Source organism: Penicillium chermesinum, assembly GCF_028974085.1.
Source record: "Penicillium chermesinum strain IBT 19713 chromosome Unknown utg000003l:1.0-5111272.0:1.0-5115320.0, whole genome shotgun sequence".
In the NCBI taxonomy this organism is placed as follows: domain Eukaryota; kingdom Fungi; phylum Ascomycota; class Eurotiomycetes; order Eurotiales; family Aspergillaceae; genus Penicillium; species Penicillium chermesinum.
The window spans coordinates 76,113-1,099,097 of NW_026695313.1; the positions used below are offsets into that span (position 1 = coordinate 76,113).

The following is a 1,022,985-nucleotide window of genomic DNA, read 5'->3' on the forward strand; positions in this document are numbered from 1 at the left end:
TAATATCAGATAAACCTATAAACTTGTTAATTTTTTTTAAGAAAATCCTAGTTCTTTTTCTGACTTTAGTTCAGTCTTTAGATATAACTAGGAATACTAAGATCTATAAAAGTGGTGATTAAACTATATAGCTAGAGATACTAAAATAACAGTATTAAATATAGATAGTAATATATTATATTATTTGTGTTTAGGCTGTTAGGCTCTCTTTAGGGTCTCGGTGTTAGAAGCTATAATTATGTACTTTCTCTTTATTTATATTTGAGAGATATTATATATTTTATAAGAAGTCTAGTCTGGTTTTCTGTGATTGTCCTGGCTGAAATGTGAATAAAAGTTTTATTTATCTATAAATAAAGTTATAATAGTAGAGAATCTGCTAGCTTATTATCACTTTTTAGACCTAGTTTTAAGAAAAATATTAATCTTATAGTTCTTATATCGAGTAAAAATTCTGATTTCTTGATTATAGCTCTTATATAATAGATAAATCCTAGATTGTCTTTAGAAGTTCTCTAGTAGTCTATAATTAGATATCTATCTTATATTATCAGGGTAAAGATATTCTAGAGCTTTAATAATAGACTATATAGATCTCTTATAATAAATTATACTATAATACCAAAAAGAGACTATGGTGTCTTCTGGTAGATTATAGATAATAAAGTAAAATCGAGATACAAATAGTATGGTAATAGTCTCCTAGGCTATTCTAGTATTATTAGATTAGATAATAACTAGGTTATAATATTCTTTTATTCTAGTAACTATATCAATCTTATTTAGTATATTATCTAGGGGGATATTTAGTCTAATAATATTAAAGATCTTTTATCTTAAGAGATAGCTCTTGTACTTTCTCTAGTCTTGTTTAGTGTCTATAGTTGATATCTATATATTGAACCTTTAATATAAAAAGCTATCCTGAAAAATATTTCGAAAATGGGATGTCTAGTTTATGGATAGCTCTGTTATCCTAGTATCTAGGGATAATATCCGAACTGACCTGCTAGTATTTAGCTAGATCTGGTAAGAAATTTCTAGGATAATAATATTAATAAAGTTATGTTTTAGTCTACTATCTTGAAAAGAGCTAATTCTTTATAGATCTGTGAGGGTAAAAAAACTATAATAAGTTAGTTAGTTTATTATATAGACTAATATAAGAAAAGGGTTATATATAAGGGGGTTGTAGTTGTGGCTCTAGCTCTAGTAAAATTTTTTAGCTAATTATTATATAGTCTAGTATAAAGATAGTCTTATATTTTCTAAATTGTAGGGTCCTATATAGTATTATTAGGCTGGATGATTTGATAACTTTGACTTGATAAGCACAATCATCCCTATAACTTATATATATTATTTACTAGTTTTGTTCTTACTTGTTAGATTAAAGTTAGTAAAGATAAATATATTTATATCTTAGAAGATTCTTGTTATAATTATATCAACCTTAATACTAGAGTATGACTGTTTTTTTAGATTATCTTAACTAGAGCTAAATATCTGTCTATACTCTCTAAAAGTCTTTTTTAGGATATTATCGAATATATAAGTATTGTAGTAGTTATTATGGAGTAGCTAACTTAGCTATTAAGCTAATTTACTAACTAATGATTGGCTTGTTATGAATGGGCGAATTAAGTTTAGAGCGGCAGAATTCCACTATTAGCTAAAGATATGATAGGCTAGACTTTTAAAAGTACGAGAGTATTCTAGTATAGTCTAGGATATAATAAAGAGATCTTAGATTATTAGATTATCTATAATTAATTAGATAAATATTATAAAATTAAGATTAATAAAGAATTTATCTAAACTAGTATCTATCCCAAGATTAATCATATCTTAGATTGTATATAGGTTTAAATATTCTTATATAAGTAAAAGGAACTCTAAGGGGATAATCTTATAGATCTCTCTACTATCTATAGCTAATATTGATAGGCTTATTATTAGATCTATAATATCTATAATAAGTAGTTGTTGGTAATAATAATAGAGATAATTGCTGATCATAAATCGATAATTGTATCTAGTTATGGATATGCCGAAAATCTGTATATAGTGATTATATAGAGTATAATTATAAGAGAGTATATATTATGCTATTCTTAGTAGATAGACTAGGCAGATCTTATTACTATAGATATGATATAAGATCTGTTTTTAGGAGTTTAATTACTCTACTTATAATATGATCGACGAGATACTATCTTCGAATCGGTTAAAAAGATTTGTGAATTTATTCTTGATTTTAATTTCTAATTTTAGTGAGTAATATATGTTATATATATCTTTTATTGATATTTTATATAAAGACTAGAAAATATGATATAGTTCGAATCTTACTCTTATAAGTCTAACTAGATAATTTCGGTAAAACTAATAAGATACTTATTAACAGTTCTAGGAATATAGTGATCTATAAAAAGTGTAGATATTATTAAAAGGATAAGATTATATAATATTAATCTTATATATTTCCTAATATCGATATAATAGATTATATATTCTATAATATTAGTACTTACTGGATGTGATATTCTTATTATTTGAACTAGGTTAAAAGATAAAGTAATAAAAGATAAAATATATCCGAGTATAAGTTAGAATATCAATTCTAAATAAGGCCTATTAAGGAGAGACCTTTTAGACTAATATATACCTCTTATTATAGCTATCTCTATAATAATTATGTTTTTAAATCGATCTTATAGCTAGAGATTATTAGATCGGAAGTATATAGTAGTTATACTAGAGAACGAATCTCTAAAACAAATATACTAAATATGATAGAGTCTTTTATCGACTTAAGACCTCTATAATATAGTCTCTATTATTAGGCTTTATAAAATTAGGATGATCTATGGCTGAATTATAAAAAGAAGTGTATTCTGAATATCGGTATACTATATCAGAAATTGTATGGTAGTATTAATCTCTGATCGTTCTTCTAAGTATAGATAGATCATATTAGTAAATAGGAATATAAGTAAAAACTATAGAACTAGATAAATCTTACTTAGTATATTATAAGACTAGGAGATGATTTGGCTTTAGCTAGACTTAAATATTAGTAGATTAATATACTAGAGAAGACTAAAATTATTATCTTCTATAAAGAATATAAGATTTTATAAGGTAGTTATAGAAATATCGGCTTGTAGCTTGATAGCAACTTTTGAGCTGTATTATTTAATATTATTTATAGAAAATATGTTTTATATAATAGTCTGTTTAAACCTGCCCTCTAAAAATATATAAATAGATAGATATTATTTTTATAGTATAGGAAGTTGGGAGATAAGTTCTTTTAATTAATTATAGTCTTAAATTATAACTTTAGAATCTTCTTATAAGCTGATGTCTAGCTAAGTTATATTCTTAGTAGGTATTTCTCTAAGTGATTATTAGATTTAACTTGGGTTTTAGGATAGTAGCTTAGTCTATATCTTTTAACTAAATATTTAAGATTTATTTAAGTTATTTAAATCTATTCTTAGCAGATTATCTTTAGCTTATCTATATCTTAGATAACTTAGAAGATCTAGAATCTATTTGTCTAGGTATAGCTTATTATCTAGCCTCTGGTCCCTGGTCTAGAAGGTATTAAGTTATCTAACTATAATATATATAAATTTTACTAATAGTTCTAGGCTATCTAATATAGACTATATATTTAAAAAGCTAACTTTTTCCTACTCTTCTAGTCTAAATAATTATTTTATACTATACTAAGATATCTAATTTATTTATAATTCCTGATTTTCTACTTTATTCTGACTTCTCTTTATTAATAAATATCAACAATATCCTCAACTCTACTCTGTTTATCACTAAGAGCTAATTATAAAATCTCTAAAATAAATCTTAGAATATATAAGAAATATATCCGAATAACTTAGTATAAATGGTTGCTCTTATTATATAAAATATTTTTTAATAAGTTGAGATAATAATCTTTTTTCCTGGGATTCTCCTGTCTTGATATAAGACTACTCTTTAATAGAATAAAGACAGATATTTGATATAATAGGATTAATAAAATATTTTAATTTTATAGCTAAATATATCTTTAAGAACTCTGACGATCTTTCAAAAAGACTTCTTATAATATCTGCTTAAATAGAAGATTTATAAATATATATTATACAAACAGCTATATTTATAGAATCTCTTAATAAGATCTTTAGAGAGATTTTAAAATAAGAGTATAAGATTATGTCTAAGTTAGGTGAAGTCTTTAGTAGGCTATTAATGATCTTTAAAAATATGTTATCTTCTTAGATATATTAAATCTAAATTATCTTAAATTATTATCTAGAATTGATCTTCTAGCTTATTACCAAATTTATATTCCCAGACTTTTAAATATTAGTACTCTAACTTATATAGTTATGTTATAGTCTAAGATAAAGTATCTTCTATATTTTGGAAAATGTTGAATATGTGTTATTAGAACTCTAGGAGAACCTGTTTTATCTTTTTATATTACTAAAACTCTACTCGAAGATAGTTTATTTTATATACAAGTTTTTTAATATGAGCTTTTAGGTTATTTAGTATACTCTTTACCTATTTAATTCTTGATAGTATTATTTCAAGAATTAAAATAGTACTACTAGAGTAAAGGATATAATAGTCTATTAGTATTATTTCTTTCTCTTCTAGGATAGGATCAAGATGTAGATATGAATAAGATATGTTGTCTGATTAGTAAAAAATAAGAGAGTATTATAATATTATAGATTTTAGAGTTTTTTTTTTTATTAAGCAGGATAAAGATATAGATACCGAGCTGTTTAATAAATTGATAGATTTAGGTTCTATCCTAATTAGGGTGAGAAAGATATAAGACTAGGACAGTCAAGATATAGCTATATTCTAAGGCTGAAATAGATATATTCTAATAATTATAATTTTGTCTTCTTAATCCCTTCTCTCATATCTCTTATTACCAACTTTGATATAGTATCTCTATTTACTGTTATAGGATATCTTAAAGTCTATTATATCTATATAATCTATTATATATTGTAGGCTTTTAGACTAAAAAGCTATATTACAGAAGTAAATATGTCTTAAAACAAGAACCAGATATTTCGAATATTTAAACTTAGTAGTAAATATCTAATATTATTCTAATATAAATATAACCTAAACTAATATCAAGATCTGATTGTTATTATCAAGAAGCTCTTTTAATAAACAAAAGAGTCTAAGTCTTATCAGACTTATCTCGAATCCCGAATTACTAAAGACTCTATAACTTATCATAGATTATAGATATATTATATACAAATCGAAAGAATCATATCTCAGCTTAATAATTCGAGATCTTAGTATGAAGCTTTAGTAAAATAGGTAAATGATATATGTTATATCATAGTTTATAACCTTATACTAGAAAGATATAAAGTTTGAGATTTAGAGACTTGACTATCTAGGCTTAAACTTATTTTTAACTACCTATTTTCTTATTTAAGTAATAAAGATAATGTCTATCAAATTTAGGAACTCTAGATAAAGAATATATAATAAAAAGATCTAATAATCTGCCTTTAGGAGATTTTAAAATTTAAGAAGTAGAGTTTATAGAAATTAAGTATTTATTTTGAAAAAGTATCTAGTGACTTATTTTATTATGATCAGATAATTCTAGTAAGGAATAGGCTATCTATATCTTCGTCGATCGATATAGTGATAGATAATCTAATAATCAAGATAGAAGATTAGATATTATCTTAATAAGATTTACTATCTATTTTATTATTTATCTAGTTTTATTATGTATGTTTTTTGATAGTAATTCTTTGTCTTCTCTATAAAATATAGTAATTAGCTTGATAGCTTGGAATATATGTCTAGCTTTTTTATAAAATAACTAATAGTGTATAATCTTTATATTTTATTGGTAGAATATCTTGTATTGATAGGATCTATATATAGATTTATAGAGGTTTGTGTTGTTTGGGGTTATGTAGTATATAACTAATAAAAAAGTTATATATCACTAGTTCTAGTTAACTAAAAAAATCGCTGATTAATTATAAGAAGAAAAACTAGAAGCCTTACTAGATCTATTATTATTAACCCTGCTAGTACTAAAATCCTTATGTGATAAATAACTTTTATGAATGATATTATCGAGATTGTGTTATTTTAGGTAGATATTATATGAGTGGTAGATTATGTTTTAGTAAGTGATCTTTTTGATATGGGATCTATAGTTAGACTTGTTGGTATAGAGCTAGAGACTGAGATAGTCTTTGTTATAGAAGTAATAATTGGTATTATTATCTAATTAAGATCTTTATCTATAAGGGGCCCCTATATTAAGATGATCTCTCTTATATAGTATAATATATATATTATCTCTTAGATATTATAGGATATTTTTATGTTACTCCAAAGATTCTTAGTTAATGTCTAAATTCTTTTATTCAAGGAACTTATTTATATAACTTATTTATCTAGATTAAATATATCTAATTTAAGATAATAATAGCTATTAATCTATTTATAGGGATTCTATAATGCTTCGATTTACTGTTGTTGTTTATAAGATAATCGATATATAAGGATAAAATATTATTTTTTTAGTAGTTATATTATCAACTTTAACTAATAAAGATATCTAGTTGAATATTACTTAGTAATAAACTTGACTAAACAAGATTCCCTCTATCTAGTGGTCTTAGAACTCTAGTAGAAGTATAATAGTTATTCTAGCTAGTATAATACTAGTCGATACTAGTATTAGGGGTAGTAGTTTTTAGACCTCGTCAAAAACATTTCGAGGGCCAGTATCTCCCGCCCTCCGCCCGGCCCTCGCGGGCGGAGGGCGGGTTCTTGCCTGCCCTCGCCCGGCCCTCAGCCCTCAGAGGGCCGCTCGCGGGCGGCCCTTATCCGCCCTCATTTGCATAAAAAAAGTTGGCTATTCCTCATTTAGATGTATAATTCTGCTGATTCATTCTATTTAATTACTGTTTTTTAAGCCTGTTCCTGTTTATAGTTTATTCTCCATGGTATCACTATTTAAGTCTTATGAAATTATAAGAAATTTAGTTGTATTGTAATAAAGCATAGTAGGTAATGATTATATTACAGGTTTTGAATCTCCAAAAGTAAATGGTAGAGGGTGAATAGAAAGGAGATGATTTTTGAATATATTAGTTCAATATGGTTGGGTTAGATATATATATTTACAACGTCATGTTGGTAGGAATAACAAGAACATTAAACATATCTCATAAATTCTTGATTCTTCACCAAATATCATATAATTCTTCTTTATAAGGTGAGCCCCCCGATAAAGTCTAATCATACTATATTTACTAATAGAAGAGCCCCCATAATAATCTTTGAACTAAAAGCATCACTAGATTTGAGGGGATACACAAGTCAGCGAAAAACCGAGGGCGGATTGGTGATTCGAGGGCGGCCCGCATGTTTTCGAGGGCCGTTTGGGGGCCGCTCGAGGGCCGCTCGAGGGCGGCCCGCACATTTCGAGGGCTGGTTGAGGGCCGCCCGCATATTTTGAGGGCCGATTTGAGGGCCGCCCTCAATCAGCCCTCAATAAATAACCAATCATAGGGAGATTAATAAGTTAAAGTGGGTCAATAGTTGATGTGTTCGATAATAGTCAAGCTATATTGGAAAGCTACTCAAGCTAGTCAATAATTCTATTTACCAGAGCCTATGGGCTTTCTTAGTAGGTATCTTCTCCAGAAACCAGTCGCTTTTCCCTTTTCAAATCATGCTTTACTAGCGATCATCTGATTAACAATGTCCCAAATGTCCCAGTTCTCAGATATCTATTCTTCATCAGTATATGATGGTGATCCAGTTGATGCTCTTCTCTCTTTTTCGAATGATCAATTCCCAACGCCTGATATTTCTGGAAGTCAGCACACACTTGAATCTGCATCAAATCCCGATTTTCTCACTCCAATTACTCCACCCTTGATTCCTTCTTCACTTCAGCGTGTTGGTCCTGGTCGATCACCAGCATTCATCCTATACTCCGAAATGTCAAAGGATGACTTCGTCGCTTGGTGGTTGGAGACTGAGTTTGGGAAGAGGAAAAGACTTAATTGGGGTGGTAACCGTACAGCGGCATGCTGGGAACAATTTGATCAAGTTGCCAACGCAAAAACTGGTAAACCAGGGGTAAAGTGTCGCCAATGCCAGAAAGTCCTTGATCATCCAGCAAGTGGGCGGTATGGAACAACTGCCCTTAATCGGCACTTAGCTGGTCCAACCTGTCGCAAATCTACTAGCCAGAAGGCTAATATCAAGGGATTACTCGCAAATGCAGTATGTATCACTTAGGACATATAGTCTAATGTTTTACTAATCATTCTCTTTTATAATAGGCACAGAACACATCAAATATAACAAAAGTCTTTACGCAAGAAGCATGGGAGCAGAAGCTTCTACAATTGATCACCTTATCACGTCTTCCCTTCCAATTCATTGAACATCCAGAGTTCCGTGACGTTATTACCTTTGCCCGACTTGCCCCTACACAACCCCATATCCCTTCAGCAAAAACAATACGATCTCGGCTACAAGAGTACGTCCAAAAGCAGCAACAATCTATCCTTCAGAAGCTTCCTCCAAACGCAAAACTTTCACTAGCACTAGATTGCTGGACATCTCCCTTTCGACAGGCTTTTATGGCTGTTACTGGCTACTTCCTAGACCAACACTGGCAATATCAAGAGGTGCTTCTTGGATTTGAACCTTTATCTGGATCCCATTCTGGTGTGAATCTAAGTGATGTGGTTTTAAAGCTTCTCCGACAGCATAAAATCGCAGATCGAGTACTTGCCGTGACAACTGACAATGCATCAAACAATAACACGTTAATGTCAAGTATACAAGAGTCATTACAGTCACTTGAGCTGAATAATGGTTCTACAATCGTTCGAGTTCCTTGCATTGCCCATGTGATTCAGCTTAGCTTGAATGATCTTCTTGGGAAGTTAAAGGCAATTCCAAAGAATGAAAATGTGGAGATGGATTGGTCTGACGAACGATTCCGTTCTCTTCGTGTAAGGCAACAAAAAAGAGAAATTGTTGATACACTTAACAAGGTATGCCCCTACTTTCTTACCTTATTAACAATACTAACTCTTTTATGATTATATAGGTCCGAAACCTTGCTATCTACATCAACGCAAGCCCGCAACGGCGCGAGTCATTCTACAACCTTCAGAAGGAAGAACCAAGGCTTATTCCTATCCAGGATGTTCGAACTCGCTGGAATTCAACGTTTTTGATGCTCCGACGTGCTAAACGGCTTCAATCAACCTTTGATGACTTTTGTTCGCAGTATGATCAGGACCACTTTGCATTGAGTCAAGAGGAGTGGCGACAAATTGAGTATCTTCTCTGGATAACCCAGCCTTTCTTCAAATTCACCACTCTTCTTTCTAAGACTAAGGATGTTAGTATTCATCTAGTCTTTAGCATCTACAACAAGCTCTTCAATCATCTTGAAAGGTCAATGAGTGCGTTAAGACGGAAAAAGGTTGCTTGGAAGCAGCTTATGCTTTCTTCTCTCGAGGCCGCAAAGAGAAAGCTTTCAACTTATTATGGTATGACGGATACAATTGATGGCAATCTCTATGCCATTGGCACGATACTTTCACCGCAACAAAAGCTTCAATTCTTTGAAGGAAAGGACTGGGATGATCCAGATAACAACTGGCGTGCAATCTACCGAGCAAGTCTTGAGGATTACTTTCAATCCTATAAACGACACCATGCCGATACACAATCAATATCTAAAGCTCAATCACCTACAGTCGCTATCTCAGAGCTTGAGATGGAGTGTGGAGCGGAAGAGTCCCAGCCTTTAGCATCTACTGAATTTGATGAGCTTAAGGAGTATCTTGATAGCGGTAAGTTAATAATATCTCACTTATAAAGTCTTTACTAACGTATATTCTAGGCATTGTACGAACTCCTGTCTGTATGTTCTGGAAAGATCACCAGCATCAATTTCCAGCGCTTGCAAACCTTGCACGCGACGTGCTTTCGATTCCTGCAACAGGGGCAGGTGTAGAGCGCCTCTTTAACTCTGCCCGGGATGTCTGTCACTACCGGAGAGGCTCGCTAAAGCCATCAACAATTCAAGATCTGATGATGTTCATGTGTACATCAAAGTTTGAGATTGAAGAAGGTCAACGAGCTCTAATCAACGAATATCTCTTACATGAAGAGATACAGGCCAACCAGGAGGCGAAAGATCTAAATACTCCATACCTTGAGCCAATTAGCGATAACGAAGAGATTGATGATGCAGGATTAGTTATTGATACTACACAGATTGCAGTCATCACAGCTCAATCGCAACAACAACAACCCTCGTCAACAGGGCCAGAAAATGGAGAGCATGAAGAAGAGGGCGAGCCTGACTTACCAAACACACAACTTCGGCATTCAGGAAGGGTTCGAAAGCGCTCAAGGTTTTTAGAAGGGTATGAGAGTTGATTTATAGTATCTAGCCCTAGAAATAGTATGAAATAACATGAATTGAAGCAATTATTTGATATTTTCAACACGCTTTCCCTAATCATGATAATTTATTCTAAAGGACCTAGCTGTATATCAAATACCTAAAATTACAGTCAAAACTAGCATAATTTATGCAACCACAGAGCTTTCTATGTTTGTCATGTTTGTCGGCCCTCGAAAATGTTCCGAGGGCCGCCCTCTGAGGGCAGGGTAGAGACCTACCCGACCCGCGGGCAGGAAGAGCCTGCCCTCCGCCCGCAAAAGTGCGGGTCCGTGGGCGGCCCTCAGAGGGCGGCTCGCGGGCGGTTCCGAGGTCTAGTAGTTTTATGTTTGAAGTTGTACTTAGTATACTATAATTCCTGGTTCTTGTTATAAGATCTAGTAATAATATACTATTTAGAATGATATATTTCGGTTTTTCTTCTTTTTTTGGAAGGATATCTTGTTTTAGTAAGATCTATTTAAGGACTATCTATGTAAATATAAAGTATTAATAATTATTAATTTTATAAGAGAATCTTAATTTAATTAAACTTATTTTTAATTTTTTATAGTATATATACTCTTATCTGTTTTTCTGATCTAAAATCTCTAAGAATAAAGGTAATTATTAGTTGTTTCTGTGTTTCTTGTTTAGAAAGTGAATTTCGGAAGATAACTATTAAGATATGCTTATATGATCCCGGTTTAAAGTTCTCTATAACCCTTTTATTATTACTTCCTTTAAAATAAAAGATTAATATTTATATACTATATAACCTTTATAAGGATGAACTAGGGTGTATCTCCAAGGAAGACCAGATCTGTATAATCTTTAAAAAGAGGGAATATTTTTACTTTAAACGCTATTTCTGCATTTCGTGGGCCTAGGAGTAGTGATATCTCTAGCTATCTTATGACAAATACTAAATATTAAATAAATCAGCGAAGAGCGGTAAAGTATATATATATTTGTTTAGGGGCTAATCTATTAGCTAAATATACTAGATTATTGATTAGTGCTAACCTGTAGATTGATAGCCTACAGATTTATACCAGCCTGTAGATTTATGCCAGCCCGCAGATTCATGCCAGCTAGTAGGTTGATGCTAGCCTGTAGGTTCATGCCAGCCCGCAGATTTATGCTAGCTTGTAGATTCATGCTAGCCTATAGATTCATGCCAGCCTACAGATTTATGCCAGTCGGCAGATTCATGCTAGCCAGCAGGTTAATACTAGCTGGCAGGTTGATGCCAGCCAGCAGGTTGATGCTAGCCAGCAGATTCATGCCAGCTGGCAGGTTGATGCCAGCTGGCAGGTTAATGCCAGCCAGCAGATTCATGCCAGCCCGCAGGTTGATGCCAGCCCACAGGTTGATGGTGACTATGTGGATTCCGAGGCAGGCAGTGTATATTCTGCCATTTTGGCGCCGACATCACAAAGTGGCTAAAGTTAGGCAGGTATGATGTCAGTATGTCTTTATTTGTTGTGATCGCAAAGCAGATTGATGCTTCTGAAGCGAAAGTAGAAGTGTCGGAGTGAATGTCGCTAAATAATCTCGCAGCTGAGTCACTGTGTATATACCATCTATGACAGGTTGATGCTAGTCTGTAGGTTGATACCAGCCTGTAGGTTAATACCAGCCTGCAGGTTGATGCCAGCTGGTAGATTAATACCAGCAGGTAGACTGGTAGGGCTTATACTTGATTGGCCCCTCACAGGATCCGAAACTAGACTATAAGCTAAATTACAAATATAGTATATCAAGTTTATCTTGTTTACACTCACCATCGAATCTAATACTTTCTTTGAATAATATAATAGATTCGAACACTCTTAGATAGCAAAGAAATGAGTTAGCACAATAACAATTATAAAGTTTCCGAGGATCTGTGGTTATACTATTTTATAACCTGTCTCTTAGAGATAAACATTATAATAAGATAAATATATCTTATCTTATCAAGATTTTTGAACTGGAAGACTATACAAACCTAGATCTTAAAAATTGTATTACTACAATTATATCTTCCGATATCCTAAATAAGATATTACAGAAGCAAAATATTTCTAATTCCTCTCTTATAGATCTAGGATAGTTTCTATATTTAGACCTTGGTAATAAAACAATCGATATTATCTATAGACAGTATCAATTAATTATAGGCTTTGAGTTTAGACTATATAAGTGGCTAGTTAATCTATATCTAGATAATATGACCGACGAATAAAGAGCTCCTTGTTTAATATTAGCTAACTTCCTTAACCCTTCCTTATGATTCGCGAATTAGATTATAAGAAGGATTTCTTAATAGTCTGGAGTATACTAATAGAAAGATCTACTATAATATATATTTAAACTAGTTTTAGAATAATATACTATAAGAGCAAAAATGGTAGTTAAGGCTTTATTCTAATAGCTGTTAAACAAACTTTTGTTATCTTTAAAAGTATAAAGATTTCTTGAAAGGATTTAATTTGCTTTTACTATTTATTAGATTTTAGCGGCCTTTAAGATTCTCTTATATTAAGCGAATACTAGTATTTCGATATTCTTAGATATATAAATAACTCTTTATCTAAATAATACTTATAATTTTAGATGATATATTAGTATATCTAGTCTATCTATATAAGATAGAATACTATATTTTCGTCTAATAATCAGTATCTTCTTGATACTAATTTAATCGGTTTACTAGAAGGGCTTTACCCTTATATATTTCTTAAAGACTATAAATATATCTTAAAATTTATAAACTCTAAGATAGTATTTCTTATAGCTCTATATAAACAAGAAAATCTTGTCTAATATCTTATTAATTTCTTTAGAAGATTGATATCTATCTATATCTTAGTTTAGGATATCTTATTTATAAATAGATCTGTTAAAAACTTATATTAATTTTATAATATAGAAACTAAGAGAGATTTCCTTATTATAATAAAACATTCCTAGATCTTTTTTAGAGATCAGACTATCAAGATTTAGATATCTAAGTATTAATTAATAAAAAAAGAAAAGTCGAGGACTCTATTTAAGGTTTCGATCTTATAGCTTTAGCTCTTTATACTCCAATATTTTATTAATAATATATCTAAATTAGACTGAATAGATAAAAGATTATTCTCTATATAGATCAAGATACTAAATCTCTAGAATCTTTCTAAGCTTATAAAGAATACTAGGTTTTAATCAACTAAGATTACTAAACTTATAAATTAAAAAAGAAAATTTATTAAAGAGATTTCTAGAGACCTATTTTATATACTTTATAATAATTAGACAGAGAAGATAAAAGATATAAAGTTACTAGAAGATTTTATATCTATAATATTAGAATATTATTTTAAGAAATAGGTCTTATAAGATACTAAAGTATAGAGTATAAGCTTTACAACTAATAATCCCAGCCAAAACATAAAAAGGAGATATAATATCCCATCTTCTGATTAGTATTCTATACTACATAGATACTTATTTCTATAGTCGATATTTAGGAAAGATATATCTTTAAAAGATTATCTAATCTTATTAGATATTATATACAATATCTTAATCTGTTTTTTTGGTGATATTTAAAGACTAGTAGATAATCTACTAGATATTTCTCGATAATAAAATATAGAAACTCTTGTAGTTAACATTAATAAGCATAATATTAAGTATATTTCTCCTACTTGGTAAGATAGTACTAATATATAGCTAGATACTTTTAAATAGATAAATAAGAGCCTAGATAATTAATAAACTTTCGGTAATATTTTAATCCTTGATCCTGATTTAGGAAGTATATCTTAAATTTATATCTTAGAGTATCCAGAATCTAATATACTAGCTTTAGACAAATATCTAGTTCTATTTATAGCTAGATTTAAAGGTCTTGATTATAGTAGCTAAATGAATAAATAGAATAGAATAATGTATAGAAAAAAGATAGAAACTATTCTAAAGGACTAGTTTGAATCTAAGAATATCTAATTAATGATATTCTTTCTTCTCGAGTCCCGAGAATACTATAAATTTCTTAAGAAGAATATAAATATGATTCGATCTGAAATAAGGTTTCTATCTTAGAAATATCGGTTTCTTTCGATTTACAAAGATTATAGGCTTTAAAATCCAGATTTTGATAAGACTTTGGATAAAGCTTTATAATAATATCTTATTCTAGTAGAAAAAAAGGACAAGGCTGGTAATCTAAATATCTCAGAAGATACAATATCTGTTGATTAGTTAAGAGAATATATAAAAGTATAAGATATAAAAAGCAGGAAAAGGAAGGCTGGCGATAATCAAAAAAAACCAAATAAGCGACTATTATTGTGAATCAAATTTCTGTATTTTTTACTGTATAATACCACAATATTTTCCTCTAACATAATCAAGACTTAGCCCGAATATCTCCTTATTCTACCTCCTTCCTCCCCAGTCCCCCCCTATAGCTATTAGGAAGATGACTGCGAGGACCGATGAGCAGGCAGGTGCCTGTTGGGGAGGAGAAGAGGAGATGTGTCAACAGGAAACCTAATCGGAGTTGGGACATAGCAACTAGACCTCGGAACCGCCCGCGAGCCGCCCTCTGAGGGCCGCCCACGGACCCGCACTTTTGCGGGCGGAGGGCAGGCTCTTCCTGCCCGCGGGTCGGGTAGGTCTCTACCCTGCCCTCAGAGGGCGGCCCTCGGAATATTTCGAGGGCCGACAAACATGACAAACATAGAAAGCTCTGTGGTTGCATAAATTATGCTAGTTTTGACTGTAATTTTAGGTATTTGATATACAGCTAGGTCCTTTAGAATAAATTATCATGATTAGGGAAAGCGTGTTGAAAATATCAAATAATTGCTTCAATTCATGTTATTTCATACTATTTCTAGGGCTAGATACTATAAATCAACTCTCATACCCTTCTAAAAACCTTGAGCGCTTTCGAACCCTTCCTGAATGCCGAAGTTGTGTGTTTGGTAAGTCAGGCTCGCCCTCTTCTTCATGCTCTCCATTTTCTGGCCCTGTTGACGAGGGTTGTTGTTGTTGCGATTGAGCTGTGATGACTGCAATCTGTGTAGTATCAATAACTAATCCTGCATCATCAATCTCTTCGTTATCGCTAATTGGCTCAAGGTATGGAGTATTTAGATCTTTCGCCTCCTGGTTGGCCTGTATCTCTTCATGTAAGAGATATTCGTTGATTAGAGCTCGTTGACCTTCTTCAATCTCAAACTTTGATGTACACATGAACATCATCAGATCTTGAATTGTTGATGGCTTTAGCGAGCCTCTCCGGTAGTGACAGACATCCCGGGCAGAGTTAAAGAGGCGCTCTACACCTGCCCCTGTTGCAGGAATCGAAAGCACGTCGCGTGCAAGGTTTGCAAGCGCTGGAAATTGATGCTGGTGATCTTTCCAGAACATACAGACAGGAGTTCGTACAATGCCTAGAATATACGTTAGTAAAGACTTTATAAGTGAGATATTATTAACTTACCGCTATCAAGATACTCCTTAAGCTCATCAAATTCAGTAGATGCTAAAGGCTGGGACTCTTCCGCTCCACACTCCATCTCAAGCTCTGAGATAGCGACTGTAGGTGATTGAGCTTTAGATATTGATTGTGTATCGGCATGGTGTCGTTTATAGGATTGAAAGTAATCCTCAAGACTTGCTCGGTAGATTGCACGCCAGTTGTTATCTGGATCATCCCAGTCCTTTCCTTCAAAGAATTGAAGCTTTTGTTGCGGTGAAAGTATCGTGCCAATGGCATAGAGATTGCCATCAATTGTATCCGTCATACCATAATAAGTTGAAAGCTTTCTCTTTGCGGCCTCGAGAGAAGAAAGCATAAGCTGCTTCCAAGCAACCTTTTTCCGTCTTAACGCACTCATTGACCTTTCAAGATGATTGAAGAGCTTGTTGTAGATGCTAAAGACTAGATGAATACTAACATCCTTAGTCTTAGAAAGAAGAGTGGTGAATTTGAAGAAAGGCTGGGTTATCCAGAGAAGATACTCAATTTGTCGCCACTCCTCTTGACTCAATGCAAAGTGGTCCTGATCATACTGCGAACAAAAGTCATCAAAGGTTGATTGAAGCCGTTTAGCACGTCGGAGCATCAAAAACGTTGAATTCCAGCGAGTTCGAACATCCTGGATAGGAATAAGCCTTGGTTCTTCCTTCTGAAGGTTGTAGAATGACTCGCGCCGTTGCGGGCTTGCGTTGATGTAGATAGCAAGGTTTCGGACCTATATAATCATAAAAGAGTTAGTATTGTTAATAAGGTAAGAAAGTAGGGGCATACCTTGTTAAGTGTATCAACAATTTCTCTTTTTTGTTGCCTTACACGAAGAGAACGGAATCGTTCGTCAGACCAATCCATCTCCACATTTTCATTCTTTGGAATTGCCTTTAACTTCCCAAGAAGATCATTCAAGCTAAGCTGAATCACATGGGCAATGCAAGGAACTCGAACGATTGTAGAACCATTATTCAGCTCAAGTGACTGTAATGACTCTTGTATACTTGACATTAACGTGTTATTGTTTGATGCATTGTCAGTTGTCACGGCAAGTACTCGATCTGCGATTTTATGCTGTCGGAGAAGCTTTAAAACCACATCACTTAGATTCACACCAGAATGGGATCCAGATAAAGGTTCAAATCCAAGAAGCACCTCTTGATATTGCCAGTGTTGGTCTAGGAAGTAGCCAGTAACAGCCATAAAAGCCTGTCGAAAGGGAGATGTCCAGCAATCTAGTGCTAGTGAAAGTTTTGCGTTTGGAGGAAGCTTCTGAAGGATAGATTGTTGCTGCTTTTGGACGTACTCTTGTAGCCGAGATCGTATTGTTTTTGCTGAAGGGATATGGGGTTGTGTAGGGGCAAGTCGGGCAAAGGTAATAACGTCACGGAACTCTGGATGTTCAATGAATTGGAAGGGAAGACGTGATAAGGTGATCAATTGTAGAAGCTTCTGCTCCCATGCTTCTTGCGTAAAGACTTTTGTTATATTTGATGTGTTCTGTGCCTATTATAAAAGAGAATGATTAGTAAAACATTAGACTATATGTCCTAAGTGATACATACTGCATTTGCGAGTAATCCCTTGATATTAGCCTTCTGGCTAGTAGATTTGCGACAGGTTGGACCAGCTAAGTGCCGATTAAGGGCAGTTGTTCCATACCGCCCACTTGCTGGATGATCAAGGACTTTCTGGCATTGGCGACACTTTACCCCTGGTTTACCAGTTTTTGCGTTGGCAACTTGATCAAATTGTTCCCAGCATGCCGCTGTACGGTTACCACCCCAATTAAGTCTTTTCCTCTTCCCAAACTCAGTCTCCAACCACCAAGCGACGAAGTCATCCTTTGACATTTCGGAGTATAGGATGAATGCTGGTGATCGACCAGGACCAACACGCTGAAGTGAAGAAGGAATCAAGGGTGGAGTAATTGGAGTGAGAAAATCGGGATTTGATGCAGATTCAAGTGTGTGCTGACTTCCAGAAATATCAGGCGTTGGGAATTGATCATTCGAAAAAGAGAGAAGAGCATCAACTGGATCACCATCATATACTGATGAAGAATAGATATCTGAGAACTGGGACATTTGGGACATTGTTAATCAGATGATCGCTAGTAAAGCATGATTTGAAAAGGGAAAAGCGACTGGTTTCTGGAGAAGATACCTACTAAGAAAGCCCATAGGCTCTGGTAAATAGAATTATTGACTAGCTTGAGTAGCTTTCCAATATAGCTTGACTATTATCGAACACATCAACTATTGACCCACTTTAACTTATTAATCTCCCTATGATTGGTTATTTATTGAGGGCTGATTGAGGGCGGCCCTCAAATCGGCCCTCAAAATATGCGGGCGGCCCTCAACCAGCCCTCGAAATGTGCGGGCCGCCCTCGAGCGGCCCTCGAGCGGCCCCCAAACGGCCCTCGAAAACATGCGGGCCGCCCTCGAATCACCAATCCGCCCTCGGTTTTTCGCTGACTTGTGTATCCCCTCAAATCTAGTGATGCTTTTAGTTCAAAGATTATTATGGGGGCTCTTCTATTAGTAAATATAGTATGATTAGACTTTATCGGGGGGCTCACCTTATAAAGAAGAATTATATGATATTTGGTGAAGAATCAAGAATTTATGAGATATGTTTAATGTTCTTGTTATTCCTACCAACATGACGTTGTAAATATATATATCTAACCCAACCATATTGAACTAATATATTCAAAAATCATCTCCTTTCTATTCACCCTCTACCATTTACTTTTGGAGATTCAAAACCTGTAATATAATCATTACCTACTATGCTTTATTACAATACAACTAAATTTCTTATAATTTCATAAGACTTAAATAGTGATACCATGGAGAATAAACTATAAACAGGAACAGGCTTAAAAAACAGTAATTAAATAGAATGAATCAGCAGAATTATACATCTAAATGAGGAATAGCCAACTTTTTTTATGCAAATGAGGGCGGATAAGGGCCGCCCGCGAGCGGCCCTCTGAGGGCTGAGGGCCGGGCGAGGCAGGCAAGAACCCGCCCTCCGCCCGCGAGGGCCGGGCGGAGGGCGGGAGATACTGGCCCTCGAAATGTTTTTGACGAGGTCTAATAGCAACAACGGCGTTTCAATTTTGGAATACTAAAGCTAGAGGAGAAAGAGGAGGAGGGAAGGAAGGAAAAGCTACTATACAACGACCGACCTAATACCCAAGTCCCGCCATCCCCCTGTCCACTTCTGTATATGTTCGGACAACAGTAGTTTAGATAGTGCTGCTATCAAGGGCGGTGTGGAGTGGCAGAATCGGCTAACAGCTGATAAGATGAGGTGTTGGAGCATGCAGGGAGAAAGGGGTCTGTAATGTACAGTATGAATTGGTAAAATATATAACTCTGAAAGTTCTAAAATGACAGGCACCGCATATTTATACGGTGAGTTCCTTACATAAGAAAAGTAATGCACATATGCCAAGAAATGAATAAGCGGTAATACGGTGGTAATGGCACCGTGTGTTCCGACACACCCCCCCAGGCTGCGCGTTCGCTAGGTTGAACTAGCAGGCCTGACACCATATTTTAATGGGTCATGTGACCTTACTGGGATGGGATTAAACCATAGTTTTTCCCTCTCCATACGGCTCTATCAAGTGCCGTATATCTTCCATCCCAAGTTTTCGACGGCTTTCTTCGAATTTGGATCGTGGGAGGATCTTGGTCAAACCATCGGCAGGCATTTGACTGGTTGAGATCCATTTGAGTTCAATATCTCCACGTTGAATGCGTTCGTATAACCAATTTTTAGCCACGTTGACGTGCTTCAATTTGGTATCAATTCCAGGATTTTCGCTGGTAAGCAGTCGAACTGTTTGTGCATTATCGCACAGAATCGGAGTAGGATGAGATAATTCAAAGCCAATAGCTTTGAGCATGCGCTTCCACCAAATTAGAATTTTTCCCACTTCTAGCAACGCACGAAATTCAGCTTCTGTTGTCGATGTTGATACTGAACGTTGCTTCGACGATTTCCAATCAACGGCTCCTCCGTACACCTTGCATATATATCCATACGACGACTTGGTATCGTGATTATCTGCAAACGATGCATCGGCGGCGATGACAAAAGAGGAATTCAGTATGGAATCGGTGTCGTTTCGCGGGCTATATTCAATGGCGTGAAAGCGTGTCTGGTACAGATATGACATAACTCGATCAACCGATTCGAGATGTCTTTGACTAGGATTTGCAGCGAATTGGGCCAGTTTTGACGCATGAATTGCGATATCTGGTCGGGTCTGGTTCGCTGGATATTGAATTGATCCAATTTTTTGCTGTATTTCCTTGATTTGGGAGGCTGTAGCTTCCTTATCGGATGGCATAAGAATTTCTCCCGATGGTAGAGGAGTAGTAGCCTTATGTTGATCAATTCGATGGAATTTATGTGCCATATGCGACACATATGCATCTTGGCACAACCAAAGCTTCTTTTTCTCTCTATCTCGCAATATGCGAATTCCGAGAAACCATTTAGCCTCTCCCATATCTCGAACTTGCCAGTAGCGTTGAATATCGTCATACAGCTTATCGACGTGTTTGGCAGCGGTTCGCAGGCTAACAATAATGATATCGTCGACATAAAAGAAGATAATGATACCATCTCCGACAAATAAACATGGGTCCTCCGGAACTGGTTTGAAATCTAGTTTTTCGAGCACACGAGAGGCTTCTTTTTGCCATAATCGTAGAGATTTTCGGAGGCCATATAGCGCTTGTTTGAGCTTCTATGCCTTCCCGATCTGTTGGAATCCAGGAGGCATTCGGGTATAAATCTCATCGTGTAGCATACTATTGAGAAATACATTGACTGTATCAAGTTGACGTGTATCCAGATCGAAGGCTGCTGCTAATGCGAACATTAAACGGCCTGTTTTCGCTGCTAGCGTTGCTGCATATTTCTCCTCCCCTGTCAAAGTTTGGAGGTCTCCACGCACACAGATTCGGGCCTTAGCCTTGATTAGATATCCATTCGCATCGAGTTTGTATGTGAAAACCCATAATAATGGTAAAACCTGTTTACTGACGTCAACCGGTTCATCCACAACATCAAACGTGCCTTTGGATTTCAAAGCTTCAATCTCTATTCGAGCAGCAGTATAGAACATCTCTCCATACGGATGTGTTCTCAGATCTTTCCACGACTTCGGAGGTGGTGGTAAATCGTCACTGTGTAGTCGATTTGGCATCGTTTTGCCAATATTGAAAGCTGTCGTATATGCACGACGTATTTCTCGATCCTCCTTCTCTAGGAGGTGAAATTTGGAGTAAAAACTCTGGAAATCGGGATCAATTCGTGGTCGACGTGTTCGTGTTGTTTGGAGGATATTCGATTCATCGACATCACCATTGATATCGTTGGGTGCACGTGTGAGTGCATCTCCTTCCTCTGGTTCAGATTCCACTTTATTCGATATGGTTTCAACCTCCGATTCGACTCGATTCGTGCCTGTTTCCACCTCTACCTCCGCTGAATTTAGTGTGTTTTCCTCCTCTATCTCCTCCAAATTTGGAGTTTCATCGACTTCGATTGGTTCAGAGATAGGCGGTGAGGTAGGCTCTGTCAAATTTGGAAGCGGTGTGGCAGTGGGAGTTGGAAGTTGAGTGTGTGGTTCGGGAGTTTTTTCTCCTATATCCCTTCTATCGTGCACCTCCGACGGTTGTGTTTCTGGTGGTTCAACATCACGTGGTTCCATCTCGATCGGTTTTTGGAGAGATAATAGATCGATAGTGGTAAGATTTGAGTCGGTTATGGTGCCGAATTGCGTGTTCTGATCGATTGATTCCAAGGTTGGTGTAAGTCCCCACGCCTCCATCTCCATATGGTGCGCTAATATAGCATCCATTTCAGATATAATTTGAGCGTTAGCAGGGATCTCTGCCTCCGGAACTCGCGGTTTAGCGTCATTTTTATAACGCCTCGACTCAATAAACACTGCATCTCTCACGTGCATCACCTTGTCGTTGTCTGGGAACCAAATTTCCCACACATTTGATGCCACATATCCTACCAAATATCCCAGTTTCGCCCTCGGTGCCATTTTATCCAGATTTGGTATATTTTGGACCCGAGCGTATGCCGCACAGCCATAGATTCGGAGGTTGCTTATATCCACTTTCGTATCAACTTCTCTACAAGTTGATTGGTTGATTCGTTTGAAAACTTCACTAAGTGGAACGATCCAACTTCCATCTTTCCATGTTGGAATTCTGTTCAACAGATAAACAGCTGTTTTGACTGCATATGGCCACAGATAATTTGATAAACCTGCTCTAAGCAGTAATCCACGTGCTATAGTAGTGATCACCCCCCCCAGATCTCTCAGATAGACCATTCATATCTAGGTGGTAAGGTGGAGATCTTTCCCATTTGATGCCCATTTGGGAGATCTATGCTTCTGTTTCACGGTCGATTGAGGTCTTGTTATCGGAAAAAACAACCAAAATCTTGAGGTTCAACCATCTCTCGATAAACCTGATAGCTATGAGAAATATCCCTTTCATTTGGTGCAGGGATTCCATAATATACACCACATGAAACCGGATTCCATCGAGATAGAAGTGCGCGAAATATCGTGCCTTCCTTCCATATTAATGCATATACACCACGTCGAAAAATAGCCTTCTAAATGGACCATATCTCTGTGTGATTGGTCGTCGCGAAATTTGCTTATTCGACTCCTTTTCCAGGCACGTTTCACATATCTCGTTGGTTCGATCCACTTTTGAATACAAGATTTCCATGCCTTTATTCAACTACGAGGCCATCTCGATACGACGTTTTCCAACATGGCCTAGTCGCTCATGCCATATATTGTACATTATGGTCGATTTATGCTCGTTTCTAGAGTCAATCGGCCCTCGTTGCGTATTAAATGTGAGTTTCTGGTTCAATTTCTTATGATAAGATGTCGGACTAGGTTCGAAGGTCCATAATCCTGCCTTGAGCGTGAGATTCCATAGGATTTTCCCTGTTAACTGGTTGGAAACAGCGTTGTTCATGCCATCGTGGCACACTCCGCCTTTACGCAGTCGACTCTCGGAAATCAAATTCAAATGGAAATTTGGTGCATATATAACTTCCTTCAAAGTTATATCGTGCGGTAAACCATTATCTGGATCGATGGGATAGATTTTTGCTGTTCCAATCCCTTCATATTCCGTATAGTGGTCTCCGGTGCCTAATTTCCCACGAATTGGTGTGAAATCAATGAATCGGGATGCGTCGTTGGTGACGTGACAGTCGCTGCCACAGTCTAAAATCCACCAGTTTGACGTATTGACGCCATTATCTACGCTCGCTACGTTCAAATTGAACGTTTGACCACTCGAATTAGTGGTTTTTCCTCTCGATTTGGTTGCGAATGCACCCTGTAAGGAGAAGGAATCAGTGCGAACCGTTGAGTTTGAGCTGTTTGCCTTCTGTGAGGGCTGTGATTGGTTCAAATTTGAGTTGTGTTTCGAGTTGTATTGTTTGATCTGTTTACTCAACCAATCACGATAACTCGACGGTTTCGAATTCATCGCATCTCGGGCCCGTTTCGATGCCTGTTTAGGTGGCTTCCATCCCTCCGGTGCTATATCTGGGTTCAGAATATAGCATTTCCAGGGTTTATGGCCCCACTTGGAGTTGTTTGCTAGGCAGGGACACCTTTGATTGGCGTACGAAGCGGAGTTTTCCTCTTGAGTGACGGGTTTCTCCTCTTGAGTTCCCTGAAACGTCGAAAATGTGCCTTTCGGGGCCTCTTTTTTCGATTTGATTCGGAGCGACCATTCACGTTCCAGCTTTCGAAGAACCTCTTGTGTAGGGATATCTCTCCTTTCAATCAATAGCTGTTCGTACATGGTTGCATGGAACCATTGGAGCTCGTTGATTGGAAGGATATTTTCGAGAAGCTTCCGATATAACTCCTTCGAATACGTTTCCTCCTTCGCATAATCGAGTTCGGTTTGAAGCTCCAACGTCTTATTACACCACGCTTCGATCGATGTGTTGCGATTAATTGAGTCGAGATGTTTGATCCAATCGGTGCGCAATCTCGTGATATACGAGGGGTCCTTGGTAGGATTGAACCGCTGGTCCAAATCTTGGATAACCTTTCGAAGATCCTTCCCTTGTCGAACAATATATTGATACTGTTTCGGGAGCGAATTGTATATGAATGTGGAGATAAACGCGAGGCCTTTCCTCTGATTGAGGTATTGGGCTCTCCTCTCCTTCCAAAATTGATACTCTTCCCTGAGTAGAGTATATTCAACTATTGCATCTTTTCTCGACGCTGCACTGCCTTCCGGTGCGTTTTCGATCTCGTTTCTGATTTGAGATATTGAGGGAGCGACTTTAACCATGCCTGGGTCCGATAATAAGGCCTGTTTAGCCATTTTATCCGAATTTTCGGGGTTCAAATACTCCCAGATATCATATGGAATCGTGCGCTCTTGCAATGCATTGATCCATCCTGTCCAATAGGAGCTGTTGAGTAGTTTAAGGTTACTACCAACCGAGAGCTGTTCCTTCCATTCATCCATCACGATATGACAGCCAAAAAACGAATTTTCTCCTGTTCAAATCTCCGAATAGCACTGTTTTTAGTCGTGTTTATAGAGGCGTAGGGGGTGGGGGATATGTGCCGGGAGTTCCGACACACTCCGTGAAAAAATTTTCCCACTCAAATTTCCCTCAATTTCCTCTGTTTCAACGACAGATTGGGGTGCCAATATGGTTCGAATAGCCTCCGAATAGCTTCAATATGGTCAAGCCGGGCTCATAACTGTTGGAGCATACAGGGAGAAAGGGGTCTGTAATGTACGGTATGAATTGGTAAAATATGTAACTCTGAAAGTTCTAAAATGACAGACACCGCATATTTATACAGTGAGTTCCTTACATAAGAAAAGTAATGCACATATGCCAAGAAATGAATAAGCAGTAATACGGTGGTAATGGCACCGTGTATTCCGACATGAGAGGAGAAGGATAGGGACCAGTATCTCCATCCCTGTCCTGTTTCGGATAAGCCCACTATCCTGTTTTAGATAAGCCTACTATCCTGTTTCGAATTCTTATTATAGTAGTTCTACTGTCGACAAAAGATATTAACCTAATTACTGAAACCAGCGCCGTAATTTGCTTAAGAAATAAGTTCTCATTACAAATACCGAGGAAGCTCCCTCCTTATTTCTTTTTCCATTCAACTTCGTTGTTCTTACTCTTTTTTTAACCTATCACTATACAATTTTCACTCTCTACAGCTGTGATCGGGCTTTTTGTCCGTACCTCCCTAGGGGAGACACTTCAGGTTATCGATAATATAGCTAGAAAGTATCAGATATATTCCGATAATAATCACAGTTATACTAGCTTTTCTGTACTATTTATAAAATTACACAGAAACAACTGCTCAAGTTAGGAATATCCTATTTCTAAATATCTAAAAGAACAAGCTAAATAGAGTTTAATCAAAGAGATGATTGAAGATGGCGAGAGAACCTATAAAAATTCTACTACTAAGGATATAGTAATATATGGTCAGGATCACAATAGCAAGAACGTTACCTGGATAGAAGTCAGCCAATCTGGAAAAGTCACGTTCTTTAACTAAAATAGAAATAAAGCCGAGTATACCCTAGATAATAGACTTAAGAAGGGGAGTTTCTGTAATACATCCGACATAAACGCTATTAAAAGTGTGACACTATCTTTAAGCATACTTAAAGCATCGACTTCTTCGTTATTATCCATCCCAGCGATTATATCGGCTACTAGATCTGCTTCGGCAACCTATCCCTATGTTTAGCCTTCTAGATATTGAACTAACTACACTATTATCTACTACTTATTATTATTTTAAGATATTTTTTGCTTGTCTATTTCTGTTATTATATTTATATATTTTAAGATATTTGATATTCTTGTCTTTAAATAATATAAAAGCTTTAATTATCTATTCTATAATAATAGATCTAATACTCAACTCTGACTACCCCTTTATCCCTTCTTGTCTATATCTAGATAGCAGTAATATTTATGACAATAATAAGCGGCAGAATCGGCTAACAGCTAAGCAACATACTAGTTATTAGAAACTAGGGATTAGGATATCTATATATAATATAGATCGTATCTGTCTGGCCCCCTTTCTGTTATCCTAATATCCTAAGCTAGAGCTGTAGAAAATAAGCAGTTATTACCAAGAGTTAAAAAAGACTTATTTATTCAACAATAAATATCACAATCGCTCGATTCTACCGCCTATCACCGCTATATAATTACAAGATATTATCTAAACTACTACTAATCGAGACCTGTCACAGTCTCTTAAGCTACTTCTCATTCTAATAGATCGATAGCTAATATCGACTCACCAGATTACAAAACTCTCTTTCTAAAAAAGCAAGAGAGATATAAATAGGCAAAAGATAACAGAAGAAAAGAGAAACAGATATAAGAGGAACTTTAAAAACTCAGCCGACCAACTACTTTCGCAGAGTTCTTACACCATTACTATAACCTACTCTCCCGGCTACTAAGAGTCGAGACACCATCTTGCTTGACTACCAGGAAAATACCCCTTCTTACAGGGAAATATTGCCCTATACAGTTAGAACACTAGACCGATTACTCAGTACTGTAGTTGAAGCTCTTTGGGTCTGTCTACAGCTATCTTTAGTTGACACTAGAGAGAGCCCCCTATTTATTCTCATCTTTCCCTAAACTAGAAGGATTAGACCAACGACTTAGTCGGAGGCCTATAAGCAGTAAGCAAGAACTCGAGATATATAAGCAATTCGCTATAAAAGAACATATCTTCGATATAATCACCGAGCTGTGCAAATTACTAGCTGCTCGTGAGAAATTCGCCCTTGGCGATAAGATCCACTTTAGCAACCATACAAACTCTTTAAACAAGATCGCAGCTCCCGAAACAGATACAAGCCAGCCATCAAATATATACCATCTAAGACCTGATCAGTTCTATATCCATCATATCAACGACAACACTTCCACTCTCCTTACATCTATCGAATATAAGCCGCCTCACAAGCTTTCTATAGCTATACTTTGTATAAGGCTACGACCTATAGACTTATAAAAAGATATGGTCAGATCAAACAAAATCCCGACAGATTAAGAAGCGAAATTAAGATATAATACCAAGCGACTTGTCTGCTCCACTCTTGTCCAGGAGTATCATATAATAATCTAAGAAAGGCTCGAGTACTCCTATATGACTAACAAGATTGCTCGGGTCCTTCTCCATATTTCACGTGATACTCTGGGCACGCTCTACTACTTTCTATATAATCTAAATAGCGAAGTGAGTACAAAAGTAGAAACTACTCTTGTAAATACTTCTATTACAAGAACATTGTATCTATATTTAATAGCATTCTACTCGGCTATGCGAGATCAGGAGTAAAAGAATTCCATACGACCAAATATCCCTATATAGAAGACCAGTTTCGATCACACTCGCTTACACATTCCGGAAGACAAATTCCGGCAACTTCCCCTTAACTCCGACAATACCACACCCGAGTTCCCAAGCCCAGATTCTAGTTCGACTTATAAATCATTATCATCACCACCAGATTCCCCCGAATCAACAGCTCGTCAAGTATCTACTAGATCTCGAATTAGCTATACCACACCCAATATAAGACATCGCTCACAGCCGTCACAATCACCTAACCCGAAGTCGAACCCAACAACACACCGCAAACAAACCTTCAGTCAGATTCCCTCTTTTTTATCTACCCAACACATAACTCGACAAAGAAAGATAATCGATAATAGAGGCCCAGATAGCCAGCCCTACCACTGTAATACACAATTTTGTACCCAACAATATTTAATCGGATTACAATCAAAAGATACTCTTGACAATCACTATCTAAATATGATATTCTATCGTCGAAACAAAGACGATCTTCATCATCCCATTACCTCCGAAGATTTGGTATTTTTGTTAAAAACACAATTAGACGAGAACATTAACCGGTATACATCTATTAGAAGTTACAGAACGTACGGTGTATTGTTCAAACTTACTTGTGTTGTATATAGCTACACCATCATCGGTAAAAGAACTACATCGCTGTTATAGAAAGAAATCTCTCACAAAGCAAAGATATACCGAATTCTGCAAAAGACTTAAGGATCCGCTATACCTGTTTTCCTAGATATAATCGACTTAACGAAAATTTACTTCCTCTATAAAACTAGAGAGATTTGCTATATACTCGTAATAGCCTGGGGGGGAAGTTAATACAGTATCGATAGAGCCGACATCTAAACTTCTACAAAATATTTAGTAATCTAATAAGGAAATTAGAGCTTTAAAAATCATCCACAACAACCTGCGATATAACAATATTCTTTAGAATAAAGAACTAAGGCAGACAATAATTATCGACTTTCACCAATCCATATTACAACCTCGAAAAAGTTTACAACAGCCAAGAGCCTCAAAACGACGACTAAATCAGCCAGAGATGGTTAATTCAAAATGTCTTCGTATAACTTGACAATATATACTTATTCTATTAGAGTAACAATTCAATTATTACATTATAATAAAACACGAAGCATTAAATTTTAGGATTATTATACTAGTCGCCATATTTAGTATCCCCTAACTAGATAAAGCAAATCACCAGAGTAGCACCCTGGAATATTCCCTTCCTACTCGGGTTAGCATCCAGATATAATATCACTCAACAATAAATTTTCGAGTTCTATTCGCAATATAACCGCTAATCCATCGTTTCCTGCGTAGTATTATCTATTATCTCGGCATTTAAAAGACCAATCTCATATCGATCATTTATAATTCTTAAATATTTAAAACAAAAATTTTCCCCCCAAACCACTCCATATATATTTAGACAGTTTAACTTTGCATATCGAAGTACCTACTTGACCAAAAATCACATTTCTTAAGTAATTAAGACACCAACTACTACTATCAAGACCACTACCTACCAACCGGGCTTCCTATCAGTTCCATTTCAATTTCAACTATCATATCTCGAAGACTAACTCAACCACTATAGTTCCAACACAATAGACAGCCAAGACAATAACTCTAGAGCTTAAAAGACTCGAGATAGTTTCGCATCCATCCTTAACTATTACGAAAACCATATTCCAGCTAATAAAACTCCCGAATTTGTCAAAAAGGTTTCATCAGGTGAAATTTAGATAGGGGTAAGAAAGGATAATATTCCATCTACTAAACAAGGTACAGATTTGAAGACAGCTCTCAACAAGACTCTAAAGATACAAGATACCATCCAGAACCTCTCCTCCGCCAAGAAGGAGCTTATAACTAAAACAATAAAAGCCAGTCTTCGAGCTTAAAAGCCGAAAGGTGACAGATAGGTCAACAAAGCTATATCTATAAGATCTCAAAATACACTACTCGCTCTATATATACCATATTGTTTTTACATATATCAAATATAACCACTTATTTAGTTTTCTGTTATCTTACAACATAAGTATATCCACTAGTAATATTTATAGATCAAATAGTTCATCAATACTATAATTAGAAACCAAACCACCCTTAATTACCTGCTTCATTTTCTCCTCAACAAAAGTATCGATGTTTACATATTTTTTTGCGCTTAGAAGAAATAATTAATTATCAAGCATAGTAAAAATACTATAAAACCAGAGATTGATAAACTTCTAATAGATCTTATCAAACATAAAGCTATGTTGTAAAGCAAGACAAATCTAAAATAGTCTACTTTCTAATAAGCTCTCTATAACAGCCGATAGACACTAAGATTCTGACAAGGATCTATCCTTAATTTTTTTAGCCTCGCAATCCTAAAATACATCAAGAAAAAAACGAAACCTCGACATGAAATATACTAAGAATTATTCGAGATCGGAATCCTAGTCTTCGAGGCGCTCTAGTAAGAGCCACCAAGGAGCAACATATATAAATTTAACAGGAGCAGCATAAGTAAATTCCCAATCGACTACCCCAGAGATAATAAGCTTTGATACATCAACAAACACATTATCAGGATAAAGATCATCGCAATAGAGTCGGAAAGGGCCCCTGCAATAAGCTCTTGATATCTCACGTAAAAGCTTACAGAAAAGACAGCGTACAATATATTTCTTCCGGCAGTCGGCTCTGTCTAAAATTGCATTGTTACATTAAAATTTAAGATGATAGAAATGTTGCTAAACGAGCTCCTCAAAATAATCCGCTACATTACTAAAATACCCTCGACCGAAGACACTATGTAGAATATTAGAGAATTGGGCAAGCCGATTCATATTGAAAGTGAGTAGACGCTTTAGCACAATCCAAACACCTGACTTGTCCTTTCTGATAACTCCGATATACGGAAATCCAGGTTTCGACAGCTCTAAAAGCACTTCAGCCATACTAGAATAAACTCTTCTCAAGATAGATCTCGAGACCTTTGAACTCAATATAACTATCACGTACGACAAATCCCTAAGATACTCGCTCAACGTATTTCCTTCAATAAAAGACATCACAATATATAGGCTAACCACAGATCTGCCATGTCCTAAGACTCTTGAAACGGGAATCGTGGTGTTCTGAGCGACATAGTTCATTATTGAGACCTTATCCTCAACTTTTTCATTGCGAGCGATAACTCGACCAAGGGCTGTAAAGCAAACCACGACGCAATAACCATCTTCGTAAGTAACTCGGTAGCAAATATTGAAAGCGCCATTTGAAAGCCGCAAAGCCGTTACAGACATGCCAGGACAATGCTGGAAAGCAAGCTTGCCTGCCAAATCCTCTGGTGAATATTTAAGTAGATTCTGTATCCATACCCCAAAAACACGTTCTGACTGCTCTTTCGCGATATTATCAAAGTCCATTTCACAAGTACCGCAAAGATGGGGCGGAAAGAGTTGTGGGAGAAAGAAAGGCAGACATGAGGACAGAGCTGAAACTGTTTTTAGGTAGCGACCGGAATATCCTTCCAGCTACGTTCCGTGATCATGTGAGCTCATCTGCCCCTGAGGAACTTTGGCCAATGAAAACAGATCCACAATCTGGGGAGCCAATCTTCGCCTCCCATTTTGCGCCCTGTGGTGTTTTCAAAACCACGCTTGTACGGTATAGAAATTCCCTCGTGACGCTAGACAACCTAGCACCAGCAGCACTTTTTTTATTCGCGGAAAACTCAGAATATAAAGAGTGTTTTATTTGGATCAGAAAACATCTTCATTTAACCGCCTAAGTCAGCGGGCCATAAACGGGCCACGGACAGTCGTCGGTCATCTATAGATGGTCCTCATCTCAGCACTCAGCGTGGGCATAACATGGAAGTCTCGTTGGTGGAATCCTGCTTTAATGACCGCTCTATAGACGGATTCCATATTCCATTCGTGATATGGCATCACCCTCCTCCTCACCCCGTATCTGATGCTCGCCAAAAAGAGTGAATTGCTCCATAAGATTTTCCATCTCATACAAGGATTCTTCTTCTTCGTCGGGTAGTGTCAGACCTTCTATCTCATGTATGGATCCTTCTTCCTCGTCAGGCAGTATCACTCCATGGTCCTTAGTAATTTCAAAAACAGGTTCAGCCCCTAGGACAGAGCGGCGCTTGAAATGCTGACTCTGCATGTCTGAATCGGGATCGGATTATCATTTCCTTTTCCGACTGACACAGTTTGAACGTGGCTCTTCGATTGAATGGGCGTCAAAAAAGTGACCACGTAGGCTCGGCAGATTCTGGTAATCTTTCTTCTGGCAATGTGGGTACGGGCAAATAAAAGCCACCAAGCTTTTCAAATTTTCCAAATGCCCGTCGATATGATTTAAAAGTGTTGCCTTCACTAGCCATTACTGGAATCGTTCATCTAGACTTTTCGTCGTATCTCCTAGGCAGAACGGGCAAAAGCCAGGGGCAACAAGGGTGTATCAGAACGTGAATATACCACATCGAGGCTGTAAATTCTCTAGATGGCTTTAGTAATGTCTCTTCCAGCTTTCCTCGTTGTATGAGAACTCTGTATATAGATAACAGAACTGAACAAACTTGCGCTATACATACCTGTGGGCGTGTTTTTCGTTCTTGTAGCGTTGTTGGTATGGTGGGCCTCCCAAGCTTCGTCTTTTATACTGCAGGATATGCTTCGCTCGCTATTACATCCTCATGCTATCATAGTCAATATGTGGGTAGAAGATTATTATCAGAACATAATAACCTACCCTGATATGGACATAGTGTAAACTAGATATTTATTATCTGTGGGAGATAACCCCAGATAATAGGCAACTCGCTCCATAGAAGTATAAAATGTAACCATATCATTCAAACACTGTTAGCCAATGTCACTTTCTAAAGTTGTCTCTGTGAAAAGGAATTCATCTAGTCGTGCATGTTCTGGTATATATTTTTTGAAGATGTTAAATAAGGGAGTCTTATCATACTCGGCAAACTTGTTCCCAGAAATATATTTATTATAGACAGAATCCCACCAATCTTGTCTGTGTTTTATTTTCCAGGCAAGTAAGTATTTGGCTTTTCTACTATAGAGCTTGTTACGCTTAGCAACAAGATTGGGATGAGCACTAGGGTTTCGAGAGATTGTAGAGGTTAGGAAGGCAATCCTCTTATTTATCGCTATGACTTCATCGGTCTGTTTGAAAGTGGTGAGAGAAGTCATGTCTAGTTTCAACAGGGTATTGGGATCGCGATGGTGAGACATGCTTTGCTCCATGTTGTAGCATTTGTAGTCCAGCTCTAAGCCAAACACAATGGCCTGAATGTCCAGTGATTTGAGTGTAGATTGGTACTTCAGGTATGTATTGTGGTTTTGATGATTGAGAGCCTGGGAATGTGTCGCTTCTGATACCTTTACTAAATAAGATCAGCACTTGGCTATAGCCCACAGCTACCTATTACTCATAGTTAATAGAGTTTGCGACATTTGTGTGAATGCCGTGGACCTATAGTCGATTTTTGAACCTCTCTCGCTGAGCCAGGCTTGTAAAGTTATGTCGAAGAGATGAAAAGGTCAAGGCTTTTTCTGGAGAGGGGCTAGTAGGAGTAATCATCTAGAAAAAGGGGGTCTTCATCTTTTCCTCTTTCCATTTAAGAGTATAAAAATCTCTTCCTCTTGGGGGTCTGATAGCGAGTATGTCTGCTACTGTGCTGAGGCCCTTGAAAACACCATCAGCTATGCTGTGGGCTATGACCCAAAATACAAAATTAAAAGCAAGAATTGGGTTCTCTTGGAACCAGTTCTTAGGGCTATAAAGTAAATATCAGCGATAAAATATCATGGTAGTGGGTATATGTCCTCACTGATATCTGTCCTCTCGATTATGTTAACCTTTGAGAAATTCGGGATCGATGGTTATCTAGTGCTTTAGCAGGTTTGTTTTTCGGTTCTACATTATGTTGAAGCTGATATGCTGTGATATTGTTATTAGCTTGAAACGAATGAGCTCGGATAAAACAGATCACGCTGTTTATAGGGAAGAGAGGATCAGCTACCCGAATCTTATAATAAAGATACTTATTAGAGTGATGGTAGGAACTCGACTCCACCACAGCACCTGTCCTGATACTCGAGCTAACAAACAACACAAGAGCACTTCCAGTTTGAACGCAAGCTTTTTCGTGCCTGTAATTGTGCTAGTCACCCCTGAATAGCCTGTAAAGGAGCAGCTCGATGTCTTTGGCTATAATAATATATTTCGGGTGAGGCTTCGTCCTTAAATTGTATTTCTTTGTGAGATCCTGTTGGATGTACTACACAGTATTAGTAAGGGACGAAATGTGTTCTCTAAAAGAACCTTACATTTCGAACATCTTTCTTTATATGCTCCGGGAGACATCGTGATATTTCTCGCTCTTATCTCGCAACAAAGTTCGAGAAATTTAGATATGCAGATTTCTGAGAGGGGAAGTTCTCTCTCGTGATAATATAATATTCTGTAAAAGATTTTAAAAGCTGCGGAGAGGGATCGGGATCTTTTTTTAGAAAAGTTGGCAGTCGCCGCTTCGTTACAGGAAAGCCTTTATCTAAGATATATCAATAACGACCTAGAAGAAAACAATTGTATCAGGGTAGCTCACAACAACCAGTTCAATACGGTCTTCTCATAGTTTTGGTCTGTGGCGGGAGCGAGCGCCTTGTGGCGTATAGTATTCTCGGTTTGTTCCCGCTCTTGCTGATAATCGCAGATGAAACCACGTGACAAGGCACATGCGTTCACCTTGTCGAGCTTCTGCTGTATTGCCTCTGGCAGCATCCTCTTACTAGGTAGCGACGAGAAAGAGATGGCAGACTGGAAGGGGCGCCTTGAAGGCTATTTATCGCCACCAGCAGGAGCACACGCACGAGAGTGGGTATTCTCACCCAGTTCTCACCCTCCTCACCCACGTCGCCCAAATTCTCACCCATATCACCCGCACTCACCCTAAGACAAATTGCAAGGCTGTTTTAAGACCCAGGGCTCTCAGAGAATTGACTGCGTTCTTTATGTGGCTTAAGTACGGCTGAGCGGACGGGAAGCCCTGTTCTCCACACCCTATGGTCGTATGTGCTAGATAGTTCGAATTAGGGCAATATATGCCTATCTCTGTTCTATGATGGAACTCCTCTGGTATTTGGAGCTACTTTCAGGGTCACACGAAGTGACCAGGAGCTGTTCAAGAAGGCGAAAAGTCTGCAATCTCGTGGAACTACCACCAATGTATTCACATTGGCTTTGCCTCTTGTATGACCCAGCTGAGAGGAATTCATTCATAGGAGATTTTCCGAAGTATATATATTTACGCCCATATTCAAACCAGTCATCCCATGATTGAAGTGTGGGTGCAAAATACGAGACCAGTCTAAGAGTCTACCCGTGTATATGACATTACGAATTGACTGACACGCGATTCCTGCTTCTCGCAATAATCCTCGACAAGGGCCTTGTGACTCGGATTCTTGAAGTCGCTCAGTTTGACCTTCCCAACTTAGGAGATGAAGCGGCGGACGGCCTTAGACATCGTAGAAAGGAGTTGAGTTTTGCGTACAGGAAGTTCTTTGGGACGGGAAGCTCTGGCATGCTTTTCGTTCTGAAAGAGAAGGCGGCGTTTTCAAATCAAGCAGCTTTATCCTGCCTATAACAGTTCATCTAGTTACAAAGCTGATATTGCCGCTTTCCCAGCCGAGGGCGCTAACCGAAACATTGCTGAGAATTCAAGCGTTTCGCCAAAGATGTTCATCACATACAGAAGTAAGCGCAAGCGCTTACAGGTTTCATATTGATAAGCGTAAGTATGCTATATTTACCAATACATTTTTCAGATACCCCTCAGTACATTCTGAAGGAAACGAAATTGGCTAGGATCAGAGCAGCCACGGATCCTCCAGCAACTCCCTCGCAGTTTTGCGCTCTTCTGGCAGCCACTTAAGCATGGACCTAATAAATCGGAGAAAAGATTCCTTCTCAGGGCCGGAAAGTCGCTTCTCTTGACTTTCTAGTGAAGTCAAAGGTACAGCCGCATCTTGATGAGCAATCCAAGTGCCTACTACAGAGTCAGCTCCAAAGTTTATTTATGAAAAGACTTAAAGCGCAAGTGAAATCGCCTACCATTGTGATCAAAGCACTGCTCTGTGGTTTCACTGCGCTGGACAAAATCAACTGGTGGTGGCCCAATCAATGCGACCATTAATGCTAGGTGCACAAATGCATCGTGTTTACCATTGTCGTCGAAAATATCCCCGAATAGATGCCGTCCTTCGAAGAGATCCCAGATCTGTCGTCCTATTAGTAGAGTTCTGAGCATCAGTCATGGCTCAAACACCACTCACCAGAGCCCCCAGATTCCAGATGTCAACAGCACTCCCCCAGGGCATCTCAAATATGATCTCTGGAGCCCGATAGATATGCGGCTGTACAAAAGGCCCGGACTTTTGCGTCTTCCCGATTCGTGCCTCCCCAAAGTCACAAAGAATAGGCAAGCCAAAGCCCTTCCGTCTGGAGGGTTTGCGAAACTGTCGACTCAGGTAGATGGTGCGCGATTCGTCTATTATTTTTCGAGGAATCGGATGCCTAGCCTCTTCATCCACAAAATCGGCCAGCATTGTATTGTCCTCCAGGCTGAGCATCAGATTGTCGGTCTTAAGATCTAGTTTAAATCAGGCAAATAATTCTTGTGGTTGGAGAGTATCATTACCAGTGTGAATGATGTCGGCTTCGGTATGCAGAAAATCAAGCGCCAATAATAATCGTCTCAATGTCATCTTGAGAAGAGGTAGGTCAAACGGCCTTGGATTCAATCGCATCATCTCAAGGAGTGTCATGTGCATCGGTTGAACGACAAGGCACTGGTGTTTGCCAGCATCGCTCTGAAGCTCGAAGGAGTCGTAGAGCTCTCGGACAAGTGATTGCCCTGGGTGTGCCGAGTTGACCTTTCCGAGGTGCTCATAAATCTTGAATTCACGGTCGGTCGCCGTGGGGAACTTCTGTAGCGAAGTAGACACCTTCAGAACAGCATACCTTTGGTTTCTTGGCCAAGTTAGTGGCGTTGATATCTTGACTTAGATAGTCACATACCGCAGATCCTGGCATAGCCAACTTGTCGAGTAGGCACCGAAACCAAGTTTACCGGTGACTCGATACCTTCCGTCGAATTCATCTCCTATGTGCACGGGATAGAATTGTTGGGTGTCGTAATAAGGTAACGTCTCCTCTTCGATGGGCGTTTCAAGAGGTAGTTTTAGAAATGATCTTGACGGGGGACGTGCTGTTTTCCTTATGGCAGCTTTCAAGGCACTCAGTCGTGGAGCCATGTTTGGCGCTCGAGAAGAACCTTCATGGCAGGCCGGCTGCCCTTATGCCTGCAGCCTTTCAAGGGGCGCTGTCACTTGGAACTTCGACCGCCCAAGTCACCTGCAATCCAAATAAGGTATGGCGGTCGGCATAATCACATGATACGTGATCTGTATATTCTATTCTGTAAGAAGGGAGTGCTAAGTATGTGTACAGTAGTACATGTACGCACCCCTTCAGCTACTCCTTCAGCTGTTCCCCCTTATACCATTTAGGAAATATCTATGCCTGATGGTACCTGAATATCATGTGTCCTGAATTCAACAAGAGGACCCATAATTCCTAACCCGAAAGGGATTAGTTTACTCTCACTCTTAGCTTAGCCAGCTCTATCTTCCCAGCTGAGTGGACGTGATTTCATCATGAACCTTCCAAATCCCTCACTCTGAGAAACCCAAGAGTCTATGATTCTCAATACACATCAGACAGTTTCCAGGTGACCTTATCAAGCTCCAATAGCCCATCTCCACATCAAATCTGCGGACTTCGTTAGCTCCACGAGACTAACCTTTCTGTCATTCAACAGGTATCATTAGACTGCGGTACGATCACAGTATCTACGGATATCCATAATCCGTATCCCCAGATTGCGGATTTGGATATATACCTCATATCCAGAGGATATGCTATAGTATTGAAACCATATCCAGCATCCGCAACTTGAGGATATGGTATTGGATCTCATATCCATTGGAGCGGACACGCCGCAGTCTATATATCATATCAGAGAGTCTCACCTGCACCCGTGGGCATTGAATCCGAGCTGACTTGAATCTCTTTAGGTCTCAGCCATGGACACTTTCCCTGAGATGTCTAGCAGTCTGACTTCTGATGAAAGATTCGATACTTACGCTGCTGCCCGAGAGAAGCTATCCGATCGGCTGGAGGCGTATCAACCGCAGAATAACAATGATGATACCGTCCATTTCCTGAGGCGTGTCTTCCGATCCCTTCCTGTCAAAGGCATGGCCCAATTGGCCAATGATGCAGAAAGCTGCGATCACGACAACAAACTACGAAAACTAGTCAAACGCCTGGATAGAGCTTTGCTTAGACCAATGATGGCCACAGGCGGGAGAACGCCCGGAATGAGCCCCTTACCGTGTCTTGACGTAGAAGGTTCTCTTGAAGACCTACGAGACCGGAACTTCCAATCGGCGACTGGGCTGCCGCAGGCCCAAGTACGTGAAGCCTGCCTTCGACGTGATAATCACCGATGTGTAGTGACAGGGTTTTGGGACTCTAGGTATCATGGCCGACCACGCGGCGCATATACTTCTCGACTGAAAGCCGCTCATATCATCCCACTCGGCCTAGGGAATCTTCGAGCAGATGGACGACGACGGCACGCACAATTCTGGACCTGCCTCTATCGCTATTTCCCCACGATTCATAATCTCTTTCATTACGGCGATGAGGACGTTAATCGGCTTGACAACATAATAATGCTAGATTCAGTACTACATGAAGAGTTCGGTCACTTCAACTTCGTCCTGGAGGAGACAGATGTTTCCGATCGCTACCGTGTGAAAGTCTTCTCTCTCGCCCATTTCTACATCATGCCCCATTTGCCCGAGTTTGTGACCATAACAAGTCACGACCCCCAGTGCCCCGCTCCTAACAAGTATCTGCTTGCTGTGCACGCAGCCATTGGCAAAATGCTACACGCGACTGGGCGAGGTGAACTGGTGGCGAAGATTATGAAGCACCTCGATGACAGTGGCGGCCACTCTCTCGCAAGGGACGGAAGTTCTGATGTGGAAGAACTGCTCTCTGTCACTTGCCTTTCTTCTCTTGCAATTGACTCTAGTGACTGTGAATCGGCGCATGAGGAGAAGCAACCTGGCCATGTTGGATCCTGGCTCCCCGGCGCGCAATGTTCAACCTTCCGGCGTTATTCATGAAAAACCTGCTTATCAAGATAAATAAGTGGGCGTGGCATTCCTTAGAAAGCTAGCTCCTAGTTTCCAAGGTTGACTTTCTATGTGCCAGGCTAAGTAGGCCTTAAGTGGACCGATCATAATATGTGTAATAAAAGCTTAGAGTCAACTTAGTAAACTCCCTCTATAGCTGACTTCTATCGCAAGAGTAGCTATCTGTTTATGTATTCGCCCACAGGGTCGAGGGCCGGAAAGTCTACAACGATCCCTTTTTCTTTCTGTTCTATAAGATAGACGCTGTTTATGACGGAACCGCCAGATTTAGATGACACCAGTTGAGCAGGCAAGATGATAGTATTCGATAGAGTTCACAGTAGGGTTCCGGTTTAAACAGAGACTACAGCTTATCCTTTCAGCTAACACAGACTGATCCCTTTCATGGAAAGGTTCGCCTGGGGTAAGAACTACCATAGATCAGTATTATAAATGGTGAATTTAGGCTCATGTTGTACCCACGCCTCTTTCTAGGCTTCAAAGTTCTACGGCTTCGCTCATATATTGTCACGGAGAAAGGTTCTAGTGACGTTATTTCAAACCAAGTGTGGATAGAGAGGACGGGATTTGGTAGTTCTTATGCCACTTATATGTCTGCCTACGGTGTGATCTCTTCGATCCCTTGCATTGAAGCTGGTTACACCCACTTCACCTCTGATTTAGTTACAGAAAGGGAATATAGGACGGGCTGGTATTGTCATTCCCTTAACTGAGGAAGTAAGCTTAATTGCGTAAACAATGCGCGACTTGAGCCCTATTGATCGTAGCCACTTCGTACGAATTGAATTATTGTTGATCGACAGCGCATGTTCTAGAGTGAAGAATTCCGAAGCTGCCATTCCAAGCAGCTGAAATACTGAAAACAAGCGGTGAAACTTTACTTGGCCACTGGTCTTCTGGATCCGTGAGACACTCAGAATAGGCAAAGATCAACCTGCCGCATGTTGGCAATGATGGTAGCACCATGAATATGACTGCTGTTCAGATTCTCAATAGTCCAGACCCACTTTTGGGCTGTCTCCAGTATAGTAAGCGATATCTCACAGATAAGGAGACTGAGATTTCAGTTCGGCGGTTCAATTTCCGCTTTCCTCCACGTCCAATCCCACACCTTCGGTCTCCTCACCTAGCACATGCCGATACATCGGGTGTACTATCAAAAGGCAGTTGGATAATTCGCTTATCTTCCAAGCTGCACATCTTTTGAATGTGTGTCAAGTAGTAAGGACTGGTTTTGCATTCGGTGGTCAAATGCGACGCGACGTAATTCTGTCTGACGTAGAGCCTGATATGAGCTTGCTTCCCTTACCGCTATCTCAGACCATTGCATCTGCCGTGCATACGGCTATCCCTCCCAGCGCTGTCAGACGCAGGGCAAGTGGACACCATCCCCCTTGTATTGGATGTGACGATTTATAAGAAGAGAATGACACTCCAATTAGTTGAGGTAATGCTTTTAGTAATGAGTAAATATAGTTACATGACACCTTCAAATTCACCAAGAGGCGAGCTATCATGTATCCTGTTCGGTCAATTCGATCATATGGCCAATCACCTTGCTCTTCCTCGAAGCGTCCTCGACTGCGTCCTCGACTGCGTCAGGCTGCACTGCCCAGCTACATCGAGGCAAATCCCCTTCTTTATAAGACTACTGCGCACTCCTTGACACACGCTTGCCCAAGGCACGCCGACGAGGATTGCTCGAGGTGCCGAAGATACCGAAACATGCATCTCGACTTTCAAGACAAAAGGCAATAAACAGGCGAAACTTCTTTTGAAACAGAGAATCTACTCCATCAGCCATTCAATGACGGGTTAGAGGAGACTTCATGACGACCATTGTCTTTTCCGATCGCAACAGCATGGGGCTTCCTTGCCTTTTCACTTGGCATGACACTACCAGAATTGGTGTCCTATGTCACGGGCGATATGTGAATTACGATGTCACGGTGAACGCTTGGCTAAACGTCATCCTCAAACCCGAGCAGCAAAGCATATTGAAGCAGGCTAGTCGAATGTTTATATACCAAGGTGGATATCGAACAGATGCCTGAGAAGAATTTTCCCTTTATCTTGTGTGTCTCATGATATTCATCTTAATAGGTCAATGTTGATTCGTTCAATCATGCTCGTCAAAGCCTGGCCACACTGGAATGGCTACCATCTCTTCGGCGCTGAAATTTCCGCCCGTGAGAAAGAGGCGCTGACAGTCTCCTGGCCTCGCCTTCGTTGAATTTCCTTAATGCCCGTGCGATCTGTCACAGTGGTAGCATTGATGATTTTATCGAAATCCTCGTCTTCACTGCCTGCAGAGCCGGACTCGGCATCCGAGTCAACATAGGAGGGCTCTGGCTTTGCGATCTTTTCCGGCTGCTGCTTGTCGGAGACTGACGGGTTTTGGAATGCCTTGGACCCGAGGATCTTCTGTCGAATTTCTGCCATTTGAGCTTCGTCTTCGGAGTCGTCTGAGATCGCAAACGGGTCTTTATCTTCTTCGCTCTCGTCCTCGCCCTCGCCCCCGCCCTTGTCGCCGCTGTCATCTTCTTCACTCTCATCGTCATCGTCTGATTCTTCGTTCGCGGGCATTCTATTTCGGTTTCCAACTGTCCACATATCGTCCTCTCCTTCAATGCGGCTCTCTTCGTATTCCCGTTCAATCTTCGCCAACCACTCTTCCTCGGCCTTTTTGACTTCCTCTTCACTGGAACAAGCAGCATAGCGTTTTAGTAATTCAGAGTTGATCTCCAGAAAAGCCTCGCCGTAGCGGAAATTCTTCAAAACCTCCTTTGACCACTCTTCGTGTCCGCAGATAAAGAAACAAGCTGCCAGTGCTTCGACGCAGTTCAATCGCCATGGCTTGCCGTAGTTGACTGTATTCGCCGCAATGAGATAAGGCACTAGATGCAATAATGTTAGAGTGTAATCTTTGGTGGCCAAAGTTCGCACCTACAGAGTCGTTCGCATTTTCCACCGATTCGTGACCAAGGCACTTCTTTGACTCTGACCCACGAGCACTCCACTACCGCTGCGCCATGTAGCTCCATCAATTCGCGATCGGCGGGGGAAACGACTTTTTTCGCATTGGGTCTATTGCGACGGAATGTTAGTAACAGTTATTTCGCACGTCGCTCTAGCAAGACCCACGAAACAATCACACCAGGGAATCTCTGGCCAATATGGAGCTCTCTCATCAGTCCCAGTTTCATAAGTCGCTTTCCAGAGCATCTCTTCGGGTCACAGTGGCCAAGATCCCAACAGGCAGCTCGGAACGCAGGCCGAGTCGACGTGGCGGGCGCATTGCCATCATCGCGGGGCGCCGGTCGTGGACGAGGATTGGAGAATTTCTTGCCTCCTCGCGAGAAATTGTCTTTCTTGTGTCGAACCATTTCTGAGAAAACGACTTGGAGTCGCAAGCGCAGAGGGACGTGGGGTTGACTCAAAATCCGAAGAAGAAATTCCCGTCGCCGCACAAGCGCCACACGTGCAGGTTCTCCGCCCTGTTTGGGTCCAAACGCTACGATCTCGTGGGGGTACCTTTCCGCCTCATTGTAAACCTGGACATCCTGCTCCCATCCCAATTCTCCCTTTTATCCTCTCCTCCCAAACCGCCAACCTGGAGGCTGCTTCTGCACGCATGGCGGCTAGGGACCGCTTCGGCGCCTATGCTGAACCGGGGCTAACACCGCTTCAGCGGGCAATCCGTGAGCTGAATCGCAAGCCTACGCAAATGGACAACGAACGCGCTAATCCCTGCTCCTCTACCAGGAAATGCATGTGACCCACAGAACTACGAACCCAACCTGGCTCTCAACCTCGAAGTCGCCGATTTGATCAACACCAAGAAGGGCACTGCGTGAGTCCAGCTACCTTCTGACCCCTCCCAAACAACCGCCGCGCATACTGATACGAGCTTTCCCACCTAGCCCTCGCGAAGCAGCCATCGAGATTGTGCATCTGATCAATGCCCGCAATCAGAATATTGCTTTGTTGGCTTTGGGCGTATGTTCAATTCCCTTTCCCCCGCCCCTCCCCTCTTCCAGATGCCACCTGGCGGGGCTTGGCTAACTTGAGCCGCTCAATTCCGCCCCATCAGCTCCTCGACATATGCGTGAAGAACTGCGGCTACCCATTCCACCTTCAAATCAGCACAAAAGAGTTCCTGAATGAATTGGTGCGGCGGTTCCCCGAGCGGCCGCCTGTGCGGCCCTCGCGGGTGCAACACCGCATCCTGGAGTCGATTGAGGAATGGCGACAGACGATCTGCCAAACATCGCGATACAAGGAGGACCTGGGCCATATCAGGGATATGCATCGACTATTGCTCTATAAGGGTTATGCGTTCCCCGAAGTCCGTCGCGAAGATGCCGCGGTGCTGAACCCGAGTGACGTATGGACAGCCCGTATATATTGGTACAGATAGCGTTTACTAACGGATCCTAGAACCTGCGCTCGGCGGAAGAGATGGAAGAAGAAGAGAAAGAGGCGCAGTCCGCCAAGCTCCAGGAGCTTATTCGAAGGGGCACACCGACTGATTTGCAAGAAGCAAATCGGTTGATGAAGGTTATGGCCGGATATGATAATCGCCATAAAACCGATTACCGGGCGAAGGCCGCGGAAGAAGTTTCCAAGGTGCAACAGAAGGCCAAAATTCTTGAGGAGATGCTTCAAAATCAACAGCCCGGCCAAGGGATTCCAGAGGGGGACGTCTTTGAGGTCAGTGGTGATGAATCAGCCTCGGGGATACTCATTCTAACTGTTTACTAGGAACTCGCATCTGCTCTACAAAGTGCTCACCCCAAGATCCAGAAAATGTGTGAAGAGGAGTCTGATGACCCCGAGGCTGTTCACAAGCTGCTCGAGATCAATGACAGCATACATCGAACTATTGAAAGGTACAAGCTGGTCAAGAAGGGTGATCTGGATGCGGCTTCCAAGATTCCCAAGGGAACCTTGGGCACGACGACTGGAGTTTCAAAGAACGCCAACAACGAGCTGTCTTTGATCGACTTTGACCCAGAGGAGCCTAGCTCCAACGGCAATGGCGACGCATCCGGGCCATCCCAGGGTGGTAGCGCTCTCGAGAACGACCTCATAGGGCTGTCCCTCGACGATGGGCCTGTGCAGTCCGGCGGTATCTCCCTGGGTTCCTCAAACAGTATGTATATCCCACCCACCATGGTCGTGGATGATGTTCCCCTAACAAGCATGCCAGTGGGGTTTCCTACTATAGCACCCGGCCCATCTCCGCCCACATCATCACCGCCGCCTCAACAAGCACCCGCCGGGTTCAAGCCCAACTATGATCTTCTCGCATCTCTAAGCTCGCCTCGGTCTGCATCACAGTCATCTACTCCAGCGCCCGGGCATTCTCCTCAGGTTCGGTCAACGGCGACACCCCCTCAAGCATCTGACCCCTTTGCCTCCCTCGTGTCTGCCAGTCCACGACCTGCGGGTAGCGCTTTCCAACCACCCGCTGCCCCAGCGCAGCCAGCATCCGCGTCTTTGCTTGATCTTGCCGGAGGTTCTAGTGCACCACCGCAGTCCGTGGGCAATGCTGCCCCGGAGGAAGATGAGTGGAACTTTGCGTCCTCTTTGCCCCCAAGTAGCGCGCTCCCTGCGCAGAACGAAATCCAGGTCCTCAAGTCACAGCTGCGGGTTGACTTCCAGGCCCGTCGAGTGCCCACCTCGCCGCGTCAAATCCACATCAAGGCTGTCTTCTCCAACAACACGAGCCAGCCCATTGGAGGGCTCCACTTCCAAGTCGCGGTGGAGAAGGTAAGACCAATCTATTTTCAATGAGGAAGGACCCTTTCCCCAGCTAATGAGCAATATGACAGTCATATACCCTTCAACTTCGGCCGCAATCAGGCCGAGACATTGCTCCACACCAACAACATGGGGTGCAGCAGGAGATGCTTCTGGACGGAGTTGACCCGGGCAAAGGCGACTCGGTCAAAATTCGGTTCAAGGTTTCGTACAAGGTTGGCACCGAGGCTCGCGAGGAGCAGGGCATGGTACCGTCCCTGGGCATTTCCTGAAGTCGAAGGTGCGAGGAGAAAAAGCCCCCTTGACCCACGGCTAGACAAAGGAGGGTTTCGCGCCAAGAGTAGTGGCATGATCTGATGTGGGAGTTTTTTCTTTTTTTCCCCCTTTCTTCCTTGTTTCCTGCCTCTCTTCACATCGTTCTTTGGCTGGCCCAGTCGGGAATGGGCACCCATTTTTTTGAGTTATACAGCTCGGCTGTCTCGGCTGTGCCCGGTAAAGGAGACTACCGGCCTGGTGTGATTCCCCTTTTATCCGTCTTTGCCAACTTAGCGTTCTGCTGTCCATAAAGATTTCTCTGCGGCTACAACCCAATCAACCTCATGCCCCTCCCTCGCTCAGCTTCCTGTAGTGGTTTCACCCTAAATCGAGCATTGCCAACCCCAAGCATCTTGCATGTCTTTACCCCCCCAACTGCCCTATGAACTTCCTCGGCGCATGTCCGTCGGCCCCGTCTTCAGTGAAACGGGCCATGATCGTCCTGATCGTAGTAATCACCTCTGCTCCTCAAAATTCGTCTTCAGCCCATCTACCCGTGGTCTCTGGTTCGACTGCAAACTCAATATTAGGACAACGTAAATCATCCGCCCTCTTGCCAACCCCAGTAGTCCAACTTGCCGATCATCCAACGTCCTCGGGATTCGCCGCTCTACCGGGATTCAGTTTCATGTTGATGGACCTGGCGATCCCGACCGTCCGCATCTACATGGTGATTGGTGATGGACCAGGAAGCGTCGTATGCACCCATCTATTCGGATTTGAGTTCCACGTAGGCACATTTTGTGCTCAGCACTATCACACGAAGCGGCTCTGTGATTGGCATGAGCCGACCGTGGAGGCCCTTGGTGGCGCGGGGGGGGGGAACGTGGGAATTTGGAATCAGGAGGGATGGGTTTTTCCCCGTACATTTAACCTTCCCTTCCCCCTTTTTTTTCTGTCCTTCCCCTTTTTCTCCCCCTCATTACGGAGACCCATTGGGGGCCATTAGGGTAGCTGGAGAGGTGCGGTGCACGTCCGTCGATCGATCTCATACTATCCCCGTGGAGCTGTCGATCGTCTCCACTAATCTATGTTACACTAAATCCTTAGAGCCTCCACTTGTGTGAACGTCGCACTAGGCACCGGGGTAGTCTAACAGGGCGCTTTACGGTGGTTCTATTTCAATGGCATGATCGAAAGGTGTACCTCGTTGTATCTAAACGCCGTGGCGAGTGCCTTCACTGGGCGGTTCCGGCCGGAGTTGATAAGAGCCAAGGCGCGCCTAGACTCGCTGGTGGCGAAAGGGAACGAATCCGCTGGACTGTCTGGGGCATATCTGGGAGAACGGTGGTTTCTGCAGCCCCCTTTGCTCGGGTCCAGTCGCTCGGTCCCTTTGGTAACAAAGCGATTGCCCGTTTTCCTCGAAGGCCAGAATTAGTCTCGGCTACGCCCATGTGTGGCCGGGCCAATGCAGGCTATATGATCTGCCGACCTAAGAGGCTTGGCTTCATCTCCAAATAAAAAATAAAAATAAAATTTAAAATTTTAAAAAAAAAAAAAATTAAAAAAAATTAAAAAGAAAATTGGAGTCAACCTTAAGGCAACACAGAGGCGGAGCCTCGCGCTTCTTTCTGTATCCAGCAGGTCCTTTTAGAGATTTTGCCTGTTTTCCAGTACGGCACTTCGCCGCAGTGGCCTGCTTTGGCTTCGGTACCGACCCCGGGGGGGGGGCCTAGATTGGGGGGCCTCCATGGTGCAAAGGATAAGGTATCCGCCTGTGCCTATCTTCAGCTCCAAGGGTTTTCTGCACAGGGTCCAGGAATCGACCCTTGCTCCTGGTCTATGTAACTCCGCACAAAGAAGAAGAAATTTTCTCATCCCGCGTTTCTGCAGGGAGATCCCTGGTTAAAAAGGGTTTAGCCAGGATGTTACCGCACGCAGTCTGAACGCTAAAAGCAAATTTCCTACGAACAAATCGTGGGATCTGCCGATCGACCATGCTCTGCGAATCAGGAATGAAGAAGTAGTTCTGGCCGTTGGGAGCGGATCTGCAACAGGGCACTGTCGCATCGCGGGGGAGCAGCTCCCCACTTTCTACGTTGGCCGGTCTAGGCCAGCTTCGATCGTGGACTGGGGCAGACCACCACCGACACGAAGTGACCAGAAGTGGGCGAACGCTCAACGGTGGAGCGCGCTGGACAACGGCATCTCACTGCATGATCCCTCGGAGAAAAAGCAGGGAAGGACGAATCAAGCCCAGCAGCAGAGGAGCAGAGCAGCCCGCTACCACTGGGCCAAGCGGCCCCTCGTATTGGAGGAGAGCAAATGTGGCGCTCAGTCGAACGGACTCGCCGTGGTGGTTATCGGTCCCCAGAGGATCCATGGTCCGGCGCTGGACGAGACTTTTTTCCTCGGCGTCCAAACCTACGATCGTCTCGGATCCATGGATTCGCTCTTCAAGCTTGCGAGGGTACGCTTGGGGCCTGACAGCTTGCCCCTCTATTTAATCTTACACCCTCCCCAGTCTAGAACCTCATCAGCACCGTGACTCTTGTTTTCCGAGGGCCACTTTCACATGTACACAATGGTCTCTTCCGATCTAGATCAGGACATTGCCCCCATCCCCCGCTCGCGGGAGGAGAACCAGGAGCGGTAAGTTTGGAGATGGCACCATTCCACGTAGACAGGCCCGTACTGATCGAGCGCTCCAGCGCTTTCATTGCCGCCTCCCGGCGGAAAGATCGCAGTCTGGATGCCCGGCTGGAATCAGCCAACCGGGCCTCCATGTTGCACAAGAAGCGTACTGGCAAAGCATTCCACATCACCAAGGAAATCGTCGAGAAAGAAGCCATGTACGAAGAGATCGACGAGCGTTACCAAGAGAAGCGCATTCGCATGTTGCAAGCACAGAACATGCAGATTGAAGAGCAGTTCCATCGCCAGTTACTCGCAGCCTTTGCCGCCCGTGCAAACAGCTCGAGCGCTGCCACTATTGCCCACCGTCGCTCCAGCGTGACCCCCCGGCCCTCGATCGACCGGGGCGCTGCACGCAAGATGAGTCTTGACTTGTCCAACCTGCGCTCTCCCTTCGCACAGGGTGCGGACTCCAGCGCCCTGGCCAGCCCCATGACCGCCAGCGATGGCTACATGCTTTCGCCCACCACCACTTTCGACCCGAATGCCCAGTCGTACATGAACTGCATGGACGGCTCTGACTCCTCCCCGTACTCAAACTTGGGCACTACGGCGGCCCCCTCCACCCAGGTGCCCGCCTACGTGGCGCAGAACCCCGCAACGCAGACCTGGCCACCCCAGATGGGTAGCACCCCATCATGGGCCCTGCAGCAGCAGCAGCAGCAACAGCAGCGAATGCAGCCCATGCCGACGCCCATGCAGACTCCCAGCGAAAGCACCTCAGTCCACATGTGGCAGCAGCAAATGATGCAGCAAGCCCAAATCCCCGCCGACAGAGCCGCGAACATCCAAATGCGCCAGTTCCGCGACCGTCTGGCCTCAGCCCCCGAGCTGCCAGTGCACCAGATCCCGACCCCCACTCCCTCGGCCCCGGCGCCTCCTGCGCCCGTGGCCTCCATCTCTGGCCCCAGCGGCCACTCGCGGGGCCGTTCTCAGCCCAGCAACAACTTTCACAGCTTGCATCTGCTCACCCAGGGCACGCACCTCGCTGCGCAGGTGGGGTCCCGTTCTCACAACGGATCCCCGAAGGTCGACGCGCTGTCTGCGGAGACGCATTCGACGCCGGACTTCTGCCCTACGCCTAGTACGCCGCTCTCGCCTGCGGATGCTGGTCCTGCGCAGGAGTTTACCAATGTCACTTCGAAGCAGCAGCATGATAACGGGTTCATGGTTCCTCATGAGCAGCTGGATCCGGACTTTAACGAGTTCAGCCAGTTTGCTCTGGGATTGGGTAACTCTACTCTACAGGATGGGGAGCCATTTGGGTTTGACGATTTTGTGACCCTTGACGACTTTACCAGTGTTTCCTGCTGAGGGATTTCTTTGGATCCCCTTTGCATCTTTTTTTTTTCTTATTGCCCTGTTCTCCCTTCTTATTCCTGGTTTTCCGGGGTGGTTTTTTGTCACCTCATTCCATTGATTCCCGGGGGGGCTACGAATTCACCCCTTCGTTTTTTCTTTTTGTGTAGACGTGATGGCTTGTACATTGCTGCTTGTACGATACTCAATTTTCCTTGTCATCTTACTTTCTGTCATTACTTTGTGGGCTACGTCTTTTTAATGCCTCGATGACTCGGGGAGCACTTGGGGGAACGGGGGCAGGCCTCCGTCCTTGATTGATTCGGGCGCTGGGACTTGGGGGCGTTTTGATCTAGGTTTCGGTCCCAAGGTATTTTCTTTTGCTTGACGAGAAATGAAATCCACAAAGTTCCCAAATGTTCTCTTCTGCAACTTGACACGTCAATGGTACGGACAAGGATCTCATTCTCCACCAGAGGTTACATTCACAACCGCAACCAATTCCAATTTACCCAAAACGGCCTCCAATTCAACCTCAGAAACTTCCATCTATTCCCAATCACACTCAATCGCAGCACCCGAGGGCAGGGTACGGAGGGTCCCCACGGGCCGTGCCCACTACCCCCCCTTCCCATTGCGTGTGTCAAGCTACGTAGTCTCTCTCCACCCCCTGCCAACCAAGCTAAGGCCAAAGTCAAAGGAAAAGAAGAGTAATCAAAAAGGACATGGAACAGGCAATCCCGAACTTTGATTAGGAAAAAGAAATCCCAGATTTTCTGCCGAATCACACCCCAGCGCATCTACAGCAGATCCCGTCTCCACTTGACATCATCGGCAAAAAGACCCCTGCAGATGGGCCCATGCACTACCTGTCTTAGGAAGTACCTTTGCACCAGTCAAAACGACATGCGAGCGAGCTAGCATTCCCGTAGTTGAAAAATGCGAATAAGTGCAAAAGTTTAGTTGCCCGGTCAGCTGCCCTAGTTATTTCTTGGCTGAACGCGGGGCTCGCTTGCATTAGGTTTCGAGGGGGAGAAGAATCAAGCCAAGCTTGGCTTTGCAGGCCAGTGACTTCTTGCTCGTACATGACTGGTGCGTATGTCCAGGCTTGGGTGGGTTTAGTATACCGTGAGGGGTGAAAGGAAGGGAAAGAGTGGGGGGGGATAAGCTGCGGCCTGTGACTTCACAAAGTCCGAGCTTGGAGGGGGGGGGGGAAGTTTCCAATCGGAAAGATCGGGCGATCGAGCTAAAAATGAGCTGGATTGAGATGTGATCGGCGACGGTTGGAGGAGGGGAAGCTTGTGGCTGGACGAGGCAAGGTGGATTCATTATTCATGCGTTGGTCTGTGCTCGTATAGATCTGCTCTGCAGCGTCCACTCCGCTCGACGGGCATTTCCCTTTTCTTATCTTGCTTTGGCCCTTCCCCCCATGGCATCATAACCAATCCCGTGTAGAATTTCTCTCATATTCTAATTCTGCGCTCTGGTCTCTGATCGGACTTGCTTCTTTCCCTCAGCAGTGTGGGGATAAGGTTGCAGCTCCCGCGCTTGTCCGGAAACAGTCTAGCGCACTCACGTCCACTGGCACCCGCCCTGAACCGTGGATGGCAGGCGCTGCTGTCGAGCCGATCCTTGGGAAATCGCTTGAAGGGGGACCCGGAATGTGGCCCCCCGTGTGCACGTCCACGCTGATCATTGGGCACTTTCCCGGTTGGGAAGTACTGGTGATAGGGGCCGGGTTGGCGATATCAAAGGTACCAGTATGGGGGGATTGAACAGGCACCTTGGCTCGTCTGACGGGATCTCCCTTCAGCTCCTGAGTCGACCTCGGCATAGGATGACTTCAGTCGTAATGGGACTACGCCAACCTTGGAAGCACACCCCTAGTTGACTGGACAAGTTAGTCAGCTTAGCCCTGCCCTGCGCTGCAAGGCTGATCACAACGCTCCCGATTTCCCCGGCACCTATGGGAGGCCTTACTTATCACCACAGCATGACGCGCCATCACGGGTCTAGAACTGCTCAAGCAAAGTGCATATGCATGCTGCAAGAACCCGCCATCCTTGTTTTCCTATTGTGGCCTCGTGGTTGTGGCTTCGGCGGTTGCGAAAGTCTATTGTTCCCCCGAAGATACTCCCGAGTGTCCCTATCGCACGGCCAAAAGATCCGTAGGCTAAGCTGCGTATCACAGACCCCCCTGCCCCATTGCGCTATCTCGGCCCTGAAATAAGGGCTATCTCTTCCAAGATTAAGTCATAACCCCGCCCCCTTCCCCTCCCCTCCCCTTGCCCCCTTCGATCCTTGTTTTCAGAAGAGGGTCGCAAGGTTCGCAATCCCAGATACGACTTGGAAGGTTTGAAGGCGCTCACGCTCCTATTCCAAAATCCAGGCATTACACACGCAGAGGATGGTGCATTTCCCTAGCGGGCCACTGGAGATCTCTCCCGCGAACTGTGGGTCGAACCAGGCGTATCGCAGTGGAGTGATCGCAAAAGGGCTAACCTAGACTCAACGCCCAGCAGAACGCAGAGCCTCGGCAACATCAAGCTACCCCGGAAACCTACCGCATTCGAGTGCGGAAATCGCCCTCCCATCGCCCTCCTTCCCGGGCTGACCGTGCAGTGGAGAATGGAGGGGGAGCCTCAGGACTGCTCTAGATCGACACTGACATACCCTTATCCTGACACGCCCATCGACTTCTTACCAAGGGAAGCTCTGTTGACAGCTACCGCATCGGAACGAACCAGTTCCCCAATCTTCACCATTCCAAATCACATCCCCTCCCCCCCCTCGAGGATATAGCATAAACAAAAATCCAGCCTACCCGCAATACCACTTTATCCAGCCTCTGAAGGGCCCTTACCCAGCAACCGCGACCCTCAGGAACCAATACCGAGGCCCAGGAAAGCCAGTAGCCCAGGTACGCCCTAGCCGAAGCGCCCGAGCCATAGATAGCGATCGCAACATGCCGTTTCCGGCGATCTGGCACGCAAGAGGGAACGAAAAATAAGCTCGGCGACTCCGATCACTGTCGATGCCGTGACTATGCGGGGCCTAGACCCACGGGACTCGCCATGTCGGCTTATGCTCCATGCAGGTTCCGTATGAGGTGATCGACGGAGGCCTGACTCAAGTGGCTGCTGTAAGGCGAGGCCGTGGGGTCAAACTCTATCCACAGTGCAAGTCTGGGAGATCGATCGAGGGGATCTTTATCCGGGAGAGGTCCTGCGTGGCGAATGGAGTCCGGATGTGACTCCCGTTGGTGGGTTAAGTGGCACGGCTCAGATGGGCGATCGAAGTATAGGGAAAATCGACATGGACCGCAATTCATCGAGGGGTTCTTGTGCGGTGGCTTTCCCGCTTTCCGTGTTTTGTGGTCGTTGGGCTAGACCAGGTCGATTCTCCTCGTATCTCTTCTAGCCGAGAGATTCACGTTGAGAGCTTGGGTTGTGGTTCACAGTCCTCTGCGGCCTATCAAGTACTTCGGAAGGCCGTTATCTGGCGCAACGGTATAGCCATTTAAGCGCATGGGGCAAGCCTTCGCGTCAGGATAGACTTTCAAGAGCGCGCTGGGGACAGGTTCTACCGTACTGCCGGGCCACTCATGACGGACGCCACACAAGTTGACATGGCTTGGCGGTTATTTGGCAGATTCCCTGTTTATGCGAAACTTGGGAGTGCTTAGCTGGTGGGGGCTAATGTTGCGCGTCTCCATGCGCTTTGACACGGCCGTCGAGGCCAATTACCATGGTGTACAGTATATCTAAAAGGGAAAAAGGTCGATTTCATCACTGATTGTTGTATTGCTTGGATTCGCTATGAATGAGATGATGTCACTGCCTTTAGTTGGACATGACAAACGATAAAAGCATGTGGATGAGCACAACGCGAATATTGACCAAAAGCACCATTTCCTCAATAGGCAAGATCTGCTCGCTGGGTTCTCTTGGGCTGGGCAACATGGGGGTATTCGTTCACTCGAGGTCACGGGTTCATGTCGACTATGAACAAGTGAGTAGTAGGGAGCGGAAATTTCCCAATTCCTAGGTTGGTTCGCAACGGACGACATACGATATGTTGGTTTGGGGGGGGGGGTGGATGAGGGAAGAGAGAGGAGATTGAGGTTAGCGTAAGTCATCGTACAATCATGATGTTTCGGCGCCCAAGTCTCATATAGTCCATATTTTGTCTATTTGCCTTGTTGAGAGCCACTCGTACAAGCCTACAAGCCTCGGCTGAATAGCTCACGGCCGACCTCTCCACTGCGACGAACGCTCAAGCTTGACGAGCTGCTGCTTCGTCGGCGTCGGCGACTTTCAGCCGGGTCTGCAGGGCTCAGACCACTAGCGCGTGCGTGGAGGTTCAAAATATCAGTCAGGCTCACCACGCCTACTAGTCGTCCCGACAAGCGCGCGCCAGGGAGCGCTGAAGCAGGAATCGATGGTGACATCGGTGGCACGACACCGCTGCCTGCCGAGTGGGCGAGAACAGCCGGCTGGGGAGGAGTTGGAAGATGCGGGAGAGCCAAAGGAGTTTGAGGGGCAGAAAGAGGATGCGGAGATGCGGGCGGGGAGAGAGTGGGGGTTGCAGCTACATTCAGAGGCGTCGTCCCCAGAGGAACGTGAGTGGAAGACTGAGAAGGCGTTGGAGGCCCTGATGACGAGGGAGACATGGGATCCGTGACCCAAAGCCTAACAAGCAGTCAGTAATAATTTCGTACTTCCCATTGAAGTACATGGTTACATACCGATGTGATTTCGTCGCGACAATCTTCGCGACCGTATGCGCAAGGGTCGAAGTCGGATTCACATGGAAGACAGGGAAAGAATCCTTGCCCTCGATCAAGCCTCTGGTTGATAGAATGACGGAGATGAAATGGGTGCAGGTATTTTGAAGCAGCGGGAGGGGAAGATGATCGGGTAAGAAGCTAGCAGCCATTAGTATATCAGTCTCTTAAGTGCAATAGATTCCTTCATACCTTGACATCTGTGGTTGAAATATTTCCGATCACATTGAAGTGATTATCAACGACAACAAGTGAAGACACGCCCTCACTGTTCATGGTCTGCAGAGCTTCGCTAAGGGGCTTGTCGCCGCTATCCAGATATACATGGTCAACAAAAGGTATTGTTCTGCGGGTTGAGATCCACTTACTTAATGGAGATGACATTCTGCGAGCCAATCGATAAATCACGTAGTGACTGCGGGTATAGCTCTTCGAGAACGGGGAAGCTGCGCCCATTTTCCCACAGGAATTTGACCAGACGGAACTGGCTGAAGATGCCAACCACCTCGTGCCGGTCCTCCTTCGTCACAACTACTCGGTGGACTCCACCACCAAATGTCTCGACTGCTGCAAGCACATTCGCGGTAGCTGGTAGTGTAGTCAAAGGCTCCTTCTCCAATCCCATGTTCTTCACGTCTCGGATTGAGATCTTCTCCCCGTCGCGAGCCTTGCGGGCTAATTCATCGTATGATGCGCGCTGTCCTTCTCCGGGGAGAATCAAGCCGGCAGCCAGGAGGAGATACGTGTTTAGATCGGAATAGTCAAAGGTAGCAATTGCAGCATTATCTTGGGGAGTCTCGCGGATAAGCAACACGCTGATCCCAGAGTCAATCATTACCTGCAAGTGGATCAGTCCGCGGGGCGCAATCAAATTGCCGTACAACAGCCTTGCATAGAGCACTTACATTGGTAGCTTCTTCAATCCCCGTATCCATCTCAACCCAATGGAGGTCGTCCGGGCTGACGAGCTCACTGATTGCAATATGGCGCCAATCACGGCCCATGAAGGCGGGGTCAGCATTTTTGGGCGGCGGGGGGTTGTCGATAAGGCTTTGGACGGCAGACTGGGTGAGGGATGGCTGCCGGCGGGCGCGTGGAGAAGCCAAAGGGCCCCGCAAGCTTTCGCTCAAGCTCTGGCGATGTTGATGCGTGGGTAAGCCGGTGATGCGGAGCGACGTGCGGTTGGAGGAGCGCGAGTCCGTGCTGGAACGGGGTGAAGCTGTCCCAGCATCATTTTCAGGGAAAGTGAGCGAGGCATCAGAGCCTTCCCGAGATTGTTTGTCAGCCATGCCAGTGGTGAGGTTCTCTGCAAGGTGGGGAGAAGCAAAGGGGAGAAGCGGTGGTGGACGCGGGGGTCAACTCATGTGGGCCAATCATCGCGGGCGGGTTTGTGACATCATAAGCATAACATCTGCTGTTTTCCGCGATGGCTTGATGAGCCTCTCAGGTATACAAGCCAGGGTGTATGTCCGTTGACACTCTATAATGTGGACCAAGTCCGTCATCTTCATTTATTAACGATCTAGCGAATAAATCGTGGAATTCGATCCTGGTGAATTTTGCTAGAGATGAGTGTCACGTTCTATGACAGTAAACGACACCATGAGGTCGAGTAGTTGTAAGAAGAGAAAATACAAAACCAGCAAAATTTTTCTGCTAGTATCTGGCGGAAAAGTCATGAAAGTCGATCCTGGTGGAATTTGCTGGAGATGGGTGGAACTGGCCAAGCTACACCCAATCAAAGCCATGAAGGTCAAAATTTGCTACCTAGTGTATCGTTCATATACAACCCACACCAGACCAAGGCTCTGCGTCTCAGCTGGTGCTAGCTCGGAGTTCTATAGTAATTTGTTATAACCTCCATTAATGCCATCCAACGATAGAGGCAAGGTTTCTTGAGAATGAGGTATAACCGTTGAACTACGGGCAATTTCAAGTTGAAGTTCCATACCAGGGTTACTAGGATAATCTTGGGTGGTTAAACTCGGCGCCATGTACCACATGTGTCACCAGATCTCACGGCTAACGGGAGGTCCAACCCAAGATCCCAAATTTTGGAAGCTATGTTGTGCTGATAAAAATCCAAACATAAGTATGGAACTTTACGGCTCGAAAACATGAAGTGCTAGTACAGATGTTTATCTTTAGCTTTGGCGGCGACATGCCCAGGTGGCGAAGTTGCAGATGACTTGAAGGCGTTTGAGTATACAGAGCAATAGCCCCAACCCGCACGGAAAACAGCAGAGGGACTAGTGATAAATGCTAATCGAAAACGACCGGAGACTGAGTCGGATAGTCCTCTTCAATCGACTCACGTGCACATACAGATGCATCCATCTCAGGTGCCCACGCACACATAGCTCCCAAGTCCGTATACACTAGTGCACCGACAGGCCTCTATTTCAACGAAATCGAACAAGTTTTCAGAGAAACTGGTCAGTCTGTACCACAGACCCCACCCAAAGCAGGACAACAAACCATGTCCCCTTCAAGGCAGTCATGGCTCCTAGAAACAACAACGAGGCTACAAGCATCGCCACCTGACGTGGGCAAATGACGAAATCGATGTGTCCGCTGCGCCCGGTAGGCCCTTGGAAGTGCAGCGTCCAAGCATTAGCTGAAGTTAGCTGAGGCGTGCGAATCAGGCGGGGGAAGTTGGACGATAACCAACCGAGGCGCTAAAGGGCCGATCCTATATTGATCGGCAAAGCCCCTGATAAAACCACGTTCTTCTGACACCTGCACGGAATCCGCGGCGATCGCTTTATTTAGTTCCCCTGAAGGACTTGAGAAGTTCCATATTGCTTAAACTTAGAAAGCTTCTCCCCTTGCAAAAGGAGACTGGTCCTCCATCATGGCTCACGGCCAGCCGCCCGTGTCGACGGCTCCTGATGCCAAAACAAACACACGAGACCCCAAAGATCAACAGGCTGAAGTGGAAGAATCATCTACGCCTTCGACTCCGTCGACACCTACTACGCCCACGTCGGGCCCAGAGCGACGAGGATCCACGTTCATGAAATTCATGTCGTCGATCCTCGGCTCTAAGAATCCTATCGCTAATCCAGCGGACCCGCAAACAAACACGGTCTGGCTATTTGACAACACTGCCTACCAGTCTAGTATTCCGGCCAGTCCAAAGCCTGACCAAGCACATTCGACGGCATGGCGTGCTGAGGTGGTCGCTTGTATATTTGAAAGCCAGGGCCGTAAAGATGTGGGCAAGTTTGTCGCCACGATCGCAGACCAGCTAGGTATCGACGGCGCTGTCGGCGGCGCCGACGAAGAGACTCGCCAACGCATCGAAAAGCGCGTGCAGCCATTTTTGGATCAAGTCTCACCGGGTCGGACAATTACGATGGACATCACAATTCAAGACAAAGCCCAGTCCCATTCGCTCGGCCCGTCAGACCGCAACGGCATAATCAGCCAAGTAGTCGAGTTAGGCTCAAACGAGAGCCTTCACGACCAAACATACATTGCGTCACAGGCGCAATCATTCGAGAACGCCCACTCGTCCATGAAAACCTACTTCGCTGCGCCCGAGGGCTGGCTCGTCGTCTCCGACATCGACGACACCATCAAACGAACAATGACCCGCGAACCGACCGGCATCTTGCGAACAACATTCGCTGAGGAGCCCGCCCCAATCAAGGGAATGCCGGAATTCTACAAGTACGTGCACCGCGAGCTAAAACCAACATGGTTCTACCTCTCCGCCTCCCCGTACAACCTGTACCCATTCCTGCACAGCTTCTTGAACGAGAACTACTGCGCCGGCACGCTCGTTCTGCGGGACTACTCGTGGATGGACATCAGCGGGCTTATCAAATCGTTCACGGAGAAGACCCAGGAGTACAAGACGGATCGGATGGAAAAGATCCACCGCAACTTTCCGCAGCGGCGGGTGCTGTGCATCGGAGACTCGACCCAGAAGGACCCCGAGGCCTATGCAGAGATGTATCGGCGGTATCCGGAGTGGATCCATGCGATTGCCATCCGGAAGGTAACTGACGTGGCGCATATGGAAGAGCATAATAAACCAGAGCGCTTTGAAGAGGCGTTTAAGGGCGTGCCCACGGGTTTGTGGACTGTCTTTGAGGATCCGGTTGAGTTGTATGACTTTGTTGATAACCTAGGAATGGAGGAGCAAGTCCTTTGAGTGGGTTGATCTTGGGCTTGTGTATATATAGTTTTGCGGAGATTATTGATGCTGAGTTCCCAGTTTTAGATCATGTCGGAAGTGGAAGGTAGGAAGTAGCCGGGATTGAATCCCGCTGTGCATAGTTAAATGTGGATAACTAATGTTAGGTACTCGAGCCACACCGTCTTTCATCTAATCCAATATTATCACACTTAAATTGAAGTCTCCTGATGATATATATTGAAGACGTTCGGATAATTCAACCTACTGTCGCCCTCCTGTTGACACATACGGTGGGAAATGGATTGCGACAAGATGCACCTTGTGGCAAAGTTCTCCTAGCCATACGTCAAGATTAGAAAATGTGCTCGAACTACACGGCGCCACTCATAAACCGATCTCCTAAGAGCAGAGGCAAAGACCCAGGCCAGCAAATCTATCCTATCCAAAACTCTTCATTCCTGCAACCTCCCTCAAATCCACCAATACAAGCACATCAATCGCCCAAAAATGAAATCAACAAAATTCTCCTCCTACTCCGACCCGTCAACAGCATACATCCCCTCCGTAATGAGAGCTCTCTACTACTCCCCCTCCAACTCAATGGATATGGAGAGCCTCGAGGAGACCCCATCACCTGGGACAACCATTAGTACAGTCTCACAAGACGTCGACACAGGCACAGGCCTCATGCTCGACACCACGTATCCAACGCCCACGCCCACAGATGACCAGTATCTGATCAAAGTGCAAACAGCCGCGTTCTGCCACGACGAAATCCGGCTCGCGCAGACCCTGAACCCCAAGAACAACACGCCCAAGATCCCGCTGCACAGCACCTGCGGCACGGTCGTTACCACTCCGCACCAGGACCCAGACCGGCCACTCGGCCCGCGCTTCCATGTCGGCGACGTGGTCTTCGGCGTGCTGAGCTACACGCGTGACGGGGCGGCGGCGGACTACGTCATTGCGTACGAGGGCGAGATCACGCTTAAGCCCCGCAATATCAGTGCGTCGAAAGCTGCAGCACTGGCGCTGCCAGCACTGACGGCGTGGCAGGCACTGTTCAAGTATGCGGGGCTTGATCCGGACGCTGTGGCAAGGAATCGGGGGTATGAGAATTTGAAAGGGGCCAACCATGAGGCGCTGTATGGGTATGGGTATGGTAATGGCCATACAAATCGGAGTTCGCAGCAGTATGGGAGCCAGAGAGGGAGTGGAATGATCCCAAGTACCAATGGTCATGCTAACGGCTCTGCGGCGAATAATGGGAGAAAGCATAGCTGGGCTAGTACAGCGCGGGCTAGCATTGGGCATCTCATTGGGGTGAACTCGAATCGGAGCAGCACGTCAAGCGGCAGTGGGCGGGCATCGAGCACTGCGAGCGGGAATGCAGTCATGAATGGGTATGCGAATGGGGACAACGGTAATGGTTCCACTGGCGGACCGAGTGGTGCTGAGCGCAAGCTGAGCTGGGCAAATATGCGGCGAGTGAGCCTTGGAAGCACTCCAGGAGGGCACAATGGGAATGGAATCAAGAAGAAAAAGAGCGAGCAGTTGCGGGTCGTTGTAACGAATGTTCGGGATAATGAGATTGGACGGATTGCGGTAGAGCTGCTCCGGGCTGAGAAGCTCTTCCCGCAGGACTATTTGCCGCCATGGATCTGTGTGACATGCACACCTACCGAAGAGGCTGCTATACGGACTTGGTGGAATGTCGACGAAGTGCTTATCATTCCGGATTTGCCCACAAGCGATGAATGTGATTTCGGGGCAATGTTCCGAGAACGGCGTTGGGAAGCCGTGGATATAGTTCTGGACTGCATCGGTGGTGAGGCATTTCGGCAAGCCCATGCCATTGTCAGAGATGAAGGCACAGTCTTGACGGCTGTAGATCCTTGGCCAGCACAGATGCCAGCGGACACAATGGGCTCAGACCCGCTGGGGAGGAGGAAGCGAAGGCTAAAGAGCCAGTTTGTGCCCGTCAGTCCAGACGGCAAGGCAATGGGTAGAATTGCCGAGTTGGTCGAAGACGGAACAGTTACAGGTCGGGAGGAGGTCAATGTCGACCTGCTTAACGCAGCGAAATTATTGGACTCAGGAGCTGCTGGAGCTGCTGGAGCAAGACGCGGAGTCATGATGAGCGTGAGGATCAGCTATGGAGCTCTGTAAAGTGATGTATTGCGTCTGGCGTTAGTGGTTTCAGTAGTTGTTCGAATCAGTTCAAGCTGAACGGAACCCCCCTAAGAGATATTAGAAAGTCGTAATATGCCTAGTTATTGGTTCGTAAGCACGATCCATTTCTAACAGAAGAACGGGTAACCAAAAAGCGATTAGGCGGCAAAACGATCAAGATGGGTAATATATTCGAATACAAGAAATGAATTTTCAGCCGTATAAGATCACAAGACGCTTTGCCAGGTTTCCAAACCCACATGATAACGAGCTACATGAGCAAGAAGAAGAGAGAGAAAAAAAACCGAGTCCGAAGAGGTGGCGTGGAGACAAGGTCATGGGTGAAGCTGGAAAATGAAGAGCGGACATGAGAAAAGAAACGTTGTATTAAGATCAATGCGGGTGACCCGCTTAGAGTAAGGAATCAAGTCTGGTGAATACGCTCAAGCACGCAGCGACAATCTAGTAGGCAATGTCAGTATTTGTGGTCGAGATCTTCCGACCTGGGATATAACCATACCTCCATTTGCAGCTCTCGGTCTTTGGCGTTCACTTCATCATTGATAGCCTGCGCTAAATTGGCACCGATAGCCTGGCCTCCGCCAGTTCGTCGAGCAAATGGCCATTGAGAGTACTCGGCAAGTAGCTCATCCACCTGAGCAAATGCCCTTTCACGGGCCTCGTGGCTCATGGTGACCAGAGCATTCTCCAAAACATTGGCAGCGTATGCAGCACAAACCATTGTGATAGTTCGAAGGAAGCGGAACTCTGATTCTTCAGGAAGCCATTGGGAAGGAGGAAGGATAACCGTCCGACTGCTGCAGACGTTGCGTACACGGCGGTGGAGGTCTTCCTTAGCGCCACTGTCGGCGACGGGGTGGGTAGCCATGTCGAAGAGGAGGAAGTTTCGTTTTTCGGTTCGCAGAATGCCTTTGTCGACAAGGCCTTTCGCCAATCGCTCGCGCACTTGTTTCAATTGGTAGCCAATCTTCATTAGGTTCCATGTCTCTCCTACGGCGTAAATCGAGAGGTTAGTGGGGGCAGTTACTTTATGGGGTCCACCAAGGTGGGAATAGCAATTGCAAAAGATCAACATCCACATACCGCTGAGCAGATCAATCCATGAGTTCACGCTCATCTTCTCGCTCGACTTCATCATCTTCAGTGTCTCGTCCAGCAAGACCTCCCCAGTCAATGTGTCGTCGACGACCTCAATCACGCGGTCGGCAAGGGGAAATCGCCTGCGCGAGGAGTCCTTCTGCATGGCTATCCGACCACGGAGCGCAAGTTCAATCACGATACATCCTCTCAGAGCGTAGGAAATGTTCTCATTCCAGAAGGACAGGTAGCCCTACCATAGCGGAGAGGCGCAACGTCAGCAATCTGAAGGACAGAGGGGGCGGGAGCAAGTCCAAGGCTGCGGGTGTTGAACAAGACTCACCTGCTTATCTTTCAAGCCCAGCAATAGTACTTCCTCCATCAGAGTCAGCTTAGGTTGCTTGCTGCGCTCTTGAGTTTCGCTAAGGTCGCGAGGATCGAATGCGATCTTGTGACCGTTCTCGGCGCTGGTGAACGAGGTCTCGGGGCCGCGGTTGTCCATCGCAGAGCCATTTCTCGAAATAGGGGATGCCACACGGCTGTCATCATTCTCGTCTGCGCCGCCAGCTCGACCGCCGCCTCGGCGGCGAGTCAAGCCCTCGGGTGCGGACATGAGGTCAAAGATAGCAATTGAGGAAGGACGGAGGAAGGACGATCAACGAGGAACCCAGATGGGCAGAACGAGAAGGCGTGGGATCCTCCTTTTCACAAACCGAGGCCAAACTGCGTGCCGCTCGCAGGGGACATGAATTGTCTGCGTGGAGGAGGGAAAAGAGATCGCGCGTGGGTAGACCGAAAGTCTGCCGCTGCCGCTTCCAAGTGGGACCCCCTCCGTGTCAGGGGAAACCAGGGTCCGACTTTATTTGGGCGACTTAGGTCTAAGGAATCAGCGACCGATCAATGCGAAGGTTTTCTTTTTGATGCCGATGGGAGCAGTATCGAGGGGTGGTGGTAGGCTGAACAAACTGATGATTGGGTTGAGTAGTCGAGTTCGGTCAAGTGTGAGGTGGCTCGTGGTGCGCCCGATAGCGGTAGCGCCACAAAAATATATATATGAGAGCTATTCAGCGCTACATCTGCAGATCCAACCAATTTAAATTGATTCTGAAACCAATGTAACCTGCCACAGCTGGCACTATTCTGTTTGGCAATAAACAGCTGGGTCAATCACCTCTGAAAGTCTGCATTATGGACAGATGTATGCCGTAGCTTGAAAGTCTGTTTGCGGCAGCCGACCGCGGAACCAGCTAATCGATACCGACATCTACAAAACTTGACAGATATACACTTGGGCAGATCTGCTGTACGCAGTTTAGATGATCCACCAGTGAATATTCTGAAAGAGGCTTATAAGCTCCGAGTCAACCTTGGAAAGTCTAGTCATTCTCAAAGATTCAGGCAGGGTGTTGCCCCGAGTGTCCGTAGGGATCTGGTAAGAGTGGCGAAAGGAGTAGTTGCTCCATATTTGACACCGCGTCAAAACTGCATTCAAGATGATATACACGATATAGAAAGGACAAGAAATAAAACATTCGGCATGGATTCAGCATACAGCGTCAGGGTTGACGGTAGAGCTGCACTCGCCCAAACAAGAGTTCGAATAGATGCCAAACCCCCCATCCTTTTTCTATCCGACCCAACACATTCGCTCCGAATTTTCCATTAAATATCTAGTGAGCTGCGGAAATAGTTAGTACCAGCAGAATAAAACGAGGAAGGTAGATGTTGCCTTACCATCGGGCTGGGCCAAGATGTACTCAACGGCCTTCTCCACTGTTGGCACATGGCATGTTAGAAACCACGATCAATCCGAACACGTTTGATAAATCAGAGCTTAAACTTACCACTGTGGATCTGGTCGGCCTCCTTGTCGGGGATCTCAATGCTGAACTCCTGTTGGAAAAAGAGTGTTAGCGTTGGCGCGATAGAGCTTTTCCCGGGGGGAAACGTTTAAGCCACATACCTCCTCAATGGCCATCACCACCTCAACGGTATCCAAACTGTCAAGACCGAGGTCGTTGGCGAAGTGGGAGGTACCGTTCAGCTAGAACGCAGATAATATTAATGAATGATTCGTTCTGACGGTGGATCCCGTAAAGACTCGAGCTAAATCCGAGTATTGCCGAGGGCTTCGCAAAAATGTCAACTAACCTTGCTGGCGTCGGAGACCTATGTATCAAAATCAAGGTTAGCGGTTTGAGCTTATAAGTTGACGAGCATAGTCGTCGACCGACGACGTGTACGCGGGAAAAACATGATGACGCACCTTGTCGAAGTTCTTGAGCAGGTTGATGATACGGCCCTCAACCTCGGTTTTGTTGAGGCCGGCAGGGGCAGAGTAGAAGCGAACACCCTGAGCGGCGAAGCAGGGAGCGAATTGCTTGCGCACAGCGACGGGGGAGCTGCGGATCTGGAAGGGAGCGGGTGTCTTGATGACACGGGGGGCAGAGGCCCTCAAGGAGCGGACGATGGCGGAACGGAACATTGTGGAAGAGATCTCAGAAGCGCGACGGCTAGAGACCCTGTAGAAAAGGGAAGGGAAGAGGTATTGTTGGTGGGGAAGAGAAGGTCTAAAGACGGATGAAGAAGGGTTGTGAGAGAGGAAGAAGGTCGGGAGTGCTGCACCGACGCAAAATCCTGCCGCCAACCAATCAGCGTGCGGCAGAAAGGAATGACCCTAACCCAAACCTGCAACCTCAACCTCGACCTCTCTTCTCCTACTTGAGACGCCTCTTGTCAATTCGCTCCACTCCCCACCCCTCTCTACCCTCCATCCTCCCTTCCCAATCGTCGTAATGGCCTCCTCCCGACAGGTGACCAGGCTGGTAGCCTCTCGCCGGTCCCCTTTCATGCCTCTGGGCTCGACGGCAAACTTCTCTTCCTCAGTGTCCCGCGCAGCGACACCTGCCGGCGCCCCTCAACCGGGCTTCCGTCTGCCTCCCCCCCAAGCGCTGGGACCAGAGCAGCGAGTCTGCACTCGACAAGGCCACTAAGTACTTCCTCCTGTCGGAGATGATGCGTGGCATGTATGTCGTGCTGGAGCAGTACTTCCGCCCACCGTAAGTCTTTGTCTACACCAGTTGACGACCCAGGAGCTCGACCTTGGGTCATTAGTCGAAGAGACTGGCCTGACTAGGATTATCTTCCAACAGATACACCATTTTCTATCCCTTCGAGAAGGGTCCTATCTCCCCCCGATTTCGCGGCGAGCACGCTCTGCGCCGCTATCCCACTGGTGAAGAGCGCTGCATTGCTTGTAAACTCTGCGAGGCTATCTGCCCAGCTCAAGCTATTACTATCGAGGCTGAGGAGCGTGAGGACGGAAGCCGCCGGACGACCCGTTATGATATCGACATGACCAAGTGCATCTACTGTGGCTACTGTCAAGAATCTTGCCCTGTCGATGCCATTGTGGAGAGTAAGCTAGACCCATGACGACTAGTCTCCTCATTCTTGCTAATTGCCTTCTTCTCTTTAGCCTCTAACGCAGAGTACGCCACCGAGACCCGTGAAGAGCTGCTTTACAACAAGGAGAAGCTCCTGTCCAACGGTGACAAGTGGGAGCCCGAGATTGCAGCTGCCGCTCGCGCCGATGCTCCATACCGATAAACGGATAGACTGTTTTCTACTGGCGACTCATTCCAGGAGAAAAGTTTGTGTACCTTCTGCCTGCGTGTCTACGCTACCCTTAGTGGGTCCATGAAAAACTCCCGAGGGCTTGACTATGACCTTCACTCCATCATATAACCATGTACATATTCCCCCCAAACTTCGTGTTCTCGCTCTGTACTAGTCGATCATCCAAGGCAGTCTCTTTTGCAGCAGGCTCCATTATCTTTGTTAAATTTCTTTTGTTCAGGAATATAGCAGGTCTCTTGTTTATTTTAAGGCATAAATCAATTACACAAAAAAATGAAAACAAAAATAAAAGCAAACTAGAATTCTAAGATCACCTTCTTCATGATTCCTTTCTATTATCTGTAGAACTAGTAGCTTTTGGCAGTTATCAGGTACCAAACAGGGAGCTCTCTAGGCAAATTATAATACTTGAACTAGACTATGATAGAGGCAGGGAAACTAAACCGGATACTCTGTAGAATTGGTTATATTCACAAACGAAGATGTATCGCTATCCATGCAGAGACATAAGAATATCATAGAAGAATCATGCTGCTGATACAGACGGACGCCAGACACCACGAACACCAGATGGATATTCCCAGATCGATGTTATAAGCACACTTTTCACTCTTATTGATAAGGCAGAGGATATCCAGCTCGAATGAGGAAGGGTATGAGCTTGGAGTCAAGAAGGAAGGGGGGAAGGGCCGGGGGAAGATTCAAAAAAGGCGGAAGGAGGTTTATTTCTTCTTACCACCGCCGCCGACCTTGGACTTGAAGCTGCCCTCAAACCCCGGACGAGCCTTCTTCTTACCACCACCAGCAGGCTTCTTGCCCTTGCTACCCTTATTACCCTTCTCCTCTCTGCGCTTGCGCAGGTTCTCCTCACGCTTGGCCTGCTTCTGGTCCTTCATGCGAGAGACGGTTTCAATTCGGTCTTTCCACTCCCGTTCAGACTTCTTCTTCGCGGTCTCCTTACGCTTGAGAGCCTTCTTCAGAAGGGAAGTATCGTCACGGACCCGCTCACCGTGAGCGCGCTTCTTGGCATTAAGCCAGAGATCCTTTTCTTCAAGCTCGGCACGTTTGGCAGGGTCCATCTCGGCAAGACGGGCCTTCTTTGCTTCAACAGCCTTAAGCTGGGCCGCAGCATCGGTGGCACCACGGCGAGTGTGCTTGTCACGGACGCTCGACAGGGAGGCATCGGCTTCCTGGCCGTCAGCAAACACCACACGGCCGAAAGCAAAGTTGTTGCTGGATCCGGCGGGTTCGACGGGAGATCGAGGAGAGGCGAGGAGCGAGCCCGAGCCACCAGGGGAGAAGCGACGTGCCATGGCCTCGTCTTCCTTACGCTGCGCCTCTTCTTTGGCCTTTTGACGAAGCTCTTTTTTGTGTGCCTTGCGTTGCTCTGCTTTTTGCCGGCGGGCCTCAATGAGCTCTTGACGGTTGCGCGCAGGCTTGCCGTTGAGGCCATCTGCATGGCGGGCTGCCCGGAGTTCATCCAGGCGTTTTTGTAGACGCTGCTTCAGCTGCTCTGGGGTGGCCTTGAGAGCCTTGGGCTCATTGGGCTTAGTTTCAATGGAGGTAGCTGGAGGAACGATGGAGGAAATAGATGAGCTGCCTGATTGGGGATTTGAAGCGTCGGGAGAGTTGCGAGCGGATGAAGCGGAGGACTGTTCTTCTGGCTCTGCGTTGAACTCGAGAGAAAATCCCTCATCGGCAGCGTCATCCTCAGCCTCGTCTTCTTCCTCGTCGTCTTCTTTCTCAGGTTGATCGGCATTCTTTTCATTGGTGGCCTTGGCAGCCTTTGGGGGGTTTTGGGTTAGAGTATCTGTTGACTTGTCGTCCTGGTCCGATTTTTCCTTGCGGGCGTTTTGCTTGGCCTTTTTCTTTTCCTTTTGAGCAGCCTTCTTCTTCTCCTGCTTCTCCTGCTTCATCTTCTTCCGAGCCTCGGCCTTCTCGTTTTTGGCTTGGGCATCGGCCTTTGACTGCTCGACTGATTTCTGCTTCTTGGTCTTATCGCCGCGGTTCAATCCTTCACCGGGAAGTTCAGAGCCAATTTCTCCATCAGAAGAGTCGGATTCGACGGTGCCATCCTCTCGCTTACGCTTACGAGCGTTCTCATCCATCACGTCTTTCGCGGTCTTGGCGGATTCGGGGTCGAGTTTTGCTCGTTTGGCCTCGCGTGCTTGCTCTTTGGTTTGTTTCTTCCGTTGCCACTGATCCTGTGTAGCGTATGAACGATTAGACAAATGATTCAGGATCAGACGCTAGGAGGGAGAAGTAGCAGGGAGAAACAGCGAAAGCTGCATAGAAGAGAGCACACGTACGGTGGTGTTGTCCTCGCCGTAGTAAAGCTTTGCGGGGATCAAGGACATAAGGCCCGAGAAAGCCTCGGCGTGGCCTCTTAACCGTTCCTAAGAAAAGTTAACGGAATAGCCAAATTGCCGAGAACAGAACCACAAACCTCGATGTCAGCCATTCTCCGCGATGTTGAATGTCTGTATTGGGGTTGGCGTGGGTCGAAAAAAATGAGTGAAGGTGAGGAAATCTGCTGCCTTCACCGCCCACAAAAAATTCACCTGTTGGTCCGTGCTTCACTATTGACTCCCCCTCAGACTTCACGGACAATCTTTGATTTGTACATTCACACTGGCGGGGTTGTCAATGGAGATGTGTAGTGACTGACGATTTCCTATTACTAGCATTTCTTTTGTTTCAATAGGAATCAATCCAAAAAAGGGGATGAAAAACAGAGGGTGTGTTGTCTTTCAGTACATTAATCCAGTGTGTACAGTATATAAGTTGTTTACCGACTTTTAAGCTGCCTCTTACGGCATGTCATACTGGTCCTATCTCGTGTTCAAGAAATTACACTGTGTCCTGGGCTCTGAGGTTTGAGACATTATGAGATTGAAGGAAACGTACAAGTAGACAAGAGCCGCCCAATACACAGCTTTGCCGAGACTCTTCCTCCTGCTCCACTTATCAATGCGTGCATCCCATCCCATGCACGGACCTTTCCCCCGCCAAACCAGCAGAACCGTGTGCGATACTCTTTGATCCTCGACCATGGAAAATCCTAAGAATCTATCGAGCTCAAATGAGAAAGATGTGGATCTTCTCACCGTTGATGCTAGATCCCTTCAAAGGCTGCTGGAGACTGGTGCAGTCACGACCTTGGATCTCGTGACGCGGTACCTGGCTCAGATCGAGGAACATGACTCGAAGCTCCATGCTATGATCGCAGTGACTCCGAAAGACCTTCTCGAGGAGAAAGCGAAGTCACTGGATCAAGAGCGGGCCTCGGGGAACGTTCGTGGTCCTCTGCACGGCATTCCAATCATTATCAAGGTGCGCCCACTTAAACGACCAATTGAGACACTCTCGTATTAACGTTGCTCAGGACAATATCGCAACTCACCCTAGCCTTGGACTTCCGACCACCGCTGGGAGCCTTGCATTATTGAGCTCCAAGCCCAAAGCAAATGCTAAAATAGTGGATCAAGTACAGCAATTCGGCTAATCATTTCCCGAACACTGCTGACATCCATGTAGCTGATCGATGCTGGTCTGATTATCATTGGAAAGGCAAACCTTGCGGTAAGCTTACTGAGATTGAGCTTGAAAATGTATCGGGGTTGCTGATCGATGGTTCTGAAGGAATTTTCGAACGCTCGGTATGGAGCACAATGCATCCTTAGCTATCTCATCAGGAGATATGAGACGGTATAACAGACAAGCTAACGTGGATAGTGGCTCTGATATGCATAATGGATGGTCGGCAGTGGGTGGTCAGACACAATCGGCATACGTTATCAACGGCCTTGACCAGAATGATTCGCCGAAGGGTCATTCAGTAAGCGTTTGGATATAGACCAAGGATGCTACGACAAAACAAGGCTAATTATTCGTCGCAACAGGGTACTTCTGGTTCGTCTTCAGGATCTGCGGTCGGGGTGTCTGCTGGATATGCGCCTTTCTCCATTGGAACCGAAACAGATGGATCGCTTGTCAGTCCATCCGGCCGAGCTGCTCTCTACACGATCAAGTCCACAATCGGCCTCGTTCCTCAAGATGGAATCATTCCAATCTCTCGAACTTTCGATGCTGCTGGGCCGATGACAAAGTCCTCTCATGATCTAGCTCTTCTGCTTGATGTTCTTGCACAAAGGGACCCAGCAAATTCGTTCACAAACTACCTGACAGGATCGTGGTCTGATATTTCAGTTGCAGTCCTCGACCCGGATCATTGGAAATCACCATCAGATGACAACAAGCCCATCGAAGAAGCAGAGGCCCAAATGGTATATATCCCCCCAAATCGGAATTTAGTGCCCTTTGTTTGACTCATGATAACAGAGACGGGAAATACTTCAAGCCTACGATGTCATCGAACCGAAAGCAAAACGATTCGTGAGAAATGTTGACTTGATCTCGACCAAAGAGTTGGAACTTGATGGAGAAAACAGCGAATGGCTTATAATCCGTATGTTATCATGTCCTACCAACTCGCATTGTACTAATTTTCCAGTGGCGGACATGAAAAAACACTTGAACTCCTACCTGGAAGATCTTGCTGAGAGTGAGGTTCGGTCTATGGCTGATATAATTGAGTATAATATAAAGCATGCCGATAAGGAACTACCTCCACGTAAGAGAAGAAAAGGAACATATAATCATATATTCGGGGCAGAGGCTGATTGACTACTCAGACCACCCTCGACAGGACCATTTTGTCAAATCGCAGGAGCAAGATCTTTCCCCGGAGGATTACGAGCGACATCTTACGCATCTTCGAAAGACCTCCAAAGAACGCGGAGTGGAGCATGTGCTCGAAGCGAACAATGTGGATGTAATCCTTGGTCCAATTGAAGGGGGTCTGTCGACGATGGCCACAGCTGGAGGTACGCATGAACTCGAACATGGCAATGAAGAGCTCTAACGCTGAAGAAATCTAGGTTATCCCATAGCTGCGATGCCGCTCTCCTATCTTGACTACAATGGTCGAGCATTCGGAGTTGCTGCAATTGCGAACAAGGGTCAGGAAGCTTTGCTAGTCAAGGTTATGAGCGCATGGGAAGCCACCTTTCCTCCTCGGAGACCGCCTCCACAGCTTGTGCATTAGGTTAGGGCGTGAGAATTCTCGATCTGTTCACATGCTCCGTCCTTCAGGTCTGGGGACCATCCTCCACAATCAATCATGTCTTGGTTTATCATCATGTACATAGAGATAGATACATTGGTCGCAGTTCAAACTCAAGCGCGAAAGCAAACAGGATGAGTGAAGAAATACAAACCCAACGAAGGATTGACAGCCAGGAACCAGCATTTAGAGAAATAGAAATACAGTAAATGCACGCGAGCATAGGAATCCACCTTTTCAAGCTTAGCTTGGGCCCTGGCCCATCTGCGTCATTCTGCGGCGCCTGCGGGGCTCGTGCCGATCCCCTGGGGCGGTGTCGTGGGGACTCTCCGTTTCATCGTCGAGGAGAACCCCCTCAAAGGATAAGGGCCCAGTCTGTAAAACGGACCTTTCTTTTCATCCGGGAAGAGATCACAATGAACGGCGCACCGCCACCGCTTCCAGATCGCTCGAGGGTGGCTCGGCCGCCCGAGCCAAAAAGCGGCATGCGCAGACTGCTATTGGTCTATATCCATGGTTTTATGGGCTCAGAAGCCAGTTTTCACGACCTCCCAGCGCATGTACATGATTCATTGACGACCGTCTTGGCCGGATCACATATTGTTTACACTCGTATTTACCCGCGGTACAAGTCTCACGGTGAAGTCCAAGAGGCTGTGGATCAGTTTAGCAACTGGTGGGTGGTCTCCAGAGAACATCAACTCGGAAAATGGGGATTTACTAATAATGCCCAGGCTAGCGCCCCACGAAGCAGATGACTTGGATGTAATCTTGCTGGGCCACAGTCTCGGCGGGATTGTGGCTGCAGACGTCGCTCTCCAGCAAGTAGATGGCCATGCCAGGAATCGGATCTTGGGCCTAGTCAATTTTGATGTACCCTTCCTGGGGCTTCATCCACGTGTCATACCAACAGGGATTGGCAGCTCGATTCCGAAGAAGGATGTGACCGTGGAAGATGGACTTGCTGGAGAGCAAGAATCGTTAGGCCTAGAGCCCGCCTTCAAGCCTGCCCGGAGCCCCAATTTCGACCCGGCTTTCCAAAACGATGTGCGGCTGGTCGATCGGGGATTCTTCAAAGGAGTCTTGAATTTTGTCAATAAGAACAAGAATAACCTACCACGGTCTGTGTTCGACCGCTTTGCATCGACTTTCAGATTCGCGGGTTGTGTCAATAACTATTCTGAGCTTCGCCAGAGGTACCGACGTCTCAAAGCATTAGAAGCTGCCGAGGGGAATCCTCAGAGAGTGCGGTTTATCAATTATTACACAGCAAGCACGGGCCGGAAATCTCAGAAGGAGGATGCCAAGCATGAAAATGTGGCCACTGAGGCCGATGATGCCTCTGCGATCCCCGACGATGCCACGAAGACTGGAGAATCCGCGGGGACTCCAAGCGAGAAGACTGGCTTAACGGAAGAAAGCACAGAATTGAAGGCCCACGATCAACCAACAGAGAGCGATCGGAAGAAGAATCAAATACCGGAAACCAGTCTGCAGCATGAAAAGGAGACTGGTGATGAATCAGAACATCAAAAGCAACCTGACATATCAGCTACAAGCGAGGAACTGGAGCGGGAGGGCTCCAATGCTACTTCAATACCTGTGGAACCCCAGACAGGGAACAATTCCTCCTTAGATCTCACGAGCACTACATCGTCGATGTCAACAGACCAAAAAGAGAGCATCATGCCGTCAGAGAACATTTCACTCACAACCACAGAGTCCACAGTAAGTGCGAACAAGACTGAAGGAAAGTATCGAAAGTTCATTCTATTGCCATCTCATCATTGGAGCTACGACGATAATGCGTACTGGACACCCCTCGTGATGAAAAATATCGACGAAGTCGAGGCCCATCAGACTATCTTCAACACCAGTGGAAAGCACTATGAGTACCTAGTTGGAGATCTAGTGGCTTTGATCGAGAACTGGGTCCAGGATGACCTGACAAGACGACTTCTAGAAGAGAGTAATGACTACTAGCCTGAACAGAAAAATGAAGGCTATATAATTGATTGATTTGTCAGTTCTTGTTCTATGTATTTTCTAATATTAAGCTCAGGCGCTCTGCTGCTTCTCCTCTGCAATTTGCTTGTTCAGAACCATCAGCAGCGGCCCTTCGACATCTTCCCGTTCCATTGCAACTTCAATCAACCGCACGCCGCTGCCATTTACCACATTCTCATTCTTGAGAATGTCTTGGAGTTCCCCGCATGTCTTAGCCGTGAACGTGTTTTTCTTGACATGCTCTTCATCCGCTCCAAAGTAACTAAGAGCCTGAGTGTGTCTCCAGAATGGGATGTCATTGTAATGTTGTTTACGGCCATGAATAACACGTTCAATGGTATAGCCCTCGTTGTTGATGATAATGATCACGATGTCCAGTTTCTGCTTGATCATCACGCTAATCTCCTGAGCTGTCATTTGCAGGCTTCCATCTCCGATGATCAAGATAGATTGGTTCTTCTGCCCAGTCGTCTTGTTCATTTCATGCTGTGCCAGCGTTGCTCCCAAAGTTGCAGGCAGCATGAAACCAATCGAGAGATAGGTCACAGCACGAAAAAGCGTGCTTTTAGGTGGCAGTTTAAACGCAGCGCCGCCGTATGATGCGGTACCCGTTTCAGTGAGTACGATGTCGCCCTCGCGGAATAGCGGGTTAACTAGACGGTAGAAATTCTTCTGTGCAATTGGATCACTAGGCTTGATGTCGTCAAGTGTGACAACTCTCTTTCCCGGAGCAGAGGGTTTGACGAGGCGTGATTGGTCAAGTGCGGAAAGGACTTGTTTCAAGACATTAGAGACGCTTGAGTCACGGTAGACCTCGTCGCCGACCTGGATAATGTCATGTTTGAAAGTAATGGCGGCCGCAGTTCTGGGAATAGCAGCATTGAACATGCTATTCGTATCGCTAAAATGTGGGCCGAAAGTGAGGATCAGGTCGGCGGATTCATAGTAATCTTTCTCGGCTTTTTCACCAAACCCTGCATTGTACAGTCCATAGACGCTCGGAAGGTCCTCATTCACAAGGCCTTTGCCGAAGCCCGACGTCCACGTGGGCCATTGCGTACACTTGATCAGGGCGTCAAGCTGATCAACGATCTTGAGAGCTTTACTTTCGCCGTCGACGTAGATGGCAGGCTGCTTAGCAGAGTAGATTCGTTCCAGGATACGATTAACGAGTTCGGGTTCAGTTGCACTGCTAGGTGCAGATGGGACCTTAATGGGGGTCTTGAGGTTCTCTGTTGAAACTAGCGTGCTTGGCATGTCATCAGGAAGTTCGATGTACACAGGCCGGCTGTGTATAATAGCTTGTTGAAGGACCCAGTCGATTCGGCCGGGAGCTGTGGCAGCATCTCTGAGTTCCGTCTGAGCCGCAGTGATATGCTTTGCCATTGTAGCAAAGATCTTGTACTCGCCATCGGCAAAGGTGTGGTGCATCAATGCGCGTGAGTCTTGGTGAGGCCGAGGTGGAGTACCGACGATGTGAACCACAGGTGAGCGCTCGCAATATGCCCCGGAAATTCCGTTCGATGCTGATAGCTCTCCAACACCGAAGGTAGTGATCAGTGCAGACAGCCCATTGATACGGGCATATCCGTCTGCAGCATAGGCCGCATTGAGCTCATTGCAATTACCAACCCAATGGAGACCGGCAGGGACGACATAGTCGAGTAGACGAAGGTTATAGTCGCCCGGCACACCAAAGATAGATTGCACACCCAGTTGTCGCAAGCGCGTGAAGAGATAGTCAGCAAGCTTGATGGAGTCTGGAGAAGCCATATTGAAACCCTGAAAGTAAAAGAAAAAGAAATATGAAGGTGAAGTGGTAGGCCGAGGTTTATATGACAGAACCCCCCCCCGCTCTTCCCACCCTACGCCTTATCTCTTATCGCTTATCGCCTACAGCCGTCTGTAGCCGAGGACGTTTCTCCTCCAAATTGCGCCCAGCTTGCGCAAAGCCACTGTTTCCCAGCACGTCCACATCCATCCAAGCGCATGCCACCCTTCGTCCCCGCAAACGCATCTCTTCCGAGGAGCCGGCTCAGCCCCCGCCGAAACGCCAGGCCCAGTCGCACAGGCTCTCCAATCATGACCTCGCCGAATCCAATTCCGACTCCTCGCTGAGTGACGTCCCTGAAGAGACCAACGAAACTACAACTCCCCAGATATCCTCCCATGTCTCCGAGGATGAAGAGTCGGAGGAGGACGACTCTGATGATGAGATAAACTGGGAAGATGCGGTCGACCTCAATCCCCCTCGCGCGACCCTGCCTTCCATGGCGCGTCTGGAGGGTGGAGACCTCGAATTGATCTTAGATCAAGAAGAAACGCAGGCATCAGACCTCTTAGACGGTAGAAAAGGGCCGTCGAAGATTGAACGTCATATTCGTGTCCAGACCCATCGCATGCATGTCCAATTCCTCCTCTTCCATAATGCCCTTCGCAATGCCTGGACCTGTGACGCCAAGGTCCACGAGATCCTGCTTCGAAAGCTACCCGACAGTATCAAGAATGAGGTCAAGAAATGGAAGATCTCCTCAGGGTTAGAACTGCCGGAGAAGAAACCTGAGCCACCAAAGAGCAAGAAAAAAGGCAAGGGGCGCAAGAAGCAAGACTGGAGCGAAGACACACAAAGGCTAGAGCCGGGACAGCCTGATATGAGCAATGGAGATCCAATACTCGCACTTATGAAAGTGTTAGTAGCATACTGGAGGAAGCAGTTTCGCATCACTGCTCCTGGTTTGCGCAAGAACGGATACCGGCCTGGGTTGGCACTCAAAGCATTGCTGGACGATTTTCATAAACAGGACCATAACCCTGAACGTCATGGCGAGCGTATAGCTAATATCGAAGAGTTTCGTGGCTTAGCAGAATCTATGCAAGGATCTCGGGATGTCGGGGCTCAGCTGTTCACGGCTCTCGTTCGTGCACTGGGCATTGAAGCTCGACTGGTCGGCAGTCTACAACCCCTCGGCTTTGGCTGGACCAAAGCAGAGACATACATATCAAAATCCGAATCAAACGAGAATTCCGAACTAAAGACCGAAGATACTGAAATTGATCATGACTCCGATGATCAAGGGCATCGACCAAGGGCCAAAAGTAAAGTCGGTCCAAGATACGATAAAGACCTACCATTCCCTATATACTGGACCGAGGTTGCATCTCCTGTCACGCATGCGATTATTTCCGTTGATCCAATCGTTCTACCCAACCCATTGGCCCCCACGGCGGAACTTCAAGCATCGTTCGAGCCAAGAGGAGCGAAAGCCGAGCGCGCTAAACAGGTAATCTGCTATGTCGTTGCACATTCGGCGGATGGAACTGCTAAAGACGTTACCACTCGGTATCTACGTCGGCGGACATGGCCCGGCAAAACAAAGGGATTTCGATTCCCGTGACAAAGTTCCCTATACCCGGCCAAAAAGGCCAGAGCTTCGAGATTGACTGGTTCCGAGTAGTAATGTACGGGTACCAGCGACCTCCGTCGCAAAGAACGAAAGTGGACGAGATCGAGGATAATGGAGATCTCCAGCGGAAGCAACCGGAGAGGAAGAAGCCCGCCCAAGCCACCGATACACTTCAAAGCCTCCGATCATCTACCGAGTTTGTCCTTGAGCGATTCTTACGTCGTGAGGAAGCCCTCAGACCCGGCGCCGAGCCCGTCCGTACCTTCGTGTCCGGCAAGGGCGTCAAGGCCAAAGAGGAGCCTGTATTCCGCCGTGCCGATGTCCTCAAGTGCCTATCCGCAGAGAGCTGGCATAAAGAAGGCCGGCAGGTCCAGCCCGGCGCCGTGCCCCTCAAGCGCGTCCCCATCCGAGCTGTGACTCTCGTGCGAAAGCGCGAAGTCGAGGAGCTTGAGCGGGAAACAGGGGAAAAGCCCATGCAAGGCTTATACGCGCGGCACCAGACAGAATGGCTCATACCGCCTCCGATCAAAGACGGGATAATCCCGAAAAACAGTTACGGGAATATGGACTGTTTTGTGCCGAGCATGATCCCGCGCGGCGCGGTCCACGTGCCATGGCCGGGCACGGTCAGGGTCTGCAAGAAGCTTGGGATCGACTATGCAGAGGCCGTGACGGGGTTTGAGTTTGGATCCAAAATGGCCGCGCCTGTGATCCAAGGCGTCGTCGTGGCTGCCGAAAACGAAGACCTGCTCAAAGATGCTTGGCGCGCTGATGCCGCGGAGAAGCAAAAGCGCGAGCAGCTCAAGGCTGAAAAGCGGATCTTGCAGACTTGGCGCAAGTTCTTATTTGGCTTGCGTATTATGGAACGTGTGCGTGATGAATACGGCGGGGATACAGCCCAAGATGCCGAGCGAGACGCTCGAAACCCGTTCGCATCTAATAAGAAGAGTAAAGAGGAGCCAGAGGAAACGGGCCACGATCTCGATAATAGCTATTTTGATGACGAAGAGAATAAGGTCGTCGACCATGGTGGCGGCTTCCTCCTTCCAGGGGAAGATGACGACCAAGGAGATGGCGGCTTTATTATCGAGCACGGGGAAGACGGATGAAGCTGGGATAGGGGGGCAACCACCTCGAAGTCATATCATAGCTCCGGCAGCTCCAAACGGAAGGAATTAATACAGAGAAATAAGTTATGATAAGAGGCCCGACTTTCCATGTGTATAGCGTTAATACATAACTAGAATAGCTCAGACTGAGGTTTTGATTCCGACGGCAGACTGACTTTGTGGGAAACAGTACCTAAAGTATGCCGATCTAGGCACTGTTCCATCTAGGTTCTAGAACCCCTGGAAGCCTGAGATCATCGTGCTGGCGCTTTATGTAATGAGCGCCGACAATGTCTTATTTCGAGATTACACTTTCCCTCGAATACAGACACCTTGAGTCATTTCTTCATGGGTCTACTCCTTTTTTTATGTCCCAGGGTGTCTAATTGTCTAATCATACCAAATGGCGTTCATTCCGAAGCCCTGCTCCGGAATATCAAGGCGAGCAACCCGCGCCAATTTCTCGTCGCGGAAGCGATAAATCTCGACGAAGCCGAGTTGGTCGTCGCATAGAGCCAACCACTCATCACTGAAATCAGCCGGGCTGACCGCGTTGGAGTGTCCTCCGCTGGTCGAAGTGGGGTTGAGGAAGAGCTGACGCTCGATTTCACCGGACGGGCCGAGCTTGAAAGCAGTGATATAGCCAGTAACGTCGAAGTGGTTGGATCGGGTGGTCGCAAAGAGGTATTTCCCGCTGTGAGTGGTGAAGGTCACGTCGCCACGGTATTTGTTGCGCGGGGGCAGTCCTGAGACCTTGTTAACCAGTTGCGCTGGGCCGATGTATATAGGAAGTCCTCTTATTACCGGATGGGAGCAGTGGGTAGGTGATGTGGGTGAAGACGGGCTTGTGGGAGCGCTCGTCGATCACGTAAACCGCTAGACGATTGCCCGCCTCCATCAGCACATACAAGTATTTTCCGCTGGGATGAATCTCGACCCATCGCGGGTGGTCGCCGGGGTCTGGGGCCTCAAGGCTGTCTAATAGCTCTAGGTGGCCGGTTTTGGCGTCCTTCTTGTGAGTCCAGATCTTGTTGGCCTGCAAATCGGCGGAGTAAAGGTAGGTCTCGGTGGGATCGAAGACCATACCGTGAATACCGGTGTTTTCGTCGTAGGGGTAGTTCTGGACGTTGGCCTCCAGGGCTCCGTCCGGCTTCACGGAGAAGACGTTGCCGAATCCCGCATATTTGTAGAATGGGTTTCCGTAGACGTTGTACGGAGGCTTGTGGGCGGCGAGTACGAAAATTGCGCGAGTGTTGGTATCAGCGCTGGGTGCGAGCTCTACCGCAGGGAAACTACGGGTCAGATCAATTGAGTCGCGCGAATCTCCTTGCGAGTCGCCCTTGGGAGCTTACCGTGGCCAGCCACCGGATGGGAAGCCTGGTGAACGATCTCGGTAGGGCTCTTGACGGCGAAGCTGTTCCACTTCTTCATGGCCGCGCCGTAGATAACCTTTTTGTCATGCGAAAAGGTCATCCAGGAGATCGGCTCCGCCTCTGGAATGTTGGTTTTCTTGATCAGCTCCAAGGTCAGAGCTTCATCGTCGAACTGCACCGTGTAGATGCGCCCGGGCGCGGTCCACGTGCCAATCATCAAATGGTGCTTCATGGCGGCTGATGTATGCGACAACAATCGAAGACCACACAAAGACAACCAGGGACGAAATGGGGATCATATGATGTGGTCTACCGAGCTTAGGATACAGAGTATACGCGACGTCTTATCCTCTTATCCACTGCGGGGGAGCTTCTCCGGCAGCAAAAGGCGGCACTACCGACCAAAGTGGACTGGGATTCGTTTTGCCATAACGGTTTCTGCAAAGGCTGGAAGGGGCCGTGTAGGCGATGGGGCCAATCAAAGTGCAGTGGCAAGTTGCCAGCAGCCGGCACTGAGCGAGGGAGACTCCCCCAGCCCGGGAGTTGTGCTGCCGCCGCTGCCGAAGTATATGAACGCCTTGCCGACCATATGGTCCGGGGGTCTTGGGCGCCTTCAACGGCGGATGGGGTTGCAAATGCAAGGCCTTTCAAGCGGCTCTTCGGGGTAAATGCCACCCTTAACCCTCTCTGAGTCCCTTTTTATTTAAAGTCCCTGATCTCCCCTCCCATTTCATACTTCATACTATCACATCTCGAAGAATCCATCCCATCTATACCCACCATGTCTACCAACTCCCGCTTCGATCCGAACTTTACTCCCTATGTGATCAACGCCATGGGCCCTAAGACTCCCGAGCGTGCTCGTGTGGTCTTGGGCTCTCTCATCCGTCACATCCACGACTTCGCCCGTGAGGTCGAGCTGACCCCAGCTGAATGGATGATGGGTGTTGAGTTCATTAACTCCATTGGCAAGATCAGCACTCCCATCCGTAATGAGTGCCATCGGATCTGCGATGTTATCGGTCTGGAGTCTCTTGTTGATGAGATCGCCAACAAAATCGTCACTGAGCAGGGTCTCTCACCCACCTCCAACGTCATTCTCGGTCCCTTCTGGTCCCCCAACGCACCCTTCCGCGCTCTGGGCGACAGCATCATCCAGGACCCTAAGCCCAACGGCCGGGTCACTTACATGCACGGTACCCTGACCGACATGGAGACCGGGGCTCCCATTGAAGGTGCCATCCTTGACATTTGGCAAGCCTCCTCCAACGGCCAATACGACTTCCAGGACCCAACCCAGACTGAGAACAATCTCCGCGGCAAATTCCGTTCCAATGAGAAGGGTGAGTTCTACTGGTACTGCTACCATCCAACTCCATACTCGCTCCCCACCGACGGTCCTGCCGGTGTCCTTCTCAATCTGATGGACCGCTCCCCCATGCGTCCCGCTCACATCCACCTCATGATCACCCATCCCGACTACGCCACCGTCATCAACCAGATCTACCCCAGCGATGACCCCCATCTGGACATCGACTCTGTCTTCGCGGTTAAGGATGATCTGGTTGTGGACTTCAAGCCCAAGCCCAACGATCCCAAGGCCACTCTTGACCTGGAGTACAACGTCCGGCTGGCTTTGAAGAAGCACCACCCCCACCCCGACTCTGCTCCTCCCGTGTCCTCCTTCGAGCGCAGCCAGCAGAAGCTGTAAGAAGTTTGTTTCGGAGATTCAAACATAGTTTTGTGTTGCATTTGTTACTTTAGCGTTGTATTACATACATCTTTTTGTTCTTATTCAAACTTTATATACCGCCATGCTAGACCGAAACGATCACGTCTTAACGAGCATCTTCAGATCCTTTCTAATTGGAATCTAGCCATCATACCCTATTTAGCTGAAAGATCTAGATCCCGCTTGTCTTCTATGCATGACACCTGGGTAGGTGTGGATCGGCGCTTATGCTCGACCATCCCAGGTAGTAAGTGTTAGTGTAGCACATGAAGCGACCATACGTCTGAAGGAGCTCATTATTTCAATTCAGATAGGCTTTTTCAAGATGGATGAGAAAATTATACTATTCCATATCCACAATCTAAACCATATCCTTGCTCTTAGCATCGGGGATAAGAGCCCATCAAGTTCCTGCTGATCCAGCGCCCCAAGACCACCGAGACGGTGTCCCTGGGACAGACTGTTGATCCCTTGGACCCGGAAAAACCAACCAACCCCATGATCTCAAAAAATTGATTATCCCCGGGGAAGCGCTTTCCAGAGCCATCGGCTTTTCGCCTTCGGGAGAAAGGCTTCCCCACACTGGCGGGTAAGGAATTAGCCGGCTACGTGACTTCGGGAACAGTTCTCGGATGTCGCGATCCTCACGATTCCGCGGCAGGGGATGCCTTGACGGCGACACGCTGGACGGGGAAACTACTGATTGTTCGAGGAAATGACAGCCGAGCAGCTGATGGAAGTGGAAGGGAAAACCATTATCCTGGTGTTAGGGTTGGTATTGGCAGGCATGCAGGTGTCGTGGGATGCAGTCTGCTATGGAAGTCCTAGGAGTTCCTGGTGTCTCTATGCTAGAAACACGGGAAGCGTCTCTTTTGAATGATAGGTTCCCAGCTACGCTCATGCTGTCCATGCGGCTCTGCTCGAACCCTGCATAATTGTGGGGATGGGAAGCGTGGACATACATATTGACGCTATCTCGGCCTTATCGACAGTCGGCTATACACAATATCACGCTGCAAAAATCTGCAAGAACACAGAAGAACCAATGAGGACACCAAAACATCCAGACAGCGTTTTCTGTGTGGATGACAGGAATAACGGTGGGGAAAACAGGCCCTTGACAATTTAGTAGTAAACTCTTTACTCGATTCGGCACGCAGTCGAAGGACAGTAGCCATGATTACAGGCAAAGCTGCAAAGCCCAAGGTACGAACTATCCTCTCCCCACTGTGGGAGCCCATTCCATCCTGTGGTCGGTGGGGCAGATATAGGTGGCCCGTACTGCGTGCACGTACAAGGGCCGGGTGGGCAGTAGCCATAGCGACAGCAGAAATTGCAGAGACCGACGTAGTTACCGGGTCCTGTTCCTGCAACACAAACGTTTCCTGAGCCGCCCCCGCCTGGTTGACCTCCACCTCCACCTCCACCAGATCCGCCACCACTTCCAACAGTTTCGGTCACGGTCACCGTCTGAGTGGACGTAATGGTAGTGACTGGGTTAGTCACTGTGAATATTACTGTAGATGTAACGCCTGTCGGGCATCCTGTGGGGACGCTGCCAGTAGTGGTGGTAAGGGTTGTGCTAGTAGTGGGAGTGGTAGGGATACTAGTGGTTGTGGGGCCAGTAATACTCGTCGTGGTGGTGGTTGACGGCGTGGGGGGGAACCGTCCCTAGAGATGGAGTTGGGCTGCACGTTGTCACGCGTAGTCCGTCAGAGAAGGCCGCCAATCCATCTGGCTGAAGAGGATCACTAAACCCCGGAGGGAGGCTTCCAACTTAAATTTCAATATGTTAGCCCTAAGCGGCAAGAATAAATCAGACGGGGCTCACCGAGGATACGAACCATAGGCGTTGAAATTGTAGAGTCCACAAACACATCCATCGATGATTGACTTCAAACTCGTCCCAGACAGAATATTTTGTCCGTTTCTTGAGACCGCGAATGCCTGTACCCCAATGTTCATTGGGATTGCCTGCGCGAATGCTCCCGCAGGAGCATCATATTCCGTCACGCTACCTCCACTATTTACCTGAATTGTGGCGGGGCTCGTTAATAGTGAAACGACAAAAACAGAATCCTGCATGGACTCCCAACCGTTAGGCCTCCCTATGAAGTAGTTCCCACTGCCGTTGTTAGCAGGGACCATGCAGGTGTCTGTTGCGTCACAATTTTCGTTGCGTGGAGCTGGTCGATACCAGTAGATCAATTCGTCCGCAGTGATGTAGTCGTCCACGACCGTAGCACCATCCTTGAACGCGGCGATGAAGGGCTTGGCCATATCGAGCCAACCGTCATGGGGCCTTCTGTTGTTAGTGGTAGGCACATATTTCGAACGGGCACTATTTCGTACATATCATTGACCCATCTGGAGGATCCATCGTCTGTGTGAGGAGAGCTCAGGGGGCCGATATAGTGGGACTCTCCGTAATCATTCCAGGTCACTATCTCGATAAATCGTGGACCAAGCGCAAGAACATCATTCCATCTATTGTACCACAAGAGATCGCTTGGAAACACCCAGTTCTTGCTGTATGAGACCTCGGGCCCGAAATGAGTGGAGAACCATGGCGAAACCGCTGTCGAACATTAGAAAGTTGGCATTGTCAGTGATTTCTCTGACGAGACTTCAACAAGGAGCAACCCACGCGCAATATAAGCCTTGCCTTTCAGGGCATTGATATAAACGGAATCCCCATCAGCAACTGAGACATTCTGACCCGATGTAGGAGCTTTGTTGTTGCCGTTGTTCGGCCAGGCCATCCAATTCAGCAACCCGTCCACAGGGCTGATATCGGTTCCGTAAGAAGGATGGAAATTCGGAGCGAAGAAAATGTCTCTTCCTGCTGATGCACGGAGCGCTCCCACATCCAACCCATCACCAGCAAAAGACGACACGAACACCTTGTTGTCAACTGTTAATTGGGCCGGCTTGTTGGCGTACTGGGCAATTTTCTGGCCGATGGCGGAGGCTTGGCCGGTATTCCACCAATTGAAATCGAATGAGATGAAGACTTTCATGTTGTTATTAGCTGCTGATTCATATGCAAGTTCAAGCTGCTGGTCCGTATAGGAGTCCACTCCGATGTTTAAGGCAAATGCGTCAATGCCGAGGGATTGGGCGCGTTGCATATCGTCATCGTAGGCGGAGGCGCTGCTTCTGTCACTGGTGATTCCGATCTACCACTTGATCAGTATGTGAAGGACTAGTTCAACCTGCCGGAACTGCAAATCAGCAACAGACCATAAAATGAGCGAACACCAGACGATCGGTCGACTGCCTTTTGGAACTTCCAGCACTGTTCCCGCTTGCCATACCAGGCAATGATCTGGCGCATGACCCTGAGGCCAATGCACCTATAAATAAGGCTTTGAGTCCTATCATCCTGAGTTCTAGTTAAGGGATACTTCAGCTTTCTGCCTTTTCCCTCGAGTACCTCGTCTGCTTTGAAGACTTATATACTCACCAGAGGGAATAGCCACTGGAGTGAGAATTGATACGCGATCGAATCGGAGCCTGAATTCAACACAATGGCAGCTGATCTACGAGGTGTAACTATATGCATGGGGCCCCTTAGGATAATTACTATGTCGCATATGGGGCTTGCTATAGCCTGGACGGTAAGCTGATTCGCCTATAATTTCTGTGGCTTCATTTTGAAAGTATAACAGGTGGTTGCTACGTAGTGAACAGGACGGGAGCAAACAGGCTTTTCGCAGGATCGCGCCGACAGATGTCCCTATTTATCGCAGGTCCTGTCGTGTTGATAAGCATTCGATTTCAGAGACATCCAGTTTCGATGAGAATCTTCTGGTGTTCGGTACCACGACCAACGGCTTCCAAGCAGCTCACATGGCATCTGCAAGAAAGCGGAGGCCTAAGCGCGTCTGCTATGATGAATATGGGGAGCTGGCGGCTTCATGCCACAGGGCTGTCATGCTGTCTATGCAAATACCCTCATCTCCGGTGAGCGTGTACTACTCTGCTTGTGCAGATGCATGAGCCTTCCCCTTCCCCCCGAAAATTGAGCTCGTCACCCGGCAATGGGGTAACATTCCGAATGTAACCCATCAGGGCATACAGAGCGTCTAGCAACGTGGTAAAAGCTAGTGCTTATGAGGTCTATGTCCTTTTTTTTCCCCCGCGTACTAGTGAGTAGCCACGCGATTGCTTCAAGGAACGTCGCCAAGGGCAACCCTACCACTTATTTCTTGACGACTACAGTCAGAAAGGCGTCATACTGCGGGACTGCATCGTTGGTTTGTGCCCAGTGCTCAAGCACCAGCTAGGAACGGATGAGTGACTAACGCCTTCATGCGGGGCCTACAGAAAAAGCCAAAAAGTAATGCGCTCAATACTCGCAGTCAAATGGATCCAGACTCAAATGCTAAAGTTTCGAGGTGAACTCAGTGGTTTGCCTACAACTTATTGTTCGCTGGATTGGGACGGCAGAGTGCTCCAGCCACTGAAGGCTGTAGGGTCAATTCCGTTTCTCCACCCCCAGGCAATGCAGTAGTGCCGCGCAAGCAGCTGCCATTCTTCCATCTCGTCCAGCCGTTCGATATCAGCCACCCGCTCCTTTTCCTGTTCGTTGACCCAATGCTCCCATATGAATTCAATGTCAGCAGCGGCTTGTGTGCTGATAAACCCTTGCTCTTTCAGACGGGTGCGTTGTGCGCCCAGAGAGTGGTATTTTTGGAGGGTTTGCAGCTTGATCCCCCGCGTGGCGAGGTTGGCCACCATTGTCCGGCCAAATGGATCGTCTGGCCGAATGGGTTCATACAGGATGAGGCCGAGTGGTGTGATGGGCGTTTCGATGTTTGCCGTCCCGGTTACATCTGCCCCTTTGCCCAAGGCCTTGGTAAACCATGAAAGAACTTGCTCTGCCTCTGTTGGTGATAAGTAGACAAGACAACATTCCGATACAAGGAGTGTGGGGAGCTCTGTTTTGAAGCCGGGCATGATTTTCGAGGGGTCTTCTGTAGCAGATAATGATCGCAGGTCTAGAGGATGAATATGGTAACACGGAGAGTGGAGGGCATCGCCCGTTTCGGACAGGGATACTTCGTCGTTTGAAGGAGTGATCCCCACCGCCCGTTGTAGGAGTGGCGTTGATCGAATCGCCTTGATTTTTGCAGTAGTATTGACCGCGAAATCGATCTCGTGATAGATGACGTCTGGCGGTTGCCGCGAGGCAAGCAGTCGAAAGACACGCGTGTCTGACCCCGCACCGAGCGAAATAATTTGTTTCCTCTTCGGCACAGACTGGGGCGTGTATGGACCAAGGAATCGTGTGACAAGCTCATCGATTGCCGTCGTCCGGACGTATGTCCCTCTGTTGATAATCGGGAACCTCCGCACCGCGTTTTCGGCTGGTGTAAGAGCTTCCGCATAGGGATCGTCCAGGTAGCCCAGTCTGACAGCACTCAAACGGGAGACGCTCGCATCATTGTCGGTGCCTTGGATAACACGGTCTTTGCCGCTCGTACGACCAGGCCCCTCTTCCGTTCTTTGACTTCCGCCTCGTCCTCTTCCCCTGCCGCGTCGAAGGGTATTGAGGTTTGGTATCTGTGGGGCGGCCATAACCGCAAAAGGTTCAATCCTCTTAACCCCTTGGAGGCACCGTGGGAGCTACTACAGCTTTGCGCGAGAGGTCCTGCAAAGATGCGCGATTATGAAAGCTTTCAAATTGTGATTTCTGGGGCTTGCGATGCGCCGGCGGAAGAGGACTGAAATGGTGGGGCTGGAGTCCGGGGATGTTGGCCGTTATCCGAATTTACTTGGTGAAAACGGAGGTCTTTGGTCAATGGACTCATCTCAAGTTCGAGGCAAGATATGGACTTGAACGATACAAAAGCGCTTTGCTATGCTCCGATGATCCATGCATTGCTTCTTCTGCCTGAAACATGGTGGGGCTCCGAGTGCTGGAACAAAGCAGGCGGTAAGCAGCAAGCGGGCGATGCACTTGGAAGTATCATTCAACTGAGTATACCTGTAATACCATTTGCAGCATGGCAATCCTATCTGGGTTGGCGTAGCCCATGTCCGGATGGAGGACCTAGTCTCGCTTTACATGGCCACTGCTTCCGATATAAGATATTGGAACTCGAAAGCTTGACAAAGAGGGTTCAAGAAGGATTGGATAAAACCAGTCATATATTTTGGGTCAAAATATTATTTTACATATCGTTAGGACCATGGTCCTTTTGCTTCGTATCTGAGATAATGTACACAATTGCAGAAGCCATCGCGACTGTGCTGGTCTGCATCAAATAAAGAGAGATATCGGCTATCCGTGATAATGTGGCCGAGTGAAAATGCGTGGGAGAGTTTCCTTCCATCATCCCGCTCAACTCCATAGCGCCATGCTGTGAAAAATAAAACAATGGTAATAGCACCAAAATAAGGCTGTGCCAAGGACTACTCGTCGTCATCCTTGATAGCGGCGTTGTTTCCGCCATTGCCCTGGAGCCAGACACGTTTCCAGGGGCCCTCAGGTCCCAGAGCTTCGCGGTCTCGTCGCATGCCTTCTAGGACACCGACAATACCACCGCTTCGCAATCGTTCAAGGACTATGTTCATCCCCTCCTTACTCTTCATGACCGCTTCACGGGTGCGACTCAAGCCGACCAGCTCAATTGTTCGCTGGATACCGGCTGTCGACAACGAAGCGAAAAAGCCTCTCTTAGGGGCTTCCTCTTCCGGGTCCGCATTGTCGGCACCAGCTTTCTTCCTGCTGAGCAATTTGCCTTGGCCCAGGCGAGAGCGGAAGGTGACAGTGGTTTTGACGGCAGTCTGTTCGGCTTTCTGCTCGAGTGAAGCGCCATCGATGAGAACTTGGTCCATGGCAGGCAGCAATCGCTGGTATCGTTGCTTTTCTACCACGCTGAGAATCCCCGTCCACTCCATGTTTCGAGACTCTGTCTCCATCCAGCCCTCATTTGGGTCGACAACGGTAGTCTCCAGGATGTAGCTTTGACCAGAATTGTCGGAGCCACCCATTCCCTTTGGCAGAAGCTTCAGGATACCGGATGGAATTTTGGATTTCTTGAGATGGAGTCGGGTGGTGTGAAGGCGTTGGGTCTCAGGGTCAATGTAACGATCGACGACATCAGAGGTGAGGACATGGCGTGAATAGGGGTTAGGGTATCGGAGGAAATAGGCCATAGAGACCGCAGGGAAGGAGTAGTCATAGGTGAAATTGTTTTCAAAAAACTTCATGATGGTGGTTGGAGCAGACAATGAGGAGATGGAAACAGACAGAGTATTCTATCGTCTGATTCCCAACGGCAAAAACATCCCAGGGCCGGAGGTCTCGTGACTGTGGGGATGGCCGGATAAGTAGTCGGCCCGTGACATTGCGCCTATCAGCGACCGCCGATACTTGATGATGATGTCGATATGTGCTCAAGCTAGGTAAGCTCAGGTTGTACACTTATAGGGGGCTGTATTTGGAAATATATGATCGAGGCGGATCAGCGGGGTCCTGGAATAGCCCATACATACGCACCGGTGCATCTGTAGTCTCTACGCAGCCCTGGAGAATATTCACTTGATTATCTAACCTCGGATCTCCTCAAACTCCGAGGCCCGTCGCCTTCATGGACACTGTAACTCCTATGTTGTGCGTTCTGCTGATGATCTGGAATTATCCTCATTGTCCTCATTTGAATATGTTGATGGAATCCCTCGATATCCGAATAAGATTCCATATAACTCCTTGGAGAGCCCAGGCCTCAACAGATCCGGGACCGGAGCCCATGTTATCACCAGAAGGAAACTAATCATTGGGACAGCCTAGGCTCTACAGTAAAGGTCGCCCCACTTCTCCCCACGAATCCGCTGCCCGCTGATAACCGAGGTCCCTGCTCCTCCTCGTGATTTATGATCACGTTCACCTGCTACCTTTTCTTCCTACTCTACTAACCTTCCCCAAATCGGAATTCCTAGCACCAATGGCCTCTATCGCTCGTGCTCTGCGGCCGCTGTCGCGCACCACCCCAGTTCGTCTGGCCTCCAAGCGCGTAGCTGCTTACCGTCCCATTGAAAGGTAAATAGCGGCTAATCGTAGCCCATGATCTCAAATGGTAAGATCACTTACAGCTAACGACGTCTTGACCTAGTGCATATGCTTTCTCAACTACTCCTCGCCGGCGGGACGCCGATCTGGCGGATCTCGCCCCAACACCCATCTCCCACCTGTCCGAAACCGAGTCGATGATGGCCGACTCGGTCTCCAAGCTTGCGCAGGAGCAAATCGGCCCCAAGGTCCGCGACATGGACGAAGCCGAGGCCATGGACCCAGCGATCATTGAAAAGCTCTTCGAGCAGGGCGTTATGGGTATCGAGATTCCAGAGGAGTTCGGCGGAGCTGGCATGAACTTTACCTCCGCCATTGTGGCCATTGAGGAGCTGGCTCGCGTGGACCCCAGCGTCAGTGTCATGGTCGACGTGCATAACACTCTCGTCAATACCCTCATTTTGCGCTACTGCAACACCCAGGCCCAGCGCATGTGGCTGCCCAAACTGAGCACCGGCACCCTCGGCTCATTCTGTCTGTCGGAGCCGGTGTCTGGATCTGACGCCTTTGCCCTGCAGACCAAGGCTGAGAAGACTGCCGATGGATATAGGATCAACGGCTCCAAGATGTGGATTACCAATGCCCAGGAAGCTGGTTTCTTCATCGTTTTTGCCAACTTGGACCCTAGCAAGGGGTACAAGGGTATCACCGCTTTCGTCGTTGAGAAGGGAACCCCCGGTTTCTCTATTGCGAAGAAGGAGAAGAAGCTCGGTATCCGTGCTAGCAGTACTTGTGTGCTCAACTTTGACGATGTGGAGATCCCCAAGGCCAACCTAGTCGGTGAAGAGGGACAAGGCTACAAATATGCCATCAATATCCTCAATGAGGGCCGTATCGGCATTGCTGCTCAAATGACTGGGTTAGCCCTTGGAGCATGGGAGAATGCCGCCAAGTGAGTTTTTTTCCCCCCTCGACTTATCCCTAACAGACTTCTGATAACACCGGACAGATACGTCTGGAACGACCGTAAGCAATTCGGCCAATTGATTGGAGAGTTCCAGGCATGCAGCACCAGATTGCGCAAGCCTACACCGAGATTGCCGCCGCGCGAGCTCTTGTCTACAACGCAGCCCGGAAGAAGGAGGCTGGACAGGACTTCGTGAAGGACGCTGCCATGGCCAAGCTGTATGCCTCGCAAGTGGCGGGTCGTGTTTCTGGCTCCGCGATTGAATGGATGGGTGGCATGGGCTTTGTGCGGGAGGGTGTTGCCGAAAAGTACTGGCGTGACAGCAAGATCGGCGCCATCTACGAAGGTACTAGCAACATCCAGCTGCAGACAATCGCCAAGTTGCTGCAGAAGGAGTACACCAACTAGATGGCGTGTGTTGATATATGACCCACCTTACTTGAAAATACATTGTAGATTGACCCAGCACAAAGATGATGATGACCAGAGCTCGATTGTTTCAATTCATTCCTTTTAATAGCTTGAGGCTCAGCTACTTTTAGTAGTGGTAGAACCTTCAAATACACTTGTAGCGGGCCAACCCGAGGCTGAACGTTACTAAGTATCATTCAGAGTCAATTGTAGGATAATATGGATGGCCACACCTTTGAATGAGCCATTTCAACCATTAGTTATCTCCACAAATCTCATCATCGCACTCCGCATCAAAATGATCCGCACTACCCTCCACATTCTCTCGGCACAAAAGGCAGATCCTCTGGGATCAAAGCCACGGGGCAATAGCGACGATGGCAGCCACTCAGATGTGCTTCAAAACAATTGAGGTATTTGAGTCACTCCCTACTCTTTCTTTGCCTCTATCGACCCGTCATAACAAGCAATATGTACGACGACCCACATTTCTACGAGATCCGAAGGGCCTAGCTCGAATCCTTCATCGCACTCCTGTCCAGGACCTCTTCGATCCCCGTATTGTAGACCTTAAGATCGCGAACTCGCATGTATTCTGGAATATTTTCCAGAACTTGTTCCGAAATGACGTCATCTTGAGAGCCCTTGGAATCTACGAGTACCTCAAGATAATCGGCCTGCCATCAATTGTCACTTCACCTGCAAACGAGGGTAGTCAGCACCGCGAAAAGAACCTAGCATAGCTGGTGGAAGATCCCCTCGAGCGAATCACGCGTCGCATCGGCAAAAAGGGCAGTAATGTAAAGGATGTTCTTCTTCTCTCCGCGGTCATACAATCGGTTTGCGCCCAAGGCCCAGCTGAGCAGAAAGAGGACTGGATGTCTTGAGATGCAAAGACAGCCCCATCAGCCTGTCGATTGCACGTCTTATTAGCCACTAATTAGTTCGCCTACAATGCTTCGAAGCAAACGCAGGTGGTTAGAGATCGTCCTTATTCATATCCTGAAGGCAGTTTCTCTAACCTTCTTTATAGCCCGCCGATTCTATTATGGCCCCAGTCATACCGGCAAGCCTGGCATCTGCTTCCCTAGGCATGCGGGCTTCCTGCAGCAATCATCTAGCCTGGCCGCAGAGTACCTCGATGTCGACACTGATCTCTTTGCTTCTGACGATGGGGCTCTCATGTGGAATTTCTAAATGGCTGTAAAGTCTCGAGGGGTCAATCTCGGAATCGATTTCACAGCAAGCCCAAGCCCGATACTTGTACTATTCACTACTAGTATATACACACCATAGTCGTGGAGGAGTCCAAATTCTGTAACCAGAGCAATTTTAAGCAATTTTAGCCTCTCCGAGCGATAGGCTACCCGTCCAAGTTCATTCCGCCATAGTTTGACTAGCATAGTAGCCTACGAGTACTGCTAGCATAACTCGATAATACCATGGGCCGTGATTTGCCCCCAGACGCGCCACTTCGCCTCAGGGTGGAAACGGTCTCCACATCGACCTCCCTCCCGCTGGAGTAGGTTGAATCCGCCGGTAAAATGCCACTTGCGGATAAAAGCGTTCATCGGTCACGCCAATCGCACCCGATGGGGTTCAGAGCTCGAACGTCTTCCTAAATGGGCGAAGGGCCTGGGCCAGTAGAGATCAAATTGGGAAGGTTAATAGCGCTACTCTGCGCAATATCTCCAGCCAGCGAAATCGTAGTAAAAAATAGGGCTAGTATATTTTAACCGACAGCCGAACGCTCGACCCGGCCCGGCGACGAGCGATTACCAATGAACCGAATAGAAGATCATCGGAGGGACAGAAAAAGAAATACTTACAGAGCGGGCTCGGATTTCCTGGCTGAGACCCTCCGGGGTAATTAGACCCCGCGCGGTTAAATCGCCTGCCCCTCCGGCTCCACTTTTACCTACTCGGTCGTGTATGACTAGGAGGGGGATGCATTGGACCTGTTGGAATCTAATGTAATGCAATGTGGTCACCTGAACAGCTTGGTTAGAAATAAAGAGCTCCTTATGTCCCCTTCTGCTGTAATTCTTTCCTGCCAATTCCTCCCGTATATCCCCTCTCACCATGTCTTCCGCCGTCACCGTAACCAAGACCAACATTGGTGTATATACCAACCCCAAGCACGACCTCTGGATTGCCGAGACCACCCCTAAAGTCGAGGACATTCAAAGCGGCAAGGGTCTGAAGCCCGGCGAGGTGACCATCGAAGTGCGCAGCACTGGTATTTGCGGGTAAGCCTTCCCCCCATCTCCCCGGCAAGGGTGCGGGAACAGAAACGCGGGGACTGAACGCTGCCCGTAACACAGATCCGACGTCCACTTCTGGCATGCAGGATGCATCGGTCCCATGATCGTGACAGGCGACCATGTCCTGGGCCACGAATCGGCCGGTCAAATCGTTGCGGTCGCCCCCGACGTGACCTCTCTCAAGCCAGGCGATCGCGTCGCGATCGAGCCCAACATTATCTGTAATGCCTGCGAACCCTGCCTGACTGGCCGCTACAATGGCTGCGAGAACGTCGACTTCCTATCCACGCCGCCAGTGGACGGCCTGCTCCGTCGCTACGTCAACCACCCCGCCGTCTGGTGTCACAAGATCGGCAACATGAGCTTTGAGGACGGCGCGCTCCTGGAGCCGTTGAGTGTGACTCTGGCCGCCGTCGAGCGCAGCGGGCTGCGCCTCGGTGACCCTCTTCTGATCACCGGTGCCGGTCCCATCGGTCTGATCAGTCTGCTCAGTGCGCGGGCGGCTGGTGCGTGTCCGATCGTCATCACTGATATCGACGAGGGCCGCCTGGCGTTCGCGAAGAAGATTGCGCCCGAGGTGCGCACATACAAGGTTCAGATCGGCATGTCGGCCGAGGATACCGCCAACGAGATCATCAATGCCTTGAACGATGGTGCCGGCCACGGCCCTGGGGCGCTGCGCCCCAAGCTGGCCCTTGAATGCACCGGCGTGGAGAGCAGTGTCAACTCTGCTATCTGGAGTGTGAAGTTCGGCGGCAAAGTCTTCGTCATCGGTGTTGGCAAGAACGAGATGACCATCCCATTCATGCGTCTAAGCACACAGGAGATCGACTTGCAGTACCAGTACCGATACTCCAACACCTGGCCCCGTGCGATCCGGTTGGTGCAGAACGGTGTGATTGATCTCAACGCGCTGGTTACTCATCGGTTCCCGCTGGAGGATGCGGTCAAGGCATTCGAGACTGCTGCCAATCCTAAGACTGGTGCTATCAAGGTGCAGATTATGAGCTCTGAGGAAGATGTCAAGGCTGCTTCCGCTGGTCAGAAGATTTAGATGGGGTTGAAAAAGAAGGGTTAGCTTTACCTTGGCACATGGCGATGATGTATACCATAATGATTAGAGATGTCCGTGCCAAAAGGCACAATAGAGAGAGACCGGGGAATAGGATTCCGTTATATCCCTGTGTAAAGAGAATACAGTAGCCTCTTCATACGGATCGAGTCATTTAAATAGAGGGAGGACCCTGGTGCACTACTCGTTCACTCAAGGTCCCCTGATCATCTCTTATCTTATCGCAGATCAGTGGAAGCTGACGCCACCGCGGGCTTCGACATCATCCCGAAACTCCCTTCTCTCCAACTCCAACTTTCAACCATTAATCACCACCAGTATGATTCCGACTCGAAGACTCGCCGCACAAGGCGGCTTCTTCAAGCGCAGTGCCGAGGAACTCGGCCGCCTCTCAAGAATTGGTACGAAAACCATATCTAGACCGTCAACCAGCGAGAGGGAAAAAAAAAACCACTAACCCAATCTCAGCTTGGAACACCGAGGCCCTTTCCACCCCGACAAAGCCCTACACACTCCTTAACTTTGAAGACGAGAGCACCGTAACCGACTGCAAAACCTTCGCCGACCGCGCCGTCGGCGGCTACAGCACAGCAAACCTCGACTTTGTCGCGGGAGAACCCGGCACCAACACCCCCCCCACGCGCGCTTCCACGGCAGCATCTCCACCAAGCTCCCTGAAAACTGGCGCGTCGAGCGCACAGGCTACGCCGCCTTCCGCAACAAAGACCGCGGCCTATGGCTTTTCGGCCGCCTATACTGGGACGTGGATCCGTACGCGTACCTCGCGCTGCGGATCAAGTCCGACGGGCGCCGGTACTCCGTGAACATCCAGACCGACTCGATCATCGAGACAGACATCCACCAGCACCGGCTGTACACCCGCCACCACCGGGTGCAGGACAGCGAGCTCGCGGCGCGGGCGCGGGTGCCTGGCAACGAGACGGAGCAGGAGTTTTATCCGGAGGGGATTCCGCAGGCTCTGTCGGATGTGCCGCCGTCGTCTACAATTCTGTCATCGAGCTCGAGTGCCACGACGTCGGGCGAGACGGGGGTGGGAGACGGTGCTTTTGCCGTTTAATGAGTTTGTGCGGACGAATCATGGGTACGTTGTTGAGCCGCAGACGTCGATTATTCGGCAGCGGGTGAAGAGTATCGGGATTGGGCTCACGGACCGCATTGAGGGGCCGTTCGATCTGCGGATCCACAAGATTTGGGCTACAAATGGGATTGGCGAACAGGAGTTTGAGGAGGAGCGGAGGATTTGCGGAGCTGATGCGTTGCCTCTTGACGAGGGCGTGCGGACGGGGTGGATTGAGAGTAAGAAGGATGCTTCTAAGGCTGAAGAAGGTCAGAAGAATGAGGGCAAGGAGAAGGGCCTGAAGGGGCTTCGGTCTGAGTGGGATTGATTTGGGAATTGTGTTTCTTAACTGTAATAACATCTAGGTGTGATTTAGTCCGACAAGCGTTATAAAATATCACCGTGCCTTTCGTTGTAACTTTTTCCCATTCATAAGAACGCATCCAGGGAAATTTCTGAGTCATCTATCTCTAAGCTGCACATAAAATACACAGGTTCAATCAATTGCCCTAGTTTCCACCGGTAATCTTCTCCCACGCCTCGCGGTACTTAGCCGCAGTCACCTTGGCAACCTCCTCACTCATCCGCACCCCCTCCTTACCCTTCAGCCCCTCCTTGACCAACCAGTCACGCAAGAACTGTTTATCAAAGCTGGCTTGGCCCCGTCCAATAGTATACGAATCCCGAGGCCAAAACCTGGACGAGTCCGGTGTGAGCACCTCATCGGCCAAGACAACCTCACCAGTCTCCAGATCCGCACCAAACTCAAACTTAGTGTCAGCAATAATAACCCCGCGCTCAAGGGCATATGCATGCGCAACTTTGTACAGCTGCACCGCTAGCTCGGCGATCTTGGCCGCGTACTGCTCGCCGACGATCGCAACGGCTAACCAACCCCCCCCCAAGTCAGCAATCTACCATTGTTCGTTGGTTCGACTTTGGGACGAAGAGAAAGACATACCTTGGTCGGGATGGATGTTTTCATCATGCTCTCCCTGCTCCGCCTTCGTACTAGGGGTGTATATGGGGCCATCGGGGAAAGCCTCGCTCTCCTGCAGGCCAGCGGGGATGGGTATGCCGTGCACAGTGCCGGACTTCTGATACTCCTTCCAGGCGGAGCCGGTGATGTAGCCGCGGACGATAGCTTCGATGGGGAGAATGCGCAGCTTACGCACTTGCATGGAGCGGTTCTGTAGGACTGGGCGCAGGGAATCGGGGATCTGGGGTGGGAGGTCGAGGGTGAGGAAGTGGGTTCGCAGTGAGGGGATGGCGTCGGAGAGAATTTTGAACCAGGTTTTGGTGCAGAGGGTGAGAAGAACGCCCTTATTGGGGACTCCCTATTCAATTTCAATGGTAAGTAGGTGTAATGCAAGAGAATTGGAGGGACTGGTTTGGACTGTACATTCTCCATGATCACATCGTAGGCGGAGATACGATCAGTTGCGACGAAAAGGAGCGTCTTATCGTCAATTTCATACAGGTCGCGCACCTTGCCGCTGGCCACCAGGGGCAGGGCACCTTGCAGGTCAGTTTTGGTGAGAGCCTCCGTCATTATGGGGTCGCAATTGCGGTATATGCAATCGTGGGAAATCTAGATTTTGGTGAATCATTTTTTGGCGGGGCAGCTTCTGTAGGCGCCTCAGGCAGCTATCGCCCCTTATCGGAATTTCACGTGATAGGTATCCATTTGGCACCGCCACTTGTTGGGTGCCGTGCACAGCCACACAGCCACAGCGATCGTCGCGGGATGCAGTGCCAGTGCCAGGATTTGGCAGGTTGGGGCATGACGTTGCGGCGCCCAAGCTCCCTCCTTCCGCCATTTAAAAGTGTTTCGTGTTCCCCCCCTATCTTTCCACTCAACGTCCTCGTTTGCCTGCCTTTGAAGCGCGAAGGTGGCAGAGCGCTTAACAAAACCCGATCTGCACGGCGGACCCACCAGTCGTTTCAGCGGCAGTTCTATTTTGGGTCCCTTGGGACTATATCTTGTCTGCACCTCCTCGGCCATTTACAGTTCTTCAAGCCAGCTTTTCTTTACAGCTAAGGGGTATTCTACCCTAGCACCCTCTCCATCATGTCGAACGCGCTATGGAGCATGGTGGGCAAGCGCGTCCTGAACGAGCACGCGCGGAACAAGTTCGGAATGGAGGTGAGTAGGCGCTAACATGTGAGACGTTGTTTCGAAGAGACAGCACCTAATTCTTGTCTACAGGACCCCTATTTCGAGGAAGTGCCTGCCTCACGTCTTAATCGCGCCTTTGGCAAGAAGAAAACAAAGCGTCGCAAGGCCATCCCACCTGGATTATCGGAGCAGGATGCCAATATCCTAACAAAGGTCAAACGCCGTGCGTACCGCCTGGACTATTGTTTGTTCAATCTATGCGGTATCCGATTCGGATGGGGCAGTGTAATCGGTCTTATTCCATTGTGAGTGTCTATTCGCTATCCCTTTTTATGTGTCAGCGCTGACCGTGTGGAATTCTAGCGTCGGTGATGCAGGCGACGCAGCGCTCGCAATGATGGTCGTGAAATCATGCGAAGGAATTGAGGGTGGACTCCCGTCTCGCCTACGCATGATGATGCTGATAAATGTTGCTATCGACTTTGTGATTGGCCTGGTCCCATTCATCGGTGACCTTGCGGATGCGGTGTACAAGTGCAACACAAGAAACGCGGTGCTCCTTGAAAAGCATCTACGTGAAAAGGGCGCAAAAAGACTTGCCAAAGAGAACAGGCGAGTGGAACAACAGGAAGAACGGGATAGACGTGAGCAGCGCACCATCGACTACAGTCTCTCCGATGAGTTCGACCGACAAGAGGACGGGGTTGTGGAAAATGTACCACCCGGCTATGAGGAAGCACAACAGAACCAGCCAGCGAGACCTAAGCCCGCAAGAAAGGCTCAAGGCCGGTCCAAGTGGTTTGGCGGGGCGGCCCACCCGCAGGAAGATCCTGAGCGAGGGATTTAGAGGGAGAGGGAGAGAGGGAGAGAGAAGAGCTATTTTTTTTTGCGATCTGAGAATACCCATTTATGACTTGAGAATGATTCGGCGATGATATGCTGGGTTGATTTGACTCTGGTTGATGTTTTTCCTCTCTGGATTGTCCGGTTTTAATGAAATGTATCCAATAGTCACTAATTTAGGGAATGACTTCTGGGCGAGAACGGATACATCCGTAGCAAAACGAGCCTTGACTGTTGCCAAATTGGCTTGCAACAGTAAGGCCAGCATCATTGCCTTTAACGTTCCCTGTCAGAGCTCCACACAGAGAGCAGAATTGATCATCGACTCCCTTCGCCGGCTCAAGTTTGTTCGCTGTCCGTGACACATTGGCCATGACACCCCGGTATTTCTCACCCTGGGTCACGACGTAGCGCATCATCAGGTCATCAATTGACAAGTTTTTGGTAAGAATATTGTCGGATATGGGCTCTTCCGGTATGATCACGCCCTCGAGCAATTCACTAATGCCTGCGTATTGTAGCAACTCTGGCTTAGATAGATCCCTCAGAGGGAATTCGAACCGCACGCCCCATGGCGACATTCCGTCCGAGACTTGCCACGTCAATGAAGCTCCGCGGCCTTTCGCCGCACCAGCGAGTGTCTTTGCTGCCAATCTACTATCGGAGTCGCCCCAAAGAATGGCCTCGCAGGCGATATGTTTGGCATACGCGACCACTAATCGGGTCAAAAGGACCGAGTCGAGGTCCTTCCTCGAGGTCGCCGAGGTAATAGTACTCCGAAAAGCTGTCAAGCGTTCCTCATTCGACCTTGAAGCGTCATCCACGAACCCTGGGCCTGCATATTCGAGCATAATCTGCTTCATGTCGGGTGCATATTCGAAAATGCTGTGGAAAGGGATCTTCGTGAATGTAGTCGCGCTAGGAAAATTGGTTTTAGCGGCCAAGAAGTTCGTCTCATAAGTCCTGTCGCTGGGCGACAGGCTCGTGGGGTCAACTACGAGGACATGAAGATCGTAGGCCTTGTTCGTATTTGGCTTCCGGCGCCGGACTTGTGTGACCGAGTCGATGATGTGGAGCAGGACAGACGAGGATACCCCAAGAGATAGGGGGAGGAGGATCTGGGGGATGGGGTTATTGTTGATCGTGGGCTTATAATGCTCGATGCGCCGGATGACTTTATATGCGACGAATCGCTGGAAGCAGTTACTGAGACTAGGTCAGACTTTGAACAGTGGCGGGGTAAGTGATTAGCATACCTGCATAAAGCTCTTCTTCGGATAGTGAGGATTGATTCCTCATTCTTGCATTCCATACAAGGACTGGTCATCTCTATGGATGGCATTCTGGCGGGGTTGAAAACAGCAATTTGTGTTAATCACTTTTTTTAAGTTGATTAGAAAATTAAAGATCGAAAAAGTGGCGGGGCCGATAAGAGGTCCCGTGATTGGTATCGCCTGGCTATTCACGGCAGGTGAGATTATTTAGCGTTTCCAGTCAGCATTTGAGCTTTGGCCTTTCTAATTTTACTATACCGCTACGGAATAAGACATGCTGGGAAGCTCATCTTGGTTCATATTCTATGGAATTGGAACTTGGTGATTGATCTGACGTAGGCTTATTCTACGTTTAGGGCTGGCCCCAAGAACGTATACTCCATCCTGGAAACCACTATGGAATCATTTAGCCGATGTGACGTCGATATTGTTCCAAAACGTCGGCTCCCAGCACACCATCAAACCCTACTATCACCACGTGCGGCAGATGCGCAGGCCAGTTCAAAAGTACGCCTGATTGGCCCTTGAGAGTACATCCAACATTCCGTTCCTGAAAAGAGAGTTACATGTGCCTCTGCAAGCGGCATTGTTGCGGGTCCCACCTTCCGCCCTTTTAATCTGGAACGTTTAAGATTGGAAGATCTGCGCGATCGGCAACCTCGACATTTTCGACACCTTTCCAAGCTCGCAGGAGCTGCCGACTCAAGTGCAATCCTGCGACCGTCTCCCAGTCTCCTCCGCCAATCCTCATCTGCACGAATCCACTGGCCCAATGTCCCTCTCACGATCACCCTCACCCCGACCGGGCGGAGGGTGGTCCAGCCCGGGGCTAACACCAAGCGGGACCTCCACACCGCGCGGCTTTTCCCCATCGCCCTCCTCACTAGCGCCAAGCGAAATCTCTTGGGCAGCGGCGAAGGCGAAATCGGAGGAGGTGCGCGGGTATCCCTCCTTCTCGACACGCAACAGCGGCTTCTTCTCGCGGCAGAAGCGCCGGATCTCGGCACGGCTACCTAGTTTCGGGGGAATTTCGGTGCCTGAGACATAGCTATGTCGATAAAGATGACTACGGCCGGCAGGCATGGCGCGCCAGTGGTCCTGGCGCACGATCCTGGAGGATGCTGATGCGGCGAAAGAGGATGCGGGTCTTGGTAGGGCTTATGCTGGCGTGCATTGGATATTTCTTCTTCTGGCCTTGTGAGTATAACCCTCTCTCTATGACATAAAGCACTGGTGTTGCCGGAGGGGATCTGAGACTTACCGAGAACAAACAGTCATCGTCCACCTATACCGACGATCACCGCTGGGCGGCGGTCGCAAGTTTGTCATAATCCTCGGGTCAAACGTGGAAGGCGGCGTGATGGAATGGAAGGGAGCACGCGAGTGGGCGATCGAGCGCAATAGCATCTGGAATAAGGAGCTCTACGCCCACGAATGGGGCTATGAGCTGGAGGTGGCCAACTTGCTCGCCAAGAAGCGGTATTCGCACGAGTGGCGCGAGAGCTGGGAAAAGGGCGACGTGATCCGCGAGGTGATGCAAAAGTATCCCCACGCGGAATGGTTCTGGTGGCTGGACCTCAACACCTGGGTGATGGAGTACGGCACCTCATTACAATCGCATATATTTAGCCATCTGGAGGACAAGGTATACCGGGATATCAATGTGAACAACCCTCTTAACATCACACACCCCCTGCCGGAGTTTTGGCTCGACGAGGTGGGCCGCTCGGCGGAAGGGGACGGCCGTCCAGAATCAATCAATATGCTTCTCACCCAGGACTGCAGCGGGTTCAATCTGGGGTCCTTCTTCTTGCGTCGGTCCCTTTGGACGGATCGCCTCCTGGACGCTTGGTGGGACCCCGTGATGTATGAGCAGATGCATATGAACTGGGAGCACAAAGAGCAGAACGCACTGGAGTGGATCTACCAGAGCCAGCCATGGATTCGCAGTAGCGTTGCCTTCTTGCCACAGCGCAGCATCAATTCGTTCCCTCCTGGGGCCTGCGGCGAGGAGGAAAACCCGGCGATCCACTATCAGGAGAAAGACCGAGACTTTCTCGTGAACATGGCTGGGTGCATGTATGGTCGAGACTGCTGGTCCGAAATGCACCATTATCGCGCGGTCAGCAATAAGCACAACAAGACATGGAAGGAGTGGTGCGAACAAACTTATAGCGGGATACATGACTGGTTCTTCAAACCTGAGGATGTCCAGGAGCAAGAATAAAGTGCTGCCCTGCTCTAAGGGGGGTCGTATCATCTTTCTAAGGTCTCCATGCCTTAATGGTCTTACGGGGTCAACGTTTTATACTAAAATGACTGAGGATTGTATGATAGTTCTGTTTCTTTTTCAGTTTGTATAATTATGGGCCGCTGGGTTGACTAAAAGGACTCAAAATGCAAATTATAAGCGAGGGCAATATAGCAGACGTAATGTGCTTCTGCACGCAACTGCTCGGCTCCACTGCTCTTCAGAAGCATACAATCATTCCCAATGATCATCCCAATATAACTGACCAGCCTCAAATTACCCGATGTAAATATCTTGCCAAGGGATATCTTCAATCAATGCATATTGCACCTTCATGTAGTCGCCATCCTGCATATTCTCCTAGAGAGGCCACAAAGCATATGTCCAGCATTTCATCCATCCAGGGAAAGCATCATACTGATCGATATCCGGGAATCCTTCAAGAACTTTCACATATTGTAAAGTCTTATGGAAATTGTCCGTTTCAGTTTCCGCCATAGTCACACCTTTTGAGGTTTGTAGAGATTCATCATCAATGATTATGCACACTCGAAACATGGTCCATTCATCTTGCATGCCTTGCGCATCCACCCATAGAGCGCGTGAGGGATTTGGCAGTTTCGCGGATGAGGCTGTATTCCTAAGGCAAGCTGCTGGGATCTAGATAGATCCAATGGACAGTATGAGGATTCTGGGGGCATTTTCGATCTGCTCCGCAACTCGGAGGAAGCACAACTAAGCGAGGCCAAGACCCTTCGTAGCATGAAAGTGGCTTGGGTGATTGGGCAAGCCAGGTGACGCAAGCCTTCCCAGGACTTTTGACAACGATGCGAACATAACAAGTTCTCTCTCATCTATCCCCGGTGGACTTTGTGTATACGAGCTGTTTTCCCAACAAGCAAAGCGGGCGGGAACCCCGTTGTTGAGATTTACCCGGAAAGGACAAAGCGCGTCCTCGTCGCACGCCTAACACAACTTCCCCAAGCATGGCGTCCATGAACATACTGGACCGTCTGAAGGGCTTATATTCCAAGCACCAAGGTAAAAGATGCCATCCCTTTCTCCCGCCCTTCAGCCCCAGCTCACCCCCCAACCAGACGAGCCGTCCTTATCGGTACATACCGTTGCACTCTTCTCGGTAAGTCAGCTCGAGTCCCCCCATGGGTCCGCGGAGCATTTGAGCCTCCGAGGTGTCTCCAGTCCTTTCCAGAACCAACCCCCCCTAATACTGTATAGGTCGCACTGACCCTGGTCTATGTGCTGCCCTTCTATCTGTCGCCCACCACGCGACCGACCCCGACTCTCAGCCGCGATGCCCCATCGGTGATTCGAGCGCGCATCCGCGCCGTCACGGGCTCCTGTATCATCGCCTCGCTCGTAGTGCTCTGGCTCGCCACCGAGGAGGGAAACACCTCCTTCGCAGCAGCCGTGATGCTTCTCGGCTGGTGGCCCATCAGCGTCGCCGATATCGCGCGCTGTGTCCTGCTCACAGCCGTGCTCTTTCTCGGCCCACTCTTCGAGCGCGGTATCGTGGAGGGCGAATGGCGGCTCTGGTTCCGCCGCAACAAACTATACGAAAGCCTGAGCGGCTGGATAGGATGGAGGAATTATGTCGCCGTAAGTATCTGGACTGCTTTGAACCCCTTCCGCTTCCCACAGTACTAAGTCAGTATCCCCAGGGCCCTGTGACAGAAGAAGTCATGTTCCGCTCCGCCATCATCCCCCTCCACATCCTCGCGCAAGTGTCCCGGGCCATATAGTCTTCATCGCGCCGCTGTACTTCGGCATTGCACACATTCACCACTTCTACGAGTTCCGGCTTACCCACCCCGACACCCCTGCTCTTATGGCGCTGCTGCGCTCGCTCTTCCAGTTCGGCTACACCACTATTTTCGGCTGGTACGCCACTTTCCTGTATTTGCGTACAGGGTCGCTCTGGGCTGTTATCCTTGTGCATAGCTTCTGCAATTGGTGTGGGCTACCCCGGTTCTGGGGCCGGGTGGAGCCCGGCGAACCGCTTGGGCCGCCGCTGAAGCGGGCGAGGCAAGAGGCGGAGGTGAAGGCGGGCATCGTGATGGATGACAAATTGCATGTTGGATGGACGGTGTCGTATTATACGCTTTTGGTGCTTGGGGCTCTGCTTTTCGCGAAGCTGTTGTGGCCGTTGACGGAGTCGTATCACGCGCTGGTTACATTTAACGCCGCGGCGAAGACGGCGAGTAGCTGAGAGCCGAGTGCTCCGAGTTTACCAAGAGGTGACGACTAATTTATACGTGTGTAGAAAATGTTTTCGGCCTGTAGAATATACATTCAAGCGCTGAAGTAATGATACAGGCGTATGCCACTAGCGCTTGTCCATTTACTTTTTGTTCACGCCCTTGTCTTCATATCAGACGAAGAATAGTGTTTCGTATGGGGTGAGATGGAGGAAAGGGGACTTCCCCCACGTGGCACTTCGGATTTATCGGCCTGCCTTGCTGCTTGCTATTCATACTCAGTTGATATCAAAATCCGGAATGGAAGTGAAAAATGAATCGTTGTAGCAAGTCGGATCAACGAAAGAAGACAACATCGGCGGGAACACGATATCCGCGTTCTCGGAAAAGGCCGACGTAGGCCGCGCAGGTTGGCCCGTACGATCTGCACTACTCGGGGTAGACTCCGCCGGGAACAGCTTCCTAGGCGGTTCCGTGCACCACCGCTCCATCGAATCGGACAGGTTCTCGGCAGCAGAGGACCGCAACTGTCCATAGGCTTCATCGGCCAGAGCCCAAATTCGCTTGGTGCTCTTGAGGCAGCCGAGGATCAGGGTGACGCGATTGTAATGGTGATCGAAGCATTCGTCGTTGTGCTTGATAGATGTGGCTAGTTGGATCATCCCACATAGAGCCAGTGCCGGGATCGCGAAGGGGGTGTGTTTGGGGACATTAGGGCAGAGCGAGATTGCGTCTGATAAGCGGCGTGAGGCCTCGGTAGCTTTGATGCTATGGACGGAGCGGTTGAGGGTAGATGCGAGGTGGCGGGTAGCCAGAGGCCAGAAGTGATTATTTGATGGTGAAAGGACAGGCTGGAGGTCACTCCGGGGGAGATGGAGGAGCATAGTTGCGTATGAGATCATCAAGTGGGCTTGGAACATCATTTCATCAATGTTGCCGTATGAATCAACGACATCCAGCTTCTTTGGGGGCAGATGGTTCACCCAGCTGACAAGTGCGTTCTCGACAGCTTGGAGATGGTCACGGTGGTAATCTTTTAGTCCATTCAAAACTAGGGCTCGGCACAGGATTGTCGCCGCCTCAATTCGATAGCTTGATGACGAAAACACTTTTTCTTCAGGTGCGAAGACTCGCCGTTTGAAATCTAGGATTCTGCAGGGCGTTGGGATGGTGCCGGTGCCGGTGTATGCTGACTCCTCGCACGGTAATGACACTTCAGGCGCCATTGTGCTGCACAGGAATGAGTTGTTTTTGAATGGGGCTGCCATGAAGACGTCGGTGATATAGAGCTCCCACCATGTCCTTCGTAGACTTTCTGCTTCGATTGAATTTTCGGGATGTGCCGATGACGCGAACTCACACCGATTCATGCCCAGCTCAAGAGCAATTTCCATGCTGCGGGAGAGAGCTTCTTGTGCTTCTTGCCATTCACCTCGAGCAAAGATGGCGATGCAGTAAATGAGCCAGGCCTGTACCATGCACGGTGATCTGTCCGGGTTGCAAGTCAATTCCGTCAATACTTTTTCTTTATATTGAGGGCTTGCACCGGGCATGTAGTGAGATCCGACGAAATTGACCACAAGTTGGAGAAACTCGGGATACTGCCGGTCGTGATAGATCGCGCTTGGAACCAGGAAGGGATGGGCCACGTGAAAATTCTCGTAGAACATCCGAAGGAAGCGGTCGTCGTGAACCCAAGTTTCACGTGAAGTGTCCAGTCGTGGTTGGCTCATTTCATTCCGAAGAGGGAGGTCTGGCCAGGGTACATGAGCAGTTGGCAGGTTGATCATATTATTCGCTCGATGTAACAAGCTATCGGGAGTACTCGGTTGGACCGCTCCCGTGATAGGCAAATCCAACCTCGACTAGGAAACAGTCAGCACTCATACTCATCGGATTTGGCATGGATAACAAAACTGACCGTGGCTTGCTCCGTCTCAAACGAGGAAGAAAGGCGATTAGCATCGCCGCGAGGTTTTCTCCGGCCTCCACGCCGTGACGGAAGGTAGTGACAAGAGAGTTCATTCTGCAGGCAGCGCGAGCAAGTTGGCTTGCGGGCATCGCATTTTAGATGCTGCTTGCGACATTCGGTGCAAGCAAGTGAAGCCAGCCCGCTCTGCTTCGTAGAACGCGGTGCCATGCCTGGCTTGCTGGCAAAATAGCTTCCGAAGGTTCGACACGAGGAAGAGGACTGTGAGAGCAACAAATGGCTAACTTCAGCTTGTTCTTAACCTTGGTCCCATAATTTGGCGCGAGCACGATAGCTCAGCATTCGGGTATAGGCTGGAAATCACGTTTGACTGACTACATCGGAAACATACAGCTGGTTATCGTCGGCGACATTCGTCGAGTCACCGCCCGATAAGGGGCTTCACCGCCGAGCTCCACATTCCGGATCTGGTCAAGGGTGTTATAGACCCCCGCAATACTCGTCATCGCCAACGTATAGTAGCTATCTGTTCATCACAAGGATTGATCTAATTTATACAGCTGGGCCGGGTGTTTAAAGTGCAGGGGATCAAAATTAAAGGTGGCAGGAGATTAGCAATGTATTGATTTGCCCGGAGAATACACAGCTGTCTAGTCTTCGCGCCGGGCAACCCGACCCCAGACTTCATCGGCATTGGCTTTGCCCTTGGTCTCTGGTACATATCGGTAGATGAAGAACCCCAGCAGCACCGCCATAGCCGTAAATATCCAATACACCTTCCCGTGGCCACCGAGTGCAGTATTAAGCACGGGGAAAAACTGGGCAACTATGAATGTGGCAGTCCAGTTGGCCGACAGCGCCCAGCTCTGCGCTGCGCCGACAGCTTCTGGCCCGACAAGTTCAGAGGCTAGCATGAAGGGGACCGGTCCAAGTCCCGCGGCAAAGCTAGCAACAAAGAGGAGCGTGGCGATCGCTGAAAGGACTTGCTGATCCAGAGCAAATCCAAGCGCGAGTAGCATCGAGCTGAACCCCATTGCACTGATACTGATCAATAAACACGTTTTCCGACCAATGCGGTCAGGTAAAGGTGTACAGGCAAGTGTGATGCCAAGGTTGATCGCAGAAGTCAAGATTGTGAGCAGCGCAGCCCCGGTAGGCAGGATGCCCTGCAACAGTGAAACGCTGTACATAACGATGCTGTTTACGCCCGTAAACTGCTGCGCGAGCATGACCCCCACGACCGCAACTATGGCAGGACGATAGTAGGGATCCTTGACAGCTTGTAGAATGGTAACAGACTGTGTTGGAGCGGACGTCTCCGAAGGGGCGGAAAGCAGTGATTCCTCTTCGGCCGCAGGGGCAGCAGAGGCCCGCCAGCCCTCGATCTCGGCATCAATGTTGGCATCAGGCCCACGAATCCGCTGTAAGACCCGACGCGCTTGGTTTCTCTGTCGGTGCTCTGCTAGCCAGATAGGGCTTTCGGGCACCGCCAAAAGACCGGCAAGTTGCAAGGCTCCGATGAATCCGGCACCCGCAAGGATCCATCGCCACATACTATCACGGCTCCAAAAATATCCGAGGGTCTGTGTCAGCAGGATGCCGACGTTGGTCATGACCTGGGTGAACGCTCCAAAGAACCCGCGCGACGGAGGTGGTGCGACCTCCGACACGTAGATAGGGCCGACCACTATGGCGGCTCCAGACCCGATCCCCGACAGGAATCGACCTAGAGATAACACCGTAATACCTGACGCCAACGTCTCCGCTACCGGGCCCAAGACAAAGAATACGGTGGTCAATCGTAGCGTCAAAAGCCGCCCGTACTTAGTCGACACGGGCCCTGCCAGCAGAGCGCCCACGAATCCACCCAGGGTGTAGATTGACGAGACCACGCCAAACTGGGACGGGCTCATTGGAAGACATTGCGGCAGGCCGCCCAGTGCGGAGGTCGAGCCTATACTTTTCTTCTCACACGTCACGACAGCTTGCGGAGCATTCAATTCAGCCTATTCCCGGAGCACCAAGTCAGTGGGGTACGACCGAGCGGAGACAACTCCGTCCAATTTGGGGTAAAAACCATCGGGCCATACCAGGTGATAACCGAACTGAAGCGGGCCTAACGTCGTAACGAAGACCAGGAAGATCAAGTACGGAGTGATCCCCGAGGAACTCAACCAGCCCATGGTGAATGAGGACGAACTCGCAACTACAGAGGGATGACAAGGAGTTGAAGCTCAGACGGGCGGTCCCGCACCCGCAGGTCGCGCCATTCGTCCCTGCTCCAACTTGAATTCCGTGATTCCACCACATCATCCAACTCCTCCTTTTCTCCAATCCCGGCAAAGCCACCTTCGCGTCAAAGCAAATCCAGGTTCCTCTTTTCTTTTTTGAGGGCTGACTAAGAACCCCCCCCGGTCTCGGGATACTATTCACCGTCCGAGACTGATGGAATGACGGACCAATGAGTCTGACCAACCCGCCCTCCTCCGGTTCGATCTCTGTCCAAAAAGTGGTCAACCAGAACTTAAAACGGGGGCAGGCTTCGCTCGATGGTAATTATATTTGACTTCTTGAGTTGCACATCTGTGATCCTTTTTGGCCTGATCTCCTCGTTCCATCATGTTTGGAAAGGCCTTTCCTTTTCTACAGTCCGCTGGAGGCTTCTATCCCCGGGGTAATTTCCTTGTCCTTTCCCCTTTTGTGCTCTTGATGGGGTTCTCCCATGGTGCTGTTCCAGAGATGGACGGACATTTTCTCTGGATATGTGATCTGCTCTATGTACCTGCTGGATTCTAGACACGTTTTTCCTTTGATCTGGCACCTCTTCTCTCTGAGGAAAACACCGGGAAAGTCAGTCGGAGTGCTAACGCATTTTGTAGAAGCTGTCGACTCCCGCCGACCCGGTACATATACTAGCAAAGTGCGAGTGCGCGACCGGTATCATATCGTAGGGTTCATCAGCAGCGGTACCTATGGCCGGGTATATAAGGCCATTGGCAAAAATGGCCAAAAGGGCGAGTTCGCTATAAAAAAGTAAATTTGTCCCATCCCACCCGGAAACAGGTCGCACCGTCCAGTATCAGAGAAGAATCATGAATCTAATACCCAGAACACCAGGTTCAAACCCGACAAAGAAGGCGAATCAATCCAATACACAGGCCTCTCCCAATCCGCCATCCGCGAAATGGCCCTCTGCACAGAACTCTCCCACGCAAACGTTGTCCAGCTCGAAGAAATCATCCTCGAAGATAAATGCATCTTCATGGTCTTCGAATACACCGAGCACGACCTCCTCCAAATAATCCACCATCACACTCAACCCCAACGTCACGCCATCCGCGCGGGCATGGTCCGTTCCATCCTCTTCCAGCTTCTGAACGGCCTCCTCTACCTGCATACAAACTGGGTACTGCACCGCGATCTGAAACCGGCCAACATCCTCGTCACCTCCAGTGGCGCCATCCGCATCGGCGACCTAGGCTTAGCCCGCCTCTTCTACAAACCCCTCAACTCGCTCTTCTCCGGCGACAAAGTCGTCGTGACAATTTGGTACCGTGCCCCAGAGCTCCTCCTCGGCAGCCGCCACTACACACCGGCCGTGGATATGTGGGCCGTCGGCTGCATCTTTGCCGAACTGCTCTCTCTACGCCCGATCTTCAAAGGCGAAGAAGCCAAAATGGACAGCAAGAAAACCGTTCCCTTCCAGCGCAACCAGATGATGAAGATCGTCGAGATCCTCGGCCTCCCGCGCAAGGAAACCTGGCCGGGCCTCGTTTCCATGCCCGAGTATTCGCAGCTGCAGTCGCTCGTGCTGCACCGTCAGCCGGCACATTTCCACCGCAGCGGCGCCAACCTCGAGGGATGGTACCAGACATGTCTGAAGAACGGGGGGTACTCGGCTGCGTCTGAGAACGGGACGCCCGGGGCGGATGGGTTTGATCTGTTGTCGAGGATGCTGGAGTACGATCCTGCAAAGCGAATTACGGCGCAGGAGGCGCTGGAGCATCCGTACTTTACCAACGGGGGACCTATCAGTGGGAATTGCTTCGAGGGGATTGAGAGCAGGTATCCCCATCGGCGCGTCACGCAGGATGATAATGATATACGGACGGGTAGTCTGCCGGGGACAAAGAGGAGTGGATTGCCTGATGATTCGCTGATGAGAGCGAATAAGCGGCTTAAAGAGTAGCCCCGGGGGATTTCAATAATATTGGCGTTGATTCGAGTTGCATTGCATATATTGCATGGTGTTATTGGGTGGAGTTCGGGGTTTTATACATTTCTTTGGCCCGGTCGATTGATCTGGGTTTCAAGTTGGCGTTAGATACGAAGATACTAGTATTAGGATATTGCATTTGTATGTGAACACATCGCTATCTGAGTGCTTACTGGTGTCTGGGTTAGTACTAATTTTGTAGACGGAGCGCACAAATGCAGGGTTCGAGAACAGCAGTCCAAAGATACTAGTAGGAACTTGAGGTAGCGGTCTAAGAGCAGATGTAACTGCCAATTCATTCATATTGCTTTATTTTGGACGAAAAGCCTACAGCTATCAGCAACTCTTGCAGCGAAACCGCCACGACAAACTCGGTTTATCTCATCATATGATATCATAAAAGGAAACGCAAATGGCCGAAATCGGGAATCTACAGACGAGCCTTGAGGTTGGCCTTGAGGCGGCGCTCAACGGCAGCAAGGTACTCGCCGGTGGTGACCCAGGCCTCACGCTCCTTGCGGCCCTGGGCAAGCGCCAGGTCCTTGGTCATGATGCCCTCCTCGTTGACGACGTCAACACAGGCGGCCTCGAGGGCCTCGGCGAAAGCAACAACGTCGGGGGTGTTGTCAAGCTGACCACGCTGGACCAGACCCCGGGTCCAGGCGAAGATAGAGGCGATGGGGTTGGTAGAGGTCTCACGGCCCTTCTGGTGCTCCCGGTAGTGGCGAGTGACGGTACCGTGGGCGGCCTCGGACTCGAAAGCAGAGCCATCGGGGGTAACCAGGGTGGAGGTCATCAGGCCGAGAGAGCCGAAACCTTGAGCGACAACGTCGGATTGGACGTCACCGTCATAGTCTTTACTGGTTTAGCGGTATATCTATAAATCGGGGGGAATTGCGTTGGTAGCTTACTCTTCAAGGCCATGACAAAACCGCCCTCGCTCTTGATCATCTGAGCGACCATGTCGTCGATCAGGCGATGCTCGTACCAGATGTTCTTGGCATCGAACTCCTTCTTGTACTCAGCCTCATAGATTTCCTGGAAGATATCCTTGAAGCGGCCATCGTAGCGCTTCAAGATAGTGTTCTTGGTGCTCATGTAGAGAGGGAGACCCTTGAGGAGGGCCATCTTGAAAGAGGCGTGAGCAAAGCCGCGGATAGAGTCATCAGTGTTGTACTGGGTCTGAGCGACACCGCCGCCATTCTTGAACTCGAAGACCTGAGCGACCTCAGGCTCACCACCAGCCGGGGTGTAGACCAGCTCGAGCTTGCCGGGGCCGGGGATAACGCGGTCAGTGGCGCGGTATTGGTCACCGAAAGCGTGACGGCCGATAACAATAGGCTTGGTCCAGCCAGGAACCAGACGAGGAATGGCGGGAATGATGATGGGCTCACGGAACACGGTACCGCCACTGGATTTATTAGCATTTTGAAAAAAAGAAACTGAAAATGAAAAATAAGGCGTAGAGATGACACTCACAGGATGTTACGGATAGTTCCGTTGGGAGAGAGCCACACTATGCTATGGTTAGTCTCAGGCGATGTATATCAGACGTACGGCAAAGCTCACTCTTCTTCAGCTTGAACTCCTCCACACGAGCCTCATCGGGGGTGATGGTGGCGCACTTGACACCGACACCATACTTCTTGATGGCCTCAGCGGAGTCAATGGTGACCTGGTCGTTGGTCTCGTCACGGTACTCAAGACCCTACGGGCAGCGTTAGTCTGGACATACTATAGAGCTCGGATTCCTTTGCACATACCAAGTCGTAGTACTTGAGGTCAATGTCCAGATAACTAGCCAGTAAAAAGAGTTAGCCCCATGCAAGGCGGGGCCACAGTATACAACTGAAACTTACGGCAGAATCAACTATAGTAGTACAGTCAGTCTTAGTCCGACGCATATACGACAGGATGCATAGACCGCATGCAGCTGTCTGCAGCGTGGGGACCGACCCCGGTCTAGCCCAGCATCGAGAGGTGAAGGGAGCGTGGAGGCTTACCTTTTCTCGGATTTCCTTCCAAATGATACGGGTCATCTACCAGAAGACGTTAGTAAGGTGGAAATGGGGTAGAGGCAGATGTCATAGCAGTTGGCGCATATCCAATGGCAAGGCCCCGCCTCGGTTGGGTTGACACATGAACCAAGGCCCCGTATTCCCCCGTTCGATGCGGCACCCGAACCAAGACCCAGTTGCGGGAGCCTTTGCCACTTGTGATACGCGAAAATCCGGGATGTAGTGGAAGGTATAAAATGGGAGACGTGTCCCGGCCCGGAGGGTAAAGAACTATTTCTCATACCTCATCACCATCCAACTCCACCACCGGGTTGAGGACCTTGATCTTGGATTCGGTAGCCATGGTTCGGTATTGATTGAGGTACAAGGACGGAATTGATCGGGAGCGAAAGGGCGCAATTTTAGGAGATCGAAGGGGAGCAGAGGAGAGGGATCTCTTGGAGGAAGAGAAAGTAGCAGTGTGGGAGGAAAGAAGGCGAGTAGAAGAGAGAGGGGCGGGAGGGGTCAACCGAGCGCGCAATGCGACGGAAGAAGACCGGAGGGAGTTCATCATTTGGAGACTGGAGCAGCGGAGGAAAGGATGTCAGCGCAGTATTCCGGCTTCTCTGTTTGGCTCGGCGACTGGGGATCGGTAGTTTGCCAGTCAACCCGCGACACAACCGAGGCGATCTTCGGAAGAATGGGAGCAAAGAGGGCTCTGCCGCTCCCGCTTGCCGCCGGGCACAGCGCAGTAGCGCCTGGGGGGAAATGCCGGAAACGTAACGGGGCCAACTGGCAAAACGAGCACCGGGGGAAGTCTGTTGTTGGCACTGAAAAGGGGGAGAATTACCACAGTCGCCGTGAGGTGTGTAGGAAGAAAAGAAAGCTTGCCCGGTGAACTTTTGAGAATGCGATGCTCAGCTGGGCATCTCCTCTTTTAATGCCGCCCTGCCGAACATCGGACGAGTCACGAGATTTACAGGATACGAGATCTACGAACAACTTTTTTCTGACGGCCATTCTCCAATTGGCCAATTGAGCAATTGAGCTCCCAGAAGAATAATAGCTCCCCAGAGAGGCTCAGTAAACGAGTCACAGCTCACGATGAAATATCCACCAGCAGCTTCGGAGCAAAAACTTCGGGGAGGAGCGCGCCAATTCCGGATTCTGTTGTCCGCGGGAATCGCTTCCCCACCCGGAATTTAACCATTTCCGGGCTAGGATGCTCATTATGAGGTTATGTTGGCATGCCTTGATCGCTCTACGCCTGAACTTAGTTACGGAGTCCTGGTAGTATGTAATGCTGGCCGTTTACATGAGTGGGAGCATCACCCTCGCTGGGGTCGAGGTGCTGTTAGTGCCCCCGGGACTTGCCACTGCTTCTAACAAGAACCTGCCGCGCCAAGCATCCGCCAGCAATCGAGGTCTGTTGGGTATGGATGAGACAGACTCGGACCTTTGGCTCTCTTAGACAATATCATTACTTCATATTAAACACCCATCGATATTTGACAGCTGTGACCTGTGACGTAGGAAACAAATTCATTATACTACAAGCATGGGCGGCCTTATTCTATTTTCATTTGCCGACACAGAATTTTTCAAAAACAACGCCGAGGACGTCCTCGACGTCTCCGCTCTCACCTTTGCCGGTGATCTTTGCCATCATATCTGCGGCGAAGCGCAAGTGTTCAGCGGCCGTCACTATATCGACCTCGGATCCGACAGAATCAACCCTCTCGGGCGAGGACTCGAGTCTATCACTAGAGGATGTTTGGAAGAGAAAATCATTGAGGTGGTCCAGACAAGCCTCGAGATTTGAACTCTGGCGATGAGTGACGCCCAAAGAATCCTCCCAGTATGATGTACTGTACTCTGTATCGCCGTCCCCTTCAATGCCTAGTGGCGAGGCAATCTCCTCGAACGTTGTAATGAGTCCTTTCAGAAATGACTGAAGAGAGCCAGGATCTGTCTGATGCGTTAATTGGATTTCTTGCTGTGCTTCGTTGCAGGAGATTGCAAACAATTTGTCAGTCGTAACAGCCGGGAAAAGGTCACGGATCGTATCCACAAGTGCTTGCGGAAGGGTACCGTCCTGACGGTAGGACGGGACCTTATCACACTTGTTAATCGCGACCAGGAGACACTTGTTCGCCTTCTCGCAGTCCGCCACGGCATCGAGAACCTCAGGCTCCACGAAAGGAGCAACGCCCTGAGCGGTCTCTTCCAGAGAGACCACAATGATTACAACGTCAGACTCCAACGCTCTCGTCCTGGCTCTCCGAATCCCCTCCTTCTCAACCAACCCTATAGCAGCTGGAGACTTAGACTGAACGCTCGTAGCTTCTGAACGGATACCTGCCATGTCGCCAAGCTTGCAGTACCACCCGCCCAAGTCAATCCCCACATCGACGATATCCCGGGTAGTCCCCTCTTCAGCACTAACGATCGCGGCCTCCTTCCCCACGATCCGATTCAGAAGCGAGCTTTTCCCCGCGTTCGGGCCCCCAAGCAGCGCCACCCGGATACCATTCCGGAGCAGCTCACCCTTCGACGCATTCTGGATATGGAAGCCGATCTGCACCTTCAACGCCCTGACCTGGGCCGCCACAGAAGACACCAATTCCTCTGTCGACTCATCGAAATGCTGATCCTCAGAGAAATCAATCAGGGCCTCGAGTTCACCGCGCGCGTACAGCAGCTGGTGGCGCCAGAGTTCGTATCGCTTCATAAGCGCATCGCTCGAGCCGCGGACGGCGAGCCTGCGCTGCTGCTCTGTGTCTGCATGGAGGGTGTCGCCCAGCGCCTCGATCTGCGGGAGGCCAAGGCGGTCATTCATGAAGGCGCGGCGGGTGAATTCGCCGGGTTCTGCATACCGCACGACGGCATCGGGCTGATTTGTGCGCGCGATTGCGGCTGAGGACAGCTTTCACGAGGGCGGGGCCACCGTGGATGTGGAATTCGATAATATCTTCCCCCGTGACAGTCTTCGGGCTGGGGAAATAGAGGACTAAGGCGCCGGCGTCGAGAACGGTACTTGGGGAGGGTGGTTGGGCTGGGTCGTAGAGGGTGCGGAGGGCGGCAACTCGGGGCTTAGGAAGAGGTAGTTTGGGACATAACGCGCTGTAGACTGACGCGCATGCCGGCCCTGACACTCGTACGACCGCGATCGCCGCTCTTCCGGGTGCTGTAGACAAAGCGTAGATGGTAGAATCGGCGTCCAGCATGAAATTTGCCGGCTTAGATGAGGAAAAGCCCCGTAGCGGACGGAATGGGTTCCGGCGTAGCGGAACTCTTGGTCGGAGCCATGGTGTACGGGACACTAAAGCCCAGCGCAAAGCTCGAGGATACAGCGCCTGCATCCGGGAGGATTGGCCTGCGAGATGCAAACATTGGAAGCGGGCACGAGTTGCGCGGAAGAAAGCTCCAAGCTTGTTTTATCAGTTCTGCCGCGCTATTGCTTGCCGCCTTTGTCGTGCACTTTTGGCAGCATGCGAATTAGCCAGTTGGATTGGAATGCATGTTGAGTCTCAAATTATAGGGATGGGATGAATATCGGATAATCGAGAGGTCGTTATCGCAATATACTGGTCGATCGCTGGCGAGCTAGCAGAAGGGGCTACTTAGGGCCCTGCTAGTCGATGTCGGGCTGTCTCGCGATACAATTCGCAGATTCTCGTATTCTAATAGATTTTACCGTAGATTGTAGGACAAAATCCCTAGCAACTTTCGATCTTATGTACGACATTACCCAGAGGCGGGGATAAAGTCCAATGCGTACATCAAGAACAGGCCGAGTTGCCCCACGCCCGAAGGCATTTTTTTTCCCCTTGGCTCCGGAACCTCCAAACTATAGACAACCTCAAGCCACAAGACAGGTCATCAGCCCTGTTGACTTCCTTCGTATCTGGACGGCCACCGCAGGTATCATACCCTTGAAGAGTTAGCCGGCTTAGGGTCACTCATCAGGGCATCAAACAATAAGGCCTCAAAGGCATATCTTCCACCTGCGACAGCACATATCAATTGCGAAGACCCTGCAGCGCTAACGAAACTACAGTCACGCTACTTGGGGCTCTGGCTGTCATCCTCAAATAAGCCATGCATACGCTCAAGTCTATCGCGGCTTCATCGCTGTCCTTACCAGCTGATAGCTACATTTATTCAATTGCAGCCTCGGCACCTGGCGCCTTCGCTGCCATCTCTTCAGACGATTCCCTGCGCGTATTTAATGCTTCTAATCTCGATAATGTCTCCGTCGTCTCTCCTCAAACTCACGAGGCAGGTGTCACCTCCCTGAGAAGCTATGACTCCAACCTGCTGGTCACCGGCGGGCGAGAAGGCAAAGTTAAGGTTTGGGACGTCCGGTCAAAGGCTGCCGTTGCAGAGATGGAGACAGGTAATAAGCTTCCTTCCCTTCGTCGCTATCACAGTTCGGGCTCATGTGTAATATGATTAGCGAGAAATGCTCCAGTGCTCTCTGTAGCCTGCAACCCCGGCACAAATACTCTTGTTGCGGGGACAGAGCTTCTATCATCTCAAGCAGTGGTGGCATTCTGGTAGGCCTCTCCTCTTCCTATTCCTCTGGACCATCCTTCGTTGAAGATATTAAACCGCGTTATAGGGATATCAGGGCTCCTCAAGCACCCCACCTTCAATACGTAGAAAGCCACAACGACGACGTCACTGAGGTAAGCCATAAGAGAGCCATAACCCAGTCACTCTCTCCCGGTAATATCTTTGAGACCACCCACTAAATTAACAACAATCTAAAGCTCCAATTTCACCCAAGTCGCAGCAACATATTACTATCCGGCAGCACGGATGGCCTTGTCAACATCTACAACACAAACATCACAGACGAAGACGAGGCCCTGGTCCAAGTAATCAACCACGGCTCCATCCACCACGCCGGCTTCCTGTCCGAGCGCACGGTCTTCGCACTCAGCCACGATGAGCACTTCTCCGTGCACCCGGCTACGGATCCGGACGAGCCAGCCCAGGACCCGGAACCCGTCGACTTCGACGATGTACGAGAGCCACTGGGCTGCGAGTACGTGGTCCAGGTCTGTACCGGTAGCCAGGGGTCATATATCGTTGCCGGAAACAAAGTGTCCGTTTTACTTCCGTTCTATTTCTTACGAACCATCTGCTGACTAGTTGCGCAGTGACCAACGCCTTGATCTGGTCCCCTTAGTATCAAGCCCGACATGGCAGTTCGACCATGAAAATCTATGGCGCCTTCCCGGTGCCCATGGTGAGGAGGTTGTGCGCTCCGTCTACGTGGATGAGCAGGTAAGGATTGCAGATGCCCTTGTAGTTGAGGAGTCTGATATTAACCGGTGCCTCAGAGTCAGTCTGTTTTCACGTGCGGTGAAGACGGGTTTGTACGAGCCTGGAAGCCGGCTGATGGCGACAAGGGATCTCAGACCCAGTCGGGGCTTGCGAAGGGTCGTCCGAAAGACAAGAAGCAGAAGGAGCGGTTCCGGCCGTACTAGACCCGTGTTAGGATTGCGCGGGCTGTTAGATTGTGCTTTACAGCACCGGGACTTAATGGGAGCCAAAAATAGATACGAGGATGAGATAATGTTCTTTATGGGATGACTCTGATCTCGAAGCGGATGTAGAAGATGTAGAGACTTGAGGATGAGTATCGTCCTCTTACGGAGAGAAGATGCGAGAATCCACTTTGCCAAAATTCGTGGCACTATGTGACACTAGGCTTTACATAAACGGAGCGACTGTTGCGAATCCCTGAAAAGATGAATCAGGGAGGTCTGAGGGCGAGCTAACTTGCATGATCCCATTTGAATGTAGACCGGCCCAGCCGCTCTGCCAGGGACCGATCCCCTGGCACCGGCTCAGTCTCAGAGGCGTGAAGCACAGGCTCTACTACTATTTGTAGCACTCCGTGTAATGCAAGCTTTGACATCGGAGACCGCGGCTTTAGAACTCATGCTATCGGAAGCTCGTGCTCAGTAGGACGATGAAAGTCATGCTAGTCCATCTTCGATCCACTTCCGCTCCAGCTCAATGCCAAGGGCCATAAAATTGCTAAACTAGCCTAGGCCCGGTCTTCATCTCGCATGGCCAGCTCGCGCGGCCGCGTGGAGCGTGGTCTCGTCGCAGTGTAAGCAAGGATACCGGCGCATCCTCGTCCAGCCGATTCGCATCTAGTCTAGCCAGGACCACGAACACACTAACATATGTAGCTCTGCAAAGAATCCTGCCACGGCGTTGTGAACTCGACGCTCGGAGGCACGACGTGACTGGCCTGCGTCGACCATTTTCGAATCGACATGGCAGTTTCGCCGAGGATTCAAGCTAACTCGAGTCCGTTCGATCTCCTGGATCGGGAACAAGCATGGATTGCAGAAGTATAAATTAGTCGGCAGTGCTCAAAGTTAGGAAACCAGATCTCCAGACAATTCGGATTCCTAACCTGGTCTCTCTTGGCTCATTTCAAGGAAAACTTTTGGTGAGTATTCATGGAGGGGATGGCATCGGGTGAATCATCCGCACTGAGGCTGATGAGTTTTTGTTCCACTAGATCTATTTACCCACCATGCGGTTTGATTACCTTGTCACCCTGCTCGCCCTGGGAGGGGTGGCTGTTGCAGCACCCGTTGCTAAAGAAGCTAGTAAGTTACTGTTGCGAATCGTACATATGGATACTTATGCGATCACAGCTACTGATGCCTCCGATGTTGACATCGGGTTTGGCGGTGGACATGGCTCTAGACTCAACTGGGATCTTGGCATTGGCGGTGGTGTCTCTACGGAATCTGGTGGTGGGCACGGCGTAGCCTTCGGAGGCCCTGGAGGCGGCGGCGGCGGTGGTGAGGGTGGTGGGCACGGCGGTGGTGAAGGTGGAGGTCACGGTGGTGGTGAAGGTGGTGGTCACGGTGGTGGCGAGGGTGGTGGCCATGGTGATGGGGAGGGTGGTGGTGATGGCGGCGGTCATGGTGGTGACGGCGGTCATGGAGGAGGAGGCTTTGGAGGAGGCTTTGGAGGAGGAGGTGGTGGTGGTGGCGGCGGCGGCGGCGGCGGCGGTGGTGGTTTCTGAACCTTGTGCTTCTACTCGGACAGCTTAGAACTAAGCTTATACTAATTGAAGCCCATTTGGTGGATCCTCTGTTGTCTTCATTTCATGATAAGATACATAACGTCGTGATAAATAAACGCGGTCATGGAAGAATAGCCGAGTCACAGCTATTACTTTTTGCTTTTGCTAGGTCGGGCCAGCCGTGTAGGTGTTTCAATTCGGTCCACCAAGGGACGATACGGGGAGGCTAAGACATGCTCAGGGGCTGGCTCTCGTCGTGGAGCGCCAGGGCTGGGTCGATGCAGTTGCTCTTCATGCATGCGATCAAGTGGTTCTCCAACAATTTGATACTTGGCCCAATTGATGGGAGGCATGCGCACAATGTTCTGGGGCTTTGGTATCCGGCCGAAGGATGACGTTCCATCAGCCTTTTCATTATCGTCGGCATCTTCCCCGGCATCCATTGCCCTGTTGTCTGAGAATTGGATCACAGTGCCATGGTCTTCTTCAGTGCGCAAGCGCCCATCTGCCAAATCACGGGCAAATGCCTCGGGGTTTGCGCCAGCTGCCTCTTTCAGTCGCTCAAGGGTATTGATATCGCGAAGGCTTTGTTGCTTTTGCATCTGCAAAATTGAGATTGCGGAACGCAGTGCAATCGCATCGGGATTCTCACTTTCCGAGATAGGAACTGGTGGCGGCTCGGGTTTGAAGACTGGGGGGTTGGCTGGAGGTGGCGGGGGACGGTAGGGTGGAATGTTTGCGGTATTGGTGCTACGGGGTTCTGGCGATAAGGGTGGAGGTAGGATCTTCGTCTCCCCGGCAGGGAGAGGCTCAAGTTTGGCGAACACTGGGGTCACTGGGGAATAAGGCGGGCGGGGTGGAGTGCCGGGCGGATGGGGTTGAGCCTCGCCATTCGCTTCTTCTGGCGTCGTCTGCATGGTATGAAGCGTCGCGTGGGCGCAGCAGAGATTCAGGACCGTGTGTCCAGCACGATCAACTGAAGTGATGAGAGAAGTAAAAATCAAACACGAGAGGCGTTCGGGAGGGTTCTGCCCGGGAAGTGACGACACCGAAGGCTGCCTGGGCGGATCAAGAAGTTTCAGGTCAGGACAAGCAAGGCTCCTGGCTGGGGCGTTGTGAGTTGATAGGACGGCTATCTCAGACTGGTCGTCTTGATGAAAAGAGCCTGCCAGTAAATGAAGTCTGGGGTAGTTTTCAAGGCTGCGCGACGTTTGCCAGAAAGAACCCAACAGCGCCACTACCCGATCGGGGGATTTCCAAACTATCCAACCTTGGAACGGTCCTTTGTTTCCGATACGGGACTCGTGTGATTGGAGTTGGGATTGGTGGAAATGACACACATTTTAAGCTAACGGATGTTTGAGGTTGGGGATCAGAAGGTTCGAAGGTTCTAGTCTGCGGCTCGGCGGTTAGGCCGAGCTTGCCTGCGGTTTAAGGTTGATTCGATGCTTGCGCTTTCGACCCCCGATGCTGGGTGGATATCAGTCGACTAACCATGGTATGCCTGAACTTCCTATTGGGCATCCAGTAAGTTTACCTGTTTATTGAGAACTTCGACAGTATTGGTGGGCCGTTGAATAACTTGCCTGTTCTTGGGAGACCAACATGTTCTAATTATATATCTCGACCACCTGTTGGAGTTGATGATTATCTCGGTAGCATTTCAAGGCTTCACAACGCTTGGTAAAGAACGTTTCGTCTCACCGATGGAGTTTTCACCCGCATAGATATCGGTTACGGAGGGTAGGACAATCGGTCAATTAAACGCTCCTGAAATGGATACCATGAGATTCAGGATGGGAAATAGGCCCCATCATATCGAAAGGGTAAGCCCTCGATTCAATGTAAATATCTGCAAGCCGAGTTGAGACGTCTTCGCTGCGTAGATTGTATATCTCTTCCGCTAAGTAAAGAATCATGCTGCGTAGAATTACAAGCAGAACCTCACTCGAAGATTGACAACTTGAGAAATTGTGCCTTAGGGCAAATCCCCCGTGGCTTCTCGGCCTTGGACTCCCATCAACCCATTGAGCTAAGAAGAACATCGAAAAGTTGCAGTATCTCTTCCTTCTCCTCTTGAGAAATCTCCATTCCAACCGTGAGAGCAAACCCTTCTCTTAGTCGTGCAGCCGCAATAGCCTTGGGAGTCTTCGTCCTGAAAGAAGCCTCTATGCTCTTAGCGATACCCTGAAAAGGATACGCCATGAGCCCGATACCGGCTACAGAGTTGATACCAGCGTTAGCAAAGATCTTTAGTCGTGTACGAGAAGGGCCAGGAGACTCACCAGAGGGCATCTTTGTGGCCATTCCCAGCGCTCCTTTGATCAGACCCTTGGTTGCACCGTCGGATCCATCTTCTAGAGCACCTCTCAAAGGTTCTTTGATCATTCCAGCAATCCCGCTGGTCATACCACCCACAAAGTTCTTGCCTCCAACCTTGATGCCGGATTTCCAATCGCTAACGGTTCCGTAGTCCTTAGGTTTCTCCCCGTACCATTGAGGTGCTCGTCTGAAACCCTCGGCTGCAGCGTACGGGAGCTATTTGATTGTGAGTAATGTACAAAGGGTGCGCTTCTTGTCACTTACATCGACCGTCATGCCTCTGAAATATGATGCGGAGAATTTCCCAAAGGCTTTCAATGAAGCACCTGCCATATTGCCAGACGTTTCAAATGGGTCCCGATTCGCTGAGCTGGAACCCGAGCTTGGCGAACCTGCAGATTCGCTCTTCTCAAGTGAGTTTGAAGATCGAGCTCGTTTGTACTCTCTGTATGGCTCTCGAAACATATCCTGTGTTGATTTTGCCATATCCAGACCAGTGCCAGTCAAAGAGGACAAGACACCAGTCAACGGATCCCATCGCCGATTCTCGATGATGATCGGTTTGATCGCGTGCCTAATGAAAGTTAGCTTGGGATATGATACCCGCTTCGTAAGAAACACACATACCGCTCAAGCCTGCTGACCTCGATCTTATTATTCTCCACTAGAATATTGACAGCTACCTTGGAGAGAGTGAGGGACTGTTTGCCTTTCTTATATTCCCACACAGCAGGCTGGTTCGGCATGATACTACAGCGCATTCGGTCGAGGGGCAAATTCCGATGGAACGAGTTCACAGCTGTTGCCACGCCAGTCTCATGCTGCATCTTGGCGGCAATACCCTGCGCTGCGGCAGCGGCCTCCGGTGTGAGACAGAATTGCATTGCGTTTGCTAGATTTTCTGCAGTGAGTTCCGCGTGCGGGATGGGATCTGGGCCGGCTCCGGCTTTCGAGACCATTTTCCCCCAGAAAGGTTGATCGCCAAAGAATGGCACAATGGTAGTCGGCCGTCCATTGACAAGGCCGCAAGCCGTCGTTCCAGCTCCACCATGGTGAACCACAGCGGCAACGTGCTGAAATAGCCATGTGTGCGGGCAGTCGCCAATGTAGAATATGTTTGGATCGGAGGCCCCAGCTAACTCACTCCAACCTTTGGACACGACCGCGCGGACCCCGGCTTTTGAGACCGCCGATATAACAGTGTTGATCAACTTCTCCGCGTCGTCGACAACAATACTGCCGAAGCCAATGTACACAGGTGGGTTGCCTGATTGTAAGAAGTCCGCTAGATCTGCCGGGGTGTGTATTCGGATGGCTCTGTCAGAAAGAAGCCACAGACATCTTAAGTGGAAGCGATATGAGCTTTTGACTGTACCATAATTGAGTGCTTCCCTTACCAACGTGAGCCGGCCAATCCCATGGCCGGGGCACCAATGCTGGTGACCAGCAATAAGTGAACGGAACCTCTAAGGTCTCCGCTAAACAAGGCCCTTCAGTTGCTGGGACTGGGGGTAGATCGATCGAAGATCTCCATTTGTTGATCACATTGCCAAGCCTATTTAGTGCATCAGCTACGGAGTCGTATAGCGCGGCGAGTTTGTATTTACCCCTGCCAGGTCAGCCATTCTACCACCCCGTATGATACCCAGTTTGCTTTGCCTTCCTCGTTCTCAGCGCCTGCCGTAAGGTCCGCCAAAGGATGTGGGAAAACACTGGTGCTACACCAAGGCATAGTGAACATTAAATGGACAGGGATATCCAATGCTTGCGCACAATGGACATGGGCGAAACTGGGGGGGATTAGCGATGATCGCGTCCGCGACAAATGGTTCTTGCGTGATAGGGTCATCTTCGATGCATGACCTCCAGCATCCATCTAACATTTCCCCGACCATTACCTGCTTCTTCTTGATTTCCCCGTCACGCAATGTTTCCATCCGTGGCAGGAGACCAGGGTTCTTGACCATGTACGCCATGAGTTTAGCGGGATCGCCCCCAATGGGGAAGAATTCTAGATATGATTTCCGTACGAAGTCCGCAAAGACATCGTGCGTAGCGATGCGGACTCGATGGCCATGGGATTGCAGGGCGTTACCCAGGGCGATGAAGGGCTGTACATCTCCACGGCTTCCTACGATCTGAATGACGATGTTCAGTTTTACGTCACAAAAGACCGGGATGGCAGCTTCGGCCTCGTGAAACACAGTGGAGGGGCGCCCGAAGCGTTCTGCTTGTTCTTCGGCAATTTGAGCGAACGCTTTGGCAATTTTGGACTTTAGATTCACGGTGACTCGTCCATCATCTACGGCGAGTTAGCTAGGTTGTCAGACTTGACAGGTAGGGAGCATACCGCGGACGCGTCCCGACTCTTGAGTCAGCTCAGATTCGATCCTTTCAATCTTTTGCGTCTCTTGGGTATCTGGTGGGGTCGCAGACTGCACTCCCGGGTCCTGGTCGGAAGACGGCCGCTCTTCCATGGTAAAGCCGGGGTACCAAAGCGACTCGAAAGCAAAAAGAGAGGATATGAAGAGCGAGGGAAATTGTTGGGAAGTTACCGTCCAGCGTCCCTATGCCACACTGACGATAAAATGCTGGTGGCGAATCTCTCAAATGCCGATCTCAAGCCACGTATGGAGGTGCAGGTACATGTACATCTTTACGCAGAACCGCACCGTTTACAAAGTGTAAGAAATATCGTGGCTTGAGAGGCTACTTGCGTCATCAAGCCGATTCCTCTTGTGTAGGGGGCGTGAATGGCTCTCTGTGTCGATCGTTTGGGGCTGTGCGGAGGGACAGGATGTACACTCTCCTCGTCATGGCGGGGGAGCTTGTTTGGGAAAACGTCACCCGTCAGTTCATTAGTAACCCGCAAGAATGATTGAAAACAGAGCAGCTTGAGACGGCCACTATATTCAAAATTAAAAGCCGATGATCGCATTCTACAGAAGAAATGAAGAAACAAATAAAAGGAAAGGAGCTATTGCAAGCAGACAAGCTGCGCTGGTGGGTCTTGATGTCCAAAGCATGACAAAATAGCTTCGGACGGTGGTGATAGTTATGGTTGAATTACGCGGCCGGGGAAAGGATATCATGTCTGCTCCTTGCGTGTACCAACTCGTGGAATTGACTGGTTTTGATAAAACGATCATGAACCATTCGACTGGATGTATCCACTCGATATTCGAGACGGGGTATTGATAACCCGGAGAGCACGAAAGCCTCTTATCGATAAGCCGCCTTGGGGTTAGTGCGGTTGACTTATCGATAGCTTCACACACCCCATATGGCCCGTGCGCCCAGGCGCGAACCCGCGTCGTGCCTCTGGTTGCTCCGCGACCTGTTGCTTCTTTTCGCGTGCCCGACTTCTTCTTTTCATCTGCTCGAAGCCATTGTTACGGTCGCTTCAATCCATTATCACAGGCTAATTTTCAACTCGATTGGTCTCGCATTCGTTTCCAGCCTTTCGCTTAACTGTAATCTCAACGTTGACCGCGATCCTGACCTTGGCTGTGGCTGTGAGTGATCTTGACTGTGAGCGCGACGAACCCCGCCTTCGACTTTGATCACCCCTTGAAACTCGGCATTGGAATACCAATTGAACCAAAGTGGCCCATCGCGGGTGCTGTCGTGACAATCATGGTTGGCCTGCGCCTGGCAGCGGAGTGCGAGTACTCAGAGGACCCCACGCTGGTTCAAACTTATCCCATGATAGGGCTGTACTTTCCTAAGCCGGAAACTGTCACTCTACTCGATGTTGCTCGCCAGATATACGACGAGTGGCCTGAGCTAAACCCGGGAGCACCGTAAGTATTGGGGATGCACACCCGCCAGGCGCAGTCTAATTTTTGTCTTCTAGGCCCCTCAAGATAAAGGCGCTTGTCAACAAGGCTCGTCCTCTAATCAGATATTCATCAAAGAAAAACCTGTCCGAGGTCTTCTTGGACCAGGGCAAGGCTGAAACTGATCATTTGGACCAAGATGGCGTCGTTTCCGTCGTCCTCGATCGCTCCTCTTTCCCCGACCTCCCTCAAGACCCCTCTGCCGCGCCATTGCCAAACCCTTACCTTGAATTGTCCAATGCGTATGCAAGCGCATCTATCCAGCAACCCACCTCGGTGAATGGTCTCCAATCCTCGCTTCAGGCCTCTACCCTGACCCAACGAGAGGCGCGCAAGAGGAAGCGCAAATCAGAACCAATCTTAGCGCGAGATTTGTCAGGACAAAATACGTATGGCAACCAAGCCCCAGGGCAAGCCGCTCCAACCCCCAGCGCTCGGAAAAAGTCTCGTAAGTCTGAGCCAGCGCAACCTGCACAAACCCCTGTCCGTCTCCCACCCACCGTGGCAGATATGGTCTGGCCCTCTCAATACACCCCTGCGCGTATCGAAGAAATGCGCCGGGAAGCCGCCGAACAGATTGAAAAGGGTAAGCGTCGAATTGACCGAGTTCGAGAAGAGTTGACGAAGCCCAATCTGGATAAGACTATCAAGGGTATCCTCCTGACGATCATAAAAGACTGGGACTTGTTGCACCCCGGACCTGGTCAGCCGCGCGCCTACAAAACCTCCAGGTTGGAGGCTAGAATTGAGCGGTCGTTCGAGAAATTGCAGAGCATCGGAGCTGCACTCGAGTCAAGTGACAGTGAGTCTGAGAGTTATGCAAGTGACTCGAGCAGTGAAGCGGATGCAGTCAGCCTGAGCGCCGCAGCCAGCCAGAGCGACCCAGCCAGTCAAAGTGATTCAGGCGACGAAAGCGACGCAGATCGCGAGGTGGCAGAGACTATCTTTGCGGATTTCTTTGACGACGAAGCTCAGGCTGAAGAAGACGAGGACGAGGACGAGGATGAGGAGAATGAGGATGAGGATGAGGATGAGGAGGATGAGGATGAGGATGAGGATGAGGAGAACGTGGACGGCTTCGAAGATGCCGAGAAGGGCGGGCAGGAGGACGCTGAATCAGAAGGCTTCGAAACATCTGAGTCGCACCAACAGGAATCTGGCAACGAATTCGAAGCTGAAAGTGACGCCGAAGACTCCGAAGATGAGGGCAAGGCGAGCGATAACGAAGCCGAAGGTCACGAATCACCCGAGGGCCACCTCCCAGCCTCCAGTGATGGAGCAGAAGTCGACAGCGATGCTGAGTCTTCCCAGTCCGGTGGCCCTGCCGACCCTCAAGTCGGGGCTAGTGAGACACCGGAGAAGGAGTCTCAAGCATCCGCAGCAACTTCGGCTCCGGATTCTGCAAAGAGGTCCGTTGGGCTCCTCAAAGGACTTCTCACCAACCGTCAGAAGTTGGAGGAGTTCAAGCAAGCCCAGCGGCGGAAGAGACGCCTGCCAGACGTTTATGATGTGTCTGACCACAGCACGAGTGATGCTGAGGCGGGCGACATCTACGCGGATGGCACCTCCAGCAAAATCCGCAAGATTAGGGGGCGCACCTAGTCTTTCGGCCTGGGGAGTGGTCGCTCATTTGCATCCGCATTGGGCGCTTCATGTAGTTATATGTAGCAATAATGTGATACCCAAGCAAGAAGATACCCGCTTTCTCCCTTCCGTATTCCATGTAGCATAAGTATGCAGTGAAGTCCGACAGGGTAACAAACCAGAGCTGAAGCCCAGTAGTGATTATTTCTAAGAGTGTCCTGCGGTGCCTGGTGAGTCGAGGTCCACTTGCGTTTTACTAGAAGCTGAGACTCAGTCTTCCGTCGGGGAAACGTGGGGGGCCAAGAAGCGACAAAGGACCCCCTCCTCTGCCCCTCGCGACCTCGACCTTGCCCCTCCAACGATCATGGCAACCACGTACGATGTGAAGCTGCCCCTCCAGAGGGAAAGTCTCCAAACCATTGGACTGCTCAAGAAAGGGAAGCCAGTATCAGGTCCTCGACCGCTTGTTGTCTTTCTCCACGGCGCCGGCAGCAATGCCTCATACTTTGACAACCGAATTTACTCGTAAACCCCCCGAAGCTATAGTAGCTATTTCTGTACTAATACCACGCAGCTATCCCCAGAAGCTGAGTGAGCTCGGTCATCCTGTCCTTAATGTCCAGCGCCCGGCATACGGCGGCACCCCAGTACCGGCCACAACAAAGCCACTCCAGGACTCGATCCCCCTGATCACCGATCTGATTAATCAGGCGTACCAGGAGCATGCTGGTGGTAAGGGCGGGATCGTCATCATTGGCCATTCAGCTGGCGCTGCCGTAGCAGTCGCCATTGCTGCTCAGCCCGACAGTCCGTTGCCAATTGTTGGACTCAGCGTATTGGGCTTAGTTCCCGTAGAGCAGGACAACCTGCTCATTCCCCGTCCGGATCCTGACCCCGAGAACCCTCGGCTGTCAGCTGAGCATATGCCACCCTCGGCATCAGAGTTTATGGGTCCATTGCAGTATCTCAATGGAGACGTGTTTGGGAACGTTGCCATGATCAAGACGGTCTTCGAGCCTTGTATGAATAATTTCGCTAGGATTTGCCTTTGCTCTGTATTGATTGGCTAATTGTCTGGATACAGTGTCCCGCCCTGAGATTCGAGAATATCCAGGCTCCGAATGGCATAATCTGATGGTGAACAACTACATGCCAGCAATCAAGGTAGCTCTACCCCTTTTCAAGATTCGAATGAGTCTTGAGACTAACCTAGATAGGTGCCTGTGCAATACCTCGCTACTGAGTATGAGGGTATCTGGACAGGAAAAGAAGCCGGACAGCCAATCTTCGACTATTATGCCAGTCGCTTCGTCAACTCACCCGAGGTTGAAGCCAAGATTCTATCTAAAGGAGGTCACAGCTACGATTTCAGTTTGAATGCGGGCGAGCTTCATGAGCTGAGACTGAATTTTATTGCGAAAGTGGTGAGTCAACTTGTCAAGGGCGCACCGTTGACACTAATATGCTAACAAAAAGGCCTGTAAAGTCTCAATATTAAGAAAGTAGGCTCTCCTCGCAGCGCTTGACAGGTGAAAATGCTGTGTCTATGTAATCATTCTATGGAAAGGAAATACATTCATAACCTAGAGAACTGTATATAGAACTAGAGAGTGAGTTGTATTGCAAAATTGGCAGATCAACAGATATCATCAAAATGGCGTTCAAGTCGTCTCATCAATCACATAACATTCCAATCGGCACATCAATCGTAAAGGGCCTTCGTGAAGCTCAGTTCTGCGCGAAAAACTGGCTCTTCTCCGCTGCGACTTGACCCAGCTCCTCGATGCTAATATTCGCAATAATATCGAAGAGAGAAAGGTCCACCTTCATCTTAGTAGCGAACCAGAACCGCAACTCAACAGCAACAAGCGAGTCCACACCAAAGCTGTGCGCAGGCTTGGTCTTATCAATATCCTCTTCGGGGACAGACAGCGCCTGAGAAAGTCTCTTCGCCAGCGCAGACGCAATGATCCGTCCTCCATCCTCCACGGAGGTCGCCTCCTTCAGCAACGCACTGTAGTCAACCTCCTTGTTCGACTCCTGGGATTGATGATGACTACCATGATCCCGCTGGTGCAGATGGCAATACATGGGACGCTTCATGTACGGCAGAAGATCCTTGCCAATCGAGATACGCGAATTAGGACTATTCAGCGCAGAAAGGACCTGAGTTTCCCAGCTTGACCCGATCGGTATGGTGGGGTTGCACGCCCAGTCCACGACGCTGTGTAGTTCTTCTTCGCGAAGGACTTCAAAGCCCTCGTCGATCCAGCGCTGGGATAGTCCAGACATAGGCTGTTGTTCGGCGACATAGCCCACGGCTGTGACGAGACCAATGTCAATTGAGATGCACTTCTGTCCTTCGGACCAGCGGTGGCGTGCGAAAGCGTCTTGGAATGTGCCGCAGGCATTGTACTGTGCTTGGCCCTTGACTCCTATCATGCCACCCAGAGAGGAGAGGATGACAAAGAAGTCCATGTCGCGGGGTAGTTTGTGATGCAGGTTCCAGGTTCCTGTGACCTTGGGATCTTGGACTGCTTGCCATTCTTCTTTGGTCATGAGGTCGAATGGTCGGTCCTAAGTTCTTGTTAGAGAAAGAGAAATCGATACTGGGGGGTAGGAGTTAAGAATCATTACCTTGAGAACCATTGCACCTTGAATAACACCCTTGATCGGAGGCATGTGGGCACATTCTTTTAGAGCTGCTTCCAGAGACTCTGGGTTGGAAATATCGCATCGGGGAGTAGCAACGTTGACACCTCGTGCGGCAAGGTTATTGACCAACACCTTCGCAGATTCAGCAACGGCACCTGAGCGCGATAGTAAGATCAAATTCTTAGCACCCCGCGTTGGGAACCAGGAGGCAAGACTTCGACCGATTCCACCCAAGCCACCGGCAATGACATACGTGGCCTGCGGGTCAAACTGATATCCAGGGTCAAAGTAAGGAATGATAGGCAGTTCCTCGTCTTTCTCCCAATCGACGACGGCTTTGCCCATGTGGCGACCAGTCTGGAGGTATCGGAAAGCGGACTCAATATCACCAGGTGGAAATAAGGTGACAGGCTGAGGGGCTGTAAAGGTCTTCGCAAATATGAGATCTTTCATCTCTAGCATGAGTTTGTGCAGCAGTTTCGGGTGATCGTTATACACGCGCAGGAGGTCGACAGACGCAAACGTGACGTTCCTGAGGAATATGTTCATTGGGAGTTTCTGGAACGTCTCCATGTCGCGTTTCCCAATCTCAATGAAGCGGCCAAGTGAGGCGATACACTTCCACGACTCGACGAGTTGTTCTCCCGAAAGAGAGTTCAAGATAACATCCACACCCACGCCATTGGTGGCGCGCATGATCTGTTTGCCGAAGGCGAGGCGACGGCTGGAGAAGAATCGATCGTTCGGGATGTTGAATCTCTTTTGAATATGATCTTTTTTCGCTTGGGAACTCACGGTGACAAAGACATCGGCACCGATATGCTGCGCGAGCTGAATGGCAGCTTGCCCCACGGCACCGGCAGCAGCGTGAATCAGGACAGTCTCGCCCTTTTGGAGACGTCCGATATGAACGAGGCCGTACAAGGCCGTGAGCCAAACTGAGGGCAAGGCCTCAACAAAAGGCATATCATCGGGGATGTGAATGATCGTGTGGGTTTTGTGGCGGACGTATGTCCTGAAAGTACCTACGCCCAAACCGGTGACACGATCGCCAGGTGCAAAGTCCTTCACACCAGCGCCAACCTTTCGAATCACACCCGCAAATTCGTTACCAAGGTAGTTATCTGTGACCTGTCCTAATGCAACCAGGACATCCTTGAAGTTGATCGGTGATGCTTTCACTTCAACTTCCACCTCGTCGTCGGCTAGCGGGTTGTCGACCTCTGGGTCTCGGACATATCGGAAGCTGTCTAGCTGACCCGGGGAGAACTGGACTTGAAGAGGCTCTGTGACAGGCTCCCTAATCAGGCGCCTTTTCTCAATAGGCAGCTTGGCGTTTTGGAAATGAGAGTAATCGTTGATGTCGTTTGCCTCGATAGCTCGCGGGATCAGAACTGTGCCATCCACAACAGAATAGTCACCTTCCCGGCTGTTATTGTCAGCGGTTCCGAAGTAGATTTCAGCAACATTGCTGATAATCTTCGCCGCATAAAAAGCATCTTCAACATTGTCGATGTCCAGATTGGTCATGTGAACGCCTTCATGCTCCATTGCAAGCGCTCGACTAAAGCCAGAGCTCATGGCACTCTCTGGAATGGAAGCCTTCTCACCAGCGCCGCTGGTTACCCAGCATATCTTTGTAGATGTATCAACCAGTTTCTTGAGAAGACCAAAGTCGCTTTCGCTCATTCTCGATAGGAACTGCTTTCCATATTCTAGCAAGGATAGAGTAGCATCAACATGCGGATTCTGATCCTGAAGCTCCTCTGGCTTGACGACCTTGACCGTACGTTCAGTATCATTTACTTTCGCCAGAGAAACAAGCTCTTGCGCGACTTTGTTTTGCAACTCAGTCTCCGCAACAATCAACAAAGAGCTTGAAGGGTTCACTGGAGTTGCAACATCTTGTGGAGCCGCGCGCGAAATGATCAAACTGACAGTGTGGTTTTCAACCTTCGGGAAATCAGTGATAGCTGCATCGCACCCGGTGAAGCCGGTCTTTTTTCAAGTAATGGTCCCACTCCTCCTGAGTGTACAGAGGAGATGAGGCTCGGTCTGCCTCGGTCGACCTCCACCAACCTGAGAGAGTACCCCAGATACCATTCAGTGGGATATCCTTCTTATTAGTTGGCTCGATGATGACAAGGTGGCCTCCAGGCTTGAGCAGCCTGCGTGCACGAGTCAATGAGTCGGCAATACACTCTGTCGCGTGAATCATCGTTGCGGCAACAATGAGATCATACTTGCCCGCCTCAAAGCCTTGATCTTCAGGCTCCTTCTCAATATCGAATGTCTGGAAAATCATGCGATCGGTGTAATCTGAGAACTGAACCTTGGCTTTTTCAAAGAAACTTGGGGAGATGTCAGTGAAAGTGTAGCTGCTGAATCGGGGAGTAGCCCCTTCACGGCCACCTTGCTTGCCCAGAGCAGAGAGGATAGGCGCAGTGCCACTTCCGGTTCCAGCACCAAGTTCCAGGATGTTCATGCTGGAATTCTTGTGGGCGAGAAGATCGATGAAGTCTCCCATTCTCTTGGCGCTTACAGAGAAGATAACCTCTGCATACAGATCTTTCGCGAGGTTCTGGTTGAATAGAAGATCTAAAGGATCGGTTTCGCCGCGGATGAAAGGTACTAGCTCTCTAATGAAAGTGTATATAGCCTTGTTGACGACTCCAGATGCTTCGAAGTCGGCTAGGAATTTGGCGCGTTTGTCATTGTCTGCCAGGGTTTCCTTCCATGGAGATTGCAAGAGAGGGTTACTCTCACCGAGCTCAGCAAATCTGTTGCGAACCCAAGTGATGAACTTCTGCCAGTGGCCTGTGGGTTGCTGGAAACCAGGTGCGTCCAACTCTTGCAGCATCTGCTGCATGTAATATAGAACGACAACCTCCTTCGCAGGCTCCCATTCAACGTGCATAGGCTCATGGTCCAAGATATATTTCTCCTTCTGTTCACGGTTGAGTAAATCAACGTCAGGTTTCCAGTCGAGGCGGTAGAAGATGTTGCGCTTCTCTGACGGGGCGTACCCCATGTGTGAGACTGTGGTTGCCCTATACCCGTCAAGGATCACGGCCGGTTCCCCGGTATCCGAGCGCAATGCAAGAATGGAAGACTCGGTCTCACGGACTGCCTCACGGGTTCTATGGGCAATGATTTGGTATGAAGTTTCCGGTGTCCGATCAAGAAGACTGTGTGAGATCCAAAAGTCTCCGAACTGGGTTGGAGCCTGAAGAGGGCCATCGGAGGTACCGCCTTTGGTCGTAGCTAGTGCAGTGACCTGGAACACTCCATCAAGAGCGGACGGGTGGATGAGGTGAGGTTGGACATCTGCATTGCGCGCAGGGACCTTTGACTTCCACTCATCGGGCCAGATTGTGCCGATGGCCTTGGCCCCATGGGGGTCATAGACTACATCGTGCAGAGTGTTGAAGGTTGGACCAAATCCGTACCCAGTTCGAGTGGTTGACTCGTAGAACATGGATGGGGTGCTCTTTGCGGTACATTGCTTCAGGGCTTCTTGATAGCGGGCCTGGCATTCAGCTTTGAATACGCTCGCCTCGTCCTGACCGTAGATCTCATCGGGGGTTTCTTCTTCGTACTCGGTGGTGGCAGAGCCGGCCGCGACCTCTCTCCACTCATCGTCCGCATACACGCAAATACGGAAATCTCGGGCCTCGATTGCCTTGGAGCCTGTCGTACGGCTATTATCCTGGTTGCGGAAATAAATCTGGCATTCGACACCCTCCGGAGTATCGGGCACCGGTATGGCGGCAAATACCGAGACATTTCGCAGACGATAACCTTTGACAGGCTGGCCGGGCTTGTTCAGATATCTAACAGCCTCGAACGCAATGGTAGCAATTCCGGCACCTGGATAAAGGATGGTTCCGTTCACCTGAAATAATCAGCTACTGGCAATTCCGGCGGAACAATCGAAAATTGTTAACTCACCCGATGATCATTGAGCCATGGAAGGTCAGAAAGACGGATAGTGAATCTGAATCTTGGCTCAAATGGATTCCAATCGGTCACAGGGATACCGCGAAGTTCGTGCCTGATATTCTCACGATTTCTATAATTCTTCCACATACGACTCTCAAGCCAAAACTTGTGGGTATGGTTGAAGGGATACTCTGGTAAGTCTGCAATCATCTCTGCTTCTGCGTTATCATGGCAATTGACAGCATCGATCTTAACTGGGAATCCTTCCGTCCAAAGCTCGCCGGAAAGCTGCTTAAGAGAGACAACGCCTGACACATCTCGCCGCACCGTTATACCGTATTTTGGGTTGTCCAGACTGTCCATCACAGCTCGCTGCATGGCTGGGTGAGGGCCAATTTCCACGAAGTAATTATCATTACGTGATGCATTACCATTCAACGCATCGAATTGCTTAATCGCCTGGGCAAATCGAACAGGGGAGACAAGATTGTCAACCCAGTACTGGGGCTGGGAGAGCTGTTCCACTTCGATAGGCTTTCCCGTCACGGACGAAACAAAAAGAGGTTTGGAAGCATGCTCAGAATTTTGCGGTGGTGCAATAGATTTTATGAGGCCCAGGTATTCTTCAGCGATGGGCTGCATGTGGGACGAGTGATAGGCCACTGGAATCCTGAGCTTGCGAGCAAAAGCATTGTCGTCATCGAGGCGATTCTTGAGCTCATCAACAGCCTTATCCAATCCAGAAACTGTAATGTTGGTGCTGCTATTGAAGCAAGCTACAGAAAGCGATCCAGCACCGTGAACTTTGCTAATTTCTTCAAAGTACGGCCGAAGCTCTGACTCTGAGAGACCAACCGCTATCATACCACCCTTTTGAGGTGAGGTAGCAGTATCCTTGGCGAGTCGTGCGGCAAGAGCGCCTCGGAAGTAAGCAATGGTCCAGGCAGACTCGCGGGATATGGCACCAGCACTGAAGGCCGCTGCCACCTCTCCTGAAGAGTGTCCTACAACGCCCGAAAGGGTAATGCCCCAAGTTGCCAGCAGTTCAACTAGGGCGATCTGTAGTGCGGTACAAAGAGGCTGTGAAAGGTCCGGACTATCGATTCGGGAGGCATCTTTTGGCTTGTGCAGTTCTTCGAGAAGAGACCAGGTGCTTCCAAGTCCTTTCATGTAGGCATCCGCGGCTTTAAGGCTCTCACTGAATTTCTCAAAGGTAGAAAGCTCAACACCCATTCTTGCCCACTGTGCACCTTGTCCAGTGAACACGAACAGCAGATTTGGGGCAGTAGATGAGCGAATCGGCTTCGGAATATTCTCTAACTTCGAGATCAGATCCCCCAGAGACGCTGCAAGGACGTATGATTTGTATGGGAGGAGACTGCGTTTATTCGACAGAGTGAATGCAAGATTGCGGAGATATTCCGAAGATACGTCTTCAGGCTTCAGCAATGACAAGTATTCTTTATAGACTGAGGCAAGTCTGTCAATTCCACCAGAGTCAGCGGCAGAGTATACAAAGAGGAAAGGATCAGCCCTTTGGGCATCTCCATTGGAGCCTAGTGTATGTCCATTGCTGGAGTGGCCATTGACGCCGTTAGCCGTGCCATTGGAGAGAGATAATTGCTTCGGTGGTGATGTGGCCGTCACATGGCGTCCCTTGATACCGCGCTCTTTTAGATAATTATAGGCATCATCCAAGATAGCATGAGCATTGGAGCCACCATACCCAAACGCATTGACTGAAGCACGACGCAGGCCGTCGTTGGGCCAGGGTATGGGTTTTTTGGGAAATTCGAGGTTCCACGCTTTCGATTGAATCTGAGGATTGAGGTTCTCGAAACCCGCAATTGGAGGAATGATGCCTCTCTCGAGGCACAAAATCATCTTAATCACACTTGCAAGGCCTGCAGTTGCTTCCAAATGTCCAATATTAGCCTTGACGGACCCAACGTACAGCGGGTCGTCCGGACTTCGCTCGCTCGAGAAGACATTCCTAATTGCATTGGCTTCAATGGGATCGCCCATGAGAGTGCCAGGACCGTGTGCCTCGAACAAGCGTGTCTGCTTGAAATCGAGGCCTGCATCCCTATACGCTGTCCTTATCAGTCTTTCCTGGGCTGCGAGACTAGGCTGAGACATATTTGGAGTGTGGCCGTCCTGGTTCGTAGCAGTTCCCCGAATTACAGCTCGAATTATGTCGCCGTCTGCCACCGCGTCGCTGAGTCGTTTCAATACCAGAACACCGAAGCCATCGCCCTTCGCATATCCGTTTCCCTTCGCATCAAAACTGTAGCAACGGCTGTCTGGAGAGATAAATTTCAAGGATGACAGCGAAATGACGTCTGATAATGGCTCCAGGTACAAGTTTGTGCCGCAAACAAGACTCTGAAATACTTAGTTCCCGAATAGCAATATTGGGCGGAAGGGTTTTTACGAACCAGGTTGGATTCCTTTGCGAGAAGGCTCTTGCACCCAAGGTGAAGACTGATCAGACTGCCGGAGCATGCCGTTTCAATGGTCATGCTCGGGCCAAGCAGGTCATAGAACCAGCTCAGACGGTTCGACAAGATCGCGCCCGAATTACCATTAGCCTTATATGGCGCATGGACTTCTTCGTCGAACTCGAACATTCTGACGTAGTTAATGCCCAGAGCCGCCACGTACACAGACGTGTTGGATCCAGCGACGTGCTGCATGGGAAGACCAGCTATGCGAATATCAGCACCGATTATCGTGACACCGGGGCCATGGCACACTGACTTCATGGCTATGAGAGTGCTTACCATTTTCAAAGGCTCGATATGAGGTTTCTAACAAGCATCGCTGTTGCGGATCCATGCTCTCCACTTCAGCGGGATTCATTGAAAAGAAAGGCGCATCGAATGCAGCCATATCTTGGGTTACAAAGTGACCCCCGCGGCAATTGATCTGGTGGTCTCACATCTTAGCCTTCGTTTCAGTGCCCCACCGCTTATGGGCTTGTACGAACCGTGTCATTACGTGAACCGTCTGGATGGTAGAAGCCATTGATGTTGAAACGGTTCGCAGGCACCTCGGTCATTACAGATCGGCCATCTTCGAGGATTTCCCAAAACTTCTGGGGCGATGTGGCATCTCCCGGGAAGCGCATGGAGTATCCAATCACGGCCACATCGTCTTTTCCAATGGTGCCCACGTTTGCATCCTGGGGAGGCTGCATGGTTTATGGGATTTCCCGTAACGCGAAGGGTAGAGGGAGAAGGCAATGGGCGAAGAAGATGGAAGAGAGAGATTCTTTTACGTTAAGAGAGAAGAGGCAGGACACCCGGCTTTTGTTTCATATTAAGCCCGCCCGCTCCTTGGGCGAACAATTTAGCGAGCATAATTAACATTCCAAATGCAGATAACGGTTGCTAGAACTAACGCTCTGGCAAGAACACGCCACCTATCACTGCTTGAACCTACCGATCGGCGCCCCAGTTTTCGCTGGCGGGTGGGGCCTGAACAGGGATCTAGAGCCCCTCCTGTATGTGAGCTTGCTTCAATCAGGCAATTATTCGGAACATTGATGACATCGGTGCCTAGTCGCGCTTCATTCCCTCAAAACACTAAGTTTTAGCGCTTTGGATCCAGCACATTCTTCAGCCCCTCCCCCTCTACGTCCGGTCTTCGACCCCACTAGCCTTGCCGGGCCTGGCCGACATGGCCTGATAGACAGAGATCAGTCAATGCATGCGCTGGCAAATCCACGAGTTCACAAAGATCAACATGGCGCTCCACGGTTCTGTGGATGGCCGTAATCCTTCCGAGCCGCCCGGGTTGACGAATGGCGTCTGGCTTCATACGGTACGGAGCACAATGTACGGCGTACGCAGCGAGCCGATCCTAACGACACGCACCAGATCCATAGGATCCATAGGATCCATAAGGTCCATAAGATCCGTAAGACCCACAACCCCGCACAGTGGTTGGTGCTCGAATTGCATACAGCTGTGGAGTACGACTGACTATCTCAGCAAATCAATCCGAATACTTGGACTGTGCACGCTCGATGATGCTGTCTGCTGCATAAGCTGGCTGGTCCTAGGACTGTGCTAAGGATTGTTTACCAAGTCTTGTAAAACACCCTGGACCATCGGATCCGTCCCGTAAAACTGTACTTTCTTTGTTTGCTGCGCCGATTTCAGGATCGGCAAGGTAGTATTCCTCCAGTCCCGTAGGACCCCCTGTCAAACCTGCGAACCCCGGTTCGCTTTGCGCTATTTAAGAGAAGAAATACTGGAACTGGCTGTCTCTTCATTCTTTTTCCACAGGCAGAGAATTTACAGCGGAGGCTTCTTCAAGTCTTAACTACTAGTAGGCAAAGCCCGTAGCCCGTTCACCCGTTCCATTTGGATTGATTTCTGGTCTTCTACCAGTGTCTTTACTCCATTGTTTATCTTGGTCTCGGCATCATCCCCACAACTGACAACACAAATCATAGCCATGACAGAAATCCATGGCTCTTGCGATCCCGCCTTTGAATCCGTGCGCGGTCTTTTGCAGCAACAACTTGCCCAGGGAAACGAAGTTGGGGCGTCACTTTGTGTCAATATCGACGGGCAGAATGTGGTCGATCTCTGGGGTGGCCATGCCGATGCAGAAAAATCGAAGCCGTGGGAGAAAAACACTCTCACTGGGATCTTCTCTTCTACAAAGGCCGTCGTCAGCATCGCCGCTCATATCCTTATCGACCGAGGCCAATTAGACCCGAATGAGAGAGTCGCGACCTACTGGCCGGAATTCGCAGCGAACGGCAAAGAGGACATCAAAGTCTCACACATCCTTAGCCATTCTTCCGGGCTGCCAGCATGGGACGGGGGGGATCACGCCAGAAGAGATGCAGGACGTCCAAAAATCAACAGCAAGACTCGCCCAACAAGCACCCTGGTTCCCAGCTGGCTCACAGAGCGCGTACCAAACATCAACCTATGGACATTTGGTGGGCGAGCTTGTCCGCCGAATCTCAGGCAAGTCACTCACTCAATTTATCGCTGACGAGATCGCCGACCCTCTTGGGGCTGATTTCCACCTCGGCATTTCGGAGGAAGACTGGCCACGGACTGCCGACATCGTACCATTCCCAGCAGAGTATGCCGCTGCCTTCAACTTTGATCCTGAGAGCTTCCTGGGCAAATCTGCCGCGGGCTCTGCCTTGCTGCCTTTGCTCCCCAACGATCCCAAGTTCAGGAAAGCGGAAAATGGGTCCTGGGGAGGATTCTCGAACGCCCGTGCTCTAGCCCGGATTGGATCCATTGTGTCGCTAGATGGTACTGTTGACGGTAAGAAATATCTTAGCCCAGAGACTCTGGATGCCGTTATGAAAGAGCAGATCCAGGGGAATGACCCCATACTCTTCGTCTACATGCGCTATGCACTTGGATTCGGTCTGCCTCCTGGTAAAGACTTTCGTTCTGTCCCTGAAGGCGATGGCATTTGCTTTTGGGGTGGCTGGGGCGGCTCCTTGTTAGTCATGGATCGCCGCCGCCGGATGACTATTGCCTACATGATGAACAAGATGGAGTTTCGCACTATTGGATGCGCCAGAGCTGAAGAGTACGTGCAGGACATCTACAAGAATTTTGACGCCAAGAAATAGGCAGGCGCCCCAGTTGAGTTGCTTTCCTGTTATCCAAGTGTCATTTATGGGTCTTCTTGAGTTAGGCCTCACGCATCGTAAATCAAAATATTCCAGAGTGGATCAGGATAGCTCCTACTACATAAATGAGAAGCCCCCGTGTATCAGAACGCACTTGAATGTGCTTCCGCCCGCCAAACACATGTGGCTGCAGCTTTCAATCCAGGTCCTCGGACCTCATCAATACACAGCAGATCGTAGTATGTGCTTCTGTACATGCGGTCGATCGATCGGTGGACACAGCCCCGCGCCCATTGCAGAGTGGGCCCCGGGGCCCGGGGGCGCTTGCAAATCTATTAATGTTTCGGCAGTGCACCGCGCGGAGTGGCCGCATACCTTTGCGAGCCTTTCCAGTTTGCGGCCCAGATGCTCGGGGCCGTCATACAATAATCATAGTTAGGGTACAGATGAAAAGGGCTCCATGTTTCGGACACAGAACTAACCTTGCTTTTCTATATGATCCCCCACTCGGTCTTCAGCCCTTCGGGAATTGCGCATAAAAACAGTTGAAATTTGAATACAAGTAATTGGGGGCGGCTGCAGGTCTGCACGCCTTCCCCAATAGAACGTTTTCTTCATCAGGGACAACCATGAAACGTCGATCTCAGCTGACGAAAGGGGAGCGAGTTGTACCACCCGAAGAGTCCAAAGCACCTGGAGTCCTAATTTCCAAAGATCATGCCGTCTGGGCATCGTCATCCGGAGACTTTCCAGGCTCTCCCTCTGCGCAACTCGCTCATTTGAATCTGCTGCTCAGGCCGTGGTTCGCCTTTCTGGCCAACGCGCACTGTTGACACCTTATAAGGCCGCGCCTTGTCGAATCTCACAATTATTCCGACTCGGTCCATCGCGACGCCATGAATAAGACACTGAGTTCGAGCGGTTCTGAGAACCTGGGCGCTTCTATTGCTATGCTGCTCATTTCAGCGATCGCTGTTATTCTTCGACTCTCATTCAGAATATCAGCGAGGCAAAACTTGACTGTTTCGGATGGATTAATTGTATTATCGCTGCTATTCATGGTTGTCTACTGTGCCAGCATCATCCACTGTGAGTACAGTCTATTTTTCTCCCCAACGAATTGTGACGGCTAACATCGTCACAGATGTTACTGCGGGCCCCGGTCCTGGTACCTTCGATGTGGGACAAATAAAGGCGAACGTGAAGAACGGTGGTCTTCGCTGGGGAATCGCTATGGCTAAGGTACGACCTCCGTGGCAGCACTATGCCTTTGACTGTTGCAGGACTGATGTCCATTAACTTATCAGTCATTTTGGGCGTTAACCTTCATCATTGATAGACCCTTTACCTTTGCGACATCTTCTTCATTGCGACAGTCTCCACTGCCAAATTGTCGATTCTGGCACTCTATCGTAGTATCTTCGGGGTTTCCGTCACTTTCAGACGTGTGAACTACGCTATGGTTGCTTTTGTGTGCTTGTTCTGGATTGTCTTCACATTTCTATATATCTTCCAATGCAGTCCTGTCCACATGGTCTGGGATGCTTTAGCCTCACCAGTATACTGCATGTCGAGTGGAAAGCTCACTCTCGCCTTCGAGCTCACCAACCTCTTCGTCGACGTCACCATGGTGGCTATGCCTCCTTTCATGATCGGCCAGCTCAATCTCCGCAGCGCCCAGAAGTATTCAGTCATCGGCATTCTTCTCCTTGGAGGAGTGTAAGTTACAACTACCTACCCAATGCAAATCTCTCGCTCTGACAAAACACTAGGGTTTGCATTGTCAGCATGGTCCGCCTGGCCTACATCTGGGTCCCATCCAATCCTGATTTCATGAACACTGCCCCAGCCATGGTGGCCTCGAGTGTTCAGCTCGGTATTGCAATTCTATGCGCCTGCTTCCCGACCTACGCGCCCCTACTCCGCTTCTGCTCGGGCGCCCGCAAGGCTGACTACAACAATACGCCTGGGAAATATTACAATTACGGATCGGGGGTTCAAAATAATAGGCCTAAACCGGTGATGAATTCTAGACACACTGCTACTGAAAGCGAATACGAACTGAACACTGCTTCGGAATATGAGCGTGCTTAGAAAAGAAAAATTGCGATTAACACGGCGTGATACGGATTCTGGACGGCGTTGTGCATGGGTGTTTACGATATTATAGTGGTCTAATCATCTACAACTGGTATCTGTAATATAGACTGTCAGGGCTGGCTCTCCATTTGTCATCTGGCCTTCGGATGACGAAATGCTGTGCTAAAGATTCAAAGTGTTTCAAACGTTCAACCTACTAAATACTGACCATTAGTCAAGGATAGGCCAAGAATAATAAGGCAAACATTACTAGTATAGTGATTTAGAGCCGGGCTAGACCTGCCGTCCTGCACCCTCGACTCGTGCTGACTTGCCGGCCGCAGCTCACACTATCCAACTCGGTACTTGAATTTAGACAGTGGGTCTCATTCCTTCTTCTAGGGAAGTGACGCGGTACCTACACACCTGCCCCCAGTGTCTTTGTACGACTACATCCTAGCCCCAATCTAATCCTCAAGGTCCACGCAGCTCCCGCAGTCAGCCAATGGATAACACAAATGCCATCTTTATATAGTGCACTCTGTATACTGCGTGAATTTTGCCTGCAGCCCCACGACGATCCATTTCCTGCCCCACGTTACATCGCATATTGTACTTCATTTCCATACTGTGGAGGGGCGTTACTGCACAGACCCCAGGACGGGAAAGTGGCTACTTTTCCCCGGCCCCACTGGGTTGTATCGTGGCTTTCCTAGGATCCACTTCTACCTTCCCTCCTTGCATATACTGAGTACAGGTACTGTATTATGTATCTCGGTGTATTTTACGTTCTCAGGGCGTCGTGGAGCCCACAGGCACATATTGAGCGCCTGAAACTTAGTTTCTGAACGACGCAGTGTACTTATCATCATATCTGGAAGTAAGTACTGCGCACAAGAGCGGAGCTCCCCTAGTGGGCCCAGAGTCGTGGCCCCGGCACCTGCGGCTGTGGCAATAGTGTTGTAGCCACGGCCCATGCTGCCCCGCTCGCATAACTTGTGATATACGCCAGTCGTGAACGAGTTGGCCCACAGACGGCAGACACGGAATCTCAACCCATGCATCTTGCATGACCGAAGAATTGAGACTTTGTGCTTTGCTTACTATCGAAAGAATCTTTCTAGGGTAAGCAAAGCTTGAAGACTGAACTCTGCGCTGCTATTTGTACAGCGTGATAGTACAAGATTTGCCAGGACCCAAGGCCTGTAAGGTATCGCTTAATGCCTAGGCCTGAGGCCGGGTGATCGCGGACCCGATTCCTCAAATCTGCATCTCGAACTCGACGACCTCATCCCGAGCTCGACGCCAAAATGTACGAACCCGGGACTACAGATGTACACCCCCTCGCAGGCTGCCCCTCTCCTTATTCATGTCATAAATATCCATTTGCCGCAACCTATAGGGGTAGCAAACAATTCAATAATTATGTTTACCCTCCATCTCTGTTCTAGTTATTGCCCATACCCATAATCTCAGCAAGCGCAGCCCTACGCTGTTAGTAGAACGAAGCGGACATTACATAGTATTTCCTATCTGTACATTCAAAGTTCATCAAGAGATAGACTTTCCTGAACTGATAAACTTTTCGACTGTCCTATTGACTCGGATCATGGAACTCTGTTTGACTTTCCGGCCTAGTCTGAACTCTCGGAAGGCCCCGGTCATCCCTAAATCCCTCTTGCCACGTTTCACCTGCAGGAGAGCGAAATAGGCTACCTGATTGGATCCAATGGAATGCATCTTACTACCTCCCTTCCCTTGTGCCGGGTCGTCCTTTTTCTGTGAACTAGTCAAAGGCGCCCTTCCATGCACCCCCCCCCTTCCCCCCCAGTCGGCACGTTGTGATAATCCGGCAATCATATAGCCTAGGATCTCCTAGGACGGGCTTCATATCCAATAATATAATAGTATCTCATCATATGGGGTACTCGACACCGAATTCATACGCTTGACAATGATAGAACTCGGCCTCGGATGAGACCGGTAGCAATGGGGCGCTGGTTGAACAGATATATACCTCACACTAAATGTGGAACCGTAGCCAGCACAGTATTTGTGGCAGAAAAGGGCGGTATAATTGATTGTCGCACAAGGTGCCTCGCTGTATAAGCTCCTAGTTGACTTCACATAGACCTTCTTCTGTCAGCTTATGACACTTTGCCGGGACTTTGCTGACCTTGGAAGACAACCTGGGGCTTACGTTGTCGCCATAGTTGCATTTCTAGCAGATAATGGCCCAAGGAGCAGTTTCATTGTAACTAACTGGCGGGGAAATTTGCGGGGAAAATATTAGTAATTCCGTGATCGGCGTTTGCTCCGAGCGCTTCTCCCAAGACCGCCATTAGCGCCGACCAGTATATCCCTGACGTCGAGCCTTATAGACGTATAGACCACGGCTCAAGAATTGCGATGCCGACTGCCGAAGTCCCGGGCTCACAGGTAGTCACACGGCGAGTGAACAAAAGGCGAGGGACTACTCGTGAGCGCACGGGGTGCTTGACCTGTCGGCAAAGGTAAGCGTAGTCTGAAACGAAACCTTTATACGATATGCTCACGGTGAAACAGGAAGAAACGGTGTGACCTAGGCTACCCTGTCTGCAAAGAATGTGTTCGCTTGAATTACATGTGCAAATGGGAGGACCCGAGGCAGGTCAACCAGGATAACACGAGTAGAGCCTATGACCACCAGCTGAGCCGCCAGTCCAACAGTCCATATCGGCTTTTTGCTGTTCCAGACCCGGTGTTATTCTGGGTGGATGAGCATGCTGACTGCACGTCCCCTTCTAGCCGCAGACATTTTCTGAGATATTACACGCAGACCTTTACACATTTACTGACAACTAATATCGAAAACAACTCTTTCTTATCGGGTAGGCCCTGTCCCAAATGACCTCGTGCTTTATATCTCTAGGCTGATATGGGTAAAACAGTATTCTTGCCGATGGCCATGCACAGCCCGCCGCTCCTGAACGCACTGATCGCATGGTCATCCTCACATCTATCTCTGCGCGACGATTCTTTTCGGCATGTAGCTATGCAGAATCGATGCGCTGCTCTAAGCGACCTCCGGGCCGCACTCCAAAACGAGCCTGTGAGTATGGAGATGAACCTCGCAATGTCGCTTGTCTTGTGCTCGCTAGAAAGCATCATGGCCGATAACGGGGATGCCTGGTATCTACACCTGGCCGGAGCTGCAGGAGTAATATCTTCAAATGCAAACATTACAGACCATCTAAATAAGACAAGCCCGGTCCCTCTTCTGCAAAATTTTGAAGACGCCCATGCTGGACGCTGGCTTCTGCGCAATTTTGCATACCGCGATATCGTGATGGCGGTCGCTCGAGACCGCGCTCCGTTGTTGAACTCCTATTTATTTCTCCAGCTGGACGATGCACGTCTCCCCGATTCCCATTTCGGGCTTGCGTTCGAGATATTGGAAATTATCTCCCAGATCGCTACACTCAATGAACAACGGAAGAGCGAAGGATCTACCGAGATTGGCCAGCCCTTGGACTCTCAGGTGGCCGTTCAAAATACCAACCCCTCGCCTCTCATAGTCCCCCCTGACCTACTCGGCTCGCTTCAGGCCCTGGAATATCGATTACAGCAATGGGTCTGTCCCCAGTCCACCGATATGTCACTAAAACTGCTGGCAGAGTCATACCGGGGCTCCGCTCTCATCTACTTGTACCGCGTGATGCGTGGCATATCCCCGAGCGAAAAACCAGATTTGTCATCGAAAATTATGTCGCAGGTAGCTGCTGTGGTGGGCAATATCGAGCAGATGCCTACGCGCAGTCTACCGGAATGCACTCTGCTCTTCCCTCTGTTCCTCGCCGGCGGAGAAGCCACCACAGAGTCGCACATCAAGAGTATTCGGCATCGGATGCTCGACATGATTAACTCGCGGGGGTTTCGGAATGTGGAAGTTGCACTGTCTGTGCTGGAGAAGCTTTGGCGGTTGAAGATTGTGCGGAAGGCGGCTGGGTCTTCAGCGCAGGTTGACTGGCTTGATATTGTGCGGCAGGATGGAATCAGCCTGTCTTTGTCATAATATTTTACGATTGATAACTATTTACGGGTGATGTGTATGAGTCATGTAATATCCCATAGTGTGCTGAATTATGATACGACTTTGCATGGTTATTTCCTTCGATTTCAGCCAAATTGTTCAGTTTACTAGTATACAAGCCACAAACACAATAGACAATTCCCGTCAATCTGGAAGACGCCTTAAGGTAAGCAAATCATCCCACCCCAGCCACATGGAAATCATTACAAGTACAAGGATAAACAAGAAGTTGTGGTGACATGGAGTAGAGAACATCAAAAACAAAAGCCATCAAGGCTGGTACACCTTGAAACTCCTAAACTCCCAATAAGCGTCTTCGAATTGAGAGGGATTGTTTGACACAAACTCGGGACAGGTAGCCGGACAGTTGTACATCTTCTCATAATATTGTGGCTGGGCTGCAAGGTCGCCGCAAAGATCAATATTGGCAATGATGCTTTGGTTCCGGAAGTGCGATGAAATATCACAGTTGGTATTAGGAAAGTCGGCAAGTGCAGTGCCCCAATTAGATGGGTTTGGCGAAGATCCGGCGCTGCTGATGTCCGCTGGGATTTCTTCTCGGGGGAAGAACCACGCACGAACACCTTCGGCGCGAAGTTCTAATGCATAAACCTGTCATAAATCACATTAGAAATGATCCTTTTTTAGCCATGGCCCGACTGAAAGAGCACTTACGCCACCTCCACGCTGGTTGAACTCTCGGCCGTATGTCGATGGGTCTCCCTCCACACTGCAACCCGCGTTGCTGTGGGTGGTGTTCCCGCAGTCCTTGTAGAGCGCGGATCCAGTCTGTTTGCGCTTCACATCCATCTTGCATCCATCCGTGGTGTGTAGCGTGACCGCATTCCCACGAGACCCCTCGTTGGTAGTCTCCAGAATGTCGATTTCGCCATTGTTCGGCCAGTTGTACCCGTCGACGAGCCAGAGCGCAGGCCAAGTTCCACATCCATAGGGCGTATGAAGGATGTCGAAGATGAAGAGGCCTTGGTCGTAGGCCTTTTTGGATTCTATGCGCACGGAGTTCCGGCCGCCCACTGCATTAGGCGTGGAGGAATCCACTCGCAAGATGGCAGATGTATCCGTTGCATGAGTAAGATTGAGATCCAGCGCAGCTTGTTCATTCACGTATCTGGAATCGCAACAAGTCAGTCTCGGATTCTGGAGCACAAAGCAAGAAATGCGTACACGACATGACCATTGGTAGGATCCTCGCCAGAGAAGTAGTCAAACTGGTCGAAGAACGAGATTCCCCCGTATATATCCACCAATTTATAATCCAAGGGTCGATAGTCAGGGTAGCGATTCGCTTTCACCCCTTCGTAAGCACCAACCACAACAACGATGATGATCACGACAACAGTGCTGGCCACTACCAGCTGCTTGCGCAGCGACCAGCTTCGAGGATTTCGAAGTGACCACTGTCGCCAGTCGTACCATGCTGCTTTAGGCCTCTCTTCCTCGGGAGATTTAGAGGGCACTAGCACGGCTGGATTCGCCAGAGTTTTGGGCAGATCTGCTGCCTGTAGTCGCGATGTCGCATCGCTATATCGATCTAAGTATTGAGCCGGAAGCTTTCGGTCGTCCATGTTGAAAAGGAGTTCTCTATGAAATTGTGGAAAGTATATGGATTGTATATTGAGAATCGTAACAAAATCATGAGCCTATGATCTCCGATCCCAAAATACTTAAAGTTCTGTCATATTTCCTAATTAAGCTCCGCCGTTTTCGAGTCAGGAACGAGCGTTTATGTCGTCATGGCCGACCGTGGTATGCAGCCGCTATGGTGGACCTAGCTTGGTATGTTGAATGAGCACAACTAGTAGTTTCCATGTCGATCGCTGCCATTTGACCCAGCATGTTCCCTCATTACCCCCCGTCACCCCCCCGTCAGTGAGGCTCCATCAAAGCTCCAAGATGCTGATTCCGTTCATGGTCAGAATACCAAAGAACACTGCCCGTTGCATTGCCGCCGAATGGCCCCAGTGGGATGTCAAGGCAGGAACGCTGAGCGACGTCATCGTGGCCATCTATCCAACAAGGGATGAAGGCCATGGGAGCTTCTTGAAGCCATCCGCGTAGAAACGAGCGCTACTGCCAGCTCACATGACCTCTGGGCCGACGCCGGACGGGCCTCGGCTCGACGGTTCTGCAATGAGCCAACCCCGCGTTCAACCGAGAAGAGACGCATTGGAATGTTCTTTGGCCGCTGTCTCTCCGACGATCGGCTAAGGTTTTCCTCTTGTCCGGTACTCCCTCTTGTATCTAATCCGCCTTTTATCCTCTTGTTGCTGAATTTCTACTTCTTCCCCAACTGTCCGCAGTGCACGGCTATCCCCACAATCTTCTTACCCCGGATCCGGCTCTACAGAACCCACAATGGCTCTTAGCTTCAGAACAGCTCGCCCCGCCACCAAGCTCGCCCAGGTAGGTTGAAAGATAGCCGTTTTAGCTTCGGCATTGATCAAGGTTGCAGGGGCGTGAATACTAACCCATTTATCACAGGCTTCTCGACCGCTAGTCAGCAGCCGACGCTATGCGACCGCCGAGCCCGACCTGAAGACCGTCCTGAAGGAGGTCATCCCCGCTAAGCGGGAGCTGTTTAAGCAGGTCAAGGCTCAGGGCGAGGAGAAGATCGGCGATGTGCAGATTGGCAACACCATTGGTGGCATGCGCGGCCTCAAGGCCCTCCTCTGGGAAGGCTCAGTGCTCGACCCCAACGAGGGCATCCGTTTCCACGGCAAGACCATCAAGGACTGCCAGAAGGAGCTCCCCAAGGGTACCTCGGGCACCGAAATGCTTCCCGAGGCCATGTTCTGGCTGCTTTTGACTGGCCAGGTCCCTTCCACTGCGCAGGTCCGGGCCTTCTCCCGGGAGCTCGCTGAAAAGTCGCACCTCCCCACCCACATCTTGGACCTGATCAAGTCTTTCCCCAAGCACATGCACCCTATGACCCAGCTTTCGATTGCTGTGGCTGCCCTGAATACCGAGTCCAAGTTCGCTCAGGCTTATGAAAAGGGCCTGAACAAGGCTGAGTACTGGGAGCCCACCTTTGACGACAGCATCTCGCTTCTGGCCAAGATTCCGCGCGTGGCCGCCCTGGTCTTCCGACCCAACGAGATCGATACCGTTGGCACCCAGAAGCTAGATGCTGCGCAGGACTGGTCGTACAACTTTGCTGAGCTGCTGGGCAAGGGCGGCAAGGAGAACCAGGACTTCCACGACCTTCTTCGTCTGTACCTCGCTCTTCACGGCGACCACGAAGGTGGCAACGTCTCTGCGCATGCTACCCACTTGGTTGGCAGTGCCCTGAGTGACCCCTTCCTCAGCTACAGCGCTGGTCTTCCGGGCTTGGCCGGCCCATTGCACGGCCTTGCGGCCCAGGAAGTCTTGCGTTGGATCCTGGCCATGCAGGAGGAGATTGGCACCAAGTTCACCGACGAGGATGTCCGATCCTACCTCTGGAGCACTCTTAAGTCAGGCCGTGTGGTGCCCGGCTACGGACACGGCGTTCTTCGCAAGCCCGACCCCCGCTTCGAGGCTCTGATGGACTTCGCTGACTCCCGCCCTGACGTCCTCGCCAACCCTGTGTTCCAGCTCGTGAAGAAGAACTCGGAAATTGCCCCTGGTGTCCTTACCGAGCACGGAAAGGTATGTCATTCAATGGACTGGTACTCGGGTAAATGAGACTATAGCTAATTGATGTTGCAGACCAAGAACCCTCACCCCAACGTGGACGCTGCCTCCGGTGTTTTGTTCTACCACTACGGCTTCCAGCAGCCTCTTTACTACACCGTTACATTCGGTGTCAGCCGTGCATTGGGTCCTCTGGCCCAGCTTGTCTGGGACCGTGCTCTGGGCCTGCCTATCGAGCGCCCCAAGAGTATCAACCTCCTCGGTCTGCTCAAGAAATAAACTCTTCACTGTAGAGAGAAATCGGTATATGTTTGTAGGCGTATTTGCACAAATTGTTGATACTTATGGAAAGCGAGTTCAAATGGAATCCCAGGTCTTTTAAGGAAAAGCGCGATACTCTTGGTTGAATAGAGATAGAAGGGCAATTCTAGAAAGACATATCTTCACCTGAAATCATTGTTTCTTGTACCAACAGAACTCGAACCCGAACTCGGAGCACAACCACACAAGCGGCAAATGAGTTATGGCTACTTTCAAGATCCCTCAAGTAAGATAAGGTACACTATCCAAGAGTGACACTATATTCTGGAATGTCTGATCGCTCTATGGTGCAATGAGAGACAGACAGGCCCCTCCAATGCAAAAATGTAGGTAACAAGCTAGCACAAGAAAGAAGGGGTATAGAGCAATGGAACTAAACAGTAACGCAACGCTGAAAAGAAATAACGACAAAATTCATCTCATAAGTGCACAGTGGCAAGGTAACTTGGCACTGGCAAGCCATCGATTTCAAAAGCTTCCCGCATCAATCTTGCTCGGGTTTGCAAATCATTCAAGGTGCGATGCGGGAGAAGGTCGCCCATAAATCTTCTGATCATGTGAAAGCGATTGTCATCTGCAGGCAGGATTAGTACAATCTCACATAGATAATAGCGGAGAGCACTGACTCCGATAAGCCTTCAATCCATCAACGAGGGCTTTGTCTTCCGACGGACTCCAGGCAGCATATGCATAGACGACGTTATGCTGGTTGGCAGCTTGTCGTCCTCCATCATGCTCCAGCTCGCCATTATCCAGGGCCCTCTTCAGACGCGTTAAAGGAACATGCAGGTGCCAAGTACGAGGTGGCCTCCTGCCTGCGAAATAGTCTCCGTTCCTGAGAGCTTTCAATCGCTCCAGGCAATGAGAGACTAATTCCAAAATGTAGTCGAATTGGTGATAAGCTGCCGCGCCAAAGGAACGATAGACGCGGAAACTTATGACCACGAGGACGCTCAAGCGTGGGACAAAATAGCGCTGGAAGTTGTCGGCGATGAGGGTCGCCTTTAAGATGTTCTCATCTTGCCACGCGTTGAAGTTCAAGATCTCTTTGATTTCGTCAAATGCCTCGGTCTTGAGCTTCAAGATATGGGTCTGGATGTTGGTTGACAGAGTGGCTGAAGATTCTATGTCTTGGTAGCATTCTTCAAGCTCGTCGATGCTTCCAATGGCATTAAAAAACATCCGGGGCAACCGTGGCGGTGGGTTGTGTTTCAAGGTAAGGATGTTGGAGCATAGCTTTTCCCAGTCATTTTTCAATGGGGTTTCTGCAGTGGCTTTGTAGAGCCATTCCTTCAAGGCAGAAGACAAGCCCCCAAAAGCCGGCGTATCAAACTCATTCTTTTGCACCTCGATAAGCTCAGTATTTGGGGGTTTGGGGTCGGCAACGTATCTCTTGAGAATGAGTGCCTTCCTTGGTCCCGCAAATCCGTGTCTTCTGCTTCCTCGAGGTCTCCATCTTGAGGGTCGCTAGCGGGTATATATTCTTCGATGTCTGACGAAGCTTCTCTGACGAATAATGATGATTCATCCGCCGAGTCGTCTTCAGATGCAGGTTCCGGCTCTGCGCTTGGTTCCTGGTCCACAGGCTCAACAGAACCAGAGAAGAGCTCGACAGCCATCCCTTCAAAGGGCTCGACCTCGCCCCCTGAGACTCCCCCTGAGGTTTCTATTTTCTTCCTCACTAGCGCTCCCGCTTTCGTTGGCCTCGGCTTCCTCATCGTCATCGGATATACCTTCGCTTTGGATCTCTCTGGGAGATTCCGCTGGCGTGGTGGTTGTGATCGGTTCGACATTCGGTTCTGAGGTCTCTTCTAAAGGCGTCTCGTAGGAATCTTCCACCTCACCGTCCGGCTCCTCGACAACGCCGGGTTCTTCGTGATCTGGCGAGTCGACAATGCCTGGACCCTCTTCATTGCTCACTGCCTCATTGTCTGTGTCTACTTGGTTGTTTGATCCATCGTTATATGTCTCTGTCCCATTGCCCAGTTCCCCGGCGATGTCCGAACCCGCGTCATCGTTTGAAATTTTCTCATTGCCTGCTGACTCCTCCTCGTCGGCGGATTCGTCGCGATACGTGGGTCGTCGCTCGCTCAGTTGATGTCTCGCTGCGGTTCGAGCACTTCGGCGCGGTGTATCGGGAGGGATGTCGTAGATGTCTGTATGGGTCTTGCGTCTTCCGGCCCTGGTCTCATCCCTGGTTTTCGGTTTCCTAGGGCTAAATGTAATGGCTTTATCAAGAGCGAGCTTCCTGTGAGGAAAATTGTTCACATTATTGAGCCAGTCGACCGTGTCGTCGTCGTTGATCGTAAAGAGTTGTTTCCCCTGCCCAATTTCCTCCGCTTGAGTCGGGTCGGTCCTTTGGGTTTGGCTTCTTTGCGCGACGGGCCCTCTTCAGTTTGGCTGGCTGGTTCTTCTCGCTTCGCTTGTTTGGACACCATTTTTGTTCGTGGTTACGCGTGGAGACGCGATGCAAGGGATCGGGAGGTTGAACTGAATCTTGGCGGAAGGCAGATTCCCACCGATCTGGCCCGTGTCGGCCCCTTCTACTTGGACGGTTTTAAAATTGTCTTTCTCGGAAGAATACTGTATCAGGTACTCTGTGAGGAGGAATCAGAGAGAATACTTGATCTGCTTCTTTGCTTCCTGGAGAGGACGAAAAGTGAACTTGTGGCAGGTGCCCTTCGAGCATATTCATGGTCCTCTTTATTAAGATCATAACCTTTTCCCGCTCACCTTAGCATTTCTAACTTCAAGCAAAGCTGTATCTACTAGTAGCACTCATACTAGTAGGCAAATTTTAACATGAAACTGGCCAAGGCATGAACGTAAAATTCAACTTGAAATGATGGCAAAGGGTGCTTACGCCACCGGGGCTTCGACACAAGCTAGAGGCATCTAAAACGCGGTGGTCCTCATCCTGCATTGGTGTCATGGCCTAGAACTCATCTTAGACTGATAAGAGCATCATCAAAGAGGAGATAGTAATTGTGTGCAATTGGATTCTGTATACTATTCTTCGCTAGGAGTATGTGTGCCTCAGAGACCTTAGATCCATTTCTATTCGACTGGGTATGGGTAAAGACATTACCAGACGACTCGCTTGAACCCAGTCATGTGCATAAAAGATGATGTCTACATGGGCGTCGGTATTATGTACAGCTATGATGCACTTAATGGGCTTTTAAGGAAAACGGATGATAGAAGTCTTCGGTGAATTAACTATGTTACATGCTGATACAGTGAGGTTCATATGCAAAGTATTGTACATTAGCGCTGGAGAAAAAAAAGACATGATTGACATGCCGGGGTGGTCGTGCTAACTACCACATCTTGCCCTTGCTCCTTGGCGCCGGTTTTGACATTGCGAGCGGAGTTCGCATGAACATGTCCATTAGAAGAGCAGCAGCCACGCTGACATTCAGGCTGTCGATTCGAGCTGGATCGCTCTGCACTCCCATGTCGAGGCCGTGCCGGGCACCTGGAATGCTGATAAATGCATCCGCATGGGACTTGATATGTCCACTTAACCCAGATGCCTCACTCCCCATCATGATGACGCTAGGGGCTTGTGCGGTAGGGGAAGTGCTCATGGTATCTTTACCATCAGCTAAAGCACGATCAACATAAGTCGCACCAGGGCCCGGAGCATCAGCAGCGTAGAATTTCCAACCATTCTCCTGGGATTTCTGAATGAATTCAACTTCATTCCTCACTTGGAGAAGAGCCATGTTCTCGGCTGCGCCGGCAGATGCTTTGATTGTCACAGGCGAGAGGGGCGCAGAGTTGCGGCCTGCGAAAATGATTGCGTCGATTCCAAGGAAGTAGGCAGATCGGATGATTGCGCCCAGATTTCCCGTATCGACAACACCGTCAATAAGTAGGGCAACGGGATACCTACGGGTCTGAGAGCCAGGGCGCATATCAGGTGGGTAAATGATGGAGAGTTGGTCGTTGGTACCGTTCACCAAGGCTTCTTCGCGAGTCTGCGGAGCCAGCTCCACACGGAAACTATCCTCGGTGACGGCTGGGACTTCCAAAAGGCTACGCACTGGAAGTTTTGGAAGAGGCGAAGCCTCGATGACACATCCATTGTGTGGTCGGCCGGCGCTCATTTTGTCTAGAAGCCGATCCCACTCTGCAAAGGCTATTTTGGTAGGGATGCCCTTCGACAGTGCCAGCTTGCGAAGAGTTACCTTTGCAGCGCCTAGCTCTTCATTGGCGCCCTGGTAAAGATATAGTTTGTAGAGTTGTCGTCGGCTACAGCGAAGGGCTGCTTCTACTGCATTGGTGCCGTATATGAATTCAGATGCCGGAGTAGTGTAGGGAACCGAGTCGGGGATCTTGGTGTGTTCCCTGATTCGCTCTGGCATCGTGTGCGTGACCTTGTGCGCCCGAGGCCCCTTGTGGGGAGTTTTACTTTTGTTCAAGGGAGCTGGGATCTGCTTGTCGGATTGCTGGCTCCATCGTGGCGCGTGGGACGACTGGTGTTCACTCGGTAGCGCACGGAAATTGCCGGTCCGAATGAACTCCTCCTCGTTGAAAGGGGCCCCGATAGAAGCTGTATCATCTCGCCGGCTTCGATCGCGCGGAGTGAATCGGTTCGCGGGGGTTATTCGTCTCTCAAAGGCTCTGGGTCTGTTGCTTCGGTCTGGTGCATCGGAAGTCCACGAAGAGTCGCGGCCGGCTGATCTGCGAATGCCTCGACCGATGGCAGAGTTGAGAGATGCGTATCGTGAGGGCGTCCATGAAGGTGAAGCCAGCCGACCGAGTCTGCTCACAGCATTGAGACTGAGCCTTGATACGCCCCAATCCATTGTGTCGGGAAAACCGTACAATTTGCCTTCAGCTGTCCGCGATTTTTTGATGATTTCTTGTTATCGATAAGCCCGGAGGATAGTTAGCCCGATCTGTCCTAAGCACGCTCTTTTCTCCACTACAAGCAACGAGTCTAACGAGATTCTTCGGGAAAATGGAACGAAAGACGACGTTTTAAGGGAGGACTTCATCACGCTACACATTTCCTTTGAGAAAAATGGGTTGAGGGTGAAAGTTATCTTCAGGAGGGTTCATGCTCACCGACCGATAATTGGAACGAACAAGGGATGCTGTTTCGGCGTCTGAGAGAGGCTATTCGAGCCACCCCAACTATACTGAGTTAAACTATACTAAGCTCCTCCATTTGGCCATGCCGATCATGATCAATAGGCCCAAGGGGCAGATCTTCCATAAAGTGCTCGCTCCAGATTAGCCTCAATCTCCTTTTCGCTCAGCGAATTTCGGCCATCATGGTCATCGTGATGATCCGATCTGCGAAGCCCTTGAGCCGATTCCAGCGCACAGTTCAGATCATACGCCTCTGTGAAAAAGACTAAGTAGCAACGCTATTCCCGAAATGACACAGTTCACCGCCCAAACGGTGCGTAGGCTGTCTGTATAAGCAGTTTTCAGGTCAGACTTCTCCCCACTGTCCGTCATAGTTTGGATAACCTGGACAAGACCGGCTGCATCTTGACTATACTCGCTCGCCCTGGCGGCAAGTGAAGAATATTTCAGCAGATTAGCACGCATTCGGTTTTGGAAAATCACTCCGCCGATAGCAACCCCAATTGCTTGTCCCAGAGCGCGGAAGAAGCTGAACATCGCCACGGCGATGGGCACGTTTTTCGGTACCGCAGCGGCTTGCACGGCATATCCGAGAGAAGGGAATAATATGCCAAGCCCAAGCCCCGGAACAATGTTCAGCAGAATCCACCCATGGATGCTCGTGTTCACTTTGATGAGGCATACCAGTCCGAGTCCGATGGTAGAAACCACCCATCCAGACCAGATTGCCCATCTATAGCGCCCGGTTCGGCTGATTGCTGCGCCCACGATCATCGCACTGGGTGCCACGGTGAAAGTGGCAGGAAAGAGGGCCACTCCTGTGATGACTGGGTTATATTCCTTCACGGCTTCGAAATAAAGCGGCATATAATACAGCGAACACCACAAGATAAAGCCTTGGAGAGCACTTCCGATGAAGGACACTGTTGCCGTGCGATTGTTGAATATCATGGGAGGGACGATAGGGTCTCTTGCAAATCTATATTCATAGAAGCCGAATAATACCAGCCCGGCGGCCCCAACAACCAACGGGACAATTGTATGCCATGAGTTCCAAGGATAAGAAATTCCACCCCATGTCAGAGGGATCAGAAGTGATGCCATACTTGAGATAAACAGAAACGTGCCGATGTAATCGATTCGACGAAGTTTTTCAACGAGCGAACCTGGCATCCGCCGAAGGTTCAGAAAGAAGAAGACGAATATAACCCCAATGCCAATGAACGGAAAATTGATATAAAATATCCAGCGCTGTTATAAAATTCGTTAGATATTCCTTCCCTTCTCAAATCTCAGAGCCAACCCTCGCGACTTACCCAGGAGACCTTCTCGGCAAACCCACCACCCAAAATGGGTCCTGATACAGACCCCAGGCTCCACATCGCGCTCAATATCCCAAAGTATTTCCCTCGAAGGCGTAGCGGCACAAGGTCTGTGACAATTACCTCACTTAACGCTATAATGCCACCTCCGCCGCTGCCCTGCAATGATCTACCGACGAGCATGAAGGTGAAGCTTTTGGCAATTGCACAGAAGACGGTACCGATGAAGAACATGAGAAGCGAGACAAGAACCATGGGGCGGCGACCGAAGATGCATGAAAGAGAGGCAAAGCTTGGTTGGAATACTATGTAATGACGTTAGGGGATAGAACTTGGAAGTGGAAATTCGACTATTACCTGTCGAGCATAGTAAGAATGAAGTCCCACTCCAGAAGGCTTCAATAGCTGTCCCTTTCAAAGCCTTTGCTATGGCCTAGCCTTTTGTTAGCTATGCGAAGTTCGAGAATCGTGCTTTTTTCAGGTACTCACCGGAAGCGCCACGGAAAGCGAGGTTCCGTCAAGAGCAGCCATCAGTGCTAGGACAGCTAATGTGAAGAATGCAAGGACGCCACGCCATCCCAGCTCAAACTTCTCTCCCTGGTCATTGTCATTTTTCTTCCTTGAGAGTTTCGTTGAAGAGCGTGTGGTGGTGGTCAAAGACGAATGATGTGCAGACTCGGATTTATAGGATGAACGAGTCGAAGGCATACTATACTGTGTCATCGATCAGTTAAGAAACAGGGGAGCGGATGGATGAGAGACTCAAAACAACTCGCTCGAGTTAAAGGCTACTCAGAAAAAAGACCAGACGTTCAGACCACTATCTGCAATCGAATGTCAGCAATCACTTCATGCCAGATAGGGTAGCTGGCCCCAAAATCATGGGGATTTTCGTGATAAAGAGGAATTCAGGGGTGTGGTAAACTAAGAGCCAGGGGCCTGTAAGTGCGATGTTCCACAGAAGACGGATAGGAGCATCCTGCAGGATAATTATGAATTTGCCTTATCTTAGGTCTGACTGGTGCGTCAGAGACGGGCTATTGGCTCGCCTGTTCATCAGCGTAGAAGTCAAAGCACAAGCTTACGATTTACTGAAGGAAAATACATGGCATGAAATTATATGCCGAAAGATGGTTTTGGAGTCGTTGTAGCTTGAGAATTCGAAGCTTAAGATTCTGATACCCAAAGATATTGACGAAGGGTTCATTGCCGAGCCGCGATGTCATATTTCTCATTTGAACACGATGAGGTTGTGTCTTCGTCAATAACAAGCCATTTTGTGACTCAATATGCAATACTAGACCCTCGGGATCGGTCCTAGAGAGTACTAAAAGCTTTAAAACAGGCCTATGATGACCTGGTAAATTTAGTCGCTGCCCAGTTGGAGAAAGGAAAAACTAGCGGTCAGCTCTTCAACGCTGCAGAGAAAGTCCGTTTAGCCAACCTCCAAGAGGATCATATTCACGTACTGCAAGGATTCCGGGGGGCAATCCTGTAGATCACTTAGTGCCACGGACTAGACTTGTTAACAATGTGACTGTCAGTACATGGCGCCGCCGCCGACCAGCAAATCTACCGACTATGAAACGTGGCGTATAAGGACAGGGGATTCTCTAATGAAATTCCATCACTCCTGCAGCGTGTGAAGAATAATATAAGCAAGGGGTTTCTTAGTAGTACTACATAGCCATTTGACTGCATTCGCTCAGCCCTAACTATTTGTCGTCTGGGTTTAGTGAGTCCGGATAAATATAAGTCAGTGGTCAAATTGAGTCTCACTGATCAATGAGTTTTATTGGTTCACTGTTATCAGATCATAGATAGGACGTAGAATAGGACAATCAATGCGAATTATGATTGAGTGGTCTGTTGATCGACTTGTATAGCTCGGCTGCAAACACACCAAACATGCTTTGTCTTTTATCTGCAATTTTTCGGGGATCGCGTCCTCCACCACGATCACTTCCATGTCCCTCTACTTTGACGCAGTGACCGTCTTGACGGCCCCGTCGTCAGGCGGGTCCTTCAAATCTCGCATCTACAGCGCCAAGAACCTCCGCGCCACGCCCTCCCAGATCTACGCCCTAGTTGTTGAAGCTGCGAAATGGGACCGAGTCCTAGCGGAGGTGATTGAGCGGGCCGGTCTTCTCAATTTAGAGCGCAAGGTGAGTTGAGCAGAGCAATTCACACGAAAAATAACTGCTGACTGACAAGATTTGGACTGGCGGTATAGTTGACCCCTCTTCTTGCGCTCCTCCTCGTACATGACCACCTTATTTCGAAAAATGGCATTGCGGCGCCTGCGGCACACCCACTTCGCCAGGCTGTGGAGCGGCATAAGGTCCGCTTAAAGGCTGAGCTTGCAAAAGCTCGTGTTCGACGGGGCTGTGCATCATTGGCAGACCTAAAAGCTACCCTGTTGCGAGAGAAAAGAGAAGCCAATGGCATTAGTGGCTTTGTCTATCCGCGCTGGGTGCGGATCAATAATATCCGGTCGAGCTTCGAGGAGCAAATGCAGACGACATTCTCCGCATACAAGACGGTGGACTCTCTGGCAGGCTTAGCAGTGGATAGTGATGATCGGGCCGCTCAGCGGCTACTATTTGTCGACCCCAATATTCCTGATCTGATAGCGATTCCATACGGCGCAGATATCACATCCACCCCCGCTTACAAAAAGGGAGAAATCATCCTGCAGGACAAGGCCTCTTGTTTCCCTGCATATCTCCTCCTGGGCAATGTGAGCCCTCAAAACCCATGGCAGGGCGACCTTGTGGACGGGTGTGCTGCACCCGGCAACAAAACCACCCATATGGCATCGATTCTGGCGAAACAGAAGGAAACGAAGCCCCGCAACCAAATATTCTCAATGGATGCCTCCAAGCCACGTTCAAAGATTTTGCAGAAGATGGTCTCTCTAGCAAGCTCGGATTCCACCGTCACTATCCTGCCAGGCCAGGACTTCCTAGCTCTTGACCCCACAGAAGAACGATTTGCGAATGTTACTGGCCTTTTACTTGATCCAAGTTGCTCGGGCAGCGGGATCGTCGGCCGCGACGATATCCCTCAGCTCACATTACCGAAAGCCCCCGAGACCCAAGGAAAATCGTCGCAAGGTAAGAAGCGCAAACGCCAGGGTGATAGCCATGATGACCCTAGGAACCAGCAAGTTCCCGCAGCTAGCAATACTAGCAGTGCGCCGACGGATGAGAATGATATCCCAAGTGGCATCGTTGACAGTGACCGGTTGACTAAATTGTCGAACCTGCAAGCTCGGATCGTGGAACACGCTTTGAGCTTTCCAAGTGCGACGCACGTCACTTATAGTACTTGTTCTATTCATTTGATCGAGAATGAGGCTGTGGTAGAACGGCTTCTAGCATCGGATGTAGCTCGAGAACGCGGCTGGCGCCTCTTGCGACGGGATGAGCAGCCGGATGGACTTCGCAAGTGGAAACACCGCGGGGTTTCAGAAGATAGGACAAGTACGGCCATTTCAAAGACCGATACCCCGATGTCAGTCAATCTCTCTCAGGATGATCTGGAAGCTTGTCTGCGCTGTTGGTCGGGAGATGCAGAAGGACTTGGTGGATTCTTCGTGGCCGGCTTCGTTCGCGATCAAAGTCTTGCAGGGCGACTAAAGAGAAGCGGTCAGACAACGGGTCTCTCGAAGACGATGAAGAATGGGGCGGGTTCTCAGATTAGAAGAAAATGTACCATGCTCACTACTTGTAGGGAATTTTATATACATTTGCATCTGAACGCGTCTCCACCAATCATGATTCCAGTTCGTAGAAGGCATGTACTTCGTGAAACTCGAGTTCCTTCTTCGCAAGCGAACTTTGGACGCATTTAGAGAAAGTTTCGTTCGCGATTGCGGTGCCGCTGGCTGGTGTATGCATCGACCTTCACAGCCAATAAGACCAGGCTGTATTTTCCATTTTCGCCCTGTTGCAAAATCGGCCGCCATTGTCCTGTCTTAATCATGACCAGACCGTCGTCCGCTTCGCCGGTTCGTTGGCGCTTCTGATGCGGTTCATCACTATCTGATTCCACTGTCCCGAAAACTCTTGCTAGCCGCCAGGGATCTGAATCACCGTCAACGGTAAGATCAGTCTCGCGCCCCCCAGCTTACCTTGAGAGGAAGAGACTCAAGTTGCGATTCTGAGAGGTTGAACTTTTTGCCCACGACCTGGACCAGACTTTCCATACGGGTCTTCGTTTGACCAAAGAAATTCACCCGCTGCATCTGCCGATTGAACACCGTCCTGTCTTCCCCGATTTCCAAGATCAAATCGGATGCTGTCTCGTCTACGAAGGGTCGCGCATATTTCAACAAAGCTCCAGTTGCTTTTTCTGAAGAGCCGTTCGCAAACTGCAGGCCTGAAGGTCTGACATCTTCTATCCCCACGATTATCTCCAACCGTTGGGTGAAGGGATTCAGGCTGATGTGATGGCGAATAAGCCGCTGCTCCAGCCCTCGGAGATGGAAGTATCGGCAGTCACGCAAAAGCGCTGCTCGATGGTCATCATCCCGAATATGTAGAGTGTATCCTCGCAGTAGATGAATTATCTCCGCAAATATCTCGGCGGACCTATTTGGCACGCTCGGTGCAACAATCGATGGCGGCCGGAGGAGGCCGACGCGGTCGAGGCCAGGGAAGACGGACGACGGAGAGGCGAAGAAGGCGCCGAATCCGAGGGTAAAGAAGTTCGGGGAGTCTCCGGGACTTGAGAAGATGTCGCGGGGTATCTGAAAGTGACGGTCGCCAATCTGCATAAATATCCTCCTCGAACAATTGGCTGATCAATTTCGGCACTTGGTCTGGGTTAGCGCGCCCCCTTCCCGCAGGATACATCAGGCAAATCTCACATGAGTAGAACTGCGCGTCTGCGAAAAGTTTGACAAATTGCGCTCCGTTTTGAGGCCGAATATGATACCCTGCCCTTGGTTAATCCACGGAACAGAGGCTGCGCGGGTATCGGCCGTACCTTGGAGGTGTCTGGCGATCTCTCGGAATGTAGCAGGGTCGCGATCAATGTACAGAGTACGGACGTTCGAGGGATCGGTCAATCGCATCTGCTCTTCAAAAAAGCGCGAGAAGTAGGAAGGCGCTTGACAAAATCGGTCAGCACGCGCAATGCGCCCTGGGGTGAATACCTCGTACCATCTGACGCGAGTGAAGCGCCCGAGAGGCGAAACAGTTCCGACCCTATCTGGATGGAGAAAACCTTCTCTGTCGGCAGGCTGCAGGCTGAGGCATCCTGCTGGCTGCTCATGGCTGTGGCTTGGATAAGAAGAGATGAGGTGGGGAGAGCAGGCTATAGCGAGGTGACAAAAGCGACGCTAATCCCACCGAGCAATTGAGTTCACGGCTGGCCAAATCGATTCATTCTCATCAATTCGTGCGCAAGCATTCCTTGGAGAGTATGTTGGATCTTGCGATGAGGTCCCCGATGGCAGCTCGAGCTGTCAGCCAAGGCGGTGGGTACGTTAGCCCCAGCAGAAAATGCAATTTCTCGATCACCGCCATCATGGTTTTTCCGAGTCTATGGCCTCGTGAACACTTACTCCACACCTTGGACGGTCTTGCAATTTGTTGACATGATTTGCGACCAAGGTCAGGTGAATCCTGCGATCCATGCCGGGAATTTTTCGCTAGGAGGTCATTGGATCCCATCCTGTCAGGCAATTCAAGCCCGGACCCGATCTTCAGGGTCTCACGGCCGAAATTCTCTCTACGCCGGAGATCCACTGGGCAAAGCCCGAGTTTCAGTGTCAAAATATTCCGAGGGTATTTTGTTCGTAATGTCGAGATGTGATTGCCCACATCGATGGCAATGGTCCCACTAATGACAGGTCCGCGGAAATGCCTGCGCCTTTCGGCGTCTCCTAGGGCCGTTCTGCCGTTCTAGCCGCAACTTCCATGGGCACTTTTCGAAGACATTTCGAGATGCTCGAACAGAAATCATATGAGCCGTGAGAATGTGGCTGCACGGGAGAGTCCGAGGCAATGGTTTGACTTGTATCGCATCTCCGCGGGGTTGCTAGTCCCAGCAGGCACCACAATGAGAGTGGGGACAAAACCCCATAGTATATAAAGCATTTACGTACTACGCAAATTTGTTGTCAATTTGGGAGAACCAATTCGAATTTCACTTCGACTTGCCTCAACGCTGCTCGCTGTGCTCCATTATGCCGCTCAATGATCTCCAAATTCAACTTATCAAGGCCACCGTCCCCGTGCTGGTGGATCATGGTCAAACTATCACTACAACCTTCTACAAGAACATGCTAGCAGCTCACCCCGAGCTCAATAACGTATTCAACATTCCCAATCAGCAGAATGGCCACCAGCCTCGGGCTCTAGCTGGTGCATTATTTGCTTACGCCTCAAATATCGATAACCTTGGGGCGCTGAGCCCAGCGGTGGAGTTGATTTGCCACAAGCATGCGTCGCTGTACATCCAGCCCGAGCAGTACAAAATTGTCGGCAAATATCTGCTTGAAGCTATGGGAGAAGTTCTGGGGGATGCCCTCACTCCTGAAATCAAAGACGCTTGGGGGGCGGCGTACTGGCAGCTGGCAGACATCATGATTGGCCGCGAAAGCCAAATTTATCAACAGAGTGAAGGTTGGACGGATTGGCGAGACTTTAAGATTGCAGACAAAGTCAAGGAGTCTGACGAAATTACCTCGTTCTATCTTTCCCCTACTGACGGGAAGCCACTACCAACTTTCAATCCTGGCCAGTATATTTCGGTCCTGGTGAACGTCCCAGAGCTAAAATACCTGCAACCTCGTCAGTATTCGCTCAGCGACAAGCCATCCCCTGAATACTACCGTATCAGCGTGAAGAGGGAGAAGGGCTTGAGTAGCTTCCAACCTGATGCTGCCTCTCATCCTGGCTATGTATCTAACATTCTCCACGATACATTCAACAAGGGTGACACCATCAAGGTGTCGCACCCGGGTGGTGACTTCTTCCTTTCGACAGCAGAGGATGTTACTTTCCCAATAGTCTTAATATCTGCTGGTGTTGGTCTAACGCCATTGACTTCCATGTTGAACGCCCTCACCTCGAAGTCGAGTGCGGGCCGAAAACTGCATTTTATTCACGGTGCCCGCACCTCGGGGGTTCGAGCCTTCAAGGAACGTATCTCAACCCTCACGACCGTATATCCTGACCTCCAATCTACCTTTTTCACTAGCCAGCCGTCACCGGAGGAGAAACAGGGAATCGACTATAGCTACATTGGCCATGTCGATCTTAGCAAATTGGACCCGACAAAAGACCTTTTCCTCGACAACTCCCGTACCGAGTACTATGTCTGCGGGCCCGAGACCTTCATGACAGATATCGAGAGAAGCCTGCGGGCTTTGGGTGTTGGTGAGGATCGCACTAAAATGGAGCTTTTTGGAACAGGCGGTGTGCCTTCTTTGTAATTTTCGATGTTTTACTATGACGAATCTCCACACTTGCACTTATATAATTCACACTACTTGAAAGCTATGCTATGACCAGACAAACTCCGAAACACCTAGCGATTTTGGCGTATCGCAATTATGGAACAATGTAACTGTTACCAGATCAATACAGTTAAATGAGAACGATACCAAGAATGGCTATGACAAAGATACTGAGACGAAGATGATTGAATTCGTAGGCCACGATATCGTTCGTGATAATCCCCTCCTAGTGGGACCAAGCAGTATCAGATGCTGGAAAGGGTTAGCCGGCGGTCGGGTCTCTGTACGCGCAAAATGGAATCGACGCTTGAGCGCATGCATTCCCGGACCCCCGCAGAACCTCGGCTCGGCTGCGGAGAACATGAACACAGATCGACATTCAATGCTTCGACATGCCTTGGAGCCGCTGACTTTTGCTGTTAATCAAGATGTCTCTTCCTCTCCAAGGCATTCGAGTGCTTGAGCTAGCAGGCTTAGCCCCAGGTAGTAACGTCCGTCTCAAGTCGAAACCAAGCAGATCAACTAACACCTTATCGCAGGCCCCTTCGCAGGCCTCCTGCTGGCCGATTACGGGGCTTCTGTTCTCCGCATCGATCGCCCCAAAGCCGGGGTTGCCGTGAGCGCCGACCACTTAGCACGCCACAAGTCTTCAATTACGCTGGATCTACGCGATGCAAGGTCTAAAGAAATCCTTCTTCGCCTCCTGGTGGCAGCCGACGTGCTGATCGACCCTTTCCGCCCAGGCGTGCTCGAGCGTCTCGGCCTTTCGCCAACAGAGGTGCTCCTAAAGCGTAACCCACGGCTGATTGTCGCGCGCATGACCGGCTTCAGACGAGATGGCAAGTATAGGGACATGGCTGGCCATGATATCAACTACATTGCTGTCTCAGGCGTGCTGTCCATGCTCGGCCGCGCAGGGACAAGCCCTTTGCGCCAGCGAATATCCTTGGCGACTTCGGTGGCGGTGGAGCAATGTGCTTCCTTGGAATCCTGCTGGCATTGATATCGCGCTCACACACCGGTCGCGGCCAGATCGTGGAGGCGAACATGGTGGATGGTTCCGCGTACCTGGCTACCATGCCGCGACTCGCCAGGCAAACTCCGATGTGGGATAAGCCGCGGGGGACGAATTTGTTGGATGGGGGCTGTCCGTATTACGATACTTATGAAACGAAAGATGCCGGGAAATATTTTGCTGTCGGGGCCTTAGAACCGCAGTTCTACGCCGCATTGATGAAGGGGTTGGAGCTTGATCCGAAGACGACGCCCAAGCGAGAGGATCGAGCGAATTGGCCTGCTCTACGCGAACTATTCACACGGCGTTTTAAGGAAAAGACTCGGGCGGAATGGGAAGCGATCTTTGATGGGACCGATGCGTGTGCGACTCCTGTACTAGAGCAGGGCGAGTTGCAGGCTGCCGGACATGAGCAGCGCCCCGCAGTTCATCTTTCCAAAACTCCTGCTTTGCCTATCAAGTCTGATGAGGGCGGATGGACCGGTGGTGGCCTCGCGCCAAATGAGGGTGGTGAAGAGACGCTCCGAGCGTGGGTGGGATGGGAACCTAGCAAGAATTACCATCTCCGAGAGGACGGCGCATTTGTCACTGCAGATGATAAGGCGAAACTGTGATCTTTGAATATAAGATTCCAGGGGTCCAATTGTACATAGCTCATGTCAAACCAACGGAATCAAGCAATAAACAAGAAACGAATACAAAGCTCGTCGCCTCAGGCATATATTTTCCGCCTTATAATTCAGGCCTGCGGTCCTCCCGCTTTCCCCTCATTATCGAGGCTCTGCTCCGCCCTTGAATACACGGACCTCGCAATACCGCAGCCACTGCATTGCTAAAGTTCCTGCTCTCGGATCCCGCCCGATTACTATCGCTTGTCCTAGATCGCGCGATGGGTACTGGGCTCCAGTACAGGAGCCGACCAAATGGATAACCAACCCGACCCCCGCACGCAACATTTCCCGTCCCACAGCGAGCCGCGGGTATGGTTAATCACTGCTGGAGATTCGCCAATTGGCATCTCAGTTGCTCGGCAGGTGCTGGCGCACGGTGACTATGCTCTGCTCGGGCTCGCCTATTCGGTTTTGGAGCGTGATCAGCGCCGGAGAGATGGATTCGAAAGCTTCATGGCCGAAGTCCAGGCGCGTGGTGACGAAGGATGGGAGAAGCGGATGAAGGCCATTCCGCTGGATATCAGGTATGTCTCATACAAAAGTGGTGCGAAGATTACTGTCCTAATGTGGGAACTTTGTTAGAATGATGGGTGAATGTCAAGCCGTTGTTGCCGAAGCCGTACATGTATTCGGTCGAGTCGATATCCTTCTTTGCTGCACGAGTCAAAGTACGAAATACCCCTTCGATAGTGGAAATCATAATAAAATTTATCAAGACAGCTTTGGTCGGAACTGTCGAGGAGCTTTCGGCTTCTCAGCAAACCCTGAACCTCGTCCGCGATCAGTTCGAAACGAATTACTTTGGCCCACTCAATATAATCAAGGCCGTGCTGCCACATATGCGGAAAGAGAGTTGCGGCCATATCATGATAGTATCGGGGATCAGTAAGTTGCCGGTTCTTGGGTCTAATATTGCGGTTCTAATGATGCATAGCGGCGCATATTGGAACTCCTGGTCTTGGAATGTATTGCGCATCCGGGTGGGCCCTGGAAGGATTCTGTGATGTAAGGGTTGATCAGTATCTTGGCGACATTTCGCGCGTTGCTCAACTGACTTCTTTTCAGAGTCTGGCATTCGAGGTCGCGCCTTTCGACATCAAGGTCACAATCTTTCAATGCAGCATCGAAATCGGTATCCTGACAAACCTCGTCACAAGTGTACCACCAATGGTCCCTGCATACTCTCCTGCGTATAACCATGCCCCTCTATTCCGGGGGATACTCAATCATCTTGTTCCCCAGTTACCAGATGCAAAATTAGAAGGCCTCTCCGAGCCCAACCATCAGCCAAGCGAACCGCAAAATAGCAACCGCGTCAGCTCGGTCGAAAGTGGTCCATTTTCTTCCCCGGAAGTTGTCTCTGTTCATCCGCCGTTAAGCTCGGCTCATCTCGAAGTGCTGGTATCTGAGACAGTTTACGCCATCACGTCGATCGGGGGCCATGAAAACCCACCTTCTCGGCATATAGTAGGCCAAGAGGGCGTCGCGAGCGTAAAGGAGAAGCTCAAGACTGTCAGCGAAGAGCTGGAGGACTTCATTTCCGCTAGTTTTGCAGTGGACGTGGCAGCCGACTCAGAGCCTGTTCCGCCCCCTGGGACACTTGGCTAATCTGCTAACATCTTTCCGAAGTCTTCGGTATCACAATAGTATGAACGAGATGTTCATTTGAACCTGGTACTTGTCCGCTGAGTTGGAGGCTGATGGATGACTTGCATACACAAGAACAGCCACCCGGTGGACAACTGGTTTTACCCGACAGGAACCATGGTTGACGAGAGATCTACCCGAGAAATGGCACCTAGAATCTATACTCGTTCCAAGATGTCAATCTAATCATGATTTGCAACATCTAACTCTGTATCTGAAAATAGATACGCTATCCCGATCGGTACTAGTTGCGGCGCGTAGCAAGTCCGGGGCAGTGCAAGTAGTTACAAGCCCACCATCTGTGTGAGACGTAATATTATCAGGGCACGTGGATTTCAGAGCATCCTCGCCCAAGCTTTTCTGATCTTCTTGGCTGTGCTTGTTTTTTGCAGCTGAACAGGGTGAATACGCATCGCGTCGATCAGGGATGGATTGAGATGCTGCGGGGCTGCAGCTGACTGCGGCGCTTAAGCGTGACTGCGGTAGGAGGTCACTCGCCCCCTGTACTGATGCCTAGGGACGCGCTCTTATTTATAGCGGAATGCTGCGCCCCTTCTTCTCAAACCTGGGCGGCGTTACAACGAACTTGCACAGCGTCGCATATCTAAAGACGGTCCAGTCGTGTTCTTGCTGAGCTGTCTGCGTAAACACCGATCGGCACATGCACGCCAGCGCCTGACATGGCAGATTTGGCAGATTCGTGGGACGCTTTCAACCCACAGGAATACTATGCGGGCTTGAAAACAACTAGTGGCGATTTTAAGGACAAGTTCCAAGATATTGATGACCCCATTCAATTTGTCCGGTACATGAAGCGGCTCGGGGAACCAGATACGCGCAATTTCGTTCTGGATTTCGGCAATGAAGATGCCTTCTGTGCCACAAATTTAACGACGAATGATTTTCAATCTCTGTTGAGCAAACGAGTACGCTATTATCTAGGCCTCCGCACGAATTTCGAGAATGTTGAGAGCTAATGCGTGGTAGCGAGCGAGATGTTTCGGGACAAGGTGGATGTAAGTCAAACCGAGGAAGAGAGATTACATGCTACGAGATAAAGCTAATGCTGATCGCAGCAATATATGGTCACCCGAAGAGCAAAAAGACACAATCAAAGTATGGATCAATCACGCCTCCGTACTTGCATCAGCTAACGTTTCTGTGCCTAGTTGATCACATCTCGCTATGGAGTATCAGAACGCCTCCAGGGTCTAATGTGCACAGAACCTGTGACGCGAAAGCCCCAAAAGGCCCCGGAGGCCAAGAAGAGGCACTCACAGTCAAGTCAGATAAACCCGGTTTTACGGGACGAGCTTGAGGATCTCGAGAATGCAACTGCCCTGAAGGATCTTTCTGAGAAGACTGCTTCTACGCACGATACTTCATCTTCCAAACGCCTTACGTTCTCACAAGTGATAGATCAGATCTGGCATTTCTCCTCTGTGGACTACGGCCCCCGGTGTAAGCATTGGCATCATTTTCCCGCTTCGCACACCATAATCTAAGCTCAGCCAATGATAGATACATGCCTCGGCTACAATACCTTATTCGTTGCGGAGGGCGTCAGCCCGGGAATGAACGAGAACGGCAGGGACTTGCCAGAGGGAACTCGGATATGGACCTGGTTAATTCTTTGCGATGACGGAACAGTCATTTCTATGCAAGAAAACCCATTTCCGAGACAGCACGAGTTACAATCCGACCAGAAGAAGGTTGTCGATGTGGTCCGCCGAAACATACGTTTTATCGTCTCCGGGGTATCAAAACAGCATGCGAACACATCGGAAAGCGAGTCTTTGGTTACTGTCCGAGTCCGACATTTCAATGATGACCCAGACCAAGCGAGCATTCAGCCGGAAGATGGGCCCAGCTTGATCTTTTATTATATTTTTGATGATTGGGTGTCGAGCTATGGGTTGATCGCAAAGCGACAGCATCAATATGGCGTTTCTCTTGAAAGACTGGTATGGCTCTCCCCCGAAGCTTCGCATGAGCAAAATAATTAACACTGATTTTGATCTTCACAGCGAAGCAATATGCTTCACCGTCCGGACGTAGACCTCGTGGGTGAACTACACTCGCTTGGCCGACGATTGGCTGTTCTCAAGCGTGTGTACCAGAGCTATGAGTTGATCATGCGTCGAGTCCTGCAGCGGCAGCGAGGGCTCCGTGACGAGGCCCGCACAAACCCCAAGCCGCTGCTGTCTCATATGGGCACACTTAGTGAAACGGACTTTGATCTGCGACAGGGGTCGCTGAGCAATGGTCAATTTGGCACTTCCGATAAGACTGTGGGGGTGCTGCTGAGCTCGGCGGCAGTAGCGCGATTTGAAAGATTAGTGGATCGGATCAACTTATACTGCCTGAGCGAGATTGAAACCTGTCTTTCAGAGAAGGACTCTTTAACATTCCTGGTACGTACTCTTTCGAGCTTTTTAGGTGCTGCATTGCTAATCAGCCCCGCAGAACTTCAACTTGATTGCATTGAAGGACTCGCAGGCCGTCGAGAAGTTAACAAGAATCACTATTTTGCTAGCAAAAGCAACCATGCTATTTCTGCCAGTCAGCTTGATGACAGCCTACTTCTCGACAGAGCTTGTTGGGGTGAAAGGCGGATATACGAAGGCTGACTACTGGGTTTCCTTCGCAGTGATCTTTGTCTTGACCATCCTGCTTTTGATTATCTTTGGTTTTGCTAGCGATACCGTGGAGGGTAAGACGATCTATCGCTCTTTGGCGAAGACGTTCTTGCAAAATTCCCGCAAGAAGATCACGGGTAAGTCGAGTTCGACACCGCATACGCATGATTTGTGAAATAGCGTGCTTGTAAATTATGGACGGATTTCCTGGGTTGCTGATACGACATGTCTTTTTTCGTACTGGTGTATGTTATGATCCACGATGATAGAATGTACTGGGTATTGAGACGGATCATGTGACTTGTTATATGTGATTGGCCATGCAGTGGAAGCGGGTCCAAGCGCGCGTTCGAAGAGCTTCGTCTCGGGGAGATCCGCGTCTTCCTCTGAGGCTTTCCTCCGCTAGACTCGACGCACCTACATACAACGCCTTATATCTTGAACATACTGTATGTGTAATCTCAGCCCTTTCAATCGATGCGCCAAATCAGACCTGAAACAACCCAGGCCTTGGCGCACGTATCAAGCTTCCATGTCTAAAGTTCAAGATTAACACGTTAACATCCTTGATAGATCCCAAAGATGTTCGCCCGTGTTGCCTCACGAAGCACTCACGGGATTCGCGCTTTCTCCTCGGCTCGTGTCGCTCAAGCAGAGCTTTCTTACCAAGTCTTTGGGCCCGAGAGTGGCGACGCAGTTCGTGATCCAATCGTATTCTTGCATGGACTCTTTGGATCCAAGCAGAACAACCGGAGTATCAGCAAGTATGTTTGCGTCGTTTTTCAGTTCGATTGCCCGGCCAGCGGTCTAACGGTCATCCTTGCGAAGAGCTTTAGCTCGCGATCTTAAATGTCGCGCATTCACTCTGGTATGTATACCATCCTGGCATATTGCAATTGATAGGCGTGCCATGCGAATCATGAAGCAATTAGAGCGAAGGAAGCAGTCCATTCTGATGCTCGTTTTAGGACTTGCGCAACCATGGCCACTCTTTCCATGCGCCGGAACACAACTATGATGTCATGGCCGAAGATGTCCAAGAATTCTTGGAGCAGCAGAAACTCGATAAATGCGTGCTGATTGGTCACTCCATGTATGTCTGAAAGATGTAATGTAATAGTCGCTTAAAACACACCATGGCTAATGCTTCACAGGGGTGCCAAGGCTGCAATGACCGTCGCCCTTCGTTCGCCGGAGCGCGTCTCAGCTCTAATTCCAGTCGATAACGCGCCCGTCAACGCGAGCTTGAAGAGCGATTTCCCGAGATATGTGCGGGGCATGCAAGAGATCGAAAAGGCTAAGGTCACAAAGCAGTCTGATGCGGATAAGATTCTCCAGGAATTTGAAGAGGTGTGTCTTGCTTACTCCATTATCTTTTTATTTTTGGAAGCCACCAGTGCTAATCCCGTGTTATCAAGTCGCTTGGAATCCGCCAATTCCTCCTTACCAATCTGATTCGCTCAGAGGAAGATAAAAAAACCATGAAATTCCGAGTGCCCCTCTCGGTCCTCGGCGATTCGCTTGACAAGATGGGTGACTTCCCGTTCGGCGAGTCTGATGCTGTCAAATATGATGGCCCCACGCTTTTTGTGCGAGGAACCAAATCGAGATCGTGTCGGACGACACTGTTCCCGCTATCAAGCGTTTCTTTCCGAACGCGCAGATCGCTGATATTGAGGCGGGCCACTGGGTCATTTCTGAGAATCCGGAGGCGTTCCGACAAGGTAAGCATGCGATCTCCCTACAATCTGAGACCGACTCGGTGCTGACTTCTGATAGCCGTTATCAAGTTTTTGGAATCATCGTAGACCCGGGGATATTGAAGAAATTAGAATATAGTATATCCTAGATTCATAGACTAATAGAGTTCTTTTGGTTTTAAGTTCTTGCCCCGGGTCTATTCTACACGATGCAACCATGAAGCAACGCAGCTTAGAGGTAGTCGTTATGTAAGTGAGAACTTTGGATGGGAATTTTCGTTTCAAGTTTGCCATTATTGTCATTTATCCATATCAGCGTCCCGGGCACTGAACTCTTTAAATTTGCTTCACCACTCGCTGGAACCGCGGTGGATGGCGGCTGAACTTTTCAGGGGCATCCCGAGCGCCCTCTTTCCAGTAGTCGAACTCCATCCAAGCATTCTCGGGCATCTGAGCCTCGGTAGCCTCTAAGAACTCACCCAGCTGAGGGCAAAGAGGGATCACACCAGTCTCAAGCACATACTGGTCCCACAGCTTCAGAAGCTGATTCAACCTCTCAGGTTCTTTATCTGCCAGATCGTGGATTTCACCAGGATCCTGAATAAGGTTATACAACTGCCATTTTTCGGGACCCTTGGGTTTGGGCAGGAAGACAATCTTCCAGTCGCCATAGCGCAGGGCAGCTCGGCCACAGGTCTCCCATCCCTGGATGAAATCCTTGGGGTGAATGCGGTCGCTCTGGCCAGTGATATACGGATACCAGCTCTTACCACGCATCTCAACGATCTCACGACCCTGGTACGTCGGGGCAGGATGTTTGATGCCGGCCATGTCAAGGATAGAAGGGGCCAAATCCATGACCGTAGCAAACTGATCCGAGATACCTCCTTGACCCGCGATCGAATCCCCGGGTGTCACATTGATATGCTTTGGGAAGCGGCATGTGAATGGGACTCGAACACCACCTTCGGTAGTGTACGCCTTGTATAGGCGCGAAGGGGCAGTAGCGGCTTGAGCCCAGCGCGGGCCGTACCAGATGAAAGAGTTCCCAGCACCCAAATTCTCGATCCTGTTATCGTAGTACTTGGTCAAGTGGGGCATGACGCCGTTTTGAACCATAGGGTAGGCTTCGTAGGCAGCCCCTTCGGCACCGTTGTCGGACATGAAGCACACGAAGGTGTTGTCGAGTTCGTCGATGGAGCGCAGGTATTCGACTACTTTGCCCACATTGGCGTCAATGCACTCTACCATTCCGGCAAAAACTTCCATTGCAACACAGGACTTTTTCTTCTCCTCGTCCGTGTATTCATCCCACTCCTTAACCTCGTCTGCGACCACGGGGTGCGGCTCAACATCCTCGCGCACCATGCCTAGCTCCTTGAGCCGTTGGAGACGCTTCAGCCGAAGAGCGTCGGGACCCTCGTCATACACACCACGGTAGTGATCAATATATTCACGAGGAGCCTGAAGCGGCCAATGGGGTGCAGTAAAGGGCAGATAACCAAAGAAGGGCCGGTCACCTTTCCCATCAGGGCCCTCACTGCCTCCAGATTCCTTCCATTCACGGAGATAGTCTACCATCTTGTCACCGTAGCCGTCAGATGAATACCATCCTTCCGGGAGATGGCGCACATACTCGCCATCTTCACTGTGCAAAGCAATGTAGCTCGCTTCGATAAAAGTGGGGATGTCGTCCTGGTCCCGCAGCTGCGGCTCATAAGCATAGTGGTTCGAGCAAGCAGGCAGATGGGCAAAGGAGCGGACGAAACCGCGCTTGTGAGGAGAACGCTCTGGCGTCAACCCTAAATGCCACTTTCCAGACATCACAGTGTGGTAGCCCGCATCACGCAGGACTTCGGGCAATGCCACTACCCTCTCGTTCAAGTAGCCCTCATAGCCAGGCATACCGCGCTGCGGCGCAGTGCTCATAGCCGAGCCCTTAGGGCCGTTCTGGCCAGAGATGTTTGTCCACTCGATCAGATTGCCCAACCCGGCGATGTGGTGGTCGGTGCCGGTCATGATCATGGCTCGTGTGGGGCTGGACGGAGGTACCTGGATTAGCCATGTCCCTCCCGGTAATCATCTCAAGCTGGCGATACGTACGAGCATGCTGCGGCAGCATGAAAATCGGTGAAACGCAGTCCCTCCTTTGCGATCTGGTCAATGTGCGGGGTGCGAATCTCGCCGCCGAAGCAGCCCACGTCGGAGAAACCGAGGTCGTCAGCGACAATGACGAGGAAATTGGGACGTTTGGGCATTTTGATCGTTAAATAGAAAATAACCTCCTTCTGGGAATAAGAAGAAAAGTTGACGAGATGAGGGGTAGCATAGCGTGTTTATAAGTGATCTGCAGCCCCTCAATTGCCCTCCTCTAATTTCATGATCTCTTTGGCTGGTTGGAGACTCCAAAATGTCGTGCTCGGCTGGTATCAATCGCCAATCGGCTGTCGGCTGCACGGCTGATGTGCAGCTGCCGCCTTCTCCACGCGGCTTGCTTCCCCCTCTGTCGTTTTTGAGATATTATATCTTCTCTTATCTCTGATTTATCTCTCGTTTCACCCTCTCTTATCTCTTCAGATTTTACTTCAACCTTTACTTCAAATTTTAATTCATCTCTGTTAGCCGGCGCTCGTCACGTAGGCCTTACCTTCTTAGGGAGCCTCTAGAACAGTATCAATGTACCATCATTACATCTCCCCGCTTCGGCTCCAGAGTGCGACGAGTATGAGGAACAGCTCGTTGAAACCTGGGGTGCGTGCCTGGATAGTGAGAAAGCTCAGATGCAGATCCGGGTCATCAAAAGTTATCAAGGGCACTAGAAGACACGTCTGACCCTGATCGATGCAATTGGGACAGAGTGGCGTTGAAAGTGAAATCGTCCGAACCAGAGCATACGCCCAGCGGAAGCAATGACGAACCTAGCCCACGAATTGCAGAAGACGATCAAGTTCAAAATGAGTTGCTCTGCAGAACGGAATAATAAAACAACATATCTGCCACCTTGGCAAATATCTACCCTTTTCCTTTTTGTCCCTCCCCTCCTCTTCTCCCCTTCCTCCTTGACCCCCTCTCAGGAAGTAAGGACCCTCAAATCCTCAAGCTGATCTACACCGTGTCTACTTTGAGCCAGAAGCTGACATGGACGCCAATGAAACTATCATATCATTCAGCATATCTTGTCAACTCCCCATAAAGGCCATTGGGCCAGCGAGAGCAGACAAGCAACCTAAAGTGGACCTTTTATTAGGTCTGAAGATCCCTCTTTTCGCTACGTCGCTCAGGCTATAAATAGACGCAAAAGTACAGAACAAAGCGGAAGTAGGAGAGTTGATCTGTGCGAATGCTCGACTAAGAAAGGAGAACGAACGAATCCGAACCGAGCTTAACGCTCAGGCTCGGACCTCGAAGAGTCGAGAGCATGACAAGAATGCTCCACGGATACGCTCCACTCCGAACGGCGTCTGACCCAACCTGGTCCTCGGAGAAATCATCCCCCTAGAGACGGAAGGGCCGAATCCCCCCTTGACTAAGGATACTCAGCAACCAGCAAAGAAACCGAGGACAGATCAGACCCGACCCGCAACCATCCAGGGTTTTGAAAAGGGGCCTGAAGATACCCTCTGGTTTGGAAGTGATGGGCGGCCTGTAATGTCATGAAGAAAGCTGGGAAAGAGGAAGATCTGGAGCTTGGGCTGTCAAAGACCTGTAGGATGAGCTGAAAGAGCTCGACAAAAAAAACTACTGACTTGAAGAAAAGATTCATATGGCTGGAAGGTGAGAGTAGTGTGAGGCGGGTGACGGGCGCGTCTTCTGGTCATGGTCCGTCTGGGAAGCTCGTGCGTCGGAGGTCCTTCGATGATTCGGCTAGGGTTGGGGTGAAGATTCACGACCTCTAGAGGATCATGGAAGGCCCATGTAAACATTGATCCGATATTCTTACAGGCGCCCGGAGATCGGATCACTGTAGAGGCTCTAAACCAATTAATCACGTATGCTTAGCGAGCCGAGGAATTATATACTCCTATCTTCCCCAGACAAAGAAAAAGCCGCTTTAAACCTCCGTTTAAACTCCATTTTCAATGCATCATACTCATCAGCGGTTCGCAGCACCGCATCACGGTTCTCCGTGGCTCTTCGCAGAAGATAGGCCAAACATTCGCCCACAGTGCCCCATGTCGAGCACTTGTATACCTCTGGATCCCCATTACTATCCTTCAAGGCCAGGAGCGAAAAACTGACTTCGTCCGACATTCCGTGAAGCTGACCGAATCCGACAGGAACAGTAGGCAGACCTGTATCCAACCGCTGCTTATGGAGCTGGTGGGCAGCGATGAGACTCGCTTTGTTATGACTAGCGAGGAAGAGGTTTACAGAAGGGAAGGGGGTCTTGGTGCCAAAGTCACCGATTTCTTGCTTCAAGGCACCCTGGGCAATCGTATCATACGCATTATCGGTATACTGCTTCGTGTCGTGGATAAGAGCCCGCTCGTCAGATGCGATGTAGGCTCCGCGGACAAGCTTGAGGCCCAGTGTGAAGCCTTCCTGCTGGGCGGCAGCCAGGTGTCTAGCGAGAGTGGCAGGGGTTTCTTTCAGGTAAGCCTGGTAGGTGTTATAGACGACGGCGTAACCGTCACGGTTGTACTCGCGCATGAGATCGAGAGTCACTCGAAGGATACCGGAGAGGAAGTGGTGGGATTCCGCATCGACCAAGATACGGACTTTGCGCTCCTTGCACTTCCGGCTGATTTCGTGGAGCGCGTCGATCATTTGTTGGGGTGGAAGATCGCCGGCAGTGAAAGCTTGAGTGACTTTAGGGCCAGCCCCAGTCAACCTATATCAACATCAGCATAGGGTCGATTAGGAGGAAGGGGATAGTGATATGTACTTAGTAGCGAGACAGTCACCTTCTGATAATTGATCAACCGTTTCCAAGGTTCCCTGGCGCCATGCCTCGATATTGGCACACTGCGTGACGCTGAGGGGAAGATGCTCGCCGGCCTTTTCACCCTCCAGCGCTGCAACGCCTAGCCCTTGTTGGCTCCCAGTGCTATGATCGAAAACGGTCTCCTTTGCAAAAGTCATCATGACACCGCGGAAACCCATTTCTTTCAGCTCCTTGATGGTCCTTATGGATTCAGCCTTATTCTCACCAGCGCAGAACTGCTCGTAGAAAGTCTTCTTCAGAATGCCGTGCAAGATCGGATTCCGGTCAACATCCAGTAGCCGGCCTCGGTTTGGCTTGGACAGAATAGACATTGCCGATAAGGAGAGGTTGAGGAGGAGTGGCTTGGATGAAATCGTGCATACCAACAGGGACCGAAGAAGAACCCTCGTTGGGAGAACAGACAAGGGAGCGGAAGGAGAAGCAGGAGCAGATTTACTAGGTACATTAACTTGGAGAGTGGACGTAGACGATAGTCTATGGCCTTTTGGAACTTTCACAATTCCTCTTGGGAAGACAACACATCGTGTAAGGAGGATCTCTCTGGCCCGATAACCCAATGGTTTTCCAACAATTGTGAGGCTCATGGTAGGGTTATTTCAAGAAGCGCTGGTGTTTTTGGACTGGAATTCTTTGACGGATCAGCCTGTTTACTTATCAACAACCCTGCTACCCCGCCTCTCTGCTCTATTCTCTGGCAACCCCAGATTGCCATCTATCGGGTTCGTAGCCGATAGATGGATGACGGGGGAAATAGTGAACCATTTGGTTGATCAAACCCGCCGATTAAGTTCAGATCTGGAGTGTGATTTGTCGGCAGCACTCCCTTGCCTGATAAGAGTTGGGTTGTCTAGCTCAGTCAAACCCCGGAGAGTGTGGTGTGGTCGGGAGGGCGGCCGTACGTGGGGCTTGTTCTGCTGCGAGAGCGTCGGAAGGCACGCCGTCAATACATGCCAATGAATTCATAGACTTTTGTTCCCGAGAGTGGCAAATTTAATAATAGGAATCCAAACATGTTACAATATAAGCCATAGATAACTATCTACAATCGAAAGACGGGGAAACGGTGTAACAAGGTCCGATCTTAGTTGAGGCATAAAACCTTCGGGCGAATCTCCGCTCCTCAGTTTCGACCATTTCAGCTTGGTGAGGAAATCATGATCTCCAGTGGTCGAGAACGGCCATACCTTGGCCGCTCTATAAATGCACCTTTTCTCAGAAGTAACCATGTAAAATCGCCCTTTCCGACGCGATGGACATTTGGGCTCACCCTCCTCAACACAATCTACTTCCTGATTTTCTTGCCCACGATCACCGGTGCTCCCACCGGTGTTAGCTTCGTGATTCATAAAAGAAACCAGAACAAGGATACTCAGAAGCCTAAGCGCCTTAGAAAAGTCTCACCTAAGCGAAAGAAGAAGCAGTAAGCTAAAAGTGAAAGTAAAAGGTTGTGTGTTATAGAACCTTCCTTCTTAACTTGACGAGAGTTATAGTCAGTTAGATCTGGGACAGAAGGCATGAAATATATCACGGTAGTCCGCATCATCTTTCGTGGTGCAATCCACTTAGTCCGAATCTTTCAGATCCATCATACCGATGAAGAACGTGGCATATATCACAAGAGAAGCATTCCGGGGTGTCTCGTTGTAGTCTATGCAGGGCCAAGAGCTTCTCACGTCTGGTGGGACTTCAGGAGCTGGCGCAAAGATAGCACGGAATCGATGATTGCAAAGGGATAAACAAGTAATGTCAACGACCGAGAGCGAATCACATAATAGCAAGACTAGTTCTGGGGGATGCCCAGCGAGCATATTCATGGGGGGAACCTCAGAGCAAGGGGACTGAATCTCTTTTTTCGCTTCATACGGCCGCTTGAGGTAGCATTTAAGACGATTGTTTGAATGTTTCATTGTGATAGTTCGATAGATCGTGAAGTCAAGGAGGGAAGAAGAAGGGAGGAGAATAGGACGCTGACTGAACGAGTCTTCTGAGCTAGTATAGACTAAGGCAATTTGATGTGCTTTATCCATGGATCCGATTGTGTACTGAGTAGATTGCACATTTTGTGACGGAGCAAGATCGGATTGGACTAACCCACAGCCCCACGAGTTGGCCTCTATAACATGCCAAACCACTAATGCCAATCATCCCGACATCTCCTCTGGCACACTCTTAAGCACCAAATCTGGCTGCAAAAGCGCCCCCTGGATGGTAATCCCATTCAAATAGTCATTACTATCAACTCGCCGATACCCATCCTCCAGCGTCTTCTCAATGCCCGCTTTGACATGTCTCCTCGCCGTCCGATCTCGCGCATCCTGGGAATCGGTATCAACAAAAACCCTATAGTCCACAAGCCCCGTAATTTCCCTCCAGCCCGGTTCATCGAGCAGCAAATAGTTCCCCTCAATGACGATAATCGATGCATCCGGCGTGATTACAACACCGTTCTGAACAGGATCCTTAGCTTCGTGGTCGAACGTCGGCCCGCGGATAACATCCTCTTCAGCCCACCCGCCCGAACCTGGCGGTGCGAGAGGCATCCTGTCAGCCCAGGCGCGCAGTTCGCGGACAAATTGGACGAAGGCTGCTACGTCGAAGGTCCAGGGTGCTCCGCGGCGGACGTAGGCCTCTTCTGAGTTGGGCAGTTTGTCCAGCGTGGCGCGCGGCAGGTGGTACCCGTCCATTGAAAGAAGGGCAGCGTGGGTGTCGGGGTTTTCGTTAAGATATTTCACGACGGCCTGCGCGGTGGTTGTTTTGCCGGAGCCAGGGACGCCGGCTATGGCTACTATGTAGCGCTTTTTGGGGTGCGCTTGGGCTTTTTGGCGGATGGTGGCTGCTAGCCGGCGGTATTCGGTGTCCATCTAGGTACTTTGTGAGAATGACGGATCTTGATGCGTGGATTTCACTTACGATGGTATGTTTCTAGAATGAATGCTGGTTGTCCAATATCAAGGCTGGTTCGCGGATGTGGTTTTTTTATTTCTTTCAGGTTCAAGTTGAAGCCTCTCGGCACGGTTCGCCTAGCGAGTGGAAATCATTTTTTGCCAGTCATATCCTGAATCTACCGATTTTAAGATCTTGTAGTTCGATGTAGTTCGAATGTTGAGATTCAAGAGAGAGTTCTATGCTGCTATGTGCTGAGTACTGAGAGTACGGAGCTTTAATGCCCGGGCGGCCCACTGTGCTCCGATGACTCCATCGGTCTTCATCCGAGTCGCTTAACAGGGAACCTTGAAGTAAAAAGGAGGTTATCCTGGACACCTTGGTCAATGCCAAGGTGATGAATACTTACCCCGCCAGTGGGAGTGGAGCTAAGACCCATGCTTTAAGTTTTTACGCACACGTATTGCCATTGGTATAGCGCATGTCACCCCGGATATATATATGACTCTGCCCCGCAGTTCCGACTCGGAGTCCGATTTTGTGATCGAAACAAAAGCTCAACCTTCGCTTAGCCAAAAAAAAAATTATATATATATTTACCCCATGTGTAGTAGCACTAGTCCAGAGCATGCTTCGAAACCCGCTAGCGATACGGCAGGCGTCGTGATGCCATCTCGCTGCTCGGACAAGACCCTGCTGTTACCCCCGCATCACGACGTATCGAGACACAGCCAGACACAGTTACAATAGCTGAAGGCAATTGCATGGTAATTTTTGGGCTAAAAAGGATTCCAAGCAGATTGAAAGTGGACTTTTCACCTGAAGTCTGAGCTGTAAGTGTTGTTGCTTCCCTCATGGCTGCACCCCGCATAATGTCGCACCCTAACCCCGGATTGGTTAGTGCAGGGAACGGAAAGCAACGGCTCCACGGGAATATTTCCGCACACCAACGGCTATAGATCGCGGTTCTTGAACTCCGAATATCGATGCTCTGCGCAACGTAGTTGGCATTCGAGAGGGGTAATGTCAAAGGTAGATATATTCATATGTAAAGAGGCCCGAGATATATCCAATTTAAACCACTCATCTCCCTTGAAAATCGGAAACTCGAGATTGAACCATCCATACCAACCATGCCCGAAGTAACACTTTATACATACTTCCGTTCCTCCTGCTCGGCGCGTCTGCGTATAGCTTTACACCTCAAAGGCATCGACTTCACCCCGGTATTCGTCAACCTGCTGCAAAATGAGCAGTCCTCGCCTGCCCACAAAGCCATCAACCCATCCGGCCTCGTCCCCGCCCTTATTGTGAAACGTGACACAGCGCCGCCAGTAACAATCACCCAGTCTCTCGCCGCACTCGAGTATCTGGACGAGGCATTCCCTAATCAAGGCCCTGCACTTCTACCCCAAGATACAGACGCAAGGGCGCAAGTGCGAACTCTGGCGTCCATCATCGCTTGTGACGTCCAGCCTGTTACGAACCTTAAGATTCTGAGGCGGGTGGCTCCCCTCGGTGCTGACCGGACCACTTGGTCGAAAGATCTGATTGTTGAGGGGCTCCAGGCGTATGAGGCTACTGTGAAGCGATCCGCGGGGAAATTCAGTGTTGGTGATCAGATCACGATGGCGGATTTGTGCCTGATCCCGGCGGCTTGGGGAGCAGAGAGGGTTGGAGTCGATCTGACTGCTTTCCCGGTAACATATGTGATTATCCAGAACTTGGAAAAGGAGGAAGCGGTTAACAAAGGGCATTGGAAGACGCAGCCTGATACGCCAGAGGACTTGCGGGCGGAGTGATTGTGGGACCTGGACGTCCAGGTGGAAGGCACTACGTAGCCAGAGCTTGAATTACTGGGATTGATTGAAAGCGGAGGAAGTGATTGGACTCAAATTCCACGAGCTATGCTGAAGTATGTAAAATTTTGATTTTGGTCTCGTATTCATTCCAAGTTCCTACCATGCTGCTGTCTGCCGGGTTTACAGAGGAACAGCGGGCAAGATGGTACCGACACAGTCACCAAAGCCGACGTAGTTACCCTCTGTACCAGCCATGCCTCTCAAGACAACGGTATCCCCGTCTTCCAAGAACAGTCGCTCCGACCCATCAGCCAGCTTAATAGGCGTCTTGCCATTAGTCTGCTCCAAGAGACTGCCCTCTGTCTTCGGTTCCTTACCCGAGATAGTGCCCGAGCCCAGCAGGTCACCGGAACGAAGATTACATCCGGTGATCGTATGGTGAGCAACCATCTGCGAGAAGGAGTAGAGCAGGTTGTGTGCATTACTGCGCGAGATAAGTGTAGGCTGGCCGCCCTGGTTAGTCAACTCGACCTCGAGCGGAATCTCGTATGCGTTCTCAGCGCGCTTCTCACGAAGATAAGGCAAGAGGCTATCACGGTTACCGGGCTCGAGACCCACAGTGCGGAAGGGCTCCAGCGCATCGAGGAGAACAACCCAGGGGGTGATTGTGGTTCCGAAGTTCTTGGCGTTGAAGGGGCCCAAAGGCACGTATTCCCAAGCCTGAATGTCCCGGGCGGACCAGTCGTTCATGAGCACAACACCGAAGATGTGATCTTCAGCTTCGTGAATGGAGACAGGCTTTCCGAGATCATTAGGCTTGCTGATGAAAGCCGCGAGCTCGAGTTCGATGTCGAGCCTCTTGCATGGAGAGAAGGTAGGCAGTTTGGGGTTCGCGGCGGGATTCGCCAGGATCTGGCCCTGTGGACGGTGAAGAGGTGTTCCCGAAGGGACCACTGATGAAGCACGGCCATGGTAGGCGACAGGAAGGTGCTTGTAGTTGGGCTGGAGAGCATTTTCCGGGCCACGGAACAGCACACCAACGTTGTAGGCATGGTTCAGGCCGGCGTAGAAATCGGTATAATCGCCGATCTGCATTGGGACATGGTTGGTGACTTCCGACAATGGCAGCAGAGCTGACTTCTGCAATGCCACATTGTCTTTCAGAATTTGCGGGAACTGGGTGTCGGCGCGAAACACATTCTGGAGATACTCGCGTACTTGGCGATGTATTGGGCGTCCTAGTTCTGCGAAGGCATTGAGGGTCTGTTGCTCAAATACCCCGAGGTGCTGTTGAATTTCGGGAAGCTGCGAGAAACCACCGTTTGACGCAAATGATTTGAGGTTCAGAGCATGGTCGCCGACGGCAATCGCAGGAACTCGCGACGCATTTTGAGCGGAGATGATGCCAAAGGGGATGTTGGCAAGAGAGAACGGTGAGTTCTTGGGGACTTGTAGCCACGACGCCATTATGAAGGTGAAGTTGTGGGTGAGGATAAGTAGAACTCACACATCGTGTAAATTCACTTGGTCTTAACTGTTGGGTTACCCCTCGGTCAACCTTTCCGCGCGGAATTGCCCCGTTCTACACAATTCCCCGCATCCAGCCGGTGCGGAAGTCAACGGTAGGTGATTCGGAAAGATTCAGGAGTTTTATTTGTACGTGGGATATTGTGTTTAATTACTGACTATTGTACTTACTATTGTAATGAAGATGACCGGTATGCGATCGTGGTTGTCAAAAGCTCGCTATGACTATTCTCAAGAGCCAGCCTTGGAAATAAGATGATGTGGAGAGAACGCGAAGCCGCGGATATCCTGATGCAGTGATCGCCGATGAGCTGCGCTGGCCAGGTCAAATTGAGAATCCCAGAATGAATATTCAAGTCATCGCCCGGATACTCCACTATCTCTCCACCGAAATTCTTTATATCGCGCCTGTTCCAAGACTCGTATCTCCATGCAATGCGGCACACCCATGTTCAAACTCGGCCGGATCAAAGAACCGAGGGTGAATTTCATTTTCGTAAGCTAGTCCAACCAAGCATTTCTCTGTATGGTTGTGAGAATCATTTTGTAGACAGTTGAAATTTTCCACACATACCTGTGGACCCATATTGAGGCCAGCCAAAGTTCGTCAACCCTTCCTTCGGATCATGGGCAAAGGCCGCCCACGCAGACGCCATATAAGACGAAACCTTATTTTCCTGTGCACTATTCGGGATCCCACTGATCCCCGCTGCAGTGCCAAATACCATGCCAAGGTCGCTAGCATGATAGGCTCCGCTCGTAGGATATAGTCGCAAGTTATCCCAGTCGCCGAAATAGCGGGACTGCCATGCTGGGATGCCATGCGCAGTGCGGTCCCTTGCAGCTCGTCCGCTAGGACAGTCAAAAGCAGCCTTTTGAAATTCGTTCCAAGCATGATCGCTGAGAGTAACGTTTTCGGCGTAAGAGGTAACTCTATAAATCCCTGTTTCATGATTATTGCAGGTTACCAAGAACGGCTGCTCTTGATGTCAGCATCAACGGCTTCGCTCGAGTGGACTTGGAGACTCACGATAGCAGCGAACTTCCCTAGGGCAGACCTTTTGAGGTACTTGGAAAACACCGTGACCCCATCTATAACCGGATGGAATACTGGCTCCGAGGTGGCCAGAGACGGGCGATCTGGAACCCTGAACGAAGCATTGAGTACATCCTCAAACGGCTTTTCGCGAACACAGGCCACGACCTTCCCCGGATCCTCTTCGTGTTCGCAGCCAAGGAAGGAAGAAGCATTGTAAAATGCTTCCAATGACAGATCAGGTGTATTTGGCTGGAAGCTAAGGGCCGTCCCCGAGTGCGCGATGATGCCACTGATGATCGGATCATCGGCCCACGCGTAAGCATAAAGATCCACAGAAGCGCCGCCGGCAGACGAGCCAAAGATGGTGATTCGGTCTGGATCTCCGCCGAAGGCTTTGATGTTTTGGTGCACCCATTCCACTGCCATGCGCTGGTCAAGCAAGCCAACATTTTGTGGAAGACCAGGGGCTCCTGAGAATCCAAATATATTCAGCCGATAGCTGTGACAGCGTTAGTATGGCGCTCTAATAGTATTACTGGGCTCTTCAAAGGGCTTACTTGATTGTCACTACTACAACATCATGATCGGCGGCCAAGCTTTCTCCGTCGTAGTATGGGCCATGTGCGCCGCTAACCTCGAACCCTGTCGATGCAGATCCATGAGCAATAATTGAGATGAGGGCCAGCGCACTACTCACGACCGCCGTGTATCCAAAGCAAGACGGGCTTCAACTTAGGAGGCTCGGGCTTTGTCCAGACGTTCAGATATAAACAATCTTCGCTCTTAGGTCCGAGTGGCACGAGAAACGCTTTCATAATTGTTTGGAACTGTGGGGTTGCATCCGGATAGGGTGGCATAAACACATCGGCGCCGGGGCATGTTCTATTTTGCTCAGTTTGTATCTTAGTGGGTGATGGATATTCTGTACCCACGGTCCCTTTTAGGCCTTAATGTCAGCAGTGTCTTCTACAAATCGTGGGATATACCGACATAAGAGTTCCCAGGAATCGTGTCATTAGAGCTATATTCGACTGGGGCAGCAAATCGAAGGTCTCCCGTCGGTGGAGTCGCGTACCGTATGCCAAGATATACTGAGACTTCAGGTCTCAGAGACCCCGGATGGCCATGAACTAATCCGCTTGTGCTTTGAACAGGAAAGCAAACAATCTTGCCTAGTGCTAACGGCAAGTATGCAGCGAGGATAGCTGGTGACCGTTTCATTATCCAGCAGCCAGTCATCACTTGACTCCAGAATGACTACTACAGGGTTGAAAAGATTCAGAAAATGAACAACGGATAATCAGGAAGAACAGAATATATGGATTTAGACTAATGTTGGGATTTGGTCTCGAGTTTGACCTTTTTCATCTCGGGTAATATGCTACTCGGAACAGTCGGAATGTACAGACACAGCATATTCGTACCTGACAAAGCAATTGACTGCTGTACTACAATGGTCTTGTAGAGCTAGTATTGAGTAAACAGCGGGTGAGTCAGAAAGCCTTCAGGAGGCAAGATCGATTCAAGAGGTAAGATTGGACTTAAGCCGCTTGTGAAGAATCGCCTTATCAATTTCCAGCAGAAGCGTGACGATCTCTCCAAGGAGCAGATCTCCATAGTTGTTATTGACGAATGGCAGAGAAAGATACCAGGGGCTAGATCGAACCCACAGGTAGGCTTCCCTTGATCGCATTTCGTATTCCAAGGTATGAGTACGTCACCCTCTCGTTCAGGAGAGCAAGGAGCCCGGAGAGAATAAACCCCGGCAGAAGTGGCTCGAATCGCTCGTTTCTTATTGGCAGCATTGAAGGATCTCACATATCTTGTATCCTGAAGAACTTCCTATTTGTTGAATAAAAACTTGAAACGCCGACGTAACTCAACTGGCAAATGATGGGTGCATATTATCTGCACTGTTTGCTCCGCCCCCCATCATCGCCCCCGCCGGCACCGCCGCTCCCTTTTCTGGTGAGACGGTGACGTGGCTTGTGTCTCCACAGACTCCGGGAAGAATATGACGATGGCTAGTGGAGCCCACGCTTATTCCTTTGAGACAAAATCGAGCTCTCTGACCAACCCCCGCGCGGATTGGGGGAAGGTCCCTGGCTCTTAGGGGATGGTTCGATTTACGGCCCGATCTTTTAGTCTTTGCTTGGCTTCGACACAGTGGAGATCTAGGGCCTCTTGGCAATTTAGTGTCCGCGATACGAACAGTCCTGTAGACGACCTACAAAATATCCCATCCCAGTGCAAGATGCAGGAGCTTTGGAATCCGCAACATACGATGAGGGGCAGTGACGATCAGGGGGCGGGGGCCGTTCCAGAGCGGGCAGAGTAGACCAGGGATAGAAGGGAACAAAAAGTCCAAAAAAAAAAAGGAAGAAGACTAATTCACACGAGGATCCATAATGATGCAAGAGTCTCTGGAATTGGCTGCTAGCTATAGTAGCGACGTCAGGACTCTGCCACTAGCTCAATATTGACTAGCAGCCGATTGCATCGGAGGAATCGATTGACAACCAACGGCCAACAGCATCGGACCTCGGCATAATATCCCAGCTTCAGAGATGATCTGCAGATCCATGAATGTCTTATCTTCCGCCCCGAATGGATCTCATTGATCCGAGTGTTATGACCAAATAAGCCTTTTGGCAATTGCTTGACAGCCCGTATTCGTCCCGGCGATGGGGGCTGGTAGAGTACACACCTTTCCCATTCGGCTTCAAATCGTCGCATATCTAACCCGGCCAATAGATAGGAGTGACGCCATTACTTCCCCCCTCCACAAGCTTTGGGGGCTGGCCCATTTTGGAGTAAAGGATTGTGCCTTGTGGGGGCTACCGATCCATCCTTCGACAGACGATGCGCAGGAATGGTACGATGGTGGTCCCAACTCGCGCCCATGGTGGTCTAGGGCTCTTAGGTCTATATGAATCTTAAAACTCGCAGGGGCCAGCCACCACGCCGCCAGTGGGACATTATACAAAATCCAAATATACGAGTCAAAGCACCACTCCACCAAGAGCCCATCATGGTTAACAAGCTTGAAGGAGACGTTCTCGACGACTACCCTGATCTTCCACCCTTTCCTACCGACATCCCAATAGCCCCCCTTCCACGTATCTCCTTGGGGAAACTCCTGCAGAATGACGAAGCCGCAACCGAGCAGCTTTACACGATATGCAAAGACCTTGGCTTCTTTTATCTTTATCTGAATGATTCCGATGCGGGGAAATCTCTCCTCAACGAAACGCAATCGCTATTTAGCATTCAAGATGAAGTATTTGACCGCAGCTTAGAGGACTGGAAGCCGTATGACTTCAAGGAAAGGGGGACATACCTGGGGTATAAAGCCAAAGGTGCCGCCATAGTGGATTACCAAGGAAACGTTGACCGTAATGAGTCCTTTGCTGTAAGTCCCCATTGCAAACCTACGCTCATCGTTCCAAACTAACCCAACCCCAGATCAGCAAAGACGACCTCCTCGGAACCGGCGAGCGACTCCCCGCTCCTCCCACCGTGGACAACCACAGAGATCTCCTCGCGTCCTTCGCCAGAGATTCGCATAGCGTCACAATGCTGATCCTGAGGATTCTCAATGACAAGCTCAAGCTCCCAGAAGGCACGCTGCAAAGCTTCCACAAATTAGAAAGCCCCTCTGGCGACGCCATCCGCTTCAACCGAGTCCCGGCCCAACCCATCGACGACCGCCGCACGTCAATGGGCGGCCACAGTGACTTTGGCAGCGTCACAGTCCTCTTCAACCGTCTTGGCGGCCTCCAAATCCTGCCCCCCGGCACTCCGGCCCGGGATGACTCGAAATGGCTCTGGGTCCGCCCACTGCCCAACCATTGCATCATCAATCTGGGCGACGCTCTTGTCAAATTCACGAACGGGCTACTACGGTCAAACATCCACCGTGTGATGGCGCCGCCCGGTGACCAGGGCGATCTCACGCGATATAGCGTGATCTACTTTTCGAAGCCCCTGCACGGGACGCTGATGAAGCGGCTGGACGGGTCCGATGTGATCCCGCCTCTCTCGGCGGAGCAGATCGAAGAGGACATTAGTTCGCAGGAGTGGGGAAAACGTCGGCTGTTGGGACCCAGATTGGATTTGCATCAGCTGAAAGATATGGACTGGCAGAAGATTCGGGGAACGGAGAAGTTGAGCCAGCGGCTGAAGGTCTAGGTTGTACCAATAAGGATGGATGTGCTGCTTCTCTTTTTCTTTCGCTTTATGGGTTATGTGACATGCGTGTGCTTCTGAAGACTGGGCTGTACGAGGCTGTCGGTTCAATTCTATGGTAGGATATTGAAATCAACATTTTCGTTAACTATAATCGAGCTGAAACCTGATGTAGGTGTGGCAGGCTCCGGCAATGTCGATAGTTGCCCGGGCCTATTTGTTATGGTGACTCGGTGGCTTGCGGGCGAGGACGCCAGCAAAGCTTATTATGAAAGCTGCAAAAGCTGCGGTTTGCTGAAAGCAACTCACGTCTTGACAAAGCAACATGAGTTCAAGCTAATTCAAATGATAAATTGTGGTATATAACAAAAATTTGCAGATCATGGAAGGGAAGAATAAAAGTACCAGGGGAAAATGGACAGGTAACAAACAACAGGGTGGTGTTCATAGGGCCCCGGCCGTCGCAATACAAAGGGGGCCGCAGATCATGGCTGTTCCAGGCTAGATTGGACCCAATAACCTACTCAGAAGCTTCAGCCCGAATTTTGAGGTCCTTGTTGAAGACATTCCAATCGGCCTGCAGCTTCTTGCCCAGGATGGAGGGACTGAAGAGGAAGGACAGGAAGCCCTTGGACTCCTCCGACTGGGTCAAAAGAGTCGCCGCACCCTCCTTGAGAGGCTCCAGATGGAACTTATGCAAGCCCGAAATGGTGAAGACGGGCGGACCCTGCCAGGAGAAGAGGGATTCAGAATTCTCCTGAAGCCCAGAGCTCAATTGTGAGTATACACATCTGTCTCGCGGGTTCGGGAGTGCTTACCTTGACTTCGGCGACGAACTTGAATCCCTCGACGTTGATTTGAATCTTGTCGCCGACGGTCAGGGCGGCACCAGTCTTGCCTTCCTGTTGGATCTTGATCTCCTTGATCCACTCGGTGTGCCATTCTGGGTAAGCTGCGAAATTGAGGAGCTGGAGGGTTGTCAGCAGATCTGATTGGGTTCTGGACCGGGATACCTACAATTTCCCGGACTTTCGCGGGCGGCGCAGCGATCTCGATCTTGGTCTCGTTGAGGGGCATTGTCGATTCTGGCTGGGGAGAGGAGCTGAAGAATAGAAAGGGGGATGGTTGGCGAGCTAGTTGGATGATACTGAAAGGTGCGTGTGGATACGAGATGTGATGAGGTGCGTCGTGTGGCCCCGCACCTACTCATGAAACGTGTAGTGGCCCCTTGCAGTGTCATAGACCTCTATTTGACAACCTCCCCTGTTTGGAGTTCAAGCTACTAATTGTGCGGTGAATCCTAAATGCTTTAAACTAATGAGAATTACCATATAACTCGCTTTTAGAGCCTAAACACTGCTCTCTACTATATATTCCCGAGACAGAAACAAGCTAGAGTTGATATCCTCGCTGTCCGAATCCGTCGTGTGGGATTCCAGGTTTTTGAAGTTGCAATGGTTCAATTTGATCCAACTAACAAAGGCTCATTTTTCACGGGAAAAAGTCTGCAAATGCTGAAAGGGGTATTAAAAGAAGAAGAAAGAAAACAAAGCAGCCGGCTGCTAATGCATATCGGAACACTCAAAAGGCAACTAATTGCGTTAGCGGCACCCCTGCTTTCCCCCAGTCTAGGCATAGCAGGTACTCCAATGTCCACCTTCCCTTGCGAAGCTCAGTCCCTTGATAAAGTCATCCTTCCGACACCGTCCCAGCTCATCGACATCACATCCATGAAGCGGCACAACTCGATCATTCACCAAGACTCGCACCAAGGGCTCTTGATCCTCCTTCCTGTGAGATGAGCACTGCATCATTTCGATATAAGCGCGCGCTGCAAACGGAACAGTCCACGCAGCAGAGAATCCGTCTGCCTTAGCCGCAGACACAGCATGCTTCCGAGGCAAGGGGCCCGTTCCATTGTACAGCCCCAGGGCAAAGAAGATGGGGATCAGGCCATTGTCATGCGTGAAATCGGCGTAGATGGAATAGTTGAGCGGAAAAGAAGCAGTGCCGGGTGCGTCGAGGGTAGAGTTCGTGGTTGTATGGTCATGAACCGGGGTTTGGGTGAGTCGGGCAATAAGCTCATTTACGAAACCTACACCCTGGGTCGGGCCGAGTGGGTTGCCAGCGCCATACCCGTAGTACTTGGACAACGAGTAATAGTAGTTATAGTGCGACCATTCGTTGTCGCTGAAAAAAGCACAGAAGGGCGACCTGGTACTGCCCTCCGCGGAAATGGAGATTGTATCAAATGGGCACATGTCCATGAGGTAAAGAGCAAATTCCGGTGTGATAGTCACCCCGGAAGAAGAGTCTCTAGATGTTTGGCAATTGGTGGGATAAAGATGGACAAGTAACTATCCGCGATATCGTCGCCCAGTTTGCTTGCTTCGAACGCAGGACAAGAGTTGTGGTTCAGGGTGTTGTTGGAGTCCGTATCTTCGGAGATGATTACGCCAATTCGAGGCGTCGATGCTGGGGAAGCGTCTTTGTCATTCTGTTTGGTCTGCTGGAAGCCTTGGATGAACTTCTGACCAGATTCGATCACACGCGAGGATCCCGACGACCTGATGAACGGGGTATGTTTCCTTGCCAGTTTAGCATAGCGTTCGTAGAACTTAGTTCCGGAATTGACCATCTGGAGCCTCCCGAATGAGGTGAGATCATCACTCCCAAGAGTATAGTTGTAGGAGCTCAGAAAACCGGCCTTTCCCTTGAATGAAGTGGCATTGGCCTGGATTTCTTCGATAAGAGCCTTGTACTTCGAGCTCTTGGATGCCGTTGGAAATCTCGCGCCATGGCGAGACAGGACCTGGACAAACGTCACATTACAGTTGTCTGGCACCGCACTAGAGACGCTCTCATCGGTAAGCGAAAAGTAAGGGGAATACTGGCCCCAGTTGTGAGAGATATCTTGAAAGCATTGATATCCGGCGCGGACGCTGTTGCATTTTTGCGGACGATCAACTACCTTTTTTCGGGAACTAGAGAATATCGCCTGAGGTTGGTCATATGCGCCAGGTACTACTCGAGTCACAGAACGCATAGTGGTTTCATACCCAATCACCATATATACCGCGACACTCAAGATGCTCAGCAATGCTACCACAGTCACAACAGTCCATCTGCGCGGAACTGTGGCCTTGGACTTCAAAATCGGGAAATTCTCGGGGACTGGGTCTCTGAGAAGCCGCTCCTCTTCTGAAGGGATGTATTTGCTCGTCGGCCCTACCATCATTGTTTTCACGAAATGGTTACCCACTTGATCACAATGATGTCAAGGGGATCAATGGTTACGATTCCTTGACTTCCCGAGGCCAGGTAAACGTATGACGATGAAACGAGCAGCGGAAACGATGGGAGGACAATATTGATAACACAACGCGCATTCCTTGCAACGAGCCTGATTGTGGTCATCATGGTGCTCGTGAGCCCAGTGCGCCCTCTGATTGGCGGGTATACACACGTGGCGTATCTTGACGGTTGACCGATCAGGGTAACTCCAGGTACTTTTGTCCACTGCTAATCTGGTAGCATGCAGAAGTATCTGTACCTCTGCCTCCGGACATTTCCTTGATGGTTTGACCGCTTGAAGGTACCAATACGAGCAAAGCAACTGCGGTGTGGAGCCCTACGGTTTGTCCTTTCATCCTCTCCATTTCTACTCTGCAGTAGGAGCAGATGTGGAAGTTGCCCATGAAGCTGACACAGAAGACACTATCGAGCTGAGCAGACACAAGCGCTGGAGCCGAGGTGGTTGTTTGTGTGGTAGTGTGCGATGTTACTGGTCTACAGCAGCAACGTCTTTTACCAGTAATATTCTCAATCCAATCCGATCGCAATAAATTGCCGCTCAAGCAGTTCGTTTATGTAGCGCTGGGTAGAAAGGTGAAGTAAGGCGATACAACTAGTGTTCTCATGAGAGCAATGATTTTTCATACCAGTTTCCAGAAGTAGGACTCAGGTTTAGAAAACCCGTGGAATAAGCAGACTGTCGGGGAATACAAACGGCGATTCGCGGGGAGCCCAAAAGTAGCCTGATGTCTAAGGCTACATTACTGTGGGTCTGTAGTGAATGAGGTGGGTCCAATCACGTGATCACGTGTTGTCTATGGAAGCTTTATACATAGCTCTTGCACTTCGTTCCTCTCCCCTCTTCCCTCCCCAGTCCACATCACCCATCCCTCATCACGGTTTTTGAATCTATTGTGATGGCCATGCTATGTTTATCATGATTTTGTCCATTGGATATACAAAGCATCGTCACCCGTACACTGAAAACGCACACCCGTTCGACAACGCGTCTCCGGTACGCGTCGAGACCCGACCTCTCGCCCTTCGTGGCACTTTGTACAGCCAAACCTTCTTCGAACCCACCTGTCTCCTGCTGCCTTAAATGGTGACCTGCTCGGCGCTCTGCCTTCAGGGCGGTCCAGGTGGGGTCAAACCCCTAAGCCCTTGCCGGACGTTTGGTCTCCTGGCCAGAAAGTTTCTCGGGGAAGTCATACCAGATTTACGATTACACGAATTAGCCTGTGATGGGCAAATTTCGTCAAAATTTTTCTGCCATGTTCAGAGCCCTCGGGCACCAAAGACGGTGAACTATGCTGAGGTCCGTATGGGCCGAGCGTCGGTTCTCCCGTGCTGAACGAGTATGTTGGTCACAAATCGGATTGGCGACGCATGTGTGGAGCGACAGAGCCTCGCACCGAAAAGGCGGGTGGAGAATGCCAGGTGCCTCGGTTTGAGGTTACCTATGGGAAGCGGCACCATATGGTTTTTTGGATTTCTACGACGTTTCTGCTCGGGGGGCCCTAGGGCATTCTTCAGGGGTGGCACAGAGATCCGGCGCCTAGAACCCAACGGTTCCTATCACGCACAGGTTGTAGTCGTGGCAATTTTGAACCGTCCACTCGCCGGAATCGAGCTTGTTTTTCTTGGATCTGTCCAGGCAGACTTCAAGAGACTCGTTCGTCGCGAGGCTGTTCCACTTTGTTCCTTCTATGCCTCTTTTGGTTTCCCTACGGGGCTTCCAATTTTCTAGGCCGTTGGCACGTTCCGTCTGGCAATGATCATCTTCCCATCCCGGTTGAGTGTTCCTCGAACTCATTCGCTCGTTCATTTCCTCTTTCAAGCCATCGCTATCCTGTGCATACTCCTCCAGATGGGGATACCTGGATATCCCGCTCCTGCCTTTCACCCCTCCGACCTGCGACTCCTTAGCCATGGCCATCGAGCCTCGGCCACTGCGCGCCTCGAATTACGGCACCCGCCACCAATTCTGCTCTTCCATGAGAATCCCGACCACCCCTGTTAACCATCTCTTTGTGAAGCAGTTTGCAAATTGATTGATGGGCGACGTCCAAAAAACGCGATGGATTCGTTCATCGTTCCTCCTTCGGGAGTAGGATGCGATTTTTTCAGGATGCTCTTTGTTCGCTTCAACTAAATGCCCTCCGCCTGAGGAGAGGAAACAAAAACTTGTCCCAGAGGGTCCTGTACTACACACGAGAGAGAGGTGTCCGGCGCGGCAGATAACACGTTTGCCGATCGTGACGTTACAACGGAAATAATCGACGATTGCTTTACCAACTGGCTTCCATCGATCTCGACATACAAAACCCCAATCTCAATTCTTCTTTATACCGTGTCGGGATTTCGGGCTGTGAACTCGTCCGGGGCAGTCTTTCAAGGCCCGTTGCTCTTCCACTCCAATCCTGATTCTTGCAGTACCTCAATTTCTGCAGTTTCCCCTGCCCAAGTGCATGCGCTCTTTGAGCTTTGTTCTTTCGATAAGAATCGGGTTTTGCTGCATGAGTTGGATTCTTAGTTGGGCGCAAAGCAAAGGTGCGTCGAGTTGCGGCGTGGGACCTCACCCAGTGAGGATCAAAGTTTCGACTTGTCTATGCTGCAGTTGTTGCCCTTTGCTTCCAACGAAGTTTCCCTCTTTTGTGTCAATTCCAGTTTCCGTGTCAGATTGGCAAACCAGAACTCGCCGTGCCTTGGGGCTTACAGGGACTTCTGATAGACTCTGAGAACTGTGTTCGTGAATGCGGAGCCGAGTAATATGGATTGAACGGCTGCCCTAGACCCCCTTTTTTTTTTCTTATAAGTAACCCCCAAGAAAGCGCTCGTCAAACAGCACTAACTGCTCATCCAGATAGAATCGGTGCCACCCTGGGCTCCCGGGTCAGCCAGGCTTACTGTTCACAGAGCACGATGCTACAGGTATCGACTTTTCTGAGTGGAGATTACATTACCCGAGCCCTTTTGGGGAACATAGCACCCGCCGCACGAGCACAGTAGTAAGCGCCGTGAAAGTCAATGTCCACCACGCGGTGCCACCTGTCGAGCTCTTCGTCTATGCCACCCGCCTTGGCCCGGATACCAGCGTTCGCAATCCTGACATCGAGTCGACCAAAATCGCGCATGACGGCGTGGACAGCCGCTTGCACCTGCGAAGAAATCAAATGACCGCATCTAGCGTATAGCTGGCACGGAAGAGAAATCATACCTCATCAAAAATTTGCCCAGCGACCTTGTACGCTCTGATGTTGACACCGTACTCCTTTGCGACATCCACGGCCAACTCGTCAGCTTTAGGAGAGGATTTGTACCAGAGGGCCACATCGGCACCGGCGTCAGCCATACTACGAGCAACCTCGATACCAATAGCGCCCATGCCGCCGGTTATGATAACCACCTTGCCCTCTATGGAGAATATTTGGAAAACACTGTTGGATAGAGGGGGTTTCTACCGCCGAATGCTATGCTGTGCCATTTCGATTATGTCCTTGGACAGCTTTCAGGTCGAGTAGATGGTAGTATGATATAGTAATTGAATAGATGTCGATTTTGTAATTATTCAAGACCTCGCGTTTCGATGCCTTTTTTATATAAATTCTACATGGGGAGCTCTGCGTGCCGCCCCAAGTCTATGGCCGCTACAACGCATAAGAGCCCGCGTTGTAAATCTACATATAGACCAATGAGGCTATAGACAAAAACCCACCAGGGGAACATGGGCCTCTGATTTCTCGAGTGGTTTGGGTAAGTTGAGCAACCCACAATGAGCCGGACGTGAAGCTCTGCTGCAACGGACATTTGTGGGCCGTTTGATTGGTGGTTCCATAGCATGCTTGATGTTGGAGCCATAAGGAAGCGCTGTATGTCAACGACGGTAAGGATGTGAATTACCTCCGTTTAGTTAGTTAGTTTCAGTAAGTGCAAATGAGCTTTACGTATTACCGCGGTAACGGCACCGCGAGTTCCGACCAAGCGTAGATCAGGTGACCAAAACAATCCAGATGAGTAAGCAATCCTGCAATTCTGGGTGAGAGGCAGGGAGCGAGCATGTAGTGCTGAAGACGGAATACTGATAATCGAACAGAGCCGGCTTCATCTTTGTATGGCAACAGCACAGAAATAACAAGTCTAGGCTTGTTGCACACCAGAGCAGGGTGGGTGCGGAACTGTTTTGGGGAAGCACTCGTGAGGACCTTGCGGACGAGGACCTTGCGAGTGAGTACCTTGTGGGTGAAAGCCCCAATGCTCGACCAATGGACGTGAAATCATTGGGACCCTCCTCTCGGGATGGGTTATGCTTCTTAAACTTTATTTCGACCTCTGTCCGTTCGGTTGCTGCTATTGCATGCCATCAAGTCGCGTGCATGTCGCTTCGATCAGCCTTTTACGCGTCGGAGGCCTTGGCTTGGCCTCCAGAGCCTTGCATGAATCTTTTTATCCCTACTATATAAGTTGGACTGTTCCGAAGGTCTTATAAAAACGCCAGTAGGTTGGCCGAGATTGGCCATAGTATTTTCACGTATCCTTAGCCAAATCCAGTGACTGCTAAAGTTGACTTATCACTAACAAGCCCTGCGCTCAATGATATTTGGCTTTGGTATTCCTAAACTGAACTGGTAGTCAAGTCAGATGGCCGTGTTTACATTGTCAAAAAATTATTTAGATTGTTCCATGGTCAATGCTGCAGCACAAATGCGACGTGAAATTCAGCCCGAATACCACCATCTAAAAAAGAAAAAAGGCCTATGGCTCTTCGAATTCGATGCATTGCAGCAAGATACTAGAATCTCTGACTCGTTAATTAATACTCCAAGGGTAAAGTATAGAGTTCATAGCCGGATTCACTATTCTAACAATATTAAGTCTGAAGTAGACTCCACAGACACCAGAATAATAGAAAAAGGAAAACAGTAAGCAAACGGAAAGGTTCCTGGATGATGGCTGAGTAATTGGTTATTTCCTTGCACGGCGGGTAATCGAAACGATCCGCCCAAGTCGTCTCAATTGACCGCTCTAAGGGCATGAACACTGAAACCACGGACTAGGCTAATTGAGATATAAAGTAACAGTCTCATCTTATGTAGTCTGGGATCCATATAAAGCAGTATATTGGCAGAAAATGGAGGCGACGCAGACTGGAAGATATCTGAGTGATTACCGGCCAACTTTTCATAAAGCGTGTATTTACCACGCCACAACAGACATTTCAGACCGAGGACCGAGCGCCGCTGGCCTATTGAACTGAATTGTGCGGCCCGACCCCTTAAAGCCTTTTCGTCACTTTCCCACAACCTGCCTATTTTCATTACTCCCATCCGCGACCAAACACTGCCAGGGTGTTCCCAAACATGGCTCTGCATTTGACTCAATCTCAGCGTTTGCAGTTGGTGATATCTATCTCTTTCTGCTTTTTCGTTGCAGAGATATCGGGTACCACAGTAATCCCTCGGTTAACGTTCGTGGCCTGACCGTTGTCGCCTTAGTTGGATTCTACACACATTCTCTAGCCCTTGTGGCAGATGCATTCCACTATGTACGATAAACGTCTCCCTGTCCTCGAAATCCTCCAGCAGCTAATACTTCATAGCTGAATGATCTGATTGGATTCGTCGTGGCATTTGCTGCGTTGAAAGTCGGTGTTACGGTTTGAACCCGCTCATGCTCATAGCTAACTGAAACCAGATCTCCGCGAAGAAAGATTCCCCCCAAGACCTATCATTTGGCTGGCAGCGGTCTCGACTTCTCGGTGCATTTTTCAACGGCGTTTTCCTTTTCGCGTTAGGTGTCAGCATATTCCTTCAGTCGATAGAGCGATTTGTATCTGTCGAAGGTGCGTGGCATCTCATGTGCGGACATTATATCCTTCCGCTAATACAGCTACGCAGTCGTGGGACAGCCAAAACTTGTGTTGATCATTGGATGCGTTGGCCTTGCGCTCAACGTCATCAGCGCCTCTTTCCTTCACGGTCAGTGTAGGGAACTCCTGTCTGCGTGACATATACACTAACCTGGACCCTCCTGTCCAGACCACGGCCATTCACACGGTGAGGTTTCAGGGCCTTCAGTGGCAGCAGCGACGACTGGGGATACGGAAGATGGCACTGAGCAGGTTGGTATATTACCCGCGACAATTTCTCGACACTTACTCAGGCGTATCACAGGTCTTTGCCTTGCACGACAACCATCGTCACAATAACCTCCAGCCGTCCAAGAAGGGATACGATCTCGGCATGCTAGGTGTCTTGATCCATGTGCTGGGTGACGCTGCCAACAATGTCGGTGTCATCATCTCGGCTCTGGTGATCTGGCTCACTACGTACCCGGCTCGCTACTATGCAGACCCTGCTGTCAGCATGGCTATTGCCATCGTTATCCTTACAACATCAATTCCGCTGGGTTCGTTTACCCTGAATAATCGGAGTTGCCTCTGTAGACTGACAAGTCTCCTGTCTAGTGAGGAGCTCGGGCAAGATCTTACTCGAAAGCGTCCCAAATGGTATCAATCTTGAAGATATCAGACATGATCTTGAAACTGTGCGTCCCAAGCCCATTCTCCCCGATCCCGGGCTAACAGTGGCAATGAAATCCAGATACCAGGGGTGTTGTCTGTCCACGAACTCCATGTCTGGCGCCTCAACCAAGAAAAGGCATTGGCATCTGTCCACGTCACGATTTCAAACGAGACCATTTCCGAGTTTGTGCAAATAGCGAAGACCATGAACGATTGCTTTCATAGCTATGGTGTTCATTCGGCTACCTTACAGCCCGAACTTGGATCAAATCCTCCTTCAGCAATGGTGTCAGGTGTTGGCGACCCGGATGATTGGTCGCAGCTATGCCAAGTCAAATGTGGCGTCTCATGTGAGGTGTTGACATGCTGTGGCTAATCTGTTGTTCCACAATTCAATATCTGGGAGAGTAGTGCTGGAAACCAGGTATGGGGGTCATAGTAACGAGATATGCCCTTTAAACACATGACTTGAATGTGGGATATTGAGGTAGATAACTGAGGATAAATCAAGTCAGAATAAGTCGGGAAAAATATGGATTAATGTCGGGAGCTCGCTACCCGCAACTTCATACGCTAAAGCTTGGCCAAAATCAAAGCCTAAGAAGCGATAGTAGGGACATCTTAGTGATCTAGCTATATACAGGGGCATATTATTTCACGCTCGACAGTCAAGAGAACTGCAGCATCCCTTTTGTGTTGCTTTCACCGTCATAAGGGAAAGGGAAAGGCTAAAATAGAATAAACAAGGTTATTCGTTCTTAAAGGCAATGTGGCTCATCTTCTCGGATGATTCTTTCGCTTCCAGCGGCACAGATGACACGTAATCTCGACTACTAGTGCTGGTCGATTCGTTATCAACTATAGAGGGGCGGAATTAGCAGGGCTCTTTGCGGGGCTAAAAAGAGAGAGGCATTTATAAGCTCTCCTGTGTTCCCACAATCTGACGGCAGAAAATTCCCATTCTCTACCCCTGGGTCTTGTTTTTTGCGAGCATTACAGAGCTGGCAATTCTTAATGTTCTTTTCTTAGACGATCATCATCCCAATATTGACAACAACCGCCTGATATGTCTGGTCTTCTGGGAAAATTGGCCGGTCAGGTATCTGGCCAACAGTCCGGCCAGCCTTCGGAAGGCTCCTCTGGGCTCGTGCATAAAGTGACGGATGCTATCACCGGCCAAAAGCACCCGCAAGATGGCCAGGGTTATCCACCTACGTATGGGAGCAATCAAGAAGGGAGACCTTATCCTTCAGATACTAAGTTTACTTTCCGAGAACTTTGGCCTGTGCATCCCCACAGGAGCATTCGAACAAAGAGCCTAATATGTCAGGGCACTGAGAAGGTTATTATGGTCAGCCCGAAAACCAGAATTCCTACGGCCATCGCTACGAAGATGGACACGGTGGTTACAGCAATAGGAATGACGGCTTTGGAGGCAATGGCCGATGATACTACCCTAGTGATCCCTTTAACGGCTACTCGGGTGACCACGGAGGCTATGGCCCTGATCCCCCATGGAAGAGACCCTCATCAGTATCAGGCTGGTCACGGTGGACACGGCGCACCAGGTGGGTATCAAGGAAATGGCCAGGATCACCAAGAGTATTATGGTGGACACAATGCACCACCTAGCTACGAAGCCCATGGGCAGTATTCTGGTGGGCACAGTGCTCCTGGTAGCTATGAGAGGCCCCACACTAAGTACCGTGGTCCGTATAACGACAGTGGCCTCGGGGGTACACAAGGGGGCCATGGAAGAGGCCACGGCGGATACGAAGGAGCATACCATGGGCGGTGGTCACTGATATTAGGATGCTATGAATCTACTGACGCGGGATCAAAAACATTCTCATGTTCCACTCCAGACTAGTGTCACTGAATATGAAATCATTGCATCTCAGAAAATTTGACCTACTAATGACCGGTTTTGTACTACACCGCGATGACAACCTCACATCTGAATTTGCGCACCATGCACCAAAGGATGTCCTTGCGATGGTCCAAGGAAGTTTGTAAGATGCGGCGATCTCTCCGTGTTGATGAGACAGCGCCGTCAGCCAATGCTGAGCAGCTACAGGCCGGGCTCCCTGAGCAATAGAAACCCCTTGAAATCGAAACATCCCAGGTGGACCCCTCTAAAAAAAAAAGACAGGAAAAGAAGATCCGCACATGGCACGGTATTTACCACCTTCCTCTATTCTAAGTCTCCCCGGAGGCTTACCAATACTTACCTACAAGACTCCCCGATGATGATATATTCCGGGTTCCACTTCATATACATACAAGAATCCCACTGTAAACTCGGCGAATCGAGAGCCCTAAACCTTAGAATAGCTCCACTCGGTCCAATAACTTGATCGAATTTAGTTCCATCTCAGATCAAGATCTTAAATTAATCCAATCCTTTACCTTCATGATCCACAGACTGAACCTGGAAACGGCACAAATGTATAAGGCGATGCCCTCGGGTGTACAACAATTCCCTGAGACATCACCGGAGGAAAGGCCTGATTTGCATACAAAACAGGGGCTCCTCTCGAAAAGTTTCTCTATCCTCAAGTTGACCCTTGCAGCTCATACCATGACCCCAATGCTGCGAACACCAAATCTCCTGCTCTGATATCACCCAGCTCTTAAGCGAGTAAAGTACATACGACCATAGGGTGTGGAGAACAGGGCTTCCCGTCCGCTCAGCCGTACTTAAGCCACACGCCGGTCAGTTAGTACTATGGTGGGTGACCACATGGGAATCCTGACTGTTGTATGTTTTTTTTCTCGCGCCATTTTTTTGATTCGTCCGGAAATTTGCTATCGCCGCCACTCGGCCGAGACCGGAGCCCCCGATCCACTTACTAATTTGATCTTTCGATGATGACTAGTTAGTTGGCTCCGAACTAAGATAGGCTTACGCCTACTTAAAACATGCGAAGTGCCCTACAGGTCGGGGGCGAAACTCGCAGAATACGGCCCTAGGCCCGCTTTACGCTCTAAGCTGCTTTCTAGGAGGATATCCGGCTGAAAATATGGCTAAGGCAAGCCGCCAACTGGTGCATTGTAATTGTCGTTCTTTGGCAAGAGATAGAATCTTAGCTTAGCACGTCCCTATGCCCCAAGGGAGGCAAGGAGCTAGCGGTTCACACCGCCAGCTCTCCTGGACGTTAATAAATACTACTACTACTACTAGTTAGTTGGCAGCGGTAGAGCAGCGACTAAGAGATGGATATCCTTGGATTTGAAATGGATGAGATTATCACAGTTTCTCGTGGGTTGGGTTCTCCTGATGTAGGCCCATTGTGAGAAAGATTGTTTTTGCCTTGACATATTGTTCCCCGTTCCCCCCAGGAACGCTATTCTTACCAACCAGGGATCCCCGAATAACATAAATATACACGTCCTTACAGGAGCAAAAATATAGGTACTGGTATAGGTACTGCATATTTGATAGAAGTAGGACTACGGAGTAATCTGTGGTTTGAGTTGCATAGAAAACAAAGCGTATAATCCGCGATAAGCATCAGGTTCACCGCCCCGCGGAGCTTTATGTGAACCCCTTCTCCTTTCGAGTCTGACCTTGACTGGACACTGAGCACCGCTGACCTAGAATTTCTACCGCCAGCCTAGTTCGATTCTGAACGGAGATTATCTCAACTTCGTTGCCCACATTGGAGTAACCGCTATTGCGTTTTGTGTTGATATCGCTTGTTTCATCTTCCTATCCGAGACAGCTCCAAGAGATAGGCAGAAGACGAGGACAGGCGGTATGCTTTCTTAAAAGTCAGCAAGGCATCATCCATCGAGAAACATGGAGGTAATCAAGTCGGTTTTCCGGCCGGACTTCACTTGGCCCCAACCGATGAAACCGACTATCAGTAAAACTACGCCCGCCTTGCCATCTCGCCCGGGAAAGCTCCGACAAAGGGTATGGGGCCTATTGCATACATGCCTGTCCCACTTCTCAAAATGGTACACGAGATGGTATGGTGTCTATTCTGAGCCCCATGTCTATCAATTACCCTTCGGACTCATACTCAAGTGGTCTGATCGAACCAGCGAAGAAGAAGCTGTCGCCATGCAAATGGCACGAGCGGCCGGGATGCCCGTTCCGATGGTACTTTCATACGGATGGCACCCTGGCTGCTCGTACAACCGGTTTTGGTCAATATTGATGACACGGTTGCCGGGGTTTACGCTCGCAAATTCATCCGATCCTTTGGACGTCGAAGTGGAAGAACCCTGGCTGAGTGAACTGCGAGACTGCATTGATTCCATGCGTCAATGGACGTCGCCTTATGATGCGAGCATATGTTCTCCCATGGGCACTTCCATACGAAGTTCCCGCGTCCCAGATCATATTATGGGCCCTTTCCCCACCGAAGCAGAGCTACATGATTTCCTTCTGAGTCCTGCCTCCGGGCACGGCTTTGATTCAACTCAAGAGTATATCGACGCATTGGCCCAGGCGAATGAGATACGCAAAATGCCGCACCGTATCACGTTCACTCATGGTGATTTCAAAGCTCACAACATCATGGTCGGAGATGATAATCAGCTTACTGGAATTCTTGATTGGGAATCAGGCGGATGGATGCCGGAGTACTGGGAATATACAACTGCTCTGAGATTTGGAAGGAGAAGCTGGTGGGGAGAGGTAGTCACCTGGTTGGGTGGAGACAAATACAGCCAGCAATTGACGTGTGATATTGCACTGAATTCGTTGACCGTCGACTCTTACATAGCCTTCTAGAGGCCTAATATTATCAGAGCAAAGTGAGTACCGTACGGACGGTACGGTAAATATGTGAGCAGGAGTCAGTCCTAATTTTTTTTTTTTTGAACCGGTCCTTTTTGAATGGATCTATGTTGCTGGTTTTGCGGAAATAGCTTATGTTGGCCCGCTTATTACTGCGACGAACCATGGTCGGGGAACTACACCCGTGTGACAACAAGCTTGAGGGCCTGCAACTCTGCGACGGCGATACAGACAATTCCTTGATTGTCTGACTCAAGGTATCCCACAGTATCTCATCAAGGTAAATCTCGGGGTCGTGCTTCTATCCCAGGGCTTGGAGATTACCAACACATAAGCACAGAGCGACATAAACGGCAGACGCATCCGAAACGAGGGGCGGTGAGGTGATGTCATGCGAAAGAGGGACAGCCACAATCAAAGGAGAAGCATTTGAACACTTTCCACGCATCAAGTCTGCAACGATGGGAGGCGGACCAGAACTACCCTACCGCCAGAAACAAATGGAGCCAGCCGCAAGCCCAAATTCCAATTACCACGCCGTGGTGGATCTAGGCAGGTGAATCGCTCCACCCATGGTCATTCGCGAAGATACAGCAGAACGAGCCCAGCAACTAACCTACAACCACAGTAACGGAATACGATGCTCCATCTCCGATCTTTCAGCGCCAACCACTCGAGTAATCCCGACTGTGCACTTCCGCCGCGTCAACATCTCGCTCTACGAAGCCCAGCTCGATCCCGAGACTGGCGAGCGCATCCCCATTCCCAAATCAGTCATTGACCATGTCGTCTCTGCTATTCTGCGATTCCAGATAATCTGCGTCGAGATTGGTGTACCGCCCCAGAATGTCCGCTTCATCGCAACAGAGGCTACTCGGACGGCGATCAATTCTGCCGCCTTCACAGATGCAATCCGCGAGAAGACTGGCATTACAGTGGAGATGCTGCGAAAGGAGGAGGAAGGGATTATCGGAGCATGGGGGATCGCTAGTAGCTTCTCCCACGTTGAGGGCCTAGCGCTCGACCTAGGAGGAGGTAGTATGCAAATCACCTGGATCGTCTCGCACGCGGGCGATGTGCAGATCAGTCCGCAGGGCGCGGTGAGCTTCCCCTACGGTGCGGCGGCATTGACGCAGAAGCTTGCAGACTTGGGCCGAGGGAAGAGCAAGAGCGAGGCGAAGGAAGCTAGGGAGGAATTTCGGAAAGAGATGGCCAGGAATTTTAATGAGGCCTTTGAACGGCTACAGATCCCCGAGAGCATGATGAGCCGAGCCCGAGAGCAAGGAGGGTTCCCGCTTTACTTGTCCGGTGGTGGCTTTCGTGGCTGGGGCTATCTGCTTCTGTACTTGCACCAAACCCGCGGGCAGAACTATCCTATCTCCATCATCAATGGTTACACGGCGCCGAAGAAGGAATTCGAGAATACCGATGTGTTAGAGGAAGTTGCACGAGAAGCCGATGAGATATTCCCGAGTGTCTGACCGCAGGCGGAAGCAGGTTCCTTCTGTTGCTTTCCTAGTGGATGTATTGGCGAAGTCGGTTCCTTATGGGATCAAGGAGGCACACTTCTGCCAAGGTGGAGTCCGAGAAGGAGTCCTCTTCCGTCAAATGCCCCCGGTGGTCCGTCAGCGCGACCCTCTGGAGGTTGCCACTACTCTCTATGCGCGCCCATCAGCTCAAATAATCGCCGCGTTGTTGCTGGCTGCCCTACCACGACCAGGTCTGGGGCGATCGGTACCAGAGTCTATCACCATACACCTGATCCAGGCGTTTGCAAATTCACTGTATGTCCATTCAACAATGCCCAAGGAACTCTCGTCGACCGCTGCGCTTTACAGTACGAGCGCTGGATTCTTGGCTTCAACACATGGAGTGCCTCACTCGCATCGTGCGCTTCTGGCCCTACTACTTCAAGAACGGTATGGTGGAGAGTTGCCACCTCGTGATGTTGGGTACAAGGGCCACATGCAAGGAATATTGACACCTGAGGAAGTGTGGTGGACTCGGTACCTGGGGAAATGGGGATATGTTCTCGGTCAATTATACCCAATTGGTATAATTAATTCCTCCAGGCCGCGTATCATCCCCTCTGCTCGTTGGGTGACCGGGCTAGGCAAGAAGGGCAAGAAGGATGGCCTTGAACTCAAAATTACCGTCCAAAAGGTGGAACATGACGCGACTCATCTCAAAGAAGAATTGGTGCACGATACGAAGAAGGTCATAAAGGTTGGGAAACGCAAGAACTGGATCGGAGGGGAGGATGGTTGGGGTGTTAAGGTTGTGGTCGCAGTCGTGGAGGAGGATCTGTTACCGGAGCCATGATTCTCGGCCACTTGGTTGGGAAACACAAGCCTTCGAGAAAGCCCCAACTCTGACCGGCATGTGAACGTTCATCTTTCGGGTTTATTACTTTGACGATGGTATTCGCGCTATAGGAAAGCTAGATAGTGACAGCATCGAATGTGCAGTCTTTTTTCTGGGTTTATACTTTTTTCTGGGTTTATATTCTCGAACGGCCTTTGAAACACCAAAGATAAATACGCTACATTGAATAATATTCCATGAGGGATGGTTGAATTGATCACATCCAAAAGACATTGACTGCGCAGTCGAAGAACCACCGGTACTTCTTACGAGCGTCATACCTGGCATCTTTGGTAATATGCAAAAATTGCCTTGAATTGGAATTATGACGATCTATGAACATGTAGAACGTGGTTAAGCGTGGATGTACTCCCGCTGGTCCTCAGCAGGCGGTTATACTCTTGCCAATGTGGGTCCAAGGCATATAGGCGACTTCGAGGTTCCGGCACTTATGAACTTCGACTTCTCCCCCAGATTCTATAACAACCCTGCGGCCCCTGGGAAAAATACTCTAAGGCTTCTCCTATTGTGAATCAGCTCCACTGCATATAATGGCCGCTCGTAACACGCTTCGCCGCTCCCTGCTCTACGGTAAGAACCGGTCGCGTCTTCCCCGCATTTCAACCGGAAGCTTCACCAGCATCAGACCGCTAACTCCATGCTCCATTCTAGTTCCCGGGTCGTCGCAGCGCTTCTTGGATAAGTCCCGCAGCCTTGTCGCTGACTGCATCGCCTACGACCTCGAAGACAGCGTCACTCCTCACAAGAAAGCCGAAGCGCGCACTCTCGTGCGGAGAGCAATCGACCAGCCCATCCCCTCCGGCCTTCGCGAGCGCGCCGTGCGCATCAACTCAGTTGACAGTGGCCTAGCACTAGGTGACCTGACAGAAGTGGTAAGCTACCCGGGCAGACCAATCTCACGTCAAAGGACTTCAAGAATCTAAATCCCTTTCTCCCAGCTCCAATCGCCCAATCTCTCCACAATCGTCATCCCGAAAGTCAACTCCGCCTCAGACCTAACCTTCGTCCACGATGTCGTATCGCACACCCTCTCACAACAATCCCAAACTGACCGCCCCCCCAATCTCCCTCCTGGCCCTCGTCGAGTCCGCCCAATCCCTCACCAACCTCCGCGAGATCTGCGCCGCAACACCCCTCCTGCAAGGCCTCATCTTCGCAGCCGAAGACTTCGCGCTAGACCTCAGTCTCACCCGCACTCCCTCCCTGACGGAATTCCTTTTTGCGCGCTCTGCCATCGTAACAGCTGCTCGCGCGGCTAACCTCCCCTCCACCATTGACCTCGTCTGCACAGCGTACAAGTCTGAGAAAGCGGATGGCTCGCCGCCCGCGGCGCTGGAGGAGGAGTGTCAGTCCGGGCGTCGACTAGGCTTCAATGGCAAGCAATGTATTCACCCGACGCAAGTGAAGACGGTGAATGCCATTTTCGGGCCGGATGCGGAGGAGACGGTGTGGGCGATGCGGGTTGTTGTTGCGGATGAGAAGGCTGCGGCTGCGGGGCGGGGGGCGTGGACGCTGGATGGGAAGATGATTGATGTGCCGGTTGCGCAGAAGGCGAAGGCTATTGTTGCGAAGGCGGAGGCATGCGGTGTTGATGTTGCAGGGTTGAGGGAGGAGTGGAAGCATCAGGAGCCCGAGTAGGGGTCGAGGGGATGTTCAAAGCCCATGTATATAGCTTGGTTTCAGTCTATTATGATTTGTACAAACTCATGAACTGCGGTAGATGTTCAAGGGATAATAGTATTCGACTTTGCAACACTTTGATTCCGAAAGATGGATTCGGTAGAAAGTGTCAGTTTCAATCAAGTTGACACTCGCAGCCACTGGTTGGTATACTCTGCATCTCCTTTGACTTGATAGACACAACCAGATTTGTTGTCGTAGGCAGCGAATAGCGACCAATGATATGGTTCTCATGGTCCCGTGTTAGGCTTACTAGGCTAATCTGGATATTCGAAGTATTCTTCCCGGTATAATCACAGCCCAAGAATTCTTCCTCAGGACACTCGGGGTCGATGGATATCTCAACAGGGTAAGCAGGATAGTCAAACTCAAAAAATTCGTCATCCAGGCTGTACCACAAGTACGCACACCCAAGTGACTCGTCCGGTGCATGATATCCATGCTCCTTCATTTGGGTAGTGAGGGTCTCTTTGAACTGAATCTTTGCTTCACCTGGCCTGCGGAACTGATCACGCAATCCAGCATTTATAGTATCTCTAATAGACACCATCTTATCTACACAATGCTGTTTCGTGTTCATGACCGCCTTTACCTCAGCTGGTGTGTTGCGGTGGCACAGCACCAGCTCCCTGTCACGAATAAACCAGGGGCTCCTTCGGCACTTTTCCTGAATATGCTGCTTGAAAGCCCCCAATGTTTGGAATATCAAGGATCCGCCCCCGGGGTCCAGACATTCGATCCCGCTGCTGTCTGAATACCGCGCATATGTTTCCAGTTTCAGCCAGTTGATGGCTCTGGTTTCGCACCACAAGATACTTCCAAGTCGCCCACTCGTGAGAAGGTCATTCAGTAAGCCACATGGAACTTTCTTTGGTGGAAGCAAGATTCGCATCGGTGTCCAGTTCTCTTTGGTTAGACTCCAGTTATGTGCTTTCACTCCCCAAAATCTATACCGTAATCCCTTCTCATCCTCGTCGCCCTGACGTGGGGATCTATATGCCGCAAAGGCGGTGATATATGAGGGCGCAATTTCCACTAGCTCGGACATGAAAAAGGTCTCGTCATGATTTTCAAACGGCTCACATTTCTCATTGAAGTGAACTCTAAGTCGATGAGCTGTTGTTGTAGTTAGGAAGATCTGAAGAGAATTGGCTTATTACAAAGAGTGTATCAATGGTACATGGGATGCGTTTAAACGGACGAAGATTGATATGTCAATATTGAGTACAGGAAGAGGATGGATAAATTGTCTGCGAACCAGGGCTATTATACAGAATACTAAGACAATCTGTATGTAAACCTGATTATTCAGTATATTTAATTTTAGTATGGTCCAAAAAGAGTTGGTAGTGTGTATACATGAGTATACATATGTATGTGATGGGATAGGCGACGGAAGCAGTATGCACACAGACTTTTGCCCCTTAATGCGTATCATCTACACCGGCGTTTCCCCGAGATTGCGTATCTCTCGGCCTGAAGACCGCGTCAAGTTATCTGGCTGGAGCCGATTACATAACCGGTTATCACGCAAGAGCCGATCCCCGCACGCGGTCTTTCTACTGTTTTCTTTCCAATTCGGAAGTGATAGTTCCTGAACATCTCTATGAGCTTGATTAAAGCTTGCGCAAGATCAATCAACCTCGTGCGACGAAACCCCCCGCTCTGCAACGCGTCCCTTAGACCCAGCCCGCTCGGCTTATCACTTCACCCCACCTTCCGACGCACGATGGCCTCCGCAATGGCAAAGCGCCTTGAGGGCAAGACAATTGTTGTGACCGGAGCTTCGTCTGGAATTGGCAAGAGCACCGCCAAGGAATTCGCCCGCACTTCGCCCAAGAATCTGAAGCTGATTCTGACCGCGCGCCGCATTGATGCTCTCAAGGCGCTTGCCGAGGAGATCAAGGCCGAGGTCGGCGATGGCGTCAAGGTCCTGCCTTATCAGCTGGACGTGAGCAAGCCGGAGCAAATTAACAACTTCGTACCATCATTACCCGAAGAATTCAAGGAAATTGATATTCTTGTCAACAATGCGTGAGTCATGGATAGGACACAATGGCGCGGCAAGCGAATCAGAGGACTGACAATCGGAATGCAGTGGACTCGTCAAGGGCGTTGCACAGGCTCCTGATATTAAGGCCGAGGACATGAGTATCATGTTCGATACCAACGTCACCGGTCTCATTAACATGACGCAGGCCATCCTCCCCATCTTCAAGAAGAGATCCGAGGGTGGTCGTGGTGACATTATCAACATTGGCAGTATTGCTGGCCGTGAGCCTTATGCCGGTGGCGGCATTTACTGTGCGACCAAGGCCGCCGTCCGCTCTTTCACCGAGTCCCTTCGAAAGGAATTGGTTGCTTCCCGCATTCGGATCATTGAGATTGACCCCGGCCAGGTCGAGACTGTATGAATATTCCCTACCCGAAACCAGTTGCCCACAGCCGAGCTAATTCAAAACAGGAATTTTCCGTTGTGCGATTCTATGGCGATAAGGCCAAGGCGGATGCGGTTTACAAGTAAGTCCAGACGAGAGCGAAACATCCGGAGCTGAGCTGACTGGAGTAATTAGGGGAGTTGAGCCTCTGACCGGTGATGACATTGCTGAGATCATTGTATTCGCCGCGGGTCGCCGCGAGAATGTTGTGATCGCTGACACGCTTGTTTTCCCAAGCCACCAGGTACGTACTGGCGTTTGAGCCCCTTTAATGTTGGCCTTGGATGTCATGACTAACTTTCCACAGGCTTCTGCCGGTGTCATGCACCGCAAGTCATAGATATCTTCATAGCAGTTGAAACCAAGGATATTGATGTAGGCGATAAATCACATACCAAATAGACTGCCTAACTTGTTTATTCTGCCTCGATGTCGTAGGCGACGAACTAGTCTACGGGGTGTTTCCAAGGGCTCTGTATAGCTTATAGCGCACGGGTCAGAGCTTTTTAGTTGCCATTGAACCGGAGTCAATCCCCCCGCCGCCCCATGCCCAGCGCTGGAAATGTTACCTCAAGTCTCTCAAGAGCAGACAGTCCAGCTCCTTTGCCTAACTAGCTCGTCGAAACCATCTGCCATATGTCGGCCATCGGCTGTCGGCAAAAGATATCATGCGGGGAGTCTGGGAAGCTTTCCTGGGAAGCTTTTCCGTGGGTGCGGGCCGCTTCAACCACATCTTACCACGATGATGGAAATCGGCCAGGTAAATCGGTCACTTCAACTAACTGCTGCTGCTGATTTCCAGCGAATCCTTCGTCGATGAATACCTAGTCATGATAACATGCACTGATCGGCTCTCGGCAGTCCATGACGCCTCCAACTCCACCGCCCACACCTTGGACCCGCAGGAGCAAGTCCGGAGCATGAAACATCTCCAGAAGCAGCATGAGACCCATTCTTTACGCTTCCCCGCCGGGCCGCTATTCATTCTTTCAGAAAGCTTAGATCTCTTGCCCTGTTCTGCTTGTCTTCCCCGCAATGTCGCCCGATCGCCGCCATGGCCGTATATCAACTTCCCTCTCGCAGCGCTCTTCCCCTGACACTTCGAGTTTATTTTCCATATGGCCTCGTCAATTAATGACCTGGTTCATTACCCCGTCTGCATCTAAGTCGTCGTACACTCAGGTCCCCCAAGATCCAGACCAGACTCAATTGGAGTCCGGCTCTGAAATGGAAGCCTCGCAGCTTGTAAAGGCGCGCTTGCGCACATACTGGCTGGCTACCGTGCTGTGCTGTGGCGGTGCGCTGTTCGGGTATGACTCGGGGGGTTATCGGTATGGTGTCTTCTTAAACCGAGTACCCAGATGGAGGGAAAGGACCAAGTGAGCTGATCTATCTGCAAGGGGGCGTTCTTACATTTGGCTCGTTCAAGGAATCGTTCCAATTCACAGCGACGCAGAAAACGCACATTAGTGCTATTGCGGTGGGCATTCAGCAGGCCGGGGCCTTTGCAGGGTGCTTCATAATATGGCCCGTGACGAACCGGTACGGGCGCCGCATTGCGATGATGCTATGCGCACTGGTCTTCTGCGTCGGGGTTATCCTCGAAACCGTTGATTCACATTCCTCGCCGCTTTCTATGTCGGCCGAGTGATTTGTGGTCTGGGGGGTTGGGGGGTCCGCAACTATTATCCCGATTTACATGTCAGAGATGAGCCCGAAAGAGATTCGGGGCCGGCTCGGTAGCTGCTACCAATTTACTTATACGATTGGGATCCTGGTCTCGTACTGGATCGATTACGGCGTGGAGTTCATGCCGAGCGGGGCTCGTCAGTGGCAGATTCCCATTGCACTGCAGCTGGTACCCGGTGCTTTGATGGGCATTGGCATGTTCACGCTAGATGAAAGTGTCCGGTGGCTGCTAGCCCACGGCAAGACAGAGGAGGCATGGCGAAGCCTCGTCTGGATACGCGCGGGGGACGGCCCCGCCGTGAGTGAAGAGTTCGAGGATATGCGCCGAGGCCTCGAGGATGAGCGGCATGCGACGGCAGGCTTCCGGCTGCGCGAGCTACTCGAGGGTCCGAATCTGCATCGCCTTCTCATCGGAGGCGGCCTCTTTCTTGCCCAGCAGTCGACGGGATCGACTGCGCTGGCTTACTTCGGGCCGCAATTCTTCTCTCTCCTGGTCGGTCCGGGAGATAAGAATCTCTTGCTGACGGGCATATTTGGCGCGATCAAAGTCGTTTCATGTGGCTTCTTTGTGATATTCATGTCGGATCGGTTTGGTCGACGACCGACGTTGACTATCGGCGCTGCCTTTATGGCTGCGTGTATGGTTGCGACGGCGGCTGTTATCCGAAGATATCCCCCCACGGACGGTGTCGTCACGAATGCTGGAATCGCCACCGTCGCGCTCATATACCTGGACATCATTGCCTATAATCTCAGCTGGGGCCCTCTGCCATGGCCCTGTGCGAGTGAGATCTTCCCCACGCGAATCCGGGAGCCGGGTGTGGCGTTCGGAGTTGGTTCGCAATGGCTCTTTAATTTTGTGTGGAGCTTTTCAACACCGTATATTATGGCTGGTATAGGCTGGGGCACATTCTTATTGTTTGGTCTCCTCGACGTTCTTATTGTGGGATTCACCTATTCCTGTCTCAAAGAGACAGCTGGCAAGACGCTTGAAGAGATCAACAGCATGTACGATGGGGTTGACGCAGATGCCGAGCATGGGTGGAAAGGCGATGCTTTTGGTCAGACGCAGGGGCCAGATCGAGAGCCTGGCCAGTCCCACTCTGATGGCGCTGAGTCCGTCAGGAGCGACACCAAATCTAGTCGACATAAGATGCACGCGGCGCATCTTGAACAATTAACTAGCATAAGCGGGAGAGCATGATTTTTGCATGAATACTTTTGAAGTATGAACGGTCTGTCGATGCACCGACTTTCGCTACCGCCATCTATAGATTTACAAGGCAATGAATGGATAATCATCAAGGCGCAGCTACGTGTACATAGTGATCAAGCATATTCCAGTATCATGAACATACCAAAGTCATTTCTTCATTTTGTACTATCTAAAGATGCGGGTATTTAAACAATGACCTTGTGGGTGGCGGGAGCCTCCTCGGGCTCGCCGAAGATGTTGATGTCCCAGCGAGGCTTGTCTGTAATTGAATTAGTATATGACCTCATTCCAAACTCGTTTCAGGGAAAACGTACTAGCAACGTAAGGAGTGTTGTAACGGCGGCGCTCGCTCTCGAGCTTGGAGACCTTAGCGATCTCCTCGGGAGTAAGCTCGATCTCCTTGAAGTTGTCACGGATACGCGAGGGAGTGACAGACTTGGGGATCACACTGTGACCACCGACCTGGGACCAGGCGAGGCTACGAGAACGTTAGTAGAAACAGGCAATATGGAGCAAGTTTCAAACATACATGACGTGAGCGGGGGTGACCTCAGTTCCGAGACGCTTAGCGGCGGACTCGGCGACTTCCTTGATCTCGGGACGGGTGATGAGGAGGGGAACTCCCACGTTGTTGTTACCGAAGGCCTGAACCGTCAATTAGCACGTATAACTGTGCAGTCATAAAGTAGTACATACCGAGTAGGCAGTGATGTGGATTCCCTTCTTCTGGCAGTACTCAACGAGGTCGTTGCTCTGGAGAACGGGGTGGCGCTCAATCTGGTTGGCAGCAGGGACAACGCCGGTAGCATTAATAATAGCCTCGAGCTAGAAGGTATGTTAACGCACGACTCGATGTATAAGGATGAAGCAGGTGCACGAACGTGAGGAATCAGGTGGTTGGAAACACCGACAGAACGGGCCTTGCTCTTGGGGAGCTTGGTCATGGCTGTAGGGAATTAGTCTTTGATGCGGAGCATTATCAGCTGGATGGCTTACCCTTCCAGGTGTCCACAATGGAGATGTTGTCTTCAATAACAACGTCACCACCCTCAACCTTGCTATCGGCAACAAGAGGGAAGTAGTCGTCGCCGCTCTTGAAAGCAACGGGCCAGTGAACGAGATAAAGCTAACGCGGTTAGCATCGCATTTCTTGAATCGCCCAGTTTAGCTCTCCACTTACGTCAAGGTAGTCCAGCTCAAGCTCGGCAAGGCACTTGTCGAGAGCAGCCTCGACGTCCTTGGGGTCGTGCTGGGTGTTCCACAGCTTGGAAGTCTAATGTGGAAAAGAGTCTTTAGCAATTGATCTTGGGCAGATTTTTGAGTGCAAGGGGAAGCTTACAATGAAGATGTCTTCACGCTTCAGGCCGGGGACATCCTTGTAAGCGCGCTTGATACCCTGGGCAACCTCCTTCTGGTTCTGGTAGCTATATTCGAGTGGTCAGTGATTATCCAGAGCGGGATTACACCAAACCGACCGCGGGGAGTTCCGATGACGTACATAGTAGCCAGATCCTAAATAAGGTTAGCCTTCTCTTCAATTGAAAGAGAGAACAAGAGCTACACTTACCAGGTGACGGTAGCCAGCCTTGAGGGCCTCGTAGACAGCCTCGCCAACTTGGCCAGGGGCGGATTGCCAGGTACCGAATCCCAGTTGGCTAAGACTAAGTTAGCGACAGTCCATTGGCGTGACCCGACAGCTACTCACGGGATAGGGTGGCCAGTGTTCAGCTTAACGGTCTTTCCAAGAGACATGATGGATTTCTAGCAAGCTGGAATGAATTGAGCAGAGAGGATGAAGAAAAAAAAAGAAGGATGGCGAAATGCGTGGGATGCAACGCGTCTAATAAAGCGGCGACGTGACCGTGGGGTTCCCTCTATGCACCTTGGTCGAGCAGGCCATCCCACGGTAGCCCCTCCTTCGATGCCCTTCTACCCCCGGAGTAGACCCCACCGAATACTAGATCGGCATCTGTGCAACTATGGGATGGGATCGATGGTCCAATCACGTATACTACACGACTGTTCGAATCAAGGAATTCTCAACACGGTGAATCTGCAAGTCGTAGTAATAGCCCATTGATTTGCGTCCGTATTCAAATGTCTGAAGCTGCATAGCATCTAAGTACCTCCCGGGTCCCCCACGAACCTATTTATCTGTGATGTCATCGTCTTGTCCGCTTTTAACCGGCTTGTTTTATCCGAGCCTAGTCCCATACAAAGCAAACTCTGCATTTTTCTCCAGACCAACTACAGCGAGGTAGCCATTGGTGGAAATGATGACTTGGCATTTATCCGCCTCTCAGACAAGCCAGACTCGGGCACTCTATAAAGTCTAGTGTCCTGGCCTGTTAACTCCGTCAAAATAGCGGCACGATCGATTCGACCCCCCATGCTGACAGGGCTAGTGGAGCAGTCGAGGAAGGTCTAACCGTTCGGGGTCTCAAACAGGCAATATATCCACGCACCTTCCCGATATCTTCATGTCCGCCCGTCGCGGGGGATGGCCTGCCCCGACGCCCACGATTTCCTCTTTCTGCATTGGTCGGAGATCTGCAGAGTTTTTCTCTTACCAAACTCAAATAGCTGTTGATGAATTAGAGTTATCGTGCAGCGTGAAGAGTTCACGCACGGATCGCCGTTCGACCGGTGGTTATGCGAAGATGTCCTAATGCTGTACACTACTGGTTCCTTGGAAACTTTGAGCTAGGGCTTCATCGCCGATATATCGAGAATCTACAAAGAGCAAGGCTGATATAATACACAACAAGGTATCCATTTCAAGATGACCATTGAATGGACAAACCAAAGAATCTCTTAGCTCGAGCCGCTTATGGATATGCCTGTAGGGGTACCTAATCCGTGGTATACATATACACATACTCATGGCCATGCTATAAGGCTCGTCAACTGGCGATACCCCTTCTCTCGCACCGAAAGCTCCGTTAAAAGAGCCATCCGACCAAACGAGTCGCCAAAGTCGTCGTACAAATCCAGCCGTTACCAGCATAATATAAGTCGCTTATCGCTTGGCGAATACTTACGATTCTTCCATGTAAGGCCGACGCGGTAAGTTAACTAACTATAAATAAGGGGCTTCCGTTATTCTAGAACCATCAAACTTACATATATTTCACCCTTTTATCATAATTTACAGATCTCCTTCCCCTCTATCGCTCTATCAGCTACGAGCCCGGTCAGTCTGCGAATTACCCGGGGCTGAAGCTATTCGCGATATATTTCGCCCCCATTATTGTTGTTCAAAGGGAAAAATTTCCACGGATCGTGCCGGCACCCCTGAGTTCTCGGCCCCCACCTCACACTTCAATCAACAACAAACAACTGCAAAAGGGAGTCCGATTAGGGTTTTTTGTCTGATAATTCAGATGTACGGAATCAATAGTGATGTCTTGGGCAGGCCTCGACTGTTCAAACGATCTCAATGGACAAGGTGGTTGCTGTTGTTGAAACAACGAACCGTAACCTACGAGGTTTGGGAGTACTTGGATCCGAAGACACCGGACGAAAGTGCAAAGTCCTTCCTGATTCCAGATCCAGGGCTTTACAGGTCTAAGCCTTCTCTCTATAGAATCCTACTGAAGATCAAGAACGCCCCACAAGACTCAGAGTGCTCGAAAAGAGATCCGATGGAAGAATACACTCTAGCGACGGAAGAATACGCTATAGAAGAAACTGATTACTTGCTATGGGAAGAAAGGAAAGCTCGGTGGATCAGGCAACAAGAAGGCCTCTGGATCGCATTAATGTTCATTCACTCGACATTATTACCGAAGCAACATCAATTTATTACCAATCAAGGTGACATTCGACAAATGATCAAGGATCTTGAGGATGCATTCAGCCCAGAAAATGACTTGAGTCACTTCTTTCGGCCACCGTTCAGGTGATTTTCGAAGTCCATAAAGGGCAATGAATATTGAGACTGGGTCCCTATCGCCCTGGCAGTTGTTTGTTGGGGGGGAGGGGAAAGCAAAATCACTGCCACGGAGAATCCCCGTCGCTATCAGAGCGACCGACCGTGATAAGAATATCCTCATCAGTCTAAGTATCAGTGATCGACAGAAGGAAACGACAATGGAGTTCTAGGAGATTATTCCAAATCTCCCTGGCCATCTAGCCATCACGCTCGTTGGCGCCTACGAAACAGATGCGTCCGCCCTTGTTATTGCCAGGATGAGTCTGGAGGTATGGGCACGTTTCAGCCATTCCTTCACCCCGAACTTAGCTTTAGTATATACGAACAAAATCAAAAGTGGCTATTGCTGAAGTTTCACTTCACACAATGATCCGGGTTTAGACTGAGAGTAGCTCGAGGATTCTGCAGTTGAGGTCGATTATTATTACTTTCTGGCTCGCCGTGATGTATCTTCACTGCGTCATAGATCTCCGTATCCAATCAAGAACCGATAAGATCACGTGGACACATAATGCGATCTTGTCGCAATAGGTGCCAGCGGCAAGAATCTACAGCAGAGGATGTTGATTTTGATAAGATACTTGATTCTAATAGAAATTTTCCAGTGCCACGGGATGGTATTCTGCAACAACGCCCAGAACCTCTTAAGCCATATTAGGGGAACGTCTAAGATCTCTAAAGCAGTAGAGTACGAGCTGCTCAATCATCGATAAAAATTATGGAAGTATGGGAAGCCTTATTGAGACTATTATATATGTAAAGAATATGCTGTGCCCACATCAAAAACTCGAGGGATTGCAGTGTGTAGTTGTGATGGTCCGGGGACACCTTGCTTTCTCCGCCCGCACAAGAAAATCAACCCGCTTTCTTCGCAACCTCCCCACCACCGTAGCAAACAGCATAATGTCGCGCCACGCCCAAGTCGAAGAGCTGTCTGACTCCGACCCCGATGAAGTCGCTCCCTCTGATGATGAGCTGACCGGAAACGAGGTCATTGCCCCGGCCGGGCAGCCAGCACCACGGCCCTCTGCGCCAAACCTAACCCCGTCCATGGCCCAGATGGCCCAGCAGATGGCTCAGATGCAAGAACCCCAGCGCGAGATCCCGCGACACTTCCAATGCCTTTACCCCGTCTACTTCGACAAGAGCCGCACCCGTGCGGAGGGCCGCAAGGTCGGTTCGAACCTCGCAGTCGAGAATCCACTGGCTCGCGACATCGTGGACGCAGTCCAGATCCTGGGGCTGAAGGCAGGCCTCGAGCCAGAAAAGCTGCACCCCAAAGACTGGGCCAACCCCGGGCGCGTAAGAGTGCTTCTGAAGGATGAGGATGGCAAATTGGTCAATCCCAAGATTAAGAACAGTAGGCGTTTCCTGGACCGTATTCTGCAGGCGCGGAATTTTCTAACCAGATCAACTTGTTCCAGAGCACCATCTTTACATCCTTGTCGCCGAATACCTGAAAGCCCACCCCACCGATAGCAAATCCCCATACCGTCTCCACATCCGTGGGTTGCCCATGCCTGAGAAACTTCCCGATGCGCCTCCAGCGCCACGTGGGTGGAAGATTGGCACTATCCTTCCCATCCACTCACCTGCCTATAGCGGCGGGGGCGTGAGCGATAATCCTTTCAAGGAAGCCATGGCGGAAATGCAAAACATGCAAGGCATGCCCGGAATGCCCTCTATGCCCGGAATGCCGGGTATGCCAGGTTTGTCGGGCGAGCCCTCTGGGGGTGGCGCAGATAAGAAAAAGAAGGACAAAAAGAAGGGCAAGGCTTGATTCTATCTGATGACTCTCTTGTGTGTATGTATCTTCATTTTGCATTGCACGGCGAAGGGCGTTGGTTCTTTTGTTTGCCCCATGATAGAGAAGACTTCTGTCGCTGGCCCGAGGCTTTGCACTCGGTCGTCTTTGGACGTCACTCCTAAAATAAAGAAAGACTCCATTTGCACATCGCTTTCTCCTCAGGCGACGAAGGAATACGGTTATACAGATGAGATCTGTTGTTTGATAGACACACCTGAGCCTGTGGGTATGGAAATGCTGAGCCACGCCGACTCGACGATACAAAGCCTTTCGTCCGCTGTATTCAAGACCCCTACTTATACTCCTTCATACCCAGGACAGAATATAGCTCCATTTATGACGGCATGTCTACGTTAGTAGTATTAGTATCATGATATGTGCATAGTGCCCTCACCATACGAAGAGGTTTTGAATATCTCCAACAGAGACATGGGGGACCATCAAAAATGCCAGTCGAAAGCACCCAGGGTTTCTCGACTCCCCCTGCCCTGTGGATTTGTTAGTATGAAGACATGGTCATATCACAAAAATGAGCACCCAGTATGTATACTGGCCTGAGTGGTAGCCAACAGGGAAGGAGTCCAGAATCTCTACACCTTAGTCGACAGCGGTATTAGAAAACTCTTTAGATCTAATATTCCGAACTTACGCGCTTTGGTGCAAGAATGTGCTCGATCAACCGATCTAGGGGGAAATAGGTGATTATCTAGGTACAGTGGGACCTGTGGTATAGGTACGCGATATGAAGCTTGCGAGAGAAGCCGTATCAGGGCTGATCGTCGAGATCGGGCTGAGATTGGTCCTGAATCTCCCTGCCGAAAGGGATATTCTTCTAAAATGTGCAAGAGTTTAGGTAAATCTAGTCTGTGAAAGCTCGTTGCTCCAGTGTTTACAGTATGTCAAAGGGTGAATGGCTTTTCTTTTCATTAAACGAGAAGAGTTTCTGTTTCTGTTCGATAGCTGCTGTCATCGCTTGGTAAAGACCTTCAATGGTTATAAACCAATCGATACATTTATCCAAGTACAAATCAATGTCTGGAATCATGTTGCGATGACGAGCCAGAGATTTCGACTTGCCACGTCGCGTCCACACGGTTGCAGATCATTCGCTCCTGTGGGGCAGCCTTTCGACGTGAGATTGACCCATTTAGTGGATTCCATGAGAACCTGGAGTAGGTCTTGGTGGGTCTGCGCGAATCATGCCAGCCTACAGCACCTATCAGGCGCTCCTGAGCAGTGTTTTAAACTTACAGTACAGTACTGTGGTTGATCTAAGGATTCTTAGCAAAACTGCTAATAGGCCTCGTGAGAACCGAAAAGATCACGCATGAAATTCTCAACTTCATTGTTCTTCTTCGGGGCTAGAACCGGGGTACACGTTGTATATTCTAGATAAGTTGTTAGTGCTTAAAAGAGGGGATTCCAACAACCATAGGTTCTGAGCTTGGCGACTTGCGCGAATTTTCGCGTAGTTTACACTAACTTTGAATATCGACGGATCTTAGTGGCCCGCTCGCGCAGGGTAATCTCGGCTTACAGCGGGCGGATTTGAGATTCTCCTCACGTATCCCCGACCTTCTTTTCTCCTGTGACTTCCTGCCCAATATATGTCTAGAGTACTCCGCCGGTGAGCCTACAGGACGCCAGAGAACCCGCTACAGAATGGCGTCGGGAGCCGATCTCGAGAAGAGAGCCGGAAGCGATGGATCAGAAAAACCATACTCGAGTCCAGAAGATGGGGCAGCTGATCCCGGAGTGCCAGACAGCGCATCGCATGTTTCTACGGGAGTAGACGGAGGAGGGGTACCGTTCAGCATTGAACCTGGACTTATTGGCACGCCGTCAAATTTGTCCTTCGACGAGCAGGAGAGAAAGAACGTCGCGTACTTTGGGCTCCGAGACCAGTGGTTCAGAGGGCAGAACGCGAAGGGGGCCCCGTACGTCTCGATCGGTGTACTTGATCCGCTTATTACTGTTGAGAGACACCACGGGAAATACCACATTACTGCCCGGTTTCACGTCGAGACGACCATTATTGATTATAAGGCGCATGGAAAGTCTGAGTCCCTGGACTTCCTGTTTGAGGTCGTGCCTTTTTATTAACAGTTACACTTATCAGAGACGGTCATGAGCTCTTCTTCCACGACATCTGTCTCCAATACCTAAACTCGTTGGGCGATGAGGATCTCCTCACTGAACCGAAATCTGACACGACAGGCGCGTTCACGGTGACGAGAACGTCGAGTAGGACGGTCTCAGGAGACCTGGGGGTCTCCCTTTCTGGTACACCCTCCGCGAATGTCTCACTGGGCATCTCCCGGTCAAAGGAATGTACCATAGAGTACGCTGTTAACACGTGGAGTGTGAGCGCACATCGAGTATGTCCAGGTGAGTCAGTCAAAAATCGCTGTCCTAACTCCCATGATGAGTATAACAATGCCTTCAAATAACAAGAACCCCGAAGGAGACGCCGCAAGATCGATGCTCCGCGATATCAATGGTTCTGGGCGGCTAATTACAAGGAGATCGCGTCGCTTACTCCGGATCTGACGCACACTGTCAAGCGACATGTCCTCTTGAGGCGAGCTGTACCTATCGATTCCTTTCCCGTCGAAAGGCTCGAAAGCGCTAGGCGGGTCTTGCGAGGGAGAGCTTGGGTGGATAAGACCGAATCTCCCAACTCAACACCACACGAACTCGAATCGGCGAGGCACTCGCTTTTGACAAAAGAGGAGAAGGCATGGCAGGGATATTTAGCTGACTGGCAGAATAAGGACCGCCGGCATGTCCCATTGGAACAGTTGCTCGAATTCAAGTTCTCCATCCTGGTAGGCTAATAGCGACCCCGATATCCTAAGGTTTCGGACTGTATTCTACAGTGGCTAACGCGCCGTTATCGCACTCGGTCAAAAGATCAGACTCAAGAAGCGATATGGTCGTCTTCATCGCGCTCTAGTCTTTAGTGGCAACAGGAACAAAGGTAATCTCCTGAAACCCACATATAAGGAAAGGTTCTGCATTCGGGTACCTTTCTCATCCGACCCTCCGGATTCATTCCCCAGCGACACGACCTTATCGCGCCACTCGCAACGGCCCCGAGATTTCCCTAGCGAGCGCTATCTTAATAATTTGACCCGCATTCCGGTGCAAGATACTTATAACCTCCGCGATGTCCTCGCGAAGATTAAGAATGAGGTAAATGTCAACTGGCTGATGAGCCAATAAGACCAAGCCGGATTGCTTACTGTGCAATGGGGGCAGTACGACGGGAACTGGGATGAGCTTCAGAGTAAAGAGTGGGTCGATCTCCTTCAGGATGAGACTGGTGCTCGAGTCCGCGAAACAGATCTCATGGCGGAAGCGGAAGCAGACGTGGATGCAACGGCAGGGGCAGAGGCAGAGGCAGAGGCAGAAGGGAACATAGACGCAACGGCCGAGATGGTAGGCACAACAATAAACCCCGGTGTGGCCTCCTATAACACTCATTCACTGAGACCGGCGAATGCTCCCGTGATAAGAAAACGAACTCAGAATATTCAAGTTTATCACTAAGGTTCTAATTCAAGCTCAGCCTAATGCGCTTCTAGTATATCCTTCCCCACCGCCCAAGTTCTTTGATGTTGTGTCGTATTCTTCACGTAGAATTAGGCAGCTATGTTGGTTTTGATAAGAGGCACATATATAGCCGAAAGTACTCTAGCCCACACCTGAAGAAACACCCGTCTATACTATCGCAACAAAGTGGTCGACCTAATCGAGGCTCGTCATGCCAATGCATAGCCATACTATATCTATATCGATCTCCAGAATCAGGCTGTACCGAATGAGCTGGAGGTATGATGGATCGGAACAGACTGCCCTATACTCTGAACCTTATCATGTGTTTTACGAGGCTTGGCTAGCGGTGTGCGCGATCGCTCTGCCATGCGAGTAGTATAGCTTAATCAAGCCCATATGCTAAGGGCGAACTTGCCCCCGAGAGACCATATTGCACTACATCCTTATCACCCTAGACCCAATCACCCCTTACCTTCAGCTAACAGTAAAGCAATTGCACGGAATCAGATGGAAAATAGGACCTCTACTCCGCCTTAAAGGAGAACTAGGACCAGCTCAAACCCGTGATACTAAATCTGCCCTGTCAAAAAAAGGTTACCAGCGATTTCAACGGTGAGTACAATTATTAATATGGAACGATAAAGCTCACCAGAAGTGATCGAAACACGGAGTATTCAAGGCAAAAGAAGTTGCTTACCTCATGGCTTCGGCAATACTACGAAGTTTTTAAGGCCATCATCTTATCCATTCGTTCTTGTCCACCCTTTTGCAACGTACATAGATTTACACGGCCCCAAAAGCCTCTTCCAGCACATGGAGACAGTGCTATCTTTCAATGCTTCGACGTAATAAGGCACAGTGAAGCACAAGGTTTTGGTCCTTCCAGGTCAGACCTCTGATACCTGGTTTTGCGGCTCAAGGCTCAAGATAAACATCAGAGAAAACCAAGAAACCTTTTGATTCCAGGTTAGATCATCACCACCTTCAGTCTGTAGCGGCTCAAGCTGTGCAGCAAAGGCTCGCTGCGGCTAGAGTAACTCGTGAACGTGCGAGGATCCCTTATTTCTAAAGAAATTCTGCTGCAGTGCTGACAGATAGGAAAGGCCGCTTCGCTCCCCGGTCTTAAAAGGGGTTCCGAGAAATGCAAAAGTGCCAGCGAAACTATTCTTCCTATCATGTATCTTATATTTTTGCCAGCCTTAGCCGTCTCTAGTCATGAATTCTCTTATTTAAGGAATCCACCGTATGAATAGTCGGTGCCTGTCATTTTAGAACAATCAGAGTTACATGGTTTTCATCCGAATACCATAGATTCCGGACCCCCTTCCTCCTGTAGCTCCAACAAGTTGTCCCCAGCGGTGCCAGTCCGAGGATATCCGCTCAGCTTTCTCACCGCCCTCCCCGCAATCGATAAAGCTTACCAGCTTCACAGTCAACTTGGGAGGCATCTCACCATGAGCCTCATATTTGGGCGAATACCGCCCAGGAGAGCGCTTAGAGCTGCCTGCGCAGCACGTGGAGCACAGCACCGTCAGTGGGGTTGCAAGCGCATGACGCATCAAGCGACTGATGTGGCACGAGACGAAGTCGCCCGGCTTGCGGCAACGCCGCGACGAGCACTGACACTGGCTGATCTTCTCCGGTAAATATGACTCGGTGACAAGAATGATGAGCAGGCAATGTCTTACAATTTGACAGTCATGGTCGGCCACCATTATCCGAAGACGCCCTTCTCGCCTCGGCCAACTTCACATTATCCCTATTGCCTGCGCGGCTCGCCTCGCGAATCCAGGCCATACGCAATCTACCATTCATCGTCGTCTCCAATCCGCACGTCTCCAAGATCTACCACAACTACCTTCATTCTCTTTCCACCCTCCTCCCATATCAACAACGGCGAATCACCACCCTCCAAGAAGAGAAGCAATTCGGCGAAGTCCTCGCAGACCTCGTCCAAACACACACAAACACAATCCCGGTGCTCGCCCGGGGATTCCTTGAGTCAAGAAAGTACATCAATCCTGAAGATGTCACACACTTCCTCGACACCCACCTCCGCGCTCGAATCGGCACACGGCTGATCGCCGAACAACATCTGGCATTACATTTTGCATCTCAGCCAGTCGGCGACGACGCACCCCCACCTCCGAATCCAATCCCATCCAACTACATCGGCGTGATCGACACTGCCCTCCGACCTGCGCGAATCATCCGGGTCTGCGAAGACTTCGTGGGTGAGATCTGCGAACTGAAGTACGGAGTTCGACCGCGCCTAGAGATCGGCGGCGAGCCGGAGGCATCGTTCGCGCATGTCCCCGTTCACATAGAGTACATCATTACCGAGCTCCTCAAAAATGCCTTCCGAGCAACCATCGAGTCTGGCAATGAGCGCGAGCCAATCGAGGTCACGATTGCGGCCGCCCCCGACGTCCCAAGCAACATCCGCCCCATGCGGGGCGATGCCGATATAGGGTTTGAGCTGAGTGCGAATAATGATTCGGTGGCACCGCACGACCCGATTCGACAGTCCAGCCCCTCTTCTCAGAGCATCACCATTCGCATTCGTGATCGGGGCGGTGGTATTCCGCCTGATGTACTGCCTCACATCTGGTCGTACAGTTTCACGACTTTCTCGGAGGATGATTTCCAGAATCCTGATAGTAGCAGTCTTGGGGCCCTGAATACTATCGCGAGCACGGGGGGCCATCTAAGTAGTATTGCGGGTCTTGGATATGGATTGCCGCTGAGTCGGGCCTATGCAGAATATTTCGGGGGCAGCATTGCGGTGCAAAGTCTCTGGGGCTGGGGGACGGATGTCTACCTGACGTTGCAGGGCGTGGGAAGGGTTGACTGAGCCTCGAGTCCCTCTCTGCTTCAATCGACGGTAATCGAGTATGGAATCCTCAATCCCTGAAGTCTTAATGAAGGTATGCCCTCGGCTAATGATGATACCGCCCGAGTGACCTTTCCCCAGTAATATGCTTATCAGATTCTTTCCCAATATTCTCCGCCATCTATAAGCATTTACATGGTAGTCTTTTCATTCTGCTGAAGCTGATATTCATCGGCGGAACATCGTGGGATGTAGACCCTTTCGATCACCGAGAATGAGAGACAGATAAATCTTTTCACATATGAAAAGTGTGCAATTTATTTAGACTCCAATCTTGCCCTGGTGCAACCGGTGGACATATCTCTGCATTCATCCCTTGTATGCACCGGAGTAGTGCGGTGGCGCCGATCTAGAATTCCTGACTGCTTAACTGCACGAGGGCCAAGTGTATTCTGAGCCACCATGTGCTGTCAAGTGGGATAGCGCTCACAAGAACAAGACTATGCTAAGCATGCGAGATGCTCTATCTGTACTAGTTCCATTCGGTCAATTGGGGTCGGTACGCTCGGTCTCCAATCTCCATTTTCGGCTTGAACTACCGTATTCCGCAGCCGTAGATCGCATCGGTGGATTCTCAGAAACCAATGGCGACTTTGGATCGTCTGCGGACGAACTCTCTTGAACATATCATTTATGAACAATTGGAATTGGCTTCTCCCAGGGTTCATTTGACATGGTGGATCGCAGGGTATTCAAACCGAATGCCACAAGGAGCGCAATACACCAGCGGGTGCGGGGATACCAGGAACCCCGCGAGAGAGTGCAATTTAGCGTAGGGACCAGAAAAGATGATCAGTTCCTTATTCATCGAAGCATGACTTATAGAAGTCTCCGTGATGCGCGGAGGGATAGGTATGCCGTAATTTGATCAACAAAGGCGAACCTCGTTGCACCCCCACCCCCCTCACCCCTCGGCCAAGTGTCCGAGGGGGGTTAAATCCGCTCTTCCAAGGTTGTCGCTTCGACTGAAAAGGAAGTATCGGATGCCGTTATTCCCCGCATACTTAATATTTGCTTCTTTCTTATCTTCTAACATACTAACTTAATCACTCCAGTCTCGAGGGGAAAATTTTGAATTGATAGACAGATGTATGCTAATGCGTCTCCACAAATCAAAGTCAGAGCTGATGTTGTACCAGGGGTTATACAGCTTCAGTCGCCTTTTTCGAGGCGCTCTGGGAGGTGCGTTTTGTGAAAGAGCATGCTCAGTTGGACATTGTTGACCTGTCGATAGGGTGGTGTGAGCCATGTCTTCGTGAATCTGGGATCAGATCACCCCTCCATCTCGAAGCAATGGTGAAAGGTCAAAAGGAGAAGCAAGGAAAGTTCCCTAGGATTATCACTTGTCCGAACGAGGTATGCAGTGAACGCAGGATCATACACCCCCGCCATCTCGCTACATAAAACCGACATTGACTCACATTTGATAGATGGTGGCACTCTCAGCGGCGGACGGATATGCCCGCCTCACGGGCGAGCCACAGGCCGTAATCGTCCATGTGGATGTAGGAACGCAGGGTCTGGGCGCCGCCGTCCACAACGCCTCTTGCGGACGAGCCCCCGTCTTGATTTTCGCGGGGCTGTCACCGTATACCATTGAAGGCGAGACGCGAGGATCCCGGACCGAGTACATCCATTGGATCCAGGACGTACCCGACCAAAAGCAGATTGTCTCCCAGTACTGCCGATTCACGGGCGAGATCAAGTCGGGCAAGAACGTGAAGCAGATTGTCAACCGGGCACTGCAATTCGCAACAAGTGATCCCAAGGGGCCCGTGTATCTGATGGGGGCCCGCGAGGTCATGGAAGAAGAGATCCAGCCATACCAACTGAATCCGAATGTCTGGGGCCCGGTGTCTCCTGCAGCTTTGCCCGCCGCTGGGGTGGAGTTGATTACTTCTGAACTCGCGGCAGCGAAGAACCCCCTCGTGATTGTGGGGTACACAGGCCGCCAGGCTGCATCGGTGACTGAGCTGGTGAAGCTCGCCGACCAATTCAGGGGGATCAGAGTGCTGGATACGGGTGGCAGTGACATGTGCTTCCCTGCGAACCATCCTGCTTGGTTAGGGTTGCGATATGCAGGCCATGAGCTGGTGAAGACGGCCGATCTCATTCTGGTTATCGACTGCGATGTGCCTTGGGTGCCTACGCAGTTTCAACCCGCTGACTCGGCCAAGATCATTCATATCGACGTCGACCCTCTGAAGCAGCAGATGCCGGTATTCTATATCAACGCAATGGCGACCTTCCGGGCGGATTCAGCGACGGCGTTGAAGCAAATCAACCAACATATCGCAAGCAACCAGTCCCTCCAGCAGTTCATTCAGTGTGAAGTAAACGTAAACTTTGGAAAGGTCAGACAAGAAGAATACCAGAAACGGCGACAAGAAATTGTCGATCTCGCTGCTATACCAGACGGGGGTGATGGGGCTCCTCTCAACGTGTCGTATCTGATGGCCCAGGTCCGCAAGGGCTGCCCTGCCGACGCCATTTGGGCAATTGAAGCCGTGACTCTTACTCATCCAGTATCCGATCAAATTTCAGCAACCTTGCCCAATTCCTGGATCAACTGTGGAGGTGGCGGCCTTGGCTGGTCCGGGGGCGGAGCTCTCGGTATCAAATTTGCATCGGATGTTCAGAACGGCGGCCCCGGTAAAGGGAAATTTGTCGTTCAAGTTGTCGGCGATGGAACCTATCTTTTCTCTGTGCCAGGCTCTGTGTACTGGATCTCACGCCGGTATAATATCCCGGTCTTGACTATCGTGCTGAATAACAAGGGTGGAATGCACCACGGCGGAGTATGTTACTGGTTCACCCCAACGGCGATGGCTCGCGCGCTACGAACGAGGACCTGCATATCTCATTTGCACCGACGCCGGACTACGCAGGCATCGCGAAGGCTGCTGCGGGTGGCGAGCTGTGGGCGGGTCGAGCGTCCACGGTGGCCGAGTTGGCAGAGCAGTTACCGGCAGCAATCCAGAGTGTCTTGAGCGGGCAAGGAGCCGTATTGGAGGCCCAACTGGACGGAACTGTTGGGAAGTATAGGGGAGGTGCATAGATCGTTCGAGTCTTTACCATCCATGGATAGTTAGTTACCACATCCGGCATTAAGTAATCAGTGACTTGGAAAAGAGGTGACAGCTTTGGTAAAACAGGAAGCACTGGAGAAACGAGAAGTATAAAGGGCTTACAACCCCGCAAATGGATCAGATTCTTACGCCGGTCTCTGACCTGTGCCTTACCATGATTGAGTATTGGACCGCGCTCTGGAGCATGGAAACTCCAAAAGCCACCTTGGGTATAGAGGATTTCCACTATGGGAGAATCATGATGTATTGGGCCCTTCAAGTCACACCGACATGGAGGAGTGTGCGGGCAGGAGTACAATGGCATGGTCCGTAGATGGGCTGCATCGCGTGGGCGCGCATGCGGCAGATGCATAACGAGCGGTCGATATCAAACTGGACGTTTGGAACACGAGCTCTGCCGCTCCTGGTGCACTCAATAGCAGTTAATGGCAGAGTGAGGATCACGTCGCTGGTGTGCGCAACTCAGAGGGCATTGACTCGTGCAGTCCTGTGATCTCTTCCCGCTTGCTATGGACCACGAGATACCTATGACGAGTAATCCTCAAGTGTCTCCTCATGTGAGTCTGGATCTAAATCAAGCGTCCGCGACCTCTGATTTCCAACTTCTGGCGTTCCGAAATCATGGCGGAAATCAAACAGGGGTGGTATGCCTTTCCTGGCTACGCTTCCATTACTGTCAACGCCCTGCTTCGACTTCCTCTAGAGGGCTGTATTTGCTCTCCGAGACAAAAGAGTCCATGTTTCGGTAGCAAGAGAACCAAGCCGACAAGATTAGTCCAGGACACGGTTCAGTCCAATAACATGCTGCAGGAGCCGGACACAGTCCCAATTTCGGCCCTTGAGATTGACTCTGCGAGATGAATGAAAGAGCATCGGGATTTCCTGTTTCGTATGATCCACCAATGGCATTGAGGACATGCACGCATGGGAGTTATTTTAGCGAAAGTGAATCTGATCGCGGAAGCGGCGTGGCTGCGTTCGGCAGTGATCGACAGCCACGCGCCGTCCGCGAACGGCTATTTGTTTCGCCTCACATCTACAACTCGGCAAAGGGGAATTACTGGTAGGTAAGGAACATGAACTGTATTACTCCAGGGGAGTATAACAGCGTAGTTGAGGGGATAGATTATCGAGGTGTCCAAGGAGTTACGAGCATCAGCCCGGGGTGGTGATGCTCAAAGATATCAGACATCAAATACCCATTCTGGAAGACGTGGCAAAGGAAATCTGACACGATGTTGCTAACATCCGCACGCAATCTAAGGAGTCTCGGGATCTCTTGGTATCCCATCGAACCACCCAATCGGTATTGCCACATGGCTATCATGCCCCACGCAGGCATTTGCTACAGATTGTTCCCGGTGCTCTTCATCTCCAATGTCTCAGTACGCTATGATATTTAAGTAGGATCCTCCATTCCCCCGTATTTGTAAAATAACCCCCTCCTGCTGGGATTGCATATCCACTCCTGGCTCTCGTCTCTTAGCACGGGCTGAATGTCATCTGCGTTGGTTTTCGGTCGCAGTGTGGTCTATTTGCTCAGACGATTATTGTTTTTCTCATCTCATTCGAGACTACTCTAGAAGTTCTCTTTTGCTCTCGCCCAAACGAACCCGATCTATCTGATTGAGTCGATTGGTCCGTCTCGTTGCAATAAAGCAGAATACCTAGATCCGCCATATACCTCGTCATGTTCGCACGACTTTGGTTGGCTGTAGCCCTGCTGGCAGCGAGGGCGATTGCTTTAAGCATGACTACATTTCGTCGTGATGTGCAGCTTTTAGCATCCATGGACATCGACCCAACTCTCATAATTAAGCATGGGCTGTCCACGCATGCTCTCGCCGAGCAGCACTCATCCGGGGAATTTACAGCACAAACGATCGAAGTATGTACCTTATGTCAAGTTAACAATTGTTCGGAAAACTAACGTGATGCAGATACCTATTGACCACACCAATCAATCCGTCGGCACGTACCAGAATCGATACTGGGTATCCGACCAATACTACCGTGAAGGTGGGCCTGTCTTCTTATACGACGTCGGTGAAACGAACGCGTCCAGCCCCGCAAAGGCATACCTGGGAAACTCAAGTTCTTTCCTCGTGGAAGTGCTGAAGGAATTTGGTGGCATGGGCATAGTCTGGGAGCATCGGTGAGGATGATCAAGAAGGCATTGTCTCGCCATGGGAGTTGCTAACAATGTTTAGATACTACGGCCAATCGCTCCCATTCCCCGTCAACAACGCCACCCCGCCCGAACATTTTCAATATCTCACCAATAAGCAAGCTCTGGCCGATCTGCCCTACTTTGCAGACAGGTTCTCCCATCCGGCACACCCGGCCGTGGACTTCTCGCCGAGCTTGACCCCGTGGGTTATGATCGGCGGTTCCTATGCGGGCATGCGTTCAGCGTTTGCTCGAGATGAGTATCCGGGTACCTTTTACGCATCATGGGCCTCTTCGGCGCCGGTCGAAGCCCGGATCGATATGAGCGTGTACTTTGATCAAGTTTACAACGGGCTAGTCGGCAACGGCTACAGCAACTGTACGAAAGACATCAAAGCCGGACTTGAGTATGTCGACGGCGAGCTCTCCAAGAACGGAACTGCCGCTGCCGATATCAAGAAGAAGTTCTTCGGCGAGGGCGCCGAGAAGAATAGTAACGGCGACTTCACGGCCGCTCTGGCAGCCATTATGTCGCTGTTCCAGGCCTACGGCACCGGCGGAGGCGAAGCAGGCATTGGAGGATTCTGCAATCACCTCGAAACCGACCCAGAGACATCGACACCTGCTGGACCCAGCGGGTTTGCGCCGACCCGTGGGACGCAGTGGGTTGGCGAGCGGTTCGCTTCCTGGCCTGTGTGGATCGACCTCATCAACTCCCAGTACCAAACAAACTGCAACGGGGTCGACCCGTCGCAGCCTCTCTCTTGCGTTCTGAACCCGCCTCCCACCGATTCGGACACTATTAGCTGGACATGGCAGTATTGCACGGAGTTCGGGTACTTCCAGAGTAACAACTTTGGTCCGCATTCCTTGCTCTCCAAGTTCCAGACCCTCGAGTACCAGCAGGAATACTGCTATCGGCAATTTCCCGAGGCCGTGGCCAAGGGCCTGCTGCCCAAGGCGCCACAGGTTGATGCTACAAACGCCCAGACTGGCGGTTGGAACATCCGGCCCTCGAATGTCTACTGGAGTGGGGGGCCAGTATGATCCATGGCGCACTCTGTCGACGCTGGCGACGGAGAGTATTGCGCCGAAGAACCAATTCACCACGGATGTCCCCCAGTGTAATGTGAATACGCCGGAGCACACGGTATTTGGCTACGTGATGCCGAATGCTGAGCACTGCTTTGATTTCCGCACAACATTTGCTCCAGCGATCAAGTCCCGCCAACTCTTCTATAAGGCTTTGCATAGCTGGCTGCCTTGCTTTAATGGTGGCCAGAACCCTACGTCCACTGGCAGCGGGAACGGCACCTCCATGGCAAGCCCAACGATGAGCCCTAGAAAGCGGATGGGCATGAAACGCATCCAGCGCGGATTCTAGCAAGGCACTTGAGCCAGCACTCGCCTGGGACACAACAACTTTAGACGAGTGCATATTCCATCATTCAGTTAAATAGTCTATATGTATTTACTTCATCATCTTAGCCCTGTTCTCCGACGAAGCTTTTTCCATCTTCTCCCAATTTCAACCCTTTCATAATCAAGCTACTCCTCACGTTTCCAATGCCCGCTCTTCCCACCCACCTTCTCCAACAACCGCACGCCTTCAATAACCATCCCCTTATCGACCGCCTTGAGCATATCATAGACCGTCAATGCCGCCCCCATCGTCGCGGTCATAGCCTCCATCTCCACCCCCGTCCGCCCGAAGCAACTAACCGACGCAACGACCCGCATCGCCCCGTGGTCATCCGCAGACTCACCCGGCGCCACGAGCGTGACTTCCACTTCGACGCCGGTGATTCCGATCCCGGGATGGCACAGCGGGACGAGGTCCGGCGTGCGCTTTGCGGCCATTATGCCGGCAATGCGGGCGACGCTGAATACGTCGCCTTTGTGGGTCCCTTGGCCTTTTTGGAGGAGGGTCCACGGGCGGCTATTGGAGAAGGAGACGTGGCAGGCTGCGGTGGCGATGCGCTTGGTCTCTGGTTTCTCGGTGATCTGGGTCATGTGTACGGTTTGAGAGGGGGTTAGGTGTGGGAGGTCGGGGTCAGAGGTTGTGGGGAGCGATGCTGAGGTGCTCTGGTTTGGGCTCTCGTGGGAAATGGGAGGAGAGCGTCCATTGTGCTTGAAGCGGATTTGGGTTGAATTGGGAAAGGGGGCGAGGAATTGGACTGGAATATTCGATGCAGATGGGCGGGTGGATCTTCTTCTAAATGTCTGGTGGAAGCTGGGGGGCGAAAATGCGGTATGTGGACTATCTATCCGGCTATCAGTATGAACTTCTGGATCAATTTGTACGTTGGTATCGTCACAGCATTATAAGAGCCACATTTGCACAACTGAACGCTCAAAATGAAATCGCTGGCTGCCTACCCACCGATGAGAATCATAGGCCGGTTTTTCATATTCTCCAGCTGACCCATGCCTGCATGCTTCGCTTTCTTGCGCTTTACAGCCATGCCAATGATATCCAATAGCTCGCGCTCGCGTTCGGGGATTGAATGACCTTCATCGCTGAGGCGAGCGGCGCTTTGTACTGAGTCCAGCAAACCAAGACGATGTAACGTATCCTCGTCAATTGGCTGTCCCTGGTTCTCCTTGCGCACAATATCTCGCAGAGAAACCTCGGCATTGCCAAAAAGACACACCTTGAGATTTCCATCACTCGTAATGCGCAGTCGGTTACAAGTGCCACAGAAATTGTGCGTCATGCTGGTAATGAACCCGACCCGGCCCTGGAACCCAGGGACTCGGTAAGTCTTGCTCGTGTCGTTCTTATGGTCGACCACTTTTTCCAGGGCGGGATACTTCTCCCGGATAACAGCAAGCATCTCCTGATACGAGAACATCTTCCCTTGACTCCACTTATTGCCGTCGAAGGGCATATACTCGATAAACCGAACCTCAACAGCCTTCTCCCGCCCAAGCTCGACAAAAGGCAGGATTTCACGGTCATTGAGCCCGCGCATCACAACACAATTGATCTTCAGCTTGATGCCCGCACCAAGCTTATTCATCTCCAGGATCCGGTCGATGCTCTTCATTACGGCATCGAACCCCTTTCGCCGGGTCATGATCTGGAACTGGAACGGGTCAAGGGTGTCGAGGCTCAGGTTGACGCCTGTCAGGCCTGCTTCTACCATGCGGTCCAGCTTCCGGTGTAATGAGATCCCGTTTGTCGTGAGGCATAATTCGCGGAGCCCGTGCCGTCGCAGATCGCCAATGTCTTGCATGAGCTGCACAATATCCTTCCGGACAGTCGGTTCGCCACCGGTGAGGCGAATCTTCGTCACGCCTTGAGACACGAAGAGGGATGAGAGGTAGACGATCTCGGGGGATGTCAAGAGTCTTTCGGAAGGGGAGAGCTCGATTCCTTCTTCGGGCATACAGTACAGACAGCGCAAATTGCACCGTTCCGTAACACTGATCCTGAGGTAATCATGCTGGCGGCTGAAAGTATCGGTGAGAAAGTCGGAGAAGGGCTTGATCTTGGCGTGCTTGGTGGCGAGGCGGGAGGGAGGAGTGGGAGGGATGCGGTGCTCTGTTGGAGGAGTCGGAACGGTGCTCTGCCATCGATGCAGTGTCGCAAGACGCCAAGCCTGAGGCCTGAGTCTGCGAGGTGCTGATCTGAGCAACATGAGGGTTACAATCAACTTTCGAAATTCATGGCAGGCATAGACGTGAAAAAGTAAGTCACGAGCGGGGGAGTCGGAGGTCCTTATCGCGTGGACTTGCCTTTTGCCCCAGTTTTTATTCTGGATTCCGCGGAGTTGACCGACTCCGCGCGGTCGCTCAGGGCAGAACAAGCCAAGCAGACTAGAGTCGTTTCAAGACTGAGTTGGTGTCTCGTGCACTTGAGTACCATATATACATTTTATATCGTATTGAATCGGATCGCTGAAAGAAGCTAAAGGGGATGGGAATCCACGGTAACGCTATGAATCAACAAAATGCCCATGCTCAACTATCCTAATTCGCTGGTGAGGAACGCTTGAATGTACCAATGCAACCATGCTATGCTCACAAATTCATTTAATCATCAAGGCTAAGCGCTGCGAGAGCACTCGGTATTTTCTGCGCAATCACCAAATGAGCAACCCGAATATCAGCCTCCTCGGCAGACCCACATCCTTCAATAGATGCAAGCACTAGTTGATCGAGAACCGCCGAAGACCGATAAGTCGCAGGAATTCCCTTGATCTCCACCCGTTTAGGCTTGAAGACCAACACTCCCTGGAGCTTAACCAGGTCCTGGGCAGCATTTCGTGGATGCTGAACGATGACGTCCTCATCCAGGATCCGACGCAGGTACCGAATAAGCCCGATCTTCTCCAGGAAGGCAGCGCATGCGTCCAGGCCCGAGTCGAGGAAGATTGCCCCGATCACACTCTCCACGATATCCGAGAAGAATTTGTCTGCACGAAGCCGAGCGAGCAGCTCCCATGGGTATGTCGGCGAGGACTCGAGGGCGTCGAGGATCTCGTCGCGCATAATGGCGTATCGACTTAAACAAGAACTAAGAGACTCTTCAAGGGCATGTTTAGCAAAGCGGAGATGCTCCCAAATATGGGCTCGTCCAGAGGAAGACTGCTTGTCGGGTGCACTGAGTTCCATGCACAAGAATGCGAGTAAGTTTGCGTTGACGAGGGAGTGTTTAATCATGGTCATTTTGCCCTGGTTTAATGGAAGTGGGTGGGCTGACAGCACGGAAACGACCACCATGTCAAGAACCGCGTCCCCTAAAAACTCCAGTCGCTGATACGACTGGGTGACTTGATCAGACTCACACGATGGGTGTGTGAGTGCCTCGGTCAGGAGAGAGGCGTCTTTGAAGTTGTAGCCGAGGAGAGGAGCAAGACGGGTTGTATCCACAAAATTGGCCACTTCCCCACGATCGGTCCTGGAGTGAAACTCGATATCGATCTCGGGAAGGAGACGGTGGAGACACGCCTGGGCTTTGCGAATACCTCCTTCTAGGTATGCTGCGCCGATCAAGGCTTCGATGACGTCGGCTAGGACTTTGAGCGACAAGCTCCGTTTAGCGGGCTTCATAGCTAGCCGTTTGGAGATCATCGGAGGATCCCATTTGCGGGGGGTGAACCGGTCGTTCCAAATGAACCGATCAATTTCATTTTCAAGAGCGGAATGCGCAAGACGTCTGTTGTTGACGATTTTGTCACGGTGGATCGAGAGGTGACCCTCCTGCCAGTTGGGCTGTCGGAAAAACAAATGGCAGCTCACACTGAACTTGAGCACGGAGTCGCCAAAGAACTCATAGAGCTGGTAGTGGGTACTTGCTTGAGCCAACGGAGTCGCAGTGGCGGTCAAGATGTGGTTGAGGTCCTGCATATCGACATCACTCAGAACCGTGCGCGTGAGCTCATCTGCTACCATAACAGCGGCCATGCGGTCCAAGATGGCGGAAATAAGCAAGCCAACCATCGCTTTTGATGACGGCAAGTTTGCTAACGAGCAACCCGACACTGGGACAAGGTGGATCTTTTTCGCTTTGATAACTCTAGGATCTTCAGGCTCGCCATCTTCATTCACCGGAATCACACGGGGTTGGAGGAAGTTTTGACGCCGTGGAATCGACTGGCATTCTACCTGGAGCATTGTGTCCTGGTCCCCTTTCGTTGTGACCCATTTTCTGAAGAGACGAGGCTCACTATATTTTGACGTATCTCGTATGATGCCGATAGGTATTTGATTTTGTTCATAGGCCTGACGGAGGGGCACAGTACCCCGGAACTCGAGAGCCCAGTCTTCAAGCTGCTCGTGGGGAACGCTGGGGATGAATAAAACGACATAGTCTTGCTCAGAAGTGCCGACACGAGAAGAAGGCGCCTGGAAAAACAAAGCAGTGATTTCCCTCATCAGAGTCACCTGCTGGGATGTAGGATGGATCTCCCTTAGGGACGAAAAGCGAGCTATGTAAGTTGTGTCAACATCCCAGAAGAGGGGAATGACATCCGGCAGGGCGATCTGCTTTGGAACGATAACAGAGATCGATAGGTCCTCAATGACGGTCCCATCATGATACATCACTAAATCAGTTTGGTACAGCTCTGACGGGGAGTCCCAAGCTTGTGCAAGCTCCCTGTAGGGATCATATTGCTCGCGACAGTCTATGATCGAAGGCAGGTGTACATATTTTGGCCCAACATAGCCGCCTATTTCGTCCAGGAGATCCATGACTGTGTTGGGAGGCCCTCAGGCCAGTTGAGCGCTGAGCGCTGAGCTGTGTGTTCTTAAAAAGATGTTCGCGGGTTCTTTGTCGGCCATGCGGGGCCGCCGCACCCGATTTCCATCTTCGCTCCTAATGGCCACTTCCAGCGTTGGCGCTTGGAAAAACAGATATGCCGACACTATCTCATGACTGTTGGCTCTGAATTCTGCTCTTTGTCATGGACATAAGAGACTTGCGTCTCGAAGATTAGCCACGTGGACCCACGAGAGGAAAAGTAGGCGCAGGCGCGGGCGCAGCTGCGATTTCCGCGGCCAATCAAGATTGTCTTCTGCTGTTTCAGCTACGAGACCATGCACGCTTTCCTACACCAATAATTCCAGTACCCTAGTAAGATGTGTGGCTATGGGCGAGTTGCAGATACATCAATATTGGGCCTTGTCATATATGTAGCCCAGTATAAAAGATAGGGCCTCAAGCTCTTGTCCCTAGTGCTTGCCGTTACTCAGCCCGTTGACACCATTTGCAGCATTATTCTTCAAGTATTCGTCGCTCGCTTGCGAGATAGCCACCTTTAGGACAGAGATGATCTGGCTCAATTCCTCTTCTGTGACGGTGTATGGCGGACACACTAGCACATGATCCACTTGATACGTACCCGTGTGTCCGAGGTTCCCGAGAATATTCAGGCCCAGCCGTAGGCTATTTTTCACGATTTGATCACAGAACTTGGCCTGGGCAGGAAATGGAGTTTTCAACTCCTTATCCAGAACGAATTCAATGGCCCAGAAAAGGCCACGGCCGCGAATGTCTCCAATGAGAGGCATAGGGCCGATTTCTGCTCGTAACAAATCCTCGAGCTTATATCCCATCTGCTTGCACCGCTCAACCAGATTATCGCGCTTTATGATTCTCTGCGCGGAAATCGCCGCTGCACACGCAAGTGGATGAGCCTGGAATGTATGGCCATGAGCGAGTCCGCCAGAGCCGGCAGACAGTGCGTGGAAAATCTTCTGGTGTAGTAGTACCCCAGAAAGTGGGACAAACCCTCCACCGAGAGCTTTTCCGATGGTCTGGATATCGGGGCCCCGGATTCCTTCCTGTTCCCATGCGTGCATCGTGCCAGTTTTTCCCATTCCGCAGATGATCTATGCCTCATATAAGACACGGTCTCGAGAAGACGACAGGAACGGAAAACATACCTCATCTAGGATAAGAAGAACGCCATAGCGGTCACAAATATCACGGATCGCTTTGAAATACCCCGGTACAGCTGGCAAGCAGCCGAGTGTCGTTCCACTGACAGGCTCCGCAATAAAGCCCGCGACACGATCCGGCCCGACGCGCAAAATCTCATTTTCAAACTGACGAGCAAGACGCTGAACAAATTCCTCATCGGTCTCGCCCTTGTGTTTCATGCGGTAGGCATAACAAGGGTCCACGAATGACACATTGGGGGACATGAAGTCTTGATAAAAGGCTCTCCGGGACTCGTGGCCAGACACGCAGAGCGCACCGATGGTGTTGCCATGGTAGCTCTGTTTCCGAGCAATAAAGTGTGTCCGCTGCGGCTGGCCCTTCTCATGCCAATATTGCACCGCGAGCTTCAGTGCGGCATCGGTTGCTTCGCTGCCCGAGTTGACGAAGATGGCCTTTGACAAGCCACCTGGTTTCCCAGCAAGGAGCATGTCCGCTAACTCCTCAATTGCAGCGTTTGTGTACGGAGATCCCGAGTACACGTAGGCTATGTCATTCTTCAAGTGGTTTGTGATCGCCTCGACGATCTCGGGCTGTGAGTGGCCCAGACATGAGACTGACGGGCCACACGTAGCATCGATGACCTTCCTGCCGTCTTCGAGAACGAGGCTAATGCCATCGCCCCTGATTACTTTCGACGGCCGCTCGGTGAAGGAACGGTGCAGAATGTGGGAGCTTGCGACAAAGTCGTCGGTGGGCATTTTGACGGCAGCAGAAGATGCCGAGATGAATTCGTGGAGCGGAACAGTTCGAAGGGGCTCATCTTAGTGACCTATGAGTATTTTATAGTGGGTTTTGCCCCGATAACGCTTTCCATGGATAGGATTCCCGCCGTTGACGCCGGGTGGAGCCCGCGTGCGAGACTCTTCCCCGCATGGATGGGATCCCACCGCAATACTACTGCGTACACGCACTGGGACGTTCGCCGCCATTGACGCCCATGGAGGGAGTGGGGGGGGAAAACGGCAGTGCATCTAAACTATAAAAAGGGCCGTTTGCTCTGCGTATTCATTTTCTGTGTGAGTAATAGAGTCTCGGGCGTGGATAGGCAGGTTTATAAGTTTCTATAATATGTACGGTTGAACTTACGCTTACCAACTCGATCAATACTAACATGAGCGAATAGACCATACCCACTATGACCCTTACGGAAAAGGGAGACCTCTCAGCTCAGCCCTATCGCGGCGACAAGCTCCCCAGCGTCCCCGAAGACCTTGTCGTCACCGGTGCCCTAGACCTGGACTGCGACGAGCGTCTCTGGGTCCCCCAAGCCAAAGACGTGTGGTTCCGACCGCTCTGTTTCAGTGTATCCCAAGGCTACTTTGTCAATATCTTGCGCGTTAGAAGGAGTGGGATTCTTTCGCGCCATCGTCATACCGGCCCAGTCCATGCCACCGTCCTCCGTGGTCGCTGGCACTATCTAGAGCACCCTTGGTGGGCTGAAGAAGGTGGGTATGCCTTTGAGCCTCCTGGCGATATCCATACTTTGGAGGTTCCTGATGGCGTGCAAGAGATGGTGACCCTGTTCCATGTTACGGGGGCTTATATTTATGTGGATCCTGAGGGAACGGCCCTGGGAATCGAGGACGTGTTCAGCAAATTGCAAGCTGCGCGGAAACACTATGAAGAGGTTGGGCTCGGGGCAAGCTTTGCGGATCAGTTCGTGCGATAATTCAAAATGTTCACTAGGGCGTTACTGGTTACGGTCCAAGCATGGAGATGTCAAAATCCGCCCCCACTAGAAACGGCTTGAAGGGCGGGCGGGGCAGGACGGGGATTTTCGAAGAATCCTCCAGATCCAAACAACTCGTTGTATCAGAGAAGCCGGAATCCAATGTACGGAGTATAACTGCATAATTCTCCAGATCATAGCAACTGATTGATTCTGCATAGACTATGCACTCGTAAGAAACCCCGCACCTGAGGGGCTTGAAGCCCTCGAGCGGCCGAGCGCGTTTTCGGCTTTCACACTGATTACAGCCGAGTTCCGTGGTGAAGAAAGAGGGAAAAGAGGGGCTGCAGGGGCCAAGACGGGCTCTGGAAGGTTAGAAGCTCGATAGCTGGTTCTCCACAGAAGCTTATAACTACCGAGCTCACGCCACAGCCTTTGAGCCCTTACCGCTCTTCCTCGCCTTTGAGCGTTCTTGTAGCCATGATCTTCGAACCTGCCGAGCGAGTTGAACTCCCAACAAAGGATCTCCTTTCCTATATTTTTGACGCCCCGCCGTATGACCAGGATAAGCCGGTCGGTGCCCCCCGGGCCGTCCAGACTTGAGAACTCCACGCTGACTTTTTGGCCAATATAGGTTTTTAGCGATGTTAACAACCCGACTCGCACAATCTCTTGCAATCAGGCTCGAAAGACCATTAGACAGCTGATTGCGGGTTTACGAGCTGCGGGTTTCCGTCCTGGAGAGTGTGCATTGATCCATTCTTTCAACGACGTATGTCAAGCAGCTAGAACTAGCCCGCCCGTGTGGATTCTAAAATCCTGCAGATCAACTATACTCTCCTGGTCCTTGCAATCATTGGGGCTGGTGGAATTTTCACAGGCGCCAACCCAGCATACACCGCCAATGAGATTGCCCACCATCTCAAAGCATCGGAGAGCACGTACGCTATTGTAGAGCCCGAGCTCCTCAAGCAATTTCACGCAGGTGCTAAACAGGCCGGCCTGCCGGCCCAAAATATCTGGGTCTTCGACAACCTCGGCCAAGCAATCCCGCCGGGCGAGAAATCCTGGACGAAGCTTCGTGAACATGGCGAGGAAGATTGGGTGCGGTTTAACGACTTGAAGACAGCCTCAGAAACCAGCGCCGCTCGCCTCTTCAGCAGTGGCACAACCGGTCTCCCTAAAGCCGTCAAGATTACCCACTACAACCTGATAGCGCAGCATGAGCTAGCCTATACTGACCGCCCCTACGAGGTAAATCTATTACAACCTGCAGCCTTCCTCAGCATGCCAGAATCTAACCCGCAAAGGTCTCACGGCTCATCGCTCTCCCTGTTTTCCACGCAGCCGTCGCCCCCGTCACCCACATCACAACCCTAAAGACCGGCCAGACAGTATACATGATGCGCCGCTTCGAACTAGAACTCTTTTTGCAATCGATTGATAAATATAACATTCCCGAACTCTCCCTCGTCCCACCCATTGTCATCGCAATTTTGATGTCCCCTCTCTCCAAGAAGCACCCATTCCTCAAAAAGACCCGTGCCGCCGCTTCTGGCGCCGCCCCACTGGACAAGGACGTCCAGGCTCGCTTCCGTGCTCTCATGGGTGACGGCAGCCCCTTCACCCAAGTCTGGGGCATGACCGAGACATGCTGCGTGGCGACCACGTTCCGATACCCCGAGCACGACGACACGGGGTCGATCGGGCGCTTGATCCCTAATCTGGAAGCAAAGTATGCACCTCTCCCATTGGATCATAGCATTGAATTCGACGTTGTGCTTACCATTTTGAAGGCTCATCGATGACAACGGCAATAACATCTCAGCGTACGGCGTCCGCGGCGAACTCTGTGTTAAGGGACCAACTGTCACACCGGGCTACCACAACAACCCCGCGGCGAACGCCGAGTCCTTCGATGCCGACGGGTGGTTCAAAACGGGCGACATCGCCTACTGCGACGAGGCCACCAAGAAATGGTATATCGTCGACCGAAAGAAGGAGCTGATCAAGGTGCGCGGGTTCCAGGTTGCACCGCCGGAGCTGGAAGCAGTTCTTCTGGCGCACCCGCACATTGTCGATGCTGCTGTTATTGGCATCACGTTCCCGGGTGCGGATACGGAGTTCCCTCGTGCTTATGTGGTCAAGCGGCCGGGTGAGGGGGATAAGCTTACGGAAGAGGAGGTGCAGAAGTATGTGCTGGAGCGGCTGGCTAAGTACAAGGCGCTTACGGGTGGAGTAAAGTTTGTGGATTCCGTTGGGCGCAATGCTAGTGGGAAGATTCTGAAGAAGAATCTGAGAGAGGCTGCTAAGAGGGAAATTGCTGCTGGGACAATTAAGCCTCGTCTTTGAAACGGTATGCTTCTGCATGATGATCTTGGAAATATCCTAGGCCTCATATATATCACCATTTTCTCAAAACATATGATCATTTTCCATGGCTACTGCCACGAGTAGCAATATTGAACAACTTTCTTCCTGCCCGGGTGATATGTCGATAGACCCACTCAGGGCATATTATTGAGGACAACTTGGAACCTGGAAAAGGCTACAAGTACATGAAGGCAGCGAGGTAGTGCGACCAAGTGAAGCTGTATAGACACAAGACTAAAAGGACGAAGAAACAGCATTCACAGAGTTTCAACAGTCCTGTTTTAAGTTGGTGCGCATGCAAAGCGAGTCGCCGCTATCAGTTGATAAGAACGATGTCCAGATTAGACTAAAGTACCGGTGAGGCGCCAATGGCCAGCCTCAAGGTCCGCTTAGCACTCATTTCCTGAAAAAATGGGGGAAGTGGGTTAATGGCCAATAGTACCATCGATAGATTTCAAGATTCTGGTAGATACTGCTGGATGGCTGTCACTCCGCTGATAGTGGCCCAAGCGAGCTTCGCGAGTCCAGTTAGTCGTGGTGGATATATTTCCCTGCCGAGAACATGAAGCAGTCTGGGAACCCAGTTTAATCAGAATCCCGTACCATTAATAAACCCCACAATTGACACAGGAACTAAATCTCTCTCTGCAGTTACCTTATTCTCTCGAATCGCAAAAAGACAACTTGTGAACACAAAGAAAAAACAAAAAAAAAAAAAAACCAGACCGTAAAGGCCAATAACTATATGCCAAACACGTCATTGCGCCAACAAGTAAAACCAAGCTTTTGGTGACGTCGACGGATCCGCGATCGATTTCGCGATCCTCCACCTCCCTCCCCCCTTACACACCTCTCTGCCTGGACCCCCCAAATTACCAGGTATGGCGACCACATCTGAAGCTCATGCACTGGGGTATAACCTCGAAGTGGACTTTGTCATCCGCTATGGGTTTGGCGGTTCAGGTGAGTGTGTAGCTCTGAGCAGACCCATGGACTGGAGCTGAGATCCTCCTTCCAGACAAGGCGGATGCCATTGAGCAGCTCGAGAAGCTCCTACGGGCTTTAGCAGGCATCGGACTGCAAACAGAGATCCGCCAGGGCGACGAGTCGTCCCTCCTTATCTTCGTCCGTGCTTCTAGCAAGCAGTTGAACCGGGCAGTCTATCGGTCGCGGTGAGTGGTGCTGTACAGGCGGGGCTAACCCCGTACGCCCTATTGTTCGCTTTGAAGTCTCGTACACAGGATATTTGCTTACGTTAGTTCCTCTATAGAGTTCGAGATTGGCTCTACGGCATTCGAAATGACGAGCCCGAGCAAGGAAATTCGATCGAGCCTGAGACGGAGGCTGAACGCCTGCGGGTGATCTACAACATGATCACCCTCCCGAGCCTCGAGGGCGGCGCTGGTATCACCCCGGAGCACGGCGACTGGAAGAATGTGCTTTCTATTTTCCCACTGCACGACGTAAAAACCAACAATCGATGGATGCGTGACTGGAGCCAGAAGACATTCCTCTCTGAGGACGATTTGGATCAGATTAGGAACAAGTTCGGAGAAAGCGTGGGTGTCGTCCGGATGAAATCGAGAGTGAAATCTTTACTGACAGCCTCAAGGTGGGCTTTTATTTCTCGTTTCTCCAATCGTACTTCCGGTTTTTGGTGTTCCCAGCGATTTTCGGTTTCAGCTGCTGGTTTTTATTGGGAGGCTATTCAATTGTCTATGCTGCGGGCAATTCATTGTGGTGCATCATATTTGTCGAGTATTGGAAACGCCAGGAGGAAGACCTCAGCTGTCGCTGGGAGACAAAGGGAGTATCTGCTGTCCAGACCACCAGACGCCAGTTCCAACCCGAGAAAGAAGTTCGAGATGAGACCACAGGCGAAACCCGTGGTGTATTCCCGGCAACGAAACGTATGCAGCGACAGCTTCTCCAGGTCCCATTTGCCTTGGTTGCGGCCATTGCCCTCGGCGCAATTATTGCGACTTGCTTCGCTATTGAGATCTTCATTTCGGAACTTTACAATGGCCCCTTCAAAACATACCTGGTAGGTCGGCCCATTTACAGCCGCGAGGTCGACTGCTGACTGTTCAGATCTTCATTCCAACAATCCTGGTTTCTGCGCTCGTTCCTACGATGAGCGTTGTTTTGAACTCTATCGCAACGAAGCTGAATGATTACGAGAACCACGAGACCAACGATGGATATGATGTTGCGTTAACCCAGAAGGTTTTCGTGATCAACTTCATCACCTCGTATCTCCCTATTTTTCTGACAGCATTTGTTTATGTGCCGTTTGCCAGCCTGATTGTGCCATATTTGGATGTCTTCCAGTTGACAGTGCGCCCCTTCGTTTCGAAGGAAGATTGTGCAACAGAGCACAGAAGCACTCAGTTCCAAATTGACCCAGCACGCCTTCGCAACCAGGTGATCTATTTCACCGTCACAGCACAGATCGTTGGATTCGCCATGGAGACCATCGTCCCGTACGTGAAGCAGCATGCACTCCGTAAATATAAAGAATACAACAAGAAGCGCAGTGTTGAACGTACCGGAAAATCCGACTCCCCCGAGCGCAAGCCTGCTGTGACTTACGACGACCCGGCGGAGGAAGCCGAATTCTTGAAACGGGTTCGCAACGAACTCGAACTACCCGAGTACGAGGTCACCGAAGATCTGCGTGAAATGTGCATTCAATTCGGATACCTAGCTCTCTTCGCTGCTATTTGGCCTTTGGTACCGGTTTCATTCCTGATAAACAACTGGCTTGAACTGCGCTCCGATTTCTTCAAGATTTGCATGGAGTTCCGTCGCCCAACTCCCCTGCGAACCGACACCATCGGTCCTTGGCTTGACACCCTTGGCTTCTTGTCATGGCTGGGCAGCATTACAACTGCTGCACTGCTATATATGTTCAGCGGCAATACTCAGCATGGTCCTAACGGCGAGCCGAGAGATATCAAGGGCTGGGCTTTGCTCCTTACAATCTTCTTCGCGGAGCATCTCTACTTGATTATCAAATACGTCGTGCGTACGGCGATGTCCAAGATCGAGCCTCCTAATGCACGCAAGGCGCGCGCGGAACGGTACTTGGTACGCAAGCGATATCTGGAATCGACGCTCCACACCCCTATCCATGATTCCGATGAGAAGTCTGCGGAAGGTACGGGAGACGGTCTCTCGCGCTCGGCTCTCGAGGATGACGCTCGTGAGACAACTCTCCACGACGCCGACCCAGCGGAGCGCTTCTGGAAACGCCAGCATGGCTGGGACGAGTCTGCCAAGATCGGCGCGGGGATTATCCAGGCTCAGCCTTTGAAGGCGGCTGATAAGAAGAAGCAATGAGATGGAAATGTAGATAAGATTTCCGTGTACAAATTTCGGACCATAGGCAGCTTGATGTGATAAATGACCTGTTTTCATCATTCATTTCAGTACACGGAAAAGAACTCGATGACGAGAAACTTTACTACTATTCGAAGCGCGGAATCAATGTGATATAATTTCAATATGGTCTAATGTATCAGGTATCTGATGTACAGTATAAGTGTTTTAATGTACCGGGGCGTTCAAGGCCGCTTCATTTTAGGAATTGGGAGGCGATTTCTACGCCCTGTTCCCTTTGACTTTTCAAGCCATCCAAAGGGGCCGACGAGTTCCTCAAACGCAGCGCGGTTCTGAGGGATCTCCCAGAAAGCACGGCGTTCACTGTTTGGACCCGCCTTCATGTCCTCTCGCTGCTGGCGGACAATATCACGCAGTAGCTTACGAACAGCCTTGCTTGGATCCAAGCCCGCATTTTCCATATCCTGCAGGAACGACACAACGGCAGTGAGATCTTTGTCCCGGTTCCAGTAGAATATGACCATCTCATCGTAGAGCGCGGGGGACACGCCGTAGAAGATAGATGCTTGGCCCTGGGACTTAATCGCATCACGGAATTGCCCGAGAATAGGGGAGTCTGGGAAATAAGTCCCAAGCATGCGAAAAACCTGGAGCAGGAGTTTGGGATAGAGCTCGGCAATCACGATGTCTGCTGGTAGAATAGCAGGAATGTCGATCCGGTCTCTGGCTGTCTCGGGGGATGATGGGCTCAAGGCAGAAGGGGCGGATGACCCTTGGTCCAAGCTGTGCATCATAGAGAACACTTGCTGCGTGCATACCTCCCATACTCCGCTATCGCCTTTGTCTTGCTGGATGCTGGTGAGCAGCTTTTCTGTAATCTTGGTCACCTCCCGACGGATGACCATATTAATCGCCTGCCTTTCTTCGATTGAGGGGTTCTCCCATTCGTCGTTCCACACTTCGTCTGCTGCCTTGATATCCTTGAGTGTGATCGGGCTCCCAGGAGGCTGTTTGGGAGGCTGTTTGGGAAGCTCTGCCTGCGGCTCCGCGGGAGGCTCCGGCTTCTCTCCGCCCGCTACTGGGACAGGGACAGGCTTGGGCTCAGGCTCAGGCTTAGGCTCCGGTTGGATGATCTCGCATTTTTCCTCTGATTTGCGCTTGGTCGTCCTTTTCTCCTCCATGGTGGCCCCGAATATTTGCATAAGCTGACTTATATCGGCTCCATTGGGCCGGTTGTTTGAGGCATATGCCTTTTCTGTCTGTTGATCTTCATCCCGCTTCACAGCGCCTAGTCGAGCGAATAGATTTTGGAATGCTTCTCGTTCGCCTGGAGTAATTGTCTTAGGCTGGACCGTCGATTTAGGCTTCGGAGGCGGCGGCTTGGGTTTGCGAATGGGTGCATGGCGGGTTATGGCAGTCGATTTTCGGCGGAGATAGCTTGTGCGCCGGGGTGGGACTGGGGTCGTGGGTGTTGATTGCGTATCTGAGGACTCTTGATTGGTCGGATGTTTGATTTCAGCATTGTGATTCCCAGACGTATTGGCGTCTATAGCGATTCGATCTGTCGAGTCATGTTGAAAACGCCGTGAGATAGAATTGCGAAATGCAGTAGATAATGGCGAGAGCGTTCGGGTCTGGTAGAGAAAGGCAAGCGGGGAGGCTGCTGTAGATGAAAGCAGTCGGCGGGGCAGAGGAGGTGCCATGAACAAAGGCGTCTTATTTGGCTTCCGTCTCTGAGCTCTTTCATCTTTCGTCACTCCCAACTTTTTTCCTCATTAGGGGCCCACGTGATCCCGCGTTCCGCGTCTCTCGCGTACCTCGAGGCCCGCATTGGTTTTCGTATCCTCGTGTCTCTATCCAAGGTGAAGGCTTCCCCCACCCTGTTCGTTTAAACAGAATGTCTGATATTGAGGCCGAACGCCAGCGAAACATCGCTGAGCGCGATCGGCTCCTCAAACAGCTGCAACTGACAGGAGGCGGCGGGCTGGGTACCCCGAAATCAGGGCGTGACCAGAAGCCCAAAAAGAAGCCCACTCCGAAACGAGTTATCAAAGAAGAGTCAGTGGCGCCGCGACGCCAATCTTCGCGTTTGCTGGGCTTGACCGCGGACAGCGAGGTCGCCAAGCGGAAGGCAGAGAATGATGAATTAGCAGCCAAGCAAGCGCGGGAGGCGAAGCGCGTTCGCCGAACAGGTTCTTTTACCCAAGACGACATGTTTGTCGCTGGTCAGAAGTTGAGTGGGGATAGTCTCGTTGGAGTGGACATCATCACCAAGGGTGTGGCTGAGCCGTACATGCGCACCTTTGGCGAAGACGACATCAAGAAAACCACAGACAAGGACCTGAAGGCCCTGCGGGAAGAAATGAATGGTCTCTCCCTTTGGGAGGAGTGGGATCCGCAGAGTAAGCCTGCTTAGAAATATTTGGTTCTTGTGGCAGAGGGCTAACGTGTTTGAACCTCCCACAGGGATTAAGATCACCCCCCAGCGTGTATACGCCATGGCCTTCCACCCGTCAGAAACAAAGCCACTGGTGTTTGCTGGAGATAAAGAGGGTCATTTGGGAATACTAGATGCCTCTCAGAAGAAGCCGACAAGTAACGATGAGGACGACGACGATGACGATCCTGACCCTGACTTGACACAACTCAAGCCACACACGCGTACAGTCAGCGCGATGCACCTGAACCCGGCCAAGCCGACATGCCTGTACACGGCCAGCTACGACGGTAGCATTAGGGAGCTGGATCTCAGAGAAGATGCTTTCAACCGAGAAGTATGGTCCAGACCCGGGGTCTGCGCGGGAGGACGAGGCCATTTCTGCGGTAGAGTCGACAGCAGAAGACCCGCATGTTATCTACTGGACAACCTTGAACGGAACCTTCGATCAGTTTGACACTAGAATCCCGAAGAATAAGCCAGATGCCGGTTCGAGCTGGCAACTCTCCGAGAAGAAGATTGGTGGGTTTTCGCTTTGTCCAACTGCCCCTCACTACTTCGCAACTGCTAGCATAGACCGATTCATGCGATTGTGGGATCTGCGGATGCTGTCATCTAAAGTCCCTGTGCCTGTTGCAGAACATGAGAACCGCCTTTCTGTGTCTCATGCAGCCTTCAACGCTGCCGGCCAGATAGCGACCTCATCGTATGATGATACTCTGAAGCTGTATGATCTTGGCTCTAAGGGCCTTGCTTCGTGGGCCAAGGGCCATACCGTCGATGACTTGCGCCCTGACACAGTTGTCCGCCACAACTGTCAGACCGGTCGTTGGGTGACAATGTCAGTTCTCAATTCTATTTTGGTTCATTTGATTTTTACTCGCTGACCATTTCATATAGCCTGCGGCCCCAGTGGCAGATGAATCCTCAATCCCCTATCCAGCGATTCTGTATCGGTAATATGAACAGATTTGTTGACATTTATAGTGGATCCGGCGACCAGCTGGCCCAGCTTGGTGGAGATGGGATCAGTGCTGTTCCTGCTGTGGCGGTATTTCATCGGAGCAAGAATTGGGTCGTTGGTGGAACGGCCAGCGGCAAGATGTGCCTGTGGATGTGAGTTGAATACAGGTGTGAGTACTTTCTTGGCGCCATGGAGGTTGAAGTTTCCTTTACTAGCGATGTTCTCAGTAGAGCACATGTTCTTAGTGTTTCCCACCAAGCCTCGGAAGAGCATACCCTTCGTATCTTAGCTATTGACTGTACAATATACCCTAATTTTGTCGAGGAGGGCCTCGCTTTGATCTGCGTTTTGGATTCAGTATCTAGCCCTGGTAATACTAGCCCTGGCAACTCGGTCGAGTACATGAGTATGGAAACCTGGTTTACCGGGTTTATTATAGAAGGAAGAGGGATTATTGAAGCGACTATGTGAAGTTCAGTCCCTCCGAGCCGATCTTGAATCAGAGTTTCTATAAACGATTTCGAAACAAAGAGCAGCAATTTGATGGGAGCCTTACGAAAAGCTCATTGCCCAAGTGGACACTAGTGTTTTATTTGAGGGCGAGCGACCTTGAAAAAGAGCAAGTGCTTACGTCCCTGGCGCTGAGCTGATCCATTAAAGCCGTTTACTAGCATCCAGCTGATAGAATCTCTTCACGAGCTCAATGAAACCGCACTTTCCACAAAGCCAATGACCAACAGAGCGTAACCCGAGTCCTGTAGCCGTGGTACAATCCTCTAGGACTGATGTGTGGATGCTGAGAAAGTCTCATTGAGTTGGACTGCATCCAGTCTACCCTCTCTCGAGTCTCGCCGTCTACTTTGTGTTTCCCCTATCTGAAACCTGGGAATGACAACTGCGAAAAAGCAAGGGAGGCCCCCAGAAGACAGTAAAATGGTACTCCCAGCCGAGACGTGGGTTCCCCGTATTGTTCTTGGGTGACACGACGGAATCCGGCTCTGGGTAGAGGTTGACTCTATCTGGATTGTTGGTCATTCTTAGAGATTCGCTTGGGCGTCCCATACTTGAGGCGACTATATTGGGAAGGGAGAATCAAAGGATCTGAGGCCTTTGGAGGGTCCTTGAGAAATTCAGGTTTGGTAGGAAGGATTCGCTTCCAAAGAGATGTGACTTATATTCGAGCGAGAGAGGCTCTCACGAGTTATTCTTTGATATGAGGTACCGGGTCATCCCTGTTTTGGAGATAGACATTTGGATGGGAGACTGAAAGACGATCTTGCTAGCCAGAGGTGTGTATTGCCAAGGTCTCAGGTGGAGCAACTCCATTCGCTAACAATCAATCTTCAGACCGCGGTATATGTAGTAAAGTTGACCTAAGATGCCAGGCATTGTTCCCAACGCCTTGTAACCAAATTTTAAAGTGAATTGTATGCTTTAAGGAAAGTGAAAGGGTATCAGGCGATTTTTAGCTTAAGAGACCATTGAGGCCCAGGTCAGGCCCACCAACACCAGGAGGGAGAGATGGACACACACAGCCTGGGGGAATATTTGATGGGTAGGGAGACCACCCTGAGGAAGGTGATGGAAGAGATCGCCCCATGGCGCGGGCAAGGACCTTCACAGGGCTTGATGAAGCACCATCCCGGGAGTGAAGGAGTCCAAAGCGTAGGAAAACTTCGGAGATAGTGACCAAGATCGAGATTACAATCAACACAATGACAATCCAAGTTTGGTCTATTTTCAGTGGCCAGTGGTCAGTAAAGGCTGTGCGGTGCACGGGAAAAGGGAAAAAAGAAATGGTATCTTACGAGAAGTCCGACTTTCCGTTATCGAGTCAGATAGAATTTCTGCCAGATCCAGAAACACCCGGCAACGTTCGTTCAAAACTTGAATGCGGGGTTTGATCTCGAGATACTCGCGCACAGCGGTGTAAAGTGGATAAAGAGTAGGCTCGCTCTCCCAGAAAAAGTTTGGATTGTCGAGCATATTCGAAGCTGGAATGCATGGTTAGGAGGTAAGACTCATGTTGGAGGGCGGAATAACTTACATAGATTCACCTCTACACGGCTTTTAAACAGTCTGCCCAAAATCCGGAAGACGTCCTCACGTTTCATACCGAGCTGTCCAGTCACAGCTAATCGTCGTGGAATGTCCTTGGCATCTGCCATTTGCCGGGCCATTACCTCTTCGAAGAAACATAACTTAGTGCTCTGGGAGATACCGTGACTGATAGCGAGCTTGATCATGTGGTCACCGCTGCGGAGGGTAATCATGTCATTGTAGACACGGGGCCGTGAAATCTCCGTCGAATATTCAAAGTGGAATTCTTCCGTTTCAAAGTCCTCCTCATGAAGAGGCATTGTCGCCAGTGGAGTTGGAGTACCAGTGACCGACGACGTGGCGAACGCTAAGTCGGCCAGCAAGTCCTTCTCTTGTCGCTCAGTGAAGTTCCAGAATACAACAACGCCATAACTGAAGACAAACATCTCTGCGACATTATAAAGAGTTCTCGCTGGTTCCTGCGGTACTGACACAGATGGACTAGGCAAAGGGGACGGGGCTCGATCTCTCAATAATGCATGCGTATCGTCGGTGCTGTGACGACGTCTGCGCAGCGCTGGCTCGGGGCCTTTCCCGTCGTCCTGGGAGCCCGATTGATCTATCACACTGGTATCTGCAGGGGCATTTTGGTCTTCCTGTATACGATTTTCGTCGGAGAGCAGAGCTAGGAAATTTGGTTGGCCTTCTCTGGAGCCCTGATCATCTGAACTGCGGGGGGATTCTTCTGGCTGGTGACCGTCATGCTCATGGCGCCCACCAACCGAATGCTCTCCAATTTCATCAAGGTATTCGTCATGGTGATCGCGTAATTCGTTCCGTTCGATCTCCTCATCCAACAGAGATTTGCCGCCTGGGTATTTCACGACAGGACTGCTCCGTAGGCGATATCCCTCATGTCCTGGAAGAAGCGGGAGATGGTATGCAGTGTAGAGGCAGTCATCGTATAACTTCGTTCGAGCACCGTGCCACTCTTTGACAAAAGAGGCTACCGAACCCATCTTATAGGCTTGAGCCGTGCAGTAAGCAGTGACCCGCGCAAGCTTCTCAGCACGGCGCGCTTTGGGCAGTCGTTCTGCATAGCTCTTAGCTCGCTCAGGGGCAACACGTCGCTTTCGCAGAACCTCTTCCTCGGCCAACAGAGGCGCGAGATCATTGTCGACTCCAAAATCCCCACCTAGTCGCTTCTGCACCAACAATTGTTGTCGCACGAGCTCGGGATCAACTTTCCTTTCCTTGGCGAGCCGGTCCACAAGTTCTTCGTCAACCAGGTCCATATCCTCTTGGTCATCATCTTCCGTTTCGTCCGGCTCGCCGGTGTCTGGCAGAAGCACTAGCTTCTCGCTCACTTTCGTCGTTCGAGGAGGCAGACGAGGTTGTGCAGCCAGCCGCCCGATAGTCCCAGCAGTGCCGGCGGTGTTGATAGGTTGATTTGGACCAGAGTGGCCCGTAAGTCCACCAGAGGGAAGTCGACGGGGCCGTGCAATCGGCGGAGGTTGTCGCTGCTGCATCGACGGGACATCTGAGGCGTATTGGAGGACATTGTCAACGGTGATAAACCGAGTAGCAGGTGATCTTCGTCGGCGTGTATTGGTCGCATGCTGTTGGTCGCGTGAATCGGTGACCTGTACTCCCATGGAGCTATTTTAGTATCGCTCTCGGGGCGACGGAGAATTATCAGCATAGCCGGTTCCGGACTGACGTACCAGCACGGTTGGACTTCGTTGGCTGGTGCCTCGTCCTCGAGACGGGGGGAGCCATGGTTCCCAGGGGAAACTATAGGAGCCTCCCGACTAATTGGAATGTGAATGGAAGAGCTGACAGTAAAGAACCTTGATGGTCCTTCTAGACAGTCAGTCCGGACTGAAATCATGAAGCTGCGGGCCCGCCAGGCTAGTCCTTATCCGGTTTAGCTGGAGACAGTATGATGACGTAAATTGTCATGTGACACAAAAGATGAATGTGTGGAAGGTTTGGAAGGCATGCAAGGTTGGAGGCTCCTTACAATATCTACTTTTTGTGGAATGCTGGCTTTTGTCTCTATACTACTCTGTATTCATAACTAGCAACTAAATGCCTCAGGATGGTTAAATCGAGGGTTCAATGCCCGGTCCGAGGGTTTGCTAAAATGGAATTGCGAAAGTCTGTGCACGTGGCTCACCTTGTATGCAGCGTATGTACACCGCTTTTTACAAGTCATCCGTAGGTTCGCGTGTCGCGTTATGATATAGACTTTTACCTCAAATATGCCACCTGCAAAGCCTCAACCACGCACTCAAACAGTGCCTGAGTGGTCGAAACCAATCCCTCTACCTCCTCGTCAACGTCGTCGTGAACTCGATCCGTTCACTCGCACTAAGATCGTTGAATTACGCCAAACTGCTGGCTGGACATGGACTCGGATATTCGAGCATTTTCAACGCGAAATTCCACTATCAACTCTTCGATCCACTGTCAACAGAGCCAATGGGCGTATAAACAATATCAGTCAAGCTCGCAGTGGTCGTCCCCGCAAGTTGAATAGTGACGATATTGCTAAAATCTATAAGAAGATTGAGGAGAACCCCAAGGTCTCATATGAAGATCTTCTTGCAGAAGTTGATCATAAAGTTACAAAACAATCGATTTGGCGACTTCTTGCTGAAAAGGGCCGAACGAAATGACCAAAGTGGGCTTCTTTGGAGCATATTGCTGTTCATACCAGTCCTATCTCCTCGGGGGAATCTAAGCATTATTATAACTTGCGCCGTGATTATTACCTTAGGTATATAGATTGCGGGCTCCACTTCACAAATTTAACGAAATAATAACTACTGGAATTCCATCTTTGAATTTCCTTGAAATTAATATATAGTGCTAGTCGGCCCTATGGAGGCACCTTCACAAGTAATTAAATAAGACAGCGTTGGGCTTCTTGGGAGACTAAGCTATAGTCTATCGCATTTACTATGGCGTTCCAGCTGCGCAGTTCGCTTCCTGAATATGCTGTTGGACCGAACAGACCGGGTATGAGAATAATAACTTGGAGCTGGAACCGATCATACATCCCAGTGAGAATTTACACTGCCTGCTCTTGGATTCTGATGCAGAATAAGCGATTTGGCACGGTCCTCGCAAGTCGTCTCATTCGGGCAGCACTAGCGGTTGGTGGCTCTGTCGGCCTCAACAGGCTTAGTGGCCTTCGGGAACAGCATCTGAAGAAAGCGCCCGTGAGGGGAAGTGATATGTTCCGTGATAAACCAATCATCGACTAATATTATCGACTAAAATAGTAAACCGTTCCTGGCCGTTTACTCACTATCTTTCCCGCAATGTGACCCATGGATAGTGCCCAGGTGCGGGTAAATACGATTACTGACCCGCACCAGCGGGATCGAAATTTCTATTGATCTAAAAGACAAAAGACCAACTGTAATCTACTTTCATTCCAGCTGTTCAACTTCATTATGTGTCAATCAAAAATCCACGAGTTCCTTCAAGGACTTCCCAAGTGCGAGCACCACGTCCATTTGGAAGGCTGCCTCACTCCTGAACTCACATTCCAATTAGCTTCTCGCAATGGAATCACACTGCCTGATGACCCAGCATATGCCTCAGTCGATGCTCTCAAAAATCGCTTCGAGCGATTCACATCTCTCGACGACTTTCTGCATTACTATTTTGAAAGTATGGCGGTTCTGCGTTCAGAGCAGGACTTTGCTGATCTTGCCTGGGCTTATTTTCTGCAAGCCGACGCCGACGGCGTGCACCACGCCGAGGTCTTTTTCGATCCCCAGGTTCACCAGGAGCGCGGTATCTCCTATGAAACTGTAGTCAATGGATTCTCAGCGGGCTGCAAGCGTGCCGAGCAAGAGCTTGGCATTAGCACTCGTCTAATCCTGTGTTTTCTCCGCCATCTGCCCGTTGCCTCGGCCAACGAGCTATATGACCAGTTTCTCGCTAGTGGACACTACGAAGCCGGAGTCATCCATGGTCTTGGCTGGTCTTCTTCAGAAGTTGGCCCACCTAAAGACATGTTCCGGGATATCTATGCATCTGCGGCGGCAAAGAAAATTCCCCTTACGGCACATGCGGGTGAAGAGGGTGATGCTAGCTACATTAGCACTGCGCTGGAGGTTGGAGCGCAGCGAATCGACCACGGCATTAACCTCATACAAGACCCACAGCTGATGCAACGTGTTGCGAAAGAGAGTATTCTCCTGAGTGTTTGCCCTGTCTCCAACTTGAAATTGCAATGTGTCAAGTCTATCGCGGAAGTTCCCATTCGCAAATTCCTCGAGGCGGGAGTAAAATTTTCCATTAACAGCGACGATCCTGCTTATTTCGGCGCTTATATCCTAGGAAATTACTGTGCAGTACAGGAGGCCTTCAATCTCTCTGTTCTCGAATGGCGCATCATTGCGGAAAATAGTGTCCAAGAGAGCTGGATCCCAAATGAGCGAAAGGCGGAGTTGTTGGCCAAGATTGAGGCACATGTCAAGAGATTCCTTTAGGGATTCAGCGACAATTTCAACTTTTAAGGAGCGATATTTCATGTACTTTCATACCCACTGATTCAACAAGCTGTATGATAATAATCAACTTTTCAGACATAAAAGGGGGGCGGCGGTTGGGTATATCTAATTTTCATTAGCAGAACGTCTAAATCAAAGTCTATGCGTCTTCATAGCATTCTCCAAGACTTCGGATTATCACAACACAACATCCAGGGCTCCAGGGCTCTACTGGGCACGATATCATATGATTAGTCACCGATGATGGTGGGAAAGGGGCGGGAGTAATTCGTCGACGATGATTGGCCCGCTGCCCGCAAAACGTCTTGTCCACCTCGATCCGTCCTTCTCCTCCAACAACCAACTTTCCATAACATCCTCCCCACTCCGCCATGGCGTCGAAGCTGTTTACCGTTTCGCGGGCCAGCCGGGTGCTGCGCCAATTTCCTTCCTCCCCTTACAGATCTTTCTCCGCCGCTCCGCAACGTTACAGCGACTCTCTCGCGGTGGTACGTGAGCCCCGTCTTTCTCCCGGCCCTTCAAGCCGATTGCATCGCATTATCGTGAAAAGCGAGACACAGAAGGACAATGGCCGGCTAATTGAATCTCCAACAGCATCGCAATAGCCCCCACAACAACCCCTCCATCCCATTCAAGTTCTCCGAACAGAACCTCAAACTCATCGACGAGATTCTCAAGCGATACCCACCACAGTACAAGAAGGCAGCCGTCATGCCCCTGCTAGACCTTGGCCAGCGCCAGCACGGCTTCACTAGCATCAGCGTCATGAATGAGGTTGCTCGTATGCTTGAGATGCCCCCAATGCGTGTCTACGAGGTCGCCACTTTCTACTCTATGTACAATCGCGAGCCGGTCGGCAAATACTTTCTCCAGGTCTGCACTACGGTATGTTACTCCTTTTCCTTCCACCGTATCGATTTGTTCCTCGCGGCTTAAGTTCTAACTCGACTCAATTTCAGACACCCTGCCAACTCGGCGGTTGCGGCAGCACCGCCATTGTCAATGCAATCAACGAGCACCTCGGCATCACCCCCGGCCACACCACCGAGGATGGCCTGTTCACCTATATTGAGGTCGAATGTCTTGGCGCCTGTGTCAATGCGCCCATGGTCCAGATCAACGATGACTACTACGAGGACCTGACCCCCGAATCCATCAAGAGCCTTCTCACTGCTTTGAAGGACGCTGCTAGCGGCACTGGCACCAAGGTTCCTGCCCCTGGCCCACTGAGTGGCCGGAACACTTGCGAAAACAGCGACGGTCTCACCAACCTGCGTGAGGTCCCAGAATGGGATCCCGAGGTCATGATGCGCAAGGACGGTGCCCTTGACGCACCCGCTGCTCAATAAGTGCTCTCTTTCGACGTATTATGGGGTTGGGAAGGAATGATATCAGATATTAGAGGCGCTTGAGGCATAAACGCTCCTTGATTTGGTTGGAACTGCAGCCTGGAAAACCTAAAGCTATAGCATGCTGCTCAATCGTCTTTTAAGGGCGTCTTTTTGTTTCTTTGTTTGTCTACCATGTACAGTACGTGGCTCTTGGGCTTTTTGAATTTTTAGCACAGAAGCCCAATGGAAATTTAACCGACTAATACTCGGCACTCCAAATTTATTTTTTTTCAATCCTATCTGCCGGACTTTCAAAATCAGAAATTCCACCGGTCTAATAGTAGCTGCGTACAGTTTTAGATCTCAGTGTGATTGATTCAGACTCACATTGAGTACTTGAAGTTGCGTGACCCAGTGTCCCCTGTCATATTATTCATAGTAGGATGTCAAGGTGGGAAGAGGTTGTGGGAATACACACGAGTTATGATTTCCCCGACCTATGCCTCGATCCGATTTACACTGTGTATATGAGTAGCGTCACAGTGCGCTAAGCTACGGTCAAACGGTACCAAGTGGCAGCGCTAATAGCTACACTGTCCAAACTATGTCTGCCAGGTGGGCTCTCGCCTTTTGTATTTCAAATTAGATTCCGTTGATCTAGCTCCAGATCTGAACATTTCTTTTAGGGGGGATTTGGGGTTGAGTCAATCTTCACCCCCATCTTCATCTCTCTGCCCTCCTAATTGCCTTTCTTTTTTGGTGGAGGTGTGGGTGAATCTCTGGGGATATGTCACAGTCTCCGAAGGCATCTATGAGCCTCAAAATATGCCTTCCAGAGACCCTCCTGCACAGCGCTCATCCTTAGGCAGAATTTGATCTGCCTTGATGAACTCGGCCTGTCCATCCCGCTCCACCAAGACGCCACCTTCGCCCATGCGTTGCTCGAGGATATTGACATCCACTGTATGCTTGGACGCTACGTAGTAGGCGTGGACGTCCTTGTTCTGTCCATGGCGCCGCAAGCGGCCGATTGCTTGCTTCATGCCGGCCTCATATTCTGCCTCGTCATCGACCGCCAGTGGACCGAGGAAAATGCAATGGTTGGCAATTTGAAGGTTTCTGGACAATCTTGTTAGTATGCCTTTCGAAGAGGGGATAAGGTCAGGCATGCTTACAGTCCAGATGCCTCCACACCTCCGAGAGGGAGGATTAGAGCCTTGATAAGGGCTTTCTTCGAACCGTCATGCTTGTTGATCTGTTGGGCGTCGTCTGATCCGGGTGGAATCTGAGGCTGTTTGTCGGTGGCGGCAGGGAGGATGTCATCATGGATCTTGTATCCATACACGAGGGCATCTTCACCATTACCATCGTCAAGTTCTGCTTGGGGTTTCTTGCTTGTAGAAGTAGCTGCCCGTGCTGTTGTTTCCGAGGTTTCCGATATTATCCTCTGCTGAGCGAATTCATCGCTTCCGTTCTTCGAAGAAGTGGTGCGACATGAGATTTTGGAATGAGTAAGGTGTTCTTCCACAATAGGAATCAGGTCTGCGAAAGGTACGAAGATCAGGACGCACTCCTTCGCAGGAATTCTGTGGACCATTTCGATCAACTTGTCTAGCTTTGCGCTTCCCTCATAGGACTTGATACTAAGGTCACTGCCATACTTGGTTCTGGTCTCGTGCTCTGTGCCACTGCATCCCACGACGCGGCAGTTGATCTGAGTTCCGCTAAGCCCCACAGCTTTACAGGACTGGCAAAGAATATGCCCGCAGTTTTCGACGATGACCATTTCCTTAACACTCGTCTTTCTTCTCCGGCAGCTCGTGCAGACCAAGGCATTTGGATATCCTCTTAGTAGCCTCACCAATGATCGCTGGAATTGGAAACGGCGCCAAGGTCCGATCACATTGGATCTCAAGACTCTCTCAATCTCAAGCTTCAGTCCTTCGAACACTTCTTTGGCTTTCGCCGACCGCTCTGCCGGATCGTCATCACCCTGGCTTGCTAGAACTCTGTCTTGTGGTGCTGTCGCCGAGGAACACGGAGCTTGTGGACTTTGACCAGTCGTCTGGCTTGTATCCTCGTCATGTGTGTGTTTGGTCCTCTTGGGAGGGCGGATTGCTGAGATGGGCCCTCCATGTGCCCTTTTGCGGAATCGTTTTTCAATTCTTTCGGCAATGTCGTCAAACTCAGGTCTTTTGCGTGGTGTCAAACGCTCAGCGAACTCGTCTCCAATATCCTTATGGAGGTCCTGATGGTCATATTTCTCAACCATGACATCATTCATAGCTTCTGGTATGACAAGTTTGTCAAACCGTTGGACGACTTCCGAGAGGATATGGTCTCCAATATCCATTTTTGCGACATTCATCAGCTTCACCCACCCCTCGTTATCGCGAGAAGCATCTGTCCTTGTCTGTGACATTAGATATTTCTGTTTGAAAAGTGGTCCCGCCTTTGTCTCCAGCGCAGTAAGGAATTGCCTCTCTCGATTCTTGAGTTCTTTCTGGCAACTCCCAAGTGAGAGCAATGAAGTATCTGCCTCGGTTGTAATTGAGGTTCTCACGAGAGCTCCAACAGGCCCCTCCGTCTGACAAACACCAATAATCTTGTTCATGATGTCGACAACACCGTCATAGCGGTCTGTGGTAATCTTGCCCATCTGCCCTTGTTGGTCAACGAAGTGCTTTGCCAGTCTTTGGTAGACCTCTTTCTCTTTATCGAGCTGCGAACAGAGAACCACCTCGCTAGCAACTGGGATCCTCTCGCTGTCAGGATGGTTCTGACGACAGAAGCGATCAAGGAATTCCTGGGCGTGACAATGGCGACTCTCATGCCATGCGTCACTGTGGTGGGCTTGTACCATGTTAAACTCTTCAACAGGCGTCCATGCCTTGTTTCGCTTCTTTGGACGATCTTCATCGTCTACACCCAGATTGGCCCCAAGGAGGCGTGCAATGCTGTTGACATTGGAAAAGTTGGTCAGGCCGGGTGTTCCGGACAGAATCCATTTGGAGCGTGCTGAGAGCGCTTGTAGGGCAAATCTTCTCTCCTCTTCCAGGTAATTGTACTCATCGACTATCATGCGGTTGAAATGATAGGCTTGCAAAGGCACTCGCATGTTGTCAAAGGCGATGTCTCTGGAGGGGATAGTGGTATTCCGACCGAGATGGAGGATTTTCTTGATGATCTTCGTCACCTCCTCCTCGATGGCCTTCTCCCGCTCCCTTACCTCTTGCTCTTTCCTCGCCTTTATTTCAGTCTCGCTTTCCGGTTTCTTTTCAACCGCTTTGGATTCAATTTGCGATTTCAACAGCCTTGCTTGGGCGAACTGCTTGCCACGCAGTCGCTTCGAGGGCACAAGGCCCAACGCCTCCCCTTCGTTCTCCGGCATCTTACCAAACTTCTTCCGCGCCGCAGCCCTCCAGGCCTCCAGGCCACGATCCCTCAAAAGAGGGATTGACGACTCCAAGTCCTTTTTGGCATTCTCAAACCAATCGGTCATCATTCGAGGAGTGGTCTCTGGAGCTTTTGGGCTGCAGGTAAAGTCTTGCGGGTTTTTCAGGTACGAAGAAACCTGGAAAATCGACCACGGAAGAAGGATGATGTCTGCCTCCCCTAAATTGGCGCACCGTCCATTTGTAGACCTCATCCGGCTTATCGGTTTTGAGGATCTTGAGCCCTGGCTTGAGGAACTTTTTCATTTCCTCTGTCCATTGCCCAAAGATGTGCTTGGGTACCAGCAGGAGGGTTGCCCTGACGTGAACGCGTTCTTCAAGCTCCTCCTGGTCCCTGAGAGTAAGTCGTACCATATCTTTCTCGTGCTGAGCGTCTATAATGGCCAATGCAAGCGCAGTCTTCCCATAACCAGGGGTGTCGGCGACGAGTCCCCCACGAATCGTTCGTGGGATTGAGGCACGAACTTCCGATCGCCAGGCCATTTCTGGTATCATGGCCTCCTCCACTTCAAATTCCACAAGAGGCTCGATATCATCGGCCTCTTGAGCTATCATCCATGCTAAGGATCGGCGTTGGTTGGCTTGCAGTCGAAGTGAAACGTCTTCTACCCAGTGAGGTGGGTTATCGGCCAGGCTTTCACTCTCCTTGTTGCTCAGGAGAGTGAATCCCTTTGACACAGCCTCCCTAGCGTACGTTGTGTGGGTCGATGATAATAATCGCCATTCTAGCCGAACGTCCGAATCCTTGGGAATATCGGCCAGCTTCCCAGCCGCCCGATGAGCCATTGCTTGGAGGTTCAATGCGATCTTTATTTCTGCATTCTCTCGATGATCAACCCGCTGGAAGAGCAAAAACGGAGGAGGCTTCAGCTTTACTGCTTTCTCGAAGTCTGCTGCGCTCTTAGGATCTTCCCAAGGAATTCGGAGAGTCGTTTTTGCTGTCGGAAGCCACTTGACTTTGGGAGGAAGTGGTTTGCAAGCGAAACATGCGCAATTATTTTTCTTTGACTCGACTGGGATAGCAATGTCCCTCCAGTCTTCAAACTGAGGTAGCATGCCGACCTTTTGCGTGATCCATGAAAGTTTGCTCAATGCCGCCGAGCGCTTCTGAGGGTTGACGTGTTTCCAATCCATACACTCTTGGGGGAGACCAAGAGTATTACACATAGCGGAAATGGAAATCAGAGGGATGTAACTCTCCTGGCATCCATCGGTTTTCAATGAAACCACAGTTTTGTCGTCCAATACCATGTGAGAAACGTCGTTACTTTCATGGGCACTCAACCACATGCCGGGAACATCAACAATGTGGCGAGAATAGGCCTTCACTTGTTCCGAGAAGTAACGATAGATTTCCGTGGGTTTTCGTTCGGAAATTTTCTTCTCTATGGCCGGTGGCTCTTCTTCATCAGGGAGATCAGGGACACTTAGAGCATCGGGGGTATCAGGGACACTCAAATCCACAGCACGCTGGACGTTATTGCCCACTGGGTTTGTCGAGGGGTACATCTGTGCACCCCATGTATGCTCGACTTCCGCAAGCGTGAGTCTTATCTCGTTCCCAGGAATTCTTTCGTGGTCGAGTGCAAAGACGTAAAAGTCGTCTTGGATGTGTGTATGTTTTCCGGGGTCAAGGAATAGGTAAACTGGGGGCAGGTTGCCAATCCCTTCCTTCCTGTACAAGGACCCGTAAGCAGTGCCACATTCCGGGAGATACTCATAGAGACCTTGCAAATCATTTTCATGCTCATTCACGGGGGCTCCATCAAGTGTGACTTTCAGTCTCTCCCACACTTGCGACTTGGGAAAGGGCTCTTGTTCGATCTGTAGCTTTGCTTCCAGGGAATCGATTTTTTCTTCCCGAACCCTTGATCTGGAGCTTAAATTCGGTGCTCAATGGGCAAAATATTTGCCATTCATTGTCAAGAGACAAATTTTCTGTCGACTTTGTTCTCGCAATTGGTTTTCCGAGCATACTCCGTAGCAAACACTTTGCGGGAGCTGATCTTGGGGCTTTGACGAACCATAGCCACTGCACATTTGCGCTGCTGATTTCGAGATGTAGACTCGAATGATCACCCTCATAAATAACTGTCCAAACTTTTCTGCGTTTGATGTCGAAGAAGCGAACCTCTTCATTGGCTGCATCATTCACGCAGCTAAGGAAATCTGACCATGTCTTTTCGGTACTCCCTGCTTCGTTCGGATCAAGAGACACACACTGGTCAACGAGGTATTCATAACGATCGAAGACGTTGCTCCTAAGGCCATGTATCTTGAGACGCATGGGCAAGATCTTTTTCAACAGAGTAACGAATTCCAATGGTGGACGACGGTTGTCAACTAGCAGTTTCATGTAATGATGCACTGGGTTTCCGGCACAAGAATCGCAAGCTGTATGTCCGCACTTCTTACACACCTTCAGGCTCTTCGCATTAAGTGACTGCTTCTCGCACAGGCAGTAGCGGGCACTGCGCCTTGCGTCGGCCATTATTGCTGCGAGGCAATCACTGTCAGGATTGCGTTTGGCGATCGCATCAGGTGTGAACGCATGAGAAGCTTCAATTCCGGTGCGCTCAAGCCTGTAGCCTGTCTCCAGTGCGAACAGCTCTTCGACGGGATGATCTGGTGTTTCCGGCTCTTGCTTCACTGCGTCGGCCAGTGCACTCAGGAGGGAGAGCTCGACTGCACCAACGGTGGTCGATGTCATGGCGTTTCCAGCAAGGTCTTGGAGTTCTCGCTGGGACTCTCGGGCCAGTGTTAGTTGGCTAATCGGAAGACCTTGCAACGAGAGAGACTCAAGACCCGTTATTGGGCCTCCTCGAAGAGTAGAGAAAGGCTGCCCCATTGGGGTCAGACACCCAGCTATCCCTAGAGAGGCGATTGTTTGGTTGCCGCGGTCGACGCCCTGTGACAAATCTATGTACCACTCTTTGTATAGGATATCCACAGCATCGGCCAGCCCGGCCAGATATCTAATATCGAGTGTTTCCCAGATTCTCTCAGGATTGAACTTGAAGTATTGTTGCCAGAAATTGTCTGGTGGGGTACAGCTAGCCTGGCCAGCGGTAGAACGACTGATGGGTCGCAGTGGTCCGGTCTTGCATCGGAAACGCTCGTCAGCGTGGCGCTCCTTATACCGGTCCCATGACACTTCGGCTCTTGACGAGCTAGCTTCCAAGCTGAGGGAGAGATTCCTTTCGATCTGCTCCAACCTCCGGTCATCCTCTGGCAGCAGATGTGCGCTTGCAGGAGAACTCGCGGGCCTCTTGAGCTTTTCCACTGTCGCCTGGTGTCGTGAGATGATTTCTTCACCAGAGACCCCGGATTGTGCCAGCCACGACTTTTCGATGCAGACCATGTACACCCGATTTCTGGTTTGCGGGATGTAGTAGGCTTTGCTGTCCATCTTTGAGTACGCGGCGTGGTATCCGTTATTTTCCCAGTCATTCTTTATGTCTGACCATGGAGCCCCAAGAACATTCTCTAGGATGATCGCACGTGGTCGATACTTCCGTGCGAACTCGAACATCGCGTGGATCGTGGCGCCGGATTCGCCCATTTCCTCACGCGTCTTGCGATTCTCGTTCAGCAGGGAATAGTCGACGCACGCGGTCCCAGCGATAACCAGATCTAGATCATCTGGGATTCGTTCCCAGGATCCAAATACCGTTTGACTAAAGTGAATCGAAAGTAAGTTATGCTCATTTTTGATAGTAGAAGTGAGGTGAGACTGGGTTACTTACGCCTCGTTTCCTGTCATCTGCTCCATGTCGCGGAACAGAAGGGGGGGGCTCAAAGTTCCTCTGGATGTAGCTCTGCTTGAACGGAACGATTTCACAGCTGAACTCATGAGAGAAACTGAATCGCTTGCCGCTTTTGCGAAGGCCTTCAAAGCACGAGAACGTCAGTATACTTCTAGTGAATGTCAGACCGGAATATCTCTTGGGGACTTACTCGTCGCGATCATCTCTAGAGCCAACAACGGGCATTCGGTGCCCGAGCACATAGTCCCGACTCTAAGAGGACGGCCGTTCAGCTTTCCGATGAGCTTCTCCAGGCCTAGCCCCATGGCTCGATGTGCCAGATCGCCAAAAATCTCTTCCAGGTCGCTCATCGGCGGCAGGCTCCAGGCGAGCTGGGTCCTGATCTTGTCGTTCACCTTTGAGCGGAGGAACTCTGGAGATGAGATTGAGACGGTGAGGCCTGAGACTCCTGACGGATCCCTAACCTGCGGCGATGCAGAAACGGTCAACGCGCCAGGCAAGGACTCTCTGTAAGAAATCGGTCAACAAAAATGTTACAAGAAATCACCTGCGTGAAGGGCGCACTTACTCTGACTCGGTACCACTGAAGTCCCGTTCTTCTTCCGCATCTTCAGCGACGCCCACAGTGTCTTCGAAGGCAACAGGAGTCGTTGCCTCCGAGGGACTATTGACAGTCAGTACGAATTTCAGTAACACAAGGATGCAGTTGACTTACAGGTCATCTTCTACAGCCTCCCTCTGACTGCAGATGCCCATGATGTCCCAGAGGACATCATTGCCAGTGCCCTCAAGACCTCGGCGAGTATCGCTGTAAGAGAGTAAGTTAACCTGGTATCTAATCATCAAAGCTGCGGTTGTTAACTTACGAGTCCTGAGTGTCTTGAGCTGGAAGGCGGTGCGCTTCCACAATGGCACCAATCGTAGCAAGCCTGGCCAGGACTGCCCTCCGAGACAGCGGAGGGGGCGGAAGGAAAAGGAAGGGCGAGGAGGGGAGGGAGAAGAGGGTGTGGAGGAGTCGGCGCGAGAAGAGGGGGGCTCAGTCGAGGGAATGGTCGAGAGATCCCTGATACGTTGATCCTCGGGAGAGGCCATCTCGGCGTCTCCAAATCTATGTCCCTAACATCAGTCAAAACACTTCATGAAACTCTTAAAGGGTCTCCAGCATTAACATACTCGCAGGTTAGAAGCAGGGCTAGACAGATCACGTGGTTGCTTGTGGCTGGACACGGTGCTTGTTGTGCGTCGCTCAAACAAAAGATGCGTGGAAGGAAGAAAATATTCGGGAGAAGGTTTTTCCGAATTTATGTTTCCGGGCCAGGTCAGGTGGGCCCCGCGTGGAAACAAACGAAAACTAAGCTAAGTGAGGCTAAGGACACGCACTAAACCCTTTTGGTACACACCTCACCATTCACTACACTGGAAGTCACCATGAGCTTCAGGCTTCAATTATTGTTTTTTGTATTGAAGCGCGTTATAATGCACTCCTGGGGGGGTAAATTCAACGTTCCTATAGATCTCACAATGAAGACCGTGATTTTGCTGTTCATCGTACTCCTTACAGTCCAAGCATGGCATTTATATTCTTCAGATCATCATTCTTGAACATACAAACAATCAGCCCTGAAGACAGCATAATCACATCTTGTAATGTACACAGAAAGCTCATTTCTACCCCAATAGCAAGAGATAGCTGGAAGATGTATACCTGACTGCTGTATCGTTCACTAGGCCCATTTATCTGCATTTAGCCGTCATCTTCATATCCTTAAAGGTAGTCCCTGAGCCACAAGAGCACTGTGCATACCTAACATAAGCCACATGCCTAGAATTTCAAGGTACGTTAACAGGAAGCGAATTCAATTTCAAGCTTCACTTGATTGCATGCATTTAAAATACAGGTGAGATATAAGGGTAGTCAAATTGGTGGACCACGCCGAACGCCATCATTCGCCAAATATCAGGGAGTAAGAAAGAAAAAATACCAAAGCCAGGGGAAAGTCGAAAACAAAAAATCACGGATCGCAAACTCGAGTGCTCATGGATGCTGGCAAATCATTTATCGCATGCCACCTTGCATAAGCTGCTGACGTAGCAACATGATTTGGCTTCGCTCCATAGGCGGCAGGGCATCGATGGTTGCTTGTGGCATAGTGAGTACTTGCTGTAAAAGCTCATCTTGGCCAGGGACTGCTTGTGGAGCAGGTTGTGCAGGTGGAGGCGCGAATGGAGCTGCAGCAACAGGGGGTGTCGAAGTCTGAGCAGGAAGACCACCATATTGCGGCCACTGCGGATGTGCTTGAGGAGCCACAGGTTGAGCAGCTTGTTCCACAATGGATCCGAGGAGCTGGTATTCGACGAGATTCATGAGCAGCAGAGCCTGGAAAATGGCGTATGCCAGCTGTGGTGCTTGCCGAAGAAGCTCTGTAGCACGGGCAGGATCGGCAACAGCAAGTTGCTTCATTTGGTTGAGCACGTCAAGGAGTTGGCTTGGAGGGAGAGAGGCGAGAGTGTGAGAAATAACATTGGGGCAGTCGAGGTTCGGTGGAAGCTCAATTCCCGGTGGGAGCGGGGAAGTGGCGCAGCGCCTGGTATTTGCGCAAGTTTCTGGGACGAATCTTGAGGCGTGGGTTGGGATTGTTGCGAGTAGTCAGGTGGAACGGAGTCTTTCTCATTGTTGTGAGGCCAGTCGACTCGAATCTTGCGGCCCATGATCTCGTGGTCATTGAGGTTTCGCACCGCTGATGCAGCGGAATCAGCATCTGCAAAGTCTGCGAATCCATAGCCTTTAGGTTTGCCTGTCTCGGGGTTCATCATCAATCGGAACTTGGTGACGATCCCCGCTGTACTGAGGATGTCTTTGACCTGCTCCTCAGTAAGATCTGTTGCGACCAGTAAGCAATCAAAGCAAGGCAGACAGGAACTCGGTATAATATAGCATCTGTCACATACTGTAGGGGATGTTCCCTAGGAAAACGCTCTTTCCTGTACGGTCGGGCGCCATGGTTGCGATGATTCAAGGTTGAGGGAGGAAAGAGACTTGAGCAAGCTGAACGAATAAGGAATATATTTTGCCGGACTTTGCTTCACCGCCCTACCTACGTCTTCTTCGAACCTCCCGTCTTCATTCACTACATCCGTCCCGGTATCTCTCAAACTTCACATCATGTCTCAGAATCAACGGGAGACCTGGGAGCGACTCCAACTCATGCTCCAGCGCCGTGGTGGCGGTGGAGGGGGTTTCCCATCCGGTGGTGGCCGCGGCGCTGGGGGCGTTGCTGGACTCGTCCTGCTCGGAGTCGGCGTTTGGGCTGCCTCGAACTCTCTCTTCAACGGTACAGAACCCTCCAATGCGCTCTTTACGTTAAGGTGATGCTAATGAGCCCATAGTTGATGGTGGTCACCGAGCTATCAAGTACTCCCGACTAAGTGGTGTGAAGAAGGAAATCTACAACGAAGGTATGGGAGCTGATCCGGGCGCATGAAGGAGCTCATTCTAACCACTGAAATACCAATAGGAACTCACTTCCGCATCCCCTGGTTTCGAGACTCCGATCATATACGATGTCCGCGCCAAGCCGCGCAACATTCCGTCCTTAACCGGTACCAAGGATTTGCAGATGGTGAACATCACCTGCCGTGTGCTATCCAGACCCCGTGTGGACGCTTTACCCCAGATCTACCGTACCCTTGGTCAAGACTTCGACGAGCGAGTCCTCCCTTCGATCGTGAATGAGGTTCTAAAGAGCGTTGTTGCCCAGTTCAACGCCAGCCAACTGATCACCCAGCGTGAGAACGTCGCCCGTTTGGTCCGTGAGAACTTAGCCCGCCGTGCAGCCCGCTTCAACATCGCCCTTGACGATGTATCTTTGACTGTAAGACTTCCTCACGCCTTATCTGCATAATTTTAAATTTGCCTGTATTGACTCGTACAATAGCACCTCACCTTCTCTCCCGAATTTACGAACGCCGTCGAAGCCAAGCAGGTTGCTCAGCAGGATGCGCAGCGTGCTGCTTTCCTCGTTGACAAAGCCCGCCAAGAGAAGCAGGCGTTTATTGTGCGCGCTCAAGGTGAGGCTCGTTCTGCGGAACTGATCGGAGACGCGATCAAGAAGAGCAAGAGCTATATCGAGCTCCGCAAGATCGACAACGCTCGCCACATCGCCCAGCTCTTGCAGGAGAACGGCGGAAAGAACAAGCTCTACCTGGACGCCCAGGGCTTGGGTCTCAATGTCAACTCCGGTGCCGAGGAGAGCAAATAAATTACTTTAATTACGCGCAAGGACTGCCGCACCATGTACAAATAGCCTATAGCAGGAGCATCAAAATCGGTCTCTTCTCTTACTCGTTTTGCACCAATTTTTCTATCTTCCCAGTATTCTGTCGCTATCACTCGTAAACAGGTGATTCTAGAATTGTTACGGGATACGTGCATGGTTTCAGGTTCCAACTTGAGCTTGAAGGTTGCGCTAGTCATCGTACTAAGTTGATCTCATCCACAATTGAAATTTGGCTGTGATATATTTTGAGCGGGGCGGAAGGCGGCGAGCGGCAGCTCCATAATTTTTTCAGATCTGCGACCAAGTCGATTTTCACTGAATCTTCAAGCCTTACGACTGTGGAAATAGGTCGCAAGTACGTATATTCAAGCAGCTCAATATCCAAGTCTTGACGCACCACTACCATCAATTCCCGCCCGTGGATGTTGAAAGCTGACCAGAGAAACTAGCAGGCTTGCAACGCACGACCCCACCATGGCCGAAGACCCCCAGATCGAGATCACCCAAATCGACGTCGACGTCGACGTCCAAGAGATCCTCCTCGCAGCCTCTCAGCATGACAACGCCAAACTCCGCCAACTAATCCGCACCCAGTCAGCCCTGCCGGACGCGGCGAACGTCAAAGACCCGGAAACCGGGTACACGCCCCTCCACGCCGCAATCAGCGCCTGCGAACCCGACACAGATGAGCAGGCGAACGGCGCAGCAAATGGCGACAGCAAGCCGGCCATTGACGCAGAGCTGCTGCAGTCCGGCGTCAACACCGTCAAGTTTCTGCTGCAGGAGGGCGCGATCTGGAACGACCTTGATAACAACAATGAGACACCCGGCTGTCTGGCGCGGCGCATTGGGGCGCAGGAGCTGTACGAGTTGATTGTCGATGCCGGTGTGCGGGCAGAGATGCTGCTCAACCGACTAGATGCTTATGAACCCCTTTCAGACTCAGAGGGGGAGGGGGAAGCAGAGACAGAGGGCCAGAAGGCCGAAGCAGAAGGCGAGACAGATGCTGCGCCGGAGCTTGTGGATGCTACTGAGCAAGCGGCCGGAACAACCTCCGAGACCCTTGCTAACCCGGACGTGTCTCAATCGGGTTACCTGCAGTCCAGCCTTAATATCACACAAGACCGTATCCTGGACGATGATCAGAATGGTGTGATGATGGGCTGGGAGCGCGAAATCATGCGAAGATCCGCGGAGAAGCTTCTCCCTCGAGAAGGGCTGAAGGTGCTCAATGTTGGACATGGCATGGGCATTGTGGATGGGTTTCTGCAGGAGCACAGGCCGGCGGTACATCACATTGTTGAGGCACACGCGGACGTTGTCGCGGAGATGAAGCGCAACGGATGGGACAGTAAGCCTGGTGTTGTGATCCATGAGGGCAGGTGGCAGGATATTTTGCCTGGTCTGGTGAGTGAGGGTCTGCAGTTTGATGCCATTTACTACGATACGTTTGCAGAGTCATATAAGGACTTTAAAGAGTTCTTTGAGGAGCAGGTCATCGGGCTACTGGAGCAGGAGGGGAAATGGGGATTTTTCAATGGCATGGGTGCCGATAGGCAGATTTCCTACGATGTTTACCAGAAGGTTGCGGAGATGGACCTATTTGAAGCTGGATTCGATGTGGACTGGGAAGATATCCCTGTTCCTAAGCTGGAAGGCGAATGGAAAGGCGTACGAAGGGCATATTGGGTTGTGGACAACTACCGCCTGCCGCTGTGCCGCTTCATGGATTAATGACAGCTCCAAAACTCAGGTATACCATGGGGCAAAGTGAAGATGAGAAAGATGAACACTCCCTTCCAGGGGAGGAAATAATTGTTCTTATAGACATAAATGCGACGCTGTGAAATGCTATGCAATAGTAAAGCAATGATCATGACTGGTGCTATTACAGCTGAATCAAATCCACCTCTGAGAAATCCGGAGGACTGCGACTGAAAATGGTCCTGCACTTGCCGTCGAGTGCTTGGTATTCATTGCTGACCCAGATGTGCTTGCTGTACCGCTGTGTACGGTATACTTCGTCGTTGCTGACCCCGATATCATCGCGGGGGATCCATATGACGGGCTGCTTGGCACGAAGGGCTTCATGCTGGAAGGCCCGTTGCACAAGCTGATCACGCTCATCGGGCGTGAGATCCTCCAGTTCATCATGAATTCCTGCAAAGAGGGCGTGTACTTTGCTGGGGGGAGCTTGACTCTCTGTATCTTGGGCCATCTTCTTACGCAGTGACTCGATATTAGGGCTTGAAGGTGCCGAGTTTCCACCAAAGTATTTTGACCGGCGATTGGGCGACCGCTGTACCCAAGATAGCTGGGGTTTGATCTTCGTGGGGTGTGCAAGAAATCACAAGAGCCATTCTGTTTCTCTGAATCCATAATCCTAAGCTCAATTTCTTGATCTGGATGTCCTTCTGCGTGATCTGCCGGAGGGTCATTCTCATCGTCCTCTTCGTCGACCGCGAGGCCAAGTCGAGCATGCTGAGCACGTCGGAATTCTTCGTCGCGGCGACAGGCATCGTCCTCCAAGGTGATCGGGAGGTACCGAATCAAGGGGCCAAATGCATTGTTTAATAAGATCTGATAGCCTACTGTCAAGACCATCACGACGATCATGACAATAGCCTGACCCTTGCATGCCACATCACCATGCTGATCTTGAACCAGGAAGAAAAGACCGATCAGACTGAGCTCCATCACATAGAGGCCCGTGAAGAGTTGATTGATGGCACATGGGAAAAGAAGCCCCCCAGTGTCAAACCGAAATTTGGTGACATAAAGCGTATTGTAGCGATAGACGAACCAGAATAAACCGAAAGTGATGACATTGAAAACAAGAATGAGAGGGGCGATCACACAGTAGATCATACCAATACAAGCCAGGGTCGTGTACACTGGGAAGAACGTACCCCATTGCACCTGGTTCAAATTAGTGGCGCGTGCCCACTTCTTCCTTGCTGTGTTGTCGAAGATTGGTGCAAGAATGAACCAGCTGATTAGGCTGAAAATCTGTGTCAAAGCGCCCGCACTGACAGACATTGCTTGCAGAATCATGTAGGAGAAGAAATAGTTGCTGGACTTGGGGATGTTGGTGGCCAGAAGTTGAGGCCAGCTTGTGATGTCCGTGACATGGTCAATGATAGTAGAGAAACTGGAGGCGACGGTGACGACCAGGAATAGTTGTACAAATAAGAAAGCGAAGTAATAGTTTTGGACGGCTAACTCGATAGCCATGCCCGTATGCACGCCTTGTGTCTTGCTCAAGAAGCGAAGAGACAAGGGGAGAACGGCCATTAGAATAGCCAGGAAAAGTGCGGGCAAAATACCTTGAACAGCAGCGATGAACCAGGAAGGCAACTTTTCGAGCCACCTAAGCCAACTGAAGGCTCCCTCCAAATAAGAAATCTGGGACAGAAGACCGGTAAAGGCGACTGGGAAAGCCCACGCAACAACCATAGCAGCGACGACTATGAATATACCTGCTGTGCGAACATAGCGCTCCCACCACTTGATGGACATATTGTCCCAAATAACATCGTCAGGCGAGATTTCCACTACCCGAGGTGCCATTTGCTTCGGCAGATGGTGACTGACAGACTGACAGGCCATATGTGCAGCTACCTGGTGGTTGAATTGGATGAAAGCCGAATTCATCAACGGGAATCGCTCGGAATGTTGCTGGTCTATTTCGATTTCCATGTTCAATCGAGCCAATTCCTGGCGACAGTAATCAATTGTATCGACTTTCTTTCCAATGAGCCATATTGACGGCCACCAACTCCACTTGAAGATGGGAAGACGCATTGTATCGCGGTCTTTGCGCTTGATAAACCTTTGCCATACGGGCTCCCCGTAGTTTTCGTCGCTGAAGTCTTGGTTATAGGCGATTGGATAATGGTCGCTGTCTTCTTTGGCCCGATTTTCACTCTTGCCGTTCTCCTTCTCTGACTCGGACTTGGCTGACCCGCGGCGCGCAGCATCATCAACGGCCGGGGTCTCAGGAGCAGTAAGTGGGTGCTCATCGGCCTCAGGTGCATTTTTGGCGCCTGATGACTTTCGAGATTTCCAAAAGGGCCTCTTAGGTTGGGGCTCTGCGTCCGATTCACGACACAATGTGCCCTCAACTGGAGTAGTTTCGGTTGTTCGCGACATAGATGGCGACGCAGGAGATGCGGCAACGGGCGCATCGGTTGGAGAACTTTTGGTGCTCAAGGGAGGGAAGCCATTCCCGGCACTTGCATCAAATCCCCGTGTATTACGCATCTTGCTGTCAAAGCCACCATCGGCTTTTTTCAAAGTACCAAGAACGGACCTGCCAAGCTTCTCGACGCCTAAGCCAACTGCTCCCGCTGCTGCTAGGGCAGGGTCAAAGACTTTATTGTGTGATGCATCCGAAGTGCGTCGTGCCCGCGTATCAACTCCTTGTTCTGGGTGTAGAGTCTCCTGTACGGTATGTGCCTCATGGGGGTCTCCTGAGCTGACACCAGGCTCCATAGCCATTTGAGCCGCGCGCCGATCCGTCGCCATTTTCTCTTTATCTTCAAGACTCAACTTGTTGGCTTGCTTGTTTTTCTTGCCTTCGGCTTTGAGCTTCTTGAGCTGAGCCTTCTTGCATTTTATGATCAGATCGGTCTCCGCGGATTCTAGTTTCAAGGCTAACTTGTTTCGTGCTTTGACCTTTTCGTTTAGTTCATCATAATTGCGGTTGAGCCAGATATTTCGGATGCCGCCCGGGAAGACGTTGAAAAGATTGTCCAGCCTGTCGACGCTGAGCCACTCCGGTGGAATCGCCGTGACCAACACCGTAGTTGCCGAGGCGCGTAAACGATGTTGTGGGGAGGTAAGATATGTTTGACGCAAGCGAATGTATCCTCGCAATTCATCGAAAAAGACAGCACAGACGTATACGACAGCGATCACTGCCATAGCTAAATGAGCCCAGTATCGATTAGTGTTTTCGGGCTTGACATTCCCCCACGCCAGCTGATCTAACCCAGTGACATTCCATTGTGGGCCAGGCCCGGTGCCATTTTGGAAATTTTGGTCTTTTCCACCCGCGCGATTGACTGAAAGAAGGACCGGTAGAATAAGGAGGCCGAGGGGAACGAAAATCTTCAGGAGCATTCGTAGATAGCGCAGGAAAAAGTAAGCGTCGAGTCCGCACTTCTGGATGAATTCGGTACTTGATGTTCGAAAAACTGGACCGATCCAACGGAACAGGCCAGGAGGGGATGGTTGTGTTCGTTCTCGGTCTGGGACAAGGTATGTGCGTGGTTGACTGCCATCGTTAGTTGAATCTCCATACGACAGCCGGTGAGGTTTCCACATACTAAATACGAGTCAACTTGCTTTTCAGAAACATGAAGAGGAGGAATTCAACGGCGAAAACAATAATGGCAGTCACCAGTGACGCCGCAAATGTGGAAATCGACTCCCCTTGGTCAGCCTTTCCGTGACCGCCAGCATGCTCAAGAGCGTCCCCGATGTTGGTCATGGTGGCCAGTTGCACCCGCAAGAACAGGGACGTTGCTCAAGGGAAAGAAGCGCGAAAGGAGGGTCGTGATAAGACCATCGACAAAGAAGTTTCTTCGAGGGGTATCAACTTTAAGGTCAAGTTCGTGGATGGGACCGAAAGATCTGCAAGGGCGATCTTTTGTGTCTCCGGTCAATAAGGCAGAAGTTGGCCACCGCGAGAAAACCAAGAGCCCTGCCCTGTGGGAGACTGAAGGTCTTTCTGGGAAAAGAAAGGGGATCAAGAATAGAAAACAAAGGCGCCAAAGTAGCACCAAAATGGGACCTTCCAGGAGCTATTGTTTCGCTGGTCCCACAATGATAGCAGTGGCTGGTGGTCTGGCGCTCAGGGTAATGGCAGCTGCCAGCGAATCAGTTTACCGACAGGGATAATTGGAGGGAACAGGGGTGGCGCCGATCCAAAAGTGGAATGACATCAAGCGCCTGCTGAAACAGCCAAGTAGACCAAACAAACTTCAGCGGCTTCAGATAGATCGAATACGCAACACGACGTGACCGACTTTGTGCGCCCGACCGCGCCTTCGCAGAAAGCTACTATGTATGCCCGCTTCCAGATTTGGCCCCCTGAGCAGAAATTAGTGTCGGGCCCACTGAGTCCCTGAGTCCTGGAAAGTAAACAAACGTGAACAAGAACGCGGGGGCCGTGAGGGGCCCTGATTGGTCCGATCCAATCCTGGCGAGTAGTGGCGGTGCTGATTGGCCCATACGAGTAAGGCTTCGGGAAGCTCAGCCACAGTGGCTGCTGCTCGCACGACTCCCCGAGGAATTTCCGCTAGTGCCAACTTGGCCTGCTCCATCCCGCAAGTCTCGAGGAATAGGAAATCAGAGGGCAAGAGAGTTTGGAAGACTACAGCGAAGCTCGAGCCTATTTTGATTGTCCACATGCCCACAGGCCACTCACATGATTGTACACCACCTACGTAACGTACAGGTGACAGATGCGCACTCCGAATGACGCCGAATTATTTCCAGACACGATATTTGGAGTAAATTGGAACAACATGCCTTTCTGCTCTTTCCAAGTTAGAACTGTATATAGCACATATATGCGTCGCTTCGGAGGTAGAGGTGGGGACTACATAGCCTGCTTGTTTGCCTAGCACGTTTGTGGGTCACGCTAGTGAGAGCTCAAATTTTAGTAGACCTCTTAAAGTCCAGCGGTCCCGTTCAGGACCCATCCAAGTGGGCCCCAGGCTCCCATTTGGATCCTTGCGGCATTGCTACTAACGGACCTCGAGCAGCCTCTGACTTGTTTGATATGTAAGGTAGTTGGACAGAGATGTAATAGATGCCCTAACAGGCAATAAAACAGTCCTTTGGGCGTAAAATTCTGTCAAATTGTAATAATAATCCTCAGTATAGCGGGCGAACCACGTTAATGGTAACCCCCTCCAGTTGATCCCCCGCGCGCCATCTCTTCAACTCGTGCTTGAAGTCGGTGATTCCGTTAGGCCAAGGGCACATCCTGGCGCGCTTTTTCACCTCCTCAGCACTCCCATCGGGTGGAACCTCCAGAGCAGCAGTGTTAACTTTTCCTTCGGTGCAGGCAGTGATAACAGCAAATCTTAAGGCTCCTTTCTCGATTTTTTGGCTCCATTCTTCCTCAGCTTGAATCGAAGGCTCGACAAGGACCTTCTCGCCGTCCGTGGTGCGCTTGTTTGCCTCAGCTATGATGTATGTGATGTGCTGAATCATGATTTCAGACAGCTGCATAAAGCTAACTGGAGCCGCGGTCTGGCTGGCCCCAATCCAGAAAAAGTTGGGGAATTCGTTCGAGCAACACCCGTGGAGTGTTGTGATTCCTTGCGCGTTGAACTTGTCCGTCATAGTACGGCCACTGCGCCCGTATACTTTGAAACGACCGGCGGACTCGACGTTTAGACTGGAAACACGAGATTCATACCCTGTGCTCAGAATTAACACATCAAGAGGATATTCAATACCTCCAACCACTAAGCCCTTCTCGGTGGCTTTTCTAACCCCTCTGCCGTCTGTGTGAACTAGATGGACATGTGGCTCATTGAAAGCTTGGAGGTAAGTGTCGCTGAAGGTCGGGCGTTTACACCATACTGGGTACCAAGGTGTAAGTTGCTCAGCTTTGACTTTATCCTTGACCACCTCCAATACGCGGCCGCGAACACCTGAGCTGGCCGCAGCATCTAGCGCGAGGAGGTCGGCATACAGGTCATGAACCTTTTCCGGGTCGGTAATAGTCTTTGGCTGTGGTCCTCCAATAGCAGCGGAGTAAGCCTTTTTGTTCGACCACTCGTCTCCAACCAAATCCTCTGCTCCGGGAGGTAATGTATTCGTCAAGTGGCCCATCATATTGTCCTGGCGGGCTTCTTGCCAACCTTCTTCTTTGGTGATGCGACTCCATTCTTCGGGGCTGGTTTCTCGATTGTTCCGAGCATATACCGCGGACGGGGTACGCTGGAAGACGAACAGCTCTTTTGCGTATTTGGCAAGTTCTGGCACGACCTGGATTGCTGTTGCACCGGTGCCGATTATACCCACCGTCTTATCCTTTAGCTTCTCCATCTCCGGTGCCGATTCCTCTGGGCTTCCACCGGTTACAGTATAGTCCCAACGCGCGGTATGAAATAACGAGCCACCAAAATCCGTCAGGCCTTGGATTTGAGCTGGCTGGGCGCCGCGAAATCTTCCCAGGCATGCAATTGGGAACTCGACGTTGCAAGAGGTGGATATAATATCCTGTTCGGTGGGACCTCTTTGCACCTTTAGGTCAACTTTCCAGGTGTGAGTCGCCTCACTCCAAGCCATACTCTGCACCGTGGTTGCGAACATGAAAGAATCCTTCAAGTTCCATTTGTCAATCATCTGATGAATATATCCCCGAATCTCTACCCCCGATATATACTTTTGGGAAGGCCGGTATCCGGTTTCCTCCAGTAGTGGCAAATACACATAACTTTCAGTGTCGCAGTAGAGTCCAGGGTATCGGTTGTAATACCAAGTCCCGCCTGGCCCGCCAGCAGCGTCGACAATGCGGATATCGCTGGTGGAGAACCCAGCTTGAATCAATCGAACGGCCATAAGAATCCCGCCCATGCCAGCACCGATGATAAGAAGTTTGACATCAGCACCAGATTGAATTGGGGAAGCTAATGAGGCGTAATCAATCCAAAGGTCTTGAGACAAATTTCTCAGACGTTCATACCCCTCGGCAGGCAGAGGCTCGGATGTCGCGTCCCAAGCTGGCTGTTTGCGCTTCAGAGCCTCGGAAATAAATTTGTCCTGTGGGCTCTTCACGGTCATTTTGATGGATGAAGCTTTTTCTTACGGTGGGCAACTTCGGCTTCGAGAAACTTCAAAAATCGCTGCGGGAACTTTCTAATATTAGATACGATCAAGCACCGTATTTAAAACCCAATGAACGATGAATTGCACCAGGGGATATATATAACTCCTATAGTTTGGAAGGTAGCTTCGGTCGCGACCGAACCTCCCAATATGGTTATCACAGCTGGTCTTTGCTATCCCCGCACGATCCACGCTAAATCATATTTTATCCTGTGAGAGGAAGATTGTCAAGCCCCAGTCCATCCTATGTTCCTTACACAAGCGCCGTCTTTGAAACTACACGCCAGCCCCCGGAATATGAACAATTGCCTGTTCGGGTAATTATCCGAGCGCTGGAAGATAAGCAGCCGAGCCTTGCTGGGGCCCTAGGCATGGGCCCACCGGATTAAGCTCTTAGCAACATTTTTAGCCCCAACTTTTCCACATTTCTTCCGCCTGCGAATCTCCGAGATAGACATGCATATTTCCTCAAAGGGTAATTTTGCTAGACTTTTGCACAATGTGGGTGTGGTATGTATCACCGCAAGTTGAGCCTGGTGACTAGTATCATTGACGAGAATTTCAAATTCTGAACGTCCCCAAGAGGAGTGCGTTTCAAGTTTGAATCGAGAGCCATACATTGCTCCCGGGACTCTTTCCAGTTTTTGCTGCAATATCGTAATGAGTAGAAAATACAAAGTTATTTCGAAGGGCTTTCTCCTGTCTCGAAACGCCTAATATCTGGAACTTCCGGCCTATATTTATTATTGAAGAAAGATATGTATTGAAAAAAACGTGAATCAATTCTTGAACACTCGCTTTACCGTTGCCGTATTGGATTCTACTCAATTAAGCTCAGACAGATCGTTCGTACTGGTGCCAGTAGCATGCTCCATTAATTTAGCATCTGTCACCTTTACCCAGAAGTTGTATTCCATAAAGATGGTATAGGCTTCCGTGTCCCATGGCTTCAAGGGATTCTCTAGCTGGAAATCGAATGCGCGTAGCAACTAAACCATGGGTTACTTAGGAATCACATGGGGAATGTGAACAGAAGGTCTTCTTACCTCGAAGCACACCTTGTTCAACTCCATTAGCGCCACTGGCTTTCCGGCACATATCCAGCGTCCGTAGCCGAACAGCAAATCAACAGTGCGCTCCATCTTAGCACGCTGCGTCCCATCGGCCTCCATGAATCGCTCTGGTCGGAAAACGTCCGGGTCGGGTCCAAATTCTTCGTATGAGCGCATCAACGACGGGGTGTTCATGCCAATAGCGGTACCTTCGGGAACAAACTTTCCATGGATTGTGTCGCCGCCTTTAGGGACGGACTTGGGAAACAACGAAGGGGCGGGCGGGCGCATGCGTAGTCCCTCAGTCAGGACAGCCTAGATATTGTTAGCTGGCCCCGGCTGTTGGAGAGATGCAGTGCTTCGCTCCCTTAAAAGCTCACCTGTAAGTAGGGAATCTTCTTGGCTTGCTCATATGTGATCGGGCTCGAAACTGTTCTATCGCGGACCGCGTCTGCGATTATCCTCTTGAGCTTTTGGTAGACGCGTGGAGTCGTCATAACGTATAGCATGATCACGCGAAGGGCCGACGCGGTTGTTTCGGAGCCCGCAACAACCATGAAAAGACCCTCAGATTCGCAGTCTTCACGGCTCAGACCATGTTTAATGAAGGAACCCTGCAAAGACCCGGCGAACATTTTTAGCAGCCATACCGAGTTACTAGAAATATTACTGGTTTACGTACAAGCATATCATTCTCCTCTTTAGCGCCGGAGTCGAATCGCTTGTTGACCTCATTTTGGGCCACCCTATGAAATCAAGTTAAAGTACGCGGAAAAGTAAGATGAGAGAGATACTCACCACATTAGCCTTCCAATGCCCTTCTTGTCTGTGGTTTTGGGACCAAAGAACTTCAGAACGATGGGCGAGTAAAAGAAGTTGCGAATCCAGGGAACGTTCACGCTCAATGATGCGAAAGGGAAGAATGCTCGAAGAGTCTCGAACCATTCATACAAGTCGGACTCGGTGTCGAGGTAGCCAAACGCTTTACCAAAGGCCGCCTGAGTGATAACGTCCAAGGTGAAATAGCTCATAAGAGGCGCAAGGTCCAGCGAACGAGAAAGTCCGGCTTTATCCACGCTTTGAACATATCTACTGCGGATGATGTCCATCAAGTGGTTCACCTGGAAATCAATACCACGCTCCAACTCAGGAAACTCCCTTCCGCTATAAGCACCGAATATCTTTGCTTTGGCTTTATCGTGCGCATGAGCATCAAGAATCAGAAACATGTTGTCGTGGTAGGCATTCAGACGAGCACCCAAATACCAAGTATCCTTGTGGTACGGGCTGCGAGCCGCGGACATCCTTCGCATGACTTCGGGGTCATCAGTGACAAGCTCGTTAGGGCCAGTCCGTACCAAATGACCATATTGCCGGCCGAGTTCGCGATGTACTTTGTAGTGCTCTCCGCCCCAAGCAAGTCGTCCAATCCACAGATATGACACTGAAGCCCAAAATGGACCTGGAAACTCGCGCAGGCGGTACCAAGAGATGAAACAAGACCCAATGTACCAAGCGAAGACAGCAAAAGCGACAGGGTAGATAAGTCCTATTCCTGCATCGGTGCTAGAGAGTGTCATCGTGGCAGAGGTAAAAATGGCCCATCAAACCAGCACAAGGTTGTGGACAGATAAAAAGAGAAGCTTCCTTTAAAACGAGAGCTTCCCCCACCCCGGAAAGGGGCCCCACTGAAGCATTTTGCCTCTTACGGGTCTTTTCATAAGTTGGGTTTGATCTGAGAAGAGATCAAATAGCGTCAGTGCCTGCTCCTAGTTGTCGCTTAGCCCCCACTCTGCCCGCTTCACGATCTACACAGTGGTTATACGAATGATATTTTTTTCTTAAAAACGAAAATACAGTTTGAGCTCAACACGCTCTCCGTTACTGTTCCTGTCTAACGATAACCCAACTCGACTTGTCTTCCTCGATATTATGGATTCTAGCGGTGTTCTGCTCAAGAAATATTGTCCGACCCATTCCGTACGGGGCCATGGCCAAGCATCCATTTAATCGCCCACGACTAGTTAGTTACTCCTTTCCTCCATGATCTTGTTACTAGGAGGCATATCTTGTGTATCCACCTTGCAATATGGTTAGCAGCATGGGGCTGCTGTGAAGCATGGTTAAAGAACTGTAGATAGAGTTTTTACTTAAGAAGGTATCTAAGGGATGGCAGAATCTAGATCTCATTCGTCAAATATTCCCGTATCTTTGTCGCCTATGAAATTAGCATTATCGCCCCTCAGTCGACGCCCCAGACAGAGAAATCTAATATTGAAGACCCTTTAGAGTAATGTTCATTTTCCTTATCCAGCAATCCCTGGATCAGATAACTACGTTAACATTATTGACTAAGCCAGCGTGCATCGGCCCCGGGGGGGGCCCGGGCTGAATCCTCTTGTATCTCTTCTTCACGAAGTAGCTATGTGTATGTTGGACACTTTGCAAGTGCGGGACAATGCCATTCCAATTACCCGACCGGTAGTTTTCCTATAGAGGCAATCCCTTTCTCAGAATTCGCCCTATGAGTCTATCATCCTTGGGCAGCAGACCATACAAGATTCCCAATACTAGTACTATTGTAGCGGAGCTCGATTTCGTATTGAAGGAATACATACTACCTCTCACACAATGCCAGATGCACACACTATTACGTTAAAAGGAGGGTAATCCTCATATTAAGGCTCCTATAGTAAAGGTGAAGTGATTTCGCAAGGATTTTGTCGCCAGCTTCACGTTGCAAATAGCTTGGTATTCCCTGCACTCTGGGTGCTCCAACGAGGTTAGTCCAGCCCAATCGTTATTTGCACCATTCTCTGTGTCTGATTCCTATACTTGTCTCTTAGATGCCGGAAGTATCGCTTTTCTCTGCCGGTGTGGCAGCATCGTCGCTGTTTCTCTTCGTGATTTTCTACCTTCGACCATTCAGTCCGCTCGACCCTCCCCAGCCAGTGAAGGGCAAAAGCGGTACAGTCCTTTTTGTCTCAACTGAGAATCATGGCCAGATTAATGTGCAACTGGCAGCTGTCCAAGCGCTCCTAGAGCGCTATCCCTCCCTTGATATTCACTTTGCCTCTGCTCAGCCTGTGGCAAAGCTACTTCACCGTATTTCATCATCGGTTCGCAAGACAAGCGCCTCATTCGGGAAAGTCACATTTCACGATCTCCCGGGCCTGTTACCTATGCAGGTCACCATGCAACGACAGTTCGGACCTGAAGTCATGAAGCATTTCCGACATGAGCCTGGGGCAAAGGGCTCCAAGCAGCTGAACAAAATAGCTCAGGCTTCCATGGCTCCATGGACGACTGAAGAATACGTTAGGATATACAACCAGATGACGAACCTAATTCACGAAGTTGATCCCGCTCTTGTTGTCCTGGACTTCGCATTCCGCCCGGCGATTGCCGCTACACACAAGAGCAATCGAGTACATACGTTCCTCACGCCAACATCGCTGATCGACATGCTTCCAATGGTTCAGCCTCAAGCTAGTATACTCTGGAAGTACCCAGTGTAAGCACTTGATACCACAACTATAGCGCTGTACAAGAGCCAGCATACTGATTACTTACAGGGTGGGCACCGATTTCCCATTCCCGCTCCCATGGAGGAAGGTCCCAGAGAACATCTACGTGGCTGTACGAGCGCTGCTTAGCTTTGCGTTTATGGCCGATCTGGCTGAAACAAAAAAGCAAATTGCACAGTGCGGAATCGACAATGCCTTTGGTCCACTGAACGGCACCCATACGTCGTGGATCATGCAGAACATGCTTCAAGCAGGTCCTACAGTCGACCCTATCCCCGATAATGTCGTCTGTGTCAACCCAATTGTGTTTGCTATGGTACCAGCCATTAAGCAAGATCCTGAACTCGTCAGCTGGACACGAAGAACACCCACTGTGTTAATCTGCCTCGGGAGTCTTTTTGAATATGATCTGCAACGCACGGAGATCATGGGGCAGGCGATCAAGGAGCTGTTGAAAAGGACCGATGTGCAAGTGTTGTGGAAGTTCGGACAAGAAAACCTCATGGATGATGCCAAAGCAGTTCTGCAGGAGTACATAGACCAGGGCCGCGTGCAAATATACAAGTGGCTCAGTGCAAACCCGGTATCTTTACTGGAAACAGGCCATATTGTAGCCTCTGTGCACCATGGAGGAGCCAACAGCTACAACGAAGCTCTATCGTGAGTCCTCAACTGCTCAGTTTGTTAATGATCACTTTTAAACCTGCGGACGCTGACTTTTCCTCGCAGGGCTGGTGTCCCACAGGTCATCGTTCCAATGTGGACTGATCTGTTCAATCACGCTCAGCGGGTGGAGGACATCGGGGTCGGTATTTATGCTACCCGAGGCACTGCCCCTGAATGGACAGTGAACGGACTGAGCAATGCTTTCCTGAAGGCATTGGATGGGGAGAGACGAGCGTAAGTATTCGCGCAAAAGCCAAATATCTAGGTGATGTTGCTAGAAAGAACCCAGGAAGATATGCTGCGGCAAGGGAGATAGCAATGCTTGCACGATCTGAAGAAAAGGTTACCTCATGATGAAAGACTACTTATGAAGGTCGTAATGGGGATTTTTGAAGGGCTGCATGCTTACTATGGAGAACCACACGTGGAATAGAATGACTATAACGATCACACGAGCTCTATTATGCTTTAATTGTCTCTCGTATCGTCAAACTGATCGCGTGACATAAGGTAAACTCTTGGCCAAAAAGGCATTTTAATCTTGCTTTGAAGAGATTTCAAAGAGCCTACGAGGAATTACACGAAGCTCACAGGCTCTCAGAAAAGATAGTCATTTATGATGTAGAACTTTTGTTCATGTGTCGGAATCTGAGCTTGCATCTCGTCCATATGACAGAATCATAATGAACCCAATGACAGAACATTTGATTCTGTATACCACAGGCTAGAGCTTTTGCATAGTGACCTACGATGGATGTCAGTATTCATTCAGAAGTTGAAACAGTGTTCGTCTGCGACGCGGAAGACCTACCACATCCGAAGACTGGACATAATCCTCGAAACCTTCAATCTCCTCTTGCAACTCGACAGTCGAGACTTTGTCATCCTCGACGACAAGATTAATCTGGAGTTTTTTGATGCCAAACCCGACGGGGATCAGCTTCGAAGTGCCCCAAACTAGGCCATCTTTTTCAATACCCCGAACGGCGGCTTCCAGAGCAACCATATCGGTCTCGTCATCTGAAAAAGCAAAATCAATGAATGAACAGGCATTTGGAAAACAAATTGAGAACATACCCCAGGGCTTCACCTCCAGAATTACTACAGACTTGGCGACTGGCTTCTGCTTGGTTGCTTTCTTCGCCTTGTAGGCAGCTAGGCGCTCCTCGTGGACTCGAGCAGCCTCGGGATCCTCTTCCTCGTCACTTCCAAACAGATCTTCCTCGTCATTATCCGCTGCAGCCGGGGCCGGAGCAGCACTTTCTTCCGGTCCATAGCTACTGAAGGCCTTGGATGCGTCGCCGGGAAGGGAAGCGAATTCATCTTCATATGATGCAATATGCTTGTACCATCGAGCCGCGTGGGGGTATTTCGAGGAGTCGGGAGCAGACTTCACGGCCTTGAAACAGACTACATCGGCCTGAGATGGAGTATGACTTGTACGCGAGTCAGCTTTTCGAAAATGGACCCTCTGGGAACAGGGGCAGGGATTTGCCTTCACTCACGAGACAATGTAAGACCGGGTAGTCAGCCAGTTGTTGAGGGCTGGGTTGCTCATTCGCTTAGAGATCGTTCATGGCTAATCGTGGTGTATACATACCGGTGACTCCAACGTCACTAACCAAGTCTGTGAAGCCCATTTTCGCTTTTTGTAAGATCAAGTCTAGAAGAGCATCTGCCGAGCTGAAGACGCGAGTAAGAGGAAAAGAGAATCTTTGGCGGGGTGATGGAGGGGCTTGTCGTTAGGCCTTCGATTGCAGATCACCTTATCTTACTGGCCCCTTATCGAGCCAATAATTTCGGATTTTGCCAAAGATGGTTGCAGGAAGCTCGTACGAAGGTCGATTTCGAAGGGCTGCAGGTTTGCTTGTTCCAAATACAATACCAAATAACGTTTTGGCCTGAAGGGGTTAGCCTTGAAATTATGACACCATCGTCCGCGTAGTAGTTAACTAAGTGGATGATCTTGGCTCCCAGGTGGGCCAGCGTCGATTGCTTCATTTGGTAGGCGGCCTGCAGCCCATTTCGGCCTAGTTTGTCAAGCCCCTGCACTCTTTTGGCCCCTAAAAACTCAGTCCCATTTACGTGGAAATTACTCCAGATCGCAAATGATCTTCAGTTCAGCCAAAAGCTTAGCCCCTTGGAGCCCAACTTGGCCCCCGCCAGGTGGAACGCTATTCAGCTTCAAGGCCGGACGATTGAAGGGCATTCCTATCCAACCAGACGCCCTACCAATGGTTCAAAGTGACATATTAAGTCAGTAATTGTGTGAATTCAAAAGTCTTTCCTTCATTACTTGAAAAGCTAGTTTGTTACATGTACATATGGGCCGAAGGTGGCGAATGGAGCTATTGGTCGGCAAGGGGGCCGCGTATTTCATGTACGCCACTCTAGCCGTTCTAAGCACAGCTCACAGTGCAAAAAATAAACTGACATTATTCCATGAATATTTACTCCACCATGAAAAAACAACAGCTTAATGGCAATGCCGTACAACCTATGATTGTCGCAAAAATGATAAACCAGGTAGCAACAGCTACATTATCGAAGACCCGATAGCTAGCATCCCATTATTATATTCTTTATCTTGCAGCAGATTATTAGACGGACCCGTTGTCCTCAACGATATTTCCATCGTCTTGGACAGAAATCTTGTCCACTTGGAGCGAGGCTTTGACAGGATTTGGCTGCTTGTAAACCATTTCGAGCTGTTCTAAAGTGCGACCCTGGGCTTCGACACTAAGAAAATCGAAGTTAGCATGGCTTTTCGGCACCTTCGGTTACCGATTGTGAAGATGCTCACCCAAAGAAATACCACATGCCTGATTCAAGCACATCCCAGCCCACAAAGATATAGATATACTTATATCCCATATTCCCCAAAGCGATCGGCCCGGCAAATTGGTTGATAAAGCCCAATCCACCGACGAGAAAATTGTAAACAGCCATCCCTTGGCCCTTTGCGTCGTCTCGAGGGCCTCGGTAGGGACAATGCTTTGCAAAGGAGTATAAGTCAGGGAGAAAACGAACGTGAAGAGGAAATATGCTGCAAGAGCTCCCCTAGCATAGGATTTTTGGATATGGCTTCCTTGACTTTCTAATGCTGCAGAAAGACCAGAGTTGATAGCGAGCATTACGGCACATCCTAAAACATTGATGAGTTCTTCCCACGGTAAGACAGCGCGAGGTTTTCATCTCACCAAATGATCCAGTCACAAGAATCTTTCTCCGGGGAATGCGATCAACGAGACAAAGCGCGACCGCAGTTGCGATTGCCCCAATGGCAGAATTCAAGATATTGTAGGCCAGTTGCTCTGACACGCTCGCGATGCCTAAGTTAGCAAAAATGACAGTATTGTAGTAGCCGAGCCCGTTGCCAGAGAAGTTGCCAAAAACAGCCATCATGACTACCTGCGCCGTTCGCCATCGTCCGCTGTGAGTGAAAAGGAACGGTCGATCTGTGGTAATTAATGAAGGTAAAAACGGGGGATACCCAACGCCAGAACCTACAGTCACAGAAACTCTTATCGATTCCATCCTGTCGAATGCCTTCCTTCATCTCTTCGATCTCGAGGCGAACGAGCGAAGAATCCGAACGGCCGCAGCCGTGGTATTTGACGAGGAACTTTTCCGCTTCTTCCTCTCGTCCGTTGGCCACTTCGAGGACAAAATTAGTTCTCTTTGGAATGAAGAGAACTTTACGTCAACTTACTGAGATACCGGGGTGATTCTGGGAGGAAAAGAACCGATAAAATGACAATAACGGAGCCGAGGGCTTGGAAGATTACAGGAATCTTCCATGAGTAGTCAGAATCGAGCTGGCTGCATGCACTGCAATATCGGCGTAAGTGGAATTTGAAGAATACATCAGGAGACCACCCCCAGGCACTCACAATGTAACTGCTGCAGCGGGAATGGAACCGCCAAACCATCCCATGTTAAACATTCCTGTCTTTACGCCGAGTCAGCGGCATAGCAAGCGCGTTTGGAGTAGGCTCTTACACAGAGACCTCGCCCTTTTTGTAAAAAATAGTTTCAGCTTGTTTGTATCTAGGATTCCATTTCATTACGTTACTCACAGTGTGGAAAGGCGATTTCGAGACAATAGGTGGGCGCGGCTACACTCATGAACGCAGTCCCGACACCAATCACTGCTCGGCCAACAACAAATTGTGGTGTCGTGGAAGCAGTGGCAGCGATAATCATGCCGATGATTATCACAATACCTCCACAGAACATGCCTTTGAGACGGCCGAATTTATCAGACACGATGGCCGCGAATGGTGCGCCAATCATAGAACCACTATCTCCCTTCACCTGTTAGGCATCATCCGATTTAACCCTTTGGAATCGAGGATATTCTTACACCGTGTAGAAGGAATAGATAATTGAGACACTTGTGCCGGTAGTCCCTGTGTGGAAGGTATCTTGGAATTGTTCGATGGCAATAACTCCAGTCATTAGGGACCCTATTCCATGAATCGACTTAGCTTAGGATCACATTAGAAATAAATTGATACTAACCATCGTAGCCAATAGCGCAGGCGCAAGCAAATGCAGTAAACATGGCATCTATGCCATATCAGTTGGATTTGCTTTTGAAACGTAAATTTCTCGGATGCGTACAATGTAGTGTGAGCGATTCTTTGCTCCACGGATTTATCTTCAGCTCACGTGTCGCAGCATATAGCTCGGCCTAACATGGATGTATCCATTAGTATATTCACTTGGTAGGTGGGACTGCAAAGGAACAGTCTCACATTATGGACGCGTTTTGTATGGCGAGATTCGATCTTGGTACCGATGCCGACGCCAGCTTCGGATTTCACCTCGCTATGTGGTTCCTTCTTCATCTCCTCATCCATGGTGAGCTGTGTACTGTAAACGCACAGTTACGTGGTATACTTGTCTGGAATATGCAAGCGCAAACAACCAAACCTGGCAGACAGCTTAAGGACTAAAGGTTATATCCCAGTCTTAATAACTACCGATCTCATCCTTCTAGAGCTAAGCTGATAGAACAAGGAGCAGGCTTTCCAGGCTCCACAGCGGATGGCGGTGATCTTCGACCTTCCAGATATTTTCCCCGAAAGGAGCACCATTAACGATCTCTAAACCATTCCCACTCTTGACTTCAGACGGAAACGTGATGAGTGATCCTCTTACCGCCGGGGGTTCTAGTAGGAAAGGTCAATGTGGGGACACGTCACCCATGCACATACAGTCCATCCATCACAACTACCCCGCTTCCTTCTTGACTTCCTAACACGTCCGCGTGGGATTCCCACCTCTTTAGGAACGACTTTCATTATGCTACTTTTGGCAAATTGGCATATCTAGCTTTTTCTCCATTTGTCTAACTGCTCTGTCGAATGGGGCAGCGATTCTCTCTAGATCGAGACCGTGTTGTAAGGGGCGATATCTGGCGGATTGCCCGATAGGGAAATATTAGGAGTCACAGTAAAATCACTTTCATTCTTTCTTTTGAACCCGGTGTCTCTAACCTATCAAGGTAATAGCTATAACTTCCAAGGCAATTAAACGTACGTCTTGTTGAGTAATGGTTTGTTAGATGGACATAAGTTCATACACCAATATACTATCTCGACGAGCGACAGAGCTGCGGCACAGCGAAAAAGTCTTCGTTGAAGCAATCCCGATAATCCATGATGTTTACAGACATCATATTTCCCCTCAATCGGCTTGAAAGTGCTGAGGTGGTCATCGCCACCTTGGCGGGCTTGGTGTTCTATCATTCTCTGAAAACCATATATCGCCTCTGGTTTCACCCATTATCCAAATTCCCCGGTCCAAAACTTGCGGCTGCGACTAGCGTATACGAATTCTACTACAGTGTTATCCAAGATGGCATGTTTCCATGGAAAATCAAGGAGATGCATGAGATCTATGGTAAGTTCACTCACGGGCTCGGAGTTGATCGCCGTTAACACAATCCACGCAGGACCCGTTGTTCGCATCACCCCACATGAGCTTCACTTCAGTGATCCAGACTTCTACAACGAAATTTATACGGGGCAAATGAAACCCAGAGATAAATTTGTCCCCTTTTACCAATTTACCGGAGCAGTCACGTCGGCCTTCGAGACCCATGATGCCAAGCTGCACAATTCTCGTCGTCAGCCTCTGATGAATGTGTTCGCCAAGAAGGAGGTAACGAAGATGGAGCCGCTTATCATGAGCAAAATCAAAATCCTGGCACAAAGATTTGAGAGAGCTATCAAGGAGCAGACTCCGATTCAGCTAGACTCAGCATTTGCCGCTCTCACGTCGGATATCATTTCCGAGTATGGATACGGAAGATGTCTCGAATACTTGCATGATGATGCCTTCAAGAGTGATATCAGAGAGAGTCTGCTTGCCAGTCTCTCTCTATTTCACATCATCAGATTCGTTCCGGCTATCATGATGCTTGCAAAGGTTCTACCGTACAAACTTGTCAAGCTGCTGAACCCTCAGCTGAGTAAAGTCCTGGCTCTCCGGCGCTTGATCCTCGAGATGACAGTGGGAGAGCTGGATAAATTGGAGAAAAACATTCCCAGTGACGCGAGGTTGGTGAAATCACTTACTGCACCAAGCATTCCAGATTCAGAGAAGACATTGGAGAGACTAGGGGACGAGGGGTTTGTTATCCTGAATGCCGGCGTGACATCAGGAAAGATCCTTGCGTTTACAGCATTCCATTTGCTCAACAATGATAATGCGGTTTCCAAGAAGCTTTACGATGAGCTGAAAGAAGCTTTTCCGGATCCCAAGGCTATAGAGAACGTTTCTCTAAGAGACCTCGAATCACTACCATATTTGGTCAGTGTTCTCGCTAGAGATTCACATTTCATATTGTGGAAGCTAAGAATGGAACAGAAAGGAGTCGTGTGGGAAGGTCTTCGCCTCGCACTTGGTCCTCTGACCAGACTTCCGCGAACCGCGCCCGCTGCTAGCCCACTGGTCTATAAAGATAAAATGATTCCACCCGGCGTATGTACCACGCTCATAACCCAGAGCCTGGCAAACCTTGGCTAACGGCAATCACCCCCAGACCGGTATCAGTACCAGCAATTACTTTCTTCATATGAACCCAGAGCTGTTTCCCAATCCAACTGAGTTCCGACCAGAAAGATGGTCCGAAAATCCAGAGAAGGCGCAGACTCTTCAGAATTATATCGTTACTTTTGGCAAAGGAACTAGGCATTGTCTTGGTAAAGCGTACGTCCCTTTGGATTCCGATGAGAGATTCTATTATCTTGTTATTGCTCCGCAGCTAACCCTTCGCTTCCTGCTCTTCCAGATTGGCTCATACTGAGCTATACATGACTATGGCTGTGCTAACGAGGTCCTTTGGGATGGAGTTGTATGAGACAAGTGAGAAGGACGTTGAAGTAGCCAGGGATCGCCTATTTGGCTACCCGATGCAGCCTTCAAAAGGAGTTCGCATTCTTCCTAAGGCCGTGAGAGCCTGATGACAGGCCTTTTGGCTCATAGCAGGCTTCGTCAATCATTCATACGATTTGGTACCTTCTCATCAAGTGATTTCTCGGGATGTTTGCTAGATAGACTTTGAGAGCTGAAAATGAATGACGGTTCATTGAACGAAGAGAAGAAGAGAACCGACGATATACTCGGCTCAACTGAAGTAATTCCAGGTCCCGGTATCTCTCTACAGCAGCCAAAAAAAACAGGTTGGCGTCCCAAAAGGTTGTATTGTCTACTACTCAATTACTTGAATAGTATAATTGGATTGCCTGGGCCGTAACCTCCATGATAGTCCGCGAGGAGGTCTCCGGCCTCGGCCGTAGAAAGGAGGATCCAAGGATGAGGACACCTCATCTTCCATGGGGGCTGGAATACATATGCACGAGAGCTTTCCTACACTCTATACTCAGGATGTAGGCTGCGGCTGAGGTTAGCGGGCCCGTTCCCGCCCAACACCAAAACACGCTAATTTAGCGCCTGTATGAGCGCAACTAGCGCAGTTGAAAATTACTTCGTTGGGAAATATTTAGAGTTATGACTCCACCAGGCAGTCATGCAGCCCAGTGGGTCTGTCCAGGCCTAACAAGGGCCATCATCAACCAATCTCTCAGACCAGCAGGATCCTGAAGCGCTAACGATCTGCAGATCTCCCGATCTGGGCTGAGCCCTATATGCAGTGCTTCAAAATTTCCCTATACGGTAATTCTGGGAAGGATGCATACCGTGAATGGCCTGGGCTCTGTCGACTGTGGGAGAGGCTTGGGGATACGTACTCACAAAGTATGGAAACGGCAAAGAGGAATTTGAAGTCGATGTGCGACTACCGATGATGGAAGTATCGTGAGTGGAGGATGGGTCCAATCTTCCGGCATTGGGGAAATCCTGTGTCTACAGACAACATCATCTCAGATTCTCAGTGATCCTCGATAGCTCGATCACCCAGATTGTTGATTAAATCTGAGTCTCAAGGGCTTCATGCTGCCACCAAAATGGGTAACAAGAAAAGCAACGAGTCTAAAGCTTTGGAGACCACTAGTCTCGTCCAATCTCAATCAAAATCAGCACAAAAGAAAGCTTCACATGCATCGAATACTCCCCAAGTCAAGAAAGGCGATGGCGGCAGCAACGTGGTGGTGAACTTCCTCTGCATTGCAATGTTCTTCGGAGCTTGCGCCCATGGATTCTTTATCATCCCAACCACTTCAGTCGTGGAAGATATACTTTGTCGGCAGTACTACAGAGAAGAAGTCAACACTGGCACTTGGCTCAGTGTGGACTCCAGTGACCTGAAATGTAAAGAAAACTCCATCCAATCGAATCTGGCCTTAATTCTTGCTGTCCGCGATTCCCTTCAAGCTGGAGTGGGAGTATTCGCCTCCCTGCCATGGGGTATTGCTGCAGATCGGTATGTATTGAACCAACGAACGAAAATGGGGATGGACCAGCTGATGTGGACGCGCTCTACTCAGACTGGGCCGAAAGTCAGTGATAGCCCTTGGACTCGCCGGGCTAGCCTTATCACAGCTATGGTTCATGCTTGTAGCATGGTTCCCCGGATACTTTCCAGTGGAATCTCTGTGGCTCGGCTCAGCGTTCTTGCTTTTGGGTGGTGGAGACGCAGTTTTGGGTGCCATCTGTTTTAGTATGATCGCAGATGTGACCACTGAGTCAACTAGGTGAGTCCTTCGTTTCTCCGATGTCAATTAGCCTAGACTTCCTGACGGATTCATAGAGCGGCGGCGTTTATGCGTCTCATCATAGCTTCCCACACAGCCAGTTTTGTTGCACCTGCATTGGCTTCTGTCATGATGGAGATCAGGGGACCTTGGCTGTGTTTAGTAGCTTCCTGTTCTATTTTGACGTTCCTGGGGATTGCTACTGTTCTGTTCCTTCCAGAAGCTGGTGGTCCCAAGGGGAAACACGCCCCAGCCGCTAAGACTGGCACCGGATTCAGATCTGCGGTCGAAACTGGTATGAAAGAGCTCTGGGCGTCCACCCATCTCTACTCCGTCGCCCTGTTACTACTCACCTTCATTGGCACTGTTCCAGGGGTTCATTCAACAGGAAGCTTCATGACCCAGTTTGCATCCAAGCGATATGAAATCAAGCTCTCTCAGGCCGGCTACATCCAATCTATCTATAGCTGTGCAACAGTCACGGTATGCCTTGCCATCCTGCCATCGGTTTCAAAGCTCGTTATGAGATCGGAGGTGCCACAATTCCTCCGACCGTCGAGTGAAAGTCGACGGGATCTACTACTAGCTCAATGGTCCTTCGCTTGTTTGACGGTCGGGTCCCTTGTCTGCGCGATTTCTGCAGTTCTTCCTACTTTCATGCTTGGACTACTCATTTCGGCTCTGGGAACAGGAAACAGCAGCCTTGTTCGCAGTTTATGTAGCCTCTATGTGAGCACTGACCTGAGGTCCTCGCTTTACACATTCATGGGGATAGTCGAGTTTTTGGTCGCCTTTGTGTCTCATCCCTCATTGGCCTTTCTTTTCTCGAAGGGTATGCACCTTGGGGATGGATGGGTTGGTCTGCCATATTTTGGAGTTGCTGTCGTTTGCTTCCTGGCGTGGGTTATGTTGAACTTTGTCAAACCGCCTCCCGCAAAGCCAAAATAGCTAGCTAAATAGAAGTACCAGTGCTATGAGACATACTTGAAAAGATGTACCATGATATAATCTATGTTTTGAGCGATAAGAGCCAGTAAGGGCAATTCATTTCATCTGAGCAGAAAATGAGCATGCATGGGTCTAGATAAGAGACATTCTCTCGGGTAGAAAAAATCAACGTGAAGACAGAAGTGACATAATAGGCTGTATCAGAACTCTTTCCCCCTTTTCAGAACAGTCAAATCAACGCGCGGTCCATATAGCACTAGCAGTGTGGCGACGAGAGCACTACTGATGGCAACCAGAATCATTTGCTCCAATCTGTAGCCTACCGGCGGGCGCAGGTTCCTAGCAGGTGCATGGGGACCTTCCATCTTTTGTAGTGGTTTGATTCCCTTCTTTTCACTGGTATCTATAGCTATTAGAGTACCGGGGAGACCATCCATACTGTATGAATTCTTTTCTGCCCAGTATCTGTGGCGAAAGTGTCAGAAGCTTGCAATGACAAGATATAAATGAACACGTAGTAGATCCTGACCTTGTAATATCCTCCTTTTCATCCCCTGCGAGGTATTTCTGTTCTTTCTTCGCGAATTGGTCATTCAGAACAGTTCTATGCTCCTTGAATTCATATTTCGGCACCGAGTATCCGCATGCAAATCCCACCTGGTGTATATCCACCAGAATGATCGTTCTAGAACCCGGGATCGTGTCGATACTATACTGGTCGACGAATTTCTTAAACGCCGAGGTCCCGTATTCCAGAACTTTCCCATATCCATACAACCTCATGATCCTCGGAGCCCCCTCAAATGCGTTAAACTGGACGGTGATACGGCCATTTTCGTACAGGTGGCTGACAGTCTCGCTACCTGAGCCTGTGAGGTCAAGGTACCAGAACTGGCGGTTGTCGGCAGTCAATCCAAAGTAACGGTCGGGGCCTCCTTTGGGTGAGATGTTGATGTGTCCCGTCGGGGACAAAGGCGCCGTAGCTACCCAGAAGACTTTCTGGTTCAAAAGCCATTGGACTGTAGATTCTGGAATTTTTGCAAAGTAGCCGCCCATCTTGCATGTCTGTCGTTGGGCAGTCGGTCCACGGGCCCGAGTACTCTCGAAGACACTGGACACTCGAACAGAATCCGCTCAGCTCAGGTGGAGTATTGAAGATACCGAACATAGCTTTCCAGGTTCGACTATTTAGGTCATTTCTTGTCAGCATAATCCTCTGGGCCTGATAGCAACTCACTGCACCAGGACTGTGGAGAAAAGGGGGCCGGACCAAATTCCCCAACGCAGTAATTCGTCTTCTTCCTGAGTCGGTTACCGCCAAGTGCACAGCTTGTATAAACTGCTATAACTCAGGCTGTGCTCTCCAATGGGAAGTCAGAGGAATAACCTTTGATATTTGCAAACAATGGCACGTCTTCGCGAGGGGCTTTTTCTGCTCCTATCCAATGTTCTGTTGATCGCAGCGACTGGATTATTCATCTCGGGTCTCCTTCGACCAAAGATAGCTCCACCAGTGACTGAACAGTCATGGCTAAACAAAGTAGAGAAGACACCTTCGGCGCCTTTTGATCGCGTGATTTTCTTGCTTGTGGATGCCCTGCGAAGGTACCGTAACTCTGTATTCCAGATCGCCACGTACGCAAATACTGATCGTTCACTGTAGTGACTTCGTGTTTGCCAATAATTCTGGATTTCCTTTCACGCAGGAGTGAGCGTCTTTGCTAGATATCAAGATGGATTTTTGCTGACTTTTTTGCAGACTGATTCGTGCTGGGGCAGCTATGCCTTTTACAGCTTTGGCAGCTCCTCCAACACTAACCATGCCTCGCGTAAAAGCAGTGACATCTGGCGCGAGCCCTTGCTTCCTTGACATGTTTGCAAACATCAAAGATTCCATGAACAGGACGGAGGGAAACCCCACTTGGCTTCATACGTTGAAGGACACATATGCAGACAAGAAGCTCTCGTACGCTGGGACTCGGACTTGGACGGATCTTTATCCAGATGTTTTCGCACGATCCCATCCAACCGACGCGAATTTTGTTCCTGTAAGCGATTTTTCCTAAATTGATTGTGAAGTAATTCTGACGCGTATTTCAGGACTACACCTCCGTTGACGAAGTGGTTAAGAACCATGTCGACTTCGAATTAGCCAATGATGACTGGAGCGCCCTGATTCTGCACATGGCCGGTGTTGATCATATTGGACATATTGGAGGCCCGGACAGGTAATTTTCCCTCTCTTTTCAGCATTAAAAATTGATTCTTACTATCTGACAACAGTGCCTATATGGGCCCCAAGTTTCATGAAATTGACTCTTTGACTCGGAAGATCTTCGAGTCTATTCAGACCAAGCCCTATTTGAAGAATACCCTCTTTATTCTGCTCGGAGACCACGGCATGGACAACCGGGGTAATCATGGAGGGTCTCTGGAGAGCGAGATGTCCGCCGCTCTAGTTTTCATGTCGCCTTTGTTTCAACGTATCTCACCGGGTCAGACTTCCCCTGCTGACCCCAATGCAGGAGAGTACGGATATCACACAGTGATTGATCAGTCAAATATAGTTCCAACAGTGGCCAGTCTTCTAGGAATTCCAATTCCAAGACTCAACTTGGGCGTTGTGATCCCCGAGCTTCTGCCCCTGTGGAAGGATCCAAAGGAGCACATTACCTTACTGCGCAACAATGCAGTGCAGATGATGCGACTATATGTGGACTGGCTTCCCTCTCCACCAGCAGTCAGTGACGAAGTCTTCGGTCTCTGGAAGAAGGCAGAAACTCTAGGTTCAGGAGCTGACGAAGCGTTGTCTGTGCTATTGAAGGTAGATACTCCGTCCTAAGGCAAATCTTCTTCAGCTAACAAGCCTCAAGTTCTGCACCAAGGCACAGTACGTTATGAGCGTGCCTAGCGGAGATATCAGCTTTCCACTTATTTTCTACGGATTGGCAGCTGGGGTGGGAACCATTCTGAGCGCCCTCCTGGCACATCGAATGATCCCCTTCTCCTTTAATGACAGTGGATGGGAGAACATGGCCATTGTCGCTTCGTATGCATGTACGATGTTCTATGTCGGCTTGATCGAATATGAGCACCTGTTTTGGTACTATGCGTCTCTTCTATCGATGGCTCACATCGGTTACAGAAAGTTCGTCCTTGCCATTGAACCCACAAATGATGGCTCGGGAGCCAAGCTAATATCTTTGATAGCTTCCGTAACAATCAAGGATTCTTCGCATCTTGGGGCCCACTCTTCCTCCAGTTCATTTCTCAGTCCTGGAATCAAGCTGGTGAAAACCCCGCGCGCCTTGCCGTCTTCATTCAGAAATACCTCGGAGAAAACACAGGTGCCTTATGGCTGCTGACTAGTGCGACTTATGCTGTTAGCGGATATAATCTGTCTGCCCGTCTCAACCAGTCCAAAGGTTTGATTGATTGGACATCTTCTATATTGTCGCACGGCTTGGGTTTAACCGCTTTGTTATTTAAATTCCACTCTACTCTGGTAATCACACCGGAGGCTGCGTCATTTGCACCACAGTGGCTATTGTCCACCTCTGCTCGTGTCAATATAATCTTTCTATACAGAATCCTCTCCATCAGCATCATAATGAAAATGGCCTACGTTTTGCTGCCGCTGAGAAAGGGCACTATTAGAAAAGGTATGAGTGAAACGGTCCAGATGTTCTACAGTCCCCATACTGACTCCTTCTCAGATAATCTTGCTGCCATGATGGAGCTTGTCGGATTATACCTCATGACCCAGTCTCGTGCACACAACATCCCTCTGTTTCTCATTTTTAGATCGCAGCTCCAGCTCCTCGGTTAGTGCACTCTCATCTCTACGCTCTTTTGGCCATCTACTTACATAACGCAGAGTCTCTGCCGGAAAACCGGGTTTCCGTTATTCTGCTATTCGCGGAGAGCGCCTACTCTGCCTTTGGATTCACAAATTCAGTCGCTGCCTTGGACATTCCATTGGGGTTCAATGGTGTGACAACTTGGGTATCCAGTACAATCCAATTAATCCAATGGCAGATCTTCATTACCATGTGGGCTGGGTCCGCTTGGTGGATTTGTGCCGGTCTTGGGCTACTTGCTCAGCCAAAGTCGGGCAAGGCTTCCCAAAATGGGAACGCTCATGGGCCAAGCACTGCCTCGGGCAAACAGAAGCCGGATGGGCATATCAACGGGAGTGCTAAGTCGTCTGAAACTCCGAAGGAAGTTCTATCACACTCCGAGGGTGTTTGGACAACTTACCTAGCGCATATCACTCTCTTCCAAGCTGTGAGTGTGATTCGATTGATTGGTGCCAGTATTTGGTACCGTGACGACCCACAACTGTGGACCGTGATCCTACATGCTTCAGCGCTCATCGCAATGAAGCTTGTCATCCATACCACTGTTAACTGCTTATTCAGTGGATTGATGTGGGCAAGTGCGTGAACATGGACCAGATGTGTTTCGGGAAGCCCTTGGGGAAGGATGTAGACCCACTAGTTTTATAGACCCTGATGCGTGCTGACTTTTGGTTTTGTTGCAAAGGCTCCTCACGCTTGGAATGGAAGCATTCCATGGATGAATTCTTAAGATAGAGCTGGATAATAACTAGATGAAACAGATATCGGAACCACCTTTCACATATCTAAACCACTTGCAAATGCGGATAGTGAATAGTTCTCCATCTCATGAGTACAATTCTTCGGAAACAACCGGCAAGTTGTTGCCATTCATTGCCTTGGCTACTATAAGTTATTAGTTAATTAGTGTGCGGGGGGGTTTACAATATAATGGCTCTATATTAACAAATAAGCTGGCTCAGTTAGGTTCAATGTTTTCCATTTTCGTTTGCATGTAATATAACACATTAGACCTAGCGCATTAGACTTAGCACTGAGAAGGCTGTAACAGGCCCTCAGGGTCTGTTCAAGCAATGACAGCAGAGTCCGACAGGACGCTTGTTGCAACTGAGAGCATGACCCTGTCAGTACGAGGATGAGGTCTCAACCTGATCTCCACTCCTTCTATGCCGTCTGTTTCTCCCTGTTCTTCTGCTTGTCCTTCTTCGGGCGCGGCGGGTGACTTCGCCGGTTTCTTCAAAATGCTCTTCCACTCCATTGTCACAGTACCCAAAATAGTCAGACATGCCAATGCCAACATACAGTAAAATACGGAGCGCAAAGCTTCATTATAACCAGTCAGAGCCTGGGGCCTAGAGTTCACAGGAAGCACGTCGATGAGAGTCGTGGCACCGCTCGATGTGGCCATACCCTTGGTGAATCCAGGCACCCGCGTCAGATGGCTAATCAGTTGGCTGTAGAAAATGTTTTCCCCTGCTGAAGCAAAGACAGTGGACCCGAGTAGTTGAACGAATATCACTAGTGAAGACCCAAGAGGGACATCCTTGGTCGGTAACACAGCTTGGACTGCAAGGTTCGGCGCTGAAGAACACAAACCCTGACCGAAACCGAGAAGAATCTGGTATCCGATCCAGTTGGGCTCTTTCATACTAACATACACCGTAGTGAGCAGGCCCGCGCCAATCGATGTCAAGCAAGAGCCAAAGATGGCGAACGGCGTGTAGTATCCAATCTTTTGCACAAGAAATCCAAAAAGAATCGACGCGACAATTGCAGCGATAATTGTGGGCAACATTCGAACTCCAGAGGTGATGGCTGTATCGCTGTTGATGGTCTGAAACCACATTGGAATATAAGTAGCTGCAGCGAGGTTAGTTGCTGGTCAATAATATTCCGAAATCATATCACTCACCGATAACGGTCTGCGTTCCACCATAAAATATGGCTGTCCAGCAGCTAGAGATAACGCTCCGTTGCTTTAAGATCCTGGGGGCGATAGTGGCAGTCTTAGGGGTCAAGGCTTGGATCGCAATGAATGCACACAGGAATACTCCCGTGAGAACGAACAAGACAATTATAACCGCGGAGGACCACTAGTAACATACGTTAGAATCATTCTGCAAACCACCGCATGGAAGGATATAAACCTTACCGCCATTGTCTGTCCGCCCCAGGCAAGCGCTAACAGCAGACATATAACCCAGGCCATCATGACGGGGGTACCCAAAAGATCCAAGCTCATGATCTTTTCTTTCCAATGGAGTTTGGTCTCTTCACGGTCAGGCATCTTCATGCAGAAGAACATTACGATCACAACTGTGCCACCGAGGGGCAAGTTGATATAGAAGCACCATCTCCAAGAGACCTTAGATGTAAGGGAGCCTCCAATCAAGGGCCCAGCAATACTCGCAATACTGACAATTGCCATGGAAAGGCTTTGCAGAATCGGACGTTTCTCCAAGGGGATTGTATACATAATGCAGACCACCTAGGAATTCTGATTAGCCCACGAACTGCAAGCGGGGCCTTCACATACACATCCTGCGTAAATCCCTGACGCACCGAGGCCAGCTATCGCTCGACCGATAATCAAGGCAATGGAACTTGCGGCTGACCCGGACACAGCAGATCCGACTTCGAGGAGAAGCACACTAATCAGATAGACTGTTTTGACTGAGTAAAAGGTATAGAATTTTCCAACCAGAAGTTGGGATGCACAACAAGTCAACGTAAAGGCACTGGAGTACCATCCGACGTCGTTAGTAGAGTTGAATTCATCGGTAATTTTGGGGATGGCCTATATTACTTGTCAGACACATTGTCTGGTGAAAACTCCCATAGGGGGAAGAGAAAAGGCCCCAGCAAAAAGCCGCTGAGACAACTTACCGTTGAGAGGATATTCCTGTCTAGTCCGACCAAGAATGAACTCGCAAATACAGAGGATAATAAGAGAATGATTCTCGTTCCAGAACTTTTTCGATAAGTTTCTTCAATTGCGGTGTTGCCATCATCAGGTGGGCTCATGTCATCCGGAGAGTTTGATTTGCTGGTTTCAACCATATGGTGGGAATTTGTCTTGTCGTCCGGCTCAACGTAGCTCATTCTAACCCTTGAGTCAACCCTCTCATTCTCAGTATCTTCAGAAACTGCGGTTCTGGAGGTTCTCGAGGTGGTTCTCGAGGTGGTACGACTCAGGCCATCCATGGTAAAAGGTACAGGCGAAACTCTAGGAGTAAGAATGCTACCCAAGTGGTTGCTTTGCGCTTCCACATCGCTCTCTGCTATTTTTTGTGCCATGCTGCGTAAATACAGAGGTTTCTGGAACTGCTATAGAAGGCGGAAATCAGTCTGTGTCATCTGAAATACATTCCAATGGGACTCATTTTGTGACTGTCAGCTTGAGCTATGGCCATCTACTCCCATTGGGGCTGGATAAATCGGTTGGGCCAATTTCCGATCCAGATATGTTTAGTGGACGAGAGTCAGGCGAACGTTCCGGATCTAACAGGGGGCTGGATGATGCTAAGGCTGGTGCTTGCATGGCTTCGCAAAAGCTGAGGGGACGGATAATAATAGCAGTTCACGCTAGCTGACGTCTCAATATCGCAAGGATTATCCTAGTTGGTACTGTATGCCCGATTTTTCCCGCTGAAGATCTTTCTTTCCTTCTTTTGGACGCTTGCGCGTTGCCCTAACTTGCAGGCCCCCACCCTGCTGATACCCAAAGTTACAGCGGGGGTTCCTCCACGCCGCAGAAGCCACACTGAAAAAAAGCGGATTTAATTTATTTCCTGTTTTGCCTTTTTTTTGTCTCCTTTTTCTCTCCAATTTTCTTATTTATTGATTTATTTTTGTTCCTTTTCTTTCTTCCCAATCTTGATTTTTCATTTTGATTTTTACTTTTACTTTTTTTTCTTTTTCCCTTCATCCTTGCGGTCCTGCGAGCGTTCTGAAAAAACTTCCATTGTCTCCAAGTACATACATTAGATGTTGATCTTATTGTTATTGGAAATTTGTAAGTCCCGACTGTTGGATTGTGCTGACATTATTTCTAGCTTTAAGATTTATCCCTCGAACATAAATGAGGGCAGAGACCACTGCCATTGTCTCAACATGAGCTGCTTACGCCACCAGTACCCTGGGTTGACAATAAGCACTAATGGCTTTTCCCATTGCAGTTGCTTTATTCCCACGAATGCGGAGAGCGTTGCATCTCTATGCTACAGGCGCCACTGCTCATGGTATACTGGGCCCAAAAGGGGAATCTGGCTATCGCTCAATTAGTAAGACTTTAAGGTTACTCAGGTGTTCAAGTTTAGATAAAGAAGTATCCAAAACTTAGGTCCTTATTTATCCAAAGAGTACGTGCACTGGTAATACCCTAACCACACATGCCATGATCCAGGAGCCTCTTTGCTGTCTTTCCGTCGCTGTAAGGCTAACATCGCCATTTCTCGCTGCCTTTATGATCCATATGCTGAATGGGAATTTTGGAGTCAGGATACAGGCTAAGGACTCTTATCGTTTCCCATAGCAATCCATAAAATGGGGCCAATATCTGAATCACGCGGTTTTAATTTATCCCTTTTGGATATAAAGGAGCGCGGACACGTCACACTCGCCAGTCAGAGGAAGGAGCGCCATGAAAATGGAAAACCGCCTTTTAGACCCAATTTACGACATGTAAAAGCTGATAGGCTCGGGTCCTGGCACGAGATCAGCCCCTGCACTGCCCATTCAGGCTAACTCTAGGGAGGTAGCTTGATAACCACTGTATCAGATGGTGGTGAGACGGATCTGAAAAGGTGGGGACTATAAGTATTATTGCTCTCCAAATTACTCTGTACAGTAATTGTCTATACATTTGATGTAAAATATAACATTAGATATGGCTGTGGGTAGACTGTACAAGATAGTAGATTAACAGTATAATAGATGACCTTGATTCTTCACAGTGTCTAAGTCATTCTCTGTCTTTCAAGAATCATACCCCTTGTCCATAGTGCAAAATGCTTTCGACTACTAGTGCGCAGACGGTGCTCTCTTCATCGGAGAACGAAAAGCTATTCCTCAATGAGAAGGTTGTCGAAAGTCCTTCTCAGCCAAAAACATTAACAGCGAAGTCTCCTTCTTCCGTCCTTGGATATATTGCACGAGAAGTGGATATTACTTGCCGTCTATTACGATCCAACGCGGTGGGATTCCTATTCATATTCCTGGGTGCTTCGGTATCTAGAATTATCCGTCATCCACTATCATGGAGCGAGAACGTTCTGGCGGTAATCGAATCTTTTGTCCTGACCATTCCCGGTGCCTACGTCTTTGACATCTGCAACCAAACCTCCTCCCTGAGGAGGACTATGTGAACAAGCCCGATCGCCCCATCCCCGCAAGCTTGCTCACAATCGGCCAGGCAAAAAACCCGCTGGGCTCTGTCATGGATTCTCACACCCTTGGCCTTGTGGGAATATGCTGGTCCCTGGGCCATGTTCCATCTCTGGACATGGGAACTCTTGATCACCTTTTGCTATGTCTGGCCTCGGTGGTTCTCCTGGTTTATGCGAAACTTCTTTGCCGCATATTCTTACTGCATCTTGGGGAGACTCCTCAACCAGGTATACATCAGATATGCGGCCGATGATTGGGACATCAGCTGGATGATTGACTATACTATATTCGCGTGGTTTATGGGAACAATTCACGTCCAGGAATTCTACGATCTTGAGGGCGACCGAAATGCGGACCGGGAGACCCTCCCCATGCTACTTTCCCCTCGTGGCCTGGTGTATCTGCGGGTTGGCACATCGGCATTCCTTGTTGCATTCTCCACTGGTCTAGCCTATTGGAGCTATTTAAAGATGGATCAGGATATGATGATCGGGCCCATGGCTGCGCTGCAACTGATATTATCCACCTACCTCGCTTACCGCGTTGTGGCTCTCGAAGGATACAAGGAAGACAGGGCCACCTACCATCATTATTATTATCCTCCTGTTTTTGCTATTCTGTTCACTCTGGTTTTGGTGACAAAATAAGTGGGGCAACTAGGGCATGTCTCCGTTGCTAGTCTCCGTTGCTAGGCAAGATAAGTGGCAGCGTACACCTTCTTAGACACGGAGTCTATTATCTAGATTGCCAAAACAAGAACAGTATAGAACATTGCACAAATAGAATTTACACTCTCATTTTTTTGCAAGGCCTACAAGATGTAGACGGAGACAGGCTGTATTGGAAAGTGACCTCTTTGTCTTTGGATGCGCTGAGTGTCTAATCTATTAGCAGTACCCATTTTTCCAAGCTAGGATATTAATATTAATAGGTACGGACAGTTAGTTACGCCCTCCCCCCGCTCCAGCCTTGAGGTCCTTACTAACGAGCAGATGATCGAGAACGTCTACCTACTTGGATTCTTCGTTTGACATACTGTTAATGGCAATTCTCAGAATTCTAGCTAGAGTGCATCTGTAAGAGTTGCTGCCTCGTAAAGGAGCCTCGGGCAATCTAACGTGTATTGAAAATTCCTGATTGGCACAAAACAGGTTCCCGCCTCGGCTTGGAACTTCGATAATCCGTACCCATCCAAGAATTTCCATATTTGGCAATTGAAACCTCAAATACCCATAGGAATCAGGTCCACTACCTGGTGTCTAAACTTCAATAACCACGAACACTGGATACACTTGTAGAAGTATCCTATATAGGCAGTCTAGGTCAGTAATTGAATGCTATATATATGGTCGGCCAAGGATTCGATCTCTTCATCATTAAGTCCCTTTATTAGGGGCTTCGCCTCCGCAATTTTAAAAAATCGAATGCTTGAGAAAGGTGAGGCTCATCTTTTGAAAACAAAGCGACATCATGAGGAAACTTCCCAACTACCTCTGCCAGCAAATGCCCTACGACTGCGTACTCCGAGCGCAATTTCTCCCAGCACCATTCCTCCATCTGCGAGACCGTCCAGGCGTATTCAGCGCCAAGGCAGATCCATATTAATGCTTGGCTAGCTCTTGCCACTGAAAACTCGGCCGTGGAAGGCCTTGAGCCTGCATTTTGCGATGCCGTCTGGGCACGAAGGTTATGCAGAATAACCCACAAGGTTTTCAAGAGAAGGCTTAGGAGTCCTGATGCATCTCGTCCGTCACACTGTGCTATTCTGGGACCAGTGAGGGCCATGCAGAGCAGACTTGTAAGACGTAGTGCCGTCGTTAAAGTTTCAGCAAGATCACTATCTGGGGTCGGAGACCAGTCATCCAGCCCAAGATCTTCACCACCGAAAGTGATCTGACCATTTGCAGGGGAAGACGGGACTGTCTGTCGACCTCGAATAGGTTTTGGTGAAACCAGAAAGTTATGTTGGATCCTGAACCAGTCCTCTGCTAGAGTATCAATGTTGAACTGGATCTGTCCGTCACTTGACAATGCACGATCAACCACTTGGATGAAGTGAGCCAGATCTACAAAGTTTTCTATCACAGAGGCAGTCACACCCGCGCCTAATAAGTTCCGTGTGATAGCCTCACGCGTCCTTTGTCGTTCATGGGCTGGAATAGTACAGCTGACTGATTCGGTGAAACGGATGAGAGGAAATATTGGCTCGGTAGCGAGCCTGAATGCTCCCGCAAGATCCGCTCTGTGGGTTTTCAATCAACATGGTCGTTCGCAAAGTTGCCGCTACGAGATATGACTCACTGTCTGATCAGAGTTCGCATACGGGGAGACAGCCGCTCCTGACCTCCGAGAGAATTCACCAGGCTCTTCAATCCTTGCATGTGAAGATACCAATCATTATAATTACCAACGAGACCCTATCAGTATCTATCAGTATCTATGAGACCCATTTCACGGTGCTACACCATGGATGCGTCATGTACTTACAGCAATAATTGCCAGACTAGAGACTGGCTGTATAATAAGCATCTGCCTAGCGGGTGACCCAGTCTCGTCGCTGCTCAGGATTTGGTTTGCCAGCGCGCACAGCTTGCTGCAATGAAATGGAGACTCGGCTGAATCTTGCTTGCCATTTTCCAGCAAATTAAATAAAGCGCAGATTGACAGTGTGCAGTCTAGCGCCAACGGGTCGGAAAGCAAGAAATCGCTAGACTCAGAAATTTGTTGTGAGCAGTCGGTGATCGAGTAAAGGGTTTCAAACGGTAGCGAGAGAGGAAGATAGAGGTACTTTGTATAGTAAGTCACAAATCCCTTGTTATTGTCCGACCAGAGAGTAGGCAGTTCCTCAGGGGACCAGGCCTCCAGACCCGGGTAGGTCCCAGCTTGAGAGGCGAAATCCTCCAAGAAACCAGCTTCCGACACCGACCACAAATCTGAAAGATCAAGTGCCTGATCAGTTGATATACTCGAACAGTCTGAGCCTGGGTGCCGCTCCATATGATCCGTCACCATTTGATCATGCGCCTTCTCGGGGACAGTGCCATTGGAGCTGTTTCGCTTCTCCGGGGAATCCTTGCCCTCTGAGGTCGAAGTGGAGTTTGAGGCGGCACGGCTCCGCTCTCGTCGCTTTTTCCTCCCCTCGGGGTTCTTCTGGGCGACGAACTTCATACGTTCTGAAATTGGTTTGGAGAAGCCCGTCCATTCTTGTGCATCCGCATTCGATGATGTCGAGTTGACAAAAGTCCTTCCTTGATGCCTTTGTCGAACGATTTGCAAGTTCTGTTTAGCTGTGATAGCTGCCCGTTTATCAAGGGTGGAGGAGGTATTGGTGTCCATTGTTTGGGGTAGTGTCGGCTTCCATTGGCTTCGCTGTTCGGTCTCGAAGGGGGATCTGGTTCACGTTCTTCGGGGTAAAAGTATAACTCAGATCGCACCTATTTAACTGAGGTTGAGAATAACAAAAAGTATGACGCCGGAGTGAATGGAATGTCATAAGCCACCCCGATTTGAAATTGCGCAGAGTTGTTTGAGGGCCTAAAGAGGCGTATGTGCTGTTTGACTCGTTGATTGGCCTTGATCCTTCATGAATATCTAAGGTTTTCCGAAGGCTGTTTTCCGAAGGCTGGCCACTGCAGCAACCTGCAGTTCTGTCGAACCGCAGGCCTGGGTCTGAGGAACGGTAAGGCCCCCTTGGGGCTGTTATTATGGCAATCACGGAGATATGGATCTGGGGATCCACGTTGAAAACCCCCGATGTGCAGACCAGTCACGAAGCTGAGACCAGAAGATTGTAGAAAGCAAGGTAAGATAGTCGTTTCTGCAGCAAAAGTAGCAAGGGAACGAGAGCAGTCGAGACCTTTTCGATGCCGCCCCCAATTGTCAATGGCATACGGCGCCGCGGAGGGCCGGGGGACGCCGAGGTCATCGATGGACAATTTTCCAGGTTTGGCAATTATGAGGATAAACACACACATGACTGGGGGGCTGAATCCCATCGAGGACAGAAGCCTGTCTGCAAGAACAGAAGGGCTGCATCCTCCTCCCGTTTTGTCCATCGGACACGCGACACAAAAAGCACAAGGGTGCAGAACTTGGAAGTTCATCCTGCTGGTGGCTTAAGCAAATGCCCTAATTCGCGATAGGGGCGGGGTTTGTATACCGCAGGCGATCTGGCACCAAGCCTCATAGGGGGTGTTCTTCACATCAGAACCCTTTAGGATATTCCACTTCTTCGGGCTTCTATTCGCTTGATAAGCAACATGTGTAGTTACAGCCTAGCGCTGGGCCCTGTAAGCACTACGGGATGATTTTCGGCCGCTAAAAGTCTTAGGCAACTTAGCGCACCCTCACCGGGGCTCCACCTCCCGGCTGTGATGCGATACAAACTTAAAACCCGGTCGCCTTATCGGTTGATCTACTCCCCAATCATCGTACTTCGGTCCAATCGGACGCCTTAAAGGCCGTTGGAAATCGTAGCCCATCTTCCCCACTCAGCAATTGATTGCGTGCTATGAGACAATCTTCAGGGCTTAACCTTCAGGATTCACTCAAAGGATATATCGCCTATACAACCATATTTACCGAAAAGGCCCGAAGACCTGCCTTGCAGTACCGTGGCACCTTGTTGGTTTGTGTGGGAGGAAGCTACCTGGGGCTTAAGGGTATCTGGTACTCGTTTGTGTACATGACAGCCGCCAGGGACTCAATTGTTGTTCTTTACATAAATTGCGAGTCGGAATTTCTTGGGACGAGGGGGGGCGGGAGTGGGCCCTGGAGTGATGCGACGGCAATTGATATGTGTACTTCGTCTATATTCAACGAAAGATATAGGGGGAACGCGTCAGCCTTTGCTCGGCTGCGGCATAGGATGAGGTGTGACGCAAATCACTGGCTAAATAGTACAAAAGCACCTCAGAAGGATTTTGCGCCCTCGAAGCTGAAACCTTAGCCCCTACAACTGCTCGTCCGTAAAACCCCATGTTTGCTGGCCCAACCTACTTTCGAGGCCTTGGCTTACATCGAATCTTTTCGGCTCAATATGGGCACCTACACATCCGCCGAAGAGGTCAACAATACCTACGCGAGGCTGCGCGATACCTTTCAATCTGGCAAGACCAAGTCAGTTGAATGGCGCAAATGGCAGTTGAAGCAGCTTTGGTGGCTCGTGAGCGACAACAAGGATCGCTTTCTGGACGCGCTGCACAAAGACTGTAATCGAAGTGCCTATGAATCTCTCGTCTCCGAGTATACGGGGATCCTCAATGAGATCTTGTATCATCTCCAGAATGTCGATCAGTGGATTAAACCCAGAAGGCCGGACGATGGGTCGTTGCCAATGACCTTGTTGGCTGGTGCGAGTCTCCGACCAGAGCCACGGGGTCTCGTCTTGATCATTGGGCCCTGGAACTTCCCCGTCTCATTACTCCTGCGGCCTCTGGTAGCGGCCATTACTGCGGGCTGCACTGCGATTTTAAAGCCTTCTGAGTTGACCCAAGCTAGTCAGGCATGCCTGGTAGAGCTAGTTCCGCAATATCTAGATACCGATGCGATCAGCATAGTTACGGGCGGACCAGGAGAGACCACAAGCCTATTGCAGAACAAGCAATTTGATCTCATCTTCTTCACTGGCTCGCCTGCGGTGGGCCGACTTGTTGCAGAAGCGGCGGCCAAGCATCTTACCCCAGTCGTGCTGGAACTCGGTGGACAGGGCCCCGGTATTGTGACGGCGTCCGCTGATATCGATTTTGCGGCTAAAAGTATCGCTTCGACCAAATACATGAACGCCGGTCAGTCATGCCTCGCTGTCAACCATGTCTTGGCACATCCTAGTGTCGCTGAGCAGCTTGTCGAGCTGTTGAAGTTCCATTTTGAAGCATTCGCGGCAGACGGGCCAGACTCAATGACCGCAGTGATCAACAAGAAGAACTTTGATCGTCTGAAAAATTCTATTGAGAAGAGTCACGGCACTGTTGTCTATGGTGGACAAGCCGATCCAGATAAGCTCTCCATTCGACCCACCATTCTTACCGATCTCACACCTAATGGTTTGTGCTGCCTATCTTCCGTCTCTGGGGACATCCACACTAACTGTCCGCAATTTGGTACAAGACCCAATTTTGTCGAGTGAAATCTTTGGTCCCATCTGTCCCATCCTGATTACCACCACGGAGGATGCGATCCGATCAATAAACAGGTAAGGTCTCTCTTCTTTTGCGTGCTTTCTCTTCTTCAACTAATTGAGCATAAGTAAACCCCATCCGCTGGGTATCTACATCTTTGGCACTGATCAAAAAGAAAATGAACATAGTAAGTTCTCCTTCGATGTTCCCCCTATAACAGTACTCATTGCCAGTTAACAGTCATCACATCCACGACGTCGGGCGGTGTGACTGTGAACGACACTCTTGTCCACGCGGCCGTTTTGGGGGCACCTTTCGGAGGAATTGGTGAATCTGGCTATGGGACGTACCACGGCGCCTACGGATTCAAAGCTTTCTCTCACATGCGTACGATTGCGAATACCACCGGTCTCATCCGCTCTCTTTTCGGCGTCCGCTATCCTCCTTACTCGAAGAAAGACCCCAATAGGCTCGCCGTCAAGAACTCTCTCGGATTCAAACGTGGGGAAACAATACTTGACCAGAGGATAGGCCTTGCTGGATGGTTCCGGGATCAATCAGCCAAGATCATTCGCCTGACGCTGTTGTCTACGTTGTTTGTTCTCGCGGACAAGGGCGCAGGGGGCTGGCTGGGACTCCACCGGTCAATGACTTATGCTGCTAGTGTGATTAAGTCGCTTGCAGTTTCCGTGGTAAAGGTCATCCAGAAAAGAGCCTTGTAAGATTTCTCGCATGGCAAGTCCTTAATAGTTCAGATGGATCACTCTAGCTTACGAGGGAAGACTTTAAACTGCGATGAATAACCGAGGACAGTGGACCTTTCTTCCACAGTCCCTTTTAGGGGATTTATAACCTACACGTTGGTAGTGAATACATTGATTTCTCTTGAAGCATGTTCATTCCTCTGTGTTAAAAAACGGCAAGGAGAGGAGCAATAGAACGGAAAGAGGCCTCCAGGCGCTGCGGGAACTTGTCTTGTATATATCGTTTTGTACTCGAATATCGATTCACAAGACTGGAGGATAAAGATACGATACTGGTATCTTTTCCAACTTGAACTTAAGCCTAGGGACGCATGAGAAGGGCCAGGAGGCTTAAGACCAAAACACATACTGGTACTAATAGTACCTCAATATCGCAAAGAGTTAGTCCACAATGACCATTACCTACAAATTGAGTTTTACTGAGCGACCAGTCAGGCTGCTATCAGAGAATTCCTAGAGACTCTCGAAAGTAGCAGTGTGGACATCCCAGAGGGCGGCGCTGCACCATCGAAGGACGGAGCGGAGGATCTTTATTCCTGGGGACACGCTCGCCCAAAGAAGAAATCACTTTACGCGGTCGGCGCGTCTCCGTCGCGTCCCACATTGGCAATTTTGTCCTCCCTTTCTTCGGTGTCTACTCATCTCTGTTACCACCACCACCTATTCTCCCCTCCACCAATTCCTTATCACCCGCATCATGTCCTCCCCAGTTCGTAGGAGAGGACGCTCCTCAAATCAGCCCACGGCTTCGCCGTCTTCCGTGAGAACTCGCGAGCCCCCGAGCAGCCCGACTCACCAAGCGACTACCCCCCGCGCAGCCGGCCGCCTCGCCGCTCAAGGAAATGTCCCGTCCTCCTCTCCGATGTTCTTCCAATCATCTCCATCCCGAAGCAATCGCGGGGAGAAACCCCTGACGTGCGCATGGGTGAAGCCAGCTCGGTTATTGATGATGGCGACCGGACACCCCGAGCGGGTGGAGGAATGCGAGGTACGGCAATCAATCTCTGCAGATTGAAACGAAACAGAGATTAGGCATAATTCTAACATGAGAATAGACTCTTCTCCCATCAATTACGTCTCTAGCTCCAGTCCTACCAGGGCTTTCAATCGCAATGACATCCGCTCTGATATTCGCTCCGATGCACACAGCGTGAGCAGTGGCCTTTTCGTTTCACCAAGTGGCCAAGAACGTCGAGGTTACCGTCGTGCCGATCTTCATTCCAGTGGATTCGGGTCATCAACTGGTCGTCGGACACGGATGTTTGTGGGCGCGGATGGGATGCCCGCTGATGACAGTGTCCCTCGATCGGATGCCACATTCTCGAACCTTAATCCCGGGACCTCAGAGGCGGAAGCCATAGCTGGAGATGGAAGTCGTACAATCTGGGGCACGAACGTTTCACTTACAGAGTCTTATTCAGCATTCAAGACGTTTCTGTACAATTTTGCGACGAAATATCGCATGTGGGCAGATGGTGCCACCGATGAAGAGACTAGAGCCCTAGGCCCAGCAGCTGAAAGGCGCGAGTATATCGACATGCTCAATAACATGCGTCGACTGGGTCTAACTAGTTTGAATTTGGACGCACGCAATCTCAAAGCTTACCCACCAACGAAAAAACTTTGGCATCAAATGCAATTATATCCTCAGGAAGTCGTACCCCTGATGGATCAGACAGTGAAGGATGTGATGGTCGACCTGGCACTTAAGGAGATGGATAGTATCCGAGCCGATGCTCAGCATGGTGTTCAGTCCCGGAACAGACGAGGCCAAGATATTCTAACTTCGGATGGTGTGACGTCTCATGTCGATATCCCAGACCTCGTGAGCGAAGCCGAAAATGCAAAATATAAAGTCCTTCCATTCGGGCTGGATAAGACCGTGAACATGAGAGATCTCGACCCAGCCGGTAATTCTATCGCAAACACAGATTGAAAGACCAGTCACTAACTCGAGTTTTAGATATCGACAAAGTGGTCAGCATCAAGGGCTTGGTTATTCGAACTACTCCTGTCATTCCTGACATGGTGAAAGGTGAGCAGAGTTAACCGAATCAATGGTCTCAGTGCAGTTTGTTCTAATGAGGCTCTAGCATTCTTCCGATGTAACGTTTGTGGCTATGGCTCCGTCGTCGAGATCGACCGTGGCAGGATCCAAGAGCCCACTGTTTGTATTCGAGAGAGCTGCAAGTCAAAAAACTCCATGCAGTTGCAGCATAACCGTTGCGAGTTTGACGATAAACAAGTTATCAAGCTCCAGGAAACGCCGGATAATGTGCCCGATGGTCAAACACCCCACTCCGTATCGCTGTGCGTTTATGAGGAGTTGGTCGATGTATGCAAAGCCGGTGACCGCGTTGAGGTAACGGGTATCTTCCGCAGTAACCCCATGCGCGTGAACCCTCGTCAACGTTCTCAGAAGACCCTTTTCAAGACCTACATTGATGTTCTCCACATCCAAAAAGTGGACCGGAAGAAGATGGGCATCGACACATCAACGGTTGAGCAAGAGATGTCCGAACAAGCAGCCGAAGCCGACCAGGCTCGCAAGATCTCGGCGGAAGAGGAGGAGAAGATCAAACAAACTGCAGCTCGCCCTGACGTGTACGAGCTGTTGGCCCGATCTTTGGCGCCTAGTCTCTACGAAATGGACGACGTGAAGAAGGGTATTCTCTTGCAGCTATTTGGTGGCACCAACAAAACCTTCCAAAAGGGTGGCAACCCACGCTATCGTGGCGATATCAACGTCCTGCTGTGCGGTGACCCGTCTACTGCGAAATCCCAGCTTCTGCGCTATGTCCACAAGATTGCACCCCGTGGCGTCTACACCAGTGGTAAGGGTTCCTCAGCTGTCGGTTTGACCGCGTACGTGACCCGCGATCCCGAAACTCGCCAGATGGTCCTGGAATCAGGTGCTCTGGTCTTGTCTGATGGCGGTGTTTGCTGTATCGACGAGTTCGACAAAATGAACGAAGCCACCCGATCCGTTCTTCACGAAGTGATGGAACAGCAGACCGTGTCTATCGCCAAGGCCGGTATCATTACCACTCTAAATGCGCGAACCTCGATTCTCGCATCTGCCAACCCGATTGGCAGCAGATACAACCCCAACCTCCCTGTGCCTCAAAACATCGACCTCCCTCCGACCCTTCTCTCCCGTTTCGATCTTGTCTACCTTGTCCTGGACCGTGCGGATGAGACTGAAGACCGTCGCTTGGCGAAGCACTTGGTGAGCATGTACTTGGAGGATACTCCAGAAAACGCTAGCTCGGAAGAGATTCTCGTAAGATCCCCGTTGACCTGATTTCCCATTATCCAACCTTGTTGCTAATCCAATAACTCTAGCCTATCGAGTTCCTTACAGCTTACATCACCTACGCCAAAACCAAGATCAACCCCGTCCTTACCCCAGCGGCTGGTACCGCGCTAACTGACGCCTACGTGGCCATGCGCCAACTGGGTGATGACATCCGCGCGCAAGAACGCCGCATCACGGCAACCACACGTCAGCTCGAGTCCATGATTCGACTGTCCGAGGCACACGCTCGCATGCGGCTGTCCCACGAAGTCACCGCTGCTGACGTGGAAGAAGCTGTGCGCCTGATCCGTTCGGCTATCAAACAGGCCGCCACCGACGCCCGCACCGGTCTCATTGATATGGGCCTGCTCACCGAGGGAACTAGCGCTAGCGAGCGTCGCTTGCGCGAAGACCTCAAGAAAGCCGTGCTGCGTCTCCTGGACGAGCGTGGTGGCATTAATGGTGCTCCCGTTCGCTGGACCGATCTATTTAAGGACCTTGGTGAACAGAGTGATGTGACAGTGGAGCACCAGCAATTCTCGGATGCGGTACGATCGCTGGAGGCAGAGGGAGCCGTGAATGTCGTTGGGGAGGGGCCGCGGCGGAGTATTAAGCGATCGGCCTTGGGTCTGTCTTGATGGAGCATGATTCCCTATGACGCGATGAACCGGGAGGGCTGTGTGTTGATTCGTGCTGTTTCCCCTCCCGTAACTTTTCTTTTCTAATCATTCCAAAATGAAGTTCCGAGGTGCCTGGCGTTATTGCTCGTGATACCTTCTATGCAGTGAGAGATTGTGCTCGCGACCCCGCTTGTTCGTAGCTGTGTCTTACGACTAAAATAGAGATATATGTACATACAAAGTATCTACAAAACCAACTCGTATCCCGACCCAAGCGCATACTAAAGCTGGTTTCTGAGGTAGAAAGGCACGTGTCCTGCTTGGCTTGGCACGATCATCTCCGCGGGCGTATGCATGAATCCCCAAGATTTGGCCTCTCCGAAAGAACTTAAAATGGCTGATGATCTCCTGCCCAGGTGATAGACAAAGATTCGGGATTCGATCGTACATTCCGCCCGAAAACGGCAATGTGTCGCGTGCCACATGCCGCTTCGCCTTCATAGATCGGACGTGAAAGTGTGTCGCTAGAATTGATGATGGCTGATAGATGAGAGTCCCATTTAGAGAATTGAAAGGCCAGAACTACCAGGTCCACTACTCATTCTGTTCCAGCACAGCTGTAGCGGCCAATGGCGAGAGTGGGGGGATGTCACCTAACTATAAGGAATGCACCGTCGTACAAGGGGAGTGGAGGATACAGCCTTAACAGCACCGATGCTTACCCCACATGGTAGACAACACTGGCTGGGCATACCAAGAAGCCTCTAGAAACTCGAGGAGCTCTGGCTGCCAAGGTAACCCGAATCTCGTCTCAAGTGCACTATGCACGTGGAAAAAGTAAATTGAAATCAGTAGAACGCGCCAAGCGAACTAAATCTCCTTAGTGCTGTAGGGAGCAGCGCACGTGCCGAAGTGACTGGACGACGTCAGTGGGGCTGATGAGTCAGCACCGTTACTACAGCTCGAGGCGGAGCTATTGTACAGCCAATCACCGGTGCGGATCGTGCTGGACGTGCAGCTTCGTGCAGCTTCATTGGTTTGCGAGATCGAGTCTTTAGTGAGACAAGCACCACTGGGTCGCAGATAGCCGATCAGGTCGAGTCCACCGGGACGAAAGCTACAGTATTCGGCCTACTTCCAGGAGGGAAATCCTTGTCGCTGGGGCTTGGTGACGCCCATGTCCAGCTGTAGACGGACCCAGCCTTTTTTTTTGCGGGTCCGAAGCTAACCCGCTCTCGGGTGGCTGTTAGAACAGTCTCTCGCCGGGTTGATTTCAGGCTTTCTCTTCTCTCAAAGGCATTGACCAGCATCTTTGGCCTTCTCATACTCTCCCAGTGCTGCCCACCATGAGGTAAGTTCCATCTTTTGCTTCGATCGTCCCTCAATTGCATGTAAAGGGGTCCTTGGTCCGATCTGTGGTCCTTCTCGTCGCTTCCCGGCGCGAGGAATGCTTCCCCGCATACTAACCGTGCAACCCAGGTTCGGCGAGCAACTCCAGTCGTCTATGCTGAGGGAATATCACCCCTACTACATCGCCTACGACGACCTCAAGAAGGCGCTGAAGACTGATTATGTCACGCCCCCGACACCCGACACACCCAAACCCGCCCGGCGCGAGTGGAACGAGGAAGACGAGCGGAACTTTGTCGCATTGCTAGAGAGAGAGCTGGAAAAGGTCTTTCTCTTCCAGAAGCGCAAGAGTGAGGAGATTGTCGAGAGTATCCAAGCAAGTGAGCTAGATGTCCAGGATGTTGTTGGTCGGCTGGACGAGAACACCAGCAACCGTCTGCAGAATGCGCGTCCCGAGGACCGCCCTTCGGACGAGGACTTTCTCATGCTGGAGCAAATCCTGAGTGAGATTATTGCGGATGTGCATGATCTGGCCAAATTTACCCAGTTGAACTACACTGGCTTCCAGAAGATTATCAAGAAGCACGACGTAGGTGGATATGAAACTTCTTTCAAATCTCTTTCAAATCCCTTCGAGATGCGCAAGTCCTAACCTGATCACAGAAACAAACCCAATGGTACCTGAAGCCCGTGTTTGCGGCCCGGCTCAACGCCAAACCGTTCTTCAAGGACAACTACGATGCCTTCGTTGTCAAACTGTCCAAGCTGTACGACCTGGTCCGTACGCGAGGTAACCCAGTCAAGGGCGATGCGTCCGCTGGTGGGACCCAGCAAAACTTTGTGCGACAGACTACCAAGTACTGGGTGCACCGCGACAATATTACGGAGCTCAAGCTGGTTATCTTGAAGCACCTTCCTGTTTTAGTGTTTAACGCCAGTAAGGAGTTCGAAGAGAAAGATACGGCCATCTCATCTATCTATTACGACAACCCAGAGACCTGGGAACTGTATGAAGGTCGTTTGAAGAAGACGGAAGGTGCCGAGGCTATTCGTCTGCGCTGGTATGGAGGAATGGAGAGCGACCAGATTTTCTTGGAGCGCAAGACCCATCGCGAGGATTGGACTGGTGAAAAGTCAGTCAAGGCCCGGTTCTCTCTCAAGGAGAAGCATGTCAATGCCTTCCTTTCTGGCCAGTATACCGTCGAGCAGGCGTTTGAAAAGATGCGAAAGGAAGGCAAGAAAAGCCCGGCTGAGATCGATGATTTGGCACAGCTCGCCCGTGAGATCCAGTACCGGGTCATCACTCGCCACTTGGTTCCTGTCGTTCGCACATTCTATCATCGTACCGCATTCCAGCTCCCAGGCGACGCCCGTGTTCGGATCTCCTTGGATACCGAGCTCACAATGATTCGTGAAGATAACTTGGACGGTCGCCGCCGTGCTGGTTCCAACTGGCGCCGTATGGACATCGGAGTCGACTACCCCTTCCCCCAATTGCCCCCCGAGGACATTGACCGATTCCCTTACGCGGTTTTGGAAGTGAAGCTTCAGACTCAGGCTGGCCAGGAGCCTCCGCAGTGGATCCGCGATCTCACTGCTAGTCACTTGGTCGAGGCAGTTCCGAAGTTCAGTAAATTCATTCATGGCACGGCAACTCTATTCCCAAGCCGAATAAACCTCCTGCCCTTCTGGTACCCGCAGATGGACGTCGATATCCGCAAGCCCGTCACGCAACAGTATGGTATCCACAGACCACTTGCCAGTACCACGCTCTCCGCGAATGATGATGACTCTGATGACGATGAGACTCCTGATTCTGACCGTGCACCCAACGGGTTCCCCCATTCAACCTCGAACGAACATCTCCTCTTCACTGAGACAAACGGCAATGAACTCGATATCGAGGAGCGGATTGCCGCCCAGCCGCTGCCAGGCGACGAAGACTATCCTCTGTACGACTCAGATGACGAGAGCCTCTACCCGGATGAGCTCGAAGAAGCTCGCCGCGTTGGAGGAGCTTACTATTACAAGCAGCTTGCCAAGTACTACCTGCGTAAAACCAGTGAGTATACTTGGCAAGGTCTGATGGCCATACTTCCACGGCCGCGGGCTACTCCCCTGCCTCCCCCCAGAGCAGCGTGGGATTGCTGTCCTTCAAGGCACTCGTCGCAGCCTCAAACGATTCCAGGCACCTCCTGGCAAGCGTATGTTATTCATAGTTTGCCTATCAATACATGTCTCGCTAATGACTCCATAGGTATCTTTGTTCCCGTCCGTGTCGAGCCCAAGGTTTACTTTGCTGCAGAGCGTACATTCCTCTCTTGGCTCGAGTTCTCCATCATCCTTGGTGGTATTGCGGCCACTCTCCTCAACTTTGGACTTGACTATATTTCTCTAGCCTCCGCCTGGGCTTTCACTATCCTAGCTGCCATGGCCTTGGTTTACAGCTTAGTCCTCTATCTCTGGCGTGTGGATAAAATCCGCAAGCGCCGGGATGTCAAGCGTGTGTACTATGAGCGGTGGGGCCCTACTGTCCTTAGTGCGGGCCTTGTTACTGTGGTGCTCATCAATTTTGGCCTTCGTCTCAAGGCTGGTGGCTTTATGGCTGCCCCAGGTTTGAGACAGCCGGGCAATGGGCGTGGTGATGAGTTGTGACCTGCTACATCTTCCTAGTACCCACCTCATCAAAAGAGTTCTGGTGGCATTTATTGGTATCTAAGACATATTGCCATATTTTTTTTTTCTTTTTTCTAGCGTTCCGGTATGAGGTTCTTTTGATTCCCGTTTGTTGAGGGCATTTATAGGTGTACAAACAGGTGTCAATGGAATGGTCTATGTTATCTGTCTTAATGTTCACCGCACTTAGACAGACATGGACTCTATTGTTCAGCAGAATGTATTCCTCCACTTACTCCCAAACTCCCATACTTTTGTTTTACACATCTTTTTATCTTCCTATTGCGACTCTCCTAGCATCCTATGTTTATCTCTTCGCGCCATCTACGAGACAGATTTACAAGTTTCTACCATCATTATCATCATGCCTCACGGTAGGAAGGCCCATAAGCGTAAGCAGCAACGCGATCCGATGGCATCGCTTATGTCGTCGGCGTCGTCGTCGTCGTCGCCGCTTACCTCGTCGACTCGCGCCGCGCAACAGCCGCCCCATTCTGCGTCCCAGTCGCTTATGTCGTCGACTCCGGCCACTGAAACCAATGAAATACACCCTGGCTTGGTTCCTGTCTCCGTTCAACCTTCTCCTTTCAACATCACCACTCACCACCCTGAGAAGGAAGCCAAATACTGCACGTGCTCCCATCCTGCCCCAGATCACGACCACGACCACGAGACCGGTGAGTAAAAGACAACCCAGATGATTGAAACGCAGGCAGTTATGGCTGAACAAGATGTAGACGCGTCCAACTCCCCCATCGAAAATCCCACAGAAAACATGGAAACCTTTGAGGAAGGGGATTCCTTCCCTGAATGGCAATACATTGTCATCAAGTATCCAAACCCTTTCAAGCTCCCCCACACGCCTGGTCACGCATACTGACATGCCAATAGGATGAAGCGCCTGGAGATCGAGGTTCGCCGCCTGTTGGAAATGTACAAGAAGAAACAGCGCGAGAACGAGATCTTGCAATTCCAGGTCTCGTGCCTCATCGGCAACGCGAAGGTCGAGGACTTTTACAAGGTGTTCCCACCCATGTACGTGCTCTTCTCCTTGAAGTCAGGGAAATTTGTACTAATTCTCCACAGCTTCGACGTGGCGTCCCTGTACCAGACGCCCGAGAGCCTGGGCAAGGACCTCGACCAGCTGATGGCAACCTACGAGGACCCTGAGGCTGGTAACAAAGAGGAGCGCCAGGCCCTCTTTGAGCACGCCGTCAAGGCGCTCCGGCGTGACCGGGCTAATCAGGCCGCGGCTCGTCTGGTGCTTGCGGCTGTCAAGGCTGAGGTAGAAGGTGTCGAGATCGGGCAGTCCGACGTTGAGGCTGTCCTACTTGGTATGGTTGACCTCTCACTGAAGGCTCCTAAGAAGGAAGATGGCGAGGGGGCTGAGGGTTCTACTTGACCCAAGAAGCTACCTTCTTGATTGCGTTTGCGCACCGCCCAGATGGTTTTGTTCATGGCCATGGGTGAGCATGGACCATTTTGCTTTTTTGTGTTTGTGAGGTATGAATCTGCTCTGCCAGCAATTCAGGTAAACGCTAGGTAGCCATAAAGCCTATGCGTAGTTGATGAAGAATGAAGTCTTTACCATCTAAGGCGTCTGTAGCAATGTAGGGGGGTCTGATAGAATAGTGAATCCTTCGTAAACGGTAACTGCGAGGTGGATGAGAACTTATATGAGGATATTCAAAGCTGTAAATAACACACATCCGCTTTGTGCATATGGCAAACAACAAAACATGAGGCGATTCCCACCTGTATATCGACGGTAAATTGCACCCGTGCCTGCAATCTGCCGCAGCTAAACACTTCCAATGCACGGGAGAATACGGTCCCGCAAATTACTGGTATAAATGCGATCCAAAAGACTTCTGGGCTTAGGGATGCAGTACCTCATGGGACTACAGCTTCCCACTTACCAACAGCTTTGCTCTTATGGGTGTCACCGTTACTTACTTCTGCCACATATCACCGCCCAAGGATTGAGATATATTGATCGAACTTCTTCCTCTTCCTCTTCTTCTTCCTCTCCTTTCTTGAGTTCTAGTATTTCAAATACTGGCACCCTTGCCATTGCTCTCCATCAATGAGTGACTCTCACTGACAATGGGTAGCAAAGGAGCCGTTTACCCCTACAGTCGACTGGTCAGGATACGCCCTTTGGTCACCAAAACGCACCAACCAGCCGACATTCACAGTTGTATTTCAGAATTTTGAGGTGCAGTTTCATCGTGACCTTGAATTATTATCTGGCAGGCCACATTCTGTTATTGTTCAAGGGGCCTCCTACTGCCAGAGGTAATCCGGTCATAAAGGATCGTGACAGCCTGTCAAGCAGAGAACGTCTCGGTATGACGTTCCCTCATGGCAGTAGACACATGAAAAATGATAGCCGTTGATCATGCCGTTCATGAATGTTGGGAGTGCGAGGGCTGGGGTGCGATAAATCATTGCCATGTGATTACAAAGTGGCTAGGTGAGTGCTGCTTCAGCTTACCAAGAGTCTTGTTATCTGCATACTGATCTGGGCCCTAGGCAGCAAAATGTGAGAGAGCTCGATTGTTCTCTCAAATCTTCAGTCGCGGTGCTGCGACCAACAAAATCATCCTCTACAGTACCTGCTACACACTCCACCACCAAGTCTTCGGTCCAGCTTTATCTTTTACCCGAGATCTCTAGTTCTTCATTGATTTTGAGCGCACCGATAAGCAGAAATGTGACACGGCTACCGAGGGATGTTCAGCGCGAACTATCCTCAGAGCCTCGGATTACCAGCGCTACCAGGAGGAGACTGGAGCCATCCCAGCCGGTCTTCGTGGTGGACTCTATCAAAGAGTGTTCCTCGACCAACACCGAACGCCAACTGCCGACATCTTCGCAATCTCTACACCCAAAACCTAGCAAGGTCTTCCATCCTTGCTTTATTCGGTGCTGCTACCCCAAGCTCCCTGACGGGTCACATGAGGGGCTCCTCTTCGCTAGCACCTACTCTAGTTCCTAATGAACCATCTTCATTCCTGCAGCTACGGCTACATGTGCTGTATGATTATGTTAGCAGAAGGATTCTTCAAGAGGCTTATAGTCTGGAGTCGCACAGTCTAGCCCAGATTTGGAGATTTGACTCTATTCTGTCTAAGCTAAGAGCTAGTTAGCAAGGTACATGGTAGGCAATCCTCCTAGGTAATGATGGATAGCATTATAGGACATCCTTTAGTCTTGGGTATCTGGTCATCGTTTTCACAGATAGCCTCCTCTGCATGAGCGCCAAAAACATAGCCGCACTTTGCTAGCTGCTTGGTCCACGGGTGGGCTTGTCTCGCGGAGTGAAGGGCTTTTGGCTTATAACTAAAAGTATCCCGATCAGGCTAAAGAGAATAAATTGAAGTAGAAATGAAAATGAAGGATAAAATTTCGTTCTGTTGGTCAGAATGAAGAGACGTAGCTGTACTTTATCCCAAGACTTGAGTATAGATCTGAAGTGTCCAATAAAAGTAAAACACATTTTTCTACACTAGTGCGGGGTAGCAGTCTAAGCCCTGTGTTTCTGCATCACTGTGCTCTAATTCGTGAATTTTCGAGGGCACGGTGAAAATTGAGGTCCATCAAACATTAGGTCCGAACCCACAGAGACCTGGTGGGGCACAGTTCTCTTATGGTATGAGTGTCGACTACTCAACAGATATCTAGTTATGGTGGACATTTGAGTCATTGGGGAGATTCCAAGGTTCCCGGACTGAGATTTACTCGGTGAGTCTCACTAGGAAAGCCCCACCATAGGAAAAATGTTATAGTTGGCCCAAGTAGTTACTCCGGAGTACCTACCTCCGTGCATGTAACTGGTATTAAAGATAGTGGACTGGACCCCGCCGCTTGTATCTTGTATGACGTCAACATCCACAGCCCGCAGGGTTGCGCTGGCTTCGATCCGGTTTTCTGTTGGCAGTTCGCTCTCATAATTTTGATCTGCTGTCTCCTAAGTTTTTTTCTCCTTGTAAATATCTTCACGAGTTGTACGAAGCCTTCAAAATGTCCACCGGATACAAGCTTCCTGTAGATCTCAAGCAGTTCAAGCAGCTCAAGCTTGATCCCAAGAAGAATGCCACCTTGACTGCGGAGCAAAAGAGCGACCTGCTGAGCAATATCAATCTATTCAGAGATGCAATTATCGCTTTCACGGCAGCAGGCTCCGCCCGTGGCGTCTCCGGCCACACTGGTGGTCCTTTCGATACTGCACCCGAAGTGTGCATCCTCCTCGCCTTCATTAATGCCAACCCCGACCAATGGGTCGATGCTCTGTTCGATGAAGCGGGCCACCGAGTTGCGACACAATACCTCCTAGCTGCCCTGGACGGCAAGATCGAGCCAGACCACCTTCTCAACTACCGAGATGCTGATTCACACCTCCCGGGCCACCCCGAGCTTGGCTTCACCCCCGGAGTCAAGTTCAGCTCCGGTCGCCTTGGACACATGTGGGGAATGGTCAACGGTGTGGCGTTGGCGAACAAGGACAAGAATGTTATCCTGCTCGGCTCAGACGGATCCCAGCAGGAAGGTAACGATGCTGAGGCTGCCCGACTGGCGGTAGCCAAGGGCCTGAATGTCAAGCTTTTCATTGACAACAACGATGTCACTATTGCCGGACACCCCTCAGACTACCTGAAGGGATTTGATCTGTTTAAGACCCTCTCGGGTCACGGTCTGCACGTTGTTCGCGCCGAGGGCGAGAACATCGATTCCTTGTACAGTGCCGTTGTCGAGGTCGTCAACCACAAGGGCCCCGCAGCCGTGATTGTGGACCGCAAGATGGCCCCTGGCATTGAGTCCCTCGAAGGCCAGACCAAGGCTCACGATGTGATTACAGTCGACATTGCCCGCAAGTACCTCACCTCGCGCGGATACAGCAAGGAGTCCCTCGCCTTCTACGATGAAATCAAGGGCCGCTCCAACCCCCATGAGTACCTGGGCACATCGAAGGAGAAGGGCGCCAACCGGGTCATTTTTGGTGAGGCCGTCAACTCGATCCTCAACAAGCTCAGCAAGGAGGAGGCCATCCGACGAGTCATGGTCATCGACTCTGATCTTGCCGGCTCCACCGGTCTGAAGGCCATCGCCTCCGAGCACCCAGAGGTCTTCGTCGCATCCGGCGTTATGGAGCGAGGCAACTTCTCCGCCGCTGCCGGATTTGGGTTTGGCAGCAACGGCGAGCGCCAGGGTGTTTTCTCGACTTTCTCTGCCTTCCTCGAGATGGTCGTCTCGGAAATCACCATGGCCCGCCTCAACAACTGCACTGTGCTGTCTCATTTCTCGCACAGTGGTGTCGACGAGATGGCCGACAACACTTGTCACTTTGGCTTGAACCACTTCTTTGCCGATAACGGCTTGGCGGATGCCGAGGCCACTTCGCTGTACTTCCCCGCCGATGGTGAGCAGATGAAGGCAGTCTTGAACAGGGTGTTCTGGGACCAGGGCATGCGCTTTGTCTTCTCGACCCGAGCCAAGGTCCCCTACATCCTCAAGGAAGGTACCGACCAGAAGCTCTACGGCGAAGGCTACGAGTTTGTTCCTGGCAAGGACGAGATTGTTCGCAAGGGTACCGCTGGATACGTTGTCTCCTACGGTGACATGCTGTACCGTTCCTTGGACGCGGTCGAGCGGCTGCGCAAGGAGGGCCTTGATGTTGGTTTGGTCAACAAGCCTACTCTCAACGTCGTCGATGAAGACGCTATCAAGAACTACGGCTCCTCACCCTTCGTTCTGGTGGTAGAGTCTATTGCGGAGAAGACCGGCTTAGGTTCTCGCCTGGGCTCGCAGCTCTTGGCTCGTAAACTCACTCCCAAATTCCGCACTATCGGTGTCACCAAGGAAGGATGCGGTGGCTTGTTCGAACAGATCAATTCCCAGGGCCTCAGCCCAAGCGATCTGATGGCAGCTATCAAGGACATGGCAGGGAAATAAATGTCTCATGTACAGCAATAATCAAGCATACAATCTCTGATCCAGTCCAAATACAATTCCATTAACTTGTTCATTCTCCATGAAAAGTAGTCGTAAATTCCACATTGAAACAGAACTACCAGGAACCAACTTAAAAAATTGAAACCTAATCCCGGTCATCGGGATGGAATACCAACGCCCGAATCTCGATGCTTTCGCGCGCAGGCTCGTTCTCCGTTTCAGCGTTCGTAAACGCCGTATGGGGATACGGCGTGCCCGCCCATCAGTCTTGGAATCGAAGCACTTGATCAAAGTGACCAAGTTTGGCGTCTGCCCGTACCGATAATACCACTTGATATCGGGGTGCGCCTTTACCCCGAACGTCTCGCCCTCGCGGTCCGGATAGATGAGTTTAATCGGCACCAGGACCTCCTCCGGCACCGTGCGCGCATCAGCAACTGCCAAAGGGTCCTTGAGGATGGTCCGGATGGGGCGCCAGACATTGATAATCTGGTATCTGCCTTTCAATAACTCCGGAGCCTCGTCAGGGAGGTGGTACGATACGCGGTTCTTCGACGCCTGGTAGGACTGGTCAATATGGACCCGCTGGACTGGTCCGCGCAGGATGTTAGTGCCGGAGCCACGGCGGATTGTATGGTCGAAGATGAATACTCGTGAAGCACCGGTCCTTTACGACAGAATGTTATCAGTTCTGTGGGCTATTCCAAGGTTCGGTAAGCAGGGGAGGGGGAGGTTGTTTCTTCACATACGCATCCTTCAGCAGTTGCTCTGTTTCGGGATAGTATTGACGTTGGATCTTCTCGTCATTGAGAAAGTCTTTCTCTGCACTTTCATGATAATAGAATTGGAAGCCCTGCTTGTCGAGGGAATAATCCAGCTCGTGGCCACTGACGTCGTGGATCAGGGCGGGAAGAGTGTCATGCTCCCTGTTGTAGGACTCGGGCTTTCCTGCATAATTCGGCGTCGGCTCAGATCCGTCTGGATTCTCTTTGAAGAAGTTCAGTGTTGTTTGAACGTGATGGGGCTTCTCGCCCACGGGGACTCCCACAGGCGTTGCAAGAGCAGTCCCGGCGTGGCCCCCGGGAGTTTGAATAGCAGCCGATGCCATTATGATTGCGATTTGAAGAGAGCAGTGGAGAAAAATATTCTAGATGGTGACCAGTATCCTCCTCGAGGGCTTCCGCAAGATATCCCTTTATAGCACGTTTCTGTCTTGCGGGGTTGAATTTGTAATGGATGTACATACAGCACGCAATAATTGTGTTCGATGAAGAATGCTGATAAATTCAGTTTCCATAATCAGCTTGTCTGTCAAGTGACACAGAGAGCTAGCAGCATGTGACAGCAAGGTTGCACGACTTTTTAGTCAAGGGTACATTATATTGAGGGCTATCTTCTGTGTAGACTGTTATGAAGGCGTCATACTACCGCACTCTGGGATCGGGGCGCATGAGCGGTCTCTGCTATCACACCAAACTCATCCATTGGATGAGTTTGGTGTATATGCTCCCTGTGATTGCTAATAATCTTCTGCTTGATGGTACGAAATGATCAGCGATTTGTGTGTCCGTAGCTGCAATATCTTGGATGATTCCCGGCGTGGCCGTAGCTCGGTGGAGTAATGATTGTTCATTGGAAACTATGCTACCCTAAAAGCTCTATTCACGAGACCCACGGGATCGCTAACATCATGGGCCCGGCAAAAGACCGTTGTCCTGATGCGTGCGAATGTCAAGGGCTTCGAAGATGTAAGGAAGGCCTAAAAGTGACGTTTAAATTCGCTTCTTGCGGGCCTTGGTGACCCTGTTCGCGTTGGAGGCGTCTTAAAAGCGATCGTGCGGCTTATTGAAGTGCACATATAGTCTAATGTGACATTTACGAATGTTATAGCTGTATCTTTATCTTTACTTTCCTCGTCTGACAGGAGGTTAATAATATTATAGCACTTGAGCTTGTCAAAATAGCCTGGCTTGTAGAAATTTGTTTCGATGTCTGCTAGGCTATCATACGATTAAGGTTTGTAAGCATGACAAGGTTTTTATAGATTTGGTTTCGTGATAGTGGACAAGACGGTTGTGACTTTTGGTCTGAGTTGCGCTGCTTTAAGTATGTCTCTTGCTGCTTTCCATGTTGTTAAAGTGTTATCATAACGTTTGTTGACGGTCTAAATATCTGTTTGGATATCTGCTGCGAGGTCGAGATTTTTTCTTAGGGTCGGGTAATGTGTCTTATAATCTACAGTTAGAATAGCGGTGTATACACTCTAGGGCTCATCTATTAGACTTTTTAATGACGGATTTAGTTCTTGAAGAAGTTCTATGTCCGGAATGTGGGATTGGTGCTCAATAGTAGGAGTATTCTTGCTAAAGGCTGGATGGTCTATTATGCGTTTGAAAGAGAGTCTGCCGGTATCACATGCCAGGCAGAGCTCGAATACCTTGGTGGCAATTCTGTCGAAGCTCTCCCTTCAGGCTTGGCTGTCTTGTTCACTCGGGAATATGGTCTAGGTCGAGAGGACTGTACCTTGCAAATGCAGCTTAGTGGCAGCTTTCTGCTACTGCCACACCCGGCATGGATATAGGTGCTTTCAGATTTTAGACCACGACACATGTAGAATATTGGTTGGAATGTATCTGTGTGATATAATCAGGATTTGGAAGGACGCAGATTTGGCCCATTTAAACATTCGAAATTTGTATCTCTGCTGGCTTGTTTCCGCGATGTCGGGTAGTGGCACGTCCGGAAAAGGGGCCTGGAAGCCGTATAGGCACAGATACCAAAGCTCTCCACTGTAATACAGCGAATATATGGCTATGCTATGAGGCCATGTTGTTTTGGGTCTTCGGAACAACCGTTATATTTTGATATGATTCGGGTCTCATTTCTTCGGCCGGATGGATATTCAACATGTCGGATGAGGCATAGTATTTAGGAATTCTTCCACATCTTCTGGAGCTCCAAACGGGGTTCTCTCACATAAGTGTGTGAAACCCCACCAGCCGTACTTTTAGAGTTGGCAATGCTCGATGGATCGGAGGTCATGTCTGAGAACGTGAGGTTGAAACAGCTTGAACGATGAAGTGAAGAAAATTGCAGGTGAATGAAATTTGGCAGTAGAAAACGCTCGATGTCCAGCCTCAGTTGGGTTGAAGGTCAATCCGCGTAGAATATCACAAAGCTTGTCAAGAAGTATCATTGGGCTAATGTTGATTCTCAGTGGGAAATGTCATGGATGGTCAGGATAAGTTACGAAGACAACGCGCAAGTATACGGCACCACATTGTTGGGATGTCGAAGTTTGAGTATGGCATGGAAAGGAACAAAGGAAGAGAAGTGCACTCAGCACTTCGCTTGCAAGGCAGACGCCCAGGCCATGTCAGAAATAGGAAATTTCAGACCAATTGCCGTGGCCTCCCTGTCCATCGGCGATCCGGGTGTTTCCAAACGAACGTGGTACGAAGATGGAAAATAAAAAGAAAGAATATACTGGATCTTTCGTTACGATTACACAACCAAAGGAGGTATTCCGCAGGAGATTCAACCAGTGTCCGTGTGGACGAGTTGTGCCCATGTTCGAATAACGAAGGATTAAAGGAGACAAGAATCATATTTGTAGGCCAGAAAACTATCGACTCAAGAAAGAAAAGTGCAGGGCTGTTATTTCTCGTTAACGTACCACAGGATCTCGAAAGGAAAACGTCTGGAGGTGTCCTGGAGTGATGGGTCATAGCATTGTCATATCACCCGAGGCAGGCATGGGGGCTTCAATCAAAATGTTCACCCAGACAGAGGAAACAGCAAATCGGAAAAGGAAGAGCAAAAAAAAGAGAAGCAAAATCGAGGTCGGATCATACACCAACTCCGTGAGGACAAGACAGAAAACAGAAAGGAAATGGTTCTCCTGTATGCAGAGATAAGAATAAAGTGGGCACCTCTGGGGGATAGTAAAAGGGTTATTGTGACAACTTGACATCATGAACAGAAGAAGAGAAGATGGGCTTTTTGTGCAGACCGAATGCTTCAGGCTTGACTTAAAACATCAGAGATCGTGTCTTCTGGTGGCGAGCGTCGGCGCTAGTCATTTCCGGTTGAGAGTTTGTGTGTTTGTGGCGAGGCTGGAAGGTGGGAGACGCCTGCGCTCCCAATCCTGCAGATGTTGAAGGCCCTGCCATGACGGCGCTTCGCCTCTTCCCTGTTGGTGAACCAGAGGCTACGGGAATACTGCTACCCCGTGGAGGGAGGCTCTCGGCGGCTTGGCGTCGCGAAGCGAGACTGCGCTCACGCTTAAGAACAAAGTCTGCCCAGGGCTTCACAGATCCATTTCCGGCGGAAGCTCCTTTGCCCACAGCCTCCGACATCACTCGCAGCCAGCCGTCTTTGTCAGCAGCGCTGTCCGCGTAGAAATCAATCACTTCACCGTTGCCAAAGCGAATACGGAAGCCTTCTTCCACAAACATGTAGCCTTCTTCTTCCTCGGCGAAGGCAGACTTTCGGCGACCACCACCACGGGTGCTTGTTTCTTTTTGGGTGAGGGATGGCCTGTCATCAATAAGCTTGGCTGCCTTTGCGAGGTTGATAGTGGCACGGGGCTGTCTCGTTGTCTCATGATAAGCAGTCAACTTGGATCCTTGCAATTTGAAGAAACGACGGCGCCAGAACTAGTTCCGAGTCAGTGAAAATTCCGGGGTTTGGAATGAAGAAATGGACTTACTGGGCAGTCACCACCTTGTTGAGACAAGAATCCCTCCCAGGAACGAGAGGCAATACTCTCTGCATCACGCATCTCGCGGATGCAGGCGTTCATGCTCTTGGGCATGTCTTCATCCTTGGCACCCTTCGGCTTGGGGACAAAGAGTAACTGCAGCTCCAACTTGCCAATTCGGTATGGCGCACGGCGCGAGGCGGTGACACTAGTAGCACTTTTCTTGCTCTTCACGCTGCTAGGCTGCTCGTCAACCGCCCATTCATTGAAACATGGAACATCAACGGTGTAAGGACGGCCAAAGGCGTACTGCTCGTGGTCGCTGAGGGCAATGTAGCTACGGCCGAAGCTACCGTCGCGGGCAACAAGATTGCGAAGGCGGTCCCAGACGGGTGCATTGACATCCTTGGTCTTGGCTTGTTGAGACTGCAACTGCTGCTTGAGATCAAGTTCCTTGCGGCGGCGCGGCGATGCAAAAACGCGGCTCAACGCCGAACCCTTCTGGCGAGATGGAGAGCTTGGGTTCTCCTGAGGGTAAAGCTTGTTCTCATCGACCTTCATCTGTAGGGTCAATTGGAATTCAAGATCATTCTGAACAATCAGCTCGAATTCCTGTCCGATCGGAGCAGACTTTCCTAGCTCGAGCCAAGAGGTCGTAACACAGTGCAGGCCATTGTCCAAAGTGAGCGCAAAGTATGATCGCTCGCCTAATAACGTTAGTTTTGCTATTTCTGAGTGTTGATATAGCTGAAGACTTACCTTTCGGGAGAGGCAGATCCAGGTACTTGATTCCGACAACCTTGACGAATAGGCGACCTCTCTCCTCGCCCTCCTCGTACGTTTCTTGAGGAATTGACTCGCTCTCCTCGAGAGAAGATGCGTCCTGTACATTACTGGACTGGCCAGGGAGGGGCGGGACGGATCCAGATCCAGGAACGGGCTTCTTCTTGGGAACGGCTCCAGCCAATTTCACACTCGGACGACGGGGCTGGCTATTCCAGGGAACAGTAGTCCACGTCTGCTGACTGGCTTTCCTTGGAGAAGAACCAGCAGAGCGCGTCCCTCGGGGGTCATGTGCCTCTGATTCCGCCGCAAGAACAGAATCATCATCATTGCGGTTGCTAGCAATGACAACCTTGGTGTTTTGGCGCATAAGGTACCCTCTCTGTCGTAATGAACGGTGGTTAGCTATTTTTGCAAGGTCAAGTGGATTGGTGGCTCCTGGGTCCTGGGTCGCCAGAGGTTCCTGGTCCTGGTCCTGAAAGGGAATGCCGGGGGTAGAAGCAGATAGGGGAAGGGCGAGGTTAAACGCAACCTTTTGAGATTCGATGACACGGTCAAACTCTTTATCGAGTCCAAATCCTAGGCTTTCCTCTTGGATGCTGAATGGAATGTCCAGTTTCATCAAACTACTTTGGCGTTGAGCCGAGTGGTCGGGGAGTTCCAATTTGGGTGCTGATCCAGAACCATTGGACTTGCCCGACTTTTTGGACGCCTGATCGGACTTTCCAGATTCATTTGATAATGTCTTAGTGAGTTGCGGCATTGGCGGAGGCTGTTGACCGCTGATCTTGCGACGAGTGGCCGCCATAGATTCCATATCAGCCGGAGTGAGCGAGGGTCGAGTCTTGAGACCCATGCCAGGGGCACGGATAGTAGCGATGGGTTCAGGCACAGACTCATCTGACGAGCTCTCTGCTTCCTCCTGCTCCTCGCCGGATCCCTCCTCGCCCTCCAGTGGGTGGCGAATGACGGAGTTGGGGGGTTGATGGCTCTGAGGTAGGCTCCTCTTTGATCTCCGGAGTGACAGGGCGCCCCAGAGACTGACGGATTGAGGCCATGTTCAAGGGCTGATCTTCGGCGGCCTTATCCTCTAGGGCTTCTTCAGGGTCATTATCGTGCCCTTCATCGTGGCCATCTCCAGGCACGGGCGTAGTTTGACCAGAGGACTCCTGGCCGTCAGTCTGGGCTGGGGCGGCCTCCGCCGCGGATCGCAGTGAATAGTTGCTATCTTCGTCATACTTGGCCCGCTGGTCATGAGAAGACAGACTGTTGTCAGACATGCTTTGATAGAAGTCTGGAATCGTGTACAAGTCATCATCATCGCGTGCTTCCTCCTTAATTATCACGCTTGAGGAATCATCATCTTCTTCATCTTCGTCTTCTCCTTCATGATCATAGTCGGTTTCAAGCGAGGGGATCGGAACGTCGGGGTCATAGTTATTGTACGAATTAGGGCTGGATGCAATGTGGGAGTCATCGTCGAAGATTCCGTCATCTTCATACTCATCATCTTTCCGAATATCTTTCAAGATGGAGTCTCGGGAGATGCGGGGTGGTGAAAAAATGGCATCATTGGTGGCTGACTCCCCTGCACTGCCATCGTCATTGGTTGCGCATTTCTTATCTTCTGCATTATCAGATGGCTTGCTGTGTTCCTCTTTGTTTTCCTCATCTTCATCATGCTTGTCTTTCAACATCATAAGGCGAAGTCGTTCCTCTAGGGACATGGCCCCATTGATGTCCGATTTCGCACACGAGGCAGGAGCAAGAGGAGCCGGTACTCCTCGCTGGCTACCATTGCCAAACTCGAAGGCGCTAGCAAGCTTACCAGCCGACGATGGTCGCGCGCCAGAAAGTCGATTCACAGAGGGTAAAGGTGGAAGTGGACGACGGTCTCCGTTCGAATCCAAGGAGTCGACCCGGCTGTGGCTGCTTGTATCGCCTTCTCGTGAAACAGGACGTTCATCATCTGTATGGTTCTCCTCGTGTTCTGTGAAGCTGTCCTCGTCCTCAGCGCTCCCTGGACTCATGAAGCGCCAATCTTCAGGCATGACGACCGGAGTCTTCTCGATATCCTCAAGAGAAGCATCGAAGCTATCGTCTCGGTCCATCGAGTATTCAAAATCGAATGCAGAAACGTCATCCTCTTCTGAATCATAGCTATTCTCGCGGGACCCAGAGGCAATAGAAGATGGATCAGGTGTTCGCATCTCGTATTCATTGACTTGTGGTGGGGCGGCATCAAATGTCACACTCTTCGCATGACGATGACCTGCGCTATCATATTCTGACCAGATTTCTGAGGGATTGAATCCTTTGCCATATCGGCTACCCTTTGAGAGAGATGATTTGCCAGGGGAGGGTTGATCCTTGCTTGGTGATGGCGGTCGGGGGATCTGGCCTTCTACGTCCTCGTCTTCTTTGACGAATTGAGATTTCGCGAGGTTTTTTTGGCTCTCGCGGTTTGGCGACCGATCCGCTCCGAGCGGTCTCACGGGAAGCGAAACCTGTGCTGGGTCGTATTCTTGTCCACCTTCGCGGAACATATTATGATTCTTGACTCGTGACACGCGTTTTAAATCCTCAAGCGATGGACGCTTGGCGGGGAAATAGGAACCCTCTGGGTCGTAAGGCATACGATTCTCGGCGCCTTTGGAAAAAGGTGTTGGGGAATCGCGACCCTTCCAGAAGAGTCGCGGGGAGGCAGTGTTGTTCAAAGGTGATGCATCGTACGCCGCCGACTCGCCATTCGGAACCTGCAAATGTCATTTAGTTCATGGGCGAAAGACAAGGTAGGGTATTCTCGATCATACCTTCGTGTTTTGGTTCAAGATAGGAGAGTTGCGCCGCTGTGCCATCGGGCTCACTTCGGAGAGTGGCCGTTGGCCCAGTCCACCAGCCATTGCTATGGTGTCAAGAGTTTCTGGTATTTGCAAGCCAGCAAGTTATTAAACCCAGGTCAGGAGGATGTCTGTCGCTTGTTGTCAGTCGTGGCGCATAACGTTTGTTGATCGATTCGAAGAAGCCAAGCAAGGTAGATCGGGGTGATGGGCCGAAGGCCCGATAGCAGACAACATACCTTTGCCAATGAATACCAGAGCCGCGTGGGTACTGTTAGCCAGCGACCTAGCAGAAAAGCCCTTAAGGTAGGAAAGTTGTTGATCTCCTCTGGAATGTAGAATGCGTCACCACACAGTTGGCTTGTCAACAGCTGCAATAAGACCAATGGTTAAGATAAGAAGGGATAACGAAGGGATGTGAAAGGATAAACAGGGGAGTCAGATCACGATATCTATTTCCATGGAACAGAGAGTGGGTTTGTTACCCCGAAAGCAAGTCAAGTTGTTGACAGTTGCGGGCAGGGCGGGTGGTCTCCATGGCAACGACGATGAAACGGGGACGTGCGGGCGTTAGCGCCTTGGTTGCCAGATTTGATGCCTGATTTATGCCTTGTGGCCATCTGGACCCCTTATCTCTTATCGTCGCCCACTGCCACCTGATATATCAGGCATCGGTGACATATTGCGCTTTGCTTTATCGGGTATAGTGTCTCCTTCTCCTGATAACCAAGTTTTTTTTGGATGACCTTGGCGACAGCTTTACATCTCCGTGGCCCATTGTCTATTTGCGCAGGCATCATGCCTCTGCCTACCCGCCTTTCAACCTGCTTGCTGTGTCAATCACGGCCAAGTATTCTCTCATCCCCCGTTTTATTTGCAACATGGCAGACCACAAGAACAATGGCAACGGCGCGACAACGCCGCAGAGTTGCTCGCATGGCACTATCCCCGAATGTCGCCAAACAGAATTTGGATAAGCCACGCCGTGGGAGAAGCCAGGACGGACCCTTCGCAGGAATGAATCAGACAAGAGCACGTATTCCAGATGCCCCACGGCCCCGATCCCAAGCCGCCCTCAAGCGATCCGGCGAAGACCCCAAGACCAAAAAGGCCGAAAGTCCATTGTATAAAGCTCTCAAAATGCAAACGTCTTTATCTCCCATTACCTATAGCCGCCGCACTGCCATCAAATCGAAGATTGCAAACATCACTAGCTTCGACCATTTCCCGCTGTTGCCCACGATTCGCCAGTCGATCTTCACGCAGGCCCTTCCTGGCCTGGTGGACGCCACTCCTACACCTATCCAGCGACTCGCGATCCCTCAGCTCCTAGATAACAAACCGAAAACGAGGAAGTCCGTCCCCAAGGGAACAGAAGACACCCTCGAATGCGAAAAATACCTGCTAGCGGCTGAAACGGGCTCGGGCAAAACGCTTGCATATCTCTTGCCAGTCGTGGACGCCGTCAAGCGGTCGGAGGCCGTAGAGGCCGAGGAACAAAAGATCGCTGAACAAGAAAAAGCGAAAGAAAGGGAAGAGAGGTTGAAAAACCGAACCTTCGAGCTTGAACCGGAAGAGCCCCCTATGACCAACGCTGGCCGGCCCAAGGCTATCATCCTTGTTCCAACATCCGAGCTCGTCGCTCAGGTCGGAGCAAAGGTGAAAGCGCTTGGCCACACTGTCAAGTTCCGGTCTGGAGTCATTTCGTCGAATCTCACCCCTCGTCGCATCAAAAATACCTTGTTCCACCCTGATGGCATTGATGTTCTAGTATCGACACCCCATCTTCTGGCTTCCATCGCGAAAACGAACCCTTATGTCCTCAGCCGGGTTAGCCACCTCGTCCTTGACGAAGCTGACTCTCTAATGGATCGTTCGTTCCTCCCTACTACGATGGAAGTTGTGGACAAAGCGGCTTCCTCGCTCAAGAAAATGATTTTCTGCTCGGCGACCATCCCCGAAGTCTCGACAACCAGCTGAGGAAGCGGTATCCCGATCTCCGAAGACTTACCACTCCCAACCTGCACGCCATTCCTCGTCGAGTACAGCTGGGCGTTGTAGATATTGATAAAGAGCCTTATCGTGGAAACCGCAATCTGGCCTGTGCAGATGTGATCTGGTCGATTGGAAAAGCTGGCGAATCTAGCGACGGCGAAGACTATGGCACTCTTGCATCCTACATGCCTCCGAAGGTCAAGAAAATTCTTGTCTTCGTCAACGAGCGTGATGAAGCCGAGGAGGTCGCTAAGTTCCTGGCGTCCAAGGGTATCGACGCTGTGTCCTTGTCGCGTGACTCCGGTTCCCGTAAGCAAGAAGAGATTCTCGCCGACTTCACGGAGGTCGACCAACCACCGACCGCTGAAGAAGTTACGCTTGCTCGGAAGCAGGCTCGTTCCGAAAAGTCAATCCCATTTGTCATGTCCGAGAAGAAGCCTGCGGTGGTTCGTCACCTCGAAAATACCAAAGTCCTGGTCACTACAGATATTGCCTCCAGAGGTATTGATACTCTGGCTGTGAAGACTGTCGTGCTCTACCACGTCCCTCACACAACGATCGACTTCATCCACCGCCTGGGTCGTCTCGGTCGCATGGGCAAGCGTGGCCGTGGTGTTGTTCTTGTTGGCAAGAAAGATCGGAAGGATGTTGTGCGTGAGGTTCGCGAGGGCATGTTCCGTGGACAGGCACTGATATGATATATTTGCATCATGTATAACACTTGTACCATATTTTGGCGTTTTACGAAGACTCGGTCTTATTTCAGGTGGGCAAACGAGAATACCCGACGGACTTGGCTACATTCATAGCGCTGTACAATTATATAGAGCCTCATTTCTACTCCTGTTCTTCTTTTGTTCTTCGCCGGCTGTTCATGCTAGATGAATCTGGGCCTCGTCTCACCCGGGACTAGTGACATACCAGAGATATATTCGAGGGAACATAAGAAATGAGAGCCATGGAAAATGCCCTTTTAGGAGTCATCAACTGCGTATCAACCAACTCAAAGATACCGGTACCATTATGTTTTTCAAGTCTTTGTATTCCTCATATAATCAGCAATATGCAAATGACAAGAATAGCCACGTTGAACAGAGAATTTTGCAATGCCGGTAGTTGTACTAATACTAGTAGTGCATCGAAGGCCTGTCCCGGTTATATATTCCTAGTATGTGTGGGCATAGCGGTTTCGAGCAGGCCATAACCTAGAATTTGAAACGTCAAGTCATTCTGGAGTGGGCAAACGAGTTCACAATTCTCCATGAGACTACTCATCCCAGGGAGGCACATAACTTTCGCAATCTATAAGTTCAATATTGTTTTCTCAATGCATGGTGTTTTCTCGTGCTCCCACCGGCCGTACCCACCAGCTGTATATTATGACAACAGCCTCCAAAAGTATGGATATAAAACTATTTGGTCAATCCTGGTTCTTTGCAGATTGGTCTTGTGTCTAGGTAAAGTTATTTCGCTAAATAATTGACCAGGTATGGCCCTCGCTGGGCACAGGCAACCGCTCCATCGACATTATACAAACCATTCACAGCAGAAGGAGGGATAAGAGTGTCGGCGATCCATCAATTCTCATCAGCCGTGAATGTAGCCTGTTATCCCTGGAAATGGCCAAGACCCAACCCCCAGCCGATGCCAAGGGCAGAGAAGTGGTTGGCATGAGAGGGAGAAGCATAGTCCCTTAGCTCCAGAGCGAGTCAGCTTCTATCTATTCAGATCAATTTGTCGAGGGGTGGGACATGATTAGCCGAGCTGTAATGGGCAAGGGCAAAAATGAAGCTGTCTACATTCGTTCACAAAGAAGGGGGGGGCCATGGGTGAAAGGCTATGATCACGGGGGCCCTTTGTTCTCGACAGGGACCCAGGGAGGGTCCATTACCTGGCTTCGAAACAACCGGATAGGTCAAAAGAGTTGTTGGAATTGTGGGACTGGTGCATGGTGGATACGCGATTGTACCCCTGCATCTGTCGCTTGGATAACTCATTGCAGCGATGGAAGAGCAGATGCCTAATATGGGTGGATGGATTGCGAGTACTGGAAGAACGGTATCACAGAATTACTCGGAGACATTTTCCGAGACCCCGCACTGATATGATCGTGAGGAAGTAGAGCTGTAGTTAAGTCGAGAATAATGGCTGTTTGGCCTACACACTGAGATTGCAGTATACTGGCAAATTTGTATTTTATTATGTCGCCTGTAGAAGGAAAGACATACATTGCTTCATGAGGTCAAAAATATGCCAGCCAATCACGAACTCCCGCTGGTGGTCCAGTTGGTCAGGGCATCTGACTGTAATAGCAATTATTGAAATCAGAGAGTCGGCGGCTCGAATCCGCCCCAGCGGAGTTGCACCCTTTCTTTTTTTACCCCCTTTAATTCTTGACATTCCTTGCATTCTGCCCCCCATTGCGACATTCCCTGGAGCTACTTTCTTATCCCTTCAATAATAGCATATCATGAAATGGATGGTTAGTTCTGTCCTACGATTTTATTGTTCCAAAGCGCGCATCTTTACTGTGTGGACCAAAAAAGGAAGTGAAAGGCGCCAAAAAAAAAAAGGTTAACTCCGCTGGGGCGGATTCGAGCCGCCGACTCTCTGATTTCAATAATTGCTATTACAGTCAGATGCCCTGACCAACTGGACCACCAGCGGGAGTTGATACAACAGATCAAAATTTTGCCAACTTGGAGTCAACCGTTTGCTTGCTACACGCAAACCAGCTTAAAACTCATATAACTAATTTTAACTCAACATCCACAGGAAAGAGCGCTTTGGTCAATCTTAGAGATTGGGTGAATAGAAGGAACATAATGACCATCACGCTATCCTTGCAAACCTTCATTCTAATCTAATTCGAGTTCTGGCTGGTTCGCAGAATAAATTCATGGTACACAGCCGAGGATATATATGCTTTCCCCGGGCAGGAAGACAGATAGCCAGGCACTTTCACCATGCAACCAAACTAGTAACCCCATGTATTGCAAATATCTTCTCTGACATTCACGTAGATAACAAATATTGCGATCGAGTTACACTGCATTGAGTCTGACCCATCTGCATGAAGTTGGTGCTTAGATGATCTATTGGAGTTCTGTCCATGCGCAAGCCCCTTCTTATACAGCTAAAATGGCATGTCAAAAACAAAACCAGAAAAGAACACAAAAATGCAACCTGAATATTTTGCGACCCCTCTTAGTACCGAGGTCGCCGACTCGTGCATTTCCCATAGGTGGTATCGAGCCTAGCGCAAATGCACCTCCTTTGTTCCGTCCCGTCCAAGTTCCCCCGAAAAGGGCAACCGTAAGAAAGAGAAGAACGAGATCCGTGGACCATTTCTATACCGCAAAAATAAATTGGAAGTATTATTTCTCTGTTTTATCTGTCAATTATGCCTAGAAGTGTAGGTACGACGAATAGCCGCATACCTCCCGCCTCCATGAGCGCCAGACAGATTACCACAGTGGGATCGTGTAACCTCACATACTCTAGATAGAAAGGTAGAGTATTGAGATAAGAAGATCGAGAGTAGAAAAATATTACCTGAAGGGGGTATCTGATTGCGCGTGGGAAATAACATCCACAAATGATCTCCAGCCTAGGCGCATTTTCGAAAGATAGCAAGACAAAGAAGGTTGCAAGTCAAAGACAAGAGGTTGTCTAGCTGGGACGGCCTCGGATAATTTTTTCCACACTCGGAAATATGATGCTAGGTCTTGGAGAGATTTCACTGAATGAATCCAAGTGCCTTATTACAATCCGCAGTTACATTCCTGTAAGAGTCTGAAGCCAGGAGACCACCCCTGTGGTATTTAGTATAACCCTCTAATAAATGCCATCCGATCACAAACTCCTTAAATCTGCCCCCCCTCCGCATTGTCACCGCGGGGTCAAATTGTCAAAGAGCATTAAATGTCCGGTTCGAATCCTCTGCGTCGCCAAGTTATGTAGGAAAATTCGGACAAGGCTAATTCATCATGAAACTGCTCCTAATTTTGACATTTCTGTTCTCCGCCAACGCTGTCAACTTGTGCCCACTCCTTGGGCCCAGTTGGCCTGCTCCTACGAACCTCTCCAGTGATGCTACGTTCAACCTGGCATTGCAGAATATCACCACGAATATTCAGAATCTCATCGAATCAGGAAAATTCGCCGGGAACTCGTTGTCTTTGCAAGTTTTCGATAAAAGCGAATCAGTTCCATTGCTGAATTTCTCTTACACCGACCCCTCTATAAATACCACCATTGGCGTTACTACGGTAGACCAGAACACCGTCTTCCGTATTGGAAGTACTTCAAAAATATTCACAGCTTTCTTGCTCCTCATCAAGGATCGATTTCATACGTTTAACGATCACGTGTCCAACTACATCCCAGAGATCCGAGACGCCGAGTTTGAACTTTTTAATAATGCTACGAAGAGGGAAGACGGCATTGACTTCATCAAGTGGAATGAAATAACGGTGAGAGAGTTGGTGAGCCATCTGGCCGGCCTGGCAAGAGATTGTAAGCATGAACCTTAGGAATCCCCTTTATGAACCTACGGCAAAGCTGACTAGACTGAAGATGGTACCCTTGATCTTGCCGAGAAGGCTCCCCTGCTTGAGTCTTTGGGATTCCCAGCCTTGGACCCCGCAGAAATCCCACCCTGCGGTGTCCCGAATCCGTGCAATAGGACACGTAGGTCAAAGAGTTGCATTAAATCTCGTTTCATATCATCTGATGGATACTCTCGCCTCTAGAATTTTTCACTGGGCTGTTCCAAGCCCACCCTATCGTATCCGTATCTTCGACTCCGATTTACTCCAATGCGGCCTTTCAAATCCTTGGCTACCTTGTTGAAGCATTTTCAAGCTGGGATTTCGAGGACGTGCTGAAAAGAGACATCATCGACCCACTGGGACTTTCTCACACTTTCTATACGCCTCCAGATACTGCAATCGGGGTAATCCCTGCTCCACAAGGAGAATACTGGTGGAATTTTGCTTTCGGAGATGAGGGGCCGTAAGTAGCTCTGAGATCTTGACAGGGAGAGGAAGCTGAAATAGATACAGGGCTGGAGGTATCTTCTCAACGGCAAATGATATGGCGAGTCTAGGCCGTGCCATACTCAACAATATCCTTTTATCACCCTTGAACACACGGCGTTGGTTGAAACCTCAAAGCCACACGTCATCCCTTGAATACGGTGTTGGTTCTCCATGGGAGATAGTCTCGTTCAAATATGAGCGACCAATAGATCTCTACACTAAATCAGGAGATGTTGGCACTTACTCAAGCGTATTTGCTCTGGACCCAGACCACGATGCAGGCTTTGTGATTCTCGCTGCAGGAAACAACACGCATGAGCTCGGGGCACTCAGCGCGGACACTATTTCTGAAACACTTCTGCCTGCTCTTGAGGAAGCTGCTAAGAGGCAGGCCAACACCCGTTTCTCGGGCACATATTCTCAGAACAATAGTAATTCGTCGATTACTATTGCCACAGACGATGGCCCCGGTCTGGTCGTCACGAAGTGGTCTAATAACGGGACCAACATGCTCCAGAGCTATGCCACTCTAAACGGGTTCACTGATCCTTCACAACTTGACATTCGCTTGTACCCTACAGGGCTTACGAGCCCGGGCCAGCTCTCTTTCCGGGCCGTCATCCCCCCGTTGCTGCCAGACGGTATTGGTCCGTTCACCTCCTCCTGTATTACTTGGGTGACCCTGGATTCCCACATCTATGGAAATATTGGACTGGATGAGTTCGTATTCGGTATAGGCGATGATGGTACTGCAGATAGCATATCTCCCAGGGCGTTGCGCATTATTCTGCCCAAGACAAGCTGAATGTTGGGACAGAGGGTTGGTAGTCAGGACTATTGATTCAACTCAATTATAAATGGAAAATAAAAAGGCTTAGGATTTTCCTTTGCATATTGTGTATAGCCATATTAGATGCGCCAAGAATGCTGTGTTATTGATGGTCACCGAATCGCGCTAAGGGACATGTAGACGCGTTGTTTGGTAGTGGTTGTGAGCTCAATGGACGGGCAAACGGGGTCAGAAATCAGCTAGGATTTATGGACCGAAGCTATCATTAGCGCCTTCTGCTGAAATGTTTCGACTGGTCTTGGTTATACTGAAGTGTGCAGCCCTGGAGGCTACGGACTACCCCCCATCTAAGGGCAGATAAGATATGATATCACCACGTGACTGATCCACTTGATTGACTTTTTTTCTCTCAGCTCCCTCTGCCACCGCCGAGTACAGTGTCGCCCACACCGATAGTTGGTCCCAATTCTTGACCTGTCACTGTCAAGATGAAGTACGTTCTGGTTTCTGGAGGTATGTGGCTCTTTGTGTCGCTTGCGTTACACCATTGTTCTATTCCTTCTGACAATCGTTCGCATCCTAGGTGTCATCTCCGGCGTGGGGAAGGGCATTATTGCCTCCAGCACTGGTCTTCTCCTCAAGACTACTGGCCTCACAGTCTCGAGCATCAAGATTGACCCGTACATCAATATCGATGCCGGTACCATGGCGCCTACCGAGTCAGTATCCGTGATCCGACAATTCGGGGACGACCAACTTATTAACACCACCTGATCATACTAGGCACGGCGAGGTCTACGTCACAGATGATGGTGGTGAAATGGATCTCGATCTCGGAAACTACGAGCGCTACCTCCTGACTTCGCTTACCCGGGACCACAACATCACCACCGGAAAGGTCTACCAGAACGTCATCAACAAGGAGCGTATTGGCCACTACCTGGGCAAGACTGTTCAGGTTGTGCCCCATGTGACCGATGCGATCCAGGAGTGGATCGAGCGAGTGGCTAGAGTTCCAGTTGACGAATCCAACGCCGAGCCTGACGTGTGTATCATTGAGCTGGGTGGCACGGTTGGAGATATCGAGAGCGCGCCTTTCATCCACGCCCTCAGCCAGCTCCAACGACGGGCTGGAAAGGGTAACTTCGTCCAGATCCACGTTTCCTACGTCCCTGTCATCCCCCCCGGGCCGGGCGGAGAACAGAAGACGAAGCCCACCCAGCGCGCTATGAGCGATGTGCGTAGCGCGGGTCTCAACCCAGACCTTATCGCATGTCGTTGCGAACAGCCGCTCGACCAAAGTACCATCAACAAGATTGCCAACATGTGCTCTATCGAGCCATACCAGGTGATCGCAGTGCACAACGTGACTACCACATACCACGTGCCCCTTCTGCTCGAGAAGCAGGCGCTGATTGATACCATCAGCCAAATGCTCGACCTCCGTGCACCGGGTATGAAGCGTGACCCGGAGCTTGTCGCGCAGGGTAAATCTATGTGGAAGGACTGGGTGTCTCCAGCCCGAGGCCAAGACTTCCTCCACGACACTGTGAAAATTGCTCTGGTCGGAAAATACACTTCGCTTCACGACGCCTACATTAGTGTCGGGAAGGCTCTCGAGCATGCAGCTATGTACTGCCACAAGAAGATCCAAATTATCTGGGTCGACTCCTCACACCTTGAGGATGAGTCGGCATCGCCTGCCGACTACCATAAGGCGTGGCACTCCGTCTGCACCGCCGACGGTATTCTCGTCCCAGGTGGCTTCGGTATTCGCGGCTGTGAGGGTATGATGAAGGCCATTACATGGGCACGTACTCAGAACAAGCCTTTCCTTGGTGTCTGCTTGGGTATGCAGCTGGCTGTGCTGGAGTACTGCCGCAACGTGGTTGGCGTTGACGATGTGGGCAGCGAGGAACTTCACCCATCGGCCGAAAACCACGCCATCGTTTACATGCCCGAGGTTGACAAGGGCAAGCTCGGCGGAACCATGCGACTGGGCAAGCACCCTTGTATCTTTCAGGAGGGCACCGAGTGGTCGCGCCTGCGGGCTCTCTACGGGACCTCTGTTTCACAGATCGAAGAGCGTCACCGTCACCGTTACGAAGTCAACCCTTCTTACATCGAGAAGATTGAGAAGGCTGGTCTTTCCTTCATCGGCAAGGATGTCAAGGGCGAGCGTATGGAGATCGTCGAGATCAAGGATCATCCCTGGTTCGTGGGCGTGCAGTTCCACCCCGAGTATCTGAGTCGTGTGTTGAGCCCAAGCAAGGCCTTCCTTGGGTTCTTTGCCGCTGCCGCTGGATGCTTGCCTGAGGTCGTTGAGGCAACCAACCGGGGCCAACGAAGCATCGGAAGAAAACAATAGACATGATATAATGGGTGGTGGTGCCCTACCGGAGTTTTATTGGCATTGTCTTTTTGTTGCTCGTGGAGTTGGACTTTTGTTTTCCTTTGGAGGCTTGGGATGATCCTTGGCTTTTTTCCCTGGTGTAGATAGAACATCGCATTCGACGTCTGATATGAGTCAATTATTGAGTCCCCTTATTTGTAGTATGGACTGAGGAGACTCTTAACAGTGTCAATAAACTTGGATACCGACTAGATTGGTAACTTCTAGTAGCTGCTACGTGGCGAGTGTTGATTACTGCCACTAGTGCGGATTCTTGTCAACTAGACGCTCTCCAAAACTACAGCCTACGGTAGTTTATTAAGTCGAATTTGCACCCTACTGCATGTCCATCCATTCCAGTATTTACCAGCATCCGCAGAAGATGGATTGATGGGGAATACAGATAAAGAAGGGTCAGGTAGTGGTATAATTGAAGCGGAAGAATTGAAGCCAGTCTGTAGGAGCCCTAAGGGTTGGATCAACGCCGTTCGTCCATTCTCTCTACAATCTCTTCAATTTTTTGCGACCTTCCCAATCTACCCCTCCAATACTCAATCTGGCTAAGCGAGCCCCCCAATGCGACGTTCCCTCGCATCTGCAGCCTGCGGCAGCAGAGAAGACGTGATTTGCCGGCGTTGTAACACCAACCTAAACTGGTTAAGCTTTATCGGCATTTCCAACTAAAATTGTGCCATTTCTTCAGCTTTGCGCCTTGCGATATCTGTCCCCCCCAGTTAATCCACCTAAATCATTTCCTTCGTAGGTCTAGGAGGTCAGGTTTTTGATTTCGCTAGTCGCTTCAGCAGCCCCCCCTCAATCCTCATCGACGGTGCAGATCGCACCATGTGATGTGATACTAGGTCGACTTTAGCGCGCTGCGACAATTAGTTTCTGTGGCGATTGCAGGACAGGAGTTTCTTGAAGTACATTAGATCGTTCAATAAGAAGCTTATCTCTTCCTTGATTGTCCATTCCCTCTTTTCTCCCTGGTCCCCCTTCTTCGTACTTGTCGCGCGATCGCGTCATCAGACGGACATATCTTTTGTACGACGCCAATCAGGTCTTCCCCATTCGATCAATAGGCGAATACACACGCTGCAGGTATCTTTGGTGCTACTTCAGTGTATGCTCTCGTCCACAAGATGGCGGAGCAAGTGAGCGTCGTCTCCGAGCAGGGCTACCAGCACCTCTCAAAAAAAGAAATTAATACTCCTGAGCTAGAGTCCCCTGAGATAGAGGACAAATTGCCACACGACGCAAAAGCAACAGAATTATCGTCGTCTGACGAGGGTGACGCAGCCGGGTTCCAAGGCGACGACAAGGAAGAATACGTCAAGGGACATCCCGTCATTCGCAATGGTGAGTTTCAGTTTTTACCTTCTATGCCTGTCATGCTCACAGATCTTAGGCTTGGATGTATCCAAATTCCTGGTTTCGACTCGCGACGATGGCGACCCTTCGCTGACATTCCGCTCTATTGTCCTGGGGACCCTGTTTACGGCTCTGTCCAGTGTGATCACCATGCTCTATACTTTCAAGCCGTATCAGGTGCAAGTCTCTGCTGTCTTTCTGCAATGTATGGATTTAGCATATGAGAGATATGTTCGTGACGACATGCGCTGACAATGACTAGTGTTGGTCTTCGTGTTTGGGGAACTTTGGGCCGTCCTCACACCGAGCCCCGATCGCTTCAACTCGAAATGGCTGCAGGCGACGCTCCGGTTTTTAAACTTTGGGCAAAAGTTCCAGATTAAGGAGCATGTTATTGCATCACTGATTGCATCTTCCGGCAACAACGGCCTAAGTGGCATCGAAGTTTTCGCCGTCGAACGACTCCTATACGATAAGGTTATCTCTGCATCGACCGCAGTACTTGGGACATTTTCGATCACATTGTGCGGATTCGTGCTAGCAGGGCTTCTGAGGCCGCTGATTGTATATCCTGCAGAGATGGTTTACTGGTCGACCCTGCCACAGGTTATCCTCTTCCAAAGCCTCCATTTCGACCGTAAGGCCAACAAGGCGCGCCTCAAGAAGTTCGTCTATGCTCTCACGGGCTCTGCTATCTGGGAATTATTCCCTGCGTACATTATTCCCTGGGTAGGGGGCGTTTCGATCTTCTGCCTGGCGTCAATGGGCGCTCCAACAAGTACTCGAACCACATTCTCCAACATCTTCGGGGGTGCCTCCTCGAATGAGGGCATGGGACTTTTAAATTTCTCCTTTGACTGGCAGTATATTCAGAGCGCCTACTTGTCTTTCCCACTCAAGCAACAGTTTAACACCTGGATTGGTTACCTAATATGGTACCCAGCACAACTGGGGCTGTACTACAGCAACAAGTTCGATGCGAAGAAATATCCGTTCATGTCAACGGCCCTCTATGCAAGCAACGGGACCACTTTCTCCACGGTCAACGTCCTGAACGACCATGGGATTGTGGATGAGGCTAAATTGCATGCTATCGGGCTACCCCACTTGACATCAAGTACGATCTGGGGATTCTTTACTCAGAACCTAGGCATTGGGGCACTCATCTCCCACGTGCTCCTCTTCTACGCTAAAGATATGGCTCTTGCATGGAAGCAAGCACGAAGTCGCAAGCAGCCTGATCCTCATTACCAAGGAATGCTCAAATACAAAGAAGTCCCGCTGTGGTGGTACCTTGTGCTAGCGATCTTGAGCATCGTCGCGGGGATTATCGTCAATGCCAAAGGCGAAACCACTCTTCCGGTCTGGGCATATATCGTTGCGTTAATTCTCGGAGCGTTTATCGCACCCTTCTCCTGCATTCTGTACGGTCTTTACGGCACTGGGGTTTCCACGAACCAGATATCGAAGATGGTGGCTGGTGCCGTTGTGCCCGGCCGCCCGCTCGCAGGTCTGTACTTTGCCAGTTGGTCTCACCAGGTCATCCTGCTCGCCGTCAACCTCGCAAATTGGCTCAAAGTCGGACAGTACACGAAAGTATCCCATCGGGTCATGTTTGCCACCCAGATCTACGGCACTCTTCTCGGTGCTGCCCTCAACTACGCCGTGATGATCACTATCGTGACTAACCAACGCGAAATCCTCCTCGATCCTAAAGGGAACAGCGTCTGGAGTGGCTCTCTTATCCAGTCGCTGAATTCACAAGCTACCACGTGGGCCCTGGCAAAGGATATGTATAGCTTGCACGGCGATTACTTCATCGTCCCGCTCGGACTCCTGATCGGATTCGCTCTGCCCTTCGTGCATTGGGGCCTCAATCGATTATTTCCGCTGACGCGCAAATGGCCCATCAATACGCCTATTATTGCGATTATGCCGGGACGTATTACTATGGTAATACTTCGTGGATTTGGTCGACCATTGTTGTCGGCATCTTCTCTCAGGTCTGGCTTCGGCGACGGCACCCGGGGATTTACAATAAGTACAATTATCTGATCGGCGCGGCGCTTGATGGCGGTTCCCAGATCGTTATCTTTATTCTGTCGTTCGCTGTCTTTGGCGCGGGCGGCAAGCCCCGACCTTTCCCCACGTGGTGGGGAAACCCCCAGCGATAATCCTGATCACTGCCTGTGAGCACCAGTAGGTGGCGGGCCTTTTCCGGGCATGGTAAATCTCCAAAGGCATAAGCTTCCAGCCGTGGTCTTGAATGTTTAGCTTGACAATAAGAGAATTAGAAATTGAGTCGTGTGCTATTCCCAGAAAATTTAGAAGCAAGATGGCTAGATCTGTAACTTGTTACACACATGGGAAGAAAAGGGACCGAGAAATTTAAGAACGTGTAGACCCTTCCGCGAGAGCAGTAAAAGACGAAAACTTATTTAGGTTTTAGGAAGCACCATGGCTGGATAAGCTAAGTTCGGTGACAAGGTGTTCTGATTTCCGCCTGTAAAATGAGTTTCATATCCTAGCGCGAGGCTCAGCGTCCGCCTCCAGGATCCGTCTTATCAGAGTCAAGGTCAGCCATGCGCAAGTGGACATATCACGGGCACTCTCGATAGCAGTACTTCGGCTCGCCTGCAGAGCAGCATACGCTGCAGGAATTCTTTGGTGGACAATACTCGTGCGAAATAATGAATAGGCGCTGGCCCAGGTCAATTCCGACGTGGGGTTCCACCCCGCTACCGTCCTATACCAGAACAGGCATTCTGCGACGGTGGGTAGGCCTGGGACCTCAGACATCAACTGGAATGGCATAAGGAGCTCTTTCGCTGCCGCCGATAATGTCGTCACGATAGTGAAAGGCTGGAGGAGGGTTGCGAGATCGGCGAGAGGATGGCCGATGGTCGACATTTCCCAGCTGGGGTGCTTGGTTAGCAAAGCTCGCAGGAGAAGCACATGTGCTCACTCTAATATCCCAATAACTCTCGGCTCTGTCTTGTGGAAAACAAGGTTAGCGATCTTATAATCACCATGAATCAGACAAGCGCGGTCTTTGGGCTGGTATCGCTCGAGGGAGAAGAAGTCGGCCATCACGTCTACGGCCGGTACGGGGCCCACTGGTTCTACGTCTAGTACGGCGCGTTGAGCTTTCCTCGAATCTTCCCAGGCACGCAATTGTCGTTGGTAGAAGCCTGTTCGGCGACCGTAGGTCGCTAACCCTGCGTCATCAATATCCACGCTGTGAAGTTTTGCTAGAGTCACGACCGCTTCTTTCCACCTATTATCAAGATCAGTATCAGAGCTGATGCTATAATGATTCATGCGCATGCTGATCAAAGCTCACATCCGGTGTCTTTCCCACGGAGTTGCACCGGGAAAGCTAGGCTCCTCGAAGATTCTACCGTCTAGAAACTCCCTAATGTAGAACGGCGCCCCAAGGACACTTGTCTCTTCGCACAGGCAGTAGATCTTTGGAACCGGAACCGAAGACGCGTGAAGTATGCGAAGGACCCGGTATTCTCGCTCGAAGTTATGAGCACTTTGAGAAACGAGTTGGCCCGTGGGCTTCTCTCGCATCACATATTTGGCACCAATTCGATCTTTAATCAAGTACGTTCCGTTTGCTTGTTCGCACTCGAACTATTTCACTTTAGGCTTTGAACCGAGTAAGCGGATATTGCGGCAAAGACAGACCTGGCTAACTGCGATTGGTATTTGGATGCGCGGTACATGTTCGCAAATGTAGTCCTCGAGCGCTTTGATGTCGATGGAGTGGCGAAGTAAGCTTGCCATGGTGAAGTCAGTTTGTTAAACGATGAACAGCAATATTTGCGAAGATGTTCTTTTTATTTCCCGCGCACCACTGGGAAAACGTATGATTGTCAGTTCATGGCATCTGATGATTTTGCGGGGGAATGGTATGACTGCGGGGAACGGGAGCGCCCGAGCATAAGCGGTTCCAGCTCGTTGTGAATCACGTTATGCTGATTCCATGAATCACCGCCGCTAACGGGAAAAGGTGTACCGGGTTGTCTGCAGGGCTCTCCCGTGGGCGTGTGCAGAATATAGCTTGATGATGAGATTTTTTTTTTGAAAATGAGTATTCAGGGAAACAGATTTAAGACATTCATATCCTTATCTTTCATATGCTAAGACAGATGGGCATACTAGAGAGACATTTGGCAAAATATGACAGTGATTAGGAAACTCCCGTGGAAGATGCGTCAGCAGTGCTCAAATGTCCACGGGTGGAATTTGGAATTGGCTTTAATGTGAAACGATCCATATATGCAAAAGGGACAAATGAGTTCTTCAGTCCATATGAAGTCCACCTCCTCCCTTCGTAAAATATTGCAAAGAAGCCAACACGATGCTGATCCAGATGCCTGGATGAAAACGACTAAGAGTAGTGCAGGTATCCGGGATAAGAGTCGGACTGCATGGGTCCTTGATATTCTTGAAAAGATGCTTTTACTAGCCTCGAGTCATCGTGCCGTGTATCTATCCTGTCCTTCACAATATACCATTTCTCCAGCTCATTGAGCTTTGGACGCAGGACACATGAAGCATACTGATCGGTGGGGTGGTCCATATGCCTCCCCGAGAGTCCCCATAGCCAGACCCGTGTTCATCGAATGGTTAGCGTACTCCTACATTAATATATAAAGAGGCTTCAGCTTCCCTGGTAAGACTGCAAAGATCATTTGCTACAGGAGGCCTAAATATTTACAGGATGTAGACGAAAACAATAGCTGGGGCGACCGGCCACAGTTGGGCTACGCTTACCTGGGATTGGACCTCGGCCAGCTCGTCCCACTTCTCACGGCCCGGGGGTCCCGAGGTCCTTGGAATCGAGCCGGGTATGCCAGTGGGAAATAATGCTCGACATTGGCCAAGTCGAACATTTTTCTTTGCTCGGGCCTATCCGATGAGGCGCCCTGGGATGGAATGAGAAATACCAGACGGCTATTCTCTACCTCGGGCCCTCTCCAAAGAACTAATTTTTCGTTTCCTTCCCCCCAGATGGTCAACTAGTAGAGATATCCTTTTTCCAGCTAGAACGCGGAGAGATCGCCCCTGCTTCCCCGCACTGACCGCTCCGTACTTAAGAGTGGAACATCTTTCTCCATAGAGACGTTCGATCGAGTGAACCAGTGCAGGTAGAAAACATGTTGTACAAATCCGTGTTCCCCCCCCTTGATCTCCCGTGCACAAACATCCTGACCTATTTGTACCCGCCAAACCAAACCGTCTCCGATAAACCAATATGGATTGATGCGCGGGACCCCACGCAGTCGCTTTCACCTCGGCAGATGCTGTCCTGGGTGCGCCGGCTGGGATTAGGCCTAGATAACCTCGGGGTCCCCAAAGGAGAGGTGATTATGATCTTAACCCCAAACCACTTGTTTGTCCCGGTGGCATATCAAGGAATCGTCGGATCGAGTCGAATCTTTAGCGGAGCCAACCCCGCATACACGGTCTCTGAGCTCGCATACCAAATCGACAACACCGGTGCAAAGGCGATATTAGTGCATCCTTCCCTTGTGCAGAATGTAGTTGAGGCCGGTGCTCGCGCGGGCTTGCCCAGAGACCGAATATTTCAGTTTTCCGATCATTTCTGTTCCCCAGTGGATGGGGTCCTAGATTGGCGGCATTTGCTTGCATCCGAGGAAGAGGCTCTTTCATGGAAATGGGACGATCTCGGAGAAGACGCAAAGTCGACCATTGCGACCATCAACTACTCTTCCGGGACAACCGGCTTGCCCAAAGGGTGTGTATCTCGCATTATAATCTCACGGCCAATGTGGAGCAGACAATTTTTATACGAGACCAAGATACACCTCACGCCATTGTGCCGGCTGCACGTCCTGAGGAGCGGTGGATTGGCTTCTTACCTCTCTATCATGCATACGGTAAGATTGTTCCGCGGGTATAGCATAACGCAGAACTGAGTGGTTTGGATAGGTCAGCTCTACGCGTGCCTCATGGCTCCAAAACTGGGAGTGCCTATCTATATTATGCAGCGGTTTGCTTTCGAAGAATTCCTAGAGGCGATTCAGCGATACAGCATCACACACCTCCAAGTTGCGCCCCCGATCTTAATCATGCTTGACAAGAGACCCGAGACAGCCAAGTTCGATTTGAGCAGCGTGAAGAATATTCTCTGCGGAGCAGCGCCCCTATCACGAGAACTGCAGAATGCTATCCAGAAGAAATTCAATCTGAATGTGGTCCAAGGATGGGGGATGACAGAGGTGACGTGCGGCGCAATCCATCTGCCCGGGGGACGCAATGACGATTCTGGCTCTGTCGGCATGCTTGATCCAAACTGCGAATGTAAACTAGTTGATGACGAGGGCAAGCTAGCGAAACCTGGGGAAGCAGGAGAGCTGTACGTTCGAGGTCCTAACGTATGCTTGGGCTACTGGAAAAATGACACAGCCACCAAGGAGAGCCTGGATTCCGAGGGCTGGTTGAAGACCGGCGATGTCCTGATTGTACGGGGTGATCTATTCTGGGTCGTGGACCGCAAGAAGGAGCTCATCAAAGTAAATGCGCTGCAAGTAGCTCCCGCCGAGCTGGAAGCTGTGCTTTTGGAGCATGAGGGTGTTGCTGATGCTGGGGTGGTGGGAATCATGATCGGTGGAGAAGAGCGGCCGCGGGCGTACGTGCGGCTACAAGACGACAAACGTGGGAAGGTCACGGAAGCTCAATTGCAGCAATACATGAACGGATGTGTGGCGAAGCATAAGCAGCTGGCGGGGGGCATTAAGTTTGTTGATGATGTGCCGCGGTTGACAAGTGGCAAGATCCAGCGGAAGATTCTCAAGGAGTGGGCCAAGCGAGATGCTGCTTTATTAGAGAAGCCAATCGCCAAGCTATAGAATAGGATTTTCTAGACGATCAAATTACAACTTCCGATTCATCTTGATATCTCACATTCGGATTGGACATGAACCTTGAGTTTCCTCGGAAAATTCGAGTGCACAAGGAAATTTGGGTATTCCTCGGCGACGTTCCAATTGTACAAAAGCAACAGGTCAGCGTGAAGTCCATCTCTTCACGGAATCTGCTAAGAGCAGATATTAGGTCGGCTCTTGATCTATCGCATTTTTCGCTCATAACCACCGCAGGGAAAAGTGATTCCGAATGCCAGGAACATCACACGAGGACATATACTACGCTCTATTCATGTTGAAAACGACTCAACGTTTTGACTCCTTGCTACACGGTACCGGCTATGAGTAACCAGTTCCGCCAATTCTCTCCGAAGAGGCTCTTTCAAAGTGTGGAGTCTGTCAACAGAAAGCACATGATCCACATCTGACCTGAGAGGTAGCCCCTAAGGCAGATAAGCGCTTTGGAATGCTCACGGTATATCTGAAGTTGACTAGAGATCCTGGAACAGCGGCCAAAGACCTTCCGTGCGTCCCAGGACTATATCAGGGACCTGTCCCTTCAACACGGCACCGACATCAACGATGGCTGTTATGTGATCCCCATTGCGAAGCCCGATATCTGGAACCTCATCATACAACAAAAATTCCATATTACTGCCGGCCCCGCTCCACCGAAGAACCATTCCCTCGATCAAGAAGTTCTAGCGTGGCAGGGCCATTTTCTTCAACCTCCACAAGAGTCGCCTCCATCAGCTGGATGGACCCACCTGGTTTGAGTACCACTGCCCTCAGAGATAAGAAAACCTGGATCGTTATGATAGGAAGCGATAAAAATACCGATCCTGAAACGAAACATACTTCAAGTTGGCCTCGACCCGTTGGGCGGGTTCGAATACCGGATTGGGGAAAAAAACTGAACACCAGCATAGCACCGGCATTGATCCCGATAGAATCAAGTCGAGTCGTCAACGCCGGTCCGGATACACCAAAACCGGATTTTAGCTATTAGATCGTTGTTCTGTTTGTAAATGACGGCGATTGGAACCATTGGCGGTGCGTCTGAGACGGGGCTTAAAGAGAATGTAGAGACAATTCTTCCGCTGCCTTCCCTGTTTCGCGTCTTATTCGGGGCACAAAGCCCTCAGTAAAGTATGATATAACTATAACGAGTAGCTAAGTGCGATGATGACCTCTAGAGCCCAGTTGTTACCGGAAAATGGCTATAGCGCTTCATAGCTGTGGTTGCCCCGATCGCCCCGAGATGTACTCTTTTATCTCAACTTTAGGCACGCGCCGGTTAGATAATAAAGGCCGAGGTATCTCATATCCATTCTCGAGGTATCTCTTGCAAATATAACCATCCACGTATGCGCGATAAGAACTCGTCTCCAATGATGCTCGTCCATGTGGCAAAGGGAAGAAGTCCCGAGAGAAAGAACCGCGGAATTAAAACCCCATATCTACGAACCCCAAATCTTGCATTTCGGCACATAGATTAAGAATATCTAGGGATTATTCACATGAACTAAAACTATTTCTTTATACAAGGAAATCGCCAGAAGCCCTGGAGATATGCAATCTCTTGAAGTTCTCCGCAGTCTTGATAGTACACGGACCCCCATCGTCGCGGGGATCTGCGGTAATCGGGCACCAATCAAAGGACGACCCTTGATAATGACAAGGATCCCTGGCAAGATGATTGGAACACATGACGCTTTATCTTCAACCAGATGTACCTCTCGGCGATACTGATACAGGTCCCGCTATCGTGACACTTTGAATGATAATGCCTTCTCGAGGCTGTTTCTCAATTAGATCGATCAATATGGGGACATAGCCCACCGAAGAAGACTCTTTGGAGGTATGCAATCAGACTACTTATAACGTATGTTGTTCTTTGTACTATGGCCTTGAACAAGGCGATACCTCGGACGTGGCCTAAGAACGAGTCATAGCTTCGACTATATCCACGTCAGATACTTTGTTTTGATATCTCCAGGGTGGAGGCAGCGAACGAGCTACGGCTCCCATGCCGACGGTGGGTTTCGCGTCTGAACGCAGCGAAGGATCCGCGTCTCGTTGGGTTTCGTTGCTCCTTCGGGCGAGCTTGCTGCATCACCTGATCGGGATGCTCTCATAGACAGCCCCTTCGTATCAGGCTCAGGAACGTATAAAACAGAATCATGAATCCCAAATTGGAAATAACAGTACTGCAATTGATATTGCCTGAGAGCTCCCCACGATGGCACCTGGAATGCTGCACTACTTCGGCTTCGACAACGCCCCGACAGCCAAAGATGAGGCCAAATCAGAGCCTATCCGGGCGTTACCGGCTTCCTGGTACAATACTGCGGAAATGTATGAGCTGGAGCGCCGCGCTATCTTTTCCAGACGGTGGCTGTTTATTACCCACAGCTCCCGGGTGAAGGAAACGGGTGACTGGCTTCGCTATGAGGTCGCGGGCTTTGACTTCATTATCACTCGAGACCGACAGGGCAAGATCAATGCCTTCCACAATGTATGCCGACACCGCGCCTACCCAGTGATTGAAAAAGAGGGATCGGGCAATGCCAAAATACTCGCCTGCCGGTACCACGGTTGGTCATACGGGCTGAATGGCAAGCTCGCCAAGGCCACTGGCTTTCAAGGCAATAACGACATCGACAAGGAGCAGAACGGTCTCTTTGCAATCCACATAAAAGTTGACGTGAATGGCTTCATCTGGGTGAACATGGATGCGAAAGAGGAGCCGGAAGTCCCATGGGAAGAACACTTCGCCAACGTCGACACGCAAGAACGCTACAAGGCCTTCAACTTCGACAACTACGATCTCAGCCACACCTACGAACTCGAGGGCCAATACAACTGGAAGATTCTCGCCGATAACTTCAATGAATGCTACCATTGCCCGACTACCCATGCCGATATCCCCGAATTCCTCAACCTAGACTCCTTCGATAGTGACCTTAAGGATGGCCACATCCAACACCACTGTGTTTCGACTCCGGAGCAACTCGCCAAGGGTCTCAATACCGCCAGTACTTATTACTTCCCGATCTCTGCCATGGTAGTCTCGTAAGCATCATCCCCCCACTGCGATCACAAGCCTGCCGGGTTTCTAAATCTTCCCCAGACCGCATTTTATAATGATCCAGAAATTCCTCCCCAAGAACGCCAATACGTCAAAGATGTCCTACGAAATCTACCGCAACCGCCACTCTTCGGACGAGGACTTCCATCTGATCGCCGATATGTACGAGCGTGTCATGCGGGAAGATAAAGTCCTTTGCGATAATGCGCAGAAGAATCTCGACCGCAACGTTTTCATTAACGGCCAACTGCACCCCCACTACGAGAAAGCGCCGATTTTCTTCCAGACCACCGTGCGGGATGTAATCACCGAACACTTCGAGAAAGAGAAAGAAGCTGGACAACAGATCTGGCCTGCGAAGCGCAAGCTACCCTGTGATGCGACAGTGAGCGAGAAAGATGAAGAGATCGCGGCTGCTCTGGGCTGTAATCTCCAAAGAGCCGCACTGGCTTGGTAATGAGACTACGAGATGGAGTTTTTAATGCGCCAAGCATCTTTATAATAGCATAAGTTGACGAAGTTGAATTTATTACCTAGCATTGTGAACATTGAATAAAATCCAGTAGGATTGCAACTTTAAGCTAGGAATAGAGATTGGCAGATGACAGGGCCACGTTTAGAGTCCAGTTCTACTATTAGGGCAGTGCTGGCTCTCTTGGGAACATTACGCACAGGAAGAGCAGAGGATTTTCAAAGTTGAAAACTTATTCGGTGAGCAGAGACCTTGCTTTTCGGTTACAGGATAAGCAAAGAAGCCGAAGAAGAAGATTATCTGGGGCTTGGGATTTCCCGATCCATGGCGATTTATTTCTCGTATTATACCGCGAGAACAGCCATGTAACAGTTCGAACCTAAAATCTATCTCCTCGACTGATCTTTCAAGCCGATGCACAGTAATGCCTACAATGGCATATAGTAGCTATGAAGATCAAGAGTTCATCACAAAACGTTTTCTTGATTATTTAAAATTAATAATCTGCATATAAGTATAGACATGAAGCCTCGAACGTAACAATACCCCGACTCATCCCTAAGACATCTGCATAGTGGCTTATCGTCTATCCACCACCCCCAACTTAACCATAGTTGACAATGACCTGACCATTGCTGATATAGGCAGTGGCCAGCTCCTGACCGTTGGCATCCATGTCCCAGATATCCGCATTGTCAGGACCCACAGCAGCGCCATTCACCGTGGCCGAAGCATCCGAGAAAGTCACAGATCCAAAGTTCGCAAAAGGCACAGGCCCGCCCGAGCTAAAGTCCTCCACAATCCACTCTCCCTCGGCCATGCAGAGGTCCCCCTGCACATCTCCGTTCCACGTGTAGGTGCCGGTCTGCCCGTTCGACAGGTTCTCCACGGTAGCGGTGCCGGCGTTGTCAGCGGTGGCCGACACCGTTGCCCGGATCTGGTCACCCGCGTTGATAGAAAGCGTGCTGGAGTCCCAGCCGATCATGGCCTGCGGGAACCACTCGTACCAGGCGCCGTAGCTGGGAACGCCGTTCTGGATGCAGACGTTGACGCCGGTTTGCAGGATAGCGCTCTGGCAGCTGCTACCGTCGATACCGACCCAGATGGCCGCACAGTAGTTGGTGTTGGGGTCACCTCCGTCGGGGGCCTGGGGCGTTGGGACGGTGAATGTTCCGGTTACAGAGGAAACAGTGCCGCTTTGTAGTACGGCACCGGCCCAGTTGCTAGAGCTGACGGTCTGGGCTTCGACATCGGTGACGAGCTTTTTGGCCGGGGTTGATTGGCGGACGGAGCGCTTGGAAAGAGGGGATGCGAGAGCAGCGCTGGCCAGGACCGAAGCACCGATAGCGACGGTAGAGAATTTCATTATGGAGGGTAGTGCCTTTGGACCTTTAGAACTGTGCTGGTGATGAAGATGAAAACATAGGGCAATCATCCGTTCTTATAGACATACTCCTCCCGCTGCTGCTGCTACTTAGCTAGCACTGCTATTGCTAGTATACGCTAAATCTATACAGATCTCTCTCAAGATGTAACCCAGATAAACCTAATCAAGAATTAGTCCGAAGGATCTGTGGCACGCACTCGAATGGCTGCTCTTGAGGGGTATTCAATACCTACGGACGTCCGGCTCGGATGCAGAACTCAAGGATATTAGTCTCGTGCCCAGCAAAATCTCTTTAGAATAATCTTTATACTGGGCTTTGATATTTTCGTGTGCTCTATGCATACTGAAGTGCGTGCCTTCAAACTTGGTAACGGCAGGCGCTTGACAGCCATTAGAGACGCCAGATGAGTTGAATCTCCATATACACTTACAACAGTAGCGCTTGAAGTACAGAGTGAGGCCTAGCCCGGCATTGTAAAGCCTCTTCAAATAATATCGAGCTACTACTAGTGTTAAAGCTTCGTCCAGGTCTCTGCCGAGGTAGTGATAAATGCTTGCGTGATCAACTCGAGGCTACCCCTAAACAAGTAAGTAACCTCCTTCAACTTTATTGACTATCAGACGATAAGATGGTCGAGACTCCAACCGAATCACTTCCTGGCATTACAAAGCCGAGATCTGACCCACACTTAGTGCGAGATAAAGGAGACAATCCTCGAAACGGAAAAGGCCGAGGGGCCGAAGGATGGAGGGTTGCAAGATTCCAACGCGTGGCCCGAGCAATATCTTTAGACCTTCTCCACGCTGGATACAGTCAACACAACTTGTTTATTGCCAGGGGATCAAAAAAAAGGCTTCAACCGTAATAAGAATATGCTTGATCGCGGAGGATTTATATAAGAACTAGACTATCTTGATCATGAATGCCTTTTCACGCTCGGACTGCTCTCTTCGCACCCGTGTTATTCAAAACTACCCCTTTATCACTCTAGAGTTTTTTTTTCTGCAGCCCTTTGCAGGAGTAAGGACCTTTACCTTGCTCGGCACTAGTCGCGGAAGACTGTATACAAGACGAACGCTAAATATCTTGATCGCGCATTCTCCAGACCGCATGCGTCCTTAGCGCTTAGCGACGATACCACGTCCGATGAAGATCTCGTAGAATATGTGGTCACTACGGTAAGATGGTTCATAATATGGTTCATAAGATCCCATGATTTGTCGATCTTTTCGGGAGCTAATCCCTCGAACGGGCTCATCTTCAGTTTCATCCGGGACTTGATATGACGATTCCGTCCCCCCCGCCCCATTGTTTGTCCTTCTGTCCGGGCTCGTTAACTGCAAAGTGTGAGGAGGGTTCTTCGCAAGGCACATTTGGTGCCATCTGGGAATTGAGTGGTGGGTGGGTAGGGTTACAACGGTGCATAGTAGATTAGATTCACCACCTCGGGCGTCCAACGGCTTCCCGGCGGATCTTCCTGGTTTTGGCATAAAAGGCCCCGCAGCCTGACAAGTGTATGTTCGCCACCCAGAACAATTATGGCCCGGGCTTAACGTTGCGCCCTTTTCTACACATAGATGACCGCTGAGCGGGGTAACAATGAGGCTAGAAAATATCGTGAAATGCGATTCGTCTGGGCCGATAACCCTTTGGGCCGGCCATATCACTCTAGCAAGTTAAAGTCCATAACCCATTCGGAGAATATACTCGCCCAGCCGGGGGATGGCGGAGGAATGTAACTTAACCCTAAGTCTCCTGGATGAGTTGCTTGCGCATCAGTGGGATTGAAATCGCCGAAGGATTCGGTGTGGTCCAGCTCTCTCCAGAAGTCAGTCTCCTTGATACTCCCACTGGCAACCGGGCAACGACTCAAAGAAGTCCCGGCTGCTGAGATAGTATCCTCGGTCTGGTAGGAAGAGCTTGTGGGATCGTTCTCGTATCCACTGGACAGTTGGTCACCGATACTGTCTGCTCTCGGGGCATATAGCGGTATTAAAATCTTAAGTACTGCTGCAAACATATAGAAGACGTCCGGACATCCGGCCGTTGGGACCGAAAGTGTTCCCATTCGTTGGGTGAGGCTTTCGAGATAAATCAACATTTTCATGCGCGATCGGGCTTGGAATGCAGCAACGTCGAGATCGCCGGCTGCACCATTCGCAATGCAGACTCTCGATGCAGTCACGATCACAAAAATCAGCTGAAACCACTCTCTGATGGAGAATTGATGGTACTCTGCGAAGGGAATCGAGAGAAAAGTTTCGAGAAAAGATTCAACTTCGTTGAAACAAACAGTTACGGATTGGATCCCAGAATGTTGGTAAACAGTTGAGGGCAAGTTCTTTCGCTTTGCGTCTGTGGAAACGACGTTGATAGTTTTTTTCACGGGTCGCATAGATAATGAAACAATTCTAGCTCTGACAAATTTCCTCTTCAATAGCATCGGGACTGACGAGGCTTAGCCGTGGAAACTCTTTAAGGGCATCCGGAATACTCACCGCTGTTTGCCACATCCAGTGTCAGTCTGCATTCAAGGTCATGAAGCCGGTCCAGAAGAGAATCAATGTCTGGTTGAGACACAGCTCTGGTACCGAAAGCACCGCGCCTAAGCTCCCTCTCGTACAGAGCGGTATCTTCTAATAGCTTGTGGAACAAGGCATAATGAGCCTCAGTCTTATTTCCTAGATCAGATACTACTTGATCAGGTAGTGCGTTTCTGAAGAAATCTCGTGCCGCTCCATCAGGAGCTTGGCCCTTGAAAACAGAAAATCTGTGCTGAGGATCAGACCACCAACCTGAGTATGATTGGGATAATGAATAGACACATACAAGGAGTCTAGATAATAACACCCCAGACACGCACTCCAAGCAGCAGAGCCACTTGGTGCTTCACTCAGCTTCAAGTCAGAAGAAATATCTATCGCAATCCGAAGAAATTGCAGCTGTTGCAAGGTGGTTGGCCGTAGATGGAATGGATACCTTTGAATACTCTATAATGAGCATAAAGTATAAAGTACCTTCATGGCGATCGAAATAATAAGGACTTACCATGCAAGGTAGACCAGCAGGCCCTGGACATACTCCAAGCTTTTCTCACCCTGTACAATGATCTTATCGCTCAAGATTCGACGGAATCTTTCTTCAGTCCGCCGATGCAAGCGCGGTTTTCGCGCAGAACACACAGTCAAGATTGCTAAGAGCAAGAAAGGCTGCCTCTCTGCCATCTCGTGGCCCAAGGCTGCGGCTGAAATAGTAACGAATGGAAAGTACGCGTGACGCTGCCTGAAGTGTGATAGCAACTCATCTACTTCTTGCATCTGGATGTCGGCACATTCCGTTTCTGGGCTCACAGTCCGCAGTTGATCAGGTGGAAAACTCGCACGACTTGCTGAATCCAGGTCTACTGTTTGAGTAGAAAAGAATTGCTCCTGGAATATCCGAAGATGTTTCTCCCTCACGCTTTTTACCTCGTCGCCCTTAGCAGGTGCCGACTGAAAGAGCCGAGACACGACATCATCCGCGGAAGCTTTGCTGAATTGGATACTATTTGGTTTGGCTGTTTTTTGGGGTTTGCTTTTGGAGATTATGAGACTGAGACACAGCAATGGTCGAACAGACAGGGCTCACCGGCAATGTTGTTCCGGCGAATCTTGAAACCGGCAGTCCAGACCAAGCTTTACACATCTAGATGGAGGTTAGCAGTGTGCAGAAATAGGAATATGGTCTTCCGATTGTGTAACATGGGGTGCCTATACCTTCGACATGTGCCCTGGCCTTTTGTATCAGGCAAGCATCGAATTTTTCGCGACCTGCAGCTCTCGCAAGCTCTACGAATCCGTGGCCGCGGACATATCAGTGCCGGGTCCTTCTCCATGATTTTGATGCCACGAACCCTCTACTGTGCAAATTCAAGCAACAATTGTCTACTGATAGTCCTTAGATGGTGAAGGAGGCCCGGAAGGCGGATGGCAGCTGCAAGCGAACTTGACCAGCGGATGGCAAGTTTACGCGGCTCCTTTTATGATCACTTCCTGATGTAGTAATAAACACCTGCATAGAATATGCATAAAGACCGTAAGCACAATCGCTACCTCTCATGAATGAGGACTAGGACTTGTACAAAAATAAAAAGTGCCTGTTCAAGTCTCTTGGTAAAATACATCTATTTCTCGTACTCCACACCCCGCTGAGGCCATTCACCCATCTCAATAACTCTCTCGACCAGAGAACCTTCGCCGCCCCAAGTCTGCCTGGCAAAGGCCACAACCATATCTAGCCCGCACAGCAACGTCCCAGTTGTCCAGATCTTTCCCCCTTGAGCCCAGCGCTTATCAACCCAGTTCACTCCCGGAGCCGTCTGGGTAAGTAGCGGTAGAACAGGCGGGGGGCAGTCGCTGTTTTCCCCTCAAGAAGACCAGCATCCAAAGCATGCTCGACGCCCGTACAAATACAGAGGAATGCCGCGCAGTTATCGTAGGACTTACGCAGGAACGCCTTTTCTGTCTCTGAGACCTTGTAGCCACCAATGGTAGCGCCTTGGATCACGATATCCAGGGGAGGACAAGAGACGAATGAATCCTGGAAATTGCTCACGTTAGGTCCCCTCCTGCCTGTGCGCTAGTTACGAGTGTTCTAAGAGCTGTACCGTTGGCTGGACATACAAGCCACCGGTCATGCGACCGGAAGCATCGCCCGTTTCAGTTACCCAATGGAACTGGATATCCAGAGCCTGAGCCTTGAACTCCGCGGCAAGGAAGGGTCCTTCCATGTCTTTGGTGCATTCGCGGCTTACACCTGCCAGGAAGTCGACAGGACCAATATCCAAGTACTCAGTGACTCTGGAAGGCTGTGTAAGTGTGGATATATTATTAGAAAGTAGAAGGCTGTAAAACATACGAGTTTAGTAGGATGACACCGACATGGAGCTTGCGTCCGGGATTGCGAAGATCGACAGGAGAAGACATTGAATAAGCACAGCTTGGATAGCTTTATTCCTTGCCATGGCTGGGAGGGAAACATCTTTATATGTGTTCTGGGGAACTTCAGCTGTCCTCGCAGCTTATAGTCCACAGTGCTGTCTTGGGTTAGCCGGAGGCCTTCCCTGCTCAACCCGGCGTAGATCGACTCATGCGGGTCAAGTTGCCGCCCGCAGCTCCGTCGTCGCTTCATCTTGCCATCCGCGCTTTTTTTGCTTCGCTAAAGTCCTGTCTATCGAAATACATATTTCAAGTTCATGAGGGAACGAGAATGCCGGATCCCAAGTAGTATTTATTGCCAAGAATATTTATTTATTAACTCCGGTTCATGACCCAACAAGCATGAAAGCCCCCATGCCTACTACGCTCGAAACCATGGCAGCTGTCATGATTCCGGCGCCAGCTTTATCAGCCGTCGTGATGGGCGCATAAGTTGGAAGACTGTTGTCCTTATCCTTCGGATTGTTGTCGGTTCCAGCTTTTGGGTCGCTTGTGCTGTTTCCTCCCGTTTCAGAGGTGAGCGGCTTCGCTTTCTTCTTGTCGACATACTTCAGCATGATAGCGCTGAAGACGTTGCTGGCACTGATTTGCGCCTCCATGCCTGGTTTCCCGTCATAGCCTCCATACCAGCGAATGCCACATACGTTGGAGCCCTTCCCAGAGCATGATTTGGCGGCGCCTTTGGCTGATAGCTGAAGCTTTTGGAGAATGTCATCCTCCAGCTCCGGGATCAACAGAGCGATGGTTGCCAGCCATTGTGAGGTGATCCCCTTGAACAGGATATTGTTTCTGTTGCAATCCTCCCGGACCTCGCACGACCAATCGGAGAGAACATTCCCGTTCTGAGGGAAAGCGAATGTCTTGAAAAGGGCTTTGAGGAGCCCTTTCACGGCTTCAAGCCACTGATCATCTTTTGTCTATGGAAGGGTTCAGTGTTTCTGGACTGGCAGATAGTGATACGATGGTAGTGGTTATACTCACATAAACATACATATACGCAGCTCCAGTCATCCACGCACCGTAGTTATAGGTCCATTCCGTATGATCGATATCTGAGCACCCGTTTTGCGCGTTGGTACTGTCTGCCACATTCCATGTCGTTTTATCGAGGACGTTTACTTTCATGGCCCATTTCCATGTCTTGATAGCCCAGTCTGCGTACTCATGATTATTCGTATAGACCGCAAGGCGAGCCGCAAGCTGGAAGAACCCGCCATTGGACACCGAGTTTTTGAGCAGGTACCCGTCGCCCTGGATTGGGGTTCTCTGCCAGCGAAGTCCACCCCCACATGTCGTTGGGTCCCATCCTTCGGGCGGCGTTTTCTGGCTGTTGAAAACACCTTGTGCGAGTCCGAGCCATGAATAGCCGGTCGGTCGGTCAGGAAATCCATACTCGGCTGCCGTCATTGCTGCAACGCCCCAAAACATTTGGTCGTCATTTCCCTGGAATGATGCGCATGAGCGAGTGAACCTCTCGTCAACTTTCCGGTGATACTCACCAACCACTGGCTATAGTTGCTCGGTAGGTAATCCCCATTATCACCGCCCTGCCATTGCAGGCCAATGCTCAGTTCTTCATTATATGTATCATCCTGGAAGTAATGCCAATAGTTGAGCAGCGCCAGGAACAGTATGGATCCTTCCCACCAGTAGGCTGGAAATGCACCTGGAATTGCTCCTGTCTCATTGCCATGGTAATATGTCATCATCCCATATGTGGCCTCACTCGCGGCATTTTTGATTGATGCTGCGGATGTTAGTCGCTACGCCAAATAACAGAAGAACGCTAGAAGAAACTGTTACTTACCCTGGTCCTCCACGTCAAGATCAATTGCATAGACAACATTGGTGAGTGGTAGGATCTGCAGGGCAACCGCTGAAATCCTTCCAATGGCACTCCTGAGCATTTTCTGTGTGATGGTCGAATCCTAGTACGGTCGATTGTGAAGGGACCAAACTTCGTATCCAATAATGGGAGCGGTTTGGTCCTTCATGCAGCACTTGACAAAGGGCGAATCTCTGGTCTAGTGATCATGGGTATAAGAAAGGACTTTCTTTCTCGAGCGTCTGAGAAAAAAAGGTTGGAGTCCAGTGTCATCATATTGCGGAGCCCCCGTCAATCGGTTGCCAAGCCCTGGAAATTAAGATGGACCCTGGAAAAGTGGGCCAGCGACCTGTCGATTGTCGCAGCACGGATGCCAATCATGAAAATGACATGCTGTGACTGGTTCAATTGGAACTCCAATGACGACACCGATGGATTGAGCAGCGAATCAGGTGACTCCAGACGCGCAAACGTATTGTTGGATCTGCAGGAAGAAGGGGGCCTGTAATGTACGGTATGGAGAGGAAAAATCTGTAACCCTGATTGTTCTAAAACGACAGGCCCTATTTATACAGTGGGTTCCTTAGTTAAGAAAAGTTATGACTGTTTAATTACTCGCCAAGAAATGAAAATTTGGTAATACGGTGGTAACAGCACTGTGTGTTCCGACGCACCTCCCCAGGCCTGCGCGGTTCGCTAGGTTGGACTAGCAGGTCGAAAACGTTTGACCTATATTTAACGGGCCATATGACCTCGTTGGATTAGGATTAAACCACATTTGCTTCGTAAAGCTCTATAAGATGCCATGTATTTTCTATCCCGAGCTTCTAACAGCTATCTTCGAACTTACTTCAAGAGAGGATGGATCTTTATCAGGGAGATGGTATTGAATCTCATATCCACTGGAGCCGATATGCTGCAGTCTACCTACAACTTGCCTAGCCCTGCAGGTCTCATATGCCTGCAGTCAACATCCGCGGAGGTCTTCCGGATCTGGTACAATGCCGAGACTGACGTCTCTGCGGATGTAGGAAGAGCGGATTCGCTGGCTGCTATCAAGCGTCCGACAGGCAAGACGGCCGACTTCCACCCAAGGTTGAAGGCATCTTGCATGGAGACATTCATGCCTTGGCCATACTTGGCAGTATGGGTATGCACCGCATCGCCACCGAGTAAGATGCGGCCTTTGGTTACTGCGGTGTATTTACCTTGTAGGAGATAGCAAACTTACTCTGGAAAATCGGTGATAAACAGAGGATCGAAGATTCCCTAGATGGCATCGTTAGAGGTGCCTTTGATTGAGAAGCCTAACTGACGGCGTACCCAACTATGGGCGCCGTCACTGCCAACCACATATTTGGCTTGGATGGTTGTTTTACTTCCCTCCTCGCTGCTGACCGAGGGCATAGCGTCATTCTTGGTGACAGAAAAACAGAAGACGAAGAGATAACCCCCTCGATCTTGCCCTGTTCCTCCTGGATCACGCCGCCTGGGCGAATGCTATGCGAATTGGTCCGCCTAACAGCCCAGTATTTTCTGTGTTGGTCTTACAGTTGGAGCTTCACCGGGTAATTCTAATATTGGTGGAGGCTGAGGACCACCTGATCCAGATGGACCTCCAAAACCTATATGCCTCAGGATCGTCCGCGAGGCTCTCATCGAGCTCTACAGAAATGGATACTACGCCTCATTCGACCTCCGAACTAGATCGTTGTTGAATTGCATCGATCAGAGCGGCCTCTGGGTCGTCAAAATGAGAAGCGCGGGTTGAAGATGCGACATTCTTTCTTTCCCGGCGCAGCCATTCGGGATACCATGGCTAATCGCCGAGCTCTAGCAGGTGGAATTGTGGTGTGATGAATATGTTCGGCTGGAGTGGAGCTTACAAGACAAAGGGAGCCAGCTTATCTCTTCTTCTTTCTGATCTGTTGACATGGGGAAATCTCCAATGAAGATATATTGCCGGACTTAGGTCTAATCTCCTGATTCGGTCTTCGGGATCCGAACAGTCAATATCCTTGAGACCTATGGTGCTTTTGATATATTCAATAATAGTGAGCCTGCGTGATGATGTCAAGCCGGATTTAGATGTCTTAAGTCCTATAGCCGTTGGATAGTACCGTATTTATTTAATACTATATTTATTTGTGTTGTCGGTCGACTTAGCGCAAGTTTTTAATGAAACAGAACCCTGCATCGATTACTCAGTCTTTCGTACTCCTCATCCTATACATATATCAGAGCGCCGTAATCATGCGTGTCCTCCTTACTGGCGGCACAGGCAAGACCTCGGTCCGCCTTGCCCGCTTCCTTCAGAATGAAAACATTCCCTTCCTGCTGGCCTCTCGTCGCGGTCTCGCCGCCGCCCCTTCTGGCATGCCAGCCGTCAAATTCGACTGGCTGGACCAGTCCACCTGGAAGGAACCCTTTCAGCACCGCTTTGCCGGGGGCGGGACCATCTCGGCCATCTATCTCATGGAACCACTGGTCGCCGAGCCCTGGAAGCCCATGAACGAGTTTATCGACTATGCGCGCAAGGAACATGGGGTGGGCCGGTTTGTGCTGGTGGCGGGTAGCTCCGCTGAACCGTCACAGCCGGGCATGGGAATGGTGTGGCAGCATTTTCTGGACACAGGAGTCGACTACTGCGTACTTCGGCCCAGTTGGTTCATGGGTAAGTGTACCTGATGTAGAGTCCCTCGATGTAGTTTCAGTGCGGTATCTAAACCTTAGAATGTCTTTTACAGAAAATCTTTCCGACGAGGCTCCGGCAGCTGTCATCCGTGATCAGGGTAAAATATACACTGCATGCGGCGAGGGGAAAATTCCCTTCGTGAGTGCTATTGACATCGCGGCGGTCGCATTCCGGGCCATCACCGATCCCAAGTCGCACAACTGCGACCACCGCGTGCTGGGACCAGAGTTGCTGACCTACGATGAGGTGGCCGAGAAATTGTCCGCCGCGTTAGGTCGCCCTATCGAGCACGTGAAGCTTTCCGGGGACCAGCGGTACGAAGGTTTGGTCAATGCTGGGGTCTCTAACTACTTTGCTCGACTGTTAACCAACTTGGAAACCGCGGCGTCTACTGGATTCGAAACTCGCATGAACGCTACCGTGGAGACAGTGACAGGACGGGCCCCCAGGACCCTGGATCTTTTTGCACACGATAATAGAGGGGCGTGGCAGTCAGTGGCTGAATAAGGGGGCTCAGCCTACCTTGGCAGCCAAAATGAACCCTGTAAATCTGCCACGTGATCCTGCTGCATGCTGCATATCCAGTTATATTTCTTCGGGGGTCTGCGTCCGACGCAGATTGAAGGTACAACTGATCACCAACTTACATTAGAGGATTCAACTATATCCTCAGAAAGCTAGAGTGGGCAAGTGTTTTGTACTTCAGAAATGAATGTCATCATTTCTGAGATTCAAAAACTGTATATACAATGTGAAGGTCATGCAAAATAGCTTGGTTCTACGCATGAAGCATACAAAAATAGTTTCTGTTGGTGTAGCTCCACTTCTGATCTGAAATGGCCGAGGTTCTCCCCATAACTCCCAGAGATTAGTGTGCGTGTACAGAGTAGCCAAGCTTTCGCTCTGACCGGTAGCAGGCGTCCCAAGTCGGACGATTGAAGAAAGATTCTCCTCAGAAAGCGAACGCGATAACCCCCGTCAATTTAGCCTAATTCAGCGCTAGCAGACATATCGTATGGAAGAATTAGGGTTGAAACCCGGCTTGAGACCGAAACTCTGACGGTTTTCTCTATAAAATGGATTGTCCACTTTAGTCTTTGGTCAGACCGGAACCATACTGTGGAATTCCATCGAATACTACCATCTTGCCTGGTCAACTAGTGCCACCCAACTCTGGCAGCTCTCTCACAATCATACTATAACCTAACCTGGGCCCTCATAACTTAGCCAGGTTACCCAATTTAACCCGGACCCAATACTAGGTTAGACATCTCGACCCAGAACCCTACCTAGTCTAATTTGTACGGAAGCCTAGTACGATATAGAGAGGGAAGATATGTAACTGATTATTTTAAAATAACAGGTATCGACTAGTTATTTACACAGTGGGTTCCTTATATAAGAAAGTTAAGAGTATTCGCCAAGAAATGAAGGGCTGGTAATACGGTGGTAACAGCACCGCGTGTTCCGAGTTCCTATGTTGCGGTCCCGCACCTGCACCCTTAGGGGATGAATCTCGAACTCGAACGTTTTAGGCAAGTGAACTAATTTTAGTACCCGCCCACACATGGTTCCCGGCATATTGAGAGTTCAGATCTCCTGACAGTACCAGTTGAAGACTTCGAGCGCCCTGATTAGGACCCTTTTATAAGTGAGAACCACAACGCATCTCAACCTAGGGTGAAATACCAAGGTAAGTCAATGATATTTGTCCTTATAGGTTAAGATGTCTGTGGTAGGAAGGGTTGGAGGGCAATCAGGGGTATTGGATCTTGCACTGCCCCCCTCAGCAACTCCTCTCTCCCGTGGGCGAGCACGCAAGATGATCTAGTTTCAACCCGTCCATGAGGGTGTGTAAATTGGCATTGACAAAGTTTGATTGTATTTCTCGATATGACGTATCGGATGCAGTACAGATAAATACATGTTCAGCGCAGTAGCGTGCCTAAGACTATCATACTAGCAGACTATCACCGCCTAGGATGATCGCTGCTTGAACAAGCAGGCAACCTGTGCATACTACAATGTAGTATGAAACAGGTCCGATGCGGATTGCAAATAAGCCCACCTCAACTAAGCCAGCGTCGAAAGAGCTGCGAAGCATTCAGGGTCCAATTATGCCCCGTACTCGCCCCGCTACATTCAAACGCGTGGACAAGCCCCACAGTGGAGAAAGCGCCACGCTGATGATGTTCCCTGTGGACCTGATCCTCTTTGTTTGTGCGACTTGCACTGTCGACAAATCACTGAAGCTCCGGCACTACCGGAATTGTCTACCCCATCTGCGCCATCACTTTCGATGGGGCCCTGCGCGACTAAGAGCCTCCAAAGCCTGCATTAGCTGCCGTGGACGGAAGATCCGCAGCGATTCCTCGCACGCCAGGGGCTCTCTTGCAGCCGATATGAAGACAATTACTTCGATGACGCCTTGCCAGACCCGAAAGGCGACGTAGGAAGGGCGATGCGCCCGAAATGGACACGGTCCATTGGAGGCCAGGATTGCAGAGGTCGAACCCCGATCACACCATGCTCCATGAAGCTCCCAGTCGTTGATGAGCGCGAGATGCCGAGTAGAATCCGTTCAGCCGAGCCACCGCTGGGTGGGTCAACTGAATTTCGAATCTGGAAGTTGATGGTAGCATCTGGTCGATACGGCAGTCCCTACCAGTCCTTACATTGCGATCATCAACAAGGCAGTCATCATCTCCTCAACGCAGTCATCATCTCCTTAACACTGCCCCAGTCGACAAGCGCTAACCTGACAATATTCAGTACCTTCAGCCCGAGGCAGCTGCCCAGAAAGGAATCTATCCTGGCAATGCTCGTCCGTAGAAATACGAATCCCATGGCCCCCAGAGCCTTCCTGAGCACAGCATGACCCGGGAACATTATCTGGAGACCCTTTGATAAACCCAAGATACGTTCTACCGTACCAGCAGTAATTGAATAATGACTTCGTCGCCTTATACTCCAGCCAGCTGCTGTGTAGCATCAATATCATCCACCATAAGCATGTACACAAATTCGATTTCCTCCTTCTCAATGTTCAGCCGAAGCTTATCGCTTCCCAGATCCCTTCCAACCTAAAACTCCAGATTATCCATCCCGTCTGCGAATATCCCGCTGAGTAGGCTCAACCATCTCCTCACCCGAGAACCCCAAACACCCGCGCGGGTCTGACTGGGTATAGATGAAGTATAGAGCATTCTGGACGATTGGGCTATCGAAATTCGGGCGACCAGACGCTGATTTTCATATCTCAACGCTTGCCCTAAGGACGCTGGAACTGGATGCAAGGACTTTCCAGTAATACACCCATGATATCAGACAACTGCAACTGCTCCGAGGATAAGCAACAAGGTGAAGGGGGAAAAAGGAAACAGAAATAGATTAATCATGTACGACACGATGACCGTTTATCTGAAATGTTATAACCAGAAACGCGGAGGACTCCTTGCCTATGTTTCCAGTCCAGAATTCCCGAGAATGCACCATAACCGATCAACACCAACCCAACGCATCAAAACCCCTAAAAGAAAAGAGAGAGAGAGAGAAAATCGTGTGATAAATGTTACAAGTTACAGCCCCATTCTTAACTCCTTTACCAGGTCTCGTAAGATGCGTCAACTCTCTTTACATCGTCATCCGCAACTCTCGTGTGCGTCGGCGGCTAGCACGGGTATTGCGACGAGAGTCGACGGCATCACTGGACTCCGTCTCGGTGCGGGCGTCGGACAATTCGGGGGTGGGCGTGACGCCGAAACTGACGCCGCGGTCGCGACGGGAGACCCGAGCCTCGGACTCTGGGGACAGGAAGCGATGGATGATACGGTGGTCCATGATCCGCTCCTCGCCGTCGCTGTCCATATCTGTTTGCGGCCATTGGTATCCGTAGAGCTTCGAGTGACGCTCGCATCGAGGGCATTCACGCCGTGTCTGGTACGAGTTGCATTGCACAAACCATGTTTCACACGTTTGGCAGTCTACCCAGCGATCGTACTTCTGGGCAAGCAGACGCGAAGTCTTGGTGTAGTCTCCTGGGACTCGGGCGACGGGGGCCTCGGTTTCGACAGAGGTGACGACGTCCCACCTGCGACGACCGCGGGACTTCCGTGGCTTTTCGAGCGCTGCTTCGGAGCCATCATCTATAGATACAAGGTCAGATTAGCATGTCATGTTCTCTTCTGGTTGGATGCGGGATATCTCACCTGTGGATTCCCGGCCGTGCTGGTCGGCATCTGGGAGATCTTCGGCTTTGGCTTTTGACCCCGGTTCATTCATAGAAGTAACGCTAGAAGACGGGGTACGGTATGATATATCGTTGGCCGACGTGGATGATTCGCTGTCTGTTGACGTGCTCATTCGGGGTTCCGCGGATTCGATGGAATCGAGAGAGCGAACGGGGTCATACTTCAATGAGGGGAAGCCAGTCTCAACTGGCTCAGCTGGTTCGGCTATGACAACTGGCCGATGCGACTCGACAGCAGGGCCTGCTGCCTCAGATAGGATGATTTCTTGTCTCAATTTGGACAACTGCCGGTCACCTGCAGCGGAGGTTTCGACGACCGCAGCTTCAAAGTCAGGCTCCGGCGTAGGGGGAAGATCAGATTCTGGTGTGGCAGTAGACTCCAGCTCGGACGCAGACATCTCTTCTCGGAGTTTGGAAATCTGATGCTTGAACTTGGCCCGCTTGCGTGGGGTAGAGGAAAGCGAAGGAACATCTTCCACTTCCGTGGAAGAGCCGCGTCGGCGCTTTTTCACCGCCAGACGGTCAACAGTTAGTGTTTCGTCGTCTGCGCAGACTGGCGAGGATTCATGGCTATCTGGAGGAGAGTCGATGTGAGGCGCCCAGCCATTCCGGACCATGCGTTCGCAGGTCAAGCACAGACACTCGCAATTGTCGATGCCAAAATAATCTTCTCCGTAGGACACGGTAATTTCCTCTCCTTCGTGAATATCACGGGTGGCCACAACCGACATGCCCTCGGTTCCCCGAGTCACAAGGCGACCGTTGGCATCGCAGTCATGGTTGGCAAATCGAGCCGGGCCGAGGAAAAAGGAGGGAGTCTTGCGGCGACTGGACATGACCACGCTGAAATCCCTGCGGGTCAAGCCTAAATCCAACTCCTCCTCCTTGGTCATGGCAACAAGAGTCCCGGCGAGGAACTTGATCTCCTGGCCGGATTTAATGAACTTGCGGGCACATATAGCGGCCTCGTGCTGGGTGATGATATAGCGGTTGGTCGTGGTCACTTCAAACGGGCAATCCGGGTGATACATCTGGACATATTTGCGGATGTGTCGTCGAAACCACTCCTTCTCCCGAGGACTACGGAGATTGGCGAGATATTTTTTCAGTCCAGGCAGTTCGAGCAACTTGCGTTCGGCCTGTGGCACATCCTTGGCCACAACAACATCATGAAGGAGAATACGCCCAACGTCATCGTCGTGGATTCCGCGGGCGGGGCTGTACTTGGTCCGGTTTTTTCGAGTCGTGGTCCAGAAATAGGCCTGTTTGCAGACAGGATCAGTAAGATAGCCCTGGGACGGGAGGAAGGGTTAAGGCCGTACGTGGTCCACTAGCGCATCGGTTGCGACATCATCGTAGCTGGCCAACTTGGCCAGCGTCAAACGCTCGCGGGGCTCAATCGCGGGGGAGGACGAGCGTGCCTTTTTAGGAGCCATAGTCGACGTTACAGCGGCTGACCGAGTCACTTAGAAGCCGGAGAGAAGTGTCGCATGAACAGGGTGGGCATGCGAAGACTTCGATTCAAGCACCAGGACTGCTAGAGAGCGAAGGGGGGGGTACGAAGGAGGATCGCCCCACGGCAGAAGCAAGATTCACAGACAAAACGAATAAAAAGGAGCGAATGAAGGAAATCAGAGCCCCAGCATGGGGACCAGGAGGTTCTTGGGGGCGCCAATGGGTACTGGAAGGCTATGCCCGTCGCAAGTTCAAAGGGGAACCAGCGCGCTACTCTTCCCGTGTTCCAGGAACCCGGGCGTCGCCGCTTTTACTGCCCCAGCCACGTCATGGCTGGAAAACCGTTAGAGGACCCGTTTTCCAGGGATCCTAGATAACTCCTTGGCTCAATTAGAGAACGGGTGTTCTCCGACATTTGGTTAGAAGTTCGCTTGGACCCATTTTACAGCCTTAGCATTGTGGATTACAGGGTAGTATTTCCTGTCCCCGGTTTGACGATAAACAGGTTTGGGGCCCGAAGAATATAAGCAAATATTTTCCGAATATATCTACCAGACTACTAAAGTAATTCTATTAAGATCGAAGCTACTGGTAATTGCTGCTTTTTCTAATGGAAATATCCGTGAAATCCAACTAAGCAAATCCCCATAGAGGAAACAGCGTACAAGTAAAACAATCTAGGATTGTTCATAGTTAGATATGGTCGACAACATCAATTTACTCCTAAGCTGGTTGACTGTCAGCCACGCTTGGGCTACCAGGGAACAATTTCAATAGCAAGCCCCGAGTTACTAGATAACTAAACTCAGAGAAAAAAGCAAGGTAGTAGAGGGCGCTGGGTAGTTAACCGATCCCATCCGCCGGCCTTTGGGAACTCCCCCAATCCCCTTGAACGTTGCCTATATGCTTCAGAAAAATCTTCAGATCAGATGGAGCCTGTGCCAAGGAAAGAAAGAAAAGAAAAAAAATCCCACAGGGCCTATTCATGAGCAACTCTGGGCCATGACAGCTGGCCATTAAACGGTGTATCGGAGGCAAAAAGTCTCAGCTCAGGCGTTCACTTCAGCCACATTATTGCAAGCCGACCCAATAAGTGCACAGATTTGACTAGAGTTACAAAAAATCACAAAAACTCTAGGACTATGAAAGTTTCGGCCTCACAGACGTTGACATGAAAAACCATACCACGCTCATGCAAATCCAAGTGCAGCCGGAAGAACCTTCTAAGTGGGGAAACGTTTTTCCCTCCACCATCAATTTATCGGATACGGGCTGCGGCGAGCCTTCAACACCCACAGCGCCCATCATGATTCAATTAAAGGTAAGCGCGAACCTTCACTATTTCTCCATATATACAAAGGACTAATCAAATACCTGCAGACCCTTTTAAATTGTATCGACAACTCTGGCGCGTCCGTCGTGGAGTGTGTCAATGTCCTGAAGAAGAAGCGACCCGCGACGATCGGTCAGTTCCCACGGATGCATCGCCCCGAATAAGATGGTTAGAATACTGACCGTGTGGTGGAATAGGTGACCGCATTGTCGTCGTTGTCCAGAAACAGAGAGCAGCTGCCTCAGAAGGTGCCAGCTCAACTGCCCTCGCAAACAAAGTCCGTCGCGGAGACATCCGACATGCCGTGGTTGTCCGTGTGCGCAAGGAGGTGCAGCGCCCTGATGGATCCCTTGTCCGCTTTGGCGACAATGCCTGTGTCCTGGTGAACAAGGCTGGCGACCCTATTGGGACCCGAATGAACGGTGGGTCATCATGACACGCAGGAGTTGTGCAAATGCTAATTACGTTCTCTTAGGTGTCGTTGGACAAGAATTAAGAGGGAAGCAGTGGTCAAAGATTCTTTCTCTGGCCCCGATGAATGTGTAGGAATATTGCATTTTGAGATTTCGCATGTCATTTAGAGCGCATTTTGTAAGAATAAGAAGAGTACCACCATCTTGATCTGCTTCCTTAGGCCAGCTTTGATATAGCAATTGGGCTTAGTTGACAAACGCGCCTGCGTAATCGCCGAACTCCAGAAATGCGAAAGAAAACAACCAAAAGAAAACAGAAATTGTAGATTGAGAAACACAGGACCGTTGGAAAGGAACAAAGGGCCAGGGGTATTGAAATGATCGCGCCGTATCGTAATTCATCACATAAAGACCTTTCCGCATGCGCAGCAGACATAATACAGTTTCTGGGCCCTCGTTAGAAAGTATCATATATAAGACGATACAAGGTGCTCACCATTCCCGTTTCTGCCGAGCGCTGCTGGGATTGGAAAAAGACCGCTTCATTTTCGCCACAGTCCGGACAAAGTTTATTGGCTCGAGGAAGCTACCAGACAAGATGTAAGCGGAACTGAAATAGTACCTACTATTCAGGGTGAGTTGGATGGAAGGGTACCCAACGAAAGCTTGGTGCTACCCAAGCTTTCAACTTCGTTGAGGAGGTCATCACAGTAGGTGATGGAGCGAGAGTCGCAGTAGGTGCAGGTAACCATACAGCCGCAGAGGGTGCAGAATCCAGGCAGGCAGAGGAGGCTAGGATTTGGGAGACGAACCGTGGGATCCGAGCCAACATCCTGAGTGACACCCGCAGTGTCACCAACCTGGCTGTTCAGCTTGTTCTGGTAGACACAGTAGGAAGTCGCAAGCTCGCCGACATGGCAGGTGCGGCAGGTGTACATGAGCCTGTTGTTGGCGCGGTCTTCCTTGGGGTATAGAAGGTTGGAGCACTCGCGGCAGAAGCGAAAGTGGATCTGGTCGGCTTGCTTGGCCTCACCAGAGGCCGAAGGAGAAGGACTGGCAGACATGGTGTTGGTGAAGCAGAAGGTGGCCGTAATAGATGTCCGAGATCTTGCAGTGTCTGTGGCGAGGCAGCGATGGTAGAGGGCGGGACCACGGAGGATGCAAAGAGGAGAAGAAAGGTTAGTGAACTATAGCTTGAGGTGAAGATCCCTAAACAGAGTGGTCAGTCGGGGGCGATCCCTCAAAGATGGTGACTCGAAAGTAGTGAATGAAGCTAAAGTAGTGAATATTTCGGGATCTTGTGAATCATGTGAACATGTTCACTCGAGCCGCAGCAGTTTTGCGATGTTTGCCCTATTTGCACTGTTTGCCTAGGCTTCCCCCGCAAGTTGCGGCGGCAACAAGACAGGACGAAAGTTCCCCACGTTTCGTATTCACAACTATATCGACAGTTTGTTACAATATGGTGAGTATGGGCGCCTTCTGGGATGTTAGGTACTATGCTGACATATTATTTATAGGCTGAGACAGGACTGCCCTCCGGTTGGGAGGTTCGCCATTCGAACTCCAAGAATCTGCCCTACTACTTCAACCCCGCTACCAAGGAATCTCGCTGGGAACCTCCAGCAGACACCGATACCGAGACTCTTAAGCTTTACATGGCCACACACCACACCCCTGCCGCCAGGATGGAAGCCTCTGGACAAGGTGATGGTAAGATTCGCTGCAGCCACTTGCTGATCAAGCACCGAGACAGCCGCCGTCCCAGCAGCTGGCGCGAGGCTGAGATCACCCGCTCCAAGGAAGAGGCTATTGAGATCCTGAAGCAGCATGAGGCACGTATTCAATCCGGTGAAACTACTCTAGGGGACATAGCCGTTTCCGAGTCCGATTGCAGCAGCGCCCGCAAGAAGGGTGACCTGTAAGTTTCAATTTAAGCCTCAGGCGTTTGAATAGTTTACTCACCCTGTTTAGTGGGTTTTTTGGACCCGGGGAGATGCAGAAGGAATTCGAAGATGCCGCTTTTGCCCTCCAGCCTGGCCAAGTCAGCGGTATTGTTGAGACCGCGTCTGGCGTCCACCTCATTCAACGGTATGTAGAAGCTGCTTTTTCTTATCTGGACTGTAAGCCTCTGCTGACTTGCCTCTCTACAGTGTTCAATAAACTTACCATCACCTGAATGGATGTGACTGGGAGGCTGGGGGGGGTGGGAAGGAAGGGGGCGTGGAATCCTACTTGGTATGCGATATACGTTGACAGTAGGCTCTGTTCTTGTACCTGAGCTGGGACTCACACGAGATCGGACAAAAAAAAAGATCTTGAATTTACTATTTCAATGACAACTGAATGAGAGCTGCGTTCTGCAAAATTTGTTTCCGAGTAGCTGTGCGTAGAGGGGCCGTATGATATTTGCAATAGAACCTCTTTATAGAGGCACTCGATTTCCGAGGGTCGCTTTAAACATAGTAGAGATCTCCTGGAATCAGGGCATCGTTGATAATCTAGAAGCAAAATGCACCGGCTCAAGGGAATTTGAAGAATTTCATTGTTTCTAATAACAAGGATTATCTTGTTGAGGATTGCTATCGCTTCATGCAGAAAAAGAAAAGAAAAGAAAAAGCAAGAAAAAACTATTTTGAATCATTTCGGCCGCACAATGCTAGAGACTAGTGTTCAGGCGGTCCAAGCGAGAAGTGATGGCGTCGATAACGGCGGATCTAAAAAGAAAACGTTACTTGAGCGTCCAGTGGTAGGAATCCTTAGGGTATGACTTACTCTCGTTCTACCATTCTCATGGCATCAGCAACCTTGGCCCGCTGAAGACGCTGAGGCACCTTAGGCTGAGAGCCTCCAGGAGAGGACGGGCTGCTGGGCTCTGCAGGAATGACTGATCTGGCCGCAATGGACTTTGTCTCCGAGATAAGATCCGCCGCAAGGCGTTTGACCTATATGCAGTTAGTAGAATGTCCTTTCGAAATGGATGTATAATGACTTACAGTTTCTAGCCGATGCGCCAGAAGCCGGCTTTGGTCTTCCTGGTTTGATGCCTGGATGTCAAATGATTCGGTGAGCATGTTGACTTCATTAGCCCACGCCTTCTCCTTTTCACTGAGAGCTCTGCCACCAGAGTTTTTGACCTTCTTGCGCAAAGCGTCATATCGTTCCACGAGTTGCTTCTGCCTATCAGACGCAGCTTGCATTCGCCGATTCAGAGCTTCTCCGTTCCGAGCACCCTCCTTGCGAGTTCCGTCTTCGGCAATTTCACTAGTCAGGCCCTTGATGCGTTCTGCAGCATCCGAGATCTGCTTCAGCTGGTCCTGCAGCTCGTCTCGCAATCGCTCGCATCGACGGAACAAGTCCGACGCAGCCCTTTCGAGCGCATTGGTGTGGGTGGAAACGACGCGGTGAGCAGTAGTAATCAGGTCGAGCGTCGCCGGGGACAAACGGACATGCTCCTTGAGGGTATGACGCTGGCGATGAGGCACATGTTTCTCGACAAACGACTCCAAGGGTGACGTCGCGTAAAAAATCGCAGGCACCTGGTATGGAGCCCGTCGGGGCGGGAAAGTAGGCAAATTGGGGGATTGCGTCTTTTGGTCGAACAAGCGAAGCGCCCCCCATGGCAACGGAGAATGAATCCTCTGGAGAGTCCATGATAGCGGCGTATGGGTTGGATGGGTGGTATGTCAGAACGAGATAACCAATGTCAAAGTCGTAGAAAACAAGACATGTGGCTAGGTGGTCTTGTGGAGCAGTAACATCAGTATCTGAGACTTCCAAGATTTTATCTCTTTGAGCAACGTCCCCGCTGCACAGGACCTGGAGTCGGAAGTCTGAGCCAGAGAGGTCTTCTGCCTGCAATTCGGTCTCCAGTCGCTGTACCCAGGAAGCCATTGAGAAAGAAACCACCTTAGTTGGGGTCGTCACATAGAATGAGTAGCGAGAAGAGATATCTGGCGAAAATGTAGGCCACATGGAAGCTTCGTGTTGTTCATTCTGCTTCATCGTGTCCAGAGACTCAACCAAGATGAGATCAGCAGGCTCTGAAGCTGGGGTGCGGAATGAGTTCTTTTTTGCCTTGGGAAGCCATTGGCCTTCCACGCCATCGACTTCCAAGCAGATATAAACACGTCCACTGGTATTTGTCAAGCAAATGACAGTTGCCGAGAGTTTTTCCTGCCCGCTGGCAGCCACAGCAAGTTCTTCTTCCTCGCCCATCATGAGATCTTCAACGTCCAACCCAGCAGCAATGACGAGGATGTCACAAAGATCAAGGTCATCCAACTCATCATTGCCAGCGTCAAACCGGTAGGGTCCTTGCAAGCGGGGGATAGAACTTGGCACATCAGGGCGGGTGAAGATATCTGCCCCTTGGACTACAGCAGACTCTGCGGGGACATACAAGGGCTCCTGGTCGTCGATCTCTCGAAGCCACTCATACTGCTGTCGGCAAGCTATGAGCTCCTCTTCCACATCTTCGTCGGCCCCTTCCAAAGCTGCTAGCTTAGGAATAATAGCAGAAGACAACGAGGGAATTGTCGTCGGAGGTGCCTGCCATTTGGTTGGTAACAAGGGGCAGAGCGCATAGATGTCACCCGGGCGCATGGCAACCCATAGAGTCATGGGTGCCCACGCATCCTCTTTCTCATTTCCACTTCCTGCGAAACAAGCAGACACCACTTCCATATCAATTAAATCAGCGGAAAAGCCCTTACTTTTACCGAATCCGCCTGGTTTGAAGTCCTGGTCCGAGGAGGTACCGTCAACCAACTTCGTAAGATCCACTGCTAAGGTAGGCTGATCGAATGACCAATGATTGTTGCGATCGAGCTCCCAAACACGGACCACGGCATCTTTGGTGATTGTCACAATGCATGCGGTCAAGCTCGTGTGAATTCCCAACGGATGCCATAGAGCAGAAACCACAGGCGATTCGGGGATTACATGAGTGGTCGGGCCAAGCTGATAGGTCTTGAGACGGATTGAAGAACTCTCTAGGGATGAAAGGTGGAAGGTATCAGGGAGGACCGAGATATGAACAGTGTTGTCGGTAATGATTGCCAGGAATGCGCCGTTCGGAGATGGTAGAATTTGTCTGATAGAACCCGAGACTGGGACTGAGAGAACCTGTAAAAAGTCAGTAAATTTTCGTTTCAAGCATCAATGCCAGCCATAGCTGTTCGGAAGGAGGTCTTATGACATACTCTGTAAGAAGGGAGGTCTGTAATAGGTTTTGCGCCAATTGCGCCCTTTTTCTGTCGGGCCTGCTGTTGCTGCCATTGCTCTTTCAATCGAGCAAGGTCCGCCCAGCGGATTTCGTTGTCCACAACAGTAAAGATCTCTGTTCCTCGTTTTGCGATAGTCTTCGTCGGGCCGTTGTAGAGCGCAGATTTGGCGCCGTTCTGTTGATCTGCTGGGCTTTGAATCGCGCTGCTAGTGAATAGGCTGGCGCCCGGGGAGGGTCGGCACAGCCAGGCTGGCGCAAAGCTATTGACCTTTGGCATGGAGAACAGGTCCAAAGAATGAGCGTTGTGTCTAGAGGGAAGTTCCAGATCTCAAGAGTTCGCTGAAAGGCGGCAGTTTGGCTGTTGTTGCGGGAAAGGAAATCGGGCGCGCCAAGCCCTTTTGGGAAGCTCTGAAGCTCTGATCCGCCATCCAGTCTTTTGACTTCTTCCACAGCGCGTCGACCTCACATCGAAATGAGTCTTTTAAAAATTAACACAGTTGATCGCCTGGATCGGCCCAGTGCTTACTATGCTGGCAAGGTAATATTATCTCCGGCTTGGGTATACTGCGAGGCTGACCAAAATTCAAGCAAAAGCGACGCAGATACAATGACCGAGAAGAGGACCGAGATCGCGAGCGCGAAAAGGAGGATGAGTTAGCTAAACTGCAGAATGCAACAACCCTCTACGTGGGCAACCTGTATGTCGCCGAACAGCTTACTTCTACACGGGGGCAGGCAACTAATCAAGTACCAGGTCATTCTATACCACCGAAGAACAGATCCATGAACTCTTTGCCAAGTGCGCATCCCAGGCCTCCTACAACTTTTTCCCATATCTGACCCTTATATCACCAGGTGTGGCGAGATTAAGCGGCTGGTCATGGGCCTTGATCGTTTCGAGAAGACACCCTGCGGATTCTGCTTCGTCGAGTATTACAACCACCAAGACGCCCTGGACTGCCTCAAGTATATCGGAGGGACCAAATTGGACGAGCGCATAATCCGGACCGACTTGGACCCTGGGTTTGAAGAAGGTCGGCAATATGGGTACGTTATACGCACGTCCCTGCCAAGGGCAATATGGAACTCTTGCTGATCAATTGCAACAGACGTGGAAAATCCGGCGGCCAAGTACGAGACGAATACCGTGAAGAGTACGACCCAGGTCGTGGAGGCTATGGCCGTGCTTACGATGAGCTGCGCCGCGCAGAGGAGCAATATGGCTCGGGCCGGTAGGTGCTCATCGCACGTAATAATAGTTGTGTCGGTTCGATGGGCGTTCTCTTTAACGGCGTGGAATTTATCTAGCAAAGACGATAAATTAACAAGGCTTCTATTTTCGATACACCATTTACACAAATCTTGCCCACTCGTCTATTGTATTCTATGGATCTATGATTCTTATGATGCTAATTTCTCCTGTTTACCAATGGCTTCTTGCACTTGGCGCAGCCACCAAGCGTGGATTCTGGCGTCGCCCGTCAACTCAGGGTGGAAGCTAGTCCCAAAGACATTTCCTTGCCGCACCGCAACGACATCGCCAGCCTCGAGGTCTGGATTGACATCACGTCCCTGGGTGGCTATGTGGCTTGCTGATCCAGGTAAGGTGGCCAGCACCTCCACATTCTCAGCCGTTGCCGCTTCGGCTGCTGCGTCTTTAGTTTTCCGCGATGGCGCGACTATAGTATCATCTCGCTCCGATTCTGCGGTTTGTACGCCTTGCTGATGCGGTAAAATTGTCTCCACAATTGGAGCGCGAATGAAGATCGCGGGGAAAGGTGCAGCTCCCTCGCCCAAGAATTGTAGCTCCAGCGGAGCCTGGAAGCTCTCTGTTTGTCGACCGAAGTGATTGCGATTGACTCGTACATCGAGGCCTCCGATAAGTTCTTGCCCACCCTTCTTGGTACGGTTCGCCGACTCTGCGAGGAGAATCAACCCGGCGCAAGTTCCCCACGCGGGTTTGCGATGGACCCTGATATAGCAGTTTTGTTAGACCTAATTGCATTCAAAAAAAAAACCCTTGCAGGGGAATCGTACTTGACGAAGTCCCTCAGAGGCTCCAGGAGGTCGGACCGCGCTGCCACCAAAGACATAGTTGTGCTTTCGCCACCAGGTAGAACAAGCGCGTCGCATTTGGCGAGTTCTTGTGGCGTACGAACTTCAATGAAATCCCATTCCCCCGAGACTTCTTGCTCGGTAGCCTTCTTCAAAAGACGCACATGTTCAATGAAAGCGCCCTGTAGGGCAAGCACTCCCACTGTGATCATGATTCGTAATTGCGACTATGAAGATAGAAAACTGCTCTTGGTTTCGATGACTCGACGGCCACGTGACGACTATTTTCCGCGGGGAAGTCACTTATCGCCACGTGATTCTCCTCTGTTAACTTAGTACGGGGACCTAAATCAGCGACTTAATTGTCTATTTCAGAGGTGCTTTTTGATGTATTTGCCACTCGGGTGTAATACTTTAAGAGCTACTGGTATAATCATTTTGAAGCTTGCTTGCCCCTCCGCAGTGACCTCACTGGATCAAGTGAGCCTTGATTCTTGGGGTTATGACAACTGTAGAAAGTAGTTCCCCGGGTGCTTCAACATTCAGTTAGATTGATCTCCAAGGTTGACTGCAATAGAAATGGTGAGGCTGAGCATGAGGCTTTGGCGCCCCGCTAATTAGGCCCCCAGTTCGGCCCCCAAACAATCTTGCCGGGGCATAGGACCTTTATAAGATACGGGACAGCCTTGAACAGGAGGGATATTTCTTTTTAAGCGAAATCCAAAATCAGTGCAAGGATGCCTCAGCATACACGTCGTGGCAACGACGACTTCAAGTTTGACCTCGCGGCGCCGGCAGGGTGGTCTTACGCACCAGGCGACACCATCATCGGCAACTTGATGCGCAAAACGCCAATCGTCACACCAGATGCGACTATTGTATTCTCATTTGAGGGGCGCTCGGAGGTCAAAATTACTCAGCCCTCTAGAAATATCTCTAGAAATACTTCTAGAAATACCTCTGTATACCGCGATAACTGGCCGATTTGCAAATCGCAACCATTCACCGTCCACAAAGGACCTTTGCACTTGGCCCCGGGGAGCGATGAAGTTTTGAGCTGGCCATTCTCCCTGAATATTCCATTAAAACCCATGGCAACAGGCCCGGGGTCCAATATCGACCCTAGGCGTACCTTTCTTCCAAGAGATACATCCCACCCAGCCCATCAAACTCTGCCAGGTTCATTTGCGGCGGCAAGCAAGTCTTTCATGAGTGATCGCGAGTCACTTGACTTCGTCGAATACTATCTGACGGCACACCTCCGATATATGCATGGAGGAAGTTATCAGACCTGTGAAGCAATCTACCCTATTTCCATACGGCAGTCGATGCCTTCAGTCCATCGACTCGGCGTTCCCGTTACAGTTACCAGCCAAAGGCTCATCTCCAGCCAGCGACTTCTCCCCGGAATGGAAAATGCAGGTTTATCTTTTAAACAGCATGCACAAAGGTTTTTTGGCTCCTCTAAAGTGCCCCAGTTCTCTTGTACATTTCGCTTAACTGTGCCTGTGTCTATTCAACTGGACGATCCGACTCCACTGCAGGTGCAGCTCGAGATTATGCCAAATCTCGAGAGATCAAGTGACGCCATCAAAGATACCGCACAAAACATCGCAGTTTTACGCCTTCAAGTCGTTCTCAGAAGCCAGACGGCTGACCGTGCGCTGTCAAGCGCCTTCGGCATAGAGCACTCAAATAGTTTCGACCAAACAGATCGCCGGGATTTTCCATTCAGCCCCCCATTGGTGATCACTACGGGGAAGAAGAGCGAGCCATTACATCTTGGCAACCAGCTTCAACTCATTCTTACCTCACACGGTCTTCAATGTGGAAGCCAAAGGACTCGCCAGACTCCTGGTCCACATCCCTCCTTCATCTACCCCGATATCATCACACATAATATTCGACATACTCATACCATGGACTGGAGAATCGATGTAAAAATCGCCGGCGAAACAGAGACTGAAAGATTCTCAACGCGTGTACACATTATCGGGCCCGCATAACTGTATGATCCTTGTATTACATTGAACCCTTTATCCATATTCTACCTATATAGGTATGATAATTCTCTTATACGGCCGTACCTTCTTTTGGGCCCAGTTTGGTATACAGAACCATTTCTCTATCTATACTCGATTTTTGAACATGCGCATACCCAGGACCGTCAAATCATGATGGGGAGGCTGCCGAACAGGAACGAAGACTGGAAAGACCAGGAACATCCGAGGCATCCATACGATCAATCGAATTCATTAGGATTACATTTGATGTCTGCTTGAATGGGTCTCCTCTTATTTCATATCCTCCATATAGAGACGTAGCCACGCTTGGATAACGCAGCAAACCTGAAGTCGTACAAGGCAGAAACAACCCAACTGAGGTTAGCGGTGAAATACGCCCCCAACTAACGGTGGGGTCCAGCTTCATTCTCATCAGTATTACATCCTTAATCTGATTTCCACTATATACTAATACTGCTCCAATGTCATTATAAGACTCGTCTTCAAAGATGGCGGTCAATGAAATCAGCCTAGAAGAAGGCCTCCAGGATACCCCACGGGCAGAAAATATCGACCCAACCCTACAAGGACTTCCAACCACAGTACGCTGGTACATCGACTCTCGAGACTGGGAGTCGCACGGCCTAGACCTGCCTTTAATAGAAGCCCTCCGCCCAGACGAGCAAAAAGCCGTGAGGAGATTCCACCATGCCACCGACAGGCGCATGTCTCTATCCTCCCACCTCTTAAAATACCTGTACATACACCATGCGTGCAGCGTGCCATGGAAAGACATCGTCCTCGCCCGCACTCCAGCACCAGAAGGCCGCCCATACTACAAGCCCGCCGCAGGTCCCGGCATTGAATTCAACGTCACCCACCAAGCAGGCATCATCGGGCTAGCCGGCACGCTCGAACCATCAGAAGACCAACTCCTGCGCCATGCAGCAGGAGGGATCCTCCCTCCTAGGCCACGCCTGGGCATAGATGTGACCTGCGTGAACGAGCACCGGCGCCGCACGCTGACGACCATGAACGAATATCTCAACTTCGTCTCGATGTTCGTCGACGTGTTCTCCGACGAAGAGCTTCGGGTCATGAAAACCCCCGCTGCCGCCCTGCGACGAGCCCGACACCTCGGGTTCGCAAAGGCATTCCCCCCCATGTACGTCGACGAGTCGGGCGCCCCGATCGAAAAGCCGGAGAGCGTCGTGCGCTTCGGAGTCCGCCTATTTTACTCCTATTGGGCTCTCAAGGAAGCATACTTGAAGATGACCGGCGATGCCCTCCTCGCGCCCTGGGTGCGCACCGTGGAATTCTCAAATGTGATTCCGCCCGACCCTGTGCAGCCCCTGGTTGCGCCGAAGCCATACAGGCCGTCTAAGGACCCGAAGTATATCCCGCAGTCGCCGAAGAACTGGGGGCCGCCGTTCAACGAAGTCAAGGTTAGCTTGGCGGGGAAACCGCTTGAGGATATCCGACTACAGCTTGTCTCGTTTGAATCGGATTATATTGTTGCCATCTCAGCGAAGGGTCTTCCTGTGGGCGTTGTGCCGGGTGTGGTGAAGAACGTTGATCTGCATCACCTACCTGGACATATCACAGTTCGATCAGGCGAAGAGACTGAAGAATGGCGCGTCCCGATCAATGTGAAGAAGGTTCTCGGTGATGTAGACCCTTGGAACATCCCCTTTGCAATCAAAGACCCGTGGCTTCCGATGCAGGAAATTGATATCGAATTAGATGTCCGGCCTTGTGCTGAGGGGCGCTGTGTCCATCCTGAAAGCCCTGCGAGGGTGCTATCTGGTGCTTAATCCTAAACAAGGTTAGAGCTTACCCTTGAACCCCAGGGGTTACAACAGTGTCCGTAGCGCACTGAGGTGGCCTAATACTAATAGGAAGAAATAAATCATACTCATTGGATTTTTCTTTTTTTGGGAGCGTAGGTATGTACATTTTAGAATCTCGAAACTGGAAACAAAGAATGGGGGGCTGAGGAACATGATGGGGCGCATAATATTGAGTGCCAAGAGACATAATGGTATTCCAGTTGTTGACAAACCAATAGAAGGCCCATACAGAGTTATGCCACGCCATTGACCCTTCGATCTGCTGTATGAAGACCCCTTAAGCATACGAAGCTATCAGATAAATAGCGAAACAGGTTGGACAGGCGCTCTGGAGACGCAAGGGCATAAATTGGGGTTTGTTCCTTGGGAATACTGAGTTCGATTCCATGGTTTCATGGTCGAAGTCGCCGAATCTCCTCGTGAGTGGAGAAGAAAACTGGGATTCAGGTAAAACGTTCGTGGGGAGCTTTTCAGATCTCAACACCGGTTGAGACGCCATTGGCGCGAGACGAAGTCTTGTCCGTTTCGGAGTCCGTTTCGGACTGCGCCATATCCATGAGGGTCTTCAACATGGAGTCACGGGCAGAGGTGGTGAGCTCATCCACGTCGGCCGGAGTTAAGTTCTTGGTTTCGATGGGTGGGAGGACTGGTTTCAGCGAGTCAATAGACGGCGCAAGTCTAAACGGGTCTATCTTCACGGGGTAAAACTAACCTTTGACCTTGATAGCTCCTGACTCAAATCGCCAGTTCTTAGGAGAGAGAATATGCGAGTAGTTCTCCGTGACCACGGGCACGATAGGCACACCCGCCTTGACAGCCAAATGGAATGCACCCTTCTTGAAAGGCAATAAAGTAGGCTTGTCGGAGTAGCTTCGGGTGCCCTCTGCGAAAATAAATACGCTTTGGCGGTGGTTGCGCATTTCATCTGCGGCTCCATCGAATGCCTTCATAGCAGTCTCACGATTGGCACGGTCAATGAAGACAGTGCGAGAAAGGGCCATGAACCACCCGAGGAAAGGGACGTTCCTAAGAGACTTCTTCGCTGTGACACTGCAGTACTTGGGGAATATGGCACCCAACATCAAGACGTCGAGTTCAGTCTGGTGATTGCCGATGAAGACTGCAGGGCGCGTAGAGAGGTACTCCTCGCCTTCAACGATTTCGAAGCGCACCCCAGTTGTGAACCGCATCACCCACTTAAAACTCCGCGCCGTGGCCCATTGGGAAATCCGGCCATAGCCCACTAGCCGCAAAACGATCGACGCAACCACACCGTAGAGTGCGCAGAGGATCAGGGAGCCATACGAGGCCAAGCAGCGGGCGACGAAAGCTGCGCGAGGGACCTTTTGGCCGAGTACAAAAAGTGATAGCGTAATCAGCACATAGGAGCTGATGCCCGACTGCACATAGGAACTGATTGACATGGTGGGGGAGGGGGTCCGTGTCCGGCGCGGAAGGGTGCAGGGTAGCGACTTCGTGGAGGTTGAGCCTTAAATTACCACGATGTGATCACGACCCGCAGGGAGCATTCGCAGGTTTAGAAAAGGGCTGAAGAAATCTCAGGAAGTGTATGCCCATGGCTGGCCGCCGCGGCGGTGGTGGAGCGGTGCCCTTTTTATTGCCTTCGCCGACTCACCGCCAGCTGACCGCGGCAGATGACCGGATGTACCAGAAGTATAAGCGGGTGACACTACAGGAGCTCTAGCGGTCAGAGCCCGCGCTGTTACGGTTTCGAATAGCACATTAGCCCCACAGATACAGTGGAGGGAGACGTGAAGCGAGGAAGGATAAATTATGCGCTGCTTTCATCGGCTCGTTATGATGCCCAACCCTCATACAATAATGTACAAAATGAAACACCGGCCAGATGTCTAGACCTGGAAAAGAGAACTCCCCTCGGATGCTGTGCAGAAAAGCCGGAAACGCCTTGCAAGTATGACGAGAACTACCCCCCAAATCCAATGGAAAAGAGAAGAAAAAATAAAAAAAAAACGTGAAGAGAAGCCCCGGGGTTGTGGGAAACATCACAGCTATGCAATGTCCTCGTCGTCCATTTCATCATCATCATCAAGAGACTCCATTGCATCTTTGATGAAAGTTGCAGCCTGCAGATGAAAAGTTAATAAGAGTCGTAATTCACACCTGTGAGGAAATTGCCTTACCTTTGGATCCAGATTCAAGGCGGTCGTAAAGTGCTTAATCGCATTGGGCTTGTCGTGCATGATTTTGTACATCTTGCCTAGGAGGTAATGCACATTGGCCTCATCAGGAGCCATATCCTTGAGTATCTTCAGCTCCGCGAGGGCGGAGTTGTTTTCTTGAAGCTTCATGAGTACACGAGCTTTGCGGAATCGAGCCAAGATGGATTGCGGTGCTAGAGAGCAGGCCCGATCGTAATGTACCAAGGCCTTTCGGGGTTCATTATTTTTCTCCAAAACCAACCCGATGCAGCAAAGCAAAACAGCGTTTGTTGGGTTGATCAGAGCAGCGTTGCGGAAATGCTGCTCGGCTTCCTCCAGCTTGCCCATCTTATCGTAGACAGTCCCCAGGCCATACCAAGCGTTGTAATGGCGAGGATCTGCCTTAATCCCGCGGCGGTAAGCATCAAGGGCTTTGTCGTACTCTTCATTGGAAACATACTCGTGCCCCTGAAGTGTGAAAGCGTATGCGCATTCGGGGTCCAGCGCAGTTGCACGCTTGAAACACTTCAGGGCCTGGTCATGATCTCGTTGGTGAGAGAATGAATTACCAATAGCACACCACGCTTGTGGGGAAAGACGGTCGACTTCAAGCGTCTGGTGTGCCAGATAAGCCAGCTCCACATCATTTTTGAGATGCCAGAGCACTGTAGAATAGATCTCCATATCCTCGAGCCTGGTTGGCGCCAAGCTTTGCACCCGTGAGAAGTACTTGGCCGAGTCTCCGTACATCGCTTGCTCAAAATAGGCGCGTCCAAGCTGAGCCAGGACCCATGGTGTCTCACGTTGAGCTTGGCTAAGGGAATTGAATTGTTGAATGGCATCCGGGCATTTGTACCGGCTGAGCAAGAAGTACCCCGACGCGAGTTTTGTAAAGAGGCCCAAAAGCCAATTCAAGGCCTCTATTTCTTTTGTTTTCTCCGCTTGTTTCGGGAGAGGAGGCACAGGAGGTACGGAGTTCGTACGGTATTCCTTCCCTCGTAGTCAGATGCTTCCATAGGCTTACGATTACCGCTCACTACACGGCCGACGGTAGATGTGGTTCCATGTCGGCTCCGAGGTGCGGTGCTTCGCACCTTCTTCATTTCACGGCCATCCCTGCCGGTCAGTGTGCTATCCGAGAGTTTGCTGGTGCTGGGCTTGATTTGATTGAATAGGCGCACGCTGCGACGCTGGGGCGCACCTGGTTCGGGAGGTTGTTGAGGGGCGGGGTGTGCAACTTGACCAGAAACCGTACGCTTTCTATCACCTATGCGCGGGGCGGGTGGAGGTTCTCTTTCGGAGGAAGCCTCGTCTGTTTCTGGTCGTGGCTTGGTTCGAGGGCGTATACCCGTTGTGCGCATCTTGGGCGGTGGTTGTCCCGTTGTTTGATCCAAGCTCATGTGTTGAATCGTGCGGCTTTTTCTTGCTGGTGCCAAAGGTGGTTCCCACGTAGACTCAGAGTCGGCTGCACTATTAGCAATGCGGAATTCTTCGGAGCCACTACTCTGAGGTGTTTCTGTGCCTTCGTGAATAACAGGTGCGATAGGCGATGCAACGCTAACGGAGCTACCGTTCAGCTTCTCCCACAACGCTGAGCTACCGAAAGTTGCATCCGGGTCAGCGCGGGGGTTGGACACGGTAAAAGGGTCTGTGAGAGGGTTCCCAGTATTTTGCACCGGGAAAGAGCCTTCGGTGGGACTGAAGCGATCAGGCACGGTATCCGAACTCTCTGACGAAGATACCATGGCAATAAGCTCGGGACTCAGTTGGAAGATATTCGGTACTTTGATGTTGACGCCTGTCGGAAGTTGTTAGGTCCTGATCCTAAATATTCGGGTCCAAGTCGGCCAAACAAACCAGTTGCGCACAGCCCTAAAAATGCATCCCACATGAAAGGGTTGAGTTTGAGTGATTCCACGAAGCAATCCACCGCCTTGTTCAAATCCTTATGGGCTCTGTAGAGCTTTCCCTGGAGGCAATAAACCGCGGCTGCGTCCGGGAGATGATGGCGCTGGGTTTCGCTGTGCTTGCCTGTTTATGGCGTTAGTCATGCTTGACCGGGTCAAAGAGTTAAAATACCCACTCCAGGTGTTCTTCGAGGCCCATTGGCCTTTACTGCGCTCGAGGGCAGTCACCCCATCCAGGTACATTCCTAGGTCTAGACAGGCTTGCGCGTAGATGTAGGAGCAGCCAGCATGTAGCCCCCGAGTGCCTGTAGACTGGCAGGCCTCAAGCGCCATCTTTACTTGTCCATTGTGCAGGTGGCAGGTAGCCAGGAGATATTGAGCCTCGAATGATCGCGGTTCAAAGGCATGCAGGCGTTCGGCAAGGAATAGCGCGTTTCGAATCAAGTTGTTATCGAGGTTGTAGTAGATCAGATGTCGGAGCTGGCTGGCGACATGACCAGTGGACAAAGCCATGAGGGGCGTGTGGGGTGGCACGGGCCAGGGGGGTGAAGGTGTCGAACGATAGGGATATGTAGATGGCGAGAGGGTATTTCTCGAAATCAAGTTTGAGATCAAGCGCGCTGCGCGGAGTTGTCGTGTACACAGAGAGTGTTCATGCGGGTTCGCCGCTCAGTAAGTTCGACGCGGGAAGACAATGCGTGCAGTCACAGGAAAAACAAAGCCCAGCAATCCATCAAACCTCCTAAAACATCGGATGAAAGGCAAAATGCACGTTAAAATGGGGCTTCCAGAGGCAAATTGCAGTGTTTAGAAGACCTGGTTCCGGGACAGTGATCCACGGAATGTAAACTGACGCAAACGGTAAAGTTGTGAAAAGAGAGCTCGAAGAGAAACAAAGTTACGCATAGTCAGACTCCTGGGCGAGTCTGTCACAGCAAACCAGGCATCGCGTGAGGGGCCTGTTCGTTCGAAGAAATGAAGCGCGGAGTAGGTTAGTGCTTGGGCTTATTTTGGTTGCATCGCCAGGGCTCGTGGTTTCTGCCGGGCGGTCAGGGTCGGGGCGGCAACACAGATCCATATGTACTTCAATGCAATCTTATCTCCTGTACAGCCTCCACACGGGGGGAACTTCCAGGGCTCATAGCTGAAAGCCCTCTTTAGCTGCCTGGTGCACGTGGGATCTCTGGAAGACGCACCCGAAAAGGAAACTCATCGGTGCTCAAGCATTGGTCTGGCAGATATCCGCCAGCTGTTCATCATGGCCCAGGTAAGCTCCTACACCACCCCTCATGTTGCAGGTATACCCATTCTCACCTCTTGAAAGAAAGCTGCCAAAACCCTTGCTACTCGCAATGCTGCTACCCTGTCTCGCACTCACCTGATTTCGGCTGCCCTGCATATCCTTTTCCTCATTCTCCACTTCGTTTTTGGAAGACCACGCTCATTGAAGCCATATTTCTTCCTGGCTGTCCCAACCTTGGCCATTGAATACTATCTTGACCTTGTGGGTCGCCCAAAATTCAACCCCGATGGCTCACTGCGCACCGCAGGCGAGGACCTGAATGCTACAGGACTAACCGAGTACATGTGGGATGTGCTGTACTGGACCCATGGCTGCATTTTCGCCGCTTGTGTCTTCAATGACCGGGCCTGGTGGCTGTGGATTGTGATTCCGTTCTACTCGGTCTATCTGGCTTACACAACAGTGATGGGTGTGAAGAAGGGATTCGCAGGAATGGGCGGTGGCAGTGCGGAAAGCGACGCCCGTCAGGGCCCAAAGAGCAAGACACAGATGAAAAAGGAGAAGCGAGGCGACCGTCCTAAGCAGCGTGCTGTCCGGTAGTCTGGAAATTCCCCAAGGCTGCAATCAGACGCTTCTTCCTGCAACTTGCCTGCAGTGGAGCTGAGGCGCGTGATGTCTCACATGCGCTGACGTCGAGTCTTATCTTTTGCGGATAATGCAAGGATTATTTAGCAAACATAAATGATGGAAGTAAATGGAGGAAATTCTGCACCTATTTTGTCATGCCGTTATGTGCTGAAATTCATATTGAAGTCACGAGAACGCTTCCGCCGCGGATATACACAGTAACTAGTCCACATACCGCTCTAAGTTTTGCCGGGTACTCATAGATAGTCAAATGGGTCACTCATCGTTCTATCACATTTTCCAAATCTCCATATTTCTTGCACCTGCTCGTTGTCATCATGCTGTGTCTTGACCATGGGACTAGGATGGAAAATGGCAGGGAGACGGCTGGGAATGAGGTATTTCAGTGTTACATACTATTTAGGTAGCAGCCGTTCGAACCGGGAGATATGTTTATTGGATCGTCTAGGAGACTATAGTCGCTCTGACTGCTGATCCACCATCACCTTCAGGTTCAATTGACGTAGCTAGGTAGTCCTCCAAATTCCAGAGACTAGACGCAATTTTGACCATTGGACATCAGTCACAAAAGAACTTGAAAGCCAAACTAGGTCTGGATGACTCAAGTAGACAGGAACTCATACATGTCTCTACTAACATCCGACACTTGAGGAAGTCGCTACTCGAAATGGTTTCATTATGTACGCAAATTACATCGTTGCAAAGGAGGAGCCACAGGCCTCCGGAGATGACTGCAGCAGCAGTGCGCAGAAAGCCGAAAAGGGAATAAAAAAAAAAAATCGTGGTGCAGGGTCGTGAACATATTGCCGTCGTGACAAACTATATGGGGAATAATGCGTTGAGGAACAGTCTTTTCCTACCACGTAGCAGGAAAGATCGGCCCCGTCGCAACATAATTGAACACAAATGAGTGAACTTAAGACACAGGGAAACGAAAAGTAAATTAAGCAGGAAATCCACAAACAAAAGCCCCCAGTATGCGTATTCATTACAATTCGTCTTTGGCCGATGAGACCACGGACTTGACGCTGCTAGCCGCATCATCCACGTGTGATGCAGCGGTCTCGACAGCTTCGGACGCAGCACTACTTGCAGTGGAAGCGAGATCGGCTAATCGGGACTGAGCGCTCTCCACAGCCGCTGCAAGACGGCTAGTTGCGCTCTCAACGGCACCAGGCTCCTCGCCGTAGATCGCAGCACTAGCCTTCGACTGAATGTCCTCGATAGCATCCTTAGCAACATCGAGATAGCTGGGATCCTTGCCGAAGACCGCGCCGCTGATTTGAGCAGAGGCGGTAGAATAGGCTTCGGCCGCTGCCTCAGTGGCTTGCTCATAAGGGCCCTTGGAAGTACCATAGATTCCGACGCTTGCAGCCTCAACAGCGGCGCTGAGTTGATCGTTCACATTTGCAATGATATCCTTCACGGAGGGAACCTCCGATATAACGGAGGCAGCGACGGATGAGGCAGTCTCGTAAGCTTCGCTGGCATAGCTCGAGGCGGATGACAGCGCTTCTGCGGGATAGGGCGTCTCGTAGGCAACACGAAGCTTGCTCAGCACACTCTCGGTGAAAGATGGTTGTCTCCCTACGAGGAGTTCAGAGACGACATCGCGGATAGCCGCAAACTGTTCGGACGAGCTGTCCAGCGCGCGCTCCAAATACGGAGCAGGGGTGCCGTAAATCTGTTCGCTGGCCTTGGCGATCAACGCCTCCCAGTTTTCAGATGCCTGGCTGGATATTGATTCCAACGGACCGGGTGTAGTGCCGTAAAAGGCAGAGCTAGCCGAAACAGACGCAATGGAAAGGGTGGCGGAAGCAGCAGAGATCGCTGCGCTGTATCTCGACGAAGCGTCATCAATGAGGCGCTGCGCTTTACCGTCGTCCGCGGCAGAGATAGCAGAGCTAGCAGAAGCCACAACGGCAGCGAGACTGGCCGAAGCCAAGGAGGATACGTGCTCATATTGTGACTCAGCCCCCTGAAGGACATCCTGGATACCAAATGGAGTAGTAGTAGGGGTCGGAGTGCCATAGACGGCTTCGGAAGCGGTCGAGACAAAAGCGGAGTAGTGGTCATGGGCGAGACCAATTGCTTCATAATAGCGACGCTGGGCATCGAGCACAAAGGGCTGCTGTGCCGCAGCGTTGGTCTCAGAGGCGATGGGCTGAATTGAGACCAGCTGCTCCGACGCAGCGCTCAAACCTTCGCTGAGACGCGAAGACGCAATAGAAGAGATCTGAGCTAAAGGTCCCACCGAGGAGGGTGTTGGTGTCGCTTTCACAGCAGCAATTTTAGCATCAAACTGTTCGGTTGCATACTTGATAGCTCCAGAATAGGCAGACTCAATAGAAGAAAGAATTTGCGCATGAGCTGGGGTAGTGGATTCGGCTGCTTGGCCTTGAACATGAGACTTGGCAATTTCGTACAGAAACTTAGCATTGGCCGTCGAGTCAGCAAATGCTGAACTTGCTTCGTCATAGACATTGGAGTAGGCATTCTCGGCCTTTTTTGCCAAGCTGTGGATAGTGTCTTCGTCTTCCTCGTCAATAATAGGCGCCGAAGCCGACTTGATCTCAGCAGCAGCCACTCCACCAAAGACGCGTTTCACCGAAGCCGCTTCGTCCTTTTCGATGGGATCAGCTGAGGTGGGTTCATCGTCATCCTCGGTCCCAGCTTCCACAGCATCATCCTGTTCTTCAGTATCAAATGATTCACCAGAGACAATTCGATCCGGGTCTGGAATAGCATCTGCTTGCGAGTTCTCATCTGAAGAGCTGGAGACGGTGGAATGTTCTGACTCCTCCTCGTCAACAGCTTGAGAATTCTCTTCGTGAGTTTCAGGCTCTGCATGTGGGCGTGGTGGTGGGGCCTCAGTTCTAGTGTCAAAGTTATCGCTAACTTCACGAGCAGCTAACTTCCAGTATCCCACTTCCTTGAGTCTAATAAGTTCTTTGGCAGTGTCGGTGGCAACGGCCATAGCCTCGTCCAAAATCTCGGTTGCAACGTCTCTGGCTTCGGCAACCGATTTGTGGTTGATTCCAACCTTCTCGATTTCACTGCGCCAATCGTCCAGCTGAGCCTTAAGGTTATGGTACCTGGTCCAGTCCTTGTATGTGACGCCATCTGACCATGCCCAGCGCGTTCCGATCTCTTGCAAACCAAGATCGCGGATATTATCCAGAATGTTAAGGGTCGAATTGACAGCAGATGCAACGCGGCGCAGGAGCTCTTCGTCAAAAGAGAGAGACCACTGGCGTAGGGAGTGAGCACGATCTCTTACTGCAACAGCAGCCGCGCGCACATCAGCAGTCAACTTCTCTTGAGCTTCCCGCTCTGCTTCTGGTGCATCCTCCTCGGGCAGAGTCTCAACAAGCTCATTGATCCGGCGCTTGATAGCTGAAATCTTCTCTGCAGAGACACTCTGAAGAGCAGTGGAGAGACTTTGCCCGTGGCCCCGAGCACTGCTGGAGACAAGGCCGCTACGATTTCTTCGAGTCGTTCTTCGAGATCGACCACCCCCTTGTCAGCAACCGCGGCGAACTTTTCCTGCCAACGCTCAAGATCTGTATCAATGCGCTCCCGGGATTGCTGCGCTAGTTCCTCTGCAGAAGGTGTCGGCTGCGGTGATGGGATCTCGGTTGAGGTAACGGTCGCTAAGTTCGTAGTGTGGACAGCTTCTTCAGAAGTGGTGCTGGTGGGTGTAACGTCTTGCTCAGACTGGGTGCTGAAAATTTTGTTAGTAAAATGATCTTATTACAGTATAAACCAACCATACTTATCCAGATCCTCCACAACAGCTCGTAGTCGTTTGCCCTCCCTATAACTGGCTAGACGCTGGCCAATTTTAACAAGTTGGGGTTCTACCTGCTCCGAGTAGAGGCCTGTGATACGAGGCCACAGAGAGCTATTAGCAAAGTACACAGCAGATGACCAGGTATAGCGGGCACCAGGCATGACATGAGTGGTCAAGATCTCTTGTCCTGCGGTGTAGGTCTTGCCGATGAAAGGTTGCGATCGGGTATAGAAGGGAACAAGGTGGTTCCAGTAAACGGCAAAAGCAGCGGCACTTGCTTTCTCATAGTAAGGCGACACTGCGTTGACACCTTTCTGAACATGGGGGTCCACTTGGGCCATGTAAAGTCGGTATGCCTTATCTTGAGCCTCTTGGATTCTCGGTGTTACCTGCGCATTCCATTGCGATGCGCCATACGCCTGAGCCTTTTCCAGTGCTGGCGCTCCATACTTCTCGTATCCAGTCTGGGCAAACTTGGAGGCGGGCGCGTAAACTTGCCGATTAAATGTCTCGATGTATGGGCGCGCTTGATCCACGTAGGGGGCGGCGTAGGTATCATAGTAAGGCGTCAGATGAGGCTCAACATGAGACCGAGCTATCAAGTAAGGCTTGCAGACTCGGGGAGAAGACTCAGTGAGCCCGGCAAGGCTTGAGGGACACCGTAGAAAGGGGCGTGAGCAATGTGTACCAGATGCATAACCTAATGGTCAAGTTGAGGTCAGCTTTTGCTATCTTCACAATGATAAGCGAAGTTTTTTTTTTACCTGACAACAAGCCCAAAAGACCATCGCAGACCGCCGCTCTTCTTCTGGCGCCGTCCTCTTGGCCCATTTGACTTCGATCCATTTGACTTCGCCAAAGGCTCCGCGTGGCCATTCTCCTGCTTGACGGACATGGCTACGTTCCTGGCGGCACACGAGAACGTTGCACAGACGCGTTTCAAGGCGTATAGCTTTTGCAGGGAAGGCTTCCTAAGGACACTTAGTCGATGTCAAATGCATACGTGTCTCAGAAGAGTCTGTTTTGCCCGGGGGGAAAGGTAAGTCGTAGCTAGGCGGAACTCTCGCGTCAAGCCTTGGCACTCTGTTTCACGGGGTACCGCGGTCACGACCTTTCAAAGTCGAGGCCGAGACCAGGTCTCTATAAGGCTGGCAAGTGCGTCCGGATTGGAGAAGGTTGAAGAGAGAGAGTTTCTGCGCTAAGTAGGAAGATATGGGCTTCAAAAAACCGACGGTTCTTCCAGGACTGTTTTTGGATGGAATATGAGTGAGGTCATCGGTGGCACCAGCCCAGCATAAGCTGTATTACATTACAATTCATGATTAATTACACAAATCCCACACAAAGTTGGCCATTGCCGCCAATCCGATCCGGTGCCGTCATAGGGCTCCGTAATACAAATACAACAGTCTGTGGGTTATGCAGGTGCTCCATAAATCTGTGACCACCTTCATACACCGCCTTCATTCCCGCCTAAACGTAGTGTGTAAGTTAATACGGATCCTCTAAATGTAGAAGCGGAGGCAGTGTTGCTGACTATGTTACGTTCTGGATTGAAAAACAATGAGAGTAAATTATCGCTTCCAATGTTAGGATTAGAGTGACTAGATCTAAAAATGACCAGTGAGGTTCGGTTGAGAGGGCATTTAAGAAGAAACAAGGTTTTGCATGCTCATATAGCGCCCACAAGCGAGCACAATGTGACCGGTCTATCTAGCGCTTGGTTATTAGATGCCCTTAACCGAACATCAGCTTTATCCGTCAATCGTGTACATTGTTAGATCAAAGTCATGATCATATTATTGATCGCTCAATTCGCTACTACCTAAGGTATGCGTGTCATCCATGGTATATCAGTTAGTGGCTCAAGAGCAGACCTAAGAAGCCCATGCCCACATATTCTCTCTCATATTTGGGAGGAAGATTACGGGTAGATATTCTGGCCAGTCAGGCACTGGTTTTAGCTGTCGAAGAGCCCGAGTGTAGTATTCCCAATATGCTGGGTACCATCCAGCATCTTCCCAGTCGAGGATTGCTGTGACATGGCCTCCCTCGACGAGAATATTTCGTGGGGCGATATCGGAATGAGTAAAAACAATATCATGGTTATCTGTGAACGCATATTTGGCGTAGTGTCGCAAGATCTCCCAAGATATATTCGTTGAACTGTTCCTCAGAATCAGAGGGGGCACCTTCAAGAGATACGTCGTCCAATTACCGCCTTGCCCCGATCAACAGCTCCAATATATTCACCTTTCAAGTCGCGAAGTTGATTTATGTAGGAATGAAGTTCGTCGGCGATTGAGACCTTTGGACTGGAATCCAAAATATCCCATACTTCATCCAGTCGCTTGCCAGACATGTAGTCCATCGCGATCGACACAACTTGATTACCTTCCCAGCGGACATCGTGAACTTTGGGTACAGGGATCGTTGTGTTTGCTGCAATGAAACGAAGTGTTTGCGCTTCGTGCGAGCGGATACGAGCGGATACCGCCTGACTTTACGAGATTTTCGCCTAATCAGACGACTGTGCGACCGAACAACGCATGGAGGATTCCTTCTTCTGTGGGATTTGTTGCGTCCATAGCAAAAGGTAGAAATAGGGAGCTAGAGAATGCAATCGGAGCGTCTTCAAAGATTGAATGAATTTAATGGCCATCTGGTGTAAGCTAAAGTTTATCAAGTTATAACTGATCTGGCACGTGATTCGCGCGGTATGTAACACAGATCTCGATACAACCGGCAGTATATCTGGCAGAAAATAGCGGTGGGCTAGGTGGTCATAAACCTAAGTCACGCCACTGTACTCAGCCTGGCCAGCAATCTGGTGAAGTGCAGTTGCTCAAGTTTCCTCGAGTATGAGGGTCTGCGGTGACAATTATTGTAAGAACGTCAGCCCTTTGTCTTCTATCTGGCTACTCGCTAATACTTTTTTCAATCTCAGCCATCTCTTTCTCATCAAACAGCTGCCATCCTTCAATCTCGTTTATGGTCGCACGTCACATCCCACGCGCAAACTATACTCCCACGGCTCTCCAGATCAGCCCCCCCACCATTCACCTGGGGATAGGATGAAGCTTTGTTAATCCTGGAATACTGTCGATTCGATGCGGTCTGGCTAAAAATGGATACGCCATCAAGCTCAACCCGAAACCCCTTGGGTTCGAACCCATTTCCCGATCTGATGAACGACCCGGCTTTCGACGAGAGGGACAGAGGCGTGGAGGATACAGATACTTGCCGTATATGCCATGGTGAAGCGACGGAGGATGAGCCCTTGTTCTACCCGTGCAAATGTAGTGGGAGCATCAAATTCGTCCATCAGAGCTGCTTAGTCGAGTGGTTGGCACATTCGCAAAAGAAACATTGTGAACTGTGCAAGACGCACTTTCGCTTCACCAAGCTTTACGACCCTAACATGCCGCAGAGCCTTCCGACGCCTTTGTTTTTGAGACAAGCCCTTGCTCAATCTGGCCGGACTGTTCTTACTTGGCTTCGGTTTCTACTTGTGGCGTTTGTCTGGTTGGGATGGCTACCCTGGTCGATGCGCGCTATCTGGCGAGCACTTTTCTGGCTTGCAGACGGTCGCTGGTCTTCACACGGAAAAACTACCCCCAAAGCCGGTCAATTGGTAGAGAGCAAAAACGCTCTCACTGCGGGCGTTACTAGTACGATTAGCCTGGTGGCTTCTACAGCCTCCATGCCTGTGGTTGACGATGCCAACAAATCTCCTCCAGCTTCATTTGTCGGTGTCCCTGGCAGTGAGCCTTTGATGCTGACTCTGATTAGAAAGATGCTTCCCGGATTCCTCTTTCCAGGCTTGTCGTCACCAATGGGGGAGAATGGCTCTAGCACAACTGGATTGGGAAGCTCATCGAAGTTACGCTATCCCTCCTGGTTGTCGGATGTGAAGTTTTTGAACACCCTCACACCCTACCCGACGATCAATAATATGATCATTGACACCCTAGAAGGCCAGCTCATCACTCTTTTAGTGGTGATTGCTTTCATTCTCCTTTTCCTAATACGGGAATGGGTTGTACAGCAACAACCCATGGCTAATATAGCGGAAGGAGAGCGTGAAGCTGCATTGCAACTGATTGCCAATGCCAACAATCGTGCCAATGACCCAGCTCCTCACCCAGAAGCACAGGAAATGCCGGCTGCCCCCGTCTTCCGTCCACTTCCTCGTCCGGCTCCCGCTAATCAGAACCAAGGAGAAGAGTTCGCCGATGAAAATGACCCGCCTACCCCTCCAGGTTCTCCACCGTCCCCGTGGGCCGATTTAAACAATCCTGCTCCTCCCAACGAAAACCCTTTAGGACTACGGGCTTCATTCCCAGAAGATTTGGCCGATACTTTAGCGCCCGTTTCTGGGAGCTCTGCGGCCCAGAATATGGAAACGCCTCCTCTTGCGAGTGTCGCTACTTTCAGAGACATCCTTGCTCGCGCCAATGGTGATCGGGATGAAATGGAAAGGATTATTCACGAGCATGGCCTCGAGGACGAACTTGAATGGATTATGAATGCATTCGACTCAACACCGAATGACCGAAATATGGATACTCCACTCCATCAGGCAGACGAACCCAATAGTCCAGGTCTTCACGCAAGAGACACTTTCAACCCGGATATCAATCTTGACCCTGGACCACAATGGCCTACCCAACAAAATGGCCATCCACCGCACCGGGAAGTAAATCAAGCTGAGCCTACTCCCGCTCCCCCAGCAAACACAGATGAACAAGTGGAGCCTCAAGCTCCCAAGGGCATTTCAGAACAGCTCTTAGATTTTTTTTGGGGCGACATCACTCTCAATGAGAATGACAACGCCGGTGAAGCAGCCTTGGAAGATGATGAGCACATCGTCCAGGATCCGGCTATGGAAGAGCCTTTTGTGCCTGTCCTCAATCGCCAAGACGACCAAGCAGCTGATGGAGCTGAAGGCGGAGAGGGTGACGGTGGGGTTGACCCGAATGACGTGGATGCAATCGAAGGCGATGACTTTGAAGGAATAATGGACCTCATTGGAATGCAAGGGCCTATCTTTGGCCTTCTGCAAAATGGAGTCTTCTGTGCTCTTCTGATTGCTTTTACTGTCGCTATCGGCATTTGGCTTCCCTACCTCTGGGGAAAGATTGCACTGGTTCTACTGGCCAACCCCCTGGAGCTTATTGTGGGTGTGCCTATGACAGCTCTTACTGTCCTAGCTGATATTGCCCTCGACACCTTGGTAGGAGTCGTGGGTTATATCATGTACTGGCTTACTTTCACCTGCAAATTGTTGCTACGCCCAATTGCAACCATGGTTCCTGTGGCAGATTGGATCCCTCAAGGGAAATCTGTCACAAATGCCTCGTTATCACTGATCGATGCAAGTACCAATCGCTTGAACAAAGTTGTCAAAGCATTCCTCCTATTCCATGAATCAGACATCCCCATGTTCTCGGTTCTCTCTCATCAGGCACTTCGGCTCCATCAAGCCCGTCTTGGGTTCTTATGCAAATCTGCTTTCTCCGCGATTAAATTTGTTTTGCACGACTTCCCCTTGCGACTCGTGACACTTGGCATTCCCGATGCATTGTTCTTTGACGTGGACTTCTCTCAAGTGCAGAACTATACGGTCTATGTTCAACAACAAATCGGAAATTTCACCAGAGCCCAGTTGTACTCCAGCCCGGGTGCGAAGTTGATCAATGCGGGCACCAGCAAGGCTTTGTCAGGGACTGCGTCAGTCGACTACGATCTTGCAGTTTGGGATTCCAAAGACCGCGCTATTGCTATTGCTATGGGCTACCTCCTTACAACAATCATGGGATTCCTCTACCTTCGAATCACCGGAATCCTCACTGGTGCCAATCGTGGGCAGCGGATCGAGGGAATTGTTGCAGACGTACTTATCCAAGCTGGCGGTGTCATGAAAGTTATTCTCATCATTGGCATCGAGATGATCGTTTTCCCTCTTTACTGTGGTACACTTCTCGATATTGCCCTCCTCCCGCTCTTCTCCGACGCCACCGTCGTGTCCCGTCTCGAGTTTACAACGTCATCCCCCCTGACCTCATTGTTTGTGCATTGGTTCATTGGCACTTGCTATATGTTCCATTTTGCTCTTTTCGTGTCCATGTGCCGAAAAATCTTGCGAGGAGGTGTCCTGTGTAGGTATTTCAACGTAATGATTCATTTGCTGAGTGCTAACTTGGAATAGACTTCATTCGAGACCCTGATGATCCGACCTTCCACCCCATCCGCGATGTCTTAGAGCGCAGCATCACAACCCAGCTCCGCAAGATTGGCTTCAGCGCGCTTGTTTATGGTGCCTTGGTGATTGTGTGTCTCGGAGGCGTTGTCTGGGGCCTCCATTATGCGTTTGATGGAGTTCTCCCTATCCATTGGTCTGCTCGCGCTCCGATGTTGGAGTTCCCGGTGGACCTCCTATTTTACAACTTCATTATGCCTGTGCTTATCAATTCCGTTAAACCATCGGACGGATTACATAGCCTCTACGACTGGTGGTTCCATAAATGTGCTCACTTCCTACGCCTCAGTAATTTCTTCTTCCCAGACAGACACCGCGAGGAAGAAGGTCGCCATGTTCGGCGAACATGGCGGGCCTTGTTTCTAGGAGCAAAGGGCGATTGGGAGCATCCTGTGATCGGAGACGACCAGCGGGCTGCCGCTGAGAAGGAGGACCGAGACGTTTATTTCCTGCGAGATGGTCGATATGTGCGGGCGCCTGCCTCGGACCAAGTTCGAATCCCAAAGGGCACTCAAGTCTTTCTGGATGTCACGGAAAACAACGAACGCCTAGACGGGAAATTCGACGCCCCAGATGGATTGCATGGACGGAACAACAAGATGTTCACCATGGTGTATATCCCGCCTAATTTCCGGCTCCGAATTGCTGCATTCATTCTTCTCATTTGGCTTTTCGCTGCAGCCACCGGAGTAGGCATCACCGTTATTCCCCTAATAATTGGCCGCAGGATAATCTCCGCCTGCTTCTCGAGCCCCGTTCCGGTCAATGATATCTATGCCTTCTCCAGCGGTCTATGTGTGGCTGGCGCTGCCTGGTGTTTGGTTCACTACTGTCGGATTGCATACTTGGCGGTGAGAGAGGACCCGTCGACGTACATGCAGTCCCCACAGCAATTTATCAGAGTGTGTGTCAACACTGCCCTCGATGTTGCTCGGCTAGGCTACATCTCTGCGGCTCTGGTGGTTCTTCTTCCGATATTCTTTGGACTCCTTGCAGAACTATATGTTCTCATTCCAATACACACTTTCCTGGGAGCCGGAGAAAGCCATGTCGTACACATTGTCCAGGACTGGACACTAGGGGTGTTGTACATTCAAATGGCAATCAAGTTGATCCTGTGGAACCGCCAATCATGGGCTGCTGCTGTATTGAACGGAATTTTCCGTGACGGCTGGCTCCACCCTAACGCGAGCGTGGCCACCAGGGCTTTGGTCATTCCGGCGTCGATTTTCACTGCCTTGGCTGTGGCTTTGCCGTTGCTCCTAGGTAGTATTCTTCGGTGGACTGTATTCTACTCACATGTCGAGCTGCAGCCTTACGTGTACCGCTATAGCTTCCCAGCGATGTTGTCTGTCGTCTTGGGTGCCTGGGCCGTCAATCTGTTGTTGAGACGTATTGCGGCGTGGCGTGTCCATGTTCGTGATGATGTCTATCTTATCGGCGAGCGCCTCCACAATTTTAGCGAGAAGCGAGCTCGAGATGTGGGTGTGTCACGACGCGTGATCACTCAGTGAGACCTTTACCCGAGTTGGTAAGACTGACTCTGCGTTTATCTTTCTAACCACCTTTCTTCATGGTTACCGTCTTTTTTTTTTTACGGGATTCGTTTCACGATATGTACATTAAGACTGCATGATGCACCCATATACATTAAACTCCTCAATGCTAAGTAGATTCACTTCCTTTTTCACTCCACGAAGGGGAGGAATTATCATTTCATTTAACATTAGTCCGTCGTTACATGTTGTATATGTTGTTGCCTGAGTATGTATCAGGCGTACAACAATTACACAGCCAAATCCCGTAATTTACTGTGATCTGGCCCAGCCGGTACATAAATACGGATTCGATGAATAAATTTAGATGCCTGCCACGTGATCGTAGCCTCCCCCCACTTGATCGCGGGCAGGCAGCATTGTGATTGGTTAGGCAACAGGATTCCCTCCATTTGTTCTATTCGGCCTCGCCATCGGACCAGGCAGCTGTAGGTCATTATCGATTCTTCTCCTGAGCATTCCCCCAAAGCCGCTTGCTACTTTTTCCAACTCTCAGAATGGATTAGCGATATACGCGACCGTAAACGGAGTGCCTATACACGATAACCTGCGACCAAATCGCATCTGACGCCAGCATGTCTGTTCTGCGCCATGGAGGGGGCGGCGGCTTCCTCCAGCGCCGTCTCACGAAGCTATATACCGATACCAAGACATCGTGTGAAAGCGTTACTACTGCATCGAAAGCGCTGGACGATCCAGAACTTGTTGCTCTTCACCAGAGCTTCCAGAAGCAACGTGACCGTCTGCTCTCGTGGGGCCTAGACTGGAGCGATGCTAGCGCCGCCCAACCGAACGATATCGACGAATCTTTGACCGCAGCAGGCTTTAGTGATGTGGTGGAGAGTGTAATGTCGACTATTCAAGATTTGCTCAACGAAGCTGAACGAGTACAACATATCGATCCCCCGATTCCCTCGACGAAAGACCGCAAGGTGGATACGAAGGATGCTTTAAGCAGTCAGCCCCTCAAAACACAATGGACGGACGACGATATCAGTCGGTCGAAGAGGATTCTGAATGAGCTGCAGGGGTGCATAGATACCCTATATGATCTTTCAAGCTCGCGTCGGACGATGTCGAGCATGTCGAGCAAGCAAGGTAGCAGTATGCGACGACGCCCCGTGCATGCTTCTTCCTACGAGTCTTCGCATGGATCTCTCTCCGAGTCCAAGGAGAAGGCGCAAAGCCCTCAGAACATGTTCGATTCCTATACTTGGTCTCCTTCTACCACCACACCCCGCGACTTCCCCAGCAAGTTCGCTCCGTCTAGCCAACTCCTCATCGAACGATCGGCATTGCAACTCTATGGCGCAGCCCACGATAATAGCCCACCACCTTACCAACCTGTTGCGGCCTCTGCGAATTCACGCGCAATTGGTCGCTTGAGCACCTCTGCTTCCCCTGCTTTGTCCTCGAGTGTCAAGGATACACATGTCTCGGTATTGGTCGAGTTCATGCCTATGATGGTAGAGTCGCCGATGGACCAGAAGAGCTCGCGGCTAGAGAAATTACAAAAGTCGCTTGACCAGCTATTGCTCAATGCAAGGATCAAGCATTTGGGCCTCTTACGATTCATTGGCTACACTGTTGATGACTCTAACGCCCGTTACGCCTTCCTGTATCAGATGCCTGTCGATTATTTCCCATTCCTGCGCAATCCTAGCGATCTGCTCAAAGAGTTGAAGCCTGTGCCGCTCGTGTCCCTGCTCCCGTCAGCGGAGGATTACCGGGAGAAGCGTATGCCAAACCTCGAAACACGATTCCGGTTGGCATACGACCTTCTCATGTCTGCCCTGCATCTGCGAAGTCAGAATGCCGTGCACGGGGCGATCAACAGCAGCAATGTCATATTCTTTCCAGGTCGATCAGAGTCTAGAGATGATGAACTTACTCCCGACTTGCACCGCCCATATTTAACATCGCCAGCACGTTTTTCTGGAGATGGACCTACTTCCCGAGCCATTGGCTACGGCTATGTACCGCCATCCTGACGACAAGCGAAATGTTGACGATGATTGCGCCTGGGCGTATGATCTGTATTCCCTTGGCCTAATTTTATTGGAGATTGGTCTGTGGGCTCCCATTGGTCGGCTGTGGAAGATGAAGTACGATCGCTCATGGTTCAAGCACCGCGTTGAAGACCTTTATGTGAAGAAGCTTGGCCCGAAATGTGGTAGGGCTTACCTCGAGGTTGTCCAGCTGTGCCTGGATGCTCCCAACTTCCGTGTGTCTACACAGCCCATGACCGACCTGGCTTTGCGCGTGCCTCAGATATACCATTATCCTGTGCTCGATTTGTCTGATCCGGATGGAACTTTTTCTTTTTCAATGAACTTCCTTTACACTATTAGCAAGATCATGTGGTCTTGCTGCCAAATTGATATCTTCTCGGCTCCTCCAGCCGAAGAACTGGACGATTGTCTGCCTCTGGCGCTTGTGCCAACCCCCGAGCCAAGTCCTACTCAAGAAAAGAACATCACCTACTTAACACCCCATGAGCCTTCAACTTTTGATAAAAAGTTGCCCGCAGTCTCGGGCGATCAGTGGGGCGCTGTGGCACATGAAAGGGCTCCAGACAAGCACGCGAAGAAGCGGACCGTCAAGCGACTGCCTAACATGGAAATACCCAATGAGCACCTTCAAGAATGGAATTTCCACATGATGCCCAGGCTCAGTCGGCTCCTACAGAAAATTTTGAGAGATTCCTCCGAGTCCTGTGGCGCCTCTCTCATCATGACTGGCGAGTCTCCTGAGACTGCGCGAACTACCATTTGTGTCACTTGCGCCAGTGTCAAGAAGGTACGGTCTGCTCTGAAGAAGCACTTCCAACTGGGTCGAGATGACTGGGACCTCATCGTCATCCGCGGCGACATCGAAAGATCCAAAGTCCCTCGGAACAAGCGCCGAAGACCTGCCAAGACCAGACCCAATGGATCCAACGAGACGCCTTTTCGCCAGCGTGAGTTAAATCCGTGTCATCAGCAGCGACCCCTGTGTGGTGCATCAATCGGTGCTTTCCAGAACGAGGAACATCTTCCTCCTGTGTCCTATGGCGGAGCTGTCCTTGTGGACGGCCTGCCTACGGGCTCACTGTTCACCACATGCTGGAGGCTCCCAGTGATGATGAAGATAACGGTGGTTCGGATGATGAACCGGAGGCCCCTACTCGGTCCGCTGGTAACTGGCCCGGAACTACATCAACTGCCCCCAGCCAAGAGTTCATGTATACCTGGAATGAAGACAATCCTTCAGAAATCAACCTAGACCTTGAAATCTCCGATCTCGAGGATGGTGACGATGAGTCCGTGTCACAAGGCCCAGGTGGCTTAGACGAGGACTGGCTCTCTGACGAAGAGTCTTCAGATGATGAATCTTTGGACCCTGACAATGATGACGATGATACTGCGTCGATTGGTGATACGACCGGTATCGAGCCTGGCGAAGAACCACGTCTCTTCGTCACGCAGCCAGCCATCGACGATGTTCATGATGATTTTTTTCCCTCCTTAGAAGACCGTGACGACGAGCACCTTGCTTCACACTCTTTGGGCTATGTGCATGCCTCATCTGGTATTCGACGTTGGATGTGGAAGGGAATCAAGCACGAGATTGACTGGGCGTTGATCAAAGTGGATGAACATCGCATGGATCCTCGGAATATTGTCATTGATGCTACGACGTCCTCCCCCGCCCGGCCTCTACCAGGACGAGCAGCCCAGCCTCCCCCTATATTTCTTCACTCAGTTGCCCGGATGGAGGACCTAGGCGGATTGCAGGTTCACTGCTGTGGCCGCACCAGTGGTCTTCAATCAGGGCAGATATCCAAGGCGATGACAATAGTCAAACTTCATGGCCGTCATTCGTTTTCGACGAGCTTTTGCGTTAACGGAAACTTTGGAGGTAAGAGCGTACCACCACAGAGTAATGTTTTATGTCTATACGGTCCTTAATTAGATACCCTTTTGTTTTGTTTTATTCTTTTTTGTGTGTGTGTTGTCTCATATGCCCCTCGCCCATATGTCCCCCCCCCTTCCATGCCAAGTTGGTAATCCATAATGACTCCTATGATACTTCACCCTTCTGTATTGAGTAAGCAATTAGGCTAACTTATTCTTGTGGCACAATAGCCCCCGGTGACTCCGGCGCATGGGTATTTGACAGATCTACTGGTCGCGTCTGCGGCCACGTCCTTGCTTGGTCCGAACGGAGCAACACTACCTACATCGCCCCCATGGAAGTGATCCTCGAAGACATCGCTCGCACTCTCAATGCCTCCCTCGTCTCTCTTCCCGGCGACTCATTCCAAACCCTTGGCTACGCCAGTCCTACCTCTCCTCAAGGCCCGAACTATAGCTACCAAGCGCAGCAACTCCAACTTCCTGACGATATGAGTCGTTTGACTGTTGGCGGGCCCCCGCCTCCGCTACCACCTCACCCTTTCAACCATCCCGGCCCTCACCACCCCGGCTTCGGGCGTCCTCCGCCTCCCCCTCCTCCTCCACCTCGACCTCCACCACCAGGTTCCCGTGAGGGTCATGCTCATCGGGGCACCCCGGTTCCACCGGCTTTATTAGCAGGGCCTCGGAATGTGGAACGTCAACTGGCATAAGTTCGGTCTTTATGTTCCCTCTGTTTATGATGATGAGATTTTGGATTTTTCATACTGGGGTTTACGATTCTTGTGTTCATTTTACGATTGAAATTCGAAATACCCACGTTAGAGTTGTTGCTTATTGTTCGATATGCGAGCGTGTTTTGTTCTGAGTATACCTTATATTGTCTTAGCGTGAGTTTTGTCTCGACATTTAGAATTGACAAGAATTAATAGGTTCAACAATATTGCTTCGCAGGTTTCCAAGTTCCGTAGTTGTCCATGGGCGCTAGTCGAACTAGAGTATCGCTTGGTTCCATTGCCTAGAATGTTGCAGGCATCAATGATCCGTAGATTCTATCATGTTCGGCTGCTTCCTGGAAGCTAGGATTATTTCCAAGCCCTTTTCACTGAAGCCTAATTAAAAGCTAAGTATAGGCCAAGCTTCAATTAGATGATTGGTGTTGGCAAGCAGGGACCCTCAACGCGCTACGGTGATTTTGAGGCTCCAATGTTTCGAATTTGGCCTAGAATCAAGGCTAAGCCCCTAGGGTCGTTAATCATTATGGACAATGCTATGCCTAGGATGACGGTGGATCCACCGTCATCACAGCCACCTTGATTATGAGTTTGGGGCCGAAAATTAATATAACCGTTACGATACATTTCAACCCTTCCATAGCCATATTAGACACTGGCGGCCGCCTGATCCCCGGTCCGATACATCACGATACCTACGCAGCCCCAAGGCGAAACTGGAGCGACGAATGTGATGATTGGCTGGAAGGGCGTAAGATAAGCGGGGGAATGCATGGACAAATGCTTAAAATCTCACCATGGCTAAAACGAATAGGTAAAAACCAGCTAAAGAGCCGCTCGGTTCTCCTGAGTGTAGGTGGATGCTTCGCTATTCAATCCATAACGATGAGCGCCACCTCCACTCCTCCGTCAGCGCCTGCACGCAAGCGGGCAGGCAGACCGAAGTCGAAAAAAGGATGCATCACGTGCAAGTAAGTAACTTCCAACTCCTCTCCTCCCCTCGCATCGCCGTGCTGGTCCATCTAATGTCTCCAGGATCCGGCACGTGAAATGTGGAGAGGAGAAGCCGGCGTGCAAGCAATGCACGCTCTCTGGCCGTAGATGCGACGGGTATAACGAGGCCACGCAGAAAGAGCTCCGGCAGGAGATCCTCAAATCGGTCCCCCGCCGGTCATGGGCTCCGAGTGCAGACCATCGCATAGTGCTGGTTCCTGGGACGGGGCAGGAACGCCAGTATGTACATTTCTTCTGCAACGAGACCATCCGGGCGATGGCAGGGTTCTTCCCCTCGGAGTTCTGGAACCACCGGCTTCCGGAGCTGAGCTATCATTCTCCGGCTGTGAGGCATGCGGTGGCTGCCGTGGGCGCGATGCATGAGCGGCAGCTTCAGGGGAGGCTTGTTTCGGCTTCGACGTGGGTGGGGGAGACGGGGATGAGTCTTTTGCGCTTGAGCAATATAATAAAGCCATCCAGAGGTTCTTGGAGCAGATCAAGAGCCCGGAAACTGCAAGCGTGGAACTCATGCTTGTTCAGTGCTTGTTGTTCGTTTGTCTTGAGATGCTGAAGGGCAATATTGCGCGGGCAATTGAGCACACGAAGGGGGGACTGCAGATTCTCACTGGTCAGCTTCGAGAGAACAAGGAGACGGAGCCACAGCGGTCTTTTCACATGGATCTTTATCAGTTCTTCTATCGGCAGAATGTTCAAGTGGCTTTGTTCGGTACTGCCATGACTGATATTCACGGGGCTCCGGCGTTTCTGGCCTCTTGTCCATCGCATTTCCACAATATCAGCCACGCGAGGAACTGCCTTACGCATTTGATGAATCGCGGCCTGGCTTTTTCGGGGAAATTCCAACTGCCGCCGGTGGATCTTTCCTCACTGGAGGTAACTGAAGATGATATTCGAAAACAGCAAGCACTACTACAGGAATGCCGAACATGGTACCAAGCTATGCAGAGGCTCCAAGCCAAGTCTGCACGGAGCGCCGAAGTCCACGACCCGAGGGCCCCTTCTGCTATTCTCTGTTCATACCATGCCTCGGTAATATGGATCAGCTGTGCTTTGGCACAGCACGAGATGTATTATGACAATTACTTCGAAGATTTCGCAGCCATTGCCGACCACGCGGAAAACCTGATCAAGATCGGTAAAAAGAGCGCCTCATACAATAACATTGAGCTATTCAACCTTGATGCAGACGTTTTACCAACGTTATTCTATGCCATGCAACGCTGTCGGTTCCCGTTATTACGCCGCAGGCTATTGGCCGTATACATGGAGTATCCTGCGAGAGAAGGCATGTTCAATAAAGCCGAGCATGCGGCTCGGGCGAAAGATTTGATAGAGCTTGAAGAAGCGCCGCTGTCACATCTTCCGGTTGAAGAGAGGTTACCGCAAGAGCATCATCGTGTTTTGAAGAAGGCAACGCTGCACTTCAAGACCCAGCGGCCATCTTCTGTGTGTATTCGGACGAGACCGGTAGATGGCGTGAAAGAAGAATATCAGGAGTGGCTAGAATAGTGATGGTCTTGGCCTTAGAAGCCGCATATAATAGGTTGTTATTTTGGCAGTCTTGCATTATGGCTGTATGATGTACGACGGTTCGTGGGTCTAATGTTCTGAGCATTCCATCAGGCCCCGTAGCCGGTCTGCTCAGTTTCCCGACTCGTCTTCAATATCAGCAAAGAATTACCCGTTCTAGGTTTACCAGACATATCTCGCAATTACCGTTTTGTATCTCGGACGATCTCGCCAGCTGTATCGTCATCTGTCTCAACAGTGGCCACTCGACTGTTAGCTGCCACCGTGCATGCCACGAAATTGAACATCTCGCGTCCAAATTTCCCGTCCTAGTTGGATGTATGGCAGCTATGACAGTCTGCACGTCTCAAACTCGACGAAGGATGCTGGAATTAAAACACACCGTCCCTTGTCATCAGTAATGGCGCATTCTAGGCCTTCCCCTCTCATATCAAAAATTGCCTCAACTAAGTGTAGCCAGTGGATACCTAAAAGCAATGGATAGCCAGGTTTTGACCTGAAGCAAGACAGGAAAGTCAGGGGAGTTAAGGCAGTGTTGAGCCCAGGCACCCCGCTCTTAATAGTGGCAGTCATGCTTAGTTTCCGACGAATATGTCGTGACGAGGAAACTCACTCTATGGAGCTCCTCAGGACTGGCAAGCACAGCAACGGGTGGATGCAGAAGTACAGAGAGTTCAAGCTACGGATTCGAAGAAGAAACGGATTACTTTGCGCTTCATAACACATTTCATTATCGTCATCGATTCCAGTCTGCGAGTTCCGACGAAAGGTGAACCGCCTAAATTTGCATGAACTCGAATACCCCACTCTTGATCATGTCATGCCCCATCGGACGACGGCTATTCCCTTGCCATATGAAGCACCCCTGCGGAGGAAGATCTATACCCATCGGGACCGAACCCTTTATGATTAGAACTTCATTTGGCTGGAGCTTTCGATTGACCGGCTGTATTTCGTGCGTCATCTCTCTCGGCGTATTTGGAGGATAAATTCGAAAATTGGTCCTGGTTTCCTTGGTGTTTGCTAGATCTCGGAAGGCTGATACTGCATCGTCCGAAGGATGGGCAAGTCCGGGGGGCCATGCTGAGTGACCTTCGGTAGATGCGACAACAACAGGGCCTTGGTATAATAGAGGGCTGTCATCAGCGCCAATGACCTCCTGAATACGCTCCATGAACTGTTCTTGATGAATACAAAACTTCCTTGTTCTTTCTTTGGGATGCGTACCGCATTGTTCTCTTCGGCCCCGCTCGTAATAAACCGCTTGCAGGTCTCTCGGTCTCCTCTTCCGTAGACGAGCGACTCCTTTTCGACGTGATTGAAGGAGTACAAGGACCGCTTCACGGCGTCCACCCTATCGGAGCCATCGGAAGAAGTGGATAAAACAACAAAGCCTGTGAATTCCATCGGTGCGTGCTCATCATGAGGCGAACTGCACTATTGTTATGATTGCCTCGCTGTATTATTCCCGGACTAGCTTGATCAGGATTAGTGGATTAGTCTCAGACGAAGAGCCAGTGGCAGGAAAGGAAATCGGAAATCAGGCCAGACGAGGAAAGTCTTGATAGAATAGAGCTCCGGAGTCCCCCGACATGCACAATCATGTACCTGATTCAAATTGTCCCCAAAGTGAAAGCCCCTTCTAGTTACCAGTACAAGATACCGTTTCTGGACGCGAACAATATATATAGGAAAGATATTATGCTGATAATCATTTAGAGAGAGGCATTTAGAATCTATCAAATTCATATCCTACCTCTTAACCCTCCATCTGGTATCAATTCCCCTACTCGCTACAGTCATCTGCATGGTCCGTGTGGTCTTTCGAGAAGCTATGACCCGGGTCCCTATACCTAGAAGGATATCTTCGTGACGAACGTACAAGAAATACCAGCATCAACACCGATCGAACACCGAACACCTACCTCCCTTTCCGAAAAGGCCCATGGGCGGCGAAGACATCTCTATTCACCCAAGAGAAAGAACAATCGCGATAGGAGAACATCCCGCAAATGGAAGAAGCAAAGATCATAATGCGCTGCGTGAGTCCAGGTCTGCCAACACGAGATTCCCTCGGAAGAGCGACGGGTGAGCCTCAGAATGGTGCATCAATATATCCCTTGAATACCGCCATCTCCATGCCAAGTCCTCTATCTCGAATCTCGTGTGTTAGAGGGGCTTGAACCAAATGACCTATCAACTCCGTGTCTTCCAGGGTCGGCCTTGTACAACAAAATAGAGCCAACTTAATTTCAGGAGCAATTTCACCAAACGAGTAGCGGCAACTACGGTATTAGGGCATGTTAAGGCGTCTAACAAATCACCCGCGCTCGCGAACTTGATACCCGAACGAGCGAACGCCCAGACGTAAGCTGGCCGGCCCCCACGGACAAATTACGAAGAGGCCAATCAAGGCCCACAGTGTCCACAGGCCCCGCTAAAAAAGCATCGCCGAGCACGAGGCTGAGCTGTTGTTTCTGGGCTCGGCTCGGAGATGTGAAGGAGCTAAATATACTCTTGAGTATTCTTTCAGCCTACGCTAGTGCTTATCGCCATCGATGCTCTGATTCGCTCTCTCGTACATTTAGAGTATACTGCCTAGCTTCCTGGGGACGGAGATATTGCTGCGATGTAGTGTATAAAACCTCTCGGTCACCACATGCGAGGCTTCATTGCTACCCAGCATCTTCACGAATACCACTCCTCCCTTATTCCTCTGCAACCTTTTCTGTACAAGCTTTTTTAACTTTGGTTTCTTCTCGTCAAGGCCGGCATTCTATATAATAATACCTTTCCCCTTCGATACCTTTCTTCTCTCCATGTCTACCCAAGACGACATCGGCATCGGCTGCGCGGCCTATAGGGCTGATATCACCACATCCTATGGATACGTCCCCTCCAAGGGTGCAGGCATAGCATTCTGTGTTTTGTTTGGTGTGTCAATGGTTGCCCACATTGTCCAATTCTCCCTGAAACGAACATGGTGGGCAAGCGTCTTCGCGGTTGGCTGTGCAAGTACGAACTACAGCCCCAATTGAATACATACTAGCCCTCCTGCTAACAATCCCAACCCTAAAGCTGAACTACTAGGTTGGGCTGCCCGTACCTGGAGCTCCGACTGCCCCTACAACTCAACCGCCTTCTTGATGCAAATCTCCACCCTCATCATCGGTAAGCCCCTACTGCTCCTCAACCTGCAGAACACAAGCCTCCCCCCAATTCCCTCGAACAAAAACTAACTTGGACCCCCCTTCCCCCAGCCCCAACTTTCTTCACAGCTGGCATCTACGTAATCCTTGGTCGTCTCATCCAACACTTCGGCCGCGAGAGCTCTATCCTCTCCCCGAAACTCTACCTCTGGATCTTCTGCACCTGCGACGTGATCTCCCTCGTCATCCAAGCCGCCGGCGGCGGCCTCGCCTCCGCCGAGACCGACTCCACCCCCGGCACCCACACGATGGTCGCGGGCATCGTCTTCCAGCTCGCTTCGCTGACCGCCTTCGTGCTCTGCGCAGTCGATTTCCTGCGCCGCGCGACTCGGCTCGGGTTGCTCAAGCTGATGGCTCGCGGGCCCTTGGCGATGTTGTTGGGGGCAATGGTGCTTTCGACCGTGGTGATTTATATCCGGAGTGTGTATCGGACTGTCGAGCTCGCGCAGGGCTGGCATGGGTATCTGATTACGCACGAGTCGTATTTTGTGGGGCTGGACGGGGTGCTGATGGTTATTGCGGTGGGCGTGTTCAATATCTGTCATCCCGGGTGGTTGTTGCCCGCTGGCGGGGATGGTCAGCGTCACGGGGCTTCCGTGGAGGTGAAAATGTTGAATGATCCTGAGGCGAGGTAATGACGGTGGTTGACTGGATTTTCTTTTTTTCTATGCGTTCCCTTACAATGGGGCTTCTGTTCGGGTTAGAAGGTGGATGGGTAACGGACCTGTTTCGTCGGAAAGATCTGGTGTATCAAAGATAAGCGCTTTTCTATTATCATGACCTGATGAAATCAATCGAGTACAAAGCTATGTACATGAGATGAAGCAGTGATTCTTTTTTTTTTTTACAGTTGAACGAAACCTCGTTACACGTTATCCCAGTCCACAAAGCGTCGGACGAGGATATTGAACCGGGTAGCTTCCGAACCCACCTTTTGGGGCGTGAGGTGGTTTAGGTATTCAGAAGCCATTTGGCTCCATGAATGATATGCCATCTGCCCCGGATGCATGGAGCCGGAGAAAATCGCGAGCGTCTCATGGAACTCTTGAGACTCCTTCTCGGTAAGCGGCTTGTGCATGTACTCCAGGTGCCGCTTGGTCCAGGTCGGCCAGAAGAAGGCGGAAGGCGAGAGGGAACAAATCTCGTCGGGGAGAGTCCGCGACAGCTGTTTGGGCACAGTGATGGTCTGCGTGTTCCACTGCTCCTTCGAAAAGGCTTTGTAGCGGTCACGCCAATGCTTGATGAAGATTGACCCTGAGCGGCCGAGTATGATGCCATTGCCTAACCCGTGGCGGTTGCCTCCGGCATTTCCAAGCACGACGTCTTCCTCGGAGTGAAGCAGAGGAGCAAAGGGCTGAAGCGAAATTACGTCCATGTCCAGATAGATTCCACCTTGCTGTTGGAGGATATCGAGGCGGAGAATATCCGAGATATGATTCGTTTGCCAATTCTCCTCCACCTGCTGCGGGTATTCCCTGTTGATATTATGCTTGACTAACGTCAAGTGATCCTTCAGCTTGAGGAACCATTTATTGTTGGTGTTGAGACTGGTGTGGTGCAGGACAATCTTCTCAGGGGCGAGAGAAATCAATGCGGACCGGATCGTCAAGTAGTTCATGAACGTCAGGTCGTGGTTATCTAACCAGATCAGATGCACGACATTCGGGATTGGGTTGAGGGGAGGAGGCGGGCTATTGATGCACCGGTGCTCTTCATGGGTATCTTCGAAATTGAATGACTCAATAGAACTATCCCCGGAGAAGTCGATTAACGGGCCAAAGCGGCGGATCCCTGTGACCGTGGCATAGAGCGCTCCTGCAAGCAGGCCGAAGAAGATGAGTTTGGCGCCCAGGCTGAAGCGAGCCATTCTCGCTGTTGCGCCTGGGATCTGGCAGGAGAAATGCGACCCGGAGGGGAGTGCTGAGGCCAGTTTTGAAAAGAATTCCAGTCCGGGATTCCAGTCGTCGAGAGTTCGAGCACGCGCCGATCTCCCGGAATATGGACCGGCTCTTGCAACCAGGGCGCTTTTGATGCAAAAGGAGAAGTTGTCAAGACCGCGCACGAAAGGCGCACGAAATCGCCGGTCAGAATCCTGATCCCATCACCATCCCTTATCGAGCGGAATCGTGCCCCACCCTGAACATCCATACTGGAACAGTCGCGACTCTGGCGACTCCCGTTGAAAGTTTGGGAGGAGTGGGAGCGGCTGACGTACCTGCGCGGCTCGTAGTGGGTCGCAAAAGGAGGGTTGGGGCAGTTCAACATCCGTTGTAGGGCGAGAGAAATAGTGATAGCCGCTCGAGTCGCAAATCATCTTCCCGGATTACTTTGTCCGCCTTCCTGGCCCTTCCAGGGTCCCTCGAATTTTAATCCCTTCCACCATGGATCTGTAGCGCTGCAGTTGTGGTACATTGGCAGGCCCACCTTGACAGAGTCCGGTAGGGAGGTCTGCACAACGCCGATTCTAGCCTAAAGAGGCAAGGTAATTGGAGATCTCGTATTAGTTGAATAAGGTGGTAAAGTCCCTAGCTCCTGTCGATCAACTATGCGCATGATTTTGACATCTCATTACCAACTCTCTACGAAATGTAGCAAGTTCGCTAGGTCGGCTACCTGAAAACAACTACTCACCCCTTGGAGCGAGGGTCCATACCCATCTCCCCTGGATAATTGGACCCAATATTAGATTATGCAGGATCGAACGAAGACCCAAAACAGCGAGATGTGCCGATGCGGCGGAAACTGCATGATCGCCAAAACTAGCCGACGGCCAACTACGTCTCGAATAATGGAATTGGTCGTTGAAATCCTTCTTATTAAATAGGAGGGAACGCAGACCCAGCTAGAATTGTATGTGGATAAACTGCCTGCATTGCTTTGCGCTCAAGCTGCCCGGGTAAACGCTCCGCTAGGCTGGGAATCTTCTAACTGCTTGATCTATTCCACGAGCCACGTGCTTGACGTTGGCTGAAGTGACTGTATTTTTAACGTCAGAATAGCAGTTTACAACTTTTCAAAGCACCACTTACGGCCCGCAATCGAGATTCGTCCAGAATTCAGAATATAGACATGACTCTCCGCCCGGATAGCTTCCACCTGGACAGGGGTCAGACCGGTATAAGAAAACATTCCGATCTGGGAAGTGCTCGTCAGCAACCGTGAGACTTGGCTGTGCAAGAACCCACCTGTGATATTATGTGTTCCCACTTTCCGGGTGTCCCCAGCGAAATCAATTCTTCATACAGTGCCTGCCGCATACTTGTGATTCGGGAGCTCATCTCGTGCAGGTCATTGAGCCATTTCTGGAATAACACTTGATCAGTCAGAATAGCCGTGGCCAGATGTGCGCCTCGTCGGGGCGGCTGTGAGATTTGCCCTCGCTGAAGGCGACATAAATGTCCCTTGGCCTTCACAGCTCCTTCGGGGGAACTCGCGAGGAGGTGCAAGGCACCAACACGCTCGCCATAAAGGCCCATATTCTTTGAAAAAGACTGGGCCGCCGCGAGTTCGAGAGTTCCCCGCGACACAAAATGCCGTAAAGCCCAAGCGTCCTCGTCCACATCCCCGGTAGCAAACCCTTGGCTGTCGATATCTCGTGAGTAATAGCCCTTCAAAGCTGAAATCGACAAGACCAGACTCACTATGCACTGTCAAAGAAGGGAAACAAACCACGGCGTTCGCAGATGTCCGCGATCCTTCTCCATTGATCTTTAGTCGGGTCAACCCCGGTCGGATTATGAGCACAACTATGCAATACGATCACGTCTCCTGAAACAGCGTCTGTCTCCAGCGTTTGGATCATGCCTTCAAAATCCAACACCTTTCTTTGAGCATCCCAATAAGGGTAAGTTTTGACCTTGACACCAGTAAGACCCCAGATATTGGCGTGATTTACCCAGCTTGGGTTGGATAACCACACAGCCGACGGAGTTAGCGACCTGAACAAGAATTGTGCTCCAAGCGCGTTGGCTCCCGTCCCAGATATCGTTTGTAAGGATGCGAAGCAATCCGCTCTAGGACCAACGGGACCAAACAGCAAATCCCGAGCTGCAGTAACGAATGTCTCGTACCCAGAGATTGGGAGGTACTCATAACGAGCGGAGGTCTTATTTCCATCAACCACCCTCTCTGCCTTCCCTGGCTTAGCATGTGGCGTGAGAACCATCGAAGCCGGAGACTTACTTCTTCAATCGAAGGCAACACCCATGGCTTTGAGTTTCCATCTCTGTAGATCCCCGAGCCAAGGATGACTTTATCGGAATCGGTATCACCAGCAAAAGCCTCTTTGAGGGCATAATGCGGATCAAGAGGGACAGCCTCAAGATTCGAAAAATGGGAAGCACCGGCAATAGAAGCCATTGCGGTGGAAAGATTTGTTTTGATGAAAACTTGGAAACCAGGTATTATGCTACTTTTGAAGCGTATGAGCACATTACGCATGCCTTCAAAGGGATTTAAATACATTTCCCCCCTCCATATCAGCCCTAAGGAACATGTCGGCTCCTTTTCTGAGTAACTCATCACGCGAGCAAATACCAGCTCGCCACTTACATGAGGATATACCCATGACTCGATGGCGGAATTGCAAGAAAATACCTCATAGAGAATCTGTCGGGACTCGGCTCATATACTCCTCAATCTCTCATTCAAATAGTTCTAGACGGAGCGTACGATGTAACTGTATGCACGTCTGAGACATAGAATCATGTCCTTTTTGTCCGGTGCCATGATTTACAGAAGCTATTCGCACACATCGCGTGCTCAATTTCTCCATTCGGCTAACACACTTGCTCCTATGGAAAAATTAGGGCGCCGCCTCCGCTCAATCCCAACTGGATCATACAAGGGAGCTGAATCCCTGCGGGGTCATATGTTGCCAGGCATGGCAAAATGCCTCCTCATTTCGATAACTATAAGTATACACGATACCTATGAGCTGTCACATCACAGTCCGCAAGAAACAGGCTTGCTTTTCGCTCGAAGTCTCATCAAACGTTCCAACTATGTACACCTCTATGAAACCACTTCTCGCCCAGAAGGGCCAAGTAGTCCGCCTGCTCGAAAGCCATGACCGATTCTCTACTGAGTTGATTCGCGATACTGTAAGCGAAACCGGCCAAGCCTTCCAAGGCGTCTGGATCAGTGGCCTCACTCAAACCACCCACCTGGGTATCCCGGACACGGAGATCATCTCGCCGCTCCGCCGTGCGATCCTGGAAGCTGCAAATATCAAGATACATACCGAAGGCCGTTCTCTCTGTGCCGCCTTTGATGCCGATAGCGGCGGTGATATTGCAGATATCCCGGCGCTGGTTGCGGTCCTGACCACCATCGGCGTCTCGATGGTGATCATCGAAGACAAAACATTGGAAGAACCGGGGAAAAAGGTCAATTCGCTTCTCAAGGCAACGGGGTCTCAAGACCAGGCGGACCCGCATGAATTCGCCAAAGTGATTCAGGCATTCAAATCCGCCACCCGCGGCCAGGATTTGCTAGTCACGGCCCGAATTGAATCCTTTAACGTCCGCATCGCGAAGGCTGACGCCACAGAAGAGGAAGCCTCCGTGCAATTGGCACTTCAGGATGCACTAGCACGTGCGGCCATATATACTGGAGCGGGGGCGGATGCAATCATGATCCACAGCAAAAGTCCTAGCCCCTTTGAGGTTCTGGAGTTCTTGAAACAGTTCCGTAAACGCGATCCGATCACTCCGATGGTCGTGGTGCCGACCACCTATTCTAGCACATCGCGCGCTACTTTGGTTGATGCTGGAGCCAATGTCATCATATATGCCAACCATTTGATGCGAGCGAAGATTCGAGCCGTCCAGAACGTTTCGGACCATTTATTGGCAAGTATTCCGGGGCTCTTTGCTCATGATGAAAATGCAAAAGCCTCTCTGGAAGCCCAGAACTACGGGTATCTCCTGAAAACCTTGCTCGAGAGGGACTATTGGGTCAAGGACACCGATCAAGAGGTGAAACAGTACCTAATTATTGCCCTAAAGCGTGCCATTGAGAATATGGGGGCTGCTGTGAGAGAACTGGCTTTCGGCGAAAAGTCTGGTTGTGAGGCAGATGGGCGAATCATTCCTGTGAAAATGCTGTTACAGATTAATGCCATTCAGCTAGCTACAATCTAAAAATTACTTCGCCAGACCTCTTACCAAAGCCCTTCAGCTTCCCGTTTGGGAATCTGAGTCCGTTGGTACGGGTCTGGTCAATACTCCGATAGCTACCTTTCATAAAATTGAGCGGCCGCGTCACCTTGCATGTCCTCCAGTATCTTTGACGAACGCCTCCGTTGCGACCAGTTTGGAATAAGGTCGTGTGCACACCTTCCGGAAAGTCGCGTGTTCTCATGCTGCTGCTGCAGAAGTCGATGCAGATTGCCAACTCGGGGAAGTCGAGCGGGGTTACCGAAGCCATAATCTAGGACGTCACGTCATCTAATCCCTGCTCGTGAGTCCCGTCCTTTGAGCAGAAGAATCCAAATAAGAGCCGGGGTGCTCCTCGTAGTGACTAGCCAATGAACAAAGACTTCTCTTTGCTCTACTGCCGAATCCAACCATGAGCACCGAAACCACCACCCCCAAAACCTCCCTCACCCAGTCTTCCACCAACAAGACCTATCTCCACGACCAAACCCAACGCCTCTCATGGACGCGCCTGATCGCGGCCTACTTGTGCCTCTGTGCCTGTTACTTCATCTCCTATCTGGACATGAATTCAACGACTACCGCTCTACCAACCATCTCAAAGGCTCTCTCCGCGGGAACGACAATTACCTGGGCGGGCACGGCTTTTCTACTGGGGCAGACGGTATTTCAACCACTATATGGCCGCATCTCCGATATCGTGGGTCGCAAGCCCGTGCTCCTTGCATCGGTGGGGTGTATCTTTCTCGGCGATCTTCTCTCCGGCTGGGCGCAGAATGCACTTTGGCTCTACATCACTCGTGCCGTGAGTGGGATTGGGGCTGGGGGGATCAGCTCGCTCGTTGCGATTATTGTTAGTGATCTGGTGAGCTTGAAGGATCGTGGAAAATACCAAGGGATGGTGAGTATTGCTATTGGTCTGGGGGCCCTGGTCGGGCCCTTTATTACTGGGAGTCTTGTCCAGAGGAATGAAGATGACTGGCGGTGGGTGTTTTGGATCCCTTCTATCTTGCGTTTGTATGCACCGTGGTGCTGGTCTTTCTGTTGCCCCTGAAACCAGTGCTTGGCAGCTGGCGGGAAAAGGTGAGGAAGATTGATTGGTATGGGATTTTCGCTTCGGTTACGGCCATTGTGCTGCTATTGGTAAGACTCCGTGGTCTGATGAGCCGTTCTCTGTTGATATCTTTGCCGCGGAATTGACACGAGCTTCGCCAGGTTCCGATTAACTCCGGGGGGAGTATCTGGTCATGGCACAGTGCTTTAGTTATTGCACTGCTGACCCTTGGGAGCGTATCCCTGGTTATTTTTATCTTCAATGAAGGTCTGCTGGCAAAGGTTCCACTCATGCCATTACGCCTGTTCAGAGAACGATCTCTCACCATCATGCTGGTCTCTGGCGCACTACACGACTATGTCTGGCAGGCAACGCAATATTTCATGCCTCTTTACTTTCAGGAAATCCGCGGCTTTTCCGCTCTCGAGAGTGCTACCCTGATTCTACCATACGTGCTATCGCAAAGCCTTGCGGGTGCCACCTCTGGGCCTTTGATGAGTCGATTCGCTAGGTATCAGAAATTCCTTCCATGGCCCGAGCTCCTCTGACCGGCTTTCTTAGATATGCGCCAGTCCTGCGAGCAGGCTTTCTCTTTTGGACACTTGGGGCAGGCCTTCATCTACTCTTTAACCGACATACACATGTCGCAGTCTATGTTGTGGTGCTTGCGGTAGAAGGTACTGGAGTTGGCTTGGTTCACCAACCCGGTAATGTTTTTCGTTTCCATCTTGTGCAATCCATCTCAAGTTTGCTAATCATATGATATACAGGTCTTGTGGCTGTGCAAGCCCTATCCAGAACGCAGGATCGTGCAGTTTCAACATCCACTAGGAACCTGCTGCGGTCTCTTGGATCTGTCTTCGGTGTCGCTATTTCGACCGCGGTCCAGAACGCAGCTATAAAGTCATCTTTGCACGGGGTCATTCCGTCCGACCTTTTGTCAGACGTGCTGGAAGGGAGCTGGAGTAGCAATGACGCTAGCACTGAGAAGTACCGCTCCCAGATTCTTGATGCGAAAATGAAAGGATTTCGAGTGGTCTTCATTATCCTCCTTCCTATCATGTGTCTCTGCTTCATCGGTAATTTCTTTGTTGCCGATACAGTGCTGAAAGGTGATGCGAAGCAGCAGGATCAGGAGAAAGCGAAGCCATTACAAGGCGAAGCATTGAAAGGCGGAGGATTAGAGCATCCCAGGCCAACGGGGAATCTAGACAAAGAGGCCGAGGTTTAATCAATACCTACGTTACTTGTCGCAAAACGACGTGCGATGGAGGGTGAGTCTGTGATCGAGGTCGATCTAGCTATCAGAACGTACGATGCCTTGCTCCCGTATTCCAACCCGCCTCTTTCTTGGGGAATACTCACAACTTGTCTAGACAAGGCAGAGACGGTATAAACAGTAAGCTACAGTCATTTCAGAACAATCAGAATTATCTATATTCCATCAATTCACCGAACTTATAGACCATTTTCCCCTTATCGCTCCGTCATGAGGCCCAAGTCATAGTTCAGTTTTGGTTATAGTCGACATTCATGTCCATACTGATGGACATCTCAGGTCCCTGTGTTCGAGTTTATTCCGTACTAGAATATTGGCAATATCATATTAGGATGCACATCAGTGAGGTGCCAAATAACAAAGCCACCTGATTGGTCGCGAAAAGCATTCGAGCATATCCAATCAGACTGACCCCTACCCATGACCTGGCAGGGGTGAACTCGTGATCAATAATACTACTGTCGCTGTTAAGCTGCTCGAGTGGACGAAGCAGATTATCGCCGATATGCTGCTTCCTTGCGTCAAGTCCCAGCCATTGGGGGGCTCTGATGTTGCTGGAGTTGCGGAGGAAGTCGGAGAAGCTGCCACATTAGCCAAGTCAGGAGGCTGAGTCGTTTATGCTGCTCTGCCTCTGGAACCTGCATAAAGCAGGACTTGTCAGGTGGCTTCCAAGAATATGTTATCCTTCACGTTCACATGATGTTCAAGATACCCGAGCACGTTTCTCATGAGGCTGCCGTAATACCCACGGGTATTTCCACGGCATCCTACGAGCTTTTCGAACACACTGTCTTGGGCTGTGTCTACCTACTCCATAATCCGGAGGCAACCTCCATGCTAAAGGATTGTTGGTTATCTAAGGCAGAAGTACGGGCGCTGGGTGCAATGCCACCCAGCTGGCCGTCGCTGCTGGGTATGATGCGACCGTTACAACCTCTCCAAAGGACTTCGATTACATGAACTAACTCAGTGCCAGGGAGGTTTTAAGTTTTACAGTACAATAGCAAGACTGCTGTACAAAGCGTCATTGACATGACCAAGCGCAGAATGCAAAATATCATTGGCGCCATCTCAATCAGCAAACCTCGCTGGGAGCATGCATGGAGATTCTAGCGAGGACCGAGAGCTCCAAGCTCACTGCGGGGATCGATATGAAAGGTGTGTTCTCTCTATCGACCAATCTGGTGCTGCTGGCAAACATGCCCTACATGCTCTACTTCAACGAAGATCTGACTCAAGGCTTCACAAGCGGTGTGAGCCAAAAAAAAAAAACAAAAAAAAAAAAATCCATCTTCGGCGTTCAACTGGCCTAGAGTAAAGTTGGGCCGGCAAATTACAATGACTTTTTTTCCCGGGGCACCAGCTCTAGACACATTTGCTCCTTCACTAAGATGTACGTGGTGGACAAAGGACTCGAGAGTACCCAGGAGGCTTGCGATATCCTCAGGGCGAAGGTGTCCAATAAGAAGTTCTAATTGGTGAGACTCTTCTGTAAGGCCATTTCTTTCCTTGATCTTCTGTCGCCAATGCTCTTCGCAGTTACGTAAAGCCTGTTGTTCTCAAGCGAAGGCTCCACTGCTCCATCCTGCACGAGCTGTCACAATCACAATAGCCTTATAGGGCTGATGCCAAAATCTCTTCTGCCTACGTGCGTACCTTTCCAAAAGCCCGCTTGCGCATTATACTTTATGCTATGATGAGAAGCTCATTGGTTACTCGCAGTTTCTACATGCCCCATAGAGGGTAGCACGGCGCCATCACACCGACCAGTTCGCCGGTGGTTTCTTCCTTCCCCCAACCAGCTCATAAGAATAACCGCTCAGGAAACATCATGACCAGAGCTAAGCAATCTCAATTTTGGCTAATTCACCTACCGATTAGCAGTCTCCCGAAATAGAGTCGATAGTAAAAGTATAAGACGCCGCAGGATTCCCCGAAAGAGCCCTTCCCCGTCGACAATCCCATCAGAATCACTCCAGCGAGCTCAATCCGGACCCTAGATACTCCCCGCTACCATGGGATTAATCAAGCTTCTTCTCAAAGTTATCCTCATTCCCATTGCCGCTATCGTCATCATCAGCATCGTGGCCGCTATTCTCATCAAGGTACATCGCGACCGGAAGCGCGAAGCACGACAGATCGAGCAGCAGCAGTTCAAACCACCGCCCTTCCAGCAATGGATTCCGTATGAGCCGGTTCAGAAACCCGCGCCTGTAGCATATCCGCTCGTCTCTCCAAGTCAGATGGAGCAAGGTGTGACCCATGTCTCCCCTTCATGAGGGAAAAGGTGCGGACTAGGTCTTCTGGCTGTGGTGATTTGTTCCAATCTTGAGTACTAATTCCTGACGATTGGCAGGTTGCCGCCTCAGGTTATGTTCCAAAGAAAGTTTGGGAGGAGAGCTAGGAGGAGGTCTGTTCTTTGTTGTCAAGTATTTCCGCCAATGCCAGTTGTCCTTGTCTCGTTTTTCGCTCTCATTTACTCCTACTGTAGTGGCTCGCTAGTAGTCTTCGTTCCATGCTTGATAGACGATAGCCAGCCGCTTTGGGAGATGTAGGCCTGAACGGCCCCTGGTTGAGAATATTCAGTAAGCCCAGACACGCTTCATGCCACAGCGGGCATTCGCCAGATCGGCTAATTTCATCAAAGCTTATTATTCTCAAGTCCGGGGCTGGAGTCTCGATCTGATTGGGTCGCTGCCAAAGAACGCTGCTGCCTGCTTTGACGGCGTATCGAGTTACCAAAGTCGGTCATGCAGACCGGGTTCCGTTCGAACGACCTGGTGAAACGATTCAAGTCCAAATGTTTCAGAGCGGCGCTTGGTAGTCTGCTGGTACAAGTCTTCTTAGCAATGACTATGCGTCTATACAGGCACGGGGGAATGTGGCCATCAATCAAGGATTGGGCGGTGCACTAGCTTGTATTGTGGAGCTCGTCTCGTCAGAGGATGCCAAATAGAGATTCACGATAAGGGGACAATGCCAATTGGAAGACGCTATGATGTTCGAACATAGGAATGGCTCAGAGACATCACTAATAGTACTGAGGATAAGTTGAAACATAAAAGTGCCATGTGTCTCTCAATGTCTTTGGTCTTGATTGTTGTATGAAAGCGTTCGGTCCTCTAAGGCTCCAACATCAGCATGAGTAAATCCAAACTTTGCATAACTCAAACGAGCGTCTTGACTCCGGGATTATGCTGCTTCGATGTTCCTCCATATTGCTTCGGGGTTACTCTCTTCTTACACTTCTTTGTGCGGCTATTCCTTTGAGGTCTATTGTTCCTATTTCAGAATTGCTTCGGGATACCAAAGGGTCTCCTTTTGATATTGGACCCTCGCATTATGAAGACGTCGAACAATACACTTGCAATATCTATGACTACGCTTGACAATGAATTCCGTGGTTTCTTTTTTCTGTGCTAGAACACTACGGGTGTCATGTCATTCTCGCTTTGCCTCTCATCAATGACACGAAACCTATACGTCAAGTTCGCATAGTTATCATCCATTAAGCACCTTATCCATTATCCAAAAAGCCGCTCATTTAGCCCAGGCAAAAGTGAGAGATACAAATACGGAGCCGGGCCTCGTAGCTAGATCATAAGAACGCTCATCAGGTAGAATACCTCAGGAACTCCTAACAATTTTTCCAACACGACCAAGACATAATCAATACGATAAAATGACCGGTAAAAATTCTAGCAGTACTTCTTCTGCGAAGAAGATCAGAAAGGCAATGGCGAAGCCGTTCCGGAACATCCTGGGTAAGTCGAGCAAGTCAAAGTCAAAGTCAAAGGATAAAGAAGACGATATACCAGTCAGCCCAGCCGGGTCCCCTGGTGAACAGGGGCCTTCCGGGGAGCGAGGGGAGACCGAAGAGCGAGAACCTGCTGAAGAGCAAAGCCCAGAGGGTGAAAGAGGTCCGACTGGTCAGCGAGGTGCCCGGGGCGCTGAACGAGAACATCGAGGAACTCAGGCCCACCCAAGTATTTTAGGGAAACGAGCACGTCAGGAACCGGAAGAACAAAGAGAAGGCAAGGAGCCAGGGCCTTCTGGGACGAGCGAAAAAGGTACGGATGAGCAAGGTACGGACGAACAAGGTACGGACGATGAGGGTACAGACCAACCAGGCGAAGGGGAACGCCGCCAGCCTCAGCTGGGCAATGCTGACCTTGACCCAACTACATCTGAAGGGGCCCAAAGAGACGCCTCTCTGCATTCCCAATCATCATCAGGCGCCTCGTCCTACATTACAGCCGTCGAATATAACCGCCCTGCATGGAGAGGCCGTGACAGACCAATGGACGCCGAATGGCTGCGCATGCGAGGCCGACAAGTGCAGTCCTGGATCGACAACCCCGATCAACCCAATTGCCCCGTCCAACGGTGCGAAATGGACCTCCAGCACCTCAGAACCATTGCACCGGGGGTCAGGGTCCGTACAAATCCACACCTATACCCGCTAGTGGAGGACGAGCTGCTCTTCCCCCGGGGCGAACGGCGCCCCCGGGAGAGGGAGTACTCAGGCTGGCTGTACTTCTTCGGGCAAGAAACATACCGGGCCTTGGGCGAGCACCCGTCGCGGAATTACTTCGAGGGGATCACCGCGCCGGGCACGCTTATCATCCAGACCGTCGCGCGGAGTACGCGCTACTTCCCGTACATTTCTGATGTTGCGCTGACGCTATACAAGCACGACCAGAAGCGGATGGAGTCGCTGCGGTATATTTTTGTGCTGGACGTGGTGAATGAGCAGACAAGTTACCTACTCACGCGGCAGATGGAATGGGCGGAGGGGGATGTTTTTGAGCATGGGTCGCGTGTTTATCAGCAGATTATGGGGACGCGGGTGGGGAGGATGGTGGGATATCTGATGCTCGGCGCCTTTGAGCGTGGCACCTACCGGATTTCCCGGATCAGTACTTATTCGCTGCAGAACTTGAGATTCGACATTGAGAAGATAGAGGACCGTGAACTTGGTGAGCCGTCTAGTAAAAGAGCGAAGACGTCAGAATGATTCGCAAGCCGTTGGGCTGTTTCGTGAGTTCGTCGAGTCCAGCAGCTACTATCCCGACTACACCGAGCCCTACTAACACTGGGACCGGGGGGGGTTGTATCTTGTGATGTTTGTAGGTGCTAGTTTATCCTATCTAGTCGATTACTATTAGTAGTAACTGATAAACAGAATTAAGAAATTTAGACGGTCTGGAACGTTCTATTGAAAGCCGAAAGAAATAGAAGGAAACCCCCCCCCGTGATACACTTCTAGTAGTGCAGACCCTTGATGCAAAGGTACTCAGTGGCAACCAACTTGAAGAACTGGAAACATAACAGCTACTCATCGTAGTCTCATGAACCGAGACTAGTAATACTAGCATGAGAAATCAATGGTATAATCGAACATGTGTATTTGACTAGAAAACTCGTTCTGGCATGACAATGCGACCTGAAACAAAACACCGATGCAATCTGCAAGCTAAAGAGAAGAAAAACATAGATCACATCAGGTCATAAAAAGTGACCGCTCTATTTTCCCCCAACCAAAAGAACATAAAGACAAAGAGATGAAGAGGAGAAAGAAACCAACTCAGATCTATGGAGTACCAAGGAATCTGAGGACAGACTCACGCTCCTCCACAGGGAGCATAGAGAGAACCTGCTGGACACCACGGAGACCGCCCTCCTTGTTGCCAATAAGCAGCGATGCAACCTCGGAAGCGACGCCCTCGTTGCGGAGAGCATCGACCTTCGACTGGATAACCTTCTTGTTCTCCTCGTACCAGAGGGCAACCTTGTGGTCGTCGTGCTCGATCTCCTCGTCGAGCAGACCAGTCCAAGCATGCAGGGCGCGGAGATGGGCCGCACGAGCAGCTTCGGGGGTGGCGCGGGTACCGGAGGCAGGAATAGCACCGCCGGCGCCGTTGCGGGGCGCAGGAGAGCTGGAGGCAGCAGCCATGCGCTTGACGATCAGCTCTTCGCTGAGACGGCGACGCAGACGCCAGTAGAAGAAGCGGCGGGCGTTCTGCCACTTGAGGGGATGACGGATGGTGTTCTTGGCTTGCATGCGGCCTGCGCGGTCGTGCAGATCGGCAAACTGCAGAGCGATCTGCATGTACACGGGCAGAAGCTGCTCCTCGCGTTGAGCCATCTTGAGCTTGATCTCCGACAGCTGCTCGTTGCTCAGCGAAGAGTCCTCCAGAGAGCGGCGCAGCTCGCCGTAGGTGGGGTCCAGGCGGGCCATGGTATCGAGCTGCTTGTCGCGACGGTACTTGATGTTGACGATACCCTCGGGCTCGAGGACACCACCGCGGGAGTCTTCGTCGGCGTACATCTCCATCTGCTCGGGGTTGATGGTGGGGTCGACGACAACCCAGGATCCACCACGCAGTTCACCGAAGGGAGGAATGTAGACGAAGATGGGCTGCTCGTACTTGACGAGGGCATCGACGATGTAGGAACCGTACTTGAGAACCTCGTTGTACATGTCACGCTGGCCACCGGAGAAACCTCGCCAGTTGGCAAGGATCATGACGGGCAGCTGCTCACCGTTGTTGAAGTCACGCAGAGCCTGGGCGGTCTTGTAGGCCGAGTTGGGGTACCACACACCACCGGCCTCCTGGCTGATGGTCTCCATAGAGTCAGGGTTGGCAGGGTCAGCAGGGGTGATGTTCTCCACGGGGCGAGTCTCAACAGCAATCACACCCATGGGGATACCTCCAAGGCGGGCACGACCGATGACGACCGTGCGGGCCCAGCCACCGAGAGCCTCCTCGAAAGAGTCCTTATCGAAGAGGCCGGGCAAGAAGCCGTCCTCCTCCTGCTTACCAGCAATAAGCCAGCGAGGGTCATAGGCCTGCTTAGCCGGAGGGAAGTACTCGACATCACGGTCCCAGTTATCAGCCCAAGCGCGGATGGGGACGGGGGGCGTTTTTCTTGTCGGGGACGAAAGACATCCACTCGACAATCTTCTGCACACCCTCGAAGTCATCGTTGGCAGTCATATGGGAAACACCGTTCTTGTACATGATCTGAGTACCACCGAGCTGCAGGTTAGAGGTGTAGACCTCACGACCCAGCAGCTTGTTAATAGCAGGAGCACCAGTCAGGATGATGGGCTGGCCCTCAACCTGGATGGCGCGTTGACCGAGACGAACGAGGTAAGCACCGATACCAACGGAGCGGCAGGTAACAAGAGTGATGGTGAAGATATCCTCGTAAGCCTTAGAAGTAGCACCGGCAATAAGACCGGAGCCCTTCAGACACTCGACACCGAGACCGTCCTTGGCACCAATGACAGTGGTGATCTTGTGCCGCTCCTCACCCTCATCGGTGATGAGCTCAGTGATGACCTCCTTCTTCTTGCTAGCATCGAAGCGCTTCTTGACCTCGGGGGTGAGGTAGAGGTACTTGAAGCCAGCCTCGGGCTTGGACGCATCATTCCAAGCGACAGAGAAGTAGGGGATCAGTTCATCAGCGATACCGATACGGGCACCCGAGTTGGCAGACAGATAGATACGAGGAATACCAAGTTTGCGAGCAAGCTCGGTACACTTGTGGAAGAATTTGTCTTCCTGGGGACCGAAGGAGCCGATCTGGAAGGTGATGTCGTTCGCAACGATGATGAAACGACGGCCGCGAGGGTACTCAGGAGTACGGGCAGTGACAATCCATCCGACCATACCGTGGGTGTTGGTGCCAGGCTCACGGGAGACCTCAACCAGGTTGTCAGTGTCATCAAGCACAAGCTCGTTGTAGTCGATGCACTCGCCAACAGGGGGGGCGCTGAGAAGCCAGAGAAGGAATCTTCTCCAGGATCTTGGTCCAACTGTTCTGGAAGGCCTGGCGGAAGAGCTCGGGGAAATCGTACACGTACTGTGTTCCCATGAGGTGAGCCTTGTAACGTTTGGGCTGCAGCCACTCCTTGGTAGGGTAAGGAGTAGAGACAGGAAGCATGTGCATGGAGCCCAGCTTGGTGGTGCCACCAATGCTCTGGAAGATCCACTCGCCCTTCTCGGACTTGCGCTCGATGTAGAGCTCAACTTGGATGATGAATCCGAAGGTGTTGCTGATGATGACACGGAGAGGGTAAGGGAGGCCGGTGCTGGGGTCGGTGCAAAGAATACGGATCTCAGCCCCAGTGACACGGAGACGCCACAGACGACGACCGAAGCGGTCAAGGAAGCCAGCCAGAGCCTGCTCAACATCGATGGGCTGCAGGTTGAAGACAGGCGAGAAGTTGATGAAAATGTGGTTAAGATCAGAGTTGTTGTTGCCAATGATCTCAAGAGCATCCAGAATGTCGGTCATCAGACGGTCAGCCTCAGAGATCAGATACTCGGCAGTAGGAATGTCATCCCGAAGGCGACCAGGGCGCACCACGGCACGAACGAAGTACCGCTTGTCGACAGCCTTGTCGTTCTCAGGGCCCTTGCCAATAGCCTCGTAGACGTGGATATTGCGGTTCTCAGTGAAAACGGGCCTGATCTTGAACTTGGACAGACGACCGAGCTCAAGCTGGAAAGCAAGAGCGGGCTCATTGTGTCGGATACTGACATCCTCATCGTAGTCAGGGCCGCGGAAGGTAAAGTAGCCGGGGTAGACACCGTCCTTGCCACAGATGAAAGTGACACGGCGGATACGGCGGGCAAGGAGCTCTTCTTTGTTGTCTGCGAGCAGCTTCTGCATCTGGCCAACGAGCTGAGCATCGTCTGCAGTCTCGATGTCGCGGATGGCAATGTTGCAAACACCACTCAGGTCGTTTGTAGCGGTGTCAACCTTGACTCCGGGGCGGCGCTTTCCTTCCAGGTTGGCAAGCAAGCCACTGTCAGCAGGGCGCTTGGCCTTGCTGTCCAGGCGAGGAAGAGCCTCCAGGGCCTTGGGGAGAGCCTCCTCAGCATCTTCCAGGTACTGAACGGGGACAATCACACCCTTACGAAGAGGGTCACTGGTCGGGTCGTTGACCAGGTAAGACATGTCACTAATGGAGTTGATGCGCTTGAAGGGATTGGTCTCAGCAGTGGGAGTCCCGGGGGTTGAGGGCTGAGTTGAGGAGACCGGGCCGAATTCAGGCTGGCCAAGCTTGCCCATGCTGAAGTCCCACGTCAGGAAGGGTATGTCAGTTGAAGGGCTGTAGTCAATAGCCTTGACGGTGTAAGCACGGTATGCGCGGCGCACGTAGACCTCCAGCGCAGCAAGCGTAACCCATGGGTCCTGGTGGACAAAGAAGCGAGGAAGCACATCGAAGACAGTGTACTTCGAGTCGACAACCTCCTTCAAGGTGCCAAGATCGGGCTCACGGTGCTCCCAACCGCCCGTCTCACCGTAGCGAGACTCCACAACGGAAGAGCGCAGAATGTGCTCCATTTGGGACAGACGCTCTTCCAAAGAGGGCATAGCACACTGAATGAGAACTTCACGGGCCTTGAGAGTGACCTTGGCGGCCGAACGAGCTTCGAGCTCAGTGAGCTTCTTGAGGATGTCCTTGAAATAGGCGCCAACGTTCGTGACATTAGGCTGGTTGGGGCGGTACATGTCCAAGATGGCCAGGACCAGGTTGTTCTTGGAGCTGATGCGGCTGTGGGAGAGCACGGTGTGAACAACCTTGAGGATATCATCCTTGTTCTCGTCACGGAGCTTCAGGATCACGTCTTCATCACGCTTGACGCCAGTGGAGAAGAGGCTCTCAACTTCGTAGTACTGCTCGAGCAGGCTGATGAAAACTTTGTATTCGTTGACCTTCAGGCCATCGATGTACTTGTTGATGACATGGACCAGAGGGAGCAGAGTAGTCTTCAGAATCTCAGCATCGGCAGGGTTAACGTTCTCCTCGATGAACTTGACGATGGTCTTTTGCAATTGCTTAGCAGGGAACTCAGCGTGGCGAGCCTTGGACTTGTCGACAATGTTCTGAAGCTGGGCGTCCAACTTCTGAGGCATACGCGAGTGCAGAGCAGAAGACTGGGCGCTCCACTCTCCGTAAGGAAGCTCAGGGTTGCGCAGAACTTCAACGAGATCCTTGAGGGTCGCACCCATGATTACCTGGTTGTCAAATCCACGGAGAATGTTCTCCAGGATGCTGTACAGCAGTGTGAAGCGCTGAGGGGGGCTTATTACCAACGACGACAGGAGAACCCATCTCAGGAAGCTGGCCAGTGAAGGGCTGAGCGTGCTTGACGCGGGAGGGGTCATCCAGGGCAAGAATGCCAAGGATATCTCCAGCCTCGAGGGTCGCTCCAGGCTGCTTGATGAGCTGCACAATACCGTCTTCTTGGGCGATGAGAGGCATGTACATCTTCATAACCTCAACTTCGGCGTAAGGCTGGCCAGCACGAACGTGCTCACCGTTCTCGACAGTGAACTTGACCAGCTTACCAGGCGAGGGGGAGCGCAACTGGGTAGGGTCGTTCTCCTGCTCCAGAAGACAGGTCTTACCATCAACACTCAGGCGAGTGGCGGCGGGCTCCTCCTTCCAGTAAACGTTGTGACTGCGGCCGTTCAGCAAAACGAGCAGACCACCGTCGGCGAGAGCGCGGACACCAACGGAACATTTGGAGCCGTTGATGAACAGGTGGTAGCTGTCCAGGCCGGCACGGGTAGCAGTGAACTTGTATCGGGAGCCCTCGTAAATGAAGTCAACGGGGAAGACGGTCTTCAGGACATCGCGAGATGGCACCTGACCCTTCTCGAGACCCTTTCGGTAGGCGTCGATACCCTCCTCGCTGGCAAGGTGTGCCTTGGTGACGGCACCGCAAACAACAGCGACAATGGGGTCCGGGCGCTCGGCGGTCAGACGGTTAGAAATGAGTTGATCCAACCATCCAGTGGTGATGGTGTTGTCCTCGAAAGCGGGGGTCTCGAGCAGCTTGATGAGGTACTCAACGGTGGTTCGGAAATCACCGCGGATACTCAATTCCTTCAAAGCAACAACCATGTGCTTCCGCGAGGCCGATCGATTCTCGCCATAGGCGAAGATGTGACCGAATTGACTGTCCGAGAAGCTGTGAATACCACCGGCCGTACCGACAGAGAAGTAACCCCACACATTAGACGAACTACGGAAGTTGAGCTCGTGCATGGTACCGCTGGAAGGCTTGAAGCCCTCGCCGGGGTCCTCAGATGTGATACGGCAAGCGGTGGTATGGCCCTTAGGCTGGGGGCGGCGCTGGGTCTTGAAGCTCTCCTCGCTGGAGAAGTCAAAGTCGATCTCGGAGGAAGTGTTGGGGTCAACTCCGTACAGCAGACGAATGTCGCGGATGCGGTGCAGGGGAATACCCATAGCAACCTGCAGCTGCGCAGCCGGGATGTTGACGCCAGAAACCATCTCGGTAGTAGGGTGCTCGACCTGAAGACGAGGGTTCAACTCGAGGAAGTAGAACTGGTCATCAGAGTGCGAGTAGAGGTACTCGACGGTACCAGCAGAGACGTAACCCACAAGACGGCCCAAGCTGACCGCAGCGCGCTCCATAGCTTGGAAAGTAATGGGCTTGGCGATGGTGACGGGGGCCTCCTCAATGATCTTCTGGTGACGACGCTGCACGGAACAGTCACGGCCAAAGAGAGAGATGTTGTTACCGTACTGATCAGCCAGCAACTGGACCTCCAAGTGGCGGGCATTTCCAGCCAGCTTCATGATGAAGATTGGCGATCCAGGAATCTCGTTGGCAGCGGCATTGTACAGAGAAATGAAGTCTTCCTCATGCTCGACCTTACGAATACCCTTACCACCACCACCCTCGGAGGCCTTAATCATGACAGGAAATCCAATTTCCTTGGCCTTCTGCAGACCCTCCTCGGGGGAGGAGGTGCAACCCTTGGCGTAGACATCGTCCTCCACGGTCACAATACCCTTGTCATCGATCGTTACCTCATCCACGCCAGTTCCGGACCATGGGATACAAGGCACACCCGCATGCTGTGCAACAATGGTGGACGAGATCTTGTCTCCAAGCGAACGCATAGCCGAAGCCGGGGGGCCGATGAAAATAATCTTCTTTGGCGAGGCAGCCAAATACTCGGGTAATCGTGGGTTTTCCGAAGCGTGACCCCTGTATATCTCGTCAGCCTGGTGATCTTTGCCTTCCCGGCCCCGGCCCAATAATGAGGGCAGGCGCACAGGGTGGGAATTGCTTACCATCCAGCCCACACAGCGTGGACATCCATTCGCTCCGCAACATCGACAATCAACTCAACGTTTGCATAATTATTATTATTAGTTCCGCCAGGAACCTCGACGTATTGATCGGCCATACGGATGTAATCGGCATTCGCTCGTAGATCTTCGGGGGTAGCCATCACGGTGAATTGAATCGCCCGCTCGTTGCCGAAGGTTTCGTAGGCCCATTTTCGCACTGATCGGATCTCCTTGACGGCGGCGATACCATTGTTGGCAATAAGTACCTAAAAAGACCATTGTCAGACCTCCACTGCCACTCTTTTTTTTTCCCTTTTTTAAGTCAAGGTTCATTTCGCCCCGCAGATTTTGTGTGAGCCTCTCCGATCCAGTCACCGCGGCGAAGAAACGTGAAGGAAACGTGAAGGAAACACAAAGAGTAGAGTAGACCAGCAGAAGCTAACTTACGGAAGTAATGACAGTGTGACCATCGTGGGCGGCCACGAAGTCCTTCACACTACTTGGGGGAGCGGCTTCCAGGCGATTGCCACCGATGAAATGTGAGGCCAGTGTGCTGTGCTTGGCCGCGTAGGAGCTGGCCTGGCTGGCCGCATTACCGTTAGGGACACCCATTGTGTTCGGAAATCAATAGGCAGTCTCAAATCCCATGTAAGGGTTTTGGGGGAAAGCCCTCAATCAAATGTACACAGCACTGCTGGTACGAAGAAAAGAATAATGTACACTTATTAGGTTCGGTGGCGAGCGCGCGGAGGGTAGAAGAAGGATAGAATTGAAAATCTGCGCAAAACCAGATCTTCGATTAGCTGAAGTTTTGGGTGTTTGGCAAAAAAAGAAGACAGGTAAGCCCAGGCGTCCGAGGAGGGGGCGGAAAGTGCTGATCGCAAACGGACCAAAAAATTCCCAATGGGACGCGAAAAAAAAACTGGGGGCGACAATTGCAGGAAAAGGTTGCAACAGCGACTCACCGGGAACCACCACACTCCCGATTTGAGAGATAGAGGAGAATTAGGAGAAAGGAAGAAGCTGGCAATTACAAGATCTCGAAAAGAAAAAAAAAAACAGGAAAGATCCAGACTAATAGGGATAGATAGGGCGCTGCTAACTATTTCTCGACAGCACCAACAAACTAAGCACAACTGGGAAAAAAGGCAAAATGGAAAATATCCCCAAAGGAGGATTGGCCCAGAAAATTGCTGAGAATGCAAGTCAACCCCACTCGAGCGAAAAGTGGAGAAATCCCAACGACAGGTACTGCAAGTTCCTCTGGGCCCGTCGCTTCCCCAACTCTCCCCTTTGATTTTGTCGGGCTTTGTTGGGGGGGTCCACTGCGGCAGCCAATTGTCCCACCATTTTTACTCTAACCCCCTCGTGCTGATAGGTTGTGAGGTTGATTTGGAGGTGCTATACTCCGTAGTATGCACACATTTACTGGAATGCCTACGGCCTTAACCAAGTCTGCTTAAGCCAGTCTGCTGCTGTAGAGTCATATGTAGGCAGTAGATCTCTCATTTCGCCCGGACTCCGAAGCTGGTCCCGCTGTCACCTTGCCTTCGACTGCCTGGACCCTGCCAAGGTCCTGGCAAGGCCCTCCCCCATTCCGGCGATTCTCCTCCCGATTCGGTCGGATTGTTGGCCTTAAGGGCCTTAAGGGCTTGGCCAGGTCCCGCATCATGCAGCCCCGACGACATTCGGACACCGAATTGTTGAATTTGCGCGCTCGGAGCTTTCCGTTCTCGCTCAGAGGAGTCGTCTTCTAATCTCCGTAAGGCTGAGCCGCAAGCCTAGGCCCTTCGTACTCGTAGACAGCATCAATTGACGTCCCTATGTCGCGGAACCCCATCCAGATCCGTTTCTGCATCATGACGTCGGGCACGAACCAACGGAAAGGGGCGCAGAAACGTGGGGCTCTAGGGCTATCGTAGGATCCAATCCGAAATCAGTTAGCGATGTGCCCATCCGCTGGCCCGTGTTGAGATCGCCCTAAGGATAGTGATTAGATCGAAATCTTACGAGAGATCTTAGGCTACGGAGTACACTAACTACGGCGACTTCCATCTCAATAACATAACATCGTGGGTATTATTCAAAACGCCTCACATAAAAAGAAAATAAGGTTGCTGAGACACAGCTTAGGACGGCCCCAGAATCCATGGCGGCTACACGGTTCATAGAGACAAAAACAAAGACCGGGTTCCGACGGTCGTAGAAAGACACCTCCGAGGCGCTCCGATGAGAATAGAACAAGGCTGTACAGGATGAGAGCGCAGAAGAACGGGGGAATCTATCCAGGGCCACTATCCAGGTGGCCAATGCACAAAATGCAAAATCCCATGCTCCGAGTTAAATTGTCGATAATTGGAGTCAAGTAGCAAGAAAAAAAGAAGAAACGCCAAAACCCCCATTGGCTGGAGCGAAACAACTGGCTAGCCTAGTATGTTTCCCCCCAGGTCCGCAGCCGGCTTGCGTTCGAGAGGTGGTGGGGGGATGCCCGACCCGATGCTACTTTTGAAGCTTCGGGGGGTGGGGATGCCGCTGGCGGCTCGTTTCTTCAATCCCACGGAAGTAGCTGACACTGACGGTCGTCGCAGCTCCTGAGGAAGTCGAGATGTAGGAACTGGCACATCGTCGTCTTCCTCGATATACGACATGCCGCCAGGGTTATTGTTACTCATAGAGGACCGAGGCCGACGGCTCTCTGTTGTCGGGTTAGTCGAGTAATGACCGAGAGGGGTTTTGGCGCCAGGACGGCTGGACCGACTTTCGGGGCGAACGGGGACACCCGAGTGGACACTTTGGCTGAACGAGCTACGGCTGGAGAAGCTGGTTCGGCTGCTCGGGCGGCTGTCGCCTGTGCGTGCCCCGAAGGATTGGCGGCTCTGCGGGAGATATGACGGCGTTCCTTCGCTATCCCGAACCGACGAGCCGTAGCTACTACCGCTCAGGCGTTTGCGAGAGCTTCGTCGAACAGTGATATTTGAGGTAACAGGGCTATCCCCAATGACAGAGCCTGATCGAGACATGGAGCGAGGGGATCCAATAGACGAGGTGTCCGAAGGCGCGGGAAGTCGGGACTTTGCAGACTGGACTCGTTCCTCGAGCTTTTGCATCTTGCCAATCAGACCTCGGATCTGGTACAAGGACCCCGACTTGGGCATTCCCGATGGACGAGCAGAGTTCATCCGCGTCATGCTGTTGCGAGAATTGACGGAAGGAGTGGAGCGGCCCCCATTACTGTAGGCCAAGGACGGCGTCCGGGAATGATTGGGACGGGGCTGCGTTCTTGCGTTGATGAGGCTGCGCGAGTTGACAGGTTCGTTACCAGCGGCTCTAGTCCGAGGGAATGTGGGAGTGGCATTGATGGACCTGCGTAGGCTAGCCGACGACTCCGATATAGGAGGTGAAGGAGGTGTCGCAGTAGAGGACGTCAGGGAGGTTTGAGACAGCTTGGCAGGTGGTGTAGCAAAAACAGGAGAGGAAGTAGCGGTGTTCGGTGATCGATCAAAAATTTCCAAGGTCTGAGGAGTCGAAGGGCTGCGGTACAAGGGAGTTGGCTTGCGACGACGGTAGCCGCCAGCTTCGGTGTTGCGCAGCTTCTCCTGGATAATCTCAGCCTCGACCTTCAGATCTGATAGCTCAGAACGCAGGCGCTGGTTGTCAATTCTCAGGCCTTCTCGCTCTTGTTCCCCATTTCGGACTTCTTCCTCGAGCAGCACCCCACGTTCGATGGCTACGTTATATTTGGATTCCATGTCCTCCAGGGACGATGTGGTGTTCCGGGCTTGCCGCTCGTAGTCATCATTGGCAACTTCAATGTCTCGAAGCTTCATCTGCAATGTACGATTGCTGTCACGCAGGGCAGTGATTTCTTTCTGGAGGGAGTTTTGTGCAGCATTGGCGTCGGTTTTAGACTGCTTGTATTTGTTCTGCAGATCTGTCAGTTCTCTCACGTCTTTGGAGATATAAAAAAAGAAGCAGTGAGTGATCGCATACCTTCCATTCGTCCACTTCATACCGCAGTGTGTCAACTTTTTCTTTCAGCTGGCGCTCCCGCTTCTCAGAAGCTTCGATGTCCCGCTCCAGCTCGGCTTCCAGCTCCCGACTGGATACCTGGAAGTCGGCAAGTTCAGCCTCTAGCTGTTCATACTGAGCCTTGTAGTGAGCCAGTTCATCTTTGTATGAGCTGCCAGAATGCTTCTTCGTTTCAGAAGGCGATCCCTCCTCCGCGACTGGCATGATCCGGTGTTGGGCACCCAGCGACGGGTCGCAACGGGGACGGTGGGCGGTTCGCGATTTGCAAATTCGTAAGCGATGTAAGAATCACAGACGCAGAATGCGCCTGCAGATTGATGGGGTATTTTCCCCCGAAAGCCTTTGATGTTGTATGATCGAGGGAGTCTCGCCCGCCGGATGTGTTGTTGATAAGGACCCCTCCGGCGAGGCGGTGACGCAGGCTGGGGAAAATGACCAGTAGGCGGCTGGGGACCCTCCACCGAGAGAGTGTAGAAGACGAAAGTCGAAGATTCCCGGTTGTACGAAGCGACGGCACTTACCTTACTCTTTGTCGTCTTTGTCGATAGAGTGACTCTCACGGTGGAAGGTGTGTCGCAAAGGCGGGATCGATTAGATCGGTGTTGATGTGTTTCGGTCGTCAGGGGCCACAGGGCCGCTAGTCCTAACTGAGACGAGTTCGGACCATGTGAATCTGGGTTGCTTGTCTCCCTCCGTCATTTCTGTTGTTTTGCCACCGCTCTTGTCGCCTAAGGCACCAAGGCTTTAAACATCCTTTTGCGCTACTCCCGAACAGGCAATTGACTCGATCGCGCCTACGATCTGGATTCATCCGAGGGTCTCCCTGGGTCTGGGGTATTTCATCGCTACGAAGGTGAGTGGCTGTGATTTCCTGCGGAATTCCTACTTGCTGAAAGCGAGACTATACCCGCTGCGGGTGTCTCCATCGAGCTTTCATTTGGGTTGCCCCTCCCCTGATATGCCCACGCACAGCTTTAACGATTCGTGAGCTGATCGTCGTAATTGCTTCCACGCACTTGTTTACCCTCGTCTCCTCTGGTTGCTTTGCCCCATCCACCCATCATGTAGCCTGCCCCGTTAGCACGTGGCGATAACATGACAACCATGCTGACCTTAGATATTAGATAACCAGGCTAAAGGGGCTCAGCACCTCCTCGTCCGCCATGGCGAGTCCCAACGACCTCAACCTCGACGCGCCTAGCGATCTCACGGACATACCAGATATTGGCATGGCATTGGTTCCTCCACCAGAGGGAACATATCCTGACAAGTTAGTCTAGCATACCCCATTATGCATAGCAGAGCCAGAAGCTAAATACTCATATGTTATTCTTACCCGCAGAGCTACTTTATTGGCTGCTGTCCAGGCACATGGCAAACAACATGGCTACAACGTGGTTGTGAAGTCTTCCAGCACCCCGACTGAGAAAAAGCCAGGGCGTACTGCTAAAGTTTGGCTGCGCTGTGACCGCGGCGGTCACTATCGTCCGCGTAATGGCCTTACGGAAGAGACTCGCAAACGTCGTCGTACCTCCCGTCTCATGGATTGCCCTTTCATGCTGGTCGCGGCCGGTTCTCCTGGAATATGGACTTTGAGCGTACTGAACCCGACTCACAATCATGGACCTGTGGTCGAGAAGCCTCGGCAAGTGCCTCACCACAAAGTTCGCAAGGGCCAGCTGCCTGCGCTGCCATATGACTGGCCACATGATGCGACATTCACCCCTTATACTACTGCACTCGTCATCATCGATATGCAGAAAGACTGTATGTTCAACTTCTCTAGGATCCGTGTTACCGATTAGACACCACCTAACCTATCTATAGTTTGTTCCCCTGGGGGATATATGGAGTATCAGGGCTACGACATCTCTCCTAACCAAAATCTGATCCCACGCCTCCAGCGCCTGCTACATGTCTTCCGCTCTGGGGGATTCCAGGTCTACCATACTCGCGAGGGTGAGTGGTATCATCATTTACAACATTTGATTGCATTGCGGTTCCTAACTTTTGTCACCAGGACACCGACCCGATCTTTCAACTCTGTCCAGTCGGGAAGCCTACCGTTCTCGGAACAATGCATCGGGCCTTGGCATCGGCTCTCCAGGTCCATTAGGTCGACTCTTGATCCGAGGAGAGATGGGCCATGACACTATTGATGAACTCTACCCAGCTCCTGGAGAGCCAGTCATTGACAAGCCCGGGCGCGGCGCATTCTCACACACCGACTTTGAACTCATCCTGCGGAATAAAGGAATAAAAAATCTCGTCATTGCCGGTGTCACCACGGACGTCTGCGTCTCGACCACCATGCGCGAGGCAAATGATCGTGGGTTCGACTGCGTTGTCCTTGAGGATGGCACGGCGGCAAGCGAGCCATCTCTTCACGTCAGCACGCTTGAATCTATCAAGATGGAAGGTGGCATATTCGGTGCTGTCGCCAAACTCGAAGACGTCGTTCACGCCGTTGAAAACTTCAAGGCCGTCACTATGAAGAAGCTGGCTCCTCAGATGACCGTTTGAAATTTCCCATTGAGCGTTCTAGCGAGGCAATTTGGCCTATTGGCACCCGGAGGATTAGGCGGCGTTATGGCTTTTTTTTGGCTCTTTTCTTCTTCTCTTCTAATCTGTTCTGACTCATAATTGGGTTTCTGCGTGGAATTAGCGGGCCGGCTCGGGAAGTTTTCGGTATAACCTAGGATGTTTTTGTGTTCAAAGCACCCGAACTTGAACTTCGTACATGATAACATCTGGAGAGCAGCCACTTTGTAATTTTGTAGGCTTTGAATAGCACATAATCTCATATCTCTAGAATCATATGCAAGAATATCACCCTAATCACGCAAATATTAGGTAATGTTGTCGTTCAAGTAACGATTATGAAAGCCCACGAACGCCCACGCTTGGAAAAGGAAAAACTATGTCCAGTCCATCAACACCAATGAAATATAGCTAAAGCCACTTCTTCCCAGCAGCAGTGACTCGTGTCCGGAAGACAGGGCTCTTGATCTCCATCCCCTGCTTATAAAATGGGCTCATGGCGGTTTTGACATAGCTCTCGTAAATCTCATTCATGAATTGGCGTATGGCTTCTTCGGTTTGTGGAGAGGTCGGGTTTGCTGCGACAGAGCTTGACGAGGCGCGGGTTGTTGAAGCAGATGATCCCAGGAGCGATGAGGAACCGAGGCTCCCTGAGGTACCCGAAGAGGGGAGCTGGGGTGGTTGGTGAAGCAGGAGGAAGCGCGCACCACTTGGAGTGAGGAAGGCGGAAATGTATGCTGTCGCTGGTGGGTAGGTGTCGATGTGCTTAAGATACCTGGCCAAGATGTTAGATTTAGGCTCATCAAGCTTAAGGCTGTAACATAAGCCGTGCGAGAGAGAAGCCAGTTTGGCTGTCTTGAGAAAATCAGCATATTACTTACATTCCCCCATTGGTCCATTGGGCCTCTTCGACAATATCCAAGCTTGAGTGGATGATAAATTGGTTCATGTACTGTGCCGTGTCCGGGAAGCGGAAGCGAGCAATGCCATCGCCCCCTCCTTTAGAGGTTCCAAAGGCGATATTGAAAATGGGGGTATCAGTCGGTGAGAGGATAGTGAAGTAGTATGACATTTTGGACAGTTGCGAGTGTGGAGACAAGACACAGGGGGTTGAGGGGATAAGAACATCCAGGGCTGCACGTGATTGATAAGATAACATGTTCTAAAGTCCACGCTTCATGATTTCATAGGCTTTACAGCTTTGTTCAGGAGAGAATTACCTCTGTACTGATATCTTTGGGTAATTTAAGAGCAGTTTCATTTAATTCCTTACTTCCTGCGTGTCCAAGAAGACTTTTATGGTAATAATGAGGTTGAGTCAGCAGGTTTTGTTGGAGATATATTTTGTACTGACCATAGCTACGGGCGGTCCTAGTCGCGGGGCACGATTTCGACTTTCGATAACCAAACTATGACTAGTAGCCTAGCACTAGTATAATTTTGACTATTCATCCTACAGAAGAGTGTCTATTCCCGAGTATTGGCGGTTGAATTGCTAAATGAGCGTATGCTACCGAGTCTAAACGATATTGACCCTCATAGGGCCCGTATGGTCGGGCGCTGGTAATCAAACTCTTGGGTGCTCTATCGATTGTGATTAACCACTCGTGAAGAAGTGCACGGGTAAATCGGGGTATATTATTAGCTCCCCTGATCGTATAGACCGTGATTCAACAGCTAAAATTAGCTTTAATGACACTCAAGCTCTGGGCCATTTCGAGCAGTAGAGTGGTCACATGACCGATAAGAACAGCTGCTTATCGTCCTCTCGACCTACCCCAGACATCTTCACTTTTCATTAAGCCACGGTCTCCGTGGGTTCTCCTGATCCCAAGTACCACTGTCTTGCGAGAGTGTATCTTCAACATTCGTTGCCTTCGGCGCAACATACAAAATGGCTCCGCAATTCTCCATGGGGCTCAACTTGCCGAAAAAGAAACCTGCTGGCCCGAAAGCAGGAAACCCACTCGCCCAGAAGCGCAAGAATATATTTGATGATGAGTCGGACGAAGAACAGCAAGGAGATGATAAAGTTGAGGAAATATCCACCATCGATGGATTCGGGGCGCCATCATCGGAGAAGACACCATCTGCAGGACCACCCCCCCAAACGAAAGATGCAAATGGGAGGTGGCAAACCCAACCTCAAGCCACTAAATAAAAATTCCGTTTTCGCCGATGACGAGGATGAACATGAGAAAAAAGACATGGAGGCCCAAAAAGCAACAGAGTATGGATTGAATCAGGCGCAATCAAAAAAGCAACCTGCCTCCGATCGCGATTTCACAAACTTGTCCACTTTACACAGCAGCAAGAAGCATGCCAAGGAGGCAGAGGAACTAGATCCATCAGTATATTCCTACGATGAGGTCTATGATAGCCTTCACGCCAAGCCCAAGAAGACTACAACTACGAATCAGAGTGAGGTACCAAAGTACATGACGAATCTGCTGCGGAGTGCAGAGATTCGAAAACGGGACCAGCTCAGAGCGCGCGAACGCCAACTACAACGCGAGCGTGAAGAAGAGGGTGACGAGTTTGCGGATAAAGAAAGCTTTGTTACAAGCGCCTACAAAGCGCAGCAAGCGGAAATGCGCAAGGTAGAGGAAGAGGAGGCTCGACGAGAGCAGGAGGAAGAAGAGCGACGCAAACAAAATGGAGGGGCTGGTATGATCAACTTTTACAAAGATATGCTCTCCCGCGGAGACGCCGAACATGGAGAAGTTGTCAAAGCTGCCGAAGAGGCCGCCCAACGTGTCAAAGCAGGCGAGGTCCTTGAGGAAACGGTCGCGGAATCGGAAGAGAAAACCGATGCGCAGAAAGCCGAGGAGCTCAATTCTCGTGGCGCTCATGTTGTCGTCAACGATGAAGGCCAAGTTGTGGATAAGCGCCAGTTGCTATCTGCGGGTCTGAATGTCGCGCCTAAACCCAAGGCCACCCCTCCCTCTGCTGCTTCAAAAAATGCACGAGGGCCTCTCCCAAGACCAGGCGCTGGTGTTGGGGCGCAATTTGGCCGCGGGGCTCAACGGGCTCGCCAGACAGAGTTGGTTGCCCAACAATTGGAAGAACGGGCCCGCCAAGAGGAAGAAGCAGAAGCGGCACGACAAAAGGAAATTGCCGACCGTATTCGCAGCAAGAAGTCTGCCACAGATGTATCCAGCGCAAAAGAGCGTTATCTTGCAAGAAAGAAGGAGCGGGAAGAGGCGGCCAAGGCTGCTTCTGCTTCCTCTTGAGATCAACTTTAATTCCAATTGGGCTTTGTACATTCGCATTTACGGAGTCTATGTGAGCTTTGAATTGTATAAATGGGGTCTTACAGCAGATTGCTAGTAGGTCTGTACCAATGGTTATGCTTTGAACGAATTTTATTTACGATATGATGGCCACATGGTTTGAGGTTCTGATTGTAAAATGAGAGTAACTGCCATAATAATTACAAACGGAGAATACCAGGAAGCGAAAAAAAAGGATTGTTCAATTGGATCAGTAGTCAATAATATCACCCTGGCAGTATAGTCGGGAACCAAAACGGGAAACGGAATTGCAGGGCGGGCGCCTTAAATCCGGATGACTCAGCAATGACTCAACTTGCCTTTGGAAAATATAAATGATCCGGACCCGAAGGCCCTTCGCTAATCGCTAAGCCGCCCCACACGTCGCACTCGCAATTTTGCAACCCTAACGCCTCAAGAGAGACTTGCTTCATCCCCCTCCACCAACTCCGTCCTCCAGTCTTTTCATCGCCAAAAATCATCCATCATGGGTAAGGTTCACGGCTCTCTCGCCCGTGCCGGTAAGGTCAAGGCCGCCACTCCTAAGGTAAGTCTTGTGAACCCTCCTTGGAATACTCAGCGCCACCCTCGCCCAGACCGAGCGCTGCTCGTCCAAATTGCAGCTCTAACAAGTATCTCGCATCCAGGTTGAGCCCCAGGAGAAGAAGAAGAACCCCAAGGGCCGCGCCTACAAGCGTGTCCAGTACACTCGCCGTTTCGTTAATGTTACCATGACCGGTGGCAAGCGCAAGGTACATACCGACTGATTCCGCCCGCACACATCTACACCACCCTGCACCCCCCAAATTCCCATCTTGGATATATCTCAGATTCATCACAACCACAACGCACACCAAATGATTGATAGGGATGGCTGACATGATAAAACCACAGATGAACCCCAACCCCGGCAACTAAGCTGGTGCAAGTCGATAAAGAAACCCCCTGAGCCGTGGAGGACGGTCGAGTTTACTCCGATTTTGAAACAACTATCGCAAGACCCGGCATCGCCTCCGCGGCATCGAAACGAAAGCTCACCAGATACGGCTGGCTTTTTGTACGGATGATATCATGCTTTTTGAATTTTCGGCAATGGATCGGTTTTTTTTGAGGGGGAACACTTGCAAAATGGATACCACATGGTAGCTTGAGGATGAAAAGTTATGGCTAGGCGCTTGCTGCTACTATTATCTTGCAGCTTGTGTTCGGAATAGTCCCTTTGACTCGTACATGGGCTATTCCATGAATTGCATTTCTGATCCTGAAATGGAATTGTTTTGAACTTCGAAGACTTCTTTCATGTGGGCTATATGCACCCTTGTAACTTGCAACGCTACGCTTGTTTATCTGGGCCTGCTTCCCCTTCAAATTATTCCTGATGGGGATGTCAGGAGTAATCTACCAGCAGGAATAGGCGTTGATTTACGGCCATATAATTTGTAGCCTAAACTGATATGTTGAGTATCGATAAGGTCAGTATCACATCTCCAATTGGGTATTGTATCCTTGACTGAAAATACCTGCTGTGGTCTACCTCGTAATTACTAGAATCTACCCCGGGTATGCAGATCTACGATTTCATACAACAATCCTATCTGCACTTCACGCCACGGACAGCTTCAATTGACAAGTGAACTGATGACCGAGTTCAAGTTGCCAGAAGGAACTGGCAGGAACACTTATGACCGCGTAGATTCTCAGTCTCCGAAAGACGCTCGTAAACATCGATGTCATGACTCTATTGGACAAACCATTCACCAGACAGCGAAGGCGCGAAAAACATGATATTTTGGTATGCGTGAGCTTAAAGACATGAGATCATGAGCAAGCGAAACCCCGGCGTGAGTACGACAACTCGCTTTCACATTGGAGGGATTTGGCTTCCTGGAGAATGATCCATGGATTGGGGTCGAAGGCATGGCAGATGACTAAAGTGCACAAGGCCATGAACGGTCTTTGCGGCCGAATTCGTTGATTTCATGGAATCTTAAAAGGTCGAGGTGTGTAAGGTGGACATTGTGGCCTGAGGTTCTGTCGATCGAATACCGTCAACTTTCCCTCAGGTGGCTACTGGCCTCCGTAACCGAAGTCTATACGTCACCCCCGGGCCTCGCTCTATTGTTCCCATCGACAACTTAATGTCTTACCCCACATGAGATGATTCACGCCAAATTCTATAAGAATCAAAACAGATATCCCACGAGAAAGCTATTCCATTCATGGGTTTAATATACAGTTTCTCACAGGTACTCTTACTAGAAAGTCAGAACCACAAGGCATTGAAACTCACAGGGGCCACGGCGAGTATATGGACGAATACATGAAGTGGCGAGGTATAAACTCAATACTTGAGGCATTATCTGGTCGACAGACCTACTCGACCTTTGACTGTCTGCGCTGAGCATCATCGACTTGTGTGTCACCCGGTTCTTGGAAACGCCCCGCACAGATATCAAATCTGTTTGGACCCTATTGAGTAATGGTGGATGGTTTATGGACAAGACCAACAGACCCATGATGCAATGTGAAAGAGGAGCTATGCTCTACTTAGCCCCGATGTGCAGCTAGAGCCACTCCCGTCTTACTTCATTGATTACAACAACTACATGATAGCCCCATTCCCTATCTTATGATATTATCCATACTGTGTATCTCGAGGAAGTACCCCAAGATGTCTTACAATATGAACGCGGAAGATACCAAGCAGGATACGGAAAGTATTGGCACACGTTTTCTGCACAGACTGTCTGGGTCTAGTGCGAGTGGCCAGCGGAGGACTGGGTTGAAGGCCAAAGAAGTCAATGCGAGAGAATCCAGCTCTGGAAAAGATACGACAACGAAAGAATCAAAAGCCCAAATGGCTGAGCATGAGGGGGACTTATCTGGAAGAACCATCGGCGACGTCGGACTAAGCCGAGATGAACTCATTCAGCGAAACTTCGAAGATGTGGGCCGTCGACTTTTCGGCGCAGCTGGCAATGTCCCAGGGGGTGCCCTGTCTGGTGGAAAGGCGACCTCAAACGAGAGCGGGACTTCGAGCATCAGCGACGGACAAAGAATTAGTGGAGGAGCACAAGAGCCAAACTTTGATATCCGAAAGGGACCTCTTACCCCGGGGGCAGCATGTCAGGCCTTGACCAACGTGAAGCCACTTACCCATCAGCCGGAGCCTCTGGGTCTGGATCAACTGGTCATGAAACTGGCCAAGAAACGAGAAATCAACCTGCTGGGTCGGGAAATTGGACTACGGTTTCCCCCAGGAGAAACAGAAGAGCAAGCTTAGGGTCTGGTCTGCTCGCAGGAACTCGAAGCAGGAAGACTTCAGAAGCAGCTGAGGGTACGACACCGTATACACCTTTGTCTGGAGACAGCTCGATGCCCCCGTCTGGCGGCGGTTCTGTCTTTGGGAGGACGACCACTACGAAGGTTGCGCCTGCAACGAGTCCCAAAGGAAGCATTGATAATGGGGTCAGTGCGGGCGCAGGGCCCCGTATTACTTTTCAAGAAATTCCATCACGAAGCAAAGAGGACTCCGCAAATGTCACAGCATTAGGAGCCGGATCTCAATCTGCCAAGCCTGTTGATGATGCACCCGACCCGCAAACTATTGGCGAGCCGTCTGCTGCATCACCGAAAACAACAAAAACATCAAACAAAGCTGAAAAAAAACATATCAAATACATGAAACCATTCGTGTCGACACCAGATTCTGCAAGTACGGAGAGCTTCTCGCCGAAACGTCAAGGAAGATCACCTATAGAAATAATGCCCGGGGCTATGCCTGGCATGCAAAGCGATACCGTCCTCGGGACTGATGAATACGGTTTTGACCCTGACGCGGTGGAATCGACGAAACGCAAGAACGCTTCCGGGATCAAGACAGATAAGGAGGTACAATCAAGTTCCAATGCCGGGCCGGGACCTATGGCAGCAATAGCTGGAGCTGGGCCTATAGTCGGACTAGGTGCAGCCTCTGGGGTGTCTCAAAACCCCGAAGAAAAGAAGGAGACCCAGTTGCATGACAGGACCGGGAATACTGTCAAGCCAGACACCAAGGATCAGAATGAGACGGAAGTTGTGTCCCGTACACCTGATGAGACACCGTCCGAAGGATCTACTGTGGTAGTGGGGAACGCAAAGATGAGCACCACGCCGACCAGCAGGCACAAGAAGAGAGACAGTATCGCAGGTGGAGTCTTCATTGATGATTCGGCCATACATGATTTCGATAATCATGCTCAACTTGGAACGGGCGTTTTTGCAGATGGAGACACATATTTCGGCTCCAAAGAGAAGGGTCCATCCCAAGATATATCGAACAAGAGCACTGACAGCAACCTTGGAGATCAAGGTATTGCGGGGACGGCACTTGGGACGGTGGCAGGTGCCGGACTGACCACAAGAGCTGGAACGAGGAAGCTCAATAATTCGGACCGCCAACAGAAGCAAGAAAATAAGAAGATCAGTTCAACGGATCTTCCAGAATATCGCCATGATGGAGCGAATGACCTGAGTCCTAGCCCTGGAAAGAGCACATCTGCAGGAAGCCCCAGTCAAACATCTGCCGTCAAGCCTCGCGCTGCAGTGACGATTGTCGAACCCAAAAATGTCGATGGGAACGCTTTAAACAAATCCACCATCGGAGAGGCTCCTGGGCCTAACCTAACTCCCGACAGAAAAGATTCAGCGGAGCGAACTATCAAGAATGCCTTACGAAAAGGCAGTATTGGTTATAAGTCACCGAATCAAAGAGCTCTCGTCGCTGGCAACGCCATAGACCGCAACAATAAAGACGAAGCTCGACAAGATACATTGACCCCTGGTGAAGCTGAAAAGACCAACAACAAATTTGCTGAACCGACAGACAAGGCCACAATATCTACTCCAGATATTTCTGAAAATCGAGGAGTTCGTGGTCTAGAGACCAATAACGGCTCCGGAGCTTCAGAGGAATCGCATACCGACTTCAAGCCTAAGCCTGAGAGCAAATCTGCTGCAGTTGTTGGGCGGAGCAGCTCTCCGAAAAATTTGAGGTTCCTGGGGAAGGCTGGTCATAAAGAAAACCTTTTAGAAGAGAAAGTCCAGGGCGTGTCACAGAAATGCAAGACTCAGCTTGGAGTCCAACCGAGTGAATTGAGCGAGAGATGCACCACAGTGGATGCATGTTTTGATGCAATGGCCTTAGAAAGACTTCGATGGATGCCTCGGGATGGGAGTCGACTTGATTGTTCTCTGAGGTGGGCCTCCAGGTTGGCTTATGCTGTTGACGCTCTTCGTGAGTCTGTCGGCAGCTTTACTCCGGGCGCCAATGATGCAGCTAAGATGATTTGGGGCTGTGTCCTCATGTTGCTTGAGGTAAGTCTCTCTTGTGAGAGTTGGCTGTAAGAATACAAGTTTAGCTAATAGAGAAATGGATAGTCCAACACTGATGACACCGAGATGTTCGAAAGAATATTTGGTCGATACGGTCGAGTCGCCGTGGGAATCCACCTACTACTTCAGTACGAGGACACCTACAAATCTTCTCCAAATCTACAGCCAGAAGCTGCCGCAGTATTTGCCGACTTACTGGAGATGGTATTCAGTACATCAACCAGCTGCGTGGAAGGGCTCAAGAGCAAAGATCCTGATCAGAACATCGCTCGAAATGTCGACGTGGCATTCTTGACATACGCTAAGCGATACTCCAATCGCTGGAATACTATCGTGGAATCGTCTACTGCAAAAATAGTGCAGGAAAGCTCACTTATTTACTCCAGCCCTGAAATTGGCAGTCTTCGTCAATTCCTTGGGGTACAAGATCGCCCCTTTCAGTTCATACTAGATTCTCGCAGCCACAAATTAGCCGAAGGATCTTTTGAGTGGTTCAATAATACGCTTTACGATTTCACTGTGGGAAGTTCCCCGGTATTGCTCGTTACTGGTGAGCCTGGCTGTGGAAAGAGCGCCCTTTCCCAGTGGACGATGGACAGATTGCAAGAGTCTAATGAGCACGAGGCCTGGAATATCATTCCGTACACAATTCGTAAGTCTTATGAGCATGATATTAATCTGCATTGTGTTGACGACCCATAGGCGCGGACATTCCTGTCGCCACCTTGCCGCTGCGGATTTTGAAAGGAATCTTACATCAGATGCTGGATCACTGCGTGAGTGACAAGCGGATTCAAGAGAACATCTTGATACATGCAGCAAAAGCAGCTCAGAGTGCCCTCGATGGTGCTAAAGACCACCGCGTCGAAGAAAACCTTTGGCAGGGGATCCAAGCTGGACTAGAGGCTGATATTCAGTACATGTTCGTGTTGGATGGGCTTGATCAAATCAAAGGCGGCCCCAGCCTTGGAGCCAAGTTCCTTAGCAGGTTCAGCGAGACTTTGTCTCTGCAGAACTCTGGATCCAAAATGATTGCGTTCAGTCGGCCAATCACCCAAATAACAAGTACCGGTGGATTCCAGCATTTTACAATCCAGGCTACCCACACCCAAACCGATCTGGCAACTTACGTTTCCGAGACTCTTTCCTCTAGTTTTGACTCCGACCACACGAACAATGATCAACTAGTGTCTTCTGTTGCTAATGTTGTCACCGATATCATCAATCAGTCCAAAGGATCCTTTATCTGGGCTGAATTGGCCCTTGAGTATGCTCGTCAACAGAAAACTCTGAATAGGGCCGTGGCTGCGGTTCACACCTTACCTGATTCTATACCGAAGCTGCTTGAATTTCATATTCAACACTTGGACTTGAGTCAACGCGAGACGATGTCAGTTCTTTCATGGCTAGCAGCGGCTGAGAGACCGCTGCTGATTGAGGAAATCGACCAGCTCCTTTTGGTGGATCACAATACCCCGAGCTTCATTGCTTCGAAGCCCGCGCCGACGAATGCATGGAGTGAAGCACTGAGCCCTCTCATCATGACTCGCGATGGTGTCATTTCTTTTGCTCATACCTGTATCCGAGATCATGTCCTTCAACAGGCTAAAACACCGGTTTCAAGATCACTGTTCAATATTGGGGATGCTCACTTTGATTTGCTTAACAAATGTCTGGCATGGGTTCAGCTAAGTGTGCGTGAAGAATCCGGGCTCGCGATGGACAAGTTGAGCAGCAGCGAACGCAACCATCTCTTTGACAAGTATCCCATTTTGGAATACACAGCGCGATACTGGCTGTCGCATTTCCTCAATTCGAACCTGGTCAATGCTAAGGGTGACTTCAAGTTCGGCGCCAGCTCCAAAAACCTTATACCTGACACGGTCTTGTTTTCGCGCCTTGAGCTGACCTGCCGCGAGTCTCAATTCACTCGCTCGAGCGTAGTTGAATTATACCGTCTCGCGACAGATATACGCCGGTCTGTCTTGGGTGATAAGTCTCTGGCTTTCCTTCAGAGCTTACTCTTTACTGCCCAAGCTTCAAAGCTAGCCAATGCAAGCCATGCCGATGAGCATTGCTTCGAGGCGTGGCAGATCAGCCAAGAGCTCCTAGGGCAATCTGACCCCATCACTTTGCAGTGCATGGAAATGATGACTGAAATGTTCAGTAAACGTGGCAGCATGACTCCTGACCAGGAGGCTACTCTTCGGTACCTTATCTTGGCAGATTCAGAGGTCACAGGAATTGATTTCGACCAACGCATGAAGCATCTGGGAATGATGGTTAGCATTTATCAAGCTAGCGGTGACGATGAGCCCGGCCTTCACCTCTCAAAGCAATTCTACCAAGTCATCGCCCAGAAGTACGGAACAAACTCCAGGAAAGCTTCTGAAGCAGCAGATTTTCTTACAGACCATTTCTCCACCGGAAGTGAGGAGATGAATCGCGACATCGCTCGAACCAAGTACGACAACATGCGGAACACGATGGAAGTTACGAATGATCGTCGTATTCAGCATTCATTATACCTGGCTCAACTGTACGAAAAGCAAGGTGATGATGCACAGGCTCGAGGCGTCCTGTCCAGTCTCTGGTCTGGTCTTAATTCACGCGAGATCGATACTGTGGACACAATGGATAAAAAGGCAAATGTCGCTCTTGCCTATCATCAGTACCTGCATCGACAAGGTCGGGATCAAGAAGCTGATGCGGTCATGAGAGAGCTCGTCGCAGACCTTGAAGTCACTGGGGTGCACTCACCAGAGATGATGCAGGGTGTTCGCCTGCTTCGTAGTGAAACTCATGCGATGCACATGTATGACCTAGAGCGTTCTCTGTCAATCTTGATGTGGCATTACTACAAGGAAGCCAACGAGGAATACTCTCCGGAGGCGATGTCCCTTGCACTTTGGCTGGCTGAAAGCACAGCGAGTGCCGCTTCTATTAACGGAACTACCAATTTGATGAACGGTCAAGACCAAGGTAGCCAGTTGATGGTGGAACTCATTGATTCAATATGCTCCTCCCCTGAAAACCTCTCCGTGTCCACATTGATCCTATGCCACAGCCTGGCCAGCAATCACATGCGTGCGGGTGACTGGGTGGGTGCAAATGATTGCACCAAGGCTGCCCTCCGGTACATCTGGCCGACAGTCGAAGATCAAGGCTCCCATCCAAAGTTTTCCAGAGAACTGGCACCTCCTGTGGCCGATCTAGCCCTTGCTTTGGCATATTGCCATTTCCGCAGATTGAACCTTGAACAGGCCACTATTGTGTATGCAAATGCATTTGGTTCACTCAAATCATCTGAGAATGTCCCAGTGGCTTCTGTCATGGCCGTCGCAAAGGCTGTTGTCGAGTTCTACGAGACCACTTTCCAGTTCACCAGAGCCTTGACTCTTCTTAATGAGTTGAGCAGCTTTTTGGCGACGAGGCTGGGTCAAAGTCACAAGCATACGGTAGATAACATGTACCTTGAAGCAACTTTAGCGAAGCGCCTCAACATGGATCGCGAAGCGAAGAATACTTATCAGCGTATCTACGCATGCACGACTTACGACGACAAGATTGCACTTGAGGGATTTGAAGCTGCGTTTGCGCTCATCAGCCTGTACGAGAAGGAGAATCAATGGAAAGCAGCCCTCGGCATCTATAGACATCTGTGGCCGAGTCTCGCCTCGAGCGATAATATCTCGCGTACCGACCGGGCGACCGTAGAGCGCTCCCTCGAGAAAACCTTTGTGGGCTATATGACGACACTTAGCTCACATCCCAACGACACCGAGTTCTCTGAGCACCATAAAGTCTATTCCGATTATATTGCAGCATGTCGAAATGTGTACGGGCCAACGCATCCAAAGACCTTAAGTGCTACGCTCTTACTTGCCGAGCTTTGTGAGACCAACAAGTCTTCAAGAGATCAAGCAATTTCTCTGTATAAAAAATCTCTGGAAACAAATGAATGGGTTTCGGCATCTCAGTTGTCAAAGGGCCTTGAGCAAATGACCTACCCCTTGCCCATAACTCTGAAACACAAGCTGGCGCAGCTTTATGTCCAGAAGAAGGACTCGGGAAGCGATGCTCGTTCCCTTTACACAGAGGAATTCCAGCTAGCAAAGAAGACACAAGGCTACTATTCAAGGACAACACTCTCATGGCTTCGAGAATTAGCTCTGGCCCATTCGCACCAAGGAACGCCAGCGTCTATTCAGCAAGGAAATGCTCTTTTGCACACCTATATTACTGATATACTCCATGGAGAAAGCGCTGAGACAGATACGATGGACGACTGGGCACGCAAGATTGGCACCATTTATGTGGAATGTGGTTTCATCGATGGGGGCAATGCTGTGCTGGATGAATTGCGACAGCGCGTGGTATCAAGCCCCGATAAATCCGCAAAGACCCTCAGAGATCAGCGTGACGCCGTATTCGTCTCAGCTTTCGAAGAGGCCTTCAGTCGCAGAGCAAGCTCGGATGTGATCATGGATGAAATGGCCCGAGAAATGCAGACACGGCAAGAATTCTCCAAGAATCTATCCAGTCACGACTTCATACCTGCTTTGGTCTCCGGTAATCGCCTGGCTAATCTCCAGGCAGACCAGAAAAGAGACCACGCCGCAAAACGCACGCGCGATAGGTTGTATGAGTACTTTTGCTCGACCCTGTCTGCTACTCAGATTGCAGATCGTGGGATCGTCCAGCACTTCTACCAGATCTGTCTTCGAGAGGCCGATAATGAGAAATACATCGCCAAGATTCTGAACAGGACCACAAAGTTAGTTCGTGATCTCTGCAAAGCCTCTAAGTTTCAAGAGGCTAGTGATATTACTGGAGTCCTTCATTCGTTCCTTCACTTGACAGATGGTCTGGACAATTATGACAACATTAAGACCGCCACTAAGCTTTGCTTATACCTCAGCGGCAACAATATCACGAAATGCGAAGGAAAGAGTGTGTGTCGCGAAATGTCGCTGAAATCCAAGCTCCTCCTGCAGGAAATTATGGAATCTTCCAAAGCCATCGGCATCGAAATAATTGATCTCCCGTTCACCGACCTGAATGACATGATCACCCTCTTCGGCGAATACGAGATGTTTGACGAACTCGAAGCAACCCTGACCCAGCTCTGGACATCGAGAATCGTCCAGCGCACCTGGTTCCCAGATGTGGTAGTCTGGGTCGGTCGAAGGTTGGTCGAGACACGCTTCTGCCGGGGTTCAGTCGACTCCTCCATCCAGCTGTGCCGCGACATCTGCTACAACCTGCGGCAGGTATGGGGGGAGCTGGGACACCGTGACGCTGGAGATGACGAAGCTCCTGTCAGGACTTTTCACTGCATCTGGAGATCACAAATCAGCTACCACGCTCCACGAAGCCGCTTTGCATGATCTCTTGGGGGACGCGGATGCCAAGAATCACCCCGACGCAGCTGATGTTGCGTCGCAGCATTTGGAGCTGCTGCGTCGAGCACAGGCAAGACTTGGTACTGGCCAGAGCACTTCGAGGGCTTCCGCGCATGAGAGCCTGATTGCGCACGTCACCGAGAAATTCGGACTCAAGCCAGAACAAGTGCAGAATATCGGCGAGGTGCACGGCGGAGAGGCTTTTGGAATGTGGTCCAGGCCCAGACGGTTTAGTATTGATGTTGATGATCTCGATGATCAGGGCCAGGTGCATCAAAATCGTCTGCGAGAGTCGAGTGGGCCTGGCACAATGAATGGTAGTGGTGCTCCAAGAAGAATCTCAGTGCAGGCTTTGTAGAGAATTACTGCCACGAGGCTGAGAAAATGTCTGTAAAATATTGTTGATATTGAGAGTGCTTTAATTGTTTGGTTTGTTCGGGGCGTTCTTATAAAATGAATTTATTTAAATTATGATTTTTTGTTGGGATCTACGAATCTTATTGATCTTCGAAAAATTCAGTCGTGATTCGTTCTGGTGTATGAATAAAGCTCTATGACGCAAAAATGAAGCCCCTACTGCCCTAGAATCTTCTCAAGAGAATCTTCTCAAGTTGCCACAGCAGAACAATGCTGAAATCAAGAGAATGAGCGGCCCCTGCATGCAGTTGACTAGTGAGAACCCAAGGAAATGCGAAAGTGTTGAGTATAAAAACGCCACCCTGTCCCTTTTCGTTTTATATTGATGCAACCGTCTGTATGCAATTCAACAGTATCGTTGTTCAGGCTGTCAAAGCAAAGCTCAATCCCATAAGCCCCATGCCAGCAACAGCGAACCCAATTCCCACGCCCCGGCGATGGGTCAGACCAAGTCCTTCGCTAAACAACTGCAGCGCAACGGAAGTCATGACACCAGCGGTGGCTGCGAACATTCCTCCATAAATGCCCCAAGAAGGACCTGATGGATCTTGGCTGGTACGGCCGGATACCCAGATCCACAAAGCAGCTATTCCAGCCCCAGCAGGCTGACTGATACCACCTAGAAGGCTGGACCAAAACATCGCCTTCCAGCGAGAGCTCAAGGCAAGATAGAGGGGTAGGGCCATCGCAAATCCTTCAACAATGTTGTGGATAAAAAGCGCAAGGAATACTGTAAAGCCTAGGGTCGGATTCGCATGGTTTGTAGCATAGGTGATGAAGCCTTCAGGTAGTTTGTGCAGGGCAATCGCCAGGGATGTCTGAAGACCAATTGAGAGGAAAGCATTCTGTGGCACATGGTGATGGTGAGTATCGCCACCGGACTTTAAAGAATGAGGATCCTCTCCGTTTTCTTGATGATGATTACTTTCATGATGATGGCTGTGGTGGGAGTTATGTTCAACAACTTGGGATTTGCTGATGTGGGGCCGCGAAAGAGGTTGGGCATGGACTGAGCTCTCAGGAGCTGTGATAGGGTGTCTGGGGTGTTTTCCAGTGACCGCATCAAAATACCCGGGATTGGATGTAGTTTTAGTAGAGTCGAGGTTGGCATCAGCCTCACTATGCGTGTCGTCGGACTGCGTGACGAGGCCTGGATGTGGTGGCAATGAGGAAGACTGTGGAACTTCACCAGTGCTCATAGGGGCGGTGGGCTCACGTTGGGGAGGATTTTGGTACACTCGCGGCCACATTTCTGGGAAACTCCATAGCAGGGGCCGTCTTCATCACAGGTTGTCTTGACGCCACCCATCAACGAAGTCAGCCGCCGCGAGAGGGCAGTACGTAAAGATCCTGGCCTCACAGCTTTAGATGCAGGATTCGTCCGTTGTAGCACGGCGGGGGTCGAAGTGAAAGACTGGGTATGGTTGGTCTGGAGGAGAGGAGTCCTCTCGTTGCTGCCGTTTGTATGGTGATCGGGCAGCTCTCCCCGGGAGCCCTCGCCGCGCTCGGGATCATTGTCCGGCTCGTGAGTATGCGCGCAGTCCACAACATGGGAAGGTATGAAGCGGTGAATAAACCCCGATACAAATTGGATCACGATGACACCGGCCAAGAAGAGACCGGTCAATATATATGCCGACGCAGGTGAAGAGAACCCAGCACGTGTGAGATACTCTTTGGAGTTCGGGAGCATACTATAGAGAGAGGTGAAGAGCTGACCGCTAGATTAGCATGGGAAGGGAGCAATAACTGCTTAGAAGCTGGAGACAAACCATTACACCCGCACTGAGGCATAAAGAGGCCGACAGGAAGTTGTTGCTTTTTGCAATCTGGAAGCTCTTGTCGTGCATGATCCGCCGCAGCACCACATCCGCGCAAATGACGGTGGCTCCGAGGACGCAGGCTAGAAGAAGACATGAGACATGAGAATGAGAAAATGCGATTTCCAGAGGAGCAGCTGTACTTACCAACGCCCGAGACGGCGCTCATCACCCAGCCCCGTGCATCGTTGTTGGCCATGGCAGGTGGTGAAGAAGAGAAGGAAATAGTGATGTCAGTCTTAGTTCTTGATCGGGCGGTCAACTGTGCCCTATTTCCAACCTCGCCCACCTTATTGAAGCGACTCCTCCATGCTCGGCTTTTTATGTAGAAAGATGAAGAAAAGAGATCAGACGATAGTGGTGGACTCGTTGGCTCCGGCCTCGAGTCCCCGCTTCTTTGGCTTTGGCTCATCAGCGCGTCCTTTGCCCACAAGGTTCTCACGACCTGCAGTCGCTGGTTCTCCAACGTCGCTTTTATTCGCCACATTATGCAATCTTATTACGAGCTATCGCGTACACATCCAAGCTGACGAGCGCTAGCTATATAGGAGCTATATAGAAGCTATATAACAGCTACATGTCACATAATATGTGGTATCGTCTATACGTCCACGGTGAACCCGAGCGCACGGCATGAACAGCCGGTCTCTCCTAACGCCCTGTGAAACGTGGGCCTCCACGAATCGAGTCTTCTGATTCCAGAATGGCACATTTCGCATCTCTGATTTGCTGCCTGGCCATATGCAGCTGACCCTGACCAAGGCGCATCACAAGCGCTCACAAGCCCCCCCCGGGCAGGTCACGAGCTGATTGGCCCGTGACTACTTTTTTTTTTGGTACCTGAATTTCTTGGGTTTATTTTACTTCCGCGCGTAGCGGTGCTCTCCTCCAACTCCCACCACCTCCTTGGAACCACAATGTCCAAAGCGACGTTGGCCGTGATCGCGGCCGCCAGTGCTGCCACCGGTGCTGGTGTCACTGCCATCCTCTATTCCTCCAAGCCGAAGGCCCAGCAGCAGCAATCGCAGCCACTGCCTCCTCCGACTCCAACTACAACTGCCGTGAAAGTTCCCGTGACAGTTGCGCCTCCAACCCTCGCTGCGAAAGTCGCCGGCGGCCCTGTCGACCCTGCTGGTGTTCTCCAGTATGGTTTCCCTGGCCCCGTCGCCGACGAGCTCAATACACTACCGCTCCATGGAGCTTTCGACCGCCGCACCCGCAATCCCTCCTGGGTCGCTGAGCACATCACCGCCGAATCCCTAGCGCTTAACGAAGCAGACCGCAAGCATAGTGCTTTCGCTGAGGATTTGACAATCCCGCCCATGTTCCGTGCTAAGCTATCCGACTACTTCCGCTCTGGCTACGACCGCGGCCACCAGGTGCCAGCCGCCGACGCCAAATGGTCCCAAGAGGCTATGGACGACACCTTCGCCCTTAGCAACATGTGCCCCCAGGTTGGTGAAGGTTTCAACCGTGACTACTGGGCTCACTTCGAGGACTTCTGCCGTAACCTCGCCAAGTCCCGCCGTTATCCCTCCGTCCGCATCGTGACCGGTCCTCTCTATCTCCCGCACCGCGACCCGGACGGGAAATGGCGCGTCAGCTACGAAGTTATCGGCAATCCTCCCAATGTCGCTGTGCCCACTCATTTCTATAAGGTTATATACGCCGAGGACGGCTCCAACTCTCCATACAGTAAGGTTGCGGTTGGTGCGTTTGTCTTGCCCAATGCTCGCATCTCCAACGAAAAGAGCTTGTCAGACTTTGAGGTACCTCTCGAGGCTGTCGAACGTGCTTCAGGCCTGGAGTTTGCTGCTAAGCTCGATCCTGGCCGTCGCCGCCGACTTTGCCAGGAGGTTCGTTGTGAGATTACCGTTCGGGAGTTTAACAACGCCAAGAAGAAGATCTCGGGATAAGACCATTATCCATGGGGTTGTGGAAAGTGGAAGAGCAGTGACCTGATTGATCCGCTCTGTGTATACATAGAACATAGTCTCGTGCATGGTTAAGGCGTTCGGCTCACCCAGCCATTATCATTCAGATATTTTATCACTCCAGCAATGAAAGGCATCCCGTTATCCAGCGACTCTTTGCCGGATTTGGATCCTGAGAAATGTAAAGTGTACAGATACCGCTTTTTCCTGCTCATCAATTGTCCTGTATTCCGCAGTCTCTTGGCCTAGCATTGAAATGCCACGCCTTTCTTCGTAGCAACATTTCCACCGCCGCCGGCGAAACCGGTGCCCTCGGAACTGATCGCCACGAGACCAGGCTTGATTGCTTCCTTGTCCTTTTTCTTGGACTTCTTCTTTGAGCCCTCCTTCCCGTGGTCATCTCCCTTGTCTGTGGAATTTTGTTCCGAGACATCTGTCTCACAGACATAACATAACACTTTTCCAGTATCTGCTGCTCCGAAAGCTTGCTCTCCTTTCGTCCTATGCGGGTCTGGATCAAATGGCGTCATGAATTTACGAACACACGGCGAGCAGATAACATGGCCACATGGCTTGGCCACTATACGTCATGCATAATTAGCTCTGGATATCCTCCGCTGGGTAGGGGAACATACAAATAGCCTTGAGCCCATTATTCAGAGTCTTTTTGCAACTCGGGCAAGTCCGTGACGTAGTTCCATCCTCGCTCTTCTCTTCGTTAAAATGCACCTCCACCAATGACTTGAGCGAGTACGTATGCTGATCTTCCTCCGAAGACCCAGGACAAATAGGCGCCATCTTCACCGACTTATTCGCCACGATCTCATTCGCATCCGTACTAGGCGTCAGCGAAGGGACCCAGAACGACGGTAGAGCAGACTTGCTCGTCCGAGTCTAGAACCAAAACTTGTAATTAGCCGCATGAAAACCCCCCCACCCAACAAATCCGCAAAAGTCAAAACCAACCTTCTCTTTCTTCAATTCCTCCTTCAACCGCTCCTGCTCCTCCCTCACAACCCTAGCCATCTGCCCCGCATCCAACTCAAACACCTTCCTCCGCTTCCCCTCAACCAGAACCTCGCGCTTCTTGAACGCCTCCAAGGCCTCACTCTCCTCAGCTTTCCTCTTCGTCCCCGCCCCGGATTTCCCCTCCAGTCCCATAGAGACAAGCTCGAAATCCGCTAACTCTTTCCTCTTCGCTTCTTCCAGCGCGCGCTCCTCATCCTCTGCCAGCGCCTTCTTCGCCTCTTCCTTCTCCCGCTCCAACCGTTTGATCTCCTGCCTCTGCGCGAGGAGGTCGTTGATCGCGCACTCGCGGCAGAAGAGGTCCCCGTTGGTTGCGCAGGCGACGACGGGGGCGCGGGCAGGCTGTAGGCATAGTTTGCAGGAGCCGAAGGGGAGGAAGGAATCGCGGCCGATAACGCTGCGTTTGGAGCCCCAGGTTGAGCGGAGGAGGCTGCGCTCGTAGGCTGTGAAGTGCGGGAGGGAGGTGTTGCGCTTGGAATGCGCCATTTTGAGGGTGGGTGATGATGAAGAGGTATGGAAATTAAGTTGCGATGGCTTGGTTTAATGCGGGTGTTATCTGGGAGGGCTGGGGTGGGAGGATTTGATTGGGCGGTTTGGGTCACCGTGGTGTAGACCGCTTGTCATTTTGGGGGTTCATGTGGGTACCTACGTTATGTATTCGACATACTCCGTACTGATGCTTTAGCTCTTACAAATACTGGCAAGTATATTCTATGCATTAATTGAGGATACAATGTGTTCAATGATCAAAATCCGCTTTTAGCTCTAAACACGGCCCAGCCGCTACAGTGATAGTATGACATTGGCAATAAAGTAGCCTTCGGGATGGATGCTGCAACAAATTCGACACGATGCATTCGCATGCTTGGGCAACAATGGAAGCTTAGAGGAGCGACTGGGAGCCCTTCATGAGACGAGAGACGAGACTGCACATGCAAATCAGTTCGGAAGGAGCTCCGGAAGGGAGGGAACGCGCAAAAAAGAACCATATCTGAAACCGAGACCGAAGGAGGTCGCCCAATGCAAGAAGCCAGCCCTGGGTAGTAAAAGAAAAAGGAGAGGTCGAGAAGTTGGGGTATAATTGGGTGAACAGACAAAATGAAAGCAGACGAGGCTAAACAAAGGGTCGGTGGGGAGACGGAATACAGGTGGCTAAAGGGGTTGTGATCAGGCCCCAACGGCTTGCTGCCGCAGGTTCTCTGATGAGGGCGTTTCGACGGCTCTTTCGCCGAGAGATGTTGTTGATGGAGAGATGGGTTCATCGTCACTAGGTGCTATAAGAGGACCACCAAATATCGCAGATCCTGAGAATGACGCGGGGAAACTGTCTGCTTCGATCGTAGCTGGGCCTGGGCCATCTACAGGACTGGTTGGATCATCTGCGGCGGGTGTCGAGGAATCACCATGTAGGATTTCGTGTGCGTCCTTAAAGGCATCTGCTGTGAGCCCCTCGTCACTCCGCATGCTGAGCCTGGTTGTGGTGCTTGCGGTTCGGGGGGAGCGAGTGCGTTCAAGTGGTATGTTGTCCAAGATCAATGAATCTCCGCTATCAATGGCGGTCTCAGAGGTCCTGGGCTCATCGTGAGGAGTAGGTTTCCGGAGTTTGAGACGCTCCTCGGGTGGAATATTGGCCCAATCGGATCCGAAGGTAACAATCGAGGCCTTCTTGCCATGTACAGTGAAGCTCTTGGATTTACGGGACAGCCCCTCTCCGACATGCGGTATACTATCATCACCATCCAAAGGCCCGCCACTGGATACGGAGCCCTTGTTCCTTCGATGAGTGGCATGCGAGTGGTGTCTCGAAATATGGTTTTCAGCTGAACGAAGGGAACGCTGCAAACTGCGACGTGCACCTCGATTTGGTTTTTCTACTTGGGAAGCCTCGGATGTGTCATCCCGCTTGCTTTCAACATCTGACTCGTGCGCAGCAATGGAGGGCTTACGTGGAGGAGGGGAGCCACCCAGGTCCAGAAGACCGGTCTCTCTAAGTAGCCGTTCCTCACTATCATCATAGCTCACAGGGGATGTGAGCTTAGACGCGCGAGAGCCAAGGCTAGTAGTTTCGAACTTGCTCCCACGGCTGAGGACAGAGGCTTCACGTTCCAATCGAATATCAGATTTACTCCGTTCGGAAATCTGCGCGATAGAAACGGGTCGGCCCACACGAACGGGCTCAGACGATGCGGTAGAGCTCGGTATGCTTGGACGGCGCATCTCCTCTGTCGATGGCTGCTTCAGCAACCCGGGTTCCGCTCGTTCAGCAGCTGGCGGAACCCGCTCAGCCGTATCATGACTAGAGGCGGTGCGCACAATGCTGGGCGCTCGATCCACGCTAGGCTCAGATACGATTGTTGGACCGGAGGCAGGAGGCAGGGGTACTTGCGGTGAGGAGATTGTCTGCTCGTCAACTGAGCGGGCGCCGCCTTCAATGAAGCTCTCATTTCCATCCAGGTCCCGCAAAAGGACTTCGCGGTAGCACTTGTGTCGCCATATATCTTGACGGACCCATTTCAGCTTCGCAGCCAAACGGCCCGCTGCCATAATGACGCTCTCGCGCGTTCGGGGATGCACGGGTGTCAGTACTTGAAGATGTCGTGCATTTCGAAGCAGATCTTCAAGCTGTCTCTGGCTCACGAACAACTTCTCATTTGCTTCCCGGATCCTCTGGCTCATCAGCTCGCGTCTTGCAGCAACAAATTCAGCGACAATATCGCGATCGATGGTCGGTGTTGGGGGCTCTCGATCATGCGATTGATGGGAGCTCAAGGAAGAGGAGGAGTCGACCCGTTGCTGGCTTGAGCGATATCGCTGCCCCTCGTAGTTCGTGGCAATCATACCCTTCGTGCGGACGCCTGTTGTCCTAAAAGCAGCGGCATAGTTAAGTTTGGCAATCCAGTCGTTCATCTCCGCCTCGGATGTGGCAAGAAAGACTTCTTCCAAGGCATTAGGTCGTACGTATTGGAAAGCATACTTGTGCTTTTTGTAACTAGTATCCAACAACGTAACGGCATCATTGGTAGACATGATGGCATCAGGCTTGAACTCAGTCAGAGGAGGATGGAACACCAGTGTATTCTTACGACCATTCTTCACATAAGCATCATACTGTGCCATCAGAGATCGTACCCAGTTTACATTGCGGAAGAAGTAAAGCTGGGAAAAGGTTAGGAGTGCCCCCCATTCGGCCCAAGAAGAACGCGCCCTTTTCTTCTTTGGGTCCTTTCTCCAAAGCAAGCCGACCTTGGCTACCTTGATGTCGACCAAGCCCGGATTGGAATCTGCTGGGTTGTCAAGGCTTGCCTGCATGAATGCGTCAGGTCGAGAGCGGGCAGATACAATCTGCAAGATCCCAGATTTGGTGAAGGCTTGGTGTAGGTCTTCCATATCGGGCGGACCCGCTGTTCCATTATGGTTGTACATGTCATCCAGATCCATGACTTCCCTGAGACTTGGGCGCAGTGACTCAAGCTTTCCATCCATGATCAGTGCGTAAGGATCTACCGGCTCTCGCGTAGCCCTGGCCAGATGTTCGGAGCTAGTGCTCTTGAAAAGGGCTCGTTTTGGCTTGGCTAGATGCCGGTCACGTATATTTGCATCTTCGACGTGGATAAAAGGTGTGTATGAGACGTTTTCGTAAAAGCATTCGAGTATGTCGTCTGCAATCCCCTCGCCTCTCGTATTCTTGACGTAATCGGGTTTTTGCATCTTTCGTTTGTTGTTTTTGTTGAAGACGTCGGTATGCAGGATCAAAATCGAGAAAGCAATAAAATATGCTTGGTCTGGAATGATATGATTAGTACCAATGTAGCTCTGGGAATCATGATGAGGGCTTACCGGTATTTGCGAAGATCCCCGGGTTGCATTCATGATATCTATCAGCGAAGGCCTGGAGGAAACGGTCAATCTGCTGGGTTTCCTTGGGCAAATCAACCTCCATCAAGAGCTTCCTGATAGCCATATCCATTGGGTCTCCAAAGAATGAGAACGATCTCATGTATTTTCGCAGTGAAACCTTGAAGAACTCATCATCTGACTGGGAAAGAACACTTCCGATCATGCCTCTAGGCAAGCCCTCTTCCAATTTCGTCAAATAAGTAGCTGGCGTGTCGTCTTCTTCTCGTGCTGGAACAGGAGGCAAATCTGGCTTGATAGACATAGGTGTTGAAGCTCCTCCAAGGGCAGGCGAGCCACTGCGAAGCATCGGGGGCTCTGAGTTTTGCCTTAATCGTTGCGTAATATTGAACAAATCTCCAAAGCTCTTGCGACCAGTAGTTGATGTGGAGGTCCGGCCGGATGCCATGTACGGCGACGGGGATGGATCTTCCTGAGTCTCGGCGACTGATCCCATGGTGGAAGATCTACTCCGGACATTGTGGGAGGGGTTTGATCGAAGGGATCGTGCGGAGTTTGTTGAATCGTTGCGTGAGAGAGGAGGGTGTGCAGCCAGGACAACCGACGAGCGGGTGGGCGATGGAAGAGGCGAGACTTGATCATGATCACCTGAACCATCTGATTTAGAAGGCTCGGGCGGAAGAAATTTGGGTATGTTATCTGGCGATTGGCTCATCGGCGTCGGCTTCGGTGGTAGGGGGAACAACGAGCTGCGGTTGCGCCCTAGTCGTGGGAGACGGAAGCGTCTGGTAGAGGAAGTTGACCCAAAGCCATCACGGGGTGAATTGGTCCGGAAAGTGGCGTGGTCTCCATTGCTCTGATCGGACCGAGACGATTCAGAGAATCGAGGGTCAGTTAGTGAGGTCCGCGCCGAGTCGTTCTGGGGTTCGCGACCACCACTCCGTAGGGATATGGTGGACAGGCGGACTTGTTCATCCATGCTGCCCTGAAAGCCTGAGAGGCTAGAGTCTGCCTGGGAATCTGTGGATCCTTGATTGGTGCGTTGAGGCTTATGGCTTGTCCGAGGTCGCTCGGTCGATCCTCGCGATACCTCGTCTATTGAACCCTTGCGCGAGGAACCTCCAAGGGTAAACATGCTTTGCTGTGGATACTGCTCAAGATCGTGGCTGGTGGGAGCGGTCGTAATTATGGTGGGCGCTGTGGTATCAAGGCCTCATCGTTAGCTCTTTTGGGCCTGGAAATTGGATGGAAGACTGGATTCAACAATGTCCACTTACGGGGAAGAGCTGGTACCGGCGGGGCATCCTGTTCAGCCTGAGCATAGCTCTTGGATAGCTGAGGATCTGAAGCGTGTCGGAACCTCATAAAACTGAATCGATATCTCCGCATACTCGATGTGTTGCCATGCGATGAGCTTGCGCCACTTTGTGGTTCGTCCCTGTGGTCCTCCTCCCCTGTCTCTGGCAATTCGAGTCTCGAGCTCGAGTGAATGGAGCCATCAGCTTCGGGGAGTCCTGTACTGCGATCCGGGGACTCCGAAAGCCTCCTTTCAGTCTCGGGCGGAGAGGGACGAGGGAGGTGCTCGCTGCGACGACCGTGGGGTTGGGGTTCGACAGGACCCTGGCGTTTAGGGCCATCGGCAACGAGCCGAAGGCCTTTCCAATGCATGGCGAAGGGACCGAGCCGATCAGACCCATACGCGGCTGGTGCCTTGCAGTTGGAAAATCGACTTGTCTTGGTTTGATTCACATTCGCTTAGCCTAGGAGAACATGGCGACTCGTGTTCCAGAACGCGGGAGTTCGGGGGTGGAGAAAGTTGCAGAAAAGGGGAACGCGGGAAGAAGGGGGGGGATGTGGAGGGGGGGCAACTGGTGCTGCACCGACTGGAGGTTCAGCGACACAAAAAGCTATCCTGAGATGGTGTACTGGGATGAGGGGCAAGGCGACCGAATTTCTCGAGTTCTTCTGATGTCCTGAGCGCGGCTGAACACCGGGGGACACGCAAGCTGGACTTGTTCGCCAAGCGGGAAGTCTAGACCATCCGGGGAATTCCAACGCGAGTGGGAATCCGGACCTTTACTGCTTCTCTTCCTGGGGACTGTAATCATCATCCAGAGTCTCCGGTATCTCCCGTATCTACAGCACAAAAACACGTTTATGCACGCTTGCGACCATGACGTTCTTCTCATATCAACAAACCTGGTCCGAGATCCAGACCCAGCGGAGAATTTAGGTACCGACCGAGCCACGTCGTACTTGGTTCTGTAACGAGCCGAACTACTCGTTATTAAACTCAATTCACGATTAACCATAGCTTAGCTGCTTGAATCAAATGATCTAGCCATTCATTCCCGGCCCATAATCTTCCAGGACGGCCAGCTATCAGCCAGCTATCAGCCGGGGGTATCCCCGGAGGGGTCATCTCATCCTGACGAAATCTGCTGCGGGTCGTACTAGCAGTAGCGCGGCGGGTCTTTATCTGATGGACATCCACAAGATACATTTCAACATACAAAAACTTCAAGCGCTTCAAACTGGGACAGGCGATTCTGCATCACGATGAAACTGGTAACCCTGGTTCAACTTGTCTACGATACTCGGGCCGCGTGTACATCTGGGCCCACACAATGCCTGGATAGTGCTTACGCAACTTCTTTCGAGATAGTTAACTAACTAACTAGTTAACAGCTATCGTTGGATATGAACCTTGTAGGCAGAATTCACTTGAATACCTATAGCTCTATGCCAGAATTTGGCTAAACAAGGGATCTGCAACAAGAGCCTTGTCATCGCCAGTCTTCAAGGTGATGCAAACCTCCCACGGTGGAGCCGCCTTGCCCTGTTCGGCAATCCGTTCGGGCAAAAAGATGCAGCCACCAGGAACAAGCGCGAATCCAGGCTCGAAGTCTGTGATGTGTCCAATCGTAGGACCAAAGTCCAAGGCGTAGGTCTTCAGCCCTCGCCAACTGGTTATAATAATATCGGCTGGCTTTCCTTCTAGCTTGGTCCAGTCGTCACACTCGGCCACGGTAGCTGAGGCGCTGTAGAGCAGGTTATCGTCCATAGAGGCGAGAGTGTTCCGCACACGCACAGCAAGCTGTGTCAAGTGGAAGAGATCGGCATCCTCTTTTTGCTCCGCTTGGCCATCGCGGAAGTAGATATCGTCGTGTATGGGGTAGATGACGTTGCCCACATATGTTTTTGGGAGTTGAACTTTTCTACGCAGGTCCACGGCCATGAGGAAGTCAGCGACCTCCTGCTTGTTTGCTCGCTCCGGGTGTAGAACACGGTCGACCGAAATCGCCAGTACGGCGGTGATGATGTCGTTGCTAGAGACCCAGGTGGACTCTGTAGTCACGTCTGGGAGAATCATGCTGCAAGCCTCCTTGAGCTTGGCCACCTTCTCTGCACTGAAGGCATATCGCTTGGTCTGGACTACCGATGCCATGGCAGACTCAATTTGCGTCCACTGTTCCGCGGAGGTATTGGTGTCGAACAAGGGGGGGCCTAGTGCAGCATCGTGGTTCAACCGAGTTCTGCACAAAGAAGGATACTTCCCAATCGCGCTGCGAAGGCCAGAGTGTATGCTTGCAATGCTTTGGGTAATAGGAGTCTCGGTCGACGTGATACATTCGGCCAATGCCTCAAGGATTACTCCGGCACCGCCGCCGTCAAAGACGTTGTGCCAGAAGCACATAGCCAGAACAATCTTGCCCGGGAAGACATTGGCCTGAAAGCGAAGCACAGGTCTCTGGTCAGAGGCAGGAATGAAAGTGGGCACAGGCAGGTATGATTGTAGAGGGGTCGATTGGATATCTTGATCTCGGTCATATTCCTTGACCTGCAGTATGCGTGTTTCGGCATTAGGAACCTGCGGGGCTGCAATGTGCAAGCGGGTTTTAAGATCTTCGGGAGTATGGAGGACCACGTCTCCAGTTAGCCATGGCAGTTGAGAGACTAGCTTGCCCACGCCATTCTGCAGACTCAGGAGAGCAGCTTGGGTATCCGGGGTATCAAAGTACAATATGTAAGGAAGGGCAAGCTTGGCCGGGAGATGATCCAGAGGGGTCAACCCTATTAAGTCCAAAGGGGCCATATGGGTCATCTCAATCATTGACGCGAAGGATAAAACACAAAGCAATGTGGACACTTGAAGCGGGCCTTCAGTCTCAATATGGCGCACAGAAAGCAATGGTTTCGGGCGCGGGCTTTTGAGTCGCCAGACCTCTCTCTTACTAGTAGAAGAAATCAGGGGAAGAAGTCTACTGCTTTCAACAGCGTTCCGGGGTAAATACCGCCCCCTCCAGCATTTGGCCCCCGACATCTTACTTAACGCTTTCGGCCATTACGGTACAGTGGCACAAAAGACGAATCTACTAGTGCAACGACTCTACTCCCGTGGGTTGGCCATGCTGCAACAAGGCTATTATGGAATGGACGGCAACTCTCATTGGCAAAAGCGGGCTGAACGCGACTGGTTGAGCTGCTATTGGGGAATAGTCTCGAGTGCAAGAAAGTTATTCTTATGTCCTGCGAGTTCTAGCGTGATACCGAACGGGTGGATGATGAGCAGTGCATGTGCAATCGGTAATAGTGGCCAAGGGACAAGGAGAATACGCTTACCTCATTGGCAGTCAATTGACACACGCGGATTACTCGCTCAATTGCAAGACTCCAACGGCCAAGGTAGGGGGCAATACACTTGATGCTGGGCCGAGGGGGCCTCGGTGGTCGCTCATGTATCTTGCCCCGCAGACCTTGTCGCAGATTCTTGAAGGATCAAGTTATCGGCTAGCGCCGTCATCTCTAACAAGCCTAAATGCGGAAGGCGTAGGGATCGACACGGGATATTCATTAAGGCGGCCGGCTAGCGAATACGCAGACAAGGTCATCCATTTGCCTTTTGAGTGCAAATTGACAATGGGTGGCCCGTATCTCGGACGTCAGTCAAAAGAGTGGATCCCGCCCCCCATTGTCATGCACTCCTTAAGTAGTTATGGCGAACTCTGCATGATAGTGGAGTCGACACTTAGGCCTAGAATGGGCACGTTGGGCTTACTAGCCCATGAATCGGCTTCTCAGAAGCCCCCACCTGGCAAGTGGCACACGGCACTACGGACGCACTGGCGGATGATCCATGACGCTAAAGTAGTATTGTTGGCTGCTTCCCAGTACGGAGCATAGCTAGATTGTCTGGAGAAGAAAGACACTGATCGTCACAGGATTCAGAACCCTGTAGCCCCAGAAATGGGCTCGGCAGGACAGAGGATGCATTTTAATTAATATGCCCAGACCCTTTTAGGACGAACATCTGGAGTTTGTGGCGCACATTCCGTCCTCTCGACCTTGACGACCTCGATTCTCGTACATTGGATTTAAAGAATAGATGAACAGTGAAAGCCAAAATGGCCTCAACCACCTTACCAACGGTTTTGCCAGACTCGGCTCCATCTCTTGTTGATTCGATAAGGGCGATGATTGGATTGTTCACAGGATTTGAGCTGGTTGTCTGTCTACTGAGAGTATGGTTCCCTGGAGCCAGCTTTGCGGGCCACGAGCCACTTCGTTCGAAACCAAACTAATCTAGTCATAGTTATATGTCCGCAGGTTCATCACCCGACAGTTTGGTCTCGATGACTACCTCGTCATTGTCAGTGTGGTATGGCAGTCGCAGCAGATACTCGGGTCGAAACAAGAACATGAACTGATCTGGTCTGGTCGAATAGGTGCTGCAAGTAGCATTTGCAGCGATCTCACTTGTTCTCACAACTGTCGGCCTTGGCTACCATCAAGATACCGTACCTACGTCAAGTATGATTCAAGTGCATAAGGTGTGTCGTCCATCCACCCCAGCTCCTGGATGTTTCTGACCCTGACTAGTATGTTTACATCTTGTTCTGCCTTTACCTTTGGGCAGCCTTGGCTGTAAAATGCAGCCTGACGGTGTTTATCATGCGACTGTTTCCGACCAAATGGGTCAAGCGAGCAGGATGGGCAATCATTGCTGTTATGATCCTCGTCACGGTGTCTGGAGAGATCCCCTTGATTGTGCAGTGCAACCCTATCGAGGGGGCATGGGACCCAAATGTCAAGAATGCCAAGTGCTTCAGTCCAAAGACCTTGGAATACATCCAGCTCTATCAGGCTATCCTGATGTTGATCTTCGACGTGCTGATTGTCGCCCTCCCGATACCCACCGTGTGGAAACTTCAAATGCCCTTGAGCCGACGCCTGGTGGTGATTGGCTTGTTCTCTCTTGGTAAGTCATTATACGCCTCCGGCCAGGTCATTCAAAGTCGAATCTGACCAGTTCAGGACTTATTGCCTGCTCATGTGGCCTTGCACGGATTCCATTGCTGGGTTTCCAAGCCAGTGCTAGTGATTATACTTGTAAGTCTTGCTGACACCGTCATCTCCACGCATGCTTACCCACAATTCTCTCCATAGATCTCGGTGGGGTGCCCCTCATCCTGATGAACGTGGAATACACCCTCGGCCTAATCGCTGGATCCCTGCCTTCTCTGCGCGTACTGCTCAAGTCCATACCGGGGCTAAACAGCAGTGGCAAGGGCACCCCATACCCTACTCGAACCCGTGAATGGGAATCTACTACGAATGGCAATGGCGGGTATCAATTGACCGAGCCCACCCACTGGAGCCAGAAATGGATGAGCAAAAAGAGCGCCGATGTGGATAGCATTGAAAGCGAAAGCCAGCAGCCTATTGTGATTGCTGGAAAGGCCCCTGACCGCACCTGATTTGAAGCGAACTTGAAACCTCAACATAAACGAACATTTACGTCTATATTTCTTACACTTTGGAGGGGACTGGGAACTGAATACCCGAATTTACTTTGCACGGCTTCTATGTAACATACTATTTTGCGCTGGAACAGCGCGGGGCGGCGGTTGGATACACCGGATAATGGACATTTTTCTTTAAGTTTCTATATTCTCTCTTCGTCTGGATACCAATATGACTGATCTTTCTGTCTCTCCAGGAACACCATCACAAGTAATAGGAACGGATAATTTGCGTCACATGAATGCGATTAGGACACAAGGGACGCCTTACGAGGGACAAGGATCGAATGATTTTGATGCCCTGTTAAGAGTTATTTCGGGTATGAACGATTTAGCGACGCACGCCGTCAATGGTTGGACCGAGGAGATATTTATAGTACATCGGTAGGAGATCTAGTCGCCCAATTTCCATGCCCATGCCCCCATCCTTCCTTCATTCCCCGGTTGGCTTTCAATAATTAAATTGCAGGTACCGTAGATATGATAGCAGTGGTTGAGCTCTGCAGTGTATTGCCCAATTTTGACTTCCCCCGCTATGTGAAATGGAATTATCGCCATATATGGGTCTCCAACCCTACTAGTCCCTGGAAAATATATTTGAACGGCAGGCTTTATTCCTCGTTGTTGTAGGTTGCGACTCCGGCGATTTAGATTATTCTGCAAAGTCAGTGTTATATCCACGGGAACAAGGATGTTGTGCATACTATTGATAATCCTTCCATTTGAGCTATCAAATCTCTAGCGCGGCCTTGAATAAGGGATGTCGTGCATCTTGTATATTTGGGTGCAGTTCCAGTTACATAGAAATGGTCATCTGTACAAGCCTGGGTATAAAGTTCGTGGATAGACGCTGGGAGTTTCTCGCACTCGACCAGATTGTCAAAGGATTCTTTGTTGGCCATGCGTCAGTTGATGAAAAGAAGGGTAGAGACAGGTCAGGTCAAAAGACAACGATCCGGCGGTATTTTGGCCGGTCAGGAGATACGATTCACCTTGCAAAAAATGGTGTGTCTGGTGGCGATCATAAAAAATGGCGGGCAAGAGGGGTAGGAATTAATCATGTGACCTAGTCAATCACGCCTGAACATCTAATTACGGCTATAAGTAGAGCGTGGCCAGTGGCAAGTCGAGATTATTGGGGTTAGTATCACGGTCGCATTCCTTACGTTGATGATGGTCTAATATGAGCCTCAAACCATCCATGGACAGAACCACAGATGTCAAGCATGTCGATCTGTAAGGAAAATGTCCCCGCTTGACGCTCAGACCCATGGAAACGTTGTAGCCTGCGACTGCTGGTTGGTTGGAGCCTCAGCCACCTTATCGCTGCAATCGCTCCACCTGAGCAACCCCCCGACTCTCTTCTTTGTTCCCAGGATCTTTCTGGCATCAAGTATGCGATTCCTGCCGGCTCTCCTGGTCTTGACGACGGCGCCCGCCATCTCGGCCGTCCCCGCAGGCTCTAGCATAACCCCCCCGCCGCCCTTACAGCCGCGGCCAGTTCAGCTCCTGACCCGCCCTTCCGACCCACGCCGCCCGTGGACCAGGTTCCGCGACTGGGTGATCGAATCAGTCTGGGGAACCGGGCGTTGCTCAGCTCAAAAATATGCAGGTCCTCCATTGAACGTTCGTGATCGCTATGAGAGCGATGTGGTGCTGCGCTTCCACCCGCGCCACAAGGACGACACAGAGGCATTGGCCGAAGCAGCCCAGGCTTTGGTGCTCGATATCTGGTCAATTACCGCCGACCATGTTGACATTCGTCTGGCAGATGAAATAGTATGTGACTAGCCTGACCCCATATGGCTCGATCTCGCGAACATATTCCTAACAAATCGACCTGTGACAGGTTCCCTCATTTCTCGACCTGCTTCCGCCCACCCTCCGCACTGCCTATACCCCCCTCATGGATGATCTGGTAGAGATGATCTACGCCACATATCCTCGACAACACCACATCGGACTGAATGCTGGGAATGGTCTTCCGTCTGGAGACAGTGCCACGCAGTCCGATGACGTTTTCTTCCGCGATTACCAGCCACTCTCAGTCATTGTACAATGGATGCGACTGATGTCATCGATGTTCCCATCGTACGTGGAATATACCAGCGTCGGTTTCTCCTACGAAGAACGCGAGATCCCAGCTTTGCGGCTCGGGGCTTCAGACTTAAACTTTCAGACTTCGGGCCCGCGGAAGACGATCGTCATCATTGGTGGTCTGCATGCCCGAGAGTGGATCAGCACTTCCACCGTGATGTATGTTGCGCATAGCTTGATCACCCAATTTGGGGAGTCAAGGACAGTGACTCACCTCCTGGAAGAATACGACTTTGTTTTGATCCCAACTCTGAACCCAGATGGCTATGTCTATTCATGGGAGTCGGATCGCCTGTGGCGCAAGAATAGGCAACCTACCGGCCTCCCATTCTGTCCGGGTGTGGATCTGGATCGGGCGTGGGACTTCGAGTGGAACGGCGAATCGACGAGCTCAAACCCTTGCTCGGAGAATTACGCGGGCTCCGAGCCGTTTGAAGCCCTCGAAGCTCATCGCCTTGCACAATGGGCATTGAACCAGACCTTGAGCGGTGCGGCCACTATTGTGGGATTCTTGGATTTGCATTCCTATTCGCAGGAGATCCTGTATCCATATTCCTACAGCTGCTCCTCTGTGCCTCCAACCTTGGAGAGCTTAGAGGAACTGGCCCTCGGTCTTGCCAAGGCTATCCGTCGTTCATCCAAAGAGGCGTACTATGTCACCTCTGCATGCGAAGGCGTCTTCCAGTCAAAGGGAGCCACTAGCGTTACCTCAGGTGGCAGTGCTTTGGACTGGTTTTATCATAACTTGCACGCTAAGTATTCCTATCAGATCAAGCTACGCGATCGTGGTAGCTACGGCTTCTTACTTCCATCGGAGCATATTGTGCCTACTGGCGAGGAAATTTTCAGGGCGGTTTTGACGTTTGGAGAGTTTGTCTGGGGTGAAGAGGTGTCTTCAGAGGCACCTTCTCAGGATACCGTGGACCCTGAGGAGTTCGTCGTGCCAATAATGGGCGCAGAGTTCCGTCGTCAGGTCCCTTTGAAATAAAAGAAAAGCACTGCAGTGCTGCTTGGATGGGTTAGCGCTGCTTTTATAATGGTGATGAGTTCTAGCATGGGCTTCGAAGGCGTTGGTGGTTCTTCTGTACGGGGTCTTAGCACGCCCTTGGGACATAATTGCTTTTACAGAGCTCGAGTGGGCTCTATTGTACAATTCAAAATCTACGGAACTTGCCAAGAGCATCACGACGTCAAAGGTATATAAGGCCCAAGAACCGTATACTCCGGGTCGGGTTCCATTTATCCAGTCGAAGCTCAGGGTCGCATATCATACTTGGACATGACTGAAGCTGGAGATTGTACAATCCAACTAATCAAAAGTACTCTACTAATAGTAGATGATATTACTCCAGCCACCGAAAGGCCTCCTGTTTTCGTCCGACTATCACCACCACTCTTGCTAGTATTCACTGACACTCTATCTACACTCTCGTCGTCTATCATATGGTGAACTACAATACTATCTATCATAAGATCGCCAATATCCACAGACTTTCACATATCCGTACATTCACTAATCTAAACACATCACATATGCCCTCCGTGATACTCCCTTCAGCTTCCCCTTCATCTCCGTAACTGCCTCACTCCATCGGAAAAGCTCAAGCCAGACCAGCTCACCCTCACATTCATCTTGCTCTCATTGAGATCTCAATGGTAGTTAAGGAAGACCTGGAAGGACTTGACTTCTCCTCCGGAGTTGACGTACGGAGAGATCGCGAAAGGCGCAACGACCCCATCAGCATCCACCACCACAGTGAAGGGCACATTGGGCTGGCATCCCAGACGCACAGTGCCATTGTTGGCCCAAATGGAGCGTATTTCCGCGTCCAGGGTGGGATAGCTAGTCTGTTTGACCGCCATCTCAACAACGACTTGCCCATGTCCTTGAGATGGACTGGCTAGCTTGCCCTGGACTTGGTGCCCCCAATAGGCCGTCCGATCACTGAGGCCACGCAAGAAGCCCACTGGCTCAAGCACCAGCCAGTTGGAAGCTGGTACATTTGCCCGAGTCAACCGCGCGACTCCAAGCATGTTGCCCAACTTCTTGGGCATCTTACGGTCAAGGAGGACGGAGTGCTCGGCGGGCCCCTCACAAAGGTCATCCGGCCAGAAATGATTGTCCGCGAGGCAGATGACGTGAGCGATATGGAATCGCAGGCAGTAATTGCCTAGTTGGATTCGCAGCTTCTCTCGTTCGATGAACTTGTCTTCGTTGGAGTCCATGGGCATATGACACTCTGCGATAAGGCCAAAAGTGCTTTCGAGCCTGAAATGAGGCAGAGTCAAAGTCGACATATCGTCCGCAAAGCCGAAGATGTTGCGAAAGCCACTTGGCATCGGCTTTTTACAATTGCTGCGCGATTCCTCCGAATGGATCATGTAAAGGGCCTCCGACCTGTACCGCAAAGCTGCGTCATGCAACTTCTTTCGGTCTTTGGAAGTCAAGTTTTTGGATGACCTCAGAATTTCTTTCAGCGTGGTAGAGATATCCTCGATGATTTCATGTAAATCTGCGAGGCTACCCCCAGTGCGCCAGGTTGCGCGGACCTCACGTTTTTCCCAAAACCATTGGGGCTCTACATGGTCTGGGATATCCCCTCCACCCAATATCATTCTGGTCTTGGTGTTGATGAGTCGCTCTAACGGCCTCAGAAACGTCTCACTCCTCCTCCACGGGTGAGACTGACAATCAGGGTCGACGGCCTTCACAGATCGTCGTTCAGGCATAATCCATTTGGTATTGTGCCGGCCAATATCTCGCCCGTTGTGTATGGTGGATTGCTGCACAACAACGAAACCCTCACCAAGGTTGCGTTCACATGGAGTTGGGTCACGATAAACAGCTCCCATGGCTGCGATAGTCTTGTAAGCCATGTCCCAGGGCTCATTTCCCCACTTGCCGCGGTAATGATTCTCTATTTCCGAAAGAGCCTCCACAGTAAGAGCGCTTCCACCGAAAGAAACCACTGCATTGAAGTGTTCCCGCACAGCAAGAACCTTGAGGCTGCCACCAGGATGCAAGATGCGAGCATAGGAAGGCATATAGTCCTTGAGATCTTTATTTGCTTTGTCGTCGAATCGCCAGCCATAAGCAGCCGCTCCACCAGGCAGCATCAAAGACGCAAGCGCAATTCCTGCCTCTACTGAAAGAGAGTATGGAAGGAAAAGGGGTTTGTGGTGCGGAAACGAATACTGTGCCTGTTTCCAGTGCTGCATGGAAGTGATGCGGACATCCCAACCTTCCTTGTCAGGGCAATGAAAGGCCTTTGCACCCGTGGAAGCACATAAGATGGCCTGCACAACCCGTGTGGTGAATCCCATAACAGGCGCTGTTTCTTCAATGAACCGATCATTCCCCATCATTTTGATCAAACGCTCTTCTTGATCATGATACACTCTCCTGATAGGAGATGCGTTAAAGGATCCATGTGATTTTTGAGGGGCACAGATTGGGTAAAGGTCAAGGTTGCAAGGCTGCTTCGGACGATTGAGGGCAGGACCGGCGGGCTGGTTGGCGGGGACAGATATGCGGCGGTTTTCAAAGCCATCCAGTTGCAGCTCTCGGAGTTCTGCATCCGGTGGGCGTGTCATATCAGGATGAGGCCTGTTAATAAAGGCATCACACCTCAGGTCTTCCATGTTTGGGCTCAATGTGTAGGAAATATCACAGGCAAGCTGCTCGTCGAACATAGAGAAGTCTTCTTGATTTGTTGGGTCAGCCATTTTGAACGTAGCAAGGATGGGGTCTTCAATCGAGTATTGGGAGAGGTAGGGAAGAAGATCGATGGGGTTGGTAGAGCGTCAACAATTATACGAACACCAGAGAGACGGTGCGCGCAAGATCGTGAGCTCCAGGACTGGGGACACTACTTTCTAAGTAAACGTTCTCATCACCGGCCTCGCTCTCCGCACTGAGGCGATACATACCAGGGCCGAGCGCGCCAGAACATGAGCTTTTGAAGATTGAACTATACTAAGGGCCTTATACCCAGATACTATGCTAATATTACGTCAAAATACTCCAGATGCACTCAACAGGCTCTATCAGCTCAACAAGGAGGATACGGTCAACTCTGCAGAAACGCCTTCGTGGATTCGCTGGAGACAGCAGGCTTCCTATGAAGTAAAAGCTTGGAGTATCATTTTTAGTAAGGACAGCACCTCAGCTTCTGAAAAGGACTATACTAATTGAAAACACAAAGAAACTCAGTATAAACGAATCGACTGCAGATGATATGCCAGTCAAAGGGATCGCAGAATCTACAGACTTCGAGCTACTAGGGCTCTCGCAGCAAACAGCGCGATCTTTGACACATCCCAGACCATCTGTGGAGGGTGGAGTTTTTGCAATAGCCGAGCGGGCATTAAAAGTACACAATTTATTGGCAGATCAAAGGGAGAGACTGTCCTTGTACTTCATGGGATCATCTTTTTCATTGTTGTGTGTCTATATGGCCACTACTCTGGCTGAGCCGTCGAATGGCGATCTGGGCAGGACCCACCGAATACTGTCTGGACAGTATTCGGTGGGTCCTGCCCAGATAGATAAGTTTCACTTTACATGTCTGTGGTCATATTGCTCACGGTCATTGCCGACAAAGTCCTAAACACCTCCCATCTTCGTCTCTGCACGTTACCCCAATTACACCCGGCTCAGAACTCTTCTCTGTCAATCCCGCATGCATTTTGGCTTCAGAGGGCGAAGTCAGGCCTTCTGAGTGAAGGGTGAGTCGATTCGCTCTGGCATCCCTATCATTCTTGATAATCCATCGATACGATACCTGCGAGCTCATCAAGGATTTCTACTGGGATGTCTGGGGCGCCAATTCCACTGGCGTCTACTCCGATGCACTGGGCGCCTCGAATGGCAATGGGAACTATGCCTCGAACCTGAACAAAACGTTCCCTCGTGGCATTTAGAAAAGGGCTCGACGGCGTCGCTCAATGAGCACAATTCTCCCTGGACATTGTGCCGGTCGCGCCACCCATATCCACCCAGGCCCATATCTTGCCAAACGCGTTGACTGGCGAGAGGATCTCGCACATCGGCCAGCTGTTCTTTGATCAATATCTTATCTCTCGGGTGGAGGCTACCTACCCGCACAATACCAGCCCGGTCGAGATCACCCAAGACGCAAACGATCATGTTGTCAAGGTTGAGACAGCGGACTCTGACTCTGATCCGTTTTTCGAGCATGCTCATCTGGGCGACACTATCGAGGAGTGTCTTTCTGATTGGGTCACTCTGGGTATAATTGCCACGGCGAGCCAAGATTCAGATGCAACTTATCCGGCCTCGTTGACCTCCACTTGCGGAGTGACCAACTTAGACAATAAGTTTGGCAGAGGCGATTTCTAAGTGTCGACTTATGGCCACGTCCATCCAGTGAACACAGGTGACAATCTTGACGAGGGTCTCTTCGTATAACGTTGATGTGCCTCGTTACACAAATGTTTGTAATTGCCTGTTAATTGTTAACTGACTCCAAGAAACTCATTCTTTGGCATTTCAGTACTAAGCTCATAGGGAATGAGATGAAACCAGATAAAGACTTTCCAGGATTCTCAAGATTGTGTATTGTCATTCGCGTATCCGTCATATCTAGGAACCCAAATTGAAGCTAATATGCAAATTAGCCTCATATCTCCGCACTTACGCGCCCGCGGGTATTTCGCCCCCAACCAACAACACGCGATGAGGCTCCCGACTGGGTACGTTGCTCGACCGAAGGCGCACTACCACCGAACTATTGGATTTTCTGACCAGGGCTGACAGGATCCTGAGGCCGCTTTAACGGTCAAGAAGATACGCATTCCCACGTTTTGGATGACGTGGCTGCGCCACTAAGCTGTAAGGTCCAGCCAAGATGGGAGCTCCGACCGGTAGCAGGGATCAAAGAAGCGTGGGCTCGGGGTATTGTCAGCAGATAGAGAGGAGAGAAATCCTGATTCATGCTCCTCCGGTCTTTCTCCTTCGCGTTCGGATTGTAGACTAACTTATGTATTTCCAGGCTTACAAATTGTTCGACGACGGACGTCTGGGTTCGCAACGACGTAGCGGGACGTCTTGCATGTCATTACGAACATAACGGCTTGCCTTGGTGCCCAAGACTACCTCCTTCTGGGCATCTACATCAGATCATTGACATAGCAACGCAGAAACCGAGAATGGGCGAATATGGCTGCAGAGGGGCCCATGTATGCGTTCTCAGGCAATATTGCTCGAAGCACAAATGTCTCACATTTGCAACGTCCCTACTTCCCTACTTTAGTTCACACAAGAGATTCTCTCGTAAGTATGGATGGGACTTATGCAGGGAGCAAAACCGCCAAGCCAGTAGATTATCCACAGTATCCGCTGTCATTTCCGGACCTGAGTGCGTGTCTGCCGATGGAGACCGACAACACTCATTTCTTGATTCTTGAGACCCACAACCACCGAGCCCAAAAGCCCAGAACCAGCATGCTGAGCAGCGGCAGCCTATCGTTAGGAGCGGAGAGTACCCCAGTCCCTGGTCGTGGGAAATTAGCTTGAGGGGGTGCGCTCACGATATCAGGGTGTCGAGAGATCAAGTCGTGGTCCTCGTGTTAGTGCGTGATGACATGCAGGAACTCGATGTGAAAGCGACGGATTCGGGGCGGCGATTGGTGCACGAACGCCTCGGCGGTTACAAGTATTTATAGGCTCGACGATCCTATTGGGTCGATGGGGCCCGCTGCTTATTCCTCGCTTCCCATTGGCCAATTCACCAGTATATTTGCTATCATTAGCAGCCGGTTTGTCACTAAGAAAACGGGGGTAAATTAGGGGCTCTTCTATGTTAAGATATCATTGTAGGTGCGGGGGACTGTTGGTCCCCTGAACGGTTAACGGGGGCTCCCAGTCCCAATGCACGGTTATATCAAGGCCTGCACCCAGTTGATGCGGCCTCAACAGGGATTCCTTCCAGCAAAAGGGTCAACCCTTTGAACCTTGGACATATTGTACTCATCACTCAAGATATCTCGGTATACATCATGGGCGTCATGCGCATTCCTCGCCCAGCGGGCATCTATGTCCCCAACTCCCCGACTCGTCTGACCAACGAGATGATCTCGCCGCCTCTTTCTCCTGAATTCACATTCGACGCCGATGCCATCCTGCCCAGCATCCTCCCCGCTCTCGAATACATCTCCTCCAAGCTCCAGCAGAGAATGATGCACGTCACACTCCTGGTTGGTCGAGGCAAGCCATATCCAACCGGCCAGCCCTCCGATCTGATGGTCATCCCCATTACCAAGCTTGATCTCGCATCATGGCGCGTCCTGGAACGGACCATCGCAAAGGGGTCGAAGAAATTCTCCCTTGGTCCAAGCTGGAGCGAAGCTCTCGGCCGCAGCCAGTACGAGCGCCAGGCCAACGAGTACCTCGTCCAGCAATCGATCATGCAGAATGAGGTCGTCTTCAGCCAGGAGGGCCTCACCCTGCTCAACATGGATCGCATCTACACTTTCAAGCGACGCCTCTGCGTCCTCTCCAACCGTCCGTTCTCCCGGTCCGACGGACAGTCCATGACATCGTGTGTGCAGCTTTTGCACCGCCTGATGGCGGACTTCCAGGGCCGGCCCTTCAGCAAAGCCTTCTTCCACCGTGTCTACGAGCAACTAGACGTCAAGGACGAGTTGCTTGCTGCCGTCGCCAGAGCTTACCAGCAAACCTATGACCAGGAAGCAATTATTCTCCCCTCGCCGCCGAAGGCCGCGGAACCGAAGAAAGCACCAGCCAAGGTAGTCGCGAAGACGCCCAAGACAGCTATTAAGACAGTCCGCGTTCGTCGGCCTCCACCTCCGGCCAAGTCCAGTCCTGCGGTCAGGCGCGGTCCCAAAACCCCGCTGTCTGCTTCCGATGTCACCCCCATCACCAAGAATGAGTGGAATCTTATTACAACCAAGGATATCCGCCTGCAGCCCACGGTCACAAGATGGACCCCGTCCCCTGCTCCTGTCTTTGCTGCTGCTGTTGTCGCTGCTGCTTGAAAATAGTAGATCGACGAATGAGATAACCTTCCCTTCTACCAACCATCTGAGCTTCCAATACTCAACAACTGCATCCTTCGGGCTTTAAACAAGTCAATCCCAGCGAGGGTCTCGCAGTCGCGCTTGAGGTCTCGAAGCCGGTCGGCTTCGAGTTGCCAGTCAACCTCCCTGGCCTCTTCGTGGCTACGATGTCGGCCCAGCTGCCAACGGAAACCGGCACGGATGAAAGGTCTTTGTACCATTTCTCGTGGCCTGGAGACTACAGAAGACCACTTCGGGCACAAGGCATCGATCAATATCTGTATCTGCCTCTGCGCCTTCCATTGTCGACTCTCTGGCATAATGAATTATGATAAGAAAAGATCAGCTACCGCTACCTTCTTACTTTCGCGGTAGCTTGATACCTTCTACGTTATGTATTTAATTAGGGATAATTCCTTCAGCAAATTACACAAAGTTAATCTCCAAAACGGTGCTCCAATTTCTGAATAAAAGCAGTGATTTCAGTGAATTCTAAATGCCCACCACCAATTAAGAAATTGTCAACATAAAGACGCGGGCAGACTACAACCGATGTTCACCAAAGGTCATCCAGCAACCCAAGGGGCAGCAGACCAAAACCGAGCGACTTTTATAATTGGGCAAACACTGACGGAGAAACGCTAGAAACTGATAAGTGCCTGGTATCTGGAGGATAATATTATGTACGATGCAATAGTCGCTAATAATATTTGCCGAGAATATGCACTCCTGTCCACTGTATCAGTGGTGCTCCCTCACGTCCCATGTTCATACGCACTCCGAGCCCTGAGACGGGGACCAAAGTAATAGAACAGCCACGGGATGGGCGCCAGGACAATTGCAAGAAACCCCAAAAGACTACTCGCCCACCCGATACCAAGAGCCTCATACATCTGTGTCACGAACAGCGGGAACGCCGCCGACAGCAAATACCGCGATAATGAACTGGCACCGCCGGCCGAGGCACCATATTTCGAACCATAGATATCCATCATATAGAAATTGCAGGGCACATAGATGAGAATGCTACCCAGAATAGCAACGCCTTGGCCAACGATTGGACACATCCAATGGACCGAGGCGCGGGCTGTCCAGCCGAACCAGAAGAGACCAATTGGAAGCACTAAACTCCCATATAATGCGATCAAGAGGCGTCTTTCGGGCTTGACCGGGCATCCTTGGTTTCGACATCTGGCTAGGTCTTTATTGCGTATCGCGATGCCTAGAAAAATCAGCACGAAAGGTGCCACCAGGCAGCCTACAACGAGACCCAGCGCAGAAAGACCCTGTTCGCTGAGGGAAAACCCATACACAGTTTTGAAAACCCACGGACTGGCCACAACAAAAGTGTAGAGTAATGCAAACTGAAACCCACAGTAGAGGCAGATGAATCCGACCAATGGTTCTGTTAGAATCATATGCATCGGCCGCGTAACGGTAGACGAAAGAAACTTCCTGATTGTCTCCATGACCGGCTCAGGTCGCACCTGCAGCCCTTGGGTGCCTGTCTTCTCTGCGATACGCTTCAGGACTATAGCCTTATATGATTCTCGTATGAATATAGCCGGGGGTGAAGCACTGCAGCCATCATGAGGATCACCCACATCGTCCACCGCCACCCCCTCGCCTCGGTAACCAGACTCCCAACCAAGGGACCAGCTACACTCCCCGTAAAAGGAATGGAGTAATAAAGTGACAGAGCCACGACCCTCTGTTCCGGCGGCGTGAAATCAGAGATCGTAGCCGCCGAAACCGACACCCCTGGTGCCGCGAACAGCCCCGCGAAAAAGCGAAAGACAATGAGCGTCGCAATATCTGGCGCGAACCCGGCGGCCAGGGTAAAGACGTCAAACAGTGGGAGCGTGGACAAATAGACGTACTTACGCCCAAACGTCTCTGACAAGGGTGACGAGATCATCGGTCCAAAGGCCAGCCCGAGGGAGTATGCGGACAGAGGCAGGAGAGCTACGGTGGTTGAGACGTGGAAGTCTTCTTTGACCTGCTCATGGCCGGGTGCGTAGATGGAGGCGGCTAAAGTCGTCGTGAAACCAATCATGCAAATCGATATTAGGGTTGTGGTTTTGCGCAGTCGAGACCATTTACGGGGGTTGTTCGCTGTATCGTTTTCCCAAGCCAGCTGGTCTACGTCCATGTTGAGGATTCTTAGTCCATCAGCATCACATGGGGCTGTTGGACACTTTTGGTATCAGCGAGCCTCGGCGGTGGTGGGCATGTAGGCCATCAAAAACGCCATACAAGAGGCCTTACTCGATAATCCAAAGCTTCAGGCGGCGAAGATGAAAACAAACACCGAGTCGTCGGTGAGAAGTTGGACTCGCCGATGGCTGATTTCGGCAATCCTCGAGGGAGCGCCGATCCAACTTGAGCCTACGAATAAATGCTACAGTATCCAGGAAGAAGGACAGACTATGTTCGAATGAATTCAGATTTTGACCCTAGCTGTTCATGTCCAAATGGAAAAACTCCAATCTTAGAATGAAAACATCTTCCGCCAAATTGTATGACACAGGCCTCCGTGACTCAATAGCCCGGCTATTGAACCTAGCTAGAGCAAGATGAAACAAGAGGGAGATAAAAAGTTACAAAGAGGTAGTATCGCTGCTAAATCACTTGGTCATCATGCCCAACACAAAGTCACAAGGACAACGAGCAAATTAGCAATGAGATCATAACCCTGGCTGCCGGGAGCTGGCCATTTCACCATAGCGTCCACGGCCCTGGGTGGTGTCGTAGGCATTCAAGACGCGCATCTGGCCACCATCATCAGCCTGCGAAAAGGCATAGCCACGTTGCTTGCGCATGCGCTGAACTTGGCGCACTTTGCGAATGGCCTTCTGGAACTGTTCCATCCGTGGACGGTAGTCCTGGACATTGTATTTTTGGATCTCCTGCACATGGTGGTAGTGCTGGGGGTAGTACATGCGCTTGGCGTACTTCCAGGCATAGTCGCGAACCAGGCAAAGACAAGGCAGGACGACAGCCATGAGGTAGAAAATCGGAGATTTGAAGAGGACAGGGATGGTGCCGTAGTATTCAGTCGAAAATCCCAGAGCTGGCGCGGCATAACCGTAGGAGGGTAAGAAGATCAGCCAAATCAGCATGGAACCCGGGATAGCGATGAAAGTATACTTGGTCCAGATGTTTGAGATGAGAGCGGCTTTGCCAAGGACGGTTGCGAGCACGGCGGTGTACAAAGCTTCGCCCCAGACCCAATGACCGGCAACCTTACCATCAGCCATTGGAAGATCCCATAAAAAGATCAATTCAGAGAAGATGTAGAGAAGCAGAGAATGGTAAAAGCCGTTCAAGATCCACGCCCAGAAGCTATGTGTCCTGAAAAAGAGACCTTTTTGGCCCATCTGGTATAGTTGAGGGTATCGATCCAACAGCCGCGCCGAGATGTATTGGTCGAAAATCCCAATGGCGAATGGAGGGAGAACTGTGAAGAGGACGTTATAGAAGGATAGCGTCCAGGACTCGTAGATGACTTCGCCGGAAAAGGCGTTTTGGAAGGAGTACTGAGATAGATCGTTAGACTCTCAAATGATGAGAGTTTCTGTTGAAAGGTGACTTACCCAGAACTGTGTCATGTAAAGCGTGATATTCTTATAGAAAGAATACAGGATGACTCGACTTATACGGGAGTACGCCCAAGATCCATGGACCAAGAGAAGCTTTCGAAGGAAGCGGAACTGGCCGATAGCCACATCAGCCGATCGTGCAGCTTGAAGACCTTCCATACCGCTGATACCAACACCGACGTGGGCAGCTTGGATCATTGAAACATCATTTGCACCATCTCCAATTGCCAGCAGCAAAGACTTCAAGTGCCTCTTAACGAGCTTAACGACCAAAGCCTTCTGGAGAGGAGACACACGACAGCAGACGACAGCTTTGCACAAAACGGCGAGATCCAGGAAAAGCTTTTCCATATCCTTTTCAAGCGCATATGTCAAAGATTTACCGTCGATGATCAGAGCTAGTGATTCAATATCACCGGATCCAGCTTGGCTTTTCACTGCCTCCAGCTTCTTCTGTAAGTTGGCACGTGTAGCCTCCGCCGATTCCTCATTGATGATAAGGAGTGTCATGTCTTCTGAGATCAACTTGCAAGACATACCAATGTTGATAGCAGTCTCTTGTCGGTCACCAGTAAGAACCCAGATCTTGATACCAGCAGTCTGCAAGGTGTGGATGGTTTCAGGTACACCGTCTTGCAGACGATCCTCAATAGCGGTCGCACCAAGCAGGTAAAAGTCTTTTTCAATCAATTCTGCGGCTTTTTCCAACTCGTCTGCACGGTTTCCACCGACAGTGGTATTGGCTTTGTCGAAAATTTGATACCATTGCTGGAATTCCTGGTCGGAGACCTCGCGCACGGCCAGACACAACGTCCGCAGACCCTCGGAAGCGTACTCTTCAAGGTGCTGGAGAGTAGTTTCGACTGCGGGGTTTTCTGGGTGGAGTCGCTCAAGGATCACAGTATCGGCGCCCTTACAGTAGACGCGAATTTTGCCGTCAGGGCACCGGAAGATGGTCGACATACGCTTTCGGGTTGAGTTGAACTCAAGCACCGCCAGTAACTCATACTCGTATTCTTGGCCAGCCACGGTGAACAGGACGGATCTTGGTTTTCGATTGGTGAATCGATAACCTAAAGAGGCTGCGCCATCCACCAGAGCCCCCTCGTCGGGCGAGGCGGCCTGGTATTTGATGTCGTCCGGGTTTGTCCCATTGCGTTCGGGGATAACAGTGTGACAGGTAGCGAGGAGAGTGAGGAACTGGTGAATCGCACCCTGACTTGGATGCGACTGCAGATTTTGCTGAAGTGTCTTGAAACTATAAATCCCAAATTCACCTTCGCCCTGTCCAGGAGTGGCTTGTCGATCTTCCGGAACATCGTCACCATACTGAATACCTGCAATGGTACACTGCTTGAACTCCATTTGATTGCAGGTCAAAGTACCAGTCTTGTCAGAGAAGATATACTCGATTTGACCAAGTTCTTCGACTAGTGACGAAGTCCGGCATGTCGCAGGAGTATCCGTTTTATCGTAGTAGATATCCAGGTCAGAATTGATCAGGTGCGCTTGGAAATACTTCACGATTTCAATGGTTACAAAGAGCGAGATCGGGACCAGGTTGGAGTAGAGAACCCAGTAAGTGAATAAATCCAGGAAGAATTGCTTCACGGCGTTGACAGACCCATAGTCAAGATAGGTCAAAGAATCAGACAGAGTTTGACGAATAACCAAATCTCCGATGGAACTAATAACGCTGAGCGCAATGAGAATACCCACCAGCATGAGAATCTGAAGGTTCACCATTCGTTCCACAGCAGTACGCTTAATCGGAGTTGCTGTCGCATTGCGCATCAACTTGGTCTCATGACCAGTGAAAACAACAATACCGTGAATCCAAGGAGTGTTTCGAAGGGTCGCGCCACGAAGCAGCAACTGATCGGGTGCTAAAGAGAGCTCCTTTTCTCCTCCTCCAGCCTGCATTGTCAAGGTGGCCTCGTAGGTGTACAGGCTGCTATTGGGCTGTTCGGATCGAATGCGTCCGCTCACGCGACTCAGATCACTCGGGCTAACAAGTTGAGAGGTTTCGGGGATGGCTTGTTTGATCTTCAAGTTGGTTTCGCCGTCCAGATTCGCAGTCTCGATATAACATAAGCCCTCTGGTTCGGAAGAAGCTAGAAGGATCAGGTCGGCGGGAAAGGGCTCTTCTGACTCAACGCGAACGATGTCGCCAACGCAGACATCCACCCATTTCGCCGTATGAAATGAGGAGCCCTTGAGAACTTGCGTCTTTGAAGAGTTCAATCCCCTGTCCAACATTCGTCGCTTGTAATCTTCGACCAGTTCCTTGATAGCGGACACGGCTAAAACGATGGCTAGAGGCACGATGGTGGTGTATCTGTTCGTGGGCGTCACATTAGGGATTTGCTGAAGAACGGCGGTGAACAAGAAGAACAAGTTGGCGTATTTCGAGAATTGTTCGAAAATAAATTTCGGGAGGAAGGTGATGATGTTGTACTTTGCAGTTGACACGTGGTTGCTGAGGAACTTATGGACGGCGTTCGCAGGGGGATTGTTGACCTGGATGATGCGAGGACCAAGAGTCGCTGGATCGACCTTCCTGCCAAAGAAGGACTTGAAGCCCGACGCGCCGGTCCGCTTCTTTGTCTTTGGCATGCTACCCCCATCTGCGCTATCCGCAGTCGCCGCTCTTCGTGCGCCCGCTTCTGTCAAAGGAAGATCCATTTCGGAATACTCCGATCCCATACCAAACATGTATTTTGCCTTGCCCATGAAACCGCCCCCCAGACCCATAATGCTATTCCGCTCTTTTGCTTTCATTGCATGATGGGTGCTTGCGATGCGATCTTCATCTGCATCGAGGTCGTAGTAACCACCTATGGAGTGGGAGTCTAGTTCGTCGCCATCGTAAGAGTATCGCTGGTAGTTGTCTAGTCCGGAGGTCTGGGAATAGGTGCGGTTCCTTGGGATATCGGAGTAGGGATCATGGCTGTACACGCCGCCGCCCGCGCCGATGTGCGCAGGGCCAGAAGCTACATTGCTATGGGCTCCAGCTTGGTGGACTCCAGTGCCGACAAAACTATCATAGGAGACGGAAGGACGTGGCTGCGATGGTTGGTCGGAATCGTCGATGTTGAAGTGTTCTAAGAGATGTTCGTCGTTCACAGGTGGTCGCTGGCCAGAATTGTACGGTGAACTTGGAGAGCCAAGGAGCAGGTCGTCATCGCGGCCAGCAGCTAGATGCGACTCTGGGGGCCTACCGCTGGCCATGCTGCCACGGGGGGGAGCTGATACCCTCACTGGGAGCAGGAGAGGTACCCCTGAGGCATGGACTGAAACGGATGCGGGTTAGGCAGTCGCGAGTGGTGGACGGTGGACGAGGACGAAAAGCTTGCGCAGAGGGTGTACTAGTAGTCTGCGGAAATTGGGATGGACAAGTGGACAAGTCAGAATCGGGGTGGCTTAGCAAGTTGGAAGGCAACACGACATGCTCTAAATGGATGTTGATGACCTGATCGTCCCGCTTTTTTTGGGGGCTCGGGCGGTAAAACCATCTGGTCGCCTAATGTTGCAGAACGCTTTGTCAAATTTTAGATTTCAAAGGCGCATGGTATTAGCTGAGGAATTATTTTGGTACTAGTAAATTTGATTAGGCTTGGGGATGCTTGGCATTACTCTTGCTACTGGGGTTGGAAAGGCCATGCTTGGCATCACGCTCTTCCGAGTCCAACTCCGATATATTCAGCAACGTGCAGGCGCAAGTATGGACCACCGGTATGGGCATGTACCAACGTGACGGCCTTGTTCCGATTTCCTTTCTCGGGGAACTAGATTTCGGCCTGAAGTTTAAGCATCTAGGCCTCAAAGATACTGTTCATGTCGTCATAAACCTCAAATATGTAATGCAAGTTATTAGTCCTCGTGTCTGTTCGTCTAAAGAAGGGTTTTCGCGTAGTGCTGAGTATGTGGATGCCATAGTCTTTGAGCTCCTAACTGGAAAACTAGTGATGATAGAACATGGAACTTATTAGTCCCTATTAGATTCTGCCGAATGCAATCGTGTTTTTCATTACGAGTAAAGTGATATGGAGCTCCCGTCTGAGTCTCAAGGTCGTGAAATTTTATCATACAACGGTAGTCGTCCTCGAGTCTATCTCTCGATCATTTTCTGCCCGCGATTCCTCCATCATACCCTTCTTGCCCCTCCGTGAGAGATCAGCGAGAAGCACCTTGTCGATCCGGGCGTTAATCTCCTTGACCTTCTCTAGAGCGACATTTGATTTCTCGACGATGTCGTGCGCGTCCACAGGAGCACCTGCGAATTTGGACAGAAAGCAGACCTCCCCACCGTTGTTGATTCCGATCACAAGCTCACCCTCCGATGCCAGCTCTTCTTTCAATGAAGCATCAAGGATGAGATTCTTGCCCTCATTGAAGGCATTGAAGGTCACTGATAATGGCTTGTGTGTGATATTGAGGGCAACCGGCACCCGCTCATCGATACCGTAGACAATAACTTGGCCGTCGCGCACCACAGCATCCGGCCGGCGGAAATGCTGTAGTCCGGTCATGACAGCAATGCAGACCGCATCTGTGAGGTTCCCGTCAAAATCTAGTACGTGTACGTCGGCCCGAATGCTCCAGCAGCTAACACCCTGAACGATGCAAAGTGACTCGGTGTCTAGAGCGTTTGAATGGCGAACTACTCTGTCGACGACGTTTGCAACATAGGCTTCGGCGTCATTGGAGCTATATTTGGCGATTATGTTAGACAGAAGTGCCCCAAAGATAAGTTCATGAGAAGAACATACCGGCCATTCTCCCAAGCGGGGGAGCCCATAGCAGATAACTCGACATTGATGTTAAAGAGACCGTCAAAGGGTCGTTCGTCGCGAGGTTTTGTGACTTCAGCAGAGATGCGCACAACGAGGCTACAAGGCGCGGTTAGCTAAATTCATGTGTAAGATGCAATTGCAGGGTTATCTTACCTAGTCTTTCCCAGCTGTAGCTTCACATGCCCGTACTCTTCACCAAAAGAGATGCTCAGAGGACGGTATTGGTCTGCCTGACGCCCATCGAGGCGCTGGCCCTGGCGCAGAGCCTCGAGGACAAACTCGCGCTCTGCGACCGAGAGATTCGCTTCTCGTGACATGATTCGAAAAGAGTTAAGCGTATGGGGAGCAAAGCAGATGTCTTGATCGCTTTTTTGTGGTCATTTTGCCGTCGTTGGCCGCATTCTCACGGAAAATGGGGGGTTAATCTGCCAATAGGAAGGCGGGCATGTCAGGCGGTGAGGCGGAGGAGCGAACCTGCGGACGGCGTTGGGAGGTAGATCAACTTCAGCTACTTCATTTCCCAGTCTTTGTTTCGGCTCTTCCCAGACGTAATGACGACCGGTAAGTCTTTCGATGTGCTCTAAATATGAGTAAGACACGAACGCTAACCATCAATAGCCCACAGACCGACCTTTGACCCGGTATGGCCACTGACGACCTTTGCTCTATTGGCGAATACTAATCTGAATCGGATAGGCCCAAGGCAAAGAAGCCCTCCGTGGCCCAGCATACCATCAGAGACTCCTCCCAGCGCACAAACACTTAAAGCTTCGGTATGTGAAGCATATTATCACAATCTCTGGATGCCTACTAACTTACTTTCAGACAGCCAGGACAGGGTGGTGCAGCTGACAAGGGAGGTCGCGACCTGCGCGCAGAACTGCTCAAAGCCGAGGCTGCCCACTTCGCGAAGAAGAACGGGGAGCCTATTGATGAAGTTACTACTGAGTCATCTACGCCCAAGCGACAACTCGAAAATGCGCCTGACGCCGACGGCGACGCGACCGAAGAAGATCCGGACGCAAAAAGGAGGCGAATTCTAGAAGAGTCACGCGATATTGATGCCGATTCAGACGGCTCAGAAGAAGATAGCAGCGACGAGGAAAGCGATGACGAGGATGAAGCGGCTGAGTTGATGCGGGAGTTGGAGAAGATCAAGAAAGAACGACAGGCGCAGAAGGACCAAGAGGTATTTTTGTTTTTCTCCTTATGCCAATTGCTTGGCTATCGGATTCTAACATTATGGTTTTGTAGGAAGCAGCGCGCGCCGCCGAAGAGCAAGAGAAACGCGAGGTGGATATTGCTCGAGGAAATCCGCTCCTCAACCCGCAGGATTTCAACATCAAGCGACGCTGGGATGACGATGTGATCTTCAAGAACCAGGCTCGGGGCACTGAAAAGCAGGATGGCAAGGAATTTGTTAACGACCTTCTGCGCTCCGACTTCCACAAGCGTTTCATGTCGAAATACGTCCGGTAGTTCGTCTTGCCGCTCACCATCTTAATCCGAAGCTTTGGCAGAGATTGCTTCCAAGCTCAAGAACCTTCTACTACTACTGACACGATACCCTACTTGATATGGAATTTTCATTCATCGAAATCCCTCAAATCAAGAAACCTCAGTCTGGTATAAAGCTGGTACATGCCGATCCATCTTTCACGATACAATTGAAAGAGAACGTCGAGCGAGCATATCGTGCGGATCGCTTGGCATCTTTCTTCATTTGCAGAGATCGCAACATCTTGATAGCCCAATACATGACTTCAACCTACTTTTAATATATTGTACTAGTACTCTACCGGTCCAGTTATCTGTGCGAGACATAATACATGTAAGAAATTATCTGGCTCTCAATGTCTTAGGAATCCCGACTGCGTTCAGGATGTCCAGTGAAACTGAGAGAGATTGAGGAGATTGTAGACACATCTTTAGTATCCGCTTTATCATTTCCCCGCCCGCCGCTTATCGGGGTTGCCCTGCGGACTTGCAAGCTTCAAACCATCAATCACCTAGAATGGAGTCTCAACCCTCAGCGAAAGCGCTACACAGTATGTGACAATTACCTTGAGAGCCTTGGTAGCAAAGGGCTTCCGCCTCGCGGTACCCACGGACCAGCAGCTAAAGTCCGCAGATCGCATCAATGCCGACATCTCTCAACTGCTTCAGCGATTCGAAAATATCATGGCCACAGCGACAGTAAGCATCTGCCGATGCGACTTTCGAGCTTTGAGCTTGATCTAATTGCTAGCTTCAAGGTCGATAACCCCAGCTACACATCCACCGCTGTCGAGACGTATCAATTAGATGTCGAGTCAACAGCTCTGGTATGCAAGCCCGACACCTTGCCCTCATGAGCGCTGTCACCGATCAATGCTATATAATACATACAGAGATAAGACTATACAAATCGCTCATGTAGCTAATTTTTCTCCCCATATGCAGATCCGCGCCGCCGAAGATATCCTTGCTTTGACCCGGACGATGAAGGAGACATGGTTGTTCGGCAAGCTCGATACACTGGGTGAAGATGAACATGATGTGGAGCGACGAGAGAAGCTCGAGAATGACGTTCAGGCCGTCCAGAAAGCCATTGAGGAAGGCGTGCTGGCGAAATTGTCGCCGGCGCAGTGATGTTGAGACGTTGATTCGGTTGAATAACAATTGCATGGGTGCCTCATCTTGTAGGACCCGGATGGCGTTCTTGTGACGATTGGGCTAAATCACTTTTAAGGATTCTATATTTTTCATCATTAGCAACAGCGTAGGTGTCTGCTATCCATTGTCATTCCCGTGAGCACACCAAATTCAAGCTGTGTAAACTGCCCCTAGGCTTTCTTTGATCCCTTCAACTAGAACCTTCTATGATGTCGTCTAAACCACATACTAAATCTCAGGTAATGGCCCTCAAGCTCAATTGAGGACGACTCCATACCGACTTGCACGTTGATCGATTTCGGGCAGCTCGACTGCGGGGCTCATACACCGATAAGCTATCGCGCGATCAACGCGTCCCAAATCTTCTCCAAATACCAAAAGCCACTCTTCAAATCCTCACTATCTCCAACTTTACCCCAAACCCTTAGGAGGGGGGAAAAAGTTATAAACCCTACAATGACCATCAAAATGCCTTCAACAACCCCTCCGTCCCTCCCTCTCACCCTAATTGTCGCTACGACCCCCGTCCGCGTCGCGCCCCCTACCGCATTCGCCGAGCATGAACCAAGCCGGACTACCGTACGCCTCGGCATCGGGCTAAACGGGACACTGCCCTGGCCGCGCATAAAAACCGACATGAGCTTCTTCGCGCGTGTGACGTCCCGGCCCCCGGTCCCCGGTACCACGAACGCGATCATCATGGGCCGCAAGACGTACTTCTCTGTGCCGAAGAGTCTGCGACCTCTCGGGAAGCGCATTAGCGTAGTCGTTACGCGGGATCAGAGCGGCTCGGTGCGCGAGACCGTCCTGGAGGAGCTTCTGGCTAAGAAGGGGAAGATGGCCGCGAAGAAGGCGGAGGTGGAGGCGCAGGCGCCGGGCGAAGGAGAGAGGTTGGACGAGGAGCCGGTGACGGATGCTCTTGTTACGCCAGGCTTAGATGCTGCGGTTGCGGAGCTTGAGAAGGGTCATGGCAAGGAGGGGAGTCTGGGGAAGATCTATGTTATTGGTGGGGCGGAGATATATGGTGCTACGTTGAGATTGAAGGATGAGGCTGGCTCGGCCTTGAGGGATCGGCCGGTGAGAATTGTTATGACGCATGTGGTGAAGAAGCCTGAGGCTACCGGGGTTGAAGAGCCAATTGAGTGTGATACTTTTTTCCCGGTGGATGAGTTCAAGGAGGAGGATGGGTGGAGGAGTGCGAGCCCTGAAGAGGTGTCGGACTGGGTTGGGGAGAAGGTTACTGGGGAATGGATCAGGGAGGGAGACTTTGAAGTTCAGATGGTGGGATATGAACGGGCAAGATAGGTCTATGAATAGCTAGAAAAGCAATGCATCTAATATATAGCACGGGCAGCATTAAAACCTAAAGCATTAGACTAGCACGAATCTGAGACCCCGTTGCCTCATAGTCTCAAGTATGCAATCCCTTATTCATCCACTTCTAAAGCACACGCCTGGGGCCATGGATACCAAATACCTAGAAAGCAAAAACCTGATCCTCCAGCTTGCTGACAGGCCGGGCCTTCTCATATCCTAGGCTCTCTGTGGCTGTCTTCATAGCACTGACCATCGGAGGAGGACCACAAAGCAAGATCTTGACATCCGCAGCCGGTTTCGGAAGCCATTGCTCGAGAAGTATTAGCCATAGCAGCAAAGGATATTAATAGAGCTGGACTCACAGAAATCATGTCCTTTGTGACAAACCCAACTCCACCGGTCCATCCCTCGGGCGGGTCATTCAACACATAATGGACCCTCACACCAGGATCCTCCTTATTCAGCGCATCCAAATCATCTTTCAGAAGGATATCTTCCTCTTTCACATTGGCAAAAATAAGATCAACCTCAGTCTTATCACCACTCACACGGCCACGCATGATAGCTCGAATAATCTGCAGCATGGGCGTGATCCCAGAGCCACCAGCGATCATGCCAAAAAGACGAACCATATTGGGAGTGTAAGTAAAGTTTCCTTTCGGTCCCCGAACGCGGACATTCTGGCCAATTGCGAGCGAGGCGATATGTTGTGTGATGTTGCCCTGAGGGTAGGCTTTGACGAGCAGGTCGAAGTAGCCTGGTTGGTGATCACCGGAAATAGGTGTATAGGAGCGTACAACTTCTTTCGAAGATCCATCGGGCTGGGGGAGAAGGGCTCCAATGGAGATGTGCTGGCCAATTGGTAAGCCAAAGATAGCTTCGGGGGTGGGGAGCTTGAAGCGGTATCTGGCATTGAAAGTGGTTAGAATGAAGTTTTTTTTTTTTTCAAAAAATCTAATGAGATGTCAAACAGTATGGATGTAAGCTTAAGTTGACTTACATAGCGACATTGTGGGAGACAACAGTTTTCTCCTGGAGTTCAAATTCTTGGAATTCGTCGGGCTTCAGCACCCCTGGTGTGGTGCCTTCTGTGAGTGAAAGTGATTGAATCGCCTGCTCTACCACTTTTATTGGAGACGAAGGTTGAGCAGCTGATTCTGCCTTGATAGTGCCGATTAAGAAATCACCCAGGATCTCGTCTGCTTCTTCCGAATGGCCAGCATCGTTGTACGCCTCTGTAGCATCTTTGCCAGCTACATCGAGCAGCAGTTCTGGACCGCCTCTATTGATATGTTAGTGGCCCGCCAAAGGCATAAGAGGTGGAATCTTCGGCAGCTTCGAAGACACATACGGGTGCTCGTCCACAAATTCAGTAGCATTGTAAACGTTTCCACGAATGATAAAGTGCAAATCCTCTTTCGTACTGTGCGACTGCACATCCGCCAGGGTTAGTTCTTGAAGCATTCCGAGATAGGACGCAGTCTCAGTGCAGCAAAGGGAAAGAAATGAAATCGAATAACCTGGGAGCAGGGCGGATTTATTTGGGGAATCCGTTTAGAGAAACCTGGGGTTGAGGGGTAGCTACGAACTATGGCCTCCAAAGCCAAAAATACTTAATATTCAGGTTAGTCATATAGTTACTGTCGTGATGGTTATCTTGATTAGGACTGGATGGGCGGGGAGATATTGAGCAGGAGACCAATAGGAGAAGACCCGACGGAAATGATATGGTTGACGTGGGTCGGGGGAATCTTTGCTCGGATGTGGAAATTGAATACGCGTTGGGACGCGGGCTTTCGGTTCGGCTGCGGATCAGGAGCCGGTCTCTTCGATTCAGGGGATGGGGGGGTTATAAGAAGATTACTTGAGCAATGCGACTTGGATTACAGCATATTGGTATCTACCGGCTCGAGTCTGTGACCAGACGTCGCCCGAGGATCGTGGTTCGAATACCGAACCCCAGATCATAAATGCATGGTAAACTGGTATAGCTGACGATTTGACCAGAAATGCTATGTATCTCAGAATCTCAGGATCTCCAAAGTAAAAAGGCTGTACAGTGCTATGCAAGGCGCCCCGGTGAATAAATAAACATCCAATATAACTCCATGTGCAGCAAAATGGACCACTATGAGATCCACCATGAGATCCACCATGAGAGAATGGGTCAAAGCTCTCTTACTCGTTGTGCTCCTTCATGAACTTCACAAACGACTTCTTATGTACGAGACCAGCGTACTTTCCATCCTGAAGGACGCACAAGTATCGAAGACCGAGCTTGGTAAAGCATTGATATACCAGATCGATAGGGCAGTGGATGTCAAGCGCGATGGGGGCCTGGAAACAAGATTAGCCAGATGCCATGAAGTCCCTTCGAAGAGAAACTCACATGATCGATGTATGGTAAAAAGTCTTCTTTCAAAACATTATCGTCATCACTATCATAGATGACGACGGATGTATCAACAGTCATCAGGCAAAGGGTGTGATCCTCAGTGTCACCAAGAAGATCCAGACCGAATTCGAGATCTGGAACAGGGATCATGCCGGTCAAGACACCATCTCGCAGGATGGGCAAGCCACTGTCGATCTCGCCTGCCATCAGCAAATGCTCGAGTTTGAGACGAAGATCTGTAGCTGGGACAAACGGCGAGTTGGAGATGTCGATGATGCGGCTGTTCCGAACGGGCCGGACGATGTCGCCCAATTGAGCATCGATCGTCATTTGCATGTTGTTGTCGAGGAATGGGTAAGAGTTCATATCTGTCAAGAAGTCCTGGAAATAGTTAGTGCTGGTCAGGATCTGGGAAAAGAAAGAGCGGATTTACATATATGCTGCGAGGCTCGAGTGCATCGGCAGTCCATTTAGCGCAGAGCACTGCCAAAGAGAATGGGAGGACATGGTTAAGACTGCCAGTCAACTCGAATAGGATTACAGGCAAAGTGACAGAAAGACGAGTGACACCGCACATCGTAGCACCTGCTGCTACGAGCGCATAAACCCCTGGAGTAACGCATGACTCCATACCAGGGGCAGCCGGACAAGAATTGAACAGGATGAAGGTCGGATTTTTTGTAACCACATACTGAACTGCATGGCCAACAATGCGACCCATGAGGCCCCCAGTCACCATGGACGGGACGTAAATTCCAGCAGGAACCTTCAGGCCGAAGGTGACAACCGTGAGCAGACTTTTAACCACAAATGCAACGAGAAGATACTGGATACTTTCCAGTACGTTGTCTTCACGTGGACAAAGACCCACGGACTCTGTTGAGCTCGATTCACATGGACTCGTGATCTCCAACAGCAGTTCGGCAATGCCCAATTTGGTGTACCTGTTCCAAAAGCTGACCACCCCGGTTAGGAGAGCTACTAGAAAGACCTCAAGCATGGGGCTATGCTTGATGGCCGAGATGCGACGGAAGCATCGACCCCATAGAGCAGTAGCCTTGATGAAGAGCGCTCCAGCGGCACCGCCAAGGATGCCCAGGAATATGAAGATGAAAAGCTCGAACATCTCCCAATCAGAAAGGTAGCGGACCTCAAACAGCACAATTTTACCTGTGCCATAGGGGTTGAGAAACTTCAAGGACAGAGCTGCAACAATGCAACAAAAGAATGTTCGGAATAAGGTCTTCGGTGGGAAGTAATAGCTAACCTCTTCCAAGCTGAAAAGGACACCGCCGATAGGCGCCCCAAAGGCGACAGCAACACCACTCGCAGCCGCCGCGCTCAGGACTTCACGCCTCTTGGCATCGTTGTTATTGTATTTGGGAAAGAGGCGGCAGAAAATGTTGCCAACACAAGTTGCAATATGAACATAAGGGCCTTCTTTCCCAATGCTCAAGCCGGAGGAGACGCTGAAAACAAGGGCGATGGTCTTGATGACCAACGTCTTCAAGCCAAGGTATCCATGTAAGATAAATCCACTGTTAATGACCTTCACCTCCGCAACTCCACTGCCTGCAGCAGAATAATAAATCATTGCTGGACGAGGTGGACTATTGGGAAATGTCCCATGAGGACTAGTCTCCGATACTGGAGAATCACTCTGGTTGCTGAAGGGATCCTTATGTGACTCCGCACCGAGATTTTCATCAAGAGTAGCTAAGGAAATAGATGAGGGAATGACTGTTTTGGTAAGGAGCGTCAGAGCGCAAGAGATCATCGCAAGCGCAACCACCGAGCTCACAAAAATGGCATAGTTGAGCCAGATATTATCAGTTTCCGTTCTCATAGCCAGCTGTGACCAGGATCGCCAAGCATCACAATGGGCCTCGCCTTCACAGCATTTACTATGCGAAGAAAACCAGGAGGTGGAGCAGAACCCGAGCTTTGCATCGTAGACTGTTTCTTCGGACACATCCACTAAGAATGCAATAGCTGCAGTAACACATCCGGTTAGAGCCACGAGGACCCACCCTTGGCCACCATCAAGCGCAGCCAAGAGTCGGCCCCGAACATCCTTCCGCTGTCTAAGTCGGCGAAGGCGATTCCCGTCGGCGATGCTGTCATGGACCCAATCCGTGGAGGTGAACTGATCGTACCAACTGCGTTCATCTAGGAAAGATGAAGCAGTCAAGCCGTCTTTCATAGACGGCGGTAAGCTAACGCGATCTTCCTCTCCACTCTCGAGAGTACTGTTCCGGCGGCTTAAAAGCCGGGCCTGTGAATTTGGTCGGACTCGACGGGAGCTCCCTGAGCTAAAAAGAGGCCTCCCGAAGTCCTGCCCGAGCTGGCCTGAGGTACTGGTGTATGAGCGACGAGGAGCTCTTCTTTCCTGAGACCCTGGAGGACCGAGGAGACTAGTTGTTTCGTTGGCCTCGAAGTGCGAGTCGAGCGACTGGTAGCCGGTATGCTCCTCGGTTAGGTAGCTGCGGCGGAATGCGGAGGGCGAAGGAGGGGCGGTGCGGGCAGCGGGCGCACAATCAGGGTCATCTTGTTCGTCTCGAAAATCGCTGAATTGGGGGACGGAGCGAGGCATGGTGTTGGGAAACGTCTACCTTGGGCTTCAAAGGTGACTCCCGGTTCCTGGTTGGTTGTTAGTCGCGATAAGGCCGGGGTTGTCACATAAGAGGCCTGCAAGGGGCCTGCATCGGTAGAGGATATCAAGCCAGAAGCAGATCTAGGAGAAGCTTAGTACGTACCAACGACCATGAGATCCCCGCGGGTTTTGGAGAAAGCAGGCGGTCTTAAGCAGATGATGTGGAACGCGTCAGGTGAGGACCCACTGGAGATTTACATCGATTCGTCATCTCCGCTATTGACCTTTCTTGAACTTCCTCCTGACATGTGGGACATGTCTAGCATGTTAAAGGGAGGGGTGACTTGTACTCCAGGGCCTTCTTGGGTCTCTTCTCTACCAATCTTCAGTTGCGTGTGGCAGTTTACATTCATCCACGTTTGAGGGGAGGAATTTCTAGGTCGAATCACATTATTGCTGTCCGGCTGAGAGGGTCTCGTGCGGGGAGATGCGCCCCTTTCCCGCCTTGCAGCCTTCAAAGCTGCCTATCACCGCCACCTGAAGGAAATGCCAGCGAGTGACCCGATGCATATGGAAGTGAATACGGATTAAGTACATCTTGGGATGGGCCCGTGCATAGTCCAGGACTCCAGGCTTCGTTCTCTCCCATGTGGCGTGCTCCTAGTTCTCTGTTTAGAAAGGGCTTTGTTGCCCCTCACATAAACCCCACCAGAAGGAAGTTCAAGTTACGGTTTACGAATCCTCTACAGTATTTAAATGATACGGGGTTTTGTGTTGACTCGGGATCGAGATATTCTAATAGATATGGAGCCAATATAACAAATAAAATTATATTACCCCATATAAGTAGGAACACCAGGCGCTATTTGTAAATAACCCATGCCTCGATACTGATACGAGAGAGAGAACGAACGCAAAGTATGTCGAAACTGGAAAAGCCCAAGAACCGAATTGCCAGTGAAGGCAACCTTGCAAAGTTGTCAATTAAGGGAATTGTGATGCTAGGAAATATCATCAAGCTTCTTCTCCAACGGCTTAATTAAATATTGAAATGCTACCAGCTGTTGCTCACGTTCACCGGACGTCGGAATTGTTGAAAACAAAGACAATGCTAGGCAAAATAGGCAATGAAAAAAAAAAATGAATCGGCGAAAAAATTTCTGAGCGACTTCAAATATCAAGGTGTATGGAACTTATGGAGAATCGAGGCTGTACTGGAAGAGTAACGACGTGGAGTCTCCCCTGGCCAGTCAGCTGATAGCGGGCTGCCCCTCGTCGAACGGATTTAACCGTGGCTTCCCTGTCCACGTAGATTGATCGACCTACGCATTCCAGGGGGGGCTTGGTTTAACATTGCGCACGTTCCTATTTCTAAGAACTCGTGGCTAGCTAGACCCAAGCGTTCTAAGCCACAATGACCGCAACATCAGAAGATACGGCCGGGCCATATGCGCAGTTCATCCTCTTTGGTGACTCGATTACTCAGATGTCTAACAACCAGGATATTGGTTTTGGTTTTCACCCTGCTTTGCAAGAAGGTTTGCCGTTGACAATGGAAAGACAAAACATGGCCTTGTTGACAAGTTTTAGCATACAGCCGCAAGTTGGACATTATCAACCGTGGGTTTTCGTACGTATTTTGACCTACCGAAAGAACTCCAATTACTTACGTCTCCAATAGCGGTTATACTACGGCTCATGCCATCCAAGTGTTCCCGAGATTCTTCCCATCCCCTGAAGTGGCCAGTGTGCGATTAATGGTAAGAAGATCTCCATACGTCAAGGTAATCTTAGAAACCTAATTCTGATGGAACCATAAGACTGTTTTCTTTGGAGCCAATGATGCAGCAGTTCCAGGTCATCCCCAACATGTACCATTGGAGCAATACAAAGAGAATCTGAAAAAGATCATTCAACATCCTGCCACTCGAGCGCAAGGCCCACGCATTCTGATCATCACCCCACCACCGGTCAATGAGTATCAACTTGAATTCTTCGACAAGAGCAAGGATATCCCCCATCCGAGCCGTACTGCGGCCATTACGAAAACCTACGCTCAGGCAGCGAAAGAGGTTGCGGCAGCATTGAACGTTCCAGTAGTGGACATTTGGTCCGCATTGATGGGCTCGACCGGTTGGCAAGAAGGACAGCCTTTGCCTGGATCCCGAGATCTGCCCAATGACGAGAAGCTCAGTAGTCTGTTTCTTGACGGTTCGTTATATACTATGACCGCGCTTGTGCTTCGTTCTTGTACTCATTCTTTCTCCCAGGTCTCCATCTTACACCTGCAGGATACCGCATTGTGTATGACCAGATTATTCAGAAAATTGCGGACACTTGGCCCGACCAACATCCGGACCAACTACGCTTTGTGTTTCCTTCCTGGGTGGATGCTCCCAAATAAGCTGTTAGATACATCAAGTTTTACCGCGTCTGCAGCTCGGTGGCTCTTCAAAAGTCAGGAAAAGACTACGCACAAGCGAACTAGAAACAAATTTTATTAAAGTAAATTCTGCCCTCGTATCCAAGTGCTATCATCGCCAAAAGTGGGCGTTTACCCTCGTGTTGTTGAAGCCGTTAGTGGAGCACACGGAAGCGGTCTAGATCGACTTCTCTCCTGCATGACGCTGTTCTCTCCACTGCATCCCTCCAAGATCTTGCTTCTTCTGCAAATTCCACGACGTTTCCGTGGCAATCTTCCCCTTCGCACCAGATTCTGGATTTAGGAATATTGACTAAGTCCTTGGTGTTCCACCGCGCTTCATTTAATTCCTCACCTCTGCCGCCACGCCTCATTCCTTGGCTTCCCGTGCCTATACCTCGTGTCGAGCTCCATCTACAACACCGCGACCAGCTCGACCAGCGCCTTCACACTCCCTTGAGTCACTGCGAATCCCCTGCTCCATACCATCGAATTAATACATTCCCCGTGACGGCTTAGATTTACCCGCGTCGCGATTCGCGTGGTCTTCAAATCCGAGACTTTACCAGCGAATGCCTGAACCACAACAACAGAACCCTGTAACACGCAGCTAGGTGGACGGCCCCGTGGGCCGTCACACATACGAAGGAGGAAGGAGAACAAAGGTGGATCGGTGCTGGTCACTGAGGGTGTTGCGTGGTTGCCTTAGTTCAATAACCGGAAGGATCCTGGGATAACTCCGATTACCCATCCACCAACGCGGTGGCGATGGATACCCAGTTTCCCTTCGCTTCTCGTGACGAACTCTGGAACATAATAGAGCAGTTGAAGGAGGTCCGGATTGCTCAAGTCCAACAATCAGAGCGCATCGTGAGATTGGAACGCCGCAAAGACGAGGATGCAAGGCTGAAGAACGTTTGGGGTCCCCTGTCGCCTTTCCAGACCTCGGTAGTGGGCTCTGTCGCTCCAGGCATGTTGTTCCTTTACCGGAGCTTCCTAGCACAATGAACTGACCATTTTTTCCAATAAAAGACCCCGTCTTCTACTCCCCTCCCGACGCTTTCAAGGGCTTCGACCAGGGCCAACCGAATGGGATGGCTTCATCCGGAATTGGCCTTGACGGCGACGAGGAGCCACGGCGGGGAGCCTCACGGGCTAACAGCGTTCGTTTCGATGAGAGTGCGATACACGGATACTATGGCCAGGCCAGCCGTTCCAGTACCGACCTTCCGCTGCGGACTGGAAGTGGAATGGGCGGTCTTCCCCTCTCTGAACGATCATTATCCCATCGGTCAGACGGTCGACTGAGCTCTTCCGGCCAGTCCCTCCACTCTGCGCGTACTAACAGCCTGAGACTTGATACGACTAGTCGCCTGATGGGTTCTTTCAGCGATTCGCCCATAACCCCTCCTCCTGGGCTATTCTTACTTGGGCCGGTGCCTTGTATCATTCGCTGCTGGTTAACAGCGAATTATTCCAATGATACACTCCTCTACGCTGCAGTGTGCTCTGGCTCCTACGGTTCAATCGTGGGTGAATCCATGATCCGGAAGCTTGGACTGGAAGATTCCATTTTCGAAGAAGAGAATCAACAATTCATTCGACTCCGCGTCTGGCTTCCTGAAGCGAGTGTTCATCTTTCGTCCTCACAAAGCGGTATCCCCGAGCAACAGCTCCCGACCTTGACCATCCGGTTTATGGTGCGCCAATCTGATGCGTCGGACGAGTCTATCCAGATCATAATGGGGAGCGACGTTCTTCGCTCACATAACGCCGACATTCTCTTATCGAAAGACAAGATCCTCATGGTAGATGATGACCGAAATCGCATTTCTATCCCCTTGGTACGCCCCGAAAGGGATTCTGTCTTCAAATCTCTTTCCACCGTCTCCAACGGATCTCGCCACTCTTTGCAATCGAGACCTGAGGTGGAAAAGGACATTGTTGGCGTTATTGGGCCGCCCAAGAAACCACACCAGTCGGCGTCTGGACCTGCTTCAGAACACGTGTCTACAGGTGATGCATTCGAGACCAAAAAGAATATCTTCCCTGATGCCCCCACAACGACTATTACGACTACCGAATCGCCATCTACTGTGAACGCCAGTGACGCCCATTCCACGGCCTCTCAACCAGAAGCTGCCAGTGTCTGGGGCTCTTGGCGCCGAAGCTCTAAGCCGGATCCAAATACCAATGCTAGCAAACCTGCTCCGAGCCGCACGATGAAAGTTCTTCGGCCCACTAAGCCATCTTCCCGTACTGCATCTTCCACCTCCACACCAGTCACTCCTAGCGCAGATCAAAATGATACCCAAAACGGCTCTTCAGGTGGTGTTCGCCGATCATCTGATGATAACTCTGCCACGTCCGCAGCAAACCCTGTCGGGGGCGCCTCGGCATTTGGGTGGCTGACTTCTGTCTCGACCGCTCAAAAGGCTATGGGCTCCAAATGATATGGCCACTTCGTGCTTTTGCCTTTGATTCTTTTACTACTTCCAACGATACTCTCCAATGCGCCCATACGATTTGTCTGCGTGGTTCAGTGTTTCTCTCAGTTGGGGAAAACACATTTCTAGTTAACTTTAGCGCAATGCCTAGGTAGATCATGATGATGACAATGGCAAAATCAAAAGAAATCCTCTTCACGAACGGACAGAATAGTCCTGAGCCATATTCGTAAAATGTAGACGACCTAACCAGTAGACTATATAGTAGCATAGCAAGATCTAGATCTTCGAAAATACCCCCAAAGCCGCCTTCGTCTCCTCCTTTGTCTCCTTGATCAGCCCACTCACGGTTCTAAACGACCCGTGCTCCGCATCTCCCAGGATCTCGAACAGAATACTCTCACTAGAAGTTACAATTGCTCCGGCATCACGCAGCCGGGCAAGGGCAATGCCTCTCTCTTCAGCATTCATACTACTCACCCCATCAACAAGGAGATAGACCCTATGGCCTCTGGCCAGTAAATCAAGGGTCGTCTGCGCCACACAGATATGGGTCTCAATGCCAACGATAATGATATCAAGTCGCTCCCCTCGCCCTTGGGAAGAAGCGCGTCGATTTCCGGCGTGACCATCGAGAATAGGGTCTTGTCGACGTCGGCCCGGATATGCGAGCCCTGCAGATGGGTCTGGAGTTCTGGGACCGTGTTTCCGAGCTTTGCGCGGCTTTGGGTCGTTACAAAGACGGGCAATTGGAGCGTGGAGGCAGCGCGGAGCATCTTCTCTGACGTGGAGACCCTGGTGTGGAGGAAAGTCAATGGGCTTGTTGATTGGCCACAAAGAGGAGGAGGGGTTTTTGTACAGTTTTGAGAATTCGAAAATGCCATTGCGGAATTTCTCCTGGATGTCGCAGATGCTGATTTGGTCGGTTAGGGCGGTTGGGTTGGTGCCGTTGAGTTACACTTACAACAGGGCAGGGTTTCCTAGGTTTGGGTTAGTTTGGGCAATTCAATGAATGAAGGATTCCTCACTGATTCGAATTGTATGCGCGAGAGCAGCCATTATGGAGATGTATTTAATTGGAAGAGGGGAGCTGGAAGGAGGTTGAGGTTCAAGTTTAAGGTTGCGGCGGGCGGGGGAGTCGGAGGAGAGAATGGAGTGCGGGGGAACGGAAGTATAAACGAAGGCCTCGAAGACCTAATAATCTCGATGTCAAAATCATACTAGTAGTACGAATAGGAACTTGAAAAAGGATGAATTGTATTATTGGGGATTGGATACGTTTCTATCTGTCTACGAGACGAATGATATGGGACTGCTCAGCAGTACCTTTCGAGCCTGGCCTCTTGCGGGCTTCGCCAGTAACACCGCTACTAGCATTGGTAACTTCAGGACAGGTGATAGCCGAAGATCTAGTGATTAATCGGAAGACCTTGCCCAGGTGCTCTATAGATCGCAAGCCGTATACTGGCTGGACTAGCGCAGGCTTGGAGAACGCATTATTCAAGCTTCAAATATTCTATCTCCGTGTTACTGGTAAAATATCTGGGCGCCTGAACCAGTAGGGCTGTAAGGCTGTAGGTCTGTAGGTCCCTAGTCCGAATTTGAACGCAAATTATTATCCTTCAATTGTGGCTTGAGAAGAATCTTTAGCTCACTGGTGCCTAGAGTGGCTATTCCGAGTCATCTCTAAATGTCAATACCGCTTGCTGCCTGGGCCCATGCGGCCGTGAGGACGGATTCGGACTTGGCGAGTTGCTGAGGTAAAATCCTAGAGATGAAGGATTTCAGGCACAGTGGAGAGGACACGAGGGCAACTGGCTTCGGAGCAGGGTGATCCTCGACTGGCTTTGGTGGGGCTTGGGACGATTCGAAATAATTTACCTCATCCCGCAGAGTAGCCGCATCATCACTATGCAGGAAAACCCTGCCAATTTCCCGGGTTTGGTTTCCTGCATTTAGCATGGGCCGTAAAAAATGCAGTATGCGGCTGCCTTGGTCACGTTGCATTGCCTCTTATCATGTGTTACAATAGTTTCCGAGATCCCGGGCAAGTTGATTACTAGTAAGTTTGTTGTGTTTCTCGATATAGTAAGTAGTATGGAAATTTCCGGATGCTGTCTACGTGGGTTAGTGCTTGGAACAGACTAGATGATTTACCTACGAAGAATCTAGAATATGAAAGGGGAGCAATATCTGAATCGAAAGAGAAACCTGCTGCAAAGACACGACATTTTAGTGGCCTTTGCTAATGGGGGGATTCGGCCTATTTTGCTAGACTGCCACTATATGCAGCCATGCAGGCCTTCCAGATCGCGGGAAGTAACTTTTGCCACGGTGAGAAGCATCTCCGGGCAAATATGACTGCAATTGTCACTGCTCAGTTGAGTGGTCCGCAGGGAGTTCTTCTGTGACCTGCGGACCTTCCTGTCTGCATAACACTTGGGTCCATTTTCTCCGGGGCGAAAGACCGTCTCATCCGCGGAGCCATCACTAAGTCCGAGTGGGACCACGTGCCCGCTTAGGTCAGCCGGGCCGGCGGCCATAAAATCCTCTTTTCTGTTTCTTCCTTCCCCTCCATCACCACCGCTTTCAGTTCGAATCGTGAAAGCCTCTTGATCCCACTGCGTTAGCTGTCTCGATACAGTTCGCGCTAGCTCACCCCATCGATCACTTCGGTATCGCCATCATCACTCTACTCAGCTCTTCATTCCCGGGTTTCCGGCCTTTGACTCGGATTCCCTTAAGAACAACCTCGGTCGTTCTCGTCCCCAAGAGAAAGCCGTTCAAGAAGCTATCCGCCGACTTGTTCATGTATTCGTCCTCCGTGCAAAATTTCGAACACCATCTGCCGCTCAAGCTGCAATCGTTTCGCGAGTCGAAACCTTGTAGTAAACATCTTCGCTCTTGTGGCTGAATAGCTGCCCTTGAATCCCCCATTTACCTCTGTGAATGACTCGTGATATTTCACGCTGTGCACTTAACAGATATCCCTTCTGAAAATCCTCAAAAAATCAAGTCCACAAGGAAAACCACGCATGTCTTGTTCCGTCGACAATATTCCGGTCAAGATTCCCGCCCGCTACCTATTCCGCAAGCCCACCGTTCCGTTCGCCTGAGCAATCGTTAAAAACCCCAAACCGTCATCATGACCACCGTTAATATCCGCCGGGATGTCACTGATCCCTTCTACCGCTACAAAATGGAGCGCCTCCAGTCCAAGATCGAGGGCAAAGGCAACGGTATTAAGACCGTCATTGTCAACCTCAACTCTGTCGCTGGATCTCTGAGCCGGCCTCCTGCATACCTCATCAAGTACTTTGGCTTCGAGATTGGCGCCCAAGCCAATGCCAAGCCAACTGATGAGCGTTGGATTATCAACGGTGCCCACGATGCCAACAAGCTGCAAGACTATCTCGACGGGTTCATCTCCAAATTTGTGCTGTGCAAGAAGTGCAAGAACCCCGAGACCGACGTCATCATCGGCGGTGACAAAATCACTTTGGATTGCAAGGCCTGTGGCCAACGCTCCGATGTCGACCCTCGCCTGAAGCTGAGCACCTTTATTGTTCGCAACAACCCCAAGGGTGGTAAGAAGGAGAAGAAAGACAAGAAAGCCCGCCGCGAAGAAAAGAACAAGCTGGCCAATGGCGAGGACGGCAGCCCGGGCGAAAGCAACGGGTCCGAGCAGGGCGAAGACGAGGACGAGGCCCTTGCGGCCGGCAGTGATGACGAGCTCACCAAGCGCATCAAGTCCCAGGCTAAGGAGATCGCCGTCGAGAAAGAAATCAAGGACGATGAATGGGCCGTCGACGTTTCTGAGGAAGCTGTCAAGGCTCGCGCCCAAGAGCTGCCTTCGGACTTGAAGAAGTCCCTCGTCCTCGAGGATGTCGATGACGACGAGGCTGATGGCCCTTCGTCTTACGAGCAGCTCGGTAGCTGGATTGTGGATACCGCTAATGAGAAGGGCGGCGTGACCAAGGTCTCGGACATTGATATCTACAAGAAGGCTAAGGAATTCGGCATCGAGACGAAGCATAAGACGGTCGCCGTTCTTGCCCAGAGCATCTTCGACGATAAGATTGTCAAGCAGATCGAGGACCGTGCCCCTCTGCTCAAGAAGCTGATCACTTCCGAGCGGCACGAGAAGGCCTTCCTGGGTGGAACTGAGCGCTTTGTCGGTCAGGATCGCCCTGCTTTGATGGCTCAAATCCCTGCCATTCTCCTTGGCTACTACCAGAACGACCTTGTCTCGGAAGAGACTCTCAAGAGCTGGGGTGCCAAGGCCAGCAAGAAGTACGTTGACATCTCGACCTCCAAGAAGGTTCGCAAGGCCGCCCAGCCCTTCCTGGAGTGGCTGGAGAATGCGGAGAGCGAGGATGACAGCGACGAGGAAGAAAGCGAGTAGTTGTCTAACTGACTTCCTACGCTTATTCTCAAGCAGTCACTTGCTTTAGAAATTGCTTTTTCGCCTCCGTACTTTGTTTTTTTCTTTTTTTCTTGGGTTCCACTAGTTTAGTTGTCTCTTTTCTCTTTACTTGATAAACCCACGGGAGACTCGCTTGCAAGGGTCTCCCTTGGCTTAGAGAGTATCTAGTTTAGCTCACCAATTGCCACTCCTTTGACTACATCAAAACCTACATCCAGTCTTCATAGGATAACCAGTAAAATCCGTCATACTTTTTATGCATCATATGCTCCATCTAGAATGCTACCTCTGCAAATCGTAACACCTCACCCCCAATTTCCAAACTCACAGCATCCATGCGCTTCGGAACATGTCTTTCATTGCGCAGAGCATGCCTTTGCTGCATGAATATAAACCATGTCAAGTCCGAATTCCATGTCTCCATAGCCTGAATTGCCCCATCAACCTCCGCAAGCATACTCCTCTGCTCATCGCCCGCAACCTCAGGCCTAGAAAAATAATAATCAGGCCCAACAAACAGCGCAATCCACGCTCCCAGCATCTCACAAATCCGATCCCCCGTCTCCAGCGGCAGACGCACGCGCGTAAGAACAGTCAAGAACAGCGAGATGAGCGCCCGCCACAGCGCATGGTGGGGCGTAAAAGCCCTCGGTCCTGCACCTCCCGCCGTCGGAGAGAGCGCAAGAGAAGACGTGAGCACCAGATTCGAGGCAGTGTTGGGCTCGAGCTCAACGGGCTGGATAGGAGACCGGGCCGTCGGGCGAGACTGTTGCCGTGCGCGCGCTTGTCGCTCGTTGGCGGCTTCGGCGTCTGCGCGCACTTGCGTCCAGGCGCGGTTGTAGAGGCGCTCCCAGCGGGGGAACTCGGGGTCGACGCGCGAGGCCATGAAGTCGCCTGCTCCTTTGCACATGGCTTCGATTGCTTGGCAGGCGGTTGTTATTACGAAGGTTTCTTCTTGGAAGGCGTGTGGGTCGGGTCGAGTTGATTTGTTGGAGGTTGGGATGGATCGGGTCATTAAGCTGCTTGAGGAAGGTGTGTCGTCGCCTAGAGAGGTTGGGAAGACAATTCTTGACGCGACAGCTGGCCATAGGTCATTTATTAAAGGAAGGAAACTGTTTTCATTTTGTGAGAGAGTTGGGAGGATGTTAATGAGGATGCCGAGGAGGGAGCGTCGAAGATAGGGTGATGGTGATGAGAGGTGGGAGGGGATGGATTTGACAATGTGTATGAGGAGAGAATGAGTCTTGCTGAGCGGCTTCTCGGTGTCTTCGGGCTCTTTGGGAGGAGGCAGAGGTTCGTCAGAGTCTGCTTGATTTAGGAGCTCTTCAATGGTTTCTGGCTCGGCGGGTGGTTTTTCGTAGGTCTCAGACCAGGGCTTCTGGGGATGCGGGATCTTCTCGTCTATATTCGCTTCCTCTTCGGTGTGCTTGGCTCGTTGAGCCTTGCGGCTGGCGATTTCGGCAGCTAAAGTTGAAACTGATAGCCGCTCATACTGGCCTTTGCGGTGGTCATGAGGCCCGTTCTCGCGTCCATCATCAATGGTTAAGAGGGATTGCTTTTTGGAACCCTCTTCCACAATAGCTGCCAGCGTTTTGAAGAGCATCTCCACTAGTTTTGGGTAGCCGTGATAGAGGTCAATTATCCCAAAGATAGAATCGATCACATCGTCCAAATAAGGAATCAAATTGGCACCACAGAGTTTCACCATCATGAAAAGGACTTGAGGTGGGTATGGGGAAACATTGAACGTATTGAGCTTGAGGGAAACAGAGTTCACCAGGTAATCGGCATTCTCAATTATCATAGTACTTGTATCAGGATAGTTGCACGCCTTGGTCAAAATGTTCAAGCACGTCATAGCATGTCGCTGGAGAGCTGCATTACTGGATGCCAGTAGCTGTAACGTGGGATATAGAGCTTCCATCAACTCTGGCGAAACGCCTCGCCTAATTGCTGAGCCTGGAGCGCGACTGCTTCCAAGGAAAGTGCAAGAGTACGCCAGTCGCCAGAGCCGTCTGGTGGCAAATCAGTCAAGATGACTAGAGAGTTGTAGTAGAGTTCTTCGATCATCGCTCGGCGATTAGCCTGCAACATTGACTGATCCACCTGGTCGTCGGCAAGAAAGTCATCGAAGAAAGAAGCGGAGCTTGACTGTGCCCGAAGGGATGTCAGTGCAAGCCAGAATGGGCCTACAGTAGCTTCGTCAGAGACGGCATGCACTCTGTTCATGATCAAACGCGTAATATCATTCCCCGAGTCTGACGCATTTAGTTTCACAATCATTGATCGTAGGTCACTCAATGTCTTCCCTTGGCTTCTATGCTCTAGAAGCACTGGAGGAAACTCGAGCGCTTTGGGTTCTGAAATAATCACGTCCAGATTTGAGTCAGAAACCGCGGTAGATGCCACAAGCTGTTGGCTGGATGTGCTGAGTTTTACGACGGCACCAACGCTATCGCACAACCCTGATGCCAAGTTGCTTGATAGTACTGATGAACCAGGTTGTACTTGAGTCAGGATTTGAAATGCCGTTGCAATTTGGCGGATAGCCCATTGCTTCGCCGTTTCGTCGTTGTTTTGCATAATTCGGGGGAAGGAAGTCAGCCATCCATGCAATGACTCCTTGAGGACATCCACGACGACCGAGTATGTAGTCGTGAGGTGCATAATCGCCTTGTATGCATCGTTCGAAGTTTCTTCTTCTTTATCAGCTAGAACGACAGCAGTCTCAATCATCAAAGGAAGAGCTTCGTGCAGTGTAGATTGGCAGTCCTCAATGACCATGACACAAAGGTCGAGTAGTGCTAGTTGTACTTCTTGGCGTTGATGCCGCCGTATCTGAATGACATTGGCGAGTGCTAGCTTGACCTGGGTTGTTGTTGCCTTGAGCCAAGACGCATCTAGAGTGGGTCGCTCGGATTGTGGAAGAGTCGGGTCTGCCTTCTTAGTCCCGACAGCTGCTTTATCGCTTATAACAGTTCGTATAAGACGTGTCATTGTTTGCAGACAACTTTCGACCAACTTGTAAGACCGTCGGACCTGCGTTGATGGCTTTATGACTTTGACCAAGGCGGAGACTGTGCGAGGCATAATACTAGCCAAGACCACACGGTCTGAGATCCGGTTATAGAGAGAGTGGAGGGCCCTCGCAGCTGCTAAGCACAATGCATCAGAATGCTCATCCACGAGACCCTCCAACAGGATGTAAACAGTTTGATCTACAATTGTTGCAGTACCGATCTCGTGGTATATGGTCTTCTCTGCCACTGAGCCTTCAAGCACATCGAATATTGCACGCAGACAATCGAACCCGGCAAGAGAAAGCTCCTCAACCACCTGAGGTCTGAGAGGCTCGCCATTAGCCTTGTTCGGGGATCCTCCCACAATCAGTGTAAGCAGGATGATCAGCTGCTTTCCCATCGCTGGGGCCAGTTTACGGCCATAGCCATCTTCCACGAGGATGCGAAGTGACTTTATTGCAAGTTCTAGACATCTGGCCGGCAGCCGTTTTGTCTCGTTAAAGATATGTGAAAGCGGGAAGAAAGCATATTCCGCCATCTTTTCGTCCAGGGCATGCTTCCTGGAGAGGTCTTCAAGAACCCGGTAAACCGGCTCGGCAGCTCGAATCACATCATCTGCAGATGCGTTGTTTCCTCGAAATGCCAGTCCAGCGGCACTGAGCTCCACGCATGGTGCACGCAGCTTTCTCAAATGGTTAGCATAGGCTTTTTACTGTGATTGGCACTGCATACCTGTTTGAATGATTCCTGGCGCACATTCTCCATGGTTGTGGGAGTCTTAAATGGTGCTTTGAATACACATGGGCTCTAGACAATAGCAGGATATCCCTCTTCCCATATTAGAATATCAGAAGCATCTCCAATAAGAATTGCCGGTGCATCATGGCGGGATGACAGCAGTGCCTCTTTCTGCCAGGCGAACCAAGGCGGAGAGGCAAATATCGCCCAATGAGGAAATATGTCGATTATGTCATGCCGTCGCGTCGCGTGGAGATTCTTATCGCATCGCGAATGTTGCCTGGAGCTAGACGAAAATTGCTAGTGCTGGCTGCGTTGCCTGATTGCGCCTGTGGCATTTAAGTAGAAGCTGGAATCCTATTTAGGATCAGATATACCACAGATTTCGCGCCTATGAGTGCATTGCGGCCGTCAGTGCGAGCATCTTTCACGCGTACCAAGCACGTCTACGCCTGGGAAATCCCTCGATCTTTGTTCTGTGCTGTCCCAATTGCATTCCATCCGAACTGTGGCGAGAACAGACTTGTACGCACATCTTCACAGTCCTTGACTTGTCGTTTTGTCGCAACCTTGCGGCCTTTATCTCCACGCATCATGGCGGATGACAAGACCTCAAAGCAAGCTACCCTGGGGTACGTTCGCGATTCCCAGTTGACCCTCGGGTGTGTGTTCATTGCCTCCGGGCACGCACTCAATTAGGCCCACGCTAATAGTAATTTCGTTTGTTAGGCGCTTTTTTGGCTCTAATGCCAATCCTCCCCAGGCACCCAAGAAGCAGACTACACTCGCATTCGGCGGAAAGAAAAAGAAAACAAATGATACACCCAATGAGCCCGAAAATGCTTCTGCTGCTCAGGAAACAGAAGATGTGGAGATGAAGACAGAGACAGAAATTCCACAGCCTGATGCCAGCGAGTCGGAGTCGACCAGTGGCTTTAAGCGTGACAAGGCTGATGCGGCAGAAGAGAGCGATGCTTCTGATGTTCAGCCGGCTCCAAAGCGCCGTCGAAAGGCCTCTAAGGGTGATTCTTCCCCCCTGTCAAGAAGAGTCCCCAATCACCTAAGAAGCCTCAGCCAACTCCTAAAATCAAAAGTCCCCCAAAATCAGCTAAAACAGCCGCTGTTGAGGAAAGTCCGGCCGAAGTTGATATTTCTGACGTGGAGGTTGCGGAAGAAGACACGGCTTCAGAAAGCGATTCAGAGACCAAGCCAGAAGTCAAAAAGAAGCAAATGGAGAAGGTCCAGGCTACATTGAAATCGAGCGGCAAAGATGCATACCCCGACTGGAAAGCCGGCGACCCAGTGCCGTACGCTGCGCTGTGTACCACCTTTTCGCTCATTGAAATGACCAGCAAACGATTGACTATCATTGCACTTTGTTCGCAATTCCTCCAGCAGGTCCTGCGCTTGAGCCCCGACGACCTTCTTCCAACAGTCCAACTAATGATCTGCAAGCTGGCTGCGGATTACACGGGCATCGAACTGGGTATTGGGGAGTCCTTGATCATGAAAGCCATCGGCGAGAGTACTGGCCGCAGTCTGGCGGTGATCCGAACCGATCAGCACGAGATTGGTGACTTGGGTCTAGTGGCAGCCAAAAGTCGATCGAACCAGCCCACCATGTTCAAGCCCAAAGCCCTCACTGTGAGGGGTGTCCACGAGGGTTTACTGGGTATTGCAAAGGTCTCGGGCCATGGATCTCAGGACAAGAAGATTTCCGGGATCAAGAAGCTACTCTCGGCGGCAGATGCCGAGGCAGCTGGCAAGGGTGGCAAGGGTATCGATATCACCAAGGACAAGGGGGGGCCCTAGTGAGGCCAAGTTCATTGTCCGATTTCTGGAAGGAAAGCTGCGACTTGGCCTTGCAGAGAAGACTCTCCTTGTGGCGTTGGCCCAGGCAGTTGTCTGCCACGAGGCTGCCGTTGCTGGGGAGAAGGCGCCTTCCGCGGAGAAAATGGCCGAAGGAGAGACTGTTCTCAAGACCGTATTCAGTGAGCTACCCTCATACGAAGAGATTATTCCCGCCATGATCAAGCATGGGATTTTCAACCTGGGCGATCACTGCAAGCTTCAGCCGGGAGTTCCTCTTAAGCCCATGCTTGCAAAGCCAACCAAGTCGATTACGGAAGTCCTGGACCGGTTTGAAGGCAAGGACTTTACCTGCGAGTACAAGTACGATGGCGAGAGGGCCCAGATTCATTTTGTTGCCCCCAGCGCAGTTCAAAATTTCCCAGCATCTACCCAAACATTACAGAAAGAAAGCAAGGGTCTGGCTTCTATCTTTTCCCGAAACTCGGAAGACTTGTCTAAGAAGTATCCCGATATTCTGGGCAAGTTGGATACTTGGGTCAAGGACGGCGTGACCAGTTTTGTTCTGGACTGCGAGACTGTGGCTTGGGACACGGTCAACAAGAAGGTCCTTCCTTTCCAGCAGTTGATGACCCGAAAGAAGAAGGATGTCAAGGCAGAGGACGTGAAGGTCAAGGTTTGCGTGTTTGCTTTTGATCTTTTGTTTTTCAATGGCGAGGTAAAGTTGTGCAAGTCCTTCGATTTTGATCTATTTTCGCTAATGACTCTGTACAGCCGTGTGTCAAGAAATCGCTGCGAGAGCGCCGAGAACTGCTCCATGAGTGCTTTCAGCCGGTGGAAGGCGAGTTCCAGTTCGCGCAATACGGAAATACTAATGAGCTCGACGAGATTCAAGTCTTGCTTGACGAGAGCGTTAAAGCTTCTTGCGAGGGCCTCATGGTAAAGATGTTAGACACGTCAGAGAGTGGCTATGAGCCCAGCAAACGAAGTCGAAACTGGCTCAAGGTATGAATTCACAGAATCACTCAGTTTGTACTCACGTTCTGACCTCCCAAACAGGTTAAGAAGGATTATCTCGCCGGAGTGGGCGACTCCCTGGATCTTGTGGTTCTCGGTGCTTATTACGGCCGTGGCAAGCGTACTTCAGTATACGGAGCATTCCTGCTGGCTGCGTTCAATCCCAACAACGAGACGTACGAGACCATTTGCAACATCGGCACTGGCTTCTCAGAAGCAGTGCTCGAAGAACTACACAAAGTCCTCTCCCCTATGGTTATCGACCGACCCAAGCCATTTTACGCGCATTCAAGCGTCCCTAAAGACCAGCCTGACGTGTGGTTCGAGCCCCGACTTGTTTGGGAGGTCAAGACAGCGGATTTGACTCTCAGCCCTCGGTACAAGGCTGCCGCAGATGAGTTTAATGGAACCGCTGGTGAAGGAAAGGGCGTTTCTCTTCGCTTCCCCCGGTACATCAAAGCTCGTGATGATAAAAAGCCCGAGCAGGCTACCACTACTCGCGCCGTTGCTGAAATGTACCGCAAACAAGAAGCTGTCGCGAAGGAGAATGCCGGCAAGAAGGGGGTCGACGATGATTTTGAATATTAGTCTGCAGGCATTAGAAAAGCTACTCTCCAAGGTTTTTCACCTATGAGTCTACATACTAGTAGCGGACTGTTTGAAACCTATTGTAAATATCTTCCTCCGCGACTTGGCATGGGATTCAGTCAGATTTTCGAGAATAAAGTCGGCGCTGTCCCGTTTCGGGGATAGCGCATCAAATAGCCTTGAGCACCGCGAAACGGTATGAGGTAGGGCTTCGAACCTCCTGTGTATGCTTAACGGTAGCATTCATGCGACGCGATAACTACAACACTTTTCAAGGAAAGACTGACGGTGTGCTCTACGAATGAGTAAGGAGCGAAACGAATCGCTAGGAGAGAGCATCAGAGAGCTCCGGGAAAACATGCTTATTAAAGCCCATGGGCTTGGATGGGCAAGCTGGCTTCATGCATGCTGGCGAGTACAAGTCTAGCATACCGCTATGTCGACAAGGATGACTCCCAAAATGACCCTATTCGCAAACTCATTGACACTTGCTTTGATGTCAAGTTTCTGGGAGTTCCGCACACCCAAGGCCGCGAAACCCTGGTATTTGTACAGGAGGTAGTAAGAAGCCGCCTTAATAATATCAGAATGTGTGCTTCCAGATTACCTGATGATGGTCAGGAACAGAGTTGGCTAGATTGGATTTGCCAGGCCTTCCATTCTTTTTTCCAAAAATTTGAGTTGCCACCTCAAACCAATTGGACAAGTTCCCTTTCCTAAGACCCATTTTATACACTCCGAATATTGCTTACAACATGTTGACCAACGCCTGTACTCTACCGGCCTTAAATTGTAGAATAGTTACTGCTATAGGGATCGTTGTATCTAAGTGACTATCCATATGTGTTTCCTGTGGGCGGTTAACGCGATGGATAGAGCCGACTCGCGGGTTGATAAGATATTGTAGACAGCAATGCATCCATACACCCTGATAACTCCCCATGAGTACTAGATTACAGAAAATTAAAGAGCAAAACAGAGAAAGATTGCTGATTGCACTTCCGAGGTCACATTCTCGGTTATCGGCTCATTATTTGTTGAGTCTACGCAATTTTTTATACCAAGCTCTAAATAGTTTAGCTCATTTCAGGGAAATCGCACATGACAGTGGATATATAACGCTGAACGCTTCGGAGAGACGGAGAGACGTGTCCGCAAGTACTATTGGGCTAAAGGAAGGGCCTAGCCAGATATCCTTCGGCATCTTCTGTATCTAGATATCTTTCGACCCATCTATTGACCGGTCTTTGTACTCGTCTTTCCATATAACTCAGGAAATATCTCTTGATTTAACAAAATTCATGAACGACGTAATCTTCAATCATATCAAACTTTTCAAATTCAGTGAACTCTGAGGCCCTTTCTTTATCACTACCTGAAAGAGAATACATGAAGAACATGAAATGGAGATTTTGGAATTTGCCCCGCTTTTGTTTATCTTATTTTCTTTTGAACCGGATCTCAGTCTACTAATCATACAGATTTTACAATTTAGATCCGACATATTTAGGATCACAGCCCAAATCCATTCCATGCTATCCCTTGTTATCAACCTCTTGTTCTATATCGACATTAAGACTTCCCTCTTGAGCAATGTCTCCTTCATGCCCAGTTTTGGCTCGTCCAGTCCTTAATATGAGCAAAAATGAAACTCTCACGACACCGGATGTCCTTCACCAGCCAATGGTCGAACAGTGCCATTATAGGCCTGTATTTTAGTTGCTTTCCTCTGCAGGCAGCAATCGTTGCCTTCACAGAAGCACAATGTAGATACGTCTTTTAGCACGAGTCAAGGCTGAGATTGAACGCCCTGTCACAGCGGTGAACCCTGGCCGGTCAACGATAACGAGATCCAGGACAACTATATCCGCTTTATGGCTCTAGTAACAATCCACGGTGCCAACTTTTACCTTTTAGCTCCGAGGTCAAGCTTTTCTGTATGCAGTTTCACCATTGCGTTTTGGTGAAGCCTTTCTTGAGCCAGGTAGAAGGTTAAGATGCAGATATCGCAGTACTGAGCAGATGTGTATAAAATTCAGCGGTCATGGGGCACATTGTTGGCCGATCCGCATCATAAAGGGCTTGCCAAATTACCCCTAATATCGTCCAGTTCATGATGGGAGTGTACAGCGATAGTCTTAATGCTGACTTCTTCCTTAAGCTCGATTCTCAGAGCGCAAAGCCATGTTGTAGCCAGGTCGTTCTTGTAAGTAGGATTGTTGATAGGTCCGGCAGAACGATTGCACGACCTTCGTTGGAGACAGCCTCAGGAAAAGTCTTTCCCAGCAGATCTGTGTTCTCTGATAAAATGAGTTTTTAAGTTCAATCTGAGGAGGAGCCTTCCAGGGTAGGTAAATTGAGGATGTTTGTAACTTACTGGTGAGTGGGGAGAGGTGGAAGAAGAGAGTGGTGGTAAGCACCCACGGGAAACTTGTATCGGGAAAGGGGATAGCAAGTGATATCTGAACGAAATAAAACAATGGGAGTGGAAAGGTGAGGAGTGAATAAGTTAGAGAGAGAGGCAGTGACAAACGGTGGTTGAGGATAGGGAGGAAGATATAATTCAAATCAGATGCGCAGGGGCAGAGACAGACTTGGAAGCCGAAACAACGCGCAGGCAGAAGTAAAGGGAATTCTCAGACAGAAGGGAAATGCAGATATAGAATCTAAATAGAAGATGAGAGGGAGTGTTCAAAATGTGACAGTGTAAACAAACCGGCGTGGGCCACTTAGAGGAAAGCCAAAAAAAGTGCTGTTAAGTTATAGGAATCCCTAGGAGAAGTGTGACCTGGGCTTCTAAGGGAACGAGGCTGAGAGGAATGGGGAGGAGCTGGGCCCTGGCCTGTGACAACTACCACGTGTTGGGTTTTATAATTATTCATGGTGATTGCCGTTATATCCGTGCCCTTCGCTACGCTGCGACCCCCCCACTCGCTTCCGCTCGTGGGTGCACCACGCTTTCTTCACCAACCACGCTTTTATCACCAATTTTTATCACACCACGCAATTGGCTATCTCAACCACCCAACATGTCTAAATCGTCCAATTTTAGCGAAGATCAAATGGTTAAGGCCGTCGCATTCGCTATAGCCGAAAAAAAACCGAATATCTCGAAAATTGCACGTGAATTCGACGTATCTCGTGAAACCCTCAATTCACGCATCAAAAAGGCTAAATCGTCTCCTACTCCAAAGGATTCGCATCGGAACAATCTCCGTGCGTTCCAGGAGAAGGCCTTGATCAACTGGATCGTGAAAATGCATAGTTTGAATCTTTCTCCTACTGCTGTAGTTATAGAAGCGTGGGCAAATCAAGCGCTTTCCCGAGCTAGTTAAGAAAAATCGATTAGCAAGAAAAAGATCAAATTAATCAACTAAACTAGTAATAAATAACTAATAATCTAAATAAAATAACTCTCCAGTCTCTTCTGCTTCCCTTGCATTATTAATAGATCTTTGAATACTCTCCTGAGTGCATTGAATTGGTTTGAAACCATACGCTTTCTCGAGTTGTTTATCAAGTTTCCTTTTTTCAGCTATATTTTCCTTCTCTTTTCTTTGTCGAATTGAACAATTTGCATCACGAGACTGTAGGATACCATCTTGGCTAAGTGGTTTAACCTGTCGTTTAGTATAAACACGACGTTGGGGGGCTTGTGCAGCCCGAACACGTCGAAGTGAATCTTGTGTCATCGCAAGCTCCTCGAGTTTATCCAACTGATGTTTGAAGTTTTTAGCGATATTTTGCTGGGTTTTTTCCGAATTTTCTTTTATATCTCTGATAATTTTTGCCTGATTTCGTTCGAGCGTTTTAATAGTAGTTGGAGGGCTATTTTCCACGCTAGAAGATAGAAATTCCGGAGATGGTGTATGTATATCTGGTATCTGAAGTTCCGGGATATCGACATCAGGAATAACCATCTGATTTGATAAATTGGCCACGATTTGTTCACCATTAACTGGATAAATTCCACGTTCTTTGAAAGATGTGTGAATAATTCGTGTGTTGAAGGCCTTTTTGCGAATTGGACCAATAATCCGGAGAAAATCAGCTTTTCTGTACGGTCGGCCTTCCTAGAATGATAACTCATTATTCATAAGCCGAAATTGTTGTTTATAATTCAAAAATGGCTTTCCATCAAGTGGTTGATAGATATGAGTCGAATGTGGTAAAAATGCAAATGGAATAATCGAATTTTGTTCACATTTTTGAAGGAATTCAAGGGTAAGATGTGCACCATGACCATCGAATAAAAGATACCGTTTTTCACCACTTTTTAACCGGTCGGAAGTAGCAGTAGCAGCGATAAAATGATCTAGCCAAGCAAGGGCTAATTCATCAGTTATCCAACCATTTTGCGATATTGCAGCAGCGGAATTGAGTGGAAGATTATCGCTACCATCAAACCACGCTTCCATGAAGTTACCCGTGCTTTTAAAGATAAACAACGGATCCATTAACCATCCATCGGCTGCAATGCATTCAACTGCAGTAATATTTTCGCCTCGTTCAGATTCAGCCAAATTAGGACAAGATGACGAAGATCCAATAACGTTTCGAGATCGACCTTGACCAGGTTGGAAACCGCATTCGTCGAAGTTGTAAACTAGCCGTGCAGGAACATCTCGGAGGAGAAATTCAAGCTGATCGTACCAATGAGCAAGAAAACCAGCATCTTCCGCTTGAATTCGTTTCAATTCTTTGGTTTTCTGTTTTACTGGTGCTAGTTGTAGATGTTTTGGAAGGCGTTCGATAAAACGATAGGCCCACATCTTGCTAACCTGTTTTTCTTGACCAGCTCGGGAAAGCGCTTGATTTGCCCACGCTTCTATAACTGCAGCAGTAGGAGGAAGATTCCAACTATGCATTTTCACGATCCAGTTGATCAAGGCCTTCTCCTGGAACGCACGGAGATTGTTCCGATGCGAATCCTTTGGAGTAGGAGACGATTTAGCCTTTTTGATGCGTGAATTGAGGGTTTCACGAGATACGTCGAATTCACGTGCAATTTTCGAGATATTCGGTTTTTTTTTCGGCTATAGCGAATGCGACGGCCTTAACCATTTGATCTTCGCTAAAATTGGACGATTTAGACATGTTGGGTGGTTGAGATAGCCAATTGCGTGGTGTGATAAAAATTGGTGATAAAAGCGTGGTTGGTGAAGAAAGCGTGGTGCACCCACGAGCGGAAGCGAGTGGGGGGGGTCGCAGCGTAGCGAAGGGCACGGATACACTGTATACTAGCCTGCGATTTCGATCGCGATTGGCTCGCTTCTTAGCATGTCAGGCCCCACTTCGTACACTAGCGGGAGTTCTGCGCACGGACCCCCTACCCCGGACATATAGTCAGTCACTTTCTCCTACCTTTCCTCTTCTTCTTCTTTTCTTTTTCAGCGCTCTTTGCCAACTGGCTTAGATCAAGTGTAGTATCTGTTCTTTTCAGTTTAATCACTGAAAGTGTTCTCTGGAACACCCTGATTATCCCTATTTTTGGAACCCGCGGCCGGCCTCTGTGCTTGCGCATGCCAGCCGCACAGTGTCATTGGGCTTACACTATCCCCTCTCGACGCGAACACCTTTTTTTCATCAACTGTGTCGGCTTGTCCGGCCGCTTGGAGAAGAACTGGAGCATGCACAGGAGTGGGACATGTGTTGTTGACGTCTGTGACAAAGAACTTGAGGCTGTTACTGAAACAGCAGCTAATGTAGTTGCTGGCCTTGAAAATGATTGGCTTTCACGTGGCTATTCTAGAACATATAAATAAACAAGTGCAGTACGAGATGGTCCTTATATGGTTGTTACTGTTACTCAGCTCTGCCACCTGTTACTGTCTTAGTATTGAGAGGTCTCGTTCAAACTATGGGAAGTGGGAAGCTAGGATGGGGGATTTCTGGAAGGAGGTTAGATTGTTGTTGTAGTTACTCTCTCCCTAGTCCCATTATCTCGACTATAGGCGCCATTGCCCCTCCACTCCGCCAACTCTTTGCTCCCGTTGACCACGGTGACTAAATACCTTCACTGCTTATGTATCTATAGAAGCAATACTATTCCAGATACTCTATAATTACTTTAGGGATAGCAAAGATGCTACGACTTTTCTCAAGCTACGTGTTCGACAGGGGCAAACTATTGATCTTTAGGCATTCCTGAGGTTTATTGGTGAGTAAACGAGGTAAACGATCGAGATTATGCATTTATTCTCCATTGTACTTATAAAGAAAACCTTGTTATGAGGCTCAGAGTACCATCTATACCGATGGACGACTGCCAGTAAAATACCAGTAATCTACTAGGACGAGTTGGTCAAAGTCTTGACAATGAGCAATGGTCCCCAGAGGCCATCTATGATGCGAATTATGTTCTAGATATTCTGAAATATAAAACAAGACGGGACTCAACAACAGACATCGAAATCATCATTCGTAAGGAAGGTGTGATTATCCTTAGAGGGATCGGGGGTATTTGATCATTGGATTTGGCAAGGCGACGTTCACTTTACTTTGATGTGTGGGGTTTCCTTATTTGCTGATGATCTCACCAGACTCTGAGACGAGGTGGTCCTCGACAGAGATGGGTCCTTCTCCCACTTCCGGTCAGGATGACACGGCTCACGCCATTCTTCAAGACGTCAAGAACACGCGAATCAATCTTGTCGAGAGCGACACCAGGCGCAGTGACATTGGCCAATCTTTCATAGAAGGCGCCTTCCCAGCCGATAGTGTTGGCACCCAGAATAGCCTTGACGGTTCCAGCGACCAGCTCTGAGTCCTTCTCCTCGTAGTAGATCACAGCATTTGGGCCAGCATCGAAGGTGTACGCAGCAACAGTCTTGCCAACAGCAGTGTTAATGTCATGAACGAGGCGGACGGCAGCACGGGAAACATCGTTCATGTAGAAAATTGGGGGCCAAGAATCGAGGCAAGTAGCGTGGAAAGTGTTGGAGTCACGCATGGTGATCTCTGCGAACTTGGGAAAGTCGCGCGCTTGGATAGCGGCCTCGATGGCGCTCATACGCTCCGGCACAACGGATTGGGCACGAGTGGCAAACAGGTCTGAGGTGTTCACAGTAGTTTGCATACCCTCGGTACTGGGCACATCCTTCTTTTCGGCGCTAACAACGAGGACCAGAGCCCGCATCTCGGGCCAATGAGAAGCAGGGGCGACTTCCTCTGCGAGGCTGTCGCTGCCATCCGCAAGTTCACCGGTGCGCCATGCGACATATCCCCCCATCAGCGATCGACACGCGGAGCCAGATCCCTGTCGGGCGATGCGACTGAGCTCATTCGGTGATTGAGGAAGCTGGTAAAGATCAGCCACCGCTCGGACGAGCGCAGCGAACCCAGCAGCGGAGCTAGCAAGGCCAGCGGCAGTGGGGAAGTTGTTTTCGGAGACGATACGGAGGGGGAAGCTGGACAGCTTAGGAGGGAGGAATCGGCATCTTCAAGAGCCTTTCGGAGAGCGCGCAGGTTGGACAAGCAAGCTAGGGTTCGCTTGGAGGATTGAATGTCCTGTGGCTTGCCATTCAAGTTCAGGGTATCCTCGGCGGGGTAGATCGAGGAGCAAGAGGCGGTGGTGAGGGTACGAAGCGAGCGTTGTGAGAGGGTCACAGAGAGCGATGAGTTGGTTGGGAGGTTGAGAGTAGTATCACGCTTTCCCCAGTACCTGCGATTTGGCCTGGTTAGAATATAGGGGGGGGTTTAAATTAGACAATTGGGAGGGGCATGTCAAACGCACTTGATAACAGCAATGTTGACAGGGGCGGTCGTGGTGGCCCGATAGACAGACTGACTGGACGTAGCGGCCATTGTGGGGTCAATAAATCAAAATATCAAGGCCAAAGAGCAAGATTCCCGATCAGACGGAGTGTTTTGAAACTCCTAACGCTATAGGGGCGAGCGATCTTGGGCTGTTTAGTCTCTGGAGGCGGTGAAGAATAAATTGTCCACCTTATTTTAGCGTAGCTCCACATGCGATTTCCAATCATCTCATCTCCTCGAATTCCAACAACTTGTCACTCAACATCAATGGGGGCTGGTGCGAGCACTCCGGTTGCAGAGCCACCTGCGGCGACTTGTCCAGTGGACCACAAGACCCGTGAGGTCTGGCTACAACAACATGGCAACGCGCCGCATCCTCCGTCTCCCTCCGAAGCCGCTCAAGATGGAAAATCACCAGCAAAGATGCAACGGCCTTTATCAACAGATCGAGAAGTGAGCAGCATCCCACGGGCTGGAGATAATGGGCCACCGAGAGCTTGTCCACAATCGAATAGCGAAAGCCCATCACCATATGCTGCGTCGCACGGTTGCCCGTCCAATGCCGAAACCGAAACCGGGCGCGACGAAGCCACAGGCAACTGGATCTATCCCTCGGAGAAGCAATTCTTCGAGGCATTGATGCGCAAAGGCAACACACCCGGGTCTACATCCTCCGCTTCGGAGCTCGCAACATCAGTTGCTTCGATCATCCCCATTCATAATGCCGTCAATGAACGCGCCTGGCAGCAAATTCTAGAATGGGAGCGCAACGCTCCTTCAGAAGACCCAGGGAGCAAGAAATGTGGAGGGCCCAAACTATATTCTTTCCGTGGACTCGGTGTCGAACCTCAATTTCTGAGCCCTCGAGCGCGGCTCAATGGCTGGCTCGGTTACCAACGGCCCTTCGATCGCCACGACTGGGTCGTTGAACGCTGTGGCGGAGAGCACGTTGAATACGTTATTGACTTCTACCAAGGAAAAGCCGGGGGGGACCAGCACTCAGCCTGGTCTCACTGGCAACGCTGGACCAGGCAAACTCAGTTTCTACCTGGATGTCCGGCCAAAACTCAACAGTTATGAAGGCTGGAGGATGCGTTTCAACCGTTTTACTGGTCTATGATTCTCTTGTTCCCACTGTATAATCTCATGTATAAAGAAACCTGTACGATATTGCTGAAGATGGATAGACAAACAGGGGATCAATATTCTCCATTCCAAATACTCCCAGATCCAGTAAAAATAAACATTGATTGAGTCGGTTTGGAAGGAGAGCGAAGAAGAGCAGGCTTGTATTATGCATGAGGGATATCGTGCGTAGGCGTAACAAAACAAAAGACATGAGAAGAAACCCGCCAAGAATTGGATGAAGCATAGAGGCGAGGAAACACATCTATCCGAGGACAACCGCAAGCACAATGATGGCTAAAATGACAGCAAGAATGACTAGTAAGCAGCAAGCCTTGGTGCGCGCATTCTTCTGATACCGGCTGGCACTGCGTAGTTCAACATTTGCACCGCGCGTGTCGTGGGTGACGTTTTCGACATTTTCGCTAATGATGTCGAGCTGGCCTCCCTGTTCGTGGACAATATGAGCAACATCACGAAATAGCTCATTAAGCTCCCCAACACTCTGTTCAATGTTTCGGATCTCGGCTTCTCGCTCAATGATCAAGGTTTCTTGGAAATCGACTTCGCCTTGGTCGGCTAGTTGAGGCTGTTCTTGTAGCTGCTGCTGCTGAAGCTGAACATCATCATCCGTCACAAGGGCGTCTCCGTCTCCCATCGCTGCCCGGGCGGCTACAGTCGAAGCACGCTGCTTTTCCAAGGCACTACGTTGGACGGTCTGGAATTCGTCTAAGTTGGCTTTAAATTGGGATGAGAGCTTCTGCTGGGTCCATTTCTGAGAGGGCTGTAGATAGGAATTAGTTAAATTGTTCATATACATAGTGCTGTCTAAGCTGACTTACGTTGACATCCTCCCAAGTCTGGAGTTTCTTGATCCCTTCGCCGACATCCTTGAAACCTGCTCTGGTTTCTTCTAGGATATTATGAACTCGCTCGCGCACCCGCTCTGTATCACGCTTTGTCCCGAGAAGGGCGATTTGATTCGATAGGCGCGAGATGTTGGAGGTCAAAGTGAATATCTGGTTCCCTAGTGACTCGGCCAGTTGGTCGAATGCAGGATCATCGCGGTACTGTGGGTCCTCATCACGGCGCATGGTAGGCTGAGCCTCCAAAGAGTTTAAGCGATCGAAAGACATGCTGGTTATGATTCGAGGGATGTATGCACAATGTTGTCGAGATGAGGAGAAACGACTGCCTGTTGTACCGGAGCGCCCGCGCTCACATGACGTACCTGCGTTGCATTAGTCTGAATCGGGCGTAGTCCCGTGTGCCACATTCATCAACCCGAGCAAAATACGGTGCGCCACACTATTTTGGGAGCTCCAAGTCACATGATGTGGCTAGTGACCGTGTTTTGATGCCCGCCAAAATATTCCCAGGCCGCTTTGCTCTGTTGACCCCATCGACACGGCAGGAACACTGCATTGCTCCGATAGAGCTTTCGATTAACCATCCAGCATACTGCTGGCCGCGGATATTGCCTTTGCAGCTCCCCCAGCGATTGGAATGGTTCCCCAGACCATGCGCTAAAGCTTGTCTCATCATCCACGACCCAATCATCAGTCCTGCACACCATGGCCGCCCAACCTCGGTTGTACAGGCGCATCTTGACCTCAGCGCTACATAGGAGATTTGTCCATGCCTCTGCAGCTTCGCTTCTGGTCTGCTATGGCGTTGCTATAGCCATCGGTGATAAAACATCGTGTATGCGCTCCTTGAATAGCCCAGGATGTCCCTCATCTAACCATGCTCCCTTTGCAGTTTTCTGGTCATGGTTCCCGATCAGCGCATGCGGTGTCCGAACCGTCCTACTATTTGTTTCCGCCCTCTCTGTCTTCGTCCTTCGCGTCTCGCAAATGCACATTGGCCGCAGAAACAACACTTCGTCCCTGAGCACGTTCCGCTATCTATTCCCAGTACAGGTCTTCCAAACATTCGGATGGTACATCTTCTCTGCATGGTGGTTTACCGAGGTCTATCTTTGGTCCTGCGCAGCCGAAGCGCATCTAGAAATGGTCAAACGGGCTAGGTATGTTTCTGGTCGCAAGGCCAAGATTGGATTTTTGACTAATTGAGGCAGATCGCACGAGCGCGCCGCCTTGAACGAGCGACCGATCTACATTCACACATTCCATTTGGTGTTGGCATGTGTACAGGCAGCTTCGCATCTCTATTGGGACTACGACAGTATTCCTATTCCCGTAACAAAGCCGCGTTCGAATGCGGAGGACCAACGGACTCACCCCGTGCCTCCAACCTTGAAGCACATCCAGAGTGCTTTGCCGGAAAGAATCTATCAAAGCCTTGTTACCAGCGGAACTGTGGCCGTGGTTGGTCCTATCGTCTACCGCCTCTTCCTTCGACAGACCGCTTGGAGCGTATCACTGTACTTTGCGAAATTGTTCTGGAACTTCCCTCGTTCTGCATCGCAGCCTGATACCTTCTTGCCTCCAGGGATTCTCTTCTTGATTTTCAGGTCCTTCTTCTCTGGCTCTTGTCTTATACTCTGCTGGCAGTTGACTAATTTGTTCTTTACGATTTTCATCGGCAAGGAACCTCTGCGCCGGGAGCAACCGCTGACTGCTGATGCTAAGGATCCAAACGGCAGTTTACTGACCGGATTGAAAGCAAAGAAGCCCCTTGTCAAGACTTACGCGCTTTGGGAGTTGAGCCTGATTAGCCAGCGTCTGCCTGAGCGTCGTAAGACCATCTTCAATGAGATTGATCGGGATACTGGTAAAACATGGTCCCAGGTCTCAGAAAGCTTGATCGGCGTTATCAAGGATATTACTGTCAGAATCGAAGCAAGCAAGGCTCCAGCAGCTGCAGCGCCGCAAGCAAAAACTGCTGAACCTGTCCTACATAAACTGCCACGCCTGACAGACGCTCCAAAGGAAGAGAATGTTTTCGCAGCTTCCCCGCGACCGGTAACCCGAAAAGAACGGATAGGGGATGCCTTTACTTCCACTGCTAAATACTTTGGACAAGCAGAGGATTGGACACCCAAAGCGCGAGCTCGCACTCGTGAGATCCTCGACCACGCGTCTTCTGCTATGCTGAGCCCCGAACACAAGAAGAAACTGATCTCATCGTCTAACGACCTCAAGCTGATTGCTGGAGGTTCTTGGTCTACATACAAGCCAGAAAACATCCACCCAGTGCTCTTCCGCGCCCTCAGGTCCCCTGTTGGGCAATTAGTGCAACAAACCTATGCTCAACGTGCATCAAGCATCGTTCTGGGATCGCCTGATACATGCTTATCACAAATCATAGATGCAATCGATTCCTTAACACGACTACTGATTGCAAGTTTGGCAGAGGATACATATGGAAACGTGCAATCAGACGTACTGCCGGTGGTCCGCCTGTTCACAGAAACAATCACAGTCGTAGATGCTTTCGTCCACAAGGGTGGTTTGGATGCGCACTGGACTGATGTCAATTTCCCACCTGCAAGCAAGCCTGAGGAACAGGCCAAGGCACGCCACGTCCCTGACGTGGACCTCGTCTTGGAGTCGCTGCGAGGCGGTCTCAGCAGCCTCTTGGAAGCGTTCCAGCCCTACCTACGGGATATCAAGCTTGAGGGGAAAGATCTCAGGCTGGCGAATGAAGCAGCCAACCCCGAGGTGGAAGATGATTCTCCATGACCTACGATTGTTCTCGGTTTCTTTCCAAATTTATTCTATGTTATACTATGGGTAGCTATATCTCCAGCTACTCAATCACGCGATTCTATTGGTGTTACTTATTAAAGGACAAATGCATGGTCGGGCGTTTTTGTTCCATCTTAACGGGACGATGGATTGTAGCAAAATCGACAGCCTCTTTACTGCCGAAATCTTTACTGCTGAAAACGATTACAGTATCTATATGTAAGATTAGGACTCCGATGGCCTGTCGTAGTGAAGTCAAAATTCTCGTTATCTCCCACTCGCTCTTTCGTCCCGGGTCACATGACTGTCTCCGCAACGACTTCATGTCGCGTCCATAACACATGGTTTCTATCATAGGGAATTCTTGAAAGTCCAAAAAGCCTTCAGTCCTTCTCCAAAGAGCCAATATCTTAAGACATGGCGTTACCCAATGTCTACCACCTGCGGCGGGTTGCGGATACCTCGTCCAAAGCATGTTTAATATGCTTCAAGCCATCAACAAGTGTGTTGATTACCCCAGACAACAAGGTAAGGCCGCTTGAATTTGATCATTCCAAGTTGGTTTTGGAACTATGATTGAGATCTATGCTATGATTCTTCTTCCATTTCTGCGAGCTCTAACCAGCGTAGGACTTCTTTTACGTGTGCCCCTCACATTTGCAAGACCGCAATTTCTGCTCGGCTATAGTTGACACAGAAGGCGAAGCAGCACGCCTTAAAGAGGAGAAGATGGCTAAGGAAATCGAACAAGTAAAAAAGGAGTACGACGAAAAGCAAAGACGAAAAAAAGACCGCCAGAATAAATCCGACAAGGACAAGGATGAGAAAGAGAAGGACGAATCTAAAACGAAAGAAAAAGAGGACTCGGGCTCGAAAGCCAACGACGAGAAAGAAAGAGATGACAAGGTTTGACGGCGCGTAAGCATCCATCGAAAGTTGTTTACTAACTACGTTTTCGTAGATCGATTCCATTCGAAAGGCCGGTTCAGAGTCCAAGCCTGACAATTCACCCCGAGTTTTTGCTCTGCATAAGTATGTGCCTTTTATTGAACTCAGGGTCACACACTAATACTTGCAGAACATTTTATCAAATGCGGATAGACCGCCTGAAGGGCATTGAAATGGCCAAGCGAAACCAGGAACGGATGAAAAATCCTTCATTATTCCCTTCTGTTCCCAAGGGAGACATTTCATAACACTTGTGCTATTTAGCTGTAGTTTCATATACTGCATTATGCTATGGGACGGTCAGCGGGAAACCATACTACTGAAAATCGGCTCTCTCTATAATATGTATGAATTTCAGAGGAATCTTAAGGTCGCATTATACTAATACTATCAATGGTAGCCTACGATGGAGTTGGTGGACTAGCAACGGCGCTCTGATCCGGGATACTAAGACTAGAGGGGGAAAGGAAGAGAGAGAGCGGGAGGAGCTACAGCGACGATCTATCTATTCCTTCGTGAATCTCTGTCCCGTCTTCGCCAATTTCGTAGTTCGAACGGTCCTCTTCTATCCAAAGGTGGTAAGTGGTGGCAGAATCGAGTAATCGTGTGATGCCCGAACGTTAATAGGCTCGGAGTATTATGGGATACGACTGAGGGAGGCCGATACTACTACGAGTTCGTGAGAGAGGAGACTCGATTGTAGCAAGATAATCAAACTAATCGTTGGAGAACCCTTCGGTTCCTCCCACGATTATCCTATATATATTGCGAGATTTAACTAGCGAGCCCCCCTTTATGGGTCTCGAGTCATGCCATAATGGCGCCAGGCCTTCCGAGCCTTCCTTCGAGTTCCTCCGCGGCTTCTTTGTGATTAGTCGGAGTGTCTCGTGACAGCGACTCCTTTGTAGTCGATTAATCGGAGCGTGTCGTGACAAATCGGTGACAAATACCATAAATTAGTTAGTAATTTAGCCATAGTTATAAGCTAGAAATATAAATATCGCAGTTAATCTCACCCCGAAATTTCAAGGATTCCACTTACGTACTACATTAACCATACAGAATATGACTGTGAAATTTGCCATCTATACGAGCCCTAATACTTGAGATACAAAATTGTAAAGAACAGCATTTAATATGGTGTTCTACGGTGGCCCAATCGGTGGTGTGACCCACTCGTTACGTTAGACCTGGATTTAAGTTAAGAGGACGAGCGTGCTGGCCACTTCCATGATCACCTTACCCTGGAACTGGTAATGACCAAATGGTGGAACTATCCGAGCTTTTCTTTGTTTTTCAAGCCGTTGATTGTCCTCAGCATAAAGCTGCTCGCGAAGGCTGTCGGGAACGTCATCATGCGTCGAGGACACCGTCTTGTTCCACATATTTAACGAAGGTTTTCATATCGTGTGTCTTCAACCTGTAGTGTTTTCCCCCTTCGGACCTTGCCAGCAATATTGCCCTTCATGGCGACATGGGATGGGACGTCGCATGGCACGGCACACATCCCACCAGATGGAATGTTGACCAGAGGATTGCTCGGCGTCAATCTGAGCATCTCGTTCACCAGCACTCCTCTTAGTAACCGATGACTTTTCTCGTTTGTCGCTTGTGGACGAGAGACGTCCGCTATCTTCTATGTTGGTGGATATATGGAGGCGAAGCTTCTTGCCAAGACGATACAGATGGGCCCATGCCACCAGCAGCTCCTCCACCGTTGCTCGACCAGTATTAGTGCTCTCAAATCGCTTGGTATGATCTCGTTGTAAACGATCATTTACAGAAATGACAACAGTAGTATCTTCCGGTTTCACCCGTCTGTTACGTGTTAACTTCCGACGTAAAACACTTCCGGCAGACTCTGTCATCTACGGCCAGTAAGACCTGGGTAGCAGAGCTAGGTCTTGATCAGTGTTCTTTGCCACTCCCCGTTTATTTATTGTAACCCTCCGGTAGTGAACATAGTTTGGGTATTGTCCATCCCACGTCACTTCGTCTCGGTCAACTTCTGGCATAAAATTCAGTGGGTCGGACTGTGGTCAATGCAGGGGGATGAACAGTCATCGACTATTTGTTCGGGTTCGGGTGAAGGGCAGATTGCAGATGGCGTGCATTCACGGTCCAAGTAGTAACCAGGAGTGGAGGTTAGGCAGTTCATGCCGGTAGGCATCATCGTCGGTATTATCATCTTCAAAAGGAGTTCATCTTCAAAAGGAGTGTGATTCATGTCCCCAAGACAAAATATGCCACTGAGAAGCCTAGGAATATCAGTGTGTGTTCCTTTGTACCAGGAAAGAAGGTGTCACGAAGCGTCCATCTGGAACTTCAGTCTTGGGATGGACAATGTGGTCTATTGGTGGATGATGCACCTATTGTCGCAATAATATATGAGCTATTTAAGCGGCTAGTCGATTTTCCATGTCGGCATGTTCTTGGGCCACTGGACCGCAGTCTCTATGAACTGGCTCCTTATAGGCCATGTAGTATGAAGGCAGCTACTATAGCTACAAGGACAAGCTGCCTGTATGAAGCCAATATTATATCAAACCCATCTCAGTCTCCGTCACGATAGCTAGTGGCACATCAAGTTCCTCGTCAATCAACCCACCGCACCGATAACAGGCGTATTCCCCAACTTCTTCATAGGGATCCAGCTGACTAACACCGCCGTCCCTCCCAGCGCGATCCCCAACGCCCACGATGCCTTAATTCCCTTCAAATACGCGAGTAAAATGCCTGGTAGCTGAGAAGGCAAGAATAAATCTCGAATCTCAGTCGCGCCGGCGGCGAAGACAGACGCGGGAGAGACAGAGGGCGCGTAGATGGCCAGGCCGGCGACAAGCTGGTTGTCGAAAATGCTTTGGGCAGCGGGGACGGAGAGGGCACCACTGATAAGTTGGAAGACTATTGAATTCATTATTAGTTATAAAAGTTGAGAACCCAGGGAGGACATGGAACGGCGTACATAGCACCATGGACGTTACGACGGGAATATCCACCGGATCTACCAGCGTCTGGCATGCCATCACGGGAATCTGGATACTCAGTCCCACGCCCACACCCACCAGGATCTGGTACCCGATGTACTGGCCGGTGGAGGGATTGAGCCCCATAGTGTACAGCATGCCTGCGCCGATGGTCAGGACGGCAGATCCTGCCACTAGGAAGAGCTGAAAACGACCCTTGGCGTATTTGAGGAGGCTTCCGCTAAGGAGAGTGCAGATCGCTGGATTTTACGGTCAGTGAGTTCATTTTCTAGGGTCGTATGTGGGATGGGATTACAGCTCGCGAGCATCAGCGGGAGATTGCGAATGCCACTTCCCATGGGCGAGGCGTTGGCGATGGCCTGGAAGTAAACGGGAAGGTTGTAAATAAGCAGGAAATTGGACGAGTTGAGGCTAGACATCGTTATTCAAAGCAGTCTTTTGTTAGGGCATGCAGTGTCAGGCATACAAGAAGATGAACGCGCAACACACGGCGATCTCGCGGCGTTGCAGGAACCGCGCCACCAGGAGCGCCTTCTCGCCCTGGAGCCACTGATCAATGCTAAAAGCCACGGTGAGCAGAACCCATCCTACCAACGTCCCTATCACCCGCGATGAACTCCACGGATCATGGACACCGCCCCATTGCAGGGCCAAACAGTAGCACACCATGGCGCACAGGATGATGAGAATCCCCAACGGGTCCATCTGCAATAAGATGTCTGTCCATGATGCCGGTGTGGGTTTGTGGCGGCCGGGGGTGTGAAAGAAGAAGATCAGAATGAGTAGCACGAATCCGCCGACGGGCAGATTGATGTAGAAGCTGAATTCATCGGCATCAACGTCAACAATCATTCAAAAGAAGGACAGTGAAGATAACGTACCACCAACGCCATGAGGTCTTATCCGTGAACACTCCTCCCAGCAATGGGCCACAGACACTAGCACAGCTGAATACGGCACCTAGCAGACCCAGGTATACAGGAACCTGCGTGGGCTTGACGATCAAAGCAGTGATGATATACACGCCGCCTGTGATGCCTGCACCCCCGACCCCTGTGATAGCTCGGCCCACTATGAAGGTGGTGTTATTCTGCGCGACTCCTGGGCTTGGTTCAGTCTTGGTTGGTTCGGATTGGCCGACGAAAGAGAAGCTTACCCGCGATAAGACTACCCGCTTCGAACAGCACGACGGAAGCAAAGAAAGTCGTCTTGAGCGGGAAGTACTTGTACGCCTTGCCCCATGGCGACTGAAAGCAGGCAAGAGTCAAGAAGAAGGACGATGCATACCAACCCACTGTATCCACACTGTGAAATTGAGCCGTGATCTTTGGAATCGCCGTCGACACAATGTTCTACGAGAGCTGTTAGCCCTCGCCTTCGTCCTCGTATTCGGCCAAAAGAAGGCTTACCATGTCCAAGGCAACCTGAAACCCAAAGCTCGCAAGTGAGCTGTCAGTCTACAATCTGAGACGCCAAGGGCGGGCAATGCCTTACCAAAAACATGCCTATCAGTAGCGCAATCATTACCAGGAACAGCCGAACGCCCGTCAAATGGGCTGGCTTCTCCTGCGTGGGGTCCCGAGCTAACTCCTCCGATAAGAGAACTTTTTCGTTGTGTTGGACCCCCATAGGGGTGTCACCGGGAACCATAATGGGGGATGATTCAGGCTGACAAGAAGAGTGATAGAAAGCAGATCACGTAGTCCGGCCATATCAAAGCTTTAATGCCGGAGGAAGATGGGCGGGCATACTCACGCTGGTATTCGTTGTATCAGCCACCAAAACCACCAGAACGGCGCTTGTATTTTTCAATATTGTCGTTATAGATCGATTCAACACGCATTGAGGCTGAGGTGAGAATATAGTGGCACCAGCAGAAGGCTTCCACGGTAGATAACGGGGAACTCAGGAACGGAACCCGGAGTATAAAGGGTTGTCGTTGGAAAGACCCCGTTCCTGGTGGATGAATGCATATCCTTCCACTATCGCCAATCGCTGGTCACATCCTCTCGGCTACAGATCTTCTGCTGCTCTATCAAACCTTGCCAAGTATGCATCCTATTTTAGGTGTGGGGACACTCCTGTTTGCTCTGGGTGCTGCCTACCGACCGCAGTGTCGCTATCTGCCGGGGGACGTCCAATGGCCGCGCCAGAAGCTCTGGGATAGGCTAAATGCCACGGTGGATGGACGCCTCATTGCAACAGCCCCTCTGGCCTCAGTGTGCCATGATCCGCAGTACAATGAGACCGCATGTGCGGTGCTGCAGGAGTGGTGGTCGTGGGCGCGATATCAGTACGACTAATGCAATCCCCACTTTCGTGCATTCAGTTATTGAAGACATGGATTAATGATTTCGTACAGTGAGAATTCCCCCACCTCGGTCATGACCCCCTGGTTCCAGGATCAGGAATGCAGCCCCTACACCTCGGTCTCAACACCATGCCAGCTGGGCAATCTGGTGGCGTATTCGATCAACGTTTCCAGCGCAGCCGATGTGCAGGCAGGGGTCAAATTTACCCGGGAGAACAACGTGCGCTTGGTCATCAAGAATACAGGACATGAGTAAATGACTCCTTGGATTTTCTTGCAAGCATCTATCTAATCTGACCTTTGTGCAGTTACATGGGTAAATCTACCGGGCAAGGGGGTTTGGGACTGTGGATGCACAACCTCAATGCCATTGAAGTGCTGTCAGATTATAGCAGCCCCAGTTATCATGGACCAGCTCTCAAACTGGGAGCAGGGGTAGTGACATCCGCTGCGTATGAAACTGCCAACCAGCACGGACTACGGATCGTAGGAGGCGACTGTCCAAGCGTTGGAATTACCGGGGGGATTCACTCAAGGCGGCGGACACAGTATCCTCAGCTCGCAGTATGGACTGGGGGCCGACCAAGTGGTGGAGTGGGAGGTAGTAACAGCGACAGGGGTGCACCTTATCGCGTCCCCCTCACAAAATACTGACCTGTACTGGGCCCTGAGTGGTGGAGGTCCAGGAACGTATGGAGTGGTCATCTCGATGACGGTCCGGGCTCATTCGGACGCAGGCGTGGTGGGCGGAGCCAGTCTGAGCCTCTCATCGACCGGTTTAGCGCCATCCATCTACTGGGGAGCCATTCGCCAGTGGCATGAGATGCTGCTTCCTATGACCAATGCTGGAGCCACTGTCAATTACCTGGTTACTTCGTCAGCCCTCACCGTCGAGGCAATTACCCTGGTCAACGGCACCGCTGACGATATCCACACCCTCCTGCAGCCCTTCTTGGTCTATCTCAATCGGTCCAATGTCACCCAGGCTGCTTATACGGTCAATACGACCACTTCCACCGACTTTCTATCTCACTATTTGCGATATTTTGGGCCATTGCCCGACGGCGCCTTCGCTACCGCCCAATTAATCGGCGGCCGTCTCGTCCTCGATCCATTTTACAGAATCCTGCCAGCCTCTCGGAGTTAATGACCCTGGTGCAAAACATTACTGTCTCCACACCCTTCTATGTCGTTGGCTTTGCGGCCAATCTCTCCATTACGGCGTCCAGAAGTCCGGTCGCGTCCAACGCAGTGCTTCCCGCGTGGCGCGACACAGGGGTGTCACTTATCCTGCCTTCGGTCTGGAATTTTACCCTGCCTCGCTCCGTCGAAGTCCAACGCGAGCTACAGCTGACCGAAAAGCTGGAGCCGCAATTGCGCAAGCTTACCCCGGGCAGCGGCGGCTACCTCAACGAGGCCAACTTCATGCTGCGAACTTGGAAAGAGGATTTCTACGGCGCAAACTACGACCGTTTGCGCGCAATCAAGAAAAAATACGACCCAGAGGATCTATTCTACGCGCTTACTGCCGTGGGCAGTGATGCGTGGACGGTGGCTGACAATGGGCGTATGTGTCGATCGTAGAGGGAAAGACCCGACAAAGCGTGCTGATAGGACTCCAAACGTACCAAACCAGTCTTTTAGTATGTAATCTCACCGTCCGTTTTGGAATCACTGTCTCTTATTATCCCTTTCTGATACGATCCCTGGGAGGCAGTTCTGCCCAAACGAAATATCTGCGTGGTGTATTTAGGGGGAGAAGACTAGCTAAGCGCGAGAGACATGGCTAGATCACAGGAGCAAACAAAGAATCATGCAATGATGCCTCTATTACTTTTCCTTACCAGGGGAATTGAGATCCATCCCACACGCGCAGCTGCCCCCCCAACCGACTCCCTCGTCCCTTCGTCGATGGTCTTCACGATACCGCCGACACTCTCCTCGACCGTCTGGAAGGCCTTCTCGAGGCCAACAGCCTGGCCGCCGGCATTGCCCATGTCAGTTTGGGGGAAGCTACATATTCATTAACATGTCTGAGACGCAACGACGATTCGAAAAGAGCAATCACTAACCCAGGATCTGCAACAAAGCTCACAAAGTCCTCATTCTCAAGATGGATCTTGCGCACGATCCAGTGCAAAATGGCCTTGCTGGGGCCATACGCCGCACACGGGTACGGGCGCTGCTCCATGCCGCCGATGCTGCCCAGAGGACTGCCGACTCCCACAAACGTGGGATGCTTGCTCTTCTTGAGCAGCGGGTAGATCGCCTGATAGAGGTAGATAGGCCCGTAGCCATTGACCTCGATGTGCTCGCGCAGCACGGGGATGGACACCCCGTGCACGGGCGAGAAGTCTTGACTGATGCCGGCGTTGGCGATTACTACGTCCAGGTGGTCAATGCCGTGTTCCCTCTGAAGGGTCTCTACGGCAGCGGCCGGGTCCGTGGAAGACTTAGAGTCGATCTTCACCACGATCAGGCGAGAGGACTCGCCCTTGGGGAGGGATTGCAGGGACTGAGATGAGGCACCGGCGGGATCGCGGACGGCCGCAATGACAGTGGTATTGGAGCGAGAGAGGAATTTCTCGGCCAGGCCACGGCCAATCCCGCGGCTAGCGCCAGTAATGAGATAGATTGTGTTGGTCATAGTAGCAATGGTGGACTTCTTGGTTGGGGATGGCCACGTTGAGAGATGAGAAACGGCCTAAATATGCCAAGGGTACGCTGCGATTTCTAATAACACCATAGGGATGACAAATGCGCGTGAATTCTTACAAATACAACCTGAATAAGTACGAAATGTGACAGAAAGGAAAAAAGAAAAAGAAGACAGGGGAGAACAAAGAGGAGGCCTTAGATGATTCCCGATCGGGTTAGTGTGGATAGATAGCCCTAATGATAGTACAAATGATCGGAGACAGATCGCTCCACTCCCATATACCTTATCAAGGATCTGTAATTAATTACACCACGTGAGTGACCCTGATACGCCTCTTACATTACATTCGTACATACTGTATTTACCTATGTATGGCGACGGATATACATACACATCTAGGTATATTAAATCTCTGGGCAATTGTCCCTCTAACTTCGATTTCACTCCTTATGACCGTTCGCATTCTCTCCCTCCATGGCATGGGCACCAACGCCCGCATATTTGCCGCCCAAACAGCCCATTTCCGCAATCTCCTACCGCCGGATTATGAGTTCGTCTTTGTGGATGGCACCACCGTGTGTGATCCAACCCCCGAAGTCGCAGACAACTTTGAGGGGCCGTACCTGGGCTGGTATCGCAGTCCAAGCACCGTCAGGGTCGCCGCCGCTCATGACGCCGTGCGCAAAGTGATAGACGAGAAGGGGCCGTTTGACGCAGTGCTGGGCTTTAGTCAGGTATGTCTACTTCTATCTATGTACATTCTATACCTACTCGCTCCCATCCTCTGTATTCTAACCATCGTAAATCACTCAGGGCGCCGCCGTCGCCGCATCCATGCTCCTACATGCCCGAATCGCAGGTCAGAGACCCCCCTTCCAGGCCGCCATCTTTATCGGGTCGCCGATTCCCTTCTCTTGCAGCCTAGACTACGGTATCGACACCCGAACGTACTTCGGTATCGCCGCGTCTTCGCCCAGCCGGCCCGGTGCGCTCATGCAGATACCAGATTACCTAGTCACGGACCCGGCGTATCTGAAGGGTGAAAAGAGTGCGGAGGAGGTCTTCTACCAGATGTTCCATGCTACAGTTGATCCCTATCGCATTGGCATCCCGACGGCTCATGTGTACGGGCTGCGGGATCAGTGGCGCCGCCACAGCATGGATTTAGTGCAGCTGTGTGATCGTGTAACGGTCGTGGAACATGGTGAGGGTCATAACGTGCCGGCAGGGTATAGTGAAGAGATTGCTGATGCTGTCGAGACGGTGATGACCGGGGTTGGGGGGAGATAAAATATATGACATTAGCAGAACAAGTATATTCAGGAATATATCATGTCCGGTCGCACTACTTGTCATAACGTATAAAGGAAGTGGCCAAAAAGACAAAACTTTTTTTTGAGGATAGTTAGGTGATTGCTTATTATGTGAAAATATAATAGTCATATATGGTTTCATAATTTCGCCGAGAAACTTTAATTTGAAAGTATGTAGTGATATTTCCAAATTTTGGTCGGTAACAAGCAAAGCGGGGAAATACATTTGTTCGACTAGTGTATCTAAAGCCGTAACATATATATAATCAGGGTATATGTCTAGCCGTTCCTTGGTATCTTCTTCCCTCTACCTTCACACCTGTTCCTACCTCCAACTGTACCTCTTCACTAAGATAGTATCACCCTTGTTCCATGTCCCCCATCATCCTCGTCACTGGGGCCACGGGCCAACAAGGCGGAGCGACAGCCCGCCATCTCCTAGCCCGAGGGCTGCGCGTCCACGCCTTGGTTCGGACAAACTCCAGCGCCGCCGCGCTCGACCTGCACCGCCGCGGCGCCGTTCTAGTCGAGGGCAATTTCGACCAGCCAGAGCAACTCCAGTCCGCCTGCCAGAATGCAACTGCAGTGTTCCTGAATGTGTCGCCTTCGTTCCGAGGCGACGGGGCTGAACTGCGGCAGGCGACCAACGTCGTGCGCGCAGCTCGTGCATCCAGCACCGTCACGACCCTCGTTTACACCAGCGTCTGTGCCATCGATGAGCGCGAGAAGTTTCCCGGATGGTACGATGGCACTATTTCCAGCATCATGAAGGGGTATTTCGAGAGCAAAGCTGCTATCGAGGATCTCGTACGTTCGGCTGGCTTCACGTACTGGACGATCCTCCGCCCCCCCGTCTTCATGACAAACTACCTCCTTCCCAGCGTGAGAGGGTATTTTCCTGAACTGGCTGAATCCCGTACTCTTCGCACCGCTATGGCGGCCGAAAAGAAGACGATGCTTATCGACCCTGATGATATCGGGCGCTTTGCAGCTGCAGCTCTCACAGAGCCGGAGCGGTTCTCGCACCGTTTTATAGATATCGGGGGTGAGGCCCTGACGGCGGAGCAGATAGCGAGCGCTATTTCTGAGGTCAGTGGGCGCGTTATTACGGTCGACCACATTCCCCGCGACTTGGCTGTGCGTCTGGCGCCCTCGAGTCCCCAGATAGACTCTCAGCTGTGGTTCTGGGAGCGGCAGGATAGGTTTGGGCCACAGGAGCTGGAGACCGAGTTTGGGATCAAGTTGACTAAATTTAAGGAGTTCTTGACTGCGAACAAAGAGCTGGTGAGGCAGACGTTTGGATAGATGGACATCATCGAGTTTCTAGTCATTGAGATGCGTACACCAAAGAGAGGAATGTAAACTTCTGAATAACCTACTCTATATATAACCACCTCCAACCATGGACCATATCTCCAGTCTCCCATGCTCCACTCCGTCCCCTTTCTATATACATTGATCTATTTCACAACAACCCTCACTCCCTTCGTGCCATCCGCTGCCATCGGCACAAAAAATTCCCTCGCCATATCCACAGCCTCCCTTCCTGTCTCCCAAAGCTCGAGATCCAGCCTCCGAAACACCGCCGCCAAGCCGATGTAGATCTCCGCCTGCGCCATATTCATCCCCAGACACATGCGCGGGCCACGCCCGAACGGCACCAGATACTGGCCCAGTGCCCGGCCATTTGGAGCGACCGGCTCACCCAACCACCGATCGGGCAGGAATGTGTCAGGCTCGGGGAATATGCGCGCGTCCCGGAGCTGCAAGTACGAGCTCATGCCGAAGACCGTATTTGGGGGGATCGTGTACGAGCCGTATTGGATTGGGGCTGAGGGGTTGATCCGGCGGAGGCGCTGGGCGATGCCGATGGCAAGGCGGAGGGCTGTACCGAAGTTAGGATGTCTATTGGAGTTTATTGTAGATTAATAGATAGACAACGTACACTCCTTGGTCACGGCCGTCAGGTAAGGCAGGCACTCCAGCTCCGTGAGCGACAGGGGCGCCGCAGGAACGGGCATCGCAGCCTCGAGTTCCTCACGCAGTCGGGCGTGGATGTCGGGGTTGGCGAGGATGTGGTAGCAGGCGACGGACAGGGTTGTCTTGGTGGTATCGACTCCGGCACCGACGATGCTGGCGCCGTCGTGTTTCAGTCGGTCGGGGAGCAGCTCGATCGGATCGAGGTTTGAGTGCAGGATCTCGTGGAAGACGGTCTTGTGCGCGACTGTCTTATGGCGGTCGTTCTGGCCTGAGGTGACGTGACGGATTTGCACCGCTATTTCCTATTCGTTACAATGAGCATGAAATTGGGTAGAAATTGACTGAACGGAACATGCCTCATGGAACTGAAAAACCGGCTTCATGGTAGGACTTAGAATAGCCACCAAGGAGTCTGGAAGGGCCTTCAACGCTGTGAGAAGAAAGGGGAAATGGCCTGCCACATGCAGTGAGCGAGCCAGGTGTTGGATTGCGGTTGTAAAGGGTGCCTTGAAGTCCGGATAGTCCAAAAAGTTGTAGGACAGCCCGAACGCGTAGAAGGTGATGATATCCATCGTCAACGCACCCCAGGCCTCGTTCAAGCAAACTACCTGCCCGCGATACTCGTCCTGCAGCCGGTTAACCATTCTGTCTGTCTGCTGCTGGATGTAGGCGCTGAACTCGAGGATCTTGGATCGCGCAAAAAAGGTGCCCAGCGGACCCCGTCGTCGATGGTGGTGGTCATGGTCGATCGTGTCGAAGGTCGAGTTCTCGAGTCCAAACCGGAAGCGCCAGTCTTCGGGCTTCTTGTATTTGGCTGTCGCCGTGTACAGCTGGTTGTAGAAGTCGGGGTCTGAGATGTGAACCTCCCATGGGTTGATACGAATGATGGGTCCTGGAGCGCTGATTTAGAGGGTTGTGTTTGTGCGGTAGAGACTCCAAAATACCGTATTGCTGATGCCACGCCTCAATTTGAAAGGTAAACTGACCACCCTGGAAGACATCGAAGAAAGTCTCGTACCATCCAGTCAGAGCGGCCAGTCTCGGTCCGGGAATATGGGCAATTGGGCTCCAGTACAGACGGTACAGGGCCAAAAGGGCCAACTAGACGGCCAACAAGGGGAGAAGCAGCATGAATGCCATTGTTGCCGATGTGGTATGGAAAGAGGAGACAACAAGCAAAGGAACGAGAGATGTTCCTTTCATACCACGGATATGTATGATAAATTTATGTATGTCAATTACCTCGAAAAACAGTAATTTGTTACAAAATACATACATATGAAATACGAACGAAAATACCCTTAGCGGCTTGATCTGGCTTATGGACTAATGCAAGTCATCTTTGGCTTATGCTTATAGCTTTTTACATTGACGCCTCATAGTCACGGGGATAAGCGACGTTACATTGCATCTGCAGTGAGCATCTGCTTGTCTCGTCGAATCTAGCTCTCGTCAGATCTAGATCCCATCGCGAGCTTATCGCGCGGATGGCACAATGTCGGAGTCGGGCGGGACAAATAGAGACAGCTGATTTCCCTTCAGCCAGACAAAGAGGAGGAAAGTTGACAACGATGGTTCTGATTAAGGATTTTCTCGAGGCCATTGGAGCCGCAAGCCATCATCCAGTTAGACTGTGCCTGGAAGCGATTGTCATTCAGCTTGTCTATCTCATTGTCCTAGGCGTCTATCGCCTCTACTTCCATCCTCTGAATAACTTCCCTGGTCCAAAGCTGGCGGCTTTGACATACTGGTACCAGACGTACTACGATCTCCTCAAGGCTCCCGGTGGGCAGTTTATGTTCCAGTACCGCAGGCTTCATGAGCAATATGGTAAGATCTGGCGGCCAAAAACACAGGTGTACTGGCTAACGAGAAGCAGGACCAATCATCCGCATCAGCCCGAATGAGATTCACATCCAAGACTCGAGCTTCTTCGACGAGATGTTCTCCCAGACCCTGCACTGGGATAAGCCTGACCACCTGCAGTATCGCTTCAGCAATGCGACGGGGACGTTTCCGACTCCTAAGCACGAGATCCATCGGCGTCGCCGTGCAGCGGTCAATCCCTTCTTCTCGAAACAGAGGATCGCGGACGTATCCTGGATCATGCAGGAGCAGTTGGACAAGCTCTGTGCTCGCCTTCGCAAAGAATACCAGGGAACAGACCAGGTCCTGCGTTTAGATTGGATGTGGGGTTGCATTACGTCCGATAGTATCGTTCGCTACTGCTTCGATCAAAGCTACGGGTTTCTCGATGCTCCGGATTTCAAGTCCCCCTTTGTGCAAGCGATGGTCGATCTTTTGGATGGGGTCCATCTCGTTACGCAATTCCCCTGGGTGATGGCCATCCTAAATGCACTTCCGGAGCGTCTGCTGGCTCTGATCCAGCCAGGGATGAAGTCTGTCCATGACTTCAACCATGTGAGTGCCCTACTTCTGGTCACCAATCTCCTCAAAATCAAGGCAGACAAGCTGATCTACGTAGCAAATGGAATACCAGATTACAGACGTGCTGGCTGACAGGAAAGCTGGAGGAAAGCCCAAGCGGACTGTCTTCCACGCGCTACTGGAGTCCGATCTTCCCCCAGAAGACCTCTCTCCGATGCGCCTCCAGCACGAAGCCATCAGTGTGGTGGGAGCAGGCATCGAGACAACCAAATGGGCCCTTTCTATTGGCAGCTTTCACATCATCAACAACCCTGGGATCTACCGACGCCTGCGGGAGGAGCTTGAGGCGGCGATCCCCCACCCTCAGAACATCCCTCCACTGAGAGAGTTGGAGCGACTCCCTTACTTGACCGGCTGTATCCAAGAATGTGAGTTCCATTTCCCTCTCCCCTTGGCTTCTATCTTCGAAAAGGATCGGCTAATAATATCTCGATGAAAATCCCAGCAATTCGCCTGTCTTATGGAACCGCCCAGCGAAGTCCTCGCGTCTCCCAGACCTTCGACCTACCCTACAAGGCGTATGTAATTCCCCGCGGGTCCATCGTCAGCATGGACAATTATGCCATTTCCCACGATGAAGCCATCTTCCCAGATTCGCACGAGTTTCAGCCCGAGCGCTGGGCGGGTGACCCCCTCGCTCCCGACGGGAAGAAGTTGGTCCGGTATCTAGTGTCTTTCGGGAAGGGGACTCGGTCATGCCTGGGTATCAACCTGGCTTATGCGGAGATGTATATTGCCATGGCCAATGTCTACCGGAACTTCGAGTTCGAGCTGTTTCAGACGGATCGCACGGCTGTTGACTGTTTCAAGGAGATGTTTGTTCCTCATCCGAAGCCAGGGACCTTGGGGGTACGAGCAAAGGTGAAGTAGACGAATGTCTTAAGGGATCGTATTGATGACGGTTATCGGTGGATATCTTGAGACTTTTAGTTATGCCATCATGTTGGTAGAGATTTCTGATGAGGGAGGTGATAGATCTTTGATTAGTGAATGAATAAAAAATCTCTTGGGAAGAAGACCTGATCCTGTCGATAACATCAATGAAAGACAGAACAGGGGTATCATTGACACTGCTAGACGATGGTGGGATGCGAGCCACGTGGACTAACAATAAACGAGTGTGATTTCTTCACGTACATATCGTACTTTGCATCAGTTTCTTATCTACTCTGCTAGTCTCGTATATGCCCAAATTACCCGGTCAGAATACCCTGCACGAACTCCACCTGCAGCTGCGACAGCGCAGGGAAGTCATCGCCACTCAATACATCCAAATGACCCTTCCCAGGCGCAATGTGCACCTTCTTAGGCTCAGGGAACGTATCAAACAGTGCCAATTGGCCCTCCGGCAGAGAGATCATATCTTTCTCCGGTACGATCATCAGCACCGGCGTGGGTGCCATGTACTTCATGATTCCGTGCGGCTGCCAGGAGATGATCTTGTAGTACGACTGAAGCGTCGTCCGGTTCTCGTAGTTCGGCGCTCCACGCGTCTTCGCATTTACCATGTAGTCGAACTCCTCCTTGTCGGCGCCAATTCCCATCCCAGCCGGGTTCTCCCCCTTTTCCGTCAGGACAGGCAGAAAGACGGGCGCGTTGCCTGCCAGCTGCGATTCACGATCCTGCATGCTCTTGGCCAGCACACGCGGGAACTTCTCCGGCGTCAGCTCAAAATCGAGCAGCGGACAGACCGAGATACACAGCTTGGCGCGTTTGTCCAGGCTCGCGGCGCAGAGCGCAATCGTGCCGGCGAAGGACATGCCCCAAAACGCAATGGCATCCGGATCAACGGTCGGCAGCGTCCTCAGGAAGCTGAGAGCATCTGAGTAGTCGGACACCTGCTTTAGAGGGTCAATCTCGTTTCGCGGCTCGCCATCGCTCTCGCCTAGGGAGCGAGGGTCGTAGATTAGCGCGGTGATGTTGGCCTTTTGGAACTGTTCCGCCACCTCGGGCACGAACATCTCCTTGACGCAATTAAACTGCGACACCGGTTAGCACCTGTGGTCGTCATCAAGAGACTTGCTCAACTCACCCCAGGTGTGATGATAATGGCCGGTCCGCGCGTTTTGGCGGGATACAGCCATCCGCGGATCGTCAGTCCGTCGAGGGTGGGAAATTCCACATTTTCATGGTAAGTCGACATGGTGATGAGTGCTTGTGTCAGACGCTGCCTGCTCTCGACCTTTTCTCTGCTGAATGCAAGTAGCAAGCGGGGGCCAATGGGTTTAATCGTCAGAGACGGAGGCTCTCTGACATTCTAGTTTATTCTTACGAGTGTTATCGGTTGCCACATCCTCCAAACTGACAGCCTGGAAGGATGAGAAATGGTAGTCTCAGAGTACGTGTGATGAGACGTGCAGCAGCTTATCATGGCAATCAAAAGCACATGCATGTTGCGGGCCCTAAAGAAGCTCACAACACGCAGGTGGGACCCACTTTGTGCAAACAGCGCATAGATAATACGAGGTCCACCCACGCAACGACCTCGGGACGCGCCGCTAGCCGTGGGGGGCAGTAACGCCATGACCGTATTTCGTCGGTTCAGTTTCATTGAATGTATTGTAATACCTGTATTTCAGATCCCGAGGTTGAACAGACCGCATTGCATATGTACAAACAGCAGGAGACAGCAAGAGCTTCAACCATAGCAAACCATTCAGTCGAATGGCAATACCACCCACCACAAGTCATGATTTGAAAATTACCCGTTGAAATATATCATTTCTCTCGCCCAAAAGGTGCAATCGCGATTGAGTGCGTCTTTTTGGCCCACCAACACGATGGGAGGCCCTATCTCCCGCTCCAAGCAAAGAGGTGGCCATGTTATCAAGTATATCGGGTGAATTCGCCTTCCGGCGTTGCGGGTAGTCGAGGTCAGTGTTCTATAAAGTGAGTACTCGGTCATTTACAGAAGAACCAGTTATTGGCCCTGCATCCATCTCTTTGACACACAATGACGATCAACGATTCTCACATGGAGCCGCAGAGGTTCCAGTTCGGAACTCCCCTGTCTTCTGCGAGCCATGCACTCCCCAACAAGTCCTTTTCACAGGAGCCCATTGCGGTGGTTGGGATGGCCTGTCGGCTGCCTGGCCACAGCAACTCCCCCAAAGAATTATGGGATTTCTTGGAGCGTGGTGGCATTGCGGCCAATGAAGCCCCAGAATCCCGTTTCAACCTCAAGGCACACCATGATGGATCCAAGAAGCCCAAGACGATGCGTTCCCCTGGCGGAATGTTCATCGAGGATATCGATCCAAAGGTCTTCGATGCTGGCTTTTTTGGTATCTCTGGTGCAGATGCACTCGCTATGGATCCTCAACAACGTCAGTTGTTGGAGGTGGTATACGAGTGCATTGAGAACTCCGGCACGCCCATGGAGAGGCTACATGGTGCCCCGATCGCCTGCTTTGTAGGATCATACGGCGTTGGTAAGTCTCCTATAGAACTGAATGAGCAAGACTGATATCGTGCTATGCAGATTATGGTGATATGCAAGCCCGGGACCCTGAGGACCGGGTCCCAGGTGTGACAATCGGAGTGGGACGCGCCATCCTCAGTAACCGAATCAGCCATTTCTTTAACTTCAAAGGCCCCAGGTAGACCCTGCCATTCTCATAATTGATCATAAAAGTGAGACAAGGCTAATTTATGATAGTATGACCATCGATACAGCCTGCTCGGGTAGTCTGGTAGGAGTCGATGTGGCTTGTCGATATCTCCACACTGGAGAGGCAAACGGGGCAGTTATTGCGGGTGCCAACCTGTATCTCAGCCCTGAGCATAATACAGACAGTGAGTCCCCATCGGCATATGCGGATCTTGGAATAATTTCTGATTTATTGTCCCGACCAGGCGGTGCTATGAAGGGAGCGTCTTCCCTTACAGGAAAGTGCCACACATTCGACGTCAAAGCGGACGGTTACATCAAAGGCGAGGCCATTAATGCCGTCTATTTAAAGCGTCTGAAGGATGCTGTTTGGGACGGAGACCCCATCCGCGCCGTGATCCGGGGAACTGCGACAAATAGTGATGGTCGCACCCCCGGAATTGCGAGTCCCAGTGCGGAAGCCCAGGCGTCGGCAATCCGCGCGGCCTATGCCAACGCAGGTATCAGCGATCTTAACCACACCGGGTATTTGGAATGCCATGGAACCGGCACGCAGGTATTAGCATCTCAGATCAGTCAAGTATTTCTTGAGGCTAATATCCCCATGATAGGCAGGAGATCCCCAAGAAGTCAGGGCACTGTCGACCGTTTTTTCACCCTCCAGGATCAACGACCAGCCTCTGATTATCGGATCGGTGAGTTTTCAGAAATTGTAAGCAAAGTCCGTTGTTGAAGATTGCCAGATCAAAAGCAACATCGGTCATTCAGAGCCAGCCGCAGGCATTTCTGGTTTGATCAAGGCAGTGCTGGCCATCGAGCACGGAGTTATTCCCGGGAACCCAACATTTGTGACTCCGAATCCTAAGAGTAAGTGATTAGTATCGTGAGTCTAATTACTTCTGTCAGGTCTAACTCCGCGCAGTCGACTTCAAGGGCCTCAACGTGCGGGCGACCCAGAACAAGATTCCCTGGCCCCAAGCCCAGTTCAGACGCGCCAGTGTCAATTCTTTCGGGTTAGACTCCTATTTAACCTCTTGAATGATATGTGAGCTGATTTTCCTGTGACAAACAATAGATATGGCGGCTCCAATGCCCATGTCATTGTCGAAGAACCCTCGTGCTTGTTACCTGACTGGTCCGGTACACATGTCTCCTCCCACCGGGCGCTCGCCGAGGACTTGTTTGGCGATGACGATGACAGCTCATCGGCTGTGGGTAGACCGTTCACGCTTGTCTTTTCTGCCAACGACGAACCGTCCCTACGTGCATACGTCAAGTCTTTGAGGAAGCATATGCTGAATCCCAGTGTGAAGATCACGTTGCCGGATCTGTCGCACACACTCTCGGAACACAGGACGCGCCATTTCCACCGCGGCTATCTGGTCGCTCAATCCACGACGTTGGATGAAGCTGCCTTGGTGATCGGTAAGCAGGCGGCGGAGGAGCCTCGGATTGGGTTTATCTTCACAGGACAGGGGGCCCAGTGGTCGCAGATGGGCAAAGCCATCGTGGAAATATTTCCTCGCGCGCGGGCAATTCTTCAACATTTGGACAGGATTCTGCAAAGTAGTGCGGTTGCTCCGTCCTGGTCCTTGTTACGTATGTCCTCCGACAAAACCTTGCTGATGTCATTGTTTCGCTAACATGTATGTAACATAGGCGAACTTACCGAGCCTCGCAACCCGGAGCAGCTTCGACTACCTGAATTCTCTCAGCCTATTGTGACGGCTCTTCAGATTGTCCTAGTCGATATTTTTCGCGAATGGGGGGTGACCCCGTCCGCTGTGGTTGGGCATTCGTCTGGGGAGATTGCGGCCGCCTATACCGCGGGCCTCGTGTCAAGAGAGAACGCTATCAGAGCGGCTTTCTACCGAGGCCAGGCCGCGACTATGCAAGGAGCTGAGTCCCAAGTTCCAGTTGGTATGATGGCCGTCGGTGTTGGCGCCGAAGTGGTGGCTCCCTATCTCGAAGGTGTTGAGGATGCCGTGCAGATTGCCTGCTACAACGGCCCTAGCAGTGTGACCCTGTCCGGCACGACAGAGGGCCTGAAAATTGTGCAGACTCGCCTGGGAGAAGACAATGTTTTTTCGCGCATGCTGCAGGTCAACCTTGCCTACCACTCAACCTTCATGGATGGGATCAGCCAGGGTTATAGCAGCTTGATGGCCCAGGACTTTGTCCATAATTCATTTAGACGCGACGATGTAAGAATGTTCTCGTCTGTGGTTGGCAAGGAAATGACCGACGCTGCCGATGCTGCATACTGGAGGAGTAACATGGTGCGCCCAGTTCGCTTCGACACGGCTGTGGAGCAAATGATCACCGCAGAATCCGGGCCAAATTTCCTGATCGAAATCGGACCTAGCGGTGCATTAGCTGGCCCTGTCTCTCAGACCTTGAAGAAGCTCTCGTCAGCCGCCCAATACTGCACCGCCATGTCCCGCGGTGCTGCGGCGATCCGGTCCATGTTTGATGTGGCCGGGCGTCTTTTCAATAGTGGGGAACAATCGACTTGGCCAGTGTGAACCATGTGGAAGGGATGAAACCCCAGATTATCATCGATCTCCCGAACTATGCATGGAATCACTCGACAGAATACTGGTATGAAAGCGAGGCGAGCAAGGACTGGAGAAATAGACTTTTCACCCACCATGACCTCCTAGGAAGCAAGATTCTGGGAAGCCCATGGCATTCGCCCTCGTTCTCGAAGTTACTGAAGGTGGAGGACCTGCCATGGCTGACCGACCACAAGGTGAGTACAACCCAACGATCGGGGTACTTTGTCTGACTTTCTGAATACAGATGGGACCTGATACTGTGTTCCCAGCCGCCGGATTTATGGCCATGGCGATGGAGGCAATCTTCCAGCGTTCTGAAGCATTGACTATCCTCGAGGACGCGACGAAGATCGAGAAGCCACGATACCGACTTCGAAATGTCGCGTTCAATAAGGCACTTGTCCTGAACGATAGCGGTGAGCCGACCAAGGTCAACCTGAGCTTGAGCGCTCACCCTGGCTTCAAGGAGAGCTGGCACGAATTCAGGGTCTCATCACTAGCGGGTTCGACCTGGACGGAGCATTGTCGCGGGTTGGTTCGAATTGAAGAGGATGTACAACAAGGTATGAGATGGAAGGCCCTTCTGTATTCCCTGTGGTTGCTAATGTTTTGTTCTCAGTCGCATCGGCCGACGCAATTCGGCCACTCGTGTACCCTGTTGACGGCCAGGTGTGGTACAAGGCAATGTCTGATGCAGGATACAACTTCGGCGCCAGCTTCCAAAAGCAGCTTCAGGTCGAGGTCATATCCGGAAAACGTTCCAGCCGATCTTTGGTGTCTCTCGAGGCACCAGACTCGGCCTATCAGCAGTCAGTATATCCCATGCACCCAGCGTGTATTGATGGATGTCTCCAAACCTGTGCTCCGTCCCTCTGGAAGGGTAACCGCAATGATGTGAACGCAGTCCTGGTACCTGCCATCATTGACGATCTTACAATCACCTCGAGCCGAGCGGCGAGCGGTGTGTCATGCTCTACTGCCAAGTTTGTGGGCCTTGGTCGCCCAGAAGAGACCAAGAACTATATGTCTGATGCCACTGTCTATGATCCAAAGACAGGAAATCTGCTGTTCCGCTTAGCAGGCCTTCGTTATCACAAGATCGATACTGGCTCGAGTCCTTATGATGCGCATACATACAGCTCTCTCGTCTGGAAGCCGGATATCACACTCTTGTCATCGGATCAATTGGCAAAATTATCTTCCAGCGAAGAAGATATCCATGATCCCGCTTTGCGAGTTGTAAGCGAAGTTCTCACTCTGGCGGCTCATAAGAAGCCCAATTTGCGGGTCATGGAGTTGAACATGGTTGCCGGTCAGAATGACAGTTTGTGGCTAGAGACGGTTGCACGCCATGAAATGATTCGCAAATCTTATCGTCATTTCGCTTACTATCTGGATGACCCCAGTGGGCTTGTCGAAGCTGGAGCAAAGTATGCGGAATCAGACACCACAGAGATTGCCCTGCTCGATCTCACCCACTTGGTTATGGAGGAGCAGTTTGACTTGGTGATCGTTCGCCTGTCTCCGTCCGCTGAGAATGTACAAGGCCTGTCTCAAAAGGTACGCGCGATTGTCAAGGACTCAGGACAGGTCCTCTTTCTCCGCCAGAAACTCGCACCCGCAAATCCCGATCTTGTTGTCAATGGCGAAGCGCGTGACTTTGACCTCGGTTTCAGTTTCGCCGACACTCGGCATCTGGCATTCGGTGAAAGTAGCGCCTTTGGCAGCATGTATCTGAGTAGTGTTCGAGACGTCCCCAACAACAGTCGCGATGTCGCGTTGTTCCATTTCACGAAGCCCAGCCCAGCTGCTCTGAAGGCTATCACGGCTCTCCAAAGTCGTGGGTGGTCGTTTCAGGCTTTCGAATCGAGTCCAGAGCCAGATTCCATCGCAGCGAGTCGGGTTTTAGTGTTAGATGAACTGGACACATCTCTCTTTCCCAACCTCAACTCGGACCATTGGGACTCGCTCAAGAAACTGCTTTCCAGTGACAAACGCGTTTTGTGGGTAACGAAAGGGTCCCAGTTAGCCATTGCAGACCCGGAAAAGGCAATGATTCACGGCCTGGGACGAACAGTGCGCTCTGAAGACCCCACTATCAGCCTGACAACATTGGATGTGTCCAGTTCGTCTACCGATGTCATTATTGACTCCATCGATGCGGTCCTGCAACAACTGGCGGGAGATGCACCGATCCACAACGTCGAGAGTGAGTTCGCCGAACTAGACGGTATCATTCACGTTGGGCGCATCCTGCCAGATGCTCTTGTGAACAACGCGGAGAACGAGGACAAAAATGGGAGGGCTCTAGTAACACACTCATTGCACGACTGCACTACCATGGTTCGCCTTCAGTGCGAGCGAACTGGCACGATCGACTCGCTGGTCTATACCGAGGTTGCACCTGTCGAGCTGCCTCTTAGGGACAACTGTGTAGAGGTCGAGCTTGAGGCTGCCGGACTAAACTTCAAGGATGTCGCCATCACCATGGGAATCATTCCTGAAAACGAACATTTGCTTGGGCTTGAGGGTGCTGGCACCGTTCGTCGTGTTGGAAAGTCCGTGGACACGTACAAGATCGGCCAGCGCGTGCTGGTCTTCGAGCGAGGCACTTTTGGCAACCGCATCCACGCCACCACCGAGCGAGTTCACGCCATTCCGGATTCGATGACCTACGAGGAGGCTTCAACGCTAGCTAGCGTGTATCTGACTGCTCTATACAGCCTCTATGATTTAGCCAACCTTCAGTCGGGCCATCGAGTTCTTATCCACTCCGCAACAGGTGGGCTAGGGATGGCGTCGATCCAAATCTGCCAACATATCGGCGCAGAGGTCTTTGCCTCGGTCGGAAATCAAGAGAAGCGGGACTTTCTGACGGAAAAGTTCAACATTCCTGCGGATCATATCTTTAGCTCGCGCGACATCTCTTTCGCTTCAGAGCTAATGCGGGTGACCGATGGATATGGTGTGGATGTGATTCTTAACTCGTTGACCGGGGATCTACTCGACGAGTCTTGGAGATGCATTGCTAATGGCGGAACGATGGTCGAGCTGGGCAAGAGGGACATGCTCGACCGTAACACCCTCAGCATGGAGCCCTTTGGCCGCAATGCATCGTATCGGTGCTTTGACATGTCACACAAGCATGTTTCAGACACACTGATCGGTCGACTCCTAAAGCAGCTGTTTGAGCTTCTGGATGCAGGTCACGTCAAGCCGATCGCTCCTATTACCGTATTTCCCTTTGAGGATATCCCTTCCGCCTTCCGGTACATGCGGTCGGCGAACCATATCGGAAAGATCGTTATCTCGAATACCGACAAAGAAAACAAAGTCATTGAGGTTCCAGTGCGTCCCAGTCCAAAGTCGGTGGTGCTTCGTGACGACGTATCCTACTTGATTGTTGGTGGCTTGAAGGGACTTTGCGGAAGTCTCGCGATTTCACTCGCCCGTGCTGGGGCGAAGAATCTCACCATCATGTCTCGCAGTGGCTATGCAGATGATGCATCCCAACGGATCATCCAGAACCTCCAAGCCTTGGGTTGCGTTCTCGCCTTAGTCAAAGGCGACGTCTCCGTCGAGAGAGACGTCCGACGTGCAGTGAAGGATTCAAAAGCGCCCGTAGCAGGCGTCATTCAGGGAGCCATGGTCCTTCGCGTAAATAAAAGCCTCTTCTATATTATATGTGGACCCTTCGCTAATCCATCGCTCTACAGGATAAGGTCTTCACCTCCATGACTATCGAGGAGTACCATCAAGCCGTCACCTGCAAGGTCCAGGGCACGTGGAATCTACATAATGTTCTCCAGGAAGAGCATCTCCAGGTGGACTTCTTCACCATGCTCTCCAGTGTCTCCGGGGTGGTGGGTCAGAAGGGCCAAGCCAATTACGCAGCGGCCAACGCGTTCTTGGATGCTTTTGCCACCTACCGACAACGACTTGGGCTTGCGGCCAACTCAGTTGACTTAGGTGCCATCCAGGATGTCGGATATATGAGCCAGCACGCCGACCTCCTGGCTGCATTGGAATCAGCAGCTTGGACCCCGATCAACGAGGCGTTGTTCCTCAAGATCGTGAAATTCTCACTGCGTCAGCAGCTGGATACGATCAACCCAGACAGCGCCGCGCAGCTCATCACGAGCATTGCGGTTCCCCAGAGTGAATCCTCACCATTGCTGCGGGACGCACGATTCAGCACCCTTTGCTTCCGTGACGGGACTAATCAAGGCGCAGGCGATGCGGCCCAGGACGGATCAAAGGAGATCAAGGCGCTTACGCTGTTGGTAAAGAACCAAGCGGAATTGGGCGTAGTGCAGCAGGCGGTGATTGACGTTGCAACGCGTCAATTCACATCGATGTTGCGTTTGAGTCAGCCGATGGAGGCAGCTAAATCACTGGACAGCTACGGACTGGACTCATTGGCGGCGGTGGAGTTCCGGAATTGGTTGCGATTGGAGCTGAAGGTTGAAGTGACGACCCTAGAGATCACCAGTGCGGCATCCCTGATGGCGCTGTGTGAGAGAATCGCGTCGCGGTTGCTGGGATAAATACAGGATGAATCGGAAGTAGGAGGCAATTTCCAGCTGACTAGAATTCATGGGATTAGTTTGCAATAAAGCCCCCCCCCCCCCCAAAAAAAAAAAAGCCAACGTACTCTTAGGCGGCGCGCTTGTCGGTATTACTGTTCGAAGGACTATAGAACGAACAGCCTGTGGTGACCGGATTACTAGATGATCCGAATAAAAAATAGTCCCTCACCGCTCTCACCGTTCGGGCCCTAGTGTGACGGCAAGGGCGGGAAAGCACTTTTTCTGCCGGCAATTTCTCCGTCTACGGAGCAGCCAGGTTCAGGTTCGAAGGGCGGTGGAGCCGTCATCATTTGATCACTATTATCCCCAAGAAGGGGGCTACACTTAGCTTTTAGAGAACATACCTTTTTAGGAATTTCCAGTCTTAGTCTCGTTTTCAAATCTCACGGCCCTTGTTCGTACAGCTTGGGTTCGTATATGCTACACTAGCTCAATGAAACTTTTCTACTCTTCCAGGCCAAATTGATACTATTCACAGCGCTAATCCCAGTCTACCTATGCAATAAAGTGGCTCTCCATCCTCTCCAGTCTCCCAACTAGGCTCTGCCTCCCGTTTTTTATTTTTTTGCTCCTTCTTTGGTCCTGGCAAAGCATTTCGTTGCGCTGCTGTTTGCCATTCCGCGCCCACTTCCGCTTCTTTTGCTCTGCATCTGCGATATCCTGCGATCGTATAAGGGCATTAGCATCCCTAACAGAGAGATGCCCACCCGTACGAATATGGCGCTTAGTTTTAGGCGCCTGTGCCCGCAATTTGTAAGGATCCGTGTGATGTCTGCACTGGTCTGGGCAGCCAATTCCGCCTGGGTAAGACTACCTTGGAAAACGAAGTCAAGCTTCTGCGAAATGTTGGCTGCATTGGCACTAGCAGTTGAGGAGGCCTCTGCTAGTGTTGCAAAGCTCTTCTGGACCTCAGAAATATTGTGTCGTAGCTTTGTCAGCGTCGTCGGTGGTGAATTGATAGTAGAACTTGATGCTGGCGGTGTTTCAAGCCTAGAGCCTAGGTCTGGTATAGCGTCTTAATTCCAATCTGGTAACTTATATTCCCTCCATTGGTCGTATACCACTAGATGTATACCACTAGATCTGGCCCATCATCACCACGGAGGGGTTCACAAATGACTTCAGGATTGAACGGCCAAAGCCCACATTGATTAAATGAGTGCCGTACGGTTGTATCTTTAAAGGTCTGTAGGCGGATCTCGTGGAGTCGGCGTAAAGATTCTGCCTTCTCTTCAGTAGAGCCACCCCGCTGCACTACCCTATTATTGTACTGGCGGTAATAATGTTTGTATGCCTGGAACGGGTGCCCATCCAGAGGTTGTAGGAGATGTGTAAACTTTGGAGGTGTTGCCAAGGAAAGTTTCTGTGATTTTGGCTGTAGTTGATGAATTCAAAGCCGATATGTGATGGGTGATTGTCCATAAAGAGAAGTCGGTAATCCCCACGCTTTGGAAGGCGGTCTTTGTATGCTCTTCGGAATATTGGAGCCATTGATATGCGCGCACCTAGTAACGATAGATGCTTTTCTAACTAATATAGTTATATGCTTTATAAGCACTTACCTCATTGTTCCAGCCGGTAGGCGACGTGGAAGTGACATAGTTGTCTGGCAAATCAGGCTGCTGGCGATACCAATTCTCTACATAGTATGAGCCCTGGAATAGGATGAATGGTGCCATCGCCCACCCATCTGCAGCGATATATTCGACCCCAGTCACTGTTTAACCGATTTTGCCGGTTGGAATAGACTTTGTACTGCATTTGTGCTTGGTAACCATCCGCTGGGGTTTTCCCTGGCCAAGTTGGAAGCCGGATTCATCGAAATTGTAGATATTCTTTGGCCCGACTTTATTGGTCTTCAACGCCACTTCTAAGCGATAAAACCACTCGATTATAGTCGTTGATCTCTCTGAGTCTATTCTCTCTGCCTCCTATGGTTTTTGTATGATATGACTATAGTCGTTGGGGAGGCGTTTGATAAGGTTGTAGACCCAGTTTTTGCCAACGCGTCGCGTAGAACCACCGCGCGCCAAAATTTCATTTGCACAGCTCTCAATATCCTGTGGAGTTGACGGGGCCATTGCATCATCAAGAATACCTATCCAGGCTATTAATATCTGCTCTTAGGCATTATCTAGAGCTTTTTTTTCGCCAGGACGCGCCGAGCAAGAATTGCGGCCGTGGACGCGTCGTAGAAGTCGCTGGTAACTCACCCCAAATTCTGCGCCAATGGCTTGATTTTGGGCTTTTTACGATTGTGGTAGGCTTGGAGCGCTTCCTGGATACAATTCTCAGGGCGCCGTTTCTGGCGGCCCGCTCACCGTGTCCTCGTATACTACTGGCTTCCATGGTGCGATGGTATTCTCCGTTGGCAGTATGTTTGCACATCTTTTTCCTAACGAAGCCCTTGAACGCCTCAGGGCACGCCTGATATTCCAACGCCGCCGGAGAGTTAAACAAGCCTAAAATCCGTGCCAACACATGCATTCGAGCTTCTAATTCTTTTAAGCTGCAAAAGCAAAAGTAAAAGATCGACATTCAGCCACCCCCGCCGCTCTGCAGTGCTTTCTAAACATAGCAGAAGGACAGCGCAATCGTGCCCTGCCAGCGTGCGTCAACCTTGTCAAACGGACTCTGTGTTCCTAATTGAAAGGTCTTCGGTAAAGATAAAACTGGTTTCCCACGTACTTGCCAGACAGGGACCACCCATACGAGAAAGGACCCCATTTGTTGATCGCGCAACGCCCTACATAATGAAGGCCTTGCAGGACCTTGCAGGTCAGATTACATGCATTTACAGACGTATAGAACGAAAAACTAATCGCAGCAACCCTGAGATATCCAGCGTCGCACTCATATATCTTAGCCGCCCTACAGCCTGTTTCAGTCATCCCACGTCACCCCCTCTATTGAAGAGTTTGATGTATCTCGATGCAAGGCCACCCATATCCACGCACCTAATAGGGCTAGCGAAGTAGTAGATGCGTCCTTTGGAAAGCCTAGAGCCCAAGATTCTCGAAATTCCTTCCTAAACAATCAACTACTCTGGAGGCGGGAAGTCCGTCGCCGGGAAGGGTATGTATATGCACGAATGCATGGGCGGAGTACTCTACTCAAGGCGTGGATAAGCACTAGAGCGCGTTTCCCCTTGAGGCGAAGCCCTGAGCAGAATCTCTCCCCTCTTTCCCAAGTACTCCTCGTGCGTCAGCCCTAGGAGGCTATCGGGCTCGGGCCTGCTCTCGCATTGGGCTCGGCCTTACAGGGTCGTTTGAGGTTGGATCTGCCATCGTACGTGTCAATTTTGAGTTTGAAGGATGCCTTGTGATGGTGTCATGGTCGAGGTGCTGCGGCCCCTTAGGCTACATGGGGGGCCTGATCGTCTGAGCCGATGTCAGAAGAGTACTACTTTCGATAACTATTGGTCTTTTCTACACAAGATCTGCCTCGAGGTGTTTGTGCTGCCCTGGGCAGTAGGTTCACACTGAGCTTTATTATGTATTAGCTATTTTGGGAAATGCAGTCACCAAATTCGCACTCAGGCCCGTTGCATGACTGCGCAATGTTTAACATCTGGCTTTCTGCACGGCATGATCCGAGCTTTAGCACATGGCTAATCCAAAAACCGAGTAGTTTAGCCGACGTAGTTTTGTCTGCGGCCTGAAGAGTGCTAAGTTGCATAGCAATGCCTCATTCCTGGTTTTGGAAAATGTACGTAGATGCCTAGGTAATAGCCTAGCCAGAGCGGTTATACTCACCCAAGATCTTCGGAATGGGGATGAACACGACACTAATTTAGCGCAAGTTACTATTATCAACATCAAATGATCCAGAGGGGCGGCAAGTCGAGACATTTGTTCTGTATGGCGATTTTTGAACCGATGGGCCAATAGCTTTAGCAAAGAAAATAGCAGGCCAAGTACCTAGGCTGTCTTGGCAATAAACCCATCTACTACATAGGCGTCGAAGTATTAAGCCACTCAAGCCACTCAAGCCACTCAAATTTTACAAGCAAGAGCGAGCGAATACAGAAATACGCGATTAATGAGCAGCAAGTAATTGCGTGGTTCTAGCAATCACCTCCACTGCGGTCCGACGTGCCTTGGGCCCGTCTTAATATGCCCATGTTCACGGGTACACGAGGTACCTAGGACTCCCCAAGCCCTGAACTCGAAACAGTAGTCACAGCTACCCCATTCACAAAGTGATCAGCAGGATCAAAAAAGTCAAAAAAGCATGAAGTTTATCCAATTCGCAGCAAACCAGCAGCGAGCTATGTTTTCGCGCCCCTCTCTCTCTTCTTTTCTCGTGCGCAGCCTCGAGCCAGGTTCCACCGAAAGCTGAGAGCTCATGTGCAAGGCAATGGCACGGCCCCACCCCCACCAGGCTATAGGGCCCTGCTGCTAGGGCGATCCTCACTGGGCACTTTTATCGGGGAGCTTGCAGCCAAGAGAAGAGCTACCCTGAAGCAAGTAAGTCGAATACAACGAGCACCTTTCTTGTACGATTTAGACAGGCCATCGACCTCCCATTTTTTTTTTGGCTTTTGATATGGTAGATTTCATGCATATACGGAGGGCTAAAGAACAATGCAGCCCCAGAATCCCCTTTTTTGATTTAACAGGCGTCACGAAATAGCGTCCCGGACGGTACCAAAACGCGTAATACGCTTACCCGGATTCACAGGGCAAGGAAGCCAATCGGGAACGCTAGGATGGTGACCCGCTTTGCACAGCCTCCCTCTTCTCCTCCAACCTTGGAATAGCACACGTCCTGAACGGGGAAGAACTCTCGACACTAATCCTATTCAGCATTATTGGCGCCTGCTTTGGCTGATCCTTCAGGAGTTGAAACACCGCTGCTTTGGCACTCCCGGCCCCTTGACAGCGCGCGCGCCTGGGGTTGGAGGGGGCCATACCACACAACCAACCTCGCGTGGAGAACCTGAGAGGACCATGGAATCTAAGTTAGGGTGGAGCACCCCTGTGAGCCAACTACGAGAGGCCAGTGACATGCTCAAAACAGAAAAAGAAAAGAAAGGGAAAAAACAGATCACTGCCAGAGAGAAAGCTGCCGGACCTCCCGGTTGGCGCGCGACTAAGTTGATCGGAGAGGCAAAGAGACCACTGGAGGCCCTGGCAGCCACGCGTCTGGCGACGGTCGCCGTCATGCAGCCCTGGAACTAGCTCACCCGGGCCTTAGGGAGTGGATTCCCAACTAGGCCGGATTGGCCGTTACACGTCGCCGACTCATGGGGTGACTTCGCAGCCATTTTGCAGGGCTCCAACAGCAGGTATTTTGCATCGGGACTCTGTGGAGCAAACTGTGCTTGATCGAAGATCCCAGCTAAATTACGTGTCTACGTCGGCTGTGCTTGGTGTAAGGCTGGTTCTAGAGCTGCATGTGACCATCCCCTACCATGAATTTTGCAAGGGGCTGGCTGGCGAATTGAGTAATATCTCCGCTATCACATCAAAGTATTGGATCACGACGATGGTTCGTTGCGCGGACGAAGCAGAGCCGCTAGTGCGGTCTTTAGGCTTCCGCCGGCGTCTCTCTAGCTGCCCAATCGTAGTGAACAACGCCAGGTCGGAGACGTAAGGCGGCTCATCGAACATTCCTTTCGACCATAATCCCTGAAAATTTCCGAGCATATCCGGGCGGAGCTGAAGCGGGGATGAGGCCTCGCGGAGCTCCTCGCTGGTCGCCGTATATCGATAGATTCAACTCTCCACATATGTAGGCACCAGGATGGCTTTATTTTGAGAAACCTTGAACTACTGAAAGTTGAAGGAGTGGCTTGCCTCCACATGAGGAAAGTAGTGCTTTGTAATGGGACTATTAACAATTGAGAAGCCTATACGGAGTATGTGCTAGTGATCCACTAATGCCTTGCGCATGACTTGATAGGTAGGTCTCAGTTGAAGTTTCCTATTCTGTCAAGGTAACTATTCAAGTCTAGCTAGAGGCTAGGCTATGCCGATCTTGTGAGAGTCATGGGGGAGATATTTATAGAAGGCAATACTACTGGCCAAGCACATAATCTTACAACAGGAAGGCTGCTCGGATATCACAAATTTTCGTGGCTCGTAATAATCTATGTACATACAAGGACATTCCTGTGAACGTCTTTAAAGGTTACCTCGACCATTATTCGAACCCTCCGCAGGCCGCATCCCTGGAGGCATACGGATGCCCACTGATGTTGGAGGCAGGTTACTGGATCTCTTTTTCGTAATATCCACTTTGGCCTTAGCAAGACCGAGAGCAGGCACCACCCAGTGGTTACAGTTGCACTGCAGGCCTTGCCAGGCGAATTTCCCTACGTTAGCCCCGCATGAAGGATTAGGGCAAATAAGGCGGCCTGACAAAGGCGCATCGCCCTCGCCCTGTGGAAACAAACTTGATGTCATCCACCTCATAGGATGTAGGAAGATGTGGGCGCATTCAGTGTATACCTTGGCCTTGGCATTCTCATGCTTCTCTTTCTCGTGAGAGATGATGGATGGCGTTTTTGCTAGTTCTCGCCTAGAGTAGAACGAAAAGTTAGCCCTTCACATTATTAGACCCTTGAAAAGGGAAACGGGGACGAACCGGCATTTGCGGCACTTGATCTCCACTGAGCTGCCGTCACTGTCACTGATCTGGGCCGGAGTGGACGTTTCGTCCTCGAAGCGCACCGAACTTAACTCCGGCGCACGGCCACATGCCACACTGTCTTCAACGTCGCGGCGGTAAAGCCATCGCTGGTAAAGGGGATGGTCATCAACCTCGTCTGGGCAGCCCATTTCATAATAGAGTTCTAGCTGACTCATGAAGCCATCATTCGGCTCGCAGAGCGGACGGCCCTCTCGAATCAGAGCCAGCGCAGCTTGCGGTGTGAGGTTTCTGCGTTGTTGATGGAGTAGATAGGCAATGCAGATGGTTGCGGACCGCGACTTGCCCATCGCACTGGATCATGTCAGTAACAGTACGGCGAGTGCTGAGGGCCCCCGCCCCCGATTCGGCCAGCTGCGCGGAGGGAAAAAAAAATTCCAAGAATTCCAAAATTGAAAAGATTCAAATAATAAAGGTGCTGTAAATATCAACCGAGCGACTAGTTTCCCGCCACATGCTGATCATAATGGGGCATACAGTGGAGTTGGTTGCAGATGTGGACATGACCCGCGGGCAAGGGCAAGAAGGGGGAATAATCAGAGAGCTTCGTAAAAAAGGATCCTCGGGAACTGGTGCAGGACAGAAGCAAGATGACGTACCAATGTACAAGGACACTTCCACCGGCATCTAGGCCAGACTGGATGAACCTGATGGCGGATGGAAAGTGCTCCAAGATGTTCTCATAATCCACGTCATCCACCTCGACCAAATGACTTTCATAAGATTTTAGAAGTTCCTGATTGCCACCAAACCTCAAGGCAGAAACAATATGGGTGATATTAGCCCTTTTGAGTGCTTGCTTATTTGAGAGTGCGAATATTCTAGATATCGGAAGCTTGTTAGCATGCCAACGCTATCGAGAGTCCCACTTGAGACTGACCCGCCAACGTAGATGTTATGACCTGGAATTTGATTCATAGCCATGGTTGCGGTAATTCCAGGGTGTCTGTTGACGGAAGACAGCCGCTCTGGGGAGCTTACGGCCAATTTGAAGGCCTCTCTCTGGGGGTATACAAAAGACTCTCTGGGCCGGCAGAATACGCTCTGGCAAACGGTTGGCTAAATCAGTCAAAATTACCGCTTTAGGCATGTAGGGCAAGGGGTTTGCCATGCACGTGATATACATCCAAGGTCTGTCTGCTCAAAGTTGGCCTTAGGCCACTAAGTCGTTCTTCCCCGCGTAACTCAAATCCAAACGCAAAACCTGCAGTCTTTTACGGACTCGATGCGCGAGGCAACCTTCCCACACAGACAACCTCTGCCCGTCTCCTAGAATAGCCCAAAATTATCATAATCACGGTCGGAGTGAGACTCCCCACTTGCAACTCATACCATGCGTCGCATATTCCAGACATACAGAAGCCGGAACCTGAAAGCTCATCACACAAGCGAGATCATGCGTAAGGAGGTCAGTTGAGCCTGTGAGGTATGATTGGCTCAAACTGTCCCAGTTAGCGCTCCAATAAGCCGCCAGACCCAATGCAGAATATCACTTACGGTGGCTGGCTTTGATTCCGGGAATCAGACGCTCTGTTGCCACCGTGTGCCCCCGCGCAACGTAACCTACCCTTCCTTTTCCTGTACTCAAGCGCCATTCATGGATGGGTCCCGGGCAGGAAATCTTGTTTGAGTCGGTCGTGTCGAAAGCCCCAGTCAGGCGGTTCATGCCGCGTTGGTGGGGCTTCAATAGTATCTCCAACTAACTTCCATCCTCCACTCATGTGCATCCTAAAGCCGATTCGCCTCACCGCGTGTTAAAGGTCGACGCGCAGGAATCCCTTACCATGGATTTGGTCCTGCTAGACTGAGCGGCTCTTTCCCAGGTCCGCCGTCGAGCAGTTTTGGTATGACGTCTATGCGTACGTACAGGTGATACATCGCTATTGTACTCCTTTCAGGGCGCCCGAGAGACTTCGGTTTAGTAAACTCGGATGTGCCCTGAGTGTAGGTATGATGGTCCTCTCTAGAGGCTGCGAGGTCTCAAGCTGCAAAATGCTCCCGACTTTGAGCCCGTACATACTAGTACCACCACGCTTACCAGCAGCTGAGCCTCGGTCCGGTGTGGTGATCTAGGCATCAAGAATTTGCGTCGATATTAATGACCACTGGACGGGGTCATTAGCCTTAACATGTCTATAGATGCTACTGTATACTGGGATGGCCGGTCTGTCATAGGGCCATGGCACCTAGCTCCCCTACTATCTGGCATAACATTTCATTGAGCCTTTGAGTAGAAGTCAATAGAGTGTACGCATAAGTTACTTCGAAAGTCGCTGCGTACAAATATGCCACACGATAATTCGACGCTAGACTTGGAAGAAGTCAGACGATCTGATATTTGGCGCCACCGGTGGGTAAAGTGGATGATGTATGGGTTGGACGATAGGGCTGCCAAGGCCGAGGGCATGCAGCGTATGAAGTGAAATCTGAAGGGTTGCTCGGCAGAAGGAGCACCTTGAAGTTGCCCAGTGAAGGTCCCATGGATTAGTGATATGTGCAACGCATAGACTCAGGCTCCATTAGGGTCTCCGAAAGATAGATCTGCGATCTCATTGAACGGAACATTGAGAAAAGATCAAGAACCAAGGAACGCAACCTGAAAAAACAAGAAGCACGCCAAATCTCATTCTTGCAGCTGGTGTGGAGAACAACCGCCTGAGTCAGCAGTGCTTGTTGGACCCGTGGACCCGTGGACCTTGGAAAACGAATCTGAAGTCGGGGAGAACAGCAGTACAGTAACCCTTGGGCGGGGTTGGCCTGGGCGCCTATTGGGCGGCTCTCTTGTCCAACTTCGCCTTTGCGCGTATGAGCGTCCGAGGCACACAATGAGTGCGTTGTGCTAGAAGACGTGGGCAGAGACAACCCCCCCGAATGACAGCGGGCCATGAGTGTGGCAGTGCATGCAAGACGGGGCACCAAGTGGGGAATTTAAGGAAATCAGTGGGTCGCAACGACTCAGCACTGTCCGCTCATCTGGCTTCATTTCGAGGCAAGGGAAAAGAACGCATTCTTGCTGGCCGTGGGGTCCCAGGAACCAACAAGAATTCCTCTCCGTACAACTTCCACATTCGCAGGTTTCAGCCCTGAATCCTCGCCGATAAGGCCGGTTTAACACCCTACAAGGCCACGACCTCCGACAGGATTCCCGGCTTTAGCGTGTTGTCCGGTCGATATAAGCCTGGTGCCAAGACATTACCGCTTGTTCGCATCGCTATTGCTGAACGTGATCATGGAACACTGGATCCACTGGGCTGGCTAGGACTGTCAGCACTATGGCCGCCTTGCTACCATGGTTCTGCTTTGGGGAAACGTGTGGCTACCCGTTCCAAAGTATTAGCCTCTTTTACTTGCTGGCAGATGAACTCTATTTGCATGCGACATCTTACCTTATGGAGGGCCTTCTTTGCCTATTCACGATGATCAGTATGGAGACGGGTGGCGCCATGACTCGGACGAGGCGCCCAGCGTCTGTGTCCGCACACCAGAGACTTTCATTTTGTAATCACGAGAATGAAAAGGGAAAAAAAACAAGAAAAAAAAAAACAACAACCAAAGAATAGAATGACATAGCGGCTCGTATATTAGATAGGATCGACATTTTCTTGGTCACAGAACGGAGAGAGAACGTGGCTTTGTGTACGGAGTACTAACTGTGTATGTCAGGCCTAATGCCCCCTCCCCATTTACGGGGACCAAATCACGTCTGGTAACGGGAACAAGGTTGGGGCCACGCATCGAACAGCCACCCACCCCCCTACGGAGTACTATTTCGCCTTTCCTTTCTTTTTTTTACTTTGCTTTTTTTCCATTTTGGGATAGTAGGCTCGGGTTCTAGAAGCCTTGGGTGCTTCCTAGGTCCAAGCGTACGCCACCGAACCATGGGAGAAATGGTCTTCACGAGGAAATGTACCTGGTACCAGAAAATAGAAAATCGAGCCCCGTTGAACCCAATAGGGAGCCCAGAGTTTTACTAATACTTAGTAAGGCTGACCAGGGGGTTGGACAGTGTTAGGCATGGCCCCGAGTTTAAAGCCAGCCTTGTGCACTAGCGGCATCGGTTTACAGTAGGGCTAGGATTCATTGCCAACGTGGCCAGCTACGCCTGTCGGCACCAGGGTGGCGCCTACCGAAACAGGGGGATACTGCTAGAGTCGAAAGGAGACCACCATGAGAATAGAAGCACTAAAGTACGCAGTAGAGCGCGCCATAGAGGAGAGAAAGACATGAACAAACATCTCCGGTATTCCGAACTATAGGGTAAAAATACGGCCGTACAGTACATATACACGAGTATACGGCCACCCACGTCAGTGTATCATCCGAATTGCAGGTTAAGCCCGGAACCCAAAGAGCGAAAGAATTTCTATTTCTTAATTTCGCCTTTTTTTCGATTTTATTTTTTCTCTTTAGATTCCAGAACCAGAATTTCCCAAGCTTTTACCCTTTCCCTCCACTTTTCGACAACCCCCCTCTTCTCTTCTTGGCTCAGCTCGGTGAGGATGAGATCACCATTGCCTCCCATTTGATCTTAACTTCTTCCCCCCACCCCCGGCCCAATCGCCCTTTCAGCACAGCCCCAACCTTTCCCAAGTCAATTCTCGCCGAGGGGTGTCTCTTCTCTCAGATTCCCCGGACCTGATTAGTGCGAGTCCCTCAGCCCTTTCCAGCCTTGCCATTCTGTCTCGAGAACGGCCAGGACCAATTGTTCAGCCAGTAGCGGGAGGCCCGAAGAGAATAAGAGGGTCCCTTTCGCGACGGAGTATACTCGCGCTTCTTGCATCTTGTCGCATAGCTGACCTTGCCCTTTTCTCCCTACTTTTTTCTTTTTCTTTTTTTTTTTTTAATTTGATTTCCCCAATCCCCAATTTGCATTTTCCATTTTCCACTTCTGTACTGCCATGTTACCGTATTCTCATATTCCAACTTCTCTGCTTTCCTGATCTTGCTCCTACTTCTTCCCGCCCTCTCTTGTTCTCCCCCAAACTCGGACAATTCGAATTGCCGCGCAATTTCCAATCCCGGAGTGAACAGCGTCCGAGAGAGTATGTGCGATTAAAATCCACTTGAGCCATTGGTTGGTTTCTATGGGACAGAGGCGGCTTCTCCCGGGCTGTGCGTGTCACTACTGCGGCAAACGTTTCATCCCATGAGGCGAATCGCCGAACCAGGGTTTTGCAGCTGTAGGCGTTTCCCTCAGCCCTATTTGGTTCTCAATATCGCCCAGTCTGACTCGTTCTTAGTATCACCTTCAGCCGCATGAAATCTCCCACCCCGTCGCCCCCTCGACTCGCATCGACCCCTCGCTTCATTCGCGCTTGCCGCGCTGTATAGAAGCTGGGTCTTCTTTCGCAAGCATCGAAAGCGGGGTGAGGCTAGTGAACGGTGTGTTGGGGAATCTGAGCCTGGTTTCACGACATTTGTATTCAACTGGTTTGGGGTTGCGACACCAGATCTTGATTTGATCTGCTGGTTTTCCTCTTTTTTTTTCCTTCTCCCTTGCGATCCTCCTTCCTTTTTATTTTGGCCTGTGGAATTTCGACCTGGGATTATCTGTTGACGGCACCTTGGTTAATGGGATCACATCGGCTATCGTCGCCCGCGTTCTAGAATGGACCCGAGACATACATCCGCCTCAAGCTTCTACGAGTACGAATATCGCCACCATTCGTCCGCAATCCCCATGACTATGTCCGATTCACCTTTCTCCCACGGCCCATTACCCATACCGTCTCGATCTGCCATGCATACTGTGCCTCCTCCTTTACCACCGCCCCCAAGGATTCGGGACCTCGAAAATGGATATGATGCTGGATGGCTTCACGCGAATTCAGGCAGACCGCATACTGTGCTTCCTCCCATAAACCCGAATTCGAGCCTATTTGGGGGCCATCGTCGACCCGATTCGACACCGCGGAGCGACCGCATGGTGGTGGACGAACTAGAAGGACGGCAAAGTGGGCCCCCGGTGTCACGCAGTCCAGAGGCCCAGATCAAGATTGAGCCGCCACCACCAACTGACGATGGGTTTCCTAATTCAATGGCGGTCAATTCTCCCTCAGATCAGATGTAGGTGCCCATGGGAAAGCATAGATGCAGACTTGGAACTGCTTGAATTGTCTTTTATTTGGATCCGAAACTAACAGTCTCCGCAGACTGAAGGGTGAACGGAATTTTTCATTACAGAGTGTCAAAGATTCCTCGAACGCGTATGACCAACATTTACTGAACAAGATTGGGAACTCATTATCTCCCGGGGCTGCTGCCAGTATCGGATCGGATAATCGGTCTCCGATTCCGTCATTGATCGTCCCATCGCGGCCTCCTAGTAATATGCCCTCTCCAGGCCCATCAGAAGGATCTACGCTTGATGTGAAATGGCACAATAGCCCGCAGTCTGGAGGGGTATCTCCTCGATCGAAGATTGGTTGGAAGGAGTATATTGAAGGCCGCAGCCCCAGCGTCGAAAGCAGCGCGCCTTCAGTGGCTTTGGATTACGAGTACATGCGCGATAGCGTGGGTCGCAAGCGATATCACGGAACCAGTGCATCTCGTGAAGGAAGTATCAGCCTTCCAAGTCGTTCCAATCGAGGAAGCTACGACCAGGGCGTATTCTCGGACATCGAGGTTGATTTGCCCTCGGACGAACTGGCGCCACGATTATATCTGGACGAGCCGGCACGACCCAGGCAATTTATTATTCGCGAACCAACTCCGCCATTCGAAAGCTCGAGGCAGGGAATGAAACGGAGAGCTTCATCCCCGCCGCGCGAGCCAATAAACGACGACCGGCATACCCTGCACGTCACAACAAGCAATGGCGATTTATCTCAGCGGAGGACCACGGGGCAGCCCTTCACGAACAGCCTCACAGTGAACAGCACTGGACCTAGCAGTCACCGAGCCCTGTCCGCGGCCTCATCCTTGAGTATTAGAACTTCAGGCTCATACTCTTCTACGCTTTCAATCGGAGGTAGCAGTATGACTAGCCTTTCGCCTTACGACCGACCATCTCCCGGCGGTCTTTCACCAAGCTCGGATCTTGATACATTTCACGAGAAGTCCATCTTAAACCCCAGCCCTCCAATGGCATCTATTCCATCCCTTCCACGTGTGTTGGGCGCTAGCTCTCTTGAACCTCCGCTCACTGGTGCCACCGGCAAAGTGTCCATGCCACCTATGCTGAATGCTTCCCAACCTGTCGGACCCAAGCTCGTCGGGCTCTATATATGCGATTGCTGTCCCAAAAAACCAAAGAAGTTCGACAATCCGGACGATTTAAGGTATATCTCTCTATCTCCGATTTAATATTCCTCCTCATCTTCTAACATTCCCCAAGAGCCCACGAGATGGAAAAGCAATACTCCTGCCAATACTGCAACAACCGCTTCAAGAACAAAAACGAAGCCGAGCGCCACCAAAACTCCCTCCATCTCCGCCGTCACTCCTGGTCTTGCGCCGCCCTCCCCAACTTCCAAGCCGCCTTCCACGGCTCCGCCTCCTCAAACTACCAAACTGCCGCAGGACCCTCGCATGACTCCTGCGGGTACTGCGGGGGAAGAATTCCCCAATTTCCCTCAACCAGACTGGGACCGCCGGTTCGAGCATCTGACTACGGTGCACAAGTTCGGCGAGTGCAACAACGCCAAGAAGTTCTTTCGAGCCGATCATTTCCGGCAGCATTTGAAGCACAGCCACGCGGGAACTAGCGGGAAATGGACTAATATCCTTGAGAACGCTTGCATGAAAGAGGAGCAGCCGCCCGAGCCGAGAGACAAGATTTCTGGCTCGGGTGCTGGCTCTGGGTCTTTAGTCTCGAATTCTATCGAGGAGGTCATGAGTGAACAATGATCGCCTATGCGTCTGATAACAAAGCCCCCCTTCCGATCCGGGGGCAACATGTGTCAGACTGAGTACATCTAATCAGACTAAAGCCATTTCTGGCTGGCTTAGCCACCAGCTCGAGCTCGGGGGCCCTCGCAGCTCCCGAGAAAGCACATCGCCTCTCGTACAATGAACGTGGAGAGCGACCGTGTCTCCGCAGCGGCTTCGCTCCATCCAAAATGCATATTATGGGTTTTAAAAAAGTGCTATGTCCTTAAAAGGGTTTTCATGAAGCACTGTATGTCACGACGTGAAACGACCTTTGTCAATTTTTAGCCTAGGTTTGTCTCGAGCGAGACAGCAATGGGGGGGGTACGAAGGAGTTGGGGTTCGGTACAGCCTTTGTATACTGGTGCGTTCATTCACTGGGCGAACCAGTTATTCTTCATGGCTCGGAGTCTTGTTTTACTTCATGGTGTCGGTTCTGGCTTGGAGATCGAGATCTCCTTTTGACTCTCATACATAACCATTCCTCCACTTCTTGTATATACACATGCGTACCAGAATTTAGATCGCAGCCGGTATTTACCGTTGCGCTTTCAATCGTGCTTTTGTCAGTAGAGCTTGGAACACTGCTGTCGATCGTGAGTCAACCTGTACTCGTCGATATGCCAAATATCAACTCTTCATGACTTCGTTAGCTCTGCAGTTATTGCATCATCCGGTGCAGGACATCCTTGCTCCACATTCAGAAGCACAGCATAAACCTCTGGTCCGTATATCAGCTATAATCACAAAATCCAACGCTAGGATGCCAGTCATACCAGCAAGTTTCCACTTATTCCCAAGGGCTTCCATGCCTTTCCTCATGATATTCAACGCCTCCAGGCTCTCATGGTGGCCATCAAGTTGATACCGATCGTAGAAATACTTCAAAACCCGGAATCCCCACGCTAAGAGAAACGGGGATGCTCTCTGCGCACTGGTCAAATCCCCACTGAGATAGATCTCCGTCAGGTCGCGACAAGTATGGGCCGAAATACTCATGGGATGCGCCAGGTCGTACACATTTCTATACTCAGCATCCCTTGGATCGTCATAGGAATAAAGCATGAAAATCGCACTGTACCCGATTAGCACGAGCCGGACTGTGGGTTACTAACAAGATTACCTATTGAGAGTGCTACGCGCAACACTCACCGAGACGAGGGTCGTTTGCAGTTCGACTTCGAGCACGTTGGCCAACGCCTTGATCGTGCGGTACAGCTGTGTTCGTCTTGAGGGCAGGACTTCGTGGCCTGCATGGCGGTCTGACAGGAGTTGGACGACGCGGCCGACGAGGAACGCTGCGTGGACAAGGAGTCGAAATGTGCCCATATTGGAACTGGCGGGGGAGAGGAGTGTTAGATACGAGCACTGTAGTGGATGCTGTTATCTGTTAGTCCTCTTCTGCCTTTCGCAACGAGGAGCTGCATGCCGTACCTCTTGCTTCCAGGAGAGGTCGTCCGAAAGGGAGCATCTCATCCTCGCTGGGCTCCTTCAACAACAACGGACGAAGTGGACAACCAAGGCCCATGATTCTTTTGCGAAATAGTCAGACGTAATCCCCGGATCAACAACAGCACCCCGAAAAAAAAAAAAGGAGAGACTTCGACTCACCGATCCATCACATATACGAACCACCAAAGCCGCCTCCGCACCTCTCCACTCATCCAATCTCGCGAATACTCCTGTTCGGACCCCGTGTTGATATCCAGCGCCGCAAGATACCGAGCACAGCTCCCCAGCGTCGTATAAGCCGAGGGGTACACCCCATGCCCATGCTCATAAATCAGCAGCAACAGCAGCGCCTGTAAAAGCCGAATAGACAGCGTCCAATAGATCTCCGCGCTCACAAAATTCGACTTCACAGCCAAATAAGCCCGGTTCACCGGCTGGCCGCCAGGCACGGGCTCCGTATTCAGTCGGATGCACGCCAGCAGAAGCACATCCTCCCCAGCCATCTGGCCCTTCTCACCCAGAAGCCTCGTCTGGAGCTCCTGGAGCGGGATAAACGGAACCCACGGATCAACCGTCCGTATAAACTCTGCAATCAGCCACCGCCGCTCCTCGATCCCACTGCCAAACACATAGTCCAGCACTTCCGGCCCGACAGCCGTGCTCGGCCACGCAGGAGGGCGAGGGAGAGACTGGCGTGGATAGCCCAGGAACATAGCGGCGTTGTAGCGCACGCGCTGGGTGCCATCGGTCCCGTTGGCTGGGGGCACTAGGGCTACCACCGGCCGAGTCGGCCGGTCAGGGTGCCCGTCGATGCGGTATTCGCAGCGATTGCGCATCCTGGGAAGGAGAAATGAGCGATGCGCTTGAATCCTTTAAGGGAGACCCCGGACTTACCGCAGACAATAAGAGCAGACGGGGTAGGCGCGGTCGCATTTCTTCTTGCGGGCTCGGCAGTTCTTGCACGCGAGAGGCGGTTTCATGGGGGTGTTAAGCGTGGTGTAGGATCTGAGACTCTTGGTTTTGTTTCGATGATAGAGTTGCCTAAAACTCCTCGCGGGGTCCAGCCGGTGCTCTAAAGAGGCGATGTCTGTATCTTTGGGGCTGGGATTTCACAAGGAATTGGGGTTGGCATTTTGCCGATCGAAAAGATCTCAGCTTCGATCTACGCCCCCCCACCTGAAGTAACTCGAGGACTTTGGGAAGGGAGGGCACGTCGTACAGAAAGTAAAAATACTCGAATGTGGCTTGATGTAGGGCCGAATGCATGTTCTAGGCTATTATGAAGGCTTTCTTCTGGTATTTCTTTAATTCAATATACATAAGACTACTGAAACAAGAAGTGGAGTTCCTACACTAAAACGCCCATTGCCGACACCACGCCTCCGTCATCTTCGCATCAATAGGACCCAAGTGATCCAGGGTCTTGCTCACACCCCTCGTCTTAGCTGTAGCAAAGCCCTCGGATTGAGGAGTATCCGCAAGCCCCTTATAAGTATCCAAAAGCTTCACGGCCGGAATCTCGACCCCGTCAGCCGGAGCCTCTTCGACGGCACGAACCCAGGTCTTGAAGTCCACAATCTCAAGCTTGCGCCCTTGCTTCTCGTAGAAGCCCGCCACAGCCGGAACAAGTTCATTCCATTGCACATGCGCCGGGTTGACAATATGGAAGTGTCCCGTAATATCCTTCGGCGCTTGCTCAGCCAACACCCCCGAAATCTCCAAAATGACGCTCGCAACATCTTCAACAGGGACCCAGTCAACTGTCGAGTAAGCTCCGAGGTCACGCGGCAATTTGCCGAGTCCCAAGGACGAAGAAATGATTGTAGGAAGCCATTCGTGTCGGTTCCAAGCTCCTTTCTCCGCGCGCGGGCCGGAGATCTGGCCTACGCGGATGATGGCGGTGGGAACGCCGAGGTGTTCGGTGGCTTGCTGCAGAATCAAATCGCCAACCAGCTTCGACTGTCCGTATCCGGTCGAGGCGAGTGCGAAGTCGGGGAGTGAGGACTCGGGAACGGGCCCGGGCCGGGCCAGAGGTCCGCTGAGCCAATGGAAGAGATAAAGGCGATGGGGATACGTTTGGACGCATGGAAAGAGAATTGTGCGAGATTGCGGACGCCAGCGATGCTGGGAGCAAAAGACTCGACGGAGAGGTTGAAATTGACGGGCCAGGCGTTGTGGATGATGCGGTCTACGGTGGACAGTAGTTGTTTGTAGAGAGCGGGTTCCAGGCCAATGTTCGGCTGGGAGAGATCGGCTTGGAGAAATACGGCCTTGGAGAAATCTGTGCTGAGGCCACGCTCTTCGCTGGCTCGGAACTGTCTCTGGCGGCCATCAGCACCTCGGTTGAGGCAGATTACCTTTGCGACGGAGTCGCTGGTTTGGAGTTGGTCGAGAAGGTATGAGCCAAGGCTGCCGGTGGAGCCAGTGAGGATGACTGTTTGGCCCCTGTTGTTGGGGGCTGGCTTTTCAGGGATATGAGGAACCGGACCGATGCTGTATTCTTCCAAGACTCTTTGCGACTCTTTCACTCCGTTAGTGGCGCCGTTGGTGGGTTCATTCTGCGAGGTCTGGGCGAGGAGGTATGCGGCAAGCTTCTCGGGAGTGGAGTTGGCGTAGATAGCTCGAGTAGCCACCTTCGTGCGGTCTGAAGGAACACCGGCTTGTCGCAGTCCGTCGCTTATAAGCTTGGCTAAATTGATGATTCCAAGAGAGTCGATACCAGCACCGAAGAAGTCCGTATCTGCCTCAATATCTTCAACATCGAGAGCCGTCGTAATTAGCTTCTTGAGGGAATCAGTCAGTGCTTCCTTGCTAGCCAGGGAAAGCTCCACCGCTGCACTTTTTTTGCTATCATCGTATAAGGCATCGATCTCGTCCTTGTAGAGCTTCAAGAAGGCACCACGCTGGAGCGAGCCCTTTGCCGAAGACGGGATGGGCTTTTTGGGGTTGGAAAGCGCCACAAGGTGTTTCGCAATACGTCCATGGGCCACAGTCTGTTGATTAACCTTCTCGATGGTAGGCCAGATATCTTCGATCAGCTCTCGAGCAGCGGCTTCATCTTCGGGTTGTTCCAGGGGGTCCAGGAAGATAGCCGCTTGGAATTTACCCTGGCCGACCACAACAGCACGCTTGAGGGCTGGGTGCGCGCTGATGGTTTGTTCAATTGTGACCGGATTTAGCTTCTCACCGTTGGAGAAAGCGATCACGTCATCTGCACGTCCAACGTGCATCCAGTGGTGGGCTTTGGTCGGATGGGGCTTGTACAGATCATTTGTATGGTACTCCGCTAAATCGGGGAAGGTATAGAAGATACCCTGCATGCCGGGCTTCTTGTCGCGACGCACAATAACTTGCTCGAAAGCCTCGTCGACAGGACGGTAGTCTGTGCCGAAAGTTTTGTCATCGAAGATGAAATATCGCCAGTCTTTCAGGTCCAACTGGGCGTAGATTGGGTATATCCCATATCTACGGATTGTCAGCTTGTTGAGTCATCGCTGTAGTAGATTTGACTTACTCGGTAGTTGAAATCACGTTGAAAATCGGGACTCCTGCCTTGACCAGTTTATCTCCAGCTTCAGACGCCATGCCACCTACACCAAAGAGTCAGCCTAAGCTGACAAAGTAGAGAAGGGAAACCTTACCGCCACCAAAGACGACACATTTCATAGCCTTCAGAACCTCCGTGTCAGCGTCTTCGTGGCTCATCTCCTCCAAAACCGAAGGAGCTATAACAATGCCGTCGGCGCGGGCGTGCTTGATGAGCGACACAATCGAGTCGGGTGTCATTGCCAAGTCTGTGCATGGGAGGACCATAGGTTTTCCATAGTAGATCGAAATACTAATGAAAAGGTAAAGACCAAGGGCATGGAATAAGGGCGCTGGATATAGTTAGCTACTGGTACCATGTAGGAAACAGCTTGTGAAAAGCTTTTGAGAAAGGAATAAGCTCACTTGTACAGAGTAGCCGATCTGACACATTAGCAAAATGGCATACGATATGGGGATAGCCGTCGAATTCCGGCCGCAAATGATATCCATCAGCCACCGCAAGACTACCATGGCGACAGATGATCGGTTTTGGAATCCCAGTACTTCCACTCGTATGAAGCACGAAAGCAGGCTTGTCTTCAATCTCATCGGAGGGCTTCTGGAACGGGAAAGCAGGAACCGGTTCGGGAGAAAAGATCTCGCTGATGCTGCCCACCAATGAAGTTTTCATCGAGCGCGATGACAGCCAGGACTGCACCGCTTGGGTGTATTCTGGGGTATGCAGCACCCAATTACAGTTCGTCGCTTCGAACAGCGATAGCTGACTCTCTAGGTTGTTCCGCGGTGAAATAAATAAAGCCTGTTATGTAGATTCCTCCCGTTAAACCCAATTCGATGCATGATCGCCCCCCCCCCCCCCCAGCGTGAGAGACTCCGTGGAACATACCTTGTACCCCGCTTTTATCGTCGCGGCCATTGTAACCAGGTAGCGAACGTCACTTGGGCCGATGTAAGCGATGGTGGGATACTCGCCCTCTTTAGCGGGGCCAACTGTGCTGACAATCCAATGCGCGTAGCGGTTGATGGCATTGGCGAAGTCCCTGAAGCTCACATCCTGCCAACCTTGGGTGGGATCGGAATTGGAGCGCGGGATAGAGATGACAGTGCGCGAGGGCTCGGTCGCAGCGTATTCATCGATTAGGTCCACGCAGTTGCGCTTCCCGTAGGAAACCGGCGTGAGGGAGCCCATGATCTTTAGTAGTGATGGAATGAGGCTGAGATGGATGTTTTTGGACGACAGTGATGAACCTTGTGGCTGCCTTTCCTGATTCAAGACCCCGTGGATTTCTAGATCCCCTTTATACTCTATTTCCTGCAATCAAGACAATGCCGAGTTCCGCCCGATGGGGGAGGATGAAGAGGACAGTGGCACCTTTATTTCCATTTTGAGCACTATTCTGCAAGAATGTTTCGTATTTATCAGCAAACAAGCTTCAGTGGAGTATTATTTCGGCATTGAAATATCCGGAGTAGCTCACTTCGGCATAGCAGCGGTCTACGAACGGAGTGTAGATCGATCGTGGGTTGGACAGTACGAGCGGGTTCTGAGCGGCCTTTAGCGTCACAATCTGCATGTCGATCTGCAGTACCAGTTGGGAAAGCTACAGAAGTGGGGCTGACACTTGGAAAGGCTGGGTATTTTAGGAGGCACATCAGAATACTACAGGGCTCTCGAGGAGCTGCCTAGCCTGTTGGGCTCCATTCTGTCGTCTGGTGCGGTGCCACTGTCGCACGAATGTCCATGCCGAGATGCCGAACAGCCCATTGAACTCCACCCTGGGCAGACTATAAAAAGCTGACATTTCCTGCATTCCTGCAGGGATCAACGTCATCAGTGGGAAGTGGACCACAACAGGATTATGCGAACATACTCGGCATCAATCTCCGACTGGTGGTCGCGTGATTTCCAAGTATCGCCAGCTTGGATGCACTTCTGGGCCAATGAATCTCGAGAATTACAATGGATTAACACTTCAACTTCTTGCAAGGCTGAAAGCTCATCGTGCGGCTCTTCTCGGCTAGTCTTGCTGGTATAGAAGTTTTTCCAAATTCGGCAAAATACGCCTATGCGAAATCAAGTGTCTGTTCATTTACTCAGCCTCTCTGCTCAAGAACCAGTACACCTGGAGAGGCAGATATATACAGCCCAACAACCCGCCTCCCCCAAACTTGAAATACACTACTCAGTAACACTATCCTTAATACTGCGCAATGGACTCAACTTATGTGCCGGCTCAATAGCAGCCGCATTCTTCGCTCTCCTCCGCGCATCCGTCCACAGCATGAACTCCCCATACCCCTTCGGCATAACCTGCACATCCCGCTCTACCAAAAACGTGTAGTTAAACATCCCTGTCGATTTCTTCGTCCCGTGCTCCACATCCCGCACCTTCGAGTCTACCCGGACCTGCACCTTCGTGTACTTCGTGGCGTCACCCTCGCGCTCCTCGGGCTCCGTGTACGCCACCGTCGCCCGCAGGTACAGCACGCTGCCGACCGGGACGGGATTCTCGAAGGTACTCGGGTCGAGGGCCAGGAAGTTGGGGCGAGAGTGCGAAAAGGAGGCGGCACAGCAGAAGGCGAGCTCGAAGGACTGCTTGAGCAGGAAGCCGCCGAAGATCATGAAGTTGTGGCGATTTCGGTCCTGTGGCTGCATTATCATGGCGGATTTGAGGACGGTATCGCTCATGAAAACCAAGTTTGTGGGGCGGGTTGCCGGGGCTTCGGGGTCTGATTCCTTTGTTAGGGCATGCGGGTTTCGATGCAGGGTGTCTAGTAATCTATACGTACTCAGGTATGACATCTCCTTAGTCCACATGGAGTGGATGAGGTTACTCTCCTCGGCATTGGGGGCTTGCTCGAGGAGACTGCGCGTGCGGAGAGCCTTTTTGGCCTGGGAGTTCTCTTCGCCTTTTTTGAAAAGGCGCTTTTCTTCCTCTGTTTCCAGGATCAAAGGAGCGACGGAGGCGGGCCTAGGACATATCCGTTAGGACCGATAGTTGCGGAAGTTTTGGAGGATACGCTTACTTCTTCGTAACAGGGTCCAAAGACACCATTGTGAATGCACAGGTGATAAGAACGTCCTCTGGTTGAGGGTCCTGCCCCTCAGGACGACTCTTCCGGACTTGACACGAGACCTCCATACTGGATCTTCCCGTCGCATAGGTCACCTGGCCACTGAGCTCAAGATCGCAAATTTCCATCAGAGGATTCTCGATCGTGATCCGGTCAACGGCAGCAGTAACTGTAGTGACACCGTCACCAGTATGACGGTATGCAATGACACCAGCCAAAGCATCAAGGTCCATCAGAAGAGAACCGAGTCTAGAAGAGCATTAGCTATGCCAAGACTATTCTCATAGGTTTTGCCATACCGAATGTTGCCCGAGGCATTGAGATAAGTGTCTAAGAGCCATTTGTCTTGAGCCAACGGGAGCACCTACATCCACTAGTCAGCTTCCATCCAACTTGTCCCACTTCAAAGAAAGAGACCAAATAACCTACGGCACTGTAGTAGCTATCAGACATGCGCTTTGGCGTAAGCTCCGGCTTTACAGGCTTGGGTGCAGGCCCGCCCTCCTTAGCATTCCGAGCTGCCTCCCTGCTCTGCGTCAGGGCATCAATCCACGGCGTCTTCACCCGCATCGGCATCCATGTTGGCCTTGACGCGGCGTTTCTCGGCGAAACATGGAAATCTCTGGACTGACAGCCGTGAGGTTGCGCTGCGGCGACAGCGTGGGCTGTAGGGCCGAGCGCCAGGAACTTGCGGTGCGACAGGGCAGCTCTTCTTCCGACGCCGAGCATGGTGTGTTGGTCCAGACAATGGAATAATGACAAGAGAGATATCAGTATGCGCGGTCATCCTGTCGGTCCGAGACGGCCCAAAGCGGTTAGTGTGCGGCAGAAAAAGACGGGGAGGGGGGGGGCGTGTGGACGGATGACCGGGCGACCGCTGGGTTTTGTCGGCCGATGATCGAAGGGTTTTATGGTGTTGATGGGGTAGTGTCCATGTCATAGTTGCTTTTCTTTTCCCTAGGGGGTTAATGGAGTACAAGATCGGAACATTGGAGGTTTGGAATAATACATTTCTTGGTATGATCCATCGTGTGAAGTAGTGGATTCTTAATGTACATTAAATGTCCAAGACTAGGTATTTGCAGTGGACCTTCGGGATATTGCAAAGAGACAGCAGCTCTAGATGCATGGAAAGAATGTGTAAGGACTCGAGGGCAGTCGAGAAACAGTATGTGAAAGTGGTATCGGGGCAAAAGACAGATATGGGCGTGAGGAAGAAAAGAAACATGAGTAAAGACTCATTATTATAGACAATAGTGGACGCTTGAAGAAGACAAAGGATGGGATCTGCGAGTTGGGATGGACAAGGCTGGTGGAATGTCGCAAAGTCACATGGACTCATGAGGTTCTCGCTAGGGAATGGCAAAGCTTTAAATCAACAATGCCATGCCAACAACCATGATCGACGGAATCAAGCTGATAGAAAATGATGATGCCGAGTTCATGGGTGTGGGGGATGGCGACTCTGACGATGAGGTGGTGCCGGTCGCGGTCGCGGTCGGTGCAACAGTGGTGAGGGTGGTCGCAGTGGCAGTCGGCACCACGAATGTACCATTGCCGGGCACAGAAGTAGCGTTTCGAGTGCCAAAGCCAATCTGTGCGTTGTCAAAATCGAAGACGGAATACACATTCTTCAAGAAGACGTCGCCGACCAGCCAGGTGTCGGGCCCAGACGACTCCTGGGAGATAATGGTGGAAACACACCCGGAGCCTTGGTGTTGGCTACCAATGTAGTCTTCGGGCTCGATGGAGTATTTGATTCCTGCAAATGAGAGCTCTAACTTTGCGCTCGCATCACAAGGAACCACCCAATTTCCACCTGAGAACGATGAGTCAGGAATGGCAGCGAACAGGATCTTCGCATCATTGGGTGGAATCAAGATGTAGGTGGTCCCGGTATCGATGGTAGCAATCTTTCCCTGGAAACCAAGAGCTTTGCCATTCACGTAAGCATCATCAAGGGCAATGCTCCAGATGTCGGTGACAGTCGTGGAATATGAGATAGTTCCGTCGAACTTGGTGGTATCGACACCACCGAAGTTCACTTCACCATCAAAGCCACCCTCGGATGCACGCGAAAGACTAAAGCCAACAAGGTTCGCTGGGAGAACACCAGATTGGCCCACGACATCCATAAAAGATGGGATGTTCCAACCCGCTGTCCTGGAGCGTCCCAGGCCGAGAATTCCATCAATTGGATAATTGTTGAATGTCTGACTCGCCGACGTCGCCTGTCCAAATGACAGAGTCGCATTCAAGCCGGCAATCGACACAGTGTCCTGACCCAGACCACCCTTAATAGTTCCACTGCCATATCCAATCGAGATTTCAGAATTGTTCGAGATAAAGGAAGTGGATGCTTTTGAGTCGAATGTATGGTGGTTTGTACACACTGTATCTGTACAGGCCGAGTCAAACACCCATGTGCTCGGAGACCCAGTGTCAACAGCCAACCACATCTGAGTCTTCTGCGAGCCGACCTCCACGACAGAGAAGTATGAGAAGTCGGCACCATCCTGGTCCAATGCAGCACTGTGAGGCAGCGTAGGGTCGTTCGCTCGGATGATAGTGTATTTGTCGTCGCGGCGAACAGGGGCCTTCTTGATGCCTAAGGTGAACGGCTTGTCGTCGGCGTTTTCCTCCTCCGATTCTACTGCCTTGATTTTCCATGGCATGAATCGACGTTCATTGTCGCGACTATTGAGAGCGACAGACTCCTCTACCTTGATTTCCCATGGGTAAAAGGCGTGCACGCTTGACGACAGGCCCGCAATGACCAGGCATGATGAGAAACGCATGATCCAATTTAAAGGATCTCAATACGCTGGGCTCTGGGCTGCATTTGTCGGACAGCAGAAGCGTTGATTGGACCTCTTCAAGCGAAGTGCTTCAACCCCGCGGCGAATTTCGAGTCTTTGAAAGGAGCTGGTGGAGAGGAACGGTTTGTGGGGCGATTCAGGAGTTCGACTGCGTAGTTGCGCAAAAAAACAGAAAGGACGAAAAGAAATGAACAGTAACTAAGATGCAGCCAAAAACACAACAGAAAAGCAATTTAAATGCCCAAGAACCAAAGGAACGACGTAGCGAACAAGCCACCAGGAGGTTGAAAAGAAGCAGTGTTGACGTGAGGGGGGACCGAACTGCACATTAGGGGTCCCACCCAAGAACCACTGAGGAAAATACGTCCCTGACAAGTCGGTCTGAGACTGGACTGGGGTAGCGTGGCTCCACCCGTTCGCTGTTCGCAGTTGGGATCGACTGAATCGCTCGGAGCTAGGTGCACGCTAGTCGCCAGCTCGTTGCTACTGTAGGATGAGATTGCGATGACCAAAATTTCCGACGGACATGGCAGGTCGGCGAGAAGTATTCAAAGAAACAAGTCGTTCTATTCCAGACCCTCCCATCCGTGACTTTCCCCTTGACCAAATGCTTATCAGTGAGCTATCAGGAACATAGGGGGGCAATGAACCATGAAGAATTAGTCCCGCCAAGTTGTTCTTCCTGCGGGTCGCACGGAGTGCCAATTGGCCAGAAAACCGTGGCTGAAGTCTGTGTCCAATCCCACAGCACACGTCCTTGTTTATCGCACTGGCAATTTAAGTAGCGCGGGTATGCTAGACTCGATATTGAGTCTCGCTCCACAGGTGCTTTCTCACATAGCCCAATCATGGCTGCATTCTGCACCGTTGCTTTTGCTGTAACGGAGAGTGGCGCACGCCCTCCAGCCACTTAGTGATGCATGGGGGTATATGCATTCTATGTACGGAGGGCCGGCCACATTGTGCAACCAGCCCGACTCGGCGTCTGACTAGGGTTGAGAATCCATCTGCATGTCGGCTATACGCTTGGTGCTGGTCTCGTGTCTAGCCCACGCGAACGCCCTAAATCGATTGAAATCACATGTCGCAAAGCGAGGCATAGTGAAATGAGTCGTGTAGTATTATCGAGGATAGCAAGGACCTTTCCAGTCGCCGAGTATTGATAATATTTGATACTTCAGAGACATGTCTACGATGAATGGTATGTCATTGAGCAGTAATACCTGTAGCCCCATTGGCATAACATGTCACATTGCCAAGTCATTGATATATCTCGCCATTACCTGGGGCTTCAAGGTTGCCCAAGGTTGCAATTCAAGCTATGCTGATCAGTAAAAGATAATTTTAATATTTCCTAGTAATAGGTGCTGTAATCGAGACTGCTAAAGATGGAGTACCAGTGTGGACCTCCACATTGGAGGCTGACCGGAGGAGACCGGAACGTCAATGACATCCGCGGACACCAGCCAGGAATTATAGGGTGATCATCAGATCAGCTTACCCAGATATAGAATGAATACGTAGAATAAGGGTCTCAATACCGTCAGCGCGTGATCTTACTAGGAGGCAAAGCCCTGAGAACTATCCGAACTTCTGCAACTGTCTTTGGCCAGGGAACTGTATATTTGTGAGCCATACTAATCTTCCAGCAACTACCGAGGCCGGCCAATTTGAATAGTAACATGAGTTGAGTACAACCACTCATAGACGGATTACGTGGTAAAGCATTCGCCTAAAAATCACCAGAAGATTCTGTAAAAGGTGAAGATTCAATAATCCGAACTCAATTCAGTCTTTAATTCCTCCTGCATAGAATGACAGCGGGAGAGGACCGAGCACATGCAATGCACCCCGGCGACCCTTCACCCTTCCACCCCTCTCGAGTCCACAAACGCAGGAAGCTATACAGAGAAATCATGTGTAAAATTAAACCCCAATAATCTGATCCGGTTAATGAACCAGGCTCCCCAGAATCCCCGGGGGAAGACGTCATCCCCCGGTAATCCCCAAGCCGATTTCACCCGCAAAATTTCGCCTACAGTCCCCGGGCAGACAACAGAAGCACCGGGCCGTATGACCTCGGAAGGCAAGTGGATCTAGCGCTTTTAAGGTCCGAGGGAAATCGGATAGACGATCTCTGCTTCCTAATTGTTAGGGCCCAGAGGTAGGGCTTTCTACTGGACCTCGGTAAAATGGAGGTGGGACAGGCTAAAGTCTACACGATGAGTCAATAAGAAGAGTAATCATCCAACGAATTCATTGATTCGGAGCTTGTGCACAGCAGCGGCCAATGACTGTCTCTGGAACAAATGGAATTGATCATGAAGGGGGTATACCCCGAGAGACAACAATGGCGAAAGCAGGAGCCCAAAGGGCGGAAGGTAGACAATATTACATCAAAACGCTAGTTCTCAAACAATCGGACCGAACAATCCCAAGAAAAGAATATAGAAACGAGTAAGGTTTAGGCAAGCACCAAAGTAGATTCGTGAGCCGTGAGCAAGAATCCGTATTTCAACCGCCACTCAAGACCGGGCAGCGATCTACTTGCGGGCAGAAGACTGTTTGGGTCCGAGGACATCGTCCAAGAATCCAGACCAGAGCTCCTGAACGATACCGGGCTCCTTAGAGCCTGAGCCATTGGCCTGGCGCTGGATCTCTTCCCGGCCCTTGAGCGACCGACAGCCTCGGTCAAGGAGAACGGGTCAATGTCGACCGCGTGATTATCGACGACTTCGCTCATGGGGCTGGCGGCGACGTCAGCGCCGGCACCGGCGACAGTGTAAATCTGGGGCTTCATGGGTGGGGCGGATGGGGCTTGCGAGACCCCGCGGGAGGAGAGATCGGGGAGGACCGGGATTTGTTGAGGGGGACGGGCAGATGGAGCTTCAAGGTCGGCTAAGGAAGGCATGTAGACGAAGTCGACTGTAGAGGAATCGCCGACGGCTTTTGAGGAACGGGAGGTGTTGAATAGGCGGGCAGAAGGGCTAGAGGATTGTTAGATCGAGGTTGTAAATAGGTAAGCTTGGTCGGTACATACGCAGAGAAAGCATTGGGGTTGATGCGGCGCATGGCAATGCTGAAAGCGCGGGATTGCAGGACATCGTGGTTAGAGAGGCGCTCGATGAGCTATTACAAAGGTTAGATCGATATCCCATAATATCCGATGCAGCCATCAACTTACTTCCGATTTGCTTCCAGCGACACGGATCGAACGTCTTTGGCACTCTTGCTTGAGCTCCGGAAGGCTGCGAGCAGCATAAAGAGAGGCCTTGTCGCCAGAGTTGAGGGGCTGGGCCGACTGAACGCCAGTGATGTGAAGGCAACGACGGGGAGCAGAGTGTTGAGTGACCTGGCGCAGGGCACGCAGGGAAGTTGATCGAGGAGCGGCCATTACTTGATGTGGAGGATATGTGGAAAGGGGGAAATGGGTAGACGAGCGTGAGGTAGTATATGTGGGAAGCAGGTAGTACCAGAAGAAAAAAAAAAGTGTATCCGGACCAGGACAAACGTCAACAGTCGCCCTTTATAGAGCAGAGCAGCTTAGGGAATCGTTGGGGGAGCTATGAACCCACTCTTGGCGGTCTGGGCCCGTTATCGAGTGTTTCGGCCAATGAACGCGTGGCGCCTGGCCAAGTCTTGACGTACTCCACCTGAGCAGGATAAGATCGAGGGGGTACAAATCAGCACGATAGGCAGAATAAGATCCAAGAGGTAGATTCGAGCACGATGTTAAATATCTGGGAATTATTGGCCTCAACACTTCCTCTGATCTCGTCGTTTCGAAAAGCGGGGATAGAACAAAAAAAGGTTACGTAGTCAGTGGTGTCACAGCGAAGTACTCAAGTCCCCGAGTACCTTTGATACAGCCAATCTAGTGATTCTGGCCTACGGAGGACCTTCCGGTACTTCCCCTGGGGATGATGCCATATTGCCTAACTCGACTGCTGAATACCCCCCGCCCGGGCCAAGGGCGATCATTTCCCGGAGGACGCCCCTGCTCCCCGGGCCATTATTGGGCGGCCACTGGGAAACCCCTCAGGCTGCATAACGGGGTAGTAATGAGAATTCTCCCAGGGAAACGGCCGGGAACAAAATCCCTACTAGTAATCCACCTTCGGTAAGTGGCGCCTCTTCGTACTGGCTCCCTCTTAAGGACGCGATTCGAGAACCCTGGACGGACGAATCAGGATCACGCTAAGAATGATCGACCCGTTCTGTTGAGCGATTGAATCCCATGACCACCACTTTGCGGTGAGACACACGTGTGTACCTTGTTCGACAGCACACCAGGGCTGGCCTTTCACGCATCGGTTTTCCCCTTCGAGCGAATCCCGTTTGCTCGGTCTGGTTTCGACGACCGGTGAGTTTGAGATGACACCCTACCCCCTATTGATGATCGTCTCGGGCTCATCAATAGAGCAATGAAGCCAAGACCTTTATCAATGATCAGCAGATTCCTTTGTGGTGGCGCAGTTATATTCAGCCTTAAAAAGGAGCTGTTTCAGGGGCGGAACGTCGTGAGGCCCCCGCCGGGCAAATGTTACCAATGGCTTGGCAGGATTCCGACGGAATGGTAGGATTCTTCAAGTAGCAGTCCCTAGATAGCGGTTCTTCTTCTATTACAGCCTTTCAAAAAGATCATCCAATGCCAATGCTTGGATGCTTGGGGGCTGATTGCGTACTACATTAGCCTGGAAAGTGAAATCCGCGTGCCTTGACCCTACGGTCCAAGCGTACCGGAGCCGGGGATCCAAGGAAACAAGATCTCGTAGGTTGACCTCATCCCAGCAAGGAGGTCGGGGATCTTGCATTCCTACCTTTGGTTACGGCTTTCGGGGATTTGTTCGTAGTTTCGCGCCAGGGGAATGGGTACGATCGGGCTCCACTTTCAACTCCCCCCGGATTTACAACCCCACACACAAGAAGCCAAGAAAAGAATATACTCAAGCTTGTCTTATCTATAAGAGGACACTCACCTTAAAGGTGGCTTGTCATAGTCCCAGTAATCAATTTTTGAGAATGTGCTCTAGGATGTCTACCTGCTTAGATACATATAATCTTCATGGCCGGGATAAAACGAAAGCTGGTTCCCACTAATTCCAAGATATGGAGGATAGCCATCCATGAGAAGAGCATCTGAGTCTATACTAGGAACCTCCGTCGGAGCATAATCGAGGCACAGATTGCTTTGAGATGTTTCAGGCGACTCACAAATTTGCTCAAAGCTTGCTTCACTCTGGCTGTCGAGGAGCAGTTCGTCGGACTCGTAATCCGACTGGAGAAACGACTCCAACAATTTATAGTCTTCCCAATTAAAGTCAACGTCCAGCATATCCGAATCCTCATTATGTTCAGCTTTGAGATTTGGAAAGAAGATTGCTTTTGCTTTTGGCACCTTGGTCTTGCGGAGACCGGTTTGAGCGATACGCCAGAGTGACGTCTCGACGGCCGATTTGAAGCCATTAGGCATGGCGCCTGCTATGTTGCCTAGAACCGAGAACATTGCATCAGAAATCAAGGGAAGTGATAACGCTCTTTGATTCATAGCCTGCTATTTGTTTAGCAACCAGGACTAGGAAGAATTGGAATCGCCCACACACATCACGGTATCCTTGTTTGAAGATGACTGGGGCGCGTATTGCTAAGTTCTCCAGCGTATCTTCTCCTAGCACTTTAATTTCCTGTCGTTTTTCAGGAGAGCCGGAGACTAGCTTTTGGAGAGCAAAGTCCAGCAAGGGAAGCATTTCGTGTGCAGATCCAACCGAGCGAACGCTGGGACCAGTTCTCGTGCTCATTGCTGTGCAGCGCATGAACCCAGGCATGCAAACGGAGGGCTCTTCATACGGAGAGATGTCAACACCAGGGTGCTTCTCTAAGCTTGTTCCCGAGGAGCGAATACGAGACCCTTCTCCGGCCTTTGGGCAATATGTATAATCAAGTACCAAATGGATTTCTGCGAGCGATACGGTGGGTATCTCCGACGGAGGGAACGAATCAGGTGGATTGTGCAGTATATCAGGCAAGGCCCTGCCATTTCCCATAGTAGCTCTGTGGGACTTGACAAGAAAAAATGCCAGAGAATGGCCTGTGTCAGAACCGCGATGTGACCAGAGGTCATCACTCTCCGTAGGTGTAATCTCGAATCCAAGATTGGACCAAACCTATCAAGGAGGTTAGCTAAGGCAACCTTTGGTTACGCATACCTCAATTCTCTCACGTCTGATTCCGAGATGCCTTTCTTGACAAGGGGAATTAATGAGTATGCCATAGCATTCAGCCCAGAGCCAAGCTGAACGAGAAGAGTGAGCTTCACTTGTGGTGCTTCTATAACCCAGTAAGAAGAGTCCAATTGAGACATGGGTATTGAATTGCTCAAAAAGCTCAGTGCTCCAGTAGCTCTAGGCCATTTCACAACAGCCTTTGCAGCAAAGTGAAGCTGAAGCTGTAGCAGCGCATCGCGAAGGAAGCAATGTCCCAGATCAATGGTATGCGCCATTATCAGAGGGACCCATTGGACAACAACACTTGAATATAAGGAAATCTGTATAGAGCAGCCCTGAGGGCCAATAGCCAAATACGGCCGGGGAACTTGGATATTTTGAGATTTTCGAAGTCTAAGATTCACCCGCAAATCGGGACCCCATTAGCCACGCAGGGCCGCACATGACTGTACAAGCAGGACACAACAGACTACGCTAAAGCACTTACAAATGAATTGCGTGACGCTATTTTCTTCATGTGAACCTACTTTTACATTTAGAATACGAGAGTCTGTCGAATCGACGCCAAAAACGGCCGCCCTTTCACTCGTACCTTTGGAGGGCGAGCGGATGCTTCACCGCCCGCCAGGACCTTGACTATTTTGCACCCATTCACGCCCTCTGTCATCATCCCGCCAGCAGTTTTGTTTGAGTTGATGTTATTAAGAAAGGGACTTGGCGTCTAGGCCTGGTCACGTGCTCAGTTTGTGTCGAATATCGGACCGGGGCCACCAGCAATCTTTCCTTCACGACACTTGTATCACCTTTCGGTTGGCATAGCAAGAATTCGCTGAATCAATACCTTTCCCTCTTCTTCCCAAGTTTGGGTTCTTTCTTAATTTGATTTACCTGCTATCAGTGCTGTTAAAGTTCTGAAGCAGGCATTATCATACTCATTCATCTTTCTGGAAACATGTGCTGGATCCAATCCGCACGTCTTTGGTGCCCTTACCAACGTCCCAAACTGAGTCTGAAGCAATGTTGCCGTCCAACTCCTAGAGCTTCGAATTTCTCCTACGATCACCGCTTCAATAGTATGAATTCTCCTCAGAAAGGCAAGAACTCCTATCTGGACGCAAATTAACATATCACTAAGCTGGAACAGATTGGAATCGTAATGATGATTTCTTCAAATTCACGCGCGGCCGCTTTATCGTGGATGAGGCAGAGAACCTGCGAGAACGAGAGGTTAGGTTCGACATGAACAAGCTCGCACAAGTCGCAGCAGACTCGGTTGGCGCTACTCGATGCGTTTCTATCAAGAAGTATCCGGATGGCATGTTCAACAAAGCATTCCTCATGTCTATGGAAAATGGCCAAGAAGTCGTTGCAAAGGTGCCTAACCCGAATGCTGGTATTCCACACTTCACTACCGCCAGTGAAGTTGCCACGATGGACTTTGTATGTTTATCTTGGATTTTATTTATGGAAAGTTTTGTTAACGAATTTGGAAGGCCAGAAGTATCCTTCAGACACCGACACCCCATGTATACACATGGAACTCGCATGCAAAATCACACCCTGTTGGAGCCGAATTCATCATAATGGATAAAATTGAAGGTGTTCCATTATCTCAAGTCTGGGAAACCTTGGAACTATCCGAAAGGCTACCATGGCTTCTTGCTATGACAAGTCTCCAGAAAGAATGGTTAAGTGTTTCTTTCTCACATTATGGCAGCCTGTACTACACAAAGGATGTACAGCCACTGGTAGATAACCATATCATGAAGAATGGTATGATTATCAAAGACTCCGACTTTGTTGTTGGCCCGACTATAGGCCGGGACTGGGTCGATGCAGGCCGATCTACTTTGGATATCGAGAGAGGACCATGTAGGTTGTATCTTGTGTTAAAATTATACAGCTACGAATATATTTATAGGGAATTCTTTAACCCAATATCTACACGCAATTGGAATACGAGAGACACTGGCAATCAAATCTTTGAGACCTCCAAAACAGACTACCATGTTCTGTGGCCCAGGGCTTTATCAACCAGACGCGGAAAAGAAAATCACTGCTTTGAAATTATTCCAGCAAATTATTGATATCTTGATCCCGAGCGATACCGCTATCAACGTCCCGTCTCTCTGGCATCATGATTTGCATACAGACAATATTCTCGTGGACCCGCTTAATCCTGGAAAGATTACAGGAATTATCGACTGGCAATCTTGTCAGATCTCGCCTCTTTTTTATCATAGCCCCGACCCAGCATTCATCGAGTTAGATGGCCCTGAGCCTAAGACACTCGATCTAGTGCCATTACAGGAACTCTCTGGGCTTTCTGCAGATGAACAATTCGCAGCCTTAGAAGAGTTCACGAACCTAAATGTTTTTATTGGGTGGCGGAACCTTATGTGGGCCAAAAACCCAAATCTTTATCAAGCAGCCGAATTTCGAAAAACTACAGCGTTCGGCCTGATGTCCCTTGCCTGCCGAATGTTTGAGTACGGTGAGGCCCATTTCCTATCACTTCTAGTCGATCTGAAGGACATATGGGCGGAACTACCTGCCGTTAAAGATGATATTCCATTCCCCTTTGATTTTTCGAGAGAAGATTTCCAGCGCATCAGACTGGATTGCGATGGGGCAGAAGCAGGAACACAGCTTGTTGGGATGGTCAAGGAGAGAATGGGTAATTTGTGGCCCCAGAGAGGCTTCATCGGTCTGGAGCAATACGATGATTGCAAAGCAATTCTTGACGATATTAAGGATCAGACTTTGAAGTACCTGGCTGAGACGGATGAGGAAAAGGCTGAGTATGAGCGGTATTGGCCATTTGAATAATCTAATATTTTGAGGCAATGGGGAAGAAAAAGGCATCTTGAAGCGCGTATGGGAAGTTATTGAATCTCGCTGCAAGGCGCAGTGACCAAGGCGGGCCCACAAGAGGGATCGAGTTCGATATAACTCTATTCTGGGTGGAAAATCATCTGTCCATGGGTGCAATGCGTGATTTTCATGGTGGGCTTGGCGCTAGCGGGATTTTGTTGTGTTGTCTCCTTTGGGCAAGAGGCTCAGGCGGGATGAACTCACAAGTTAAGCATGACGTAAGAAGGTACCATTGGTTTATTTAACTAGTTGCCTAGGACCATGATTACATAGGCACCATTCCCATCCCCCTCGTGCTTTGCTACTCGTAGGGGATAAGCAGCTAGCAGTATAAACGAGTGCCTTTTGCCGATCATGCTCTCTGACACCGGCAGAAGCCAGCCTAAAGCCGTTTCCATGCATAGACAAGGCATGTGCCGAAGGGGGAGGAACAAACTCGTTCAGGTACCCATTCAGGTACGGCACACGCAAAACTTTCCAGAAAACCCCACGGTTGGCGATCCCAGGAACCACAAAGGTACATTTCCCCAGATCTCCACCGTGCACCACATCCATGCACGGCGGGATCGGCGCTTATCGACTATCGATACTGATCACGTGCATGCGTCATAAGCTGGCCTCAAGCCACCTGCTTCTTTCTCAAAGTACGGTCAACAATGACTGGCGATGAGGAGCATGGCGAGCCCCTCCTTGCCGATGAGCATGAGGATCTACAGGTTCTCTCACCCATCCAGGAACCTGAAGATCTCATAAATCATGCTCCCCCCAGTTCAACGCCATTGCCCCCGACAAACCCAAAGCATTCAAAGCGACAATCCTCCATATCGCAACCAGCCCCCGACGGGCAGCGACGAACCCCTCGGACCACAAACCGTGTGCGATTCGATCTCGATGAAGGGTCAAACATAGACCTCGACGAGCTGCACTCCAATGGCCATCCCCGCAGCCCCGACGAAGACGCGAGATGGCTAGACGAGGAGGACTACGAGCTTGGCGAGCATGGGTCTCCCAGAACCAGGCGGAATGGAGGACAGACGGTGCCGCTCTTGACCGACATTGAAGCTCCCAGCGTCACTCTCGCCACTTCAGACGACTTTTTCCCGGAGGACCACCTGGAGAACGCCCGTCCGCGGAGCGGGATGAAAATGGCGTTTATGAACATGGCCAATAGTATCATTGGAGCGGGTATCATTGGACAGCCATATGCTCTGCGTCAGGCTGGTCTCACAATGGGCATTGTGCTTTTGACAGCTTTGACAGTCACGGTGGACTGGACCGTGCGCTTGATCGTGGTCAATTCGAAGCTGAGCGGAGCAGACTCGTTCCAAGCAACAATGCAGCATTGCTTCGGAAAGGGTGGATTGATTGCCATATCAATTGCGCAATGGGCTTTTGCCTTCGGTGGCATGGTTGCGTTCTGTATCATCGTCGGCGACACGATTCCTCACATCTTCGATACTTTATTTCCGTCTCTAAGGAATATCACCTTCTTGTGGCTCCTTACGGATCGCCGGGCGGTCATTGTGCTGTTTGTTCTCGGTGTCTCTTATCCCTTGTCACTTTACAGAGACATTGCGAAGGTTAGGCAATCTCTTCGTACTCTCAATTGTGTGTACTTATGTTCAAGCAGTTAGCGAAAGCGTCGGCCCTGGCACTGGTCAGTATGCTAGTTATCGTGGTAGCTGTCATCACTCAAGGGTTTCGAGTCCCCTCCGAATCACGAGGCGAAGTCAAAAGTCTCCTTTTCGTGAATTGGGGGGTTTTCCAAGCAGTTGGTGTCATATCGTTTGGTGAGCTGCTTCACCCTAGATGATTTTTGCTTATTGCAACTTGCTAATTTCTTTTACAGCATTTGTTTGCCGTACGTACGACTTGATATCATGACATGGTGTCTTGTACCCGCTAACTTCTGCGCAGACCACAATAGCCTACTCATCTACGGGTCTTTGAAGAAACCTACCCTTGACAGATTCGCTATCGTGACCCACTATTCTACTGGAATCTCTTTGGCGATGTGCCTTGCCATGGGAATAGCTGGGTTCCTTTCCTTTGGGTCTAAAACTCAAGGCAATGTTCTCAACAATTTCCCATCCAACAATGTTGTGGTCAATATTGCACGATTGTAAGGAACCCCAGATTTCATGCGAGGCGGTAATAACTACTAACGAGTAGATAGCTGCTTCGGGTTAAACATGCTGACAACCCTCCCTTTGGAGGCATTTGTCTGCCGCTCGGTTATGACCACTTACTACTTCCCGGACGAGCCGTTCAACGCGCATCGACATCTTATTTTTACCACCTCCCTCGTGATGACATCTGTCGCGCTAGCACTGATAACGTGCGATCTTGGCAGCGTGTTTGAGTTGATTGGCGCAACAAGCGCGGCGTCCCTTGCGTACATTTTCCCGCCCCTTTGTTATATCAAACTCAGCAGTGCTAGCCGAAAGGAAAAGATCCCAGCATATCTATGCGTCGGGTTTGGCATCATTGTTATGGGTGTCAGTGTCGTCCAGGCTATTGGGAAGATGATTCGGAGTAAGTTAATTGTACCCTGATGGTGCTGCAATTTGCTAACGTGAAGTTCCAGACGACGGTGAAGGCCACTCATGTGCTGCACCTTAGACCACGAGTCTTTCCATAGCATCAAATAAAGACACTCGCCTCCCGGAAGAAAGCGAGCTTCTTGTAAATGTATTATACATGCATAGAGGAATACCATGGCATCTGTTATGCCGTTGACCTTCGACAATTTTCTTTCCAAATCAGAATAGGCCCAATTCGAGATCATACATACAAGCTTGTAGGCGGCACTCAATGGCCTGAGAAGCCTGGCAGACCTAGTCTCTGTGTTTTGGGGAGTCCAAGCACTCAGTCACCTGCCCCTCCAATGTCAACAACAAACAACATTCAGAATCTTCTATCCTACTTAATCTCTTCCTTCTCAAGGATCGTTCGTCTTCTCACCACCCCACCCTTCGTGTGAGCACATCACGCCCTTGAACTTCAAGCATATCTTTCCATCATTTATTCGTGTCTACCATCAAACACGAAAATACAGCTAACCGATACCGTCCGAAAGAACCATAGGAACAAACCCTCATCGAATTTTCCTTCGACTCACACTCTCACTCACCACGGGCGACTCGCACTATCCTTGTAATCTTCTACACCGTGGGAGAGAAGGCAGATACACGTGTAACTGCTTCCTCACTCCACATTAGGAGACTAAAAGGGATTTGCGCGTCACCTGGCCTTCATCTCTCCTTCAACACGCGCGGTACGAGTTCATCAGCAACCACAATACATCACCATTTCACATCGCCTTGATTCCCTGCGACTCATCTTATCAACACGTTGAGTAAGCACTAAAAAAGATGGATGCTGCACAGATTGCTCGGCTCAACGAGCTGCAAATGGTACGTTAACCCAGAACCTGTTGATGACAATACTAACCACGAGTCGCATAGGCTGATCTTGGAACTCAACGTCGCGAGTACGTCACAACCGCCGACGACCCTAAGAAAATCTCACGCGCAGGAACAAAAGAACTTGAAGCCACGCGCGAATGCAATATCGTCGGAACCGCCTCACACTCGCAAGCCACCCAGAATAGGGCGAAGTTAGATGCCTGGTCCAGTATGTCCCGCCTATATCAGCCAGATATATATGGTACTTACACGCTTCTTTACTAGACCTTCACAAAACTGTGGCCGATACAGGTGGACTTGAAAAACTTGCGGATATTATGCAAGGTCAAAGCCACCGTGCTAATCTGAGCGCCACTATTGCAGAGGCTGGAGGTCAACACTACGGCATTGTAAAGGCTGGAAAGGTGTCACCCAAGCCAGCAGTAGGACTAGGAACGGGTAATCACCCGATTCTTGCTTCAACTGGCCGTGGAGGTGGTGTGATGGGGACACGAGGCCGAGGAAATCCCTCTCGTGGCCCCTTTAACCCCCCCGTCGTCAATTCCAGCCCACGAGTTGAAGCCCTTCCGTGGAGGACCATTGTCTGGGGTATCCAGGCTGGACCCCGCGCTTGATGCTAACAACGCCCCAGGCGAGGCATTTTCTCGACAAAGCAGGAGCCCTGGTTATGGAAGAGGTCAGCCTGTTCTGCGCTTTTTTTTTTTTGCTTTCTCTTTGAAGGCAGGCTAACATGGTTCGGTTCACAGGTAATCGACGGGTTATGGCATCAAGACCTCCTCGGGAAAAGTGAGTATTGAACAGTCCTTAGAAGTACCCCTGGTATATTGAGATTATGCTAAGAAGAAAAAGTCTCAGAGCCCCAATTCTGGGGACGCCAATGGACTTCCTCCAGCAGCTTCACTCACGGGAGGCTAAACTTGGAGAGCCAGAAGTGGTACCAGGTTCAACCGCAAAGATGATCGCGGAAGCTGTGGGACGAATGACGGATTCGCCCCCTATGAAGCCCAATGTGGTAGCCTCCGCAGCCAGAAAGCCATCAGGTCTCTCGGAGGACAAGCATCAGAACAAGGGAGCCAAGGCAGAGGACCTGGCACTAGCCACCAAACCCTTTTCGGTTTCTTGTGCGCCATTGGCCAAGCTTGCTGAGCCGGATAACTCGATGGAAACTTCAAAGGTAAGTTACAGCTTGATAACCCCAAAGGTCTTCATGATAGCCAAGTCCGGGGAAGACAACACGTCTCATTTATTGGATGATTGTCTAGAGGATAGCCCCATCGAGACTCAAGCTCTGAAGCCTCTCCCATCGAACAATGACCTTTGGGCCTCAGTTCCAAATCATGCTGACACTATCTTGAACCAGTCCCACGGAGAAAGCGTGGAGCATGACCTTCTCTTGGATTTCCACGGCGACGGCGAGAACATCCCTACGTCAAGCACTATGAGTGTTCCGATTTCCAAAAAGGTTCAACAAAGTACCTCATTCGTGTCGAATTTGGACGATCTTTCTGGGCTTGAGTTCGTCCATGAGCCTGAGCCGGAGTCGACAGAACCCAAGTTGACAGAACCTGAGTCGAGAGCACCAGAGTGGAAGCCTGGCGATTCCAGCTCGAGCCAGGCCACACAGACAATTAGTGATGTGGAAAAAAGTCTTACTGACCCGGAGATTATGGAGAAAGTTGCAGCTGCTGCGAAACAATTTACGGAAGCCTACAAGACCCTCTCGAGTCTCCCGCCTGAAGTTTCGGCTCTCCTATGCCAGACTCTCGCCGAAGCCCATAGTCAAACTCCGGGATTACAGGCACTTGTTCCTAGGACTGGATCAGATGGAAACTTCAATCGAAATGTAATTCTTGCCATGGACAGGCGGTTTGCGAAGGTTGGATCTGTTCTGGTTGTGGGCTTTGCTTTAGCAAAGGCCACATTTGAATCGGATTTAATCAACGCTTGCCCGTTTACCCTTTCCCCTTAGGTTTTTTGATTCTAACAGCTTCAAGGATTATCGAGAACGGACCTCGCCTTCGCCGGATAATACCCCGACTGATGACACATTATACGACGCTCAGCAGGACCTGAACTGGTCTCCGAAGAACAGTCAATTTGCCTTGGATGAAGTGGCCGATGTCGAAAGGAGTCTGAGAGCCTTAACTATGTCGGACCTGAACTCTCCAAGTCCTACAATTCGTCGTTCTAGCAATAGTTCGATAGACATTGGGCCACGCGTTGCAAAGGACAAAAATACCCGCGCAATTAGCAGCCCAGCTACTGTGACCCATGCAAAGCCCAAGCGCAAGCCCATTCAATCGTTGAATGCATCGCGATGGGCCAATGTGGACACCGGGCCCAGCACTGTTTCTACAGAAAATGACCTGCCGGATGAAGTAGTGCAAAAGACCCGTTCAGTTAGTGTCCCGGTCAAGCTTACGGCTCCTAAGCCGAATTCTCTAGCTGAGTCTATACATGCACATGATTGGAAGCTCCATCATCAACTCAACAAAGCGAAAGTGATCGGGGTGCCTCCATTTAGTGCCGACAGAAGCTTCTGCACTGTAGTCGAACCGGCTAGTGCGTCCCGCAGCTCCTCGGGAACTCTCTCGAGCGTGTCTTCGAAGCGAATTGGCGTCCCAACCATTGGCCCTCCGCCTTACAATCCTGACACCAGCCACCCGATTACAGCTTCAGTCCAGACTGGTGTCCAGACTGGTGTCCAGACTATCGGCACTCGGCCCTACAATCCTCGCGCCACCCATTCGATTACGGCTTCCAGCCAGTCACTTGTCAAGACTATCGGACCTCCACCTTACAATCCTGGTGGAAACACTCTGCCTGTCGCTTCGAGTCAGACTGGTGTCAAGACTACCGGCCTTTCTCCTTACAATCCTAGCGCCACAAATTCGACTACAGCTTCGAGCCAAACTGGCGTCAAGACGATTGGCCCTCCTCCTTACAATCCCGCCGCCAAGGCCCTCAAAAAGGAGAACAAGCCGTACAACTTCAGTGAGGGTCGGGATCGGGAAGGCCTTGATCATGAACTTATGGACCTGGTCTGATTGAAGTCTCTCAAATGTGAGGAGCTGCTGGCTGATGCCTGATTCTGGGATATTATCTGATTCAGGCCAACCAAGCGAAACTAGGCCCCTTGAATTCGTATCTAGTTAATTTCGTTTCCACTTTGATGCTGTCCCTTCCAGGTGAATTGTTCGAAGGAACATGCTGCCCGTGTGGTCTATTGTCTTAGTCTAGTTTAATTCAAGATCTCAGGGGCCATTTGAGGATTCGTAAAAACAGCAGAATAGGCTTTAAGTTGGTCTCACTCTAATCCGTATTGATAGCTATACGAGCCATACTACGTCACCACATACTCACCACACTGAATCTCCACTTCTTGATGTTTATGGCAAAACCTAGATATCTCATATTTAAGAAAACAACATGGCATTCTGTGGAAGGCTCTCCCGTCCAAAAAAGAGCAGACTCCAGAATTGCAATGCTGTAGCAGCTGCGCAGACCCAATCAATCAATCCGAATCGCAATCTTGGAGAAATGCTGCTTCTCCTCGAGACGCCGGTATGCATCCTTCACCTGTGCCAATTCAAACACCACATCATCAATGGCGGGCACAATCTGCTTCTCATCAACAAACCGCACCACCTCCTGAAACTGGGTCCGGCTAGACGCCAAAATAGGCCGCACGATAGCACCATGAAAGAAAGACTCCAACAGCGGCACTGCCTCTGTCCCAGAGTCCCCTACCATTCCAACCAACGTAATGATCCCATCAATCCGCACAGAAGCAAAAGATTGCCTCAACCCCTCATTCCCAGTCACCTCAATGACAGAATCAAACCCCCGCCCACCAGGCGTAAACCCTCTCGCCTCCTCTCCCCAGGCCTTATTAGTCCGGTAATTCACCACATGCTTCGCTCCCAGAGCCCTCAATTTCATAGCCTTCTCCTCGCTGGACGTAGTGGCCACCACGCTTGCCCCCGCCGCAACAGCAATCTGCAACGCAGCCACACTCACGCCCCCGGTCCCCTGCACAAGAACCCAAGAGCCCGGCCCAACCTCCTGGCCCCGGAGCCCAAACAGCGCATTCCACGCCGTAGTCCACGTGCAGGTCATTGTCGCCGCGGTGATGAAATCCAGCGACGCCGGCGCCCGCACGAGCCCCTTCTCGCGGAAGACGCCGTGCGTGCGCAGCGTCCCGTCGCTGCCTTGTCCGAGGCAGTTCTGGGCATCCGCAAAGCCCATCGGGGCATCGTCGCCGCGGGCTTCGGCGGCGGGGGCACAGAGGTGTGCCAGCACGCGGTCGCCTACGCGGAATTCGGTGACGGAGGGACCAATTGCTTCAACGGTCCCGGCGCCGTCGCAGGAGGGGACCAGGGGTGGATTTATTGGGCCGGCAGGGTTCTGTGCGGTATTTGTTAGTGGCAATGAGGATATTTTGCTTCTCTGGAGGTTTTTTTGGCTTACAGTGGGAGTGGGGATCATTAGTTCTCTGTAGTTTATGCTTGCGGCCTTGAGGCGCACGAGGACTTCGTTAAGGCCGAGGGTTTCGGGGGAAGGGATGGCCACGTTTTCTTGGAATTCGAGGGACTTTTCCCAGCCTTCTTGGCCGGTGAGGATCCATTGTCTGGCCATTGTGATGTTTGCAGTTGGGTACTTGTGGCGGAGTTAGGTGGTTGTGATGCTGTTGTAATCGTGAAGACCGAATAGGCTGCTGGATTGATGAGCTTTGTAGTGGGAGGATAACCTTTATATAAGTTGTCTTGACTGGCGATGCCTCCGAACGGATGAAGTATACTAGCAAGGTTAATGGGAAGTTTCGCTGACCAGCACTTGTGTTGTCGATCACTGTATCCGATTTTCCTAATAGATCTTATTTTCCTAATCGAGTAAATCAGATTGCCGGTCTGGATGTGGAGGCGCGGCAGTGCAACTTCTCATTGGCTGCAATCCCCGCACAGAGACGATCTATTACGGGCTCTGGTCTAGCGCAGAAGTCTACCCTGCGTAGACTTGCGGGATCAAGGTCCGTTCCACTTGGAAAGCTGATCGCTGGCTCTCTTGGTAACTATGAAGCCAGCATTTTTAATCAATGGGGGGTGGATTTGTCAGATCCGACCTTCGCATACTTGTCTATTAGAAATCCTCGTACAATTGAATCCACGCTTAGCTGATGACCATTGTGATGCATTAACTATCTGTCACGTCTTGGCCCACGTCACATGGTCAAGTGCACGACTATATGTTCGACCGGGAGATGCTAGGGCTTCAAGTTGGGGTGTTTGGGCGGATCCGACGCGTTGGACAATAGCCTTGCTCTTGTTGCCGTTCCCAAAGCGTTGCGCTAATATCATCGGATCCATCGTTTATGAGTCGATATGTGGACCCCATTCAAGGGCTTTGAGCTCCTGTCGAAGACTCAAATGTCTAACAGCACACATATCATCTAATTCCTCCCAAAGCGCCGTGAATTTCATGCTCACTCCAATACCGGAGTGATACCTATTTCCCATGAGGTGGAGAGGGTTAAGCCACCCTCGCTGTTTCATTGCTCGGACTGCTCCAGCAATTTTGTTGACAAACCACTCTCTTGTGGAAGAGCCTTTTTCCGCAGCGACAGCACCGATAACAAACTGAAAACACGTTAAATCCATAAACATGCAGCCCTTGACGGGCCACTTGATTATCGAGTGCTTCATTTGTTCAGCAAGGAGGGTCAGGTGAGCTGCTGACTGTGAAGGCCAGAGCAGGTATAGGAACAGCTCAATTGCTCGTGCGGCGGAGTCCATATTGGCGTCGTCACCTGCGCGCAGAAAGCGAGATTGAAAGATTAAAGAGGAAATTGGCTCCTCAATCTCTCGAGCCACAAAATTGGGGTCGAAACTGTGCGTGTGGTGGGATTCCACTACGTTCTGCAGCTGAATGACATCTTCACAAATTTTTACTAATTTCCGAAACTTGGTATCCTTATCCCCATTTAACGCATAGATAACTTGCTTGTGGTAAAACCGCGGGAAGCCACAAATATAATTAACGGAGTCCCTGGGATGAAGTCAGTCAGAATTAAATAGACAAGGCTCAGAGACCCCGCGCAGACTTACTGAGTGACGATGTCTGTTAGCCAGGGAAAGACCGGATTTGACATTCGCATGTTTCTGTCTTTGATAATGTGCGTAACCCCATCAATATGGACCTTCCACGCCAGTGTATCTTGCGCCAATGCCGCGCTAAATGCCATAGTGCACACCGCAGCTAGAACACCGTCTGTTCGGGTTGCTGTTGATATAATCTTATCCTTGATCAGACTTACTGCATTGGATAAATGAAGGCCAGACTTTATTTGCCACCAATTTCCTGGGGACATGAGCCCGACGCTGACAGCCATGGTCGCTTCAATAAGTGCTGGCTCGGAGGCGATCATGTGGAACCAGGCTGCCTCACTTGGAGAATTAGGTGCGTGACGACCTTCCAAGAAACAAAGATCTTGTATTTCATGTACTTGGAAGTAGGTTAGCAGACTGGCTCACAGTTCGGCATGCTTATACGAACGCGCTTGGAGATCAGCAGAACTGGGAGGTGCCCCGTTCATAAGCCAGGTTGCCTCCAGAGGGCGGCTCACAGGGCCATTCTTTCTTCGCTTTAGATGAAGTTTCTGCTGGTCAGAATATGCAAAACGAACCTTTCCAGGCTCTTCCCCAAGTCCCGCTGCGCTTAGTTGATGCCTCCTTTTCGCGAAGTTCGCTTTGGTGATATGCGCTCTCACCCTTCTGGCAGCTGGCTGTGAGAGGCTAGATGCCCCGGTTGTATTCACAAAGGTAAAGTTCGATGCCTCCATTTTGCGAAGCCTTTTCCGGTGAGTTCAAAGACTTCAAGGACCTCCTGAAGCGCATCGTAGTCGACCTTCGGGGCTTGCATACATTCCCAAAAGCACACGGGCCCCGCGCCCGGGGCCCGTAAGACGTTGATTAGTAACATTTACTAATGTCACAAGGGCACTTGAGCATAAATAGGTGTCGCAACCAATAAGACCCGCGTCTGTCATTTTAGCTCAGTTGTACATGGTGGGACAAAGTATGGTTGGTCGGTTCGAGGTCGCCCCTTTGTGGCTCGTGACGATGCCAAACCCTAATTTTCTTTTTGCCTTTCTCCGTTGGAGGGCAATGGTAGTGAATATGGAATGGTGAATCGATCCTCTCGACTGTGGATTCCTCAAGGTCTACTCAAAGTCCAGAAACAAGAAACTTGTTAGTATATTATCATGTACGCTCACATTTTAGACTTCCGAGTCTGAGTCTGCGTAGCTCACAACTGGAAACGGGCCCCACTGCAGGCCCATTCTTGGGTCCGCTCCGGGGAGACATGGAAAATTCGAACAGCCATGGATAGAAGCATACAGAATATATACTATTCACAACGGACCGAATGCATCGAGATACGGAAGGGAATGAAGGATAGCGCTGACTTGCCATCGGCTTGTCCCAGTAGCGAGAGGACACAGGGCTATTTGTAGTAGGACATTACTTGGATGTATAGAGTGTATATTAATCAAATCTTTAAGCAAGTCATTATAATTGGCATATAGTTTGAAAGGTAAAGGGGGAAGGAAATACCAGATCCCGGTCTTTTTGAGTTGAGATATCGAATTCTGCGAACCAAGGTGAGCGGGATACCCCGGACCCGCCAGCCTGCATGGGAAAATGCCTATAGAGGCAAGGTATGATGATCCCGGGCCAAAGAAGTTGGTAGATCTCGGAACCTATCGTCTTTCTAACGCAGAGTGCCGGGCCAGTAAACCTGAGAGGGAAGTTGGGCTGTCCGGCTACTCGACCGAGAAATATCTGTGTTATTAGCCTATAATAATTTCAAGACTGGCGGACATTGGAGAATCCCAGCAAATATAAATCCTTCTTTGATTGTCGGCCTTTGACTTTCCAGTGCACTCTAACCTGCGTTTGGTCTATCCAGATATCGAAAGCGTGGCGTTTTTCACGAAAGTGACGACCATTCACCAGTTCAGTGGGTACATCGGAGGAAACTCGAACGGTTTTCGAAGACAAGACACACACCGACACAGTATAAACATCATAATCCTTTCTGTTCATAAAACGCCATATTAAATCGACATGAGATAAAAGCTTCTCCCCAAGTAGCCAGTATACAAAAAGAAACATTTGCTTTTTTTTGCCTTTTATTTTCGTGGAACTCCCTAGTGCTGAAAGAGTGAATCTTCGTTTCTGCTTCGATGTATAGGTATCTGGCTAGAATTGCCCCGATCGTGGAAAGAATCATTCGTCTTGATAGGTATATATGCGTCGTCGGTAGGTAGAAGTGTTCTCTGACTGCCATTCGGGGACTTGAATAGGTAAGGGTTCCTGGGCTCGGTGCGATAAGCTCGGAACTGCAGATTCCGGATTCATTTGACGCATGGCCAAAAGCTTACCCGAGTAGTGTCCTCAAAGCCAGGTTCTTGTGCTGGTTGGCCTGCTAGAAGCTTGAGACTCATTTGCATGAGCTTGATCACAAAATAAGCCACGAGTGAGAGGCCAGTGGTTAAAATAGCCAGTTTACAGGCATCATAGGGCTGGCCAAAGTAACCAAACATCTTGTAGGTGGCTGACAAAGGCATGTGAAGGGGTTTCTGGGATGCTGGAACAGAACATTGGGGAAACGGGCAGTGGGAATTGATTTATAGCAAAGGTAATTAGGAGCACCTCTAACTTAGCTTGGGGGCCTGCCTGGCGGATTGGGAGAATAAACTTTGATTGGTGAGTTACCTAGGTAGACCCATAAAAGCTAAGGTAGATCTTTTGGTTTTTTCGTTTTCTTTTCTTTTTTTTTTTTTTTTGCAACGGAGAAAGGCCAAGTGCTTGTATCACCCGCCGATGATTAGCTTAGCTAGACATTATCGGTTATCGGTATCGTCCCAAGTGAAATTACCTTCAATCATACTCAATGGAGCGTGAAAAGGGGATACTCTACATAAAATTATTGATACAAAAGGAGTGATGCGACACTCAGAAGCTATAATTCCCCAGATACCGCATTTTACCAGAGGCTTATGTGGTCAGAGGGAACGGCTTGGTGGGGATTTTGAGCAGGTTAGGGCGCTCGTAATGGTACGGGAAATACACAGTAAACGACGGTCCCCTCCGAACATGGTAGCGTGGCAAACCGAAGAATAATGTGGCTCTGCATTGGCCGTGGACAGTTGCACGTGGACGCTTTGCTCAGCCTTCCACAGCATCGAACGAGAAACTGATAGCCGGCTCATATCCGAGGGCTTCGCTTTTTGTTTTTCTTTGTTTTTAATTACTTTCTATTTTCTATTTTTTGCCATGAATGCGGCACACCCACACAGGCCACATGTCACGTTTGATGCAGACTCATGAAGTGCGGAACTGATAAGCCAAGCTGGCCAAGGCGATCTCAAATAAAAGCCTTTGATCTCAAAATTACCGGGGGTGATGACGCTAGCCGGTAGCCATCAGTAGCCATCAGTAGCCAAGCCTGAAGCGACCGGCCGTTGCTTCGATTCATGGGTAGCTTTGAAGATCTTGACCTCCAGGCCGACGAAAGGCCTCCTCTTTGTCGAAAATGACACCACTGCTCCGTCACAGTACGCCAAACTATACATTGTTCGATTTCTGGCAAGAATAAAGGTAAATAATACCATTTGGTGAATCGAATAATTACAGGGCACACGCCAATTCCGGTTTGCCCGCGATAATGCCTGCATGTTCATGGTATTCGATTTTGGGAGCAGGGACTCACCAACTTCAGAGCAAGAGCCAACTGAGATTTCGGCCCCGAACCCTCGTGCCTATCACATTTCGCCAGTTTGAAGCGGGTTAAGTGGACCCGTTGCAGGGCTGCGGACCTCTCGGAATGTCCGCCCTCCACCCTGAGCCCCGCTTGGGGGCCCCTCGAGAGCTACCCCCTCGTTAGCTACCCCTCGTTAGCTATCCCCTCGAGAGCTACCCCCCTCGAGAGCCCTACCCTGACCTCTAATCCATCTTCCGGCTCTCAATGCGGTCCGTCAGGCATTTCACTAGTCCTAGAAGAGAAAAATATGGAGAACAGATTTGTGCCGCCACAGCGGTCCACCCTCAAGAGCCCAGCTTGGGGGCCTCGAGAGCGACCCCCTCGTGAGCTCCCTCTGGAGCGCCCTTAATTCCCCATTCTCCCATTTCTATCTTTAGGGCTTCTCGCCGTTCACTGTTTGGTTAGAGTTCCTTTGGGGACCGCGGCATTTCCGCTCGCAGCTCTAGAGTCCCCGGGCGCTCGGGCTTGCAGGTCCGTCACGCTCGGGCTAGCTTTCCCCAGAGGTTGCCACGTACCTTACGCGGCGGTGTTTTGGGGGGGAGGCCTCAGATACTGGCAGGCTCGCGTTCACCGAACCAATGGCTTAACTGGTTTTTAGGGCTGATTTGAAACGGCTTAATGGACCTTAGATTTTCTCGCTGGGCAGTTTTCCTAAATACGGCACAAAGTATTGAGATCGCAACTGCGACTGGTATGATAGTGGAATCGGACACTTCGGTCGTCTCATCCAAGTACTCGGGCACTTTGTCGTCAATCGGCAGGGCCATGGAAGGACGTGGTAGCGTCTCTCTTCATTCGGAATCGACTCGGTGAGGGCAACATGCCCAAGTGTCTTTTCTAGCCTTCCACATACATGTCCGAGAGAGATGTCTTTGGAAGAGTATTCTGATTTGATTCTAACTACTATGGACACCCAGAAAGAGAGAGATGCGCTCTCACCCTTCTGGCAGCTGGCTGTGAGAGGCTAGATGCCCCGGTTGTATTCACAAAGGTAAAGTTCGATGCCTCCATTTTCTGAAACCTTTCTCGATGATATCAGCAATTCTAAGGGCTGCCTGAAGCGCATGACAGTCGACCTTGGGGTGCCGCGTACATTCGCAAAAGCACACGGGCCCCGGGGACCCGGGGCCCGTAAGACGTTGATTAGTAACATTTACGAGCTAATAACTAATGTCACCAAGTCACTTGGGCATAACTAGGTATCGCAACCAATAGAACCTGCGTATGTCCCAGTTGCACATGATGGGACAAAGCATGGTTGGTCAATTCGAGGTCGCCACTTTATGACTTGTGACTATGTCAAGCACTGTTCTGGTTGTTTTGGGGATCGTTCTTTCCATCGGAGAGTAATAGTTATGAATGTAAAATGATACATCAGTCTTCGTTCTTAGGTTTGTTTCGGAGTCTACAAACAAGAATTATTAGTATAATAGCATGTAAACGGACAGCTTAAACCTCCGATTCCAAATCTGCATAGCTCACAAATGACATGAACACCATTGTGGGCCCATGCTTTGGCCTGCTCCAGAGATATGTAGAGGATAAACGGCCGTTGACGATGCCAGATCAGACATATGGCCTGCAGCACAGACATAATGCCTCGAGATGTGGAATGGAATTGAGGATAGCGATGACTTCGACGTATTGCAGTAGCGAGTATTCGGGGCTACTAGTATTAGGACATTCCTTCCCCGTATAGGCCGTATACAAAGTATGGAAGGCTGTACACATGTCATTATAATCCAAGTCAAGCTGAGAAAACGAAAGGATGGAAAGGAATTGAAAATACGGATATTTGTTCTTCTGAGCTAGAATCTCTGGCAAAGCCTTATCAGAGCGAAGTACTTCTCGCGTCACGATAGCAAGCTCTGCGAATCAGGATGAGAGTGACAGCTCCGACCGTATATTTCGAACCTGCATGGAAAATTGCCTATATAGACAAGAAACGATAATCAAAATTCAAAGGTGTGTGGTAGATTTCGGGAAACAACTTCTTGTGGCGAAGAGCATCGCACCTGCGGATTTAGAGGGTGAGGTCGGCTGTCTGGCAACTCAACTGAGAAGCGGCTGTGATATTAGCCTATTAGTTCCAAGGCTGAGGCGCATAAGAAAATCCCAGCGAACAGAAATCTTTGCTTTTATTGCCAGTGTTTGATCTTCCAATCCACTCTAACCTGCGTCTGAGCTATCCAACATCGAAAGCCTTACATTTTGTAAATCCAAACGACGAGCCATTTACCACCTCAGTGGGCATTGGGGAGGAAACTGGGACGGTTTTCAGAGACAAGGCACATCCGACACAGTGTAGATATCATAAATCTTCCTGTCCGTGAAACACCGGACCAAAACCTCCAGGGATGAAAGTTTCTCCCTGCTCTTGCATTAGCGCGTTCCATCCACCAATGGTAAGACAGAGTGCGCCGCAACACCAATTTTCCAGGTCTTGGTTAAGGGGGGGGTGTCTTAAGCCCCAATCTGGCCTCTTAAGGCACCCCCTCTTGTGTCTTTCCAGGTCTTGGTTAAGCTACCAGCATGCAGAAGAAGACACTTGGTTTTTTTGCCCCTATTCTTTTCATGACCCCGCTTAGTACTGAAGGAGTGAATCGTTGGAGAACCCTATGCCCATGGTTTCTGCTTCGATGGATGAAGTTACGGCTGAGATTGCCCCAGTCGCGGAGAAAATCATTCGTCTTGGTAGGTATATATACGTCGTCGGTAGGTAGTATTGTTCTCTGGCTGCCATTCAGGGACTCGGATAGTTTCCTGGGTTTGCTGTGATGAGTTTGGGACTGCGGACTTCGAATTCATTCGACAAATATTCAAGACTTACCCATGTAAGGTCCTCGAAGCCAGGCTCTCGTTCTGGCTTTGATTGGTCTTCTAAAAGCTTGAGCCTCATCTTCATGAGCTTGATCACAAAATAAGTCACGAGAGAGAGACCAGTGGTCAGAATAGCCAGTTTGCATGGGTCATAGGACTGGCCGAAGCAACCAAACATCTTGGAGTTGACTGAGAAAAGGAGCTGTGAAAATATCTGGCGATTCTTGGGAAAAAAGAAGTACCAGGAAAACAGGCAGCGAGAATGGATTTATAGTAAGGAGAGGCTCAGATCACCTCCACTTTACCAATGGGCATGGGCTATTAGCCGGGACAAGATCGCCGCAACTGACAGATCGGGTGAATAAATCTTGATTCGGTACGTTAGGGCCACGAAGCCTAAGGGAAGATTAACGGAAGGCTTTTAGCCTCTTGATTCCTTCTAAAATGGAAAATCAAGTTTTCGAACTACTCGCCGAGAAGCGGGCAATCTACAAATGATCATTCTTTTCTCGAGTGAACTTGCCTCTGTAGCAATAGGTAGCAATACTCGCATGAGTGATAGTCTCAATCTCGAATACTTCAAATATGGCATTTTGAAAGATCCTTGTGTTTTCAAAGGAACCCGATGTGACCAGATGAACTGGCGTGGTGGAAGTTCTCGTCACATCATAAAGTGCCCATACATCCAGAAAGAGAGTAGCGTAGACCAATGGGAATATGCGAAGCCCTGGGGGCCCCTTGAGCTTGCATTAGTGATTACCTTTTGCGCACTGACGCCTCCAGGGCTTGCTCAGCCATCTAGCAGATCCGAGAAATTCATAGATCGGGCAAACTCGAGATTTGTCTTTTTGTTTATTAATTTAAATTTTTTTTCCCCCTAACATGAATTTCGCATCATCCAGCAAGCCACATGTCACTTTTTCCAAGAATACCCAAGAGAAGCGATGTGGACCTACGAGCTGATAAGGAAACTTAAGACTAGACAAGGTGATATCAAGAAAAAAGCCCTGGATCGAAATTGATGGCAGGAGCCATTATTAACAAAGCCTGAAACTACCGACCATTGCTTCGATTCGTAGATAATTTGGAGATGCTCGACCTTCTAGCTAAAAGAGGACCCGACGATCCTCTTATCTGTCAAAAACGACACCATTGCTCTGTCATATTGGGATAAATACAACACGTGTTAGTCTGGAAAAATACCATCTTGTGAATTCAATGCTTACGGAACCCGGGCTCCTTGTAACTATACCGCGATGCCTCCGTGATCGTGCCCTTAAAAATCCATTCAGATTTACCTTTCGGTAGCGAAAGATACCCGACACAGGACAACATGATGGACCAAACGATCAAACCTTCGAGCTCAAAATGCCTTCAATCCTCTCGGAGACAGTGGAGTTAAACAACATTGTGATCATCTATAGGTGACCCAACTTGGCTCCAGTCACCTGGCCTGCACCAGTGCGCCAATGTAGTTTTGTAATTAGCTGCAACCTGGGTAAGTTCCATAATTAAACACCTAGCGTATATCCAATGAAGGATACACGTAGCCTTCTAATGCTCGTAGGGGCAAGAAATGCAGAGATGGTTATTCCCCGGGGGGTCTTCCGCACCAAAATATTCCCGTTTCGAGCGCGTTCAGTTAACCCGCTGCAGGACAGTGGGCCTCCACAGCTGCTATTCACCATTCCTTGGATCACATAGCAGGCCAATTAGTCTTCGGCATTGGGTATGACCTATTTTCTCTCGCCGCCAAGAGGCTTATATATTGCCACAGCCGAATTCATTGCATATGTAGTACTAGACTTTCGTAGAAGGGTCCTATTTACGGAAGAGACGACAAATCGCTACGCCCTCGCACTAGTACATTGGCATGTGGCGACAGTTTCATCTCCCCTTAATCATGGCGATCATGTGGAGAGGGCCTTGATTATTCAGGATTAGTATGGAGATTGGTAGCATCATGGCTCGGACGAGGGGCCCAGCGGCTGTGCCCGCATACCGGAAATTTCGTTATTAGTTTTTTTTTTTTTAATTGGGGTTTTTTTTAAGTTGGGTTTTTGGAAGTTGGGTTTTTTAGGTGCCTTTTTTTAGGTGCGTTTTTTTTTCTCGAACGAATAATCATTACAATAATAATGGATAGTAAACAAAAAAAATAAAACAAAAAAATTAATAAAGAAGAACATAACAAAGCCTGGACCCGGGGTTGTGAGATTTCTATCTCCGCGAGAAGGCAGACCGAGAGTATTTCGTATTTTCGCGCTTTCTACTTCAAATTTTTTATTTTATTTTATTTTTTCACTTTTATTTTTTCCCGTTGTGTAATCAATATTTTCCTAATTAAATCCCTGTTATATTTTTAGGCGCCGTAACCGGGAAACGCCCACGAATCTGTTCCACGAATCTGTTCCGCGCTCAAGGAACCGTTCCCGAGAAACCGGTCCCCAATTAGACCCGCAGATGCCCATACAAAACACTTCGCGGCTTTGCTACGTAAAAGAGAATGACTTTGATCCCCAAGGATCTCTTCTGAAGGAATTGCATCCGATTTGTTACCGGTTCAGCCAATTCGAACATCTCTGTGCTCTTACGACCGTGGTCCTATCAGCCGATGCACAGTGGTTTCTCTTTGCATGTCGGTGGGCCGTCTAGGCGCTGATTGGGGGAGCCTATGAAGATCATCGTTCTTCTGCTCATCTTTTTCTCTTCTTAATGGTCCCTGCGGCACCCCTCGCCCACTGGAAACAAGATTAAAAAAAAAAAAGGAAGGAACGAGGAAGAGGAAGAGGAAGCATGGACAAAAGGGGAAAGGGAATTGGCAAGATCCGCGGCCCGGAGGACGCTAGATCACCCGTAAGGTTACAAAGTAAGTTGACAAGCAGGGGTGGAAAGAAGGGTGGAAAGAAGGGTGGAAAGAAGGGTGGAAAGATGGGTGGAAAGATGGGTGGAAAGCTGAGTTAAAAAAAATGGACCCAACGTTTGACCTCCGCTCCGTCGTGGATCCGGCCCCAGACTCCAGTTCCACATACAGGCCTGCGTGGAGATGACTAGGTACTCTGAGATGTACCTGTCTAAGAGTGCGTGGGATCTTTTCCAGTGCCATTCAAATTCCCAAGTACCCGATAAATAAAAGAATAGTGATCGACTCGAACTGTACGGGAAGGCGTCTATGCTAAGGCTACACCGTCGATTTTGCATTATATCTCGCGCTCTGCGACTTCATCCCTCCGGACCTGCAGGAGTCCTTTGTTCTATTGGTCGCTTGGTGCGTAGGCGAGTTAGCTGCATATTATAACCCGGGTGAACTTGGGTCAACTTCAGTGAACTCTGGATGGGAAGCCTAGATTCTGTCGACAGAGCGAGCCATGCCTCCATTGGTCCCGGATCACGGCTACGTCCTCCCCGGTCAATGCACAGACGGTTCCTAGATCGGTCTTGTAGGGAACGAAAGAGTCTCGGGCCCAGCAAATTCCCTTTCCTTCTCTCTCCCTTTTATTATGATCCCACTTTTTTGCCTTGATCCGACCCACTTTTTCCCCTTTTAGTTTCCTGCTGGGTTAGACTACCTGGGGGATGCCCGGAAGTCTCGAATTATTGATAGGCTCGCGGATCTCGGCCAATGCATATTCTGGCCTTACGGCTAACCTGAAACAGCACAATGAATTCCAGGATTTGGGACCCTTCCCGAGGACTTGCAACCAACACAGCCTATATTGATTTGTAGGGTATCAAGAAACAATTTGGTAAACCTTGGGTTTTTCTCGCTAGACGGTTTGTCGAAATACGGTAATCCGAAGTGAAATCACAATTGCTACTAGGATAATAGTGGAACCGGACCCAAGGGTCGTCTCGTGCCAGTCCTAGGGCACTTTGTCGTGACTTGGCCCGTGGTGCTGCGCGGAGGGCCATGGAAGCTTCTAGACGTGATAGCACCTCTCTTTATTCGGCGACTCAGGGAAGGCAACATGCCCAGGTGTCCTTTCTGATCTTCCACATACAGGTTTGGGAGAGAATGCATGGTACGTCTTTGGAAGGTATTCTGATTTGATTCTAACTACTATGGACACCCAGAAAGAGAGAGAGTAACAGTATTTGTAGGTGAAGTTAGACCGTAATGCCAGTCTCCGAACGCCGTCCTCCATCCGTACCCGTTAAGATATGCAACCGCGCCTCGAAGAATATTATGAAAGTAGCTCGGAGACGAACGATGGTAACAGCCGCTAAATGTACCTGGAAACATGATATTGTGATGGTAAAAAGCAGACAGTCATAAATCACTTCTGGGGTTGAGGTGGTGGCTGCTCGGGCGCAACATCAGACACTCGCGGTCTCTTCGTTTCATTCGGACCCATTGAGCGAGGCACACCGGGGGGGCTGGGCTCAGCCGTCGCGTTGGTCACGTCGTTCAATGGAGGTCGCTTGCCGTTCGGGTTGTTTTGCGGAGGTACACTCCCTCCGTTCATGGGAGTAGGGTTTGATACGCTCCGCTGATCAACATTTGGCCTGGTCAAAGGACGATACGAGGATGTTGATGGTCCTCGAGACAACGGACTGCCAGCACCACCTGCTGGGCCTCCAGGGGCACCGACTCTGCGCTGCAGGTCGGTCGCCGGGTTCATGAAATCGCGTGAGCTGCTGTTAGGTGCAGGGGATGCACCCGCAAGCATCGGGCGTGAGATCGGGACACTCTTGGTGTGATCCACGCCTGCAGTCTTGCGGATTGACGGGCTATCAGCATGAGGATCAAACTGGCTTCCGGGTGCAGGTGCTGCATTGGGGTTATCACGCAACGAGTCCGCAACTCGAGCGGAATAAAAGCCGACGGTTTGCGAGGCACTTGGAGGGATCGAGTCTTGGTTCAACCCGCTGGGTGGCTCTCTCTTGACGGGAACCGGAGCATTGGAGGTTTGCCCATTTTGCTGCCATGGGAGGTCGCTGCTGGGGAGGACCAGGCCTCATGTTGGGGTTATTTTGCATCGGCGCAGGTGCACCCATCGGACGCCCGGGTATAGAAGAAGGATTTGGTCGCGCGGTCGGAGGTAAAGGCTGTCTCATGGCAGGACTTACTCCGTTCCATCTCTCTGGCTTCGAAGGGGTCACAACATTGGGATCAAAGCGTCCAGCGGCTGGTCCACGATGTGCAGCTGGGTTGTTCATTGGTGTGGGGGGTTGAGCCCGTGGAGGCTCAGGGTCTATTGATATTTCATCGGGATTGCCGCCTGTTGCTGAAACAACAAAGTCTGCTTCATCGAAAAGATCGCCTAGAATCCGTTAGCTAAAGCACAGTCTAAAGTCAGTATGTACTTACTACCAAACTCGCCGTCTCCGTCAAATGAACCCGTGCTATTCTGAATACTCTTCGCTGGTTCAACAGGCGCTCCTGGACGAGGAGGAAGATCATCATCCTCCGGTATAGACTTTGAAGGGGCAGGTTCCTTCTTGACAGGGGCGTAATCACGATGGCGATGAAGCGCTTCGACATCCCATCTGGCCTGTATAGAATAAGCAGGATGCTCGACCGTGAACGAAGCGGGTATGCCTTACAGGTGCAGCCTTCACTTTGATGACCTTGGACAGGTAGTCCTTGTCGTAGACACAGTTGCCCAGCACATTTCCAAATGTCCTCAATGTCCGCTTCAGGGCGTCTGTTGTTCCTTCTTTCTTAGCCTTCTCGAATGCTGCGGCTTTGCCTTTACAGTTTTCGATGTGACCATAGCCGATGTCCTATAGCAAAAGTTAATAGCAAGGAAAACACGGCCTCATAAAAACCACTTACTTCATGGAATGTGCCATCCCTGAGGATGATTCTCACGATGACGGAAAGTCCTAGACTAATCTTGCCAGTGGTTTGAGATTCCTCAATCTATGACGCGGGCATGAGTGAGAGAGTAAGGACGAAAATTAGAATCGTGAGACGTACAAAATCAATGTCAATTTTTTGAATCGAGCTGGACCAGCCATTGAACCCGAAAACCTCGTTGGCAAGATTAATGCATTTATCTGCTGAGAGATAGTGCACTTTCTGTCCACCGGCACCTGGTCGTGCTGAAATGTATTCGGGTCCTAATTTCTTATCCAGTCGAGATTGGAGAGTAGCGATTTCCTGGGCTGTGTATTCGCTCATTCGGCGCTGTGGTTCCTCGAATGGGTTCGCCGCGGCCGCGCTTGGAGCATTAGGCATCCCGATGGTCGCGGGGCCGCCCCGATGCTGATCGCCAACACTTTGGGAGATCTGATCAGTTTTCTGGTCCTTTTTGTTCTTGTAATCCATATTCGGGGTCATGTGTTCTCACGCTGGCATGGTAAGGGTGTCGCTGTTCGTTGTTTGTTGGGAAGCGTGTCAAACGCGTCTTGATCGACCGCGTGGGCATCACGAGATCACGTGGTGATAGGAGCCGCTTTCTGTCCGCCTTGAATCTCGGGCAGAACTATACACCTCTATGATCACTGCTGGGTATCACGGCAGTTTCTCGAGATCCATGGCTTGAAGCTCAGATTTTCTTTCATTTCCATCCCGTCCTTTCAAATTATCGGACTCTCTTTCCGATCTCTTTGCCGGTAGTGGAATTTATCAGAGTTAGCAGGACTTTTGTCCTGAGTGTTATACTATTACTTGAGGCAACAAGCGAAACAGCTACCATATTAGTAAGTGTATGACATTAACTTCATTTGAAATTCATGAATATACAATATACTAGCATCACCCCCAATTCTTGGTTCAGCTGGCCAAGCGGACAACGAAAACAAGGATATGTTTCACAGGGATATCATTATAAGGCCTGCCACATCAAAATTGCCGCACCTAGGGGGCAACGGATTGGTGAGCGAGAGGCCGGTAGGCGCAGTATTCTTGCTGCTGGTAGTGGAGCCTGGGGCAGCGCCAGTAGTCGAACTCGAAGAAGCCTCTGCAGTCCCAGTGGAGGATGATAGAACGGAGGATGATGAGGAAGTTGACTTTGCCTTTGACGACGGCTTAGGGCAGACATTCTTGTACACGTACTGCTCCGGGCCACCTTTGCAAGTGGTCGAATCCTTGGCGTTGTATGTGCCGTTGGGGTAGACCCAGCAAGTGCCATCAGCATATTGCGAGTTGCCGTCATTGTGCGGATTGAACACAGCGTAGCTGCAGGAGTCGGCCTCTGCGCAGATACTCAAGCAGTTCGTCGCACCCGAACTGGCATAACAGTTTTCAAAGCAATCGCCAGGCATTGGGTACCCACAAACCGAGGCAATGGCAGAGGGAGTTGCGGTGGCGGCGCAGGCGCCCGACGTAGTGGTTGCGCTCCCGCCGGAGCACACAGGCTTGTTATAGACAGATAAGTTGGGGGTGGAACATTTTGTGCCCTTGCTGGCATCGAACGTTTCACCGGGATACAACCAGCATGTGCCTGTGCCTAGGGTAGGGTTTCCGGCATTGAAGATGATAAAGTCACAGGGTGGATTGTTGTTACAGTAGTCCCAACAAGAGGCTACGCTGTCTTCGGCGACGGCAAAATTGCCGTTAGGCTCTGGATAGCTACAGAGGCTATCGATAAGAGAAGCTGTACAGCTTGGCGTTGCGGCGGTCGAGGTAGTGGACGTAGCAGATACCGCTTCTGCTAGAGCCCGTGGAGCCAAGAAGGCAATGGATACCCAGAAAGGAGCGACGATCATATTAGCGAGCGTGAATGAGCATGAATAATTAAATCAGACCGGCGCGCTCAGGGGTGTAAGCCCTGTCAACCTCAAGTCGTGCTAGTAACATCACGTGTCAGTAATTCCAAATATATGAACGAGCCCCCGCAATCCAATTAAACTAGCCGCTCCGCGCACGTCCATTCGGATTGATTGAGAGTGCAATATTGACTAAGGTCTACTTTTGACCATGAAAGTACACTTTCTTCAAATTCCAAGGGTCATCCAAAGCCATTGGGTCTTGATTTGTCAAGTCACTAAGTATCCGACGCCCTAAGAGCAACATTGACACGGCTATACACGCTGAGCGACTTGCCTTCCGGGATTAGATAGGCAAAATAATAGCAATCTCAAAGATCATTCATTTCTTATAATAGGGCTCTCGTTCATTCCAATACACCATATTGTGTGTATTTAAACATTCATGTCATGTCTCGTTCGTTGCAAAGCGATAGCACCCAAGGTCCCCTCCTAGTGGATCTTGAGTAAACAAATCATTGGACAATCAGGCTGGCACTCGGAGTAAGTCCAAGCTCCTTCAGGGTCTCCCCGAAGAACTCTGAATTGAAAACCTTTCTGGGGAAATTCTGGGTGAAGCTTTGAACCTCAACTCCGTCTTCCGACTTCAAAGCCGCAGCCACCTCGAACAGAGTTGTCTCAACCGGCAGAGTCTTCATGATGTTGCCACCGGGGGTTTGGAATCGGAGACGAGTCTCGGTATAAGCAGATGCAGGCTTTGATGCCACCGGGCCAGACGTGGTAGGGCCGGAGGGCTCGGTAGGCTGGGGAGGAGGAGCAACTCCAGCCCGCTCTGCGCGTTCTCGCTCAGCCTTAAGGCGTCGTTCCTCCTTGTCTGCCTCGATCTTAGCTCTGATGCGCTTCTTAGCCTCGATCTCCTCTTGCTTCTCCTTCTTCTTAGCAGCCGCCTCCTTCATCATTTGTTTCCGCTGTAGCTCCTCCTTCGCATCCTGGCTCTCTTTGGTGCTCTTTCGTCGGATTTCCTGCGGGCCGCGGTTAACAGCTGATCAGTACCGTCGCAGGGATCCCACATACCTCGTTTCTCTTTTGGTCCACTTTATCTTGCTCTGACTGTAGAGCCTTCTTCTCTGCAAGCTTCCTCCGCAATTCTTCCAGGCGCTCCTTCTTCTGGTCTTCGGTCAACGGGGCGATTTCTTCGGTCGACTCGGAGAAATCGACGTGCTGGGACTTGGAGGCATGGAATTCGGCCTGCGATTGACTTCGGAACTTCTTGCCACACTCGTTGCAGACAAGGCTGCGGGGTTCCTCGCCGGGCTTCAACGCGGGGGCTTCCTCCTCTCCTTGAGTTTGCGCCTTGATCTCTTCAAGTGATTTGTCCTGGTTTTGCTCAAGCCATTCCAGGGCTCCTTGCACTGTTTGCGTGTTAGGAATTTTGTATGCGGCTGCGTTCGGGAGGTCATGACTTACGGCCACCTTTCTTAGTGACCGCTAGCTCGGCTCGTTCCTTATCGAAGCCCATCTCAAGCAGCTGCTCTAGATCGGACGCCATTGTCGGTATGAAGTGTACAGGTCAAGGGGATTATGGAAGAAAACGGGTAAAGAGTGGAGGCTTTAGAAGCCAGGAGAAGTGTTATATTGTAAAGTTAGCGAAACGGTGGGTAAAGCTTGGGAGTGACGTATCGCTAACTTGAAGGCGGCGAGTGTTGCCCCGTTCACGTTTACACCGCCCCACGTCCAAGGCGGATCAGTATTCCTACGCAAAAATCACTCGCAGTGGTAGTCGAAATATCTTGATTTTAAAGATGGACTCAGAGTAAGAATAGTTCTCAAAGATACCACAGATATACCAATCAGGAGATTGGCGGCAACTGTGGCCAGTCCTCTCCTCTACAAGCATAACTAATACCAGCAAGGAATGCATTGGACTGGAACGAGATCATGATCCAATATTCATAGTGGTTCCATTTAACCGGGTCTAACCCTTAAGGAGCAGGCTCGGTCTTAACCTTAGCTTCTTTTGCCTTCTGTTCCTCCAGAGTGGGCTTTCTGGCCCACACACGGCGACTGAAAGTTGTTAGCATATAACGGTAGTTTTCGCCAAAGGACATGAAATGTACGTACGCTAGCTCATAGGCATGGATATGGGGGTCCCTCAGCTCCTCGCGAATCTTCGCCAGGTAAACCTGGACTTCCTCCCTCGTCCACGGCTTCGGAGCTCCGTGGTGAGTAAGAAGCCACATGGCCCAGCCCTCCAGAGCAGTGTTCCAGTGGGCGTTCTGAAGCTGACCGGCCTCCTTCAGAATTCGATCCTTGGCCCAGGGGCCTAGGGGGGATCTTATAAAGTTTCTCTTGTACGTCCACAAAGCCAGCCTTCTCGATCGCCCCGCGCATGGTTTCCTGTGTTAGGAGCGACTGCCCAGCTCGTTTGGCACATCCAATGAAGATATCACCCCACGAATACAAATTTTTGTCTTCGGTCAAAGTGCCGTCGTCGCTGAATGCTCGGACATCCAGCTCCATATGTTCAATCCAGCCGCCAGGCTCGAGCGCGCTAAAGACGGTGAGTATAAGCTTACAGCGTCCGATTGGCGATAAGAAATCGACTTACTCGTAAGCTCGCCGGTAGACTTGATCCCATCCTTCGTCGGTGAATGCGCCACACATCACGCGCAGGTGGATAAAGTCAAATGGATCTCGCCATGTCCATTCGCGAAGCACGTCGTCCACCTCGAAAACGCAGTTCCGGGGCATCCAGGTGACGGGCGGTGGGAAAATGTCGACCCCACGAACGGTTGCTAATTGGGTCAGCCACTAGTAACTCGACATACTGAAGATCTCGGTATGGATTGTTACCATCTGGATATAGATCTGCGACATCCCTGGAAATCCGTTAGTGGAGTCTTTTTTTATTTTCAGTTGTTGCAGGTCAACTTACACAGCCCAACTGCCTTTACCAGTTCCAATGTCCAGAATATGCTACAGATGATTAGCAGGAGGATATGAATCTCGTAGGTATCAAGAGTACCTTCGGTTTCTCTTTAATAGGAGAATGGAAAAGAGGATTTGGCTCGTTGTGGTCAAGCACTAGGAATACCAAATGACTTGAAGGCGTGTCAGAACACATCACCACCGCGGAGAGGTAGGATACTTACCCAATCTCGAAGGCTTCGAATTGCTGTTCATCAGAAGGACCCCTGTTTTTCGTTAATCATGCATCGGGATCACGATTGCACCCCAACGAACCAGTAATTATCCTTCATGGCTTGATATCTACGCCTAGTCAGCTTTGCAACATAACTTCGACCCAACATCGCACCGACCTTCGGCCATTTTCGAGACGGCCCTTTGCGATGGAAGACGTAAGTGAGGTGGTCTCACTGCATATCCATGGTTAGAACTCGATGAGCAGTGGGTACGGTTCCCAGGGTCCTCACGATTGGAAGTCATCCGGTTGGTAGTCGTCCGCCAAGGTATAAAAGTCAGGATCCTATAGAGATTAGATTGAGTTTTCAGGTTGTCAGGGTCGGGAGGCGTACGACAGCGATCTGGTCCTCTTTCGGGGCCATGTCTGCGCCTTTGTTTAGGGGAATATGAGGGAGGATCCAAGGAGAAGAGGGGAGGAGGATTGTCTCCCGATAATAACAGCGCACTCTCTAATCCCAAGAAGGGAATGTATGGGTCCCGGCGTTCGCGGCGGCCCGATTCGTGGACGGGAAGTCCATCTCCACCGCCGTTAGTGTACCCTTTGGTGTCTCGCTCCGGCTGACCCACGCCTTGGTTTGCGTTCTCGAATGCCGTATGAACTACGTGGGTAGATGTGCGCGGATCACCTTGGGGTCTTGCAAAGAGCGCAGGGGTTTCTTCTTTTCCAAGGGTTCAAGTTTGCGAATCGTCCAATGGGTAAGCGAGGGCTATTTCGGGAATAAGAAAAAGCCTCTTAGTTCGAGGGCCGTGTGCTCGGGGAACTGGCTTGAGCCTTCCGGGCAGAATCTTATTGTCCTGTCAGCTCTTTAAACACCGCATCCCTGCACCATGCGTGCAGACTGGGCCCATGCAGTGGCCTTCCCTGTCGAAACGCCCAGGGGCTTTATGCTGATGATGCAATGTTCTAACAGGCATTTGCTGCGGGGTCGATGCGTTTGACTGAACACGCTGCGCTCGCCGATCTCGGTTTTAATCGCTTCGTATTTTCTTCACGGGGTACATCCTTTCTTCTTTTGACTCGCCACGTTTTCATGATACCCACAGTGAATCCCCATGGTGCACGCCACCTACTGAGTAGTGTCATTCGTAGGTTGAAAAGATTGGTCGCTCAAGATCCTTATTCTTTAGAATATGGATAAAGAGAAAATCCTCTAAACCCCACCAGTGCACTTCGACCCGATCCTTTAGTCAACAACGTATTACTCCCGCGCCAAGGCGCAGCTAATACCTCATTCGGGCTCTTGGGAGGCCAAGTCGCATCGTCAGTCTGTCGGTGGTCTACATAGTCCCAAAGTATAGGACTAAACTACAGTCAAAGGGATCATTGCTAGTATATGGTAGGTGGATGGCAGCGGTGGGGCAATTACGATGGCTCGAGGAAGAGCCTAGACTTCTTGGAGAACTGCATCATACGATGCACTCTTAGGACAGTGGCTTGCCTTGGGACCATTTGCGCCAGTGGGCGTATGCGACCTCCTCTTACCGACAGGTCGGGACAGCCCTGTTCATCATCCGTTCACTTCCCCCAGTAGAATGTAATGGAAGATATGGCAGTGTACTACGGAGTGGAGCCAGCTTATTCGTATACAGTCAAAAGTTAAACAATCTACTCCTGTAAACCGCGGGTCTATAGTGATCATCATTTATGTGGAACGTGGGACTTGAACCCAGAGAGTATCGCCACTGATTATGATGTCCACCTAGCCGCCCTTTAATTCATTGATTTGCTTATAATCCTGCGCCAATATTCAAACACTACACAGTAGAAATGTGAAAGCTTCTGCCATAAGGACTGCTCATGAGATGCACGGATGTTGGTGGCCTCCAAGTGGCGGGGACGATTAGCATTGCTCGAGGGCGCTTGAACATCTGAATCCAGATACGCGGAGACGCGGTTTTGCAAACGGACCCTTACTTCGTCGAGTCCAATATGAAAAATTCATTATTCAGGGAGTGTCCTTCAATGTCATGGAGATTGTTTGATACCGAAGGTTGCTCCTTGTTAGGCTTACAGTACCGCCAATGCATCCGACTGGTCAAGTGACCTATGACGACCCTAGTGTTTTAGGCTCTCTCATGGCAGACCATGTTCTGCAACGCCTTTAGAAGCCTAGACGCCCCGGCGGAGACTTAGTCAAGCTACAGTCCATCTACTTACGGCTTAACCCGCACTATTAGGACGAAATAGAAGCTCATTTGTTACTTTTCTTTTTATCTATTAGCCAGGGGGGGGCCTTGATCCCTGAGCCAGATGCCACTAGGACAAGCTGGCAAAGAGGTCGGACGAGCATGATGCCCACGAATATACTCTAAGGGGTCATACGCGGCTGACACCCAAAGACCATCATGGACATGGAATATCCAGGACATGGAATATACATGATGGAGCTGCCCGCTGGATTGGCACTCAACTGCAAGAGATGAGGTTGTGCCCGGAACTCGGAGGGCAGCGATCCCAGGAGACTTTTCCATACCATCAACTGGACAACACTGCCAGGAGACTCCGGTCTGCAATCTTTCATCCTAATTTTCACGTTGCCGGAGATTGGCTCATAAACTCCCGAGGATCACCGCCCCCACTGTGATCTCACATGTTGAGATCCCCAGGTCCGAGGGATTATCCACGCCGAGGCAGGGCGCCTACTGCCACCATTCGCTCTCAATTTTCAACAAGATCGGCAGTGGCATTTGAATTACCGGGGATCCTCTGGAGGGTCGACCAGTTCGAGGCTCCTTCCATAGATCACCTGATTGCTGAGTAATCGAGTCCCAAAGTGGATGATGATCAACTCCTGAGGACGCAGGCTCCCTTTCCTCAATAACATTTCGACTTTCCTCGCCAGCAGTACCTGCGCTCTCGCCTTACCTCCTCTTCTCTCGCATATTTCCCTATATTTCATCTGCGCAGTCCAAAAATCGCCATGTCGGTTGAAATCGATCCCGCCGAGCTGGGTTTCAAGCGTTAGTTCCCCGTGTCCTTCGCCCGCATCCACCGCAAAGCAAATATGGAAGCGAAACGGACAAAAACTCACAGTATTGTGTCCCAGGCCCTTTCAATCACGAAGTCTGCGAAATTCTGCGTTTGCGCAACAACAATGAAGAGCCTGTGGTATTCAAGGTGTGTGCGCAAACGACCCATTGGGTATTTGTCAGGCTCGGTCTTTACTGATGTCATTGTCTCTTGTGCGATAGGTCAAGACGACTGCCCCAAAACAGTATGGCGCTCCTCTACCATTTCCAGCAATCGTGCGGCTCTAGCTCTGGAATATCGCTTACCCCATCTCTATAGTTATTGTGTTCGCCCCAACTCTGGGCGTGTAGAGCCTGGCAAGCAGGTCGAGGTGCAAGGTTCGGGACCATGCGACAAAAAGAAGTTGCGAATAGGTTGGCTAACATTTGCGGTATAGTTCTTCTGCAGGCTATGAAGGAGGACCCAGCTCCGGATGCGAAATGCAAAGACAAGTTCCTCGTCCAGTCTGTTGGAGTGACCAAGGACCTGGAGCACGCCAACGTCACATCTATCGTGGGTTTCACGTCCTTTCTAGGCCCTCAGAAGCTTCTTCTAACCTCGTGCAATAGTTTGAACAAACCCCGAAATCCTCCGTCATCGAGCGCAAGATCCGTGTGGCCTGGTTGGCGGCTGACCATCAAGATACCTCCGAGCTGAACGGCGATGATTCCGTATGTTCATTCATATCCAACAGGTGCTACATATATCCGGCGCATGCTAATTATTCTGTCTCAGATGGTGGAACAGCCTGCCTCTAACTCTCCCGCCGGCCACTTCCAAACCCCCGCTCCAAAGAAGACCGCAGCCGATGACGTCTCCCCCGTTCCTGCTCCCGAGTTCACCGAGAAGATCAAGTCCGAGCCATCCCCCCCCTCCTAGCGAGCCCGCTAGCACTTTCTCCGCTGCCAAGACCGCAGTCGCAAATGCCCTCCCTTCAGGCGACGACTTGAAGGCTCAACTCGCCGATGCAAACGCCCAGATCCAACGACTCAAGGACCGACTGGCAGACGAAGGGTTGCGCCAACGCAAAACAGCCACCGAGCCCAAGGCCGCTCCCGCCACAATGCAGCTGCAGCATGCACAAACCGAAGCCGGGGTACCTCTTCAGATCGTCGCTGGGCTTTGTCTGCTCAGCTTCCTGATTGCGTACATCTTTTTTTAAGCCTGGCCCCACCGGGTTTATGCCTCCCAACGCCGACACGCCCTGTCTATTCAAGCTCCCATCTACCTTTCTTGAGTCTCTTGAAGAGCCATCCGTTTCGCTTCTAGCATCAGCCTTTGTTGTCTCTGGTCTTCCTTTTTCTTTTTCCTTTTTTTTTTTATATCTTTCTCCCGGTATCCATAACTTCTGTTTCCTTACTCATTACACCGTCTCTTGTCTTGGCTGTGGGTGAATATTGTCTCCGAGCACTTGTATTTCCCTTCTTTTTGGCTTTTCCTTGCTTTCCTACACTATTCCTGTCTTGTCTAATATCACGTTACGATGAACGGACTCCAGCGTTTCGATCCTACTTGTTCCTTGTGTGATAAGTGATAATCGAATCGAGCGCCAAAAGATACACTAAGTTGACATATACCTTCCGAAAGTAGATTAAATTCGATCGTCAACCCCGCGAAGGTAACTATCACTCATGTCATACATACAATGACAACGACAAGTCATGTATATCGCCCATTGGATTCATTCATATTCGATCTGCTGCATACAATATTTTCATGACCTTCATGATGCCAAAACAAAACCGGACCTTTATGTCATCGACCGTCTAATATAACTCCGATAGGATAAGAAAACTGGGAACAAGCGGAACACTCTAGCACTGAAGCTCACTCTCTTTCCACCCATCACCCTCTTCTTCCCCAGTCGTCGGTGGCGCCGATATAGTCTCGCCACTCCGACCAGCAGGCGTTTTGCTCTTCCCAGAGCCACCACCAACAACACGACCACCCTGCGCACGCTTCACACGGCACCACGGCCCAACATTTTGGTCCCAGATAAACGTCCAGATAACCCACACCCAACTGCGGTGGCAGGGAAGCGGCTCGTAGAACTCGGCCGCAATCTGGTGCAGCTTATGGAGCTTTGTCCACGGGATTGCGGGGAAGTCGTGGTGTTCATTGTGGAGACCCACGTTATATGTGAGGATGTTGAGCGGGCCATAGTACGAGTAAGTCTCTGGCGGGGCGAGGTTGTCCAGGGCCCGTGGGGTCTCGGACTTCGGAGCAGCAGGCTTCGTCTTCAGCTCGGCGAGAGACTCGGTGCCGCCGCCCTTGACCTTCGAAAAGAAGTAGTGCTCCGCAATAAAGTGACCTGCGCAGGGGTGCAGCGAGCCCGCGAGGAAGGAGCTCATGATGAGGTAGTACAGGGGTTGTAGGGAGCCAGTGGCGCGGGTCAGCAGGTAGTCGAAGCTTAGCTGGACAGCTAGGTTGAGGAGGTGGATGATGGTGAAGGGTGGACTGTAGATGAACATGGGGGCGCAGGGCGTAGAAGAGGATTTGGAAGGTGCAGAAGAAGGTCTTGCCCAGGACGGAGTCAAGGAAGAAGGCTTCGAGGGCGGTTGGCAGGTCGGTGTCTAGGCCGGCCACACCGAGGGACTTGTGGTGGGTGAGGTGGTAAGGCTGTGCGGGGTGGATTAGCTATCGAGCGAACTTGGATCCGGCGGATGTCAATTGAGGAGTCTCACTCTGAATGCGGCGCTGTACGGCACCCCGATAGGGAGATTGGCGAACACAGCCAGTAGCCGGTTTGCAAATCCAGATCGGAAGGCGAGGTTGTGAGAGATTTCATGGATGGCGAGGAAGAGGTTTTGGTTCGAAGTAGCACCGATGAAGTAGGCTGTGGCTATGAAACGCCAGTCAAGGATCGAGGTATTCCGCAGCAGATAGGCACAGGTGAGCTGCGTCGAGACCACTCCCAGTACGACCCACTTGGTGAGAGGCTCGGGGCCACAGAGCTTTGTTACCTGCATGGACGAGCATTAGCATTGCAAATCATAAAGCCAAGTGTGCTGTCCTGGAAATTGAGGATTGAATAAAAAGTATTTGATCATTGCATGACGACAAAAGCAGCACGGGATATAAGGAAAGTCATCGATACCTCTGGGTGTGCCTTGATGATTGCCATGCGTCGGGAACGGTGCGGTTCTTCAGTATAAGTCCAAAAGAACTTGTCCTCGACGGAAGCCGATTCCGCAGGAGGAATTCTCTCATTGAGAGCCTCTTTGTTCGAGTGCCCATTGGCAGCAGACACCCGCAGGTGTGGCTGCTCAGCTTCGACGACAGACATTGTTGTATTGGTAGTTGAGAACTCCAACAAGCAAATCCGCCGGAAGACACAGGGGCCGGTTCACGTGGGGAGTGTTGTGGATCATCATGCAACGAATTAATCATTAGAAAGATAAATAGAACACAGTCACACTAGCCATATATGGCTAGCGTGTTCTCGAATATTGGAAATTGCCCTGCATTTTGAGGCGGTATAAACCGGCGGTCAATATAAAGTGGCATGATTCGGATCACGTGCCGGCTGCTGATTCTGTCATGGGCCTATTGGCCGAGAAATTGGCAGCACTCTTGGCTTAGCATCAGATAGGGGAGTCATTCCTAAGTGATAGACCAGACAATCATTGTGAATACCAAACAGACTCCTTATTAGACTGCGCATCAATTGGTTGCCTTCTGGTTACTGGTGCTATAGACCAATCATCTAGTTACGACTATATGTGACCAATACCATTTTTCGTATGGTCTACGAGTAAAACTTTTCGCGGTCCTTCGAGATTTGGAGCTTGCAAAAGGTAGAGATCACGTCGCTTCATTGCGTATTTTTGAGAAAATTTGATAACTATATAGACCGTTCAACGATCAGTAGTCGTCACCACGGCTGATAACCTCCTTTACGTTAGGACGAAGCACAATCGTCTAGAGAGAGTTAGCATACGAGGAACACTAGGTATTTGAATACTGAGAATACTGACATGTTCAAATTGGGCGGTGTATGAGCCCTTGATGTCGCAAAGAGGCGGATAATCTTGGACAATTCCAGATGAAACCAAGTTGTTCAGCTAGTTACCAGTCAGCTTATTGTCCATAATTCCCGTCATGGTATACTCACCCCCAGAAGATATTTTTCTTGGCCCAGTCGGTCCAGGTAACGACGGCAGAACGGAAGAGTACCGAAGTTCTTGTTGATAACGTTCAGCAAGTTCTTCGCAGACGAAAGACGAAGAGGCACGTTGGGAGCATCTTGGGCAAGAGCGTAGTGAGAAGTTTCCATCTGAGAAAAATACTTAGTTGAGATGCAGAACAGAAATTTTTGTAGAAAAAGAAGCCTTACATCCTCTCGTACGTAGCCCTTGCCGGTACTACCGAAGGTCTCGATGGCGAAGACTTCGCCTTCTTCCATCTTAGTCTGGTCAGTGCCCTTGACGATAGGCACGCTCTTGCCACCATGGATGACATGTTGCTCAATGTTGTGGCCGTTCAAGTTTCGAATGCACTTGACAGGGTACATGGTGCCATTGAGCTCGACCTCGTAACTTTCCATCGCCTCTTGGATGGCAGCACCGATATCACTCATGCGAACATCGATTCCAGCTTCCTGCGAGATATATGAGTAACATGCAAAGACCACTGAAGGAGTTTATTGACTTACCCGAATACCGGTGTTGGTCGCGTCTTTAACAGCCTCCAGTAGTGGGTCATAGACAGGGTCAAAAGACATAGTGAAGGCACTGTCCACGATGCGACCGTTCAATTGGGCACCAAAATCGACCTTCATCACATCTCCCTGGTTCAAAACCATCTTATTTCCCGCATTGGGGGTATAGTGGGCAGCACAGTGGTTGATACTCAATCCACAGGGGAAGCCCATACCACCCTTCAGGTTGTCACCCTCTTCAAGACCCGAGTGGCCAGTCAGAGCACGCACGGCATCTTCAATCCCCTCTGCGATCTCCGTCAAAGTCTGGCCCGGCTTGATGTTCTTTTGGGCATATTGGCGCACTTGTCGGTGGACTTCGGCACCCTGGCGGTACTCCTGGAGGAAGTCGTTCTTCATGCGGTCGAGGTAACGCTTCTCCTCGTCGGTTGTGCGGTAGGCATTGTCATTTTTGTATTCGACGATCTCGCCCTCGGGGTATTGGCCGTTGGGAAATAGGTTGGAAACTGGGACTCGCGGGGAGAGCTCTGGACCTTAGCTCCGCCCTTCTTCTTCTTCTTGGACTTGCGCTTCTTCTTCTTTTTGGCGGCTATCACACGACCGTGACGATAACGTTAGTTTAAGTTTCAGGCATTCTCCCAACCAAATTTGACCACTCAGTCTTGATCGAAACTTGGAGAAAAAAAAAATTGAACAACATACCGCCAGCTGCTCCAGCTTCTGGGGCACCTTCTCCCTCTTCTTGATCGTCGTCAGAGTCGTCCTCCGCTTCGCCGGCCTGCTCGGGGGCGGGGTCGGCCTTTTGGCCATTCTGGCCGTTTACTGCAGAGGTCAGTTGTCGAATCAATGGAGTTAGTGGTTACACATACGGTCCAGCTGCTGCAGCTTCTCAGTAGTCTGAGCTGCCATAGCGTGATGTGCTGTGTAGGGGTGGGGAAGAGGAAGAAGGCGGGACGGGGAAGGTTTTTCTCTGCGATAAGATCCGCCGCCTTCCCCTCAGTGACGATCGTATAGATCTTGGAGATTTGGTCAGGTCAACGAAAATTTTTAATATTGACCAAAATTTTTTTAAGATTTGGAGGATTGGAGTTCTCTAGCTTTGAACGCATTCCGCCTTCGATTTGACAGGAGCAGTGCAAATACTCCGGTCGCCACCAGTGTCTGCTCGCTTCTTGCCCACGCGCAAGGTCCTTTGCGGACGTCGATTTAGGGCACAAAAAGAATGAGTCAAAGATACCTCATGAGTTGGATTTATTGATGAAATGCAAGCCCCCAGTTCGAGCGTTGGTCCTTACGGTACTCGTACTAGCATATGTCCTTGGAAATACTCCCACAACTTGAAGGGTTGGTCATTCTCCGTACTAGCAGAATTCTCAATGTGAAACTTCCAGAGTCGCATTTCTCTCAATTTTGTATTTGGCAACTACCAAAGCTTTCGTAGTTCCCTCCAAGCTACTATGAAAGGTCTCAGTTTGCATTTGCTTTGATATATTCAGCAATGTTTGGTCGCTTCTCCATCGCCTCCTGCAATTTGATCAAGGGCGCGGGGATTTGAGACTTATGAAGCTGATTAGCATGACTGCATTATCTGGGCAAAGGACAAAGGGTTGACTTACCGGAAGAGTGCCTGTTCGCTTATCGTTATCAAGAGACTGGTACACTGCGAAATCGGCATATGTGATCTTCTCACCCAAGAGGTAAGGGCCCTCGAAGTCGGAGTAGTACTTGGCGAGAACTTCATGGTAGCCTGGCACCGAGTTCTTGTACTCCTCCGTCTTGTTACTAAGATTGGCTACCCATTTTGACTGGAGGCAGGTCAGTGGATTGATGATGGAGATAGAGGGGAATAAGCTTACCCTCCAGTCGATGTAGATATCGGCCACCGCATCAACAATGTACTTCTCCCATGGAGTCTCTCCATCATAGGCACCGATATCTGCAGCAAGATAGCGCAAAGTCGGGATGTGCTAGCGGGGTCAGCAATCGTTGATTAAAGATTGGCAGGCCTACGGTATAGGCATACCTGTGTCAGAATGACACCCTTATACTCTAAAGCGGGCAATAGGCCCGTTCTCGAGATGCCTTGCTCCTTCAACTTGGAGCTTCTCTCAGGCCAGGTGCTATCCCAAGGATAAAGCGATTCCGTGAACTTGATGCCTGCGTCTTTCAAAAAAAGACTGTTCATGATTAGTGTCTTGTAGACATCGAATCTTGAGCTTATACTCACTTGACAACTTCTCCACGGCCAAGACGGCCAAGAGTGAGGTAATGGTAAACGGGGAGAGACATTCTGAGTTATGGGGGCGGCTGGTACCTGTTAGGAATAAGGACACTGCTGAAGAATCATAGAGGGATTGCAGTGCAGACCGGACTTTATAGCTCCCAGGAAATGGTCACTGCATTTTACGTGCTTCTAGTATAGAGGGGCGTGCAGCCATGGAAGTGGCCGCCTATTGGCTAGAAGTTGCGAGGGCAGGAATCTCCGAGCTGAAGTCAAAAAAGTGGATTCCGATCGACGCAGAGCCAGACAACCTGCATGAGATAGCGAACTAAGCGAACCACCCTCACTGAGCTGTCCAGGCATGAGCTTGATTGTCAGTCAATCTTAACTACAAAGGAAGTTTCCACGGAGATCTAACGGGACGGATTGGTAAATACGAAAAGCACTCACACATCCCGATCTGCACTTGAGCTCGCAGGTAGTTGCCTGAGAATATTGTTGCATGTTTCGCTTTCAAATTACCGTCTGAGTCCGTAACACATGTGGCACCTTCATTCCTCAGTCTCAAAGCTTAAACATCAGCACACACCCAGTCCAACCGTGACGTGCTACACTGCCCAGCCTTGCAGGTGGGGCCAATGCTTATTCCCTCTATGGCAATTCATACCGAGTGGCTATCATCACCTTGAGGGCTTTTTTGCTCGAAAGTATAAGGCCGTATCGTTTGCCTCGTTAGCACTCATTGGTATGTATTCCAAAGATTTGAAACCAATACAGCCTGTTCTGCCATGGCAACATCAGCACTCCCAGGTTGGCATCCAGGCGAGCTTTCCATACAACGGAAACTTGGATTTGCAGATGCAGTGAAGAGTAATTGGCAGAATGTCCGCAGATTCATGCCTGAGCAGCATCGTATCTTCCATACTCATAATCTTCCCTTTATCCCGGTCGCTACCGTGGATGGAACGGGTCGTCCGTGGGCGGCAATAGTCGCTGGGACTTCAGGAGGGATCGGATTTGTACAGAGCCCAGATCCGCAAACTCTTAGCGTCCATGCACGGCTCTGGGAGGGGGATCCTCTGTTGGATACGGTGAGAGGGTTGACTGCGCTAGGAGGCAAATTGCAGGCTGCTTCGGAAAGGTTCTTGCTAGCTGGACTTGGAGTCGAGTTCTCCACGCGGCGAAGAAACAAATTTGCAGGCTACATAAAGGAAGTCAAACATTTGGAGGGCTCCGAGTATCAAATTGACGTGAATGTCACAGAAACGGTCGGGTAAGTGGATGGTCAGGCCTGATACTTGCCACCTACTAACACCTCGCAGGAACTGCCCCAAGTATATCAATGTCCGCTCACTAGTTCCTTGCCCGCGTACGCAACCAACAGTTTTGTATCATCGACCCCACATGGCTCCGTCAGAACGATTGCCGGAAGAAATCATCCAGTTCATCCTCGAAGCAGACACGGTATTCGTCGGCACAAAATCCAAGCCAGAAACGTCACCAGCCGGACATTTCGTACCGCATGCCGGTATGAACGCACGGAGTGGCCTGCCTGGATTCCTGCGAGTCAGACCTAGCGACGGCCGTACGATAGTCATGCCAGACTACTCGGGAAACAGATACGTCTCCAGCCTGGGGAACATTGAATCAACAGGCCTGGCCGCATTTACTGTGGTATCCTTCACAACTGGCGATATCCTTTACATAACCGGCAGAGCCGAGAATTTAGTCGGGCCCGCAGCACTTAAGATCATGGCCCGACACACCGTCATCACGACCATGCAGGTGACCGGGTTCATGTTTGTCCAAAACGCCCTCCCCGTCCGCCAGAAAGTAGGAACAACAGTTGAGCGCAGCCCATACAGTCCCAAGGTCAAATACTTGGTCGAAGAAGCGGACGCCCAAGGCGATGACAATGGTCAGCACAAGGCAGTCCTTGAAAAGGCGGTTCAGCATACCTCTGATCTTGCAACTTTTACTTTCAAGGTTGTAGCGAAGCCTGGAGCTAGGGACTTGCGGATTCGGCCTGGACAGGCTATTGTTCTTGATTTCATGGATTGGATCGGACCGCCGGAGTACCACCACATGGCGGACTCTGCCCCATCGTCGATCAATGATGACCGCGTGCGTACCTGGACTGTATCAAGCGCGCACGAATCGAAGGATGTCGCGTCATTTGACTTAACGATGCGGGAAATGAAGGCCGGTGCAGTGACCGGTGCTTTATTTGACTTGCTGAGGGAACATCCATCCAATAAATGGGGCACTCCCATCTATTTTCGATGGCTCAGTGAGTGCTGAGATAGTTGGTGTCATTGGAGACTTTGTTCTAGGTCACCACAAGCTGGATTTACTTTGGGTTGCTGGAGGAATCGGCGTAACGCCGTTTCTATCCATGTTTGCTGCACTTGCAGACCGCGGTCTCTCTGTCGATGCCAACATTACGTTACTGCTTTCAACTAGGGAGTCAGAGGCCATGCTGTCGCTAATTTGGCCTTTGCTTATGAGAATCTCACCCGCTATCACGGTTAAAATAGACGTGTTTACCAGTGTCGGTCCATTTGAAGCCAGAGATATCGGAATGCGGAATGTGCAAGTCTATATCCATCGAGGCCGAGTCGGGTCAGACTACTGGTTGAATATTCCGATGTCAAAAAAGGTCTTCATATGCGGTCCAAATTCGTTTGGGGATTCTGCTACGGAGGGCTTGAGGGCTGCTGGGCTGCCCATGTCAGAAATCCATAGGGAGGGTTTCTTCTAATGAACGATTTAACAATGGTCCGATGATTAGGCGGATACGTTTTATTCTCTTTATTATTATTTCAAATTCATTATTCAGATAGTTCAGGGCTTGCCGTTGACAACAGCTCGCTGCCATGCAGATGATCTCGCAGAGCCTGGTCAAGATCAAATCCGGAAACGTGGGACCATTCGATCCATTCCTTGACAAGAGGCTGACCCAGTAGCCATTCTTTATCAAATGGACTGTCCGTCTCGTTAAATGTTTCGATTACCGGAGGTGACTGCGAGCACGTCCACGTAGCTATACATAACGGATAATGCACCTGATTCCCTCCGCCATATCTGCTCTGTGCCGAGGACTGTGGCTGCGCGTAGAATGTCACGAGGTTCCGGCCACTTGCATCGGGCAATGGGATTACAATGATTCGATAAGAAGCCACGGAGAAGCGGTCCACAATGCCAGATCCTGAGTACTGTTTGACGCACTTTTCCAGAGATAGTAAAGGTTCAAGGCTTTTTGCAAATGCACAAGTGCTGTAAAGCCCTTCTCGGTCTAGCTGCCTTAGTTGTTGAATTATCCACTGAAGCCAGGAGGGATTCGGGCAGGAATGACCTATGAGGAAAAGCATGGGAGTAAGACTGGCCCCGAGTGATTCGCATGGCAGCGGCGGAGTTGATTCCAAGGATGAAGAGCATTCCGTAAACGTCCTGAATAGCCTAAGCACTTGATAGAAGTAGAAGTATGCTTCCAGCTCGTTCTTGCTGGCTTTCTGATGGGGAAGGCTCATTCTCCATGCGAGACGTCCCCGATAGAAGGCGTACGTGGCCAGAAGGAGGCAATAGTCTCGGGAAATCGCGGGATGTGCATTTGGAGGGAATTGAAGATTGTCCAAAGCCTCTCTTGTAAAATCGAGTTCATCCGGTTGAATGTCTTGATCACCGGGTTTCTGGAAGATAATTTCATGATTTTTCTTCCAGTCGTCTAGGAGCCTGGTAAAAGCTAGAACCCGTTCAATGGGAACTTCTTCGAGTTGCCCGATACCAGGGCTCCATATCAGCTGTTTAATTTGAAAGTCTGCAGATGCTATGTCGACCAGATACTGTAGCATTTATATTGGAGAAGATCCAGATGCTTCATTAGGTACCAAATGCGCATCCACTTGAGCATGCGACGGAAGGATTGAATCCACTGTGCTTGGCAAAGGCAGAACCACACAAGCAACTAGATCCAGCTCATTGAGAGCCGATACCAATGGCCTAATGATCGGTTGATGCTGAAGATAAGTTCCATCCGAATAGATTCCGTTCAAATAATGATGGGCGATCCTGTTATGGCGTACAGCCGCAGGTATATTCCCATCGAAGGACTATGCGACAACGGTCAGTGGAATACTTTGGTATGGACTAAAAGTTAGAGCCCGCAATACCTCGAAAAACGCAAAAAGCACCAGCACTCCTACTACCAGGACTTTTGGCCTCTGGCTTTTTGACAGCTCTTCAGCAAGGCCTTGGAAAGCTTTGGTATACGCTTGAACAGCGATCACTTTAGTATCTATCCCTCGATGCTGATCATCCTTGCACCCTCGCGACAGTAGCAAGGTCGCTCTATGCATGCTCCCAAGCGCTATTATCGCATCGTAGACATACTCGACCTCCCATGCTGCTTCACAGAGATAATCCCTCCAGACATGATCCCTGTCAAACGGGAAAAGAGCGGGGCATGTTCTGAAAAGGAACTGGTGATAGGCCAGAATATCGCGTGCGCGCGAATGTGGCCTTTGGGACGGCGTGGGATTGACAGGCAGACCTACTAAGGGCAGACCGTCTGCGCGGAATATCGGAGAGGGTGGCACATCGACGCGACCGCTGAATGTTGGTACCAAGCCGCCGGCGGCTTGTTCGCCCTGATAGATTGGAGGGCGCCTGGGCCTTCGGATCTGCAGGCGTCGCTTTCCTTCGTATCCTGCGCATTCAAGGTTTGCTGTCTCACAGCGGTTGCATGCGGGCTTTCTCTCGTCACACTTGACTCGCCTGGTGCGGCATGTCAAGCAACCAGTTTTTGTGCGCCGCTTCTTTTGATGCTCGTCGCCCGAAACACCATTTCCGATTCTTTTATTTCTTCGTGTCATTCTCGAAATGCTTGGGGCGTTTGTGGACAGAGAAGAAAATCCCGGAAAAATGTAGTTCGAACTAACTAACTAACCCCAGACCCGCGAATTAATCAGCATCTGCTTATTATCGACACATTCTCTTCTGGCGGAGACAGCAGCATACAGCACACCCAAATATGGTCTGGACCTTTTGCTAAATCCATCCAAAAGGGAGAATTGTTGGTATACAAAATGTGCGACTAATTTGAACTGGTGACAGTGGCTATTTGAGAAAGGAGCCTCACTAGCGACTTTGAAAGTGCCATCTCACAGGGGCAATCGAGCAAAGGACTCTTCTGAACTAACTAAGTTTGACAAATCCACTCCTAGCTCCTTGTACGTAAGAAGTTGCCCCTTTGGAGCCAGATCCTTGCCCCGGGTGACATCCCAAAACCTCATACCAAGGTCCATTTCTTCACCCTCTCCCGGAAATAGAGCATAATACGAATCACGAAAGACCTGTACATACACGCCTGTCACCTTATGAGCTTCTGCCCACTTTTGGAGAAGCTCTTCCAGGGATGATTTTTCGATGAAGGCGTGTACAATCTTCCCACCCCGCGTTTCTTCGGGCTTCTCGAAAATAGCTTTGATGAAAGCCCCGAGGTTGGCTGCGGTATCGCCAATGAACGCCATGGGTGTACTTCCGGGCACGCTCTGAATTTGGACGAATGTGCTAGCACTAGGCATATACACAGGCTTTAGGCATCCTCGAGCGAAGTTGCTGGCGTAGTATCCAGACCATAGAAATGTCGTTTTAGCAAGAAGGCCCGGCTTGCTCTCGATGTAGCGGTTGACTGCCACTTTCGACTCATAATGTGGAACAATCGCTTTTTGCTCACTGTTGTGAGCAGTCTCTGCCAAGGTCGACCAGATAAAATGCTCGAGCGTATCGATCGTAGCCTCAGCCGCGTCAACAATATTCTTGCCTTGCTGCGTCTCACGAGCGGCAGCGGCTTCTTTGCCCGATTGAGCGAACATTGTCCAGAAATCTGTCACTGCAAATATAGCGTTTGATCCACTAACGGCCTTCTCTAAGGAAATGACGTCGTCTAGATCGCCCTTCACGACCTGCACTCCCTGCCGGCTCAGATCCTGTGCTTTGTCGCCATCGGGATTCCTAGTGATCGCGCGAATGGTGTGCCCGCTTGAGCTATCTTGAAGCAGATGTTTGATAGCTGAGCCTCCTTGGGTTCCAGTCGCTCCAATAATTGTAATTATCATTTCCGCGAGGGGGGTATGCGCCGCCTTGAAGTTTGCTTAATGTAGAGGAGATGAGTCTACATGAGAAGAATTCTTGAGTTTTCAAGATCCAACGCGCTAATAAATGAGAATTTTAATGCTGAGAAATCAAAAAGCCTTCTGCACAGGTGAGAACAACAGCCTAGCGCGAATAGCTAATGAAATTTCTCTCCTCGCTTAGTTCGCTTAACTCGCAATGCTCGCCTGATCGGAATATCTCCACTCAATGGGGATCTCTTGGTAAGGTCCAGCACTAATTTCGATCTGAAAAAAAAAAAAATAATAATCCACAGATAAATAAGCTCAATATGCTCTTCCAGCTTCCAATAGGTTTGACTCAACTGATAGCACGCGTGAACTTGAAGCGGAGCCGACCAGCCTGTTATCTAATCTGATCTGATCTGGATTGGGTCGATGCGACAACATGAAGACCTCCCCATCAAGCTCGAAACGCAGTTTTAATTCAGAAATGATAAAGAATAAGATCTAGAATGGCCGCTACACCATAATGATTGCATCCGAGAGACATCACGCTATGGTCGTCAATGATCCAAGTCCCCGATGCTGCTTGCCCGCTAATCTACCGATGACGCCACAGCTCACCTCCTCACTTTCCGTTCCTCTTCCCCACAACCACCTCTCCTCTTGATAAATGTGACCAACCTCTACAGAGGGTCTGACACGGGCAATGGTAGCACCTCGAAGCCCAATTCTTCTCTTCCAAACCACCCACACAACAAGCAGGGCCTCGCCCTGCTTTCACGCGCGCCACCACTCCCTATCCGCACCTCACACGACCGTTAAACGGCCACACCCACAGCATGCAGCGCGCCCACGGCCAGCCCCAAGGCCCAGGCAAAATATCGCCCACTTTTCCTCCACAAGCCCGTCTCGCGCCCGCGAGCAGAACTACTATGAGATCCTCGATATCCCCGTAACCGCCACCGCAGCGGAGATAAAAAAGTACGTCTACCGCCACCCATCAGGACCATCCCGAACGACAAGCAGAACACACTCCCCCAAACCACAAATCAAGACAGAAGGGAACCCAAGAAAAGCTAACGCGCACAGAAAATTCTACTCCCTCTCTTTAAAATACCACCCAGACCGCAACCGCTCCGACCCCAACGCCGGCAACCGCTTCGCCCAGATCTCCTCCGCCTACAACATCCTCGGCCACGCCACCAAGCGCGACGCCTACGATCGCGAACATGGCTTCTACCGCGCAGCCGCCCCGGCCTACCCACAGGGCAGCCATAGTAGCGCGGGTGCCACCGTGCCGAAAGGTGGCAGCTATGCAGGCTCGAGGCCGGCGAGCGGGCTGAGCAATCGGCGCGGGACGTTCCGGGGGCCACCGCCGAGCTTCTACGAGCAGGGCGGGTATGGGCGGACGGGGCGGACGGCGGAGGGGTCGTCTAGTGGAGGGGGAGGATTTAGTTCGGCTTCGTTCTCGGGGAAGAAAGGGCCGCAGGCAGATCCGGAGGATCCAATGGGGTTTATCCAGCGGAATCCATTAGAGCATTTCAATGCGCGGGAGCACTTTCGGACGCAGCAGAAGGAGGATATGAGGAGGGGGGCGAGGAGGGCGCGGGCGGCGAGGGCGGCGTGGGCGAAGGTGCAGGATGAGGAGCTTGCGGCGTCGTCACAGTTTTCTATTATCAGGGTAATCTTGCTCTTGAGTATATTGGGCGGTTCGGCTATTGCTGTGCATGCTTTTAGCGTCCCGGCGACGAGTGCGCCGAAGGATACGGTTGGGGCTTTGTATGCGCAGCAGAAGGAGCAGAATAAGAGGAAGAGGAGGGAGAAGGAGGAGTTGTAGATCTTCCTGACACAAACTTTGTATATATTCTCGAGGTCATCTAGAGGCGAAATTCTACCATAAATTTTTGTATCTTGAATCATTTTCAAATCTGACTTTCAAGGTCCCTTGAATATTATTGGTTGTTAATCTTTATACTCTTCAATATTACGAGCTGTCCAGTATTCGGAACTCAAAACTTTAAACCATCTAACGTTGCAACACCTTTCAAGTTCGATGGGCAAAAAATAAGGAGGCTTGCAAATTTATGTATTACCAATAAGATTCTTACAGAGATATTCCAAGTTCTGGTGGTGTTTGGTTTGACAGACACGTTCAGATGTGGATATGAAGCGTCCTCTCGCTTGAATCTTGGACCCCGAGACTAGAATCAATACTTCAATTGGAAGCGAGGACAAAGAACAATCCGCTGCCGCAGCTGTGATAGACCTCTGCAAATTGGATGTGCTTGCAGGGCCGAGGCTTCATCAAGTGTATATGGCGGGACCCTACGAGGTTGGAGTTAATGTGAAGCCTATTATTATAGGCTTGGAGTAGGGGATAGGATACGGCCGAGAGAGGCTCATGCTACTAAAATTTTGCTATGCCATAAATCAATGGTAGCGGTTGAAACCAGATCAGTCGCTAAGGAATCCTTATTGTTTCCTTGTTATTTATTGTGGAAACTTTAGCGAGCTACCTCTTGGACTGCTCTAGATATCTTAGTGGGAGGTGCGGGTCGTGGCCCGAATGGTTATACAACAGCCAACAAGCGTCGTCCGAGCGTCCTCCGCGACAATAGAGTAGCATCGTAAATAGCAGGCTGTACCAAAAAGTGTTATAACAGTTAAGCTTGGCCCCAATGGTGAAAAGAGTTCATTTTAAATCTTACACACAGAAGTCTGAGTAGAAGAGAAAACTCATTCAGCTATATAGGAACATCAAATTGGAAACCAGCTGTAAATGCACTATGAAATAATTGACTTTTTCTCAGGGCTCCGGTTGGCCATTTGAGAGCAAAGGAATGTACAGTCAAACACTCGTCGAGGGGAGTGATACCCAGTAAGATAAGGTCGCTTTGAGTTTGGAGAATCTAGCTCAGTTTGCAGACTTTCAGGATACTCTGCAAGGTGTCGTCGTTTGCCTTGAAAAGGTCTCCCATACTGGCAATTTCAGATGCCTTCATTCCAGCTCGAGTCTTGGCGACATCTGAAAGACCTTCGCCGCTGCGGTCAGCCTTTGCAATCGCTCCGATTCCAAGAGCAGCACCGATAACATTCACGATAGCCGACTTCGGGTCCTGCACTGTATCGTAGATGGCGAAGCCAGCGTTGGCAGCCTCGCCTGCCATGGCAATACTGCGGGCAAGTGTGGCCATTCCAGCTGCAGCTGCGGCTTCCTCGCCCACGAAAGGAACAACCTTATTGCAAAAGTTAGCCATGAATCCCCTTTGTTGACCCGCAGAGTCACTAAGAATTGGGGCGTTGATCCACTTACCACAAGAACCACGCTAACAATCATCAAAATGAAGTTCTTCTTTTTCTCCTCCGCCTCCTTCTCCTCCGCTTCTTTCTCTTCCTCGCCCAACTTTTTGGCCTTTGCCATTGAGTCAATCGCCTGCATGATGCTGAATACGGCCGTGCTATACACCTGGGAAGGATCGTTGAGATTGCCGCCGACCCATTGACCCAACATAATATCATAGACTGTCGCTTGCATATCATCAAGAAGAGTCGGGATGTGTGGCAAAGCCTGGTTCATGATATCCTTCGGGTTCGGTACAACCATTGACTCGTTCTTGATAGGAAAGTTCTTGAAATAGTACTTCCACTCAGTCATACCGTGTGTGGCAACATTTGGAGTTTGCTTGCGGGTATAATCGCCGTAGGTGACATAGTCAGGAGAGATGCCACTGTTCGTCAGGTTCTTGTCCCATCCGTCCTCGTCAGTGAGTGTCCATGTGACTGTTTTTTTTGGGTTGTTGGCAGGCAAGATTGTCTCCCTTCCAAAATTGGTACATCCAGCGTAGGTCTTACCGCCGAAACTGCAGGAGAAGTCTATCAAAGAAGATTTGTTCGTGTCAGTACTTGTCTTGTGCCAGGCGTGTCATAGATCAAGGAAATTCTCTTACGCGATGCGCCTACTCCAAATTTGGGCGCTTCGCCTGTGATTTCACCCATTGCGCCGCCAGAATCGGTCATCATAAGCTCGTTCTCAAGGACAGTCGGGACAAGGTTCTCCATGTACGTAACATAGTAGCCGAAAAGCTCATCGTATCCGTTGTTGACATCAGTATAGTTATCGTATGCTGTCTGCAACATCGTGGTGAGCGTCTGGAGTGTAATGCCGGCGAGGCAGTCTACTCGCATGTCTCCGGAGGCTGCAGAGAGGGCATCAAGGTCGCTGAAGGTTTGACTGTAGTCGCAAGCCGGATAATCAAAGTCCAAGTCAGGGTCTATCTCATCACCTGAGCCGTCGTCAGCATAGGTCGCATTGAGATCGATGGCCCAGTCAGATGTTCCGCCGAAGTTCATTCCGTCATAATAATCCCTGTACTCGAGATAACTTAATCGTGATAGCCAGGATATCCAATTCCCATTGTAGATCAGGACGTCACCATGGAATTGATACTGCTGAATGGTGGTATTTCCATATATATCCGGGTTTTCGGCTTCAACGAGAATGTTATAGATCTCATAATTAGCAAGGTAACCAGAACTGAGGGAATAGAGAATATCAGTACGCTTCATCGATATAGAAGGCAATAGAGGATACGTACGTATTGGTGCACTCCCCTGCTAGAGCACCCGATTCAGGGCCGGTAAAATGACAATCAGGCCCACTGCAACTTGGGTCCACCATCTTGAAGCTGCGCCCGTAGAGTGGGAGGCCTGCTACGACCTTCTTTGACGGAACACCAGCCTTGGTGATCATCGAAAGCGACCAGAAGATTTCGGTTTGATTGATCTGGCTGCGTAGACAACCGCCAGTGGGACACCCAGAGCTTGAATGAATTTTTTTTAGTAGGGACTTCATAGCAGAAATCAGACATGGGCTACTTACTCGGCATTCTTGCGGCCGTAATCCCATTGACCGTGAAGGTCGTACGTCATGTAGATGATGTAATCCTTGAGAATGATCAGTATTTTGTCTAGAATTCACAGTCGAATTCAGCGCTCATTTGAGGCACGTACCACAAGTTCGGAGATCTCCTTGATGGGAAGGTTTCTCAAGTACCAGTACGAGGCAGGCGCGGCTACTGAGAGACTCTTGCTAGACGGCAGCTGGGCCCTGACTAGTTTCAGAAACTCAAGATAATTCGCTCCTGAGTCTTTACTGTCAGGCGGAATGCCAGGGATATCTTGAGCCTATGTGAAAGTTAATTTTGTGGCTCACTGGTGTATAATTGACGAGCTTAAGATTACTTACACCGGGGTATTCCCAATCAAAGTCGACACCATCAAGGTCGTTATCAGTAATGAACTTGACGATATTTGTCGCCAGCGACCTACCAGCCGAGTATGTTAGTGATATATAGTGGGGTTCATCGTTTGTTACACCTTGCATACCCAAAGGCAGTCGTAGGAGCTAGAAAGTCCTAAAGCAAGGTTTCGGGAAGACTTACTGACGATTGCCATCTTTGACACCGTTGCGAAGAATTTGGTACGTGTATGCAGTGGTAGAAAAGCCCCAGCCACCAAAACTGACAATGCGTTTGACAGAGCTGATCTTCTTGAAAGACTCAAATTGGTCTTTGTAACCCGCGATGTCCACTTCCCAAGACTCGGTGATATTTGCGAATGCCCAGTGAACATGCGAGTAGTAGTCGAGGTGCTCAAGCTCTGAAACGTCCATCTTCAAGCATGGACGATCCTGTCCGAAGTTCTCATAATATGCAACACGTAGAGGCTTGTCAGGGCCTTCTTTATTATTCTCGATCTGCGTACCACAGTTCGAGATGCATCCGTTGGTTCCATTCCGGGAGGTTCCAGGTGCTCTAAATATCTCGATTAGACATCAACATGAAGGACGAGAGACCAACCGGGGAGATCTCACCCTGTCGAGGAATCAACCTGTTCACAGAACTCAACAGTAATACCACATTGGCCCCACTTGTCACAGCAGGCGTTGAGAGGGCAAGGATTCAAGTTGGTCCAGTTGGTGTACGGCATGCCCTCAGGCGCTACAGTACCTTTGACCTGTCATCCATGGGACTCAGTGAACTGCTCGGAGACTATAGCATGTTACGTTACGATGGGCCAGACTCACCTGGGGACCGCAAATCGCATCATCCGTGGACGCTGGGAAGGGAGGAGTCCCATCACTCAAGCAGATATATGCCCCCTTCTGCATGAGAGAACATCCTGCCCATCCCCACGTCTGATTGTTGTAAGTTTCGATCGTGCCTCTCTTCATCTGATTGGCATCTTCAATATCGGGGCAGTCGTCGTTCTCTTGGACAGTGTAGACATGACAAGATCCATCAGGGTTCTTCTTGGGAGAAAAGTCTGGTGGGGATCCCTCAGAACAACAAACATAGGCACCCTTCTGAATGTGGTTGCAGAAGTCATCCCCAGAGGTGTATGTAAAGCCATCGCCGGTATTGTCTGCCTTGAGAACATCTTGCGTGACACCGCAACGCTGGGCCAGGCTCCAGCACCCATCACCATCTTGAGCTTGAATGTATTTGCAGGTACTTCCCAAAGTTCCAGAAACGAGGGACGATAGCACCAGAGCAGTAAGGAGAGACATGGTGCTGGGTGGGTGGGCTCAAGTTGGGTTCCTGCATCCCAATGGAAGTCGTATGGTCTTTTATAGGTTTTTCCCCCCCTCCACAGTCTTGTTCGAGAACACCACCCCATTCCCTCCCGTATAGACTTCGGAATTACATCGCACAATTGCTGGCTGGACGCTATCAGTGCTCCACAAGTCAATGCGTCGAAAGCACTACAACCTAGCACAAATTATTCATCGGCTTTTACCGTTCGGTGATAGAAAATTTGTTGCCCGAGGCTTGTGTTTTCGTGATAATTACCTGAATTGGTAATGCACAATCTCTCCTGAAGCTTAGCCTCCCCGCCCTGGCAGCTAAGCGCCCACAGTAGGCCAGGGCCCAGATCTAAACTCAAATTTGCTTTGCATAAACGAATTAGGCGTCCTGCCCGTGAAAGAATTAGGCCCCCTGCCTGTGGATCCGTCATTTATACTAGCGGCGCAAACGGAGTCGGAATATCCCCAACAGGGACCCTGCCGACCCTAATATGCGTTGGAATGAGGAAAATAACGCAGGTCACTCCGTCGCTAAGCGCAAATTTTCATTGCTGAAGTGACTCCCTTGGGACAGAAATACGAAACAATGGGGTCAGGCTAAACTAACCAAGCTCGGGAGAGTGGGTATGGTTCTTGGCAACATGCATTAACAAGCCAACAATGTAACCTCCATCTCTATATGGGTCTAATTGTCTCTCAACAATTTCCGAAGCGAAACCCCGAAGACTAGTAGGAAGATTCAGGAGAGATAGCAAGTCGGCCGACTTCTGTTCTTATAAGGCCCATAACCTTGGCAAGTTAAGTTAGATCCTGTTCTTCAAAATCCTCGTTTGAAATCCTGGTGCAGATTGTGCCCGCCACTGGCAAGGATGAGGCTTTCTATTCTCTCTTTTTATCTTTCCCTGCTGATTTCGGGGGTCGCCTGCAATAAGTTCTCTGGTGCTTATGAGGTATGATATTATCCAGTCCCGCCAGCGAGCCCGGTGTTATCGTCTGCTTTCCTACCTATAATATGGTCTGATTCGGTGGTTTAGACGACTTTGCTCTGGTATGCCTACCGCATGGACATTATGGCCAACGGTGTTGCAGGCCGCTCGATCCTGAAAGGCTCTGACGCGGTAGCTACCGGCCCTCATGGAAGCTTTTACTTTGATGAGTTTCTGAAGGCTATTCAAAAGATTCCTCAGGATGGTTCGCTGTGGACTGGGTCCACCGGTATTGGCGAGACATTAGACCCATCAGTCAGTGATGCGGTGGAAGCTATTCAGAATGCCAACCCCAGATATCCCAACACAGAGGACCCCGCAAGAATCTTTCCTGATGCCTTCAAGGAAAGTACACCTGTAAGATTTCCGGCCATCTATGGAAAGGTATTCGATGTCATTCAGGAAAGCCGCCGAAAAATCACGAGCAGTGGAGTTTCGAGCGAATTTACCCAGGATGATTATGATACCGCTCTTTCGCGGGCTCGAGATGCGACTACAGGAATGCATCAAGGCCGTATTGCGGATGCAGACTATACGGCAATCGAAAAAAATAAGCGCAATAATGAGTCAAAAGGGTTTTCCTATGGTATGTCTCCATTCTCTGTGAAGTAGAAGAAAGTTAGCTAACTCTATATCTCCAGGAGCTGGTAACAGTACAAAAGTCAGCGTTGAATGGGCAAATGACATGGGAACAGCTCGACTCAGAGGCAAGTCTCGAAGCAGCTGATAAGGAATATCCAGGTAAAGGCCGCAAAAAGTTGCAGGCATCCATCCAAGCGTGGTCTCAAAATAAAGTTGGGAGCAACAGAGACCAAAGAAATGAGAAGAACCATCGGGAGGCCCTGGCATTTGCCCAAACTTGTAACAGCCGAATTCATGGAGATGAAAACTGCTGATTGGTTCGTCATTGTCATGTAGTTAGAATTTCCGCTTATACCCAGGTGATACCATGATGTTGGATTACCTGTTGGTATCTCATTGCTATGTTCTATCATCTCGCATTCGAGGCTGTAAACTTCCTTTCTGAGTTGATTGTATGAAGATATTCAAGGCTTATCTTGCTGGTAAATTAAATTGATGATCTCTAGTACAAATTGTCATTTGGATGATAAACCCTTCTTTGGGCTACTACAATTCGACGTACAAAGCCGAAACATGATGGCTGGATGCATTCTCGAGGATGCATTTTCGGATATCCTGTTCCTCTCGAAGCTGTCTTTCAGCTCCTGCTTCAAGGATTCCAAGGACTCCCTTCGGATTACCTCGCCAGAAATCTCGCGAGCGCATTCATCGGCAAAGTCGTACAGCGCATTGGCTTTTTTCTCGTCGGCCAAGGAGACAATCTGTACGGTTGCGTCACCTAGTAATCCAAACAGACCAGTCTGTGCGGCTTCTCGGAAACTAGCATGGATAATCACAACACGCATAATCACCCATAAGCTAGGCAGCTGTTCGAGAACATCAAATCTCTCTTCTTGCTGATCAACCATCATGCTAATCCAGTCGTCCATAATTGAGGGACGGCCGGCAACCAAGCGACTTTTCCACTTGAGAGAGGCCAATGCACTACCAAAGCTTCTTTGGTAAATTGATTGGTAAAAAGGGGTCCAGTTAAGATGCGCAGAATCTCGCTTGGGGTCAACCCAAAAATTCATACCGTCTCCACCACTCGTTTGAGAGACAAAAACAGCGTCATCTGGTCTACCCTTGAAGAAATCTTTTGTAAGGATGCCCCCTGATTCTTGGGCAACGAAGCGTGACTCCTTACAGACGCGGGTTATGACAGGCGGAAGCCCGTTCAGCCTTGCTGTGGTGATGACCCTGCAGGGATAGGACCCATCAGCGTTAGGCTCATCATAAATGGCTTCATCGGTCGGAAGATCCGTATCCCATACGCGATATGGGAGGCAAAGGCGCCATATTTCAAGTCGTAGCTCTGTCGGCAGCCTAGGGAAGATATGGAAGGTCCTCTCAGCTTCAGCCATGAGTAGAAACTGACAGTGTGCGTAAGGCTTTGTATTGACTGAAGTGTGTCTTAGAAAGCTTTCCAGCAAGAGTAAAGTTCACGAAGATAAACAGACGAGACAGGCGGTACAAACCGGCAGGACTCGATTAGGGCTAACAGGAGCGCCACATCCACGGTGGCACGGACGCTAAACCTGAAGGGACCGGCCGAAACAGGACGGGGCACCCAGCAAATCGCAATTGAAGTAACGATAGGTACCTTCCAACTTGAACTCTGGTAGCATTTACATCAGGATCCTGATATATTGAAAATCCTCTGTCCCACTTTTGCTACCTGTTCCGTTCAAAGTTCTCGAGGGCCCTATCATACCTCGTCCACTTTCGAGTTGCAAGCTTCCATGTTTCATGAAGATAAAAATATACCGTGGTGGCTAATAGTACTCATGAAATACAATTGGACACGAGCTGGCATTGCTAGGCTTCTTCGGTCTAGAGGTTTCCGAGATAATTCCATCAGACAAAGGGAACTGAATTTGATGTACAGTGTGTATCGAGCACAGGACTACGATGCACAGTTAATCTTTAGAAGGGAAAGACAACCAACCATTAGTAGATAAAAGCTTCGTTCTTTCACAAATCCACCGATAAGGCCACGATTACATCAAACAACAAAACATTTAAACACTTGATTGGGCATTGTCTCATACCCCTGGCTAGTTACAGCTCACGAACGAGGCGCTTAAGCCTCGAAGGTGAAGCTGGCACCAACCTTGTGGGCAGCCTGGTTCAGGTTCTGGGTATCGAAAGAGGCACCCAGGCCGAGAGTGACACCGGGGCGGAGCAGGACATTGTAGGCAAGAGCAGCGATACCACGGTCGTTAATCTTGGCCTGTTGAGGTGGAAAAAAAATTGGTCAGTTTCCAGGTATATTCGACGGACAAATTCAGGTAAAACGCACCTTAGCGAAGGAAGAGGGGTCCAGACGGTACTTGCTGGCGACCTCGAGGCCGACGGTGTTACCGGAGGTGGAGTCCCAGGAAGCCTTAGCACCGGCCTCGACCTGAGCGTTGACACGGTGGTAGTAGCTGGCAGAGAAGACAGACAGGTTGTTGCTGGCAGTGATGGCAGCAGAGTACTGAGGAACGCTGTATCCGACGGCGGCGGAGTACTTGGTGATGGCAGCCTTGTTGACGTCGTAGCCACCCTCAGCACCGACGAGGAAACCCTCGTGGCCGAGCACAGCGTCGAGGTTGGCGGTAGGGCCGTTCAACAAGTCGAAGAAGGCACGGGCGTGCAGGTTGGGCTGCTTGAAGTGCAGGTTGAGCTTGGCACCCTTGGACTGCTTGGCGGGCAGGTACTGGGTGAGGATCTCAGCCTTGAGGCCCTTGGCAATGTTGTTGTCCAGCTCAAGCTTGGTGTCGAGCGCGTTGGCGGTAGTCCAAGCCTGGGTGAGGGTAAGACCTGGGCGCGGACGGAATATTAGCTTTATTGAATGATTCGAGATGTTGGAGAGCAAGAAGAAGGTCAATTGGCGTGACGCAAGCTGGCCCGATGACATGAAGAAAAACGCCATCGGGCGTCCCTCGCGCGCGCCAATGTCATAATCGGGTGGTTTAAGAGGCTTGCAAGGTTTGCGCTTGGGGAGAGCTTTACCGGTAGGGGCATCGACGTATTTGGCCTCGAGCTGTGCGCAAGGATCATCAGCTGCTGCTGCGGTAATGGTGTGGTTTTGCGGGATGAGAGCTCGTCTCAGTCGTGTTTCGGAACGAACCCTCGATCCCGAGGTGGAAAAAAAACACTCACCTGGCCAGCGATAGTACCCTCGTGGGAGGACTTGCCCTTGACGGTGAAGGTGACACCGTTGGGGGCCTTGGACTTAACCTCAAGGTTGGCTGAGAACAGGTCAATATGAATCTCCTTTCGCGAATTGGCAGTTGGACAAACCCGGGCTGGCGTGGTAGAAGTCCTTGTTCAGGAGCTGTGATCTTGTTAGCTTCAATGAGCTCAAGCAGGAAAACCAGCTTCTTCATACGTCGTTGGCCGCCTTGGCGACATCGGAGAAAGCAGCAGGGGCAGACATTGTGAAGAGGATTGGATGGAGATGGGAGAGGTGAGGAGGGAAGGAGGATTGCGTTGGTGATGTTGGGGGAAACTGGGAAGGGGGAACCACGGGCCGCGGGGCCTGACGTGATTGGCTGTAGCCGGGTTACCGGGAAAGCCCGCCGTGATGTGATTATGTAATGGCCTCGAAATTCAGGCCCGCCGTGCGTTTGGCTGTTCGTTCGTGCTGCTAAATCACTAGCGCCCGCGTCATTAAAGTACGTTGACTATATGGAATACGGGAGGTGTACGGTACATGAAGATCACCATTATACGGAAACGGACCACGGAGAAGCCTTTATCCTCTAACCTTAACCTCGGTTGAAAATGCCCGTTCCAGTATATACAAGTCCTCTAGTTAATCTACCCACGCAGTTGCAATAAGCTCTTTTTTTGAGAATCAAAACCGTCCTGGGGCTGCTTCTTTTTACTCGACGTGCTGGTACTTCTGCTGGTGGTAGGAAATTGATCTATGCTTCGTTAGTAATGGAACACAACCTGGAATAGAGGCACGCAAGAACGCGTCGAAATGACTCACCGGCCACTGGGATCGGTCTCCTTGGACCATGTGGGGGTCCAACGCTCAACAGTTCCTGCACAGTATGGGGGGAAGTGCTCGTCGAACATTGTGCGGTACAAGTAGCTAGACAGAATCAGTATCAATCGCAACCAGTAGAGAACATCAGATAAAACATACGCTTCCTTAGTGTCGGGGATATCGTTGCCCCATTCAGGCTTGGGGTTTTTCATCATCTCATCAGTGACGTGCTGCGCGGCGTGATCCTTCAGGCCATCAATCCAGCTGTAGCCGACACCGTCACTGAACTGCTCCTTCTGGCGCCACAGAATCTTCTCAGGCAGGTAGGGCTCGACATCAGGCTCGTCGCTGGTGTCGAAGGCCTTGCGCAGGATATATTTCTCGATCCGCTCTTTGGTGATCATCTTCTCTTTAGGGTCGACACCCATAGCAGTCTCGAGGAACTGCTTGTCAAGGAAAGGCACACGAGCCTCCAGACCCCAGGCGGAGGTCGACTTGTTGGCACGCAAGCAGTCTGCCAGATGCAGGTTCTTGACCCGACGGACGGTCTCCTTGTGGAACTCCTCACGGTTGGGGGCAGCGTGGAAGTAGAGGTAGCCACCGAAGATTTCGTCACTACCTTCACCACTCAGAACCATCTTGACGCCCATAGCCTTGATCTTACGCGACAGCAGGTACATAGGGGTGGACGCACGGATGGTGGTCACATCGTAGGTCTCAAGGTGATAGATCACATCGGAGAGGGCATTGAGACCATCCTCAATGGTGAAGGTGAAAGCGTGATGCTTGGTGCCCAAGAACTTAGCAACCTCCAAAGCGGCAGCGGTATCGGGAGCACCGGGCAGACCGATGGAGAAGGAGTGCAGCTGCTGGAAAGTGGTGACGGTGGACAGCTCGTTCTCATCATCAATACCGACAAGATCGTTGGAGATGGCGTTGGCCTTCATAGCAGCACGGGTGGCCTCCTGCATGCGCAGTGTCTCACGCTGCGCAATAGCGGCAACCAGAGATGAATCAAGACCACCAGACAGCAGCACACCGTAGGGCACCTCCGCCATCAGACGCTTGCGGACAGACTTCTCCAGCATACCGCGGAGAACCTTGTAGTCGACTGGGGTTGAGGGAACGTTGGTAGGATCCCACCAGGTGGGCTCGAAGTAGCGAGACAGTTTATCGGTCTTGGAGTCATAGACATGACCCGGAGGGAAGGCAATGATGTCGTCGCAGACGGGGTGCAAGCACTTCAGCTCAGAAGCGAAAAAGACAGCACCGGGAGTAGACGAGGAGCGACCAAGGTAAAAGCTAGTGACACCAATGGGGTCACGAGCTGCAATCACACGGTCCTGCTTCTTGTCCCAGAGAACCCAGGAGAACATACCATCCAGGTGCTTAGGTGCGTCGAGGCCGTGCTCCATATACTAAGATTCGTGTAAGCAACGATTTTGTGCGACTCCATTCATGTCACATACTAAGGGGATGATGACTTCACAGTCAGAGTGTGTCTTGAAGTTGTAGTTGGTCTTCAAGTTTTTCCGCAGGATGCGGTGGTTGTAGATCTCACCGTTGACGGCGAGGGCGAGGGTCTCATCTTCGTTGACGAGGGGCTGGGCACCGGTGTCTAAAGACAGATTGTAAGCACTTGTGTGTTTGACGTCCTATTCTCTCATGCTCCGTAGGCGACATACCGACACCGACAATACTCAAACGCTCGTGAGCGAGGACTAAAAACACATTGTTAGCTGAAGTTGCCAGCATTGATCCCACTTAATTGACCTACTAGTGCTCTGAGCGCAGAAGTTTCCGCCTGTTGTAAGAAACATGTGTCAATTTCCCTTGCCATGGAACGGTTGCTCTATTCGCATTGCGACTCTTGGTGACTCACTCCAATCGGGACCACGGTGACGCACACTATCGAAAGAAAAAAAAAAGGCACGCCGGTCAGCGCCAATTCATCTTCCAATGGTAAACAATCGCAAAGATATAGAGGTTTTCACTTACGCCTTGGCCATGCGCAAAGCCGTGGGCTTGAACTTCTGCACATCGGGGTGACTGGGATTCAGTTAGTATGGGGTCAACCAGCGCAAGCCGCGGGGCATTGTATAGTGGGGGAATCCTTCAAGGTAGAGCACGTACTGGTGACACGCAAAAATTCCACACATGATGGGCAGCGAGCACTCAATTGGAAGAGTGGAATTGAGGACAAGATATGGAGGAGGAGGAAAGAGGGAATTGACTAAGCGCGACAAGATGTGGAGGGGGCCTCCGGGTGATTTTTTTCGCTGGCGGAACGAGGGGCGATGTCGGCTCTTTGACTCACCGATAAGATAACCAGCTGCATAAGCGCTAATCCTCCACTAAGGAACCAGCTAAGGAATGAAGGAAAGCTTTCTCTCTGATCACTCGTATTAGAATGATGTTATAGCTCATATGAATATTACAAGGGTTAGGCCTACATGGCTTTGGGTTTTTTTTTCACTTCAGATAACGCCTTCCATTTGGTTGAACGCCACGCCGCGGTCGCTAATATGCTCTCTACCAAGAGGTCATGCACGCAAGATCTATTCGTCTCTCGAGACCACCTTGGAAGAAAAAAAAGTGATCAAATACAAATAAAATCATGAAGAAAAATCCCATGTCGTAAGTCGTGCCGCATGTCCCTCCTTACATGGGAGGGTTCTCTTTGACCACTTGGCGCACACGGCGTTCGTAGGCCTGCTTGTCCTTCTTGAACAGGTTGTATGCGTCGGCCTGTGCAGGCGACTCGGGGTTGGGGTCATTCAAAAGATCCTGGATACCGAGGAGGATCTGTCGAATGGTAATCGCAGGGCGCCAGGCTTCTTCCTCGTTCAGGATCGAGAGGCAGACGGTGCCCGAGGGATAGACATTCGGGTGAAACAGCGGTGGCGTGAACTTGCCTGGAGGGGGAAAATATGTTAGGGATATCCTTGGCCGACAATGGGTGGTGGTTATCCCAGGGAATCAATAACGCAGGTACATACACTTTGGTGGCTTGGTAGGGTACTCTGGAAGTATGAGGATCGCATATCAGTATCCAGAATAAAATGCAGGTGTTGATATAGATTACCGTCAGGGAAGATGACATCCAATCGGAACGAGCCTCCTTCCCAGAGTGTATCCTTCTTTCCTGGGATGGCGCATTGCCAGTTCTTCAGATCCAGAGAGCCGTCCTCGCTGCGTTTAGGCTTGGCGACAAACCCAAAGGGATGATCGCGGCGCCACTGCTTGCTGTAGGACGAGAGATGTCAGCACGATCAACTGGCGCCACGAGATTGCAATATGCAATTCATACCGTTCCTCTTGCAGGCGGTTTAAGCAGAGTGACATGTTGCTGGTTTGATGGTACTGGTGAGGTATGGGAAACTCCTGGGTATCAGGAGGCTATAAGCTGCCGATTAAATGGAAAGCCACGCGACAGAGAAGGAGGAAGGAAGAGAAGAGGAGGCAACCGGAGATTAAAAACGAAGCTGCCGTTGCGCCTCAGTTCTTCCATGGCCATTTCCGCCCCGCTAAACTGGATTACGTAACCAGTTTGCCTGATCTATAAAAAAAGATCTGCCAAACAACATCACGACGATCAGGACATCTACTTGGAATAGTCTTTGTCAGGTAAGGTCTGTGAAAATTATGCTCTTTTAAATATCAAGAAGTATAGATTCGATTAGAGACATTTTCTGGCATACAAAGGGAAGCTTCGAGTACTCTGTAGAGCAACATGTCAATTAACCGCTTTACTGTTACGGACACGGTCAACACACTCGTGTTCGTTCTACAGAAAGAGGTGGCAGAAAAGCTGAAGTGGGTTTCTAGTAATAAACAAAGGCTTTCTTCTTCCTCTACCAACTTTGCACCAACAACAACACGCTTCACGCACATATCACGTATCAACAGCTCAACATCGCAGACAACTTTCAAGCATTTGATCCTTCCATCAATCCCATCAAATCAGATCAAACCTTGTCTCTGTTACATTCGTGATATTCACTATGTGCAAAGGCATTTCCTGGTTCCACCCTAGTTGCGGTCACTATGATCCTCCTGCGATGGACAAGGAAGAATGTTGGCAAGCGCTGAGAACTGGCGTTGAGTGTGAGTGCCAACCAGGCGAGAATACAGAGGTCTCGTTGGCTGGCGATTGTAGCCTGTGCCTTCGTAGGAATGGAGCCCATGGGATTACTGATCCTCAGCAATCCATGCGGCGATCTCCCCTAAGGCCAAGCCAGCGACCAGAACCAACGTACGTGTTCCCTTATCCAGAGAAGCCCCCCTCTCGAGTATACGACTGCTGACCTTTGGCTTTGTTTATCTAGAGTAAGATTCCCACTTCACAATTACCACTTTCCCTGTTACAACCCACAGGGAGGGTGGCAGCCGCCAAACTACTGGGACACTTTTAATCAACCACAGACTCCTGCTCACCACTCCATGCCCACATCCTCCACGCAAGCACCGTTCACCCCAACACCGCACGCCGCGCAAGTATCACAAGAAACGCACGTCGGCCCGTCTTCAAAGCCTGCTGGTAAGAAGCTTGATCCCACGCGGGTATTCATACCAGGCAAGCAGCTTACCCAAACTTCAGAGGTCACGCAAGAGCAGCAACGCAATCCAACTGCAGAGGATGTGCCATCCCAGCAGCTCGATCCAACCCGGCAGTCCACCCCACTCCAGCCAGTCACGCCAAATGGACAATCTGCAGCGCGTGCTGGCAAGCAGCTCGACCCAACCCGTGAATTCACCCCAGGTCAATACCATGCCCCAGCCCATGACACTTTGCCAGGCCAGCAACCCAACCCATTCTGGCACCCAGTCACCCCAGGGCAATCATACAATCCCACCTGGCAATCCGCCGGTCAGCACTTCAACCCAATTTGGTCTTCTTCAGTCTGGTCCGTCCCCAGCCAACAGTACAATCAACCCTGGGGCCCCACTCAAGCATGGCCATCTGTTCCGAGCTGGCAAGCTGCTGCAGGCCAACAATATCCCCCCAAACTTGCCAGCCCCAAACCTGCAAGCCCCGACAGGCCCCCGGTCTATCTCAAACCGGCTATCACCAATCCGCCGTCCCATTCCCAGCCGCCGCAATGCCAACATTGGACGTGCCTCCGGTGGACAAGTTAGCTCCAACCAGCATGGCCTCGCCGCCCAGCATGCTCACGCAGGCCAGCTCAACCAAACCCGCTCAACCTTGTCAAACCGCGCTGTTTACCCCTACTTTCCACCGCAGCACCTGGCCTCATCACACCCCTAAGTTTGACATCGAAGATGGCCCGATGTGTCCTATGTGGGCAACAATCGTCAAGCCAGATGGGCCTCCGCTGGATTTTGACTGGGCTGAACTGAAGAGTAATGTGCGAGTACCAAGGCGTGGGTTATCTTCCTCTCCTGTTGTCAATGCGACTTCGTCAATTAGCACTGATTCCGAAACCTGCGGTGACAAATTGGCTGTGCTAGAGCCCAAGTGTGCAGGCAAGCCTGCGGTTGAGGAGTCTGCGTTAGATTGTGAGTTTAATACCCAGGAAGATGTTGTTGATTTTGATTCTGACGAGTTCTTTGATGCAGAGTCAACCCTTTTCTTTGATGCTGAGGCCACCCTTTGAGATCTTCCTCAGAGGGTGTTGCCAAAACTCAAAGGGAGAGGGAAGCTTGTACAAGCGGGGTGTTTGTTCCTTCGATTTCTTTTTGTGTTTATTGTTTTTCTTTTGCTTCCGGGGGCGGGATCTAGCAGATTAATCTACGTACCATGTCTAGTCCCGAATAATCAAAGTCCGTTTTCAAATTTCATCAGGTAATGTAGTGTTGAGAGTACACCAAAGATCCAATCGTAGAACAAGTATACTCTACGCATTTCTTCAGAATCCACGAAACTTATCAAGACGATTTCCCAGAAGAAACATAAAACCTCCGGTAGCCGTGCAACCTGGAAAACATTTAAAAAGATATCGGAAGACTAGAGGGAAGGGAACGGAACTCACCTGAAGAGAGAGAGCTGGCATCTCAAATTTGATAGACACTCCAGGCTGAAATTCTTGAGTTGGACTTGGTTTAGGATATGATCAACTTAGGATGATGAAAACATGAGGAACCTGGAACGAGAATATCATCCGACACTTCGAGTGCATGCTAACTTGGTATCAAAGAAAAATCCACCGGGGATGAGAACAAAAAACCGAAACGCCAAGTTGTTTCCAGATGGAAAGCCCCATCTATACTCTCGCACTTAAAGAGAAGGATTGTTAGTCCCCGGGCTCTCAGATGTGGCCGAGGTAATAAGTCATATATTCTCACCCGATGTCGTAGCTCAGTCAGAGTAGATACCCTGCTCGAACTTCTCCAGCTCGTAGAAACGAGCCGAGACAGCTCCCTTGCTGTTCAGAAAAGTATGACCGTCCAGAGCATTGACAGCCTGTAGACCATTAGTAGCCGTTGTAAGAGAGTGGGAAGAAGGACATACCCGCAAAGCAGACAAGCTGCTTCGGAAATGGACAAATACAGGGACTGAGCCCTCGACCTGACTGGCCACGAAAACACGCTCCACATCCCCGAACTGAGTAAATCATCAGCAAGCGAGCCTTCAGATGTCAGTAACGGAACACATACCTCTTTCGTGCATTCGTCCCCAATCTCCTGCATCAGGCCTCCGCCCTCCTTGACCAGCTCAGCCTCTACGTCCATGCCATCCAGCATGCCCTTCACGATAATGACCTCGCTAGTCCGGCCGAACTTGCCAGTCTTCTCCTCGCCCTTCTGGCCACCGATGATCTTCCCCTGGCCAGCACGAGTAGCGAAGCCCCCACCTTCAGAGTCTGGTCGCTTCTTCTGCTTGACCGTCTTGACCTGCAGAGGGGTTTTAATGCCCTCACCCGAAGCACCGAGTCCAGATCCCTTGGTCCAGCCATACTTTGTGAGCAGACGCTCTGCAAAGCCCTTCTGGCCTGGGCGGCTGGACTGCGGAGCATCGCCCTCCGCGGCATCACCAGCAGCTTCCGCTTCCTCGACGATGGGCTCTTCAGACTCGGCTTCAACCTCCTTGGGTGGAGAGTAACGGACCGGGGAGCGAGAGATGGTAGCCGAGTATGTCTTGGCGGCATCGGGAAGGGGGAGATAGGCCTATCAGGCTGTTCCGCGGGACCTTGGCTCATTTGCGCGCGACGAGCGAAGGCATCTTCTCCAGATGCATCGTCAGTGTGAGTCGGTGGAGCTGGATCATTGAGGTTAGGTGGTGGCGCGAAGCTCATAGGGGGCGCGAATTGAGCTAAGAAAATACATTAGTTTCGAACTTTGTTAGCTTGAAAGGGCAAGCATCAACTCACGGTTCTTCGGTTGAGCCGAATCCGGCATGTCCAAGTCCTCGCTCTCGGGACTTCCCATTTGATGCGCATGGAGATGATCCTTCCAGTCGTGGATCTCGCGAATTTTCTCCTCGCTGCGCTTGTGCTGTCTGGGATCGGTGAAACGAGTAGGGTCGTAGATCTTATCGGGGTTCTGAGGTGTATACTCAGGTTCCCTATTCTCCTTCTCTCTCTGTTCTTCTTGCGCCGCTGCTTCCTGCCGCCGCGCTGGTGCTTCTCGCTCGTATTATACGCGTAGAGGTCATCCTCTTCCTTCGAAGTCCACTCGCTAAATGTCCTCTTTGGTGCAGGATTAGTGCCTGGCAATGGACCTATGGTCGGTTGCTGTGGAGCCTTGGGCAAAGTAGGCTTCTTCGCCTTGGATTTCTGCTGCGGTCTCTTGGCATTCGTGAATTGGAATGGAAATGCGGGAACTATCAAGAGAGAAAATGAGCTTGAATGAAGTTTATTTGGGGCTGGGAGGGAATAGCGGAGGTTCATGTAGACTGTCCACCTACCGAACTTACCTTGCTTCGGCTTCGTAGTGTGCTCGTCAGGTTGCGCGTTAGGGTCGTCTTGTTTGAAGATAACCGGGGCGCGAGAGATAACTCCAGGTTCCGAGTTGTCGTGCTCGAGCAAGTGAGGGTACAGAGCCGTCCGCAAGCCTTTCGGCTGCGCGGGGTCTGACGCCATGGCGTGATTGATGCGGCTCCGAAGAACTTGTCGTAGGTGTCGTGTTGTCGGAGTTGTTGCGGGGAAAGTCGTCGCGTCGACGACAAATCGATAAGTGGTTGGCAGAATTGCGACTGCCGCCTTTGGCAGCCTTCCAACTACTGCGTCCAGAAGAACCTCCCCACTTTGCTTCTACGCCTGTAGGATAGATCTCACTCATAGCTCTTGTCTTAGCAACCTGAATATGCCAACCCTAGAAGAGGTTTCTATGACTAGTAATCGCTGGATCTTGTATACAGCGTCTTAACGCATTTCGTATCCTGGCCGCCTCTAGCCGCATTTCAAAGCTATGCCAGCTAGACTGTAAATTCGGCCCTTTCGCATAGTTCAAGAAGCGACTTAGAGTAATCTAGCAGCATGTCTGAGACGGCACCATCCCATCGGCGATTTACAAATTTCGCAGCCTCTTGAGAAATAATCCCACGTAGATCCGTGATACGTCTCCGCGCACATACTCCAGCCCGGAGAAAATGCCGAAGCGTCGGGAGGGCCATGAGGGAAACCCCCAGACTAATACGGAAAGTCCATTGGCTCGAACCTTCCAATTCCAAACCCCCAGAAACATCCCTTAAGCTCACCGAGAATGCAGATTCCTCTCGCCCGTCTCTTCTACGCAGCACGCGCCCCCGCATCCACCCACGCTCGGCCACAATTGCTCCCCGCATCCACTCTATTCCCGCGGGTCTCTCGGAATCCTCTCTCTCCTCATCTTCTATCCTCACGCAAAATGTCTTCTGCGCCTGCTATGAAGGAGTTCGTGTGCATCCTGCCCGATAAGCCCGGCGCTCAGGCCAAGCGTCTCGAGGTTCGCCCGTGAGTCGGCCCACTGTTTTCCTCTCACACACGTACACTTTCTCGCACACTGCGTACAAAAGATCCGAGTCTGCAAGCTAACTTGACTCGCCAGCTCCCACCTTGAGAATGCAAAGGCCCTGACCGCTGCCGGTTCAATTGTTGCGGGCGGTATGTGTTCCCTGTCGTATGCGCCTGTATAACCATGCCCGTCGTGGAATCTGCGAAAATCTACTTCTCCTCCGGAACAGAGGTATGGGTCGTGTTTCTAACAAATGGTCCGCAGGAGCCTTGCTCGAGTCTCACCCCGCTGAGGGGGAGGCGCCTGTCTTCAAGGGCAGCATGATGATGGTTGTGGCCGAGGACGAGGCCGCCGTTCGTGCGCTTTTGGAGAAGGATATCTATGCTCGCGAGGGCGTGTGGGACCTTGAGAAGGCCCAAGTTTACCCGGTATTTTTATCTCTTTTACCACCTGCCTTGGAGGCTCAGCTGAGGCTTCAACGGGGTTTTGTCATGGATGCTAATGGGAATGGGGTTTAGTACAAGTCTGCTATTCGTCAGCCGCTGTGAGAGGATGCAGGGCGTGGAGTCAGATTACAAATGCAGTGTATTCGATATCCTTAGGTTCATAGAAATGAAATGAGCAGGGAAACCTACTCCATTATTATACAGAATGGATGGAGACCGTAACTTTCGTACATAATACGTGGGAGGATGTAGCATTTTATCAAACTCGGGAGCTCCCGCGGTCAGCGGGATCGTGATGTCAAAGCGTAGGCCGAGAAAATAAAGCCTGAGTTGGAATCTACTAAGAATCCTAGCAGCAGTGCGGGTTTGTACCAACCATGCCAATTTCACTTCTTAGACTCCAAGGCCGTACAATTTATTATATACACGAACACCGATCGGGTAGCCAAGGCGTCTCGTCGTATTTCCGCCGAATATCAATGAAAACAGGCACGAGTCCACGCAAGACGTCTGGAAAACCACCCATGCTACCTGCGCCTCGACGAGACACAGGGGATTGAACAAGGAAGATGGAAAAAGACTCTGCAATCACAAAGCCTGGACTGGTACGCAAAAGAAACAACACATGACAAAGAAGGGCCGGCTCTCGGCCCCTACATGGATGGTGGCACGGGAGGGGAAGACAGGACAACATCCACCACATGACGTTTCCCCATTCAAGGGATGTCCACTAGGTAAATGAGCACAAATCAAACTATGGAGGTCTGAGAACTGGCGAACTCTATAGACCTGCGAATCCTGCCGAACAACGTTTTCCCCGAGCGCCAAGGTAACAAATACAGTCCCACACACTCCCGAGAACGCGGCACGAAGATAGTGGATTATGGAAATCATTAGGCTGCCGTCACGAAAATCCCTCCAAGAGGAACAAAAAGAAGCGAAAAGTGGAACCACAATAGGTTTGGGTATGGGAAACATCGCGTCCGGGCACGAGAATAGTCGTAGAGTCCCGGACGGTCAAAAGGAATTGGCAAAATGGAGGGCAGTTGTGGCCGGCCGAAGCCAAAGGTCAACTTTGAAACAAGGGCCAGCCAGCTGAGCTTATCATACAAAAGGCGTCGCCTAGTATGCCTTGCGATTTCCGAGGTTACCAGGCTTCTCGTCAGTGTCAATATGCCACACCACGTAGTTGGGCAGGCCAATGACCTGGTAGCCGGCGCGCTTGGCCATCTTGGCGAAGCCCTCGGTCTCGGCCTGATTCTCGAATGCATAAGCGGGGAAGTTGATACCTATATGTGATGATTAGAGTTGGAGATCATATTTCGCGAAAAAATGAGCTCGCATACCTGAACGGTGGACGTCAGCCTTCACGAGAATGTTGACACCGCCAATACCATCAAGCTCAATTTCGTCGTCCTTGTTGTTGCGCCAGTCGCCCATGCTAACCATGTATGTTCGGCCCGTATCGTACTCCTTATAGCCTTCTGCAAGAACGGTATCGGGGTCCAGGGTCTGGCGGAGGCGTCTGGCCTTATCCGAGTCAATCCACGAGTTGTAATCGACTTTGCGACGGTTAGCAGGGAGAAGATCGGTAATTTAGGGAGGGGGTAAACATACATCGGCCTTCGATATCACGGCCATCCTGGTAGCGATGGAACCAGATGTCTGCAGGGTGTTAAGAGGTGCATCGTGTAGGATACGGGCAGGGGAAACTTACTTGGCACCAGAATATCCTTGTCATGGGCCATGAAATCCTCCAGAATGCGCTCTGGGCAATCCACAATATCCACATCGCGCCAGTAAACCCAAGAGTGATCGGGCTTGAGAGCAGAATAGAGCAGGTAGTTGCGGGCACGGCCAATCGCCTTGCGACGGGGGCCTTGGGCCGCAAACCCATGGCGTTCCTCCACGCTCATCTCGATATCAGCTCCGAAATCCTTGCGAATGACGGTTGCGCTGCGGAACCGGACTTTCTCATCGGCATGGTTTTGGATGCGATCGAGTTCGGAGGCAAGATTGGCCAGCGTGTCATCTTTGGTGTCACCGACCAAGAAGGCAAGGTCGATCAGCTCGTGAGGATAGCTGAGCTTGTAGAGCAGGTCGAAGTATTTCTCGAGGTAGGGGGCGGCGTCGCGCAGAGGAGTCAGGATGAGCACGCGCTCCCGATTGGCAACAGCCTGGGTAGTGGAGGAGATAGGGTTAAGATCGACATCGGTGATAGTTGTGCTGTTGACTTCGTAGGGTTCATGATGGTTAAAGAGGACGGGGGTCTGGGCGTAGCCGTTCCATTCGACCATCTCGTTGATCGACATCTCCATCGGAGATTTCGAGGAGCCATAGCAGTAGAAACTAGTCCGATCGGTTAGCTCACAATCCCATGCAAAGCCAGCAATCTCATGTTGCTGAATAAAGATGGATGGGCCGCATACTTTTGCATCTCCGACGCGGACTTGCTCACGCCACGCCACAGGAGAATGATCAGGCCCGTCACGGCCACGGAGACCAAGAAACGAGTTCGCGTCAAGAGAACCAGGACAGCCCTCCAGGGAGGTAACCTGGACCTGGCGGACTTCCAGTTAACTCCGCCCTTGGGTAACAACATGGCGGATGTGGGTAGAGGGAACGAGCGAAAGGAGAGTCTGGACTTTTTTTCTCTGGAGCCTGGCGAAGAAACGGCGGCGATCTCGGGGCGTATCGGTCGCGGCGCCCGTCGATTACCCCTGACCGAACGAGTGAGGCCTCAGAGGACGCGCAGAGGGCCACAAAGGTCAGCGAAGGGGTGATGAGCAAGATTGAAGTGGAGAGTGATAGGGAGGAGGGAAATGGCTGAGGACGGATCGCCGGGGAAATTGCCAAGCGGGAACGGGGTCAAGGTCAGTGAGACAGCCTCAGCCTGCGGGCTTTTTGGGGGGGGGGGGCCGGTCACTCGGTTTTCCCTTTTTCACTACGCAGGACTAAGATGGATTCCGTTTAGCTTTTCTTTCTCCCATTTCGTCCTAAAGTTACCCTCTGCTCCACTCCTTAACTTGAAGGTGTTGCCTTATTGCGTGTCCTTGATGCACTAGGATTCCGGTTGTGGCGTTAGCCCCTGATGACTACGTCTGCAAGTAACCTGTGCTACGAGGATTGGCCTAGGCATGTCGAGAAGAAAACGCTATCATTTGGGTCAAGCCAAAACCTATTAGAACACCTTGCAAGAAACGGCCTAAGAAGAAGCCAAGTAACCGTAATCTAAAATTGGCAACGCGCTACCGCACAATTCCCCTTTCCAGTCTGGACCCTGAACGATCGACCGAGACAAAATCGGATTTGACCGAGAGATCAACAAGAATCTCAGATGTTACGAGATGAGGCTTAGCATCTAATATGCAGGCACCGGCTTTGCCAAACTGGTTTTGTATACTTGGGGTTGTCAGTGTTTATAGTTGACCCGGAGCCCCCACAAATCCAATCGTCATCTTACCATATATAAGCATATTGACCGAGACACAATTCACTTGAATGACAAGTTATGGTACTCGGCTCTAGGTGTTGTACCATGATTCATTGCGACTGAATAGAGGTTGAAGCCATTTCAAGGGGTGAATCTCTCAAGATCAGCTTGCACCTGTGAACTAGCCAGCCTGGTGGAGAAGTTCGGGCCACGTAAGCAGGAGTCAATGCCCAGCAAATGATGATTCAATGGCTGACTGTTCCGAGTCGTCCATTTGCATCTGGTCTTGGCTTCTAATCGATTAATATACTCGTAGTGCTCTATTCATAACCTCCTAGTAAACGTCCATGTCGATTTAAGACATGGGTAATCCATCGCGTCCCACGAAAGAGTTTTCGGAGCGCCGGAAGCAACGGAACCTGCCGGCTCAAAAAACAAAAATATAGTCCGTATGGAACCTTCAGGCTGCCATATTAAGCGACCAAACCTGACAACCGCGGAACAGTAGGAGAAAAGCAAAAACAGCAAGTCAAGGCATTGGAGAACCGCATTGCATCAGCAAAGCCATGAACCAACCCCACCAATGGCGCTGGCACTGCTGGCCAAGGCATCAGTCAGTTCAATATCTCCGGTCGTGCTACCAACACTGGCAGCCATTGAGAACCTTGACGAAGAAGATGCCCACTTAAGAGCGGGAATCAAGCCTAGTGACATAGCCGTAATAGATATACTCAGGCTGGCCTTGCTACTCTTCGCGCTCAACGTCCAAATCTGCCACTCTTGGAGACATACCAGAGATAACCTATGATACCAGGCAGGATCCTGCTCCCTCAACGTGAAGCGCAAAGCTGCCACCATTCTATCACGGGCATTCGCCAGAATGGACTATGCCGTTCTTCACTAACGTTACAGCCTTCCGGATTAACATCGCGCCGGCGAGTGTTGAATTTCAAGATATATTTTTAACGAGGGAGCTATATCTCCAATTTATGAAGATATCAGCGAAGAAAAAGCAAGCCATTTCTCAATCTTCTCAATTCAAATCCACCAAGGCCCAACTATGCCCAATTAGCATCCAAATAAGATCGCCTTACCATTCATGGCTGGATGCGTTTCCATGCCTATGATTGATAGAAAGGAGATGTGTGAAGATATCGAAAGAAACGGAACCCCCTGCTGAGGATCCTTCTGTGATGGCGACGACGAGGCCTCTGTATCAGGTACACCCTGAAGCATTTGAAGCTGGGAGGCTTCGTCGTAGTTTTGAACAAGTAGTAGTAGTAGTAGTAGTAGTAGGAGGAGGAGGTGAGAACGGTTTTCCTTTTTCAACAGACGTGGTGGCATTAAATCGCGGCGATCCACTTCCGGACGGCTTGGTGGGAAATTTGAGCATCCGGACTCGGGCCCGGTGCCTCCTGGTCCATTCGAGTTCGAAGTTGAAATGACCATTTTGATCATCCAAGGTTGCTTTGTTCAGCATGGCTGAGTTGAGTGCTGAGTTGAGCATCGTTCATGGCCAATGGGAGGCTTTCAATAGCCCCACCCCATCAAGATGGTCAACTCAGCACTCAACTCAGCCATCTGGTTCACGAAGACATATTTTCGAAGGGGTAACTATTTAAGGAACGTTCTTTCTTCTCCTTCATTCAACGGTTCCACAAAACACAGTCTGCAAACTTATCAAGGTTCTCATCTCTCAGTACCACAATGTCTTCCATGGTAGCAAGCATCACTGCAAACAAAAGCTCGATGGAGTATACACGGTAGGTTGAATTCTTGAAGCCAATTCATCCGGGTTTTATTCATTAGATTTTCTAATTTGGAAGTTGATTTAGGCTTGGACAGTCCGGGCTTAAGATCTCCAAAGTCATCCTAGGTGCCATGTCCTTCGGCGAAGGAGGCACAGGAGGCGACACTTGGACACTGCCTGAGGAACAGGCACTTCCTGTCCTTAAGCATGCCTATGACAAAGGTCTCAACACATGGGACACGGTACGATGATCGTCTTCTCGTGTTGAAACAGTCAAGCCAGAATCGCTGCTAATCCGTATCTCCATAGGCAGATGTCTATTCCCTAGGCAACTCGGAGCGGGTGATTGGCGCTGCGCTTCGCAAGTACAAGATCCCTCGGGAGAGAGTCGTCATTCTGTCCAAGTGCTTTGGCGGTTGCCCGCGACCGGAAGAAATGGAAGGACTCTCTGACATGGAAAAGCTGGCCCGCATGGCTAACAATGACGGTATCATGGTGAACAGAGTCGGCCTTTCTCGCAAGCACATCTTTGAAGCTGTGGACGCGAGTGTCGAAAGACTCGGGACCTATATCGATGTGCTGCAAATTCATCGACTTGACCGCGACGCTCCCAGAGAAGAGATCATGAAGGCACTGAACGACGTGGTGGACAGCGGAAAAGCCCGATACATTGGAGCGAGCTCGGTAAGACTTTTACTCCCTTGGATAGACACAACGAGGTATAAATGCTAACTCGAGTCGTTAGATGTACGCGTGGGAATTCCAGGCTCTCAATAACATCGCCGAGAGAAACGGGTGGCACAAGATGATCAGCATGCAGGACTACTACTCGCTTCTTCATCGTGAGGAGGAACGTGAAATGCACCCCTACTGTCGAGATGCCGGGATCGGAATTATTCCCTGGTCGCCTCTAGCCCGTGGCCTCCTTGCTCGGCCATACAAAGTCTCCATGGAGCAACCGACCACGCGCCAGAAGGAGGACGCGTTGACTGCGATGATGATCGGACCTATCACAAATGAGGACATTGCTATCATTGGCCGAGTGGAAGAGTTGGCCAAGGCGAAGGGCGTCAGCATGGCACAGATTGGAATCGCGTGGTGTTTGAAGAAAGGGTTTTATCCAGTTTTGGGCCTTTCAAGTATTGAGAGAGTGGATGAGGCTGTCAGCGCTGTCATGGGACTCAAAGACGGGTTGTTGACTGATGATGACGTTAAATATTTGGATGAGCCATACATCCCGAAGGTCCCACTTTCTCATGGTTGGTGAACACAGTCATCGTAGCTGTGAAAGTCAACTTGAAAGAATAAGCTTCAATAATTCGGAGGGGGTGGGATACGGAAGACCTTTTTGCGAAAAAAAAATTGTGCGTTGTGAAATACTAGGTTCAATAGATAAGGACCTCTCCAGGAATAGACCGTGGACACATACTGAAGGGTCATGAACACAGCCAAAGCTTATACTAGTACCAGAAAGGGCTTGGGGCAATTGATCAGTTCTAAGCACGTTAATTTGGTAGTAGAATAGGTTTGATTATTGGAAAGGCGAAAAGTCAGAAACATGCATCCGACCGTGTTCTGTGCATCGAATATACCCATTATCGAACAGCGCCAATGAACTATGGACAAAAGAAATGAAAAGGAAAAAGAAGTACTCCACCCAGTATTTTTTGGGGAAAAGGGAAAAAAAAATCCTTCAAAAGCAAGGGATCAAAACGGATCAACGAGAAGATAGGAGTATCGAACCAAAGAAAAAGAAAGACATAGGAAATTCAGCCACACCAAGCAGCTTGGTGACCTCGTGTCTCCGAATGGAGGAAGCCAACTAGTGTTACAATGCAGACATGCTCGAACGAGAACAATGTAGCAGGGAGACAGCGGAGGGTTTGAGGAAACTTGAAAAGGCCAACTAGATGCAGGAGAAAAGAGCACTGCCATCTGCAAGGGGGAAGCGGCAGCTCGAGAAGAGCTAAAAAGGGAGGATTCGTCAGAGCGTCATAGTCTATGTCGGCGTGTATCATGATATAAAGATCTTCATGGAGAGGTCAGAAGAGAGTGGCGGCGTGATGAGGGGAAGTGGAAAGATGAGGCGTGGGATGGAGGGAAAGCCGGCGATGAAGGCCCTGTGACAGGAGGAGTGGTCGTAAGGTATGAGGTGCTGAAGGTTTGGGATGTGGCACTTGGGAGGGGGTCATGGTGGAATGGTGGCTCCGAGGCATTATAGGCTCCAATCTCGTCACAAAGGACACGGAGGCCAGGCAGTGCCCTCTTTTGGCGCTTATGCGCTGGAACCTCCCCGATGAGGCGAGGGCTAGTGTTCTCTGCCTTCGGTGATCGGAACATCGTGTCGAAGGACTTTAGGTGGGACTCCAAGGCCCGGTTGCGGTCAGCGAGGGCCTCGTTCTCTGCCTTCAGGGCACGTATTTGCTGTTGCTGAGCTTGCTCTTGCTGCTGAAGGGCTTGAATTTGCTGCTGCAGCTGCATCACACGGAACTGAGGCTGTAACCGCTCCGAAAGCTGCGGAGAAATTTGTTCCTGTCGAATGAGGTTGACAATGATGAAAAGCATGAAGTCAATCAAGTAGATAGCACCCTGGACAATGTGCTCCTTGGACTGGGGAAGACTCTTGGATCGATTCCAGCCGGCACGTTCAAGAAAGAAATCGTGAATTCGGCTGTCAAGCTCACGGTGGAGCTGGCTCAGGTTCTTACGGCGGTTGCCCTCGGCAATACGATGCTTCTCCCTCTGGTCATCTGGGTCGGGAGAGGTATTGCTGCTCTTACGCTTGCGCCCACAGAGCTGTTGCAGAGGTGCCTTACGGTTGATTTGTTCCGGGGCAATGAGACCCATAATCTCGCCTTGGGAGAGATTAGAAGGCCAATCGTCCGAAGCTGCCTTTTGGGCGGCAAAAGTCTCTTGCCAAGAACTCTCAGCAGAATTGGCAGGAGAAGGTGGAGCAGTGATGTGCTCGCTACCAGTCCAAGGGGACTTAAATTGGATTGGTTCCTGAGCACCAGGAGTTGTAGGGGCAAATGAGTCCTTGATGTGGAATGGATTGAAAGGCCCACGGGGCAATGGGTCAATCCGAGGAAGAGGGGGCAGACGGCGGTCGTCACCCACATCAGAGCCGGTCATAGTACCGGCGGTGGTTGATCTCAACGAGCTGAGTAGACCATGTTAGATGCAAGTCCCGAGTCCATTAGATTAGGAATACTCACGGAAGCGAGCAGCGTCGCTGAACGTCATCAGTCATGGAAGCCATATCCTCATACATCATTGTATATCGTCAAAAAGGGTGTTGCTTGGTATCGTATAGTTCGTATGTGCAAGGGGGGGGGCGTAAGTGACACGGATTATCTCCGAATCAATATCCAAAAGCTATGTACTGCAAAAAACTTCAAGGGGCAGAACTCTGTCGTATGGCTCTCTGGAAAGCGTAGGTATTCACAGGAGGATGAAGTTCGGTAGCGATAAGTTGAATGAGTCGTGGGGTGCTTGGTTGGTAATGTTGTATGTGCACAAGAAACGTGGTGGAATAAACAGATGAGACGTATAGACAAAGAAGGCGAAGGGATCGAAATCCACACGAGGTGAAGACAATGAATGAGACAATTGCTACCCAGGGCTACCGGGCTGGGTGCATGTTTATATGTCGATGGGATGGAGGAGGGGAAGTCATCACTGGGGTACGTTTGCAGGTCCATGTACCACGCCCGGGAATTCATGCCCTAGGGCCTCGTCCCTCCCCGGCCCAGAGGGGGGGGGGTCAAGGAAGGTTCAGCGCCGATCATCAATAGACTCCACAGAAGCCGGATTACATACAGAAAAGCACAATGCAGAGTGCAGGTCGCCGCTGGCGTGGGGCACCAGACGGGGAACATAGATTGAGCTCCCGGGTGGACTCTAGGCCTGCCGCCAGACCTATTTGGGAATAAACCCTGAACTACGATCGAGAGTGGAGGAAGGGGATTGATGAGTATCTGTCACATAGATGCACAGACGAACCTCTTCGCCACAATTAATGAGATCGGCGAATCACGGCCCTGCGATGGAGCCACGAGAAGCAGATACGCAGCGAACATCTACGGTCCTTGATTTGTCACTGGGTTCTTGACAATCGGATCAACACGGGGAAAGACTTTGGAGCAGTGTCGCCGTGCCCTTGCATCAATAATCACCAATGGACCTCATCGTTACCAGCGTTCTCCGTGCATGGATAGCCCAAAACACGGGAGCCCTCTGCGACCAAATGTCCCGGAGATCCATCGGGGAATGTGATTCTTTACAATATTCAAGCTTCTAAACTATCCTGGAAAATAGGAAGAAATGCGAGTATTACCCAGATGGGAATTTGACACTTGGACACCAGAAAGTTACGCTCGAGCATACTTGGGACTTGCAAGCGACGCAGGAACAGATTTTTCCAGAGAACCTGCATGCATCGGATCGAAATTCTCACGTCCGCGCTCCGATTTGGATACATCGTGAAACCCCATGCTGCAACATGATCATCGGCCGGCTCTCGATCGCTTGTATTGATGTTCAGGAGAATGTGCCGTAGTTATTCAGGAACCATCAAGGGATAGCGATTGAGTTTGTCCGGAGTCGATCCTCCTGTGAAGAGGTCCTGCTAATTAAACTCACACTAGAGGTGATAGAATCAAGCAAGGATGACGGGAGTGTCATGATGAGACATGCGAGGAGGCTCTCCAGAACGACTAGTGGGTGGCAATGGACCTTGAGGCGACAAGTATAGGCGAATGACGCTTACCTATACGAAAACCCGTAGCTAGGCGGGCAATATACGAATGACAACGTATTCCCTAAGCTGTCCGATTGATTATCCCATTGTTGCATCATCACCAAGCTGTCACAGGCGCGTAGGCTTATTTTATCCAGATTGCCTCCCGATCTGTCCCCTTCAGGCAAGCGAATCAGCGGTCCCGAAAGTCATAAACGGCGCTCAAGCAAGACGATGGCTCGAGGGATACCAGAGTGTTGGGACGCCACAATCCCGCTGACCGGGATAGATAGCTGTCAGTCTTCCAATCAGAAGACAAAGAGACATCTGGAATCGACTAAACGAACACACAGACGTTGAGCGTCGGTACTCTCGAGCGAGTCACAGGGCAAAACAATCGCGCTGATAGGGCCAAAGCCCTAATTAATTTGGCACGTTCTCCAACTAGCGCGAGAGAGCCCCGCGTCTCTGCATAGCAATCGGGACCAGAGCTCGATCTCCTCTATCCCAAGGAGGTCCATCCCGTGCTGGGAGTTCGCTAAGCCCACAGCAAGTGGGTCTGGTTGCAACCCGGACTTTCTGGATCAGAGCTGTCACTTTTCTCCGTTTCCCGCCCTCGCCCTCGTCTCCACCTTTGTTCCCCACGTTCTCCGTTGGTCACAGGTTCCCAGGCAAATGATTCACGGATGCCAGTCCCTGGCTCATTTTCCATATAAATGAACGGCTGCGCTCGAACCGTCGCTCAGCGCCGCCTCAAGTGCGATAGAGTGCGGCTGGAGAGTGTGGAATATGCCGAGCCCCCTTATTCCCTAAAGTATGTATCCCCAACCCACCATGACGACCCAGTTTAGGACCGAAATCAGATACATGCATGCGACCGGCCTCTGATGGGTAATCCCGCTGTGCCTAGACCTTTGCTGCAGATAGCACGCTACGGCGCCTGCAGCATGACTCGAGGGAAAGGTTTCCTAGGCACGAACCATTCGAGATCAGACGAACTTTAGCGTTCCGGCACTTCCCCGGCCCCTCCGAGGCGCAGGATCATCGATTTTGCCCTTCTTCTGCTTGCCATTTTCAGTGATGTGCGTCAGTATGTACTCCAGGCTAGCCGCCTGGTGTAATTACCAGGTGGTCGGATTTTTAAGATTTTAGGAGATCAGAGATCAGAGATCAGAGATCAGAAGTTCGAACTCTGGTCCCTTGCCAAGAATGGGGTAACCTAGTCGTGAAAGTGCTTATGCAAGTTGTTCGGTCCATGTAGAGGGGGTGCTGTCCTTATGGACCTTGCTCTACATGGTCCAGGCCTTGTGCTTTGCTTTTACATGCCACAACGCTCACCCCAGCTTTCAAAGCCAATCATCTCACATAGGCGGCTTGTTCTGCCAAGGGTCTCCCAATAGTCGCTCCTAAAACTCAGCTGAGACCCGCTTCGACCTGTCAAGTCTCAAACGTCAAAAACGATGTGGTGGGGGCCACCGTAGCCGGGGAGGAGGGAAACTTACGTCTATTTCCCAACTGAGCTTCTTACCTCGAAGTTTCCAATCCTTCAGGTTGGCCGATTATCGCGAGGTTCTTTCGGAATCCACATACCACGATGGGGCCAGATCTGCCAAGAGAGCGTTCAAAAGTACCAGTTCATGCACTGTTTACACCAGGAAATGCAAGATCAATCCCCTTTTCTCCTAGATTTGCCTCCATACAAAGTTTCACTACAGCAAGCTACTGCGATTTCGTCCACGTCCAAGCCCTTTTCTTAGCCACAGCCCCGCTGAAGGGCAACTGATCTTCCCTTCTGCCGTGATCGATTTGGCTAGGGTGACATAAACCTGCATCCCTCGGTACCTTTGACAGAATATCTCTGTCTACCCCTCTTCCCTTGCCATTGTTTAATCGGCACACTAATATATGTTTGCACTTTGGGAAAAGGATTCGGGTCAGGTTCTCATCTCTTGCTAATACGGTGGCAAATTCAAGTTACTCGTGCTCCTCTTGAGACGGATGTGGGCCGTTTGAGAAAGGGCAGGTCATCCCGGCATGGCTGAAGGAACTCACGTAATATTCGGTACATTCCAGGCTATCACTTTATGAAACAATAACATCAACCCAGAATAGCACCAACGGAAGTTTCCTCCGTGAGCATAAATAATTGTTATGCGCATATTCTATTGAAGTTATCGCAGCAAGGGAAATGTTCTACAGGTTGGCGTCATGGACAATGCGCAGCCTCTATTGTTACTAACGATGACATAGCCTTCGATAGTGGTGAGCTAAAGCATGTTCAACCCCTCCCCGAGGCTCACAAAGCCCTATGGGAAGTTTATTTTCCCGAGGGACTATTGCCACACTCAGGGTATGCAAGGACCGGGGGGTACCATACCAATCTAGTAACGCCTCAAAGTACATACTAGTAATCAGGACCTATTCTAAGCTCTACCCTAGAACTCAAATTTGCCGCTTCTGACACGTCTCGCATTTTCAATTCCCCGAACTACCCTCGCTGCCCGTGGAGTCCTTTCTCCTGGGTCCTACATGCCATGGAGCCCAAGGTTTTGGGGGTTCGTAGAGTCTGCAGCCTCAAATCGATGAACACTCGAGGGGTAGCGGCTTGCCGAGCCCGGGTATTTTGTTCTTCATGCAAGGTGAACAAATCCTCCACGGATCGTTCTGCACTGCTTTCACTCAGGTACCCTCGTACCTGCAACAGGCATCCGTTACGCAGAAAAGAAGGCAAAAAGTACTCGGGGAATCCGGACCAGGTACTCTTGCCACCTGCACCTTGTCCCGTCCCATGCACTACCCCCTCTCGCCTCCATAAGTCATCTACGGTCTTTTCTCGGCTTTGAAGGGCGTCAGCCGCCTTACTCGGATATACCCCTATTATGTTATCTTACTCTTGAAGAATGATGTTTATATCGAGAATATGGGTTGACTCCATGCAGCCCTTACGAGAAGGCATCCGTTTCAAAGTTGAGAGCCATGCATAGATCACATTGTACCTTTGGCAGTGTCGAGCGTGCAATCGTTCGTATTACACAGCCTGTATACGGCGTAATGTTCCAAGGCTCGGGCTCGCTAGATTTACGCTATACGGGCCCCCCACGACTCAACTTATCAGTTACTTGCCGTATGGTCAAAGCGGACCCCGGAAACTTTCGTGACGATGACACTAGGGCGCTTAAAGATTGAGCCCTTCGGCTTCTCAGAAAGATCAACACGTCCTCGGCTTTCATCGGCGCTAAGGCTAACGAAGGCGTCCGTGCGAAAAGTCTATTGTAGACTGGATCTTACCTGATGCTCAAACTACTCTCGTCCGCTCTGTGTATAGGCTAGAATAGCTCGTCGGCACTGGATTCCATGCAATCATAGTTTATATACTGAGCCATGAGGCCCCTGCCATCCCTGTCCTCTTCGTCTTCTGTTAAGATGGCCAAGCCGTGTGGATCGCTTATAAAGTTTGGCCGGGAGCGGATCAGGTCTTCCGGGTCCCAGCCCCATGGCACATGGCACAGGTCTAGCATAATCAAAGAACTACCGGTAACAGGGAAGTACGCTTCCCTACTGTGCGCGGTCCCGTTTGCCGTGCCCTGCGATCTACCACGTCGGAGGCTCTGAGTCGGCATTCCCTAGGAGCTTCTGTCCGTGCAGCCACGATCCAAAGCCACGTACGTGGTGGGCATGATGGACCGAACCCCCCGACAAGACGAACGCCCTACCAGACGAACCCCTACAAGACGAACCTGAGGGATCAATGCGCTCATATGCATCTGCCTTCCCCCCACCGGACAGCGGCGACTTCGATCCACTTCCACAGGTCGAGCTCGGCAGGCCTTGTGCCCTGATTTTGGCGATTGTTCCTGCTTTTTACACATGCAAGATAAGATCGGCCTCATGATCGCGAACCGGCTCTTTCGTCATGGCCGGAGAAAGTAGAGCAGACCTTGTAATAGCCGGGACGCAGGCCTTGCACCGGCGGGAATTTCCCTATTTTAGCTAAGGACCCGAACCGATATCAGAAATCCGGGAGCCGGGTCTCACTTTCCTAAATTTTGGGAGTGTACTCTGCTCCCCGCCTGCTATGGAGACTGTTGAATTGGAGCGGGAGTCTCGCTGCGTAAGTGTTGGAATTCAATCCTTCCCAGCCACCAGGGTTCTCCCTATAGCGGAGATCAATCCGATCGACCTGGGACTTCGCGTGGCGCCTTTGGTCCACAAATTACCTGAATCGGTTTAAAGCAGTGGATCACAGTGGGGATTGGTGAATAGCCGGGCCGGCAAGGACGAACTTTCGACTCCGTTTTTGAAGGGGCTGGAGTTTGAGTTCTGCGATTGTATCTCCATTTTTGGGTGGGAACAAGGTTAGTATTCTGGTACACTCCCGTTGCAACTCAAAAAGTCAAAAAAAGAAAAATGGAAAAAGGAAAAGAAAAAACAGATGATAAAGCAGACAAAAGAAGCAAACACCAGCGAAACAAGATCGTACGATCGAACCGCTCCGTATGAGCCTCGAATCGGATCTTGAGGAGTGGAGAACTTGAGTTTCTAGCGCGATAAATTTGAACACATCATCGCCCGCCCGCCGTCGTCGAAAATCGCCGGGAAAGTTCGTTTTGCTGCACGAAGGCAACCTGAGACGCACATGGACCAAAGCGATACAGCCGTGAGGGGTAAGTTGAACGATATACTAGACGTCTCGCCGTGTCTCACCTTTCCCCTAGCCTTGACGGAGAGGTTTCTCTGTGGATTTCTGTGGGGATTTTTAAACTTCTCTGCTCATTCCACCATCCCTAGCTCTGCTACCCGCGTAGGCTGGTGGGCACGGCTGAATTTGTCTCCACGAAAGCCATTCTACACCGTGAACGTACGTTGGAACTATCAGAGTGGAGGCCTTAAAGCGCGGGAACTAATCCCAAGCTTCGCCGAGGTATCACGCTTGAGTTCCGTCGACATCTCCGTTAATAAGCGAAAGGGAGCTACCTTAATCTTGCTTGGTGTGAGGGTTGTGATCGGGAATTGGCCCACTGATGATCCTATTACGCTGGATATTCGCCCTTGTGCGGAGTACAGATTTAGTTCCTATCCTAGTTCGTGGAATCGCGGCACTTTCATCCTAGTCCACTGGGTCGACATGCGACTGTCTATTTTCGGCGTATGGTACTGGAGCCCTTATCTTGAAGATCGTCTTCGAACGTATCCTGAGTTAGGGTCCTATTTTTGTGACTCAATTGACTCTTCCGTGTGTGCGTTCGCCAGCACAGAGCAGGTAGATCCTCCAATCTGGCCGGGATACCTCTGCCTAGTATGAACCCGGCTTAGGGTTCCAGCAACACGGTAGGGACCCCTTCCTCCCTCACCTGATCTGTCTCTTTTACTCACATCAGTGCCATGGTGGCGTGGCGATCTTCTTGCTGTGCGATGGAAGGTTCCGGTGGTGCGGGATAAGGGCCTCTTGCCTTTTGATAGCTCGCCTTCATCTTTCGCCTCCGCTGAAGTGCCTGTGCGGATGTGCCTAAGGGTCTTCCGGATTGGATTGCCACTCAGGTTGCCACTCCGAAGAAGTAAGCCCCCCAGGATGGCGGGTGTTATCTGCCGACATTACCAGTAGTGATTCTGTTTACCGGAGGGTTAAGGCGTTTGAGCTGGGCTGTTGCCATCGATATGCTAACGCCCCTAGTGCGGCCAGGAGTAGTGCTTGTTTCGCTCGGGTTCGATTCTGAGACACTACTTGTAGTACTAATGTTTTCGGTATCCTCGAACAATCGGGACGTAGCTGCAAGCCTTGGAGCTAGCCTTGACTGAAGTAAATTGTCCTGCGGTAGCAGTGCCTCAGTACACTATTATATATATATAAAGTATCCCTAGTACTATGGGCAAAGTCTGAGCTAACTCACCGATGTACTAGTAGCTGCGAGTAGATAGTAATCTCGATCACTACTAGTACCCATGTACTAGATGCAAGTCTGAAAGTCGTTGATGGCAACCGAACGTTACTTGTCGGTTCGTATGTGCCTTCGATTCCTTATAAGCACTATCAGTATTGACTTTCAGTATTGACTTGAATGTTCAAGTAGATGTTCAGGTTCACCGTGACGGAGCTTAAGGAACTCGGATTCGACTCGTACTTCCAGACGTTGGCGAAGATATATATCCAACTGAGTTGAACCGTCAATGTTTTCAACGTCACAAACTTGCTCCAAGTTGAATTGAAGCACTCCATGGTCGTGAGCACTGGAGTACTGCCAGTAGAAGTCTTATGCAAGTTGGGAGGATTTCAAGTTATTACCAGTGAACTACAAGACTGAGGTGAGTCAAAAGTAGAAGCACTAAGATAGAGATTCGAAGTTATCCAACACTAAATACTAGTTCTCCTAGGAGTAGTAAGGCCCGTTCTACTCCGATTGCCTTGGTATTAGCAAGTCAGATTCGGAATGACGCTTGTTGAGGGTTGAAGGCAATCTGCGAAACATGAAGGGGTGCACACAGCTCATCCGAGCCTGCGCCTAGGTCTTGAGGAAGGTGATGAGAGAATGGCCACTTGAGGAACTAGGAGCTTCAGAATGTTCAATTGAAGGGACACCGGTCCACTCTTGACATTGACATTCCACTACAAGTAGTAGTCTGCAGACTTGAAGCCGCGCTAAAATACGGCAAAGAATGCTACGGGCTACTAGTACACAGCATGGAGACATTGCAAAGAGGGATACGTTTACAGGATGCACAGGAGTACATTGGCGCACATGCACCGGTAAGAAAACTAATATGGAAACAGGGATGGGGTAAGGGGTAATAAAATGGAATCCAGTGAACGGCCAGAAGATGTCACCCGAGGACAGAATTATTATCATAAGGACAGCGATGTAAGACAAGAAAAACAACCGTTGCTTGGAGTGCATCTACAATCTTTCAAAAAAAAAGCAAAACTTTCCTGTCTCCGACCCGACTACATCAGCTTCTTAGAAGAGCTGGGCCAGAGCGAAGAAAACGGCGGCAATGCCAGTGGCAGGGTAGACACCGTTGGCCATGGCGGCGCTGGAGCTGGTGGAGCTGCTCTTGCCGCTGCTGCCGCTGTTGTCGTCGGAGCCAGTGGTGCTACCGGCGGCAGTGGAGGCCTGGGGGTTGGTACTGTCACACTTCCACTTGCCCTCGACCTTCTGCTTGAACTCGGACTCGAAAGAGCTGCAGCTGAAGTTGCCCTTGGTGGACTGGACGTTGAAAGCACCGGAAACACGGTTCAGGGAGCCGAACTCAAGCCTAGGGAGATAGTTAGCAAAGAGAACGAGGCAAGAGAAGGGGTTATAGAGAGAATGCATACTCGTTGAAGGTACCGGTGAACTGGATAGCGCCGCCAACGGTCTGAAGCTTGGGCAGGTCAATGCTGTCAAGCTTCTCGTTGAGCTTGATGATGAAACCACCGTTGACGGTCTGCAGGTTGGGCATGGAGATGTTGTTCAGGTTGGGGTTGTCGTTGAAGGTCAAGTCACCGGTCTGGGTCAGGTTCATGGCAGTGAAGTTCTTGAGACCGGTACCCCAGAAGCCGAGCTGGCTCTTGGCGACGGTGAGGGAAGGAGCCATGACACTGCTGACGTTGCGGAAAGTCAGGCCCTTGGCGTTGTAGAGGTTAGGGAACTCGATGTTGAGGCCGTCGTCGTTTCCGGAGAAGTTGATGACACCAGTGGAGTTCTTGAGCTCGTTGATGTTGATGGACTCGAGGTGCTTGTTGTCCTCAATGTTGAAGTCGCCGACCTGGGTCAGGTTGATACCGTTCAGGTTGGTCAGACCGGTGTTGATGATGCTCACGTCACCAGCCTCGGAAATACCCTTGGGGAAGTCCAGGGACTGCAGCTCGGGGAGAGCCTCCCAGTAGATGTTACCGACGGAGTTAAGCTGGCTGAAGCTGAGCTGGGTGAGGCCGGTAAGCTCGTTCAGGGTGAAGTTGGAGCCAATGGAGGTCAGGGAGTCGGCAGTCATAGAGCTGACACCAGTGGCATTGTTGGCCTTCAAGCTACCGGTGATCTTCTTGATACCGTTCAGGGCGAGGGTACCAGAGTAGGTGTCCTTGATGGTAACGTCACCGCTGATGGTAGAGCAGGAGGCGATTCCGTCAGCATCGACCTGGGTCTCGAGGGTGGTATCACCGCAGTCTGGGTGAGACGAGGCGCCATCAGTATATCAATTCCCATGCACGCTCGAAATAAAACAGAAAGAGACTCACCAGATGAGGCGAACGCCACCTTGGTGGCTGCCAGGGCAGGCAGGAGGTACTTGACGAAGGACATTATGCTGGGGTGTACTCTGAATGCGACCGGGCAAGTTAGATGTCGATGGTCTCACAGACAGGGGAAGATGAACAAGGCTAGATGGAAAATCGTACCAATGAGTATGCGAAGCTAATAAGACAGGGAACGAGCGAAGGCCTCAGAATCAGAGGGAAAGAACGAGTGGACGGGTTTGAGGAGGGAGGAAGGAGCAGAATAAGAAGTTCGGGGGAAGAAAGGGGAGGCGCGCCCAGTGGAGATTTGTTGTTCTAGTCGTAATAAATAACAGGGTAAAGCAGGTACTTTTCCACTTATAGTACCGTTAGTGCCCGTGGTAACACACTACTCTTTGCGGCCACCCAAACAAGACTGCCCCTAATACGGATACATACAAGCACAATACCGAATGCGGTCGGCAATGTGCCCTGTTGCTGCGTTCCCCGCCCCCCAATTCCGGATTTTGCCTGTTTCACTGTTTCCGTACGGCTGCCCTCTGATTTGTCCGTGCGGGCCCCCTTTTCTCCATCTGATGTCTCAAATGGTGGAGTCTTAATATCACTTTTACTAGATCGTTACACAGTTCACGTGAATTTATGGCTCTACGCAAACTTGGCGCCCCATCCTGAAGGGAAAATCCATGGTTTATACAGGACACACGCAGCAGAACGCATCTAGCCCAAATTGTACAGCTCTCGATGCATTGCGTATTGTTGGCTATGTGATTACTCAGGAGCTGCAGCACCTGCATAGGTAGTGCGTTATCCGTATCGCAGCAGCCTAAACAACATGGAACTGTAATTGTAACCCTGGTCCAAGATTCTGATCTTGAGTGGTCTTGCGTGCTCGGCTAGACTGTCTGTTAAGCTTTCAGACTTTTTTTTTTATTTTTTACCAAGCCTCGCGCAACATGGCTAGTTAAGTAAGTTATGGTATAACAGGAATCCCAGGAAAGCGCACAGCACAGCATCTGAACTTTGGTGCACAGCACAAATACACCCACCAATCAGACTTCCCCACCTGAGGCTGCACTGTAGCTGATAGCTGTGTCGAATTGCGGTAGGCAATTGATAGAGGATGGCCCCATTTACCAGCTACGCAGTATTGAGTGTTCTGTCGTCATCGGGAGCTTCATGCCCCTGATCAGCATCCTCCTGGAGTTTCGCTCGAGTTCATTTGATGCCCAAGCTCAAGTATCCAACTTTCAGACTTTTGTGCCCCTTTTCTCGAATCCCATCGCCCCCATTCCAGAATCCATCACACCCCAAACTGCAGCAGTAAGTGCCCCTGACTAACCCGTACTGTGCAAATGCCCTTAAACCGACCTGTTGCCGATCCAAATTTGCAGGAACACAAGCATTTATAGGATCCCCCGTCGCGCCCCCTGCTGCTATCAATAACGATCCGCATGGCCCGTGATTAGGACGGAGTCAGCTTGTCCTGCCAAAGTCCGACCCGAGGATACGCTTTCCTTTATCTGAGGCGCAGCCTTCTGTCCCCTCACGGAAATGATAGGCTAGCCGACCGAGATCCTCATGAAACGAGATCTCAATGGCAGCCACGACGAGCATCGCCAATAACATCGCCGTCGGCATCTGTAGCTAACGTGCTATTTCCTAGGGCCTTCAAATCGATGAATACATAAGCATGGCCTTCGCAATTTGCTCTGAATTCATGACTGCTGCATTCTATGTAGCCAGATTGTTCTAGATGGCTGATGCTGACGGCCCGGATCGGGGACGGCGGTTCGATGCCTGGCTTGTGGCGAATGGGAAGGATCTGATTGGGGAAACTTTTGATAGGAAGGACTCGGCCAGTCTCGATTAATCAAACCCTTGCAACGCTCAAATTTAGTCTGCGGCCGCTTATAGGCCTGCCGTTCTAAATAGTCCCGACGATCACACGCCTAGAGCTCCATTCGCTGGGCATTTGCACGCCAGAGTGGAATCGAAGATAAAAGTGCCTCCGAGACTCACGGATGATTTATGTGGGGGGAATCAGCCCTTCGAACGATGCTATTCGCAGTAAAATCAATGGTCTCAGATGGTCACATCGCTTCTCTTCATTAATACACTTAGGCGTATGGGGCATTACTTTCAAGTACGTGTAAACTTGTTTCAGATCGCTGGGAGCCAACGGCTCCACCAGACCATCATTCTCCACTCCGACAATCCACCGATATCCTCTCTGAACGTTGGGACCCTGTGGATTAGAGACTTGGTTTACTCTGAATCACTGTTCTTCGGCTTCGATTTCGCGGGTTACAAATCACAATGGCTGTCTTCCATTCGGTTGTGACCGACCAAGGATATCGGAGAAGACAACCGGTATGGTTCGCCTCCCCTGAAAAACAAGTACACCAGGCTAACTTGGGGCCCCGGCTGCGAAACGCCACAATGGATACCGCGCGGCCTGGTAGCTCTAGCCTGGCCTGCGACACAGTCCTGCTTGAGCCTTCGGCAAACATGGAATACATGGAATTTTGACTCACATTCCAGGCCTTTGTACTCCATACACGATCAGCTCCTTCTTGCTCTGGAATGCGTGGTCCCCTCCCCACATTTTCCATGAGAATATCCATCCCTGTCCTGCTCCCAATTCTTGTGCGTGGCTAGGAAAACTCGGGGTGGCGGGGGAGACGTGGACGTGCATTATTGAGAACACGAGACCTTTGCACATTGCAGATTCAAGTTCGACTTCAAGTTCGACCAGGGCTTTCTCGATAGTCCTTGGCTGTGATGTCCTTGGCCGTGATTGGGTGGTCATCCTTGGCCGTTGATGCGAAGCTTTTTTTCTCGTTTGACCCCGACGCCACAGCCCCTGTCACTATCGTTGCACGGAGCAACATGTTTTATTCCAAACTCGGTCCTGTGTAGCTCCCCGTCAACTCCCCTAGCAATGGACCCATCCCCCTGGTTGGCCGGTTGACGTGTACATGGCGTGCGACGTGGAATCTCATACCGCTAATTTTTTTTCTTTCTGTCTTTTCTCTTTTTTGGGGGCAGATCCCAAGGAATTTGTCTGCCGTTGCAGATTCTACTGGGATCTATGCAGTTGAGTTCGCCGACGCAAATTGGGCCGATTACCCCATTTGTCGAGCTTCAATGTTGAAGCAGTTCTGGTTCAGTTAGTTTTGTTTTCTGTTGACAAAAGAAAGCGTGAGCGATTGGTTGGCCAAGGTTCCATATTTCTCAAAATAGATCCTTGGAACATGCGCTGCCGAGTAAACTTGGTCCAATCGTATAACTTACCTCAATGCAGTTCTCGTAGCCTACCATGGATAAAAAAATACCTGGCATGCTCCGCCAATCACGATGAACTTTTGGTTACTGGACGCCGTTGGGGCTGAATTAGCGACACCAGCGATAACGCTCGCTTTCTGTTTAAACCTTACGAGCTTGCATGGGCTGGTACTTAAGCAGCGATTCCAAGGGTTAAGGTTCTATTTTTATCGCTCTAGCTCACCGACGACCAGTCTCAAACCAATCTAATAGCGCTATCACATAAAACGGAGGGCGTACTGCTAGATTCCAGAATCGAAGTTCATGTCAGTCCCTGCCTAGTATTAACTGTTACTTATTCTCGATTATCAAAGCGTACTTCATCCATGGATGGAACAATGGGGCATGCTCTTAAAACCTGAAGCTAAAAGTATCTGCGTTCTTTAACCGGTATAATAGCTTAAAATAGTATGAATAGCTAGTAACCGTGACTCGGTGAATTAGTTTAGATGGATTGTGCGAATTTTCTGCAGTCATCTGACTAAAATAAAGCTGTTGCAGAGCCCTTGTGCAGGACGCGGGTATGGAACTCGGAACTCCGAGCTTGGCATGCGCTGACTGAGGATCTGGGGGAACTGATCATCGACATCCCTGCGATCTCGGTGAAACTGCAGACTTGCCTAGAACACTACATTCAGATACACGAAACCATGTCAATCAGGCGGTCGGCGCGCTTGGGAGCCATTCCCGCCATCAAACCCACGATTCAGACTGCCGCGCCGAAAGTCTCCAGGGTTCAGCAGAGCTCCGTCGCAAAGCCTCGCAAGACCTCCACGACCAAGAAGACAGCCTCGAGATCAACTCAAAAGGCACAAGCGAAGCGAGAACACTCATATTGGTCTCCAGAACCTCCGACGGCGGACAAACCGCAAGCAACACCAGATGACCAACAAGCTACCAATAACCATACAACAGCCCGCCCCCTCACACCACCACCCCTCGATCGCCCGGTCGACCCGCACCGAACAAATGCATACCTCCTCACGCCTCATGGCTCCTCTGTCTCCGCTTATCCATCCCACCTGGTGGATTCCTCACCCTCCAAGACCGGCCTTCCACGCCCTGCTGCGACTACGGGAACATTGCTTGAGCAAGCCATCGCACACTTGATCGCCCAAGACCCTCGTCTACAACCAGTGATCGACCAGCACCCATGCCCGCTCTTTTCGCCAGCTGGATTGGCCGAAAAGGTTGATCCCTTCAACAGCTTGGCCAGTAGCATCATCGGACAGCAGGTGTCCGGGGCCGCGGCAAAGTCGATTCGCAACAAGTTCGTGGCTCTGTTTGATGGTGGTGGGGAAACAGATGAGGCTTCTGAGACTGGGCGATCACGCTTTCCTACGCCTCAGCAGGTTGCGGCATGTGACTTGGCAACGTTGCGGACAGCAGGCCTGTCGCAGCGCAAAGCAGAGTACATACAAGGGCTGGCAGAGAAATTTGCCAGCGGGGAATTAAGTGCCCAGATGCTGGCAAGGGCAAGTGATGAAGAGCTTGTGGAGAAACTGATTGCCGTTCGTGGATTGGGCAAATGGTCTGTGGAGATGTTTGCTTGCTTTGCTCTGAAGCGCATGGATGTGTTTTCTACGGGCGACTTGGGTGTACAGTGAGTTGATCTTTTGGGTTTTTATGCTGGTCTATTTTGACTCATCGTGGTATAGGCGAGGCTGCGCGGCCTTTGTTGGCCGAGACGTGAATAAGTTAAAAGGGAAGGGTGGCGGCAAGTTCAAGTACATGTCAGAGAAGGATATGCTTGAATTGGCGGCCAAGTTCGCACCGTACAGGTAAGAATATGACGGCAAACAGAGATTAGAAATGTGTTGACATATTTGAAACAGGTCCCTTTTCATGTGGTACATGTGGCGCATTGAGAATGTCGATGTGGCCGTCCTCACGGGCTAAATGGCAGTATCCCTCATGAGCTCGGGATGTCCAGGGCTTATTAGACATTCGAGTCCGTTGGCCCATAGAGCGCTACTGGGGACATCGGCTTTGCCTCAACTGCTCCTTCATTTAAAAATCACGGCTTATCACCTAGGTACGAGTCTTATCCCGTCTGTAATCGGGTCTGTTTTATGCGCTCCGACAAGAGGCTCTGGTAGCCCCTTTGGTTTCTCCAAGTCTGTACCATAGTGTATCTTTGTTTATATCGCTTATACCAACTTAAAATATGGGATCTTCTGCTGACTTGTTTTGTTCTGTCGTCTCCGTAACCTCTACAAATCTCCAATTTGGAAACGACGCTCTCTTCCTTCTCACTCCAATACTCTACCATCCTATCCTCGCTTTCTCTTTGTTCTTAACATCACATACTCCTCTGAACTGCACTGGTGTATATTCCCTGCCTCTACTACTCGACTGCCCGCCCTTTTCTATCTTCAGATCTTTACCGCCATGCCCTTCTAATAAGTACTTCGCTGGAATCTTATCCTTCTTTACCTCCTCGTGTGGTTTCTTTCCCTAATATTCTCTCTTGCTTCTGCATACCCTTCCCAAGCCTCTATTCTCTGCAACGTTCACTTTGCTCATCTCCCTTTATCCCTCTCGCCTCCTCTCTTGGGTACTTTTCATATTTACAACTCGTGCTTCATCTTCCACCACCCTTCTCTCCCACTTAACACTCTTCTTCCATGCCAGAGAAAGATATGAACCGAAGGAAGATGAGATTAGCCAAATCACGCCACGCTAAGTCAAAGTGCGAAAGCATTTCGCGGCGCCTTCACTCAGGATGGCCATCTACGGTGACAGTATATAAAACCATTGGATGCCATGAATGAGAACGGAAACTCAATGTTCACGCAGGAAGGCATTAATTCGAATGGTCCTAAGCAAGGGATCAAAAAGATCCCGGAGCAGATCATCCTGTTCGTGGCCTGGGGATGGCTGAGATCGCGTGCCAAAGAAGCTGCTGGACAAAAGAGAAAAGGGCAGACTTGCAAATTACGGCGAAACCGAGGTTCAAAAAATCAGTGAGACGGCGAAGACAGAGCCTGCGGCGGATGTGCTGAACGTTGCACCCATATGGATCTCCGACCAAGAGAAAGAAGATGGGCCGGAAGGTCGCAGCAGTCCTGGCCATCGCGCCGACAAAAGAGCAAGACCAAAAGCTCGAGATTCCTGCCAACAATTAGTCAATTGCCCACGGTCAAAATGCACGCCCAACCGTCGAGTTCCATTTTTTCCCTTTCGTCATCTACAATTCCTCAGACTAACCACAGGGTCGTTCATCACTCGGGCCCATTGCATTCCATTTCCCTCCTCACTATATGGGCCTTCTTGCCATTTACGAATCTGAAACTTGCAGATCGTCGTCCGCAGTAGAGACTACTGGTCCTCTGGATGATCGAGATGTCCACGCGAAGTGTAACGATTAATAATGAAATGACGGGGCAGAGCGCAAGGGTTGTCCAATTGCTTCAAACCTTCAGCATCAATGAAAATTCGGCGTACAGGCTCAAGGCAATGGCAAGGCTGTACGTCGATGTTAGCCGCAAAGAGCGTCATGGCCTCTGCATGCATTTGGCTGATATTGTCGACCTGTTGCGAGAAGATCGGTAGGGATGTGCCTTTACGTACCATGGCTATGTCTAACCATAACATGCGTTGGTCATCACCTTGCGACTGTCCACGGGTGGTAGTTGTAGAGATGACACCGCCATATTTCCGTGCATAAAAGGGGACATGAGACCCTCCTGTGGTACAGGATCTTCCAGACTAGCACAGCCTTGGATCACCATTGCCAGAGCGATACGACAAGTAGTAGTACTTTTCCCGGTTATAAAGAGAATGGGATAGGTTGACCTCCTTGTGTTGGAGAGCTTTAATCAGCCTCGAGGCCTTAGACCTTTCAGCTTCCCGTCCCCATGTCCTGGACAATACTTTTGGTTTCAAAGAATAAGGGCTTGGCCCTCACTCGGCGGGCTTCCTTCATATACTACCTCTACGGACAGTATAAACTAAATGCAGCCACTGGATATGGAATGGCGAGGCTGAACAAAGAAAAATCGATTTGTACAGTATCAGTACACACGTGGGAGTAGCCAGACAACCTCCTCAACGGCAGACCCAGGAACATCCCCCCCAAAAACATCTTAGTTCTATCGCAGAATAAAAAAACCTCATCTCCATTGAGTACTAGCGCGGGGTTTTAAAAGGCAATCGCAGACCTGATCCGACTCTCGGCTGGGCGCATTTACTTGCGGACGGTGAGGTGGTCGAGATCCTCACGCTCCTTGTTGGCGGCCTCGATCTCACGGATGATAGGGCTAAGGTATTCGACATCCTAACAAGAATATTTTCGTTAGCACAATGCAAATTGTAAGATATTATCGCCCATAGTCGAAGTCTGTGATATGTGACAAATCCTTGCAACGGGATTGGCCGATACGGGGTTCGATGCGGGGAGAGCGAATATTGAAATGAAGGAACGCACCTCGTGAGGCTTGATCTGCTCTTCGGCGGGAAGGAGAGTGTGCGAGATCGAGCACTGCAATTGATCGCTATATTAGCTTGGTTGATACAAATAACGGTGAAGGGGGTAGGGGACGAACCTGGAATGCGCGGCGAATACGGAAGACACGGTCGTAGGCCTCCTTGGGGGGGAAGACGCTTGATAGCGGTCTGGACGACCTCGCTCTCCTCGGGAATCAGGTCATCGGCCCTGGAAGCGTATTAGCAACTGGTGGGTTCAGGGCGAGTTCCGGAGAGCCGAAGCTCTGCTCTGGACAAGGCGACCGAAGAGTGCGCCTGGGCAACAACAGCAGGACAGAAAGACATGAAGCTTGAGCTTCTGCTGCTAGGAGTCGCTCTGACGACTTCAATGGCACCCGATTGACAAGGAATTGGTTTGGAGGGGGCTCGATAATTACTTCAGTCCGATTCTCCTGTAGCCGGCGGCGTCGGTGTACCACTGGGCCAACGGGGTCATCCACCGCTTGAGCCATGGGCGCTTGACAATGTAGTTGGTGATAGAAGGGGCAGACATCTTGGAACCCGATAATCCAATGGAGGAGTTGAGGGTAAAAAAGGGCGGTCCGGCTGAACACGAGATGACCCGATGTTGCGAGGTTGTGCAAAACGGAAGTCGGAGGCGCTAGTCCCAAAGCAGACAGCTAACACCTGAGGCATATAAGAGATATCGTGTCATGTGACCGCCGTTGCTTCTGCCTCAGGCCATAGAGGAGGAATGCCGATGGATTACTCCACCTCACACCACTCTAACCCAATGCTCTTATATTCATATCTCTCTTTCGCCCCTTTTCGACCCCTCTTACTCGTTTAGATATGAGCTTCGCTGTTGCCGGTGGCGCTGTGTGATCCCCCGAACGAACGCATAACTAAGCAGGGCGAATAGCTGTGCCCCCACCCAAATCAAGTCCGTGCTGCGACATCATAGGATATCGCATTGATCCCAGGCCCGTTCGGCAACTCGGCCCCCCAGGAACTCTCTTCCATCTTCAAAACCTCCGAATCCTCCGCACACAGCTATTCCTCGATTTCTTCACCTGCGACCGTGAAGCCTTTCTTCCTTGCCGGCTATTGAATCGGGTCCTTGGATTCCGGATAGATCACTCGATATGCTTGGGTCTCGGAGCCCTCGGTGATACAATACGGACAAGTGCGAGCGCCTGCCTTCTCGATGCGCTCCAACGGCGCAGAAAGCTCTGCTTCCGGAGCTGGAGCTTCAGGCAGCTCTCCCACCCACCTTTCAGAGAGCTCTAACATAGAAAGTGCCGTTATGTCCGCGGCGCACGTGCCCGCTTACGAGGCTCCGAAGTCCGGATTCGTCACCCGTTTACAAGTTCTGTCCACGCGCATCCCCAGCATTTGGGTCGCTCCTTTCTGTGGCGCTACTGCTGGCGTAGCTTCTGGGATAGTGACGTGCCCGCTCGATGTGATCAAGACCAAGTTACAGGCCCAGGGTGGGTTCGCCCGACGAGTGGCACAACAAGACACTGCGACGCTTTACAAGGGCATGCTGGGCACTGGCAAGACAATATTCCGACATGATGGTATCCGAGGGCTTTACCAAGGCCTGGGTCCGATGTTGCTGGGGTATCTCCCCACATGGGCTGTCTACTTGGCAGTCTATGACGGGTCTCGTGAATATTATGAGAAGACTTGGACAGGTAAATCCTCAAGTTCCGCAGCTTTGTAAAACTTCCGATTGCTAATGAATGAGCAGATAATTTCTGGCTCTCACGCGGCTTGGCCTCGATCACAGCCGGTGCCTGCTCAACAGTTGTGACCAATCCTATCTGGGTCATCAAAACAAGGCTTATGTCACAAAGCCTCAAGCAAAATAACGAAGGATTCCGAGCTCCGTGGCAATACAAAAATACATGGGATGCGGCTCGCAAAATGTACCAGATTGAAGGGTTTCGCTCGTTCTACTCCGGGCTAACCCCTGCTCTTCTCGGTCTTACCCATGTAGCTATTCAATTTCCGCTTTATGAATACTTGAAGATGGCGTTCACTGGGTACGGAATTGGAGAACATCCCGATACTGGCAGCTCCCATTGGATCGGCATCTCATGTGCCACATTTTTGAGCAAGGTCTGCGCCAGTACCATTACTTACCCTCATGAGGTTCTCCGTACTCGATTGCAAACGCAACAACGGACGCATCCAGCTTCATCACCGGAAGAAATCTCATTCCGAGGTGCCGTCAAACATCCCCACGACAGCAATCGCCTTTATGGGGCATCTTCATCCGATGGGATGCATGGTCGGCCTCGCTATCACGGAGTTATCCGTACCTGTCAGACTATCTGGCGAGAAGAGGGCGGCCGGGCATTCTATTCTGGGATCGGCACAAACCTATTCCGGGCCATTCCGGCGGCTATGACAACCATGCTCACTTATGAGTATCTGCGGAAGCTTATCCACACACTCCAGCACGAGGGTGAGATGCATCTGGCCATGCAAAAAGAAAATGCTAAGTTTACTTGACGACGCGGTATTCTCCGGATGACTTAGAACGACTTTCCACTTCCCCCTTCCAGACTTGTGTGTACGAATGAATCCCGTACATTACTCCTCGCTGTCTTGATCTATTATCCTGTCTCAACTTTCATATCCGCTACCTCTGCTTCACAGCCTGTATAGAATTGGAAGCCATCAATCGCTTCCCTCTGCTGGTTTGCTCGACCAGGTTTATCCCTACCCTCTCAAAATCTCGGCATAGATGTGTCTATGGAGATCGGCTTTATCACATGGGAACATTATGCATCATACAATCACATGTCAGAGATCCCCACGTTACCCCTTTCCTTGCTTTGCTTTTCATGTGTGGCCCTTGTCTCATCAGCGATTCTTACATCGATGTCTGTTTTTGGTTCTAGAGATCCAACTCCATATATCGGTAGCCCGCAAGCACTTTTGTACATACATCTCTGTCTTTGCTCTTTCGAGATCAATAAACCATTGGTCTATTAAACTATACTTTCCGATTACGTATTCCCCTTTCTCTTCAGTCAAATCTATTCATTTCAAATCATTTCAAACAAGACACAGATGAGTCAACGGAGTGAAGATAACTAGTTAACTATCTCGACCGATGATTACAACCAGTGGAGCACCTGCGATAAGGTCACGTGCATAAGCCGTATCCTTCAATTTTTTTTTCTCGCTTGGCTTCTCTTCTCCTTCCTTCCCACAATCTTGCGACCGTTCTATGAAATTCCAGGATTTTTATGCTGAATCCCCAGGCGCCATAGATTGGCAGCAAGACCACGTTTTACCCAGAGGCCAAATTTGCCAATCGTGAATATCGCGTGGCCTCCAGTGGGCCTCGATATGCTCCTATTCCAAAGAATCGGCCGAAAACACTAATAAACAGCCAAGTCGTTCGATTTCCGTTTCTGCTTCCTCGATTGTACACCTCCTTCGCTACATTGTCTATATGATGATTTTTATCAAGATTATTGATCCAGGTTGTTATACACTTGAACTCCTGGGCATGATCATTTCATACACTGAAAATTCTGATATATGATGGAGACGAAGGCATTTGTACATATCGGGCTCGTGGAGGTTATGATAGTCTATATGCTGCTGAATGTCATTTGTAGTGTACTTCGAATACACTGTCACAATACTGGCAATTGCCGCATGATGCCGTTGGACATGCCTTATTCAAGTTTGATAAAGTACATATGGAGTAGTAGCCATCTTTCAGCCGTGTTTCCCCCCCTTGTCCGACCGGCTTTCTTCCAGAGCCTGCTGGATCCACGCGTCTTTCTTCTCGTGCTGGGAGCCACGGTGAGGCGAAGCCATAGGTGGATGAACTTGCGCATCCCGTCGGGCGGAGCGTATTGAGATAAAACAGTAACTGCAGAGGATCACAGCCATGGTGAAAGCCGCTATAGGGGCATTTATAGACTTGGAGAGAACCGGGTTAGCACTTGTCTCGAGCTGTGTTTGCCATAAACCGGATATAAGCAGCTCAAGGCCTGGTGGTATCTGCACATACCCCTGTTGGCCGACCGAGGGTCTTTTGACTGGGTGTATGTTTCTGAGACATGACATTCGTTCTATTCAGACTTCACTGCCCAGGCAGGCATGTTAGCTCTTATTTATTGTTCTGGTAGCTCAAGATGATGTACATCGTATGATGGTTCATTGGGCTTCTCTTACATGGCGGACTGACAGGACAGTCTCTGTATTTATGCGCAATCAAATGAGGTATCTGATTCCCAATGAATTTGGTATATCTCGGACAAAACAGAGGACATTTGCCTCAGGAAACTTGCTGGTAATTGTGGGCTAAGAACGACTCGGACGCGGACGATGTCAAGATACTGCCGCTGTTTAGACGGGCGGTCAAACCTGCGCGCCCTTAGCACTTACTACTTTCAACAATTATTATTGGGATAGCTTTATTTTTATGATACTGAACATTGATATCTTGTTATTCACTGGAACGGCCTTGAAAGTCACGAAATTTACAACGAACAGAGACGAAGCTCGCTACAGTGTCTCCGAAGACATGATATCCCACTCCGGGTCCCACTGGAAGAACTCCAACCCATCTTCCAAAAAGCTGTTCAAGAAGTCAGTGCCGTCGGCGACACCGACCGTAAAATCTTGAGAGGCGTCTCGATTCCATATGAGGGGAGCATCAGGGAAAAGAAGCCCATCGATTTCCTTGGTTATCGGCGCCTCGAGTTCATCGAAGACATATCCAGTGGTAGCAAGAACTGAATGCACTTGCTTTATCAGAGGCTCCAATCGATCCGCACAAAGCGATGCTTCATTCCATCTCTGTCCGATCTGCCTCAAAAGGTCGAGACATTGAGGAAGCGAAACTTCGAGGACGCTCATGGCCTGTAATTTCGCCTGGTCCCAGTGCCGCGAGGACCAGCAGGCCTCCAGGGCAATGATAGCCGTCTCGAACAGGATGTGAACCCCATGCCAAGGATAAAAAAGCCGGCGCCGGCGCTCTTGACTGAGGTAGTCGTCTATGAGTACTAATGATGCATTCAAAACCATCTGCCGATCCTCCGCACTTCGGGTTCTTAAGCGAGGGGTAGGTCGATGGATGCGGGCAATCAAATGGTGGAATTGAACCGCTTTGAATTCAAGCATGTTGTACGGAGTATAAAGCTTGGCGGTTTCATACCATTCTCCAAGTCTCGAGCTGATGTCCGTCGTCCAGTTTTCGATGGTATCGCAGCCGAACTTCTGCAAGTCTTCTTCGAGATGCAACACACGATGCACTTCAGTCTCAAGCGCACGGTAATGGCATATATGGCTGGAGGCTGACTGTGGAAGGAGCCTGTCAATGTCCACATTTTGCTGAAATGGGTCTTTGACAATAGGATCGAGCTATGGGGGAATGAATTAGCATCGAAGGGGGAGGCTTTGCTGTGTTCTCATACCTTCACTGCAATCGACTCTTCTGGGAACGATAATGGAAGCCTGAGGTTTGTGCAAAGTGATCTTTCCATTCCATATGCGACCCAGAAAAGGTTCGTTCGTTCACGGATGGTCTCTTCACTCAGGCCTTGGGGGGGACTCTAGATGCAGTCCTAGGTTGAGAACGATTCTGATAGCATTGGAAATGCATGTCCAATTATCGACTCTCTCTGGACACATGTGGCCGTAATGAGCCAGAAGCAACGAGATTTGGAGTGCTTGGATTTCACTGTGAGTTGGTATGGCTTGTAGATGCCGCAAGGCTAAGCTATAGAATGATTCTGACGCCGCGCGAGCTTGGTCGTTGTCTTTCCAAGTCAGAGTCATTGATGACAGGGCCAAGACAATAAGAAGTATGAAATACTCAAAATGGCTAACCCCCGACGACTCGGGGGGGTCATCTAGGAGGAAAGAATGCGAATTCCCAAGCTCTCCTTGCCACGCCCGCTGGACGATCCTGTTCAACGCAGCCCCAGAGACGCAAGGGTACTGCGGAAGATGAATGTTGATATAATTTTGAACCATACGAGATATTGCTGCCCTAGGCACACTGTCCAGGTTTATGAGCGTGGTTGAATTGTATCGAACATAGTTCGATGAAGGCGTGCGTGTTGAAGAGGAATGATCCACGTGTAAATCTTGGTCTTTGCCTCGCACGACTGCAAGTGGAGGGCACGATGGCCGAAAGAACAGCTCGGGAGAAACCTTAGAGGGGAAAAATAACCCTGGGCTAGAAACTGTCGCCGAGGTTGTTGCTTGCGCTATCTTTGACGCCATCAGATAAGGCAGATTCGAGTTATCTGCCTTGAAGGTACGCATCTGTGCCTCTAACTCAGCGACCTTTGCTTCTAAAGATCTCACAAGACTATGAAGCGTTTAGGAAAATGCAATCCGGAAGACTCAAGTCATGTAGTGGTAGTTACCTTCGTGGCACTGCCTGTTTCGTGGTTGGGTCATAACCAAAACATGCCTCATTCGCTAGTTTGCAGGCTGTGCAAGCTGGAAATTTAAAGTCGCACTTTCAACAAGTAAGTAATAATTCAGACGACCTGAAACTAGCATGCATTCTATTTACCTTCGTCTTGCGTTTTCTACACCGGGTGCACACTTTCGTAGACCGTCGATGAGATTTCTGCATCTTGGAATGACAGGGTCTATATAAGAAGACCTACGCAAGATTGGAGATCAAGGAGACCAAGTGACTATTGGAAGGTATTCGAGAGCACAATTGTCATCCTTTGCCAGCAGTCAACGGTCGCTGACCCCCGCCTATAAATCTCAGGGCTCTGATTGGCCCCGATAGGCGACGGACAAGATGCCGAAGCGCCTCTTTGACGAATGTATTACTGATACGGTACTGATTACTAGTACTTGAGTGGAAATGGATATCTCACGCCTTGGTTCCGTTTGATCCAAGTTCCCAAGTTCCCAATCGCTGATACCATGCCCCAAATGCTGCAGACGTGCACACGCTGTAAAAGTCGCCGCGTCAAGGTCAGTGCCCAAGAAGCTTCAGGAACCTGACCTTAGCTAACAGACTCAGTGCGACTCTTTACTGCCAGCATGTGCGAACTGCGCCAAGGCAGATGTGGAGTGTACATTCAAGGATGACGCCCTCCAAGCGGAAGTCCCCAGAAGGTGAATTTCTGGACAACTTACTGAGATGCATGTTTTACTGATCGAATCCAAGCTATATAAAATCGCTAAATGATCGCATCCAGGACCTGAGCTCTCAACTAGCACTGAGCCGCAGTGCCCCAGGGTAAGATGTTTAGGCATCTTCTACTAAGGGCACGTCAGAACTAATACCATGTAGAAAAGAAGCCTCGGATAATAATAGACAGATATTTGACTCTGTCTCAGAAGGTGCTCCTTTCCATGTATTGATTCCTGGAGCTGGCAAAGATTTATATCTGGATCAATCATCTCTGTCCCGAATCACTCAGATGACTTTCGAGGTGCTATTCACTTCAGGTTCGCTAGAGAACATACCCGACGAAGCGAACAATGAGCTTCCTCCAGAGCTTGTATTCGGAGACCGCTCTATCCTAACACCAAGCATCGTCCGATTTCTTCTTTCCCGATATGAGCAGAGGATATGCCCCAGCTATAACATCATACCTATTCACGTCCTCCGGCACGATGGTATGAGTATTAAAAAACTCCCTGACTGTCCGAAATTTTATCTCTTGATCGCCTGTGCCATTGCCGCGGCGCACGAGAGCTTTAGAAGACCAGAATGGAAGGCCTGCGCACAAATTTGCCGAAATTGGGCGAATGAATTGGTCGCACCCCTCATATTACCCGCCGATGGAGAGTCGTTGGCTACCATTTTGCTTTTGTTAATATACGAACTGGCAGACCCAAGCAGAGGGGCAATGTGGGAGCTGCTTGATCTTGCCATACGAACGTGTCTCCAGCTTGGGTGGCATCGGACCTCTGAGACTTTGGATGTAAGCTCTCCGACCTCTTTCCTGAGTGCTGAAACCTCAAATGGCGCAAGTCATTCTGCTAAATTACGTCTGATGTCAACACTGAGGGATATTGACGGGTAATGAAAACTCCTCCTACCCCATTCGGTCATAGCTTACTGAAAATAGATCTCTACGCATTATGTTTAATCGCTCAACAATGCTGAGTGGGTTTAGGTGGCCTGAAAGCAACGGAAGTGAGGCTATGCTTCTTTGCTACGAGCAGCTATGCCAGACAATCTATAGCAAACACGGTGCTATTGCGTCCCAAAGCTGTCCTTTCGTGGGAGACATCTTTAGCCTGATGCGCACCCTCGAAGGGTTTCCCGAGGCCAGTCCTATTGTGAAGAAAGCATGGCTGCTCTATCTCCCTGTGTGCATCAGACACCGACCGTGCGTGTTCTGTTTTCAAGAGCCCGATGATTCCCTCGGAAAGGGTTTGCGCTATTTGAGAGGAAGATTGGTCAAGTCCGCGTCTGATCTCTTGCATTCCACATATGAAGACACCGTGGTGAAAGAGAATTTCGTGCCTCCACTTCTTGCAAGCTACAGGGCCCTTGTGGCCGGGTGCTGCATAGCAGCCAGCATCTCAAAAAAGTGGACGGATTATCAGGCTCAAGTCAAAGAGCTCCTTATATGTACTGAAATACTCAGCCTTTTCGCATCACATTGGAAAGGCGGTCGCAGCTACCTTTGCGCCTGGCAGATCATAACCAGCACGCTCCATACAAACGCTCAGTCCACCCACCGAATGGCTATTTCATGAAGCAAAGTCTTTGGACCCACACCATTGCCTATCAATCAGAATTGGAGGTTACACCTTTGAGGATTAATAGTCGGCCACCTTCCACTCGAACCACCTTCCCGTCCATAAAGCTTCCAGCCTTGCTCATTAACCATAGGGCTGTGCCAACCATATCTTCGTCATTGCCAGCTCGCCCTGCCGGGGCTTCTTTTGCCAAATGCAGATTGGAGCTTGCATCCGCGGTCGTCATCCCGGAGGGGACTATTCCCGGTGAAATGGCGTTTACACGGACTGCAGCTTTCGTCAGAATAGCACAGCAGTCAAGAGAGGGAACTTACTGTAGAAATCTGCAAATTCAGTTGCCATTATTCGTACCAGATGGTCTACCGCCGCCTTTGATGTTTGATAAGAAGGCACGAATTGATGATTGTGCACACTAGCCGGGCTGCTGAAGAATAGAACACAGCCTCTTCCTTCGCCCCGTGATGCTGCTTCTCCGAGAGGGACGATCAAACCCGCTGTCAGATAATAAGGAGCTAGTACATTCAGACGAAATGTACGCTCCCAGTCTCCATATGATGCGGAGAGCGTGGCGGCTTCAAGGGTTCTCAAACTGTCTCCAGGGGGAATAAATGGTTTCATTCATGTACCGAACCCCAGCGCAGTGGATCAAGGCGTCCACTGGATTTTGTAAAGCCTTTACTTTTGCAACAATCTCCTTCACCCCATCTTCAGATGAAAGGTCACCGTGGATGCTGCGAACACTTAGGCTGAATAGAACAGAGCAAAAAGGTAGCATTTCCGACGTACGCGTGTGTTTCTAGAGACGAGTACTTGGAGTCGGAGATTATTCTTTGAAGCTCCTCGACTGTCTCGCAAAGGCCTTGCTCATTGACGTCGATGAGAATCGTATGTGCTCCGTTCGCGGCACACCCTCGCGCTATCATGCGACCGATTCCACCGCCCAAAAGATCATTAGTCAAAAACAACGGCCATAGGGAAGATTTCGCCATACCTGCACCTGTAATTACCGTCCATCGTTTTTCGACGCTATATAACTCGCTTATTCGGAGGTGGTGGCCCATCATGACTCGCCCGCGTAAGAACGACAAATTCACGTCGTGGTCCTGAATACGGGGTTTGGTCACCGTCACTGTAGAAGCCCTGGGAAGCGACTATTCTAAGCTACTCCGCATGTCTATCTATCTTCCGAGACAGATAATAGTGCTGCGGAGTTCTGTCTCGCTCGCGTCTTTCCGAGCATACGTCCTCCACCGACGCGCTCCGCCGACGGCGCCCACCGAGCGGTACCTTTCCAGCTTGCGAATTTTCAACGTGTGTACATGGCAACAGTATTTATGGTTATTTGCTCTACAAGTTTCCTCGTTTGTGACTTGACCAGGTAGCTCGCTCTCTTTACTCCGTCATGCGTTTCGACTCTTCTGATTTCACCAGACACATTACGCTTATCTCGGCGTCTAGCATTCTTATCGGCCTACTGTTGCTCGCCCTTCTTTTGTGCTTCTATGTGGATTTTTCCCAAATAAGTGGCATCCCTGAGATCCCAGGGGGCACGTTCCTGGCAGGCCATCTATATCAGCTCGGGAATGACCATGCGACGACTGCCGAACGCTGGGCCGCGCAATATGAAGCGCCGGTATTTCAAGTCCGGTTAGGTCGAAGAAGAGCAATCTTCATCAACAGCTTTGAGGATGCTCGGGAATGGCTGGTCAAGAACCAGTCCGCAACGCTTGATCGTCCCCAGTTCTATACCTTCCACGGCGTCGTGTCTGCAACTTCTGGTCAGTTTGACTCCATTTCAGCCCGGGTATTGATGCTCATTATTCGTATAGCTGCCACCATTGGAACAAGCCCATGGAATGAGAGAACCAAAAAGCAACGCCGGGTCGTAGGATCGTTCACTACCGGTCCATCCATCCAGAAGCTTCGGCAAATGTTAAACCAGGAGACCTTTGCAATGGTCTCGGATTTGTATCAAGACAGTCAGAATGGTGTTGCTGCTATCATGCCCCACATTTATCAAAAGCGACTCGCATTGAATATCATGATGATGTTCTGCTATGGTACCCGGTTTTCCTCCATTTCCGATCCTCTGCTTCTGCAAATTCTTTCCGATGCTAGTACAATCGCAAGGTAAAAGCTGCCAAGAATTGACCCACGTGGTATGAAACATGCACTTACCATACTCGAGTAGCTTTCGCTCCACAAACTCCAATCCTCAGGACTTCATTCCTCATCTAAGGTATACATGTGGTGGACGAACGAACACCGCGGTCGACGTGCGGCAGCGCCGAGATTCTTGGCTGGCCTCCATGCTGGATAATGTCAAAAGCTCTCTTCCATTGAAGAGAGAGTCGAAAAGATGTGTGGCTGAGATGCTCTTGACGGACAATCAAGAAGGCCTCACCCCTCGTATGTACTTTGTCCTATCTTACTGCGCAAATCGCTGACGCCTTTAGTTGATGTAAAAACTATTCTGGGTGGCCTGATGTCTGGCGGGTTTGAGACGGTATTTTCTACCGCTATTATCACCATTGGACTTCTCTCTAGTCCGGACGGGCAAGCGACCCAACACGAAGCTTACAAAAGCATCATGGCTACCTACAGCACGCCAGAGGAGGCATTCGACAAATGCATAGTCGAAGAAAAGTGCGACTTCGTAACATCCCTGGTGAAAGAGGCGTTGCGGTTCTACCCTCCTCTCAAGCTTCTCCCGGCACGGCAGACCTATAAGGAGTTTCCTTATAGGGGCTCCCAGATTCCCAAGGGTATCCTGGTCTATGTGAATGCACAGGCTGTCAATCGAGGTAAGCCCCCGTGCCCACACCAGATGGCACATTTACTAACAAGGCCGGGATAGATAAATCTGTTTATGGAGAAGATGCAGATGTGTTCCGGCCAGAACGGTGGATGGATAAATCTCGAAACATCTCCCCTCCGTACCACTTCGCCTATGGTGCCGGCTCGCGCATGTGCACTGCCGTGAACTTTGCGAACCGGGTTCTGTATTCGATTTTCGTGCGATTGATTGTCGCTTTTGAGATGTATGAAAGTAAAGAGTACCCTGTCAACACCCACTACGTCGATTACAAGAAAGATCCGACGGCTTCGAACGCCATTCCCGCGGATTTCAAAGTCCGATTCTCTCCCAGAGATAAGATGGTTTTGAAAAGATGCTTCGAGACGGCCCAGGCATGATAGATTTTTAGCATATAGGCGTCTTTTTCCGTCTTATTACTCGAATGCAAATGAGACAAAATATTCTCCACACTAAGACGACATCTGCCCTTTACATCAATTTGGCTTTAACCTAACTTAGCCACTGTTACTTTCCATGCTAAGAGAAGAGTCTAGGAGAAGAGTCTAGTCTACCTACGCCTAACTCTGAGTGAATTTCCCATCTCGCTTCCACACCTGGGCATCTTTCATCACAAAATCCACTTTACGCAACGCCTCTGGCGAAACCTCGGGATCGCCTTCCAAAGCCACAATATCTGCCTGCAAGCCCTGCTCGAACCATCCAAACCGACGGCCACAAAGGTCCCGCCCACAAGCTTCCCACCCACCCACAGTGCACGCTTCCAGGACATCAGCCACGGGGATCCCCGCTTGGATCATCAGCTCCAGCTCTCGCACATTGTCGCCATGCGGATAGGTACCCGTATCCCCTCCGCAAGCGATGCGAACACCGAGCTCATGAGCGCGCTTGACCTGACGCAGGATCTGATCAAAACGCTTTGCGTGAAGCTTTTCCGCAATAGCTAACGTTGGGACGAAAATCACATTCCTGTCTACCATTCGCGCAAACATCTCATCCGTCGCGAAATACCCATGCTCGATAGAGTCGACCCCCGCGTCGATCGCCGCCAAAGCCCCCTCAAGCGTGCAACAGTGGGCAGAAACGGGGCATCTCGCAAGAGCCGCTTCGGAAACGATCATTTTCATCTCCTCGTGGCTGAATACCATGTAGTCGGGGTTAGGATCCTGGGGAGGATGCAGCACGCTGGGGATATACGGGTGCTGCTGGGCGGGGGAGACCGCATGATCCTTCGTCGATAATCGGCAAAGAACTTGATGATGTCTGCGCCTGCGGCGATCCGCCGCCGGACAGCCTGGCGACATGCTTCGGGCCCGTCGACTGCGTCTGCGCTGGCAGGCAGACAGTGGCCTCCGCTGGCGTTTTCCGTCCGGCACTCGAAAGACCCGGTGCTGGCGATTACCTTTGTGGCGACGAATAGTCGAGGCCCTGGGATTATTCCGCGGGCGATGGAATCCCTCATGTTGGCGTCAAATTCCTGCATTCCTTCTGAGCCAAGGTCCCTTTTTGCAATTAGCCCTGGCCCTTCTCTGCGGAGGCTGATTATCCAGCACACTTTACCTGTAAGTGGTGTACCCAGCCATCAGTGCAAGTTTGCAGTGATTGGCACCTCTAAGCACCCGTTCAACAATGCTTTCGTCTCGCTTTTGCTGGAGGGCTCCAGCTTCACTAGTTCGGATATGGGTTAGAATGGGGTTGCGAGGTAAACACCACGGTCCCTCTTACTCATAAGAATGCAGAAAGACGTGAGTATGCGAATCGACCAAGCCGGGGAGAACGTATTTCCCACGTAAGTCGATGTCGCCATCCTTCATGACGGTTTCGAATGGTCGCTTCCCATCGTCACGCTCAAAAACTTGGACGATGAGCCCCGTCGAAGAGTCTACTTCGATGGAGATGTTTTTACGAACTTTCTTGATCTGTGGATCAAATAGGGCTGTCGTGTGTAGCGTGAATTGAGTCATTGCTCTCGGGAATCTGTTGCAAAGAGTACTGGGGAAATAATTCTCTCAATTGGTATCTTCGGCTTTCTGCTGGCAAGAACGGCGCTGTGTTGCTTCGTCGGCTTGTCACGTAGCTGGGTCTCTTCTCAGCGCGGAACCCCGACCACGACGCTCCCATGCGTTCCAAATACGTTCAAAGCGTTAAAGTTACCGGTAATGAGCTTCGAGTCTGGATTTGAAGACCGTGCTTGACTATACGCCCTAGTCCTTCGGATTATAATGTGATGCGATCTCAATTGGGGCTTCCCCTCCAAGCTATTGCACGGGCAGAATATTACAGAACAGGGTCACTGTAATCGTATGGTTCTGTAAGCAACATGACAGTGAACTAAGACCTCTTCTACTGCTGGCGCAACTGCTGGCGCAACCCCGCTCGGTGAATCGTTATCTTTGTCCCAGACCGGCTTTCCCCGCGTGTTACCATACAACCTGCGCCTTCCGCCGATAAGCCCAAACACACCCTGCCTGTCTGGCTTCAAGATGTCCGGATAGAAAAAAAGGATATAAAACAACCATAAAACGCAGGTTATCTGATCCATGAAGTCAAAACCATGGCAGCTCCAAGTAAACACGTTGTCTTTGACGTCGTAGGTAATGTATAATCTCTTCTCTGCCATCTCTTGAATACTACGAGTACTAACGAAACACCCAGGAACGTGCGTTTCTTACGAAGCGTTCTACGAAGCCATTGAAGCCCGTCTCGGAGAAAAGCTTCGGGCGAATCACATCGGGACCCGGATCTTTGGATACGCCTGGATGGAAGCCGGAGAGCGCGAATACACATACCTAAGCCTATCAGGCCACTACGTCAAATGCTTCGATTGCCTCCATGCCGTATTCTACCGCACCCTCTGGCAAGCGGGCATCCCCGAGCCACGCAAGTTTGCTACTGACGAGGACCGCGACTATCTGCTCGCGTGTTACCGAACGCTGAAGCTTCGCCCTGGCATCGCGGAGTGTTTCGCCCGGCTCCGCAATGCAGGGTTCACCGTTTGGGCCTTCACAGCGGGTGACACGCCCCGGGTGGCGGGGTACCTTGCAGCGGGCGGCGTGGACATGCCCGAAGAGAACTTTGTGTCCTGTGATACTATCGGCATTGGCAAGCCGGAGCCTTCATCTTATAAGTTTATTCTGGACAAATTCAAGCGAGAAGGGGAGGAAGCCGAGACATGGTTTGCGTCGGCGCATATGTGGGATTCTGCGGCAGCGAAACGGAACGGGTACGTGATTTGTGCTATTCCTGGTTTCTTGCACTCTGTCATTAACGGGATACATGCAGGTTCAAAGGAGCGTGGGTTTCTGTCTGGGAGAAGGAACCATGTGCCGAGATATTTGGGGAGATGGATGTGGTTGCTGACGATCCGGTCTCAATGGCGGATAAGATCATTGCGTTCTAGATGGAACCTTAAGAGCTCTAGTAGTGATGAATGAGCTGAGCTAAATTTGGCTCAATATATGCTTGGTGGTAAAGACCCCGGGAATAATTCTTTCGCAGAAAATGTAAAGTCCATCGACATATCTCTATCTAAAGCTTGCTCTCGCCATTTTGCTTCTGAATGCCCTCGAGAACCTCGTTTCTCGTACTAGCGAGCCGCGCTTCAGTGACCTTGAAGACAGAAGGAACTCCAGTGTCCTCGAAAGATGTTCCTCTTCGCACCATGTCGGCTATGGCTTTCGCGCAGAGGAGAATCAGCGGCATTCCATGACCGGAAAATCCTCCCAGAATCATCTGGTTCTGTTTACCGGGTATGTTGCCAACGTAGGGCATATAATCCGAGCTATAGCCCATTACTGCCAATGACCAAGTTAGCCGGTCGCCAACAAAATGCCGAGGGAAACCATCACTCACTGCCCGTCCAGACTTTATCAGTATAAGCACCGCTCTCCTCCCATCCAATGAACGTTCGCTGCATAAGACCGTCAAACCAGGGCTTTGCTGGCTCGATCAGTTTACTGTCATCGGTAACCCCGTACCAATGTGAGCTGTCAGACCAAAATGGCGGCTTTGCACCTCCTACAATAATACTGCCATCGGGCCGTGGGATGAGATAGTCGTACAATGCGTCGCCATGCCGGATACTGTAGGTCTGGGACAAGAAGGGAGCCGGCTTGCCCTCGGGCACAACGATCCGGCTGCATATGCCTCGCACCGGAATGATATGGTTGGTGAACTGCGTTGCCAAGTGGGATGTGTATGCGTTGGTTGCGAATAGCACCTTACGGGCTTTGATAGTCCCTCTCTCCGTTGACAGGATCCATCGACCCTCGGAGTCCGGGGCGTCAGAGACACGTGTCACCGGTGTCATGGTCTGTAGGTTTGCGCCTTTCTTGACGGCCCCGTCCAGCAAGTGCATGACCATCTTATATGGCCAGATATGGCCTGCGGTGAAGGTAAAGCAATTCAAAGCCCCTTTCACACCCGATACCTTCAGGGTCTGTTATTTATTTTTCGTCTTTTTTGTAAAAGCGGTTGGGTTCTAGGGTCACTTACTCGTTCCGCATCTCGTCGCGGTGTAAAATGCACGTCTCTCAGGTTTGCTTCGCCCGATTGGACCAATTCGCGGAACGCTTGCTCAGTCTCTCTAGCCAGCTTTTCCTCCAGGATCACATCGCAGGCTCTCGTGAGAACAAAGTCGCAGTCGATTTTCTCTTGCTCTACTAGTTCTTTCACCGCTAGCACCTGGGACGACTCGAAGGCGGCCACCTCAGCAGCAGCACGAGCACCGAACTTCTTGATTAGCTTTGGGATGTTGAAGTAGACATCCGGCTTTAGATGGCCACCTGTTTTCAGATCAGCAAAAGTGATTTAGAGAGGGTTGCCGAAAAGCTCATTCGGGTACCATTTCGCGCAGTTGCCCCAGAACAAGCCTCCCGCGCTTCGAGGATAGTGACAGAAGGCGGCGAAGGATTGTCTTTGAGCAGGAAATGCGCCAGGGATGCGCCCGCAAAGCCCGCGCCAATTATGACAATATCGGATTCCGTGGGGAGATCAGGGGTGCTACGATGACGATCTAATCGGTGCGTGGTAGTCCTCCAGAAGGAAGTTGTGGAATTGGCCACTGGGGCTGAAGATGGATTCAACATTATGACACGAGGTCCTGATTGCCACGGACGGAAGGCCAAAGCTTCTTAGTGCCTTCTATTCCATACATATAGCTTGGATCAGAGAGAAATAGCCGACACCTTCTACCAGATAAGTGGCCTGGGGGTCCACATCGGCTTTTAGCTGCGGGGAAGCTCCGTTTCTCGCTGTCCGCCGATAGCACCAACGTTATCCTTACGTCCAGGGATGAGCCTGAAACATGATATTGGATCCAAAGTTCCCCTCGTCGTATTATCTCCAGCGAATTTGCGAACTATCTGCATAAGAAGGTAGGCGATTGCGACAACCGCGTCGCAGATAAGAACCCCGGGACTTTTCGAGCTAGAAGAGAAAGAAGTAAGCGACGATAGCGTATCAGATAAGAGAAATGACCAACCAAGTCGTGCAATTCTACCGACTTGCGATTAGAGTAATTTTCTACTAGTATTATATCTCGGCTTTCGCCGTCAAATACCTCGAGTTGGCCGGCAAGGTTCCGCACCCTTTCTTGTTAAGCGCTTGCGACACGCGTGCCTGCATATCTGCATATCGGGACGAGGCACTTTGAAAGCCTTGACATGCAATTTTTAGGTTTCTACGAAGGATATATTTCATATATCGAGCTATCCGACAAGAGGACACGAAACTTCTGACACAGGCCGAGTGAAATAGTATAACGAAATAGTATAACCCTATCATTCCAACGAGGATGAGTCCCGAATCTCAGCAGACAGCACCCATGCCCGAGGGTCCAACAACAGATCCACCTGCGAATATCACTGATGAAGATAAAAAGTCAGCGCGCAAGAGCTTGGACTATTCGGTGGATCCTGTACACATGTTAGGCGACGATGTTGCCACGGGCGACATCATATCTTCCTCTGGTACATTCCCACGCTACAGGTTGACGCGACAATGCTAATGGCTCCGTATAGACTATACCGAGGACGAGTACAAGGCGTTAACCAATAAGATCGATCGATTTCTTATGCCTATGATGTGAGACTCATGCAGAAATTTGAATCTCGTCTTCTAACAGAACAGGTTCTTTTTCTACGGTATCCAGCAAACCGACAAGACCTCCACCGGTGTTCAAGCAGTGAGTTGTCTCCTCTTCAAATTTGAACTGTCTGATTCGGGTTCTGAGTCGTCGTAGCTTTTCGGAATGGAAACCGATCTCGCGCTTCACGGCCAGCAATACCAATGGTTAACGACAATGTAAGATGATGGAGAAGCCGATCCCAGTGCCCCCAGTGACTAAACCCCCGTCAGTTTCTATTTGACCTATCTCATCGGAGAATTCCCTTCCGTCTATCTCCTGCAGAAGTTCAAGCCCGGCCGAGTCCTCTCGATCTACATCACATGCTGGGGTGAGAGGAAACCCTTGCCGTCACGCGATCCCCAAGTCGCTAACCGTCATAGGCATCTGCCTCATATGTACCAGCGCAGCACAGACCTGGTCGCAGCTCATGGCCATGCGAGCTCTTCAGGGCTTCTTTGAAAGCAACATATCCCCGGGCTTCCTTCTCCTAACAGGAACTTGGTACCGGACTGAGGAGCACGCCAACAGGTCGCTTTTCTGGCAGTCCTCGGAGGGATTCTTCTCCATCGTCTGTAATCTCATGCTGTATGGGATTGCTCGCTATGCAGAGGCCCATGGGGGAATTGCGGCATGGCGTTGCATTTCCTTGTTCCTGGGGTCTTTGACCCTTGCTGGGGCCGTTGCCGCTTTTCTTCTCCTGGGGACACCCCATGAAGTTCGCTGGCTCAACGAGAAGGAGAAGCGGATGGCGTACGTGCATACCTAACCAGGTCGCGGGAAATGAAGCTAACGGAGCCAGGACGGCGCGAACGATCGATAACCAAATCGCTCAAGACACTGTCGGCAAGAAGTGGGACTGGGATCAAGTGGTCGAAGCGTTTCAAGATCCTCAGCTTTACTTCTCTTTTGTGAATTCGTTCCTGGCGGATATGCCCAACGGGTCAGTCTTTTTTCCTCATCCGGCAGCATCCGACGCGCCTGATCCTAATGTGCAACCCCCAGAGGCATCACGACGTTCAACTCTCTTATATATGAGACGTTCGGGTTTAGTGACTGGGAGTCGATGCTTTACGGGTGTCCTCGCCAGGGTAAGCTTCCACCGTTCCTGGTATTGGGGACAGACGCTGACATCAATCTTTTGATAGCCGTCTACGTTGTTGTCTTTCTAGCCGTTGCCTTTTATACCCGGAAAGTCAAAAATCAAAGGATGTGGGTGATGATTGCCAGCACCATAATTCCTTTCGTCAGTCTCCTGGTGATGTCCCTCCTTCCGAATACACCAGAATATAAGTGGACGAAATGGGGCATGTACCTCATGACGGCCGTATTCTCCCTGGCCATCTTTCTTGGCTGGAGTTTGAGTGAGTCCTGCCCATTTACTCTTGCGGCCCCGATAGCGCCCCGGGATCTAACTGACCGGATGAACTTTAGTTCCATCCAACGTCGCCGGCAAGACCAAGCAATCCGTGATCTCCTCAATGACAATGATCGGCTATTGTGTGGGAAACATGGGCGGAGCTCAAATCTTCAAGACCAAAGATGCTCCCCGATATGTATCGGGCACGGTCGCATGTTCCATCTGCTTTGCGCTCGAAGCACTTGTGATTCTTGCCTGGCGCCTGTGGTACATGCGCGAGAACAGACGTCGAGACCGTCTTGCGGCTGCGAGTGGACTGTCCAAAGAGGAACAAGAAATCAAGGGGCGGGAGCTGGGAGAGAACGATGTAACGGATCTGAAGAATCCGTACTTCCGCTACACGATGTAAATGCACTTCTCGACCATCGGGAGTTGAATGCCAAGAATTCTAGTACCTACCTAACCCTGGCCAGGGATTTGTCATCCATAGCTTAATTCCTGCCGGACTGGAACGCCTAAGAGGCCACACTGGGCCTTCGCACGTACGGGAGTAGCGTGCATTGCCTTGCATAAAGTTCGCCTGATTAGCGTGTCCCTCAAAGGTCGAGCCCCCAGTTTATTACCAATCGCCCAGAAGGGGATACGAACCCGTCAAACCTACCGGCAATCCTCGGTCCGCCTGCACTTAAGTCCGAGCACCTCCTCGATCCCCGCGGGGGCGCCCATGGGCTCAGTTTGCAAGGCATTGCACATGAGTGAAGAATCCCGTGCGTGATTCTCCAATATTCGAAAGGATTTCCAAATATCATTCCAGACCATTAAATCATTGGATCCCAGGCACGTTGAGGCAAATCTCCACCCATCGGATATCGTAGAGCCACAATTGGTTGAGGGGCTTCTCCTTCGGGAAACCTTCGTCACCGTCCACGGACAATGTGAATGGGGTGCCTGCCCTTGCCACTGATATCATTGCAACAGAACCGGTTCACTCCAAGCTGTCCATTCCCGCTCGTCCAGCCAATATCAGTAGCTCAGGTAGAAGAATTGCCAGTAATGAAGGGCCCAAAGGAAAAGAATCGAAACCCAAAGCGAGCGAGCGACAACTCCGACCTCCGGCGACCGGAAGGTCTGCATTTCCCCATTAGGCTTAGCGCATGCCTTAGCTAAGAATCAGATTATTTATGAATTCATCATCGCCTCGCCCATATCAGATCTCGTTCGCCTCCCCCATCTTTTCCACTTTCAACCTACCTAATCCAACTATCCACCACCCCAACTGACCCAAACATACAAAATGTTCAAGCGTATCGTATCCGTCGCCCCCCGTGTGGGCGTCGCTGCTCCTCGCGCCTTTGCTCCCCTCGCCGGCGTGCAATCCGTCCAGCCCGTCCAGCGTACTTCAGCACCTGCTCCCTCGCAGCGAAGAGGCTACCACGAGAAGGTCCTGGACCACTACAACAACCCCCGCAATGTCGGCTCGATGAAGAAGGGTGACCAGGATGTCGGCACCGGTCTCGTCGGCGCCCCCGCCTGTGGCGATGTCATGAAGCTCCAGATCCGTGTCGACAAGGAAACCGGTCGCATCGATGACGTGGTCTTCAAAACCTTCGGCTGCGGCAGTGCTATCGCTTCCTCAAGCTATCTGACCGAGCTAGTCCGGGGCATGACCCTCGACGAGGCTGGCAAGATCAAGAACACCGATGTCGCCAAGGAATTATGCCTTCCTCCCGTTAAGCGTATGTTCACCACCCCCGGCAAGTCTTCCCAGAACACACGCCTCTGATGGTGTCTGGTGGACATGCGATCGTTTTTTTCTTTCTCCCGAGAATGCCGTTGCTAACACTCTTTCTAGTCCACTGCTCCATGCTTGCCGAGGATGCTATCAAGTCCGCCATCTCCGACTACTACACCAAGAACCCCAAGGCCAAGTCCACCGACCTCTCCGGCACCGGTGCGGCTATCCCCCGACGTCAAGGTCGAGGTTGAGCAGACCCCCGCCGCTGCGGTATAAACTGAAAAAGATACTCCGCGGCAGGTTCCGGGTGAGGGGGGGTTGCAAGAGACCCCGAAATACGTTCATTTCTGAAATGTGATTACTGCGAATTATTTCCCATCAATCACAATCGTTTGATCGAGGAGCAGGCCTGCCATCGAGTTGTTTATACCAGGCGAGCTGGCAGAGTTCGGCCTGGGTGAAGGCGATTCAAACAGATTGTTACATTTGTTTGCTGTACAGATATGCCTCTCTGATATCACTTTTGAACCTTGCATGTTTTGCAGCTTTTTTTTTTTTGTGTTGGTGATGGCGCCTCGGTACGTGGGATCCTCGATCGATGTTGTTATTTTTCAAAAGCGATGGTCTCCTTGATAGTTTCGAATCAAATTATGAAACTTGCATCCTTAATCCTATTGTTCATTTCGCGTTCAGTAGACGTAAGTGTCGTCACGGTCGTAAATGGTAAAGCTACCTTCTACACCTATACACTCTTCTATCCAACAACTGTATGACGCGTACAAGGATTTCTCCATGCAATATCCGCGGCCAGAACAGCGCCAGGGTAACTCGGCGGAGGAAAGGAAAGGAGCCTACCGATACTTACAGCGGCATCACCAATTCCACAGAATCTATGTTTTCAAAATCTATCTACATCTATCTGTACAGACGAGTCCCGCGGTCTAGCAGACAACGGGCGATAAGACAGAGCCTCGCCTAAAAAAGCCAGTATAGGTCTTGACGAGTCCAGGAAAAAAGAAAGTAGGAAGAACGCCATCGCTGATGCACAGATGACCCCACAAGGACAATCCGTGCCCTTGAACGTTACAAAACAACCGTGAACATGGAGCAGGGGAATATATATACGTGACACTAGGAAATGGGACAGCCAGGCCGATATGCGCGGGCGTATCAAGCAGTTCGCATTCCGAGTCGAGTCTTCAGTGTAAGCACGGTCTCGTAGATGGATAGCTTGGCCTCGACGCGCAGAAAGCTGGCCCAGGCAGACAGGTATCTGAAAAGGTTCGCGAAAACGCCTCCAGATGTCCGGATAGTCTCGATTTGTTCTTCAAAGACTGTGCGAGCGGCATACCGTGCCAGAATCAAGAAGGTGCGCACGGGACCGTGGCGGGTGTGCAGGTTCTCGTCAAGACTGCGGGCTTTTCGGATCGTTAGCAATTGATGGAATTGATGGAATTGAGCCATTGAAAGGGTGTGATCACTTACTGAGATCATTCGTCTTCAGAATCAGCAGGATGATCCGTGGAACTTGACCAAGCATCTCTACCAACTGCTGCAGCATACCCTCGCCCAGCGCCTCGGAAATTTCTTGCTTTTCTTCAGCAGTACGCGCCGAGGCTACACTTTTCTTCGTCAGGACACTATAGTCACGACCGGTAATGGCGCTAGCGAAAAGAGGGAATTGTTCGTCTGTAATACCAGCCACCTTGTGGGCATATTCGCGCATTCGAGGAATATCCGCATCGATCACAGCCAGCCAAAGCTTGGCATAATTCCGACGTAGATCCTGGGGGATTTTGCGGTAAAGACCGTGATCATACAAGATGATATCGAAGTTGGGGTGTTTGCGAGTAGAGTTCGGACGAATGGCGATGTTACCGCCGTGCGGGTCACAGTGCAAAGGGGCATTATCACCAAAAATCATCTGGTTGAAGATGTGGGCAAAGGCGGCAGAGACCTCATCACGGTCGATGTTGTTGGCTTCGAGAAACTCGAGGTCGTCTGGGCGTCGGCCGGCGATAAACTCCATCACCAGAATACGCTTTTGAGACCACATCACTGCGCTTCTTGTTAGAAGTATCGTTGATGATATCGTTGTAGTAACTTACCATCGGGGATGACGAGTGGGGCATCGGAGTGTTTCTTGAAGTACTGGCTGGCCTCGGTGGCGTTCTGCGCCTCCATACGGAAATCCAGCTCCATGGGGAGAGACAAATCCATCTCGCGCGAGAGCCATTCAAGGTCGTATTCCGGAAAGAACTTCTTGAGCATCGAGAATGTGAAGCGAGTCAATGCAAGATCCAACGGCACCCATTCCGCAAGTGCCGGGTGCTGGACCTTGACCGCAACCTTCTGTCCAGTTTCCTTCAATGTGGCAATGTGCACCTGGGCCAGCGACGCAGCACCGGTAGGCAGAGGCTCGAATGATGAAAAGAGCTCGTCGATTGTCTGACCAGTATCCTGGACGAACATTTCTCTGATGGATTCGATCGAAGACACAGGGCACCGATCTTGGAGCGGGACAAACGTTGTAACCCATTCATTAGGCAACAGGTATCCCATGCTACTCAGGTGCTGGCCCAGTTTAATGAAAATTGATCCGTTTTTCTCGAGAACGTGCAGAGTACGTTCGGCACAGCGTTTGTGGCAAGCGCGAAGTAAGGCATCCTTTTCTTCAGGAGACGAAGTTTCCGTGTTCAGGGTCACGCGGTAGCTATGGTAGAATATTATAATCAGCACTTGTTCTCACGAATAGTCACGATTCGGCGAATGCCTGTTGCAACAGCTTCCATCGGCCGGAATAGCTCCACTTACTCGTTGATGCAGACAGCCAGAGCGCCAACAACACGGCCACTCCGCCTGGCTGCTTGATACACATGGTGTGCTGAGTCCGAGAGGGTTACAGCAATTATACCGACAACACCAATAGCAGCCAAGTACTTAAGCGCATTGCTCTTCGGCTTGGCCTTTTGCGATTTCGATCCAGAGGCATGTCCAGGTTCCACGACCTTATACTCTGACAGAAGGGGCGATGACTGTGTAGCAAACCCTCTCCTTGACAGCCGAGAGACCGAAGCTTTGCTATAATTGGAAAGGTTCCATTCTGCCGCGGATTTCGTACTGGGTTGAGGCAATGGGCAAGAGGTCGAGTTCGCAAGTAAACCGAGCGAAGTAGTCGCGATCGCTTTTCGTCGGCTAACTGAGGCGGGACTTGCGAAAGCCCGCAGCGGCACGCGAAGCGCAACGCTCATTCCGACCAGGTACGGTCCTTACTGCGAAAGAGGACCAAGTTAAAAAGAGAATTTCCGTGTACCTGGTCTAGTTCATCGTCTTGGTTCGAGAGAATTTTGCGGTTCTCGCCGCCAATCGGCTGAGGTCGCCCGAGGATCGGGCCACGCAAGACACGTGACTCAGAACTACACAGGTTGACCCTGTGGATAATGCTAGCGTGGTACTTCCGGAAGGTTCCACCCCTATTTGATTCCATCTAACCGCCTTCCAAATTAGGGTTAGTCTAATACGTTGTATTTCGACTCTCTTCTCCTAATTTCTCTCTTTTTAGTTATATATATCTCCTACAATATCCTATATCTCCTATTATACAATTATATCTTCTATTATACAACTATATCTTCTATTATGGAGGCTCCACGCACCCCTACTCATAAAGCTACTCGAGATCAACGCATTGCAGCACGTACACTACGCAATAAAGGATATACATACGCCCAAATTGCTTCTGAATTAAAGATAACTCAACGTCAAGTTCAGAAAGCTTGTACAGACGAGAGGCCTACACCGTGGAAGGCCCCTGGTCCACGTCGAAAGTTATCTGACGAGCAACTCGATGAGATAATTAATTTTATCACATCGTCAAAAACAACACGACGGATGACTTATTCACAAGTTATTCAAGAACTACAACTTTCTGTTAGTTCTGAAACTTTACGACGAGCTCTTGCTAAACGTGGATATCATCGATGTAAGGCTCTTCGAAGACCTCCTCTAAATGACCGTATAAGGTCATTACGTTTAACATGGGCATTAGAACATGTTAATTGGACACGTGAACAGTGGGAGAAGATATTATGGACCGATGAAACTTGGGTTACATCGATCTATCATCAACGAATCTATGTTACTCGGAAAGCTGGAGAAGAATATGATGAAACTTGTGTACGAGATCGTTTTTCTTGTGCGCCTGGTTGGATGTTTTGGGGCTCTTTTTTTGGTAATGAAAAAGGCCCTTGTTTATTCTGGGAAAAAGAATGGGGGACTATCACAAGTACTCAATATATTGAGCGAATTGTGCCTTTGATTGATGGAATGGTTACAATGGCTCGTAACTATTTTAATAAACATCTAATTTTGATGCAAGATGGTGCGCCTTCACATCGAAATATCGCAACAATTGAGGAACTCCATAATCGTGGAATATTTCCTCTAAATTGGCCCCCATACTCACTAGATTTAAACCCAATTGAACAGGTTTGGGATTGGATGAAAGATTGGATTGGAGATCGATATCTCAAAGATTACGATCGGAAGTTATCTTATAATCAACTTCGTGAGGCTGTTCGAGCTGTCTGGGATGCGTTGCCTCCAGAATTTTTAGATCAACAGATTGATCTTATGCAGGCACGTTGCCAGGCTGTTATTGACGCACAAGGAGGATATACGGTTTATTGAATTTTTGCTGCTTTTTTTGCTATTTTTTTTGCTATTTTTTTTGCTATTTTTTTTGCTATTTTTTTTGCTATTTTTTTTGCTATTTTTTTTGCTATTTTTTTTTGCTATTTTTTTGCTAGTTTTATGCTGTATTTTTGTTGTATGTTTGTGGTTTAATTACAGATAGTTGAAATAAAAAATATGGCAGAATATTAGTCATAAAGGAGGGATGGAAGTACCACGCTAGCATTATCCATAGGGTCAACCTGTGTATACGTCATTTCATGGTGTTGCGGCGAATTTAGGATGTGATATTTACTAAGGATACGTACAAGTCCATGTCCTATCAGTATATATAATATGCATATATATGTAGGGATATTAGTGATTGTGATGCCTGCGGTCAAGAGCTTAAGTTGTTTTTGGAGTTGCGGCTGATTACTGGCATATTCTCAAGCGTTTACATGGGAAGGCTACCTTGTCCTGCTACCGTCCACGGACCGCAAAGAATACAGGTCTGGCATTCGGAGAGTCATGTATGGAAGAAACCTAATTGACGTGAGAATAGGTATTATGTCTCATTTAAACATTGATATTGCCTCTATGTGCAACCAGTGCTATCATAGCGCGAAAAGAAAAAGGGTGAAAAGTGTTTTAACACAAGCGTAGAATCATGTAACCCAACCCCGGTCTCAGTTCCGACGCCATAGAACCCGGAAAGCAAAAACAAAGGGAAAAAGAATAGTTGCAGGAGAATTGAAGAAGGTCTTCGAAATCAGATATTAAAGGCCAGATCCTGTCCATTCGGAATCGGCCACAGATGTAGGGCGTCGCCGGCGCGGAATGACTGAGGGTCTCCGACTAAGAGTTGGAGGTTTGCTTTCGTCGTCGTGCATGCTTTCCATATATGACAGACGATTGGACATACCACGCACGTGGCGAGGTCGCGCAGCCGCGGAGCTACCAGTAGCCGCAGAGGCGAGAGCCGAGACACTGCCATCTCGACTTCCCGGTCGCAAGACGAGAGAGGGTTGGCTAAGAGCATTGCGAGGATGCCGAGGAGTCTCTCTACCCTCAAAGCCGGCACGGGATTGACTGGAGCGACTTGATGAAGGGGTTGATGGTGTAGAGCTAGCAAAGGGGTTCGGTGGGGTGGTAGATGTGCTTTTCCTGCGGCTTGTGGGTCTGCGTTTGAGGCCAAATGACTCGCTAAGTTCGTTTGACTGAATTAACTTTCCTGCCATATCTCGCACGAGAATGGCTGGATCGTTTTCAAGTTCCCGGATGGCATCAAGCAGTCCATACGAGACGAGGAGCCCCCCCTTGCTGCTCGGTCGAATCGCGTATACTCGAAATAATACGCAAAAGATTCAATCGGACTGCAGCTTTATTGTGGTGAAGCTTTTGTCTCAGTCGAGCGAAAAGATCGGGTCGAGCGAATGTCGACGCCACTGGGGGACTCAAACGAAGAAGCTTCTGCAGAGGTTCAAGGATATTCTCGAATGCATTGGCTTTGGATAGTGTCAAGCAGCGGACAATAGCGTCAGTGAAAGAGGTTTTATCTTGTCGGTTGTCCAAGAGATGCTCCTCCACCTTTGCAGTTTCTTCCTGGAGCCTGCAAATTTATCAGTACCGAATACATCAGACAAGAGGGGGCAGGTATGCACATACCATGTAAAGATTGCATCCAAGGCTGTAACTTGCCAGTATGGATCGGCAAGTAGAGATATGTAGAAGGCAAGGCCCTTGTTCCGCCATAGCTCACGACGACCGACCTTTCCAGATTGGGCCATATCACAGAGGATTGGAAGGGCAAATTCTTTCAACGGTCGTTCGGTCTGGACGACTTTTTGAAGTAATGGCACAATTCCGTTGAGGGCTGCATCCTCTTGTCGAGACTTGTTGAGGCGACACATATTGTAAATCGTGTTCAGGATTTGATTAGATACTTCTCTGAAGTGTCCCCGTTTCATGTTTGAACGGAGAAGCTCGGTCAGAACGTCGATCGCATTCGAATTTTGAAGTGAGTCCAAGGTAGTCGAGAGCATGGAGAGGTTCTTGATGAACTTAAGCATGGTGATCTGATGCGTTGGTGACATGCGTTTTAGCTCTTTCAAAACTCCTAACATGAGATGTCAGCATCGTGCCAAAAAAACAAGATAGAAAGGAAACAGATGGGCGTCTAGGAAATCTTACTGTGCAGAACGGTGCGCTCGGCAACCATTTCCTTGACATGGTTTTCTGCCTGCGAGAAGATGAAGAATATGTTTGCAATCCGACCTTCGATGATTTCTGCCAGTTCACCTTCCTCATCCAACACTCGACCGAGCACCAATGAAAGGGGATCCAACACAGAATTACGAGATAGAATTCGACAAAAATCATTCTTCGGAGTTGATCCCTAAATCAAATATTGTTAGCCAATAGCGGATTTTTGTTTTCAGACCCAAGTCACACACCTGTAGTTCAAACACACTCCAAATTCCGTTGACTCCGATCAAGACTAGGTCTCCTTCGTCTTCGTAATCGTCTTCCAGGAACTCAACCAGGACATTCAATCCACCAGCACTAACGAACATTTGAAGAGTCAGTGTCGATGTCTGGTACATTTGCTGGACAAATGCCGCGGCTTCTAAGCGAATTTCCCGGGGGTATTTCTTGGAAGCAAACTCGTTGACGATGGGTATACCACCGACGAAACACAAGTTTTCTTGCACTTCATAGTCGTTGAAAATGATGGCATTGACAACTCGAAGCAAGCAAAAGACAATGTCCCGACGCCGTGTTGTATCGAGAATCTCCAGAATAGGTAACATCCCGTGAGCACTGATAATGATGTTCTTTGTCTCAGGCAGGTCACAGAAGATAGTCAGTAGCTGCTCCGAGATCTCTGCCAGAACATCTTCATCTTGCGAAGTCTTCAAGGAGCCTACCAGGCCCTCGACTTGGTTTCTAAGACGCGCATATTTGTCTCGTGCGATGTTGGCTTCCAAGTCCATTTCGTCAAATCCCTCTTCTAGCTGCGCAAAGGGATCATCATCATCATCCTGATCTCCTAGCCACGAGTTGTTCGACAGCTTGGAGTTCAACATTAACTTATCTCTGTCGGTGCTCGCGCCATTTTGCTTGCCCACTTTTCCTTCGTCATGACCGAGAATATCTGAGAAGTCTTCATCACTCTCATTCTCAGCAAATTTCTGAATCTCGATAGTGGAACGGTCGCGTTTGACAGACAGCTGCTTGCGAAGTTGGGGATGCTGCCCACTATGATCGTCACTGAAAGGATCGTATCCATCCTCGCGAATTGGGGAATCTGGGTCATAATCTTCTTGAATCAGGGCTAGTTTGCGATCAAGGACATCTTCATTAGCCATGATGAGATCTGTATAATCTTCTACAGAATTCTCTTTATAGAGAGTAGCGGGACGAGGTCGTCTCATTGGTGGTACAGGGGATTGAGTCAGGATTGGGACATTCTGCAGGGCCGTTGACGGGACTTTAGTTGACTGGCGTCTAGACAACCCTTGGGTTTTAGAGGGATCAGCGGGAGATGGGTTGGCTGAATATGGTCGAATTGTTTGAAGAGGGTCGTTGTCTTGTTGTGAAGTAGCGTTGGAATCTTCAAACTCATCCAAGTCGTCATCTGGCCGCAAAATTGTTCCATCCAGCGAGGCAAACGCCTTGAGTCGCTCAGAGGAAAGCATGCCACCAAAATTATCATGTGGTCGCAGATGGGGCAATTGCAGTGCACTAGGAGATATGGCAGTTGCAAAATCATCGTCCCAGTTGTCATCTTCTGCGGACTCAGCAGAACGAAAGCGATCAGTAGGTTTTGTGGTGTTTGGGGAGGGCAGCATATCGACGAGAGAATTGCGGCCTGTTGGCAATGGTCCGGCATGGTCAAACCTGTTTGGCTTCTTAGATGTACCCGTGCCTGGGGATTTGAGAGCTTCATTCCACTCCTGGACACTCTTGACAGCCTCTTCATATTCTGTAGATTTTTTGGGAACCACGGAATCAGACCTGCGTGCATTGACAATCCATGGATGCTTGAGCAATTTCCGGGCTGAAACCCGCAAGTTGGGGTCTTTCTGGAAACACTGCATTAAGAAGTCCTTCACAGCCTGCTCTAAAATTAGTTTTCACTTATCTGGGAGACTAACAAAGAAGCAAGCATACCGGAGAAGCGCCCTGGGGGAGCGGAGGATGGTCATCATTGACAATGCGGAAAAGGGCTGGCATGGGAGCCAAGCTGTGATAAGGGGGCTTGCCCTCAAGAAGTTCAATGACTGTGCATCCCAAACTCCAAATGTCCGACGCCGTTGTTGCACCAGACAATTCGATGACCTCGGGAGCCATCCAGTATGGAGTACCAACAACACTTGACTCGCTCAAGCCAGTTGTCCGACTTGCAACACCGAAATCAGCAAGTTTGACCAAGCCCTCTTTCGTGGTCAAGATGTTGGCACCCTTGATGTCTCTGTGGATGACACCCTGTTCGTGGAGATACAACAACCCATGCAACACTTGCGACATGTACAATCCAACCAGGTTTTCTGGAAAACGACCGAAGTTCTTCGCGATAGAGTGGAGGGATCCATTTTCACAGTATCTGATTGAAGTTAGTTACTTGGAAAAGATGTCATATGATAGTCTCCAGGAACTCACTCGAGGATGATGTTTAAGGTTTCCTGGGACTTGACGAATCCATGGTACTTGACAATATTCGCATGCTATCAGTGAGTCAGCAGACGTTTCGGGGATATTGTTGGGCTCGGTGGTGTCTTACATCCAGGTTTTTGAGAAGGTCAATTTCAAGCTGCGGTGTCTCATATCAGCATAGGTCTTGAATGACACACAGACCAAGTCGACGTACCATTATAACCCGGAGTTCGCTCTTAGGGAGATCCGTGAGCTTGATTTGCTTCACCGCAACCGTCTGCCCGGTATTCCAGTTCAGTGCACGGTACACCGATCCAAATGCTCCCTTTCCCAGGCAATCACCCAATTGCTGCGAAGTTAATGTGTCCCCGGTTAGCATCTTCCTAACTCCACATCTGGAGGTCAAGGGTTTCGGCCATACATAATCTTTCAGTTCTGCCACATCCTTTGCCGACGATTTCACAACATTGTCGTCCTTCGGTTTCTGGTCGCGCTTCGACGGACTCGTTCCTACACGTGTTAATCGGGGTTTCACGGGCGTGCCGGGGGTCCTGGAGGGGGTGATGGGCCGCTGCCCCTCACTCCCATCTGAACGAGTGACCATTTCGGAGCCGTTCTGGAGGATATGGAGCCCAGCCTGAGGTTTCGATCTGATCGCCGGTCTCAGGATATGGACTCAGGTAGACGGGGGCGGGGTGGGAGTTGGATAGGATGGCAGGTGCCGAGGACAACGTTCTCTCAAGGCTCATGTCCGCAGGTCCTAGAAGTCTCGATTGTCAATTAGTCTGGCCAGCAATCGTAAACGAGAGCTACATGGGATGCTCCGTTGGTCATGCAGGTGCTGGGGGTGCAGGAAAGGGAGGGTCTCACCAAGCGAGCCGCCTCACAGCAGGGACATCACGCTCGCCCTCTGGGATCAGATTAGCGGGGCAGGATGGGCATCCAAGGTACAGGACAGTCTTCTGAGATCCAGCTGGCTTTAGACTAGTCGTCAAGACCAAAGAAGGGTGGGGTGTGAAATGGTTGTTTTGAACTTTCCTTCTCCACAAGCCGCTCGGCGCATCATGCAGCGGCTGTGCTGAAAGTGCCCGCCGATCAGCCCTACGCCGATTACACGATTTGCCCCATAAGCGCTAGTTAGCGTTCTGTCCTTCTAAATCAAGCCATCCACCAAATTGAATCATTTATTCTTAAGATACCATATAGCGCGCACTCATAAAAAGTTAGACATGTTCTTGTCCTCTAGCTGGGCTCTATTTTACTCTGTAAGTCTAATACTGTACACAAAGGCAATGGCAACCCGCAGCTCAAATCAAGGGTATCACGATGCATCCCGAAGCAAACGATGCACATCAGAAATCAAATATAAACTGCCTGCAATGACAATTGGTTGGCCATTGGCAACGTCGTTGGCCCACTTAATTGCAGGGAGAAGATCACCCTCAAAACTTTCCACTTGGTTAATATCTGGGATCGATCGCACGGTGTCTGCTAACTCTGCCGCGTTTGTAGGTGCAACCCAGGGCATCCCATCAACAGGGCCAAATTCTGCCGTGGCAACTTTATCGCCTGGTCGAATAATTGAGCGGAAGACACCAGCAAGGTCTTTCCCACTGGAGGCTGCGATCACCCAAGTGACACTCCCAGACAGCGGTCGGAGCTTGCGGTCGACATATTTCCCCAGGACATCAGCTGATTGTGGATTGTGTGCGCCGTCAAGGAGGATAGGTTCTTCTCGGGGAATAAGAGGCTGAAGGGAGACTTCCTCCAAGCGACCAGGCCACTTGACATCCGCGAGGTGTGGAAGAAGAGCATCGACATCGTGTCCGGGTCGGATTTTGGATAGAGCTTGCCGTAATGCCAGCACGGCACTGCACATGTTCTGTTTCTGGTGAGGCTCAAGATCCAGCTTTCTAAACAGACGCCCTAATGCCGGGAGTTGCTCCTCGACGTTCTCTGGTGATGCGTAGGTGGCCTCGATGCCCAGCTCTTGGATACGCTTCGAAAGTGTCTCAAGCACTGCGCGTTCATTTGAGCTATCGATAACACATGGCACTCCAGGCTTTAAAATCCCGGCCTTTTCTCCTGTAATTTCTACAATTGTAGATCCCAGAAAAGCTTGATGGTCCAACCCAATCTTGGCGATGACCGAGACAAGCACGTTATTCAGAATATTGGTAGCATCGAGGCGACCACCCATGCCAACTTCTACCACGCCAATTTCCACTTGTTCATGATTGAATATCTCGAAAGCCGTGGCCGTGAGGAGCTCGAACTCGGATGCGCCGATCCCGAGTTTTTGGTCTCGCTGTTTGATTTGATCTTCGATTTGGTGGAAGAGGGATTTCTGGACGACTCTCTCATCAATCGTGATACAGTCCCATCTATCGATAAGATGGGGCGAGGTAAATCGGCCACAACGAACCCCGTCTGTGGATAATAGATGCGAAAGGTAAGCGCTGATTGAACCTTTTCCATTAGTGCCCGCAATATGAATGGCTTTCCATGTTAGTGGCGTCTGTTGGACGAGCCGCGAGACTCGGGCCAATCCTAGGTCAATCATTCCTTTCTAGCCAAAGAGCAAGAGCTCGACAAAAGCTTTCAGCTCATTATAAGGTCAAGCCTCTCAGCGGGATCGGGCTGCAAGTGCGGAGATTCCCGCTGTTGGCGTCTCACGTGATGCTCTCCAGCCTCCGGCAGAAAAATGCCCCATGGACTCATTCCGGCCTCACAGACACCATCCATCCCCACTCCTGTCATACTCGGGGTTGTCGCGTCGAAGGTTGCGTTTTGGAAGGCAACTTTCCTCTCCCTTCTTTCATTGTTCATTCGTTTGGCCTCTGCGCCCGTATATTTCGTAGATATGGGAATTCCGTAAGTATTCTCCTATTCGACTTGCTGCCGCGGTTGCGCCACCTATTGTCGCGTTGACTAACCACGACCCCAGGCTATGGCGCGAGCCAACAGAGGCAGAGACTGCCAAGTCCGCTCCAGACGAAGACTCTTCGGCGGCTGCGCGGTCCTCTATTCGTCGTCAGTCTGCGATTCGCAGGCCGCGCCACCCGAACGCTCGCGCGCGTGGCGCCAACGTTCTTTCTTCCTTCCACTCCCAAATTCTCGATGAGATCCAACGAGGCATTAGCGAACCACAATCGGGAGTGCGCTCGCCTGTGATGAACTTCGGCGTTAGCGAAGACGGTGTTGATCTCGACGCTAGTCGCCGTGAGGCTCTTGGTCGCACCACTACGCGTCCATCCACCCACCGTCCAGATTTCTCCAGTCGACGTGCCCGGAATACCACTCGCGATCAAGCTCTGTTCGACATACTCAGGGACCCACCGCCCCGTTCTCAAAGCTATTCCAGTCCCTCTCTGACCCCAAACTTTGCTCCTGCGGCCGCAAGCCACTCCGCATCCTCTCCGCAACCGCCCGAGGTGCTACGCATTCGCGGAAGCGATATTGTTCCATCCATATACGCCGAAAATAAGGAGCCGTGACAATACAGAATCTCGTCCGCCATTTCCATTGCTTCGGAATTTCATTCGGAATCACAATCGGTCGAGAGACGAACATACCCGAGCCGAAGCACCGAGGCCATCTATTGACGGACTGGGGGACCGCCAACGTAGTCCGAGCCCTGATTCAGAGCGTCAGATCGATGCATGGGAGACCCTTCTATCCACCCTCACCCCGATACAAACCTGCCGTCTACCGATAGCTCTTTCTCCTCCACGTTTACCTCCGCTGCAGACACCCTACGCAACGGCGGCAGCGCGTCTCGAGGGACTAATAGCTTGCCCCATCTCCGCTGGCAATCCAATGGTCTGACGCCCAATCAACTGGCACTTGACCCTACCTCTGACCAATTCAATCCCTGTGATTTTTCGTCTGACGACGAGGACGCTCCCCCTAATTACGGACAGATTTTGGCCACTCAGCCTGTTTCTCTTCGTCGCCCACCTGGGCTGAACTCGACATTGAGCAGCCACCCTCCTATTCCTACTATATCCCTTTCCTTTAGCAGTCTTGACTCTGGCGATACCGATCTCCAGCAAATGCAGGCCATTTTGGATCGGCTTGCCCGGCGGGAAGATATTCCAGATGACTGGTGGGCCGGTGCTGGTCTTTCGCGTAATATGGGGCGTGGCCTCAGTGCTACTGCTCCTACACGCGCTAATGAAAATGAAAATTCAGGCTGAAAGTGCATCAGTTTCCATTTGCATATGACCGTCTCGGAGGTGACCGGCGTTTATGTTCATTATTTTTACGTGCTTTTCCGGATATAAGTGGTGTCCCGGGGCGTTTAGGGTAGATATTCATCCCGATATTCAATGCACTACCAGAGGAGTCTATTTGGGTTGTTTTACCTTAATTGGTCCATAAAGCCATCGATGTTTCAACCTGTTCGGCCAGTACAGATTGCAGCCGAGGGCATTTGTTTCTCGCAATGGAGGCTAGGTCCACACTGTTGAATCCATATCTCTTTGCAGCTCTCGCGATTGCTCAATGAATAGAAAGCACTCAGCGCAATTTAGGAGCCGGGCAATGAATTCACATCAGGATAATCATGCCATAGCCATTTAACGGAAACTCAAAAATCGAAAACAATTGCTATTGAACTGTTCCCTTATCTGTAAAATCCACCTCGCCTTATCAGTGACGTCGTAGCCTCGGAGCACAGAAGTCCCCGATATCAGGTACCCCGCCCAATCGGCCATCGCGGGGGAAGTCTTTCTGAGACAGCTACCAAACAGTGCGCCGAGAAAACGCTGGCTTGCGAAAATTCAGAGTCGCACAGTTTCAATTGATTGCATTCCACCTCATTTTACTGCGCTTTTTGCTTTCACCGAAGATCTAAACGCTGCAGTTGCGACAAAATACGCGACTGTGCCACACCCGTTAAGAGCTTTGAACATTTCCCCCCGCCGATCTCAAGACCTGGATTGGGCAAAACCAATACGAGCCATTTTCAATTGATATAGACCAAAGAAACTTTATTCATCATGGACGAACAGATCAAGCACCTGGTTAACAAGACCTGGGGTAAGTCGAGCTCCGAATCGCCCAAGGCCCGCAATTGGATGTGCAGTAGCCAGTCTTATCCAGACGCCGAGTCGCATCCAGTCATCCGCATATCCCAGCAATTGCTCACAATCCACAGCCAAATTCTGCTGCACCGCAGACGACGCCCGCCTCATGATCGCCGTTAGCGGAATCCCAGGATCCGGCAAGACAGAGCTTGCGCAGTCAATCAGCAAGCGCATCAACCAGATCTACGCCTCCGAGAGTCCTAGCGCACCTCCGATATCAACGGCCCTTCCCATGGATGGATTCCACCTCACCCGAGCTCAACTAGCCGCGATGCCGGACCCGGAGCACGCGTTTGCGCGCCGCGGCGCAGAGTTCACATTTGACGGAGAGAAATTTCTGGGATTGGTGAAGAAGCTTCAGGAGCCAATTACGGCGGAGACGAAGGATGTGCATGCGCCGAGCTTTGATCACGCCGTGAAAGATCCTGTGGAGGATGATATTACTATTCCGGCTACTTGCCGGGTCGTGTTGTTTGAGGGAAATTATTTGAGTTTAGATAAGGAACCGTGGAGGGAGACTGCCAAATTAATGGATGAGCTGTGGTTTGTGGATGTTGATTTCGAAGTTGCGAGAAAGAGGTTGATTCGCAGACATATTAAGGCTGGAATTGCGAAGAATGAGGAGGAAGGTAACAAAAGAGCAAAAGAAAATGATCTGGTTAATGGGCAGGAGATCGTTGACTTCAGGTTACCTGTTCAGGAGATTGTCAAGAGTGTCTACGACCCGTCATGGGAAGAACCCTAGGGGGGCAGCGCGATGTTTCCGGCGCATTATAATGGCGTATTATTACTAGTAGAGCATTAGCATAAAATGGCACCATAGAGCTGACTGGCATTCTGAATATCAGACCTTAACAGCCTTCTAGCACTAGATTGCAGGTATTATCATCTAGCTCAGAAAAGAGACTGGTGGGCTAAGATTGAGCAAGTGGAAATATCTTAATCATGGTGTTGATGTGAGCGACTTGGTCTGATAGCAGCACTGGGCTTCAGGCATTAAGACCAGGTTAGGAAAGAGACTGCGGTCAGACAATGAAACAGGTAGAAATATCTTGAGATAAGTGTTTAATTGAAGAGTGTGGTCGATCGTACTATTACTGTAGGAACTAACACTAGGCTGTAGAATCTTTTCACCGGGGCAGAAAAGAGGCCGGGGAAACAACAGAACAAGTTGAAGTTTCTTAGTCATGGTGTAATGCCACCAGACTGTAGAAAATAACATCATGTCCGAAAGGATCTCATGGGCTAACTGCGGAACAGGTGGATATATCACAATCCTAGTGTTGACTTGAATGACACGGTTGATTTGTGCCATATAACTTAAGATATATTCGGTCTATATAAATCAGCACCAGGTTACAACAGAGACAACGGCCTAATGATAGAATGGGTGTAATTTTCTTAATTGTGGTGCTAATACCATCAGTTTTTTGAACTGAGCACCAGGTCAGAAGATAGACCGCAGGTTGATAACAAATTAGGTGGAATCCCCTCAATTGTGGTATTAATATTACCAGATTAGAAGATAGAACGCATATTAATAATGGAACAGGTGTAATATCCTTAATCGTGGTGTCAAAGGTTAAAATATAGACTACAGGTTAATAGTGGAACAGGTGGAACTATCTCAATTATGGTGTTAGAGCCACCAGGTCAGAAAACAAGCCGCAGGTTAATAATGGAACAGGTGAAATTTTCTCAATCTTGGTGTCAATAATCACCAGTTCAAAAATGCACCGCAAGTTAATAATGGATCAGGTGGAATTTTCTCAATCATGGTGTCGATACCACCAGGTTAGAAGATGGACCGCAGGTTGATAATGGAATAGGTGGAATTTCCTCAATCACGGTGTTAATACCACCAGGTTACAAAAAAGACCCTAAGTTAATAATAAACCAGATGGAATTTCCTCAGTCGTGATGTTAGCACCACCAGGGTTCTAGACTGAGCGCCAGGTTATAAAATAGAACGCAGGTTGATAATGGAACAAGTGGAATTTTCTCAATCGTGGTGTTAATACCACCAGATTAGAAGATAGAACGCAGGTTGATAATGAACCAGGTGGAATTTTCTCAATCATGGTGTACCGCCAGGTCAAAAAGATCCATTGCTGGTCAATAATAGAATAGGTGAAATTTCCTCATTCCTAGTGTGGATACCACTAGGTTAGAAGATCCACCGTGGGTTAATAATGGAATAGGTGGAATTTTCTTAATCATGGTGTTTCATACTACCAGGGTTTTAAACTACGCACCTGGTTAGAAGATAGACCGCGGTGGAATGATGGAACAAGTGGAATCTACTCAATCCTGATTTTAATACTATCAGGATTTTAAACCCAGCACCAGGTTAGAAAACAGATCGTGGATTGATAATAGACCAAGTGGAATTTCCTTGATAGTGGTGTTAATATTACTAATATTTTGAACTGAACACCAGGTTAGAAGATAGACCACGGGTGAATAATGGAGCAGGTGGAGAATTCTTATTCCTGGTTTTTATTTGAGCGATCTAGGTGGTAGTACCACCAGATTATATGAAAGAGCACCGTGTTGTATGGAAGACCACGGATGAGCACAGAAACAGGTGGAAATTTACTAACCATGGTAATAAAACCCCAGGTTATCAATATCAGCACCAGGCCATGTTCAGAAAGAAATCATGAGCCAACACTGCAACAAACGAGCGCCCAAAGTCTTCTAGTAGCCTCGTGTTGCGCTTCAGCCATTCAACGAAAGGGCAAGCACATTTCCGGGGACCTGATCATACAGCATTTCTTTTCACACTTTGACTTATACCAACACCCCACGGATGAACGTGAGCGCCTGGAGTAGTTGGCAAACTTCTTCAAGTACTAGCCGTACCTCATCTAGAATATATCGTTCCTCCAGCTGCGTGAAAATGCCATGTGCATTCAAACCAATCTTCCCTTTCAAGAACTCTATAATTGGTGCGTTACATTTGAAGAAAAGCATGGGTTGGCTGGCATAGACTCCATGGCGCCCCAGAGAAGATCCTTCTTGCGTGAATACACGGAGGGGGGGCAATCCCACTGCCTGCATTTACGATTATGATTGCTTGCTTTAGATCATCAGAGAGCTACAAAAGATATACAGCGATGGGTCCAATCCCACTAACCCCCTTTCGGTTAGAGTACCAAGGCCCTACTGAAGTAACGTGTCTCACCTAGTGGCAGACGATACTCCTTTTTATAAAAGTGCTGGACGACCGAGGGCAACGAACTCAAAGATTCTCACTATACCTGCCTATTATGAGCGACAATTCAGATGTCCAATATGAGCGGTATAATGGCCTCGATACTGGCGACTCAATGTGACATTAACGGGGGCTCAGGGTTCCTGACTAAACCCGATTGGGCTTCGATCAGGGACGGAGCAAGCAGGGCTCGTGGGGCGCTCTCCTGATTGGTTTTTCATTGGCCTAGTCGAAACCGCACTTGGCACTTGGGGCCGTTCCCCAATCTTGGACCCTGAGACCTCCCTGAAGAGTTCTTCGAGATCGACCTCGTCCTTCTAGTGATTCATTGTCACCACGCTCATTTTTCGTCGCTCGCCATAGTCATTCCTTCGCCCATCTACGGCCCTCACACTCTCTGATTCGCTGCGCGAACACTATAATTGTCTACCATCGCTTACCGTTTGTTGTTTTACCCCCCGAAATCATCACAATGCTGTTCAAGTCGACTTTCGCTCTCGCCTTCATGGCTCTCGCCAACCTTGTCACCGCTACCACGGTCCAGACCCCTGCGTGTCTCCTCACCGTTATGAGGTAAGATTCTGAGCCGCACAGTCCTACACAGCCGTACTAACTTCTCTATAGCAAGGACACAAACGACCCTTCTCGGATCACCTCCATCTGTACCACCCAGACCAAGGATATCCAGTCTGCTATCAAGGACACCTGCGGCTCTCAGTCTGAGGATGCCTTGAACTTCTACGTCAAGACCTGCAAGGAGAATGGCCAGAAAGTTGGTATGAGATACGCGATATCCCTAGGGCAAGGCACCGTGGGCACAGTACTAATATCCCTTTATAGTCTTGGCTAGCAGCACCGATAGCAGCGCTACCTCTACTAGTTCCGGCTTCGTGACTGCTACTGCGACTTCCGCTTCAAAGAGCTCCAGCTCCAGCTCTGACTCCAGTTCCGACCCCTCATCAGCCACCGCCACCGGCAACACTTCCAGCTCTAGCTCTTCGGGCGCCGCTTCTCCTTCCGCAACCTCCACCAACCTTGGTGTTGCGGATCGCAAGATCCCCGGCACTGCGCTTGCTGCGGCGGTATTCATGGGCGCTGCTGCGTTGCTGTGAACATTTGTTGACTTGCTCTGGTTCTTTTTCAACGTGGTTTTTCATTTCCAATCTCTCGATCACGATCCCGGTCGGGTATGCCTGCATTTGACATGTTCTAAACCGTTGAAACTTACTTGTGGAAACAAATTTTGGACGCGTCTGATGTCTCGCTGAAGCATGTTTTATATTAGTCTGGTATACCACCATATTCCGTTATTCAAGAAGACCGCTCTTCCTCCGATCTTTTGCCTTATCAACCCCCTTTATCTCCTTTGACTCTAACTTTGAACCTTACGCCGCACGGAGCTCTGCATACACGGGTTTGCCAGCGCAGTAAGGAGGTGGCGGTCAAGAGTCCTCGTAATATGTACCTCAATAATGCGGGGCATTTCTAATTTCTAGGCAGATATAGCTGCAGCCTGCAAAACCGACAGTTGCCTGAGTCTGGAATGCAAGGCTCCGCTCTTGGCGCCAGAACAGCCGATGCCATGCGAAAGTGCTTTTGGGCTTTCATTGGCTGCCGTTTCGAGGTTGTTTTTCCATTAACGCGGGACGTGTTTTCACGTGACCTCCGCGGTACATTAATCAGCTGCGGACACGAAAAATCGCGACCCGACCAAGCACGCGTCCCTTGCCTCCGATCCTCAAGTATCTTCCTCACCCCTCTGTTTTCTTCTTCTCTTGCACACCTTCCTCCTCCCCCCCTCAATCCTTCCACCCTTCTACCTATACGGATTCTAGTCCGAGTTGATACCGCAATCTATTCCTTAATACCCAGGCTGTTCTGATCCACCCACCTTCCTCCCCTCCGCCACAATGTTCGTCTACAAGAGAGGTAAGTGAATATTTACTGAACAAGCCATAAATTTCCTCAATGCGGGGCAGCTCTTTCTGTCTTTTCATGAGGAAGCAGAGTTGGCCTCCCCATCTGTAAGAGAACGTGACTAACGGCGGTTTCTTCGCAGATGGACGCAAAGAACGCGTGCAGTTCGATAAGATCACTGCCCGTGTCTCGCGGCTGTGTTACGGCCTCGACCCAGAGCACGTCGATGCGGCTGCTATTACTCAAAAAGTTATCTCTGGTGTCTACCAGGGTGTGAACACCATCGAGCTGGACAACCTGGTACAGTCATTCCCCAGAATTCGCCACTCCATAGGTCATAGTACTAATTCAGTAACCGCATATAGGCTGCTGAGACCGCTGCCTACATGACCGTCACTCACCCTGATTACGCTATTCTGGCCGCCCGTATTGCCGTGTCCAACCTCCACAAGCAGACCAAGAAACAATTCTCTATGGTCGTCTCAGATCTATACCACTACATCAACCCCAAAAACAATAAGCCTGCCCCCATGATTTCTAAGCATATCTACGAGATTGTCATGAAGCATGCCGATGAGCTGAACTCAGCTATTGTTTACGATCGTGATTTCAACTACAACTACTTTGGTTTCAAGACTCTTGAGCGTTCATACCTGCTCCGGACCAACGGCAAAGTTGCCGAGCGGCCCCAGCACCTCCTGATGCGTGTTTCCGTTGGAATCCACGGTGAGGATATTGAGAGGGCTATTGAGACCTACCACTTGATGTCCCAGAAGTACTTCACTCACGCCTCCCCCACTCTGTTCAACGCTGGTACCCCCCCAACCCCAGCTGGCTTCTTGCTTCCTGGTGGACATGAAGGAGGACAGCATTGAGGGTATCTATGATACTCTTAAGACTTGTGCTATGATCTCTAAGAACGCTGGTGGTATTGGACTTAACATCCACCGTATCCGTGCCACTGGCTCTTACATCGGCGGCACCAACGGCTCTTCCAACGGTATCGTTCCTATGCTGCAGGTGTACAACCACACCGCTCGCTACGTGGATCAGGGTGGTAACAAGCGCCCTGGTGCATTTGCCATCTACCTCGAGCCCTGGCACGCCGATGTGTTCGAGTTCCTTGACCTTCGTAAGAACCACGGTAAGGAGGAAGTCCGTGCCCGTGATCTCTTCTATGCTCTGTGGACCCCCGATCTGTTCATGAAGCGAGTCGAGGCCAATGGTGACTGGACTCTTTTCTGCCCTAACGAGGCCCCCGGCCTTGCTGATGTGTACGGTGACGAGTTCGACGCTCTCTACGAGCGATATGAGAAGGAGGGCCGTGGCCGCAGCACCATCAAGGCTCAAAAGCTCTGGTATGCCATTCTCGAGTCCCAGACCGAGACTGGAAACCCTTTCATGCTGTACAAGGATGCTTGCAACCGCAAGAGCAACCAGAAGAATCTGGGAACCATCCGCAGCTCCAATCTGTGCACTGAGATTATCGAATACAGTGCCCCTGATGAGGTTGCTGTCTGCAACTTGGCCTCTCTGGCTCTTCCCACCTATGTTGACGCTGCCCGTGGCGAGTATGACTTTGGCAAGCTGCACGAGGTTGTTCAGGTCCTGGTGCGCAACCTGAACAAGATCATTGATATCAACTACTACCCTGTTCCCGAGGCTAAGAAGAGCAACTTCCGCCACCGCCCCATCGCCTTGGGTGTGAACGGTCTGGCTGATGCTTTCCTCGCTCTGCGTCTTCCCTTCGACTCTGCTGAGGCTCGTCAACTGAACACGCAGATCTTCGAGACCATCTACCACGGTGCTCTCACTGCCTCCTCCGATCTGGCGAAGGAGTTCGGTCCTTACGAGACATACGAAGGATCTCCCGTTTCGCAGGGTATCCTGCAGTATGACATGTGGGACCGTACCCCTACTGATCTGTGGGATTGGTCGTCGCTGAAGGCTAAGATCGCTGAGACCGGTGTTCGCAACAGTCTCTTGGTCGCTCCTATGCCTACTGCCAGTACCAGTCAGATTCTGGGCTTCAACGAGTGCTTCGAGCCATATACCTCCAACATCTACTCTCGTCGTGTGTTGGCTGGTGAGTTTCAGGTTGTCAACCCTTGGCTCTTGAAGGACCTGGTGGACCTGGGTCTCTGGTCCGACAACATGAAGAACCGCATTATCGCCGAGGGTGGATCTGTGCAGAACATCCCCAACATCCCTGCCGATATCAAGGCTCTGTATAAGACTGTCTGGGAGATCTCCCAGCGTGCTATCTTGCAGATGGCTGCCGACCGTGGTGCTTTCATTGATCAGTCCCAGTCCCTGAACATCCACCTCAAGGAGCCCACCATGGGCAAGATCACCAGTATGCACTTTGCTGGCTGGAAGATGGGTTTGAAGACTGGCATGTACTACCTGCGTACCATGGCCGCCTCCGCTCCTATTCAGTTCACCGTCGACCAGGAGCAGCTGAAGGTCGAGGACACCAACGTCGCTCGTACCAACGGCGCCTTCGCCAAGCGTGCTGGTGGTGGCTCTTCTGCCTATTCGGCTGTGCCCCGTGCCAATGGCGCTCCAGTTGCCGCTGCCGCCGTTGATGGCCCCATTGAAGAGGCCCCTCGCACTGTCGTTGAGCCTACCCCTGCTGTCCCTGCTCCTGTCCCTGCTGTTGAGACCAACGGCTCCAGTGACGCTCCCGAGGGCGAGAAGTCCGAGGCCGACATCTATTCCGACAAGGTTCTACAGTGCAGCATCGAGAACAAGGAGGCTTGCCTCATGTGCCAAGGTTGAATGCTCCCACATTGCGTGACTCGATGATTTTTATGTTATTTTTGCATCCTACCCCTGTGTTCTCCCGGCTGCAACGGCACACTTGCTCCCGTGTGATTTATGTACCTATATTATGAGACTGATGGTTTATTCCCTTTGTTTGTCTGCTTTGGTGGTATGTTTGGGCGTTCATGAATTCCTTCTTTCCTCTATTTCCCCCGCATATTCCCTATATCAGTCTAGCCAATTACGTTCGATACCATCCTGCCCACCGTATTTTCTTTGGCCCCGTGCTGGACATGTAGAACCGGCGTTGACGTCGAATCTTTGGTATTTGCTGGCTTGAGTAAGCTTCCTCGGAGTTCCTGGGGGTCAAGCATGGCATGTGCTAGCAGTCAGGTCTCTACACGTTTCTCACCAATACCTTTTCAACACGGCTCCGCTGTCCTGGTCCCCGCTTTTGGCCCATTGCAACTCCGCTGGTTTCTGTAGCTCTAACAGCCCGGGCCTGGAAAGGCCTGTCTGTTGGAGAGATTAGTCTCATCTTGCATTGACTGGTGCGAACCAGCTAATGCACAGTGGTGGAGTTGCGTGAGCTAGCGATACCCAGCTAATGCACAGCGGTGGAGGTACATGAGCTGAAGATACCTCATCTCTTGACTTGAACCGTTGTAAGTGCCGGAAATCCTCCCGCTGGCCGTGCCAAATCGTCGACCCATTCCTCAAAACTTGTGTGATCTGACAGGACATAGCAGAAACCTTCAACTGTGGGAAGTGGCAGATTCATACTGATCTTATTCATCCAGACCTCTTCCGTGGGTCGCGACCGTCGTTCATACGGTAGATTCCCAGCAGATTTACGGTACGTCTCAAAAGCATAATCTGCCACTGTCCTCAGAGGACAATGTCTAATAAGGTGGTTACTAGAGCGATGGGGGTTCGCGCCCCGTATATACTTGAGGTAGATACCCTCATCGGCGGAGAAAAACCACTGCACTACAGAAGAGCGTTCTAGATCGTAAGAAAATATTATATAGACCTCGACTTCGTCTGGAAATTGCCCTCTTTTGAAGTCGCCAGATTCGGGCCCACTCACTAACTACATCTTGCTTACTCCGTACAATGGCCAAGATCGCGAATGAAGTGGCGAACTTACGACGCCCGCTCTTTGACTAAAAGGGAAACGCTTGTGTAAGGAGCCAACCTGTCACGTTTTATGAGCCTGCTTACTCAGGTCGCCTCTCTTTGGAGGTTAGTTAATAGGCGAACATGGATCGTTCAGGTTAGGCTCAGTGAGCAGATCAGGATACTCAAATCCGGCTACGTGAGCAAAGAGCGGCGGGGTGGAAGCACTAGAATGGAAGGGGGCCGCCGAGCGTTGCCGCAGAAAATCGGTGTACATGCACACTCGTAAGCCATGAACTGAATTGAAATTCGTACCCAAAACATTCTCTTATGAGAGCGTCGGTGGTGTGGTGGGTGCCAACTGCCTTGCCGATTGGACTGTCGCAGGCTCTGGTTGGGCCTAGAACTGTCGGGCAATTCGGAATGGTTTCACAGGTGGCAACCACTCAGAAGTGCCAATTGTCGGTTCGCCAGCAAATACCGAGAGGATCTGGCCCTCAAAGAGTGGAGTGAGACTGGTTCTTGAGCGTGCGCACTGTCCAAGAGAGACAGGGGTAACTTTCTGTCCCTTACGACGCCCTCGGAGCTCACTCTAGTTGCGAAACAAAAAAGAACTCCTTCTCCGTAATCCGTATTCCTTAATTAATCCATTCTCAAACCAATTGAGCCCCCATCCCATGAATGTAACCCGCGTTGTGCGATGGCCGCAATCCTTTTGGGGGCTCTCAGACCCCTGCCCGGCTGTCGAATAACACCCCTGACACGGATCTCGGCGATCGCCACATAAGCCACAGTCTCCACTCTGCACCGTGTCCTTGGCTCGTAGAAGAACATGAAACGGCCCAGATAGATGGAAACCCCCGTAAAAACGTAGGCAGTTCCCATAGGGCCAACACATGTCTCCGCTCTAGGGCGTAACTGCTCTCTTTGATGTGTCTTTCCCCCAGTGTGTATTGTGTAGCGTGGACGTGCGGAGTCTACGTTGCGTATACTAGGTGTCTCAACTTCTGCCAATAGGAAGCCTTGCGTATGGGCCGATGCACCGGGCACCGCAGCCTTTCCAGCCAGGAGTTCGTCGCCAGGCACCCTGCAGACAAGAATCAGAATTTTCACACCGTCACTTCCATTAGTATCCCCCGCGATGGATACGATCTTTATTTTTGGGGGGATGGAAAAGCCCTCGGACGTGCCACGCCGGAAATGGAACAGAAAGGACCGAGTGGGTTTGAGTCCAGATCTTGAAAATGAGGGATCGGATTCTTCAACCGTGCCCAATTCGGCTTAGGCTCAGGAGCGCCAGCTGGTCGGTACCTGCGCCATGAGGTCGTAAGCCTAACTATGTCTCCAATCAGCGATCTTCCCCGGTCTTCCCGACTCGCGTACCTGTCAATCCCCCTGGGAAACTCATCGAGAGGATCAGAACCCAGATCTAATATGCAAGTCCTGAATCCCTGGCAATTCCGTAATGTTTCGTAGGATGTCATAGTATTTCCGTAGTATGCAGCTATGTAGGGAAGTGGCGGGGAAGGAGAGATCCATGGGAGAATGCTTTTGTGGGGATCCACTTTTCTAGCGTTTTTCGATTTTGTATGGAGACTCCTTGTAGAGTGCACTCTGTATTTATTCCCCCCATCTTCCCCTTTCTTGTTTCTCGCTCTCCACGCCGCTCTTCCTCACTCTCATTCCTTTTGAGTGCTTCAGCCATTTGCTTGACTGCTGTGCAGTGACCAATCATTACAACTCCCAACTATCAAACCGACACTCCTTGTCAACACTCTCCCTCAATCCAATTGAAATCCAAATGGCTCCCATTACCAAGACCCTCGCCCTCGCTGGCGCCCTCTTTGCTGTCTCCGGCGTCGCCGCCCCCGTCAAGCGCGCTGTCGTTTGGGAGACCGTCACCGACATTGTCTGGACCACCGTCGATGTCACCACCACTCTCTACCCCAACCAACCCCAGGCCACCTCCACTTTCGTCCCTGTGACCACTCCTATCGCCGAGGTTCATGCCCCTACTACTACTACTACTACCACTATGACCACCAAGCCTGAGGAAACGCAGGCTGCTGCCACCCACATCCAGGCTGCTCCCTAAGCCGGAGACTACTACCACCGAGGCTCCCGCTGCTCCCGCTCCTACCACTACTCAGCAGCCAGAAATTACTACCCCAGCTCCTGCTCCTGTTACTGTTGAGCCGACCACCACTGCCGAAGCCCCTGCTAGCACCGCCCCTGCCCCTGCTCCCGCCAGCAACAATGCGGCTTCTTCCAGTGGTGGTGGCGGCAGTGGATACAGCGGTGTCTGCTCTGAGGAGTCTCCTTGCACTGGTGATATCACCTTCTACCAGGTTGCTACCTCGATGACCAACCCCAGCTTTTGTGGCGGGTACGACACCGATGAGAGCCCTGTCCTTGCCCTCCCAGTTGGCATCATGACCAAAGCTTACTGCGGTAAGACCGTGACTATTAAGCGCCCCGGCAGAGAAGCCCAAACCGGTCGTGTTGTCGACAAGTGCATGGGATGTGACGATACTTCCATTGATCTGTCCCCTGGTCTGTTCCAATCGCTTGCCAACGAGGCTGAAGGTCGTGTTTCTGGTGTCACGTGGTACATCAACTAAGCTATGTCAACCACATACATGTGGAGGGGGTCAATGGGTGTTCCATGGTGAATTACACGTCGGTCCGAGCATATTCTATACTTTGGCCTTGATGGCTATTATCTTTTCTATCCTGTCATTTTTTAAATTTTCTTCTTTCCTTGTCACATCACAGCCCGGTGATCTTCTGGTCGCTTGTCTTTGATCTGGCGAGGCCTCATTTTACCCTTCTCACATTCTCTTGCACCATTTCGCTCCTATGCGCCCCTAGTGGGTTGCTTTTGCATCTTTTACCCTTTCATGTTGATAGAATTGCTTTTGCTCCTCGGAGTCCTGTGAAAATACCACGTGATGACCCATCCAAGAACACCTTCAAAATGCACTCCTGTCCTAAACCACGCATGCAGGCAATGTCATGGTGTTCTCACGCAACGTGGAAACCTTCCCGAGTGTGATGTGCAGGAGTGCAAATTTACGATTCTATGACGATCATGCTTCTTGAGTGGATGGTATCCCTCAACGCAGAGAAAAGGATTTTGGCATTTGACTTTCGCAAATTCAATTCTAGAGTTGGTTTGAATCAAGTTCATTTTCCCCTAGGGACAAAAGCTCCACTGTATTGTCCGTAGCATATAACCATTTGCCGTATGTTTCAGCGATTCTCAGGCATTCACGAGACTTTGGCCTTGTCGGGCAAATGCCCGGGGCGAATTAGAACTAGTACGTGCTTCCAAAGAATCGTCATCTAACCTGGAACGCTCAAGTGGTATCGATAGTGTCCATCGACTGTTCCGCCATGAGCATATTTTTGGCCCTGCCACAAAACAATTGTTCCTGACTTTATGGAGATGTGGCTCACTAATTTCCTCGACTTTGATGCGTTTTCTAAGTGAATACAATGATGCTAATTCGCCAGGTATCGATGCCACGGGTGGCTGAATATATTCAAGTGCTAGTATTTGAGACAAGGAACCCAGGCAGGGCCTAATTGATACACTTCATCATACAAAAAGAATTATAACATTGTGAGATTCGTACTAGTACTACTATGCTACATGAACGTATGAAGAGAAGACTATTCGTTCAAACCAAGCAGAAAACCGAACCTTCGAAGAACCCCACATAGCTCCCGCCGGTTTCCATATTGGTCGAACTGCAGGAGATAAGCATAGACCACAGCTAAATACTCTAGAGCTCTTGCAGAATATGGGGTAATGCTTTTGACGGGCTGTCCGTTGGGACGAGTTCTCGCTTGACTGGATCCGGTCATATGATCTACGTGTATGATTCGATTGAGAAGCATACCATTATAGAGCCACAATATTCACTAGTATAATTCATTATTTTGATATTGTTTTATAATTATTGACCATAAAAAGGACGCCTTGCAATGCAGATGTTCAGTCATCATAATGTAGCCAGGCATTATATCTCGGTGAACGTAAGTGGTTCTTTCTCCTCCTGAATCAAGGAGACACGTATATCTCGAGATAGGACATTCACCTTGTTCACATCTTTCAGACTGGATATTTCATGTTCCGGGGTAGTCTGGAGTTGGCTCATCATCAACGGAATAATAGAGTCTTTCCAAAGCACGACTTTTTGAGTCTTGCTCATCATCAATGTCCCCACAAGTAAAACAAGCGACCCTAACGTTGCACACATTGGTAGAATTATCCAGGGCCAGCGAACATCAATGAAGCTTTCACTTTTGAAAGCCTCTCCCTGGAGATTTTCTCCTAGTGGATTGTTGGTAGAACGAATATTGTTCGTTAAACTAGCAGCGATAGAGGCCATTGTTTCATTGATTCCACGCTTCTGCATAATTGGAACAAAGTTCATCGAGTTCAACCCATTTTGCGTATTACCAGACAAGTTGAAGACCCCCTGCAGTGTGAATTCAAGGTCTGATAGCGTGTCGGCATCTAGGTCATATGGGTCCTTAGATAGGAACTCAGCGCCATTCGCAGGAGTCAATTTAATTGCTTTCTCGTTATATGAGGTTATGAGCTCTTGGGTATGAGAAATCTTGGAATAATGAGTCGAGCTATCGGTGGCGATATATCGACTCGGGGAAAATTGTTGCTCGCAGACATACATTCTGCAAATTGAGATTGAGGGCTTTGGTGCAGGTGCAGTCCTGTTTTGTCGAGTCCAATGGACGACACGTCTTTCTGAGGCGGCCACGAAATAAAGAAGTGGCGAATCATATGATGTGCCATTGTTTAGGAGATCAGTGTACACATAATCATACGTAAGGTATACGTCTTCCTCAGTTGGAGGAACTGCATCTGCGTTCACCTCGCCCATGAAATGTACGCCGTTCGGAGTAGTGTAATTGCAGTAGCCGTGGACGTGTAATGAATAGGCAGTTGGATCGGACATTGACCAGGGACCGCAGACTTGTTTGGTGTCCTTCGTAACATCTTCACAGTGGCTGCAAAAGCCTAGCGAGATGAAACCGGGGAAAGTACAAGTACTGGTGGGACATTGTGATGCTAGTGGGTCGGTGTGTTGCGCAAGGCCAACCAAAAGAGAAGACACCATCGTGTCAGAAATACTTCCACTCCACCTTGTAAGGTGACCGGTGAAATTATATCCATGAGTTGACCGCACCAAGGCAGTCTCGTTGGAAGCCAGTACAGTACGCTCGGGAAAAGCCAAAATCTGCTGCGCGAATGGGTCAACGGCAAGTGCAAGAACTGTTATTGACGCTCCAGTGAGTGTCAGAACATCCATTCGGATACCAGTAAAAATATTGAAGAGGATGTCCAGCGATCCCCACGGTCCACGGCTCGCCTGGTCCACGGCCTGCATGCTGTAGAGAGGCTTAGAGGTTGCGCCGCGATACTGATTCCATTTCAGCTGGCTGAGACAAGCGGAAACCGCGACGAGAAAAGACGCTTTTGCAATTGTGATAATGACGGAGACAATTGTGTTGGGCGAAACGGTATATTGCCAACTGGCATATGGCGTTCCATGGATCTTCGCAAGAAAGGCGACAAGGAGAGCAAGGCAGATGATACTGAGAAGGACAGCTCCAATTTCCCAGAGCCAGGATCCATTCCATTTGAGCCTACTCCTTCCTTTATGACCCTTCTCTGCCTCCTTTGGCCTCGCTTCCGTAGTATAATCGGGGATTTTCCCATGAATCGGTCTTGATATGGACTTTCCGATAAAAGTATATGATTTGCGCCCCGGGGACATGGGGATGAAGGGGAATATAAGACGTATTTAATGTCGTTGAATTAGCGATCAAGGATAATTATTTACAGGCTTGGGAGGGAGGGGTGAAGATTTATAACGGCAGCCATAGGGTGGGCTGCGCGCGAGGAATGCAGGGAGAGTCGTGACTTATGAGGGCGGCGGGTATTAGCGGGCGCTGATTAGTCGAGGGGGACAGACCCCTGCGCGCTTCGTTTCACTTCGTCTCTGAAGAGCATTTTGCACAGTCAAGAGACGCTTCATTGGTCGATAAGCATAGGGTCCGCCAAAGTACCCAAAACTTGAGGGGAAAAGCGCCGGTCTTCGTCCGACCTTTCCTTGTTTGGGGATCAAACTCGGCACAGTTGCTGCAGGTTGTCTATTATTATACCGCCAGCTTGTGTAGCCCCCTCAACCCATAAATTCCTCCTTAACCCGATCAGCTCAGTATGGAAATTCACTGTGAGCATTTATGAGCAGAACGGGGCAATTGGAAGGGTGAATAGTTTCGTGGAAGATAAGACTGAAGATGCAGCCCAGAAGGCACGCCGCCGGATGTTTTACAGAGTAACGTGACCTTAAGAACAAGCCTGGAACGCCCAGCCAAGGACATTTGAAATGATGATGATTATGACAGGGGGTCCTGCATGGTCGTGCTCTCTGGGGAACATGTCTCTGCCTCCCTCCTAACATCTAGTCGTATGGACTTGACTTTATCCAAAAGTACTAGCAGAATGAGTCAAGCCGACTAATTCTTTCCCTACGAAAAACATTAGCTTTGTTCGAAGGGACAGGCCCTTGGTGATGGATGAGACACTATCTGATAACAGGTCTCCTCCACGGAATAGTTCTGTCATTCATACACTGACGAGAGTTCCTCGACCATTTGCAGTAATTCTCGTATGGTTTTCCACTCCGTATGGGGTCGTAAGGTGGCATAGATTGACACTAGAGTATCAGAAATATGGTCGAGCTTATCTTCAACCTTTCTTAGAAGATACTAAAAGTTCTGCCTTCTACAGTAGCAGAAACATGGGCCTAGAACAACCGAATGTCGCTTTCGCAGAGCCTCCCCGAGAATTGCCGCATCGTAGCTTATAGCAAGCTGGAACGAGATCATCATAAGTGTCAGAGTGCGCACCTATAAACTTGTCAAAGGTAGTGAGCAACCGTTGCTTACCGCTGTTCATCCCACCGACGTTTGGGCCGGACTATATTTCAGCAATGATATCTGGCACTATAAGAGCGACCAAGTAAGTAGCAAGGAAGTCCTAGTACCAGCAGCAGAAGAAATAAGATCCCTCGTCGGCCTCAATGGCAGCCCATCTACGCTCATACGCTCCATGGGCCAAATTATTGGACGGAGAAGACCAGGAAGAAAACTTGAAAAGGATTCGAATTTAGTAGTCTGTACGGCAGAACAGCCAGAGACCATAAGAGACATCAGGGCTCTCGGGGACACCCCTGAATCTCGACACCAACGGGTTTGTCTATAAAAGATGCGAGCGGTCGGCTCCTGCACAAGCATACGATTGATCGGATCCAGAAAATAATAAAGATATCTTTCTTCCGGAATGAGACGCTATTCTGAAGGAGATCGCAGGAGTCGATGAGGTCCTGAATTTTAATTGAGAAGTGGGCCACACGGATATGTTTCTGACAACATCTTCTAGGCTAAGTTTCAATGATAGATCAGGAAGCGAAAGCGCGCAAAAGACTGACGGCCGAGAAACCCGAATCTGCAGGGGTTCGTCCAGCAGGTTCATATTGGTGTGTTTGAGTTTCCAGGTCCAAGTTGGTATGATCGACTTTATCGGACCAAAGCAGATGCCGACAGTATCTCAGACACACTGCTCACCCGGGATAAGATTGGGACTCCTATGATGGAGTGTATGAGAAATCATCTCCCGGAGGAATCTCAACACCTTTCTGGACGAGTGCGAATAATCAAGTGAGTTGAAACTTTGCGATGCCTCGGCGTATCTTGCCGAGGTTCTAATTGTGAGGAATAGCCTTTGGCGTCCAATTAGCGGACCCGTTCAGGATCATCCCATGGCTGTGTGTGACGGTCGAACCGGGGACGTATCTAGCCTGATCGGAACTGATATGATACGTGGTGATTATACGGGCACACTCTTCTATCCGCAGTATGAGTCGAGTCATACAGATAAGTGGTATTACATGAGCGGGCAGGATGTTGGAGATGTCCTTTCATTCAAGAGCTTTAATACGGAGGACGCAGTCAAATGTAAGTGGATTGACACCTTCATTATCAAGTTTATTGTGCTAGTCTATGGGTAATATTGTGGGCTGGAGAATCTACTACGGTAAATTGGTCTGACAAGACTTTGCTGCAGATACTCCGCACATGTCATTCACTCCGTCCGATGAGCCAGGCATGCGGTATCCAAGAATCAGTGCCGAGGCCAGAGCCTTGGTATCGTCAAGCTCCATCACTAGATCCTGTCCACTTTCACAGGCGACAAACACGCAAATACCCTTCAATAAACCTTGGAAGGTGACCATGTCATACACACCGTACTAGTACCCTTGGAAAAGATCCAACGGCCATGCAGTCGACTCAGCACAGTCAGGGATATGAGTTGATTGATGAATAGTCGATCCGGCTGAAACGGTACCTGTATCAGACTGGGGATCCATGGATCGTCTTCACACTATGAGAAGTCTATATCGAATAGAGGATGGAATTAAAAAGCAGTCACTCAAAGGAGGATGGATCTCATATTCACTTCTAGACTAAACTTTTGGCTTCGTCCACTCAGGTGCCAATATGGCATATCCGCCCTGTGATTGGAAGGATCGGATTGCTTGTTCCTGAACATCGTAATTTCGTTCCTGAATATCACATCGAGCTTATCACTTGGGCAGGCGGTCATGCTTGACGACAGCACCTCACCCCCCCTGAGGGTATAGACGATCGATCACTCCAGCAGGCTACCCGTCATTATCGACCCCCAATTTTATGAACTTCCCGCTATGTCACATTTCGCCCGCCCGGGCCCCACAGCTAAACGCTCGCGCCAACAGCGCGCGCCGCTCAAAAACAATCGCACAGTTCATCACGTCATCAGCCTAAAAAGCTTGGAAAGCAACGAGTGTCTCAATTTGATTGTGATCGAATTGCATATTTTACCACGCGAGCTGGGTCTAATATTTAGGATCATGTATTAGATGATTAGACGCCGGTCTCTGGGCTGCATGTGTTCAGGCCGGGAGGGTCCTGTAGTCGTCAGCGCCCCAACTTTAACCAGTGAAACCGTCGAGGCCGGGTGTCGATCGCTCGACTCGTCTGAGTCGACTCGGAGGCTGTACCAGGCGGAACACTCCGAGCAACATCTTTAGCCTCTACCGAGTACTACGCAGTAAAACCCTGTGTCACTGGGCCTTTTGGAGGCGCAGAGGAAAGAGGGGCCTGGACGGGGGCGACCCACTGGGTACAGCCACCTGCGCATTTTCCGTACGGTGTCGGGAAGGGGGAGGAGGGGAAGAGCTGTCGATAGTCAAGAGCCCCAAAGAACAAGAGCTCCTGGGCCCTGGTTATACGGGCCGAGGGGGAAGTTTCCATGGGTCTACAGTCTTATTTTTCCGGCTCGTGTATAAGATTGCCAGGGGCATTGGCACTATACGGGGTAGCTTTCGAGGCGTTTGGCCGGGCTGGTTTCAGGGACTGAGCACAACGACCTCTCCTGATTGTAGAATGTAACTCTGCAACTGTGCCGTATCTCTCCCTTGTGGAAATAAATGAAAAATCGTACCAAAAATCGTACCAAAAAGACGCCTCGAAGGAGAGAAATCACCGTTCGGGTGGAGGGGGCGTCTCCCTATTGGTCCTCTTCCCAGCTTGCGACCAATCTAAGATCTTCACTCCCCCTCGTTTAGGACCAATCACACCCGGGATGTCTTCACCTGCAAGGTAGAGATCCCCCCCCCCGTCTTCACTGGCGCCTTTTCACTGATTCCTCGCCTGAAACTAGCGGGGCCGTGATCATCGTTACCATTCACAGTAATACCAAGTCGCCTGTTCTCCCGAACCCGGGGTCTTTAGCCTGTTTCACTTTATGCGCCTCCCACACTGCACTCCAAAGTCATTGGGTGCCCCCTGGGCCCTGGTCTCCATGATGGTGCATTGCATCCCCACAGGAGTTGTAAAAAATCTGTATAGACTGACGAATATTGGACCATGCGTCTCGGTTTGCCCGTTCTCCACCCTTCAGGGACCCAGGGGAGGGGGTACATATACTCCAGAGCTCTCGCCGCAACTTTTCCTTCTAGCAAGCTAGTCTTCTGTCTCTCATTTCGTGCAGGTCACTCACTTCATCATCACGATGTTCACCCTTCCTCTCATTTTGGCTGCCGGCAGCCTCCCACTCATTTTTGGGGCTCCGATCGCATCCACTCATTTGAAGTCCTCGGACTCTAGTCATCCCTCAACGAGCGCAGCTCGTCTTTGTATGCCGCGGTTTTCGGTGGTAACGGTGATGTTTCTGACGGCTGGCCCGCCATGGATCAATGGATCCAGAGCTTCGACGATATGTTCGAAAGCAACAAGGCTGTGATGTCTGACAGCTGCGCCAGTGGAGCGTTCCTAACAACTCCGACGACGAGAACACCTCCATCAAGAACGCCATCAACCAGGTTGCCCAGGACACCGGGGTCGACGCCCGCTTCATCCTGTCCATCGTGATGCAGGAGAGCAACGGCTGTGTCCGTGTCCACACCACCGACAATGGTGTCATCAATCCCGGTCTGATGCAGAGCCACGATGGCACCGGTTCCTGCAACAAGGACGGCAATGTCCAGACCCCATGCCCCGATAGCGAGATTCTCCAGATGATCAAGGACGGTGTCGAGGGTACCTCGGCCGGTCCTGGTCTAAAGCAGCTCGTCGCCCAGGAAGGTGGCAGCAACCAAGCCAGTTCTTACTATAAGGCTGCCCGTGCCTACAACTCCGGCTCTGTGGCCCCCGACGGTAACCTGGGCCAGGGTGGCGCCACTCCTTGCTACTCGTCCGATATCGCCAACCGTCTTCTGGGCTGGGCCACCGGTGCCAGCACTTGCAACTCCAACATCGTCAGCACCCTCCTCGGCAGCAACTGGTCCGGTAGCAGCAGCTCCGGCAGCAGTGGCAGCAGCAGTAGCAGCTCTGGTAGCTCTACCTCTTCTTCTGCCCCCTCTGCCACCTCCAGCGCGGCCCCTGCCCCCGCGGCCACCACTGCTGCTCCGGCTCCAGCTCCAGCACCTGCCCAGCCTCTCCCTTCCTCGGCGCCAGCGCCCGCGGCGACCACCTCTGCTCCAGCTGCTAGCAGCTCGGGCGCTAGTGGCTACTACGGGAACTATCCCCAGGCCGTGTCGTCATGCCAGCAATACCACACCGTTGCCTCTGGTGACTCCTGCGACCAGGTCTCCAGCAAATACGGCATCACTTCGTCCAAGCTTGTCAGCCTCAACCCAGGATTGGATTCGACCTGCTCCAATCTCTGGAAGGGTTACGGTTATTGTGTCAAGGCCTAGAGCCCCTTCCCAACCCTTTTTATGTACTTCACTTCTTGATCATACTTTCTCTTCTCTTCTGGTCCCTTTTTTTTTGGAAAGGAATCCTTTTGACCATTTTTGACCTTCTTTTACTTCCTACAAATCCAGTGACTGCGTCACTGCTTTGTATGAAAGGGTGAACATTATGTACACATTTTTTCAAGAAAATGTCTCAGAGACAGTTGGTTCAGCGCATGGCGAGACCGGTCTTGCCCACGCTCTCCTCTAACCGACACGATTTCACGATAGCTTCTCAGCATTTTTTTTCTCTACCTTGATACAAACCAAGATACCACCGGCGTCCTACGTGCGGACAACAATACAATCGTTCAGAACACTCATCAATCATTCCTTGTAAAAAAAAGTACTTGTAATCTATCCAAGTGATACTTCGAGTATCACAAGGTAAAAGCAAATAACCCCCCCCCCCAAGCGCCACAACCTGCGCCCTATCTGCACTACAACCCTATGCGACCCACCCCTCACGTCAAGTTTCGTTCTTTTTTTTTTTTCTGCTTTTCTCTTTTTTTACAAAATGTCGACCCCGCAGGATAAACAGGATAAATTGCATAGTCGCCTGCTCATGCATGCGCAGAAGCCCGACTCCCGCGTGGGGGTCCCAAGCTCGGCGCGTAACGCCCGCCGCCCATTCGCCTTCGCCTCCCCAAGGTTCCCAACGGTCACAACGTGCGTTCTGATCGGACATGCCCCGTAGGGCTGAAACCGGATTCTGTGTTCTCGAAGTGCGCTAGAGATTCGATTGCGATTCGTTAGTTGGGGATATCCTTGCATGCTGTGTGATGGGGTGGGAATGGTGCCCAGGTGCGCTATAACCCCCCGCTGATGTGATCTGTAGTGTAGGCGCTTGTGGGAGCCAATCGGGGGATTGGAAGAGGGGAGGGTTATGGGATGTAATCTATTTGGCGCTGGATGGTTTCTTTCGCTTATGCAGTTTACATGGGGCGGGGATTCTTTTTGTATGACGGTTGCGTTTTGGCATCTGCTGGTGGATGTCTGGCTGCGGGGGTCAGGGACATGGATACTACGTGCCAGGGGTTGTAGAGTGATATTGGCAAGTTATGATGTAGTAGTATTCGCTTGACATTAGGCTGTGGGTTGACCGGGGTCCTGGAACAAGCTCAGGGAAGATCGATCATCACACTTCGATTTTCAGCAATTGCCAGAGCACGTCGAGAATGGCAGCTGTATCAAAGATAAGCAGAGGGCCCAGACTAATCTCAAGGCCACGACGCGAGGATATTAGAAGGATATTAGAAGGATATTAGAAGGATATAAGAAGGATATAAGAAGGATATAAGAAGGTTTGGTAAGCTCTCCGTTGGTTGGAGAGCGTTACGGGCAAAACGACTCAGTGGGCATTGGTGTGTGAGGTTGATTAGTTGGTATATGAAATATTGATGCTGACATGACCGATCATCAGGCGCTTTCTCGTGGGACCCACTCCTATTAATCGCTGCTATCTTCATCTTCATGCAATCTGTCTGTCGTTGGATTGAATTAAACATATGTAAACTCGTCGTGGGGCGCTTTCATGAAAGCCGTCTGGCGTCGATTGTCGACATCGACACAAGCAATGACAAAGAGTGAGAAATGGTCCGCCCTGCCACAAAGTTAGCTTTAACCTCTTCCCACCCGTACTGAAGAACCGGACTTACGCGACAAGAATCGAGAACACAAGCGCCGCAATACATCGCGCTCTCTGCTCATACACGAGGCGGTCGTATTCATAGTCATCATAATGCCCATAAACAGAAGTCCCGAACCCAGCAATCACGCAGATAAACACCGAAGCAGCGGTCAATAAAAGGTCGAAAGCAATCATGAAACCGGGGTGGGGGACGCATTTGAACGCCATGATGATGAGGACGATGAGAGACCAAAAGGCGCAGAGGCCCAACTATCAGATGTTTAGATATCGGATTTTGTATCCCATAGTTTGGGAGCCTTACCATCAAGTAGTACCAGAAAGCTGAATCAGGGAAGGGACTACCCGCCGCGATCGCGATGATCCCAAAGACCGAACCCCAGAGCGAGATCATGCGCAGGACAACGCGCCACACGCTTTTCTCCGAGCCTGGAAATGCCATTGTAAACGAGTGTGGGGTGGGAATAAACGAGTGTGTAGGATGTCCTGGGACTCCGTCGAGGTGTATGAATAAATAAAAGCTGGCCGCAGGATTGAGCGACCGCCAACCCTTTAACAGCCTTGTGGCGGTTTTGCGGACCCCTGCTGCTCGCCTCCGGGCCCTCTGTTAAGGAGCACTTTTAGCCTCGAGATAGCTCCTTGGCAGCATGAAATGGGCTGTGTGGGCTATCGTGATTGGTGCAACGGGGGCTAATTTGATGAGTCTGTTTCGATCTAGTCCTGTTCCGGGAAGACGTAGACCCTGTGCCCTCCATCGCTGCCATTAGTCGCAGGTGAAAACCGGATTTAGATGAGGCTGAAGCTCTGGAAATTGTGAGGGATTGCAGTTCGAGGCATCTCTCGCTTGAGTAAGTGCTTCTTCTGAGATGCGATGCGAGATATATGGAAGGAACAAGCAACAGTTGGAATGAAATTGGAGATTGAGGCTGTAGATGTGGCGGCTGATTGGTGCGCTTCGGCCCCAGTGGCTCTGTGGATGCCTGTTAGCGAGGACTAGGCCCGAGCACTAGGCGACGCGCATAAGGCAATGTGGAATTTTTGATCGCTAGTTGTAATTGGTATAACCACTAGAATAGAAGAGACCTCCAGGGTCCCCCCCCCCAAAAAAAGAGAAGAGAAGAAAACCAAAGTTGGAACTTATACACGGTCAGAGAAGACTGCTTGTACTACCCTCTTTCTTCCTAGATACGTAGTTAGGTTTTAACACCCAGCAGGTATTGTATATAAGTTTATTACAGGCACGCAATCTCAAACACGAACTGGCTAGGACGGCCACTAGATCAGTAAGGCACACCTGCAAAAACACACCTGCAAAACCGAGTCGTCAAGCTCGAACACACTGGCAAGTCCGCTGAAAATAGATCCCGATCATGAACAACGACCAGTCGCAGTCAGATAGACATCCTTTGATCAGCAAGTCGTGTCTAGATCAACACTGAGGCGAGGCAGGACTTACCAGGGAATCGTCGATCTCCGCAAATTGGTCCAGACATGCCTGTGGGTTCCCAAGAAAATCCCGATGGTCCCCAGACGCAATACCCCGGGGATTCCCCGAGATATCCCCAAGATCATGGCTCCTCCAGAGGAATCTGAGCAGACGCCCGCGCCGTCCAACAGATGCCGCACTGCCTTCGCCGGCGATTCATGTCGTACCCGAAAGCCTCGATGCGACGGAACGCGGCCGCGGTGCTCGCTGTGCCGACCTGGGTTCCGAATGCATTTATTCGCCGTCAACGACGGCGACAAACGTTATTATGCAGAAGGACTATTTACAGAGCCTAGAGGGCCGTGTGAGAGCTCTCGAAGAATCACTTCTCAGTGTTTGAAATGATATTTTTCTAACCGCCCATGATATTTCCTGGCTAAAGCACCACGAAAGTTCAATTCCTTGTCATGATAGGTCAATATCTCCACGGTACGCAAAAGTCCGTTCAGGCATGGACTATCCACGGATTAGCTGCAAGGGCAGCTCTCCAACTTGGACTTCATTCCCGGCATGCGTCGCAGCTGTGAATTCCAGTCCCATAGATCAAGATATTAGAAGCGTACGTGGTGGCTATGCGCCATGCTCGATGGGTGAGCTTATAGTCCACTATCCACTGTTCCTCATCCTAACCTTTCAGAACTCTGAGCATGGCGTTTGGCAGGCCGGCATCTATCCCCGACAATTATGCCAAGCTCGAACTTCCCTCGAAGCATCAACTCGAAATGCCACCTAGCTTGATTGACGAGAACACAACGTGCCTTAGCGTTTCCTTCTTCGGTTCGGCAATGTGAGCGAGACAATAGCTAGATCAAAGCTTGACCTGAGGCTAACCCTTTGTGCAGGACCCTCTACAAAGAGCTCTGGAATATTTTGGACCTCCTGTACGGTCTAAATATCAGTGTCAATCCTTCGCTGTCCGTCGGTGAAGCTACTGCCCATATTTCCAGAGTGAAAAAAAGGCTGATTGCATGGGAAGGGTCGCTCCCTCGGTCCCTTCAGCTTATCGGGTCTTTGGATCTTGATCTAATGACACGGGACTGACCTCCCGACCGGGAATACTATCCATGGAAATTTTCAAATCATTCTCATGCTGCTGATCCCGGCTATGGATGGAAGCACGATCGGTTGGGAGCTTGGTCGTTCTCCCTGTACTAAAGTACGGCGCTCTTTACTTCCCCCGTCCACCATAAAAATCCTCCATGATTTCTGTTATCTATCTATGCTGATAATCCATGTTCATGTAGCGTTCAATGCCGCTGATACTCATCGGCGCCCTCTGAATATCCAGGGACGCCTCTCTCAGCGAATCGGCCATGAGAGTCGAAGCACGGAGTTCAGAGAGATGTCCTGGCCGGGCAGTCAACACGCTTTCTAAACTCGACGATGGCAATCGCTTGGTTCATAAGTGTAGATATCTATTAGAGCATTTCAGGAAGGTCGTGGTCCATTCAGGTGAGTTGGATGCCGGTGTTTTAGCCCGGCGCATTTTCATACCCTCGAACGTCTTAATTAGGACTGACAGGGGCTACCAAAAGGGCTACTAGAAACAGATGTGCCTGATCAAGCGCTAGATCCCCAGTGGGTGTCTCAGTATCGTGCCTCTTTCCCCGGTGATGAATTCGATTTCGAGGCGTTTGGAATGGATCTGGGCGAGTTGATGATGGATGATCACCTCATTGCAATGATTGATTGCCCCGGCCCACTATCAGATCCGGGGCCTGCGTATTTGGGTAAGATCTTGTGCATTATCTTTGCAGAACTGTATAACAGCGTTATCAGTCCGGGACGGACTTAAGAGATAAGCGGACGACGGGCTGAACAGGGAGATCATTGCGCGAGAATACCTGGCAACAGGGTCTGTGCTATGGGCCTTGGCGACTGGACCCCAGGGGGTTTCGGCCTTGGATCTGTTGAGAAGACTCCTAGACTTGGAATTGATAGAATCCCCATGGGGCTCATGATGATAAGAGCGCATCCAGGGTTCGGCCCCTTTTTGCTCCGCCAAGCTCATTAGAGCTGCATGGCGGTGCCGATCTAGGCGATCGCAGAATCCGGGGAAATTAGTGTGGTATCCAGAGGCTGCAAGGTTGCTTTCCTATTCCTTGGCCTTCCCCCTGGACTGACATCACCCAGTGGCCATCCCAAACTGCAGGGATCTTTGTTTTTGAGGGCTGCGACCGTGTGATCGAGCCCCGGGAATCCCCGCGTTTTCGGTCACACATTCCCAGAAAATACGGAGTAAAGGCTGGCCAGGCCTGGTAGGCCCCCTTCCACCCGTCATCGTCCCTACACCAAGAATCCAGCTGCTATCTACCACTTTGATACCCCTCCTGCGTCTATGTCTATACTAAATAGATACATGGGCTCCCGAGTGCCTACTCTTGTATAATGTACCTCCATTGTTATATTACGATTCACATCATGATTACGCAAGGAGCCGTTCAGCTGGGAGAAAGTGGAATCATGGAGTGGGTGGCTGAACCGGCGGAAGACTAATCATACCGGAGAAACCGTGGAAACCGGGAATTGGAACTCGAACTATATTGTGCCTCCGGGCAATATACAAGTAGCATAGAAGGGCGCCGGTCGCTCCAGTGAGTCACAGTATGTCAGTGGCAGCAAAAGATCCATGCAGCCCTACGCGAAGCTCCTCGCACAAAAACGTAAAAGCTGGTGAATAGCGGTGAACTTGGTTCATTTGGCCGTTCCCGTGCGGGATCCAATCGCGATCATCGCATTCCCCTCCTTTTCGTGTGCTGGCAAAAGGATTCGGCTTTCAGAAAAGTGCGCAAAATTCGCTTGCCTTGATTTTTTTTTCTGAATAGTCTCTACCCTTCGACTTTTCCTTTTCCCCTTTCCCAGCTCCCATCTCCCATCGCCTATCGCCCATCGCCCATCGTCCAGCGCCTCCCCCTAACACCGCAGCCATCTTGTCATCCCTGCGCAAATTCAGATCCACCCCGACTTACCCCCGACTTACCCCGGATTCGGCAGGCTATGTTCCTCCGAACCTCTTAGCTAGCGCCCATCCCCCCCAAGGTCGACCGCCATGAGAAGACCGAACCCCTTATGGGGGAATCGACTCTATTTTCAGTGAATTTTGTGCTCTACGATTGCGCAACTCGCCGGAGGCTGTGGTCGGCATGGAAAATCGCCGACCCGCCACCCTGGGCGTGTCAATCGTCGTCTTCGTGATCGCAAGCCTGTTTGTCGCCCTCCGCTTCATCTCGCGCATATTCCTCGTGAAGAGGGTTGGGTTACATGACTATCTGATGCTGCTCGCATGGGTACGTGGTCTCGGACGCCTGCGTCAATCGACTCGAACTAGGGAGGTTGGCTTACGCGTCAAACGGGAGAACCTCTCTATTGCTTCGGCTCCAATCTAACTCTATTCATCAGGTGATCGACTTTGGATTCTCCTTCTCTCTATTTTACGCGACTAAATATGGCCTCGGACTCCATGAGAGCGATGTGCCCGATGCAAAGGAGCCTGGGTTGAACAAGGCAAACTATGCTTTTACGGTGCTCTACGTACGTTCAGGGGATTGACGAGGGTCGCTGAATAGCTACGATACTGATTGGTTGCGCTAGAATCCGGCGCTCATGGCCGTCAAGACATCCATCCTCGTATTTTACTTGACCTTGACACGAAATCAAAAGGTGTACCGATGGGCAAATTACATCACGATTGCGGTTGTGAACATAGCCGGCCTTGTGCTGACATTTGTCAATGTTTTCCAATGTCGCCCGGTGTCTGCTGCATTTATGGCAACCCTGCCGGCCAATGCGCACTGTACTGACATCCTCACTCTCTACCTGTCCTCCTCACCCGTCAACATCATAACAGACCTTGCGATTCTTTTCTTACCCATGCCACTCCTGACGCAAATGCACCTCCCTACGAAACAGAAAGGGATCCTTGTTGTCACGTTCAGCTTCGGATTCTTTGTCGCTGTCGTTGATGTGATTCGGATTGCTTTTCTTCAGCAAGCTGCTACCTCGCGACAGCTGGCGTTGAAGTCAATCCACATCCAAAATGGGGGCACTGCAGACTTTAGCTGTAAGTCATGGTTACGTGCTGGTGGAAAAAAATGGATAGATTGAGCTCTTGTACTGATACTCGTCATTAGGGTATGCATCTCTCTCGTTTATGTGGTCAGTCGTCGAAGTGAATGTATCAATCATCTGCGCATGCGTCCCGAGCCTCAAACCACTCGTCTCTCGCATCATGCCGAAGCTGATTAAAAACACGAGCGACGCGTCTAACCCTAATGAATATTACGCGACAGGAGAAAATGACATCACTCCGCCACAGCCTGCCATGGTTGCTGGGGGTCAAGGGCAGCGGCTCTCATCATCTCCAGCAGAGAGTACTGGAAGCAAGCCGAGCCAATCCAGGAGCAGCGGACACTCCTCCAATCAGCGTGATTCAAATGCTCCAGTCACTCTGCTTGACATCCTAGGCCACCCCCGAGGGCCACCCCGAGGACCACCCCCGGGATGTCGAGGCAACTACACACACCAGCGCCTCCTATGCTCCTAATATGACATTTTTCGACTTTGTCAACATGAGAGGCCCAGAGAGCATGCTGAAGTTGAATAATCGGGAATCGATCGCACCCAATGCCATCACAACCCTTCTCTTCTTTCTATGGGGGTTTGCATATGGCTTGCTCGATATCCTCAATTCCCAATTCCAGAAAATTGTTCAGTTGGATGCTTGGCATTCCTTGGGGCTACACGCAGCATACTTCGGCGGGTACCTCCTTGGACCATTGCTCATCGGGCGGCCAGTTTTGAAGAGCTGGGGCTTCAAAGCTACTTTTATCACAGGGTTGTGTATCTATGCATGCGGGGCTCTCATCTTCTGGCCATCGGCTGTTCTCACGTCGACCGTGGCCTTTACGATCTCCAATTTCATTGTTGGTTTGGGATTAGCTGTATTGGAGACTGCAGCCAACCCATTTATCGCTCTCTGCGGGCCTCTTGAAAACTCGGAGATTCGTCTCAACATCTCACAAGGGGTGCAGGCTATTGGCTCGGTATTGTCGCCGTTGTTGGCGAAGAAAGTACTCTTCAAGAGCGTCCAAGACGTTGCATCCCTAGTGAACGTACAATGGACGTACTTGGGGATTGCACTCTTTGATTTCCTCCTTGCCGTGGTATTCTATTACCTGCCGCTTCCCGAAGCGTCAGACGATGATCTGGAAGAGCTGGCGAATCGACGGCGCGAAGACAATCACACCAAGGTGGCTGGTATACCAGTAGTCTGGCTGACCCTGGGCCTAGGCCTGTGGTCGCAGTTCTTTTACGTAGCTGGGCAAGAAGTCTTAAATACCAGCGTCGAAAGCTTCGCCATTGATGCTCGACCCACGACGAGTCTATCCCCGTTCGACATTCTCACGCTGGGCCATGGCATGTTTGCCATTGGTCGTTTCCTGGCGGCGTTCGCTCAGTGGTTCCTCAAGCCTCGTTGGATCCTTCTGGTGTCATATATCGGCATGGTCGTGTTCGCTGTGCTGTGCATGAACACCACGGGCTCGAGCGCCATCGCCATGGCCATGCTGGTCTTTTTGTTCGAAAGCGGTGCCTATAGCATCATTTTTGCCATCGCTTTGCGCGGCACCTCGCGCCATACGAAAACCGCCTCGGTCCTTCTCACGATGTGCGTCAGTGGAGGCGTCTATTTCCCCTTTGCCCAGTACGCCGCCTATCTATCCCACGGCACCGTCCGCTATTCGTACTGCGTCCTGGTGGCCCTCTTCGCTGCGGGAGCCATCTTCCCTCTCTACCTCAATCTGGTGCCCGCGGTGAAGAGACAGGTGGACCCGGTTCCTAACGAGTACCTCCGACGTCACCACCGCCGCAACCGCCCGCCGCTGGAAGTGATCCACCGCGAGAAAGAGAACCGAGCTAGCGGCGGCGTCTTCTCGCGTCGTCGCAGCGTTGTCCCGGGTCCTGACCACCTTCCCGACCTTCCGTTTCCCGGCGAGGCTCAGCTCAACATACCCCCCAGCCTACCCATGTCCCGGTCAAGCTCTAGCTCCCAGGCTAACTCTCGCATCTCTCACAATCCGCTTCAAAGACCCGTCGCTATCAGGGAGTGACGGCCTTTTACCCATTCAACCGCCCCTGCACATACTTCATGAACGTTTGGTATGATCTGTCGCCCGCTTTACGGAGTAATGATTTTATAGATACCCCCCTTTTTCCTATTCTGCGTCTCGGTCGGTTTCAGACTAGGGCTGGCTTTTGTCCCAATACCCCACGGTGTTCTGGTTCTGATCTTTCTGCTTTTCTATTTTCCGAGATCTTTGCACGCATTTGAGCGACGGAGTTGAGGGACCCCCCAAAAAAAGAGCTTCATTAGGAGAGCCCTACCATAGCCTGATAGCTTTCCCAATACCACCATCGTATTTCACGACTTCATATTCCTACACTCCTGTGAACGGAAAAGCCCAGAATTCGCAAGCTGAATCCTCGAGCAACGTACGCGTAAACTTCGGGAATTCCTTCAGCTTACACATTCGGATCCGACAGACCCCCAGAAGCCCGAAGATTCCCCAAAAGCAGCAACCAATGCGGACACAAATGTCCCCACGTTCAGGTTCAGAATCCACAAAGCCTAAGTATCGGAGTTTCACCGCGAAACCTCAAAACTCTTTTTTTTTGCCCCAAAAACACCCCCACTTCCCTGCAACAGCCCCCATCAGGAGAAATGGTAGACCTAATTCCCCAATTTGCCGAGCCATATTCCCCCAACCACGCGAAGGACCGTTAGACGGGGTCCCCGACCCATAATGCCTAGCCCGTTCTGCACCGGCCACGGTATTTACTCTAAAGCCCTCAAACATCGGAATCAATCCTCGTCTTTGGGCCAGAAACCGCAGGATAACCAATCATCGCGAAAGTAGAAGTAGACAGAGCGCGTCAGACACGAACGCAGCACGTACCACGCAGCACGCACCACCCCGGACTAGCGCGACCACTTGCCCAAAGCGTGCCGCCCACTGATTTACGCTGCAGAACAGGGGGGGTTGCCGCCTCGGGCGCTGCCCTCGGGAATAACGAGAGGGCAACAAAAAAAAAAAAAGGGACGAGCTTAGTCTGGGGAATCTTGTGCGACACAGCAATGTACTCTCTAACGGAGCAGTTACTCGAAAAGCACAGGAGGGGGTGGGGGGGAGGGCGAGAGCAGAAAAGGGGGCGATTGAGCCTCGCGGCGATCGTGCAATTCCATCTGCCAGGGTGATCTCGGAGAATTACATCGGCGGCAGGTGGCCAATGATGTTTTTTGATGCGGTGGAGGGAAGAGGCTCCACGCCGTTAGCGCCTGGACTAGTGGCTTTGTTCAGCCACGCCACTTCTCTCGTTTTCCCCCCTTGCAAGGGGAGCGGCGATGATGGGGTTTCCCGAAAAGGGGGAGTGGGAGAGAAAGGGCTTCCGATGATTCGGGGATCGGATATGTGGAATTGTGGATTTTAGGGCGCCAAAGGAAAAAAAAAGGAAAAAAAGAAAAAGAAAGGAAAAGGAAGAAAAAGGGTTGCAAAGCTCCGCGACGTCGGGAAGGACCCAGGTTCTGGCCGCGGGAAAAACTGTTCTATACGATTGGCAGGTTTTTCTTACTGGCGGGTTATGAACGTCCTAATCAGTCGCCGATTTTTCGAGGAGTTGCGTTGAGGGCTCGCGTGGGATGCTTGATTGAGGTAATAGCTATGGGAATATGGGGGTGCGGAAGATGACGAGCGGTGTCCCGGTGGTAGGGGAACAATAGAATTCGTCGAGGTCTAAATGCTGTGAAACACGAACTGGCTGGAAGTAACCAAGGGACCAAAACCCTTGAAGCTCGGATTGGATCTGGGGAGTCCACATCGGAAAAGCGCAAACTAGTGGGGTTGTGAAGGGGGGGCCATGGGAAAGGGCAGAACGATTCACGGCCCGGACCATAATTGGAATCATCTGGGTAGCATTGCGCGAGCAGATGGTATTTGGAATCATACAGAATCCTAGCTTGTCAAAAACCAATATAGGAGAAGATAGGAGGCCTAGAATGGAATTTGACTCCCCCCCCCCGTTGGTTCTAAACAGCGCCGTGACTGGTCGTGAGGGCGTCCTGGCGCGGTGCACCGACTAGCAGCGGCAATGATTGACGGCCATTATTGCCCTTTGGCTCCAGTCGTGCGGCCGACTTCCCTCGCGAAGCCGGCCGGATGACGTTTTTCTCTCGTGTGGCGGCGATCTGCAACCGCCTATGCATCGTTTCCTCGTTCTTCTTTCGCTGTCTCCGCATGCTGGGGTGGCCTTGAAAGGGGGGGGGTGGCATGTGCTGGAACCGATAGGACTACCACGTAATTTGGAATCCGGGTTTTTTCCAATTTCTCACCCTCCTTTCTCCTTTTTTTTTTTGGAGGGGTCGCTAATTGGTCTAGATCCGAACCAGGTCGCTCGGACACTGCCCATGACAAGGGATCGTCTTGTAGAGGTCGATCGCGCGGGAAAGCCTAGGGATCGGAGGAAGCTCCTCCCCTTTCCCCTGAGAGCTATAGGACCGAATTGATGAACGGGTAGAATGTAGTGGTTTCTGTTTATTGGCAATAAAGAGGTATATGTTCGTAAGCTCTAGTCTTGATGCGTAAGAGTAGTCGCAAATTAGAGTTCCCCGGGAAGGTAGATGCACAGAGAGCCGGAGATAATTTAGGTCACCACCTCTGATCTGGCGAGAGAATATTCGTAGTGAGAAAATGCTGCAGGAGCAAAGAAGCAGAGAACACCTCGCTAGATCAATGGACTCAATTGACAAATGGGACGCCGTGTCGCCAATCCAGTAGTTATGATGCCCGCTCCCGGGGCAAAGGCGCCAAAGATTAAAAAGTAAACGGTGAAGAACAAAGGGTGACGAGGGGGAGGAAAAGTGGGAGCAGCAGCTTGCTCAACCGCGCGAGCTTCGAGGGCGAGAATTTTGTGATGAAGAGTCCTGGAGAATGTCCGGTGCACGGGGCCCTACCATCCAATCTTCCATGGCGAGCCATTCGCTCCAACTGCGCTCGGCCGCTTCGATCTCCGCGTCCAGCGGTCCTTGGAGTGGGCGTAAGAATGGAATGGTTTCCAGTGGTGACATGTCGTAGCTCTTTTTCACGGACGCCCATCCGCCACTCTTGGCGGCAAATAGATAGTTCCGACGTTCTTGTTCGTGCAAGGGCCCGACTCCGCTGCCCCAGTCATCGCCAAAGAACCCGTGCAGCACGCCGGGAAAGTCCATGCCAGTTGCTACCAGCCGGCGGATATATGGAATCAATGAGACGGCCGGTGGACTTGGTGGGTTCAGGTCTGCTGAGGATGTGGACGGCGCTGTGCTTGAGTTGAGGACCGGGTTGTCTTGCTGCTGGAAGGGTAATCGAATATTCAAGAAGGCGGATAAAGCTTGGACTGGGACACTATGTTGGGCATGATCGAGGAAGTATCGCACGCAGCTCTGATAGCGGGGATACCATTCGAAAATGTCAAAATTATCGTCTGTTCGCCCAGGAGAAGCGCCAGCCAGGCCGATCATGGTGGCCGGGTCGAAATGCGGCTGGGAGTTCATGCCGGATGGGTGCTGAGGAGGCTCTACCGGAGGTCTGTAGAAAGGATCATACTCTTAGCGATAAGCTCTTTTTCTTTTTGGTCTCTTCGTCGGCACTGAAATCTCTGGGGAAAGCCTTGAGGCCCTGGTTTGCGCTGCCTTTGGGGGGTTGGGATCTCAGTGGGGTCGGTTCTTGGCCTGAGGGAGCCGTATTGACCGGCCGAAACGCCAATGGAGAGTGAACGAATCGGGCCACAGTCATAAGGGGGGGAGACAGTAGGGACTAGCCGCGTGCCAGTGGAAGAGGGAGAGGGGGGGGGGGGAGAAGATACTTGGTTGAGAAGATATCCCTACCTCGACGAACCAGTACAGAAACTCGTCGCCGTGGGGAGGGATGCGCAGGAGAGGGCGGGGGAGCAGAGCGGAATAAGCCTCGAATAGCCCCGAATCCTCGGCCAGGTTGAGACTTATTGAGGGACATCGGTCAGAGAAGGGCCATTGAAGAGAATGGAATCTCATGGCAGGGTCGAGGGGGTAAGGACCAAAAGTAATAAAGAGAGTCCCATTGGGGGTTATGCGAATGGACAGCAGACATACATGGTATAAAGAGACCCGGAGAAGAGCAGGAAACAGGGAAAACGAACGAACCACAGAAGCGCAGAGAGCGAGAGAAAAGGATGAGGTCAAAAGAAAATGGAAAGTTTATTCTGGAAGGTCCATAGAAGGAAGAGGAAAGGGAAGAGAATCGTGCGGAGAGTGGGTTTGGAATTGTATACGGAATATTTTCCTCTCGGTCTTTTGACTTCTTTAGTACGATTTATTTTTTTTATTTTCGCTTTTAAATCGGATCCATCAGAACGGGTCTATCCGGTCAGGCCAATCAGTAGGAACGCGGTCCATCGTCCCTACGATCTCACGGTCCATGGGTCGAGGTGGGTACACGTTCGATCTCGTAAACGACGATTATTGCGCTGAGCCTCTGAGATTGTGGTACCAAAGGAAGCCCGCGTTGCTTGGCCGAGCCTGGAATCGTGGGTGTTTTGAGAGGGGCATCAGGCTGTAAAACATCCGAATGAGCCTCCAGAGAACTACTCAAATAGGGAATGGAGTTGACTACTTTAGGTACTAAAATTTTCTGTTTGGAATTCTTTTTTTTTTTTCTTCTTTTTTTCTTTTTTTTTTTTTCTTTTCTTTCTTTCTTCTATGATTTTTTTTTCCCTTGGTCATGATTTGTATTATTTTGCCCTTCTATCGAAAGCAAGACCGTAGCCCTGGAAAAACCACCTGCGAGTCCCTTCAAAGGGGGCTTGTGAATTGCACCACCCCAGGCCCTGGACACTGCGAGGCTGACATCCTTGCGCCGAGGACGCCACATCATTGAGAGAGATCTCATCCCCCAGATTCTCATTCCCATTCGTGGGCGAGATCAAGACGCCGTCGATTCTAATTAATATCCCTACCCACTTCCTGCCACTTCCTGGGATTTTCTTCTTCGATGCCCGAGGGCACCTTGTTGGGCACCTTGGCTTATTAAACAATTCGTTTTTAGCTCGATCTCCAAAGTATTTCAATTCCATCCGGACCGGATTCCAGGAACCAGGACCAAGGGAAGAAAGGGATCGCCCTAGGCTGTGTTCGACCGAGACTGCCGCAATCTAGACTGAAGCTGGGTTACCGCTGCAAGGCATGGTCGTGACTGAAATTATGATCGGTCCACGAGGACAATTGGGCCCTGTGGGTTTCAGGGTATCTACCAGATCGTCGGCAAAACAACCAAGTAGTCGCGTCACGGTCCTCCCCCACCTCATATATTGGCCATGTGGTCCTCGCTTTCCAGATTAGGCCCGAAGGTCCTGCATCCACCTCCTCGTGGTTGGCAAGAATATGTCTTATCAAATCTGCCTCTCTCCTTTCGCCTAGCACTGCTAGTGTGGTGGGAAGAGTAGACGAACATTCAATTGAAGATCATATTCTATATTTATCGCCTGGAAAGCCACCCCCTTTATTACTTGTATGCGAAAAAGCCGCTTACCCAGCAGGCTGAGAGCTGACTTTTGCGACCGTGGGTCTATCCCTGAGAAGGCTCCAGCGAGAAATGGGCTCGTCGGGGGGAAAGGTCGTATTTCGATGACGATCGAGGGCCCTTCTAGAACCTGAGATGGCTTCAACCCGGCACCTTGCGAGTATCCATAGATCCTCTTCGAGCCGATGGGGGTTCTCAATGGTGTTTAGGGTTTCCCACGATGATCTTCAGAAGGGCGCCGAGCAGGGACCAGCTGCAGCTACTTTTCAACCCCCTTTTGAAGCGGAGCCCACGACGTGAGGCCCAATCGTCGGGGCCCCTGGATGAGAAAGTGACAGAGCCGATCACTGAGGGGCGGCCTTGCCCCCACAATTCTATCGAGGATTACGAATCAGGTCTTCAAGAATCGAGAGCTCTAATCGATTGGAGGAAAGGAGGCGAAATCCCCTTTTCCTGGAGGGAAGCCTGGAGATGCGGCGGGGCGTGACAGCTGCATGAAATCTCAGCTCGGTTTTCGGGCTTCGACCCGTATGGCTGTTCTGAGCAATTGCTCCGGTCCTGTCTTTTTTCTTGGACTCTTTTCTCCTCTCTATCTGCATCTTCTTTGATTGGCTTGTCAGAGTCCCAGGACTACGTCCTGCCAATTTGCCACTTGCGGAGTGGTCAGATCCACTTCTGACCCCCTCCCACAGCACAGCTGTGGTCGCGTTATGGGGGGGCGGTCTTTTGTTTGGTTCTTAGTTCATATTGTGTTATGCATAACGGTGTTCATATCATCGGCACAACTCCGACAGTCCAACATAATCGACCTCGCTTCTGTGGCCCTCGGAATACCGTTCAGTCAGCGCCCCTTTTGCCACTAGATATCCGATATCCTCGTTTGGAAACAAGGTTAGAGGCACAGTTGCCGCATGGGCTCTGTGGTCCCATTCCAGGATATGCACGACGACTATCGTGGATTGCGGCAGACCCGCAAGGTCTGATCTCGCTCCCGCACGTGATCGGACTGTTGACACGAAACAAATGAACAAGCAATCCGTCTGCCCCAGCTTACCAAGTTTTGAATCCACGAATAGATGAGAGAATGGCTCTGGAAATTGGGATAATAAATGCTATCGGTTTGGAATAACCGACCTCACCGACGGCACAACCCGTTTGTTCTAGAGCGCGCCTTCGCGCATCAAGCACGCGCCATCCAAGCACGCTCCATCCAAGCACGCGCCATCTATCTCAGCCCCTGCGCTGCTGCCCAATGCATCATATCATGTTCCTCATGATGGATGTTCCCTAGTGCCGAATCCGGCAGCAACACCGGTCATTCAATCTTGGTTCTTGAGGATCCATCCGATCCCTTTCGCTAGCACCATGGCCCTCGACCCAATCGCAGCCTCGGCAACAGCGTCACTGATCAGTTTAGCTCTACCGAGTACCCGGGCACTAAATCGTGATTCAGCGACTTGTCCTGCGTCCTGCAATAAAGGGCACACCGCGCCGGCTCTTCCTTAGAGCATGGATGCGTGCAGGACACGGAGTACCGTCGTGCCCTATGAAATCTACATTCGTGGTTGCGCGCTACTGTAGATACCAATATTAGTTCTGGCATGGTAGCCAATGACCCGCTGCGCCCCTCCCCCCCCTTCCCGGGGCGATGAAATGTGATGGATCGACTTCATCCCGCCGATGTCCACTTCACACTGCGTTCGGCCATAACACGTGCCCGAACTCTCTAGATCCTGTACACAATTCTCCGAAGACTCCGGTAGATCTTTCGAGACGATCTTGCCACTCGCATCTTATTCTCCGATCCGAACCTGGTGAGCAAAGATACGTCGACTAGGACCCTGCGGAGAAGGATCACTTGGCTCGGCCGACTGGATACCCGGAGGGCACTGCTACCATAGCGTGTAGATCTCGAGTAAAGCAATTTGTCATTAAAGAGCTCAGACTCTGTCTGTGCCCTTGATAGGGAAACCGGTTCGAATGTTGAACGCCATATGAGTTTCAGGGGTTCGCGGTGACTTGCGGAGGCTGCGGAATCCGCCGATTCCCTTGCCCGTACTTTTACATTGTACTTTGGACGAGCACTAGCCACTGTGGCTGGGTCGGGTGGAGAAGGGTTCCTCGTCTTGGGATTCTGTTTCTCCAGGGGCATATGGTACCTGGTTTCTAGTGGCTTTGGTGCTTGCGCCGGAGTCCGGGGTAGCGGGGCTCTGAGACCACAATATGTGGGGTCGACATGCTCCCTGGGCTGGTGGATTTGCTCGAACGCATCCACTGTGGATGGGCTATGTAGACCTGTTGTTGCAGACAAATGGGATCACTAGTGCTTACAGTTGGAAAAAATTCAATATAGAGTTAACAAACTAGAAAGGAAGTTATTGTGGGTTGCTAGGACATCGAAACTCATTGCCAGTACACTGTCTTCTCGAAATGCATGGGCACTTCGAATCAACAGACGTGAAAGGATGTCTCCAGGGAGAGAAGACGCGCGTGGTGGAAGCTTAATTATGGATTCTTTGGGGGCTAGCTGGCGCTCCGCTCCCTAGTATGTTCACCTATTCATTGATAGAGAAATTGCTGCGCTAGATCTTACTAGTACTGGCAAATCCCAACCCAAGTCACGAGGGAATTTCTGCAGCTTCAGATTGATAAGATCAGGGCAAACCTTCCAACCTTGGAAACATGGAGGGACCAAAGTTTCTTTAAGCCGAGAGTCGGGGTCTCCATTGGAGGATCTTTCGAATGGGGCGCCCCGGTTTGGTGCCCTACTCCAGGCTGAGGTTTGCAAAAGCATCGACTCCGGAATCGGCCCTCGCCTGGCAATGATGAAACAATAATCATGGCAATTGCCATGTCGATCCCCAACTGTGAATCACCATCGCCTTACTGGAAAGTCCTTACTCGCATTCGAAGTCCGAGAGGGGCCGTCGCGCATTTACGGTCCGGACTACGTCGTTCGCGGCGTCGGAGGAGCAAAGTCTCATTTTTGGTGTTTGATCGACAATGAGGGGCGTTTGCAGCACCGAGGTACGGGCAAGAGTATATACGAAGTCATGCGTAGCGCCACTCAAAGATTAGAAAAGCAGTGGCAAGGTGCATTGAACGCCGTTGCCGCCAATATTCAGGGCCACTAAGAAAGCACCTCCTAGGATTAACCTCGTACTTGGCATCATAAGACGATGGGGCTCATGGGGCGGCCCCTAGCACCGGATTCGCGGGGTTAACAGAATGACAAAGCCTGAGCAGCGTTAAGCGCCGTGACGTCGGTTAAGAAGTTTGATTCGGGACTTTTAATGCCATGGTAGCATGACATGGTAGTACAGCCTTCAAATGTCGGACTTGACCTCGGACATTACTATGGCGTACGGAGTGCCTCGCTAGCTGTAGCACCTACAAGAAAAAAAAAGAAAAAAAAAACTGGACCGATCGGCACTACCCCTCCCTCTGGTTGGAGGGGTAAATATTTCAATCGGGCGAGAGTGAGTGCCGAATACGGGACTCGGTGTGGGTAAACGCATAATTTCTTCTTTCTCCGGGCTGGAAATATGGGGAGGGACTGGGGAGAGGGGGAGGCTAGATAGTAAATTCGCAGCCAGTGTGGGTGTTCCTGTGAGTCAAATGGTTTGATGAAAAGAATAGACATCAGATAAGGTGTAGTGGGGCTGGTCGAGTGTTCCGACCATTCTAAAGGCTTCGTCTAGGAATCCTCTGCAATATCCGTCCCTGCTGTCTCTGTCCCTGTTGACCCCCAGGGCTCCACCCAAGTGGCGCTTCGACGCGGTGATTCGCTGTTTGCGGAGGGGTACGCACGTGACCTCAGCCGAAGCGGGCAGTTGGTGGCATGAAGATCTGCTGCCTCGGCGTCTCCGCGTCATCGACAGCTAGAAAGCCATTGGACTTGGTCGAAGCATTAAGGGAAGAATTATGTGCAAAGAGCCCTTCGCGATTCCCGTCTACTCCGCGGGAGACATGCGAGGCCTCGCCAGTCGGAGAGGACCGATCCGTATAGGAAAGACCACTAGGCACGAAATTGAGCCGGGGAACCAAGCCATGACCCTAAGAATTCGAGTGCGGGTCAGTCCTCTGGTGCAGTCGAGGGCTGTGATTTGCCCCAGCAGGTAGCGGCTACCAGAGATAAGCAGCATTCTGTGACCTTAATCCATAAGATAAATCGGCCGGGTGGGGCCCCGAAAGTCGGACGTTTCTACTCTTTCCCGGAGCTGGAGACGTGAAGCTCGTGTTACCTCTTCGAATCACCGGTTCGTAGACGCAGTCTCCCTTCCACGTTATGCCCATCCGACTCCGGCTGGCGTATATAACTCTGCTCCCTCCCCACCCGCTTTTCTCTTTACTTTGTCCTCCATCCCTTCCCCGCTTCAATCTAACCCTTTAATTGATCACAGCGGATCATCTTGAAGCCGGACAGAGAAAAAGAAACTATATTCTCATACTCCCGCCATAATGACTGCCACCAACCTCCCCAGCGAGCCCGAATTCGAGCAGGCCTACAAGGGTATGTTGCAAATTCTGCTGCCAAGTGAAAAGCTAGACAAGCTGCCTCATTGGACTCTGGCATCGTGCATGTCTCGGGTCCCATTGAGCTTGTGATCGGCTCCTCGGCAAGTGGCTTTTTCGGGGAAGAAAATTCAAGCTGACCATTGGGCGTCACAGAGCTCGCTTCGACCCTCGAGAACTCGACTCTCTTCCAGAAGAAGCCTGAGTACCGCAAGGCTCTCCAGGTCGTCTCCGTCCCCGAGCGTGTGATTCAGTTCCGTGTGGTCTGGGAGGACGACAAGGGTCAGGTAAGAATTTCTGCCGATCTCGGCCGGACCAGATCTGGTTCGGTTGCATTGGAGAACAGCCCTATTGATACATCTTTAACAGGTCCAAATCAACCGCGGTTTCCGTGTTCAGTTTAACTCCGCACTCGGTCCTTACAAGGGTGGTCTGCGTTTCCACCCCTCCGTCAACCTTTCCATCCTCAAGTTCCTCGGTTTTGAGCAGATCTTCAAGAATGCCTTGACCGGCCTGAACATGGGTGGTGGTAAGGGTGGTTCCGACTTTGACCCCAAGGGCAAGTCCGACAACGAGATCCGCCGCTTCTGTGTCGCCTTCATGACCGAGCTGTGCAAGCACATTGGTGCGGACACTGACGTTCCCGCTGGTGACATCGGTGTCACTGGTCGTGAGGTTGGCTACATGTTCGGCCAGTACAAGAAGATCCGCAACCAGTGGGAGGGTGTGCTCACTGGTAAGGGAGGCAGCTGGGGTGGTTCGCTGATCCGTCCCGAGGCCACCGGCTACGGTGTCGTCTACTACACCGAACACATGATCAAGCACGCTACTGGCGGCAAGGAGTCCTTCGCCGGCAAGCGCGTTGCCATCTCTGGCTCCGGAAACGTTGCCCAGTACGCCGCTCTGAAGGTCATCGAGCTCGGCGGTTCCGTCATCTCTCTGTCCGACAGCCAGGGTGCTCTCGTCCTCAAGGGCGAGGAGGGCAGCTTCACCCCCGAGGAGATCAACGCCATCGCCGCTATCAAGGTCGAGCGCAAGCAGATCTCCGAGCTCGCCAACACCTCTGCTTTCAGCTCCAAGTTCAAGTACATCCCCGGTGCTCGCCCCTGGACCAACATTGTCGGCCGCATCGACGTTGCCCTGCCCTCCGCTACCCAGAACGAGGTTTCCGGCGAGGAAGCCAAGGCGCTGATTGCCGCTGGGTGCAAGTTCATCGCCGAGGGCTCCAACATGGGTTCCACCCAGGAGGCCATCGACGTCTTCGAGGCTCACCGTGAGGCTAACCCCGGCGCCGCTGCCATCTGGTACGCCCCCGGTAAGGCCGCTAACGCCGGTGGTGTCGCTGTCTCCGGTCTCGAGATGGCCCAGAACTCCGCCCGTGTCAACTGGACCCAGGAGGAGGTTGACAACCGTCTCAAGGGCATCATGGAGGACTGCTTCAAGAACGGTCTTAGCACCGCCAAGGAGTACGCTACCCCCCGCCGGTGATGTTCTTCCGTCCCTGGTGGCTGGTAGCAACATTGCTGGTTTCACCAAGGTTGCTGAGGCCATGAAGGACCACGGTGACTGGTGGTAAATCAGTTTCCCAAACCGAAAACAAAAAAAAAAAAGTTTGATGGATTTATGGCTGTAGTCTCTTGAGGAGACTTGACGCATCTCTTATGTTTATTCTACCAATGTCGAGCGGGTTCTTTTTTTTGTGTTTGTTGGATAGAGGCGCTGGTTTTCCCTTTGCATTTATGATGATATTCCCAATCCGAGCATCTCGTTTTTCGTTTGCTTTGGGGTTTGTCATGGTTATAACGAATTGAAATGAAATCATTCAAAGAGCCACCTTTCAGTAGCCTCGTAGACCGAAGTTCATTTTAAAATCACCATGCTACTGAGGTTTTGAAAATGGAGACTCTGGATATGAGATGAGTGTACTTGATATGGCTATTTACCCATATCCTCAGGATGGAAACCAGACCCGCTCAATTCGTTACAGGTACCTACCATCTCGCAAAGAAATGCCAGTGCTTGATTTCTACCAAGAGAATTCGTGTGAGCTGTCTTCAACTCATTCGAGGCTGGAGAGGCTCTCTGGGAAGAGTTCAACATCGTTGAAGGCCTGCGGAGCTCGCATCGGAGCTCGCATCCTTCCACGACATAGGGTTTTGATCCTGAGTTCATCATTAACCCTAGTTTCTTCATACGTTCCGAACTAGACCTCGAATCAACTGGTTCTACAAGCTGGCAATATATCCTTTCTGACTACTCAGATTTTGGAAATGGCTTCTCGTTGGTGAAAAACTGAACGTGCATATGCATTGGCGACTTGTAACTCGCACGACTGACTGGACTACTCGATACACCACCATGCGGGATGTCTGGCTAGTGGGCCGAGGGTGCATATCACTACCCCCCAAACCCCCCAGTGTGTAATTTCAAGTCCTTCAAGGAAATGAAAATCAACGACAAAAAATTTTTCCAAGAAAAAGCAGAAAGCAAATATAAAGACATCCTTCCGATTTACCAGTCTCACTGGGCCATGAATTTCAGGGTGGAGTAGAACTCGTGGCAGGAAAAAAAAGATCCGACAAGAGTGAGATTTGAACTCACGCGTGCGAACACATATGATTCCTGATAGCAACGAGGGCTAAACAGATTCGAGTCATACCCCTTAACCGCTCGGGCATCTTGCCAGGTTTAGCCAATTTTGCCAATTTAGTGCTCCATGCCTCTGTACTACGATGGTGGAATGCGGTAATTCTTTGTTGCGCCCCTCAGCGCTCGGGAGCAATCCCGACCGTGTCAAAATTTGGTTACACTCGCCATGCAGTACTAGCGATACGAAACTATATACGAATCGATGGTGTTTATGTCTTGTTTCGCGTTTATACTCAGTCGGCTTTTACATAGCGATTACTGGAAAGACTTGAAATCGCGACCGAGCAAGCGGAAATATCTTGTCCGAAGGACTTCGATATAGACAAGCATGGATTCTATGATCTCGAACCAATGGACCAAGTGAAATTGTTAATTTTCTAGATCTATTGTTCGAAGCTCTGAACTGTATTTGAAGATTCCAAGGTCCGCCTTGAGAAAAGGTACCATCGCCCGGTGGGAATGCCTAACGATTTCATACAAGACCTTGGTCCCCGGGCGCGTTAAACGCTATCAATTATTCTGCCCCGATGATCTTAGTCGTAGGTATCCTCGGGCAATCGGATTCCATCATGGATGGACGTGCCCAGCATTCGGCCTCCATCCACTGTGAGGAGTGCGCCGTTCATGTATGCACCGCCCGCGCTGGACAAAAGAATCACCGGAGCGACTATTTCTTCGGGTTTTCCTGGACGACCCGCTGTAGACCGCCGAGCAGCCTTTTCAGCCGGAGGGCTGATGGCGTACTCGTGCTTGCCTGTCGTGGTGCCTGTCATTTCGGAAGGGAAGACGCCGGGGCAGATGGTGTTGACGCGGATTTTCATTCTAGATAAATCCATGATTAGTCGGTCAGGCTTTCAACTATGGATCGAGATTGACAGTTTGCACCTGCCACACGCTACTCACGGATGTAATCGACCGGCAAGGACTTTTGCAAGATGGACAACTGCATGACTGTTAGCGAAAGACTCTGCGGTGGATATTCTGAAACCCACCTGCAGCTTTAGATACGGCGTATGTTACAGAGCCCATGGTCCTGGGTTTTCCGGTCAGAAATCTCGGCACAAGCCTGAAGGATGCTTTGTATTGTGTACCTCTGGGTTCCGAAGGCAGCGATAGATGCAATCACGCATACGTTTGGGTCTTCTGCCTTGCGCAACAGCGGGAGAAGGTTGACCGTGAGGAAGTAGACACCGTTGACATTGACTATGGCTATGTTAGTATGTAGACACCCCGGCAAGGACGGGTCCCATACTTTGGTTGCTTTGGTTGAAGTCTTCTCTGAATGGAGATGGGGGGTTAGAAGGAAACTGTCGGAAGTCAAGGATGGAATAGCGACTCCGCTGGACTTACTCAAGGACGCCATTGGTCAATAGATTCTCGACCTGATCAGCTGCATACAATCAGTCTCATTTACTCGGCTGTTCTTGGCGCTGATAGCTCACGGTCATTGTGGTCACTGGTCCGCGCCCGCCACAGTTTGTTCACACCGGCGCAATTGACGAGGGTATCCAAGCGAGATTCGTGCGTTTTGATAGCATCGGCGATTTTCACGCACCCGTCTTGGGTCTGCACATCGCCTTGGATACTGGTTTCTCCCAGGTCAGAGGAGCCTTTCAACAGCTTCACATTAACTCACGTGTGCACGTTCTCCCCCATTTCTTTGGCAGCGTTGTCCAGGACGTCCTTGCGTCTTCCTGTGATATACACCTTGGCTCCGTTAACAGCAAACCCCTCGGCGATAGCCTTGCCGATTCCAGAACCACCGCCGGTCACCAGGACCACTTTATCCTTGACGGAAAAGAGATCCTGGACTTTGAATGAAGCGTGTTCGGCCATTGTGAATAGTTGACAGAAGGATGTGAATATTGAAAGGTATTTGAAATGATCAGGGGTCCGGAGGTATATCGGGTTCACAGAAACCAGATTGTCCCCGCTGGGTTCCGCGGCAACGACCTTCCCGACAACTGTTTCTCGGCTTCAGTTCAGCGTGTCCGATTGGTTGGAGGGCCCCGCATGATCGCCTCATCCTGACAGCCTATGGTTGACAAGCTTTATAATGGGATACTAGAGACAAGCTTGATTGAGAGGCTATTTCGTAAGTTCAAGGATGTGAAGGCATATGCGAGATGCTGCTGCGACTAAGGATCTTCCTAAAACTGCAAGATCTGTACCAGCCCCTGTCATCCTCCATCAACGAGATCAACTGAGAATGATAGTACAAGGGAAGATTCCCCGAAGATACCGAGGCTCAAATTTGTGTGTGCTGGAAATCCCAGTCTGTAACCCTCTTGACGGGCGGGGTTCCTTTAGAGTAGGATCATTTCTATTCGCTATCAAATGCAATTATCTCTCATCACGTATTTTGACCCCCTCGGCACAATTGAGAGGATAACAGTTGGGCTACCAGGCTCAAGTTCTCCTGCTCGAGTCTTTTGAATCATCAAAAATTTCTCGTTCTAAGCTTGCTTGAACAAAAGCTGCTGCGCCATGAACACTGTTGTATAGCAGCGGTTGCGAAATGTAGTACTGAGCAGTTAGCATGCCATGGGGATCCGAGAGGTTCCGACAGGAAAGAGCTTACCTCGTACGAAGCCGATGAATTCAGACTACAGACAGAGACCGTCCCATTGTACCCGAGAGTTCCATTGTCATTCTGGACCACAAAGGCATTCAAGAGATGACTATAACACTGGTCCGCCGTCTTCCGTGCGTCAGAGGCGAGATCATCCGGGAGATATCCAAGCCGAGCTGCGCGGAACAAGGCGGTCGTGAACATGGCAGACCCGCTAGACTCAATATAATTGCCTTCTCGGTTTGCTTGGTCCATAACTTGCCACCAGCACCCAGTGGTCGAATCAGCTACCGAGATCACGGATTCAGTCAACTGGATAAGCCTAGACAGGAGATACCGTGACATGGACTTCGGAAATGAGGATGAAAGCTCTAGGCCATCCACGAGTGCCATGAAATACCACCCTAAAGATCGGCCCCAGACAATGGGACTACCGCCGGTGACAGGGTTCGCCCAGGATGCACTCTTTGACTCATCGTACCCGTGGACCAGCAGTCCCGTGCCATCGTGACGGCAGTGTGTCCAGAGCAGATCGAGTTGTTGAAGGACATCATCGGGTACAGTGGCATTTGTGGGGTCGAAGTTTGTAGTATAAGACAGGAGGAATGGGATCAAGGAATACATCCCGTCAAGGTAGCTCCAGTTAGGGTAATTGAAATACCAGTAGCCCCCGAGGGCATTCCGACGCTGCAGATTTACAGAATTTCGGAGTGAACGAAGGCTACTTAAGGCATTTCGGGTGTGGTATTCCTCATATTGATAAAGCAACCCATTGGCAGTGGATAGGCGGTCGAGAGGGTAGCTGGCGTCTTGCGTAGAATTTAGGAGATAAGGGGTAATGGCATCTGTACTGGATTGGAGGTATTTCTCCCAATCACTTTCCGCGCAGACTGCTTCAGGCGTATGATAGTAGTCGATCAAACGGATGAGGGAAGACTGGAAGAATCCAACTTGAAGATATGTGGATGCTGACGGAGCTTCCCTTTTTTGAACAGTGGCCTGAGCGCGAGAGATGATGCTATCCGCCATTCGGGCAGAAAAAGGCCGGTTGCAAGCTAGGGCATCTTGCGCATAAAGGAAGACCAAAGCCCAGTACATGTATGAAAGAGGCATATTGCGCGATTGGCAGCTTCTGGGGAAGCTCGTCGGGCCCGGTTAGCTGGTCAGCATGTTTCGCGGATCGCTTCCTCTTTCGTGGCGATTCGTGAGTAACATAGAGGGCGCTCGGGTGCACGTGTAGTATATCAGAGACGACTCTTCCCCTCCGATAGAACAGGGAGCATCCCTAACCGTACATGGCAGAAGAAAAGCCATATCTTGAAAGGTGATCTGGTGAACAAGAGCAGCACATATAAAATTCTTGAAGTCGGCGTGCTCCGACGTTACAGACACTCCATCCACCAATAGAATCCTACAACCTGTAGCTAGAGCCGATGGTATCACTTCCACGTAACGAAATGCGTACCGAGTACTTCGTCGACCTCGGGGAGCAAGTTGGCAGTGATACTGCCCTCGGTTTTCATCAGACATGCTTCATACAGCTATGGACGTGCTTATCATGTGACTGGTGACGGTTGTTCGATAGCTTATCACCACGTGATATTCACACGTCCTCCCAATCAACGCGCTCCAACATTCACTAAAAACTTCGCGTCAAAGGCCCGATGACGGGTGCCATCCGGTCTATAAATACCCTTCAGATGGTCTCTCTACTCCTTGTACAAGACTTGTCTCAAATTGATCAGTCCTGATTGTTATGCACCTGAGACCCTCAACATGTTGCCGCCTGCCGTGGCATCTCCGGAGTCTCTCCACAACTGGAGCGTCTTTGTCAAACAATGCTTCAAACATCGCTTAGGAGTCGACGAGTTCCGGAAGCTCTCGAAGCGCATGTTCATCCGTAACCCAATCAAGGGGGATTATGTTATCGACCAGCTTCTTGAAGTTCGCGCCAGCTACAACTTCCCTTGGGACCCTCTGCTCCCCGCCTATGCCGACTGCTTGTGCAAATCTGGACACGCCAAAACATCCACGACCTTGTCCAGGGTACTCAGCCAGTCGACCATCAAGGGTGTAGATGAGAACCGCAAAAACAAATACCCTACGCTCATGACTGACATCAAAGTCATCAACGATGCTATTCTTTCCATCTCTGCTGGGATCATCCCCAAGTCTCTCCTTGAAACCGCCGAGCTTTATGATGCAGCAATCGAATGGTTGAACAGTCTTGTTGCATGGCATACTAATATCCTTCACCAACCTGCGCAGAACGGGGCGCTGCTGAACTCCTCGGATGCAGTTACATTGATCGAGTCGGCTGGAATCTTCCTTGCTGCACTCTCGGGAAGCCCCAAAGGCCTGGAATGGCTCACTGAGGACATCCATAAAGGTATGTTTCCCCTTAGTGCCCGATCTTATTCTGCGTCTTCCTTCTCTCCAATCAAAGTCCAAAGCTGATAGATGTCTGGTTGTTTGATCAGGCTTGAAGGTCAAATTAGGCCGTGCTCTGACGGCCTATCTTCCGCTGTGCTTGGAGATCTCTCTGCCCCTTCGTCATCGACTGGATGCAATTCAAAAGGATTTCAATCTGTTCGGTCAAATACCCTCCAAGGGATTGGATCATTCTACCATTGAAGGCATGAATGTCAACGCCCTTCAATTTGAAGCATCCGTGATGGACAGCCCTATGATCAACACAAGAGCTGGTCTCTATGTGTATCTCAACTCCATGGTAAGAAAAATGCCTCCCAGATATGCCTCTCGGGCCAGGATTTGACGATAAAAGTCTAATTTTCAGTAGCTCGTGGGGCGTCCTCTTGTCGACGATTTGACCCTGATCAACTATCTCAACAACCGATATGAGGGTCATAATGAGACTATCATCATGGAATTAATCACTGCAGCTTTTGACGTTCTGTCCAATGGGGTTTATCGTAGCGAGTCAAACCGAACAATGTTTTTGTTCCGCTCTTTCCTGGTCAACAAACTTCCCGCCTTTTTTGCCGCGCTGACAGCTACCTCCATGGTGCCCCTAAACGTGGAGATGTGTGTGTCTCAAGCTCTCAGCCGTCTCGACCCAAACGCGTTTCCTTCTTTCTCTCAGATGTTTTCCATGCAAGGAAACAGTATCCTATCCGATGCCCGACAGGAATTCTTATTCGCGTGCGCGTCACACCGTTTGATTCCTGAATCTAGCATAGAACGGCTTCTCGGAGAAAATCCCATGCAGACCTTACCTGTCGGTGGACCCTATCAGAAAGATGACCTCGTCATGCAAATCCACAATAACCCCGGGCGGGCTGATCAGTTGATTGGAGAAATCGAGTCTATGGAAGGCAATGCAGGCGCCATAGTTGGTGCGATCACAGAGGTCATGTTCGGTCTCTGCAACTCAAGGGAGACAATCACTCTCAAGAACATCTGCAATGCGCTTTCCCGGCGCCCACAGGCTTTGGATGTTATTTTGCTATTCAGAACTACAAAACAAATCCTACAGCCTCTTTGCGCTCTTTTAGATTCCTGGCGATGGGACGAAGAACAGGGTGAGAATCAGCCTGTCTATGACGAATTTGGAAGTGTTCTCCTTCTTGTCCTTGCTTTTAAATACCGTTACGACTTGAGTCCCTCCGACTTGGGCATTTCAAACAATGACTCGTTTGTACTCAAGCTATTGGATCATGGCTCATGTAGCCAGAAGTTGGTTGAGCTCAGCGAAAAGCAGAACAAGGACCTTGGGGTATGGATCGCGGCTTTGTTCAACTCCGAGGGCTTAGGAGAAGAGACCATGTCCGCATGTAGCCCACAGGAATTCTACATGCTGGTTGCGACCCTTTTCGATCAGAGCCTCGGAGCTTGCGAATCGGGACGTTTGGACTTCGAAACCCTCAAAGGAGGCTTTGAATGTAAGTTTGAATTAATATTGAAAGATCTTTCAAATTCAGCTAACAGAGCTATCAGATCTTCTCGAGCCCTTCCTTCTCCCGTCTTTGGTGGTTGCTCTGACATGGCTTGGCAACCATATCTGGGAATCGGAAACCGATCCGACGATTGGACTGAAAACCTTACAGTCCTTAATCAAACCCAGCTCTATCTCCGGCGAGGCACAAGCCATTCACCAAACCGTTCTGAGCATCACCGCCCGCCCACTTGAAGAGCGACTCAAGGACGTGCGCACCAGGAACCAGACCCGCTCGGATATCAAGCCGGCCCTCGACGCGCTGGACCCTTATCTCTCCTTCCGGCGCGTAGGGAGCTGCGTCCGCTCGGAGCTAGAAGCATGGTCCACGCAGAAGGTCAACGGTCTTCCCGGAAGCATCCGGGACACTCTTCAGGCCCTTGTCCTCTGGAGCACCAACTCCGAAATCCACATGGCACCCAGCTCATACTCTCATCGCCAGATTCTGGCGGGTATCCGCCTCCTGGGCTCCACTCGTGTAGCATGCGCGCTCATCGACGAGGTGAAGCAGCAAACCGAAACCGGAAACGGGGACCTGGCTCTAGACATCGCGGCCAGCATGATGTGTGCCCCCATGCCCGAGTCCTTCGCCGTGGATCAAAATATCTGCCACCCGGTCGACTCGAACAAAGAGTCTCTTCCTCGCTGCTCGGTCCTCACTCTGCGGGATGCCCTCGCCATCCAGCATGAGAATGTCCCGAAGCTTTCGGAGAGAGACCCTCTTCGTGCGGCTGCAGTTGTTCGTCTTTGGCGCCGTGTCAGTCTCTTGGCGGCTCCTCCGTCCCAGGTCTCGAATATCGATGTGAGCAACATCATGCAGAACATGGATTACGGTGTGGATAGTCAGGGCCGTATGGACCTGGATACCTCGGCCGCGAATGTTGGTGATTCTGGCGTCGGTAATGACGATCATGATAACATCAACCAAATGTTAGATAATGCCGCTGCCGCTGCTGCTGCTGGCATGGATAATTCGATGGATGCCGGGATGGGACTCGGTCAGGACATGGATCTGGGTGCTGATCCCACGGGTTTGGATGCGATTGATGATGTGCTGAACGCAGCTGATATGGCTGTTGGGAACCCCGAGTTCCTTGATCTCGATATGGAGGGGATGTTTTAGGCTTAATGGGGAGGGGTTCTTATGGTATGCGGAGCATGAAAGGTATCAGGGACGATACTTTATGATGAGACACTTAGTACATTTATTATTATTTCTGTCCAATTCCAATTCTGGTAGGTTATCGTGGAGCCATTACGTGTGGGACACGAGTGTAGACCTTGCAAGACAAGTCGCATGAAGACACCACAAACGGGTAACACATGGGCCATCGCTTCTTAGTGCATCAACACAGTCGCGCTTTAATCGGTTTATCCTGGCTCAGATCAACCATCCTTCAAGCAGATCCAACGTTAGTCACAGTGTCCAAATATCCCAGGGCCTGCGTAAGAGGAACGTACAGATGTTGAGTACTTTATCGAGTTTGCCCGCAAGCCTGGGTACGCCAGAATGAGGAACATCTTTTCAAGGACCCAAGCTGGGGTTGGTAGTATGTTCCCCCGCTCTTGGATTGAAATCGGAGCCGCTGCAGCGATGGAAGAGATAGAGAGAGCCGCCAGGATCGATGTGACCTTCATTGTCGCTTCTATATCACGGTCTATACGAGTAGGTGATCAGTATTGAGAGATTCTCCCCGTTGACGCCAGATAAGTCGCGTCAACGTCTGACTGCAGATAGGATCTACTGTCTTCCGGAAGCTTACCCTCTTAATATCCGAGTTTCCTGTACCAAGACGACAGAGAAGGTGTCCGTGTGGTCAGAGGTCTTTCTTGCTTTGGTTTGCAGCTGGGTCGAAGGGCTATTTGTAAGAAAGAAAATAAAAGATGCCGCGGCGACCAGGTCCCTTCTGTGTTCAACTTCGCCCTCATTCCGCCCTCTGAGACCAAGGGGGCCTGTTTATCTGCGAGGAATCTGAGACGCGTCGGGATCATGCCAATGGGTTGCCCCTTCCGAGCTGCTTGCCACGTGAAGCGGCGGGTTCGCCAGATGGCCTGAGGATCGCAGTATGGCTTATTCGAGTTAATATATCTTCAAATTTCATTTCGTCTATCCGCGCTCTTTCGGTATCATGCGCGCTCATACTTGGGTGGCAGTTTGGGCCAATCACCGTGCGGTTCTTCCGTTAATCGGAAGATGGACCGTGTATATATATACTTCAGGCGGGCACAGTGCCAAAATTCTAAGCGAAATTTTTCCCGACTCGATACAGCGGCGCGGTAGTGGAATAGATAAAGATATTTATCTCACAGTTACATTAATTGACAAGGATTTAGTAAAGCATGAAATAGGACACCCAGACTTGTAGCTCTAGACGTTGAACGCTGGGTCGGTGTTGCGCATTCTCTTAGTTCAGTGATAAGCAAAACATATGTTCCCACTCGTTCTCTCTGAGTTCAAGCTCAAGATATCAGCCTTGCGTGCTTCAGTCCTACAGCTGGTATTCACAGAGGATCATTCTCGCATATTAAAAATTTGAATTTGTGGCCTTGAAGGCTCAAACGTGACACCTTTCACCACGAGAGGCACTTCAAGTATTGGAGCAACCATGGAAATCAGACAGTGGCTGACTGACAGCCCCATATTTGAGTCAAGAGATGGGTTTAGCAATTGTTTCTGTTTCTTACTAGTATCAAAAAAAACGGTCAACGAAGCTCTGCGGTTTCTTACCCTATGATAACCAAGATTCGCGAGCTTTCACAAATAGCAGCGAAAATTCTTCCAAGGCCTAGAACGCAGGCCCTGGAAATGAAACCTGTAATGCCGCACTATTCCAGGAGAGGCTACCTTATCCCCGCAAGAGAGTTCACCGAGACCTCAGAACTAAGACTACGGAGTAGATCGGATAGGAATACCAATCAAACGGATCCAACATCACGTTGGATATGGGGCCACCTCCTCGGCTCTCCATGATCGTAGATCCCACAGCCTCGGGCCGGCCTGTCACCCCAGTTGATCAGTGGGCGAACACAACTGAGCCCAAATATGAGAGGGGGCTAAATTAACTAGGTTGAAACGTAGAACCTTCTTGCAAAAGCGCCGATCAGAGCCAGCTAAGCATACACCTCGTAACTACAGAGCACAGTGACCAGAAGCACGATCGGGATTGGCTGTAGACTATATTCCCGCCTCACTTTTTTTCTTTCCTTCCTTTTTTTCTTTTCTTTTTCTTCTGCCCCGTCCGTCTTTATCATCTGGGCCAGGGAATTATCGTTTGGGACCAGCAGTTCTTCGCACTAGTTTTCGCGCCGCCGCCTGGTACTTGCCGATTCTAGATCTTACTAGAGATCGTGCCTGTATATCGTCATTTAGATGACACCGATGAGCTGGAACCTGCTCCTTCGCGGGCCCGCTCAATGCACACTTCGTATAAGCCAGTAGCAGCCCCGTCGCATTCGATCTATCCACGAGGGACTTGCATAAAAGATTGGGGGCCATGTTCTCAGGAGAATATGGGCGGATACCGGTTTTAGCTCAATTGGGTTCACTTAAGTGGGCGTCATGGGTAAGAAAATTCAGTGTGGTTTGACAGCATAAGCACATCTCTCTTTTCGCTTTTCTCTTCTGTGCTCTTCTTTTTCTTTTTTTTCAAATTCGGGCCTCATGCCGCTTTAATGATATCACTTTTCATGCATTGCTCGCTCGTGCTTGACGAGTCTGTGCCCTCGGTTCTGCAGGAACACGAGGGATGTGCGGGTTCTCCAGAGCACAAAAGTACCGAACTCGATCGCGTCAGGATTCCCAAACTGGACATTGGTCGTCATGCAGGGTTGATCACGGATCAGATAGACATGTTATGGGGATGCTGGGACGGCTCGCAGATCCCAAGGTGGCACGCACACTGGGGAACCCATTGAGCTCTGTAAATTTCTCGATGTTCTCCGTAGGGGAATGAGCAAAGTGATGGTCCGGGTTGGCTACCCCGGCACTAAGCCCGGGCTCTAAACCATTCGGGGTACTAAGTGACCGGAAATCAGGGCCATGGATCCTGCAGGGACCATCGGGTCTATTGTCCATATTGCTTCACCAATGGGAACGCAAACCATGACTCGCGTTTGTCTTTCCTCGCTGCAGTCTCCCAGGATTTCATCACACGTCAGGCCAGCCCTGTCCCGGTGAGACCCAGAGATGATGATCTGACGGCCCAGGTCAGAAAGGATCGGCCGTGACGGGTGGGGGAGACAGCACGTTCTTGTGAATTTTGCTTGGCTAGAGGGGTCAAGGCTCAGCCCCGCTGGTGAGACTTTTCTAATTGGTGGAGGTGCTGACTTTCGAGCTCCGTAGCGACTTGATCGTCGATGTTGGGGCTCCACACAAAGAACAGCATTTGGTTAGAGGATGCTTGAAAACGCCCACTTGAAAAAGCAAGCGTCGCTGGTTGCTCGAACAACCGAGTCAGGAACTCTAAACCAAGTGTTGGGTGGCAAGACGGAATTGAAGAGCCGAGAGAGTGTCTGGATGGGAGGAATGAAGATGCTTGGAAGGCTTTGGAATGGAAGAGAACGTGTCGACTGTCGATACAAACTGCATGGAGTCCCGGTAGCGACCCGACGAGTCGGGCTCAATCCACCTATATTGAAACTACTGCAGTAGTGTACGCAGGGCAGAGCTGCTGGAGTCGCCACCCCCAATGATCATCAAGTCTAGCCCCTGGGTAGTGACGTGAGGGCACCATGAAAGGTTTGAGGGAATCGTGGGCAGATCGTGATCCGTTTCTTCTTTCCCCATCAAATGATGCCGATGTGGATAAGCGCGAAGACGCAGCCTGTACAAAACCTTTGCCGTCACAAACGCGCTCACGGTACCGTCACGTAATTTACATTATCAGCACGTGATAGTAAAATATTACTCACTCCTTCCGGTGGAGCAGGAGAAAGGCTAGAGGAGCTAAAGAGGGTCGCGACCAGACAACTGGAACGACTGAATCATGCCATACGGAGAATTGCCTGAGAGAATGGCTGAGGAAATCGCTTCTAGGAGTTCATATCTTGCTATCAGGGGGGTTCGGATTACGCCGAGCTACGAGATAAGGTACATTGCCTTCGAATCTCCGCGGAGGAGGAGAAGATTGAACGAAAAGAAGCAAAAAGAAGCAAACGAGCATGTCGGCAAGAGAAGCACAGAGCACGTCGGCAAAAGATAACTATAAGAGGAATTGATCTGCCGCAGCAGCTATCATCTTCCGTCCCCAGGGTTCTGAAGGTCCCAAAATCCAAACTTTAAAGGATCACGACACAAGACGTGGAGAAGATGTCAGTGGGGCCAATTATGCACACAGCGCTGAACGGAGCATACATTGGCAGATTGAACCATGGTTTCGTTTTTCTGGCGTCGGCTGATATGCGATACGATCCCCAGCTTCCAGCTTGAGGCGTCCCTGATACGAAGTATTGCGTACTGAACCAATCGTTCCACATGGATCGGCTCCGTGTCATCTCCCGATTTCCACGCTGAGATTCGCACGTTCCACTTCCGCGAGGGAAGAAGTCAAGGTTTGTTTTGTTCATCTTCCCGATGCACCCGAAGGCGGGTTAGCTGACAAGTGAGTCTTTGGTTCAGGGGGAACGCTTCTCCGTCTACTTTCTCGAAGGAGGTTAGTCCATTCTGGTCCCGCATAAGCCCACGAGCACGTGCTGTGAGAAGGAAACAAAGAGGACCGATGCCGCCTTGATCGCGTCAGCCTTGCCCCTTAATCAACCAGGGCCGATCATCGAATGATCCTGGGTGTTCTGGACTCGAGGCCATTCCCGTTGTAGATGCCGGTCGTACGCAGTAAGAACCGGGTGGAAACGTTGGAACTATCAACACTCAAGCAATCGCATGTCGGTCGCCCTGTGCCGCCTGGCCGATTATTCTCTGCCGCGATTCCCCGGATACCCTGATTCCTCCCGGCTAACGGTCGGAGGCGCCATCATACGGGGTGGAAAGGGGTTTCTTTCTTTTCTACGTTCTTTGTTTGATTTGGATAGTGTGCTGCGCTTGGGTTGTAAGGGCAGCTGGGCTGGGGGCACTCTGGTGGAACTATGATCACATCGTACATCTGGCTACCGCTCCATGATCCTGGGTCTACCAAGGATCCCGAATCTTTATGACAGGAGCCCGAAGCCACAGTCCAGATTTCCTTCCTTTCTTTGTTTTGGGATCCCCCGGAAGCCCTTCCGCTGCTTACCCCTAAGCCGGATTCAGATCACTAGCAGCGAAAGACGCGCCAAAAACGCAATTTTGAGGCGACTCTGCGATGCAAGAACCCGTGAACAATTACTCAATAGGCCCGAAAGACGCCGATGGAGATCACCCAGTCCCAGGAAGTAAAAAATACAGTGCCTAGAGGCGTTAGCCTGGAGGGGGGGGGGGGGGTTTGCAAACAGCCTGAGGAAGCCCCTCAAAAGCTGGGGATAATACGCTGGGAGGATTAGTGGAGAAAGCCGATGTTGATTTGGTCCCTCCTGCACTAGCGGCGCCGGGAGCTCGGATTAGGAACAGGGGGCTTATGCATCTCTATTCCTTCGCGCCAAAGGTACCGGCCAGACCGTCGTGTAGGAACGTGGTGGCCAATCTGATCGTGGACCAGCCTGCGCCTACTTGTTAGCGTCTCCTCTTGATTATTCGCGGATGTTGAACCGGATGCATGGATTTTCCGAAAGTTCGCACCATGATCTTGGCTTGCGTCTTGGATCGAGTGGGCAGTTTTACCCTCTTCATGATACAAGATCGTCTCCATCGTTCGGCGTTAGTCCGTACCATTATGGATCCCGTTATACGTACGCATGATATTTCGTACTAGTACGGAGTACTGTGCGCCTGTATGTATCAGTAATAGACAATGTATTGAATACGGTATACGCATTCTCATTGGTCAAGCCTGGGGACCGCCCAGTTCGTTGTATCGCATTGCCCTCCCTGGTCGATACACCTTTTGGCTGGATGACTTCGACATTTTCCGCAGTGTGTGGTTGTCTGATCGAAACAATATGACCCGGGCAAGTCCCGGTACCAGCATTGTGGTTTGTTTCTGCCTTGCCGGATACTATTGTCAGTTTCTCCAATGATCGACCTTGGTTCTGTGGGTCGAGCTTCCAAAAATTGAATCGCAAAACGGCGCTCCTCAACGGAGTCTAGTCCGAGAGCACCTTTTAGCGCATGAGGGCAGTTGCCATTATTAGCCGACGTCTCAGAAGGCTGCATCTTGGTACGCAGGAATGAGAAGAGGGCGGAGTATGGTCTAGAAAGGCCTTTAAACTCGCCTCCGACATCTCAGCCTTCCATCCGGACCCAATCTAGGCCTCCCAGAATCCAGAGACCAATTAATGCTTTGTATGAAAGACCGTATGTAACAATGAAAGGCGGTGAACCCCCCCGAAGCCCGTGTAACAGAGATCGTGGTGGCGTAGCTGGGGCTCGCAGGGTAGGAACGAGGGCGAGCAAGCCATTCTCACGTTCAAGTTCGACATGTCGATGACGATGGCGGTGTAGTTGCACACGTTCGGAAGTGATAGTTTGAATGCTATTGATGACCAAACCGAAATTTCCAGGTTTTCGTGCAAATGCAGGTACAATTCTGAACTTGACTTATAGTGCAGCAGATTTCCAAGGTCGGATTTCTCAGCCTCAATTGAGTAACGCTGAGCAACGTCGGTCCTTGGGGGAAGATCCATGGTTCATAAAAGTGCGGAACTGAGCCCAGACACTTGCACAGCATGATGGTTGGCCGCGGATGGTTCGTTGCCTGGTCCCCTCAGGCTGGAATCTATCCGGTGACGTTGAGAACATGGTCTTGAAACTTCATGCGAAACGCACATGGACAACGTCGAAGATCGGTCAATTTGACTGATGAGGATAATATCAAAGGATTTGCTTCGTTTTTCAACCTGAAGAACAGTGTTGATCAAGATTGCGTTGTTGGTCTTTGTTTTCAGGAAGCTACGGACAATTTCAATTTCGCGTTACACGTCCCTTGCTAACAGACATTACCACGACGCGAGGCTTGACGACAAGTCTGGGAAAGGCCCATGGAGATCTGACTCATGGAACGATGTAACCTCTCTAGCAAGAGTAGCAATGACTCGAATGGCGCTTTAGGTTCTTATCAAAGGAGCTTAAGGCCCAATCCTACCAGTCGCGTGTCGAGATAACCTCGGGAGTGACAATCAGGACATTGGTCTAGCCTTGCCTGCTTGTGATCATCACCTAGACCCCGGGAGGAAGACCATCTATCACGCAATGGTAGTACATTGAACGTCTATTGGGCAGGGGAAAGAAAGCGACCAACTTTGCCCTGCACGACTCACGAATACGGTGGCCGTGAGCAGGCAAGAAGCAGTGCAGTCTGGGTCAAGTTAGACAAGCTTTCCAACCAGGCCATCATGACCGCAGCTGAAATCCCATGAATGAGCCCTCGGGAGCATTTTACAAGGCCTTCCTCGCCAAGACCCATTGCCAGAGGGTCCCCCTCGACGCATGTAGTAAGCGGTGCCTGAGCCCTCTCTCTGCCTGCCATTTTTGTACACAGATAGGCAAGGAGAATAAGCACCATCAGGTTAATCCCTCATACTGGCGAGGGGAATAAAAAGCTCCGAACCCCACTTGATCAGCCGTAGTTAAGGCGCGGGAAACAAATGCCCAGAACTTCTGACCCACAGCTTGGGCATCAGTCATTTTGAAGGTCTTTTTTGCTCACCGAGGACGCGTTGCGCTATCTCCAGAAAGCGAGCAGTGGACTACGCGAGTCAAGTCAACTCGTGTGGGGAGTAATCAATGTGACGGCAATGCCGCCAAATGCGCCGTAAGCTAAGCAAACCAGACTCCTGAGACAACACATCCGATAGACTTGCGGGAAAGCCCGTCTGCGTGTCACTTGCATCTCGCATTGTACAACGTGCAACTTATATTGTGCTTGATTTCTTGTCCCCATGCAACCACGTAGACAATGCAAAAAAGGACGATGCATTTCCATGCCAATGTACGTTATAGATTGGCTCTGCTGTAGGGCCAACTTTAGCCTAGCGGGGGGGAAGGGGAGGGGGCCCGATCTAGAGGGCGATCGGATTATACCACGGACTGAGCCACCAACCGCTGATGCCGGAAGGGTTGTTTTAGGATGCGGAGATGGTCCTCTTTCGAGGCGAAAGATGTAGATCCCACTCTTACTAAAGGACCCAAGGGTCCCCGGGGTGTCGAGCAATATCTCGCCATGCGTCGAGATTGTGATAATGTGGGAGCGGCTTGCAGGGTCTTGCGACTAAACACCCCTATTGGCCGCCCCGCGACCAGTCGACACCAGTCGGAGTTTTATTTGGCGCTGACAGGCCTTGTTTGTAAGCAAGCGACATGTGACTGGCGGGGAATGCGACTGCTGCACCAAGCCAGTTGCGTGTGAAAATTTTTATATCGACTGGAAACTGCAGCAATGTGCGCGGGGAGGGGTTGGCAAACGGGGAGACCGGCTGGTGCGAGCACCCTCTAGCTAAGGCCTCCAACGTCAATGGTCCACCCCCAAGAGTACGAATAGAAAAGCCCTACGCGTGTTTCCTACTCCACTTCACCTCACAAAGTAGCATGGAGACGGGAGTTGAAGTTCGGGCCATCGTGAGATACATGCCGCCGTGAAGGGCCTAGTCAGTTTCGGGGGGGGGCAGTTGAGACTCGAGGGAAATCCCGGAGAGACCGGGAGTCCATAACGACCCCACGGAAAAGAGGCATAAAGAAAGGCCTCAATACACTATTTTGCATAATCCCCCCATTCGTTGATCACGAATCGTCCGGTCTGGAGCTCCGAGGTCGACACAAGCCACATCCTGGTCCGCACGCGACCCATCCAACTGCTCCAACGCCACCGGCGGACGTCAAAAGCGGATTCGAGTAAGACACCAGACTGTCTGGACTCGACTCCGGACCCGAGACCAGAATCGAGCCCGAATTGGTTTGGAATCGAGTCTTAGACCAAGCGGGTCCACGTCAAAAATCTTTCCTTTGATGGCTGCACTGCTATGAGCTACTATCTAATGCACGAGGCAGTTGGCCCTGCAATAACCCGTTCCCGATGTTGATACAGTCGCGGTGGATCGAGCGCGAACCTGCTTTAAAGCCTGTCATTGACGGTTTCCCTCTCAACAGCCCCACGCGGGCCCAGAAAACAAAGAACGCGTTCGGGAGTACGGAGTAGATATTCCTGATAGAAACAGATGAATGACGATCCTCCACTGCAATGGCATTCCAAATAGCAAGAGAGTCGATAAGCCAACATCACAAAGCTGTTTGCACCTTGTGGTAATTGGTAATTCTCCGATGTGACCAAGGTAGATTTTTTGGTGGCTGTCACGGCGCTGGGCAATGTCGATCGTGGAGTTTGACGGCGAGTCTCGCCACAGAGCAGTTCAAGTTCGGGGGGGGGGGCGTGTTAGGTACTGCGGGTTGCGGCACACACAGGCCAGTGGATTTTCCACGACATGGTCCGCTATTAACCAACATTTTCGTGAAATCTGGAGGTCTAATTGGTGCGGACCCACGGGAAGGTGTGGGTGGGGACTGTGATTATTTTCTATTTTCTCTGTTTTCTATTTTTTATTTTCTCGGGATTTCAGTAGGAAAATGAATTTCGACTGGTGGATTGAGGGGCTTTTATTTAGCGTGAAAAGGGAAGGACGAAAAAAAAGGGCCTCGAACGGGAGAGTGGGTACCATGCAAGGCGTACGTACTGTATTAAGCTACTCGTATGAAGAAAAGGGCTCGCCTCTCTACCAGCACAGATTGTCCCATGAACCCCCGTACTTTGGCCTATTGATTTTAATTTCCTTCAGGGGCATAAGTATCCGGAGAAGCACGCACAATTGGGACAGCTCCGCTTGGGGAGGCGCGACGGATAAAGTATGAGGTCCGAACTCCACTGAATTAGAATATTAGGTATTAATCTATTTTCTAAGGTTTTCGACGTTATTAATATATGGGAGGGGCCAACTGGTAAGGGGAAAAAACAAAAAAAAAAAAAACAAAAAAAACAAAAAACACCCCCTAAACAAAAGATAGAAGATGGCCGAAAAGCCCTAGTTAGGCAGTTGGTACAGACAGTACCGGGGGGCAATCGGTATTGGGCGGTACGCACAGCGATCTGCTGTGTATTTGGGCGTCACAAGAGCTCCTGGCCAGCGCGCCGTATGGATCCATACGCAGCGCATACGGGTACACGGGGTGGGTCATGGATCGTCCCGATCGAGCCCCAGAAAGAATCAACCAGCTCTTAATTAAACCGTCTCGCCCTCCTTTCGTTCACCTCCAGTTGTGCCGTTTTCTGGTCTTCGTCTCTCCTTTGGCTTTTGACTTTTAGCTGTTCACGTTGTTGGGAGTCATTGCCGCCGGTGGCAATATAACATTCGTTCATCCCTTGAGCTTTACTCAACCCCCCCCCCCCCCTCCCTCCTTGCGTGGGATCCGTCTACCATAGGGGGTATCTGACTTTCACCCTGTCAGTTTTCTGGTTGAGCACTGTCCTTGCTGCGCACAGGGCTAGACCCCAAAGATTCTGTATACTTCATTCGCATTGACTTGCGACTCGTCAATTCCTCCGGCTGGGTCCATGCTCCGGATTTTCTAGTGCAGCAACTCTGTTCCTGTTTATAGTTTTTGCTTGTTATTGTTTAGAAAAGGGTGTGTACTTGTCTCATCCCCCTCCTTCCTTGCCCCAGCATTCTTGTTGCACAATTGGTACGACACGGCCTTGGTTGGGTGCATTCCAATACGACCGTCTCTTTCCTCTTCATTCGACTCCATTAGCTCTCCGCGCCTTTGGCTGGAATGTCCTTTACCATTAACACTTGATTGCTCCTAGGCTCATACTTCCCCAGCCATCTGGCGATCTGACCCTGGCCCCGCGGTCATCCCTACTCTTACGTCGCCACTCACCTCATCGAACGATGTCCACTGCATTTACCGCTGTCTGAACGCCCTGGTCTACGGCTCACCAACGGTCTTTCAACATCTTACCGACAGCTATTCCAATGAAGCCGATCATCTCGCCGTTAAATATCGCCAAGTCGAACTACAATATATCTGCGGTGACGACATTCGACCCGAAGTCGACCACCTCCCGTTATTACTCGAACCCCGGCCGGTCTGAAACCACGCCGCCGATGACGCCGCACACTACAGACACCATAATGGAACAACCAGAACTGGAACCTGCGGACGAACCTCCGCGCGCCGTCTTCCATAATTATCTCCGAGCGTTCTATCCATTCCACCCCGCCGGCGACGTCTCGCCCTCGACCGTCACTCTTCCTCTGGATCAGGGAGATATCATCTTGGTCCACTCTGTTCACACCAATGGCTGGGCCGACGGTACACTATTAGATTCTGGGAATCGGGGCTGGCTACCAACCAACTACTGTGAAGCTTATGATCAATTACCTATGCGTCCTCTCTTGAAAGCATTGACTGATTTCTGGGATATCATTCGCGGAGGATGTGGTTCATCATTAAAAGATTTCGGCAATCAGGATCTCATGCGAGGTCCAATTGCTGGTGTACGTTTTCCTCCTGGAAAAATCAGAATGCTTGACTCGCGAAGCCCCGCTGGTTAAGAGGTACGATGGACTTCGGAGGATCCGAAAGGCCCTGCTTTCGGACTTGTCTTCACTGGTGAAGGCTGCCAAGCGATTTCAAGAAGTTGCTAACGGCGGTAATCCCGCTGAAGACGAGGTCGAGTCTATCCTAGATGAGATGCTGCTCAAGGCCTTTAAGATTGTCACCCGTGGTGTCCGTTTCCTTGATGTCTGGAATGAAGAGGTGGGATTGAGCCGCACGATTGCCGAACTTGAAGCTGCTGGTGGTGGAGTTGGGGCACACAAGTTGCCGCCCACGCCTTCGTCCGAGACCTTCAACGACGCAGACAGCATGGCGATTGATCAGGTGACCGAGCGCAATGAATCTCAACAAACCACTCGCGGCCGTTTGGATACTAGCCGCCTATCGGATCACCCACCCCGACCTATCTCGGTCACGACTAAGAGAATTTCAGTGTCTCACCGCGTTTCTTACTCCGGTCCTTCGGCTGCCATCCGTACCCAGAACCTTGCATCAGAGCGCTTCAGGGACGACCTACGATGCCTTCCTCGGCGTCCTGGGATCTTTCATTGGCCTGCACATGCAGTCTCGCTCCTCAACCGAGCTGGTCGTGACTACTCAGCAAGCTGTCCAGTCTTGTCGGGCCTTGCTGAGATGTCGTTGAGACGGTCTGCGAACATGCTACCCAGCGCAACACCTTTCTTGAACAGACTCGGGATGTCATGTGTGACAAGCTCGACGAGTTGGTTCATGCTGCCCGCGATGTGTTTCGTCCGGCTCACCTGCAGGACGACGACCTGGTCTTCATGCCTGACGGGGGAAGCGCCTGGTTGATGCTGCAACGGACTGTGTCCGCGCCGCTGGTAACTGCCTGGCGAAGGCTCGGCTGGTGCTGGAGCAGATTGGAGACATCGAACTGACTCCAGTTCAGGAGGATGAAGCGGTAGAGCCGGCTAGCACTGCTCCTTGTATCGTCACTTCTGAGGTTGAAACACCTGAGCAAGAAGAGAAACCTCAAGAGCTGTCATTGCGCCTGCCTCCACCCCCCCCTCACTATTCCAAACACAACTTACTCCCCCTCTACCCCTGGCCTCACCGACGCCTCTACTCCTGCCTCTTTCCAATCCCACATTCCGTCTACCGCCACATCTGCTATCTCTTCTCTCCCCAATTCCGCAGTCCTTCCTACACACCTAGAGCAGATGTCTTCTTTCTCTTCTTACGACAGCAACTACCATGAAAGCCAATCCAAGTCGGACGTCAGTGAGTCTTTCGGCCGAGGTGTCACAAGCACGGGTAGCAGCTTCACCTACAACCACACTCGTGATTCCGAGATGAGCGGTGTTTCTCAAACCTCCACTCGCGCCACCTCTCCTGACATTGGCAACAGCTTCCATGCACCGTCCCTCAAGGAGAGCTTGAGTTACTCGACTCTGGCCGAGGAGAATGAGGAGACCGAAGCCAACATCCTGGAAAAGACTTACGCTCATGAGCTTATCTACAAGGAGGGTCATGTCATGGGCGGCAGCTTGCGCGCGTTGATTGAGAAGCTCACCGCTCACCAGTCAACCCCTGATGCTCTGTTCGTCTCCACCTTCTATCTTACCTTCCGCCTCTTTGCGTCTCCTCTGGAATTTGCCCAGGCCCTCGCCGAGCGCTTTGAATATGTGGGGGACACCCCTCATGCTGCAGGCCCGGTGCGCCTGCGTGTGTACAACATCTTCAAGGGCTGGCTCGAGTCCCATTGGCGACACGACAGAGACAACACCGCGTTGGACTTCATTGTCGAGTTTGCCAAGGGCAAGCTGTCAGCCACCCTGCCCACCCCCGGCAAACGCCTGCTTGATCTAGCTGAGAAGGTCTCTGCAGTTGGTGGACCTCTGGTACCTCGTCTGGTGTCATCCATGGGCAAGACCAACACATCCATCGCTCAATACGTTCACCCCGATACCCCTCTCCCTGCTCCCATCCTCGGAAAGAAGGAGTTGAACTTGTTGAAGCAGTGGAAGAACGGTGAAGCGTCCATCACCATCTTGGACTTTGATCCTTTGGAGTTGGCCCGGCAATTGACGATTAAGGAGTCCCGCATCTTCTGCTCCATCCTCCCCGAGGAGCTCCTCGATACCGAATGGACTCGCAAGTCAGGATCACTGGCAGTGAACGTCCGCGCTATGTCGACCTTGTCGACTGACCTAGCACACCTGGTCGCGGATTCCATCCTGTGTCTCGAGGAGCCCAAGCGCCGTGCACAAACCATCAAGCACTGGGTCAAGATCGCCAACAAGTGTTTGGAGCTGAACAACTACGACTCTCTCATGGCGATCATCTGCTCGCTGAATCTGTCCATGATCTCTCGGCTTAAGCGGACCTGGGACATCGTCTCCCAGAAGACCAAGATTGCTCTGGAGCAACTCCGCGGCATTGTCGATGTTTCCCGCAACTACGCGGTCCTGCGACAACGTCTTCAGAACCACGTTCCTCCTTGTCTCCCATTTGTCGGCACCTACCTGACCGATCTCACCTTTGTGGACCATGGCAACCAGTCTCTCCGCACTCTGCCTACGGAAGACGGCGAAATGGCCGTCATCAATTTCGACAAACACATGAAGACGGCGAGGATCATCAGCGAGCTCCAGCGCTTCCAGATCCCCTACCGTTTGACCGAGGTGCCCGAACTGCAGACCTGGATGCAAAATGAACTGGTTCGTGTTCGCTCTAATGGCGAGCTGACCGCGCAGACCTTCTATCGTCGATCTCTCGTTCTCGAGCCTCGCGAGGCCTGCCGCAGCGGCGGCAACTTGAATGCCGAATCCAACCCTCCTCCCTCCATCCTTGACAACGCCAAGGATAAATTCGACTTCCTCTCCCGAACACACCCGTCCAAGCCCAAGTCCGTTCCGACTAATGGCTAACTTTTCGTCTTTCTCTGATCCGTTTTGCCTCCATGTTTTGCCATTGATACCTATTCTATAATGACCTCATGACTTGCGCTATATTTAGTTCTTTTTCTTTTCTTTTCTTTTTTTTTTGGTTTCTTTTTTTACACCAGGCTTGTTGGTGTTATTTCCTCTCCCGACTTTTGACTATGCTGGCTGCGTACCTATTCCCTTCTCAAATCTCTGCATGTTCTGTGAATATTGTTTACTTACCCGGGCGGCGCTCGTGCTCTTTGTTTTGCAGCTCCCACGAGGACTGGCATCGAAAAAGCGGCTATGGAACTGGGTTCAGGTGGGAGAAATCGGAGTTCCAATGGCCTTTCTTTCGTTCTGATCATTTCTTGGGTGGAATTCGGTTGGGAAAAGGGATTATATTGTTACAGGAACTCCTCTCGACAGGACAAGCCTCGCGGCTATTGTACAAGTGCACATTATTGGCTCAAAAAGTGATCTGCAATGCAATCCAGCTTTGATACGAAAGTAATATCTTGAGTAGATTCAAGCTAGTTACAAAGTAGATAATGAATTTTACCGATGGCTGTGAACAAAATGGTGTATTGCGCTTAGGTTGCTTGTGATTCTGACTTTGCTTGGTTTCGCCCACGAAGGCTACTCATCCCGAGCACCACGTAAAGGTGCAAGTCAAGCTCGAGTGTCATACGACCGAGACCTCCCTGGTCTCCGTGGATGACTGTCATGAAAAGAAGGGGTATTAGACTGCGGACTGCTTCGGAATGATCAATTTACCAAGTCTCGCGGCTTAGTTTAGCTAGCACATATAGGAGCTCTTATAGGACCTCTTCTATAGAAGCACCAATAGCTGGACCGAGACAAGCTTGCCTAATTTGTACATAGAATTTAGTATGCACAGATTCAATTTGAAAGAACATCATCCCAAGATATCAATAGCCATGTGAAATTAGGTGTTAAGGCTGTGATCTACCTGGCCTTGCGCTCGGTAGCCTCTGCGGAGGAGCCGCCGGAGCATCCGGTGCTGTCTATGTCACCTCCAAAAGTAGAATAATCCCGCCTTGTGATTGAAGTAGTATCGGAAATTTGTCTATATTTTCAGTACGAGAAGAAATCATCGCTCTCAGCTCATCGCCTCCAACAAGAAAACCTTGGGAACCGCCGCGGGTTACATTCCCCATCGTAACTCTGCCAGATGGGCGCAAACTCCCAACTGGCACAGTGGGCGCTTTGTTGGTGAATATCAGACACTCCTCCAGAGGACTGGGTTACGCCACGAAGCCCTTTCGACGTGTAGTCAAAGAGCTAGCGGAAGAACACATTGTGTGAGTTTAGTTCTCCGTCAAGTTTCTTATTATTGGTGAGTTGTTATCACTGATTTTGTCTGGTATAGGGAGCAAAGGCATAGGTTCTTTACTGGGACCTCAAAAATCGTGGATTCCATACGAATTGACATGAACACATTCCTCGTGCCTTATTTTACCGTCCAGGGCAAGTTGTCATCTAAATACATGTTGTGTCATCATAATCATAAGACCGCCTAAGGGGAATCCTTCTTGCCCTTAAAAGGGAAGGAGAACAAAAAGGAGAAGAAACGAAATAATGGCGAGTATGGGTTCCGCTCCCCCGCCTGCTGTTCTGTGACCCGTATTAGTTAACAGCGGAGCGTTTAAAGAGAAAAAGTCTCCGAGCTGGGAAGAAGACTTGGGGTGTCATTACGAGGAGCAGCGAGGATCAAGTGGTCAAAAGAGGCCGCATCCTGGACACGAGGGTTGAAGGGCTCGAAATCCCAAAGGTAGCCGAGAGTGCGGAGCACAGAGCTAGCGGAGTACGACTGGCTATTGCCCTGGTAATTGGTGCCCTTCTGCTCCACGTATCCTTTGCTCACCCATGGGGAGATGAGGAAGGTGGGAATGCGACCTCCGAGACGGTTGAACTCAAGAGTGTACTCCTCGCCGCTGGGGGATTTCTCGGTATAGGTCAGGTTGTCCGGGCGGGTGGCGAGGGGGGGGAGGAACGTGGTCGTGAAAGCCACCCGTCTCGTCGAAAGTCAAGACAAAGAGGGTCTCGTTCCACTGGGGGCTGGAGCGGATGGAGTCGTAGACCTTCTTGATGAAGGCCTCGCCGTCTGAGACGAGACCGCTATCGTGCATGGAAGTGGTACCAACACCACAGCAGGAGGGGTTGAGGTAAGAGAACTCGGGCAGGGCTCCGTTGGCCGCATCGGTATAGAATTGGTCGATAGGGACAACCTTATCTTGGTTGCCGGTTTCCTTGGTCCATGAGAACCATTGAGCTTCAGGGCCCGTACCACCGGCAGTATCCCAGTAGTTCAACCAGCTGTGGTTGGTCTCACCCAACTGCTGGAAAATCGAGCGCTGGGTAAACGCATATGTACCAAAGGAATCGTCGTTGCTACCGTGCCCGCCCGAGGTACCGGCCACAAGAGCAAAACGATTAGGGTCAGTTGGCTAAAACTTCCGTTAGTAACCCCTTTTGTATCCACGGATCGAAGGTCAAGCCCTTGGGTTGTGCTTACACCTGGGATATCAGAGTGCCAGTGGTTGAAGGTAACATAATTCTGAACTAGCGAAGTCAGAACTGGAACCTGGTCTTCAGTGTAGTAGTTCATGACTTGGATGGCAAGCTCCGTCTTGTTGGTGTTCGAGCCGTAGTTGTGAATTTGCTCGTGGATGAAACCGTTGTTATTGGCAACAAGCTTGCCATCCGCAATCGCCTGGTTATCAGGATTCCAGTCACTGTAGAACTCCATGGTGTTACCAGTAACAGCATGGCTGGGGTCATTGGTGACTGAGTCGTAGTCACGGGCCTCGGTGCAATGTTGGCCTTGAGAAGGATCGTTGACATTGTAAGGATTGCAGAATGGACCATTGTTGATAGGGTTCTCAAGTCCCTTTATAGTCTGCCCGCCCAAAAGATTGTCCACGGAGCGGTTTTCCATACACAGAAGAACTACATTCTTGATCTTGGACCGTAGATTCGACACGGAGGCAGAAGAGTGTGCACTGCGCGAGGTGACGGGAATCGCCGACGCAGCAGAGGCAAAAGCCAAAAGGCCCACGAGAGCGCTAGAATGCATTCTCGGACTCTAAATGCGATCTTCTGCTGAAAGCCAGTGGCAAGAGAATGGGAAGGCAGCACAGGAGTCCTCCTCTCGCCGGATTTGCGGACATCTTTATACACCAACGTGGAGCAGATGCGACAGCCAGAATCGAGGGGACAGGAACCCACGTGTTGCAACCCTGGAGTTAACCCGGCAGTTACTAGTATAATAGCCATTCTTGAGGAGTCATGCGAGGTTGCATGCGGAGAGAAGCCCCTTCTGGATGCACATCATTTTGCTCTTTGCAGAGACCCAAACGAAGATTCCATATGGGATCTCCAATGAGATCAGCCACTGCACCCACGAGTGGTCGGAGCAAATAGACGTGTGGATTGGTGTAGTTGCCAATTTAAGCACTAGTTCCCGGTGGAATTGAGGGGTGGATGTACCGTTACTTTTTTTTGATGGCGCAATTATGGTCATAACTACTAGCAAGGGACAAGATCCCCCTAAACCGAATGAGAAGACTTATAGGCAAAACTGTAGCTCAAGAAAAACGTATATACGACTGATTATCCTATTTTCTCACGACAGTATCTTTGAATCTGGAGGATGTCCATCAACAGGGAAGTAGTCTCGGGTCAAGACTTCAAGCGAAGCAAAGCTTCAGCCAGATGATCCACCGCCGATCCGCTAGACTGAATCCAGTAGTTGATCGACATCACCCCACTATTAAAGCGCTAGAGCAGCTCGTGGGTTTCGACAGCAAATTGATTGGGCAGTTTTGGCTGCTTCCTCATGATATGTGATTGTCCCTCTGACCAAGACGCGGCCTCCGCTACGGGCAGTGTAGACTCCCCCTGAGTCCGCGTCGTGACGAGCCGCGGAGACTGCCGCGGATGACGGAGGGGTTTGCGATGCAAATCCTACAGTATTGGAGACTACAGATAATCCATCTATTAAGTCAACCGCGCTCGAAGTGATCGGCATACCACCAGTTCCCATTTGTGCAAGTGGATTTTTGGACGAATAATCTACTTCCGATAGTGTGCTCGAAACGCTTGCACGAAATTCAGCCCGGACTCGTGTTCATCGCCAAATACACCGCCATCTGTGGTGATCATGGAGGCTTCATGTTCGAGTTGAGGCCGGAGATCCAGAACAGGAATCATGGAAGGGCGTCCGTGAGCACATTGAAAAGGAAACGCACACCGGGCCAGACGCCCAATGAGTAGTTCGCACTCGGTTATGCTTAACGGGTCATTGAACATGATGGCGCCCCGACAAGCACGCGAGTTGAGAAGATCCAGGACACCTTGAGGGCACCCATTCATCTTCTGTATCCAGGGATGAGGAATAGGAGTGGACGCTAGCATGCTGTTCATTATTGATGGATCATGACCATTCAAACTAGCTTGGTCATACGGTTGTGAGTCGTTGTCAGGGCCAAGTTTTGACATTTGCACCCTTTCACCATTCTCCTCACGCGTCCAGATATCGCGACGAAGAATGTCAATCACCAAACTAGGCTCTAGTCGACATCGCTCTGCAATGAGAGCCGGGAGCGAATTTACAGTGATGGTCATATCAGACTCGGTATGTGTGGCTTGATCGTAGCTAAAGCCCCATTTCCGGAGAAAGCTCGAATATTTGGAAAAAAGAGCGGCCTCCGTGATAGAAACATTGAAGACGATAGGGTCAATGTCAACTGCTGCGACTCGCGTGCCTTGATGCAAATCTTCGGCTGATACGAACATTTCGTAGAAGAGTCGTTCGATTCGACAACGTTCATCTGCAGCATGTTGGTCAATCAAAACCAAAACGCCCCCATTGACGTCTTCACCGGATGCCGGATGAAGTTTGGCTAGAATGAACTTCTGATCAACCTGTGAAATTACCGTGGCTGTTTCCAGGCCTTGACGGTGTAATTTGCCCCGGTATTTAGCAAAGTGAGCATGATCATGAGGCTCTCCACGTAGATGGCAGCCATGCGACATGGTGGACTTGTTCAAATAAAAATCTCCAAGATTCATGCTAGGCAGTGGTACCTCCGTTCGAGAGAAAACTGGATTGTTCCATGTTCTGAGTAGGCCTTCCAACCAGGTACTGTCCGTCGACTTGATGTCTTTTGCCCTGTCAAATTTTTGGAAATAAGGCCGGAGAGGATTACTGCAAGACGCGGGATCGACGGTTTGACCAGTTCTTGAGTTGATCAAATGTGACTGCCCAGAATGTGGATTCACCCAAGGGATGAGATCGTCCGATGTTTCGCATGAACCGTTTGCAATGCCGTCATTTTCACTCGGCCTGACGTGCCCGCCTGAAGAAAGTGCTGACTCTCCACCAGAAGGGAGTGGCTGTGAAGTGTCGGCGTGATTTTGCTCATAGTCTAGGGATCTTCTTGGATGCTCAAGTAGCGTGCGATTTCGTCCTCGAGTATAGTTCTCGACGGTGTTTGAGCTGTTGTGCATACGTTCATTAAGATCCTTGGCTGTTTTGACCCGAGACCAATCGTGAAAATGCCGACTTGTGTTCACGGTTGGTCGCTGGAAAGATGGAAGCTTTAAGTGGTCGCTGAAAGCTTCTTCAGTGTTACGCGTAGCCCTCGGCCCTACCAGGGGCAACCTATGATTTCCCCGGTCAGCTAATGAGTGGGTCCTGCTTTGATCTCTCATATGCTTTCTTGCAGCACGCGGCCTTAAGTTTTGCTGCCTCAGAAACTCTGAAATCATTGCCTCCAGAACATCGGTGATACGTTGAACGGATTCCTCCGATTCTGCAGGAGTTTGACCTTCTTCACCAAAGGGCAGAGTGGCTCCCGTTTCCACACGGATATAGAACATAGGCCATTTATTGATAGGACGAACCCAAGTTCTGCCACTAGTTGTACTAGGAGCCTCAGAGGGGCGCAGAGGTTTCGACTGGCCCTCGCTATTGCTGCGAGGCACAGACATGGAGCTTCCAAAGTCAGATAGTGATATCAACCGATTGACCTCGTTGAACAAGACATTTGAGCTACCACGCGAGAGAAGGGGGTCGTTGTCTAGTGAAATGAATTGAAGTCGCTTCGAAGGACTAGGCACAGTAGATATTGCCGCAGAAACTGTGAGATCTGGGACGGTGGCTGATATGACAGACCACGAACCCATGTCCCGGGAACTGATCATTCCTGATTGATAAAGAATGGTCCCAATTCGAGAGAGATCGACCGTAACACTGTCATAGCCAGGGCGCATGACGATTCTTTGACCTCGTTCAACATCCGTTATGACTAGTTTTGAAAGCTGCGAGTTGGCCAGCATCACGGACACGAGTGAGTATTTCAGATTTTCCCACTCTCGGTCCAGCTCCTCTGGTTTTTGCAGTGCGAGGGCACGACTCTTGACACGCACTGGCATATTTCCAAAAAGATCATTCACCGTTACGGATGTGCCATATTCCCCGACCTGGAGACTTTGGTGTGGAGGAGCAGGGGTTAACCGCGCTACCGGTATTGCACGATGAAAGATAACTGAATTGGTTTCCTGATGGTGAGTATGGCGAGACGTTATCGTCAATAGAGACAACGCCGCTAGAGAAGCCAAGAACAATCCCCGGTGGCTATACACGCCGGGAACATTGAATTTCGATGTATCTGTCGGCATTGTTAGATGTATGGCTCACCGACATAGACAGCCATCAGACTCACGATGTGCTTTGGCGAGTCCGCCAGAAGGCTTGAACTCAGCTGGAAGAATGCCGTCCCCATCGTCTTCCACGATGCAGCTCCCACGCTTGAAATCAACAGAGACATGCACAACCCGGGCATTGGCGTCAAGGGAATTTTTGACGAGGTCTATCACGACACCCGTCAGATCCGTGATCGAAGTTGAGGATTTAATCTTCGCCACCACATCTGGAGGAAGGGGTTCAATGGCTGATCTTGACGACATGCCAAGAGATGGAGCCCGGAAGATCGCTGGAGTTGTCTAACAACGGCGGCAATTCATCCATTGGTTGAATCCTGACCAAAGGCAGGAGCATCCCATCATGGTGCTAGTATTAGACTAGGCTGGGACTATGTAAGATAAAAAATCCTTGGCCAAGCTCTATGCAGGTAGTCTTCCAATCGTATTTCTTTCCAAAACAAAAGCGGTCCAAGACCTCATTGAAACATCCATGGATGGGAATTGTGACATCAGATATCAAGGGCGGGGAGCACATGACTTGGGCGGATAAACAGTGGGCCCGCCCTCCTACTGACTGAGCGTCTACCTTACGGTCCAACTGTTGTTACTCCTTGGGAGTCATAGGTGCTTTCTAGGACCTATTATCTCGACCTCGTCACAGTCCGAAGATGGCTACAGCTGAAGGGCCCGCGAGGGCGCACGGTAAGCCCCCCTTACGAAAGTTTTCTTGTGCAAGCATCCCTAACGACCTACTATACAATAGATCGCAACGGTCGCCGCCGTCCATTCTCGAGCTGGATGAAGCGCCTCGCCAGCTTGAAGAGCTCCTCCGAACCCGGGTCCAATCGCTGGTCAAACAGGCGCGGTTCCACCAAGGGCAAAAAGGGCGTACAAGGCAACAACAACCCCTATCCACTGTCTGGGACAATCAGCAGACCCTCGAACCCGAGCGAATCATACGCAGAGAGCGAACGAATTGGCGAAGAGACCCAGTCGCGGAGCGATCCCTCTTTAGTATACTCAGCTTATGAGAATCACACCCCTGCGACCGGCGCGAAATCCAATGCTCCTACCATCTCCACCAATGGCGACACCGCGATTTCCGACGCAGCGTACTCCAAGGCAGGCACCATGGCAACAGCAGGTGGAAGGTTGAGCTCGCACGGAGGAGGAGAAGGGAGCACCTTTTCTTCACCAGCCCCTTCTGTGCGGTCGTTGACCACGACTCTGACGACCGTGCAATCTGCCGCCCCTTCCACGCAGCTATATCCCAACCCAAACAGCCAAACCACACCAGCTCACGGTGGTTCGACACAAAGCTCTGGGAACCAGCAGCAGGTTCAGTTCACACACCAGTTCCCCACCTCGTCCTCCCCCGCGACGGCCGTGCCTCCCCACCTCATACCCCACAGCCACTCCGTCACCTATAGTACGGCCACGGCAAACAACGTCTTGACTGACAATGCCTCGGTCCTTACACTTGCAAGCTCCTCCAAGCGACGCAGACGGAATTCGTTGGATACGAATGCTTCTATTCGTGGCCTGGCACCATCTTCGGTCTTTGGGGGCAGTCGGGAGAGTTTGCCCCTCAGTGTCCTGAGTGGTAACGTGGCCGACAGTGCACAGGGAGCACTCAATCGACCAAGCGTGGGTCTTGCTAGTGCCGAGCGTATCAGTGTTTATTCGGCTTCGGGGGTGATCCCAGTGACCAACAACGCCGGCGAGCGGGGCAGTTTCTACACCAAACAGAGCCAAGCCGCGGGCGATGGGGCTAGTATACGTAGCGGCGCACCCTCGCATGGGCGGAATGACAGCACGGCAGCAAGTATTACTGGAATTAGCAGTCCACTAGCCATGGCATCAGGCCGCATCAGCCGCCGAAGCTCTGGATGGGGTGAAATAACTGGCGATGAAGACGAGGAGAACAAGGCTACGGAAATGGCCGACGACAAACCGAACAAGGCCGAGGCCAGCCACGAAGAAATCAAGACCGATTGATCTTGATGCTAAACTTGATAGGTCAAGATGGACGAAACCGTCTTGGGAAGATATCGATTAGGATTATTATACAGGCGTCGAGGATTGACATTTGCATCTTTCTTCAGGGTCGGTACAACGCAAGGTGGTTACTCACCTTCTCTAATGAACTTACGCATGACAATTTGATGGAGGATCGTTGCGGGCTGCTATTATGAGGTGTTTCTGCGATTTTGCGATTCTGGACTCTGATTCTCTGGCGTTATCAGTGGATGATGACTGTGATACCACATGCGGTATTGGGGCTCTTTATGTTGCTATTCATTGACTCAATTGCTTTTTTTTGGAATTTTCAGACTGCTTGATACATAAAAGCCGACCGTAATTACTACTTGAGGTACAGCCATTATGAATGTCTTTGGAATTACTCGATCAATCTTGCCCTTCGTTTCCCTTATTGAGTAGCCCGACGTGGGAGAACCACTGACATGTCATCCTGATATACAAACCGTGAGTTTCCGTAAATTCATTCGCAGTTGGGAATCCTCGAGTTGGACTTGAGAGGTCAACTTGAGCCCACAAAAGCACATGAACTGGTTTCTTCCAAACGTCACTCCCATCGAAAGGAGTATACATGGCGACCAACTCCTTGATCTCCAGTATGACCGAAATTTCGGGCCATGCACACCCAGCAGTCTGCTCCAAACACAAAGCCAAACTGTATCCTTCATCCTTCGCTGTCGCCATTCAATATTCTCCTCTCCCATGTCTTTATGCCGTAGCCAGCGATCGGGATTAAAGCTGTCTACCCCCGTCAGCAAAGAACACCAGAGTCCACGTGGACCGCATAAGGATTAATGCCTACTTTTGTACCTGCTGACAGGTGCCGACCATCTGGAACTAGAAGCTCAAAGATTATCGCGGCCCCTAGGTGATACGCATGCACTCGATCGAAGTCCGCTTGGTCATCATTTGCCTTCCTTCCAGGTTCCTATTTGGACACCCTTCCTCGAATATCCCCAAGCTTAACGGGAAAAGAGAGTTTTCTCATGGTAAAATACCCACCAAATACCAGGGAAACAAAAAACAAAAAGGCCTATGCTAGCTCCGAGTTCCAGTGTAAAAGTCTTACCCATATTCGACCTGTAAGAATGTCTGACAGCTACAACCAGGCTACACTGGGCACTTTCAGGCGCACCACCGTCTCTAAGAGCGAATGATGCCACCCACCTGAGAACGAATTCTCGGTAAAATATGTTAGCGGGGCTTCAAATGGGTCTGCAGCTTAAAATAAGAGACTTTATGAATCTCAAAAAGCCATTTATCAACGTCATGGGCCAATGGGCCAATGGGCCAACCGGCATATGGTTTGAGAATACAGTGGGCTCTCATATCGAGCGTATTTGGCCCGTGCCACTTCCACCTACGTAGATATCAAGTTCTGGAATTACTTTCAGGAGCTCAGGTTGTCTGAACCCCAGGCAAATATAACGATGGAGGAATCCAGATCATATAGTCTCGAGAAGTGAAAAACAAAAGCTTAAGTTATTTCACCTCCATTTGCAGTCCCCCATCCTGTCGCAGAAATGCTTGAATTTCGTGAGATCAGAAGCCCGCACAAACATTAGCAGTACCACATGCCGTCGGACACTGATAGCATAAGTCAGGTCAGATCGGAAGATAGACAGAGTATTGTGAAGTACTTACACAAATATCCGCCCCCGATGGATTAGAGGCAGGGGGGGCAAGTGTTAGCGGCCAGGCAACAACCAAGAAGTGGCCCACCCGTAATGCACGATGTTCCAGCTGGGCACTGTCGCATGGTTAGTAGGGGATCTTAGATAAACAGGACTGAGACTAACGCAAATTCCTGCTGGAGCGCAGAAGGGTGTAGCTGCCGGGCAGCTGACGCAGACTCCATTGACACAGCCTTCGCCGCCAGGCGCCGGAAGGCACTAAATCCCAATTAGCAGATGATATAAAATGAGTAGTATATCCTCCACATACCACTGTGCCGCAGTGTCCACAGTTATCAGTGCTGGTTGCCAAGTCTGTACAGACTCCGCCGCAACAAGCAGGTGAAGTACCAGTGCAAGGAGGTGAGTTACAAGCCCCACAGTGTGTGAGGCTGGAGCTCAGGTCAGCACATGTTCCATTGCAGCAAGCAGGGGCTACACCAGAGCATGGAGTCGCGAGACACGAGCCACAGTGGCTCACATCGGAGCTGAGATCAGTGCAATTTCCGCTGCAACACGCCGGTGTGGTACCCGTACATGCGGGCTGCGTGCAAGATCCACAGTGAGTAATATTTGAGGCCAAGTCCACACATGTTCCATTGCAACATGCCGGCGTCACGCCTAGACATGGCGTCGCCGTGCACGACCCACAGTGGAGGGTATCAGAGCTAAGATCCGTACAGACACCAGTGCAACAAGCAGGCTGCGTCCCAGTACAGGGAGCAGCACTACAGGATCCGCAGTGGGTAGGACTTGTCAGCAGATCTGCACATGTACCATTGCAGCATGCTGGGAGATCGCCTGTACAAGGAGTCGCATTGCAAGATCCGCATTTAGTCAGACTAGTCGCTAAATCTGTACAAGTACCATTGCAACAAGCAGGCTCCGTTCCAACGCATGGCAGCGCAAGACATGCGCCGCAATGATTCACATTCGATGTAAGGTCAGTACAGTTTCCTGAGCAACATGTTGCTGCCGTTGGAGGGCACTATCATAGTTAGATGAGGATTTTTCTGAAGTATTAGTACCGAGTTCGAAATTCACTTACAGCCGTAGCACATGACCCACAGTGCGCATTGCTTGAGCTCAGGTCAGCGCAAGTGCCAGAGCAGCAAGCGGGTTCAACACCGCCCCATGGCATGGCTAGACAAGCTCCACAGTGATTGACATCGCTGGAGAGATCAGCACATCCGCCTAAACAGCAAGCCGGCTGTACTCCAGTGCACTGCGGAAGTACTGATTAGATCAAAATCCTGCAGCCGGATAAGACCAAACTCACTGTCGTGTTGCATGCACCACAGTGGCTAGCGTTTGTCGCTATATTGGTACACGAGCCACTGCAGCATGCGGAATCGATTCCAAGACACGGGGTCCCCGTACAACTACCACAGTGAAGAGGGTCGGCGTTCAAGTCTGCACAGATGCCTGCACAGCAAGCTGGATTAACACCGGTACACTATCACATTCATGGATATTAGCGATATACATGAGTCACTGAAGTTGGCACAGGCCTCACGTTTGTGCCGCAGGATCCGCAGTTGGTGACGGAAACGGCTAAATCAGCACACTGGCCAGAACAACAGGCAGGAAGCAGTCCAGTACACTGTATTCGATTAGCTTTTGACGTCTGGGCCGGTAAGGTATGAGAAGCCAATCACATTTGGAGCGTTGCAAGATCCACAATTGTTTGTAGTGTTGACGCAAAAGAAATTGCAGCACGTTTCACCTGTTGGGCACTAAATCGAGATCAAGCGTCAATAAACTTCCAGGGCGCAGTATGGAAATCCGGGTACCTGACAGGTTTCCATGGAAGGAATGGTGCGCATATTTGATCAGAGCCATGGCTTGCGATGTCGCTGACCCGAACAGTCGCTGCAGTTGCGGGTGTCGCATTCAAAGGTTTTGCTTCTACGAATAGAATGCTCGAAATTAAACTTGCTGGGAGAGATCAGCTACCCCAAATCGTCGAAACTAAACTGCCCAGTCCGTTGTACTCACCAATAGCGCAAGGGAGAAGCATTCGCCTGCTAATCATGTTGAGGGGAGTCATTTAAAGAATGATGCAAGCAATGTTCCCTATGGTGCGATGCTCCAGATGATTAGCTCTGATAGGATATGAGCAAAAAGTCTCGGTACAAAAACAGGACTTGCAGACCTTACGATTGTATATAGTGAGCACCTTCTCCACATGATAGTCTCAGGATAAGGCAGTGAAGATCAAACTAGGTCCTTCAGTTGCTGGGTCACATTCCCGCAAGCTTCCCAATTTCTGATGGAGGGTCTCAAAACTTTGGTCACCAGGGCCATTGGATAGTTTGCGATGCGCTTTAGACACCTCCACGATGCAGTGTTACGCGAGTTGGGGCCTGTTTACACACCGTGTGCTGCTTCACGAACTGTAGGTTTCAAAGGCTAACGCCTTGTAGCTCTGTTGCACGAAGATCGGAGTGCAGCTGGTTGAACGGTTGCACAAAAGAAGGAAAGGAAAGGGCCTCTAGTAAGAACCGTTCCATGCAATGGTCGAGACAGTGTTTTGTCATCCATCTGCTAGTGCTCCAGCAACGGCTTCTGCGCGGAAAAGAGAAATACAAAGATCAACTTGAGAAACTTGTCTATTGGAAGCAATGGGTTTAGTATCAGGGGATAGAGATGGCCACCCTGTTGCAGGGGTGGCACTATACTACCCTCTCTTAGACTTGGACATGAAATCGATGGCACTATAACAGGGCTTCAGTATTGTGTCACCTCCATGCTCACCAGACATCATCGAGTTCCCTCCGACATGCGTGGATTCGGAGTTGTCGCTGATATATACCAGAACTTCAAGTTTGGATGTTGTACTAACCATGTTCTACTTTTTATATCCGATAGTTCATTTGTGGTATACTGTGCACAAGCTGAAGTCGAAAGTTGAAATTTTCCTAAAGGAGATCTCGAAAAGCTGCCCTGACAACATAGTAAATTTGGAACTCCTTGAGACTCTGTACTCCCCGTACCATACTTAAACCACGTAAATTGTAAGCTCTTTGCGAGTCTGTATTCCCCGTACTATGACTTGAACTGCGTAAATTGTAAGCTCCTTGAGAGTCTGTATTTCCCGTACTATGACTTTTTCCACGTAAATTGTAAGCTCCTTCAGAGTCTGTATCCCCGTACCATACTTGAACCACGTACTTTCTTAAGAGGCCCATGGAACCTCGATGTTCAGCTTCTCCGCTACCCGTATCGCCGAGGCAATGCACCCTTCCAGCATCACCATCCCATCCCAACACCACCCTCCCACGAGCCAAACGTTTCCATCGCCATTTTGCCATTGCTTGGAATCGCCATCGGGACCAGTTGGCTTTGACTCGAAGATGTCCAGCGTCACTTGCCGACTAGTCGGAGTGCGTAGAACTCGAGTGAATGTCGTGGAGGAGATAACCTTCTCAGAGTCAATAGGCACAATAGGTGAGGTAGAAATAAGTACCGAGGATGGGTGTTGGTGGGTTGATTCCGTTGTGGAAGCATTTGAGATGATGTGGATTGGATGTGTGGAGGAACGGTCGTTATCTGCGTGGAGGCGAGCACTGATTACCTGACTGCATGCTGGGAGGCGGGCGAAGTCACGATGAACGATTGAATGAACCGGGGTCGTAGGCACAGCGGCCAATATCTTACGCAGAGGAGGAAAGATTGCGCGGAGCACATCGGGAGTCACTGCCAGAACAACATGGTCAAAAAACAATGACTTGACCTCCTCCCTGGAGCCATCTTTCCAGGTGACTTTGACTTTGGAGCCGACATTCTCCACTGCGGTCACTGCGGCGGAATACCTCACTTTCTGACCCTTGGAAAGCTTAGCTTGAACTTTATTCACACCGCCGAGGACAGTATAGTGTGGCTTCCGAAAAGTCTTGGTCTGATAACCGATCACATCGATGGCGGGGAAGTCCAGAAGCTGATTGTGTGAACAGGTCGTAACACAGGACATGAGGGGAAGAAAGTAGTTCTTGATGTAGTGCCCGGGTATGTGGATGCGCTTTGCATAGTCGCGGAATGACTCGGATAGGCCAGTGTCACTTGTCGTTCGAGGCGCGACAAAGAAGCAACACGCGACAAAATAGTAATAGCATACCGCAAGATACACGACTCGCATCAGCCATTCGATCCACGAACATCCCTTAGGCCGCAGGGGTGGTAGCTGGTGATTATTAGAAGAGTGAATAAAATGCGGATGAATCTCCGTCGATCCAGGGTCAGAAATCCTGGACATTGTGTAGATAAAGCGTGGCGATGCATACTGCACGCCAAAAAAGTCGTACATCCGTTTCAGATTCGCGTAGAAACCATCGGCAAAGACTCTCATGGGCAAATCAATACGATGCTGCTTCTGGTCATTATCTGGGCCTGATGAGACTGTCAGGGATGCCGAGTCAAGAGACAGCTGGGCTTGCTAAGGTTTATGTTAGAGTTGGAATGTGACACAGAGACGGGGATCGCATACCTTCTCGAACACTTCCACATCGAATCGGGGGTCAGTTCGCAAGATGTAGGAAGTAATAAGCCCGGCCATCCCCGTGCCAATAATGGCCACCTTCTGAGGCTTCTCCGACATTTTCGAGCCGCACCTGTTAACCGGACTTACCTGCGACGCGCTTTTCTTGTATTCGATGGGTTGGGAGATGGACCCGCCGGAAGGGCGTGGAGATCGGTTTGTCAGCCTTTTTCTTCACCAGGACGCGTTGAGCATCGTCTGATCCAGCTGGGTGGACCCTTGTATCCTCGGTTAAAAAGGAAACAAAGTTACGGTGGCCCATAGTGCACATATATAAGTCTGCCACATCCGCCTTCTTTACCGCCTCTACAATGAGCTTGGGGTCTGTTTGTACGCCCCAGCATTCATTCGGCGCCTCTAGTGAATGCTCTGGAGTACGGGAAGATACAAATACCAGCCCGCAGTAGCGGCACGCCTGGAGCTGGCCCATTATGCTGCCATTCACTGCCACAAAGCTTCGACCAATCCCCGAGCTCGTTTTACTAAAACGAGTAGGTGAGATGCGCCGATCGAAGAGATACGACGCGGGTCGCGTCCGGGACTACACTGCATCAGGTGATAGGGGCGTGGCTGTGTGGTAACTGGAACACCTGGCTGCGGACTAGGAGCCCACGGAATTAGAAGCCTAGCGGTTTGCCAAAAACGCAGCAGCAATAGGATCTGGGCGAGTTCTTTTGAGATCTATTTGTGGATCTTACCTATTCGCGCATAGGATAAAGACGTAGAATCCTAGCGGATACAGAGACTTGGGATCGACGCGAGGAGTTCTACAGGGTCCGAGCTCTGGACCCGAAGGATCTCTAAACGCGCGGGGAAGTCGGCTGCGCAACTCGTGAAGCGTATACAGTAAGAATGGAGCTCCTGTCCGATTGGAATACGCTCCAAAGATGACGTATGATGGCGCCTTTCCATTCATGAGTGCAGGGGGCTCTGGTCTTTTGTACGGTCTGGCCTATGGGGATCCGACAATGAGTCACTGGACCCTGAGCGGGCCGTACAACCGTACAACGTGGCTTATGCACTCCCAACAAGCTTATACTGACGATGATCCGAATCAACGGGTATCTCCAGCAAGCGGTTAGGTCTGCCTTGGCAGATTAGGATCGCCTTGGCAGAATCGAATGACGCAATAACAAATGCGTTTCGAATGAGTAGGTGAGATGTAGGGGATGCTCCCCCGGGCTTCGTTGGACAATGTTTCTGCCGGCAGGAATATTACCTGACTTTTGGCGCGTATCGTCCGCCATAACCTCCAGGCACCATGTGATCCTCAGGGCTCGTCGATGAACGGGTCTCAGCCAATCACAGCCACCCGATTGCCACCTGCAACTGCGGTAGGGTCATGATCTTACTTAGAAGTTTGGAATACGTGGCAAATTTAATCATGAGATTCGAGACTCGCGGGTTGGCCATACAGAAGGCCTTTGTTAAGATTAAGCTGAATGGTTCCTTGGCTCAGTGGGATGCCACGTGAGAACGGACCAAGGTCCACAAACGGCTATGGTCATGGCTCACGATTCATGGAGCAACCAGGATAATTCTTATCATATTGCTATGCATTTCTGGTAAATGAAAAGGGCCTTCTTGTCAATTGAAAAATGCATTTAGTTCACAAAAACAAAGAAAGGGCTTGGAAACAACGGCATTCCAAGAGGCCCCATTTGCGTTACACCCCTCCTGCCCCTCCTCAGGCCCAAATTGATATATCCATTTTGTTGATCTGAATTGACGATACCATAAGCTCTTCTCATAATTCCTTCCCGCTTGATGATGTGGGGTTCACCTAAGTCTCTGCAAAAGATGTATGATTTCTCGCCAACACTGCAAAGAAGTGTAGTAGCACCCGTATCATCTGTGAACTGCACTCTATCAATTCTTCGCTCCCAAGGAGAGAGTGTTAATTTAGAATGTGTCGTGCTTTCCGATCTTGTCGCATGGGTTGGGTGATTATTGAATATATACACATATCCTCTTTTGCCCCTAGACCAGTTCTATGTAAGTACTGATCATAAACCACGGGGAAGTTTGCTTTGTTGATTGCAACAGGCCCATACAGCAGCTTCCGCCCAAGGGTAATTTCTCGGGTGATTCCAGCATTCCAGCTTGCCGGTCCAGTAGGACTGGTGGATCGCTTTAGTAGTAGCAAGCGGGTGATCGTCAACATCACAGCTTTCCTTCTTAGTGTGTTTCCAAATGCCTTTGAGGCCAAGGAGCCGCTGCGTCATCTCCCAGCTGAGGACTGATGCCGCTTTCATGTCTTCTGGTCCTCATTTTGAAGATCTGGGGCAGATCCCTGCCTGAATCGCTCACACCACCGCTCAATATTTGCGTCTATGCCCCTCGCGCAAGAAAGTCAAGGATCTATGTGTGAAACAGTGTACTCTACGATATCTCGATACGAAACATATAAAGAACCGAGACCAAAACCAATAGCATCCAAGTCTCACCTTTGAGAGATGCCTTTGCCATCCGTAGTAGGCTCTGCTTCGATTATCTCCTGTGAATAATAGGCAGCGACCCTCGAGAAGATACACTGATTAGTCCAATTTGTACATTGGCACTGGCAGCTGTCTCCTTTTGCTACCTCTCACTGGAAATATTATGCACCGCAGGGTGAAGTGAAGTGGTTGAAAGAGAAGCTTTTGTTAGAATGACGCGATGGTGATATACTAGTACATTGTGTACAGACTTCAACCAGCTGTCTGATCTACGACTACTAGTATTTCTAGCTTAATTTAATATGAACATTGTGGGTCGTCCTCTTAGAAGGCTTTTTATGTATTCTCGGCTTTACTAAACGGGTGGGGGGGGGGGGAGCCAGAAGAACCAGTACTTGAGAAGATGGGATGAATTCCAGTCCTAAATTAAAACTATTCAAATGCCAATTTTAGATTGGAGACCAGGAGGCGTCAATAAAGCTCCTTGAGAAGATCAAAAACAGCAACACGCCCGGTCGGTCACTTAACCTCATTGGTATCATTTCTCCAGGAACTAGCTAGCTGCAGACCCAGAAATAGACCGCTCTTTCGAGCGAGTCACATTTCAATGGACATTCGTACCGCATATACTCCTTGAGGCATAGACTCGGAACTGTGCATCACCACCTTTCCATCGCGGCATTTGTCTTTCTCCAAAACTGCCATTAGCAACGGACACTTCAAATCCAGAAAGGCATAATTCTACCCGACCGAAAAACGCGGATTTTGGATCTCCAGACCAACGTCCCCGTGCAGTGCTCTTTGTTATATTTTCCCGTTTTCAGGGCGTTTGGCCAGACATTTGAATATGGGCGGCTTGGCGAATCAGACGATGTCTCACGATAACTGATAAGCCCCGGAGGACGGAGTACATAGCGCTTTGATTCCTTAACATTATACCACCATCAGGCCCATGGGAAGTTAGAACGGACTAATCAAACCTCTAGCCCGGCACACATATTTCCAGGGACCACAATTCCGCGATAGGCGAACTTGGTATTGACCTTCGCTGACACGGTGGCAGCGACCTCCCCTTGTCATTGCAACCCAAAAACACCGGCCTTCAAGCCTACTGGAACCTGTCACCGCACAAAAGGTCCTACCAAGGATGCTTTCCTTCCTTCGTTGGCTTTTCAAATATTCGCGCCCTGAGATGTACGGGTTAGACCATGCTGTTCTTAACATTCAGCTCCCACCCCAGACTATGTGGATGAACATGGGTTATTGGGAGGTAAGACCTCGACTTCCCCCCTTCTCCATCAACCCGTGTACACTTCGAAAAAAAAAAAGGCTTTTCTCGCTAACTCTTGAAGTAGTCGACTTCCGACTTCCCAGAGGCCTGTCGCTCCTTACTAGAGCAGGTGATCACCTCGGGTCTCTTGTCTGTCACGGAAAGGAGTGGACCAGTGAGGGTCGTCGACGTGGGCTGCGGCTGCGGCGACCAAGCCCTGTATCTAACCGATCTCCGGCGCAATCCACCAGGAGACGAAGCATCAGCCTCTGGATTTGAGGCGGTCCCGTCCAACCAGACCGCCCAGCCCCGAACTCAGGAGCCGCGTCTTCTGGATACCTATGTCGGAATCACCCTCGAACCGGGCCAAGCAGCGCTCGCGCAGCGCCGCCTCCAGGACAAACATGGCGACCTCCTCAATTCTCTCAATGGCCCATCTGCGCGGGTCTTCTGCGGCGACGCGGCTGATCCCACGCAGTGGTCGGCGGAATTGCAGAATTTCATCGCCCCGCTGGTCGACACCGCGCAGAGCGGCAATGCGGAGACGTGGCTCCTTGCGCTCGATACGCTGTATCATTTCCGTCCGTCGCGTCTGCCCATTCTGAAGTATGCACATGATACTCTCCATGCCTCGGTCATGGCGTTCGATCTCATTCTAGCCGATAACGTCTCGTGGCGCGAGCGCGTCCTCCTGCAGTTATTCTGCTGGCTGACCGGGGCGCCGTTTGGGAACTTGATCTCGCAGGAGAAATACCTGCGCATGCTGATGGCGGCAGGGTATGACCCGTCCCGGATCGAGATGAGAGACCTCACTCGACACGTTTTCAGTGGTCTGTCGGCTTACCTTGATCGGCGGGTGCAGGAAGCGGCTCCGTTCGGGCTGAAGATGGGTAAGTTCAGTGCTGCCAGAATGGTCTTTGATTGGTGGGCGAGGAGTGGTATACTAAGGGGGGTGGTGGTCGTGGCGAGACGATCGTGATGTGAAGGCTTGCATGAAACCTTATCTTACTGAGGGCATTTTAGTCCTTTACAAAACTAACATAGCGAGGAGTTAAGGACATTTACATTGCAAGACTGTCATATTTCGTGCATTCATATCAGCAGTTGATATTATATCAAGATAAGTACCATTTGATCATGATGTCGCCTGAGAATCTTTACGGTATTGCTGTGGCTACCAATTATGCCGCTTGGGGGCTTTGAGGGTTTCGAAAGACATTGTCGGGGTCGACCTCGCGCTTGATTTTCTCCAGGCGAGGTAGATTCGATCCCCAGTACGCCTCCGCTCCATTGTCCAGTCGAGGATCTACGTAGCCGGGATAAGCAGCGTAAGGGACATCAGTCGGGGTAACGAGCTTGTTGACTTTGTCCAAGAAGTCGACTTGAGTCTGGGAAACAGAGCCCAGAAGATTGACCGTATACGACTGCAGCCAGATGATAACATCCCGATGAGCGTATGCAGTTGCGGTGGATGGCACTGAGCTGGTGTAGCCACCCTCGAAATCAAAGACAATAAACCAGATCGGTGTTCCCTTGTCAGCAGAGTCGACGAACTCAAACATCTTGTCAATCGTCTCATTGCTCATCAGGTTCTGAGGAGTCCAGGAGCTAGATTTGGCGTAGAAGTGAGCAGGCACGCCACCAAACAGCTCCATGGCCGCATCCTCAGCCCAATTGGCGACAAGGCCAAGCCAATCTTTGAAAACAATAGCGCTGCTGTTGGTTCCGGGGAATTGGCTGCCGATACCCAGTGCCTTGTACTCTTCCTCCGTGCCAAAGAAAGTGCCACTGATAATGAGAGTGTCTTCGAGCAAAGTGAGAGTGGACGCCAACTTCCATGTTAAGTCCGGGTTGGTCATATAGGCCTGCCACTGCTTGAAAAGGCTTGCCCGCTGTTCAGTGGTGCCGACCTTGAGAGTGTACTCATACTTCACAGCAGTGCCGGGCTCTGGCTCAGTCCGAACCTTGAATTCCGTGACGATGCCAAAGCCCGAGGCGGCGCCCTTCACAGCCCAGAAAATATCCTGATTCTCCTTTTCAGATGCCCGTACAATACTCGAGTTCGCGAGGACAACCTCCACCTCCAAGATATGGTCGAGCGCAGAGCCGAACTGGCGAGAAGTCGGGCCCAACCCGCCAATCGTAAAGTGGCCGCCAGAGCCGATCTGCGGGGAGGTTCCGTGCGACATTGCGCGACCTCCTGCATCGTGGAGGCGCTGTGTTACATCTCTAAGTAGAGTTCCACTGCCGATTGTAGCCTCCCAGTTTGTGCTATCCATTGAGAATTGCTGTAGGTTCTTCAGATCGACGACGACAGCTCCGTCAACACCACCCAAGCCTACCAGATTATTTTGATGAGTAGGGTATTCTATTAGAAATGGGTAAAGGGTATAACAAACCATAATTGCCATAGCTGTGACCACCGCTTTTAGGCTGGACCGGGTATCCGTTGTCGGCAGCGCATTTGACAACGGCTGCAACTTGTTGCGAGGAAGCTGGGAAGGTAACAGCAGCGGGCGTCAGCGGGATGTCGAGGTTATATGCCTGCACGTCGGAAGCCTGGTAGAGCAAATCACCAGGGAAAGCGACCTTGCCGCTATCAGTCAACGCATACTTTAAACACGACTTTAAAGTGTCATGGCTGCTGGCCACAGCTGCAGACGCTGCGCCGAGAGTGAGCAAAGCCGTGCGAATGGCTGACATGGCTGCGGTTATGAATTTCACGGCCGCACGCTGGAATGAACAACGTAAGAAACCGAGCTGGGGGGGGTTTATGCGCCAATTATTAGGCTGGCAAAGGGACCAGAATGCCATTATGTACGTACCGAGGGCTCCGAATCAACGCAGTGGGTCCAGGGACATATGCCCTGTAAATGGGTCCTTCGCATCGAAGCGATCCTCCCTGACCCAATCAGATAGGTCAAGATCGAGTACCTTAGGTGGCTGTGGATGCATCAGTGACCCCAAATCCCTCACTGTGGAGAGCTGAGAGGAGCATCTCGATGATCTCACTGGTCTCCTCGGAACAAGAACTGACCCCCATGTCCAGCGAAGCGTCGAATGTCCGACCCAATCCACCGGATATTGGCTCGCGTAATGAGCAACATACCGAGTAGGAAAGTGATAAGCATTTCGAGCCGACTCTTTGGGCAGAACAGAAGCTAAATGCAGCAGCTGACCGCAAGGTAGAGATCCAGGCTTTACTGATGCTGCCGATCCCCACTGCTGCCGATCCCCACTGCTGCCACTGCCACTGCGAGACAAATACGCTGCGTAATTCGAGACCTGATGGACTCGTCGCGTTCTCAAGAAAGAGAAGGGGGTAAAAAAAGAAAACAACTGAAGATATGACGCCAGTGGAATACCGAGACCTCCAAGAATAAGCATGTTTCCTATAATAAGATTCAGAGATCTCGATCTGTGTGGCATTCCAGGGGTACTTCCGGCCGAACCTCGGGAAGATCCCGGCTGGATGGGTGGAGTAGCGGACAAGAAGACCCTTCTGCATGCATGTCGCATGTCTACCAAGGAATGAGAACAAAGAATGGTATAACTTGAAGGACTTTATTCAAACTGCGCTGTAAGAATACTGGTTTCCATCCGTAGGCCTGTGATATGCAGCCATATAAACAAATACCAAAAAGCGCTAAAACAAATATAAACAAGAATAGAATGGGACCTGGAATCATAGCAGGAAACCATCTCCAGCAGCAGGAATGAATAGGAGCAGCGCAAATTAGACCGCAAATGATTCGTGCTTTTTCTGCCTTTTTTGTTTTTGTTTTTTTTTTGTTTTTTTTTGTTTTTTTTTTTTACTTGAGCACCTAAGCCGAGGTGCCTACGCCGCGCTTCGATTCGGAAAGACTTGAAGTCTCACCACGAGATGCGAGGAAGTTCTTGAACATCTCAGAGATAGCCTTCTCCGATTCTTCGTTTTGCTCTTCGTTGCCGTTCTTCTCCATGATAAGGCCACGGAGCCAGTGGTTCTCGAGCTCCAATTGAGAGACACGGGCCTCGAGAACACCGTTCTTGTCGTTGGTCTCTTTGAGGCTCTTCTCTAGGGCGGCCTCACGCATCTTCTTCTTGACACGGAAACGAGCGCTGGCGGCAGTGTTGCGTCGGCGCTTATCTTCTTCGGCAGCGCTACGGGCGGCGTCCTCGGCACTGGCCTGAGCAGATTTCTGGGTGTTCTTGCGCTTAGGAGCAGCCACAGCAGGGATGACTGGAGCAGCAGAGGTTGGAGCCACAGTCTGGGCAGCGGTCATGGGTGGAGCGGGAGGGACTGCCGAGAACGGAGCATTTTGCATCTGCACTGGCGAAGAGGCCACGGCATTCAGATCGGTATTGAAGTCAGTGATGTTATCCAGGTTACCTGAGTATATACATTAGTCTGATGATCGCCTGTGAATGCGCATGATGATCGTGTTCTATAGCTCCGACCAGGTCTCCTCAACTGGTCTCCAATAGAGAAGGTATGGCATTGTGCATCACGTGAATGGCGTGATAGCGGAGCACGGTTGCAAAGCCTCAAATGACCTAGTCGCGAGGTACGAGCCGGGGAAGTGAAGCGTGAAAACCTTGCATTAGCGCCGCAAGCCAGATTACCTGGAGGACACCCTTAGAAGGCTTCGCTAAGGTTTCGCTCTTCGGTAGGCAACCCCGACCTCGATCGATGCAAATCCCACGTAAAAAAGACGTGATTCAGCCAAGACTTCACACGCAAATGCACACAGTCAGAACATAAAGCACGTAGCCAATGGAAAACGACCAGCGCCATGCAAGTAAATGTGCCCTGCGATGCAGTTGTTCCATGGGATGATCTTTATGGTGTGCTTCAGGGGAATCGTATGTATCTCGGATACCCCTCTTTCGACAAAACCGACGAAGCCAATAGAGACACGATCATCAATAGTAGTTTCACTCACCATTAAGGAAATCCAAAAACTTCATGTCATTTTGAGGCGGAATTTGGTCAGGCAACTCAGTAGAGGGAGGCTTCTCTTCCGCCGTATCGAATGAAGGCAGGCTCAGGTCGCCAAAGTTATCGAAGTCGAAGAATTCGGCATTAGTGAAGATAGCCAACTCCTGGTCAACATTGAAGGAGTTCTGTTGGTTCTGCTGCTGCTGCAAGGCCTGGTCATATGGCGATGGGATTTGGTTCAAATCATCGAGATATTGAGCGAAATTTGGAGCCCGCCGCCCATTGTAACCGGCCATTGTGGAATAACGTCAACCCACGGTTGACTATCGCTTACCCTCAGATCACAGATCGACTTGTCGAGTGTGGGCGAGGGTTTCGCGGATGGATTCGTGGTCGTGACTCGACGTTTTTTGTGGGGGGTCGCGCCGAATGCGGCTCCGGGATAGCGGCGAGACGTGCGGTTTTTTGCGTGTGCGTATGTGATACTCGACGTTTGGCGATCGAGTCGACGGTCGTGGGGTGATTAAGAACGATGGAGGAGGGGAGGCGGAGGAGGCGGAGGAGGCGGAGGAAGCGGGCAGGTGGAATTTTCCCTTTGAGTCTTGAGGCCGAAAGTGGTGGGGGGCGAATCCGTGGATTGGATGCCTGTGAGGGGGAGATGATTAATCCGTAACGAATCTCCCGAGTCGCGATCGACTTCTACCCTACCACCGCCTTAAATTGACTGGAATGCACAGATCTTACTGGCTTGACGAAGTGACCTACTACATAGTCCTCTACGATCTTTCTGAAATTGTGCATATTTGCGTCTTGAAGCCTTATACAAGTTGGCCATCCGTACTATCCGCGGGTTTTGGTTTTGATTCATTCCCGTGGCCGAAGATCGGACCGGCCAATTTGGAACGTCCCCACTCCATGGGAAAACTGGCCCGATGGGGTAATAAGATGAGCGCACTTATCGTACGTTGAGCCGTTTGGAAGTCGCATTCTACTGAGCTTGCGCTGTTGCATTCGGTCTCCAAATCACGTCCGTGTAGTACGAAAAGACGATATCACAGCCTGCATTCTCAGCGACAAACGCGGCTTTGATGAATTCGTGCTTACAGATCAAACGAACTTTGGCATTTGGCTCCTGCATTTCTGATTGGCTCGTCTATCAAGGCCTCGAGGGCCCACTTTCTCGGCTCAACAGCAAACGACCAAAAATCAGAATGAGGTCACATACTGGTCACCTACTGGTCACCTTCCGGTCATCCTAGTTCTCCCGCGATTCCCCCCATCTTCCATTAACAATTCAGGGAAATTTAACCTTGAAGGGGCTTGTGAGGCCCAGCACAGGCCTCCCGGATGTCCAAATTGCACGTTTACTGTGCCCAACCTCGTCCATCTCGGCTAGTCTGCACTAGTTTCCCGACATGGAATAGCTGAAGACTCTTAGAGCTTTACATTCAAGGGAAATTGTTCTATAATTGTCCCTACTAAGCAAGACGTTTACAAGGCATATATGGATAGACCAGATCCGACAAAAACGCTATTTCCGATCGGCCAGGTTGGATTGACGAGCTATGAATTGAAATGCTCATGTATTAAAATCGCACCATCCTAATGGCTGCCCATATATTATCTGTCATAGGTCAGAACGATTCTGCATACTGCGTGCAACCTGGGAGAAGAGGTGTTGGAACGTGAACTGGAATCTCGAATCTCCACGTGCCTAACTTTATTGTTGTCATCACGTGATGTTTCCAATTCAAGATCGGACGCGTGTAGATGGGACAAAGCAGAGCGTCAACCATGCAATTCTCTGGTGTACAGCTACAAACAGACCTTTGAACTGACACGACTCCCGATATTCATCGGCCATGGCACGTCCAAGGACGGTTCGCGCGCCAACTTCAGCCAGCCTCCCAAACAACCTCCGAATTCCCTCCACCTCTCCGTCTTTGAGCAAGACTCTGGGCAAGCTATCGCGCCAATCGCTGCTAGACCTGGCATTAACATGGCTGGATGATCAGAATTCTGCTTCATTTGTCCCTTTTTTGAAAGGTGACGAGCGGGGGAGCCGCGATGATGATGATGACGAAGCTCTCCCATACCCCGCCGCAGAGACCGTCGAAGAAGTTCGCCAGATATATGAGGACCTGCAGGAGCGCAAAGGTGGGAAACGTGAAGTCCTGGAGAGAATACTCGAAGGTGACTGGCGCCACGGACTCACGTTGCGCCAGCTTGCAATGGTAGATCTTCGCTACATGGATGACCATCCTTCTAGCTTGCGATGGACAGCACTGGAGCTGAGTCGCATCGATCCTCGGCGAAAGGAATCGGCTTCGAAGAATGGTTCCGAAGACTGGTCTGCCAATCTCCCGCGCATTCAAGCAGCGAGCTTCGTTAAGGCTCTACAGCAAGAGGTCGCCTCCCTGGTCAAGGCACACTACCACCTCGCCCGCTCGTCCACACTCCCTCTGACTTTTCTCCGAATATTCGTCGTCGATTCGCCATACCAACCACCCCAACAATCACCAGAAATATTCGCAGACTCGGCTCGCATTATCTACGTCGCATTCCCCGACAGTTGCCCTTTCATATACACCTCCGTTGCAGCATCGACAGGCGCCAAACCTGCTGCTCCGCCATCCACGTCCATCGCAACAGACTCCCGTAGTCTGCAGCGTCTAGTTCGCGACGCGATCCCCAAGGCACTTTCACGCCCACATGAGCGATACACACTCAAGGCCACCGCTCTAGCCGCGAAGAACCTCCCAACTCTCCTCGCCCTCCGTGGCCCCGGCCGCTCCACAGCAGCGAATGGCAGTTTCAGCATCTTCGCAGACGCTGCCCTCGAAGGAAGCCCGTTAGATCCTCGTCCCGCAGACACTGTATCCGCAGAGGACCATATCCTTGGTGGGCAGAGAAGGCCTCTCGGCACAGAAGACAAGGAGAATGGCGATCCCGAAAATTCGGCCTCACAGAAAGTCTGCAAGCGCCCTTCTTCCCGCCGGGATACTGATACTGTACCTCTAACTCCGGACTCGAAGAAGCGACGGCTTGCAGTTGAGTCGCGCTTTGGAACGGCAGGCTCTTCGCTCAATCCCGCGCCTCTTGACCGCCTTGACGTCCGGTTTCTGGATGCCCTGGATAGCGGGCTCGAGGATGAGGAAGAGCAGCCCAGTTCTACTCACCCTGTGGTCTCACTTTCGTTCACTGGGTCTGATGTTATAGGTGGCATCCGCCAACTTGCAGAGCTGGGAGTTGTCGACCCTCACCGGATGCCTTCGTGGCTGACTGGCGAGGAGGCTGTTAGTATGGCTACAGTGAAGTCAGGACAACGGGTTAAGATGTCCTGACTCGAATGGATTTCAATTGATATCATTGTACGGCGTTGGACTGTTAAGGCTGGAATTAGGACTTGGGCTTGTTTTTATGATACCCACTCATTCTTGGCATCGTTGAAATTTTGAATTATTGATTGGTTTTCTGCATTTTGGCTTGCTCCGTATTCTCATATAACCTCTAATGTGCCATGGCTTGACCACGAAAGGAACAGAAATCGGAGTGCAAGAAAAGTAGCCAGCAAAACATCTCTTCCATAAGGCATCGAAAGAAATAAAATAAAATAAAATAAAAAGAAAATAAAATAAAAAGAAAAATACTTTTCAGTCATGCCCCGATATCCAATAAACAGCACCTTCGTATAGCAATTTGAAACTCCTTTGCCCCGATTGCTACTGTGATAATTGTTAGAGAACCCGATCGCCCCAACTCCCGCTTGAAATCATGATCATAGAGCTACTCGCTGCCGTCCTAATGTTCATTGCGACGCCGCCCAGAATAATATGATCGATGGACAGTTGAGAAACGCGAGTACACGGAATAGTCTGCCCCAGTTGATTCAAAGTCAGTAAGTCAACGAAATCAGAATAAGAGGGTAGAAAAACAGAGATAGATCCATACCACGTTCAGTTGAGAGGCCAAATTGCGCTGCTATATTGTGATAACCCTCGCTGTTGCGTTTGCCTTGAGCTCGAATGGCGTCCATATTGAAGTCGGTAGATCCAGTCTCGAACTTCCACGTTGTGCGACTAATTTCTGGTTAGAGGCATGCTGTTGGATTCCTCTTGTCAACTTACCAGTATACGCAGCGCACGCCCGTACTCCGCGAGGCAGATGTGGCGCACCATTGTTGGAAACAAGTTTTGTGGATGTTGTTTCCGCAGGCAGCCTGGCACCAGACGAGCTTCTCATTCGGCTCGAATTCCATAAAGCAGATTGGGCAATCGCCCTCGACGGGCTTACGCTTTCCATCATGCTTTCTGGACTCAGGAGCTTGAGATTGTTTCATTGGGGAACCCTCATATATTTGGCAAATTTCCTGGAATGGGTTAGCAATTTGAGAAGTAGAGCTTGAGAATCGACCACGAGAAAAGCTACTCACAGAGGACAAGAAAGCAAGCTGGTACTGCAGGTGATCGGGGGCCTTGAGGGCGAAGACAAGAACTTGCCATGCCATTAGTCAAGATACTTGCTCACTTACCCAGGTAGCCAATATCTCCATTGGAGAGATATTGGAAGCTGGTGATGTGAATAGAGCTTTCGGAGCTTACTGTAGATAATGTGTTTGCAGAAATTGCCTCGCTTTCCATCGGGGCAGTCGCATTCGGGTTCCTTCTTGATGGTGACATGGTACAAATTTCCTGTACTCCCCACGATGTCAAATGACAGCGTAAGGTCGTCGTCGGCCCCGCTAGCTTTCTGGCTAACCACATACATCCTGAGATCTCTGGTTAGAATATACCAAGGAACTTAAATTCATATTGAAGGCGGATAATCACCGTTGCTTGCTGATCATGTCCAACTTCCCCAAGAACGATTGAGGAGGATGATCCCGAAATCTTCGCGCACGTTTCTCGGCTGGCATTTCCCAAGCTTCTTTCTGTTCAAGCCTCTTTACTTTAGGCGTGGGCTCAGCAGGAAGCGGATCACCGACCATCGCATTTCCACCCCGGGTAGAAGCATCGTTCGGTATCTTCTTGTTCCGCTTTTTGACAGGTTTTTTATGAATACCACCCCTGGGTCTGAGGCTGGACTCATGGCTGGCACCCGATGTGGCCTTTGATGACTTATTCGCTTGACGAGAGGTATTAGGCACAGAACCTGTAGATCTACCCATCTTGAAGCCTTGATTGACGCGGTACTGAAATGGGCCAATTTGGAGAAATGAACTCTTGGACTGAAGCCTGGTTCAAATGAAAGCGGTAGGGTTGTCCAAGTGATATTATCGTATTGAAGATTCCCAGCCTGCTATGAAGAGCTTCTTATGACGTCACTGCCACAGAGTACAAAGTTCTTCGTTATTGAAGTCGGTTTTCAAGACAACGTGACGAATCAAAATGAAGGACAATGCAAAGAATAACAAGGAAAGTGGAATAATGAAGTAGTAACTAGAAGCTGTCCACGGGTCTGGTTTGAATGTTTACCTAATGGGTGAGACTCCATGTTTGCACTGTTTGATTTTGCCTATCGCTATCGTTGAGCAGCACAGCGGTTGTCCTTCAGCACGCGAGAACCGCAATGCTCCGCCGGCGATACGAAAACTTTGGATTCTGCTTGACTGGGCTGATTATATGAGCCATGGCTCGTCCTCGAGCTACATCTAGTGCCGATGCCACAAAGGAACCGCACGCGGTCTCCCTGAAAGGTATGTAACCCTCGGTGGGATGACTGACGAAGCTTGTCGATATGTAGCTAATATCGCTGGCTTCAAGTATTGCGGTAAGCCTCTTGACGAGCGGTATTGAGGAAATTTCCATTATGCGATTCTCAATCGGCCTAACCTTGAACAGCCTCTCCCGACCATCATTGTCTTATCAATCGCCTCTTCCTACCGCCAACACTAAGATCTCACCAGCTGCATCACTGGGCGATCCTTCGGTAGACTCCGATAAACAATTTATTATCACGCCTATTGTTTGTCCATCCTTCGAACGATGAATAACGAGAATCATGACTGATAGCGACCGTAGCTTACACTCCCCCGGCATTCGGATCCGTCTACGTCGGAGAAACGTTTGCATGTACGTTGAGCGCAAACAACGAAATTCTTGAGGATGAAAAAGGGCGCGTAGTAACGTCTGTGCGACTCGCCGCTGAGATGCAAACGCCGTCATCTATCGCATCGCTCGAACTCGAACCTCCCGGGGACTCTGCGCAAGCAGACGGCTTAAAGATCGGCGAATCCCTACAAAAGATTGTCCGATATGACCTGAAGGAGGAGGGTAATCACATCTTGGCTGTCAGCGTCAGCTATTCCGAGACACGGATCGGCCAGGATTCCCAAGCAGCCAGTAATCGAGTCCGAACATTCCGCAAGTTATATCAATTTGTTGCCCAGCCATGCCTAAGTGTCCGGACCAAAGCATCAGAACTTCCACCACTGGAGGTTGACAACAAATCCCTTGGTCCGTATGGCAAAACTCGTTTGCTTCGTTTCGCCCTGGAGGCCCAATTGGAGAATGTGGGGGACGGGGCCGTTGTGATCAAGGTATGACTGGCAAGATCTGAGAAATCCCCGAGGGTGATTTCAAATAAATCCTAACGTGCATTCTCCCCTACAGCAAACCCGGCTGAACCCCAAGCCACCGTTTAGGTCCGAATCCCTCAACTGGGATTCGACAGGTCTAGGTCAGCCTGAAGCCCCACCAACTTTGAAGCCTCGCGACGTGCTACAGATCGCATTCTTAGTGGAACAGGAGCAAGGGCGCCAGGAGGGTTTGGAAGCGTTACAGAAGGATTTGAGGCGCGATGGGCGCGCCACATTGGGCCAGTTATCGATTGAATGGCGCGGAGCCATGGGAGACAAGGGATTCCTCACCACCGGCAATCTGATGAGTCGGAAACGCACCTGAAACACTTTGTGAAGATGATCCGTTGCCTCTGCTGCAGGCCAGTCGAGGCATCCCCGGAGTATTTAGCCGTTCGGGTCGCAGGCACGAGCAAGTTGCAGAAATGCAAACAAGATTTGTTGATTTTTTTTCCCCATCAACGTGAAGACTAATTTATGTAATGGCCTATGGCCTATTGAGACACCTGGGCAAAGAAAGAAAGTCTTTTGTAGGTGTATCGCTTTTTTCTTTTCTTTTTAATTTTGTCGCAATAACTTGGAAATGCTCTACTACGAAATTTGAAAAATCTATAAGCCTTGGGCACTACTAGTATGTTTCGAGCCGCACGGCAAGTCCAGCCACCCGCATGGAGGCGTGTAAGGGGGGGGGGTTTGCCTTGCAGCTTGTACTCCTTTGTACATGTTCCACAACGTGGGCTTGTGGGCCTCGGGACCTTGTTGTACACCTGTGGATATTGTAGATCGGTAACCAGCCATGGCGTACTACAAGACCGATCGCTTAAGTGGGCGGCGGCGTTGGCGTCGATTCTGAAATACACTGATGCAAAATACATAGAGTGCAAGGACACATAGAAAGGCTTGGGTATATCGGACAGTCGATCTTGTTGATCCGGGCAGCTGTTGGATGTCTTTGTGCGGATGAGTCTAGACCGGTCGGCCCTTCCCATGGGATGATAAAGATGGGGGGGGAACCATTCCCTCGAGTCTACTTTGGCCTTGCCTAGACCACCGCGGAATCCGCAGACATGCACCTGGGCAATATGTACTCCATACGTACTCATTAATTTGATGAAGAAGATATACTGGCATGTGGCATTTCCTATTCACCGAGAATTGGGCAAAATATCGGCCGATCGAAATACAACTCCGATTGGATCCTTTCTGAAAGGTTCTGACTAGGTGGGGAGGGAGGTTCATGCTTCAGGCCCACCGCTTCTTCGTCTTGTCTTCGATATGTACCGCCGAGTACGCAGAACATGCGCGGGCTGGGACAATCTTGCCGTAATCCTGGTAGCATGCAACTCCCTCGAAAAGGCAGTCGGAGCATGCTCAGGTGGAATTCTAGCATTACAATGTTGACGACTCTGAGGTGTGCTGATGGCTGGCTGAGGATTGGATTGATGGCACCAGGTATGACCTGGCACAAGTCGAACTGCACCAGCAATGCGTGAATCGACTATTAGAGCAAACCCCGAACCTACGAAGGTCACGCTATCGCTCGTGCGTTTTGGCAAACCGGGGTTTCTTGCTTATTCCTGCCTTGTGGCGTCTGATGTTGCGACTAGTCAATGTATGTTAGAGCGAATTCAGGGCTTCTAGTTCGTGTCAGAGGACCGCGGTCATGGTATCGCAACGTAGAAGCACGAGGAATCCATTTGATTACATTTAAGTCCGGTATTCGACTCATTCACCCCTCAACGCTCCACCTGTAAGCTCATATGGCAATGATCGTCTCCCCAGAGCCACACAGGCCTCCGCCCTAGTGGAACTCCCGACTCAAGCTTGAGTAAAAGCCTTTACCCGAAGGCACCAGAATGAAATTGTATTGTGGCATTGAATTGTCGTGTGGATCTCAACGCTGCTAGATGCACCTACGGGAGGTATATCGAGTCCAAGGCAATGGGGGCAAAGATGAACCTCTTGAGACTTGAAAGACCAGGATCGAGCATCCGACCGTTGCTTCGGCCGCCTCCGGTACTGGCAAGCGAAGCAAAGCGAACTCCCCGAAAACCACGGCGTTCCTGTTCTTGTTCCCCCGGTGGAGAGTTGCCTGGAGCAACTCCGAGGTAAAATGCCTTTGTTGGTTCCCGCGATCAGCAGGTTCCAAGAGCGCCATGTTTCACGCGACATCAACGCCAATCGATGGCCCCCACGCGATAACATGGCGAACCTGGTGCTTCAAAGGATTGATTCCTCATTCCTCAGATATGCACGGTCTAATAATTCGATTTAGTCTGGCTTCATCCTGGACACTGCTTGGCTCGACCATGGAACATGAACAAGCTATCTTGGTTACTGTATTTGCGGTTAAGGTCTGGAATTGGTTGGATAGATTGTAACGAGGGGTGGGCAGAGAACCACATCGGGAAGGGGGAGGATCGAGTCGCTCCACTGAACCGATCAACCGTGAACAGTTTCGCGGTACGTGGTGGGGACCTCGCAGCAGAACGCGGTTATGGGACAAGCTGAAGAACTGGCGCAAGAACTGGCGCAAGAATCGGGCAGTGAGCTCCTTGGAATCCCACGTGAGAACTCCCACGTTCAACAACGCGATTTGAGGGTCTCGGGCAATTCCAGTCCATACCCGGCCAAGGATTATGCAAAGGCGTGAGGCCCTGCAGATTGTACGTGGAGACCACACGGATTACTTAGTGGCCCCTGCAGCGAAAAGTTTCGGGGGGGAGGGGAAGGGATACTTCCTCCCGCTATCAGTTGGCAAGAGTTGCCTAGGATAAGGGGCTTAGGATCATGGAAGCTCCAATTGTACGGGCAATTGCAAACTATCCACCCACATCTACCTCCAGATTCCAGGTGGGGGGGAGGCAATTGACAGAGACCAAAAGTACGTACAGGTACGTTTTATCCACTAGTAACCGGCGTTACTAGGAGCTGTACGCAACCGTTCCCTGTAAGGGCAAAAAAAAAAAAGGAAAACAGAATAAGATGAAAAGTAAAATACTAGTAATTAGATACAGGGTAAAAGAATAAGCAAAGAGATTTTTACTTCGACTAAAATATTTCTTCAGAGAAAGAGATAAAATTAGCTAGCGACCCCCGAGGGGAAAAATGGTTCCATCTACTAGAACTCCGTTCTCTGATCTTCAACATCACTCCTTTTTTCTGTTCCGCCGCCACTCCCGATCTTTCAGGGCCAAGCAAACTGAAACCCCCCCGGTAGTCTGATCGAAAGCCCCTCCTCTACCCCTGTACCTACTCGAACAACCACAGCAAATAATAATTCGCCCGCCATATACCCGTCCCGCGAAAATCAACTCCCGCACTCCGGCTTTTTCATTCCCCCCGCGCTGTGTGCCCGCTCTTTTCCCCCTCCCCCCTCATTCCCGCCCCTAATTGATGCGGACGATTTGCAGTCCATGTGGTGACAATAAGATTCCGGTGGAGATTTAACCCACGGTAATTGGTGTTTGCGACATTCCTGACAATGCCTTCCCCAAGCTCCCTGGAGGGTGCCCCTCTTGCGGACTACTTCTGGATTGCTGGCGTGGATGGGGCTGAGGTCCTGGACATGTACAAGCGCCTGGGCGAAGAATATCGTATCAACAATGCGGCTTCACCTGGGCCTGCCCTCACGGATGCAATCCAAGAAGACGCCGACGCCGAGGAGGAAGAGCCCGCGCCCGGAGCATCGCGTCCAACCTCGAGTTTGTCCGTCAATACGACCCGTCGCATTTCCCAGCAACGACTCTCCACGCTCTCGCGCGAGTCCGAGAAGACCAATGGGGCCAACAGCAATCGGAGCAGCACCACGATCAAAGGCGCATCATCACCGGTTCGAGCTTCGGCTCTTTTCGACGGCGATTTCGATTTCGACCAAGCCTTGCTGAAATTCGCTTCCGAGAGGGACACCTTTTTGACAGACCTTAATGTGAGCGCGGGCGCTATCACCAAGTCCCGGCCTCGATCGCGCGTTCGCACACAGAAGATTGTTGCGGAGGATCAGTCGGCTCAAAGCTCACCCAATCTGTTAAAGTCCGGCATTGGAAGTGTGCGGCGACATATGTCATTTCGTGACATGAACTCCATGAAGAGACAGCCATCAGTTGCTCGCCAGGGTGGGTCAATCCTTCGAAAACCATCAGTGCTATTCCTGGCCATATATTAACCCTCCTCTGACTAGCTTCTGTCCGCACCTCGCGAAGACTCAGCAACTATAACTCGGTCATTCCATCCCCACAACCCCTCGAGATATCCCCCACAATGCACCCTTTGAAGCGGCGATTCGAACCTGTTCTGCTGGACCGACATCCAACCCGGGACATGACAGACGAGGCGAAAAAACGGGGAAAATTCCCCGATTACGTCCCTATGTTCGCATTCCCCAATGATATTAACATTGTCTCTTCGGATGAAAGACCTCGATCTACATGGCACGGATTTGCAATGACGACAGAGAATGGTTCGAAACTGCATGCTATTTGCGTGATCATCTGGATCCCATTGAATCCGAAAGCAGCAGATGAACTCGAGATGCGCTGTGAAGAATGGCGGAAAGAGAACATGACCGACGAAGAGCGGGAGCTCGCAGCGAGTCTGGGAGAGAGACTCGCCCTTGAAAGAGCTAAACTCTCTCAGCTGCTAGCACAGTTACCAAATGTGGCATCTGGCTCCGAGTCCCGTGAACAATTGGAAGACGAGATCAGCGCAGTCGAGGAGAAGATCGGATTGATGACTGATCTGCTACGCCCAGTACGCCACGCAGCAGCATCAAAAATCGAGGGTCTCACTGATGGAGACACCGGATTCTGGATTCCACGGGCGTATGGTATACTTGGCCGAGAGAGCACAATGACTTCCTTTTGGAAAGAGTGGCTGAAAGCTATCGTTGTCCCTATGACAGAAAACTCCGTTCAGAGAGTACCACACAGTTCACCGCGAATGGGCGTATGGCAGCCTTTGGAACGCTATGTGATGAACCTTTGCACTGAGGCATTCTCTCCTGCCAATTCCAAGACTCAGGTTGAGCTTGCAATTCGCGAACTACGCCTTTTCGCCCGCAAAGAAGCTGCTAACGAGCTTCCTGGATCTCGAAACACTGATCTGTACGCCTTGTTCCGTACGCTCTCGGTTCCAAATATCATTATACTGTTCGAGTATGCCTTGACGGAATCTCGAATCATTTTCTTATCTTCACACACTTCCATGCTTTACTTAGCAACGAGGGCCTTGATTGATTTGTTGTTCCCGCTTGAATGGGCTGGTGTGCTGATCCCTGTCCTCCCAGCTCGTCTGATCCAAGCCTTGGAAGCGCCATGCCCATATATAGTGGGCATTGAACGTCGATATGAGAAAGTTGAGCTGCCTTCTGACGATTTCGTGCTGGTCGACCTGGACGCCGACATGATCGAGAGCACCGTGCGTCCAACCCCCCTTCCTCGCCATCAGCGCAAGAAACTTTTGTCTCTCCTGCAGCTGGCAGCGCCTCACCACAGCCGCTGCGGTGTCCCGACAGGCCCGCCAGCTTATGCAATCGAAACCTATCCGTGGGACACATTTCTCACGGAAACTCCTCAAACATACGTGGCAAAAGCACCCCCAACGAACCTAGCAAAGTACGTTGGTCTTAACTCTAGTGCGTTTGGCTCGACTGCTGTGCTCCCGAACTCGTACAATCCCCCCCATCTTCAATGCGTTCCTCCATGCACGCCATGAACATGGAGCTTCGTCTCGAGGCTATTCTTCCAAGGGCGGCCATGAACGACCCGGAACGAGCTCCGGCTCACGAATGACTGCTTCGCCGCCGTCTCCAAGAGAGAGCTCTCCCACATCCGGTCATTTCCCTCCCCCTCCTCCCACTCTTTCATCACGAAACGACTCCGGCATGGCGTTACAAGCCTCTCTGCGCGAGAAGCGATCGGGCCATTTTGACACCGCTTCCCGCCGAAGCTCCTCATTGGGAATGAACCGACGTCCGAGCGCACCGTTCCTGGGACACGCCTCCAACTTGTCAGTCACTACTCTGAACACAGACCACGGCTCAGGCTCCACTTACGCCCCATCCGTGTATGCCCAGTCTACGATCGCTGCCTCAACTATCGTTCCACAGGCTGTCTTGTTCCCGGTGGACAACGCCGAAGGCACTTGCTGGGTTGAAGGCCACTACCTCAAGACCCAATCGTGGGACGAGAAACTAGTGTGCGCCATTTGTGACGAGCGAGCTGATGAGGGCATGTACAAATGCCAAGCATGTAAATTGACTGTCCACAACCGCTGTGCCACCCAAGTCTGTCTCGTCTGTGATGCTGCTTTCCACCCCGATCAGATCCGTGCGGCATTTGTGAGATGCTTCGCCAGCTTGTTCTACACTTATAAGAAATACCTTGTCCCCGCCAGCAACGATAAGAAGAAGGCCGGCATGTTCTACACTTTCAACATGGATGCTTTCATGAGGAGCCTCCCACACGAACATGCCGAGTACATTGCTGTGTTGCAGCAGACTCAAGGGTTCAACGAGTTCATCAGCGAACGTGAACGCGCTAACCCCAAGGAAAAAGATTCGAAAATGGCTCTCTTCGACGAGATCGTTCTTTCCAAACGAAACCGGGGCCGAACCTCGATCTTCTCCGGCCGGTCCACAACTGATTTCCTCTCCGATACTTCCAGCCACCTCTGGCGAACTGCAAGTGCGACTTTCCTACCCTCCAGCAGCCGCAGTCATCAGAACCTGTCGCAGGATTTCAGTGGACTCCATTCCAAAGGTACGTGGTATTCCCCGAACTATTTCCAACATCTCTTCCTTGTGGCTAATGGGATCTAGCCCCGGCCAAGTTGGATACCAGCCTGATGTCTGAACCGCGTATGATCCATGGAGCCCCACGAGCGACGAAGACAGGAAACACAGCACGCAGAAAGCCGCTTCCTAAGCTTATGAATGGACTGGCCATTTCACCATCGAGCTAATTGGTGTGAAATACATTAAGATTCGTCACCTGGGCGGACTGGTTGCGAAACCCCCACCATGCACGTCCCTCGGGCTCGGCCCCCCACCGATCCTCCTGAAACGCGCCTCTATCGGTACCGAATCTTGGCAACTGGCCCGGGAAATTCTAATGCTGTGCTCATCCTGAATCCACTGTGTTGAGCCGATGCCGGTCATCTGCATTCGTGGGCCGTCTGGGGCGGGGGAAACAGATCACGGGCCGACCTACAGTCTCATACTTGCGGCTGGAGTCCGTCCTTTTGCGCCTCGCCCGTCTTTGTCTCATCCTATGGTCTCCATGCGGCAGTGTGACTACTCATTAAAAGATCTGGGAGCTGGTCTCCATCCTGATTATCTCTAAGCCTTTCTGGATGTTGACTATACCTCCATTGAGACTAATTGCCTCTTCGGCGTCGATACAATGACCCTACGACCCCGTGGTGGCACTGTCTCCTCGTACATAGTTGTTTTCGGGCCCTATTGGTTGTTTGACCAGAATTCCCAGAAGACGAAAAAAAAAAAAGACTGCGTGGTTGAACCGGCCTTTCTGCCGAGTCGATATCATATCTGAATTTGTTTTTTCAATCGTTGATTTTATCTGCTTCCAATCTTGAGGTGTCTACCAAATACCCCCTTGCTCAGTCGGTATTCCTTTTTCTCTCGCTCCTCTATCTAGAAAATGTCTGCAATCTCGTGGGCTGGATCTCTCACTTCTTAATTTTTTGGTTTTTGGTTTTTGGTCTTTTTCTTTTCTTTTTTTTCTTTTTTTTCCCTGTCCTTTGTCGATGTTTGTGTTACGATAGTGACCCCTTATCATCTCTTATTGGTGACATGTATGGTCATTGCAGGTTCTTTGACGTGATCGGCAGGATCGAGCTATTCTATCCCGACGTTTTAATGATGTACTTGTGTATCTGCTTCCAACAGGGTTGCCTGTGGATATTTCCGTCCTCTAATCTTTCTCCAGTCAAAAGGAGTAATTCATAAAATTGGACCCGATCTCTACCGTACAATGCGAAAGTCTGTAAATGTTCCATAGTCTTCAAGTACTTGAACTTTCATAGGTTGATAGCACCCGGAGGGGCCTTGAAGATTTGCCAGCGGGGCACTGTTACTCGCAGCCATAGCCATATCATGGACTCCGATATAGCAGGGCCAACACCGGTAGATAAGGGAAAATTGACAAAGCTCGCCTGGACTTAGATCAAGCCGTTGCTTTGGGAAGCGATATCGACTCCAAGCTGTTCGCTTCTCTGTTTCAATTGCCGAATCAAGCTCTTTCCGATATCGTCGACAACCGTCTATGCGCGCCTCGAGTGTGATTGGCGGAGAAATTCTACCCCGTTTCTCCCCGCGCCCCAGACGGATCATCGAATGCAAATGCGGCTGGTTGCAATTCTTCAATACCGCTGTGAATCGTGCTTGGCTTCTTTTTTCTGACACGGACTCCCTTTAAATTTCTGGAGCTCTCCCTCGTGCATCCCCGCTTGACTCCATACCCTTCTAGGCATCTGTAGGAGATTACTTTTATCCGCCAGTTGCCCCCCCCTAACCTCCATTTTGGAACGTGACGCGGGAGTCTCTCGGTGTTCCTGCGAATTTTGCCTTGGTTTTACTGCCCGGGCTAGGAGACGCTCCTCCAATCCTACCTAGGAGCACAGGAGCCAGATTGTGATCCCTGCACTTTAGCCCGGGCTCGAAACAACACTTTCTCCTTCCTCCAGCATGAACATGTTCTTGCCTACGATGCGATGATACCCACAGCTGACCTGTCAATGGCAACGCTCTTGAACGAAACTATAGTCCATCCTATGGCTCAGTTCGAACATCCATCCGCAACCAAAGCTTCATCTAACTTGAATGCGACCTCCATCTCCTCTTCCCCGCACTTGGCCCGTCGCATCGCACAAATAGCCGAGTTTCGGTAGCACCGTTCCAAAATGAGCACTCTCCAACCGTCGTTATTGTATACGGACCAAATCAAGACCATTTAGTACATCTGGTGGCAGAAATTCTTGGCAAATCATGGACAACAGAGCTCGCGCTGGCCGTGCTTGTCAAGACCAAGGCCAAGGTGGTTGCTGGAGTCACGGCGCAAGGTTTAAAAAGGGAACTAGAAGGGTGCGAGAGATCGGCGTTGGTGCTAATTAATACACACTGTGTCGAAGACGGTTCTTCGCCAGAAGATAACCTTACTGAATTTTGCGACTATGAGTTCTTATATTCGCAAACACCATTCTTGCGCCGCGACTTAACCCGTTTCATGGCTCTGATTCTAGGACAAACAAGACCTCACGAGGACCTGCGTACTAAGCCGCGCACGAATTTCATTTCGACCACCTTCCCGGATGTGCATGCGGCCCTACCGAACCTGGATATCCTCTCGGTTGGCTCTGATGCTGTAGAGATACGAGTTGATTTACTGGTTGAGCCAACCCCCGATGGTTCTCTAGCGGGGTCAGTACCAAGTTTAAAGTATGTCGGGAAGCAATTGATGCTCTTGCGCCAGCATACGGAACTCCCTATTATATTTACAACGCGATGTACCAAAGAAAATGGCAAGTTCCCAATGGACGATCCGTTACTCTTCTACAAATATCTTCGGCGAGCAATTCAATGGGGGAGTAGAGTATGTTGATGTGGAACTATGGCTCCCAGAGGACATCCGAAAGCGACTCGCAGAAGCCAAAGGCAGCAGCGTCATATTATCGGCATTCCACGACTTCTCGGGGGCTTGGAAGTGGTCGGCGCCCGAAGCACAGCGCATATTCACAGAGAGCGCCAAATACGCGGATATAGTCAAGATGATTGCTATGGTGCATAGTGTTGAAGCCAATTATGAGCTGGAATATTTCCGATCAACCATCAAGGCAAGGGGTCCTGGACCGTTATTATCTGCCGTCAATATGGGTCAACTAGGCCAGCTTTCCCGTGCGCTGAACACGGTCTTCTCTCCTATCACACCCTCTGCTGCCTATGATAGCTGCCCCAGGCCAATTGACGGCCGCCGAAATCAACGAGGCGTTGCATATCATGGGGCAATTGCCGAAGCGTGATTTATATGCGATTGGGTCTTTCAGAGCCACTCCGCAATCGATGTTCATACGGAAATGCCTGAATGAGCTGGGCTTACCACACACGTTTTCCACAATTGACCGAGGTCCGAAAGGCTCTATGGAATCTATTCTGTCGCAACCTGCGTTTGGTGGTGCTTCCGTCAATCCGCCAATCTCCAGCGCGACTCCGTATATTCCTACAATCAGCGAGGCTGCCCGTGCGATAGGACTCGTGGATACGATCGCCTTAAGCAACGCAACAACAGGCAGCTCTGTAGATGGCGCTGCGCGTATCATTGGAGAGAACGCGACATGGAAGGGCATTCGGGCTACCTTGACCCAAGAGTACGTTCCCTCCGCTTACCATGGCCGAGCTGCAATCATCGTCGCCGGTTCAGAAACCCACGCTTCAGCGGCGATATTTGCGTTGCGCAGCCTGGACATCGGCACTATTTACACGGTAGGCTTCAAAGCAGTTGGCCCTCTTGCTGCGGGCCTTGAGCCATTCACTTCTATTCAGTCAGTGAAACTGGTCGAGCAACCTTTCGTTATAGTGTCTGCACTGCCACCTGAGAAGTCGTTGCTGGTGCAACCCCTGTTGAGGCACTATAGCAGTAACGGTCGGTCGTCCCCCTGCTCCACTTGTGGGAAGGTCTACCTTGATTTGACTACTGGGCCGCGTAAGGGTGACCCAGCAAGTGTGGCCGCCAGCGCCGGATGGACGGCTTATGGGTCAGAGGATGTCGACGCATGGACTACTGTCGAGACTCTGCGCCTATTGGTCGGGCAGAATGTGCCCTTTGATTTTGTACGCATGGCGTCTGGGCGACCACTATTCTAGCTCCAGACCTCTTGACGTACCCCATACGTACTTCAGACCTCTGCCAAGGTTGTTGTACTGCTGCCTGTATGTTCGAAATGATGCAATGCCTCTATCATCTTTGATGGCATGGATACGAGTCTAGAAAACAGAAGAAACAAGAAGAAAATGAAAATGAAACTTGATCTCGGAATGAGCCTCGGCTGCACGATAGACCTGCCATAGTCTATCGTGCGATCCGAAATTGTAATTCCAGCCGCCCGTCCTGTTTCGATGTATTATTACTAGAGTGGCTCCTACCAGCGAAGAATTGATGTGAGTTTCCCTTTTGTACATGTAGTCCGAGACCTGATCCTATACACTATCCTAGAATTGTTCCGCGATCTAAGCTTCGCGGATGATGACCGGACTCCGTGAATCCACAACGCCCCCCTCCCCTAGACCCCTAGATACGGAGCCTCTCTGGTGAATACCCGGTATCCAGTTTTGGGGAGCCTCCCGAGGCAGATCAACGACGAATCCTGTCAGGCACAGGTACGTGCACTGCTGAAACTGCAGTAGATGGCCTCTCTGATGAGACGTCAGGACTCTCCCGATCCACCATGAAATGGCATCGTATTGCTGCACATCTAACCTAGTATGGCCAAGGGACTTTGGGATGTCCCCACCTTGAAGGACGCGGCAGGATTACGGCTGACCGATCTACGATGATGGTCAGGGTTGAGCTGCTGGGGCGATTCAGTATCGAGTGGTCCCTGATCGCGAATGAGGAGAGAGTCATGGGGCTCTGGCAACTGCCTAAACCATCCTAGTAGCACTTCGTCACATCGCGCTTCTAACGACAGAAGATATTGCCACTCGTGATTCTATTTGTCGGGGCTTGATACGCCGCCCCCTTGCGAAGCCCTGAATCTTCCAAGAGTTACTAGCTTGCTCAATAGCAACCGATAAAATGCCGACGATTGACCGTGGTGGAGACACTGGGCCCAGAGAGCCCTGGAGGGAATAGAAAGCAAATGCGGGCGCCCCTGGGGCTCCCCAATCAGGCCTTGGAGGCCGGGTCCCACGTCTTTAAGAGGGAACCCTTATGATCAACGGTCTTCCCAAGTGGCCAAGCCTTTGTCGCTCGCCACCGACAGGGTTTGGATATTCTCTATGGACGTTTTATAGGAGATTGTTGACATAGTAGAGGGATTGATTGGTAGGGATCCAGTGGTCCGGACGTGGCGTGCGAGTGTCTGAGCTCTTGGGGGCCTTCGGTTAAAGCGATGCTTATCCTGTTCAGTTCGTCGGGTTTGTGAGACCCATTTCCGGCTTAGTTTACGCTTTAAACTTGATGGATACCCCACCTGACAGTTTCATGAATGGGCTCTTGTCTCTGTCTGAAGTCTAGCCGAACCCAGGGGTTCTCCACTCTCTCTGTATCCACCCTTTGAACTGACCCGGAAATCTATGATCGATCGCTTCAGGTTTCACCTGAGGACCTGAGTGACCCTGGTACCCTAGTGCCTTAGTGCCTCGGTTCTTAAGAAGAGGTAAATGCCGACGAGCAAGGGCTAATGTGGGGGAAGTGCTACCCTCTGCAGACCTGCAGATATTGCTCGGGGCTAATTAAAGGGGGGAGGCATCATCAGGCATTTTGTATGCCTTGGCGCCGACTCCCCCATGTGGCATTCTTCAAGTCCATCTGGGTCCAATCCAATAAGCTAAATGTGCCTGTCGGGGGTGTTTCGGGATGGCCCAGCCCTAAAGGCATTGCAGAACAGGCATGATCTCCGAAGGTCTGGAATTCGCCTGAGTGTCCTGGAGCACCCAGCGGGAACAAGAGTCATGATAATATTATACAGTTGATTCAAGTAGAATACCCACGTGGAGATTAGCACATAGAACATTAGCACTTATTTTCCCAGAACGGGGACCGTGGTGGGTTGTTCCCTGCATGACTTGGACCTTTCATCTGGCTAATCTGGCTAATCTGGCTAAATACCCGGACAGTCGCCGATGGCTGCACAGAGGCGTCCATGGGGTCCTGAAGAAACCAAGAACGGAGATTCCGTCGAAGCTAGGATGGTCCCAACTGTTCCAAGGCACTAGAAGAGCGCTAAGAAAAACAACACTAAAACTACTCAAAACAAGAAAGAAGAATCCCGGCGGCACGCCTCTTCTCCGCATTCCTTCCTCTCCACATCTTTCTTTTCTAGATTCCCTTTCCATATACCACCCCCTCCTCCATTCGGCATAGCTGGGCTTTGTCTTTCTTCCTCTTCCTCATGACTCTTTTCTAAACTTCAATGCGCGATGTCTCGTCCTCAGGTCAGCATCGATCGCCTCACCCCGCGCCGCGCCACCATTGAGCCGCGTGAGGCGATGAACTGCAAGTCTTGCCGCAAGAGAAAAGTGAGTATGTTCCATCCAGGGGTTGGTATCAGAGAGAATCTAATTTATGATAGATCAAATGCAATCGATTACGACCTAGCTGTGAGGCCTGCAAGGTCTTTCAATGTGCCTGTGTCTATGGTGAGTTGCGAGTCATCGAGGACGTTTGGGAGGAAGGGGGGGGAAAGCGTTTTCCTCGCAAAGCTCATTATCTGATCATCTCCGCTTTTGAAAGATGCGGTCCCCAAGAAACGAGGCCCGAAGACAGACGTACTCGAGGCTTTGCTCAAAAGAGTCGATGGTTTGGAAAAGAGGCTTCAGGATGAGAACAATCCGATTTCGCCAGCCTCGCCCGCGGATACCTCCGATGAGCAGCTGCCTCCCCCGCCACTTGCTCGTCGCAATACCGTAGATGCATCGTTCAATGCCTCCTCTTTGAGGATGCGGCCTCTGGAGGCAGACCAGCCTCTGTCCGCTGGGCCATCCTTTGGGTTTCCATCAACACCTAAGTCATCGATTCGCTTCGCCCAACCCTCGCAGGCCAGGCTCCTGTCGGAAACGCTTCTAAATACGTTCTTTGCCCGCCTGCATGGCAAACCTTTTTTTATTCTAGATGAGCCAAGTACACGACAAAGATATCGATCAAATGAGCTTCCCACTTTATCTATCAATGGCTATTGCAGCACTGGCGTTACGGTACGCAGAATTCACCTGTGATTCACGTTTGCTTTGAAATAGCCGAATGCTGACTTGTGGTAGCTATGCTCACAATAGTCTTCAGGCAGAGCAGTCGATTCGGGCTGGATTGGATACATCCTTACACGTCCGTCGCATGGTTGACCTAGACAATCCTACGATCGATGGCCTACAAACATTACTCCTCCTTTCGCAAGCTTACTTTGCCTATGGGCTTAGCAAGAAGGCTTATATGACATTTTGTAAGCTTGAATACGTATCTCCTCTTTTATGACAGGTTCTGACTTCGTCTAGCCAATTGTGTCGCTATGGTTGTCGTTCTCGATCTGTTCCGTGAAGCTCCCACTAAGGCTAATCTGCCCCCTCCCGAGCGAGAAATGCGACGGCGTCTCTTTTGGACAGTTTATCTCATGGATCGCTACATAAACTGTGGTTCGCGCCGTCCATATTTTGTTTCAGATCATTCAATCCTTCTGCGGCTTCCTTCAGCTAGCCTCAACACAGAAGGAGACTTATTCCGTGTCGGCCCAAATATCCACTACTCTACCAATTCACGACACAAATCGCCCAGTTCCGCATCCCTGCTGGTCGATATTACTCGCATTCTCGGGACGACTAACCGATATTTGGCCTCGGGGGGAGTCAAAGGCGATTCGCATTTCCCGTGGCATGCGCTGTCAACTCTATCTAAGATTCGGCAAGAATTGGACATCTGGGCAGCCGGCACACAACATGTCTTTGGGTCTATTGAGGCCCTCTTTAGCCACTCAGAAAGTACGACCCTGCTCCTGAGCAAGCTGATTTATCACCTTGTTCACTGCCTCCTCTTTCGCCCGTTCCTGCCGATCGACCTTGTCGAATTGAGAGGAACAGGCCAGCATCAATCCTGGCAGATTGAAGCTACGAATCTTTGCTTTGCACACTCCAACGCTATTGTTGAATTAGTGGAGCTGGGTCGCAACTCCGCTTTGGTCGAATGGCCGGGCTTTGTAGCTTACTGTATTTGCACAGCAGGTACTGTGCACATCCACGGTGTTCACTACCAATGCCGCGAGGGAGAGGTCTTTTCCTCCAGTGCGGAGTTCTTGGCTCGGGAAATGCATCAGTTGGCATGGCTACAGACTGCTTGGGCTGGTGTGCAGCACCAACTCGAACTTCTACAAACTATATACGCATTTCATACGGACTTGGTGCGCAATCTTGCCAGCAGACCCATGCGCTTTTCACCCGTATTCCATCTGGAGGACTTCTTCGATAGATATCCCGGTCTGACGATGGACGGAGCCCATGTGCTGTTACTGGATGTGGGTGACAACATGCTTGCAGGGTCAGTCCTTCCTTCTGGCGGTACAAATTCCGGTTGACTAATTTTTTAGCAGGTCGGGCCTTGTCGACCAACCTGGTCAGTGCTATCAAAAGCAAATGCCACTGCCGTTTCAAAACCAGCCTCGGCATGATTCCGGGCCGCGAACACAGTCCCTTTCATCAGCTGAAACCACGGAGGCTGGCCGCCAACAGTCTCATCCACGGTCATTGAGTCTTGAAACACACAATGCGCCCCCTCAATCGTCAAAAGTCCAACTACATCAGTCGCCGAATACGTCTCAACCATCTCCATCCTCCTTGTCTTTCGTCTTTGCAGCTCCTGGGTCAGCAGAACAGTCTACTGCAACTGACTCAGCTCAGAACACTCATCTCCATCCACCGCATTCCTTCTCTCCGTCGGCATTTGGTTTTTCCCCATCGCCCTTTATGGCGGAAAACTCCTTCAACATAGCCCCCACGCCACCTTCAAACCCGCAATACGCCAATTTCCCCCTTTGATATTATGAAGTCCAATTTCGATAGCACCAGTCATTCAGGACCCCAGGGTGCTCACGTCGTGACACCCGGCTCGCACTCTCAGGCCAGCGGCTCTCATAGGGCTCCTAGTGATGCTGGTAATCAGGAAAACGACCCATTCTTGAGTCTTCTAGAGCAGCTTGCGGGAAACGAACATTCTCAAGGGGGACCCAGTGAACTTGACTTCTTTCTAACGGGTGCTGTGAGTCAGGAAGCAAGCATGACTCTCATTGGAGAGAAGGCAGATACGGACTCTACCTAGTGAGAAGAACTCACTCCCAAGCATCTTGTATCTATCTGTAAAAGTATTCAATTGTACATTTGGCCGTTCAACCTAAAGGTTCTGGACAGTTTTCGTCTGCTGTTTTTGTTAGCCAGCGAGTCCGATACCCCCATTATGTGGATGAATGAATACCAACTCTATCAAAATGATAATGTTATCCTATACTCGTACTCGTAGTTTCGGCTACCGGTATCCGTGTCCGAGTAAACTTTTCATGCAGCGCCTATCGAATGGTAATAGCTACCTAGATGATCAAATGAAAAACAATTTTGGCACAGATGATTTGAATCTGCGGATGTTGCGAGGTGCTCCTACACAAACTTCTCTGCTGGACAAGCTCCCTCTAGTATGAGCAACTTTCGTTTTTTAAAACTTCCAACTGAAATCCCGAACAGTGCGATCGCCGAGGCCGATGGCCCCTGTACCTCGCTCGAACATGTCATTTGCTCAACACCCTAACGCCTCGTCAGTTATATAAAACGGCAGACATGAATCAGGGTAAGACAAATAGTTTGTGCACACTTCCTCAAGTAAATACATCGGTCTCATCCACCATGGGGTCGGTACTAGTAGCCCTCCAAAATGGCCATTGTTCACCGCCCACCGTCCTTTGTGTCTAGATGGATTAGAGAACCTTACAGAGCCTCAATCTGATTTGCGGCCAGTGGCTATGGAAAAATGAGGAGGAAAGGGCCTTTTAGGGCAACCCTATCGAGTGAAGCGATATAGGGGTGGATCAATGGTCTAAGCCTTGTTATTTTCTCACCCTGAGATAGCCAAGGCCATGGCTGGCGATGGAAGAGGTTGACTACGATCTGAACTCAATAATTCAAGATTCATCTAGGATTTGAAGAAATATACAAGGGTCACATTCCCAACTTGTCGTAGGATAATATGGCTAGTGGCAGATTAACTATGTACAAAATGCTCAATGACGCGTTACCGGATGTTTTTTTATTTCCACACAAAAGTCGTGGAAAGCTCACAGTCTTGAGCTGTTTCCTGGCGCATTCCCAGCACAGCAAGAAGTGGGGAATGCGTTCGTTGACTGCGTATCAACACAGATAGCTGATGGAGGAACCCAGAGGCCGGGGTTCTTCTCGTAGAAATTTGAGGCACGCAGCATGATGCTGACAGGCTCGGCGGGCATGACAGGGAAATCCTCCGTGCGAGGGAAGTGGGTCAAGCCAAACTGCAGATAGCACACAATGTCCGTGTTCTCGATGTTCTCATTTCGCTTGGCCCAGTCCAGGATCGTGGAGTTGTGAGGGTGGTTCTCTGCGCCGTTTGACTGGCAGACATAGTCACCAGCTGGGAAGAGCTCGTAGTCCCGGTAAGGGGTGACCCAGAGGGGTTTGCGGGCAAACGCGGCACGGTTATAGACGGTGCTGCCTGGCTTGGCGAGGAGAGGAGGGCAGTTGTTGTTCAGAATCTTGTATCCAATGGGCTTCTTGGCGACCTTGTTCAAACGGTTGGGGTTGATGATGTCCCATGACCGGTTGGTCTCGTAGCAGTAATCGGCCGCACCCTCCAAAGACGTCCGCAGAGGCGTCTTCTTGCTGATAAAAGCATTTCCATAGGGATTCTCGGGGGGAGCCCACGGCGTGCTCGGAGGAGGAAACTGCGTCGTTCTGCACGACGGAGTTGTTGGGGCCATCGATCTCAGGGTCGACGCGCAGAGAGAAGATGTGCTGGTGGTTGTGGGCGGTGATTTGGGGTGCAACCTGGGTACCATACGGGGCAGCCTCTTCGGTTGGGTGAAGACAATAAGTGTTGAGCATACCGGTGAGCTTCATCTCGAGTTTGTAGGTCCCGTCGAGGGTGAAGGTGTGGTAGAAGCCGTATTCGTAGTTGGCGGCAGTGATGATTTGCGAGACGATCAGCTTGCGGTCACGGGCAGAGATGACAGTGCCGTCACGGTAGTCGGTGTGCTTGTAAAGAAGACCATTATCCTCCTCGTGGATACAGATGGCATTCTTGATAACGGCCGCTTCGCCGTTGGAAGTTGACATAACTCCATCCATGTAGTGGATGGCACCCTTGCAGTCACAACCCAGCTTCAGCGAGTTGGTCATGAAACCAGTACCGTATTCACCCACGTCAAAGGCGTGCTTCTTGTGGTGAGGCTTCTCCGGGCATCCGTATGGGACCACCATTTCGACGACACTGATGCGGTTGAAGAGAGTACGCTCACGGTCCTCATACATATCGTGGGAGCGGACATCGGAGATGACAATGCCTTCGCGGTAGTTAAAGCCAATGTGCATTTTGTAGTTCGCCCAGGACAGTTCGTTGCCGCGGACCTTGAAGGAAACGCCCTGAGGCTGGGTGATGTCAATTGGCTTCAAGCGCTCGTGGTTGTATTTGTCGCCAATGAACTGTGGCAGGTAGTTGTGCTCTTGGAGAGGCACAGCGGTCCGCTCGCCGTTCACAAGACGAATATCGACGCTCAGGACTTCCTCCTTTTCGGTGTCGGCCACCACGGTAAAATCCAAAGGATGGGCGTACTGGTTGTCAAATTCAGAGGTCCGGTAGTAGGCAAGACCCTGCTGGAGACGGCGCTCGAAACCCCAGCGCTCGTCGATGCCAATGGCCCAGGCATCCAGGAAGACCTTGGACATGTCGGTGATGCCGAGCTCCTTGCAGGCCCGGATGACGCGCGAATCCTGCCGAGCAATGCGCTCCATGACATCCAAATCCTCGAGAGTGAGAGTGGGCATGACGTCGCTCACTTCCTTCCACTCCTCGACCTTGGCCTTGGTCAGGTTGACCACCACTTCGGCCACCTTCTCAGTCTCCCGCTCAATAATGATGGCAAACCCGCGGCGGTCGGGGGCTGGGATCTTGCCCTGGCGATAAGCATGGTATTCAGCCTTCCGGGGTTCCCGCAATGTGATGCAGTTGAACTTGATGGTCTTAGGGCTGGCATATTCCCGGACAAGCTTGGCGACTTCTGGAATTTCCTTGATGGTGAGTTGGTCTGGCCAACAATGTTAGTGTCAATTGACCATGTCTTCAACACTTTGTCCAACTCACCTAGCGGGTGGGGAGTGCCCTGCGGGAGCATCGCAGTGGCGGCAACGCTGTCATAGTCGCCCTCCCGGAAGATGGTATAACCCGGAATGGATGTGGTGTCGGGGGCAGAAGCCATGATGAGTTTCAAGAGCTTGGAAGATATGAACTTGAGGTTGTCCTAAAAGAATCCTCGAGTCGCCATCCAGCCGTATATATAGTGTGAGTCCTGTTTTTTCATTATCTATCTGATCAAAAGGAACGCGTGGACATGCCCGATTAGGCAAACCAGATGTGTCTGGATCCACTGACGCGCGACTCGCGACTCTTTCCGACCTTTAAGTCTTAGTTTGGCTAAAGTCTGGAGACTCTCCGCGTGGTCTTCCTTTGCGACGCTGCGTATCAATATCTCTCGCGTAAGGCTATTGTTCGGGCGCCACGGTGGGCCAATCATACCTGCAGCCCTGACACAACATCATCCCATGCAGTATCGGCTCCCCAGCTATTGCCCAAATCAGGAACAGCGCAGCCTTAAGCGGGGTATCTCTTGCCGATAGAGTAGGTTGATCCTAAAGCTAAGAAGCTCTGATGAAGCTTATCGCGGGGGGAAGATCTTTTTGCCACCTGTTGGCGCCAATTCTATAAAAGAACGATTGCATTGTATGCAGAATTGAGGCTAGAAACGCCAGTTTTGACTCTTGATCGCGTACCATATACGGCCTTCTGATATCTGTAAGGTTTCTAAACAGTATCGACTTCGGTCTGGCTTTTCCCCGGACTGTGAAGGTTGAAGATGTTCGCCGTTGGATTCCTGGTGGATCCCTGGTGGCGGCATGGACCTGCCTGAACGGGAATGGCGTCGCGAAGTAGATTCTCCACGTTCGGCGATAGAACCTCCCCGGAGATGCTGGAGATACCGTGGTGGGCCCTGATTGCTTCTTTTGGCATGTCGTGCCGAACTTGTTATCGATAATTGCGTTCTTGATGCTGGAGTTTTGCGGAGACGTTTAAGAGCTACAGGGCGTTCGGATGTACTTGAAAGCTCCAAGAGTTTCTCAGCCCAGCTCTGTAAACTCGGCACCTCCAGTAATCTCGAAAATGTCATTAGACGTGAAGTGCACTGCGCCGAATGGTCGCTCTTGGATCCAGCCCACGGGGCTATTCATCAATAACCAATGGGTGAAGTCCTCAGAGGGTGACAAGATCGCCAGCATTAACCCAGCGTAAGTCTCCATGGTGGAATTACGACAGATCAAAGTCGAGAAGCTCACCTGCGGATACTTTATTTTTTTCTAGAACTGCTCAGGAAATCGTTTCTGTTCAAGCTGGCTCCGCTAAGGATATCGACACCGCAGTGAAGGCTGCACGCGCAGCGCTGAACCACCCCAGCTGGAGGGACTTGCCGGGCCTAGACCGTGGCAAGATGATGAACCGCCTGGCCCAACTGATTGAAGATAACAAAGAGACCCTGGCTACTATCGAAACTTGCGACAATGGAAAACCATATCTGGTGTCGCTGAACGATGACATGACCGAAACCAGCGAGACTATTCGATACTATAGCGGATACGCCGACAAGGTGTTCGGACAAGTCATTGACACCACCCCGGACAAGTTTGCCTATACTGTGCGGCAGCCAGTGGGGGTATGTGGCCAGATTATCCCGTAAGTAAACCCCCCTTGGGTGGTAAAGAGCGGAGACTGGGCAACTAACTTCGAGGAGGTGGAACTTTCCCCTTTCCATGGCGGCATGGAAGCTCGGCCCTGCTCTTGCGTGCGGCAATACCGTGGTGTTGAAGCCAGCTGAGCAGACTCCTCTCTCCATCCTTTTCCTTGCCAACCTGATCGTGGAAGCGGGCTTCCCTCCTGGTGTGGTGAATATTGTCAATGGCCACGGTGCAGTTGCCGGGGCCGCCCTCGCTTCTCACATGGATGTCGACAAGATTGCCTTTACTGGAAGCACGGCCACGGCAAAGCAGATTATGAAGATGGCGAGCAACAACTTGAAGAACATTACCCTGGAGACCGGCGGGAAGAGCCCTCTCGTGGTCTTCAATGATGCCGACCTGGAACAGGCCGTGGAGTGGGCGCACATCGGCATCATGTACAACCAAGGTCAAATCTGCACCGCTACCTCGCGGATTCTTGTCCAAGACGAGATTTACGACAAGTTCGTCGCCGCATTCAAAACGCAGATCAAGAACGTTTCGAAAGTTGGCGATCCATTCGACGAGAGCACTTTCCAGGGTCCTCAGGTGACCCAGGCTCAGTACGACCGCATCATGTCTTACGTCGACATTGGCCAGTCTGAGAAGGCCACCTTGTCATATGGTGGCAAGCCGTTCAAAGGTGTGGGAGACGGCAAAGGCTTCTTTATTGAGCCCACCGTTTTCACCAATGTGACTCCGAAGATGCGTATCTACCAGGAGGAAGTTTTCGGTCCGTTCGCCGTTATTGCTCGATTCAGCACCGAAGAGCAAGCTGTGCAGATGGCCAACGACAGTACCTACGGACTTGGAAGTGCCATCTTCACCACCAACTTGACCCGCGCTCACCGCGTCGCCAAGCAGATTGAAGCTGGCATGGTCTGGATCAACTCCAGCAACGACAGCGACTGGCGCATTCCTTTCGGTGGTGTAAAGCAGAGTGGTATTGGCCGAGAGCTAGGGGAGGCCGGTCTCGAGGCTTATTCCAGCATCAAGGCGGTTCATGTGAACATGAAGTCCAAGCTCTAGATCCTGTTTTTTATGCGGTGGAGATTGTCAAGAATAGTAGTTTCACATCCAAAACATTGCGAGACTTTCCGGTACTGTGTTATGTCCTTTGTATGTCGATTCAATAGATGCCACGAGAAATACTAGTAGAAGGAGCTTGACGAAGAAGAGCCACGAATACTAACGAATGCGATATGTATCCAAATCAGTATTCGCAATCAATCTTCATCTGTCTATATACAAAAATGAGCTGGGTTTCGGTGGCTAAATGAAGATCAAAACACCCCGGCTGATCCTGACGGAAACAATCCAATCAGAGTTAATCTCCGGGAGAAACCACTCAGTCCTTCTTTATCGCTGACGACGCGGGAGGGTTATTCACTATCGCGTCCTGCGCTTGAATAACTGAAGCGAATGACTCCTCCGTGTTCAGATAAGTCCGGCGACCCTGGAGCGTCCAGAAGGATAAGGCAATCCCAAGCATGACGCCAAAGACGGCAATAGCATAATTCATATCGGAGCCAGATGGATTAGGCGAGCTCGGAAAGAAGAAAAATACCGAAGTGATGCAGCAGTATATGATGCTGACCCAGTTGGCTGGGGCACCGAACTTTCCCAGACGGAAGTGGCCTCCAGGAGGAAGCTGATCGCGTCCTTTCACCATGACAGTGGCGATCGGCAAGCCGTAGGAGATGGTGAGTGCGATAGTGCTGACACTGAGAATCGCGTTTAGGACGGTCTCAGCAAAAAGAAATAGCACCCCGACTAAGGCTATCAGACTGCCTTGGAACCATAAAGCACGCACGGGCGCTTTCCACGTAGGGTCTACCTCGGCGAGGTAGCGACTGAATGGCAGTCCACCATCGCGGGCAAACCCCCCACGTCAGTCGAGAAGCGGTTGTCAGGATACTGACACCTTGTCCCAGACCGTTAGTGACAAAGAGAGCCATGAGGACGGCACTTCCTTTCAGGCCCACAGTCTCCTGAACCAATTCCATAAATGGCAGGCCAGTTGGTGAGTCGATCACTTTGTCTAGCTTCTGAATGCAGAAAAGACAGACCATCATCAGAACAAACCCACTGGCAGCACCAGACAGCACCGCCAAATAGATCACCTTTGGCGCGTTTTCCTCGGCGCGGGGATTTCCTCCACCATATGAATCACCGCGTCGAATGCGGTCAGCCCATAGGCAGCTTGGACCAAACCGATAAACCAAACGACTCCGTCAGGCCATCCAGTCCGATTGATCCATCTACCGAAGACAAAGGAGCCTGGTTGAAACGCTAGCTCCGAGCGCACACCGACAGAAATAAGCAACGCCAGGCAGAAGACGAAGAATAGGCCAAAGAACCACACCCCGACGAAATTGTTTAACCAGGGCAGGAACTTTTCTTTGCGGCATCCCATGACGTTTATCAGAGTGAGAAGAAAGACGAGTCCGATATATACCACAAACTCCAGCCACCCCATAGACGCTCCAGTCCATTCGACGTTAAACATGACCTTCATCCCCAGGATAAAATTGGTCATAAACGCGATCTGCGAGGCAGCAAGAGTCCACCAGCCAAAGACATTAATCCAGGCACACATATAGGATACAAAACGACCCCACGGTGTGCCCCAGAGCCGATGGATCCAGTAAGCTTGGCCCAGGGCGGTTGGCATGCTACTGCAGATTTCCCCAAGGGACACTGCCACGCAAGTATTGCAAAACGTCACCAGCAAGAGGCCCCATAGAATCGAGACGGGCCCACCGTTGATGAGACCATCAGAGAGATCCTGTGCAAAGGTCGACCATGTGCCGAGAACACAGAATGCCAGCGCTAGCATGCTCCATATATTGAAGCTACGGCTCAGACTTTGGTCATGTCCGAAGGCCGCCAAGTCGTATGCATCGTGGGTGTCTTGATCAATAGGTTTTCGAGCGGTATCATGCTCAACGTCCATCCTGCTACGGCAACAGATAAAAGAAAGCTTTCAGAACTCCTGGTGGCAAAGTGGCGTTCAAGCTGGGCAAGGTGGGCGCATTTCCGAATGATGCTGTGGAATCTCGGATGTAGCAAGAATAGTCCTGATGAAATGTTGGCAGCGGACCTTGCTCTTTTGTAGCGAAACCAGGAACCAGGTGATCGGGATGAGTAACAGTATTCTCCCAGGAACCCGAAGCATCTTTCTTCCCTTTTTCGCGCTTTCTCACTTTCATTTTCTGGGGAACCCCGCGGGCGTCGACCAATGTGGGAATTTGAGGAGAAGCCCCAGTCTGGTAGACCGGGCTGCTCCACACTGCTTGTCATCTTCTAGGAAGCATTTATGAGTTTAGGCGAAACACCATGCGAACTTGAAATCACAGCGCAGCCTGGAGGTCCCCACCGATCGGATGTGCAAAGTCATATTTTCCTGGTCAGGAAAGTAGATGCGGCCTTTGGACGTTGTTTACCTTCACCACGAAATCATCTGTGGTGATCCCAGCCGCAAAGGAATCAATGAATCCCCAAAGATCTCTCTTTTCCATTGCTGGGATCTTTATGATAGGGTGGGGGAGAATTCTATGATACATGGGCAACGGGCATGGTGCTCCGGATTCCCTGGAGGTCGACGATTCGTGTGTGATTCTCCACACGTGCGCAACAAGGGCGATCCCGATTATACCTGTCGCATCGCTACCAGTACGCTTCTGTAGAGCTCAGCTGTCCCTCTTCCCCTGGAGACGAAAATTGGACCGCATACTAGCAGCTTTGCAGAGCAGCTGCCGAAAGACCCCTCGGCAGCTTGTACCTGCCTGAAACGGGATGTTGAGCCAACAATCTCCACATTTCCGTCTTCCCAGGCCGAACACCGGATCTATAAGAAATAAGAAGGCGATCGTGATGCGAGCAAGAATGCGAGGGATATTTAAAAGCCAGATGAATGCGCTCAAATTGTAGGAGACCCCAGAAGGAGCTCCCGTAAGAGGATTAGAACGCGCCATTTTTGCTGCGTGAGAAGATTATTGAGCCAATCAGAGGCCGCGGCAGACTATAGGCTTTATGGACGCTGGACCTATTTATGCTCGCGAAAGGATTCCCCTCCATGCCATGCAAATCTTTCTGCTCTATACCCCTCTAGACAATGGCTTCTCTCGATAATAAAAGAAAAGACTCCTTCAGTTCCCGCCACCGTTCCCATAAGGGCTGCTGGACTTGCAAGCGCAAGCGCATCCAATGCGACGAAGCCCGCCCCGGCTGTGTCAAGTGCAGCTCGCGCGGTCTCACATGCGAAGGCTACGAGATTCGACTGCGATGGGGCGCAGGGATTGCTTCGAGGGGTCGCTTTAATGGCGCGCAGAAGCCAGTGCAAGAGTCCATCCCGCCCCATTATAAACGAAGATGGGATTTAAGAGCCAAAACAGAGAAGAGTGAAGACGATAAACAAGGACAGCCACTCTTATTGCTCGAAGAAGAATTTGCTCCAGGTACGGCTATCTTTTGGGTTCATTTTCGGGAAAATTCGAGACTATGATATTTTCCATATATTCAAACGGGAGGCGAAAAGCTAACGTAATAAATTGAAGAAGCAGCGCGGAACCCACCGTTGGCTCAACGCGCCACGGTAAATATATTGAACATGCCTTCCGGAAAAGACTTCGACCAGTACATCGGGATCAATAAACACTTTGAATTGCCCGTATCAATGAATCATTATCAAGACCGCGAGAACGTGGCGTTCAATGGGCATCAGATGAATACTGGTCAATTTCAATATAGGAGAGGACTGCCGGGAAGGTCGCTAGCAATAGCATGAGATCATGCGAATGTCCAATAAGAGAGGAAAAGCAGGAAGAGGAAGAAAAGGAAGAAAAGGAAGACATCATTAATATGGTGTGGTATTTTCAAATATTAGCAAGATATATAATATCATGAACAACAGAGTTCTCGGCTCGCTTGCATTCGACCACAGCGGTTCTGATATCTGAGTCGGCAGATGACTTTAATGGCGGGCTGCGTAAACCAGGAAGTTTTTCGTTCTTTTTTCTTTTTTTTTGGTTAGCCAGCAATGGCGTAGGGCGCATCGACTAGTCAACACCCATTCACGCCTTCTTGGCTTTGGCTTCCGCCGCGGACAGAGCAACAAACGCCTTTGTACTGGCGCACAAGCTGTGGTAAAGAAGCACTATTGCAAGTTAGTATTGACTTCCCGTCTCTGTGGCGCAAAGTACTCACAAAGAGGAATCACGATCCAGAAGGCGTTGCAGAAGACGAAATAGCCCCAGAAGATCGCAGCCTCGGGCCTTGAATACTCGAGACCCAGGATAGAGCTGTCGAAGAGGCAGGTTGCATAGTACAGCACATCGCCATACAGCTGCCCAAGAGAAACAATAGCTTGCAATGGATACCGGAGAGGGTGCTGGGTCATAATCAAGCCCGCAAGAACGAAAGAAAGAGGACCCCAGCAGACCGCGGTGACGGTCTCCATGCAGAGTACAAAGGCATCTTGGGTCTGGTAACGGGAATCCGACAGCGAATATTCCTTCCAGAGCTGACCGAAAAGATCTTGTCTGCTCGGCATCTGCCGGAAATTGTAGGAAAAATAGCCCTCGAAGAAGAGATGAATAAAGCCGCCTGATGTCCAAGTCAATTTAGGCCAGCCACGAAATGATGTAAGGTATTCATACAAAGAACAAACCACATGACTGTCAGCAAATCACCAGAGCCGATCTTTGGCTGGACTCCCATCACCAGCAGATAAGTCACCTAAAAGATTGCTGTGCAGCCGGATGCGAATAAAGACACAAGCGTGAAGGTGTCCCACTGGTCCACCAGATAAGTGGGAATCTCTAGATACACGGGATAGTATGGGTGTGAAGTCGCCATGATCAGTTTTATGTACAAATGGCGCTCTATACCATATACAATGGGTCTTGGAGCTCGTAAACAACTGCTTCTCGAATGGATATCACGTGAGAAAAGGGGATGTTAGTCATCCGATCTGTTGGGTCAAACTAGCGCCGCCGTGCCCTGAGTGGAGTCCGCCGGAGTGGAGCGGAAAAGCCTGACGATTGATCGATTATCTACTGCGTACTCGTATTGATTGACCTTCCATGTTGCAACGGACCATATCGCGATGGAGTCCCTTCGAGGCACCGAGCAGCCACGGGCCCCGGGATCTTTCGAGTATGCAGTCCCAGCTTGAAAGTAACCGCTGAAGATAACGGGGCTGGCGTGGCAGCTCATTCGCAGATGTTGCCAAGAAGAAACTAACCTGAAAAGGCGACGAAAACGGGGTCCGAAATGGAGCTGAACAATGAGAACCTCCAAATCAACAGCCGCGGTACGATCCGACGTGTAAAAAAAAAGGGGGGGGGGCGGATCTGACGCCCCCAATGTAATCAAATTGGGATTTGCATGGACTGGCGTGGAATCGATGGCCTTTCCTCCTCGATAATCTCGATTTGCGCCAGGGCATTGGGAACCCGCACGACCAAAACCGCCAGAGATGCCCGCTCAACATACCTCGGCCCAGTCCAATGGCGCGTCGCGTCGCCGCAAGGAACCGCCCAACAGCCATCTCGGTCATGTTCGCAAGGCCAGCATCGCCCATGCAAACAAACGTCGCAAGTCCCGCTCGCTGTGGCGACGCGCGACGAAGCGCGCGATCCAGCATACGTGGCTGATTCCATTGATTCTCATCCTGGCCTTCGTGTCGCTGTATGCGATCAATCCGACCGAAGACAACATCGTCCACCACTTCCTCTTCCTCTCCTACGAACAACCTCCTGCGGTACCGGGCGGCCCGGTGCAATATGGCAAGGGCCTGTACGATATCGCCTTTGTCATATTCTACTCCATCGTCCTCTCATTTACTCGCGAATTCATCATGCAAGAGCTCTTGGGCCCGCTGTCCCGCTCCTGTGGAATCAAGTCGAAGCGCAAGCAGGCTCGGTTCATGGAGCAGATGTACACAGCCATCTACTTTGGCATCATGGGCCCGGCGGGACTGTACGTGATGCGTCAATCGCCGGTGTGGTATTTCAACACTGCGGGCATGTACGAGAACTTCCCGCATAGGACGCACGAGGCGGCCTTCAAGTTTTTACTATCTGTTTGAAGCGGCGTATTGGGCCCAACAAGCCCTGGTGATGATTCTGGGTCAAGAAGAACGTCGGAAGGATTTCAAGGAACTTGTTGCCCACCATATCGTGACGCTCAGCTTAATCGCCCTGAGCTACCGATTCCACTTCACCTATATCGGGGTCGCCATTTACACCACCCATGACCTGAGTGACTTCTTCTTAGCGGTAAGTTCTCTCCCGTTCTCACTGGGGGTCTCACGGTCCTTCGAATGCGATTGATACTGATGGGTGCATAGCTGTCCAAATCGTTGCACTACCTCGACTCCGAGTTGTTGGTTCCCTTCTACGCCTTCTCTGTCATCTCGTGGATCTACCTGCGCCACTACTTGAATCTGCACGTTCTCTGGTCGATCCTCACCGAGTTCAAGACCGTCGGTCCTTTCGAGCTCAATTGGGAGACTCAGCAGTACAAGTGTTGGATCTCGCAGGTTATTACGTTTTCCCTGCTCGCCATGCTCCAGAGCCTCAATCTCTTCTGGTTGTACTGCCTCCTGCGTAGTGCTCTGAAGGCGCTCCTCACTGGAGAGAAGAAGGACGACCGCTCGGACGATTCCGAGCCCGAGATGACCGTCAACGATGCTCCCGGCAAGGAAGTTGGAAAACCCTGATCAGCGCATCGGGTGACCAACCTGAAAAGCTCCATAGCCCTATCCAAACCGGGTGCGGTCTCTCTTCTCCTGAGCAGGGGGTCGGAATCGACCTCCCTCAGTAACCCAGTTGAAGGCATCTATCTTATTGGTAGAAGCCTTGTGTTGCACATATTCCAACACCTGAACGATTGATGTCCAAGGATTAAAAGATTTGCCCCATGTATATCTATTATATAAGTTAGCCAACCCTTAATATATTAATAACTAGTATTCGGACCCCTATACACCCCGCTCACTGAGCCGGATCGGATTCCACCAAGCCTTCCATAGAACATTGCCATTCTGAACATTGGGGTATTCGATCCATCTCGGGAAAGGCCCTTCAAGATGAATCCACCTGGATGCCTTGAGTAGTACCGTGGAAGAGGATCATCACGCAAATATACTAGGACCTCCGCATAAAGTCCTTCCAAGCTCCTCCCTCTTCATAAGTCATCAATGCATATCAGATGCTCTACTAGTACGAAGTGAGGGTTTAATATCTTCTGTTCATTTTAAAGTGAGTTCATTATTTACACACTAAGAACAACCGAGGATCCATGAGCCAACGCCAGGTTTGCAATATACCGAAGCAACACCAAGCTTCTCAAGAAATATACAAGGAGAAAACAACCATCAGAATGTGGTAATAGGAAAGAGAAGCAGAAGCAGAAGCAGAAGGGCGGGGAAAAAAAAATAAGAGCAAAGGAAGGTGGGCTGCGTCACATCACGGTAAAAGAAGAGAGGTACACAAGGTGTACACAAAAGGTAGTAGAGTGCTGGTTCCTTAGAATCGTCCGACCGGAGCAGGCGATCGTCTTCCAGAGCTATCAGAACTTGTGGGGATCAAAGGAAGAGTAGGCTCCAACACGTCGTTAACCGGCGAACGCGGTGGTTGAGGGTATTTTTCGGAATTCTGTGCAGGGAGGTTTCATCAATGTTGTAGCGAGATCGTCCCGGGGCGAGGGACATGTTGAGTTGGTCGTTTGACATGGCATGCGAAGTCTCGTCCACGCCCCATCGAGAATGTAACCCCCGTTCATCCATACCGCGGGCCGTCTTTTCGAGTGGTAGTAGCTCCGTGGTCATGCGGTTTTCTATTCCCGACATACGGAAGGATTCCCGGTTATCAGACAGTCGATTGTACTTGCTTCCCTCCTCGGGGTCTTTCAGGGTCAAGGCCCAGTAGAAGGAGATAAAGAGCCAGATCAAAAGCGCCAGGGTAAAGATGGCGTTGAAAACAAACCAAAGTACTCCCATGATACCGGTCATCATTGGGGGCTGGTTGAACACATTCGAGAAAACGAGCATGAAGATCGAGTTCAGGAAGTTCAGAACTGCTGCGGTAATGGCAAATGCGTTCGAAGTTCGGTCAAGATAAGGCCGGAGGACAATGGTAGCAACCATCATGGCCAACTCAAGCACGAGGAGGATGATGGATTGAGCAACCCAGGCAGACTGGGCAAATGCGGTGACCATCCCCTTGATGATAGTATATGCCAAGACTGGGACGATAAAGAAATACGCGGTCGCTCGATAATTGACATATAGGAAACCCCACTTAGTCAACGTCGTAAGATCCGAATACAGCGTGTACGCCGGGTGCTCATTCAGGGCCTTGGCAGCCTGAGCCCGCTGGAAGACCCGGAATGTCGCAAAGGCAAGAATGCCGGTAAAGATGAGCCACATGGAGATTGCAAGGATAATTTCTGCCACGGAATCTCGGCTTATCAGTTCCCACATAGAGAGCACACAAATCTGAGGGAAGCCTAGCGCGACCAGCCGATACAGACTGCCGCGCATGAAAGTCTGCCATTCAGAAGTGGCGCCAGCGGCGCGATCGAGTTGTGCATTCTTAATTTTGTTGGCAATCGGCGGCAGGGCGAATCTGAACAACAAGATGACAATGATGATGATCACAGCCACGAAATAGAAGAAGAGGTAGCCGGTCATAAACATGTTTGAGGCTTCGATACCGGCTCCAAATCCCACTCGTTCAATGCCTCGTACGGTCTGCTCGGTTCCTCCACTGGTGGTCGCAGTTGACCGCTTGGCCGTATAGACAGACTCTTGATTCGCCAGAGCAATCAACGTGGACGGGGTACCGCCTGTGGCGCGTTGAAACCATGTCGCGACGGTCTGTAACGCAGAGTTGCAGATGATGCCCAGCGTCCATTGGAACAGTTGGGTCCAATTTTGGGCCATGGGAGGGAACTCGACTGCACTCATACCAGCGATCGCCTGGGCTTGCATAAAGCCCAGTAAAATCAATGTTCGGAAAGAAACATGCGTTGCGATCATCTGATGGCCCAAGATCGATAAGACGATGGTTGTAATCAGGCCTATACCAATGATCACGGCGAGGACCCATGCGACGGCTACTTGGTCGACGGTTTTTCCATTGGTAATCCGGCTCTCGAGGCAGGTAATCTCATCTCCGTCCGGAGTCTTCAAATCGAGCTTAATGACGGCATCGATATCGGGAACAGTATAAGCGATGCCTAGAGCAAGGAATCAGGCTGTTAGAAAAGGCCCCCTGGGGCGTCACGGCGGGAGTTACGTACTGGGGACAATAGATAACGAGTCTCCCGGGATCGAAGGGGTCATGTCTGGGAAGTTGAGGTTTTTGGTGTTTAAGGGACATAGTCCTGGAAGTTGGTAATCGCAAGGGTCAAGGGTCTTTTGAATGGCTGGATAACCGTAGACCAGCAAGGTCAAATCCACCAAGAACTTGCCCGAGAAGGAGGCGACGCCGGTAAAATCGATGGAGACGGTATTGTTGTCGGGGAAGAGGCCAATTTTGAAGGAGTTCACAGCGAGCGCTTGCTTTGTGGACGAGCTACAAGGGTAGAGGGCTTTGGCCTGAAGCATCCGCACTGCGGCTGCGGAATCAACGAGCGTGAGGGCGCCTATTAAGCCGGCGGCCCATGATGAGAACTTCATGGTTGGAAAAGAAGGATCCCCCCGGGGGGGAGGAGAAAAAAAACTAAGGGAGCGACAAGATTCGGAGTTGGGTTAGATTTTCATTGAGTGAACCCCATATCCTATTGACCAGGGGGTTCCCCTCAAAAGCGCGTGGTGAAGGTGAGAAAAGGACAATCAGGAACCAAGAAGGCAGAACAATTGCCAATACAGGCCTGACAGTCCTTGGGGTTCGTGGTAATGGTAATTCACTGATTACATGGGTCCACGGCGTCCGGGCCTTGGGTCTCTGATTGGGTGATGGTAGAGGCCTTAATGGGTCCATTGCCCTTGGAGGAGGGCCTCCTGCTGCATTGTACTCCGTAGGCGCTGATTATTGGGAAAATGGGGGGGACGAGAACGGCCAGACTCTGCAGCCTTGGCGCTTGCGCTCTTTGGCTCTAGCGGTAAAATACAGTAAATTATCGTATACAACAGGTAATTCGCAGCCTATGTCGCAGTCCCCGGGGCGCCTGAGCCAACTGCTCCAGCTCCTGCAGGGCGCAGGGATACCTGTTGCAAGCAGAAATTGTGCGACACTGCCACACTGAACACGGTTTCAGATGTCTTGTCCCGTCCATTGTGGCCCGTTGTGGGTTCCTGGGCCCCGCCCCCAATATAGAACATTGGACTCCGTACCTGACAGATCAAGGGCCCAAAGGGGGCCCCCAGGTTCAGAACCGCTCATGCTGCCATCGATGCCAATGGAAGGGGGTTTTATATCCATTCACTTCATAGTTAGTCTGGAATGTGTCGTCCTCGTGGCATAAATGGTCCGTGACCCGTTTTTACTTTTTGATTACGCAGTTACAAGTATCTTACCCGTGGGCGTACTCCGCCGTTGCCCTAACTTCAGGGGCTTTGATATCGCGAAGTACGGGATCGACTATCTATATGCTTGTAGGCGATGTACGTGTCTACTGCCCTCTCTCAACCTTGAGAGTGCGATCGACTCGGGATACTGGAATCATGAGATCATTGATCCCGCTCCAGTTGCTTCTCCTGGTCGCTGGTCTCGATGAACTAGACCCCACCCCCTGAATCCGCTTCTCGAGAGATCATTGGCTCTGCTCCACAAAGTACGAACGGTCCCTTTCTAGCCTCCCAATACACACGTCTTGAAATGAAATTACCCTAATCCAGGGGCGCTGAAACGGAACCAATCACATTCATCCGCCCGCCTTAATCGCTGCAGCACTTGGCTCGACCCGTATTGTTCTTCAGGCGTCTAAGGCTGCAGGTTTAATTTGCTCTTGGAACTGAACAGGACCCAGCCCCAAGGATTTCTGGGGTGTGGAAAAGCGACCTGGATACACCGCCGTGGTTGGCTGTTCGACAGGAGGTTTCCCGACCACTGGCTCTCATTCGCTGTCAATCACGTAGAGTCGATCAAAAACCGGGGACAACGCGCGTATCTGGCGTTGAGGCGGGAAAGACCCTGTCGAGCGGACCTCGCTGATGCGTCGTCTCCACGCTTTCTTTGAGGATCACACTCCTCGCCCCTTGATAGTTCTGCAGTGTAATTTCCTTGATACCCCCCAGTTAACAAGACACCAGGGGATATTGAACCTGCCCGTAGAGCACCTTTGAGAAACTCAACTGCTACTCTGTACAGTTCATAAAAATTCTACGCAGTAGGTCTTTGCCGTTTTTGGAGTGCCAACGGCAAAAAAGGAGTGTCTTCGCTTCTGCTGGTAGCTGGCATAGCCGGTCTAGTTAATTCGATGCGCTTTGTAAGCCGTTTCGCTGCCACCTGGGCAGGCTCGTAAATTTCTCTTCTCATGCTCTCGCAACCTCTCAGACTGGAGCGCTAAATCATGATCTCCGCTTCGTACCGTTGCACGTGTTACGTTCTAACTCACGGGTGACGAATCGCAAACCTGCACACAGTGGATCTCTTGGCTGAGGTACGGCACGAATTGACCCGTGATTGGTCATTGCTGGCGGCTACTGGGACATATCCCATACGATTAGACTCTTGCAAATCGAGATTTGAGCCAATAAGGTGAGATGTATCATGTTCTAAAGTTATCACTACATACATCTAGCGCCCAACGTCACCACGACCATAGGTTGATTAACTGAGTTCTTAGGAGAAGCGCAACCCCTGGCTGGGATCCCATGTTCCTGGCTGGCCTGCCCGAGGTTGGGGAGGGGCTACGCCAGCGCTGGGGCTTGAATTTGCCCCGGGCGATGCTCCCGCCGAGTTGAAGCGAATTCCCATTTGAGGAGACCACATCCCAGGGGTGGGAGTGGGGACCGAGGGCGGTGCAACAGGTGCGCGCACCGGCTGAGGTGCCGTGAGCGGCGTGGCAGCCTCGGAAGGCCGGTGCATCGGTGCTGCCTGTGCTGGTACTGGGGCCTGATGCGGCGAAGTGTACGTGGGGGAATGGTGTGCAGGGGCGTTTGCTGCGCGGGCTGGCGAAGATAGGGCTGCGAAATGTGTAGCGAGGACATTGCGGTCACGTTTTGGATGTCTCTGTTGGTCTCGTCAGTTCATCATCTACAGAAAGACCCATGTGCTGCCGAAGACTCACGCCTCTAATTGACTGGCCTCCATCCGTCGCTGGTGCACAAAGGTCTTGACATCATCTCGAAATCGGCCCACAATCTTGGCAAGATCGTTGTAGAACTTCCGTCCAACCTCGAGATTGGAGATAATCTCTTTGTACTTCATGTATCCATTCTCCAGATCTTGGAGCGCCAATTCGCGCTCTTTGGTGGACGTATCACCTCTATGTGCTCGAGTGAAGGCCTGGTTCGCCTGACGTACCTGATCCGACAGCTGCTCTTGGTCCCTTTGCTCCTGGGCCAACATGTCACGGTCAGAGTCATAATATCGCAGGTGCTCCTCGAAGAGATCTTCGAATTGACTGGCTTGGATAGCCTGCATCGGGAATTCCCGTTCTAGGCGGGCAGTTTCCTTCAACAAGGCCGGGTCTTCTCATCATCAGCAGGCCGTGGATCGAGCAGCTGTGGCGGGGTAAAGACTTACGAATATCGTCAGCGCGAGCTTTCTCCTTCAATGCCTCGATCCTCCGGCGGCGGCGGCCCTCCATCCGAGTGACTTCGCCAAGACAACTCCGTAGCTTGGTAGACTCTCGCTCCAATTCTGGGGGGATCGTAGCCCTGCGGCTACTAGGAACGTAGGATTCCAGGTCTCGGTTCGTCCCCGTAAGCACCAAAAAGACCGAATGAGAATCCCGATACTTCCGGTCGACGAGATCGTCGCTCTTTTGTGCGGATGTAAAATACCCCTCGATCTCTTTGGAAGTTTTGTAAAGCTTCGGCGCTGCTTTCTCGGGTGTATCACGAGTCCATCTATCCGTGCCATATTTCTGGCGAGCCGCATCATCCTCAGCTTTCTCAGCGGCCAGAAGCTCGACGCCTTCTTGATAAACAGCTCTATCATTAGATTTGATCTTTGAAGTATCATCCATAGATCGGCGCAGCCGATTCAGTCCATCTTGCTGCCGCATCTCGTCCGCATGACTAACCAATGTCGGTGGAAGCCCAAGCGGTTTCTCCAATGCTTGGAGCGAACCAGGTAAATTGAGTTCTGATAAAAGACTATCTGAATGTTAGCGACCCAAGTTTGATGAGGAGAGGCCTCAACACTTACTCTCGCAGCTTGTCTGTCATGGATTCCAGCTCTCCAATCAGGGTCTCATTAACCAATCGGTCGCGACGGTCGGAGTATATGCTGGCAGCAATATGAACCGCATAGGGAACTAGCTTTTCAAACAAGGGTTGGCCAAGTGGCCCCTTTTGGCCAAGCATAGAAATGGCATCCGTAACTTGAGACGGTGCCTTGGCAGCAACCATGCTTGCTCGATCAATGGCCTTGAGCTGAGACTTGGGAGGCACGGGGCTAAGATATATCAGGTCGTTGTCTTTCTCTGCGCGCTTCAGGTCTTCCGTGACTCGGTTCTTTAACCCATTCAAGTCTCCAAGAACCGTTCGGTTCAGCCATTTTGATTCCTTAAGCCCCTCATTGACACAAGCCAGGCTATCTCGTAAACGGGCAACTTCTTCTCCGTATTTGCGCTTCTCTAAACAATCCAAGGACTGCCGAAACTGGGCCGCCGCAGCAAAATGGTAGTTCTTAGCAGTCATATGATGAATCCAATCGGTACTGATCGCATTTGATTTCACAGCTAGGTCGCCCGCATCGCCATAGAAGTCAGATACCTTCGCAGCTAGCCGGGCAATGGAAGCATCTTTCAGTTCGTCCTTCACAGCTTTTTGCCAAAAGCATTCCTGTCCCTGGGCAAGCAACAGTTGTTCTAGGCTCTGCAATGTCATATCGTCCATATCTTCGGGTGGGGATGCGCGGAGGTCCGGGAGAATATCGGTGCGAAGGTGGTGTAATACGCCAGCGGCGTGGCATGAATAGTTACATGCTTGCTTCAATCCATCCGAGGTGGTGCGGTTCAAGGCACATGCAAGTTGGGAATAGAGAGCCGCCAGGTTAAAGAGTACGTTTGCTAGTTCGAAACGGAGATTATTCTGAGATACTATGCGCATGAATGCATGTTAGCAGGATCCATGGCGGGGCTTTTCTCCCAATAAAAAAAAAGAAAAAGGCAACGCAGAATCCTCGGCATGCAGGTAGTAGACACTCACCAGGCCGCGCAGTATTAAATCCAAATGCCGGATACCAAGAGAAATCAACTCCCACCTGTACCGCATTTTGTCAACAATGATAAGATGTTATTGAGGAAGGAACACACACGTCCACCGGGAATTTTCCTCCTAGCCATTTCAGTTGCGCGGCGTATGTGACGAGTCTGCTGATGCCACTAACATGCGGCTCCTTCACATTGATTGCCTCTGTCCTTAGCCGATCTATGATCAAAAGATCATCTGCAAACATATCCGGGCGCTGATCATATTTCTCCGAGATGTACTGTGTGATGGCATCGGAGAGCGAAACGGAATGGGAGCGACGAAACGGCAGCTGGAGAATATTCCTATACGATATATGATAAGTAATGAAGCTTGTCAAGGCCAGATAGCCACTGAAATACTCACGACGCCATTGTCAGAGGGAGTGTTTGGCGGGACGAAGAGGAGAATTGAATGTTGACGGGGAATCGAATACCCCACGTCATGCTGCGGCCTGAGGCAGAAACTCCGCAATCGTCATGATCGTCTTCCAGGAACACTTGGAGATTTCCTCAATTGTTTCCGAAGTTGTTCCGAATCCTCGCACAGAGCACTTACGACCTGAGAATAAAAGAAATGCTCCTGATTAGCGGAGTTTTCGAGAAACTCTAAAATTCGAGTATAATCTACTCTAGTAAGATAATGTCAGGGTCAAAGTTCTGCGATTCGAAATACGCAGGTGTGCTATATCCATGAATTGACCTCCTCGGAATGGACTATCTGACTTCTATAGTCTTTATGGCCGGACTTGTGACTCTCTGGTGGAGGCCGAAATTGTGGCTTGTAGATGGTAGCAATGTGACAGCCAACGAAGAAAGCAATCCAGGTCCTTTGGCTGCTTTATGGGGCAGAGGTAGTGTTTCTGGGATTTTTTTCGAAATTTTTCTGGAAAAATTCAATCAATGTCCGATTTTGGGGGCAGAGTTTGCTACTCTGTCGGTACGAGAGAAGGTGCCGGAGGCCTTCAAGCCTTTCGACATTCCACAGCTGTTCAGCACTGCCAGAGTCGCGGGCTTCACGAAATTTGCAAAAGAGCAGGGCTCATATTCACCGAACGGAAGAAGGGCCGTTGTGGCTACACATGATACAACTATCCCCATGCTGAAAGCGACAGTTCAGCGATAGAGCAGCAATTTGACCGCTATACAGGTAGTCGTCGGAAGCGTCCGGTCCCTTTTTCTGGAACCGCTTCCTGCAGCCATCTATGCTAAGGGGTCTATCAAGACTGCAATGGGGCAGGGGGATACGAGCGACTCCCTCATGGTAACACTTTTTAACGCTACTTAGGGCAATACCACGGATGAGACAGGGTCGAAGAAGCCGCCCCGAACATTTCTGTCAAGAATCGAAGATGATGCCTGGAGGATTGAGTGTCCCCGGTTGATTCTAGCTATTTCGCACAGACTCAGCTCCTACTCGTCATTTTGACCAATTTGCCTTTGGCCATAGCTCATCAATAACCCTACTTAAAGCCTAATCCGCATCGACCTTTTGAGAATCAACTCATCACCAATCCTACAGGGCACTATTGGGTAATGATACCTGCCATCATACAGGTCATATGCGCGTCCGAGGGGCCGAGCTCCAAGCGAAGGGTCTCCAAAGGCTGCGTGAGTGCCCTCTTGGGAGATGAGGAGGCCCCGACTCGATCCTCTTTCATCGGCACTTGGTCTATGTAGTACCTTAAAATAGAACAAAGGAGTCACATCACCTATCCAAGGGGTGTTGACACCGGCTCTGATGCTGCTCACCACTCGCCCCTGCTTCTCGCTCAAAGTCTGGCAAACCCTTGCACAAGCCGATGTGGGGGCCCCAAATACTGGCCTCCTAGACCGTTCGAGCTTCAATCTTTCACCATCTGTATCTAACAAGAGGATCATTATTCTGTTTCGGGGTTGCTCAAAATTACGCCCAGCCCTTGACCGTGGACATGCGCTGCATCGGCCGACTCGGAGGGATCTCTAGAAGAAGGATAGCACAATCGACTGAAACGTCTAATTAGCCATACCAATGAAGGAGAAGGATGGGCAATAGCGGTCATTAATTTGAAGACTTGATCCGAGAGAACCCCGGAGCCAATAGTTTGACCTTTTAGCAAAAGAGAAGAAAATTGAAAAATTGAAAAACGGGGTGTTTTTGGGAGCTTGTGGCTTAAGTGGCCAGCTTGGTATGTGACTAGTATCCAGGAGATCGCTTGCCTTCAGTTTATGTCTTCGAATTATTTGCTCTTTCAGGAATAACATACTCTAAGAGATGCTACAATATATCTGCGTTTAGATCCGAAATTTTCTCGAATTTCTTTTTCTTCGGGGATATCTTAATCAGGAACCTCCAGCTCGTAGATGCGGTATATATATGTACATAACAGAGCAGTCCATTGAAAGGTCAAGCAGAAAGTGAAGGCCACCTCATCCCCGCGCAACTGAAATGCGAGAGCTTCACTCTGGAAGCTGTTGGATCTTGGACCGGAGGTACTCATAGAGGCTTAGGAGGATCATGTTGTTGACCCCGGTCCGAAGAAGGATGATAGACACCCCCTTGTACATGCTAGATTGGGCGACCGCCACCGAGGCTTCACCAACCTCCTTCGTTTTGCCCAGGAGAACGCTCTGGGCGCGGGTCTTCCGCGTGTCAAGTGGGTATGTCTATAATTGATGAATATGCACGTTAACTTCAAATGACTCAAAGGTGCTAAAGTCGTTGCATGAGCTTACACATATCCACGGGACGGTGCTACAGACGGCACCAGCCAATGCTGGGGCTCCGACCGGCGACTTTTCGTCTGTCCCCAGTCGTTTGGCGGTCTCCTGCTTGCACGTCTCGTAGATAGAAAAATAGAGGCCAGAGCCTATTGTATCTCTCATTGCATGAAGGCGGAACCCGGTATACAAGCCTAGGAAGCCATGGCGACGAACGATCTGCCGAATAGCCTCAATGGTTCCCAAGCGAGGCCGATTGCGCAAAGACGGATCCCTGGCAGCATCCGGCGATGCCAAAGCCCGGTTCGACACCAAGACCGACGTTTGGACCACATTCTTGGCCAGTTCAAATGGACCTACAGAACGTCAGCATATGATATAATCCTCCCACAGCTTTAGATGCATACAAGCAAGAGGGGAGGTCACCAGCCCCGCCATCATGCCTGCCGAAGTAAAAGTCACAAGTGCCTTAATGCTAGGGGAACTGTCGGGCTTGTTATACTCCTTCGCAGGAGATACGCCGGTGACGCGTTCGAAAAGAGCAGAAATCTTCTGCTTGGCCGCATTGTATGTCGTGAAGTTCATCACCCGAACTGTTGTCACACTCACGAGAGGCGGGAGAGCACCTGGTCCAATAAGTCTCGGAAGGCAGGATTCCAGGAATTAGCGAGCATACCTGCAACGAATCCACGAGGGCCCTCAGTTCGCCACAAGTATTGGACACATTCAGAGACGTTTTTGAAGTTGTGACTGGAGCTCGTCAACGAGGTTCATTGTTTGATCACGAATATATACATACGTTTGCATGCGCGTTTTCACGTTCTCCAGGGGGGGTCTATACAACGACGAGTACGTAATTAGCCTTCGACTGGCCCCGGGAGGCATTTCACGTGTTCCTGTATTTGCGGTGGTATCAAGGCCACGGAATTGATTACACACGTACCAGAACCAGTGTCGCACACATGCTGGAAGCCCCAGAGGCCACTTGCGTCTCATACCTCTTCAGCAAGTGGTTTCGGGTATGTTCATCCATGATGATGTTCTGTTTGGTTGGTGCGCTAAGATTAGTGGATGGTTGCGAGGAGAAGCGTGCATATCCCGATGGTTTGTCTGGATTCATTCCTGGCGGCGATCCATGGGAGGCAATAAAGCTGTGATGAAAAAGGAAGGATCAAGCCGTAAAGTGGGATCGAGATGGGAAGGTAATGGGCGGCACTCGGTCTCGACAACCGATATGATTATTGAGAACCTTGACTGGCCGAATTATTGAAACTCAAGCAACCTTGAAGCTACTTGGTTGTCGCAGCCCGGCTGTTCGCCGCTGCGACCATGCAGGAGATATAGTATGCGCAGGTTTTATATGGCCGCCAATGGGCTGGGGAGCCCTATGGAACGCAAAGCGGCCTCTCAACCTTTCGAGAAGACCCTTCAGCGTCCCACAGTCTCTCAGAGGCTGGAATTGCACAGCTCCAGTTTTTTTTTTGGCTCCCGAAATCAGAAGATGTGCACGTCCGAGTCGGGATTCAAGGCTAAGGAGCAATGCCAGTCGGAAATGCTGCCTGCGACGGGGCAAGAGCCCTTCTAGCCACGTAGATCGGACAAACAGCCACTGCCACGATTTCGGCACGCGATGTATAGATTAAGCTTAATCGACGAGATTTCGTGGGTTTGCGTCCGATCGCACCGTTTTAAGAACTCCGCACCTAGGGAAGAAGTTAGTCGACGAGCTTGAGCTTAGGCGTTCGTAGGCTGATAGAGTTCGCGTGGCAAGATTGTTCTTTTTTGTGTACTGAGAAGCACCTACACCACGATTCAAGACGATTACCTAGCAGGAGGCCCGATCCAATGGACCTGGATGTTGGTGGCAGGAGGAGTGCGGGCATTAGGAAAGAAGCATGTGGGCCTTTGCAAGACTACTCGAAGCGGTTTAGGGCGAAATCCAGTGACGTCGCCGTGAACAGCACCCCAGCACCAGAGCCACGCGGGGTGAATGTATTTAATTCGAGTATTTGGGTCTTGGGGGTCTACACAAACAGGTTATTGGTGTTTTTCGAGGACTTCGAAGCTTGGAATTGGTCTAAACATTGGCGAAAGGGGATGGACCTGGAGCTCTTCATGCAGAGCATAGACGATGTCTGCGGTCGGGCGATGCCCGCATTGCCAATTGTAGGCACAGACATGGGATTCCGCGGACAACTCGAACTCAACTCTGTCTTGCGCACCTAAGGGGCCGGCCGATGGGCCTTTCGTAGGTTCCATAAAGTCATTGTCAGGTTCTCTTGAGTCTTTGTCCTGCATTCGGTGCTCGCCCAATCTCATGAGCACGCCAGCCATGGAAATCTCACGAGACTAGTCGATTGTCATGTTCTTCTTCGGATGTCACAGTTCCAAGCTGAACTCGAACGACTGCCAGTGTGTAGCGTGTATGAGCCACTGACCTCCGACATAGAATGTGATTATGCCCCACAGAACATATATAGCTTGTATTGTCCTCCTACTTGACATGGGAACCAAAGTCTACCTTCTAGGACTTTTCACTACAAGTAGGTGGACAAGGGTCCATTTACTGTGCTTGAAAAGCGGGGAAAAGGGGGGGGAAGAATACGAGGATCTCTGTTCGCAGTGGTCATCTAGGAGAATTCCCAGCTTGGCTACTACCAGACCTGCTTCTCTGTGGATAATCTCATGACTTGATGTTTAGTATAATGATCCTAAAATGAAATATAATAAGCAAAGTGCAACTCGAAGTTGGATTCTACTAGCAAGACTCGGTGTGCTTGCCTTGGTCCGAAATGCATCATCACAAATATATACGAGTACGCAACATGTGATCGGCTGGAACCAACGACAACTAACCCCGGACAGATCGGACCTTGAGTTTACTAGTAAAGCCGAACTTCACGCACCCGATATTCTAAGCGAAATGATCAGATGAATAGGTCCGAGCTTATGTGGCGGGGAACTATGCAGGTTATATTTTCCCTCGAGGCCTCCGGACCTCGGCAGCATCTCTCCCCGCAGTAAGGCCTCGGGCCTAGTCTGATGCGCGCCTCCTTAAGCTACATATACAGCTCCGTGCCCCTTAATGACGAAATCCACTCCTCCTATCAATACATCATACATTCACCATGGGTAAAAAGCAAGTTGGTCCCGCTTACGTCCTGGGCGTTGGCATGACAAAGTTCATCAAGCCTCGCGGCAAGGTCGACTACCACGAGCTCGGTTACGAGGCTGGAATTAAGGCTTTGCTTGATGCGCACATTACCTACGATGATGTGGACCAGGGTGTAGCATGCTACGTATACGGCGACAGCACTTGTGGTCAGCGTGTCTTCTACCAGTTCGGTCTCACCAATATCCCTATCTACAATGTCAACAACAACTGCTCGACTGGCTCTACAGGTCTGGCTATGGCCCGCACAATGGTCTCTCACGGAGCCGCCGACTGTGTGCTCGTCGTGGGGTTCGAGAAGATGAACCCTGGTAGCCTTCAGTCAATGTATAATGATCGCGCTAGCCCCACAACCCTCTTTGGAACAATGATGGCGGAGACCCGCGGTGTGACCAACGCACCGGGCGCGGCGCAGATGTTCGGTAACGCAGGTGTCGAATACAAGGAGAAGTACGATTCTATCCAACCCGATTACGGCTGTCCCATATATCTTGTGCTGACACTTCTCATCTATAGGTACGGAGCTAAGAACGAGGATTTTGCCGAAATCGCTCGCATCAACCACGAACACTCTAAGCGCAACCCTTACTCGCAATTTCAAGATGAATATACCTTAGAGCAGGTGATGAAGGCCCCGATGATCTTCGACCCTCTCACCAAGCTGCAATGCTGCCCCACCTCGGACGGGGGTGCCGCGGCTGTTGTGGTCTCTCAAGAGTTCTTGGATGCCCGCCCTCACCTGAAGGACCAGGCCGTCCTGATTGCTGGCCAGACCATTGCCACCGATACCGACCAGGTGTACAGCCGCAGCTCTATTGATTTGATGGGATTCGGAATGACCCGACACGCCGCGCGTACTGCTCTCGCCGAGGCTGGCGTTAACGTGAAAGATGTCAAGGTCTGCGAGTTACACGACTGCTTCTCCGCCAACGAAATGATAACTATCGATGCGCTGGAGCTCTCCGAGCCTGGCAAGGCACACGAGATGGTCCGTCGGGGAGATATTACATACGGCGGCAAGATGATCATCAATCCCTCCGGTGGACTCATTTCCAAGGGTCACCCTCTTGGCGCGACCGGCCTTGCTCAATGCGCTGAGCTGGTCTGGCATTTGCGCGGCTGGGCCAACAACCGCCTCGTAGACGGTACTGATGTTGCTTTGCAGCATAATCTTGGTCTCGGTGGTGCTGTCGTCGTCACCGTGTACAAGCGTGCCGATGGTAAGGTCGCTGCTGCCGTTCCCTCCGATGTGGTGGGCAAGATTACGGGTTTGGGCTATAACCCGGCCGTGGAGGCTCGTGGTTTCACGGCTGAGCAGGCCAAGTCGGTCTCCAGCAAGAACCACACCAGCGAGTATGCCCTTGCTGATACACAGGAGCGCGTCCTGGCCCGGTTTTAGAAGGTCGGATTCCGTCAAAATCTTTTGTATATAGTCTTCTTGCAGCACGATAACGAAACTATGAAGATACTCTTGGTTGTATATTGGACCATCCTTTTTTTCTATATAAAACCCTAGGAAGATCATGAATGAGTATTTTCCCAATCGTCTGGCAACCTGTAGTTCGGCGGTACTTGGTACTGTCCTTGACAATCCCCGGGGCTGAAACATGTAAGATCGCAACGCCCGTACAAAACACAATAGCAGTCCTTTGCGCTGGGACAGGCCTCTTTATTGAGTTCTCCCAGATGAATCTCACCATCAGCACCCGGCCGGGCGAATAAGATATGCCATATATAGGACAGGATTCGACCGGCGACCCTGTCATCCGGCGGTGCAGACTGGCTCCTGGCACCCCGGCGAGAATTAACCGAACCATCGCTATTACTGGCGCCATCAAGCAGCCACTGTCGCAGCGCGATGTACTCGTCTCGCGAATGCTGCCATATTCGCTCCCGCGAGACAACAAATTGCGCACAGCACTGCGCCCTGACAGCGTCCGACCGGCGAAGCTGAAGCTTGGCTTTGGCATATGCGGAAGTGGACGGGAATTCATCGCCACCAAAAATAGCCACCAGTGCGCGAGGCAGCGCAATATCAGAAGCGACTCTCGCGCTCCATGGCTCCACGGTAGACTGCAGCCGTAACTCTAGACTGCCCTGCGCGGGAACAGAAGCAGGACACGTGCTCGAACTCCAGTCACATCGGAGGTTGTGGTAACCCTTCGACGCGAGTGCGCGTTCAACATCGAGCCTCGACAGCAGGGCCGCGTTGTCGTAGTCGGGCGCGTCGTTATGCCACGCCCATCGCGACCCATGCACAAAGACAGCCCCGGCGGCTGGGATGGACGCGTAATTGTCAATGAGGAAGGTCAGATAGGCCATTGCCTCGTGGCCGCGGTTCGCGGGCACTTGTAAGGTGGACGAGGTCTTGTCGGCTGCGGCATCGACATTGTAAACACAGAGATGGTATTTCTTCGAGAGCGCATCGAGCCAGCTTGGGTCACCATCCGCTTCCACTCTGGATACTACCAAAGCAGGCTTTTTGGATCCGGATAGTTTGGGGCAAGCTCCACGCGCCTCTGGAATGTTGGTGGCAGATGTTTTATAACGAATTTTAGTCCATGAGAACGATTTGTCCTCGGACTGGGGGCGATTGATATATAGGATAAATGAGAGGATGACGAGGAAAATCACTATCTGGTTGACGGTTCTTCGGGACCTACGATTCATATTGTGTCCGGGTCACTGTTTGCCAGCAGTGCACCTGGTCTAGCAATGGATTTCGCGGAGGCTTCGGGATTGAAGATGTCGCGGCCTGAGGCAGGAAGCCGTCGCCAATATTTGCTGCCGAGGACAACACGCTCCAAAAAGCAACGAGGGTTTCGACATCCAGTTCCCATTCAAGTTCAAGTGACATTCGTGGATTGCTTTCCAACCCGACCTTGCGACTTTGCGAGCTGCAATGGCAAAGCAAAACTCATGCTTGGAATGCATCACCTCAAGTACCCCTCCAAGCCCCTTTGGTCTCTGGAATGCTAAATAGATCGTAATCTGCATTTGCATTTGCATGGGCTTGGGAGCCAGTGCTACCTTCCATAACAGGGTGTATGCCTGTCGTGATCTGGATAAGACCGTCTCTCGGGTATATGCTCTTCTATTCAAATGCCACCCATGCAAAGGGCTATTTTTTACCCACCTGAGCTTCTTTCTAAGCCCTCCACATTATCTGCGCAAATGAAGCTCCATGGGAATGCGATAAATTCCGACATATGAAAAAAAAAATCACCTATTGGTGCTGTTATCTCCGGAATGAACTCGTGTTCGACCCCTCGCATTTGAATATCCGGCCGGCTGATGTGAGTGGCTGCAGCGCCCATGCTCATGAGCCCTATTGAGTGGAACTTTCCCAGATCCAAAGGACAAGAAATGGCTCTCAGCGCAGCGGGCGATAGTGTTTATATCTGGATTTGCTACATTCCAAGGGGGACTTATGTATCACCTTTTGTGAATTGTCCATAATCTAGACGAGCAGCCCCTGTAGTTTCCATTCCCTCCCTTCATCGACGACGAAGGGATACCGATATAAGTGTAGCATAGCTTTCCTCTTGGCCCCATTGACCGATCGCTCTAAACCTTCTTGCAGTACAGTCCTTCGTTCTCGAACAATTCGTCTTCCAACTAGTCAGCACTCTCGCTTACTTCATTTCACAATACATCATTTACAACATATTCGTACTTCAGAATGGCTCGCTTCAACCTTTCTTTCCTGGCCTTTTTCTTCGTGTTTGCCGTTCTTGTTCTTTCGTCGCCTATCAAGCGCGATGACGCGACCTCTGACCAGAAACTGAGCCTCGAGACTGCTCTCGACGACGTCAAGGTATGTTTTCCCAAAATTGCCCGTTTTCAATTGTTTACTAACTCGTCCCTTAGGCTGCCACGAAGATGATGCAAGGCTTTGATAATAGCGACTCCAATGACCAGAAGAACCAGATCAACAATGCCGACGACGACACCAAGACCGACGGCGAGAAGCCTGAGACGGAGAAGAAGGTCAACGAGGCTACTCCTACCCACACGAAGAAGACCTCTGGAAACTTCGCCACTCCAACACCCACCAACACCCACAAGCCTACCTCGCAGCCTAATGCGCTTGGCAATCTTCCCATTCTTGGTGGACTCCTAGGTGGTACCGGTGGCCTGTAAATGACTGGCTCTATTCACAGCCTGGAGGCGAGAGGTTTTGTGTGCGCGGGAGGTGAAGATTTGATTGAAATGGCAATTGCGCCAGTCTGGAATTGGGTATTTATGGGACATGATTCGATAGCTGCATCTTTTGTTCAGCTAGGCACATTTAGTTACCAGTCAATTTATGTGATGATTCTCATACCTGTTACTTGCCCCACATTAAGTGCCATAAGGCTTCAAGCTGGCCCAGCCCTTGAAGGTGCCGCATAGGGAACTTTCACAGACTCTACATCGCTTTGAGTGGATCATTTCCACTTTGACGACTTGACATAACAAGCAGAGGAAGGACGCAGCATATGGGTTTTCTGGGTTCAAATGTCTAGGAGCGATCCCTCTCTTCATTTATTGGCCTTTTGCTGCCCCTCATACAGGCCTGTGTAGTATCCTGCATAGTACCAGGCCATCATGAGGTTCTTCAGATTCTCGTCTTGAGCTAGAGGAAGCGTTGGTTGTCATTCCCGAAAGAGGGCAAAGGAATCGTTTGGAACGTACCCGAAGCTAGAACAGGCTGGGGCATGGGCAGCGTGCCTGGATGAGCAGAAGAGCCTTGAGCAGCCTCCGCAGAAGATGACGGAGCAGCAGCTGTTACGGGAGGTGCATCGGAGGCCGCATCGGGGTTCAAATCATTGGCTTCAGTTTCCGTGCCCAAGTTCCCTGCATCGTCGATATCCACTTGCATGGAGATCCTGGTATCATTTTCGAGCCCTGCTTCTTGGGCGCCTCGGGCTTCTCGAAGAACGTCCTCGACATTCTCGCCCTTCGCGTGGATGCTATGATAGAGCTGCATCAAGTTAGTAACCAACCATGAGGAGACGTAAGAGTTGTCAGGTGCGCACCTTGTATTCTTCCTCGACATCATCCCACGACTGCACCAGAGAGGAGTCATCCCAGATCGCCTCATGGGATAAAGCCTTGTTGCGTTTACTTTTCCCCATGGCTGCCCGTTTAGAAGGAAGTCGGGAATCGCGTTGGTGATTGGCGATGATTGGTGTAGGTGCTTGGGTGAGGTGGGGACTCCCGGGGTCACCGCCTTAACTTTTTTTTCTTCTCCAACGATAATCGCAACGATCGGTCGCCAATCCTCCACAATACAGCGAAATGGCTCCTGATAAGAAGGAGAAAAAGCGCAAGTGTATGTCCTGGAAATTTTTCACTCGCAAATTTTTTCTTTTTTTCACTAACAATTCGCAGCGACGGTCGCCAGCGACTCTCCCGCGAAAAAAACCAAGAAGGTTGAGCCCAAGACCGGAGACCTCGAAAACATTGCCCCCAAGTCAATTTTGAAGAAAAAAGACGCTGCCGATGTGAAGACCAAGGAGCCCAAACCTAGCTCCGTCAAGGCGAGTAATGGGTCTGTCCACAAGAGCAAGCCCCGCAAGCGCGCCGCCGATTTCCTGAGCGACGATGAGAATGAAGAGCCTGCTGCATCTACTTCCACCAAATCTGCGAAGAAGCCCAAAAAGTCAGAGTCAGCTGGCAAGGAATCTAAGACCTCTTCAAAGGCGAAAAAAACCGAGGAGGTCGCCGAAGACTCTGACGATGAACCCCAGGATGTCGCTCCAGAGTCGGAGGACGAGGAAGACGAGGAGCTCGATGACCAAACCGCAGCTTTGATCAAGGGTTTCGAAAGCAGTGGCGATGAGGATGACTCTGGCGATGAGGGCTACAGCAAGGACAAGCCGGTCCCCAAGATTCCGGACTCCAAGAAGACTCAGCGCAAGATCGCCAAGAAGCTGAAGCAAAATGAGGCCCCAGAAGAGCCAGGAACCGTTTACATTGGGTAAGTGGCCTGCAGAGCTCTCTCGATCGCTTCCCTCTAACGAATTGACTTAGACGTATTCCCCACGGTTTCTATGAACATCAAATGCGCGCCTACTTTTCTCAGTTCGGTGATATTACCCGTCTTCGTCTCTCTCGCAACCGTATTACTGGTCGTTCGAAGCACTATGCCTTTGTCGAGTTCTCCTCCGCTACCGTCGCCAAGATCGTTGCTGAGACCATGGACAATTACTTGATGTATGGTCATATCCTGAAGTGCAAATTCGTTCCCCAGGAGCAGCTTCACGCGGAGGTCTGGAAGGGCGCCAACCGCCGCTTCAAGCGTACTCCATGGAACCGTATTGAGAAGAAGCGATTGGAGAAGGGCAAGACCCGTGAGCAGTGGTCCAAGCGCATTGAGGAGGAACAGAAGAAGCGACAAGCGACGGCTGAAAAGATGAAGGCCCTGGGCTACGACGTTCCTCTGCCTCAGCTGAAGAGTGTTGACGACGTCCCTGTTCAGGTACAGGAGTCCAAGGCCGTCGAGGCTGCCACGACTCCTGCCGAAGAGCCTACAAAGGCTATTGAAGCCCCAGCCGATGAAGAAACTCCCAAGAGCAAAAAGAGTAAGAAGATCGACACCCCGAAGGAGAAAGCAGTGGAGGCCGCTACCGATTCGCCTGCCACTAAGAGCAAGAAGAAGGCCAAGAAGGCTAAGGCTTAAAAAATGGTGTACCAACAATGGGGGTTCGTTTATTCATAGCCATCGATGCATGTATCTTTTGATCTTAAATATGACTACTCTTTCTTAGACCGCTGTCACAAAATTGTTGTAAACAACCTGCTCTGTAAAACTTCAGCTCTTGACTCTTTCCAAGCCGGTGGAAATATCTACAGACACAAGTGACCCACATATTATCCCACAACAGCCTAGCTTGGTCACATGACCTTCACCAGAAGAAACAGAAAACGCAAAATTCGTCCCGAGCTTTCTCTTTCCCAACTCCTCGCTCGAAGAATCGCATTCAAAGCTTACGCACAAAAGAAGTCTCTTCTTTTCTACTCTTGCTTTGGGAGAAAGTCCCCGGACACCCTGCGCTTTGGTTTTCCAAAGTTTTCAAGTCAGGCAATGCGGAAACGCGCCGCCATAGAAGCAATTCGATAGCGGCTTACTGCCCTATCCCTCCAAGCTGCTTAGCTACCGCCCGACAGTCTGACTGGACATAATGGGGCGGCTGGCTGTGGCTGCAGAGGGGAAGGTGGGATTCGTCTCCCTTGTATCGGGTTGCCTTTCGTCGTGTTTGGATAGTCATGCGATTGCCCTCCTTTGAAGGAGGGTAACTCAATGGGGCTCATTCTTGAGGCGAGGAGTTCAAATCTTTTGAGTCTGTAGCTTATAAGCAAAGCGGTGACGGGGTGGTTTACCTGTCACAGATGCCCTGTCGAAGGGGCCGGACTCTTTGGAATCTCCTTTGCTTTAGCTATGAGCTTTATTTTTTGTTCGTGTGATGATCAGCCAATCATAGAGTCAAGCACTGAGATTCCCTAGCTACGGCAGGGGATCCTTGACGATAAACGATTGTTTTATATCTGATGAACATTGCAATACTGCGAGGCTATTCATATCGTACTAAATAGTTCCCGGCCATTATCGAAATACAACTAAATTACATTGGCTATGCGATTTGACACCTAGAGACTATATGATTAAACAAAATATCGTACAATAACCCCCCCTACTGTGCCTTGCTGGCCTCTTTGGCAGCTGATGGGGCAGCAGGTTTCCTGGCTAATTGCACCACCAACCCACCCACAATGTCCGCAACGACTGCGATAACTGCTGAACATACATTATTCCACATCTGGATGCTAACAGTCCCCACTGGTGCCTTGGGAAAGCAAAGGATCCATTCGATAGGGTACGGAAGCCAGCCGCTGGGCAGAGAGAACATGGGGGGTTTTCGTGTAGTAGAATTGCAGGATGATCTTCAGGCCGCTGGTGCTGACCCAGCGAACGCCTCGAACCTTCGAATCAAAAGAAGCCTTTGCAGCGGATGTCTTCTGGTCTTCATAGGAACAGGGTCAACTAAATGTATGGTAAGGAGGCTTCCGAGGTCGTTGCACGTACTCATCTCTTCGTATTCTTCCAAGCTTTTGTCGTGACGTCTCCGTAGCTTTGCCCATTTCGCGAACTCGTCTTGCGAACTCGTGTTATTCATATCACGCTTCAGTTCGAGGGATTCCTTTTTGAGTCGGAGCTGCTCGCGCACATTTCGTGAGTTTTCGGAGGGGAGTTTCAAGTAGAGATGCCATAACTAGGTTCAACGATTAGCAGAGTGCCAGGGCTGCATTACTGCGCTGCAGGAATATCAAAGATCTTTTTTTAGAGATACCACACACCAAGGCATTGATTGTATCGGCTCCAATTTCATTAATGAGATAGATCACGACGTTCAAAAAGAACATCGTCAAGATGAGTTCTGCCATGATGACAGTGGGGTCGACCAAATACCAAACAGGCTAGTCGCGAAAGACTGGCTGTGAAGGCTGGAAGGAAATCGGATGACAAGGAGGTCGGGAAGTATGGGCACGGCAGCGGTGCAGTGCTCTGAGTCGTAGGAACAGGTGTCTCGTGGAAAGCCACAGGTGAATGTGTCCGGACAACCTGGATTCTTTGGCAAATCGCCCGGATCCCTCTCTCTCCGCCTTAAGGCTGGGGCCGCTTTTCCAACCCCCAACCACAACGTCACAACCGTGGTCTGGGCTCAAAAAGAGATAAAAACCAAAAAAAAAGAAAGAAAAAAAAAATCATTCCGAAGTGTTTGAGCCCTTGATCCATGAGTGCCTCTGAACAGGCATTTCGAGAACTCAGCCATGTTTTCTCCACCAGAGGTAATCAAGTCCTCGAGATCGAGATAATACCTCCATCCTTGGGATCTTCATTCCTACAAGATGAGGCATCAATCGGTCTTACCAAAAAGGCCTTGGTACAAGCATATACGGTTGCTAGAGAGCTGTTTTTCAAGCATCTTGTGCTCGTGTTCGAAGAGGGCACCCGAGCCCAGCAAAGCCACGATGAGCTTGGGGATGAATTAGGAATCACAGAGATCATGCTCCTTTTCGATTGTGAGCATTTGACTGCGTGTAACTGGCGTAAACGCCAGCTTCTAGCAGCGGCGGCACGATGCGCAAAGGCGCCCGATCAAATCGTCCCGACCAAAGAGATGCTGAAAGCAGAGTTGACTCTTTTAACGAGCTTCCAGACCTCACCACTGCACCGGCACACGAAATCCCCTACATTGTGGTCTCATAGATTATGGACGGTAAAGCAACTCTTAGCCTTGGAGTCCTTGAGCACCAATGCCATGTTGAAACTCCAATACGAGGAGCTGGCCTATGTTCTCCGTGCAGGCGAGCTCCACCCGCGGAATTACTATGCTTTCGGCTATATGCGGCAGCTGCATTCCTTCCTTGCCAGTATAGCAACTGTGGAGGGTCGACCTGGGTGGTCTCTTGATCTGGCGAAGAGCCTACTAGATCCTGTGCTGAACTGGTGTTATGCTCACCCAAGAGACATATCGGGCTGGACGTTCGGCAAATATCTGCTCCATCAAATATCAGACCAACAGATTCGGAACCAAGTCATAGCTCGGGCTCTATCATTTGCCCGAGATATCGGATGGGAAGGCGAGAGCTTTTGGACATTTGTCGATCAAACCGTTCGAGAGTTTTCTCTTGAACAAGTTGTTCACGCGATAGTTCCTTTGGAGACTGAGCCCTCATTATCTACGGGAAACGCGCCAGCATGGGCCAATCGACTCGCCACGGCCAAAGTATATTGGGCCGCGCACAAATCTCCCTCCTGAAATCTGAACCATCGCGTATATCTCTACCTATAGTACGGCCCCAAGAACTCATGTCTCGTTGATTGAAAACTCCGCTATGAATTCTACATTGATGAATGAACGCCGGAGTGAAAGAACGCCTCGCTAGTTGCCCGGCTCGATGAAAAGAAAAAGATCTTGTATAGCAGAGTCCTGCCTTGTGATAAATGTCGCTGGCGCTTCTGGGTTTAATCGAAAGGGGTCACAAAGCCGCCGGGGATGGAAGGGATCAGATCCGGGTTATTTCTTTTTCCCGGCTGCTTCGGCGGCCTTTTTCTCGTCCGCTGTTTCAATCCTCTCGTCAGTATGGTATCTCACAGGCTCCACTTAAGGCCAACTCACCTCTCCTCTGCTTCTCACGCATGATAGCCGCCGCGTCCTCCTTGGACTTTTGGTACTGGGTTCCCGACATGGTGTTCTTGGTCTTCTGTAGCAAGACTTAGCGGAGATCTCGGTGGACGGTATAGGGTAGACGAACCGCCGCGGCGGCCTTCTTTTGGGCCTTCGCCCGATCAGTATCACGCTGATTTCCTCGGGTCATCGTTGGGTTGAAATCCAGACGAGTGGTGCTTGGTTAGTAGCGCCGAGGTTTGGTGATTGGGTATGGAGGGGAAAAAACGGAGTAAAAAATGAGGGGCCGATTCTCCCGGTTTAAAAAAAAGGCACCCCAGACTGGAATGGCGCGCCGGCGAATCACGGTGCCTTTCCTTTGTTCGGCCCTCCTAACTCCTCCATAACCCTAACTTGAAATATTCGCCTTGTATTTCTTCATAGGAGCAAGAGCAGAATCATGCAGATTCTCGATTTAGATATTTCCTTGCTTCGTCCCGGCGCGTCGGGGGCTCCTATGATTGGGCGCGTAAATAGCCGCGGGTTTCATGTTCGTGAAACCAAGAATAGTCACTGGGTTGAAGTCATGAGATTGAATGGGCCCAGAAAACATGCGTTAGGAGGAACAATTGAATACAGGGTTTCCTAGTTGGGCTATAATGACTCGGTTGTTGAGAGCGACAGATCTTATATACAAAGAGAAGAAGAATGTCTTTATGCCACCACAGAGGGCATATACCATCCGTAGTAACTCCTTGACGCCCAATTCTGGAGGATTTTAGGTTTGTTTCACCATTGTGGAAAGTCGGACACTCCTGGCCAGTGCTTCTGTCTGCAGTGAAGGTGGCCCAGATTTGAATCGAGTTTTGGCTCTAACCTCAGGCCGTCAAGCTACTAGCTCCGATCCCTGCGCCTAGAAGATTACCAATAGAAATCATAACCCTATAGAATGAACCAATTAATGCGTGAATAGTGTGAAGAGACCACTTATAGAAACATTAGCCGGATTCATATCTCTAGCTCTAGCCTGTTTCAGGTTCTAACTATAGGCCTTTATTTGGGACCTAGGCGGCTCTGGGCTTCCCCAGTGAATGTGAGCCAGTGAAGACATAGATATTCTTTCTTTCCCCCCTCCATTCACGCTCTGCAATCCATCGTTCATTGAAATTGTAGGCTTCGAGTTGATCTCGCCTTTATTTTGTCCCTTTGTGGGATTCTAAGCTTCTTGCTGGCCAGTCGCTTCCTTCCCCTTCTATCCACACCTTCCTTGCTACCTGAGACCTATATCAGTGGTCTCGATATCTTCTTCTTTTTTCCTCTTTTGTCGCAAACAAGCTAGACTCAGCTCTCCAATATGATGAGCAAGCTTCGGCAGTCCCTGGCTGGTCCAGGTTATGTGATCCTCAACGTGATTCGTGCTTTGAACATCATCGTGTTTATTGATACGATTGCGGCCTGTGTGGTGATGCTGGTCAAGATCAAGACAGAAAATGGATTCTTCTTCTTTGAAGCTGTCACCCATGCTGTGGTTGCTCTGATTAATAGTATGTTTCCAGTGGCATGCCCGTGATTCGAAAGGATACTAACCCTAGAGTAGTTGCGTTGATCATATCGGAACTCCCCATCCTACGGTCCTTTGTCAACCGCAGGTGGCCAATGTTCGGCGAAGAAGCAGGCTTCCTTTCGCTCGCCGTGATCATGATGATTATCGGCGTTTCAACTCTTGGGAATCTTAATTCCGATACCATGAGCCAGAAGAAGCTTGGTGTGACCTTCTGGAGAATTGTACTCTCTGCGGGCATTCTGGGTATGATCATGAGCCTGATCAATATCCTTGCTGTAAGTCAGAAATAATGTGTCGATTTTGGATTATTCTGCTAACAAATCATATAGACGCTCATCTTCAGCGACAGCGAGGCTGGTGTTAGCGCCCGCCATATTCGCGCCCACGGAGCGGTTGCGCCGCAGAAGCTGATGAGCCGGACCAACAGCCGCCGGTCACTGCAGCTCAGTCTGAAACGTGAAGACTCCGTGCTTCCTGGATACTCTCGAGAACCCACCTCGGCCTTCAAGCGGGCTTCTCAGCGATTCACCAATCGTTTCCCACTCAAGATTTCGTCTCCCCTCCGACCTCCCGAGCAACAGCAAGATGCAGCTTCATCCCGATACTCTCGCGAAACAGCTGAGCCCAAGATGCCAGACCCGGCGCACCACCCCGCTATGAATGCCAGCTATGTTTGATTTGATAAATTCTGAGGAGTAATTGGGCACAGTAAGGCGTTGCAGGGGCATACCAAGTTCGATGCTTCAAGTTTCAAATCCCTTCTGATCTTTGTAAATCTTGTATGGTTTTTTCTTTGTATGAATGACGCTTATACTCAAAGAATCTTTTAACACGAAGGATTTTATAACTGGTAGAAATACAAAAATAAGACGTAGAGGGACAAAATCAATAACGCGGTATAACTAGTTCCTTGGTCGCCGTAACTACCCGTTTACCTAAGTTAGCGACCCTCGACCGCTTTGGGGACGCGCTCCGCAACGTGTTGTTCAACCTCTCGTTTGCACTTGGACTCATTCCAGCATTCCGATGTTTTTGAGGCTTTAATCGAAGCCATGGCCGGGACTGGGATTTCGTGGGAAACGTATGGTCCCCTTTTTGCTTTATTTTGGGGCATCTGCTAACACCAATCGGCTGTGAATAGCACCAAGTCCCTTCTGATCTTCTTCGCTCCCATCATCATCCCCCGGCTCATCGGGGCCTATCGAGCTCTTCGGGTATCTATTGCGAGTCGACCGCCACCTCGAGGCCTCCCCGATCTAGCTGCGCGTGCTTTGAACGTCCTATTTGGGAGTATTGTGTACTTCTTTCTCCTCAGCCTGCCTTTCAACCCGCATGCGCCCGAGACAAATATCTTCGCGGTCACCCGTTCACGCATCAATACGTCAACGGATGTGATCTTCCAGCGTCTGTCTCGCCTTCGACCGGAAGGTCAGTTAACTGAAGCTGACACCCTCTTACGAGACAAGCTCACATCCCTCGGAGCTCGCAAGGTATATCTCACCTTTGGCCCCGATGCTTTGGTATCTTGTCAATACTGCTCATTCGACAATCTCTACACTTATCTCTTATACTATCTTCCGAAGAATGTCCTACGGCCACATCTGCTCCACCTGTTGATTCTGGGGATAGCTACGTCGGCTCCTTTGAGTGGGCCGTATGGAGCCCGCTGGCGCACCAAGTTTACCTTAGCTGGTTTAGCATTGGCCGCCCTCGATCTCTGGATCGTAGCTACGTATGATGCTGTGCAGTCAGCTTCTATCGCCGTTCGAGCCGGCCAGGTGCCCCCCTCCGGTCTATACAACTCTATAACCCTCTTGCGGCCGCTCGCATTTGCTATCTGCGACGGGATATGTGCCATGGTCATCTATCTCTCGGCCACAAACCGGTTCTTCTTCAAGCCGCCGTCGACTGCAGAACAGATAGATCAGACTGTATCCGCGGCCCTCGTGGCGGCGTCCAATGCCAACTTGAAGCTCCACGCTGCTAGCGTAGCGCGCAACGCTGTCGTACGAGACAAATCGCTTAAAGCTCGGGATGATGTATACTGGCAAACCATGGTGGCGGTGGAGAATCCGACTCGGGGCAGCGGGAATGGGCTTCAGCAGCAGCCGGTGAAAAATGGTACGGTGGTGAACAATATCTGGGAGGAGGAGGAAGTGGCTCGAGCAATGTCGCGGGCGATGGCAGGCCACGGCGGGGTAGACCTGGCGCAACTGGGGACCAGCGCCAATGACTTCGTACGCGGGGTGACGGAAGGTTTAGACTAAAAGAAAGCGCGTAGAGCAATCTGCATAATCACCTTAGAGATTTTTCCCTCTTTCAATTCAATGCAATGTCACAGATCCCAGCCTTTTCGAGGCGGTGTGGAGCTTGTCGATCATCAGCGTGAACGACGTGAAACGAGTTCACCGGTCCTCCCCCGCCTCCTTCTTGCTCCCACCTCTCCCCCGTGGACTCGAATTCCCCTTCCTCCTGGGTCTAAGAAGTCCTTAGCTCTCATTTGGGACTCATATAGCGCAGCTTCTCCAACCCGGCCAGTCTCTCCAAGAAAACAAGGGTGGGAACGTTGCTTCTCCCTCTGCTGAGCCAGTGACCGTGCGGCAGATCCGCCCTGAGGCTTCCAGACCCATCCCACTCCTCCGGTTAATTACGCAGTACTAGTGCCGACCCTCTTTTTGGCTCTCCCGTGCAACTTCGCCAACATTCCCTCTTGCAAAGCTCTGTGATCTTTGCCCGCACCCCTCCCCCGTCATGGCCAAAGAGACGACGGTGTCATTGCCAGCGCCAGAGCTCAATGCCTATGTTTCGAGCCCGAGCGGACCGCGAGCCAAGGAGACCACGTTCCGAGAATGGGTGGTCGATAACCAAATTGGTATGATATCAACACGTTTCTACAACCGGCCAAAAGCCTACAACTCCGGTCGCAGCATGGAAGCTTTCAAAGAAAAACAAAAACAAGTCGCTTGCTGTGCTGCATGTTGATCTAGGCATTGGAACCGAAAAAAAACCTGAGCTAACTCTTGGCACCTCGTAGGAATCTCGATGACCATATTCTCGATGCTATTGGCCCTCCACAATCTTTACCCTTCGCTGCGACCGTATACCCAGCCTTTCTTTGAATTGTCGTACTATGATGCTGCCGGCGACTACTACGTTCAGGGCTGGGACGATGTATACTTCGTCTTCAGCGTCGTCCTTGCCCTCAACGCGGTCCGTGCAATTGCGATGGATTGGATTCTCTATCCCTTTGCTCGAAGCGCCGGATTGAAGCGAAAGGGATGCATTCGTTTCGCCGAGCAGGGCTGGCAGACAATCTACTATTCCGGAATTTGGGCATTGGGCTTGGTAGGTGTTTCCACTATGTAATCTTCAGGTCAGCCAATTGCTAACATTTCTTTTCTCCCTTTTCTATGTATAGTACCTTTGGAAGAACTCATACTATTGGTGGGACTTCAGCGCACTTTGGGACGAATGGCCTGCACGACCTTTATCAGGCCTCATGAAATGGTACCTGCTAGTTGAGCTGGGCTTTCTAATCCAGCAGATCTTTGTCATTCATATCGAGGAGCAGCGCAAAGATCACTACCAGATGCTGTCGCACCACATTATCACCAGTGTCCTTTTAAGCTCCGCCTATGTCTATGGATTCTACAACGTCTCTAATGTGGTGCTGTGTCTGATGGATGTCGTGGATTTCCTTCTTCCGGTAAGACCCAGTCGTTGAATAGTTCTACGTCCGAATTTGCACTCACAATCATCATAGTTTGCCAAGATCCTCAAGTACCTTGGTTTTATGAATGCCTGCAATGTTGCTTTTGGCGTCTTCATGGCAACCTGGGTCCTTACGCGACACTACTTGTACAACGTACTGTGGTGGTCGATTTACCAGAATGTCCCGGACAGGATGGCGTACGGTTGCTATTCTCGAGCGACCGGCGAGCTTATCAGCGAAGATGGATATCCTCGTTCCTTTGGATACCTGTTCACGCCTTTCCAGGACTTGAACGGTCCTATTTTGCATGAACAGCACGATCAAGTACATATTCCTGTCTTTCTTGCTCTCTATCCAGGGACTCTCTGTCGTCTGGTTCCGCTTGATTGCCCGTATTGCATACGGTGTGGTCTGTGGTAACGATGCAGAAGATGTTCGCAGTGACGAGGAGGACGAGGTTGAAAATGACGAGGCTGCACCTAATGCCCCTGTGTTGTTGGCCGCTAAGGAAGGCGTGAGCGTACCTCCCATTGCCAATGATGTCGCTACGGGCCCGGACCACCGCCGGACGAATGGTTCTGGGTCTGTACGTGCTCGCGGCCGCGGCCGCGGCCGCGTGCCTTTCGATCAGAGCGACCGGAAAGCACTGCTAGGTCGCATCGGCTGCGACAAGCCTACCTAAACGTTTCGCCCAGCCTCAGTGACGAATTCCTTTCGAGTTCCGTGCTTACATGTTCTCACGCCTTTTCACTTTCACTGTGCCTCCCGGTATGAGCCACGGCAGGTTATAGGGCCTCTCCATGAAAATGCTCGACTAATGATCTTCTGCGATTTCTCAATTTCCCGTTTGTCCGGCAACCTCTATTCCCGCGCCTCCTTATCTAGGTCGCCTATATCCCTGAGTGTTTTTTATTGGTTTTTTTTTTTTTCCTTTTCTTTTCCTTCTTTCTCCTTTCCTCTTTGTTATCTGCGTATATTCTATCGACCTGGGTTTGGGGGCCTCGGGGCGGGGCTTTTCTTATGATTGTCCTTTTCCTCTCCTCTTCACTATGATTCGAGATTCAGACGATACCATTCAATGAAACACCCGGTGAATGCAAGAACTATACTATAGATCTATATGCAGCCAATCATGTCTCGACAAAAGTCATCTAAATTGAACAGCCACTCAAAAGCGAGGGATGAATAGTCATGCCGCATTAGCGTGTGGCACTGGTCCAGCCACTCAGAACAATAACCTTACTGGGTGTAGCCCTTCAAGGGCGGGCTCGATGTTCGAATGCTTCTAGCACAGGCAATGTAGTGGCGAAAAACAGCCATTGTAAGAGTGCCTCAGCCAGCTCCCCGCAGAACTGAAACCCAAAGTAAACATCTTTCTCTATCCTGCACCCTCACTGTATCTCTGATCGATCCATTGGATATTTTTCAAACTCAACGATCGAACTATTATTCAGTTACTTCCATGAAATGCATCTCCTGCTATCTACTCGTATGTACAGCGCTATGGGATGATCTTGGCGCGTCTGTAGCGATCAAATGCCGTGTACCAACATTGACGAACATCTGCCTCCTCCTTGGAAGGCCCCCACGCCTGATGCGTCTTTGTCATGTCGAGTGGCCGATCAAAATCTGACGCACTCATCAAGAAATGAGGAACCATGGATAGACTGCGGTCGTTGCTTTGCCCGTGCCCCTTCTGGAGATTATACTTCTCTTCCATCTCCGCCCATCGCGAGTTGTTCTCTGCAATATATCTAGCTGGATCTGGACCAGATCCGCCCTCGGGTGAAGCACCCTTAAGACCAAAGTACTCACAGACAATAGGCCATTTGACTTCCCAGGTGGTCGGCTCCTCACTATCAGCTATGTTGTATCTTTCACCCACGCCAATGTGGGGATCCAGGCTGGCGTATATCGAGAATCGAGCAATCAAATCTTGGCTGCTGTCCTGGCTTAGGGCTTTCCAGCTCTTCATCGTTCCGGGGAAGACAACAGTTGCTCCTTCACCGTTGATCTCTCGATAAAGACTCAGGAACATTGCTAACCATTGAGCGAGGGAATAGAAGTTATTGTTAGGCACGAAGCCCACGATAATATCCGGCAAGACTCTGCAGTGCTTCCATCGCTTGCCTTGCGCTAGGTGACTCAATACCTCCAGTTGGGGGTAGTAGAAGAGTTCCGACCTATACGGCTCCGGTAGAGGAGGATGTGTCTCCTTTAAGGGCAATTTATGACCCCACGGAAACTTGTCCAGCAGATGGATCCCATATTCTTTGACTCCAGTACCGAGAAGAACAAATCGGAGCTTCGGGCTGAGGCTATCCACCGCAGCCACGCCCTGTCGCAAGATCTGCTCATTCTTCTTGGTCTCTATTTCAGGGTTGGGGTCCATAGCGTAGGCAAAGAAATAGACTTCGGTCACGGTCTCGATATCAGGAACCCGCTCCCGCAGCTGCTGTTGGAGATTCAACTGGCTGTCTTGCAGAAGATCGATTCCAGAGACCAGTTTTAACTTCTCAGACGACGGCCATTGTGCAGCTTCGGGTGACAGCGGACGGTTTGTGAGAGCAGTTACCCGGCGAAAGGTCTCAGGGGTTGGATATCCACGTAGGATTGAGTCCACGATGCTCCAGCCTGTGACGCCAGAGGCACCAAAAACTAACGCGTGATGATCTTCGGCCATGGTTGCTGGAAATCACTAATGACCTGTGAAGTTGAAGTCCACATTTATAGGAGAAAGAACTTGGCTGGAAGCCTTGGGATGTATGCGAGGCGGGGTCATGATAACCGGTTCAATGCCACCGGTGATACAGATCCTGCGGGATTTTTGGCAGCTGAGTGGCATTCCTCCTGGCCAGCGGGGCTCGGAAACATTGCGCGATAGGATCTACCCCGAGGCTTATACGTAATTCCTCCAGGACTTACGGCCTCATGTTCACTGTGAGAGATTCGTGGCCATTCTGGCTTGGGCTCAACTTGAGCGTACTGTGGCTATATCCCCATGATTCTTGAGGTAATTACGGTCTATTCCGTTAATTTTAGAGAGTTGATGGTATAACCCCCGCTTATCTACTCCCCCCTTTAGCTAGTTTCACTCCCTTTGATGCTATCTAGGCATTGATACCTAATGATGCCCAAATTACATGTGGCCTGCGCCCGACTAAAAGTCATACGACTCCAAATGAACACGAGGATAAAGGAAATAGTGCCTAGGGCATCAAAATGATCGCTTTTGGCAAGCCGGGCGGAGGCCGCATACGCAGGAGGATTTAGGCGTACGTAGGCCTCAATGGTGTCTCAATAGTATCGGATTAGGTGAGTTGTAGCATTTCCCTGGTTCGATAACTATATACTTAATCAAGTCCACCTCTGCACGGGTATTTTACACACGATATTGCAAAAGACAGGCGCCGTAACGATCAGAAAAACCTAAGCCTCGAGAAAAGCTGTTCCTTCCAAGAGCCGAGCAACTGTACCACTTGCAGCGCATACTGGGGCTTCTTCCGAAGCCATTGCACACCGAAGAGAAAGCTGCCAAGTACAAGTAGTCGAAGTACCCGGGAAACCCGCTGATGACTGACTCCCTTTCGGGTCAATTTGGCAGACCAGTCACCCCATACGGGGAAAGCGCACCTATACCAGTAATGGAGCTGAGAGTACGGATAGGTGGACGAATTCCAGCCGTCCGCGGTGATATACCAGCTTGAGCACCCCCCACGACGGAAAACGGTCTTCTGCAGCTGATTCTGTATCTGCTTTGTCCATGATATTTCTGCTTCCTCTTTGACCTCATATGCACTCACATGGCCCTCCAGAATGGGTTTGATGAACCGGAGAGAAAACTCGACGGCATTCTCTGTCGCAAAGATCACACTGGTATGCCCAGTCCCTGTGTTTGGGCCAAACAACATGAAGAAATTGGGGAAATGATCCATAGCGATACCCAGATATGCCTGTGCGCCACCGCGTTCTTCCCACACCTCATTGATATCCTTATTACCTCTACCGGTGACCTTGAGTGGGTGTAGCCACTGGTTCGTCTCAAACCCATTGCCTAGAATGATCACATCTGCGGGAATCTCTCGCTCAGGGCTATCGGCATTCTTAGGGTAAAGATGCCCCGGCCCTATAGTGACACTCCTTGGATGAACCTGGGTCAAAGGCTGGGTGCTCAACTCAACATGGGGAGCGTTCAAACTCTTGTACCATGCGTTGTCGACCACCCGTCGCTTACATCCGAGAGGATAGTTTGGGGTAAGCATTTCGTGGTATTCTTTGGGTGCGTGTTTGCGCATATTCTCCAGGAACCTTTTCTCGATTCCTGGCTTCTTTCGGCGAGAATATGCCGTGTCGGCGAACATGGTCAAAAAGCCATGTTCTGCCCTCCAGAAAATGTAGGCCCGGAAAAGGCGTCCCAGCCCCGGCACGCGCGTCAGCAACGTTGGCATCCATTTTTCGTACCACCGAAGATAAGTTGGAGGGAGAAGGTCTGGCTGCACCCATGGCGGAGTTCGCATCAACTGGGTGACCGAGCGTACGTGGGCTTCTGGCTTCGCGATCTCTGGAACCACCTGGGCAGAACTGCAACCTGACCCAATGACGACAACATCTTTGTCACGTAGATCAACCTTATCATCCCAGCGAGCTGTGTGCATCACTTGCCCTTGGAATTTATCGATCCCCGGGACATTCGCAGGCCAAATCTTAGGCTCGACTAGCCCTCCCACGCCACTGACAACGATTTTGGCGCGTACAACCTCAGTCTTGATGTATACCCGATGAGCGCCCTCTTTGGCAGCGAGTTGCTCCCGCTCGTAGGATGATAGATCACCTGTGCCTGGAGCAAGGTATGACAGAGTAACCTCCCATTCCTCTTCGTCTTCAAGCCATCGAAGATGTTGGACATCGGTGTGAAACTGGATCTTGTCGACGATTTGGTATTTCTCGCAGACATCTGCAAAGTATTGAGCAAGTTCCGCTCCAGGAGGATGAAGGGTCGACCAATCAGTTTTAGGAGAGAAAGAGAACGAGTAAAGCATTGCCGGACTGTGGAATGTCAGTTTCCCTCTGCGGAGAGTTCAGTAGGTACACACGTACATGTCGCAGGCAGCTCCAGGATAGCGGTTGATCCACCACGTACCCCCAATCCCCGACTGTCGCTCAAAGATCCGGAATTGATCGAAGCCCAAGGCCTCTTTCAAACGACAACCCATCGCCACGCCCGACTCCCCCGCGCCGATAATGAGAACCGGGTAATAGGTATGGGCATCTTCCCCATAGAAGCGGCGTTTATGAATGCGGGTGGGCGAAGGCATTATGTCTGCGAATGTTTATTGTGCAGCAAACATAGGGGAAATGAGGCCAGGCCCGTACACCAAGATAAACCAACTCGACCTGGGAGCCCGGGTAGCACAGCATATAAGGGTCCAGGTTTCCTTCTTGGAGACCTCGGCCCCTTTGGACGTGAAGAACGGAGCCCCCCCAGATCCACGTGGATTTTAACCGAGGAGCCTTGCGGCGATAAGATCGACCTGCAAAGGATCAAATATCTGGCTACACTATGTGAGGCCTTGCAAAGTTATTATCCACGCACGAACGAATGCTTGGTGCTGCGTTCGGAGTCGACCTCAGCTAGTTCCTACACAAACCAATGAATAGGTAATACTACGATCCAATATTCAGAGAATAGGAGAATCGTAGAGACATGATCTTGATGAAATGAAGGGAAATCGCATTAATAATAATAAGAAGAATTCTATTGTGCTGGAGGACTGGATATATTCCATACTCCAATGGCGTCCAACTGGGATGCGTAGGGCTGTCGCACACGGTAGGATTCAGAGACCAGGAACGCGACTTGCCTTCGGGTACTTTCTTCTCGTGTCCTCTCGCACAATGAGGCCCCGAGGACCATATCGCCCAAGAATTGCCTCTTTGGGCATCTCATGCGCAGCTCGTGCATTCTGCGCCTCCGCGGCCGACGCTTACCGCGCTCTCGACGTGTTGCCAGCGTCCATCGACACTTTCAGACAGAAATGCTTCCTCCCCGAGCATCCCGGAATCCTTCCACGCTCATTACTTGACCTGCCGGCTTCGACAAAATGGTTCCAGAGAAGCTACAGCCCTGCCCGATTAAATTTTGACTACTTGCAGGAGCACGCTGGCGATGCGCTTGTTCCGCTTGAACTCACCGAGTCGGACGCGGGCGAGTCCGACAGCGTTTCGACTTTCCGACAATTCCATGCGCCACTCTCTCTCTTTCTAGAATGGATACGCCTGGCGGAGAAGGCACCCCAGTCCACCCAGCTGTACCTCGCGCAATGCCAGCTTCTGGACCTCCCGCCGGCTCTGCGCGCTGATTTCCCGGTCCCCGACGTAGTCGCGCGGGCCGGCAAGGGAGATGTTTACGATACAAATGTCTGGATCGGCTACCCTCCCACTTACACCCCTCTACACAGAGACCCCAACCCTAATGTATTTGGTCAGTTGGCCGGACAAAAAGTGGTGCGGCTGCTAGCACCAGACAAGGGACAGGCGCTCTTCTCCAAAGTCCGGAGCGAGCTTGGGAAAAGCAGCGATCGAGGCGCTGCTGCATTTCGAGGCGATGAGATGATGCAAGGCCAGGAGCGCGCTTTACTAGATGAAATGGTATGGGGCGCATCAGCCTCCCCATCAGGGTTCGAGGTACATATGGAGGCCGGGGATGGTCTGTTTATTCCAAAAGGCTGGTGGCATAGTATCAAAGGGATCGGCGAAGGTGTAACGGCATCGGTAGGTTGACTCCATCAGAAAGAGAAGACTAGTGTTGCTGATTTTCACAGGTGAACTGGTGGTTCCGATAGAAATGTTAGAACCTGTCAGAAATGTAGAATCCTAGAAATTCTGTCTTCTAAGGGTGTTTTGTTTTTCCGTCTATGTAGAACAGCACGGTGGCGCCGATCCCGTCGGTTCCAGAATCATCGCGACTCCACGCTTTTATAGGATCTTAAACTTCTTCGCCACACCACATCCAGCCATGTACTTGTCACGCACCGCATTTCGCGCAGCAATCTTCCACCTCACTGTTAACCCACTTATTGTTCGCGCATCTCTACCAAGTGCTTTCACTCTCAGCGTCGCTCCGCCGCAAAGTCCAAGTTCGCGACTGTACACCGTCCTTTTCCCTCAGTGCGCACCTATCCTCAAGACCGAGCAAACCCGCCAAGCACACACAATGTCGACACAACCCCCCGAGTCGGTATCTCAGGAGGCCAAAGAGCCCGACTCACCGTCAAAGCCCCCCCCAAGAACAGCTCTATCTCCCCTCTACCGAAGGCTCGGAGACGGGGGACGCACAGCGTCTCGACCTGAGCGCGGAAGGAGGCTCTACCGTCACGCTGGACCATTTAGGGCCAATGGTGGTCAATGCCGATGGGACTCTCGCGCGGATTAGCAACTGGGAACAGATGACAGAAATTGAACGCCAGAATACGCTGCGAATCCTCGGGAAGCGCAACAAGCAGCGTATGGATGCGCTGAAAGCCGGCGAAGCAGAACAAAAATAGAGTCTATGCTCTAACCAGCGACATTATGCGACCATAGGGTCCTTCGACGATATTACGCAGGGACAAGGGAGTACAGGGCTAGTCGTCGCAGTTTTCATGATCAACGAGCTACAAACTTGTAATATACATCCAATTCACATCGCGTCCTTCAAAATACTTATTGGAAAACATCCAGAGAGGTGTATCGACTTTCATTCATTCGGAGAGGTTTAGAGCGCTCTCTGCTCTGCTAGTCTCTGTACCAGAGGCCTTGCTTGTAGTGCTATCATTGGACGACCGTCGAGTAACTGAGTCTTTGCCGAGCCAAGCAGGAGGGAAGAAACTCTCATTGTCATCGAAGTAGAGATGGTGGAGCTCGGCGTCAAAGCTCTGCCGCTTGTCTTGATGTCCTGGGGGCATAACAGCCACCTTGTCATTCTGGGGAGGCATCTGGTCTCGATCGGCAGAATCGGATAGTATAGTAGTACACAGGTTGGAGTAGATGAACTGGCCGAGAACGATGAGGAGACTTTCGTCATCGATGTTATTGCCACTGGAACGTCGTCTATCCCGTCGCTATACTTGGTTCTCGCGTTCTCGAGACAACCGTGGAGGAGCGTACAGGCGTACAGTGTCTAGTGATACTCTCTTGATGATGCAGCCTTGAAAGATCCACTTTCCTACTTCCTAGATTGAGCATCTTGAAATCGTAATACTGCGTAGATCATCCCCCGAGCTCACCGAGCCGGACCAATTCCGAGGTCAATCTACTCCGTTTTACCCTCCGACCCCGCTTGCCCCACGAACCGGAAAACGTAACTCAGACCTTCCATCCTTTTCTTCACCTCACATCATGGCTGAAACCGACCAGTCTCAAGCGTTTCACGCCCAAGGTGCCAGTTCAGCTGGATCCGCCCAAGGATGACCCCATCTCTCAGGAGGAATTGGCCAAGTGCGACGGTATGCGTTCCCCTCAGTGGAGGACGAGAATCTCAGCTCTGATTGCGAATCCATAGGGACCGATTCAAGCCGTCCTACTTTAGTCGCCATCAAGGGCGTTGTATTCGACGTGAGCCGTAATCCCGCCTATGGACCCACTGGTCAATACCGAGGTGAGTTCGACACCGACACACGTTGGAGGTATCTACTGACTGTGAACCAAGTCTTCGCTGGCAAGGACCCCTCGCGTGCTCTCGCCAAATCCTCCCTCAAGCCGGAAGACTGCGTCCCAGACTGGTATGACTTGGAGGATAAGGACAAGGTGGTGCTGGATGAGTGGTTCACCTTCTTCAGCAAGCGGTACAACATTGTCGGCAAGGTTGAGGGTGCTACTAACACCTAAAGCGTCGGCCGTCATGAAATGCAAGACTTACAATCATATGTAAAATACCCGAGACAGGCGGTCAATCAATGCTTTTACTGTATGCTCCTCCATAGACAAAAAAGGTATCAAACATATAAGGCCGACGAGGGCACAACATAGAAGGATAAACCCCCTCTTCACAATGGGCACGCCTCACGCCTTGCCCTTACGAGACTTCCGCTTCATGCGCTTTTGCGCAATGATGCGATTGCGCTTGGCCACCTTGTTCTCCTCCTCCTCTTCTTCGGTCTCTCCCTTCTTCCCATCCTGGTCCTTGCCTCGGCTCTGGGAGCGCTTCCTCTTCAATCCCTTCCCACCCTTATCCTCAGAACCGGCGTTCTCCGCTTTCTCCTTCGCTTCCTTGGGTGCGTTGCGTTTCCTTTCTTGTATCTCGTTGCGGCGTTTGACGACTTGCGCGTTTTCAATGGCAAACTCCACGACAAGTCGCTTCTTCTTCTCCTTTTCGCCCTCTGCTTGAGCGCTCGCAGGGATATCAATGGCGTGACAATTGAGCCACCGCAGACCCATGAGAGCATGGCGATGAGTGAAGTATTCGATAAATCCATAACCGCGGCTTCGGCCACCACCGCTCTTCTCAGGAACCTTCGTGCCCTCGCGAGTTTCGAAAACGACCTTCGCTTGTCGCACGATACCCTGGCGTTTCGTCTTGCGCAGGTGCTCCAATTCCTTCATATCGTCCGACGAACGCTCCCGCTCTTCTTTTGAGAGTGGCTGGCGCACTCCGTTCTTCACATCAGTGGCAAACCCAACGACACCTGCACGAGCAAGTTGTTTCAAGTCTTTGGAGGTGATGTGACGGGGGAGATTGCGGACAGAGAGGCGGGTAAGACTCAGATGAAGCGCGGGGTTCTTCTTGATAAAGTTCTGTCGCTGCTTGTAGCTCTCTTCGCGAAGCTTGATTTCGGATGGAGAGAGCTTCTTGTATAGTGGGGAATCCGATGGAATAGTGCCCTCAGACAGCAGATAAAGACGACGCTTATCCTTGTCGCGCACAAGCCGGCGTGAGACTCCCTCTTCTTCCAACCTGGTGGCCTCACGCTTATTCACCGCGCGAGCGACTTGGAGAACACGGCCGTCCAGGGTATATTTACCGCTGGGGTCTGCGTTCTCGTTCTGCAGAACTGAGTGTTTCAAGGCCTGGTGGTTGCGATCCTTATCGGCAACAGGAGGCTCGTTAATTCTGGGTGCACCGCGCACACAAGTGGCTGCATCCTCGGGCTTCCAGAAGCACACAAATCCTGTGCCTCGCGGACGCTCAGTTTCAGGGTCAAGCACGACACGCGCGTATCGTAGAGGCCCAAACTGTTTGAAATGTTCGTAAAGAGTCGCGTCGTCGCAAGTAAAAGGAAGATTGCGCAAGAAAATAGTCGAGGCGTTACGCTCATCCTCTTCATTCTCCTTGCTACCGTCGAGATCGTCGAGGTCCAGATCATCGTCATCGTTCTCATCCTCATCCTCATCTTCATCTTCATCCGAGCCTTCACTTGACGTATTATCCAGATCATCTTGCTCAACGTCTTCCATATCCTCATCTTCGGATTCTTCTCCATTCTCTTCCCTCTCCTTCTCTTCCTCCTCGTTTTCTTCCTCGCCCTTTTGGTTATTCTCCCAAACTTCCTTCTCGACCGCCCAATCAACGGCCAGTGTACGGCCATCTACTTCCTTTCCGTTCACTGCCGCAAGTGCCTTCTCGGCATTCTTCCTGCCTCTGAGAACGACAAAGCCAAAACCGGCCAGTTTGTTTCCTCGTTTGGGCAGAGTGACATATTTGACCTTGCCAAAGCTGCGAAAAAGAAGACCCAGATCCTCTGGTTCCTTGATGCTCCATGGCAAATTGCGGACAATCAGCTTAGGGGGGGTTGCTGATCTTTGGGGCCTTCTCGCTCCTGCTTCGACTTGATAGCAGCAGCCGAAGGAACACTTTTGCCTAGTTTTTCATCAATCTCACGGGAACGTGGCTGGGCGAAGTCGACTCGAATTTTCTTCCCGTCGAAATCGGATCCATTGAGCTCTTCGAGTGCGCTCTGGGCATCTTCGAGATCGGCGAATGTGACAAAACCGTAGCCTTTCGATTGCTTTGTCTGGGGGTCGATGACTACCGTAGCATGCTTGAGTACGTACGATTGCGAAAAATATTCTGTGAGGCGTTCGGTCGTGACCGATGCTGGGAGGGAGCGAACGAACAGCGTTCGTCTGGGCTTGGTTGACGCCTCAGAAGATTTTGCGTCCATGGTATCCGCCTCTGTTGCAGGATTCTCTCCTGAGAGACGTCGTTTCTTGTTGGGCTCCATCAGTTTTGCAATGCTGCGACAACAAACTTCGGCCGGGCTCTTCTGCAAAAATTAGCGGCAAAAAAAAAAACCAACTCCAGGCGGTGAGAAACAAGTGGGTCCGATAAGCCGCAACAGCTCATCCTTATCAACATCACTACTTACCCATGCAAGACCCAAGACGTGAATATGGATGCTCAATCCAGCTCGAAAGGAGTTGACGGTAGGGCCGATAATACGAATGGATCCTCAACTACCACGCCTACGCCCAAAGTTCAACAACCGAAACCACAAGCGCTTCCTCATCGGTCAGGCCCTTCATCAATCCTTGTGTCGACGCGACAAAAGGGCAATCCAATCTTGAATCATATCAAACTTCTACCTTGGGAATATGCCGATATCCCCGCTGACTATGTGGTTGGCCTCACAACTTGTGCCCTTTTCTTATCCCTCAAGTACCATCGTCTGCACCCCGAGTACATCTATTCACGCGTGCGGCTTCTTGCCGGCAAATACAACCTGCGCATTGTGCTGGTTATGGTCGATATTCCAAATCACGAAGACATCCTCAAGGAATTATCCAAAACCTCCATCATCAACAATCTCACATTAATACTTTGCTGGTCTGCACCCGAGGCTGCCCACTACCTTGAACTCTTCAAGTCTTCTGAACACGCGCAACCAACCGCTATTCGAACACAGCAAGCTCAGTCATACAAAGACTCACTCAATGAGTTTGTCACCACTCCCCGAAGCATTAATAAGACAGACGTCACGAGTCTCATATCGAGCTTTGGCACCCTACAGAATGCAATCAACGCACACCCTGAACAGCTTGCCTCGATCCCAGGCTGGGGTCAGAGAAAAGTTCAGCAGTGGTATAATGCAGTACGAGAAGACTTCAGGGTGGAAACAGCAAAAAAGTCGGATAGAAGTCAAAAGCACCATGTGTCTGCTGTAGATGAGGACGAAGCAGTGCTGCGTGCAGTTCTAGAGGAAAGCCGAGTATCAGCTGCCGAGGAAGCAGCACGAAGGCCGCCACCGCAAGAGCCTGAGGAAATGAGCGAAGGCATAATGGCTGCTCTGGCAAGATTACGAGACGATGGTGGATGAGAGTTGTTCCTTATGGCTCATCAATTAATGCAAGAGCTATCTCCTCATAGTGTGGCTAAGCAGAGAGCTCTCTCTTCTAGCGAAAATTGATCCAGCATCGAGAAGTGCTAACCCATATGGGTCAATGATTAGTAGCGCCCCAGCGTCCACATGGACTCATATTGCTTGCACTAGAGCAAAGAACGGATGATGTGTCCTATGACTGATATTCACAGCTTCAAAGTCTATTGGAAATGTAATGTCCTCAGCCTATAGCTTTTGTACACTATTCCTAAGAAGTTCTGGGGTTTTATCTTCCCCATAGCCCATTCACGTTGATCTATAAGCAGGATGAAACGTCCAGGCCGCAGAAAATAGGATGAGTCAGCCCAAATCCGGGGAAACCAGCAAAGCCGCAAACCCCGCGAGGAATTTCTCCGCACTCCATCGCAACCTTTTCCCCATCAAGCTCAGGCCCTAACGCCTCGAATCTCGAAAAATCATGGAGTCCGGGTCGCCTTATGTGGAGAAGACACCGCCACAGAGTGTCCCTGGGGACTCGGCCGATACCCCAGCCCAAGACAGCAGCAAGAGGAAAGCGGAACAGGGCAACGGAACGCAAACGCGCGCAAAGCGGAATCGCTACATCTCCATTGCATGGTATGTTATGGCCCGATTCTTTATCGAGGGAATTCCATGGCCCCGGGCGGCATGGAAGTGCAGCCGATAGCTGAATGCAGCTCTCTGCACCGCATCATGCCACTTTTCCTGCCGACCTTGGAACTCTGACCGTCTGATTTGTCAATCTAGCAACGAATGCAAGCGCCGCAAGATCAAATGCAATGGACAAGTTCCTTGCCAGCGATGCGGTCACCTCAATCTCGAATGTATGAACTCTTCCCACTAGCTAGCCCAAGGTCCCAACAACGGAACTAACGGCCCCCCCGCTAGGTCGATATGCACCCAATTGCTGCAACAACAATTTCAAAGACTCGGAGTAAGCTCATTTACTATCCTAAAATTCCCGTCTTTGGAAACTAATTCCGGTTTAGAGAACTTCGTTCCATCACGTCACAGATTAAAGCATTGCAGGAGCAAGTCAACAGCCTTGTCAGTAATTTGCAGGAGCTGCGAAGTCAAAAGTCTAATTTTGAATCTCCTCCATTTGACCCTCTTGCTCGGGATGGGTCCCATTCTGTCTTCACTCCGCTACCCACAGGACCGCCCAGAGTGCGGCCGCACCATCCACGATTCCAAGGCCCGACCAGTTCGGCCTTTAATTTCGATGTCGCCAAATCCAGTCTACAGAGCATGGGAATCGCTCCCGAAAATGAGACGCCTGACGATTTGACTACTGCTCATGTCACCCCAGCTGGATCGCCGCCGTCACTTCATGCAGGTCCCTTGATAAATGCCATCCACCCGACTAAAGACCCGATCTGGTCTATCCATCGGGATGAAGCAATGCGTCTCTGCAAAGTCTACGAGGAGGAAATAGGCATCATGTATCCCTTGGTGGACATATCTACCGTTACTAACCAAGCTAATCTCCTTTACACCTTCATGGAAGCCGCTACGCGAACTGGATTTGCTCAGCGAGGTCTCCCAGGCACGGATGGCCTCAATGATGACAGTTCCGTTTTACTCAAACTCATCCTCGCTACGACACTCGTCGTTGAAGGTGGGGGCCAAAGTGATCTCGGTCAGCGACTATTTTTGTCTGTCAAGCCAGTCATCGAATCGAAGCTCTGGGAACCTCATGATGTCAAAAACATCCAGCTCTTTGCCATTGTGGTACGTTTTAGTCGACCACCCAGAAATTGCCAGCCATAGCTAAAATTTTTAGGCCACCTATCATTTCCATACCGACGATGATGCCATGGCCTATCGGCTAATTGGTCTGGCGGCAAGAATGTGCTTGGAGTTAGGGCTTCATCGGCGGGATGCTCTCATGAAATCGTTCCCCAATGAAGATCAATGGAACTTAATCATTCGAGTCTTCTGGACCGTATACAGTCTGGATCGGCGGTGGAGCCTGGGCACAGGGTTGCCTTTTGTGATCCAAGACGAGGATATTGACCCAAATCTTCCCGAACCCACTTCCGACCTCCCTTACTTAAGATGCATGATCTCGTACAATCGAATAAGTTCCAAGATTTGGTACTCTGGCCTCGGCTCTGAAGGCACCACGGATATTCGACGAGACGAGATTGGCTATTTGGACTACCAAGTTTTGCAGTGGTACAAACAAGTGCCGGATGAACTCAAGTTCTATCCCGTGGAATCTCCGAAGAATGGGGAGACAGCTAGCCGAGGAATTCGGCGTCTTCGGGTCCTGCTCTACCTGCGGATGAATCAACTGCGGATCTTGATTTATCGACCCGTCCTACACTCTGCTGCAAGCATTGGGGAAGACCGTGGTCATGCCCAAACAGTCGTTGATATTGCGAAGGATACGGTGCGGGTGCTCACCCGTCTAAATCAGATGTCCGACATATACCGCACCCAACAAATTACATTTAATTATTTCCTGGTGGCAGCTCTTGCCGTACTGTTCCTTGCAGTCTGTCATGCACCAGGCGAGTTTAATCGTCAGGTCCGTGATGAGTTTTACATGGCCTTAGATCTCATCAATGGATTCAGCACCCGGTCATATGTATCCAAGCGCCTATGGAAGACGATCAAGGGTCTTCGGAAGATTGGAGAAAAGTTAGGGGTCATCGCCCGTGCTTATTCGGGATCGGACGATCCCCATTCTTCAGCTGCTGTGGCTATGGCTGGCCTTGCTGGACACTCCATCAATGACCTTGCCGTTTACGGGCCTATGAACGGAGTCAATGATCTTGGGAACAGTCCGTTGAATGGCTTGCAAATGAGCCATGAGCTCACGAATCTATTCGAGGCAGTTGGGTCCTTCAACAACTTCATGCCAGGCGCAAGTGGCCCTGGTAGTATGAATGGGTTTGGAAGTGGTGAAGGCGAGATCCATAATACTGGAGAAGGCCTTTCTGGCATTCTTGGAGGGGAAGAGGAGTTCTCAAGGGTTATTCGAGATTTATTCTAGGAACCGCTAAAATGAATACCAAGTAATCCTTTTGGGAAGTCCAAAAGGCCATTAGTATCAGCACCCCACTTCTAGGCCTATAGCACGTGACTTGTGACCTCCGGTCTTGCAAGTCTCAAGGAATCCATCGCAACAATCGTGTCTTGTGCTCGAAACCCCCTACCATCCATGTCGTGCTAGATCTGGTGCACATTAGTCGCGTTTACCCAGGCGCCCTTGAACCGTGCGGCCCATTCTGCCCTCCTCGCCCCAAACCGAGCCCGAACCTAGCGTTGACGTCTGATCGACAGCTGCGAACGCAAAGGACCCAAGAATACCGGCAGGGACTCTACCGCAGATAAGTGGGTTTGCCCTTGTATGTCGTTTTAGACACCACTCAACCCGCGCGATGTACCCCAGAGCTGACGAGAATGAAATTTTTTTTGGCGGGGCTAGGCTCATACCCTCTCGCACAACCTCCCCTCTCCCGCACATTTGCTATGCACCTTCGCTTTCTCCACTAAGCCACCTCGAGACCTGCACCGGCAGTTGGTCTTGTGAATCGCGACCCAGGAGACCAATTTGCTTTGGTCTAAGCTCTCCATACGAACCTCGGCCTGCTTTATCGCCCCGTTCCCTACTCTCCGTCAAGCAAACTTCAGTGCTCTCGCGCTTCCTCCCCCGCCCTCAGCCCCTCGCGTGTTGACGTGCCGGGTTGCATCAGACACCCCCCCCCTACAACGCCACCTCTTCACCCACGCGCACTCCAGAACTTCTCCCATTTGTGATCCCATCTCGGCAACGTGTCGAGAGAGACTGGTTCGGCGTTGGCCGACGGCCTAGATAGGCTGGATCTGAGTCAACTGTCTGAATCGACCTTATCCTCTTCCGTGTCCGCCTCATTCGATATGTCATCGTCAGAAGGCGCCCCGGAGTCATGGATCTCCTCATTCTGCTCCCTCATGGGCCATGAGTTTTTCGCAGAGGTGTCCGAGGATTTCATTGAGGATGACTTCAACTTAACCGGCTTACAATCACAGGTGCCAATGTACAAGGAAGCCCTGGAGATGATTTTGGATGTAGAGCCCGAGGATGACGAAGAGGAAGAGGAGGAAGAGGAGGAAGAGGAAGATGACGATGAGATATTGGGAGATGAGCGGCCCCTGGGCTACCGGAGAGCCGGCGATCGGCGCCATGCCCGCGTAGCCAGCGATTTAAGCGTCATTGAAAGCTCCGCAGAGCTCCTCTATGGTCTCATTCACCAGCGGTATATCACCTCACGCCCCGGTATCCAGCAAATGCTGGAAAAGTACGAGATGCAACACTTCGGCGTCTGTCCACGCGTCAACTGTAGCGGATGTAAAGTCTTGCCTGTTGGACGATCGGACACACCTGGGCAAGAAACGGTCAAGCTGTTCTGCCCTGGCTGTATGGATATTTACACACCACCTAATAGCCGTTTCCACTCGGTTGATGGGGCCTTTTTTGGTACCACGTTCGGTTGTTTGTTCTTCATGACCTTCCCTGATTTGAGTGTTGGCCCGCGGCTTGACGCCTCGCTGTCCCCGACTAGTCGCTTGTCATCGTCTGCCAACCGACCTACTCAATCCTCTGCGCCGGACCTTGAGACTCCTACTCCCGAGGAACAACCACTGGAGATCAACGGGGTACACACACTCAATTTCTGCCCTGGACTCGGACGAGGCAAAATCTACGATCCTAAGATCTACGGATTCAAGGTCTCCGAAGCCTCACGGGTGGGTCCGCGCATGAAGTGGCTCCGAATGAAGCCCAGAAATATTTACGAGCTCGACGAAGCAGCCCAGCACGAGAGAGTTACACCTTCCGAGCCCGATGCAGATAAGGATGGCGACACAGAGATGGACCCCAATCAGGCCCAGGACGCAGTCATTGCTAACCGGAAAAAGGCACCCATGCGGCGGCGGCGACAGCAAGGGGAGGCAGCTCCATCAGACCAGATCAGCACTCGAGGAGCTGATATTGGCTAGACGCGAAGGACAAAAAGAGAATTGATGTCACGTCTATTAGATCAGTTGATGGATTTTTGTTGCCAATGGTCAAGTCCTATATCAAGGCAAGGGAGGCACTAGGAACTGACGATGATGACAGACGACAGAATTCTAGTTTCCTTCTTTCTCTCTCTCTCTCTCTCCTTTTTTTTTTGCCCTTTTTCCTTGAAAGGGGTGCTTTCGAGTTATCTCTTAAATTTCTTCTTATGTCTACGCATGTACCAGCCTTTCACCACCGTTCTGAAGTCCAAATACACATTCTTCTAAAGTTCGGCAAGCAGTTGTATCTGGATCTATCACCAGGAGTACCGGTGCTTGTTGTCTTAAGGGTAAACTTGAAAGTCCAAGTTTGGTTCCCAAATTTATAATTGGTTTTGGACTCCTTTTTGTGTACGCGAAGCGGCGAGTTCAACCTTTGCGGGTCCACGATCATCTCCATAAGATATTTTCGACAGTAAGGACGGTCATGATGTTTTGCAGGTGTTTTAGGAAAACGCGCCATATTAGTATACAAATTAATACTAACCAACGCCACTAGCAGTGGCAGGTACTGCTTGCCGTGGGTTGTATGCTCTCACAGATAGCTATATAATAGCCTCGAGTTGAAGTTGAATATCCATCCGAGGCGAATGTACTGGTATAAGCATTTGGGGATTAGAGATCTCACTACTAGTGCTATGTCTGCAACTACCGATGGGCTGTCATGCAGCCATGATGTACGTCCACTTGAACTTGAAGCTGTCATTATTCTGAGAATAAACACTGGCAGATCTACGGGCTCCCAAGCAGCTCTGGTAGGACACCCAATACGAGCCTTGGATCCTTCGTCTATGATTGTGCAATGTCTCTTTACCGATACTACGGAAACTGTACACACGCGCATTCGCTGATTGGCCTCGAGGCTCAAACAACACCACAACACTAGTATACACTAGCCAGGCGCTCCATTGGTGTTGAGCGAGGTGGTCGGGATACGACTGAGACTTTCAGCAGTTGCATTCAGCCACCTTACACTGACTAGTTAGGAATAGCCAAGGTGAAGGAAGAGAAAGTCTGCCACGTACGGATTACTTGACTTAGTTGTTTTTGAAAGGACCAGATCCCCAAGCGGGCTTGCATATTGCGGGTTTCCCACTCCATCTCCATAGGTGATTGGGCTGGTTCGCCTTTTGAAAACACCCTATGCACACCCTGCAGATTTCCTGCCAGTCGAGTTCCCAGGAAAGTGGTCCCAATCGTTGCGTGTGCTTGGTTACGTCGACCAGAGTATAGGAGTTGTGAGCAAGGGCCGTGCATCGACCCACTCCCTGTCCAAATATAGCTCCAAGGGACGATTTCAAAGCATACCTGCCGTCGTCCTTGATTGACCCTCGCACCCGTAACGCTAGCGCATGGCCATCCGGGGTTGCCGGCGCACCTGGGATTGGCATCTCTCTTACCTATCACGAAGGCGTTAGGGCGTTGGCAAGGCTCCCTGAGGATCTGATTGGCTGGTTTCCAGTCCTCCAATCCATAGTGCCGGCGCCGAACAGTTCGCTCTACTCTTCACCCGGGCTTGAGGCGCAGCGGCTGAACGGTAGCCTTACCCACGTCACCAGCCAAGGCAATGCAGAGCGCGCGCCCAGACCCTTGACAAGGCTGGTTGGCAATTGCGCAATTGCGATGAGAGGGGGAGGAGGGGCGAAAAGACCGTGGCACCCCTCCAGATCTATATCACATGCGTTTCCTCGGAACGGAGTAGTAAAGGGGGCTTTACTCGGGAGCGACCAGTCGTTACTCAAACAGGCATGAAGGGGGGGCATTTCCCCTTGATTCAAGTAGATGGCAACCGGCTTAAGTGGATGAGTCGGGCGATCTCTGATGAGTCGGTATCTTGCCGGTGAAAAGAGGAAGAAACTAAGCTGGATTAAGTTATGACTGGTTCAATCCACTCAGCGAAAAGTCGGGGGGGGTCAGAGATCTGCAGAACAGGGCGTGTTGCCACGCGCAGAATGGGGCAACCTAATTTGATCCTAAGAAACGTCAAAGGAATCCTGACGGTTCTAACGTCTGGGAACTTTTGGGGCCTGATGTTTCATAGGCTCTCAAAAACCTCCTGATTTGGGCTTAGTCCAGGCAAGGTCTGAAGGCATGGTCCGTTCCATCCTAGCGTCCCCCCCTATACGCCTGGACCTTTGGGGGGGGGGGTTATCATCCCCCCAGACACGTTCACTTTGGTGGGTCTCCGAGTCTTGGGAGTCTTGGTATTGCACCGATACCCTGCTATTCCTAAAATAAGAGCGTTGGTGAGGGTCAATCCCCGATCGTCTGCTCCGTCTGCTCCGTGTCCGGGCCCTCTTTCCCTGGCCCTCGATTGGTACTGCATCGGGCAGCTAGAGGGAGGCTCGTCGATGATCCCCCTACCCCCTTTCTTAGTAGACAAGCGGGTGGCCTTCAGTCTATAGTCGATCTAGCTCGGATCCTGTCCGGCTACGCTCCGTTTGGAATCCTCTCAAGAGCCTCGGTCAAGAGCCGGACTACCGGTGTATCCTTGAGGATTAAGGTTACGGGCCAAGTGCACCCCCCCCCCCCTGAACGATAGAACGCCCTATGGCTTTTCCCCCCCTAGGGCTGTGCATGAAAGCCTCATGACAGTCACGGTAGCCATACAATTGATTGTATAGGGAAAGGCGTGGCTCCGGGCCCGCGCAGCCGCGCAGCGGTGTAAAGTCCCCCCGACCCTTCAAATCCTTCCCCAGACGACCTGTGGAACTTCCAGCCTCTCCCACCTTACCAACCTTAAACGGGTAAAAACAATCGAGCGGATACATCAGGCCGAAGGGCTGAATCCACCCGTTTCATTTCTTTGAGTTCGGCCGAAATCTCCGAAGAACTGGCCCGATCAAACTGGCGTTACTTTGCTGTATGAAAGCCGTTGAAGGCCAAAGGGCATGTACCTGCCACTGGACTTGGGCCATGTGCGAAAGAGATCATCCATTCTTGACCCCATGTATACTAGTATAATGTATAATTGCCTTATTTTGATTTTTATATTTATATTTTTTTTTTCCCTTTTTCTCTTTTTCCCTCGTATCTAAATGAGGGGCAGGGCGGAAGAAGCCGATGACCCTGTCCTTGAAATCGGAGGTTCTTGGGATGTCTTGGTCCCAATCCGTCAATTCTTTGTTGGATTTAGCGCACCCAGCTCCTCGGGACCCGAGCCCCCTTGATCTTTGACCCAATACTCTAATGAGAACGATAAAAACCGCGACTCGATGGCTTGGGCTATCGGGTTTCGGGGTTTCGGCCTTTTGCAAGTCCCACGATTGGCATCTGGGGGAAGAACGTGGGCGGGACGAAAAAAGAAAAAAAGAAAAAAAAGAAAAGGGAAAAAAAAAAGGGCCAGGAGGTTCTGCAACGATCACCAATTCCAGCCTGCTGGAATGGCCACATGGTACACGAGTCATGCCTGGGAAGGCTGGACCCCACTAGGGGCGCTCTAGGGTGGCTTTTAGGGCCTCTTAGGGCGTGAGGGTCTATCGGGTTAAGGCCCTCACATCTCCACTCCGATGCGCCGCGTTATGCTAGTGTAGATAGAGTGATGATGGCAGCAAACCCTTTGGTTTCATCGCCGTTCTCCTCGCTCGAAAGGGTAAACGCGTCAGCTGGGTGCTTTGCCTAATGCGGTCACCTCTGCGCTTAGTGCCTGGGGGCCAAGAGCTGAGAACCCTCCGGCTGGTACGCCTTACTCAATGTGTTTGCTTTCCATGGCTTTCGCCGTGGGGGCCAATCGTCTTGCGTCAGGCACTTCCTCGCTGTTTAGGCAATCAGTTAATCGTATTGGTCTCATTCCTTGTTATTCAATCATAGACATCGGCTTTATTCCCCTCATCACCGATTTAGAAAAAATTCAAAATAAAAAATCAAAAGGTGAAACGCCCTGATAATGCTCGCTCATGCCACATGTTCCAATGAAAATACATAGTGTAAGAAAAAAAAAAATTCGTGAATAAGAGAAAAAGAGGGAAAGGAAAAAAAAAAAGAAACAAAAAAAAAACATCCTGGTGCTTCCTTTCCATGAAAAGAGGTCATAAATCAGGAGGGAATAACGCAAGGGGGTGGAGAGGGGGCAAAGGAGTGGGGAAAGCTCATGGAGAAAAACGTGGTGGATATCCGCACTAACCCTCGATCGACACTCGACCCAAAACAACGGCAGCAACCGCAAAGGATTTGGGGGTCGTGCGTCTCCCGTGGCTCTGCGACCCCTAGCAAGTCATAGTCCCAGGGATCGGGGGGGGGGGGGGCGCTATGAAAGCCCCTCGATCGGACTCATACTGGCCCCGGAATCGACCGCGGAGAGCAGGGGGGGAGATTCCGGGAGTGAGAGGAAACGTGAAGATGGACGTTTCGGGGGAGTTGGATGCCCGCGGAGCTTCCGGATAGCCGTAGGAGAGTGGTGGCATCTGCTGGATCACAGAAAATTAGCTTCCGCGGCGTACGATGCGTGATTCAGCGGGCATAATGTACCGAAAGACCCGGGTCCGGATGTTGCGGTTGCGGCACGAGGTCGATGCCTGCCATCGACGCATAGCTCATGCTAAACGGACTAATGATGTCCTCGTCGTAGGCCGGTTTTCGCGGCTGGCCAATGCTGGCGCCCGGGTGAATCATCGGGATCCCCGCGGGGATCGATTCTGTATATTCCGGGAACGACATAGTACCATAGGTACTGGGGACGCTCTGATACACGGGCAGTTGACCGTACGGTGGTCGATATGCGTCGTAATTCTGCAGAGGCTGATATGAGAAGGCGGGGGTGGAGAGGCGGAGAGTTGACGAGTACATTGTTGGCCAAACATGGCGCGTTCGTCGGGGGTTTCAAAGTAGTCATAGGATGCAGGCCGCTCCGGCACTGGAGCCGGAGACTGCTGGGGCCTGGCGTCGCTGCCTTTAGGGGCTCGCTGCTTTGTTCGTGACTTGACAGCCTTGGGAGGCACTGGTTCTGCATGGGTCTGCTCGGGGGAAGCAGACGAGGCCGCTCGTCTCTCGAGGTCCTCCAGGCGCCTCTTCAACTTCTTACCTAGTATAGATTAGAGAGAAGAATGACTGGAAAAGGACGGAAAAAAAAAAGGGACCGAACATACGATAATTCCGCTGTGCAATGCGATTTTGGATACGACGACGCTCTGCCAGGTCCGAGATCTTGGTCCAGTCTTCGTTAGGGTTGGCATTGGGGCTGAAAGCGCTACTGTTGCTGTGGTTGGAAGAGCGCGAGCCCGAACGGGCATCATAGGTAGATCGATGCATGGCTAATGTGGGAACGGACCTGGGGCAGATGAACCTCAGTCAGAGACGAGGGGAGGATCCGATTATATACTGGGGAATGGGGCTCCTAATCAGCTGTTGGCTTTCTTGCAGAGGCTAAAGCCCGAAGTCCGTTGCGATAACCAGAGTCCGTGCCCGCAGACATGTGGATCAGAGGATGAAATTCGGTATTTTATTTTAAAATGATTATTTTGTGAGTTTAACTCCGGCGGGCAAATAATCACTAAATGGTTAAAATCGAGAAAATAACTAGTACGGGATTATTATTAGATTCGGCCGGCGCGGGGGGGGGGCACCCACAGTCCTCAACTACTTCATCACTCAGCACTCAATCCTCCTTATAGCAGGCTCAGTGGGCTCATGCTCAGCGCTCCTACCTTCGACATGGTCATGGAGTTCGTGTTCTAGTCTGTGATGGTGTTCTTCTATGCCCCTTTTCTCATGGGAAACCAACACGATCTTCCCGCTCTACTGTATGTTTGTGTTTGTGGGCAGGGTGGGGGGGGATGTCCCATCGCTTTGGATTTCCTCCCTTTTTCCCTTTTTTCCTGCGCATGGGACAGGGATCATTCCGGGCTATTCAGCCTCGACCGGGTTTAAGAGGTCGAGTCCACCAATCTGGGCCACGTTTTCACGAGACTGCCGGGTCAGGCCTGCTCTGGTTCCAGCCCCGGATAGGCCTATGGTTTGGCCCCAGTCCCCTCTTCTTTGGGTTCCCGACACCTGGAGATACGGTCTCGGTTTGACTCATGATGATAGCTCGAGGCCAAACGAATCAGAGGCAAAGATGGAGGACGCCTGGACTACGTGGGGATGGACCCAAGAATCAATATTAAGAAATAGAAAAACAGAAAATAACTGTTCCCAAAAGGTCGAGCGAAATACGCCTTTACTATTTCCTCAAGGGGGTTACACTAGCATTGTCGCCTCACGTGCAGCTGAAGAAGGCGCCACGTTTTCCCCGAAAACACCATTCAGCCTAGGGAGGGATCCCTGATTTATTTTAGATTTGACATGGAGTTCTTTGGTCCTTGGCAGTAGGCTAGGGATAAAGATCTGACCCGTGTTGATCGTTGATCAAACCCGTCTGACGGCGAGAAAACATAAAGAATCCATTTCGATCCACTCCCCATCGGGCAAGCCGAACCAGGGCCGATACTCGAAGCTCCCCCCGAAAGGAGGGGAGGGGGGGGGGGGACCCTCGCCAATTTCTTCCTACTCATGGGTGCTTGGTGGAACATCGGATTGGGCGGTTCGGAAACGAATGGGCGAATGGATCTACTAAATCTGTGCCTGCTACTGATTGGCGTGGAGGGAGCTGAAGGATTCGGTTGCTTTTTCCTGGGACAAATGTAACGCGCCTTCTGCAGGGCCTCGGGATCTTAAATAGAACGGGTTGCCTCGTGCGGCGAATTTCGCCCTTTCCAGTTGGTCTGGCTAGGAAATGGTACATGCAGCCGGTAGGAACTCTTCTGTACGGAGTATCCGAGATGCACCAGAAGGTGATGACCCCGGGACAGAGTCGGAAAGATGAAAAATCCGTAAATTCCAAGAATCCAAAAGCACCAAAAGCACCAAAAGCGGCAGCAGGCCCTAGCGGGGGTAGTGGGGGCGGTTCAGAGGTTCAGTGCGTGCGGTTAAGGGGGTCGTGGCATGAGAAACATAGGGCTGAGAATCACAGTACCGGGGACTGGCGCCTGTACAGGCACAGCAGACCCAGAGTATCCCAGGCAAAGTGGAAGACCGTAACGCTCCATATTCCTGATCGGGCAAGTTGCGTATTCTGTTCACCGCTCCTGCGCGCTGGGCGGCTCGAATCCCAAGTCTGCCTCCCTGATCCCAGAGAGCGCTTGACAGTTGATGCTGCAGGGATCTCCACCACTCAAAACCCATGGTGGGCCCCGGATGGTTGGGTGGGATTTTCGACCGGACCTTCTAGTAACCATCTAGAATACATGTTCCTGGCGGTGTGCAGCGGATGACACGCAGAAGGGATGGCATGAGGGAATACAGCCTCGCTCTTCTTGTGCGACTTGCACCTTAATGCAGGACGGCAATCTCCGACCTTCGATGACGCTTGCCCCAGACTCACGAGTTACACGGAATGTAAAAATGGGCCGAACTGGGAGAGCCCGATCCGGGAAAGGGCGCTGCAAAGAAGTAAGTCACCGCCCATCGTGTGCAAGGTTGGACAAGGCCTCCCGTCAGGCCTCTCAACGCAAGGCTGGGGAGCAGAGAGGCAGTGCGCAGCGTGTATATCCAGAACGAATAGTTAAGATGGAGTCTCGATGATCTCCCGAGCCCCACTTGATCGCTTGAGCCCAAAAAGCGTGCAAACGGGTGCATCCTCTACTGCCCTTGGGACTCCACGTGGCCCACACGTGCTACAGTTCGCCTATCTTATCTGCATTGGGGGCCCTCGTGCCACCTGGGCGTTATGCCCCGACCTGAGGTTCATCCTCGATATGTTTCAGCCATGAGCAACGGCCCCGGGGGCACGCCAGGTTCCACTGTGACATCCCTGGGCTGGTCCAAAAACAAAAGATCATTTCTAGAAGACGCACAGCATAGACCGGTGATGCAACTGGGTACATCATATTTGTAGACGAAAAACTTAACCTTGTCCGAAACCAAGGGGCAGGAGATCATTACGATCATTAGTGACCGTGGCTGGATACCGCCCGTGGACTTTTGGATATGATGAAGAGCTTTTGACAGTGCGGGCAAAAGGAACCGACCGTCTCCAGATAATGAGCCATACAAAGGCTATCCAGGGCCTCCCCCAGGACCGTAGTCGACATGCTCCATGCTTTTCCCGCGGTGGTATGTTCAGGTGGATCAAATGCCATTCCCACAGTCTCCACATTTATATATGATGGACCCGTGGACCCGTGGCCGAGGATGACCACACATGCTCTACACTCACCACTGCCCAATCAATAGCATCTAATGTTTTATGATCCAAGAGCATATTTTTGATGGCCTCTTATCGCCACTATGTACCCAGCAAACAATGGAGCTTGGATAGCAGGGACGTACCTGCTCTGATAAGTAAATCAGACCAATACGCATACCTACTGGGTCTTCACTTCTAGATTCTCCACCATGATCCTGATATAGCGTTTCCTGTTACCCCTGCAGGTAGCATGTCATAGGGCTATTAATCCGGTCATTTCTCCTAACGCAATGCATGATACAATGGAACCAGTACGCTCTATTTTGAACTTGAAGGCAGACCATGAAGCATCGGGTTTCCTACCACGTTGCCATCGTGGTGTTTCCCTCAATATCCCGATGCAGTATGACTCTTTTCAAATTCGCATATGCCGCTATTTATCCTAATATCCGTCAGTTGCCTCTGGCGCAGCTCAAATGGCAGAGCCTCCAAAGAAGGAAGATAGATTCCATGGAGGAATACTCAAATGTCGGAAAAAATCAGTCATGCAGACTCTCCTCGCGGATAATACTTAATTCCAAGGGCCTTTTCTACGCGGCCCAAAGGCCCTATGTTAAAGGTCGAAATGCCAAAAGAAACATGCATAGTACTCAGGCTCCAACAATTCACAGGGGCCCTTAAGATCTTTTTTTTAGAAAGGGTTGTACAAATTATGTCCAATGGTTTCAAACGACGTAGCTGCGAAGGTTAATGAGCGTATGATCAATACTGGATGAGCTTGGTCGAATGCTTACCTCCATGGGTGCGGCTCATCACCATATTGGATATCCTCGATCCAGTTCTTCATCTGAAGGGCAATCTCGCCCGCTTCCTCGTTCTCCTTCAGACCACAGTCCACAAGTTTACCACGGTAGCTAATGCTTCGCACTGGGCTGACAATAGCAGCTGTACCAGCTCCAAAGACTTCAATCATTCGGCCCTCTTGAGAAGCTTCCGCGACTTCGGACATACGAATCTTGCGTTCGGAAATGGTCCAGCCCTTGGGCTCCAATCTCTCTCGAGCGAGTGCAAGCACCGAGTCTCTGGTTACACCCTCGAGGATAGTGCCATCCAAGGGAGCAGTGATAAGCTCCTTCTTACCGGTTTCCTTGTTCTTCAGTGCAACGAAAAGATTCATTGTGCCGACCTCGGTCACGTACTCCTCTTCGCCGAAGAGCCAAAGGTTCTGCTGGAACCCCCGCGAGGCAGCCTCCAGCTGGGGCAAGATGCATGGGGCATAGTTGGCACCCAACTTTTTGTCCCCGACACCACCAGGCCAAGCACGGACAGCATAATCGGTAGCTTCAAGCGAGATTGCCTTGAACCCAGTGGGGTAGTAGGGACCGACTGGGCTGGCAATGACGAATAGCAGAGCAGATCCAGGGGGGACCAACACCAAGGGTCTGCTGTGTTCCAATCATGGTAGGACGCAAATATAGGGAATAGCCACGAGCACTAAGGGGGGGGGGGGAATCATGGTCAGATCACGGTCTCATCCACGTTCCCACGAGATTTGGACCTACTCCGGAATAAAGCGATCATCCAGCTTCACGAACTCTCCAATTACTTTCGTAAGAGCATCACCGTCAACTGTAGGGAGAGCAATGCGGGCGGAGGATTTGTTCAAGCGCTCCATGTTCTTATTCGGACGGAACAACCGAGTGCCACCGTTCTTATCCTTGTATGCCTTCATTCCCTCGAAACATTCAAAAGCATAATGGAACACGCAAGTAGAGGGATCAAGGCTGAGGTTCTGATAGGGTATGATGCGAGGGCTGTGCCAGCCTTCGGTGGCTGTCCACTCGACTGATACCATGTGGTCTGAGAAGGAGTTTTAGCTTCACTTGGTCCCATGGCTAAGCGATCGATTCCATACCGGTGAAGGTCTTGCCGAAAACCAGCTCATTAGGAGGCGTGAGCTTCTTAGGAGACTGAGTCTTGGTCACTGTCAGCTTTGAAGGGTCCAAAGCTGCCAATTGAGCCACCGACGCAGTCGAGCTGAAATTCCGTAGCCGTAAACGGCTGGTGGCGGCGATCTGGGACGAGAGGATGCGAGGAGTCGCGAGCCCAGAGAGGGCCTGGCGGCGGGCCAATTGGCGAAAGGGCTTCATGTCGAATTCTAGAGAGCGTGAGTACCACCAAAGGGAAAAGAGCTGGGGGGGGCTTTGGGGTGAAATAAGAAGGATATGACTCCGCACATCCGCAACAATTCTCGGAGAGCAGGACAAACTCCGGCAACGGCCAATCATGGAGGCCCCAGCTCTGTTCACCGCCCTGGCCTGGCCCACGGGCAGGCCAATCAGCATCCGCGGGCAGCCGTAATCCCCAAGGGCCCGCCGACGTCGGATAGATCTGGAGGGCACCGGAGTGTCAACAGTAAGCAGCGTAACTATCTCGCAGCACTGTACTCTGGATCGCCCGCCGACGCAAAGCGCGATCACCTGACTATAATCAGGTGATCTCGCGATAAGGAACTCGACCCGGAGGGTTCAGCCCATCATTGGGCCTTATCAATCTGTATGTGGCATCTATCCACTTTAACGCGCCTCCCATCCAAAGCAGGCCCACGTCCCTCCCCCCATGACGCGTAAAATGATCTAACTGCTCCAGCCACAATGTTCACGGCGGCGCTGAAGTCATTCAGCTCCAACATTTCCGCGAATTATCAAATCGCCCCCCACCCCACCATCTATGCCGGCCCCTGGAAGATCCACGATGCCAAAAAGAAATCAACCGGATCGGCAGCCTCTGTCTTCATATTCGACCGCAAAACCCTCGAGCCGCGATCGGGGGGGCTTGGAGGCCGGTCAAGTGGCTCCTCCACGAAAAAGCTGCAGGAGGATGTCATTGAGCGCCTGAAGCGTGAGGCCAGTAACTTGGCCAGGCTACGACACCCGTCCATTCTCCAAGTGCTAGAGCCTGTCGAAGAAACCCGCAGCGGGGGGCTCATGTTTGCGACAGAGCCGCTCATGGCATCTCTGTCCGGTCTGTTGCGAGAGAAGAGCGACCAGGAAAGCGCCGGTGCGGGGTCACGATCAAGCCGTTATATGGTAGAAGAGGCCGACGGGTCTCGTCGACGACGTGATATAGATATCGACGAGTTGGAAATTCAGAAGGGCTTACTACAGGTAGCCAAAGGCCTAGAATTCTTACACGAATCTGCTGGCCTTGTTCATGGCAATTTGAACCCGGATGCGATTTACATCAATGCCAAATCCGACTGGAAGATATCTGGACTGGGATTCGCCGGGCCTCCCGACTCGTCTGAAACTGCCTCGGCCCTCCCACCATTGGCTGTCTCTGAAGCGCTATACCAAGACCCGAGACTTCCACCGTCGGTGCAACTGAATATGGACTACACCTCTCCGGATTTCGTGTTGGACTCTAACGTGTCATCGGCAGCAGATTTATTCTCGTTAGGACTGATCATCGTTGCACTTTATAATAGCCCTCATGAATCTCCGCTGCAGACGCATGGCAATTCCTCGACCTACAAGAAGCTCCTGACATCACCATCTACTACGCCGTCTCAGAGTAATAACTTCCTTTGCTCTAAACCAATCCCTCGTGATGTGCTATCCCACGTGCTACCTCGATTGCTCACTCGTCGGCCCGCGCAACGCATGAATGCACGTGAATTCCAACAGTCTCAATACTTCGATAACGTCCTGGTGTCTACGATCCGATTCCTAGAATCATTGCCTGCAAAGAACCCCAGCGAAAAATCTCAGTTTCTACGTGGCTTGCAGCGAGTTCTTCCCGATTTTCCTCCATCAGTCTTGGAAAGGAAGCTGTTAGGGGCTCTTCTGGAGGAGATGAAGGATCGTGAGCTTTTACCTTTGCTCCTGCAAAATGTTTTTGGCATCTTACAGCGGATTCCCAATGGACGCCGCACTTTTCCAGAGAAGATCATGCCTCGTCTAAAGGAGGTGTTCGGGACGACATCGGGCAAACCGCCTCAAGAACGCGATTCGAAGAAAGATGCTGGCTTGATTGTGATCTTGGAAAATATGAAGTTGGTGGCAGAGAATTCATCTGGAATGCAGTTCAAAGACGGTATGTATCACTCCTCAGCCTCCTATTAAGACGGCGCCGTTAATGATGTCGCAGACGTTCTCCCTTTGATTCGACTGGGCTTAGACTCCCCCACGCATTCTTTGGTAGATGCATCTATCAAAACGCTTCCTATATTCCTTCCCGTACTTGACTTTACCACGGTGAAGAACGAAGTATTCCCTCCGATCGCAAGCACATTCAGTCGTACTAGCAGCCTTGCCATCAAAGTCCGCAGCCTAGAAGCTTTTGCTGTGCTTTGTGGTGGCTCAGCAAGCGATTTCGAAGATGATCTATCTGGTCTCCCTGCAAACAGCCAGAAAACCAAATCATGCATATTGGACAAGTACACTATGCAAGAGAAGCTTGTCCCGGCACTGAAAGCGATCAAAACCAAAGAGCCGTCAGTGATGATGGCTGCATTGAAAGTCTTCCGGGAGGTCGGAAAGGTTGCCGACACTGACTTCCTTGCTCTCGAAGTGCTGCCGGTCCTGTGGAGTTTTAGTCTTGGGCCACTTCTGAATCTTCAGCAATTCAATGACTTTATGGGGCTAATCAAGTCCCTGTCAGCCAAGATTGAACATGAACAAAAACGAAAATTGCAGGAGCTCTCCTCTAGTGGGGATTCCAGTGGCTTCCAAAATGGCAATGATGGCTTCTCGCGATCAGCAACGGATCTGACTTCATCTGATGTTGATAACGCAAAGACCAACTTTGAGCGTCTAGTGCTGGGTAAAGATACCGCGGCGTCGTCAACTAGCAGCGATGCTGTTATCTGGGCCAGCGGGGGACCAGAGCCGGCGTCCAATCGAACCAGCATGTCGCCTGGGATTTCCTGGTCCACCAATGATGTTCGAAGCCTAGCAGGCCAGCAAAACTTCCGCTCCATCACCCCAGATCAGAAGTTGAGCTCTTTCCCGTCTCTTGCCCCTGCCCGGCAATCATCTCCGGCCTCGACCACGGCCAGTTGGGGAAACCAGCCCATGCAGTCTATGCAGCCCATGAAGCCCATGCAAGCTACCTCTCCAACGTGGGGCATGCAAACATCTTCCCCCGCTCCGGCATCTTTATCATCTTTGTCGAATATGGCTACCACCACTTCTCAACAAACTCCAAATTATTCGGCCTTTTCGATCCCGCCTCCTCCAGGCGGTATGGCTCATAATATCGTGCGATCGCCGCTTACCATGCACAATATTTCGGCATCATTCCCTGCTCAGCCTTCCCAGCCTGCTCAGCAGCCACCTACAGCACAGAAATCGGGGTTGGACAAATACCAAAGCTTACTATGAAAGACCCCTGTTGAGGCCCTGGCTGTAGTCTGCCTTATCTTTCTGGAGTACATATCGCATATAATGTAACAAAAATAACGGCGTTTGAATCTATGATCATCTATACCCGCAGAACGAGTGTCGTAGAATATGTAGAGTGTGCATGAAAGCGGAGAAAGAAAAAGCAGTTCCACGCAATGTCTCGTGGCATCAAGTCCACCAGTCCAAATTTGGTGATTAGTCGTGTTTGGGCCCCACTCTTTCACGCGCTCGTTTCTGGCGGAGCGCATACCCTGACTGAGTCCCAATGATCTCAGATGCATGTCTATCGCTTGCCTCGAGGGGCATTGGGTGCGTCATTGCGCTGCCGCCTTTTCAAGCGGAGCTTCTTACCTCCGCAACCCCTCACCGCACTCCACCCCAGACCTTTCTCCAACTCTCGCCCCCGTCAAGCCATCATGGATGAGACCGTCAAGCAGCACTACCTGGCAGATTCGCCCCCTTCGGTGGTTAAGCTTGAAATCAAGCACCACTTCGATGCCCTCAAGGATGAAAATCTGAGGAAGTACGCTCACTACATGAGCCGGTACGTCCAACAGTGGCATTCCCGCGATCTGGCCGGCGTCACCCTCTAACACACCACAGGGCGGCTTTCGAAGGAACTCGTATTACTTTGCGCCAGGTGTCTCCAGAGTCTGAGCCTATCTATGACTTCATCCTTAGTCTCTACCGTGCCGCCGATGGCGATTGGAACGGTCTGGCCAAGAAGACTCAGGTCTCTGAGGAGCATCTCAAATTCTTTCTTGAATATGCTGCTCAATTCTTGGGTAATTGTGGCAACTACAAGGGATTTGGCGATTCGAAATTCATCCCTCGCTTGCCAGCCTCTGCTCTTGAGGCACTGGCATCCATAACTCCGGAAACACAGGAGGCGTTCCAGAAGGCAAATACCACCGGAGGTGGGTTTTATGAGACCAATGAGCAGTCTCTGATGCACCTGGGGTATCCCGCCGATGGACACACCACTACGTATTATCCAGACTCGCCTACTATCACCAAAGATGAGATTACAGCCGTCGGCGACGTGATGGAGGCAAAGGGACTGGCATTGGAAAATACTCGGCTGCGGAAAACATCATCGGGCGACTTTGAGCTGCTCATAGCCTCCGGCATTTCAAAACCCCCAGCCAGGGATCGTGACCTCGGAGAAGAAAGTACCTTTGAGCTTGGCGGCGCCTTCAAAGGGAAGACCGTGCGTCTTGTTTTTGGAGATTTTCAGGAGGAAATGGCGAAAGTCGCCCATAGCATCAAGCAAGCTGAGAAGCATGCGGCGAACGAGAAGCAAAAGCGCATGCTCGATGCGTATGCCCGCTCTTTCGGCGCAGGTTCTATCGAGGGCTTCAAAGAGAGCCAACGGATCTGGGTTACCGACCAGAAGCCTGTTCTGGAGACGAACCTTGGGTTTGTGGAGACATATCGTGATCCTCATGGCGTGCGTGGAGAGTGGGAGGGGTTCGTAGCCCTGGTAGGTAAGCCTCATTCTGGCTCTGTGATATATACTGACTACGAGGTAAGGTCAATCTCGAACGAACTCGGGCGTTTGGTGCCTTAGTCGATAGCGCCGAAAGCATGATTCCCAAGCTCCCTTGGAGCAAGGACTTTGAAAAGGACCAATTTTTGAGCCCAGACTTCACTTCGCTGGAGGTTTTGAGCTTCGCCTGTTCGGGGCTCCCGGCTGGTATCAATTTACCAAACTACGATGATATCCGCCAGAACTTAGGGTTCAAGAATGTCTCACTTGGCAACGTGCTAAGTGCGAAGGCGCCTAACGAACCAATCCCTTTCATTACCGACGCAGACCAGGATGTGTACCGCAAATGTCGGGACCCCGCATTCGAAGTTCAAGTCGGTATCCATGAGCTCCTCGGCCACGGCACCGGTAAATTACTTCAAGAAACCTCCCCTGGTGAATATAACTTCGACGCTGCAAACCCGCCCATTAGCCCAATAACGAATAAGCCCATCTCGACTTGGTACAAGCCTGGCCAGACCTGGAGCTCTGTTTTTGGCGCGATTGCATCATCTTACGAAGAATGTCGCGCCGAATGTGTGGCAATGGCATTAGGCTGCGATTTCAGTATCTTGAAGCTTTTTGGTCATGGCGATGGAACCCCGAACCTTGATGGCGAAGCAGGAGATGTGCTCTTTGTCTCCTACCTGCAAATGGCTCGCGCTGGTCTGGTCGCTTTGGAATTCTGGGACCCCAAAACTCAAAAGTGGGGCCAGGCGCATATGCAAGCCAGATACAGTATTCTTCGCACTTTCCTTGAAGCGGGAGATGACTTTGTCAAGCTCTCATACACCAAGGAAGACCTCTCAGACTTGGAAATCAAGCTTGATCGATCCAAAATCCTGAGCCATGGACGCCCGGCCATAGAGAAGTATCTACAGAAGCTCCATGTCTACAAGAGTACGGCCGACGTTCAAGCAGGGAAAGCCCTGTACGATGGCATTACCTCTGTTGATGAGTGGTGGGGAGGTAAGGTTCGGGAGGTCGTTCTGAAGAACAAGGTCCCTCGCAAGGTTTTTGTCCAGGCCAATACCATTCTGAAAGGCGACCAAGTTGTTTTAAAGGAGTATGAGCCTACTTTGGAGGGTATCATCCAGAGTTTTGCGGAGCGTAATGTGTAGGTGCTATAACTAAGTGAAAGAAAAAGAGCACCCGCAATCAAATGACTTGAATTGATCATCAATATACTACTACTACTATCAAATTACAGTCGTAACGACTTATGAACAATTCATAATACCTAGGCCCTGGTTCCTTTGCAGTCTGATTTGAGTTGTTTTGTTCTGGATCGCCCTGTACTCTGCAGGCGGTTTCCGTAGGCAGTATAGCATCGAGATGGGGGGGAGTTACCGCCCGATCTACTAGCGCGCCTTCTCCTCTTCGTGATGTGCCCCAGCTCCTCTTTGAACCCACCCAACTTGCCTATACGTATACCAGCTGTGAGAAGTAGCCAGTACGGCACTGTGTTTTATCAATACAGAAGGCATCGCCGTACACTACCCGTTTGCAAGGTTGCGCACACGGGAGGATCACGTTTCTACATCTACCTCCTGATCAACTTACAAAGCCCTGAAGCACGAATCTAGATTTCATCAGATCAACCGCAGCTCTTGCGATTGGATCTGATCCACCAGTGAACGTGTCTGAAGGAACACCCCCTCGACGACCGTCAATCACGGCGCCAACGCTTCCAACCCCGACAGACTCCCTCGCGGAGGACGATCACTTCCCAGCGCCCCCACCACACTCCCCATCGGAAGCGTCTGCATCTAGCTCTGTTGGCCCTCCTCCGTTCTCGTCACTTGACTTTGCTGCTAGCTTTGAATCGCCTTCTGTAGAAGTTACGGGCTCTGTGTCAGCCCCTCTCCCGGCTTTTGTGCCACTGCCCGGTGAAGAGACATTCGATTCAATCCCAGGATCCTCCGTTGTTGCCGACACCAAAGCCTCATTTTCCGGCAACAAGGCAGAAGCTGCGAAGAGCTCCGACGACGCAGAACCTCCACCTCCATACACAGAAGGATTCAGCCCTCTTGAATCATTTAGTTACGTGATGGCTGCTGCTGGCGGTGCTTCGAGCATCATCACTCAGGTCCAGCAGACTGGCGGACCTCCGATCAACACTTTAGGAGGTATGCTTTGTGTATCAATGGGGTCGGAAATCACACCGCTAATTCTATCCTAGATATTGGGGGAGACGAACATATTACGCTGGACCTTCGGTACGACATTCTCAAGCCTAGGGACAGCATCTGAAGCGCAAACACTAATCATGACCAGGGGTACCCGATTCACTCTATCTCGAGATGAATTGTTGACATTGCCGGAATTTGTTCTGCTCTCCTTGTTTCCCAACGGGCTTCTTCCAGACGGGCACATGGGAGGCTTCCACGAAGGGGATATATACCCAGTTGATGTATGTGCTTTGGACTCTTTGAACCTGCTTACTCTAACGATGTCCAGTACGATCCTGTCTCCCTCCAGTACATGCTCGATTTCTTTCGATCCGTCGCTCAATCCATCCCATCCTCCTTGCCTTCTGAATCAACCTCTCCCGAGCTAGAAGTGCCAGATGTAATGCAGAACTCTGCACGGGATATGCTTCAAGATCGGGCCGGGATCATTGTCCTGCGAGAAGACTTGGACTTTTACGCCATACCACCCCGCCCAGACATTGGTCACGAGGAGATGCTTGAAGTGAAGCGGGCCGCTGGTCGAGCCCTCTTGAAACAAGACGGTATCTTCTCTGGGCTCCGCAAGAGCGAAGAGACTGGGTCTACGGAACAACATCTCATCGAGATGCTCACTGCTGGGTAAGCTTTGCATCTTCCCATAGTTGTCCACACCGGACTTGAGAAGCAAATCAACGGCAAAAGAAAGTGTATCTCTGACCATATTTATAGTGGGTTTGATCGCGATGACCAGTGGGGCCACCGTGCTCCAGAGCCCAGCAAGGCCGTGATCTGCAGTCTTGCTTTGGCAAAACTTCGCACTGATATCCGTGGGGATCTTTCAAACAACAACGCAGTTGGGATGGCACAAAAGCTGCTGCTTTTCTGGAGGAAACCCGCCCGCCGCTGTTGGTGGGAAGGTGTTGACCTTACCGATGTGGAAGGGGTGGATGGACCCGTCAAAGTATGGATCCGAAGAGTCTGGACGCTGGAAATGGTAAGGTTGTCTCCAACTTTTAGACTCACTGATACTAACGTCGGCTTCAGAGTGTGATCGGACTGCGCTGATAATCTGCAATTTGTTTCTGTCTGCATATGTAACCTATACCCGAATCCCTTCGCTCTCACTTCTCAATATATTCTGCTTTACTGCCTGCTGCTGCGATCTTTGTTACTCCTATTACGGCCGGATTGATGTCAATAGTATGGTTTTTCTAAAGCTTACCACTAATAAATAGTTCAAACACCCGTCGTAGCAAATATACAATCAGTTACGGCCACTCACGTTGCTCTACGAGGATCTTTTCTCAGAAAATACCCCTCGATGGAAGATAATAGAATTCTGGCTGGGCAACTAATTCTGGGAGATGGGTAGAGGCCTCAGGAACTAGTCATTTTCACGTGACCGTGGAATGAAGCGCTTCTCTCGATTGGGGAAAACGCGACGGCGCAAAAGAATCCCAAAGGGTTCAAGTCCAGACCTGCAACAATCACCATTGCTAACATTTCCTGATTTTGTCCCTCCACATCTTCCCCATTGCCTGATCGGCTCTGGGCTCTCTTCGCGAAAACTTCATCAAATTTGGTGCTTCGCCCTTCTCTCCATTGACGCGCGCCTTTGCGATAATCCTTCTTGTACCCACGAAGGGGCATGAATCAGTCGAGATAAATCGTCAATATGTCACACCTTCGAGGATATATTTCCTCCTATCCTCCGCGCATACGCCAATATGGCAACGCGCTCCTTACACCGGTCTATCCTGTCCAAACCGGGCCAACGCCTCGGACCACTAAGCGCGGCACCACTGCAATCAATTACGCCGAAGACGGATTCGAAGATGAAGACTTTGACGACAGTGATGGTCCGAGGAGGCCAACAGGATTGAGAAGCCTTCGGCGAGAGGATTCATCCGGCGGCCCGTTGCCCGTGTCTGAAAAACTGGGGAAAGAAGCACATGCGCCAGTCGAGGTGCAAGGTGTGTTCCGGGAATGGATGATCAAGCGGATGCTCCGGCCAGCGTATGCGTGATTCTGTTGCCTCTTCTCCAAATTTGCCTACTGACCCTTTTTGCCCTGCAGATGCGCAGACCAGCTCCAGATCCAGGCTCAGCTTCCTTTGACGCTCGTACCGATTCGCATCGACATCGAAGTCATTCCGCACCAGCCTCTTGAACCATTCCCTCTCCCGCGCGGCGTGATGGATGCGAGTATAAACCCAACCCTCCCTGCATACAGAAAACCCGACCCATTACCCCCATTCCGCATCAAGGACACATTTCTCTGGAATCTCCATGAGGCCCTGGCGACCCCAGAAGAATTCGCCATCGGCTTTGTCCGTGATTTGGATCTCCCCGAATCCCCAGGTGACTACGATGAATATCAGTAGCCAGATTCGTCAGCAATTGGAGGAGTACGCCGGTGTTGCGTTGCATCCTCTGTTCCAGAGCTCCCCGGCAGTCCCTCCAGCCAGTGTCCCTCCTCAGACAGAACCTTCACGAGATACATCGATGACGCCTGCTGCGACCTATGTTGCCACTCCGGACAGTAGGACTAACGCTGCCGCAACCGTCACCGTGACCAAAGAGGCGCTAGTGAACGACAGTCTGTTGAACCCGGACGACGCTTACAGATGCCTGATCTACCTCAACATCAATTTACAAAACAAACTCTACACCGACCGATTTGAATGGTCTTTGCTGCACCCTACAGGAATGGCCGAAGAATTTGCGCAGGTTACATGTGCCGACTTGCATCTAGGGGGGTGAATGGGTGAGCGCCATTGCACATGGTATCTACGAAGCCGTCCTCAAGCTCAAGAAAGAAGTCTGTGAGAGTGGTGGCCTCGTGAGTGGAATCAATGGCTATGGCAATGAGATTGATAATCAGGCTGCCAATGGAGTGGAGGCGGGCTGGCGGTATGACCCGGAGACTTTGGGCGATGAGTGGGAACCCAAGGTGGAAACCTTATCAAAGGAGGAGATTGAAAGACGCGAAGGAGATCGAGAGCGACAGATCCGACGATTACGACGTGAAACAGCCCGCTTCTCATCCACTACTGGAATCACACCCGACGCCTCTCGTCAAAGCAGCGGGTACTTCGATGTTGACAGTGAAACTCCACTGGGTAGAGGCGAACGGAATAAGCGCAAGCGTCGGTTCCGGAGTCTTAGTCCCACGGGGCGATCAGGGACTCCGGGGGGCCAGGGGAACCCCAGACACTGGATCTGGTGCTGGGTACGGTGGAGGCGGAGGCACGCTGTCTGAATGGTAGGCTTCCCTTTTCTCTTCTTCTTCTTCTTCTTCTTCTTCTTCTTGTTTCCTTCTGCTGAAATGTAAATGCTGACATTCCATAGGGAACGACAAAGTTGGCGCTGTAGCAACTGCATGGTCTGGGGCTCAGCTGTATGGGCGGTGCGAGATGGGCCAGAAGGCCCACGGGTAAGAAACGACATCACCTCTCTAAGAAACCATGATCCATCATGTCTGACGCATACTTTAGACCCTTTGCCATAACTGTGGCTTCCTATACGAGCGAGACAAGGTCGCCCCAGAATGGTCCCGAGACCTCCATCGTCACGACATCCCTGTCGGCCGCGTTTAGAAATGCCATCAAGTTTAGCTTCGTCCGAATCTCCTGTCTAGGTGGGAAATACCGCTGTCGCTTGCTATTGGGCTTCCTCCACTGACATTCATGACAAAGTAGTATCAATTGCGTGTCTGGTATAAGTGTGGTAGAATCTCCATAACGCAAATGCTTCTCATTCACCCGAGGAGCCCATCCACCCCCCTCGAGTGTTCTTCGATGTGCTATACTTCCTCTTTCAGGAGGAAATTGGACTGTTTCCTCCATATCCCCTGGACTTGTCTCGTATTTTTTTTTCTCGGGCTACTACTTAGTTCAGGGAAGGCCCTCATGGTACGGTGCGGAGTTTATCTTTTGCCTAATTAATGTATGAATATGAGCATGATAGGGTTGTGTCACAGATTGGATTCTTCATTGGCATTAGTCAACACCTAGCTACGATATCTGGGCAGTAGATAGCTTGTAAAAAGGCATGACAAGCAGGAGATTATGGTGACATTTGCCAGTGCATTTGGGGTTCCAGCTGTATAGGGAACAGAGTCATTCGATCTGAATATGTCCACCTAATTTAGTCGCAGCGAAATACCTTCAAAACAGTGACAAGCCTGTCCCCAGTACTGGGACGGTGCGATTCTTTACCAGGTGAACAATTCATGTTCACCTCGAAAACAGAAGGTTGGAGCCCTGCGATCAACGAGTCCGTGGCCGTGAACCCAGCCTTCGTAAAGAGCGTTATTGTCTCCTGAACTTTCATCCAGCGGTCTCGTTCCTGAGACGAGGAGATTCGTCTTCGTGCAGATAGCTCATCTGTTGGACGATGTTGGGTATGTCGTCTGACCATCATTGATCGGGTCAGGTTTCTTGCAGAACTTTGTGGACTTTCTTACTTCGCAGAGCACTATGCCTGGTCAGAAGGGAGGGAATGCTCCTTACTTATACTGTCGGACGATACGACAGAATCTCCGGGGAAAGATTGCCCTGGGTAATGCCGACCGCCAGGATGAAGAGACTGAACCGTCTAACTCAAGTAGTTAGTACAAACAAAAGCCTGCATAGACTGACATCAAGATACCGGTAAATCTGCCGCGCTTGACAGCCTAACCGTCTAAGGGTTTGTTACTGACTTCGCGAAACTCGTCTCCTTCCACCTGAACCTCGCGATCACGGATGCGGCGCATCAAGGCAAGGAAATTACTCTGTTGGAACTTCGGGCTTTGCTCATGTCGGACACTTTCAAGGAGCTCTCCCGCAGTTTGTGCTAGAGCATCGGCATCGTGGGTCTGGGTCTGTGGATTTTGATCGGTCTGAGAAATAGTGTCGGAACCGATTCGTATCTCTTCATGGACCGTTCCCAGGGTCTGAGGCAATGGCTCTGGCTCTATTTCTTCCTTTTTCTCGGCCTCTGCGGAAACAGCTTCATGCTCTTGTAGTTCCAAATCCGCCCGCGCTTGTGCAAACGCAGCCTCGAAGGCCGAGTCGTCAAATTGATGCTGCTCGGTATTTTGCTCGGTTCCTACGCCTTGGTGAGCTGGCTGCATGTTCATGGAATTCATGGAGCTATTGTATATTGAGCGGCTAGGAGCAAATGCCGGTTGATAGCCATGACTCTGTACTGGGCGGGTTTGGGAATGAAACGCTGGGCCACGCTGCTCCGCTTGCTGGTTGAGGAATTCGTTCTGCCACCCCATTTGCGCGACAGGGACATTTTGTAGTTGCGGGGCCGCCGGGCCCGATATATGAAGGTTTTGGAAGTCAGATGCCCAGTTGGCGCTTGGGGAGGTTACTGGAGCTTGTGCCGGGGCTCCAAAGTGAGTCTGGGCAGGATGCTGTACATTTGGTAAGGCAGGCCCTCCCAAATTAGCCTCAAAGGCCGCGAATTCGGGGTCCAGGATACCATCCCGCGAGTTCTGTGAGCGGAAACCCTGTGCTAGTTCTCAGTATCAGGGTATTCATGCCGAGTTGATCCTTCAGCGGTGGATTACCTGCGCCGGAGGCTGTCGGCTAATGAAGCGGTCTTGTTGCAGGGTGCGGTCGACCGACGCATGCTTCTGGAAGTTCTGTAACGCGTTCGATGGGCCACAAGTGGCATCACCCATGACTTCGGTATCGCTAGCAAGGCAAACCTTGATTACCACGAAGAATATGTAAAGAGAGAAACCAGAGCGGAGAAAACATGGGGAAGTATATCGTGGGGCAACCGAGGCAAAGGCATGTGTGAGTCACATGACCATAATGAGTAATCACTGATAAGGATAAGCGGTTGTTGTGGCTCCAGCGCATTCGATCTGGACATCTGGACATCTGGACATCTGATACCTTTCGGTGGCATCTTCCGGCACCATGGTGAGCTCTAGCTCTTCAATTGGAAGTTTCTTGTTCTGCGCTAATACTTGACCTAGGCGGCCCCTCAAGTTATCTCCAATTCGGGGCACGAAGACATGATTGTACGTACCAGTCTCGAGGGGCCGGCCCTCGTCACCCTTTGAAGCTTATGCTTCAGCTCTCAGACATTGATATCTGACACTATTATCATTTCTAGCATGATGCGGGATTAGATTACTACGGTCGCCGATTGGCTACTTGCTCCTCCGACAGAACGATAAAGATCTTTGAGATCGAGGGGGAATCACACCGCTTGGTTGAGACTCTGAAGGGGTAGGTTTATACCTTTAATAATCTAATATGGAAAATATCTTGCTAATACTTCTCTGGGCAGTCATGAGGGTGCAGTCTGGTGTGTCGCATGGGTAGGTGTTCCGAGATTGAATGTCTATATTCTGCCGTTGTGATTATAGCTAACCCAACCGCTCACCACAGGCGCATCCCAAATTCGGCACTATCCTGGCGTCTTCTTCCTACGATGGGAAAGTACTCATTTGGCGTGAACAACCACAAAATGCTACTTCGCCTGCCGGTGGCAGTACGTGGACCAAGGTCTTTGATTTCTCCCTCCACACGGCCTCGGTCAACATGGTATCTTGGGCTCCTCACGAGAGCGGATGTCTCCTTGCCTGTGCTTCCTCTGACGGCCATGTGAGCGTCCTCGAATTTCGCGACAATAACTGGACTCACCAAACTTTTCACGCGCATGGTATGGGAGTGAACTCAATCAGTTGGGCCCCAGCCGCTTTTGCGGGCAGCTTGATTAGCTCAACCCCAGGGCCTGGACAACAGAGACGCTTTGTGACTGGTGGAAGCGACAATCTCATCAAGATCTGGGACTATAAGTACGCCTCTTCCGAGGGACTATGTATATGGTTACAAGCTAACATTCCCCCTCCAGTGCCGAGACCAAGACCTACAACCCCACCCAGACCCTAGAGGGACACTCTGACTGGGTACGAGACGTAGCCTGGTCACCTAGCATTCTGTCCAAGTCGTATATTGCCTCCGCTTCGCAAGATAAGACTGTCCGGATTTGGACCTCTGATGCATCCAACCCTAACCAGTGGTCAAGTCAGACTCTTGAATTTGACACCGTTCTGTGGCGAGTAAGCTGGAGTTTGAGCGGGAACATCCTAGCAGTCAGCGGTGGAGACAACAAGGTGAGCCTGTGGAAGGAGAACCTGAAGGGCCAGTGGGAGAAAGTCAAAGACATCGAAGAGTAGTTTCTCATTCCATATCTTTTATTCCCTTGATCACATAATCGGGATTGAAAACTTTGTTATGTACATTCAACCAGAGCTTTCTGGCATATCCTCTTAGCCGGGCTCAGGGCAATCACTGTAGGAAAGACAGGAACACGACTTCGTGCTAAACGTCCCAGAAAACGAACGGGCCTCTTCCACTTCCGGTAGGTTCCTTCATATCGACCCACCGTCCCAACATCATCCTGCCTCCGGGAATAACGATTGCTTCGTACCCGTGAACCCAGCGAGCCGAATTGTGTTCCCCGGTGCCGCGTTCGTCCCCATCAACCTGTTCGCAGATGGCAAAGCAAATTCGAGTCCATCCATGGAATCCTCCGTAAGCAGCCGTGATGGGCTCGGTGAAACCGAACAGCGGGTTTTCTGCGCTCTTATAGCCATAGGTCGACTGAACGCCGCTGAAGTATTCCCGGTGTGCCCCTTCCTCTTGAGGAATGATCACGTTACATTCATCAGGCCAGAATGGCTCATCGGACTGGGATGTTATCTTCAGGGTCTGGCGTTTATTGTTAGTTGCGTCTTGTACCTTCTATTAGGGAACTCACTAGGATGTCGACCTGATCCCAATGGGAATCGAGGTCAGCACAAGTCTGCCGTTGTTGGAGTCCTGTCAGTGTATCTGGCATGGGATGAATGCAGGCTGCTCCTCTGTCAGTATAGATAGCCTTTCCGGTTCTCGTGTGTTCGGAGTCTCACAGTAATATCCCATCCAAGAAACACTGAGGCCTTCAGCCTTGGGGTCGGCCTTGAACATTTTGGGCTTCAATCTACGAGGCAGTCGAGAGAAGGAGTCATAGAATGTCGCCTCTTCACGAGTCAAAATATGACGTTGCCAAAAGCTGCGAAGGTCCAGAAGGGCAGCAAAATCGAAGCTTCCATTTCGTACTAAAGGCACCATATCTCCGTCGTTGTACGAATATGCGGTAGCAATATCGTAGTCGGTGCGAAGGCAGGGGATCGTTATGGTACTGTCGAACGCAAGCGCAGTCATATACTGGATGTTCAGGTCAGCGAAAAATCAGGGAAAAGGCCTACTTCTATGTCACCGACGATTTGAATTGCATGGAAGACTTCTGATGGCTTTTTGGTCTTTGGTTGGTTCAAAAACTCAACGTTGGCCATAACCTCGCGGATTCGAGCATAGTTCTTGGATGTCGAGTTGCCACCTCGCAAAGGCAGAGCCAATGCTTCTGTGAGCATTGTCTGGATGACTTCAAGCCACAAGGCCTTCTCCTTGGCTTTTCTCTCCTTGCTGCTTGGTCTGAAATTCATCTTCTGGGGGAGAACGATTGCGCGAGTCTGATATTCATACATCAGCTCACGAGATGTTCTGCCCTCCAGGGGCAGATCGTATTTCGCTCGAAAGCGACTTCTCCATGTCAATCCCTCGAAACTCAGGACTCTGCTCTTCGCCTCCTTGCAAGTAGCGGCGAGGTTGATCAAGTCTTGATCATTTTGAAGAAGCGCTGCCACTTGCTGGAGGATCTGGATGGGATGAAACTATTAATATACACAGATGTACCTCGATTAATTTGCAAGACCCCGTACCTCATTCGGAAGCTTCAGAAGGTGACTTCCTGCTGCCATTGTGTTTAGGCACAAGTGCTAGTGATGTTGCAGAGTTGAGTGGAGAGAGAGGAAGAGAGAAGAAGAAGTGGGGGGTAGTAGAGGGAATAGTAGAGTGAATGTGAGGCAGGACATACAATGACATTCACTCACAAGGTCAGAAGACAATCTAACCCCAATCTAAGTCGATATTTCCTCACGAGTCCCCTCTCTTCGGCGCAGGCTTTCCTTCACTCCCCAGCCATCAGCCAACAATCCCTTCACTTCTTCCAGCCCCAAGCCACTCATTTCTGGATAGATCGCTCGTATGGCCACCCACCCCACTGCACAGATCCCTGCATAAACAGTGAATGTCCATGTAGGTGTCATCCATTCCATCATTGGCAAAAATGTCAGGCCGACTATGAAGTTGGATCCCCAGTTGGTTGCCGTGGCTAACCCAGATCCCAATGACCGTACGTTCAAGGGGAACAACTCTGCCTGTTGCCAGGGCACATTTCCTAGTCCAAAAGCATAGGCGGCAACATAGATTATCAGACTCAGCAAGATGAGAAAGGGATAAAGACGATTGCCACTTTCCTGACCCTTTGGACCATCTGTTTCGGGGCTGAAGGAAATATCCAAGGAAGAGAATGCCAGCGCACAAAGTCCCAGCGCGACTATCATCACAGGTATCGAATACAACAGGATGCGACGGCGGCCAATTCTATCAATATATACGAATGCAACCAGTGTGAAGAGAAAATTAGTGCCCGCGATTGTGAGTGAAGTCAGAGTTGGCGAGGAGAACGAAAGAGCCGAGAAGATGATTCCCGAAAAGTACATCAGGCTGTTAAACCCGCACAGCTGCTGGGCCGCTTGAAGCATCATGGCAATTGTTAGAGCCCTCCGATTGCCCCCTCGGAAAAGTGTTTTTAAACGGTGAGAGGTATCGCGCATCCACTGGGCAGAAATGCCAGGCGGTTTCGTGCCGTCTATGTCCACTCTTTCTTGAGCAATTTCACTGCGTATATCCCGTAGTACTTGATGGACTACACGATCACGTCCCTGTGAGGTTTGGTAAATGCGCTTCAGGACGCTGACTGCCTGGTCATCCAAGCCAGCTTGTATAAGCCACCGTGGTGTCTCCGGCAAGAAACCGAGGACCGCAAATTGAAGAAACGCAGGCAGGGCTCCAAGGCCCACAATCCAACGCCAGCCGCCGACAGCATGGGAAAACAGCCACCCGACAACGTATGCAACAACCTGACCACCTGTAATCAACAGGCTAAGGATTGTGACCAATCGACCCCGGGCATGCGAGGGCGCTACCTCTGCGATATACCTGAGCCAAAACGTTAGCTATATATGATACCGTGGTCTGCATGCTTCAATGGTCACAATACAGGGGAGTTATAGCGCTCGCGCTGCCAATCGCAAGTCCGACTATGCTACGTCCAATAATCATGATCCATACATGGCTTGTGAAGGTCTGGACTAGGGCCCCCAAAGCAAAAAGACCGTCAGCCACTAGGATCACGCGGCGACGACCCCACCTGTCCGCAAGAATACCAGTGAAAGGACTCGCAATCAGTGCGAAGAAGCTAGTGCTGGAAGTAATGAGGCTTTCATCAAGCGTCGACAGTGGTCGATGCGAAAGGTCTGAGCCAATCGTCACCAAAGTGGAAGATATGACGCCGGTACTGAATTTCCCACCCCCGTTAGCCACTGGAAACAGGGGCATGCCGAAGAAATCTCACTTACTCGTAGCCAAACAGAAGTCCACTTATCCCGGCTGAGAATGTAAGGAACCATATGAACCACCCATCCGAGGTCGGCACGGGCAAGATATCGTCTCCGTTATCAAGAAAGGAATCGGCACTTGGATCACCCGAGGAGAGCAGTGGAGCATGAGAGCCGACGTGCTCATGGCCGTCCCCTGATATCATTGTCGCGGTAGAATGGCGTTGACCTGAAAGAAGACTACCTAGGGAGGTTCACGATAAGCACCAGATAACGCCCGGGCGGGCCCCAAGCTTAGGTGATCCAGTTCGGGCCCGGGGCCTTCCTATAACTACTGCGTACTGGAATGTCTAGGAACAACTTGATTGGCGCAAGTTTCCGAGAAACACGAGGTTTAATTCTGATTACGATCGTGATTCACATTTCCTTCTTTGAGGGTAGGTCCCTTAAGTCAAATATATTGCAACATGAAGACTTAATGTTTAGCTACCACACCAGCCTCATCAGCTTGCGCACTAATCATCTTCTTGTACGCCTTGACATCTCCATCAAATTTATGCACCGTTCCTTGGTCACAGACCCAGAGACTAGTGCACACATTCTGAAGCATGGTAACGTCGTGGGAGACCATGACCACACCTCCCTCGAATCGCGTAAGTGCTTCGGACAGAGCATCCATACCTTCGATATCCAGATGGTTGGAAGGTTCGTCGAGCACCAGAATGTGAGGATTGGTGAGGGACAAGCACGCAAATGCAACACGGGACTTTTGACCTCCTGAGAGTAGCTCCATCCGTTGGAGACCAGTCATGCCGGTAATACCGAATCTGTGCATACTGTTAGATTGGATCACGGACTCGGGAGGATGGATACTTACGCGCCAAGGTGCCGTCGGTATTCTTCGTCACTCTTGCCCGGGTATGTCTTGGCCATGAAGCTCACGGCGCTAGTGGTCAGGTCCAGGGCATCTACATGATGCTGCGCGAAGAAACCAATGCGCAGTCGTGTATGGGCAGAGATCAATCCCTTGGTGGGCTGAAGCTGACCGGTGAGAAGTTTGAGCACGGTGGTCTTACCAGCACCGTTCGGCCCAACGATACCAATCCGAGAGTCCAATTGCACATCCAGATCGACATCTTTAAGAAGAGGCTTCTCGGGGGTATAGCCAAAGCAGACATCGGACATTTGAACGATTGGAGGTGATAACTTCTCAACCTCCGGGAATTGGAAGTGAACGACATATTCACTTTCTGGGGCTTCCAAGACCGGCATACGCTCCAACTTTTTGATCCTGGACTGGGCCTCTGATGACTTTGCAGCATTATAACGGAACTTGTCGATGAACGCTTTGGTTTATGTCAGCACTCCGTTCATGATTTGTCGTCTCAGTGCAGGGACTTACCTTGTAGGTGCGCTCGTTCGGCCATTTGCTTCTCGTACTCGCGCTTGGCGGTCTTCCTTCGCTCTTCCTTAGTGGCATAGAACGATTCTACCATATGTCAGTTTCGAAGACGTAAGGACATTCTCCAAGAGAGGGTAAGAGAAGGGGAGGGAGGGGGGGGGGGAGGGGTTCGCTTACCGAAGTTAGCTCCGCGGTAGTAATCTAATCTCTCTGAATGCTGGTGAATAATGTCGGTGGCCACTTCGTTCAGGAATGCACGATCGTGGGATACCACAAGGACAGTGCTAGGATAACCCTGAAGATAGTTCGATAGGAAGGTAATAGACGGAACGTCCAACATGTTCGACGGTTCTGCCAGAGTTAGCCGTTGAATAAGTTCGAGTTCGAGGGATCAACCAACCGTCAAGAAGCAGCAAATCAGGCTCACAGAAAAGAGCTCGAGCCAATGCCAAACGCATTCGCCAACCTCCAGAAAACGTCCGCGTTGGGTATTGTTGTCGCTCGGGAGAGAACCCAAGACCAGCCAAGATACTTGCTGCACGCGATTCGGCCTTGTCTGATTCCATTTCGGATAGTTTGGAATAGATATCGCTCAATGTAATGTCCAATCCCTCGCGCTCATGGTCCAGTCGTGCAGCATCTTTCGAAGTATCTGCTAAAGAAGACCTTTCTTCTTCTATAGCAGCTAGCTGATTGGTAATTTTCTAGAAAGCGTCGTTAGTGGAATCCTCGCTGTACCAGGCACTGCCACTTCATTCATATGATACTTACAGTTTGCTGCTCAAGTAGATGCTTGCGCCAAACGTCTGCATCCAAGACGGCCTGAAGAGCCGGGGTCTCATCACCTGTGATCTGAGGAAAGCAAGTTAGCACCAGTGAATGGAAAAGGGTTTCTGGAGTCTTATCAGACCTCTTGCTCTACATGAAGAATTGAGATATGGTTTGGAATAGCGACTTCTCTGCGGCTCAGAGCCCGTAACAGAGTAGACTTTCCGATACCGTTTTGACCCACAAGACCATAACGACGACCGTAGGCGAGAGTTAGATCGGCATCCGTCAAAATACGCTGGCCTCCGATTGTGATATCAATTCTATCCAGTTTCACATCCTTGCTCTTAGACTGCGAATCGGAGCCGATTTGTAAAGGATTGACTGCCATGAAGAATTCTTCATATGTCATTGTTTCATCAGGTTGGTTGAGTAGGCGTGACGACTCATATTGCACGGTTTTCATCTGCTTCTTCTCTTGCTTGGCTCTAATCTTGCGTTCAGCCTTCTCCAGCTTCTTCTTATCCACTCGAGATTCCACTTTGCGAGCGTTGGCCGATTCCAGGTCCACGTTGCCTGCTGCCAGCCCCATAGTCGAGGAGAGATTACGCTGGGAACCGACATTGATGGTTTGATCCAGCTTCTTAGCCGTGAACGGCATTTGTCTGCTCTCTGCGTCTATACCATTGGAGGAACTAAGAGTCGTGATGAACTTCTCTACTAGATTCCCAATTGCATCATAGTTTTGCGGCGAGAAATCGCCCGACGCAGAGACCAAAAGCTCTGTCACTGTTTCTGCAGCTTCAGCGAGAGGGGATGGCGCATTTGCATCCTCCACGTAAAGGTTCGAGGCGTGGGTCAAGTATCCCTCGAAACTAATTAGTTTTTGTGAACGGCAGAAGCGGGCAAGTACATACCACGGAGTATTCGGAAATCACCCTGTCCAGACCAGGGATCTGGGCCTGGATTTCGGCTTCCATGACAGATTCAGTGGATGGAGGCTAAGCTTCTTCGACGAGCCAAGGTGATATCAACGTGATTTGAAGATCTGGGGTAGAATCAGTTGCGAAAGTGGCGTGTTTTTCAGTGCGTTATCGATAAGATCACGTGGCTCCATGGGCAGCTTTTTTGGCGGAGTCGCCTATGGAAATTCACATGCATGAAGGTCACCAAACTAAAGTATGAGTACCACAGACTACTTCCCTAGCCTTTACGTGGTGGCTATTTGAATGAGTTCTTTACCGGATAAGTGCCTCCTAATGAATCTACTACTCTGGAAGGTTTTCAATAAACCTGCGGAGTGGGAGTCGCACAGGAGCATTTGTAGTTTGTTTATCTAGACCAGCCCTACTAACCAAACAATCCGGACTTTGGCCAGTGGATGTCTATGCCTGGATGACTGGTAGCCATTTATAGCTTTGCACATGTTTCTGCAATCTACTAATTCAAATTGGAATCGTGGCACTACGGCTTGCGCATCTGAAGGCCTGCCAAACCGGCTGGCGGCTGGCGGCTGCAGGGGCTGTTTCTGTTCCTGTTGGGCCCAGACCGCGGATCAACCATTGGACCAGATTCATCTGACAAAATCAATAATGAACACGTCAGGTTACTGCAGATAGGAATTGGTCATCCCTGCCTAGCGCTAATAATTGGCCAGAGGGGCCGGAGACAAACAGTGTTCCCTTGAGGGTACAAATGCCCACTTTTCTGCCTCAGCAATCTCTCCAGCGCAGCGCAACATTGTTGAGACATGGAAAACTTTGTTTTTGACTCTTGGGATTCTGGATCCGATCGGCTGACCTTAGCTCAGCACGAGAAGTTCCATCTCGTGGATCGGTACAAAAGTCAGCATGTACGAACCGCTTGCCGTGTGACCCACCAGCTGAGTGGCCCCTTTCATTTACAAGGTGGGGAGTATGACGCTATCCAAGATGTGGTTTCCAGGATCTTCCAGATCGTATCCTGTTTAGGAGATGGGAAGCGGAATAAAGGCCCAGGCGAGAAGTTTGACCAGCAAACAAGTCTGCCCAGCAGGAATGGACAGATCGAGTGGATGACAGGCTTCGAGAAGGCTGGAGTCGCCTAATGCATCTTGTGGATTACGGGACTCATGCGGATTGGGTGTTTCAAGAGCGGGAGATGCCAAGGTCGGCAGTCGCAAGGGAACAAGTTCAACCGAGTGGACACCGATCGCGCGACTAACGATCCAGGTGGAGGTCCCCCGGGGAATTGCGCTTTTTCCTTGCTGAGCTGAAAGCTTCCGCTCCCACATGTGAGCCGCAAGGGAGACCCGCACTGAATGCTGGCCGTTTGGGAGGACGGGAGGCGATTTGCAATGACTGGCGACAATAGTGCTGATTGTCGAGGTCCAAACGTACGAGTAGCTGGGTCTATACCCGATAACATCCGTGGATACAAGTCGAGAAGAAACAACAAATGACCATAATTCTTGTTCGTCGGATCCAGATCCAGATCGGGCAATCCATTGTTAATCTCGACCTCCTAGCGTGCCTAATTGCCCAGGCCCCAAGTTGAGTTTAGCGCAAAAACTCCCCGTTGTTGTTGTTGTTGATACTACTTTCGTCCCTCGTTTTGTCCCTTCATTTCCCCTCCTTCACACGCCCTGCAGGGCATCGGGGCCGGTCTACTCTCCTTAATTAGGGAGATATCAGCCCTCCACAGGGCATTGTCCATTTCCATACGGGCCACCAGAACCCTCTTGGTCCCTGACACACGAGATCCGGTTCCCGACTCACGCTCGCTCAACCTCTTCCCCGCAACCAAATGGAATGTCACCCAAGACTCTTGATCCTGTGGAGTTAAGCTGGAGAGTGCGCGACACTCTCAGCATTCTCGGAGGATGGACCACGTATCTACCGTATGTTCATAGCTTTTCGTCCCCCCTCCCCACTTGGAGAGTAAAACTAAAACCTCACAGCTCTGTGCTTTAAGCACCGTCGGAATCGCACCCACTGGCCTTGCCTTGGGCCAAATTGATCGCAAAAAATCGCGCTTGCGACAGAAAACATTACCTCATATTCGGCCCCTTTCCCTTGACGCAATCACCCCGGACGAAGTGCGACCAAGCACTTCTCGGATCGGCCACCCCGCGGCCCAGAAACCACACAATGAGAATCATGATAATCAGCCTTCACGGGGTCTCCCTTTACGCAGGGCTTCATTTTCTTTTGGAGCAGCTAGAATGCGTCGCCGCAGGCAGACCATGACAACAACTCCAGTACAGATCCGCGAGAACGAGGCGACCGCATCGTCAGTACGGCGACCATCAACTAGCTGGCTGCGGCGGCTATCCATCGTCTCTTTTCAAACCGACAGTCCTGCCGCCAACAGCCCAGTAACACCGTCTTTCCATGGCTCTGAGAGCCCGATTCTGCCCGGCCCACCCAGCCACCAGCGCAAACCCCCCAATAAATTAACCAAGCGCCCGTCGTCCCAACGATCCAATGTCAGCCCCCTGTTTGCCAACCCACCCGGGTCTGCTGCGGCCTTACGTAGACCGGCAACCAGCTATCAACGGTCCGAGACATCGCGCGTGCAATTTCCTCTTGTCACAGACTTTGAATCTCGTGGCGCCGAGGGCTCGGAGTCTCTAGCAGCAATGAGCAAGTTTCAAATTCATGCCCAAACTGAATGGGAGCCATATTTGTTTTCCCGCAGTTCGAAATCGCAATCAAGGCACATTGTACCTGATCCTAATACATTGCCCGTCCTGGTTCCTGCGCCCTCGGTCATAACCAGAACTGCGTCCATGCCGAACAATAGTCTCTCCGAGCCTATCACCCCGCAAGTAGTGGCATTCCGTGATCCATTTCAAGGTTCAAAAGACCAGATCACACCGCTGCCTGTCCCAATTGGGCGATCTGCTCATAAACACTCATACTCACTCAACGATGGGGAACCGAAGAGAATCGTTGTGAACACAGTGACTGCATCCGGAGCGCCTCTTCTGGGCCGGCCTCGTGGGGGATCTCTGAAGCGCGTCAAAGGAAGAACTTTCTCTGTCCCTCGCTCCGAGCTTTCGAAGCCTGACACGACGTCAATTGACGTGCCACTCTCACCCCCGCGTAATCTGCAACGGCCACGACGAAATATCACTGACCCCAGTATCTTCCGTCAACCGCATGCTCTCTCTCCTCCTAATCTCTCCTTAGCTGGGTTCCCAAGCAGCTCTCAAGTAGGCCCCCGATCAGTGTCACAGGACTATAGTATCGGTTTACAGCGCAACCGTCCGTTAACGTCCGATGCTGTCGCACTCTCTACTTGGCAGCACGCCTGTCGTTCAGAAAACCATCCATATTCGTCTCTTCGCCGCCGGCCCAAGAGACACTCGATTGCAGCTTCGGATCCACCATCAACAGTGATTGGCTCTGACGACACCCGAGTATTCACCTCCAGTGATGAATACGAGACTGACATCATGACGGACTATTGGGATTCGATCCGCACGCGGGAAGTCGGACGGGGCGATCTTAAGGGGCTGCGAATTGAGACGATGTTTGATCAAGTAGGGGCGCGGCTGTCGAATGAGGAAGTTACCACCCTGGAAGATTTGTTACCACATGGTTCATTCGCATCCCGCTTGGAAAGAGACCCGTCCCTCTTCACTGGCTCTCTTCTTCCTCCCATTCCTGTTCACATTGACGATGAAACATCCTTATTCGAAGGTGAAGCGGAAACGCACAGTATGATCGATGACTTGCCGGCTGATCTCGAAAGAGCTCCTCCAGCCATGTCCAACCGAGAAGACGATGAATTTCCAGAGTTTCCCCCTGACCTTCCACCAAAGGAGCTGAAAAGTCAAAAAATGAACATTTTTGACTGGTCTGAGCAGTCGCGCCCAGATCGTGATCTGTCAGACTCTGAGACACGGCCAAGAACGGTTCATGGAAAGCAAAACGGCGTTGACCGAGGAAGCCGAACTGCCTGCCGTAAAGTTCCATCGACGATTCACTTAAGGAGCCAAAGTGTGCCTGTTGCCAGAGAGGTGGCTACAAATGACTCACGTCAAAGCTCCGGCAAATTCGGTACATGGGGTCTAGGGACGAAGGGAGTGAGTGAAGATTGGGACAGTGACTTTGAATTTGAGGATGAAGATGACGCCACCCCAAGTCAAGAGACGAAGTCAACTGAACCCGAGGCAGGGGCAGCACAGAGGATGGCTGTGCCTCAGGCCATTCTTGAGCGGCAGGCCAGCTTGCGGGGTCAATTTGGCCAGGTGCAAGAGCTCACACTGTTGGTGGAGGAACTCAAACGCCTGAGACATCAGGCGAGTGTGCTCGATATTCTCAGTGGACCGTCGAGTGAATTATGGAAAGAAGCCGAAGGGATTGTCAATTTGGCGACTATTGACGATGAGGAAGATCACCGCTCTCCCCCCGGTTCACCTTTGTCCCTCACCTTTAGTTTCGACGACTCGGATGAGGAAACGTTGAATGGGAAACGCAACAGTGCTACCTCCTCACAACCGGCTGTCCAACCTCATAGCCAAGCTCTCAAACCATTTGCCCGGGATTCGCCCAAGTCGAAGTCTGTCCTTGACATTCTCCAGCCTGAACAACGCCCAGACGCTACCAGACTGAACACATCACGACCTCAGAAGCTTCCGTTCGATACATCCTCCCTGCGAGATTTGGTTGTTCGCGCAGGCGTGGTAACTCGTGCCCTCAAGGAAGTGATTCGTAAAGTCGAAGGCGTTGATTCTAACCCCGAGAGCATGTTTCCCTCTGATCCCCCTTTCCGACGAATCTTCGATCAACCTTCTCATGATGATTTAGCGAGCTTTGACGCCGCATTGGCAGAAATGCGCTGACACCTCAAATCTCCACCTCTCCTTTCCGAGTCACGTCCCAACGTCTTTTCCCGATTATCATGCCTTCAACTCCTGCACGATGAACGACCGATCTCTTTCTCGTTCGGGCATTTTTTTTCTCAAAAGCCATTTCATACATGTGTACAACTTTCCATCGTCCTGTATTCTGTGTACCTTGCTACGCCATGCTTCCTCCATGTGTACCCGACCACATATTGTCGACGAAGTAACCCTGACTTTCCTATGTTATGCACCTGACCAACATTCCCCTCTTCCGGCATGTTTCTCTCTTATTTGCTTCCCATTCATCTTTGTTGCATATTTGCGCAGCTTATACTCCATAATTGCGCCGTAATATTCTTGAAGGCTCCTGATGATGTGCTTAGTGATGATGTCTGAAGAATGAGGGCCTTTGATAAAACAAGGTCTAATGTTATGCATATTTAGCCCAATCTTCGGGGCAATACTCTGGTACAGATGTCCTCCCAATATCTTCTTCATCCTGATACTTGTCTGTGGCGGGTGTAGCTATGTGTAATTCGGGGGTCCAATCGTTGTCTACTACTATGCGATTCAAACTTGCATTACAACTGCGAACTACTCTGGTTCGTCCACGAAGAGAAGCTTACGGCCAGGTACGGATATACGGGGGGGGACCACTGAATAACTAGTTAGTTACGAGTCAGCGGTTGACTAAGAGGCGTCAAACCCCTTTTAGGCATGTACATAGTTAAAGGAGCGTATATCAACCCGGAGGCAATCCAAAAGCACGTATGAATATCGTGCCTTGTATCACGGAAGAGTTTCATACCACTGATTTACAAGAGCGGAGAAAGTCACAAAATCGACCCTGGAGCTAAAAAGAGCGCGATGCACCAACTAGCAAGAGAGCCCTTGGGCAGAACGGTGGACTAAGACGGAAAGGGAACGCCCGACGTCTCAGATTTAGAGCGCATGGCTCAGTGTGGCGCGCTTGGGGCTGATGTACACACACCGGGGACCCTTACAGGCTGTTGGAGATGTACTGCGTAAGGGTACGAACAGAAAGATAGCAGTACACCAGGGGACACCAGTAACAAAGGTAAGAGGAGGGTAATGAGACGGGCCCCCGCTGGTGCCAGGTACACAGCCAATCAGCATCGCGGTGCCCCTGGACCAGAGATGAGTCTACTCTGGGGCCGAAGTCTCACGGCCTTGCATGCTGCAGAAGACGAGATTCTTCGTCACGGTGGACGGCTTCTAAGACAACAACAGGGCCCAAAGTCTAAGCAAGCAAGAAACCAAGGACCTGGGCACCTGGGCAGAAGGGGAAAGCAGAAGAGTTTCTAATTTTACCGACCCAGGAGCTCAGGGGAAACCGAATCCACACTGACGGGGTCACTAGTCCTGCTAGTAATCCATCCATCCATACAGAGCACGCAGCGTATCTCCGTGTATTGTATTCCGTACCTGATTCCCATGAGGCCCAGAATCTCGCCCCTTCTCCTCTTCTCCGTCCTTCAACTCTTGTCACCACCCTCATTCATTCCCTTTGGCCGCTGGCCTGCCACTCTTTTGGTATCATCGCGAAGGACCGTGGTCCTCTTCCACTCTTTTCACCTTTGATTTAAGATTTGGCAACTGTTGCAGCACTCTCGTTTCCCCCCCCCCAAAAATCGCTCACCTGAACTGTGCCGGAACCTTGTTCAATGACTTCGAACTAAATCTTTTCACCCGACTGTTTTATTTGTTCCTCGTGTCGACCGGTCTTCGTTCTGGTAACGAACATTGTCGACTGGCTCTTGGCCCTCCCATCATGCCTCACCACCATCATGCCGATATGATGATGAGGCATCACCATGTCGAGCGGCAGGGCGTCCCATCCGAGCCATTATCGGATCTGTTTCCAACACCGACAAGTATCGAGGCAGACCTGTCTGTTTTGGTGCCACGTTCAGATAGCACATGTGGAGGCCAGTCATGCGAGAAGCCCGCAAGCAACCTCGAAACAACAGTGTTGCCCGTGGTACTTGGTGCAGGGTAAGCGGTTGTGCGTAGAGTGATCCTTGAACCCATGCTGACACGATGTTTCTACAGTGTACCTATCATATGTGCCATCGTTGTATTGATCATTCTACACCGCCGTCATGTCAAGAAGTTGATGCGAGAAGACGCAAATGATAAGCACAAATCCCTGGATTTTGGCCTAGATCCCGTGGGTCCACCAAGACGTAATAAGGCACATCCTGGAACCCCCCAGATGATGGAACCCGCTCATGGCAAGGGCTTGTCGCTCGATATTGCTCCGTATCTGATGCCCCCTGGTCTACACGGCTCTCGGGACTCTTTGAGCTCCGTAGCTCGTTCAATCGATGACGACAAGTATCGACCGGCTACCTTCCTTACGCACGACAATGCATCTGTCCGATCATTCCCTAGGAATCGCGATGACGCTTCTAGTTTTACGGGATCCCGGCTGGGTACCAATGAAGAACCCGACGCTGGTCTTCTGAGAAATGCGCAGCGGATATCTCGCTCGTCTCCACCGAGGCACCGAAGCCCCCCCCGCCCAAATGGGGCCTCCATCTCCCCAGAACGATGCTGATCTTGGGGTTGGAGCGAATTATGTTGCCCCAGAGCATGAAGCCCACGATAAATCAGGCGCGGCTCCCGAGCCGGAGTTCCATCTGGATGCACCTCCAACCCTGAACTTCGAAGCCGAACCGCATCAGGATCATGCTTATGATCGCCCTAATTTCCCGCTGCCAGAAGCGCCGGCCGAGGCTCATACTACACCCTCTACTCAAGAACTCCCACGCATTTCGTTGCCTGCTAGCGATATCACCAGCAGTGATTATGGAGATGATCATCGCAAATCCCAGTTCGTGATTCCTGAAGTGAATGTTCATGGCACAGAAGAACATGTACCGCTTGAAATTCCAGAGCCGGACAAGTCCCCAGAGTACCCGGAAGAACCCCAGAATCTCGACTCTGCGTATGTCAACCCCCGAGACACTCGCCGGTTGACTCTCGGAGTGCGCCCATTGCCACCAGAGGATCCATCGGACAACCCTGAGCAGCGTGCCAACCGGATTCGATCTTTCTACAAAGAATACTTCGATGACAGTAAGCGAGAGACTACCTATTACGAGGATTATGACCCTGAATTCTATGATGGTGGCTACGTGTACGATCCAGCCACGGGAGAGTACTTTGATGCCGCCGCTCCCCTCTTCCCTACGCTGAGCCCATCGGTCGCCGAGCCATGACTCCCCCTCCACGAGCTCCGCCCCGGTTCCAGGGTGCGGCCCGCCATATGGCTACGGGTTCAGCGGGCTATAATGGAGTGGGTACCGGTCCGCGAGCATTCTCTTCTGCCTCTGGCCAGTTGCGCGGTCCCCGGGCTCCTCGTAAACCAATTCCACCTCCTGCGCCACTTACGATTCTCCAGTCTCCGCATATGCTAAAGGATGATGCTATCATGTCGGCAGTTGATTTTGCGCCTGGTTCAAGCTTCCGTGATCAGCGCGATGGTACACCCGGCACGCCTACTGGCGGTGTGCGTCCCTATAGTCCCTCTATTCGTGCTCACACTCCGCTTGTTTCGGCTTTTGACGAACTTGCCGCAATTCCTAGCCCGTAAGTTCTTCACTATCTCAGATATCTCTCCGATTTTCGATGTCAGATCTTCTAACTCGACGTTCTAGACACGCATTACGCAAGTCCGGCACCTATACTAGCTTGGATTTCGCCCCGCCTGGTCGTTTCAGGGGTAATGATGGTGGTAGCGAGACTGGCAGCGTTCGCAGTATGCGTACCGGTATCTCCAACACGCATATGAACAACATCCGTAATGGTAACTACCGGGTCAGCCGACTGCCGGCCGATATGGTGGGCACTCGAGACGACATGATGGCCAGCTTGAAGCCCGATTGGGGTATGAATCGATAAGCCCATCTCACCATTTGCTGTCACGATCTTGTTATTCTAGGGTAATATGAACACCCTGTCATGACCTCTCTGCAAAGGAGGACGGTTCTGCCTCCCGGATTTGATTGTTCTAGCTTTACTGAAATTCCTTGTCTTTCTTACCCCCTTTCTTTCTTTCTTTATTTACTTATTTTTTTTTTTTTTTTTTCTTTTTTTGGGGGCGTATATAGAAAATGGTTGGACCCAGTTACATTTTGTGTCCCGTTCCAGGGCGATCTCTCTTGGTTTTCTCGAATTGAATTTCTTTTACCGGTCCTTCTCGAGGTACTGGCTGTATATATATACGTGTTTGTGTTTATGTGTCCGTGGTGTTGTGTGTACATGTATACCTTGCATGGATCCGTGATTACTTTTACTAGCGTAGACTATCATCGTCATGTGGCCCAAGGCCTGGATGCGTCTTGGTAGATCCACTTGGTCATGTTTGTAAGGCTGTGGGGCAGATCCATCCCCCTTTCTTTTCGAATTCATCACGTATGTATAAGCGGTTGAACGAAACGGCTGCCCCTTCTACACTGAGAATTGGAACCGGTGAAATGTATATAGATATAAACAGTATTGTATGATCGAGTAAAGGAACGCAGAAAAACCATAATGCCAGAATCACGGAAACTTGGGGGTTTTCTCCAATTTCTCCACCAGCAAAAAAATCTGAACCGTTGGCACCAAGCCTGCTCGTCCAATCGCGCCGCCCCGATCCAGGCGCAAGTGAAACAAAATGCCGAATGCAACGAAGAAAGAGATTGTTGGAACCGTCAACATTGGCCCCAGAAGAATTGAGGAAGCCGAAGCAAGAGAATAAAAGGGTTTCCCGGAAATAGACATACGAGAAATACAGAGGGCCTAGTAATCTACCGTCGAGATGACGGATTCCGAAATTGTTCCCGGCTCCACCCTAGTAATAATACGCCTCTAGCGTACACCGTGGTATTCCCATAATCCACACAGCCCCCCGTTCCTCTCAAACCCCCCCCGAATCCGGCTTGCTCTCCTCCATCTATGGCTCCCGACTAGACGAGTCCGGATCTCTTCTTTTCTTCTCTCTACAAACTCTTTTTTACTGTTCATTACTCGCCTTGCTCATGTGGTGATTGCTTCTCTGCGGTCAAGTTCTCTCCTCTCCCCGAGGCAACCGTTGTCGCTTCATTTCACTTCGTATCCTCGTCACTCGTTCTTCTATCTGAATATCCTTTCGTCTTCATTCCGGTTGGAATCCTTAGAATCTCAGGGCGGCTTACTCCTGCGACATCCTGCACGATCGGGCCCTCAGCAGCGTTATTGGCACCCTCGTCACCTCGGTCGACGCTTTGAAGACTTAGAACATTTGATCCCGAGCCTTCTTGCTTGATCACAATGTCTACCGCGAAAGCCGTCGCTGCTGCGGCTACGACGAGTGCTTCTCCTGACAAGACCAATGCGAGCGCGAGCAACACCGAACCTGCCTCCTCATCGGCTGATCCAACAACCTCGGCAGCAGCGCCTACAAGCCCCAGTGAAACGTCCACTAACCCCGACCCCAAACCCACGACTTCTGCCACGGTGACTTCGGATTCTTCCCCAGCGCCTTCGACTGCGCCTTCGCCTTCGACTACGACTACAGCCCCTCCCACGTCGACTGTCGAACCCACCACTTCCACTACCACTTCCGAGGCTCCCACAACGACAACCGCCCCAAGCACGACAAGCAGTGCGAGCACCAGCAGTACGGAGACATCTACCCATACCACTGTGCCCCCGAGTACAACAGTCGTAGTAGTGACATCCAGCGACACTGTCTACACATCTCCAGTCGTCAGCGCAACCCCAACTTCGACTGACTCTGCGGCTGGAGCGTCATCAAGCCCCGCCGCTAAGAGCAGTGGCTTGTCCACCGGTGGTACCATTGCCGTGGCAGTTGTTGTGCCAGTGGTTTCGGTGGCCCTTATTGTCGCGGCCGTGATTTGGTTCTGGCGCAAACGCAAGGCGAATAAGGCGGCAGAGGAAGAACGCCGTAAGGAAGTGGAAGAATACGGCTTCAACCCTAATAATGATCCTACGCTGCCTGGTGTAGGAGGAGCTCTTGCAGCCAAAGATGATACTGCAGCCGGTTATCGTGGCTGGGGTACGACATCGGCCGGACGGAAAGCGTCTACCAATCTTTCGAGCGGCATGGGTGGCTTGGCCATGTCAGAGGGTAGTGGTCCCGGTTACTACCATGGGGCAACCCCCAGTGAGGGAACTGTGCATTACTCGGATGGCGTCCGACCAGATTCGGGCGAGGTCGAGCCTGTTGGCGTGCTGGGTGCAGCCCCGGTGGCTGCCAAAAATAACCGGGGGGATATTCATCGGGGCCCCTCTAACGCATCATCCGCCTATTCGGCGGCTAATCATTCAGAAGCATCGGAAGAGAGCCACATGTCAGCAGCTCACCCCTCAGGTGGATATTACGGGGATAACCCATACTATGGAGATTTGAGCCAGCACGGCGCATATGGTGAGGATAATTACCAACCCGTCATTCGGGATGTGTCAGCGCGTCGCAACACTCGCATTGAGAACCCTGGTGTTTTTCCTCGGCAAGGGAACGCCGGGATTGCTCAGAACTTCTGATTTCAAGCTGGGTCAATTTTTCGTGCCAAAAATTCGATTCTTCGTCCTGTTTCATTCTTACCACTGCTGATTCCACTCCTTTGTTTTCGGACGTGATGTCCTCCTGGCTTAATCGCCCCGATGTTTATTTCTTATTCTTATTCTTTGTTTTTTTCGTCCTTGGCGTGATGGATCCTTCGCTTCATGTGTTTATTGACTTGTACCTTTTCTCTCCTGTCTCGATTCCCTCCCATAATTGGCCGTTTCCCCCTTTCTTGGGATCACTACTCTCTGTGACATGCCTTCACTTCCCCCCTTCGATCTGTCTGATATACATCTCGCATCTGGTTCTACCATACCCATCCTTTTTGATCTTTCTGTTTGTTTCCCCAGGCAAAAGGGCGGGGGAAGCTTTACAACATGATGTACATCTCCTTCCCCCCACCCTTTTCATGTCACATTTGGAGTTCTTCCTGGACTTTGAAATTGTTCCTTCTAACATTCTGTGATTTTGCTCTTTCTCCATATATAGTTTGACGAATCGAGTCACCTGGGTGGTGATTTAGTGTAAACGCAGAAGTGCCATCAATAGAGTCAAGATAACATAGTCATCCCGGTCGAGAGCTCGACCAGTAGTAGGCCGGACCTGTCGATCTAGCTGCATGGAGCTGGGGCTCGAGAGTACATGAAGATACCTTGGAAGCACCAGGGGCGATATGGATTGCGTTGTACTTGGGAGGTACCGACTCCCCACTAACCGCAGCCCATCGTCCGGCAACGTGCGCGTGCTGTTCGCGGTGATTGGTGGTCCGAGCTCCCCACTCCCGGGCTCAAATGAACTTCACCTTTTACTCGCCCTTTTTGGGATTGACTAGGAGAAAAGGAACAGACTGGACCCCGCTGGCAGTGTGTCGACTGCGGTGCTCTTTTGCGGGACCTGATTTCTGCCAGAGAAGTCTTTCTCCCTCCTGCCCTGCATACCATCAAGAGGGTATGCGACACATCTTGTCATACATCTGGTGACACAGCGCTTGTCCCACTATCATCTTCCCCACCTCATTGCGCAGACCCCTCCTTTCGAATCGAGGTCGTTGGTGACTTTGCGATACCGCTGTGAATCTTCCGTGTATACTCGCCCGCATTCTCTGTCCCTCCACGAGAGCGAGCTCGATCCCGCCCTGGGACCCTTCTCTTTCGCCTCGAGGTCGCGAAGATGTGAGTTTCCAACTGCTTGCAGCAACGTGCCAAAACGGCCATTCTCTAATTGGTCCCCACCCACAGGAAGTTTGGAAAGCAGATTCAGCGCCGCCAGCTTGATCTTCCTGAATATGCTGCCAGCTTTGTCAATTACAAGGCGCTGAAGAAGGTAGGCTATACTCCATCCCGCCCCCTTCGACCGGAAGCTTTCAGCGTTCATACTTACGGCTTTTCTTTTAGTTGATCAAACAACTCAGTGCTACGCCTACCATCCCAGCCCAGAAGACTGCGGACGAAACTGCTCAAGATGATAATTTGGACCCCCAAGCCTCCTTGCGGGCCAACAAGGAGGTTTTCTTCTTTCGCTTGGTAATATCTACCCCGGAGGGAGCCTTGACCAGCTGCTAAATTACCATTTCAGGAACGGGAGATTGAAAAAGTCAACGCCTTCTACCTTCAAAAAGAGTCTGAGGTAACTCCCACGTCTTTGCCGACACTCATGAGAGAAAAGGGGAAAAAAAGAAAAGAGACTTTGCTAACATTTATGGCACAAACTAGTTCTCACTTCGACTCAAAACATTGGTGGACAAGAAGCGAGTGATACAGTCTCGTACCATATCCAGCTCTAAGGCCCCTTCGAATTTCATGGCCCTGTTTGAAGGATTCCAGCAATTCGATGGAGACTTGAACAAGTTACAGCAGTTCGTGGAGATCAACGAAACCGCTGTCTCGAAGATACTAAAGAAATGGGACAAAACGTCCAAATCGCGCATGAAAGAGCTTTATCTCCAACGTGCGGTTGAAGTACAGCCGTGCTTTAATCGTGAAGTCCTTCGTGACTTATCTGACCGAGCTACCACAGCCCGGTTGGAATTGGAAGCCTGGGCCGAAGGCGAGAACTTGCAACTTGATATATCCCGGACTTCGGAGCGTTCTGCTGCGCCCACCTTCGTTATAGAGGAGGAGGAGTTAGATCTACAGGTTCTGCAGTCCGCCTCAGCGGGTAATCTGCAGATTTTGCGGGAGTGGGTTAACAAACTACATTCATTCCCGGATGCCCGTGACCGAGCAACCCGAACATTCCTAGCTGCAATTAATGGGTTTCCAGACGACGTCCTAGCCCTTCTCCTGGAAAGCGGGCTGGTTGATATCCACGCAGAGGACGATATAAACGAAAGGAATTGTCTTCATGAGGCTGCGATATCCGGACGTGAATTCATCCTCAAGGCAGGCCTTGCAGCTTCGGTCAATATCGCTAGATCTGACGTTTATGGCCGAATCCCCCTACACTATGCATGCATGCACGGCCGGGTGGATATGGTACGAGAGTTGTTGAGGGTAGGCCCGGAGTCAGTTGATATAATGGACCATGACAACTTTACTCCTTTGATCCACAGCATTGTGAAACGCCAACTGGCCTGCGCTAAGCAGGTCCTTCTCAGCAATGCTCGCATCGACCCGTCTTCTGAATCTGATCACATTCCATTAAACCTCGCTTGTCAGCATGGTTCCCACGAGATTGTGGAGATGCTTCTCGAACGGAACGCCAAGTTGCTCCCCGATGCAGAGGGGCTCTATCCTCAACATATGGTAGCCCGGGCCTCTCAATCCCCCGAGCTCTTGTTACTTCTTAAGGATCATGGCGCAGATCTCGACCAACGTGACAAGCTTTATCAATGGACCCCACTATTCCATGCGGCTAGCGAGGGCTGTGTTCCATGTCTGCGGACTCTGCTGGAACTGGGTGTTGATGCCAACGTCATTGATGAGAAGAATCTGTCCGCCATGTATTACGCTGCATGGGAAGGTCATCTTGAATGCATGATGCTTCTTTGGGCTCAACCATCTAACAAAAGGCAGCCAAGCGTCGGCTCGAACGGACTCATCGAGTTCAGCGCCGTGGACACAGGCTCTGAGATGGACGCTGTCGATGGCATCCCAGACCTTTCCCTCCCACCTCCCATTATTCCTCTTCGTCGATACGGTCATAACTTCCTGGACAAGAAGGTTTTCATCCAACTTCTGTTTGATCAGGGCAATAATTGCTCCATTGCATTTGACCAAGCTGGGCGCCATCCAGCTGCCCGCCTCACCATCTCTTCCAAGGTTTCAGACTTGATTCCCGTACCATAATGCTTCCCATCCAGGATGACTCGCGATCAATATCGTTCCATGTGGATAACCTGGAGACTTTCACACTGGATTTTGAGATTTTTCCAACGTTTGGTTCTAAAGTCATCGCCAAGAGTGTGGCTTTGCCAGTGGTCTTCCATGCGGAAAGATCCAGTACAGGCTCCAGTTGCCTCCCTCTCTTTGACCCGCGGCTTCGGTCGATAGGTCAACTTCGGTTTAATTTCCAGGTCATCAAGCCTTATCACGGTGACCCATTGGAGATCACCCATTTTGCGACTTACTGGAAGGCAACGGGCGCTGATTCCGAACACAATGGGTTGGTTACAGGGTCAAGTCTATCGGGAGATTATGTGCAGCTTTTCGTGCAACTAACGCGTGATCGCGTACCGGTTCTCTATCCTCAATTCATGATCAATCACCATGGCATTGATATTCCGGTCTGTCAATTGACCTTTGCACAGTTCCAGGCTATTGGCGCGGAACGCGGAATCGACCGACAGCAGACAATCCAGTTCTTAAGTGCCGAAGCTCATAGCCAAATGCCGCAGACACATCTCCTTTTAGCCGAATCATTCATGTCATTGCGGGACGCTTTAGAGGTGCTACCTGTTGAAGTGCATGTCAATCTTTCCATCCTCTATCCCTCGAGTGCCGAAGAAAAGGCATTGGAGATGACATCGCTGGCTGATGTCAATAGCTTTGCGGATTCTATCTTAACCGATGTTTTCCATCATGCACGTGTCACCCGCAATAGTCACCCCGACTTTATGCGTTCCATTGTATTCACTTCTTACAACGCCAACATCTGCAGTGCTCTGAACTGGAAGCAACCGAACTGTAAGTGTTTTTTTCTCCACCCTTCTCCCGACCTCGGTCCTTTTGGTTCGTCCCTAGCCGGATATCCAGCTGATCTTTGGCAGATCCTGTCCTTCTTTGTAACGATTTGGGCCAGATTCGGGATCTGGCACGCAATGTGGACATTCTGCCCGATGTCAATAGCAGTGGACGAGCTTCAATGTCTATCAAAGAGTCGGCGCGAATCGCCCAGAGCAACAACTTTATGGGCTTGATATGTCGCTCCAGCCTTTTGGTACGTTTATTTCATAGAGCCTGCTTCGTGTTTTTGCTGACTGCTCTTGCAGAACGTGGTTCCTGCTCTCGTAGAGACCATCAAGGAACTAGGTCTTGTCCTAGTGGCCGACACCTCCGATGAGACAGGCCAGCCAGACCGTCAGGATTCTTTGACGACCGCCGATCCCATGGGCGTTGCCGAATGGGCATATCGTATGCCTGATGGTGTGAATGGCACGATGAAAGCTAACGGTATCCTCCGGTTCAATGATATGATCGACATGTGATGTGACATTCGCACGTCACTGCATTTTAATGTTCGTTTTGCTTCGTCCCGATGACGTCCACGGGATTTGAGTAGCAGGGGTCCAGTTGTCTCATTAGCGATTTGCTAGGTTGGCCATACAACCTGGTGGTGGGACTTGAAAATTTTTTCTTTTTTTCTCTTTCTAATGCTTTCTTCTTCCTGCCAGCGAGTTGAAATGCGTCGGACTAGATGCGTCGGACTAAATGTCCTTTTCTCTCTTATATCCCGGTCCTCAGGTCGGCGCTGGAATAGACGGTTCCTTTGAGGATCTGATGCTGTATCATACATGTATTGTGTAGAATTGAAGTTAGGAAGGGAGATTAGATCTTGTGAGGAAATGGCTAATGTACACAAATTGAAAGGGAAAAGGGAAAAAGGAAAAAAAACCACCTCGGACCTTTTCTATCTTGCCGCTATGCAATTACAAACCCGTAAAAACAGACGAGCAACTATTTACGGGCTCTTAAGTTTCTTCTTCCCGATGTTCCAGCCCCAGCCACGTAGAGTCTTGACGACTTTAGGGGTCACCGCGGCAGTCAATGGGACTCGAACGAAGATGAAAACGCTCTTGTGAATAGCGTAGGCCAAGGCCAATTGGGTCCATATGCCTGGGAACTCTGTGAGCCACGGCCAAATACCAGGCGGGAAAGTAAACTTACTGGCCTCGTCACGTCGCTTTTCCAATGCGCCATCCGGATCTGGCGCATCCTCTGCAGCCTTTGGCCAAACGGATGGCAATATGCTCTTCAGGGAATTGACCACCACTTGTTCAAGATGGCCAACTCGCTCGACACCGAGGAGCTGAACCGCTAGGAAGCATATAGGAAAATCCAAAGCCGAGAGTGCCAGGTAGACACCCAGTGCTGCCCAGCCATACTCCTGCGTCAACTTGCGCAGTCGATCTCCCAACGAGCCACCTTCTTTCTTTGCCGCCGATGTCGGCCCGGGTGCCGAGCTGAGGCGTTGATGTTGTCGCGAGAAGGGCCGGAATTGAAACAGTCGTGTTGGAGAAAGGAGCCCGCGGGGCTTGACCGTGGTGGGTGATGGTGACGCTTGTAGGGATGGGCGGCTGAGAAGCGGCTGCCGAGCAGGCAGCGCGCCTCTATATAAAGATCTTTGGAGGAGCTTCGTGGGCTGAGAGAGCCCTCGAGAAAAGATAGAGGACGGAGACATTAGGCCGGTTGGTCTGTCCGGTACGAGACGAGAGGAGGATGTATGGGTTTATTTTTCTGCCGCCAATGATCCGAGCGATCCTTCCCGGGGAGCACAGCCGATCGGTTCTATGTAGTTCCAAGCCTGCGACAGTGATAGGCTGTAGGTGCGACGACTTCTACGTTTCCTTAGAATGCCAGTACAGTCAGAGCTAATCGCGCCTCATGCTCGCATTGGAGCAGTGCTTGTACTAGTTAACGTCCACGGGTAACTAACTAGTTAACTAGTTAGTTAGTTAGTTAGTTAGTTAGTTACAGGGGCTGACTCAGCCGTCCGCCAAAAACTTCGTCTCTACGGAGCAACCATAGACCCTCTCCATAATCAAGCTCTCGTCTTCGAAACATGCCGCCGCGTCTATCAGGGAAGCTTTCGCAGCTCCCTACCTTCTCTTTAGGAGGATATTTGAACCAATTTGAGGTTCAAACCCGAAACTTCGGCATCAAATCCCTTAATACGCCCAAACCCAGTCGTTTCAATGTCGGCCCCGGTCTTCCCATCCTCGAGTCTACATCGACCGCAGCTCTCCTTCGCAAGGCCAATTCTTTACCCCTTCGAACTGGTGCCATTGGCATCAAGAAAGGCATGACAGCCGTATACGATCCGGAAACAGGGAAGCGCACCGCTTGCACAGTCTTGCAGCTCGACCGGGTGGAGGTGGTCTCGCACAAGACTCGCCAGAAGCACGGTTACTGGGCCGTCCAGGTTGGTGCTGGCTGGAAGCACCCCAAGAATGTTACCAAGGCTATGCTAGGCCATTTCTCGTCTCAGGGTTTATCCCCTAAACGCCATATTTTTGAGTTCCGTGTCAAGGACGAGTCCGGCCTGCTACCTGTCGGCGCGAGTATTCAAGCCAATTGGTTCCAAGAGGGCCAGTTTGTCGACGCTCGCTCCAACAGCAAAGGTAAAGGTTTTGCGGGTGTTATGAAGCGACATGGTTTCCATGGCCAGGACCGTAGTCACGGTGTCAGTTTGACCCACCGTTCAATGGGTTCGTCTGGGCAGGGCCAAGGTGGTGGTTCTCGTGTGTACCCGGGCAAGAAGATGGCTGGAAACATGGGCAATCACCAGAACACTGTCCAGAACTTGAAGATTCTCAAAGTTGACGCCGAAGCGGGGATCGTGGTTGTCAGTGGTAAGGATATCCTCCAAGATCCTGTCAGAGATGGTCCAACTAATTCGTTCATCAGGTGCGGTCAGCGGTCCTAAGGGGTGCACCGTGAGAATCCAAGACGCAATCAAGAAGCCTTGGCCTCGGATTGAAGCGGAAGCTTTGCCTGCAGATGCGACTGCGTAGGTGTTGTGAGAAGATTACACCCCGGAGACGGGAATTCTGTACTATTACACTCTGTTCGAAGCATACGGGTTCATTTGAGCGGCGTTTCTTTATAAAATCTATGATACATTACATGATACACTCTTCCCCTCGCTTTCTTTTTTTTTTCGCTTCGCTTACTGGAGGAGGAACAGAATCCATTTCCCTTCCAACACCTAAATAAATGCATGTCACGAAGCATCCTGTATTGTACAAAGTCGACTGGACCCGCTCACTGCTGTTGGAACGGGTCAAAGTCGCTGTCTAGCAATTGCACCACATCCCCATCTTCGGTCTCCAAGCTCCATTCTTCAGTTCGGAACTACCCAAAACCTACTATTAGCTTGGCCCCACAAAAGGAAAGGGGAAACGGCGCTGACTTACGAAGCTCATCCGGTCTGGTCGGATGCTGCGAAACCTCATCTTTCCCTGGGCTTTAGTGCCTTTCACCCAGAAGGAGATATCGATGCGCCCATGTAGTTGGTTCATCTCTCCACTGATCCAGGGGATTTGTTGCGCAAAGTATATCTCGTCCCCCAGGATTTCTCGGGCCCGTGGAGATGTTCGTAGAGCGTACAATGTGCTGTTGACCACACTTGAAGAGGACTTCTGATAATTGAAGATCCCAAACATGGCGGCTCCAACTGCCACTGCGAAGATAGGGAATGTCCAAAGCCAGCGTCGCGCTGGGTTGACTGTTGGCAGCTCGCGGTCAGCTCGTCGTTCCATCAGTGGGCCCGTATTTGGGCCGGGGGCTGGAATCATGGTGCGTCGCGGGGGGGGTAGAGCGGAGTCGACAGGGCCGAGAGAGCCCTGCGCGCCGAGCGAACGCTCGAGGGAGAGACATGGAGGAAAGTAGCTCAGCCGTCCAGAATCAAAGATCGCAGGTTGACAAAGGTGGGTTGCAGGAGGAGAGTAGATCTCGGGTGCATCCAAACAGCGCAAACAATTCGACCGGATCTCCCCATCAACCAAAATCGCCCATCACCTGCATCCTGCTCAATCCCATGGCTGCAATCCGACTTCGCAAGGCGTTCCACTATCCCGAGGAATCCGATGGAGACTCGGGTCGAGAGGAACTCGACGAACAGGAGCAGGAACAGATCATCCTGCAGCTGCAGCATCAGAATGATGCTCGCAATGCCCAATACAATGTATAGTCTCTACCCAGCGTTGTCCGTCCTCATGTTGCTTAACACTCTCCCAGGTAATTTTTACTATCCTGCCACTGGCCTCAACCCTTGCGTTTGGGCCGTCTTTATTTTCAGCTTCAAGTGTCGTCCAGCAGGCGTGGTCGCTTCTGAGTGTAGTCTCCTTGTTCGGCACTGCGTGTTTCATGCGATACTCTCCTCTTTATCCAGATCGCAAGGGGAAAAAACCAGTTTCCGCACATGATGAGTTGAGAGTTCATGCTCAAGCCGCAGTCATTCCCGTAAACAGTGCCGTATGTGGAGTATTAGCGTTCTATTGCTTCATGGCTACCGAGAGGGAGATATTGTACTTGGTACCTGGAGGTGAGTCAACCCCTATTTTACCTGTTCATCGTTTGTTTTGACATGCATAGCAATGTTTGCGGCTGTTCTCCTTGCGCGACGGGTTATGCTTTCTGTGGACCTCTCGGCGCTCAAGGATCTTCAGTACGACTACAAGGGCGCCTAGACATGAAGGATAATGCAACCACTTATCTGCCATCACTCTATTCATGGCATTGCAATCCAATATTAGGCAAAATATCCCTACGTAAGAAATGAGCGCCTGTAAGACTCAGCCCGCCAAGCTCATCAGCGAGGTGTCGAGCTGTCGAGCTGCAACTGGGGATCGACAGGTATATAGTTTTGATCTTGGAGCGCCCCGTCATTTCCATTCAAGGAAACCTGCTGCTTCCATTCCATGAAAACAGGGCTCCCCATCAGCTTTTGATTCCGAGTTTGGTTCTCCACCAATTGTTTCTCTTGGTGAGCATGATTGCTTGATTCAAGCCGTGGCAGCCATTTTAAATTCGGCAAGAGGAGGCTGACCATTGACTCTACACTGCGTCTATCTGCAACCTTTGTCGTGTCGTGACCCAGAAGTAGCCGCCTGGGAACGTATGGGTCCATCAACGGGCTTTGGCGGCAGGATGAACAGTTGCAGATCTTAGAACACTGCGGACATATCCAGACAGTATCTTCCATGACGTTCTGGGGTGTGGTGTCAAACGCGCGGAACAGATCGGCGAAACAGTAATGTTGCTCGCAATTCTCGCACCGGGCCATTTTCCACGCAGGGTGACAAGTTTTGCACATATGGCAGGAAGCTGCATTTCGTTTCTTATTCATCTTGCGTCGTTTTGTTGGCTGCTCTTGTGGGTCAGAATGGACCGATGAGGACTCATCGCCCTTGTTCCTCCAATCAATCCAAGGCCGGATCCTCAGTTGCTCTTGGCAAATATGGGCCACTGTTTTACGAGGTAGCTGGGAGTGGGCATTGTGTAGGGGAGGAAACAGCCTGGCGCTCTCTTGGTCATCCTTCTCGAAAGAGAGTATGAGATTCCGCCACTTCGCATACTGGTCGCGCAGATCCTTCAATGGAAATTGCTGTACCCATTTGAGTCTCGATATACAACGACAGCTTCGACCAAGCACGTAGCAATCCATACAGATATCGAAATCATCGACCTCACCGGCTACGCCTTCGTCGGCAGTGCAGGTTGGGCAGGTGAGAAATCGATTGAAGATGTTACATCGACAATAGGAGCAAGTGACATTGCCACGATATTCAATGGTCTCAATAATTTTGTCGCCGGGAAGCTTTGGCGAGAACATCTCTGACAGCAAGATGTCCTTGTACAGCTGGAAAAGTCTTTTGAAGTCTCCTAGCAGGGCCCGTACTTTCTTATGGTCGATAGCAGCGGACTTATCATGAAGGAGTGCGTGGTACCGATGGAGAGTAAAGTACACGATTGCTTTATTCTTGTACTGCTCGTCACGACAAATTATCCGGGCATGCTCCAGGGCTTCATCCATGGCCATCTCCAAGGTCTCCACGGTGGTCCGGTTCCAAGCTACCTTCATCGTTCTTGTGCCACGGTTCCAAACCTGATGAGCAGCCAGTGGCGGAACGAGAATAAGATCCCCCGGCTTTTGCTCAACCACGTAGGTTTCGAATGGTGCTTTCATCCATGCGCCCAGCTGGGCAAAGTGGTCTTCAAGATCGATATTGTGACCGAGTTCCGTAGTCCAGTATTTGGAGACCGTACGGCGATCAGGAGTCTTGGTCATAAACCAGATGGATGATCCAGGCATAGTCTGCTTCTGATTTTCCACAGAGCCGTCCGACGCTTCAACCATGATGTTATGGCCAATACTCGCGCACATTTCTTGGTGTGCAGGGGTGTATGTCCCTTCATGTCCGATGTAACACATGAGATTTGCAGCTCGCATGTCATGGGGTAATGAGCTCATTAGATCCCCCGCAGCCGCAATCGGCTCGCCGTCTTTCGTAGTCGGGAGATCGGAAAGGTTAACGTTTCCCGAGCCCGGCCCGCTGAATGATCTGGGGCCCTGGTTGAGGTAGAAAAGAAAGGGTGGGATGATTCGGGCTAGGTATTCGTGCCAGTCCGGCGGGCAATCCATATCCTTCAAATAAAGCCTTTGGGCCCGAGGACCTCTGCTTGACCCGCTATCCTCAACTTCATAAAGGCGAGCGGCTCTTTCTGCGAGCTTGGGCATTTCATTCAAATAATGCTTCACACTCAGCGGCAATGGATTCTTTTCCGTCAGGTCTTGCGCTTCTTCATCTAAGCAAAAAGTCAGGTCATCAGATTGCTTCTTTCACAGCTGGAGGATAAAGGACTCGGGTTCTTACTCTTTGTGTGATTTTGGCTAAGCCACGTTGCTGAAAACAGATCTTGGCACAAGAACTCCTGAAAGCCATCTATGACCAGAGGCCTACCTAACAAGACCACCCAAAGCAAAATCAATCGTTCGAGCGCCTCAAAAGACTCCTTATTGATCGAGTCGCACGTGATCCGATCGACAAATCGAAAGTGTTCGTTGGCTTCCACTATCTTCTTAATATCCAGATCCGGGGGAATGGCTTGAATGAAGCCGGCGCTGGTCGGGGAAGCACCATGGCGCGGAGTCGTTAGAATCGTTGGAACTAGGGCGATTTAGTCGTCACTTGCAAGAAGCTTCCAAGTGAAGTCCAAGTTCCAGGAAGCAGAATGTAGCAAGTTTTCTTTCATTCTTGAAGATTCGGGCTTTCAGTAGGAATAAATTCTACCAAGGCGTTTTCAGTTGTGTCCTATCGGGATGTCGAGAATGAGGGTTCGAAGAGGACGGAAGTTCGCGCGGTAAACTTCGACCGACGCGCGTGAGTGCGCGTCTGGACGTGCGAAATGACAGTACAGGTGGAACGAGGGAGTCGTAAACGAGGATGGAAGGAGGCATGGAGGAACCGATTCAAGGACCGTCCTTTCCCAGAGCCATGAAGGCGTATCTGCGGGAGAACGCGTCTGCGGAAAATGGAGTAAGTCTTAACTTGGTTTGGCTCCGGGGTTTTCTTTCCAGTTCCCGCGGCTCCTTGAACGTCCTCTGCTCCCGCATAGTTACCACTTCCATCTCCAACAATGAAATGAAGTTCCTGGTATTAATCTACTGAGTGACAGCCTCCTGCAATGATTCTGTCGACCCAAGTCCGTCTCTTGCGACGGACCCGCCTATCCGGTCGGCACCATGGATCTCTGCCGGCTGTCAGTTCGTGCTTGATCAATCGAACTAGGCCAGTTCCCCCAACCAGGCCCGTCCCATTCGAAGTTCGACGATCACAATCGAGTGAGAACCAAGTCGGATCGCTAAAAGCACAACCGTTGAACCATACGCATTACACTCCACCCCAGACTGGCCTGATCGCTTCGTTGCCTCCATCCTGGATTCCGTACGCAGAGCTGGTGCGATTGGATAAGCCTACAGGAACATACTACCTCTTCTTCCCAACTCTTTTCTCTACCCTGCTTGCCGCCCCGATGGCCGGCTCCGCAACGCCATTGGAGGTATTTGGGACAATAGGCTTATTTTTCACTGGAGCTTTGGTTATGCGCGGCGCGGGCTGTGCAGTCAATGACCTGTGGGATCGCAACCTCGACCCTCATGTTGAGCGCACAAAGTTCCGGCCTATTGCACGGGGAGCAATCTCCCCCAGGAATGCCTTGGCTTTCACAGGTACTCAGTTCCTGGCTGGGCTCGGAATCTTACTGCAATTCCCAGCCAAATGTCTTTGGTACGGCATACCGAGCGTCCCCATCGTGCTGGCATATCCATTGGCCAAGCGTGTCACCCACTATCCTCAGGTTGTGCTTGGTTTGGCCTTTTCGTGGGGCGCCATCATGGGATTTCCAGCCTTGGGGGTTGATTTACTCACTAACCACGATGCTTTGGTGGCGGCAGGCGCGTTATACTCTAGCTGCATTGCTTGGACAGTCCTTTATGATATGATTTATGCGCACATGGATATTAAAGACGATGTGGCTGCCGGGATCAAATCGATCGCTCTGCGCCATGAGCACAACACGAAGGCCGTCCTTACAGGCCTCGCGGCTAGTCAAGTAGCTCTCCTTGGGGTCGCCGGCGTTGCTGCAGGTTGTGGACCGGTATTCTTTGTTGGCAGCTGTGGCAGCGCAATCTTGTCTCTAGGTCTTATGATCTGGAAAGTCCAGCTCAAGAGTGTTTCAAACTGCTGGTGGTGGTTCAAGAATGGATGTTTGCTAACAGGCGGGGGGGATTAGTTTGGGCCTTCTCGGAGAATACTGGTCCCAGTCTCTGGGGCTGTATGATGATGAAGAGACTCTGGAAGCACGTTGATCATTGCGACAAGTTGACCGGGGTCGCCCAAAAAAAAAAAGCCATGTACGATGTATGCTAGTCTTTGTCCCTGTACTATATTAGACTTTTCTTGGGAAAAGCAACCTTGGAGGCAGAACGATATTCAAAGGAAGTTCGCATGTGTAAACTAGAGCTGAAAGTGCAATATGACTTCTAAGATAGAAGCTCAAAGTACCCAGGTCGGACCAGTTATGACCATGTGGGGCCAATTTGCCGCGCGCCTGGAACCCAGTGAAATCATTACCAATCCCTCTTCCCCCGACCTTTTCTCATCCAAACTCCTCAACCCCTCCAAAGTTCATCATGCTTTCCCGGACGGCTTTCGCGGTAAAGAATCAACTCATTCGATGGTTTCCCAGGATAGGTTAGCTTACATTTCAATAGGCTTTCCGCCCGCTATCGCGGCCGACGTCGATGCCAGTGCGCCCTATTGCCTCGGCCATTCCACTTCCTTCGCTTCTCCATGCTCGCTTTCTCTCCTCAGAAACCAAGGCCGCAATTGACAAAGCCGTTTCTTCAGCTCCAGTGGTGCTCTTCATGAAGGGTACTCCCGAAACCCCTCAATGTGGGTTTTCACGAGCAAGTATTCAGATCCTGGGACTACAGGGTGTAGATCCCAAGAAATTCGTAGCCTTCAACGTCCTCGAGGATGCAGAGCTACGTCAAGGTAAACAGTCTGTCCAGAGCATCGATCAAGGGTATCGAGACTAATGTGTCTATAGGCGTGAAAGAATACTCTGACTGGCCCACTATTCCTCAGCTGTATCTAGACAAGGAGTTTGTTGGAGGGTGCGACATCCTGATGTCCATGCATCAAAATGGAGAGCTAGCCAAACTCCTTGAAGCGAAGAACGTTTTGGTGGCAGCTGATCAGTAAAGTCGCGCATGCCCGATAAACCTCTCAGCTTTTGTACAATACTTCATACTTGAACTCTTCTATCGTTTGGACTCAACTGTAGCTTGAAATGCAAATAAGATAGCCTCTTAACTCTTAGGGGGGTACAATATCCTCGGTAGCTGAAAACTCCAAGCTCCATCCGTACCTAGAAGCACTAAGCCTGGGCCTGCTCTTGTGACTTGACAAGATCTTCAGCGACTCCCTTTCGGAGCTTAGCTCGTTGTCGTGCTTCATATGCCTCTCGACTCTTCAAGATTCGGCCCACGATTTCTCCAGCATTTACATGCTGAAAGGCGTGCTGCTCCACCTCTTGGAATATACCCATCTTCTTGGGTGCTTCATATGGGTCATATGTTAATGGAATAAAGGTTGTCGGTCCATGGTAGACGACACTGGGTACGCCTAGAGGCAAAGATTCCAGGTAGGGCTGAGTTGGGGAAAATGGAGCGGAGAACACCACTGCATGAATGTACTGAGAAAGGGTCAGCAGGCGGGTTGACATGAAATTCCTAGGATCGCCTACCCGGCACTGGAGAACACAGAGACCACGCTCGAAGATGTTCATGATGGGATAGTTCAATCCTTTCCAGTGGTTGATCACACCGTCGTCATGAATACCAGCAATTATGTATGCTGGGCCGTAATCGTCCCCACCGCGCAGAGCAACCTGGTCAGGTTCATACCAACCTCGCCGACGGGCTTCTGCCTCTTCCATCTCCACGACTTTGCGGAGGAACTCAATATGACCTGAAGAAAACAGGTCAAACCCTCCGTCCACATATACAATGCGCTGTCCGGGCCGAGGGCCCTTCCCATCCACTAGAGTCTCAAAGACACCTGCTTCCTCAACCAAATGGTCCATCTTTGCAGTTTCGGTTCCTGTCCATGTCCAGACCTGTGGACCAGGTTGAAGGCCGCTTTCGTCGGTTGCATAGTCTCGAATCCTCTGCAGAAGATCAGCAGCAGATGCCTCTCGTTCTTCGGGGCTCCCCGATCCCTCCTTTCCTGCGAGCGTGTCTTTGACAGACTTGATAAAATGATTCTTAGTACAGAGTAGCATACGGCCTACCAAGTCTGTCGTGGATATCCCGGGGGTTCGTTTAACAACTTTGAAACGGCCGGCCGCTTTGACATATCGATAGCAATCATTGCCGTCGCTGTCTGATGTAATGTCGTCTCCATGGACTACATACTTGCAGCCATAGTGAGAGACCCAAGGCAGATATGTCACATAAGGGGCATGAGGGACGCTTTGAGTGGCCCACCGACAGGCATTGACTGCCGAGACCCTGCGGTTCAGCTGGAGGATTAGAGAGCCTGTGAGCTGACTGAGGAGAGATGAGACATACCGTTCGTCTAACGACATGACAGTTGGCCCTTTGTTCTCCAAAATTGCCTCATCCGAATGGATCCCGACGTATAGGGCTTTCCCCAAACGACGTGCCTGAAGCATTGCACCGGCATGACCTACAAGCATTGTTAGGCAACCAAGCCCCCACCAAGGGACTTGGGGCTTACCGTGGTGGCTAAAATCGAAACATCCATCGACCCAGATGCGATCCTCGGAGATAGGTACATCTTCCTGAGGATCAACAGGCCAATGACCCGGTTCGGGGATCTGTTCGTCAAGGGGTGTAGTATCCACAGGCATCATTTCTGGTATGTGAATGGTCTCGAATTATAAGGTTTGGGGTATCTTCTGGGATTTATTTCATGGCGATGTCCTGTGAGTTGGGAATATGGCTTTTTTAACGGGCAAAAAAAGTTCAAAAGAAAAAAAAAAAGGACCAACGGTTAGGCGAGGGGCATGAGGGGACAGGGAAGACCGGGAAAAGAGGGGCGTGATATGTGGGGATACCCCTGGGGCTATCTTTATCGGAACGATCAGCTTTTAACCCCTTGTGCCTTGCTACTTTGTCTTATTGCCCTAACCACCATGATCTCAGCCACATTTACCCCTAATTTGGCGCGGAGAGATACTGCAAAATCGATTGGCGGCCATGACAATGGCCAAAGCAGCGTCCCCTCGTCTAGTGGAGGAGGACCCTTTGGCCCTCAGAGTGCAGGGGCTATTTATCAACAGATTCACGAGATGGCAGCCAAACGCATCTCAACGCTGGACTACCTACGAAAAGCGTAAGAGTTCTCCTGTTCTTTTCTGTTCTGGGCTTGACTTAAGCTAACCAGGCGTTAGCCTTGAGGGTCGTGTCTACTGGTTTAATACGGTACACTTTTCCCGCACTGACATCAGCCGCCTGCCATATTTTGAAGCGCGCAAGCTATCTCGCCGAGCTGTCAACTATCTCCTGCTAGGCTTGTCGCTTCCCCCGATCCTTGACGTCAGCTCGACTCCCTTCGAATATATGCGGACCCTTAACGCTCTTTTGCTCGAGTTCGAAGCCTTCCAGCAGGTTCATCCTCCGGATGGCAGCTCTTCATCAAGTCTTGCAAGGGCACGTATCCCTCAGATGTTCAAGAGAGCAGCACATGCAGGTACAAAGACTCGCAGAGCTAGCTCGGCGACGGACATTGGCCTGCCTATGCAGTCTAGTGACCCTACAGATCTCAAGAGCACTTCTGGCAACATCACCTCTCCATCAACAGCAGCAGCGGCCTCCATGATATCATTCCCACTCACCGAGTCCTCGGACCTCCTACCGGGTGAAGAATATACCTACCTCCTCACCCCATCCCTACCTTTCGAGCCAGACTTTTTTGAGACATTTGCTACTTTGTGTGAGGTCTTGATTGACTGCTATAGTCGTATAACCAAATTGGTCTCGTCACCCTCCATATGTACTGTTTCCCTAGGGGAGGCGTTTTCCAAAGCAGATGCCAAGTTACGAAAGATTATGGTCGCTGGTGCCGTGCGGGAGTTTGAGGATGCGAGTCGAAATGCGGTAAAGAACGAGACCTCGGGGGTCAGTCGAGTGGTCCTTGGTGGGCTGCTGGGCTAGTTCTGGGTGGGCGCTACGATATAAACAGTGAAACGATCTTGATGACGGCGTTTGGTTGAAAGTTTGGGCTCTAAGTTTATATTCTATGCATCTGTATCATAGCGGATATCACGAGTTACAACAGTACAACAGAAAAAGAGAAACAGGCAGAATCAGGGATGCGCAAGACAATCGTGAGTTTTCTTTTTCTTTCTTTTCCTTTTCTTTCGGCCATACCCACATTGTGGGGGCAGTGTGGGTGGTGAGGTGCGTAGAGGGACTTTTCAACCCCGTCGACAACGTAGTCCGAAAGGTAAAGATGAGCTTGTCACAGTTTGAGTGAAGAAAAAACAAGAGCACCGGAAACTCCAAGTGACACCAGGCTTCATAACGCTGAATAAGAACGCTGGAATGGATGCAAATTGCTCGGTATGAAAAATAACCGCAAAGAGGAACGGACGAAGGATATGTCGGTCAAAGTACGAGGCGTCATGACTGCAGGCGGATGTTTTCAAGATCTCTCTGCTCTCCAAAAACACGCCGGCTCATCTCCAAAACGGTCTCAAAACCTTCACGACCTCGTTTGGCGTTTTCCCGAAATCTTTCCACGCTCGCTTCTTCAACCTTGTTCTTGATCTTCTGCCAGCCACCACACAGGGCAGTAATTTTGGCCTCCTGTTCAAATTGCGTACTGGTAGAAGGCGAGATGGTTGACGGCTGATATACCACGGTTTCCCGAACATTCAAAACATTCGACCATGTCAGGTTGGTGGAACACATGGTCACCTTTTTGGCGGCAGGATCAACGTAGGAGACCTCGTATACGTGTGAGGTAGCAGATCCACCAAACAGAGAGAGAACCCATTGCGGGACTGATTGGTTGCACGTAATGAGGCGTTCAGTTCGAAGCTGCCCAGTATAGTCAGTTTGCTACTCTCGAAGAAGGAGGCATGTGACACTTACGATGCCAGTCTTGCTATCGATGACTCTTGAGATGGTGTCAACGCCAACAACATGGGTTGCTTTGTCATTCCACGGGCAGTATTTGCGCCAGTTCGCCGTGGAAACCTCATCCCATGAATAGTCAAAAGTACATATGGACGAAAAGACCTTCATCGTGTGCACACTCTTCGCAGTTGTCGCAGAGGCGGGAAGACGAAGTTCAGAGGAAGGCCGGGTTAAACGGGATGGAGACAGGATGGGACAGGATGAGAAAGGAGTTTGAGGAGGAACTTTTATATGGAGACGACCTTTCTAGAGATCTCAGGTCTCCACGGGGGGATACGGATTTTAAAGGGTAGGCTTTTTTCGGGTGGCGAGGAAAACGTCAAATCGAGATTTTCATGCGCCGGGTCAGGGCCCGCAAAAGAGCCGTGGGTCCGAGGTCGGGGGTTTCCGGCTTATGTAAGTCGCGTTCTCTTCTTCGGGGTTCTTTAATCGATCTTTACCTCCCAAGCTGGTCAAGGGCCACAATGCCAGGTATCCAATATTGGAGAGTTTCTGCTTCTGTGCATTTATGGCACATCATGCGAAATTACGAGTACATAGCATGATATCGTACCAGGAGGAGGCAATTAACTAATATCCTCCTTCCATCCCGTAACGGCAATTCCCATGTCTAATAAGAGAGTGGAATGAGGGGTGCGACGTTGTGGGCGTATGAGGAATCGCTCATAGTTTGGTGAAACCATTCCAACATCGTCCCTCATTGGTAGACATGGTGATGCTTTTGTCTGCTTCTCTAGTTACGGGGTTGGTGTAAACAGTGAAAACACATCATGCTTGTGGTACTTGCCTATATACCGTCTGGCTATATTTTTCCCCTTCCAACCCCCCCCATCACCCCCTTATACCACCACCTTTCTGTCGCCACGCTGTCCATAATGGTTGAACTCCGGAAGCGCAAAGCCCCAGCACCACCCCTGTGGAGAAGAAGGTCAAATCGGACAAATCCACAGCAACCCCGGCACCGGAACCCGCCTCAAAGCAGGTCGCTCCTCAAGTCGATGATCTCCTTGACCTGGAAAGATTTGGGGGCGAAATAGAGACCAATGATGGCCAGAAAACCTCCCTTCGGAGCCTTCTTGAAGAGAGCAATGCTGGCGTGGTGATCTTCACCTATCCAAGAGCCTCAACTCCAGGATGTAAATCCCTCCCCCTCTGTATCCCATCAACCTGCCTGGCGCCATCTCACCTGCTCTATAGGCACGAAGCAAGCTTGCTTATTTCGCGACAACCACAAGCTTCTCACCTCCACAGGACTGGCCATCTATGGCCTCTCGGCCGATTCCCCAAAGGCCAACACGACTTTTCTTACAAAACAAAACCTCCCGTATCCGCTTCTCTGTGACCCAGCCTTCACATTAATTGGAGCCATTGGCTTCAAAAAGGCTCCCAAAGGTACTACTCGAGGCGTTTTTGCTGTCGACAAGAAGGGCAAGGTTTTACTTCGTGAAGCGGGGGGGGCCAGACGCGACTCTGGCTGCTGTTCAGAACCTCGTGGCCAAAACAACCGGGCCCGAGGATGCCAAGGAAGAGGCCAAATAGCTTAGATGCTTTGTTCTGGCCTCGAATTGTCTCGCCATACTTATAGTAAATTCACACAAATACAATGGAGAGAAGATTTGTCAATTCCATATGACCCTCCTTACTTGCGCTTCTGTGGAGTGCTGCTTTTCTGTAACTCAAAAACTCCATTACAAATCTGGATCATTCGTTCGGTTGAATTGGGTAGAGTCCAGGTCAGTACCATGCTGTCTGGATTCGTCCAGTTAGTACCGGCTAGGGTTCTCTGGCAATATATGCCCCTACCAAGATGCTAGCATCCTCAGCATATCTGCGGATGGTCATGGGTGACCCGGAAATTGATATGCCGATTAGTAATTGATGGCCGTGGAGGGGACCGGGGAAACATAGTCCGGACCCCCATTCGCACCTCCGGGGAGACAGCGTTACTGTACCGGCAACTTCATTATTTGAGACGGCCAACCCAATTCTCACGGTCTGAGTGGACTCCAAGGTTAGTGAAGCGCAGAATTGTGTTTTTCTAAATGCGTATTACTGCCACCACTTGTTTCTGTGTCGCTAATTGCGTGCAGGTCAGATTCTTCATCATGACCCGCGATATCCTGAAAGCCGCTAAGTCGGCATCAAGCGCCATCGCTGTCAATCAGGTAGGCTGGATGCCATAGTCGTGTCCAGACACGCACTAATACAGCTTTAGAAATACACTGTTCAATCTACGGGGATCTGGGAGCGGATCCGCCGTACCCTTGCCATTGCACCCAATCGCTCGAACGGTGTGCCTTTGAACTCCCAATATCGCCTCCCGACCCCGGGATCTTTGCCACCCCTGTCGTACGACGACCCCGTCACAGTTCCTGCAGGAGACTTAGCAGACAACCCATACTGGAAACGAGATGTCCGGAGAAACTATGCCCAGCTCTCCACCGTAAGCCAGGCTGACGCCGTGGGCCTGCTTACCGTCGGTAGCCAAGCAGCTCCGAAAGATGATGTACTGCAAGTCGGAGATGCTGGACAACAACAACTGGCGACAGTCAAAGAGCAGGGTGAAGAGCGAGGCCTGGCGGCGCTCTTTGAGAAGGATAACAGGAACATCCAAGGCGTGCTGAGCGAAAACGGCCTGCCCCCAACACCTTGCAACATCAACATGGCCCCCAAGGAGTCACAGTCCAAGTATGCGCTCGAACAAGAGCAAAGCTACGGCAACGCGTATGTCTGTTCGCCCTCGAGGATTATGGAAAATGGCTAACATGGCATCTAGGTACCCTTGCCGCACCTTTGCTTGATTAGACTACTCCCCCCCCCCACCTAGCAGGCTTGACCTTTCCCCTACGTTCTTTGGGGAGAGAGAGCAGCCCTATTGTATTTTGTTATTAGGGAGAAACAAATTAAATTTTCTTTATTCCTTGGGTCTCGGATAACTCCGCTTTCAACCCTTCTTATTATGATATTTTTTTCTCTCTAGCATATAAGAATCTAGTTATACTCGTTCCAATCAATACTATCGAGTCGCCGCAAATGCACTATCTCAACAGACGCTCGTATTCATTGATGGGCTGCAATGTACGGGCTTTTCCTTGGAAGACTGCTACGTGGGTTTGAGAAATGGAATTCGTTCAGCTCTTATCATTTGTGTTAGGAAGCTTGAATTATCATCTGGTACAATATCGAACATGGGAGTCGCATAATTGCGTGGTATGAATTCCGGGCCAAAGGGGTCAACTGTCACCTCAATTCTAGTTGAATGGGTGAGTACGAGTTCCCCACCAAGTCAAGAACAAACTGAGCCCGACTGTCTCGAAGATTCGAGAGACAGCACCAACGGCCACTGTATCCAGCGGTCGCTTCTCTGCAAAGATCTGGCTGACGAACTACAGTAGAGGTTAGACGCAAGTGAGAGCAGAAAACAAATTGAGACTTACGCCTGGAGCCGAACTTGCGAAGAAGATCAGCGTTCCGAGGTAAGCAGCTCCTTTATAGCTGAGGGTTCCGGTGGCATTAATCAGTGCGGCGACACCATATGTCTGCACGGCGCTCCCAGCAAGTGAGCTTCCCCATGCGGCGGCAGCTCCGGCGGCCTCCTTCGACTTGATGAATTCTTCCTTCGAGTTGGCCGCCTGGGCTCGGTGATAGGTATCGCCAAAGAGCGGAGCCAAGATCCCGAGTGATGCCGTGTGGGTGAAGAAAGTACCCAGCGCAATGGCAGAGGGCTTCACGGGGGGGGAGATCTGCGCATATACTTCATCAGATGCCATCCTCTTAAATCGTCGAGAGGCTACTCACAGTGCAAGGTCGTCATGGTGAAAAATTAATAGCTTGGAAAAGGTTGAGAGGGTAAGTGCTTGAGATGGCCAAGGGACGCTTTAAGAACCATTCATTCTACAGCTTTCCTGGGATCTGCCGCCAAAGCTAAAGCAGGTGACGTCGTCATGATTCAGTAACTACAATGCGGAGAACAACATGACGTCAGGGTCGCAAAAGGGCGTCAAATGCAACCCGTAATTCATAACTGGTTTATACCAACACTTGGAACTAGTACTTGGAACTAGTTCCCGGAAACTTGGAAATGCGGAGGTTGTGGGATTCTTGGGATTCCTTGACGCTCTTAGGTCCTCGGAATCAAGGCTGGCATCCCCCTGTGGAACAGATATGTACGATAACCTAGAATGCCGATCTCCGCCCCGAGCGCACGGGCCTAAGTTTGTTTCTTTGCTTTCCTTCTAGTCAGCCTGGATTATTTGTATGAGCAGCTTTCTCTAGTGTAAAGCCAGCCGCCCGTAAGCTTTTGCATCGATTCATCCTCCGGTTTTGCGGGATACCTCAGAGGATCATGTGACCCGTACAAATCGGATCCGCTCATGTCGATTCTTTGTGCATTTTCTTTTCAATGGCCACTGTCTCCTCTCTCCGGCCCCAATGGACCGATCCCCCAAGTCCACGGTCAGACATCGATGTCCCATTCGAGCTGACTAGCTCACTGGCTCCGCCGCGGGAACTCAAAGCTGCAGGCACAACATCTCTTTCTTTCGATGGGCTCTTGAAGGACCCGCTTCTTTTGAAGGAGGATTTGAAGGAGGGCTGTGGTGGACAGCTATGGCCGGCCGGAATGATATTGGCTGAATATCTGCTTCGTCGACACTCTTCTCAGCTTTTGAACAAGTCCATGTATGTCTGCATTCACCCCTCTAGGAAGCCACTTTCATTAACAACGGGCAGTGTAGAGCTTGGCGCCGGCGGGGGATTAGTGGGCCTTGCCATTGCTCGGGGTTGTCAGATCAGCCCACCTATCCATATTACCGATCAAGAACCCATGTATTCTTTGATGAGGGAAAACATCCAGCTAAATGGATTGGGATCAAGCGTCGAGGCTTCGGTGCTAAATTGGGGCGAACCTATCCCGGATCATATTCCGCGCAGACCTGAAGTGATCCTGGCAGCCGATTGTGTCTACTTCGAGCCGGCTTTTCCCCTTCTTATTACTACCCTACAAGATCTTCTCGGTCCAGACTCGGTTTGCTACTTCTGTTTCAAGCGACGACGACGTGCAGATTTACGCTTCATGAAGGCGGCTAAGAAGGCGTTTCATGTGGAGGAGGTCCAGGATGACCCGAACGCCCACTCATATAGCAGAGAAAACATTTTTCTTTACAGGATACGAGCCAAGCATACATGATGAAGGACGAACAATTGAATGAGTTAATAATTCACACTATGGTGCCAAACGTGTTTTAGAGTTTAAGGGTATCAGCGCTATTCTTGGCGCTTGTTCCAACCTTGCCTCCATCCATTTCCGTAACCTGTCCCTCCCTGTTCACTATCTTGACTCCGCCCTTCTTCAAATCCGAGACCAGCTGGGAAGCAGCGCCTGCTTTGTGGGTACTGGCACTCGCACTCTTCTTGGCCTTCTTCTGCTGTCTTCGGGCCCGTGCCTTCTCTTCCCTGCTCATTTCATCCTTAGAAAGGCTAGCACCGGTCTTCAAAACCAGCTCGCCGGCCTTCTTTCCGTCATCGCCTGGTGCGTAGATTTCTTGGGGTGCAAGTGCTGACTCTCCCAAGTGACCCGCTGTTGGACGAGCCTCTTCCATCATTACCGTAGGGGCATCAGTCACAACATTGATACTCGCTTGAGGAGCCTGGGGTTTATAGTGCCAGTTGGAGAGGGTGTCCAGTTGAGAGCTGATCTCTTTCCAAAGACTGGTGACTTCGGCATGATCCCGCATGAGCTTTCGATCCTTGGAGTCGGAGTAGCTTGGATCAGTAGCCTTCAGATGGTCGGCTTCGTAGAGCTCGGCTAAACTCTGCTGAGGCTTCGTATCCTCCAACTCGAAGCGGTTGCCTCTTGAGGGCTTTGTATCTATGGCACCTGGGCGACGACGAGCCACTTCATCAAACTCTTTGGCGAGAATTCGACGTTTGACTAGTTCTTCAATATCCTCTGTTGTCTCGTTGGTCACGACGGGTACCGGCTTGCCAACTCGCTCAAAGTCGAGATCCTCCTCGATGAGGGAATTGACAGGTCTTTCGACGGCTCTGGCTTCACCAGTGAGCATCCATTCTTTTTTTGCAACGCTAGCAGCTTCTAGTCGACGGATCTCGTCTGCGATCTGCGCTCTTCGTCTCTCGTGGGTGGATTGTGGACCCTCATTCTCAGCCGCCGCTTCGTCGTCCTCGACGTCTGATTCGTCATCAAATAGATCTCGACGCACATCAGCCATGGCACGCTCAATATCCTCGTCATGGATTTCTTTTGCGGGCTGGGTTTTTGGTAATGCGCGATGTTTCTTGGACGAAGCTTTTCGCGGCGGTGGTGCAAAAAAGTCAGCATATTTGATATCACTCGTATCGACCCAGTCAGGGGTATCGACATCTCCCTCCAGGGACTCATCGTCTGAGGGGGCGTAGAGATCAGCATTGCCAAAGGTTGGGCCGTCGTCAGCGTCATCGCCATCGGTGACCAGTTCCACCGGTTTATGTTGTGACAACGTATTTTTTTCGAGCGGGTTTGCATGCCAGTTGACCTCTTCGTCACTGTCACCGTCGTCCTCAGCCTCTCCTTTGGCATCCTGTCTTTCAAGAAACTCGGATTGTTTATTGAAGTCATCAATCGAAAAAAACCCATCATTGAGACCGAAGCGATCCTCAATAAAAACACCGGTTTCCTCCTCAGATGCTTTCGATTCTTTCTCCTCGTCGTCCATTCCAATGTCACTCAGATCCTCAGACTCATCTTGTTCCGAATGGTCAACCTCTGCCGGTTCCTCGTCATCCGACACAGAGTCCGACTCATCTAATAAGCCATCAGATTCCTCCAGCACACTATCCGTATATTCCGATATATCGTCTTTGCCGTTCGACGGTTCATAGGAGTCCATGGCGATTAGGGATACGTCCCGGTCAACTTCGCCAGCGGCAGCCTCGAGGATTCTCGTAGCCTGCTCCCATATCTGATGGGGAGTGAACCCATCAACGTAGATACTTTTGAGCTGAAGGTGCGGGTTCGAGGACTCCAGTCCATCAGCCGTTCTCCTGCGCTTCTTGTTAATCTGCCGCCGAAGAGACTGATCATGAACGACAGAAGCGGCTAGTGGGTCCAATATGCGTTTCGTTGAATCTGCAACGATGGTGTGCAAATCGTGAGTAGGGGTCAAGAAATTCCATGGAGCTTCCAGAATATCTGGGAGCGCGTTGCCAGGCAGCGAGGCCCTGGCCTCGACCCGTCCTTCCGTCATTGCGTGGATGCTGAGAGCTTACAGTGGAAAGAAGAAGGAAAAGAGGAAAAAATATTGTCGTTCCACAGACCAATCAGGAATGGTGTTGATAAGATAACAAATTCTTAGTCATCGTGCTCACTTTAACTTTGGAACCTTGGAACTACTTTAACCGTGGAAGGCATCCACCCGTACGTACATCTACACAGTACATCCGGTTGAACTATAATAGTGTCAATTGCTTGGAACGTCCACTTTGTCTCCCGATTTAAATTCTAGCGTATCTATATCTTTCACTTGTCCATCTCTCTACTGCTGATCTACGCCAAACCTTTGAAGCCTTCTATTCTTCGGGATTGCCATGAAATCTTAGCATTCAATATAAATGAGATCCGGTTTAATTTGACTGGGCCCTGTCTCCTTTTTGGAGTCTAAACCATGGTAGCTGGGTGATAGGATGTGCAGCGAAAAGCATGGTTAGTGCATGTTCAGATGCATCTCGAGGTACATAACGCTACATATAAATTTAAAAAAGTGCGTTCCATTTCCACCGCCCAGCTAACTTCTCTTCTACGCCTTTGTATGTTACGGAGTACCCCTGCTGCCTCCCAACAACCAACTCGACAGTGGCCCCTTGCTCTAAATATATCCGCTTAGTATAACCAATAGGGGTCATCGCATGAGCAAGCAGTTGGTCTGCTAGCGTATTTTTGTAGACGTCTTGACCAAGGAAAAAGCGCCTCGCCCTATATCACATACAAGTAGTATGAAGGTTGATACCGTAGGCCATGGAGTCCTGTAATTCGTATATATCACTGAGTAGTTTAGAGAAACTCAGACAGAATTTGACTTCGAAAAGCTCAACATGCCCGAAGCTTGCCACTCTTCTGGGCTAGGGTATGAATGAGGGTCGATTTATCTCTTTCATAGCTTCAAACTCACTAGAAGGGTCGAGAAGTGGGCTAAAAGAAAAGCTGAGAATACTATTAGCGGGGAATATTCACCCTCATCCATTTGCAAGGGACATATATGTGCTGCAGTTTACTGAATTCGGCGTCCTACGGCATTAGCCAGCTTGATAAAATGCGAAGGCTGTCCCGAGGTCGGCTTTCAATGTACCATCTTTCCACATAAGTTGAACCAGTGCCGGGTTTCAAGAATATACTGAGACCCATGATGAGGCAAGTTCGACATTGCGATAGGTCTTAGCTGTAGAAGAGAGTAAGCAGTATACTGGTAGATTTGGCTAGTATCCCTAGTATTCGCCTGTGATCAACCGCCTGCCCCCATGTAGATCTACGAGCCGTCGCATTATATGGGGCCGGACTACCCTTACTGGGGCCTTTTCAGAGTCTGAGAAAGCGCTATAGGGAACAGGCTTTCATCTCTCACGCCCTTGGAATCCAAATAGGCATCTTACACCGAGCAGGTGTGCATTGCCAAGGATGAATCGCCATCTCTCGCACGGTTCATTCCCAAGTCAGCGAGGTCTAACAAGCAATGTGAGTCTACGCACACCGAATGACAATATGAAGTATTAGTCGCCGCAAGGTATTCGATAAAACACATGACTGTGCGGATAGTAAGACTCAAACATTGGTCAAGATTGATTTACACGTTTATGAAACACAATACTCCAGGAACTCAAGGCGGTGCCACTGAAGGAAGATGTGAGGTATTCCCTTGGCCTTAGTATTCAACGCCTATACCACATTCTTGTGATCCGTGTATGCCTCATCTTCTTCTGCAGCTGGAAGATACCATACATCAAGGCCTCAGAGGTGGGTGGGCCTAAACGGAGGTCAGCGGTGCCAAAGGCCTGAGAGACAAGTGCAGAGCAACACTTACATCCAGGGACATATATGTCCACGGGCACGATCCGATCGCAGCCTCGAACGACCGAGTAGCTGTAGTGATAATAGCCGCCTCCATTGGCGCAACTACCCATGTCACGACCCATCGAGGGTCGGGCATTTGATCATAGACTTGACGAAGAGCCGGCGCCATTTTGTTTGTCAGTGTTCCAGCTACAATCATAACATCAGACTGACGCGGAGAAGCACGGAAAATGATACCAAGGCGATCCTGGTCGTAGCGAGGGGTCGAAAGGTGCATCATCTCAACAGCACAGCAGGCGAGTCCGAAAGTCATGGGCCATAGAGAGCTCTGGCGAGCCCAATTGGCAACTTGGTCGAGAGTTGTACTGCGCAAAGAAAGGGATTAGAGAAATGGAAGCGGTAAAGCATAGCCCCAGGGACTACAGCAGTACATACAGCACATATTGCATGGCACCCTCCTTCTTCTCTTGACTGGCCAGAGGAACCTCAGACCGCACTTTCCCCGACGCCGTGAGCGGCCGTTCCGGTGACGATTGGCGCTCCAATGCGGTTGCCGACTTGACTGAAGTGGTAGAGAGGGAGAGGACGTGCTGGGGACGCAGCCGGAGCGCCAACTTGGGGCGCGCTGATAATAGCCAATTAATCGAAGATTCCGACATTCAGTAACAGGATAGCATACCCAAGGCGCCAGTGACAGCAGGTCTCACCATAGGAAGCATGGTATCGGTCGTGTCGAGAGGGTTGTCGACGAGGACCTGTGGGAGGCGATCGTATCGTCAGGAGGACTCTGCTTGGTTTTGGAAGGAATAGAAGGGCGATGGGAGAGTTGACGAAGGTATGAAATAAGTCAATGTAATTTACATGACATAATCAAATATGGCTCTTTCTATTGGTATATAGGCCATATGATACAGTCTTAGTACGTATTGTATTGTCACAGCCAAGTCCGCTCATAAAGGCATTTGAGTGTGCTGTGATTGGGTCGAGACACTGTAGCCTAATATATGAGGCGCCAAAGCAATCGCCACTTCAGCGGGCTCATCAACTAGGAGCTGCGGAAACTCGCAACCACGCATTGCCCCGCATACGCACCCCCTCGCCCGGCCGACTCCTTAGAATGGTAGCTGCGGCTCATTGTCATATACTGGAGTACTCAGTTTGTCTCGAACCCGAGAGAATCTGGCAGGCACTCTAATTGGGCGATCAACGTTTACAAAATGGCAGCCCCAAGAATTGCCTGCATCGGGGTCATTGGGAAAGCGGTAGATTTCTCCCCTCCCGCGGAGTAAAGGAGGAATCCCAAACTAAAACTGAATAGGACAACCCTCTTCATATCGAGCTATTCCCTCCTTACTCGGATTCCATGATCGAGTTCTCGTTTCTACTCAATTCCTGCCTCGATATTTTCGATATCCGCCAAAAGCAGACATCTATTGACCAGGATCTTGGTCTTTTGCATGCCATCGATGAGAGACTGGCAGCATACGGCTGGCTTACAACAACAAGGGTAAAGCTATTAATCATTGTAGATTTATTCGGCACAGAGACTGCGATGTCAGCTGGATCCGCAGTTAGTGGCATAAAGGAAGCAGACCTCAAGCCGGTAAGCTCCCCCTATCGCCAAGCGAAGATCGTGGGACGTTTTGCATGTTTATATTTTTGGGGCTCCGCTAATGGTTCTTTAGGCTTTCCGAGCTTTACAGACTGCATACATCCAACTCCTCCAAAACCCTTTTTACTCTCCCGATGACCATGCCCCAACCTCTGGGTCAACTGTCGGATCAGCTTCCTCCTGCCAACAAGTACTAAATCCACGGTTTATCGCAGCTGTCAAGCGAGTGGGTGAAGCCTGGACTCCAGGAGCAATACTTTAAGAAAAGGGTTGATATTTACCATTGGACCGGAAAGTGAATGATACCCAGTCGAGTCCAGTGGGCATAACTACACACAGTCCATGCAATACAGCCAAGCACATTTAATATTTAATTATTCGATACCTTCATCAAATAGCTCCCTTCACGTGGTAACTGGTAGAGTGTTACTGTTTGAACCAACGGCGCCATGAAATCTTGAACATAAGCGTCGGGTATATACAACCTCAGTCGTTGGCCTTTATCTCGACTTCAGTCTGACTCAATGCAGCCATCATGATTTCCATCTCCTTCGGATTGGAGACTGCCCATACACCCCCGCCTTTTGTATCGACTCGCCCGACCTCCTTACCTACCAAATTACGCCCTACTTTTCCTGGGCCGATGCCGATCCAACGACGAACCCCCCGTGTCTGGTGCAGATAGCGAATGCTGTCCCACCAGCGCACGGTATCCGTACACTGTCTAGATAGGAGTAATTTGAGGTCTTCCGTAGACTGGAATGGCAAGGCCGAGATGTTGGAGACGCATGGTATCGGGGCGGGGAAGGTGATACTGATACCATCCAGTATTTTCTTCGTATATTCGGCGGCAGGGAGCATGACGGGACTGTGGAATGGACTCTCACTTTTTAACCTCACTGCACGGGGGTCATGTCCACCAAACTGACGCAGTTGGACTAGAAGAGTTCGAATTCTCTCGATACTGCCACTAAGCACGATTTGGTTGGGCGAATTGATATTTGCAACCACAACACGTTGGATGGGCGGGGTGGAATGTGTGCCCACCTCCTCGGAACGAGAATCAAGGAAATCGTGTATCGTTAGAAGTAAGCCTTCCAAGCGCTCAGGCTCGCAGATGAGAGCTACCATCCCATAATCTTCTCCCGATTTCTCAGCCACCTGTCGCGTACATTGAGCCATGACCTCAGCACGGTGCCGAACAAGTCGAAGCGCATCCGCAAATTTAAGATGGCCAGCAGCAATCAAGGCAGAAAATTCGCCAAGGCTGTGGCCCAGCGTAACGTCGACCCTGCTTCTGGTATCAAACCCGAAGTCAAGCTCTAAAATCCGTAGGATAAGAATAGAGATAGCCATTATTGCAGGCTGTGCATTTTCAGTACGATTCAAACTTGAATTGGGCCCTTCACATATGATGCGGGAGAGATGGAAGCCTAGAATCGAATCCATCTCATCTAGGAGAGCGCGAGTTGTTCGGGGAAAGTGGTCTATCCAAACATCGGCCATGCCCACTCTTTGCACCCCATGGCCTTGACTGCTTTTTAGCTTTCGCTCTTCTCACGCAGAAGGAGAGATCCACAAACCCGGAAAGAAAAGGGCCGTGTGCAGATTGCTTCGGCTTTGAAATGCAGGCCAAGGAAGCCTTCCTCTCCATGTCGAGGTGGCTGGGTGGAAGGGGCGTGCTACGGTGAGGAACATCCTACTGAGACTGTGTGCATGACATCCCTGGCCTGAGGAGCTGCGAGGCCCAGTAGCATATTGGTGGCAGGACCTTATCGTGGCAAATGATCTGTAGCTCGACTATAAATGATCTCGGTTGCTTAATGGATAAATCGACGGCGTATTACAGAGTGGGGGATGCACATGACCAGAAAGTCCGCGTCAGGCGCGCGGGAAATGTGAGTGCCCGAGGATATCACCCACGGTAGCAGGAACTACGGAATTGGTCCTTTGGTGAGTGTAACAGAAAATTAATAGGGTGGTTCCCAATGAGGCCATTGATCTACGGGCCTAGAGAAATGAAAAGCCTTGGTCGGGTTTATTCTTCTTGTCCAACTTCAAGAAGACGTGCGAGCGCTCATTCACCGCCTTTCCTTCCGCCCTTCTTTGTTATTCCCAGGAGAAACGCGGACCCGCTGGGTTTTATGCCAACCTTAAGGACGTGTTCGCTCTCTTGGCCGACCCCATTGACCGTCGGTCATCAAGTGCGCCCTCGCGCTCTTGCTCTGCATACTTCTCACAATGTTCATTCCCAAGGGTGCAGTCCGTAATCCTCGGAGACGCCAGCGAACAAGCTCGGATGATTCCGTGAAGCCACCGAAGGCGAAGCGGCAACGCTCTGTACTGCGACAAACGGGCGATCCTCCTCCAGAGACAGACAATAAGGATACAGATCTAATTGAGCCGATTGCGTCAGTGTCACTTGAGGATCTCGACCCCGTAGACCCGACCGTCGATTCACATCTTCATGGAAGAAGTACGAAACTAAATGACAACGCGAAGAACGACATTGAAGGGACACTCCTTTTGGTAGGTTACCAATATCCGGGTTGAGCACCTGTATCAACTAACTCTTCAAAAAGTCCAGCACGGACCACTACACCGTCGAGCAACTCCCAGCTCTACCAGATCAAATCAGAGTGTCTCAGTCAGGTACTACAGAAGCCCAGCAGTCTGCTCAGTCATGTTGTATACTAAATTCTTCCCACAGGCCCTTTGAAATGCTTCTTTACCACCAGCCATGATTACGCGCTTGCTTTGACACATTCGCATGCAATTGTCTGGCCATATTCTGTTCCGACCTCAGCACCATCACCCTCGCAAACGTTCACCGTATCTATTCCGGAAGCTTCTAGGGACCTCGATGGACATGTGCCACTTGGTGTCTTATTGTCGACTGCCACAGGAGAATATCCCGGCCTGCTGGTCATCATCCCATCCACAGGGAAACTTATCTACTGGGAAACAGTATCTAGCGCGGCGTCTCTGAGTTTGTCCCGTCAAAAGCAAAATGGCATTCAAGGATCTACCCCTGGTCTCCTCTCTGGAGAATATGTGTCCGAGCTTTTGAACTGCGAGCCTTCGGGGATCATCGCGACATTTTCTTCTGGGCGCGTTGCCCACATCGCCCTTCGAAATGCCCAGGGAAAGCCACATCTGTCAGCAAGCTTCCTTCGGACCACATCTAGTGGAGGTGGTTCTGGCTTCGGGATTTTGGGAGGACTCAAGAGCGTTCTCGGGGGCGGTTACTGGAGGAAAGAAGTTACAGCTGTTCGGGCAGGCGCATCCCGCCAGCGAGGGCAACGAGATGTGATTATCATAACTTCAAAAGGCTTAGTGGAGATATGGGACACACACTGGAACCACGGAAACACGCTGAAACGAAAGATCGCTTTAAGGGACGAGCTTTTGGCTGCACTTCCTGCAGCACAATCAGCAGACCCGCCGGAGATCAAAATCATGGACTTTGCATTTGCTGATTCGTCCGACGCAGATGATACATGGCGAATCTTTTTACTCGCTGGGCCGGTCCATTCTAATGAACTATCTGTTCTTGAATTGCATTTGTCTGATGATAAGGCATATGTCTTGTCTTCCCAAGCCTTGGATGTTCAACAGACAATTCCCAATCTTTCAGACCCTGCCTGCCAAGCAAGACTGCTCGTCTCCAAATCGGAAACTACGGCTTTTGTTATTGTTGGGCAATGCCTAGTTCTTCTCTCACTCTCAAGTGCAATGAAAGAAACCCCAACCTCCCAGCTACTCCTCGATTCCAATCAAATGCCCCTATTCTTTCAAGACACAATTCACCTCCGTTCGGGCAAGGAACACGAAATACTGGGCTACGGATTGGAAGATCTTGAGTTGGGGAATGAGGATTGTGCTAGCTGTGTCGTCATGATTCGAAACTTTGGCATTTTGCGTGTCAAAATCGTCCCTCGTTATCAGACTGCCGAGGATGATGACCTCAAAGGGAGCCCCTGTCTCACTGTTAAGCACAAGCTTGAGCAGGCGATTTTCTTTGGCACGATGGCTAGGAACCCTTTAAACCTTAGCGGTAGTGGCATCGACTACGCTGCACCTGAAATTGAGGAAGCATGCTTGGAAATTTGTCGTGAAATCCTTCATTCTGACTCACGCTTCATCCCCAACACAACGATTTCCATTGAGCAAAATCTGCGGCTGAGGGCAAGAGCACTGAACGATCTCGCCTTGCTCTTGCGTCAAAATGGTAACAATTTGAGCCGTCCTGCTCGATGGGAATTGCTTTGGAGTGCTGAAAAGATCGCTGCTCAGCGGTCCATATCAAAAATGGCTGAAGAGGGTGCTACAGGCGAAGAGAAATTCCTGGCTCATGTCATCGAATCTATGAATGAAAAATTCAAGACCCCCCCTCGGCAGCGAGACAGGGGATATACATCCGGTTCGCCAATGGTTTCTCCCGAGACTCGTATCGGATGGAACATATTATCCCGTGGATCAAGAACGCAATCAAGCCTCGTCGTGGCAATTCTTCTAAACAGGCACGAAAGTTATCGGAGCAGATACTTGCAGCCAGTGAACTCTTTCTTGCCATCATGGAAACAGGCTTCCGTTATCGTGAAGAGCACGCTGCATTATTTGGACTTGGAGATGACTTCATTGAAGATGGAGTACTCGCCGATGGATATGAAGATTTGCCTGAATTCTGGACCTCTACGGCAGTGGGCTATGCAGAGGCAGGTCACCTGCTTGACTGGGAACTTGATAGCTGCCGGGCTTGGATTCAACAAAAGACTTCAGATGCAAATGCGCCGGAAGGCTCAGTCCTGAAAAGCATATCAGATAACAGTGCTCGTCATCTCAGAATTCTTGGCCAGATGCATCGAGAACGAACCCGGTGGCTTGCCGCTCAGGAAGACCCAAAATTGGCAGACGAGGCCATATCAATCGAGCAAGCACATATTAAAGAACGGAAGTGGCAGTTATTCAAGCTTGCGGGGATCAATCATCTCGAGGATGCCCTTGGCTTGGCTGAGCAGTTTCGAGATATGGGTGCTTTAGTTGAACTCGTCATTGAGCTTCAAGACCAGGTGAAAGGGCAGCATTCCCTTGACAGCGGTAGTGGTACATCAGACACGTCGCCGACAGAGGCAGACGTGGACCATCGAATTTCGCAGTACTTTGAGAGATTTGGAGAGCCGTGGGCAGATGCTTATTTCTCACGCCAGATCTCGATGGGTCATCCTGGAGCATTGCTTTCCATGAGAAGATACCAGGCCGCAATCACCCGTTTTCTACGCAAAGCTCCGTTGCAATACTCCAAGATTAGCTGGATCAATGATGTAAACGGTGAAGATGACTATGAAAGTGCTGCCGCCTGTCTCAGCAATCTAGCCTTGAACGGCGAAAAACAACTGTGGTGCCACCGTGTACAAATTTCTCTGGCAAAGCTCAACAAACTGGCTGCATGTGAAAAGCTGCAGTCAAAAGACCATACGTTGGCAAGCATAGACCGCTTTGACGGTTATAATTGCATGGACGAAATTCAACAGAATTTATACCTCTATGTTCAGCCGGTATTGGAGGGTGCCATTGACCAGAAGGCCGAAGCGGAGCTAGCCTTGGAATATCTTGGCGGTCACCTTGTTCACGACCGCCCTTCCCTCCACGAAGTGCTGGGCGAAGCTCTTAGCAAGCTTGTCCACCGGAACGTCGTTAGAGCTGATGGATTGATCGATTTGCTCACACTGATGGATCACGAGGTCCCCAGCTCTGATGGAGAGGGCGAGCTCTTTTTCCAGAGGTTTTATCTTGCTCTTCAAGTCCTCGACCAAAGTGACTATGTGCAGCAAGACGCATCATACGTTTCAGCTTTACAGAAGCTGATATGGCGGCGCTGCATGACCAAGGACGACTGGGAGGCTCGTGGAAAGGCTGCAGAGGGGTCAAACGGATCCATCGATACGGTCGATAATACTTCCCTTTATCATACTCTATGGTTCTGCAGCTCCCAAGGTAAAGTCGAGCCCTTTTCTCGTTGTGCTGTGCCGGCGGCTGCCAAGTTCATTGAAATTGTCTAACAACAAGATAACAGGGTCCGCTCAGAAAGCAATCTACAGGCCTTTCGCTCCGGAGGATGCATTGATGGGTGAATCTGATGTCGACATTCTTGTGTCGCGTCTTCGCCCGGAGAAGAGGGCTCGGATAGCCACTGACTTGAAGCGGGAGGATAGCGATCTACGGAAGTACATCCAGACTGGGAAGCTCGACTTCTGGTTCCAGCATATCTTGGCCACTATTCAACCACAAGTCTCATCCCTTACTGAAGTTACCACTTGAAGCATTACGGCTTGGCTTCCTCTGGATCTGACTTGGCATGAGCGGAAGTACTCCCAATTATGATTTGATTATTATTTCTGTACTATTAGGACTACTGAATGATTAAACCGGTCATGACGTGGTAGCTTCGTGGAATTTCAAAGTAGACTGTATTAAAAAGCAACGAACGCAGAGGACTGGCACGCACTACCCCAGTCTCGGGTGGTGGGTCGTCCCTGCCCTGCCTGTCTGCTAGCCTCCGTGTCCCTGTGGTACTTAGAGGCTACCTAGGTGGGGTGCGTGCTGTTCTGTCATACTCGCTTTGCCAATGGCTTTTTCAGTCTTTAAAACAGCAGTCTCGCCGTCAATGAGGGCATCAGCTGATCCATGAAGTTGTTCCTGGAAGGCAGGATCTGGGTCACGTATTTCGAATTTGGTCTGAAACTCAACCAAACCCTGAGAGCTGCTATTAGAATGGCGACGAGCATTGGCAAATGTATACCCGCTGTCCTGCATTTCTTCGCCTGAACGACCCCTGCCAGAGGTCAGTAGAAATGAATATCACTCTTTAAGTATACTATTACCAATTTCCTTTCCCACCGCCATCTTTCTTGGCTTTGCGAGGATCAGTGTCTGTTGGGCCTGACTTTCCGAAGAAACGCGGAAGGGTCTGGCTCTCGTGCAGTAACATTGCATCAGTGATATGATCACGGTCGTTGAGCTTGTATGAGCGGGTCACTGTATGAGATCAGTAGGAGGCTGTTGCTGTATTGAGAGGATAGACACACTATCGGAATTTTCAGGTCTGAAAGAATAGAGAAGAGGGAGAGGGAAGAACGCTTGTACGACTCGTGTGACCTTATACTGACAAGACCAAATGCGGGGGTGGGGCTCATATACATAATCAGACACATCAGGCATACCTAGGTAGCCCCACTAAGTTCTAACCTTAATCAAGTTCTGGCTGCACTTCCTTCATATACTAAAAACAAAAGAAGATAATATTCAACTGGGGCTCTATGAAGCCTATTATGTGATAGGCTCGAATAGGGGGTAGGATACGACTGTGGGAGGCAAATACTACTACGAGTTCGGAATGAAATGACTCGACGGTTAGCAGGATGAGCACCCTTCGCAATTGAGTTATATATTGTACGGTTCGTTTAGCGAGTCCTTGTACTAGTCTAATCTACACAATGTGTACGTCCAGCCTCCTTCGAGTTCCCTCCGCGGCTCCGGCGGCGCCTTCGTAGCTAAACAAAGCGTGAAGGTTAGGTAACTTATGTTTTTATAAATCTCTCCTATATCGTTAAAACTAGGCTTCTAGGACAAGTAAACAACAAACTGTTGTTATATTCTAATCTATATTTCGTATTGTTTGACACGATGAGCGGCCGGATCCGGCCCTCATTGAACCGCCATTCTGCTGTCCCTGCCTGCCATAGATCGCTATCCACCGTTCATCCCGGGTAAGGCGCTCTCGCCCCGATCCCTGGCCGCTTTTACGGCCCCAGCCAGCTATCTGACATCTATAAAACACCGCCCTCCCCTCGACACACCAACCAACTTTCTCTCCTTTCTTCCTCCCATGCCGCCTGCGTTTCTGGCCCCCACCACTTGTGCACTGCCCCGAGATGAGGCTCACCGGGAACCTTGTTACGTCCGGGAATTGTGCAGAAACATACCCTCTTCTTCATATACTGAAGTAAGTTCACCTCTCAAAATTTTGGCGCAGACTGACCTTTTTTGAAAGGTAAAGCTAACCAGATAGGCGTACTGACCCTGCCACCGTCCATGGAATCGTCTTACACGTACGAGGCGTGATTCTGTGAAGGAACATCCCTGGGTTAATATTCGATCAACTGAGCCAAAAGACTACCATATCCGCGCTTCGTGCGCGGATATACCCAGGCACGCCTTATATAGTACACCCTCTAGCTAGAATCCGTGACAGATTCCGCTAGCATATGAGGATAACTTATCTGGAGGAGTTTGGACCAATGTGAGGAGTTTGTGTGCGAACTGTGAAGAGTTGGTTCGTATGTGGGGAGGACATATCGCGAACTTCGAGCCTTTTGCCGATGCAGTCGGCGCGCCGCCATAGCGGCGATGATAAGAGTCGTCGACTTGGACAGGTATATTCTTATTATACAGCAAGTTATTGCTTAACCATCCATATAATTACCCAATTGCACTTTCTGTTAGTGTTCCAAATGTTCGATGATTTCAGTCACAGGTTTAATTGAGTACCTTCATCCTGTATTTTCTTAACTTCCGGTTTCATTCATCTTGAGAAAAAAAGACTCGATAATAAGAAAGCGTGGTAGAAATCGAGCCTCTGATTTGAGCAAAGCAAAGTGCATAATCCGGTACAAAAAGAAAACATTCAAGACTGGTCATCCAAGTCAGTTGGATCGAAAAGACAAGGGATAACCTCCCTTCGCAGCTCTCGAAGTCCTAGCTCAGCAATAACAGTAGTAATTTCATGCAGATCTTGAGAAATGATTTCAGCAAGGACATCGGATACGCGCTCCCAGAGATAGAATTTGTCGCCCGATTGGAAAATCACCATTAGGGAATCCACATGCTCCATTATCGGCCTCGCTGGTGCAAGGCCATGGCATCGAGCGAAAACCTGGCCCTCAGAGTTACGATCCGCCCAGTCGTCTTCGTATCCAGGACTTCGAGGATTCGTGGTCCACTCCGGAGGGACGATAAACTAGTAAAGAGATCTTGGTGACTTCATCAAGCGGGTAGGGAGATGCCTTCACTGGTGGCAGGGTGGTGTTTTCGGCGGGCGGCATAGTGATGTTGCTAGCGGACTGGACGTCACAAAGGGTGGATTATGGGGGGGGGACTCTGGTAGGAATGCACAGTATCGTGGTGACAAGTATTTCAAGGAGAAGAGTTTCTGGTCTCGCTCTGAAAATTAAGATGATGGAGTTGATGGGTTATTTGGAGGCTTGTTTTATGCATCTTCTATAACACAAACTTTTCTCTGAAAATGAAGATGAGGGAGTTGATCTGTAGCGTATGCAAATGGTAGATCACAGATGACGTAATGTGGATCTTAGCGCCGGAATTGATATCATGAAGTACACTGCAACCCCCCAACTCGCTTCCGCTCGTGGATACGCCACGCTTTTATCACCAATTTTTTAGTACACTACGCAATCGGCCATCTCAACCATCCAACATGCCTAAATCCTCCAACTTTAGCAAAGGTCAAACGGCTAAGACTGTTGTATCCGCTATAGCCCAAAAAAACTGAATATCTTGAAAATTGCACATAAATTCGACGTGTCTCGTGAAACCCTCAATTCACGCATCATAAAGGCTAAATCGCTGTAAATTGCGGCTTACGAGGGTTGGATGCGATACGGGCAATAGAAACAAAAGGTAGGCAGTTTGTATTGAACTGTTCGCTATCCTGTCTATAGCGTGTAAAGGGTGTATTATATAGCTTGTGTGAGGCTTTATTTACCCTATTATTACCCCTTGACAAGGTGCGTTGCTTCATAATTACCCGTTGATATCCTTCAGTAGAGGGTGCGTTATCTTATTGTTATCTCTTGACCATTATCTGTCGATAGATATTGTAGGGTGCAGTTGCTTTATTAATATCCTTCGATATTATACAATAGACCTGAGGTATCTAGCGGTAACTTGGAGGCTTAGGTCCTGATAGTTATCCCCCTTTTCGAGGATTATAGCCTTGCGGTCTAATATTCTTTTCGTCTTATTTTATACGCAATAATATATTTGTAATATTTGTAGATATTATTGAGTAGGTAGATAGTTACAGGAGCTTTTTGGAGTCTTTCGAATCTTTTTTCTATAACTATCTTTATATCGACTAGACTTCCGCATAACCCAACTTGGGTCGAAGATTACGACCCAGAACCCAACCCAGACCTAACCCGGGACCAGCTCCTGGGGCCCCAGTAGAATCTAGTTAAGACCCAATTCGACCCAGTTTTGTATAAAATTACACAAAAACCACTTATAAAGCTACTAAATAATCTATATACTTTACCATAATTACAACAGTTTTGGTTCCTCTCTCAGTATATATAATATACTATCTTTAGAATATACAGAATTTTGTAAAATAAAGCATAATATAAAGTAAGAATGTTTTGGTAAGTTTTTTGGTTAAATATCTTATAAATCTAGAAAAGTTATGGTTATATTATAATTAGACTGCGGCACGATCCGCAATATCCAAGGATATCCGCAATCCATATCTGCAAACTGCAGATTTAGATATGATTTCATATCTACAATCTGCAGCCTTGTGGATTTGGATATAGGCCTCATATCCGTTGGATATTTGCGGATATCCAATAGATATCAAACAAAACAAATGTGCCAAGACTTGTGATCTCGAGAGATATGCATTATTTTTATGTTTTCTCTAGTATTTTTTGTGTAACAGTATTATTATGATTAAATAATTATAATCTAAATTCGGCTATAACTCAACTTTTAATATATTTCTTAGTATATATATTATTTAGAGATCTAGCTAAAAGCTATTTAGTAGTCTTGGCTGCTTTTAAATCTATCCTAAATATCCTAGTATATTTCTATTGACCGATATCTCTAGAAATTTATTATCTTTAATAACTTTATATAGTCGTTTCTAGGACTACTTCTCTTTTATCTATCTTTAATAATTAATATCTTTATTCTCTAATTTATTACTATAACTCGTAATCTATTAAGTAGGCTCTAGCTCTAGCTCTTAGTCCTTCTCTTTATTATTACTAATAGGCTCCAAGATTTTAAGTTATAATAGAGATCTCTATATTTAGTCGAATAAAATAATCTTATCCTAAGATAGATATTCTTTAATAACTTTAAGCTTCTCTTGTTAAAGATCAAAGTTAATAGAAAACTAATAAAGTATAAATCTATAGATAGTACTTAGTTTTAATTAATTATAATAATAGTGATAGATATTATAAGTATAGTTAAATAATTATTTAATACTAGTCTTATTAATAGAGATAGATAGAATATCTTTTGTTATTCTAGTTAAGATAAGGAAACTTTTCTTATATTCTCTCTAAAAAAATCGAGATTTCTATCTCTTAATTCTATAAACAAGATATTATATAATCTTATTATTATCTTATTTTTTAAATTTCTCTAATAACTGGTTCTAGAAAATATAAATAATATCAAGATTATAATTATTATTATTATTATTAGCTATTCTTAGAATTTTTAAAGATATAGTAATACTAGAATTATAAATAAGTATATCTTTATATTAATTAATCTTCTAATTTAGAACTTTTTGATAATATTTTATATAATTAATATTATTTTATTAATTAATAAAAACAAAATATCGAAGCTTTTTTAATAGACAAAAAATAGTTATTAAAATATAGATATTACTATAAAACTTATAATTAATAATAGTATAATATTTAGAGAGTTTTTTCTTAATAATTTATAATATCTAAAATATTCTTTTCTTCTAGATTATATTTTTATTCTTAAACTTTATTTTAGTAATATCAAGATAAGAGAAAAGCTTATTATAGATATTATAAATATTATATATAATAATATCTTTAGTTTTTAATAATATTATAATAAAATTAAAGAAAGACTTAATTAGAAAAAAAAAGATATTTAATTTGATATTATTCTTTTTAATTAAGTTTAAAATAAAGATATTAATAATTAGTATAATATTAATTATAAAAAGATTATAACTTTTTAGTATAGTTAAGTATTAAGAAGATTAAATTCTATTATATCTAGATATCTTAGACTAGAATTAATATAGATACTAGCTAAAAAATTATAAATATCTTCTAATATTATAGATTTATATTAATAAAAATAACAAGCTCTTGAATCTTTAAAACTTAGTTAGTCTAAATATAAATAAGTTTTATAAATATTAGATATATCTTTTTTAATATATCTATAATCTAGATATTACTAGATAGATTTTATTTATTCTAAAAAGAATAGATTTTCTTTTTAGACTATTCTAACTTAATCTTTTTATTAAATGATATTATTTTTAGCTTTCTAAGTAGTTTATTTAGACTAAGCTAGATTATATATATAATATAAAAAATCTAGAAAATTAAAAGATCTGATAAATACTAAGATTAAAGATAGTTTTAGATATTTAATATTAAAATATTATTATTTATTATATTATTAGTAGTTATTGATAATATATAATCTAAGATATTATAATTAGCTAGGATTTAGATTATAGTTTTATTAAGATTTTCTCTAATATAAAAGTTATAAATATACTTAAATCTTAATAGAACTTTATAATACTTCTAGTTCTAATTAATAAAATAATTAGTAATAGCTATAAATATTTATTAGAAGAAAGAGATCTAATAATCTAAGGCTAGAGATAGCTAGTAACTATCTAGGAGTCTTTAGAGGATTATCTTTTAGTTATTCTAGATTATTATATCGAGATAATATTAAATAGTTTAGATAGATAGGATTATAAGTTTAGTAGATAATTATTAAGTAATTTTTATTATATAATAGAATTAGAGATATTTAATAATTTAGAATAATAGATATATAATAAAAATAAATCTTAGGATAGTATTAGAGAGATATTTTTAAGAGAATAATAGATCTGATATTTATAATTAGATAAGATCTTTTAAAATTAGTTATTTTATTATAGATAACTAGTATTTAATATTAATATTTATAAAAAAATCTTAATTAATATACTATTTATTTAAGAAGTTAATTAATTCTTAGACTAGTTTTTTTGATATAGATCCTAGTTTTAAGATATATTATTATAGATAAAGATCTAGTATATCGAAATCTTAGATAATTAATAATATAAAGATATAAGTTATATATAATTTTTAGTATTCTAGTATTTTTATTTATTATTTAGTTAAAGTTATTCTAGATATCTAATTTATTTTTTGATTTTTAATAGATTATATTTTAGATTTTAGATTATAATATATATTTAATTTTAAATTATTAACTAATAAACTTTTTTTATAAGTTCTCTATATTATTATAGGCTAAGTTAGATAGATATAATATCTAGTTCTTTTAAAGAGAAGAATTAATCTGAGAAAGACTAGATAGTATAATTATTTGAGTAGATAATATAGATATGATAGATATTTAGATATTAATTAAATTAGAGAAATTATTAGGATATATTTGATTAGAGTTAAGATCTATAAGATCTAAATTAGTAAATAAGAATTATAATTAGGATATTAAGAAATTAATAATTATATAATAAGAGATATTCAAAAAGATAAAGATAGAAAGACTAATATCTAGATTAATAAAGGTTTTTAAAGATAGAATAAATAATATATAATATTATAGATCTAGACTAATTAATAATAGATTAAATTATAGTAATTAATTAGAATTTTTTTTTAGTATAGATATATAGAAAATATTCTAAGGATCTTAAAGATATTTTAAAGATCTTATAGATATATTATAGATATCTTAAAGATCTTAAAGATATTCTATAGATATTTTATAGATATCTATATAGATATCTACTAAATATCTATATCTTTTTTAAAAATTATGAAGTCTATATCTTAAGAACTTCTATTTATGATTTCTCTTATTTTTATAGTCAGAATATCTTTAAACTCTAATATATCGAGAGCTAGAAAAGATAGTATTATTTTGAATCTAGAATCAGGATATTTTATTAAGAAATATATATTTTTTCCTTATTTACTCTATTTATTATAAAATTAGAGAAGGTTAATAGTAGTTAAATATATATTTCTGAAGTAAGTTACCACAAAATCCTTATTTTGCAGCTATACTCAAGATTAGGATCAAATTCTCTTACATCTATAGTCTCATGTTTAATCATTACACAATCAGATCTTAGATATATATTTATTTCCTAATATTTTATACTACAGAATATAAATTAAAGATATTGGTTCTGTTATGACCAAATGTGGTTTTCTTTCAGGCAAAGAGAAAGATTGGTAAGCTACATTAGGATCAGGTAACAGCCTATATTCGGGAAGGTAAGCGAGAGTTATGCTAGTACGGATAATTTGAGGATATCCGTATATCCGCATTGAGGATATGGATATGAACTCATATCCAAGATCTGCAGCTTGCGGATATAGATATGGGTTTTATATCTATTGGAGCGGATATGCCGCAGTCTAATTGTAATATAGGTATAAGGGAATTACTAGATTTAGATAACACTAGTTGACCAGGCAAGTATTATACGCTATCTAGTGAGTCTCAATAAGTGGGTCCTTAAAGGTTATACTTCTCCTAGACACTCTGTATGTCAAGTTAGACCTCGCCATGGAACTTCCACGGGTAGGGATTTTGGTTCCAGTTCCGTGGGACGGGTAGGCAAGTCCTACCCATTACCCATCCCTGTCTACCCAGTATAGACCATGGGGTACCCGCGGGTTACCCACGAATTACCCAAAAATGCATAATTACCCCTTTTTGGACATGTTAAGCTGTATAAAATCGCTTACTTACCTAAGTAAATTACAGTTTTTAACAGCTGTTCTGGTTAGCCTCTAGTTTATAAAGCGATACAACCACATTAACTATATATATTAAGTATTGAAGTTAAAAAGCGTTATTAGTAGCTCTGGTAATAGTAGCTTATATCTATATTTAATAGATTAAACCTTATGGTAGATAGTTATAGGTAGTATTATAGATTATATATTATCAACTATTAAAAATATATATTTATACTATAAGGGAGTAAATATATCTTCCTGATAATATAATTATATCCCTTTTATATACTCTTATATTAGTAAATCTGATTAGCTGTTTGATAAATCGAATTATATATATTATTTCTATTTAAATATAAGTTTTATTTTAACAAAATTATATATATTAAATATAAAACAACTTTAAACAGTAGTATCTATCTTGAAAATAATAATACTTGAATATAAAAAAAGGGGTTAAAGTAAGATAGATAGCCTATAGATAACCTATAGGTTATCTATAGGTTATCTATAGACTATCTATCTATCTATAAATAACCTATAAATTCAACTAATTAAAATATATATTATAGATATAATAGATTATTTATTTGTAAATTATTAGAAAAAAGGAACTAAAGTCTCTAAGTCTATTAGTTACAAAATTTACTATAATAAATATTTACTTTATTATATAATTAGGGATAACTAGTCTAGTCTTATTTCTTTTATTATAATATCTTAATTCTTCTAGTTCTCTGATATATATATATTATCTTTATATAATATTAACAATCTAGATAACTTTTAGATTATTTAATCCGACAATCTTATCTCTAACCTTTTATTTAATTAATAAATATCATAATCAATTATTAATTCAGATTTTATTTATCTATCTTATATAGCCTCTATACCTTCTTCTCTTAAATATATCTATCTTAACTAAACTTCGGTATATCTTATTTATTCTAATATAATAAAAGATAATTTTATAAATTAATAGCTTTAGATAGACTTTAGACAAAAAAAGCTGATATAATAAGATATTTAATAGTAATCTGATATATAGAAATACTTTAACTAGATAACAAAAACAAATGATAGAATATCTAAGATTATATATAAATAATATAAGAAAGCACTCGATTATCTATAATAATATAAGAATAAGACTATAGTAATAATTAAGTATTTAAAAAGGATTAGATATTATAATATAAATAAATATAATATTAAACAATTTTTTTATAAGATAATTTTATCTTATATTATAATATCTTTTTATTAATATTTTTCTAATATAGACTATACCAGCTTTAGATAGTCTCAATTTTATTTAAGAGACTTAGGAAACAAGTTTACTTTATTTTATTATTAATTCCTAACTACTATTCTAAATCCTCGAATACCCCGACTTTTATCAATTAATTTATATGATCTCTTATATTCTAATATATCTATAAATCTTATTTATAAAAATAGTTTAATGTCGACTTTAAGATACAATCATTAAGTACTAGAATACTATCCTCTAAAAACTATCTAAAAATAATAAGCTATTAATTATCTTTAATTACTAGATATCTCTATTCTAGTAAATATTTATAATAATAACTAGTTATTTTCTTAATAAAGATTAGAACTATTAAAAGATATTATTTAGCTTTAAACTATTTTATAGAATATACTTAGATATCAATCTAAGTACTATCTTTTTTAAACTTCTTTAAAAATACTAGATCATAGATAAAGTATTTATAATTATTACTAATAATATATCAAATAATAATATTATAATATTAAATATCTAGAATTCTATCTAGTCTCTTAAGATTAGTAATTATACTATAATTATTAAGATTCTCTATCTAGCTTATATTATTTAATTTAGTCTAAAGTAGCTTTTTAGGTAAATAAAGACAAATCTAAAAAATAATATAGCTAAAATATAATAATCTAAAACCTAAGATTAATTAATCTACTTAAGATAACAAAAATAAGAGATTATTAATATACTAAATAAGATAAGTTTATCTTTTTAGATATAAAAACTATTAACTTATTTAATTATATATAAATATAAGACTTAGCTATTTTTATTAATATTAGTCTTTAACATCTTAAGCTGTTTTCTAAGCTTTAAATAATCTTAATATCTCTTATACTAATTTAAGATATTTAAATATACTAGAACTCGATCTTTCTTATACTCTAATATATCAAGTAATTATAATCTATATTTAACAAATTTTATACTAAATATAGATATTTATATTTAAAACTTAATCAAAAATAATAATATCAGATCGATTATCTTTTTTATATCACTTAATCTTTCTTCTAATTCATAAATATACTTTCAAAAATAAAAGATATTATCATACATCTAATCTTTAATATCTATAATAAACTTTTTAATTATCTTAAGAAATTAATTAACTAGCTTAAATATAAAAAGATATCTTAAAAAAAGATAATACTAAATATACTTTATATAGTAAAAATAAAACTTTCCTAATATTATAATAAGATAGATAATATTCCTAGAGACCTTTTTACTATTAGAATAATACTTATATTATAAAATAAGTTTCAGTTTTTTCTAGGAAAAGATTAGGATAATAAATAACATGATCAATATCGCTAAAGTTTTATAGATTACTTTAAATCTTATAAACAACATCTATTATAAAACCAGACATTATTAAAGTCTTATATATCTATAATACAGACCTCAGAGTTTAATCTTAAACAGATATTTAGAAAGTCTAAATCTTAATAAATAAGCTTAACTAAACAAGATAAACTTTCAAAATATCTTAAATCTAGTCAATATTATCTTGATTTATTATATATTTTATTAATAAATATTAGATATTATTACTAGAATAACTATTTAAACATTCTAAAAAGACCATCAATATAAATTTCCTATTCTTATAAGTCTTATACAGAATATTCTTACAATTCCTATTACAGATACAAAGATTAAATATCTCTTTAACTCTACTCAAGATATCTATTATTACCATCAAGACTCTCTAAGATCTAAAACTATCTAGAAACTTATAATATATAGATTTATAACAAAATTTAAACTTAAAAATAACAATCTTACTCTAAAAAAAGAGTATCTTATAAATAAAAAGATTAAGATAAAAAGAGAAGAGAAAAATCCTTAATTACTACAAGATATTAATCTTATTAATAATAATAAAAAAAAAGATATAAAAGACATATAAAAGCCAGATACTACCTAAAACCCTTCTTATAAAGCTTTATCTAATAATAAAGCTACAAATCCTCTCCTAGAGACTTAATAACAGATTTCAGATAGAAATCAGAAACAGAGACAAGATAATAATCAGTTTATTATTACACACTATCTAGCGAGTCCCGGTGAGTGGATCCTCAAAGATTATACTTCTCTTGGTCACTCGGCACACCAAGGGTATCTCGTCTCTCTCTTGCAATATCTACCGATCACACACAACAACAGGCCTTAGATACTTAAGTCCTTAGAGATCTTGCTTAGTAAATGTAGAACTGCTGAGGACACCGACGAGGTCAGGTTCTTATAGATCTCCCCTACATCGTTAAGGTTTGTTTTCGAACAAGTAAACAATAAACCGTTATTGTATTCTAATCTTATAGTCCTAAATAACAATAATGTAGAATCAAGAAGATTGATCGCAAAGAACTAAATATATAGTGCTAAATAAGTGTCCTTATATATCCAGTCCTCGCTTATTACTAATATATCCAGGACATATCACTAATATACTCTGTATATCACTGATATACAGCACTTATTACTTGATGAGCTGTTATTATCTTGCTGTCTTAATAGCTTCTACTAACTACTATATTAAATAGTATAGTATCTTTTGTGCTGGTTAGTCAGCTGCCATATCTAGCTCCTTCGTCACGTATATATCAACCTTAACAGATTAGTTAGTTATGGTTGACTTATTTCTTTTAACAAGAGTAGGTCTATAACATTATCTCTCTCCTTTACAGTCTTTGTCTCTAAAGACTTTAAATAGCATCTCCCTCTTTTGATAAGTTCTATTCTCTATATTTTCTACCACTTTATTATCATAATATATCAGTCCTCTATTTACAAGAATAATCTAACAACAAGAATCGAGGAGAAAGGTTTTAGGGCTATGATTCCTTGTAAATATTACATTTATCTAAAACAAGTATATTTTTATACTGATTATTCCGACAAGTATCTTAGCTATATCACTAGTAATAGTTAGGCTAAATATATAATATCGAGACTATTATATTCTAATACTAAATAGTATAAACTAGTCAAAATATAACAAGAGATTACTATCTAATAAAAGAAAATGTTAGCTTAAGTTATATATCTTAAACAACAAGAAGTATTATTATATAAATATGCTAATAACTTTATCGCTTATAAATTTAAAGAGATCTCTAAGTTAGAGGATCTCGAATATTATAAGGCTAAAGAGTTTACTTATATCAAAAAAGAATATATCGATACAGAAAAACAAAATTGTAGTACAGAGAGTACTTGTACTACCGGCAAAATTCCTTAATCTGTTTTTTCTGATCTAGATAAGATCTTTACAGCTATGTCAGAGGATCCTACTCTAATACAGATTCTTATATCTATTAATTTATCGAGTCTTATAGATTAAGATAATATTAATTTCGATATTTTTGTTGTTATTGTTAGCGAGATATCTTTATTATCTTATAATAATACTATTAAACTAGCTGATAACAATCTTTTAGATTTACAATAAATTTCCAAGAATCTTATAAGATAAGATATCTTTTCTAGTATACTAAGAAATATTACTGATAGACCTCGGAACCGCCCGCGAGCCGCCCTCTGAGGGCCGCCCACGGACCCGCACTTTTGCGGGCGGAGGGCAGGCTCTTCCTGCCCGCGGGTCGGGTAGGTCTCTACCCTGCCCTCAGAGGGCGGCCCTCGGAATATTTCGAGGGCCGACAAACATGACAAACATAGAAAGCTCTGTGGTTGCATAAATTATGCTAGTTTTGACTGTAATTTTAGGTATTTGATATACAGCTAGGTCCTTTAGAATAAATTATCATGATTAGGGAAAGCGTGTTGAAAATATCAAATAATTGCTTCAATTCATGTTATTTCATACTATTTCTAGGGCTAGATACTATAAATCAACTCTCATACCCTTCTAAAAACCTTGAGCGCTTTCGAACCCTTCCTGAATGCCGAAGTTGTGTGTTTGGTAAGTCAGGCTCGCCCTCTTCTTCATGCTCTCCATTTTCTGGCCCTGTTGACGAGGGTTGTTGTTGTTGCGATTGAGCTATGATGACTGCAATCTGTGTAGTATCAATAACTAATCCTGCATCATCAATCTCTTCGTTATCGCTAATTGGCTCAAGGTATGGAGTATTTAGATCTTTCGCCTCCTGGTTGGCCTGTATCTCTTCATGTAAGAGATATTCGTTGATTAGAGCTCGTTGACCTTCTTCAATCTCAAACTTTGATGTACACATGAACATCATCAGATCTTGAATTGTTGATGGCTTTAGCGAGCCTCTCCGGTAGTGACAGACATCCCGGGCAGAGTTAAAGAGGCGCTCTACACCTGCCCCTGTTGCAGGAATCGAAAGCACGTCGCGTGCAAGGTTTGCAAGCGCTGGAAATTGATGCTGGTGATCTTTCCAGAACATACAGACAGGAGTTCGTACAATGCCTAGAATATACGTTAGTAAAGACTTTATAAGTGAGATATTATTAACTTACCGCTATCAAGATACTCCTTAAGCTCATCAAATTCAGTAGATGCTAAAGGCTGGGACTCTTCCGCTCCACACTCCATCTCAAGCTCTGAGATAGCGACTGTAGGTGATTGAGCTTTAGATATTGATTGTGTATCGGCATGGTGTCGTTTATAGGATTGAAAGTAATCCTCAAGACTTGCTCGGTAGATTGCACGCCAGTTGTTATCTGGATCATCCCAGTCCTTTCCTTCAAAGAATTGAAGCTTTTGTTGCGGTGAAAGTATCGTGCCAATGGCATAGAGATTGCCATCAATTGTATCCGTCATACCATAATAAGTTGAAAGCTTTCTCTTTGCGGCCTCGAGAGAAGAAAGCATAAGCTGCTTCCAAGCAACCTTTTTCCGTCTTAACGCACTCATTGACCTTTCAAGATGATTGAAGAGCTTGTTGTAGATGCTAAAGACTAGATGAATACTAACATCCTTAGTCTTAGAAAGAAGAGTGGTGAATTTGAAGAAAGGCTGGGTTATCCAGAGAAGATACTCAATTTGTCGCCACTCCTCTTGACTCAATGCAAAGTGGTCCTGATCATACTGCGAACAAAAGTCATCAAAGGTTGATTGAAGCCGTTTAGCACGTCGGAGCATCAAAAACGTTGAATTCCAGCGAGTTCGAACATCCTGGATAGGAATAAGCCTTGGTTCTTCCTTCTGAAGGTTGTAGAATGACTCGCGCCGTTGCGGGCTTGCGTTGATGTAGATAGCAAGGTTTCGGACCTATATAATCATAAAAGAGTTAGTATTGTTAATAAGGTAAGAAAGTAGGGGCATACCTTGTTAAGTGTATCAACAATTTCTCTTTTTTGTTGCCTTACACGAAGAGAACGGAATCGTTCGTCAGACCAATCCATCTCCACATTTTCATTCTTTGGAATTGCCTTTAACTTCCCAAGAAGATCATTCAAGCTAAGCTGAATCACATGGGCAATGCAAGGAACTCGAACGATTGTAGAACCATTATTCAGCTCAAGTGACTGTAATGACTCTTGTATACTTGACATTAACGTGTTATTGTTTGATGCATTGTCAGTTGTCACGGCAAGTACTCGATCTGCGATTTTATGCTGTCGGAGAAGCTTTAAAACCACATCACTTAGATTCACACCAGAATGGGATCCAGATAAAGGTTCAAATCCAAGAAGCACCTCTTGATATTGCCAGTGTTGGTCTAGGAAGTAGCCAGTAACAGCCATAAAAGCCTGTCGAAAGGGAGATGTCCAGCAATCTAGTGCTAGTGAAAGTTTTGCGTTTGGAGGAAGCTTCTGAAGGATAGATTGTTGCTGCTTTTGGACGTACTCTTGTAGCCGAGATCGTATTGTTTTTGCTGAAGGGATATGGGGTTGTGTAGGGGCAAGTCGGGCAAAGGTAATAACGTCACGGAACTCTGGATGTTCAATGAATTGGAAGGGAAGACGTGATAAGGTGATCAATTGTAGAAGCTTCTGCTCCCATGCTTCTTGCGTAAAGACTTTTGTTATATTTGATGTGTTCTGTGCCTATTATAAAAGAGAATGATTAGTAAAACATTAGACTATATGTCCTAAGTGATACATACTGCATTTGCGAGTAATCCCTTGATATTAGCCTTCTGGCTAGTAGATTTGCGACAGGTTGGACCAGCTAAGTGCCGATTAAGGGCAGTTGTTCCATACCGCCCACTTGCTGGATGATCAAGGACTTTCTGGCATTGGCGACACTTTACCCCTGGTTTACCAGTTTTTGCGTTGGCAACTTGATCAAATTGTTCCCAGCATGCCGCTGTACGGTTACCACCCCAATTAAGTCTTTTCCTCTTCCCAAACTCAGTCTCCAACCACCAAGCGACGAAGTCATCCTTTGACATTTCGGAGTATAGGATGAATGCTGGTGATCGACCAGGACCAACACGCTGAAGTGAAGAAGGAATCAAGGGTGGAGTAATTGGAGTGAGAAAATCGGGATTTGATGCAGATTCAAGTGTGTGCTGACTTCCAGAAATATCAGGCGTTGGGAATTGATCATTCGAAAAAGAGAGAAGAGCATCAACTGGATCACCATCATATACTGATGAAGAATAGATATCTGAGAACTGGGACATTTGGGACATTGTTAATCAGATGATCGCTAGTAAAGCATGATTTGAAAAGGGAAAAGCGACTGGTTTCTGGAGAAGATACCTACTAAGAAAGCCCATAGGCTCTGGTAAATAGAATTATTGACTAGCTTGAGTAGCTTTCCAATATAGCTTGACTATTATCGAACACATCAACTATTGACCCACTTTAACTTATTAATCTCCCTATGATTGGTTATTTATTGAGGGCTGATTGAGGGCGGCCCTCAAATCGGCCCTCAAAATATGCGGGCGGCCCTCAACCAGCCCTCGAAATGTGCGGGCCGCCCTCGAGCGGCCCTCGAGCGGCCCCCAAACGGCCCTCGAAAACATGCGGGCCGCCCTCGAATCACCAATCCGCCCTCGGTTTTTCGCTGACTTGTGTATCCCCTCAAATCTAGTGATGCTTTTAGTTCAAAGATTATTATGGGGGCTCTTCTATTAGTAAATATAGTATGATTAGACTTTATCGGGGGGCTCACCTTATAAAGAAGAATTATATGATATTTGGTGAAGAATCAAGAATTTATGAGATATGTTTAATGTTCTTGTTATTCCTACCAACATGACGTTGTAAATATATATATCTAACCCAACCATATTGAACTAATATATTCAAAAATCATCTCCTTTCTATTCACCCTCTACCATTTACTTTTGGAGATTCAAAACCTGTAATATAATCATTACCTACTATGCTTTATTACAATACAACTAAATTTCTTATAATTTCATAAGACTTAAATAGTGATACCATGGAGAATAAACTATAAACAGGAACAGGCTTAAAAAACAGTAATTAAATAGAATGAATCAGCAGAATTATACATCTAAATGAGGAATAGCCAACTTTTTTTATGCAAATGAGGGCGGATAAGGGCCGCCCGCGAGCGGCCCTCTGAGGGCTGAGGGCCGGGCGAGGGCAGGCAAGAACCCGCCCTCCGCCCGCGAGGGCCGGGCGAGAGGGCGGGAGATACTGGCCCTCGAAATGTTTTTGACGAGGTCTAATTACTGATTATCTATCTATCTATTTCCTAGGATAGCTTCGATTTTGTATTTATTCTCTATTTCGTCTTTTACAAGTTTAATATTAGTTTTAAGTTTTGTATTTTCTAGTACAGATTCGAGTAATAAGATATAGAATATCGGGAATATTCTATTTATGCTTTCTAGTAGTTTTAAGCGATAATTAACTAGTCCGATTTTCTTTTCGATTTTAAATAGTCTAAGTTTCAAATAGTCGAGTTTTGAGCTTAGTCGCTTAGTTTTAATATTTTGTCATAAGAGATATACTTTTATCTTTTTTTTTTAGGTCTAGCTTTTTTATATAGATATAATTATAGTATATCTTTATTTGTTGGTTTATAAATTTAATATCTCTGTTAAGTTAGATATGTAATTGCTTAATATCTTGTACTATTAGTTATATATATTCTATAACTATTTTTTTTCTGATTACTTTTTCTAGTAATATAGGATTTTGTCTGAAGATTATAAATACTAACATTTCGTCTATTATTAAGTAAACGGTGTTATTGAATGTGAATTGTATAATAGATAGAAGTGTTATCTAGTTATTCTGTTGATAGTTGATATAGTAGCGTAGCTATTATTTAACTATTTAATTTATTCGCTCTGTTTGTCTGTTAGTATATAGATAATAGACTATTAAAAGTTATAGCTTTATCCTAATTAAGTCTGTAAATAATTACTAGAGTCTCGAGATAAATAGTTTATCTCGATCGGATATTATGATCCTAGATGTTCTGTTAATTACAAAAACATGTCTTATAAGCAGGTCTATTATTTTCTTTATTATAATCTATTTTATAGTTATAACTAGATATATATATTTTGTGAGCTTATATATTATTACTATAATTATATCTTGTTTATCTGACTAGGGCAACTTGATGATAAAGTCGATAATAATGACTTCGAATAGTATTATTAATACTTTAACAGGTTGTAGTTCTTTATACTATATATGCCTTGCTAGCTTATTTTATTAGTAGATATTATAGTTTTGTATATATTTTCTAACTTTCCTATAGATATTTAGCTAGAAGTAGTTTCTTGTAATACTTTCGATAGTTTTTTCTATTCTTATATACCCTTCTGCTAAGATATCGTAATAATTCTTGATTGTTTTCTATCTTAATTTTTTAGATATATAGATTAATCTATATATAATAACAAGTCTATTTTCTTGAGTTATCTTTAGTAATACAGTTTCTAAGATTTTCTAGATGGTTCTATCTTTAGCTATTTCTTTCTTAAGTCTAGTTGTCTATTTATCTAAGATCTTACTAGTCGTTGTTAGCTGTTAATAGTTATAGATAATATCGTCTTATTTATTTAATTTTAGGATAGCTAGTAATACTTCCTTGACTTCTTTTTAGTAGTCTGGTCTTCTATTAAACGTATCTACTTAGCTATTTATAGTTCTATTATAGTGCTCGATTCGGTAATCATATTAGGATAGTTTTTCTATTTATTATATTTATTATCTAGTAAGCTCTTTAGTAGTAGTAAAGTATATCAGATTTTTGTGGTCTAACTTTATTACTATCTAATAATTTGTTCCTTCTAAATATAGTTTCTATATTTTGAATATTATAACTATCGCTAATAGTTCTTTATTATAGATATTATAGTTTAATTCGGCTAATATTATTTTTCTAGACTAAAATACAATTAATCGATATTTTTGTTTATTATCAGGTTATATAAGTCTAGCCTCTAATATATAATCTGATATATCTATCTCTATAATATATAGTTTTTGTAGGTTATTCCTAGCGAGTATAATTTGTTCCAAGAATAATTATTTTAGTTCGTTAAACAATTATTCTACTTCGTCGTTCTATTCTCATAATTAGTCTTCTTTTATAAGTTATATTAAATTATATACCTTTATCGAGAATCCTTTAATCTATCATCTATAATAGTTGGCCAGTCCTAGGAATTACTGTACCTTCTTAACCTTAGTCGGTCATAGCTATTCCAGGATGCTTCGTATTTTTTCTTCTTCTATACTAAATCCTTCTTTAGTAATAACATATCTTAAGAATCCAGTTTCTTCTATATAAAATTCACACTTCTTAAGCTTCAGCATAATCTTCGCTTCTCTAAGTTTCTAGAGTACAAGCTTGTTATATTAAATATACTCTTCTTCGTTGTTTAAGTAGACTAGAATGTTGTCTAGATAAACAACAACAAAGATATCTAGATATTCTTTTAGGACGTCTAAAATAAATCTTTAGAATAATACCAATATATTAGTTAATCTAAATAGTATAACTATATACTCGAAATGTCCGAGTTCGGTTCTAAATACTATCTTCTATTTATCCTCTTCCTTGATTCGTAGTCGATAGTAGACTTCTGTGATATTATACTTGATATAGATTTTAGCTTTTCTAATAATATTTTAAATACTCTAAATCAAAGATAGCAGATATCGATCCTTGATTATAGCTTTATTCAATTATCTATAGTCGATATATATTCGTTATTATTTTATAGAGTCTTTGTATTTCTTTATAATAAACAAGATAAGATATCCTATTAGTAACTTTGATAATCGTATATATCTTTTCTTCAAGTTTTCGTCGATATATTTCTTTAAAAAACATTTATTATTCTTGTTAAGTTAATAGATCGATATAAACTTAGATTCTGCTCCTAGCTTAAGCTTAATCTTATAATTATATAGACTATATTCTGGTAATATACTAATTAATAATAATATAAATACATCTTTGAATTTCTTATATTATTTAGATATTTGTATCTTTTCCTCTATCTTATAGAAAGCTTTTATATCTTCAGCATAGTCGATTATTATATAATTATCAATTTCGTTATCTAATATCACAACTTCTTCTATAATATAGATATCTATTCTTATAATAGTATATAAGATCCTATCTTCTAAAGACCGAGAATTATACTAGATTCTCTGCCTATATATGTTCTTTAGTATACTTGTCTGTCTAAGGCTAAGCTTCCTAAATTTGGCAGTTTTTTTAGGCTTATCTATTACCTCGCCGTTTATTATTCAGTATTTATATCGTGTAAACTTGAGTATATATATTTTCTAATTAATCTCGGGATTATATTATTTTAATTATAGACTTTCTAGTAATATATCATACTTTTCTAGTTCGGAAATAATATCGAAGTTATTTATCTCGAAGTAGTTCCCGAGTTATATTAGTATCTATCTAGTTTCGTATTATATCTCTATCCTATATATATATCTATCTAGTCCGGTGACTAGTATAATATTAAAATTAATATAGACTAGTATCCTATAAGTCTTAGTCTATATCTTAGATATAAAGTTCCTACACGCTCTAGAGTCTATAAACACTTATGCTTTCCTTTCTATCAGGATCAGTTCGACCTTTAGATAAGGTCTCTACTATATTCCGCAAATTAATTAGTCCGAAGTTTTTCTTCGGTAGATTTAGATAGTATTAATCTATATCTAGCTAGATAGCTGTTCTTATACTAGCGTTACTATCATGATATCTTTTTATATATATTTATCTCTAGTTAGTAAGATTTAGTCTCGGCTTTTTTTTTATTATATTACAGACAATAGTACAATTCGTAGTACTATATAAAGGGTATTATGCTATAATCGGGGTATCTAGCGTATCTGTAATATAAATAGTCCGCTTTATCGCACAGACATCTTATATTATAAGATATTTCGTATTCCAGTCGGAATATATACTACTATAGATCGTATTCGATCTAGACCTTCTTCTTTTCTTCTTTAATAATATTCTTATTTATAAGCTTATATAGCTTATTTAATTTTATAGTTATGCCTTGGATATAGGATTCTTTCCCGACTATCCGGTTAAATATCTTGACAGCCTATTCCAGATCTTGGTATTATATTTTGGGATTTAAAGATTTAAGCTCGAGATCCTAGAAGCCTTCTGTTCTCTGAACAAGATTTTGTATCTTCTAGGATTGTTTCTCTTACTTCTAGGACTCAGACTTATTTAGAGTCTAACTTCTGCTATCTTATTCAATTTCTAGAAATTTATGTCGCTAGTTTTTTTTTAATAGTTCCGAGATATTACTTCTCTTATATATTTGTATTTTGTTATTAATATTGTTATCTAGCTCGATCTTATTAAGTTCTATCTTGCTAAGATTTGTCTATATCTCTAGTATATCCTTAAATTCTTACTTCTAGAACAATCTTTCTTATTTCTTGTGCTCTTTTATAGTATAGAGCTGTCATACTCTATTATTATATCTATCTTAGCTTTCTTCTATAACTCTAAGTTGTTGCAGTCATCGCTATCTTTATGACGCTAGACATTCTTTTACGAAATATCCTTTTTTATTATAATTAAAATATTTCTCTTTTATCTGTCTATATTACTTTTCTTTCTATAAGCTTTCTACTATATCTAAATCTATTAGTTCTAGCCTATAAGAGTCTTGTTTCTGGTAATTTAGGTTCTATCGAGATTAAAGCTATTATTTTATATTACTTTTTCCTAGGTTTTATTTCTAGTTTTCGACTTTTTGTTTTTCTATTTATCGATTAAAATAGTAGTTATCTATCTTAATAATAATATTAATAAGACTTTTTATATTATTAGATCAGTCGATTTATACTAGTTCGTCCTTTATATATAACTTAAGTCCTTGAATATATAAAGAAATCAGGATATAGTCTTCCTAGCCTAATATAGCTATAACTTATATAAATTCTATAATATATATTATAATAGACAAGATTTGGTATATTCTTATTAGTCTTTATTCTATATTAACTTTTTTGTTAATCTTGCCAAATATATATTATAAATATTTCTTGAAGTTGGTATAGCTTATAAAGATTTCTTTAATAATCTAGGACTATTCTAGACCTCGCCACGACCCGCGGGTCTACCCAAACGGGGTACCCATTACCCATTTCTTGGCGGGTAATGGGTAGGGTTTGCCTACCCGCGTGCGGGTAGTGGGAAGCTGGTTAATACCCATGGGTATTTTCTGGGTACCCGCGGGTAGTCAAACAATACAAACAGGTGGGACCCCGTGACTTGTATATTTTATGCATATTCGAGCTGTAATTTTGAGTATTTCATATACAACTACCAGTCAAGATTCAAGAGATTTCTCAGTATTAAAGAGGTTAAAACAAGGTCAATTTGATTCTATAGCTAATACTCAATAAACTGATCATCATCCCGTCTCCGCTTCCGACTTCTACCTGAAATCCGTTGTTGAGTCTCTGGGAGAGGATTTGTAGCTTCATCGTCAGATAAAGCTTCATGAGAAGGGCCCTGGGTAGTATCTGGCTCTTGTATGACCTCTATATCCTCCTCTTCATTATCACTGATAGGATCAATATCCTGTAGTGACTGAGGACTTTTCTCTTCTCTCTCTGTCTCAATCTCCCCACTTGTAAGATACTCCTTCTTAAGAGTAAGGTTGTCATCTTCAAGCTCAAATTTTGTTGCGAACCTATACATCATGAGCTCCTGGATAGTTTCAGATCTTAGAGAGCCTCGACGGTAATGACAGATGTCCCGAGCAGAGTTAAAGAGACGCTCAACCCCTGCACCTGTAGCAGGAATTGTAAGAATATCCCGTGCAAGGCTTGCGAGAGCAGGAAATTCATGTTGATGGTCTTTCCAGAACGCTCGAATGGTTACTCCAGTGATAGTACCTAATATTTATTAATAAAACACACAATAAACCAAGATAATACTGACCAGATTCAAGATATCTTGAAAGCTCATCCCGCTCAGTTAAGCTTGTTTGCTGAGATTCAGACTCTCTAAGCATCCGTTCAAGATCAAACTCCGAGGTCTGTGTTGTGGATATATGAGACTCTAGTAATGTCTGGTTCTGTAACAGACGTTGCTTATAAGACTCAAAGTAATCCACAAAGCTTTGGCGATATCGATCACGCCACTCATCGCCCCAATCTTTTCCTAGAAAAAACTGGAGCTTATTCTGCGGTGCAAGCATTGTTCCAATAGCAAAGAGGTCTCCAGGAACGCCATCTGTCTTGCTATAATATTGGGAAAGCTTTGTCTTCGCCACATAAAGCGCATTTAGCATCATCTTCTTCCAAGGTACCTTTTTGTATCTAAGCTGGTTGATCGACTTCTCAAGATGATCAAAAAGCTTATTATAGATACCAAAGATCAGATGTATGGTAACATCCTTTGTTTTCGAAAGCGCATTCGTGAATTGGAAGAAAGGTTGAGTGATATAAAGGAGGTAGTCGATCTGACGCCATTGCTCTTGATCAAGCTTCAAATGCGAATGTCCATATTTAGTACAGAACTCGTCAAAGACAGACTGTAATCGCTTGGCACGTCGGAGCATAAGAAAGGTCGAGTTCCAGCGTGTTCGAACATCTTGAATTGGCACAAGAGGTATTGAGGTTGTTTGAAGCTTAGAAAACAGCTCGAGACGTTGAGGGCTAGCATTGATAAAAACAGCTAAGCCTCGTATCTATATATAATTAAATAAGTTGATAGTTTTTATATCTGAAGAGATAAACTTACCTTATTCAGTGTGTCAACAATCTCTCGTTTTTGTTGCCTTGAGCGGATCAATTGATCTTGGGTTTCAGACCACTGCATTTCAGCTATATTGTTCTTTGGATTTGCCTTCATTTGCCCAAGAAGCTGCTTCAGACTAAGTTGAATGACGTGGGCTAGACAGGGAACCTTGATGATCGTAGTATGATCGCTAATCTCAAGAGACTGGATAGAATCCTGGATACTCGACATCATAGTGCTATTATTTGATGCATTATCAGTAGTAATTGCAAGCACTCTGTCTGTGATCTGGTGTTTTTGAAGAAGTTCAAGAAGGACAGCACTTAGATTGACACCCGAGTGTGTTCCATGAAGTGGTTCAAAGCCAAGCAGTATCTCCCGATAGTTCCAATCTTCATCAAGAAAATAACCAGTTACTGCCATAAATGCTTGCTGGAATGGAGATGTCCAGCAATCAAGGGCAATTGATAGCTTACCATCTTTAGGTAGCTTTTGGAGGATAGTATTCTGGTACTCAGTGATCGTGCCTTGAAGTCGACGTCGAACTGTTTTCGCAGATGGGATTTGTGGACGCATTGGGGCACGGGAGGCCATGTAAATCAACTGATGAAAGTCGGGGTGTTCGAGGATTTGGAATGGTAGCCGGGAATCAGTAATGAAACGAAGTAAACTTGCTTCCCAAGCCTCTTGAGTAAAACTGAGACTATCTGAAGCTGGTGTAGCCTATATTAGAAAGATATTAGTAAAAAGATATCATAATATAAGATAAAATTACCTCGTGGAAAAATTGTTTGATATTATGCCCATTTGTGCCACGACACCCAATCCCTTTCAAATGCTTGATCATCGCTGTGGTCCCATTCCCATGTTGTTGTGGATGATCGAGCACCTTCTTGCATCGTTTACACATAACCTTGGGCATTCCGTCGCTCGCTTTTGCTACCTGGTCAAAGTGCTTCCACACATCAGATTGCTGTCGAGCATCCCACCGTATCGGCTTTTTTTGTCCAAAGTCTGTCTGAAGCCACCAATTCACAAAATCGTCTTTTGTCATGTTGGAATAAACAAGGTATGCCGAAGTTCGGTCAGGACAGATACGTTCAAGGGAGGGAGGTATAGGGGCCACACGGGATGGATAAATGAAATCCGAATTGGCGATTGATTGTGATGTTTGTTGGTTAAACGAAGGGTTAGAGGTAAGGTCGTCGGGTTGAATAACCTGAAGGTTATCTGGATTGTCAGTATTATATAAAGATGATGCATACACATCAGAGAACTGGGAGAATTGAGACATTATGGCAAGGGAAACAAGACCAGGCTAGTTACCCCTAATCACATAACGAAGTAAGTACTTACTATAGTAAATTTTGCGACTGATAGACTTAGAGACTTTAGCCCCCTTTTTTTGATAACTTGCGAATAAATGACCCACTATATCTATGATATATATTCTAATTGGTTGAACTCATGGGTTATTCGTGGGTAGATGGGTAGCCCGTGGGTAACCCCCGGGTAACCCACGGGTTACCCACGGGCTACCCATCTCACTTTAACCCCTTTTTTCATATTCAAGTGCCATTGTTTTCAAGATAGATACCACTGTTCAAGGCTGTTGTACACTTAATATATACAATTTTGTTAAAGCAAAGCTCATATTTAAATGGAAATAACGTATATAATTCGATTTGTCGAACAGCTAATCAGTTTCACTGATATAAGAGTATATAAAAGGGGTATGATTGTGTTGTCAGGAAGATACACTTACTCCCTTGTAGTGTAAATATATATTTTCAACAGTTGACAATATATAATCCACAATACTACCTACAACCATCTACCATAAGGTTTAATCTATTAAATATAGATACAAACCACTATTACCAGAGCTACTAATAACGCTTTTCAACTTCAATACTTAATTTACGTAGTCAATGTGGTTGTATCGCTTCATAAACTAGAGGCTAACCAGAACAGCTGTTAAAAACTGTAATTTACTTGGGTGAGTAAGCGATTTTATACAGCTTGGCATGTCCAAAAAGGGGTAATTATGCATTTTTGGGTAATTCGTGGGTAACCCGCGGGTACCCCATGGTCTACACTGGGTAGACGGGGATGGGTAATGGGTAGGACTTGCCTACCCGTCCCACGGAACTGGAACCAAAATCCCTACCCGTGGAAGTTCCATGGCGAGGTCTAGACTATTCCTTAACTAGATTATTATAATAGTCTCTTATATATATTTCTAACTAATCCTAAGCTTGGCCTTATAAATAAATAAATATAAAGATTATCTTACTAATCTTGTTCTAGAATCCTATATTATTGATATCTAAGTATAATTCTATTTATGTTAGGAATCCTCTAAGCTTAGACTAGATCCTGTCAAAGATATCTATCTTTGGTATCTTGATTCGGTTGGCTGGTGGTCTATATAGGATAGCTCTAATCTAAGCTCATACTGTCAAGGAACAATGGGACTCGATGGTGAAACACCATCGAATCAACATTGGAGATGCCTTTGAAGATATATTGGGACCCTTTGGGCCCAAGTTACACCTTTCAAGGCCGGGAAAGCGGGGCCCCGGGACTCTCTTACATCCTATTGGTTAGATTAGGGCTAAAACCTGAGCTAGGGCCGAACCCCTGGCGAACCTTCTTATAAAAGGGCTGTCCTTTTAGATAGAAAGAGTAAGCTTTAGTCTTTATTCAGACCGGAATCCTATAATAAGATCCTATCGAATATTATTGTCTTGCCTAGTCAACTGGTACCACCTAAATCTGGCAGTTCCCTTACAATTCTAAAGCTTCTCCCCGACCACCCGAGAATCGGTATCAATAAAACACCCACGCACACGCTAAATTGCTCGCAATAACATATCTCCTAGCACTAGAACAGATGAATCGACGACCGAGCCTATCCCGTCAATTACACCTATTCTAGAGAAATCTATAATCTAGAAAATCGAGAAACTTCGCCGTCGAGTAGAAATAAAACAGAGCTACATCAATCTCCAACAACAGCTCGAGAGACTTAATACCGAAACAACTACATTAGTATAAAATATACTCCCTATTACTATAAATATACTAATAGATTAATACCAACCACCGAAATCGTCTTCTATTAAAAAAGACTATCTCCAGATCTTCTACCTCGACTTCTCTATCTAAACTTACAAAAAATAACTCTAAGATCTACATTTCTATTTCCGATCGAATTAGAAATACTACAATATCGAACAAAAGTATATTTCTTTTATAATTACAAAGATATATAATTTATATTATTAATATTAGTTCAACTATCTAGATATATAAGACAACAAAAAAAACAAACTTATAGCTAACTTTTTTTCTTTTATTGACTAGATCCTAATTCTTCTTACAAATACAATAACTATAATTCTAGATAATTTCCAAAAAATAGTAAGATATCGATAAAAAAAGGATAAAAGCCTAAATATCTTCTATTCAAGATTAAGCATCCTAGAAAAACTCCTCCTTAAAAAGCTCTCTAACTAAATAAGTATCTTTTTGTTTTATACCTATCTAGTCTCTACTCTATAAAGATAGATCGAGAAACAGATAAAGATCGCGAAAACTTACAACAAAGTAGTAATAATTATCTAGTAAGTATAGTCAATATCCCAGCCTTTAGAACAAACAAAATATTAGAATAGTTTGAACAACCCTCAATATCTTTCTAAATAAGACCAGAATAATATAAATACAAATACAAATATAAATATATACTAATCCCTATAAAGAAGACCTCCCTCTTGTTTCTATTAACAAAAAAAGACAAATCAACCCAGATCTTCTAGCAATTTATTACTAATTTATCTTCGATCAATATAGACTATCTACTATAAATATAACTAACCAAACTATATTATTATATATTATCTTATTTAATTAAAAAAAAAGATCTCTGTTTAAATATAAGAGTTAATCGACAAAACAGATACAAAAAACAAGAAAAAACTATAGATTTAATAATATCTCTAGCCCTCTAGTCTTATATATAAATAAAGTTATAATTCTATACTTTTATTATTATATCAGGTTCGATCTAGACCAAAATTGATCTAGATATAGATACTAAGTATAATCTTATTAATATCAAATTCGTTTATAAATATAATCTCTATCTAGTTAAGATCTTCGCTTTCTTTTTTAATATAGTAGACAAATTAAGATACCCTATCTACAGATATTATACAATCTCTATTATACTAATTAATTCTAAAAGAACTATCCGCCGATTCAAGCAGGTTTATATAGTAATAAAACAACATCTCTTTCTAGAAAACAGCCTTATACTCCTATCTATAACTTTTTTTTACTAACATCGATATATATCTTTATATCTATAATTCTACCTTTTTCTAGTTCAAGATCAATTTAAAAACAGTCTAACTTATATTAATATACTAGTTCGAGAAAGAAGTCTAGAATTATATATATATCTACATTATAGTCCGACTTCCAAAGAAAATCTACTAGCCCAAATATATATAAATCTAGAATATAATATCTAACCCAACCTCAGATCTACCGATTTTATCTTCCGAATTAGATCTATTTTAGGATATATTCGAGTTTAAGAAATTATAGAGTCTTCTCTTATATAAACTAATAGATTACTATATCGAGATATTACCAAAAAAACAACCTCTATTCAGGCTTATTTATCTACTCTCGCAAAAAAAAATTAGATATCCTTTACAAGTATATTAACAAAAATATTAAATTAGGACAAATCTATCTATCCTAAAGTCCTGCCGGGACTTTAATCTTTTTTATATCTAAAAAGGATAAGAGTTTACAATTTTATATAGATTATAGAAGACTTAATTACATTTCGGTTCGGAATCACTATCTCTTATCTTTAATCACAAAAATATTAGACTATCTACAAGAAGTTTAATAATTCTCGAAGATAGATATCTAAGATACTTACTATTAGATTTATATTACATCTAGGAATAAGTAGAAAACCGTATTCCGAACACAATATAAACATTTCGAATATATAATTATACTATTTAGTTTAACAAATACACCAATAATATTCTAAAACTATATCTATACCGCTTTAAGAAAGCTTATAGACTATATCTATATTATTTACCTCAACAATATCTTGATTTTCTTAAAAACTCGCTCAGAATATATCTATTATATCTATCAAATACTCTAATAAATACAAGAATTCGAATTTTATACCAAGCTTTCTAAATATATCTTCTATCAATTCAAGATTGAATTTCTAGATTTTATTATAAGATAAGATAGTATATAAATAGACTTTGAGCGAATCGAAGTTATCACGAAATAGAAAATCTCTATTTCCTATCATAAAGTCTAGGTTTTTTTAGGATTTTACAACTTCTACAAAAGATTTATCTAGAACTACTCTCTAATTACAATACTATTAACAACAATACTTAAAAAAAACAAAAATAAAAAGAAACCAGGCTCAGTTATCCTTAACAAGAAACAACTAGTTGTCTTTTACTAATTTCTAGACACATTCAAAAAAACACCACTCCTCCACTACTTCGACTCCCAACAATTAATCCAATTAGAAACCAATACCTCGAATTATAATATAAGAGACATCCTATCCTAACTAAATCGGGAGGAGATCTACTATCCTATCACCTTCTAATCAAAGAAATTCTCTAAAACAGAGCTCAACTACTCTACATCCAACCAGGAGTTTTATATGATTATTTACTTATTTAAGTATTAACATTATTACTTAGAAAAGAATAATTATCCTATTAAAGTTCTTACTAATTATTCGAATATTTAGGTTTTTATAAAACAACTATATCTAAACAAACACCAATCTAGATAGATAATAACACTATCACCCTTCGACTTTATTATAAAACACCAAACAGACAAAACTAATCCTACCGACAGATTATCAAGACAACTAAATAAGAATAAAGTTTCTAGAGATATATTTGCTAGCCTTTAAGAGTGGTTAAAAGCTATATCACTACTAAATTATAGTAATATAGTTACTAAACTTATATTATAGATAGTTATAGAATATAAGATTTCCTATCTTACTAATTTTATATTATAAATAATCATAGTATATAAGGTTTCTCAGCCTACTATATTTTTTACCACTATAATTTAGATAGTAAAGTCAAAATCTATAAACAAATCTTTAGTAAATCTAGACCAAATTAAACCAGATCCAGATAAACTAGATATACTAAGGTGGGAAGAGGAGTACTACTAGTATTTAGAATCAGCTAATTAGGCTATATTAAATAAAATAAATCATACTTATATAATTTCTTTGAACTCGGTCTAGCTAATTACTATCAAAAAAGCTCTATATCGAGAAAGAATTAATAGTAATCTTTTAAAAAAAATTATAAGTTTATAAAGAAAAGATAGTCTAGTATACCGAAAGATAGAATACCTCTAGAAGAGAGATCTTTCTAATATATAGAGATTAAATAACAAACTATTAATATATCAGAGACGATTTTATATCCTCCCAGTTACAAACCTAAAATAGAAACTCTTAAAAATCTATCATAACAACTTTTTTATAAGCTACTTTAGCAAAAATTGTATATATAAGTTTTTTTAAATGTAAATACTACTAACCTAATATACTTCGAGATATTACCGAATATATAAAGAATTATTTTATCTATTAAAAGACTGTTATTCTACGATATCTGTTATATAGGAAACTTAATTCGCTTTCTATCTTTAATAAACTTTTTTAGGAAATTTTAATAGACTTTGTTACTAGATTATTTTCTATTATTTATCGAAAGGAGTGGGTTAATACAATATTGGTTATTATTAATCGATTTACTAAATATTATCTCTTTTTCTTAGTCGTGTTAAAGATAACTGCCTTCGACCTAGCAGAATTGTTCTATTATAAAATCGAGCTTGTTTACAAATCAATCAAGGGTATAGTCTCCGACCAGGGATCTCTATTTATTAGCGAATTCTGGTCGAACATATACTTTTATTTTAAAATATGTTTATATTTATCGATAGTATTCTACCTCTAAATAGATGGTTAAACAGAGCAAGTAAATCAAACCCTCAAAAGATATCTCTAATGTTTTATAATAGAGGAACTAGTTATCTGGATTAATCTACTACAAATTGTCTAATTTGTATATAATAATACCTTTAACATCTCGACAAAACTTTTCTTTTTTTAAGCTTTATTTAGGTATGAAATAAACTTCTAGCTTCGAATAGGAGATATCAGCCGGTTATACTAGTGTTTTTCAGTTTTAGACCAAGTCGAGTATATAAATATTATAAGAGAATAGTTTATAAAATCTTGGGAAGTAGTTAAAGAAAGCTAAGTTAAGTATTATAATAGAAATTATACTAAATTAGACCTAAATCGGGGCTAATTAGTTATATTATTTATACAGAATTTATGACTGAAACTTTTAAGGAAGTTCTATCCTACTTATATTAGACTGTTTTATATTTTCGAGAAAGTTGGTATCTTTATCTATAGATTTGTATTATTTTTCTAGTATAGTAGGTTATATAATGTTTTTCTAGTATAGTTACTAGAATTATAGAAGAGATGTAAAAACGACTCTGATTTGTTACCGATATCGGAGCTAAAAGATAATAATAAATTCGAATTCGAAGAGATAAGACAAAAAAAGAAAATTGACGGTAAAACATGTTTTTTAGTTAAATAAAAAGGATAGCTTTTCGAATATAATTAATAAGTTCTAGAATCGGATATAAATATATAAGAAATGATTACTAAATTTCATAAATAGTAAAAAAAACATAAATCTTAAAATATTGTTATCAAGCCGTTAGTTATAGAGAGAAAGATTGATCTTAATTTAGTACCAGTTTTACTGTAGTTGTCTATATTAAAAAATCTTTAAAGTATTATTACATATCCCGAATTGTATTAATAGTAACCTATAAAGTCCTATCAGCAATAGTCTTTAATATTATATTTATGAAAAAAGACCGAATTTTAGCTTAAATTATAAAGTAAAAGATATTTCTAGATTCTAATTATATAAGTATATCGTTTAACGTGGGAATGGGACTAGGATTTCCAGACAATTGTATTATCTGGAGTGTTTAGATACAAAAAATACATTTTATATTTATTCACTAGCTATACTTAACTTGTATATCTCGATTATTTGTTATCTCGGACGACAATTTAAAGTTGTTTTTAGTTATATAATTAGTAATAGCTATTACTATTAAACAATCTAGGATTCGGGTCTTATTCTTAACCGTTTTTACTATATTAGAGTCTTAAGCTATCAACTTGGGTTGTTTGGTACTAATAGAAGAAAGAGTTATCATATCAGAACAAACAATATATCCTTAACAAAAGATATTGATGAATGTTAGCTAATCTCTTTATATTTTTTTAAGAATCAGAAAACATTATTTATGACTATAACAGCGGTATTTTTTAGAAATAATCTGCTTTTAAATATATTCCTAGGTAAGAGGGTCTGCAATATTACACTCCCGACACACCACCAACGAAAAGTACTGGTAATAAAAGAGTTTCAACGTCGATATTATATGGGTAAAAGGTTATCTGACATCCTTAAGGGTGTTGTAGGAGACGATGTATCCTAATCCTGCTACAGTACCTATAAGAGCTGCTATTACTATTAAATTATGTTGGAAATGGTTAATGACGGATCGGTTGTTCGAAGGAAGGTATGTCGTGAAAGAAAGAGGAAGTTGTTGTTTTTATAATTCGACTAGATTGTAGGAAAACAAACGCGATCTTACCTTCTATCTATGCTAAAAGGCTGTCGCCGTCAAAAAAACGCTGTTTCGATATCTTTTTACACGAGAAGCCCCTTCTTTTACGTATCAATCCCAGCTCCTTGTCTTTTACTAGGCTCACATGTGCTATAATGATGAACGAAATCCTTAGCTGGTTGAGGGCAACTAGTATGGAGGGGAGGATAATTGTCAAGGAACAATGGGACTCGATGGTGAAACGCCATCGAATCAACATTGGAGGTGTCTTTGAAGATATATTGGGACCCTTTGGGCCCAAGTTGCACCTTTCAAGGCCGGGAAAGCGGGGCCCCGGGACTCTCTTGCATCCTATTGGTTAGATTAGGGCTGAAACCTGAGCTGGGGCCGAACTCCTGGCGAACCTCCTTATAAAAGGGCTGTCCTTTCAGATAGAAAGAGTAAGCTTTAGTCTTTGTTCAGACCGGAACCCTATAGTGGGATCCCATCGAATATCATTGTCTCGCCTGGTCAACTGGTGCCACCCAAATCTGGCAGTTCCCTTACATATACCTATTCTTTAGTATTACAGAGTTTAATGATAGTTGTATCTTATTAACGAACTTGTTCGGCTAGGATAGTCATTTATCGTCTAAGTTTAGTAACATCTTCGTTGTTACTATCTTTAGGAGATATAGTCCTAGACTGCGCTTGTGATAGAGTAGATACTCTACCTCTTTAGTTGTTATTTTGTACATTACTATCTTAAGTCGACATATTAGCATTATCTTGTTCTTCAAGATTAGGATATTAATACTTGTTTAATATTACTTAGTTCAAAAAGACAGCAATTAATGTATTATATATTACCTAGTAAGTCCTGGTGAGTAGATCCTTAAAGGTTATACTTCTCTTAGTCACTCGGCATGTCAAGGATATCTTGTCTCTCTCTTGTAATACCTACTAATCACATACAGTAACAGGCCTTAGATACTTAAGTCCTTAGAGATCTTACTTAGTAAATATAGAGCTGCTGAGGGCGCCAACGAGGTCAGGTTCTTATAGATCTCTCTTATGTTGTTAAGGTTTGTTTTCGAACAAGTAAACAATAAACCGTTATTGTATTCCAATCTTGTGGTCCTAAATAACAATAATATAGAATCAAGAAGATTAATTGTGAAGAACTAAATACATAGTGCTAAATGAGTGTCCTTATATATCCAGTCCTCGCTTATCGCCGATATGTCCGGGACATATCGCTGATGCGCTCTGCGCATCACTAATATATAGCGTTTATCACTTGATAAGCCGTTGTTGCCTTGCTGCCTTAATAGCTTCTGCTAACTGCTACATTGAGTAGTGCGGTATCCTTTGTGCCGGTTGGTCGGCTGCTGTATCTGGCTCCTTCGTCACGTGTGTGTCAACCTTGACAGATTGGTTAGTCGTGGTTGACTTATTTCCTTCAGCAGGAGTGGGTCCGTAACATTTATTAAGTATTAGCTATAGAATCAAATTAACCTTATTTTAACCTCTTTAATACTAAGAAATCTCTTAAATCTTAACTAATAGTTATATATAAAATACTTAAAATTACAGCTCGAATATACATAAAATATACAAGTCACAGGATCCTACCTATTTATATTATTTGACTACTTGCAGATACCCAGAAAATACCTATAGGTATTAACCAGCTTCCTACTACCTGCATACAGGTAGGCAAACCCTACCTATTATCCGCCAAGAAATAGGTAATAGGTACCCTGTTTGGGTAGACCCGCGGGTCGTGGCGAGGTCTATGTCAAGTATTGTCTCGTTACTCTATCATAATATCTACTAATCATATATAGTAACAGGCCTCAAGATATTCAAATCCTTAGAGGTCTTGCTTAATAAGTGTGGAGTTGTTAAGAATACCGACGAAATTAGATTATGGATCTCTTTTGTGTTGTTAAGGTTTGGATTTAAATTAAGAAGAATAATAAACCGCTGTTGTATTCTAATTTGATAGTTCTTGTCAGCCGTTGGCCGATTCTGCCACTCCCCACCGCCTTTGATGCCAGCACCATCTGAACTACTGTCGTCCGAACACATGCGAAAGCGGATAGTAGGGTGGTGGGAGTTGGGTATTAGGACGGTCGTCGTAGCTTCTCCTTCCTCCCCTTCTCCTCTTCCCTCCTTAGCTTTAGTATTCCAAATTGAAACGCCGTTGTTGCCGTGTCCCAACTCCGCTTAGGTTTCCCCTTGACAGTTCTTAACTAATAACTTATAAATAAGAATGGTTAATTGTGAAGAACTAAATATATAATATTAAATAAATATTTTTATATATCTAGTCTTTTCTATTAACTAATAAGCTCGGATCTTATTATTTAATAGATTCTATCTATTAATTGATAGATATATTCTATCAACCGATAAAATTACTATCTTATTATCTAAAATAGATATTCCTAATTATTTATTAACTCTTATATTTTATTAATATATTATCTTTTATATTAATTAGTTAGTAGTTATATCTACACCATCTGGCCAAAAGTCTGTATACACTCAGCCCTGTCACAGGCCAGGGCCCAGTATTGATCATGTAAGACATGTGACCTTAATATACTAATAGCGGAGGACCAGTATATTGAACTCCTTTCCTTAAGTTTATCGAACATAGTTTATGGCCTAGTATAGATTGAATCAAGTCTTGTTTTAGCCCTTCACATTCGATAAACTTCGTCTATAGAACAGCCAAATCTTTATTAGTTATTGAAAGCCTCGAGATAGTCGGCTCGAGTATAATAAATTATCTCTGAATCGTTATCGATTTGGTAGAATATTAGAATAAGGATATCAACATAATAAATATACTAGACATCGAATATTAGCGAATAATAGAAATCTCGAGATAGTCGACTTGAGTATATAGCAGGTTATCTCTAAATTATTATTGATTTAGCGGAATAGTAGAATAAAGATATTAGTATAATAGATATAATAAATATCAAAAATCTTATAATAATTAGCTTAAATATATAGTAGTTTAATATAGAATTAAGACTAATTTAATAGATAATAGATTAAGAAATTTAGATAATATAAATAGAGATAATAGATTATTAAATCTTTTATTATAGATCTAATTATTAATAGAATAAATAAAATAAAGTAATATAAAATATAATAGTACTATTATAGTATAATAAGAGATACTAGCAAATTAACTAATATAGATATAGAAAATAAATTAGATCTTATCAGACTAGCTTATATAGAATTAAATAATACTAGAAAAGATTATAAGAGAATAGATAGGAAGATTAGAAATCTAACTAAAAATCTTATTAATAAATATAATAATAATCTTAATCTTTATAATAATAAAAATAAAAACTTTAATAAAGATAATAGAGATACTATCAGCTTTCTCCCGAATAGGGATAGAAGTACTAGTAAAACTAGTATAAATAGTTATATAACAACCTTATATATATCTTCTAGATCTAGTAATATTTATAGAAACTTTATCTGACTAGATAATATAGAAAACTATAATAAAAAACAAACTCAAGATAGATAATAATATTATTAATTAGTTTATATCTTCTTTTAATTAGAGAAATTAAGAATAAAAAACTATATCTTATTTATAAAAATCTATTAATATAATAACAGGAATACTCTCGATTTACTAATATATCTAAAAGATATCTATAAAAATCCTAATCTTTAAATAAGAATATATAAAAGATTCTATATATTATACTAATAAAAAAACTAATCTTTCTTAAAATTTCTTCTATAACTAGAAAAAAAAGTTTATAAATATTAGAGTAATAAAATAGTCTAACAAAATAAGATAAGATATCTTATAAATAATTATAAATTAGAAGATAAAAGAAATATTATTAATATAAGATATTTAAGACTAGTTATATATCTATAAAAGATTAGTTTAGATAATAATATATTAGAGTTAGACTAATATAAAATATATTATTATATAAAAACTAATAATAAGATAGACTAGATACTAATAATATAGATAAAATATATCGAATCTTATAAAAAATAATCATAATCCTAAAAAGCTTGTCCTAAATAAATATAATAGATAATCTAGAATAAGATAAAATAATGATAGAAGAAAGATAGATATTTTTATTATAAAAAGATAGACTATCTTATTCGAGACAATAAATTTTAAATTATATAATCTTTAAATAGATCGATAAATATTATTAAATCGAGTAAGAACAAGAAAAAATATACTATACAGATTAAAAGGTCGAAAGTTATAAATAAGAAAAAGAATAAGACTCTATTATTGAGTAAAAATAAAGAGATTACTTCTAATAAGTTAGAAAATAAATAGTTCTTATTCTAAATTATAAATAAGAATAAAAAGAGATTAAGAAACTACTAAAAAACAAAATATTATTATTTATAATTAATACTAGAGTTAATAGAATCTAATTCATATTAGTTCTTATTAATAACAGCTACTATTATTATATAACTATAAATCAGTTATTAATATAATTATTTAATCTTCCATATATTAAGATATATCTATAAATATTAAACAGAATAGTCTTAAACTAATACTAAATAATTTATATTATATACTTTAATCTTAATATTTATAATTACTATTAAAGTTAAATATTTATCTATATTATTAAATTATAAAAAAATAATATAATTCTAGAAAATCTATAATTTTATAAGACAAATAAATACTATTTAGCTAAGAAAAGATATCTAGATATCTTCTTAAAATCAGAAGAATATACTAGATACTAGAATTAAACAAATCACTTAGTTAAGTCTATTAGAGTAAAGATATTATAGTTTAAGAAAATAATAGAAATAAAAATTAATAAACTAATATATTAAAAGATAAATATAAAATAGATATAAATCAATAAGATCTTAATAGATAATATTAAGAAAGTCTTCTAGCTAAAAAGATATATTAATATAAAAAAAAAACTGCTAAAATACTACTAATAATAGTTAGAAGTCTTTAACTAATAACTAGCTAATTAATTATTATTATATCGATCTAGAATTAATTATAAAATCCTATTAAAATAAGACTAGAATAAGATCGAAAAACCTTTATTATATAGATTATTATATAATATAAATAGAAAAGAACTCTTATATCTAAGAAAGATACTAATAGATCTATTTAGTAAAAACTTGATAAGAGTTAATTAATTATTAGTAATAATATTAATATTATTAATATAGAAATTAGATAATAATATATAATTCTATTTTAATTATCAGAGGCTAAATAAATAAATAATAAAAGATTATTATTTTCTATTTTTAATATATAAGATATTATAAAATATAGAATAAGATAATTTATTAAACTTAATATTATTATTATATTTTATAAGATTTATATAATACTAGAAAAAAAATAAAAAACAGCCTTCTGAATATATTATAAGCTCTATAAATAGAATATAATCCTTTTTAGATTAATAGATATACTAGTTATATTCCAAAAGTATATTAACTAGACCTTTCACAAATTTCTTAAACAATTTTATATTAATATATATCGATAATATTATTATATATTCTAATAAAAGTCTCAAAGATTACCAACAAAAAGTTATTAAAATATTATAAAAACTTAAAGATATAAATCTCTAATATAATATTATAAAATCAGAATTTAGATAAGACTTAATTAAATATCTAGGATTTATCATCTAAATAAAAAAGAAGGTCTATATAGATTCTAAAAAAATAGAAGCAATTTAGGTCTAGAAATATCCTAAATCGATATATAATATATAAAATTTTATTAGATTTATAAACTTCTACTAATTATTTATCCTCTAATTTATAGACTTATTAATATCTTTTATAAAACTTATAAAAAAAGATATTATATTTAAATAAGATAATAAATATTAATAAACCTTTATAAAACTAAAAAATCTATTTATTAATATACTAATATTAACGTATTTCAAGAAAAAACAAAATATAATTATTAAGATTGATATCTCGGATTAGATAATAAGAGTAGTCTTATCTTAATATAGAATAGATAAAAATTATAATCTTATATCTATTTCTTATAAAAACTATCCCCTATAAAATCAAATTATAAAATCTATAATAAAAAACTACTAATAATTATTTAAATATTATAAGAATAAAAACTAAAGCTAAAAATAATATTATAATTTATAATTATAATAGACTATAAGAATCTCTAATATTTTGATAAGATATAATATCTAATTAAATAATAAATATAATACATAAATATACTAGCAAAATTCGATTTTAATCTTATATATTAACTAGAGAAATTTATTATAAAACTAGATATACTCCTATAACAAAATTAAGATATTCTTATAAATATCACTAATAAATAACTATTAAACTAATTCTAAATCTTAATTAAGATAATAAGGATTTATATAAAAAAAATTAATATACAACTAATAAATCATAAATAAATAAATAACTAATTAATAACAAAACTAAATTTCAAGAATAATATCTCTCTATTCGAAAAACTAGAGTTATAATCTAAATAAAAAAAAAGTCTAAAAATTAGATAAGATATATTAATAGATATTATATATCTTATATAATAAAAACTAATAATTAACTATTAAATTAGATATAAAAATAAGCCTAATAGAATACTATTTAGACTATCAAGAACTATTATATTTCTATTAATAAGTGTAGATTCTAGATAATAAAATATTATATATAAAAATTATATAAAAAATATATAAAAAATATATAATAATATATCTAAATCAAGATATTATATATATAATATTATCTTAATAATTTTTCTAACTAGAAATAGTAAAAGATATCTACTATTTTCTACAAAACTATATAGTTTATAAGAAAAGTTTGGTCTAATATACTATAAAATATAAGTTATTAAGACTCTTACTAATTCTATAACAAATATAGATAGAAATATCTATAGATTTTATTACTAGCCTATCTCTATTAAATAGAATAAAAATAATAAATTATATAATAATAATAAATTAGTTAATAAAGAATATTATCCTAGTAAAGATAAAAAATATAATAACTAAAAATATAATAAATATATCTCTAGTATATTTTTATATATATTATAAAATCTTACTAATAATAATAAATAATTATAGCCTTTGATTTATAAATAGATTCTAAGAAAGAGTATATAAGAAACTATTAATATAATAATATTTATTAATAATATTTTATCTATAAACTAATAATATAATAAAATATACTAACTAAAAGATTAAATATATTTTATATATATTTATTATCTATATACAAAATAACTAAGAGAAATTATTATTAATTATTATTATTATAATTAATAATTATAATATTATTATTACTAGAATATTATTATTCTTTTTTATCTATAGATATTATATTAATCTAATTAGAATTAATAATATTAACTAATTAAAAGATATTCTAATATAGCCCAAGTTAATAAACAAAACTTTTGTAAATTACTTACAAAAAAACTATCGATTAGGTCTAGATAGTAATAACTATTATATAAATAATATAAAAAGAATAGACAAATTAATAATAACAAGTCATACTAGTATATTAGAAGAGAGACTATATATAGTTAAATTTAGAGAATATATATATCTAATATCTTTTAAAGAAGCTAGACTAGTTATATATATAATATCAAGTAATTAATATTCTATTACTATATACTATCTAATTAGACATTCCTACTAGTATTTATTCTATATTCTATATCGAATTAGTATAACCTATAGCCACAGATCTACTATCCTCTTAGATTATAGATAATATATAATTATTACTACTATTAATAGACAACAAGTTAGAGTACAAAGTCGAACAGATTGTAGCTATTTAATATAAGAAAATTAGGAAAGAATATCACAACAAAGCCCTTGTAAAATAGGTCAGCTAGACAGAACAAACTTAGCAGAAATTAAGCGACTTAGAAGATTATATAGTACTAGACAAGTTCAAGGCCCAATACAACCCTATTTAATAGGTAATTCGACAATAATTAGAGACAGAAATATATATTATTATATCTATTACACAAATAAAGCTAGGAGGGGGGTATTATTATAGGCTAGGGCCTGGTGTTGATCATATAAGACATGTGACCTTGGCGTACTAATAGCAGAGGACTAGTATATTAAACTCCTTTCCTTAAGTTTATCAAATACAATTCATGGCCTAATATAGATTAAATCAAGTCTTGCTTTAGCCCTTCATAAGCCCCATTACCATCACCCTAACAACCACCATATTTTTATTTTTTCTCCTATATCTTCCCTATAGAATCGATCACAATCAATCTGAAATTATATTTTAGCAAAACAATAAAAAGATCTATATAACAAAAGATATACAGGTTTAGATTAAAGAGTATAAGATATATATTAAAGATTGGCTTATATACTCGCCTGATCTTAATCTTATTAAACTAGTCTGGAAATTACTAAAATATTAACTTCTTTAGATATTTAAAGATCTTATATAGATAGGAAGATCTAGAGAGGATCTGGCTTATTTTAAGAAGTGTTTTAATGCTATAAAGAATATATTAGACCAGACAAAGATTAATATTGAGTATAGAAAGAAGGATAGATAGATTATATATAAACCAGGGTTATTATACAAGTTATTAAGCAGGAGAAGTCTATATATAAATCTGCTTATTTAATATATCTAATTTTAGTATGATCTAATAAGGATTGGTGGTGTAGGATATGTAACTGTGAATATATATCAGTATTTGATGGGGTAGGTGAAGCGGTATATATATAGGCTTTTGCCCTCTATTGTATAAAATATTATTATTATATTATTTAATATTATTATAACTAAAAAAAATAAGAACTAATCTAAATTAGACTTATTTAAACTTAAAGATTTAGAAAAAGAATCTATCTAAGATAAGTCTCTAGTCTAGATAAGTATATATTATTATTATCTTATAAGACTAACTTTAGATATCTTATAGATTAATAATAGTCTTATAATCTATATAAAAATAGTCTATAATAGATTTTTATTTATTATTATTATATTAGCTAATATAAAAATTAATATTTTTATTGTAATTAATTAAAATCTAGTAATTATACTAGAATAATAATTCTAGTTTTAAATTAAATATCTTTTCTAGCTGATTTTTTTTCTAGATATTTAATAGCTAGAATATCCTATTAATTATTTATCTAGTAAAGTTAATATTAATACTAGAAAAATACTAACTAGTTTAATTTTCTATAATACTTATTTTGCTAAGTTCTAGGAAAGATCTTATTCTTAAATAATAATTTTTTAGATATTTTAATATTAAGATATATTATAAATTAAAAAAGTTTAAATAGTTATAAGATTAATCTAATAAAGAAAAAGACTTATATTAATATTTTAATAATTATTATTAGCTCTTTTATAGAATATTAACTAAGAGCTAGATATTGATAATAATATAAATAATATACTAGAAAAATATAAATAAATATAACTAAAAATAAGAAACCGAAATTTAAAAGGAATAGATAAGATAAAAAATCTTATAATAAGATTTATTAATCTAATTTAATATAGAAAATATAAAGTATATATTAAAGAAAATTATAATATTAATATACTAACCAGAAAACCTCTATTAGCTAAGATAGTAAATAAAGCTTATCCTAGTCTATATATTGATGTTACGTACTATCTAGCGAGTCTCGATGAGTAGGTCCTTAAAGGTTATACTTCTCTTAGTCACTCTACATACTAAAGGTGTCTCGTCACTCTGTTGTAATGCCTACCGATCATACATGGCAATAGGCCTTAGATGCTCAAGTCCTTAGAGATCTTGCTTAATAAACGTGGAACTACTAAGGGCACTAATAAGGTTAGGTTTTTATAGATCTTCCCTGTATTGTTAAGATTTATCCCGAACAAGTAAATAATAAATTATTATTATATTCTAATTTAAGATTCTTAAATAATAGCTTGTTAAATAAGAATAATTAATTATAAAAAACTAAATATGTAATATTAAATAAATATCTTTATATATCTAGTCTTTCTTACCGCTAATATATTTGAGATATATTACTGATATATTCTATATATCACTAGTATATAATATTTATTATTAATAAGCTGTTACTATCTTACTATTTTAATAACTTCTTGTTAACTACTATATTAAATAGTATAATATCTCTTATATTAGTTAATTAATTATTATATCTAGATCTCTTATTATATATATACTAACTCTAGTAAATTAATTAATCATAGTTAACTTATCTCTTTTAACTAGGATAGATTTATAATATTATCTCTCTTTTTTTAAAATCTTTATCCTTAAAAACTTAAATAATATTTTCTTTTTTATTAAGTTTTTTATTTCTTATATTCCTACTATTTCTTTATTATTATAATATATCAATCTTCTATTTATAAAAATAATCTAATAATAAAAATTAAGAAAAAAGATTTTAAGACTATGATTCCTTATAAATATTATATCTATCTAAAGTAAGTATATTTCTATACTAAATATTCTAATAAATATCTTAATTATATTACTAATAATAATTAAACTAAGTATATAATATTAAAACTGATATATTTAGATACTAAGTAATATAAACTAGTTAAAATATAATAAAAGATTACTATTTAATAAAAAAAAAATTAGCTTAAGTTATATATCTTAAATAATAAAAGATATTATTATAAGAATATACTAATAACTTTATTACTTATAAATTTAAAAAGATCTCTAAATTAAAGGATCTAGAATATTATAAAACTAAAGAGTTTACTTATATCAAAAAAAGAATATATTAATATAGAAAAATAATATTATAATATAAAAAATATTTATATTACTAGCAAGATTTCTTAATCTATATCTTCTAATCTATATTAGATCTTTATAGTTATATTAAAGAATTCTATTCTAATATAGATATTTATATCTATTAATCTATCAAATTTTATAAATTAAGATAATATCGATTTCGATATTTTTATTACTACTATTAATAAGATATCTTCTTTATCTTATAATAATATTGTTAATTTAGCTAATGATAACCTCTTAAATTTATAATAAATTCTTAAAAATGTTGTAAGATAAGATATCTTTTCTAATAAACTAGAAAATATTATTAATTATTTATCTATCTATCTTCTAGAATAGTTTTAACTTTATATTTAACCTTTATTTTATCTTCTATAAGTTTAATATTAGTTTTGAGTTCTATATTTTCTAGTATAGATTCGAGTAATAAGATATAGAATATTAGGAATATTCTGTTTATATTTTCTAGTAGTTTTAAGTAATAATTAACTAGTCTGATTTTCTTTTTAATTCTAAACAGTCTAAGTTTTAAATAATTAAGTTTTAAGCTTAATTATTTAATCTTAATATTTTATTATAAGAGATATATTTTTATCCTTTTTTTTAGATCTAGCCTTTTTATATAGATATAATTATAATATATTTTTATTTAATAATTTATAAATTCGATATCTTCATTAAATTAGATATATAATTATTTAATATCTTATATTATTAATTATATATATTCTATAACTATTTTCTTTCTAATTACTTCTTCTAATAATATAAGATTTTATCTAAAGACTACAAATATTAATATTTTACTAGTTATTATATATACTATATTATTAAATATAAATTATATAATAGATAAGAGTACTATCTAATTATTTTGCTAATAGTTAATATAATAATATAGTTATTATTTAACTATCTAATTTATTTATTCTATTTATCTATTAATATATAGATAATAGACTATTAAGAGTTATAACTCTATCTTGATTAAGTCTATAAATAATTACTAAAGTTTTAAGATAAATAGTTTATCTTAATTAGATATTAAATAATAATTATTTTAATATAGAAAAAAAACGATAATATTTAATAAATTAATTGATAATAATAAATTTATATTGATCTATTTTTTTTTAAGAGACAACCAAAAATAACCCAGTGATAAAATCTATTAAACTTTCTCCAAAACATCTACTAGAGATAGGAAATAAATTAAAATCTCTATATAGCTAGTATTATAGAATAGTCGATTTTTAATAGATATATTAGCTTTTTATATATTTAATAATATCTTAGAGTATATTAGACTGGTAATATTTATATTTAAAAAATTTATATATATAATTTTTGTTAAATTTAACTTATAAAAAAATTATTATAATAAATTTTTAAAAATTTTATCTTAGATTTATAGCTAGAAAATCATAAAATTGCTCTTAATATAATATAATTTATGGCTAACCCGTTAACACAGTTAACCTGTTAATCTACCATCTATCTAAATTTTCTATTAATAATAACTGCACAAAAATTATATTAAATTATCTTAAATTAACACTCCGTACAACGAGTAATATTGTGCCCTAAACCTCCATATCCGCTATATCTTTGTAGAGCCCTCTTGTATGGTAAATTGGCTTCATTTGCCACTTCGCTAGTCTCGTCAAATACAACTTTATTATCTTTGACAGGCTGGTTTAGCTGTTAAACTAACTATTAGTCTTCTGCAACAGTTAGGCCTTAATTATGTTTTATTTGTTTATTCAATTGTATTTTTTTTTGCTCTTTTTTCTTATTAGTATATTATAAATTAGTATTCTTTTTAACTAAAATTTCAGCTGTATATATCGATAAAGTTGTACTTTTGATGATCAAATTTAGAGTTTTTTTTTGAAGGTAATAGAAGACTTTTAGACTATTTTGTAAGTAGATCTTTAATCAATTTTATCTATCTCTCGAGTTTAAGTATAGTTTTAGATATTTTAAATAAATTTTGTTTAAACTATTATTTAGTTGACTAGATAATAGTAAAGATATTCAAAAAGAGATATTAAGCTTAGAAAGTATCTTTTTAGTATTAATTAGAGTTAAACTAGTAGTTATAAAACTGTTTTAAATAATATAAGACTAGAATACTTCTTTTCTTATATAAGAATATTATATTAGAAAGTCGAACTTATTAATATAGTTATAGTTAATTTAGGCTAAATTATTTATAAATTGATTATATGTATATTTTAAGATTATAAAATATCTAATATCGAGTAGTTAGAGTAGATATAATAAATATATAGATATATAGAATAGTATAATATTATTTTTAGTATAAATTTGATTAAATTAAGATATTAGATAGCTTTTATAATTATCAAGTATTAATAATTAATATCGATCTTATATATATAAATTTATATATAGAATAAAATATTTTTCTAACTAATAAAAACCTATCTTATTTATTATCTAATTATTATTTAAAACTTTAATTTACTAGTCTTATAATAGATTATTAAACTAACTAGTATTAAAGACTTGTCTTTAAATATAATATATAATAGAAATAATAAATTATTAGTATAGATTATCTTAATTATAATAATTTATTTGTAATTTCTAGATTGTAGAACCTTTTATTAATTGTAATATTTTGCTTAAGTAACTATCTTTTATATTAATATAAGATCTGTTATAAATCTAGTCTTATTAAAGTTATAGATATCTTTTAGTAATATATTATTCTTTTTAATTATATATTATATAGTTATAAATCACTCTTTTATAAAGTTCAGATTCTTATTTTAAATATATTTATAATTATATTATCTAGAAAAATATATATAGAGTTTATTATATTGTTTAATAAAATTTAAGATTTAATTAACTCTAATTGTTAGAGAAAGAGTTGAACCTTGTGTTTGTAAAAGGATATTAGCTATTTCTCGTATAGTAGAAGACTTAAGAGCTGTTTTATATATATTTATAGAAATAATCTATTTAATAAGCGAATCCTTCTCTAATTAAGTCAATTTATAACAATGTTAGCGGTTATCGATATGTGAAGTTATTCTATTAGTATAATTGTGAAGGGTAGTATAGGGTATCTCGAATAGCTTTGTAGTAGTATAGAGAGACTTGATTTGGTGTTTTTTAACTACTTCAAGAGCTAATAAGATCTTTCCCTCTTGTTTAGCAGATTTTTGCTACGATTCTGATCGAATTGGTGTTATATTGGAGGTTTGAAGATGGAAGGTAGGAGGAGATGTGTGGTTTTCGGTGGGATTAACGGGTTAACTGTGTTAACGGGTTAGCCGTGAATTATGTTATCAGTAATCTATTATGTAATCTCTATATATTAGAGATTTCTCTTTTTTAAAAATGTTCTATCTTTTAGTATACTAGACTATTTTTTTTTATATAGAGTGTTCTTAATAGTAATTAAGTAGATTAAATTTAATATAATTATATAAATATAATCTAATTAGTTAATTTTAGATCCTAATGATATTTTTTTCCTAGTCTAGTATATCTAGTTTATCTATATCTAGTTCGATTTAGTCTAGATTTACTAGAGATTTATCTGTGAATTTTAATTTTACACAATCCAGATTACTATATAAAAGATATAATAGATTAAGAAATCTTATATACTATATATAATTATCTATAATATAAAATTAGTAAAATAGAAAACCCTATATTTTATAACTATCTATAGTATAATTTTAATAGCTATACTAGTAAAATTTAATAGTAATATAGATTTTAACTATTCTTAAAAACTAGAAATATATTTTTAGAGCTTTTATTTTTATTTAGCTATCTTAATAGTCTATTAACAAAATCAATTTTATCTATTCAATATTTTGTAATAAAATTAAAAAAAAATAGTACTATTATCTATCCTAGATCATCCATATCTATTTAAATATAATTATTTTATAAAAATCTAGATATTTAAATAATTAATAAAAATTTTAATAGAATAATTATTTTTTTCCTGATTAGTAATACTGATATTTAAATAAATAAATAATTATATAGAATTCCTAGTTAGATATAGAATAGTTAAACTCTACTTTAGAATATAACTAGTTATTCTTCTATTAAATATAAACTAAGCTAGATTTTTTTTCCTATTTTTATTTTTTTTAAAAAAGAATATTATTATTAATAATACTATAATTAGATAATAGTTCTAGATAAATCTTCTATAAAAATTAAAAACCTCTAAAAAATACAGATTTTATAATAGAAGATAGAAACTTCCTATTTTATAATAATTTCAATCTACTTAAGATCTATCTATACACTATCTTATTTTATTATAAAATCTAGGAATTTAATCTCGAATTGTTAAAAAATATATTTATTAAATTTTATATAAAATTTAAATTCTGATATTTATTAGAGAATTTAATAGATATATAATATATATTAAATAAATTTTAAATAAATTTTTAGGAAAATTAAGATACCATTAAGATGAATAATATAAATATAATTTTAAAATATTATTAACATATTTATTAGACAAAGTAGTATAAATATATATTTAAAATAGTTATATTATATTTAGAATATAATTTTTTATTTATTTTTAAATATAATATAAATCTAGTAATAAATATCTTAGATATCTATCTTCGAGAACTATTAGCTTTTTTATAGATAGTCTAATATTTTTAGAGACTTAAATATCTAAGGTTTATTGTTGTATATAATCGGTAGATATTGTAATAGAGTGATAAGATATCCTTGATATATAGAGTAACTAAGAGAAGTATAATCTTTAAAGATCTATTTATTAAGACTTGTTAGGTAGTGTATAATATATTAATTGTCTTTTTTGAACGAAGGATAATATTGAACAATGATTGATGTTTTAATCTTGAAATATTAATATATCGATATAAGATAATAATATTTAGTATATAATTATATTATCTAGTAATATTTAACTAGAAGAGATATTTAATTAGCTATAAGAATAAATTATAGAACTCGAATAATAATAACTTCTATAAATTAAGCTTTTGAAGCTAGATTTTTTTAAGAGAGAATATAATAAGTTAAAAGTATTTCTTATATAGATAGATATATAAATCTGATTTATTAATTTTAAGAAAGAAGAAGATAAAGTCTTGTATATAATATTATATCTTAAAAATTAAGTTTTTAATTAGTTTAAATTATATATTTGAGACTTTAATAATAAAGTTTTAAAAGATTAGGATAATATTATTAAGAAAATTTTTGTATCTTATCTTAATTTTAAAAAGAAGTTAGAGACTATTTTTAAAGATATTAATATTATCTAAATAATAAAATAGTAATTATAATAATTATAATAGATTAGATTAGCTAATATATATATTATAAAATAGCTATCTTAAATCTATAGATTCTAGTGATAAGATAGCTGAAAAGAGTTATAAAAGATCTAGTATAATGATCTATATAGGCTATAGCTAATAGATTTAGATATAATAGAAAGTCTGTAAAAGAAAAAGTAATATCGATAGATAAAAGAAAAATATTTTAATTATGATTAAGAGAGATATTTTATGAAAAAATATTTTAAATTCTAAAAACTATAATAATTATAGTAATTTTGAATAATAAATAAGAGTTGAGATAGATATGATAAAAAATAAAATAAATCTATATTACGAAAGAGTATAAGAAGAGTAAAATCTTGAATTAATAATAAGATCTCTAAAATCTACTTGAGATATAGATAATATTTAATAAAAATGAAATTATAAAGAATAAATTAGTAGATAGAATTATAAGGAATATCGATAATAAAAAAGATAATACTAAAGTATAGATATATAAAAAAAGTAATATCTCGGAACTATTAAAAGAAAATTAGTAATATAAATTTCTAAAGATTGAATAAGATAATAGAAGTTAGATCTAGAATAAACCTAAATCCTAGAAATAAAAGGAACAACTTTGGAAGATATGAAATCCTGTTTAGGGAATAGAGAGTTTTTAGGATCTTGAGTTTAAATCTTTATACTCTGAACTATAATATAAAGATCTAGAATAAGTTATTAGATTATTTAACTAGATTGTTAGAGAAGAATTTTATATTAGAGATATAGTTATAAAATTAAATAAGTTATATAAACTTATAAATAGGAATATTATTAAGAAAGAAAAGATATAAGTCTAGATTAAATATAATTTATAGTAATATATATTTTAGTAAGAATATAAGTTATTTTATAATATAAGATATCTATATAATAAAGTAGATTATTTATATTATATATATGTTAGATATCTTAATTATAGTATAATATTTTTTATATAGTATTATAAAATATAATATTATCTATAATATTAAAAGAAGAAAGATAAGACTAAATCTTATCGAAAATAGATATATATAAATAAAAAAAGGTTATAATAATAATACTAGTATAAGGATAGTTATTTAGTTAGATATAGATTAATACTATCTAAATCTATTAAGGAAATCTAAAACTAGTTAATTTATAGAATATAATAAGGATCTTATCTAAAAGTAGAACTAATTTTTATAAGAAAAAAAGTATAAATATTTATCAACTCTAAAATATATAGGAATTTTATATTTAAGATATAGGCTAAAGTTTATAGAGTATTAGCCTATACTAACCCTAATATTATACTAGTTATTAGACTAGATAGATATATATATAGAATAGAGATATAATATAAAACTAGATAAATACTAATATAACTCGGAAATCGCTTCAAGATAAATGATTTTGATATTATCTTAGAACTAAATAAATATAATATATTATTAGAAAATCTATAATTAAAATAATATAACTCTAAGATCGACTAGGAAATATATATATTTAAGTTTATATAATATAGATATTGAATAATAAATAGTAGAGTAATAGATAAATCTAAAAAAACTGTTAAGTTTAAAACTTAGATAGATAAATATACTATAAAATACATATAAAGATTTAGTATAGTTCTTGGTTCTTGAGAGATAAGATCTTATATACTATTATAAGAATAGATATCTATATTATAAAAGAAGTTGTAATATCAGATAATAAAATTGATAACTATATAATAATTAACTATATTAAAGATATAAAAGCCTTCTATAAAATAGAGAAAGAAATATAAATACTTGAATAATATAAAGAATTCGAAGATATATTTATGTTACTACTAATTAATATATTACTAGAATATAGTTTATATAATTATAAGATCAAGCTTAAACTAAAAATAAAATCTAAGTTTATATTGATCTATTAATTTAATAAAAATAATAAGTATTTTTTAAAAAAATATATCGACGAAAATTTAAAGAAAGGATATATATAATTATTAAAATTGTTAACAAAATACTCTATCTTATTTATTATAAAGAAATATAAAGATTTTACAAAATAATAATAAATATATATTGATTATAGATAATTAAATAAAACTATAATTAAAGATTAATATTTATTATTTTTAATTCAAAATATTTAAAATATTATTAAAAAAACTAAAATCTATATTAGATATAATATTATAGAAGTCTACTACTAATTATAGATTAAAAAAAAAAATAAATAGAAGATAGTATTTAAGACTAAACTTAGATATTTCGAGTATATAGTTATATTATTTAGATTAATTAATATATTAATATTATTTTAAAAGATTTATCTTAGATATTTTAAGAGAGTATCTAGATATCTTTATTATTATTTATCTAGATAATATTCTAATTTATTCGGATAATAAAAAAAAGTATATTTAATATAATAAGTTTGTATTTTAGAAACTTAGAGAAACAAAAGTTACACTAAAATTTAAGAAGTATAAATTTTATATAGAAAAAACTAGATTTTTAGAATATATTATTACTAGAGAAAGATTTACTATAAAAGAAGAGAAAGTATAAGAATAGTTATAATTAACTAAAGTTAAAAAGTATAATAATTTCTAGGACTAGTTAATTACTACTAATAATAAATCGAAAGATTTTTAATAAAAATATATAGTTTAATATAATTTATAAAGAAAGATTAATTATAGAGTAGAATAATTGTTTAACGAATTAAAACGATTATTCTTTGAATAAATTATACTTGCAAGAAACGATCTGTAGAAACTATATATTATAGAAATAGATATATTAGATTATATATTAGAAATAAAGTTTATATAATCTGATAATAAATAGAAGTACTGACTAATTATATTTTAGTTTAAGAAAATAATACTAGCTGAATTAAACTATAATATTTATAATAAAAAACTATTAGTAATAATTATAATATTTAAGATATAAAGATTATACTTCAGAAAAATAAATTATTAAATAGTGGTAAAATCAGATTATAAGAATCTGATATACTTTATTATTATTAAGAAACTTACTAGATAATAAATATAATAGATAAAGAAACTATCTTAATATAATTATTGAATTAAATATTATAATAAAACTATACATAATTAGATAGATATATTTAATAAATAACTAGATTACTAAAAGAGAATTAAAGAAATATTATTAATTATTCTAAAGATAGATAAATAAGATAATATTGTCTATAACTATTAATAATTAGTAATAACCAATAAGATTCTAGATAAATAAATAACTAGATTTAAGAAAGAAATAGCTAAAAATAGAACTATCTAAAAGATCTTAGAAATTGTATTAGAAAAGATAATTTGAGAAAATAGATTTGTTATTATATATAGATTAATCTATATATCTAAAAAATTGAGGTAAGAAATAATCAAAAACTATTATAATATCTTAGTAGAAGGATATATAGAAGTAAAAAAGACTATTAAAAGTATTATAAGAAACTATTTCTGGCTAAATATTTATAGAAAAGTCAGGAAATATATCAAGAATTATAATATTTATTAATAAGATAAATTTTTGAGATATATATAATATAGAGAACTATAATCTATTAAAATACTAATAATATTGTTTGAAACTATTATTATCGATTTTATTACTAAATTACTTTAATCAGATAAATAGGATATAATTATAATAGTAATATATAAACTTATAAAATATATATATTTAATTATTATTATAGAATAGATTATAATAGAAGAAATAGCAGATCTATTTATAAGATATGTTTTTATAATTAATAGAATATCTAGAGTTATAATATTTAATTAAGATAAATTATTTATCTTGAGGTTCTATTAGTTATAGATTTAATTAAGATAGAGCTATAACTCTTAATAGTCTATTATTTATATATTAATAGATAGATAGAATAAATAAATTAGATAGTTAAATAATAATTATACTCTAGAAAAATAATAATTCAATCTTAATAAGATCTAGTATAGATATATTAGATATAAGATCTTTTAATTAAAATCAAAAGATAATATATATTATTATTAAGGTATTAATAAATTTTATCTTTTATAGACTTGAAAAAGATATCATAGTTTTTATTAAATCTGTTAAATTATAAGTCTAGATATATTAAAAGATTTAGATTAATAATAATTTTATATAATGATTATTAATAATATAGATTAAAAAAGTTTTTAAAAACTATTTAATATATATTATATTATTAACTATCTTATTTATTAAAAAGAACTATAATTAATTATCTAGTACTAGTAGTATATTAATAATATAGATATTATTATTTATGTCTTTAGTTTATAAATAATATTTATCAAGTTTTTATTATCTAGTTTTAAGAGAGTATAATCTCTATATTTTAAATACTACAATTATTATTAGTAATTTTTTATTATAGATATTATAATTTAGTTTAGTTAATATTATCTTTCTAGACTAAAATATAATTAGTTATAATTTTTGTTTATTGTTAGATTATATAAATCTTATTTTTAATATATAATCTAATATATGTGTTTTTATAATATTTAGTTTCTATAGATTGTTTTTTATAAGTATAATCTTTTTTAAGAATAGTTATTTAAATTTATTAAATATTTTGTTTTATTATCCTATTTTTATAATTATACTTTCTTTATAAGTTATGTCAAATTATATATTTTTATAGAGAATATTCTAATTTATTATTAATAGTAATTAGTTAGTCTTAGGAATTATTATATTTCTTTAATTTTAGTTAATTATAGCTATTTTAGGATATTCTATACTTTTTCTTTTTTTATATACTAAATCTTTCTTTAATAATAATATATCTCAGAAATCTAATTTCTTCTATATAAAATTTATATTTTTTACGTTTTAATATAATTTTTAATTTTCTAAGTTTCTAGAATATAAATTTATTATATTAAATATAGTCTTTCTTTATTATATAAGTAAACTAGAATATTATCTGAATAAATAATAACAAATATATCTACATATTCTTTTAAGATATGGAAAATAAATTATTAAAATAATAATAATATATTACTTAATCTAAATAGTATAATAATATATTCGAAATATCTAAGTTCTATCTTAAATACTATTTTTTATTTATCCTTTTTTTAATCTATAGTTAATAATAGATTTCTGTAATATTATATTTATTAAATATCTTAGCTTTCTTGATAATATTTTAAATATTTTAAATTAATAGTAATAAAAATTAGTCTTTAAATTATAGTTTTATTTAACTATCTATAATTAATATATATTTACTATTATTTTCAAGATTTTTATATTTTCTATATAATTAATTATTATATAATTATTAATTTTGCTATTTAATATCATAATTTCTTTTATAATATAGATATCTATTTTTATTATAATATATAAGATTTTATCTTTTAAGGACTAAAAATTATACTAGATCTGCTATCTTTATATATTCTCTAGTATATTTATCTATCTAAGACTAAACTTTTTAAATTTAATAATTTTCTTAAACTTATCTATTGCCTTACTATCTATTATTTAGTATTTATATCTTATAAATCCAGGTATATATATTTTCTAATTAATTTTAGGATTATATTATTTCAGCCATAGACTTCCTAATAATATATTATATCTTCCCGTTTCTAACATAATATTAAATTTATTTATTTTAAAATAGTTATCCTATTTCATATTATATTCTTATTCTATAAATTTATTTACCTAAAATAGTAACTAGTATAATATTTAGATTAATATAAACAGATACTTTATAAAATTTTATATATTCTAAAATTAATAAATATTTATACTTTCTTCTCTATAATAGTTAACTTAGTTTTTAGATGAGATATCTATTATATTTTATAAATTATTTAGTTCTAGATTTTCTTAATAAATTTAGATAATATTTATCTATATCTAATTAGATAATTATTTTATATTAATATTATTATTATGGGTTCTTTTTATTTATATTTATATCTATTTAATTAGATTTAATTTAATTTAATTTAATTTTATTTTTTCTGATATTATTAATAGTACTATTTTTTATAATATTATAATTAAGATATCTAATATGCATAATATAAACAATCTATATTATTATATAATATCTTATATTACAATATAAATTATTATTTTAGTAATATTTATATTACTTAAGATTATATTCAACCTATATTTATATATATATTTTTTTAATAATTTAATAATTTATAAACTTATGTAATTTATTTAATCTTATAATCATGTTTCTAATATAAGATTTTTGTTAACAATTTAGTTAAATTATTCAATTATCTACTCTAGACCTTTATGATATAACCTAGGATATAAATATTTAAGTTTAAGATTATATCTTTTCAATATAAATCTTTTCTCTAAAATCTTATTTTTCATTTTTTAAAAGTTTTCTATTTCTGAAATAAGATTTCTTGTTTCTCGAAATTATTTCTTATATTCTTAAAATTTAGATTTATCCTAGATCCAACTTTTATAATCTTAATTAATTCCTAGAAATTTATATTACTAGTCTTCTTTTAATAATTCTAAAAATTTTCCTATATTTATACTTTATTATTAATATCTTCTATAACTTTATCTATCTTATTTTCTTTTAAATTTATCTAATATTATCTAAAATTTCAATAATTTCTAGATTTCTTATTATTAATATATTATCTTATCTTTTGTATATTCCTTTCTAATATAAAACTAATTTATTTTATTATATCTAATCTTAGGTTTTATTTATTATTCAGACTTATTATAACTATTTTTAATTAAAGATATTCTTTTACAAAATATCTTCTTAATTATAGTTAAAATATTTCTTTTTTATCTATCTATATTATTTTTTTTATAGATTTTCTACTATATCTAAATCTATTAACTCAGCTTTATGTAGATCTTATCTCTAGTAATTTACATTTCCTCTAGACGATAATTATTTATCTATATTATTTTATCTTAAATTTCATTTTTAGTTACTAACTTTATTTCTCTATTTATCAATCAAAATATTAATTAATTTTAGTAATAATATTAATCCGATTTTCTATATTATTTGGATTATTAGTCTTTATAGATTTACCTTTTATATAAGATTTTAATCTTTAAATATAAAATAGGATTAATATATAATTATTTTATCCTCAAAAAGTTATAATTTACATAAATTGTATAATATATATTATAATAGATAAGATCTAATATATTTCAGCTAGTTATCTTTTTATATTAATTTTCTTATTAACTTTATCAAATATATATTATATGTATATTTTAAAATTAATATACCTAATAAATATTTCCTAGATAATATTAGATTATTTCTTTACTAGTTTATCATAATAATCTCTAATATGAGTATGAAGAATATAAGATAATATTTTAATAATGAGGAATCTAGGAATTACTCGAATTTTAGATAATATTAGATGAGTATAAGATTGTAGAAAATGAGATAGATAACATCATAAGAAATATTAATAACAAAGTATAGATATATAAGAGAAATGATATCTCGTAATTGTCGAAAGACAATTAGTAATATAAGTTTTTAGAAATTAAATAAGATTGTAAAAGTTAGATTCAGGATAAATCTGAGTCTTAGAAATATAAGGAATAACTTTAGAAGATAAGAAATCTTGTTTTAGAAAATAAGGAATAAGATATTAGAGCAAGGATTTATATTAAAAAGATATAATCTTAAGTTTAGATTTTTATATCCTGGATTATATTATAAAGATCTAGAGTAAGTAGTTGAATAATTTAATTAAATTGTTAGAGAAAAGTTTAATATCAGAAATATAGTTATGAGATTCAATAAACTATATGAGTTTATAAATAGATAAATTATTAAAGAGGAAAAGGTATAGATATGGGTCGAATGTGAGCTTGAATGATATAAATATTGTTAGAATGATGATTTATATTATAAGATAAAATATCTATATAATAATATAGATTGTTTATATTTTATATATACTAGATATCTTGAGTATAGTATAGTATTTTTATGTAATATTATAAGAACTAATATTATATCAGTAATATTAGAAAAAGAAAGATAAAACTAAATTTTATTAAGTAGATATGGATGTGAATGAAAAGAAGTTATAATGGTAATATTAGTATAAGGATAGTTATTTAATTAGGTATAGGTAAATATTATTTGAATTTATCAAGGAAATCTAGAATTAATTAATTTGTGGAATATAACAAAGATATTATTTAAAAATTGAATTAGTTATTATAGATAGGAAAATATAAATGTTTATTAATTCTAGAGTATATAGAAATTTTATATTTAAGGTATGGATAAAGGTTTATAGAGTATTTATTTATATTAATCTAAATATTATACTAGTTATTAGTCTGGATAGATAGGTCTATAGAATGGCGATATAATATGAAATAGAATAGGTATTCATATAATTTAGTAATTATTTTGAGATAAATAACTTTAATATTATGTTAGAAACGGGAAAGATATAATATATTATTAGGAAGTCTATGGCTGAAATAATATAATCTTGAAATTGACTAGAGGATATATATATTTAAATTTATAAGATATAAATATCGAATAATAAATAATAAGATAATGGGTAAGCCTAAGAAAATTATTAAATTTAAGAAGTTTAGTCTTAGATAGATAAATATACTAGAGAATATATAAAGATAGCAGATCTAGTATAATTTTTAGTCCTTAAAAGATAAAATCTTATATATTATAATAAAAATAGATATCTATATTATAAAAGAAATTATGATATTAAATAGCAAAATTAATAATTATATAATAATTAACTATATAGAAAATATAAAGGTCTTCTATAGAATAAGAAAAAATATAAAATATCTTAGAATAGTTATAATTAAATGAGGTTAAGAAAGTATAATAGTTTTTTAAGACTAGCTAATTACTATTAGTAATAGATTAGAAGATTCTCTAAAGATATATAGCCTAATACAACTTATAAAAAAAAGATTAATTATAGGAATAGAGCGATAAAATAGAATGTTTATTTAATAAATTTAAATGATTATTCTTAGAGAGAATTATATTTATAAAAAATAATCTATAGAAATTATATATTATAGAAATAGATATATTAGATTATATATTAGAAATAAAATTTATATAACTTGATAATAAATTAAAATTATGACTAATTATATTCTAATCTAGAAAGATAATATTAGTTAAACTAAATTATAATATCTATAATAAAGAATTATTAATAATAGTTATAGTATTTAAAATATAAAGAATATATCTCAAAAGAGTTAATTATTAAATAGTAGTAAAATTAGATTATAGAAATCTGATATATTTTACTATTACTAAAGAATTTACTAGATAATAAGTATAATAGATAAAAGAATTGTCGTAGTATAACTATTAAATTAAATATTATAATAAAATTATAAATATTTAAATAGATATATTTAATAGATAATTAGATTATTAAAAAACAGTTAAAGAAGTATTATTAGTTATTTTATAAATAGATAAACAAAATAATATTGTTTATAATTATTAATAACTAATAATTACTAGTAAAATCTTAGATAAATAGATAGTTAAGTTTAAGAAAGAAATAGTTAAAGATAGAATAATGTAAAAGATCCTAAAAATCATATTAAAAAAGATAACTTGTGAAAATAGATTTGTTATTTTTATGGACTAATCTATATATCTAAGAAATTAAGATAGGAAATGATTAAAAATTATTATAATATTCGACTAGGAAAATATATAAAAAATTATGATATTTATTAAAAAGATAAATCTTTAAGATAGATATAATAATAGGAATTTTGAATTATTAAAGTATTATTAATACTATTTAAAATTATTATTATCGATTTTAGGTAAATAAGATGTAATTATGATAGTAATATATAAATTTATAAAATATATATACTTAATTATTATTATAGAGTAATTATAGTACAAGAAATAGTAGGTCTACTTATAAAATATATTTTTATAATTGATAAAAAATTTAGAGTTTTGATCTTAAATTAGAATCAACTATTTATCTCAAGATTCTGGTAATTATTTATAGACTTAATTAGAATAAAGTTATAACTCTTAATAGTTTATTATTTATATATTAATAGATAAATAGAATAAATAAATTAGATCGTTCAATAATAGCTGTATTACTATATTCATTATTGATAAAATAATTAGATAGTTATTCTATTAAATAATATTTATAAGAATAAATAGATTAATTAAAAGTTATTTATAGTTGAAATAAATATTTATAACTAATAATTAGAATATAAGATCTTAAATATTTTAAATAAAATTTGATATCTTATAATCTATATCTATATTAACTTATAATATTGTAAAGTTTTTAATGAATTTTAGAAGATAGATATTAAATTAATACCGATTTAAGATATAAGAACTTAGTAGAATTTAATATTTTTTATATTTTATTATATTAAACAGTTATAATAGATATTTATCTATTTCTATTAAGAATATTTATATTAAGATATATTATTAAATAATATTACATAGTACTAAATTAATTATCTTTTTAATATTACTAAACTATTCTTTTATTATATTAATAAACCTTTAAAGACTTAGAATATTATCTTTTATCTTATATTTAAAATCTAAAAAATATTATTTAAATGTCTCTAATAATTAATAGAATAGTTTTAATAAAAATATATATTATAAAAAAAAAGATATTCTACCTAGAAAAAACTAATTATTAAATAGTAATAGAATTAAATTATAAAAAACTGATATATTTTATTACTACCAAAAAGTTTGTTAGATAATAGATATAATAAATAAGAGGACTATCCCAATACAACTATTAAATTAAATATTCTAATAGAATTATAAATAGTTAAATAGATATATTTAATAGATAACTAGACTACTAGAAAAGAATTAAGAAAATATTACTAGTTATCCTATAAATAGATAAATAAGATAATATTATCTATAATTATTAATAACTAGTAATTATTAATAAAATCTTAGATAAATAGATAACTAAGTTTGAAAATGAAATAATAAAGATGGACTGATCTAAAAGATTTTAAGAATAATATTTAAGAAAAATAATTTAAGAAAATAGATTTATTGTTATTTATAGATTAATCTATATATTTAAGAAACTAAGATAGGAAATAATGAAAAACTATTATAATATTCTAGTACAAAGATATATAAAAGTGGAAAAAATTACTAACAGTATTATATAAAAAACTATTTCTAGCTAGATATATATAGAAAGACTAGGAAATATATGAAAAATTATAATATTTATTAAAAAGATAAATCTTTAAGATATATATAATGCAAAGAATTTTAATCTATTAAAATACTATTAATATTATTACTAAGTTATCCTAATTAGATAAATAGGATATAATTATAATAATAATATATAAACTTACAAAATATATATATTTAGTCACTATTATGAAATAGATTATAATAGAAAAAATAACAGATTTGTTTATAAAATATATTTTTATAATCAACAGAATATTTAAAGTTATGATCATAGATTAGAATAAATTATTTATCTTACGATTCTAATAATCACTTATAGATTCAATTAGAATAAAATTATGACTCTTAATAACTTATTACTTATATACTAATAGATAAATAGAATAAATAGATTAGATTGTTAAATAATAACTATATTATTATATTAACTATTAATAAGATAATCAGATAGTATTTTTATTTATTATATAATTTATATTTAATAATATTATTTATTCAATAACTAATAATATAAAATATTAGATAATTATATATCTAACTTAGTAAAGATATCAAATTTATAAACCATTAAATAGAAAAATATATTATAACTAAATTTATATAAAAATACTAGATCTAAAAGAAGAGATAAAAATATATCTTTTATAATAAAATATTAAAACTAAATAATTAAGCTCGAAATTTGACACTTTAAAGCTTGGATTAGTTAAGATTAAAAAAAAAAAACTTAGACTAGTTAATTATTATTTAGAATTATCTAAAAATATAAATAGAATATTTCTAATATTTTATATTTTATTATTTAAATTTATATTAGAAAATACTAAAATTAAAACTAATATTAAATTTATAGAAGATAAAATAAAAGATAAATTTAAAATTAAAACTATCTTAAGATAGAGATAAATAATTAATAATAATTTCTAGTTTATTAGAAAAGATATCTTATTTTGAAAGATTTATAGAAATCTATTATAAATCTAAGAGATTATTATTAATTAATTTAATAGTATTATTATATAGTAAAGAAGATATTTTATTAATAGTAGTAGTAAAAATATCGAAATCGATATTATCTTAATTTATAAGATTTAATAGATTAATAGATATAAATATCTATATTGAAATAGGATTTTCTAATATAATTATAAGGATTTTATTAGGATTAGAAGATATAGATTCAAAAATCTTACTAGTAGTATAAATACTCTCTATATTATAATTTTGTTTTTTATATTAATATATTTTTCTTCGATATTGTCAATGGTGGCCTACAATAGGAATAGGAAGAACTAGTAACGGCGCTTATATTCAAGATACTAGAACTAGAGGGGAAAAGAAGAAAAGAAAGAGAGAGGAGCTACTATAGCGACCTATCTACTCCTACACAAACCTCTATCCTATCTATACCCACCTTGTAGTTCGGACGGTCCTTTTTCTAGCATCAAGGCAATAACAAAAAGTAGAATCGAGTAAGTGGTGATATCTCCCTACTAAGACTCGACTTACCCTTAAATCGATATTTTGTTTAGCTATTTATCAAGTTCTCGAGACAGTCCTACTTTTTCTAGATATCACTAATAGAACTCCTATAAGACAAGTAATAAGTTTCTGAAATTGTCGGCTAGATACTAGACGTTATTATCATTATCTTTATAATCTTTCTATTTAACTTTATACTAGAGTTTGCAATAATATAACTAGGAATCTAGTACTTGTTTAATCTTGTATTCTTTCTTTCTATTAATAATTAGTAATAAAGATAGGTCCTTAATTTAGTCTAGTAATAGTTCTATTTTAACAGTTTTTTATAACTAGTCTAGTAAGAATATATTATAGACTTTTACAATCTTTAGTAGTTTTAATCTAGAAGAATAATTCCTTTTTTCGAGTATTTTATAAGAACTTATAATAATATCGGCAAGTTTTTGATTTAGTTAGCTAGTTAGCTAATATTAGATTATTATATGGACTTTATTTTTTATTATAAAGTTAGATTCTCTCTAATAATAGTTAATTTATTGTTTTTATATTTTTTAGCTTTACTTTATCTTATCTTAAATATATATCTATATATTCTATATTCTTTATATAGAAGATTAGCTATTAGTAGATATAGAGGTTTGCTAGTTAAATAAAAATTATAATTTATATTTTTGCTTAATATAAAATAGTAATACTTTTATAAAAATCTAAGACAATATAATTATTATAAAATTAATAAATCTTATCTAGTCTAACTAGTTATATTAGTAAAAATTAATATATAATTAAAGATATTATTATAAATACTAGTTAATAATTTTAGCTTATCTATTAATCTATCAATAATATATAGATAATAAATCTCCTAAAATCTATAAGATCTTATAAAGTCTTTTCTAAAAGTCTAATATAAATTAAGAATCTTAATCTAATATAATCGAGTCTAGAAATCTAGTATAAAAGATCTAATATCTTCTTTAATATTAAAAATCTTCTAGCTAGTTATTATCTTGATCTTCTTAAAATCTATTTATATATTATTAGCTTTTATAATAAACTCTAAAAGATTCATAGTTATAATACTAAATTTATATTTATAGATAATAGTTTAAAGATCTACTTCTTATAATTAAACTAAGATTTTATAAATCTATAATTAATATTTTTAGAGAGTCTTATTATAGATAAATATATTATCTATAAATATAATAACAAAATTATCTAAATAATCTAAAGTACTTTATTTATATATCGCTAAAAGATAACTAGATTATTTATAAGATTAAAAGAAAATATCTAATATTTAAATATCCTAGAATATTTTATTTAATTGTACTAATCTAATTAAATTTTTATTAAAGTCTAAAAAGGTATTTCTTAATTTTATTTTAATTTTTTAAAGATAATATAAATAAGTCTTTTATATATAAGAATTATAATAGGTTAGTTATAAATAGTTAAATATACTATTAAAGTTAATATATTTATTATATATTCTTAATATTATTTAAGATCTAATCTAAGAAAATATATTTTTATTATAAAAATTTATATTATATATTATATAATAATTATTAGAAAATAATTTATATTTAACTATAATTTTTTTTATTATAATATATTTATTTCTCTCTTTTATTAGATCTAAAACTAATAAAAAAAATTCTATTATTATCTAATATTTATTTTTAGATCTTTTTTATTCTCTAGATTATTACTTATATTATTTTTGATATATTATTTCTTGTTTTTATAAGTTTTTATTAAAATAATCTTTAAGAATTTTTATATTCTTAATATTAATAATATTTTTCTAGTTTATTAATATTAATTAAAGATATATTAATAAATATCTTTATTAATATTTTATATAAGATATATTTATATCTTTACTAGTTATTATATAACTAAGATTATTTAAATAGCTTTATATTATAAAGAATACTATCTTAATAAAAGTTTAGTAATTTTAGTTATAATATATATCTAGTATAATAAGATTCGATAATAAAATACTATTAAATCAATATTAGAAATATTTTTAAAAATATATTAAGATCTTTTAAACTAAAGTTATATTATTTAAAACCAGAGAAATTAGGTATTAAGACTCTCTTATATCTTATTACTAATTAGTTAGATTAAAGCTAAAATCTAAGATAGAGCTAAATCTCTACATATCCTTTTATAAAAAAGATTATTTTTTAGATAGAAAAAAATAAGTTTTAATCTTTATTTAGACTAAAACTCTATAATAGAATCTTATTAAATATTATTATCTTGTCTAGTTATCTAATATTATCTAAATCTAATTATTCCTTTATAATTAAGTCTTAGAATTATTAAGAATAGCTTATATTAAAAATAGAAAGATTAATAATAATATAGTTTAAAATACTAAGACTAGAAAAGAAGAGAAAGAGAGAGATAAAAAGAAATTATAATAATAATCTATCTATTTCTTTATAAATCTCTATCCTATCTTTATTAACCTTATAGTTTAGATAGTCTTCTTTTATCTTAAGATAATAAGTGATAGTATAATTATATAAATAATTATATTACTTATTATTCTTTAATTATTTATTAAATTTTAAAAATAGTTCTATTTTATTTATATATTATTTATAAAATTATTATAATATTAATAATAAATTTATAAAATTTAAGATTAGATATTATATAATATTATTATAATTATATTTCTTTTATTTAATCTTATATTAGAAGTTTCGATAATATAATCAAGAATCAAATATAAATTTAACTTTCTACTTTTTTTGTTTAATAATTAATGAAATAACTAATATAATTTATTATTAAATAGCTATCTTATAAAAAATATATTATTTAATTATATTTTTTTTTATTAATTATTTACTATATTATTAATTTATACTAATATAATTTATTACTAAATAGTTATCTTACTTAATTATAATATTATTAAATTAAATAAGCTAAATTCGAGTTTTATTAAAATATATAGTTAATTTATATCTTTTAACTCTATATATATTATATATTAACAGTATTTTTATATATAACTAAAAAGATTTCAGATCTAGCCCTATTTTAGATAATATTAGAGCTAAATTAGCTAATTCTAACTTTTTTATTAATTAAGATATCTCTAAAGCTAAGAGGTCTTTATTAAAGATTATTAATCTTATAAAATAAGCTATTTTTTATCTTTTTTTCTTATTTTTATTATATAATTTATTTATTTTCTTTTAGAATAAATTGATTTCTTATATTATTATTTTATAGGTCTTTAAAATTTGATTAATAATAATATTAAATAGATTTGGTAGATTTCTTAAATATTATTTTAATAGTTGTTTGATTGATAATATTTAATTCTATAATTAAATAAAATTTGAAAGAGTTTTTTTAGTGTCTATTTAATTTTTTTATTTAAAGAAGATAATAAAGTTCGAAGTTAAATATTAAGTTTAAAAAAAACTTGATTAAAATTAAAAAATATTAGACTAGTAGTAATAAAGTTATTTTTAATAATATCTAGTTTAAAGGTCTCTTTTTTTATATAGTTAGATAAGTTTTAAGAAAATCTAATTTATTAATAGTTTATCTATTTAGACTAACTTAAAATTATTAATTAATTAGAAGATTATTAAATTATAATTTAATAAAAAATTTATCTTTAAAAATAATATATAAAAAAATATCTAATCTATTATATTAATATATTTAATTATAATTATCTATATATAATTTCTAGATTATAAAAATAATTTCTGATTATAATTTTCTTTTCTTATAAGAACTTTAGTTATTATAATTAAATTTACTATAAAACTAGTCTTATTAAAGTTATAAATATTATTAGAATTAATATTATATTAAAAGATAATCTTTTTAATAAGAGAAAACTAATTAGAAATAACTTTTAGATCTTTATCTTTAGTTATAATATCTCGAGAATTAAAAAGAAAAAAGAGGATATTATTTTATAAATTTTATAACCTAAATTTTATTAATTAAAATAGAAGATATAGATCTATATATTATAAATAATAAATTAGCTATTTCTTAAATAGTAAAAGACTAGAAGATTATTCTATATATATTTATAAAAAGAATTTATTTCTCAAGAGTTTTTTTTTTTTGATTTATATTAATCTATAATAATTAGTATATATTTTAGTATAATTTATCTAACTAGAAAAATAGTAATAATATTATATAAGATATATTAAATTAGATTATAATCTTGAAAATTGATTGAATTTCTTATTTTTTAATAGTTTTAATAGCTAATAAAATCTTATCTTTATTATAAAAAGCTAAAACTTAACTTGATTAAATCTAAACTAGATTATATATTATATATAAAAAGTATAAAGGAGAAAAGGGGTAATAGGAATAGACTAGATAAGATAATATAAACAAGATAGAGTAGATAGGTAGAATAGAGCAGGCTATACAACAAGATTATATAGTATAATAAGGATATAGTCTGTGATATTTATATTATATATATTATTAAAAAGATTTAATATAAATTAGTATAATAAGAATTAAGATCTAATCTAATACTTTATTATTTATTATTAATTTCTTTATAAAATACTATCTATAAATCTAATATCTATAATAATCTAGATAATATATGAGAAAAGTATAAATAGATATAACTAAAAAGAGAAGACTTAACTAAAAAAAAATTATAATAAAGAATTTTCTATCAAAATTCTTTTATCTAACTTAATATAAAATAATAAAATATATATTAAAAAAATTGTAGTTCTAATATATTAATTAAGCAGTCCTTATTAGGAAAAATATCAGATTAAACTTATTCTAATCTATATACTAATTAAAAAAAATATTATTGCTTTTTTTAATAATATAAATTATTATTATCTTATAAAGAATAAAAAATAGGAATTTTTATAATCTTGATTGATTATATCTTATAAACTATAAATAAATGAAATGAAGAATAAGATCTTAGCGAATTTAGAAAGAGTATTTCCAATTTATTGATATATTTTTCAAAAATTAAATCTAATATTTTAATATCTTATTGAAAAAATAATTACTAAATCAATTAAAAAATATAAATATATAATATTTAATTCTAAGATATTATCTATTTTATAAGATATCATTTACAAATTTCTAAGCTATCTATAAATATAAATTTAGTATAATAATTATAAAATTTTTAAAAATTTATTATAAAAACTAATAATATACACATTTATTTTTAGAATAAAATAAGATATTAGATCTTTTCCTAGATTTTCTAGATTTTATTAGAAGTTTATTATTTTAATAAAATAGTCTATTTATTATATTAAGTAATAAGATATATAATCAAATTCGAGTAGATCTAAAAATATCAATATACCTTTTAAAAATTAGAAGAAAAAATTAATTAATTAAAATATCTATTTTTTAATATTATAGTCTAATTTTTTTTAAATATAGATTGAAATTAAGTATTTATAAATATATATAAAATAATTTTATTATAACTAGAATTTAACTAATAATATCTAATAATTTATTTATTAAATATTATAGATTATACTAAATTATTTTATCTTATCTATAATAAAAAGATACTTATTATTATATTTATGATTAGAAAATAATATCTTAAATTAATTAATCTTTAATAAAAAGATTATCTTAAAGTCTTAATAGATTATAATTAATTAAAATAATTTAATATAAAATAATCACTAAATATATAATAAATCTATTAGACAGAAAAGATTATTTATTATTATTCTATTATTAAATATTAATTAAGATAATAGAATACTAATATAAAAATATTATTATAAGAAAAATCTTTAAATCTAGTTCTCTAATTATGATATATATATATTTTTAAACTATAGTCGAATAGATTAAATAAGTTAATTAGTTATAAAATAATCTAATCATAAATACTAAAATATAAAAAGTCTAATATCTAAAGATAAGAAACTAATTATCCTAGATAATTAATTATAAAATACTAGATAAGATCTATTAATAACTATAACTAGTATCGAATTTTAATTTTATTATAGGATTATTTCTATTAAAAATAAAAATATTAGAATATATACTAATATATAGATAATTATTAAGTTTATAAATAGACTAATATATAGTAAAACAAGATTATTAATCTTTTATAATTATTATAAACTCTAAATAAATTATAAATCTATATTATAATAGACTTTTATAATCTTTTAAAAAACAAGTTTAAATAAGATATTATAATGATAATTATCGGCTAATTATAAAAAACTAAAGTTAGTTTTTTAAATAAAATAATAACTATTAAAAATATAATATAGTTATTAACGTTCTTATACTAGATTTCTAAATTTAATTATATCTAATAAAGATCTTTAATTTATATTAGACTTCTAGAAAAATCTTTATAAAATCTTATAGATCTTATAAATCTATTATCTATATATTATTAATAAATTAATAATTAGATTAAAACTATAAATTAATATCTATAATGATATCTTCGATTATATATTAATTATTATTTAGATAATTATTAATATTTATTTTAACTAATAATTAATTATTTATATAAAAATATAAATTAGATCTTATCACAATCTATATATCTATCTAAACAAGATATCTATTATCTATTTCTTAGCAGATAATAGATAGGGTTTATCTATCTATATATAGATAATAGAAAACTAGTTAATATTTATAGATATTTTCTAGATATCTATAAATAGTTAAATAATATAAATAGATAGAATCCTATAATTTATATATTTTATATACATTCGATTTATAATTTTGAGTATTTTATATATAACTACTAGTCAAGATTTAAGATTTCTTAATATTAAAAAAGTTAAAAAAAAGTTAATTTTATTCTATAATTAATACTTAATAAACTAATTATTATCTTATCTTTATTTCTAACTAGACTTTTGTATAATCTAATTTAGATTGAAGATCATAATCTAGAATCTAATCTAGATCTAGGCTAGATTAGAGTTAGTTAACCCGGACCTAATCTAGATCTAGCTATTAAGGTTCTAATAAAATCTAGTTTAGATCTAATTCGATCTAATTTTATATAAAATTATATAAAAACTATTTATAAAATTATTAACTAATCTATATATTTATTATATTTATAATAGTTTTAGTTTCTTTTTTAGTATATATAATATACTATCTTTAAAATATAAGAAATTTTATACAATAAAGTATAATATAAAACTAGCAGTATCTATTTTATAAGATTTCTTTATTTAAATATCTTAATTATCTAGAAGAATAATAGTTATATTAAAGATATATATATATTTAAGATACTAACTTATAAATATATATATTTATATTATACTTTTTAGATAGTTAACTAATAGAAAACAAAATTCTTATTTCTAGTTAGTAAATCTTTATTATAATTTCAGATATTCTATTAATTATAAAAATTTGTCTTATAAATAGATCTACTATTTCTTCTATTATAATTTGTTCTATAATAATAATTAGATATATATATTTTATAAGCTTATATATTATTACTATAATCATATCTTATTTATTTAATTAAGATAATTTAGTAATAAAATTAATAATAATAATTTCGAATAGTATTATTATTACTTACTCAATTCTGTCTCCTATTACTACCCTGATACTAAAAGAAGGACTGTCCGAACTATAAGATAGATATAGATAAGATAGAGGTTTATATAAAAATAGATAGATCGCTATAATAGCTCCTCTCTCTTTCTCTTCTTCTTTCTCTCTCTAGTTCTAGTATCTCGAATACAAACATTATTGCTAATTCTTTTTATTCTCTAATATAGATCTCTATTAATAATACTAGAACTTAACCTTCTTATTTTCTTTATTATAGTATATATTATTAATATATAATCTTGTTATACTTAAGATATCTATTATAGCCAATGTCTACTAAAATCTTGTCAAAATAGTATCTCTTATAACATAAAATTACTTAAAAGATCTAGATTATATAACTAATAATATAAATATAAATATACTATAATCTCTTATCTTTATATCTAGAGTTTATCTAGACTTATCTAAAGAATAGCATAAGAAAACTAAATAGAATATATAATATAATAAATATATCTTTTATAAGATTCTAGTAAAGATATTTACTAATATATAATTAATTAATATTATAAACTAGAATAATATTATTAATATCGAGAATCTAGAAATCTTCGAGAATCTCTTTAAGAGAGAATTATAGAAGTTATAAATAATTATTATTACTATTTTCTATTTATTAAATAGCTACTAATCTATCTATTAAAACTAAGTTTATAAGATCTAAAAATAATACTAGAAAATAATAGATTAAGTCTTATATATAAAAGAGTAGCTTAAGAAGATAATCTAGAGATAAAAAAGATCTAAAAATAAATATTAGATAATAATAAAATCTTTTCGTTAATTCTAGATTTAATTTAAAAAAGAAGTAAATACTATATCTTTAATAGACTAATATATCAAGTCTTTTAAGATACTAGGTATAATCTATATTCTCTAAAAAAATATTTCGAAATTTAAGTAATAATATATAATAATAAAACAAAAGTTATAATTAAATATAGATTATTATCTAATAATTACTTATTATATAATATATATTATTAGCTATTATAATAATAATATACTTTCCTAAATTAGATCTTAAATAATACTAGAAATATCTAATAAATATACTAATTCTAATAATATACTTAATTATTTATAGTTAATCTATTATAATCTTTATAAATAAAAGATAGTTTAGATTATCTTTAAAAAGCTAAGAATAAAATTAAAAGATAACTTTAAAAACTTTATCGAAGAATTTACTAGATTTATTTTATAAAGTAAAATATTTAAGAATAATAATAATATAAAAAAGAAACTTTATAACTATCTTCTAATCTTAATATAGAATTATTTTTTTTTAGATTATAATAACTTTTTAGTCTTATATAAGATATTCTTAAAGAAATATTATATATCTAATCAAATTATTTATCGATAATTAAGTAATAGATCTAGATATCGATTATTCTTAAGAAATAATAAAAAGACTAAATTAAAAAAAGTATAATCTTCTCTTAGTTTATAACTAATATCTTCAAAGTCTAATATTATAGATAGTAAACTAAATAAAAAATAATTATTATAAATTTTCTTATTAGAGAAGAAGAAAAATTATTATTTAGAAAAAGACTTTTATTTATTTTATACTAAGCTAGACTATATTTTATATAATTATTAAGTATATCTAATATAAAATATTATTATTATATTAGTTAATAC

General features: G+C 48.6%; 394 protein-coding genes across 394 annotated transcripts; 201 read left to right on the forward strand and 193 right to left on the reverse strand.

The window, feature by feature from the left end:
• Positions 1–19,626: 19,626 nt before the first annotated feature.
• N7468_002907 (Ty1/Copia family ribonuclease HI) lies at positions 19,627–22,110 on the reverse strand (the record flags this gene model as incomplete). The annotated part of the gene is made up of 2 exons (XM_058472204.1): positions 19,627–20,558; positions 21,003–22,110. 2 exons carry the CDS (start codon positions 22,108–22,110, stop codon positions 19,627–19,629), a joined length of 2,040 nt encoding a protein of 679 aa, XP_058331207.1.
• Positions 22,111–22,825: 715 nt separating this feature from the next.
• Positions 22,826–24,598, reverse strand: N7468_002908 (uncharacterized protein; the record flags this gene model as incomplete). Its single annotated transcript, XM_058472205.1, has 1 exon — positions 22,826–24,598. One exon carries the CDS (start codon positions 24,596–24,598, stop codon positions 22,826–22,828), a length of 1,773 nt encoding a protein of 590 aa, XP_058331208.1.
• Positions 24,599–31,440: 6,842 nt separating this feature from the next.
• On the reverse strand, positions 31,441–31,707 carry N7468_002909 (uncharacterized protein; the record flags this gene model as incomplete). The annotated part of the gene is made up of 1 exon (XM_058472206.1): positions 31,441–31,707. One exon carries the CDS (start codon positions 31,705–31,707, stop codon positions 31,441–31,443), a length of 267 nt encoding a protein of 88 aa, XP_058331209.1.
• Positions 31,708–32,408: 701 nt separating this feature from the next.
• On the reverse strand, positions 32,409–33,930 carry N7468_002910 (uncharacterized protein; the record flags this gene model as incomplete). Its single annotated transcript, XM_058472207.1, has 4 exons — positions 32,409–32,942; positions 33,238–33,340; positions 33,423–33,504; positions 33,894–33,930. 4 exons carry the CDS (start codon positions 33,928–33,930, stop codon positions 32,409–32,411), a joined length of 756 nt encoding a protein of 251 aa, XP_058331210.1.
• A 17-nt stretch (positions 33,931–33,947) lies between these two features.
• N7468_002911 (uncharacterized protein) lies at positions 33,948–34,696 on the reverse strand (the record flags this gene model as incomplete). Its single annotated transcript, XM_058472208.1, has 3 exons — positions 33,948–34,094; positions 34,189–34,396; positions 34,515–34,696. Coding segments are annotated over 3 exons (537 nt in total), but the record flags the coding sequence as incomplete, so codon positions are not given.
• Positions 34,697–35,435: 739 nt separating this feature from the next.
• On the reverse strand, positions 35,436–36,881 carry N7468_002912 (serine/threonine-protein kinase; the record flags this gene model as incomplete). Its single annotated transcript, XM_058472209.1, has 5 exons — positions 35,436–35,614; positions 35,680–35,845; positions 35,901–36,217; positions 36,266–36,597; positions 36,646–36,881. 5 exons carry the CDS (start codon positions 36,879–36,881, stop codon positions 35,436–35,438), a joined length of 1,230 nt encoding a protein of 409 aa, XP_058331212.1.
• Positions 36,882–37,712: 831 nt separating this feature from the next.
• N7468_002913 (uncharacterized protein) lies at positions 37,713–38,825 on the forward strand (the record flags this gene model as incomplete). Its single annotated transcript, XM_058472210.1, has 1 exon — positions 37,713–38,825. One exon carries the CDS (start codon positions 37,713–37,715, stop codon positions 38,823–38,825), a length of 1,113 nt encoding a protein of 370 aa, XP_058331213.1.
• Positions 38,826–41,012: 2,187 nt separating this feature from the next.
• Positions 41,013–42,241, reverse strand: N7468_002914 (ribosome biogenesis TSR3 family protein; the record flags this gene model as incomplete). The annotated part of the gene is made up of 3 exons (XM_058472211.1): positions 41,013–41,752; positions 41,806–41,942; positions 42,000–42,241. The coding sequence occupies 3 exons, from the start codon at positions 42,239–42,241 to the stop codon at positions 41,013–41,015; spliced, it is 1,119 nt and encodes a 372-aa protein (XP_058331214.1).
• Positions 42,242–42,489: 248 nt separating this feature from the next.
• On the forward strand, positions 42,490–48,884 carry N7468_002915 (VHS domain protein; the record flags this gene model as incomplete). Its single annotated transcript, XM_058472212.1, has 12 exons — positions 42,490–42,556; positions 42,621–42,708; positions 42,779–42,854; positions 42,949–43,242; positions 43,296–43,568; positions 43,620–44,630; positions 44,693–44,869; positions 45,250–45,633; positions 45,987–46,330; positions 46,833–47,346; positions 47,440–47,528; positions 47,588–48,884. 12 exons carry the CDS (start codon positions 42,490–42,492, stop codon positions 48,882–48,884), a joined length of 4,614 nt encoding a protein of 1,537 aa, XP_058331215.1.
• A 4,207-nt stretch (positions 48,885–53,091) lies between these two features.
• On the reverse strand, positions 53,092–54,944 carry N7468_002916 (Protein sds23; the record flags this gene model as incomplete). Its single annotated transcript, XM_058472213.1, has 4 exons — positions 53,092–53,560; positions 53,617–53,796; positions 54,024–54,493; positions 54,561–54,944. The coding sequence occupies 4 exons, from the start codon at positions 54,942–54,944 to the stop codon at positions 53,092–53,094; spliced, it is 1,503 nt and encodes a 500-aa protein (XP_058331216.1).
• A 1,565-nt stretch (positions 54,945–56,509) lies between these two features.
• Positions 56,510–57,817, forward strand: N7468_002917 (phosphatidate phosphatase App1 family protein; the record flags this gene model as incomplete). Its single annotated transcript, XM_058472214.1, has 1 exon — positions 56,510–57,817. One exon carries the CDS (start codon positions 56,510–56,512, stop codon positions 57,815–57,817), a length of 1,308 nt encoding a protein of 435 aa, XP_058331217.1.
• Positions 57,818–57,889: 72 nt separating this feature from the next.
• On the forward strand, positions 57,890–59,971 carry N7468_002918 (Alcohol dehydrogenase superfamily zinc-type; the record flags this gene model as incomplete). The annotated part of the gene is made up of 2 exons (XM_058472215.1): positions 57,890–57,905; positions 58,209–59,971. 2 exons carry the CDS (start codon positions 57,890–57,892, stop codon positions 59,969–59,971), a joined length of 1,779 nt encoding a protein of 592 aa, XP_058331218.1.
• Positions 59,972–60,385: 414 nt separating this feature from the next.
• N7468_002919 (GOLPH3/VPS74 family protein) lies at positions 60,386–61,685 on the reverse strand (the record flags this gene model as incomplete). Its single annotated transcript, XM_058472216.1, has 4 exons — positions 60,386–60,436; positions 60,495–61,021; positions 61,079–61,325; positions 61,416–61,685. 4 exons carry the CDS (start codon positions 61,683–61,685, stop codon positions 60,386–60,388), a joined length of 1,095 nt encoding a protein of 364 aa, XP_058331219.1.
• Positions 61,686–62,742: 1,057 nt separating this feature from the next.
• acpA (acyl carrier protein) lies at positions 62,743–63,557 on the reverse strand (the record flags this gene model as incomplete). The annotated part of the gene is made up of 6 exons (XM_058472217.1): positions 62,743–62,750; positions 62,807–62,845; positions 62,917–62,965; positions 63,036–63,116; positions 63,224–63,241; positions 63,339–63,557. 6 exons carry the CDS (start codon positions 63,555–63,557, stop codon positions 62,743–62,745), a joined length of 414 nt encoding a protein of 137 aa, XP_058331220.1.
• A 310-nt stretch (positions 63,558–63,867) lies between these two features.
• Positions 63,868–64,681, forward strand: N7468_002921 (NuoI/complex I 23 kDa subunit family protein; the record flags this gene model as incomplete). Its single annotated transcript, XM_058472218.1, has 4 exons — positions 63,868–63,897; positions 63,959–64,131; positions 64,225–64,490; positions 64,551–64,681. 4 exons carry the CDS (start codon positions 63,868–63,870, stop codon positions 64,679–64,681), a joined length of 600 nt encoding a protein of 199 aa, XP_058331221.1.
• Positions 64,682–65,433: 752 nt separating this feature from the next.
• N7468_002922 (putative 60S ribosome biogenesis protein Rrp14) lies at positions 65,434–67,172 on the reverse strand (the record flags this gene model as incomplete). Its single annotated transcript, XM_058472219.1, has 3 exons — positions 65,434–66,960; positions 67,021–67,107; positions 67,158–67,172. The coding sequence occupies 3 exons, from the start codon at positions 67,170–67,172 to the stop codon at positions 65,434–65,436; spliced, it is 1,629 nt and encodes a 542-aa protein (XP_058331222.1).
• A 590-nt stretch (positions 67,173–67,762) lies between these two features.
• On the forward strand, positions 67,763–69,818 carry N7468_002923 (uncharacterized protein; the record flags this gene model as incomplete). The annotated part of the gene is made up of 10 exons (XM_058472220.1): positions 67,763–68,044; positions 68,097–68,198; positions 68,249–68,293; positions 68,354–68,370; positions 68,447–68,549; positions 68,614–68,997; positions 69,053–69,179; positions 69,225–69,344; positions 69,406–69,597; positions 69,652–69,818. The coding sequence occupies 10 exons, from the start codon at positions 67,763–67,765 to the stop codon at positions 69,816–69,818; spliced, it is 1,539 nt and encodes a 512-aa protein (XP_058331223.1).
• Positions 69,819–70,252: 434 nt separating this feature from the next.
• Positions 70,253–71,819, forward strand: N7468_002924 (uncharacterized protein; the record flags this gene model as incomplete). Its single annotated transcript, XM_058472221.1, has 2 exons — positions 70,253–70,512; positions 70,571–71,819. The coding sequence occupies 2 exons, from the start codon at positions 70,253–70,255 to the stop codon at positions 71,817–71,819; spliced, it is 1,509 nt and encodes a 502-aa protein (XP_058331224.1).
• Positions 71,820–71,894: 75 nt separating this feature from the next.
• On the reverse strand, positions 71,895–73,616 carry N7468_002925 (alpha-keto acid decarboxylase family protein; the record flags this gene model as incomplete). Its single annotated transcript, XM_058472222.1, has 1 exon — positions 71,895–73,616. The coding sequence occupies one exon, from the start codon at positions 73,614–73,616 to the stop codon at positions 71,895–71,897; it is 1,722 nt and encodes a 573-aa protein (XP_058331225.1).
• Positions 73,617–73,648: 32 nt separating this feature from the next.
• N7468_002926 (Rad4 family protein) lies at positions 73,649–76,356 on the forward strand (the record flags this gene model as incomplete). The annotated part of the gene is made up of 3 exons (XM_058472223.1): positions 73,649–73,662; positions 73,810–75,124; positions 75,244–76,356. 3 exons carry the CDS (start codon positions 73,649–73,651, stop codon positions 76,354–76,356), a joined length of 2,442 nt encoding a protein of 813 aa, XP_058331226.1.
• Positions 76,357–76,746: 390 nt separating this feature from the next.
• N7468_002927 (lactonase family protein) lies at positions 76,747–77,961 on the reverse strand (the record flags this gene model as incomplete). The annotated part of the gene is made up of 3 exons (XM_058472224.1): positions 76,747–77,102; positions 77,161–77,634; positions 77,709–77,961. The coding sequence occupies 3 exons, from the start codon at positions 77,959–77,961 to the stop codon at positions 76,747–76,749; spliced, it is 1,083 nt and encodes a 360-aa protein (XP_058331227.1).
• A 549-nt stretch (positions 77,962–78,510) lies between these two features.
• N7468_002928 (putative catechol dioxygenase) lies at positions 78,511–79,440 on the forward strand (the record flags this gene model as incomplete). Its single annotated transcript, XM_058472225.1, has 1 exon — positions 78,511–79,440. One exon carries the CDS (start codon positions 78,511–78,513, stop codon positions 79,438–79,440), a length of 930 nt encoding a protein of 309 aa, XP_058331228.1.
• A 1,161-nt stretch (positions 79,441–80,601) lies between these two features.
• N7468_002929 (glycoside hydrolase family 71 protein) lies at positions 80,602–82,592 on the reverse strand (the record flags this gene model as incomplete). The annotated part of the gene is made up of 4 exons (XM_058472226.1): positions 80,602–81,132; positions 81,337–81,766; positions 81,814–82,039; positions 82,109–82,592. 4 exons carry the CDS (start codon positions 82,590–82,592, stop codon positions 80,602–80,604), a joined length of 1,671 nt encoding a protein of 556 aa, XP_058331229.1.
• A 1,294-nt stretch (positions 82,593–83,886) lies between these two features.
• On the reverse strand, positions 83,887–85,044 carry ppm1 (protein C-terminal leucine carboxyl O-methyltransferase ppm1; the record flags this gene model as incomplete). The annotated part of the gene is made up of 1 exon (XM_058472227.1): positions 83,887–85,044. One exon carries the CDS (start codon positions 85,042–85,044, stop codon positions 83,887–83,889), a length of 1,158 nt encoding a protein of 385 aa, XP_058331230.1.
• An 837-nt stretch (positions 85,045–85,881) lies between these two features.
• On the reverse strand, positions 85,882–86,682 carry N7468_002931 (MSF1 domain protein; the record flags this gene model as incomplete). Its single annotated transcript, XM_058472228.1, has 1 exon — positions 85,882–86,682. One exon carries the CDS (start codon positions 86,680–86,682, stop codon positions 85,882–85,884), a length of 801 nt encoding a protein of 266 aa, XP_058331231.1.
• A 734-nt stretch (positions 86,683–87,416) lies between these two features.
• On the forward strand, positions 87,417–88,856 carry N7468_002932 (acyl-CoA dehydrogenase; the record flags this gene model as incomplete). Its single annotated transcript, XM_058472229.1, has 4 exons — positions 87,417–87,511; positions 87,585–88,433; positions 88,491–88,507; positions 88,543–88,856. 4 exons carry the CDS (start codon positions 87,417–87,419, stop codon positions 88,854–88,856), a joined length of 1,275 nt encoding a protein of 424 aa, XP_058331232.1.
• A 380-nt stretch (positions 88,857–89,236) lies between these two features.
• N7468_002933 (uncharacterized protein) lies at positions 89,237–89,602 on the forward strand (the record flags this gene model as incomplete). Its single annotated transcript, XM_058472230.1, has 1 exon — positions 89,237–89,602. The coding sequence occupies one exon, from the start codon at positions 89,237–89,239 to the stop codon at positions 89,600–89,602; it is 366 nt and encodes a 121-aa protein (XP_058331233.1).
• A 211-nt stretch (positions 89,603–89,813) lies between these two features.
• On the forward strand, positions 89,814–90,056 carry N7468_002934 (uncharacterized protein; the record flags this gene model as incomplete). The annotated part of the gene is made up of 1 exon (XM_058472231.1): positions 89,814–90,056. One exon carries the CDS (start codon positions 89,814–89,816, stop codon positions 90,054–90,056), a length of 243 nt encoding a protein of 80 aa, XP_058331234.1.
• Positions 90,057–90,941: 885 nt separating this feature from the next.
• On the forward strand, positions 90,942–93,601 carry N7468_002935 (uncharacterized protein; the record flags this gene model as incomplete). The annotated part of the gene is made up of 5 exons (XM_058472232.1): positions 90,942–91,108; positions 91,184–92,163; positions 92,393–92,596; positions 92,729–93,267; positions 93,317–93,601. 5 exons carry the CDS (start codon positions 90,942–90,944, stop codon positions 93,599–93,601), a joined length of 2,175 nt encoding a protein of 724 aa, XP_058331235.1.
• Positions 93,602–93,782: 181 nt separating this feature from the next.
• Positions 93,783–94,825, reverse strand: N7468_002936 (phosphoribosylaminoimidazolesuccinocarboxamide synthase; the record flags this gene model as incomplete). The annotated part of the gene is made up of 3 exons (XM_058472233.1): positions 93,783–94,159; positions 94,235–94,610; positions 94,676–94,825. The coding sequence occupies 3 exons, from the start codon at positions 94,823–94,825 to the stop codon at positions 93,783–93,785; spliced, it is 903 nt and encodes a 300-aa protein (XP_058331236.1).
• Positions 94,826–95,344: 519 nt separating this feature from the next.
• N7468_002937 (DUF4112 domain-containing protein) lies at positions 95,345–96,239 on the forward strand (the record flags this gene model as incomplete). The annotated part of the gene is made up of 3 exons (XM_058472234.1): positions 95,345–95,419; positions 95,483–95,697; positions 95,756–96,239. The coding sequence occupies 3 exons, from the start codon at positions 95,345–95,347 to the stop codon at positions 96,237–96,239; spliced, it is 774 nt and encodes a 257-aa protein (XP_058331237.1).
• A 172-nt stretch (positions 96,240–96,411) lies between these two features.
• Positions 96,412–97,577, reverse strand: N7468_002938 (uncharacterized protein; the record flags this gene model as incomplete). The annotated part of the gene is made up of 2 exons (XM_058472235.1): positions 96,412–97,441; positions 97,492–97,577. 2 exons carry the CDS (start codon positions 97,575–97,577, stop codon positions 96,412–96,414), a joined length of 1,116 nt encoding a protein of 371 aa, XP_058331238.1.
• Positions 97,578–98,281: 704 nt separating this feature from the next.
• Positions 98,282–99,736, forward strand: N7468_002939 (putative alpha-1,6-mannosyltransferase subunit; the record flags this gene model as incomplete). Its single annotated transcript, XM_058472236.1, has 3 exons — positions 98,282–98,525; positions 98,589–98,706; positions 98,755–99,736. The coding sequence occupies 3 exons, from the start codon at positions 98,282–98,284 to the stop codon at positions 99,734–99,736; spliced, it is 1,344 nt and encodes a 447-aa protein (XP_058331239.1).
• A 1,072-nt stretch (positions 99,737–100,808) lies between these two features.
• N7468_002940 (CPBP family intramembrane glutamic endopeptidase) lies at positions 100,809–101,987 on the forward strand (the record flags this gene model as incomplete). The annotated part of the gene is made up of 3 exons (XM_058472237.1): positions 100,809–100,898; positions 100,997–101,381; positions 101,521–101,987. 3 exons carry the CDS (start codon positions 100,809–100,811, stop codon positions 101,985–101,987), a joined length of 942 nt encoding a protein of 313 aa, XP_058331240.1.
• A 267-nt stretch (positions 101,988–102,254) lies between these two features.
• On the reverse strand, positions 102,255–103,766 carry N7468_002941 (fungal specific transcription factor domain-containing protein; the record flags this gene model as incomplete). Its single annotated transcript, XM_058472238.1, has 1 exon — positions 102,255–103,766. The coding sequence occupies one exon, from the start codon at positions 103,764–103,766 to the stop codon at positions 102,255–102,257; it is 1,512 nt and encodes a 503-aa protein (XP_058331241.1).
• Positions 103,767–103,852: 86 nt separating this feature from the next.
• Positions 103,853–104,116, reverse strand: N7468_002942 (Zn(II)2Cys6 transcription factor domain-containing protein; the record flags this gene model as incomplete). Its single annotated transcript, XM_058472239.1, has 1 exon — positions 103,853–104,116. One exon carries the CDS (start codon positions 104,114–104,116, stop codon positions 103,853–103,855), a length of 264 nt encoding a protein of 87 aa, XP_058331242.1.
• Positions 104,117–104,556: 440 nt separating this feature from the next.
• N7468_002943 (putative MFS glucose transporter) lies at positions 104,557–106,089 on the reverse strand (the record flags this gene model as incomplete). Its single annotated transcript, XM_058472240.1, has 2 exons — positions 104,557–105,912; positions 105,997–106,089. The coding sequence occupies 2 exons, from the start codon at positions 106,087–106,089 to the stop codon at positions 104,557–104,559; spliced, it is 1,449 nt and encodes a 482-aa protein (XP_058331243.1).
• Positions 106,090–106,525: 436 nt separating this feature from the next.
• On the forward strand, positions 106,526–108,095 carry ssn3 (cyclin-dependent serine/threonine protein kinase SSN3; the record flags this gene model as incomplete). Its single annotated transcript, XM_058472241.1, has 3 exons — positions 106,526–106,580; positions 106,786–106,939; positions 107,024–108,095. The coding sequence occupies 3 exons, from the start codon at positions 106,526–106,528 to the stop codon at positions 108,093–108,095; spliced, it is 1,281 nt and encodes a 426-aa protein (XP_058331244.1).
• Positions 108,096–108,552: 457 nt separating this feature from the next.
• N7468_002945 (NADP-dependent isocitrate dehydrogenase) lies at positions 108,553–110,693 on the reverse strand (the record flags this gene model as incomplete). The annotated part of the gene is made up of 8 exons (XM_058472242.1): positions 108,553–108,977; positions 109,034–109,533; positions 109,602–109,638; positions 109,680–109,830; positions 109,886–109,919; positions 109,982–109,992; positions 110,126–110,161; positions 110,424–110,693. 8 exons carry the CDS (start codon positions 110,691–110,693, stop codon positions 108,553–108,555), a joined length of 1,464 nt encoding a protein of 487 aa, XP_058331245.1.
• Positions 110,694–111,698: 1,005 nt separating this feature from the next.
• Positions 111,699–113,481, reverse strand: N7468_002946 (tRNA modification GTPase; the record flags this gene model as incomplete). The annotated part of the gene is made up of 2 exons (XM_058472243.1): positions 111,699–112,987; positions 113,067–113,481. 2 exons carry the CDS (start codon positions 113,479–113,481, stop codon positions 111,699–111,701), a joined length of 1,704 nt encoding a protein of 567 aa, XP_058331246.1.
• Positions 113,482–114,220: 739 nt separating this feature from the next.
• Positions 114,221–115,617, forward strand: N7468_002947 (WD40 repeat domain-containing protein; the record flags this gene model as incomplete). The annotated part of the gene is made up of 6 exons (XM_058472244.1): positions 114,221–114,518; positions 114,579–114,678; positions 114,744–114,810; positions 114,895–115,232; positions 115,288–115,414; positions 115,471–115,617. The coding sequence occupies 6 exons, from the start codon at positions 114,221–114,223 to the stop codon at positions 115,615–115,617; spliced, it is 1,077 nt and encodes a 358-aa protein (XP_058331247.1).
• Positions 115,618–116,684: 1,067 nt separating this feature from the next.
• On the forward strand, positions 116,685–117,213 carry N7468_002948 (uncharacterized protein; the record flags this gene model as incomplete). Its single annotated transcript, XM_058472245.1, has 3 exons — positions 116,685–116,760; positions 116,809–116,958; positions 117,209–117,213. 3 exons carry the CDS (start codon positions 116,685–116,687, stop codon positions 117,211–117,213), a joined length of 231 nt encoding a protein of 76 aa, XP_058331248.1.
• Positions 117,214–117,334: 121 nt separating this feature from the next.
• Positions 117,335–118,102, reverse strand: N7468_002949 (uncharacterized protein; the record flags this gene model as incomplete). The annotated part of the gene is made up of 1 exon (XM_058472246.1): positions 117,335–118,102. The coding sequence occupies one exon, from the start codon at positions 118,100–118,102 to the stop codon at positions 117,335–117,337; it is 768 nt and encodes a 255-aa protein (XP_058331249.1).
• A 1,102-nt stretch (positions 118,103–119,204) lies between these two features.
• Positions 119,205–121,984, reverse strand: N7468_002950 (putative sterol glucosyltransferase; the record flags this gene model as incomplete). Its single annotated transcript, XM_058472247.1, has 7 exons — positions 119,205–119,723; positions 119,772–120,081; positions 120,135–120,798; positions 120,905–121,062; positions 121,115–121,225; positions 121,281–121,809; positions 121,858–121,984. 7 exons carry the CDS (start codon positions 121,982–121,984, stop codon positions 119,205–119,207), a joined length of 2,418 nt encoding a protein of 805 aa, XP_058331250.1.
• Positions 121,985–123,143: 1,159 nt separating this feature from the next.
• On the forward strand, positions 123,144–124,948 carry N7468_002951 (uncharacterized protein; the record flags this gene model as incomplete). The annotated part of the gene is made up of 2 exons (XM_058472248.1): positions 123,144–123,310; positions 123,364–124,948. The coding sequence occupies 2 exons, from the start codon at positions 123,144–123,146 to the stop codon at positions 124,946–124,948; spliced, it is 1,752 nt and encodes a 583-aa protein (XP_058331251.1).
• Positions 124,949–125,294: 346 nt separating this feature from the next.
• N7468_002952 (uncharacterized protein) lies at positions 125,295–126,399 on the forward strand (the record flags this gene model as incomplete). The annotated part of the gene is made up of 4 exons (XM_058472249.1): positions 125,295–125,455; positions 125,505–125,950; positions 126,015–126,094; positions 126,148–126,399. The coding sequence occupies 4 exons, from the start codon at positions 125,295–125,297 to the stop codon at positions 126,397–126,399; spliced, it is 939 nt and encodes a 312-aa protein (XP_058331252.1).
• A 259-nt stretch (positions 126,400–126,658) lies between these two features.
• On the reverse strand, positions 126,659–134,726 carry N7468_002953 (type I polyketide synthase; the record flags this gene model as incomplete). The annotated part of the gene is made up of 7 exons (XM_058472250.1): positions 126,659–127,507; positions 127,568–129,558; positions 129,665–131,480; positions 131,537–133,912; positions 133,966–134,234; positions 134,311–134,455; positions 134,517–134,726. The coding sequence occupies 7 exons, from the start codon at positions 134,724–134,726 to the stop codon at positions 126,659–126,661; spliced, it is 7,656 nt and encodes a 2,551-aa protein (XP_058331253.1).
• Positions 134,727–135,991: 1,265 nt separating this feature from the next.
• Positions 135,992–137,144, forward strand: N7468_002954 (serine hydrolase domain-containing protein; the record flags this gene model as incomplete). Its single annotated transcript, XM_058472251.1, has 2 exons — positions 135,992–136,394; positions 136,444–137,144. The coding sequence occupies 2 exons, from the start codon at positions 135,992–135,994 to the stop codon at positions 137,142–137,144; spliced, it is 1,104 nt and encodes a 367-aa protein (XP_058331254.1).
• Positions 137,145–137,773: 629 nt separating this feature from the next.
• On the forward strand, positions 137,774–139,238 carry N7468_002955 (uncharacterized protein; the record flags this gene model as incomplete). Its single annotated transcript, XM_058472252.1, has 5 exons — positions 137,774–137,946; positions 137,989–138,233; positions 138,289–138,386; positions 138,484–138,863; positions 138,917–139,238. The coding sequence occupies 5 exons, from the start codon at positions 137,774–137,776 to the stop codon at positions 139,236–139,238; spliced, it is 1,218 nt and encodes a 405-aa protein (XP_058331255.1).
• Positions 139,239–142,164: 2,926 nt separating this feature from the next.
• N7468_002956 (fungal specific transcription factor domain-containing protein) lies at positions 142,165–143,277 on the forward strand (the record flags this gene model as incomplete). The annotated part of the gene is made up of 1 exon (XM_058472253.1): positions 142,165–143,277. One exon carries the CDS (start codon positions 142,165–142,167, stop codon positions 143,275–143,277), a length of 1,113 nt encoding a protein of 370 aa, XP_058331256.1.
• Positions 143,278–143,565: 288 nt separating this feature from the next.
• N7468_002957 (glycoside hydrolase family 16 protein) lies at positions 143,566–144,881 on the reverse strand (the record flags this gene model as incomplete). Its single annotated transcript, XM_058472254.1, has 3 exons — positions 143,566–143,907; positions 143,971–144,424; positions 144,481–144,881. The coding sequence occupies 3 exons, from the start codon at positions 144,879–144,881 to the stop codon at positions 143,566–143,568; spliced, it is 1,197 nt and encodes a 398-aa protein (XP_058331257.1).
• Positions 144,882–145,049: 168 nt separating this feature from the next.
• N7468_002958 (uncharacterized protein) lies at positions 145,050–145,374 on the forward strand (the record flags this gene model as incomplete). Its single annotated transcript, XM_058472255.1, has 2 exons — positions 145,050–145,062; positions 145,187–145,374. 2 exons carry the CDS (start codon positions 145,050–145,052, stop codon positions 145,372–145,374), a joined length of 201 nt encoding a protein of 66 aa, XP_058331258.1.
• A 297-nt stretch (positions 145,375–145,671) lies between these two features.
• Positions 145,672–147,207, forward strand: mcsA (putative citrate synthase Cit1; the record flags this gene model as incomplete). The annotated part of the gene is made up of 3 exons (XM_058472256.1): positions 145,672–145,719; positions 145,798–146,943; positions 147,004–147,207. 3 exons carry the CDS (start codon positions 145,672–145,674, stop codon positions 147,205–147,207), a joined length of 1,398 nt encoding a protein of 465 aa, XP_058331259.1.
• Positions 147,208–147,668: 461 nt separating this feature from the next.
• N7468_002960 (uncharacterized protein) lies at positions 147,669–149,687 on the reverse strand (the record flags this gene model as incomplete). The annotated part of the gene is made up of 5 exons (XM_058472257.1): positions 147,669–147,823; positions 147,876–148,660; positions 148,747–148,894; positions 148,932–149,497; positions 149,536–149,687. 5 exons carry the CDS (start codon positions 149,685–149,687, stop codon positions 147,669–147,671), a joined length of 1,806 nt encoding a protein of 601 aa, XP_058331260.1.
• An 882-nt stretch (positions 149,688–150,569) lies between these two features.
• N7468_002961 (RNA methyltransferase, TrmH family) lies at positions 150,570–152,063 on the reverse strand (the record flags this gene model as incomplete). The annotated part of the gene is made up of 1 exon (XM_058472258.1): positions 150,570–152,063. One exon carries the CDS (start codon positions 152,061–152,063, stop codon positions 150,570–150,572), a length of 1,494 nt encoding a protein of 497 aa, XP_058331261.1.
• A 532-nt stretch (positions 152,064–152,595) lies between these two features.
• N7468_002962 (uncharacterized protein) lies at positions 152,596–154,397 on the reverse strand (the record flags this gene model as incomplete). Its single annotated transcript, XM_058472259.1, has 4 exons — positions 152,596–153,603; positions 153,669–153,979; positions 154,032–154,107; positions 154,164–154,397. The coding sequence occupies 4 exons, from the start codon at positions 154,395–154,397 to the stop codon at positions 152,596–152,598; spliced, it is 1,629 nt and encodes a 542-aa protein (XP_058331262.1).
• A 1,244-nt stretch (positions 154,398–155,641) lies between these two features.
• Positions 155,642–157,530, forward strand: N7468_002963 (rRNA (cytosine-C5-)-methyltransferase RCM1; the record flags this gene model as incomplete). The annotated part of the gene is made up of 2 exons (XM_058472260.1): positions 155,642–155,839; positions 155,908–157,530. The coding sequence occupies 2 exons, from the start codon at positions 155,642–155,644 to the stop codon at positions 157,528–157,530; spliced, it is 1,821 nt and encodes a 606-aa protein (XP_058331263.1).
• N7468_002964 (uncharacterized protein) lies at positions 157,527–158,996 on the reverse strand (the record flags this gene model as incomplete). Its single annotated transcript, XM_058472261.1, has 4 exons — positions 157,527–157,700; positions 157,810–158,427; positions 158,548–158,789; positions 158,843–158,996. Coding segments are annotated over 4 exons (1,188 nt in total), but the record flags the coding sequence as incomplete, so codon positions are not given.
• Positions 158,997–159,870: 874 nt separating this feature from the next.
• fhpA (flavohemoprotein) lies at positions 159,871–161,121 on the forward strand (the record flags this gene model as incomplete). Its single annotated transcript, XM_058472262.1, has 1 exon — positions 159,871–161,121. The coding sequence occupies one exon, from the start codon at positions 159,871–159,873 to the stop codon at positions 161,119–161,121; it is 1,251 nt and encodes a 416-aa protein (XP_058331265.1).
• A 452-nt stretch (positions 161,122–161,573) lies between these two features.
• On the forward strand, positions 161,574–162,774 carry N7468_002966 (CaiB/BaiF CoA transferase family protein; the record flags this gene model as incomplete). The annotated part of the gene is made up of 3 exons (XM_058472263.1): positions 161,574–161,628; positions 161,685–162,037; positions 162,070–162,774. The coding sequence occupies 3 exons, from the start codon at positions 161,574–161,576 to the stop codon at positions 162,772–162,774; spliced, it is 1,113 nt and encodes a 370-aa protein (XP_058331266.1).
• Positions 162,775–163,083: 309 nt separating this feature from the next.
• N7468_002967 (short chain dehydrogenase/reductase family protein) lies at positions 163,084–164,439 on the forward strand (the record flags this gene model as incomplete). The annotated part of the gene is made up of 5 exons (XM_058472264.1): positions 163,084–163,355; positions 163,414–163,499; positions 163,552–163,716; positions 163,766–163,836; positions 163,897–164,439. The coding sequence occupies 5 exons, from the start codon at positions 163,084–163,086 to the stop codon at positions 164,437–164,439; spliced, it is 1,137 nt and encodes a 378-aa protein (XP_058331267.1).
• Positions 164,440–165,158: 719 nt separating this feature from the next.
• N7468_002968 (uncharacterized protein) lies at positions 165,159–167,523 on the forward strand (the record flags this gene model as incomplete). The annotated part of the gene is made up of 8 exons (XM_058472265.1): positions 165,159–165,404; positions 165,466–165,494; positions 165,555–165,594; positions 165,648–165,939; positions 166,000–166,442; positions 166,506–166,892; positions 166,945–167,254; positions 167,444–167,523. The coding sequence occupies 8 exons, from the start codon at positions 165,159–165,161 to the stop codon at positions 167,521–167,523; spliced, it is 1,827 nt and encodes a 608-aa protein (XP_058331268.1).
• A 176-nt stretch (positions 167,524–167,699) lies between these two features.
• N7468_002969 (Alpha/beta hydrolase fold-1) lies at positions 167,700–168,966 on the forward strand (the record flags this gene model as incomplete). Its single annotated transcript, XM_058472266.1, has 6 exons — positions 167,700–167,881; positions 167,946–167,985; positions 168,086–168,190; positions 168,282–168,467; positions 168,536–168,706; positions 168,727–168,966. 6 exons carry the CDS (start codon positions 167,700–167,702, stop codon positions 168,964–168,966), a joined length of 924 nt encoding a protein of 307 aa, XP_058331269.1.
• A 187-nt stretch (positions 168,967–169,153) lies between these two features.
• On the reverse strand, positions 169,154–171,075 carry N7468_002970 (arylsulfatase; the record flags this gene model as incomplete). Its single annotated transcript, XM_058472267.1, has 2 exons — positions 169,154–170,855; positions 170,921–171,075. The coding sequence occupies 2 exons, from the start codon at positions 171,073–171,075 to the stop codon at positions 169,154–169,156; spliced, it is 1,857 nt and encodes a 618-aa protein (XP_058331270.1).
• A 1,753-nt stretch (positions 171,076–172,828) lies between these two features.
• N7468_002971 (proline dehydrogenase family protein) lies at positions 172,829–174,073 on the reverse strand (the record flags this gene model as incomplete). Its single annotated transcript, XM_058472268.1, has 2 exons — positions 172,829–173,648; positions 173,703–174,073. 2 exons carry the CDS (start codon positions 174,071–174,073, stop codon positions 172,829–172,831), a joined length of 1,191 nt encoding a protein of 396 aa, XP_058331271.1.
• A 1,830-nt stretch (positions 174,074–175,903) lies between these two features.
• On the reverse strand, positions 175,904–176,623 carry N7468_002972 (phosphoribulokinase/uridine kinase family protein; the record flags this gene model as incomplete). The annotated part of the gene is made up of 1 exon (XM_058472269.1): positions 175,904–176,623. The coding sequence occupies one exon, from the start codon at positions 176,621–176,623 to the stop codon at positions 175,904–175,906; it is 720 nt and encodes a 239-aa protein (XP_058331272.1).
• Positions 176,624–177,778: 1,155 nt separating this feature from the next.
• On the forward strand, positions 177,779–178,447 carry maiA (maleylacetoacetate isomerase MaiA; the record flags this gene model as incomplete). Its single annotated transcript, XM_058472270.1, has 1 exon — positions 177,779–178,447. One exon carries the CDS (start codon positions 177,779–177,781, stop codon positions 178,445–178,447), a length of 669 nt encoding a protein of 222 aa, XP_058331273.1.
• Positions 178,448–178,627: 180 nt separating this feature from the next.
• Positions 178,628–179,914, reverse strand: fahA (fumarylacetoacetate hydrolase FahA; the record flags this gene model as incomplete). The annotated part of the gene is made up of 1 exon (XM_058472271.1): positions 178,628–179,914. The coding sequence occupies one exon, from the start codon at positions 179,912–179,914 to the stop codon at positions 178,628–178,630; it is 1,287 nt and encodes a 428-aa protein (XP_058331274.1).
• A 457-nt stretch (positions 179,915–180,371) lies between these two features.
• On the reverse strand, positions 180,372–182,234 carry N7468_002975 (uncharacterized protein; the record flags this gene model as incomplete). The annotated part of the gene is made up of 6 exons (XM_058472272.1): positions 180,372–180,496; positions 180,549–180,951; positions 181,005–181,512; positions 181,571–181,655; positions 181,711–181,950; positions 182,000–182,234. 6 exons carry the CDS (start codon positions 182,232–182,234, stop codon positions 180,372–180,374), a joined length of 1,596 nt encoding a protein of 531 aa, XP_058331275.1.
• A 1,810-nt stretch (positions 182,235–184,044) lies between these two features.
• N7468_002976 (1-aminocyclopropane-1-carboxylate oxidase) lies at positions 184,045–185,204 on the forward strand (the record flags this gene model as incomplete). Its single annotated transcript, XM_058472273.1, has 2 exons — positions 184,045–184,425; positions 184,479–185,204. The coding sequence occupies 2 exons, from the start codon at positions 184,045–184,047 to the stop codon at positions 185,202–185,204; spliced, it is 1,107 nt and encodes a 368-aa protein (XP_058331276.1).
• Positions 185,205–185,721: 517 nt separating this feature from the next.
• N7468_002977 (SRPBCC domain-containing protein) lies at positions 185,722–186,278 on the reverse strand (the record flags this gene model as incomplete). Its single annotated transcript, XM_058472274.1, has 3 exons — positions 185,722–185,958; positions 186,020–186,169; positions 186,219–186,278. The coding sequence occupies 3 exons, from the start codon at positions 186,276–186,278 to the stop codon at positions 185,722–185,724; spliced, it is 447 nt and encodes a 148-aa protein (XP_058331277.1).
• A 551-nt stretch (positions 186,279–186,829) lies between these two features.
• Positions 186,830–188,436, reverse strand: N7468_002978 (histidine phosphatase family protein; the record flags this gene model as incomplete). Its single annotated transcript, XM_058472275.1, has 2 exons — positions 186,830–187,515; positions 187,560–188,436. 2 exons carry the CDS (start codon positions 188,434–188,436, stop codon positions 186,830–186,832), a joined length of 1,563 nt encoding a protein of 520 aa, XP_058331278.1.
• A 256-nt stretch (positions 188,437–188,692) lies between these two features.
• On the reverse strand, positions 188,693–188,899 carry N7468_002979 (uncharacterized protein; the record flags this gene model as incomplete). The annotated part of the gene is made up of 1 exon (XM_058472276.1): positions 188,693–188,899. One exon carries the CDS (start codon positions 188,897–188,899, stop codon positions 188,693–188,695), a length of 207 nt encoding a protein of 68 aa, XP_058331279.1.
• A 1,154-nt stretch (positions 188,900–190,053) lies between these two features.
• Positions 190,054–190,428, reverse strand: N7468_002980 (uncharacterized protein; the record flags this gene model as incomplete). Its single annotated transcript, XM_058472277.1, has 1 exon — positions 190,054–190,428. The coding sequence occupies one exon, from the start codon at positions 190,426–190,428 to the stop codon at positions 190,054–190,056; it is 375 nt and encodes a 124-aa protein (XP_058331280.1).
• A 1,024-nt stretch (positions 190,429–191,452) lies between these two features.
• N7468_002981 (Sorbose 5-dehydrogenase (NADP(+))) lies at positions 191,453–191,982 on the reverse strand (the record flags this gene model as incomplete). The annotated part of the gene is made up of 3 exons (XM_058472278.1): positions 191,453–191,656; positions 191,716–191,935; positions 191,960–191,982. The coding sequence occupies 3 exons, from the start codon at positions 191,980–191,982 to the stop codon at positions 191,453–191,455; spliced, it is 447 nt and encodes a 148-aa protein (XP_058331281.1).
• A 1,873-nt stretch (positions 191,983–193,855) lies between these two features.
• On the forward strand, positions 193,856–195,394 carry N7468_002982 (cation diffusion facilitator family transporter; the record flags this gene model as incomplete). The annotated part of the gene is made up of 9 exons (XM_058472279.1): positions 193,856–193,937; positions 193,991–194,040; positions 194,095–194,151; positions 194,190–194,337; positions 194,393–194,473; positions 194,534–194,616; positions 194,669–194,903; positions 194,962–195,041; positions 195,098–195,394. 9 exons carry the CDS (start codon positions 193,856–193,858, stop codon positions 195,392–195,394), a joined length of 1,113 nt encoding a protein of 370 aa, XP_058331282.1.
• Positions 195,395–196,084: 690 nt separating this feature from the next.
• On the forward strand, positions 196,085–196,888 carry N7468_002983 (uncharacterized protein; the record flags this gene model as incomplete). The annotated part of the gene is made up of 1 exon (XM_058472280.1): positions 196,085–196,888. The coding sequence occupies one exon, from the start codon at positions 196,085–196,087 to the stop codon at positions 196,886–196,888; it is 804 nt and encodes a 267-aa protein (XP_058331283.1).
• Positions 196,889–198,820: 1,932 nt separating this feature from the next.
• N7468_002984 (aminoglycoside phosphotransferase family protein) lies at positions 198,821–199,762 on the forward strand (the record flags this gene model as incomplete). The annotated part of the gene is made up of 1 exon (XM_058472281.1): positions 198,821–199,762. The coding sequence occupies one exon, from the start codon at positions 198,821–198,823 to the stop codon at positions 199,760–199,762; it is 942 nt and encodes a 313-aa protein (XP_058331284.1).
• Positions 199,763–200,229: 467 nt separating this feature from the next.
• N7468_002985 (putative transcription regulator (RTG2)) lies at positions 200,230–202,090 on the forward strand (the record flags this gene model as incomplete). Its single annotated transcript, XM_058472282.1, has 3 exons — positions 200,230–200,324; positions 200,397–201,243; positions 201,266–202,090. 3 exons carry the CDS (start codon positions 200,230–200,232, stop codon positions 202,088–202,090), a joined length of 1,767 nt encoding a protein of 588 aa, XP_058331285.1.
• Positions 202,091–202,683: 593 nt separating this feature from the next.
• On the forward strand, positions 202,684–203,791 carry N7468_002986 (HpcH/HpaI aldolase/citrate lyase family protein; the record flags this gene model as incomplete). Its single annotated transcript, XM_058472283.1, has 4 exons — positions 202,684–202,723; positions 202,805–203,025; positions 203,092–203,169; positions 203,240–203,791. 4 exons carry the CDS (start codon positions 202,684–202,686, stop codon positions 203,789–203,791), a joined length of 891 nt encoding a protein of 296 aa, XP_058331286.1.
• Positions 203,792–203,948: 157 nt separating this feature from the next.
• N7468_002987 (uncharacterized protein) lies at positions 203,949–204,881 on the reverse strand (the record flags this gene model as incomplete). The annotated part of the gene is made up of 1 exon (XM_058472284.1): positions 203,949–204,881. One exon carries the CDS (start codon positions 204,879–204,881, stop codon positions 203,949–203,951), a length of 933 nt encoding a protein of 310 aa, XP_058331287.1.
• Positions 204,882–205,439: 558 nt separating this feature from the next.
• On the forward strand, positions 205,440–206,611 carry N7468_002988 (SDR family oxidoreductase; the record flags this gene model as incomplete). The annotated part of the gene is made up of 5 exons (XM_058472285.1): positions 205,440–205,867; positions 205,932–206,241; positions 206,298–206,353; positions 206,407–206,515; positions 206,579–206,611. 5 exons carry the CDS (start codon positions 205,440–205,442, stop codon positions 206,609–206,611), a joined length of 936 nt encoding a protein of 311 aa, XP_058331288.1.
• A 695-nt stretch (positions 206,612–207,306) lies between these two features.
• On the forward strand, positions 207,307–207,922 carry N7468_002989 (uncharacterized protein; the record flags this gene model as incomplete). The annotated part of the gene is made up of 2 exons (XM_058472286.1): positions 207,307–207,607; positions 207,672–207,922. The coding sequence occupies 2 exons, from the start codon at positions 207,307–207,309 to the stop codon at positions 207,920–207,922; spliced, it is 552 nt and encodes a 183-aa protein (XP_058331289.1).
• Positions 207,923–207,970: 48 nt separating this feature from the next.
• On the forward strand, positions 207,971–209,164 carry N7468_002990 (uncharacterized protein; the record flags this gene model as incomplete). Its single annotated transcript, XM_058472287.1, has 1 exon — positions 207,971–209,164. The coding sequence occupies one exon, from the start codon at positions 207,971–207,973 to the stop codon at positions 209,162–209,164; it is 1,194 nt and encodes a 397-aa protein (XP_058331290.1).
• Positions 209,165–209,361: 197 nt separating this feature from the next.
• Positions 209,362–210,928, reverse strand: akr1 (putative aldehyde reductase (AKR1); the record flags this gene model as incomplete). The annotated part of the gene is made up of 11 exons (XM_058472288.1): positions 209,362–209,435; positions 209,491–209,654; positions 209,706–209,821; positions 209,873–210,001; positions 210,058–210,122; positions 210,173–210,302; positions 210,357–210,449; positions 210,516–210,600; positions 210,675–210,688; positions 210,744–210,831; positions 210,882–210,928. The coding sequence occupies 11 exons, from the start codon at positions 210,926–210,928 to the stop codon at positions 209,362–209,364; spliced, it is 1,005 nt and encodes a 334-aa protein (XP_058331291.1).
• A 1,631-nt stretch (positions 210,929–212,559) lies between these two features.
• Positions 212,560–213,081, forward strand: N7468_002992 (uncharacterized protein; the record flags this gene model as incomplete). Its single annotated transcript, XM_058472289.1, has 1 exon — positions 212,560–213,081. The coding sequence occupies one exon, from the start codon at positions 212,560–212,562 to the stop codon at positions 213,079–213,081; it is 522 nt and encodes a 173-aa protein (XP_058331292.1).
• A 932-nt stretch (positions 213,082–214,013) lies between these two features.
• N7468_002993 (RNA-binding signal recognition particle subunit SEC65) lies at positions 214,014–214,890 on the forward strand (the record flags this gene model as incomplete). The annotated part of the gene is made up of 2 exons (XM_058472290.1): positions 214,014–214,470; positions 214,535–214,890. 2 exons carry the CDS (start codon positions 214,014–214,016, stop codon positions 214,888–214,890), a joined length of 813 nt encoding a protein of 270 aa, XP_058331293.1.
• A 1,226-nt stretch (positions 214,891–216,116) lies between these two features.
• On the forward strand, positions 216,117–218,469 carry N7468_002994 (uncharacterized protein; the record flags this gene model as incomplete). The annotated part of the gene is made up of 4 exons (XM_058472291.1): positions 216,117–216,169; positions 216,423–217,005; positions 217,395–217,745; positions 218,179–218,469. 4 exons carry the CDS (start codon positions 216,117–216,119, stop codon positions 218,467–218,469), a joined length of 1,278 nt encoding a protein of 425 aa, XP_058331294.1.
• Positions 218,470–220,025: 1,556 nt separating this feature from the next.
• N7468_002995 (alpha-ketoacid dehydrogenase kinase family protein) lies at positions 220,026–221,329 on the forward strand (the record flags this gene model as incomplete). Its single annotated transcript, XM_058472292.1, has 2 exons — positions 220,026–220,117; positions 220,174–221,329. The coding sequence occupies 2 exons, from the start codon at positions 220,026–220,028 to the stop codon at positions 221,327–221,329; spliced, it is 1,248 nt and encodes a 415-aa protein (XP_058331295.1).
• Positions 221,330–222,508: 1,179 nt separating this feature from the next.
• On the forward strand, positions 222,509–224,426 carry N7468_002996 (uncharacterized protein; the record flags this gene model as incomplete). Its single annotated transcript, XM_058472293.1, has 3 exons — positions 222,509–222,724; positions 222,799–224,166; positions 224,217–224,426. Coding segments are annotated over 3 exons (1,794 nt in total), but the record flags the coding sequence as incomplete, so codon positions are not given.
• A 652-nt stretch (positions 224,427–225,078) lies between these two features.
• On the forward strand, positions 225,079–225,318 carry N7468_002997 (uncharacterized protein; the record flags this gene model as incomplete). The annotated part of the gene is made up of 1 exon (XM_058472294.1): positions 225,079–225,318. The coding sequence occupies one exon, from the start codon at positions 225,079–225,081 to the stop codon at positions 225,316–225,318; it is 240 nt and encodes a 79-aa protein (XP_058331297.1).
• An 829-nt stretch (positions 225,319–226,147) lies between these two features.
• On the forward strand, positions 226,148–228,010 carry N7468_002998 (putative serine peptidase, family S28; the record flags this gene model as incomplete). Its single annotated transcript, XM_058472295.1, has 4 exons — positions 226,148–226,345; positions 226,398–226,612; positions 226,668–227,667; positions 227,708–228,010. The coding sequence occupies 4 exons, from the start codon at positions 226,148–226,150 to the stop codon at positions 228,008–228,010; spliced, it is 1,716 nt and encodes a 571-aa protein (XP_058331298.1).
• Positions 228,011–228,174: 164 nt separating this feature from the next.
• Positions 228,175–230,270, reverse strand: N7468_002999 (molybdopterin cofactor biosynthetic protein; the record flags this gene model as incomplete). The annotated part of the gene is given in 3 exon segments (XM_058472296.1): positions 228,175–228,849; positions 228,945–228,997; positions 229,010–230,270. 3 exon segments carry the CDS (start codon positions 230,268–230,270, stop codon positions 228,175–228,177), a joined length of 1,989 nt encoding a protein of 662 aa, XP_058331299.1.
• A 394-nt stretch (positions 230,271–230,664) lies between these two features.
• Positions 230,665–232,827, reverse strand: N7468_003000 (ribonuclease III domain-containing protein; the record flags this gene model as incomplete). The annotated part of the gene is made up of 1 exon (XM_058472297.1): positions 230,665–232,827. The coding sequence occupies one exon, from the start codon at positions 232,825–232,827 to the stop codon at positions 230,665–230,667; it is 2,163 nt and encodes a 720-aa protein (XP_058331300.1).
• A 480-nt stretch (positions 232,828–233,307) lies between these two features.
• On the reverse strand, positions 233,308–234,777 carry N7468_003001 (uncharacterized protein; the record flags this gene model as incomplete). Its single annotated transcript, XM_058472298.1, has 2 exons — positions 233,308–233,967; positions 234,022–234,777. 2 exons carry the CDS (start codon positions 234,775–234,777, stop codon positions 233,308–233,310), a joined length of 1,416 nt encoding a protein of 471 aa, XP_058331301.1.
• Positions 234,778–235,214: 437 nt separating this feature from the next.
• Positions 235,215–235,748, forward strand: N7468_003002 (2,4'-dihydroxyacetophenone dioxygenase family protein; the record flags this gene model as incomplete). Its single annotated transcript, XM_058472299.1, has 1 exon — positions 235,215–235,748. One exon carries the CDS (start codon positions 235,215–235,217, stop codon positions 235,746–235,748), a length of 534 nt encoding a protein of 177 aa, XP_058331302.1.
• A 480-nt stretch (positions 235,749–236,228) lies between these two features.
• N7468_003003 (acyl--CoA ligase) lies at positions 236,229–238,100 on the forward strand (the record flags this gene model as incomplete). Its single annotated transcript, XM_058472300.1, has 5 exons — positions 236,229–236,321; positions 236,383–236,520; positions 236,574–237,002; positions 237,059–237,483; positions 237,545–238,100. The coding sequence occupies 5 exons, from the start codon at positions 236,229–236,231 to the stop codon at positions 238,098–238,100; spliced, it is 1,641 nt and encodes a 546-aa protein (XP_058331303.1).
• Positions 238,101–239,002: 902 nt separating this feature from the next.
• Positions 239,003–241,463, forward strand: N7468_003004 (anoctamin family protein; the record flags this gene model as incomplete). The annotated part of the gene is made up of 5 exons (XM_058472301.1): positions 239,003–239,084; positions 239,140–239,293; positions 239,392–239,680; positions 239,734–240,165; positions 240,213–241,463. 5 exons carry the CDS (start codon positions 239,003–239,005, stop codon positions 241,461–241,463), a joined length of 2,208 nt encoding a protein of 735 aa, XP_058331304.1.
• Positions 241,464–241,687: 224 nt separating this feature from the next.
• On the reverse strand, positions 241,688–243,166 carry N7468_003005 (uncharacterized protein; the record flags this gene model as incomplete). Its single annotated transcript, XM_058472302.1, has 1 exon — positions 241,688–243,166. The coding sequence occupies one exon, from the start codon at positions 243,164–243,166 to the stop codon at positions 241,688–241,690; it is 1,479 nt and encodes a 492-aa protein (XP_058331305.1).
• An 8-nt stretch (positions 243,167–243,174) lies between these two features.
• N7468_003006 (WD domain protein) lies at positions 243,175–245,020 on the forward strand (the record flags this gene model as incomplete). The annotated part of the gene is made up of 4 exons (XM_058472303.1): positions 243,175–243,865; positions 243,930–244,190; positions 244,249–244,741; positions 244,801–245,020. Coding segments are annotated over 4 exons (1,665 nt in total), but the record flags the coding sequence as incomplete, so codon positions are not given.
• A 1,309-nt stretch (positions 245,021–246,329) lies between these two features.
• Positions 246,330–248,559, reverse strand: N7468_003007 (RMD1 family protein; the record flags this gene model as incomplete). Its single annotated transcript, XM_058472304.1, has 3 exons — positions 246,330–246,598; positions 246,673–246,858; positions 246,912–248,559. 3 exons carry the CDS (start codon positions 248,557–248,559, stop codon positions 246,330–246,332), a joined length of 2,103 nt encoding a protein of 700 aa, XP_058331307.1.
• Positions 248,560–249,168: 609 nt separating this feature from the next.
• Positions 249,169–249,585, forward strand: N7468_003008 (uncharacterized protein; the record flags this gene model as incomplete). The annotated part of the gene is made up of 1 exon (XM_058472305.1): positions 249,169–249,585. One exon carries the CDS (start codon positions 249,169–249,171, stop codon positions 249,583–249,585), a length of 417 nt encoding a protein of 138 aa, XP_058331308.1.
• A 783-nt stretch (positions 249,586–250,368) lies between these two features.
• On the forward strand, positions 250,369–251,415 carry aah1 (adenosine deaminase; the record flags this gene model as incomplete). Its single annotated transcript, XM_058472306.1, has 1 exon — positions 250,369–251,415. One exon carries the CDS (start codon positions 250,369–250,371, stop codon positions 251,413–251,415), a length of 1,047 nt encoding a protein of 348 aa, XP_058331309.1.
• Positions 251,416–251,713: 298 nt separating this feature from the next.
• Positions 251,714–252,785, forward strand: N7468_003010 (complex I 24 kDa subunit family protein; the record flags this gene model as incomplete). Its single annotated transcript, XM_058472307.1, has 3 exons — positions 251,714–251,928; positions 252,042–252,321; positions 252,396–252,785. 3 exons carry the CDS (start codon positions 251,714–251,716, stop codon positions 252,783–252,785), a joined length of 885 nt encoding a protein of 294 aa, XP_058331310.1.
• Positions 252,786–253,585: 800 nt separating this feature from the next.
• On the reverse strand, positions 253,586–261,081 carry N7468_003011 (putative SNF2 family helicase; the record flags this gene model as incomplete). Its single annotated transcript, XM_058472308.1, has 10 exons — positions 253,586–253,886; positions 253,943–256,341; positions 256,397–258,089; positions 258,247–258,565; positions 258,638–259,899; positions 259,969–260,065; positions 260,180–260,496; positions 260,558–260,653; positions 260,705–260,797; positions 260,852–261,081. The coding sequence occupies 10 exons, from the start codon at positions 261,079–261,081 to the stop codon at positions 253,586–253,588; spliced, it is 6,807 nt and encodes a 2,268-aa protein (XP_058331311.1).
• Positions 261,082–262,045: 964 nt separating this feature from the next.
• Positions 262,046–262,990, reverse strand: N7468_003012 (putative polyadenylation factor subunit CstF64; the record flags this gene model as incomplete). The annotated part of the gene is made up of 3 exons (XM_058472309.1): positions 262,046–262,574; positions 262,601–262,868; positions 262,939–262,990. The coding sequence occupies 3 exons, from the start codon at positions 262,988–262,990 to the stop codon at positions 262,046–262,048; spliced, it is 849 nt and encodes a 282-aa protein (XP_058331312.1).
• Positions 262,991–263,152: 162 nt separating this feature from the next.
• On the forward strand, positions 263,153–264,248 carry N7468_003013 (prohibitin subunit PHB2; the record flags this gene model as incomplete). The annotated part of the gene is made up of 4 exons (XM_058472310.1): positions 263,153–263,321; positions 263,377–263,420; positions 263,505–263,861; positions 263,925–264,248. The coding sequence occupies 4 exons, from the start codon at positions 263,153–263,155 to the stop codon at positions 264,246–264,248; spliced, it is 894 nt and encodes a 297-aa protein (XP_058331313.1).
• A 492-nt stretch (positions 264,249–264,740) lies between these two features.
• On the forward strand, positions 264,741–266,000 carry rmt2 (protein-arginine N5-methyltransferase; the record flags this gene model as incomplete). Its single annotated transcript, XM_058472311.1, has 1 exon — positions 264,741–266,000. The coding sequence occupies one exon, from the start codon at positions 264,741–264,743 to the stop codon at positions 265,998–266,000; it is 1,260 nt and encodes a 419-aa protein (XP_058331314.1).
• A 154-nt stretch (positions 266,001–266,154) lies between these two features.
• N7468_003015 (putative DUF221 domain protein) lies at positions 266,155–269,760 on the reverse strand (the record flags this gene model as incomplete). The annotated part of the gene is made up of 3 exons (XM_058472312.1): positions 266,155–266,512; positions 266,572–269,544; positions 269,597–269,760. 3 exons carry the CDS (start codon positions 269,758–269,760, stop codon positions 266,155–266,157), a joined length of 3,495 nt encoding a protein of 1,164 aa, XP_058331315.1.
• Positions 269,761–271,151: 1,391 nt separating this feature from the next.
• Positions 271,152–273,074, reverse strand: N7468_003016 (flavin-containing monooxygenase; the record flags this gene model as incomplete). The annotated part of the gene is made up of 1 exon (XM_058472313.1): positions 271,152–273,074. The coding sequence occupies one exon, from the start codon at positions 273,072–273,074 to the stop codon at positions 271,152–271,154; it is 1,923 nt and encodes a 640-aa protein (XP_058331316.1).
• An 899-nt stretch (positions 273,075–273,973) lies between these two features.
• Positions 273,974–275,751, reverse strand: N7468_003017 (cytochrome P450; the record flags this gene model as incomplete). Its single annotated transcript, XM_058472314.1, has 5 exons — positions 273,974–274,108; positions 274,166–274,486; positions 274,552–274,785; positions 274,854–274,917; positions 274,970–275,751. Coding segments are annotated over 5 exons (1,536 nt in total), but the record flags the coding sequence as incomplete, so codon positions are not given.
• Positions 275,752–277,017: 1,266 nt separating this feature from the next.
• N7468_003018 (glycosyltransferase) lies at positions 277,018–278,602 on the forward strand (the record flags this gene model as incomplete). The annotated part of the gene is made up of 3 exons (XM_058472315.1): positions 277,018–277,685; positions 277,747–278,358; positions 278,428–278,602. 3 exons carry the CDS (start codon positions 277,018–277,020, stop codon positions 278,600–278,602), a joined length of 1,455 nt encoding a protein of 484 aa, XP_058331318.1.
• A 486-nt stretch (positions 278,603–279,088) lies between these two features.
• On the reverse strand, positions 279,089–280,004 carry N7468_003019 (elongation factor 1-beta/beta'; the record flags this gene model as incomplete). The annotated part of the gene is made up of 5 exons (XM_058472316.1): positions 279,089–279,109; positions 279,176–279,384; positions 279,442–279,800; positions 279,870–279,909; positions 279,965–280,004. 5 exons carry the CDS (start codon positions 280,002–280,004, stop codon positions 279,089–279,091), a joined length of 669 nt encoding a protein of 222 aa, XP_058331319.1.
• A 960-nt stretch (positions 280,005–280,964) lies between these two features.
• Positions 280,965–283,229, reverse strand: N7468_003020 (uncharacterized protein; the record flags this gene model as incomplete). Its single annotated transcript, XM_058472317.1, has 12 exons — positions 280,965–281,103; positions 281,149–281,509; positions 281,565–281,822; positions 281,875–282,021; positions 282,077–282,195; positions 282,258–282,316; positions 282,367–282,380; positions 282,444–282,681; positions 282,733–282,833; positions 282,889–282,936; positions 282,991–283,060; positions 283,125–283,229. 12 exons carry the CDS (start codon positions 283,227–283,229, stop codon positions 280,965–280,967), a joined length of 1,659 nt encoding a protein of 552 aa, XP_058331320.1.
• An 804-nt stretch (positions 283,230–284,033) lies between these two features.
• On the forward strand, positions 284,034–285,839 carry N7468_003021 (cytochrome P450; the record flags this gene model as incomplete). Its single annotated transcript, XM_058472318.1, has 4 exons — positions 284,034–284,274; positions 284,327–285,357; positions 285,419–285,589; positions 285,684–285,839. 4 exons carry the CDS (start codon positions 284,034–284,036, stop codon positions 285,837–285,839), a joined length of 1,599 nt encoding a protein of 532 aa, XP_058331321.1.
• A 1,002-nt stretch (positions 285,840–286,841) lies between these two features.
• On the forward strand, positions 286,842–288,476 carry N7468_003022 (MFS general substrate transporter; the record flags this gene model as incomplete). The annotated part of the gene is made up of 3 exons (XM_058472319.1): positions 286,842–287,257; positions 287,322–287,528; positions 287,585–288,476. 3 exons carry the CDS (start codon positions 286,842–286,844, stop codon positions 288,474–288,476), a joined length of 1,515 nt encoding a protein of 504 aa, XP_058331322.1.
• A 200-nt stretch (positions 288,477–288,676) lies between these two features.
• Positions 288,677–289,532, reverse strand: N7468_003023 (pyridoxamine 5'-phosphate oxidase family protein; the record flags this gene model as incomplete). The annotated part of the gene is made up of 2 exons (XM_058472320.1): positions 288,677–288,941; positions 289,006–289,532. The coding sequence occupies 2 exons, from the start codon at positions 289,530–289,532 to the stop codon at positions 288,677–288,679; spliced, it is 792 nt and encodes a 263-aa protein (XP_058331323.1).
• A 349-nt stretch (positions 289,533–289,881) lies between these two features.
• On the forward strand, positions 289,882–292,922 carry N7468_003024 (uncharacterized protein; the record flags this gene model as incomplete). Its single annotated transcript, XM_058472321.1, has 9 exons — positions 289,882–290,081; positions 290,140–290,184; positions 290,236–290,524; positions 290,577–290,704; positions 290,760–291,300; positions 291,350–291,624; positions 291,687–292,138; positions 292,193–292,300; positions 292,354–292,922. The coding sequence occupies 9 exons, from the start codon at positions 289,882–289,884 to the stop codon at positions 292,920–292,922; spliced, it is 2,607 nt and encodes an 868-aa protein (XP_058331324.1).
• A 480-nt stretch (positions 292,923–293,402) lies between these two features.
• On the reverse strand, positions 293,403–295,633 carry N7468_003025 (putative MFS aflatoxin efflux pump; the record flags this gene model as incomplete). The annotated part of the gene is made up of 5 exons (XM_058472322.1): positions 293,403–294,196; positions 294,249–294,429; positions 294,489–294,824; positions 294,873–295,133; positions 295,223–295,633. 5 exons carry the CDS (start codon positions 295,631–295,633, stop codon positions 293,403–293,405), a joined length of 1,983 nt encoding a protein of 660 aa, XP_058331325.1.
• A 1,712-nt stretch (positions 295,634–297,345) lies between these two features.
• On the forward strand, positions 297,346–297,702 carry N7468_003026 (uncharacterized protein; the record flags this gene model as incomplete). The annotated part of the gene is made up of 1 exon (XM_058472323.1): positions 297,346–297,702. The coding sequence occupies one exon, from the start codon at positions 297,346–297,348 to the stop codon at positions 297,700–297,702; it is 357 nt and encodes a 118-aa protein (XP_058331326.1).
• A 120-nt stretch (positions 297,703–297,822) lies between these two features.
• N7468_003027 (uncharacterized protein) lies at positions 297,823–298,371 on the forward strand (the record flags this gene model as incomplete). Its single annotated transcript, XM_058472324.1, has 1 exon — positions 297,823–298,371. The coding sequence occupies one exon, from the start codon at positions 297,823–297,825 to the stop codon at positions 298,369–298,371; it is 549 nt and encodes a 182-aa protein (XP_058331327.1).
• A 742-nt stretch (positions 298,372–299,113) lies between these two features.
• On the reverse strand, positions 299,114–301,060 carry N7468_003028 (uncharacterized protein; the record flags this gene model as incomplete). Its single annotated transcript, XM_058472325.1, has 3 exons — positions 299,114–299,966; positions 300,026–300,141; positions 300,212–301,060. 3 exons carry the CDS (start codon positions 301,058–301,060, stop codon positions 299,114–299,116), a joined length of 1,818 nt encoding a protein of 605 aa, XP_058331328.1.
• A 1,702-nt stretch (positions 301,061–302,762) lies between these two features.
• On the forward strand, positions 302,763–304,565 carry N7468_003029 (Aldehyde/histidinol dehydrogenase; the record flags this gene model as incomplete). The annotated part of the gene is made up of 3 exons (XM_058472326.1): positions 302,763–303,768; positions 303,833–303,917; positions 304,064–304,565. 3 exons carry the CDS (start codon positions 302,763–302,765, stop codon positions 304,563–304,565), a joined length of 1,593 nt encoding a protein of 530 aa, XP_058331329.1.
• A 739-nt stretch (positions 304,566–305,304) lies between these two features.
• N7468_003030 (DNA replication licensing factor Mcm4) lies at positions 305,305–305,622 on the forward strand (the record flags this gene model as incomplete). Its single annotated transcript, XM_058472327.1, has 1 exon — positions 305,305–305,622. One exon carries the CDS (start codon positions 305,305–305,307, stop codon positions 305,620–305,622), a length of 318 nt encoding a protein of 105 aa, XP_058331330.1.
• Positions 305,623–305,652: 30 nt separating this feature from the next.
• On the forward strand, positions 305,653–308,543 carry N7468_003031 (DNA replication licensing factor MCM; the record flags this gene model as incomplete). Its single annotated transcript, XM_058472328.1, has 3 exons — positions 305,653–306,517; positions 306,701–307,890; positions 307,953–308,543. 3 exons carry the CDS (start codon positions 305,653–305,655, stop codon positions 308,541–308,543), a joined length of 2,646 nt encoding a protein of 881 aa, XP_058331331.1.
• A 1,328-nt stretch (positions 308,544–309,871) lies between these two features.
• On the forward strand, positions 309,872–312,530 carry vtc4 (putative vacuolar transporter chaperone (Vtc4); the record flags this gene model as incomplete). Its single annotated transcript, XM_058472329.1, has 5 exons — positions 309,872–309,876; positions 310,005–310,464; positions 310,539–311,937; positions 312,008–312,079; positions 312,133–312,530. 5 exons carry the CDS (start codon positions 309,872–309,874, stop codon positions 312,528–312,530), a joined length of 2,334 nt encoding a protein of 777 aa, XP_058331332.1.
• Positions 312,531–312,915: 385 nt separating this feature from the next.
• On the forward strand, positions 312,916–313,236 carry N7468_003033 (uncharacterized protein; the record flags this gene model as incomplete). The annotated part of the gene is made up of 1 exon (XM_058472330.1): positions 312,916–313,236. One exon carries the CDS (start codon positions 312,916–312,918, stop codon positions 313,234–313,236), a length of 321 nt encoding a protein of 106 aa, XP_058331333.1.
• Positions 313,237–313,443: 207 nt separating this feature from the next.
• Positions 313,444–313,953, forward strand: N7468_003034 (uncharacterized protein; the record flags this gene model as incomplete). The annotated part of the gene is made up of 1 exon (XM_058472331.1): positions 313,444–313,953. The coding sequence occupies one exon, from the start codon at positions 313,444–313,446 to the stop codon at positions 313,951–313,953; it is 510 nt and encodes a 169-aa protein (XP_058331334.1).
• Positions 313,954–314,952: 999 nt separating this feature from the next.
• Positions 314,953–315,452, forward strand: N7468_003035 (uncharacterized protein; the record flags this gene model as incomplete). The annotated part of the gene is made up of 2 exons (XM_058472332.1): positions 314,953–314,988; positions 315,231–315,452. 2 exons carry the CDS (start codon positions 314,953–314,955, stop codon positions 315,450–315,452), a joined length of 258 nt encoding a protein of 85 aa, XP_058331335.1.
• A 1,125-nt stretch (positions 315,453–316,577) lies between these two features.
• N7468_003036 (uncharacterized protein) lies at positions 316,578–318,506 on the forward strand (the record flags this gene model as incomplete). The annotated part of the gene is made up of 1 exon (XM_058472333.1): positions 316,578–318,506. The coding sequence occupies one exon, from the start codon at positions 316,578–316,580 to the stop codon at positions 318,504–318,506; it is 1,929 nt and encodes a 642-aa protein (XP_058331336.1).
• Positions 318,507–318,626: 120 nt separating this feature from the next.
• Positions 318,627–319,614, reverse strand: N7468_003037 (uncharacterized protein; the record flags this gene model as incomplete). Its single annotated transcript, XM_058472334.1, has 2 exons — positions 318,627–319,173; positions 319,256–319,614. Coding segments are annotated over 2 exons (906 nt in total), but the record flags the coding sequence as incomplete, so codon positions are not given.
• A 2,923-nt stretch (positions 319,615–322,537) lies between these two features.
• Positions 322,538–326,894, reverse strand: bud4 (uncharacterized protein; the record flags this gene model as incomplete). The annotated part of the gene is made up of 5 exons (XM_058472335.1): positions 322,538–323,164; positions 323,218–323,915; positions 323,968–324,980; positions 325,033–326,747; positions 326,805–326,894. The coding sequence occupies 5 exons, from the start codon at positions 326,892–326,894 to the stop codon at positions 322,538–322,540; spliced, it is 4,143 nt and encodes a 1,380-aa protein (XP_058331338.1).
• Positions 326,895–327,731: 837 nt separating this feature from the next.
• mrh4 (ATP-dependent RNA helicase MRH4) lies at positions 327,732–329,524 on the forward strand (the record flags this gene model as incomplete). Its single annotated transcript, XM_058472336.1, is given in 2 exon segments — positions 327,732–328,793; positions 328,808–329,524. The coding sequence occupies 2 exon segments, from the start codon at positions 327,732–327,734 to the stop codon at positions 329,522–329,524; spliced, it is 1,779 nt and encodes a 592-aa protein (XP_058331339.1).
• A 3,291-nt stretch (positions 329,525–332,815) lies between these two features.
• N7468_003040 (serine hydrolase domain-containing protein) lies at positions 332,816–334,673 on the forward strand (the record flags this gene model as incomplete). Its single annotated transcript, XM_058472337.1, has 4 exons — positions 332,816–333,344; positions 333,405–333,518; positions 333,581–333,842; positions 333,893–334,673. The coding sequence occupies 4 exons, from the start codon at positions 332,816–332,818 to the stop codon at positions 334,671–334,673; spliced, it is 1,686 nt and encodes a 561-aa protein (XP_058331340.1).
• A 473-nt stretch (positions 334,674–335,146) lies between these two features.
• On the forward strand, positions 335,147–337,026 carry N7468_003041 (CTP synthase; the record flags this gene model as incomplete). The annotated part of the gene is made up of 3 exons (XM_058472338.1): positions 335,147–335,171; positions 335,242–335,377; positions 335,442–337,026. The coding sequence occupies 3 exons, from the start codon at positions 335,147–335,149 to the stop codon at positions 337,024–337,026; spliced, it is 1,746 nt and encodes a 581-aa protein (XP_058331341.1).
• A 1,166-nt stretch (positions 337,027–338,192) lies between these two features.
• N7468_003042 (OPT family oligopeptide transporter) lies at positions 338,193–340,595 on the forward strand (the record flags this gene model as incomplete). Its single annotated transcript, XM_058472339.1, has 4 exons — positions 338,193–338,409; positions 338,459–338,626; positions 338,684–340,374; positions 340,425–340,595. The coding sequence occupies 4 exons, from the start codon at positions 338,193–338,195 to the stop codon at positions 340,593–340,595; spliced, it is 2,247 nt and encodes a 748-aa protein (XP_058331342.1).
• A 343-nt stretch (positions 340,596–340,938) lies between these two features.
• On the reverse strand, positions 340,939–342,213 carry N7468_003043 (phosphotransferase family protein; the record flags this gene model as incomplete). The annotated part of the gene is made up of 4 exons (XM_058472340.1): positions 340,939–341,338; positions 341,387–341,698; positions 341,765–342,060; positions 342,115–342,213. The coding sequence occupies 4 exons, from the start codon at positions 342,211–342,213 to the stop codon at positions 340,939–340,941; spliced, it is 1,107 nt and encodes a 368-aa protein (XP_058331343.1).
• A 1,376-nt stretch (positions 342,214–343,589) lies between these two features.
• Positions 343,590–345,305, forward strand: N7468_003044 (acyl--CoA ligase; the record flags this gene model as incomplete). The annotated part of the gene is made up of 3 exons (XM_058472341.1): positions 343,590–344,193; positions 344,256–344,333; positions 344,386–345,305. The coding sequence occupies 3 exons, from the start codon at positions 343,590–343,592 to the stop codon at positions 345,303–345,305; spliced, it is 1,602 nt and encodes a 533-aa protein (XP_058331344.1).
• Positions 345,306–347,562: 2,257 nt separating this feature from the next.
• N7468_003045 (aromatic ring-hydroxylating oxygenase subunit alpha) lies at positions 347,563–348,868 on the forward strand (the record flags this gene model as incomplete). Its single annotated transcript, XM_058472342.1, has 2 exons — positions 347,563–348,395; positions 348,454–348,868. The coding sequence occupies 2 exons, from the start codon at positions 347,563–347,565 to the stop codon at positions 348,866–348,868; spliced, it is 1,248 nt and encodes a 415-aa protein (XP_058331345.1).
• A 619-nt stretch (positions 348,869–349,487) lies between these two features.
• Positions 349,488–350,249, reverse strand: N7468_003046 (A4/G1 family peptidase; the record flags this gene model as incomplete). The annotated part of the gene is made up of 1 exon (XM_058472343.1): positions 349,488–350,249. One exon carries the CDS (start codon positions 350,247–350,249, stop codon positions 349,488–349,490), a length of 762 nt encoding a protein of 253 aa, XP_058331346.1.
• A 1,685-nt stretch (positions 350,250–351,934) lies between these two features.
• N7468_003047 (uncharacterized protein) lies at positions 351,935–352,666 on the reverse strand (the record flags this gene model as incomplete). Its single annotated transcript, XM_058472344.1, has 1 exon — positions 351,935–352,666. The coding sequence occupies one exon, from the start codon at positions 352,664–352,666 to the stop codon at positions 351,935–351,937; it is 732 nt and encodes a 243-aa protein (XP_058331347.1).
• Positions 352,667–354,433: 1,767 nt separating this feature from the next.
• On the reverse strand, positions 354,434–355,235 carry N7468_003048 (uncharacterized protein; the record flags this gene model as incomplete). The annotated part of the gene is made up of 4 exons (XM_058472345.1): positions 354,434–354,675; positions 354,756–354,877; positions 354,933–355,109; positions 355,168–355,235. The coding sequence occupies 4 exons, from the start codon at positions 355,233–355,235 to the stop codon at positions 354,434–354,436; spliced, it is 609 nt and encodes a 202-aa protein (XP_058331348.1).
• Positions 355,236–355,573: 338 nt separating this feature from the next.
• On the reverse strand, positions 355,574–357,154 carry N7468_003049 (glycoside hydrolase family 76 protein; the record flags this gene model as incomplete). The annotated part of the gene is made up of 4 exons (XM_058472346.1): positions 355,574–356,164; positions 356,229–356,690; positions 356,747–356,994; positions 357,055–357,154. The coding sequence occupies 4 exons, from the start codon at positions 357,152–357,154 to the stop codon at positions 355,574–355,576; spliced, it is 1,401 nt and encodes a 466-aa protein (XP_058331349.1).
• Positions 357,155–357,999: 845 nt separating this feature from the next.
• On the reverse strand, positions 358,000–358,479 carry N7468_003050 (uncharacterized protein; the record flags this gene model as incomplete). Its single annotated transcript, XM_058472347.1, has 2 exons — positions 358,000–358,265; positions 358,389–358,479. The coding sequence occupies 2 exons, from the start codon at positions 358,477–358,479 to the stop codon at positions 358,000–358,002; spliced, it is 357 nt and encodes a 118-aa protein (XP_058331350.1).
• Positions 358,480–359,325: 846 nt separating this feature from the next.
• On the forward strand, positions 359,326–359,760 carry N7468_003051 (uncharacterized protein; the record flags this gene model as incomplete). The annotated part of the gene is made up of 1 exon (XM_058472348.1): positions 359,326–359,760. The coding sequence occupies one exon, from the start codon at positions 359,326–359,328 to the stop codon at positions 359,758–359,760; it is 435 nt and encodes a 144-aa protein (XP_058331351.1).
• Positions 359,761–359,806: 46 nt separating this feature from the next.
• N7468_003052 (uncharacterized protein) lies at positions 359,807–360,274 on the forward strand (the record flags this gene model as incomplete). The annotated part of the gene is made up of 1 exon (XM_058472349.1): positions 359,807–360,274. One exon carries the CDS (start codon positions 359,807–359,809, stop codon positions 360,272–360,274), a length of 468 nt encoding a protein of 155 aa, XP_058331352.1.
• A 1,610-nt stretch (positions 360,275–361,884) lies between these two features.
• On the forward strand, positions 361,885–362,220 carry N7468_003053 (uncharacterized protein; the record flags this gene model as incomplete). The annotated part of the gene is made up of 1 exon (XM_058472350.1): positions 361,885–362,220. One exon carries the CDS (start codon positions 361,885–361,887, stop codon positions 362,218–362,220), a length of 336 nt encoding a protein of 111 aa, XP_058331353.1.
• Positions 362,221–362,300: 80 nt separating this feature from the next.
• Positions 362,301–362,645, forward strand: N7468_003054 (uncharacterized protein; the record flags this gene model as incomplete). The annotated part of the gene is made up of 1 exon (XM_058472351.1): positions 362,301–362,645. The coding sequence occupies one exon, from the start codon at positions 362,301–362,303 to the stop codon at positions 362,643–362,645; it is 345 nt and encodes a 114-aa protein (XP_058331354.1).
• Positions 362,646–363,400: 755 nt separating this feature from the next.
• On the reverse strand, positions 363,401–365,452 carry N7468_003055 (SET domain-containing protein; the record flags this gene model as incomplete). Its single annotated transcript, XM_058472352.1, has 3 exons — positions 363,401–363,912; positions 363,976–365,278; positions 365,339–365,452. 3 exons carry the CDS (start codon positions 365,450–365,452, stop codon positions 363,401–363,403), a joined length of 1,929 nt encoding a protein of 642 aa, XP_058331355.1.
• A 1,381-nt stretch (positions 365,453–366,833) lies between these two features.
• N7468_003056 (mitochondrial 54S ribosomal protein uL14m) lies at positions 366,834–367,350 on the forward strand (the record flags this gene model as incomplete). Its single annotated transcript, XM_058472353.1, has 3 exons — positions 366,834–366,936; positions 367,002–367,226; positions 367,280–367,350. Coding segments are annotated over 3 exons (399 nt in total), but the record flags the coding sequence as incomplete, so codon positions are not given.
• A 268-nt stretch (positions 367,351–367,618) lies between these two features.
• N7468_003057 (DNA-directed RNA polymerase II core subunit RPB9) lies at positions 367,619–368,281 on the reverse strand (the record flags this gene model as incomplete). Its single annotated transcript, XM_058472354.1, has 3 exons — positions 367,619–367,663; positions 367,714–367,803; positions 367,907–368,281. 3 exons carry the CDS (start codon positions 368,279–368,281, stop codon positions 367,619–367,621), a joined length of 510 nt encoding a protein of 169 aa, XP_058331357.1.
• A 398-nt stretch (positions 368,282–368,679) lies between these two features.
• Positions 368,680–369,396, forward strand: pin1 (peptidylprolyl isomerase ESS1; the record flags this gene model as incomplete). The annotated part of the gene is made up of 3 exons (XM_058472355.1): positions 368,680–368,682; positions 368,738–369,138; positions 369,192–369,396. 3 exons carry the CDS (start codon positions 368,680–368,682, stop codon positions 369,394–369,396), a joined length of 609 nt encoding a protein of 202 aa, XP_058331358.1.
• A 480-nt stretch (positions 369,397–369,876) lies between these two features.
• Positions 369,877–372,721, reverse strand: N7468_003059 (uncharacterized protein; the record flags this gene model as incomplete). The annotated part of the gene is made up of 5 exons (XM_058472356.1): positions 369,877–369,934; positions 369,993–370,162; positions 370,214–370,756; positions 370,821–372,344; positions 372,422–372,721. The coding sequence occupies 5 exons, from the start codon at positions 372,719–372,721 to the stop codon at positions 369,877–369,879; spliced, it is 2,595 nt and encodes an 864-aa protein (XP_058331359.1).
• Positions 372,722–372,916: 195 nt separating this feature from the next.
• On the forward strand, positions 372,917–373,680 carry N7468_003060 (nuclear cap-binding protein subunit CBC2; the record flags this gene model as incomplete). The annotated part of the gene is made up of 5 exons (XM_058472357.1): positions 372,917–372,982; positions 373,033–373,142; positions 373,199–373,243; positions 373,300–373,491; positions 373,554–373,680. 5 exons carry the CDS (start codon positions 372,917–372,919, stop codon positions 373,678–373,680), a joined length of 540 nt encoding a protein of 179 aa, XP_058331360.1.
• A 165-nt stretch (positions 373,681–373,845) lies between these two features.
• Positions 373,846–374,711, reverse strand: N7468_003061 (pyridoxal 5'-phosphate synthase glutaminase subunit PdxT; the record flags this gene model as incomplete). Its single annotated transcript, XM_058472358.1, has 2 exons — positions 373,846–374,416; positions 374,482–374,711. 2 exons carry the CDS (start codon positions 374,709–374,711, stop codon positions 373,846–373,848), a joined length of 801 nt encoding a protein of 266 aa, XP_058331361.1.
• Positions 374,712–375,236: 525 nt separating this feature from the next.
• On the forward strand, positions 375,237–376,505 carry N7468_003062 (uncharacterized protein; the record flags this gene model as incomplete). Its single annotated transcript, XM_058472359.1, has 1 exon — positions 375,237–376,505. One exon carries the CDS (start codon positions 375,237–375,239, stop codon positions 376,503–376,505), a length of 1,269 nt encoding a protein of 422 aa, XP_058331362.1.
• Positions 376,506–377,011: 506 nt separating this feature from the next.
• On the forward strand, positions 377,012–378,316 carry N7468_003063 (4'-phosphopantetheinyl transferase family protein; the record flags this gene model as incomplete). The annotated part of the gene is made up of 1 exon (XM_058472360.1): positions 377,012–378,316. The coding sequence occupies one exon, from the start codon at positions 377,012–377,014 to the stop codon at positions 378,314–378,316; it is 1,305 nt and encodes a 434-aa protein (XP_058331363.1).
• Positions 378,317–378,822: 506 nt separating this feature from the next.
• On the reverse strand, positions 378,823–382,952 carry N7468_003064 (anaphase promoting complex subunit bimA; the record flags this gene model as incomplete). Its single annotated transcript, XM_058472361.1, has 8 exons — positions 378,823–378,998; positions 379,065–379,841; positions 379,989–380,072; positions 380,381–380,457; positions 380,495–381,522; positions 381,570–382,330; positions 382,390–382,563; positions 382,616–382,952. The coding sequence occupies 8 exons, from the start codon at positions 382,950–382,952 to the stop codon at positions 378,823–378,825; spliced, it is 3,414 nt and encodes a 1,137-aa protein (XP_058331364.1).
• A 745-nt stretch (positions 382,953–383,697) lies between these two features.
• On the forward strand, positions 383,698–384,282 carry N7468_003065 (SND2/TMEM208 family protein; the record flags this gene model as incomplete). The annotated part of the gene is made up of 2 exons (XM_058472362.1): positions 383,698–383,706; positions 383,764–384,282. The coding sequence occupies 2 exons, from the start codon at positions 383,698–383,700 to the stop codon at positions 384,280–384,282; spliced, it is 528 nt and encodes a 175-aa protein (XP_058331365.1).
• Positions 384,283–385,318: 1,036 nt separating this feature from the next.
• On the reverse strand, positions 385,319–389,018 carry N7468_003066 (uncharacterized protein; the record flags this gene model as incomplete). The annotated part of the gene is made up of 4 exons (XM_058472363.1): positions 385,319–387,751; positions 387,814–388,054; positions 388,106–388,771; positions 388,888–389,018. 4 exons carry the CDS (start codon positions 389,016–389,018, stop codon positions 385,319–385,321), a joined length of 3,471 nt encoding a protein of 1,156 aa, XP_058331366.1.
• Positions 389,019–390,000: 982 nt separating this feature from the next.
• N7468_003067 (Aminoglycoside phosphotransferase) lies at positions 390,001–390,494 on the reverse strand (the record flags this gene model as incomplete). Its single annotated transcript, XM_058472364.1, has 2 exons — positions 390,001–390,267; positions 390,342–390,494. 2 exons carry the CDS (start codon positions 390,492–390,494, stop codon positions 390,001–390,003), a joined length of 420 nt encoding a protein of 139 aa, XP_058331367.1.
• A 756-nt stretch (positions 390,495–391,250) lies between these two features.
• Positions 391,251–395,899, forward strand: N7468_003068 (E3 ubiquitin-protein ligase SSM4; the record flags this gene model as incomplete). Its single annotated transcript, XM_058472365.1, has 2 exons — positions 391,251–394,284; positions 394,335–395,899. The coding sequence occupies 2 exons, from the start codon at positions 391,251–391,253 to the stop codon at positions 395,897–395,899; spliced, it is 4,599 nt and encodes a 1,532-aa protein (XP_058331368.1).
• Positions 395,900–396,516: 617 nt separating this feature from the next.
• Positions 396,517–400,550, forward strand: N7468_003069 (uncharacterized protein; the record flags this gene model as incomplete). Its single annotated transcript, XM_058472366.1, has 4 exons — positions 396,517–397,785; positions 397,868–399,033; positions 399,060–399,841; positions 400,069–400,550. 4 exons carry the CDS (start codon positions 396,517–396,519, stop codon positions 400,548–400,550), a joined length of 3,699 nt encoding a protein of 1,232 aa, XP_058331369.1.
• A 906-nt stretch (positions 400,551–401,456) lies between these two features.
• On the forward strand, positions 401,457–403,094 carry N7468_003070 (Zn(II)2Cys6 transcription factor domain-containing protein; the record flags this gene model as incomplete). The annotated part of the gene is made up of 3 exons (XM_058472367.1): positions 401,457–401,542; positions 401,607–401,988; positions 402,045–403,094. 3 exons carry the CDS (start codon positions 401,457–401,459, stop codon positions 403,092–403,094), a joined length of 1,518 nt encoding a protein of 505 aa, XP_058331370.1.
• Positions 403,095–403,893: 799 nt separating this feature from the next.
• N7468_003071 (uncharacterized protein) lies at positions 403,894–404,522 on the reverse strand (the record flags this gene model as incomplete). The annotated part of the gene is made up of 2 exons (XM_058472368.1): positions 403,894–404,292; positions 404,343–404,522. 2 exons carry the CDS (start codon positions 404,520–404,522, stop codon positions 403,894–403,896), a joined length of 579 nt encoding a protein of 192 aa, XP_058331371.1.
• A 1,412-nt stretch (positions 404,523–405,934) lies between these two features.
• On the forward strand, positions 405,935–406,959 carry N7468_003072 (RTA1 domain-containing protein; the record flags this gene model as incomplete). Its single annotated transcript, XM_058472369.1, has 3 exons — positions 405,935–406,130; positions 406,194–406,286; positions 406,376–406,959. The coding sequence occupies 3 exons, from the start codon at positions 405,935–405,937 to the stop codon at positions 406,957–406,959; spliced, it is 873 nt and encodes a 290-aa protein (XP_058331372.1).
• A 230-nt stretch (positions 406,960–407,189) lies between these two features.
• Positions 407,190–408,191, reverse strand: N7468_003073 (putative glycosyl transferase; the record flags this gene model as incomplete). Its single annotated transcript, XM_058472370.1, has 1 exon — positions 407,190–408,191. One exon carries the CDS (start codon positions 408,189–408,191, stop codon positions 407,190–407,192), a length of 1,002 nt encoding a protein of 333 aa, XP_058331373.1.
• Positions 408,192–409,232: 1,041 nt separating this feature from the next.
• N7468_003074 (aminotransferase) lies at positions 409,233–410,683 on the reverse strand (the record flags this gene model as incomplete). The annotated part of the gene is made up of 5 exons (XM_058472371.1): positions 409,233–409,300; positions 409,354–409,459; positions 409,510–409,940; positions 409,994–410,456; positions 410,507–410,683. 5 exons carry the CDS (start codon positions 410,681–410,683, stop codon positions 409,233–409,235), a joined length of 1,245 nt encoding a protein of 414 aa, XP_058331374.1.
• A 644-nt stretch (positions 410,684–411,327) lies between these two features.
• Positions 411,328–412,467, forward strand: N7468_003075 (uncharacterized protein; the record flags this gene model as incomplete). The annotated part of the gene is made up of 1 exon (XM_058472372.1): positions 411,328–412,467. One exon carries the CDS (start codon positions 411,328–411,330, stop codon positions 412,465–412,467), a length of 1,140 nt encoding a protein of 379 aa, XP_058331375.1.
• Positions 412,468–412,894: 427 nt separating this feature from the next.
• Positions 412,895–414,767, forward strand: N7468_003076 (Major facilitator superfamily domain general substrate transporter; the record flags this gene model as incomplete). Its single annotated transcript, XM_058472373.1, has 5 exons — positions 412,895–413,495; positions 413,543–413,650; positions 413,747–414,034; positions 414,076–414,282; positions 414,307–414,767. The coding sequence occupies 5 exons, from the start codon at positions 412,895–412,897 to the stop codon at positions 414,765–414,767; spliced, it is 1,665 nt and encodes a 554-aa protein (XP_058331376.1).
• A 747-nt stretch (positions 414,768–415,514) lies between these two features.
• On the forward strand, positions 415,515–416,290 carry N7468_003077 (uncharacterized protein; the record flags this gene model as incomplete). Its single annotated transcript, XM_058472374.1, has 3 exons — positions 415,515–415,728; positions 415,857–416,068; positions 416,129–416,290. 3 exons carry the CDS (start codon positions 415,515–415,517, stop codon positions 416,288–416,290), a joined length of 588 nt encoding a protein of 195 aa, XP_058331377.1.
• A 540-nt stretch (positions 416,291–416,830) lies between these two features.
• On the forward strand, positions 416,831–417,094 carry N7468_003078 (uncharacterized protein; the record flags this gene model as incomplete). Its single annotated transcript, XM_058472375.1, has 1 exon — positions 416,831–417,094. One exon carries the CDS (start codon positions 416,831–416,833, stop codon positions 417,092–417,094), a length of 264 nt encoding a protein of 87 aa, XP_058331378.1.
• Positions 417,095–418,497: 1,403 nt separating this feature from the next.
• N7468_003079 (uncharacterized protein) lies at positions 418,498–419,832 on the forward strand (the record flags this gene model as incomplete). The annotated part of the gene is made up of 1 exon (XM_058472376.1): positions 418,498–419,832. One exon carries the CDS (start codon positions 418,498–418,500, stop codon positions 419,830–419,832), a length of 1,335 nt encoding a protein of 444 aa, XP_058331379.1.
• A 576-nt stretch (positions 419,833–420,408) lies between these two features.
• N7468_003080 (acetyl-CoA carboxylase ACC1) lies at positions 420,409–427,557 on the reverse strand (the record flags this gene model as incomplete). The annotated part of the gene is made up of 6 exons (XM_058472377.1): positions 420,409–421,689; positions 421,760–422,527; positions 422,580–424,880; positions 424,933–426,859; positions 426,946–427,211; positions 427,393–427,557. The coding sequence occupies 6 exons, from the start codon at positions 427,555–427,557 to the stop codon at positions 420,409–420,411; spliced, it is 6,708 nt and encodes a 2,235-aa protein (XP_058331380.1).
• Positions 427,558–429,368: 1,811 nt separating this feature from the next.
• On the reverse strand, positions 429,369–431,178 carry nde1 (nuclear distribution protein NudE; the record flags this gene model as incomplete). Its single annotated transcript, XM_058472378.1, has 2 exons — positions 429,369–430,868; positions 430,936–431,178. 2 exons carry the CDS (start codon positions 431,176–431,178, stop codon positions 429,369–429,371), a joined length of 1,743 nt encoding a protein of 580 aa, XP_058331381.1.
• Positions 431,179–432,137: 959 nt separating this feature from the next.
• Positions 432,138–433,497, forward strand: N7468_003082 (cysteine hydrolase family protein; the record flags this gene model as incomplete). The annotated part of the gene is made up of 4 exons (XM_058472379.1): positions 432,138–432,244; positions 432,317–432,741; positions 432,802–432,933; positions 432,995–433,497. The coding sequence occupies 4 exons, from the start codon at positions 432,138–432,140 to the stop codon at positions 433,495–433,497; spliced, it is 1,167 nt and encodes a 388-aa protein (XP_058331382.1).
• A 429-nt stretch (positions 433,498–433,926) lies between these two features.
• On the reverse strand, positions 433,927–434,674 carry N7468_003083 (TRAPP subunit TRS20; the record flags this gene model as incomplete). The annotated part of the gene is made up of 2 exons (XM_058472380.1): positions 433,927–434,290; positions 434,397–434,674. The coding sequence occupies 2 exons, from the start codon at positions 434,672–434,674 to the stop codon at positions 433,927–433,929; spliced, it is 642 nt and encodes a 213-aa protein (XP_058331383.1).
• Positions 434,675–435,409: 735 nt separating this feature from the next.
• N7468_003084 (splicing regulator NSRP1-like domain-containing protein) lies at positions 435,410–436,748 on the forward strand (the record flags this gene model as incomplete). Its single annotated transcript, XM_058472381.1, has 2 exons — positions 435,410–435,547; positions 435,612–436,748. The coding sequence occupies 2 exons, from the start codon at positions 435,410–435,412 to the stop codon at positions 436,746–436,748; spliced, it is 1,275 nt and encodes a 424-aa protein (XP_058331384.1).
• A 412-nt stretch (positions 436,749–437,160) lies between these two features.
• On the forward strand, positions 437,161–437,713 carry N7468_003085 (40S ribosomal eS30 domain-containing protein; the record flags this gene model as incomplete). Its single annotated transcript, XM_058472382.1, has 3 exons — positions 437,161–437,334; positions 437,435–437,539; positions 437,682–437,713. Coding segments are annotated over 3 exons (303 nt in total), but the record flags the coding sequence as incomplete, so codon positions are not given.
• A 1,745-nt stretch (positions 437,714–439,458) lies between these two features.
• On the forward strand, positions 439,459–442,205 carry N7468_003086 (uncharacterized protein; the record flags this gene model as incomplete). The annotated part of the gene is made up of 3 exons (XM_058472383.1): positions 439,459–440,036; positions 440,057–442,142; positions 442,194–442,205. The coding sequence occupies 3 exons, from the start codon at positions 439,459–439,461 to the stop codon at positions 442,203–442,205; spliced, it is 2,676 nt and encodes an 891-aa protein (XP_058331386.1).
• A 21-nt stretch (positions 442,206–442,226) lies between these two features.
• On the forward strand, positions 442,227–447,923 carry N7468_003087 (ATP-binding protein; the record flags this gene model as incomplete). The annotated part of the gene is made up of 3 exons (XM_058472384.1): positions 442,227–442,812; positions 442,863–447,433; positions 447,468–447,923. 3 exons carry the CDS (start codon positions 442,227–442,229, stop codon positions 447,921–447,923), a joined length of 5,613 nt encoding a protein of 1,870 aa, XP_058331387.1.
• Positions 447,924–448,344: 421 nt separating this feature from the next.
• Positions 448,345–450,001, reverse strand: N7468_003088 (Zn(2+) transporter ZRT3; the record flags this gene model as incomplete). The annotated part of the gene is made up of 4 exons (XM_058472385.1): positions 448,345–449,157; positions 449,199–449,696; positions 449,755–449,885; positions 449,950–450,001. 4 exons carry the CDS (start codon positions 449,999–450,001, stop codon positions 448,345–448,347), a joined length of 1,494 nt encoding a protein of 497 aa, XP_058331388.1.
• Positions 450,002–450,719: 718 nt separating this feature from the next.
• Positions 450,720–451,718, forward strand: N7468_003089 (DNA/RNA non-specific endonuclease; the record flags this gene model as incomplete). The annotated part of the gene is made up of 1 exon (XM_058472386.1): positions 450,720–451,718. One exon carries the CDS (start codon positions 450,720–450,722, stop codon positions 451,716–451,718), a length of 999 nt encoding a protein of 332 aa, XP_058331389.1.
• A 263-nt stretch (positions 451,719–451,981) lies between these two features.
• On the reverse strand, positions 451,982–453,248 carry N7468_003090 (putative RING finger domain protein; the record flags this gene model as incomplete). The annotated part of the gene is made up of 3 exons (XM_058472387.1): positions 451,982–452,316; positions 452,372–452,630; positions 452,703–453,248. 3 exons carry the CDS (start codon positions 453,246–453,248, stop codon positions 451,982–451,984), a joined length of 1,140 nt encoding a protein of 379 aa, XP_058331390.1.
• A 681-nt stretch (positions 453,249–453,929) lies between these two features.
• On the reverse strand, positions 453,930–458,285 carry N7468_003091 (Arf family guanine nucleotide exchange factor SYT1; the record flags this gene model as incomplete). Its single annotated transcript, XM_058472388.1, has 3 exons — positions 453,930–456,544; positions 456,600–457,814; positions 457,895–458,285. 3 exons carry the CDS (start codon positions 458,283–458,285, stop codon positions 453,930–453,932), a joined length of 4,221 nt encoding a protein of 1,406 aa, XP_058331391.1.
• A 1,072-nt stretch (positions 458,286–459,357) lies between these two features.
• N7468_003092 (uncharacterized protein) lies at positions 459,358–460,731 on the reverse strand (the record flags this gene model as incomplete). The annotated part of the gene is made up of 1 exon (XM_058472389.1): positions 459,358–460,731. The coding sequence occupies one exon, from the start codon at positions 460,729–460,731 to the stop codon at positions 459,358–459,360; it is 1,374 nt and encodes a 457-aa protein (XP_058331392.1).
• Positions 460,732–462,022: 1,291 nt separating this feature from the next.
• N7468_003093 (uncharacterized protein) lies at positions 462,023–463,375 on the forward strand (the record flags this gene model as incomplete). The annotated part of the gene is made up of 6 exons (XM_058472390.1): positions 462,023–462,139; positions 462,211–462,276; positions 462,344–462,448; positions 462,498–462,876; positions 462,933–463,007; positions 463,065–463,375. 6 exons carry the CDS (start codon positions 462,023–462,025, stop codon positions 463,373–463,375), a joined length of 1,053 nt encoding a protein of 350 aa, XP_058331393.1.
• Positions 463,376–464,815: 1,440 nt separating this feature from the next.
• Positions 464,816–466,505, forward strand: N7468_003094 (M14 family metallopeptidase; the record flags this gene model as incomplete). The annotated part of the gene is made up of 2 exons (XM_058472391.1): positions 464,816–465,199; positions 465,270–466,505. 2 exons carry the CDS (start codon positions 464,816–464,818, stop codon positions 466,503–466,505), a joined length of 1,620 nt encoding a protein of 539 aa, XP_058331394.1.
• Positions 466,506–467,170: 665 nt separating this feature from the next.
• On the forward strand, positions 467,171–467,977 carry N7468_003095 (uncharacterized protein; the record flags this gene model as incomplete). Its single annotated transcript, XM_058472392.1, has 3 exons — positions 467,171–467,363; positions 467,451–467,656; positions 467,705–467,977. 3 exons carry the CDS (start codon positions 467,171–467,173, stop codon positions 467,975–467,977), a joined length of 672 nt encoding a protein of 223 aa, XP_058331395.1.
• A 2,104-nt stretch (positions 467,978–470,081) lies between these two features.
• On the forward strand, positions 470,082–470,879 carry N7468_003096 (uncharacterized protein; the record flags this gene model as incomplete). Its single annotated transcript, XM_058472393.1, has 2 exons — positions 470,082–470,245; positions 470,555–470,879. The coding sequence occupies 2 exons, from the start codon at positions 470,082–470,084 to the stop codon at positions 470,877–470,879; spliced, it is 489 nt and encodes a 162-aa protein (XP_058331396.1).
• Positions 470,880–471,698: 819 nt separating this feature from the next.
• Positions 471,699–472,055, forward strand: N7468_003097 (uncharacterized protein; the record flags this gene model as incomplete). The annotated part of the gene is made up of 1 exon (XM_058472394.1): positions 471,699–472,055. One exon carries the CDS (start codon positions 471,699–471,701, stop codon positions 472,053–472,055), a length of 357 nt encoding a protein of 118 aa, XP_058331397.1.
• A 482-nt stretch (positions 472,056–472,537) lies between these two features.
• N7468_003098 (uncharacterized protein) lies at positions 472,538–473,536 on the forward strand (the record flags this gene model as incomplete). The annotated part of the gene is made up of 1 exon (XM_058472395.1): positions 472,538–473,536. The coding sequence occupies one exon, from the start codon at positions 472,538–472,540 to the stop codon at positions 473,534–473,536; it is 999 nt and encodes a 332-aa protein (XP_058331398.1).
• Positions 473,537–473,571: 35 nt separating this feature from the next.
• N7468_003099 (uncharacterized protein) lies at positions 473,572–473,877 on the reverse strand (the record flags this gene model as incomplete). Its single annotated transcript, XM_058472396.1, has 1 exon — positions 473,572–473,877. The coding sequence occupies one exon, from the start codon at positions 473,875–473,877 to the stop codon at positions 473,572–473,574; it is 306 nt and encodes a 101-aa protein (XP_058331399.1).
• Positions 473,878–474,312: 435 nt separating this feature from the next.
• Positions 474,313–475,709, reverse strand: N7468_003100 (MFS transporter; the record flags this gene model as incomplete). Its single annotated transcript, XM_058472397.1, has 2 exons — positions 474,313–475,080; positions 475,137–475,709. 2 exons carry the CDS (start codon positions 475,707–475,709, stop codon positions 474,313–474,315), a joined length of 1,341 nt encoding a protein of 446 aa, XP_058331400.1.
• A 535-nt stretch (positions 475,710–476,244) lies between these two features.
• On the reverse strand, positions 476,245–480,390 carry N7468_003101 (aminophospholipid-translocating P4-type ATPase DRS2; the record flags this gene model as incomplete). Its single annotated transcript, XM_058472398.1, has 2 exons — positions 476,245–477,096; positions 477,154–480,390. The coding sequence occupies 2 exons, from the start codon at positions 480,388–480,390 to the stop codon at positions 476,245–476,247; spliced, it is 4,089 nt and encodes a 1,362-aa protein (XP_058331401.1).
• Positions 480,391–481,244: 854 nt separating this feature from the next.
• N7468_003102 (exosome non-catalytic core subunit RRP45) lies at positions 481,245–482,272 on the reverse strand (the record flags this gene model as incomplete). Its single annotated transcript, XM_058472399.1, has 3 exons — positions 481,245–481,869; positions 481,932–482,051; positions 482,109–482,272. 3 exons carry the CDS (start codon positions 482,270–482,272, stop codon positions 481,245–481,247), a joined length of 909 nt encoding a protein of 302 aa, XP_058331402.1.
• Positions 482,273–482,506: 234 nt separating this feature from the next.
• N7468_003103 (spliceosome-associated CWC15 family protein) lies at positions 482,507–483,434 on the forward strand (the record flags this gene model as incomplete). Its single annotated transcript, XM_058472400.1, has 5 exons — positions 482,507–482,516; positions 482,574–482,596; positions 482,652–482,728; positions 482,781–483,144; positions 483,210–483,434. 5 exons carry the CDS (start codon positions 482,507–482,509, stop codon positions 483,432–483,434), a joined length of 699 nt encoding a protein of 232 aa, XP_058331403.1.
• Positions 483,435–483,969: 535 nt separating this feature from the next.
• N7468_003104 (RNA polymerase II mediator complex head subunit MED22) lies at positions 483,970–484,586 on the forward strand (the record flags this gene model as incomplete). The annotated part of the gene is made up of 4 exons (XM_058472401.1): positions 483,970–484,003; positions 484,087–484,151; positions 484,211–484,279; positions 484,398–484,586. The coding sequence occupies 4 exons, from the start codon at positions 483,970–483,972 to the stop codon at positions 484,584–484,586; spliced, it is 357 nt and encodes a 118-aa protein (XP_058331404.1).
• Positions 484,587–485,078: 492 nt separating this feature from the next.
• N7468_003105 (dihydrofolate reductase) lies at positions 485,079–485,915 on the forward strand (the record flags this gene model as incomplete). Its single annotated transcript, XM_058472402.1, has 1 exon — positions 485,079–485,915. One exon carries the CDS (start codon positions 485,079–485,081, stop codon positions 485,913–485,915), a length of 837 nt encoding a protein of 278 aa, XP_058331405.1.
• Positions 485,916–486,087: 172 nt separating this feature from the next.
• On the reverse strand, positions 486,088–487,391 carry N7468_003106 (uncharacterized protein; the record flags this gene model as incomplete). Its single annotated transcript, XM_058472403.1, has 4 exons — positions 486,088–486,237; positions 486,290–486,833; positions 486,928–487,209; positions 487,279–487,391. The coding sequence occupies 4 exons, from the start codon at positions 487,389–487,391 to the stop codon at positions 486,088–486,090; spliced, it is 1,089 nt and encodes a 362-aa protein (XP_058331406.1).
• A 714-nt stretch (positions 487,392–488,105) lies between these two features.
• On the reverse strand, positions 488,106–490,915 carry N7468_003107 (putative voltage-gated chloride channel (ClcA); the record flags this gene model as incomplete). Its single annotated transcript, XM_058472404.1, has 3 exons — positions 488,106–488,264; positions 488,317–488,703; positions 488,756–490,915. 3 exons carry the CDS (start codon positions 490,913–490,915, stop codon positions 488,106–488,108), a joined length of 2,706 nt encoding a protein of 901 aa, XP_058331407.1.
• A 1,414-nt stretch (positions 490,916–492,329) lies between these two features.
• On the forward strand, positions 492,330–493,319 carry N7468_003108 (SGNH/GDSL hydrolase family protein; the record flags this gene model as incomplete). The annotated part of the gene is made up of 5 exons (XM_058472405.1): positions 492,330–492,453; positions 492,506–492,545; positions 492,597–492,675; positions 492,736–493,126; positions 493,186–493,319. 5 exons carry the CDS (start codon positions 492,330–492,332, stop codon positions 493,317–493,319), a joined length of 768 nt encoding a protein of 255 aa, XP_058331408.1.
• Positions 493,320–494,105: 786 nt separating this feature from the next.
• On the forward strand, positions 494,106–495,790 carry N7468_003109 (uncharacterized protein; the record flags this gene model as incomplete). The annotated part of the gene is made up of 2 exons (XM_058472406.1): positions 494,106–494,307; positions 494,370–495,790. The coding sequence occupies 2 exons, from the start codon at positions 494,106–494,108 to the stop codon at positions 495,788–495,790; spliced, it is 1,623 nt and encodes a 540-aa protein (XP_058331409.1).
• Positions 495,791–496,063: 273 nt separating this feature from the next.
• Positions 496,064–496,843, reverse strand: N7468_003110 (uncharacterized protein; the record flags this gene model as incomplete). The annotated part of the gene is made up of 3 exons (XM_058472407.1): positions 496,064–496,697; positions 496,749–496,764; positions 496,813–496,843. 3 exons carry the CDS (start codon positions 496,841–496,843, stop codon positions 496,064–496,066), a joined length of 681 nt encoding a protein of 226 aa, XP_058331410.1.
• Positions 496,844–497,470: 627 nt separating this feature from the next.
• Positions 497,471–497,746, reverse strand: N7468_003111 (uncharacterized protein; the record flags this gene model as incomplete). The annotated part of the gene is made up of 1 exon (XM_058472408.1): positions 497,471–497,746. The coding sequence occupies one exon, from the start codon at positions 497,744–497,746 to the stop codon at positions 497,471–497,473; it is 276 nt and encodes a 91-aa protein (XP_058331411.1).
• A 1,183-nt stretch (positions 497,747–498,929) lies between these two features.
• Positions 498,930–500,189, forward strand: N7468_003112 (translation initiation factor eIF5; the record flags this gene model as incomplete). The annotated part of the gene is made up of 1 exon (XM_058472409.1): positions 498,930–500,189. One exon carries the CDS (start codon positions 498,930–498,932, stop codon positions 500,187–500,189), a length of 1,260 nt encoding a protein of 419 aa, XP_058331412.1.
• A 295-nt stretch (positions 500,190–500,484) lies between these two features.
• Positions 500,485–502,068, reverse strand: N7468_003113 (Armadillo-like helical; the record flags this gene model as incomplete). Its single annotated transcript, XM_058472410.1, has 1 exon — positions 500,485–502,068. One exon carries the CDS (start codon positions 502,066–502,068, stop codon positions 500,485–500,487), a length of 1,584 nt encoding a protein of 527 aa, XP_058331413.1.
• Positions 502,069–502,133: 65 nt separating this feature from the next.
• N7468_003114 (Armadillo-like helical) lies at positions 502,134–503,995 on the reverse strand (the record flags this gene model as incomplete). Its single annotated transcript, XM_058472411.1, has 2 exons — positions 502,134–503,912; positions 503,963–503,995. The coding sequence occupies 2 exons, from the start codon at positions 503,993–503,995 to the stop codon at positions 502,134–502,136; spliced, it is 1,812 nt and encodes a 603-aa protein (XP_058331414.1).
• Positions 503,996–504,562: 567 nt separating this feature from the next.
• On the forward strand, positions 504,563–507,382 carry N7468_003115 (DNA ligase (ATP) CDC9; the record flags this gene model as incomplete). The annotated part of the gene is made up of 6 exons (XM_058472412.1): positions 504,563–504,630; positions 504,698–504,990; positions 505,086–505,745; positions 505,813–506,495; positions 506,552–506,782; positions 506,837–507,382. 6 exons carry the CDS (start codon positions 504,563–504,565, stop codon positions 507,380–507,382), a joined length of 2,481 nt encoding a protein of 826 aa, XP_058331415.1.
• A 4,073-nt stretch (positions 507,383–511,455) lies between these two features.
• On the reverse strand, positions 511,456–512,479 carry N7468_003116 (uncharacterized protein; the record flags this gene model as incomplete). Its single annotated transcript, XM_058472413.1, has 2 exons — positions 511,456–512,418; positions 512,444–512,479. The coding sequence occupies 2 exons, from the start codon at positions 512,477–512,479 to the stop codon at positions 511,456–511,458; spliced, it is 999 nt and encodes a 332-aa protein (XP_058331416.1).
• Positions 512,480–513,917: 1,438 nt separating this feature from the next.
• Positions 513,918–515,188, reverse strand: mvd1 (diphosphomevalonate decarboxylase MVD1; the record flags this gene model as incomplete). Its single annotated transcript, XM_058472414.1, has 3 exons — positions 513,918–514,791; positions 514,857–515,045; positions 515,118–515,188. The coding sequence occupies 3 exons, from the start codon at positions 515,186–515,188 to the stop codon at positions 513,918–513,920; spliced, it is 1,134 nt and encodes a 377-aa protein (XP_058331417.1).
• Positions 515,189–515,407: 219 nt separating this feature from the next.
• N7468_003118 (cytochrome c1 heme lyase CYT2) lies at positions 515,408–516,260 on the forward strand (the record flags this gene model as incomplete). Its single annotated transcript, XM_058472415.1, is given in 2 exon segments — positions 515,408–516,097; positions 516,117–516,260. The coding sequence occupies 2 exon segments, from the start codon at positions 515,408–515,410 to the stop codon at positions 516,258–516,260; spliced, it is 834 nt and encodes a 277-aa protein (XP_058331418.1).
• A 270-nt stretch (positions 516,261–516,530) lies between these two features.
• Positions 516,531–517,401, reverse strand: N7468_003119 (SNAP receptor PEP12; the record flags this gene model as incomplete). Its single annotated transcript, XM_058472416.1, has 2 exons — positions 516,531–517,049; positions 517,108–517,401. 2 exons carry the CDS (start codon positions 517,399–517,401, stop codon positions 516,531–516,533), a joined length of 813 nt encoding a protein of 270 aa, XP_058331419.1.
• A 438-nt stretch (positions 517,402–517,839) lies between these two features.
• N7468_003120 (nucleoporin NDC1) lies at positions 517,840–519,912 on the forward strand (the record flags this gene model as incomplete). Its single annotated transcript, XM_058472417.1, has 3 exons — positions 517,840–517,969; positions 518,027–518,294; positions 518,346–519,912. The coding sequence occupies 3 exons, from the start codon at positions 517,840–517,842 to the stop codon at positions 519,910–519,912; spliced, it is 1,965 nt and encodes a 654-aa protein (XP_058331420.1).
• Positions 519,913–520,335: 423 nt separating this feature from the next.
• On the forward strand, positions 520,336–521,114 carry N7468_003121 (AAA-ATPase Vps4-associated 1 family protein; the record flags this gene model as incomplete). Its single annotated transcript, XM_058472418.1, has 4 exons — positions 520,336–520,446; positions 520,549–520,824; positions 520,880–520,950; positions 520,997–521,114. The coding sequence occupies 4 exons, from the start codon at positions 520,336–520,338 to the stop codon at positions 521,112–521,114; spliced, it is 576 nt and encodes a 191-aa protein (XP_058331421.1).
• A 1,620-nt stretch (positions 521,115–522,734) lies between these two features.
• On the reverse strand, positions 522,735–523,093 carry N7468_003122 (uncharacterized protein; the record flags this gene model as incomplete). The annotated part of the gene is made up of 2 exons (XM_058472419.1): positions 522,735–522,899; positions 522,935–523,093. The coding sequence occupies 2 exons, from the start codon at positions 523,091–523,093 to the stop codon at positions 522,735–522,737; spliced, it is 324 nt and encodes a 107-aa protein (XP_058331422.1).
• Positions 523,094–523,465: 372 nt separating this feature from the next.
• On the reverse strand, positions 523,466–525,503 carry N7468_003123 (MDR family MFS transporter; the record flags this gene model as incomplete). The annotated part of the gene is made up of 8 exons (XM_058472420.1): positions 523,466–523,770; positions 523,832–524,092; positions 524,149–524,264; positions 524,320–524,673; positions 524,735–524,954; positions 525,010–525,205; positions 525,263–525,277; positions 525,348–525,503. The coding sequence occupies 8 exons, from the start codon at positions 525,501–525,503 to the stop codon at positions 523,466–523,468; spliced, it is 1,623 nt and encodes a 540-aa protein (XP_058331423.1).
• A 401-nt stretch (positions 525,504–525,904) lies between these two features.
• On the forward strand, positions 525,905–527,748 carry N7468_003124 (uncharacterized protein; the record flags this gene model as incomplete). Its single annotated transcript, XM_058472421.1, has 5 exons — positions 525,905–526,146; positions 526,216–526,416; positions 526,473–526,599; positions 526,655–527,266; positions 527,308–527,748. 5 exons carry the CDS (start codon positions 525,905–525,907, stop codon positions 527,746–527,748), a joined length of 1,623 nt encoding a protein of 540 aa, XP_058331424.1.
• A 165-nt stretch (positions 527,749–527,913) lies between these two features.
• N7468_003125 (SDR family oxidoreductase) lies at positions 527,914–528,811 on the reverse strand (the record flags this gene model as incomplete). The annotated part of the gene is made up of 3 exons (XM_058472422.1): positions 527,914–527,931; positions 528,009–528,177; positions 528,237–528,811. The coding sequence occupies 3 exons, from the start codon at positions 528,809–528,811 to the stop codon at positions 527,914–527,916; spliced, it is 762 nt and encodes a 253-aa protein (XP_058331425.1).
• Positions 528,812–529,272: 461 nt separating this feature from the next.
• N7468_003126 (uncharacterized protein) lies at positions 529,273–530,113 on the forward strand (the record flags this gene model as incomplete). The annotated part of the gene is made up of 2 exons (XM_058472423.1): positions 529,273–529,557; positions 529,637–530,113. The coding sequence occupies 2 exons, from the start codon at positions 529,273–529,275 to the stop codon at positions 530,111–530,113; spliced, it is 762 nt and encodes a 253-aa protein (XP_058331426.1).
• A 395-nt stretch (positions 530,114–530,508) lies between these two features.
• On the forward strand, positions 530,509–531,441 carry N7468_003127 (NmrA/HSCARG family protein; the record flags this gene model as incomplete). The annotated part of the gene is made up of 1 exon (XM_058472424.1): positions 530,509–531,441. The coding sequence occupies one exon, from the start codon at positions 530,509–530,511 to the stop codon at positions 531,439–531,441; it is 933 nt and encodes a 310-aa protein (XP_058331427.1).
• Positions 531,442–531,596: 155 nt separating this feature from the next.
• N7468_003128 (cytochrome P450) lies at positions 531,597–533,217 on the reverse strand (the record flags this gene model as incomplete). Its single annotated transcript, XM_058472425.1, has 4 exons — positions 531,597–532,041; positions 532,084–532,418; positions 532,464–533,008; positions 533,061–533,217. 4 exons carry the CDS (start codon positions 533,215–533,217, stop codon positions 531,597–531,599), a joined length of 1,482 nt encoding a protein of 493 aa, XP_058331428.1.
• A 470-nt stretch (positions 533,218–533,687) lies between these two features.
• N7468_003129 (cytochrome P450) lies at positions 533,688–535,434 on the forward strand (the record flags this gene model as incomplete). The annotated part of the gene is made up of 4 exons (XM_058472426.1): positions 533,688–533,946; positions 533,996–534,537; positions 534,602–534,932; positions 535,010–535,434. 4 exons carry the CDS (start codon positions 533,688–533,690, stop codon positions 535,432–535,434), a joined length of 1,557 nt encoding a protein of 518 aa, XP_058331429.1.
• Positions 535,435–535,757: 323 nt separating this feature from the next.
• Positions 535,758–536,525, reverse strand: fma-AT (acetyltransferase fmaC; the record flags this gene model as incomplete). The annotated part of the gene is made up of 1 exon (XM_058472427.1): positions 535,758–536,525. The coding sequence occupies one exon, from the start codon at positions 536,523–536,525 to the stop codon at positions 535,758–535,760; it is 768 nt and encodes a 255-aa protein (XP_058331430.1).
• A 992-nt stretch (positions 536,526–537,517) lies between these two features.
• On the forward strand, positions 537,518–545,279 carry fma-PKS (polyketide synthase fmaB; the record flags this gene model as incomplete). The annotated part of the gene is made up of 13 exons (XM_058472428.1): positions 537,518–537,995; positions 538,046–538,163; positions 538,223–538,359; positions 538,420–538,730; positions 538,786–538,869; positions 538,918–539,041; positions 539,097–539,187; positions 539,250–539,773; positions 539,834–540,635; positions 540,695–540,926; positions 540,977–541,295; positions 541,352–544,389; positions 544,449–545,279. 13 exons carry the CDS (start codon positions 537,518–537,520, stop codon positions 545,277–545,279), a joined length of 7,089 nt encoding a protein of 2,362 aa, XP_058331431.1.
• Positions 545,280–550,273: 4,994 nt separating this feature from the next.
• On the forward strand, positions 550,274–550,504 carry N7468_003132 (uncharacterized protein; the record flags this gene model as incomplete). Its single annotated transcript, XM_058472429.1, has 1 exon — positions 550,274–550,504. One exon carries the CDS (start codon positions 550,274–550,276, stop codon positions 550,502–550,504), a length of 231 nt encoding a protein of 76 aa, XP_058331432.1.
• A 228-nt stretch (positions 550,505–550,732) lies between these two features.
• On the reverse strand, positions 550,733–550,972 carry N7468_003133 (uncharacterized protein; the record flags this gene model as incomplete). Its single annotated transcript, XM_058472430.1, has 1 exon — positions 550,733–550,972. The coding sequence occupies one exon, from the start codon at positions 550,970–550,972 to the stop codon at positions 550,733–550,735; it is 240 nt and encodes a 79-aa protein (XP_058331433.1).
• A 477-nt stretch (positions 550,973–551,449) lies between these two features.
• Positions 551,450–552,899, reverse strand: dspC (dual specificity phosphatase YVH1; the record flags this gene model as incomplete). The annotated part of the gene is made up of 4 exons (XM_058472431.1): positions 551,450–551,846; positions 551,913–552,269; positions 552,575–552,796; positions 552,856–552,899. The coding sequence occupies 4 exons, from the start codon at positions 552,897–552,899 to the stop codon at positions 551,450–551,452; spliced, it is 1,020 nt and encodes a 339-aa protein (XP_058331434.1).
• Positions 552,900–557,583: 4,684 nt separating this feature from the next.
• Positions 557,584–559,823, forward strand: znfA (putative C2H2 finger domain protein; the record flags this gene model as incomplete). The annotated part of the gene is made up of 3 exons (XM_058472432.1): positions 557,584–558,041; positions 558,128–559,255; positions 559,331–559,823. The coding sequence occupies 3 exons, from the start codon at positions 557,584–557,586 to the stop codon at positions 559,821–559,823; spliced, it is 2,079 nt and encodes a 692-aa protein (XP_058331435.1).
• A 659-nt stretch (positions 559,824–560,482) lies between these two features.
• N7468_003136 (Zn(II)2Cys6 transcription factor) lies at positions 560,483–562,276 on the reverse strand (the record flags this gene model as incomplete). Its single annotated transcript, XM_058472433.1, has 6 exons — positions 560,483–560,565; positions 560,621–560,919; positions 560,968–561,224; positions 561,279–561,333; positions 561,456–562,133; positions 562,191–562,276. 6 exons carry the CDS (start codon positions 562,274–562,276, stop codon positions 560,483–560,485), a joined length of 1,458 nt encoding a protein of 485 aa, XP_058331436.1.
• Positions 562,277–562,649: 373 nt separating this feature from the next.
• On the reverse strand, positions 562,650–566,034 carry N7468_003137 (uncharacterized protein; the record flags this gene model as incomplete). Its single annotated transcript, XM_058472434.1, has 6 exons — positions 562,650–563,334; positions 563,379–564,761; positions 564,811–564,886; positions 564,938–565,174; positions 565,248–565,644; positions 565,732–566,034. 6 exons carry the CDS (start codon positions 566,032–566,034, stop codon positions 562,650–562,652), a joined length of 3,081 nt encoding a protein of 1,026 aa, XP_058331437.1.
• A 990-nt stretch (positions 566,035–567,024) lies between these two features.
• N7468_003138 (putative acyl-CoA thioester hydrolase) lies at positions 567,025–568,649 on the reverse strand (the record flags this gene model as incomplete). The annotated part of the gene is made up of 4 exons (XM_058472435.1): positions 567,025–567,817; positions 567,873–568,169; positions 568,220–568,284; positions 568,350–568,649. 4 exons carry the CDS (start codon positions 568,647–568,649, stop codon positions 567,025–567,027), a joined length of 1,455 nt encoding a protein of 484 aa, XP_058331438.1.
• Positions 568,650–569,290: 641 nt separating this feature from the next.
• Positions 569,291–570,718, reverse strand: N7468_003139 (pepsin-like aspartic protease; the record flags this gene model as incomplete). Its single annotated transcript, XM_058472436.1, has 1 exon — positions 569,291–570,718. One exon carries the CDS (start codon positions 570,716–570,718, stop codon positions 569,291–569,293), a length of 1,428 nt encoding a protein of 475 aa, XP_058331439.1.
• Positions 570,719–573,282: 2,564 nt separating this feature from the next.
• On the reverse strand, positions 573,283–574,133 carry N7468_003140 (SAP domain-containing protein; the record flags this gene model as incomplete). The annotated part of the gene is made up of 4 exons (XM_058472437.1): positions 573,283–573,363; positions 573,423–573,726; positions 573,780–573,868; positions 573,924–574,133. 4 exons carry the CDS (start codon positions 574,131–574,133, stop codon positions 573,283–573,285), a joined length of 684 nt encoding a protein of 227 aa, XP_058331440.1.
• Positions 574,134–575,777: 1,644 nt separating this feature from the next.
• N7468_003141 (uncharacterized protein) lies at positions 575,778–577,238 on the reverse strand (the record flags this gene model as incomplete). Its single annotated transcript, XM_058472438.1, has 3 exons — positions 575,778–576,290; positions 576,343–576,903; positions 576,960–577,238. 3 exons carry the CDS (start codon positions 577,236–577,238, stop codon positions 575,778–575,780), a joined length of 1,353 nt encoding a protein of 450 aa, XP_058331441.1.
• An 871-nt stretch (positions 577,239–578,109) lies between these two features.
• N7468_003142 (uncharacterized protein) lies at positions 578,110–579,792 on the forward strand (the record flags this gene model as incomplete). The annotated part of the gene is made up of 3 exons (XM_058472439.1): positions 578,110–578,403; positions 578,457–578,835; positions 578,885–579,792. Coding segments are annotated over 3 exons (1,581 nt in total), but the record flags the coding sequence as incomplete, so codon positions are not given.
• A 701-nt stretch (positions 579,793–580,493) lies between these two features.
• Positions 580,494–582,459, forward strand: N7468_003143 (putative amino acid transporter; the record flags this gene model as incomplete). Its single annotated transcript, XM_058472440.1, has 6 exons — positions 580,494–581,417; positions 581,468–581,627; positions 581,687–581,698; positions 581,755–581,959; positions 582,014–582,372; positions 582,425–582,459. The coding sequence occupies 6 exons, from the start codon at positions 580,494–580,496 to the stop codon at positions 582,457–582,459; spliced, it is 1,695 nt and encodes a 564-aa protein (XP_058331443.1).
• A 752-nt stretch (positions 582,460–583,211) lies between these two features.
• Positions 583,212–586,312, forward strand: N7468_003144 (uncharacterized protein; the record flags this gene model as incomplete). Its single annotated transcript, XM_058472441.1, has 7 exons — positions 583,212–583,253; positions 583,305–583,473; positions 583,530–583,853; positions 583,897–583,941; positions 584,012–584,051; positions 584,115–585,159; positions 585,260–586,312. The coding sequence occupies 7 exons, from the start codon at positions 583,212–583,214 to the stop codon at positions 586,310–586,312; spliced, it is 2,718 nt and encodes a 905-aa protein (XP_058331444.1).
• Positions 586,313–586,775: 463 nt separating this feature from the next.
• Positions 586,776–587,903, reverse strand: N7468_003145 (zinc-dependent alcohol dehydrogenase family protein; the record flags this gene model as incomplete). Its single annotated transcript, XM_058472442.1, has 2 exons — positions 586,776–587,672; positions 587,736–587,903. The coding sequence occupies 2 exons, from the start codon at positions 587,901–587,903 to the stop codon at positions 586,776–586,778; spliced, it is 1,065 nt and encodes a 354-aa protein (XP_058331445.1).
• A 731-nt stretch (positions 587,904–588,634) lies between these two features.
• On the reverse strand, positions 588,635–590,103 carry N7468_003146 (uncharacterized protein; the record flags this gene model as incomplete). Its single annotated transcript, XM_058472443.1, has 4 exons — positions 588,635–588,676; positions 588,701–589,310; positions 589,370–589,766; positions 589,818–590,103. 4 exons carry the CDS (start codon positions 590,101–590,103, stop codon positions 588,635–588,637), a joined length of 1,335 nt encoding a protein of 444 aa, XP_058331446.1.
• A 5,264-nt stretch (positions 590,104–595,367) lies between these two features.
• N7468_003147 (uncharacterized protein) lies at positions 595,368–596,088 on the reverse strand (the record flags this gene model as incomplete). The annotated part of the gene is made up of 2 exons (XM_058472444.1): positions 595,368–595,457; positions 595,921–596,088. 2 exons carry the CDS (start codon positions 596,086–596,088, stop codon positions 595,368–595,370), a joined length of 258 nt encoding a protein of 85 aa, XP_058331447.1.
• A 4,096-nt stretch (positions 596,089–600,184) lies between these two features.
• N7468_003148 (RAD52 DNA repair protein RADC) lies at positions 600,185–602,193 on the reverse strand (the record flags this gene model as incomplete). The annotated part of the gene is made up of 6 exons (XM_058472445.1): positions 600,185–600,829; positions 600,978–601,171; positions 601,219–601,402; positions 601,455–601,634; positions 601,687–601,773; positions 601,831–602,193. 6 exons carry the CDS (start codon positions 602,191–602,193, stop codon positions 600,185–600,187), a joined length of 1,653 nt encoding a protein of 550 aa, XP_058331448.1.
• A 473-nt stretch (positions 602,194–602,666) lies between these two features.
• On the reverse strand, positions 602,667–603,563 carry N7468_003149 (uncharacterized protein; the record flags this gene model as incomplete). Its single annotated transcript, XM_058472446.1, has 1 exon — positions 602,667–603,563. One exon carries the CDS (start codon positions 603,561–603,563, stop codon positions 602,667–602,669), a length of 897 nt encoding a protein of 298 aa, XP_058331449.1.
• Positions 603,564–604,078: 515 nt separating this feature from the next.
• Positions 604,079–605,112, reverse strand: N7468_003150 (UBA and UBX domain-containing protein; the record flags this gene model as incomplete). Its single annotated transcript, XM_058472447.1, has 3 exons — positions 604,079–604,585; positions 604,638–604,975; positions 605,031–605,112. 3 exons carry the CDS (start codon positions 605,110–605,112, stop codon positions 604,079–604,081), a joined length of 927 nt encoding a protein of 308 aa, XP_058331450.1.
• A 433-nt stretch (positions 605,113–605,545) lies between these two features.
• Positions 605,546–607,129, reverse strand: N7468_003151 (class I SAM-dependent methyltransferase; the record flags this gene model as incomplete). The annotated part of the gene is made up of 12 exons (XM_058472448.1): positions 605,546–605,627; positions 605,685–605,872; positions 605,919–606,114; positions 606,172–606,358; positions 606,417–606,442; positions 606,499–606,539; positions 606,589–606,664; positions 606,716–606,757; positions 606,807–606,833; positions 606,884–606,940; positions 606,998–607,050; positions 607,100–607,129. The coding sequence occupies 12 exons, from the start codon at positions 607,127–607,129 to the stop codon at positions 605,546–605,548; spliced, it is 1,005 nt and encodes a 334-aa protein (XP_058331451.1).
• Positions 607,130–609,688: 2,559 nt separating this feature from the next.
• On the forward strand, positions 609,689–610,939 carry N7468_003152 (uncharacterized protein; the record flags this gene model as incomplete). Its single annotated transcript, XM_058472449.1, has 7 exons — positions 609,689–609,728; positions 609,815–609,889; positions 609,960–610,115; positions 610,175–610,290; positions 610,347–610,448; positions 610,513–610,631; positions 610,669–610,939. 7 exons carry the CDS (start codon positions 609,689–609,691, stop codon positions 610,937–610,939), a joined length of 879 nt encoding a protein of 292 aa, XP_058331452.1.
• Positions 610,940–611,591: 652 nt separating this feature from the next.
• On the reverse strand, positions 611,592–613,063 carry N7468_003153 (sphingolipid delta(4)-desaturase family protein; the record flags this gene model as incomplete). The annotated part of the gene is made up of 4 exons (XM_058472450.1): positions 611,592–612,191; positions 612,247–612,396; positions 612,462–612,740; positions 612,875–613,063. 4 exons carry the CDS (start codon positions 613,061–613,063, stop codon positions 611,592–611,594), a joined length of 1,218 nt encoding a protein of 405 aa, XP_058331453.1.
• A 578-nt stretch (positions 613,064–613,641) lies between these two features.
• On the reverse strand, positions 613,642–615,346 carry N7468_003154 (methionine aminopeptidase 2; the record flags this gene model as incomplete). Its single annotated transcript, XM_058472451.1, has 7 exons — positions 613,642–613,698; positions 613,755–613,841; positions 613,892–614,053; positions 614,114–614,377; positions 614,432–614,943; positions 615,140–615,259; positions 615,307–615,346. 7 exons carry the CDS (start codon positions 615,344–615,346, stop codon positions 613,642–613,644), a joined length of 1,242 nt encoding a protein of 413 aa, XP_058331454.1.
• Positions 615,347–615,904: 558 nt separating this feature from the next.
• Positions 615,905–616,726, reverse strand: N7468_003155 (glutathione S-transferase; the record flags this gene model as incomplete). Its single annotated transcript, XM_058472452.1, has 5 exons — positions 615,905–615,994; positions 616,054–616,242; positions 616,294–616,404; positions 616,461–616,614; positions 616,665–616,726. 5 exons carry the CDS (start codon positions 616,724–616,726, stop codon positions 615,905–615,907), a joined length of 606 nt encoding a protein of 201 aa, XP_058331455.1.
• Positions 616,727–617,446: 720 nt separating this feature from the next.
• On the forward strand, positions 617,447–619,419 carry N7468_003156 (putative oxidoreductase, FAD-binding; the record flags this gene model as incomplete). Its single annotated transcript, XM_058472453.1, has 3 exons — positions 617,447–617,931; positions 617,981–618,948; positions 618,992–619,419. The coding sequence occupies 3 exons, from the start codon at positions 617,447–617,449 to the stop codon at positions 619,417–619,419; spliced, it is 1,881 nt and encodes a 626-aa protein (XP_058331456.1).
• Positions 619,420–620,767: 1,348 nt separating this feature from the next.
• Positions 620,768–621,529, reverse strand: N7468_003157 (Zn(II)2Cys6 transcription factor domain-containing protein; the record flags this gene model as incomplete). Its single annotated transcript, XM_058472454.1, has 1 exon — positions 620,768–621,529. The coding sequence occupies one exon, from the start codon at positions 621,527–621,529 to the stop codon at positions 620,768–620,770; it is 762 nt and encodes a 253-aa protein (XP_058331457.1).
• A 288-nt stretch (positions 621,530–621,817) lies between these two features.
• Positions 621,818–622,774, reverse strand: N7468_003158 (NmrA/HSCARG family protein; the record flags this gene model as incomplete). Its single annotated transcript, XM_058472455.1, has 1 exon — positions 621,818–622,774. The coding sequence occupies one exon, from the start codon at positions 622,772–622,774 to the stop codon at positions 621,818–621,820; it is 957 nt and encodes a 318-aa protein (XP_058331458.1).
• A 706-nt stretch (positions 622,775–623,480) lies between these two features.
• Positions 623,481–624,611, forward strand: N7468_003159 (uncharacterized protein; the record flags this gene model as incomplete). Its single annotated transcript, XM_058472456.1, has 1 exon — positions 623,481–624,611. The coding sequence occupies one exon, from the start codon at positions 623,481–623,483 to the stop codon at positions 624,609–624,611; it is 1,131 nt and encodes a 376-aa protein (XP_058331459.1).
• Positions 624,612–625,683: 1,072 nt separating this feature from the next.
• On the reverse strand, positions 625,684–627,340 carry N7468_003160 (uncharacterized protein; the record flags this gene model as incomplete). Its single annotated transcript, XM_058472457.1, has 3 exons — positions 625,684–626,010; positions 626,088–626,647; positions 626,722–627,340. The coding sequence occupies 3 exons, from the start codon at positions 627,338–627,340 to the stop codon at positions 625,684–625,686; spliced, it is 1,506 nt and encodes a 501-aa protein (XP_058331460.1).
• A 309-nt stretch (positions 627,341–627,649) lies between these two features.
• On the reverse strand, positions 627,650–629,342 carry N7468_003161 (glycoside hydrolase; the record flags this gene model as incomplete). Its single annotated transcript, XM_058472458.1, has 6 exons — positions 627,650–627,718; positions 627,785–627,958; positions 628,020–628,098; positions 628,216–628,587; positions 628,647–628,789; positions 628,860–629,342. 6 exons carry the CDS (start codon positions 629,340–629,342, stop codon positions 627,650–627,652), a joined length of 1,320 nt encoding a protein of 439 aa, XP_058331461.1.
• Positions 629,343–630,430: 1,088 nt separating this feature from the next.
• Positions 630,431–631,242, forward strand: N7468_003162 (uncharacterized protein; the record flags this gene model as incomplete). The annotated part of the gene is made up of 2 exons (XM_058472459.1): positions 630,431–630,932; positions 631,001–631,242. 2 exons carry the CDS (start codon positions 630,431–630,433, stop codon positions 631,240–631,242), a joined length of 744 nt encoding a protein of 247 aa, XP_058331462.1.
• Positions 631,243–631,443: 201 nt separating this feature from the next.
• On the reverse strand, positions 631,444–632,331 carry N7468_003163 (2EXR domain-containing protein; the record flags this gene model as incomplete). The annotated part of the gene is made up of 1 exon (XM_058472460.1): positions 631,444–632,331. One exon carries the CDS (start codon positions 632,329–632,331, stop codon positions 631,444–631,446), a length of 888 nt encoding a protein of 295 aa, XP_058331463.1.
• A 719-nt stretch (positions 632,332–633,050) lies between these two features.
• Positions 633,051–634,391, reverse strand: N7468_003164 (porin; the record flags this gene model as incomplete). The annotated part of the gene is made up of 5 exons (XM_058472461.1): positions 633,051–633,200; positions 633,270–633,995; positions 634,115–634,203; positions 634,256–634,289; positions 634,344–634,391. 5 exons carry the CDS (start codon positions 634,389–634,391, stop codon positions 633,051–633,053), a joined length of 1,047 nt encoding a protein of 348 aa, XP_058331464.1.
• A 447-nt stretch (positions 634,392–634,838) lies between these two features.
• Positions 634,839–637,108, reverse strand: N7468_003165 (asparagine synthetase B; the record flags this gene model as incomplete). The annotated part of the gene is made up of 9 exons (XM_058472462.1): positions 634,839–634,881; positions 634,950–635,054; positions 635,109–636,367; positions 636,419–636,567; positions 636,635–636,670; positions 636,727–636,753; positions 636,832–636,857; positions 636,948–636,998; positions 637,083–637,108. The coding sequence occupies 9 exons, from the start codon at positions 637,106–637,108 to the stop codon at positions 634,839–634,841; spliced, it is 1,722 nt and encodes a 573-aa protein (XP_058331465.1).
• A 502-nt stretch (positions 637,109–637,610) lies between these two features.
• On the reverse strand, positions 637,611–638,294 carry N7468_003166 (E2 SUMO-conjugating protein UBC9; the record flags this gene model as incomplete). The annotated part of the gene is made up of 3 exons (XM_058472463.1): positions 637,611–637,859; positions 637,949–638,195; positions 638,260–638,294. The coding sequence occupies 3 exons, from the start codon at positions 638,292–638,294 to the stop codon at positions 637,611–637,613; spliced, it is 531 nt and encodes a 176-aa protein (XP_058331466.1).
• A 1,098-nt stretch (positions 638,295–639,392) lies between these two features.
• Positions 639,393–640,088, forward strand: N7468_003167 (uncharacterized protein; the record flags this gene model as incomplete). The annotated part of the gene is made up of 1 exon (XM_058472464.1): positions 639,393–640,088. One exon carries the CDS (start codon positions 639,393–639,395, stop codon positions 640,086–640,088), a length of 696 nt encoding a protein of 231 aa, XP_058331467.1.
• Positions 640,089–640,099: 11 nt separating this feature from the next.
• N7468_003168 (uncharacterized protein) lies at positions 640,100–640,567 on the forward strand (the record flags this gene model as incomplete). The annotated part of the gene is made up of 1 exon (XM_058472465.1): positions 640,100–640,567. One exon carries the CDS (start codon positions 640,100–640,102, stop codon positions 640,565–640,567), a length of 468 nt encoding a protein of 155 aa, XP_058331468.1.
• Positions 640,568–641,268: 701 nt separating this feature from the next.
• N7468_003169 (uncharacterized protein) lies at positions 641,269–642,991 on the reverse strand (the record flags this gene model as incomplete). The annotated part of the gene is made up of 7 exons (XM_058472466.1): positions 641,269–641,373; positions 641,422–641,514; positions 641,568–642,077; positions 642,125–642,222; positions 642,281–642,532; positions 642,631–642,732; positions 642,826–642,991. The coding sequence occupies 7 exons, from the start codon at positions 642,989–642,991 to the stop codon at positions 641,269–641,271; spliced, it is 1,326 nt and encodes a 441-aa protein (XP_058331469.1).
• Positions 642,992–643,757: 766 nt separating this feature from the next.
• On the forward strand, positions 643,758–644,362 carry N7468_003170 (uncharacterized protein; the record flags this gene model as incomplete). The annotated part of the gene is made up of 3 exons (XM_058472467.1): positions 643,758–643,843; positions 643,938–643,993; positions 644,109–644,362. The coding sequence occupies 3 exons, from the start codon at positions 643,758–643,760 to the stop codon at positions 644,360–644,362; spliced, it is 396 nt and encodes a 131-aa protein (XP_058331470.1).
• A 1,050-nt stretch (positions 644,363–645,412) lies between these two features.
• N7468_003171 (ANP1/MMN9/VAN1 family protein) lies at positions 645,413–646,892 on the reverse strand (the record flags this gene model as incomplete). The annotated part of the gene is made up of 5 exons (XM_058472468.1): positions 645,413–645,579; positions 645,637–645,852; positions 645,908–645,955; positions 646,008–646,639; positions 646,720–646,892. The coding sequence occupies 5 exons, from the start codon at positions 646,890–646,892 to the stop codon at positions 645,413–645,415; spliced, it is 1,236 nt and encodes a 411-aa protein (XP_058331471.1).
• Positions 646,893–648,939: 2,047 nt separating this feature from the next.
• N7468_003172 (uncharacterized protein) lies at positions 648,940–649,230 on the reverse strand (the record flags this gene model as incomplete). Its single annotated transcript, XM_058472469.1, has 1 exon — positions 648,940–649,230. The coding sequence occupies one exon, from the start codon at positions 649,228–649,230 to the stop codon at positions 648,940–648,942; it is 291 nt and encodes a 96-aa protein (XP_058331472.1).
• A 200-nt stretch (positions 649,231–649,430) lies between these two features.
• Positions 649,431–650,740, forward strand: N7468_003173 (aldo/keto reductase; the record flags this gene model as incomplete). Its single annotated transcript, XM_058472470.1, has 4 exons — positions 649,431–649,486; positions 649,559–649,715; positions 649,783–650,157; positions 650,219–650,740. 4 exons carry the CDS (start codon positions 649,431–649,433, stop codon positions 650,738–650,740), a joined length of 1,110 nt encoding a protein of 369 aa, XP_058331473.1.
• Positions 650,741–651,504: 764 nt separating this feature from the next.
• N7468_003174 (putative HLH DNA binding domain protein) lies at positions 651,505–652,747 on the reverse strand (the record flags this gene model as incomplete). The annotated part of the gene is made up of 2 exons (XM_058472471.1): positions 651,505–652,633; positions 652,689–652,747. The coding sequence occupies 2 exons, from the start codon at positions 652,745–652,747 to the stop codon at positions 651,505–651,507; spliced, it is 1,188 nt and encodes a 395-aa protein (XP_058331474.1).
• An 8,414-nt stretch (positions 652,748–661,161) lies between these two features.
• Positions 661,162–662,484, reverse strand: ecm33 (GPI-anchored protein Ecm33; the record flags this gene model as incomplete). Its single annotated transcript, XM_058472472.1, has 3 exons — positions 661,162–661,459; positions 661,521–662,349; positions 662,421–662,484. The coding sequence occupies 3 exons, from the start codon at positions 662,482–662,484 to the stop codon at positions 661,162–661,164; spliced, it is 1,191 nt and encodes a 396-aa protein (XP_058331475.1).
• A 2,249-nt stretch (positions 662,485–664,733) lies between these two features.
• On the forward strand, positions 664,734–664,946 carry N7468_003176 (uncharacterized protein; the record flags this gene model as incomplete). The annotated part of the gene is made up of 1 exon (XM_058472473.1): positions 664,734–664,946. One exon carries the CDS (start codon positions 664,734–664,736, stop codon positions 664,944–664,946), a length of 213 nt encoding a protein of 70 aa, XP_058331476.1.
• Positions 664,947–666,391: 1,445 nt separating this feature from the next.
• Positions 666,392–667,640, forward strand: alkA (DNA-3-methyladenine glycosylase II; the record flags this gene model as incomplete). Its single annotated transcript, XM_058472474.1, has 3 exons — positions 666,392–667,344; positions 667,400–667,522; positions 667,577–667,640. 3 exons carry the CDS (start codon positions 666,392–666,394, stop codon positions 667,638–667,640), a joined length of 1,140 nt encoding a protein of 379 aa, XP_058331477.1.
• Positions 667,641–668,595: 955 nt separating this feature from the next.
• Positions 668,596–668,817, reverse strand: N7468_003178 (uncharacterized protein; the record flags this gene model as incomplete). Its single annotated transcript, XM_058472475.1, has 1 exon — positions 668,596–668,817. One exon carries the CDS (start codon positions 668,815–668,817, stop codon positions 668,596–668,598), a length of 222 nt encoding a protein of 73 aa, XP_058331478.1.
• Positions 668,818–669,930: 1,113 nt separating this feature from the next.
• Positions 669,931–670,722, reverse strand: N7468_003179 (ubiquinol--cytochrome-c reductase subunit 7; the record flags this gene model as incomplete). The annotated part of the gene is made up of 4 exons (XM_058472476.1): positions 669,931–670,020; positions 670,171–670,224; positions 670,266–670,398; positions 670,607–670,722. The coding sequence occupies 4 exons, from the start codon at positions 670,720–670,722 to the stop codon at positions 669,931–669,933; spliced, it is 393 nt and encodes a 130-aa protein (XP_058331479.1).
• A 654-nt stretch (positions 670,723–671,376) lies between these two features.
• Positions 671,377–672,689, forward strand: N7468_003180 (uncharacterized protein; the record flags this gene model as incomplete). The annotated part of the gene is made up of 2 exons (XM_058472477.1): positions 671,377–671,866; positions 671,923–672,689. 2 exons carry the CDS (start codon positions 671,377–671,379, stop codon positions 672,687–672,689), a joined length of 1,257 nt encoding a protein of 418 aa, XP_058331480.1.
• Positions 672,690–674,708: 2,019 nt separating this feature from the next.
• N7468_003181 (fungal specific transcription factor domain-containing protein) lies at positions 674,709–676,475 on the reverse strand (the record flags this gene model as incomplete). Its single annotated transcript, XM_058472478.1, has 3 exons — positions 674,709–675,566; positions 675,620–675,757; positions 676,035–676,475. The coding sequence occupies 3 exons, from the start codon at positions 676,473–676,475 to the stop codon at positions 674,709–674,711; spliced, it is 1,437 nt and encodes a 478-aa protein (XP_058331481.1).
• A 2,449-nt stretch (positions 676,476–678,924) lies between these two features.
• On the reverse strand, positions 678,925–679,819 carry N7468_003182 (SDR family NAD(P)-dependent oxidoreductase; the record flags this gene model as incomplete). Its single annotated transcript, XM_058472479.1, has 4 exons — positions 678,925–679,163; positions 679,211–679,317; positions 679,523–679,627; positions 679,683–679,819. The coding sequence occupies 4 exons, from the start codon at positions 679,817–679,819 to the stop codon at positions 678,925–678,927; spliced, it is 588 nt and encodes a 195-aa protein (XP_058331482.1).
• A 479-nt stretch (positions 679,820–680,298) lies between these two features.
• Positions 680,299–682,091, forward strand: N7468_003183 (cytochrome P450; the record flags this gene model as incomplete). Its single annotated transcript, XM_058472480.1, has 5 exons — positions 680,299–680,674; positions 680,726–681,026; positions 681,088–681,305; positions 681,353–681,700; positions 681,754–682,091. The coding sequence occupies 5 exons, from the start codon at positions 680,299–680,301 to the stop codon at positions 682,089–682,091; spliced, it is 1,581 nt and encodes a 526-aa protein (XP_058331483.1).
• A 180-nt stretch (positions 682,092–682,271) lies between these two features.
• On the reverse strand, positions 682,272–683,675 carry N7468_003184 (metal-dependent hydrolase family protein; the record flags this gene model as incomplete). Its single annotated transcript, XM_058472481.1, has 4 exons — positions 682,272–682,848; positions 682,896–683,213; positions 683,272–683,379; positions 683,437–683,675. The coding sequence occupies 4 exons, from the start codon at positions 683,673–683,675 to the stop codon at positions 682,272–682,274; spliced, it is 1,242 nt and encodes a 413-aa protein (XP_058331484.1).
• A 590-nt stretch (positions 683,676–684,265) lies between these two features.
• N7468_003185 (2-haloalkanoic acid dehalogenase) lies at positions 684,266–685,111 on the forward strand (the record flags this gene model as incomplete). The annotated part of the gene is made up of 3 exons (XM_058472482.1): positions 684,266–684,305; positions 684,367–684,934; positions 684,994–685,111. 3 exons carry the CDS (start codon positions 684,266–684,268, stop codon positions 685,109–685,111), a joined length of 726 nt encoding a protein of 241 aa, XP_058331485.1.
• A 128-nt stretch (positions 685,112–685,239) lies between these two features.
• On the reverse strand, positions 685,240–686,798 carry N7468_003186 (NAD(P)/FAD-dependent oxidoreductase; the record flags this gene model as incomplete). Its single annotated transcript, XM_058472483.1, has 4 exons — positions 685,240–685,505; positions 685,564–686,140; positions 686,206–686,495; positions 686,555–686,798. The coding sequence occupies 4 exons, from the start codon at positions 686,796–686,798 to the stop codon at positions 685,240–685,242; spliced, it is 1,377 nt and encodes a 458-aa protein (XP_058331486.1).
• A 737-nt stretch (positions 686,799–687,535) lies between these two features.
• N7468_003187 (MFS general substrate transporter) lies at positions 687,536–689,604 on the forward strand (the record flags this gene model as incomplete). The annotated part of the gene is made up of 10 exons (XM_058472484.1): positions 687,536–687,680; positions 687,732–687,795; positions 687,841–687,895; positions 687,953–688,014; positions 688,069–688,166; positions 688,219–688,588; positions 688,638–688,778; positions 688,841–688,926; positions 688,984–689,199; positions 689,270–689,604. 10 exons carry the CDS (start codon positions 687,536–687,538, stop codon positions 689,602–689,604), a joined length of 1,572 nt encoding a protein of 523 aa, XP_058331487.1.
• An 885-nt stretch (positions 689,605–690,489) lies between these two features.
• On the forward strand, positions 690,490–691,181 carry N7468_003188 (iron-sulfur cluster assembly scaffold protein; the record flags this gene model as incomplete). The annotated part of the gene is made up of 2 exons (XM_058472485.1): positions 690,490–690,931; positions 691,048–691,181. 2 exons carry the CDS (start codon positions 690,490–690,492, stop codon positions 691,179–691,181), a joined length of 576 nt encoding a protein of 191 aa, XP_058331488.1.
• Positions 691,182–692,100: 919 nt separating this feature from the next.
• On the reverse strand, positions 692,101–694,181 carry N7468_003189 (ABC1 kinase family protein; the record flags this gene model as incomplete). The annotated part of the gene is made up of 4 exons (XM_058472486.1): positions 692,101–692,348; positions 692,416–692,988; positions 693,039–693,643; positions 693,745–694,181. 4 exons carry the CDS (start codon positions 694,179–694,181, stop codon positions 692,101–692,103), a joined length of 1,863 nt encoding a protein of 620 aa, XP_058331489.1.
• Positions 694,182–696,380: 2,199 nt separating this feature from the next.
• On the reverse strand, positions 696,381–700,864 carry N7468_003190 (serine/threonine-protein kinase; the record flags this gene model as incomplete). Its single annotated transcript, XM_058472487.1, has 10 exons — positions 696,381–696,920; positions 696,979–697,213; positions 697,270–697,720; positions 697,795–697,999; positions 698,058–699,722; positions 699,778–700,210; positions 700,267–700,331; positions 700,388–700,417; positions 700,475–700,609; positions 700,682–700,864. The coding sequence occupies 10 exons, from the start codon at positions 700,862–700,864 to the stop codon at positions 696,381–696,383; spliced, it is 3,942 nt and encodes a 1,313-aa protein (XP_058331490.1).
• Positions 700,865–701,581: 717 nt separating this feature from the next.
• On the reverse strand, positions 701,582–702,823 carry N7468_003191 (dihydrofolate synthase; the record flags this gene model as incomplete). The annotated part of the gene is made up of 1 exon (XM_058472488.1): positions 701,582–702,823. The coding sequence occupies one exon, from the start codon at positions 702,821–702,823 to the stop codon at positions 701,582–701,584; it is 1,242 nt and encodes a 413-aa protein (XP_058331491.1).
• A 141-nt stretch (positions 702,824–702,964) lies between these two features.
• N7468_003192 (uncharacterized protein) lies at positions 702,965–703,757 on the forward strand (the record flags this gene model as incomplete). Its single annotated transcript, XM_058472489.1, has 2 exons — positions 702,965–703,134; positions 703,208–703,757. The coding sequence occupies 2 exons, from the start codon at positions 702,965–702,967 to the stop codon at positions 703,755–703,757; spliced, it is 720 nt and encodes a 239-aa protein (XP_058331492.1).
• A 165-nt stretch (positions 703,758–703,922) lies between these two features.
• Positions 703,923–704,459, forward strand: N7468_003193 (uncharacterized protein; the record flags this gene model as incomplete). The annotated part of the gene is made up of 1 exon (XM_058472490.1): positions 703,923–704,459. The coding sequence occupies one exon, from the start codon at positions 703,923–703,925 to the stop codon at positions 704,457–704,459; it is 537 nt and encodes a 178-aa protein (XP_058331493.1).
• An 804-nt stretch (positions 704,460–705,263) lies between these two features.
• Positions 705,264–706,095, forward strand: N7468_003194 (kinase-related protein; the record flags this gene model as incomplete). Its single annotated transcript, XM_058472491.1, has 2 exons — positions 705,264–705,303; positions 705,350–706,095. 2 exons carry the CDS (start codon positions 705,264–705,266, stop codon positions 706,093–706,095), a joined length of 786 nt encoding a protein of 261 aa, XP_058331494.1.
• A 2,944-nt stretch (positions 706,096–709,039) lies between these two features.
• On the forward strand, positions 709,040–709,679 carry N7468_003195 (putative GPI anchored cell wall protein; the record flags this gene model as incomplete). Its single annotated transcript, XM_058472492.1, has 3 exons — positions 709,040–709,140; positions 709,192–709,343; positions 709,408–709,679. 3 exons carry the CDS (start codon positions 709,040–709,042, stop codon positions 709,677–709,679), a joined length of 525 nt encoding a protein of 174 aa, XP_058331495.1.
• A 798-nt stretch (positions 709,680–710,477) lies between these two features.
• N7468_003196 (ribonucleotide reductase large subunit RNR1) lies at positions 710,478–711,359 on the forward strand (the record flags this gene model as incomplete). The annotated part of the gene is made up of 3 exons (XM_058472493.1): positions 710,478–710,496; positions 710,627–710,784; positions 710,850–711,359. The coding sequence occupies 3 exons, from the start codon at positions 710,478–710,480 to the stop codon at positions 711,357–711,359; spliced, it is 687 nt and encodes a 228-aa protein (XP_058331496.1).
• Positions 711,360–711,390: 31 nt separating this feature from the next.
• On the forward strand, positions 711,391–713,265 carry N7468_003197 (uncharacterized protein; the record flags this gene model as incomplete). Its single annotated transcript, XM_058472494.1, has 1 exon — positions 711,391–713,265. The coding sequence occupies one exon, from the start codon at positions 711,391–711,393 to the stop codon at positions 713,263–713,265; it is 1,875 nt and encodes a 624-aa protein (XP_058331497.1).
• A 2,905-nt stretch (positions 713,266–716,170) lies between these two features.
• N7468_003198 (RlpA-like double-psi beta-barrel domain-containing protein) lies at positions 716,171–716,990 on the forward strand (the record flags this gene model as incomplete). Its single annotated transcript, XM_058472495.1, has 2 exons — positions 716,171–716,427; positions 716,453–716,990. The coding sequence occupies 2 exons, from the start codon at positions 716,171–716,173 to the stop codon at positions 716,988–716,990; spliced, it is 795 nt and encodes a 264-aa protein (XP_058331498.1).
• Positions 716,991–718,394: 1,404 nt separating this feature from the next.
• Positions 718,395–720,176, reverse strand: N7468_003199 (DUF3176 domain-containing protein; the record flags this gene model as incomplete). The annotated part of the gene is made up of 1 exon (XM_058472496.1): positions 718,395–720,176. One exon carries the CDS (start codon positions 720,174–720,176, stop codon positions 718,395–718,397), a length of 1,782 nt encoding a protein of 593 aa, XP_058331499.1.
• A 2,319-nt stretch (positions 720,177–722,495) lies between these two features.
• On the reverse strand, positions 722,496–722,699 carry N7468_003200 (uncharacterized protein; the record flags this gene model as incomplete). The annotated part of the gene is made up of 1 exon (XM_058472497.1): positions 722,496–722,699. The coding sequence occupies one exon, from the start codon at positions 722,697–722,699 to the stop codon at positions 722,496–722,498; it is 204 nt and encodes a 67-aa protein (XP_058331500.1).
• Positions 722,700–724,695: 1,996 nt separating this feature from the next.
• Positions 724,696–725,705, forward strand: N7468_003201 (LysM peptidoglycan-binding domain-containing protein; the record flags this gene model as incomplete). The annotated part of the gene is given in 2 exon segments (XM_058472498.1): positions 724,696–724,746; positions 724,761–725,705. The coding sequence occupies 2 exon segments, from the start codon at positions 724,696–724,698 to the stop codon at positions 725,703–725,705; spliced, it is 996 nt and encodes a 331-aa protein (XP_058331501.1).
• A 1,539-nt stretch (positions 725,706–727,244) lies between these two features.
• Positions 727,245–727,834, reverse strand: N7468_003202 (uncharacterized protein; the record flags this gene model as incomplete). Its single annotated transcript, XM_058472499.1, has 3 exons — positions 727,245–727,347; positions 727,403–727,644; positions 727,697–727,834. The coding sequence occupies 3 exons, from the start codon at positions 727,832–727,834 to the stop codon at positions 727,245–727,247; spliced, it is 483 nt and encodes a 160-aa protein (XP_058331502.1).
• Positions 727,835–729,525: 1,691 nt separating this feature from the next.
• N7468_003203 (fungal specific transcription factor domain-containing protein) lies at positions 729,526–729,919 on the forward strand (the record flags this gene model as incomplete). Its single annotated transcript, XM_058472500.1, has 2 exons — positions 729,526–729,665; positions 729,721–729,919. The coding sequence occupies 2 exons, from the start codon at positions 729,526–729,528 to the stop codon at positions 729,917–729,919; spliced, it is 339 nt and encodes a 112-aa protein (XP_058331503.1).
• A 2,102-nt stretch (positions 729,920–732,021) lies between these two features.
• N7468_003204 (putative MFS monosaccharide transporter) lies at positions 732,022–734,985 on the forward strand (the record flags this gene model as incomplete). Its single annotated transcript, XM_058472501.1, has 5 exons — positions 732,022–732,165; positions 732,278–732,409; positions 732,470–732,938; positions 733,009–733,202; positions 733,342–734,985. The coding sequence occupies 5 exons, from the start codon at positions 732,022–732,024 to the stop codon at positions 734,983–734,985; spliced, it is 2,583 nt and encodes an 860-aa protein (XP_058331504.1).
• Positions 734,986–736,958: 1,973 nt separating this feature from the next.
• On the reverse strand, positions 736,959–737,168 carry N7468_003205 (uncharacterized protein; the record flags this gene model as incomplete). The annotated part of the gene is made up of 1 exon (XM_058472502.1): positions 736,959–737,168. One exon carries the CDS (start codon positions 737,166–737,168, stop codon positions 736,959–736,961), a length of 210 nt encoding a protein of 69 aa, XP_058331505.1.
• Positions 737,169–737,807: 639 nt separating this feature from the next.
• Positions 737,808–738,461, reverse strand: N7468_003206 (uncharacterized protein; the record flags this gene model as incomplete). Its single annotated transcript, XM_058472503.1, has 1 exon — positions 737,808–738,461. One exon carries the CDS (start codon positions 738,459–738,461, stop codon positions 737,808–737,810), a length of 654 nt encoding a protein of 217 aa, XP_058331506.1.
• Positions 738,462–744,924: 6,463 nt separating this feature from the next.
• N7468_003207 (NADP-specific glutamate dehydrogenase) lies at positions 744,925–746,466 on the forward strand (the record flags this gene model as incomplete). The annotated part of the gene is made up of 3 exons (XM_058472504.1): positions 744,925–744,976; positions 745,135–745,265; positions 745,348–746,466. 3 exons carry the CDS (start codon positions 744,925–744,927, stop codon positions 746,464–746,466), a joined length of 1,302 nt encoding a protein of 433 aa, XP_058331507.1.
• A 1,694-nt stretch (positions 746,467–748,160) lies between these two features.
• N7468_003208 (SDR family NAD(P)-dependent oxidoreductase) lies at positions 748,161–749,463 on the reverse strand (the record flags this gene model as incomplete). Its single annotated transcript, XM_058472505.1, has 8 exons — positions 748,161–748,449; positions 748,531–748,570; positions 748,620–748,660; positions 748,719–748,830; positions 748,880–748,905; positions 748,978–749,017; positions 749,070–749,212; positions 749,264–749,463. 8 exons carry the CDS (start codon positions 749,461–749,463, stop codon positions 748,161–748,163), a joined length of 891 nt encoding a protein of 296 aa, XP_058331508.1.
• Positions 749,464–750,036: 573 nt separating this feature from the next.
• On the reverse strand, positions 750,037–751,312 carry N7468_003209 (uncharacterized protein; the record flags this gene model as incomplete). The annotated part of the gene is made up of 2 exons (XM_058472506.1): positions 750,037–750,153; positions 750,209–751,312. 2 exons carry the CDS (start codon positions 751,310–751,312, stop codon positions 750,037–750,039), a joined length of 1,221 nt encoding a protein of 406 aa, XP_058331509.1.
• Positions 751,313–751,975: 663 nt separating this feature from the next.
• On the forward strand, positions 751,976–755,277 carry nut1 (putative RNA polymerase II mediator complex subunit Nut1; the record flags this gene model as incomplete). Its single annotated transcript, XM_058472507.1, has 4 exons — positions 751,976–752,588; positions 752,680–752,930; positions 753,000–754,101; positions 754,157–755,277. The coding sequence occupies 4 exons, from the start codon at positions 751,976–751,978 to the stop codon at positions 755,275–755,277; spliced, it is 3,087 nt and encodes a 1,028-aa protein (XP_058331510.1).
• A 1,006-nt stretch (positions 755,278–756,283) lies between these two features.
• Positions 756,284–756,520, forward strand: N7468_003211 (uncharacterized protein; the record flags this gene model as incomplete). The annotated part of the gene is made up of 1 exon (XM_058472508.1): positions 756,284–756,520. One exon carries the CDS (start codon positions 756,284–756,286, stop codon positions 756,518–756,520), a length of 237 nt encoding a protein of 78 aa, XP_058331511.1.
• Positions 756,521–761,516: 4,996 nt separating this feature from the next.
• Positions 761,517–761,867, reverse strand: N7468_003212 (uncharacterized protein; the record flags this gene model as incomplete). Its single annotated transcript, XM_058472509.1, has 1 exon — positions 761,517–761,867. The coding sequence occupies one exon, from the start codon at positions 761,865–761,867 to the stop codon at positions 761,517–761,519; it is 351 nt and encodes a 116-aa protein (XP_058331512.1).
• Positions 761,868–766,202: 4,335 nt separating this feature from the next.
• On the forward strand, positions 766,203–769,679 carry N7468_003213 (guanine nucleotide exchange factor; the record flags this gene model as incomplete). The annotated part of the gene is made up of 5 exons (XM_058472510.1): positions 766,203–766,727; positions 766,786–767,400; positions 767,457–767,630; positions 767,699–767,710; positions 767,772–769,679. The coding sequence occupies 5 exons, from the start codon at positions 766,203–766,205 to the stop codon at positions 769,677–769,679; spliced, it is 3,234 nt and encodes a 1,077-aa protein (XP_058331513.1).
• A 1,663-nt stretch (positions 769,680–771,342) lies between these two features.
• Positions 771,343–772,773, reverse strand: N7468_003214 (phosphoesterase superfamily protein; the record flags this gene model as incomplete). The annotated part of the gene is made up of 3 exons (XM_058472511.1): positions 771,343–771,642; positions 771,692–772,144; positions 772,213–772,773. The coding sequence occupies 3 exons, from the start codon at positions 772,771–772,773 to the stop codon at positions 771,343–771,345; spliced, it is 1,314 nt and encodes a 437-aa protein (XP_058331514.1).
• Positions 772,774–773,771: 998 nt separating this feature from the next.
• On the reverse strand, positions 773,772–776,669 carry N7468_003215 (putative DNA mismatch repair protein (Mlh3); the record flags this gene model as incomplete). Its single annotated transcript, XM_058472512.1, has 2 exons — positions 773,772–776,371; positions 776,426–776,669. 2 exons carry the CDS (start codon positions 776,667–776,669, stop codon positions 773,772–773,774), a joined length of 2,844 nt encoding a protein of 947 aa, XP_058331515.1.
• Positions 776,670–777,073: 404 nt separating this feature from the next.
• On the forward strand, positions 777,074–778,403 carry N7468_003216 (uncharacterized protein; the record flags this gene model as incomplete). The annotated part of the gene is made up of 2 exons (XM_058472513.1): positions 777,074–777,107; positions 777,169–778,403. The coding sequence occupies 2 exons, from the start codon at positions 777,074–777,076 to the stop codon at positions 778,401–778,403; spliced, it is 1,269 nt and encodes a 422-aa protein (XP_058331516.1).
• A 1,584-nt stretch (positions 778,404–779,987) lies between these two features.
• On the reverse strand, positions 779,988–780,567 carry N7468_003217 (uncharacterized protein; the record flags this gene model as incomplete). The annotated part of the gene is made up of 5 exons (XM_058472514.1): positions 779,988–780,032; positions 780,090–780,195; positions 780,245–780,337; positions 780,390–780,510; positions 780,558–780,567. 5 exons carry the CDS (start codon positions 780,565–780,567, stop codon positions 779,988–779,990), a joined length of 375 nt encoding a protein of 124 aa, XP_058331517.1.
• A 2,729-nt stretch (positions 780,568–783,296) lies between these two features.
• On the reverse strand, positions 783,297–784,715 carry N7468_003218 (uncharacterized protein; the record flags this gene model as incomplete). The annotated part of the gene is made up of 2 exons (XM_058472515.1): positions 783,297–784,553; positions 784,605–784,715. 2 exons carry the CDS (start codon positions 784,713–784,715, stop codon positions 783,297–783,299), a joined length of 1,368 nt encoding a protein of 455 aa, XP_058331518.1.
• A 16-nt stretch (positions 784,716–784,731) lies between these two features.
• N7468_003219 (uncharacterized protein) lies at positions 784,732–785,571 on the reverse strand (the record flags this gene model as incomplete). Its single annotated transcript, XM_058472516.1, has 2 exons — positions 784,732–785,128; positions 785,354–785,571. 2 exons carry the CDS (start codon positions 785,569–785,571, stop codon positions 784,732–784,734), a joined length of 615 nt encoding a protein of 204 aa, XP_058331519.1.
• Positions 785,572–788,240: 2,669 nt separating this feature from the next.
• Positions 788,241–789,342, forward strand: N7468_003220 (uncharacterized protein; the record flags this gene model as incomplete). Its single annotated transcript, XM_058472517.1, has 2 exons — positions 788,241–788,363; positions 788,449–789,342. The coding sequence occupies 2 exons, from the start codon at positions 788,241–788,243 to the stop codon at positions 789,340–789,342; spliced, it is 1,017 nt and encodes a 338-aa protein (XP_058331520.1).
• Positions 789,343–789,544: 202 nt separating this feature from the next.
• Positions 789,545–791,066, reverse strand: N7468_003221 (FAD-binding oxidoreductase; the record flags this gene model as incomplete). Its single annotated transcript, XM_058472518.1, has 2 exons — positions 789,545–790,701; positions 790,763–791,066. The coding sequence occupies 2 exons, from the start codon at positions 791,064–791,066 to the stop codon at positions 789,545–789,547; spliced, it is 1,461 nt and encodes a 486-aa protein (XP_058331521.1).
• A 1,121-nt stretch (positions 791,067–792,187) lies between these two features.
• On the reverse strand, positions 792,188–793,580 carry N7468_003222 (putative bZIP transcription factor (MetR); the record flags this gene model as incomplete). Its single annotated transcript, XM_058472519.1, has 2 exons — positions 792,188–792,735; positions 793,289–793,580. The coding sequence occupies 2 exons, from the start codon at positions 793,578–793,580 to the stop codon at positions 792,188–792,190; spliced, it is 840 nt and encodes a 279-aa protein (XP_058331522.1).
• A 1,566-nt stretch (positions 793,581–795,146) lies between these two features.
• N7468_003223 (CENP-N/CHL4 family protein) lies at positions 795,147–796,628 on the forward strand (the record flags this gene model as incomplete). The annotated part of the gene is made up of 1 exon (XM_058472520.1): positions 795,147–796,628. One exon carries the CDS (start codon positions 795,147–795,149, stop codon positions 796,626–796,628), a length of 1,482 nt encoding a protein of 493 aa, XP_058331523.1.
• Positions 796,629–797,179: 551 nt separating this feature from the next.
• On the reverse strand, positions 797,180–798,451 carry N7468_003224 (uncharacterized protein; the record flags this gene model as incomplete). Its single annotated transcript, XM_058472521.1, has 5 exons — positions 797,180–797,363; positions 797,412–797,653; positions 797,717–797,778; positions 797,886–798,052; positions 798,114–798,451. The coding sequence occupies 5 exons, from the start codon at positions 798,449–798,451 to the stop codon at positions 797,180–797,182; spliced, it is 993 nt and encodes a 330-aa protein (XP_058331524.1).
• Positions 798,452–798,912: 461 nt separating this feature from the next.
• N7468_003225 (trafficking protein particle complex subunit 13) lies at positions 798,913–800,186 on the forward strand (the record flags this gene model as incomplete). The annotated part of the gene is made up of 5 exons (XM_058472522.1): positions 798,913–798,979; positions 799,047–799,053; positions 799,125–799,252; positions 799,305–799,822; positions 799,896–800,186. The coding sequence occupies 5 exons, from the start codon at positions 798,913–798,915 to the stop codon at positions 800,184–800,186; spliced, it is 1,011 nt and encodes a 336-aa protein (XP_058331525.1).
• A 3,159-nt stretch (positions 800,187–803,345) lies between these two features.
• Positions 803,346–806,821, forward strand: N7468_003226 (dDENN domain protein; the record flags this gene model as incomplete). Its single annotated transcript, XM_058472523.1, is given in 4 exon segments — positions 803,346–803,976; positions 804,042–805,481; positions 805,495–806,619; positions 806,679–806,821. The coding sequence occupies 4 exon segments, from the start codon at positions 803,346–803,348 to the stop codon at positions 806,819–806,821; spliced, it is 3,339 nt and encodes a 1,112-aa protein (XP_058331526.1).
• Positions 806,822–809,103: 2,282 nt separating this feature from the next.
• N7468_003227 (type I 3-dehydroquinate dehydratase) lies at positions 809,104–810,737 on the forward strand (the record flags this gene model as incomplete). The annotated part of the gene is made up of 3 exons (XM_058472524.1): positions 809,104–809,297; positions 809,350–809,771; positions 809,824–810,737. 3 exons carry the CDS (start codon positions 809,104–809,106, stop codon positions 810,735–810,737), a joined length of 1,530 nt encoding a protein of 509 aa, XP_058331527.1.
• Positions 810,738–813,014: 2,277 nt separating this feature from the next.
• Positions 813,015–815,612, forward strand: N7468_003228 (uncharacterized protein; the record flags this gene model as incomplete). Its single annotated transcript, XM_058472525.1, has 6 exons — positions 813,015–813,113; positions 813,167–813,233; positions 813,328–813,788; positions 813,874–814,030; positions 814,083–815,115; positions 815,168–815,612. The coding sequence occupies 6 exons, from the start codon at positions 813,015–813,017 to the stop codon at positions 815,610–815,612; spliced, it is 2,262 nt and encodes a 753-aa protein (XP_058331528.1).
• A 4-nt stretch (positions 815,613–815,616) lies between these two features.
• On the forward strand, positions 815,617–815,892 carry N7468_003229 (uncharacterized protein; the record flags this gene model as incomplete). The annotated part of the gene is made up of 1 exon (XM_058472526.1): positions 815,617–815,892. One exon carries the CDS (start codon positions 815,617–815,619, stop codon positions 815,890–815,892), a length of 276 nt encoding a protein of 91 aa, XP_058331529.1.
• A 172-nt stretch (positions 815,893–816,064) lies between these two features.
• N7468_003230 (uncharacterized protein) lies at positions 816,065–816,265 on the forward strand (the record flags this gene model as incomplete). Its single annotated transcript, XM_058472527.1, has 1 exon — positions 816,065–816,265. The coding sequence occupies one exon, from the start codon at positions 816,065–816,067 to the stop codon at positions 816,263–816,265; it is 201 nt and encodes a 66-aa protein (XP_058331530.1).
• A 630-nt stretch (positions 816,266–816,895) lies between these two features.
• Positions 816,896–819,064, reverse strand: N7468_003231 (peroxisomal copper amine oxidase; the record flags this gene model as incomplete). The annotated part of the gene is given in 3 exon segments (XM_058472528.1): positions 816,896–817,498; positions 817,515–818,893; positions 818,950–819,064. 3 exon segments carry the CDS (start codon positions 819,062–819,064, stop codon positions 816,896–816,898), a joined length of 2,097 nt encoding a protein of 698 aa, XP_058331531.1.
• A 959-nt stretch (positions 819,065–820,023) lies between these two features.
• On the forward strand, positions 820,024–821,660 carry N7468_003232 (uncharacterized protein; the record flags this gene model as incomplete). The annotated part of the gene is made up of 3 exons (XM_058472529.1): positions 820,024–820,148; positions 820,222–820,590; positions 820,649–821,660. The coding sequence occupies 3 exons, from the start codon at positions 820,024–820,026 to the stop codon at positions 821,658–821,660; spliced, it is 1,506 nt and encodes a 501-aa protein (XP_058331532.1).
• Positions 821,661–821,979: 319 nt separating this feature from the next.
• Positions 821,980–823,587, reverse strand: N7468_003233 (uncharacterized protein; the record flags this gene model as incomplete). The annotated part of the gene is made up of 3 exons (XM_058472530.1): positions 821,980–822,404; positions 822,469–822,754; positions 822,805–823,587. The coding sequence occupies 3 exons, from the start codon at positions 823,585–823,587 to the stop codon at positions 821,980–821,982; spliced, it is 1,494 nt and encodes a 497-aa protein (XP_058331533.1).
• A 1,161-nt stretch (positions 823,588–824,748) lies between these two features.
• N7468_003234 (Zn(II)2Cys6 transcription factor domain-containing protein) lies at positions 824,749–825,138 on the forward strand (the record flags this gene model as incomplete). The annotated part of the gene is made up of 1 exon (XM_058472531.1): positions 824,749–825,138. The coding sequence occupies one exon, from the start codon at positions 824,749–824,751 to the stop codon at positions 825,136–825,138; it is 390 nt and encodes a 129-aa protein (XP_058331534.1).
• Positions 825,139–825,706: 568 nt separating this feature from the next.
• N7468_003235 (EXPERA domain-containing protein) lies at positions 825,707–826,352 on the reverse strand (the record flags this gene model as incomplete). The annotated part of the gene is made up of 3 exons (XM_058472532.1): positions 825,707–825,789; positions 825,840–826,238; positions 826,292–826,352. The coding sequence occupies 3 exons, from the start codon at positions 826,350–826,352 to the stop codon at positions 825,707–825,709; spliced, it is 543 nt and encodes a 180-aa protein (XP_058331535.1).
• A 760-nt stretch (positions 826,353–827,112) lies between these two features.
• Positions 827,113–828,357, forward strand: N7468_003236 (uncharacterized protein; the record flags this gene model as incomplete). The annotated part of the gene is made up of 3 exons (XM_058472533.1): positions 827,113–827,663; positions 827,707–827,914; positions 827,986–828,357. The coding sequence occupies 3 exons, from the start codon at positions 827,113–827,115 to the stop codon at positions 828,355–828,357; spliced, it is 1,131 nt and encodes a 376-aa protein (XP_058331536.1).
• An 867-nt stretch (positions 828,358–829,224) lies between these two features.
• N7468_003237 (transient receptor potential ion channel family protein) lies at positions 829,225–831,321 on the reverse strand (the record flags this gene model as incomplete). Its single annotated transcript, XM_058472534.1, has 2 exons — positions 829,225–830,879; positions 830,943–831,321. The coding sequence occupies 2 exons, from the start codon at positions 831,319–831,321 to the stop codon at positions 829,225–829,227; spliced, it is 2,034 nt and encodes a 677-aa protein (XP_058331537.1).
• A 2,107-nt stretch (positions 831,322–833,428) lies between these two features.
• N7468_003238 (putative pH signal transduction protein PalA) lies at positions 833,429–836,453 on the reverse strand (the record flags this gene model as incomplete). The annotated part of the gene is made up of 7 exons (XM_058472535.1): positions 833,429–833,816; positions 833,877–834,279; positions 834,335–834,909; positions 834,962–835,856; positions 835,966–836,020; positions 836,075–836,312; positions 836,374–836,453. 7 exons carry the CDS (start codon positions 836,451–836,453, stop codon positions 833,429–833,431), a joined length of 2,634 nt encoding a protein of 877 aa, XP_058331538.1.
• Positions 836,454–838,445: 1,992 nt separating this feature from the next.
• N7468_003239 (putative mitochondrial carrier protein) lies at positions 838,446–839,826 on the reverse strand (the record flags this gene model as incomplete). Its single annotated transcript, XM_058472536.1, has 6 exons — positions 838,446–838,652; positions 838,722–839,062; positions 839,114–839,332; positions 839,383–839,456; positions 839,506–839,541; positions 839,642–839,826. The coding sequence occupies 6 exons, from the start codon at positions 839,824–839,826 to the stop codon at positions 838,446–838,448; spliced, it is 1,062 nt and encodes a 353-aa protein (XP_058331539.1).
• A 917-nt stretch (positions 839,827–840,743) lies between these two features.
• On the reverse strand, positions 840,744–841,040 carry N7468_003240 (uncharacterized protein; the record flags this gene model as incomplete). The annotated part of the gene is made up of 1 exon (XM_058472537.1): positions 840,744–841,040. The coding sequence occupies one exon, from the start codon at positions 841,038–841,040 to the stop codon at positions 840,744–840,746; it is 297 nt and encodes a 98-aa protein (XP_058331540.1).
• A 794-nt stretch (positions 841,041–841,834) lies between these two features.
• On the forward strand, positions 841,835–843,277 carry N7468_003241 (putative sterol carrier protein; the record flags this gene model as incomplete). The annotated part of the gene is made up of 1 exon (XM_058472538.1): positions 841,835–843,277. One exon carries the CDS (start codon positions 841,835–841,837, stop codon positions 843,275–843,277), a length of 1,443 nt encoding a protein of 480 aa, XP_058331541.1.
• Positions 843,278–843,399: 122 nt separating this feature from the next.
• On the reverse strand, positions 843,400–844,548 carry N7468_003242 (DUF3431 domain-containing protein; the record flags this gene model as incomplete). Its single annotated transcript, XM_058472539.1, has 1 exon — positions 843,400–844,548. The coding sequence occupies one exon, from the start codon at positions 844,546–844,548 to the stop codon at positions 843,400–843,402; it is 1,149 nt and encodes a 382-aa protein (XP_058331542.1).
• A 1,012-nt stretch (positions 844,549–845,560) lies between these two features.
• N7468_003243 (uncharacterized protein) lies at positions 845,561–846,021 on the forward strand (the record flags this gene model as incomplete). Its single annotated transcript, XM_058472540.1, has 2 exons — positions 845,561–845,695; positions 845,749–846,021. The coding sequence occupies 2 exons, from the start codon at positions 845,561–845,563 to the stop codon at positions 846,019–846,021; spliced, it is 408 nt and encodes a 135-aa protein (XP_058331543.1).
• Positions 846,022–846,401: 380 nt separating this feature from the next.
• N7468_003244 (uncharacterized protein) lies at positions 846,402–846,998 on the reverse strand (the record flags this gene model as incomplete). Its single annotated transcript, XM_058472541.1, has 3 exons — positions 846,402–846,496; positions 846,556–846,844; positions 846,900–846,998. The coding sequence occupies 3 exons, from the start codon at positions 846,996–846,998 to the stop codon at positions 846,402–846,404; spliced, it is 483 nt and encodes a 160-aa protein (XP_058331544.1).
• A 163-nt stretch (positions 846,999–847,161) lies between these two features.
• Positions 847,162–848,545, forward strand: N7468_003245 (RNA-binding protein; the record flags this gene model as incomplete). The annotated part of the gene is made up of 3 exons (XM_058472542.1): positions 847,162–847,195; positions 847,255–847,843; positions 847,897–848,545. The coding sequence occupies 3 exons, from the start codon at positions 847,162–847,164 to the stop codon at positions 848,543–848,545; spliced, it is 1,272 nt and encodes a 423-aa protein (XP_058331545.1).
• A 301-nt stretch (positions 848,546–848,846) lies between these two features.
• On the reverse strand, positions 848,847–849,177 carry N7468_003246 (uncharacterized protein; the record flags this gene model as incomplete). Its single annotated transcript, XM_058472543.1, has 2 exons — positions 848,847–848,989; positions 849,024–849,177. 2 exons carry the CDS (start codon positions 849,175–849,177, stop codon positions 848,847–848,849), a joined length of 297 nt encoding a protein of 98 aa, XP_058331546.1.
• Positions 849,178–849,557: 380 nt separating this feature from the next.
• Positions 849,558–850,308, reverse strand: N7468_003247 (guided entry of tail-anchored proteins factor 1; the record flags this gene model as incomplete). Its single annotated transcript, XM_058472544.1, has 4 exons — positions 849,558–849,683; positions 849,745–849,887; positions 849,950–850,136; positions 850,222–850,308. 4 exons carry the CDS (start codon positions 850,306–850,308, stop codon positions 849,558–849,560), a joined length of 543 nt encoding a protein of 180 aa, XP_058331547.1.
• Positions 850,309–850,658: 350 nt separating this feature from the next.
• On the forward strand, positions 850,659–851,687 carry N7468_003248 (uncharacterized protein; the record flags this gene model as incomplete). The annotated part of the gene is made up of 1 exon (XM_058472545.1): positions 850,659–851,687. One exon carries the CDS (start codon positions 850,659–850,661, stop codon positions 851,685–851,687), a length of 1,029 nt encoding a protein of 342 aa, XP_058331548.1.
• Positions 851,688–851,945: 258 nt separating this feature from the next.
• N7468_003249 (4F5 domain protein) lies at positions 851,946–852,246 on the reverse strand (the record flags this gene model as incomplete). Its single annotated transcript, XM_058472546.1, has 3 exons — positions 851,946–851,989; positions 852,048–852,132; positions 852,184–852,246. 3 exons carry the CDS (start codon positions 852,244–852,246, stop codon positions 851,946–851,948), a joined length of 192 nt encoding a protein of 63 aa, XP_058331549.1.
• Positions 852,247–853,389: 1,143 nt separating this feature from the next.
• On the forward strand, positions 853,390–855,866 carry N7468_003250 (uncharacterized protein; the record flags this gene model as incomplete). Its single annotated transcript, XM_058472547.1, has 4 exons — positions 853,390–853,579; positions 853,630–853,874; positions 853,929–854,270; positions 854,748–855,866. 4 exons carry the CDS (start codon positions 853,390–853,392, stop codon positions 855,864–855,866), a joined length of 1,896 nt encoding a protein of 631 aa, XP_058331550.1.
• Positions 855,867–856,350: 484 nt separating this feature from the next.
• Positions 856,351–857,993, forward strand: N7468_003251 (uncharacterized protein; the record flags this gene model as incomplete). The annotated part of the gene is made up of 5 exons (XM_058472548.1): positions 856,351–856,471; positions 856,634–856,944; positions 857,018–857,305; positions 857,363–857,635; positions 857,670–857,993. The coding sequence occupies 5 exons, from the start codon at positions 856,351–856,353 to the stop codon at positions 857,991–857,993; spliced, it is 1,317 nt and encodes a 438-aa protein (XP_058331551.1).
• Positions 857,994–858,812: 819 nt separating this feature from the next.
• On the reverse strand, positions 858,813–859,994 carry N7468_003252 (SDR family oxidoreductase; the record flags this gene model as incomplete). Its single annotated transcript, XM_058472549.1, has 1 exon — positions 858,813–859,994. The coding sequence occupies one exon, from the start codon at positions 859,992–859,994 to the stop codon at positions 858,813–858,815; it is 1,182 nt and encodes a 393-aa protein (XP_058331552.1).
• A 736-nt stretch (positions 859,995–860,730) lies between these two features.
• N7468_003253 (flavin-containing monooxygenase) lies at positions 860,731–862,626 on the reverse strand (the record flags this gene model as incomplete). Its single annotated transcript, XM_058472550.1, has 2 exons — positions 860,731–862,357; positions 862,409–862,626. The coding sequence occupies 2 exons, from the start codon at positions 862,624–862,626 to the stop codon at positions 860,731–860,733; spliced, it is 1,845 nt and encodes a 614-aa protein (XP_058331553.1).
• Positions 862,627–863,206: 580 nt separating this feature from the next.
• N7468_003254 (putative JmjC domain protein) lies at positions 863,207–864,153 on the forward strand (the record flags this gene model as incomplete). Its single annotated transcript, XM_058472551.1, has 2 exons — positions 863,207–864,082; positions 864,133–864,153. The coding sequence occupies 2 exons, from the start codon at positions 863,207–863,209 to the stop codon at positions 864,151–864,153; spliced, it is 897 nt and encodes a 298-aa protein (XP_058331554.1).
• A 173-nt stretch (positions 864,154–864,326) lies between these two features.
• N7468_003255 (uncharacterized protein) lies at positions 864,327–864,855 on the forward strand (the record flags this gene model as incomplete). The annotated part of the gene is made up of 2 exons (XM_058472552.1): positions 864,327–864,548; positions 864,604–864,855. 2 exons carry the CDS (start codon positions 864,327–864,329, stop codon positions 864,853–864,855), a joined length of 474 nt encoding a protein of 157 aa, XP_058331555.1.
• Positions 864,856–865,050: 195 nt separating this feature from the next.
• Positions 865,051–865,284, reverse strand: N7468_003256 (uncharacterized protein; the record flags this gene model as incomplete). Its single annotated transcript, XM_058472553.1, has 1 exon — positions 865,051–865,284. The coding sequence occupies one exon, from the start codon at positions 865,282–865,284 to the stop codon at positions 865,051–865,053; it is 234 nt and encodes a 77-aa protein (XP_058331556.1).
• Positions 865,285–865,706: 422 nt separating this feature from the next.
• Positions 865,707–866,176, forward strand: N7468_003257 (putative progesterone binding protein; the record flags this gene model as incomplete). Its single annotated transcript, XM_058472554.1, has 3 exons — positions 865,707–865,794; positions 865,851–865,946; positions 865,998–866,176. Coding segments are annotated over 3 exons (363 nt in total), but the record flags the coding sequence as incomplete, so codon positions are not given.
• Positions 866,177–866,350: 174 nt separating this feature from the next.
• On the reverse strand, positions 866,351–868,509 carry N7468_003258 (mRNA-binding ribosome biosynthesis protein NOP4; the record flags this gene model as incomplete). Its single annotated transcript, XM_058472555.1, has 2 exons — positions 866,351–868,107; positions 868,167–868,509. The coding sequence occupies 2 exons, from the start codon at positions 868,507–868,509 to the stop codon at positions 866,351–866,353; spliced, it is 2,100 nt and encodes a 699-aa protein (XP_058331558.1).
• Positions 868,510–868,677: 168 nt separating this feature from the next.
• On the forward strand, positions 868,678–869,601 carry N7468_003259 (DNA repair protein RAD10; the record flags this gene model as incomplete). Its single annotated transcript, XM_058472556.1, has 1 exon — positions 868,678–869,601. The coding sequence occupies one exon, from the start codon at positions 868,678–868,680 to the stop codon at positions 869,599–869,601; it is 924 nt and encodes a 307-aa protein (XP_058331559.1).
• Positions 869,602–870,082: 481 nt separating this feature from the next.
• Positions 870,083–872,644, forward strand: N7468_003260 (transcription factor domain-containing protein; the record flags this gene model as incomplete). The annotated part of the gene is made up of 5 exons (XM_058472557.1): positions 870,083–870,240; positions 870,391–870,467; positions 870,532–870,577; positions 870,633–871,374; positions 871,427–872,644. 5 exons carry the CDS (start codon positions 870,083–870,085, stop codon positions 872,642–872,644), a joined length of 2,241 nt encoding a protein of 746 aa, XP_058331560.1.
• Positions 872,645–873,531: 887 nt separating this feature from the next.
• On the forward strand, positions 873,532–874,632 carry N7468_003261 (casein kinase II subunit beta; the record flags this gene model as incomplete). Its single annotated transcript, XM_058472558.1, has 1 exon — positions 873,532–874,632. The coding sequence occupies one exon, from the start codon at positions 873,532–873,534 to the stop codon at positions 874,630–874,632; it is 1,101 nt and encodes a 366-aa protein (XP_058331561.1).
• A 4,265-nt stretch (positions 874,633–878,897) lies between these two features.
• N7468_003262 (bZIP transcription factor) lies at positions 878,898–879,939 on the reverse strand (the record flags this gene model as incomplete). Its single annotated transcript, XM_058472559.1, has 4 exons — positions 878,898–879,098; positions 879,160–879,326; positions 879,398–879,712; positions 879,777–879,939. 4 exons carry the CDS (start codon positions 879,937–879,939, stop codon positions 878,898–878,900), a joined length of 846 nt encoding a protein of 281 aa, XP_058331562.1.
• Positions 879,940–881,550: 1,611 nt separating this feature from the next.
• N7468_003263 (uncharacterized protein) lies at positions 881,551–881,850 on the reverse strand (the record flags this gene model as incomplete). The annotated part of the gene is made up of 1 exon (XM_058472560.1): positions 881,551–881,850. The coding sequence occupies one exon, from the start codon at positions 881,848–881,850 to the stop codon at positions 881,551–881,553; it is 300 nt and encodes a 99-aa protein (XP_058331563.1).
• A 1,728-nt stretch (positions 881,851–883,578) lies between these two features.
• Positions 883,579–885,003, reverse strand: N7468_003264 (branched-chain amino acid aminotransferase, cytosolic; the record flags this gene model as incomplete). The annotated part of the gene is made up of 4 exons (XM_058472561.1): positions 883,579–883,591; positions 883,648–884,298; positions 884,416–884,713; positions 884,769–885,003. The coding sequence occupies 4 exons, from the start codon at positions 885,001–885,003 to the stop codon at positions 883,579–883,581; spliced, it is 1,197 nt and encodes a 398-aa protein (XP_058331564.1).
• Positions 885,004–885,507: 504 nt separating this feature from the next.
• N7468_003265 (putative protein kinase Scy1) lies at positions 885,508–888,237 on the forward strand (the record flags this gene model as incomplete). Its single annotated transcript, XM_058472562.1, has 2 exons — positions 885,508–886,948; positions 887,003–888,237. 2 exons carry the CDS (start codon positions 885,508–885,510, stop codon positions 888,235–888,237), a joined length of 2,676 nt encoding a protein of 891 aa, XP_058331565.1.
• Positions 888,238–888,674: 437 nt separating this feature from the next.
• N7468_003266 (dipeptidyl peptidase 3) lies at positions 888,675–893,022 on the forward strand (the record flags this gene model as incomplete). Its single annotated transcript, XM_058472563.1, has 9 exons — positions 888,675–888,802; positions 888,862–889,741; positions 889,792–890,903; positions 891,383–891,915; positions 891,969–892,005; positions 892,064–892,199; positions 892,247–892,596; positions 892,687–892,951; positions 893,002–893,022. 9 exons carry the CDS (start codon positions 888,675–888,677, stop codon positions 893,020–893,022), a joined length of 3,462 nt encoding a protein of 1,153 aa, XP_058331566.1.
• Positions 893,023–893,632: 610 nt separating this feature from the next.
• On the forward strand, positions 893,633–895,555 carry N7468_003267 (putative RSC complex subunit Sfh1; the record flags this gene model as incomplete). The annotated part of the gene is made up of 6 exons (XM_058472564.1): positions 893,633–893,973; positions 894,034–894,286; positions 894,345–894,686; positions 894,712–895,109; positions 895,308–895,392; positions 895,454–895,555. 6 exons carry the CDS (start codon positions 893,633–893,635, stop codon positions 895,553–895,555), a joined length of 1,521 nt encoding a protein of 506 aa, XP_058331567.1.
• A 550-nt stretch (positions 895,556–896,105) lies between these two features.
• N7468_003268 (uncharacterized protein) lies at positions 896,106–896,378 on the reverse strand (the record flags this gene model as incomplete). The annotated part of the gene is made up of 1 exon (XM_058472565.1): positions 896,106–896,378. The coding sequence occupies one exon, from the start codon at positions 896,376–896,378 to the stop codon at positions 896,106–896,108; it is 273 nt and encodes a 90-aa protein (XP_058331568.1).
• Positions 896,379–896,435: 57 nt separating this feature from the next.
• pex20 lies at positions 896,436–897,633 on the reverse strand (the record flags this gene model as incomplete). Its single annotated transcript, XM_058472566.1, has 3 exons — positions 896,436–896,555; positions 896,662–897,459; positions 897,520–897,633. The coding sequence occupies 3 exons, from the start codon at positions 897,631–897,633 to the stop codon at positions 896,436–896,438; spliced, it is 1,032 nt and encodes a 343-aa protein (XP_058331569.1).
• A 244-nt stretch (positions 897,634–897,877) lies between these two features.
• Positions 897,878–899,145, forward strand: sec13 (GTPase-activating protein SEC13; the record flags this gene model as incomplete). Its single annotated transcript, XM_058472567.1, has 6 exons — positions 897,878–897,880; positions 897,937–897,981; positions 898,077–898,192; positions 898,254–898,284; positions 898,355–898,764; positions 898,821–899,145. 6 exons carry the CDS (start codon positions 897,878–897,880, stop codon positions 899,143–899,145), a joined length of 930 nt encoding a protein of 309 aa, XP_058331570.1.
• A 145-nt stretch (positions 899,146–899,290) lies between these two features.
• On the reverse strand, positions 899,291–900,771 carry N7468_003271 (uncharacterized protein; the record flags this gene model as incomplete). Its single annotated transcript, XM_058472568.1, has 5 exons — positions 899,291–899,680; positions 899,730–899,824; positions 899,881–900,178; positions 900,220–900,684; positions 900,733–900,771. The coding sequence occupies 5 exons, from the start codon at positions 900,769–900,771 to the stop codon at positions 899,291–899,293; spliced, it is 1,287 nt and encodes a 428-aa protein (XP_058331571.1).
• A 159-nt stretch (positions 900,772–900,930) lies between these two features.
• On the reverse strand, positions 900,931–902,678 carry N7468_003272 (putative MFS myo-inositol transporter; the record flags this gene model as incomplete). The annotated part of the gene is made up of 3 exons (XM_058472569.1): positions 900,931–902,074; positions 902,136–902,432; positions 902,494–902,678. 3 exons carry the CDS (start codon positions 902,676–902,678, stop codon positions 900,931–900,933), a joined length of 1,626 nt encoding a protein of 541 aa, XP_058331572.1.
• Positions 902,679–902,947: 269 nt separating this feature from the next.
• On the reverse strand, positions 902,948–905,622 carry N7468_003273 (putative AAA family ATPase GCN20; the record flags this gene model as incomplete). The annotated part of the gene is made up of 8 exons (XM_058472570.1): positions 902,948–903,299; positions 903,350–903,818; positions 903,875–903,961; positions 904,052–904,225; positions 904,275–904,578; positions 904,646–904,726; positions 904,785–905,510; positions 905,560–905,622. 8 exons carry the CDS (start codon positions 905,620–905,622, stop codon positions 902,948–902,950), a joined length of 2,256 nt encoding a protein of 751 aa, XP_058331573.1.
• A 986-nt stretch (positions 905,623–906,608) lies between these two features.
• On the reverse strand, positions 906,609–906,914 carry N7468_003274 (uncharacterized protein; the record flags this gene model as incomplete). Its single annotated transcript, XM_058472571.1, has 1 exon — positions 906,609–906,914. One exon carries the CDS (start codon positions 906,912–906,914, stop codon positions 906,609–906,611), a length of 306 nt encoding a protein of 101 aa, XP_058331574.1.
• A 588-nt stretch (positions 906,915–907,502) lies between these two features.
• N7468_003275 (uncharacterized protein) lies at positions 907,503–910,472 on the forward strand (the record flags this gene model as incomplete). Its single annotated transcript, XM_058472572.1, has 2 exons — positions 907,503–907,520; positions 907,581–910,472. The coding sequence occupies 2 exons, from the start codon at positions 907,503–907,505 to the stop codon at positions 910,470–910,472; spliced, it is 2,910 nt and encodes a 969-aa protein (XP_058331575.1).
• Positions 910,473–912,267: 1,795 nt separating this feature from the next.
• Positions 912,268–913,720, forward strand: N7468_003276 (uncharacterized protein; the record flags this gene model as incomplete). Its single annotated transcript, XM_058472573.1, has 3 exons — positions 912,268–912,491; positions 912,549–912,910; positions 912,966–913,720. 3 exons carry the CDS (start codon positions 912,268–912,270, stop codon positions 913,718–913,720), a joined length of 1,341 nt encoding a protein of 446 aa, XP_058331576.1.
• A 47-nt stretch (positions 913,721–913,767) lies between these two features.
• Positions 913,768–914,402, forward strand: N7468_003277 (uncharacterized protein; the record flags this gene model as incomplete). The annotated part of the gene is made up of 2 exons (XM_058472574.1): positions 913,768–914,090; positions 914,159–914,402. 2 exons carry the CDS (start codon positions 913,768–913,770, stop codon positions 914,400–914,402), a joined length of 567 nt encoding a protein of 188 aa, XP_058331577.1.
• A 1,392-nt stretch (positions 914,403–915,794) lies between these two features.
• Positions 915,795–917,030, forward strand: N7468_003278 (uncharacterized protein; the record flags this gene model as incomplete). The annotated part of the gene is made up of 1 exon (XM_058472575.1): positions 915,795–917,030. One exon carries the CDS (start codon positions 915,795–915,797, stop codon positions 917,028–917,030), a length of 1,236 nt encoding a protein of 411 aa, XP_058331578.1.
• An 813-nt stretch (positions 917,031–917,843) lies between these two features.
• Positions 917,844–921,697, forward strand: phoC (uncharacterized protein; the record flags this gene model as incomplete). The annotated part of the gene is made up of 9 exons (XM_058472576.1): positions 917,844–917,915; positions 918,038–918,213; positions 918,291–918,375; positions 918,447–918,575; positions 918,628–918,678; positions 918,765–920,312; positions 920,354–921,176; positions 921,260–921,429; positions 921,482–921,697. 9 exons carry the CDS (start codon positions 917,844–917,846, stop codon positions 921,695–921,697), a joined length of 3,270 nt encoding a protein of 1,089 aa, XP_058331579.1.
• Positions 921,698–922,170: 473 nt separating this feature from the next.
• On the reverse strand, positions 922,171–922,890 carry N7468_003280 (uncharacterized protein; the record flags this gene model as incomplete). Its single annotated transcript, XM_058472577.1, has 1 exon — positions 922,171–922,890. One exon carries the CDS (start codon positions 922,888–922,890, stop codon positions 922,171–922,173), a length of 720 nt encoding a protein of 239 aa, XP_058331580.1.
• A 381-nt stretch (positions 922,891–923,271) lies between these two features.
• N7468_003281 (mitochondrial 54S ribosomal protein uL3m) lies at positions 923,272–924,223 on the forward strand (the record flags this gene model as incomplete). Its single annotated transcript, XM_058472578.1, has 2 exons — positions 923,272–924,061; positions 924,117–924,223. 2 exons carry the CDS (start codon positions 923,272–923,274, stop codon positions 924,221–924,223), a joined length of 897 nt encoding a protein of 298 aa, XP_058331581.1.
• A 250-nt stretch (positions 924,224–924,473) lies between these two features.
• Positions 924,474–925,006, reverse strand: N7468_003282 (cytochrome c oxidase assembly factor 1 family protein; the record flags this gene model as incomplete). Its single annotated transcript, XM_058472579.1, has 2 exons — positions 924,474–924,563; positions 924,626–925,006. The coding sequence occupies 2 exons, from the start codon at positions 925,004–925,006 to the stop codon at positions 924,474–924,476; spliced, it is 471 nt and encodes a 156-aa protein (XP_058331582.1).
• A 242-nt stretch (positions 925,007–925,248) lies between these two features.
• On the forward strand, positions 925,249–925,900 carry N7468_003283 (uncharacterized protein; the record flags this gene model as incomplete). The annotated part of the gene is made up of 3 exons (XM_058472580.1): positions 925,249–925,395; positions 925,449–925,755; positions 925,806–925,900. 3 exons carry the CDS (start codon positions 925,249–925,251, stop codon positions 925,898–925,900), a joined length of 549 nt encoding a protein of 182 aa, XP_058331583.1.
• A 122-nt stretch (positions 925,901–926,022) lies between these two features.
• On the reverse strand, positions 926,023–928,842 carry N7468_003284 (putative JmjC domain protein; the record flags this gene model as incomplete). Its single annotated transcript, XM_058472581.1, has 3 exons — positions 926,023–928,019; positions 928,088–928,381; positions 928,692–928,842. 3 exons carry the CDS (start codon positions 928,840–928,842, stop codon positions 926,023–926,025), a joined length of 2,442 nt encoding a protein of 813 aa, XP_058331584.1.
• A 56-nt stretch (positions 928,843–928,898) lies between these two features.
• N7468_003285 (putative para-hydroxybenzoate-polyprenyltransferase Coq2) lies at positions 928,899–930,005 on the forward strand (the record flags this gene model as incomplete). The annotated part of the gene is made up of 1 exon (XM_058472582.1): positions 928,899–930,005. The coding sequence occupies one exon, from the start codon at positions 928,899–928,901 to the stop codon at positions 930,003–930,005; it is 1,107 nt and encodes a 368-aa protein (XP_058331585.1).
• A 400-nt stretch (positions 930,006–930,405) lies between these two features.
• On the forward strand, positions 930,406–930,979 carry N7468_003286 (monothiol glutaredoxin GRX5; the record flags this gene model as incomplete). Its single annotated transcript, XM_058472583.1, has 3 exons — positions 930,406–930,429; positions 930,487–930,769; positions 930,825–930,979. The coding sequence occupies 3 exons, from the start codon at positions 930,406–930,408 to the stop codon at positions 930,977–930,979; spliced, it is 462 nt and encodes a 153-aa protein (XP_058331586.1).
• Positions 930,980–931,154: 175 nt separating this feature from the next.
• On the reverse strand, positions 931,155–932,654 carry N7468_003287 (ethanolamine-phosphate cytidylyltransferase; the record flags this gene model as incomplete). Its single annotated transcript, XM_058472584.1, has 2 exons — positions 931,155–932,467; positions 932,519–932,654. 2 exons carry the CDS (start codon positions 932,652–932,654, stop codon positions 931,155–931,157), a joined length of 1,449 nt encoding a protein of 482 aa, XP_058331587.1.
• Positions 932,655–932,936: 282 nt separating this feature from the next.
• Positions 932,937–933,957, forward strand: N7468_003288 (uncharacterized protein; the record flags this gene model as incomplete). Its single annotated transcript, XM_058472585.1, has 2 exons — positions 932,937–933,136; positions 933,195–933,957. 2 exons carry the CDS (start codon positions 932,937–932,939, stop codon positions 933,955–933,957), a joined length of 963 nt encoding a protein of 320 aa, XP_058331588.1.
• A 468-nt stretch (positions 933,958–934,425) lies between these two features.
• Positions 934,426–935,052, reverse strand: N7468_003289 (putative mitochondrial protein sorting (Msf1); the record flags this gene model as incomplete). The annotated part of the gene is made up of 2 exons (XM_058472586.1): positions 934,426–934,845; positions 934,900–935,052. 2 exons carry the CDS (start codon positions 935,050–935,052, stop codon positions 934,426–934,428), a joined length of 573 nt encoding a protein of 190 aa, XP_058331589.1.
• Positions 935,053–935,839: 787 nt separating this feature from the next.
• On the forward strand, positions 935,840–936,488 carry N7468_003290 (thioredoxin peroxidase DOT5; the record flags this gene model as incomplete). Its single annotated transcript, XM_058472587.1, has 2 exons — positions 935,840–936,080; positions 936,142–936,488. Coding segments are annotated over 2 exons (588 nt in total), but the record flags the coding sequence as incomplete, so codon positions are not given.
• A 561-nt stretch (positions 936,489–937,049) lies between these two features.
• N7468_003291 (uncharacterized protein) lies at positions 937,050–937,745 on the forward strand (the record flags this gene model as incomplete). The annotated part of the gene is made up of 3 exons (XM_058472588.1): positions 937,050–937,109; positions 937,160–937,668; positions 937,721–937,745. 3 exons carry the CDS (start codon positions 937,050–937,052, stop codon positions 937,743–937,745), a joined length of 594 nt encoding a protein of 197 aa, XP_058331591.1.
• A 450-nt stretch (positions 937,746–938,195) lies between these two features.
• Positions 938,196–938,714, reverse strand: N7468_003292 (DUF1761 domain-containing protein; the record flags this gene model as incomplete). Its single annotated transcript, XM_058472589.1, has 2 exons — positions 938,196–938,330; positions 938,382–938,714. 2 exons carry the CDS (start codon positions 938,712–938,714, stop codon positions 938,196–938,198), a joined length of 468 nt encoding a protein of 155 aa, XP_058331592.1.
• A 632-nt stretch (positions 938,715–939,346) lies between these two features.
• Positions 939,347–940,132, forward strand: N7468_003293 (uncharacterized protein; the record flags this gene model as incomplete). Its single annotated transcript, XM_058472590.1, has 1 exon — positions 939,347–940,132. One exon carries the CDS (start codon positions 939,347–939,349, stop codon positions 940,130–940,132), a length of 786 nt encoding a protein of 261 aa, XP_058331593.1.
• Positions 940,133–940,187: 55 nt separating this feature from the next.
• On the reverse strand, positions 940,188–942,188 carry N7468_003294 (rRNA-processing protein MPP10; the record flags this gene model as incomplete). The annotated part of the gene is made up of 1 exon (XM_058472591.1): positions 940,188–942,188. The coding sequence occupies one exon, from the start codon at positions 942,186–942,188 to the stop codon at positions 940,188–940,190; it is 2,001 nt and encodes a 666-aa protein (XP_058331594.1).
• Positions 942,189–943,863: 1,675 nt separating this feature from the next.
• Positions 943,864–944,724, reverse strand: N7468_003295 (uncharacterized protein; the record flags this gene model as incomplete). Its single annotated transcript, XM_058472592.1, has 4 exons — positions 943,864–943,986; positions 944,016–944,370; positions 944,441–944,630; positions 944,685–944,724. The coding sequence occupies 4 exons, from the start codon at positions 944,722–944,724 to the stop codon at positions 943,864–943,866; spliced, it is 708 nt and encodes a 235-aa protein (XP_058331595.1).
• A 498-nt stretch (positions 944,725–945,222) lies between these two features.
• On the forward strand, positions 945,223–945,879 carry N7468_003296 (uncharacterized protein; the record flags this gene model as incomplete). The annotated part of the gene is made up of 3 exons (XM_058472593.1): positions 945,223–945,267; positions 945,324–945,608; positions 945,691–945,879. 3 exons carry the CDS (start codon positions 945,223–945,225, stop codon positions 945,877–945,879), a joined length of 519 nt encoding a protein of 172 aa, XP_058331596.1.
• A 224-nt stretch (positions 945,880–946,103) lies between these two features.
• On the reverse strand, positions 946,104–946,973 carry N7468_003297 (ACP S-malonyltransferase; the record flags this gene model as incomplete). The annotated part of the gene is made up of 1 exon (XM_058472594.1): positions 946,104–946,973. The coding sequence occupies one exon, from the start codon at positions 946,971–946,973 to the stop codon at positions 946,104–946,106; it is 870 nt and encodes a 289-aa protein (XP_058331597.1).
• An 885-nt stretch (positions 946,974–947,858) lies between these two features.
• N7468_003298 (putative nuclear pore complex subunit Nup133) lies at positions 947,859–951,938 on the forward strand (the record flags this gene model as incomplete). The annotated part of the gene is made up of 5 exons (XM_058472595.1): positions 947,859–948,146; positions 948,200–948,269; positions 948,328–949,973; positions 950,027–951,614; positions 951,694–951,938. The coding sequence occupies 5 exons, from the start codon at positions 947,859–947,861 to the stop codon at positions 951,936–951,938; spliced, it is 3,837 nt and encodes a 1,278-aa protein (XP_058331598.1).
• A 255-nt stretch (positions 951,939–952,193) lies between these two features.
• On the reverse strand, positions 952,194–952,608 carry N7468_003299 (uncharacterized protein; the record flags this gene model as incomplete). The annotated part of the gene is made up of 2 exons (XM_058472596.1): positions 952,194–952,452; positions 952,502–952,608. 2 exons carry the CDS (start codon positions 952,606–952,608, stop codon positions 952,194–952,196), a joined length of 366 nt encoding a protein of 121 aa, XP_058331599.1.
• A 1,695-nt stretch (positions 952,609–954,303) lies between these two features.
• On the reverse strand, positions 954,304–954,721 carry N7468_003300 (uncharacterized protein; the record flags this gene model as incomplete). Its single annotated transcript, XM_058472597.1, has 2 exons — positions 954,304–954,636; positions 954,689–954,721. 2 exons carry the CDS (start codon positions 954,719–954,721, stop codon positions 954,304–954,306), a joined length of 366 nt encoding a protein of 121 aa, XP_058331600.1.
• Between the last annotated feature and the right edge of the window lie 68,264 nt (positions 954,722–1,022,985).